The following is a 907,772-nucleotide window of genomic DNA, read 5'->3' as shown; positions in this document are numbered from 1 at the left end:
TATTTTGACCTTATTCACCCTTAATGAGGGGTGACAGAAATATAGAGGGAGAAAGAGTGGTGTTGAATCAAGTCTAGTTTCTTGATCCTTAGGAATATTTGCTACCTTGTTACACTAATGATGGCTGTTTTGTATGAGATATGATGTATTTCTGTGACACCGACACAACCCTTGGGTCCAAAGGTTAGCCCAAACCTTTTACTAAATGCCAACTTGCAGGTAACTGTTCTTAGAGCAAAGAGGGACCCAATTCTCATGAAAACTCCAGTATGAGACAATCTGGAACATTAAGAGCAGTGATTGTGACTGGGCCAAGATAGTGGATAGTGATTGATTGATAGACAAATATAGATTAGATAGATAGATAGATAGATAGACAGACAGATAGACAGAGAGAAAGATCATTCATCGCCAGTGTCTTGTTTCTTTCATATCAGGAAAGGCATGCTTGCTGCTCTGTATTTCAGTTGTGAATGTTCACCAGGGCTTTGGCAGCATCTGAGTGTCAAACACACCAGGGGCTTTCTGAGCACAAGCTAGGATTGCCCAACACATGCTGAATGCCAAATTATTTTACTGAAATTGGTAAAGGCTGCAGTAAATCAGGAGTGACTGAAGAGTAACCACACATGAACTAGTTTGCCAGTGAGTTGTGCTATTAATGATTACCCACCCTTCGTTAGAGAACAGCACAAGTAGCACAGCTGGTGTATCTAACCATTAGCCAACGGATGTTTTCCCTTCTGTTCTGACTAAACTGCTGAGGGGGAAGGAGCTGTTAGGGTTACATATTAATCATATCCACTGTGGAGTGGCTGATGCCATCAGTCCCCAGAGTGGGAGCTTGACACCTCAGGAGAATTGTCACCCCAGCTCCAAACCAGTGGTGCTGGGGGCAAGAAGTCACCCACTCCAGCTCAGGGAGGGAGTGGGAATTCTGGGATGGATGGATGGGTGTGTGGAAAGACAGAGAGGAAAAGTGCTTGGAGGAGAAGGCAGCAAGCCAGCAATGAATGGCATAGAGGCCAGGGTTGTCTTGTCCAGGCCACATGTGGGAGTCTTCAGACAGACACTCCTCAAACATTTCTTCTCCTCTGCAGAGGCGCTTGGCTGGTGACAGGGCTGGCCTCAGCTGTGGACACACTGACTAAAATCAGGGCAGGTACTGAACAAACAGGAGCCCTCCTGAGCTGCTCCTTGGCTGCTCCTCAGTGCTGGCCTGAAACCCAGGACAGGATCTGGAGGGTTGCCTCAGAAGGAGAGGCAGAAAGCAGCAGTGGGGTGAGGCCATGCTGATGCATCCCTCGAGCTGTTTCTGTGCTGTGCCTGCTCTGACACCACGTCTGACAGCCTGATTGCTTGTACGGGCTGCTCAGCTTGGAAAGGCGTTATCCCAAGGGTAATATTTCATACACATTCTTGTAACTCATTGAACCCCCCTTTGCTCTCATGGCAACTAGCCACCGACATGTATTTAATCCAAAAATAAGTGTTGTAGATTATAAATAGCTCCTGCACACACCAGGAATGTATTTCAAGGAAATATTTTGACAGGATTCCTGAAAGAAGAGTCAATTAGGAAGAGCAGCTTGGTTCAGCTAAGTGCCAAGGTATGCATTGCTAATTTCCCCTGTTGTTCTGTGGAAATGAGTTACTATCATTATTGTTCCTTTTCTTGCTCTGTTTTTCTAGACGTTATTTTTTAGACAGAAAAATAGATTACCCAACTTTGGTAAGTAATGGCTGCCAGAGGTATAATACAGAAACATAATTTTCTGGAATATGGAGATCCCCCTCACCTCTTTAAGAAATCTAAATAAACGAAATATCATTCCGCAGATACTTCTTTTTTCTCTGTATGTCTGTCTTTTTTGGTTTTTTTTGGTTTTGGGTTGGTTTTTTTTTTTGACTGAAATACAGACATGAAAAAAATCTATTGCTTGATATATGGTAAAAAAATAGAAACACAATTTTGAAATACAGTATTCTGCCTGCAAAAGAACATATGGAATTACAAGAAAAGTGTAACTTAATTCTCCAGTGTTTTGGTCCTTCCAGACTGCTGCTGAGAGGTGCTGAATATTGTAAAGCATTATAGAGCTGATTGATTTATTTTTTCTTTCACAAGAACTTGGATTGCTGTTGTCACAGAGCCCCAAGGCCTTAGAGACCTCACTGTGCATTTCCTTGAGGACACCTGGAACATGCACATCATGAATCACTGGGCACTGCCAGACATTTTCAGTGACCTTCTTGCAGGACGTAGGAGACCAAGCCCTGCCTGCTTGTAGTATTAAAAGACCTGCAAGAGGGTAAATGTGGAAAGAATGTATCTCAGATTCATTGGTGTAAAGCACGCACAATTTTTCCTTGTGGCAAATCAGCCTCCCAGTGACAGGCAAGAATTAGGACCCTTTTAGGCTGAAGTCAAACCAGATGTAAATTGCTTGTTTTGGAGAGAAAGGTCCTTCTCAAGGCAAAATTCTGTATTTACCCTAACAATTAACACCTCAATAAATGGACATCTGAATGCGGATTTTCCCCTTTTCTGGCAGGAAAATTATCTTTCCCAACATGCTCAGTTTGCTTCTTGCCTGCTCTTGACAGCCTCTGAAATCTCCCACATCCATCACTGAAAACAGAAATTCAGCACTTTACAAGCTCAAAATAATAGATTTTTACAATTCTTTTTCATCATTGAATTTCTTTGCTGCAAGTGTCCCACACCACTGCCTTAAACTTCTTAGTCTTTGGCCATCCACTGCAGGGATCAGGCCAGAAGCAGTACCATTAATCATGAAATAAACATTGAAAGATTTAGATAACTTTGTGTACATTTCACACAGCCATCCATAGAAGTAAGAAGCAGTCTCTGTTAATCATGGAGGGTGCCTGCAGATTCATTTTCCTGCAATGAATGTGCCAGAGCCTATTTCTGAGTAATTTATTGTTGATTTGTCAGAGTGGTCAGTCCTCATAGAAAACAGTCTTTTATCTCTGACACAACCAGCACAGCTTTAATGGGAAGGGACTCTTTAACCGAGACAGTTTAAAAACACTTGCCTTTTGACCCCTTTCTTTGAGATGTGATTGAATGTGTGGAGTGTTTTTGCAAGGAGTGCAGAATAAATAAGCAGTGAGTGAGCTGTCACAAGCTGTGGAGTGAAGGTCGTATTCTTCTTCTTTTTTTTTTTTTTTGCTTGTGTTTTGCCAGATTAACTTCAATGAGATGGGTGACTGGTCTGAATCGAGCCCATTTTTGTGATGAGTTACATGTGTTGCTCTGTAGGGCAGAATGAAACTCTTCAGTCAAAGCTGCCTTATTTAGAAGGAAATCAGATGGGGAAAAATGTATCAGAACTAATGAGGCAACAAAACCATCATGCAGGAGATGAAAAGCACGAAACATACAACCATTTCCATGTCAAGGAAAACTGCAATGTTAGTGCAAAACTGTTGCTTCCACTCCGTGTCAGGTAGATTTTCAGTTTAAATAACCTGCCTGAGTCTGTGAGTGTGGGGGGTTACATTTGTGTAAAGTTAATTTACCCACTTATAAATTACATGCAAGTGAAAACATTCCTTCCTTGCTAGATTTAAAGGTAGGGGTCGAGGAGTTGTGCTTGTATGAGTGTGTGACCCAGATTTTCCAAGGAGGGCAGGTGCAGTCAGCACCCCAGGAGAGGCAGATTTCAGTCTGTGGCATACCAATCATCTCTCAAGCCTCCCTGCACCTGGCTTTGCCCATAGCTACAAGAACTATGATTTTGTAGCCATATGAACAAGGACTTTTTTTTGCTCCCCAAGAGCACTCAAAAAGGTTGGGATTTTTATCCAGTTGCATCTGTGTTAACGCATCTACCACTGGAGAGTGCCCAGGGCTCCACAGGAGCCCGAGCCAAGGAAAACACATCTGGGGGGAGATGCCACAGCAGGGGCACGTGCACAGAGTCTCCAGGCTGCATTTGCTTTGGCTCGGGCTCCAAGGATTGCCATGAGCAGAGCAGCATGAGGGCTGGTTTACTTCCCCCTGTGCCACAGGCCTTCCCCAGCTCCCCTGCATGGCTCCAAGCATGGGAGCACGCTGAAGGAATGCTGTGGTGAGCTGTGGAGGAGCAGCTTTCTCACAGGTGTAGCTACAGCTACCTGAGCTGTCTGGAGCTGCGTCAGGCCGTAGCTGCAAAACAGTTGCACAGCCCATGAGATAATGTTTCCTGCTCTGCAGGTGGGATGGCAAATCTGTGGGAGACTCCATCTACACAGACCAAATTACCTGACTTGTCTGCAACTTGCTGTGGACGGCCTCATAGTGGAAAAATTTTGATTTACCAGCTAGAAAGGACAATGTGCAACAGTGCTTGAGGAAATCTGCATTGGGAGCAAGTTAGGTAACTATTGCTACACATTCTAATATTCTATAGTGTGAAACATAACTTCTATAAGTCTCCAGTATTTTTTAACTTTTAAAGATGTCTATTTTATTAACCTGATACTGCCATCAGAACAAATAAATACTTGAGACCTTACATAAGCCACAGGTGTGGCTTGATGCCTTAGTCACTGGAACATTTTTCCTAACATTTGCAAACCATTGCAAGAAGCTATTTTCTTCTAGGAGCAGCATTCTATACTAAAAAAATAAAGGCTTGTCAGTTAATGATATATAATTAAAAACAAACAAAATACCCCACCCTTTATTTGTAAATTTTCATTTACCATGGATTTTTCACTAAGGTTGTCTCTTGCTCAAGCCTCTGTGTCTAGTCTCTGCACTATTTGGCATACAGTTTGCAAAAAAACCCCAACACCTTGCTGAGGATCCATCATAATCCTAAATGGGTTGATGGTGTCAGAGTCTGACCATTTACAGGCTGTGTCTGTGGTGTGCACACACAAGAGTCTTGAGTATTGCACTTCCTTTGCCAATAGCTTGCATGCTAGAACAGCTCAGCTTCTTTTAGTCAAAGGATGCCTTTGGCTTGTGGAAAAGAAGGAATACTTCCCAGGACTATCTTCCTCCATGCTGCCACCACAATGTGCCTCTGCAAATAAAAGAACAAGTGCTCAAATTTTAGTTCAGTTTGTATCATCAGATCTAGTTTCTCACCTACCCAGTTTCTTCTACATACATATGAGAAATGCCTGTTGTTAAAAAGTGATTTCTGGGTCAGTGACCTTCCTCCTCAACAGCCAGGACTTCTAGAACATGACACTGCCATGGGATGCTCATCAGAGGAGCAATTTAGGTGGATAACCTTGTAAACTTCAGAAGAACAATGTGTTCATTTTGACTGGGTAGAAGGGGTCTGTTTATTTTGCTGTCCATGCACTTAGAGCAGTGTGCCAGGCCTTTCAAAGGAGCCCAGACTGAAGAGGAGCACATATGATCTGCAGAGGTCGATGGTGTTTGATAGCTGGGATGCCACGGAAGGTTCCACATGCTTCAGCTGTAATCTCTTATAACAAAATGGAATTCAAACCTAACCCCTGAAAAAATAAGTCAGGTCTGGTTAGTGTGATGCCATGTCCCATGTATCCACCAGGATTTGTTTTTGGTGGATTAGTGCTCTCATTTACATGTTTTCTTCTTGGTCTGCAGTGTTATTGTTTTAGCTGATACTTTCAAAAGGTGTTTATTTTTGCTGCTAATCTAAGATGAGCCCTGTAATTATCTGGGAAATAGAAGCAATTCCTTTCTGTAGCTGTGATGCTCTCTGGAGGCAGTGCCTGATGTTTTCTGTTTTCTGACATGCCTTTTTCCATGGCTATTTTCAAAACAGTTGCATCACATTTCAACTGCCTTGGTCCTTTGTTGATGTGTTTTGTGAAAAATACCTCCAACAAAAAGCAAAGACTTTTTGTCTCCTAGGTGGATTAAGTGCCATTCTAGTGTTTGTGATGAGAAGTATCTTTCTCTGCCTCAATATTTTTATTTCATGCAGGTTTTGTTTGGTATTTTATGTGTTGGACTGTAGCATAGAGTAAGACAGCCCCTTGAACTTACTAGGCAAAATAAATAAAATATTTTAACTTCCTCAGTTTCACACCTTTTCAAGTGGCAAAAGAATGGCTGGAACAAAGAGGTGAGAAGAATAACAGCCTTTCTCCAATTTATAGCCCTCCTTCACCTTGTCCTCTGCTCTTTACCTCCCAAACATAACTTAGAGCTCCTATGGCTATGCCACTGTTTTCTCACCTCTTTCTACATTTTCCCTGCTCTGACAGATGCTTTGCTGGGTGCTCTACCATCATCTTTCAGGATGTAATACCTGTTTACCCTGGGCAGACCTTTTGGTTCCCTAACATTTCTTCAGCCTTTTTTCTTCCTTAGGTTTCCTCTTCTTCTCCTTCCTCTCTTTTTCTTCCCTTTCTTTCTCTTCCTTCCTGCCCCAGAGCTGCTTCTAGGAGAAAATTTCTGAGAGCTGCATTCACTCCTAGCCTTTGCTCTGCCTGTTTATTCCTTGCTTTTACAGACTGGGTAACTCTGTTGATCACGTAGGTGTTAGGAAGTTTCACCCCTGTCTAGAGACAGAAAGAGAGATGTAATCATTCAGGATTTTTTTTTTCCTCTCTGTGATCTGATTCTGGATTTTTTTTTTCCGAGATGGAACAGTACTCTAGGTGCTTCCTGGAGTTCCAATGGTGTGGGAAATCTTTACACTGCCCAAGCCTGGATGAGTGTGTAGCAGTTGAGCTTGGATTGTGCAATATTCCTTGAAAGTGGAAGTCTGGATCTGGACTTCCAGGTTCAGTTTGGGTATTAACCTGGAAGGGAGCCTAATCCATGAATGACCAACATAAAGCCTTTCAAAGTATCCACTCAAGATGTTCTTGAAAATCTCTGTTTTCTGTCTGTTTACACCTTCAGCCTTGCTCTGATGTCCCCGAACATGTCAATGTTGACAGCTGGAGACCTGGCACTTGATGCAAACACAATGCTGTAGCGGGATTAAGACTATTTACAATAACTGGTTACTTGCTTTGTGTTTGAAGAAGATGGAAAATACACCAATGAAAATGTTGTTTGTAAACAGATCAAGAATAATCACAGCACATACTTCTGAAGACTGCAGTGAAACATCTGAAAAAAACCAGCCAACTAACCAAAAAATCCCTGTGCTCCCCTACCCCCACCCTTCCTCCCTAAACATCATGGTCATAAGCTCTTCTAAATGTGAGAGTAGAAAGGAGATAAAAATAATCTTCTGTTGAGGATCACTATCAAAGTTCCAAATCTCTTGCATGCATTTTTCCTGAGCCTAATACAACTGCCCTAGTGGTGATCAGTGAGTAGTAGATAATTAATAATGGCTCAAGATGTTCAGGCATGCAAACAACCTCTGTATTTCTAAGGAGTCAGGGGTGCTCTTACACCCTTCTCCTCCTGTTCAGAGGCTGTGCCTTTCCACTACAGAAAAAGCCTCTTTGAAGGCAGTGATCAAGGTTTGCTTCTAGGCTATTTCAGTTACCAGCTATATCCAGAAAGGAACTTGAATTTATATTATTAATTCAACCACATAATTATGAATGAACTGCAGGAAACAATGCATCTTCTTCCTATGTAAACAGTGTAAATAAAACTTCTGATAAGCACTTTACTGCATTGATTTCCTCATTCTTTCCTTTGAGACTGTTCCAAAGTTTAGTGTGCAGCTTAATCAACTTCATACGTGCTTGAGTTGGGCAAGTCAAAACTAACATGACCCCGCACAAGAAAAAGCATCCCTCGCACGAGAAATCCCATTCTGCTTATTTACTATATATGAAAACAGCCCCAGCCATTCCTTCCCGGAGGCAACAGGAACTTTTCCATGTTTCCTTAACCACCGTCACCCTTCAACACTTTTCAGGACGAAAGCCTTGTTCTCAGGATGACCCCGGCTGCGTGGTCATTAAAGCTGAGATGGAGCTGATGAAGCAAAATGACCAAACCTCCAACTTTAATGTAGTTGCAATATAGTTATTGCAACAGCTGCAATATAGTTACCAAATGCAAAGTATGGTGCTGTTTAACCTCTCTTTTCTGTCAACTGTTGATCACACTGAAATTCTTTTCAATATAAAACTTTGGGCCCTGCTTTGGTGAAGAGTTGAGCACAGGATTAACTTCATCTGCAGGTTACCATCTTTAAATTAGCAAGGCTGTTAGCATGGGTTAAATAAATACATATGTAAGTTAATAATAATATTTTTTAATTAAAAAGATAACAGTGTGTTGATACAGTGCTATGTGGGTGGCAAGGATTAAAGAATAGGCAGGGAGACAAGTTAAGTACTTTAGGTAGTGAATCAGATCTTCACTGAGTGGCAAAAGTTCTGGAAAAAAGCCACCTTTTTGGAAGCATACTTATGCCAGGCCTATATTCAGGCCTTTTAAAATCTAAGTCCTTCTGCATTCATGGCACTTGGGTCTGGACTGGAAATCATCCAATGGGTTTCGGCTCTGTGCTCTGGGATTCAATCTCTTCAAAAAAGAAGCATTTTGGGAGGGTCGGTGACCACTTCTGGAATGTGTTAAATTAAATCCTTTGTTATCTATAGACAGACATCACAGGGGTTACAGCAGTGCAAATCTCTCCTCATTTCAGGCCTTGTCACTGGATACTTTCTGCTTGGAGCGGGAGGGTAAGGAACACGATGTGGAGACAGGTGTCTCCTGAGCTCTGGGGTCCAAGCACCCAGATCCTGCTTTTGTTCCTGTTATCTCCAAATCAGCAGAGGCTGCCTGGGAAAGGTGAGGGCTTAGCCCTGTGAGAAAGACCCACAGTTTTCTCTGGCTTCAAGACAGCAAGTCCTGTCTTTGCTTACTCATTATTTGTATAAAGGAAAAAGAAGTAATTATGACAGAATAAACATCTGAAACATCCTCTTGAGAGCAAAAGCCAAAACAAGTGGGGAAAAAAGTCTGCTGTGCAGCACTCCTTTGCTTAACTGAGCACAGGAGTACAGACAATGTGCAGTGCTGCCTAGAGGAGAGAAGTACCTTGAAGCTGGCAGTTCACAGCACAGGCAGGCCATGGTGACAGTGGATGATGTGCTAGTCAGGAAAAACTTCCGAAAAATCCCATAATTTCCCAGTTAATCTATAGTTAGGTTTTTTCTGGGTACTGGACAACATACCAAAGGGATTAACAGCTTAATCATAGCTGATTCATATATGGGGATCTTCATTGTTTATTCATTTATTTTGTTATCAGGAACTTCCTCTTAGAGACACGGGAAACTGAGGCACAGAATAGTGAAATTACTTGTTTAAATGATGCCTGTGGCAGGGGGAAAAATAGAAGTGTGTTTCTCAATCTTACACCCTTTTGTTACTCCTGTGCTGGTTTAACAGATGAATACAGCTCCTTGCATAACCCTGACTTTTCTGGCTGTAATGATACATGAGTACAACCCGTTGCTCACATTTCCCTGATTTTTCTGACTGCAAAATTAGGTCTTTTATACCGCAGGTGAAAGTGCCGGAAAGGCTGATTTGCACCCTGTCATGTCCCCGGAGCTTTTGGTACTCGTGGGAAGTTACGTGGTGATCAAAGCAAACGCATCCGCCCAACACTTTGCAAAGGCACGGTCGCTCCGCAGGTTCGCTCCCCTGGTCCCGAGCAGTTTAACCGTGAAAAGAGGATATGGCAAAGCGGGCCGGACCTGATGCGCTGCTTTGCCGGAGTCTGCTGTCATTCATCTCCGTCTTTATGAATGGCGGGGAAGCGGCAGCTGTACACAAGGACAAACAGCCGTCGCAGCAGAGATGCTTTGAACTGCTCCGCTCCCTTGGGGAAGAGATTTGAGATAAAGCCGAATCTGGAAAGCATCAGTGGCGGTGCACCGAGACACGCTGATCCCCCCACGCCGCTCGGGACCTTTCCACCACTTTCCTTCCCCCTCACCCTGCGGCGGGCACCCTTGTCCCCCCTCTTCCCTGCGCTGCCCGCAGCCGGGAGCGGAGCGCGGCTCCGCGGGGCTGCGTCTCGATGTCCCCCTCACTCCCGCCGCACATCTGGCCGCCGCCCCGCCGCGGGGCAGCATCTGCCGGCACATCTGGGCGCGCGCGGCCCCTCCCCGCGGGCACATCTGCCGGCGGCGGGGGGCGGCCCCGCGGCGGGGCGGGAGGAGCGCGGTCGGCGCAGCCCCGCCGCCGGCCGGGGCGGGCAGAGCCGGCGCGGCGCGGAGGGGAGCGGCGGCCCGATGGGGCGGCCGGCCGGCAGCCTGGCCCCGCTCCGGCTGCTGCTGCTCCTGGCGCTGGGACACGGCTGGACCTACCGGGAGGAGCCGCAGGACGGCGACAGGTGGGTGTTGCGGCGGCGAGGCTGCTTCTGTGCGTGTCCTCCGCATCTGCCGCCTTCTTTTTCTTTTTTCCTGCCTTCTGGGTTTTTGGTGTTTTGTTGGTTTTTTTTAATACTCCGACTCCCCGCCTTGCAGGGAGGTTTGCTCCGAGAACAAAATCGCCACCACCCGGTACCCCTGCCTGAAGCCCACGGGAGAGCTCACCACCTGCTTCAGGTGAGCGCCGCAGCCGCGGAGGGCAGAGGGGGCGCGGGGCTCACGCGTGTCCGCGGCCGGGACGCGCCGCCCGCGGGGAAGGCGGGGGGGACACACGCGTGTGGGTGTCAGGCTCAGGGACGGCAGCTGTGCCAGCTGTTTGTCCCCTCCCCTGCTCTGTGCTAGCCCACCCCGGCATTCCCACCACCCCGCGGACCGCGGAGCAGGTAACTTGGTCACATCCCTGCCGCGTTCCGCATCTCCCCTGGCGAGTCCTGCAGTTGTCCCAGGGAAGGGGTTCGGCAACTCGCTGCAAACGTCACCTCCGAGACATCGCTGGAGAGAGAGGGTGCGTGTGGTTCTCACTGCTGTACCGAAGCCACAGGCAGTTCTTGATACTGTGAGAGAGGCTTCCTCTGACCTGGGTGTCCGCGACCACATTGGAGCTATAGCTGCCTCAGTGGCAGGATAATCACTGAGATCGTCTGGATCTGTGCTACGCAAAATATATCTCAAGTTAGGTAGATGAATCACTCTCAGAACTGATAACTTCTTCTGGGGGAGAAATTCGGCAGAGGCCCCTCAAATTAAGATGAATCTAATAATGAGTTTTCATTTTTCAGCTGCGTGTTTGAGAAACATCATCTGTTTTAATGATGACAGCTGTCCAGAGCTGTCAGAGATTGACAGTGGATGTGCTTTTTTGAAGAGCTGTACACAAAGTATGAGCATGCACATATCTCTTCACAGATGCCCTCAGGTTAGCCTCGTCCTCACAGATGAGATGTTTCATGTATGAAAGCTGCTTCTTATGAGAGGCTGCTTTGTGGAGGCAACTGTGCTCTGCCTGTGTGTGTATGCTTGCATATGGCAAGGAGCCACTTCTGTGTACCAAAAATACGGTAACACATGTAGAAAGTGTTTCAGAGAGTGTCCACTCTTCAGAGAGTGTCCATCTCTTCTGTTTGGCATTAGTTCCAAAGAGCTGTAGACAAACATTGCAGCAACGCTGTCCCTCTCCCATGCTCTCAGGATTGTTCATGCCCTCTGGCAGCCACAGCCACTCGGGACAGTGTCCTGCCACTGCCCAGTTCTTAGGAGCATTAGCTTTCTCCCAGTCCCTGGGAAGGTCTTGGCAGGGAATGGAGACCACCCTTCCCTGCATCCGTTTTCTTCTCTCTTTCCTCTCACTGTGAAGGTGAGGCAGAGCCCTCTTACAAGCAGCTCTGTAGCAGCCAGTGGCACCAAATTTTGGAGAGGGACAGTGTGAAGGTTTTGCAGGTTCTTTGTTGAATCTGCAGCATTTCTCTGGTTTGGGGGCAGAGCACTGGGGTGGACAAGACTGTTCTGAGTGGGGAGCTACTGAATGAAGAAGCCAGAGTGGGAGCTGCATGAGGCAGCACAGACATGACCATCCTGCTCCTTTGTGTGTGCCCCAAAATCCGTCTGAGGAAAGTGATTCTGCTTTGTGTGTGACAGAGGAGGACTACACGGTCTCCACTGGCTGCTATGGACCACTGTGCAAAGAAAGCAGGACTCTGTCCAGCTGCCAAGTCCCACTTGTGCCTTCCTTCATCCTTCCTGAGGTGTTTCTCACCTTTGGACTCTGGTTGTGACAAGCGTTCGTTCCCAGCCTTCCCTCTGCACAATCCCAAGTTGTATTCACTGTCCCAAATCAGCACAGTCTGAGTGGATGAGAATTTGGAAATTGCTACATTGACCTCTTGGTTGTTTTAGTTCAGACATTTTCTGTGTCTGTGACTTCCAAGTCTCCCTTGCTTTAAAAAAGAGAAGGATTCCATTTCTATGTGGTCATGTATTTTTAGGGTTTAACCTTTAGGCTTGGGTGAGGGCTCCATTCCTCACCCTGCAAGGTCTCTTCCGTGAGAGATGCACAAGAGCAGGGCAGCAGCTCTGAGAGGGAGCAACTCTGCTCAGCAGAGCAGCTCTGCACTGAGCACAGACCGAGCTGCAATGTGCTGTCAGCCCTGCCCCTCGGAGCTGTGCCGTGCTCGGCAAGGACCTGCAGCATCACCCACCCGAGGTGGGGAACGCCAGGGGCAGAGCAGCCCCCATTGCTCCTGGTAACAAGGTGTGCTCTCAGCAGGCACGTGGGATTACCCTTGGCAGAACACATTTTAATGTAAGATTCGTTAATATTTTGAGGTTGAGGCTGTTAACAAGATGACAGGAAACTTGCAAGTGTTGACTAATCCTGTAGTGCCTCAAGGCGGATTTTGTTTCATAGGACATTCAGGAGCTTAAGGATTCAGTTTTCATCTCTGGAATGACAACCAACTCTTAAAGAACTTCAACTTGGTAGAAACTCAGCTGTGGCTTTTAGGAGCTTTCACTCCAGGTTTCAGACGAACTTGATTTTGCTGTTCTATAGTTTATTCTCACAACACTTCATTTTTTATCTTCCTACACATCTTTATCACAGTATTTCATAATGACAATAGTTATGTAATTTATGTACATTGTTAGAGGAAGATAAAGGGGTAGTTAATGTCAGCTTCTATTTACTATTAGCAGACACACCTAACTTCTTTTCTAGGTCAAAGTACCATTTGTGTAGAAATTATACAAAGTGACAAAAAATTTATCATAACACATCAGGCACAAGGCAACATGCACGATTGCTGATGATCTGTGTGCAATTAGTTAAATAAAATAAGGAATACATATGAAGTTAGATGTCAAAATTCCTGACCAAAATGCTTGATAGAAAGTAATATCATCATTTTTTTCCTCCTGCTGGAATTTGTCATGAAAATCAGCATGTTTAAGAGCACTTCAATAAAAATAGCATCTTTTCATCACAAAAAGTATTTCTTGATTTTATTTTTTTAACCAGATTTACTCATGATTAAAGATGATCCAAGTTGAGGACCAAGCCAGAAGTGTGGCCAAGCACTGAAAATATACTGGCATTTTTCCCTGTGGTTATAGCAACCACGTACACAATCAGACGTATTTTTTTCTTTTGAATGTGTGCAGTCTGGCCCTTGGTTTAGTTTGATTTGTAATTTTTTATATGTCCTCTGTATTTGTTTTCATAAGAGTACAGAGGAACAGGTGCAAAAAGCAGAGGGAGCTTATACAAAATCTCTTCTGTGAAAATCTCGTTTAAACTTTTGTGTGTAACTGCATAAAGTACCCAGTACTGCAGTCCTGATGTTCCCATCAGGTAGGTATGGAGAAGAATTTCTGCAGATTTGTTGATAGTGATATGGTCTTATTGAATTCTTACTGTATGCCAAAATTAATCAAATTTTAGGAAATTAGAGCAGCATGAGAATATGAAGCCCCAGTCTCTTGTTACTGTCTTTTCCAGTTGTTTGGATGTGATGTTAACCTGTTTCACTCTCATACAGACTTCTAAAGACTTTGTTGGCATAAAAAATTACACAAATGTTGCATTTTTCTCCAGTGCCTGTGACAATTCAGTTTGTGCATCCTTGCAGCAATCCTTTTCATTACAGTCCTTCCTTCATTTCCATTTTAAACAGTGCTCCTGTATGTTTTTGCTCTGGTCCAGAAGGAAAAGCAGCATCTGGGACAGGTGTTCCCTAGTTTCATACTGATTGTGGAGCTGTGTTCCCATAAGTGAGTGGTAGTGATTATGTCACTTCTGAGTTCAGGTGGATCAATGTCTAATGTGGTACAATTTATTAATTGAAGTTTCTCCCTTTTTAAATACCAACAAGCTTAACTGCCACAGTAACTGTTGTATATTAGGAGAGCTAAATGTTTTACTCAGCTAGAATTCAGAGAGTGTAGTGAATTATTCAAAATTATTCAATAGATGTACTTAGAAACATTTGCTACTGGGAAGCTGTTAGAAGTCATAGGAAGATTCAAGCATGAAACCTGGGAAAACAAGAACATTTTTATTGCTTGACTGTGCCCATCTCTTTGCCTACTAGACACTTAAATATTTTTGTAAGTTTACATGAAAGAAATAGTCATGCTTCTCCTCAGAAAATTTTTATTAAATGTTAAATTAAGGAAACCAGCAGCCCTAAATCAGGCAGATGAAAATTTGGACCTGGATCTGCACATCTGGGAAGAACACTTCAGTCATTGCCTTCATGGATGAAGGGAAGATTTGGGTTTTTTTTCCTTTTATTCAGATGAAACTGTTAGTCTAAATTAGCTGACAAAACGGATTATTTTTAAAACAAGTAGACTATTTACATGGTAAGAGAAATTATCCTTCTTTCTCTGGCATCACCATAAGTAGTCTCCTGCATTTTTTGCTGAAAAGGATGCATGCAAGGACAGGTTATACCCTAATTTTATGTGTATAGTGATGGAGACTTCTCCTGTCCTTCCTTCTCCAGGACCAGCAAGGTCCTGAAGTTTAGAATTAGGGTGCTGGGCACAACAATTCTAGATAATGATGGTGAAATCATTGTAAAGATGAGCCAAACCTTTACATATGTCTCCAAACAAGATAAATAAGCTCCATGGTGTGGAACTTAAATCTTGGCTAAGAACCTAATCTGTAACTTTTTTTTTTTTTTTTTAGTATTTTACAAGCAAGATCTTTTAAATAGGACAAACACATTTCAGTGTAGGTTGTCAGCTTCTTCATCTGATAGTTAGCAGCTACAAGTATTTTGCATAAGTCCTTCCAGCAGTTCAGGTTTCAAATTATGCTGTAAAAAATTGTTCTACACTTCCTAACAAAAAGACAATTCAAACATATTGTGAAAGAGAATGCATATATATTTATACCCTACTTTGTTCTGATGCTAAACAGAGATCACAAGCATTTCTTTTTACCCTCTTCAATGCTGATACTAGTGGTGAAGCCTACTATTTTTTATAGACTGTAAAATTTTGCACATTCTTAAAAGATAAAAGTAATTGCAAATAAGTTGGATTGTAGCTGTTTCACAAGGAGCAGCACTTTCACTAATATGCCCTTGGGGACCATATGCAATTCCTTCTTCCCAGATACTCAGCAAGCATGTAGCAGAGCTTTCCAACATGAGAAAAAATTGCTGTATATAGTTTTGGAGCTTTCAGCTGGAGTAAGCAGGGATAACCTTCTGTCATCTTATCTTCTGACTTTACTTTTCATAAATTTCTTTTTTATAGTTGCTATTGCATTTCCTCTCTGAAGTTTTGCTGACTATTCCATATCATTAAAAGAGCTCCAACTGATTTAAGTTAAACAAGAAACTAACCTGATTAGAGCAAACTACTGCCTAATCTCCAGTTATCTTGAAGGGAAATGCACTGCATAGTAGAATTTTGCTGAAAATTTAGAGAGAACATGATCTCAAACTTTGTATTGGTTTCAGAAAAGTAAACATACAGAATATGCATATATATACACATTTTTTAAAAAAATCTTCCAGGGAATTGTGATCACAGGTAGAACTTTGTACATATCTATGAATAAAATTTTCTTCAATACAGTACTTTTTTTTTTAAAAAACGGTGTATGCTACAATGGTGCCAAGAGATTCTTCCTGTCTTTCCTAGAATTTTTTTCTCACTATTGCTTTGGAAGTAGCACCTTCAAGTTGTATGGTTCTGATTGCATTCAGTCTTGAGTTTCATTCATTTTTCTTTGCTGTGATTGCCAAGGGAACAGATTGCTCATAGCTGCTGAGACACCTTGTGAACATCTGCTGGTTAAGGGTAACACCAACACCACACAGTTGTCTTTAGGCTTCCACACTACACTTAGGGGGCCGTGACTTTCTGTGTCACTTCTCTGTCTCAGGTACAGAGAATAAGAAACCTAATTATTTCTGGGTTTTGGTGATGTTAGGGACACCTGAGATCTCAGCAGATGTGGATGACACTGGCTGCAGCAGAGGCTCCTGCCCCAAAACGTGGTGCTCCTGTGGGTTTCCTGTGCAGTGTCTCCTCTGTAAGGCCAATTCACTACAAAATGAAACAATTTAATTAATGGTCTTAAAGAACGCTGTGTAATTACTGTGAGTGGTGCTCTCAGGTATGATGTGCTAATTAAAGGATGAGGTCAGGCGAGTGGTCGTTCATGTAGTCCAGGAGTTTTTGATGTTCACATCAAAGCAGTTTGGAGAATTTTAGAACTGGCAAGCCAAGAGCTTTATGATAAGTGCCCTGCTTGGTGGTTTGATTGATAATGAAACCCAGGTGCTTTGCATTATGGTTTTCATCTACAGAATATAGGGTTAAATATGAACTGACTTTGCTGGCCATGTCGTCTAGCTCAGAGACTCCAGACAAACAAAATAGTAGCCCCAGGGCCTCCCATGCCTGATACGAAATAGGTAATAAAAATAGGCCGCCAAAGGGAACATGACGTTTGTAATTATCTTAAGTATTGTATATGTTCCCTAAGGTCAGGCTGTTTTGTCCTTAAAAAAGTGATTGTAGTCTCTCCTGCTAACAGCAGGATGTTATTAATACTTGTATTACTGCTCCCATTGTGGTAGACACCCATTGAGCTGAGTTGTGCTGTTCTGATTGCAGACAAAACAGGCAAGACAGAAAAGGCAGGAATGGAAGGATAAATATATGGAGCAGCAGTGAAGAGAAAGGACAAAACACCCAGGGGCATGCAGCAAGCAGAAAAAAGAACTGATACAGCCATAAAAAGACAAAAATTCTGTCTTTGTGGTGGTTTGTGTGACAGATACGTGTGTGACAGAAAGGAGGTAGTCACTCCCCAAAGAAGTATAATTTAAATACTTCCAGGCTTCTATTTAAGTTGAACCCATAAAAACAAAACATCAGCCAAAATCAGACAAAAACCCGCACGCACGCACTCCTGGGAGGATTCCTGTTCTCCCAGCTAGACTTGGAGCTAAGCTACAGGCCCTGATGCATCTTCCCTTGACAGCCTCTCCCCTTCCTTCCTTCCTCAGTCTGGAAAAACTCTCTCCCTCTCTGTCCCTCTCTGTGTCTGTGCAGGGGCAGGAGGGACAACTTACAGGCAGATATTTAAATTTCCCTTTCAGTACTTACTCTGTTCAGATTGCCCGCTTTCCTTGTCATAGCAAAGAGGTTTTGGGAAAAAGTTAAGCATGAAATATTTAAACTACTTGTGGAAAAGTAGATCAGGCTTGCTAAAGATCCCAGGTAAGACAGGGTTGCCCATATTCTGCTGTGAAAGCCATTGCCCAGCACAAAGAACATGTGAGCAATAGGTTTTTTGAGACCTCTGCTGTGCAGTTCTGTTTTTCCTTCATTGCATGGGTGGAAGGGAACAAGGGTCACGTGTATGTGGGGAACAAGGTCACACAAAGCAGGTATGAGGGAGATGCCTGATGTTGATGTACAGATAAGCAGTTACCCTGTACCTGGGATAGATCTCATTTCAGATTGCACTCACTCTTGTGCAGTGATGGTCATTTGGGCAGGTGTGATTTTGGATTTCACTGAGATTGTGATGAATTCTTACAGCCTTGAGTTTAATATTTTGGTTTGGCCTCCATCTCAGTGCCCTGAGTCGTGAGATGACTTTTGTGTGAGTCACTGCTGGATGCCCAGTACCCATGTCACTCAGCTGGAGCTGTTGGGGATGGCACAGGGCTTTGTCATAAATCACTGACAGGGAGAAGGGTCTCTCCTCTCTGGAGACCTTGTGTTGCTTACATCTCATTCCAACCACATGGATCACTCCAGGTTTCCTCTTTTTAATTGTGCCCACCACCCCAAACAAGCAAAGCTGATTTTGATTTGCAGTAAAAAAAAGCTTTCCCCAAAGTCTGCTCAGATTTTTTTTCTCTGTGTTGTCCATTTTCTGTTTGCTCGGTTTCAGTTTTCAAACTAATAGGAGTTTCTTTTATAAACTAACAGTAGCAAATGTCACCCCGCTGCTCTACTTTGCCAGTTCTTCTATGTGGTTCCAATTGTAAGCAGGAACAATGGAAAGCAGAATCCATACAGTGCTGACTTGATTTCTTCTTGGCCTAGTAAAAAAAGCAATTTGTTTGCATCTCCTCGAGAGTAACTCTGTTTAACAGTTGAGGAGGAAAACAATTTCAGTTTTAGACAGTAATCTCAGAGCTTAGTGTTTGGACAATCGTTCTCCCTTAAAGAGTGTTTTCCATTGTGTTATGTTGATTTCATTGCTGATCCTGGTTCAAAAAATGAAGTACAAGACCATCAAGCATTTAGCATGCATCCAGCTATTGTAAATAATTTCTTCTGAGTTTCTTTGTTAGTTTCAAGTTCTAACCACATTCGTTTTAATTGACAATCAGTGCTGTAATTGAAATGAGGTGAAATACGTAGTGTTTGTACTAACTGTATAAATTTTAGCAGCCACTCAGTAGTAAACACACATTAAACAGAAGTCTTCTCCATCCTTTTCGAATGGACTGGAAGATAAAGTGGTGCAGACCCAGTGCTTTAAGTGGAAAGAGAGGCAAAATCTAAGCTATAATCCAAGTTTTTAAGTGGATCATTTTTTGGAAAAATGAATAAGCATATTATAGGTCAATGGCAAGTTGTTGTAGAGTGTGAGTTTGGAGAAATATAAAACAGTATTCATCTGGGCTAGAAAATATATTATTTCTCTTTCTATGGAAAAATTATTGGTGCATAGCTTCCAGCATAAAGTAACAGTGTTCATGTTGGCTTCATTATCTCATTATCAGCCCTCCAGGAGGAAGGTTGACCACCTAATTCTCTGTAACAAAGTGTGCATGCCCACAAAGTTGTACTGTATAGTCTTCAAAATGGATGAAGAAATACAAAAAGTGTTATTATAATATCTCATGAAAAATGAATGAATGCTGAAAACATAGAAATTTTTGAAAATACACCCAGAAAAGAAGTGTGCTCAGAACTCTGTATAAGAGAGAGAAAATAACTTTATTGGATGGATTTTTATTTTGTAAATAACTTCCTGCCCAGAGCTCCAGTGTCTCTGTGGAATGTTAATATTTCTGTGATCACATTCAACACATTTAATGTATGTTGTAAACAGGACATCTTTCCTACTCAATAAGATGTTATTATCATACTCAATTTTCACTAAAGAGTTTATTATCATAGCTGCACCAAAATAGTGGTGTCATTTCCTAAACACTGCTCTCTGGAATTCTGACAAAACCCCTTAGTTTAGAGATTATTGCCTTGGAGAGTTGAAACAAAAATAGCCAAAGGGAAAATTATTTAATCTTTAAAACAGCATCTGTGGGAAGAGGAAAAAAACAGGTGAAAACATGTTTTTTGGGGTTTTTTTTGGTAGTTGTTAGTATTTGAGAAGTGGAGGGTGAGAAAGAGACTTGAGGGACCAGGACTAGAGCTACTGTTTGGTAAATGCTTAATGCTACTGGGAATATGTGCTTTTAACTGCAGCTTCCTGAGGCAGGAGTAAGGAGCAGTGGCAGACAGACAATGCTGGCAGCCACGGCTGATCTTTGGAATTCTGTAGCATGATGAACCCAGCTGTTGGTCTGCACAGTGGCCTGGACAGTCTAAGGGCAAGTGGTGCCTCAGACTGTGACTCTTGTGGTGCCTCAGACCTTGATTTCTTGATATATTACTTAATAGGCCACTTGTATGCAAAATACTATGTTTGCTTAGGCAGTTGTATGAAGGTTATTTTGATGTATATTTGGATTTTAACAGTTTATTAGGGTTTTCTGTTTGTTTTGTTTTCCCTGAGGAAAGTGTGTGTCTATTCTACTGGACTTGCCTGGAGGCCTGGGGAGATAAGGAACCTATTGCAAAGAGGTCATTGTGGGGGCTTTGTGGTTTTTTTGTTGTTTGGTTTAGTTTGGGACTTTTTACTTCTTTGTTTTGTTTGTTTCTTTGTTTTGTTTGTTAGTTTGTTTTTTCGTTTGTGGGGGTTTGTTTGCTTTTAATTTAATGGGGTTTGGGGTTTTTTTTTAGAGTTTTCATGCAAAAGTATTCATTTCATGCTCTTCTCATTTTAAAACTAAGAAACATAAAATGGAACAGGGAATATAATTAGAAATAGAGAACGTGGGATTCGTTTTTATTCTACCTCATCCTGCTCACCTTCCAGCTTGTCTAGTAGCAAACCAGAAGATACAGAACATGCTACTTTCAAGGGGGTTGTTCTGCTTAGTGTCACACTTCAGCTCCCTACATTTCTAACTTCCATCAATAAACAGTAAATTGGGGATGACATAGGGAACTGGGACAATCTGACACTTCCCATATTTCTATTATTTCTGTTCAGAGTCTGCTTTAGGAGTCCAGGTTCCCAGTTCTTTTCACTGTATATGATCAATGAGGAGAAAGGGAAAGCTTGCTTCACAGCAAGCTAACATATTTCCTCTTAGTTTTAAAACTTAAAGAGAAATGGAAATTTTGCTGTCATATAATCTCAGCAAAGAGCTTTATCCACAAGGTTCTGTAAAGACAGACCTGCATTCCTGAATCTCCTCTGGGTTTGAAGTAATGTTAGAGTGGAATCAAACCTTCTCCTTGTGTTTGATCTTAAATTAGGCCCTTTTCCTGCAGAAATTTTTCTGTGTGGCACAGAAAAGGAGGAGCTTAAGAACATTTTATGATTGTGTCTGCAGGACTGGCCCCTTTTCAATTTTTCTTAGAAGCTCACCTCTGTTAAAAGATGTCTCTCTTAGTCTCTGCATAGGTACTAAAGAGGTCGTATGAAAAGATTTGCAGAGGTTTGCATTTCCATAGCTCTGCTGACTTCCCTGGACCTACACCAAAGTGCGTCAGTTGGGGAATTCTTCATAATTATTCTTAGCATTCCATGAAAAAAAAAAAAAAAGAATGCAGAAAGATGTTAAAGCAGATTGAACACATCTTACCAACAAAGCAAATTCTCTGCCTGGTTTTCCAGGCTGAGATTCTTGGCCAGAGTCTTGTTTTTGCTGTTTGTTGTCCTCGCACTGACCCACACTTGAATTTGTGGTTTTATTGACTGTGCTGGAAGGGTCCTGGACAGTGCCCCTCCAGATTTACATCGGTGGGAGCACTGTGATTCAGGGAGGCAGTGGGGTTCAGCCTTAGAAGGGGCTTGCCAGAAGTCCAGTTCTAGGTCCTGGGCTTCATTTCTCTGCTCCTCAAGGAGCTGTATCATGCTAAATTCTGCTTTCAGTTACCCACTAAACTTTTCTATAGGATGTCAGTATTACCTAATTCTCCAGCTATAACATGGAGGGGAAAGCCTAATTTATGCCTCACAGGGAAGAAAGAGAACCTGAAAACTTATGCTGAAGATGTAGCACTCCTGTTACAGCAAAGAAAACTGATGTAAATCAAATGTTCTAATGCTAGACTTCGCTTACTTTGGTGATTTGCTGTCATTCCAGTTCAACAAAATACTACTGTTTGAGATAAGAAAAAAAAAAAAGCACATTTTTAAAAGTATATTTTTTCATATCCACCAAGAGACAAATTAGATTTTTGAGATGTTTTCTTATGTTTCAAAAGTATCCGGAGTATTTGCACAGTGGGAGTAAGCTAATGGTACATCACTGGAACATCTCCAGTGAAAATAACCATGGCAGAGTGAAAAGAGCAGTAGAAAATAAGTAGTCAGGAGCAACAATGGCAAAAGTACACATATATTTATTTATACATCCTTGTTTGCAGTATAGACCTCTGGATATTTTTAAATACCAGTAAAAGTAGACCTCAAACATTTTCATTGACCTTACAGTCATTACACTTATAAGTACTTCCAATGAAAAGAAAACTCTTCCAAGAAATTTTCCTCAAGGACTTGACAAAGATTTAATACAGGACAAATATATATATTCAGGATGGAATTAAAGGGAAAAACTTTCCTGTGTTCAGATTCTTCTTAATTGTGTATTAGGTCTGAAGATCCTGGCTGTATTCCATATTGTTCCATTTGTTGCTTGCCTCTGTAAGACTTCTCTTTTGGAAGAAAGAACCAAACAAATCTAGCAACCCTTTTATTAAATGCCATCTTGACCTTGCTTCCTGGAAATATAATGGCCCAAAGGATGAAAAATTACAGCAAGTGTTTATTACTGAAATCCAGTCTCAGTTGTGAGAAGATTAAGTGTTTCAAAAGATTTAATATCCTGCCTGCTTCAATGGGATGCATGTGGAAAAGAGCTGCGAAGCAGCAGAGAACTGAAAATGGCTGTGTGATGTCTTGCTCTGTAGGCATGTGGTTGATATTTGTGGGAAACGCTTTAGAACATGAGTTTTAGAACTGATCCTGACCACATCCCTATTTCCCTGTCAGGCTGCAGGGGAAGACTTGGACCATGTATCCTTACATCATCCCAAACTACCTGATGACAATGCAGAGATAAGCAGAGACTCCCAAAATACAGGTTTGGAAGTCGAGTGTCAATTTGATGTTCTGCAGCTGGATAGCAGTATATGAATGAAAAGCTACCTTGATGCTGATTTTTTTTTGTAGTAAAAATGTAGTACCTAAGCCCATTTGTATGTATGAAAAAGTTTGTTGATGAGGAAGTTTTATTTGGAGAAGCAGAGTCTTGATAAATAGAGAAGTAGATGCTAGCTTCTATTAGAAATAAATTTTATTTTTAAACAGACTAAACTGCAGATTTAAAATAATTCCAAGTTTTCCCTTGTTCCTGGAGACTAAATGAAGTTGTTTGTCTTTGGAGATGATTTTCCATCTCTAACTGCATTATAGGAAAACATTATCCATTTGAAAGACTACCTGAGACATTTCATGATACCTTTATGAAATGTAGCTTAGTTTATTGGGCAGAACATTTCTTTTGCAGCCCTTCCTGAAATACAAGTTTTACGTATAGATGCAAGATGTTTTTCATTATTTGGTAGCAGATACATAGAGCATGGCAGATTATCTGCCTGCTTTACTCAGACCAAATGCATATCTTTGACAGACTTTGAGAGGCACAGACACCTGCTGCCTTTGGTTTGCATTTTTTCATACTGATTTTCATACAACTTCATTTTATAAATTTCCTTCTTAAAGAGTAAATTTTCCACAATGTATTTTTATGTTAACTGCTCTGAAGGCATTCATAGGCTACATTTGGATGTTTCACCATTCCCTTCGTAAAGTCAATGTTTAGATGGAGGATTAGCCATCCTGAGGTTTTCCTTTTACAGTATAGGGCTGAAAACCATAACAAAAAGAAATTATTTATAAACTTACCATCTCAGCTCTTGGAGTTAGAAAGGTTCTGACAATCTTTTAGCTGTCTGCAGTGGCAAAGTATGGATTCTCTTGGAAGAAGTTTAGGCTGAGATATGACAGCGTATGCTCATAAAAATGGTACATAAATTACTCTCTCATCCAAGTGACCATGAATACTTTGTGTTTGGCTTTAATGCCTGTGTACAAAAAAATTAGCTGGAGTCAAAACCTGTTTTGCACCACTAGTGCAAAATGGGTATAGTTCCATTGGATTTGATTGAACTTCTTTAGATTTATGCTGCTTTAAATGATGGTGAAAACAAGATTTCGTCCCTGAAATTCAACTTTTGTGAGGTCTCCCAGTTCCCATCAGGATGAAGTAATTTGATTGTATTTAACAATGAATCATCTAACTCAGCAATTGTTGTGTATGAGCAATTAAGTTCTGGGGTTTTTTAAACTCTTCTGTTTCACCATAGATTTTTAAAGCTATTTTTGATTGTCAGTTATGCAAGATTAAAGGAAATAAAAAATACCAATAAAAAAACAGCAAGAGAAAAAGCCCCAGCAAAAACTTAACAAAACCCAGGTTTCTTGCATAATTTGTTTGGCTGGTCAGCACTTCTGGCTGCTTCTAAATAAATAAATAAAATATATGCAATTATTCTAAAAAGTTGGGAATCTTCAATGATGCAATTATTCTAAAAAGTTGGGAATCTTCAATGAACTGATGTATCTTCACTAAAAACGATGAGATTTTGTATCTGTCCTGTCAAGATCAGTGTAATTTTATTCTCAGCCCTGTGATGCCCTAAGAGATGGATGATTTCTTTGGATCTCTTTGAAGCATTTGGATGCTTCAACCCATTGAGTTTGGTATGAGTCCGATGCCTGTGTATCATCTGAGGACCTGTGCTCAAGTACAGGTTATGTGGAATAAAATAATTGGGAGGTAGCAGTTAATCCTGGTATGTGGTAGAACTTTGCAATTTGCTTATGTGAAAAACAAAACCAACAGGTCACAAATGTCACTTTAGAAAGTGATCAAGTCTATGTTCAATATCTTTGTCAGGTCAAAGAGGAGGATGCTCTGTATTCCTTCACCTTCAGATCACTTTCTCAATTCTCTGAATTTTCCTGCATTTATCCCTGAACTGCAGAGTGTAGAAAAGAGAATTAATTTTAAGGTTGAGTCTGCTCCTTCCAGATGGTGAGGCAGAACATACTCTCTCTTTTTCCTTGTTAATTATCCAGGAGGCTCAGCAGTAGTTTTTGTTACAGGTCTGCATTTTTGCCTTCCTAAATGTGTCATGAAGTTTTGCGTAGATCCCGGCAGAGCTGCTGCAAAATTTTCTTTTTTATTTGCTTGCAAATACGATAATTTTGCTAAAACAGTGCAGCAAGTAAGCATCTCTGATGGAAACCACTTCAGCCTTATCAGGAGTCTGGGGAGAGAGTGTAAGTCTGCCAAAGCAGGAATTGGATATGCCCAGGAGGGAAGCCCTGTCAGCATCAGAACATGGCAGGATTACACTGTCCCTGTTCCTTGCTGTGTGACATGGTACCATGCAGTGAGTCTGAGAGGAAATTAAAGACATGGATCTGATCACAAATGTAAAACTGCATTTGTAATTTTGATTTTGAACAGAAAATTAGTTGTGGATTATTTTTCTGGGACACATAGATTTGGAAATGTAGAGATGCAGGACAAGTGTCCCTGAAACCACCAGTCTGTCATGGCAGTGACAAGAAAAAACCCATTAACTTGAATAAATAAGGGGAGAATTATGTCTTTGAAAACTTTGGTCTTCTTGTTAGATTTCAGACAAAAACAGAGTGCTTTCCCTGGGGTACCCAGAACTGTGAGGAGGTGCTATGAAGTGCTCCTTTTTCTGTCAGCTGAGAAGAGCCAAAGGATATGCATCACAGGGAGAAAACTGCATGCTCTGTCTGCTTTAGAGATGTCATTCTAGTCAGATTTCCTTCAGTGTTTTCTTAGAGGAATATATGCAATCACTGGAATGTTTGTGCTTTTCTAACACTCTTGCTTAGTGGATCATCGCCTCTGGTACTTAAATGTCTGGAAATGAGAGAAAATAAATAGTGGTCTAAACTTGGCAGCAATTGATCCCCAACAGGGATTACCTAAACCATTTGCTGTTCCATGTATCCTTTAAAGAGGCAGCCTGTTGTAGGTAAAATAAATTTATCTGGTCTAGTGTGAGTGTTGGGGCAATTGTCCCTTTAAGGAGATGGCACTGCAAGCGAGAAGCTCATCAGCTGGGCAAGGCACAGGAGGAAAGCTTTGGTTGCTGGACAACCAGGAACTGGAAATAAGAAAGTCAAGTGTGGTGCCACAGTCTGTGTGATGAAGTCTTTTCAGTAGTAGTGAGAAATTTTTAATACTAATGTGCAAACCCTTGACAAGACCTCAGCTGGAAGAGCCTGAGTAATCTGGTCATTAACTTGCAAGGATAAGGAGGCATACCTGGCGCAAGGCTTTCAGAAACAGGGACAGCCTGATGGCAAGAGGGAAGTGGTCTCGAGATGGAAAGAAGCAATAACCCTCTTAGATAGGTAGAAGGCACTCCTAGTTAAAAAATTATGTATTTCTTTGTGTGATGATGAGTACCAAGCTTGAAGACATGAGTCTTGTTAGATGCAGTGCCATATTCATGTGAAAATCATCTTCTGGATTTGGAACTGGTTTGCATGGGGAATTCTGGACATGCTGACAACACCTTGCAGGCATCTTTATCCAAGCACCCAGCTTGAAGTTACCTTCCTTTCACTGCATAGCTCAGGTGCTTTCACTAGCCAGCAAAGCTGTGTCCTTATATGTGTCATGTAGCCAACTATCTAGTGGCCGCGCTGAGCCAGCGTATTCCCAGCTCTCGTGGGAAATGCCAGGGCCGCCTTCACGCATCAGAAACCAGCAGCCCCCTGTGGTCCTGCTTGCTCCAGCCTGGAAGTGTTTTGTGTCAACACAAGCAGGGTGTTTGGGACACCAGCTCAACCCCTCACACTTGCACCCGTACCAGGTTCTACCACTGATTACTTCAGCAGGATGGAAACCCTCAGGCTCACACAGTCATCTTCTGGTGCCTTAAAATCATGGGCTCCTTCCTTTTTGGCATTTTAGCTTTGCTATTGAACATGGTGAATGTGGGAAATCTTATCTCTTGTCCAAATGACTTCCATGGCTGTGCTCAACATCCTGTGATGGTGCTGCCTCTTTATGAACGTCTCCCTTGTCATTGTTAGCAGGGAACAAATATCCCTGGAAATAAACAAAACAAGGAAATATAGAAAATGCTTGCTGTAAACCAGGGTTGTGTTTAAACTGAAGGTTTTCCCAAGGAGCTTACTAATACGCATTTAGAGCGGAGCATTCTTTGTCTAGTCCTGAATGTTGATTTTTCCTTTTGAATCCTAGCAGGATAACATGGGGAGTTTGAAATGTCAAGAGTCTCTTTCATGGATCTAAATCATGACAAGTCTTTTGTACTTGCATTAAGTAAGTACATTTTGTACTTACATTTTGTACTTAAATCATTACTTTTTGCAATGATTTAAAACCTGAAATGGAATTAGAGCCCTAATGTCATGACTGTGCACAAATTCTTGAAAAATTAAATTTTTAATTAGTTTACAGTATGACATTGCACTTTTTGAGGGTGGGGAGAAATGTTTGAGTCTGGTTTTCTCAGTACTTGATCAACAGATTTTAACATCAATTAGACATTATTTTCAGGGATACAGTTTTGGTTAATAGCCATGATGTTGTTCAAAGAACAGAACTTTTGCCCTTTATGTTGTTGTTCCAAGTGGCAGTTTTGTAATTAGATGTCTCAAGACACATGTAAAAATAAAACTTTTTGTGTGTGTGCTGCCTGCTCAAATCCAGTCTGGAGGCTGCAGGTACACAAGCTAGAATAGTTTGACTTTGCTATCTTCCATTAGGAGGGTGAAGAAGTGGGATGTCTTGTTAGGGTGATTTTCAGAGATTCTCGTTACCAAATAGTAAGAGAGAGAAAACTTAATCTGGAGGTTGACTCTGCAGTGACCCTTAACATTGGAATAACTGAGAAAGCAGCAGTTGCACCAGCAAAAGTTAGCTGAGGGCTAAGAAAAAGGAGATTGTTGCTGTAAGAAGAACTGAACCGATGCCAGCAGAAAGCTGATACAGCAGCGACATGGGCGATATTATCTCCCCAACAGTCCTGACTGCGTTCCAGAGGCTGCAGGGTCAGACCCGGGGTTTGCTTAAGGCTACGTGAAGACAAAATACATCCTTTCTCTGCGACTGTAAACAGGGATCTGAAGCAGGATAATTAACATTATTACAATGAGCTCTCTGCTTTGTCAAACTTCTAAGTGTGTCTCATCCAAGAAGGACAGAAGAGTCTTTGAAAACATAATTTTAAACCAAGTTTAAATGACTCAATGGCCAGAAAGAAAAATGCTACGGCTCAATTTTCCATCATTTATAGAATTGCTCCATCTAGATGATTTTTACCGTGGGTAGGATTTTACTATGGAATGAGGATTTATAGGATGAAATCAAGGCAAACCTGCCCCAGCCATCCACTCAACTTTCCTCCCAATATTTAGAGGTGTTTTGTCCCAGCCTTCTGTATTTTAGGGTCATTACCACAAATGCCAGAGATTTTGGGGTCAGATTCTGCTCTTTTTATTATTTTTTAGGTCCTTGGGAGATGAATGAAGAACAGTGCAATGATGAGTCATGGCAGCAGACCACCACCAAAGGCATTATGATCACTTAACAGAAAGAAGGCAAAAATTGCCAAGCATGCCATATTTGCAAGTTACTGGCATATTTAGTTCTAGGCACAGACACAGGTTATTCTTTAGAAATAACCACCACATGAGCTGGTAACTAGTTGCCAGGAGGAGTCAGGGTGCTGGAAGACACTGGAAGAGTAATGCAGCCTCACAGGTGCTTGGTTATGGCATGTGCCACATGGTGACAATCCTTTAACCTTTTATGTGGAACAAACAGAATAGAAAAAAATCAAGTAAATAAACAATACCAAGGGTTTGGTTTTTATCAGATCCTGATGAAATTGTTAAGTGAAATTTAGTATTCTGTGTCAATTCAACAACCTGACAAGTCTGAGACCAGGAGACACAATGAGCTGAATTAAAAGATTTGTAAAAAAGTAAAGCCATGGATTTTGGCTTGTGGGGATATTTTAGTTATTATGTTTACTTTTCAAAAAAATTAGGATAGTAATGTGATGAAGTTACGTGCTGTGGGTCAGTGTGTTCCCAAATGCAATTTTGAAATAAAACAAATCCCATGCCTGAACTCCCTGAGTTTGGACAGAGGAACTTGTCTGAATACCAGCAAGTTTCACTGACACCCCAGTGCCACTGAGGAGTGAAGCCACCTTTTCAGATGGACCAGGTGACAGTCATTCTTCCCGTGGTTGTATCCTATCTTGTTCTCCAATTTTACTTTTGCTGTTTGATTTTTTGTTGTTTCCCAGTACAGAGATTTTTTTTTTTGTGCGTGGCACCTAGAAAAGGAAGCCAGAAATAAGCCAAATATTTTTTCTGCCATTAATTGTTACAAGCTAAGAACAGTTACTGTGTCTAGGTCAGGATCTGAAAATATAGTTCCAGTTCTAAAGCCAATAGCTGTATCTCATGCTGTTATTTTGGCAGGGATTTCCAGAGGGGGTACAGTTTAGCAAAAATGGGTGGAGATCTCAAGAAACATTAACTTTCTTGGAAAAGTCTAAAATGAGCAAACAGTATGGGAAAAAATGGAAGAATATGAATTATCTCCACTCTCTGGAGAGGTGTCAGTAATAAGGTTTTCCCAGACCATATATGATCTCTTCTATCTATTATTTGAAATGAAACTCCAAAGGTAAAATCAGGGCTGGGAAGGACTTTGTAGGCTCTGACACCCCCCAGTATCTGTAATTTTTACCTGGATTATAGGGAAATGTGAAAGAATATTTTCAGCTGTGACAGCTGTAAGCTTGCTGAAATGTTTAAGAAAAGGCAAAACCAGCAAAGAGCCACAATTTTAATAGGTTTTCGGATCTCTGTTTCACTTGTCTTGAATATGATCTCAATTCACACTGCAGAGTGAAATCAGCACAGGAAACACTGTTTTTTAAGTACAAGCTGTGTACATTTTCTTATATCCTCAAGCCATGCAGGATTTGGGGGGGAAAAGAGATGACTGTTGCTAACTGATATAAAAATTGTTTTTTTCCTACAATGTAGATTGCTATTTACCATCTTCCATGTAGAAGATTTTCAGACACTCATATGGCATTTGTTCATTTGTTGGGTTGGTTTGTGGTTTGGGTTTTTTCTCCCAGACTAGGCTGGTGTTTTTAATTTCTGTTACATAGCACTGATGAGATAAATGAAGCACCACAGGGGCCCTGAGGATACAACTGGTGTTTCATATTCAGTAGGGAGGCGGAGGAGCTGTAAATCCTCTAAGAAGGACGCTGTGAACACAGAAACTTGTGAGGAAAATAATCCCGAGCCTTCCTCTCCCCACTGTCCCAGCATCCTTCTGGCTGCTTCCCAAGGGAAGGAGCTGTGGGATGTCCATGTGGGTGCACAGTGGGGATGGGGTACATCCCACTTATGACATTCTCAGGAAACAAGTCCAAACCATATCTGTGCCTAATAAAATAAGCCAGCTACTGCCAATATCAGCATCTCCCATCAGCTGGCATCAAAACTGACTGGGTGGGGAAAGGGTAGGAGGTTTCATGAAGTGCCACAAAGCTCCAACTGTGATCTGTTTTCAGGAACAATATAATGATACTGACTGTGGGATAGAAACCTAAATTGCTTGCGTTTTTGCTGACATTTTGCCAGTGGTGTTTTAGAGCTCAAGACCACACAAGGAAAATGGTGTTCCAGGATATATTGCCTCCATAAGGAGAGGCTGTGAGACTATGACCTAATGTTTATAATGGTAAGAGTTATTGAGAGTCAATTGAACACGCAAAATACCCAAGTGACTGCATTTATCACTTTTGTGATTAGCATGCTTGTGGAGTATAAACAGCTGAACAGAACCAAATGGTTGATGAAGCTCATCAAGAGAAAGAAAATTAAAAATATGTCAGATATTGTTGAAAATATAGGTAAGGCATGATTTTAAACCTTGCTTAGAAAGGGGATGATCAAAGGGTTTTTTAATGGGCTTTACATTATTGCTGGTACCCATAAATGTTTGGGCAAATAGAGTTTACTTGGAAAATGATAGGAATAATGATAGCATCAGTCTACTTCACAGGATTTTACACATTCAGATATGAAAGCTTGCATTATAAATTACTCCCATGAAGATTTGGTCTTTGTAAAATGCTCCTAAGATGAGCTTTACTTTCAGCATAAATATATCAAAATATGTTAAACATATAGCATCATCTTTACTATGTTCATAATAAGATTTGTATAATACATATATAATCTCAAATATTTATGGGTTTGTATATGTATTATATATATATATATATTTTTATATATATATATATATATATATATATATATATAAATCTATTCATCTTTCCCTAAGGCATCATTTCATACATTGTATTTGTATAAGTGTAGCAAAGGTTTCTTTAGATGAGATTACAGTTGAAAGTCTGCAGATTTTTAAAATTGCTTTATAATTAGGTTTTCAGTCTAGGTAGTTGAAATCATAATGTCTTAATGACAGAAGTTCGGATATTTAACTAGTTCGTAAAACCCTGAAGATCTGTTTTGTTGCAGATGAAACACAATGATTTTTGAATTCTAGTTGTTTCTTATTTTTACATTTTTGTTGGCTCAGGATAGACCATGAAATTATTTTTATTTTTGTTGAGCTTCCTTTCAAGAAGATTTATTATTTCGCTTTGGCTTAGGTTGGAGTTAGGGATTTTTCTCAGCTTACTCCATTTCAATATGCCTGCATCCTGGAGAGGGAATCTGGGAAAAGACGGAACAAACTAAAAATACAATTACTGAAAGTACGAAAGTGCAATTACTGAAAGTACAGAAACTGAAAAGTACAGATAAGTTTCATTGACTTTGAAACAAGGTTTACTTTGTGCTCTTTTGCCCCTTCTTGTTTATAGGGGTTTTTAAGGCATGTCAATGATAATTTAAAAACAAAAATATTTTTTTATATTTTTTTTTTAAATTTCACTAGGCAAATGGAGACAATTTTTTAAAAGATTCATTTGAAAAAGAATATTTTGAAAGGTATATTATTGGTGGTAACTACTACTGAAGTTATTATCCGTAATGCTCTGACAATATTTCACAAGTAATACCTTCTATATCTTCTATATCTATATCTTCATTCATTTGTGTGACCCAGAAAACTGTAGAGATCTCTACAGGAAAACCCAGGCTGGAAGGTGTTTGTTGACGGCACAGCTTCAAAACAGATTTATGTAGCTTTCAGTTTGCGTGACATGGAGTTTGCTGAGAGGTTGGAAACACTGTTTTTATTGGTTTTTTTCTGCTTTTTCTTTTGGCCGACTTTGCCTGTCTTTTTCTCAATCAGCCCCAGGAGTGTGCTGTGGCTGGGACCCTGCACTTAACTCACATCAACAGTTTCAGTAAACACTTTGTTTAAAAAAAAAGAAGAAAGTTTTGGAATGCATTTTTATAACAGCTTTTACACCTGTATTGTTGACATTTTAACAAACACTGTATACCCCCTGACCATAATCCAAGAACAGACATGTGTTGGTTTTGGAGAAATAAACACTTGCAGACCAAAGGGACCTTTTCCATCTGCTCCCTTCTGCTGAGCATCAGATCTGCCCTTTGGCATTGGTTATGTTTTGGATGACTTTGTCATAAAAGCCAGGGTGATGGGGAGTCAGATGCTTCATCTGCTCATGGAATGTCAAATTTCCATGGTTGTGGTGGCTTGAGGTATGGGGACTGTCTCTAAATCCACCCTCTTCCACCAGCTAGGTGTCTCAGCTGGGCTCTACAAATGTGGTGGTTTTCTCAGTAAAGGCCATGACTCACATTTTCTCTGCTTAGTTTATGATTTATTTGTCAAAATGCCCGTAACGCGCATTTCTTGTAAATGGCCCGTAACCTAGTGAGAGAGGCTTGGCTCATCTGCTGTGGCTTTTGAAATCCTAATGACCATTTAATCTAGTAAATGTGAGATAAGCTGTGAGCTAGGGCTGGTTTCATGGCTCTGCTTGCACTTAACAGTGTCATGGTCTTTAAACAATACGTACCCTAAAGCATGAAACCGCGCGGGCGCTGATGGCATTAAGCTGTTTTCCATACCCACAGTCTAGCTGTGACTCGGTGTGAATTGCCCCACAGTTGGGGAAGTCACAAATACCCGTGTACACTGTCTTTCATTACACAGCTTAATGAGATTTCCACATCCCCTGGGAAACCAGCGTGTCCTGCAGATGGGTGGTATCCACATTAGCTTTTTCTACGGCCAATACATCCCTGTATTCCTGAGATCCTTTCCAAAGGAAAAACATGATTATGTGTAACAGACTGTAAAAAAAGAGGTTAAAACAAATGCCACTATTTCAACTCCATATTGTTAGAATGTATTTTAAACAATGGAAGGAAGGAATATATTACAATTTTGGGTTTTTTTAGTTTGTGTCTGTATGAATCTTCAGGTAATGTTGAGCGGCTGGTTTGTAGCTTTTGTGCTCCTGGCAGATACCCAGCAGGAGATAATTATCTTTCAAGAGTCCCTGGCTTATTTTTTAGTAATTTAAAATAACTGGCCAGCAGAGAATAAATTGTTCCAAAGTTTCATGCTTGGAAAGAGATTTCCCAAACTACAAAGTTTTATCAAGAACAAATGAGATAGTTAACGAACGTGCAGGCAACCACTTAAGATCTGACTAAAGGAAAATTCTGCTCCAAACAACACAAAACTACAGGAATGTGTTTTGTCAAAGTCACAATTCATTGAATTAAAATTTCTCAGAGCTTACTGCTCTCCCCTTCTCTTAGAGCACAAACACAGAACATATTTTTCCATTTTCAAGCCCTCTGTGTCTGGAGCTGACAGAGCCATCAGAGAGACAGGAGCGTGGTCAAGTAGCTATGTTGGGGAATATTAAAGTTTTGTTAAAAAATCATGTCTATTTACATGTGCATTGTGAAAAACAGAGTATCACATCAGATAGAATTGAGAATCAACCAGATCACAAAAATTACAAGTTACTTTTATCTTCATATTTACAAGGTGGTATGAATAGGTTCTACTGTCACCAGACTGCAGTCTGTATTTTATCTATCTTAACAGAACTATTTCTGCTTGATTGCTTGTAATGCTAATATAATATTTTATACTTTCTATTTTATATAATCTCTTTTCAGTAATGTTCCAAAACCATTACTGAAAAAACCTCAAATAAGCCATTATTAAAGTTACTAAAGAATTACTAAAAAAAATTGTCATAAATCATAAAAAGGTAAATGTCATTAAATTCACAAAAGATGAAAAACATTGTACTCTTTAATAACCTTTTTCATGTTTGATTGATAAGAAAACACAGCCTACTTAGCACTAAAATCATCATCTGAAGTTACGTAATTTCCAAGTATTTTAAAATGAAGAAATGTTTATAGTAATTTCCTGTTTCCATAAGATGCCATGCCCAGAAACAAGGGAGCAAATCTGTTTCTCTACTTGCATGATGCACATCCAAAGGACATCCCCAGCTAGCCAAACACTCTCCTGGGCTGTAATTAAAGTGAGACTGACATCCAGTACAGGTCTAATATATTGAGTGTGTTTCAAGTGTCAATAATGAAACCACATTTTCCCCAGATCTGGAATGTGCCTTGCTATCTGTGAGATTTTCTATGGAATTTGTTCTTTTTAAGGTGGCAGCTCAATACTTTGACAGTCTGGTTAACATTTTGAATATAGGTGTGTAAAGGGTACATGATTTGATTATTCATTCCTGGTCTAAGCACAGCTGGTGTTTTGTAACACCTGACTTTGGTTTTGTAGTGATAAATGAATGTCAGGCAGACACACATGATGAGAAATGTGGTTGTGTCCCAGACAAGACAGGACATCCTCTCTTTGGGCATAAGCAAGACTCTGATCTTTTCTGGTAGTGCTGAATTAATACAGAGAAAGTTCTTAACTAGGAAATTTTTGTATGTGCAAGAACTTTGTGGTTTTAAGCATAGCCACAGGAAATGGAGTAATCGTTAATGAATTTAGGGTAGATGAGCTGGCAAACTGAAAATGAAGAGGACTCCCTGCACTTAAATGTTAGTCAACTCTGGGTGAAAAATCCTGTTTTATCAGATCTTCAGTAAGAGTGGGTGCAGCAACGTCAATTTTTGGTGGCTTTTTTATTACTAAAGGACTTGCTAATAACACACAATTAATTAAAGACTAAAATAGATCCATAATCCTCCTGACAGAAGTGCTGCTTTTTAAAATTTTGCCTTCTGTGAATAGTATTAGTTTTGGACAAGGGTATGTCCATTAGACAGTCTATTAATATTTTTCCTATGGCAGGCAAGTCCTCACACACCAGTGATCTCCTGGGTGTTATTTATCATGCAAATTCAGATTGCAAATTTAAAGACATTTTTAGTGTTTGGTGTTTGGTAAAATGACACTGCAGCAAGGAATGCAACCCATTTACTGACTCCCTTAAGACTGCAGAGATGCCTACAAGTTATTTTCTTACTCACTTTCCTTGCCTATGGCCTCTCTTTGGTCTATGAGTTAATTGATCCAGGATTTTCTGATATAATTGTCTTCTTAAGCTGTTGACAATTCAGTTAAGAAAGCAGTTGAGCATGTAAATAAAAAATAAACTCCATATGCTTTCATCACTCTTGCAATTAGGCAGCACTACTGATGGTTGGCTTATCAGGAACAACAGTGGGACTTTTTTCTTCTGTAATTGAGGATGAGGTTGTGCCTTGATGACTGACCACCTGGGACTTCAAAGCTCTAGGAGAAAGACCTCGACTATTATCCATGCTGTGATCATTTGGTGCTTCTCAGTGATGGCCAAAGAAAACAATGGCACCCCCGAATTTAACTAGTTCCTCAAGGCTTTGTGTGATGCTGAGAGAAAGGCTCATTATGAAGTTCAAACCAGAACTTTAACTTGCCTGGTGGGACAGAAGAGAGTCTTTGGCCTCAGTGATGTTTTTGTGTCCTTTTCTTGCTGATTTACCATAGGGCTGCATATTTGACACTGTCAAAGAGGAGGTTGCAATTTGCCTTCAGAGACCTGCAAGTGCAGCATCCTCACTGCTGTGGGTTTTTTTGCCATTTCACATTTAATGTAAAGAAAATACATCAAAAGAACAGTAAATCAATAATTGTTATAAAGTAGAAATTACACTATGGTTATGTTTTAGTAGTGGTATTTGCACCGAAGTCTTTTATCAGCCTGTAGTGGCAGTGGGAATAGCCATCAGAGTATAATTAAACTCCATTTAGAGGGTTTAATTTGTCCTTTGGTGCTGAGGGAGTGATTCCAAAGCTTAGAGTTATAAAGGGGATTTAATCACAAAAGATTAAATAAATCCCAGTTATATTTGACAAGCATTTCACTCTTCAGTAAGTCATATGATCCATAATTATTCTCCTAAAGACTAATTAGCTCTGTTCCTTATTTAAATCATATCTCTTCCACAAGACACTTCTGGTGTGGCTCGATCTTGCCTTTTTGATGCATGTTTTACTAATCGGGCTTTTCATCCATCCAGTTAATCAGCCCTTCCCTGCCGTGAAGCCCAGCTGCTGTACTCCCTCCCCGCTCACCAAGATGCTTCAGATGTCTCACAACCCAGCCGCAGAAAGCTTGTGTGGCCAAGTGCCCTGGGGCAGATGATAGCAGGAGTCAAAGGCCAGCACGATAGAGAGCAGTATGATTTAAACCTGTCTGAAGAAACCTCTGAAGAGATTTTTGCTGGAGGCTTTTGTTCCACCTATGACCTCCTCCACCAGGACAGACACTTGCTTTATCCTCTTCATGGAAATTTTTATTTTCTTCACTTGAAACGATGCCATTTCTATTTAGCTTTCATGTGCTTTTTCCTAGTGGGGCTTCTTAGCAGGAAGATCTTGCAGCACATTGCCCCAAGATGAATACAGTTTCAGTATCATACTGGGCATGTGTCATTCTGCCAGTGTATATACTTGGCTCAGAAAAAGAAAAATTAAATCTTTTCCCTAATCAAAAATTCCTCAGAGTGCATGAACTTTTCAAAATACTTGAAATTATTAATAGAGATGCCTTCTGAAGTGTAATAGCAAACCTGTATGTTCCTGCAAGCAGATATGTAATCTGTTCACATCTGTGTAGTGCCGGAGAACTTTTGTCAAGGTTCATTTGGCTGCAGTTATCCCTTGTTTTCCCCCTTTAAAATTCGGCTGCAGAATTTCCAAAGTGCTTTCTGTTGAACAATAACAAAGAAATGAGGGAGCTCTCATGAATACTAATGTCTTGCATGTTTTGCCTGAAATCTTTAGTGGGTAACTGTGCTATGCAGATGCTGTTTCCTCTGCACCAAGACCTGGTTTGGAGCTGGAGGCCAGATCTCTGGAGAGTGATGTAACACTGCCATATCATCTGTGGCTACATTCCTAAAAAATAGGCTCAAACATGCCCATCTGTGTGTGCTTATCACTGAGCTAAGTGACCAGACTGCCTGGGAGCTCAGGTGTATAAACCCTGACACAGGTATCAGAGCAATGCCTTGCAGATACATCTTGATTCTACAGTTCGGTCATGCCATGCAGGATTTTATTCTTATTTTATGGTGTTTCAATGGATAGCAAAGGTGTAGATGTCTAGAAATCCAGCCCACACTGAGCTGTGGGGAAGAGGAGAGCTAAATGGGGAAGGAATTTATTTGTTGGGCTGGTATTGGACATCTCTTTTTCCATCTTGTTCAATAAGATTGCTTACTGAGGCCAAGCAAAAGCCCAGGCAAGGTGTGTGATCCTGCCCATGCTCACACAGTGGTGCAGCCAGCCTCTCTGCTGATGCGTGGGCTCAGAAGGGAATTAATGAGCCATGCTTAAGGAAGGCAGCAGGTTTTTGGTTCAGATTGCACTGTCTCCACACTAGAGATTGTGAGATATCTGTCTCCAGCAAGCCCTTTGGGGATTGTTACACTGTCAGAACTGGTGCTGATGCAGACGTGGGGTCTCTGGCCTGACTGGAGCCCTGTGCAAATGGCCAGGGGTAAGAGTAGCTCCATGAGATGGCAATCACCACGGTTAGGACCAAGGAAGGTAAAGCTTATTAGCAAAGCCTGGGGCAGAAGGACCCCCTGGCAGCAGTGGTTTGGCAATTCAGAGCTGCCATGTGCATGGCCAGCACTCAGCTATCAACTCCTGATGATTCTGTCCCAGTTTCTTCCAAGTGACATAAACTCTGCCAGCAAAAATCTCATTCAGTGTGCACCAAATCATTCAACACTTGAAAAATTCCTTAAAATCTCTCAGACTTTTGCACAGAGAGATTTCCCAAGTGGTCAGAGCAGATGTCAGATGTTCTGCTTCTAGCATCTTCCCAGTTTCACCCTTCCTTAAAACAGAGGGATACATTGAACTATTTCTTAAGTTGTAATCCATAAGAGAGGGGGATTACTTTGCTGCGTTCCTGCATCCAGATTGTTTTTCTGTGAAGCTATAGTATGAAATCAGTTTTAAATTTAAAGGAAGGTAGTACTTTAGAAATGAGGAAGCCTGAGTTCTAAACCTGAAGCAGTCAATGGTGCATGGACCTTTTATTCTCTGTGCTCAGGCTCTCCTTGTGGGTATCTCCTCTTATCTTGTGGGTATCCTGTTGATATGGGTCTGAAAACAAGTTGTGTGGCCAGAGCTGAAGACGGGACGTATCACAAAAAGAGAATCTTGGCTAATTTATGTGAGCACAACTTAGTACAGGCTTTTTTAACATCATCTTTAACCAAAAGCGCAAATTAAAATTAATAACACAATTTGATTTTTCAAAAGGATTTTTAAAAAGAAAGGAAAAGAAAAAATTGCCCAAGGAAATACCCTGTGTGTATAAAAAGCCACATTACTGCAAAGTGTTTGTTGTGCCAGCTCCACCTCGTTTGGACACCCCTCATCTCCTCATCTGTCCTGGAGTCTGGGACAGTCTGCATTGCTCCTTTTGGGCCCTCTCCCTCTGGCTCCCTATGCTCTCCTTCCTTCCTCTGCACTCTGGGCTCTCAGCAGTACCCAGCAGAGCAGCGAGGAATTTCTTATCCAGCCTGAATTAATGCACTCTGAGTCAAATGTGTCACACTCAGCCCTGCCATGCTGCCACTTTATATGTGCCAGGGCCAGGCAATTCAGGTACAACCTTACAAAGAAGGATGGAGAGGAATAGGGACATAGTGTAAGGAATGAGGACAGCAAAGAGCTTAAGAGACAGAGATCTGGTAGCAAAACATACAGTTCCTACCTCTGAAGAGACATCCCCTTGAGAGGCACTTTGCTCCTTCACACAGTGTACCTTTGCAGCTGCAGTTTAGTCCCAAATGGTGGATGAAACTGTTAAAAAACTTGAGGCCATTCCAAGATTTCGGAGCGGCTTTGTAAATGCAGCAAAGCCTTTGTTTGACCTTTCCCTGTAATCCCATGAGTGAAGCATTGTTTAATCAAAAATAATCATATCACTATTTTGTGAATAGTTACAATAATAATAATAATTGCTATGTGATTTCTTTTTCACAATTTTTATAGCAGCAGTCATTTACCAAAAATAGCTGAGGTGTTTACATAATTGAGAGCTTTTAAAAAGATGTTTTCTACATTGTCCTGGTCCATTCAAACTTTGAATAAATCCTGTGCCAGAGAAAGCTTTGGGATATTTGAAGTTGTTTATGGGGGTAAAAGGAGATGAATCTCACTGGCCTTAGAGAAGCCAAGATTTTCAAAGGCAAATTAAGTCTGTTTACTTAATTTTTTGGGTTAGGAGTCTGCCTCTTCTGGGATGGATTGGGGAATATTTTGAAACCCAAACCAGTGCAGCCAGGATACAAAGATGTCTCAGTTCTTCAGCCAATGTCTTTGCCCAAGAGGTGAAGAGCTGGCCAGGTTCTGGATACTCTGAGGGTCTGTTTTCTTGCTCCATGAGGAGCAGACAATGAGTTTATTGGTGGATGTGTGGGTTGACTTTCTACCAACCATTGACTTTCTACCATCAGAGCAGTTCAGGGTGCTTTAGGCAGACAAGAATGCAGCTCCCTGGGCAGCAGTGCTGGCCCTGAGCTCAGCATCCAGGGGCTGCACCTCGGGCTGGAGCAGAGTCCACTGCAAATTCTAAGAGTCTTGCCACCTTAAAACACCCGTGTTTGGCTGGGAGCATGACAAAACCCCAGCTCTGTTGGTTCTGTCTGTTAGACTCCACATTGTGTGTGCCACCTCCTTGGAATGTCACCTCCTTATTGCTGGAACAGGGATGCAGAAAGAAAACCATGCTGTACTTGACCATTTCTATTTCCATTTCTAATAGTCTTTAAGTTATTGCTTAAAACAGGGCTGGGATAGATGGGCTTTTGTTCTGACCTACCTATGGCAGTTTAGTGGCCCTATCATCACTGGTTATTTATGCTGCTCTTTTGTGTAATAATTTCCAAAATCCTCTTGTTTTACAGTGTTTCATCTTTCTGGGTATTTGGAGAACACATGCATGTACTTAGTGAGGTGACGGGCTGATTTAGTTTCTCAGTAACTTGAAAATAAAATATGTCTCTTAAAAAGCCATGAAAGATTTGAAGAGCCAAAATGCTACATTCAAAAATGACAAAACACTCTGAAATTTGTTTTAACAGTTTGGATGCACTAATACATTCCTTTTATCTCTCCTAAACTTCTTGGCTTACTAAAAAGATTCCTATCCAGATTGTCTCTAACAAATTCATCCTACACATGGGTTGCACAACTAAAACCAATCTTAATTGTTCATTCTTAGGCTTTCAGTGGTATTATCAAATTCTGGATTGATTGTTGTTTTCTAATCTTAATTACAGTGTCATTTTAAGTGCACAGAGGGGCTTTAAAAATAATTTGAGCTGGTATCTTGCCAAAAGCTGCATCTGGATTCCTGGAGGATGAGGGAAATTTCGAATCAAACATCTGGCAAGTTTACTGGATAGAGAAAGGCTAGCACAGTACTCTCAACCTGTGCAGTTGTCAATGGGAACTCTTGGTTGCTGTGGTTGCTTGGTTGCTCAGCCTTTCAGTTTCTTTGGGAATCTTGTGTCCCAGGTCTTGCTTAACCTGAGCTGATGATTCCTGGCTGTCCTGAGAAAAAACTGTTCTTGTGGGTGAAGGGATGGATTTCTTGGTGGTGGTGGTTATTTTTTAAACTTTTATTTCTGTAGAGGGACTCAAGAAGATGAACAAACAAAAAGTTAAAAACATCAAGTGAAGGACCCCCAAGGTGTGCAGTATCCCCAGTATCCCTGAGCCTGCTGTAAGCTGCCATGCTCAGCACTTTACCCTGGTGCCATCCCACCCTTATGGTACCACATTCCTACAGGCCCAGTCAATCCTTGCAGTTTTAGGGTCCAAAGAACAGCTTTGAAGACCACATCCCTCTCTATTGCTCTTGTTGGACCTCCTTGATGTGACTTAAAAAATGACCACACTTTGGTGCTAGGAATTACAGTGAGGGCATCATGCTGAGCATCCCGCTGGAAATGCCGTGTTTGTTGTCCTGGTGTTTTTCAAGGAGAGCCTCACCCTCAGTTCTGTGGTGCAGAGTCCTTGCTGGCACTACGAGTTCCTCCTGTCTCCCCGTGCACTGGTGCTTGTCCCTGACTGCTCTGCCTGCACAGCAGCTTCAGGCTGGCACCAAGAGTGTTCACAAGCAAACCTGTGCTTCCAGCCTCACCCCCACGTGCTGTTTGCTTCTGAGTAGCCAAAGTGTTTGCAGGGAGGAACAGCAAAAAGTCACTGGCTACCACAGAGTCCTGAAGATCTGTGAATTTTCCCCTAAATGATTCATGTTGGATTCTACCCTTCATATCTCAGTCCTGAAGTGAACATTGTGAGACAATTGAGTTAATTTCAATTATTAGCATAAGGGTAAATATTATCTTGCAGGAGCATTGAGGTTACTTCTGTTTTGTGCATGAACATTTAGCATATTGTATGCTAATGCCAGAAGGTGTCCTGGAAGCTGGGTAAACTTGGTGCTCTTCATGTCACCAAACTTAATATGAAAAAGTATTCTCTCTTAACTCCAATTAGCAGAAATGTCTATTTAATTTGTTTTTATCATCAGAAGCAAATTTAAATTCAAATTTCTGATTTCTGAAGTTGGATCTGAAATACTTTCCAAGCTTAAGAAATAATTTTGATGCCTAGAAATAGGAAGAAAAATAGTTTGTGTCCAACGATGCTTATTTATAAAGACTTTAAAATCAGGGTAAAGAAGAAACAATGTAGTTTTTGTGACCTGAGACTTTGGCACCCACCCAAACCCATTTCCATGCTGAGTCCATCCATTATACACTTTGTCAAACCTTTCATGTAATCCCACTGTCTCTGCTCTTAATCTTAAAAAAATAGCCCTTTGTTTTGCATATTACTCTGGAGGATAAGGAATAGGAGACTGTCTGCAGTGTTGTCAAACCTGGGTGGGCATTTTAATGTGTCTTATGCATTTTTTTTTGTTGTGTAAGGGCATTTGCTCGGTGTGCGTGGGTCTGTGGGGTGTCCATTGTTTATATCCTCTGCTGGTGTTATCTCCGAATTCCTCTCCTTCTCCAAGGGAGTAGATTTCCCCACAACAACTTCTCTTCCAGGCTCAGAAAATCTGACTTTGTGGGGCCACTGGCAAGGCAAGCAGCTCTGCTCGTGGGCTGCCAGAGGGGTGAGTGCTCCTGCAGGGAGAAAGCCTATATTGAGATTTTTTTTTTTTTTTTTTTTGAGAAATAATAGGAAAATTGCAGTTCCTCAGGAGGCAGGGGGATGCCTGGCTGCTCTGCCAAGGGCAGATCATGCACGCCAGGATGTGCAATTGGGAACCGAGTCTCTGAACAGATTGAAATCTGCAGCCTCCGCTTCCACTATGATTTTAACCCATACCTTGTGAGTTTCCCTGTTTTCTGTAAAGGGGAACTTTTGTTACAGACACTGCGTGCAGCTGTTTATTGCTTTGTGTTGATGCAATAGGTGATGTCAAGTCCCAGTCCATATCTTTGCATCTCTCAGGAGGGCCAGACACATTCAGCTGTCAAAATATCACGTTCTGGTGAGAAGGGAAAGGAAGACAACTTTAAGTCCTGGATTTGCTGAAACTGTGTGTCGCCTATCCCCTCCATTTTAGCTCATGATCTGAACAACCTCCCTTTGCTCCCTGTGTTGCTGAAATGCTGAAAAAAATGCAGGACCTTAGACACTCTGTTATTTTAAGCTTAAATCAACAGTAAACTCACCCACATTATGCAACTAAGAGCTGCATTTCATAGATTAGTGAGTTTGTATACCATTAACATTTTTCCAGCTAACTACATTCTTCTTTTTTCGCCTAATATCCATAGTTCCAGGGTTATGACTGCTGATACTCCACAACATGTCGTAGGAAATATTTGGAATTGTGGTTGGGTTGTTATGGAAGTGATAAAAGGATGGGTTACTCCACGTCAGCATCTATCCAGAAAAGCAAAAGTTATCAGTTGGTTGCCTGCAAGTCTCTTGTCAACTCCTTATACATTTCTTTTTTGCATAATTTATTTTCTGGGTTTTTTCACCGGTAATGCTATTGTCATTGTGCCAGCTGAAATTATTTTATATCTGCAGGTGCAGCTGGTCCCTGGGATCATTACAGGGCCTTTGTTTAACAATCTGCCTGTAACTTGGTCACGCAGTGCCAGCATTTTGGTCCCATGTCCCTGTTTTTTTTCCAGGAATGCCTGTTAGAGGATGGTTTGCTTTTTACGAGCCCGCTGATGGAACAAAACAGAGCTGCAAGCCATTGCCAGAGTGTATGTGAATATTGAGGCTTAAGCCACAAGAAAGCCAATCATTTTGAAGCTGCAGCAGTGGAAGCTCTCTGTGTTTCACCCCATGAGGGCAGCTGAGGTGACACTGCTGAGAGTGGACAAAGCCTGGTGTGGGCGTGGGCTTCAGCTGTGGGATCTGTAGGAAAATGCTGTTGGGTAAAGGTGTCTTCACTTCTTTAACTGGAGAAGGTTCTTTGGCTCCTGTGCACAGAAGTTGCCTGTGCCTGTTTTTTGGTGGCTCCTCCCCACTCCTGTGTGATGTGATTACTCAGAGGACTGGGTGAGCAGGCTGCAGATGCTCCTAACAGGACTCTGCAATGACAATTACTAAAAACTCAGCACTTTTGGCACCTCCTGTCCACTAAGCTGCAATGCCACAGCCTAAAGTGCTGCCTAAAAACACCAGTATCATTGAGTTAAGTGGTGCTGATGGTACACCAGTCCCAATATGTCACCTTCACGAGTTTCAGTTTTCTCCTCAATATTCTGCTGCAGTTCTCGGTCATTTTTCTCCAGTTTTCAACAATTTCCAATTCAGGGACTTCAAGAGCAGGAGACATCTTCTATAAATTCAGTAATATTTAGTCAAAATAATGGATTACTCTTGTGTGACTTAATTAAATTTCCCCTTTGACTGAAGAAATTGTTATGATCCTTTGGCAAGTAGCTCCACTGTTTAAATAGCCATTGTGTGGGTCCGGCTGTGTTTTGGTTTATTTCATTTGTACCTGATTCTTACTAATTTCATCTGATGCCCCCTGTTTCCTGCAATAAGCCAGTGATTTAGTATCAGATAGCACAATGCAATCACACATTTTGAGACTTTTCAGCCTGGCAGGCTCCAGAATATTTTACAGACATTTATCTGGTAAAAGTTACTCCACCACAAAAGGTTCCCATAAAGTTTCTGTTTCTAATCCCTTGTATTTCTTAAATCTTATTTCTGGGACAAACATCTCTTAAAACATATTTTCTGTTAAGTAAAATGTTTCTCATTTGTAGTGAATTAGGAAAGAAATTATTGAGGGATGTACTTCCATTGAGATTTTCTGCAGAAGCAGGGAGGAATTGTGGCCAGATTCAGTACAGGCAGGTCTACACCTACAAAGCCTGGGCTTGTTTCTGCTGGCACAGGGTTGGTTGGCCTCTCATTTGGCTCCCCAAAATCTCCTCACCTGACTGGTATGGCATTGTTATGGGTTTGTGGCTGATTTCTAGCCTTATCCTGACAACATTTAACCACTGAGGTGATGCATTTCTTTCCTCCAGCCCTGTTGTTGGTTTCTGTGCAAGGCCTGTGGCCTGTTCTTGATCTCCAAAGGGCCTCACTTTGTGTGCTTTGGGTTGATGTATGGAAAGCTGTACAGTGCCAACAGCCCAGCTCCAGGGGTTGATCCCCAGCCTGGGGCAGCACTGCCTTGTGGCCATGGCCAGGGCCAGTTCCCTGCGTGGGTTTAACCCTGAACATCCTGACCAGGATCTTTCCAGGGATCCCAGGAAACTGTTTCACCACTCAGTTTACACAAAAACTTTATCCTCACCACCCCTTTTTGCCCAAAACGTGTCCAACAGGTAACCTGCAGGCTGTTTGGTTCTCATCCCCACTGCTGGGCCTGACGTTGCTGAGGCCAAGGAGCAGCTCTGCAGTTATCCATCCTCAGGCTGGTGTACCACCATGCTGGGGCCAGCAGAGAATGTGGGGACCTCTTCCCCTTGTCAGCTTCCCAGAGAGGTGGGAACCCATCAAAGCAGCTGCTGGTCCAGCATCTGTCTGGGCTGGGTGTGCACTGGCCATCCCTGGGACAGATGCATATGGAGGTTAGGAAAGAGGGGGTGGGCCTCGTGTTAACTCTCCAGAGATGTGTTCTCTGACACAGGCATTTTCCATAGGTGGAAAATGTACACAGAACAGAGATCATGGGATTTACTGATAAACTGTAGGAAAAGGGAGAGCTGGTGAAATGAAGACTTCTTATCTCTGCATGATGTGGCACGCAACCCAGGATATAAATTATGGTTTTCACCAAGTACTACTGGAAAGAATGGTCCTGAAAAGCAGAGGTAAAGCCCATCAAGCATGCTAAGCAGCTGTGAGCTTTTTAACTAAACTCAGGATAAGTGGCTCCTCAGATAACTGCTTAGTTTGAATATCTGTCAGCTGTGGATGTCATTTGGGTGGAATATTGGAGGCTGAGAAAAGGGCTTATTTCTGTACTTTCTGGGATGTCCTCAGGGTGGCTGTGAGAGGCTGGATGCTAATGAGTTCAGCAGCTGCTGGGAGTGATGTTTTCCCACTGTCAGCATGGATGCTCTGTTACCAGGCTGGGTGTCTTTAAAATGAAGGATGACTATGGTGGATAAAAAAACTCCTCCAGTCTTAGTGGGATTTTTTTTTTTCTTTGTCCATTCTAAGATTTCAACCATGCTCTTACCCACTCGTTTAATTTTGTATGAATATTTGACATCACATACATAAACTGCATATTTTTTAGGCTCTTGGAAGCATTTCTTAAGTTTTGTTAATGCCCAGTATTGACCTTGCCAATGGGTTGTTATCCCAAGTGCCATGGACACAGGCTGGTGTGCCAGCAGGAATCTGCAGGGCAAATCTCACATTTCAAAGGTCTCTTTCTGATGTGGCCATCCCCTCTTGTGATTACACAGGATAAATAACCCTCTGCAGACCAGATTTTCTGAGAGGTTCAGAGTCAGGTTGAATTGTGTTTTCCCCCAAATAAGAGTTAGCTTTTATTATTTCTAGAGATTCAAGCCTGTTGCTAGAAAAGTAATGCTACTAGTTTATCTTTCTTGAGGCAATGTAATATTTTCTTGGCTATGTAACTCATCTTCCTGTGCAGCGAACAGATGTTCTCACTGGATTCCTCACATCTCTGAGGTCTTTTTCCTGGATGTTTTACATTCAGTTAGAATTTATGAATGTGTATAAGCTCCTTCTGGGATGTGCTGTTTCTTCCCAGCAAGTTTCCCAGGGCGCTGGGATGTCTGTTGGCTTTCTGGTGTCTCTTGGACTTGTGTGAATGCATCTTTCCAGATCACTTTGCCTGCCAAGGATCTTCCCACCTTATGCAGCTGGGAATTAACTTGCATTAATTATTCTTAATAGCCAGGGCAGGTCATTATCCTACTATTTCACCTAATGTTGGAAACTGCCAGCGTTTTCATTCTGAATGTTTCTCTCTATTTTTTAACTTCTTGGCCTATAACATAATGTCAGAAATGACAAAGAATCATTAATTTTTACATCATGATGCATGTGACATAATGAGAGGTGGTGCTTTGCTGGTCCTTAATCTTTCATCTTTGATATGCCAGGGGTTTTTGCAGGCATAAATATATGTCTGTCTCTCTGGATCAATTTTAAGGTACTTCACTTTTCTTGAAGTTGCAGCTTTTTGAAGTTGAGCATCTGCCATCTGTACTGTGACAACCTGACATGCCTGCACTGCTCCATGAGCAACAGCAAGTACAGCTAATCCATGCCATTCCTCATACACTTTTCCAGTTGAACATACACAAACAATTTGAACAGAGACTTCAGCTTGGCAGTATTTTGGTAATAACTCTGTGCATGGGACAAAGCAGTCTTCTGCTATGGGATTACCTCATGGGAGAAGTCCTTTGTTTCATTCCAGTTTGGCCTTAGAAATATGCTTTGGTTTAGTTGGTGGATTTCTAAAAATGAAGCTCAGACAAACAGAGCAATGGCTTAGACAAATGAGTTGTAACAGTTACAGTTGTTCCGTGCAGCTTCTTCATTATCATAGCTATGGAATAAAAAAAAAAACTCCAACCATTTGTGTTTGTTTTGGTTTTATTTACAGCACATGCCCGGAACTAATTCTTAAAGCTACTAATTTAAAATAAATGTTAAGCTCATGTGTTTACAGTCAAATGTATCATTTTAGAGTGTAGTGGAGTTACCTATCTTCCCTGTCTGTTTTCTCTTTGCCTCCCCTTATGTTATCTAGAGAAGAGTGTGATATGTGTTAAGGAGATCATTTATCTACTCTAAAAGATTAAGAAAACTTGGCAAAGGGAGACGTGGGCTGCCTGCACTGACTGCACACAGAGGATGTGCACTGGGCTGTCCCCCCTCTCCCATCTTTTATCTCTCCTGGTTCTGCTGTGCTGGCCAACATCTATCAGATCATGAGCTCTAAAGCCATCATCTTGGCACCTTTTCAGGCTCAGACTTTGTATTTCACTTCTCAAAACTTCTCAGCACTTCTAAATCCCAATTTGGAGTCAGGAAGAGATGTGTATGCTCAGTGCTGAGAAGATAGAATGCATCTGTATCTTGTTCAGGAAAATGCTGCATTACCTCTTTTAGAAAGCAGACTATTTGGTTCAGGAGTGGGTCTTTCAATCACATTTGACCATCTTGAATCCTTCTGGAGTTAACTACAGCTGCTGGGTGTCATTAGGCATGTTGCTTTGGGCTAATCCCAAAGGGATTTTGGTATTAGCCCAAAGCAAAATCTAGGCTCTCGGCTACCTAATGAATTCCAGATCCCAAAGTCAGGCATCCAGAGACATCTAGGGAAAACAAAGGACCTGAATGAGGGAGCACCACGGAAGCCCATGGGATGGAGAGGCTGCCTGAGCAAACCAGTGGCAAATTTTAAGATGTTGCTCAGTGCTGCACTGTCTGCCTGGAGCCCTTTCCTGCAGCTTCGGGATTCTTCGGGATTGCAGGCACCTTTTTTAATGGGGAAAGTGGAAAGATACTTGTGATGAGCCCTTTTGGACAGTTAGAGTGTCAACTCCATCATGGGGTGCATGGACAGGGGCAAGGTGCTGGTGCCCTTCTGCTGTGTGTCCCTGTGGGACTTGCACCCTTAATCCCAAAATATATCTCAGCTTCAGTGGGAAGATTTGTCCAACTGCTTTTCAAAGGACTAGGCTGAGTGGGAAAAAAAAAGCCTCATGGATGCTGGATATCAGCAAGTCAACATTTAGACACTTGGCCTGTGAAGCTGTTTTAGCATAGCCATCCCCAGTGCACAATACAGCCCGTCAGTTCACAAGGCTGAAATACCTCTGCAAATAAAAAGCAGCCATGCTGGCAAACAGTCTTCAAAGGTAGCGAAATAATCCCTAAGGGGAGATCTGCTTTTGTGTGGAATTCCCCAGCAGACGGCTGGGAGATCTTAACAAACAAGGCCTTTTAAACTGCCATGTTCTTTGAAGCCTGAGTGAGCATTCATTCATTCGGCACAAAAAGCAACAGTAAAGGGGGGGGGGGGGGGGGGCAAGGGGTGGAAGGGCTTAGTCAAGGTGAAAATGAAGTTGGGTCTTTCCCCAAAGCCACTGTGGGTACGAATGAATTGCTTCACTGGAGGTAATAAAAGATATGTTATCCCACATTTAATAAAAAGCAACACTGAAAATACAAAGAGATCATTTCAGGCTCCAGTTATCTGACGTTTATTGCACACAAGCTTTTCTCCAGGACAGAGACCCAAGGAGTGTATTGCCCTTTGAAGTGTGGGCTGTGTGGCCACTTGCCCATTCGCTGGTTTATGGCTAAATCTCCTTGAAATGACCCACTTTCATCTTTCCAGTGGTGGCAGGGGCCTCTGCAGAGGGGAGAGGGCAAGTAGGTTTCTGTATGTGTGCTGGGGACAGAACCAGCACTGGAGTGCTTCAGCCCTGGAGTGTAGGTAGAAAGGAGGATGCAGCATGAAGCAGAGGCTGGGCTCAGGGAGATGCAGAGCACACACAGCTTTGAGAAGTCCTGCCAGAAGTGGCAGGACTGTGGGGACCACAGGCTTTGTGGTGAAAAGCGCTGAGCAGGACTATTGTGGCATGAGTGTCTGCTCCCTTTGACAGGGAATAGCACAAACTGGTCCTAATTTTTGCTTACCCCACTAGTATTTTCAGCTCTTGTTAGAAACCATTGAGTTATCTCTAGTGGTTAGATCATAGTATTTGGAAAAACAAGTTTCCTGACAGTGCACTTCCTGCTAACTAAGATACTAAACTCTGTGTAAGAATCCCCACTAACATCAACAAGCTTTGGACTGGGGCCATAGTCCACTTCCAGGCAGTAATAAGCTCTGCACATTTTTTATATCAAAAGCAATTATTTTACAGATGAGATGCAATAAACTGTCTGCGAAGTTTACCTTTGTAATGCCATATAGGCAAAAAACATCAGCGGACTTGAATTGCTGTAATTTTTAAGTCTTCTTGTATGAAACAGTAATGTACTTTTAAATCTTATCTTACATTTCCTCATGCTAAAGCTTTTTGCACCAGCCTCATGTCTGCCAGCAAGCCCAAAAATTTCCAGCAAATGGAGTGGATTAAGATAGTCTTTTTTCAAGGAACTGTGTTGTGAATGTTCTTAAAATAACATCTTTCTTTCCTCAAAAAGTGGATTGGTGTGCTGTGATATCATTGTGCAGTCATGACTTTGAGAAACAAACTTATTTATATTAATAAAAAAAAATTTCAGTTGAAAGTGCTGTCAAAACAATCTCCAGGAAAGTCATTGTTGTGGACTGGAAAGAATGCTACTTCACATGTGTTTAATTATTGGGGAGAAAAAAATGAATCTTGCCTTGCATCACAAAAATCAATCTGCAATAACAGGAAATCCTGAGCCATTTATGCAGAGGTTCCTCTTTCATTGTAACTGGCAATTGGTTCCAGCTTCTAAAACCTGTCTAATTCTCAACTGCTACAAGAATACTGCCTCAGCTGGATTATCCACAGCAGTGCTTTGATTGTGATCCTGTTTTAGTGCTGTAAATCAAGACCCCCAGCCACCAATGGAAATCACTTGTTGGTATGTAGGGATGCTCTGTTGCTTTTAGCTTATGGTTATATATCAGTTGAAATAGTAAATCCATTAACAAGAGGATGATTATTATCCTTCCTTCCTCAACCTGTGCATGCCCATGTTTGCATAAGCAAAGGGAGTAAAAGTGAGGTCTGGATTGCTTTATTTGTGCCATCCCAGCACCCTGCATTCCCAGCTCTGGTGGAGGATGCTTGTACAACACAGAGCAGGAGGAACAGCTCCTTTGCCAAAATGTTGTGACTTTTAGGGTAGAAAGACAGCAAGATGAAGATAAAGGACCCTGGGATAGTGCAAGGGAGCCACACAAGAGTGTTAGTAGTATGTCATGAGTGAAGCCTTTTAAAATTTTCTGTGCATACAACAGCAAAGGGATCAGCCAAGGGGCTACACAGCAGCTAGTGCTTCCCAAATGCAAGACACAGGGATTTAAACAAAGACTGCAGGGTCTCCCTGGTAGTGGGCAGCTTCAACCCTCTCATCAGCTGTCTCATCTCTGTGTCTATATGACACCTTATTTGTTACCAATTTATGCAGTGTCTGTATGGCACCTTTTTGACCTCTGTAGGTCATTTAAGTAGGAATTATCTTCACCAGCTCCCATTGCATGTTTAGTGGTTCTTCTGCATACCACAAAAGTCTAACATTGATGCATGTACCTTAGCATCAATGCTTTCAACCTTGTCAGTGGATTTATTGTATTCTTTTTGCATTCCTCTGTGTGCTCCTTGGATTTCTCTTTCTGATCTGTTCCCTATAATTTGTGGGGATTTCTCGTCCTCTAGTTTAGTTTTCTACCTGTCACAAACACAGAGACAGAATGCTTCCTTGAAAGACTTCAAAATACTAAGTTACTGGGATCTTAGTGTAGCATAAATCTTGCTCAGGGAACTTCTCAGAAAGAGCACTTGATTCCTGCATAAAAGTTGTCAGGAGGCACCATTGCCCAGATGCCTGCAGTGGGATGAGGTGAGTCTGCTGTGCTTCTCATTTCACACACTCCTTCTGGCCCTGTGCCACTGCATGATCCATTGCCACCAATTATCTTAAAACTACTTCTTGCTGCCCTAAAAATATACGGAAGCTCTCCTTCATGACCATATCCACATCTTCAAGAGTGATTCCTACTGTCTATTGGTCAGTATCTTTCCTGAATTCAGCTTTGGCTGCCTTGGGGAGACTTTGGGAACAACCAGATCCTCCACCCTGATGTTAATCAGCACGTTGAAGCACACAAGTAGGGGCTATCAGCTGGGCTGTGCATCCTGGGAGAGTCTCTAGCTGTCCAAAATGCCCTCCTGGACCCCCTTTGCAGCAGTTGAATACTGTGCTGTGAAGTCAGCTAGCAGGTGGGTCCGGCCCCACATTTCTTCCTGGGCTTTTTCCCACTGTGCAAAACCATGGTGGGGAGAACATGACCACCCTGGAAATTAATGGTGGGTCTGCAGGCAATGCTCAGCTGTACCATGGCTGCAGCCACAAGACAAGCTTGAATTTTATCCTTATATCAAAATTATAACTTAAATTATAACTTAAATAATAGATCTTAACCCCCTGCTTTGCAGCCTGTGAGTTGAAAGGCAAGCACTGGCTGCTGTCTTCCAGAGCAAAGGCAGATGTCTTCTTTATCACTGTTTGATTGCTAGCTGAAAATTAGAAGAGAGAGAAAAGTCATCCCCAGGTATTCGAAGTGGCTCCAGGGGAGGATGATCTCTGACTATTTTCAGGTTCCTTATGAAAGGCGTGCACACTGCAAACCTTGTGCACACTGCTGTGTGCTCTTCTACACTCCCTAAAATTCATGCTCTGTGCCAGCTGCCATTGTGATTTTGAAGGATCATTTTCCAGGCTTTTACATGATTCACGTACAGTTTCTCCTTCCTTTGCCTGACCCAGGTCCTCAACCTCAGTGTTGCTATTCATTTCCTCTGATGATATTCTCCTGTATATTTAGAGAAGAGCATGACTGTCTCTTCTGTGTTTACCTGCAAAGGCATGCTCCTCATGCAAGGATGTCATGAGGAGCAATCTCCTGCTTACAGAGACATCTTCTCTTCCTACACTTTGCCAAGGAGTTAACAGTCTGTGTCCAAATGCTGTCCTGCAGCTCCAGATCAACCACATCTACAGGCAAATCAAACCACTGACTGGCACAACTTGGAGAGTTGAACTGCAGCTATAACGAGATCACAGCAGGGCTTGCCTGATGTCTTTATTCATCATTAAGCTACAGAACCCCCTTTCTGATATGTGGATTCTGCGCTTGTTTACTCAGGGATTTATTGGTTTATCTGCGCTGTGAGTCACTGCTCTCTGTTTGGAAAGCAGATGTGTGATGCTGCCCTGTGGCGTTCTCAGAGCTGGGCATGGGGTGGCTCCACACTGAGCTACACCAGCAGCTGGTGGCACTCAGCTGCTTAATGCTTTTTTAATGCAAATGCTCACAAAACTACTTCACCTCAGGTCTCAAATTGCACACATGGCATCTGTCTATATTTACATATCATGTCCAAAGGCAGGGGGAGGCCTGGACTGTTGCCATACGAACTTACAACATGAAATTGTCCTTTTATGAGCTAGATTGAAAACTGGATACAGGTTTTCAGTGCCACCAGTCCTGATGTCCCTAATGGGTGGCATTTTTGGAGGGGTTAGCATTACCATTCTGCCACGTTTGAAAACCAAACCAATAGTATAAGCACGGAGAAAAATGACTGACTGCAGTGTGTAAATGAGGCATTGCTAGGTCAAAAATAACCCATGGAAACAAGACACTGTCATTTGCAGTGTATGTGAAAGTAAATCACAACAACCAGTCTGGTCAAATCAGTACTGGAGAATGCATGGATGGTTTCTCTGCTGAAATCAGTGGGTGAGCTCAGGAGTAAATTACAGGCACTGAGAGTAGCAGGAAAACAGGCTTAAGCATTTTGTTTCTAGGGGGGAAAAGAAATCTCATCTTATTCAGATACCCATTTTTAAAAGCAAAGATTTGACATTCAAGCATAAATTAATCTCTTAGCCACTGCCACCAAAGATACCTGAGTTATTTGGCAGCACCACAAGCCTGGCTGTGGTTTGGCAGCACTTGTAAATTCTCAGTCCTCTGGAGAGCAAGGCCTATCATTCATCCTGCTGGGAGCAATCCCAAGGGATCTGGGATTGGTTGAGCCCCACAAGTTGGGAGCAGAGGCTAATTGTATTAAAGAGTTCACAAACAAAAGTGTCAGAAAACAGGAAATAACAATACTTAGGGCATGCTATCTCCTGATTTAAGGGCTAAAATAAGAATTTTAAAATACTTTGTTGCCTGAAACATTTATTTGTAAGAAAACTTGAAATGCTCTTTAAATTATCTGGGATTTTTTTTCTATTGAGAATGTTATCAAAATTGACACAGTCATGGAAAACATTTGAATTGCCATTAATCAGCTTTTTTCCTGTCCTGGATGGGTCTACCTGGAGTTTTTGACCTAGCCTGTTCAAGTCAGAGACAAGCCACTTTGAAGGGAGATCATGAGCAATAGTTTAAAAAATGGGGTTTAATTTTCAATGGATGTACACATACATAGATTTATTTACGTGACACTGGGATCAAATTACTTTGAAAATTCATTGAATTAATTTTCTTTATGTTATAGCACAGAATAAAATCTCACTTCTTTGTGGAGCACAGTTACAGAAAATACTTCAAGCAGCCCCATCCTCTCAGTTATTATCTACGACATGATTCATTTTGTGAGTAATGTCCATGTTGGGATCAAGTCAGAGATAACACAGTGGTTAGGGGAGACTCTGGAAGATGGCAGGAAGGAATAGTTTGGAATAAAACAAGTTGCACAGCACCACTGCAAAGCTGTTGTGGCAGGAGCCTGTGAATGCACCCTGCCTGACTTACTGAGCATAATCCAAAATCTTAGCATCAACAAAGTACTAATAATAATTTTCCTGGGAGCCTGAAACACACCATTGTTGTACATAAAGAAAGGAAAAGTAAATAAAGTAACTCCTATTGTAGCTATTTTAAAATGCTCAATCTGGAATGCTGCTTTTCAAAAATACTCTCTTTTAGATTTTTGAGTGTGTGTGAACTGATTCCAGCACTCTTGTAGTCGGTGCTGTTCAATCAAAAATTGGTAAGATAATAGGGGTAATCCCTTTCCTGCTCTAATTCTACTGATAATAATTTAATTATGTCAAGAATAGCTGTTTTAATTAGTGCATAATAAATGAGGCATTAATAAGTCCCTGAACATCTTGGATTGTGGACTTCCATAGTGCATGTAAGGGTTTGTTTTTTTTAATTCTATGTTAGTGGTAGTGCATGTTTGGAAGCAGTGGTGGTCTGACACCTGTGTCAGTAATTCTTCAGATGAGATAGGGAGATGTATTAAAAATGCACCCTACAGTCTTTGAGAACAAAGATTGTCCATGGCGTCACTGGCCTTCATCACACTTTTTGAGGTGTATCTAAAACTCTGGATGGGTGACAGCTAGAGGCACAATAAAGTAGCATTTTTGGCAACATCTGACATGATTGAAACAGCCTGTGTGCTCACAAGAAGCCCAATCCTTTTTTATTTACTATTTTTCCTCTGTTATTTATAAAACATTGCAGCAACATAAATATCCTACAAGAGGATCTTATTGCATCCTGTTTAAAATAGTTATTTTGCTGTGTACAAGCCGTATTTCCTGGACACTCAAAACCGAATTTGCCGGCCAGATTTGGCCCAGTGCTTGTAGGAAGACTTACGCTGACAAACGCAGATAAACACACGTCTCTTGAGTGCCTGTAGTGCTTGACCTTGGGCTGTAATGCACCTTTGCTGGGGGTTCCCTCAGGGGTGCTGCTAGATGGGGCTTCTGATTGATTCTGCTGAGTTTTACCAAGTTGAAGCATCTCCATCACGAGTGGTGCAGTGAAGCTGCCACGGAACACGCGATATTAAACGGATTACCAAAGAGCCTTCCTGCTGGCTGAATGCTCGCCTGCCTACCTCCTGGAAACGAGCACAAGAACATTTTTTTGGGAAGGGAAAAGAACAGAGTGTTTCCAGTGAAGTATCATAATTTGTCCCCTAAGGGTTCATTGAAGAATATTCTTTAGAGTAATTATTTTTCATTGGGATAAGAAAGGCTGTAGAATTTCAGATGTTGTGTGGTTTCTGGAAAAACCCCAGCTAGTGAACAAACTTTCTTTTCTCTTTGTGGCAAAAGCTTATTATTCACAGCAAAGAATTCAGCCTGACAAGAAACTCAGATCTGACTTCCATTTTAATAGCCCTCCTCCTCCTCCTGCCCTCTGCTCTAATCTGGCAGACTTTCACGTTTCTTGCAAAGATTCTCATTTTACCACAAGCGTAATTTCAAGATGCAATAACATTGTTCTCTTTATTGGGTTGTTTTTGGTTGTTGCTTAGCTAGCAACCCAGGCTGGCACTTCTGGTCCCTGACGTGACTCACACTGGAGGAATGCCCCGACTGAAGAATTGCCCCAGGCCAGCAGTGGCTTTCCAGCCTTGCCGGGTCAATGCAAGGTGTATTTGTGTCCCTTGCATCCCCTCTGCTGCCGCCCTGGCATACCAGTAGTTGGATTTCATGGGTAAAGGACAGCAGGAGAAAACTACCTTCAATGCTAGAGGAACACTTGACCCATTGAATCAGAAAGTAGGGTAGAAATGAAGGTAGAAAGAGAACCATTTGTCTTGCATTTCCATGGGTGCAATCTAGGCCGAGGTGAAGTGGGCAACCTGGCAGCACCGGAATGCTGAGCATCTGAAGGGCAGGGAGAGTGAGTGCCTCTGCCTTCCCGCCTGCCCACAGCTCCCTGCTCTCCTCTCCCACCAGAGCAGCTTTGGGCTGCCTCCATCCTTGCACAAACACAAGGCCTTGCTGGCCTGTCACCCTCAGTTACGGCCATGCAGCTGATGGTCTGCGCTCATTAATCATCGCGGGGAGGAATGCTGGGGAGGCAGCTGTGCAGTTCTCTCTCTCGTGTCCTTGCTGATACAAGGTCTTCTCACATTCTGGTATTAAAAACATGACTCCCTCTTTATCACTGTCTGCAGACAGGGCACAGCTGCGGCCAGCAGCACCAGTTGTCCTGAGGTTCAAACAGGCACAGCCTTTCACTACCCCCGTTCCACGTTTGTGGGTGCAGAGGACAACCCAGGTGGAGATGTGTTTCCTACACCACAGCAGTCATGGGCGCAGGCACAGAGAAAGCCAAGGTGAAAGCTTCAAAGGAGATACAGGTTTCTGTGGCTTAATAAAAACAAGAAGAGGTGAGCTCTGTGCAAGACCCCAAAGATGGGTGAACACCATGGTGTCCCCTCCACCCCGCCAAGGCTTGAGACACTCAGCTCCCTGCAAGACTAGCCCTGCAGCTAGTAAACACAGACAGTAAGTCTTGGGTTTCCCCCCTTGCTCTTGTGTTTTCGCTGCCAAGCCCAAACTTTATGTGCAACAGATGGAGCCAGTCTGCAAACTCATAGTGCCTGCTCATCTCCCAGGCTTGACCTTTGCATGTAGAAAATGGCAGAGAATTCATATGAGCTATTTTAGCAATCTCTGGCAACTTGATTGATTTTTAAAAGCTGAAAAACATGTTTTGCATTTAAAGCAGAGTTCATTAGAATAGCTGGGGTTGCTTAGCATTGCAGTGATGTGTTTAAAAAGAAAATTAAAGAGAAACCTAATAGTATAGCTGGCTTTCTGTGTTTGCCAGAGATTTGAGAAATATATTAAATATATCTCAGCACAGACTCAACTACAGGAACTTCTTAAAACTCACTTTGGAGTAGTGGCAGTGTTACTGATCTTTTAAAGTAAAATGAAACAGGGCTAGCTGTGACTTTGCAATATCATCAACGTGGGAGCTTCCTGTCCTGTGGTTTATGTTTCCCCTATTATCTAACAGCATGAAGAGAAAGGAGATGAGGAGCAATGCCTGACAATATTCTGTGTGCAAGTGTGTGAAGAAGAGAGGGAAGAAAAGGCGCTGCAATGTTCCAGGAGGTACCCAGGGCTGCAGACCCCACACACGATGATTGCACAGGAGAGGAAGTCCTTCATGGAGGTGGTGAATGGATGAGGCCATGCCAAAACATCTCTGCACAAGGCCAGCATCCCCAGAAGTAGTATTTGTCCAGCAGAGAAGGTGGGGTGAAAGGTGAAGTCCTCTTTTCTCTCCCTTCTCATACAGAGAGGATCAAGAGGTTTTTTTTCTGTACGACCCTTTGCTTTTTGGAATGCCGGAGAAGAGCATGTGGAAATAAAGCAAGGGCTGCAGAAGGCAAAGCCTGGGGAGAGCTGCAGCTCACCTTCCAGTGCTTTCTGGTACAAAAAATATTTTAATTTGTCTTCTCCCAAGATGCCTGGCTTGGGACCTCAGTTTGCATTTACTGTAGGAGGGACCACTCACAGCTAGATACAGTCAGTGGAGCCAGGTTTCAAACACAGAAAAGCACAAAAACTGAAAAAGCAGCCTCTTTTGAGCACAAACCACTCCACAGTAAGTGGAGATTTTAAGTTGGTTGGTTGGTTGGTTGGTTGGTTGGTTGGTTGGTTGGTTGGTTAGTTGGGGGTTTTTTGTGTCTTAATCTCCCTGCATTTCAGCTCACTACCTGGCAAAGAAAGGAGGAAACTCCACAAATTTCACAGAACCTGCTTATTTTTGTGCATATATAGAAGAGTGTGTCTAGCTCAATACATAAAATTTGTGATATAAAATGAACTGTTAACAAACAGCTCTTGGACAACACATTCATTTTTCCAACTGATACAATCCTAATTCTGACTGAGCAGTCATGTTTTGACTTTTGTGCTAAATACAGGGTTTTTAATCCTGTAATCTTTCCTCTTGGCTGCAGTTGCTGATCTCCAATCTGAATCCTATAAAATGGTTTTTGGAAATGTATGCATGCTAGTAAATTTTCTTTATCTCTCATAGCAATAATACTTTCAAAAAATGCCATAGCACAGATAAGCACGTGCTGCACATGAATCTGTCCTTAGCTGACATGTGGGTTTGAAGTGTTTTCTTAGCCCCTTGGTAAGATCACTTCGTGTTTCCTTTGCATCTCTTTGTGCTTGCATCACTCAAGAATTTATTGCGAAAGGTGAAATGTCTCTTCCAAAAACACAAAACCACAGATCTTCAGTCAAATGCTACAGGGAAGTCTGCAAGTTCCGTGCAGACCATATAACTGAATGAATCATTTGAACTCGGTGAATGGATTTTCTGGTCACTCCTGGGGTCCTTCTCATCTGCACTGGGTTATTTCTTGTGAGTTCTTCTCATCTCCTGTCTGATATTGTTGTCACAAATGTCCAGCAGCGAGGCAGCTGCCGGCCTGAGCACCCAGCAGCAACTGGCAGCATTCCTACCTCCCTCTTTCCTCCTGCAGATCAACCCTGTCTTGTTTGTCCCGGTCCTTTCTGAGCTTTACCTTCATCTTGTGGGGCAGATAGAACAATCTTGCAGGATATTTTCAGCTTTGAGAAAAAACAGCAGTTCTTGTCCTCTGCAGCTCTTTTGGCCTGCATTGTGTCGTGGATGCCACCGTGTCTCCTGCAAGCTGCTGGGATCTCTAAAGATGCTCTAACCCCTTGGAAGAGGAGAAATAATAAGCAGCACCTGAAACTAGAAACATGCTGGTTGTGGCACGGCTGCTATCTGTGGGGTTAACATATTTTATCTGGTTTTTTTCATCTGCACAGAGGACAGCCTCAGAGCAGTCCTGTTTTCTTTGGCTGCTGTGCTATCACAGAGTTGTGCTTCTCACCAGCATTGCCTCCAGCCCTGTCCCTCTTTTGGGTCTAATGCTTTTGTCAAAGTTTCTTCACTGCTGATATTTATGTGGGCCAGAATGTGCTTAGGAGAGGCCCACAAAGATTTATATCCTATCATCTAAAGCATGTTTTTGGAAATAACGGCATAATTAACAAGGAAAAACTCCCTTCTGCAACAAGGCAGCTTGTCGTGATGGTTAGCACAGTGACCAGCAGCCACTGGTGAAATTTCAGCTCTTGAAAAACGACTGCTATATTTTTGATGTAGCTTGGCATGCGCCTCCACTCAATCATCAGAAATATGTTGAGGCATAACCCATGTTTAGCTAGAAAAGGGTGTCAGTACAGCCATTAGCTCCTTGAGTTATATGTTTTTGGATGATGCTTTAAGGATTATTTCTTGATTTTGGTTTCTGAATGTGATGCTGCTAAAAATATCAGCAGTTTTCTTGGAGTTTGCAGCATGTTGAATTCTCAAGTGAAAGCTGAAAGTTGCAAATTACTTGGGAAAACCCGCAGTATCTTGGGGATCTGAGCTGACTGGGGTCTGGGGTTGGGCAAGCACTGATTGCAGTGGTTTGTCAGTCACTTCAACGTGAGCATTTGCCACAAGAAATGCTGGTCAGAGAGAATGCTGTGAATTGCAGGCACTGCTGCTTCTGTCTGCACCACAGTGCTCAGCAGTGCCTTGCTGGGCTGTTTTGTTTCCCCACAGACCAAGACCAGTGACTGTGGCTGTCAGGAGGCGACGGCTGTGTTTGAGGGTAAGGACTTGGTGCAAGCGCCTGCTCCTTTTGCATGCAGTGATCTGGAGTAGGGGAGGTCCCTACTGATGCCAGGGCTTTGCAGTGAGCCCTTTCATCGTGCCCACCGTGTGGAAACCCGTGAGAACCGTGTTGCAGGGCTGTGCAATAGGGTGCTTATCTGTGTGGGTACAAGAGTGTCTGTCTCTGGAGTTTTCCCAAGGAGAACAAGGGCTTGCCTGTTTTCTTACACATTTAACTGTGCCTCTGACTGAATGTCCTGTGTCAGGGCACACTGCTGCCTCCTTTTCAGAGCTGATGATAAAGGCCTTCTGACCCAGACCTTGGTTTTGGTCTTTAGAGGCTGTCTCTTATGCCCTGTTAGTATTACTCAGTGTAGCAAAGCCACTACCTCACAATGTTTTCTCAGTTGCATTAGAACTCCTGGCTGTTTTTTAGACTTTCTGCCAACCCTACATTTCCTCGGGTGCCATGTCAGAAGCAGACAGGTGTTTGGAGAAGCTCAGCCCTGGAATTGTTCCACCTTCCAATGGCCAGAACAGAGGAGCAGAAGCCCCTGGGTGGAATCTCTACTCCGTAGCTCCAAAGCATTAAGAGCCATGAAATCAAGGCTTTTTGCTTGTAGAAGTGCTGTTTTATCCATCTGTATCTGTCCAAGTGCACATGTGCAGCATGTGCTGGTCCCTGTGGGCCCCCTCTTGCACAGTCCTTTAGAGCAAATCCCAACCTGACCCATGGTTCAGCTGGGATGAAGTACAAACTGAAGTCCAGGCATTGCAGGGAACATCTGCGGGTAGAATCAACACTGCAACAGCCTCCTCAGTCCACACTTACTTAGCACCTATAGGTTGAATTACGAAACATGGAGAATCCCATCACATACTTCACACATTTCCTGTTGACAATGAAGCTGTGGAAACAGGCTGGTATCCATCCCCACTGGAAAAATTCATGTCAAGGTTTCATTCCAGGAAAATCATTTGGGTCGTTCTGTAAACTTCACTGAGCTGATCTGTAACCTTTTGTCCAGCTGTGCCAGGGACTTGTAACACAGCTGGGGGGAGGCCTGATCCCCTCCCTGCACTTCAGAGCACTCTCCAGGTCAGGTATGATCCAGGAATGCAGTTGTAATCCTCTTTTGGTTAGAGACCATTTAGCTTGCTGTGTGACACTGTAATTACTGCTCCTTTCACAAGAGAGAGATTATGGCCATGTGGTTTTCCTTTCAGAATTGGGTCTTGGTTTCCATTTACAAGTGGTTCTTGTAAACAGAGTCTCCCTGCTTCATTTTGTTGAAAAGCTTCTTGTCATAACACTCGGGGGGCTGCTTTATCTTGCTTTCAAACTAGCCCAGGTAGCTGGCTAGGCTGAGAGTAAGCTGCTCTTCCTCAGCATTCCTGCTTGCAGCAAGAGCTTCAAAGCTTAGGACAGAAGGAAGTGGCCTCAAGTTGCACCAGGGGAGGATTAGTTTGGATAGTAGGAAAAATTTCTTCAACAAAAGGGTTGTCAAGCACTGGAACAGGCTGCGGTAGAGTCATCATGCCTGGAGACATCTAAAAGACAGGTGGATGTGGCACTCTGGGACATGTTTGGTGGTGGCTTTGGCAGGGCTGGGTTAATATTTGGACTCAATGACCTGGGAGGGTGTTTTTGTGTGAGCGTAGATAAAACTCTGGCAGGTGACAGCACAAAAGCAGCACGAGGCAGGATTGGTGCTGTGCCTACCAACCATCTGCAGCTGGCAGCATCTGTGCCTGTCTGTGACAGTGGGGACAGGCAGGCTGGTACTTGTGGGGCTTGCTTAGCCCTAGCCCTTCCTCATGGATCTGTCTGAGTCCTGTGTGAACCTCCTTCATCCTCTAGCCTCCAACTCACCCCAAATATTGCAGCTTAGTGTTGCAAGAAAAAGTACTTGTTATCTGGTTTACTTAATTCTGCTGCCTCATCATTTCCTTGGGTTATCTTTGGACTTTATGAAGTGAGACATGGCACAGCAATGCTCCTTATCTGCCTGCTCCCCGTCATTCTGGAGTTTCAGCCCATTGTTGCACCTCCCTTTCTTTTCTTTATTTTCTTTTTTTTTTTTTAACATTGAAAACTTGCTTTATTTGCAAATTTTCTTTGTAGACTTCCATGCTTTTGAACATTCTGTCCTTTTTCTCCAGACATCTGAAGATCTCTTCCCCACTCCAGGGTCTGCCTTTATTGGTGTCTTCTGGTGAGCTCTTTGGGAGATGGGGATGCAACTCACTTTATGTTTACAATTGCCTTCAGGTGTTTTGTCCCAGCCCTGTAGGTCCTGGGAGCATCTTTCACCTGCCTGCAAGCTGGTGGGTTACAGACCATCAACCCCAGTCTGTTTAGGGGCTGCAGTGAAGGGAGGGCTGCTGGAGCCTCAGTTTCCTGGGTGATGCTGTGTGCAGGATGTGCAGCAGCCAAAAGGTGAGGAAGGGGTACCTAGGATTAGCCCATCTCTTAGGGTATCCCTGTGCAATGGCTCTCTGTGCTGGCTGGGAGAAAACTGCTGTCTCCAGATATGTTGGTGGCAAGGGAAGCAGGTTCCTGCAAGGAGGGAGCAGCTCTGGGGTGTCACCCCAGTAACAGGGCTGCCTCATTGTTCTCCTGCTTTCATAAGACAGTGCCATTCTAGGTAATTAGGAAATGCTAAACAAGAAAAGTGGGTCCTTTTGGGGCCCCTGTGCAGTCCTGCAGCAGGAAGATGCTGAATTTCCCTACAAATCAAAACTTGCCTTTTCAGCTCATTCTGCATGTGTTTCTGGCTTTCAGTGCAACAGGAAACTTAAATGTTGCCCTTTTTTAAATATTATTTCCCCCACACCTTACCTTATTTCCTCATTTTCCTTTCTGCTTGCTGGCCTGCAGAGACAAATCCAGGTAGGCTGAGGTGGGGAAGGCGGACGGGGCCATGCAGCACATTCTCATCTTGGTGCAGTTGCAAAGCTCTCCCTGCATGTCCAGAGCACATTGGCTAACCCAGCTCTGAGGATGCGGTGGAACTCTGGCCGTGATTCCTCATCCATGTAAACAGCCCAGATTTTTGTACACCCTGCTGCATCCAGGACAGGCGGGTCTCCAGGGCACCGTGTATACAGCGCAGTCCAGCACCACAGTGGTGGCTTTGGTTTTAACCACACTGGCAATCCCACTGTGTTATATAAGGGTTTTGGCCATGCCTATGTGCTTTCATGTGAAATGGTGCCATTCTCTTGCCTTCCTTGCCTGAACTAGACACGCCCACATCAAAATCTGTTTGCTGAGTGAGAAGTCATTAGCATTTCCAGAGATGATCCTCAGTGCATTGCTGGCTGATGCATTTGTTCTCTCCTCCTGTGTTTCTAAGTAGCAAAGAATGTATAACTAAATAATGATTTGGGGGCGAGAAATTGGTAATGGAAAAAATAACTTGAATCAGATTTGATTAAAAAAGCACTGCTCTGATTCAAACTCATGGGTTACAAGCATTTCCTGCAGGCCAGTGGGAACTGGAAGACTGTCTTTGTGGGTCTTTGAAATCTTAGATGTTTCAAAAGTGAGACAATCTCTGTGCCTGTTAGAAAAACATTAGACAGCAATTGAGCTGTATTTTATCAAACAGCTCTTTTAGGTAGTACAACCAGCAGAACAAAATCCATCCCCCAGTTTACAGATAGGCCGCAGCATGAGTGTAATTTCTTTTAATCTGCCATGGCATTGCGTAGGCTAATACATTTTTGACTTGTTGATTTTGAACCCATTCAGGGATTACTGTGATCTCTTAATAAGCCGTGTTGACTAGAGGAGATTAACCCCTACTATTAGAATTTGAGCTAAATCTCTGGTGAAGGCAGCAGGCTGAACCAAAAATCTGTGCCACTGGCAAAGTCTGCGGCTAGCTGCCTTACTGGCAAAATACTTCATCTTGCTGGACTTAAAACAGACCTTCTCTGGGAAGGGGTGCTTATCAGTCCTGTTTTCCCCTCACTGGTTGAACAGTGGACTACAGCTGCTGGGCCCAGGACCTCTGGTGTGCTGGAATGAGGGGGATGAGCTGGGCAGCCCTGGGTGTGAGCCCCCAGCCTCAGCAGCTGGGCAAGCTGCTCCCTTGGTCCAGAGCCCTTGGTGCATGTGGATGAGGGGCTGTGAGCATGGTTGAGTGCTCCTACCTGAGGTCCAAGCTCACTGAGCCTGGCTGGAGCTGCCATCATCACAGCAGGGAGACTGAACCAGAGACAAACAGATGCAAAGGCTGAACTGAGCTGCAAAGAAACCCAAACAATGCAAACTTGGCTTCCCCCAAAACACTAGTATTTGGGGGTTTGGAGTTCCCTTTTTGCATTTGTGAAGCAATCTGTCAAGTCTGATCTGCAAACACCACTTTTTGGTGAGGAACTGGAACCCCTTGGCCCTCAGATCCATCTTATATTTTTCTTAGAATCGGTCATTTCCTGACACAGTGCTGTAGTTCGGTTTCTCCCCTGCCTTCCTCCAGTGAACAGTTTTTCATCCCAATAAAAAAAAAGAAATTACCCAGCTCAAAACGCAGGCATCCTTGAGGCCAGAGGAAGAGTCATGAGGTTTGCTGTAGCTCTCCAGCCTGGAGAATGCACTTGCTGATCCACTGGGTCCATCCTGGTGCTTCCAGTCATGCTTAGTTGCTAATTAGCTCCTCCAGCCTTTTCTCTGGGAATCACGATAATGAACATAAAGGACTGTTTATTCTAAATGAGACTTCCCAAGGGTAACAGCCTCCTCAGTGGCTGTAGAAATGGAAGACAAGCCTGAGGAAACACCAGGGTGCTGTGGGTTTTGGCAGCAGTTGATAAACATTTCTTTGTGGATGGAGCAGAGCATGTAATTTACTGTCCAGCTCTAATAATTGCAGATTTGGCCATTTTGCTGCTCTTTTCCACTGCTGTCAAAATGTAACAGCTAAATCCCAATGAGAGACTGAGCAGTTGACATTTTTGTAGGTAGAAGCATAAAACTTACTGGACTCTCTGTGGAAAGTGAATTCATCATTTTTATAAGATCTCATATGTTCTGTTAACTGCTTTATCACTTATGGAGGGGCAGACCAGTCCTGCCCATCCTTTCATTCACAGAGGACAGTTGTGGTGGGATCAGACAACACCTAAATAGTTGTGCAGCTTTCAAGGGCAGGAGGCTTCAGGTGGACTTTGTGCTGGTTTTGCATTGCACAGATGAAAAAAAAGGGGGTGATCTCAAGCCATGAACTTGTTCCTCAAGCAAAACTTTCATCCATTTTTTTCAATCCTCAGCAGCATTTACTCCAAAGGTCATTCTCTGGCAGGAACTAATCAGAGTGGCTGCTTTACTGTGATTGTGGTAATAACAATAAAAGCAAAATAAAAATCCTACTGTCCCTGTTTTATCCCCAAAGCCATAGAACAAGGAAATACATCAGCACAGAGCAATCCCTGGGCAGAGTGATGGATTCAGGCAGCTGCCCCCGTTCCAGGCCCACACTAGCATGTTCAAAACTGGCTTGGGCACCTTTGAGCACTACTGCACTACACTGTGCGTGAATGGTGAATTGAATCAATGAAAATTCAGAGATTCAAGCTGTGGGCCAGTGAGGCCAGTACCATGTCATCAGGTAGTGAACACAGCAGTGCTTGAAGCTTCCTGGCACAAGAATCAGGCTAGTTAGGGTCTGTGCTTGGGGGTGGAACACCCTCAGCTCAAGGGGTTAATTCATGGACCTTGACACTTTACACTGGGCTAGAAAAGATCCAAACATAACGACCAGAGAGCCAATTCCCACAATTCTTCACACCAGCCTGTGTTTTACAGTTGTCCCCCCTTAAACATCCACCAGCACACCTGGATGTTGCAGATTCCCATCTCAGGTCTGGCACTGAGCTGCTGTAGCAGCCCATGGTGTCTCAATGTGGTGCTCTGACACTAAATTCTGCTGGACTGCATCGTTAAAACATTCTGGAAAATGAAGTAGTTAAACTGGACATTGGCTGAAAAAGTGCAGGCAGACAAGCATAATCTCTGATGGCTTCAAGCAGCACTGAAAGGGAGTTTGTTGTGCAGAGAGTGGTGAGAAATAGAGTCACCATTGCACATGACAGTGACCTTGTGAACATACAAAGGGTTTTGGCACTCCCAGATTAAGAAAAGCCAGCGTTAACCACATGCCAGCATATTTTTCACTGGGCTTCTGTGGTTCTCTGTTGTGATTCAGCATTTAATTGCATGATTGTAGTCTGGAGGTTTTTTCCCAGTTCCATTTCTGGAAGGGTTTCCTGAGATGTCCAAATACAATTATGTTTTAGTATTGCACTCTCCCTGGCTTACGAAACAGCTGAATCCACAGGGAGAGTCAGAGGAGCTGCACAGCTGAGGGGGCGGCTGCCCTTGCCTCCAGCTCTGCAAACAGAGTTCCCCTAAGAGCTCCCTCAAGGCTGACCCCTCTCTGGGGGAGCTCTGGGTTCACGATGCTTGGCTCTCAAACCACGGGCACACCCCCAGCCTCCCACACGGGGTGATGCATCTGTGCAGAAGGGTGCTCGGGGTTGAGGAGGTGCCTCTGTGGGGTGTCCCCACCCCAGAAGGGACGTGGCTGGAGACTGTCAGCAGAGCAAGCAGGCAGGCCATCTCCTCCTCTTGATTTTGGTGCAAATTTCATCATTTCATGGCCTTTGACCACCTTCCCTAGGAGTGGAGCTCTGAAAGAGTTTAAAGAAATTATAAAGCTATGGTGAAAACTGGGGCATTAAAGCCCAGTCTTCTCTGCTTACATATCTCAAGAAAGGCGCTGGGCTTAGGAGTTTGTCATACCACTGTCAGGCTGAGATGCTCTCCAGAAGCATCTATCCCTCCTGTGCTTGGCCACATGTGTCCCTGTGCATGCTGTCATGGTGGCTTTGATATGAAAATCAGCTATTTCACAGGAAACTGTGTACAGTTATAATAAGGAATGTGACAGCTTTGATTTTCCTGCGCTCGCACTGTTTTTGCATCCTGTCATAGCTGAAGATACATTCAGTCAGAAATTATTGTTCTGGTCAGGTTTTGCATAAGGATTTGGGGTTCTAGTTCGTGACAGGCACATTTTGATTTCAATCTAGTGTAAGCATCAATACTTTTCTTCTGTGAAAGGTAAAGAGTGGTGTTTATTTGGTAACAAATCTAAGGAATTAGAATCATAGAATTATCAAAGTGGGAAGAAAAAACTCTAAGTAAGGAACTATCAATTTTCTTTACGTTGAACTTAGTTTCTATTTGCAGCATTCATACCCTACTGGTTAACATCATGGAAGTAAAAACATATTATTACTACTACCACTACTAATTAAGAGCATGGAAAGGTCTAGAAATCCAAGTCAGAGCAAAATAATAGAGACACATTTCTGAATGAATGTGTGCATTTTATTTTGTGCCAGGAAACACCACACAAGTTTTGAGTAGAAGCTTCAAGCTCTGTGTGCAAACAGGAGAGTGTGGTGCTGTTTTCAGGTTATGAACTCCCTCACACATGATGACAATCATTACTGCAGAGCACCAGTGCACTGGGTTTTGCTGGATCCTAAATGAATTAATAAAACTGTGGCTTGGGATTACCTAATGTCCTGGCATTGAATTGTTTCTTGGTGTTGTGCATTGCTTCAGGATCTCTATGTCACTAAAGGTTGTGCATTTTTCTTCTGCTTGCAATAGAGTCTGAAATTTCACCTATAATGAACTACTCTGCTTAACTTTGCTTTAATTTTCATTCGATTTTTATTATTGCACTTTAGGAGATTCATCCACAGAAGTGTCTATGTGAGCAACAATAAAAAGCTTGAGTTAAATTTATTCTGAGTTATTATCTGCAATTGTGACAGATAATAGATACTGGATTTCTGTTAGTATTGTGATTCATTTAAATAAAAACCATATGTCTGAAGTCAGCGCCTTGGAGATAAGTCAGACATCTGGCTGAGATTCCACATTTGGGAATGTAAATGATGCAGATGGTGAGATTGTAATACACACTGTGCCCATCAGGCTGTAACACTGATGAACAAGCACTTCATTAGTAGAAAAGGTGGGGAAAAAAATCCAAACCAAGATGAAATTTCTCAAGGAATGTACACAATATTGATTTCACTTTGCTGCTTGCACTCATGGCTTTGGGGGAGTCTGCTTTACACCACATGCCAAACCTTTATTCCAAATATATTAGAGTGAGCCAGTTATATTAAAGTGCTTTCAAACAGCCTTACAGAATCAGATTGATATCTCAGCTGGTAAAAATATTGGGTTTTCTTCCTTGTATGTCTCAGAAATGAAAACTAACTTGTGAATAGAGTAGGAAAGAAAACAGCTAGTTTGGTTTTTTCTGCATAAAATACTACCTCTACAAAAGTATTCTGGTGTGAACAGTGCAGTCAAAGACACTGCACAAGTATTGCATGTAGATAAATAGGTGGCAATGTAGAAGCAGTACAAAGTGACAGAAAATGTATATTCCGAGAGGGACAGAAACACAAAATGGATGTTCACAGGTATGAATCTAGCAATTATAATCTTGTTTTTACTGATACTGATTTAGCCTCAGGTCTAACTTTAGAATTGTCTCTACAGGCTAGCACAGACAGATGCTTTGGGTATGCAGTGTATTTACCTGCAAAACTGCTTTTTAGACACAACTTGCATTTTCCAGGAGGAACTAAATTTAACTCATGGAGAGCCAAAGTGACTGTCACCCACACTTACACCAGTCATAATAAGCAGTCAGAAAAGATACACTGCTCTCTTATCTTCTACACTTCCTTAGCAGTCACTCTGTATTTACTTATTTAAGTGCAACATCAGCTTGAAAATTTATGAAAACTTAGTAATGACACAGCATGAAACATAATAGAGGAGGATAAGTTAATAGGAAGAAATCACCCAAACTTTCCCCAGTGGCTTGCTTTAGATGAAGGTGATGACTCTTGCCTGTGCCCATGGTCATGGTTTATCCTGAGCCTCCTCTCAGCCATGACTGGTGTGACATGAAAAAGATGTGTTTAATAAAATTATTTACAAGTTTAAATAATGTGTAGAGAATAAAGCATTAGCAGAAATGAAGGCACATATTTTAGCACTTGTGTAACTTTTGTGTTAAAAACCCCAAATTTTCAGGTTTATGATGCCATTCCAGTGAGGACTGTGCAGGTATGCTGGGGTCTTACCACAAGGAGCATCCTTCCATATGTTTCCTAGCTATGAACAGGCATTACAATAGCAAGATATTTGTGCTGTAATACCTTAAATATACTAATGGTAAAGGAAGAACCAGAAATGTGGCACTGAGCTTTGTCAAGAAACAGCAGCCTGACCAGACCACCAAAAGTAGCCATCAAAAAAGTGACATTATGAGAGAAATGCCAAAAGCCCATGGCAGAGTAATGGGGAGAGATGGGTTCCCACGGGCAAACAAGAACATGACCAGCAGCAAGCACATCTTAAAACTGACACCCAGCAGGATGTTTGCCCTCATCGTGGGTCACGGAAATAAGGCAGACAAAGCAAAGTCCCATCACTAGAAGAAAACAAACGTTTGCAAGTGAGTTGAAAAGACCTTGCAGTCACAGACAAAATCACTGAATGTCACAACTGGGCTGGTGCACAGGGCAGTTGTCCAGGACGATCTGCAGGGAGGGGAAACCTGATGAAATGAAACAAACTGAGTGGCCTGCTCAGTCTTCCTGGATAAATTGGTCAATGACCCTGACTCTGTTCTCACTCTGGTGTCAGGTTTTTTCACTTCTGAGCCCAAATGTTGAGCCCATTTTGATGCTCCAAATGGCCAGAGTCAGTCCAGCATGTGTAGCTCTGAATTGCTGTCTGGAACTGCAACTGCTACACCAGCTCCAGCAGAGTCACCTCTAGTGTGCATTGGTTTTAGGAGAGGGTGAAGTAATGCAAATTTGGTGAATGCCTGCAGGCAGGCACCAGTATCTGCAAACATGACCCCATTTTAATGGGAAGTGTAATTAATACAAGGGCAATTGCACAGTGCTGCAAGCCATCAGGCTTCCTCTCAAAATTCATTGTGCTTGAGGCTCTCCATGCAGACATCACAAGTCACCCTCACCAGCTCAGGACCACATCTTCACTGCCCAGCTGAGGATGGGAGGGTCCAGCTATGGGTCTGTGACCTTTCCTCTCAGCTCCCTTGTGCATCCCAAAAGGTTTTGCCTTCAGAAAATGTGTCTGTCCCAGCAGCAAGGTTTTGCCCCACAAAGTCTACTTTCCCTTGGCTCATGTCTGCCTCTTTGCTCTCAGTGTTTCAAAGCTGTCCAGAGCAAATTGCTTCTTCATCCTGCCTCAGACTGCCCGGGTACCATGCCTGGGAGCAGATACCTCATCCTTTATTTTTGAGGCAGCGAGTTAGAGGGCACTAGGGGGGAGGAGAGTCTTTTAACTGGAACATGGTTGCAAATATCAAGTATGCAGAGTGAAATGGGGGTGAGTTTTCTCAATACATTTCAGCATCTCATGGAAGTCCTGTGTTCAACCTCAGAGCTAAAACCATATTCCAGCAGCAGGATGAGAAAGAAGAGCAGCAGCCAATGCCAGTCCCAATAAATTAGGCAATAAAAACAGGGAGTGGGGCTGTGGTTTGATCAGTTAGGGCATGATGTGATCACTCCTGCAATTAGTGCATGGCTAACAGGCAATTGGGTCAGGCTGGATTGAAAGCTGAGCCCTGTGTAGGACACAGTGTGGTGGGGAAATGTGGGGAAGTTTCTGAAAATAGCTTTGCTTTTTATGTTTAGAACTTAGTGCCACTCACTTGCTTATAAATTAAAGAGTGGGATGCACTGGCTTTGGGGGGGCACCGCACTCCATGCCAGAATCACTGCAGCCCGTGGCTGGATGGCATTCCTGCTCCTGCCACTTTGAACAGAGGGGCTGAGTGCCACATCAAAGAGCTGCTTTGTGAACTTCCCACTCTCTGCTGACTGCAGCATAAGTGGAGTAGTCTCAGCTATCCAGGCAGCTCCAACACCACTGCCACATCCCAGATACCAGGCCTTCCAGTGACACCATATAAACATCTGCTCGTTCCAGCAATGCTTCTCTACTTAGGAAATTGTTTAAGGATTCACTCCATACACCCCATCCTGCAACAAATAACCTGCAGATGTGTGGCTCCAAAAATAAACCTTGGCACTGGAGCCTTGGTACAGCATCACTACATAATTCAACAAACTTTCATGCTGCGTTGTCTTAGAAATTAATCTTTTCAGTATGCTGGAAGTGGTTCATGGAGAAATATTCTGTTCTAAAAGAGACTACTCTGTGCATAGAGAGTATTTTGCTATCATCTCTGTTGACAATAAACATGGGTCTGACTTGTGAACTTGTTATGTTAAGAATTATTTCTTCCCTTGTCCAATTCATTAAGTCTGCATACTTAATAAGCAGTTTCAGCATTTATAAGGTCTTCTCTGGGAACAATAAAACAGAGGGGGAAAAGAGAGAAACATCTGGATCAGTGAAACATACTTGAAATATTATCTTTTTAGTATCTTTATAGATATTTCCAAGGGCTTACACTAAGAACTTAATTCCATTGCTGCTATTGATGTTGAAATTATATTAAAAAAACAACTTCAAGTTCTTGTTGCTTAGATAGTGATGATAACCGGCCAACTCTTCTGTTGACAGTACTTTAATGAAAAAAATAGTATTGTTTGTATTTCATTCAAGTTTTACTACCTTTTTTGTCAGTTTTTCTTCTTTTAAACTTCCATTTAGAAATGAAGTGGGAAGACAAAAATAGTGATTGTAGACCAAAGCTGCAATTTAATTGGAATTTAGCAGATAACCTTTTTTCTTCTTCTTCTTTTTTTTTTTAAGTTCTTTGTTTACTTGTATTCAATTTTCTTGTATTTTCAAAGAATACCTGCTCATGTTACTTTGTGACTTGGATATGTGAAGTTTCATGCACTCACCAATAAGCTGGAGACAAGATGCTGAGGGGCTGGAGCACATTGTATCAAGGGGAGCCCAAGGGATCTGTGTTTGCTCAGTCTGGGGAGGGGGCTAAGGAGTGAATTTAATTGATGTCTCCCACTAACTAATGGGGTGTTACAGGGAAGACATGCTGAGGGTATGGAGAAGATGAAGCCAGACCTTCATCAGAGGTGCACTGCAAAACAACACAAGACATGAGCCACAGCTTGCAGCAGGGACGTTTTAAGCAGATATAAAGGAGAAAATGGGCAGTGAAGTGGTTAAGCACTCAGGAGAGAGTCCCAGAGAAGTGAGGCAATCTCCATTCCTGAAGACATCCAACACTCATCTGGGAAAGTCTCTGAGCAGTTCTCTGCTGTCAGGTGCACTTGGATCACAATCTTTCCAAAGGTCCCTTGCCACTCAAATTATGCTGTGAATCTATTTTTCTAAAATTATGGGGGTTTTGTTTCTGTTACTTGGCTGAAACCTTGCCTTGAAAAGTCCCCTCAGCTGTGCTGAAGCAGGGTCATGCCCCAGTGACTCTAAGCCAGTTCTGGAAGGATAAAAATCCTTAGGCACAAGGCATAGTTAAGCACCCTTGTGTGATCCACAATGTATAAAATTAGATTGCTCTGTGCCTTTTGCACAAAGTGTGCTCTGAAGAGAGGAGCCATCACATACCCCTTATCTACAGATGGTGTGGAGAGTGACCATTGAGATTTTCACATTGTCCCAGAAATCAGGAGCGATCCACATAAAACTCTGTGCCCTGCATGCCTTTTGTCCTTTCATTATGAGCTTTCCACAGAGAGGCAGAGTATCCAAATGCAGACATCATCCTCCTCCTGTCAGTTTCCAGCCAAGTGCTGGAAACCACAATGTCATCTGGATATCATGGAGAGCCAGGGTGGAGAGTAAGGTACTCAAAGATGTATCTTTGTTCAAGTGTTTTTCCATGCTATTTGACTTCCTTAAAAGCTGAAGGCTTTGTGTTTGGCTCTCCCCACTTCTAGACTATTTAAGTTGGAAGTGTTGTCCTGGTTGGACTTATTTACCTACCTTTTCCTGGAGTGGAATTTCAAAAACCATTCAAAAAACAAGTTAAAAGATCTATTAACTGTCTGGATTAAGTGTCTGGGTCAGTGTCTAGGGTGTAGATGGATGGTTTAAGGTGTACATGGATGTTGTGGCCTGCGGGGAGTACAGGAGCAGTTGTCCATGTCTCATCCCAAATCCATCAAAACCAAGAAGAGCCTTGCAACTGTTTCAAAGATAAATGTCAGCAAGGCTTGATCAAGTTTATGTTCGAGTGATTTTCTGGAACTATTCTTCCAAGAAGTCCAATTGTATCACATCCTCAGAGCTGAGCAGGTCCTCACCCACCATCCTGAGCCTTGGTCGGAGCCTGTTCCTAATCTGACACATGTTCCTGTCAAAGCTGCCAGGGATTGTGGCAGAACCAGGATCAGGCCCTTTAATATCAGCACACCAGTAAGCAAATGTAGACAGAGTGACTAGCTTGTCTCTGGAGGTTAATTGGGATTTATGTCCTGTTTGGAGATGCAGCTTTAGAGATCTGACTTCCTGGCACAGTTTGTGTGATGTGCTTTTCTGTGCATGCGTGCATAAAAGGCGCTTTCCTTTTGCTGTTTACCTAAAGGAGTTTATTAGACATTGCTTATGCAGCATTTTTGTGATCTTGTTGATGAAAGATGCTATATAAACAGGGCTGCATTGGACTGGATTCAGTAAGTCTGCGAGCTTGCCAGCAATTTGTTGCTGCTTGACTCCAGCGACCGAGCACCAGCACAGCAGCCAGCCCGTGAGTGCAGCTCCTCGCAGCACCGCTCTGGCTCTGCCTTCCCTCATGAAATGGAATTTATTACTCTCTATCTCACATGGACACTTGGTAGGAAATTGGAGCTACGAAATGAAGAGTCATGGAAGTTTAAAAAATCCAAGAGACAGGACAGATGTGCTGTGATTAGTCCTGTACTCTGGCTCACCTTGGGTTAGATAAATAATTGAATGTGTGCCATCAGCAAAGCATACTACTTACAGACTTGGAAGGAAATTTGGCTTGCAGTCCTCTAATTGGAAGACAGAGATGGTGGAAAAAAAGACTTTTGCTCAATTCTCGTGCTTTAAATCTCAAAGCAGTGAGTTATTTTAAAACTCAGGCTTAATCTTGGATCATCTAAATTGATATTTAGTAGGCTACTTGTTTGTAGAAATGACTATATATTTATGATGATGCATTATACTTTGCCAGTTCATTAGACCTTTTATTAAATGCAAACAGTGCTATCATTGTATCAAATTCCTTTTTTCTTCCCCTCAGATTTCATACCTGTCAAACATTGACTTGATTCTGCAGAATCCATACCAACTTCACCTGCAAAACTAAACAAATTCATTTTCTTGGTACAATGCCAGAAAATAAAAGAAATTTGTTAGAAAAGAGAACAAGACAAAGCTGACAGCTGAGTCTAAGCAGATGAAAACAGTCAAAAACCTTTTATTTAATCATTCTGCTATTTTTGACATGTTGTCTAGTGATAAACCACATGAGCATTCCCTTGTGTTATGAAAAAACAGCTATGAAACAAAAATCCAGGAAAGAATGGAAGAAAGTACAGTCTAGCACTGAAGGGATCTCATATGTGATTTCAAGGATGATGTTTACATGCATGTAAAATATCCAACAAATGCCTTTTCCAGTGGTGGCCAAGGTCATTACCTTTTCAAAGTTGTGCAACATTTTCCTGCTGAGAGTTTCCTTCTTTGCTTAGGGGACAATCAACAGCAATAGCAGGCAGAATTTTATTTAGTAATTTTTGGACACTGGTATGGTAAGTGAGACACAGGCCCTGGTGGTTACCAGTGCTGCCAGTTGGTCTGCTCTGCAGAAAAAGATGCTGATTAACTTGTGCTTGGTCAATACTTTTGCAGCCCCGTGGCTCTGGTTGGGCCAGGAACCGACCAGGGAAAATGTTGGTTCTGGCCTTGTTGCACAGAGTCATTGCTTCCCCAAAAGCATGAGCCTCTGTGGCTCGTGTGGAAATCCCAACAACATCTTTATGTTTCACAGCAACAGCATCTTTAAGTTACACATTGAAAGGGAGGATCACAGGAAACGTTTCCAAAGGTCTTGTTCTTCTGCCTAAAGAGAGATAGAAAGCTGAGATTTAGTTGCCAGTTCTTTCTGCAATGAGCAGAAGCTCATGAGAATTTTATTTTCTGTTGTGGCTGCCTGCAGGGTTTTCACATCAAGCCCTTTTTCTGCATCCTGAATCCCTAAGAAAGTCCAAAAAAGATGGTCTCCTGGGAGTGCTGATCTGCTGATGCAGAGGGATGTGTTGGGGGAACGATCTCCCTGCCCTGATGTTGTTTGAAACCACTACTGAACACCTCACCACATCTCATTTACTTAAGTAAAACCACAAACCCCATTGGGAGAGGTGTCCTGCACTGTGCCATGGAGAACAGAGGTGCAGGGTGTCCTACAAAAATAACACACCTTTTTGTTGGTGGCTAAATTTGCCAGACCTATGAGGTTTTGGGTTTTGTGCATCTTTCAGTTTCATGGAGGTCAGTACCTCCAAGCCCCACTGATACCCATATGGGGTAGAGGGCTTCTTCCACACCTCAAAGTATTTTTATTCTCTTTTATAGAGGAATGAGCTTCAAGCATTCACAAATATTGTGCTCTGCTGTAAATGGGCTGTAAACCATCATATTGGTTTGGAAGTTGTCTTCTGAGAAGAAAGAACTACAGTTTCTGCTCTGCCACCATAAAAATCCCTTTGGCCATAAAAAGATGACATGAAACAGCACTTGGAGGAGGAGAGGGGTCAGTTAACAGTAAGGAACAGCCAAGGAGCGTGTCTGAAAGCTTTCAAGAGCATCAGTCAGGGTCTCCCAGGGTAAGAACTGGCACAGTTCCTTAGAGTCAAGAGAGGTATGTGGCTTTTTCCAGGGGAGGATCTGGTCCCTGGCTTGCATTCACACAAGAGAAGTCCAGAAACTGTGAATCTTATCAAAACCTTCCCATTAGCAATGACTGGAATGTGATTTCATTTCTGGTATCTGTCTTAATAGCCAGAGTTAAGCAAAAGAGCAGATAGCAGGGTCCTTTTTTTTTTTCCTGCTAAGAGAAAGAAAACCATTATATGTGGGCAAAATTATTTCATGTTAATAGCTAACAAAAAAAAACAAGACTTAGTTTCAGGCAATGCTTTTACCACTGAAAATTTTGCTTTTACAGAAATCAGCTAGTAAATGGCAGTGAGTTGCTCTCAGAGGTCTGAGTTCCCCAGGGTTGTTCAGGCAAATTCCACTCTGGTCAGTCAGTTAAGAGAAATAAAGAAACACACAGGTACCCACAGCAGTCATAGGTGCTGCAGTATTGGAAGACTTCACTGTATTTGGGTTATTCCCCCTCAGCTGGGATGATGACAGGAAGGGCTTGGGCTGGCCTTGGACTTTGCATCACACCCAGTGTGAACATAAATTATCTCATTACAAAACTGTGAAAAAGGACTAAGTCTGGAAATCATGGCAAAGTGTATGCTGAGCAAGTGTCTGCAGGGAGGCCATCCCCTCTTACTCAAGATTTCGGTATGTGTCCCACAGAAAGGCAAACAAAAATAAAGTGCATTGCTTCAGTTTTACACCATGTTGACATAAATCTTCTCTCCATGTGAATTACGGCGAAACTGTGCACAGCTACTGAGCTGCTGCACTTGTGCTGCAGATGGGCTTTGTCTGTGCGTGCTTTGGCAGACAAACCTGTTGCTCATTTGGATTTCATATAGAAGAAAAGTGAGTTTTCTGGTTGGTTGGGGTTTTTTTAGGCTTGTTTTTAGTGTACCTTGCTGGCTTGCATTTATAGATGTCTAATCTTTTTTTGTACATTCATTTCTGTATTTTGTATTTGCATTTTTGCCGCACCATTTATTTCTCAAAGCCAGGCGATCAAAAAAGAAACACTGGGCAGGAACAATAAGGAGAGGGATCTAAAAAAGACTATTTGTGCAATTAAAAACACAGGCTTAACTAGCAGGTCTTCAGAACACAGCACAAGTTCTTCTAATTTCAAGTTACAATTTAGGCTGAAGAAGTCTGGTATTGATAAAAGTCCTCTCCTTTCCCAATAGGAAATAGTTTTTTATTAGGGACATTTCTTGAGTGTATTGTGGTTGCTTTCTACTTGCACTAACTTGAAAAAACAGTGCTGATCTATTTAAATCTGTATGAAATTCTAAACATCTCTTTTGCCCCCTAAATTGCAACTGATCTGATATTCTTAGGTCAGAAAGAGTGTTTTGGAGAGGAAGGATTTGACCTGCCTGACCACCTATGGAGCTGCTATATCTTCCAGTGGCATGACCTCAGGCCTCAGCTGAGCTCTAGAAACAGTTTGTGTGTGCTCTCCTAGCCCCAGTGAATGGGAGGTAAAGTTCCTCTTCTTGAACTACCTCTGTCTAGGAGGAGTCAGCCTGGAGACTGACTGCCTGGCAGTATTTTAGGGATAAAGCAAGGGCAATATTTTATCCTAAGAACTCACTTTCAGACTCAGCATAGAGATTTCTGTGTCTCCTTTGCTCCTAGGAGGATAATATTTCTTAGAGCAGACTCTTCTCTTTCTACTTTTGACATCTTTAGCAAGAGCTTCCTTAACATATTATGTTTAGTCTGAAACCAGTATAAAACTTGTATATTTCATCTTCTCCTTGCATTTCCCCTTTGTGTTCCCTTTTTTCAATCACTAAATGATGATCATGTATCTTTTTCAGCATGACTCATGGCAGGGATTTAGAGCTGCCTCTCCAAAACCTCAATAAATGCATGGAGCAGCTGTTGTTATAACCCAGCTCACTGCCATGTTACTGCAAACAGATGCAGGTTAATTATAATTTAAAATGTTTATCCCGTTATTGTTTGCATTTCTGAAGATTTTCAGCAGCTGTAGGACCCTGAGTGACTCCCTCCCCTCTCTCACAGAGTATTTATTTTCTGGGTTCAGCGTGCCCTGGTCGGTGTCTCCGGCATCGCTGCGGTGTCCCGTGCAGAGCAGGAGGTGGGCTGGGGTGACGGCAGCTCTGCGCCAGGTGGAAGCAATTATGGGAAAAAAACATGGTCCTTGCTGGATGACTTACTGCTGATAGCTGCCAGATAAGCTAACTTAATAAAGCAGTGGCTTAATTAAGCCGCATTCCTCCCATCTTGCCTCTTGTCCAGCCTGTCTGAGGCGATGCTATCAAGCAGCTACTGCTTTGCAGGATGGGGCAGGGGTGCTGTGCTGGTGCACCCCTGTGTGCTGGGCACTCTGGGTGATGGGACACAGGGGAGCTCCTGGAAAACTCAGCTCCTCACTCAGTTTGAAAGGTAATAGGCCACAAATCCCGGGAAAAAAAGACAGATTTGCCACTTGCCTAGTCATGGATATATTTATTCATATCAAATTTTGCACCCTAAATCTCATCTTCTGGCATTTAGTCTTCTAGAAGCATCTCAGACTCCAGAGTGGAGGGTAGGAACACAATATCTCCCTGTTTCTCCAGCAGGTACACACCAGAAAAAATAAGGGGTGACTTGGTTTTGGGGGTATCCCTATCACTACGAATTTTCTTACAACCAGAAAAGCTGAATGTTGCTTTAATCAAAATCATGTTGTCCCAAACCCTCTGTGAGTTTGGGCTTATTCTTATTCCTGAGTAAAGATTCCATGAAAATCAAAAGTTACTGCATTTTTAATTGCTGAAATACTCCATTTAAACAACAGGTAAAAGTCTGCCAGAAGCTTCATCCTTTGTAATGCAGATTTCAGGTTAACAAATCAACCGAATTTCCCCAGAGCTCCAGGTTTTAGTGGTGGAGCTTCAAACACACAGCTGTGTGTTTGTGTTTCATGCATGGCCACATGTACAGCTGCATAGCAACCATCTTGCTGAAAGTTATCCAGTAGCTAAAATTATCAGTAGGAACCCCTTCTTACCTCTCATTATGTACAACGAGATTGCTGCTGTGCAACGTTGATTAGACATGTCAGCCTGGACCTGGATGTCTGAAAATGAGTGTTGCTATTAAAATGCCTTTGCTAATGCTCATGTGTCCATCATTTTGACAGATTTCACTATAAGAATGTGGAAAGCTAAAGCATGCAGGAATCCCAGGGTTGCAATGTAATGTTCAGAGAAACAGGTATTGTATTGTATTTCCTTTGCATTAACCCTAAAGTAGCAGTTTCCCTGCCAAAATCATGCTGATAAGAGTGCTGCTGAGTACAGGCTGCACTAATGCAGAGATCTGTAACTTTCAACTGGGAAGAGATTTTCATGTGGAATGTGGTCTGAAGGCATGGCATTCCTCTTCTAAACACTTCTTTAAGTATAATTTAAAACTTCCACAGTGCAGAAAAATCTTCACACTTTTTTTTTTTAGAGAAAATATTTCAAAATCCCCTTATCAGTAAGGCTTGGGAAAATGTGAACAAAAATTTGAGAGGGACACTGAAAACTGAAACCATCTCATCCCACTGTGGAACCCATTGCTGCAAGAAGTTTCTGAAGGGAGGGATTTCAGCAAGCACTTGGAGATCAGCCAGGGAAACATGATTTTATGGTTGTTTCAAGTGAAATCTAAAGGACAAGGCTGTGCTGACTTTGGTGCAATATCAGAGTGCCAGGGCAGAATTTAATGGCTGTAACTTAGCATGTGATGGTTTCTCAGTGTATGGCTTTGAAAGAAGGGTTTAATCAGGGCAAGTTGTTTGGCTTTTGGGAGAACCCAGCCAGGCAGATAAAATCTCACTTTAGCCACAAGAAAGCAAATGAATCCAGCCAAAAGCCATGACCAGACAAGCTGGGAGGAGAGAGGCAGCTCCTGCAAGGTTCCCAGCAGGTAACCCTTGTCCAGCAGCAGGCTATCACACCATCTGCTGGCACAGGCCTTATTGGTCCTAAACCTGAAAATAAAGTGGGAATTCCATGGAGAAGGGTCCAAGTTATGGAAGTTGCTGCTCCCTGTGGCTGGCACAGCCCCACAGGTCAGCATCTCATGGCAGGCATGTCCTCCTCTCTTTGCTCATCTCCCAGCCCTCTCAAGCTGGGCTGTATCTTCCTCTGAAGAGCAGCTACAGGGACGCCTCTTTTCTTTTGCAGATGGAAGGAGATCACTGTGCATTTGGAAAGCCATCAGCAGGGCCTGCAGCATATGAGCAGCCTCCCCAATGCACCTTTGAACTCGTTCCTCCTGCATTTGTTTGTCTTGCAGATAAAACTTCACAGCAGTGTTTGGAGAGAAGTCTAATGAGGCACCACTGTTTGCATAACAAAGCAAGGCTTCCTCTTCAGATGCTCAATGCTCATTAAGCATAATTTATATTCCAGCTAATCTTAAGGAAGAGGGTAAAAAATGGAGCCAAAGTTTGTTCTTACATTGTTTGGAGAAATGCATTGTTTGTTTTAAGCCATCAGTTGCAACTGATAGTTAATTTAAATTCAACATAATGATGATTTGTGATGGCTACGTGTTGTCCACGGGAGTGTAGTGTCATTGACTGACGTGGCTTTAACATTCTTCTGCATTAGTTACTGAATCAAACAAAAAGACAAAATGGATGGTTTCCCAGTTTGGGAGATATTTCAGCACGTCCACAAAGCATGAAAAAACTGTGTATTTGTAAAATACACAGGGATTTTTTTTTCCCCTCAGATTCATGTATACTTGATGTAATAATTGAACAGCAGGGTTTTTTTTTCTTTTTCAGCAGTCCTGGTAGTTACCAAGGTAGGACCCTTTGAAAGTCACTAGGTCCCTGCAGTGAGAGTCTCAGGATGATAAGGGACACAGCCATTTGTAAAGGCTCCTGAGGGCTGCTGGGGGCCTTGGTGACTTAATGTGGTTTGTTGCCTGGAGAGAAAACCAGCAGGTTTAGCTGGATGCCTAAATGTCATTACAGGCTAGTGTGTCAGAAACAGTAATTTCTCAGCATTCAGACTTTGGCACATATCACAGGCACATAAAAAATGTCTGATCCTATTGACTCTACACTGCAGTTTTGTCCCTGAGTCTATATAAGGTACTTGCCCTTGCTTCAGTTGAAATACTCAATATATTGAGTTTACCTCCTCCAGGTTTATTAGAAGATGAGAAATGACTGATAACATTTATCCTCTGTGTACTCCTCACTGAGACTCACCCGTTTCTGCAGGTTGATATTGTAGTGACAGATACCTGAAAACAGCCTTGACTGTACCATGAAAATGATGACCTGAGTTGTGTATTTGTGCACCACTGAGCTGTCCAGACATCATCCAGACAGCACAAGAGAGCCAGATTTTTGGAAATTACTTGGGATGTTGGGTCGGTCAGTGTTGGGCTACTCTTTTCCAGGCTCCTGAGGTGACTGGACATGCTGCCATGTGAAATTCCTCCTGGGCCAGGTGGTGCATTTCCCTGTTGTGTTCTGTAATGCTGAACTCCAGCTGCTCAGGATCCTTGTCTTGTTTGGTTCATCACAACCATAATCTACTTATGGCTGTTTCTAAAGGCAGCACCAATCTATAGAGAATACATTTATTTATTCATTTATTTATTTTATTGTTTTTCAGGAAAAAATGCTGTAAGGGTTATAAGTTTGTTCTTGGACAATGCATCCCTGAAGGTATGTGATTTCACTGTTCTTACACGTCATGTCCCCATGCCTTTGTCTTTCCCCATCTGCCATCTTCTCCACATTGTCTGTTTGGAAGAGCACCTTGACAGAAACACAGGCTTTGCCACATCTCATGTATTAGTGTGGGGAGGAGCTGTTTCCCAGAAATTGTTCGGAAAATGAAAGATCAACAACTTCCAGAAGTGCTGCTTAGCATGCCAAGCCTTGATCCTCCCCTAAGTACACATGGCTGCACAGATCTTGTGCCATGACCTGCTGCTCTGCAGACAGAGGAACGTGTTCTGCCCTTGGCTGGGTAGTTGGGAGCACTCTGTGCACCTTTCATGGATGATGGCTTTCCCCTTTTATCCCTCGGATCTGGTACAGCTGACTTGACTTGTCAGTGCACAGGGAGATGGTGAGTAGGTGAGCTAGTCCTGCTGTAACTTCCCATGGGTGCAGCTTCCTTGTCACCAGGGGCCAACGAAGACACAGATTCAATCAGAATAGTTCAGTAAAAATGGATCTGATTTGGATGAAACTGGCTCTGAATTTGTTGGGACTTTGCAGGAGCTGCCAGGCAGGAGCAAATGCCCAGAGACAACATGCCAATAAACTTTTTTTTTTTATATATAACAAGTAATTTAAAAAGTTGATCTATGACAACACATTCTTCTAATTGATGATATATGGAAAGCCTTGATTTGGTCTCAGAATTTTCCTAGCTTGTGACTGTTGTTTCGGAAAAAAAGTGACAAATCAACATACTGAAGAATAAGCTGGTTTTGAGTTACAATGTCCAGCCAAAAGGGATTATAATCCAAACTCTAATCCTTGTGGGTTTATTGTTGTTGTTGTTTTTAATTTCTGTCTTCTTTGCCACTGGCTAAAAACACTAAAACAATTGGTGTATTGATGGGGGTGGAGACAGGGAGGAAAACAGAGGGAAACAGCTGAGGATGACCCTGTGCCTGGAGGAGCTGGGTAGGGTTTGGGTGAAATTGGTACTCCACATAGTTCCTCGTCCCATGGTTTTGCTGTGAGTTTTGTCTCAGCATGTGTGATACGGGTGACAGCTCCAGTGTAAGAGAGACACTTGGAAGAGGCAATTGTGTGTATTGGAGGCAGAATTCCTGAATCCTTTCAGGGTGGAAAGAAGCCAGGACTCTACATTCTGGCCTCCAGCTTTCCTATAGATTTAAGAATTTTATGTACTGGCTATTCTCTGAATATAATGGATACAGCAAGAGAATTAACAGAAGCAAAAATAAAATGAGAGCCATGGCAATTTATTACTTTGGCTTCTAATTCTCATCTCTTGAGATGTTAGGTGATTATGAAAGCAGCTTTTATTATATGCCCACTGACTTTGTCTAATCCTGTCTTTTAACTGCATTTCAGTAACCTGAGATTTTCTGCCCCTAATTCAATTCTCTGCTTCTCTCCCTTTGTTTCTCCATTCCCCCTTTTCAACTTTATCTGTATTTTGCCTGGAACTTCAGAGGCCGCAGCAGTGGCTATAACATCCAAGACAATCTCAGCCCTTGGTGTAGCGACAAGAAACATGATTCACTGAAGTATTCATTTCACTTACTCTATTACAAGACATCACTTGGCTCTTCACACATTGTTTTGGCATAATCTTGACAGAGTAGCTGTATGAAATCCATATCTCCAAACAGACACATAAATGCATTACAGATGTGAGTTTATTAGAACACATCTGCACCTTTTAATCCAGTACTGGCACATTGAAACTGTGAGAAGTAGTTCCAGCCCTGTCTTCTCTATGATTTAGCAGTGGCTGCAGGGAGGAGGGTTGACAGAGGTATAGATCCTCCCTTTTCCACTCTTTTAAGCTGCCTGGGGAACACACCAATCTCCTTCTGGGACAGCTGTTCCTTAAACAGATTCTTTCCCAAAGGCTTGTGGCTTTGTCCGCATCCATTATTGGTTCTTGTCCTGTTATTTTTCATCTGTCCTTGGAAAGAAACAGAGATCAGTGTAGTGGAGTATGAGTCTATGCCTCCAGTTTCTGCCTTTTGTCTGTTTTGTACTCACCTCCCCACTGTGGCTTTCAGCTGCAGGGTCAGGGATCCTCAGTAAACATTCAGTGGAGTTACTTCCATGTGCCTGATTCTCTCTGCAGCATCTGTTCCTGCTCCACCTGTTCAGCAACGTGGATAAAAAAAAAAACCAGTTCCTCACCTTTTTCTCCTGTGTGTTCTCCTTTTCTTTGCTTTGGAGACTCACTGCTCCAGCCAAGTCCAGTCTTGGGTCCTGTCTCATGGTGTCACAGAGTGAAGAAGGGACAGATGCAGTATGGAGCAGTTTATTTTGGAGGCCACCCTTCCTATTGCTGGTTTGTTTCCTGAGTTGGCTGTGGAAGAATTGAGAGTAAAATACTCTATTATGGGCCAGCTATAGTCAGATCTGCTCTTTCCTTAGTAATGTTGTTTCAAAAATTTCCTTGGTACAACTTTCCATGCTGTATTGTCATTTCTGAGTTACTTGAAACTTATACAGAGACATTTGTTATTCTGCTTTGGCTTTTGCATTTTCCTGAAGTCTGGAACAGCCTGATCCTCATTGTATGTTTTTGATTCATCCTTAAACCACAGTTCTTAGGCTGGCACACAAGGGGTTTAAACTCAAGGGGGGAATGTTCATCTCCAGTTCTGCAGAGCACACACAGGTGGTGCAGCAGTTTTTGCCTAGTTCCATCTCAGCTGTGAGAGCTGTTTCTAGGGAAGTTATGTTACCTGGGACCAAAGCCCTGGGGATACAGCTGTGTACCTGGGACCTGCCTACAACAGTTGTGTGGTTTGGGTTGACTGTGTGGGACCAGCAGCAGAGATATTTTTCCTTCCTAGACCGTTCTGCAGCTTTGTGTGAAAGTAAATGAGGCAATGGACATGATGGAGCTGTGCTGAGGTGGACACGTTCAAAGACTGGTTACATTAAACTTGGCGACAGAGGGATGAAAAGAGCTGGCATTGTTTAGTCTAGAAAAAAGGAGGCTGAGGGGAGACATGATAAGAGTTTTTAGGTATGTGAAAACTTGCTGCAAGGGGAAAGGTAAACTGCTCTTTATGGCCAAGGAGAAGAGGACAAAAATAATGCCTAAATGTCTGTAAGGGGCATTTGGATTAGATATGAGTAAAAAGCTTCCTGTCTGCAAGGATATTTCATCTTGGGACTAGACTACTAGGCGAGCCATATCCATCCCTTAAGGAAAAGGAAAACTAGGAAATGCTTATGCATAGCTGCTTGTGATGGGAGGTGGCCCCTTCCAGCATTGTGTTTTCTGATTTTGTTAGGGCACAACTATTATGGAGCTTGTTTTACCTCTGCTCTGAATAGCTGAACATGGCACAGGCCAAGTCCCACACCTGAGTGAGTACACTGAGTAAGGAGCAGCACATTCACCCCATGCTGGACATACCATCCTATTCTCTGGTTTTGTTTCAGTGGAAAACAAAAATTGTAACCATACCCAGGAAAAATACCAGCAATGCTTTAAAGCTGGGACTATTTAGTAGTTCCAAATGTAACAGGAGTTTACAGCCCAGCATCACCTAAAGAGTCCAAACTACCCCTAGCCTGAACTGTTTGAAAGCAAGAGTTATGTTTTTCTTTCATGGCTCTGCACTGTTGGACACTGGTTACTGCAGGGGGTCCTAGCATTGCCAGTCACCACCACAGCACTGTGGGCAGACTTCAAGTTGTGAAGAAAGAAGGAAAGAAAGGATGCTTTTTATTCAGGAGGTGACAAACAGAATGCTTGGCACTGTTAGAGTAGTATGTCTATTACAATAGTACATTTTTTTCTAAGGGGTTCTGGTGAGAGATACGGCATCTTGTTAAGTCTCATTTTGTGCTTTTCTGTATTTTGGCATGCTGTCACTTTTAACCCCAGTGCTAGGGATGTGCTCTATATACTTCATACAGAAAATGTGTTTTCATTTGCTTTACCATCTCTTAGCTCATTTTAATTGTCTGGAACAATCATCATACCCAGAGGTATCTGCTAGTCATTAGGGTGAGACAATAATGAGTTTTAATTATGCATATGGAAACACAGTGCTTTGATGGAAACTTGCTTGAACCACTTAGATTTTGTTTGGACAGGTTTGGTCTGGAGCATGGATGAGGTATTTATTTCTGCTATGGCCCCCAGTGCCCACTCACTGGATTGTCACAGCCACCTGGATGCTCTCTGAAATGGTCACAGAAACTGCCACTTGCTTTGGTGTAAAACCTGACCTTGGGCAGGCTGTGCCTGAGCTGGTTTTGAGACCAGATGCCACTCAAGACCTGGTGTCTCCTGGCAGATGTTCCCCATGGTGCTGCAAAACCCTCACACCCACAGCTGGGAGCTGTCCTCACCCCCAGCCCTGCCACCAGCACCATGCCAGGGGCCACATCCAGCCCCTGACAGGACAGGGATGTGGGTCAAACCCCACTGTCCTCTGGTGTGCATCCCTGAGGCTTCAGTTCTGCTGCTGCACAGCAGTGAAATTAGAAACAGATTTTCCCTCCTTCAGGTTTCAAACAGGGATTTTAGTGTTTTGGGATTTCAGTGACATCCCTGATCTGCACACTGCAGCTATTAAGAGAGATGATGGGTTTGTAGCAATGTACTATTTGCTGGAAGGGTTATATCTGCCTTCAAACAATTAACATGTGATGTAATTAACTTTTCCTTGTGATATACTTTCTGCCTGGCTTTGGCAGTTAACCTCATGGTTTTTCACAGTATTCTGCATAGGAAATGTTGCTATTATACTTAAAAATCTGTTGAAGAAAATTAAAAGAATGTTTTAGGTAATTTAATATTTCTGTGAAAATAACTCCTAAAATCTGCCAAATGCAAAAGTAAACCTTGCTTAAAATACCTCTTTAAGAAATAGTCTAACTACTGTAAAGCTGTGAATAGCAATTACAATTTTAATATATTCCTTTGCGCATGTCTCATTAATGTTTTATATCTAGGCTCCTTCAGTCCTTAAAAACAATATAACTCAACCTTATATTAATTAGCAGAGAGGTGAAATGTTTGCAATCTAAGTATCATCCATCTACTGACTTTGGTATTTTTCCTAATGACGTTTTTCTCTCCCTTAGACTACGATGTCTGTGCCGAAGCCCCCTGTGAACAGCAGTGCACAGACAATTTTGGGAGAGTCTTGTGCACCTGCTATCCTGGATACCGCTATGATCGGGAGAGGCACAGGAACAGAGAGAAGCCTTACTGCCTGGGTGGGTAGATGAGCAGGTTGAGCTCCTCCCTGGTTAATGACTTATCCTGCTCCCTTCAGTCTTTCCAGAGGCACTCTGAATCTGAAACCTTTCTTATTCTCAATATTATTAGAGAGGAAATGTGGGGGTTAACTATGTTAAGAATTCAGAGATCTAGATGCCCTTGAAATTATTAGGAGGTATTACCTACAACAAGACTTACACACCCAAAGACTTTGAAGTGTTGGGCTATTGTAATTTTTCCTTTAATTCTTCCTGCTGATTGTGAGCCATATATACTGAACATTGAAGCATTATCACTAGGCCTAATTACTAAAACTAATCCTTGGGGTTTGATTCAGATGGCCAGTATATAATTCAGTATATAATTCAGATGGCCAGTATATAATCATTTCCATGTGGTCATGCTGTGGCTAGTCCTGCCTTGCCCTGCATGGTTTGCCATGCCAGGGAGCCACAGGATTGAGCTTTGCTTGTGAGCTTTTCAATGCAAGGAGACTTTCAAACAACGTTCACTGATAAAATGCCAGGTGTGTTAATAATAATAATAGTGCAGCTTGCCCAGAGTTCCAGACCAAAGGCTCCATCTTCAATTGCAATTGTGGTTCTCCAATTACTTGTTTGTTTAACCACAAAATCTCTTTTTACCTCTAAAGGAAGCCTTTTATTCTGCTGGAGGTCTGAAACCTCCAGCTACAGGACATTTTTAATTTCTGCTTCTCTCCAGATATCGATGAGTGTGCCACAAGCAATGGGACTCTGTGCTCTCAGATCTGTGTCAACACCGTGGGCAGCTACAGGTGCGAGTGCCACGAAGGCTATGTCCGGGAGGAGGATGGCAGGACATGCACCAAAGGAGATAAAGGCAGGTGCCAGTGCACACTAAATGTCAAATGAATGCCTAAAGGGTTGGTCTGTCATGAAGAGGAACTGCTCCCAGTGCTGCTACACTTGGAGCTGGGGGTCACAGCTGGGATGTAGCTGATGCTCCTGGGGTATCCGGGCAGTTCGCTGGGCAGCTGAGCACCTGTGGAGCAACCCTGCCAAACTCTGTTCTCCAATGCACAAGTACACTGGAGGATGTGGAAGGCATCTTCTCCTAGGGAGGCAGAATGGCTGAATAATTAAATTTACCATTACAGCTTCAGTTAGAGCATTCCTGCTGGATCCAGTTGCTAAAAGCCATAGTTTGCTCCAATACCAGCCTGGATTATAACTGTTTTGTGGTCCAGAGCTAAGGAGACATAGGAAAAAGTCTTACCAGATGAAGAGCCTTAAAAATTTTCACTGACTTCACCTGTTAATTAGATAATTTCAGTAACTTTAATTTATATTTGCACACCCACATCTGAGATTAGTAAATGGCCCTGGGTTGGATGGCTAGTGCCCCTCGGCCCTTAGAGGCTCAAAAACTATGTGCTTGGGGGTCCAACACATTTTCCAAGCTTTGCTTAAATCAACTTCTAAATTTCATTGACCAAGACCAAATGCTGCTGACCTACAATTATGTCAAATTGTGTGTCCTGTGGCTGGAGGTGTTTTTTTTAGGTTTTTTTGGTTGTTTGTTGGTTTTGGTTTTTTTTTTTTTAATAGAATGTAATGGGAAAGGGGTAAATGTAAGGGCTTGTTCTTGCATCTCACTGTTGGTTCAAAGTATATACATGTGCTGTGCACAAATTATTTTAAAGGCTTTGACCTCATACTAGTTATCGAATTACAGCATTTAGAATACTACAGAATAGATACTGGTATGAACATTTTAAAAGAAAGTAGGAAGAGAACAGAGGTCTGGAAAAAAATCCCAACAACTTTTGATGAATGGTGACTTACCACAGGTTCATCAATTAATGCCTGAATGTGGTATCACAGTGTGAACCAAATCCCACCGGATGGCCAGAGCAATTTATAATTTTGATTTTCATCTGAAAATATGTAACTGGAGCCACTCCATTAACTTTAATTATTCCTTGTGGTTTTAATTTTTTTTTTCCTTATCAGAGTGTGTGTGTGTGTGTGTGCATGTATGTGATAAATAACCTAGATAGTCTCCCTACAAATAGGAGAGTTTTTTAAAATATCCCTTTGGGTAGTTCAAATTTCTTTATACAGTAATATCCAAAGCATTTAGGATAACCAACCATTCAAAATATTCAAGGCTATGGAAATTATTCTACTGTTTGAAAACCACCATTTTTACAGTGAATGTACAGGGCACATAAAAATGTCAGTTCCAGCAGATGATCTGGAATGAAATACCCAACATCTCTCCAGATATCTCCCCAGCCAGCTGTGCGAAGTAAAGAAGGATGCCTTCTGGTCAGTTACCCCGCTGTACTGCAGTAAATGCTGGGAATTTTCAGAGCTCTGGTGAGAAGGAGAGCCGTGTCCGCAGCTCATTCCCAGGAGAAGGCTCGTGCAGGGAACCAGCTGTGGCGACGCTCCACCCCGCGGCCAGCCCCAGCCCTGCACCGCATCCCTGCCAGAGCAGCTGCCTAATAAACACATCACTCGCTTTTCATCGCAGCCGCAACATTCTTGTTTTATTTTAAAATTCAGTGTAAGAGGCAAAAGCACGTTAGCCTTCTCCATTTCTAACGAGGGCGCGTGTTTTCCTCGAGGTACAGCCGTGTTCTCATTGTTCCATGCCCAAGGGATGCAATTCAGACCTTTTTTTGACCCTGTAAGTGGCTGTAATGTGGTCACCTTTTTTTTGGCTCTGTAAGTGTCTTGACAGCGAGCTTTGGGTTGGTTAGTGGACACAAGAAGAGGGAGCGTTTTTTCTTGCCTCCGCAGTAGCATTTGATGGAGGCAATGCAGAAGTAGGCAGATGAAACCATCTCAGCGGGCTGAGCCCAGATAATACAACACAGATGATCAGCTCGAGAGCCTCCATGCAAAGACCGCCTGCAGAAGAGCTCCCGCAGAGCTCTCCCCTGCCAGCACCTCCTCCTCTTCCAGCACCAGCCAGGCATGGCCTCCGAGCCCATGCACAAAGAAAACACAGCACTCCCCCACGCAGATCTCTTAGCAATAGGTGCCACAGGGCTCACCAAGATTAAAGGATTCCCATCAAGTGTAAGCTAGACTTTGAGTTCTGAGAGCCTGTATGAAATGGGGCTGCTTTAGGGCTTCTTCAGAATGATTTCGGTTTCCTTGTGTAGGTCTGTGCAATGGGAACAAGTTATGTAAGTGCCTTGCTCAGTGTTGGCTCAGCTGACCCTGGTAGGTGACCTTGGTTTCTGCACCATGCGTGGGTGGCTCCATCTAATGGCCTTTTGTCTCTGCTGGCCTGTCCTAGGTGACTTCTGGCTTTATCCTCACTTTATTCTGACTTTACTCATAGTTTGGTCCTGATACAGGGTTGGATGGGGGTAGAGCAAATGTTTGATGGATGACTCCTTCCCCGGGCAAATCATCACCTCTGTTTGGTATGAGTTAGGGGGATTCCACCTCTCTCCTGAGATGCAGCTCATGCTTGCTCATACAAGGATCTTGGACTTCTTCCTCCAACAAGTAAATCCAGCCAGCTTTGTGGAAATCTCACTGGTATGACATTTCCCAAACATTAGCTGATCCCCCCAGGATTTGTCTCCGTGGATTGTTACAGCCCTGTTTTATCTGTACTTGTCAGCCCCATGTGTCACATCCTTCAGGAGGATGAACTGGGTTTTATAATGAAACACAAGGCCAAACTCGCCGCTTCTTAATCTGCATATAATTCCACAGATTCTGGTGGGATTGCATTAGGTTTCCAACAGCAGAGGCTCTGGCAGTTTCTCCACATGACTGTGTGTTGCTTTCAGCAACATTTCCTAACACAATGATAGAACTCATTTGGTGAGATAGCTATTAAAAGAATTTTTTGTTGAGACCAGTACAAAATCCAGACTTTATTGGTCTTTGAAAAACAAAGAAAAAAAATATTTGGGTTTTTGGGTTTGTGGGTTTTTTTTTTCCTTATGGCTCCATATACATCCCTCTGTAACTCCTACACAGGTCCAAAAATGGGCATGTCAAGACACTAGGGTTTTCTAAAGGAAGATGAGAAATTGGAGAGGGAAGAAGAACTCCACAATAATTGACTTGTGGTCAAGAGCAAATTTATTTTACAGAAACGTAAAGTCGTGTCTTCATTACAGCACATCAATTCCCTCTTAAAGAAAAAAAGCCCTGCATGGTGCAGATTATTTCATCTACAAGAGAAAGGTTTATGGGCAAAGAGGTTTTGGAGGCAATCAAAGGCAAAAATTATTAGCATTAGGGATATAGGAGAGAGGAAGGAAAGCAGCAGATACTATGTATTCCTGTACCTTCACAAAAATGCTGGAGGAGGTCTTGTGGCTAAATAGTTTTGGATCTAGCATAGCTGAAGTTTGGTGAAATTCTGTTCTGTGCTGTGTAGAGTCCATTGGAAAACACCAAGTAGGCCCATCTGGTCTTAAATCTTGGAGCCATCTGAACACTGCACAGAAAGCTGATCAGGTACCAAACCTGGGGAAAGGGCTGGGAAGCTCAAACAGCACTGTGCTTACTGCCATAAAAATGGTAAATAATATGTGTAATATAGTAAGGCTGTCAGATTGCAGCCATGGGAACAGGCAGCTCATGACTGGGGAAAAAAACAGGCCTTTGTGCCCAAATTTTCCAATCAGTTCAGTACTAACAGCTGTCTTAATACTCCTGGTTATTCCTGCATCTTGTCCTTACATCTCTCTCCTAACTGAGTAGCAGAGAAGTGAGGTTAATTTTTGTCTTCTAAAATCAATACATCATTATAGCCAATGGAATAAAAAATACCTTCCTATAAATATGTGCATAGGTGGTCCATAGACAGCAATCAGATGGTTGCAATCTTCCATACTGGACCTTGCAAAAAAATCAAGTAGCACGTAATATTTTTATTAGAATATTTTTATTAGAATTTGTTATATTATTTTATTTGTATTAGAAGCTTCAGGGTTAATTTCAAAAGATGCAGATGTTTCAAAATCAATACACATTTCTGAAAATATGAAGGGCATTTAATCCAAGAGACAAGTGTAGCACAGTAACTCAGCACGATGCAGTTGATCCTTTTGGAAGACTTTGAAGATTCCCTGGCTTTAACAAGAGCACCTGCAGAGTTTTTCCATTGTGGGACATGCTCTGAAAGGTCCATGCTCAAACACACCCAGCAACCCTCCCAGGTAACATCATACATGGCTACATATCATATGCAAAGCCTCAACAGACTTGATATTTCTCAGCAATGTTGAAGTGAAAAAAGTCACCTAGCATTTGCCAGTATGTGTCACCCTGTGGTTTGGAAACCAGATTTGTCTTTAAGCAGACATCTGTTACAACAATGCTTGTTTGCTTGCAATGCAGAACTGCTTGGCTGTGTATGGTACTGGGAAAAGGACAAAAATAACATTTGCAATATCTCTCACAGTTTGAATAATTTAATGGATTCTTGAAAAGATCCTATTCATGCATAGTATCAACAGATGTGACCCTTCCTCTTGTGTGGATTTAAATCCCTGCTATTAATCTTAATCCCCATCTCTGCTCAGGCTAATTCCATCACATGGAGAATAACCCATGATGATAAAGAGCAGTTTGTGCAAAATGAGCGAAACAAGCATATTCTGAGGGATTTTACTGTAATTTATAGCATATGAAAATTTGCCCTTCAGGGAACTGTAAGTCAGTTCAGATCTATGGGGTTAGTCTACCCTAAACAAAAAGATAAAAGAAGGGGTGTGAACTTTTCCAGGTATTAAACAAATGAATTCTCTGTGGACTGTTAACTGGAAACAGCTGCTTTAAAAATGTGCTCAGAGCTGTCCCTGCAAAGTTTCTCAGCCTTACATAGAAATTCACAGTCAAAGATTTAATAGTGGCAGGATTCCCTTCTCTTTTCACAGTCTGGGGAAATATAACAACCTTCAAGTTTCTTTTGCTATCACTTTATCAATTTCTTTCCTTTGGATCTTTGCATTTATAGTGGAAACTGCTTTCTTTCAGTTGGGCTTCCTGAGAAATCTGAAAATGTGGCGAAACCGGGGACATGCTGTGCCTCCTGTAAGGAATTCCATCAAATAAAGCAGACGGTTTTACAGCTGAAGCAAAAGGTATGAACACTGATCACTCATGTCTTTACCAGACCTGCATGTTTTACAACAACTGAGGTTAATTTCTATGTTTGGAGCTGTCACTGACATGTGGTTCTTGTACACACAAAGAGAAGGGCAATATATTTTAAAATCATGTAGGAATGATATCTCTCCCTTATTCTCCTGTACAATTTGTAAGCAGATTGCTCCCCAAGTTCATGGAGCTGTTTTACCAAAGCTGTTTTACCAACAGAGTCTGACAAGCACCCTTCCCAGGCTGAGCCCAGGTTTCTTGGCTATCTGTGCTGGCCTGAACTTTTCACTCACTCTGAATGCACAGGATTTTGGACATGATCCACGTCTAGAGGAAGCACATGCAAGACATTTAATAGATGTGGGAAGATGATTTTTCATTAATAGGGTGCTGGTACAGGATTCTTGCCAAATAGGTGTGGCACTAAACAAAAATACCACTAGCTTTAAATATTACTTTCCCCTTAAAAAAGAAAAACCCTAAGTCACAAACCTTTTGGTATTTTTTTACCTATCCCCTTGCTAGTAGAGAACAATGCATTTAGAAGCTTTTCCTGGGCTTTAATTGCTCACATATGTAGCTTTCTTTTGCATTTTAGTAGTGCAATAAGGAAAAGAGTAGTAGTGAGATAATGCAAAGACACAGCCTCAGATTTGGAGAGCCATATGCAGGGATGCAGGTGTAATGCCTTTTCTGGTGGCATCTCCTTAGAACACTAAGGTTCTCTCAAATTGAAGTTCTCTGTAGGAACATTCTCAGCAGATCATGCTGACAGGCTGTAATAATTTCTCCCAGGGTACTCAATTAATTTCTTTCCATTGTGTCAAAACACAATTTGGTGTATTCACTCATTGCATTTGATGTTACTCATTTATATTAGGAAGAAAGAAATCGTCCTCATTAAAGTGGAATTCATTGAGGTTGGAGATACTCTTTATCTCCAAAATCTCAAAACATCATGTATTCCTTCTGAATCAGTATGAACACAAACATGGAAGTGATCATGTGTGATGGAAATTCTGTTTTTCAAAAAAATGGTAGCAGAGAGGTTAAAAAAGGATTCATGCCTTTGAGTGGCTGTTTCTCCAGCTGTTTTCCATGATGCTGAGCAGGCTCACACTGACCTCCAGGGAAGGATCTGGGGGTCACATTGTTGGCCACATTGTTTGCTCGAGAATTGATTGATGGAATTAATGAGAGGTTTTTTGTGTCTAACTTTTACTGTTAGATGCTTGTGTTAAAAACTCATTCCAGGAAAACTCAGACCATTGAGACCTGTCACTGTAGGCATTTGTATAGTAGCTGTGGACAAATTAAGCAGCTCACTCTTGATTCATAGCTAAATCCTGTCATAGTCCCTAACTTAATTTTTCCCCCCATATGCCCCTAGTGAGGCTTAATCGACTTGGCATCCTCAGAGGGAGCCCACTGGGTTGTGTTCCACACAGAATGAGCTGAAAGAGAAGGTTCTCAATACCCTCAGCAACTGTTACCCCACAGAAAGGAGTGTTTTTGTCTGTGCTGAATGGAGACCTGGCCCCATGGTGCTTCTCTGCCCAGGGAGACACCAACCCTCATGTTTCACCAGCCACCTCCCATGGCCAAGCTCTCCTGGGGAGGACATCTCTCAATAGCTGTGGTTAAAGCTGCTCTGTTTTGCATAGAAAAGTTCATTTCTGTCTGCCAGCGAGATGGTTTTTGAAATGAGTCTTCAGTCTTGTGGTTAAGGCTTTCAGATTTTATGAACTTTATTGAAAATTGTGGTTAGCAGAAAAGCCTGTCATCCAATGAGGTGCACTGTCCTGATAGACTAGAGGTCTGTGGGCAGGCCTAGGTTGATCTAAGACCTTGATGAAAGGAAGAAGAGTGGAAAGCTGAAAAAACTGGGGGAAATATATCTGGCATGCTGACACACAGCCAACAATTAAAAGAAGAAAAAACTAGTAAGCTTGATCCTACTGCACAGATGAGTTTAAACATCTTAATTAGAAAGCCATGTTCCACATCACTCTTGACAAGCACTGTCCAATTTTCTAAACCACAGACCTCCTAGAAACTATGCAAAACTCCAAATGCAGCATGCAACACAGCACATGGAAGACTTGTTTCTAGACCAGCCTTTCTTTATAATTTACCCTTGCTAATATTTGCATGCACATGGGAAAAATAACCAAAACGTTATTTTCCAAGGGCCATTAGGATTTTGAGCTGTAGATGGAGAAAGCCAAGGTTACCCTGGACTAGGATCCTGGTTCAGTTAAAAGGTGAAACAGAAATTAGGCCAGTGAGTATATCCAATAGCTAAGAGGATGTGAGTCAACAACAAAAACACATGGTTTGGCCCAGTGCATGTAACAACCATTTTCTGGCCAGAAGATATCAAAAAGCAGTGAGCTAGACCAGAGCCTGGGTATTTTGGCACTCTTAGTGTGTACTTCAAGTCCAGCTGAGTCAGTGGGGAAGCATGCAGAGACGCTTTCACAGCAGCTATGTGATTTCTTTTTTAACTTACTCAGTTTTTAGAACAGCCTGGCTGGCAGGAAAAAGTAAATATTTAAGCATCAGAAGGGAATACAATTCCAAATCCACTTCATGATGAGTCTTTGCCACTAAGTGCACCTTTTTACTCCAGTCTGACCATTTGCAGTATAACCTGAAGAGTATTCATGGCTGGGTCTATGTACTAAGTGACATCTATTTATCAACTGATATAGATATAGATCCCCAGAATAAGATATTTACATGCCAGCTAAAAAGAAGACTTCAATTAATCTACCACTCAGTTGTGGCCACCTCTAAGGAGAAGCACTCACTGATAACAGTAAAAATATTCTAAAAAAAACTACTTTAAAAATATAATACTCTCAGATAGCCGCAGGATTTGACTTTTTGTCTCTGCTTTATCTTGGCAGCATTGGAACCGCAGAGTCCTTGACTGATTTGTGTCATGTAGAGGAAATTTAGCACCATGGTCCTTGCAGGCCTTTCCTTTGTATCCAGCCAGGAGCCTGCTCTGGACAGGACACACCTCTAGGAAACAAAGCTTTGCTGACCAGAGCCAGCCAGTAGATCTTCCCATGCTGATCACAGTGAGTCTGTGAGAGCCCCCAGCTACTGGATTTTCCTCCTCAGCTCCAGGGGTAGGGTGTTGTGTCCCACAGAGGAGCTCTCTATGCTCAGCAGCCCCACAGTTTGGTCTGTGCTGCCCTGGCTGGGAAGTTGGCTGAGAAAGCTGCAAGGTCACTGGTAAACAAAACACAGGTTTTGCTTTGAAAAAACAGAGATGACAGCTCACCCCAGAGCTATAGATGTGCTGAATCCCCATTTTCTGTGTGAAAAGAAAATTCATAGGAGTGAGAATATAAGAAACATCCTGTGGGACTTCTGTGAAAATATGAGTTCATCCTGTCATGGATTTCTGCAGGGGTGGAGTGAATCTACCAATTTTTTGCTAAGTTTACATCATGACTCTTAATTTGCCTATAGTGCAGTCATCTGGTTTTTGGAACTGCAATTCTCTCCAAAACCTAACTCACAAGTAGCTGATAAATCCTTGTGTTCCTGTCATCACATTTTGAGTTCCAATCTCAAAATCAAACTGGTGTTTCAGAAATGCCACCAAGAATTATCTCAGCATTTCCAGCTTTTTTTTTCCTGACTTCTTTTTCTCTTCAGAACTGTTCTGTGCATTCAATCCCAAACTACAAGCAGCACACCCTGCCTTCAAATTGTGATCCCTAAGCAATAACTTGTTTGCCAAAGGAAATTTTTCCCAGTTCAAGTAGGTACTACAGGTGCATTACACTGTGGTTTTTTCCTGTGCATTACAAACATTAGGTTTCCAGTAATGGCAGAAGAATGTATGTCAAATAATTACAGAAATAGGTAAGAGTCTTAAGAACAGCCCAGCTCAGAGAATTCCAGATAACTGATTAAAAGCTTTGTCAAATAGCAGGAATCATCATCTATATTATTCAATGCAGCTCTCACAGGCAAAGGCTGCAGAATTCAGCATCAAATTATCCAATGAGCCAAATTCATTCAAGAGGCAACAAAGTTAACCCAGGGGTAGGCCTGCACTGCTATTGCTGAAATAGTTTTCCAATTTGGCAGTGCAATATCCTAAGGCTACATGCACCACTAATAAACTTCTTTCCTCACTGCACACCAGCCTCCTGGCTCCTCCAGGCACCCTTCAGCTGATTCTTATGAGACTAAACTTTTGCAGAACATTTCTGAATTATTAAATATATTCAACTGGATAGATGAAGGTTTCACGGATAATTAAACAGATAATGGATAATTAAACAGGTAATGGATAATGGCAGTTTAAACTGTAGCTTGCAATTCCGCTTGCATTCTCACTTACTTTATCTTTGTGGCTCTGTGCAGAGCAGATCCAGACACCTGATGGGTTAAACAGTGTGGTTACTTTCCAGGGCCAGATTCACAAAGGATTTAGGGTTCTCATTAAAACCATGAAAACTTAGTGGCTTGTGCAGCAATTCAGGACTTAAATGTCTGAGCTAATGTTGCCCTGAGTAAGGCATTAAATGAATAGAAGAAACTTCAAATAAGGAAAAACAGGTTTCCTGAGAAACAGGAATGAGACTCAAGTTTTTCAAAATTCGTTGCTGTATCCCACCTGAATTTCCTCTGTTGGATTGGCTTGGAGTATTTCCACAGTGACTTGAAAGGTGAACAGACTCACAGAATAAGGATGTTCTTCTGATTATATCAGTCAAGGATATGAATAAACTCATTATATTTTCCTGAAATATTTAAATGCTGTTTGTTCACATGAAAGCTTAAATAAGAATGTAATTTTTCTGGCTGAACAATGGAGGTCTTACATAGATTTTTTTTTTTTTTTTTTTTTTTTTTTTTTTTTTTTTTTTTTTTTTGTCTTGGCAGGTTGCTTTACTGCCAAATAATGCTGCTGACCTTAGCAAGCAAATCACTGGTGAAAAAGTGCTTGCCTCTAATGCATATATCCCGGGGCCCCCAGGCCAGCCTGGCCAACCAGGCCCTCCAGGTAATACCAGAGGGGTGGAAATGTGCAGGATTGTTGCACAGGAATGTTTAGGACTAAAAAAGTAAACTTCAGTCTGCCAGTGTGATTTCATATTCCATATCATATGATTTCATATATTTCACAATTTTATTGATATATTATGTTTGCATTTGTGCTAAATTAAAAAAAAAAAACCACAACAAAACAAGAAAACTTTGTGGGTGCTATGGTCAGCCTCTGCCAACTGTCTGACATCATCCATTGTAACTCCATGTGTTTCTTGGCATGCAAGTTGTGTTCGTCCTGTATGTGTTAAATTTCTTCCTCTCCCTGGGATATCTCACCTGCTTCTGTTGTCATTTTCTGTATTTTAATCCTGTCTTAAAACACTCTCCGTTTCATTTCAGCAATATCTATTGCTTTAGCTCACAGTCAGTAGTAGAGGAAAAAACGTGCTTTCAGTTTGTTGGAGTTTGTGCCAGTTCTTTTATTTTCCCTTGTCTGATTTGCAAGGATTCATCTGTTGGTTTTACGTTGTATCCCAGATTGAAAGGAATCTGAAAAGTATAACTCCACTCACACCTTCTTTGTTAAGTTATAGTTTGAAAAACTGTGAAAAACAAGAAATCCTAAAGCCCAAACTTAATCCAGACACCTTACATCTGGTAGCCATCAATATTCAAAATTTTGCAAATCATGTTGAATGCAGATCTAATTTTGGGTCAGCAATAAATCCAAGCATTGTGCTGGATTTCAGCAGGATTCTTAACAGAGTACTGGCAAATATTCCTTATGAGGATTGATTTACTCCCTCCTGAACTTCACCCCACCTTCCCATTTATACCCCCTTTTGCAATCTTGCTTTGTTTTCCAAGTCATTATTTAATTTTCCTGGAAGGTGAATATCTTCAGTCTTCAGTTCATCATAAGTGCTAGGACAGTATGTTTAGAAGTTCTGCTACTGACTCTGAGGGGTGGAGTGGGTTGTTCTGCTGTTCCTCCAAGGTAGGCCTGGCCCTGCAGGTCTTCCATCCACTGGGTTTCTCCTTGACTGAGCTGTCCGAGGTACTGTAGAAATCTGAAAAGCACCCTAAAAAATCCCTTAAAACCCTTAAAGCCCTTGCTCACATCTTCTGCTGCCCCCCCCACCAGGGAGAGTCCCAGGGAGTCATCACTGAACTTGAGTCTCCTTTTGAAAATCTGTACATATTCAGTCCTGCTGAATGCTTTTTACTCTCTGCCTTTTATTCTCTATGTTTTTCACTTGCCCTCAGTATGAAGAGAAGTGTTTCCTCCTCTAATCATGAAGTGTTTCAGCTAGTGACATTTTAACAGTCTTTATTGTCTGCAAATGTTGTTTCAGGTGCCTGATTTTCTGGTTTATGTTTCCTGCTGTTTCTCTTGAGCTAAACATATGTTTTGTTGCCTGAGTGCTTCCTAAAAAGTAACATGCTCTGCTGAACCAGAGCATGTTATATATTGCAAATTATACAAAGCAAAATGGAAGAACAGAGCCCCTTTTCCCCCCAATACATTGGCTATTGCACTGGGCAAAAGAGAAGTGGAGCCCCTCACTGGAAGGAACTTGCTTGTGTCAGTCATGTAGATGCCCATGACCCAAAATTCCCATGAGTTTTCTGAGGATTTCTTTTTATGAAATGCTCCTAAATGTGATTTGTTCTTCTTTGTGTGAAAATGAGGCATTTGTGCTTTTCTTCTCATTCCCAGTCTGTGTTCCTAAGCACCTGGCAGACTCGAATTCTTGTTACAGACAAAATTTAATTGTTTGGTGGTCATCTCTTGCAGCGACTGTGACAAGGGTTAATGATGTCTCAGATAGCTGCTGATGTGCAGATGCAGATAAACTGGTTGTGTTGTTGTGGATTTGGGTGTGTTTGGCTGTGTAAGCAGCCCATTGGGTCTTTAAAAAAAATCATTCCCCACTTCTTGCACTGATGAAGTGTTGTGAAGGCTTTCCCTGGCAGGTAACTTTTGCTTTTGGTTTCAGGGCCTCCAGGACCTAAAGGGAGTCAAGGAGCTCCTGGACTACCTGGACCTCCTGGACAGCCAGGCCCTCGTGGATCAATGGGACCAATGGGCCCATCTCCAGACATATCTCACATTAAGCAGGGCAGACGTGGCCCTGTGGTCAGTATTCCTGTCTCCTGCCATGCACTGCACAAGTGCTCTCAGCTCCACAGCTTCTCACACACTTGTGATACTTTCTTTTCTCTTGCAGGGCCCACCTGGCGCCCCAGGGAGAGATGGTAGCAAGGTGAGGAGAGGTACTAATTTCCATAAGATGGGCACATGCACATGTGAAGTGCAGGCTTGCTAGAGAGACTCTACACACTTGTAGTCACACCCTTTTACTGCCTCATTTCTTTTGTTAAGATGACAAAATTGTCCCACTCCTTCATGTCATCTTTCTGCTGTTTTGTGTTTGCCATTCCTAAAGTCTTGCAAATAGTTCTGCCAGGCTTTTTGTCATACTGAATTATTTTCTTTCTCTTCAGCTCTTTTCGTTTTTCCATGAAGAAATGTTGATGCTTTAGCCCTTTTCATTCATTGTTAATCCTTCCTGTTCATTTATTCACTTGTTACTGTCCAGCAGAAATATCAGAAATGCCCCATTCTGCTCCCACTAGGATCAGCAGCAATTTCCTTGCATTCCTCCTTCACTCCCTTTTCTTTTTCCAAACAAGCCGATGATTCTTGATCTGGGGACAGTAAATGAGGCTGCAGCAGCAAACTTTTTAAATTTGCTTTAGTCACAGCAAACTAACTGAGGTGGTATTGATTACAGGGGGAGCGAGGAGCACCAGGACCAAAGGGGATACCTGTAAGTATTCCACACAGGAGGAATTTCTACAACAGAGTGATGTTGACTACTACAGGTCAGCCAACAGTTAAAAAAAACCAAACACCTACTGTGATGAGATAACAGATAATTTACATACACAGAAAATGTTGTTGGAAACAAAGTAATTACCTGTTTTCATTCAAATGTTTTTGCCTACAAATCTCTTCCCTTGCTGGGTGTGTGACCCAAGGCAGTATGTCCACCTCTGCCTTACAGTGGCGCTGAGACACATTTGGCAGGCAGAACCATGCAGGGTACTACTTAGCACAGTTCCTCTGCTCCCCATAGGAATTTGATCCCTGCTACCTTTTAAAATCCTGTCCCTCACCTCTCTCAGATTAGGGAAACTAGAGGTTTTGAGTTCCAGAAGAAGGAATGAATACTGGGAATCTGTTTTCAGGTGAACTTGTTTAAAAAAATCTGTGGGGTCCCCAGCACAGGAAGAACATGGACCTGTTTAAGCATGTCCAGAGGAGGCCACCAAGTAGATTAGAGGGCTGGAGCACCTCTCCTGTGAGGAAAGGCTGAGAGAGCTGGGATTTTTCAGCCTGGAAAAGAAAAGGTTTCAGAGTGACCTAATGGCATACCTGAAGGGAATCCACAAAGAAGATGGAGAGGGATAAGGGCATGTAGTGACAGGGCAAAGGAATGGCTTCAAGCTGAAAGAAGGCAGGTTTAAATCAGATATTAAATATTAGGATGTCTTCTGTGAGGGTAGTGAGACACTGGCATAGGTTGCCAAGAGAAGCTGTGGGTGCCCCATCCCTTCAAGTGCTTAAGGCCAAGCAGGATGGGGCTCTGAGCAATCTGGTCTATTGAAAAGTGTCCCTGCCCATGGCAGAAGTGCTGGGACTACATGGTCTTTAAGGTCCCTTCCAACCCAAGTCACTCTATGATTCTACACATTTATTTATGGTATTTTCTCATTGGTGGAGTTGATTTTTAAGAGTGTGCCTGGCAGAGTGTGCTCAGTACTAACAGTTTATTTTACTGTTACTAAAAAGAAATAATGAATTTCTAAAATCAGATACTCTCTGCATTGTAATTACCAGTATATTTAGTAAGTGATGGACAGCAGCAAGGTTACCATATTGAAAAGACACTTGACAAATAAGGAGTCTTAAAAGAAATTATTGATTGATCATTCTAAGAATGTAATGTACGTCAGTTTAATAAGCAAGAAGACAAGAAACCAAGATTAATCTCCTCTATTCCCATGAGGTCTGAAGATATTCTTATGAAGCAAAGGAATTGTTAAGTGACAAAAGGGCTGACCATCTTGTAAATGTAAGCAATTTCTGCAAAAACCTCTGATTCTTTCAAAAATTGTTTCCTGATCAAAAGTGGTTAAAAAACAGACATTAGCTTTTGGCAACTGTACAAAGCAGAATTTTACTGAACAGCCCCTGCAGGAGTAAGTCTATCAGACAGTTTGAAAACTGTAGGAACAAGGTGGATTGTTACTAATGGCAGTGACTTGTGACTGCAGGGCCCACCGGGTTCATTTGATTTCCTATTGCTGATGATGGCAGACATCAGAAACGACATCGCTGAGCTGCAGGAGAGAGTGTTTGGACACAGGACTCATTCATCAACAGAAGAGTTTCCATTACCTCAGGAATTCACAAACTACCACGACACAGTAGACTTTGGATCCGGAGAAGACTACAAACCACGGGCAACATCCAGAAACACCAGGATACAGAAGGCAGATCAACCTTAGCTATTCCTACTGAAAAACAAAGCCTCTTTAGAATTATTCAATATTAAAAAAAATGCACTGACAATGTAATATATATATATATATCTATGTGTGTGTGTATATATATATATTATTTCCCATTTTTCTTTCTGCTTTTCCTGAACCATGCTGCCTGTACTGTAGCTTTCCTGGTTCATGGTAGCCTCCTTGCAGAAATTCCATACTGCCAAGCCTGCACTGTGCTTTGTACCTAGACTACCAAAAAAACCTTCTTAGCATATAGTATGATTAAGGCATGCTCTAGCTAATAACACAGCCCACAGCATTCCATCTGCCTACTTTGCATTCTATGTCCAAATTACCCAGTACACAAATTTTGCCAGGGACAAAGGGTTAGCTGAACATCATCCTTGAATTATGTTGATAATGAACACCTTGATCCACAGTTACTTTATGAATGCATATGAATTATACCACTAAACTCAAATCTCCAGCTACTGTCCCCAGGCTTAGGAGAGTGTGAGAAGTCGACCCCTGTTTCACAGCAGAGGCCATCTGTAAGTGAGACATGCCTTCTATTATGCCTCATCTAGGCAGAAAAAGGCAAAAAACAAAAAAAAGTTGAAGGGTTAAACAAGGGTGCTGCTGCTTGATCAGTAAATTATTCGGCTTTGTGTTGCTAGAGTATTGTTCAAAGACAGTCAAAATGCATTTTTTTTACCATTGTCCCACTGCTCAGTGTGAAGGCCAGATAGCTTTCTCAACAGATTAGTGTTGCATACATTACACAAAGATAATCAAGATAAAGGGGATGTTTAAAGCAGGAAACCAAATCAAAAGTGAATCAAGCAGGTTTATTGGCAAGAATGAAAATATATCCCAGCCTTGCAGAAAGAGTCAGGTTCTGACCTCCTGCAGGTACATGTCTTCCTTGGTGAAATTCTGAAGTCTGAGTGAAATCAAGACCAGAGAAAGGCCTCATGTTTGCAAAGAGCTTCCACCTGTTTAGTTCCTCTGCTGCATGAGGCCAGCCTAAATGGCTTTCACCAAAATGGAACACAGAGTGGCAGTGTGTTTGGCTGGGTGTATGAGGAGTGTGAGTAGGTGCAGGAGTGCACATGACAAAACATTCAACTGGTACGAGGATGGCTAAGGTGAGGTACTGCACATGGGATCCTATACTTGTGAATGGGGATAAAAGGGGGTGCCCTTTATTTACACTGGAAAATTGGATGCACAAGTTATACCATACCTCATGGATGATGTATGTTGCCATTTCTTTTGCATTACTACAGCTGCTGAGGACTTTGCCATGCTTAGAATATAAAGGAGTATATTAAGCACAAAATGTCAATGTTGCGTCTGTGTAGCTGCTACTTCTACAGTATGTTTAGTGTTTGGTAGTGTCCATGTCACAAATGCAAAGAGAAAATTGTTACTTTGCCAGTTTTTCAGGGCTTGCATGTTCTAGTAGAATAAATACAGGTAAAAATATAAGAAGGGTCTTTTCAGATAATACGCAAATGTTTGGATTCCATTCCATATTCTCTGGGCCAAAAGACAGCTGGGGTAATCCTGACAGCATCAGTGCAGGTCACACTACATAAACAGCTGGCTGTCCAGACTTTTCCATAGCTTCTGTGTATTGCCTTAAGAGGATGTGTTCATTCCTGTAGCCATTTCCCAACGTCTCACTGCCACTAAGCCACAAGCCAGGGCATTAGCTTTTAAGAACATGAGTGTTCTGTATTTCTTTTATGTTATATTCTGTATCAGTATTTACCAAGCAATGCCTAAGTCGTGGGGATAGCTGAAAAAATATTATAGTGCTTTAACCCTGTGGTCCTTGGGCTTCTCCTCTGTCTGGGAGGAACTCTGCCAGCAGCTGCAGATCCAAGTAATCTTGTGAATCACATAATAAGGGAGACTTGAGGAAGGGACCTGTGTCCAAAAGAGGGATGGTCTTATATGCAGCAGGCTGGAAAATCCTCAAAGATAGCATGAACTGAGGCATTTGTGTCTTATTGTCTTAATTTGAAGCAGGCAACTGAGTATAAATTACGTCATTTATGAATATGCAATTTTAATTAAGCTTGTTAAATGTCAAATGTATTTTTAAATCTAGCAAATTACGGAACCCTTGCATGTGTTTACCACTGTGCCCTGCTGGATCAGGCTGGTTCCCACTAGAGAATTAGTAGCTGCAGGTTTTTGACCATCAGATACTGAATGATCTACCTTCTGTTAGATGAGTCACTTCCTACGTACAAACTAAATACTATTGCCCACTGCCCACAAGGTGATGTATTCTAAAAAAGGCACTTATTTTAGTTCTGAGTTCTGCTTTTCAGAATAGAGGCACATACCAAATGAGAAGTTCCCACAGTTTGACCATTAAATTTCAGGAGAGCTGACAACTGCCCTGCTATGTAAAAGTGCCTGGGGAAGAGCTATTCTGACAATGGACCAGAAAAGCAGATAAAATACATATTTTGCTGTAAGTACAGCAAGTTGTCCTACAGATTCCTGAATATAAACATAGCACATGTTTAAACATACATGCCTTTCTGAATGGAAACCTCAATGACTTCCTTTTCTGGAGCTGGCATCATTGACTTTCACAGTACTTAAAAAAAGAAAGGTGACAGAATGTGTTCCTTGGGTTTGCCCTTGTCGTTACCCTCCTCTGCCCAGATTTCCTGCCTCAAAACTGTTTGAGTCCCAGCAGCAAGGGGGGAACACTGTGGCAAAGACCACTGGACATGACACAGGAATTCCTGCAGCAGGGAGAGTCCCTCTGAGCAGAGCTGGCTGGGAAGGGTCAGCCTTCTGACCCAGCTGAGATCTTTGCATGGAACTTTCTCATTTCTGATTACCTGTGTGGTAACTCATAAAACATTGTATCAGCAACATTTCATTCAGATTTTGGGGTAAACACATAAAGGTTCAGGAAAGTGTAATTTTCTTCAGCATACCGAATGTTTCATAAAGCCAGAGCAGAGGAATCAATTCCAATCTTAAGTTTTGTTACTGGTATCCAGACAAGTCATTACCTTGCAAATTATTTATTACTCTGTGGCTCCAAAAATAAACTCTCCCAAGAATCCAAAACAAGAAAGTAAACTTACTACACTCATGGCTAGTCTCATTACCAGGCTTATGCACATGACAACTTTGTTTCATATAAATGGTATGTATAATTTTATTAGAAAGAAATATTATTTTGATGTTAAGACATCAAATTATAAGCAGAAGGATAATAAAAATTGTTATTTTATTAATATTAGAAATATATTTAATGGGAACATTTGCAAGAGTGGGTAGTGATAAGAAAATTCTGAATGTTAATGGGTTTAACAAAATCATGAATCTTGAAAAATGTTTTCTTTTCAATACTGTGCCAAGTACATAAAGGTTTAGTCTTTCTTGCAGAGCTGTAGTTCTGACACACAATAATTCCTATATAGTCAGGCTAAATAAGAAAAGGAGAGGAAAATTGATTGTAAATGGAATTAGGATGGTGCCTGGAGTTGCTGTTAGCATCACAGCTTGCCTAGCCTTCTGCCTAGAAGTATTTCAGAGTTAATGTACCAAGTCCCAGAGCAGGTGGGGGTGGGGTCCAATTCTCTGTTAATTTCACACTTTAAAAAATCCATATGTTTGTTCCTTTTACACATTCCAATAACTATACTGTTCACTTTATTTATATATAAAATACTAAAGTGTGTATAAGATGACTGTGATTTTATGATGTATTCATGATAACAAAGATATTTTTTCTTACACTGTTGGTAGCTGCTTTTTATTACACATTGCCCTTTCTCTGAAACACAGATCCGACTCCACTGCCAGGATCCCCGATATGCCGGAAAAGGTGTAAACAAAGTTAAACGAAAAGTATCTATAAAACATAGCGTAAAAAAAGGGGGGGGGGGGAGAAAAAAATGAGAAAAGTTAGGACAGTCATAGTAAAAACTGTCTTCGGTTGGACTGAGGATCCTGCTAGTAGTATTGTTCCGTGACTGAATGAGGATAACAGAACTGTCAAGAATTCACGGAAAGCAGGATCTCAGTCACTTGATGTGCGCATTTGGGGAAAGGCCGATGGAAGTCGTATGACGTGATGCAGTCCTTTTAATCAGTTACAGTTTGGTGTATTAAAGCCAGACATTTTAAAATCTGCTTTTTAAATTAACTTACATACGATAGTTTTAAAAAGAATTCACTGAGGACCGCCGGGACCCTGGATCGCCGCGGCGCGGCTCCTTCGCGCCCGCAAGCATCTCCCCGCTCCGGCTCCCTGTCCCGGCTCCCTGTCCCGGTTCCCTGTCCCGCTCCCTGTCCCGGCTCCCTGTCCCGGCTCCTTGTCCCGGCTCCCTGTCCCGCTTCCCTCTCCCGGCTCCCTGTCCCGGTTCCCTGTCCCGGCTCCCTGTCCCGGTTCCCTGTCCCTGCTCCCTGTCCCGGCTCCCTGTCCCTGCTCCCTGTCCCGGTTCCCTGTCCCGCTCCCTGTCCCGCTCCCTATCCCGGTTCCCTGTCCCAGCTCCCTGTCCCGGTTCCCTGTCCCGGCTCCCTGTCCCGGTTCCCTGTCCCTGCTCCCTGTCCCGGCTCCCTATCCCGGTTCCCTGTCCCTGCTCCCTGTCCCGGTTCCCTCTCCCGGCTCCCTGTCCCGGTTCCCTGTCCCTGCTCCCTGTCCCGGTTCCCTGTCCCTGCTCCCTGTCCCGGTTCCCTGTCCCGCTCCCTGTCCCGCTCCCTATCCCGGTTCCCTGTCCCAGCTCCCTGTCCCGGTTCCCTGTCCCTGCTCCCTGTCCCGGCTCCCTATCCCGGTTCCCTGTCCCGGCTCCCTCTCCCGTTTCCCTGTCCCGGCTCCCTGTCCCGGTTCCCTGTCCCGGTTCCCTGTCCCGCTCCCTGTCCCGGTTCCCTGTCCCGGTTCCCTGTCCCGCTCCTTGTCCCGCTCCCTGTCCCGGCTCCCTCTCCCGTTTCCCTGTCCCGGCTCCCTCTCCCGTTTCCCTGTCCCGGCTCCCTGTCCCGGTTCCCTGTCCCGCTCCCTGTCCCGGCCCGCGGCTGCAAAGGCAGTGCCAGCAGGGCGAGGGAGGTGATCGTGTCCCTCTGCTCAGCATGGAGCGCTGTGCCCAGTTCTGGGCTCCGGGAGCGGGTCCAGTGGAGGGTGGCAAAAGGAATTAAAGGGCTGGAGCGTCTCTTATGAGAAAAGGCTGAGCGAGCTGGGCATGTTCGGCCTCCGGAGAAGACGACTGAGAGGAGACCTCATCCACGTCTGTCAGCGTCTCAGGGAGGGGTCAGGGGATGCACCAGGCTCCGAGCAGCAGACACGAGACAACGCGCCGAAACTGGTGCACAGGAAGTCCCCCTTGAGCAGGAGGAAGAACTTCTTTACTCGTTCGGGTGACCGAGGACGGGAAGAGATTTCCCGGAGAGGCAGCGGAGTCTCCCTTACCCGAGATACTCAAGAACGGCATGGACGCGTTCCTGTGCCGTGCGCTCCAGGACGGCCCTGTTCGAGCTCGGAGGCTGGAGCGGGAGTCCCGCCGCGGAGCCCCTCCGAGGTGGCCCGTTCCGGCCGTGACTACAGTTCCCGGCGCGCTGCGCGGCGCCCGGGCGCTGCCGGGAGGCGGCGGAGGCGGCCGGGCGGTCGGTGGAGCGGCGGGATGCGGCTCTCGGTGGCGGCCGCCATCTCGCATGGCCGCGTGTACCGCCGGCTGGGGCTCAGCCCGCGGTCGCGCCTGGACCTGCTGCGGAACCTGGTGACAGCGCTGGTGCGCCATGAGCGCATCGAGACGCCCTGGGCGCGGGCCGACGAGATGCGCGGCTACGCCGAGCGGGTGAGCGCCGAGCCGGGCCGGGCCGGGCCGGGCCGGGCCGGGGGGCGGCCGAGCCTCCCTGACCCACCGCCTCCTTCCTCACCCGCCGCCTCCTTCCTGACTCGCCGCCTCCTTCCTCCCCGCAGCTCATCGACTACGCCAAGCGGGGGGACAAGGACGAGCGCGCCATGCGCATGGCGGATTTCTGGCTGACCGTAAGTACCCCCAGCCCCTTCCAGCTGATCCCAAGTACCGTCCCGGCCCGCCGCGGCGCCGGGGCTGAGCGTGCCGCCCCGCAGGAGAAGGACCTCATCCACAAGCTGTTCAAGGTGCTGGCGCCCCGCTTCCAGCCGCACCCCGGCAGCTACACGCGGCTGCTGCAGATCCCCAACCGGGACGGGCTGGACCGCGCGAAGATGGCGGTGATCGAGCTGAAGGGGAACCCGCTGCCGCCGCTCGTCCGCCCGCGCCGCGACTCCGACAAGACGCTGCTGAACCAGCTGCTCAAGGGCTACCGGCAGGACGCGCAGCGGGCGCCCCGCGGCACCCCCGTCTAGAGCCGCGCTGCCCCAGGGAGGGGAAGGTGTGGGAGGAGGGCTGGAGGGTGGTGGAAGTTGCCACGGTGAGGGCTGGTGAGTTTGTTGGCTGCTTGCAGTGGTTTGGAGGCTCGGCAGGAGAAGGAGATCCAGCTAGGAGCCCTGATGATTGGTGTTTTCTGTGTAAATAAACTTTGTTTGGAAAGTCCGTTTGCTTGTGTTTGAGTTGTGTTTGGTGAAGTATTTAGGGTAGAAGTGACCTCTGAAGCTATCAAATCCAGCCTATGATCAAACACCACCGTGTCAGCCACACCATGGCACTAAGTGCCATATCCAGTCTTAATTTTAACACCTCCAGGTGTGACTGGGACCATGACTCCATCACATCCTGGGCAGCTCATTTGTGTCTATTCACCCTTTCTGTGAAGAAATTCTTAATGTCCTACATAAACCTCCCCAGCATAATAATTCCTGTGCTTGTAAGTTAATAGTTTTTTCCAGAAAAATGGATTTGCCAACGTGTGTTCTAGGAGCCAGTGTTCAGCATTTCAGGATGGGAAGTTTGGTGAGAAATAAGATACTTCTGCTGTTTAAAAATCACCGAATGCAAATAGCATGGTAAGACTGAGCTAAGTACTATAAAGAGACAACAAAAGAAACTTGTCTTATGAGGTGGTAACAGGCATGTGTCATAGTAATCTAGAAAGAGCTTGACAGACCCCAGCTTCAGGGCAGAATTGCAGTAGACATCTCTATTACTCTATTGGAACAAAAAGGGGGAGTATCAGAACTTTTTCAGAGTGATACTGAGCAATAAGAATCTTAATTTGTTAGCTTTGTCTTTAATTTCAGGCACAGCTAGTACTTGAAAATCCTAGCTGTAAGTTTGAAGGGGGGGAAAAAAACCCAAAACAAAACCAACCCAAATGTAAAATCACAGGATGGAATACCCAGTTGGAAAGGACTTCAAGAACACCTGGCCCAACCTTTCGTGGCAAAACACAGTGGAACCAGTGTGGCTTCCTAAACTTTGTTGCATTTCTTCCTCCCAAGTTCCACAAACAAGGTATTTAAACAAGTGGCCCTGTATAGCAAGCTAATTGTATGGAAAGACAAAGAACCCCCATTATATATTCTCTCTTTGAGACACTTATCTCACACAGTACCAGTTCTGTTTTAATAAATGCCAGTGAGAAATTAAAGATAGGTGGTACTGCTTAAGGGAGAAGAAAAAACAGTCAAACTGCTATGACGTCAGTCAGACAGACTTTAATCTTTATGTTTCTAATAACCTTGAAGTTGTTCTCTTTGCAGCTGACCATATTGAAATAGATATTTTCTGAACCAAACTGCTGCACAACTTCCACATTATTAAAAGTCCATGCTGAGGCTTTAACAAAATAAAAAAATTCCTTTAAAAAACATTTGATGAGGGAAAACAAGTCACACTCCCATCTGCTTGACCTTAAGTGATCTTGAGTTTACTAAAGTGCAAAAAAGCTTGATGCTTCTAAGCTAAATTGGGGAAAAATTCTTGATACATGGGGTTTTTTTTTGTGTACAAATGCTTTTTTTGCAGTATCTGTATGAACATTAGGGCAGCTAACAAAGCATGCATCATCTCACAAACACAGTGTGTAGTCCTTCTCAATTCAGTGCTACTATATGTCCCTGAACATTTTGTAAGATTGTGGAAGCTTCTGCCATGAGGGTGTTTGTCCTGCCAGGCAGTCAGGTGGGTCAGGCTTTCAGCTGCCTGTAGAGGAAAACAAAGGGGAAATTCACAGTTAATATGGGAAATCTGTCTTCATTCCCTTGTATCCTGATTGCCAGATCAGGCTGCTTCCATCATCCTTAAAACCACACACAGGTCCCAGAGTTCACGTCTGTGTCCTGTCCTTCCACCTCTGGAACCTGGATGCCTACCTGACTGCAGCTGTGAGACTCTGGTACCAGTCATTGATCTCTTGTTGGTTGCTGGACATCAACAGCAGTGTCTTGTGTGGAAAGGAAAGCTGAAAGACAAGCAGGATCTGTGGCATTCCTTGCCAAGGCAGCAACTCCAGTAAAAGGAAAATCATCACCACTGAATTCAGTCCCTGCTTGCTGATTTTCACCCTTTTTTTTCCCCCCACAGAAAAATTTAGTCTTAATATTGAGTGAAGCCAGAGACTGCACAGTACAGAACAAGTGTCAGTCTTGTCCACTGTTTACAGTTAAAGTTGACAGCTCATTCTGACCTCTTTGAAGGTGAACAATTAGAATTCTCAGCAGCTCATCCAGTTTTCTACCATATTCCATGTCCCTAGGGGTCCTTCCACTACCATCATCTACAGGTCACAACTTGCTCAAAAAGTTCTTTGTCACAGCTCGCAAGAAAAGAGCTACGAGCCCCAGGTGCAGCCTTGGAAGAGCTGACCTTGAAACCCCTACTGAAGACTCTGGTCCCTGTCAATCTGCAGCCCTCAGGGAGTTAGATGCCATCATCTGTTGTAATAACATCCAGGTCTTTTTCATTCTCTGTTTTTCTATGTGTTCAGTCTGTAATCAGTGTAATTCATTGTCACACCAGTGTGGGGCTGCCCCCAAACCCGTGGCTCTGATGAGGGCATGTCAGAGTGCTGGTGGAGCCTCCTCACCTGAGCTAAGTGAAGCAACCAGCAGCCTGTAACCCCAGAGAGTGCAGGAGGCTCCACGCCATGAAAGGAAAAGTACCTGCATCACTCAAGAAGGGAAGGGTTGCCCTAACTCAGACTTGCTCACTGCATTTTGTCACCACGGTCATCATCTCGGTCCCTCTGCTGCTGAGACAGCTGAAGACCTGCTTACAGGGCTGACTCTGCTGGCACTTCTGCCTGGCACAGGTGGGAAGACTTACACTGAGGAGCCCTCCCTGGCTCCACGTGTGGCCGAACACTTTATCCACTGAGCACTGGTGGAGTGGGTAGACAGCCTGGCAGCACAGCTTGTTGGAGTTCAGCAGGTGCAGGGGGTGGCAGGGCTTCGCTGCGATGAGGATGTCGGAGAACAGGAAGAACATCCTGCGCTTCAGCTCTTCTCCCTTTGCAGGCACCACCAAGAGCCAGCCTTCCCGGATATACCAACGCCCTGGGCATGCCGGGGAAGCAGAGACAGCTGTGAGATCTGAGGGAGGGCAGGCAGGAATAAAAAGTAAAGGACGAAACGAGACAAACAGGAATACAGGCTGAGCAAACCTTGTACGTTTCTGTGTTCCACATCAATTCCAGCCACTAGAAGGCACTGGATGTCAGCTGGATCCAGCTCACCAGTGCGGATAGCACCCGTGCAGAAGCAGAAACTAGCCCAAAACGTTTATTGTATGAGGAGCAGCTGAAGTTGTTAGTATCTGCTGTTTTAACTAAGAGTATATTATCATATGCAAGTCTGTTTAAAGTGATCAGAACAAAAACACGCTTCGAGAACAGCATGCATACCTTTAAATTGACATAAGTCTTCAGAAAACACATCATGAACTATCTCAAATTGTGTTGCCCAGTTGTTTGTCATTAGTGCTATAACAGAAACTAGCTTCAGGTTTGAAAACTTATAATTTTTTCCTTGTTTTTATGTGTGTGATAATAAAATAATAAGCTCAAAAAACCTCCCCAAAACAAAACAAAACCGTATTTCACAGGTCATCTAACTATATACAGACCTACAGTAGCCAAGAGAATACAGGTTGCAGATTACTATTCTAAAGAGAAGGCATGAAAGGAGATAGAAAATGAGGAAGGTCTGAATAGGCAACCTTATCAACCTCTCTTGCAGAACAGAGCCCAGTGTCATCCACCTGTGAAATTGTGATAAAACAAGAGGAAAAGAAAGCAGGAGGGAAATAATCAAAACAATTTGATAAGCCTAGCTGTAAGCAGCAATTTTAAAAAATAATAATGAAATAAATTAAATAAAGCAGGACTTCTTACTAAGATTATTGTGGAAGATAGCCATCAACTCATGGGAATTAGGAGTACATCTTCTAGTAAGATTATTTACAAAACTGTAAATTCATAACAAGGTATTGCCACCTGATCTTGTTTAGGAAACATGTGCCAGGGAATTTCAGCCACTCTTTCATGCCTTAGCTTCTGCATGAGCTATAAATACCTTTTAGAATAAAAATACAGTGTTGTGGATTGTGTCTTATTAGAATGCTACAGTCACAAATCAAAGAAGTGAATTAATTCCTGCTTAGCCTATTCCACTGGAACCACTCCTCTTACCTGAACAAGAAACTGAGGATGAGAAAGGTGAGGTGCAGGAATCAATCCAGATTTAAAAAAAACAAATGGGAGGAAGGTGTCAGAAGCATGGGGCTGGCCTGGGAGCTGTTTTCCTCAGACTATGCTCTGATCAGACTCCCAGGCATACAATCTGATCCAGACTGTACTGGAAGTCTTGGAATATAGATCCATGTCCAGGATTCCCAGATGTACAAGTTTTAGGAAATTGTTGGTATAGAAGAGCAAGAAAATATCCCAGGGGAAGCTCTGGATAGCAGAATATTGTGCTCAGTTAAGGAGGCAGTACTGGCTGATAGAGTATTTGTCCTGAATATGGAAGGCAGCAAGAAAAGCAGGGTCCCCTCACTGGGAGCAGAACATCTCAGAGACAATGGCAAATGTGAGATACCCATCTCCAACACTGCCCCTTTGCTCTGAATCTACAGCATTTTGTTTTCTCTCCTGCTCCTTCCTGGCAACAGGACACAATCTTAACTGTCCTGCAAAAGCTATTTTGTTTCTGGAAAGCTGGCCCAAAACTAGCAAGCCCCAGCTGCCTCTTACATTTGTGCTTCTCATATCCAATGATAACTATGTAACTCCAGCCAGTGGAAAACATGACTACAAGAATTCTCTGTCCTAGATGATGGAAATGCCTTTACTGACCCTCAACACTCATCCTCCTACGTCTCAGATTTTTCAGAGCCCAAAATAATCAGTGGACAAAACACTTTCAAACACCTGCCATTTCTGGTCTAGTTACACTGTTTTGGGGTATTTGTTTGTTTTCATGGTTTTAGCTTATTAGTTCTAACATTAATCAGGATTTACCTTTTTACTTACACACTACCCCAAGTGTGCCCAGGCACCCCCACACACGCTTCTGCTCAGTATAAGCAGAGCACACTTGTGTGAGCTCCCTTTCACCTATCAGCACAAAAATATTCTAAGGACAGGAAAGAGAATTGTAAATGAATCTGTCCATTGACTGAGCATCTTTGAGAATGACCTCTGATAAGTAGCCTTTGTTCTACCTATGCTGGTTTCGCTAGGCTAGAGTTATTTTTTTCCCATAGTGGCTGGTTTGGATTTGCACTAAAAACACCACTGACAGCACAGGGATCTCTTGTTTATTTCTGTGCAGGCAGTGCTCAGCATCAAGGTCTTTTCTGCTCCTCAAGCCACAAGTGAGGAGGTTGGAATGCACATGAATGTGGGAAGGGTCACAGCTGGGACAGCTGATCCAAAATCCCCAAAGGGACATTCTATATCATATGGCATCATGTTCAGCCTGTTATGCTGGGCAAAGAAGAAGGAAAGGGAGGAGTTTTAAAGCGATGGCTCTTGTCTTTCTAGGTAACCACAATGTGTGGCAGAGCCCTGGTCAGAACCCTTTCCTTGGAATAGCTGAACACCTGCTGCCCGTGGCAGGTGATGGATGAATTCCTTGCATAGCTTTGCTTGCATGAACAGCTTGTTAAACTGCCTTTATCTCAGCCCATGAGCTTTGTCAGTTTTACCCTTCTGAATTTTTTCCCATCCCAGTGGGGAAAGATTTTTTCATCCAAAAATCTACACGTGTTAATTACAACCACATTCACAAGCACCTGGAGGTTCTTGCATTAGAGACCTTCACACACAGTGACTTTAACACTCCTCTCCAGCTGTAGCACTGTGCCTGGATAACCTCTGCCATAGCAGAGTTGAGTGAGGCTACAGGTGAGGCCCCAAATGACCATCTCATAATTGTCCAGACTGGGCACATTTCTCATAATATTTCCTACATAGCTCAGAGTGCGGGCATGGAGAGCACCCAGTCACAAAAGAGATCTATCCACTGAAATGTTCTCATGTGCCAGTGACCGTGGCTTTATCTGTCTCAACAATCAACACAAACACAGTGATTTCTGTCTCAGTTTAACCATGCAGATAAAACAAAATTCTTCATTTGAAGGGTGAGAGCAGAATGACATTAATCTTGTAGCTTAATGTAAACAACAACACAGTTCTTGTGCCCTTGATACTCAGGAATCTGTGGTTCCTGCAATGGAGTAGGGATAATGTCACTGCTTACACTCTGCCAAAAGCATTTAGTGTCTCTCTTTCATTCCCATCTGGGACTTACACTCCTGATCTTCTTGGGTTCCTGAGTTTCTAAACACATCATCATCTTCTCCTATCTGAATGTCAGGCAATTAAGCTGTTGCTTATCCTTATTCAAAAATTATTAATTAAAAAAAAAACCCAAAAAACAGTGCTTGAATAAGTAGTCATACTCCTTTACCACCTATCTGTGGAATTTAGGCAGAAGGGGAAAACTGGTTAATGTGAGTTGAGTCAGAGATGAAGGAGAACATATGTACACATATCTCAGCATGGCAGAAGGAAAAACAGAGTTGTCAGTAAGACCCACCTGGAGTCAAAACCTGAGTCTTTTGTCCTTTGAGCAATTTCTGAACCCGAAGTAGCTGCAAGGAGTTCTCTCTCTTATCAAAGATGTCTTGGACCCAGTGAGATACTTCACAAACAGATTTCACAGTCTCTGAAATTATGGCAGCATATTCTGAAGTTATCACAAATGAATACATATTTCATCTTATACATCTTGCTCAGAAAAGACAGCATGAAATTAAGAAGAAAAGTTTTAAACCAAGTACCAACAACACCTTTATTCAGAAATTTCTGTGAGAGATTGGGCTAGATCACCTCCAGAGTCCTCTTTCCAGCTAACAATTCTACAGTTCTAGAAAACATCTGCCAATGAAATATCAGAGAGGAATAATTTCCTGGATTTGGAAGCAAAAACAGAAAAATGCCCTACAAGTGGTGTTAACTGCTTGTAAAAACCGCAGAATCATTTAGATTGGAAAAGACCACTGATATCACTGAGTTAACCTAGGATTGAACACCACCTTGTCAAGCAGACCATGGCATTGAGTGTCATTTCTTGAACATTTTCAGAGATGGTGACTCTACCACTTCCCTGGGCAGCCCATTCCAGTGTTTAACAACATTTTCCTTTAAGAAATGCCTCCCAATGTCCATTATGAACTTCCCCTAGCACACCTTGAGGCCATTTCCTCTCATCCTGCTGCTTGTTACCTGGGAGAAGAGGCCAATCCCCAGGTGGCCACAACCTCCTTTCAGGTACTTGTAGAGAGTGATCAGGTCACCCCTTTTCTCCAGACTAAACACTTCCATCTCCCTCAGCCACATTTCACAGGACTTGTTCTCCAGACCCCTCTCCAGCTCCACTGCCCTTCTCTGGACTCGCTGCAGCACCTCAGTGTCTCTCCTGCAGTGAGGGGCTCAAAACTGGACATGGGATTTGAGGTGTGGCCTCACCAGTGCCCAGCACTGAGGAACAATCACTGCCCTGGTCCTGTTGGTCACATAAATACTGATACATTCAGGATGTCCTTGGCCTTCCTGGCCACCTGGGCACGCCCTGGCTCATGTTCAGCCACTGTTGAGCAGCAGCCCCTGCAGCTCCTTTCCCACTCAGCAGCGTTCCAGCCACGCTGTCCCAGCCTGGGGCACTGCCTGGAGTTGTTGTGACCCAAGGGCAGGACCCAGCACTTGGCCTGGCTGAACCTCACACAACTGGCCCTGGCCCATGGATCCAGCCTGTGCAGATCCCTCTGCAGAGCCCCTGCCCTCCAGCAGCTCAGCACTCACACCCAGCTTGGTGCTATCTGCAAACTGGCTGAGGGTGCTCTCAATTCCCTCACCCAGATCATCAATACAGATATTAAACAGGACTGACCCTGATACTGAGCCCTGGGGGACATCTCCAGTGACTGGATACAGCATGAAGGAGACGAATTATCCTAGAGGCATGTGACCAAGAGAGTCAGAGAACAGTTTGGGTTGGAAGGGACCTTAAATATCATTTTGTTCTAACCTGCCTGCCATGGGAAGGGACACCTTCAAATACATGACATTGGTCAGGACCTTATCCAGCCTGTCCTTGACCTCTTGCAGGAATGGGGCATCAACAAATATCTTGAGCTACCTGTTCCAGTGCCTCACAAGCAGCAGAGATTAAAAAAAAAAAACCAAAAACCAGCTGCCATTTCTCCAACCTAAATATTAGGCCATTTTCACAGGCAGTTACTCTATATTTTTATTCTTAACATGTTCTCAGGGACATCTTGATCAAGGTGGAGAAGGAAAATGATAATCCACTAGAACCCTAGAGAGAGAGGAAGATTTTTTCCCTTTGGAACCAGGCAGTAGGTGGGAGTCAGAATATTCTTAGTAAAGAGTATATCATTGATCAAAGCGCCAGCATTTACTTGCAAGTTTCTGGTACTCAGCAGTGTCTGGGCTGGTGTTCTCCAGCAGATCTCTGAAGAAATGCTTGTACCTGAGGTGGAGAGAGCAGGTTTAATTCACAACAAGATACCAGGAACAGCAGCAGCACCTCCTGTTAGTAACAGCACAGTGAACAATGCTCAGCTGGGAGACAGAGCAAGCCTAACCAGGCAGTTTTGGTCACACTTCATTCACGTTCATTTTATCATCAAATGTCTAGGCTAAAATAACCCAAGTATTTTGTACATCTGAAAACCTTTGGCTTTTCCTGGGGATCTAATAGGAGCAGACTCACAAATCACCTAAGATCATGAGGCTCTCTCAGAATTCATCCTTTGTTATCGCCTTCAATAAGCAGCAAATTTCTCTTTGAACTGTCTATTTTTAATAGTATATGAATGGTGGTATTCATACCATGTTTCCTGCCCACACAAGAAAATAAAGGCATTTCTATAAGAATTAGGACCCTCCTTTTTCTTTTTTTCCTTTCCAGTCTTTAGTGGAGAGGATAAGATCTCTGCAAATTCTTTCCCCACTAAAGTCAAACAGAAGGAACTTAACAGATTCACAAACTGGCAGAACTCATATGACCTGGTGCATATGTTAACAGAGTCTTAAAGAAATTTGAACATGATAGAACTGATTAATGAAAAAACTAGACTTTTAATCAAAATACTCACATTTTTCCAAATTGTTGGACAGCAACAAATATACTGCTGTTTTGCAAATTTAAAAGAATTATCCAAAGAATTATGATAAAAACTCACCAATCAGCTTAATGTTTACTTCTGTCAAGTTAATTAAAAACATTACATAAAGTTACATGAAAGACTGTGGTATGATCTCTCAAAGTTATTTTCAAAGAAAAGAGGTGCTCAATCACTCACATTTGCTTTAGTGTAGATAAGATCGTGGTTGAAAAACAGCTACTGGATCTATAGCAGCAGAATCTGGGCTCCCAGAAAACCACCTTTATTACCCACACACCCTCCCCCAGGAAGGGATGCCCATGGGTGCATGCAACACTCTCCTCAGGCAGTCAGTTTGCCTCTTCAAAGGGGAGATGATCATAGAATATCCTGAGCTGGAAGGCATCATATCAAGTCAAATTAATCCCTCTGCATTTTTAAGACAACCCTAAAAATCACACGTGTCCAATTATGTTGTCTAAACATTTCTTGAAGACTGGAAGACTTGGTGCCTCAAGAGGAGATGCAATGATCCTGAGTGGACCTGTCCAGGCTCAGACAAATGTAATAGGCATCATATCTGAGGAAAGCATACAGCCCTGATAACCAGAGACGAAAGAGAAGCTCTCCTTTATTAATCTCTTATTTCTCCAAAAAGAGCCATTTCCAATAGTCACAATGCTCCAGTCAGCAATCTGCATAAAAATGGAGCAAAATCATTGCTGGCAGAGACCACCAGTTCTGCAGCACTTCATTCAGCTTGCTTTCATTCAGAGCCAAACTTCAGTAGCCTACTGAGACAGCAGAAAGCCTCCAATTCTACCCAAGAGCTAGAGGAAGGAGCCAAAGCTGAACACAACTGCCTTCCTGCATCATCTCCCATCCATGTACACTGATTCCAATTTACAGGCACAGCCTTAGTTCTGTTTCATTGCTGTCTCTATGCTCTGATTTTGAGACACAATAGGCAACTTTCCCTTTCATAGTGGATAGTGATACACTCCTTTTTCCCTTCTTATGCTAATCCCTTGAAGATTCACAATTGCTTACTTACTGGTGCAGCCTCTGCAGGGGCAAAGGAAGCAGATCCTCTAGCACTCTCCCTTGAAACTGAGGTCGAGTCTCCTGGAGTTTCTTAAACCGCCGGAATGACTTATTTTTTCTCATTTGCTCCTGTATGCAGAAAAAAGGACATAGCTTTGAGACTACAGAAAAAACTATGTGCCCTAGTCTGTACCAGAAGTTGGAACGCTTCAACTTAGAGTTTAGGACTCCAGTCCCACAAGCATCAACTTCTTTTTTGGCTGTGGGCAAGCCATTCCCTTTCTCCTGGTAGTTCATTTCAGAGGGTAATGGAAGTAATGGTAATGGATATCCCCTCCACAAATGAAATTAAAGAAAAAGAGAAGGCTGACCCAGTTAGGAAAACAAGGAGTGCACTTGTGGCTTTTTGCCATGCCTGTCAAGAAAAAGCAATGCACATCTGCATTCCTGTCACCTTAAGACAAGTATCCAAAATGGCTTTTTCTCTTGGAAAATCCAAAGCATGAATACATGCATGCAAAGACAAGAGGAGGGAAACATCCCACTAAATTCTGCATCTGGGAAGAAGCACGGACAAAACTGGGAGTTGAGTGGTATAAATTCCAGATACAATTCTTAGGACTTTGGAATAAAAATATATTCTGCAGAAATTTCTTGCAAACAGGTTGTATTTGAAGACGTAAGTGGCAAGAAAAAAATGATCTTCAACACAGAAAAAAAAAGTGAAGGAAAAGGAAATCCCACTACTAGGATACAGTTGGTGGTATTGGGAAAGACTAGGAGACCTGACAATTCCTAGAAAGAGATCACTGTATCATAGTGAAAGCCTGGAAACTCTCTAGACTTGCCAGTTAGGAAGGAGTGGGAGTAAATACAGAACACTGTTTGAAAAAGCAGTGCTCACCATATGCACATACATACACAAACACCTGAAAAGGCATCCGAAATTTGAAGCTCTAAGTAGAGAAGTTTTCACCACTTTATTGTGGAAGAAAGCCAGAATTTCATCTAGCCAGAAAAAGTAAAAACACTGATCTCTCCACAAACAGAAGACAAATAGAAGGATGTGACAGTTTCACAGAATGGAAAAAGAGAAAGCATGTGAAGACTAAAGTAAATATTTACCTTCAAGGTTTTATTTGCATGCTCCAAATTCTCAGCATAGTGGCCATAAAGATCCAGACTCTGACAAAAATTTTCCAGTCCTGGTCCCAAATTCCCTTTCTCCAGGTGAAGTGAGAGAACACTGTGCACAAGGAGCAGAGATAGCTTGTGAGAGATACATTACTGATGGCATTTTCACAGCTCCTTCTGATTCCTTCCTTTGCTGTCCTGCCTTTACCATTCTCCACCTCATATCCAGTTTCTATACAAAATTTGTGCTTGGAGGTGAGCAAGCCACAAAACACCTTGTGGAATGGGCTTACTGAGCTTAAACCACTGCCCAGTAACAGGGTACCCAGTTATGTTATACAGATCAGGAGTTTCCTGGGGACACCTCCAAGTGCCACCAAGGCTAGCAATGCTAGAAGTGAATGCCTGTTTTACAAGGTGTTAGGCTTATTTCCCCAAATCTTACTTTCTCATCAACATAAGAGTCCTCCCAATATAATTAGGAGAATTGCATCCTCTGTCCACTTACTGGCTGGCTGAATATAAGGACTCCAGGGGCCCAAATATAGTTTCCAACACAGCAGGCTTCAGCGTCCCTTTGGCCTTTAAGATTGTCACAAAGTACTAAGGGAAAAAGAAAAATCATTTCAAACGGGTAGCACTCACAAATCATCATAGAATCACTCAATGGTTTGGATTGGAAAGGATCTTTAAGAACTTCTAGTTCCAGCCTGGTCAGAGACATCTTCCAAGCCCCATCTAAACTGGCTGATCACTTGGGATGGGGCATCCACAGCTTGTCTGGGCCATGTGTCACAGTGCCTCACCACCCTCACAGTAAATAACTTCTCTCTAACATCTAATCTAAACCTACTGTCTTCCAGTTTAAAACCATTCCTCCTTGTCCTGTCACTGCATGTCTGTGTAAAAAGTGACTCTCCCTCTTTTTTATAAGCCCACTTCAAGTACTGGGAGGCTGCAAAGTTTATTAATCTCTGAGGTCACTCAAAGGCCACTTGTGGCACACAGCAGAAGCCAGAAGTTGCAGCCTGAACATTCTTTGGCTTGGAAAGATATCAAGTATTGTGACTGTCTACCTAAGATATGCACCATCACATGTCAGCCTTACTTGTAGCTCTGACCATAACTGTAAACACATGGAACAGTACTACAGTACTGAAAAGAGTCTGTTTCAGTATCCTCCAATGCATCTGTTTTTCACCATCTTGTTCATAAATTTTTTTCTTGTCTGTGTCCCTACAATTCATATATCTCAGGCATCTTAGGTGAGCACCCTATTCAATCAAAACTTAAAAGATTTATGTCTGTGTACAGACCAAGGCCAAAGAGCCAAACCCATGAGCTACTGAATATTACAGAGGAGGTAAAAGAAAAACAACAAGAAACCTTTCAGCCAAAGCAGGCGTCCCATGCATTAGGGATGGACCCAGAGTCTGCTCTTGACCTTTCCCCATGGCAACACGAATAAGTATGTGCTGTCTGAAGGCATCCACATACCAGAAGGGGCAGAAATACTCACTGTGAGAACCAAATCCAGCTGCTCAAGGTACTTGTGTTCTGTTTCCAGCAGTTCCTTGGCTGTCCTGCTGCGCTTTCTCTCCCAGCGAGCCCGCTGATCTTCCACCGTGTTTGCTCCAACCACAAAGGGCAGGGACGAGGCACTCATGGCAGAGTCAGGGTTGATGCACAGGGAGGTAAAGGATCCTGGAGGGACAAGCAAGATGGGCACACAACAAAAGAATAACCTGTGTTGCAGGGGAGGATTCTGAGCTAAAAACACTTTCCTAGGAAATAAGGGCAGTGAGTTGCCAGCAACCATTATTAACAGTTTCCTTCTGCATTCCCTCCTGTGGGCACAGGGGCCCTGCATCAAACAGAGGAACACCATTAGAGAGACCAGGCTGTGAAAGCAATGATGATTCATCTGCAAGCAAAAATCAGTGCACAATCCCACGTGCAAACCACTGCTTCCTGTGCCTTGCCCTCCCCATTCTTTGCTTGAAATTCTTGTTAAACTCTAGCAAGTTTGTGGGTGGAAGAGGTACTGCGGATAGGAGTAGAAAATAACCATAAGATTTGTCTTGTGGGGGAACTGTAACAGGACTTCCCCCATCCCACAAGGAAAGAGAAGAGAGCACTCTTGCTTGTTTTCCCATGGAGGTTACTAAGAAGCAAGTGGTTTGCTTTGTCATTTTCTAACTTTGTGCTCCTGGAGGTGAGAGAGGCCTAGCAACTGCTGGGAATCACACCAGTATCATGGTTTGTTCTGCTCTTCTGCTACAGTATCATGATTTTGTTGCACAGAAAAACATTGTTTGTCACACTCAGAGAAAGAGGCATGTTTTAGCAGAACACCAGTTAGACATTGTTCTTTTGATGAAAAGGCAGTGCAGGCAGCTGCACACTTGCCCCTGCATCAAGTCTGCAGTTTCCTGGAAGCCGAGTTGCTTCTGAAAATTTCTGTTTCCCACATGGACAAGATACACTAATACAGAAAGATGTGTCATCACAGAGAAGGAGATTTGTCAAACTCCATCTTCCAGAGATATTTCAGATACATAAATGAATGTCTGAAACAAAAGTTTCACATCAAATGAGTACCAGGACTCATTAAATGACTTGCCAAAAGTCCAGAGAGCTGAGGGACATGTGCAGTGTTTTATAGTAGCAGCAGCTTCTCCAGAGCTTGCCCTCATATTCATTTACAGCATATCCACAAGCCTAGCCAAGACCACATCTTGGACAAACAGGGCAGACCTGGCATGGATGGAGAGGCAGCACTGCAGGGAACACCACCTTAAGCTTAGCATTGGTCCAGAAGTGTTCAGGGCCAGGCTGGATGGGGCCCTGAACCACCCTGTCTGTGGAAGTTGTCCCAGGGCTTTGCAGGGCTCTAGGAAGGAGATGGTCTTTAAGGTCCTTTCCAACCCAAACCATTCCATGATTCTATTCAAGTGCAGTTGCAAAGTACTCACCAGTAATGGACTAAAGCACTGCCATTCGCAGAGCACCTCTAGCCCGCGTAGACTGCAGTGAAGGCTTTCATTTCGCAGACCAAATTTCTTTTAACATATAACAATTAAAACAAACAAGTTATACCAGGTTTGACCATCTACTGCTCACACACAGAAGTTCTAGCACTCCCATTATTGCACAATATATTCTGTGTGAGGTCTGTAGGGCGAGAGCTTCCTGCAGCCTGTGGGTGCACTAGAAAATACTTCACCCACAAGTGACAGAACTGCTCCAGCTTGCTTCTCCCCAGCTCATGTTCAAAAACCACTGAATACCCTCTATTACTGTTAACTACCTTATAGTACACCATTAGCAGCATCCCCTTCACCATTTCTAAATTTTTTGAGTACCCTCCAAAAATCTCCTGTTCTTATTGCACAGCCCCTTTGGTGTCTCAGGAGTGTAAACACGTGGTGGGTGAGCTCCAAGGGACACATGGCTACACATCCCAAACTGTGAGGTTAGAGAAAGGGGAAGTGAAAGGGATAAACTCTGGAACCCACAGCTAGTCCTCAGCCACCCTGAGGACTAAAGGAGTAAATATTGCAGGAGTTAATACTAGAAGTAAAACACGCACATAGCCCTCCTTCAATTCGCCTGTGCTGCAGGGCACTAAAAGTGTATTTTGGATCAGTCAAAACCAAGGGTACTATATTTTTTCAGCAGATAAGAAAAGATCCATTAAAAGTCTTGCGGGATTGAACATAAAGCCTTTCTTGACCAAAACTGAAGCGTTTTATTCATTATCAGAGTTCTGTTTAGTTTGGTTTTTGATTTTTTTTTGTTTGTTTGTTTGTTTTAATCAAATGAAATATGCTTTAAATAAATAAATGTTTCCAGTAAAAAATAAATTTAAAAAACCAAACCACATGAGCACACCAAAAAAACATTCACTAAACTTTAACCAAATGTTTTTCTCTGACTGCGACGCGGATTCAGGAAATACTTGGTGGCATCAGGGACTAATTTAGCCAAAAGGATTTTTACGGGTCATGCAGTTGAGCCTTGTGCCCAAAGCGCGACTACCACCAGAGTCAGGCTGGGCTACGCTGGGGTTCGTCCTGCTCAGGACCTTTCCGCGGGTGGAGATCGGGACGGGAGGGGACGGGACGGGACGGAACACCAACAGCGGTGGCGGTCCCGGGGTTTAGGGTTTAGGTTTAGGGTTTAGGTTTGGGTTTAGGTTTAGGTTTGGTCCCGGCCCCACGCCGCCCGTTACCTGCCGCTCCCGCCGCCGCCCCGCGTTCAAACCGCGGCTCCGCCCCGGCGGGCGGTCCCGGGGCGGGGCCGGAGCGCGGCGGGGCCGGGCCGAGCCGAGCCGGGCAGGGCAGGGCAGGGCAGGGTAGGGTGGCGATGGTGCCGCTGGGGCAGCGTAGCCCCCCGCCCGGCGCGGCCGGGGACCTGGCGGCGCTGGCCGAGTTGGACGAGGCGGCGCTGCTGGCGGGGCTGCGGGAGCGCTTCCTGCAGCAGCGCATCTACGTGAGTGCCGGGGGCCGGGGCGGGGGGCGGCGGCGGGCGCTCGGCTGACCGGCTGTCCCGTCCCCACAGACCGACATCGGAGACATCCTCGTCGCCATGAACCCCTTCCAGCCGCTGCCGCTCTACGGGAGAGAGGTGAGCGCCGCGCCCCCGCCGCGCCCCGCCGCCCCCCGGCCGCTCACCCCTCTCCGCCGCCGCTTCCCCGCAGGTCTCTGAGCGGTACCGGCGCCTCCAGAACGACCCGCTGCCGCCCCACATCTTCGCCGTGGCCAGCCGCGCCTACCACGCCATGCTGGGCCGCGGCGGCGGCGGACCCCGCAACCAGTGCATCCTCATCAGGTGAGCGGCGGCCGGGGGTCCCGGGGCCGGCGGGGGACGGGGGCGGCCCCCGAGCTCTCGCTGGGATCTCCCTGCCCGAGGTTCGGGTGAAGCTCTTCTCCGGTTCCGTTGGTGAGTCAAAATCGGTCTGCGCTGGCAACACATCCTTCATCCCGACCGCTTTCGAGACGGATGAGCGGGCATGTCGTGAGAACGTGTGGGCAGACAAAACTGGCTTTCCTGGAGCAGATCGGCCAGCAATTTTTATAACAGTAAAGATGCCAGGTTCACTTCTGGTGGGGAGCAGGCCACTGGAATCCAGCTCTGGGAAAAGCCATTGAGTGCTCAGTTCTGGCAGCACAACTTCTGTGGTAAAAGCTGCAGTAAAAGTTGGAAGGATGATAATGGAATGAGCCAGTTTTCACAAAGTGGAGCTTCCCAAGTGTAACCGAAGAGCAGGAAGTATTAAAACATGCTTTTCTGCTCTAAGACCTTTGAGAATCAGGTCAGGGAGGATCTTAAAGTCATGTGCAGTTCTGTGCTCTGTGAAGTCGGGGAAAAGTGATTCTTTTAACCAAAGAGCCTACCAGTATCACAAACGTTTTACTCGATTTTGTCACTCTTGTTCTGCTGGAACTCTGCAGCACAGCAGTACCATCATTTAGCAGAGAAAGCCTTAAACAACACCAACACCAGAGAAAGCATTGAACAGCAAGGAGAAAGTCTTGAGACATTAACTGCCTCTTCTCTATAGCTGGGTGTTGTAGAGAGCAGTTTAAATGTCATTTCAGTTAAAATGCTACTTGCCAACTTGTTTGTTTTAATGCTCCTTTGTATTTGCCTTCTGATAATTTTATCAGTACTTTTGGTCTACGTGGTGTGCAAGTCAACTGCTGAATCACTGCTGAGTGTTTTGGTGGGCCTGGGAGCTGACTTTGAGGGGCACTTGAGCCACACTCATTTCTGTAGCCTTCGTGCCATTGGTGCCTGTGCTTTACCTGAAGTGCTCTCGGGAAGTGGTGGCCGTGGGGTCAGCAGGTACAAGAGGCACTGCTGGTGAGACTTTGGGGGATAGAGAACAGTCATTGCATTTGTCTTGGGAGGTGGAAGTCAAGAAAGAGTAACCTGTGAGAATTGTGAAGTGGTCAGTGGTCTGGTTGTTTTCTGCCAGCAGTTCAGATATGAGTCTCATATACTCCTGTCCTTTTACCTGGTCTGTGTGTTACTGTCACAGGAAGTTTGTGGTTTTCCTCCCTATGTGTGGTGAAACACTAATGAACAAGTTTTCCTACGTGAGCACAGTTGGTGTGAACAGGAAAGATGAGGTCACTCCTGTTAGACCACAGTTCACCACAGCACCACAGAAACACACCAGGATCTGCTGTCCCTTTGGTGTCTCCAACTGAGTCTGGGAGGTCTGGATCACATTCTTCAGTGGTGATGTTCGGTGAAGCAGCTGCTGCCAGATCACAAGTGATCATTGCTACCAAATTGTCTTCAGCCACAAATTCTACTGGCTTCTCTTTCCTTCCCAGTCCCAAAGGACATTAGTCATAGCCTGCATGTGTTGCAGTGCAGCACTTGGGTCACCTGAAGATGACTTAGCATTTCTTCAGAGCATGGGGCAGTTACACACCTGCTGTGCTTGCAGGGCCTTGTGAAGGTGTTGTGCTTGTTGGAGGGTCTGAGGTCAAGCTTGAACCATGGAAGTGCTGTTGGATATTTTTTTCTGGTGGAGGAGGAAAGTTACTGAAAAATAAAAATAAATCTGACATACTGAGCAGGGACACTGGATGACATGTTCTCAACTGGCAAAATGGTCCTACTTTGTTTGTGTGTATTTGGATGGTGCTGGTCTGACCTGTGCTTGAGATCAGCGACCTGTATTTGAGGTTTTTAGCCACCTGTGATACATACTTGATACCAAGCTCAGAGCCACTGGCAGTTACAAAGCAGTAAAGCCACACCACATGCTCAAAGGTCGGCTCAAAGGAAATGGGGACCTGCCCTCAAGTATGCCTCCAGCATTTCCTGCATTTATTTTTTTCCATGCACATGCTGAGGTTCTCAGCTGGTGTGATGTTGTCAGTTAAGGACATGTTGTCTAGCTGATTGTACATTCCCTCTCCCAGGACAGGGGAAACTGCACTTTCCAAGTGCTGGTTGTTTGACTTGGAGGCGGAGGTGCCGTGGATGTGTGACAGAACAGTGACGTGCACTGCTGGCACTGTGGGAGTGTGGGCAGCTCTGCACCTGCATTCCCAGCTGTCTGGCACATGGATGTGTGAAACACTTGAGATCTGAGACTGCCACAGCCTCTCATGATCAGTATCCAGGTGTGGATGTGGTGTAGATAGGGCAAATCTCTCTGGAGAAAGAGGAAGCTGTTGACTCCAGCATGTGCAAGGGAGTTGATGTACCAGATGGCTTTTGAGCAGAGCAAATGGTCTGTCTGATACATCCCATCCAGAAGTGACAGCATGGGGTATATCTGTACTCCCTTGCAGAGGGGGAAGAGTTCCCTGATGAAAAACCTCATGGTTCATGTGTAAAGCTGTGGCATGTGAGTTTTTACTCACACAAGTGATTTGGCTGAAAAAATTGTGAAACTCCTGCAGAGCACTCTCAAGTGATGGAGCACTTGAGCCGTAAGGGGCAGAACAACTATACTTTAGGTTGATGGAATTTATTTTGCTTTTTCTTGGCAGTGGAGAGAGTGGTGCTGGAAAAACAGAGAGTACAAAGTTGTTGTTGCAGCACATAATGAACCTATGCAAAGGCAACTCACAGCTGGAGCAGCAGATACTTCAGGTAGGTCATTGCAGGATGGTGCTTGAAGGAGCAAAAGCAGCTCTGCTGCAAGACATCTTGCATTAGGCTTAGGAAGCCTGCTGGTGAATCACCACTGGAAATCAGGGGGCCACACATAAGAAAATAGTGGACAAGAATGGTGAGATAGCTGGCCACAAATTAGAAGGATTAGTAGGTCAGTAATTCTGTTTGCTGGAAATTATTCTTAAATTAGAGAAAACCACTGCAATCATTTATCATGTCCTCTTTTACAAGAGATTGATGGCATTTTTCTCGATAATTTCCTGTTTGAGGTAGAACAATGTGGAACATGCCATTTTCATTAGAAAAATGAGACCTTGATTTAATGGTACAGAGGGATGAAGAATTCACACACCGTTTAGTAACCCATCCTTGGCTATTTATACTGTCAGGCAAATACCTACTAGCTGGCTAACTGCCATCCTTACTCTTTTCATATATCTTTGCCAGCTCATTTTGAAACTTATTTGACTCTCTGGTCTGAAATATTTCCACTTGAATTTCTCCCCAGGGAGTTATGAGGTTTTTTTAAACAAATTATACTTTAAATCTTCTGTGTGATAGATTAACAACAGCGAGTTCTTGGACTGCTTCATTTTAAAGTCTGTCTTTTCAGATTTCCTGTAGAAACATAAAGGTCTTTCTCTGTGTGGTAGGTTAACTTCAACCAGTGCCCACCAAGCCACTGTGTCACTCCCCCTCCTTAAGTGGACAGGAGTAGAAAAACATAACAAAAACTCATCAGTTGAGATAAGGACTGTGAGATCACTCAACAACTACCATCACAGACAAAACAGGCTCATCTTAGGGAAAATTAATTTAATTTCTTGCCAGCTAATGTCAGAGTAGGATGATGAGAAATGAGAACAAATCTTGAATCTTCCCCAACTTGTCCCTTCTCCCTAGGCTCACTTGACTCCCACTTCCTCTACCTTCTTCCCTCCAGCAGCACAGGCAGATAGGGGATGGGTGTTGAGGTCAGTTCATCACAGTTTATCTGTGCTACTGTTTTCTTCCTCATGCTCTTCCCCTCCTCCAGCATGGGGTCCCTCCCACAGTAGACAGTTCTTCAGGAACAGACTGTTCCAGCGTGGGTGTCTTGACGTGATGCACTCCTTCAGAAGCAGGCTGCTCTCTCCCTGGGCTACTTCTTTTGACCAGACTGCTCCATCCTGTGTCCTCTCTATGGGGCACAGTCCTTCAGGAGCAGGGTGCTTCAGTGTGGGCCCCCACAGGGTCACAGTCCTGTCAGCAAACCTGCTCCAGCACGGGCTCCTCTCCACAGGCCATAGGTCCTGCCAGGGAACCTGCTCCAGTGTGGGCTGCTCTGCTCTCTCCACAGGCCGCAGGTCCTGCCAGGGAACCTGCTCCAGTGTGGGCTGCTCTGCTCTCTCCACAGGCCACAGCTCCTGGCAGGGCCTGCTCCAGCACAGGTTTCCATGGGCTCACAGCCTCCTTCAGGCACATCCACCTGCTCTGGTGTGGGCTCCTCCAGGGCTGCAGGTGGATCTCTGCTCTCCCTGGGCCTCCAGGGGCTGCAGGGGCACAGCTGCCTCCCCAAGGGCTGCAGCCCAGGCTGCCGGGGAATCTCTGCTCTGGCTCCTGGAGCAGCTCCTGCCCCTCCTCCTTCACTGACCCCATGTCTGCAGAGCTGTTCCTCTCAGACATTCTCACTCCTCTCTCCCTTCTGTGGGTGTGCAGCAGTTTTTATCCCACAGGCACTGCCACTGTCAGTGGTGGGCTCAGGCTTGGCCAGTGGCAAGTCTGTATGGCTCTGTTGGCTGGCATTGGCTCTGTTGGACATGGGGAAAGTGTCTGGCATCTCCTCACAGAAACCAGCTTTAGCTCCTCCTGCAATATATTGACACATAAACCCAATGGCCTGTGCAGTGCTTTGGGCCCTGGAATGGTGTGTTAATTCAGTGTGGTGTCATCCATGGTGGATCCAAGGTGCCTGCCTGTGCTGGGTTATGGGAACGTGGCCTTGATACACCTGCTGTCTCTGCTTAGAGCTGGCTTGGGCCACACTGCCAGGCTGCTTCTGACCTGAGCAGGCTCCACAGGCAGGAGAGCTGTGTTTGCTCAGCAGAGTGCTGAGAGCTAGCTTGCAGTTCCTTCACTGGAAATAACTCACTTCAGCCCAGATGAGCTGCCCTTGGAAAGCATAGAGGTGACAGTGAAGAAATAATATGCATCTTATTTGGTTCCTGTAGATATATCCAAGGACTAAGGTTAGTCCTTTGGGGGATTACCATAATACCTTTGTTCAGCAGGCTTCCCAGCATCTACACTGAGGCATTGTTCTTCCAGTTGACAGGCATTCTTTATTCAAATACAGAAAAACTCTCATTTCACCACCTTTGCATCCAGCTTAGCAAGCTGGTCTGATTGTTCTGTTAATTTCTTTATAATACACTGTCCTTATGTCTACAAATTTCAGTAGCTAAGCTGTCATACTTACATTAACTGAGTGCCATGGTGACTTTGTTTATTGCTGTTGTATAGCACTCAGTTTATCAAGTGACAGCAGGTACTGTGTGGAAATAGGTGGTATCAACCTTATCTTCTAACAAATGACTCAGTGATCTTACTGGGATCCCATCAGTTCAGTTGTACTGATCATTGTTAATCTCACACTGCTTAGCCTTTGTGATATTTGCCTCTTTGAATTTCTTTATCCAGGCAGAGATAAAATAGGCGCTCATCCATATTCATGGAGTGGTTCCTTTTCCAGCTGAACTCTGAGTAGAAAATGCTAAAGATAAATATTTCCAAGTAAATTAGATTGGATCGCTTAATCTGAAGAATTCTTCAGATTCTGCTTCTTTACTTGTTTTAGGTGAATCCCTTACTTGAAGCTTTTGGCAATGCCCAGACAGTGATGAATGACAACAGCAGCCGCTTTGGAAAATACATACAGCTGCGTTTCCAGAAAAATACAGGTAAAGTCAAGGGCAGTTACTAGGCTGGGGGTGGTTAGGAGCTGGAGGGAGTGGACTGAGCAGCCAAAACTTGTGAAGGGTAAAATTTTGGCATATGCCTCCCTGTAGGAAGGGTGTGCAATTAAGTAAAATCTCACAGCAACCACTGTTGGATACATCCTGGATGGAATTAGGCCTGGGTTTGGGTGGAGTGGGAGTACAGCAAGAATATGGGGATGAGAGTGCAGGGTAAGTGTCAGTAATACTCTGTGATGCCTGAAGCCTTTGTTTCTGCTGAAAGAGGTGAACAGAAATCTCTTAAGACCACAGGCAGCCTGGAGAAGCCCATTTCCAGAGTGTTGGGCAGCCTAGAGGGTCCTGCACACAAGAAAGTTAATTTAGACAATTCTGTGCTCCTGGCACCAAAGAAGAGATGTGGGACAGCCCAGGCAGCTTCATGTTCCCCAGAGTGAAGTTCCCCACCCTGTTACCTTTTTATGTGCAGTGCAAGGTGCAAAGCTGAGTGAGTACCTGCTAGAGAAGTCACGGGTGGTACGACAAGATACTGGGGAGAGGAATTTCCACATCTTCTACTACATGTTTGCTGGTCTGTCTTCAGAGCAGAAGGAGATGTATGGGCTATTGGATCCTTCGCTCTACAGGTGCGTCAAAGGCAGACCCTGGTTCAGTCTTTGTGATGGGTGGTGAAGGGGAGTTGTGGAGCATAATGGAGTTTTTTCCTCTGCCCTGGGGTTTTATCTGTGGGTGAGTGGAAGCTGGAGGGGGATCTGAATGGAGCTACATGAGGAGATACAGACCATCATGGAAGCTGGGAAGTCAGGGGTCTCTGCTGCACTACCTTGGAAGAGTTTCTTTCCCCTTCTGGTGAGCTGCTTTGTTCCCATCGGGGACGACTGAGATATGGTGCCAATTGTGTGACAGTTTTTATGGGATATGCGCTTTCTCAGGTACATAAGTGGACGATTTGGTACACAGGAAGTAGCTGAACATTGGAAGCACAAATACCAAGAGGTTTGCAATGCCCTTGACATGGTGGGCTTCCAAGAACAGGTTAGTCCTGGGGCTGTTTTATTTCCATCTGTGCTTCCTGCAGGCACGGGGTTTCTTTCTAGCTGCTCTCTTGAAGCTCAGACCTAGTTCTTTCTCTAGATTTTCCATGCTACCTTCAGACCACCTGAGTCTGCCAGACTTTGTGGAGAGCTTTTTCACAGGTTGCCTGTGCCTCTTCCCTTAACTTCTCCAACTTCTGTGTGGTACATGTTACATGCTGGTGAGTTTTCCTGTCACCTTTCTTTTGTGTTTTAGGAGCAAGTGGACATGCAGGCTATCTTGGCTGGTGTCTTGTCTCTGGGCAATGTGACCTTTGAGCCTGAGGAGAGCAATGGGTCTGTGAAGGTCAGTGAGGCCTCCCAGGGATGGCTGAAGGCTGCAGCGGTGAGTCACAAGAAATTTTGATGAAACTTTATGGGTATTATTCTCTTCCCCACTGGCTGTGTGACTGCAGGAGCTGTTCCTGCCAGAGGATGTTTCTGCCTCAGAATGTGATGTTTTCTAAAGAACAAGGGGTTTTTTTGGAAATGTACAGTTTGATCCGATGACAACACTTGTGTTCACTGCTATTCATACCCAGAGAGATGCGTCTCAGCTTCTGTTTCTTGTGTGTCAAGAACCAGTATCTTACACAGCCAGCATATACCTTGCTGACTTAATAAAACACAAGCTTTTTAAAACTAAATGTTTTTTGTTAGTGAGCGTGGTGATGCCTTGGAGAGATTCAGGTGTGCAATATCTGCCCACTAGTTCTGTGTTTTCATCAGATTTTGTCCAAGGATACCACCCTAACTGATGTCATTTTTTGTTGGTTATCTTGAATTTAGCTTTCTATTATTTTGCATTAAAATATCACTGATTAAGACGTATAAATTTCCCAGAGCCATTCCTTTTTTGTTATATGGGATGGAGAAGTTATCCTGCTTTGTTAACAACACAGGACAGAAAAAAGTAACATACTTCTCCCCTTTGTATTTCTTTTCATTTTGACCTGTTTGAAATTCCAGCACCCTTGCTCTTCGGTTTCACTCCCATCTCTTTGCTTGTTTCCCTCCTACACCATACCTGAAACGACCACCTACGTCTGCTCAGCAGCCAACTTCTTTTTATCTTATTTCTGAAAGCCTGCTCCTCATTTCTTGCCCACAGGAGGGGAATTCCTGTTAAATCACTGAGGGGTTCCATGTGTCTGAGTTTGCTTTGTTTCCTGCTTCTCGTGTGGGTTCCTGTGACTCTAGCTCAGATGCTTCAGCACCTGTGCAGTCACCTCCGTGTGGTGCTGTTCAATAAGTCATTAAACCACTCAGCAGGTACTGGCATGGCTCCCAAAGAAGGTGAAAGGTGGCAGCACTGGAGGAGCAAAACAAAAAGTGTTTGAGAGTGGGTGTGTGAGGCTGGTTGCTGCGGGGGTGGAGCAGATCAGAGCCCACATCTGACTCTGGTGCCAGCAGCAGTACCTGCCTTACCGTGGGGCTCAAAGGCCTGAGCCTGAATCACAACCCCCTTACACACAGACAGACACAATCCCCACGAGCAGAGTAAGGGTTTACAGCTGACTGTCCTTGTCTCTTTCCTGTTTCCCAGGGTCAGTTTGGAGTCCAGGAAGATGAGCTGTTAAAATGCCTGATTTGTACAACGTCAGTGACCCGAGGCGAGCAGATCCAGCGCTTTCACACCCAGCAGCAGGCAGAAGGTAGGAAACACAATGAATTGCAGATGTGCTGGCTGGAAAGACTGGGTTTTGATGGAAGGGTATCCCCACACATGTGCAGCTTGTTGGGAACAAAGATGTCCTTCTGTGCCCCTTCATTCCTCTCACACAGAGGGAAGTATGTCAGTGTTTATCTGTTTAGTCGCTTACTGACATGGAGGGCCATGAATGCTGCTTTTGTTTGGTCTCCAGGAGACTGCAGAGATTAAATGAGAAACCAAGGAATTAGCTTTGCTTTCTGCCTCAGTCCAGACCAGAAAGAAACTCTGGGTATTTGTGCAAAACAGGGGAAGGCTCCTGTTGCAGAGTGCTGGCAGTGTGCAGAGCTCTAGGTAATAGGTGGAGAAACGCATGAGAACGACGAGATGCCACAGTGTCAGGAATGGAGAGAAAAGAGTAAAATAGCAAGCACAAGGTGTTATTTTCCCTTCCAATAAAACAAGAAAATGGTCTAAAATAATCTGTACCAAAAGGTTCATTTAAATGATAGTGCTTTAAAAGATAATTAAAATGAGAGATTATTGCTTCAAATAAATGAAAGAAGAAAATGAAAATTAAATGGGATTAGCTAGTTCTGTTTTACAAATTGCTCTAGACAATAAATATACATAATTTGTATTTAATCATAAGTCTTGTTAATTTGGTCTCCTTCTTAGAATGTCAGCAAGCTTTCCATCAATTGTGTCCTTTTCTTCACTACAGCATTTAAACACTTAGCAACTATGGCCTAGGAGGAAGAGAACCATCCAATTTTCCAAGTAAAATTTGGAGCTTCTCCCTTGGTTTAGCAGTGAGGGGATCCATACTTAGTGTATCTTCAGAGGGGAAAGCAAGTCTCTGGATAGTCTAAAAAGTGGCATGACTCAAAAACACTCTGGTATGGCATGGCTGACCTTGTAGAAAGATTGTGAAGAATTTGAAATTAAAGAGCTGTTTTTACAGCTCCCACTTGCAAAGGATGGGGACAATCCAGTGTTTATCTGGTCTTTAAAGTGGTTTTATATAGCCATTTTTGCCAGAGGTGGATGTATTGAGCCAGCTTGTGTCGTGTGCCCTGCTCTCCTGCAAAGCCTGTCAGTGAGCTGCCGTTGTTCCCCCTGTGCAGATGCTCGGGACTCCATTGCAAAGGTGGCCTATGGCCGAGTGTTTGGCTGGATTGTCTGCAAGATCAATGAGCTGCTGGCTGAGAACGTGGATCCTGACGTGGAACTGAGGGAGATAGGTGAGTTCTGCCTGCCTTGCTCCTGTTCTGTTCTCAAATGTGCATCCCTCAGCCACAGCGAAGGACAAGGCATGAGGTTTCACAGAGCTTGCGTTATCAAAACAGTGATCCTGCTAGAGATAAGAGTCAGCAGCATGAAGGCTGTGGGGCTTTGCTCAGCTCTGAGCAGTCAGTTGATTGGAAGCAGCTGTGAGGCTGTTCTGGGGCACTCTGGCTTAGCAGAGAAGCCAAGCTGGAGTGGGTCTTCTCTTAACTAATTCTTCAAGCTGTGGAAGAGCTGCTACTGGTGTCTCTTCTGGATGCATTTTGTCTGTGCCACAAGAGCTGTGTGATAAGAGACTTAGTTGTGTCTTGGTGTACACAGTAATCTGCAAGGATGGTCTGCAGACTCCACAATTTGCTCTTCTTCCCTTTTTTTAGGCATCTTGGATATTTTTGGCTTTGAAAACTTTGCAGTGAATCGTTTTGAACAGCTTTGCATAAACTTGGCCAATGAGCAGCTGCAGCATTTCTTCAACCATGTAAGTCTGCTGGGGGTGGCCTCACCTTCTGTTGCAGAGAAAACAGAACACTGCTCTACCTGGCACATGCAGGAGAGCTTGGGGAAAAACATATCTATTTCCTGTAAGGACAGAAATTGTGAATAGTGAAGCAAGATAGAGAGCAGCAACCTTCCCTGCTGGGGTAGGGGAGCCACTGGGACAGGAAAGGAAGAGGTAGAAGGATAAAGCAGTAATCAAGTCATAATAGCAGGGACACTTACCCTCTGACGAGTGTTCCTGCTTTATGCACCAGCACCAGTGAATGCCAGGGTTACAGAGTATTATGGAGAGCAGCAGCTACATCTTGGACCTATCATGCTGTGGCTGAGAGTGCCACACCCCTGTCCTCTTGTTCAGGGCAGGAAGGAAGATGTTCAGCGTTTGTCTAGCAAAGTCTCCTGGGTGCTTCAACCTCTTCTTTCTTTATTTCAGCACATTTTCCAGCTGGAGCAGGCTGCCTATAAGGAAGAAGGGCTGCCTTGGGAGACCATTACATTCAACAATAATGAACCTATTCTGGTGAGTGAGATGACTGACAGAATATAATTGGTCCATCCAGCCAAAAGAAAAGTCTTGCTCTTCCTACCATGGGAAGGAGATGCACCTGGCAGGAACCCCTGTAAAGGGTGATAAAGGTGAGAGGAATGTCCTGCACTGCTTTATCTATGTGCCATGCATCTTCTTTCCTGCAGAATCTGCTCCTGGCCAAGCCACTTGGACTGCTGTCTCTTCTGGATGAGCAGAGTGCATTCCCTCAGGTATGCATGAGAGAGAAGGCAGAGAAAATATTCTGGGGGCTAATATATCAATGTATATCTGGGCTACAAAGAAAGCTCTTGGGCTGGAGCTCAGGATGAACAGAGATGTCCCCAGGTGTGACTTATGAGACAGGACATCCAGATCAGAGGCAGTCTAGTGACACTGGCATCCCTGAGAAGAGCCAGAGAGAAGATACAGCAGAAGACTATTGCACAGCCAAGGATACTTCCAACATTTTGTTTTGATTCTGTGTGTCCTCATCAGGCCTCTGTTGCAGCTTATGAAATCTGCTCTCTTGCAGGCAACTGATAAGACATTTGTGGATAAACTAAACAGCAGCTTTAAGGGGAATTTACACTTCCAGCCAGCCCGAGGCCGTGTTTTGGGATTCAGCATCATTCACTATGCTGGGAAAGTATGTACTGTTTGCAGGAAGAATCCTGTTGCCCTATATCTTGGAGGGGATGGGAGTGTTGCCTGACAAATAAGGCTTTGATGTCAAGGAATGTGTGGTCTGAGGATGACACTAACAGAAGTGATGTGTTCCACTGGATTGCCTTCTAGAATTCCCTGGGATTTTTGTAAAAGGAAGAGAAGACCCCTGAGGAAAGTGGGGCTACCTCACAGAGGTGTAGGGCATTACAAGAATCGGCTGTTCTTCTAATCAACCTTCTATTAGGACTCTAGTCCTAAAATAGTGCTTTATAAATTAAAATACTGTGTCCACTGTGCAGCACCAAAGGACAGGCTAAAGGATTTTTCTTTACCTAATGGGTTCCACAGCATAGCAGTGACTGTTTTTTTGCAAATACCTGGGAACACTGTGTAAACAGCAGGGTAATTAATGTTTTGAAAGTGGAGGCAGTTATTTGCACATTCACTGGTATCTAAGCAGCTTGAGATTTAGCATTATTGCATGTAACTTTACTGCCACCAGTATTAAAAGTGTTGGTCCACATTAAGTTGAATTGATTGGAGATAATTTTCAGAACAGGAGAAGATATGACAATTTAGGTCATTGTAACTTGCAGTTTAGCAATCTAATCTCAGCACTGTTGACTAAGTTATTATTTGTGACGTTTGTTATTACAAAAATTAACATTTAACATTTAAAAGGCAGATGTCTCAGTGTTATGCTGCACCCCCATGGTTCTGATGCCTCTGGCATGTGCATGGTTTGGTTCCTGGCATCTGAATGGGGTGCATGTGTGTTTAAAGAATTCATGTGCAAGCCAGAGTAGAATCAGTTTAACCCATGCTCAGCTCCTGGCAGGCTGTGGAAGGGGCATTTACAGCCAGCCTGCTGTCCTTAGTGACCTGCTGCCCTTTCCCCAGGTACAATATGCTGCCAGGGGCTTTCTAGAGAAGAACAGAGACACCGTGCCAGCCAACGTCCGTGGGCTCTTCATCAACAGTGTCACCCCCTTGCTCAGCGTGCTGTTCACAGGCAAGTCCTCTGCACATCCATCACAAGCCAGGGCCCACCTTGGCAAGAGTTAAGTGTGGGCATGAGGCTCCTGTGTTTCACAGAGGGTGTTTCACAGCTGGCAGCACCAGGGGGACTCTGGGGGTGCTGCAGCCTGCAGTGGAACTCTCAGAGCAACATGTTTATTCCCTGCCATGGAAAGCAAGGCAGGTTGTATCCCATTCCAGAGAATTAGCCACCACTCAGATGCCTTCCCATCTTCTCAGTGCAAGACTGTCTCCACTGGTCCTTTCTAAACATTCTGTTCTTTTCTAGAAATGAAGCTGGTCAAGATCAGAGATTCTAAAAATGGAGCTTCACAAATTGTTAAAAAAACTCTCAGGCCATGCATTACTTTTCTCCTACCACTTTTCTCCCCTTTTTCAGTTATCAATAAACCTTCAAGGCTTCTAATTCAATTAAAAAATTAGAGAAAGGTTAGGTGGATACTTCCTTGGAAATTGGCTGGCTGAACACAGTGCTTCTGGTATAGAAATTTTGTAATTTTTTGGTCCCATTCAGTCCATGCCACTTTCTGGGATTTATAAGAAACTGATTAATTTAATTTCTATTCTTCTCTGTGTTTTTCAGCTACTTCTCAGGACTATCTTTCTTCATTACCATTTTTGCATTGTTACTGAAGCTACTTAGCTTAGTGCCAACCCTTTCAAAGTTCATAAACAGCAGATACAACCTGTTCTAAGTTTGGTTGTCCAGTCTGGGCAATGGCTTTAGGTGCTAAACAAAGGGTTTGGTCCAGATGACCTCCAGAGGACACTGCTAACATCATTTTGTGTGATTTTATGACTCACATGAAGCCATTACACAAGGGTGCACAAGATCCTTTAGTAAATTAAACTTCCCTGGTTTTCTCATCCTGTCAGTGAATTAGTTAAACTGTCTGACTTTAAATAACCTCCTGAGTTCTGTAGGTGAGCTCCCAATTTGCTGTCTGTGCCATTTTTTCTGCACTGTTAGATGGCCATTGATGATAATTTTATTGAAAGTCATTTAGGTTTATTTAATAACCTGATTGTCATGACTTCTCAGTGGCAGAAATTAGTAATGCCTGCCTTGTGTGCTTCATACAGTAGTTCCACGTGTTGAAACTGAACACCCTGTGAGTCAGTGTTTGTAAGGATGTTTGTGCATTAAGTGAGGTTTGAATGTTTATCATCCCTAGTGCATTTCAAAGGTACAAAATCAACTAATTGTCTCTGTTCTTCCAGCCACTATCTCCAGGACAGGGACCCTGATGCCTCATGTGAAAGCCAAGGTATTGCGTTTCAAGTCCACATTGCAATTGATAAATATTACCTGATAAACTGTCTGAAAAAGGGCAGGCAGAAGTTGGTTTAAAATAAGAGCAGACAGTAATCAGCTTGTAACAGTTTCTCCTTTGTTTTTTACCATGTTTTATGCTTGCTTCTGCCATTTATGTGTTTAGCTTGTCTTCCCTCCTGTTACATCCATTCTCCCTGGTTTTTTGCCATTGCCTTCCAGCAGTGCTCTTTGGCTGTCAATCAAGCACTTCTTTCTATGGCTGATCCTTTGTTTTGGTCTGGTTTCAGGTCATACCAGGAGCAGATGACAAGTTCAACAGCACACGGAAGCAGTCTGCTGGGGCTCAGTTCCGGGTACAGTACTCCTGCCCTGAGGTGCCCCTGAGATTAAATGATAATTTGATCACTGCTAATACCACTGCACTGCTTCCAGAGTGCTAAGCATGGTTAAATCAGACATTATGTAGACAGGGGTTTTCCTGATTGCCAAGCAGGGCTGATCATGGTGGGGTGGGCCCAGCTGTTGCCAGAACCCAGGAAGTTTCTGTGGGGTGTGAAAACAGTTCTTGCTGCAGGATGTTGCACATGTGGCAGTGCTTTGTCTTGATGGGCTGTTGATCTTCCTCTGCCCTTGCCAGCATTCCCTGATGGTGCTCATGGAGAGGATGTACTCTGCCAACCCACACTTTGTGCGCTGCATAAAGCCCAACAGCCAGAAGGAGCCAGGTGTGCTGGACAACCAGGTGGTGCTGCTGCAGGTGAGCAAAAACAGTGTCCTTTACAGAACACTGCCACATCTCAGTGGGAGGGCAGATTCCACCAAAAGGCTGTGAAAGGTGACTCAGTTGAGTCTCCCCTTGCAAGAGAAAGAGTGGCCACACTTTATTTATATATGTGTAGAGATTCTGAGTACTTGGTCGTTTTTGTGACACAGACTGCTAGGTCCAGATTTTGCAGTCTTAGATCCCTCTCATTTCTTTTTCGTGAACGCAATGAGATGTGCTTGTAGGGCACTAGGATTCATCTTTGTATCCCCCCTGGATGGGACTGGTACAGACAGTACTCCAGAAAAATTGCTTCCCAGAGGAGACTGTTCTCACCCATCAGCCAGGGCAACTCTGAATAGAAACCAAGATGGAATTGCTTTGATAGGATCTGAAATGCACTGATATGATTTTAGTTGGATATTCTGACAGGTCTGAGGTATAGATGCCTTAAAGAATACTGAAAATGACTGGAAGAGTTCAGAAAGCTCAGCATCCTCTTCAATGTATATAAGAAAGGATAGGATTAAGAGGAAGTTCATCCATGCCTCAGAGTACTTCTGTGTCCAGATTTGGAAATATGAAGCTATCCTCTAAGGGACAGAAGAAAAGCAGTACCCATGGCTGGAAGGTGAAGTTATTTCAGTCATTGGTTTTTATGGTTTCCAACTTCTAACTCAGAGTGGTTAATCATCAGAGTTGCAGGATGAGGTAATTTCAGTTCTTAACCAAGAAAAGGTTTTCAGAAAAAAAACTTTTTCATTTTGAACTGGAGAAGTTTAGGGCTGAATGAAGTAATTTCTGCCTGCAAAGGAGCAAAACCAATGTCATAATGACCTGTTTCTCTTTGTTTCTCTGATCCTCTTTGTGGTGCTGCTTCAGCTGCGGTACAATGGGCTGCTGGAGACAATCCGTATCCGAAGAGATGGTTTCTCCTGGAGACCCTCCTTTGAGGAATTTGCTGAAAGGTCTTTTAAAACCTCTGAATATTCCTTGTTAGATATTATTTGGGAAATTACCCTGATAACCAGATATGGGCAATGAATGAAAGAGTTTCTTCAAAGTTCATGTGGTCAGAGGTCATGGGGTTATTTGCTGTGGGAGGCTGAGTGGGAAAGATAGTGATTTGTTGTTGTTTGCTGTCAGGGTGATAGGGATCAGCTCAGCCCATCAAGGATGTGGCTTTTATGTGTTTGTATTCGTTTGTTTTCCACAGATATGGAATTCTTCTAGTTAAACCTGGTGTCCCCCTCACAAAAGAAAGGTAGGAACATTAACTTTGTTGTCTGCAGTCTGGTTTGTTTTTCATAGGCTTTTAGTCAGAGTAGCATAGAAAACCAAGTAAAAGGGACAGAAAAAAGAGGATGGGATTTTGTGGTGATGGGGAACACAGATCCCAGGCAAGGACATTTAATGTTTAAAAAACATTTGGTACCGTGATTAATTAAATCTTTCTTGAATTGTTATGTAGCAATTAAATTCAATTGCTGTAACATGTTGTTGTGCTGTGAAATGAAAACTGACCTGTGTATTTAATTTGGGAGTGACAATAGTGGTCAGGGCTGTCCACTGAACTCAGCACTGCAGGCACTCAAGCACTGCTGCCAGGGTCCTCCACAGGCTTTTTCCTGATGGCCACATGGGAGAAGAAGATACAGACAATGCTGGACAAGCAGCCAGCACTGAATGTCTCGCAGGCTAAAGAATATGTTTCTAAACCAAGAATTTTGTCTCTGTGCAGACAAAATACACCATCGGCACTTTTAGAACCTGACTGTTATACATATAAACACCCTTCCAGCTCTGCAGAGGAGCAGGGTTTTACCTTGCCAGCGTTTTCCCTCCTACATCTAGGGCAGCCATTCCCCACCTCCTCTTCTCCACTTTCCCAGCCTCTCCTTCCTGCCAGTGTCAACTGTGATTGATAGTGAGAATGAATCATGTAAAGAAACCAGCTGAGGGGTTTTTTTAGTCATTTAAGAAAAGGGTTTGAATGACCTCCTGGAACAATTCTCTTCTGGCAGTAGCTCCTCCTGCCTTCACAGTGCTTCCTTGAACTTCCTTATGCTTCTGAATAGTAAGAATTTCAAACCCAACTGAGGTCACAAGAGAATCTCATAGATGGGGGAGAGATTATTGTGAACAGGCGGTGTGGTGTGTTTGGAGGCACAAAAATCATGGGATGCATTTCAGAAAAAAAATCCTGTGGATATGGATTGTGGTGCTGTGGAAGTTGGCAGAGATAGAAGGAAAATCACTTCTGCTTTCTTGTGTGAGATATTAGCAAAAAGTGCCACTATGATTTCACAGCCTGGATTAGCAGGAGAGAGAGGAAGCTGTCTGTGTGTTGCAGCTAGAGCTGCTTTCAGTTCCAAGTGTCAGGGAATCTTTCCGAGTGACCCAAATTTTATCACTGGAGTCTGCAAAATGAAACTGGAATTGGAAAACAGACTTTCTCCCTGAAGTCTTGCTGTGCTGACCTTGCAACTTGTGTCCTCCAAAGGGCTTGGAAACAGAATGAGGAAAAACACTTCCGAGAATAAAATGGGCTCTACAGAATTGCCTCCCAGGGAGTTGAAGTAAATCTGCCTATGGGAATCCCTCTGCGGATGTTCTTCCCAAATGTGATCCTAGCTGTACCTCAAGCTGCATTACAGACTGACAGCCAGTTTACTGACTATTGGGAATTGCTGAGACATTTTATGCCCCTTTATGTAACTAAAAAAATTGTTGTTCACTTTGGGTGGAAAATTATTTATTTCACTTTTTTTGTCTCTTTCAGCTGCTTGGAGATACTGCAAAGTACAGAGCTGAAAGGCTGGATTTGTGGGTAGGTGTGGATCACTGCTCTTGGGAATGGGAAGCCTAAGATTTTACATATGTAATCTGTCACCTGATTCTCTTTAGGGAGAATTCTGTGGTTGCAGGAATGGGTTTTTCAAAGGATAATGGATAAAAGTTTAGACAGCGTTTCTCACTGCATCTTTCTCTTCCAACTTCACAGAAAGTCTCGACTTTTCTTTAAATATTGGCATCAGGAACAGCTGGCAAAGTATGTGGAGCGACTGGAAAGAGCAGCAGTTATCATACAGAAAGGTGAGCACTGGGACAGGAGGTGATCTCAGACCAGGGGAAGGAAAACCTTTTGTGCAGTCCCTAATCCACCTTTGCAGAGGACAGAAGGGTAGGGCAGGTGCCATCTCTATGTCAAGACCCTGTGAAGTCAAAGTGCTTATTGCAAATGCCCATTTTCCCAGTGCTCATCCTGAATCAGGGAGAGTCCTCAGTACCAGCCTTGGAAAGGGAAAATGTGTGCAGGAGAGCTGGGCTGAGCAGGGCACGCACATGATTTGGCTGCATCCTGAAGTCTGGCTCACTGTCCTCTGGAGTAAGGATTGTGAGTTTTGTTGAACTGGGGAGAGGGAAATGAATGAAGCAGATCTCATTGCTGCTTTCAGAGACAGAAGAGGGTGGAATTTTGGTCTGGTTTGGTTTTTTCCTTTCCACATGGCATCTGCTCTAGCAGCCGATCTCTTCAGAGCGGCTGCGGGCAGATTGGTACTTCCCTTTGCACAGGCTACATGAGGACTGTGCAGCCAGGAGGAGGAGGCTGCTTAGCCTGCTTAGCTCCCCTCTGTTACACTTCTCTTCTGTATGGGTTGTTGCACTGCTGGAGCATCTGAGCAACTCCCAACTGTGCACTATACAGTGTGACAAACATCAGACGGTCACAAGCTGTGCGCTCTTGTCATCTAAGGGGAGCATGTGTGGGTAGTGGGAAATGAGAGGGTGCAGCTTTCACTTCATGTGTTTTAATAACTGGGAGAGTAGGTGGGATCACACAAAGTCTAATGCTCCTGTGAGCCCTGCGTTGGCTGCTTATGGGGAAGGTTTTCCTGTGGGCTGGCATCAAGGAAATCCTGTCTCCTTCTTGGTGTCTAGAAGGACAGAGAGATGGATGGTTAACAGGCCCTTCTGTGAGGCTTTCTTTTTAGGTATTCAGTGCCCTGGCATTAGAGATGAGAGCTTAGAGCTGTAATTTGATTTCTATAAATCTGTGATCTGGCAGCTTAGAGAGTGGAAGTTAGTTCTCACAGGCTTTTGGCTACCTGCTCACAGTAGAGCTTCCATTGCTCTTTATTAACATGATTCAGGTGTTGAGGGCTTTGTACTGAGTGAAGGACTATCACCCAGTGTTCTTCCCCAAGAGAATTACAAAGGCATGAACAGCATTTATTTTCTAACCACAGCTTTTATCTGAACAGTTTTTAGAGGATTCAGATGCAAGAAGAGTTTCCTAAAACTGTTGGCTGAGCTGAGAGCTCAAGCACAGCGGCTACAGGAGGAGGCAGAGAGAGAAAAAAAACAGCAGCTGTCACTGGCAACTGAGGCCCAGGGTGAGTTGTTCCCACTCACACTGACCCAGAGCATGTCCACTGGTGAGGTGATCACCTTGAAGTGCTGTAAGCTCCAGGTCATGATGGCCTGCCCTGGGATGGGAATTCCATCGGTGTGGTGGGCAGGGAGCCAATGATGTTTCTGCTCTTTGCAAGTGTGGCATTGTCTGTGGGGAGCAAAAGCAGCATAATAAAGGTAATTTGCTCGGCTGTGCTGGAAGGAGGGCCAGGCTGTTGTTTTACCACATAATCCATGCAGCAGAGCCTACCCCATTCCTGGGCCTGTGAAGAATAGATCTCATGGATCTTGGATGCTTGAGTTCACCTATTTATTTATTCTTGTTGCAGAAAGAAACTCCCTTCCAGTCCCCATGCCACGAAAGAGGCGCCCTCAGTCTAGTCCTCATCCTTCTGGTCAGTCACAGCAGCCACCAGTGCCACGGCCACGCAGCAAACTGACAGAGGTAGCAATACTGGCTCTGCTGGGGGGCCCTGAGCCAGGCGTGCTGGTTCCCTGCTCCATCACCTCCTGCATGCACGTGTTCTCCTGCATGCAGTCCCAAGAGAGTGTTGTGATTCTTGTTATGAGAAGTGTGGGTCCTGTCCTACTGTGGTTAGATAAAAAGCATGGTCAGGACCTTTGAGGAGCTGAAAGCAACTTTTAGTAGTTGGTGACTGATCATCTCTTAAGGGACTCAGGAATGGCATCACCTGCCAAAGTGATCTCTTCAAATGTCCCCTGCTTTTGACTTTGCTTTCGTCCTGACTTTCCCTCTCTCCTTGCTTTCAGTCCACTCCTTTTGATAACTTCTTGAGCCCTGCTGTGCCTCCTCCTGTTCTGGGAGCTGAGGAACAGACTGGGGAAGAAGCAAAAATGAGGAAACTCAAGAGAGGAGCAACTCTCCGCTGGTTCACAGAGACACAGGCCCAGAAGGTCATGCAGGATGATGGGGCCTTTCCAAGCTGGCTGCATGGGATGATCAGTCGGAGGTAAGTACTCTGGACACAGTGACCACAGGTAGAAATCCATGTGTCCTTAGGACTCTGTAGGTTGGATTGGTCAGGAAGGAAGTGGAATGGAAATGGGAGTGACCAGCATAACTTTTCCCTTTTAATCTGTGAGCATCAAACCCTTAGTGGAAAGTTTGGGAGTCCCTGTCACAGGCTGTAAATGCTGAAATTTTATGTAGGTCCATGGAAAGACAATGGAAACTCATTGTATGTAAGTCCACTGGGTCCTTAAATATAGATCTTGTGTAGGGATGGGAGGCTTGTAAAGGGAAGAAATATGCACATGCACTTTCCCTGTTCTGGACCATTTGCAGAGACATGAAGATGAATTTTTGGGTTGATTCATTATGACTGTTTTTTGTATTTCAGTATAGGTCAGGAGAAGACCCCAATTTACAGCAGGAGAATATAGAATTCAGCTTACTTTTATTTTAAATAGTATTAAGAGGGGCTTTAGTGAGTAGTCAATGGCAAAACTCCACCAAAGCCCTCTGATAAGGAAAAGGAAGTGTTTTTGTTGATACCTCTGTCTGTCTAAGGAGGGTGCAGCATAGCTGGCATTTGCTTCTACTTAGTCTGGGAAAGATATTCACTAAGCCCTTCTTTCTTATGGAGCTGTTTGCAGGACTTTGTTTAAATGCTTGAAGTTTTTTTCTCCCAGGTTTGCCTCACACTTCTCTCTCTTGGCTTAGTCAAGCAGTGCTTTCTGAGTCAAGCAGTGGCATAATCAGAGAAGTGCTGATTATGTCAGTGATCAGACAGGAGCAGGATGGCATTATAGTCTCACCTGTGTGCAAATTGATCTGTGGTGCTTCACACTTGTTAACTGCCAGTATCCTGTAACTGGTGGAATTTCTTTGTTGCTGCTGTCTGAACACCGTCATCATCTTGCTCGGTTTCTACCTTTTTTTTCTGTTGAAACTGCAATTCTCCTTCAGCCTTATTAGATCTACATTCCTGGATTTTTTCAGGCTGTCAGTGTGAACGTTTACTCAGAGACATTACACACCACATTGACTTGGTAAAGGACACTACAGTAGCTCACAGCTCCCTGGTAGATGCAATTAAAATTTCTTTTTAATTTTTTCAAGATAGTTATTGAGGCCCTAATCTGTAGTAATGCTTTTGTCCACAGATGAAAGAATGTAGGAGAGGAATTAGTGTCTGGAAGACAAAACAGTCTAAATTCAAGTATAGACTAGCCATGAGCACTGCACAATGAAGGACGTGGCAGATCCTTCCCAAAGACACTGGTGCTTAAGCAGAGACTTAAGTTTTCACACAGCAGTGTAAGCTGCCTTCATGGAATGCAGCAGCCAGAGCAACCCCAAACTGCACTGGTGATTTGCAGTCACCTTTAGCCTGGAGCAAGGCACATGACAAGCACAAAGAAGAGCTTTGTCTGTTAGGCAGAGAAGGGGAAGACCTCCTTCCAGCAGGAAGTTTAGAAAGCCAGAGGGTATTCTAAGACAGTGTTTTTCCAAGGTGCTGGGCTTACCCAGTACCCCACAGCATCCTGAATTCTTCATCCCTGGGCCATAGGAAGCGCACACATGCGGAGGTTCTTCATCTCAGTGATGCTTTGTGACATGCTTGGGGCTGGAAGGCAGCTGTTGCTATTGCACAGTCAGACTGCTGGAGCAGGTTTGGAGCAGCCCTGCTTGGAGAGGCTTTGGCTGAGAGTATGATGCTTCCTCAGCCTATTAGTTCCTCCTGCACCACCAATCTGAGTCAGGAGACCTGTTCTGTAGCCAGGAGCACATGGGGCAGATGCTGGGCTCCCTGGGACACTGCTGGGCTAGCATATGAGCTAGGATGCAAATCCCAGCAGTGTGGCAAGGCAGCTGCTGGCTCTCTGCTGAAAAACTCTTTCCTGGTTCCAGGGAAGCTGAAAACTTGCTGATTGACAAGCCTTTGGGTTGCTTCCTTGTTCGGATCAGCCAGAGCCGACCAGGCTACATCCTGACATACCGGTAGGTAATGGGCAGAGGAGGCTCAGGGGAGACATTATTGCTCTCTACAACTCCTGGCAGAAGCCTGTAGCTAGATGGGGGTCAGCCTTTTCTTCCAGGCAGCTGGCAGCAGGACAAGAAGACACAGCCTCAAGCTGTGACAGGGTAGGTTCAGGCTGAATGTCAGGAGGAATGTCTTCACAGAAGGGGATGTCAAGCACAGGAACAGGCTGCCCAGGGCATTGGTAGAGTCACTATCCCTGGAGGTATTTAAAAAGTGTGTAGATGTGGCACTTGGGAACATGGTTTAATGGTGGATTTGGCAGTGCTGTGTTCAGGGTTGAACTCTAGAATCTTAAAGGCTTTTCCATCCTAACTGATTTGATGAAACTGAGCACTGCATTAAATTCTGTGATCCTGGAATTCTGCAGTCATAGAATTCTTGAATTCTGTGATTCTCTATTGAATTCTGACTGGAGGAGATTACCTGCTTCACAGAGGAGTCCAGTGAGGATCATGTTCAGCCTCTCCTGTAGTGGGTGCCTCAGAGATTGCAGTAGCAGATGGGATACTGCAGAATCTGTCTCTTACTGAAAAAATAGATCTGTTTGTGGGTGGGGTGCTGTGGCTCCAAGGATAGAGGTCCTGCTTGGGCTGTACTCTGTGGCTGAGAGGGCAAACCAGGTTGGAGGGAGATAGCAGCAGCTATGAGCCCATGTTAGCCCTGCCTCTGCGTGGTACTTGTTAGTGAGGATCCTGATCACAATCGGCTTCTGGAGACCACGGAGGGGGGGAAGCAGGAGCCAGGTTCTGACACGCTGAGGCCGCCATGTCCTGACTGTTTCTGTCCATCCCTCCCCAGGGGCGAGGGGCGCTGCAGGCACTACATGGTCCAGGCGCAGCCCAACGCACGCTACGTCATCCTGGGGGAGGACCGGGCCCACGCCTCGCTCACCAAGCTGGTGCGCTACCACCAGCACGTGGGCATCCAGCCCTTCATGGAAATACTGACTGTGCCCTGTGGCCAGGTGAGGACCCGGCGTCTTCAGTGGGGAAAGAGCAAGGGGCATGGACTTGAGTGAGTGGCTAAAGACGCTGCAGCAGCATCTCTTTTGTGTTCCTGCTGAGGCGTGTCCCGTTTTGGCCAAGCAGCTTGGCTGCTTCTGCAGGCGCTGGGAAACGCTGCTAGCTGGGGAGTCCTGGGATGGGGGAGAGGCACTGGCAGATGATAACACCCTGCTGCCCCCTGATTGTCAGCAGTGGACACAGGTGGGTATGTTCAGTGTGTGTGAAGGGTCTGCAAACCACTGCTGAATCCACTCCTCCTTTCTCCAGAAAGGTACTGAGAGCCTGAATTACAAAAATCTGGAGAATCTCACACTGAGTTCACCAGCAGACAAGGAGGAGACCCCTTCAGAGAAGCAGTCCTGCCCCTCCATGCTCTCCAGTGGCACACCTGCTCTGCAGTGGTTCAGGAGAGCCAAGAATTTCCAAAACCAGCAGACCCCAGACAAGAGTAGAGCAAAGCCTAGCTCTGGAGAGAGCAGCCAACGAGCCTTCCCTCGCCTCCGCTCTTCCATACGCCTGGCAATGCAGGAAATCCAGCAGGTGAGCTGGGGGATATCCTCTGCTAAGCCACAGTCCCTCTGGGACATGTGGAATTTCCCTGCCCAGAGGCAGGAGAGAGGAGGTTTCCACAGGTAGCACTTGGTTTCTTAGCTCCTGGGTTATAGGTTTTATTTGGTGGTCTTGGGATCAAGACTGTATTCCTTGGAATATTCCTTGCCAGCCTGTGCTCCCCTGCCAATGCTCTTTCTGTGCTTCTCACCACAGTTCACTTCCACTCCCATGAACATGTCTAGAGAGGGGAGCTCACTGCACTGAGGACGTACAGCCCGGCTGACACGGTAAGAGGAGGCGGTGTATGATTGCTCCTTCCTGGGAAATGGAGGAGCAAAGGAACGCTTCCCTTCATGTTCCACCTGTAGCATCTCTTGGCCACAAGCTACATAAGAAATAGAGCAGGAGAAACAGAGAGCAGCAGCCAGCTTCCATCCCAGGACTGCACAGAGACCAGGGAACCCCGGGAAAATCAGCCTGAGTTTGGGTTCCCAGCAGCTGTGGTGCACGGTATAATGGCTTGCAGTACAATGGCCAGGCTGCTGGAGGGAGCTCACAGTTTGTTGGAGGGCTGGGGCTGGAAGGACAAGGGCTACCAGAATGCATGCTACAGCAGCCAGCTCCAGTGGCTTCCTGGGGTGGAGGGGCAGTGGTGCTGGGGAGCCCTGCAGGGTGGCAGGGGCAGCGAGCTGAAGGCAAGGCTCAAAACAGGGGAAAAGGCAGCAACTTTGTTGGGGTAAAGAGGACTTTCTACAAAGTCTCAGCAGTGGAAACACAGCTAGCAACTGAGATTGTGATATGGTGGTTGGGTGATAAGGGTCTGGCGTGGGCCAGAGGCCTTGACTGACTCTGCCTTGTCTGAAGTATCTGGTGGATGTGCAGCTCCCCTGTCCCAGTCAGCTGCTGAAGGCAGCTGGGAGCTGTAGTGGTGCTGTAATTCCTTCTTCTCTGGCAGGATCTTGGTATGTGTCAGCTGAGCATGGAGAAGGATCAGAACACCATGCCTTTGGCTACTGACCCACTGCAGGGCTTCCAGCCACACACCAAGATTGCCAAGTTTCCTGCTTGGTTCTGCTCCCATGCTGGAGCAAACCTTTTAGCTGGGGCCTGTCTTGTCTTTCTCTTCATAGCTGAGAAAGACACGAACTCTTCAATAGCTGAAAAAATCCTCTCCCTGAAGTATTTGGCTTAATTGCTTCATTTCTCTGTGTCCCGTTCATTGATGTACCCAGAGGAGACTCCCTGTGTCAGAGGTCAGGCAGAAGAAAGATAAAATACAGGGATCTGCATAGATAAGTGCAAGCTTGTTGTACCTAACTGGAATCCTTTTGTGCCCTCAAGTGAGTTGTGTTTCTTGACTGTCTTCCAGGTCCAAGTGGCTCAGACCTGTCCTCTTCCAGTGCTGTTGGGCCTTGCCTAACAGTGAACACATCCAGAGATACAGCAGCCTTTTTCCTTTTTTTAAATATTTTTTTATTTTTATTTTTATTTGCTGCAACCAGCTGGCCCTGTGCTTTCAGAGAGGGCTGATGCAGAAGTTCACTTTCCCCAGCACTGAAGCGTATTGCGACTGCAGTATCTGGACCAGTTTGATCCTGGCAGCAGGGAGAGGATGGGAGCAGTCACACTCTGCACAGACCCACAGTGCCTGACTGGCTGTGTGTCAGTACTGCAGTGCTCCTGGAGACTCCTCACCTAGCACTGTGAATAGTCACAAACTGGGTATCTCCCAACAACCTGTTCTGTCACAAATATCTGATTACCTACCTCTTTCTCTTTCAGTATTCTCTGGTTTGGTCCTGTGTATCTGCTGCTCTGGGAGCCAAGGGAAGTTGGGCTTGGGCAGTAAAAAACAAAACTGAAGTCCTTTTGTTGAGTGTGGAAGCACTCGAACAGAAGCTAAGACAAGGTCAAGAAGATCTTTCTTGTAAAGGGGATTCACTGCCCTTGCATCAGTGTGCTGGCACACTGTTCCACAGTCCTTAACCAGAGCTAGTCAGGGAATCATTGGTGAAACCCTCTCACTCATCCTGGCTGAAATCTCTACAAGTCCAGGCTGGACAGCGTGCTGCTTTACACTGAGGGTGGGTAGAGGGCTTGGAACATAAAGGACCATACTACTTGCTCTGTTTTTCCTACCTTTTAGAATAAATCTGGGGTTTTTTGCCTGTATGCAGAAGCTCAGTGTTTTCTTTGTTGTTACCTGCAGTCAGTTCAGCCACAAATGGCAAATAAAAGAGAGCAGCTCACACCTCTGGGGGTAACCATGGGATCATGTGGAGTGTCTCAGTGGAGCAGCTGAAGGCACGTGGAGCACTAACCCTGGCATACAACTGCTACCTGTAACAGCCACTTCTCTTGTGCTTGCTTATGCCTGAAGTACTTCTGGAGTGCTCCTTACTCCACCTGTAACATCTCTCCTCCCAGCCAGCCTTATTTCCCTGTGGCTCTGTTTCCCTGGCTCTGCTCCGAAGGACAGCCAAGCTGCCCACCCCACCTGCCCCCTCCCTGGGAGGCATGGCTGTGTCCAGGCTGGTGCTGTTATCAGTGTGATACAGGGTGTGGGTTGCAGTGTCTCAGCACTGCCTTTAGTCATGGGGCTGTTTCTCCTCCCTCTGCTCTGGTGCTGAGCAGTGCTGGATCACAAGGCAGCGCTGCTGGCTGCAAGACAGGGAAGCAGGGGCTGTTCTGGCTCTCCCCAGCACTGCCTTGCAGCATTAACACACCTTTCCTCTTCCTTATGTTGGGTTTTGGCAGCTGCTTTGAAGCTGTTCAGGAGAGAACTAGTCCAGGCAGTCAAAAGCTGCTGTTGCCAGATTCTTCCTAGCTGAGCCCAGAGGTGTTTTAGCTGGGCAGCCTTGGCTTCTTTCCCAGTGTTCTTAGTTTCCTCCACCATTGGGCTGCTGGGAAGCCTGCCTTCTGGGCAGGACATAGAACCTCTTGTGGTCAAAACTTTTCTAGGAACTTGTGCACTGGGGCTGAGACATGTATGAGAAATGCATGTCAGTAATGAAGTCCCTCAGTAACTCTTTCCTAGTTCCTGTGCCAAGAATATGGTGCACGCCCAGGGCTAGGAGCCAGCTGCAGAACAGCTCCTGTAGCTTGGCATGGATCCTGCTAAGCCAAGCAGGGTGGTGAAGAGCTCTTCCCCAGCAGTGCCTCCAGTTCTTCCTGGGTGCTGCTGCGGGCACAGGTCACAAGCAACAGTGAGAGGAATGACATGGTGGGGGTCAGGATGATTCCCTGGTAGGTCTTCATGGCACATCTGGCAACATTCCCCAAAGCAGAGCAGATCAATCACAGATTTCTGTTGCTTCTGTTGCAATGGTGCAAATTGAATCACCATGTGTGCAGCCAGGAGCCTGGCACAGACCCAGGCAGCACACCTGTGTTGGCAGGTCAAGTCTCTCTCACATCTGTTACTTCTGCTTTTTCTGTGACAAGGCAGGAGGGAACCAAGGGAAGAGAGGGTGCAAAGCTGCTGGTCAGAGGAGGTTATGCAACACAGATGACATTGGCATAATTTCTGCAGGGCTCTGGTTTGCAGAGTCATTAGCAAACAGCCAGTGCCCTGCCTACACGCAAAGTCTAGCCAAGCTTCTGGAGAGCAGCGTGGCTGGTGCTGGGCTGTCATGGGCACAAATGTGTGCCAGCAGATGGGAAAAACTGGAGGAAGAGCTGGGAATACAATAGGCTGCTGAAGAATAAAGTGCAGATTTGATATCTCGGCTGTGGTCTTTGCCTGCATGCCCCCAGCTGATGGCCAAAGTCAGCACTGTGTGAAAGCTAAGAATCAATTTCATCTTCTCACTGAAGGTGACCTGTCCTGTGAAGATAAGCTGTGAGAGTCAGATTGTTCAGCCTGGAAAAGATGAGGATCTGGGAGACTTTATAGCATCTTCCAATACCTAAAGGGCTACAAGAGAGTTTGAGAAAGACATTTTACAAGAGGCTGTCATGATAGGACAAGAGGCAATGTCTTCAAACTGACACAGGGTGGGTTTAGATCAGATATCGGGAAGAAATAATTTTCTGTGAGGGTAGTTGAGGTGCTGAAACAGGTTTCCCAGAGAGGCTGTAGATGCCCTGTCTCTGAAAGTATTAAAGGCCAGACTAGATGGGCAGTCTGGTCTAGTGGAATGTGTCCCAGTCTATGGCAAGGAGTTGGAACAAGATGATTTTTATGGTCCCTTCCAAGCCAAGCCTTTCTATGATTCTATGATCCAATTATCCATTGAAGAGGAGCCAATACATGAGCAGCCCTAGCTCATTTCCCACAGCAGCATTTTACCTCATGGCACTTGGAGAACTCTGTCTCAGAAAAAAGCAAAGAATAAATCATGTAAGCCAAGGTGGGAAGACCTTTCCTGATACATCATGCTAGTGTATGATGTACATGTTCAGCTAACGTGTGATGAAATGTATAGGATTTATGAGAGAGCAAATACCAGCCTTTACTGGGCTGGGTGAGCATGGCAGCACCCTGTGCAGAAGAGAGTCAGGCAGCCTGTGGGTCCCGTGAGACTGCATTTCATTCCCCATGGGCCTTAAGCTGAGCTCTAAGAGGAAGGACAGGAACAGAAACACAGGCGTGGGAAGCTGGGAAGAGCCAGCACACAGGAAGATGGGAAGAGCAGCAAGAAGGATTTGCAATCTTCAGGAATGAGAACTGGAAGTGCTCCTCTGGGCCTGAAGGCTTGGGATTAATTTTATTTCATAATCTGGGTCTTAATAGTCATCCCCCTACACTCCTTCTCTCTAACTAGTGTTTCATACCATCCTTTAGAGAGCTTCCCTAACCTGCTTCATTGTTTTTGCAGAAGGGTTTTGTGCTCCTTTTGTTACCTCCCTCTATCCTTTGCATTTGAATGATCTTGGCTGCAGACTTTTTGGCCAGTCATCTCCGGACTAAGATCTACTCCAGGTTAGTCTTGTCCTGCCCAGACTAAAACTCTGTCTTGCCTTTGGCCCTTGAGGTATCTGGCCAGCAACTCTCCACCAGGCTGGCTGAAACAGAAATTTTCACCTTCCTTCTATTCTCAACATTTCCTGTCCTTTTTTACAGTTCTGGTTTTTCTCCTCCTCTCCTCAGTCTGGCCAACATCTCTGATGTATATTTGAGTTTTAGGAATGGTTGTAACCCAAGCACTGGTATGGCACTTACACTCTTTTCATGAAGGCAGCCTTCATGTTGTTTGCTTTCTTTCTGGGCAACTTTATAGAGTATGTTGACATGTTTCCTTCCCCAAATGTGTCTTAAAGACCGATTTGGCCAACAGCCCAGGCAAGGGCTACTCCACACTACCCTTAGCCTCACTCCAGCCAGTGTCAAGTGACCATGGAGTGTTGTGACAGCCTCTCTGAGATACAGTCTTTTCCTGTCTTCCAGCTAACTTTGTTATCCATACCAAGTTCCCGCATGGTGTGACTTTGCTGTGCAACAACATTTGGGATTGGCTGCTTGGCAAGGGCTTTGCATATCAGCTTGCTCCTGCTGGTGCACCACAAGAGCACAGAAACCACTGTGAGGTTTAGGGGACAAACCTGTGCCAGATTCTGGCTGTGAAGGTGGCCAGTGGGGTGTGGTTGGAGCAGATGGAGGAGCAGTGTAGGTATAAAACCCCATGTTTTTAGCAATCTTTAATACAAATTAAGCCCTGCTTAATCTTTTTCTGACCAAGGCATCGTTTTGCCTAGTGGTCCTTGTTGGGTTGTTCTTCCATAAGAGAATCTGATTGCCTTTGATCCATTCTGCATTGTTTTGCATCCCAGAAGTCCTAGTTAATTAATTCCCCAGACTTACAGAGTCACAGAGCAGGTAAGATTTGAAAGGACCACATTTGTTCCAGCCTTCCTGTTCAAGCAGTGTCACCCTAGAGCACTTTGCAGAAGATTGAGTTCAGATGGTTCTTGAATATCTCCAGTGAGGGAGACTCCTTAATGTATAGTAAAAGAGTACTTAAATTTGCTTCAACCTGTTATGTAATTTCTTAATTAATATGCTTTTGTTCCTGTACAGTAAAACAAAAAAAGTAATCATTTCCAAATTATCTCAGTCACTGCAAATGGTTTTTCGACACATCAGTTTGTCTCCCTTGGCTGTCTTCTTTGTCCCATGCACTTGATTTTCCCTTTGCCCTTTTCCACTTCTTCTTTATTCCACTGTCCCTTCTCTGAGAAGGAAGGGAGAAAACCTGTAATTGATCCCCAGGCCACTTTCCCAGTTGGGGATAACTGGTCTGAACAGCTTTGCACAATTATAGCTTCTCTTTGTAAATTACACCTACCCACACTTTAATTTTTCATTTTATTTTATTATTTAATTTGTCTTTTTATCCCCCAGCTTTCATTCTGAGATCTTGCTCTTTTTCACTACACTGCATTTTTCAGCTTCACCATCAAAGTTTTCCCCCTCACTGCTCACACACAGACCATTTATGAACACATCAAAAATCACAAGCCCTAGCACAGATCCTGGTAGGACACACTGGTGTGTTCCATTTTAAACACTGACCATTTTCCATTCATTATCTTCCGCCTTGCTGTTAACCATGGGAATAAGCATGTTGTGGAGAAGAGCAGTTAAGGACATTTGGTGAGGGATCTTTCTGAAAATGTTTTGGGCATCCAGTAATATCCATCTGTACAGCCACATTAATTAAACTGGATTCCTCATTCCTTTAATGAGTGAGACATTACTTTTTTCTGCTAGAGTGGGATTCTTTCTTCCCCTTTAATCCCATTTTTCTATGTGCCCACAGATGGTATTCCATGGCACTCTCTTGGAATTCCTCCAGAGCTCTTGGATAAATGCCGTTTGTATAGTTTACTGTTTGCGTTATCAATTTGTTTTTAAACATATCCTGCTAACTGCTTTCACTTGAATCATCTGTCCCTCCACAAGGAGATTGTAGGATGGAAATTTCCCTTCATTCCTTGTTGGTGAGAATTACTCATTTTGCTTTTGGCTGGGCCTCTACTTTCTCTGAATGGTCTTTCACACCTCTGTTTTGCTATTTCTGGCAAGCTTCCAGGGTGAAAATGTTGGGGTTTTTTCTCTCATTTGTAATGGTTTGGTGGTTTGGGATTTGGGGGGTTTTATTTAGTTTTTCAGCTTATCGCTCTAACAGACTGTTATGGTTTTCCATTTCATTTGTTGTGGTTACTCTTCTTCAGAGAATTGCTGAAGGTGTTGAAATATCCTCAACAGGGTGAATTGTCTCTTCCTATATGTCTTATTTTCTCTTTCACATGCTAATTTAATTTCTCAGAATTTGGAGTTTCCTGGAAACCCATTACATAATCCTTTCAGCCACACTTTTGCCAACCTTAAACACCACTTCAGATTTCAGTAGCTTCATCCTGAACTCTTTTAGAGCCACTTTGGAGGAGGACAGAACATGGAGAACATTTCACAAGGGCACGTAGAGATAGGACAAAGGAAAATGGGCTTTAGAGGAAAGAGCATACATTTAGATTGGATATTAGGAAGAAATTCTTTACTGTGAGGATGGTGAGGCACTGGCAGAGGTGGCCCAGAGAAGCTGTGGGTGCTCCATCCTTGGCAGTGTTGAAGGCCACCTGGATGGGGCTCTGAGCAACCTGAGATAGTGGAAAGTGTCCCTGCCCATGGCAGGGGATTGGAAATAAATTACCTTAGTGCCCCTTCCAACCCAAACCATTCTGTGATTTTACAAAGCATGCAGAGAAGGTGCAGAATTAATGCCCCATGCAGCACCATGGACCTGAGTCCAGCAGCAAAGTTATGGTAACTCTTCAGCCCCTCCTGTGGTATAGTCACACTAGCATGAGGCTCTGGGCATTTTTTGCTATCATCACATATTGGGAATGCTGCACATTTCCAGCAGAATCTCTGGAGGAAGCACAGAGCATCTGAGGCTCGCAGCTGCTCTGGACAGGGCAGGGCAGGCTAAAAGATTTTCAGGTTGTGTTTTGGTCTGTGCACTGAGTTTGCCTACCGTGTCTGGCCTCAGCTCTTTGTATCACAGATCCTGGCAGCTGACAGCCAGGGGAACCCCCTGTGTACCACAGGTTTTGTTCCCGTAGCCGTGTTTGGCTTCCAGTCAAGCAAAAACATTTGACAAATTAGGATGTTGGAAAATTAGTAAGAAACACCACACTGTCAGGAGACCTGCAAGAGAGTTTCAAAGTGTTTCTCCTGCTGCTTTTGTGCTTTGGAGGTGTCTGCCAGCAACTGAGCCCTGCTGTGGCTGGTCTGGCAGGCGTCAGCTCAGCTGCTCAGTCCCTGCCAGAGGCAGGGATATTGGCTGGAATGACAGCAACAGCACAGCTGAGGGCCTGCTGAGCTGAGAGTGCACCAGCCTCACCACGCTGTGGGCACTGTGCTGGGAGGAGAGCAGGGGGACAGTGGCAGGTGCTCCAGGAGCTCTGCACAGCCCAGGGACAATGAGGTGGCTTCTCTGGAGGAACTGAGGCCGTGACTTCAGGCAGATCCCAGCTGGGAATAGGCAGTTATCATCCCATCTTAAGGCTGTAAGAGATAGCTTGTGTCTCTGTATGCTTACAAGTTTGCTGTTATCCTGGATGAAGATTGAGGGGGAATGGACTCCAATCTTGATGAGTTAGGTAATGGAAAATATTTACCAGTGCAAGACCCAGAAATGCTTCTGTAGAAACCAGCCTGGGTCCAGCATTGTCACTGCTGATCCACAGCTCAGCATTCCTAACACAAGCCATTTCCTCAGAGCTGGTTTGAGGTGCCCACTGTGCTCTCTAATGTCAGAGCTGGGGCGGGGGGTTGTTATCATGGGTGCTCTGCACCACACTGCTCACATCAGCCTGGAGCTACCTCTGTGTCTTCACATCCACAGCAAGGTTAATTTACAAACTCTCCTCAAACAAGGGAGAGTTGGAGTTTCGGAGGGGACTTTGTATTCAAGATAGAGCTGGAAAACATAACCCTGTGCTGTAGCCAACAACTTCCAGCAACATTGGTCTATAGCTTTCACCTGCAGTTCTCTTCTAATTTCATCCAAATTTGGGCGCGCCTGCTCTAGTTCTCAGTATCTAAATGCAGGACCTCTATCCCTAGTTCCACTTCTCAACTAAATTTTTCATTCCTCTCTAACCTGTCTTAGTGAAAGAAGAAATGGAAATTCCCTGGAATCATCTGATTTCTTTGAGGAAGCATCACAGGACATGGGAAGAAGCATGTTTGTGCTGAGGGCTCCAAGAAGAGGTGCCTTTTTTCCATTTTTCCTCAAGATCAGTGCAATCAGCTTGTCTAGTGCACGCATGGTGTGACTGTGTGTAGCTCCTGTGCTCTGCTGCAAGCACAGGCCATTCCTCTGGTTCTGGGGTGAAGGAAACCTGGCTGCTTTTCATCCAGATGGCTAATGGCTGGGGCAGGGGACAGCGCTGCTAACACTGCATCAAAGGCTTAATGAATTCCAAAATCATGTGCTCCACGTGACAGCACTAATGCTTCCCTTCAGAGGCTCATTTGGGATTTGGTTAAAAACACATTTTCCTGACAAGTTCCCAGAGCTTGTTACTGCTCTTTTGATCCTGTTATCCCCTCATGGTCCTGCTGCAGGAGGCAGGGGCTGGGTCTCCATAGGGCTGGGCACTCTGTGGGCCCCACGGCTGTCTCTGGGCATTAGCCTTGCCATGGGCACCAGAGCAAGGAGAGCAACTCAAGGAATCACAGGGAACATGGGACTCCAGACTCTGTGCTGCGAGTTCCTCGGATTTTTTGCTGGGGCTTGCCTTGTCCGGTTTTTCTCAGACAGATTGTTGCTGTCTGTAGAAGATACAGTTAGAGAAAGAGGCTGCTTTGCAGTTTAATAATAAATGGCCCAGGTTTCCCTGCAGCATGTGCAGATGACTTTGCAGTTGTTCAGGTTTTGTAATAAGCACCTGGTGTTTTATGCCCAGGATGGCCAAACTCGGTGTGATGTGAAGCTTTTCTGCTTCCTCTTCTCTCACATATGTATTAAATATATGTTTATATTTTAAATTATCACATTTTTCTCTGGTCTTTCAGCAGTTTTGGTGATTAGCATCTTCGTTCAATGTTACCTTCCTATTGGTTTGCTTCACACTGACTTGGTACACTTTGTGCATGGTCAGATTATGCTTGATCGAGTCGTTCCCTGCCTCTCTCAGCCCAAAACTGCCCAGTTGCTCTTCTTTTGCCTCCTCTATATAAACTCTAACCCTTCCTGTAAGGGCTGCTGCCAAAGGAGATGGCTGATCTAGCTGGGCTTGTGTAGGAGAGGAGAATCTACTGTTTGCAGAGTTTTTCTTTGGTAGCTGGGGATTGTCTTTTGTCTTTAATTTTATAGCATGAACTTTGACTTGGCAGAGTCCTCTCTGTGTCATCCTCTTAGGAGGTGAAGAGTGGAGCTTTTTGGATGGAAGAATGTCAGTCTAGATCAAATGCAAAAGATCTTCATTGCTCTTGAGTCTTTCAGAACAGGAGTGGATATAGCACTGAGAAGTGCTTCTGCAGGGAAAGGTAGATAAATTGGGGCAGTAAGTCACAGCCCTGTGATTGCCCAACTTAATGACACTTAATTTGTTGTTGCTAAGTGTTTTGCTGACTGTTTTTCCCCTTGTAAGAAAATGGGATCTTATGTGTCAGACAAATAATATGCTGCAAGACTATGCGGGATACGGAAATTATCTGCATCTGATGGAATTAAACTGTACTCTCTGCATTCCTGTTGTAATTATACCTGTTAGAGAGGAGCCTCTGTGTAACACAAAGGTCTAATTAAACTGCAGCCAGGAAAGAACTTGTCCGTTCATGGTGTATCAAGTTCACAAGAGACCACAGAACCACTTGGCCAGAAGTCTGTGGTGGCCCAGGGGAAGGCTTTCATGTAGTCCTCACATAATGCAAGGCCTCCAGCCAGGTGGACTCTGGGGGTGTGTTGGCTTTGCTGCTAACCCTTGGCTCATCCCACCTCATTTTCTGTCTTCTCAGACTGTCCACTTGAGACTTGGATGGTGCCTCAGCCTCTGCAAAGTGCCTGGGGCTGCCCCCGACCTGGGGACACTCTCCTTTCCTGGTGGCTCTGAGCAGCAGCGGGAATTGGTTCCTCTCTCCTGCACTGTTCAGAACATCTGCCCTCCTTCTGCTCCCTGGGCAGCCGGGAGAGGCTGCCTGCTGTCCCTCTCTCTGCTGGGAGCATGCTGCTGCCAGGGCTGCACAGCCCTGTGCTCTGCCTGGGCTTTGCCACTCTCCTGGCAGGTCGGGGCAGATGGACACTGGTGTCCTGCAGAGCTAGGGCTTTTCTCATGCTGCCCTGAGGTCTTGCACTCCTGCCTGAGGCAGCAGCTTTGGTTACACTACACGCTGTGGGTTAGTACATAGTGGGGTAGTACACTGCACATTGTGTTGCAGCACGCTCTGAGCCCAACACACAACACATCCACAGAAGCTCATAGAATCACAGGAGAGATTAAATTGAAAAGGAAAAAAATCAAGGTCATCTCTGCCATGGGCAGGGGTGCCTTCCTCTAGACCAGGTTGCCCAAAGCCCAGCCAGCCTGACCTTGAGTAGTGCCAGGGGTGGGGCAGCCACAGCTTTTCTGTGCCAGCACCCTCACTATTAGAAACTTCTTCCTCATATCTAATGTAAATTGACCCTTTTTCAGTTTTACACCATTGCCCCCAGTCCTATCACAACAGACCCTGCTAAAAGGTTTGCCCCTCTCAGACCCAGCAGTCCCTCTAGCAGTGACAAACTATCCAGGAGTGCCTGGTGCCTTCTGTTAGCTTCTGAACCAAGGGTTGCCTGGTCTGGAGCACGTCAGCAGCAAAACTGATGCTAAAAAAAGCCACGAGAGGTTATGAAGGGTTTCAGGCAAAAAAGTACTGGGAGAATGTTGTGCAGAAAGCTGCATAGGGTCAGGTCCCCAGCTGCTAGACGAACATCTTGGGAACACTCCTGCTGCATTTTGCTGCATCACCTTCCACAGGCATCACACGAGTCAAGAGCAAATGTGACTGAAGAGGAGATTCAGGAACAACTGGGTCAGAGACCTGCAAAGGCCAGCTTGCTTGGTAGCACCACTTTGGTGAACTGTTGAGGCAGTAGAAAGATTTGTTAGGGAATCCTCTACTTCTGCATGGGGCAAAAATTATAGCTGGTCTGTAACACCGCAGTGGGCAATAGGTAGATGTCCCCAGACTGAGCTGCTTGTCCCTGAGGCACCCCAAAGCCCTCCTGCTCCAGGAGTGCTTCCTGCAGCCCAGGGGCAGTGCTGCTGGGTAACACCCCTTTGCCTTGTGCTGTCACCAGCCAAAGGCACGGATTAAGGTAGTGAAGGATCCTGGTGCACGTGATACCAAGGTCCTGCCAGGAAACCCAGGGAACAAAATGACTTTTCCAGTGCACCTTCATCAGGCCATGCTCCCCTCATGCTCCACAGCTCAATGCAGAGCTTAAGCCCAGGAAAACCAGGAGAGGAGCATGCAGGGAGAGGCAGAACCAGATTGGGAAAAGCAGCAGCTGACTAAGAGATGCTGTGGTGAATTGAGACATCCTTGCCTCCTTGTCACAGTGTCCTCCCAGGAGTGATCAGCACCATCCCCCTTGCACAGCTGTGAGTAGGAGTGACAATAAGGCTCACACATGTCCCTGCTGCCCCGCACCCGTGTCCTGCTCCAGCTGCTATCCAAATTCTGGGCTGCCCCTCTGCCTTCTTTGAGGTAGGAGCTCTTCAGCAGCCTTGCAAGGGCCTCCCCAGGACCTGAGAGCAGCACGTTTCTATAGGCTTTCCCCACGCTTTTTGCATCTCAGCTCAGACTGTGCTGCTGATCACGTCCACCCCAACACCCCGCTGGCAGAGCTATCTGTGGGTTTTATCGCCCAACAATGCGTGCAATGTTATTGTGCTAAAAAGAAAACAAAGCCTAATCCATTTTAAATTAAAACAGTGCCCCAATGTCATGCATCTGATGCAGACATGGTCTGGCAGCACAGTCCTGCTGGCTCCCAGAGGCTTCACCCGAGAGGTGCTGGGCTGCTCACTCTGTTCCCAGCAGACATCAGTCACAGCCTTCAGGCTGGGGGGATTGTTTTTCCCAGGCCCCTCTGGCCTGAAGGCCCTGGGCTGGCCTGTCTCCTAAAATGCTCTGTCACTTATAGGTGGAGCACTGCCATGGCCAGAAGTTAGCAGCAGACAGAAACCAAGGGAGACAGAACTGGGATCTTCCTATGGAAGGAAAGGTTGATGGGAGAAGAGGAAATGGCTTCAAGTTCCACCAGGGAAGTTATAAACTGGATATTGAGAAAAAATTCTTAATTGAAAGGACAATCAAGTGATAGATGACACTGCCCAGGCTAGTGGTGGAATTGCTGCCCCCAGAAGTGCAAAAGCCATGTAGATGTTGGCACTTAGGGACGTGGTTTAGTGGAGGATTTGTCAGTGTTGGGTTAATGGGTAGATTCAATAGTCTTAGAGATCTTCTCCAGCCTAAATTATTTCATGATTCTATAGTGGTATAAGGCTACAATAGAGGCTTTGCCAGGTCTGGCTTAGGATTTATGAAGTCTCAAATGAACTTAGGAGGGGATGAGGGTGCTGGTCCTTTCAGTCCAAGAGACCATTTTTTGGCTGGACTGCTTCTGCTCTAAGAAATTCATTTCTGTGGTGGTGCCTCACATCTGCGTTTGTCACCCAGCAGCATTAGAGTCTGCTCAGGAGGCAAGGCTGGCTCTGAGGGTGCTTCCCAGCCAGGACTCTTTCCCAGCCCTTCTCCATGGTGACTTTGTTTCCAGCTGATGTGTGCATGGCTATTGGCCACAGATGCACACAACAGACCTGTGGTGCCCAGACTGGGTTGCATGCTTGGAAATGAGAATTTCTGGCTGTGAGAAGCAGTCTCACCTCCACCTTTTCTTCATCCCCAATGCTGGCAAGATGATTAAAGTTTCATCCCATTGTGATGAAGAACATGTTGTGCCCTGCTGTGAAGAGCTGTTTGGCTTGTTTGATATACAGGTCTTTTATGTTTGCACTATTGTGCAGCAGTCACGGGTGTGGGCTTTGCTTCGTGGCCATCACGTGGCAGCAAGCCCTGCCAGTGGAGGCTCTGGCTGCAGGTCCCTCCTGAGATCCCTGCCTGTCTCACCTATGCTGCTTGTCACTGCATGCAGCAGAGCCTGGTCCCCGTGTGCAGCTGTGGAAGATAAGGACTGGCAGCTGCTGAGGAGACTTCAGACCTGTTAGATTTTTGTAAGCCAAGTGCCCATGAGTAAAACCCCTTCTGTTTGCGTGCTGCATCTCTCTGCATCTGACCAGTGCCCTTCTGCCAAAGATGCGGCCCCTGCCCCGTGGCTCTGTGTGTGCAGCTGGCTCTGAGGCACAGAGAGCTGCTGGCAGGCTGCAGCACCCCCGGGGGATGAGCTGGGCTGGGCTGGGCTGCACTGCCTTGGGGGCGTCTCTCCAGCATATGCTAGAGCCTCATGATTTCCATGTGTCTTTCTGGGTCTCCTCTCCTCTGTCACAACCCTGCAAGCACCATTTGTGAATCTGACTTCCTTTTCCTCAGCCTATTTTGCCAGCTCATCTGTGACAGGCATGATTCTTAAGAACAGAGGTGAAAGAGTGCATTGACGTCCCTTGACCCCGGGATATCCTGCTACGTGTTAAAGAGACATATCTCATCTGTGGGCTTCCACACAAGCAGGGCCAAAGATGCTCAGGGCATGCGAACTCCGCAGCTGAGCTTCTGAGGATCTTTGACAGCAGAGAAGTTCTCTCCTGCTGCTAAACAACCTGCTGGGATGGCTGTCAGGAGTTCTGCTGAAGCTGGCTCTGTGTGGGGGCAATCTCTAGTCTGGAGGTTAACACCAGGACCCTCTGGCAAAATCCCAGCTGTGCTCAAGGTGAGGATTTACTGTGAAGCCTGAGTGATGTGGTTCTTTTCAAAAACATGGCACATGAAAGCCAAGCATGAGGACAGGGAGCAGGGCAGGCTTGGGAAATACAGGATTTTTCCTTGGAAATCCAGATGTTAGAAAATAGTATTGAGTATGAAGCAGAGTGGTATGAATTCCTACCAGGATACTGTGCCAGAAGAAGCTAATGCTTTTCCAGACAAGGATGAATTGCAATGAATCACAAAATAGTTTTGGTTGGAAGGGACCTCAAAGATCATCTTGTTCCAATCCTCCTGCCCTGAGCAAGGACAACTTCCACCCTGGATCTTGAATTAATATCTGGGAACAGAGAAGGGATTCCTCTTCCGTGAAAAGTTTTGGTGAGGCTGTGGTCATGTAAAGTGTCCTGTTCTGGTGTCCACATCTTTGAAATAGCTTTGATGGAAAATTGGAGAACTCATAGGAAAAAACTATGGACTTTCAGGCTGGAAAAGGGTCCTCCAGATATTAATTAAAAGGGCTTTGTTTTAATAATTTATCAAGGTGGCTGTTAAGGGGTGCTTCAAGTGACATGTGGGAAAACACACAGGGACAGCTCAGAACCCTGGACTGGTCACACAGCATAATGAGAAGCAGCAGCATGGTGTTAATCAGACTAATGAAAAACAAATACAAAGTATGTCATTTCAACATCCATTGGAGGCGAGTTCTAAGAAAAATCCTAAGTCCCCTGAAGGTTTATGAGCTCCAGCTATGTGTTTCCCAGAAGTGAACACTGGATCATGTGCAAGCTGCCAGGCTGGGTGCCAGGGTGGTTGGGTAAGGTGATGCCTGGCAGAATGGTCTGGTGACTCTTTTTGCAGCTCTAAGTCCCTAACCTGCCACTGGGATCTTCCATCCCAAGTACCTTTTCTTTTATTTTAACTGCTTTAAGTCAATAAGACACTGTAACAATAGCTGAAAGTGAATTTTTGTACAGTTCTTCCACAAATTACCCTTTCTTTGTATATTTGTCTTGTAGTCTTATGGCCCTAGTAGAGGCTTTTCTACTCAATTCCACTTCTTGGAGAAGCTCTTAAGGAAGAAAAAGTCACCATGCAGTCCACCACACAGTCATCCACAATGCTGATGGTCTGTCTGAGTACTCCCAACCAGCATCAAGTATCTCCTAAGCAGTGAAAATATGTTTGGTTTCTAGGGTATAAAGTTTACAGCGCCGGGGAAATTTCACCAGAAAGCATTTCACAATTTTCTGTAAGTTACAGCAAGATCCTCAACACTGCTAATTTCTTATTCATTGAGACACTGTTTCTCTTTCCCTAATGCCAGTTCTCAACGGGGGAGTAGCTTGGTAGCTTCCTGTGACTACAGCACAACTCAGAGTTTGCTCTGAAGCCGCTTGCACCAGCCGGGGCTTGCTCAATTTAAACACCCAGGGAAGTGGCCTGAGCGGGTGGTCACTAACACTGTTTCTTACGAGCGTGGAAATTATTGTAAACTGGCTGGTTACAGAAAATAACCTTATATCCACTGATAAGAGTTTCATTACAGTGAGTAAAAGGTTACAAATGTTTACAATTATGATACTTAATTTCAAGGACAGAACTCCGAGCAATAAATTGCAGGAGCTAGTTAATGAACTCACCTGGACTGCGGAGCACGAGGACTTGGCATGGAGCAAGGAGTGGCATGGAATTTTTTAGTTCTCTCGGTACAAAAAGCATCTGAAATTTGTGTCCTGAATAATGTCTAAATATTTTAGGAGGTGACTCCAGCCCTCTGTGCTTGTATATCTATGGTGAATGATATTGAGGATGAACAAGGAATCTGAGCAATAAAACAAATGGTTAATAAAATTAACAAAGAGCGTGGTGACTCGGGGGTCAAGTTGTACATGGAAAACCTGAGAATTGTTCCCAGCTGAGAACCTGCAGAGGAAACTCCAAAGTTCCATGAAAGGGTCTTTAGTAGTCTTTGATGGAGAGCAGCAGAGAGGAAGGAAAGCTGTGTGAAGATTGAAAATCCAGTGTTAGGTGTGACTCCTCAACCAGGCAAGCATCCACCTCCATGCTGTGGGACAGGGGAACAGAAAAAGAGGACGAAATATAAAGCAGGTGTAAGGACGTGCTACTCCACCCAGAATAAAATCTAGAGGTGTTCTAAAATCTAAGGTGTTCAAAGGGCTTGAAAATTGCACCCTGAGACCTGAAAGAAGCAATAACTGGCTTACAGATCTCGTGTCTAGCAAGAGGCAGTGTCAGAGCAGAGACCAAAAAAGTTCCACACTTTCAGTGAGAAAAGGGACCTGGATGTCTTCAGGAGAAGAAAAGTTGTGGAATAAGCAGGAAGAAGAATTGGGAGAAAAGGAATGCAATTTTGCTGCAATGATTTTTTTTAGTTTACTAGTCTAGATTCTCTCTGGACAAAGAAAATGTTCTAGGTTCCTTTACCAAGATTCCAATACATTTTTAAAGTAATTTCAAATGTAAGTATTAATTACAGTCAAGATGACAAGGAATGCAAATATACCATTTTAAAAGGGAAAAATAATGATTACCTTTAAAAAAAAGAGGTCCTGCATGGTCAAGAAATGCACTGAAGTGGATTTTAGGACCTGCACTCACAAATACTGTCATTAGGGACAGTAGGGGGAAGGGAGAAGAGCATGCTGATGAAACAAACTGGGAAACACTGCTGTGCAGCTGAAAATCAGGTGGTTGCAGCAAAGGTGTGAAGACTGCCTGTCACGGAACCTTGTGTTGTGAGCTGCTCATCAGAGTTCCTGGTACAAACTGCTGGAGGAAAACTAAAAAATGAGAGCATGCAAACCACCTAATTGTGTGCTAACTCTGAGTGGTTTCACATGTGGCAGGACAAGGGTTTTCCGTGCAGTTTAAATGTATAATTTAACATGTCTGTGTTCAGAAAAAAATAACTTGGATCTTGAAGAGGTGCAGCGGGTTAACAAGATCCTGAGTAGAAGGAGCACTTAGTCCATGAGAAGCTAAAGTCTTTCAGACTTCATTCTAAACTTTCAAAACACAGTTTTAGAAGGGATAGAGTTGCTGACTATAAATATACCAGGAATAAATGCTGCCGAAAGGGCAGCCTTAATACAGGAGCAAATAAATTCACTTTAAAGGAAAATTCAGAGAAGATTCATAAATTCTGAGGTTTTATGGTATGATCAAGAAAAGACAGGGCAGGAGGATGACCACTGCTTTCCACATGTGGCTTCATCAGGTTGTGAAGGATGCTTCAAAGCTGCTTTTTAAGAAGAGGCATCAAACTCCATGCCCAGGCAAGGATTGTCAGTCCTAATTTGGACACAGCTGTAGGTAAACTCTTGCTCTGTTTGCTGCAATTAAAAAGATTGATGTCTTCACTGCTAAAGAGAGATCATGGCACACCTTGGTGTTCTTGGAATTGCTGTCAGTTTCAAATCTCCACATTTTTGTCCTGCTGGAACAGCACTATAGCCAGTGCTTGCCAGCAGCTGCTGGGAACATTGCCTCCCTACCTGGAATATACTGACATAAGGATCCAGAGGCTCCTATGTAGATTCTGCCCAAAGTCAGATTTATTCTGTTTAAAGAAGTTTTGGTATTCTGAGACTCAGATCTGGAAGCAAGCTTCTTAAAATAAAATTCTGCTTCCCATTATCCGAGTTATTTTTAACCAATAGGCAACAATGTGCGTGTAAATGTTATACATTACAATTGTGCATAGAAACACTAAAATGTGTATTTTAAACGCACCTCTAGCGCAGCTGCTAGAGTTCACAGTTTTAAAGCAGCTCACGTATCTCAGGTTGGCTCTCAGGCCAGTTTGTTCCCCTGGCCACCTGCTTCCTGCAGTTTGGCCACAGAGAAGAGCAGACCAGGATCTAGACTGGGTCTAGAGCCCCACAGCACAGGTGCTGAGGTTACTCTGAAACTAGGCACTATTACCCTAGACATCCAAGGGAAAGCAACTACTTAATTAACACCCTTGTCTCCAAATGTCCCTTGTCATCCTTCCTCAGGCGCTGGAGGTTGAAAGCACTGTAGGTGTAGGGCTTGGGCAGCTGATGGCACCAGCCCAACAGATGCTCAGATGTGGAGATGAAAGTAAAGATACCTGTGAGGAGACACTTCCTGCAGCTTTTGCAATCGCAAAGCAGACTAACACAATCTCAAAGGAGTGACTGTTGTTTAGGCAACTCTACCCAAATCTCAGTAATGAAATACAAACTGCAGGTGCAAACCTGGGATTCACTTCAGTGAGTGGCATAGATCAGCCTGAATTTGTTTGGAAATCATCCAGGGAACTTAATTCTAAATTGTGAATAGGCACAACAGCAGCACTGATAAAATAGTGTCTGCTGTTTTTGCATTAAAAGTAACAAACAAAAAGCCCTCAATAAGCTCAGGAATTCACTAGTATATCCCGTGGGAAAGGATTACTGGTACAATTTTGAATCAGGCCCAGAGTGCCAAAATTCTTCTAGACATCCAAGCCTTTCCTTAACACGAGTTAATTTTCCTGGGAATGACATCCTTTTCCTGAGAATAAACCCTTTTACAAGCATTTAGAGGTTGTCCCTCCCTGCAGCACTGGAGCTAAAACAAGACCAGCCAGTGTTTCCAGAAGCACACCCACTCTGTCTCAGGCTGGTGCATCTTGTGCAGCACAGGACTGGAGAAGCTCCCTGGTACGCCAGTGCTTTGTGCCTCGGGCTGGGTCCCTGCTGAGCTGAGCACAAGTTTGCTGCTGCGTATTTCCAGGTAGCTCACAGCAAAGAAGGGCACAGCGCTGGGCTATTTGCAGGGGGCTGAATTCCTCTGATCAGATCTCCCCTGACATAATTCTGACAGGGAAGCCCAGGGGACAGCTTTTGGTGAGGATGCAGCATTGGTGTGAACCTTGTACAGGACAACAAACCCCTTGTGCCCCTCCCTGTGTGGCCTGCAAGGCTCACGGAATGTGATCCACAAACTCCAGCATTCCCAGGAGGCACTATCCAGACCAAGTGCCCTGATGATGGAGTCACCTTGCATTCTAAGTGTCCAGAGCTGCCAAGTGTCATCTCTACAAAAGAGCTGACAAAGTGTAAGAGATCATAGGTGGAAAGAAGACACGTGCAGTTACAGCAGCCGTGATATGATATGCTCATCCTCAAAGAGCAAGAGAGAGGGAGCACAATGAAACCTAAGAAAGCCAGGGCAGCAAAGAGAATGCAGGCTATCCTCCTGGGGGAAGCAAGCAGAACTGATAAACTCAGGTGTGAGGCGGGATACTTCAGGGTCTTGTCCTGAAAAAAGGGTAGACTGAGTCTGTCATTCCTCTGCTGTATAAAACTGCTTTCTTCATCTCCCTAAAGACCATTTAGATAAACCACAGGATATGAGCAGGAGAGAGCATTGGAATTACAGTTTATGGTTTGTTTTCCTCCCACAACCCTTCTTCCTTGAGTCTTGACAAATTAATATCTTCTTATCCAATGGTTCAGTTTATGTGGTGTGGGAAGGAGCAAAGTGGATCAGAATAATTGCATCGATCCTACTTGCAGGTCACCCCTGGAGGCAGAGTTCTCTGTCAAGGCCTTCTAGAAGAGAGGGACCATCTCTGGCACAGCCCACAGCAGAAGCCCATGGTGCCAGGTAGCCAATGGCCAGCGGCTTGTGTCCCCCACTGCCAAATTTTTGCCATGGGTTCCTTCTGCTCCAGAAGGAACACAAGTTAAAAATCCAGCCCCAGACAGATCTTCTGTACCCCTTGATGGATCTTGAGCCTTATTGCAGCAGTAGCAATCCTGTGGATATGGATGTATTCACACAGCTATGCCGAGCACATTCATAAAGGAAGGTGTTGGGTTGACCAGTGATTTGGGCTGGGAAAGAGCTGGGCAAACTGGTTTAGCAGAGGTGTGGAGCCTATGGGGCATGGCACAGAACTGGGACTCCGGCAGCGCCGCAGAGCAAGGCACAATATCCCACTAACCTGTCCAGTACCTTTTTGTGTGTGCACAAATTACATATTGACGGAAAGGATTTTCCCATTCTCTTCTGCACCACATGAAAAAAAAACTATTCGCTGGTTGGACTCAAACTTCCTGCTGGATGATTTTCGTTGGTTGTTCTGTAAATCCGCTATCCCAGGAGAGTAAGTGCTTGCTCCCTGCTCTCTGGTGCAATCCAGGATGCTACGGACACAGAGTTCACTCCAGCAGGCTGGGCAGCCAGGCCCGCTTTGCTCCTTCTTTACATGACAATCACTCTCACCTCCAAACAGCCCTGGGGCCCCATACATGCTGTTTCTGTTCCTGACCCTTTTGTGATGGGAGAAACAAAACCATGGACAAAAAATAAGAGGAGGTTTCACCCAAGATTTATTCAACAGCAGGATGGGGTGGACTTTTTGTTTTGGTTTGGGTTTTGTTTCTTTCTTGATAATCTCTGATTCTTACTTCACTTTTTTCTTGGCAAGTTATGAGCTGACATGACCACAACTCTCTGGTCTCTTCTGATGTGTTTCATTAGCTGGTTAGAGACCACCCTTGTGCCGTGCATCCTTGATTACACCAAATGTGCAGCACTTTGCATCTACCAAAAATGACAGCGGTCTGTTGTCCATGTGCCCAGACACTTTTGGTGCAGGACCTTGTTCAGGGGATTTTGGTACCCAGGTACACTGTATATGTACACTGAGCAGCACCCACAGGCTTCCTGCCACCTCTGAGGAGCAGGAGAAAGACTTCTGCCCAGAGTGGCGTTGTGCCATCCTCTAGTCTCCATACAAATTATTTTCTTAACTATACAGCAGCAAGAAGAGGGGACATCCACCACTGAGGAGTCCCTCACCCACCAACGAGGAGAGGGGACAGCCTTGGAGGGGTCTGCACCTCAATACAGCAGGCTCCTTCACCCATTGCTGAGGAGAGTGGACACTCACCACTGAGAGACCCTTTGCTCAGGGGTCCCAACACCATTACTGAGGGCAGGGGACAGCCACTATCAAAGGGTTCTTCAGCCAGCTCCGAGGAGAGAGGACATCTGTGATGGAGGGGTCCCTGACTGACCACTGAGGAGAGGAGACAGCCATGGCTGAGGGGTGCCAACACCATTGCTGAGGAGAGCAGAAAACCACTGCTGAGAGAGAGGAAACCCGCGGCTGACTGATCCCAGACTCATCACTGAGGAGAGGGGACACTGACTACTGCGAGCCCATTCACTCATCACTGAGGAGAGGGGACTCCCAATGGCTGAGGGGTCTCTCACCAGCTGCTGGGGAGAGGGACCCCGCACCCTTGAGGGGTCCTTGAACCCTCAGTGAGGAGAGGGAACACCCATAGCTGAAGGGACTGAGGAGCCCACTGGGCTCCCCCGGCTCCACCGCGTGTCCCGGCGGGGCTGCCGTGGGGCAGGGGCACCCCCGGGGGGAGTCCCGGATTCGAGTCCCGCGCCGGGCGGCTCACCTGCCCGGACCGTGCGCCGGCAGACTTTGGCTCCAGCCCCTATAAAAGGTAACGGAGGCGTGAGTCAGAGCCGCCTCCTCCTCCCCGCCCGCTCTCACTTACGTGCGGCCGGGCGGGCGGGCGGGCACGGAGCCGCCGTCCCGCACCCGCGCACTTGCCGGAGATGAACCGCGCCGCGCTGCGGGTCTCGCTCCTGCTCCCGCTCCTGCTCCTGCCCGCCCCGGGCCGTGCCGGCTCCGAACAGGAACACGGCGGAGAAGAGACGCCGCACTCCCCGGGGAAAGGTGAGCGGGGGTCCCCCGGTGCGCGGGGCTCCATGAGGCGTGGGGAACCCCGCTGCTGCCTTTGGGGTCCCCGTGCAGGAGACGCCTCGGGGCTTAGTTTGGGATCGCCTGTGCCTCAGCGCCCTGATGCGTGCGGCACCCCAACACTGAGTTTGGGGTCTCTGGTACATGGGGTGCCCTGAGGTACAGGGTTCCCTCTCTTGCTGGGCGGGGGGGTCCTTGATGAGTGGAGCGTCCCAGTGCAAGGGGTGCTGGACTTGGGATGTCTGATGCTTTGTGGAGAGGTATCCCCAATGCCAGGAGTTCTCCCCAATGCCAGGGAGTTCTCCCCTTGCTCGGTTTTTGGCTGGAGGGGCTGCTGCACCTCCTGCTGCATCCGTGTTAGGGCTCCAGGTGCGCCCCAGGCTGAGGTGTCCCTGTGGAGATGCAACCCCCCAGCATCGCCCAGCTGCGGGCGCTGCACCCCCCAGCACGTCCCTGCCTTTGTCCCTGCTCCCGCCAACTCCCGTGCGGCTCGACTGGCCCGACCCCTGCCCAGGGGCTGGGCCCTCGCTTTGTCCGCAGCCCTTTTCCCTCGCTAAGTCCCTCTCGCATCAGACCGAGGGGCTCAGAGCTTCCTGAGATGGGGCTGCAAAGGTTGTGCGCCAAGCGATCCCTGCTCGCTCTCGGGGACCGCCCGGCGGTTCCAGCCCTGATCCCCGGCGTGGTGAACGGCGGCCGGTCCCCTCACCCTGCGGAGTGTCGGCTGGGCTGCCCTGCGCCCTCCTTGTCCCCCCGCGGCCCGCTAAGCTCGGGGTCTGGCCCTGCTGCAGAGTTGGAGGGGGGCTGGCGATGGGGGACGGGGACGTGACAGAAGGCAGGGCTGCAGGGTTGTGTGCCCCTCCTCCTCCCCGTGAGATGTCTTGCTGGTGTTGTGGGGGCTTTCAGAGTTACAGGTTCAGGGGAGAAGTCCTGGGTCTTTGGTCTTGGTCCTTTTCCCGGTTGGAGGCTTGGGCACTGCCAGTGCTCTGCAGGGATTTTGGGGGAGTGCTGCGGATTTGCTCTTCTGGGGCTGAGTCCTGCACAGGGGACGTTGTTGTCCCTGTTCATGCTCCTTGTCCTCGCTTTGCCCACAGGTTTGTTTCCTGGGCTCAGCCTCATAGCGTGTCCTTGGTTTTGCCTCTGGTAAGGAATTGTCCTGACCTGTGCCAGGACAGCTGCCCTGTGGTAAGGACCAGGAATTGTTTTGTGCCAGGAGCTGCTTTTGTTATTCCAATGAATCACTTTTCTTACCAGAGCCGCTCTTGCCGGGCTGAGCACTGGACAGAGATGGGGATGCAGACGGTTCTTGCCACAGAGATGAAGTAACCCAGGCCACAGGGTGGGAGGGTGTCGGGCGTTCAGCATGCCGGTGTGCTGCGCTGGCCAAAGGGCTGGACACTGCTTGAGGCTTGGGATGGATGGGTGGAAGCGCTGGGATGGAGAAGGGGAAAGGAGGTGGCCAGGAGGTCAGTAGGAAACAGGCAAGTTAGCCCATGCTGTGCCAGTGTTGAGGCTGAAATTCTGGATGGAATCCTGTGAGAAGCAGGTCATGGCTGGAACCCTCCAAGGCTCCTGCTGGGTGCCAGGACCTGCGTGCCTCAGCACCTCACCAGTGGTGAGCTGGTTCCCTCTTCCTCAAGGCTAGTGCATGATGTAGGGCTGGTGCTTCCCAGCCCATGGACTCAGCACATGCTCAGGGATTTGCCATGAGGCTGTTCCCTGAGAAGACTCTGGCTTGCCCAGAGACCTGAATCCCCTGCTAAGTGTGTCTTTGGGAAACAGTATCTCCCTTTCCCTGCTTCCTCTCCCTCTTATTCAGATGTGTCTTGCTCTCAGTGTCCTCTTCTTGCTCATTCCCCAATGTCCTTTTCCTCCATCTGAACCTATTTTTCTTGCTTAATACTTCTTATTCATCTCTCTCCCCAGCTCCAAGCACTGATCTGTCCTCTGGGATTTCCCCATTTTTATCCCTTTTGTTGGGATGGTCCTTTCTCCACAGCACTCTGATTGTTTCCTGTTTCCCCCAGCACTTGCTGGGGCAGCTGCGTTTGGAAGGAGCAGGAACATGCCCTGGAGTAAAGCCTGTCCTATGCCTTCCTCTACCCAAACCCTTGCCCCTCCTGGGGGGGGCTGGCACAGTCTTGGGCTCCACAGCCCAAGCAGTTCTCCGCCAGGAGAACAAAGAACAATCCCTGCAGCGACCTGTGCTGCCAGTGGCAGATTAAAGGCTGATCCCAAAGGCTTGCAGTGGGTCAGAGTTTATAAACACAAAGGGGCTTTAATGCAGCCAGGCTTGGGAGGGATCAGTGCCCCCGTGGGCAGCACATGGGGTGGTATCCTGGGCTGAAAGCACAGGGGTGCTGCTGCACGGGGGTGGGTCTGGATGGAGAAACCAGGGAAAAGATGGAGTTCGGATGGCACAGCCCTCCCACAGAGAAACTTCCTGTGGGGCTTGGCAGAAGGATGCCCAGGTTATGCACCCCCCTGCAGACCCTGTACCTGTACTGTGCTTGCCACAGCCTGGAGAGCTGGCTTTGGACAGCGTGAGCACAGTGGTAGAGTCCAGGTTCTGCAATCAGGTCACTGCTTTCAAGGGACGTGGTGTTTGGATGTGTTTCGTAGGCTGGGACCTGGCTGCTGTGGCTGGTCCCTGCTTTGGGACCTCACTCTGTGCATCTCTGCATGTCCTGGTACCTCCTGGTCTACTGACCCTTGGGAACAACACTCCACTTCTCTCTTCTGGGCCATGAGCTCCACTGATCCCTTTGTAGCCCGGTGGCTACAGCAAGGTGGTCCTGGTCTGGCACCTGTGAGCTGAGCTCATCCCGTGGGGCTTTGAGCCAGGTGTGGCTCAGGATTGGGTCCCAATGGGAAGAGGAGGCTCGGGCAGGATGCCAGCACTCCCTGTGCCTGAGCACATGGCACAGCGTGCCCAGCTGATAAGAGAGCAGGATGGAAGAGCTAGAAGTGAGCTCGCTGTCCTGCGTGCCACACACACGAGCCACTGAGCTTCTGGAGTTCAAGGCGAGCAGAGAGCAGGAGTGGCTGTGCTGCTGTCAGGCAGCGTCCACGCTGTGAGCAGCACGTGTTTCAGGGCTATCAGGTGCTCTGCAGCACCTCACACAGCATAGACCCTAAAACATGAAAAAGTCAGGAGGTGAAGACCCATAGGGCAAACCCCCGGTCTCCTTCCTTATTTTCTGGCTCCGCTCTCAGACCTCCTGCTCTGTGCAAATGATCCCGAGTACTTCGGGTGCACAGTCCATCCCTGCGTGCCCTTGGTGAGGTCTCCTGGGTGCAGCTTGCTGCATCAGTGCCTTTCCTCTGTGGAATTCACAGCAGCCAGTGGTTGAGCTGGCTCCTGACGCTGCCAAAAGCTGCTCCTACCCTCCCTCCCGGAGTGCAGGACATGCGGAGCAGCACGCTGGTAATGGCAGCGTCAGCCTGAGCTCGGCGGGAAAGTGTTGTTGGATGGTGTTGGATGTCAAGGAGGGAACGGAGCTGGCACTTGCAGCAAAGCCTGTATCCCAGAATGGGAGGGCTGAGTGGGAGCAAGGAACAGCAGGAGAAAGCACAAAGGGAGGGTGTGAAGGGGGAAAACTCGTGGGAAGCTTGGCTGGATCGCGGGCCGCTGGGGAAAGGCGGGTGGCAGGCGGTGCTCAGGTGAACCGGCGGGCTCTGAGCTGCTGAGAACGGAGGCGTTTTTGCCTGCAAGGGCAGGCAGATCCTGTCAGCACCCTGCTGTGTTCTCCTGCTGGAACCCCTGCAAGGAGCTCTCTTATCTCCCGCTGTGCGCATCTCATCGCCAGGGCTGTATTCCCCCGCGTTTTTGGGAGAGCTTTGCAGTCTCTGCCGGGCTAGTGGGTACTCAGAGGAAAGGCAGGCATGCAAAGAGCTGCAGCACCCGCTGCCGAGGTGCAGCCACGCTCAGCGGTGAGCGGCGGCAGCCCAGCAGGAGGGAGACCTGGCATCACACAGCTTTTCCAAGGAGAAGACGTGCTCCGGCGGGAGGTGTGGGAGGCAGACTGAATTATGCAAATCGACACTTGGGCAGGGCAGTGGGTTAATGTTCACGGCAAAGGGATGCGAGATTGCCCCAGGTGGAAGGGATCGGAGTAGCTGGTGCAGGGCTCCTGCGGGCCGTGCCGAGGCCGGGGCTGATGCTCAGAGCCTGACCCAGCGCCCGGCCGGGCTCCTCCCGGTGCGTGTGCCAGGGGACACAACCCTCCACAGGTTTGGGAGATGCCTGCTTGGGGGTGGCCTGGCTGTGCCACCACTGCACCCAGATCCGCGGGATGGGAAAACACACCCAAGGGGGCTCCAGTGGGCGGATAGGAGCTCATGGATCCTTCTGGTTTTGATGCTGAGACATCCCTGGGGAAGTCTCTTGTCTTGGGGTGGGTTGAGCTGGCTCCTGGGTGCAGGTACAGCCTTTGGGGTGTCCAAAGCTGCCGAGCTGAGCTGGCAGGAGGCTGTGAGGAGGGCCCGGAGCCCCCTCGGCTGGGAATAGGCGTGTGCTGGGAGATGTGGGAGCCTGAGGTAATTGGCGCAGCGCTGACACAGCAGGGCAGGTGTCAGCACGGGGCTATTGCTCAATCTGTGATATGATGTTTGAGCTGCTTTCTGTCCAGGCAGAGTCCCTGGAGGTGAGCAAAAACTGGGGTGTCGGGGCAGGCTGTGCCAGTAGAGGCATGTGCAGTGAACCATGTGCTAGCCCTGGGGTGCTGTGCCTTTCCTGTGCCAGGACTGCCCCAAAGTGAGTGTTTCTTTGTGCAGACAGTGCCAGGAGGGGCAGGAGAGCGGGAGCAGTGTGAGAGAAGATATACAGTGTTTCCAGAGGAGGCTCCATACTCTCTGGATTTTGTGCAAAGTCCGTGTCTGGGTAGCAGGCATCCTTTGTGTGAGCAAGGCGGGCAGAGTAAATGAATCTCAGCTTGCTGTGGCACAGCTGGGTGCATCCCTGGGCAGTGCCATGCCAGCAGATGTGGAGAGGGCACTGCAGTCTGTCCCGTGGCACACGTGCCCTGCTGCGTGCAGCGGAGGCTGCCCAGTCCTCTGCTTGCTGCTCCTTCTTCCTATGCCTTTGGGAATACCAAAGAGATTCCTAAGCATTGCTCCTGAGCATCAGAAATGCGACAGAAGTGAGTCACCAATCACACAGGACGGAGCCCCAAGGTCTGTTCCGATCTCTGCATCACACAGTGCCCCTAAACACCCTCCAGCCCTTCCCAGTCCGGCCTGGCTGTGCTCATCCACCCTCCTGAGCAGCAGAGGCACCAAGACCCCCAGCAGCGCCCATGCCTGCATCCTCGCTGCGTGCAGGGCAGGATCCTGCTGGGCTTAGGGCCTTGCATGGGACATCTGGGCCTGGGAAAGCTTGCCTCCTCGTTTCTCACCCCTGAGCTGGAATCCACTCCTATTAATAGCAACAGCGTGTCGATAGCTCTTGTCAGCAGCAGGGATGGGGGCTGGAGCAGCTTCTGCTGAGACCCTCCTGCATCCTGGCCAGGCTGGCAGACCCCCACCAAATGGCCCCACCAAGGAACAGAGACAATATTCAGGTTCAACTGTACCTCTTAAATGCTCCTCCATGTCATTGTCGCTGTATGAATGCCCCCCTTTGCCCCAAGCCTGTCCCATCCTGGCGCTCTCTGCTCCTGCACTGGCGGGCTGGGAAATGCCAACAGCCTGTCTGCAGTGAGAAGCTTGCTGGTAAGGATAAATCAGAGGAGGAGCCTATGAATTACATGTTGTGCCAGCCAGAGCAGACACTTTATCCTTTTGGGCCATGTTTTCCTGCGTGGGGCAAATTTGAGCCCCACATCCCTTTGCCTGGAGCTGGTTGTTTAGAAGGGCTGGTGATAGTTAAGGGAGCATCTGAGAAGAGGTTCTGGCACCCTTCTAAGGCCAGCTCCAGTGGTGTGCCAAGAATCCAGGCATTGCTGGCAGCGCTGGAGGAGAGTGACAGTGCGAGGGCCAGCCTTTTAAGTACAGGGTACTGTCAGGACCTTCCCAGGAGGGCTTTTTCCCCTCTAGATCTGCACAGTGGATCTGGAGATCTCCTGTGGGAACCTTAGGTCACATCTTGCCCTGGGTGACACAAGAAATGCAGAGCTCCTGGCATGGGATCCCTCATCCTCCCTCCTGCTTTTCCAAAGGAAAGAGTTTTGCATGGTAGGACCTTATGAAGCTCTGTGTGGGCATTTGGGTGGTCATATGAACTAGAACTGGGGACAAGAGCTGAGCATTTGGCCTGGCACATATTCCTGTGGAATTCCACTGCAGGAGCGCTCACTGATCTAAAGAGAAGGTTTTGATGCTCGATTTCTTCCTCTGCTGCCAGTCCCAGGGCAGCTTGCCCAGGTGGGAGGAGGGTGTCTGCATGGTGCAGTGCCCCTTGCTGCCCAAACTCCTTGTGGAGTGTGAGAGCTGCGCTTGTGAAGTGCCTTGCCTTTGGGCACTGGGAGGTTTTGGCTGCTCTGGAGCAGCTGCTGCTACAGCTGCTCAGTAATGGAAGCATTTTTCTTTATTAAGGACGACGACAAAATGTCAGCCCTGGGGTTTTCCCTCTGACTGACAACTGCAAGGGACCTACAGGTGCTCCGAGGAGGCAATACCCTCTGGGAACATGCCCTTGGCTGGGACAGAGGGAGAAGTGGGAAAGCAAAGGCGGGGAGGGGGGTGGAAGGCAGTGGGAACCCAGAGACCTGCTGCCTGGCAGAGGTGTGTTTGCTGACAACCTTTCCCTTCCATTCATGTGGTTCTTTTCTTTTTTTTTTTTTTCAAGGCCACAGCCACTGGAGCTATGAAGGTAAATACCCTGCAGTTACTTCTGCTTTTTTCCTACTACCCAGCAGATCCTGGAACTGAGCCAGCTGTGGTTAATTATTACAAGGCTTCCGTGCACACTCCACGGCTCACCCTTCCCTCCTGCCTGACCCTGACACAGTGCCCGTGCTCAGGCATGGATGGGCTGAAGAGCCAGAGGTTGATCTGATTTCACCAGGAAGCAGCAGCTCCAATGAGGGCTTTCCCAGCCCCTTGGGTGTGGGGGGATGACCCCAGGGAAGGGCTCCTCCCTGAACGAGAGCTCCCCTGACCCTGTGCCAAGCAGGGGAAAAGGCTGCTCTCCCCAGGCTGGACTTGCAGCCCATGCTGGGACTTTGACCAGCCCAGGGATTAGCTTGTCTTCACCTCTGCCCTCCGTCACCCTCCCTCCCCATCCTGCCTGGCCCTGCTCATCCATCAAGGCCTCGGGGGCTTCTCCACAGCACCCATGATGGGAATCACCACAGTGCTGTGACAAATGCACCCTTTACTACTTACTGCACCATCTCTCTGGGGTTTGGCTCAGCTGCTAACACCCAGCTCCATATTTACAGGGGTCCTGTGAGGGGGCAAGCCTGGGTTGGCACTGACTGGCCCATGACATGCCAGAAGCAGCCCTCTGCAGTGCAGAGGGAGGTTTCTGAGGCATCAGCCATGCTTATCCCAGCAGTGGTACTGGGAAGAGGTGGCCATTTCAGCAGCCAGCCCAGCCATGTCTGTGGCCCTTTGCCACAGAGCCCAGGAGCACTGTGGTACCTTGCTCAGGCAGCACTGGGGTGACACCTGCCAGAGGCCAGGCTGTGCAAGGCAGCCAGTGTGTGATGAGCTGCAGGGCAGCAGCTCCTCGGCTTGCCAGGTCCACTTGTAAATGATCTTCTTGCACTCTTCCTAAACACCCCAAAAATAGACTTTCCTGGCAGCTCACCATGCTCTGAGACCTTTCCTGATACAGCTGCACTCAGTCACATGTTGGAATAAAGCTGCTCCCAAGCTAACTTCGTGGAAGCTAAGCTTATGTGCGTGGTTACTTCCCTGGCCAGTGCAAGTCCCCTTCCCCAACACCCCCAAATGCTCTTTCTAGAAGCCTCCTCACCCTTCAGGAGATCTCACTGACAGTCCCTCCCTTCCTTCTCACACCAGACCTGAAGCACTGGAGCACAGACTACCTGGACTGCGGGGGCACCAAGCAGTCACCCATCAATGTTGACACGGCTCAGGCCATCTTCAGCCCTGACCTGCGGCCAATCCAGCTCTCTGGCTACAGCCTGCCTGCCAACAAGCTGCTCAAGCTGAAGAACAATGGGCACACAGGTGGGGGCAGAGGCAACTGCAGGGCCTGGAGCACACAGAGAGGATGCTCAGACTCTCCCAGCAGGACTGAGCTTCTCTGATGCCCTTCCCCAGGGCTCTGGGATGCAGATTGTCTTGCAGGCTGCAATCCTGTTGGTTTCTAGGCAAAAAGGGAAGCAACAGGCTGTAGAAATTTTACATGTCCATTTGTTTTCCTGCACAAGGTGAGAACCCCAAGGTAAATAGAGCCTTTGGAAGCTGGCTCCAGAAATTTGTTAACTCACATTTTCTTTAAAAATGCGTCCCTGATATTTCTGATGTACATTTTCAGCCACTGGTTCCTCTCCTGCATTTCACTTTCAAAGGACTCGAGTCTCTGGATGTGGCTTAGACTTTAAGTACTTACACCTGTCTTTTAGGGCACAACATTGACACCTTACTTTGTGTGTACTTAAGGATTCTATCTCAAATCTTAAGAAATTTTCACAGCTTTTTGTTTTCCCTTCTCCAATACTAGGGTGGTTTTTGTAAACAACTCTTTGGACATGACTTACTCACACTATTTTAGTATCAGCCTTGGTATTCCAGATATGGAGGAAAGCCACATCTTTCCACAGCTGAGGATGGTTGGACCCGGTTGTTTCCAGCTTTTTCTTGGAGGAGGCAGAAAGTTTTGTGCACACTGATGTCTGCCAGTCCCTGAGCTAAGAAAGGGTCATGGAGAAAGGGCCTTAAGGACTCGCTGATGGTGTGATAAGGCACCTCCTTGCCCTGGTAGCCAGCGAGACGGAGCTGACCTGTGTGTACAGCAAACTTGACAGGTCAGGCTTGCTGTGTATGGTCAGATCAGCTGCGTGCTGCATGCACAGAGCTCTGTACTGCGGCCTCCTGCCCTAATGTGCCTGCAGAGTTAAACTAGTTGAGCTCAGTAGTTGCTATTTTAGACACCCTGGCATCTGGTGTTGCTTGGTGTTTAGAAAAGCAGTGAGAGCATTTTCATTGGGGAGAGGGGAAGCGCTTTCTCACAAGGCTTTTAAGATGCCTTTTTTATTGTGGCAACCACTGGTCTGCTTTATGAAAAGTCATAAATAAATAAAAAGTTGCAAGCCTAGTAAGATATTTGTACAGTTACTCATTTTGGTAACAAAGTGTATATGTTATATAAGCTTTTTTGAGGGCCTGAAAATGACTCAGGTAGTTAGGAGAAAGAAAAAAAATTGTTTACCTATACAAAAGAAGTGCAAAACCAGATAAATTCATAGGGAGGGAACGGTTTCTCACTTCCTGTATTTGAGTTTTCTATCTCTGAACCCAGTGGCAAGGAACTTGAGATGGCCAATGACTCATCACAGTCCTGTTACGTGGTTAATCCCAAATCTGTGCCCTGTTAGTGATGTTGCGAAGGGACACCCCATTTAAAAAAAGAAAAAAGGAAAAGACCTTACATTAAAAATTGGGAAAAGGTGCTTAAAAGGATAGGGCTGCCATTTTCAGGGTCCAGGGATGTTCCTGATATTTTTGCCACACGTCCAGGTAACTCAGTTTTAGATTTGCCGCATTGCTGTGTAAGTCCAAAATAGCTGGACAAACCACACTAAAATAAGGAAAGTTAAGTACAGATTCATGGTAGCCAATGAGGCAAAAGTTTTAGCTCTATGTACTTTCAAAATATTTAATGCTTCTGTGTCACTAGCTCCAGGGCTGTCATACACTTGCAGGCTGCTTTATTTGAAAGGTCCCAGCTCGCCAAGAGTTGCAGCTCTCTGTCTCTTTGCCCTGCTCTCGTAGATATTCACCACTCTGCCAGTACCTTTCCCTATGAATTTTGTTCTCGGTCTCTTTGTATTATTCTCACTTACTGAATAAATTGTTGGATAACATTTGGCTTGGAACTGGCCCTAGGAGTCTTTGTGGAGAGGCTCTTCACTTTCCTGCATTTTCGTAGCAGCTCTTTTTGAAGCTGACATATTTACTGCAGTATCCTACAACCTTAAGTCAGAAGTTGAACCCTGCCGCATTGGCAGGCTTGCCACAGCATCATGACAGATGGAAAAAAAGGTTTTATGCTATGACCAGTTTCTAGAAGCCCAGACCGACTGTTTTTCTTGAGACGCCTCCTTTGCGTGCTGTGTAATGGACTGGGCTTTATGCTGTATTACTGACCTCTTCCTTCTGCTGCTGCAGTTGTCCTCGACCTGCCCGACTCCCTGGCCCTGACTGGGGGCTATGCCCAGCAGTACCGAGCTGCACAACTGCACCTGCACTGGGGCTCCCCGTCCGGAGCCGGCTCGGAGCACACCGTCAACGGGCGGCGCTTCACTGCCGAGGTGAGCAGCCCTCCTGGCGTGGGGGCACCTTTTCCCTCATGGGGCCGGGCACAGGAGGCCCTGGAATGCTGTCATGCTCCTCGGCCGTGGCTCTGGCTGTCACTGGATGTGGGCTGTGACTCCTGGCCAGCATCCTGGACAGCTCTGCAGCAGTGGAGTTCAGTGCAGCAGGCCACACTTTGGTGCTGAGCCAGACTCAAGCAGAAGCCTGGTCCAGGGCTGATGGAGCAGGAGCTGTAGCAGTCCCCAGGCTGTGGAAGCCAGCTTTTCTGAAGGCTGTGAGCCTGCTTTGGGAGCTACAGGGACTGTTTACTCTGTACACACTGTCCTCTTGCTCTGCCAGCTCCCATCTGGTTTTATCCCTCCTTCTCTAGCTGCTGTCCTCAAACTGAGCCTGGCTCTGCAGCCCCTGTTATGCAGGACAGAGTGTTGATTTGCTGTTTCTGAGCAGGGAAGTTCCTGTAGGCAGAGCTTCTTGCTGGCTGCTTTGCACCAGCAGATTTTCTTAGACCCACCAGCATTTTCCCTTCCCTACAGAGGCACTCATCACTCCTGCATATGTCTCACAGCCCTTGTGTCAGCAGGCTGTAGCCCTGTGGGAGTCAGCATTTCCCAATGGCGTCCATCGAGCACTGGGATTGCATTTTTCCCTTCCAGATCCATGTGGTCCACTACAACACCAAGTATGACAGCTTTACAGAGGCAATGGTTCACCCAGATGGCCTCGCTGTACTGGGAGCCTTTCTGGAGGTGAGTTTCATGGATCAGCAGCGGGAGGATGGAACTGGGGTGGGCAGAGTTGGACACGGTTTTGGGGACTGACAGAGGTGCAAATGTATTTAGAAGAAGGGGAGAGAAAGGGCAGATAAGAATGAAGCCCTGATAAGAATGAAGGAGTCACTGGGATGGGGTGCCTCTCTCAAGGAGCAGTACCTCCCTACTGCCATCACTGTCTTGTCTCCCTTTGTCCCGTGGCCTTGCTGTTACCTTGGGGTCTCTGTGTTGCAGGTTGGGCATGGGGAGAACCAATACTACCATGAAATACTTAAGCATCTGGATGAAATCCAAGAAGTAGGTAAGGCCCTGTCCCACCTCGTACTCTGTGTCAGGGGCTGCAGCCCAGCAGAGAAACCAGCTGCTCAGCAGAACAAGCTGCAGCACATGCAGTGCCACACTGCCCATGATCTTCGTGCTGTTCTCCTCCAAGGGGTTCGTACCAGCCTCATTCCCATCATGTTTCCTTTCCCAGGACAGGAAACCTTGGTGCCCGGATTCAACATTGCAGGTCTGCTGCCTGCCAACCTGAAACTCTACTTCCACTACAATGGCTCTCTGACCACCCCTCCCTGCTACCAGACAGTCAAGTGGACAATCTTCAACCAGACCATGCTGCTCTCTCATCGCCAGGTCTGTCAGGACAGTGAGCTCCACACTGGTTTTTTTCCCAGCCTCTCTCCGTAAGCTGGTGCAGGTGTCCTATGCTCTGCTCCCAAAAGTGGGATGTTATCCCCACAAATATTTTATGTCATTCTGGTCACACTGTTCTCCTTCCAGATGTCACTGCTGGTTTCAACCCTGAGAAGCCCTGATGATGAGCTCCTGCAGAACAACTACCGGCCCGTGCAGAACCTGCATGGGCGACGGGTGCTGGCGAGTTTCCAGAGCCCCCCTTCAGTGAAACATGCTCCTGGTAAGGAGTCACTGAGTGTGCTCAGGCTGCTCCCAGCAGCAGGGGTGCAGTGATGGGGACAGCAGCAGGAGCCAGTGCTTTGTGTATCTTGCAGAAACACAGCATGGGTTAGACCTGCCCGGCAAGTGACACGCGGCAGCACTGCTCTTAGGGTCCTGCTCTCTCCCATTTCTGCACTTCCTTCACCCTGCCTGGGGAACACTGGTTTATAAAAACTTATTTTATCCTCAGTCTTGCAGATGTAACAGCAGCAGGACTAGGGGATGCATGGTCAAGTGCAAAGAGGCAGGTCCTAGCACTCCAGCTAGGTACTTCTATCCCAAATGCAATAGATAAATTCAGTAGCAGCTGCCAGAGGTAGAAGCTTGCAGTGAACACCCCTCCCCCAAATCCTGCAGGACCCCTCCTGAAGGGTGTGCTCTGCCAGCAAGGCCTCACAGCCATCCTGGCCAGGCACACAGCCCCCTGCCTGAGGGGTCCCTGAATGCCCACCCCCTATTTCTCCTTGAAGGCCTTTCTTGCATTGGTGATTTCCAGGCATGAGTAGAAATCACTATTAATCATCACATGTGACTATTGCTCTGCATCACTGAATTTTTGCCTATTGCTGCTCCCTGAGGTCATTGGGGGTTTTCTGTTCAACATCCTGTTCCTTTTCTGCTCTGATGGCATTTCCTACACCTTCTGTGAAGGTGACTAATAGGAACAGCACAGGGTTGGTCCCAGGCCTCTGGGCAATGCCTCAATAACCACACAATGTGGTGCAAGGCACTTCCCTCACCGTTCCACCTGCAGCCTGCTCGCTAATGGCTCCAGCCTTTTAATCACTGTGGTCTTCAGCCTGGCTAGCAGTTTCCCATGTGGCACTGCATCAAATGCTTCACTGAAACGGGGAGAGATAAAATCTACCGCATTTTCTTTGTCTAGAATATCACTTATCAAAGAAGGATATCGGGTTAGGCTGGCATGCTCTATCTTTGGTAAACCTCTTAGATACTTTATCATATTTTCCATTTACCTCCAAGCCTTTCTTTTACTACTTGCAGAAGCTGTTACAAAGCTTCCCAACATTGGAGCAAGGGGGGAGTTGCCCAGCATAACTTTTTTTTTTTTAATTTTTTGCTATTTCTATACAAAAGCCCCCACTGTAACAAAGCCACAAAGGTCTTGTTCTTGAAGTGCCTGGAGAATGTCCCACTACTCTTGGGTGAGGTAACTGATCCCCTGCCTTGTGTGCACAGGATTGTTGGGAGCTTCTCCCCACATCAGTGCTAATTACCTGCTTTAGCCCTTGGGGCTGCTGAGCACTGAGATGGAGTGCTGTGGGGTCACACCTTGTTTTGTTTGCAGCTGCACCTTCTGTGCCATTTTTTGTTGATCTTTTTGCCAGTCACCCCCAGCTCGGGATAACCACTCCTGTCCCCAGGTGCTGGGAGGAGGTGGCAGCTTTCCTGCAGCAGCCATGTAGCTGGATAGAGCCCACAGATAGTGCCACCCTGTGCACCATACCCGAGCCACGTACAGATGATAATGCAGCTCTTTAAAAGCCTTGCTTTCATGCTGGGCAAACATTTGTCCAGCACAGCTCCGTCCCAGCATGTAGGGCCACCAAGCCATCCCCATGCCAGGTGCAATGTGTGGCTGCCTCCTCCCTGGGAGCTGCTGACCCCTCACTGCAGTCCTGGGGAGCTGCAGTGCTCAGCACCCTGCCTGCTTCCTTGGCTGCAGCAACAACAGGGTGGGGAGTTTCTGGCTGGGCTCAGTGAGGCTCAGGTGTGGGCTGTGGTTCAGGGATCCTTTTTCCTCCCCTTTTCTCGTGCTTCTGGCAGGGTGTCAGGGCTGGGCTTCCTGCAGCAAGATGCTGTGAGCTGCTGGGGATGCGGCAGGCAGCTCTCCCCTGCTCATGGGATTCTTGTAGGCAGCCCTACTTTGGAAGTGGAGCCCAAAGGCCTGCAGGCTTGACACTTCCCTACCCAAATACTTCAAAGGCAACCCCCTGACTGTGTTGTCTCTCTTTACAGGTAGTGATGATTCAGCAACAGCAGGTACGTGAGGGGCTGGCACAAAGCAGGGGAAGGCGGGCAGGGGGTGTACCTGCCTGGGAACTGGGGTCTTGTGCAAGCCATGTGCTGAGCTGGGGGTGGGCAGCCACAGTGGGGTTGTAGGGCTGCTCTGGCATCCACACTGCTGGTTCTCATCCTCTGGTCTTTGTCTCCTTTTCAGAAGGACACTCCAGTTCATTTCATGCAGGTAAGCATGCTCAGCCAAGACTGGTCCTTTGTGTGCCCTCTGCCCCTGGGCTACCAGCCTGCTCCTTGCCTCATCTTATTCAGCCAGTAGTTGCAGGAGACCACCCCCAGTGTAACATGCCTGTGCTTGGCTTGCAGGGGATGTGCTGGCTGTGCTCTTTGGGGTGCTCTTTGCTGTCACAGCACTGGCCTTCCTGCTGTACATCTACAAGCACCGCAGCCAGAACGCACGGTGAGCAATGGGGAGACACAGGAGGACACTGCCTGGGGGCAGGATGGGGCCAGGGCCCTCACAAGAAGAGGGTCTAATGGTGGTTTCAGGCAACAAGACCTCCCGCCTGGTCTAACCTCCCTCCCTCTATCCTTTCCCTCCAGGCTGGACTCGCCGACCAAATCCAAGGTCATCTACACAGCAGCCAGCACCGAGAACACTGCGTGAACTCCACACCTCTGTGGCAGTCCCAGCCCCACTGGCTCAGCCTGTCACCCCACCTCCCCTCACTCCCACCCCACATCAAGAAAGACCAGTGCTCCAGCACGCCTTGCCTGCACGGGCTGCCCACACGGACTGTTTGTCTTGGGGGCAGCATTTGGCCCCAATAGATATTTTTGTTATAAAAAAGGTAAAAACTACTAAAAAAAAAAAAAAGTAAAATCCTCCCATGGTACCAGCTGTCTCTGCTGCCTTTGTGGGAAGCTGTGGGGCAGGAAAGAGCATCCTGGTTCAGCTGGAACCACAGTGGAGAGGGGTGGGCAGGGACCCCTTCCCAACCAGCAAAGACAGCATCAGCCTCTGTGCACCAGGCAGAGCTCCAAAGTAAGCAGCACAAGGCTTCTTCTACAGCCCAGCCCTGCCCTCCGACACTCTGGGACTTCTTCCTCCTCTTATTTGTGCAAAGCATTGGAAAAACATAGCTGTGTCTTGGTAAGGCTGAAGAAAGACAGAAAGGAAGGTGGCAGAGCCACCGCTTGCTTGCTGGACAGCCCCCACCCAGCTCACCTCTGGCTTTATCACAGCTAGATTAGCCAGGACAACCCTAGGTCCGTGGCTACCTCCCACCTTTCACGATGGCTCCTGTGGAGCTGGAGCCAAGTCCCAGGGAGTTTTATGGCTATGATCAAACCGAAATAAACTGGCCCAGTCTAGGAGAGGAGAGGAACCTGCTGATCTCCAGCCCTCAGTGGCCTCCACCCCAAAGATGTAAAATTAGAGCTCAGCCAGTGTTAGCATGGACAGAGCAGGAGCAAGGCCTGCAGGCAAATGGGGTCTGCAACTGCCAGACCATCCCCCTCCAGTCACACCAGCACAAGCCACTGTTACCACCGCTTGTACCCTCCCCACAAGGGCAGCGCTGCTGGCCACACAGAACCCCGCTTGTCTTTGTCTGTGGTACTTAATTTTATTGGTATAAAAGCCCACTGTGGATAAAACTGCCTTTTCAGCCCGATGGCAGTTTCTCCCTCCCAGCCCTGTGGCACAGAACCAGGGCTGGTATCCGCCTGAAAATCCCCAAGAACAGGAGAGGGCAATGATCCATTGGAATGGTCCCTTGAACCCCCTCCCAAATCTGTGCCTGCAACAGCTGTGGCATTGCATCTCCTCCCAAGCCCTCCACCACCCTCCATGCCCACTGGGTCCTTTGGATACTGTCTTTTTCCCTCTCCTCCTCCCATCCTGCATGGTGTCAGTACCCACGGGTGCCCTAGCACCATCCTGCTGCACCAGGATGCCGGCTCAGCCCTGCCAGGGCTGCGGCTCCTGGGGCAGCAGGACTGGGCAGAGAGGTGGAGAAAGGAGCACTACAGCAGTCAGCCACGACCCAGGGCACGGCAGCACTTTGCAAAGCCCCTTCCTCCACCCTGCAGCGAGGAGCAATGCGGGCCCCCTGCCCTGGCATGGGGGGCAGCACATCTGTGGCAGCGGGGGGAGAAGCGATGGGTTTCTTTGGGCTCAAGCCTCCGGCAGTCGCAGGCAGGCTAACTGGGGCTGAGCTCACAGCAGGGCCAGCAGAGTTGGGTCCCCCAAAACTGAGGTGTTTCATGGGGACTCCCAGAGGGGCGTTGGAGTGAGCCAGTCTCAGCCACACCGGTCGGCTGGCTGCCACAGCTGGACCCCAGTGCCTGCCCCACCAGGGCTGGCCAGGGTCCCCCAGTCCAGGAGAAAAGATATTGCAAAGAAGGTGATGGCCGATCCTGCCGCCAGGATAGGAGGGGAGGGGAGGGGTGTCTGGGGACCGGAACATCCTGCAGGGCCTCAGGATCCTGGCTGGGGGCTGGCTCCGCTCCGTAAACCTGCAGGAACCAAGAAGAGAAAGAGTGAGTTTTCACCAAACTCTACCCCACTTCCCCCAGGACCACAGCCTCAAAAACGACCTGTCCCTCTACTCTGGGAGGCAAGGGAATGATGCCCTTGCTCAAGACATTGGGATAACCTCTCACCATCCCAGTACTACTCCTGGTACCCCACGGGACCCCAAGTGTCCCCCTCCCCCTCTCTGGAGCAGCACTTACAGAGCAGGAAGCGCCGCAGGTTCTGCGCGGATCCCCCCGAGAGTAGGTAAGCCCAGGCAGCGGCAGCAGCCATCAGCAGGTAGGAGGGCACCAGGCTGCCCACGTACAGGGGGTTGCAAAACGACTGCAGAGAGAGGCATGAGAAGAGAAGGGTGAGCAGGCAGGAGAGGACAGGGACAGGATGTGTGGCAGTGTATCACCTCAGTGAATGGAGTGGGACAGGCGGCACCAACCCCAGGATTTGTTTTGTGAAGGGCCACCTCCTTTGCTAGTGACAAAGGCTATTTCCTCCCAGCACAGGGACCAGTACACTGAATAAAGGTCCCCAGCACAGAGTCCTGCTCACAGTTACTCACCAACCCCGAAACAGTGAGATGCATGATAACGACTGCTGCGATCTCCCACCAGCGCCGGTGCTCGCAGCCATGAAAGAAGAGGATTCCCCAGAAGGTGTGAAGGAAAATCAGCACCATGGTCATAAAAGCTGCAGGGAGAAGCAGAGGTGTCACCAGGGAATCATCCACTTCACCCAGCCTTCAGACTTGGGGAAGGGGTAGAGATTAATCAGTAAAGGGAGGGTAGAGAAACAGCTTGGCTGGACTGGGAGGTGCTGGGTCAGACTCCACGTGTGGGAGACAAGGAAAGAAGAGCAGGGAGGGTCACAGGGAACAGCAAGAAGGGTTTGCCACAGAGATATGTGACAGGGGATTATAACGGTCTCAGGTAGGTGAGGGTGTAGCATGGACAAGACAAGGTAAGAAGGAAAACTCCAGCACCTCATCTGCTGCCTCTGAGGTAGGGCAGAGATGTGAGCAAAGGGCGCCAGTTACTCACCTGAGGTCAGGAAATACAGCTGTGAATCCCCATGGATGCCCACAGTGCCAGGCCCTAACGCGTCTGCCAGGAGATTGATCATGGAGAAGGCGCCGCTCATGAGACCAAAGCCCACGCCAGCCACTGCCAGGACAGGGACACTGTTAAACTCTGAACCTCCCAAGGGTCACCCCACGCACCTCCGAGCGAGCTTTGGTGTGAGAAATCTCCCTTTGCTCCCAGCACCACCCTCAGCCCTGCCCAGCCTCGCCGCCTGCCCCGCGGTCAGGGTGCTCTACTCTGCACAGCACTCACCATATGCCATTTGCTGAATGGAAATGGGGGAGCAGCCGTCCTCACTGAGGGCCACCAGCCCCTCAATGGCCTTCCTGTGGAGTGAGAGCACATTGGAGCCCAGCACAGCCATGCCACCTCCCGAGGCGTGGCTCACTCTCCATCATGCCACCTTCCTGGCAACCTCCCCCTCCCCGAGCAACACCCACCACAGAGACTGTCCGTGTGACTGTACCACCAGACACACCAGGCATGTGAAAATCACGTGAGGCCACACAGAAAGATTTTCCACAGAGGAATGTGGGTGCCAGCCAGGCCGGCAGAGCAGGGCTGGTGTGAGCAGGACGTTGGGTGCAAGGCAAGCAGCACCCCCGCATGGAAAGCAGCCCCACTGCAGGCGTGGGAGGCTGTACCTGATCTCTGCACTTAGACAAGATGTTGACTAACAATGGAGGAGGTGCAGGAAGAGCTCAAAGAGTTAGAAAAATTCATCGGGGAGAGAAGCTGTGAGAGGAGAGCCCGGAGAGGTTGGCACATAATTTGTGCCAGCTAGAGGAGGATGCCAGGCAGGTCCTCGGCCGAGGGAGGAGAGCAGTGCGTGGGACCAGAGATCCTCAGGGCAAAGGAAACGCAGTGGTTTTATGTCAGAGGCTGCTCCGTGGAGCTCTGCCACCCTCTGCCTGCCTGCCTCGGGCAGTGCCCTGCCGCAGGGAGCCTGCTGACACAGCGTGCCTCCCTGCATTCTCCCGGGAAGACCAGGGAGTATAAAGAACACTTTCCCGTGCCTGCCTGCCCAACCCAGTGTCCATCCATCCACAGGACAGGGTGCAGCACGTGCTCCCCTGGCAGAAAAAACCCCTGCGCTCCAAGACAACGGTACCAGGAAGGCTGGATGCTGCCCAGGCTGCTCTGAGACTGTGACCCGGGCTGCTCAATCAGGGCACCAGATCCTCCAGACCTTAGGGCTGCTCTGCCCCACCACCCTGAGACCCACTAAGGTCAACACACCGAGACAGGTGCCAGCCACAGGCTCAGGGTAAGCACTGAGGCAGCTTCCTGCCACACCTGACACTCCCCCCAGTCCAACAGCTCTCAGTGGCACACCACAGCTGGGGACACCATCCAGCAGGGCTGGCACAGTGTGGGAGATGCTGTGAGTTACCTGAGGAGCTTGTAGTAAAGGAAGCGGAAGGCCTCCTGCAGCAGCACAGAGAACATCACCCCAAAAATCAGGAGCCCCTTCTGCAGCCGCTCATCCTGGGGGTCGCTGGCTTTCACTGCGATAAACCAGATGAGGGATGAGAGCAGCAGGGACACCAGCCAGAAGAAAGCCCTGTAAGAGACAGAGCTTGCTGGCACCGGTGCTGTGCCAGGGCCCCTGCTGTGCTGGCACTGGCAGCTGTGCCCCAGCCTTGCCCACTCTCCAACCAGCACCATGCCACTCTGGTACCAGTGCTGGGCACGTGGTGCCTGGTCGGGTCTCACTGCTGTGCTGTGCCTGCACAACTGCCCCACTGGTCACCAGAAGCAGCACCAGTGCCCCTGCTGTGCCCACAGCAGTACCAGCACCTGTGCCACGCTCATATCCATGCCAGTACCAGTTCCAGTACCACATCCTTCTGGTCCCACAGTGGTACTGGCACCAGTTTCCCAGCTGCACACATGCACCAGTACCATTACCACCCCTCCACTGGTACTGTATGAGTTCTCGTGTCTACGATGTGCTGTGACAGCAAAACAAACAATATTGGTGCTCCTGCCATGCAAGCAACAGCACCAGCATGGGTCCTGGTGACTCCGGTGAGCCCACACTAGCACCAGGGTAAGCACTGGTGACTCCGGTGAGCCCACACCAGCCCAGCACGGCTCCTGGTGACTCCGGTGAGCCCACACCAGCCCAGCACGGCTCCTGGTGACTCCGGTGAGCCCAGCACGGGTCCTGGCGTGCCTGCTGCAGCCGCCGCGGTGCCTCAGCAGCAGCAGTCACATGCCGATCACGCCCCGATGCCACCACACCCATGCTGGTACCAGCACTCCTGTCACGCCCATGCCGGGCCGGCACCGCCACTGGCTCCAGCTCCCCGCTCCCGAGCACGGTGACCGCGTCAGGCTGGGACCAGCAGCCGGCACAGCCCAACCGGGACCGGCACCGGCGGCAGAATCAGTGCCGCCAGATCGTGCCGGCAGCACAGCGGGGCTGGCCCAGCGCCCGGCCCGCCGCTCCCGGCGCCGATCGCGGCTCGGCAGCAGCGGAGCGCCCATGGCTGACTGACCCGGCGATGAGGATGATGATGCGGAGCGGGTCGCGGGCGATGGTGAAGATGAAGAGGCCGAAGGCGGGCCCGAAGGCGATGAAGGTGCACCCGAAGAAGACGGCGAGCGTCATTTCGGCGGGAGCGGGGGCACGGCACCGGGCTCGGACCCGGAGCTCGGACCGGACGGGCCCCGCGGCCCCTTCCCCCTCCGCCGCCCTTCCGGGGCCGATGACGTCACGCGTGCGCGCGCCGCCGCCGCCGCCGGAAGCGGCGTCCCGGGGCGGGCCCGGGCCCGTGGGCCAGGGCCGGGATGGGGCCGGGAAGGACCGGGCCCCGGGGCCGCAGCAGCGCCCCGGCCGAGCCCAGGCAGCGCCTGGTGGACGCTCTGCGGCGCTGTGCGGGAGCAGGAGCCGGGCTCCGTGGCCCCTCCCAGCTTGGCCTGTGCCGCCATCCTGTGGGGCCGAGCCTGCGCCCCGGGGAGCTTGGCCTCGTCCCCACGGCCTCCCCCAGAGTGGGGCCCTGCGCGGCGTGCAGGCTGTGCCATCCTCACGGCTCTGTGTGCCGTCCTCATGGCACTGTGTGCCATCCTCATGGCTCTGTGTGCCGTCCTCATGGCACTGTGTGCCATCCTCATGGCTCTGTGTGCCATCCTCATGGCTCTGTGTGCCGTCCTCACGGCTCTGTGTGCCATCCTCATGGCTCTGTGCCATCCTCATGGCTCTGATGCCATCCTCATGGCTCTGTGTGCCGTCCTCGTGGGACTGTGTGCCATCCTCATGGCTCTGCCATCCTCATGGCTCTGTGTGCCATCCTCATGGCTCTGTGTGCCGTCCTCGTGGGACTGTGTGCCATCCTCACGGCTCTGTGTGCCATCCTCATGGCTCTGCCATCCTCATGGCTCTGTGTGCCATCCTCATGGCTCTGTGTGCTGTCCTCGTGGGACTGTGTGCCATCCTCATGGCTCTGCCATCCTCATGGCTCTGTGTGCCGTCCTCGTGGGACTGTGTGCCGTCCTCATGGCACTGTGTGCCATCCTCACGGCTCTGTGTGCTGTCCTCATGGCTCTGTGTGCTGTCCTCGTGGGACTGTGTGCCATCCTCATGGCTCTGCCATCCTCATGGCTCTGTGTGCCATCCTCATGGCTCTGTGTGCCGTCCTCGTGGGACTGTGTGCCATCCTCATGGCTCTGCCATCCTCATGGCTCTGTGTGCCATCCTCATGGCTCTGTGTGCCGTCCTCGTGGGACTGTGTGCCATCCTCACGGCTCTGTGTGCCATCCTCATGGCTCTGCCATCCTCATGGCTCTGTGTGCCATCCTCATGGCTCTGTGTGCTGTCCTCGTGGGACTGTGTGCCATCCTCATGGCACTGTGTGCCATCCTCACGGCTCTGTGTGCTGTCCTCATGGCTCTGTGTGCTGTCCTCGTGGGACTGTGTGCCATCCTCATGGCTCTGCCATCCTCATGGCTCTGTGTGCCATCCTCATGGCTCTGCCATCCTCATGGCTCTGTGTGCCATCCTCACGGCTCTGTGTGCCATCCTCATGGCACTGTGTGCCATCCTCATGGCTCTGTGTGCCATCCTCATGGCTCTGCCATCCTCATGGCTCTGTGTGCTGTCCTCATGGCTCTGTGTGCCGTCCTCACGGCTCTGTGTGCCATCCTCATGGCTCTGTGTGCCATCCTCATGGCTCTGTGTGCTGTCCTCATGGCTCTGTGTGCCATCCTCATGGCTCTGTGTGCTGTCCTCGTGGCTCTGTGTGCCATCCTCGTGGCTCTGCCATCCTCATGGCTCTGTGCGCTGTCCTCATGGCTCTGTGTGCCGTCCTCATGGCTCTGTGTGCCGTCCTCACGGCTCTGTGTGCCATCCTCATGGCTCTGTGTGCCATCCTCATGGCTCTGTGTGCCATCCTCGTGGCTCTGCCATCCTCACGGCTCTGTGTGCCATCCTCATGGCTCTGTGTGCCATCCTCATGGCTCTGTGTGCCATCCTCGTGGCTCTGCCATCCTCACGGCTCTGTGTGCCATCCTCACGGCTCTGTGTGCCATCCTCATGGCTCTGTGTGCTGTCCTCACGGCTCTGTGTGCCGTCCTCATGGCTCTGCCATCCTCATGGCTCTGTGTGCCGTCCTCATGGCTCTGCCATCCTCATGGCTCTGTGTGCCATCCTCATGGCTCTGTGTGCCGTCCTCACGGCTCTGTGTGCCATCCTCACGGCTCTGTGTGCCGTCCTCATGGCTCGGTGTTCCCTCCCTTGGGAGCCCCTGTCCAGCCCCGTTCCAGTGAGATCCACACCAAAGGCGCTTCGGGGCGCTTCCCAGCTGCAGGCACCCGCACACCCCTGCTGCCTCAGGAGGCTGCACGGGAGTGCTGTGTGTAGAGTTCTGCTGAGCCGGCAGAAACGCTGTGCCCAGGCCCGTCCTGGCACTCACAGCAAGGCCAGAGGAGGCTGTGGAGGGGTCTGGAAAAGCTTTTGTTACATCATGGGAAACATGCCCTGTTAGTAAGAGACACAGTGCGCAGCAGAGCACTCCAACGTGGAGGGCAGAGGGCTCTCCTGAATCAGGGAAATCCCAGGGGAGCAGTGGTGGGTCCCGGCATAGCCCCACCAGCTCATGGGCTTGCCCTCACAGCCAGCAAGTTGGTGGCTGGAAGTGCATCTTTTCCATGGGGACATGACTGATGCTTGGCTTGGTCACCAGGGTTTACAAGGCCAAGTCACAGCCCCAGCACAAGGGGTCCCAGAGAAGGAGAGAGGGAAATAGTTTTGTCCCTGCCTAAGATTTCATAACTTCTCTGCAAAACAGCCCAGAGTCAGCCCACGTGGCCCAGAGAAGTCACATCCCACTCTGTAAGCCAGGGACATCCACCTACAACCCCTGTGCCTCCCACAGTTACAGCCCCAGGGGTTCTGCCTGCTTGGCCCAGAGAGCCCCTGGAGCTCCTGGGTGAGGCTGGCCAGGACCCACTGAGGGGTGCAGATGGAGGCTGGGACTTTCCAGCTGGGAGATGTGGCTCCGGTGGCTGCCACCTCAGGGAGGATGGGTCACAGCAGGAGGTGTCACCAGGGACATCACCAGGCTGCCCCAGCCCACCACTCCTGGATTCTGGTGACCAGTGAGCGTGCATGCAGGGGAATGCTGGGCTGGATGGGGATGGGGGCAATGCCCAGGGTGTTTCTAACGAGAAGAAACACAAGCACCTCGGGGCAGGACAGGCCACAGAGCTGTGCTTGGGGCTGGAAGAGGAGCTTGGGGCTCTCAATGGTGGCAGGTGCTCAGAGAGGCTTTGGGGACATCCTGGGTGTTCCCAGCCCCCTGCTGCCTTCCACCCAAATCTGATAAGCTCCCTTTCCATCCACCAGGCCTTGGCTGCAAGACTTGTGCTCTTCCTGGCTCTGCTGACCATCCAGCCCAGACTGCAGCACTGTGACCAGGCCAACGTGGACACAGCCAAACGGATGGAAGCGTGTGAGGAATATCTGCATCATGAGATGATGTGGCTGCTGCAAGAGGGGCACCATGGGAGCCCCACTCCTTTCTGCAGTGCAGCAGCAGTGGCTTTTTAAGGTGCTGTATCAGCCCTGGTCACTGTGGGCTGCTGGCTGGACAGATGAAGGCAGCATGCCTCTTCCAGCTGCAGAGAGAGCTCCAGCAGCAAGGATGAGGACAATGGCCAGAAGAAGTTCAAAGGTGCCCACAATGGTCTCAGATCTTTGTGATCACACCATCCATCACCAATGGAAACATTCAAGCTAAGGCTGGATGGGGCTGTGGGTAACGTGATTTAGTTGAGAGTGCCCTCCTCATTGTGGCAGTGATCTTTAGAGATCCCTTCTGACCCCAGATACTCTGTGATTCCAAAGCAGGGCCTGCCCAGCACCTGAAGCATGGGCCAGTGTGAGAGAATAAGACCAGTAATTTTATAATCTTCTAAGGTAATACTATGGAGTTCACCAAAATGATGATCCTAGCCCAATCCACAAACACAATAAACATCAACACAGAGAAGACATCCTGCAAGAAAGGTAGTGCTTAACAGAACCCTGATAACAAGTGTTTTTTATTAATTTTCTTTTGCTCAGAAAGGCAATAAATCAACCTTGTCACCAACAACTGCTAAACCAATGCAATTAATTGTCCCCAGGAGTCCTTTTCTGCCTGTCACCCTGTTGTAGGCCTGTCTTGCAGCAGAGATGCTCCAGTGCTGCTCCCAGATCCCCTGAACAAGAGGAGCAGAGGCCACACATCCTCCTGTACTGCACACTTCACTCTCACAGGCAGCACAGCCCCAGGCACTGCACATGGGGCAGGCTCACACAAAACTGGGATGGTGCCACGTGGTCATGGCCATCCATGCTTCCCTCCAGCTGCCTTGTCCTCTGCTGACTTTGACAAGTCAGTAATACGGATTTGGAGACTGGGAGATTTATGTGGCACTTGGTTGTAGAGGGCCTGACCTGTTTTGAAATCCCCCAGAGCTTTGCAAAACCTTCACAATTTGGCAACACAGTTTTCCTGGCCCTCTCCCAATGTCTTAAGCTGTAGATGCAGGGAGAGACTGAGGGGTGGCAGTAGTCTGTGCCTGGCTCAGCACAGCTTGATAAGTCTCATCAAAGTATCTCAGATGCTCTTTGTGTGGTCCTCCCACTCCACCACGCAGTTCAAGGGCAGGGAAGGAATGGGAAGGATTCTGAGATGAAATGAGGCACTGGAGAGATGAGAAAGCGAGCAGAGAGCAGAGGTGAGAGGCTGCTGAAAGTTAATGTGTTGGTATATCAATGGGCTGGCAACCAACAGCAGGGCTGAAAACTCTCTGGGGATATCTTCAGTCTGCCAGGCCAAAATAAAGAAATCCAAAGGTTGAAATTCCATGGGAGAGGTGGAGAGAGAGGAAGGGGGGAGGGCAGAGGCACTTTACCCTCAGAGTGGAGCTGTGACACCTGTGGGGAGACATGCTCCCATGCCAGCAGTTCCACAGTGCCCCATGCTCCCAGAGCTTTCCCTGGCCTACCTATTTCTCTGTGAGGCCTCAGGGGAAAGGAGATGGGTGGAAGAATGGAGGCAATGCAAAGTTTTGCTGAACAGTGACATAGCTCATGCCTTTTTCAGGCTGAGCATCACCTGGGAACAGCAGTCAGGATATCACTGCCAAATCACAGGCAGTTCAAAGGAATAAAAATCCCTTGCAGCGAGGTGTAAACAGTTAAGTCAAGTGGACTGGTCCAAACCAGGAGGCAGCAGCAGCTAATGGGGAAGAAACAGTGGGTGTGAAAGGGCTCTTTGTCCCAGCAGGAAGGCGAAGGGCACCCAGAGGCTGGGCACAGGGACACACCCTGACGGGGCACAGGGCAGGCTTGTTTACAGTGCAGGGTGCAGGCTTCCAGAGAAGAGGTGCTTTTACATGCTGGCTCTTTTTGAAGCCAGACAATCCCCTGCCTGGAAGGTGCTTTGGCTAAACAGCAGAATGGCTCAGCTGATGCACTGCAGAAGAGGAAGGCGGGCCCAAGGAGGAGCTCTAGCCCTTGCGCAGGAACAGCTCAGCAGTCCAAGACAGTGTGTACTGTCCTCCCCTCCAGCTCCTCCAGGCCCAGGGTGGGAGGCTGCAGCTCACAGCAGACCTTGCAACCTTGGGAAGATGAACTGAAGATGAGCACCCCATGCACAGGGAGCTTTTTTCCCTGCTCTAGAAGGCCTTTGAACCACAAAACAGAATTGCTGGGCCATGGAGAGGGCGGGAGGCCAGCAGCACCTGGGCAGGAAAGAGATGCAATCTCAACACCCTTCTTTCCTGACCTGAGAGGCACAGCAAATAAAGGAAAGCAGATGACAAAAGCTATCCCTGTCAGTCTCTTGCTGGGTCTGGCTTGACAAGGGGTTAGCATGAATTGTGTTTCCTGGCAGTGTGTGGATGTGCTTTCAGAGGGATATCCGCTGGGTAGCGAGGGACAACAGGGCTTGGTCCACATCATGGAGGGGCCCAAAGCGAAGGGCAGGACTAGATAATGGCTTTGGGCATCCCCAGGAAATCCAGCCCATTTTGGTAACAGCAATGAGACACATCCGGCTGCTCTTCAATTTGTGTTGGAGAAAATACAGCAAGCCAGGAAGAAACTTCCTGAACACTTTGTCTGCTGCATTAATATTTGCTAGCTTCTACAGCTGTCCCTCAGGCAGGCGTTCAGCCACTGGCAAAAGAAATTACAACTAGTACAAATGGTGAGCAGCTAATCCCATACCTGGAGAAGACCCTGACAACTAATAATGTGTGCATGCATGATCATGTGTGTTTCCTCATTGTCATAAACATGAACCCTCCATGGAGATGTCAAGAACCTTGTGGCTTCCCCAGCTGCCACGCCAGTACCATGCAGACTATGGAAGGGGACACGCCAGTGACATAGTTTATCACTGTGACTTGAAGAGGATGGTGAGTTTGAGCTCGAGACCTGGAGGTCTCCTCTGTGTTCCAAGGAAGTGATGGAGGTGAGGGAACACAGTCCAAACCACATGGTTATTATTCCCAGCCCACCACAGCCAGAAGTCCTGCAGACCCTCCATGGATGAACTGGGGAGACCCACACCTCCTCTCCCAGTGCCTGTACCCACCCAAAGGACCAAACACAGCCATCCATTTTGTCAAACTGCTTTAATATTTGGACATAAAGACAGGACAGAGCCAGTTAGGCTGTGCACAAACAAGATCCCCTTGAGCAACAGTGCAAGGCTGCTGAGCTTCCCTTCTCAGTTGAGGTGTGGGTTTGGCCAAGATGCAGTTCAGCTGATGACCGCATCCTGAGCATGCCAGTGGGGTGCATGTGTTGGGTAGGGAAAAGGGATAGGGGCTTGCGAGGGCAGCTCAGAGGTTGTTCAGCTCCAGTAAGGTCTGGTCCAGGACCTGGTGTATCCCCACGTTCTCCTCTTTGGCACTGGCCAGGCTTTCTGTGAATACAAGGGACACCCAGCCACGCACACAGACACAACCCAAATGTACCCAGGTGCAGCAGGAGCCACACACACCACACCAAGCATACACACACACACACACAGATGGACATTTCAGTACAGCAACGATCCCCAGTCAAACGGGGCATCCCCTGCGGAGCATAGTCCACACAGGTAGCCCCATTTCTGGCAGGGATGAGTCCAGCCACTCTGGAATCTGCCAGGGAAGCCAGGCCAGTCAGGCTGGTCACTGGGACAGGCAGTTACCACTCTTCAGCATTTCCATCTTCCCAGGTTGCCCCGTTGCCCGTGGCTGAGCGCTCTGCAGCACAGGTGCTGCTGGCAAGTACCATTATTTGGCATCACCACTGGCCAGCTGCGGGCACGTGCACAAACCCTCGGCCAGCAGAAGCGGAGAACCAGTGCCTGCTGCATGACCCAGCAGTGCTCCGAGAAGAAAAGAAGTGAGAAAGCAGCCCATTAACAGCCCAGGAGAGTGGGCAGAGGACAACAGAGAGATAAGGAGCAGAGCTAGCAAGGCTACAAGGATAAGCTCTGCCAGGCAGCCTTGTGCCAAGGCAGCCTCCCTCTGGTGTTCACTTCCAAACGGCATCCTGCTTCCCCCAGAGATGGGGATGGAACAAGACTGCTGTCCACCCAGCCCCATCTCCCAGTGTGCCCTGCTAGCCTCTTCCCTGTCCCAAGTTTGGGGCAGCAGGTGCTGCTGGATCCCCAGCTCTTTTCTCAGCCTTCCCCACACCTTCCAAGGACCTCTTTCTAAGGGGATCCATCCTGCACAATTTGGGGTGAGCAGAGTAAGGAGGACGAGGCTGCCCACTGACTCCCAGGACAAGGGGAGGAAGGCAGCAATACAAGCCACTGCATCCCTCCCCAGCAGAGCCAGGATGGTGCCAGAGGACAGCCATCACTAGGTAGGCATCCCAGGACATCCCAAAACCCTTCATATCTCTCCCACAAAAACTGATCAACTCCAGAGGGGCGCCCTGTCCTGCCCAATCAGGGTAGTTACCCCTATGAGGATAAGGCAAGGCTTCACACCCTGCCTCACCCCAGTGGGGAGGGGCTCCCAGCCTGGAGCCAGCCTGGCCAAAATGGGGCAGGGAGGCTGGGCCGGGGCCAGGAGCTCTGGGCAGCTCAGTTGTTAAGTTCAGTAAGGATGACCCGCAGCTCGTTAGTGAGAACACGGTTTCTCTCGGCCTCCTGCTGAGAGCGCTCTAGAGAAAATGGAGACATCAACGCAGCACAGGAAAGAGAGAGAAAAAAGTGAGTTAGTGAAAAGAGAGAGCATTTCTGAAAGCCTTCGCTGGAAAAACCACAAGCCAGCCAGCCGTGGCGGGCTACAGCTGGACTGACAGGAGGCAGCCAGTCCAGGTGCAGGGACAAGGCTGCAGGTCCATCAATTTGGAAACTGGGTTCTGGGACAGCGTAGGGTGGTGAGGAAGGAGGAGGTGGATCAGGACCAATTTAGGGATCACAAGAGATCATTACTGAAGGGTAGCACCAGCCTCTTCACCAAGGGAAGGTGATGCAGGAGCTATGACAGGGATGAGATTGCTGCTTTGTAGGCAATGTCTGAGAGTAGAGACACTGGACAGGCAATGGACAGGACCAGGTCTAACCCTGACATTTCACGCCAAAAGACTCATGGAGAAGATGGCATGAGATGGGGAAAGCTGCATACGAGAGTCAGGGGGTGGCTGGGGTCAGCACAATGGCCCCATCCTGCTCAGCCTGGAGCCTCTTGGGTCTCAGCCACAGTCAGCCTGGGGGCCTGTGGCTGTGAGCTGCCTGCAACCACCTCCTACCACACTGCTGACAGTACCCACATGAGACAGGCAGGAGATGAGGGATAGAGTGGCATGAAGAAAACAAAGGAGAAACCAATGTTAAAATTTTATTGATATCAACTCATTAACCCAGAGGGACAGAACACAAAAGAAAAGTCATGAGATGCAAACTGAAGAGCAATGTGCAAAGGACAGAAGGGTGAGGGAGGAGTGAGGGTCGCCTGCCTGCCGGGGAACAAGGTGTCTGCACAGTTGGATCCAACCCTCCATCCCCCAGGCCTGAGCTTTGGCAGTGGAGGTGCCGCTTCCCCAATGCAGGTCATCCCCATGCTGGGGCCAGCAAGCAGCACCAGGGGACTTTGCTGGAAGTATATGGGGGGGGAATGGCCCCCCAGCCCTGGAGCTGCAGGGTCCCCAGTGCTTCTGCTGCTGGGGAGCCAAGGAGGGAGCTGCTGGAACAAAGGGCTTCTGGGCACAGTCCTGATCCCCAGGGCAATGCTGTGGCATGGGCCTACAACTACACTGTCCAGTCAGTATGTGGGGCTGCTCTCCTGCCCTGAACAAACAGCTCTAAGCACCTACATCTTGTCTCCCCAAAGAGGGGTACAGCGGGAACACCCCGGGTCAGCTCCTGTCCCAAAGGAGCTGATGGACAGGCACAGGCTAGGTAGGACAGAGGAGGACAGAGAGGGTAGGGAGAGAGGTGGGATGGCCAGGCAGGCAAACAGCCAAACTGGGGAGAGACAGGCAGGGAGCAGGTGCAGTGCTGGTGCCCAGCGTGGGGCTCAGAGGGAGGTGATGTCATTAAGTGCATTGTCCAGCTCCTCGCTGATGGCTTTGTACTTCATCTTCTGCGCATACACTTCATCTGCAGGTGAGGGCAGGCAGGGAGCAGATGGTGGAATAGAGTGGAGGACACAAGGTGGAGAGAGAGAGTGGCTGTGAGCAGCGGGCTGAGGGCAGCAGGGGTGTGTGGGCACAGGCAGCGTGGATGTGACCCTATTGCCTACCCGAGGGCAGGGCCCAGACCCCAGGAGCTCTGTGCTCCCACACCAGATGCCGCAGCATCCAGCCGCTCTGCTCCCAGAACTCCTGACCACCCCTCCCTCTGGCCAAGCACTGTCCAGCCCCACCAGGGGCATGGTGTGTCCAGTGCCACCCCACCAAAGAAGGACACGGGGCTGGTGGGGACATTTTACCTTCTAGGTCATCAATGGTTTTCTCCAGCTTCGCCACAGACCTCTCGGCAAACTCGGCCCGGGTCTCAGCCTGTGGGAAGCACAGGGGGAAAGGGTGAGATGCAGGACACAACGGGTGGTGCAGGCTGCACTGCACTCCAAATCTGCCCCATTTGCATCTCTGGTACCCTTCTCCAGAAGCCCTCCCATGAGAAAGGCAAGGGACAAGAAGTGACTAAGGCTCCATGAAGCCTCACACCCTAAATCAGAACAGACTAATGAAAGTCATCCCACACCCAGGTACCTGCTATGATGCTGGGCTGCAATTTAGGAAACTCTGAGAGGACGTAGGCATAATGGGGTCAAAACCCATTCAGGATAGCAAGCACTGATTCAGTGGCAGCCCTACAACCCTTACCTCCTTCAGCTTTTCCCCTAGAAGCTTGATTTCCTCCTCATACTTATCCTCCTTGGTGGAATACTGCAGAGACAGAGACAAGCACCTGTGAGTCCCCAGGCATGCCTCCAGCTGTCCTTCACCCCAGCAGGAGACCGCAGCATTCCCAGACCCCACGCGTTCTTCCCACCCTAGCAGCCTCACTGGGTCCTACCTTGTCAGCCTGGGCCTCCAGGGACTTCAAGTTGTTGGTGACAATTTTCAGCTCCTCCTCTAGGTCACCACATTTACTACATCCCAAGCAGGGCCGGCAGGAAGGGGGGAGTGGGGCCAGAGGGCAGGAGAGAGGCAGGAGCAGAAAGAACAGGCACGGGGAAGCAGGAAAGAAAGAGAGAAAACAAGTTGAGAAAGGAGAAAACTCAGTGCAGGTGGACCAGGAGCAGAGCCACTGCGAGCAGGAGCTGCCAGGACGCATCTGTTCATCCGTTCCTTGTGCTTCCTTGCACGGATACCTCGTGCATCACCACCAGCCAAGCCCTCGCTGGCCCCGCCAGGGAAGCAGGGATGGAGGGATGGAGGAGCGTGCCCGGCCTGCACCTGCTGGAGAGGGGGGCGAGGGGAGGCTGGTGCTGGAGGCAGTGGTGCAGAAAGGAGAGAGGTGGCTCGCATGGTTCGAGAGACAGCGACAGAGAGAGGGGGCTGCTGCACATCGCCCCGTGCCCCTGCCCCAGTACCTCTTCCTCTGAGGCAATGAGGGATTTGAGAGACTGGTCCATGGTCCGCAGCTCCTCTTCCAACTGTCTCACTCGGCTGGGGTGGAAGAGGGGCACCCCGGGAGGGGGACAGCAGAGAACAGGGTCAAGGATGTGATGCCAGTGGGTTGGCACACCCCTACCCCCAGCCTGCAATCCCAAAGACCACCCCAGTGACAGACCCTATTGCTTCCAGGGACGGACATCCCCATCCCCATGTCTGCCAGGGATCTGGGACAAGGGCTGTGTGGGACCCCTGCATGCTGCCCACCAGGAGCCCCACTCACCTCTCCGCCACCTCTGCCCTCTCCTCTGAGCGCTCCAGCTCTCCCTCAAGAACAACCAGCTTACGGGCAACCTGTTGTTGGCAGCAAGTGACCCTTGTTAGCCCTGTGCTTGCCCCAGCTGGGGGCACAGGGCTATAAGGAGATGGCTCTTGGGGCTGCCAGGGTGTCAGGACTGGGGAATGGGGCACACACCTCCTCGTATTTGCGGTCAGCCTCCTCTGCTATGTGCTTCGCCTCCTTCAGCTGCATCTCCTGGAGTTCCATCTTCTCTTCATCTTTCATGGCCCTGTTTTCGATGACCTTCATGCCTCTGAGGAAAGACCATGCCAGGAGATTTTACTGCTTGTGGGTCGAGATGTCATCTACACATCCTGCCAGCCCATCTGCACATTGTGTATCCTAACCACGCCACCCTCTAGCTTCAGAGACACAGGACATTGCTCAGGGAGGATGCCACCACAGTAGGATCACACCACCAGTACCCCAGAAATGCTCCTGTGCAGAATTACAGTGGAGCTGGCCTCAGGACTATGTTCCAGAGTGAGGTATGGCTATGGTGCCACTCAAGCAGGCAGGTTCTGAACCCATATTTGAGGGGAAAAGGTGCCCAGCCCAGGATGAGCCAGCCACAACCTCCACAAAAACAGCCTGTCAGGCTGGAAGGCCTTAGGAAATACCAGAAAACATCCTGTGGCAAAGACTTTCTCATTCAGGGTGATGCTCACAAACAGGCAATCACCAAACCCTCACAGAAGGAGCTCCTGGAGATTCTCCTCTCACTTAGATGCTGTTGCTCTAACTGATCTTTGCCAATGGAGGGAAGAGCTCTCATAACTGCCAGGAATGCTGTGACATGTCTGGGTGCTCCCATACAACCTGAGTGCCCTTGCCTGCTCAGCTCCAGTCTGGGAAACCTACTTGCACTGAGGATGGTGCAACATACACCCTGTAGTAGCCTTTTTGAATGAGGTTGTCTTGTCCTCAAATCTGACTTTAGTTACCAGCACAGAGGTTCCCTCTTGGGCTCTTATTTTGTCCTTTAGCATCTATAGCTGCTCTGGGAAATAAATCATGCTCATATTGTCCTCTGGCTTTGGTTGCAGTCTATTGCTTTTATAAATATCAGATAAAAATTTTCAGGATGTTATGTGTGCTCTGGATAAGAGTGTCTGTATCTGAGGGACTTCTTTGCACTGTGGCTTTGCTCTCTCCCTTTGAAGTCTGCAGGAACAGCAACCCCAATAAGGTCACCTCAGAGGGACCCCACTGCAAAACTAAGCGGGCTGTCTGCAATCCCCGGTGACCTGATACCACTCCCACTGTCCCCCTCCATCCCACCTCTCGCTCTCATCAGCCGCCTTCTCGGCTTCCTCCAGCTTCTGCAGGGCAGTGGCCAGACGCTCCTGGGCGCGGTCCAGCTCCTCCTCTACCAGCTGGATACGGCGGTTGAGGGAAGCCACTTCAGCCTCAGCCTGGGGGAAAAGGAACCCCTCAGTCATCCCATGTCAAACACATACACTGAAAAACGCATTTTCAACGATTACCCCTATTTACCATCCAGAACGCCCCGTGGCACTGTGCAACAAGCCCATGTTCACTGGAATGGCATGCCTGACCATGCATTCCCTTGCCTCTCTATGGGGTTATCTCTATCCCTAGTGGCTGTTTGATGCTGGCTTCTCCCAGCCTTGCCATGTGCAGCCCCACCATGTCCTCACACTTCCAGCTCCCGCCCTGGAGTGGGACAGTGCACGTTCGCCGGGGCAGGGTGGCCATAGCAGCCGTGTCGTCACAGGGATGGTATTTGGGGTTTGCAGAGCAGTGAGTAAAGGGGGAGGAATGCCCTGTGCGGCTTCGCTCCCGAAAAGGAGATCGGAGCTGCTTGTGGATTTCCTGTTTACAGAGGCGGTGGAGTGAGCCGGGAGCTTCTCCTGCAGGAACCCCAGGGCCCTGTGCAACAGGGCAGCCTGAAGCCAAGCACGGAGCCCCCCCAGCTGATGTACAGCACGGTGCCGGGGGCAGTGGAGCGAGTCGCCCTCGGCAGGCTGGCTCCTGGCCAAGATGAGGCTGGCAGGACCAGAGCCCTCCCTTTCCCAGGCTCCCCACGCACAGGGCTGGGAGCTGGGGCCGGCCAGGAGCAGTGGCCCTGGCCCTCCGCCAGCCTGTTGACGCCTGGCCTTGCACTCTTTCCATTTGGTAAAGGCCTCCTGCTCCATCGCCACAGTCAGGAAATGCTGCCTCAGCAGCTCTCAGCCCTGTTTCCCACTAGGAGGGTGCAAGGAAGACAAACCCCCAAATATCAAGGGATGGGTGGCAATAAGACCTCACTGTGAGGAGCAGCTCCATGCACCAACCCAGGAGACAGAGGCTCCTGCTTATTCACAGCCTGCAGCAGAACGGGCTGGCTGCAGTGCCTGGACACAGCCAGCCTCATGCTCCAGCATTGGGAATGCCCCAGGGAATACTAGCCAAGAACAAGAACTATGGGAGCGGCAAGGGTCTGTCACCCTGCATGGCCCCACTGAGCACCCGCAGTCCCCTGTGGGGAGTTGGCAGGGTGGGGACAGGCGCAGCCAGCACCTCTTTGAGGTGGCTGCCAGCCCCACAGCTGCCAGCCCCACAGCTGCCTCCGCCCCATGATCACCCTTTCTACAGACACCCAGAGACCTCGTCCCTTGCCAGACTGCCCAACGGGGAGCTGGAGCTGGCGCCCACAGGTCAACACCCTGCCTACAGCATCAGCCTCACTGTGTCGGTAGATTTTTTTTCCCAGGGAATCACCCCCCAAGTGGGTCAGAGCTGTCCGGACGGACACTTGGGAACATGAGCTCTCCCGGCAGCTCCCAGTGACCAGGGAACCCGATCTGAGGCTGCAGGAAGGGGCCATTTCCTCCGCACACAGCCCGAGTGACAACAACCCGGGTACCGCACCCAGCTCTGCCGCTCCTGATATGGTGAGAATGTTGAATGAGTGGGCATAGGAAACAGAAAGAAAGGGAAAAAAAGAAAGCTCCAACAACTACAAAGACAAACCAGGAAAAAGCTGCAGCTCGGGCATACCATCCTGCTGCCAAAATGGAAATTTTGGCCTGAGGCAGTGTGAAGGGGTGGCTTCTCCCCACGAAGGGACAGGCTGGAGCTAAAGCTCTGCCGCCCGAACGGCAGAGTCCGCTGGAAGCCGGACAAGAGCCTGGGCGTGGGATTCTGAGCTGTGCAGCCGGCCTCCGAGGGAAGAGACCGGCTCCCAGGAGGCGCCGATCGCCAGGCAGGGCTGGCCGCTGCCCGCTCCCGGCCAGCCGGGAAGCGCTGCGGAGCCCGCGGCGCGCAGCATCCTCTCTCGCCGGACCGGGAGGAGGGAGGCGGCCCGCAGGCAGCGACGGTCCCGGGCTCCGCGCCCCGGGGCTCTCCGGCCGGGCGGCAGCTCGGGAACCTCCCGGCACAGCCCGGCCGCCGGGGCTCGGCGGGGCCCGCCGGATGCGATGCCGGCAGCGGGGCCGGGGGATCCCGAGGAGCCGCCGGGGTGCCCCCCGCGCCCCCTCTTCCCATTCCAGCGGCCCTTACCCGCTCCCGGGCCTGCCGCTCGGCATCGGCCTCCCGCTGCAGGTGCTCGGCGCGCTCCTCCGCCTCGTCGGCCACCTGCTGCAGGCTTTGGATCTTCTTCTTGACGGCATCGATGGAGCTGGCGCTGGCCATGGCGGGGGCTGCCGGCGGGGAGGCCACACCGCCGAGCCCTTTGTGGGATCCGCCCGGCACGGGCAGGAAGCGCTCAGGCAGCGGCCGCTCCCGCCGCCCGCCCTGCCTCCATCCCTTCCTGCTCCTCCTCCTCCTCCTCCTCCTCCTGCTGCTGCTCCTGCTGCCTCGGGCCGACCGGCTCCGCCGCTCCCCCGGGCTAGGCGTGCGGTGCTCACCCACGGCAGGAGAGAGCTCCCACGCCGGGAGGGATGCGCAGTGCCCCTCGTCCCAAATAGGACAGAGGGTGCCCCGGGCAGGGTGCGCCGTCCTCCCCAGGCTTTGGTCACTGTCTCTACACCCCCGCCAAGGCAAGATGCACAGCTGCTCCTGGGCAGGGCACAGTGTCCCCCCACCCTGGGTCAGCACGCATGGTCCCAGGTGGATGCACGGTCCCCTGAAGGGGTACATGGTACCCCAGAGAGGGCTCACAGTGGCCCCAAGGCAGGGCACACACTTCTCTCCGTGCCCAGGATGCGTGCTGCCCCCCGGGCAGGGATGCACAGTCACGCTGAAATCCCCCAGAGCAATGGAGAGGACCCCAGGGAAAAAGACTCTTTTCCAGCAGTCCACGGAGTCTGAGAGTGCTGGAGCCTGTCCTGGGGAGCCCCATGGCCACAGGAGCAATGTACCCATGCCTACGCCCCAGGTGCTGCCCTCCCCAGACATTGCTGCAGAGCTAAGGAGCGTTGTGGACTTTTTCCTTATGGGAAGTCAGCAAGAGGCAGGAGCAGAGCCTGCTCCTGGGCATCCTCCGGGGGTACCTGGGCTGCAGCCAGGTGCCCAGCATCCATCACCTTCAGTCCCTTGGTATCTGCTCCCCAAGGTGAGGACCTGTCCTGCCCCACAGAGACTCATGGGGCCCATGGAGACTCTGGCATCTCCTGCCTTGGGGACTGTGCCCTGTGGGGGAGGTCAAACTTCCAGCTCCTGGCTCTCCATCCTGGCTGGGGCACATGTCTTGATCCATCAGAAGAAGCTGGAGCTGCTGGCACTCAATCCTCCCTTAAGATGTACTGACAGCTCCCTGGCTGCACTTCACACCTGCCTTCAGGAATGCCAGCTCCCAGGCTGACCTCACCAGCTGGCATCAATTCCAGGGCCAGGGGTCCTGGGGGTGACTCAGCCCCACTGCTATCTGCACCCTGCAGATCCGTGTCCCCTTGCCAAGAGGCAGCGGAAGAGGCGATACTGTGGGTCCCCGGGGAGCACACAGCCTGGGGCTTGGCCGCGGGCCTAGCTGGTCCTGCCCCTTCCCACCCCGAGGCCTGGATGTCACTAATGCCCGAGCCAGGACATGGGGGCCCAGAGCAGAAACAAGGGTTCGGGGCAGCAGTGGGGCAGGGACGAGCCAGATGCAGGCAGAAGGGGGACAGGTTAGGGGGCAGCCACCCTGATCCCCTAGTAGCCAGGCTAGGTGCCTCCTGCGGTGGCCCCACCCCGAGATGCAGTCACTTCCCAGCAGAGTCCAGTTCCCTCCCACCAGCTCAGGGAATCGCCAAATAAGAGCAAAGTCTTGGCTGGGGAAAGCAGCTGGGGCGGGAACACGGGTGAAGCTTTTGGGATCATGGCCTGGGAACGGCAGAGTTTCCCTAAGGCCCCTCCAGGATGGCTGGGCACAGGCCAGTGCTGGGGATGTGGGGCGGTGGAGGGGGCTGTTCTGGCCTAAACCTCGTGTCCCAGCTGCACCGTTTCCAGCAGCCCTTGCCCATCCTGACCTGGGCACCATGGGCTGTCCCTCCTGGTGACCAGAGGCTCTACGACCATGGTGGGCTCACAGAGCTGCTGGGAAGCTCTGTGGAGTTGCTGATCAAGGGTCAGGCTTTCCCTGCTCTGAGCACTGACACCTCTCCAAGCGCCTGGGACAAAGCATTTGCACTCTTTAGTGCAGTCCTCATGGCTTTCCTGCCCCACCACCCAGTGCCAGCAGCAGGGCAGGGCCATGCTGAGTTGGGTGTTTATTCTTTTAAGGCATTGACATTTTTTGCCAAGAGCAGGAGGCTGCCTGGATCGCTGGTATGAGCCTGAGCCTCCTGAGGAATTGGGACACACTGTGCTCACAGGCACCCACTGTCCTGGCAGCCAGGGAGGACTGGGGGTGCCTGGGGTGAGAGTGCTCTAGGGGTCCACCCAGCGCTTCCTCTGCTGGAAGCAGGACCTGTGCTGCACCTCGCGGCAGGGAGGAGGTGACACCAGCCCTGGCACTTAGAGCTGTCAGCACATTCAAGCTCCCTGGCGTGGATGGGTGACTCCCGGAGCCCCACACATGATGCAGCCTGTCCAGGCTTTGGCACGGACCTGGGAGGGCTGTGCTGGTGATGGAACCCTAGCCCTGATGCAGCCAACCTCCAGCCTGACACGGCTCCTTCACCATGGCTCCTGCTCTGGCCCTTCCCCAGTGGCTCCCATCCACTGGATCTTCTGGTATGGCACTCTCCATGCTGAAGCCCACAGATTTGCCAAATTGCTGTGGACCGAGAGCAGCGAAACACCCTCCCTGCCCAGGATGGCATGGCACAGCCCACTGCCAGCAGCAAACCCCTCCACACCCCACTGCTGACATCTGCCCAGTACCACTGTGTGCCCCTTCCTCTGAGCCCTGCACTGGGAACGTCACATCCACTCTCAGCCACACTGAGTTTGCCCTGTCCCATACCAGCACAGACCCAGTCAGATCAGTGTGAACCCCACTGCACACAGCAGCCACCTTGCCCAGCTTGGCGTGCTAGGTTGAACGTGCCCTTCCAGAGGATTCTCAGTGTTTTAAAGGAGAGGCATCTGTAGGATCAGCAGAGAGGTCTGAGGAGACCCCTGGCAGCTGCCCAGGGGCTCTGGGCTGCCACAGGGCTGGTGTTGCCACTGCTCGTCCTTGTCCGCTCACCCCTGTCCTTGGCGGCGGCCTCAGAGATTTGACGCGTCTCCCCCATTTAGCTCCATAAACCAGCTGGGATTGAATTTTTTGTTCTCAATCCTGAAAAGCCTGGCCATGCCCTACTGGCTGCACTCCAGACAGCTCTCCTTTAGCTTCTCCTCCAATTTCCAGGGTTGGTTTTCATCAAAGAGGGGCTGGCTATCAAAAGGAGTATTTATTTATAGGGTGTCAAATACCCTGTGTGGCACCACAGGTCGTTATACCCCATTCCCAAGCGGCCCCGTGGCCGCACACAGCTGTTCCACCCTTCATCCTGGCCAGGCACAAGCCAATTTCAACACCTTCCTAACATCTCCCCAGAGGGATCTATTTCCCAGGAGAAACATCAGTCATGGCACTAAATAAAACTCTTCCTGGCCTTGCCCTTCTGAGGGTACAAAGTAGCACACTGGACCCCAAATCCACCCAAATCCCCTTCCATACACCCCAAGCATTCTTCCTTGCAGCCAGCACTCAGCAGCTAACCACAGCAAAAGATTTTTCTGTTTCTCTGACCTGCCACAGTTCAGCAAGCACCACAGCTTTTCCTACGAGCATTGAGGAGGTGCGTGACTGGGGACTTGTGACACAGCTTGGGACACTTGTCCCCGTTACCTTTGGGGAGCCAGGCAGTAGGCTACCCACAAGGTTCAGGAGAGGACCAGCAAGAGCACTGCTCACTGCAGCGGGCCTGGCCCCCCCACCCCACGCAGGACCCATCAGCCCGGTTCAGTGTCAACATCGAAGGAATGGGATCCTGACAGTCTTCCCCTCGGACGCTTTCCATATAAGGGCCCCCTCTTCCTTTAACCCCCCCCGAGGTCCAGAGCCTGCGCAGGGGAGGAGCTGCTGGCGTGCCTACTTACATCTGTAGCTTTCTTCTCCGCCTGCTCCAGCTTCTCCTGGGCCTCCTTGACAGACTCGGAGTACTTCTCCACCTCATCCTCAGTGCCCTTCAGCTTCTTCTGCAGGCCCTGCTGCTCCTCCTCCAGCTGGGGAAAGGACAAAGGGTGGGGTTCAGGGCGGAAGGCAGTGCCTGCAAGGCTGGAAGGGGATCTGTCCTCCCATTCTCCTCCTGGGGACACCCAGCCTGTGTGGGGCACAGCAGGAACACATGGACATGGACGTGTCCTCTGACAGCTTTGGGTCTACAGTCCCTGGGGGCTCTTGGTGTGCAGCAACCTCCTGGACCCCCATCATCCCTGAGCCTGGTGGAGGTAAGGGGGTGGTGGTCTTCTTCCCTGTATAGGGGCTGGAGAGCTCCTGACATGGGGACACAGCTCTGGGGGACACCAATCTGAGTTCCCATCTCTCTGTGATTGCGGTGGGAGCGTGCAGTCTCCAGGGTTCTCCCTGGCACAGGGATAGGGAGATGGAACTGGGGTGTCCCACTGAGATAAGACATGTTTGGGGGGACCAGCATAGGGGGTCAGGGGAGAGAGACTAAAGTGTTGGTTCCTGGGGAACATGGGGTGATGTCCCTGGGGACATGGGAAGGTCTTAAGGGCTGTCAATCCCTAGAGCTGGCATCCACAAGCAGGACACCCAGTGGGGCAAGGTCCTTGGGCCAGGACATGCTTAGGACAGGGGACTCCAGGCTGGAGAACCAGTGTGGGGAGATCAGTAGGATTGCATGATCCTAGAGAGTGCACTGTCCCCAGGCTGGACGATCAGTGGGATGGCATCCCCAGGGTTGGGCACCCAGCGGGACGGGCTTTCCAGGACTGGACAACCCTAGGGTGGAGGGTCCCCAGGCTGGACTCCCAGAGGAACGGGGTCCTGGGGCTGGACACCCCTGGAATGGAGGATACCCAAGTAATGCCGGGGAAGCCCGTGGGACACCCACCTGCTTGCAGCGATCCTCCGCCTGCTTCTTATCAGCCTCCGCTTGCTCGGCGCGGTCGATGGCATTCTCCTTGTCCAATTTCAGCATCTGCATCTTCTTCTTGATGGCCTCCATGGTGGCGGGGTGTCGGCGGCGAGGCGCGGGGCGGCAGAGGGACGCGGAGCACCGGGAGCGGCGGGAGCACCGGGAGCGGAGGGAGCACCGGCACTGCCTTCCCCGCCCCGCCGAGCTGCCTAAAAGCTGGGGAGGGGCCGTGCCGGGCGGGGGCTGCCCCGGTACCTCCCCCGCCGCCCGCCAGCACCTTTTAGGGACTGGCTCGCCACCGGCCCTCGCACCGAGCGGGACGGGGGGGCCGCCCCCGGCGGGCATCGCCGCAGCCCTGGCGCCCGGCACCCACCGGGAGCAGGGCGAGGGACACCCCGGGTCACGGCGCTAGGGACAGGCCGGTGGTACTGGGCAAAGGCGCCCCGGGATACTGTGCTGTGGGTAGCCTGGTGGCGCCGGGTGATGGACACCCCGGGGCAACGCTGTGGTGGTAGCCCTGGACCCTGGATGAGGGCACTGTGCGAGGGTACCCCAATGGCAGCGGGCAGGGGACATCCTGGGGCACCGAGTATGGGCACCCCAGTGGCACTGCCCCAGCTAGAGCTGTCCTCATGCTAGTGCCCTAGGTACACCACGTGCCCTGTCACAGCACCCTGGGGCCTGAGGGACCCTGCCTGCTGGCACTGGCCTGGGGACACCTCAAGGGCTGGCATGGCACTTGGGAGCACCAGTGGGCTGGCACTGAATTGTAGGGGACACACTCAGGCTGTGATTGCACTGGGGGATGCATTTGGCTGGCATTGCCCACATGGGGAAAATCCCCCAGGAGAGAACTGAGCAGAGCCCCTGACTTTCCCGTCCAGATGCTGGTGGGGCAGGAGGGCCAGAGCTCTGTGCAGACTTCTTGGCACCCACCTTCCTTCTGTCTTGCACCTTGGTGCCACTGTCCCTGGCACCCACAAGGACACCTGGCACATGCACAGCCCCTAGATTGGCATTTTAGAGTGACACAGGGCATACAGGCAGCTCACTGTGCCTCTTCATCTTTCTGCTCTAAATAAACTGTATTCCACAGGCAAAAAAATGCAAACCCTTCAAATCCCAGCTCCTCCAAAAATAACCTGTACTTTAATAACGATCGTAAATGCTTCTGGCACATTCCCAGCTGCAGGGTGGGCTGTGGGTCGGGGGGGCTGGAAGGAGCTGGTGGAGGGGCCATGGGAGAGCCGTGTGGCACGTGTGGAAGGCTGGGATGGGATGGGATGGGGACAGGAGGGGTGCACAGGCTCCCCCAGCCCACTGCCCCTGGGCTGCAGCCAACCCTTGACACAACTTCTCAGCACCAGTGCTCCAAGAAGAGAGGAACAAAAAGTTTTTGACAGCTGGAGAAAGTTCCTTTTAGGAGCCCTCCGGCCCGGATGGTGCAGGGCATAGGAGGGGTGGGAGCAGTCAAGGACCAACAGGCTGCTGGCTCCATGGGGAAAGCAGAAGAGCCACTGCTGGACTCTGGAGAGAAGCTATTAGTACTGATAAATTAGGCACATATTTGGACAAGGAGAGTCTGTAACTGCCAGCGAGTGGCTTCTGAGGGGAGGGGGAAGATTCATCTCCCATCATGCCTGGGAGAGAATAATTGTTTTTCTGCGAGATGTTTCAGCCTGGAGCAACTACATTGGCTTGAGCAACTTCATGTGCTCAGTGCGTGGGGCAAATATAATGAAGGAAATTGCCCTGGAGCCAGGCCAGCCCTCAGATGTGCCCCCAAAGGATTCTGTTCTCCCTCTCTGCCCCATAGCCATGTCTGATGGACACTGCTGGAATCATCCAGGAGCCAAGGTCCATGACTCTGCGCTTAAGACTGACCTCTGTGGTAACCTGTGGGAAAAGGGACTGCAGGGGGGTGTGGGTGAACATCCCTCCCTTTGCTGCCCCATGCCCAGGCTTCTTCTGGGCTGAGGTCTCCAAGGATGGCAGTCCCCTCCATATTCCAAGCCAGGGTCAGACCTTACTCCCGAGGAAAGGCTTGTCCTGAAAACTAATGTGACCTTTCCAGGTGCAATCTCCAACTGCCCCATTCCCGGGCTCCCCAAGAAGCAGGGACGTGTTTTGCCCACCAACCTCCAACTCAGCTGAATTTGGATCCCTGCAGTGGCCTGGCACCATATGACTGGATCATCCCAGCTCCAAACCTCTGAACCTGCCTGCCAAAACAACCCTTTGATCAGTGTGTGAGATTAAGGGGCGGTGGTTAATCACACCCCCATGTCCCTCCCCTGGGATTTATGCCACCACCTCTTGCTTGTACCCAAGCTGGAGGACACAGCAGTGGATATGCTTACAGCCCTGTGCAGGGAGTGCTGGAGCTCCCGTCTCCCCAGGATGCCAGGATGAGGCCAGAGCTGCTGCCACGCTGTGCCCGCTCACTGTCCTTGCTGGGCACTCCAAAGGGCCCCATGTCCAAGCTGGTACCTGGGTGAGAGCCTGGGTCAGGCCAGTGCAGATTGTCAGGGGACAGCTGGGAGGACTGGGATGCCTGTGAGAGCCACAAATCCGCCCTGGAGCCTGGCCAGGGGTAAGTGTCTTAGGAGAAACAGCCCCTCCACACCCCCAGGGACGTGACCACAGGGGGACGGGGTTTGCTGTCTGGGATACTGCAGGATGCTGCCCTTGCCACTGATGCTTGTAGCTCACACCACCAGGAACAGCCCCAGAGGCAAAGGACACGTGCCAACCTGCCCGTGCCCCTGTTGCACCCTGCAACGTCCCTGTTGCACCCCACATCACCTCTGCCTGCCCTGCCACTGCTTAGGCCCCCCAAATCCCTGCTGAGTGACAGGGTGGGAACAGGTGGGGACACGCTGGGGCAGCTGCTGCCCGCACAGGTTGGCTCTGGGGGGCTATTTCGGGGCGTGAGATCAACGCTGGCAGCCGGGAAGGCTCCGGCCACATTCCCAGACCCACACCACAACAGACTGTTGCTTCCCCACTGATGGCCCACCAGTGACTGTGGGGTGGGAGTCACCCCACCCGCACCCCTATCGCACCCTACCCAGGAGTGTATTTGGCTGGTAGCAGGAATGGGGCCAGGAGCTGAGCTCCACACACAAACAGCCCCCCTGCCTTCCCTGAAGCCCAAATCCCCAAGAAACAAAATCCCCAAGATCCCCTCCTGCAGTGGTGGCCCCCCGGCAGCACCTGCGAGGCCAGCACATGGCTGGCAGCGGGGGTCCGGCCTGCCGGGTGCCTGGGGCTGGACGTGCCTCAAATATTTTCCATGCTGTATAAGCACCCGTGGTACACTCCCCCCTCCCTCTGCCGGGAGGGAAGGCGCCCAGGCCCCCCTGCCCTCCCCTTCTCCTGGAGAGGCCCATTGATACCCAGCTGGCAATAAAGCAGGAAAACCAGATTTTATTGTTGAGTGCGTCTTTCTGAGGAGACACTGGCATCCCCCACCCCACCCCGGAGGCTTAGGGAGAGCTGGTTTCCTTCCATCTCTAATATGGGATGCTTAAAGTATCAAAATGGTGAGAGAAGCCTCAGCGAGTGCAAAGGGGAAGGGACAGGGGTCCCGGAGCCAAGGAGGGGTGGGATGCTGGGCTACGGGACCCCGGCGAGAGCCGGGTGTTAGTGTGCAGGGCATGAGCAGGCAGGGAAATAAATGAACTTTGGAAGCTGCAGGCTCAATACTAGAGAAATGGAAAAGTTACAAAAATACTGCAGATCTTGGAAAACAATGCAGGCACTTGGGAAGAAGGAGGAAGGCAGAGCTGGCTGGGGCCGCAGTCAGGGGGAAGCCCTGCAGGAAGGCAAAAAACAGCTCTGGGGGGGTGAATTCATCACATCATCCCCCATCCTGAGTGGAGGCACTGTGGCTTCCAGCCCCGCTGCTCCACAGAGGGGCCTGGGCTGAAGAAGATACTCATGGGGTAGACTCAGGGCCTTCCAGAGCTGCAGAGGAAGATTCAGCCAGCAATAAGGCATTGGAGGTGAAAGGCAGTTCCACGCGAGAGCTTAGCAAGGGGCGGCTGCTCCCTGCACACCATCGCACAGGAGAGGGCAAGCCACCTGCCTGTCCCCATCCCGCGTGGAGGAGAGAAAAAAGGGGCACAAGAGGGAAGGAAGAAGGCACAAGTAAATATCCCCTTGCAGTGGAGAGCTCTGTGGGCCCGCACCCCGGGGCTGGCGGGTGAGCCCTGAGCCAGTGCAGCCCCGGCTCCCACCCCAACCGAGTCCCTCCGAGCGCTCTGATTGTGCCTTGGGTGTGCATGGGAAGGTGGGCTGGGCAGCAAAGCGGAGTTGCTGGTGCAGCACCGGCTTGGAGGGGCAGCTGAGTTAGTCCCGTTGCTCTGGGTGCGGGCAGAGCTCTGGTCTAGCCCAGACAGCCCTTTGCTTGTGGCGGGTCGTCTTAAATAGGAGCAGGCAGGTGGGCAGGCGGCAGTCTGTGCGGCGAGCGGAGGGCGTGCGGCTCAGTTCTGCTCCTCGTCCCGCAGCTCCGAGGGCAGGAACTTGTACTGCTGCTGCCGGATCATTGCCAGCTTCTTCCGCGCCTCCTCCAGCTCGCGCTCCTTGCGCAGCATCTCCTCCTGGGCGGCGATAATCTGCCAGGAGAGAGCCCCGAGGTCACAACTGCCTGCCACAGGGATGGCCAGAGCCTCTGTCACAGCAGTGTCAACCCCAGAGCTGCGTTCTCTGGCTGCTGCTTCCCTCCCATCACAGCCACTGCCTCACTGGGCATGGGGACTGTTTGTCCCTGGGCGGGAGCACGGTACTCTGGACATAAAGCAGAACAGCAGAGCTTCTGGGCTCTGCCCCATGTGCTGTGCAGAGACTCTCAGCTGCAGGGAGCCAGCACTGCGACACCCCACACTAGGCAGATCTCGCCCTCTACCCACTGCTCTGCTTTTTCTTGTGTCACAAAGGATACTGTGGGCTCTGCACCTAGGAGCAGCCAGGGCTTTACACTCCTGGGAGCATGCACCATCACCCACAGCTGCTTGTGGTGGGATAAGGTGAGGCCTCATTGTTTACCTGGTGCTCAGTGGTGTGGCAGCAGCTCTCTGGCCACAGAGCAAAACACAACTTTCCCAGGCATTGTTTGTGAGAAGATCAGAGAAAAGAACAAGAAACAATTCTTAACTTGCTGCACCTGGTATTGTGAACATGTGGAATGTGTTATGGAGATTTGTTTACCAGAGGGTGGTTTCTTAATTAGCCAATGGTGATGGTGTTTGGACTAAAGGACCAATCAACTACACCTGTAGTGAACTAAGGTATAAAAGTATGGGTTTCTTAATAAAGATATATTAATCAGTCTTCTGTAATACATGGAGTCTGTGCCAATTATTACCCAGCTGGGGGCCCATTGCAGTGATACAGTGGGATGGATGCACTCACAGCATTTTTGTGAGGCTCTCAAGACATGACCTGTGCCTGCTTTCTAGGACATGCTTCTGGGACTGGCACACACAAGTTGTGGTGGCACCTAGAGCTGCTCCTGCCCTGAGCAGCCTCACTCCTCACCTGTGCAATTCCTCCGACCATCTTCTCCTTCACCACCACCGTTTCATCATGGTCCTGGAAGGCAGCTGCCTTCTGCGCTGCCTTCACCAGATTGTCTGATGCCCTCTTCACGGCATTTCCAGCGGCCTGCAGCAGGAAGGAGGAAAGCATCTGTGTGAGTCACAGCCCCAGAGTATGACTGCTGTCCAGGGGTGTGAAGGAACTCCTGCCCCAGGCTGGGCAGCAGGCAGGACTGGCAGCCAGGAGAGCTGGGAGCTGCAGGCAGGGATTCCTTTACATGGCTCGCTGCCTTGTCACCCGCTCATGACCATTTCAGGCGCTTCTGCTCCCAGCCAGGCTCTGGCTCCTCTCTGAGCAGCAGGGCAGGGACTGGGAGGCAGCCCTGCTGCCTCTCCCCAGCCCTTGGCTCCAGTGCTGAGATCCCGTGTTAACCCCCCAACACATGGGCATTAACCTCATGTGTGCCATGGCCTCTGGGGATTAACGGTGCTACAGAACATGCCCCCCACACATTAACCTCTTGAATGCCAGAGGAAGTGTACCCATTTCAGGTATTCCTGTGCCAGGGCGTTGTTCCTGAATGCTGCCAGGCTGAGCAGCCCAGCATCACTCACATGCCTGGCACACAGCTAGCAGTGAAATCCAAGCAACCTGGAGCCTGTGTTCCAATGAACTTCCCACTGATGGCCTACAGGCAGAGAGCGTGAGCCCTGCAAAGCACCCACGTGCCCTCCCAGCCACCCTTCAAACAACAGGGGCAGAAGAGGGACTCACCTGGAGCCGCTTCATGGCCTCCGAGTCATGGTCAGCCTTCACCTTGCAGGCCACCAGGAGCTGGGCTGTGGAAGCAGCCACCTGCTTGGCAGAGGAGATGAGCTTCTCCTCACTGGCGTGGCCCTGCACTGCGGCGTTGGCGGCTTCGCACAGGTTGTTGGTGGCAGCAGCCACCATGCGTGCCTGTGGCAAGAGAGGCTGTCAGGGGAGGTACAGGAGCCCTGATCGGCTCCAGGGAGGCTGTGGGGCATGGGATGGGAAGAACCACCTTCCACAGCATGTGGGAGAGGGAGGAAGAAGCGTGGCTGCTTCTTCCACTGATGGCAAAGAAAAGGGCAGAACATCCTCGTGTTTGCAGCAGGAGTCAAGAGGGAAGTTTCCCCCTCAACCCCTTGGCATGACCTTGATACTCACGGCTGAAATGAGACCCTGGGACCACTGTCCATCATCCACTGCGTTGGCTGGGATGGCACCCACCTGTGAAGAAGGAGGGGAGGAGTAAGGGTCACCACCCTGCACACCTCTTGTCACAGGCATGAGGGTAACAAGCAGCCACAGAAGAAGGGAGAACCCTTCTCTACATTTTCTTCTTCCCCTCTTACAGCCTTACTTTTCCTTGGGCCACTAGTTCCCGCTGGGCTGCTGAGGCTGCCTTCACCAGGGCACTTGTGGCTGCAGCAATGGATTTGGCAGCTTCCAGGATCTGCTCCTCAAAGTTCAGGCTCTCGTCTGCTTGCTGTGGGCAAAAGCAGAGTGTGAGTCCCAAGCAGGAGTGCTGGGACAGATGGAGTAGAACAGGAGGATGGCTACAGGGGGCTGAGGCCAAACATATAAAGCTGGATTAAGGGCTGTGGAGTGCAGCAGGGCATGGGCTACCCAAGGGAAGTTCCGCTGGGGATGTGGGAGGTAGCAGGAGTACAGGAAAAGGGACCAGATGTCAGATAGGCTTTCAAACCTGGCTAAAGCACCGGCAGAGGAGCCCCAGCCCAGCCCACACTGAGCACGAAGGTCAGACAAGGCTCAGCACTACTACCTTGGGCTTGGCTCTTGGTTTCAGCTGCTCCAGCTTCTTGGCTGCGGCCTCAATGGCAGCTGCTGCCCCCAGCAGCTCATTCTCAGCGATGACAGTGGGGTCCTCTGGGTCAACCCACTCCGTCCCTAGGAACACCGGGAAGCCAGGCACGTCACACCTATATACATCTCATATCTGAGTTTCCCTGCCTCCTCCAGGAGCTGCTGAGCCTTTCACTCTAATCCCAGCCCTTGGTTATGTCCCTCTGAGCTGGATCTTTCCTTACCTTTCATGGCCTCGGCTGCCTGGATGAGCTCAGTGACAGAGCTGGCCACGCGCTTGGAGTAGCCTGCCAGCTGCTGCTTCAGCTCGTGGGTCGGCTTCTGCAGGATCTGGGGGGAAGGAGCAGATGTAAGCACCTGGAGAAGGGGAACTTCATAGGGCTGTTTGGGGTGTGCTTCCCCGGGAAGTAGGGTGGCATCCCCCAGCCCCCTCCCACATGTGTACATGTCAGGCACTGTTGGAGATGCTTTCTCAAGTCAGTCTGGCTATTCTATTTTTATCTCATCCCCAGGATAGGATAAGCTTCCCCAGGGCCCTCCTGCATCCACAGATTCTGGGACATCTTACAGACACAAGACCCTCACCACAAGCCTTTCTGCACTCAGCAGCTACCCACACCAAAATTTCTCCCCTGCAAATCATTTCAAGTTCCAGAAGCATACCTCCAAAAGCAGTGTCCCCATTTTGGAGGTTTGTTTGCAAACACAAGCTGGGCAAAGGGGCATACCCTGGAGTGACATCCCAGCCGAGGAGGGCTGGCCCCATCAGGATGAGGTGGCAGGCAGTGCCCTAGGGGTCCTCCCCTGGGTTGGAGGGACACATGCACACACCACAGCACACGTGTGCACGCACACAGGGTCTGTATGCACAAGCAGAGCTCGCTGCTGGCCCAACTTGCACCAGACAGCAGCTAGAGCAGGGGTGAGTACACAAACACAAACACAAGGACCCCAGGGTCCCTGTGGACACACCCAAGTCCCACCCCAGCACTGGGCTGGGCACACAGACACGCCATGAGCAAGGCTCATGCTGAGGTTAGAGACCAGCAGGCACCCCAGTGTTGCCTTACTCACCGGCTGACAGAGAGGAGGGAGAAGAGAGAAAAGAAAGCAGTGAGCACCCCAGCCAGAATGAGGGGAGACAGGGGAGGGTAGGGGAGGTGGGTGCTTTTTGGTGAGGGCTGAAGGGCAGCCAGGAGAAGTGGGAACAAAGGATCAGAGATCCTGGGTGGGGAGCTGTGCTGCCAGTATTAGCTCTTACTTCAGCCTCACAGGGCCAGGCAAGACAGGGCACCTGGATGAGGCTCCCACAGCCAGAAGAGCCACCTACACTCAGAGTAGCCATGGATCCACTCTCCTCCTCACACCCTTTGCACCTTACTTCTCCCCACCCTGAATTGCTTCACTGCAGTTTTGAGCCACGGAATCTCTCTGCTTTTGGAGGGAGAGACCTATTGTTACCAAATACCAAGTCCCCATGGAGGTTCAAATTCCTACCCCTCCCCAGTGAAATATGCAGGCTTTCTCACTCCTCTGCCGGGAGCCATGTTTTCCAGCCTGAGACAAATAACCCTTATTCTTGAACCCTAACCATACTTGTTCATGCTCTGCAGAAGGCCCTGGTTCCCTTGGGGACAAAGTGTACAGCAATGACCTTGCTGCTGCTGGGGAATGAGGCAGCACCCCATCTGCCATCTGCCATCTCCCCTCCCATTCCCCTAGATCCTTCCTGCTTGTGGTTTCCCAGGAACCTGCTGTCCTTTGATAAACAGGACCCATGAGCTTCACTCCTGCCTCTGCTTCGCAGACCACAGTGCTGTGGAGACTGAAGTGAGTAATGGCTTTTTCCTGGCCTTGTGCTGGGCCATCCCAGCAGAGTCACCAGAGCGGCGTGAGGCTCAGAGTACTCAGGCTGATGGCACACAGTGATGGCTGGTTTGCCCTCATGAGCATATCTAGTCTAAATGCCTTATTATTAAGTCTGCTGTCTGCTCTGACAACGTGTTTAAAACTGCTAAAAGATCTCTGTCTGGAGCTGAAGGCACCCCGGAGGCTACAAGCTTACTAAGAGGCACCTCCAGTGAACATTTTTAAGGATGTTCCAATGTATGATAGTCAAAACATTGCACGGCAGCAGGATGGTAACACCCAAAATACAGGGGAATGGCGTGTTCCTGCAAGTAGGCTGACCTCGGGCACTGCCACACTAAGTCATTAGCCTAATCATCTGCTAACAACAGGTCAGCCAGAGAATTTCTACTCAGCACTCCAGCCTTGGCTGCCATGATTCATGTGTGCCTGAAGCATCTTCCAGGCAGACATTTGATCCAGATGCAGAGGATGGAAAACTCACTGCTCCCCTTGGAACTGTACCCCAGTGGTTGCCTCCCTTTAGTAAAGCCACCCTTTGACTTCTCCTCTGCACAGCTTTGATTTCTAGCCATCGATTCCTGCCCACCTCCCTCTGCTGCTGCCAGTGCTGGTTACCCTCTGCCGAAGGGGGTTTTCCCTGCAGGAAACCACAGTTTAGGCTCCACCACTTTGTAGCTGGTGATCCCAGACAGCAGACTGTCACTAACCAGCTTAGTGCAACCTTGACACGGAGCTGAATCACTGTCAGTCTTTGTCCTGTTTGAGAGATCTCACAGCACCACGAGTTGAGTGCACACATCCCCACAGTGCCCCTGACTCCACTTCTGTGGTCTTGCCAAGAATGCAAACTCTTGGAATGACTTCACTGGATCTTTCCTACCATGCTAGAGGCTTAATTTACTTCTTGTAAACTAATGTTGCAGCTGAAGTCCTTGGGAGGACTCAATCAGAGGGAGAGTGGATCAAAAGGGTGCAGTGGGTGCTTCTAGTCATTATCTTTGTTATGGCAGGCACTGTCCATCTCCCACACATAGTGCTGTGGGCATGACACTTTGTTTTCCCACTGCCTGAGGTCTATTATTCCTATCACTTTTACTGGAAGCTGTGTTTTTACAAGATTATGCTACCATGTTATTGATTTCCAGCCTCCATCTGTTTGCAGTCAGTTAATCTCCATCTGTTGTTAGCAAAATACCTTTCTTAGAGCCTGTTGAGCTCTCTGACATCTGCTTCCATGGCAGGGGCATGGACACATGCTGTGCCAGCACAGGCAGCAATGTGGGCTGTGCAAAGGGCTCAGTGGGAAGAGGTGAAGAGCCCAGAGGACACTGGGGAGCAGGGGAACACCCAGGCAATCCACGGTAGCCTCTGCCCACCCTGGGAACCGGAGTGGGGACACTCACCACCAGCACATGCTCCAGCAGCTCCAGGTAGCCATCAGCACACTCCTTGCCGAAGCGCAGCGCCCGCTGCCGCACGTCCCCGCTCACCTCCGGGTGGTAAGCTGCTTCCTGCAAGCCGGACACAGGGAAACCCCTATTCACATCCAGCACCATCCCCCTCCACCCACAAATCCTTGCTAGAGATCCACACCCACTGCCTGCCCCACCTTGCAGGAGCGCAGCATGTCTGCGATGGCCCGGCGGCTCAGATTGGCCGTGGCGATGACATCCTCCTGCCGGCACGAGTTGCCAGCGGCCACCGCTTTGGCCGTGGCCATCGTGATGCCTTTCGTCATGCGGATGAAGTCCTCTGGGGTGGAGACCTTGGCAGGAGGCACCGGGGAGGAGAAGACCTGCAAGGCGAGGGGCAGCAGTGAGCGGCAGGGCGGCAGGCGAGCAGCGTGGCAGCCACAGCCCCGTGGCCGTACTCACCGCCAGCTCCTGGCGAATGTGCTCGATGGTGGCCTCCAGGGCCCGTGTCCCCTTCGTGGCCTCGTCCTCAACAGCCTTCACTGTCTTCAGCAAGGATGTGACGTTTGTCACCATCACCTATGGAAGGAGAGAGAGCACCAGGTGAATCCCCACACAAGCTCTGGCCTGTTGCCAGCACCCGTCCTTCCCCTGTGGGTTGGTTCAAAACTGACCCATACTGCATTCAAACTGCCTCAATTGCTCCTCTGCAAGCTGTGTTCCACCTTTTATATGTCCCTTCCTACTCTTTTGTCGTGACTGCACCCCAGTTGTGTTCCTGTACTCATATGGGCAGAAAAAAACCCTTCTCTTTCTCCAGCCCCACTGCCTCCTCCCCTTCCTCCCATCACAACCAGCACAGACCTTAGCAGAGTTCTTCAGCTGGTAGACAGCAGGGTCATCTCCAGCTTTGCCAGCAGCTGCTTTGGTGGCACCAATCAGGTCTCCAAGGGCCTTGGCCACATCCTTCACAGCATTGATCAGGACAACCTGGAGACAGCAAGATCAGGGGAATGGCTGAGCTAAAGTCACACTTAGGCTGGGGGTGGTGTGGCCCAGCAGTGAAAGATTGGGGCACCACAGGGCACACAGGGAGTCCTGCTCAGCCAGCACCAACCAAAGCCCAACCCCGTGTCCCCAGCTCTGGGAATCCAGCCTGAGCACCACATGACATCTGCATCCCTCAACCCCTCCAAACAAGCTACCAGCAGCCTTCACTCAGCCCACACACCCAATCATACCTGGGTTTCTGGGTCTTCAGATCCCAGGCTGGCAGCACCCAGCTTCACCACCTCTGCCAGGCGGGTGATGGTGGACACAGAGGACTGGGCAGCCTGGGCTAGCTTCTCCTGGCTGGCTGTGGCGTTCTGCACCAACACCTTGGTGTCCTCCACCAGTGCTTTGGCTGTTTTCAAGATGCCTTCCCTGGAGAGAAAAAGTGTGTCAGGGAGGACACAGCTCTCTACTGCACACATGGTCCTTGGGGTACAGAGAGACTGTGGATCCTGCTTTTCCCATGTACAAGCTGGAAAACTGAGCCAGCACAACCTGAGCTTGAAGCTGTCCTTGGGGCCGGTCCCCAGCTCAGAAAGACCATGGGACAGAGCTTGACACCCTGTCTCTGGCTGATCAGAGGCTGCACAGGGTGCCTGGGTACCTGTGGTCAGCAAAGGTCTCAGAGTTCTCCCGGTTGAGGGTTCCTGCTGTAGCAAACATGATGGTGGTGTCCAGGTCAGCAATGATGCCAGAGACAGCACTGGCTGCTGTGATGCAGGCTTGTGTCCCACGGTTCCCAGCCTGAAGAGCTGCCAGCACATGAGACACCTGTGGGGTGAGAGTAAAGTGACTGGGGGAGCACAGCAGGTTCAGGGAACCCTCACCACACAACTCCAACACCCCCAAAAGTGGAGCTGCTTCATAGCAAGCAGAGGAACTGGGAATATTTTGGTCGGCACAGCCCTTCTTAGCTTCCAGTTATTTATTTTTATCTTGCACCTATCATGTTTGGTGGCCTAAGAGATGCTGGATTCAGCTAATTTTCAAATTAGTAAGATTTGCAGATGCCAGGCACAACTGACAAGTGCTTACTGTTGTGTTTTTGCTTACAAGCACTGCTGCTCTACCCATATCAACTAGACTTTTTAACCCACATTTTTTCATCTATTCTTCAGAAGTGTGCTCTTTAGATTGACTTGATGGACAAGATGCCAGCAAAAGGTGAAGGGGAGAATGATCACTGAGCATGAGCTGCAAGCATTGCTGCAAATGCTTTGCCCAACTCTGCAAGAACTGATCTGGAGAGCCCTGGCCTGCCACCAGTGTGTAGGTCAGTTTTCCCACGCAGGCTGAAGCACCTGGGCATCACACTCACCCACCAGCTGCTGTTACAGCGTCTGCAGAGGGGGATCCATTCTCCACCCCATCAGCTGAGCAGGGGGAGTGTGGCCAAGAGAGCCAACAGATTCCAACAGGACCAGGAAACCACCCTTGGAGTGGTGGCTCCAAGGGCACATGGCTGAATCCAGTATCCCTCCCACCTCACCATCAACCTCTCGACCACCTACCTTCTCAGAAACCTTGCGTGCACTCTCTATCAGCTCCTTCTTGGTGTAGGCATCGCTGGGGCTGCACTGCAGGGCTCCAGCCTTGGTGACCAGGGCAGCACAGCCATGCCCTAGCTCCTGCACCCGACGCTTGATGTGGGAGCCGATCTGCAGAGAAATGTGTGTGTGACAGAGTCAGCAGGGAACTAAGCCCTGCATCTGTGATACCCACTGGGAAACACTCACCACCCAGCTCCTCTTTCCCAATCCTCCCACTCAGGGGAAGGAAAAAGGAAACACAGCTTTGCTCCTTGTTTCTATGTCACGTTTCAGGGGAGGTGTGAAAACTGCCTGCCCCCAGCTCCAATGGGAGGTTCAAGTGTCCCTGCTCTCTGTTCTCACGCCCCAACAGTCCCTGCTCTGCTCCACACCACACTCCAGCACTTCCCCCAGGCTCGCACCTCCTCATTCTCAGCAGTGAGGGCAGCTGGCTTGGCCTCTTGTGCCAGCTGCCCGTAGTCATGGGTGAGTTGGTTGGCCAGTATGCCCAGCTCATCTGGGTTGGTGGTAGATTTGGTGACCTGTTGATGGAAGAAGAGGAGGAGTTGGACAGGGCAAGGAGGGCAGTAGCCTGACTCAGTGGCAGGCAGTGCATTCTACAGTGACAGACTTGCTTGCACCCACCATTTCCTGCACAGTCACTGCAATAGCCTTGGCTGTCTTCACCATCGTGGTCTGGTAATCCACAAAGGTACCTTCTGGCTCGCCCATGGGCCCCTCGTCCAGCTGCAAGAGACCACCAGGAGATTCTGGCTCCAGCTCTGACCCACAAGGTCTTTAGCTGGTAAGGTTTGATCCTGACTATTCCTCTCTCCCACATCCAGCCCTGCCCAGGTCCTCTCCTTGCTCCCCTCACCTGGTTGATGGCTTGGGTGATGGAGTCCACCATGCCCCCCACAACACCTGCAGCACTGGCTGCCTCATTCAGGGTGGTGGTCAGGTCCTCCACCGCTTCCTTCATCATTTGCACAGCCTCTTCCAGAGCCTCCTGAGTGTGGGCAGCTTGCTGCAAGGAGAAGCCAGAATGAGGGAAGGCAAGCAGTGGTTCCCTTCCCAACAGGGATGCTGCGCACTGACCCTGGGTTTTCCGTCAGGCACACGTGTGTGCACTGTGCAGCACCCACATGCAAAGGAGGGCATGCCACTGACACCTGCCCCTCCCACTCACCTTGGGGTTCCCACCAGCCTCCTTGGCTGTGTACAGCATCTGCAAGGCGGATTCAGCCAGTGTTTTGGTCTGGTCCAGGAGGTTCATCTGCTGCTGGTGGTTGGGTGTTTTGGAGGCAGCACCGACAGCTGCCATAATGAGTGGCTCGAAATACTGAGCCATCTGGGACACCTAAGGAAGAGCAGTGTCAGCACCAGCAGCTTCCAGCCCCAGCTGCGTTGTACCTGTCCTCCCCAGGCACCAAGTGCCACACCCCCATTACCTTGTGCCCCAGCTGCGAGGCCTCGGCCCGTGCCGCAGCAGCAACAGGCTCGATCAGGTTGCTGATCTCCTGGACAGCTGTGATCATCTGATTGTGCAATGCCTGCGCAAAGAGAGGGTATTGCATGAGGCTGCAGCAGGGCTGGGCTCCCTTCATGCTGCTGAGAGCCTGGGGAAGGATGCCCAGTCCCTTAGGTTTGCCCACAGCATGCCCCTGACCCACCTCCTGGGAGATATCTTGTCGGGGGGCCAGCTGCTGGCTGATGGCAGCGAGGGATGCCTGGTCCACCTCCCGCAGGCATCTGTTCAGGACCTCAATGGCCTCATCACACTCCCGCTGTCCTGGAGCTTTGTCCCTGAGTGACAGATGAATCAGCCAAGCACTGGCAGCTGCTACACCACCCCTTCAATCCCAGCCTCGGCTGGTGCTGATGAGGGGCAAGACCACTCTCCCAGGCTTTGGGGCAACCCAGTGTGATAGAGCCTGGGCACATCAGCGTGTGTTCCCATCAACCCTTGTGAGAACTGGAGGAGCAGCTTCCAGGAAGGACAAAGGGACAGTGTCTTCCATCCCGTCCCTTGCCTGCCTGCACCAGCTGTGTCCAAGGAGATGATGAGCCAAAACATCCCCAGGAATTCTTGCTCAGGGCAGAGGTATGTGCCAGCAGGGACAGAGCCACAGCCACAGAAGGACTCCGCTCACCTCATGTTGGTGATCAGCTTCTTGATGGAATCTGAGACTGTGCGCGAGTGGCCAGCAAGCACTGACCACTGTGGTGGGTCCTTGGGGTTGACAGCCAGAGAGCGAGCAGTCTGGATGAGGCCAGCAGAGCTCTCCAGCATGGTCTTGGCTGAAATGACAATGGGCTCCATGGCTCTGCGCCCCTGCACAGGGAGACAACAGGTGAGGTAAGGGAGTGTGCATGGGAAATTGCTCCCTCTCCCATGACCCTTACCCTGGAGCATACCCTTAAAGCCCAAGGCTATCACACCCCCTCAGTGCAGGCTCCCCAGGCTCAGGGAAGGCACAGCTTCTTTCCACCCCAGAGCAGAGGCTGTCACAGCCAGGCTCCATGCTCCCTGTCCCAGCACCATCCCACCTCTGGGCTGATCTGAGCAGGAACGGTGGCAAACTCTGGGTTGGAAGCAAAGGCTGTCAGGTTATCCACGGCCTCTATGAGAGGGGCGGTGGCAGCACGGCACCGCTCCCGGTTCTCTTCGTTGAACTCGCCGTCCAGGGCCTGGTGTGGAGAGACCAGAGCAGTTACCCAACACCCACTGCACCTCAAATCCCATCACCACCACACTGCCTCAGAGGGGGCTCCACACCTTGATGGTCTTCACCAGGTTGGCAGTGCTGTTGGCCACCTCCTTGGCCGACTGGACGAACTGGCGCTTGGCCACAGGATTGGCGGTGCGGGAGGACGCCAGGCGGCACGTGTTGCACAGGGCTGACGTGTGTTTTGCTACGATGGTGGCTGCTGACAGCACCTGCAGGGGAAAGCAGAGTAAGGCAGGATTCACCCACTTTCCTACAGCTCTCCCTCTTCACCCAACCTTTGTAGAGCACCTCCGACCACAGACATCCCTTTTAGGACCCAAGAAGGGTCACCAAGATCCTGCATGCCCACAGAACCCCCTATCTGGACTGTCACCATTGCACCAAAGCTGCCAGCTGGTTCCCAGTGCAACTGATGGGGCCTGATGAGACACTAGCCATCATCTTGGCCAACTCTTAGGATGCAGCACTTCCAGCTAGCTTCATATTCCTTTGGATTCACTCAAATGCCTGTAATGGAACTGCATGCCAAACTCACCTGGGACTGAGTACAGGCAGGGTCCACCAGGTTCTGGCAGGCCATCTGGATGGCTTGGTTAGCTCTAGCAAACTGAGTAGGATCCACCAAGCCCTGCTGTCCAGCCTGGCTGTTGGGGTCTGAGACCCCCACAAGGTAGGCAGCCTAGAAGCGTGGGAGATGTGGTGAGAGCCTGCACACTGCAGGGAGGCCCACAGAGAGCATGGGCTGCTGAGGAGACTGGCAGCATCTCCCACTTATTTGGAAAGGCAGGGGTGGGGGTGCATGGAACAACTGTGCCCCTGGGGTAAGGCTCAGGGCTGGGACTGAGTGTGTCTCACCTGGGCAGCTGCCTCTGTAAGCCCACAGAGAGCTTTGGAGGCGGCACTGATGGACTCGCCAAACTCGGGCAGTTTGCTGTTCTTGGCATTCTGGGAGATGCCAGCCATGGACTCTCCCAGCACCTGCAGGACACACCACACACTGATTATGGAGACCACCTCTGACTCTTGCAGTGCTCCCAGGATCAGAGTGCACTGTGCTTCATTGGTAGGGGAGGAATCACCCTTCCCATTGTTCCCATATCCTTCCCAAGCCCTCCCTGTTCTTCCCCAAACCTCCATTCAGGGCTTACCTTGGAGTTCTCCATGACACTGTCAAGGCAGTTGAAGTAGGACATGTCATTGACAGTCTGGGTGGGGTTCTCCAACAATTCCTTCACCGTCTGCAGGGACACAGGTGTCACACCCAAAGGAAAGTTCTGCATCCTTCACTTGCACCTCCTCTTCATTCCCTCCTGTTCCTTGCAGTGGGGTACAGCTCCCCCCATACCCAATATCTCAACCCCTCCAGTACCTTGTGGCTTCTTACCTCCAGCTCTCGCAGGGCATTGTCACACTCCTTCTGGCCTGGGGCCTGCTGGGTGCACATGGTGATCAGCTGGTTAATGCTGTCAGTCACAGCCCTGCCAGGGACATGGGAGAAAGATCCACAGATCAATGCATGCCCCACCACCCACGCCACTACTATCTATGGCCAGCAGCTCTCAGGGAGCAGTTCCTCTTACCGTGCTGCTGCTGCCAGCTGATTCTTGAGGTTGGGGGCAGCAGGGTCAGCAGAGAGAGCCTTTGCAGCCAGCAGCAGCTTGCTGGAGGACATGGAAATGCTCTTCAAGTTCGACACCACCTGTGCCTGGTCTTCCTTATTCTGCAAGGAGCCAATATAAGTTTTCTGCAGCACCGTTTAAAGTCCATACCGAGCCTGGGTCTTCTCTGGGGATTTTCAAGCTGAGCTAGTTCCTTTCATCCACCTTGTCCATCAACAGCAAGGCAACAAGAATTCTTGCCAAACTAACCTAAGCCACCTTCTCCCTGTTGCTGTGGTTTTGCACAGCTCCAGTCCCCATCTCCCTGGCTCCATTGGCCACAGCCACCCTAACCACCACTGCCTGGCCTCCCTGCCTTGGTCAGCTACCTTCTCAGATATCCCAAATCTCTCCCTTCATTCGGGATACCCCAACAGGCATTTCCTCTCACCGGGGACTGGCTGGCCATCTCCACTCCTGCCTGCAGGAATTCATTGAAGTCATGTCCGAATTTGCCAGAGGACTTGGCCAGGTCTTGAGGGGTGCCACGTGATGCCTGAACCAGCTCGTTGGCAGACTGATTGAGCCCTGCTGCTGCCTGGTTCAGCTGGCTCTGCGCTTCCTGGAAGCTCTTGCTGCTGGGAGGGAACTGGAAGGAAGGACAGAGGTTAGGAGAGGCAGAGAGATGAGTGGAGATGGCAGATGAACGTCTCGCACATGCCTGGGGACATGCAAGAGGAACCCAATGCAGCTGGACCAGCCTGCATTGCCAGATTTTGCCCTTCCCCTCCCGCCCCAGCTCAGCTCACCGAATCTGACAGCAGCCTCTTGCTGGCCTCTCCCACCATGCGGATGGCAGCGTCCACGTCCCGCTGCCCTGGCAGGCAGTTAACACAGCGGTTCAGGGCCTGTGACACTGCCTTGGCCACCTGCAGGGAAGCAAAGAGAGGTCATCACCTCCCAGCCAGCCCCACACGCTTCCTACATCCTGACAGGGCATGCTGTCCCCACCTGGGCCAGACGCTGCTGGCTCTCTGGGTCACCAGGCTTGGCCACTGCTTTCCGGGCCTCCTCGATGAGGTTGTTGGCTTTGTCCATGACATCACTGGCACACTCCAGCATGGCACTCTGTGCCTGCGGGTCGGAGGTGTTGGCTGCCACACCACGGGCAGCCTGGCTGAGTGAGCGCAGGGCCTGGGCCACTTCCCGGGCAGCAATTCCTGGGGGGATGGAGAGGTCAGTGCCTGTCAGCTCAGCGCCCCTTCCCCCAGCCCTGTTGTGGATGCCAGTACCTGTGTAGTTCTCATTGCCCTGGGCCACCTCTCCCAGTAGGTGAGCAATGGCAGAGCTGACAGCTTTGGTGCTGTTCCCCAGGTCCTGGGCACACTTCTCCATCTGCAGGGGGGCCAAGTTGGGACAGGCTGGTGAGCTGCACCTTTGGCACCTCCACTGCCCCAGAGTCCACCCTGATCTACCCTTCCCTGCACCCTCACCGTTTCTCCTGGAAGAGGCTTGAGCTTGCCATCACGGGCAGCTGCCTTGGCTTCCTGTAAGTCCCTCTCCAGGCTCTGCACCAGACCCAGTGCAGAGTCTATCTCCAGGGGTCCACAGGCCTCTTGAGCCTGTGATAGAGCAGAAGGGAAGGTGAGCAGGTGACCCCTGAGCCCACCAGGCTGTGGCAGAGACCAGAACCTGCCACCAGGCTGTCCCCACCATTCCCCAGTGCTCTGCACATCACTGCAGGACAGGACTCAGCCTCTCACCTTCTGGGCTGCTGTGCGGAGCTCAGCCAGAGCTGCGGCCAGGTTCTTGGCACACTGGCTGAGCTGCATAGCAGAGGCTTGGTCCGTTATGGTGGGGACAGTGGCCTTGGCTGCAGCTACCATCTTCCCACCGGGCTGTTGGGCCAGAAAAAAAAGCAATGAGAAGGGAACAAACAGGCAGCATCTCAGCTGCCTGTGTGCAGAAGATTTCCAAGTATCTTAAAAGGGACAGAAACGGTAGGAAAGCTGTAATGCCAGAGCTGGCATGGGAGGCTCTGGGCAGCACGGGTACCTGCAGGAAGTTCTGGCTGGCAGCAATGAGAGCCAGCTGGGCGCTGGGGCTGTCTGGCTGGGACTGGCTTCCTCGCACACCTTGCACCAGCATTGGAATCTGCTCTGCCACCACCTGCCAGAGAACAGGGTCACTGGAGAGGATCACACATGGATTCAACCCAGGACCAGTGATCGAAAGACCAGCTCCTACAGGACCTAAGTGAGGACCCCAGGAGATGCTGGGATCAGGCCCAGGCCCTTACCTTGCAGCTCTGCACCAGCTGCTGCTGAGCAGCAGGGTTCTTGTTGGAGGAGGAGGCGTGCTGCGCAGCGGCGATGGTCTGCGTGGCCGAGGCGGCGGCCTGCTTGGCTGCGTGCTGGCACAGGGAGGCACAGGTTAACACTGGCACGCTGTACTGAGCCCCCCAGCCATGACCAGGGCCCAAACACCTTCTCCTGTGCCTACTCCTGTGGCACCCAAGCATCCTCAGCACCCCAAAACAATACAGGGCACACGAGGGAAGGGAGATCTCTCTGTGATGCAGCACGGACACTGTACTTGAAAAGGACTTTACCCCTCTGGAAAGAGGAGTTGTATGGGGGCTCCTGGACAGGCCTTGCTCACTGACTGTGCTTGCTTGCCCTTTGCACGTCCTTGCCCAGCATCTTACCTCCAGCTTGTGCACAAGCTTCTTCTTGATGGCGTTCTGGGCTGCAGCATTGGTTGCCATGCGGAGCCCTTCCGCTGCCTCACGCAGCCGCTGCTGCTGCTCCTCGCTGTCCGGGTGAGCTGCAGCTCCCTGGAGAAAACAGAAAACCCATCACACCTCTCAGGACCATGGAGTCCCTTTTCCTCCTGGAGCAGCACCTCTGCTCTGACCCCCACAAGACAGCCCTGTTTATGGTACTTGGGAGATATTCACAGCCTCTCTGGAAGATCCAGGAGCAACAACAGCTCCTCTGCTACCACCCACAGCTTCCTGAAACTCCTTTACGAGGAGTCCACACCACAGGTCCCTAGCTCAATGCAAGATCTTGCCCAGGGAACTGCTGCTCATCCCCTACCCAGCACTGAGACAACAGCATTGGACAGGCCTGGGGCCAAAGCCAGCATCCACCCTTCCCCACACACTGACCTTTGCAGCCTCTACCATCTTGGCAGTGGCATCAGCCAGGATCTTGGCTGCACTCAGAAGCTTGCGTGAATTCTCCAGATCTGTCTCTCCTTCAGCATCAGCTTTGATGGCATTGACAAGGTCAGAGGTGGCCTGGGCCAGAATACGAGCCTGACGCACCATTTCCCCTGGAATAGAATGGAAGTGTGGCCTGTTAGCAGGTCCCAAGGGCTCTCTGATACCTCCCTATCCATTGTGCTGTGCCCTGGGTGTCTCACTCTCACCTGCATCGCCCATGGAGCTGAATATATTCTCAGTGACGTTGAGGATGGTGTCAGTGGCCTGGTCGTAGCGCCCGATGGGCTGCCCACCCAAGGCATGTTGCTTTATGTGCTGCAGAAGGTCATTCAGGGCCTGGGTGACAGCCGTGGCTGCCACCCCCACCTGCTTCAGGAGCTGGTCATCGCTGGTGGCTGCCTTAGAGGCCTCCACACAGCCCTCAGCTGATTTGGCCACCAACTTGCCAGCCTCGATCAGCTGCTCCTGGCAAACTGGGGAGCTGATTGTAGGAGCCACAACCTGGAAGGGAGAACAAAGGCTGGGCAGCAAGCGTGGTATGCTCCATTGAGGAGCTATCCCAAACTTCTGCTCCTCCAAAGAGGATTGTCATTGCTTGGGCACAGTGGCAGGGCCTCCAAAAAGAGGCAGCCTGCACTTCCTGTGTCAGATTCCCAATGCCCTGCCTTAGGACATGTGGACCTGGCACACCCAGGACGCTGCTGCAAAGCTGCCCCCCAGCCAGGTGAAGCTCACAGCCATGCCGAGGCAAGGGTTAACCCTGCTGCTTACCTTGGTGCAGGCCACCAGCTGGGAGGTGGAGAGGGCGCACTGGGTGGCTGCTGCGATCACCTGTGTCTGCAGCGCGGTGTCCTCTGTTTTCTGAGCCACGTTCTTGGCTTTGAGCACCAGCGCAGCGGCAGCGTTGGCCACCGCCTTCGCCAGCTGCATAAGCATGTCCTGGGAGGGGACAGAAAGGGTCAGCGAGGCAGCCATGGCAGTGGGAGCAGTCGCAGCCATCTGCAAGGCTCTCATGAAATATTCAGATGGGAAATGTGAGCCCTCGGGACCCTTTCATCCACTCTGTCCCAGCACCAGCAGCACTGAATAGCTGGAAAGGCTGGCGACACCTCAATCCCATCTCCACTGTGTTCTACAGCTGGCAGTGAGGCTGTAGCCTGGCCCTGAGCTGCAGCCTGCACTGCCACAAACACCACCCACAGAAGCCTGGGCAATGTTCAGCATCACTGCAATACCCACTCCCCAGACAACCACCCATCCCCGATTGTACCACAGCAAGAACCTGCTGCTGGTACTTCCTGGATTTGATTGGGTTTGTAAACATTTGAACACAGTGAAAAGATGACAAACCCTTCCGGCCAAACAGCAGGCACAAGCCAGCCCTGGCACACCCACACCATGGGCAGCTGCTGGCAAGAGGCAAGTGGGAGATGCTCCCATGCTGGCCACCTGTATTGCAGGTATGCCAGCTATTTTTATTTTCAATTCTATCTTGTTGACTGACAAGCTAGAGTACATCTCTGCTGTCATTCCCAAAGCTAAAAGAGAGGTGTGACAAGACAACCAGCCTCCTCTCTCCTGGGTGGCAGGTACACAACCAGTGCCAGGAGGCAACAGGCAGGGACCAGCACATGGTGAACTGCTTTCCTGCAGGGCACCAGATATGACAGCATGCTGCAGCCTTCAGGATTAGCCCTTGTGGCACACTGCTGGTGAAAACTAGTAGCACCACCCCTAAAGCAAAAATCCTGGTAGGCAGGGCAGGGCTCTCTGCCTACTGCAGCTGCCAACCTCCTGCTGTTTGTGTGATCACAGCAAGCAGCCCTGCACCCCGCAACAAGTAAGCCTCCAGCCACCAAACCACAAGACTCACAGCATCTACTCGCCTCCTGCAAGCCAAGACTACTCTAGCTGCAATCCATCACCTTTTGCGACAGGAGGAAAGACTGCAGAGTGCATGCATCCAGTTCAAGAGTCCCCAGACCACTGGATCTGAGCCCATCAAAGGAAGTACATACACTCGGGTCTGACAACTGTGAGGCAGAACATCCTGCTGCTTGACTGAAAATTGTCTTCAAGGTCCAAATTCTGACCTTTGGGGATATTCTATCCTGGCACTGCTGCATGGCCAACATGACTTTCTGCCCTGCTCCTAGATTTTCTGCTCCCCTTGGGTATCTTTCAAGGCTTCTCCACTCAGTTGAATCTGTGTGGCTGCCATGAGCAGAAACCCCTTCCTTCTGGAGTATTTTGGACTATAATACGCCTGGATTGTCCTCCCCAGCACAGTGCTACCTCCTTTGTGCTGGCAGAAGCAATCATGGGAAAGCAAGTCAGTTGGCAGTCAGCTCATCTAAAAACCCTGCCACACAAGGCTTCACCCATACTGGGTCTCTGATGGGGTCAGGCAGGCAGCTCCCACAGGCAGGGAGCAGCAGGCAGGAGCTGAGGTAGCTGCAAGGGGTGATCTCCAGAGCAGCAGTTGCTCCAGCAGCAACCCGAGTGCATGGACTTCTGAGATCCAACCACCAGAAAAGCAGAATTTTGCAAGAGCCCTTCTCCAAAGATTTCAGATTATAGTTCCCAGAGGAGCCCCCTTCACACTGGAGATGGCAGGGACCACCAAGCCAAGCCAGGCCTGTTTTACCGTCTTTGGTTCAGAGGAAGGCAGGATCCAAGCACACCGGTTTTCTGGGATCTACATAGAATCCACAAGATAAGAGCTGTTATATCACTCTAGAGACAGATGGGCAATGGTCTGTCCCCTCCCTCACCACTGGGCACTGGTGAATGTTCAGCTTGGGCTCCTCCTGTGAGTTCCTGTGCAAAGGCCGATAGTTTTACGGAGTGGCTGTCCTTGGCTGCTGCTGGGTGCACTCACCTGGAACCGGGGATCAGTGTCACTCTCCCCTATCTGCTGCAACAGCTCCCCGCTGGTTTGCCCCACCAGGCCAGCAGCCTGCAAGAGATTCTGGCGAGGCTGCAAGGAACAAAGCAAAACCAACACAAGGCTCATGAGCAAGCCTTAAAATTTCACTCAGTGGTTTCCCTTGGCTTCCCCCTTCCTCTCGGTCCCACAGCCCCTCCAGCTCCCCACCTCAGCGCTGGCAGGCTGTGCTGTTTTCAGCAGGTCTGAGACGGCGCTCGCCAGGTTCTTGGCTGCCTGCAGAAGCTGCCGTCCGTTCCCTCCTTCGTCCTCCATCAGCGCAGCCAGAAGCTTCACACCCTTAGACATCTCCGTCAGGTTGGAAGAGATGGTGGTGACGGCGCAGCCCACAGCAGTGTAGTCTGTGTCTGCTGGATCCCCTGCACAGGGAAGAGAGGAGTCAGGATGGGATATGCTCCAAGAACATCCCCACAACTGTCACTGATGTGGTTTTCCTTTCAGGGAGCAGAAGGGAGTCTTTCAGCCAGACAAGAGAGACCAAGTGTTTTACTGAAATGGGGCATCCCTCTACTCCAACTCTCCATATACCTGCAGTGAGGTTGACGACTGAGGCCGTGCCAGCAGTTATGGCATCCACTTGGGAGTGGATCTCATGTTTTGACTCATCCATCTTGTTTTTGCGCCAAGCTTTTGATGCCTGAGTGGGGAGAACAGGATCAGGAGAAGGTGGCAGAAGTGGTGGGTAGCTGCACACATACTCAGAGAGAAATGCAAGAAAGAGGATATAAAGAAAAGAGTGGGAAGACCTGTAATCACCCAAATTCTCTGGTCCACTCTGACCAAACATGACCAAGTGTCCCCTCCATGTCTGCCCACAGAGTGGGATAAAACCCCATCTCTTTTCAAGCACCAGGAGCTGTGAACACTTCTTCTGGGAATGCGGCCAGCCTCACCCAGCCCAGCTTCCAGCAAGGTCCACCCCCAGCATCCCACCTTCACCCAGCACTCACAGCATCCTGCCCAAGAGGTGGCAAGGTCTCAAAGTCGTCCAGCGTGGCCTGGGCTGCATGCACAGCCTGCATGCTGGAGTTGATAGTGCCGGTCAGGGCCTGCTGGGCTGAGGTCTGCAACACAGAGACATAATGAGTGAGATATGCAAAAGGCTTGGAATCTAGGATTACATATTTTGCTCAAATGCTCCCCTGCAATGTGCTGCTGATGGCACTGCTCTAGGTAGGTCACCTAGAGTGAGATGCACTTAGCAAAAAGGGATTTTCCCCTCTGCAACTCCCACTGGAAAATGCCTCACCCCAACATGGTTACAACTACGTCTGACAGTTAAGCAGTTCTTGGGGAGCGGGAGAAGATGTTGTGAGATCCCACAAGGCTTTCACAGCAAGCACCCACAACACACTGCATGGGGCAAAAGAAATCGGCCTATCCGTGGCCTTTTCCAAGTGCTCTTCCAACTGCACAGGAGATGGGGGCACCAAAACATGGCATTGGGTTTTGCTGCAAACCACAGACCTAGTGGGCTGTCCAGTCATGATCTGAAATGAGAGGCTGCAGTCCCTAGCCAGAATAAAACGCTGAAGTGTAGCTCAAGTTTGCAGAGAAGGTGTAGGAGGATGCCAGCTCAGCCAAGCCAGCAAGCACACAAAGCCAGTGGCACAAAGCCCCTGCTCTCCACAGCAAGACAATGCTTGGTCATGGACCCAAAGAGATTGGTCTACACAAGACTGACAGTCACCTCTCTGAGTTTGTGCCTCATGGTGAGCACAAGAAGAGCTTACCAGGGGAGGCATGTGCCCTCGGTGCATCTGGCCACTGGTGATTTGCAGCTGAGGCTGTGGCATCGTGCCCACCTGGAAGTTTTCTGGCCCTCCAGCCCCAGTCCTCATGATGGCTGGCAGGGCCACTGAGCCCAGCTCTGCCTTGCCTACACGGTTAAACTGCTGCTGCACGACTGTCGACCTGAAATGGGGAGAAATACCAGGTGAAGAAATGCCTACAACGCAGGCATGGCAGCTCTTCCTCCTTGCTGTGTTGCAAGCTTTACTGGAGCACACTCTCCATTTAACTTGTGTTTGGCAGCTCCCTTGTTCCTGGAAGACTTACTTCTTTGGAGACACAGAGTCTTCCAGCATTGTGGACTCCTCATCACCCTCCAGTCCAAAGTGGTCTTTGCTCTTTTTCTGCAAAGGGAAAGAGAAAATTATACCCCCAAGCCCTCCCTTTCTCCTGCAGCCCAGACAGTATACCAGGGTAACAGGGTCCCCTTGCCCTGCCTCCAGCTTTCCCAGCAGTACTGTCTGCCAAAGCTGTTTGGAGGCAGCTGGAAGGCACATTCTGTATGTCCCTCTGGAAAGGTGCTATCAGTGCCCTTCTCAGCACAGCCTTACCTTTTTGAGGATGATATCAATGTAGCCAGCAATCAGCTGGGCGATCTGTTCCCCTTCTGTCGTCTGCACTGAGTAGTAACCATCCTGGTAATCTCCAAAATCCTGCAACAGCAGGGCACAGGGTAGCACCAGAGAAGGGCACTGGCAGCCGTCCTGAGCCCCTCTGGTATGCACTAAGCACCCAAGCACCAGCCTTCAAAGCAAGCTCTGAGAGAGGCACCAGAGGAGGGCAAGGCTGTGCCACCATGGAGCAACAGCTGTGAGAGGGGCTGGAGTGAGAGCAGCCCCCCTACAGTGGGAAGGAGGCATGGGAGACCACTGCTGGTCCCTACCAGAGTGAAGCTCTTGGGCGAGGCTGCCCAACGCTTGATGTTGGTCAGGCTCCATTCCTGAATCACTTCCTTGGTCTTCTCATCCACACGCATCACACACTCCTTGGTGATCCCCAGCAGCCGTGGCACCAGCTTGTTCTTTCCCTTCATCTTCTCCTGTGGGCCATAACAGAAGGTCTGTGGGCTAACCCCAAGATGGATCCACAGAGGCAGAGGTATCTGAGGTCTGCCATAGCTACCAAAACACCCACAAGGCCACACCTTCCAGTAGTGACAACTATCACATGTAGCTTGACAACAAGAAAAAGCATGAACCAAGGAGTAGGAAGGCCGTGCACAGGGAAATGCAACAGGGGAGATGCAAAAAAACCTGGAGCAACATAGGCTGAGGGGAAGCAGCTGGAGACACAACAGATGGATGCTGAAGAAACAGAATTTTGGTGAGTCTGAAGTGGGAACACGGGGGCTGCTACTGTACCTTGACCAAAAAGAAGGAGACCCCATAGGTCTTGAGGGAACGGGCAAGTTTCACATAGCGAACTTTGGCTTCAATCTCACTCATGTTCCCACAGCTCTTGTGGGCCTGCAACAGCAAAGACAGAACATTGCACCAGATCCACAGTCCTGCCTTGACACCATTGCACAGCCCTTCCGGGCTCTTCCTGACCCACCAGCATCCCCTGAACCAGCTCTGATCTCTGAGACCTCAGGAGCTGCCTTGTCTGCCCACCTACAGCTCCTGCTCCTGTTTCTCACCCACCAGACTGGTGTGTGCTGCCTCCTCAGACAGGAGCGCCTCAAACTTTAGTGAGGAGGAACAAAAAGTCCAGATCTCAACCTCCCCACTGCACATACCAAGAAGATCTTGCGTTCTCCTTTCTGTTTGATGTACTCCTTGGGCAGGAAATCCTTGAGCCTGCCAACAGACAGCCAAGTGAGTTGTTAGCAGCAGAGCCCAAAGCCAGTGTCTGTCCTTGACTATGAACAACTCCAACCGAAAGCCGCAGACAAGCCCATGCTAGAGCATAAGCTGAAGTTTTTGGAAGCAGTAAGAATGTGGGAGAAATTGCTGCAGCTATGAAAGCTGTCCTTGGAGTTGTCCTAGTTAAGAGTGGGGTAAAGGTGCTGATAATGCAGCCCTTTGTGTGGCATCACTGCAGACCAGCAGACTGACTGCATGTACCTACAGGGCTGCCAGAGGATGGGGCAGCCCTCATAGTTGGTGTGGCTCCCTATGCTTGGGCACTGTGCTGTGGGGAGGAGAGGGATTGCACCAGAGGCACCCAAACCCCCAGAGCCCCACAAGGCAGTGTGGCACTGGGTGCTGCCAAGCTGCCCCAGCTGCCTCAAGACAAGCCCAGGGGCTCCTCAAGACACTTACTCCAGAAAGCCCGGCTTGTGCTTCTGCTCGTTGTATGGCCCAAACTGGATCTGGCACTGGTGGCCAGCAAACTCACAGGCTTTGTCAAAGGAGACAGGGTGGGAACCGTTCAGAATGTCGTCACGAGCCTGTTTGGGAATAGAAGACACCATTGTGGGCTGGGCAGCCATACAGCCCTGTCACTGCTCTTCTCTATATCAAGCATGACATTGTTTTACAGACTTAAAAGAAGTGGCTCTGAAAAACAGGAGTATGTAGGACCAGGTTGCTACCTACAGGCATCAAGCCTGGGAGAGGAACAGTAGCAGGATTTCAGGATGATTCCTACCAGGCAGAGCTGACATGGGATTCCCTGAGGAGCTCTGGAATACCCAGAGGACACAGCTGGGATTGCCAGTGCTGGCTCTTACCCAGGTCATAACTGGGCATCCCAAAGTACTTCCCCATCATGGCTCCTGACAAAACCTTCAGCCACCAGACTTGTCAGGGGCTGGCAGGAGGCAGTGGAACCAGGTGCTCTGGGAAGCTGTACCTGCACGTAGAGCAGGTTGAGCTGCACAGGATCTCTCGAGTCCACGTTCTGATCAGAGTAGAAGAACTTGCGCCGCAGCAGCAGAGTTTCATTGTCATCGATGCCTTGCTCACGCAGGGTCCGGCCGTGATCCAGCCAGTTCACTGCAGACAATGCCAGGCTGTGAGCAGGGACAGGCACCAAGGCATGGCTGGTCCTGGCCCTGGGGCTGCTTATGCTGAGTGAGAAATGCATGTCTGCCTGATGTATCCCAGCTCTCACCTGTCTGCCCTGCATCCCCAAGCAGGAGTTATTCTAGGAAGTGTGGACAAATGTTCCTTCATCCACATGTTTATCTCCACACCCTCTTCCCCCTCACAGGGGTCCCTCCTCCCCTCCCGCAAGGCCGTTGGCACAGGCTGACCCCATTCCCAGAACATCCAAGCACCTACACTCATCATCTGTGTGCAACTTCTGCTTGAGCTTTTCCATCTTCTTCTCATCTCGCAGCAAGGTCTTGTCCTTCTTGAGGGTGCCAGTAACCTCTTCCTTCTTCTCTTCCATGATCTCCCGTACAAGTGAGTACTCATCATAGTTGGTGATGCCTGCAGGAGAGCAGAGAACCAAACTCAGAAGGATGTTCTGCCAAGCACAGAGCATGGAGCAACGCAGGGGTGCAGAGCAATGTCCCCCCCCTTGTGTCATGCATCCCCCAGATACCCCTGCTGCCAGGCCATCTGCCACAGAGCTGCTGCTGCTCCCCCAGAAGCCTGTCAGATTCTGCCATTCTCTCCCCACCTCCCTTGTATCCCCCTGTTGCTGTCCTCTCCTCACCAATCCGGGCACATATCGTCATGAGCATGTCCGTGACAGTTTTGGAGTCATCCACCATCACTGTTTTCACTGTCCCATCCAGCATGCGGATCTTCAGGGGCCGCTGCTTCTTCTTGTACTCCATGGTATCCTGCAGGCACAGCAGAGCACAGCTACAGCAGTGGCACCAGTGCAGGGCACCCACATCTCACCATCAGGCCAACAGCTCCCCCCTGCCTAGTGCAATAGTGGGGGAGACAGGGCGAGCTGCAGGGCACAGTGCAAGGCAGCACAGCAGGCACCCACACCATCTCCACGCTGTGAGCAAGACATCCGACCATGGGGCAAAGGATGCAGCTGGAAGGATGTGGGATGGATACTTACCCCATTACGAAGCATGTAGTAGTCCAGAGCCTTCCCAGCCTCCAGCCAGATCCCTTTCTTTGGGTCTTCATCCGAGAGGAAGAGCCCAAAATCATTGGCTGAAAAACAGGTACAGTCTCTAACAGGGTAGTTCTGAGAAGCATAGGGCCACAACAATGCCACTCTGTGCCCAGGGACATGCACTGGTGCAACCCAGTGTGTGAAGTACAGCAGCCCTGTGAAGGCTGGAGCCCAAACCTAATGACAAACAAACAAAGTTGGCACGCAAGCTCTGAGGTTTTACCACAGTTATCTGTGGAAAAAATCATCTGCAGCATGCCTACGCAACGTTGAACTTGGAACTGACAGACACAACAGAAGGAAGAGCTTGCAGTTGCGGCTGACAGCTCTCTGAAATCTTCAGTGCAATGTGTAATAGTAGTGAAAGTAAGGTAGTAAAAATGCTGGGGATCACCAGGAAGGGTGCTGGGAACTGGTTTATAAAATCTAGGTAATCCACATTTTGAGTACTCTCTAATGGTAGGGTCTGCTCAGGACACAGTACAATTTGAAACCTTGGTGTGAGGGACTAGAGGAGCTGAGATTCCTTTTTTTTTGCAGAAAAGGAGACTGAATGAGAACGGGCTCAAGGCTTACAAAGTCTCAGAGGTGGTGAGTAAATTTTCACCAAATCCTGCTCCCTCAGGGTGGGGTACCTGGTGAAAGGGCTGCTGCTGCAGGCTGGGCAGCGTCTCCCCAGCTCAGACCCACAGGGACAGGCCCGTTTTTATGTAGCAAGAGGCCAGGACCACGCCTGGCTTTGCCCTGAAAGGTCCTTCTCCACCTCTGCAACAATCCTGCGCCGCAGGCTGTCTTGGTTGGCTATGTTTATAACTCGTCATCTTGTTGGCAGCTCTCTTTGGGGAGGGACAAATTCCTGAGCCGCCCTGCGCCTGCCTGGCTAACACTGCTGTTAGGATCCTACTAAACAGGGAGCAAAAAAATCATGAAAGCTTGCCATTTTATTTTTGAAGTAAAAAAAAACCAACAAAAAACCAAACTGTTTTCAAAGCAAATTCCAAGAGGATAAATCCAAAGCACAGAAAACTGAGCAGCTTGCCCCAGATCCATGGGTTGGGCAGGGAGAGGCACTTCCTGAGACAGAGCAAGAACAGAGCTGGAAACTTACACCGAAGCTCTCCCAGCCCAAAGGTGACAAAAAACCAGGGCAGCTCTAAAAAGGAGCCCGAGTGCCTGTGTGTAAGGAGAGCAAAGAGAAGTAAAAGCTGCTAGGAACACATAGGAAAAGAAAGGCTGTGAGCAACTGAAAAGGAACGCAGGAATAAGAAGTTCCCTTTAAGGCCTTCCCCTTGGTGCTTTTTTTATAAACAGGCTGGCTCACACCCAGGAGCAGGAAATGCAATGCTCCTTCCAACACCACTACAGCCCTGCATATCCAAAGACATCCAGTCCCTTGCTGAAACTGAAAGCCATAGTCTGCTGGACTGCTGACCAGCTGGGCATGGTGTGAGAAGGCATTTCCTTTGAACCTCAAGGAATGTGCTGCTCCCAGATGTCGCTGCACTCCCCCTCCTCTTCCCACGACTCTTGACCTCCACTTTGCTGTCTCTCCTCCATGGCACAGCTGCTTTTGGGGGTTGCAGGGACTCAGGAGAACCCCTGAGACAGCGTCCCAGAGCTCCAACCCCCCCATCCATGATGGGGACAGGCCACATCCGCGTGGGTGTGAGTCACATCATGAGCCCATGAGCCATAATCTAAATTGTGAGTCTAGCGGCAGCAAGAAAATACTGGAGCTGAGGCAGCCTAGAAAGGTAATGGAGCACCAGCAGGGGTCTGGCAGAGGGCTGCCAATGGGAGACAGACCCAGTGGAGATTATATATATATATCCCAAGTAAGAAAAAATTAACTGAAATGGTTTATTAATGTTTGCTATGACCCCTGCAACTGTTTAAACCCACGTAGCCCTAGCTAGTGGTGATGAATGTAAGTAGGACAGAAGAGCAGAGACAGAAAGGGCAGCAGACTCAAATTGCTTAGAGTTATTTCACTTCCAAATGTGGTTTCCTAACTTCTAAACACACAAACGTTCTTCTGAGGTGCTGAGGAGGGAGTCTGAGAAACTCAGACCCTCACATCAGCTGGGCAAGAGGACTCGGACTACACTCCCCCCACCCCACCACTTCTCTGGAAAAGTGCCAGAGAGGCACAGACAGAAAAGAAAAGGGAGACGAATGAAATGCCAGGAGCTAAGCCAAGGCAGCCCTGGCATGGCAGCCAGTCCCACCATGGACTTACATTGTCCTATCTGTGCCTCAGGCACCCGCTCACGGATCATGCGGCAGGCATCGTACACCATGGTGGAGGGCTCAAACTGCATCGTCTTCACCACATTGCCGATGCTGATCTTCAGCGAGAGGGCAACCATGGTGGCGGCTGGGCTGTCCCCACTCCTGCGTCACCTGCCGGAGGAGACAGACGGGTGAGCTCTGACTGCTGACCCCACCAGTGTGCAGCGTGCTTGCTCCCTCCTCCTTTGGCAGCACCTGAAAGCCAGGATTCAGCTTCCAGCAGCAAGCAAGGGCTGCAGCCTGTGCTGGCGAGCCAGTGAGAGGTCCCCTTCCAGACCCTGGGGCCTGAGACCAGCACTGGGACCCCCACCTCCTCGTCCTAAGGTCCTAAAGCCAATTTTACTTGCCTTGTGGGAATGACAGCAGCTGGTACCCACCAGAGATACTGCCAGGGAGAGGAAGTGAGCATGAGGGAGCACACTAGATAAGCTGTGAGGGCATGATGGAAGGGGTTATAATTAAACCTGCCATGACACAGAAGCCACAAGAGGAAAACCAAGCTGTGACCCAGAGGTGGCAGGGCCCTGCCCCAGCTATCAGGACCCCTCATGTCACCAGCAGACGGTGCTGACAGGCAGCCTGAGCACAGAGGGACAGAAAAGCCAGAAGCTGCACGAGGAGGCAAGATTAGGGCACCAGGCATTGAATTCACACATTAAATGCAATTACCTGGGAAAAGCACCACTCACACCCAAGGTGTGCTCATGAGATCAGGGTCCGTGGCAGTGGATACCACACCAACCCAGGGCACAGGACAATGCACAGGATGGCAAGGGACCACCTGTGACAGGTCTCACTGCATGGGCATACAAGAGCCCCGCCATGCCGTCTGAAAAAGGACTCAAGCAGGCTCCACCTTGAAGGATCAGCTTCATATAATACAATCTAGAATCATCAGGGTTGGAAGATCACCCAGTCCAACCACCCACATAGCACTACCACAATAACCCCTACATCACTAGATCATATCACCCAGCACCAGATCCAGATTCCTCATAAATACCTCCAGGGATGGTGACACCACCACCTCCCTGGGCAACCTATTCCAATGCCTCATCACCTTAACAGTGAGGTTTTTTTTTCTGATATCTAATCTGAACCTTCCCTGTCTCAAGGCTGTTTCCTCTTGTCCTCTCACTGCAGGTATGGCACAAGAGACTAGCCCCCATCTCACTGCAACCCCCTTCCAGGCAGTTGCAGAGCTCAGGCTTAAAGGATTGCATAGAGCAGCTTCAGAGCAAGCACCCCCCAACAGAGCTCCAAAACACCAGCTTTAGTAACACCTAATCAGAATTGCAATATCTGTATTGCGGGGTAAAAGCTGAAAAAAGTAGCAGAAGTAAAAGGAGGTCGTATGTAAGTGCCCCACTTGCCTGATGCAGCTGGTAAGAGCGATCTACCCACTGTGAAACAGCTTTCAGTGCTTTCCCAGGTTGCCAAACGCCTCAGGGTCCCTCCCAAGTCCTTTGCTCCTGCCTCATTGCTCCATGCCCTTCTCAGAATTCCCTGTCCCTGCCTGGCCCCAGCCTGATGCTCTCCAGCAGTGACATGCCTTTTCCCCTCCCTGAGTGCCTGCTCATACAGAGTGAGTCCCTGTTCTGCTGACCCAGGCTGCCTTGTCCTGAAACTTCAGTGATGGGAGGATGCAAGAGCACTGGTGGGATGCATATCTGCTTATCCTCTTTTAGATTCATTTGCTCCTACCAGACTTCCTATTATGGCTGTCAGGGAAAGCTGATCTTGCATCCTCAGCCTGGCCTGGGAAGGTTCTTGGGCAAAATGTGCTGGCAGCCTTCCTCGAATGGTGAGTCTGTGCATCCCTGCCCGGTGCTGCCAGCTCCAGTCCCCCTGGGAGGGGGTACACCAGCAGCAGGCTGCTCTCAAACACAGACCTGAGCAGCCTAGGGGCAGGATTCGTGTCCAGTTTTGGCCAGGAGAAGTCGGAGGGCAGGGGCCCTGCTCCTGCAGAGCCATAAAGCCACGCTGGTGGTGCAGGGTGGGAGGCAGGGACCAAGGAGCGTGCCGCCTCCGCCAGCACATGGAGCGGCTCCAGCTCTGCATTCCTGAGCCGTTCTGCAATGTTTCTGCGGAGGCCCGTGGCCCCCACTGTCTCCGCTGCTGAGGAATGAAATGCACTTCAGCGAAGGAGCCCATCGGCGGAGGGAAGGAGGTGGCACAGGCACCCGCCCGTGCCATTGCCATCTATCCGGAAGCACTAGCAAAGCTATGGAGCTGAACAAACGAGGAACACCCTGTCATGGAAAGGGTTTTCCAAGTATTTTATACGCAGGGCGGGCTGCTGCGGTCACCAGGCCAACTTCTCTACATCTAAAAATATTCTCAAGTTGAGCATAAAGCTGCTTTCCATCCCTCTGCAGGAAAAGGAGAACATGCCACTGACAAGACAAGGTCAGAGACCATGGAGGAAGGAGTGGAGGATGTTGGACAGTAGAGAGGAACTGAGAGGAGCCAGGACATCTGCCACTAGTTCTGCATCCTCTTCTTGCCCTCACAAAGCCACCCAAAACCAGGCACTGCACCAGAGGCACCCCTTAGCACACCCTTCACAGGGGTCACATTGCTTCCCAAGACCCCGCAAGAAGATGACTGCTCAAGCCTTCCCACTCCCCAACACTTAAAAAAATTACAGAGCTCAGCAGGGAAGATGCTGATGACATAAAGGAAAACCTCAGAGAAAAAGGAGACGGTTCACTTCAATTTCCATATTTTATGGAAAAAGTCAAGGCTGCAGCAGCTAAACTTTGCTGAGAGCAGTGTCCAGAGCAGAAACATTCTCTGCTGCAAAAGGAGACCTCCTCAAACTGGGGAGAGATTTGTCAGCAAAACGTGGCAACTAATTACACAAGGTTTGCAAATCTGCTGCCTGGTGCAAGGGCATGAAGGCAGGGCTCAGCCCCTACAGATCTCTCCCCTCTGCAAACCATGAGGAGAGAGAAAAGCTGGACTAGATGTAACAAATGAGACAGCGTGGGAGCCTGGCACTGCAAACCAGAAAAAAAAAAGGACAGTGAAACTCAAGCTGTCCCCCTAGAAAGAAGAAAAACAAAAAACCCAAACAAACCAAGTCTTGATGAGCACACACCAAATTTTTGCTGGCTCATCTCCAGAGAAAGCAAGCCCATTCTCAGTCAAACCTATTCTCAGTCACACTGTCAGTATGCAAAGTCAGATAAGGCACCAGAGCAGCCGGATTGACACACTTCTGCATTTTATAGCAAGTTGTGTACAACCCTTTTTGAACCACAGGCATGCTTCTGAGCCAATCCCAAGATGACGAGGGGGAGGGGTTAACCTTGGTGGGGTCCCACCACTTCCCGCCGTGGCTTCCTCCATCTCACCCCACACAAGGTGAGCAAAACCCAGACAGTGGTGGAGGCCTGCAGGCTCTGCCTGAGGGCAAGGTCAGTGCAGGCAGGGCTGGGGGCAGACGGGACCTGTGTGGGCCAAGGAACCACCGAGTCATTGCCAGGGACCACTGACAGCGCGGTTTTGTCACGTGATGGAATTGCTGTATTTTTGTCAGGAGTTCACTGCTGCGGTAATGGTTACATGGAAGGGTTTGTGTCTTAAAAGACAAAACAAAAATCAAGCAAAATTCAACTGCGGACAGCTGGAACACTTGTGACGAGATTCCAGAACAAGCTGCGAATCTTCAGATACAACAGTTCTGCCATTTTTATTGCATTCTCTCTTAAGGGATACTCCGAAATAGGTTTTGTAATGGGGTTTGTTTTTTTCCTTCTTTTTTTTATGGTAATACCAAATTTCACCTGGGAAAGGCCCCACTGCAGACCACCCCTGGACCAGGAGCTGGCTGCAGGAAGCTTTATCAGCTGCAAACCATCCCAGTGCTGGGGTTTTCCACAGGCACAGCCCAGTCAGTAGAGCCACTAAAACAGCTAGGAAGATACCAGGCCACCAAAACGCAATGTCTGCAGCAGTGGCTTGGCCAGCACGTCAGCATCTGCACTCCACCCCATCAACAGCATCAAAAATTAAGCTGGTGAGAAGCCAGACGAGGCTCTGGTTGGTTCTCCTGCGTTCGCCAGTGCAGGACCAGTATACACAGCCACAGCAGGCACTGAGGCAGACAGGGCTCAGCCCGGCACCAGTGGGAAGGCTGAGCCTGCAGCCCCAGCTGGTTTAGTGTCACACGCTGCTGAGACCGTTCAGCCCAGTTCCTCTTTCCCAGCTGCACGTCCACGTCAGATGGGAGGACAGCTTCTTCCAGCCGAGGCTGCGCTTGCTCCTGGGGAGCATGAGTGGCTGTCAAGGCCAGACACAGCACCCCAGTGGCCACTCTGCTGTTACCCATGGCTAGGACAGGAGCATCCTCTCACTCCTGCAGGGGGGGAGCCCTGCTCTGCATGGGAGATGGGCAGGGGCCAGGCAGCTGGGCTGGAGGTTCGCAGCCGCAGCCTGCTCGCATGCACTGCGCTGAAGCAGCTCCAGCTATTGACTGCCAACATTTCGCACACATCTCACATCCAGTCTGCTCCTGCTCGGCATCCCCTGACCTCCAAAGGAATGGAGCACCAATCTCAGCACCTCTAGACTGCCCATGACGAAGGCAGGCATGGGGACCAGTGGGACTCCAGCCACAGCCTCTCCTGCATCCTTAGCAAGCTGGCCCTCTAGCACAGGACCCCAAAAGCAGGGGTTGAGGTGCACTGTGTGCTGTCATGACCTCTGGAAAGCACTGGGTGCCCTGATCCAGGCATCCACGCTTCCCACAACAAGCAATTTGCCCAGCACTGTGCTGCTGGACAGGCAGAATGGTGAAAGAAGAAGAGAGCATGGGTGCATTTTGGGGTCATTTCACCCAGTAGCCAGCAAAGCTCAGTTCTGAAAAGAAGGGCACCCCACAGGACCCTCTTCCCCTTTCCTCAGTGTTCCCACTCCCCTTTCTCTAACGGGATGTGTCACTTTGGGAAGCATCAGACTCCTGCCGCTGCCATTCAGCAAGGAAATGGAGTGCTTGGCTGGTGCTTCCCATGCACCATCACAGACTCACTTAGCACTTGGGTGCTTTCACCCTATGACCCAGGGAGAGGCAGGTGGCCTGGACCCTTTACGGGGCAACTCACAGGTTTTGAAAAAACTAAAGATCCTAAAAATATGCGCCCTCCCCTTCTCAGCAGCGAGGCTCAGAGAGAGAGAAGGGAGTAAACAATTATCGCTACCAAATATGGGTCTAACAGCCAGCGATGAAGCCACAGCAGAAGCATGTAGACATCCTGCCGGCAGATTCAAAGGGATGGGGGATTTGCAGGGGCTGGGGCAGGATCCGGCAGAGGATGGGGCAGCGTTTACCCCTGCTTAGTTAGCTGCTTCGGCCGGGACATGGTGGGGACCCACGCCTTGCCCGACTGGGGCCAGTCCCACCCTGCATGGGAACCTCCCCAGCGCCCCATCCCGGGGCCCATGGCCAGCTGGGTGTCCTGGTGGGAGCTGTTGCGGTGACCTCCCCGGCTTCGGTGCGGCCATGGGAAGCGCTGTGCCCCCGTGTCCCCACCCAAAACCACGCAGCAGGACACAGACACCCTTGCCACTCGCTCTTCCGCGCGTCCCGGCAGGGTGACCGGGGTGCCGGGGGAAAAGCTGCGCCTGGCCTGCCCCAAAGGCCACCCCACGGCCAGGCTCGTCCAGCTCGGTCCCACGGGACCCCCGAGGTGAGGATGCTGGTCCAGGCCTCGCCACGGTGGGCTCCAGGCCGGAGCCTGGTGAGGCAGGGCAAGGGCAGGGCCGGGGATAACGTGGCCGGAGATAACGCGGCCGCGCCAGCCCGTGCTGCCCGGAGGCTCCGGTGGGCGCCCGTGCTCGGCTGGCGCCGGCCCCAGCGGCGATCTGGGCATGGCCCAAAGTCTCAGCGAACCCCGGAAGCCCTCGGGCCACCGCAGCCCCGCGGACAAGCCCCGGTTGGAGCCGGGAAACCCCGGTAACCGGAAAGCTGCTTCCTCCCTGCCTCCCCGCCATTTACCGGGCGGGGTGCAGGGCAGGGTCCCCGGGACATCCGTTTCCGGCAGCCCCTCGAGAGCCAGGGCGCTGCCGGCCCGCAGGACCCCACTCTGCGGCGCCCCCTCCCCGGTTACCGGGACACCGTGTGTCCTCCGTCCCCCGTCCCCGTACCTTTGCGCGGGCAGGAGCAGCGCGGCGGCCCCGCGACGCTGAGGGGAGCTGAGCGGGCGGCACCGCCCGCTTCCCGCCCGCCCCCCTCCCCGCTGCGCATGCGCCGGAACGCGGCGCGCCGCCGGGCCACACGGCACGGCCGCGCACGGTACCCCGGGGCTGCGCTGCGCCCGGACACCGCGCCGCGGGCATCCCGCTCCCACCGACAGCGCTGCTCCGCGCCCCCGGGGGCTAGGCACGGTTCCGCGGCCGCGCGGCGTGGCCGTGCCCCACCCGCTGCTCACACCGCACCTCCGGGGCGCCCACCCGCCCCGGGACATCCCCGCATGACCCCGGACCCACCGCCCTCCCCTCCTCTCCCCGCCCGCCCCGCGCTCCCGCCGCCCGCGCGCGCTCCCGACGCCCACGCGCGCCCCCCCAGCCAACCAACGGACCAATGGGAGACCGGGGCGTCAGCGCGGGAGGGGCAGGGGCGGCGCGCGCGCGGCCCGCCGGGAGGCTGGGTGACGTCACGCGGTGCGTTGGGAGCGGCGGGGCTGAGGTGAGGGGCGGGGGCGCCGGGCCCGAGCGGGGCCGGGGCTCCGCTGCTGGGACGGTCCAGGAGGCACAGGGATCCGGGGATCAGGGGTCCAGCCCGCGGCCAGGGCCGAGACGGGCTGCTTGGTTCTCCTCGGGTGGGTGTCCCGGCCCCCTGCGCTCCGGTCACCCTTCCTTCTCCGCACCTGCTCCTCCTGTTCCCGTCCTGCCCGGCGCACGCTCCCTGAGGGAAACTGCTCCGAGTCTCTGGAGACCATGGGCCTTGAGATTGCCCGGGTTTGCCCAGCTTCTCTTCCTCTTGTTGCTGAAGTTTCTGCTGACAGCTCTCCCCTCAGTCAGCTGGCGCAGCAGCCCTGGCTGGGGACTGCCCTGACCCTCTGGTTTCGGGTGGGGTTTCAGGTGGTTTTGACGGTATTCTATTTTTCCTGGGATTTTTTTTTTTTTCCAGACCGTGGCACTCAACAGCTAGATGTGAAAGCTCAGCGGTGCTGATGGAGAGGTGCGATGGATGCCTGCGCTCCGACAGCCTGAGCGGTGCCTCGGCTCAGGCATCGCCCGCGGGCCGGCCGGGCTGATCCGCTGGCAGCCATGCGAGCCCGCATCTCCTCAGGGACCGGGGCTCCCGGGCCATGTCCTGTCAGCACGTAGCAGCAGCAGCAGCCCGAGCTGGGGCCACACGCACTGAAGCTGCCGCAGCCACGTGGGTGCACCAGCGCCGGGCAGTGTTTGGCTGCCGGTCCCTCACCCTGCCCTCCCAGAGCCTGCGGCCGCCTCCAGCCACTGAGCTCTGCTGCTCCCCTGCTGCTGGGCCCGGCAGCAGGAGCAGCTCTCCAGGTCACTCCGCAGGGCTGAGAGACTCTTTACCAGTGTCTGGTCTCTACAGCGAGGTAAGGAATATTTTATTTTCAGCCTAAAGGTATACTGTGTGCTAGTGACGTTTATATATATCCATCTATTTATTTATTACAATACCCACTGATTTATTACAAGTATGTTGAATAACACAGTGTTGAATAGCTGTCTGAATTGCTAAGTCATCATTTAGGTCTGTGAAATCACTCATTAATTACTCTTCAATGATCTCTTAATCACCATTTGATTGCCATTTAATTTTTGTTCAGTCATCGATTACTTAGACTTTGATCATAATTTAATCATTAACAGAATCCCTTCAGTTAAAACCTCAACAACTATTCTTAATTTTTGTGGGACAGGGAGCTCTCCCTGCTGGCTGCACAGCAGGGGGGTATGGCACCTTCAGGCTTCTGTGGAGAGCATTCAAGATTCTGCTGTTCCACACCATTAAGTCTGGGATTGTTTCACTTTTCCTCTACTTCCTGCAGCTTTTGTGCTCTGGGTGGAGCGTGGCTCTTGTGCCTGGGTACCAATAACCTAGTAAGGAAAATGCTGTGTTGTTGTCACTGGTGGTGTTATAATAATCTGTCTGGAGAAGTACTTGTGAACTGGCCATCCCTGCTGTTGACACTGCATGGGGATGCTTCATCTGTAGGGTCTGAGGGACACCTCAAAGCAAGGCTGGTGTGTCCTGTTGTGCCTGGCTCACTTTGGGTGTCGTGCTCAGATGTCGTGCCCAGAGGAACTGGATGCCCTGGCAGATGTGGATCTGCTTGACTTCCTTCTGAAGGATGATGCTCCCTGCCCTGAAATCCCCGGGGAGCAGAATGGTCTGCTGGAAGACTGGGGCCTGCCAATGCCTGAGGTGAGTTCTCTGTGAGGAATTGCTGCTGAGCTGAGGTTTGGGAGGTTTGTCTCCATGCTGAGTAAAAGCTGTTCTTCTGCAGCTCCTGGACAAGGAGATGGATGACTTCATCAGCTCACTGCTGAGCCCTTTAGAAGGTGAACCAGACAGGCTCAGTTATTTGCCTGCCAACAATGACAGCAGCATTTCTGAGGATCAGCACGTGTCCCATTGCCTTGGTAGCAATTTTGCCAGCCGAGACATTGTGCAGGTTGATCATAACTACTCCCTTCACCAGGACTGGCCTGCACTGGAAAGTGTGAGGTCTGACATGACCGAAGGAGATGTTACCATTGAGCTAGGTGAGTGATGTGTGTGGACTTTTTCTGCCCTGGCAGCAGGCAGAAAAGAGAAAAGCAGTCCCAGTACTGGTTTGTTTTGGTGGGTGTCCGGCAAAGATGGAGAGAACCAAGAGTAGAAGCTTTCTGCTGCTGCAAAATTGCTATTTCATGCCACTCAAAGCTGGCTGGTCAGATGCTGCCTCAGTGAGGCCCAGCATTTGACTGGTCTTTCCTTCCGCAGGGGCATGGGTGGGTTTGGAATGCTCAAGCGAGGCACTGGAACAGAGCACCACTTCGCCCATTGCCGTTGCTGTGGAAGATGAACCCCAGCTTGTGCCTGGAGCCATGGTACAGGTACTGACTCCCACGCCTGTGGACCCCAGCCTTTGCTTCTCACATCTCTCCTTCTCTTCTGACTTGGCTCCTATGAGGGGTATCTCTGAGGGAAACCATGACATTACTTTGGGAGAGCTGATTCCAGTTCTTTGTGCTTGCTGCATGCCCTCCCTGGCCCAGGGTGGACTCCCTGTATTATGCATTTTCAGTAGGCTTATTTTTGCTGTTTTCTAGTCTGACTTCCCAGAGCTGGTCCTGACAGAGGAGGAGAAGCAGCTTCTGGAGAAAGAAGGTGTTACATTACCAACCTGTCTGCCACTGACCAAAGTGAGTCCTCACTAGAACCAAACAGACCACTCGACTGTATCAGGTAGTGTAGGGGTTTGAAACTGCAGGACAGTGCCGTGATGAAAATATTGTTGTCCAGGTGCTGCATTCAGGGCAGTGTCCATCTGGGCTTGGTGTTGTTTTCCTTTCTTTGAGTCCAGGGCGTCATCCATGTGCACAGCAGCTTCTGTCATTCTCCCTAATCATGGCTGTTGGCAGGAAGCAGTTACACCACAAGTGCCTGCAGCTATTTTTTCCTGCTTGCCTAATGGCTTGTGGTCTGTGTGCTTTTCATTTTCCTTAGGTACGCCTTACTTTTGCTAAGTCATGGAAGCTGCTGGCTGCATCAGCAGGCCAGGGTTTGCCTTGCTGTTTATTCAGTGGTGTGGGAAGGACAGAGAACACAAGCACCAGGGCTGGGCACTGATATGTGAGGGCAGTCTGAGAGGGTAGCATTGCCAACACCCTGGGATTGCTGTTAATGAGGTGATCCTTGCAGGCTGAGGAGCGAGTTCTGAGGAAGGTGCGTCGTAAGATTCGGAACAAGCAGGCGGCTCAGGATAGTCGTCGCCGGAGAAAGATCTATGTGGATGGCCTGGAAAACAGGTACGGTCACACAGCAGTGTCATCCAACACTGAGGGGACCTGTGTTCTTTTAGGGATCCTTGGCAGAATGATGATGGCACTAAATTGTCGTTTCAGGCATAACCTCATTTTCCTGTCATGTTATGATTAGTATAGCAGAAGATTTGTGATTAGAGTGGCACAGTTTTTCTACAAGTAGAATCAATGTAGTACAGTCTATAACCATTGTAATACAGGGTCTATCGTACCACTTAACTTAAAATGTCTAATCATCTGCATTCTAATATGTCTTAACTTAGAATTTCAAGTCACCTGGGCTCTCTGCGGGTTGCATCAGATCTTAATAGATAGTTCTGTGTATTAATATAATGATCATGATATAGATTCAAAAATTATACAAATAATACAAGTCTTGCCCTCAGTCATGGGAGGAAGCAGGCAATGGTAGATGTGTCCCGGATCAGAGGGGTCCTGAGCTGTCCAGCAGAAATTCTACTCCCAAGGTGCCCTTAGGACTTTGTAATTGCTTGATTTTGTGGACAGTGCACTCTGTGCTGTTGTGCTTCCCTGCTCTGTGATAGGGCTGTCAGCAACACAGAGCTGGCTGTGTGCCTGCAACCTTCAAGACTGGTAAGGGAAGGGCCTGGTGCCCAGGGACTTTCAGGCTGGCAGGGAGAGGAAGAAGAAATCTGATTGTTTGTTTGTTTGTTTGTTTGTTTTGGTACTTGGTGCACAGGATTGTCAGTGCCTGATAACAAGGGGCAGGGAATGAATACATGACTTGGTGGGCCATGGAGTGGCTGCTCCCTACCTGCATGGCCTGAGTTGTGCTGACCTCATTGCCAGGTCCAGGATCAGGGCGTGCCTGTCACAAGCTGCTGTGGTGTTTGTTTGGCTGCTGGCTTCCTGTCACCCTGAGCAAAAAGTGAGGCTGGCCCTGTGGGGCAAGAGCTCCCTACAGAGGGTTCAGAACATCAGGGTGAAGCCTATCTGGTGCTCTTGTGCTTGGAGATGACCCAGAGCTTGCTCTGTTCAAGCTGGATAGCTGACCTGCCAGGACAAATGTGTTTTCCAGGTCAGGCTAGTCAGTAATACAGCCTGATGTTACAGATCTGCAGGGCTGGTGTGCTGCTGGGAGTGAGCATCCATAGGGGTTAATGAGCTGCTTTTCTGCAGGACTGGCAGGGCGTCATTCCTCCTTATATCTGGTATGAGGTAGTGCTCTCTGGGCTTTGCTGCACATGATACCAGGCGGACCCCAGGACCAGTTTTGTCTGCCCCAGCCACCCAGAGGTGGTGACTGATGTGAGGTCTCCATTGTTGACCAACAAAATCTCTCTGTTTTTCCCCACACCTCTCATCCTTTCTGGAAAGGGTGGCAGCTTGCACAGCTGAAAACCATGAACTGGAGAAGAAGGTGCAGCAGCTGCAGAAGCAGAACATGTGAGTTTGTCTTGTTGGGTTTGGCAAGAGAAGTGGTGGGGAAGGCTGTTCCTGTTCTCAGGCTGCAGAGGGTGGAGGAAAGTGTGCAGCTGTAGGTCCAGGTGCTAACCCGCATTTGCTGCTCTACTGCAGGTCACTGCTCAGGCAGTTGCAGAAACTGCAGGCCTTGGTGGGACGGTCCGCCCCCAAAACTACCAGAAGAAAAACCTGCACCATGGTAGGTGTCCTCAGCCCCCGTGTGTGTAGAGGAGTCCCTGCTGTCCTCACAAGTTTGGAAGAGAGGCAGTTACTGCCTTTAGTGATGCCTGTCCATCTCCTTTGCTGAGATTCTGCTGATTTTTCTGTTTCCAGATCGTGGTTCTGTCCTTCTGCCTCATTCTGTCCCCCAGCATCCGTTTGCCCGGGAGCGTAGAGCCACAGCGGGAGCTCAAGGGTGAGTGCCCAGGTTGGGGCTGAGGTGTGGCTCCAGGTGAAGTGCTGCCCTTCAGAGCACAGCATCCTCCCCAGAGACAGCCTGAACTCCGGGGCGCTTCCAACTCATCATGTCCTTGCCTGGGGTGACCACTAGCTTTGTCTTGCTGTCTTGGCCCAGCTCTGAACTCTTTGTCAGCCTTGTTGCAGAGGCCTGCCTGGAAGCAGGGCCCTGTGCCAGGGGCGGTGCAAGGACAGGAGAGTTCCGGTCCCTCTTGGAGCACAAACTGTGCTTGTGCCTGGCAGCTGTGCAGCATCCTCTCCCTGCCTCCCCTGGGAAGAGGAAGTCCTGGTTAAACAGTTTGTCCTCTCTCCCGGGCTCTGTGGTGGCTCCATGCTCAGCACAGGAGGGTGGGAGACTGGCAATGACAGGGTTGGCTCTGCTCTCTTACAGTGCTGTCACGGCAGATCCGCGAGTTTCCCAACCAAGGAGCACCTGATGTGCAGCACGACACTGAGCTGGAGGGCTTCAGCCCTGACCCTGGAGACTCCTTGCTATCGGGCAACCTCAGTCAGTCATGGGAAGAGGGGCAGAGTCCACTTAACTCCAGTCCCAGATCTTTCAACAGCAACTCATCCTCTGATCCTCCAGCAGCAGCCGGCTCCAAGCCAGGCCCGCCCCAGAGTGACCCTTTGCCAGCAGCAGTGCTGGTGCCATGGAAATCCAAGGGTCAGGAGTGGGTAGAACACTCTGACAGAGTTCTCATTCAGCAGCACCATGCCAATGAGATGTGACCAGTGCTGCATCCTGCTCCTTGGGATGATACTGGGCATCCCGTGGAGCAGGGACAGAGTTGCACTAACAGATTATCTATCCAAGCAGTTTCTTCTCAATACTCTCCTCATTGCCAGCAACTCAGAGGGTTTACCAGGGAGGAATCAATCTGACATTTTTTATCAGACTCCATCTGAGATGGGACAGGAAATTCTGAGAACTTCACTATGCCTGCTGATGTGGCTACCAGAGTGCACCTGGTGGCTTGTGGGGATGGGCTGTGGCAGGGAGAGTGGAGGCAGTCCGTCTGAGGTGCCAGTACTTGCTCTGACTGGATGCAGCTGGCAGTGCAGGCCACTGCCCTGCTTCTTCACTGCCCAGCTGGAGATGAACAGGCACTTCTTAGTCTGTGTTGTGGCCCCAAACATCTGTTCTATGTCAGTGCCCTTTAATCCTACAGTGCTGCCTGATTTCTAGGTGTGAGGGAGCAATTTGACCTTCATTGCTCTCACGGGAGTAGTCCTGCGTGCTGCTGCGACAGACCCAGCATGTCGCCTGTTCCTGCTAGCTTTTGAGCCATGGCCACAGCTCCCAGCCTGGCTGGAGAAGGTAATGCAGAGTCCTTCCTGAGCCATGTGTGCTGTTTGCCTACCTTAAGGGCTGAGCCTTTCATCTCCTGCAGGCTTTTGGGCTTCAGGGAGCAGGCATGCCTTGAGCCAGACTGCTGAGGCAGCATGTTCAGAGAGCAGCAGAGCTGCTTGCTCCTCTGAAGGCTTTCCTGGCCACAGGACAGTTTCAAAGCCATGTCCTTGTGTGCCCAAGCCTTGCTGTGCTGGCTGGTGATGCAGTCAATGATTGTGGGTCAAACAGAAACACTTTGAGCTGGTGAGCAGTGTCTTTGCCAGAGTGCAGCTTAGTGGTACCTGTAGAGATCTCCTCATCCTACTGCAGGACATTCCATAGAGTCATATAGAATGGTTTGGATCGGAAGGGGCCTCTAAAGGTCGTCTTGTCCAGTTCTCCCTGCAATGAGCAGGGATAGCTTCAAATTGGATCAGAATAATAATGAATAGCTTCCTTATTAATAGAGTCTAAATAAATATTAATGGTGTGTGATTGTGTCCTCTCTGGTTGTTTTGGCGAGGTGCTGGGCTGCTGGGTACTGTACCTGGGGCTCAGAGTCTTGTGGGAGAATCCCAGGGGAGGCTCGGGAGCAATCCCTCTCGGATGATTGCAGGGGAAATCTGCCTGGCTGTGGCTCTGCACAGGGGCTTGTTGAGGCACAGCGCGGGTTTGCAGGGCTGCTGCTTTGCTCTCACCCTGCCTCAAGGAGAACAGTATGTGGTCAGCACCCACCAGGCACTCGCAAGCCCCCAGGCTGCGGAAGCGAGCAGCTTCCCCCGGAGGAAGCGCGAGGAGCCGGTGTCGGCCCCCACCGCTGCTTTCTGCTTTCATAACGGGAGCTGCACAATCGCAGGAAGTGGAGCAGAGCCAGGGTGCTGCAACAGCCACCGGGTGGGCCCTGCCTGCTGTGCGGTTGCTAAATTCAGGATTGTCCCTGGGTCTGGTTGGGGTCACTGGGTCCACAGGAGGCACTGGCAGACCCTGAGCTCAGGCTGCAGAGCCCCGTGTAGGATTTGGGGGTGTGGGAGCTCAGCAAGGCAGTGGGTGCAGGAAGCTTCGCACTTGCATCCCACCCAGGGGGCAAAACCAAACAAGATAATGTTGTGTCCAGAGGGGAAACAGCCAAGGAGAGGCTCACCAGACCCTCTGCCTCAGGACAGGTAGCAGTATGCTCCCAGCAGGGCTGCGTCACAGCTCTACCCTGGCCAGGACTGACAGCCCTTGAGCATCACCAGGGAACCACTGGAACTCTTCGCCAGGAGGTATGCATGGCATCAGGAAGGTCTAGGGCCCCATCTACACTTCAGTTTCATTTTCGGCAGTTTGAGGCCAGGCTGTGTAATGCCCCTCCATACTTTAGTTTCATTTTTTGCAGTTTGGAGCCAAAGTACGTAATGTCCTGTTCCCACCGTACTTTCATTTTTGCAGTTCAGGGTCGATGTGTGTAATGGCCTGTTCTCTCTTTAGTTTCATTTTTTTGCGGTTCAAGGCCAGAGTGTGTAGTGTCACAGATGTTACACAGTGTCCCTGACCCAGCACTAATCAATATCAAATGAGCCATCTGAAGTAATATACAGCAGTGTTCCCAGCAAAGTTGGGAGCAGCCATGTGAGCTGGTGTTTGCCTGGGTATGATGGGGTCACTATTGCTCTTTGTAGCAGTCTGGCTTTCTTGGCCAGATGTCAGGAAGGGAGATAACTCTGGGAGAGCAGGCTGGGAGCCAGGAGCTGGGAGTTTTGGGGAGGGTTGCTCCATGGTCCCAGCTAATAATGACCCAGGTCTGCTATTTTTCGTTGCTTTCTGTGCTCTTGTGTCAGTCCCACAGCAAGCAGCTCTGATCTGGGGAGAGAAATGAAGCTCAGCCTGGACCTCATGCCTTGGGTTAAAGGGCAGCAATGATTAAAGGGTTCATAATGAGTTTTTTGGCTGAGGACTTGATTATATCAAGCGGAGGAGCAGGAGCCAGCTGATATTCCTGCCACCTTCCTGGTCCTCTTTGCTGCAGGTCCCCTCCTTTTTCCTAGCATGCTGCGGGGTCAGAGCGTGGTCTGAGTGTGCACTGGTGCTGCTTGCATGCACACACAGCCCCACACTCTGCCTTAGGTCAGTGGTATGGTCCCAGATACAGGTCGACCTGTACCTCCCCTATGTCCTAGCAAGTGCCTTTGTCATCGTTGTGGGACTACGCTGGCAGACTGGAAGTATGAGCTTTTCAGGGCAAAATATCCTGGACGGTCCTTGGCAAGTCCCAGATGGGTGTTGCCAGATGGAAACAGAATATTTTTTGCTTGGTGACTCCTCAAGTACTAGAGTATCTTCCCCTTTCCATGATAGTGATGAATTGAAAATTATGAAAACATAAAATGAAATTTGCTTTCTATTGCTAAGGAAGTCCTGGGCTGTGTAATCAATGCAAAATGCTTTGTGATCATGGCTTTAATGGAATCAGGTTTGCCTTTTTAAAAAAAAATGAATTAGGGTTTTTCAGAGAGATGGAAAATTCAGTCAGTAGCAGAAACAAGATTGTATCCACCTTTTCAGGGGAAATCTAAATCCTGTGTCATCATCCATCCTATTTTTATCCACTAGCACCAGCTGCTGGATATTGGTGGAAACAGAAAAACTAACAGAAATCTGAAAACTGGTTTAAAAAGCAGCTGGAAATACAGTGATGGAGCCACTGCCCCCTTCCAGCTCTCACACTGGGGCACCTCAGCTGAGGGCCTGCTGAAGCCCCAGTGGTCATGTTTGGCAAAGTTTCTAAAGCAGAAGGCAGAGAGGTCGGGCTGTGATGCCTAAAAAATTCCAGCCAGTGCCAGATGTGCCCTTCCCCTGTTCTCTTTCCTTGGCCACGTGTGGACATCTTGGCTGGAGACACACCCCAGTGCATTACTCGGGGGACGCAGCCGTGCCAAAGGGACTCTTGCTGCAGGGTATTTGGGAGCTTTCCCCCGGCCTGGGATGGGAGGGCAGCTGGCAGCCAGCCACGGCTGCACATCTGCCAGGGCTGGGAACTGAGGCTGGCGGCTCTGCAAGGTTTGCAACACCCTGTGAGCTCGGGCACCCGGGAGCTCCCTGTGCTCGGCTCCCTTGGGAAGGCTCTGCAGGACTGGCCGTGCCTTATCCTTCTGCCCAGCCACAGCCCGGTTTGTCCCCCACCTCTGAGCCCCATGGACTCATTACCCAGAACCTAGCATCAGCTTTGCAGGCACAGTACACTGCCAGGGAGGGGACAGTCGCCATCCCCAGGGACTCTGCTGGCCTCTGTCTTTTTCAGTCTCAGTGCAACATGAAATCTCCCTGTGGGAGGGTGGCTGCTCGGTGAGACAAACCCCACAAGTTTGAGGCAGGGCAGAAGACAGAGCCAAGTCCTGCATCCCCACAGAAACCCTTTATTTTGCATCTGGTGAACTTGCCTAAGAAAGCATGAACCTCTGGGTTGAGGTTGCACCTCAAGTGCAGCATGTTGGTGCAGCCAAAATCTGCCTAGGCACTCCTTGCCATCCTGAGCCTGCTGGATTTTCCCACTTGCTGTTATTTTATCCGTGTGAAGGTGCTGGTTCCAATCCTGCAGAAAACACCAAATCAGATGGGGTCATGCATGCTTTGGAGGGTAGAGGGGAAACCCAGGGGGAGCATTGTGTGGCTGATTGAGGTACTACCGGTTCCAAAAGCCTGTAGCAGAGGCTGTGCCAGGTGCTGGCATCTTTTCCTCCTCTCCCTGTTGTAGAGAGTGGAAAGAAGGCCCCGGAGAGGGCTCTCTGTGGCCAGAGCCCATACAGGGATCCCCCATCCTGAGGCACATCTGGCATGCAGGCGTGGACCATGCTACATGGATGCTCCATAGCCCTTGCATATCACTAGTGAAAAACCCATTCCACCCTCACAGTCCTCCCTTGCTTCACCCTGTGGGATTTCTCCCTTCTCCAGCCCGAGTTGCAGAAGATTCTGGCAGAGCAGTGGCTGGGACCCAGCACTCACCGGGTGGCTTTCCAGTCCTCTGCAGGACTGTCGGCTGCCTCTCGCAGGAGCCACAGGGCATGCAGGGTCTCCTTCCCCTTGGTGTCCACATAGCACTGGCCCAGGAAGACACTTGTCCGGGCAGTCTCTGAGTCTGGAAGGGTTTAAGGTGATGTGAGTCAGGTAGTGAGGCACAAGGTCACCCTGTGTCCTGCTGGCATCCCCGCCTGCAGGATGATGGCCCCCTGCTGCCTACTTTGGGGTCTCCAGCTCACAGTGAAGAAGAAAATGGGCTGTGAGACCAGCCCTGTATCTTGCTGGGACCCCTCCAGTGGTGAGGTGAGGAGTTCTGAGTAGCCAGCAGCAGGTCCTGGCAGGTAAAATCCGGAGAATCTGTTGTCCTCGTCCAGGGCGGACACAACCATCCGGCAGCTGGTGTCGCTCCGCCACGACCCGGAGAGAAGGCACTGCAAGGCCAGTGCTGTGGGTTGGAGGGAGGGAGAGGGGGGAGCATCCTGCTCCCACCCCTTCACCCTGGCTCTCCCCAGAGATGTCTGCAGCAGTGGGTGGTGTGCCACGACCTGATGTGCCACTGGCATCACCATCTCAGTGTGAGCACCGTGCCTGAGCTATGATTGCGTTCAGCTCAGCCGCTCTCCAGGATGGTTCCACCCACCCAAGGGAAAGTGAGTCCCCCCATGCTGAAGCAGCAAGTGTGCTGCTTTCCCTACACTCTGGGGAGGGGAAAACAGGAGCTGTCTGGGATATGGCTCTGTTTGCCTTCCTCTGAATGACTTCCTGCAGCAAGAATCGTCCTTGCAGGAGCAGCCCCTTCCTCCCAGCCTCATTGCAGCTCCCCTCAGCACTGCACAGTGCTGCTCCCACCAGCTCCAGCAGCCCAGAGCTGGCTCCCTGCTGAGCTATGATGCCCCAGCAGCAGACGTTGGGGTCTAGCAGGATGTCAGCCCCACATCCCCACTGTCATCTGTCCCCATACCTTCCTCTCCACAGGGGCAACACACACTGCCAGGGCAAGGGCGAGCACCAGGGCAAAAGCACTTCTCCCCATGGCTGCAAGGCTGCTAAGAGCTCCTCCCGTCCCTGGAGCCCAGCACCCTTTATAGGGCTGTAACTGGAGCCCCACCAGCACCAGGATGGCAGCTGTGAGATGAATGTCTTGATGTCAGGGTGCCCGGGACAGGCGAGGGAGGTGAGCAGGTCTGCATGACCTGGTCAGGGCTGGAGGAACGCAGGAATAAGCACGGCTGGGCAGAGGGGTGGGGACACATAAGACACCATAGTAGCCTGGAAAGCATCAATACCTTCTTTGGGAATCTGCCTCCCATGCACAAAGGCTGGAAACTAACCCTATTTCAACATTTACACCCTCCCTGCTTTGCTGCTACCACTGCCTGACGGGGATGCTGTATTGCTGCACAGAAGGGAAAGTTTACTCATTTTAGAAGCAGTAACATTTCTCCAGTCTCTTGTGGATGTCAGCTACTGATTTTGATGCTGTTGCTTTTACTTTTGTGAGAGTTAGAGGAAGAAGTAACCACAGCAGCGCTACTGAGGTCTCGGGGAGTGTTTTTGCTAAACACACAGAGTGTGATAAGCAGCATTGTATTCACACTTCTTCCTCGTATTTGCTGCTCTAAAGGACCTTTGATGTGAAAAATGCAGCGTTCACTGTCCCTGTCTTCCTGAGCCATGCCTTTGCTGTGATGCCTGGAGCAGGCATATGGCTGTGGCAGCTGAAAATTCAGGTGGGACTCAGCTGAATCAATACCTGCTGTGCTCAAGACAGCAGTGTTTGGGGCAGGGCATGGCAACAGGGCTGTGGTGTGCAAACTGGGGATGGGGGAGTGCCCCTTTGGGGTGGCACCTCTCAATGCCCACTGCTAGCCCTGGCACATCCTGGCACCCTGGGCTCCGCACATCTCTCTCATCTAGGTAACCTCAAAAGCTGGGCTGAGTGGAAAACACCCCTCTCCTAACACGTCCCTCCTCCTTTTTGTCTTTTTCAGTCCCAAACTCATGGCCTATCACAGGTACTCAGAGAAATTTCCCCTGGGGATTATTTTGCTATTGTCCTGGATGCCACACTCTGTTCTTTTGGCCTGACACCAGCTCCTGCCTTTCTGTGATGTTTGGCAGGGACAAGCCACCTTGTTAGAGATCCCAGGGTGGTGCCAGGTTTCCCCCCACTTCATGGCACCATGCTGCAGCTTTGCTAGAGCTGGGCCAGGCTTAATGGACTGTGCAGCCACGGTGCTGTCATCCCTGGGGCTGGGGTGTTTTCGTAACACGTCTGCAAGAGGTCTTCTCTTCACCCACTGACCTGCCAAAAGCTTTGTGTCAGAAGAGCTGACTAAGTCTGGCAGGTGTCCACAGAGGCAAATAGAGAGGCACTGCCAAAATGCAATGGTAGAGAAGGGAAAATCCCTGAGTGTAATTCAGGGGGATGGGATGGAGTCTTTAACTTGTGCTCATTTTACTTGAGGTGCCATACAGCACAAAGTTAATCAGCATCTCAAATCTGCTGATAATGCTGCCTCTATTGCCCACTGCAACAGATCTTGGATTCCCAGTACTGGAAAGGGTCTGGTGTGAGTGGATATGAAGGCACTGCAAGGAAATGAGCTGAATTCAGGATGCTGCTGCTGGCCCTGCCACCATCAGGCAGGTGGGGAATGATGACACAGGGTGGAAGTTTGGGTTCAGATGAGATGGGGAATGAGCCCAGGGAGGCAGACGGGTGGGATCAGGTGTAGAAGGGCAGTGGTGAGACCTCACCTCAGCAGGGGTATTTTTGGGGACAGAAGGTCTAGCAAGGACAGACTCTAAGAAAAGCAACAGTTGATGATTTTAAAATTTTATTCTCAGCTGGGAGGTAGGTTTTTCTTGCCTTGTTGGGGGCTTAGGCTGCAGCCAGACCATCCCATCACGGGCCTGGTGAAGACACAGCCTCACAGGGAGGGGACAAGTTCGGCAGGATCTTTCCTTTTGTGGTGCGTTTGCGTGTGAAGACATTCCTGCCCACCCTGTGAGAAGTTGAGAGTTCCTGTAGGATGACCCACAGACACTGCCTGCTCAGAGCTGCCAGTGCTTGCAGCAGTGACGGGGTGTCCCTGAATTCCCCCGACGTTTCCTCAAGGGAGGACCCCTCTGTGGGATTGGTGTCACCCATATTCCCCCTCTACCTTGTGGCTTTCCAGTCCTCCTCAAGTGACCCGACAGCTTCACGCAGCAGCCACATGGTGCTCAGTATCTCCTTTCCACCTGCATCCACAAAGCATTGCCCCACGAAGGCGGTGGTGGCATCTGGGAGGAAGCACTTATTGGAAGATCCGTGGGGAAACTGGCTTCTTCCCCTTCCCCACTGTCCTCCCTGATGCAGCTGTGCTCCTGCTCCAACGGCCACACATCCACCAAACCCATGCTGGGGGGGCCCTGCCCTTCCCTGTGGCTCCCTCAGGGCGGCAGGATTTGCAGCACCACATCCCAGCTGTGCTAACAGGCTCTGGACCCACCGTGGCTGCCCCAAGGGTGCTGGGTGAGGAGGGGCTCCCCTGTTCAAGCCCAGCATTGCCCCTTTGGCACCACGCTGTGCGGGTGTTGCTGCTTAGCTGCACCAAAGCATCGCCCAGCTGAATTCCTGGCGAGAGAAAATTCCTGCTGGCCGCGTGTGTGGCTTCCACTGACACTGCCGTGCCATCCCCAGGTGTCCCAGCACTTACTGGAGAACTTGTCCCAGCGCACAGTGAAGGCAAAGGTGGGCCAGCCCTCCTCTCCAAGCTGCTGCTGGGCACCCCTCAGGGGAGAGATTTGGGCACAGCCCCCGGAGAGGGTGGCTCGTGTGAGGTATTGCCCCTGGAAGTCCCCGTTGTCCCTCAGCACCGAAATCTCCATCAGTGAGTCCTGGTCATTCCTCCACAGTCCGCTGAGCTGGCACTGAAGGAATACAGCCACATACTCTCTGTGCCCCTGCGTGCAGAGGGACCCCATCCCTGCTGCTGCCCCACACCAGGGGAGCCACAGGCCCTGCTGAGAGTGCAGCTGCAGGGCACTGCCTGTCCCTGATCCCGCTTTGGGGAAATGCTGAGAGGATGGTGGAGCAAGGCCAGGATGTCCCAGGGTGTCCCCTGTCCCCTCAAATTGCACACCCAGACACAGCCCCAGACATGTCGGATGCACGGTGCTCCCAGGCACAACCCCCAAGGGAAGGGATGCCCTGTGCGTGCTTCCCTCATGGGAACAAATCTTTCTGGAGCTGGTACAAGGTGGCTGAGGGTGATCCAGGGATACCTTGCCACCTGCCTGGGCTTGGTTCTTGCATGGCTATCCTGCTTGTCTAAGCCTAAAATGGCATTGAAGGGAGAACTCCTGGCTGCCCGCACTGCATCCCATTGCCATGTCTGCCACGCTCCCGCTGTCACCCATCCCCGTACCTTCCTCTCTGCAGGAGCAAGACCCTGTGCCAGGGCCGCGGCGAGGGCGAGGAGCAGGATGGAAGCGCCGCCCCCCATGGCTGTAGGGCTGCGAAACACCGGCCCGGCTGCCTCCCTGCTGCATCCCGAACCCCTTTATAGCGCTGTAACCGGAGCCATGGCCGGAGTGTCCCGATGTCAGCGTGCCCCGGCCGGGGGAGGCGGCGAGGTCTGCCTGACCTGGCAGCGCCGGAGGAACGCGGGGTGAGCACGGGCTGATTTACACACCCGTGCCCGAGAGGCTCAGTGCCGGAGCCCTGGGGGCAGGCACGGCCTGACACTGTCCCGCTGGCACCGAGACACAGGCTGGAGCGAGGGGAGCCCGACCAGCCGTGCTGCACCGACTGGTGTCGCGTCTGCCCGCGGGGGCTCGTCCCTGCCACCGTGCCCTCCTGCACTGTGAGTGTCTGCTGCTCTTTCTAACCTGCTTTTTGTCCTGGCTGTGCTGGGCTTCCCTCGGGTTTGGGACCTAAGACTGTCACTGCAGCAGGAGTTCTTGGATCAGCCGTTCTTGCAAGCGCAGACGGGCTTTCCTGGAAGAAGCGTAGATGTTAAAATTCGCTTGTTCCTGTGGGAGGGTGTGTTCTGTGCACAGTGCTGCCCTGTGCCAATGCCATATGCAGGATGCTCTGATGCTGGGCAGGGCCCTGTCCCTGTCTGACCCTTCCCAAGGAGTTCCTGATGGTGCCAGACTGTAATGGGGGTGCTCAGACTGCCTGGCATCTGCACAGGGACACGGCACAGACACATCCCCTAAGACACCACCCTAACCAGGTGAACACGTCACTCCCAACAACGCAGGGGAAGATAGAAGTGGCATCTGGCTGTGTCCAGATCACGAGGTGCCTCTCTGGCCCCTGCCCAAGCACAAGGGGTGAGATCTGCTTTGACAATCCTTCTCATCTTTCCTGGGCCTGAAGATGAAGAAACCCACTCTCCTCTTCCTCAGGGAGCAGGATCCTATGTTCAAATTGCACTTCAATAAAAAAAATTATAGGGCTGTGTTCAATTCCCATCCTAGGGACTTGCTGCAAAAGCCCTTGGGATCTTGACACCACTCTCCCTTGCTTGCTGCCCAGCTGGCTCCCAGCACTCAGGACTTGGCACTCCCCTGTGGGCTCCATGCAACACCCCCAGGGCAGCCCCAGCACAGGGAAAGGATGGACAAGTGCCCTGCAGCCCACCACTAGCTTTGCTGTCATCCCTGAGCATGTCAGCCTCATCCTGTGTGATCCATGTGGTCCTGCAGTATTTCCTTTCCCTCCTCATCTGTGAAGCTTTGGCCCGTGGAGGCGGTGATGGAGCCTGCAGACTGTGAAGGGATGGGATGGGATGGGATGGGATGGGATGGGATGGGATGGGATGGGATGGGATGGGATGGGATGGGATGGGATGGGATGGGATGGGATGGGATGGGATGGGATGGGATGGGATGGGGCTGTTCCTCTTAGGCACCCAGTGGTAAAGGCTGCTTGTGGGTGGGTGATGTTTCCCTCCCCAGCCTCCTGTCCTGCTGGGACCTTGAACAGGCATGGGATATGCAGGGCATGGTGGCATGAGCCCAGCTGAGCTGGACATCACAGCAAGGGCAGGGATACTCCAGGGTCATCTCAGTGGACACTAGAGGAGCTCTGAGAATCCAGGAGGGAGGCTGGGAAAGGAGAAGCACCTGAAAATCTCTAGCTGACAGCTGAAGGCGGGCTGGCTCTTGTGGTTCATCGGGTGTGTCACTGCAGCAGTGACACCCAGACCTCGTTCATGGTGTGTGCAGCAGCCAGTGAAGTTGCCTTTTCTGTTCACAGACACGATGCTTACACTGGAGGTCAGTGACCCAGTGCCTGGTCAGGGTGCAGTGGAGGGGACTCAGCCCTGATGCCACAGCACAGCCTGGGTGGGGCAGGGTGGCAGGAGTGAGTAACTCTCTGAGCCATGTAAGGCAAACTGGACAAGCTGCAGGTTCCTCATCCACACAAAGGGTCATACTGACCAGTTTCATGAGCTCATCTGTAGGGTGGGGTGAAAAACACATCTGGGAGGGTGCCCTGGTTCCAAACCAGACCCAGGAAGGGCTGAGAACATAACTAAGGAGCTCCTCCAGTCTCTAAGGATGGCAGTCTGTGGTTGGCAAGGCTACAGCTGGAGCAGGGCCATGGAGAGAGGCAGAAGAACAGGGAACAATGTGTGGCCCTGACCAGAGGACCATGCAGAAACAGTGGAGGGGATAGGAGCTATGTATCTCCACTCATCAGTGAAGTTGTAGCTTGAAAATTGAATTTACTCTTTTGTCATTGCTGCAGAGTGGAGGGGTACCAGGTTTTGGTACACTAAAACCCACCAACCATGCATTCCTTTCAGTGCCCTGGGAATTCCCTGACTCCATCTGCCTAGGTGGGTCAACAGCTGCACTGAGAGATGCTGGGCGCCGAGATGTTCGGCGTTGAGACATTTGCAGACGGTTGACAGGAGCAGTTCCCGCAGAAAACGGTTGCGTAGGAACAGTTTTCCACATGTGGTTAGGACATGTAAGTGCTGAGAGGGTGGTGGAGCAAGGGCAGGGTGTCCCAGCCCTGCAGCATGCAGGGCACCCCCAGACACAGCCCCAGACATGTTGGATGCACGGTGCTCCCAGGCACAACCCCCAAGGGAAGGATGCCCTGTGCATGGTTCCCTCATGGGAACAAATTTTTCTGGAGCTGGTACAAGGTGGCTGAGGGTGATCCAGGAATACTTTGCCCTGGCTGAAGCTGCAGTTGAAGCTCCTTCTCCATTCTAACAGTGACTTCAGTGCTTGAAGGGATTTGATCGTTATGCAAGCATCACCCCATGCCAAGATCCTAATAAGTTCATTTTTGGTTGGGTTTTTTTTTTGGGTTTTTTTTTTTTTTTTTTTTTTTTTTACTGATGCACTATGTGTGTGAACAGCTGTGCCACACAGCCATGTCCCTGTGATTTCAGGTGCCTCCTGCCTCCACCAGCTCCCGCTGCCCCTGGAGGCATTCACAATGTGTGAATGACCCCGGTCAAGCCCTGTCATGCAGCAGAAACAGCGGGTTTTCCTGCAGTGGGGCTGGAGGGGAAGCCCTGCTCACGTTTGCCTCGCTGGTGAGGCCATGCTAGGGGGAAACAAACGGTGCTGGGTCGGCAGACCAGCACCATGAGCAGGTCTGCAGCTGAATACAGCTCAGAGCTGAGGGGTGCTGAACGCCCATGGAGAAACATCCCCATCCTTAACCACTCCCTGCAGTCACCCCCAGGTCCCATCAGCTGTGATCCCAAACCCGAGGTGTGCCAGGGAAGCACTGCAGCCGGGCTGGGTGCCCTCATGTAGGGCCTGGCCTGGGAAATGGCTCTGCCAGCTGTGCCTGCCGTGCTCCTCACCAGCGCTGTGGCTGCCTGCTGGGGTTTGCAGGGTGCTGCAGCTGTGGTCAGCCCTGCTGCCTTGCTGAAGCACTCTGGGAATGCTGCACAGCCTCGGGAGAGCCTGCCCTGGGGAAATGCCGGTGTGAAGGCAGTAATGAGGTCAGGAGGATGTGAGGCTGGAGGCTTAGGGGGCACCTCACTGCTGAGCTGGTCACGCTTCAGGTGGGAGCAGGCTCCCTCTGCCTCTCCCTTTCCCACTTCTCAGACTCCTCTAAAAGCACGTAAAAGGCTGTGCAGATACATAAATGCATAGCAGAGGGCTGGTGTAAAGGCTTTCTGGTCAGAAATGCTGCAAGGGAGCTGAAAAAGCTGGAGAAATGCCAGCGAGGCACGGAGAAGGGAACAGCAGCGCTGCTCTGGAAGAGGAAGACGAGTCCCAGGGAGAAAGAAGCAAACCACATGGGAGTTTGCAACAAGGCAGGCGAAAACACAGAGCAGGCAAACTTGCTAAAGCCACAGGTGCTGTCAGCAAAGCTCTCCCACCCACAGCCTTTGTGGCAGAAAAGCCAGGGGAGCAGAGGGGGGGTGGCAGCCCCAGCACCTCAGTCTTGCTTTTAAAAAAGTTCATCAAATCCAGGCAGTATGCCAGCTCAGGGCATGCAGCACTGTCCCGGGTTATTTTGGGAATCAAAGACACAAGGACTAAGTTTCACATTCAGACCCAGAGCTGATTTCCTGGAAATCATTTTCTTTGGCTTAGAGGAGTGCCTAAGGCAGCAGAGGCACTTCCTGTTTTGGTCAGCCACACAGTCCATTGGGCAGAGATTTCAGAGGCTGTCTTTACTGGTCATTAGCTTTTCAGTAAATCACATTTCCCAGAAAGGGTTTTGGGCTGGAGGTACTGCAGCTACTGGCTCTGTGTGGCTGGTACAGAGCAGCCCTTGGCACTTTTCAGCAGTGTGGACACAGCCAAGGCCCCTCACCTGCCTGCTTGAGGGCTGTGTCAGAGCCAGGGGCCTCCCAGCCAGGTTTTTGGGATGCAGAAGAGCTCCCCAGCTTACCTCCCATCACACTCACCAGGCTTTCAGCAGGAAAGAGTGAGTACTGGTCCCAGTTAGTGTCAGAGGGTTACTTTGGGGATGCACCGTCCTGTTTGTGCTGGAAAAGGAGCTTTCTTGGAGCCAGTCTCTTCCCAGAATAAGGGAATGAGAGTTTCATCCCACACCCACCCTCCACCGTGATTTAGCCCAGCTTTTCCAGGACATACCCACAGACTGCACAAGGCTGTGTTTAAATGTTTTTAATTTTATTTGGCGTTTTTTGAGACATCTTCCTCCAGATCTGGAAGCATGCTGGTACAATGTTGCTGCTGAGGGGACTCCTGTGTCCCGAGCGTGGCCAGGACAAGGCGCAGTGCAGTGTGGCAGAGGAGGCAGTGCTTCTCCCTCTGTCAGCCCACTCGAGTGAAGGTGTTGTGGCCGGTCCTGCGGGGAAGCAGCAGCCCATGGGTGCCCAGCCAGCAGCAGGGTAGGGATCCCAGATGGACCGGGGAACCCTGGCTCACCTGGTGGCTTTCCAGTCATCCGGCTCCGAGTGGACTTTCTCCCGCAGCAGCCAGGAGGTGTGCAGGACCTCCTTCCCTTCATCCCCCTTGAAGCACTGCCCCACGAAGACAGCTGTGGAGTCTAAAGCAGTGGTGGCTGTCAGCATCCCAACAGGACCCCAGCTGATTCTGGAGCTTCACAGGCATCAGTGAGTCTAGTGCTCATGGAGCCTGAGTGGATCCCGATATTTGCAGGAAAATGGTGTGTGGCAGAGGTGTCAAAGCAACCCTTGGTGCTGCCACACCCAGACCTTGTTTTGGGAGGTGTACTGCTGTGTGCAGACACCATCCAGAGTGGGGAGAGATCAGGGAAGGAGGGACAGAGGACAGCAGAGAGAACAGAGGAATTGGGATGAGCACTGGGACCTGCCTGAGCTCCCTCTCCATCCCACCACTCCATCCAACAACAGCAATCATGCAGCTACAGACCTGAGAACTTCTTCCAGTTGACAGTGAAGCCAAAGGTGCACTGTCCATCCTCATCCAGGTGCTGGGAGCCAGTCAGTGGGGACGCCTGGATGGGTTTCTTGGCGTTTGACACAGCAGTGTGGTACTCCCCAGAGAAGGTTCCGTCGTTGCCGACCTTGAACACTTGCATCTTGGAGCCCAGATCGTTCTCCCACCAGCCAGTCAGGTTGCACGGCTGGGGATAAGCAGATGTGTCCCTGGGGGCTGCCTGTACACAGCCCTTACAGGCTGAGCCCCCTGCCCACAGCCCCCGCTGCCCACGGGGTGCTGGCACTCACCTTGGTGTGCCTTCTGCTTTTCCCCAGGTAGCTGAAGATTGCCTTTTCCTCTTTCTCACCGGCCTTTTCCTCCCCAGGGTGCTCAATTCCCTGGCAGAGGATCTTGGAAAAGAACACAAACAGGTCAGGCTGTGGATGGTGGCACAGCAGAGTGTGTCTGGAGTCCTGAGAGTGCTTGAGCATTCATTTTTAAAATACTTCATTCATAAAGTTGCTGCTATCTCAGCTACATCAAGAGGGCCAAAAGCTGGGGCAAGCCAAGCAAAAGGGGAGAGGTGAAGAGGAAAAGTGAAAGGTGGGAGCCCTGGAAGGCAGGAACATGGATGGGACCCCTGCTGTAGCCCTGTCAGGTGAGTTGTGAGAGTCCAGGGCACATCTGCCCGTGTTCATGGGCACCTGTGCTGTGCTCAGCACACGTGTAGCACGACAGGGAAGCTCACTGGGATGGGCACAGCCCTCAGGTCCACATGGGCTGCCCCTCAGCCAGAGCCCTGCACATCCCACCTGCAGTTCTAAACGCTGCCTGTTCCTGTCTCGTCCGAGACAGGGGCAAGTCACCCCCTGGGGCAGGATCCCCGTGCTTCCCTGGCCCAATTCCCCTCCAGGTCCCTGGGAGGGAAGTGGGGGATTTCCATATGCAGGACCCCTGCAAGAGAGAAGGAATCTCCGTGCACACGGACTGCCCTGGAGCATCACTTCCCTCATCTCCCCCGGCAGGGTTTCCCGTCGGGATACCCGCTGGAGCAGGGGATCCTCGTGTTGCCGGGTATTCCCCACGCAGAGGGGTCTCCCACGCGTGTCCCACCCCTAACAAGCGCTGCAGCTCCCATACCGTGTTCCACCCACCCCGGGATCACCGGGATGGATCCCCAGGCGTGCTCCCCCCCGAACTTCCCCGGAGCCGAGTTTCCCACGCGTGCCCCCCCAGCAGGAGCTCCCACCTGGAAGCCTGCCGCAGCCGCGGCCACGGACACCCCTGCAGGCAGGGCGAGAAGGGAGAGGACGCGGCGGCTCATCGGGATGCAGCTCGGGATGCAGCTCGGGATGCAGCTCGGGATGCGGCGGCGGCAAGGACCACGCCGTGCCAGTGACTCACAGGCTTATATTCGGCTCCGCCGCTGCTTTCTGGGAAAGCCCCGGCTGGCACCTGAGGGAGGAACTGATACTGGGACAAAGGGAAGGAGAAAGGGACGGGAAGAGGTGTGGGGACAGGGTCAAGAGCGGGGATGGGCACAGGGATGAAGGCAGGAAGAGGTTGTGGTGGGATGGGATGGGGAACAGGGGCAGGGATGGGGGTAGGGATGAGGGATTGGAGGCATGGATGGAAATAGGCATGTGGACTGGAACAGGGATGGGGATAGGGAAAACAGGCACGCAGGAGGGGTTGCGTGGGGCTGCCCACTGACACCACCCAGCCTGGGGGTCTTTAGCCCCATGTCTACTGTTGAGGGCTGGGTCCAAGTTTCCATCCTGCCCTGCTGGAGCTCCTGTGTCCCAAAGCACGCTCTGGTCACTGCAGGGGATGGACAGAAGGACAGAGAGTCATGAGGGCTGGGCAAGGTATGTGCAGGTGATCTGCAGTGGGTCCAGGGAACTGGGAGATGCATGAAGCAAACCAGCTCAAATAGCAGCAGGAAAACCTCTGAGTAGGGCATTGCAGGCTGGAGGTGAGCAGCCCAGGTTGCATGTACCAGGCAAGAGGAAAAGGCAAATGAAATGTCAACAAGAGGGCAGGATCACACCAAGGTCAGGGACAGGATGTGGGATTGTTAGGACAGCTGATAAACACAGATTGTGATGCAGAGGGGGTGGTGCCCCCACTGCTGATTTCTCATAAACTCTACAGTTTTACTTTCAGTTTTCTTATTAAGCAAGCACAATGCTTGAATCATTCTCTGTCCCACTGGCTGCCTTCTTAGGAGGAACTAGAAATCAGGGAATTTGCAGTTGACAGAAATTAAATTAAATCTTATGTCCTGGGCCAGTATGGTTCTCAGTGGCCTTGTGCCCTGCTGTTCAGGGCTTCCAGCCTCGTCCCCCTGCACTGGCTTTAGCTTCACAGGCCACTGAGAGACATCTTAGGGTGCTTATGGTGCTGGTGACAGCCACAGTGGGTGTTTGGGGAGGGGAAGCAGGAGAACGAGCCCAGCACAACCAGGGCAGTGCCAAGGATCAGTGGGGATGAGCTGAGGGCTCTGTGCAGAATGCAGGCATGAGGATGAGGGTGAAAGGGTGAGGATGAGGATGCAGGGTGACTTCTGACCAAAAGCTGGACCACCAGGCACATCAACCGGCTGTGCTCAGTCAGTACAAGCTTACCTTGGAGAGTCTCAGGTCTGTGTGCTCTGTGTGCAGCCCCAGAACCCAGCAGGGAATGAGGGAAAAGAGCAAAGGCTGAGGAAGGCTGGGGAAGGAGAGGCACACCGTGGGAGGAAGAGGATGGCAGACAGGCACTGACACTTTCTTGGGGCACTGTGTTCTTTCTGCCCCATCCAGCAATCTCTTGCCCCATCAGCCCTGCAGCTGCCAGGCAGCATTGTCCTCCACACCCTTTGCAGCTCTCCCTGCCCACACAGCTTCTCCCTGTGGTGCTCAGGAGGAGTTAGGAGCTGTGCATCGTGGATTATGTAACTAATGAGTTAGAAACTTCATGAGCTGCTGAAATGATGGATTAGTGAATTGTAGTGCCAGACCGGTGCAAAGGGCATCAGGCCCTTGTTTGATTTGTTTCCTTTCCTAGGGAGCTGACAAAGTTTAATGTTCAGATAACATCCTGTGAACGTGAACACCAGAAAGGATCTGTATCCTGTTCCACCTGCCAGCTGATAGGGTGACAGCCAGTCAGTGTACAGAGTGTACAGAAGTACATTGTGCCCGCACACCTGCAACAGGCACGCCTGCAGTACCTGGCTTTAGCCACCCGCTCTGCCCAGTAGCTCCCCCTGGATCCCAGGCCTCTCTCCTGATCCCCCCAGCATCCAGCCTGGATTTTGGACCACCCCAACACCCCGGATTTCCCTCTGTGAGGGCTGGCACCCAGCTCTCCCCATGTGTGCATGCAGCACCGAGACTCCCAGCCAGAGCAGTAGCTGGAAATAAAGTTTGATGGGAGGATGGGGCAGAGAGGGGTGTAGAGACACAGGATGAGGCCAGGAGACAGTGCTGGCTTTGCCTGCATGTGGCTTTCACCCCCACGCTCAGCTGTGGGGTGTCCTGTGCCCCACACTGGGGGTGCTGCCTGGAGCCTCCCAGCACTGTGCAGGTCCCTAGGGGGCACACAGGCAAGAAGGCACCTGCTGAAGCCATGATCAAGCAGAATTACTGCCCCCCAACCTCATCTTTCCCATCCGCTCCAAAACACTCCCCTGTTGTCCCCCTGCCAGCACCTAGCTCTCCCCATGGCCACAGATGGGGAGACATCCACACACGGCTGCTTTTGTACCAGGGACACAAGGGACACAGCTCTCTGCCGTGTGGGGAAAGGTTTATTTGGCTCCATGTGCAGGGCAGCAAGTCTGGGAATGGGGAGCCCCACCAACAGCTTGCTGGGAGGCACTGGGAAGAAGCAGAGAAAAGTGAGGGTGTGTTTCCTTGCCAGGAGCCCAGCTTGGGACTGGGACAGTGGGGAGACTTGGAGATGCAGAAGAACAGCAGGGTGCAGACAGCAGTGGTCTCTATTCCCATCACTTGATGGGGGTGAAGATGGAAGAGCTGACCCTGTGGGGTGAGATGGCAGGGACAGAGCTCACCTTGTGGCTTTCCAGGTGTCCTTGTGTGACAGGACCTCTTCCCACAGGAGCCACGTGGTCTCCTTCCCTGGGTGATCCACAAAGACCACAAAAGCAGTGGAGGAGTCTGGCAAGGTCTGAGAGAGGCAGAGCAGGGTGAGAACCTGCACCTCAAGACAGGGAGGCCTGGGCCACCTGGTCCTGGCAGACAGACAAACATGCCCTGGACAGAGAGATGGACCTCCCTGCCACACCGCCCAGGTGGACTGTTCCACATCACTGGACACAGAGCTGGGCATCAGCTGTGTGTCCCTTGGACAGACAGATGGACACCCCTCTATCCAGACAACCCTGAAACCCACAGCAGACAAGCTCTGCCACCACCACTTCCCATGGCAGGATTGTGTGCATGTGGCCAATCCATGCCCACAGCCAGGGTTCCTCTGGGAACCACAGGGGATTTGGGGCATGACAGGGGGGTCCCCACTCCCAGCATGGGCAGAGGATCACTGTCACTGCTGTAGCTGAGAGCTGCCACTGGACAGTGGAGCTGAAGGTGGGGTGTCTCTTGGCACTGGGATGCTGCTGGACCCCTGGCAAGGGTGACACCAGGACCTGCTCGTTGGTGGCTGCCACTGCAGTTTGGTAGGAGCCTGAGAGGGTCCCAGCTGTGTTAGTGGCCAACATGACATATTGGAGCCCAGCTCACTTCTCCACAGGCCCTGCAGGTCACACTGGGAACGGGGGTCCTGTGGGTGTCTTGGGTAGTGCTGAGCCACAGCTCCCCCACCCGCAGTGGCATGTGTGTCCCATGGCATGGCCCCTCTGTGTGGCAACTGAGACCAGCACAAGGGCACCAGCTGGGACACCACCTCTCCCTCCCTGAGCAGGGCAGCAGAGCAGGAGGTGCTGGGTGCCCCCCTAGAGCAGGGCAGGTGACCCACAGGAGCCCCAGGGAAGCAGAGCCAGAGCTGGCAGCCTCCGTGGTCATGGCCACTGCACTGTGGCCTGGCCCAGCATGGTGCAGGCCAGTGCAGCCAGAGCCTGCAGCCCCTCGGGCAAATCCTCTGTGTGCTGGGGTGGCAGAGCATGGCACAGAGAGAACACACAGCCCAGGGATGATGGCACAGCCCGGGCGTGCAGCCCCTCACCCTCCCTGCACCCGGGACAGCACAGCACGGCTCGGCACGGCCAGGCTGCCCAGGGCTGCTCTCACCTCCCTGCATGCAGCAGCACGGGCCACGAGCAGGGCCAGGGCGAGCAGCAGCAGCAGCCCAGGGTGCCTGTGGTGGTGGTGGCCGTGTGTGGTGCCTTTCATAGCAGAGAGGGCTGTGGCCAGGCAGTGGCTGCCGACACCCGGCCTCCTGCCCAAGGATGCCCGGTGGGAGATGGGCAGGCGGGCACTGCTCCAGGCTGAACGGGCTCCTGCTGCCCTGGGCCAGGGCACGGGGGTCCCAAGGACCGTGGTGGGGTGGGGGGGCTGCAAAGGAGACTCTGTGTCATGCAGGATCACAGCAGGGGACACACGTGGTGCCTTGGGTATGGTGACAGAAGGGACCGTAAGACACCATGTGGGTATTGGGAATGTGTGTGCTGAGCCACGACAGAGCTGTCCAGAAAAATTGGATTTGTTACCTGGTGCATAACAAGGCAGCAATTACACACCCAAGAGAGACACTGATTTTTTCTTTTAGTTGCACCAGCCCAAGTCCTCAGTGTTATTCTAAAGATCAATCACACCAACTATCAAAACATTTTGCTATTTACACATCTAACAAACAAAGGCATTAATGTTCATTGGCTACGAGTTATTTAGTTCTTTTATTATTTACTGTTCTCTCTCCTATTGGTTAAGAATTCTCTCGCATCTGATGCTAATTACTTTTTGGGTTCAGCCTTTCTCTTCTCCTGAGTTGGTGGGTTTCTTGACTCAGTGGGCCATAAGTCATGATCTACCCCAGCCAGAATTTACTTTCTAACCAGTCAGAGCTGCTTCAGCACTGCATTTTTCCTGACCCAGTTGTCTTTATTAGTTTTTTCTTATCTTGGGGGTTTTGCCGAGTGTCCTGTAAATTCTGCAATCTTTGTGTGCACTACCAGTGGTGTATTGTTCATCCCAAGTTTTGTCACCTGCACCCAGCTCTGAGATCATTAAAGCCTATTGCCAGCCAGGGTTTTATGTACAAATCACAAATGAGATGGGACTGCTGTGAACGTGTCTTGAGCTGTTTGTTTTCCAGCATCACTCTCATTACAAGGTTATGGCAATGGGAAGATGCCATCAGCTCACATCCCAGGCAGCAGACGAAGAACTCAATGTTACAACTCACTTTATAAGTTTTTTGACCAATCACACAAAGCAAAAGCATATTGACAGTAGTTCTGTCCAACCACAATAAGCACAGGTACCTTTGGTTAAAACAATGCTTGCTTATTTAGAATACAACACCTGCTTGTAAGCCTTAAAACACAATGCACAGAGCTTCATTATCAAGCTCAGAACTTCCTAATATCTCGCTGGATATACTTTTCTGCAGCTTAGGGAGTTATTCTAGCCAAGCATTAATACACAGACTGTTGGCCATTTGTCCTTACCATTCTACTTTTTACATAACTTTTCTGCTGACAAATCTTATGTCTGCTGCTTAGCTCTAATTGCAGTTCTGCTGTCCCTAAGGCCTGCCTTTTGCAGCTTTCCCAAAACTCTCTGATTTTAAGGATTCCCACAAAGCCCATCAAGACCTAAACCTTAACAAGGCAATTCTATCAAGATCTCTTTTTTACAGCACCTGGACAAACTTAGAGCTTGTTCACTGCTCTCTGTTTCACAGGCTAAATGTCCTTTCTTGTTGATTATGTTTGAAAGCATAAAAAAAAAAAATAAACATCAAAGAACAAACCTTTTTAAGAAATATTTTACTTATCCCACATTTTGCAACAACATGACAGGAGGCTGTGGGTGCTTGCAGCAAAGCTTTATTGGGAGAAGCAGGTGGTGCTGCAGGAGCAGGGGCCACAGCCCTGGCACTGCTGGGAAGCCCCCGCTGTCACCGTCACTCCTGTAACTGCAGGCGGGTGAAGACGTTGGTGCCCACCCTGTGGGGACACAGAGCACAGGATGTAAGGGGGGGACGTGGCAGTGTCCAAACACGCACCCAGCCCTGCATTCCTGCACCACATCTGCACCTTGGCAGGACCCCGGGGGATGGTGTTTTTCCATTAGGTGTTTTATCACAAAGCAATCAAGTGAACCTTGCCATCGAGATTTTGTAAGCTGTGCTTTTAAGACAGTTATTAAACCTTGTCAACACCTGTGAGAGTGGCTCTGCAAGCAACCTAAACCACTTAACTTGTGGCAGCCCCAACCCCTCGGGGGTGCGCAAGGACAACTTTGCCGGGCAGGGTCAGGGCTCACCTGGTGGCTTTCCAGTCATTTTTGATGCTGTCCACATGGGACCTCAGCAGCCACATGGTCTTCAAAACCTCCTTTCCATACTCATCCACGAAGCACTGGCCCGTGAAAACAGTGACGGAGTCTGTGGGGACAAGACAGGAGGTGGAGGGGAGCGTGGCCGAGGTGGCAGTCAGTGGCTGCCCCAGCTCAGGGGACAGTAGAGCCGTGCTGTCCCCAGCCTCTGGGCACAGTGGGCATGGGGAAGCAGCGGGAGGGCTCAGAGGGCTGGGGTGTCCCACGCAGATGGGCAGGCAGTGCAGGCTTCAGCCCCTGCTGCCTCTCCTGCAGCCTGGGACTGGGAGCTGAGAGCAAGCCAGGAGCTCCAGGGACAGGGATGGGGCAGCTCCAGGGACAGGAGAGGGAGAGCAGTGGGGATAGGGCAGGGAATCAGCAAGGACACTGCAGGGAGGGCAGAAATACTTCAAGAGCAGAGGAGGCAGGGCAGGGGAGGTCCAGGATACTATAGGGAGGCTGGGAAAGAAGTACCTGAAAAGCTCCAGTTGACAGTGAAGCCAAAGGTGGGCTGGCCCTTCTGGTTAGGGCTCTTCTGCATGGATCCCTGCAGTGGTGACTGCTTGATCTCGTTGGAGGTGGCTGTCACAGCCGTGTGGTAGGAGCCAGCAAAGAGACCTTTTGCGTTCACGGATGCGATGGTCATGTTGGAGCCCAGGTCATTGACCCAGCGCCCGGTCAGGGAGCACTGCAGAGCAGGGAATTCAGCACTGGTGCAAGCAGCCACAGCCCCCTGCCCACCCACCCTGTGCATCCCAGCCTCACAGTACCTTCTTCACAGCAAGGCTGTGAGCCCCCAGGGCCAGGAAGAGCACCAGCAGCAAGGGAGTTGCTTGCACCATCTCTGCAGCAGGAGGACAGCTGATGTACCTGGGATGTGCTCCTTGCAGCTCTCTGCTGATGCTCGTTTTCCCTCTCCTTTTTATTGCTGCCAGGGCTGTGGGTGGCACCGCTGGCCAGGGCATTGTGCAATCTGGGTGTTTCCAAATTTGTGGTTCCCAGCCATAAGAGGGGGTAATTGCAGCAAACATTCCCAGAAATGAGTGCAGAAAATGTCCATTCCTGCTCTCCTGGCACCTTGCAGGGAGGCCCTGGCTCCTGCTGGTCACTGGCTGCTGGGAAATGGTCAGTGGGGAAAACCCCTCTCTGGAGCTGTTGCCCATTCTGTCACCTATTTGCCACATCACTCTGTACTCAGATTTTGAGGCTCCTTAAGCCTGGTGACCTCAGGACTGGCTGCAGTACACGGCTCACCCTGCTCTTCCTCACCAGGCATGCTCTTGCAGGCTCACCCACCACCCAGATTCTTCTGGGTTCAGCTTTCCCATGCTCCCCACACCCCACTCCCTTACTGATGGGTCTACAAAGGTCTGATGTGCATCTTAAGCTGTTGTTTTTGCAAACTGGTTTGTGTTGGAAGGGAATTATTTACTTAGTGAGAAGCCAACATTCACTGAGTATCTGGGACATTGGATCTTAATAGTGACAAAAGTTGTATTTACACTGGGATTCTTAAACAACTGTAAGAACAAATTTTCATAATTCCCCTTATGGTACGTTTGTTGCTGGCCAAGGAGGCTGAAGTGAATGGATTCAGCCCAGAGTTTCTCACCCGTTTCTGAATGATTTTCAAGGCATTGTCCTAAAATGCCGGGTTTTGTTTCCCAAATCATTATACCAAAAGCTGAAGGAGTCTATTCACCACAAAATAATACTTTTTGTAAACTGGAGACAAGGCAGTTCTTTGCAATGTCTCAAAAACAAACAATACGTATTTTTATTTTTCTCAGCCTTTGCTTTTTCTTAAATTTCACATTGGAGCCCTGGTTTCTCTCTGACAGTAAATTTCATTGCAATCCCAGCTGGAGAGAATTGTGCTTCTGCTGCTGGCATCTCCACAGCCCCCTCTCCTCCCTACAGGAGCCCTACAGCCCTATTGCATCCTGCCTGGAAGAAATCCCTGTCCAGAGAGCTGGCTGGCAGCCGCACATTCCTCCCCAGTGCTTTCTGTCCCAGAAATCAACTGCTTAACAAGGTGTGCTTTAGCACATAGCTGCCATTTGCTCTGACTGTTTTTTGGCAAGCAGGCGCTGCCCAGAGCATTGCCAATGTTTGGGATAAGAAGTAGGGTAAATCCGGGAAGGTCGCAGAGGGCAGGAGGGGCAGACATCGTCCCTTCTCCATCACCACGGTTCAGGGGGCTCCTGCAGGAACCCTGTGGATGGACAGCACAAAGTCTCCCTGCTGTTGATGGCAGCCCACAGCTCATTTACAGGTGTAGGTTTATTTTAGCATCACACAAACAATATTGTTTGTTTGTTCACATAATCTTTATTTTTCCTGTAGTTTACAATTCCTGTGGCTCCTCTCGCAGGTTCAGGGGCCAGCTCAGTGCCCAAGCAGGCAAATTTCTTGACTGATCTCAGCTGAGTGCTGAGGTGTCTCCGTGGGGTTTGTGCCCTCCAAAGATCAGAGAATAAATTGCCTTGGAGCTGGCAATCATCACCAGAACTAAATTCTGCAATGCCATGCCTGAGCCCTGGCACAGCAGAAAGTGGGGGCAACCAGCAGTCAGGGAAGAAATCCAGAGCAGGAAGCACTGAAGAAGTTAAAGTCATCAGGGCTGTGGTTTAAAACCCATGTACATTCAGGGTGTTGTGAAAAATAAGGGCTGGTGAATAATAGTAAGAAACAGTTAATGAACAAGTTAACTTGCTGCTCAAACTGGGATTGAGACAGCCTTGAAAAACAGTGGTGCAGGCAAAATGTCTGTGACCAGGGACCGTCCTCTCAGTCCTCAGCTCCATCCATGCAGAAGCTGACAAAAGCTGAGCCTATCAGATACAAGACTTATTGAGGTGATACAGCCCAGAGTGGAGGAGAAATCAGAAATATCCCTTTATACAGACTGAACCCCAACCTTTGGAAGGCACGCTGCCTGGTTAAGGAACAGTACTGATGTGGCAAAGCAATACCAGTCCAGCCAGAAGCTGTGCTGTCCTCAGTGCCCGCTCTTGTTCCTTGCCAGCTGGATTGGGACATCTCTGCTATTGTTGGAAGCTGCCAACAGGATACGGATGGACGTGGGAACCTCGGGTGTTCCTTGCTGATGTGCTGGCACCCCTGTCCCACCAACCTTGCCACAGTGACCCTAAGGGACTGCATCTCCATCCCTGTCCATCGTCTGTGGGCTTTGCCATGTGAGGATGACACTGGCTGCTATGGGCATGCTGCATCCAGGACAGCCTGTCCTTCCTGGGTATTGTTACTTTCCTACTTATGTGGTAGCAGGCACACTCCCCTGGGGAGTGAAAAAAAGGACATTTGTCACCCACTGACAGCCCTGGGCCACCGCGGCATGCCCTGCCTGCCAAGTTCCCAAGACAGAGAAGTGGGGGAAGAATGCTCACAGTAAATAGGATAAGCTGCTTCCCATCCCACTCTAAAGGCTGCTGAGGACTTAGGGGACACTGAGCTCTAAAGTGGACAAAAAATGCTGATAGTCCTTCCTATGGTGTCCCCAGAGCCCTCCTGTGGTGCCCTTCACTGTGATGTCCTCAGAGATGCCCTGCCCTACCTGCAGTGTTCACAGAGCTCCACTGCCCTCCCTGCGATGTCCTTCATGCTCTTTTTCTGTCCAGCTCTATTCGAGATCAAGTGAGCTCCCTGTCCCTGCCCTGCACAGGTCCCCTGGGCATCTCCAGGGAGGATGAGGCTGTCCTACCCCATGGGTGTCCCTTTCAGGAGGCTCAGCCCCCTCTGCTATCAAAGGGGCTGAGGGGGCATGGGGCAGCAGTGGAGGCAGAGCCCTGGCACCACACACAGCCACCACTGCCATGGGGACCCCAGGCTGCTGCTGCTGCTCACCCTGGCCCTGTGATGCTGCAACCAGGGAGGGGAGGGCAGCCCTGGGGCAGAATCTGGCCGTGCCGTGCTGAGCCGTGCTGTGCTGTCCCGGGTGCAGGGTGAGGGGCTGCAGGCCCTGGCTCTGCTGTGCCATGCTGTCTAACAGGCTCTGTGCTCTTGTTGAGCCCTGCAACGCCATCCCACCCCATCCCAGTGCTATCCCATGGTGCAGTGTCTGTGACCATGGGGAATTTCCAGCTCCGGCTGTGCTGCCTCTGTGAGTACTGTTGATGACTTACCCATGGTATAGGCGAGTACCCAGCACTCCCAGCTCTGTCCTGCTCTGCCTGGCAAAGGAGAGGTGCTGTCCCAGCTGGTGCTCATGCCGCTGCTCCCTGGTGCCAAAAAAGGGGCCATGCTGGCCCCACACATGCAGGACCCATGTCCCACTGCTTAGGGAGGCTGGAGCAGTGTCTGTGACTCAGCATTTACCAAGGCATCCATCAAAACTCACAGTTCCCAGCATTGTCTGGGTACACAACAGGAAGGGCAGCAGACCTCCCTAATCCCCGTGCCTCCCTAACCAGGCTGGTGCAGACTGCAGAGGTTGCACTGGCACAGAAAGCAGGAAAAGGAAGCAAGGTGCCCAGCCCTGGGCAGAAGGGCACAGGGTTTGGTTAACTGGCACAGCTGCTACCCCACAGAGGTATTTTCTGGCTCCTAGCCTTACTACACCTTGCAGGCAGCAGACAAGAAATCAAGGGTCAGTTCTTTTGTGCCTTTACATGTGGAGCAGTGGGTAAGGAGGCACATCCTGCTCCCTTCAGCAAAACTCCACAAGAACCAACCACCACTGGGACTTGTCCCCTCCACACCTCCCTAGCCCTTCAGCCTAATCCAGGAAGATAATGGGGAATTGCAAGAGCTCCCTCTTCCACCTTGGTCCTGTGCCAAAGAAAACACCAAAGAAGAACGAGAGTAGACAGCTGGACAGATTTATTAAGAATTGAAGTGATTTATCCCCTTGAATGTGCTCCACTGCCTGCCCCCGGCGCCAGCAGGGAGGGGCCATGGTACCAGACCAGGACCCGCTTCTTGGGCTCAGATTGTCACTGTGCAGGGAGCCGGGTCTCCCCGGGGATTGTGCCTGCCACAGGCCCTCCTGGGGCACAGCCAGTCCCTATGGGCAGTGCCAGCCCAGGACAACTACAGCACCCGTGTGCCCCAGAGCACCGCTCCAGTATCCTCACACACACATTCCCCCACAGCCTCTTCTTTCCCTGCAGGACAGCTGCCCACCTCCCCCAGCCCAGGGACTGCAGGAGAGAGGTCTCCTGTGCCCCTGGGCAAGGTGCCAGCTGCAGTTTGGGGTGGCTGGGCAGCCTGCAGGCTGTCAGAGCCCTGAGTGCACAGACATGGGGCTTTGGCCTTGGTGCTCTCAGGCTCGCTCTAGAGCAGGAATAAATTTTCCATGAGGAAAAGGGCAACGCTGCTTGCTGGGTCAATTGTCCCTAAATAGCACCTTAGGAAAATAACAGGAGGAAGTGAAAAAGCCTCTTTCCCCTGAAATATTTTTTTAAATTCTCCTCTGTAGAATGATGTTGAACTCCATTCCACCTTCCTCCTGGGGAGGCTGAAAGCTCATCCAGCTCGTGCATCTCCAAAAACAGCTTCTCTCCCACAGTCCCTGCTTAAAGCCCTCCCAGCTCTAGAAGTTTTGCTTTGGGGACCTGGCCAACCAGACCACTCTCATCAGGTTTTTGGTTTCCAATGCTTGCTCCTTAGGGTAAGGACTATTGCAGGACCACACTTTCTCCTTCACTGTACTGTTCCATCAGCCTCTGCACCAGCTGCAGGAAGCAGCACAATGCCTTCAAAAGGTAGGACACTGGCTAAAGGTGAAGAAAGGACTGTCCAGGATCAGTGAGGCTGGAAAAGGCAAAAATGATGGCCAAGCCAGTCTGGCAGTATCAGAATTTACCTTGCAGCTGCAAAGTCCATGTCATGGATGCTGTTAGGTTTGTCTGTGTAACTGCTGGGAATTTTGGGGAAAAAAAGTGCAAGAAAAATTCAGCTTCAGGTCCAGGAAAAAACAAAACCAGCTTAGTCTGAATGAGCTCCAAAGTACTTAAATCCTTTCAGTTTTGTAACTGGATGATGATGCAAAGGGTTGTGACCTAAAGTGGGCAACTTGGAGAGAGGGAAGAGGCAGCCTGGGGATGGAGAAGTCAGACTGAGGTACCCATGACCCCTGGTGGTTTTCTGTGTCTGCTTGCAGGTACATGAAACTTTTCTCTCAAGGGAAAGTTCAAGACTTCTCAAAAGTCAGCTGTGCTTGCTGGTGAAGCAATTATTTCAGGAAATTATCAGGAAAAAGTAAAAACTTCCCTCTGACTATAAGAAAAAAAAATCATCAAAATACTAAGGTAAGAGCTGAAATCATTTACCAAAATAGATTGAAGTATCACACTGAGCAAGCTATTGTCAACACAGAAAAAGTGAAGAAAGAAACACAAGGTAAACAAAAAGAAACCTGCAAACATGCAAACAAAAAGAAATCAAAAACAACCATCCAGCTCCTGAGCATGGAAACAAGCTCCCAGCTCAGCAAAAAGCAGCAGAGCAGCAGCACAGTGAGGACTACAATGAGATTAAAATCCCCTGCACATAGCTGAAAATAAATAGAGCATCTGCAAGATGTTGGTTATTGATAATAAAGACAGGAAATGTCATTGTAGAAGTCATGGAGTAATCACAGCATCGAATTGCAAGAGAGACAAGAGCCATGAGGCTCATCAGCACAGCCGGGGACATGCCAGACACTTATTCCCACTCTGGTGACACCAGAGTCTGGGGAAGCAGAGGCTGTGATGACACCAGGCAGCTCCTTGCCAGGGAAGGCTGGGCAGTCCAGCCACAGAGCTTGGGCACACTCAAAGCAACAGCAGCAAATCCCTTCTCTCTGTGCTCAAGCCAAACACCCCTGCAGATATTTATTCCCTTGTTTCTACGCCTCCTTGGCTCTCATCATGCTGTGGCCCAAGCTGCAGATCAGCCTGCACTATGACATTGGTGAGTGTCCCCAGAGCCCTGCCTTGGTGCCTGCTCAGGGCTTCACCTCGGGGAGAGATGGACACCTTGGGACAGCTGCTGCTGCTGCTGCTGCAGAGATGTGTGCCATGGAGCCCCTCCAGCCGCCCTGCTGAGCCCAGGACTGCAGCCCTGGAGTGTTGCTGCCCCAGCAGCTCTGTGCCCAGCACTGGGGGTGCCTTCTTGCCATGCTGAGGGAGCACAGCTGGCTCTGCCTGCCCTGGGAGAGCCCCTGCTCTTCCCAGCTCTGTCCTTGCCCCTTGCAGAGGGGACATGGAGCTGTTTGCAGACTCCCAGTGGGAGACGGGCCACAGGCCATGGCTCCAGGCTGAGCGGGGTCCTGCTGGCCTGCTCCAGCTGGGCCCCAAGGAGCCCCAGGTGGTGGCTGGGCTGACAAAGAGGAGCCCAAGCCATGGAGGGTCACAGCAGGGCTCACACAATGGCCGTCAGGGATAGTGGCAAGAGAGGCCAGGATTGAGGAAAGGGAATGGGGGCTCTGGTCTGTGAAAGACAGGAGACTCTGTGTGCTTGCAGAAAAGCTTTATTGGGAGAAGCAGCTGCTGAAGCAGGAGGAAGGGCTACAGCCCGGCGCTGCCTCTTCTTCTGGGAGCTCCAATGCTACCAACCTTCAATCCTTGAGCTCTTCCAGGCGCCAGAATGTGTTGTAGCCAACTCTGAGGGGACACAGACAGAGAAAACGTAAGGATGGGACATGGGAGTGGCCCAATGCCCACCCAGCCCTGTGTCCTTCCAAAGCATTTGCACCTTGTCAGGATGCCCAGGGAAGCTGGGCACAAGCACCCTGTCCTCCCTCACCTGCACACTGGCAGCTGCTCTGCCAAGTGCTGAGCACCACAGGCTGGGAGCACCACCCTTCATCCCCACCCTCGGGCCATTCAGGATTCCTCCTCAGGCCTTTGGCTTTGGAAATGCCTCTCAGGTGGTGGAGCTTCCCTTGAGCTAGTCACAGACACTTTGCACACCAAGTCCCTCTGTTGCCTTAGCAGGGAACCAATACCCCAAAAGCCTTGGGCAATTACTTGCCTCAATCATAGCCCAAGTGGAACAATGTTATCATTACTGGAACTGTGAAAAATTCCTGTCATCACCATCTCACACTACATCCTGCATGAAGACTGACTGATGGCTGAGGTCAATCATCCCATGACTTTACCACAGCATTCCTAAGGGAGGCCCCTGGAGCTCTCCTGGACCACTGCAGGGGCTGTGCCACCATCTCCTGCCGAGCGCGTGGCTGAAGGGATGTGAACACCCCATAGCAAGTGCACTAGGACTGCTGCCAGCCTCCATCTATAATTTAGTCTCTGCTGCAATTTTGGTAAACCTTCCCAAATCACTTGACAAACGTTAAATTAGTCAATGGTTAAGTGCTGCCATGTCCTTTAGACAGAAACCATTGAGAAGGTCGAGATTAAGATGGAATCAGCCCCAGCTGGGATCCATCAATAATTTAGAAAGCAGAAGGGACCTCCCTGAACTTTGTGATTCAGTTGAAGGCTCTCACTTCTCCTTTTCCATCTCCAGCCTCCATGTAAATCATTCAAAACTGATTCTAACCCATCTTTTCCTTCCTGTGTTTTCCCCCTGCACAAAGCAATCAGGTGAACCTTGCCATGGAGCTCTGCTAAGTCCGACCTTTGCAAACAGATATTAAAGCTCCTTTTGCCAACACCTGTGAGAGTGACTCCTAAGTGACCTAAAGCACTCATCTGTGACAGCCAAAACCCCTCAGGGCTGCACAGGGGACCTGTGCAGGGCAGGGACAGGGGACTCACAAGGTGGCATTCCAGTCATTTCCGAGTTTATCCGAGTGTAACCTCAGCAGCCACATGGTCTTCAGAACCTCCTTTCCATGCTTATCCACAAAGCACTGGCCCGTGAAAACAGTGATGGTGTCTGTGGGGACAAGACAGGAGGTGGAGGGGAGCGTGGCCGAGGTGGCAGTCAGTGGCTGCCCCAGCTCAGGGGACAGTAGAGCCGTGCTGTCCCCAGCCTCTGGGCACAGTGGGCATGGGGAAAGCAGCGTGAGGGCTCAGAGGGCCGGGGTGTCCCACGCAGATGGGCAGGCAGTGCAGGCTTCAGCCCCTGCTGCCTCTCCTGCAGCCTGGGACTGGGAGCTGAGAGCAAGCCAGGAGCTCCAGGGACAGGGATGGGGCAGCTCCAGGGAGAGGAGAGGGAGAGCAGTGGGGATAGGGCAGGGAATCAGCAAGGACACTGCAGGGAAGGACAGAAGGCAGCTCTGGGGACACAACAAGGATAAGTCTAAGTACCTGTAAAGCTCCAATGAACGGTGAAACCAAAGGTGGGCTGGCTCGAATATGGGAGCCGCATGGACCCCACCAGTGGTGATTTCTTGATCGGCTGTGGGGAGGCTGACACAGCCGTGAAGTAGGTGCCGTTGAAATCACCATCTCCATTTATTTCACTGATGGTCATGTTGGAGCCCAGGTCATTCTTCCATTTCCCAGTCAGCTTACACTGGAGAGGAAAGAACTCAGCACTTGTGGCCCAGCACAGGCTGCAGCCACAGCCCCCTGCCCAGCCCACCCTGTGCATCCCAGCCCTGATGGTACCTGCTGTGTGCCCTGGAGGCTGTGAGCCCCCAGGGCCAGGAAGAGCACCAGCAGCAAGGGAGTTGCTTGCACCATCTCTGCAGCAGAGGACAGCTGATGTACCTGGGATGTGCTCCTTGCAGCTCTCTGCTGAGGCTCCTGCTCCCTCTCCTTTTTATTGCTGCGAGATGGGTGGGTGGCACCTCTGGCCAGGACATTGCACATTTGGGTGTAGCCAAATGCATCAGCTATTTGAGGGTCCCCAGATAGCTGTCATTCCCAGAATGCCTTTGTTCCAAGATAAATGCAGCTGGACAGCCCAGGTGAGATGCTCCAGTGTTGTGGTGTCACAGCACCCCTCCAGTGTCACATTCCTAGTTTCTGAAAAATCCCTTTGCCCAGGATTTTTCTCTTGGGAAGCTGAGAAGCCTCAGTGGAAAAGGAAAACAACAATCATCTAATTTGCTTCTCCTTTGTTTTGCTCCTTTGGAATGTGGTTGGAGATTGTTTACAAACAAATTATTCTTTCATTGGGTTTCTGATGTGAGTTATTTTGACTCATTGGCCAATCAGTGTCAGGCTGTGTCAAGACAATGGAAAGAGTCACAAGTTCTCATTATTAGCTTCTTAGCATTCTCTCTGTAGCCTTTCTGTATTCTTTAGTATAGTTTAATATAGTATTCTTTTATATAATGTAGTATAATAAACCAATAAATTAGCCTTCGGGGAACAAGGAGTCAGATTCCTCATTCCTTCCTGCCATGAAGGTCCCCACAAATACAATACTCCACCCTCCCTCAGTGACTCCAAGAGAGAGCTTCTTTGCATCTTGGTCCCTCTTCACTTGCTGTGGGCTCTGACATGGGAAGATACAAGGGGCTGCAGGGGGGCCACATACAGGAGCTTGTTCTTGCCATGTAACGTTATTCCTCTGCCCAGAAATTCTGCCATGGGAGCAAAAAATGGCATTTGTCACCAATGGCAGCACTGGGGCAGCATAATCATCTGCTGAAGAATGGTCATGGAGGAGAGGACAGGCTACTTCATATCTGCCAGCCCTGATAGCTGTTGAGAGTTAAGGATGCACTTTGGCACAAAAGAAGTCCTGTCATGGCCAGAATGACCATGTGTGTTCTTGTGGTGTCCCCAGAACTCCTTCACCCCTTTCTGTGGTGTCCCAGAGATGCAACGTGTTTCCTGTGGTGTTCTCAAAGCTCCCACACTGTGCCTGTGGTATCTTCAATGCTCTTCTCACTTGCTGCCCTGGCTGTGCTCCCTGCCAGCTCACTCAGTGTCCCCCCAGACTCCATCACTGTCTCATGGGTGTCCCCTGGCAGGAGGCTCAGCCCTCTCTGACATGAAAGGAGCAGAGCCTGGGCACTACACACGGCCACCACCACCACGGGCACCCCGGGCTGCTGCTGCTGCTCGCCCTGGCCCTGCTCGTGGCCCGTGCTGCTGCATGCAGGGAGGTGAGAGCAGCCCTGAGCAGCCTGGCCGTGCCGAGCTGTGCTGTCCGGGGTGCAGGGAGGGTGAGGGGCTGCACGCCCTGGCCGTGCCATCATCCCTGGGATGGCTGTTCTCTCTGTGCCACACTCTGCCACCCCAGCACACAGAGGATTTGCCCGAGGGGCTGCAGGCTCTGGCTGAACTGGCCTGCACCATGCTGGGCCATGACCATGGAGGCTGCCAGCTCTGGCTCTGCTTCCCTGGGGCTCCTGTGGGTCACCTGCCCTGCTCTAGGGGGGCACCCAGCACCTCCTGCTCTGCTGCCCTGCCCAGACACCCAGCCTTGCTCTCCTCACTGATGGCCATGTGCTGCTCCCAGCTGCCAGGGCCAGGGGCTGTGCCATGAGACACACATCCCCTGCTTAGCCAGCCTGAGCGTGGCACTGTGCCTCAGCACTGAGTCAGCCACACCAGCCCCAGGGTCACCTGCAGGGCCTGTGCAGGAACCAGCTGGGCTCTTCCATCACCCTTTTGGCCCTCACCACAGCTGGGACCTCCTTGGGCTCCTGCCACAGCACAGTGGCAGCCACCAGCAAGCACATCCTGGTGCCACCCCTGCAGGGAGCCCAGCAGCCAAGAGCTGCCCCACCTTCAGCTTCACTGTGCAGTGGCAGCTCTCAGGCACGGCAGTGCCAGCACCCCCTGCTCATGCTGGGAGCGGCGAGGCCCTGGCTGCCACCCCTGGGCCCTCGTGGCACCCACAGGAGCCCTGCCTGTGGCCACAGCACTGGCCCACGCATCTGCTCCTGCCTGGGCACACGGAGGACACGCGGCACAGGGGATGGTGGCCGTGTCTGTCTGGAACAGTGCCACAGGCACAGTGGCACCTTCAGACAAGGTTGATTAAATAAACTGAAGCACTGAATCCTCCTGCTGAATCACATGGCTCAGAAAGCACCTCTTGCATTCTAGAATCCCACCCAGTGTAGAGTTTGGGCACAGCTGGATCCAACTTAGCCCCAGATTTTGCCAATGGATTGTGCCTAAAGGATCATACAGGTGTAATAGAAACTTTGTACAACATTGTACCACAGCACTGAGGATGGCAAATCTGATATATTTATATATAAAAGACAAATAATTTATTATGATAATTAGACAAAAATATCTTTCAGAATTATTTACTACAGATTAGAAGCAATAACAATTTCTATAGCATGATGCAATATTTTGTAACAGTATTGATGATAATAAAGCTACCAAGGCCAAATACAAAGTAGAGCCTGAAGTTACCCATATCAGTAATTGTGGGCAAATCTCTTTGGCTCAGCCTCAAGAAGGGGATAGCCCCATGTAAGGGAGCAAAATCCACACCCACTGTGGGTAGGAGGGTTTTAGAAGACCCTGACCTTAGAAATTGGGAGCAAGTTTTACAGTATAATGTGACTGACTCTCAGCAGGATGTCAGTCCTGGCAGTTCAACAGCTTTAGAGACACTCTCAATAGTATCACTTGCTGGTTTCCTTTCTTTGGTTCTTTACTGTCAGAACCCAGAACATCCCTCTGGGTCACCTGGATCGTTTGGGCCCTTGGCAGGGAGCTGGCAAGCCCTGGAAGAAGGCCAAAACCACTTGGGAATTCGATCTTAGCTCCTGGGAGAAATTACCAACCTTGTATGAAGAGTCACAGGTCACACAAGTCTAAGGAGCATAATAGTAGCAATCACAGGGTGAAGGGAAAAATTTTGGGATCATGTACAGGGGGGTTTTGAACCTTGTACAGGGGGGTTTGGGATTCTGTACGTGGGGGTCAGAGGCTCCAAGATGTGGAGGGATTTGGTCGTGCCCTGTCCTTCTTCTTTCTTCTCCCTGGCATCCATCTTCAGGATGATGTTGGCAGTCACAGATTGGTTTAGAGCAGAAAGTCACTGTCTAGCATAGGCGATAGGTATTGGAACATAACTGCAAACATAATATACGTAGTTTTTAGTATAAAAGATAGCACCGGCCCGGGAGACGGGCAGTGTGCCTCGAACTGACCTGCCAGACAGGCCTGTGGCAGGCTGGACGGAAAACATCTTAGGTAAGCAACAATAAATGACCTTGAGAACCACAAACGAAGAACTCCGACTCGTTCTTCGACCATCGGGCTGGCTCGGTGTCATCCCCACCGTAGGGAACCCCAGAACTGGAGGCACCGCTGGGATCTGGCCAGAGACCTGAACAGCCCGGGCAGAGGCACACCACCAGAGACAAGGGAAAAGCTCTGGAGCAGACGACTCGACCTCTGCCGAGGCAACTCGCTTCAAACCCCATCCGGAAAGGAGGAGACTCGGAAGGGCCCTGGCACTTCTCCACCTGTCAGCTGCTGGCCAGTGACCAGGAAACCTCCGGGCCGGCTTTGATGGCAATTCAGCTGTTGCTAAGAAGGGTCAAAAATTAAGAACGCTGAGAACATGGGCGTTGCATGGTACCAGGAACACCTTAGGATTTTGTCAGCCCTACAGGGCACAGCAGACACACATCCAGTGAAAATTTCTGAGAAAGATCTTACAGAGCTCTTGCTATGGGTGAGAAATGCCTATCCCCACTCGGATCCCAGGCTGTTCTTTGAGCCAGAGTTTTGGCAAGAGACCAACAGACGCCTTCATCATCTGGCCACAAAGAAAGATGAGGCAGCAGTGAAGCTTCTACCTTCTGCCAGGATACTGCTGGAGGCAGTTTCACGAAAAGGCAGGGCAATTGCCCGACACTCAGCAGACGCCAGTTGTCCCTGGCCATTCGGAAGAATCAGAAATGGCCCTCACTGAACAGGCACAGGAGGGCTTGCCATCACCCCCGGCTACCCCAGGCTCCCTTGCGTCCCCTGAAGCTTCCCATGACTCGGACGCAGAAGTACCCCTAGCAGCCCCAGAAACACAGGAACCAGCCACTTTCCCCAGGGGGGAGCGGGAGGCTGACCGCCCAGAACTAAACCTCACTGCGGGAGCGGGCGAGGTCGCGGAGCCCGAGGGGGAGGAGGCGCTCCCTCGGTGCCTCACCAAGTCGCGCCGCAGCAACGCCGAGCCGCAGCGGCGGCGCGGGGCGGCACCGAGAGCGGCCGAGGGGCCCCGGGGGCAGCGAAACCCGCGAGGGCTGCGCCGGCCGGGGCCGGGCCAGCCGCGGCGAGACGCGGGGTCGCGGCGCCGGGAACGCGGCAGCGAGGAGTGCAGCGCCGAGAGGCGGCGGGATGCGGCCGATGGACGCGCACCCGTGAGGCGAAACCCGGCAGCCGGAGCGGGGAGGGCTTCGTCCCGCTCCGCCAGCGCCACACGGGCTCCGGCGGAGCGGGGATCGCGTGCGCCCGACGCGGGCGTTGGCACAAAGGCCGCAGAGGAGCATTCGAGCGACGATCAAAGCGGAGCCGCGAGGCCAGAGCCAGCGCGGGCTCGGGGCGGGGAGGCTGTCGGTTCCGGGAAGGCAGAGGGGCACGTTCCCCGGGCCGCGGCCGCAGCGGCGCCGTCCGTCCCACAGCCGCCAGGGGCCACGCGCTGAGGCGGCGCCGGAGGCCTCGCGCAGGGGGCGGGGCCGGGCTGGAGGCGCGCGCAGGCGGGGGCGTGGCCAGGGCGGCGGCCCTCAGCGCTGGCGCGGCGAGCGGCGGCAGGCGCGGCCGGGCCCGGCTCCCGGCAGGGTCCGAGCGGGACGTGCCGTGCAAATGCCACAAGCGGCACGTCAAGTTGCCCAGGATTTGTCAAAGTCGCAAGCGAAAACTGTCGGTGAGGAGGTTCAGTCATGGTGGAGGGTCCACATGCCGACCTCGACATGGCGACCTCAGCCGGTCAGGTCGCAGCCCCACCTGGGAGTGAGACTGTAACTTTGCAACATTTTTCCCCAGTTTCTTCTAAAAAGAAAGCTAGGCCAAAGAAGACGGTTCCTGCACAGCGAGTGGAACCTCCGAGAATTCCTGAACACGATGAGGCCAAGACACTCCTGCTGAGGCACAGCAACAGGGCGACACAGCGCGTGTCACCGCTTCGCAGGGAGTTCCAGCCTGGATGCTTTCAGCAGCAGAGACTGCTGACGTGCCCAGCCAGAAGCCATCAGCCTCGGTGCCAAAGGGTGTTGCCCAACTCCTTTTACGGTAAGTAGATGCAGCTCTGGGATCTTGGCCAGAGTTGTTGACTCGTCTTCCTCATCTTTTTCAGGCAATGCAAGGCGATGCTGCTCCTCATCCGGGATCAAGGAAAGCACAGATGCCGCTGATGGCACTGAGTCCCAAGATGGGAGAGGCTGCAGCATGGCAGCAAGCACAGCAGACGACTCCACTTTAGCAGCAGGTATCCATGGTAGTGGATTGGACAGACATCCAGGAAAAGGTAATGAAAGAAAGACATGTGATACAGGACACAGAAGCTCTTGTGATGCCGGTGACTTATGATGCACAGGGCCAGAAGCCAAGATGGGAACAGATGGATCACAAAGCAGTTACGGATTTGATGAAAGCGGTCAGAGACAACTGAGTTCTCCATATTTTCAGCAGCTTTAAAGGGCACTTTCAACATCTATGATATAACACCTTATGATCTCAAATGTCTTGTGGCGATGATTCCTGCAGATACACCGGCCCTCGTGTGGACCGCAAGATGGAGAAGGATGCTCGAGGAGCTGAGAGCCAGATACCAGAGCGGACCGAATGCAAGCCTCACCTTGGCACAGTTGGCAGGTGATCCCCCGGAGGACAATGCAGCGCAGCAAGCGGTGAGACTTCCACGAGATGTGTTGGGAGACGTCAAAGAAGTGGCACGAAGAGCAGTCCTGGAAATCGCTCCAGCAGGGGTTCAAGACACCATTTACTCAAGCCTTAGGCAAGGTCCTTCAGAGCCTTTCTCTTCGTTCACAGATCGTCTCACGCAGACAATGGATCGACAAGTGACCGATGAGGTGGCGGAACCACATCTACTCAGGAGCCTTGCACTTGCCAGTGCCAATCCGGAGTGCAGGCGAATCATCAGCGCGATGGCGAGCAATGAACCCTCTCTGGCGGAGATGGTGGAAGAGTGCAGCAAGGTGGGGACGCCTCAGCACGTTTCATCCATCGTGGAGGAACGGATGGAGCAGCGGATGGAAACAATGTTCAAAGAGGTTCTTGCAACCCTCAACAAGGGCAACAACTCACGCAGACAGTGTTACAAATGCAGAGCCCACGGGCACTTTAAGAAAAACTGCCCAGGACTTATAAAGACACAAAAGCCAGCGGACGTTTGCCCCAGGTGCAGGAGAGGGAGGTACCTCGCCAGGACTGCCGCTGGCAGACGGATGTCGATGGAAAACCCCTGCCGCATCCGGGAAACTTGAAAAAGAACACGAGTCATCAGCGCGCAACAACACAAGCGATGGCGGCAACACAAGAGCAAACAGGACAATCATTGGGGAACGACAAGCTGACTCCCTCAGCAGGACAATCTGTGGGGTCCCCAGTGACCCAGGGTTACTGCCACCAGGAGCTCAATGCACCCTGGCAAGCTCCAAAGTGACATGCTTTCTAGACAAGGGTCATGCAGTGATACCCACGGGTGTCCCTGGGACTTCATGGAAAAGGCAAGACTTTTGAGTAATAGGGAAAGACAGAAGTAGTACTCTCAGACTTGTTGTTCATCCTTCAATCGTCTTGGCAGAACAAAAGGAAGAGCTGACAGTTCTGGCCAAAGATCTTTGGCCACCAATGAGAGTTCCAGAAAATACCCCAATAGCTAAAGCTATTGCCTTGCCACCGCATGAACAGGTCATGTCGGTGTTTGATCAAGGAGGGTGTTCTTTTGCTGACCATGTGGAAATACATGCCTCATGGGTGAAAGATATAGGTCGAGATCGGCCCACAATCACTTGTCAAATGACTTGTGGTGGAAAGTCGACCGTGATCCGAGGAATGCTCGACACTGGGGCCGACATGACGTCATTTCATCCATTTTTGGCCCCAGAAGTGGAAGGTAGTTGAACCCTTGGGTTCTCTCTGAGGCATAGGAGGGAGCTCCCGATGTCTGCAGTGTGAGGAGGCAATTGTTGTCTCAGGGCTAGGGGAAAAAACAGCAATTATTCATCCTTTCATTGTGCAGAAGCCCATCAGAGTTTGGGCAGGGGATCTTTTGACACAGTGGGGCACAAAGCTGGAGGTGGATTTTTAGTGGTGGTCACTGCAGCACTCACCACTCTGAAAATGTCTTGGAAAACAACCAATCCTGTCTGGGTGGACCAGCGGCCCCTTGGACGACAAAAATTGAGTGCTCTGAAGAATTTGGTTGAAGAACAATTGTGGAAGGGACGCACAGGGTGTCCAGGCATTTGTACAATTCATTTTCCAAGTCACAGATTGCTAAAGGCAAGGGTGAGTTTCAGGGCAAAACCAAAATGAAGTGAGGAACCTTGAATGGGTTGACAGTATTTACTGACAGTTCAGGGAAGACTCACAAATCAGTAATCACATGGAAAAATCCGGTCTCAGGGAATTGGGATTCAAATATAAAAATAGTACAAGGATCACCACAAATTGTGGAACTTGCAGCAGTGGTCAGAGTTTTCCAGTTGTTTCAGCAACCACTGCACTTGATCACAGATTCAGCATCCATTGCAAATGTGGTTAAACGGTTGGAAGGTTGACTTTTAAAAGGTCAGATAACCTCTACCAGACATTTTTGAACAGGTGAGACTAAGTCATGCATTTTTTCATCAAAATGCACAGGCATTGATGGAATCCTTTCTCATTTCAAAAACTCTAGCAGAGGAAACCATCAATGCATGTTCAGATTGTCAGCTTGTGCAGCCACCTGCATCCAGTGGAGCAGTCAATCCAAGGGGATTGCAGAGTCTTCAATTATGGCAAGCTGATGTCACAAAAGATCCATCTTTTGGACGCTCAAAAACATTCATGTCTCAGTCGACACCTTTTCAGGAGTGATCTACATCTTTACATACAGGGGAAACCATGAATCATACCACATGACATTTTCTACAAGCATTTGCTTCATTAGGGGTACCACAGGAAATAAAAACAGATGATGGACCAACTTGTATAGGGAAGGGAAGTGTCATTGTGGAAGTTATGGAGTAATCACAGCATCGAATTGCAAGAGAGACAAGAGCCATGAGGCTCATCAGAACAGCCGGGGACATGCCAGACACTTATTCCCACTCTGGTGACTCCAGAGTCAGGGGAAGCAGAGGCTGGGATGACACCAGGCAGCTCCTTGCCGGGGAAGGCTGGGCAGTCCAACCACAGAGCTTGGGCACACTCAAAGCAACAGCAGCAAATCCCTTCTCTCTGTGCTCAAGCCAAACAGCCCTGCAGATATTTATTCCCAGTGTGGCTCTGGAGATAAGGCCAGGGGATGCTGTGGGAATCAGTGAAGGGCTGGGGTGCCCTTCTCTGGCAGAAGCTTTTGGGCACACTCTCTTCAGGACGGAAGCACAGGCGGTTTTACGTCACATTTCTGACTCGTTCACTGCTGCCTGTGCACACACCAAGGCCACGGCAATGAGCTCACACACAGCAGTGATGCCAGACAGGCACTGGAGCAGAATCCATGGGAAAAACCCATGAAATGTCCCAGTAACAGAGGATGGGAACTCAGCAGTGCCACCTGCAGTCAGCTCAGAGCTCACCAGAGAGCAGGGACAAGTGCCACCTTCAGCAGCACGAGGCTGAGCTGGGCAAGGGCAGGCCACATTCTGGACTGCACCACAGCTGCTGTTCCCTGCCCACAAGGAACTGCAGCAGGGATTTACTGCAGGAGGGCTGGGCCAGACCCTGCCTGGAGCCCGGGCACAGCCCCAGCCCCACACTGGCTTAAACACAGGAGGGAATCAGCAGCTAAAGTCACCTGAAGCTCCCCTCTGATTTCCCAACACACAGTCAAGTGCTTTGTCACCCTCCCACAGACAAAGCCACTGCTCCCTTCACTCAGCTGAGGCCTTTGCCTGCCCGTGAACACCAGAAAGCTTTGCTGTGACAACAGCCCATGGAGTATAAATAACCCAATGGTTCTTCACTGCCCCTCTCCCTTTAAGCTATTGCAGCACCAGTGGCTGCTCTGACCATCCCAGCAGACATGAGGAGGCTGCAGCCAATTCTACTCCTGCAACTGAAGAGCAACAGACTTGAAGGTACTGAAGAAGTCTTAGTCACATATTGATACAGAACTTTTTAAGACAGCAAATAACACCTGTAAAGTTGCAAACAATTTTTATTCTGTTCCAAAGGGGAAAATGTTGCTGGGGAGATTTCTGCTGCTGGCAGCTGAATGCTGGCATTGGCCACTATGGAATCACTGGTGAGCACAGAGTGCAGCAAGGTGTGTGAGGGGAGTGAGAGCCACTGCAGCAGCCTGGGCGGCTGGGACATCTGCCACAGGGCTCCTCTCATGCCCGGCACGGGCTCCTCTCCTCCACAGTTCACAGTGTGCCTGCGGTGCAAGGGCCAGACCATTTACCAGCAGGTCTTGTCCCTGGAGAGACCCAGCAGCCTGCAGAGCTGGAACTGGGGCTACTGCGGCCGCTACGGCTTTTACCACGCCCTGTACCCCCGTGCCTGGCTGGTCTACGAGCTGCCGGGGCAGCAGGTGGTGCTCACCTGCCGGCAGGTCTCGCCCGTCATCCCCCACGACTATAAGGTAAGGCGGCCACGGCATCGCCGAGGGCAGAGCTGCTCTCCAGCCGCTTTGCCAGCGTTTCCCCATTCCCGGGACAGAGCTGCTCTCCAGCCGCTTTCCCAGCGTTTCCCCATTGCCGGGACAGAGCTGCTCTCCAGCTGCTTTCCCGGCGTTTCCCCATTCCCGGGACAGATCTGCTCTCCAGCCGCTTTCCCGGCGTTTCCCCATTCCCGGGACAGAGCTGCTCTCCAGCCGCTTTCCCGGCGTTTCCCCAGGGCCGCACTCAGCGGGTCCGGGCGGGGCAGCCCCGCAGCCGTGCGGGAGCTCGGCATTGCAGCCAGGGCTGGCTCAGCGCTGCCCGTGCCGGCTGCCAGCCCCGGGCGAGGGTGGCAGCTGTGCTGCTGACACGTCTGACCTTCCTCTTACCCCGGCCTTGCAGCCCGTGAGCCTGTGTCAGCCTGCCGAGCCGATGAGTGATGAGACACCCGGCCGGGCCCTAAGGGCCGCTTTGCGTCCCTCTGCTGCCCGGCGTGCTGCTTGCCAGCCCAGGGCTGCTTCTCCTTTGAATGTTCTCTTGCCTGCCCACCAAAGCTCTCTGCTGCCGCTGCTGCTGCTGCTCAGCCTGGCTGAGCACTCCGAGACCAAGTTGTCCTTGCCAGCGCTGTCGCTGTGGCTGCGCGGTGTCCCCAGCAGGGGGGAAGCGGTGCCGGGGCAGCTGCCTGTGGAGCAGCAGCCCTGCAGGCAGCATTCTGCGTCTGTGGCAGGACTCCAGCTTGCCGGTGGCAGTGTTCGTCTGGGAGGTGGAGAACGGCAGGGATGAGGCCGTGGAGGTGTCCATCATGTTCAGCCTGCAGAACGGCGCGGGCGCGAAGGAGGCCGGCAGCGGCGGGCACTGGAACGAGCCCTTCGCCCTGCACAAGGACGGCCAGCGGGTTGCTGGGGTGCTGCTGCACCACTGCCCGGCCCTCAACCCCTTCACCCTGGCCATCTCTGCCCGGCAGAAGGTAAAGGGCTGGCCCTGCTGCTGCGGCTGCTGCCGGGGAGGTTGTGCAGCCCTGCTGTGTGTTGGGTAAAGGATGGGGGTACAACAGCTTGGGGCTGGCAGCATTTCTCAGCTCTTGCCTGATGCCAGGAATGGGGACACGAGCTCCCTGAGGGCACCCTCTTTGGGAATGGTGTCAGGAGAGAGGCTGGGGCTGCAAGTTGAGAGTTGCTGGGCAGCACATGAGAAGTGAGTGTCATGTCCTGGTGGTGGTACTGGGCAGGGGAGAGCATGAATCTCCTCCTCCTCCAAAGGAGCAGCCCCTGATGATGCTCTTGCCTTGTTCAGGCTGGCACGGGAGTCACCCATGTTACAGCATTCGATCCCACGGGATTGGGGAGAGAGGTGTGGCAGGACCTCCTGCAGGATGGCAGGCTGGATTCACCTACTGGTGAGTGCCTCCGTCCTGCGTGGGACGGGTGCAGGGGGAGCAGGGCAAGTGGGTGGCCGTGCTGGTTCTGGGCACCCAAGGCAGGGCGGAACTCTTTCCTCCAGCCTCTTTGGCTGTTCAAAATCTCTGCCAGATGCTGTGGCTTGTTCCCAAAGTGAGGCTGTATCCAAACTTGCCATTGCTAGTCCTTGCTGTGGTTCCTCAAAAGCTGCTCATACCACTTTGGGCTGTTCTTGACAGTTAGTGGTGCCCTGACACACTACGAGGAGTGGGAGAGGAAGATTGAAGCTTGGCAGAATCCCATCCTGGAGAACGGGTAGGGCAGATGAGAGCACCTTGCCAGTGGCCTGCTGGGCTTGGCTGCCACAGGAGCATCACCCCCTCGGCCTGGGAGGCTGAGCTTCCCTGTTTCCCGCAGCCAGCTGCCTTCCTGGTACAAGTCAGCCCTCTTCAATGAGCTCTACTTCATGACGGATGGAGGGACCATCTGGATGGAGGTGCCCCCTGATTGCTGTGCCCAGGACCTGCAGGGCCCGGCGGGGGCGGGGCTCTCCCACCTCCTCCCTGTCCTGCGGGAGTACGGAAGGTTTGCTTATTTGGAAGGTAACTCACAAGGATGTCAGGCATTCTCCAGCCTTGTGGAGGATTTTGTGGACAGTCAGCTAGGTGACAAAGGCCACACTAACATCATACCGTTAATTAAGTAAGAAGGAAATAGGTATAGGAGCCAGCCAAACCTGGCAAGGGCACGGTGCCCTTGGTGCAACATCAGGATGGGGGAGAGGATCGTTAGTTAGAAATATGAAGAAAAGATGAGAACAGCTGCAACACAGTAGCCACAAGTATACTGATGCAGGCATAGTTAGCTGATAAGTAACTAACCAAGAATGAGCTCGCCTTTTGCAATAGGTATTAGCCTCATTAACACCAATATAAATGTGTGTGCCTATCAATAACATTTGAAATTTGCTGATCACTCCTATTGAGTGCTGCATTTCTCCCGCAGATCTCAACACAACCTCAAGCCCTGCCATTACGGCAGCCATGTGGTTTGAACCTGCCGTGGGGATGGTTTTCACACTCCAGTGTGCAGGGAGCAGTGCTATTCCCAGGAAAACCCCTTGCAGGCCTGAGGGATAGGGCATGGAGTGTTGCCCACATCCCTCTCTGCTCTGTGTAGAGAATGAAAGCCTCTTTGAACGGGAGCCCCTGCCTGTGCTGGCAAAGATGCCCCTGTCCTGGGCCATGTGCAGGGAGGACCTTTGCCCCTTTCCCCTCCCCGTGGCAGTCTCCTTGCCCTCAGCACCTGCCCCACCTTCCAGGCCAGGAGTACAACACCTACGACGTCCATTTCTATGCCTCCTTGGCTCTCATCATGCTGTGGCCCAAGCTGCAGATCGGCCTGCAGTATGACATTGGTGAGTGTCCCCAGAGCCCTGCCTTGGTGCCTGCTCAGGGCTTCACCTCGGGGAGAGATGGACACCTTGGGACAGCTGCTGCTGCTGCTGCTGCAGAGATGTGTGCCATGGAGCCCCTCCAGCCGCCCTGCTGAGCCCAGGACTGCAGCCCTGGAGTGTTGCTGCCCCAGCAGCTCTGTGCCCTGCACTGGGGGTGCCTTCTTGCCATGCTGGGGGAGCACAGCTGGCTCTGCCTGCCCTGGGAGAGCCCCTGCTCTTCCCAGCTCTGTCCTTGCCCCTTGCAGAGGGAACATGGAGCTGTTTGCAGACTCCCAGTGGGAGATGGGCCACAGGCCATGGCTCCAGGCTGAGCGGGGTCCTGCTGGCCTGCTCCAGCTGGGCCCCAAGGAGCCCCAGGTGGTGGCTGGGCTGACAAAGAGGAGCCCAAGCCATGGAGGGTCACAGCAGGGCTCACACAATGGCCGTCAGGGATAGTGGCAAGAGAGGCCAGGACTGAGGAAAGGGAACGGGGGCTCTGGTCTATGAAAGAGAGGAGACTCTGTGTGCTTGCAGAAAAGCTTTATTGGGAGAAGCAGCTGCTGAAGCAGGAGGAAGGGCTACAGCCCGGCGCTGCCTCTTCTTCTGGGAGCTCCAATGCTACCAACCTTCAATCCTTGAGCTCTTCCAGGCGCCAGAATGTGTCGTAGCCAGCCCTGAGGGGACACAGACAGAGAAAACGTAAGGATGGGACATGGGAGTGGCCCAATGCCCACCCAGCCCTGTGTCCTTCCAAAGCATTTGCACCTTGTCAGGATGCCCAGGGAAGCTGGGCACAAGCACCCTGTCCTCCCTCACCTGCACACTGGCAGCTGCTCTGCCAAGTGCTGAGCACCACAGGCTGGGAGCACCACCCTTCATCCCCACCCTCAGGCCATTCAGGATTCCTCCTCAGGCCTTTGGCTTTGGAAATGCCTCTCAGGTGGTGGAGCTTCCCTTGAGCTAGTCACAGACACTTTGCACACCAAGTCCCTCTGTTGCCTTAGCAGGGAACCAATACCCCAAAAGCCTTGGGCAATTACTTGCCTCAATCACAGCCCAAGTGGAACAATGTTATCATTACTGGAACTGTGAAAAATTCCTGTCATCACCATCTCACACTACATCCTGCATGAAGACTGACTGATGGCTGAGGTCAATCATCCCATGACTTTACCACAGCATTCCTAAGGGAGGCCCCTGGAGCTCTCCTGGACCACTGCAGGGGCTGTGCCACCATCTCCTGCCAAGCGCGTGGCTGAAGGGATGTGAACACCCCATAGCAAGTGCACTAGGACTGCTGCCAGCCTCCATCTATAATTTAGACTCTGCTGTAATTGTGGTAAACCTTCCCAAATCACTTGACAAACGTTAAATTAGTCAATGGTTAAGTGCTGCCATGTCCTTTAGACAGAAACCATTGAGAAGGTCGAGATTAAGAGTGGAATCAGCCCCAGCTGGGATCCATCAATAATTTAGAAAGCAGAGGGTACCTCCCTCAACTTTGTGATTCAGTTGAAGGCTCTCATTTCTCCTTTTCCATCTCCAGCCTCCATGTAAATCATTCAAAACTGATTCTAACCCATCTATTCCTTCCTGTGTTTTCCCCCTGCACAAAGCAATCAAGTGAACCTTGTCATGGAGCTCTGCTAAGTCCGACCTTTGCAAACAGATATTAAAGCTCCTTTTGCCAACACCTGTGAGAGTGACTCCTAAGTGACCTAAAGCACTCATCTGTGACAGCCCCAACCCCTCAGGGCTGCACAGGGGACCTGTGCAGGGCAGGGACAGGGGACTCACAAGGTGGCATTCCAGTTGTTTGCGAGTTTATCCGAGTGTAACCTCAGCAGCCACATGGTCTTCAGAACCTCCTTTCCATGCTTATCCACAAAGCACTGGCCCATGAAAACAGTGATGGTGTCTGTGGGGACAAGACAGGAGGTGGAGGGGAGCGTGGCCGAGGTGGCAGTCAGTGGCTGCCCCAGCTCAGGGGACAGTAGAGCCGTGCTGTCCCCAGCCTCTGGGCACAGTGGGCATGGGGAAGCAGCGGGAGGGCTCAGAGGGCTGGGGTGTCCCACGCAGATGGGCAGGCAGTGCAGGCTTCAGCCCCTGCTGCCTCTCCTGCAGCCTGGGACTGGGAGCTGAGAGCAAGCCAGGAGCTCCAGGGACAGGGATGGGGCAGCTCCAGGGAGAGGAGAGGGAGAGCAGTGGGGATAGGGCAGGGAATCAGCAAGGACACTGCAGAGAAGGACAGAAGGCAGCTCTGGGGACACAACGAGGATAAGTCTAAGTACTTGAAAAGCTCCAATGAACAGTGAAACCAAAGGTGGGCTGGCTCGCATATGGGAGCTGCTGGGACCCCACCAGTGGTGATTCCTTGATCGGCCCTGGAGATGCTGACGTAGCCGTGAAGTAGGTGCCGTTGAAATCACCATCTCCATTTATTTCACTGATGGTCATGTTGGAGCCCAGGTCATTCTTCCATTTCCCAGTCAGCTTACACTGGAGAGGAAAGAACTCAGCACTTGTGGCCCAGCACAGGCTGCAGCCACAGCCCCCTGCCCAGCCCACCCTGTGCATCCCAGCCCTGATGGTACCTGCTGTGTGCCCTGGAGGCTGTGAGCCCCCAGGGCCAGGAAGAGCACCAGCAGCAAGGGAGTTGCTTGCACCATCTCTGCAGCAGAGGACAGCTGATGTACCTGGGATGTGCTCCTTGCAGCTCTCTGCTGAGGCTCCTGCTCCCTCTCCTTTTTATTGCTGCCAGGGCTGTGGGTGGCACCTCTGGCCAGGGCATGGTGCAATCTGGGTGTACCCAAATGTATCAGCTATCAGAGGGGGTGCGGGCAGCTGGCATTCCCAGATTGCCTTTGTTCCAAGATAAATGCAGCTGGACAGCCCAGGTGAGATGCTCCAGTGTTGTGGTGTCACAGTACCTCTCCAGTGTCACATTCCTAGTTCTGAAAAATCCCTTTGCCCAGGATTTTTCTCCTGGGAAGCTGAGAAGCCTCAGTGGAAAAGGAAAACAACAATCATCTAATTTGCTTCTCCTTTGTTTTGCTCCTTTGGAATGTGGTTGCAGATTGTTTACCAACAAACGATTCTTTCATTGGGTTTCTGATGTGAGTTATTTTGACTCATTGGCCAATCAGTGTCAGGCTGTGTGAAGACACTGGAAAGAGTCACAAGTTTTCATTATTAACTTCTTAGCATTCTCTCCGTAGCCTTTCTGTATTCTTTAGTACAGTTTATTAGTATTCTTTTATATAATGTAGTATAATAAACCAATAAATTAGCCTTCGGGGAACAAGGAGTCAGATTCCTCATTCCTTCCTGCCATGAAGGTCCCCACAAATACAATACTCCACCCTCCCTCAGTGACTCCAAGAGAGAGCTTCTTTGCATCTTGGTCCCTCTTCACTTGCTGTGGGCTCTGACATGGGAAGATACAAGGGGCTGCAGGGGGGCCACATACAGGAGCTTGCTCTTGCCATGTAACGTTATTCCTCTGCCCAGAAATTCTGCCATGGGAGCAAAAAATGGCATTTGTCACCAATGGCAGCACTGGGGCAGCATAATGATCTGCTGAAGAATGGTCATGGAGGAGAGGAGAGGCTACTTCATATCTGCCAGCCCTGATAGCTGTTGAGAGTTAAGGATGCACTTTGGCACAGAAGAAGTCCTGTCATGGCCAGAAAGAGATAACAGCCCTTCTTGTGGTGTCCCCAGAACTCCTTCACCCCTTTCTGTGGTGTCCCAGAGATGCAACGTGTTTCCTGTGGTGTTCTCAAAGCTCCCACACTGTGCCTGTGGTATCTTCAATGATCTGCTCACTTGCTGCCCTGGCTGTGCTCCCTGCCAGCTCACTCAGTGTCCCCCCAGACTCCATCACTGTCTCATGGGTGTCCCCTGGCAGGAGGCTCAGCCCTCTCTGACATGAAAGGAGCAGAGCCTGGGCACCACACACGGCCACCACCACCACAGGCACCCTGGGCTGCTGCTGCTGCTCGCCCTGGCCCTGCTCGTGGCCCGTGCTGCTGCATGCAGGGAGGTGAGAGCAGCCCTGGGCAGCCTGGCCGTGCCGAGCCGTGCTGTGCTGTCCCGGGTGCAGGGAGGGTGAGGGGCTGCACGCCCTGGCCGTGCCATCATCCCTGGGCTGGCTGTTCTCTCTGTGCCATGCTCTGCCACCCCAGCACACAGAGGATTTGCCCGAGGGGCTGCAGGCTCTGGCTGCACTGGCCTGCACCATGCTGGGCCATGACCACGGAGGCTGCCAGCTCTGGCTCTGCTTCCCTGGGGCTCCTGTGGGTCACCTGCCCTGCTCTAGGGGGGCACCCAGCACCTCCTGCTCTGCTGCCCTGCCCAGACACCCAGCCTTGCTCTCCTCACTGATGGCCATGTGCTGCTCCCAGCTGCCAGGGCCAGGGGCTGTGCCATGAGACACACATCCCCTGCTTAGCCAGCCTGAGCGTGGCACTGTGCCTCAGCACTGAGTCAGCCACACCAGCCCCAGGGTCACCTGCAGGGCCTGTGCAGAAACCAGCTGGGCTCTTCCATCACCCTTTTGGCCCTCACCACAGCTGGGACCTCCTTGGGCTCCTGCCACAGCACAGTGGCAGCCACCAGCAAGCACATCCTGGTGCCACCCCTGCAGGGAGCCCAGCAGCCAAGAGCTGCCCCACCTTCAGCTTCACTGTGCAGTGGCAGCTCTCAGGCACGGCAGTGCCAGCACCCCCTGCTCATGCTGGGAGCGGCGAGGCCCTGGCTGCCACCCCTGGGCCCTCGTGGCACCCACAGGAGCCCTGCCTGTGGCCACAGCACTGGCCCACGCATCTGCTCCTGCCTGGGGACACGGAGGACACGCGGCACAGGGGATGGTGGCCGTGTCTGTCTGGAACAGTGCCACAGGCACAGTGGCACCTTCAGACAAGGTTGATTAAATAAACTGAAGCACTGAATCCTCCTACTGAATCACAAGGCTCAGAAAGCACCCTCTTGCATCCTAGAATCCCACCCAGTGAAGAGTTTGGGCACAGCTGGATCCAACTTAGCCCCAGATTTTGCCAATGGATTGTGCCTAAAGGATCATACAGGTGTAATAGAAACTTTGTACAACATTGTACCACGGCACTGAGGATGGCAAACCTGATATAGTTATATAAAAAACAAATAATTTATTATGATAATTAGACAAAAATATCTTTCAGAATTCTTTACTACAGATTAAAAGCAATAACAATTTCTATAGTATGATGCAATAATTGGAAACAGTATTGATTACATCAAAGCCAGCAAGGCCAAATACAAAGTAGACCCTGAAGTTACGCATATCAGTAATTGTGGGCAAATCTCTTTGGCTCAGCCTCATGAAGGGGATAGCCCCATGTAAGGGAGCAAAATCCACACACACTGTGGGTAGGAGGGGTTTAGAAGACCCTGACCTTAGAAATTGGGAGCAAGTTTTACAGTATAATGTGACTGACACTCAGCAGGATGTCAGCCCTGGCAGTTCAAGATTCTATTGATAGTATATCACTTGCTGGTTTCCTTTCTTTGGTTCTTTACCAGTTCTATCACACCTTCACATCTCTACTCAGGATGTTGAACGTTAGGGTCTGACAAGTCAGACTCATTTCAGCATTATTCAACACCAAAAGCAGCATGACACCCCTTTCTCCATTCACCACTGTAAATAGGGAACCACAAATATTTGCAAATAGCGAATTGTTCAAGTTATTTCACCCCCACTGCAGGCACAGCATCCTTATACAGAAAGGTGCCTGGGTGTCCGTCTCTGTCTTAAGGATATTGTACCCATCTCTCCAGGAGATCTGTGTTTCTGTAGGCACAACAGGAGCTCCCTCCTTTCTATCCCCCCACAGCAGGATTTTACTGCCTTCAAATGCTGCAGTGGCAGAGAAAAAAAGGAAGAGGAAGCAAGGTGCCCAGCCCTGGGCAGAAGGGGACGCGATGTGGTTGAGGGCCTGCGGCCCTGTGGCCCAGCTGCTGCCCAGGGAGGCCTTCACAGGAGGAATGCTCTCTCCTCTGCTGCCTGAAAGACAGGGCAGAGCCAGGAGCCGAGCAAGAAGCACTCTTACCTGCTGCTATTACATCTGGAAAAGGGGGTAAAGAGGCACATCCTGCTCCCTTCAGAAACTCCACAAGAGCCAGACACCACTGGGACTTGTCCCCTCCCTGTCTCCCTAGCCCTTCAGCCTAGTCCAATGGGGAATTGCAAGAGCTCCCTCTTCCACCTTGGTCCTGTGCCAAAGAAAACACCAAAGAAGAATGAGAGTAGACAGCTGGACAGATTTATTAAGAATTGAAGTGATTTATCCCCTTGAATGTGCTCCACTGCCTGCCCCCGGCGCCAGCAGGGAGGGGCCATGGTACCAGACCAGGACCTGCTTCTTGGGCTCAGATTGTCACTGTGCAGGGAGCCGGGTCTCCCCTGGGGATTGTGCCTGCCACAGGCCCTCCTGGGGCACAGCCAGTCCCTATGGGCAGTGCCAGCCCAGGACAACTACAGCACCCGTGTGCCCCAGAGCACCGCTCCAGTATCCTCACACACACATTCCCCCACAGCCTCTTCTTTCCCTGCAGGACAGCTGCCCACCTCCCCCAGCCCAGGGACTGCAGGACAGAGGTCTCCTGCGCCCCTGGGCAAGGTGCCAGCTGCAGTTTGGGATGGCTGGGCAGCCTGCAGGCTGTCAGAGCCCTGAGTGATGGGGAAGGGGAGGCACAGGCTCCAGCAGCAACTCCTTAAGCCACCATGCTCTGAGGAGACATCCCCCACACCTCCGGTCCCCCCCCTTGTGCTCAGCATCAGCAGCTGGAAGCCCCCTGAGGTCAAGGGCACGTAGTGGAGGTAGGGAAGGAAAACAGCAATGTGAGTACTAGCACAGCGAGGGAGGGGAGGGTCCCTGCCTGCCATCTGCCCCCCCAGCCCGTGGTGCACCCGGTGCCCTGCCCAGCGCCACGAGGCTCAAGGGTGAGTGCTGCCCTGGGGGAGCTGTGCGGGTGCCGGTGCCCGGCCAGCGCGGCGCTCCAGGGCCAGCTGCATGCTCCAGATGCTGAGGGGCCGCATGTAGGCCAGCGAGCGGTACACCTTCTTCTCCCGATAGGCCTCCGGAGTCTGGAAAGCCATGCCCAGCCGCTCCCACACCGTGCGGTAGCAGCCCTCCGCCGTACGGAAGCCTTCCTCCACCATGCCCTGCACGAGAGGGGACAGGGCCATCAGCACGGCCAAGGAGCACAGGCTGGGCAGCGCGGCAGCAGCGCGCCCACGCTCACCTCCTGGATCATGGTGGCAGCCAGGGAGTAGACCACGCCGACCCAGACCTCGTTGGACTGCACGCTGGAGGTGTCGGGCACGCCGTCGGGCCTCATGCCGTTCACGGCCCCCATGGCGCCGCCCGCGAAGCCCAGCACGTTCTTCTCGAAGATGGTCTTGAGCGCGCTGAGAATGTGGCTCTTGGGGAAAACCTGGGCGGACAGAGACAGGTTTGGTGATCACGTGGACCCCTCAGGCTGGGTCTGGAGCTGGATTAAATTTTACGTGAGGAAAAGGGCAACACAGCTCGCTGGGTCAATAGCAAAAAATTGCCACCTCAAAGAATTACAGGAGGAAGTGAAATGTCTCTTTCCTCAAAAGAATAAAAAAGCCCCCAAAATACTTTACAGAGAAGTGCTGAACCACATTCCACATTCTTCAAGAGGACGCTGACAGCTCATCTAACTAGTTGATCTCTAAAAACAGCTTCTCACCCACAACCACTGGCCAAGCCCCTTCCCCATTGCTTGTGGGTTTGCTTTGGGGGCCTGGCCAACCATGCCATCCTCATCTGCTTTATGGTTGTCACTTGCAAGAGAGACAAGAGCCATGAGGCTCATCAGCACAGCCAGGGACATGCCAGACACTTATTCCCACTCTGGGGACACCAGAGTCAGGGGAAGCAGAGGCTGGGATGACACCAGGCAGCTCCTTGCCAGGGAAGGCTGGGCAGTCCAGCCACAGAGCTTGGGCACACTCAAAGCAACAGCAGCAAATCCCTTCTCTCTGTGCTCAAGCCAAACAGCCCTGCAAATATTTATTCCCAGTGTGGCTCTGGAGATAAGGCCAGGGGATGCTGTGGGAATCAGTGAAGGGCTGGGGTGCCCTTCTCTGGCAGAAGCTTTTGGGCACACTCTCTTCAGGACGGGAGCACAGGCGGTTTTACGTCGCATTTCTGACTCGTTCACTGCTGACTGTGCACACACCAAGGCCACGGCAATGAGCTCACACACAGCAGTGATGCCAGACAGGCAGTGGAGCAGAATCCATGGGAAAAACCCATGAAATGTCCCAGTAACAGAGGATGGGAACTCAGCAGTGCCACCTGCAGTCAGCTCAGAGCTCACCAGAGAGCAGGGACAAGTGCCACCTTCAGCAGCATGAGGCTGAGCTGGGCAAGGGCAGGCCACATTCTGGACTGCACCACAGCTGCTGTTCCCTGCCCACAAGGAACTGCAGCAGGGATTTACTGCAGGAGGGCTGGGCCAGACCCTGCCTGGAGCCCGGGCACAGCCCCAGCCCCACACTGGCTTAAACACAGGAGGGAATCAGCAGCTAAAGTCACCTGAAGCTCCCCTCTGATTTCCCAACACACAGTCAAGTGCTTTGTCACCCTCCCACAGACAAAGCCACTGCTCCCTTCACCCACCTGAGGCCTTTGCCTGCCCTTGAGCACCAGAAAGCTTTGCTCTGACAACAGCCCATGGGGTATAAATAACCCAATGGTTCTTCACTGCCCCTCTCCCTTTAAGCTATTGCAGCACCAGTGGCTGCTCTGACCATCCCAGCAGACATGAGGATGCTGCAGCCAGTTCTACTCCTGCAACTGAAGAGCAACAGACTTAAAGGTACTGAAGAAGTCTTAGTCACATATTGATACAGAACTTTTTAAGACAGCAAATAACACCTGTAAAGTTGCAAACAATTTTTATTATGTTCTAAAGGGGAAAATGTTGCTGGGGAGATTTCTGCTGCTGGCAGCTGAATGCTGGCATTGGCCACTATGGAATCATTGGTGAGCACAGAGTTCAGCAAGGTGTGTGAGGGGAGTGAGAGTCACTGCAGCAGCCTGGGCGACTGGGACATCTGCCACAGGGCTCCTCTCATGCCCGGCACGGGCTCCTCTCCTCCACAGTTCACAGTGTGCCTGCGGTGCAAGGGCCAGACCATTTACCAGCAGGTCTTGTCCCTGGAGAGACCCAGCAGCCTGCAGAGCTGGAACTGGGGCTACTGCGGCCGCTACGGCTTTTACCACGCCCTGTACCCCCGTGCCTGGCTGGTCTACGAGCTGCCGGGGCAGCAGGTGGTGCTCACCTGCCGGCAGGTCTCGCCCGTCATCCCCCACGACTATAAGGTAAGGCGGCCACGGCATCGCCGAGGGCAGAGCTGCTCTCCAGCCGCTTTGCCAGCGTTTCCCCAGTGCCGGGACAGAGCTGCTCTCCAGCCGCTTTCCCGGCGTTTCCCCATTGCCGGGACAGAGCTGCTCTCCAGCCGCTTTGCCAGCTTTCCCCATTCCTGGGACAGAGCTGCTCTTCAGCCGCTTTCCCGGCGTTTCCCCATTGCCGGGACAGAGCTGCTCTCCAGCCGCTTTCCCGGCGTTTCCCCAGGGCCGCACTCAGCGGGTCCGGGCGGGGCAGCCCCGCAGCCGTGCGGGAGCTCGGCATTGCAGCCAGGGCTGGCTCAGCGCTGCCCGTGCCGGCTGCCAGCCCCGGGCGAGGGTGGCAGCTGTGCTGCTGACACGTCTGACCTTCCTCTTACCCCGGCCTTGCAGCCCGTGAGCCTGTGTCAGCCTGCCGAGCCGATGAGTGATGAGACACCCGGCCGGGCCCTAAGGGCCGCTTTGCGTCCCTCTCCTGCCCGGCGTGCTGCTTGCCAGCCCAGGGCTGCTTCTCCTTTGAATGTTCTCTTGCCTGCCTCCCGAAGCCCTCTGCTGCTGCTGCTGCTGCTGCTGCTCAGCCTGGCTGAGCACTCCGAGAACAAGTTGTCCTTGCCAGCGCTGTCGCTGTCGCTGCGAGGTGTCCCCAGCAGGGGGGAAGCGGTGCCGGGGCAGCTGCCTGTGGAGCAGCAGCCCTGCAGGCAGCATTCTGCGTCTGTGGCAGGACTCCAGCTTGCCGGTGGCAGTGTTCGTCTGGGAGGTGGAGAACGGCAGGGATGAGGCCGTGGAGGTGTCCATCATGTTCAGCCTGCAGAACGGCGCGGGGGCGAAGGAGGCCGGCAGCGGCGGGCACTGGAACGAGCCCTTCGCCCTGCACAAGGACGGCCAGCGGGTTGCTGGGGTGCTGCTGCACCACTGCCCGGCCCTCAACCCCTTCACCCTGGCCATCTCTGCCCGGCAGAAGGTAAAGGGCTGGCCCTGCTGCTGCAGCTGCTGCCGGGGAGGTTGTGCAGCCCTGCTGTATGTTGGGTAAAGGATGGGGGTACAACAGCTTGGGGCTGGCAGCATTTCTCAGCTCTTGCCTGATGCCAGGAATGGGGACACGAGCTCCCTGAGGGCACCCTCTTTGGGAATGGTGTCAGGAGAGCAGCTGGGGCTGCAAGCTGAGAGTTGCTGGGCAGCACATGAGAAGTGAGTGTCATGTCCTGGTGGTGGTACTGGGCAGGGGAGAACATGAATCTCCTCCTCCTCCAAAGGAGCAGCCCCTGATGATGCTCTTGCCTTGTTCAGGCTGGCACAGGAGTCACCCATGTTACAGCATTCGATCCCACGGGATTGGGGAGAGAGGTGTGGCAGGACCTCCTGCAGGATGGCAGGCTGGATTCACCCACTGGTGAGTGCCTCCGTCCTGCGTGGGACGGGTGCAGGGGGAGCAGGGCAAGTGGGTGGCCGTGCTGGTTCTGGGCACCCAAGGCAGGGCAGAACTCTTTCCTCCAGCCTCTTTGGCTGTTCAAAATCTCTCCAGGATGCTGTGGCTTGTTCCCAAAGTGAGGCTGTATCCAAACTTGCCATTGCTAGTTCTTGCTGTGGTTCCTCAAAAGCTGCTCATACCACTTTGGGCTGTTCTTGACAGTTAGTGGTGCCCTGGCACACTACGAGGAGTGGGAGAGGAAGATGGAAGCGTGGCAGAATCCCATCCTGGAGAACAGGTAGGGCAGATGAGAGCACCTTGCCAGTGGCCTGCTGGGCTTGGCTGCCACAGGAGCATCACCCCCTCAGCCTGGGAGGCTGAGCTTCCCTGTTTCCCGCAGCCAGCTGCCTTCCTGGTACAAGTCAGCCCTCTTCAATGAGCTCTACTTCATGACGGATGGAGGGACCATCTGGATGGAGGTGCCCCCTGATTGCTGTGCCCAGGACCTGCAGGGCCCGGCGGGGGCAGGGCTCTCCCACCTCCTCCCTGTCCTGCGGGAGTACGGAAGGTTTGCTTATTTGGAAGGTAACTCACAAGGATGTCAGGCGTTCTCCAGCCTTGTGGAGGATTTTGTGGACAGTCAGCTAGGTGACAAAGGCCACACTAACATCATACCGTTAATTAAGTAAGAAGGAAATAGGTATAGGAGCCAGCCAAACCTGGCAAGGGCACTGTGCCCTTGGTGCAACATCAGGATGGGGGAGAGGATCGTTAGTTAGAAATATGAAGAAAAGATGAGAACAGCTGCAACACAGTAGCCACAAGTATACTGATGCAGGCATAGTTAGCTGATAAGTAACTAACCAAGAATGAGCTCGCCTTTTGCAATAGATATTAGCCTCATTAACACCAATATAAATGTGTGTGCCTATCAATAACATTTGAAATTTGCTGATCATTCATATTGAGTGCTGCATTTCTCCCGCAGATCTCAACACAACCTCAAGCCCTGCCATTACGGCAGCCATGTGGTTTGAACCTGCCGTGGGGATGGTTTTCACACTCCAGTGTGCAGGGAGTAGTGCTATTCCCAGGAAAACCCCTTGCAGGCCTGAGGGATAGGGCATGGAGTGTTGCCCACATCCCTCTCTGCTCTGTGTAGAGAATGAAAGCCTCTTTGAACGGGAGCCCCTGCCTGTGCTGGCAAAGATGCCCCTGTCCTGGGCCATGTGCAGGGAGGACCTTTGCCCCTTTCCCCTCCCCGTGGCAGTCTCCTTGCCCTCAGCACCTGCCCCACCTTCCAGGCCAGGAGTACAACACCTACGACGTCCATTTCTATGCCTCCTTTGCTCTCATCATGCTGTGGCCCAAGCTGCAGATCAGCCTGCACTATGACATTGGTGAGTGTCCCCAGAGCCCTGCCTTGGTGCCTGCTCAGGGCTTCACCTCGGGGAGAGATGGACACCTTGGGACAGCTGCTGCTGCTGCTGCTGCAGAGATGTGTGCCATGGAGCCCCTCCAGCCGCCCTGCTGAGCCCAGGACTGCAGCCCTGGAGTGTTGCTGCCCCAGCAGCTCTGTGCCCAGCACTGGGGGTGCCTTCTTGCCATGCTGGGGGAGCACAGCTGGCTCTGCCTGCCCTGGGAGAGCCCCTGCTCTTCCCAGCTCTGTCCTTGCTCCTTGCAGAGGGGACATGGAGCTGTTTGCAGACTCCCAGTGGGAGATGGGCCACAGGCCATGGCTCCAGGCTGAGCGGGGTCCTGCTGGCCTGCTCCAGCTGGGCCCCAAGGAGCCCCAGGTGGTGGCTGGGCTGACAAAGAGGAGCCCAAGCCATGCAGGGTCACAGCAGGGCTCACACAATGGCCGTCAGGGATAGTGGCAAGAGAGGCCAGGATTGAGGAAAGGGAATGGGGGCTCTGGTCTATGAAAGAGAGGAGACTCTGTGTGCTTGCAGAAAAGCTTTATTGGGAGAAGCAGCTGCTGAAGCAGGAGGAAGGGCTACAGCCCGGCGCTGCCTCTTCTTCTGGGAGCTCCAATGCTACCAACCCTCAATCCTTGAGCTTTTACAGGCGCCAGAATGTGTCGTAGCCAGCCCTGAGGGGACAGAGACAGAGGAAATGTAAGGGTGGGACATGGGAGTGGCCCAATGCCCACCCAGCCCTGTGTCCTTCCAAAGCATTTGCACCTTGTCAGGATGCCCAGGGAAGCTGGGCACAAGCACCCTGTCCTCCCTCACCTGCACACTGGCAGCTGCTCTGCCAAGTGCTGAGCACCACAGGCTGGGAGCACCACCCTTCATCCCCACCCTCGGGCCATTCAGGATTCCTCCTCAGGCCTTTGGCTTTGGAAATGCCTCTCAGGTGGTGGAGCTTCCCTTGAGCTAGTCACAGACACTTTGCACACCAAGTCCCTCTGTTGCCTTAGCAAGGAACCAATACCCCAAAAGCCTTGGGCAATTACTTGCCTGAATCATAGCCCAAGTGGAACAATGTTATCATTACTGGAACTGTGAAAAATTCCTGTCATCACCATCTCACACTACATCCTGCATGAAGACTGACTGATGGCTGAGGTCAATGATCCCATGACTTTACCACAGCATTCCTAAGGGAGGCCCCTGGAGCTCTCCTGGACCACTGCAGGGGCTGTGCCACCATCTCCTGCCGAGCGCGTGGCTGAAGGGATGTGAACACCCCATAGCAAGTGCACTGGGAATGCTGCCAGCCTCCATCTATAATTTAGACTCTGCTGTAATTGTGGTAAACCTTCCCAAATCACTTGACAAACGTTAAATTAGTCAATGGTTAAGTGCTGCCATGTCCTTTAGACAGAAACCATTGAGAAGGTCGAGATTAAGAGTGGAATCAGCCCCAGCTGGGATCCATCAATAATTTAGAAAGCAGAGGGTACCTCCCTCAACTTTGTGATTCAGTTGAAGGCTCTCACTTCTCTTTTTCCATCTCCAGCCTCCATGTAAATCATTCAAAACTGATTCTAACCCATCTATTCCTTCCTATGTTTTCCCCCTGCACAAAGCAATCAAGTGAACCTTGCCATGGAGCTCTGCTAAGTCCCACTTTTGCAAACAGATATTAAAGCTCCTTTTGCCAACACCTGTGAGAGTGACTCCTAAGTGACCTAAAGCACTCATCTGTGACAGCCAAAACCCCTCAGGGCTGCACAGGGGACCTGTGCAGGGCAGGGACAGGGGACTCACAAGGTGGCATTCCAGTTGTTTGCGAGTTTATCCGAGTGTAACCTCAGCAGCCACATGGTCTTCAGAACCTCCTTTCCTTGCTCATCCACGAAGCACTGGCCCGTGAAAACAGTGATGGTGTCTGTGGGGACAAGACAGGAGGTGGAGGGGAGCGTGGCCGAGGTGGCAGTCAGTGGCTGCCCCAGCTCAGGGGACAGTAGAGCCGTGCTGTCCCCAGCCTCTGGGCACAGTGGGCATGGGGAAAGCAGCGGGAGGGCTCAGAGGGCCGGGGTGTCCCACGCAGATGGGCAGGCAGTGCAGGCTTCAGCCCCTGCTGCCTCTCCTGCAGCCTGGGACTGGGAGCTGAGAGCAAGCCAGGAGATCCAGGGACAGGGATGGGGCAGCTCCAGGGAGAGGAGAGGAAGAGCAGTGGGGATAGGGCAGGGAATCAGCAAGGACACTGCAGGGAAGGACAGAAGGCAGCTCTGGGGACACAACAAGGATAAGTCTAAGTACTTGAAAAGCTCCAATGAACAGTGAAACCAAAGGTGGGCTGGCTCGCATATGGGAGCTGCTGGGACCCCACCAGTGGTGATTCCTTGATCGGCCCTGGAGATGCTGACGTAGCCGTGAAGTAGGTGCCGTTGAAATCACCATCTCCATTTATTTCACTGATGGTCATGTTGGAGCCCAGGTCATTCTTCCATTTCCCAGTCAGCTTACACTGGAGAGGAAAGAACTCAGCACTAGTGGCCCAGCACAGCCTGCAGCCACAGCCCCCTGCCCAGCCCACCCTGTGCATCCCAGCCCTGATGGTACCTGCTGTGTGCCCTGGAGGCTGTGAGCCCCCAGGGCCAGGAAGAGGACCAGCAGCAAGGGAGTTGCTTGCACCATCTCTGCAGCAGGAGGACAGCTGATGTACCTGGGATGTGCTCCTTGCAGCTCTCTGCTGAGGCTCCTGCTCCCTCTGCTTTTTATTGCTGCCAGGGCTGTGGGTGGCACCTCTGGCCAGGGCATGGTGCAATCTGGGTGTACCCAAATGTATCAGCTATCAGAGGGGATGCGGACAGCTGGCATTCCCAGATTGCCTTTGTTCCAAGATAAGTGCAGCTGGACAGCCCAGGTGAGATGCTCCAGTGTTGTGGTGTCACAGTACCTCTCCAGTGTCACATTCCTAGTTCTGAAAAATCCCTTTGCCCAGGGATTTTTCTCCTGGGAAGCTAAGAAGCCTCAGTGGAAAAGGAAAACAACAATCATCTAATTTGCTTCTCCTTTGTTTTGCTCCTTTGGAATGTGGTTGGAGATTGTTTACCAACAAACGATTCTTTCATTGGGTTTCTGATGTGAGTTATTTTGACTCATTGGCCAATCAGTGTCAGGCTGTGTCAAGACACTGGAAAGAGTCACAAGTTCTCATTATTAACTTCTTAGCATTCTCTCCGTAGCCTTTCTGTATTCTTTAGTACAGTTTATTAGTATTCTTTTATATAATGTAGTATAATAAACCAATAAATTAGCCTTCGGGGAACATGGAGTCAGATTCCTCATTCCTTCCTGCCATGAAGGTCCCCACAAATACAATACTCCACCCTCCCTCAGTGACTCCGAGAGCTTCTTTGCATCTTGGTCCCTCTTCACTTGCTGTGGGCTCTGACATGGGAAGATACAAGGGGCTGCAGGGGGGCCACATACAGGAGCTTGCTCTTGCCATGTAACGTTATTCCTCTGCCCAGAAATTCTCCATGGGAACAAAAAATGGCATTTGTCACCAATGGCAGCACTGGGGCAGCATAATGATCTGCTGAAGAATGGTCATGGAGGAGAGGACAGGCTACTTCATATCTGCCAGCCCTGATAGCTGTTGAGAGTTAAGGATGCACTTTGGCACAGAAGAAGTCCTGTCATGGCCAGAAAGAGATAACAGCCCTTCTTGTGGTGTCCCCAGAACTCCTTCACCCCTTTCTGTGGTGTCCCAGAGATGCAACGTGCTTCCTGTGGTGTTCTCAAAGCTCCCACACTGTGCCTGTGGTATCTTCAATGATCTGCTCACTTGCTGCCCTGGCTGTGCTCCCTGCCAGCTCACTCAGTGTCCCCCCAGACTCCATCACTGTCTCATGGGTGTCCCCTGGCAGGAGGCTCAGCCCACTCTGACATGAAAGGAGCAGAGCCTGGGCACCACACACGGCCACCACCACCACGGGCACCCCGGGCTGCTGCTGCTGCTCGCCCTGGCCCTGCTTGTGGCCCGTGCTGCTGCATGCAGGGAGGTGAGAGCAGCCCTGAGCAGCCTGGCCGTGCCGAGCCGTGCTGTCCCGGGTGCAGGGAGGGTGAGGGGCTGCACGCCCGGGCCGTGCCATCATCCCTGGGCTGGCTGTTCTCTCTGTGCCACACTCTGCCACCCCAGCACACAGAGGATTTGCCCGAGGGGCTGCAGGCTCTGGCTGAACTGGCCTGCACCATGCTGGGCCATGACCATGGAGGCTGCCAGCTCTGGCTCTGCTTCCCTGGGGCTCCTGTGGGTCACCTGCCCTGCTCTAGGGGGGCACCCAGCACCTCCTGCTCTGCTGCCCTGCCCAGACACCCAGCCTTGCTCTCCTCACTGATGGCCATGTGCTGCTCCCAGCTGCCAGGGCCAGGGGCTGTGCCATGAGACACACATCCCCTGCTTAGCCAGCCTGAGCGTGGCACTGTGCCTCAGCACTGAGTCACCCACACCAGCCCCAGGGTCACCTGCAGGGCCTGTGCAGGAACCAGCTGGGCTCTTCCATCACCCTTTTGGCCCTCACCACAGCTGGGACCTCCTTGGGCTCCTGCCACAGCACAGTGGCAGCCACCACCAAGCACATCCTGGTGCCACCCCTGCAGGGAGCCCAGCAGCCAAGAGCTGCCCCACCTTCAGCTTCACTGTGCAGTGGCAGCTCTCAGGCACGGCAGTGCCAGCACCCCCTGCTCATGCTGGGAGCGGCGAGGCCCTGGCTTCCACCCCTGGGCCCTCGTGGCACCCACAGGAGCCCTGCCTGTGGCCACAGCACTGGCCCACGCATCTGCTCCTGCCTGGGCACACGGAGGACACGCGGCACAGGGGATGGTGGCTGTGTCTGTCTGGAACAGTGCCACAGGCACAGTGGCACCTTCAGACAAGGTTGATTAAATAAACTGAAGCACTGAATCCTCCTGCTGAATCACAAGGCTCAGAAAGCACCTCTTGCATTCTAGAATCCCACCCAGTGAAGAGTTTGGCCAGAGCTGGATCCAACTTAGCCCCAGATTTTGCCAATGGATTGTGCCTAAAGGATCATACGGGTGTAATAGAAACTTTGTACAACATTGTACCACGGCACTGAGGATGGCAAATCTGATATATTTATATAAAAAACAAATAATTTATTATGATAATTAGACAAAATATCTTTCAGAATTCTTTACTACAGATTAAAAGCAATAACAATTTCTATAGTATGATGCAATAATTGGAAACAGTATTGATTACATCAAAGCCAGCAAGGCCAAATACAAAGTAGACCCTGAAGTTACGCATATCAGTAATTGTGGGCAAATCTCTTTGGCTCAGCCTCATGAAGGGGATATCCCATGTAAGGGAGCAAAATCCACACACACTGTGGGTAGGAGGGGTTTAGAAGACCCTGACCTTAGAAATTGGGAGCAAGTTTTACAGTATAATGTGACTGACACTCAGCAGGATGTCAGCCCTGGCAGTTCAAGATTCTATTGATAGTATATCACTTGCTGGTTTCCTTTCTTTGGTTCTTTACCAGTTCTATCACACCTTCACATCTCTACTCAGGATGTTGAACGTTAGGGTCTGACAAGTCAGACTCATTTCAGCATTATTCAACACCAAAAGCAGCATGACACCCCTTTCTCCATTCACCACTGTAAATAGGGAACCACAAATATTTGCAAATAGCGAATTGTTCAAGTTATTTCACCCCCACTGCAGGCACAGCATCCTTATACAGAAAGGTGCCTGGGTGTCCGTCTCTGTCTTAAGGATATTGTACCCATCTCTCCAGGAGATCTGTGTTTCTGTAGGCACAACAGGAGCTCCCTCCTTTCTATCCCCCCACAGCAGGATTTTACTGCCTTCAAATGCTGCAGTGGCAGAGAAAAAAAGGAAGAGGAAGCAAGGTGCCTAGCCCTGGGCAGAAGGGGACTCGATGTGGTTGAGGGCCTGCGGCCCTGTGGCTCAGCTGCTGCCCAGGGAGGCCTTCACAGGAGGAATGCTCTCTCCTCTGCTGCCTGAAAGACAGGGCAGAGCCAGGAGCCAAGCAAGAAGCACTCTTACCTGCTGCTATTACATCTGGAAAAGGGGGTAAAGAGGCACATCCTGCTCCCTTCAGAAACTCCACAAGAGCCAGACACCACTGGGACTTGTCCCCTCCCTGTCTCCCTAGCCCTTCAGCCTAGTCCAATGGGGAACTGCAAGAGCTCCCTCTTCCACCTTGGTCCTGTGCCAAAGAAAACACCAAAGAAGAACGAGAGTAGACAGCTGGACAGATTTATTAAGAATCGAAGTGATTTATCCCCTTGAATGTGCTCCACTGCCTGCCCCCGGCGCCAGCAGGGAGGGGCCATGGTACCAGACCAGGACCTGCTTCTTGGGCTCAGATTGTCACTGTGCAGGGAGCCGGGTCTCCCCGGGGATTGTGCCTGCCACAGGCCCTCCTGGGGCACAGCCAGTCCCTATGGGCAGTGCCAGCCCAGGACAACTACAGCACCCGTGTGCCCCAGAGCACCGCTCCAGTATCCTCACACACACATTCCCCCACAGCCTCTTCTTTCCCTGCAGGACAGCTGCCCACCTCCCCCAGCCCAGGGACTGCAGGACAGAGTTCTCCTGTGCCCCTGGGCAAGGTGCCAGCTGCAGTTTGGGATGGCTGGGCAGCCTGCAGGCTGTCAGAGCCCTGAGTGATGGGGAAGGGGAGGCACAGGCTCCAGCAGCAACTCCTTAAGCCACCATGCTCTGAGGAGACATCCCCCACACCTCCGGTCCCCGCCCTTGTGCTCAGCATCAGCAGCTGGAAGCCCCCTGAGGTCAAGGGCACGTAGTGGAGGTAGGGAAGGAAAACAGCAATGTGAGTACTAGCACAGCGAGGGAGGGGAGGGTCCCTGCCTGCCATCTGCCCCCCCAGCCCGTGGTGCACCCGGTGCCCTGCCCAGCGCCACGAGGCTCAAGGGTGGGTGCTGCCCTGGGGGAGCTGTGCGGGTGCCGGTGCCCGGCCAGCGCGGCGCTCCAGGGCCAGCTGCATGCTCCAGATGCTGAGGGGCCGCATGTAGGCCAGCGAGCGGTACACCTTCTTCTCCCGATAGGCCTCCGGAGTCTGGAAAGCCATGCCCAGCCGCTCCCACACCGTGCGGTAGCAGCCCTCCGCCGTACGGAAGCCTTCCTCCACCATGCCCTGCACGAGAGGGGACAGGGCCATCAGCACGGCCAAGGAGCACAGGCTGGGCAGCGCGGCAGCAGCGCGCCCACGCTCACCTCCTGGATCATGGTGGCAGCCAGGGAGTAGACCACGCCGACCCAGACCTCGTTGGACTGCACGCTGGAGGTGTCGGGCACGCCGTCGGGCCTCATGCCGTTCACGGCCCCCATGGCGCCGCCCGCGAAGCCCAGCACGTTCTTCTCGAAGATGGTCTTGAGCGCGCTGAGAATGTGGCTCTTGGGGAAAACCTGGGCGGACAGAGACGGTTGGGTGATCACATGGACCCCTCAGGCTGGGTCTGGAGCTGGATTAAATTTTCCGTGAGGAAAAGGGCAACACAGCTCGCTGGGTCAATAGCAAAAAATTGCCACCTCAAAGAATCACAGGAGGAAGTGAAACGTCTCTTTCCTCAAAAGAATAAAAAAGCCCCCAAAATACTTTACAGAGAAGTGCTGAACCACATTCCACATTCTTCAAGAGGACGCTGACAGCTCATCTAACTAGTTGATCTCTAAAAACAGTTTCTCACCCACAACCACTGGCCAAGCCCCTTCCCCATTGCTTGTGGGTTTGCTTTGGGGGCCTGGCCAACCATGCCATCCTCATCTGCTTTATGGTTGTCACTTGCAAGAGAGACAAGAGCCATGAGGCTCATCAGCACAGCCAGGGACATGCCAGACACTTATTCCCACTCTGGTGACACCAGAGTCAGGGGAGGCAGAGGCTGGGATGACACCAGGCAGCCCCTTGCCAGGGAAGGCTGGGCAGTCCAGCCACAGAGCTTGGGCACACTCAAAGCAACAGCAGCAAATCCCTTCTCTCTGTGCTCAAGCCAAACACCACTGCAGATATTTATTCCCAATGTGGCTCTGGAGATAAGGCCAGGGGATGCTGTGGGAATCAGTGAAGGGCTGGGGTGCCCTTTTTTGGCAGAAGCTTTTGGACACACTCTCTTCAGGACGGGAGCACAGGCGGTTTTACGTCGCATTTCTGACTCGTTCACTGCTGACTGTGCACACACCAAGGCCACGGCAATGAGCTCACACACAGCAGTGATGCCAGACAGGCACTGGAGCAGAATCCATGGGAAAAACCCATGAAATGTCCCAGTAACAGAGGATGGGAACTCAGCAGTGCCACCTGCAGTCAGCTCAGAGCTCACCAGAGAGCAGGGACAAGTGCCACCTTCAGCAGCATGAGGCTGAGCTGGGCAAGGGCAGGCCACATTCTGGACTGCACCACAGCTGCTGTTCCCTGCCCACAAGGAACTGCAGCAGGGATTTACTGCAGGAGGGCTGGGCCAGACCCTGCCTGGAGCCCCGGGCACAGCCCCAGCCCCACACTGGGTTAGACACAGGAGGGAATCAGCAGCTAAAGTCACCTGAAGCTCCCCTCTGATTTCCCAACACACAGTCAAGTGCTTTGTCACCCTCCCACAGACAAAGCCACTGCTCCCTTCACTCAGCTGAGGCCTTTGCCTGCCCTTGAGCACCAGAAAGCTTTGCTGTGACAACAGCCCATGGAGTATAAATAACCCAATGGCTCTGCACTGCCCCTCTCCCTTTAAGCTATTGCAGCACCAGTGGCTGCTCTGACCATCCCAGCAGACGTGAGGATGCTGCAGCCAATTCTACTCCTGCAACTGAAGAGCGACTGAAGAGCCTTCAGGACTTGCAATAAGCCACAGTTCCACCTGATATTAATTCTGGACTTTTTAGGGCAGCAAATAATGTGGAAAGTTTTATACACTTTTTTCTACCATTTTTAAACAAATAGCACCTTGCTCACAAGAAACCCTAGTGGGGCCAAAGCTAACTGCAGTTACACATCCCTGCTTGCAGGGCCTCCTCTTAAATGGGAGAGGGTTCCTGTTTAAGATGGATTCCACTGTATTCCACATCCAACAGCCTCCACTATGGTGTGCAGAGTAGGAGATCAGGAAGGTGCCTCCCACACTAGCCCTAAAGTGTAACCCCCAACACATGCCAGCCCTCCTGCCACAGGTCCCATCTCACCACAACCGCACCAGGCAGCCCCTTCTCTTACCTCAAACTCCCCTTGGTCCAGACCACAAGCTCCAAGAAACCACTGCCCAGCACATTGATCTGACATGATGCTGCTGGACGTGTCACTTCCACTGCTATCATAATTGTAGTATTTTCCTGGAAAAGGCAGGAAACAGTTTAAAATCAATAGATCAATAAATATACTGTCTGGTGTGAGCTGTCCCTACACACCTCCCTGTGCAGCAGGAGCACAGCTGCTTTTTCCACAAGACTCTTCTTGCTTTCCCACATCTATTCCTTCTCCTTCCCCGCCATTTGGAGGGGCAGCATCTCCCTTCCTTCCCCCCAGCTTCCAGGCACAGTATTGCCCTTTCCTTCCCCCATTCCCCACAAGGCTCCACGATCCAAGGAGGAGCCACTCCCTCCCAAGGGACACACAGCCAGCTGAGTGTTGTTCCCCACTGCTGAGCACCCACCATTCCAGAGCATCCTCTCAAACGCCTCCTTGCCCTTGTTCAGGATGTCCAGGTATTTCTGCTGGATCTCAGTATCCCCAAGCACCTCTGCCATCTTGCACATCATGCAGACAGCAGCCAGCCACAGTCCGCCGCAGTAGGCACTGCCAGAGCCAAATGAGAGAAGCGTCAGGAATGAGGGACACCTCAAGGGTTCTGTGACAAACGGGATACAACAGCCCAGCTCTGAGCCCAGTCCCTTCCCCACAGCCCCCATCTCCAACACCCCCTGCCTCTCTTGCTCACCTGGCTCCGTGCACCACCCACGCGTCGTACGTCTGGTCAGCAAAGCCTCCGTTTTCAATGAGCCCATCGTTATCCGTGTCAAACTTCAGCTCCGACTCCATCACAGCCTGTGGGAGAGGCAGGACATGGTCACACAGTCCTCACATCCCAGAAGCTCCTCACGCTCTGCTCAGGAGCATCCATCCTCTCAGGAAGCTGCTTGGCTCCTGAAGTGGGAAGTAGGAAAGGGTGATGCCCCACTGTCTGATCCCCCCGTACCTGGCACACTGGCCACATGTCCCGCAGGTACAGGGAGTCATGGGTCAGGTAGTAGTCACGGTACACCTGCAGCACAAACTTCAGGTTGAGGTCCTTCCAGTCAGCAGTGTCGTGCATCAGGTAGGCATTGACACGCTGCCATGGCTCGTCACCTAAACCAGGACAGACCAGATGCAGCAGGGCAGCAAGCAAGAAACATCCCTCCTCCTACACAGGAGCAAGGACCCAAGGGTGCTGTGATCAAACAGCACCGAAATAATATGTTGTACCCTGTGCCATCTCTAGCAAGAACAGCCTTCCTGCTACTTCCCTCCGTCTCCCTTGTAAAAGAGCCATGCAGCATGGTCTTCATCACCACCCCACACCATCCAGCCTTCCATTCCCAGAAAATACAGAATCACAAAATCATTTAAGTTGGGAAAGACCTCTCAGCACTGCTAAGTCCACCACGTAACCACATCCCTCAGTGCCACATCTACACTTCTTTTAAATACACCACGGATGGTGGCACCACAATTTCCCAGGCAGGCAGTTCCAATGCTTGCCAACAATAAACAGTGAATTTCATGCACCATACCTGATCCCCACAGCTTGGCATCCCCTCTGCTCCTCCACCCGCCCAACAGACCCCTCACCTGGGTCCCCAATGTCATGTGGCACCACATTCTTCATCTTCACCTGGGCTGTTTGACCACACATCAGGTACTGCCGGGGCTGGACATCCTCGTTCACCACAGTGACAGCTGTAGAGGACACACAGCAGGACAAGTAAGAAGGGCAGCAGAAACTGCTGCAGAAAAGTCCAAGCACAAGCACAGGCAGAACCACCAGCACCAGCATGCCAGGCTGCCCTTTGGAGCTCCAAGATCACACCTGTCTGCAAAGGGCTGAGGGGACAGGCTTCTCGCCATCCCCCACTCAGAAGGGGACATGCAACTGTCACTACCCACTTAAGGGAGGGCTGGGAAGGGAACCCAGTGGACTCAGCCCTACAAGAGCCCAGCAAAGGGCTGTGCTCCACACTCTTACCCAGGCCAGCAACAAACAGCCACCAAACCCAGCTAGAGCACTGGGAGTCTGCAAACAGCTCCATGTCCCCTCTGCAAGGGGCAAGGACAGAGCTGGGAAGAGCAGGGGCTCTCCCAGGGCAGGCAGAGCCAGCTGTGCTCCCCCAGCATGGCAAGAAGGCACCCCCAGTGCTGGGCACAGAGCTGCTGGGGCAGCAACACCCCAGGGCTGCAGCCCTGGGCTCAGCAGGGCGGCTGGAGGGGCTCCATGGCACATGTCTCTGCAGCAGCAGCAGCTGTCCCAAGGTGTCCATCCCTCCCCGAGGTGAAGCCCTGAGCAGGCACCAAGGCAGGGCTCTGGGGACACTTGTTGTTTAGGCTGCCCCTTGTGTGAGGACACGAGGTTTGACTCTATTTTCATCAGAAGGCTGATTTATTATGTTATATATTATATTAAAATACTACACTAAAACTATACTAAAAGAACAGAGAGAAGAAGATCAGAAGGCTACCAAGACAAGAACAGAATAGGAAATGAATAACAAAAATCCTGTGACTGCTCACAGCCTTGGCACAGGTGGCTGTGATTGGTCACTGATTGAAAACAATCCACATGGATCAATGGAAGATGCACCTGTGGCCTTCCACAGCAGCAGAGAGTTATTGTTTACATTTCTTTCCTGAGGCTCTCAGCTCCTCAGGACAGGAAAAATCCTAACAGAGGAATTTTCACTAAAATATCATGGCTACAGACACTCACCAATGTCATACTGCAGGCTGATCTGCAGCTTGGGCCACAGCATGATGAGAGCGAAGGAGGCGTAGAAATGGACGTCGTAGGTGTTGTACATCCGGTACTCCTGGCCTGGCAGGACAGGGCAGGGGGTGAGGGCAAGGAGACTGCCACAGGGAGGGGAAAGGGGCAGAGGTCCTCCTCCCCCCAGGATAGGGGCATCTTTGCCAGCACAGGCAGGGGCTCCCCTTCAAAGAGGCTTTCATTCTCTACACAGAGCAGAGAGGGATGTGGGCAACACTCCATGCCCTATCCCTCAGGCCTGCAAGGGGTTTTCCTGGGAATAGCACTGCTCCCTGCACACATCCGAAAAATAGAAGGACTCAAAAAAATACTACCCACAACCACCTCATGCCTCACCATTGGCAACCTGGCTCTAATAGGAACACCATTCCTAGCAGGGTTCTACTCAAAAGACCAAATCATCGAAAGCTTAAACACATCGTACCTAAATACTTGAGCCCTCCTACTAACCCTCCTAGCCACATCCTTCATGGCAGTATATACAATCCGTATAACCGCACTAGTACAGACCGGCATTGTTCAAAATCATCCCTTAACCCCAATCAATGAAAACAACCCCGCAGAAACTTCCCCCATTACCTGCCTTACTCTAGGAAGCATTATAGCAGGATTCATCATCACCTCCTACATTCTTCCTGCAAAAACACCACCAATACCGCTATCCATCAAAATAACAGCTATAGTGGTAACAGCCATAGGAATCGCCATAGCCCTAGAAATCTCAAAAATAACCCAAATACACACCCTAACGAAACAAACACCTCTATCAAACTTCTCCATCTCCCTAGGATACTTCAACCCCCTAGTTCACCGCCTCAGCATAACCAACTTCCTGAGCGGAGGACAAAAGATCGCCTTCCACCTAATCAACCTGTCCTGATACAAAATACTAGGCCCAGAAGGACTGGCCAACCTACAGCTAACAGCATCCAAAATCTCCACTACCCTCCACTCCGGCTCAATCAAAGCCTACCTAGGATGATTCGCTCTGTCCATCCTCATCATCCTTATATCAATACACAGAACCAACAAATGGCCCTCAACCTTCGTAAAAACCACCAAATCCTAAAAATCATCAACGACGCCCTAACTGACCTCCCTACACCATCCAACATCTCAACATGATGAAACTTCGGGTCACTGCTGGGCATTTGCTTAATCTCCCAAATCGCTACAGGCTTACTGCTAGCCATACACTACACAGCAGACACCAACCTAGCATTCTCTTCCGTCGCTCACATATGCAGAGACGTTAAATTCGGCTGACGAATCCGCAACCTTTCCGCTAACGGAGCCTCATGCTTCTTCATCTGCATCTACCTCCACATTGGCAGAGGACTGCATTACGGGTCTTACCTCAACAAAGAAACCTGAAACGTCGGAGTTATCCTACTCTTAACCCTCATAGCAACCGCCTTCGTAGGATATGTCCTACCACAAGGCCAAATATCCTTCTGAGGAGCTACAGTTATCACAAACCTCTTCCCAGCAATCCCCTATAGCAGACAAACACCAGTAGAATGAGCCTGAGGCAGATTTTCAGTAGACAACCCCACATTAACCCGATTCTTCGCCCTCCACTTCCTACTCCCATTCGTCATTGTAGGACTTACACTAGTTCACCTCACATTCCTACATGAAACAGGATCAAACAATCCACGAGGAATCCCATCAGACTGTGACAAAATCCCCTTCCAATGCTCTCCCTGCTAGTCTCCCCAGCTCTATTCTCCCCTAACCTCCTAGGAGACCCAGAAAACTTCACCCCAGCCAACCCCCTAGTAACTCCCCCACACATTAAACCCGAATGATATTTCCTATTCGCCTACGCCATCCTACAATCCATAAACCAGGAGGAGTCTTAGCCCTAGCCGCCTCAATCCTAGTCCTATTCCTAACCCCACTTCTCCACACATCAAAATTATGATCAATGACCTTCCACCCTCTATCACAAATCTTATTCTGAGCCCTAGTTGCCAACATCCTCGTTCTAACCTGAGTAGGCAGCCAACCAGTAGAACACCCGTTCATCATTATTGGCCAACTAGCCTCACTCTCATACTCCACAATTATCCTAGTCCTATTCCCCCTTGCAGCCGCCCTAGAAAACAAGCTGCTCAAACTCTAATAAACTCTTAACAGTTTATGAAAACATTGGTCTTGTAAACCAAAGATTGAAGATTACACCCCTTCTTAGAGTTACCCAGCCATTTCAGGAAAAAAGGACTTAAATCTCTATCACCAACTCCCAAAGCTGGCATTTTAAATTAAACTACTTCCTGATCCTTCCCCTAAACAGCTCAAATAGCCCCCCGAGATAAACCTTGCACGAGCTCCAACACCACAAACAAAGTCAACAACAACCCCCACCCCCCAACTAAGAACAGCCCAACCCCATCCGAATAAAACAAGGCCACCCCACTAAAATCTGACCGAACCGACAACAAACCACCATTATTCACCGTGCCCTCACCCACCAATAGCCCCACCACACCCCCCACAACAAGACCAACCACAACAACTAAACCCATACCAAAGCCATAGCCAACAACCCCCCAACTAGCCCAAGCTTCAGGATAGGGGTCCGCTGCTAACGACACTGAATAAACAAACACCACCAACATTCCCCCTAAATAAACCATAACAAGCACCAAAGATACAAAAGAAACCCCTAAACTTACCAACTGCAGCCTGCAACAGCTGCCACAACCAACCCCAATACTCCATAATAAGGAGAAGGATTAGATGCAACTGCTAACCCCCTCAAAGCAAAACATAACCCTAAAAACAGAACAAACTCTATCATAAATTCCCACTTGGCCTCTCCCTGAGAAGTGTGAAAACCATCCCCATGGCAGGTTCAAACCCCATGGCTACAGTAATAGGAGGGCTTGAGGATGGAGAACGCCTGACATCCTTGTGAGTTACCTTCCAAATAAGCAAACCTTCCGTACTCCCGCAGGACAGGGAGGAGGTGGGAGAGCCCCGCTCCCGCCGGGCCCTGCAGGTCCTGGGCACAGCAATCAGGGGGCACCTCCATCCAGATGGTCCCTCCATCCGTCATGAAGTAGAGCTCATTGAAGAGGGCTGACTTGTACCAGGAAGGCAGCTGGCTGCGGGAAACAGGGAAGCTCAGCCTCCCAGGCCGAGGGGGTGATGCTCCTGTGGCAGCCAAGCCCAGCAGGCCACTGGGAAAGTGCTCTCATCTGCCCTACCTGTTCTCCAGGATGGGATTCTGCCAAGCTTCAATCTTCCTCTCCCACTCCTCGTAGTGTGTCAGGGCATAATGGGACAGGGCAGGAGCAGCATCGCCTTTGCTGCCAAAAAACCGGGTGTACCGCCTGCCAAGGGAGGGTTTGGTCAGCACCCCGTGGGCTCCACCTGGGAAACCCACATGGGCACCACAGAGGGACAATGGACTACAGACAAGAGCAGAACTCAACTGCTGCTGCAGGGGCTGGACAGAGGGTCCCCTCCCTGAACTGGCCTCCCCCTGTGGCCACAGCCACAAGGAGTGGGTGGCAAAAGATGCTCTCATAGTACACAAGACAAGGAGGATGGAAAATGGGGCTTTGGGGGCATGAACCAAACACCAGTGGAGAGAACCCACCTACCTAAGGTGCAGCTTCTCCTTGGAGCCAAAGTGCACACAGGGCATGTCCCAAGCCAGGGCTAACTCCAGCGTCTTGTGCCCATGGGCAGGCACCGTACAGCTGGCACACACTGCTGCTGCTGTCACCTCCCCCTTCTCTGTCGGCCTGCTCTTACCTGCCAGGAAAAATTAAGATATTCTTAAGCAACCAAGGAAGACCAAAGGGAGCGTAACTGAAGTTCACACACACCTTGAGGGAGATGAGACTGGGCATACCAAAGCTCCTGTACAACTTGGAAGGTACAGCCCAGGTCTTTAAGGGATGATGTTGCCACAGGGGAAAAAAGCCTTCCATGGGAGGAGTGGTTAAAAGGATTCAGTCATCCAAGAACAGGAACAGATCAGGCAGGAAAAGCCACCAGGCATGAATGGAAGCTACAGAGTATCCCATGACTCTGTATCTGCGCTGCAGTCAGAGACACTGTGACTTTCTAGGGACAGTCATTGTTTCCAGCTTTTTGCAGGGTGCTTGAGCCATGCTGGTATTTCAGAAAAGCCCTGAGGTGGCTGGATAATTATATGCTGGTTCTGACATGTGTAAAAGGTAAACTCATTAGAGCGACATAAGTACAGATCCTGACTATGATAATGTCTGGCATGCATGAAGAAAAACCACATCCCAATAGCTTGCAGAGCTCTGAGTGCATCTAGGCAGGAAGCTTATTTTTCTGGAAAAAAAATTACATACTAAATGCTTCATTAATGTAATTTAAGCCTCAAGAAATCTTGCAAAGACAAAGCATCACTAGTTTACCAGCATCATCCTTGATTAAAAACCGCAGACATTAGGGAAATGGTCACCTTTTATGGCAATACAAGGTGAGTACCAAGGGCTGGAGATGCCACCCTGCTTCAAGGTTCCTCCCAAGGGAGTGAGCAGAGACCCGAGGACAGATGCAGAATTATGAGAAGAATACCAGAGATGTTCAGAGAACTGTTACAGCAGGAAGAGGACAGAAAGTGACAGCAGCACTAAACCCCAAGCACTGTTAAATGCAGGTGGTAACAATTCTGACAGGACACAGCTCGTTTATCTGGAAACAGGAACTAAGGGAAGGGGACTGGGCAGAACACTGGCTTCCCAGAAATTTCAATTCAGTGTGCAACCACACACAGAATAATGAGATACTGGCACGTGTAACCAATACCCAAAAACAGCCCAAAGCAGTATGAGAAGCTTTTGGAGAACCACAGCAAGGAGTAGCAATGGCAAGTTTGGATACAGCCTCACTTTGGGAACAAGCCACAGCATCTGGCAGAGATTTTGAACAGCCAAAGAGGCTGGAGGAAAGAGTTCCACCCTGCCTTGGGTGCCCAGAACCAGCACGGCCACCCACTTGCCCTGCTCCCCCTGCACCCGTCCCACGCAGGACGGAGGCACTCACCAGTGGGTGAATCCAGCCTGCCATCCTGCAGGAGGTCCTGCCACACCTCTCTCCCCAATCCCGTGGGATCGAATGCTGTAACATGGGTGACTCCTGTGCCAGCCTGAACAAGGCAAGAGCATCATCAGGGGCTGCTCCTTTGGAGGAGGAGGAGATTCATGCTCTCCCCTGCCCAGTCCCACCACCAGGACATGACACTCACTTCTCATGTGCTGCCCAGCAACTCTCAGCTTGCAGCCCCAGCTGCTCTCCTGACACCATTCCCAAAGAGGGTGCCCTCAGGGAGCTCATGTCCCCACTCCTGGCATCAGGCAAGAGCTGAGAAACTGTGCCAGCCCCAAGCTGTTGTACCCCCATCCTTTACCCAACATACAGCAGGGCTGCACAACCTCCCCGGCAGCAGCCGCAGCAGCAGGGCCAGCCCTTTACCTTCTGCCGGGCAGAGATGGCCAGGGTGAAGGGGTTGAGGGCCGGGCAGTGGTGCAGCAGCACCCCAGCAACCCGCTGGCCGTCCTTGTGCAGGGCGAAGGGCTCGTTCCAGTGCCCGCCGCTGCCGGCCTCCTTCGCCCCCGCGCCGTTCTGCAGGCTGAACATGATGGACACCTCCACGGCCTCATCCCTGCCGTTCTCCACCTCCCAGACGAACACTGCCACCGGCAAGCTGGAGTCCTGCCACAGACGCAGAATGCTGCCTGCAGGGCTGCTGCTCCACAGGCAGCTGCCCCGGCACCGCTTCCCCCCTGCTGGGGACACCGCGCAGCGACAGCGCTGGCAAGGACAACTTGGTCTCGGAGTGCTCAGCCAGGCTGAGCAGCAGCAGCAGCAGCAGCAGAGGGCTTCGGGAGGCAGGCAAGAAAACATTCAAAGGAGAAGCAGCCCTGGGCTGGCAAGCAGCACGCCGGGCAGCAGAGGGACGCAAAGCGGCCCTTAGGGCTCGGCCGGGTGTCTCATCACTCATCGGCTCGGCAGGCTGACACAGGCTCACGGGCTGCAAGGCCGGGGTAAGAGGAAGGTCAGACGTGTCAGCAGCACAGCTGCCACCCTCGCCCGGGGCTGGCAGCCGGCACGGGCAGCGCTGAGCCAGCCCTGGCTGCAATGCCGAGCTCCCGCACGGCTGCGGGGCTGCCCCGCCCGGACCCGCTGAGTGCGGCCCTGGGGAAACGCCGGGAAAGCGGCTGGAGAGCAGCTCTGTCCCGGCAATGGGGAAACGCCGGGAAAGCGGCTGGAGAGCAGCTCTGTCCCGGGAATGGGGAAACGCCGGGAAAGCAGCTGGAGAGCAGCTCTGTCCCGGGAATGGGGAAACGCCGGGAAAGCGGCTGGAGAGCAGATCTGTCCCGGCAACTGGGGAAAGCTGGCAAAGCGGCTGGCAAGCAGCTCTGTCCCGGGAATGGGGAAACGCTGGCAAAGCGGCTGGAGAGCAGCTCTGCCCTCGGCAATGCCGTGGCCGCCTTACCTTATAGTCGTGGGGGATGACGGGCGAGACCTGCCGGCAGGTGAGCACCACCTGCTGCCCCGGCAGCTCGTAGACCAGCCAGGCACGGGGGTACAGGGCGTGGTAAAAGCCGTAGCGGCCGCAGTAGCCCCAGTTCCAGCTCTGCAGGCTGCTGGGTCTCTCCAGGGACAAGACCTGCTGGTAAATGGTCTGGCCCTTGCACCGCAGGCACACTGTGAACTGTGGAGGAGAGGAGCCCGTGCTGGGCATGAGAGGAGCCCTGTGGCAGATGTCCCAGCTGCCCAGACTGCTGCAGTGGCTCTCATTCCCTTCACAGACCCTACCTGATTGGCGATGACTGTTTCGTAGTGGTAGAGGCCAGGGTTCAGCTGCCAGCGGCAGAACTCTCCCCGCCAGCCGCGGGTGATGGTGCCTCCCCCGATCCCGCCCAGCGGGCATCCTGGCAAAGACACCAATAGTTAGCAACTCCATTCCTCCCCCAGGTGGCACCTGGCTCAAGAACTCTCCCCATGCATCTCTGCAGGGGAGAGCCACTCAGTATCACCCAAATCACAAAAGCTCCTCGACTCACTCATTCCATCTAGCACCCTGATGGCCCCGTGTGAATCCCTGCCCACCCCAGTGCCCAAAGCGGAGGCTGACCATAGATCTGCTTCAGAGGAACAGCACACAAGAGGTCAATGAAGGCAGTTTTCTTCTCTATGCGGGTCTTCTTGACCCACCACCTGAAATATCTGCAAGGGAAAGAGATGTATTAAAGAAGTCAGGAGCAGGCTACACCATCCCTCCAGTGTCACTGGGCAGGATGAGCATAGGTTGAGCTTTCTCTCCTTTCAGAGGTGTACAACAGGAACCCGTGTCCCCATTCCCATGGTACAAGGATGATAAGGCTCTATGACCCATCTGGAGCATGCATCACTCAGCAAGCACAAGCAGGCAGAGCTCAGGCAGCTCAGGACTGACTGCAAGGGCAAGTCAAGAGCAGGACTCCCAGCTCATGTAGCACAGGCTTTCCCAGATGTTCACTGAGAAGTGGGAATGCACACAAGCACCACCTCCTCCATGCCTGGTACAGTGTCCTGCTAAGGAAGGCCTGCAAGCAGAGGTGCAAGCCCAGAGGAGACACACACTGCTCCAGGGACACGAGCCTTGCTCTTCTACCTGCACTCCCCCATTGCCATACACTACCACATCATCAGGGGCAGAGGGCACAGGGCAGCCTTGCCCTGGAAGTGGTGATGGTTGCAGTCTGCAGCTGGCAGGATCCTGGGGATTTGCCTGCACCCGCACACCAGCTGCACAGACCAGCACTGCCCATCAGATAATTTCTCACCCAAAGGTCTGGGAACCAAGACACCCAAACAGGGGCACACCTGCAGCTGGGTGTGCCAGCACCACTGCAGGCAAGACGAGCAGGGCTGGGCTCCAAGTCAATGCTTGTAAAGCACTGGCTTTGGCTAATAAACTGCCCCAAGTTAAGCCTTCTATACAGAGACACTTAGCAGATGGAAACAGCTACCAGACCAGAGCCAGCAAACAGACAGGTGAGACCCAGCTGGCAGATCCATGGCCCTGGGTGCCAGATGAGCAGGGGGGACACAGGAGCCCCCACAGAGTGACACAGTCCCTGAGCAATGTCACCTGTGCAAACACCCATGCCATATTGCTGAGCAGAAAGCCACCCCAACCAGGAGCACGCAGCCTGTCCTGCCCCTGGGTGCAGAGGATGCAGAGCACAGGCAATGAGCAATAATCCCCTGGGACATGCACACCCAGGAGCCAGGGCGAGAGGCTCTTGCATGACACCTCTACTACTATGCTTCCCAAACACAAACAACCCACAGTTGATTTTTAGGCTGCTCACTGGGCATTCACTTTTATTCACCAACATCTAAAGTTCCCAAATCCCTCTCAGGGTGAGATTTTCAATCTCACAGGACCTAACTGCAGCCTGACCTAACTGCAGCCCGCTCTCCACTCCTACAAACCCAGCTTTGTGTTTGACTGTCTGTGAATGTTTTGCCCACAGAGGTTCAGGACATGATGAGAACCAGCCTGTCCTGCCTGACTGCCCGGAACCAGGGCCTGCCACTATCATCCAGCTGTATCTGCTGCAACTGCTCTTCTCCAGACAGGACAATCCCAGCCTTACCCCACCAAGGCGAGGTTTTGGCAGTGCTCTCCCTATCTCTCTCAAGGAAATTATTATTATTATTCTTTTTCAACCCAGCATCGGGGAACCAACCCAGCTGCTTCCCCAGCAGGCTTCTGGCAACAGGAAATAAGGTGCCCAGGTAGAGTGGCTGCAGCACAGCCTCCATCCTGACTTCTTGGAAAGGAGGCAGGAGATGGGTTTCAGGAAGCAGTTTTTACAGGAGAACAGTGTAGAAAAACTTTGGGATTTATTGCCACTGGCAAAGTCATTTTACATCTCAATATGCAAAGTCTTCTTCTGCCAAAATCAGGCAAGCCAGGAGAAGCCTGGTCGATGCCCAATTGCTGGCTATTAACAGCTCTGCCAGGGCTAAAGAACAACAAGGAAAAAGACTTTGTGTTCTGTAGTCCCAAAAGCCCTGCCAGAGCTGGAGGGCATTTCTTCTCCTTCAAACTGACAGTGGAGCTAAAACCTAGCTGAACATTTCCCAGCTGATCTGGATGTGTGCCGTGACCCCTCTCAGGACACACGAGCCACCTCTGTGGAAACCCACCTGCACCTCTTCTCCTGCCTCGCCAGCCCCAGCTGAGCCCGCTGCACAGCCCTTTCTTTCCAGACACATATGCCCCCCACAGTTAACCTGACAAGCCCTGATTAACAAAAAAATCCTGCTCCAGGGCTGTCAACACCCCCAGCCACGTCACCTGCACCTAGGGCTGGTGCTGCAGAAGAGGGCGCCCATCAGCATGTTTAATTCAATGCAACAATGTCAGGATGCTGTGGCTCTAGTGCTGCTCCTGGAAGCCTAAGCAGCAACCCCAAGGTGCTCCCAGTGCCCACAAGCACCTGCACCAGGTGACATTGCACTTGATGCACCAAGCCATGTCAAATTTTGAGAACATCCCTGGCACAGGGGCCACCCAGGAAAGGGCAGACCAGTCTGCAGGGCTTCACAGATCCCTGCACCATGACACAGAACTGAACTCCAGGTTTCTCGTGCAGCACCAGCACCCAGGCTTCCATGAGCTGGCTGCCCCAGCCAGGCAGGTGCTGAGATGCCCACCAATGCCTGGAGCATGCAGCCTCCCCTGTATCCTCACCCTGAATGGGCTGCCCTTTCAGCCAGCAATGCTGGCATTGGGTTTTTTGTGGTTCAGAACCACACAGGTATTTCTCGTGACCCTAGCACTTTGTCTCCTCTGCTCTTGTGGCTGGAATCGCCTCACAAGGAAGCTCTTGCCCTGGCAAAAGTACTTTGAGATAACAACCAAATTACCTCCTAAACTTGAACAGGCTTCTTGCTTTCAAAGACCTTTGCCTCAGACTGATACAAGGCTCTTCCAGACCTCAGTGAGAACAAGGCCAGGATCACCCCTCCTCCCTGCTCACCCCACCAGAACTTCACGCTTTCCCACAGGCTCAGCTCATCCCAACCTGCTGCAGCAGCTTTTCCAGCAGCTTTTATTTATCTCTGGTGCATGACCCATGCTCTCCCGGATGCCCAGACCCACACTGGGGCATCTCAGGTGAGACCAGCACGCCGTGCCCCTCGGAGCAATCCAGAACCTGCCCTTTCATCCAGCTTCGCAGGAACCAGCTTGGCAAGTGGCAGCCTCCAAGGACACCAGCAGAAAATGGAGGCAGGAGTCATAAATCCAGCACAAGGAAATAGGCAATGGCATCGCAGGTCCCCGCGTTCATCCTGACGGGTGCACAAACCCTGCCAGCACCCGGGACTCCAGCGTTAAAGGTTAAAACAACACTCTCGCTTTCCACGCGTGCTCTCCATCGCTACCTCCAGCTCACCCCAACGCAAAGCCGGGAGAGGCGCCCCGCTCCCGAACCTGACACAGCACACAGCATTCCCAACTTTAACCTCCAGCTGCCAGCACCGCAGACTGCGCCGGGCAGGATGCGCCAGCGATGAGGTTAAACGGGGGTCCCATCCGCAGGCGATGCCCGAGTCCCCCCGCTCCGAGGAGCCGGGATCGCGGACCGGCGCTGCCCCTTCAGCACCGATCGCTCCCAGCGCCGGCGCCACGCAGGCTGCGGAGCGCCGGCGCCTCCGGGCAGGGCGGCTCCCGCCAGCCCGGGGCCTTCCGCGATCTGCCGGGCTGTGCCCCTCCGTACCCCGGGGCACCTCCGGTGCCTCCCCGGGGCGAGGCCCCGGCGGCGCCGAGCGGCTCCAGCGCAACGCCGTGCCCCCCCACCCCGCGGGACGCCCTCCCTCGTCCCGCCGTGCTCCCGGCCCCCTCCATCCCCCCGCCGTACCGCAAGGCGAGGCCGACGTGCCGCAGGACATCGCGGAGCGGCACGTCCCCGGCGCCGTAGGGCTGCCGCAGCTCCTCGAAGCTGTGCGCCAGGCAGACGCGCCAGCCGTCCGCCGCCACGCCGCGGCCCTGCGCTGCCCCCTCGTAGCGCCGCATCAGCGGCCACTCCGCCGCCTCCGCCGCCGCCGCCATCGCCGCCCCCCGCCCCGCGCGCGCCCTCTTCTTCACCGCCCCGCCCCGCCCCGCCCCGCCCGCGCCCCCGGGGCACGGCGGAAGCACGGACCCGCCCCGCCGCCGGCGCCCGGGGCCGCCCGCCCGAGCGCCGCCGAGCAGCTTCCGAGAGTAGCCGAGCGCTGCTGAGGGGCGTGCGAGAGTTGCCGAGCGCCGTCCGGGAACTGCCCGGGAGCCGACCGAGGGTGCCCGAACTCTGCCCGAGTGTTGCCGAGTGTTCCCGAGCGCTGCCCGAGCTTTGCCGAACTAGGCCCGAGCCTTTCCGAACTAGGCCCGAGCCTTGCCGAACTCTGCCCGAGCGCTGCCGATCCCCGCCGAGCGGCGGGGGGAGCCGGGCCTGCTGTGGTGCCGGACGGCGAGCGCGGCCTGTGCGGGCGGTGAGTGGGCCCGAGGCGGGAGCTGCGGAAAGTTTGCGGCCCCGTGTCCCTGATCCCTCGGGTAGAGCTATCCGTGCGCGTGTCTGCGTTAGGGGCCGCGGGGCTGTGCTGTCAGGGCTGTCCCTCTCACCGTCGCGGTGTGTCCTAGCCCCGCTTCCTTGCCTGCGTGGGCCTGGGAGGAAGATGTATGTGTTTGTAAAGACGGGGCTGTGCGTGTTTCCCCCCACACCTTCTCTGTGTGTGTGTGTGATTGTGTCCCCATTCCCCCTCAGTTACATTGCCCTCTCCGTGTCTCCATGACAGCACAAGGGAAATGGCTTTAAACTGAAAAGAGACTACGTTTAGATTAAATATTAAGAAAAAAATCTTTACTGTGAGGGTGGTGAGGCACTGGCACAGATAAATTGCCCAGAGAAATTGTGGTTGCTTTATCCCTGGAAATGTCCAGTGCCAGGCAGGATGGGGTCCTGGGCAATCTGTTCTGGTGGGAGGTGTCCCTGCCCCTGGCAGGGGAGCTGGAACAAGATGGTCTTTAAGGGCTTTTCCACCCCAAACCATTCCGTGATTCCTTGAACCTATGGCTCTGTGATGACGTGCCTAATGTTGGCTTTTTTGGCAGGTGTGCAGCAGCATTGTCCGAGCCATGATCGAAGTGTTGGCCAAGCTGGGCCGTGGGCCCGTGTTCCTGGCAGGAGAGGTGCTGGAGTGTGTGATCACCTTCACCAACCCATTGTCGGCCTCGTCCACCTCTGCCAGCAGGTACAGGAGCCCAGTCCATGCACAGAGCCTCCCAATGCTGGAGCTGCCTGGGTCCCTGCAGAGGGAGCAGCCCACCCTCTCTCTCCTCTCTGGAGCAGTAGTCATGGCTGCATTGTAGTGCAGTGGTGCCAGCTCAGCCCCTTGTGACTTCCCTACTCAAGGCACTCCCTTAAGGAAGCCTCGCGTCATCTCTCAATTTTGGGGGCGAAGCTGGGGTAATTATGCTGGTTCTGTGTCCCCGAGAAGCAGGCAAGGAAGGAGGTGTGCAGTTAGAGGTTCTCTGTCACTCAGGTGAGCCCGCAGTGACAGTGTCTGGCAGAAAATGAAGCCAAACTGGCTGTCCAAGTGGGCTATCTGGTCACACCAGGGTGACAGTCACACAGAGTAACATCCAGGCAGCGTCATTATTTCCTGCATTTGTGGAAGGAGCTCTCTTTTATCCAGCAGTGCTGGACGGATCAGTGTGATCCCTGCCTCCAGAGGTGGCAGACACAGGGTTAGATCTGAAAGGATCACCCTCTGCAGCCACGTTTCCCGTGGCCCAGCCTTTGAGCACTGCATCTCCCCTTCTCAGTGCTGAGGAGATGTGAGAAGACGGGAGCTTCCCGAGCTGGCTCACAGGGGGTGACTCTGTGTCACAAGTAACCACCCAAAGCCTTCACGTCCGCTGAGTGTGCGGCCTCGTCTGATTCTTCAGGGAGTGGAGAGTGCTTTCTCATCTTGAGTCCTTCCTGGGAAGTGTCTGTTTCCAGCCCTGTCAGGTTCAGCATGTTTCATCACCAGTATGATGTTCACATGTGATTGTTTTGGTGGGCCCACTCACAGTGCCTGCAGTCTCAGCAGCAGAGGGCTTCAATATTTATTGCCTTCCTTGACTTTCCACCTTTTCTTCCTGTTGTGTTTTGACTGCATAGATCAGGTTTCAAATTCAGCTGTGGCATAAGCATCCAGCTTCCCAGAGTTTTGTCCTCTGTGACAACAAAATCATGTCCTGTGTTTTGCCTGCTTCTGAAACCTGTGGCACTGCAAGGGTACCAGGTGGCATGGTTTGGGGGGGCTTCAGTGCATTTATGACAGCTTCATTTAAAACTTCAGATGTGCTGTGGTCTGTAGAGGACTGCCTCTTGAAAAATAAGGGTTTTAAAAATAATTAAAAAAGCCCCAGGTGATCAATCGGACGGGACCTGGCTAAGTCAGACGAGTGGCAGCAGCAAATAGATTGGTGGTTTGGAAAATGAAGCTGTGGGTTGCGTAAAGGCAGAGCCAGATCAAAGCACTGAGACTGCAACAGGCAGAGAGTCCTGTCAGAGCCTGGAGGGTTTTGGGGCTGGCAGCTGGAGGGGCAGCGAGGCTTCATATTGGGAACAGGGACAGAATGGAAAAAAAGGCAGGAAATTAATTTGATGGTGGAGTACAAGAAACAAATCTCTTTACCCAGAGCTGCACAGAGCATGTCCCGTGTAGGCTGCAGGAGTTGTGGGGGAAGGTGAGACTGGAAGGAAGTGACCTCAGCACCAGTGCAGGATCCTCCACTGCTGAACAAGCACTTGCTGAGTAAGCCAGCTCTGCTGGCAGGAAGGGACATGCAAATTTTATTGGGACATCTGGCTAGAAAAAATGAAAACAATCCAGTGTCATGTTGTAAAGCTATATTGAAATAGAAAGAAAAATTACTCAAAATACAGTGTTTGAAGGTATTGTAATCACTCTAATCTTATGTAAAATTAGCAAACATTGTCTCAAGCAAGAGTAGTTCTCTGCTTCCAACAGCAGATACCTTACAAGAAAAAAAACATATGGCAGTCCTGATAAAAAAGTCATGCTGGTACTTTTGAAAATGCAGAATTGCAGCTGTAGGGCTCAAAGGAACTAGGTATAGTAACTGAGGTGTGTTTTGGTAAGGGCAGCCAGCACATACATAAGATCAAAGAGCACATCATTAGTCAGCTGACACAAATACAGCACACCTTTTCCCCTAGTTCATCTAGACCTTTAACTGCTCTGATGTGTCACATGGAGGGACACTCGTCTGCCACAGAAAATCCCTGTGCCACCTAAAGCTCTGTTGTTGGTGCTTACTAATCAGATTGTGATGTTAGAAAACACCAGAGGAACTATTCACTGGCTAAACCATGGACACCGCTATTGAAATAAAATAGAGGAGTGATTTGGAAACTGAAAGGTGTCACTAGTACCATGGGAGGTGCCCTGTGGAATGGCTGACGTCTCAGAGTCCAAAACACAAGGGTTTTTTTTGTGCTGGATGCATGGCCCTACATTACTTCCTGGGGCCAGGAATTAATGTACAGAGAGGGATCAAAATGACACCTTTGCCTACCCTATTGCCGTCAGCAAAGTCCTTGCATAAGGAGGAGTAAGTAGGTCCTAATGAAAGACCCAGAAGCATCCTCCTGTGGTCTGGCACAAACAGCAGCTGATGTTTGTGTTGGGGATGGTGCTGTGGAGCAGAGGGAGCATGTCTGTGCCTACCTGCCCTGAGTTCTGTGTGCTGTGGGCAGGGGCAGCTGAGCCCAGGTTGCAGGAGTTTGTTGCTTTAGAATTTGCCCACTTCCCTAATGGTTGTGTTGTTACCAGAGTGCTGCTCTGTGTGTCACCTCTGGCTTGGGATGTAACTCCTGATGACTGAGAGACCTGTGCCAGGGTCCACATGCAGCAGCTTGAGGTGTCCTCCCAAGAGAGCAGTGAGTGGCCAGTCCCAATCTGTGGATGATGCAAAAGATGAACAAATGAGTAAGGCTTTGCACTGGATCTTGGAACAGCTGATCTCAGCGTGGTGACTGATAGATCCCTGTGAAGTTTTGCACAAACCACCTTGTCTCTTGTCATCATGGAAGGGGGCAGGAGCCGCTGACCTCTGCTGCCCGTTGTCCTCTGCCACAAGTGTACATCATGTCTCTTGGGGCAGATGTGTTTTCTCATGCCATGTCAGTGCTGTGACAATGGTGTTGTGGCTCAGACTGCAATTACTGCCTGCTTAAAAAGAGTCCCTGGGCTGCAGAGCCAGGCTTTGGGTGAAGCTGTTGTCAGCAGCTGAGGTGGAAATGGCTTTGAGTCAGCATCCCAGCTTGAGCTTACTAGCAAGGCTTGTTTGGAAGGGGACTGTGAGAGTGGCTTCAGTGACAGTGAAGCAACACCTTCTTCCTTCCGACAAGCAGTCCTGCATGGAGCTGAGCTGACAGAGTTGCTCTTCTCCCTTAATTCCTGCCTGCTGTAATTCAGGTTTCAGCAGAGATGTGAGTGTTGCTCTTTGCTTTCAGTGAGATGCTGGCATGGGCCAGCGCCCAGATCCACTGCCAGTTTCATGCCAGCGAGAACCGGGTGGCACTCCCTCCCTCTGATGGCAGCAAGCACGATGTGCAGGCAGAGAATGAGACCGTCTTTGTCCCCAACAGAGGTGAGTGCCACTCCTGCCTTCACCCAGGTAGGGACAGTGAGAGCACAGTGAGCAGGAGTCAAGCAGACCATAATGTGCGTGCCTTGATGCAGCGTGCATAGAAGGGAGTGAGAAATTTGTGTTGCTTTCCTGGTGGTAGATGTTGTGGGACCTTCTTAATACTGAAATCACAGTGACGGTATCTTGGATTGAAACATGACAGTTGTTTGTCCAGCTGCAGTGGCAATGTCTCATAATATAACCAGGGCAAGAGATGCTTCCTCCCTGGCTCTCTTCTCCCTGTTCCTCCCCAGGGGGATAAAGCTTGACTGACCTGGACACAGCCTAAGGCTGTGCAGCATTCATGTGTTTTTTATTCTCTTCCAGGAGAGCGGGGTCAGTGTATCCTGTCCACCCCACCAAAGATCCTCTTCTGTGACTTGCGACTGGATCCTGGGGAGTCCAAGTCCTGTGAGTCCTGTCTTCTCTTCCTCTGCTCACAGAGCTCATCTCTGGGGAGCTCTGCTTTCAAAACTGGCTTTGCAGACCTGAGTGCTGCAAGTGTGAGATCCTGGTGCTCACAAAAGGTGGGGTGCTTTGGTTAGGGCATGAGTGCTGAGGACCTGCTGCATCATCCAGAGTCTGTTCTCTGTTGCACTAGAGCTGTCTGCACTGCAGCGTGTCCCTCAGCCCTGCCCCTGTCCTGGGGCATTTGCTACAGGTCCACTGTGTAGCTGCAAGGCAAAAAAGTTTTGAAATATCTAGTTGCAGCAGGAGGAATGGCTGCACACACCTGCATTTCCGTGCCTTTATTTCTTTAGTCATACTGGTGTATTCTTGGAATTTAGGCTGGTGTCCTCCAAAGGTATGTGCTTCCTCTTCAGGTTGTGGCTGTGCTGGAAATAACAGTCTTCTGGATGTTCTAGTTTTCCTGCTGTGAGAGTGAGCACTCCTTGTCTTCTCTGCTCAAAGCTCTCCATGTTTGAATAGACAGCTGTGGAAACAGCTGAGTATGCGCTGTTCTCTCTTGGTTGGTGGCTGTGTGACCCAGCCTGTTCAGGTCATGTCAGATCTCCTTTGCATTCCAGTGGCCTGTGATTAGCAGCAGTGATGTTAGGCCTGTCAGGCTGTGCATGGAGAGCTGTGTTATTGTCCCAGGGATCTTCTGGAAACAGTTGGTGGAGACCTCTCACACTGCAGAGCACAGGGAGTGGGGAGACAGTGCCTGTGCTGGGGTGGGCTCTGCTGGATCACCAAGCTCTGCAGATCTGGAAGTGAAGCTGCAAGTGAGACCAAGCAGCCGCAGGGTTGTGACAGGCTGGTTTTGAAGCTGGTGTCTCCTGCCTTTCTGGCTTTGGAGGGGCTTGACTGGAGGGAAAGGTGGACCTGGTGAAACCAGGCTGGCTTGCCTTGGTGGTTAGTGGGGTGGGGCAGTGCCATCTTGGGGTTGTGCCCCTAAACTGCAGAGCCTGTTGTCTGAAGACGTTTAATTATTCACTTATTATTCTATAGCAGCATGTTGAGGAAAGGAGGTGGCCACGCCAGCAGGAAGGAGGATGAGGAGGCAGAAATTTTAGCTGGCCTGAGGTTCAGCTGGATTTTCCTGTGTTCCTTGCTGGTTGCAGGTTTGAGGCTAGAACATCTGTTCTCTGGGAGCAGAGGGAAGTCCCTTTTCCTGGCACACTTTAGGCAGGTTGGGCATTTTCTGGGATAACAGATCAGTGATGACAGCCCAAGTTCCAGGTGGCTGGGGTGGATTGAAGGATTGACTGTGCACTGGCTTAACAGGCAGAAGCTGTTCAACCCCCAGCTAAGCTAGGGATTGTCTGTCCTTTCCAATGACGTGGTGATGTGTGTGTGTCCTCTCTGCCTCTGGGTGGCACTGGCACAAGCAGCCTGCATCTGCCTGGTGCTTGGATTCAGCTCCTCTGGAAGGACACAAACTCCTCTATTCTTCGGGGGTCCTTGGCTGTACAGTCCAGCCTTTCCCCTTCGCTGTGTGATTCACCTGTCTGTTTCATGCATCACGTGATGTGGCTGCATGTGGCACTGCTTTTTTAGCACTGAAATCCTTGTATCACAGCCCTGGTCTGGTTCCTGCCAGGCTGTTCACACCGATCCCATCAGCCTGTGGTGCTGCTGCTGTCACGTGAGACTGCAGCTGGCACACTTGCAGACCATTCCTGGGGTCTCCTGCCAGCTCCATGGAGGGAGAGTTAAGGCTGTGTGGGTGTGTATCTTAATTCTTCATTTCCTGTTTTTCAGAAGTTTTGAGTTTTGCTACGCAGTTTGGGAAAGGGAAAAAAACCAAAGCAGAAAACCCAAGAAATCTTAATTCTGCTTCAGCAATATACCACGTTATTAAACTGCAGCCAGAGCTGGCACATACAGCTGAGGTTGTGTCAGACTGTCTCTTGATAAAAGGACTTGTTTTCATTTGCTGACCAACTTATTCCCCAATAACTTACTCTTGTTTTGGTGCCTATATGTTAAAGTTGACTCATATCCCAGCCCTTTGACACGTGGCCCAGGTTGAACTCTTTTAAGTTTGTCACCTTGAAGCTTTTTCTCAAGTCCTCAAATAATATCTGTGGCTGTTTTGCCTCCACTCTGGTTTTGTAATACCTTTAAAAATTTGGTAGATCACAGAGAGGGAAGGAAATGGAAGCAGCCTGGACACAGGCCAGTAGGCCAGCCAGAGGGCACAGCAGGTGGGTAAGGAAGGCATTTGTAGTGCAAGGAATGTGCTTCCTTCTGGGATATGCACGGAAGCTGGGACTTCCTGAGTCTTGGCATTCCTGAGCCACGTAGCAAACTGTCAGTCCTTCTCTGACTGTAGTGGTCTCTGCTCAGATTATCCTCATTGGGTGGGAAGGTCTGAGCCCTCTTGTAACAGGGGTTACAGAAGTCTGCTTCTTTCCTTGGAAATATCTGATTTTCCTCCTTCTCCGGGTAGTTCTCTGCTTTACCTGCACCCTCGTCCAGAAAGAGAGGCTTGTGTTTTAAGGTGTGACATCCTGTCGCCACTACACACTAGCACAGGCTTTTTTCTTCCTTCCAGTCCTGTTATTTGAAATCCAGAAGTTATATTTAAAATGTAACCCTAACTTTTGATCTAAGCCTCAGCATTCAGCGTGTGCCAGACATGGGGAAGGATCTGTGGTTTCAGAGCAGGATGCTGCCCTTCCTCTGGCAGGGCGTATCTGCATTACGGTGGGCAAGCCAAAGAGGTGGAGACTTTCCACAGTTCACTGTTTGTGTCTTTCTTGTTATACAGCATGTGGTTTGGGAAAGCTGCAGAAGTGTTCACACTGTGTCAAGAGGCACTGGGGTTTGTGTGGTGGCCAAGGGGCTCTAGGAGGGCTGAATGTGGTGAAAGCCAGGCTCCAGTACCTCAGAGCCCTCAGAGTCAGACACTGTGATCTAAGTCATCAACCTGTCAAGGGGAACAAACCACAGGTTGATGTGAAGGTCTCAGGAATTGTTTCTTGATCATTAGCTGCAGTCCTTCAAAGAAACACAGGAGAAAACTTACTTGTTGCTGAGTTTGAGGGTTTGTGTAAAGCAAAAGCAAAAGAGGCATGAAGTACTGATCAATACCTGCATGGGATGGGGCCTGGAGGAGGCTGTGGTCAGAGCACTGGGCAGAGGAGTTCACAGAGGCAAATTTGGGTTGAACTCGTGATGAGTAAGTTTAGCTCTCGTGGTTGTATTCCTGGATTTTACATCTTTCACATTCTTTGGAGACAAAGTTTGTGTGTGTGGTTGTATGTGCTGGAAGCAATGTCTGGATGATGGTGCATGTGATGTGGGGAGCAGTGTTCTTGGTGCAGAGGAGCTGAGTTGTGCTTGGCCACTGGAGGAGACAGGAGACAGCAGAAAGCACCAAGCCTGTCCCTAGCTCAGCACTGCTGGTCCTAATGCTTGGTGCTGGGAGCCTGCACACAACAGCTGCAGGATCTTCCCTCTGGCTTTGGAAAGCCAATTTTCTGCACTCATTGCAGATTCATACTGTGAGACACTGCCTGTGGATGGCCCCCCCTCTTTCCGGGGGCAGTCTGTGAAGTACGTGTACAAGCTGACCATTGGCTGCCAGCGCGTCAACTCGCCCATCAAGCTGCTGCGCGTGCCCTTCCGCGTCCTCGTGCTGCACGGTAAGGCCGCCTGCTGCCCTCCCTGCACGGGCAGGCCGGCCTGCACCCCGCCCCGCTGATGCTCTCCCCTTCTCCCCAGGGCTCAAGGATTACCAGTTCCCACAGGATGAGGCTGTTGCACCCTCAAACCCCTTCCTGGAGGAGGAGGAGGGCTTGAAGAAAGACTCTCGCCTGGCAGACCTGGCGACAGAGCTGCTCATGGTGGCCACCTCCCGACGCAGCCTGCGTAGGTCATGTTCCCTGCTCAAACCTGCTGTCCTTCCTAAGGAGCTGGTCATGGAGAGCATCTCTGGGCCAGCTGCAAAATATTTCTGACTGACAAAGTGAATTTCCAACTATGGCTGTGGAGCAGCTCTATCAGGGCCTGCTTGGGTCAGGGCCTCCTAGCCAGTCTCAGGCTGTTCCTACTTCAGACCCAGAGACCCTCTGCCCAGCACATGGCAGCCAGTGTAGGGTTTGCCCTTGCCCACTGCAGAAATTTCCCAGAGGGAATACCACCTCTAGGGACTGTTCTTCACACCCAAACAGGAGGCATGAGATCATGTCATTAACCCAGAGCAGAGCCTTGTGCCACAACCCTTACCCTCTTCTTGCTCCACAGATCTGTATAACATCAGCAACACTCGGGGGAAGGTGGGAACGTTCTGCATCTTTAAGACTGTGTATAAGATTGGAGAGGATGTCATTGGGACCTTCAACTTCTCAGAAGGAGATATCCCATGCCTGCAGGTCATTGCTGTGTCTGGGATTACTGGGGAGAGGCAGGGGTTTAGGGTCAGGGATGTGGAGAAGGGATTGGGGTGGCACTGAGCTGTGAGGATTTCTGGTGGGCCCCAGCTGGGGTCACCTTGGAGTGTGAGGTGGACAATGGGAAATTGGGAAATGGACCCCCCAAGGCTTTGCATGAAGTGTGTGTGAGGTTGTGAGAGCAAGCACTCTGCTGTCGCCCTGCAGTTCTCCGTGAGCCTGCAGACAGAGGAGAGCATCCAGGAGGAGTTCCAGCGGCGGCGGGGGCAGCCTGTCTCCTTCACCGTGCACGCCCGCCATCAGGAGTCCTGCCTGCACACAGCACAGAGCAGCTTCAGCCTGCCCATCCCACTCAGCTCAACCCCAGGATTCACCACCAACATTGGTTAGTAGCCACCAGGGAGGGGACCCTCCTGCTCATCTCTGCAGGAGGACCGTGATGTCCCCAGCCCTGCCCTTGCTCAGCAGAGCTGTGTCCCTTGGGATGTAGCTGGCCTGTGTGAATGGGGTCATTTGCTGTCCCCTTGCCAGGACAGGCTGTGCTGAGACAGCTGCTGTCCATGGCCCTTGTGGGTGTTATGTGCTGACTACCCTGTTGCCCACAGTGTCCCTGAAGTGGAGGCTGCACTTTGAGTTTGTGACTTCTGGGGAGTCAGCGGGGACTTGCTTGGTTCGTGGGAGCCAGTCGGAGGCTGTCACCTGGACTGGGGTGGAGCAGATGGAAGTGGACACCTTCAGCTGGGACTTGCCCATCAAAGTTCTTCCCACCAACCCCATCCTGGCTTCCTACGTATCTCAGTTCTCCAGCACTAACTCCATCACCATCTGATGTAGGGAGAGGTTGTTGGCTTGCAGAGCTGCAAGCATGTGCCACCAGTGGGAATGGCAGGCAGGACTGTCACCAGTGTGCTGTGGTGCAGGCATCCCAGTGTCCTCTTGGATCCATCTGTGATGTCCAGGAGGGCACCAGGCATGTCTGTCCTGTCCATGGCTGGAAAAACACTGCTTGATGCAGTGTCTCGTGCTGCAGCCCCCAGCTGGAGCTGGACCCTTCCTGCCTGGGTAAGGTGCAAGTCCCAGCACTCAGCAAAAGGAAATCTGCCTTCCCAGGGAACCGCTGATGTGCCTTGATCTCGTATGGGGCTTCCAAGAAGGAAGGCCCAGCCTAGGGAGGGGAGAGGGGAGCTCTTCCAATGAAGCTTCATACCACCCTTGGGTGAAGGCTGTGCCCTTACAGAGACCCTACAAGCAGACATCTGGCATCTAGGTGAAGCACAGTGGCCACCTGGGCTGGGTGAGACCCTGCTCTCCTGCCCTGGCGTGTGTCCTGCCTCTTGCAGAGTTGTCCTACACATAGAGCCCAGTGCTCCAGCCACCCCCACCTGGAGGAGGCAGGTTGTGGCAGGCCAGCCCTGTGCTGCTGGCATGTGCTGGTGAGCAGGATGCAGGCCTGGGCTGTTGTCTGCCTGGGTTCCTGGTGTGAAAGCATCCTGCTGGTCTTGGATCCTTGGGGTGCTGTAAGAAATTCATGCTGTGCATCTAAGAGCTGGCATGGAGACCTCACTGCTCAACCGCCAGCTCCCCTTTTTTACTGAACTTTCCAATGAGCTTTCCTCTTTGCATGGAAATGTAATAAACATCTGAACGTGCAAAACTCTGCTCCCCCAAGAGCCTTATTCCTATATTGTTCCCGGTGCTGGACACATCCCACCTTCTACAGCAGTCACAGGCTGGAGACCTCTTTGTTCAGTATCTTTTATTGCAAGAACAGAAACATCTACACAAGGCTCTGCACAACACAGGCATGGCACCAGCTGGGGCAGCTGCCAGGGTGGCTGTCTCCACGCTGGCACTTGGATTGCTTCCACTTCCTGAACCCTCCCCACCCTGCTCCCTTGCCAGTGGGGATGGGACTCTCCCCTGGGGACATCCTGTTCTGCCACCTGCCCTGGGCTGGCTCTGTTGCAGTGTTGCCCAGGGCTGGCCTGCAGTGCCAGGGACCCCAGGAGCTTTTGGAGCGGGGCATTAGTGGTTCCAGAGGTGCGTTGTGCCCCTTGCACTCCAGGAGCAGAGAGGGGCTGGACAGGGTGTGGGGATCCTGCACGGGGAGCCGTGGTGACCCCAGTGAGCTGCCCACGGCTGCTGTGCAGGGGAGTACTGGTCTGGGAGGGAGTAGGGAGCTGCTTTGCTGGGGGCTGGATATCGGAATGCAGGACTACCACGGAGCAGGCTGATTTAGTCCTGTAGCCTTTTTTAGTCACGGGAGGTTTTCTGCCCACCTGGAGGAGGAGATCCTGTAGAATCTGCATTTCCACGGTGTGCAGAACACCTCACAGGGAGGACGCCCTGGTTCAGGAAGCTGAAGGCAGAAGCAGAGCTGGGTACCATGGTGTGTGGATAGTGGTTTCCTTTGAAGGTGCCGGCGGTGATGCCTCTACAGGGTGTGTGGGGCAGGTCTGGAGCATGCGGGCGGTGTGCTCTGGAGGGGGGAGCGCGGCGCCGAGGCGCGGGCGCTGCCGAGGCTCTCTATCTGCTCAGCCCCGCGCCCAGCAGCTTGTTCACCAGCGGCTCGGGGGTGCTGGCCGAGCCCCACTCGTGCTCCACGCTCTTCACGCACGGCAGGCTGGGGTTGGCCTTCTGCACTACCGAGATCTGGCAGGTCTGTGAGTCGTAGTGAGCCTCGCACCAGTCGGGGAAGTCGATGGGGTGCTGGGTGCTGCGGGAGAGGACACGCTGCCGTCAGTAGCCCTGGTTAGTGCCAGGGGCTGCTGACTGCTGCCAGCCCCCTGCACAGGCTGTCTTCCAGACCAGCTCAGGCAGCTGGGACACGGCTCCTGGCACATCTGGGCATCTTGCTGTGCTGAAACACCCTTTCCAACTGCCCCAACTCACCCCACCACCCTCAGTGCCCTTCTGGGGTCCTGCCCACCCGTGCCTCTTGTTTGCCAGGACCTGGTGCCCCACAGCCCTCCCAGGCTCTGATATCAGCTGCATTTGCAGCCAGCAGACACCCGCTGCTGCAGACACAGGGTGCTGGTGGGAGGTGACAGCCCACCCCAGCCCGGCCCCTCACTCACGTCTCACAGCAGCCCACGCCAACGGGGTGCAGGCAGGTGCAGAGCAGGCAGTTGGTGCTCAGCCACGATTCCCCAAGGGAGAACTGTTTCCCTTCGTACTCACAGGGAGCTGCAAAAGAAACAGTGGTGATGAGAACACATGGGCCTGTGCTGAGGGCGAGTGGAAGCCTCCTTGACACCCCTGTGCCCTGAGCAGGGGCAGAAGTATCATGATGACCTCTCACTCAGCTTGTGCTATGGAAGATGTATGGTGGTCTATCCACCATCCTGCAGGTGTGGAATGCCCTGTCATCTCTCATGGGTGCTGTACCCATCCATCCTCTCCTGGCCCTGCCCTGTGGCTCTCACTACTACCCCATGGGTCTAGAGCAAGAAGCAAGTGGCTCTTGCTTCCCTGGAGAGGACAAATCCAGCACCCTTAGGGTCTGGGCATTTCTGCAGCCCTGGGAGGAGACAGCAGAGGGATGATGAGCCACCCTCCTCCCTTTGTTGCTAGTCCTGCACACTCGGCCCCAGCCACACGCCTGCCAGGAGCCTTCATGGCCCAGAAAGCTGTTTCTCAGCCAGAGCTCTGGGGAGCTGTTCTGTGGTTTATAGACTGCTCCTTCCACTCACCACTGGCCCACGATCCCATTCCTGAGCTCAGCACCGTCCCTTCCATACTTCTCAGGCATAAGGAAGAGCCCTGCCATGCTGGGAAAGCTGAGGCCTCCTCTTCCCATCAGCCTCTCCCCATCTCAATTCCCCACTTACCTTTAGCCTGGAAGTAGCATTTGGCCTGGGAGCCCGGGAGCTGGAGGAGCAGGGAAAGCAGCAGGCAAAGCCTGCCCCAAGCACACCTCATCTTCTGTGCTTGCATGGCCATAGATGGTTGAGCTGGACTTGTTCGCTTTGCTTCTCTATTGCCTTTGCTCCTTTGCCTTCTCTTTCTCTTTCTCTCTCTCTGCCTTTTTAATGCTCTTCCCCTGATCCCAATGAGAGAGATATTTATAAAGTTCAGCTTTACGACCCTGGCCACCAGCTGTGCCCCACTGGAAAAGTTGTAAAACTCATTTCCTGATTTGAAAGGCATGAAAACAAGAGGTAGGATCAAGATTTTTAACAAGCTGTGAAAAGCTGATTCATGCCCTCCAGAAATTTCTCCAGTTGGAAGCCCCTGTGGGTGCAAAGCTCCACAGCAAGGGGAGATCCAAAGGTCCCCAGCAGCGTTGCCCTCTGCAGTGTGGTGAGCACGTAAGCAGCAAGCACGGGAGACCCTGGCTCCTGACCAGGAGAGCTCCAGGCTCCCCTCTGGTCATGCTGAGCCGTCACTGCTCCTTCACAGCAAGCCAGGGTTTTGGGAACATCCCATCTCGCAGTGACCCGAGCAGCACGAGCATTCTGCTAGCAGTGTGGGATGCAAATGGCACCATCCTCATTTGGGGACGGAAGTGCTTGCACCCACTCCTGAGTACCACATCATGGCACTTCCACCCCAGCCTGGGCTGCAGCTGTGCCAGGTTCATAGCCGTGCATGGGCTGGGGATGGGGACAGCAGGTTTAAAATCACAGGATCACAAAATCATAGAATCACAAAATCACAGAATCATAGAATATGCCGAGTTGGAAGAAGCCCATCAGGATCACCATGTCCAACTCCTGGCCCTGTGCAGGACACCCCAAGAATCCCAGCATGTGCCTGAGATATTGTCCAAGCACTTACTGAGCTCTGACATATTTGGTGCTGTGACCTTAGCAGACAGTGCAGCAACTACAACTGATGCAGAATAGGAGAATGAACCAGGGCTCATCTGAGCAGTGCCCATGAAAGAGGACTGTGCCTGTGCACCTGGAGCACCCACAAGGTACTGGGGCTGAGCACCCTCTTCCAGGGGCTGAAGACTGGCCCCAACAGAAGCAGGAAACAGGAGGGTTAAAATTAGGAGGCAAAAGTGCTTTTGGGCAACAGGTAACCTGAGAGGTAAACGAGGGACTTGACTGGAAGCAAGGACCTGTGGGAAGGTGCCACATCACCCAGGGTTGTGCCTGTGGACCTCACAGACCTGTGGACCTCACCCGGAGGAGCTGCCTCTGTGTAGAAGTGGTAAGGCTGTTATCAGCTGGCAAAGTGAGCTGAAGTGCAAGAGGGAGAAGGTCAGAGCCCTGGGAGCCACATGGCTCCGGAGAGCTACAAGCAAAGGGCTGACTAGCCAAAAGAAATTCGCAGCCCTTGTCAGAGGTGCTGCCAGCAGCAGGAAACAGGGCTCTGGGGATGGTCCAGCCAGGGCTCAGCCAGCACAGGGCTGTGCCGGCAGTGAGGCAGCATCAGCAGCAGTGGCATATGTGGGTCATCTGCCCCTGCTTTAAGCTCCCTGTTCCTGAGAGTTTGGGATACATTTACACCTTGACGCGTGAGGCTCAATATCCCTTCCAGAATTTGTATTGGCATTCACTATTATAGCTGGATATTTTTCTTATCCCTGTAAGTGCCCAATCCCTCATTGAATCCTGCTAAATTTTGGCCCGAGCATTTTCCTGTGGCAGTCTAATTAAGCACAGAGTGAGAAAGAAAAATGCTTCCTTTTATCCGCTTTATCCGCTTTGGATTCACCACCTTCGGATTTGAAGGCATAGTCCCTTCCCTTTGGTGCTCTGGGCCCCTTTGCCATCTCATTGCATCCATCTCCTGCAGCTTGTGCTCTCACTGCTGAGGGAGAAGCCCTGGCTTTTCGTGCCTTCTTCCCCTTAGAGAATTACCCCAGCCCTGCTCTAGTGCCACGGGTGATGCCGTGTCCCTCGGCGGGGTGGCTGGATGGCAGCGAGTGTGGGATCTGTTAGGAAAGGCTGATAACAAATCAGGGAAATGCTGGGCACACCCTGCTGACTGTTGAGCCACGAGATGGTGGAGTGTATCAGTGACAAATGGAACTTGCCCTTTGGTGCAGAGTTGTTACTATATAAGGAGGATTAAAGTGTTCGTCGTCAGAGCAGTTAATTAATATTCCTATTGTGTGTTTGGAAAAAGAAGTCTGGCATGCTAGTAACTGCACAGAAATAATCCATCATTGTTTCATCAACAAGAACAGCAAATGTTAAAAAAAAAAGTGGTGGGTTTCACTCAGAGGCCCACAGGATTTGTACAGGCTTCCAGAAGAGTGCTCAAAACCTAAGGCGACAGTGTCTCTTGGCTGTGGGGAAGGGCATTGCCCCTGCTCCATCAGAGACACAGAGAGATGTTCTTAGGATTTCTGTAGACATTATGGTTCATTAAGTAGAGGGTTAAAGCTACGAGTCCGTTCATGGCCATTGGGTTTTTTCACCAAAGTGCTTTGCTGGGGAAAATGCAGAGAAAAAGAGGAGTGTCAGGACATCTCTTGGCACACTGCAAAGGGACCAGGCCATGGGGCACCATCCACACTGTGGGTGTGCATAAAGAAAGGGGCTGGTGGTCCCCCATAGGCTGCTGATCCTGCTATTTCCCCTCCTGACCACTTTCCTTTCCCCACTTCTGCATTCCTGGGCACCCAGCTGTCCCCAGTGCACACAATCCCCTGGGTGAACCAGAGCATTTTGATCCAGGTTGTACAGAGGGGGCTCCTAATTTGGAAAGCAATAATTGCAATTGGACTTGGTGCTTCAGAGCTTCTGCCTGGGCTCTTGAGAGTACTGTGGCAGGAGGAGCTGACACTCTGTCCTGCTGTGCCAGCCTGGAGGAGGTTTTGCTGCAGAGACTGAAAGGAAGCAGCTGCTGTTGGTCTTGCATCTTGGGGAACAACTGAGATCTGGGAAAGAACCACAGAAAGGACGAAGGGGCTGGAAGAAGTGCCTTCCTAGAAGTTCAGTCACTTTGATATACCAGGCAGAGCCCCACAGAAGGGATCACTGCCTGTCCACATGTGTGCCAGTGAGGAGCAGTCACCACCTTTGAGTATCCCAGGATCCTGCAGAAGGTCACATCCACACCTCAGCATCCTCCCAGCAGGACCCAGCTCTCCTGCCTGGCCCTGGTTCAGCCTGTAGCTGTGCCTGAGAAAAGCTGGGTGCTGCACCCCACCAGGGACACAGCTTGGCTGTTCTTCTCTCCCAGCAATCCCTCTGCAGAGCAGCAGAATGCCCAGTGCCAGGGATGGGACCCCATGGATGGGGAAGGAAGAGCACCCAAGCCAGAGGTGCTGGGATGAGGTGACATCAGCCCACCCCAGCACCGCAGGAGGATCAGGGGGTAATAATTGATGCTGGACAAGTTGCCATCAGCAGCATCCAGGAGGGTTATAAAACCTGAATCTCCTGAGCCTTCAGCTGGAGCTGCAGCTGCAGAGCAGGAAGCAAACAGGATCCCGGCTGGCATTGTGAAAGCAAACACCATAAATCCGAGGAAGTGCTGTGATTGCTGTTTTAGGCACTGGGGAGCTTGGCTCCTGGTCCCCAAAGATATTTTATTTTCTCTCTGAACGAAAAAAAAAAAAAATCCACAACTCCAGTTTATCACTGGACCAAACTACATTGGTGTTGCTGTGGACCCTGAAGCAGCTCTGGGGTGTGGGCACCTTTCCTTGCCCAGCACCTTGAGGATGTTTCAAGCACCAGAGTACCCAGGGCACCAGGGCAGGTGCAGGTAGGTGCTGGCTCTGAGGAATGACCATTCATCAATGCTCACTGCCCACTGGTATGGCCAGACCCTGGGGAGACTTGAGCAGAGGGGTGAGGAAGAGATAGGCAGTCAGGAGCTGGGAAGGGAAGACAAAGGGCTAGCCAGGGAATGGCAGCTGGCTCATGGCATCCTTCATCCCACAGCTGGCAAGCCAGATGGGATGGCTCACAGAGGCTGGAGTACAGCCCCACTTGCAATGAGACTGTTGCTCCAAAAAGGGGACAAAATAGAGGGGATGTGAGAAAAAAGTGATGTCGCCTTACTCTGCAGACTGTCTGCCTCCTGGATGAAGCTCAGTGTGGTGGAGAAGCATGGGCTGCAAGGCATGCTTTTGTGCCTTGTGTCTTCCATGGTGTCCCTGGCCTCAGCACCCTGACCCTCCTTGCAGGATGAGGTTTCTGACCCCAGAGGCTAGGCACAGCATTTCCCAGGGGCTCTGCGACCCTCTTTGGAGGGGGTGTGTGGGTTCCCTGCCATGGGACAGGACCTGCTGCGGGGTGCTGTCTGCAGGTCCCCAGTCATGGCATGGGCTCCTTGTCTCTGTCCCTCTGTCCCACTTGGCCTCTCATGCCCTCCTGCCCTCTTCTCACATGCTCTCATCCTCCCTTCCCCATGCCCATGTTCCATTCCTTTGGGACTTTCCCAGGTCATTTATCATAGCTGTGGCTGCTCTGCACTCGGCCAGGTTTTGGCATCAGTGGTGTTGGCATTCCTGCTGCCCTCAGCCCTGGCAGGGTGCTGGCACCCACCCCGGCTCTCCCAGCATGGGTGTGCTGCAGCCTGTGGCTCTGCCTGGGCTCCCCTCAAAGAAACGTGCCAGGAGGTCACGGGGTGTTTAGGAAAACAGATCTTGGCACTTGCTGGCCATACCAGGAAAATAAAAACATCCGGGCAGGCACAGTGACTGCGAGAGGCCGGCACTCCATAAATCCCCCGGAGCAGGTGCTTTGTAGTCGGCACAAGGAAATGAGCATATTATTCAGCTTGGCTTAAACCCCGAAATGTTTCCTGTCCTGTGAGTCAGAAATAACCCTAGGAGATCATTCCTAGGCCACGCAGAAACCGCACCAGCCAAAAAATGCCAGGCACTTGTTGGCCTGAGGAGTTGCCGGGGAGGTCAGTGGTCCAGGCCCCTCTTTCTGGAGGAGACTTTGCTGTGACAATGTCATGCCACCAGCGCTGACCTCAGCATATAAATGGCCTGGAACAAGGTGAGGATCCACAGGGGAATCCCAGACTGGTCCTGAGCACATTGCTTCAGTGGGATGCAGGGATGGGGAGAGCCCCAGGAGACCCCTGAGGCTTTCTATGTCCTGGGTGAGTCCTGCAGATCTCTGGCCTCACTGTGGTATCCAAAAGAGGGATCCCCCTGCAGGGAGCATTGTCTGTTTTACTGGCACCCACAGGGCCATGCTAGGGTGATACTCTGCTCTAGGGACACTCTACAAGAAAAGCCACGAATGGCTGGTAGCTTCATGGTGGAAGAGACTACTTAGGTATGGGACCAGGACCCCACATACCCAGCCTGGGGATCCCAGAGAGTTGGAGGGGAAAGCACTGTAGGAGCTGTCTCTGGCATGGCACAGGCAGCACCCACCTCAAGGGGTCCATGTGTGACACTTCCTGTCCTGGTGCCCTGAAAGGACACTCCTAGGGTCCCACCATGGGTCTGGGGCACAGGGAGGTGTGGGTTCTAGGGGCTGTCCCCATGGGCACACAGTGGCAACCCTTGTTCTGAACCAGGGAGGTGACACAGCTGCCACATTTATCCACAATTTTCCCTTTAAAATATTTGCTTTGCTCTACTTTTTCCATTACTGGCACACAAACTCCAGATCTGAACAAGGAGACCTTCAGACTCCCTGGACAGCAGGAGCACAGGAAGCCCCTGTGTGAAAAGGTCACCCACACATCTGCACCAGTCCTGGGTGCTCTGTGCCCACCTGGTCAAAGCCTCTCTGACCTTCTGAAGGTGTCACTGTCCCGTCTGGGATGGGGTGGCAGCGTGAGCACTGGCGGGAGAGACCCCAGCAGGAGCCTGACCCACACTTGAGTAGAAATGCGAGTCTCTCAGGTTTTCTCTGGTTGGGATGATCCCAAGGTATGTTAAAAGTCTCTTTTTCCCAACCCAGCCGTCAAAGAAGGAGACGAGAAGTCTTCGGCTGACGTTCTCAAGGTTGTTTATTATATTTTATCTAAAACATTTTCTGTCTGGCCTGCCGAGGTCTGTTCAGCAGGTCAGCTCAAGGCACTCTCTCCACCTCTCGGGTTGGTGCCATCTTTTACACCAAAAACTACGTATACTCTGTTTATAATAATGTTCCAATACCTGTCACCTATGTTAGACAGTGGCTTTCTACTCTAAACCAATCTGTGAGTGCCAACATCACCCTGAACATGGATGCCAGGGAGAAGAAAGAAGAAGGACAAGGCATGCCCAAATCCCTCCATCTTAGAACTCCTGACCCCCATGTACAGAATCCCAAACCCCCTGTACAAGGTTCAAAACCCCCTGTACAGTGCTCCAAAAGTTTTCTTTTCACACTGTGATTACTACCACTACATTATGTAAATTCTTGTGACTTTTAATTCTTCATACAAAGGTGGTAACTTGTTCCATGGGTCAAATTCAAAGCCACAGGGGTCTTTGGTTGCATGTCAGGGTCTCTGACCTCCCTGCCAGGGCTTTAAAGCCCCCTGGCTGGGGCTCGGATCATTCAGGACCGTCAGGGGGACGTCCTGGGTTCTGGCACGAGTCCTCGGCGGTGCCTTCCCCATCCCTGCCCTCTTTCCACACAGCCTCCAGCAGGAAGGGGCTGCTGCCCATCCATGCCAGACCTCCCTGTGACCCAGCGCTGTTTGTGCCCTGGCACAGCAGTGTCTGCACTACTCCTGGCCCTGGCAGTGACGGCCGTGCTGCAGGCACTCGCTTGCGGTGCCTCTTTGCAGTCACCTCCTGAGGCTGGCAGCTTTCTGGCTCCACTTGCAGCATGGATGTGAAGGAGCTTGGCAGGGCCCATGGCCTTGTGCTGCGGTGCGCCAGGAGGCGGAAAAACAATTGTCATCTCTGGGGGCCAGGGGCTTGGTTATGCTTGCCAGGGGAACATGGAAAAGAAGACTGGAATCTCAGGGGGGTGAGCCCCCCAGGACAGACAAGCACAGCTGTGCCCTCGGTGCCCATCATGATCTGGGGCAGTCCTAGGACCAGCATGTGTGTCATGAACGAGTGTTTGAGATCGCTTAAAAAATCACTGGCAGGGGTATCAGCAAAAATTTAATATTAAGTGACAGCACAGCGAAGTTCATTGGCAAGATTCACTTACTAGACAGTTAAGGCACACTGAGGAGAAAAAAAGGAACAAGAAACAAAATCCAGGCAATCAGAACAGACATGAATCAAGAACCATCTCGGGTGGTGTTTGTGCACACGTGTTTGTGTGTGTGTGTGTGTGTGTGTGTGTGTGTGTGAGACAAAAGGCCGGTGAGGGCAAGGATAAAAAGGAATATGGCCTAAAAGCTTAGCAGCACTCACACTTAACACTACTTAACTTGTAACTTAACAATTTAACAGAGGAAAAACACTTAACAGCATGTAACCTATGTAACTTAACAATTTAGCAAAAGAACAACAGCCTTTAAATTAGCTTGTAATTTATAAGGTCTTACTTGTAAGTTACTAAGTTACTTGGATCTGAGAGTGTTTAAACATCTAAGACAGCAGCATCTCTCACAGATTTGCTGCAGCCTATGCACAGGGGCATGCACACAGACAGAAAGACAGTGCTAGCAGGGTACCTGTGAAAAATTCCCCTCAGAGGTGAGTGAAATGCTCACTTTGGAGGCCTTTGCACCACCCAAGAGGCGAAGGGCTGAGCCTCATGGAGTGAGGCTATCAGCCCAGGATCCATCATCGTTCTGGGATCCTCCAGTACCCCAGACTTGAGTTTGCCCCACTCAGAGGGAGGTGCTGGCCAAAACCTGCTGTGGTCCAGGGTGGCCCAAAGGGTCTCATTTTGGACCAATGTCTGCAGAGCCACAAAAGAGTGGGCTTTAGTTGTCGTAACAGTGTTTCAGCCTGCACTTCCTTTCAATATCTGAGAAGAGGGATGTTCTGCGGTTCAGGGAAGAAAAAGAGTTGCCAGCTGTTCATCAAAACCCCGGGAGCTCTGTAAGGCAGCAGCCGTTCCTGGGAGCAGGGAGAGTTTCTGATGAGCTCAGGAAGAGCTGAGCCTCATCAAGGAAGAGCTGCTCATCAAGGGTCAGGCTCAATGAGCATTTCTGAGATGTCAGTGCAGCCTGGAAAAGGGGGATGCATCAGCACCACGCGTCACCATGGGCTCCCACGGACCACTGCAGACCACCAGGAACAGCAGGATGGGTGCAGCAAGGGAAGAGTGACACCCAAAGGTGCGGGATGCCAATAAAACTCAGTGTGAGACCATGGCACAGGGAATGTGCAAGGGAGTTAGAAAAAAAATAAGGTTTTACAAGTTTTGTGTGTATGGTGAGTGTACAGAGAGTGTATGATCTGTGTATGAGATGTGTAGTGTTTGTGTATGGTGTGTGTATGCTGTGTGCATGGTGTGTGTATGGTGTGTGTATGCTGTGTGTATGGGGTGTGTGTATGGTGTGTGTATGGTGTGTGTATGCTGTGTGTAAGGTTTGTGTATGGAGTGTGTAAGGTGTGTGTATGGTGTGTGTGTATGGTGTGTGTATGGGGTGTGCATGGGGTGTGTATGGGGTGTGTATGGGGTGTGTGTAAGGTGTGTGTATGGTGTGTGTATGGTGTGTGTATGGTGTGTGTAGGGTGTGTGTAAGGTGTGTGTATGGTGTGTGTATGGTGTGTGTATGGTGTGTGTATGGTGTGTGTATGGTGTGTGTAGGGTGTGTGTAGGGTGTGTGTAAGGTGTGTGTATGGTGTGTGTGTATGGTGTGTGTAAGGTGTGTGTAGGGTGTGTGTATGGTGTGTGTGTATGGTGTGTGTATGGTGTGTGTATGCTGTGCGTATGCGGTGTGCATGGGGCGTGTAAGGTGTGTGTAAGGGGTGTGTATGGGGTGTGTAAGGTGTGTGTAAGGTGTGTGTATGGGGTGTGTAAGGTGTGTGTATGGTGTTTGTATGGGGTGTGTGTATGGAGTGTGTAAGGTGTGTGTAAGGTGTGTGTATGGGGTGTGTATGGTGTGTGTATGGTGTGTGTATGCTGTGTGCATGGTGTGTGTAAGGTGTGTGTATGGTGTGTGTATGGTGTGTGTATGGTGTGTGTATGCTGTGTGTAAGGTGTGTGTATGGTGTGTGTAAGGTGTGTGTATGGGGTGTGTATGGTGTGTGTATGGTGTGTGTATGGTCTGTGTATGGGGTGTTTGCAGTCTCTGTCTGGTCCGTGTGCGCTGTTGATGCTGTGTCGGCGCGTTGTCCCCTCCGTGTCCCCTCCGTGTCCCCTCCGTGTCCCCGCGCTGTCCCCGCGGCGGTGGCCTGTCCCCCTCTGGTGGCTCACACGCGCCACACGGGTTGCCGCCTCACCCACATTCCCGGTCACGGGCATCTCACGCACCCCATCCCTGCAAAAGTGAATTCCCACCCGCTTCTGCCTCCTTCCCTCCACACCCCCTGTTTTTCTCCCCGTATCTCTTTTGTTTCTCCCGGGTCGCTCCCCCGCTGGCGGCATCCCGATCCCGCCGGCCGCAGCTCCTGCGGGAGCAGCACCACCTCCCGGAGAGGTCGCTGCGGAGGCTTTTCCCACTCATTCTGCTGTCAGCCCCTCCGTGTCCCCTTTGCCCCCGGCCTGTGCCACCTCAGGACAGGAGCCACAGGGCTGCGCTGGGGGCTCCTGCCCGGTACGAGCTGTGCCACCGTCTGTGCCCCGTGAGCAGGGGTGGTGACACTGTGCTCTCCGGTGGGACCATCGCCACCCCACCATGTCCAGCCCCACACTCCATGGGGAAGCTCCTCCAGATCTTTCCGGCTTCTCATTTCTGGGTGCAATCGCTGTCGGTTGGATTTCACTGTCCTTCGCCTCAGGCAGCGCTGCCAGCTCCGCACCACACTGGACCGAGATATTTATAGCCGGCAATGCAATCTCTTCGTCTCGGGCTGTGCCGAGCTGGCGGAGCTGAGCTCCGTGACCCCACGAGCGTCTCTCCCGGTGGCCACACCTGCAGTGTGAATGGTAGGGACAGCGAGACTGTGATTCCCGGCAACCCCAGACGTGGAAGGGACCCATGCCGGGGCACGCTGTGGTGCCGTGCCCGCGGTGCTGCTCTGCGCTGGTGAGCAGAGGGGACAGGACCTCCAAAATCCCGGAGGGGACAGCGACACCCTGCCCGCCGCTCAGCGCGGCATCCCTCACGCATCGGAACCACGCAGGACCTTGAAGGGCCGTGACACCGGCAAGACCTGGGGCACCGTGCAGCCAGTGCTCCCCCGTGCTCCCGCACACAGCTCTGGGCCGGGGGGAAGGGGCTGGCACCACCCCGAATACTGCCCTCCAGTCTATCGCCCCCCACCCCCGCCCGATGGGAGCAGGCAGCAGGCTGGGAATGCCAGGAATGCACCGCAGGCATGCCGCCTCCGCCGAGCCCCCCTTGCCCCACCGAAGCGCCCTGCAGACAAACACACGGCACCTCTGTGTCGCCCCTGGCCGGGCGGCCCCCCATGGCAGCGCACGACATCCCCTCAGGTCCTTCCCAAATCCCCGGGAGGACCGGCAGCCCCGCTCTGCCCGCGCTATCCCATCCCCACGGCGCCAGGGGGCTTGTGCAAGGCTCATCGCCCCCCGAGCGCTCCCCTGCGCTCCGCTCGTGTGCGGCCAGCCTCCCAGCCCACAGGCCTGTGTCCCACGCAGAGGGCTGGAGCGGCAGTGGTGGCACGCCCGTGGCATCCAGCCCCCTGCCCGGCCAGGTTCCTGCGGCACGGGCTCCCGTGCACCCTCCGCTGTTGGGGAAACACACAGGGTCTTGGGGACGTCTGGTTCCCCAGGGCATCCCAGTTCTCAGGGTCCAACTCCCCAGGTGCATCCCAAATCCCCGAGGACATCTCCAACATCCTACCCTCCCCCCAGGGGAGATATCCACGGCCAAAGTACTGGAAGACCCCACAAGGGAGGCAGCCAGACCTCGGGCACTCCCCCCTCAGAGCCTGATTCCTCCTTTGTCCGACAATTTAAGACTTCCCAAAAATCCCTTGGGAGGACACTCACACCCAGGGTATTCCCTCCCCTTCCAGCTGGCCGTGGATCCCTTCACATCCTCGCACACCTCCCCAGGCTACCCCTCTGCCCCATCATACACATCCCCGCACCCCTAAACTTCCCTAATCCCCGATGGGACCCCCAGCATGAGACATTCCCTCCCCAGTCCCTAGTCACTGGAGTACCCTGGAACCTGGATGCTCTCTCACTGCAGCTCCCCAGAGTCAGGTACCTCTTTCTCAACCCCCCGCCCAGTGGGGACACTCCAAACCCTAATGCTCCCTCCCTGATTCCCCTCACAGACCCTAGATCCCACGTATTCCCTCTTCAATCCCTGCCTACTGGGAGCCGCCGGCTCTGGGGACTTCCCTCCCTTAATCCCCGATGGGACCCCCGAGCCCGCCCCCAGCCCCTCCACCCAGGAGCCGAGCCCCCCAGCCCCCTGCCCCACACCGATGCCCTCTTCTGCGATTCCCCCGCGCTGCACCTCACCAGAACCAAAGCACACCTCCCTCGGTCCTCCACCCACCGGGGACACCCCGAAGGCGGATGCCCCTCCCTCCCTCCCCTCCCGGACCCCCTAAAACACGGGCACCCCCTCCCTCAGTCCCTGCCTACTAGGGGCTCTAGCCCCGCGCAGCCCTTCGCCCTCCTGGAAGCCAGAGTCGCCGGACGCCCCGCCATCCCCCCACCACCCCAACCCGCGCCCCCCTCCCCGCTAGCCCCACCCCTGGCCGCCCCTCTCCGGGGACGCCGCCCCCCGCCCCGCCGCGGTGCCGCCCACCCCCGTGCCCGTCCGGCCGGGCGGGGACCGGCGGCGCCGCCCCCCCGGGGGAGGGCGGTCGGTGGCGGGCGGCGGGGCGGGGGCGCGGCGGGGGCGCCGGAGCGGCGGGCGGCGGCCGGGGCGGAGGAGCCAGCGCGGCCCATGGCTCCGCCGCTGCCGCTGCCGCTGCTGCTGCTGGCGCTGCTGCCGCCGCCGGTACCGGCGGGCGCGGGGCGGCGGGCGGCGACCCCCGACGGGGCGCCCGCCAACTTGACGGTGGCGGTGGTGCTGCCGGAGCGCAACGTGAGCTACGCGTGGGCTTGGCCGCGCGTGGGTCCGGCGCTCAGCCTGGCGCTGGAAGCGCTGGAGCGGGGCGAGCCGCCGCTGCTGCCGCGGCCCTTCTCGGTGCGCGTCGAGTTCATGAGCTCGGAGCTGGAGGGCGCCTGCTCCGAGTACGTGGCACCGCTCAACGCCGTGGACCTGAAGCTCTACCACGACCCCGACGTGCTGTTCGGGCCGGGCTGCGTGTACCCCGCCGCGTCCGTGGGGCGCTTCGCCTCTCACTGGCGGCTGCCCCTCATCACCGGCGGGGCCGTGGCCGCGGGGTTCAGCCGCAAACGGGAGCACTACAGCACCACGGTGCGCACCGGGCCCTCGGCGCCCAAACTGGGCGCCTTCGTCTCCCACCTCCACGCGCACTTCAACTGGAGCGCCCGCGCCGTGCTCCTCTACGTGGACCGCAAGACCGACGACCGGCCCTACTACTTCACCGTCGAGGGTGTCTACCAGGAGCTGCAGGATGGCAACAACCTCACCGTCACCGTCCACATCTACTCTCCCGAGGAGGGCGGCCCCGACAGCGCCGTCCACTTCATCAAAGCCAACGGGCGCGGTGCGTGGGGTGCGGGGGGGACACCGCGACCGCGGGCTGAGCGCCCGGGCAGCGGGGGCGGCGGTGTGGGAGTGGGAGGAGGAAGGGAGAGCGGAGGGGGCTCCCCTCGGGAGATCTGCGCAGGGCTTCGAGGGGGGGAGGCAAAATCCTCCGCGGGGCACAGCGAGGGGCTGAGGGTGAGGTGGGATCTGGGGGGGGGCATCGGACCCGTCTGGGGCACAGCAGGGGGAAGGATGGGGTGCAGCAAGGGGACTGGGGTACCGTGGGCGGCATGTAGGGTACAGCAAGGGGTTAAGGGAACAGCAGGACACGTGTGGGGCACAGAGAGGGGATGGGGATACAGCGGGACCGCTGCAGGACACAGCAAAGGACGGGGGATACGGTGGGATTCACTTGTGGCAAAAAAAGGGACCAGGGGTGTCAGTAGGACCTGTTTGGGGCACACCAAGGGATTAGGGGGCAATGGAGATCCACAGTGGGCACAGCATGTGTCAGAGAGGGCAGTGAGATACATGTGGGGAGCAGCAAGGGGATGGGAACAGAGTGTGATCATGTGGAGTGCAGCAACTGTCCAAGGAGAGAGACAGTGGCACCTTTGTGGGACACCATGAGGGTCTGAGGACACACAAGTGGGACTTGTGAGGGGTTGAGAGCAAAATGGCGCCTACGCAAGGCACGGCAAGGGAACAGGATCTGGTGGGACTCGGGGGTGCAGCAGGGACTGGGCAGAGTGCTACCTGTGGTGGGGCATGGCAAGGGGCCAAAGGGAGAGTGGGACCCCTGTGGAGCTCAAGGAGGGGCTGGAGGCACAGTGGGACCCCTGTGGGACACAGGGAGGGTGGGGAAAATGAGCTCTGTGTGGGGTGCAGTGAGGACTGAGCACATTTTGTCACAGTGGGGCTGGGGGAGCAGCAGGACCTGCACAGGAGGTGAGTTCACAGGGGACAAGACAGAACCTGAGCCCCTTCCCAGACCAAACTCTGTGTCAGTGGAGGGGCCAGGATGCAGCAGGAGGAGGGGGCATAGTGCCTCCCTCCCAGGCCCCCAGTCCAGTCAACCTTTGCCAGCAAGAGCTGGGGCAGACCTCCAGCTTGCTTGGTGGGATAGGTGCTGTGAGGGACACCCTGTGGGACCACCCCACCCTCTGTGTTAGCAGGATCAGAGTGACCCAGGCATGTCCTTGGAGGCTGAAGGTGATGGAGGGGATGTGGCTCTCTGGAGGACAGCATCAGCTGTGCTTACATACCTAGAGAACCATGGTGCCACCATACCTAGGTGACTGTGCCGTGGCAGAGCCCCCCAGAGTGGCCCCTGGGCACCCCAGGCTGTGCCTCGCCCCTGCTGCACCCCCAGGATGGGGCTGTGATTGCCCCACCCTGCTGATGGAGGGATAAATCAATTTGTTGCCTTGCGAGTGCCCCAGGAGAGCAGCTATATTGGGAGCGGGAGGAAATGGAGGGGCTTGCAGAGGCAGCTGGAGAGCAAGGGCAGCCTGATGCTCTTTCATTATTGATGAGCAGGGTGTATCAATCCTGGAGTCAGCCACTCTGCAATGCTTCTTAATGGATTCTGAGATGCTGTGTCATTAGGAAGGACATCTAGCCCGGATAAGTGGAGCCAGATGGGCCAGCAGGACTTGTGTCCAAGGCTGGGCAGGACCAGGCTGCAGGGGAGAGGTACTTTGGGGTGCTGCACTGGGTTCCCATCAGGATTGAGGGCAGTGAGGCTGAGTCCATGGCTGAGTGAGTGTCCCATGGCTGCCCCACTGGGATGGGAGCTCTTGTGTGTGCCATCACCAGCCATGGGGTTCAGAGCTTCTTATGGGGTGAGGGCAAAGGACTCTGCAGGGAGAAGGGCTGAAAGCAGGGATTCCCGTCAACATTTCCATCTTGGTGCCATAAATCACCCCAATGGGAATCAATCCCTCCTGGTGCAGGCAGGGGGTTGTGGCTGCTGAGGGAGAAGACCAGACATGGCAGAGACCCAAGGGCTTTCTAAGCTGGGGTTGTAGTATCACAGAACCATGGAAAGGCTTGGGTTGAAAGGGACATTAAAGATAATTTAGTTCCATTCCCCTGCCATGGGCAGGGATGTTGAGAGGGTCTGAGCCTCTCTGGCCAGAGCTCAGAGTTGGTGCCAGGGTGTGGGGCTGAGTGCTTGGCCCCACAGAGGTGGGTGCTCAGGGCTACAGAGGTGGTTGTAGGTTTTTTCCTAGCCCGGGTGTGTGGGACAGGGAATGGAGACTTGCAGGGCTGTCCCAGGGGTTGGGACTCCTGTGTGGAATAGCAGGGTCTTCAGCTGCATCCATGTCCATGACCTGCAATAACTCCATGTATCATCCCTCTTGGCACCACCTTCCTTCTCCCAAGTCATGGGCAGGAGTTTGGTGAACATTTCCTAGAGAAAGCTGCTTCCCTGCCCCTCTGTGCATCCCCAGCACTGCTGGTTCTGGACATTCACAAGTCTAATGAGCGGGGGGGTGGGATTGCCCCTCTCACTGGTGCCTGGACGACGTGCAGGGGCCCACGTCTCTCCTGCCATTTGCAAAAGCACTGATATAATTAGAGCTGTGGTTGAGGGAATTACCGGAGCATCTGCCTGCAAAAAGCCCAGGTGCCCTGCCTGGGGAGATGGCTGGGTGGTGCTGCTGGAGGGGAGTGCATTTAGCCTTCACCCCTGCACTCTCCCTGAGCCAGGACTGTGGTCTCTGTGCTGCAGTTCCCTGTGCTGGTGGGATTGCTTGAAACTGGGATTTTCTGCCTGAACCTGGGATTTGCCCTCATTTCAGGATTGTCTTCCATCATGCAGGGGTCAGGCAGTGTTCTGCCACCTCATCTGCATGCTCGTGGTCTTACCCCTTCCCTGGGACCTGGCACTCTGCCACCTACCCCAGAGACACCCCCTGAATAAATGTCAGGGGTCTGGACGCACTCCAACCTTGCAGAACTTCACTCCCCTTGTTCTGGGTGATGCTGAGGCTGCCTTTGGCCATTTGCCGGCCCCTGGGGCACGTGTGAGCCCCCTAAGGCGCTGCTGGCCATGTAGGAAGCTGCCAGCTGGAGGCAGCTGCCTGCCTTAGGGAGAGCCCCAAGCAGTGACCCTTCCTTCTGCACAGCTCATGCAGCCTGTCCCCAGGGAGCCGTCTAGGCGCCGTCCATCCCCTTGCCTGGTGGCCTTTGACCAGGCAGGCTTTCGCTGCCGCCGCAGGGGCTGGCTGCCTGCAGTGTCCCACCATCTGCCACCAGCTGTTGTGGCTCCCCTGTGGCTCCCTTTCCTTGGGGCCTGCAGTGTGATGGGGAGGGTCCCGTCTATGTCCTCGGGGGGAACCCTCAGGCTCTGTGTGGCGGGGAGGTGCTGAGCTGTCCACCCTGGATGAGAATGGGGACCTTTCTTGATGCAGGACTAGCAAAGTGGAGAAGCCAAAAGTGTTTATTTGAAGTATTGCAGCATTCAGAGGGAACCATTTCTTGCTCACACGCAGCCCACGGTGCTGCGATTTCTCCCTCCCCCGTTCCCAGGAGCAGCTCCCCACATTGCTGTGGATTCCCTGTGCCCAAGGGGGCTGTGCTGGGTCTCTTCTCCCACCTGTGGGCTTCCTCCCTGCCCCCGTGGGTGACGCTGCCAGCCCTGCTGCCCACATGGCTGGGTGCCTGCGTGGCTGGGTGCCTTCCAGCAGCAGAGACCCCTTCCCTTGCTGTCCCCATCGCCGCCACCCCCCGGGTCCAGCCGGGGCGCTGGGCCCCATGCAGAAGAGCTGTGTGTCGGGGCCAGCGCCCAAGCGTGACATTCCTCCAGCACCCGCTGCCGCCGCCTCCTCCGTTGCTCAATCCCGGGTTCCCAGCCAGACTGGCTGGAGCGGGGGCCCTGGTTTTCCGGGGGGAGGGAGGAGGCAGTGTCAGGATCCTCAGCAAGGGCACGGAGGGCCCCTGCTCGGGGGGTTCGGACACTTCCAGCCGCCCGTCCCCGCAGCCTGCGATGCCCTGCGCCAGCGGCGAGCCGGCCCCACACAGCCCTTGGGTGGGCATCCCGTGGGGGCTGGCCGAGCCCCCAGCAGAGGGTAGGGGCAGGTGGGACGTCCTGACGGGGCCCGGGCACCCCCTTGCCCTTGTGTGGGTCACACCGGCGAGATGCTCTGTTTCCAATTAGCGGCCGCCGAAGGTGCTGGAATCTGGGAACCTGCGCATTCCTGCCGCACAGACAGCCGGCCACGAACCCAAACATGGGTTTGTCCCATTCCACAGCCCGGGTTCCCCAGGGGCCTCCGGCGCGCGGCTCCAGTGCCTCTCCCAGCCCCCCTGATTCCGTGGCTCGGGCTGGCATGGAGCAGCACGGAAGCTGATGCGGGGGGGAACATCCTCTGGCTGGCTTTGGCTGCATCAGGGTGTGTGGGGTCTGTGCCTGGGGCATCCACCTCATCATTTTGAGCAAGTTTTTCCCTGTTCTCCTCTCCCCCTTCAGTCCAAAGTGATTGATGGGGTGGGAGTGGGTCTGTGCCAGCAGGGCTGTGGGTCTGGCCGTGGGTCACAGGGAGCCAAGCACTGCCCCATCTCCCTGCTCCATCGCTCCCGCCGCCTCCCCGCGCTCCCGGGGCTGCCCTGCCCCACCTGCCCCATTCCTGGCTGTGTGCCTGGGGTGCAGTGGGGTGTCCCTGCCCCGCTGAAGCCCCTGCCTCTCTCTGGCAGTGGTGTATCTCTGTGGGCCGCCGGAGATGCTGCGGCAGATCATGCAGCTGGCGCAACAGGAGAACCTCACCAACGGCGACTACGTCTTCTTCTACCTGGATGTCTTCGGGGAGAGCCTGCGGGGCGACTCTGCCCGTGACCCCTTCAAGCCCTGGCAGGAGAGCCCGGGCCAGGACTCAGGACTGCGTGAGGCTTTCCAGGTGAGCCGTGCCCACCTGCCTGGGGACAGAAACCTCCCCAGCCTGGCCCCAGTGTGTGAACCAAGGTGCTGTGCTTGGTTGCAGATGGTGCTGGTGATCACCTACTATGAGCCCCAAAACCCTGAGTACCAGCATTTCCAAACCCAGCTCATTCTGCGAGCTAAGCAGAAATTTGGGGTGCAGCTCAACTACTCCCTGGTGAGTGAGTCCCTCTGCATGCTGGGGGGTGGGGTCCCATCCTCTTCACCAGGATGCAGAGGGTGGGACACAGCCACAGACAATGCCAGAGGGGTCATCCCTGGTGGGAACAGCCACAGGCACTGCCATCCTGCAGGGAGCATGTTGGCCCCAGAGTGGTTATGGGGCAGTGGGTGGGTGCATGGTCCTGGTGTGAAGGTTCTGGGATGCTCCCGTGTGCGTGGCTGTGGGTGTGCTCAGATTCCCCCTGGCAGATGAACCTGGTGGCGGGGTGTTTCTATGATGGGATGCTGCTGTACGCCATGGTGCTGAATGAGACTCTGCGTGAGGGCGGCTCCAAGAAAAACGCCACCCACATCATCGAGAAGATGCGGGACCGCAAGTTCCAGGGTAACACCGGGATGGGGGAAGCTGCGTTGTGGGTGCCGTGGGGGCGGTGGAACTCAGTCCTCATCCCACCTGCATCTTAATTTTTCCCACAGGCGTCACAGGGCTTGTGAGCATGGACAGCAACAATGACCGGGACACTGACTTCAACCTATGGGCCATGAGTGACCCCAAGACCGGGCAGTATGAGGTGGGGGGAGGTTCCCCCTGGCTGGGGTTGGGGCATGGGATGGTGGTCTGGGGGTGGCCTCATCTCTCTCTGCCTGCCTTAGGTGGTGGGACACTACTCGGGTGTGGAGAAGCAAATTCACTGGCTGGGACGACCCATCCCCTGGGTGAAGGGGGCTCCCCCCTTGGACAACCCTCCTTGTGTCTTTGATGTGGATGACCCCTCCTGTGATAAAAGTGGGTGTCCTGGGTCCCCACATCCCTTGGACCCCAGCAAGCTTCTCTACGGGTGCATGTCAGTCTGGCTGTCATAGCCAGGATATGTCAGACCACCCTGATATATCCTCTTCTGCCTGCAGCCGCCCTCTCTATGCTGGCCATCGTGGCTTTGGGCACTGGCCTCACCTTTGTCATGTTTGGCATCTCCAGCTTCCTCATCTTCAGGTCAGGACTGGGGGAACCTCTGTCTGATGGGCAGGCGGGCAGGCAGGGCAGAGGAGATGGGGGCCTGACCCCTGTGTGTCTCCCAGGAAGCTGATGCTGGAGAAGGAGCTTGCCAGCATGCTCTGGAGGATCCGCTGGGATGAGCTGCAGTTTGGAAGTCCTGAGCGGTACCACAAGGCAGCAGGCAGCCGGCTCACCTTGTCCCTGGTGAGAGGAGCCATCCCCGAGGCACCACCACACCCTGCTGCTGTGCTGCCCTCCCTCCCTGCAGGACACCCCTGCCTGCTGATCCCTTTCATGACCCTCTGTTTCCTAGAGAGCTGTAGCCCCACTGAATCTCTCCTCAACACAACCCTTCATCCTTATATAGCTCTCCATTCCCTATAGAGACTTATTCCATCCATCCCTGGCATGACTTTCCATCCCCTGCAGAGCCACAGTAGATCCTTCCTCTGCACAGTCCGGAATCCTCTATGTAGCAACATACTTCATCAAGCCCCTATATTGCCCTCCATCCCCTAAAGACATACCTTGTCCATGTCCTACACTCTGTGCAGTGCCTCATCCTGGAGTCTTCTTCTTTCCTACAGAGCATGCAGAGCTTGTCCTGACCCTTAGAGCCCATCCTGCACCATCCCCTGCACACTTTGGATGTCCCTGCCCTGCTCCATTGATGCAGGTCATCCCTCCATCCCAGGGTTCCTCTCCCTAATCCCCTCCTTCCCACAGCGTGGCTCCAGCTATGGCTCCTTGATGACCACTCATGGCAAGTACCAGATCTTCGCCAACACCGGCCACTTCAAGGTCAGTGCAGCAGGCAGGGAGCTGAGCTCTCCCCCTGAAATGCCCCAGCTCTGTTGTGCTCCCACTTGGCTGCGCCCCTATCCTGCAGGGTATTGGCACTTTCCTCCCCTTCACAAATTCATCCAGTGGACATTGACCTTTTCCCCTTCCCAAACACCCCAGGGCAATGTTGTGGCCATTAAGCACATCAACAAGAAGCGCATCGAGTTGACGCGGCAGGTGCTCTTCGAGCTAAAGCATGTAGGTTTGGGGTCTGGGCTAGGGTGGGCAACCTGCTTGGGAGTGCAGGGATTGGTCCTGGGCATGTGGGAGGGCAGCAGGGGCAGCAGCTCGTGCCCTTTGACCTCAAGACTATCTTGGGTCCACTTCCATCTGCAGATGCGAGACATCCAGTTCAACCACCTGACCCGCTTCATCGGGGCGTGCATCGACCCCCCCAACATCTGCATCATCACCGAGTACTGCCCCCGGGGCAGTCTGCAGGTAGCGGGGCTTGGGACACTGCAGGGGACACTGCAGGTGACACTTAGACATTCCTGGTGACACAGCTGGGCTGCGTGTTGTGGATGCTGGTGGCCACCTGAGCCCTCCCAGTAATGCTCACAGCTGAGCTGTCCAAGCAGGTGTCAGAGGCCAGTGGAGGGGTGGGGGTGGGTGCTGCAGATTCCCTGAGCTGGGCACTTGGTGAGGCTGCCATCACCATGACCTGGGTGCTTGGTGGGGTCCACTCAATGTGCTACTGCAGGATGTCCTGGAGAACGAGAGCATCAACCTGGACTGGATGTTTCGCTACTCTCTCATCAATGACATTGTCAAGGTATCCAGCTGAGGGGTGTGAGGGGATGGGGAGAGGTGCCTGAGAGATATGAGCTTCACTGTGTCCATCTCTCCCAGGGAATGGCCTTCCTGCACAACAGCATCATTGGCCATCACGGCAGCCTCAAGTCATCCAACTGCGTGGTGGACAGCCGCTTCGTGCTGAAGATCACCGACTATGGCCTGGCCAGCTTCCGCTCGCCCAGCGACAGCGAGGACACACATGCGCTCTATGCCAGTGAGTGTCTGCCTGGGAGGACCAGCAGGATGGGGTGGCCCTATCTCACGGCTCCATTGCTTTGTCCCACCAGAGAAGCTGTGGACAGCCCCAGAGCTGCTGCAGAAGGGACACCTGCCCACCCCGGGCATGCAGAAAGCTGATGTCTACAGCTTCGGCATCATCGTGCAGGAGGTTGCTTTGCGCAACGGCCCCTTCTACATCGAGGGCATGGACCTGAGCCCTAAAGGTGAGCATGGAGAGCACATCTGTGGGGGTCCATGCCCCACCATGGAAGTCTGGTGCTCACTGTCGGCCACACCCTGGCAGAGATCGTGCAGAAGGTGCGTAACAGCCAGAAGCCCTTCTTCCGCCCCTCCATCGACATCGGGGTGCACAGCGAGGAGCTGGCAGTGCTGATGGAACGCTGCTGGGCGCAGGAGCCGGCCGAGCGCCCGGACTTCAGCCAGATCAAGATCTTCATCCGTAGATTCAACAAGTGGGTGGTTGGCACGTGGGGATGGTGGCCCTGGGTGGGAGTGGGGGCAGCCATGGGGGTGGTGGCTGGGGGGCATGTCTTCCCACAGTGCCAACTGACTGTGCCCTGCCAGGGAGGGAAGCACCAGCATCCTGGACAACCTGCTGTCACGCATGGAACAGTATGCCAACAACCTGGAGAAGCTGGTGGAAGAGAGGACACAGGCCTACCTGGAGGAGAAGCGCAAGGCAGAGAACCTCCTCTACCAGATTCTGCCCCAGTGAGAGGGGGACACAAGGGGGTGTGTGGGTCTGAGGGTTGGCGTGGGCTCAGCATGCACCTGCTGCTGTGCAAGTACGGGGTCCCTAGCCAGCTTTCCATGCTGGTGTGGGGCAAGGGTTGCAGGGGGAACAGCAGGTTTGGGGTGGAGCTCACCACTATCCTTGCTAGTTCTGTGGCAGAGCAGCTGAAGCGTGGTGAGACAGTACGGGCTGAGGCTTTCGACAGTGTCACCATCTACTTCAGTGACATCGTGGGCTTCACCGCCCTCTCGGCAGAGAGCACTCCTATGCAGGTGAGAGCAGGACTTGGGGGGCAGCACCTCTGTGGGGATGGTGGAGGTCTCACACCCTGGCAGTGCCATCCCTGGGGTTGGGGGGACGTGTCCTCTCCCAGATGCGCACACACCCTTGTTCCATCCAGGTCGTGATGCTGCTGAATGATCTCTACACTTGCTTTGATGCCATTATCGACAATTTTGACGTCTACAAGGTGAGTGGTGTGTTGAGCAAGCACAGCCCCCCAGAGTGAGGCAGGCAGCAAGGAGTCCAGGTTGTAGCTGTCCCCCCTGCCCCCACAGGTGGAGACCATCGGGGATGCCTACATGGTGGTCTCAGGGCTGCCGGTGCGCAATGGGAAGCTGCACGCCCGGGAGATTGTCCGTATGGCCCTGGCCCTGCTCGAGGCTGTCAAAACCTTCAAGATCCGTCACCGTCCCAACGACCAGCTCCACCTGCGCATCGGCATACACACCGGTGAGCCCCCCTGCCAGCCCCTCCCTGCAGCTGGGGAGTGCTTGCCCACCCACCTGCCCGCCCTGCAGCATCCCTGAGTGCCTCTGTGCCTGCAGGTCCCGTGTGCGCCGGAGTGGTGGGTCTGAAGATGCCGCGGTACTGCCTCTTCGGGGACACGGTGAACACCGCATCCCGCATGGAATCCAACGGCCAAGGTAAGCCAGGGCAGCTGAAGTACAGAGCCACGGGGTGTGTCCTGTTCCCATGGCACCCAGACATGTCTCTCTTGCTCCTCTGTGCTCCTCAGCCCTGAAGATCCATGTCTCATCTGCCACCAAAGAAGTCCTGGATGAGTTCGGCTGCTTTGAGCTGGAGCTGCGTGGCGATGTGGAAATGAAGGTGAGGGCACAGCAATGCCGCTGGGGTACCAGCCCTCCCAACCACAGGGAAATATGAGGGGGAGGTGGGTTGGGGCTGGGACCCCTTGTTGCTCTCAGTGCTGGGGATGACACCCAAGAAGCAGCTCCAGGGACAGGCAGGGTCTAACTTGCTCACCTCTGCCTCCAGGGCAAGGGAAAGATGCGGACATACTGGCTGCTGGGTGAGAGGAAAGACCCTTAAGTCATTTGAGCCCAGTGGCTGTGGCAGAGCCCCCAGCTCAGTGGGGCCACCAGTGCTTTCCGGTGCCCCAGGATGCACCGGCACCCCCCCATCACTGCATCCACCTCTCTACAGCCCCCCTGCTTCAGCAGGGCCTGGGCAAGGTGGGGCAGCGGCCACAGCACCGTCTGCTCCCCTCCATCAGCACCAGCAAAGCCCACCTTCCCCACAGCCTCTGCTGGAGTGGGGTGACCAGCCCTCATCCAGCCCAAGAGACCCTGTATTCCCCCCACCCTCTGAGGTCTGCCACCCCTGCCCTCTCCCTGTGGCTCAGCTGGCTCTGAGCTTCTCCGGGGCCTGGCTGCCCCGCAGGGCACTTTGCCGTCTCTTTTCAGTACCTGGCCCCCAGCAGAAGTTGTGCCCATGTCAACCCCTCCCTGGGGTGGGGGGAAATGGGGATTCCTGCCAAGACTGACTCCTTGGCCAGGTCAGGCTTCAATGCCGCAGCTGCCCCCCTCCTCAGTCTCCCCTTCCCCTGTATATAACCCCACCGGGTCATGTAAATACCCATCCCTCCTCCAGGTGTAAATATAGGACTCGCTGCAACTATTTTGTTGAAATACAAACATCCCCAGATCCATCTGTCCTGTGGCCTCTACTTCACTCTGCCCCAGCATGCCAAGTGGGGAGGGAGGCCGGGGGAACGCCAGTATGGAGCTCAGCCTGGGCTGGCGACAGCTGCCTGAAACATCCCAAGAGATCGTATCCCAGGGGTCTGTCTGCGGTGTAGGGCAGGAGTGTGGGCATGGGGAGCCAGTGCTGGGCGGTCGCAGCAGCGGCTGTGGAGGGCTTGGGCGGTGCTGGGAAGGCAGGGCCGCCGTGGGTTTGCTTTGGCGTGAGGGCTGCAGTGCGTTCCTCTGAGCTCATGCTCTGGCCGCCCCGCTGCCGCCTCTTATTGGAACACACCTGTGCCTGGGGACTGGAACAACGGCTGCGTGTCACCCGCTGCGTGCGCCGGGAGGGGACGTGTCCCGGGGGATGGGGCTGTGCCAGGGGCTCTGCCTCCACGCCTAAGGAGGAAATCTTGGGACCACGGTGTGTTTTGGGTCAACAGTGACTTGCAACAGGGCTGAAGGGTTTTCCATTTTGCTTCATGCTCTCATGGGATTTGAGATCCCAGGGACACAGTGCTCCCCCTCCAAACATCCAGCTTGAGGACAGCCTTGGGGTAGGCTGGGACCACCTGTGTCCCCTTGTTTTTTATTACTTGTGGGGCTGGAGCTGTCTGCTCAGGGGGTCGTCGTAGGGGTCACAGAGGTTGAAGGGCTCGGGATGCCCTAAGTACATGGTAATGGGAGTGGAGAAGTCTGCATTCCTCTTGAAGGGAATGTTTCTGCCGAAGAGGGCAGTGACACCCTGGAGAGGAGAGAATTGGAGAGGTCTCTGTCAGCAGCTGAGACTCCCAGGGTGCTGGCAGGACAGGGTGGTGGGGGCCTTACCGGCATTCCACGGGCTTGCTCCAGCCAGAAGCTGGTTGGCTGCTCCGTTAAGTAATTGTGAGGCTGCAGTGGAAGCAAAATGTGAGCCGGGGGGGATGGCACGCTCAGCAGGACAAGAGCCTTGCCACCTCCCTGGAGGGTACTGCCTGTACCTGGGTGGTGGGCTGGGGTGTGGACTGGAAACCCATGGCACGGTAGTCGTGGTGCGTGGTGGAGACAGATTCCATGCGCCTCGGGCGCGGACGGATCTCCTCCTCCGTCTCCTTGCTGCAGAGCAGACCCCGCACCTCTCAGCTCTGGGATCCCCGCCTCCCCCAGGTCCCCTCCTCTGGGGCACAGCCCCAAGGGCGGTCTCATGTGGGAGTGCAGGCTTGCCTGTATTTCTCGTAGAGCATGGATGCCAATGTAGCCTTCCGCTGCCCTGCAGAGAGGAAGGTGCCATCAGCCTCCCAGTGAGATTGCCCTGCTGCCTTTTTGGGGTGCACATGGCTTGCTGGGGTCAGCCTCACCTTGCCCCAGCAGCACGGCCCTGAGCGGGGGGCAGTCCTTTGGGGGGGAGCTCTCAGTGAGTGAGGAGAGAAGCTGGTGGATCGGCAGTCCATGGTAGCCACGCTGGAAGTCCTCACTGCCCAAATCCTTCCCTGGCCGAGAGTCCAGGGGATCCACAATTACCTGGGGGTGGACAGCGGGGGCTGTGGAAGGAGGCAGGAGCCCATGCTTGCTCCTGGCTTTTAGGCTTTTGATAGCCCTAGAGGCATAAGCTCTAAAGAGGTGTTACGATCTTTCTGGCCAGAAGCCTGGGAAAGCTGGAGCAGGGACACAGCTTGGGCAGGGCTGACCTGTCCTGCCTGGTGGAGGTCAGCCAGCCTTGTGTGGCAGTCCCAAGCACCTGGGTGCCCAGACTGCCCCTGGGCAAGAGCTCTTACAACAACCCATGGAGTCCCCAGGCTGTGGCACAGTTTGGTCCAGCAGGTGCCCCCCAGCTTGGCCTGCCCAAGCAGGCATCCCCACACCACTGTGATGAGCCACGACACACAGCTCCTGCTTCCCAGCAGCGAGATCTCAGCTCCCCTCCTGCCTTACTGTTACTCCCCACGTGCCTGCCTGTGCCTTTTGTGCTATTTGGTTTCATCCCTTTTCTATCCTGCTGGGCTCAAGGTCGTCTGGGTGGCTATTTAAAGATATGTGTCTGCCCAGGAGCAGGGAGCTTCACACGATCAGCATGTGGGACACGGCAGGGCCAGCTCTGAGGGGCATTTTCCCTTATGGAGTTACCTCCTTCTGCCAGTCACGGGTCACACGGCTCCGCCAGGGCACGGACTGGCTGGGCTTCTCTGCTGGCGGCGGTGGGATGGGGGGCAGCGCCGGCATTGTGGCAGGGGGCTCCTCCTCGGGGCTGGCCCCCCACTTTCCAAGCCAGGGAAGCGTGATCCCAGAGGGATCCTTCCCAGTCTCTGGGGATGGTACCCTGCTGGGCACAGCTGGCAAGGCCACGGTAGGCGGCTCTTCCGTGCCTGCTGCCTCCTGGGGCGGCCTGGCTGTGTCCGACGTCTCCTGGAGCCTCTTGGTGGTGGCTGTCAGCGAGTCCCCGCAGCAGGGGAGCCTCTCCACGGGCACCCCAGGCTCGTCCCGCTGGACCCTGAACGGTGGCCTCTCCCCACGGCATCCGGGGCCCACACGGCTCCTCAGAGCGCCCCTGCGGGTGGGAACGGACCCTGAAGGAAGGCGGCAGCACGCTTCCCGCCCGCTGCCGGGGCTCAGCCCCCTCCCCGCAGGCCGGACCCCCCACCCTGTCATTGCCCCGTGGCCCCCAGCGCTCGGCAGGCCCTGCCCCGACTCTCCCGGCCGGGGTTACCCCGAGGGCTCCCGCTGCCCGCAGCCCGGGCCGCACCCGGCTCCCGGCTCCATGGCGCGTGCGCGCGGCGGGACGCGCCGCTCTCCGTGGAGACGGCGCACGGCGGCCGCGCGCCCGGGGGGAGGGGGGTGGAGCCGCGCGCGAGCGCGCCTCCCATTGGCGGAGAGACCAGGAGGGGGCGTGGTCGTGGATCAAACTGGGCGGGGCAAGAGGACGAGTTAAACGGATAACGGGCGTGGTCTCGAAGGAGTGGGCGGGGCGGGGGCGCGGTCGGCGTGAGGGGGCGGTGAGAGAAGGGGGGCTGTGTGGGACAGGGGCTGCAGGGACACGGGACATGGGGCTGTGTGGGACACGGGGTGCAGGGACACGGGGCTGTGTGGGACACGGGGTGCAGGGACACGGGGCTGTGTGGGACAGGGGGTGCAGGGACACGGGGGACGGGGCTGTGTGGGACAGGGGGTGCAGGGACACGGGACATGGGGCTGTGTGGGACAGGGGGTGCAGGGACATGGGACACTGGGCTGTGTGGGACAGGGGGTGCAGGGACACTGGGCTGTGTGGGACAGGGGGTGCAGCAGGATGGTAATGTCGGGGATGGGGCGTGGGTGCCTGCGCTGCACTATGGGTTCAAGGCTGTCCCCCCCTCTGGGGTCCGTGTACCCCGCGCCATCTTGTCCCGGTGCCCTGGGGCCACCACTTAGGGCAAAGCTAGCCACAGGGGCTCTCGGGGGTGCACCGTACCTGGGCAGAGCCAGCCAGCCCCACTGGGGCAGCAGGAGGGACGTGCCCAGGGCTCCTGAGGACACACCGCTCCCCACGGCTTGACCCAAGCGACCGCCACACTGCTTGGGCCGGGCGCTGGAATGTGCCCGCTTGCCCCAGGGACCCCCAGCTGCCCTAGGGTGACGGGGTGGGACGTGCCCGGCGCCTGGCTGGGTGCAGCCCGTGCCCGCCGGCGCGGAGCAGCAGCCTCCTCTCGCCACCAGCCCTCGATGGGCCCCCGGCCCCATCCCTGCCGAGGCCGAGCAGAAGAAGGGCCCTTTGATAGCAGGCGGCGGGCTCGGGAGCGAGGGCTGTTATTCCAGCGCTTTGCGGTGTGCGCAGACGGGGCACCGTGCGCTCCACGCTGGGGCCTCTGTTTTTCCTGGCTGGGGATGCGCTCGGTCCTTCTGGCCTCGGCGGGCCGGGGGGGCCCCCACTGGGGACCGCTCCTCCCTGCGGGCCCTCGGCCCCGTGCCGAGCAGGGGCTCCTCCAAGCCCATCTGCTGCACAGCTGCAAGGAGGAGGGAGAAATGGGAGACGTGTCCCGAGCTCATCTCATGGATTCCCCATGCTGCGGCCACACCAGCCCTGCTGCCCCTGGTGAGGGGTTGGTGCCAGGCTGCTCCCAGCGCTGGCAGCTTTCTGTGAGGGTTCTGGGTTGCATGCTGCTGGTCGTGCCTCCATGCTCAGCCATGGGCCCCGTGGTGGTCCCTGAGGTGTACCCTTATGCCAGCTCATGCTGAAGGGGTGGCAGCTTGGGGATCCTGCCCCAGCTTGCATCCCTTGATGGTCTTCCTAGGAGCATCCCCAGATTCCCCACCAAACACCCGTGGGCTTACCCGTGGCTAGGCAGCATGGGTGCTGCGGGATAGTGAAGGGACAGCACCAAAGTACACTGTGGGACAGGGAGCCTGGCGATGCCACCCCAGGTGTGTGCACCCACGGTGGGGCAAACCACCCTGGGGTGGCCTATGGGGCATCATTGTGGGGCTGTGCTCTGGCAGCAGCAGCCCGGGGCAGCAGCCCTGGAGCTGCTGGAGCACATCTGGCTTCCTCTCGCCGCCGGCTGACACATCCCTCGCAGCCCCCCCGCCCGGCTCTTTTGGGAACTTGCGTCATTTGTGATCCTCTCCGGCTGAGGAACCAAAACAGCCGCTGGCCCCCCTTCCCCCCCCGCCTCGGCCCCATGGGGCTGTGCCCACTCTCCTGCCCTGCCGCTGCTCGGGGACTGACAAAATAAACCTGGCACAGGAAGAAACACCATGGCAGGCGACTGGCCCTGACCTCGCGTGCCAGCCCGTGCCCTGTGCCCAGTGCAGCACTCCCTGCGGGACTGCTCTGGGCAAGCTCTGGGGGACGATGTCCTGGGGATCCCTGCCCCCTCTTTAGCGTCCCCTCCTCGCCAGGGACACCCAACCCTCTCTGGGGTACACATCCCCGAGACAGGGCTGTCCTGAGTTCAACAGCGGCCCCAGCCCGCGCTGAGCCTCAGAGGCAGGAAGCGGCAGTATCAACAATTTTAAGGCTCATTTACACCCCGAAAACATTCCCCATACTATACTGGGTGTGTATGTGTGGGAAGTGACTGGGCTCTGCCACAGCCCCCACACAGCTCCCGGGGGCCCCCCGCCGCCAGCGCCACCGAGCCGGGCGATGAACAGAGCCGCCATTCTCCCCGGCGGGCTGCGGTCCCCTGCGCGGCGGCTGGCGGGGGCCCAGGCGGTCCCGACGGCGGTGCCAGGTGGGCCGTGCACCGCGCCAGCCCCGGCCCCGGCCACTAAATATAGCCACGGCAGCCGGCCACGGAGCAGCGGGCGCGGGAGGCACGCGGCAGGGAGCGGGCGGCCGCATGCGCCCGGCCCCGCGTGCGCTCCCCTCACGGGGCCCGCCGACACGTGCAGGCCCCAGACCGCGGTCAAGGCCTGTAAACAGCGCCCGGCGCGCACAGAGCCGCCGGGCCCTTGCGTGCCGGGGGCTCGGGGCTGTGCAGTTTCCTCGGTGGCTCACGGTTGTGGGGTCTGGAGTGAAGGGTACGATGTGTTTTCCTCAGTGTGCGCTTTGGGGGGGTCTGGGGTGAGCAATACAGTGAGTTTCCCTCGGAGGTGCGCAGCTGGGGGGGTCTGGGGTGAGCAGTGCAGTTGAGTTTTGCACGGCAGCGCACACGCAAGCAGTACAGTGGCTGCAGTGTGGGGGAGTACACGGCTGTGTGTACATGGAGGGGGCAGCAGGTCCACCCACCACGCAGCCTGGCCTGCCCTGTGCTCTGCTCAGGGTTATGATCCTCCTGGGAGCAACCAGAGAGGCCCGTCTGGGGTGGACAAGAAGTACACATGCAGTCAACAAGCCTGCTCGGAGCACATTTAGATCAATCTAGTGCAATTAACTGGTTTTGAAAAGCAGGGAGATACCAGTGTCCAGTGCAGGGCTCTGGCGACAACACATGGGGGCTGTCAGGGGGGCAGCCTGAGGCAGAGCAGGGGCATTCAGGGATGCTGGGGCTGCGTGGTGGCAGTGGGGCTGGGTGGGCAGCCCTGGCAGTGGTGCACTACTGACACCCCTAGGATGTTCCCCATCTTGGGGACAACCTTGTGGCACCCAGCCTGCTCCTCCAGCCCAGCACCAAGATGAGCCTTTTGCCTGTGAGCTGTGGGCAGCCCCACACAACCCTTCTGCTTCAACTGAGGTTGGTATGTGGGGAGCCCAGATCCTCTGCAAAAAGCAGGGTATCAACTCTACTGCTGTGACAATGAAGGCCAGCCCTACCCTGCTCAAGCCAGGCACCTCCACCCCAAAAAAAGCCACCCCGATGCAGAGCCACCACCAAGGAGATGTTTTATTGGGGAGCAAGTGGGTAGTGGACATTAGCCAGGGGGCCAGCCCATCTGCCGCCCCCCCAGCACATGGAGGTGCAGGTGGTAGACAGACTGTGCGCCGTGTTTCCCATCGTTGATTACTGTCAGGAGAGGTACAAGGATCAGGCCACCCCCTTCGTCCCCAGCCCCCCAGGACCACCAGTGAGGGTCCTGCCCCACAGCACGGTAGGGGATATCAACTCACCAAGGCGGTAGCCATCAGCCAGCCCCTCTGCCTTTGCTGTGCGTGCTGCCACCACCATCAAGTGCCCCAGCAGCTGAAGGAGGGGGGAGTGGCAGGGTCAGCACTGTATGACCGCTGCCACCAATGTCCCAGGGACCTCTCTGGACTCACCTCAGTGTCCTGGGGACCCACGCGGCTGATCCGGGGAATGGGACGCTTGGGGATCACCAGGAAGTGCACAGGGGCTTGCGGGGCCACATCACGGAAGACGAGGCACTACCAGGGGAGCAGGATAAGCCCCACGCCCGTGGGTCTGTCCCCCTGCCCCGGTGGGGACACAGATCCTGCTGTCCCAGCTACCTTGTCATCCTCGTAGAGAATGGTGGCAGGGATGGTGCGGTCGATGATCTTGCTGAAGATGGTGGGCTGCCCTCCTGCCTCCTCACCAGCCGCTGCTGCCTGCTGCGCCTTGCCCACCTCCCCGTCCCGCCTGCCGGGCGCCGACGCACACCGCTGGGGCTGAGGGGCACACCTGGCTTACAGCCTGTGCCCGCGGGGGCAAGGACAAGGACACCGCCGTGGGGGCATGTGGGGGAACACGGTGGAAGGTGATGGAGGGGAGCACATGGGGGCAATGGTGGGATGTGGCAAGGGACACGTGGGGGGATGCACATGGGGGTGACATGGAGTACACCCTGGGATATGGGCGAGGGATACATGTGGGGGTGATGCAGGGTGCACGTGGGGGTGATCAGACTAATACACGGGGTGATGGGGGATGCATGTAGGAAGTGGTGGGATTCATACAGGGGTCCTGGGGGTGCACACAGGGGTGACGGTGGGGTGCACATGGGAGCGATGCTTGGCTGTGACAGGGGATACCACACGGGGCAGCAGGGAGGTGCACACGGGGGTAACACTCAGGGGGTTAAGAGGGGCAGATGCCCAGGGGGCTGGTAGCGGGCTGTGCTGACGGGGGTGACAGTGGGCTGGTCTCACTAGGCTAACGGAACTGTCCACGGGCCTGACAGAGATCTGTGCCGTGGGGGTGCGGCTGTGCCCACGGGGGCGCAGGCTGGGGTCGGGGGGATACCCACGGGTGCTCCGAGACCCCGGGCCGTGGCCTAGGGGTGCGCGGGCCGGCGCTCATGCCCGCCGCGGACTTTGCCCGAAGGTGGAAGTAATGGCGAGCATGGTGCGGACCCGTTCCGGTGGCCTTGTTACCCCGCAGACCCCGGTGCGTCCCCGTTTTCCCGGGACCCCCCATCCCCGCGTCCCCCCGCGCCCACCTGCGCCGGGCGCAGCGCGCCCCGCACCAGCCCGCGGGCCAGCGCCGCCGCCATGGCCGCCGCTCCCGCCCCGAAACACAGCCGGCCCCGCTCCACGCCCCCTTAAAGCGCCCGCCTGCCGCCTCGCCGGGCGTGTGCGCGACCATCCCGTCAGAGCATCCCGGCGGGGACCCTCCGGCCGGCGAAGATGGTCACTCCCTCCCCGAGGGGAGTCCCAACCCCGAGCGTCCCGCCCGATCCCCCTGCCCCTACGGGTGGGTGCCTTGACAAAACAATTGAGGACGCCGGGAGAAAGGCAGTGCCAAGCAGGTTTATTTGCACTCAGAAGCCCATTCGTGGGCGCTTGCGGCGGGGCTGCGAAGCAGAGGACAGCTGGCTCTGCGAAGAAGGGATGCACAGCTGGCTCTGTGAAGAAGGGATGCACAGCTGGCTGGCCTGGCTGCCAAGGGGCTCTGGGGGCTCGGGGGGCCCCTCGGCCCACACGGACAAGTAGTCCCGCAGCGTTTTCCGCCGTTCTTTGGGGATGCCACGGCAGCGCAGGCTCTGTGAAGACAGCAGGGCTTCATCGGGCGCTGGTGAGGGCGGGAGGCTGCGAACTGGGGGGCTGCCTGCTCGTGGTGAGCCCTCCTGGGAGAGAATGAGTGGGCGGCCAGGAGAGCGCAGCGACGGAGCCACATCACTCAGCTCGGACAGCTCAGACTGGTAGGTGAGGGAGGAGGTGAAGCTGGCCGAAAGGCTGCGGCGGCCCTTGGCCCGTTTCTGCCGCCGCCGCCGCTCCCGCAGCGCCCGCTGTCTCTGCGCCACACTGAAGCTCGTCCTGTCCTCCCACCACTGCTCCCAGTCCCCAGCCCAAGCTGCTGTCAGACGGGCACTTAGGGGGTCCAGACCCTCTGCCAGCTCCAGGGTCTGTGGCAGGGGAGGGGGCTGGATGGCCAAAGGCTCCCAGCGCTGGATGAGGCCCCGTTCCTGCATGGTTTGGTGCAGCCGCTGGCGCACCTGCCTCTGCAGGCTGCTAGGGCCTGCTGGCCCCTGCAGATCTCTGCGGGTGAAGAGGCGCCTCTGGCTGAGGCTGGGGAGCCAGGTGTGCCGCGGAGGCTCCCTCCAGGTCCTGAAAAGGGCCCTCAGCCAGCGGCGGTACCGCAGGGCTGCAGCTGGGCTGGGCACTGCTGGGGAGGGCTGAGGGCTGGCACAGGGCTCCTGCAGCAGTTCAGCTTCCTCCAGGGGTGCTGGTGTGCCCATGTCCTCCTCCTCCTCCTCCTCGTGGATAATCACCTCCAGGTTGGGCAAGTAGAATGTTTGCTCTTCCTCCTCCTCTCCCTCACTGCCCAAGGCATGTGGGCTGCTGGCTGGAGCCTCAAAGAGGGGGGAAGAGCCAGGGGCTGTTGTGGCCTCATCCCTCGATGGGGGTGCAGGGGGCTGTGCTGCCTTGTGGGTCAGCCTCTGGCAGAAGACATCCCCAGCCTCAGAAAGCTGGAAAACCAGCATGGACTTGTGTGGTCCATCCTCCTGCAGCGTAGCAGCCAGCCCTGCAGCAGGAACACAAAAGGTATTGTCACCAGGGTTCCAATCCTAGGAATATTTCAGTGGCCTGGCCAGCAGTGGGGGATGCCTCCACCCTTCAGGGGGCACCCTCACTGCTGCCTTCTGCCCTGTACAGTTTTTTCTATGTCATTAATCTCTTCTGGAGCATTGTTCAGGGCTTTGCTTTTTCAGCCACCCTCCCGGCAGGCCATGACAAAGGCTACACTTCCACTCCGTCCCACCTTCTCCCCCGCGAGGACGTGCAGCCTGGGGCAGTGTGGGACACTCACCTGCTGCTGGGGCTGAGAGGCGCTGCTGGAGCAGGTGGTGGCGGCGCGGGAGCTGGGTGGGCAGGTGCTGCAGGCACCCTGCCATGTCGTGCAGCTTCTGCGGAGTCCCTGCCAGCTGACAGGCCGACTGGCTGCCCCCTGAGGAAAACACCCCAAAAACTGCTGCTGAGCACAGATGCCAGAGCAGCAGCTGACACCAGCAGCAAAGAGGCTAGGACGTGGGCACAGAGGAGCCCTGGCTCTGCAGCAGCTTGATCTCTTACCCCGGTATTGCAAAAGCAACAGCTCCTGTGTGTGGGATGCACCAAGCAGCACCTTGTGGCTCCTCCCGGGTTTCCCTGGCATCACGTTTGCAAAGAGTGGAGGGGCCTTCATCATGTGTGCCCACTTCAGAACCGGCACCAGTGGCAAACGCTCGTCCAGCACATACACGGAGAACTAGGACAGAAGTCTTGGCTCAGACAGGGCACACCCCAACACACCGTGGCAGCTCCCCTCAGCTGGAAGATCCTCATGCCCCATAGGCACTGGGAGACACAGCTGCGTGGCATGTCTTCCCCAGCTCCCAGCTGTGGGGGGACTCACCTGGGTGGTGACAAGGTACTGTGAGGGGTGAGCCCTGCCCAGGTACATGGGCAGCACCACGCGCTCGCCCTGCTGGCAGCCAGCTTCCTCGCCCACCTTGAACAAGTCAAAGTGGCATTTCTTGGGGGCCTGCACCAGTAGAACAGGGCACAGTCAGCACTGTGGGCTCTGGAACCCTCTTCCCTGCCTGGCCCAAGCCCCACGCCCACTCTCCCAAGCTCACCCGGGCATCCAGGCACTGCAGGCCCGTGCGGTCAGCACAGGTGAGCACTCGTGGGTGGGCAGTGAAGTCACTCCAGCGCCAGGGTGAATGGTCCCGAAAAAACATGGTCTGGGGGTCATGGCGCAGCTGCTGCAGCCTGCAGTGGGGGGACAGGAGTATTGGCATGGGGCAAGTCTGCCCCAGTCACTGGGGCCTCCCACCCCCTGGGACTCCGCTGTCTGCAAGAGTCCCTAGACAGCCCTGAGTGCCCTCTCTCACCCAGTCTCAACGTTCCAGAGGTAGACGGTCCCGCTCTGGGTGCAGACAGACAGCTCCCCGGGAAGGTGAGGGCTGCAGGACAGGGGGCACAGCATCACCACGGGGCAACAGAACCTGCCACACAGAGCAGGGCTGGGCCAGCAGTGCTCCCTCTTCGCACAACCCCTTCCTCCAGCACCTACCTGACAGTGAGGCAGGAGGCAGGCACATCAGTGTGGATCACCTGCAGCACCGTGGGAACTGCCCCTCTCTTGCCCGGCACCCTCCAAACACCACAGTGATAGTCTGAGCGAACCCCAACAAAATCTGTCACGGGGAAGGAGGTGGCATGTGAGCTGGCAGCATCCCAGGGGCCCCCTGCTGCCCCTCCTCCCTCCATCCTGTCTGCTTTGAGATGTGGGTCCTGGGGATGGCTCACCTTGCCCATCCACACGGGCTGCGGCCACTTGCCGGATGCGCCCGCTGAGCTCAAACTCAGCTGGAGAGCCCCGGGTGTGGGGCAGCTCCTCCAGCACCACATCCTGGAAATCTGGCGTGGTGGCTAAGGGCGGTGCAACACAAACACCCCCACCTCCCTCCCCAGGGACACCCCATGGGGAAGGATACAGAGGTGGTTCATGGCCTGCCCCCCGGGGTGCACCAGCCGGCCCACGGCTGTTCGTGTTCCCCTGTCTGGAAGGGGCAACCAGGCCAGTGCTCCCCCAGTGAGGCTGTCATCAAAGAGCAGGTCGGACCACTGCTGCATCAGCTCCTCGTGCAGGCAGTCTGCCAGCAGCCCCAGCGGCACCTCGAAGAGCCAGTCACGACAGAGGTGGGAGAACCAGCGCAGGCGGGAGGCCAAGTGCTGCCGGGGGCAGCCGCTGCAGGGCACGGACAGCGTCAGGTGAGGGGACAGAGCAGGAGCCCCCCCAGGCCTCTGCAGGGCAGGGGACAGAGGGGCACTCACCGTCGGGCCTCCAGGCGGTTGATGTCCTCCACCAGGGCCGTCATCCGGATGGTGCTGTTCCGGGCTGGTCTCTACAGGAGTAGGGGCAGAGATTGAGACTGGCAAGGGGAAGGGTGGGCAACAGCACTGTTATCCCTGGACAGACAGTGACCTTCAGCTTGGCATTGCCCAGGTAGAAGTTCTTGTGCAGCAGACGCCCCAGGGAGCCAAAGGCATCTTCTGGGTGATCGACAAAGAAATGGCCCATCTGTGTGGGAGGAAGGGGAAAGGATCAGTGCATGCAAAGGTCCTATGCTGTGCCCCAGGTCCTTGCCAGGATGCAATGCCTCAAATCCCACCTGCTTGGCGAAGTCCAGAGTGGCTCCAGACTTGCCTGCCCGGAGATTCCTGCCCAGGCCGCTGCGGTACAGGATGTCCTGAGGCGCAGGCGAGGGGATCCAGCAGCCTGTGGGGAGAAGGCAGAGCCGCTTGGCATCACACGAGCACAGGGACACGGCTCAGCCCCGCGGGGCAGCGGCCGAGGCGGAAGGCATGGTGCCCGCAGCCCCGCGCAGCGAGCTCGCTCCGCTCTCACCCGCGCTGGGCAGCAGCACCGGCACGGCCGCGGCGCCGCCGGCTTCCCACCTTTCGCCCGTCGCGCCGCGGAGGGGCACGAACGCCGGCTGCACCTGCGGGGAGCGAAGGGGGAGAGTGAGAGCGGCCCCTGAGCGCCCTGCCGGTTCCCGGCCGCACCCCCGGCAGGGTCGCACCTGGCGGCGGCCGGGGCCACCCTCCAGCACCTGCCCGTGCTCGCCCCAGCCGGCGACCGGCGAGGGGCCTCCCTCTTCCCGCGGCGGGCCGGCGCCGAAGTAGGAGGGGAAGAGCGCGGCCGGGAACTCCATGGCCGCGGCACCGGGCACCGGGTACGGGGCCGGCGCTCCCGCCGCCCGTGCAATGGCGTCAGCGCCAACCAGCGGCCCGGAACAGCGCGGGACAGAGCGCCGCCGGCGGCACCGCCACGGCGCGCCACCGCCCCCTGCCGGCCGGAGGGTAAAACGTACGGCCGGGACCGGGAACGGGACGGGACCGGGAACGGGAACGGGAACGGGACAGGAACGGGAACGGGAAGGGGAACGGGACAGGAACGGGAAGGGGAACGGGACAGGAACGGGACCGGGAACGGGAACGGGAACGGGAACGAGAACGGGAACGGGACAGGAACGGGACCGGGAACGGGAACGGGACCGGGACAGGAACGGGAACGGGACAGGAACGGGACCGGGAACGGGACAGGAACGGGACAGGAACGGGAACGGGACCGGGAACGGGAACGGGAACGGGACCGGACGGGAACGGGCGGGGGAAGAGATGGGACCGGGATTGGGACCGGGATGGGAACGGGATTGGCAACGGGCGGGAGAAGCAGTGGGACCGGGATTAGGAACGGGAGCGGGAACGGGCCGGAGAAGCGGTGGGACCGGGATTAGGAACGGGAGCGGGAACGGGAACGGGCGAGGGAAGAGGTGGGACCGGGATGAGAACGGGACGGGAATGGGAACGGGCGGGGGAAGCGGTGGGACCGGGATGGGATCGGGAGTGGGCGAGGGAAGCGGTGGAAATAGGACAGGACCGGGCACACGGAACAGTGGGATAGGGCGGACCAGGAGCGGCACTGGAGAATCGCCGGGGCACGGGCAGGCGTACGGGCATTGTTTCCTTGCCTCTGCTCGCCTCGAGGGCAGTGGGACCCCCTGTGAGTCCTGCCAAGGGCACACCGGGCCGTCCGTGGTCCCGGCTGTGTGGCCGCGGGGCGCCCCACGCTCCAGCGGGTGTGTGGGGCCATGGACAGCCTCAGATATCTGCGGCTTGTGGAGTTAAGTGCGGCTCCTGGAAGGCTGAGGGTGTGCCAGACCCCAGACCCCAGTCCCACCCTGCCCTTCCTCACCCCTGCCTGGCCTCGGTGACCCCACTCCCACGCCGGCTCTGTGCTCCCTCCTCCCCGCAGGGGCGTTCCTGGCTCCCACGAGGGACCCACCTGGCCCCAGGCCCCCATGGAACCCACACAGAGTTCAGGTTAGTCCCGCGGGGCTCTGATGGGACCCTGGAGCTTTTGGAGAGTGTCTGGAAGGGGGACAAGTTTCCCTGTCCATTTCCCAAGGAGAGCATGACCAGCTTTCTCCTGGAGGGACCGTGGTCCTTGTACATCCCTGTGCCAGAGGCCACTGGCCCCAGAGCTGTGCTGCTGTGGTCTGCCCTGGGGAGGGAATCCCAGCCATGCCTGGAGGGGGTCTGGGAGGGTTGCTGGGTGGTCAGGCTGGGTGGCACTCCTGTGGGGAGCACAGGATGGGAGAGGAGTATTCTCATGAGTAGTAGCATTCCCCGCTGCCTCCATTATGGCCAAGCAGGGTGGTGATGTCGGGGGAGTCCGGGGATGATGTCAGGGGAGTTTGGGAAAGTGTGATGAGATCGTTTCCAGTCAAGATGGCCTCATCCCTGCAGGTGATGCCCAGACCCCCTCCATGGGACACCTCCTCTCTTCCTTTAAGGAGGTGGTGGCCATGGTATAAAACCCCCTGATGCCCTTACACAGCCCCCTGTGGGATAGGTAGTCCTACCACCTCCCATCCCTTACTGGCTCCCATCCCTTTCCCCAATTCCAGGGGATGCCAACAGCTCCATGTCCCTCTGCATTATATATTTCTGTGCCCAGGACATATTCCAGTCCCCTATGTCCCGATTCCCTCGACCCACATCGCTGTCCCCTGTCATAGCTTCTGTCCCCAGCCCCAGGTCGCTGGCCCATATCTTGGTTCCAGGGACACGTCCCTGCCCGCAGCCCTGTGATCCCGTTACCGGCCCGTATCTCAGTTCCAGCACCATGTTCCTGCCCTCAGCGCCTTGCTCCTGGCTCTGCCCGTGTGCCCCCGTTCCCGGCTCACATCTCCGTTCCAGCCCCGCGTCCCTGTCCCCAGCCCTGCGCCCCCGTTCCCGGCCCACATCTCTGCTTCCACGCGGTGTCCCTTTCCCGCCGCCTGCCACCTCCGTTCCCGCCCGTGTGGCTGTCCCCGGTGCCCCGGTCAGCGCCGGGTCCATCCCGGGGGGAATAGCGGTGCGGGGGGGGATTGTCTCTCGGGGCGGGCGGGGCGTGGCTCGGCCGCCGGTGATTGACGTGCCAGGAGGCCAATGGCGGCGCGGGGGGCCGTCCCGGTGGGCGGGGCGGGTGACGTCAGGGCCGCCGGTGCGCGGCGGGGCGGCGGGAGGCGCGCGCCCCTCGGCAGCCGCGGCGGCGGCGGCGGCGGCGATGGCCCGGCGGGGCGGCGGGGGCGGCGGGCAGCGCCTCCCGCTGCCGCTGCCGCTGCTGCTCCTGCCGCTCCTGCTCCTGCCGCCGCCCGCCGCCGGTGAGCGCCGCCGGGAGACCGGGGCGGGGGGCGCGGGTGTGGGGCGGCGGGGCGAGCGCGGGACGGGGCGCGGGAGCGCACGGTGGAGGGTGCCGGCGCGGCGGGGGCGCGGAGGACGTGTGCGCGGTGGGTGGGAGAGGCGGAGGAGCGGGGAGCGTGCGGCGGGACGCGGGGGACGAGCTTGGGATGGGTGTGAGGTGCGGGAGCCGTGGGGGCGGCGGGGCGCGCAGCGGGGCGGGCGTGGACCGAGCACGGGGGTGCGTGCGCTGGGCAGGGAGTGTGGGGCGCCGGGGTCCTGCGGCGGGACGCGGGGGATGAACTTGGGATGGGAGTGAGGTGCGGGAGCCTTGGGGTGTGCGCGCAGTGGGGCGGGTGGGATTGGAGCGCGGGATGGGTGCGGGGGGCAGGGGGATGCGGGCGCGGGGTCCGTGCGGCGGAGCTCAGGACGGCGTGCCGTGGGGCGGCGGGGTGAGCGGGTAGCGGGCGTGAGGTACACGAGCCGTGGGATGTGGGGTGTGCGCGCAGTGGGGCGGGGGCCAGGTGAGAATGGAGCACGGGGGTGTGCGCGGTGGGCAGGAGGGCTGGAGGTGTGAGTCACGGGACTCTGAGGAGCCGTGGGGCAGAGGGAAGGGCTTGGGATGGGTGTGAAGTGCACGAACAATGGGATGCGGGGTGTGCAGGCAGTGGGGCAGGGAGGGGGTGGGCAGAAGGGCTGCAGGTGTGGGGCGCCATGTGGTGGGGCTCAGGGGATGCGCTTGGAATGCGTAGCTTGGGATGAGCTACATGAGCGATGGGATGTGAGGTTTGCGTGCAGTGGGGCAGGGTGCGGGTGAGAATGGAGCACAAGGGCGCAGCTGAGGGGGGTGGCATCCTGGGATGTGGGGTGATGGGACACGGTGAGTGTGGCACAAGGGATGGGGCCAGCATGCAGTGGGCTTCGGGGCAGACATGCTGCACAGTGCAGAGGTGTCCCCAGCTGCGTGTGGGGTGCCATGGGGCACGGGGTACACCTACACTGGGACATCAGATGAGTGTGATGGGCGCAGAGATGCGTCTGTGGGGGGTGTTTGCACAGTGGGGTACAGGGACGCCTGTGGAGGGTACCGGATGTCTGTGGAATGGGATGCGTGGGTGTGCGTGCAGTGGGGCACGGTGTACCCAGGCAGTGAGGCATGGAGACAGATGAGCAGGGTGCCCATGCAGGGGGTGCAGAGTTGTGCGTGCGAGGAGGATGCAGGCAGTGCACAGGCAGTGGAACACCCCGGGAGGGAGGCGTGTGCGTGGGAAGTGAGTGGGCCCGGGGGGTTGCGGGTGCAGGGCAGAAGGCGGTGTGCGTGCAGGGGGCCGCGGAGACGGACAGCCCGCAGGAACCGGGGTGTGCGTCCAGCGGGCCGTCAGGATGTGCGGGGGACCCACCAACGACAGTGTGAGACCAGGGGCAGGCTGTGGGGCAGGGAGCTGGCTTAGTGACCGAGGTGCGGAAGGATGCTTGGGGGGCTTCGCGGGGGCATCCCCCGGGAAGGGGGGAAGCCGGCCCGGGGCTGCCGGTGCCGGGCGCTGGCGGGAGCTGCGCGCGGTGCTGACCGCCGGCCGCGGAGCTGTCCGCGGTGCTGACCGCCGGCCGCGACCCGAGGCTGGAGCAGCGGGGATGGGGTCCTGCGGCTCAGGACAGGCCTGAAGCAGAGGGGCTTTAGCTTTTCTCCTTCCATCCGCTCCGCTTCCATGGATAGCAATCCCGCTCCATCCTCCAGCACCTTTCCCGTGCTCTGGCTGCACTGCCATGCCACCTCAGAATGACCCTCTGCGTGCAACCAGTTCCCTCACCTTGCCCTGGGTGAGAGAGCGTGCAGGCGCTGTGCTGGGACTGGGTAGCTCTGAGTCCTTCCCCCAGTTCCCCTTCTGGAGTTGTGCTCAACATGTTCCTGGGGTCCCCTGCCAGGTCACTGTCCCCACGTGGGGCTGTGGAGTGACCAGGTGGTTTCTGGTGGAGAAATTTGGATTGGATGCTCTTGCATTGAGGAGACAGGTGTTTCATGCCTGGCTTGTGCCGGCTGGGTGTGAAGGGGAGGGGGAGCTGCCTTTGTTCCAGACAAGGGAGCAGATGCATGTCAGTGTACAGCCTGCTGGGGCTGCACACACGCAGCACAAACACACGTGCATGCAAGCACATGCGCACACTCCTGGCCAAGAACATGTGGTGCAAAGCAGACCCTCTTCTCAGCTATCCCACTTCATGCTGGACAAGTCCCCCTGGGCACAGACCTGCTCCCAGCCCACCCTCTGCTGTCCTCCCCCTTTCCAGCAGCTTGTGAAGAGAGGTATCTTATTCTTACTGTGTCTCTAGACAAAAATGGATGGGTCCCCCAGGCTGGCACTGGTGGTAATGGTGGGTGAAGTTATGGCTGCTGTCTCGAGTCCTGCTCTCCCTTGTGACAAAGAAGTGGCTGTCTCACTGCTACTAGGCTCCTGGAAATCCCTGAAAATCAACCTGTCAGGCAGCTGGTCAGGGGGAGGTGGCCTGGCCCCCACCTGTGCCGTGGGCTTGCAGGAAGCATCTTTCAGACATGGGGCTGTGCTCAGGCACACACCCCCATGGGCGTGGGTCTGCACGCCTCCACTCTGCCTTGCATGCAGACAGCACCCACGTGTGCATATGTGCACACATATGTGCACCGTTCCTCCTCCACAAACCATGGGAGAGCTGGGAAGCAGTGCAGGAAGTGCTCTGCTTGCTCCTTCTTCTTGTGGCTCGAGGATGAAACTCTGCACTTTATGATGGGCTTGATGCTGAGCCTTCCCAGCAGGCAGATGAGGGGGAATGTGTGTTCCTGCGGGAGCTGACCTGCTAGGGCATAGCTGAAGCCATGAAGAATGTCCCTTTACTATTGCAGGTAAAATGCAGGGAGCAGAGCCTGTGCAGCCAGGGCCATGGGCTCCTCAGGCTACTGGCCAACAGCACCCACAGCTCGGTGAACTGGACTTGAGGCAGTGCTGAACCAGGAATGATGCAGACTGTGCCAGGGCTGGGAAACACAGCTGGGGACAGCTGACATCAGCCCTGGAGAGTCACTGAAATGACACTGTCCCAGCCCCTCCTGCCTCCAGGCTGCTGGATGCTTGTGACATATTCGGAGCCTGGGTGGTGGGCCTGCTCTGGGGGGAGCTCCACAACCCCCTCAACCCCCTCCCCAGTCCTTTGCCCTGCTGAGAGCCGCTTGGGTCTCCTTTGCAGACGGGCTCTTTGTGACCGACTACTTCACCCGCACACCACGCAAGCTCAGCCCCTTCCGCTCCTTTGCCAGCATCGAGCTCTTCCACTTCCACATTCCCGAGGACACAGTCATCGCCGTCTGGAACCTCATCACCTTCAAGGAGCAAGGTGGCACCTTTGGGGATCAATGCCCGGACCGCAGCATCACCGTGTGAGTAAGCAGCCTAGCCTGCCTGTATCCTTCCTGCCTGCCTCTGCTGCTCCCGCCTGGATTTGCCCCACAGCTTGCCTGCTCTTGCCTGCTTCTTTGCTTGCACAACACGTGTACCTATAGAGTCAAAGAATCATAGAACCACAGAATCCTTTGGGTTGGAAAGGACGTTAAAGATCATCTCGTTCCAACCTGCTGCCATAGGACGTGTTCCACTAGAGCAGGTTGCCAACTGAGTACCACGCAGCTGCTCGCTCATCCCCCCCTGCTCCCCTGGTGGGGAGGAGAATCGTGGAAAAAAAAGTAAAACTCGTGGGTTGAGATAAAAACAGTTAACTAATCAAAATAAATATGCCAATAACACTAATTATAAAACAGCTACAAAAATAATAATAATAACAAACGTAACAAAAAGGAGAGAGAGAAATAAAACCCAAGAAAGATGAGTGATTCATCACAGTGTTGCTCACCACATGCTGACTGATGCCCAACCTGTCCCCCAGCAGTGGTTGGTGGCTCCATGCCAACTCTCCCAAGTTTATACATTGGGCAGGAGGCTCTATATGGAACAGAATATGTTCTGTATGGTATGGAATATCACTTTGGTCAGTTTGGGTCAGGTCTCCAGGCCATGCTCCCTTCTAACATCTTGTGTACCCGCACTCTGGCGGAGCATGAGACACTGAAAAGTGCTTCAGGGTAAGCGCTGCTGAGCAACACTGAAACGTCAGTGTGTAATCAACATTACTCTCATACTAAATCCAAAACACAGCACTGTACCAGCCACTCAGAAGAAAATGAACCCTATCCCAGCCAAAACCCAGACAACATGTACGCTCTCTCCCCATGATTCATCTTCCCAGGACCAAAGCAGGCTCCACTCTTCTGTGCATCTCACAGATGAACTGTTTTGCTTGAACACCCACTCAGGAAAGCTCAGTCTCCAGAAAGGTCCCAGCTTCCATGATGTCTTTAAGCCTAGAGGAAGACATCTACATGTAGGACATACTGGCCCTGCCACGATGCCCAGCCTACACCCTGCTGACCGCTGTCTCTCCTGCAGGTATTTCCGCTCAGGGGCTCCCTCTGTCATTAACCCGCTGCACACGCACTTCCCCAGGGACACGGCCGTCCCTGGCTCCTTCGCACTGACCCTCACCTGGACCCTGCCCAACCGCACCACAGGCGTGTTCAATGTCACCAGCCCGCTGCCCGGGGACTGGTTCCTGGCTGCCCACCTGCCCAAAGATGAGGGCAAGATCTCCGTTAAGGTGAAGGGGGGACCCTGGCGGGGCAGGGCTGGGGTCAGTGCCCAGGGCAGGTGTCCCAAGTGGGGGCAGTGCCCTGTGCCCCTTGCCCGGTGCTGACTCCCCTGTGCTGCAGGGGCTCTACGAGGAGTGCCAGTATCTCTTCCAGCCACAGCTCATCGTGCAGCGCCTGGTGAACATCGCCGTGCTGTACCCAGGTCATGTCACCGAGCAGAGCATGGCCCCCCACAACCGCTCCTGCCTCTACAAGTGAGTGTGAGAAGGTCACCTAGGGAGGGGGCATTCTCAGGGTGGGGAGATGAGGGTGTCCCATCCCTCTGGCTTCCCTCCCCAGCCCTGTTAGTCCGTAGTGATGGGCACAACCTGGCACTGCTGTCCTGCAGGGTCTTTGTGCCCAGCTACACATCGCGAGTGCTCGTGGAGGTGCTGCAGTGCCGTGGGGCCGAGGGCTGCCCACTCTGGCTGCGTGTGCGGGCCAAGGCTCCCCCCCTGCACAACTCCACAGCCCTGGACTGCCGGGAACACACTCCCTGCCAGCTGGCACAGGACCTGCCCTTCTGGCAGCACTGGTACTACGTGCTGGTGGAGAAACACCCTGGGGTGCTGGGCACCGTCTCCTTCCAGGTCACCGTGCAGCTCACAGGTGAGGGTGCACGTGGAGTGTGGGTGGAGGCATGGTCTTGGATCTGCTTTGGTGTGGGGGCTAAAGGATACCCACAGGATCTGTCCACAGCTGGGCACAGGGTTATTTATACCCAGCTCTGCTCTGATGGGAATGCTGTGAGGTGTTTGGGCTGGGTTGCAAGTGGAGATGAATGGCGGGCAAGAAGGGAAGGTGGGAACTAAGGATGGGATGGAGCTGTGTGGTGCCCAGGCTGATGGCTCTGTCCCTCCAGACTGTTCCCGACCCAGCCTGGCCCGGCCACCCTTCCTGCCCTCCAGCGCCTCCATGAACATGCCCCACTCCTTCGGCTCCGCGGGCGGGCTGGCGCTGGGGGACAGCCCTCCACCCACCAGCCCCAACGACACGAAGCACCCGGTCCCCGTCCCCGCCACCTTACACACCGAGGAGCGGTGCTGGCCTGTCCGGCCCACGCTGCGCAACGAGCTGGACACCTTCTCCGTCCACTTCTACATCTTCTTCGGGCCCAACGTGTCAGTGCCGCCCGACCGCCCCGCTGTCTTCGTCATCAACCTCCTGCCAGTGCTGGACAGTGGTGGGGTACTCAACCTGGAGCTGCGGCTCAACGTGGTGAGGTGGCCACATTACACCCTGAGCGGGGCAGGGTAGCTTGGGACGGGGGCAGGATGGGAGGTGGGTGATGTCAAGGTTGCAGCAGAGCAGGAGAAAGGATTTGGGGTCACAGGCGGTGGTTGTGAAGTTTTTGGGTGATGGAGAATGGATTAGGATGCTCCAAGGCCCGGGTTCGGGGTGTTCTTGGGTGAAGGGCAGTAGGTTAGGGCACTGCTAGTTGGTGTGCTCTGATCCAAGTGCTGTCAGAGCAGGGAAATCCCTGGCACTGGTTTGAGACCATCTCCTCTGCCGTCAGAGCTCCCTGTGTGGTGAAAATGTGACAGTGTTTGGGTGTCTAAACCATGGAGTCCCACTGACATCTGGTGACAACACCTCGGTCACCTGTGAGACAGGTAGGCTGGGCTGTGCATGTCCATCCTGCCATGTCCATGGGGTCACAACCCCTGTGTCTGGCAAGAGGCTGGGTGGGGGGAGGCTGCAGAGACCATGGGGGCATGTCGCCCTGGAGCCTGGCACAGGATGCTCTGTCCCTGTTCCAGCTCTGTCCAGGGCAGGGAGCTGCACCTTGCTCTGCTCACCCAGAGCTGTTCTGGCCCACAGAGTCTCTGGCAGGCTTCCTGCTCTCCGTTAATGCCACAGCCAGCCTCAGCCGCCTGCGGATCCCCTACCCACAGACAGGCAGCTGGTACCTGAGCCTGCGCTCGCTCTGTGCCACGGAGCACGGGTAAGAGCCCCAGCACATCCCTGTGCTCCGGGGGGGATGTCCTCCCCGTGACCTGTGCCTGTGTGTGTGCCGTGGCTCTGTGGGTGCGCCTGTCCCCTGTGCTGCGTGTCTCTGCTCGTGCGTGCACGTGGCGGTGCGGGCCGCGTGTCACCGTGTGAGCGCCGCGTGGGCACGGATGGCTCCGGCTCGCGTCTGCCTGACCATCTGTGGGTCCCCGCGGCTCTTCCCTCTGTCTCGCGGTTAGGAAGTGCCTGTCAGCTCGCGAATGCCGGGCATCTGTCAGTGCCTCTCCGCCCCCGCGGCAGGGCCCATCTGTACCCATGCCTGGGAGGGGACCGGGCTGTCGCGGGGAGGACAGGGCTCTGCTCTGCGAGCGAGGGGACATCTCTGGTCAGGCTGGGGCTCTGCGCAGCATCTCCAGGGACTGTCGCTGTGCTGTGGCTCTGCTCCTGTGTCTGCCTGGAGCCTTGTGGAAGAGTGAGGCTGGGGGGTGTGTGTGTATCTGTAAGTGCAAGGATGCATGAGTGCAGGATGCATGTTTGGGTGCATACGTGCAGCCAGCTCTGTGTGCGTATTCTGGTTTGCACAAGCAGTCGGGGCTTTGCTGAAGCAGTCAGGGCAGTGTATGTTCTGCACACGGGCATGTGCAGATTAGACTGTGTGAGGACACAGTCAGTGGACAGCAGACACACGTGCAGCTGGCACTGTGTGTATATCTGTGCGTGTTGGGGTGCCTGTGTGTGCCCAGCCAGCAGCCCCTACATGCTGTCGGCCTGTGGGGCTGCCTGTGCTCCTGGTGTGCTGGAGCTGACGAGGTGCTGGCAGTGCCCAGAGTCTCATGCAGGGGCAGTCCAGGGCAGTGGGGTTGGCGTGCCTGCTCTGACTCCTCTGCTGTGTTTCTAGTTCACGCTGAGTTGCCAGTCACAGTCAGCCCTCCCCTGATGGGTTCACACATGGCCATTGCAGGGCAGGGCACAGTGTTTGCACAGCGAAACCCAAACGAAATAGGAGCCAGCTGAGCGTGCTGCTAAAGGCAGAGGGGCTTTAAGCGTGGCCACATTCCTCCTGCTCACTCAGGCTGGCACAAACAATTGAAGCACACAGGATCCTTGGGGACCAGCCCTCAGCTGCCTCACACAGCACCAAAGAACCTAATTTTCAAGCTTGCCCGGTGCCTGGGTCTCCCATCACCTGCCAAGTCTGGGTGAGACAGGTGGCTCTGGTAGAGGCAGCAGCTCTTCAAGGGCACAGGGTGAGGGCTGACCCCCTTCTCCCACCCTGCAGGTTTGAGCCCTGCACCAACGTGACAGCTGAGGTGTACTTGCGCGCCTACCTCTCCCCCTGCATCAACGACTGCGGCATCTACGGCCAGTGCAAGCTGCTGCGCACCAACAACTACCTGTACGCTGCCTGCGAGTGCAAAGCTGGTGAGAGCTGACCCCGGCGCCCTGCCCCTTCCCCTTGGATACTACTTGTGTCCCAGCAGTCCATTCATGCCAGGTCTCTGCAGGGTGCTGGCAAGGGGGTTCCCTGCTCACCCCCCCAGACCCTGCGAGTGCTGCAGTGGTGACGGCAGCTCTCCCTGGTCACAGGCTGGAACGGCTGGGGCTGCACGGACAACGCTGAGGCTTTCTCCTATGGCTTCCAGCTCCTCTCCACGCTGCTGCTGTGCCTCAGCAATGTGATGTTTGTGCCTCCCGTGGCCATTGCTGTCCGCAGCCACTACCTCCTAGAAGCTGCTGTCTACATCTTCACCATGTTCTTCTCCACTGTGAGTGTGCATGGGGCAGCTGAGGGGCAAGTGAAGGGCTGGGGCTGTGCAGGGCAGCTCTCACACCCTTTCCCTGCTACCCCAGTTTTACCATGCCTGCGACCAGCCGGGCATTGTGGTGTTCTGCATCATGGAGTATGATGTGCTGCAGTTTTGTGACTTCTTGGGCTCTCTCATGTCTGTCTGGGTCACTGTCATCGCCATGGCCCGGCTCCAGCCCATAGTCAAGCAGGCAAGTGTGGGGAGGGAGCATGCAGGGCAGGCATGGAAGAGATTTATCCTGATGGGTGCCCCACTGCCTCACAGGTGCTGTACCTGCTGGGGGCCATGCTGCTCTCCATGGCCCTGCAGATGGACCGTCACGGGCTCTGGAACCTTCTGGGGCCCAGCCTTTTCGCTTTGGGGATAATGGCCGTCGCCTGGGTAAGATGATGTCCCTCATGTCCCCACCCTGCCTGCGCTCAGCATCCTGCCCCTGCCAGCATCTCCCCTCTGCTGCCCTTGCCCTTCCCCATGAACCCTCTCCCTGGCTCCTGAGGGGTGTGTCACCATGGCACAGAGGTCGTGCCTGTCCCCGCTGTGGCTCCCCGTTCCAGCCTGCCCTTTCCCCACCACAGACGGCTCGCACCATCCGTCGCCGCCACTGCTACCCTCCGACCTGGAAGCGCTGGGCATTCTACCTGTGCCCGGGAGCGCTGATCGCAGCGGCGGCCGTGCTGCTCTACGCCTTCGTAGAGACAGAGGAGAACTACTTCTACATCCACAGCATCTGGCACCTGCTCATCGCCGGCAGCGTCGGGTTCCTGCTGCCGCCCCGTGCCAAGCCCAGCCGGCGCCTGGGGCCCCTGCCCCGGCGCAAGGGATGTGGGTACCAGCTCTGCGTCAACGAGCAGGAGGAGCTGGGCCTCGTCGACCCCGCTGTGGCCTCCATCAATAGTATCTGTACCAGCTGATGCTGACGCCAGCTCAGACTCCTCTGTCACGGACAGCAGCCCTGTGGGGCTTGGCACCCACTCTCTTTGCTGGCCACCCATCTCTGGGGGTGCCAGGACTCCTCCGGACAGGCACGCAGCCACCTGTGCCAACCTGTTCTTCCAATTACAGCCTGATTGAACTTGTCTCCAGGGGTTGCTGTGGCTCACTCTGGGGCAGAGTTGTGGGGGTCTCAAAGCTGACCTGGGTCACATTCCTCTCTGTGCCAGGCCATGGAGTTGCTGAGGGGATATGGTTCAGTGTGGAGGGGAGGAATGGCAACAGTCTCTGGCTCTCAGTCAGAGCTGCCACTTTGTGGTAGCTGCTCCGGAGCTGCTGCAGCTCCAGCAGAGCAAAGTGGCTGGCAGGAGGGGGGGAGCAGAGTCTGCAGTGTTTTGGCTCCTGCAATGACAGGTTGCAAGGCTGGGATGTCTTTGTTGTGCTCTCACAGGATGGCTGTAATGTCTGACCCGGGAGCAGCTTTGCTGTACCAGGGCATCCGGGATCCTCTCCAAGCCTGCAGGACTGTGGTGAGCCCATAGCAGTGGGGGTGGGTGCCATTGGGTGCTGGTGCTGCCTGCTGTGGCAGTGCACAGGTCTGAGAGGCCTCTGCCTTCAAAGGCCACATCCCCAGGAGCCCCCAGCCTGTTAGTGTCACCCCACATGTGGCTATACCCAAGGAGAGTAGACTAGTGACCCTGTGCCCCTGCTGTTGCCACCAGCACTGTCTCTGCAGGGCACTAGGCTCCAGTGGGAGGGCATTGCATGTACTGTGCCCTGTGACCCAGCTGGGACAGCCCTTTCTCAGCCCCTGCTCCTTGTCTGGCTTATGGTCAGACCTGTGGGCTTAGCACCCACTGCAGCCAGGGGTGACCATGGTGTGGGGACAGACTCTTGGGCTGTGTGTGCACCTCAAGGACAGGGGCTTTTCACTCTGCAGCTCAGAGGGGTCCAGGGAGGACAGGGAAAGTTTCACTGACACTTCTCACCCCACTGGGGACTTCCCCAGTCTCCTGAGAATTTCTCAGCCCTGCAGGGGTCTTCACAGTGGAATCCTGAGGCAAAGCTCTGCATCCTAGCAGCCACATCCTGGCTGAGCAGAGCCCACCCACAAACAGCCCCCCTCTCTGTACCCCTGGGGACAGAGCCCGGCACAGGGAGATTTACTGGATGCTTAACAGGATTAGCAACTGCAGGCAGGCAGGCAGCTATGTAATAGGATTGCAATCTAATTAAAACTGCTTCTTGGAGCTGGGCCTCAGCTGGCCAGAGCAGGGTGGGCTTGGGGGTTTGTGGGGGCAGCTGGGGAGGACTGGGGATGGGATTGGCAGAACAGGAGGAGGGATGAGCTGGTGAGAACCATGGCAGTGCTGGTGACTTCAGGGGTTTGCTGCCTCTGTCTCTGGGCCTTGGTGTGGGCTATGCCCATGGGGAGCCAGCCTGGCGTGGAAGTGTGCTGGGCAGCCTGGGCAGGAGCCCCAGTCATTGTACAAGGACTGAGAAACCTGCATCTGCCACTTTCCTTCCCCCGAGCTCACCCTCCAGCCCTCTCTCTGCCGTACAGAATGTCGCGTCTGGCCAGGTGGCAGATTAAGGATTAATTTTTTAATTAAGTCCAATTGCACTCCACTGGCTGTAGCAGCCCCCAGAGGATGAGGAGCTCAGCTTTAGCTTTCACATCAGCAAGAGGGTGGCGTGGAGCGCACACTGGGCACAAGCTTGTCCTGCACCAGTGCACCCCAGTTCCATGGAGGTGTCAGGACTTCATCCAGCATCCTTACCCATCCCTCATCCCCTGCCTCACTGCTGTAGGGCTCAAGTGCAAACTTGCTGCTTGCCAAATTTGTGAAGACTCTACAGTAACAGAGCCAGTGGTGGGATGAGCTATCCCTGTGCAAGCAGCTGCACAGCCCCTGGCCTGCCCCACGGCAGACACCATGGGTCTGACACACGTGGGATTGGACCCTTGAGGGGCCTGGAAGAGCTGGGCAAGGGTTTAAGCCAGGAGAGCTGCCCAGGGAAGCCCAGAGGAGCCACACACCAGCTCTGCTAGACTCTGCTTTTCTGGGCGGCTGGTGCAGCTCAGAGCTCCCTCTCCTTTTAATTAAACCTGCAACTGCATTTTTCATCTCAAGGACAGGCCACGCATCTGACCGCGCTGCCCAGGAGGGAGCTCGGCCAAGCAGCCCTGGAGAGAATCCAGGCATTCTCTGCCAGCCCAGATCGTCCCTGGGGGCCTGTGGGCTGCCTTCTGAGAGCTGGGAATCCCCATTGTCACTTCATCTCCCAGTCCCAGGATGGGCAGAAACCCATTCCCCTGCCTAGCTCGGGGCACAGCTCGGTGCATTGCAAGTGCAGAACACAGTACTGCAGGACAGGAAGGTTTTTTGTTCACTGCTCCAGGAACCAAGCATGGAAAAGCAGGTCTCTGCTGTGGGACACCCAGCACAGGGGGTATGTGTTCCTCTCCCACCTCTCCCTATCTGGTAGCATGCTGGGACACACCATGGGGACTCCAGTTCTCCTCAGTCACCTCTGCTTTGTTGCAAGGTCAGGAGCACCAGTGTGTCCATCCCTCTGGGTCTAGTGAGCTTTGCTGTCAGAGTTCCCCATAGCCTCCTGACCCTGTCCCATGAGGATGCACCTGGGATGAAGGCTGGACTCTCCCAGCTTCCCCTCCTGCCCAGAGAGTTGGGGTTTCTGTGACTCCCACCCTCCCAGTGTAAACAGCTTTCCCCATGTTCCATCCCTGCCTCTGCCAGGCACAGCAACCACATAACCATGGCAACAGTATCCCTATAACAGCCAGGTACATCTGACATCCCCATGGCAACCAGCTCCCGGAACAGCCGATGAAGAGCTTTGCTTCCTCAGCGCTGGAGAGGGATGGGAGGGATTCGAGCCATCCCCGCTCAGGTGGTGGCAGGGACCTGGGGACAGACACGGCTGGCTAGAGTTTTTGGCTCGTGCGTGGGGCAGCATAAGTCTCTACAGCCTCTGTCCTGACAGGTAGGATGCAGTGGACACGGGGTGCATAAGAAGGTGGCAGCCCCGGGAGCAGTACCACCCTGATTCCTGCATCCCTGCTCCATCCTGCCTGGGCTGTCAACGCCGTTGGCCAGCGCTCCCTGCTCCAGCACAAGTTTCTTGGAAATGTGCATCCCAAGCACTGGTATTGTGCTTCCTGCCACAACCTGCTCCCACCCCAGCCCCCACTAACGAGGTGGGGACTGCTGCCCTCACTCTGCGCTCCTCGGGGGCTGCCGGACCCTCCCACCACTGCCCGCCCCACGCCTGCTGTCCGAGCCCATCGCCCCGCAGCCTGACGCAGTCTGTCGCTGCAGATGGCAATTGCATGCCATGCAACTTTAATGTGTCAGGCCTGAATTATTGAGCCCTGCAGCAGGCTGCGTGCACGCAGGCAGCACCCGGCATCCCTCCCCCTCTCCCTGCCCGCCTGTGCCTGACCAGCAAGCAGCGGGTGGGGGCTGGCGAGAGGCCCACGGTTTTGGGGTGTCTCTGGGTGCACAAGGCTGCTGTGCCCCTTGCTAACACCCGTGGCTGGCAGGTGTGGGTGCAAGGGTGGCTGGCGGTGTCACCTGGGGGTTGGTGGGTCCCCAGGCAGGTGTGTATGGAGGGATGTGTAACCCTGCTGTCCTCACCTCAGCGTTTTCTCCCTGTATCCTCATGAAACCCCGGGTCAAGAGGCACAGATCCCCTGTAGCTGCCCTGGGAGTCCTCAGCCCTCCTCCTCCTCACGCAGGCAGGCAAAGCCTTTCCACCCCAGTCAATGTAAATCCCGTGGTGGATACAGAGAGAGCTTGCTCCCTGGCCGGACACGGCTGTCACTGTGCTGCTCCGGGGATGATGAAGGGCTCAGAGAATGCCCTGGCTGCTCTCTTATTTTTGCAGTTTGCCTGAAGCACCCTGCAGCCACTCGATGATTTTCTCATCAGAGCAGCAAGGCTTGACTGCCCTCCCCACACAGAGCCATCCATCACCCACGGCTGGCACCACGGTACAGCTCACAGGCACGGGACCTGCCTGCCCTGCTCGGTCCCTGGCTGTCCCTCAGCCCTGCAGGCAGTGCCTGTGCCACGGGCAGCCTGAGGGAGCAGCTCTGTGTGTGCAGAGGGACCCTGTTTCTCCTGGGGGAGCCCATGCACAGCCTGCTTGCTCACCCCTCCTTCTCCCCCCTGCCCTGGCTCCAGGTCTCATCCTCCCTGCTGCCATCCCCAGCCCTCAGGGGCAGGATCAGGGACCCCCCAAAGCTTCAGCCCCAGTCTGCTGTGTGCTGGGGGAGGACCAGGTGGGAGCCAGGCACTCACAAGTGGGAGATACAGCTGTTTGGAGAAAGCCCAGCTCCAGGGCCACGGGACAGCTCTCCAGGGCCCTGCTCCTGGGACACACCCTGCTGTGGGTACCTGTCCCACAGAGCTGACAGAGCTGAGCATGACAAAGTCAGCCCAGAGCAGGGACAAGGGGTTGTCAGGGGGACCCAGGGCACTGAGAGCCAGCCTTGTCCCACCAGCACATCGTGTCACCACACCTGGAGAAGTGAGGAAACACAAGGGCGGCAGGGCATGCCCAGCTTGGCATGAGGGTAGGGGGTGCAGGGGCTGTGGAGATGAGGGACAAAGGCCTGGCTGTACCCACAGGGACCAGAGCAGTGCAGGGGGAATGTGTCAAGGGACAAACAGCAGCTGCCATGGTCACATGGCTGGAAGGGAGCAGCAGACAGGAGAGGGGGACACTGAGACATGGGAAATCAGGAAAATGTGCTGGTGATGCAAAGCATCACGATTTTCAGCTGCTGCTAATTGAGTTTCTTGGAGAGGTTGGTGGGGAAACCTGCGGGGGGGCTGGACTCAGGACTTTATCCCTGGCAATTTAGAAGAGGGTTGTTGAAGACCTGCTCTGTCGAGCGGAAAAACCACTTGAGTCGTGCTTAACTTCATCAAGGGAACTGCATAGAAATCAGGGAGCTTGCTAAGAGAAATTAATAGAGCAGCCAGGGGGGCAGACTGCCTGCAGACAGCATGAGAACTGCTCAGATCCGCATGCTGGAGACTTCCAGTAAATGAACACGTCCTCTAACAAGATTTGCAAGGCCAGCATGGCCAAGGAGCGGAGTGAGTAAATGGGTGGGAAAGGTCATTCCTCAAGGAAGAGAGCTGTGCCAAAATGAAGAGCATATGAAAGGGGGAGAAGGTTACATGAAAAACCGGAGCAAAACAACCCGCAAAGAGCCTTTGAGGAAGATCTTGGCAACAGTTTAAAATTGCAAATAATTTTGCGGTGCTAAATTTGCTAAATTGTTGCCATAGCAATGAGAGTTTTGGGGATGTTCGGGGTGCATCAGAGTGCTGCAGCTCAGATTTACCCTTTTGGATGAATCTTAGGGTAGGATCTGTGAGTCCTGCAAGCTCCTTCTGTTAGGACAAAGAAGCCAAGTGTTTCTATCCCCAAAGCTGACATCTACGGCCCACAGAGGGGTGATGCTGAAGGAGCAGCCTTGGCACATCCTGGCTGGTGAGCAGAGGAAGGGCTGGGATTGCAAGGACAAAGTCTACGAGCACGAAATGCAGCTGCACTTGCTGTCAACTGGTAGGAAATTAAGGCAGTTGCTCTTGTGAGAAATCAGCCTTGCACCAACAGAAATCAAGCTGTTACACCAAATGCAATCCTGGATAAATTTATCTTAAGAAGCAACCCTGCAGAGGAAGATAAAATCATGTTAGCAGAGGCTGAGAACACTGTCCATAGGACGAAAAGTGTTCTACTGTTCCCTTTATGGCTTGCAGATTAAAGTTTTCCCTTAAAAATCATTTTCCCCCACTCAAACACTACCACTAAAATTTCCCTAGAGCCCCAAGTGCTAAGCAATATGTTGTTATGTATGAACAGAGCTCTCAATGGAGCCTGCATTAAAGAAATCATATTGAAGCTTGCTGTTGGACTGCGAGAGGTGCCTACAATGAAAGGAATATTACAGATTATTCTTACTTTACATAAATATGCTTCATCAACTCCACAGCTAAAACACAAGGCTCTGCATTTTGAAGAGGAATGTTTTTGGCTAAAATTAAATGGGCTTGGAACAAGTGCAATCCAGAGGCTCCTGGCTCAGCAGGAAGGGAGGTAAGTCCCTGAGGGCTCCGTGTGCCAAGTCCTCCTGAGAAGCTTTGCCCCAGGGCTTGCCCGCAGTCAGCAAATCTCCTGCCAGCACAACTACAAATCCCAGATGAGCCCATGAGGATTGTTGTTCTAATTAACTAATGAAGTCGTCTCCTCTTGGGAAGATGGATAATCTGAGCTGGAGGCTTCCTCCCTGTTGTGGGGGAGGACCTGGAGCAAAACCCACCTCCTCTCAAGGGACCTCATAAATGTTTGTACAGCCCGAGGTTGTACGTGGGGCAGGGAGGTGCCAAGTGCTCCCAGCACTTCCCTGCACCCTGCCTTCAGCCTGCCTCCAAAAACCCGTCTGACCCCGTCCTCTGTCTGGCAGGTCCAAAGGCAGCTTGGCTGCTCTCATCCCTGAGTTTTCACTTTGGTCTCACAGTTTTCAGGCAAATCACAAGAGAAAAATTAACATTTGAGGAGGGTGAAGTCTGTGCAGAATCTCCCTGAGCCGCAGCCGTGCACAGCACAGGAGGATCCACTTCAAAGGGAGGAGCCACTTCATTAAAAAAGAGAACTAGGGCTTTTGATATCAAGATAAACATCCTGATACACATCAAAGCAGCTTCCTCTCCTTGTCCTTAGACACCCTCTCCTGCTTCACTTAAGTTCTGGATTTTGGAACTATACCTCTGCCTAATCCATGCTGTGCTGCATCCCATCTGCATGGTTGTTTGGTGGGGGAGATTCCGGGTGCTGTTTTGTGGTGTGTGAGACCTTCAGGTCATGTCCATGAGCCTGAACACTCTGTCATTGCCTTCTGTTCCACATATGAAGAACTAAGAGCTGCTGATGAAAGTTATTCTATTTCCATTGAAAAACATCATGTTTTCAAAAGAAAGTGCAATAGAGAAGGGGCCAAAGGCCAGCTGGGTTGCCTGAGAACCCAGTGGCATCCATCCCTCCGGACACCCTCCCCGAGTGGCTGCAGACCCATCTCTGGCAGCAGGTTGGGCACCCAGCAGCCTGGGAGAGAGGACTGAGGTGTGAACACTGCCCACTGGCACAGGGAGAGGCGTGAGCACACAGGGGCAGTGTGTGCACAGGGTGGTGGTGGCAGTCACACCCCCCCATGCTAAACCTCTCCCTCAGTATTTGGAGATTAACAGAAGGATCTCACAAGGCTCAAGATCCTTGTCCTGTTCCTAATGCCAATACCTCGTGCTTTTGCTGCGGCCAGGGGCTTTGTCAGGGTGGCCATTGGAGCTGGGCTGCAGGGTGAGGTGTGGCCAGGAGTTCTGTGTACCCCTCACCAGGTCACCCCAGGCCTTGGGGCACTCTTTGGGACAGGAAAGAGAAGAAGTGGCTGATGCAGTGGGGAAGACACAGGACTGAACATCCAACTATTAGCAGCCAACTACAGACACAGAGTTGTCTGTGTGGGTCACACTGGCCGTACCCCAGGATTGTGACAGACACAGCCCAAAGCTGCTCTCAGGGCAGTCGTGTGGGTCACACTGGCCGTACCCCAGGTTTGTGACAGACACAGCCCAAAGCTGCTCTCAGGGCAGTCGTGTGGGTCACACTGGCTGTACCCGAGGTGTGTGACAGACACAGCCCAAAGCTGCTCTCAGGGCAGTCGTGTGGGTCACACTGGCTGTACCCGAGGTGTGTGACAGACACGGCCCAAAGCTGCTCTCAGGGCAGTCGTGTGGGTCACACTGGCTGTACCCGAGGTGTGTGACAGACACGGCCCAAAGCTGCTCTCAGGGCAGTCGTGTGGGTCACACTGGCTGTACCCGAGGTGTGTGACAGACACGGCCCAAAGCTGCTCTCAGGGCAGTCGTGTGGGTCACACTGGCTGTACCCGAGGTTTGTGACAGACACAGCCCAAAGCTGCTCTCAGGGCAGTCGTGTGGGTCACACTGGCCGTACCCCGGGTTTGTGAGATGGGGCTGGGCTCAAGTGGGCACAGAGCATCACCTCCAGGTAACAGTGTGCTGTCTGGGAGCGAGGTACAGGGGCAAAGAGCTTGCTGCCACTGGCAGGTAACAACTTCATTATTCCAATTCTTCTAGACATTGAACATATGCTCTGGGCATCGTGAGAGCTGTACCACTCTCCTGATCCTCCCATGCAGGAGGGAGAGGATCAGGAGGGTGGCACAGCTTTGACTTGCTCCAGAATGGGTTACAAACAAGGCAAAATCCTCCCCCCAAGCCTCCACTACCCTGGGGATCCATTCTGGCTGCCCTGGCAGGTGGCTGCTTTGTTTCAGCTGCCCTGTTGCAAGCTGCTCTGCATGACAGAGGCAGAAGGAATTGTATGCCCAGGCTGCCCAGAGCAGCATCCTCAAGGTCCTTGGGCCACCAAACAGCAAGACTGAAATCCTGCTGAGACATGCTGGTGGTGCTTTCACTTGTATTTCCAGCCTGGAGAAGATCTTGCATGCCCCAGAAGCAGCCCACCCTTTTCCCTGTGTGTTCTCCTGGCTGTCACTGCAGCCCTGCAGGCGCAGACACGTCGCATGTGCCTGGAGAGGGAGGGTCTCACCAGGCAGGGCTTGTGATGGAGACCCCCGGGGAAGGCGATGGCTGTGTCGATCTCCGACCCTTCCGCACCTGCATCCCCTTGTGCCAGCCCAGCACTCCAAGCTGCAGTTCCCAGGACTCGGGGCTCGCTGGGAAGAGACCGGGGTCCAGCCCTGCCCCAGCACCGCCCTGAGCTCCTGCTGGAGAGGAGCCTGGGGCACGGGATGCTCTCGGGCAGAGGCTGGAGCACAGGGAGCCGTGCCAGTGGCCCAGCCCGCCCTGGCAGGACAGCCGGCGCTTTTCCACAGCAGGAAATGGGGCAGAGCCGGGGGGCGAGGCGGAGGGCCAGCCTGGGCACGGGGCATGAAGAAATCGTGTTTCCTGGGCTTTGGGGTCCACTCCGGCCAGCCACAGACCCTTGCCCACACGATACTTCATAGACCATGGTAAAAAATTTGAGAAGCGCTCTCCTCCACGTGGGAAACGTTGTCCTTTATTCCAACACACATCAGGCGGACAAACCCATGGGAGGAAAGAGAGCGATCCCTGGTAGCAGGGAGCTTTTATACCCCTGGATGGGGACAGAGGGAGAGGTCCACAGCCAATGGGACACCAATAAGGAGTGGCAAGGGGAGGGATAACCCAGGGCAGAGACCACCAGGGGATACAGGGACAGGTGAGGGAAAAAGGGGTAACAAACCATGTGACATAACATAAGCTATACAGGTGTGAAAAACGCCAATCACTTGTTTTTGAAATTTTAAAAGTTTAATAGTAATAAAATGGTTATAAAACCAGTAATACAGTTAGAATAATAAAATTTGAACATTTGAGATTAGGACAATATGAGACAATAAAAACAAAGAGATGCGGACATCTGAGTACCTTTTTCTGGGCAACACAAGCCCGAAAAAGGACCCCCGTTAACAGAGGATTAACCCTTAAAAAAATCGCCTGTTGCATATTCATACATCTCATACATGATGCATAAATTCCATTCAAACACAGGATTCTGTCTGGTCACTGTCAACGTCTTCCTCTTAATCCTCATGCCGTCTTCCTGTCTGAGCGAGGTGGGAAGAAGTTAGTTTTCTGCTGATAAGGGAGCAATAAATTCCCTTTCTCTGAAAGATTTAGGTGTCCTGTGTCCCCTGTCTGGTGCGAGTCCTTTCTTAAACAAATGTCTTGCATAGCATAGCTCCTATTTTAACATTATGTTATAACCTAAAACTATATTTAATACACTACTTAAGAAAATTAATATAGCATGACTTTCTAGCATAATACAATATTCATTTTAATACTTGCGAAAAGCCAACAATAAAACACACATTTTTCACACAGGGCAATACAAAACTATTCTCTGCAAATTCCCAGGCACCCAGAGCAAGAGAAGAACGAAACTGGCGTGCCAAAACACCCCAAAAATCGGGCGGGCCATGGAACCCCGCCCCCGGCCCGCCACCGCCTCTGCCATTGGGTGCCGTACGCTGCCAGGCCCGCCCACCCTCTCCTTTCTGAGTTCTTATTGGTCGCTGAGCTGTCACTCCAGCCAGGCCACGCCCCGCACGGGCGGGAGACCGCGATCCCCGCGCTCGCCCCGGCGTGCGGGCCCTCGGCACCGGTGTGCGGCCCCGGCACCCTCCAGTGCCACTCACTGCACATCACTGCACCCTCCTGCGCCTCTCACTGCACCCTGCGCCTCTCACTGCACCCCTGCAGCATTCACTGCACCCCTGCACCTCTCACTGCACCCCTGCGCCTCTCACTGCACCCCTGCACCTCTCACTGCATCCTCCTGCGCCTCTCACTGCACCCCTGCAGCATTCACTGCACCCCTGCACCTCTCACTGCATCCTCCTGCGCCTCTCACTGCACCCTCCTGCGCCTCTCACTGCACCCCTGCAGCATTCACTGCACCCCTGCACCTCTCACTGCAGCCCTGCGCCTCTCACTGCACCCTTCGCCTCTCACTGCAGCCCCCTGCACCGTTCACTGCACCCCTGTGCCTCTCACTGCAGCCCTGCGCCTCTCACTGCACCCCTGCATCTCTCACTGCAGCCCTGCACCTCTCACTGCATCCTCCTGCGCCTCTCACTGCACCCCTGCGCCTGTCACTGCACCCCTGTGCCTCTCACTGCAACCCTGCACCTCTCACTGCAGCCCTGCGCCTCTCACTGCACCCCTGCACCTCTCACTGCACCCCTGTGCCTCTCACTGCAGCCCTGTGCCTCTCACTGCAGCCCTGCGCCTCTCACTGCAGCCCTGCACTTCTCACTGCAGCCCTGCACCTCTCAATACAGCCCCTGCGCCTCTCACTGCCTCCCCCTGCACCCCACACTTCCCCCCCACTGCCCCTTCAGTGCACCCCTCACTGCAGCCTCACTCGCCCCTCACTGCACCCCCTGCACCCCTCTGTGCACCCCGTTGCTCACCACTCCGTTGAAACCCCGGTTCCTGGTACCCCACATGGCTATGTCCCACTTGGATCTCCTGAGCGGAGAGGGGACAGCCCACCCCACTGCCCCAGCACCCCAGGGCTGAGGGATGGGTGCTGGGTGCCCCAGGGCTGGAAGGAGCAGCTGCAGACTGAAGTGGGGAGCATGGCAGAATGGCAGGGAGCAGGCCAGGGTGCTGGGGAGTGTGGTGGGATGGAGGGGACCGCAGCAGGCTGACTGGGAGCACCACAGGGACATCAGTGGAACGATGGGGAACGCAGCAAGGTCAGTGTGGAGCACGGACAACCACAGGCCAGCAACTGCAACTTCACCAGTGCAAGCTGCAGGGCTCAGGAAGGGAGATCCCACCTTCCTCTTCTCTTTGCCCGCCCTGACGGGCTCCAGGAAGGGAAATCCGGGGCAGAGATGTTTGCAGGCCCCACCACTGTGAGGCTTTGGGCCAGAGCTGCTGGCCAGCAGCCAGGTGGTTTCTGCTCCTGCTTGGGAGCACAGAGGATGTTTTGTATGCAGTGGTGGGAGCACCATGCCCACGAGGGCTGGCCGTGCTCCCAGCAGCCCCCACAGACCCCAGTGCCCTGCCCACTGCATCACGAGGCCTCTGTGCCTCTGTGGCATGCCTTTCTCTCCAACCCAGGGTGCACAGCTGGTATGGGACGAGGGACAGTGCTGAGGGGGCCATTTCAGCACTACCTGCCCAGGTTTCACCCCTGCCAGATGATGTCTGGGCTGTGATGTTGTTGCTCACTGCTGCTGTGGCACCTGCTGTCCCCCTGCCACTTTGCTGCTGGGCCCTGTGACTGTGCCCCTGCTCTCTCTCCACAGCTTGGCCACACGTGGGGTGCTCCAGCCAGTGGTGTGTGCACCTGGACGATGTGGGGTGCCCTGGCAAGCTCCTGGAGGATGTGGGGCAGGCAATGGGCCAGGGTGTGCAGTGGAAAGGGCAGGAGTTGAGGGACATCTAGTTGGAGAGCTACAGGGACACGTACTGCAACCTCACCCTGAAGGTCTTGCATGGCATCCAGGCAGTGACGAGCGGATCCATCATCCATACATGCTCAGGGTGGGATGACAACTGCTTCAACATGGACTGCTTGCCCACTTCTCTGGCTGGGCTTGATCATCTGGCACAGAGTAGCCTCCACACGGCCTCCCTCCTCTTCTGGGAGAAGTGGCAGCTACCTGCCAGCCCTCCAGCACGTGGCATCTGGCATGGCGTGACCATTTGCTCGGTATCTACACGACGTACACTTCCTCTCCCTGGATGTGGCCAAGAGATTCTGGAGGCACAGAGCACATTGCTCCATCCCCACAGAGGATGTGCACAAGCTGGTGAAGGTGGTGGGGTCCAGGTGAGAGTCAGAGGTCCCTTCTCTAGGCACATGCCATGGTATGTCTGCAGCTACTGCTACCTGATATCCATGCACTGAGCAGGAGGATCCCTCCTGGAGCAGGAGGGCCTCACCAGAGTGTGTGGCAAGCCCACAGTACTGTCTGTGAAAGCCCCAGATTGTCCCCTGGAAGAAACCTGCCAAGGACCTGGACACTAAGGGACTGTGGCTGCTGCACGTGCTGCTTCCCCAGCACAGCATCACCCACCCCAGCCTCTTCCCTCGGAGAAGGATGCATCCTGGGCTTCCTGGCCTCCACTCCTGGCAGTGGCCCTGCTCTGCTCGACACACAGCAGCACATGTCCCAGGAAGGCGTGATGCCCACCCCAGGCGCTGCTGTAAAGGGCAGAAGAAGTACATCTGCCCCGTGCTGTGTGGGTTGGGAGTTTCTCTGAGTCTGTAAATAGCTGAGTTCCCCTCGTGCTCATCTCGAAAGTGAGAAGGGGAACATTCCCCAGAGAGGGGGAAAGAATTGGTCAGTTGCCATCGCTGGTAGAAAAGCTATTTTTAATTTTATTAAAATGTCTCTCTAGTATAAACTTTCAAAATATCTGGAACCTCTGATATAAAGATTTGTGCCATGGCTCTGTAGCAAAGCTGTTGCTCCTGGAGCCAGTGATGGTGGCACTCAGTGGGGGATGCACCTGGCATCAGCGGACATCTGAGGCTCCTCTTTGTGATCTGGGGCAGTGTGGGGAGCACCAGGGGAGCAGGGCACACCAGAGCCACCCTCAAAAAGGGGCACGTGGGGGACATAGTGGCCAATGGGGCCAGGGTGGGTCTGTGGCCGGAGCAGGAGTTGGTGCAGGGTCTCGCCCACCTGCACGAGGCTGTGGGACAGGAGGTGGAGGTGGGACACAGTGTCACTGGCCAGGCTCTCCAGTAGAGCCTGCTGCTGCCGGGATGTCTGCAGGATCTGCACCAGCAGCTGCTGGACATTCTGGAGCAAGCCCGCCACGCCAGACCCTGTGGTGAGAGAGGGGTCAGTGGCACCTCACCACGGCTCTGAGAGCTCCCTGTGAGGCTGCTGTGAAGCTGCAGGGAGCACCCACCATGCAGGCTTGTGTCTGATGCATCTTCACCTGCTGCTGGCTGCTCACTCGTGGCTGCTGTCCCGGGGGAGCCTGTGGCTGCAGCAGCCAGCGGCACCACTTGGTTTCCTCTTCCCATCCCCAGGGATGTCTCACCAGGAAAACCTGTCACGAAAGCTTGGCATGGAGCAAACAACAAGTGGTGGAGACAGCCAAGCCCCAAATTTAGCCTGACTACGACACAGAGCCCTGGGAAGGCACTGCCTCACTGCCTCCCAGAGCCTGTGCCCTTCTCACTGGCAGGACAGGATGGAGCTGTGCCCTGGAGCATGAGGACTTGCTCAAAGCTGAAAACACTTACTGGCCTTTCCCTCAGCTCCTTCCTGCTTCAGGTCAGTGTGACAGCCTGGAAGGAGAGCAGACACAGCCTGTGAGCTGCAGCCACCTCTTGCCCCAGGACACACAAGCATGGTAGGTGGGGTATGGTACTCACCCAGGAGGGAGAGGGGAGAGAAGCAGCAACCGGTGTCTGCAACAAGAACCATATCAGACCCTGCTTGTGGGGCTGAGGGGGTTTACTGGGCTGAGCAGGGCAAGGAAAGCCTTACGTGGCATGGCAGGGGGTGTGGGTGGCACTCCAGCAATGTGTTCCCCACCAGCTGCTGGGAGAAAGCAGAGAGGAGAGATACGCCTTCTGAAGGGACCTGCTGGTGGATCACCACCAGCCTGGGGTCTGCCCGGCTTGCCCCGGCCAGCCCCTCAGCCTGACATGCCCTAGCCACAGCTCCAGAGCGCCCTGCAGGGCCCCAAAGCACTTCAGAGCTAGGTACAAAAGCAGGAGTCACTCACCCACCACTGCAATGCAGCCACCTCTGGGCTGGAAGGCAGCAGCGGCGGAGCAGCGCGCAGCAACGCTAACAACAGACTAGGGCTGGAAGAGAAGGAGAATCCCACATCCACTTGAAACTGCGGGGGGAATTTGGGGAGACAGAAGGTAGTTACCCAGTGTGGGAAGATGGCCTGGGCGCCCACGCAAACCAGACTCAGGGATGTATCCTGCATCACCTCAGTGCCAAATCCCCAGGAGTGAGAACAGTGAGGGGTCTGCAGGTTACACATGTGGGTGGGCTGAAGGGCAGGGGAGCTGCAGGCAGCTCTGTCCTCACACACAGCCCAAACTCATCTGAAGCTTTATGGTGTTACTGGGCCAATGAGGAGCCGGGAGCTGCTGAAGGAATGGAGTCACATGCCCTGCAATGCCACCAGCCACGAGATCCCTGCGCTGTATCAGGGCCACTGCCCCTTCCAGACCTCTTGCCTCATGATCTGCCACAGGGCAGCCAGCAGCCTGGCCATGCCCTCAGGCTGGGACCCCCTCCTGCCTATCCCAGCCATCCCCACATGCTCTGGGGCTGGTTTGGAGCCAAAGCCTGTGGAGACAGATGTCCAAACACACCCATCATTGACCATCCCCGCTGAGGGGCATGTGATGGATGCCCTGATCCTCTTAGCCTCGCGTTCCCATCACGCTGGCACGGGCCTGGGCTGGAGCCATGGCCAGGCAGCTCGGTGCAGCAGGGCAGCTCAGTACTTACGGCTCTCTGGCTCGTCCTTCGCACGCTGCAGCTTCGGTGACAGCAGCGTGCTAGGGGTGTCCCCGCCAACGCCGTGCTCTGCAGAAGGAGGTGAAGGGGTGCAGAAAGGAGCTTCAGTAACAGAGGGAACAGGGGTGCCCACCACCTCGCAGCCAGGACAAGCCCCACTCCAGCTGCCTGAGCCCACGGGTACCTGGTGGCTCTGGTGAGGATGGAGAGCGTGTGGCAAGGGCTGACCTGCGCCTTCTGGAGGGCAGCTTCACCACGTCTAGGGGAAGAGAAAGACCATCAACAGGCCCTGCGTGTCCAGGCAGCAGCGGCGCTCCACCGGCACCGCACGTCCAGCCACCCTGCTGAGCCCACAAGCCCGCCCGGCACCCACCTGGCATCCTCCGCTCGCCAAAGACGGGTCTGCCGGCCGCCTTCCAGATGCTCTTCATGGCTCGGTAGTGCGGCGGCAGCCGGGGCGAGTGGTGTCCTGCCCGGCGGCGCGTCTCCCGCTCCGAGTGGAAAGCCTGCTTGAGCGCCTTCCACTTGGAGCGGCACTGGGCCACGCTGCGCCCGTAGCCGGCCGCCGCCAGGCGCCGGGAGATCTCCCGCCAGAGCGCCTCGTTGGGTCGCGACGTGGAGGCCATGAGCAGCGCGGCCTCCCCCGAGCCCCCCACCAGCGACAGCAGGCTGCTGACCTCCGCCGGCGTCCAGGCTCGCCCGCGGGGCATGCTGCCGGCCCCAGGCGGGGCTGCCCGGGATGGCTCGGGCCCGGCCCGGCGGCGGGGCTCGGCCGTGCGCTCCCGAGGGCGCACCGGGAGGATGCCCCGCCGGGAGGCGCTCCGGGAGCCGCGCCGGGAACCGCCGGGAGCCGCGCCGCTGGCTGCCCCGGGAGCAGCACCGGGAGCCGCACCGGGAGCAGCGGGAGCCGCACCGGGAGCCGCACCGGGAGCCGCACCGGGAGCAGCACCGGGGGCCGCTCCGACCGCCCTTGCGCCGCAGCGGGCGCCGCGCCGGGAGCTGCCGGGAGGCGCCCGGAGCCGCATGGAGCATGTGCAGCCCCGGGAGGAGCCGCTGGGAAACGTAGTCCTGGGCGAGATGTCCTCCCTTGGCGAGAGGCGCCGGCTCGGTGCCTGCCCGCCGGCTGCCGGGCGCTCTGCCGCTGCCCCGCACGAGGGGTGAGCATCACGGCAGCCCTGCAGGCTGAGGCAGGGGAAGGAGCACCCCAGCCCTCCCATTTTCCGGGGCTGAGGTGCAGCTGCGGCCCCGTGCAGAAAAAGGGGCTTTAAGCACGCACGCCGTGGCCTTGCTCCTTGGAGAGAGGGGCAAGGGAATGTGTCCTGTGCCCCGAGGATACCCAGCCTTCCCAGCAGTCCCCAGAGCAGGTCACACCGAGGGAGACACGCATGTTGAACCTGGAGAAGAGGAGGTTCTGGGGAGACCTTAAGCGGCTTTACAGTACCAGAAGGGCTAAAAGGAGATGGAGGGGGACATGTTGCAAGGGTGTGTAGTGATAGGAGAAGGAGGAATGGCTTCAGATTCTCAGAGGGCAGGTTTGTCTTAGATATTCATCGCAGAATCACAGAATTTCCTGAGTTGGAAGGGATCCACTGGGATCATCAAACTCCAACTCTTTGCACAGAACACCCCTAACAATTCCTCTGTGTGCCTGAGGACATTGTCCAAATACTTCCTGATCTCTCAGACTTGGTGCTGTGATCACTTCCCTGGGGAGCCTGTTCCAGAGTCCAACCACCATCTGGATGAGAAACCTTTCCCTAATAATAAAAAACAAAAATAAAAATAAAAATAAAAATAAAAATAAAAATAAAAATAAAAATAAAAATAAAAATAAAAATAAAAATAAAAATAAAATAACAACAGCATCAACAACAACAACAACAAAACAACCTAATATAAACATTTCTGTAATATAATAATAATAATAATAATAATAATAATAATAACAACAACAACAACAACAACAACAACAATAACAATAACAATAATAACCTAAACCCATCCTGGCACCTGTCACCAGAGAGAACAGATCAATGCCTGCCCCCCTGCTTCCTCTTGTAGACTGTGATGAGGTCTCCCCGAAGTCTCCTTTTCTCCAGGCTTGAACAAACAAAGTGACCTCAGCTGCTTCCCATATGACTTTCCCTGCTTTAGGAAGAAATTATTGTGAAAGTTGTGAGGCACCGGCACAAGTTATCCAGGGAAGCTGTTGATTGTCCATCCCTGGAAGTGTTAAAGTCAGGCTGGATGGGGCTCTGAACACCCTGGTCTAGTGGAGGGTGTCCCTGTCCGTGGCAGGGGGCTTGGGATGAGATGACCTTTCAGGTCCTTCACAACTCCATGGCGTGGCTGCCTAGCCCAGCCCTGGCTGCATGTTGGCCATTCCCACTGCCTGCAGCCCTCCCAGCCAGGAGCGTGCTCTTCCTCCTGCTGGGATGCCGGGATGCTGGCCTCGACAGGGCTGCCCCTCGCCCCGAGTGCCTGGCAGCCCCACCAGCCCCCCGGGTTTTGTGCCAGGTGGTGCCTCTGGGGACCCCACCAGGAAGTGACACTTTCCATTTTGCATCACAGCCGTCTGAGAAGCTGGGCTGGGAAGGGGCTGTCGCTGCCCCTGTGGGCTGAGAGCAGGAGACCAAGGAAGGCATGGAAGAGGGTGTCATGTATGCCGACCTGCGCTTTCCCCCCACTCCAGGTAATGGCTCCCCAACTCCCTCTGTGTGTTCCCTGCCCTCCTGCAGCTCCCTGCCTTCCCCAGAAGTGTCCTCCCAGCTCTGCTCCCTCCACTCCCTCTTTTTGGGTGTCCTCTCTCAAACAGCTCCTCTCCAGCTCTGTTGCAGACTGCCTGGTCTTGGGGTGGGGGGCAGGAGGGGCTCAAAGGCAGGGAATGTCCACTGCACCCCCATGCCACAGCACAGACACTTCCCCCCTCCTCTCCCCACCAAGCATTTAATGCAGGGAGACAATTTCTAGGACAATCAAGCTGCTGCAAACAGGCTCTCCTCCACTTTTCCAGGCTCCCCCACTGCCTCCTAACTTTCCACCTGGGATTCACAGACATTTCCTGGCTCAGGGTTCCCCACTGCTCCCTCCAAACTCTCCCTCCTCCCCACCACCCTGGTGTTTGTTAACTCCTTTTCTCAGCTCCTCAGCAGCGAGTGCGCCTGCCCTGGTGCTGGGCAGCCCTCAGCCTGGGTCTCCTCTCCCTGGTGCTCCTGCTGGCACAAATCATCCTTGTCAGCCTGAGTTTCCACTGTAAGTACCAGCCAGATCTCTGCAGAGGGGGTCCTGGGGCCAGGGCTGGCACCAGAGCACTTGTGTACTGACAGACTGAGCTGTAGCTTCCCCACGGAGCTGGGCGCTTCTGCCTGGGCAATGCTGAGGGCACATGGGTTCTGGGGCAAGCAGGAAAATTGGTGAGGCAGACACCACCTACGTGGCTGGGAAAGGAAGCTGGGGCGACAGCGTGGGCTTGGGGAAAGCCACTCCATCAGGTGGCAGTGAAAGAAGAGTGTGAGGGAGGGCACTGGTGCTGACACTGAAAGTCAGCAGCACCTTCCCCGAAAGCCTGTTGCATGGAGGGCTCCCAGGCAGTGCAGAATCTGCAAGGACCTTGGCAGGCTTGGCATGCCTAAAGCAGGGCACACCTCACCCACAGCCGTGAGGCTGTCCTGTGGGAGAGGACGCTGGGTGCTGCTGGGAGCAGGAGCCCGGGGTTGCTAGGACACACCTGTGCTCTTCTGCTGTAGATCTGGTGCAACAACAAACAAGCTGCACAGATGGTCTCTGGAAAACAGAGGAGAGCCCCAGCTATGGGAAACAGACACAGGAAGGTAAGAGAGCCTGGTGGGCTCCTGGGTAAGGTTTGGAGAGGGCTTACTGCTGCTTTCAAGGATGTTTCCCCGAGCTCTATCCCTACATATCCCTTCATCTTTACTGCCCGTCCCCCAGCTTTTGGTGTGGAGAGCTGCCCCAGCACTGCTGAACAGGCTGAGCTGCTGAGACCCCTTCAGAAGAGATGACCCCAGGCAGCTCAGTGTTACCTGGGCACGCCACCAGCACCAGGGTCATGGATGCCACCAGCATCCCTGTGCCAGATGACATCAGCTTCTGGTGCAGCTGAAACCTTACCTGAGTCCCCAGCACTTTGTCAACTGTGTTTGTATCAGCTCCCCAAACCTGCAGCTCCCTGTCCTGCTCAATGCCAGCACGTTCCTGTAACTAGCCCCTATTCCCAGGGCTCTGGGACTGGAAAGTTGGAGCTGGGCTCACAAAGGAGGGCAAATGCAGAGTGGTCTCTGTGGGGCAGTCGTACGAACAGATGGGTTGGTCAGTGCCCTGGCTGCCCACTGTCACTCTCCTGGTCCTTTGGACTTGGGGCTGGTGGCAGCCCTGGCCAGCTGCCCCATCCCACTGCCGTGTCTCTGGTGTGCAGGGCAATGCCAGTTTTGCCCGGTCGGCTGGCTCTGGGATGCGGGGCACTGCTACTACTTCTCCTCTGCCAAAAAGAACTGGGAGCAGAGCAGGGAGGACTGCTGCTCCAGGGGGGCACAGCTGGTCACCATCCAAGCCAACACCACCCTGGTGAGTGCATCCCACCAACTCCCTGTGAGCACTGGGCTGTCCTGGTGGCCACCCCGTGCCTAAAGCCCAGCAAAGCCTCCAGGCAGGGAGGGAGCTGGCAGGGCTGTGCCCGTACAGCACAGCCCCCATCACTAACCGTGTGGCTGGGCTGGGTGTCCCCCCAGGGGCTCATGTGGGTCCTCTCCTGTGCTAGGCTTTCCTGGTGCGCACAGCTAACATGGATGCCTTTCACGTGGGGCTGAAGCAGGACAGCTTCAGGGCGGAGTGGAAGTGGCTGGATGGCTCCACACTGGAATGGTGAGGCTACCAGCTTGTTCCCAGCTAGGTGTGCTGAAGGTCCATCAAGAGGGCTCGGGGTGGTGATGGGGACAGGCATGCAGGGATGTGGTCCATATTTTGGCCACCTCTTTTCTTCCCGGGACTGCATTGGGGCATTTTAGGGAAGGGGCATTTTTAGCAGGGGACTGACCCTGGTGCTCACACTCTGCCTGGGTGAGGGACTCAGGGGATTCTTCAGATTCTGCAGGGTCCCAGTCTGGTCAGTGCTGAGCCCTGCTCGGATTGACCTGGGGGTGCTTTGAGGCTGATGGGGTGGGGGCATCGGGGCATGTGGCCTAATTGGGAGGAGGCTGGCAGGAGGCTGTGCTCCATGGGGAGGGTGAACTTTGCCCCCACAGCATCCCTGTGCATTGTCTGGTCCCTGGCTGCGGAGCTGCTGATGGGACAGTCTCAGTTCTTCCTGCCCATCCCATCTCAGCCCACTCTCTCCCTTGCAGGACCTTCCCAGTCCAGCGCTACACCAGGTCCTTCCAGGCCTGTGGCAGGGTGTCAGGCTTGGGACTTTTGGGTGGTGCCTGCACAGAATCCCTCAGATGGGTCTGCAAGCAGAGTGCAGCCACCGTGCAGTGGCTCCAGTCCTCGCCTCCTGCCTTCCTCTGGGGAAACACCACCTACAGCTGTGTGAGGCCCTGATGGCCATGGTGACCCCCAGCCTGTGCCACCACCCTGTTCCCTGCCTGGCCCCAGTGCATGGGCACTCCCAGGCTCTGCTGCCTCCTGGCCCAGTCCTCTTTACCCTCCAGAACTCTGCACTTTGCCAATAAATTCTGACAATGACTGCAGCTGGCTTTGGGGTGTGGGGGTGGTAGGATGGAGGTGCACCCTCCAGCTCTCAGACTCAGTGGCATCACTCACAAGTGGGAAATTGCATCCTGTGGCCAGGAGCCAGCATTGAGCCAGCAGGAATCCAGGCATCCCCAAGGTCCAACTGCAGTGCTCAGCAGCAGCTCCTGCCACAGGTCCCATGGAAGCTCTGGGGTTTCTGGTCGTGGTGGTTGCTGGGGCTTTTGCTGCTTGGGTGGTGCTGCTGGGAGGTTTGCCTTTGCCTCTGCAGTCCCACGGAGGATTTGGGCTGGGCAGCAGCTGGTTTGCTGGTGCCTGCCCAGTCTGAAGAGGTTCCAGCAAACATCCTCGCTTTGTTTTGAGGCTGGGTTCTGTGTGAGAGCCTAAAAGGCCTGCTAGGGCTTGATTTGGAGTTGTTTGGTCCCAGAGGCTGTTCTGGTTTTGGTATAGACCACTGGGCTGTTCCAGCAGCCCGCAGCTCTGGCACAGTCCTTGCTGGGACTCCCTCCCAGCACATGCAAAAGACCAAGCCCCCCAGCCAGTGCAGCCTGCCAGCCTGAGCAGGACTGGGAGGCAGGAGGTGATGCATGGAGAAGGGTAGCCCTGCTGTGGCCTGTACCCAGGGGCTTGGGCTCTTCACAACCTGGGGACCTGAACACAGAAGATGCTGAGCAGGAGGGAGCTCATCCACACCCCACCCCCTAAAATGAGAACATGTGCAGGAAAAAAACCCACTTTTTGCAAATAAAGCAACTACTTCTGCTTTTGTGCATATGAAGATGTGTCCCCACATTCTGCCACCCGACCACAATGGAGAAGGACAGGGCTGGGCTCCTTCCTGGACTGCTGCTGCTGAGCCACCTGCATGGCCCAGAGTGGGGCCTACGCTGCCCTGCAGTTTGCTGAGGCCCCTGCTGCTGCCCCCATGCCCTGCAGACCCCAGTGAGGATGGCATTCCCTACAAGGACCTGCTGCTGGGGCTGGTGCTGACAGTGGCCAGCCTGGGTTCACTGCCACAGGGTGAGCACTGGGTGGTGGCAGTGGGACCATGCCCATGGGCACTCATCTTGTCACAGGTTTCCCATGGAAGACTCTCAGATGTCTCATTCCAAAAAGCCATTTATTCACTGCACAGTAACACAGAAACAGCTCGAGGTGGTTCCTCTGAGGAGGGATTCCCATCAAAGGAACACCCGGGCTTTTATCCCCTCAATGTTTGCTTGTGCTCAAGCCTTGCTCCTCCTGCTGACTTCTCCTGCCCCCTCTCTGTGTCCATCCACCTTGCTTTTGTCCTCCCTCTCCTCCATTATACAAAAGGTCAGCAGTTCCCAGCTCCTGCTGTGTCTCTCAGAGTCCATGTATCTGTCTGGCACCACTCATCCTCCTGCCCTTTGCTGTCCCAAAGGGTGGCAGTTCACAGCTCTTGCCTCGGGCTCCCACCCCGAGCTCAATCTGCTTTTCCATCTGCATCTCCAGCTGTGCCCTGCAAGCCCAGCTGCCTGGAGCAGAGGTGTTCCTCCTCTGTAGCAGCCTTGCAGCCCACCTCTGCTGCCTTCACGGGGGTGGTTTGGGGAAGGTAGGTAAGGTGGTGTCACTGCTGCCCCTTTGAGCACTCTGCTAGTTTTCCTTTGCCTCTGCCACTATTTGCTCATGGCTCCTGTCTTGCCCTTTCTTATCCCTACATCACCTGTCCGCAGCTGAGCTTTGTTGTCCCACCTTGGTACCAGGAAGAAGATGTAGCACACCTCCTGGGCATGCCAGGACCATCCAGAGCGGGTGGGGAATCCAGGCAGGATTGGCCAAGGGCAGGCAATGCCTGTCTGACCTGCCTGCTGCTGTGGCAACAATGGGCTGTGCATCGGGGAAGAGCAATGGGGGACAGTATAATGCACCTTTCAGGTCTGGGACTTGATTTTCCATGGTCTCCTCACTGGCAAAGTGGGGATATATGAGGTCAGGAGAGGAGGAGGAGAGCGTGGGTGGAAAATCTGAATGGTGTGAGGGCTGCAGTGGGTGTCAGTAATGCCCTTGTTCTCCTGGCAGTTGCTGAAGGGTTGATCCTGGGGTTTGTGCTCCTCGGAGCTTTCATCAGTGCACTGGATGATGGGTGGGGGGTGGCCTCAGGCAGCGGGGGGGGCAATACCAAACCAGTAAAGTGTATACTGGGTACAGAGAGGCCTGGAGAAATGGTTTGGTGGGAGCCTGCTGATGCTGGAGTGGGTAAAAGTGCAAATCCTGCAGCTGGGAAGAAAGGAGAAGCCACATATCAAGACAGGCAAGAAAGCAGCCATGCTGAACCAGCCCAGGGAAAGCATGGACCAGAGGCTGGATGGGGTCTGCAGCGTGTCCTCGCAGTGGCAACTGCGACGCTGTGGGCAGTGGGGGCTGGAGCTCAGGGCTTTAGGGGCAGGGAGGACATCTGGACTCTCCAGGACAAGCCAGACACAGCAAGTCTTTGTTTCGCATGATAGCTGACACTGTAGGGGACCTGCAAGCCTGTCCCAGCCTTGCCATGCCATTGGGCTGGCTCCACCAGCCTCCCTCTGTGGAAGCTCTCCTGGGAGCTGCCCTCTCGGTCTGAAGCCATTTCCCCTTGTGCTTTTGCAACAAGCCCTTGTGTAAACTCTCCCTCCAAATCTCCTGTAGCGATTTTTGGTACTAGGAGGCCACAGTGAGTTTGCCCTGAAGTCTGCTTTTCCCCAGGCTGAACAATCCCAACTCTCTTCACAGCATATGTGCTCCATCCCTCTGATCATTCTCCGTACCCTCCTCTGGGCTCAGTGCAGCAGGTCCCTGTCCCTCCTGTGCTGGAGCCCAGCTCTGGATGCAGTGCTCCAGGTGGGTGTCAGCAGAGCAGAGCAGAGGGGCAGAATCCCCTCCCTGCCCTGCTGCCCACGGGGCTCTGGATGCAGCCCAGGACACGTTTGGCTCTCTGGGCTGGCAGTGCCATGGCCGGGGCATGTGCAGCCTCTCAGCCACAGCTCCCCCAAGCCCTTCTGGGCAGGGCTGCTCTGGGGCTGTTCATGCCCAGCCTGGGCTGGCACCAGGGCTTGTCCCAGCCCAGGTGCAGCAGCAGCACTTGGCCTTGTTAAAACCTCATGATGTTCCTTTCCATGGGTCCATTCCTTGAGCTTGTCTGGGTCCCTCTGGATGGCATCCTGTCCTTCAGGTGTGTCAAACCACCACAGCTTGGTGTCACCTGCAAACTTGCTGAGGGTGCACTCGATCCCACTCTTCACATTGTTGACACAGTAACACTGGTCCCAAGGTGAATCCCTGAGGGCCAGCATTATCACCAGTGTCCAGTGAGGACACAGAGCCATTGACCACAATCTTCTGGATGTAGATGTCCAACCTTACTCACTGAACAGTTCACCCATTGAATCCCTTTAGCTCAGATTTAGAGGAGGGCTGTGTTGAAGGCTTTTCAGAAGTCCAGACAGATGACATATGTAGCCCTTCCCTTGTTCACAGATGCAATCACTCTGTTCTAGAAGGCCACTGGCTTGGTTGGACAGGAGCTGTGGTGAAGCCATGCTGTCTCAGGTCCAGCTTAGCAAACTGGCTGCCAACACGTCCCTTCTCTGCAGAAACACTGAGACAGGGAGGGTCACACTGGGTCCTGGACTGCTGCCTCTCATCACCCTCCTTTGGCAGATAAGGTTCCACCACATTCTTAGGGATCTTTCCCCCTTGGTGGGAGGGGTGTCCCCTTTTCCCCATGTTCCCAAGCCTCCCTAGTTCTCCTTCCTCTGTCTCACTGTCTTATCAGTGCACCTCCAGTTTTTCAGGAGCACCCTCATTTGCAGTTCCACTGTGCTCCCTTTTCTTTCCATGGTCTCAGGACTCCCACATTCACCTCCCACGGTCTTAGGGCTCTTCATAGCCCTTGTTTTCCTCCCATGGTTTCAGAGTTTCCTCATTCATCCACCATGTTCTCAAAGCTCCTCAGCACTCTCCCACTTCCTATATGGTCTCCGGGCTTCCCAGTATTTCCTCATGCTGATGGCCCCACTGTCAGCAGCCTTTCCAGGCAGGACCCAGCCCAAAGTCCTGGGCAGGTGATGAAGGCAGAAGAAAGGGCAGGACAAGAGCTGTCAATGCTGAGAGAAGGAACAGGCTGTAAATCCACAGGTCTCCCCAAAATGGATAGGTTGAGGACATCAGTGTGTCATCCCTCAGGTCCAAAATTATCTGCAAATGACAAATCCTGCACCCCTGGCAACCTTGGGGTAGCAAAGAAGGTAAGAGCTGGGCTCTGCACTGGAGCTGCATTGGCCAGGGCACACAGGGACATGCAGTGGCACAGTACAAAGCAGTATAATATATATGTGTGGGAGAGGGGAATAAGGTCTCTTTTCCATAATCCTTGCTTTAAAATAGAGACACTATTCCCCAGCAGTTTTGCAAGGCAATTGAGGCAAAGCGTGCACCAGGGACAGGGTCTCAGGGTGCACACCCAGGTCCTGTTCCTGAGTCCAGGGATGGAGTGGGGGTGGCAGCACTCAGTCCTTGTCCAGAAAAGGAGGTTGAGTCGCAGGTGCTATGCTCAGCTTTGGGGATTTCTCACAGATCCATGGGTTGGGACTGTCACACCGCTTATTCCACATTTCCCCGTCAATTAGTGACCAGCAGTCTGGAATATGGCGTTTCCTAGGAAAGAGGGCACATCTCAGGTCAGCACTGACAACCTGCTCACTATGGACACCACTTCCCATAGATCCCGGTGCTGCTGGGGAGGCAAGGCACCTGGCACAGGGATCAGCCTGAGGAAGTGTCACATTCCTCCTCCTGCTCTTATTCTCTGCCACTTGGACATTTGGCACTGCACCCCACAGCTTGGCTCTACCCTCACCCTCCTCCCTTGGGGCACTGCTCATGGGAGTCCATCACCATTTTATTGAGGGGTGTCACAGGGTGAAACAGCACCTTTCTAGTATGGCAAAAGGGCAGGTGCTTGTGCCAAGGAGTCCTGCACTTACGAGGGGTGTTTGCTGTCCTTCCACATAGATCTCCTTGCCACATAAAAAGGTCTTCCTCCAATCCAGTAGTGTGCCTTAGACGCCTGCACAAAATTCTAGGGAGGAGAGAAGCTGTCAACCACCTGCTTCATGAGCAGCACTTGCCAGGTGCCCAGGAGCCCCAGGGCTGGCTGTGCTTCTCCTGTCAGACTGCCAGGATGGGAACCTGGGGCTCATGGTGCCACGCTGGCACCTCCACACATACTGGCACAGCTGGCCCCGTGGGGCTCTGCCCAGCACCACCCTCCTGGGGTACCACGGCCCCCTGCTCTGTACCGGCACTGTCAGTGGTGTCCACTCGTCTTGGACCAGCAGTCGAGCATGTCTCCCTTCACAGTCTTTCTGGCTCTGCTCCCAGGTCTTGTTTGTCACCGAGATGTAGAGGCACTTGCTCTTGAAGAGTACCCAGCCCCAGGGGCAGCATTCTGAGGGCAGGGGCACAACTCAGGTGCTCATCCTTCTGCGGATGCTCGGGGAGCTCAGCCTGGCTGAGTTCAGCCCCCGCATCTCACGGCAGCAGCATCAGCAGCGCCCCAAGCCCGTCACGCTCTACCTGTGTTCACGCAGGCACGCAGGCTGCTCGCAGTCCTCTCGCTGGTGTTGAGCCTCCCCTGCACCACCTGCATCTCCTCCTGCAACACAGCCAGCTCCTGCTGGGTATGCCCCAGCTCAGCATTCCTGCTTTTCAGCTCCAGCTGGCTGATGTTGCCCTGGCGCCACGCTCGCTGCAGCTCCTCCCTGGCCCAGGCCAGCTCCAGCTGTGCCTGCTCCAGGCTCTGCTCCCGCGCCCTCAGCTCCTGCGACAGGCGGCCCTGCTCGGCCAGGTGCTCTCGGGAGGAGTCCTGCAGGCTGCGGGAGACCTGCCAGTCTGGGGACAGGCAGGGTGAGCTGGACGTGAGCACGGGGCATGCCTCTTGCAAGGGTATCTGGCTGTGGGTGGAGATTGTCCTGGGGGTGCCAGTGGGAAGGGAATGGAAGCTCCACTGGTTGCAAGTGGAGGGGAGACATTGGAAGGCAGCGAGAGACGGTGGGAAGACAAGGAGAGTCAATGAGAAGGCTGTGGAAGGCAGCGGGAGGAAATGGGAAGGCAGTGGAAGGGAGTGGGAGGCAGGGGGAGGTAATGGGAAGCAGTGGGAGGGTTTGGGGTGAGTGGGAGGCAATGGAAGACAGTGGGAAGAAAATGGGAAGGAAAAGGGAAGCAGTGGGAAGCAGTGGGCAGGCAGCAGGAGGTGGTGGCAATAAAATGGGGAGGCAATGTGGGGCAGTGGGAGGAAGTGGAAGGAAGTGGGAGGAAAGGTAAGACACTGGGAATTCAGTGGGAGGGAATGGGAGGTAGTGATGGGAAGGCAGTCAGAAGGATTAGGAGGCAATGGGAAGGAGTCAAAGGCGGTGGGAGGAAAAGAGAGGCAATGGTTGGCAGTGGGAGGCAGCTCGTGGAGGCCATGCAAGAGCCCTGGACCCCAGCCCCAGGCTCGCCTCCTCCCTGACAGCCCCTGCAGCCTCGCCCAGCCCAATGCCCACTCCTGGTGCCGCCCTCCCTGCCCCCCCCCCCCCGCGCCAGCCACGACTCACGGCAAGCCCCCAGGGCCACCACGGCCACCAGCAGCAGCAGCAGCAGGAGCAGGCTGGCTACCAGCAGCGCGGTGGGGATGCGCCATCGCCGGGTCCAGCGCCCTGCAAGAGAGGAGCACCCGCAGGCATCACGCCGAGGGCATCAACCCTGGGTATCACCCCTGGGTATCACCCTACAGGCATCAACCCTGGGCATCACCCCTGGCCATCACCCCAAGAGCATCAACCCTGGGTGTCACCCCTGGGCATCACCCCACCGGCATCACCCCGCGGGTATCACCCTGCGGGCATCACTCCTGGGCATCATCCCTGGGCATCACCCCTGGGCATCACCTCGAGGGTATCACCCCAGGGCATCACCCCGCGATCATCAGCCCATGGGCATCACCTCATGGGTATCACCCCTGGGCATCACCCCGTGCTCCCCTGCCAGCGCCCGGCCCCGCAGCGTCCCCGCGGCTGCTGCCCGCTCCCACCTGGGCTGGGCGCGGCTGCCGCCGGCCCCAGCGGCACGTTCTCGTACGGGCTGTCATCGTCGTCGGGCACGGTGGATGGGGGCCGCGCCGCGAACTTCAGGTCGGCGTAGACCACGCTCTGGGCCATGCCCCGGGCGGCCCCGATGGCCCTGCGGGCTCTGCTCCGCTAAAAAGGGAAAATGCAGCTGGTTTCTGCAGAAGCAGAAGTGTGGTGAGGTGCGACAGAGGGGGAAGTACGGCCGCGGCAGTGGCGTCCTGCCATTGGCCAGGCACCCCCATTTCGCCCCCCTCCACCCCCCGAAACTGCTCAGTGTCCCCTGGGATGGCACTGGAGGTGCAGCTTGGTGCTGGAGCATGGGGCAGAGCTGTAGGGCTCAGCCCACAGAGAGTTCATCAGATTTCCTAGGGCAGGGGAGAGCAGGTCTGGCTTCCAGCTGGGAACAGGTAGCTCTGCTGCCTGACTCCATCCAGGATAGACGTTCCCTCTCCTTGGTGCTCTGCTCCAGGATCTGAGCATCACTGCCTTAATGCCTAAAAGAGACTTCCACATTGCAGCATGAGCTTTCACTTCTCCTCTCATCATGGCCACATCTCTTCACTCTGCCACCAAATACACTATGGAAAACCACATCCCAGACCCCAAAGGGTCATGATAAATTGCCTCGTTGCTCTCCCGTCATCCCCAGGCCAGTGCTTCCAAGCAGTACAGGTGCACTGAGCAGTCACACAGTAAATCCCACTGGCCTTTCCCCTGCGTGTCCTCCCTGGGTCTGGGCCCCTGCCTGCCCAGGCAGTCATGCTCCATTTTCTTCCAGGAGGTTGAGTAGAGGCTGCCCAACTTTTAACTTTCTAAACTTCCTTCCTGTCCCCTTTGAAGCTGGCTTTGATTTTTGCCTTTCTCCATGGAGGAAGAACTTCCCTTGCTCTTGCACAGATGATGGACAGTGCCTGTGTAACACTGTGCTCCACCAGCACCACTGTGCACCTCCAGTGCTGTCCCAGGGACTGGATCTGTTCAGATGTGCCCATCTGACCATCTGGAAGACAGTGGGAGGCAATAGCAAGGCAGTGGAATGGAGCAGGAGGCAGTGGGAGGCAATGGGAAGCAGGGGGAAGGTTTGGAGCATTCCTTCTGAAACCTGTCCTTCTCTGGATGCAGTAGAGACCTCTGAGACACTGAGGGCCTGGAGGGAACAAGAAGGTGTTGTGAATGTTGGGATTCTGCTCTTGGGAAGGGAAGGCAAAGGGGACATCACTGACTTTGTAACTCTCTGGGGCTGTTCTGGAGCAATGCCAAAGCTGGGGTCTTCTTTGGAGGGGACCAGGGAGGGGATGAGAGGTAGTGGAACAAAATACATCACGGGGAAATTCCCATTCTCAGAGGCTGGGAGGGGAAATCTCTCTCTGTGAAGACCCTCCACAGAGCTGTCCACATGGCAATCTGCTCCTGTATTCAGGCTTGCCCCGTAGTGCACAGATTTGGGTCCATCCTTTGCTGTGCCACTGCAGTGACACCTGGCTGTGCCGCCCTCACGCTGCCCTGTGCCTAGGGGGACCATGAGCACTTCTAGGGCGTGGGAGGGGACGGGCTGGTGTTCCTGGGACCAATGAGAGGGGGCTGGTCCCCGCAGCCGTGCCTCACTAGTCCCATCTGCTTCAGTGCAGAGCAAACTTCTGCTTCTGCAGATGCTGGCTGCACTTCTCCTTTGCACCTCTGAGAGACGGCGCAATCACCGGGAGCAGGGACACCGCAGAAAGGATCCCAAGGGCGGAGCAGGAGCCAGCGAGGCTCAGGGCTTGCCCACATGGCCCAGCTTTATGCTGACCTGAGGTTTGCCAAAGTGCTGGGGGGCCGGAGCACGGCCAGCCAGGCACTGGAGGAAGGTGAGAGCCCCGAGGCCCCGCCACGCTGTCCCTGCCATGCCCGACCCCACGGCCTCAGCCGCTCTCCCCTGCCTTCCTCCAGCAGCCTTCGGCATGAATGAGGCAGAGAGCCCCTATGACAACACGCAGCCAGCGCTGTCAGGGCAGGATGGGGACGGAGCAGAGCCCAGCCCAGGTGAGTATCCAGCTGGATTCCAGCAGACCCAGGGTGGTCCTGGGGTGGGTCCTGGGTGGAGTTTTGGGGTCCTCCCACTCCATGCCACCTGTGCTGTCATGCCACCACTCTCCTGCCTGTATCCAGGAAGGAGGTCTGGGCACTGTCAGGGGTTTTCCAGCTCTTCAGGTGATGTCTGTTGCCTGTTGTGTCGTGCAGGGCGCCGTTCCCATCGGTGGTGCATCCCCATGGGTCTGCTGACAACTTGCCTGCTGCTGGTGGCCACTGTGGCCTTGGGGACTTGCTGTGAGTTGGGGGACTGTGAACATCTGGGGCAGGGAGTGGCTGGGTCAGGAGGCATCTGGCTGGGGTGGGCACTGTGGGTGAATAGAGGCATGATCCTGCACACTCACTGCTGCGTCCCTGTGCCCCGTCTGCCACAAGCTGGCCTACATCCCTCACACATCCTGAGCACCTCCTTTGCCTCCCGTTGTCCCTCCTCCTCACCTTACTTTCCATTTCTGCTCCTTTTCTTTCCCATCCTAGCGTTGCCCAGCCTCATATTGCTGCACCCTCCCTGCCCTTAACCTGCTGTGTCTGCTCCTACGCCCCATCCTGCCTTGTCCTGCTCTCCCCTGCCAGATCCTGCCCAGCCCCTAACCGTACACTTCCCTGCTGAGTCCTTCCCTCCCATCTTTCCCATTCTTCGTGGATAATTCCCTGCCTTGCCCTGCCCACCCCATCCGCCTTAAGCAGGGTCAGTCCCACATCCGAACTGCCCCGTGCTCACGTCCAGCTCACCCTGCCTGTCCCCAGACTGGCAGGTCTCCCACAGCCTGCAGGACTCCTCCCGCGAGCACCTGGCGGAGCAGGGCCGCCTGTCGCAGGAGCTGAGGGCGCGGGAGCAGAGCCTGGAGCAGGCACAGCTGGAGCTGGCCTGGGCCAGGGAGGAGCTGCAGCGAGCGTGGCGCCAGGACAACATCAGCCAGCTGGAGCTGGACAGGCTGACCACGGAGCTGCGCCGTGTCACGGCGGTCCTGGGCAGGACAGAGAGGGAGATGCAGGAGGTGCAGGGGAGGCTCAACACCAGCGAGAGCACCGTGGCCCTCCTGCGCTCCTGCACAGCTATAGGTAGGGTGGTGATGGAGCAGGGAGGGCGTGCTCTAGGTGAAAGGTGCCAAGGGCCAAGTACTGGCTTTTTCCACCACATGGCGGGGATAGGGTGGTCCAAAGGCTGAAGCAATGCCTGGAGCAGACACGGAGCCTGTGGTGTCTGCTGGGAAGGTGTGGGGCTGCTCCTTCGCACCCCCCAGGGCACCTGTGGCTGAGCAAACCCCTCAGCTGTGCCCCCACCCACAGATTGCTGCCCTTCGGGCTGGCTGCTGTACCGGGGCAAGTGCCTCTTCATCTCCTCGGAGAAGAAGACATGGGAAGACAGCAGAGATGAGTGTGAGAAGACATATTCTCAGCTCCTGATCACCAAATCCTGGAGTCGTTGGACTGTGCCGGTAGGGTGCTGGGGGAGCTGAGGGCAGGAGATGGTGTATCCAGCCATGAGGTCCCCAGATGGGCTAGCACGGTTCTGGGGATCCCCTGTCCAAAACACTGGAGGGTGCAAGGCTGTTCTCTGGGGCACGTGGTGGTTGACATGGGATAGAAAGGCTCTGGCAGCCCTGGATGTTTCCCAAGCTGGAGCAGGGCACCATGGCTCCAGAAGCTCCAGCCCCAGGGGCTCCTTGGGAGATGATCACCCTGTTCTGAAGTATATAGTACTGCAGTACTTGGGTGCCATGGAATAAAACACGGGAAAGCACTTTTTCTTCTTCTCCAGACCTTCCTGAAGAATGCAGATGTCCCGTACTGGATTGGATTGCAGAAGGGCAGTTTTCCCTGGTACGACTACGGCTGGCTGGAGGAAGAGGACCCAGAGAGCGAGGGGCCCTCGGAGGCCTGGTTCTGGGTGGATGGCTCCCTTTATGAAAGGTACCTGGCAGCACTGCCTCTTCCCAAAACTCCCCTCCTCTGGCATGCCTCTAGGAAGCATTTTAAATCCCACCAGTACCCAGTTCCAGGCCCTGGGAAACAAAGAGCATCAGAGCAGCAGGGACTGAGGGAAGGTGGGTGCAGTGGTGTGATGAGAGGCTTAGAGCACACGCAAATGGAAAGCCAAGACTAGGGGGTGGGTAAAATGCAGGGCATGAGGAGCAGGAGGCAGCAAGAGTGGACAGAAAAAACCCCAAGTTTTATAGGGGGCCTAGGCAAGGTGTTAGAGCACCACGTCTATCGGGAGATGTGGGATTCCTCTCCAAAGGGAGATCACAGCCTTCCTGTCTGTGGAGAATCCTGGGCTCCTCCCTGCCACGTGCACCACCTCCTCAGCTTGATGCCGCTTCCTCTTGCAGTGTCTGAGAGCACTGGGGAGGAACAAACCTGTCTGGCCAGGTTCTGGGTACCTGGCCCTCCATCCTCAGCCCTGCCACGGGAGCTGTGCCCAGAGCAGACCCAGGGCTCAGGCCAGCTCCTCTGGTCATCCGTGGGTCTTCAGGGAGGACCTGGCTCTCCCCACTGCAGGCATGGACAACCCCCAGCAGCACAAGTGAGAGGGGGGAGGCTAAAGGGGTGTCACAGGCACTGCAAACCTTTTACAGCATTTCTCTGCCTGCCCAAGGAAGTGCAGGGATGCATCAGCTGATCCTTCAGCCTGTGAAATCAGTAGGGGAGGACTGTGGGATCCCCCTTTGACTGCAGCATCCAACCCCTCCTCTGCCAGTGTACAAAAGGCAGTTTTCAGCAGCCACAGCTGCCTCAGCAGGGTTTGTAGAAAGAATATGTCAGTGCCTGATGTGTTTGTTTTCCCATTCAGGCCATGGCAGTCAAAATCAAATGGAACCTGTGCCATAATAAGCCGTGGGACCATCAAACCTGCCCAGTGCACTGGTCCCAGAGACCTGCACCTCTGGATCTGTGAGAAGGCAGCAGGGCCAAGCCACCCTTTCTAGGGATGATGGCTGCTGGCCCCAGCACTGCTGTGGTGAGTCCTGATGAGTCAGGGACACACGGGCCTGTGGGGTGTGCCTGGAGCAAAGCAGGGAGCCTGCAGCTCTGCCCGGGGCACGTTCATCCCCTCTCCCTTTCCAAGGGAGAGGAATGCAGTCATCCCCCTGTGCTGGATGGAGCCTGCCTCCATCCCTTCACTGCCACGGGCGTTCTGGGTCTGAGGTTGCTCAAGGGCTGAAGCTGTGGCTCAGCAAAGGGGAAAGATGGGGGAAAACCCTTGGCAAGGTGCTTTCCCAGCCCTATTGCATGTGGTGGAGGCTGGGCGCCATCTCACCCTCACCTTCACCTTCACCCTCCTCTGCCTTCCCCTGCAGCACCTGCACCCTGCACCGCCTCTGCTCCAGCCTTGCTGTGTCCCTGCCCAGGATGTCCCATCCTTTCCAGCCAGCCACTTCCCTCCCACAGCCCGCTGCCCCTGGGCCACCCAGGTCCTTCCCACTGATGCCCAGTGGCACGGATGCCTCCAGCTGATGTGCTTTGGCTGAGTGGTGGAGGCTCCACAGCCAAGCCCACACCTCCATGGGACACTTTGGGTCTTCCCGAGCACAGCTGGTGGGCAACAGGGAGCTCGGAACCGGCTGCAGAATGGACCAAGCAGTGATACTCAGCCCTGGAGTGGCACGGATGGCATGTCAGGAGCAGGAGCTGGGGGCAGCACAGCCCCACCCCCACACAGACCCCTCCCCACAGCAGGAATTTTCTGCCTGACCCTGCTGCAGGAGCAGCTTGGCCATGGCTTTCAGGCAGCCCAGCACTCGAGGGCCTCGGCAAAGCCTCAGCACCTAAGCAGGGAAGCTGAGCCCGAACTGGCCGGTGCCTGTGCTGACGTTTGGGGATTTTTCTTTTTGGCGCTAATTAGAAAGTAGAGCAACGACCTTTAGGGTCCCATGGTGTGACTGTGCCTTTCAAAAGCAAAAGTTAACTCGGGCACTTGTAGCAGGCTGACGCTTTGCAAGACAACTCATCAGGACTCAAAATAGCTGCTACACACGTGCACATGTGAGGATTAAGCAAAGCAGCCCTGATGTAACACTGCGGCCAGGTGAGAGCAGAGGAAGTTATGTTCAACCAGGCGAAAATGCTCTCGGTTTATGATAAGGTTGTGTGTGCCATATATAGTTGATGAACTGCTGTGTGAGTAAGCTTGCATGAAGAGCAAAAGGGTGTTAAAGGCAGGCTTTTTGGAGGGGGCATGTGTCACGTGTCTGTCTTGTCTGCTGGCTAAACTCACTTTATAACAATAAAGAGACCCAGTTTGTCTGCTCTTTGTTTTCTTGTACACCACAGCAAACATGGATTCAAGGGCAGGAACCCAGAGAAACTAAATAATGAAAGGGAATTTGTCTGAAGGCATCTCAATCGAGATGGGTGCTTTAGGGGAGCTGAGATCTTGGGCTGAGACGGGCTGGTTTGCAGTCCTGGAGGAGCTCCCCAGAATGCCCAGGCAAGACCATGCAACCTTCTGGGCCCACACCTGATGTGCATGCAAGAGACAGAACCAGCAGTCTGCATTGCTGGGACATTCAGTTTTTAATGAACACTTTAAATAAGCTGGGTATATATTACTAGCAATTATTAATAATAATAATAAAAAACACAAAGAGTTCTGCATTCACCAGTGCATTGTGCAGGAGGGAGGAAAGCCGGCTCCCACCCTTGCCGGGGCCAGGCAGCCTAGCTGTGCTGCCCACTGGCCCCATCCCCATGATGCCAGGATGGCATCCTGGCCCCTCTGCCAGCATCCTTCTCCCAAACCTGCGTGCCAGGGAGATGTGAGGCGCTGTGCTGACTCAGCACCCGACCCTCAGCACTGGTCAGGCAGGGACAACCCCAGTGCTGGCAATCCTCCCCGTGCACTGCCCATGGGCATTGCCCCTCTACGGTCCCCTGCCCTCTTCTCCCCATGTCAGGGACTGGCTGTGCTCCCCACGCTTGTGGACACACATGGGTTCACCCACCAGCCCCCCAGGATCCCCAAAAACACACATACACACGCTGACCTCTCTACCCCAGCCCAGTCCCTCTCACCCGCCTGGGTGCAGGGAACTCCCAGTTCTCCCAAGGTAGCAGGCTCACTGTAAATCCCTCCGCGAGAGCCTGCAGAGGGGTGAGCCCTTGGGGAAAGGGGGTCCTGGATCCAGGGCTTGAGCCCCGTGGCCCCCGCGGGGGACCAGCCCTGCCGCTTGGGGCAGTGCTCAGGGCAGCAGTGTTATTGCACTTTGGTCCCCAGCAGAGACCCAGCCCACCTCCAGGGTTCCCTGCAGATCCCCAAGGCTGATCCTGGTGGGGTGGGTGCCTGAGTGCCTGGGCAGCGCCGCGGCAGCCACAGCACTTGGCACCATGGCCACTGGTGGCCACCACGTGCTGAGTGATGACAGACCGTGGGGATGTGCCAGGCTCCTGCACTGCCCAGTGCTGTGGCTGCAGAGGGGTGCAAGGGGCAGCTGGATTCAGCCCCACTCCCCAGGGTCCCCATCACTAGGACTGTGCCTCCGGCAGCTTCAGGCTGGGCTCAGCCAGCACTGGCCCCGGGGCTTTCTGGTGTTGGCCCCGATCATGGCAGATGAGGCTTTTGGCCTCGCAGTTGAGGTTCTGGTAGCGGGGCGGGCTGGGCGCTGGCCGGTGGCAGATGGAGGCAAAGCTGAAGCTGAAGCTGAAGGGACTCAGGCAGCAGCCAGGGCAGGGCAGCACTTCGTCCTGCTCCAGCATGGCACCAGAGCTGTGCCCGGGCAGCATGGCCGAGCGCTCCGTCCGCTCCAGCGCGGCTGCGCAGGAGATGCTGAGCTCAGAGCAGCCGTGCTCCAGCCCGCTGCCCCAGGACAGAGGTTTGCTGACCATCACGTGGTTGTTGTTGATGAGGAGCCCGTTGGGGGCACGCATGTCTGGCTGCCAGGCCCGCGTGCCCCAGGATGAGGTGCGGATGAAGTTGCTGTTGACTTCCTGGCTGGGCTGCGGCGGCCCAGAGCTGTCTGAGCCGCAGTCCATCTGCTCCTCTGCCTTGGAGCTGCGGGGGGAGGCTCCCCCCCACGCTGGGGGAGGAAGGAGGGCGGGGGGCTGGGGGTCGTCAGTGGGATGAGAGGACCCCATCCCCAGCTCCAGGCCCCCCCGGTGGGGCAGCTCAGGAGAGGAGGGCAGAGAGTGGCACTTGCGGGGGCTGGTGGCGGGTGCTGAGAAGTCACACTGCACCTCCACGGCGGGCTCGGGCGTCACGGGGCTGCCGAGCTGCAGCGGGGTGGGGGGCGGCAGGTCTAAGGTGAGCGAGATGACCGACTTGCTCGGCGTATCAAAGAGCTTGATCTTCCCCCCCTTCAGATCCTCGCGCTGGGAGAAGGGGTTGACACGGGAGGGCGTCTCCTTGGACCTGGCCCCGCTGCAAGGCTCCGGCGGCCACAGCAGGGCGGGTGACTTGGGAGGGAACATGTCAGACTGGCTGCGGGACAGGCGCTGGTCTGGCTGCAGGTGCTGTGTCCCCAGCTCACGCGGGGGCGACTGCTCGGTGTGGCTGGCTGACCTCCTGGCCACTCCTGGGCATGGGCACAGGACAGTGTCACCAGCAGCCAGCAGCTGCCCACGTGGGGTGCTTCGGGGTGCTGGGCACCCAACAACTTAGAGGTGCACCCCAAGGGAGGAAAAGGGACCAGCTCTATCCCACAGACCTCACACACCCCTGTCTCCCTCCCCTACAGCTGACGGGGTGACACGGGAAACCCCACACCCCCCCACCTTTACACCCTGCTATGGCCTGTCCCCGAGGCGCCCACGTACCACTGAGTGTGGCTGCGGTTCCAGATGCAGGCAGAGTCTCCCCGATGCCAAACAGGGTGGCCCTGGCACCCTCGGCGCCCAGCTGGTGCTGCAGGATGCTCTCCAGGCACTGCGTGATTTCCAGGAATGAGGGGCGGGAGGTGGGCTCCATCTGTGGGCAGGAGGGATTCCCCGTCAGGTCTGTGCCTCCTCAAGCACCCCAGGGAGCCCTGCACAGGCTCGTGCTGTGAGCAGGCAAGGCAGCCTGTCCTGCCCGCCTGCCCTGGCCGGGAAGGGCAGGCAGTGGAGCTGGGAGTCTCACACTGCAGCAGTGAAAAGCCAGCTGGAGGAAGGCCGCTGGGCAGTCAATTCCCACCATGGTGCGGAAAGTGGTGACGTCCAGACCAAAATCCTGCACCAGGGAAAGGAAGAAGAGTAAGATTGGGTCTCCTGGGGCACCACAAGGCCCAGGGGACCTAACATGGCTGGCCCTCTCCCCGCTGCACTGTCATACAGGACTGTGGACCTGGAAGCACTCCAGTGGGGACACAGCAGGGGAGGACCCTGATGTCACCCCAAATGGGCTAAGGTTGGGGGATACTAGGACACAGATACCACTTCTTCCCTCTGCCTGAATCCAACTGCCCCGTTCTCCTTTTCAGGCTCACTATAGGTTCTGAGGTTACCAGCAGAGACCACCCCTCCCTGGGCAGCAAGTGGAACACAGCACCCCTGAGACATGGGACCAGTCCTGCACGTTGGTCTCTGCCCAACACAGAATGCCCCCCCTGTCTGATGAAGTGGTCCCAGCCCCGGTGCTGCTCCCCACAAGTCCCCGTCCCATCCCAGAGTCACCTCAGTGCGGGGCAGGTAGTCGGGGTCAGCTGGCACACGAGCGATGGTCTCACACAGGATGATGCCGTAGGCAAACACGTCGGCCTGCAGGGAGCAGAGAGTCATCAGGGTGCAGCCCCGAGGCGATGTGCCCACCGCTCTGCAAGGCCACAGCCCTTCTCCTCCCTGCAGAGCCACGCTGTCACCAGAGGGATGCTCAATTCCTTCCCTCTAGATGCACCCCAGGACTGCAAACCAGTGGCAGCACAAGCCTGAGAAAAGCCCCACACAGGGCAGCCTCACCTTCTCGTTGTAGATCTCCCCACGCAGCACCTCGGGTGCCATCCAGTACGGGGAGCCCACCACGGCCAGCGGCTCCTTCTCGCTGCCCTCACTAGGAGACATGGTGGAATGTCAGAGGCTGCCCAGTCCCCCACATGTCCAACCTCCCATCCTCCTGCTGCAGCACCCCAGATCACCATCTCCATCTCCCTTCCTGGGCTAAGCCCCTTCCATGCACTCTACAAACTCATCTCTCCTCAATGACACCACCCGCTTCTCCATCCCCTCCTAGCTGTTCCCAAACTGCCCCTGGAGTCCCCCTGCCAGGGACTATCCCACCACCCCCATTCCTCTGGCAGCAGCTCTCTGGCCACAGAGAGCAAAGCAAAACTTTCCCAAGCATTGTACTGGGAGAAAATTGTCCTTATGGGAGAGGCCTTGTCCTTATCAGAGAAAAGAATGATAAACAATTCTTATCTTCACTTGCTGCACCTGTTGTTGTGAACATGTAGAATGTGTTTTGGAGATTTGTTTACCAAAGGGTGATTTCTTAATTGGCCACTGGTGATGGTGTTTAGATTGAAGGACCAATTGGGTTCAGCTGTCTGGTAAGGGTAATGGGTTTCTTAATAAGTATAGTATAATAAAGTGATTGATCAGCCTTCTGAGTCATGGAGTCAATGATAATTATTACCCCTTTGGGGGCTCCCCGCGGCAGCACCATTCCTACCCTTTTAGCTGCATCCCCAACGTCCATCCCTCTCCAGCTTCTGCTCTGAGTGGGCTCCAGGGATGGGGATGGACAGGTGGATGCTGCCCACGTACCTGTAGGTGGGGATCTTTTCTGCCAAGCCGAAGTCACCCACTACAGCTGTGTAGCCACTGGCCTCGCAGCGCACCAGGCAGTTCTGTGGGCACAGGAGGACCTGTCACGCCAAGTGCACCAGCCCTACCTCCCTGGCCACCGGTTTCAGGACGCCCCAGCACAGCACAGCCTCCTGCTCCCCAGCCTGCCACACCTGGGGCAGCAAGGCAGCAACAGGAGTATGGGATAACAAGGGCAATGTGGTGCCTTGGAACTTCCCGTACCTTGGAGGTGAGGTCACGGTGGAAAATGCCCTTGGAGTGCAGGTAGCGTAGGCCATGGGCGATGTCGAGGGCCAGCTTGACACGCATGGACCAGGAGAGGGGCACAGGGCTGTCCAGCAGCTGCTCCAGGTTCCCACCGTTGATGTACTGATGGGGAGAGCCAGGCCATCGCATCACAGCATCCCTCCCCCCACGACACTGGATGCCCATCTCTCATCCTAATGCATATTCCGACCAAGCCTCCCAGCAGGCCTTGTCTGCACATGTCACAGGCCAAGAATGTGTCCCCACAGGCACCACTGTCCCTTCCCCAGGCTTGCAGGAACCCCGAGACTGATGGCTGTTGCCACACTCTTACCTCTGTCAGTGCATGCAGCTGTCCCTGGTGCACACACACCCCCATGAACCTGTGAGATAGAGAGGACCTGAGGGTGGCTGTGGCAGGGACCAGCCCCAAGAGCTTATCCAGCAGCAGCGGTAGCTCCAAGCCCCCAGGCTAGGGAAAGGGGGGAGCCTGCAGTGGGGAAGCAGGTCCTACCTGAGGATGTTGGGGTGCGAGAGGCGGTTCATCAGCTGCACCTCCCGCAGCATGTTGCCCCGGTTGCTGGTCAGCTTGTTCATCTTCAGCACCATGATCTGCCCCGACTGCCGGTGCCGCACCTGCAGGAGGGGGATGCAGGGAAGGCTGAGCCCCACGGGCCTCTGCAGCCCCCATGGACACCAGGCTTCACCTGGCTCCCACCCCAGCCCAGAGAAGGGAGCTAAGCATCCCATGGCACCTCAGGTACCACTAGGGCGAGGGGGGCACTTTCCCCACATCTCCAAGCACTGATGACACACAGGCCCATCCATCCCTCCTGGGACACCCTGCTTGTTATGCTCCCTGCACGTGCTACACTCCCAAGAGGCAACAACAGCTGCCATAATCTGTGAGCTCAGCTCTACTGTAAGAACAGGCAGGTACAGGATTGGGGAGCATCAGGGGGGACTTGTTTTGAGTCAGCAACACCCAGACCCTACCAGCATGGAATGGAGGAAAGAGGGGGCACACTGCCCCTCTGAACCAGCTCTAGGTGTGGCCAGCTGTAGTGCTTGACCCTGGTTTGGCAAGGCATGGAGCCTGCATGAGCTGTATATTTAGCCAGCCCCAGCCCGACACTGTCATGCGATCTGGGGGCCTGGTCCCCCGCCAAGAACAGCAGCTGGAGCATGGCCAAGCACGGACACCCCGTCCATCTGCAGCTCCCTGGCATGTGCAGGGTAAGGGAACAGCATGGGATGCCCTGACCTAACCCTGTTATGGGGGGACCAAACCAATGTTAGGGTCCCCTCCTGAGCAGGTGCTGGGGGTGGGATGCCACCCCTGCCTCAAAGCAGCAGCTGCCTGAGGGGACAACCCAGTGGATCCCAGCTGCCCCCCAGCACACACGGAGCTGTGCACGGAGGCGCAGGCATTCCTCAGCGCTGCCGTCAGCTCCCTGCTCTTCTCCTTTTTAGTCAATGCTGGTTGAGGCTGCTGAGCCGGTGCCAGCCCGTGGCCAGCCCCACAACACCCCCACGACACCTCTCACGTCAGGGATTGCCTTCCCAGGCAAAACACAGGGGGTTGGCTGGAGGCAGGATCCCCAGCACCCCTTGTCCCCACCACAACAGAGGGAGGCTGCCATGCTGGACCCTCCAGGGCTCTCCTCTCACCCCATGGCTGGCACTGCTCCTGGGGTGCATTCCATGATGGGGATCTATGCAGCAGAAAACACCCAGGGGATGGGGCAGCAGCACATCCCTTCAAAAGGCCCTGGGGAAAATGAGTGCTCTGTGAAGGTCCTTCTACATGTCTGTGTGCACTGATGCCAAACCAGTCCCAGTCAGAGTGGAAGTGAGAGGCAATAACTGTGCCGTGCCACCATCAGCTCATTGAGCTCGTGGAGAGGCTTTGAATAATTCAGCAGACACCTGCCTGTGGGCACCCTGCTCCAGTTACACCTGCGTCACCTCCAGCCAGCCCCAGACAGCCAGCTGGCACTCCTGACCCACCGACAGGGCCCACGTGACAGCAGAGCTCAGAATGGACCCTGGACGAGTGGGAAGGGGACACCCCAGACACCTGCCACCACAGGCCCCTATCCTGGCACCCACCATGCTGCAGGGAGAAGGGAGGGTGGATTTCCCCATGCCTCCTCCTTGCTGAGCACTGGACATGCTGAGCTCCTGGGATCAGGGAGAGCCTGTCCCAGGGTGAAACTGCAGTGCCTCCTGTGGGGAGCACCCAGAGCGCTCCACCTAATGGGGCTCCAAGTCCCCCCTGTGCTCACTACCCTGCTCACCACACCACTGCCCAGCAGCACCTGGAACTGCTGCCAATGCCATCCTGAGGCCCTAGGACTTGTTGGTCACATCTGGACCAAGGGAAAGGGGCAACCCCACCCCATCTCAGCACTGCTGTCTTTCCTCCACCCCATCCCTGTTGGTGGGGCAGCTGAGGGCAGCTGAGGGCAGCACCAGAAACAGAAACTGGGCTCTCAGCCAGGCTTCAGTGCAGGCTTTAAGGAGGTGGCCTGTTGACCACAGCAGGGTGGACACAGTTTCCCTTGGTCCCTCCAGCTCCCCATGGAGCCGGGGGTTGAGGAAGGCAGAGCCTGGACAAGGCCAGCAGGATCCACAGCCTTGCCAAGCCTCTGCCACCGGGTGCTGCCCAGCCAAACCTATCATTCCTGACCAGCTCTCCTGGTGGCAGTGCTTCCTTCCCTTCCCACGCCACGTGGGGCTGGCAGGACTGGCTCGGTCAGTTTGGCTGGCACCAGCAGCTGCCAGACAGCAGGACGGGCTCAGTGGCGCAGGCAGGCTCAGCCCGCTGGGATGGCTGGAGGCGGCAAGGCTCCGGCGCCGCGCGCCCACGGCAGGAATGCCGCGCGGCACGCACAGCGCTGGCCCTTGGCGGCCACATGTGCAGGGCTGGCCAGCTCCCTGCCAGCTGTGGCGGCCCTGCATCAGGGAGCAGCATCTGGTGGGCACCAGCTCAGCCCCACACGGTCGGGAGGTGCCCGTGGCTTAATTCCTCATTAACAAGCCACCTGCCCTCGGAATAGGCTGAGTGAGGTCTCCGTGCAGTCACACGGCGATGGACACCTTAAGATTGGAGGAGAGACAGCCTGGGGGAGGGAAGGTCTTGTGAAAGCTGCTTCTCCAGGAATTATCCCAGGGATCCCAGGAGCTCCTGGCCAGTACAGCCCTGCCCCAATGTCTTTTTCTGTGACTCCATCCCCATGTGGCGTGGTGTCCTTGGGGCTGTCCAATGAGCTCACTTGCAAAACCCTGTTCTGCCATCTCCCCCGCCCGGGGAGCCCATACCTGGGACAGCTCAAGGCCAGCCCGCATCTGGGACAGCAGGGAAGGAGTTATGCTCCCTTTCCATGACTTCCACAGGCACTGGCCAGTTTTACCCAGTCTGTCCAGGTGCTAGCACCAGCCCAGCACACTGGCCACCCCCTAACACAGACCCAGCAGCAAAGGGCATCATCAGCCATGACTGCAGGGGGCTCGAAGCCCCCCACTAAGGAGGTTTCCTCCCTCGCTGACGTCCAGAGAAGGCAGCAGGCAGCACAACCTCCTCGGGCAGGAAGGTGTCCCCTCTCGCCTCTCTCATGCACTCTGGCACGGTGCCCAGGAATCCCAGCGCATTCCCCGGAGCTGAGCTCAGCCGGGCAGCCGTGTGGGGCTGCAGGGGGAGGGAGAGCCACTTGTCCCCCACCCAGCAAACAGGCAAGCCCTCACCCCTCAGCGATGCTCCCTGGCATCCCACATGGCTGGTCCACTGGGCACTTCAGGGGGTACCAGGGGGGAGCCAGGGTGCTGTGGCATGTTGTCCCCATCCCATCTGCCGCCAGCACACAGGGCTGGGGGATGGGCCAGGCTGGCGGCAGCCCCAGCCTGGGCACAAGGGATCTGAGCTCTTTTAACAGCGGAAATTAGAGTCTTATTTAAAGAGCATGCTAATCAGAGCAAGCAGACGGCCTGCTCCCTCCCCACAGCCGGCACTCCCGTCTAGACACGGGGCAAAGCTCCCTGACATCTCCCCACCCGGAGGTGTCAGCAGCCATCCTCCCGGCAGCCCGCACTGGGGACGGCCTGGCACACAGCCCTGCTCTCTGCATATTCCCTTGCCCCCCGCCCCACACAGGCAAGGCACAGTCACACAGGGACGCCATCCTGCCCCCGTCACCCCAGAGAGTTCTGTAGGGAAAACAGAAGGGGGGCAAGGGAGCTATCAGTTCCGCTGGTAACCCCACAGCCACCCACAACAACTGCACCTGAGCTCACAGGAATACCAATAACACAACTGGGTGGGACTGGAAAACGTGCTCATCAAATGGAAGAGGCAGAATCAGCCAAGGCAGACTTTCTCTGAGGATGAGACAAAGCACCTGCTCCTGGAGGGTGTTTGAGCATCAGCAATCCCCACCTCCTGCTCTCCCAGGAGCGGCACTGTGGGCACAGCAGGAGCGGGGCAGTGCCAGTGTTACACACTGGTGGCAGATCACTGCCTGGCCTGACTGGCAAGCCTGGAGCATGCCCTGTGATAGAGCAGGAGAGGGGCTGGCAGGTCTCCAGCTGGTCAGCACAACACGTTTCCTGTGCCCAGGACTCCCAAGCGGCAGCTGCGGGGCCCGGGCTGCTCCTAGCCCTGCCATGGCTGGCTGACCTTGGCTAATTCACTTCCTCCCCGCTTGCCTTAGTTTCCCCATCAGTGTCACGCTCCTTCATTCTGCTCTGTAAAACAAGGCAAAGTCCCTGATGAAGGGCAGCAGATAAGAGGAAGGGACTTGCTCCATTAGTTGCACCGGAAAATTGGAAGTAAATAGAAGACCCCAAAGGTTGGTGGGGAAGTGAGCAGAGATGAGCAAGTGGCAATGATGCCAAAACCCTCTCCTGAGCTATGCTCATGCTGGGAGCTGCTAAACCACACACACACACACACAATGCCATGGAAATGGGGCACTGGACAGAGCACATCACAGAGCTGCAACCTGGGAGATGGCATTTCCAAGAGGATATGCAACATCAGAGCAGGAGGCTGAGATTCAGATGAGTGAAGGCCTCTGGATACAGCCCCAAGGATGCTGCCCACAGCCCCTGTGTCTGCTACAGACAGCACATGGGAAAGTAAGAGAGGGATTTGGGGAAGAGACGCAACAGTGGTTTAAGGGCTGGGGAAAATGCCTGGCACAAACAGACCTGGCTCAATCTGCTCAGTCAATTGGAAATAGAGAGGTGGCTTCCTGCAAAGTCTGTGCATCTGAGAAAATGGGGGGGCTAGTGCCTCTGAAATTGCACAGGGAGAGGCAATGAGAACCAGCTGCTCCAGAGGGAAAACAGCCCTGCTCTGCAGCACAGTGGGGGATCAGCTATGAACAAGCGCCATGAAAAAGAGCAGCTTCTTGTCACTGGTGTCTCCTGTTTGCTCTGGACAGCCTTTCTGAGAGAGGGGCTGGACTGGAGGGGCTAGCTTGGGACACCAGGGCTTGGCCACACTGAACCCTTTGGTTTTAAGGCTGAGAAGACAGTCAAGTGCTTGTCAGCACCCTCCCTGGCCCTGGCTCAGCTCCACACCAGGAGTGAGCTACCTGTGCAGGGGCAGAGATGTCAAGGTCCCCTCCCTGTCCCCCTCACCCGCCAAGGCTGGAATGACATACGGCTCAGGAGACACACAGAGCAGGCAGATTCAAGTGCCCACAGCCTTGGAAAGCTACAGAAGGAACAAGGGAAGTGGGAGGAAAATGGGTCCGGGGCTGCCCTGCCAAGCTCTGTCCTCCTCGCAAGCTCTGGCGGCCAAACCCCAGCTCAGATCCCAGGCTTACCCCACCATCCTGCTGAGCTCTTGGACTCAACCCACCGCACGAGCACAAAGCCCCATCTGGCCCCCTCCCAGCCCTGCTTCCTTGCCACCAGGCACACATGTCAGCTACTGATCCCGATCCCCTTCCCACCCCTCAACCTTCGCCAGCCCCCCAAATCCTGCATGCCAGTGGCCCCACAAGGATCTAAGCAACGTATGGGAGAAGGAGCATTTTGTGGCTCCTGCAGAAACTGGGAAAACAAACAGCGAGGCAAGAAGAGACCGTGGCCTCGCTGAGGCACGGGAGCATCCATTATTAAAGAGCCATATCCACGCCTGACATTATTAAATGCCTCCCTCTGCTCCAAGGTGCTGTTGTGCACTCCAAGCCAGAGATCAATAGCAGAAACCCAGCCAGCAGGGAGGTCACAGCACCACTGGGAGCTCCAGGAGGGAGCAGAGAGGAGAAGGACCACCCTGCACATTCTCCATAGCCCCTCACAGGGGCTGAAGAGGAAACATGTCTTGGGGTCTCCCTGCTGAGTGGGGAACGGTGTCAGGGCTGGAGAGGGACCTCAGGGTACTGCCAGGATGTGAATGCCATGGTTGTGCTGCCTGTGACCTCACTGACTGTGGTGGCAGGTAGCGGGGATTGTGCCCAGCCCTAAGCTGCTCTTTGATGGATATGAAGCCACTCTATCACCACTTAAGGGCAGCCCTAGCCCAGTGGCTTATGGTACCTTAAGTGATGCCGAGGCTCAAAACAGCACATGCACACACCTCCCCTCTGCCGGGAGAGGTAGTGGTGACACTGAGGCACAGCCCTTCGTCCCTAGCAGCAGTGCATTTGGCTGGCAGGATATCGCCACCGTGTACCCCTGCCTCACTGCTGGAGACCCTGAGCTCCCCACCAGCACTCACACACCCCCATCCCGGGCACGGGCCACACACAGGCATCCCCACCCAGACAGTCCCAGAGAGGATGGAAGACAAAGGCAGCTCTGGGGGCTCAGCCAGGAGTCAGCCCCCTGCTCTTCTACGGCATTACACCCCTGTCCCACAGCCAGACACCTTCTCCCGTGGGGAATCCCGCACATCACCTGCTCAGCAGGCCCGGCAACGCCGGACATCGCCTTGCAGCGGCCAGGAGCGCTACCTGGACTCCCCGCCACAGGCACACCCCGGGCGGGCTCGGCTGCCCAGCCTTTTGACAGGGGTCCCCGGGGCTGGGCTGCCCGCCACCCGAGCCCCCGCGCAACCCACGGCGCAGCGCTCGGAGCGCTCAGCCCCGCCGGCTGTAAACAGAGCCGGCGCTCCCCTCCCCCTGCTCGGGGCGACGGAGGCACAACGCCCCGGCCGGGACGGGGCGAGCGCCGGCGTCCCCACGTCCCCTCCGCACGTCCCCGCCCGGAGCAGCCCCCGGCCTCGCCCGGCTGCCGGGGGGGATCGCGGCGCCCAGCCGAGGGCGCGGCCGGGGCTGCGCTGCCGCCGCGCTCCCGGGGGACCGCCGATCCCGGCGGGATGCCCCGCCATGCCCGCTCCCGCCCCGCACACCTTGAAGACCTCGGAGAAGAAGCCGGCCCCGATCTTCTCGCAGTAGAAGTCGTCGATGCGCGCCAGGGTGGAGACGGCGCTGCGCAGCGCCCGGTACGAGGAGGGCCGCAGCCGCCCGCAGCCCGGCCACGGCCCCGCCGCCTCCCCCTCGCCCTCGCCGGGCCGCCGCGGCAGCTTCTCCCACTCCATGTCGGTCCCGCCGAGCACCCCCAGCGCCATTCACATCCCCGCCGGGGCAGCCGCGCGGCCGGGGCGCCGCCGCTCTCGCGGCCCCCGGGGCGATGCTAGCGGCGGCGGCGGCGGCGGCGGCGGCGGCGCGGGGCGGGCGGCGCTCCGGGGCGCTCGGCGCTCATGGCCCGGCGCCCCCCCGACCCCTGCCGCGGCCCGGCGCTGCGCCTCCGCCGCCCCGAGCGCTGGCACCGGCGGGGCGGGGCTGGGGCGGGGACAGCCCTTAACTCCTTGGGACCCGCCGGCGTCGCCGCCGAGCCCGGCAGGAGAACCCCCCTGCCCCGCCCCGCCCCGCCCCGGCGGGCAGCGGCGGGTCCCGCACGCCCCGGTGCCCGCGTCCACCGGCGCCGGGCTCCGGTGGGTGCCGAGAGGGCGTTTCCCTGCGTGCCGGAGGGTGCTGTGAGGCCCTGAGATCCCGGGGCAGAGCTTGGGCACACCCCACGGACACAGGGCGTTGGCGGTCCCCCGCCCCTGGATGCGCCTTACAGGCGTGGGAGTCTTCCTCTGCTGGGTCCCACCTGGATGCACACCGTAGGTGCGGGGCTTCCATTCTTCCCTGGGCCCTGCCGGGATTCCCTGTTTAGCCACGGGACTCTCTTTGTCTTCGTAGCACCCAGTCCCTGATGGATGGACAAAAGGCGTGCAGATCTGATCTGATCTCCCCGTATATCCAGCCCCACCCTATGCAGTGTCGTGGGACCAGTTCCCCCATACAAGTAGCTGTTGGCAGTTTGAGCCCCATCGGTGCAGGCTGGGATCTCTGCCCCTTGTGTCAGGGGCTCAGATTCTCTCTGTGCACCCAGCCTGGGTGGTGTCCCGGGGCAGCAAAGCTGTTCTCTGCAGGAGCAGGCAAGAGCAGCCTCTCAGTGACAGCGTGCCCGCTGCCTGTGCACCCTTTCACCTTCCTTGTTTTCATGAGCTCCTCCACTTCTCCCAGGTTTCCTTCTGCTTGCTGCTCCCCCACCGCAGGCCTTTTGCCTGCTCTGAGGCTGATCTGTCCTGTCCTTCCTGCCCAGGGACTTTCTGCAGCTGGATCTGCCCTTGCTCAATCCCACACATTTTGCTGACGCTCTCCTGGCATCCACCTGCCTGTGCTGGCCCAGCCCTGCCCCAGCCTCCTCTCTGGGTGCTGCCACAACCCTGACTCTGCAGCTCCCCTCAAGCAGCCTTGCTCCAGCTGTTTCCCTGTGTGGTAGGACTGGCTGCACATGCTCTGCACCATTCCATCTGATTCTCCTGCTGGGAAAGGCAGCCACATAGAATATCTCTTGGTGTGGCTTTTTAAATTTTATTATTTTTTTGCCAGTGCTCAGCTCCAAGAGCCACCAAGCACAAAGTAAACACCTTGGACCATGAGCTGGGTTTTCTTCCTTGTCTCAGGAGGGAGAATAACCCTGTGGGCTAGAGCAGGGAACTGAGCCTCCCATTTATTTATAGTGGGAACAGTGCCCTGCCCTCCCCCTAGGAATTCATGGCATTCCTGCTCTTCCAGGCCTGCAGAGGGAGTGGGTTTGTGAAGGGCAAGTTTCCTACATGTAGGAAGGCAGAGCCTGGGGACAGGGCTCTGCCAGTCCCTGTCTCATGGGATCTGAGCCATCCTTTTCCTCACCAGTACCGCTCCAGCCTTGCCAGAGTGTTGGATAGCATGTGCCAGGGAGGCTTTTGCAGCCGTGGGGTAGAGTGCTGTGCAAAAGGCCACATTCTTACCTTTCCTCAGCCTCACGTGTGGGTCCTGCTGACAACAGCCTGACAAAATGACAGGAGCAGCTCCATGGGCGAGAGGAGAGAGCAGCATCGGCCTGTGGGGACAGGAGGCTGCAGCCTGTGCCCTCCTGCCTTGGCTCCAGCTGCAGCTGCTCGGACGGGTGGCAGTGGGTGCCTACCTGGCTCAGCCCTGGCGCCTGAAATGTGAGCATGCTGATGCACCCGCAGCCCCACTGGTGTGGGACCCTGCTCAGAGGAGCACTGCCACCTCACCCGGGGCAACAAGGAGAGCCTCTCCCTTCCACTTGAGTGCAGCAGGTTCCTGATGGTCAAGGCACCGCAACAGGGATGGGGAGGCCTGGTGAGGCATCTTGAAGACAGAAACTCAGGACCACTGCCTGATCAGAGCTCCTGCTGCTCACAAGTGACTGGGTTTACATCCAATTAAGTTGTAATGGATAAATTAAAGCCCTGGAGATGGCTCTGACTGTGGAAATTGCTGCTGCAGGATTTGCAGTCCCTTCTCTCATCAGCACTGGTGACTCTACTGTGCTATTTCCATCACGCTCTGCTCCTGCCTGGCACAGCAGGGCTGAGCTGAGACATGGCTAAAAGTCTCCAGTGCCCCAAATCCCTCCCATGGTGCAGGCAAGTACACTAAGCAGCTGGGTGCAAAGTCAGGCTGGGCTGAGCCTGCAGCAAACCCTGAATTAAGCTCCTCAATCCCTGGTGAGGAAAAGCAGGAAGGAGGTCTCCCTGGCTGTACTCTGCTCACGTGGATCTGCAGGGGAGAGAGGAGGGGGGCTTTGTCCTCCTTGCCCTTCTCCTTCTGGGCTCTACACCCTTCCTCTCCTGCAGGGAAAAGGCTCAGGGATTAGTAAACATCTTCACCCTGCCTGCTGGGAATGGTGCATCACCCAGGCAGAGCAGGGGTGGGAGCTTTCAACCAGCCTATGGAGGCTGGAGCTGTGGAAGTGCAGAGATATCCTGTAAGGATCAGGGCACACTACAGGTGTGGGGTGGCCAGGCTGTGTGCAGGGCAGTGAAGGATGCAGGGGCTCTCCACACAGGAAACCTGGTCCTTGCTGCACTCCCACCTCTGTACCACACCAGCACTGTGGCACTGGGGTCCCTGCAGGACAGCTCTGATTGGGATGAGCCAACAGCAACCCACCCTGACCAAAGCCTTGCCCTGCTCAGAGCCCCAGAGCCAGAACTTGAGCACTCCCCTCCTCTGCATCCATGTGCAAGAGCCCGTCCCTTCCTGAGACTCCTTCTCTGCAAATGCTCTGGAAAATCAACAGCTGCTGTGGCCAGGGGTGTGCTGCCAGAGCAGGCACAAGGCTAAAGTGCGTGAGGGTTTTCCAGCCTGGAGAGGCTGGGCAGACACAGGGGTGAGCAGGACAAAGAGCACTGGCTGACTCAAATTACTCCCTTTGGTGCTTGTCTCCAGAATGTGGGTGCAGCCTCTTGGCCCCAGGTTTCCTCTTTCCTTCTGTGCCAGGAGATCTCTGCTCTTTTCCCACACTACCACAAAACACCCTGCAGATCTCCACCCCCAAGTCCTAAATGTTCCCCAGCTCCTTGTTTATGAGACAGCTGTTCCCTGAAAAACATCTCATGCTTCTGCCCTGTAGGAAATAGGAGATGAGGGCCCAGCAGGGGCCAGAGTGATAGGAGCCTGGTCAATTTGAGGAGCCCAGGGTACATGAGGGAAGGTCTCAGCCCCATCCTAGTGATGTCCAGTGGCACCCAGTGCAGGTGATGCAGCCGGACTGCATTTCCCAGTGCACTGTGAGCTGCTGGGCCCAGCAGGGCCATGCATGTTCCCCACCCAGCACCACGGCTGCAGGCTGCAGCAGCCCTCATCCAGATGCAAGGGACTGGCAAGGTCCCTGCTGCGCAGGCACATTGCTGTGCCCCCTTTGCCTCCCTGTCACTCCAGCTGCAAAGCCACTGAGGGGTTGTGTGCAGCATGAAGGCTGCAAATATTTGTTGTGTCATTAATATTCTTCCAGCATAGTCAGCACGGCACCTGGCAGCATTTGCTTGCTGCCTCCTGTTATCTCGCTGGTGCTTCTCATGCCTGGGTGCCAGTGCTGTGACATCCATGGAGACAGAATCCACATCCATCCCTGTCTCTTAGTGCTGGACAGAGATTTCAGCTCCCTGCTCTGCTTCTCCTTAAGCAAACACCAGTGCCTGTGCCTGGGGGGCACTGATGCCTGAACCCAGCTGAGTTCGTGCCTGCTGGAAGCCCCATGGGGGCAGTGAAATTGAAAACATTGAGAACACTGATAAAAGAAAGCCAGCCATCACCTCTGAAAAGGAGGGACAGGCAGCTCTGGCTGTGCCTGCACCACGTGTAACCCAGGGTGACGTGACGTGCAGCCATGTGAGCACAACTGCACAGAATCATAGAATGGTTTGTGTTGGAAAAGACCTCAAAGATCATCTTGTTCCAATCCCTCTGCCATGGGCAGGAACACCTTGCACTAAACCAGGTTGCTCAAAGCCCCATCCAACCTGGCCTTGCACACTGCCAGGGCTGGAACATCCACAGCTCTGGGCAACCTGTTTCAGTGCCTCACCACCCTCACAGAGAAAATTTGTTTTCCTAATTTGTAATCTAAACTTACTCTTTTTGAGTTTGAAGCCACTCCCCCTTGTCCTATTGTGGCATTCTGTGACATGCCCTCTGAACAGAGAGAAGCTGTGAGACAAGCAGAGGAGAAGCAAAAACAATTCTCATCTCTTGCTGTGCCTGTGTTGTGCTAAAGAAGAATGCAATATGGAGACTGTTTCCCCAGGGTGAGGATGTTTTCTTCCCTTGGTCTATCTGGGCCAAGAAGTGTGTGTGTGTTGGGCTGTCACGAGACAGTCAGGAGATGAGTGCAGTCCTGGGCAGTTGTGAGCAAGGGTGAGTGCAAGGCAGATTCAGTTTAGATGCAATGTATATAGTATAGAATAATAAAGTAATTGTTTAGCCTTCTGATGATGGTGTCAGATGTATCATTTTCTCTCTCTCACCAACGTCTGAGTCACCCTTGATTTGTAATATCCTATCACTTCACAGTTCCTGATGAAGTCCCTCTCTGATTTCCCTGTAGGCCCCCTTTAAGGTACTGGAAGGTTGCTATTAGGCATCCACACAACCTTCTCTTGAACCTTGAGCACCCCCAGCTTTCTCAGCCTGTCTTCATAGGCGAGATGCTCTAGTCTCCTTATTAGCTCCAAAGCCCTTTTCTTAACTTGCTCCAACAGCTCCAAGTCCACATTCTTGCAGTGATTAAGCACTACAGGGACCTTCACTGATCACCAGGAGCTGGTCATTTCTTGCCAGGTTACCATCTCCAGCATTACCCACCCTACTCCTGAACACCTTATCTCACAATACCTGGCCATGCTCCCATCCTTCAACACTGCCCAGCAGACAAGAGGGCTTTTCCTTGTCCTCTTGACCCGGACCTAGGAAATGTGGCTCTCAACAACTCCACGCTCATCCCACGAGGTTTTGTTAGCCTTTCTCCATCTCCTGCATATTGCCAAGCAATTAGTAACACTCCCCAGGGACTTTGCAGCACACCTGAAGGGCTTATGGCTCTGCCAGATGTGAGGCAGGAGCACAGATGCCAAGAACCTGGTCTGGCTGCAGTGCTGGGACAAGTGGGGCCATACTAGAAAGGGCTGGCCTCAGACCAGGTGGTGCCTGTGACCCACAGCACCAGCTGCAGGAGAGAAAGTGTCCTGGTTTCATCTGGGACAGAGTTCACTTTCTCCCCAGTAGCTGGTTTGGTGCTGTGGTTTGGATTGAGTAGAGAATAACACTGATAACACACTGATGTTTCAGCTGCTCTCAGCAGTGTTTACCCCAACTCAAGCCCTGCTCAGTTTCCCGGTCTCTGGCAGGGAGCACAAGAAACCAGGAGGGGGCATGGCCAGGAGAGCTGAGCCACACTGCCCAAAGGGATATTCCATGCCACAGAACACCATGGCCAGGAGTTGCTGATAACTGCTGGGTACCAATAAGTGGGTGGTGAGCAAGTGTGTTGTGCCTCATTTAATTCACTCTGGTTTTATCCTTCTCCTTTTAATTACAATTATAATTTTTAATTTCTATTATTATTAACAACAACAACAACGGCAGCAACAGCAACAACAATATTGTTTAAATTATTAAATTGCTCTTATCTCTACCCACAATTTTTCTTTCCCCCCTGAATTTTCTCCCCTCCATGGCAGAGTGAGTGAGGATCTGTGAAGTACTGAGTTGCCAGCTGTGGTTAAACTGTGACTTCAGGGCAGCCAGAGCCTTCCTCCGTGGTTCATCACTGCCCTTTGATCTCTATGGCTTGGTGTTGCTGCAGGAAGGAACTCAGATGCAGCACAGCAATGTGTAGGAAAGTCTGGTGAGGGCATGCATAGCTCAGCACAGTGCCTGCCAGAGACTCTACAGAGCACACCCACACACACAATTCACCCCAGAGATCCTGACACTCGCAAACCAGCATGCTCCTGCTTCCCCTGGCTTCCTTACCCATCTCAGAACTCACAAAAACAAAACCTTCTAGGGGAAAGCAATGCTGGAGAACCATTCCCCCTTGAGCAGTGAGCTTCTTCTGGAGAAGGGCACATCCCAGCCCCATCAGCATGAGTGAGAGAGATGCTCCCAGTCCCTTCTGCTCTCCTGACCCTAGGTAGAGATGGTGAAGCCCTGCTTATTCTCCCAGATGCCTGAGCAAGAGGTGGGTGCTGCAAGGAGCTCCCCACCCTTGAGCCAGTGGTCAGTCAGGCTGCACCTCTCTGAGTAACTCCTCGGCCTGCCCATGGTCCTGTAATCATCCACGCCATGGAGTTTTGTTTCCTGACACAGCTACGGCTTGGGCTAAATAGGGCAGGTTAAAGGGAGGTCACTGCTCAGATTATTCACAAGAGAAAATATAGACACAGCCACCTCCAGGTAGAGAATTTATCTGTGTGCCTGTCCTCCTGTGTCTGTTGCCTTCCCCTCTCTGTGCCAGGGCACAGGGGAGCAGTGTGACCATGCTGTACTCTAGATGCCCATGGGAGCCCTTCAGCTGGAGGTCACCATTGCCACAGCCACGTGTGGGCAGTGATGCTGTGTCCAGGTGTTGGAGGAGCTGGAAAGCAAAGGATCAGTTCCCTGTACACTGGAAAACTGGGAGCTCCCTGTGACTGCAGGCACTTCCTAGCCCTTTCCCATGTCCTTGTGCCCTTTCCAGGCAGGGCAGGCTGAGGCAGCACAGGCTGAAGCACGGCCTCCCTGCGTAGGGAGGGAAGGCAGCTGTGCTGTGTTTGTCATGGAAGCTGCCACTTGGAGCCAATTCAATCACAGCTCTTTATTGCTTTCCCCAGCTGTTGAAAATCTCATTATGTTTAGTGAGCTCGTGAGCAGCCCTGCCAGCCTTCCTTGTGTCCTGTCTTCTTCCATGAGCCCTGGCAACCTGGCTGCTGAGGAAGGGCATCAGCACACTCCATGGGGCCTGGGATGAAAAACTGGCACCCCAGCATATATAGATGGATCTGGAATGGACGAGGTGTACTGGGATTTTCCATGAAGACAAAGGCAAGGGAAGGGGGTCTGTTGTTGTAAGTGGGGGCATCTCAACAGCATGACAGCAAGAGCCCAGGCTACCCACAGACAGCAGCCTTGTATTCCACAATGGGTCAAAATGGGGAAAGAGGGTGGGTCCTGCTTGGCTCTCTTAGTGTCAAATGTGAAGCTGATGGTCCCAGGTCAGTAGCACGATAAGCAGAGGATTCTTGAGCCAGGAAAAACAGCGGCAGGTGGAATATGTGCTGGCTCCAGCACAAGGCAGAGCTGAGACAAATGGTGCAGGGCTTTGATCCTGCTGTGTCCTGCATGCTGGAGCCTGGTTCCATTAATGCCTCTGATTACCCTGACCTCATTTCTGTCCACCTGTGTCATGGGTGGCTGGTCACCCCACCCTGCGGAGCCCTTGTTCTGTAGTGGCTGATTGCACCAGCCCTGGACTGACTGGTCTCTGGGGGGGGGTAATTACAAGAGACACCCAGTGCTGCAGGCTGTGGGTGAGCCAAGTGTGTCACCACCAGCCCAGCGCCTGAGATGTAAGTCACACCACAATGCATGGCAGGCCCTTCCTTATGGGCCATTCAGGAGCATCTCTGTGGATGCCCTGTAGCCTGGACTCTCACAGAAAGGGATCATAAAAGGCATTATGCATGTTTCTGCTGGCTGAAGGGGCATAGGGCTCCCCACAGGAGGTGGTGGCATGGACAGAACCTTCCCTTCCCCCAGGTCTGCTGTGGTGCTGCTTTAGGTCTGCTCGGTATCTTGACCTTGGACGGATGGGCTGGAGCACACGTGGTTTATGCACATATTTATACAACAAAGGGCAGCTGCTCTCTGAGCTCTGGGCACTGTGCCACCCACACCACTCACACTGACTTACCAGGACACAGTGCCCTCTTCTCTCCTCTTCTCCCCACCTGCCCAGCCTCTGTGGAGGATCATTCCATGCCAGGCTTTGGTCAGGGGCTGAGTGCTGGGAAGACAGCAGGCTCCCGGGATTCTGCAGGGCCACACACTGAGGAAAAGACCCAGTATTCCATGTGTGAAGGAAGCTGCTTTGGGGAGGTATAGCATTCTACTGATGGCACCTGCAAAGCCAGGACATGGACAGGCATCCCAGGATAGGTCAGGTGGGAGCTGTGCCAGCTCAGGGTCCCACTGGCAGCAGTGATGCCTCCTCCAGTGCACCATGGGTGCAGCACCTGGCAGGATGATGGGACAGTGAAAATGACAGAATACCAGATAACACCACCAGGTGGGCAACCTTATCCCCTCCACCCTGCCAGTGGCTTCATTTCACTGGAGAAACCACAGTTTGACTTTTTCTTCCCTTTTTATATGGCTCCTTTTGAGGTCACTTCTCTCTTCCCAGGTACCTGATTTGCATATGTGGTTTCTTAGGATTTGCTTTTCCTTGGAAGCTGTGCAGGCTGAGAACTGTAAAAAGGGGAAGTCCAAGCCCTTTGTTTAATGGGATAGAAGGAGAGACTCCAGGCTCCACCAAATACTCCATCAGTTCTCTAGGAAAGAGAACAGTGATGACTGGGGTCAGCACATGGGGTGGGGTGTAACATTTGAATGGCAGCAATGCAGAGAGGCTTGAGTAGTGAAGGAGGTGCAGGGTGAAAGGTTTGTCAAGGAGACAGAGCTGCTGGGGCAGCTGGAGAGACCACTGGCACAAAATGCCACCCATGATGGAGAGCAGATGGTGGGAATAAAGGGGGTATAAAGCACGAGGGCAGAAAGCACATCAGGAGCTCTGATCGTGGTGCAGAGAGTTTTTAGGCAGCAGGGTTTGGGGGGAAGCCAGTCTGACATGAGATGCTGCCCCAAATCTTAAAATTCCCACCTCCTGGGCTTAGCCACATTCCCCATCCAAGAACCAGGGTGGCATGTGCTGAAGGTGGTTCTGGGGATGGGAACAGGAATGGCTGGGCCAGATGTGGAACTGCTTGGATGCCAGAGCTGGAAACCCCATTTCTGAGCACATCTTCCTCAAACCAAACTTCAGCATCCCCCCGTCATTCCCCCTCCCCTCCCAGCCTTACTCCACTCTGCTCCCAGCTGTGAACTGCTTATGTCCAATTTTATGTGCTAAAAATAACTTTCTGGGCAGTCAGCAAATGCACAGCCAAATGGGAGATGTTGGCAGTCTGAGCATGAAGAGGATTTGGGGTGTATTTAGGGCTGGTGAGGGCAGCAGCACCAGGCCAGAAGGGCCTGGATGGCCTGGGCAGTGGGCTTGTAGATTTCCAGAGGGATTTTAAACATGGTGGCAGTGCCAGGGCAGAGTCTTGCCAAGCTTGACTGTGAGCTTCTAGGGAGAAGGCATGTGCAAGTGGACTCAGAAAGGTGGGGAGATGCTCCCTGTGGAAAGCAGTCAGCAGATCCTGCTTCCTCCCCTGGCAAGAGGCAACGTAGCAGTCACAGCAAAGGGATTATCCAACCCTCAGGGCCTGCCCCTGCTCTGCCCAGCACCCAGGAATGCCCTCCTGGGAGCCCTGCAACATGCTGGGCTCTCCCCTCTCACAGCTCTGCTCTCAGCACACCTGTCTTTGGCCAGACCTGGCAGCTGCTCAAGCCACCACAGGAGCAGAGATGGTAGCCTTGTGCTGGCCTTTGTAGCCTTGGGTGAGCATTGCACGAGAGGGAGTCCCTGCCACTGTCACCAGCTGGGTGACAACAAGCGTGCCCCAGTGCCACCCCTCTCTCAGGCCAGCAAAGCTCCCTGCAGACCTCCCAGATATTTTACTGGGCCCAAGGCAGACCATGATAACTGATTGTGACCAGGCTGTCACCTGTGAGGATCAGGGCTGATCCCTCTGCACCCCAGCCCTGCTGGGGTTCCCCTTACCCTCCTCCTGCCCACAGGTCTGGCGCTCTACTCCCAGCTCTGTAGAGGAGCTGTAGGGGTTTAAGATGTCTATGTTCTATCCTCATTTTGGGAAAGGGGCTGGACAGTTCCTAATTTCAGGGTGGCATGGAGAATGGGCCATTGTCTCGTTGATGGCACTGCAAGTGAAGGAGGCTTGGGTCTGGTGGGGATGGGAAAGTTGCTGGAGGGGTGAGGAAGAACCACAGCGGGGTTCAATACTGCATTCTGGCTGGATCCTTTAGGCATTTTCCAGTTCTCCCTGCCAGAATAGGCTCTAGGTTCTGGCAGCACAGGCTGCAGCCCTGATTGAGGCAGACTCTGCATCCTGGAGAGGGACCAGCACCATGTGGGGACCCAGACCACCAGGTCACACAGCGTCATGTGCTTGTGCTGTGCAGGGAACAGACCCCTTCCTGGCTTTCCCAGGGATGGATCTGACTGTGCTACCTTCCTCAGGCCTGAGCCTGACCCTGCAGCTTTGGGTTGACATCCCAGCCTGGCTGTAGCCCACCCCATCACCTGACCATCATCGGACACCACCATCTACAGGTACAACCCACAATGGGCTCCCTTGGGGCAGGTGTGAGCTGGGGAGGAGAATAAGACCCTAAAATACTGCTATTGTTTGTGAGTTCTGACACAATAATAGACTTCACTAAAGGGGAACATGGTGCCTGTGTTAGCAGGGCTTTTCACGAAGCCTGATTCTCAAAAGCCACAGCTACTTCTCCTTTTCCTTGTGGTTTTGTGGATGGTTTTGAGCCCTCAGTGCTCTTCTCTACCAGAAGTAAATCTGATTGTAAATTTCAGGTGGTTTGGGTTTTTCTCTCTTCAGTCTGAAAGTTTGAGTCCTGGTAGTTCTTCAACAACCGAATGGAACTTCAGGAAACAGCCAATCAACCACATTTACAATGATATTGAATTCAATGCATATGGCTGAGTGTGCTGGCATTCAGAATTCCTTCAGCAGATTTCTAATGGATGCCATACACCAAGAAAACAACAAATCTCAAAACAATGATAAATTTCTATGGAGGGAGAGGCCAAACACAGATTTCCAGGCCTCAGGACAGGGGAAAAGAAATAATCTCGTCAGGAATAATAGGAGGCCTGTTGTACCACTTGTGAATTTTTGAAGCTTGGCTGTTTAATTCCATTGGTTTTGCTCTTTTCACATACCAAAGAGAGTCAGTGAGAGGGTCAGTGTCTAACTCTGGAATTTTACCAGGATAAGACCTGGTGGGTGCTGGCTGTAGCCATTCTCCTGCACAGGAACAAGAAAAACCTGGTTCCTAAAGGACAGGGATCTACCAAGGAAACAAGAAGGATGTAACTCAGTGCTGCTGTTCCTCTTGCTGAAAGCTTTCTAGAAGACTTCACCCATTAACCTCACAACTGCTGCATGTGACACAGCTGGACTTGATATAATGATGTTCCCAAATGGACTTTAGGAGACATCTAGTTTACAGAAAGCCCTTGGAGTTGTTGGTTTACTGGGATAATACAGATAGATATACCAAGGACTGTCCTGAGGATGGTGGTTCCTGGGAAAGGATCTGCTAGGGAACTCAGGGCCAATGAGTTCCAGCTGAGTGGTGAAAACCACCCTGGGTGACAGCACCCATTCCCAGAACACTGAGTGTTGCACTGTAAGGCAATTGTGCTGGTCTGTCTAGGAAAACACAGAGAGAGAGTCTCTGTAAAGCACAGAATTGAAAGGGGAATGGCCCAGGAGAGCTGCAACAGCACAGGGAGTCAGGACTCATGGAAGCTTGAAGTTGTGCAAGAGTTTGTGAGCTGAAAAGGGGCTCAGAGAAGAGTTTGGTGGTGACATCTGCAGGGACAGGAGACTGGGGGAGTGTGAGTGTGCCCCAAATGAAGAGCGCTTAGGGAATTCTCTCCCATACCCTAAGATCCTACCTGAGCTCAACAGAAACAGGAACAAGACACCTCCATCCATCTCCAAGGAGACCCTTTTATCCCCATACTGTCCACACTGCCCCTGTTGAGTGTTTCCCATCCTAAAAGGCACTGACAAAGAGCAGCTCAGTGTGGGAAAGGTTTGGAGAAGAAAGGAAAAGAGAGCACTTCCAGGTTCAGGAACTTGTCTGATCTGGAAGCTCTATTCATGGGATTCAACAGCAAGAATGTTGCAGCTAGATCAGTTCAAGGTAATAAGAAGAGAGATTTTTGGAAGTATTTAAAAAATAGGTAGATATGGTACTTAGGAACATGTTTTAGTGGTGGGATTATTGTGCTGGCTTAGTGGTTAGACTTGATCATCATAGAAGTGTTTTCCAACACAAATAATTCCAGGATTTGAAAGAGAAAGTGATGCATGGAGCCTAGGGTGGCTTGGACACATTAATCACGGGTGTGTTCCTCAACGTCCTCCACTGGATCTGGAAGGAGAGAGGAGAGAGACAGACCTGAGAAGGTTTTGGAGGTGCTTGTTTTGGAGCAAGGCTAAGGGAGCCTGAGGTAGGAAAAAGGCTGGGCTAAGACACCTGGGAGACTGCATGGAGCCTGCACCCACTGTATGCAGGAAGATGTGTGAAAATCCACACTGAGGCTGGTGGGATGCTCTCTTCCCAAAGAGGAAGCTTCTTGCACCACATGTGACTCCCCTCTGTAGACAGTGGGGCTGTCTCACTTCCGTGTGAGTGCCTCGCCTGTGCACACACCTTTCCTGAGCGGCTCACACCGAGTCCTGCCCGGGGACTTGATGCCAGCATGGCCCTGCCAGCGCTGGCCCTGACATTCTTCCCGGCCCTTGCTTCTCTGCTGCTGGCATGGGGACAGATGCACTACATTCCTGTGACTCCGTGGGTACACGAGGAAGCAGGTAAGAGCGGATTGTGCCTCTCTCTTACAGAAATGGTTTTGCTGCTCCTCTGCTTGTGTATTTGCTACATGGCTTTACCCTGCCCAGCCCATAACTGAGGCTGTGGTGGGGCTGGAGCTGGTATCTGCATATGTTCCTTCATGTTGTGGTGGGACAAAGCTCTATTTGGGATGGAGGGCAGCAAGCCTTGGTGTGCTGGGAAACTTCCATGAATGTGGGACTTGCACAGGAAGTGGGTAGTGTTTCTGGGAGCAGGAGGTGGCTGGATCTTGTTATGCAGCAGACAGATGAATCCAGGGTATCAGAGCAGTGATGGCCTTTCTGGGCAGCTCAAGCAGAACCCCTGTCACAGGCGATGATGGTGTCCATCAAAGATGTGATCTGTGAGCTCTGTTAGCTGGGATGCCTGCTCTCTCCCATAGCCCCTGGGGTTGAGGGAGCTGTAGTTTGGTGGGATTGCTCACATCAAGAGGCTTGTTCTGTTCTTTCTCCATGCCAACAGGGTTAGGGACAGCTCCATGGTCTCTGCTAGGCTCTTCCTACAAAGAATGGGCTTTCCTGTGGTGATTATGTGCTGTGCCCTGGGCTTGCTGGTACCGGTCCATGGGGCACAGCATGGCTAGGGGACTTGAGCTGTGAGTATTCTCTGTAGAGAAATGGGATAAGTGGCTAGCCAAACCATCAGATGGGTCGTGAGTCATGCTGCCTATCACTGGTGGCTAAGGAATGCTGCCCTTCTGTTGGAACCCAGGACATCTCTCTGGATGCCCTGGATGTCTCAAAGCCCTGGCAGGGGTTCCGAGACCCTGGCAGGAAGCCAAAGACACCTGGAAATTCGATCTTAATTCATGGAGCAAATTGCCAACCTGATATAATGAATTACAGGCCACAAAAGTTTAAGTAGCATAGTAGTAGCAATCACAGGGTGAAGGGAAAAATTTTGGAGCACTGTAGAGGGGGGTTTTGAACTTTGTACAGGGGTGTTTGGAATCCTGTACATGGGGGTCATGAGTCCCAAGATGGAGGGATTTGGGTGTGCCCTGTCCTTCTTCTTTCTTCTCCCTGGCATCCATGTTCAGGATGATGTTGGCACGTGTGGATTGGTTCATGGTGAAGGTGCACTTGTTAACAAGGGTGAAAAGTATTGGAAATAGAAGGTAAATATCTTATATGTAGTTTTTACTATAAAAGAGACAACTGCCCCGTGGGCAGGGGAGAGTGCCCTTGGCTGTCTTGCTGATCAGACCTCGGCTGGACAGACAGAAAAACTCTGTAGATAAGGAACAATAAACTCAACTGAAGACTGAAAAGCAAGAGTCCAGACTCCTTCTTCAAAGGGCAGCTTGCCCAGAACCACATTTTCCCATGCTGGGGCAGCGACGAGTAACAGCCGACCCCGACACCCTTCCAGCAGTGGGCAGCTCTCAGCTTTCCAGGGCAGGATGGAACCTCTTCTCTCCTAGTCTGTACTCATGTCTGGGACTGACCCAAAAGGATGTCACCCTCGGGCAGGGTGTGTGTTACTTCAGGGTGTTTAATGGCAGGAGGGGGGAAGGTGTGTGAGGGGGATGCCTGACGAGGCTGGGACCCAGTCAAGGGTTTCATGTCTGTCAGGTAGTTTTCTGTCAGTGAGGTGTGTGCTCTGGGGGCACTGGGAGAGACTCTGTTGAGGGGAAGGAAGTTTCATGCATGCACTGTGTGGTCTAAAAGGATGGGGCTGGTGACCACTGTCCTTTGGGGTGGAGAGCTGGGAAGAGGGTTGCCATGATGGCGTGGAAACCTGCTGCCAGAAAAGGGAAGTGGTGAGTGCTGGCTTGAGGGAAGTGGGCAGTTGTAGCTGGAGAGAGGTATTTTATCCTCCTTCAGGGAAGGCCAGCTCCATGCCCAGTGCCTCCTCATGGACTTGTTTGCACTGAGTGAGCAAGTCTAGGTGACATGTCTGCCAGGGCAGGACAAGGCAGACTCAATTTGGGTGAAGTGCAGAGGTTAGGCTTAGCGCATTGGGCAGGGTGTGAGCTTTGTGACCACTGGTGTGAACTTAGGTGGTCTGAGGGGCAGACTCTAGTTGAAAGCTTCTTTCACTCAGTGTGGAAAAAACTGATTAACAAACAGAGTCAGGGTATTTATTTACAGTTCTGCACAGAAAAATGTGCTAGGTGGCAAATCCACACAGCCAGCACACCAAGGCAGAAAAAAGCAGGTATACTGACAGAGATACAATCTTCTTACTGAAGTCACTGCTTGCCTGCGTTACTATGACTCATCTTTTCCCTTCTTCACTGCAAAAGCACTGTGTTCCAAGAAATCATGGTACATGCTAGGAGTGGTGGTCTTTTTGAGAGAAAGAGGCAAATGAACTGAGAACGTGGGATTTTTACTACAATTAAGAGCAAGGATTCATCACTAGGGTAATGAATAATGTAACAAAACTCATCAAAACTGGGTGTTTTCTAGCTCACAAGTAAACATCCTGGATGAGAAGGGTGTTGTTTTTTTGTTTCTCCCCTTTCAAGGACTTAGACGATTCATTTTGTCTGCCTCATTCCTGTAGTTACTGCCTCCACTGCAGAATTGCTTGATTTTTTTCTCTTGCTATCTGCAACTTTACTCCTGTTATTTACCATTGCTGCTGGCAGTCACTCTAAGGGACCAAGCTGTGGAGTCTGGAGCGGCAGCAGAAACTCCCTGGGCCTGGTGCACTCCCACAGCCCCTGTATTTGTGGGAGAGAGCAGCATCCCCCAGGCTGCTGGACCCCTCTGACTGGGGTGTCTCCAAGCAGCAGGTGGGCAGGATAACCCTGTGGATAACCCTCCTGCAGTGCCCCTGAGGCTCTGGGAAGGGATAAAGCATCTGGGGGAAGGGGCTCATCCTGGGAGGTGCCATCTCTGTCACCCCTCTGAAGAGAGAGGGATTGGCACCCCTCTGGATGGAGCTCCCCCATCCTCATGGATGCTGCTGGAGCCCAGTGACCCTCAGGCTCTGCCTCCTGGCCTTTGCACACAGGAAAATGTAAGATTCCCTCCGACTGGGACCCCAAACTGCGGTTTACTCCAGAGAAGAGTGACTTTGCCTTGAATGAAGTGGTGCAGCTCAGCTGTGAAGGGAAGATTCCTGGGAAGTTTGCGCCATCTGTCCCGCAGATTCAATGCATTTCCAGAGGGGCCCAGATCCTGTGGAATGGGACTCCCACCTGCAAGGGTAAGCACAGCCCTGCACCACCCTGACCCAGGGTCCTGAGCTGGTGGCAGACCCTCTGTACCTGGTCATGCACATGACAGTGCAGGAATGGCAGACCCGCATGCCTTGGCTTTCCCCGTGTCCTGGCACTGACAAGGCTCTTTTTGTCTCAGCACCTTGCTGCAGGCACCTGCTGGGGTCGGTGCTCCTGGGGAGAGGAATGCTTCCCAGCCAGCATCTCCTGCCTCAGCATGAAGTAGGAATAGCTGCAGGGGTTCTGCTTTTTGCCTGGAAAGCTTCTCCAGGGTTTGGGTTGTCTAGAGTGTGGGAGGCTGTTACTGCAGCCTGCCTCACCTGTGCATGTGGGAGACAAGAAAATGGGGGCTTAAATACCCCCTGGAGGGGCAGAATCCAAGGGAGGCTTGTGAGTCCTGGAGGTGGGGTGATGAGGAGCCCTGTGTGCTTGGAGAGTGCCTGGGCACATGAGACTCATGTGTGTTGGGGTGAATAGTCAGAGTCATGAGAGACCTGTCCCAAGCCTCCTCTGATAACCTCCCAGAAGTACTCACACAATTTTACCTCTGACAGAAACATGCCAAAGGCCTGCTTGGTGGGACCCCAGACTCCAGCTGGCACCAGCCCGTGACAGCTACACAGTGAATGAAGAAGTGACTCTGAGCTGCAACGGTAGTTTCCAGCCGTCCTTCACCCATGTCAAATGTGCAAACGGGGTACAGCCACTGAATTATTCCACGTCCCTAAAGGAAGATGTGTGGCTGGGGAGAATCAGCAGTGGTGTGTGGATTCAGGTTCAGGAGAACATAGGGTGCATTGGTAAGCAGGATGTCAGGAAGTGCTTCCTAACGAACTCTTGGTCAATCCCTGCCCCGTTCATCCATCTCTGAGCTTCCATCATCATTGTGGCCAGGGATGCAATTCTGATGCCATGTCAGGGCCGCTTGGATCTCAGGCATTTGATACCTGAGACCATTCCCTGACTGAATTCTGGCACATCCTTGTGCACCACCTGCCTGGACAGGCCCCAGCTCACACTCACCCACAAGGAAAGCCCCATCCCAACCGGCCTTGCCAAGGTGTCCCATCAGAGCAGATGGATGTGTCACCTTCCCTCTCCTTTCATTGGCTAGAGGGACTGCTGGGGATTGCTGAGGATTCACCACATACTCTGCTCCTCCTTGAAACCTCCCAGCCCAACTAACATGCACTTTCACCTCCGCCAGAAACATGCCAAAAACCCCACTGGGACTCCAGACTCCAGCTGGCACCAGACCGGGAGAGTTACAGGAAAAATGAAGTGATTCTGAGCTGTCCCAAGGGTTTCCAGGCACCCTTTACCCATGTAAAATGTACAGAAAAAGTTCTGTCTGTTATCAATGGAAAACCTATACACAGAGAAGCTTGGACTGGAAAGGACAGGACAGGCAGTGTGACCAACATTCAGCCCAAGTTCAGGGTACAGTGCCTTGGTAAGGAGGCTTCAGGAGCATTCCTGATGGCCCTGCTCTGCCCTCCCTGAGCAGGGAAGGCAGCCTGTGGGGGCACAGGAAGCTGCTGGCTCTGTGCTGCCTGGGGCAGGTGCTGCTGAAGACAGTGTCCAGGCAGCTCCCGAGTCTGCTCTGTGCCTGCCCTGGGATTCCCTGGAGGGGAGCTGGCTGATGCCGGCTTTAGTCCCTGAGGGCCTAAAGGAGGGAGTTTTGCTACAAAGGTCCTTCCCTTGATACCAAAGTAGCCATTTGGGCAGTAACCAGCACTGCCCATGGCACAGGAGGCCAAGGGACCATGCAGGGCTTCAGGCTGTGCTCACAGGGGGCTGGGTGGTGTGTGGCACATACAAGTCTCCTTAAGAGCTTCTGGTAAGTGCATGTGCTGAAATGTCAGGGCTACAGTGCTGTAGGTCTGACAGGTGTTTGTGGCACAGGGGACAAGGTAAAGGCGTGTCCCTCTCCCCGTGTGCTGGTTCCCCCTCCCTGGCCTTGCTGCATGCTGTCACTGCAGAGGCAGCTTTGGGGCTCAGGGTTTTTGCCTTCTCAGGAGGAATCAGGGTGTTGTCATCCTGCCTGAGCGACAAACAGGGCACCAGAGGCTTTGTGCACAGTACAAACCCCTCAGTCCCTGACTCCAGCTCCTCCTAGGCCTTCCCAGGAGACCTGGGGGAAGAAGTTTGGAGTCCTTCTTGTCCCCATCCTTTTGACAAGAATTGATGTGGAAGGGCTGCTCTGTGCAGTGTCCTGGAGCTCACCTCTTGCTCTGAGGGACCAGGGAAGGGGATGCCCTGCTCCATGTCCTGCAGAGCCACACTGCCCAGCTAACACTTTCCCATCTTGTTGGTGCAGAGAAATGCCAGAAGCCCCAGTGGGACTCCAAGTTTTTCTTTAACCAAGAACAAGGGACCTTCAACCCAAATGAAGTGGTGAAGATACGGTGTCCTGAGGGGTACTGGCCTCCATACATGGAGATCAAATGTGTGGCATTGAAGCCACAGGAAGGTTCCATGATTCCTCGCAGTGGCTGGATAGCGAAGAGTGGCACGGACACCTGGCACCTTGTGGAAGAGACCTTGACCTGTGTGGGTAAGTGAGCAAGCCAGACAAAGCCAGACACTGCCCCAGTGCTCTCAGTCTGTCCTCCCCAGGCATGGAGAGCAACTCTGCATGTGTGGCACAGCGTCAGTGCCCCGTGCTCAGGGTGGTCAGGGCACAGCAGAGAACTCCAGAGAAAATTCTGGAAGCATGCCAGGTTTATGTCAGTGCTGTTGGCAACTCTGGCACGTGTAGTCTGGGAGAAGGCAGAATGCCCTTGTCTACTCTGTGCTGGGGACAGGCAAGTGAGGGAATGGGGGGGTTGATGGAGTCTGATGTCAGGGCTTGGAGGGGAGGGAGGGAGTGATCCTCTTGAAATGTTCCCTTCACAGATGTCCTCCAGGTTTTCCATGAGAACCTGGAGGTTTCCAGCACCAGCATCAAACTGAACTGGATCTGCAGATTCCCTCGTATGTGCCACCATATTCGGGCCAGGTGCCGGATGGAGTACCATTCCTCAAACTGTGAGGCTGAGGACGTGAAGGTAGAGGAGAAACTACTAGGCCAGAAGGGAACATTCATCTGCTCCCCTCTGCAGCCCTTCACGGTCTACAGCGTCATCATCTCCCTGCTGCCTAGCACAATCCTGTACACAGACCTCATCATGACAAAGGAAATGGGTATGTTTACATGAAATGTCAGGGTGCCCGTCACCCTGAAGCTCAGCCAGACCATCTGCTCCCTGCTGTGATGGTCCTGGGGTCAGAGCTGCTTGCAGCCTGTGGGGATCTGGGGAAGGGCCTTCCCCCTCCTCACCACACCATTTTGGCTGCAGAGGCACAAACAGCCTTTGTGGGGGACAAATAATCGCTATCCAGGCATGATCCTGTTCCCCTGTGCTTCCAGTGCCAGACAAGCCAGAGAATCTGAGGATGGATTCCAAAACGGGGACCATCAGGTGGGAGGCACTGCCCTCCTGCAAAGGGGAGATCACTGGATACCAGGTACCAGGAGTCCACGGAGTGCCTGTGGTCCCCTTCACCTTGCCTGGAGCTCTGTGCAGACAGCCTGAGGAGAGGGGGGAGCCCTCCTTGGCCAGGGCCCACAGGCTGTACCCTGCTGGTGTTCTGGTAGGGGCAGGTTCCCTCTAGTGCCCAGCCCCTCTCCACAGAGCTGCCCAGTGCAGAAGCAGGATGTTGGTGCTATTGTCTAGCAGCTCCTTGTCCTTCCTCCAGCTGAACATCACCACCGTGAGAGTAGAGGACGGCAGCTACCTTGATTTCAGTCAGGTGTTGTTGAACCATTCTGTCTCTGCATATGCGCCGCCTCATCAGACAGCTGGCAGCAAATACCTGGTGACAGTGCAGGGCCTGACGGCAGCTGGGGCTGGGGCTGCATCACAACTGGAATTTGAAGCCTACGTCCGGGGTAATGGCTGTTCTGCCCTGTGTCTGGTTGGGGTGGCCTCTCAGGGGGTGAGTGCTGAGTCTGGAGCAGCCTCCAGACCTGTGTGTGCACCCACCGTGTCCCAGCTCGGACAGGGGCAGGGAGTGTGGGCTCAGCAAGGATGAAGCTGGGGGAGTCCTTCCTTGAGGGCTTTCATTGGCAGGTCCGCAGAGGGCCTGCACCACTTCAGCCACTGTGTGTGCCTTTGATACCAGACCTGCCCCCTCTACTGTTCCACTGAAGAAGGTGACACCCATTCCTGCATTTGGGTGCACAGGTGGCTCAAGGTCAGAGAGCACGAGGGCTGCTGAGCCTGGGTCTGTGTTCTGCAGTGTGCAGGATGGCTGAGCAGGCTGCCAGACCCTCCAGCTGGGGCCATGGGACAAGGCCCTGTGCTCCAGAGCCTCCCTCTGCCCTGCCCAAGCAGACGTGCAGGCAGGGGAAGGCTTGCTGCCTGTCCCTGCAGCAGCCAGGGCAGCAGGGTCTGGACATGCATTTCTACACGTGCAGACACCCAGCAGCAAGGCTGGTGCATGACTGCTGGTGCACGGCCCAGGCTTGGCACCCACTGCTCTCTCTCTCTCTGTGTTAGTTTCAGGGCAGCCTCCGGGCCCTTGGCCTGGGTCAGCAGTCACTGTAGTGGTGGTGGTGGTGCTGTTGATCCCCTTGTCTGCTGGGATCATCTGGTTCATGCTGTTCAGGTGAGTTGCAGGGGATTTGGAGTCTCGGTTCTGTCTCAGGCCGTGCTGTGCTGTGGGGTGGGTGGGGTAGAGAGGGGTGCCTAGCTGCTCCCACCATTCTCTGGGTGCAGAGGATGCAGCTGGCTGGTCATAACACAGATTTGCTCTAGGGCTCCTAGCTGGGCTCTAAGTGTCTTCTTCAGGGCTGGGATGGGGCCGTGTGTGCTGAGGGACCCTGTCCCCTTGTTGCTGGTGCAGCTGCCACTGCTGTCCCCTGGGGTGTAGGTGGGCGATGCCTGCCAGGGCAGAGGGAGGGTGTGCAGAACCCCCCATGCCACTGCTGCTGGGTTCAGCAGGGTCTGGCCCAGGTCAGCCTCTCCCTGACTCAGGACTGCCCTTTGCCTTCCCAGAAAAAAGAAGGCCTTGCCCAGAAATGCTGAGGAGGATCAGTACACAGGTAGGATTCCCAGCACAGAGGGGACTGCAGGGCTGGAGCTGGGAGGGGAGCAGTGTATTTCAGGAGGGCCTAGTGGCATCCTGAGGCAGCTCCAGGCAGCCCAGCTGGCTTTGGCTGACCTGTCCAATGTTTCCCACATCCACTCCCAGCGGAGACCCTGCTCAGTAGCCTCTTCCAGCAGCTCCTGGCTGGGGTGTCCCTGAGACGCCAGTGAGGGTTGGGAACTGCTCCTCCTCACTCTCTCTGGAGTAGGCAGCAGATCTTCCCAGCCCTGCTGCCCTGATGGTGTGCATCCCAGGATGATCTGCTGCCCTTGGTGATGCTGCCTGCCTGAGGCTGCCCTGCTGCTTCTCCCACAGCCCCCGGGTCCCTCAGGCTGTTTCTGTACTCTTCTCCCCTCCAGATCTCCAGCCCTATGAGAATGTACACGGGGATAATTACTGCGTGATCGAGAATTTTCTTGAGAAGGATGCAGGTAGGAAATGTGTTGTCCTGCCTGTGAGCCCACATGGCACAGAGAGAGTGGAGACTGCCAGCTCTGATGGTGTGTCTGAGCTCCTCACATTGCCGAGGGCAAGCAGCAGCCTCTGCCCTGGGTTCTCTTGCTCTCCTCAGGTAAGTGTGGCCAGGCTGGAGAGCCATTTCCCCGCTCCCCGCTTGTTCATGAGACTCAGCAGTGAGGAAGAAGAGCAGCTGGAGTGGACATCTGAGGCACTTCCCTTCTCAAGACTTGGTCCTCCACCACCAGAAGCATGACAATGAGTTATCCCATGAGTTATTGCTTCCCCCCAAAATTTTCTTCTTCATCAAGCTCCAGAGTCCTCTGCCACAGCACAGGAGCAGCTTTAGGCATGGGATGACCTCCTCATGACAGCAAGGATATGTCCTGGTAGTTTTCGAGTGCTCTGGCATAGCCATCTCACCAGCATCTTGGTGCCTGCATATATTCCCTGAGATTGGAGGAGCTCACAACTCCTCTTTCCAGGCTGTGTTCTTGTATCCATCTATACCCTGTCCTCTGCTTGAGTTTGGCCTAGCTGTGCTGCCCTGGCCACTTTGCTGCTGTATCTGGAAAAACCAATAAATTTTTGTCATTTGCAGGGGCTGCCTGGCCCACAAAAGCTCCCACCTTGTCATGAATCCTCCTTGTTTTGTGTGTGAAAGCCTTGACCCCATGAATCTCCATGGAGGAGCTTGGAGTAGGCTTTTCCAGCCCCTGACAGCTCCAAGGAAGCACACCTGAGGTGCTGCATTGCTCCCAGTGCAATGCTTTGGGTGGCTGCTTTCCCTCCTCCCCATCCTATAGGTAACACCATCTCCATTGCATGGCTGGACCTTTCTGTTGGTCTGTGTCCTCTCCCATCTCCCATTTTGTGAGGTGCAGCTGGCACTGGCCCTCTCGGGGCGTCTGTGTCCTGCAGCCTTTGGGATCTGCTGGCTCTTGGCTGCTGTCCCATCCCTCCAACAGCCACTGTCTCCCACCCTGTGGGGTGGCAGTGCCCAGTGCAGCCTGGATCCTGAGATTCCAAAGGCTCTCCTTGGTGAGGGCTGCACTGCTGGCAAATGGGGCAATCAACCTCTCTTTTTTCAAGCTCTGTGTGTTGCCTGTGATGATTCCATCTCCTTCTCCTGCCCTTGGGTACAGGGGCTCTCCTGAGCTCCCTGGACTCAGTGCTTGTTGTGTCACACACATATTTTATAAAAAATCCTTTTGCCAGGATCTTTTCTCCTGAGAAGCTGGGAAGCTTCAGCTTCTCCATGTTTTGCCGCTTTGGAATGTGATTTGGAGAATTGTTTACCCAGCATGTGAAATTGTTTTTACTTGATGACCAATGACAGCCACCTGTGTCAAGACTGTGAGCAGTCACAAGATTTTGTAATTCCTTTCTATTCCTTTCCAGCCTTCTGATGGATCCTTTCTCTCTATTTTTTTAGTATAGTTTTAGTATAGCATCATATCATATCATATCATATCATATCATAATATATAATAATATATAATATTATTATATATAATATTATATAATAATATATAAGCCTTCTGAAACATGGAGTCAAGATTCTCATCTCTTCCCTCATCCTGGGACCCTCGAACACAATCACACTATTGCTGGTGCCTATTGTGCTTTTTACAGCCCTGAACACAGAGCTGTTATGGTTTTTTGCTTCATTGTTGTCTCTCTCCCCTGTCAAACCTGCCAATACCCAGTGCAGCCTGGAGGCTGAGGGGCAGCCTGAAGGCTCTCCTTGTGGAGGAGTACACTGTCAGAACACAGAGCAATTGACCTTTCCCTTTTCCAGCTTCTTTTCAGCCTGGCATGACTTGCATGTGCTGGTAAAGACATGTTTTGACAGTTCTTCATATGAGCTGTCTGCTCATCAGCTCGGTACCTGCAACTGGCACCTGGTACCAAAATATCTCCTTCCTGTGAAGTGTGGCTGTGTGACGTGTCTGCCTGATGGAGCAGCTCTTTGTGGGTATTGGGCAGACAGGAGAAGAGAAATTCAATACTGTGTGGGTGCCTCTGGTTGAGAAAGGGGAATGAGCAGGCTTGGGATAGGGGGGAAGAGTTGCCACCTCCTTGGCTACCCTGCTTCCCCCTTCATCCCACCGTCCCTAGTCATACCGTGGGCTGTCAGCCTTGTTACTCCACATGCTCTGTCTGGACAGTCAGTAAAGGCTTGTGGTTTGGACAGCGCTACCTGCTGCCCCCAGCTCCTGCCTAGTCACCTCATTGCCCTTGTGAGGTGCTGTTCCCTGAGCTACCTGCACCTTGTTGAGGGGAGCCATGAGCAGGCACCCTTATCCTGGACAGGAGCGTGTCCTGTGCATGTGCCACAAGCAAAGATGAGGGACAAGTACGTCTCTGTGCCTCTGCAGCCACCCATGTCTGATCACCCAGCCTTCTGAAATCCGAGACATCCAAAGTGGATGGGAGGCTCTGGAGGAAGAGAAAAGCTGTGGCTGCTGATGAGCAAGAGGCATGGTTTAGTACTGTGTTTTCTCGAGCACACAGCTGGCACTGTAGGGCAGCATGCCCTGCACACTTGGGGACAGAGGAGAGTGCTGCCAGCCTGAGAGGGAGCAGGAGGAGGAGGCAGCTGAGGATAGAGAAGCGGGGAAGGATGAGAGAGGGTGTGGGCTGAGTGTTTCTTTCAGAAGGGCCACAGACTGTTTCAGGCACTGAAGTACTCCTTGTAGTTCGTGTCCCCATTCCTATCTGTGCTTCTGACCAGTCTTTATGTAGCGTCCCAAAGGTCCTCCATCTTCTGTGATCATTGAGGGGAAGTGACTCATCACCACTCTAAAACCCACGCAGTGTCAGGAAGCACTTGGATATTACCTCAGTAACAGGAGTAACACTTCTTGCATGCCCTAGTAACTAGGGGAGTTTTGGGAGGAAACTCAGGGATCTTGTGACAAGGTTCCTTCTCTGTTGAGTCCCAGAGCCTGGATGCTCCTGAGGCAAAAAGATATCAAAAGGCAGAAGTTCTGACAGGGATGGGAGGTTCCCTGCCCGAAGAGGAAGCTCCTACATCTCATGAGGAGATGTGTCTGTTTCCTTCCTGTGGTTGCAAGCCCTGCAGTCAGATACGGGTGCCTGGGCTCAGAGGCAGCAAGTGGGTCTGAGATTTCAGTCCTGCCTGGGGACTTCACACTAGGATGGCCCTGCAGTCACTGCCTCTGAGGTTTCTCCTGGCCCTTGCATCTCTACTGTCAGCACATGGCCAGGACGACTTTTTCAGCATCCAGATAGAGCCCCAGGGAACAGGTAAGAAGTGCTTCTTCCTCTTGGAAGCTTCTGCTGCCTTCCCTCCTCTGTGTTGGATATTCATCTTCACTGGCTGCAGCCCCAGGCTGGAACCCAGACAGACCCCTGAGGGCCGTGTCAGCTGGGGCAGCCTCTGTCTGCCCCAGGGACAGGAGCTACAATGCAGTGTGCACTGGGGTTCTGGGGGACAGACAGCACAGGGCTGGATGTGCAGTGATGCTCTCCAGAAAAGCAGTTTGCCAATCATTCCCTGGAGACAGTGGGTATGAATTGGGCATGAGTTCACACACTGTGAATCAGGGGAAGGGTCTTCAGGGAGGTGTCATTTTCATCCTACCCCCAGGTGTCCCTGAGGGACACTGTGCCTACTGAGGGCAGTGCAAGAGGGAGCTTGCTGCTGCTTTGCCAGACAGATGGATTGGCACAGGATCAGTGGCTGGGTGCCTGAGTATGGGGTGGGTCACGGCCGTGTGCCAGGGGACAAAGCTGTTGGCTGTGGTGCTCAGATGGGCATCTCTGGTCTTCTGCCACCAGGGCTCTTGGAGAGCAAAGCCTCTGCACAAGGGCTTCTCACAGCACTTCCCTTTGTGGCAAAGTTGGTCTGCACCTTGGGAGATCCCTTCTGTGCCCCTCTGGGAGAAGGCAGATTGTCTTTTAAACCTCTTCAGGCCTCACAAACCTTCTTGCAGAGCCTTGAACAGACAAGGGCTCCTGCCACAAGCCAGCATCCTTCTCTGTAGGAATCACTGCCACAAAGCCTCCCCTGCAGCACTGGACAAAGTGCTGTGGCCAGCTGCTCAGCCACTGCCTACTGAGCCGGGAGGATGGTGAATCTGGTGGGGAGGTGATGAGAAGAGGGAAGGGCTGTGTCAGGAGAAAGGGGCAGGGGCACTGGTAAAGCAGGAGATGGGAATGCAGAAGGCACTGCTCAGCCCCTGTCCCCCTGCCCAGCGGTGTGGGGCAGGGGCTGAGCAGCCAAGGAGGCACCGAGTGAGTGAGAACAGGGAGCCCCGAGGGGAACAGGGGCGTGCCTGATCCCTGTGGCAGGCATGAGCCATGGCTGAAGGGCCCTGCCTGCCAGCAGGAGTGGTGCTGCCATGGCCAGCAAGTGCCACCTCAGCTGGCCTGGGTGACAGGCCTGGGTGACAGGCTGGAGGGAGTGCCCTGGTGCAGGGCTGAGTGTCCTGGGAATGTCCCTGCTCTGGGCTTTGCAGGAGGGAATATGGTGCCCGTGGACACACTGTGGATGGGGCAGGTTCATGGATGAGTGATCCTTCACACTTTCCATGCTTGTCCTCAGGTCACATCCCAGCCCATGGATGTGTCACCTTCCCTCTCCCTTCATTGCCTTGAGGGGTTGCTGGGATTTCTCTCCCACCACTCCCCCATACTCACTTCATCATCTCATCATCTCCAGCCCTTCTAACACCAACTTTCACCTCTGACAGAAATGTGCCAAAGGCCCCAGTGGGACTCCAGACTCCAGCTGGCACCAGACCAGCTGAATTATAAGAAGAATGACGAAGTGATGCTGAGCTGCCCTGAAGGTTTCCAGCCGTCCTTCACCCATGTCAAATGTTCCAGCGAAGTCCAGTCCTTCTCTGGTGGGAAACCTGTATACAGAGAGGTCTGGGCTGGAAGAAACTCCCGCGGTGCCTGGGTCCGCATTCGGTCCAGCGTGGAGTGCAGTGGTAAGGGAGGGATCAGGAGCCCTCTGGGCTGACTTGCTCTGACCTTCCTGAGCAGAGAAAGCAGGGTGTGGGGCACAGGAGGTTTTGGGCTCCATGCTGCCTGGGGAAATGGCAGGTGTCAAGTTCAGCCCGCAGGTCACCACTGCGGGTGTTGGTGATAAGGGTCTCCCTGAGGCCTTCTGGCAGGAGGATGTGCACAAAGGAGAAAGCATGGAAGAGGGATTTGTGGTGGAGTTTGTGGCCAGCACATGGCACCACTGTTGAAGCAGGATCAGAAGGCTTTACTGCTGGTGTGGCTGGCAGCACCACAGCTTGTTCCATGTGGGCTGGGTCCCTCCAGGTTCTGCACCATGGTGGATGCAGGCTTGGCACTCTCTTATCACAGCTTAGGGCATTCATGCTCCCTCCCAGGAAGAACAGAGCTGTTCCTGATGGATTGTACAGATTCTGCACCTCAGTTTTGAATGAATGGGGAAAATTGCTTGAGCAGTAGTAATACAGTAATTCACCCACATTCATTCATGTTCAACTCCTCCTGCTCCCCTTTCAGAGAGCCACAGTGACCACCTTCAGTCTCACTTTCCCTCCCACCGTGTTGGGTGATGAGCAAGGTTGTCTGCCTGCAGCTTCCTTGCATGGCTCGGGTGGGAAGGGAATAAAGTGACCTTCTGGCAATCTTTCCTTCACAGAAGTGCTCCAGGTTGACCCTAACACCTTTGAGATTTCCAGCACCAGCATCCAACTGAAATGGACCTGCAGGTTCCCTGATGCCTGCCAGGGCATGAGGGCCAGGTGCCGCCTGGCAATGCCTTCCTCCCCTCCCTGTGAGGCTCAGGAGGTGAATGGAGAGCAGATGTTACATGGCCAGGAGGGAACATTCACCTGCTCCCCTCTGCAGCCCTTCACTGAGTACAGTGTCACCATTGACTTGCCCCCCAACACAACCCTGTTCTCATGGTTCTTCATGACTCAGGAAACAGGTACGTGCACAGAAATATCAGAGACAAGGAGCAGTCCAGAGCTGTGTCACAGGCTGGGTAGATGTTCTCCTCACCTCTCAGCTCAGCCTGATCATTTGCTCCGTGCAGGGATCTGCCTGGGATCAGAGCTGCTGGGGTCATGTGGAGCTCTGGGGAAGGGGCTGGGAGAGCCCTGAGCAGGGCACAGCCCGTTCTCACTGTCCCACTCCACACCACACTGCTGTGCTTCCCACGGCTGCAGCCTTTGCAGGGGACAGACCCTTCACAGGGAGTCCCTCTGCAGCCTGTCCCTTGGCCAGGAGCTGCTGCAGCCTCCTCTGGCCTCAGCCCCTGCTCATGGCCCTGTGTGTGACCCCCTGTCTGTGCTTGCAGTGCCGGACAAACCGGAGCAGCTGTGGCTGGATCCCGACAGGGGCTCTCTCAGGTGGAGCTCGCTGCCCTCCTGCAACGGGGAGATCATCGGATACCAGGTACCAAGGGACCAGGGCAGACCCTCACCTCCCAGCCTGGAGCTCTGTGCAGGCACATTGGGAAGTGTGGGCACGGGACAGCTGGGATGAGCCACAGTTCCCAGCCTGTAAATATCTGGCTTTTGTGTGCACAAGCATTTTCTGTGTCATTCTCAACATTCTTCTTGCTGTGGAGATACCCACAGAAGTGTGAGTGCTCCATGTCCTCTGGGCTTACTTCCTGGGTGTGCTCTGCTCTGGGTTTGGCAGGCTTTTGGAGGTTGGTGTGCAACACATGGTGATGCATCTTCTGGGGTGTCGTCCCTGGGTTTCCTGTGCCTCTTGCGTACTTGTTTCTGGTTTCTGACACAGAAAAACTTGTGGTTTGAGTAATCCTCTGAAATTCCCTCCTGAAAGCCCCTTCTGCAGAGAGCTACACCATTCTGTTGAGTTCTCCTAGCATGGCTACAAGCATCTCCTCTGTCTGTGGATTTGGGAGACATTCCACAGCAAAACACTGCTCTCCAGCAGTGGGTGTGTGTGTGTGTGCTGGTGACATTGTTCTCAGAATGCTTTAGGTCCTCTCTGAGGACAGAGGTCTTCATGGTGTGAGAGGGACCTTGCAAGCCGCTTCTTAGCTCTGTGCTGGAGAAAATTGTCAAGACAAACTCTTCACAACCTGTGAGTCTGTTCAGCTGGTTTCCTGCTCCCAGAGACCGGTGTTTGTGAAAAGAATCCTTTTGCTCCACTTCACTAGAATAGTGGTCTACACTTCTGCATAAGCCCAGAACATATTTCTGTAAAGACAGCAAATGAGAATGGACAGGGATCTCATGACAAATTCAGATGATGCATGGGCAAATGGGGACCCTTCATCTCTATTACTCATGGAAACTTTAGTCGTTCTCCTTTTCTTTTAGAGAAAGCCTTCAGCATCCAGCTTTACACAAGAGAAAAGAGAAGTTTAGATTACTCTGGTGGAGGATGTCACCACAGTGCCTTTAGGGTTGCAACACCTGGGTGACCTGTCCTCGGGCTCAGTACAGATATCTACAGCCCTTCAAAGGGCAGCCTGCCTCTTCCCTTCTCAGAGGCTCAGCCCTTTGCTCACAGAGGCTGCTGCTCACACATCCTCAGCGTCGGCTCCAAATTCCTCCTCTCCTCTCCTCTCCTCGTTTGGAGCTCCCCGCACGGGCTGAGGCTCCCGCCCGTCGCTCTCCGGAGCCCTGCCCGGGCACAGGGGCAGGCACAGGGAAGGGCAGGCTGGCAGGGACGGTGCCAGCTGCGGGCACCTTGCCGGCGGGCAGGCGGGAGCTGCTGCGTTCCAGCTGCTGCCTTCCTGTCCGCAGCTGAACATCACGGCCAGGAAGGCCGGGGACAGCAGCGTGCTGGAGACCGAGCGGCTGCGGCTCGATGGCTCCGTCACTGAGCACCGGCTGCCGGAGCACGGCCCCGACAGCAGCTACGCCGTGACCATCCAGGGACTGACGGCTGCCGGAGCCGGGGCTGCGCTCATGACGGAGTTTCACGCCAACAGCAGCTCCGGTGAGCTTTGCTGCGGGGCCGGGCACCGCCGAGCCGGGCCCGGCAGCCCGCGCTGCCCGAGGCCGCCCCTGCTGCTCGCCCGGCCCTGCCGTGCTCAGTCCCCGGCCGCTCCCCTGCAGACACGCCGCGCTCCCCGGCCATCAGCTGCCGCAGCGCCCGCGACATCGCCCCGTCGCGAGGGACGGCCGTGCTTGCCCTGCGCCCCCTCGCCCGCGGCTCTGAGGCCGCCAGGTGAGCGCAGCCCCGCGGCGCTGCAGCCCCGCCGCGGCTCTCCCCGGCCGGCGCTGGCCGGCACACGCCTCCCTTGCCCTGGGCCCCGTGCCCGGTCCCAGCGCCTTTGGGCCCCGCAGGGAGCACCAGCTGATCGTGGCCGCGACGCACAACGCCTCGCTGATCGAGAGCATCTGCTCGGGCCAGCCGCGCCTCTCCAATGCCAGCGTGTACCTGGCCGCCCTCCTCAACCTCTCCGCCGCCACCGACTTCGTGCTGGGCGACGGGAGCCGCGGGCCGGGCCGGCACAACGCTGCCCTCCGCCCGGGCCAGGCCTACACGGCCCTGCTGCGCCTCGTCCGCCTCGGGCCGCAGGTACCATCGGGGGCTGCTGCTCTCTGCGGCTCCTGCACCCCGGGCCGGGCCCTCGCTGCCTCTGCGCTGCCCGCGAGGCCTCGCTCCTGTCCCGTGCCTCGGCACCGACGTGTCCCTGGGGTCCCGGCCCACAGCCGCTCACTCGGTGGCCCTGCCCGGGCACCTTTGCCTCCAGCTAGGCTAGCGCTGCAGGAGTGGGCTGAGCTCTCCCTCCTGTCTCCTCCCAACAGGCAGAGAAGTTCACCTGTGTCTGCTACAGCTTCTCTGTTGGTAAGTGTCTCCTTGCTCCTGCTGCCCAAGCCACTCTCCTGCCTGTTCCCTTTTGCCAGCCTGGCAGCTTCCCTGGAAACAAGCTGGCTCAGTACAAGTGCTTTTGTGTCTCACGTGGAACAGCACAAGATCCCCACACACGGGGTGATGCTCTCTCCCAGAAGAAACCTCAGCCAGGACAAAGATGCACACACTTGCACATACCCTTTGCCCTTCTTGGGGCCATTGCCAGCAGGAGGCCAGGCTGTGGCACTCACCCCTGCCTCTGTGTTTGTTGCAGGGCAGACTGTGGGCCAGTGGCATTGGATTGTGATTGGACTGGTTGTGCTGCTGGCAGTCCTCCTTGTGGTTGCAGTCATCCTGTGGCTTGTGCACTCCAGGTGAGTAGGGAGGGGACAGGGTCAGCAGGTACATACACAATGCCAGCTTCTTACCCTGCACTCCCCTTTCCCTTTCCAGGAAAAGGAAGTACTTGCCCAACCAAACTAAGGAGGCTAATTAAAAAGGTAGGAAAATGCAATTCTGCAGACAGCCATCACAGAGGGGACTATCGGGATGTGGGGCAGGTGGGATCAGAGCAGCAATCTCCCTGGAGATGTTGGGTTTCAGGAGAAGCAGCAGTTTGCATGCTGCACTGATACATCTGATTTGCCTTGGCTGGGGATGATCAGGATGGCTCTGCCCACTGAGCCCCACGTGGATGCAGAGCCTGGTCCCAGGCAGTGCTCCCTGCCTGGAGCAGGGACGGGGTGAGCAAAGATGAGCATCCCAAAGGTTCAGGTCTTTGAGTGACCCGTGTCTGTGCCATCCCTCCTGGGGGTCTGCAGGGAGGGGTCTCAGGAGGGTCAGGCTGAGGGGCTGCTGCTCTCACCTCAGCACTGACAGCACCTCTGGGGCTCTGTGGCTGGGCACAGCTGGGATGGAAGGGTTGGGCTGCAGCAGGCACTGCCACGTGCTCCAGCCTGTCTCTCACACTGGGTGCCCTTTTTCTCCACAGGTAAAGTGGCTAGGCTGGAGATCAGGCACTTCAGCCCCAGCCAGGACCATGGAGACATCCAGAGCAGTGAGAACATGGAGAAAATGGGAAGGATAATCCCAGCCCAGTGCTGATGGCTGCCATGTACCCTGGCTCTCCTGTGGCTGTGACCAGCACGGGGCTCCCATGAAATTCATCCAGTTCAGCAGGGCAAGAGGAAAACAGAAGGCCCTGGAGGGCTGAGCTTTTTCATTCCTCAGCCCCTTCAACTCCCAGGGTTTGCTTACTGCTTTTGTAAGGCCTTTCAATCTGGCTTTCTGTAATGCTTTTTTTCAGGCTTTGCTTTCATTTTTGCTTTCCTGGAGGCAGGATCTGTATGCCAGATTTCCCAGTCCCAGACTCACACAGACTCAGGTTGATGGCATTCTCCTGCTGTCCTCTGGGTTCCCAATCCTTCTCTCTGTTGATATTCAGCCAAACCCAGGGCTTTGCTTGGCCTGCCTGGACTGCTTTGTGACTCTGCCTGTTCTGTCTGGACAACAAATAAAGGCTTATGGATTGGAGGGGCTGCCTGGCCCACACAACTTCTGCCTGCACCCCTCATTGCCCCTGGGAGGTGATATTCCCCTGCAGGGAGTCACTGTGCCTTGTTGAGGGGAGCCACGGGCAGGGCTGCTGTGATCCTGCATTCCCCTGGTGGTGCCTGACAGCTTTTCTGACCTACTGAGCTGAGCTGGACAGCTCTAATGTGAGTTTGGAGCAGATGTGTGGTGGGAATCCATGCAGGGTGATGGTCCTCCACACACATTTTGGCCAAGAGTGTATTCTGTGCCCATGCTGTGGGATCTCTGGGCTTTCAGCTCCCTTGCTGCCCTAGGCCAGGTCAAACCTGGAAGAGAAGCAAACATCAGGGGTCACCACCACCATGGCCTTTATTGGTGAGACACAGGACAGAAAGCAATGGGGTCAATCCTGGCTCTGAAGTCTCCTGCCTTTGTGCAGCAAAGACAGAAGCTGTTTCTGTGGTGCTGCTTGGACCACACCCAGGATATTCACATTGAGACACTGTAACCTGGGAGTGCCATGGTGCAGCCACAGGCTGATGAGAGAGCCTCTATGGAGCTGGAAGGGCAGTGGCACTTGCAGCAGCACCAGGAAGATGCAGCCCCAGGAAGAGATTGTGTGGCATTTGAAGGAGCACTTTGGCCCTGCAGGAGCATGGGTTGTCCCACTCTTGGCTCTTGTTGACTTTGGGCTTCATGCTTCTCCCAAAGTAGGACAGATATCCTGTGCTCCTGAGCCCCATGGATCTTACAGCAGTTTGAGACTTCTCTGACCAAACACAATGTGGGTGTTGGGGCTACCCCACGTTCCTTGGGGTACTTGAGGGGACAAGGGAACCTGGATGGGACAGCTGTGCTCTTCATCCTTGGCAAGGAAGGATGGGTGAAGTCCTGGTGCATCTGCTCTGGTCTGCATACTCAGGCTGTGATTCCACATAAGTTCCTGTACAAATGCTGCACAGAGGGTCAGGTTCCCATTTCAACAACACCTGGCCAAAATTTGGAGACAGTCTAGCCTGTGTTCCTCAGCCATGGAGGACCCTTGGGGTGGTTTTTCAGCGTAGTGAAGCAGCTTGGGGCCATGCACATCCCTTTTTTCCCCTCTTGCTTCCACTGTTACTGATGAAGGGATGTCCAGGGAGCCAACATCCCATCCAGAGACAGGCTGTGGTCATGCCCCTACTTGAAATTCCCATAGGTTTCAAATGAATTCAAATAACTGAGGGCTAGTTCATAGCAGAGCCCATACTGTTCCTGTGGAGAAAAGGATGCACATGAGACTCTGGTGGACCAACAGCTGCAGTGGCATGTCAGCACTGGTCTCCAACAGCTTCCTGACACACAGCATGCCAGACACAGGTGCAGTCCACCCTCCTCCTCCCCCCAGCTGGAGTCCACCTTCCCCTGCTGAGGAATCCAGGCATGTGCTCCAGGAGCTGGAAGGATGGGCTACACCAGCACTGGAGCCAGCTGGCTTTGGCAGGAGAGCCAACATCCAGGACACAAAGTGTTAATCAGGCAGGTGGACCAGAAAGGGCCACTCATCAGGCAGGATGCTTTGGTGCCCCTTCAGTTCTGCAGAACCTGCCACTGAGGGAGTGGGTATGTGCCAGCAGCAGAAAATGGGGTTTTCAAAGATCTCATCATCACCTGGCCTCAGGATGATCTGAGCACAGAGGGGCTGGGGCAGCTACTGGGGCAATGCAAGGCATGGCTCTTGTTTTGGTGTTGCCATCCCAGCGGGGTTTGAAGTCAGTACCTACCACATTTTTAATGAACTGTCTCCGCCTCCTCTTCAGCATCCTCACAGCCTGGGACACATCCACCATGCCCTCGCTTTGGATCTGCTCACACAGGAAACCAGCAGCACAGAAGATCCCACTGCGGCTGGCTCCATCCCTGTGGAGGAGGGCAAGGGGAACTTCATTCGCTCTGGGATGGCAGGTGGCAGGGATGAGCCTCAGAGGTGTCCCTGTACACTCCCAAATTCTCAGCATGACCTTGGCCACAGATCCCACCCTCAACCAGCCTCTACCGGGAAGCCTACCTCCCTCAACATAGCTGAATTCATATCCACATATCCCTCTGAGATGGAACTGTCACCAATTTCACTGGCACAGCCTGAGCTGTGTCCTGCTCTGTGCCATGGCTGCTTATCCAGAAGACATCACTCACCAGCAGGTGACAAGGATATGTCCATCCTGGCTCTGCCGATGGTGTGTCTCCACCTTCCCTAGCAGGCTGATGATGGTGTCAGGGTGTGGGGGAAGGTGCTCCTGCATGGGCCAGTCCGTCAGTTCATGTAACTGGATTTCCACTGCAGACTTCTTGGGCTAGTGGGGAAGAAATACAGTGGGCTGGGCTGAGCAGCGACCTATTGGCTTCATGGAGGGAAAAGTAGGAAAGTCCCAGCTCAGACATGCACACTGGATCAAGGGAGCAGCTCCAAAGTGGGACATGCCACTCCAGACTTTGCTCTTCTCCAACAAGTTGCTCTGAGACCAACACACAGAGCATAAGAGAAGAGGTGAGCAGCAGGTGCAGCTCAGACTGACACCAGTCTGTGTCCAGCTGCCTGCAATTGTTCCCCTTCCATGGACCACTGAGATGCACAAATTCCATTCACAGCTGCTGTCCTCCAGTTGAAAAGGCAAGAAAAAACACCTCTGAGTTCTACCTCTGCCTGCAGCCTCACTTTCTTGGGATTAACCTCTCTGCCTAGGCAAAAGACTCTGCTCTGGCCACTGCCCTGCCAGGACCCCACCAGATCCCTCTGCCATCTCTAGCTGTGACTTTGAGCCCAAATCAAAGCCTACTGACAGCTGCTCCTCCCAGCTCTTGCAAAGATCCTTCTCAAAGGAGTTTGCCGGCTCTGAGCAAAGGGCCCACCTGCTGCCTGTTGCTGAGGACAAGTGTCCAGGTTGTGAAGCCAGCGCCAGGCTCCTCTGAGATCAGCTGGACATGGAAGCGGCCATAGTCATCTTCGCCCTGGGTGGGCCAGAACTGCACGTATGTCTGGGGAGGGCGAGAGGTGCATGGTCACACGTGGCCCCCACCTGCACGCAGGCAGAGCTCAGCCCCTCACATGGGTGGGCTCACACCAGCCCCTCGCCCATAAGCCACATGCACGTGGCTCTGCCAGGCACTGCTGGGCACCAACCCAGTGCTGCAGCCAGAGAACAACATTCCATCAGAGAGGACACCTGGGCAGGGGGCAACAAAAGCTGAGGGAGGCTCATTTGCAGTGAGACCCAGGACAGTCCCCAGCTGTGGAGCTGTGGTGCTGGGCCAGTCCTCTGGGCTCTTCCAGGTGGAGCCCCACAAGCTTGCAGCAGGTCCTGGTGCAAGCAGGGCTCTCCTGGTAAGATCCGTGCAGGGCCAAAGGCAGCAATCCCACTGCTGGGCCCCACGGGGAACCAGGAGAGGGGAGAGCTGCCAGAGCTTGGGCTGCTGACCTTGTCCAGCTCCTGCAGTTGATTCAGCACAACTACCGATGTGCAAGTGTAATCCCAGACCAGAGCCCAGAAATCCACCAGCGTGGTGGGGAAAGGCAGCTGCGTGATGATGATTCTCTCCTCCTCGGTGTACGTCTGCAAAAGACACGACGATGTGTGTGGGGAGAGTCCCACAATGCCCGGGAGCCCTTCCCACAGCGGGAACGGCTCCTGTCGCCCTGCTGAGATGGAGCAGACCCTGCTCAGAGCAGCCCTGCTCAGAGCAGCTCGTGTTTGCGCCGCGCTGCCCTCTCAGCTCATGGCAGCCGGGCTCAGCTCCCAGCAGGCTGCGGCTGGCACACGCTCTGCGCTGCCTGCGCAGGCAGGGCTCCGCCGATCGCGATCGCGGGGGCCATCTCCTGGCGGCAGGGCCAGCAGGCACCGGGCAGGAGCCCGAGGGCCGGGACACCTCCCCCGGGCCGGAGCCTTACGCTGGCAAACACGGCGTTGATGTAAGCTGGCGAGCCGTCTGCGTTCACCGAGGACATCAGGATGGGCCGGCAGGAATCCGCTGCGGAGGCAAGGAGCAGAGAGGGGGAAATGACGGGTCGTCCTCTCCCTGCAGACAGGCGGGGGCTTTCCTGCAACACGTACAGTCAGCACAGCTCCCTGCAGCATGGGTTGGAGAGGATTGAAGGGACAGGCACCACCGCACCCACGGCTGTGACAGCTCAGGGCACCCTGATGAGGGATGCCCAAAACCCTGTGACTGGGGGCACAGCAGGTGCAGCTTCCTTAATGCTCCCTGATGTGCCTCATCTGAGCTTCTCCACTGGAAAGTTTAGACCAGGGACATGCTTATCCCAGGTGTACCTCATGTACCTCCAGCACACTCATAAGGAATCAGCCTAATCTCTATTAATTATGCAGCAACCATAAAACAATGCCTGGACCCTGAGCCCAACCTGTCAGTGCCATGTGCCAGGGAGGGAAGCAGCAGGAAGGCATTGTTCCCCCCATGCTGCTGTCAGCTCTGGGTTCAGAGCAAGAGGCTGCCCAGCCCTGCCAGTGTTACCTGGCAAGATCCCTGGCTTGCGGTTCTTGGCTTGGTTTCTGGGTTTCTCTGCTTCTCTGCATGGCAGGAGCTGGAACAACTCCGAAAATCTCTGCAGGGCCTGTAGAGAGGATTCACCCAAGTCAGTCTGGCCTGTCAGCAACTCACCCTCTGGGGCCACGGCAGAGAAATGATCCCCATCTCCATCCCAGTGCTGGGGAGGGGAGCAGGGAGGGGGCTGGCATCACAGACGAGCCCTCACAGCACCAGTGCAGCGTCTCCTGGCAGTACCTTGAACTCCTTCCCCAGGACACTGTTGTGGCCTGAGGCCTCCTCTTCTCGAAGGGAGCGGACCAGGCTGGCCATGCTCTCCACGGGGACCCCGGTGCTGCCGCAGAGCAAGCCTTCGAGGAGCGCCTCGTACAGGAAGCTGTACTGCTCCTGAGGGAGGACACAGTCAGCTGCACAGGCTGGAGCCACTCCAGGAGGAACCCTGCAGCTCCAGATCACCAGCTGTCCTCAGACTGTGCCAGAAGTGAGCCATGTTCATCCTTCACCTTCCTGCTGCGGATCCCTGAGGCCAGACACTTCTCATTGCAGGCAGCCCTGCTGTGGGACACAGCCAGCAACTCCAGCAACCCAGACAAGATCATCTTCCTGAGGCTTAGTGCTCCCTCTCAGACCAGAGCCCCGCTCTGGGAAGGCAGCCCAGAAAATCTGCAGACTAATCAGACCTGCTGCAAGAGGCTGGTAGGTCCAGCCCAACCTGGCTTTCTCTGAAGGAGCCCAGCACTAAGCAGATCATGGGGACAGAGTCCCTAGGCCAGGACACTGCTGCCCAGGAGCTGCCAGGAGGGCAGACATCCTGAAAGCCAGAGGGACAGGTGGACTGTTGTTCATTATCCTTGCCTACAAGACAGCCCTTCTGTGTCAGGGTGACCAATACATACAAATGCTGCTGATATAGCTCAGAGAGTCTCAGGGAAATGCAGATTCCAGCTAGCTTTGAAAAAGAGCAGCATTGAAAAAGATCCTTTAGTTTCCATCACCTGGTAATCCTAGTCCCTGTGGCTGGATCAGGAACAGCATGGCTAATGTGGCTTTGAAAACCACATCCCTGGGAAGGGTGGTGTTGACAGCAAAAGGTTAAAAGCAGAAGAATGGCTTTTCATTCAGAAGGAGTATGGTGGATTGTCTCAAGTGGCCTTACAGCTGGGAATACCAAGGTCTGGAAAATGACAATGGGAAAAATCCTAAATATTGTGTATAAACAGCCTACTGCTGTTTATCCTCTGGCTGCCTTGGGGAGTAGAATCTGTGTAGAGGGAATGTTGATGTTCACAGAGACCTGGAGGCCATTGTCATGAACACGGCTGAGCTCCCTGCTGTGGGAGAGATCAAAGACCAGAGATCACAAAGACACAGAGAAGATCACAGCCCAGCTGGTAAACTACACATGCACAGGCCTTTGTTAAATGGGTGAAATGAGCAGCCCCACTGTTCTCCAGGATGGACTGATCCTGCTGGTGCTGGTGTTCCCACTGCTGTGTTAGCTCCTGGCATCCTCCAGCTAGCGAGGTAATGAAATAAATGTTCTCTTGGCATTTCAGCCAGGGTTTTGTGGTTGTGCTGGCCACCTGCCTGTGTGGACTCCCACCGGTGGGCATTGGATCTGCAGCCCGAGGTGTGGAGAGAGCAAATTCCTCACCTTGGTCTGCACCATGCTGACCCGCTGCTCCCGCAGCTGCTGCACGCAGTGAAAGACATCCACCTTGCCCTCAGCCTTCCCCATCTTCAGGAGGAAGTCCAGGGCGATGAAGGTACCCGTGCGCCCGATGCCTGCGCTGAGGACACGGCAATCCGCGGCTCAGCGCTGCCCCTGCAGGCTGTGCCCCGGCAGCCGAGCGCCCAGCGCCGTACCTGCAGTGCACCAGCACGGGTCCAGCGGGTGCTTCCAGCGCCCTCTTGTTCACCACCTCCACCAAGCACAGCAGCTGCGACGGGTTTCTGGGCACCCCGTGGTCCGGCCACAGCAGGTAGTGAAACTGCTCCACTGCTCTTGGGAGAGCACAGCCCGCCTGCAAAAGGGGAGACATGGCTGGCAACGGGGAGCTGCAAGTGACCAGGACACTTGTGCGAAGAGATTGCACGGCAGCAAGGAGGCAGCAGTGGAGAAAACCACTTGAGGGGGCACCAGCACAGAGTGCTGCCTCCAGCACCACACCATAAGGACTGCTCACTATAGCTCCTCAGACAGTAAAGGACAGATTCACCCAGTACACAGCCACACAATTCATTTTCTGCTTCATCAATTCATCTCTGAAACTTCACAATTCATCTGTGCTTCACCGTGCGCAGTGAATGTGAAGCAGGAAAAGCAGCTTCTGACCCAGAGGGAAATGATACAAATCACAGCTTAGGGTATTTCCACAGTCATCAAAAAGCCCTGGCTTGCCCAGAAAGATGTACCCTAAGGCTGTTACTACACTGATGTGAATGTAGTCCCTTGTTACCAGCCCATTGTGATTTTCCCTAAACATCACATTCACCTTGGCATGAACTAATGCTACATGTTACCATCAGGTGCTCTTGGAGCTTTACATTTCAGCTACATATTGCTCTGGGCAAGACAAGAAAGCACAGGAATATGCATCACTGCAATTTCTTTCTATTGTACCTGGTTTCCCTCCTTGCAATTCCTTCAGTTTCTGCCCTTTATCTGAGGTGTCACTTCAGCAGGAGCACTCGTCTTGGGAAATCACCTTACGGAGGTTCTCTCAAACCATAAACTACGTGCCCCAGTTCAGGGCTGTAAGTGACCCAAGGAGCTTCAGTGTGGATCTTCTGCAGATTGATTCAGGTGACAGGCAGGCACCTGTCCCATTTTTCTGGATGTGCAGAGATTCCATTCTATACCCTTGATCTGCTTTTTTACCCTTTCTAATCACCTCACCCAAGCCCTCAAGAATCTGCAATATTCCCATGTGCAACATCAGTCCAGACTCTGGGGTGACCACTGGAGCTGACTGACTGCCTTTGCCTGGCACAGAAACCTGGGACTGAAGGGCTGGCATGGATTCCATTTATAGCAACCTGCTAACATTGCCCCCTTTTGTGCTGGCGGCCGGGCTCTCCACAGAGTCCATGTCTGACAGCTCCCACCAGCTGCTGGAACCCAAACACATCCTGCATTCCCACCTCAGCCCCATGCCAAGCTTACCTTCTGCAGGCAGAAGATGCGTTTGACAAGGCCTGTGGTGGTCCAGGTGTTGTTGAGTGTCACGGTGAAGTCACCGTAGACCTGCTCCTGCTCTGGCCAATACTGCTCACACTTGATCTGTCAACAGCAGTGAGATCTCTGGGCACAGGAAAACTCACAAGGAGAGCATTGCAGGGGTGCAGAGCTGTTCCCTGCTCCCACAGACAGCTGCACTGGGAGCACAGCAGTTGTGGAAGCCTGAGCTTGGGCAATGCCCAAGCTGAGAATGGGCTGAGGGGTTTTCTCTACCTTGTTCTGCTCCACTAAGCCCGTCAGCATCACAATGACTGAGGTCTTCTCCTGCCAGACCATGTGCCAGAAATCCACCACTGTCCCAGCCAAGGGGCCTTAGGAAGGAAGAGGAGACCCCTATGCAAGTGTCAAAGCCATGGGCATATTTTTGGGCATTCCCAGGCTTTCCTCTGCCTAGACACTGAGGCACAGCCAGGGGACATCAGCACCTGAAGGGGGTGCTGGCCACATCAGCTTCGTTACCATGTTAGAAATTAGGACAAGGAGAAGGGAGGGAAGACGAGCCCATGTCAGGGATTCACTGCTGCTTTAGGGACTCCAGCATGCAGACCTTGAGATGACTGTCAGTTCCCACATTTGGGGCCCTATTTTCCAAAGACCATTTCTGCAGCTCTGCAGGAAGCCAAGACCTCCTCACTGCATGTTGCACAGAGCAGACACACCCATGCAGGCTTTGCACTACTGGGGAGAGACTGTATCCGAGTGCACTGGGTGCAGACGTCCCAGGCATTTGCTGGATTGTCCCTGTCATACCAGCTGCCAAAGGGAACAAACTAGGCTTGTGAGTGGAAGGACTGTGTCCTCATACTGGGCAGTGCATTCACCAGCTCCAGCTGCTGCCAAGCTACCATCGAGACCTTCCATGCCCTGTAGCATCTGTAACAACTGTTTAGAAAGAGCTGAACAACTCCAGAGATCCTGAAGATACAGGGAACTGGAGTGAGCCATTCACAGCTCCCTGACTGCTATCCCAGTTCCCCATTTCCCAGATTGCTCAGGGTAGTGAAGAGCATCTCCTGAGGAGGAAGTTTGGGAGCACCTACCTTGAGCTGCAATGAAGAAGCGTGGACTTCGGTAGGTCTGCAGGGGAGAAATTCAAACAGCTCTGATCAGATGAGTTAAATGTTTAACAGGGAATGAAATAAAGGATCCATCCCCCAGGTACCAAAGCCTAGAACTCTCAGCACAGTGTGTCCCACAGCACCTCTCCTGGCCAGCACAGACAGTGAGTACCCAGGGGCAGCATCTCAGTCCCTGTCCCTTCACATGGGTCCCTTTTTGTTAGAGGTGAGAAGTGCACACAAACCCAGAGTACTCCAGGCAGCTCAGAGAGATTCAGAGGAAGCAACATCCCAAAACCTGCCAGCTTAAGGGTAAAAAGTGCCAGACCTCAGGGCCCCCCGTGTGAGCAGGACTGTCCTCCTGCCAGGCACCTTTCCTGCCCCTCTCAGGATAACATTTCCTCACTACCTACATCCACATAGCTGGCATTGATGTAGCCATTCCCGGTGTCAGAGGGCTCCAGCACCACACGGCAGTGATCATCTGAAAGAGAGGGGAGGTGGGCTGATGCTTTAGGGCAGCAACAAAGAGACTGATTAAGGGGAAAGGCGTAATTTATTAAAGTCTATGATTGTCTGTTGCCTCCCCAGCAGCACCCGAGGCCTCAGGACATGTTCAGGGTAAAAGAACAGCTGATGAGACAAAGGGTGACATGGCACAGCAGGAAGTGCAATGGAGTTTTAAGGAAGATTATGAAATGGCCAAATGTACACACCATGTGAGGCCCAGAGGAGCTTTAAAGTTTGGAAGAAATTGGGTCACTCCTTTCACTTTCCCACAAATACCTGCCTCTGGATGGGACATGGTAGTGTTCAGCAATGACTAGCATCAGGAACAGGAATATGATGTTTGATTAAGTTTGCAGGAAGATTTGAAGAGCAGAACAAGGATGCTTCAACAGGATATAAAAGAGTGAGGCCAGAAATTTCTCTGGGATTCAGTGGCAATGGAGGATGACACTAGTAGCTCAGTATTTCTGAAGTGCTGGAGGGGCACCTACACCAGCCCAGCATCCTGTGCTATCCCAGAAAGCTCCAAGAGCCTGAGCCAGTCCCTGGAGAGCTCTGCTTACATGGGATGATGCTCTTGTAGCGGTTCTTGTTTTGATTACAGAGCTCCTTGCCAGCATTGCAAGGGTGCAACAAAGTGGAGGACAATTGCTGCAGAGGAAGAAAACAAGTATTGTTATCCCACTCAACACTGAGGTATATTCTGGAGCTGGCCAAGGCCAACTGCATCACACATCCAGGGAAGGGCTGAGGAGGGGGCTGTGCAGACAGGAAGAAAAGCAAAGCTAAACCAGACCTGATATTCTCTAAGAAGCCCAGCACCATGCCTGTTGACTGATTCATCATCTGTCTGTTCTGCCTCTATTTCTTCCCTCTTAAACATCTTCAGAGCCTCCAGCAATTCCTCCACCAGGATCTCTGTGTTTGGCTTGCCTACATCTGCAGACACCACAAGGACAGGACTTGAGCATCCAGCTGGTGCTAAACTGGCCAGTTCTGGAATGCTGCAGCTGGGACTGAGATGGCATTGCAGTGGCCAGAACTTCTCCAAACCTTAAGACTGTCCCTCCCCACACAGGTCCCTTCTCCTGGGAGGAGTCCCGTTCCCTGTGCCAGCCAGCTTTGATCACCCTTGTTCCTGCAAGGAACTTGTGGAACCTGCAAACATCCTGCCTGTGCTTTTAACAGTCAGTCCACACAAGGCACAAGGCACAAGGCTCATACTTCACCTTTTTGACATCCTCTCAGGGGTATAGTGCTGCTGTTCTCCGAGCCTTTTGAACTGTTGCGCTTTAGCCTGCAAAACAGCAAGTCAAGTGCACAGGCCAGAAGAAGAGAGAGACAGAGGAGAAGCTGTTGTCCATCTAACCACCCTGCCTCATCTCAGGCTCCACTTAGACACTCCCTGCTACAGCAAGCTGCTGAATGCCTCACAGCGGGCAGGAGAGGTGAGGCACATACTGACCTGAAGACCACAAAAAGCAGCAAAATCCCCAGGAATGCAACAGTCAGTGCTACTGCCATAACCACCGTCTTCCTGTCCAGCAGAGATGATGGCTCTTGCCCTGCAAGCAGCACAGCCCAGGCTCAGGCTCCTGCACAGCCTGAACCAAGCATCGGGACATCCCACAGGCACATGGAGAGAAAAGCAACTTCCCTTGTCTTCCATCCCAGGCTTTGCATTAGAGAAAAGCTGAGCTGGGGCATAAGAAGCAGGTGCTAGCTTGGTGTGATACCCTCCATTGTGGACCAAGGCCCCAGACACTGCCAAGTGAGGTATCCGCATTGAGGGGTTGCAAATACACCAGGGGATTACTGGGACTTGAACTAAATATATGGTGATGGCAGGGAGAATATGCAATCTCCAGTGGCCACTGGGCCCCCAACTACCCAAGAGTCCTGAGGATATCCAAAGCTGAATCTACCATAGATAGTTGCAAAGTTTAGAGAACTTTTATGAAGGCCAAAGTATGGCAATACTCCACTACATCTGCCCTGGGCCAGCTTGTTTCCAGGGAAGCTGCCAGGCTGGCAAAAGGGAACAGGCAGGAGAGTGGCTTGGGCAGCAGGAGCAAGGGGACACTTACCAACAGAGAAGCTGTAGCAGACACAGGTGAACTTCTCTGCCTGTTGGGAGGAGACAGGAGGGAGAGCTCAGCCCACTCCTGCAGCGCTAGCCTAGCTGGAGGCAAAGGTGCCCGGGCAGGGCCACCGAGTGAGCGGCTGTGGGCCGGGACCCCAGGGACCCGTCGGTGCCGAGGCACGGGACAGGAGCGAGGCCTCGCGGGCAGCGCAGAGGCAGCGAGGGCCGGCCCGGGGTGCAGGAGCCGCAGAGAGCAGCAGCCCCCGATGGTACCTGCGGCCCGAGGCGGACGAGGCGCAGCAGGGCCGTGTAGGCCTGGCCCGGGCGGAGGGCAGCGTTGTGCCGGCCCGGCCCGCGGCTCCCGTCGCCCAGCACGAAGTCGGTGGCGGCGGAGAGGTTGAGGAGGGCGGCCAGGTACACGCTGGCATTGGAGAGGCGCGGCTGGCCCGAGCAGATGCTCTCGATCAGCGAGGCGTTGTGCGTCGCGGCCACGATCAGCTGGTGCTCCCTGCGGGGCCCAAAGGCGCTGGGACCGGGCACGGGGCCCAGGGCAAGGGAGGCGTGTGCCGGCCAGCGCCGGCCGGGGAGAGCCGCGGCGGGGCTGCAGCGCCGCGGGGCTGCGCTCACCTGGCGGCCTCAGAGCCGCGGGCGAGGGGGCGCAGGGCAAGCACGGCCGTCCCTCGCGACGGGGCGATGTCGCGGGCGCTGCGGCAGCTGATGGCCGGGGAGCGCGGCGTGTCTGCAGGGGAGCGGCCGGGGACTGAGCACGGCAGGGCCGGGCGAGCAGCAGGGGCGGCCTCGGGCAGCGCGGGCTGCCGGGCCCGGCTCGGCGGTGCCCGGCCCCGCAGCAAAGCTCACCGGAGCTGCTGTTGGTGTGAAACTCCGTCATGAGCGCAGCCCCGGCTCCGGCAGCCGTCAGTCCCTGGATGGTCACGGCGTAGCTGCTGTCGGGGCCGTGCTCCGGCAGCCGGTGCTCAGTGACGGAGCCATCGAGCCGCAGCCGCTCGGTCTCCAGCACGCTGCTGTCCCCGGCCTTCCTGGCCGTGATGTTCAGCTGCGGACAGGAAGGCAGCAGCTGGAACGCAGCAGCTCCCGGCTGCCCGCCGGCAAGGTGCCCGCAGCTGGCACCGTCCCTGCCAGCCTGCCCTTCCCTGTGCCTGCCCCTGTGCCCGGGCAGGGCTCCGGAGAGCGACGGGCGGGAGCCTCAGCCCGTGCGGGGAGCTCCAAACAGAGGAGAGGAGAGGAGAGGAGAGGAGGAATTTGGAGCCGACGCTGAGGATGTGTGAGCAGCAGCCTCTGTGAGCAAAGGGCTGAGCCTCTGAGAAGGGAAGAGGCAGGCTGCCCTTTGAAGGGCTGTAGATATCTGTACTGAGCCCGAGGATAGGCCTTGCAATATCACAGGCACTATGGTGACGTGCTCCATAAGAGGAGCCCTGAGCTTCTCAATCCTCCTGTATTTCTTCACGGCTGCCCTGTGCGCATACTTCCCAATGTGCCTGCACAGAGCTCCAGGCCGGGAGGTGAGGGTCTGCCCTTGGTACCTGGTATCCGATGATCTCCCCCTTGCAGGAGGGCAGCGAGCTCCACCTGAGAGAGCCCCTGTCGGGATCCAGGCACAGCTGCTCTGGTTTGTCCGGCACTGCAAGCACAGACAGGGGGGTCACACACAGGGCCATGAGCAGGGGCTGAGGCCAGAGGAGGCTGCAGCAGCTCCTGGCCAAGGGACAGGCTGCAGAGGGACTCCCTGCAAAGGCTGCAGCCGTGGGAAGCACAGCAGTGTGGTGTGGAGTGGGACAGTGAGAACGGGCTGTGCCCTGCTCAGGGCTCTCCCAGCCCCTTCCCCTGAGCTCCACATGACCCCAGCAGCTCTGATCCCAGGCACATCCCAGCACGGAGCAAATGATCAGGCTGAGCTGAGAGGTGAGGAGAACATCTGTCCAGCCTGTGACACAGCTCTGGACTGCTCCTTGTCTCTGATATTTCTGTGCACGTACCTGTTTCCTGAGTCGTGAAGATCCGTGAGAACAGGGTTGTGTTGGGGGGCAAGTCAATGGTGACACTGTACTCAGTGAAGGGCTGCAGAGGGGAGCAGGTGAATGTTCCCTCCTGGCCATGTAACATCTGCTCTCCATTCACCTCCTCAGCCTCACAGGGAGGGGAGGAAGGCACTGCCAGGCGGCACCTGGCCCTCATGCCCTGGCAGGCATCAGGGAACCTGCAGGTCCATTTCAGTTGGATGCTGGTGCTGGAAATCTCAAATGTGTTATTGTCAACCTGGAGCACTTCTGTGAAGGAAAGGTTGCCAAAAGGTCACTTTATTCCCTTCCCACCCGAGCCATGCAAGGAAGCTGCAGGCAGACAACCTTGCTCATCACCCAGCACGGTGGGAGGGAAAGGGAGAGACTGAAGTGGTCACTGTGGCTCTCTGAAAGGGGAGCAGGAGGAGTCTGGGGTCATGCTGCACTAGGAAATTGAATAGGAACCACTGGGTGAATTTCTCCAGTGGCAGAAGCGCTCCTGTTCAGTCAAACATCAGGACATTTGGGGGAGAATAGGGGAAAGCCGGGGTGCTGTGTCCCCTGGGCTACATCACAGCTCAGAGGGAGCAGCAATTGGATCCTGCCTCCCCCAAACCCTCTGAGCTGTGTGGCTGCAGCCATCCTTTGGGGCCATGGGAGAGCACAACAGGAGCCATTTCCTCCTGGCCTGGAAGCCGGAGCTGCTTCCACAGCCTCCATCCTCGCAGTGCTGCGCCCAAGGAAAAACCCTGACCTTCCCATGCTGTCCCAGCTCAGAGATGTTCTCAGGATATCCCCCTGCAAAGGATTCTCCTGCTCCTGATCCTTCCCTTACCAATGCACTCCACACTGGAGAGAATGGGGACCCAGGCACCTCTGGAGTCTCTTCCACGCCAAAATTCTTTGTACAAACGTGTCCCATAATCATCATCATACTGGAATTGAGTCTGACACTGGATCTCAGTGAAGGGTGGCTGGAAACCTTCAGGGCAGCTCAGCATCACTTTCTCATTCTTCTTATAATTCACCAGGTCTGGTGCCAGCTGGAGACTGGAGTCCCACTGGGGCCTTTGGCAAATTTCTGTCAGAGATGATAGTTGGTGTTAGAAGGGCTGGAGATGATGAGATGATGAAGTGGGTATGGGGGAGTCGTGGGAGAGAAATCCCAGCAACCCATCCAGGCAGTGAAGGGAGAGGGAAGGTGACACATCCATGGGCTGGGATGTGACCTGAGGACAAGCATGGAAAGTGTGAAGGATCACTCATCCATGAACCTGCCCCATCCACAGTGTGTCCACGGGCACCATATTCCCTCCTGCAAAGCCCAGAGCAGGGACATTCCCAGGACACTCAGCCCTGCACCGGGGCACTCCCTCCAGCCTGTCACCCAGGCCTGTCACCCAGGCCAGCTGAGGTGGCACTTGCTGGCCATGGCAGCACCACTCCTGCTGGCAGGCAGGGCCCTTCAGCCATGGCTCATGCCTGCCACAGGGATCATGCACGCCCCTGTTCCCCTCGGGGCTCCCTGTTCTCACTCACTCGGTGCCTCCTTGGCTGCTCAGCCCCTGCCCCACACCGCTGGGCAGGGGGACAGGGGCTGAGCAGTGCCTTCTGCATTCCCATCTCCTGCTTTACCAGTGCCCCTGCCCCTTTCTCCTGACACAGCCCTTCCCTCTTCTCATCACCTCCCCACCAGATTCACCATCCTCCCGGCTCAGTAGGCAGTGGCTGAGCAGCTGGCCCCAGCACTTTGTCCAGTGCTGCAGGGGGAGGCTTTGTGGCAGTGATTCCTACAGAGAAGGATGGTGGCTTGTGGCAGGAGCCCTTGTCTGCTCAAGGCTCTGCAAGAAGGTTTGTGAGGCCTGAAGAGGTTTAAAAGACAATCTGCCTTCTCCCAAAGGGGCACAGAAGGGATCTCCCAAGGTGCAGACCAACTTTGCCACAAAGGGAGGTGCTGTGAGAAGCCCTTGTGCAGAGGCTTTGCTCTCCAAGAGCCCTGGTGGCAGAAGACCAGAGATGCCCAGCTGAGCACCACAGCCAGCAGCTTTGTCCCCTGCCACCCCAGCTGGGCTGGATGGAAAGGGAGAGACTGAGGGTGCTCACTGCAGCTCTCTGAAAGGGGAGCAGGAGGAGTCTGGGGTCATGCTGCACTAGGAAATTGAATGGGAACCATTGGGTGAATTTCTCCACTGGCACAAGCACTCCTGTTCAGTCAAACATCAGGACATTTTGGGGGGAATAGGGGAAAGCCAGAGTGCTGTGTCCCCTGGGCTACATCACAGCCCAGAGGGAGCAGCAAAGGGATCCTGCCTCCCCTGAACCCTCTGAGCTGTGTGGCTGCAGCCATCCTTTGGGGCCATGGGAGAGCACAACAGGAGCCATTTCCTCCTGGCCTGGAAGCAGGAGCTGCTTCCACAGCCTCCATCCTCGCAGTGCTGTGCCCAAGGAAAAATCCTGACCTTCCCATGCTGTCCCAGCTCAGAGATGTTCTCAGGATATCCCCCTGCAAAGGATTCTCCTGCTCCTGATCCCTCCCTTCCTCCCTTACCAATGCACTCCACACTGGAGAGAATGGGGACCCAGGCACCACTGGAGTCTCTACCGAGCCAAAATTCTTTGTACACAGGTGTCCCATGATGATCATCATACTGGAATTGAGTTGGACATTGGATCTCGGTGAAGGACAGCTGGAAACCTTCAGGGCAGCTCAGCATCACTTTCTCCTCCTTCTTATAGTTCTCCTGGTCTGGTGCCAGCTGGAGTCTGGAGTCCCACTGGGGCCTTTGGCAAATTTCTGTCAGAGATGAAAGTTGGTGTTAGATGGGATGGAGATGATGAGATGATGAAGTGGGTATGGGTGAGTTGTGGGAGAGAAATCCCAGCAACCCATCCAGGCAATGAAGGGAGAGGGAAGGTGACACATCCATGGGCTGGGATGTGACCTGAGGGCAAGCCTTGTTAGGAAGGACTTTTTCCTTGAGCTTATAAGTATGAAGAACCTCATTGAGGAACCTGTCTCTATCCACCTCCCACAGCCAAAAGCAGGGAGATTCCCATCCTGTCTCTCCCTGTACATTTCTCCTGAGCACTGTCTTGTACTGCCATGCCCCCAGTGAGCACAGCTCTGTCTCTGCTAGGGACCACAACACTGCATCTCCATTCCCTGATGGCTGGCCTTGCTCCTTCCCCAGGTCCATCCCATAGAGCCTCCTGTCCCAGTGCCAGGGGCTGAGCCAGCCCTGCATTATGGCAGGGCTATTACCCTCAGGGCAGAAGCCCAGCAGGGAATACCGGCCGGCCAGGATAGCTCAGCAGAGGTGCAGGATCGCTCAGCGGGGGGCTCAGGCAACCCAGGCAAGCTATAGTGATTTGCAGCTCAGCTCTTTAGTGATTCCAGCTCTTTTAGCTTGCCTGGGGCCGTCGGTACCGCCGCCGCAGCAGACGCAGAGAGAGAGGGAGCAGCGCTGTGTGGGTTCCGCAGGGCTCTTTAATTGGGGTCTCCGCGAAGGGTCCAGTGACAGCTCTCCTCTGCCGAACCGGGCAGAGTTAGGGGTTTTTATACCTTACAGGGGAATTGAAAACTGTCCAATAGTAAGGGTCAGGGGAAAAGTGACCTATCGATATACAGGGAGATAACAGGGTCCGAAAGGGGGAAGAGAGGGGCTTCTAAAACCTTAGTCATGCTGAATTTGGTATTTCCTAGCTCAGGCTTATGATCGCCAAGGAGGCCGTGCAGGCCCTGTGCCTGCTACACTGCATCATGAGAGCTCCCTTCATTCCCCTCTGCTCCAACCCCTGCAGGTGCAGGGGATGTCCCCCAGGTCCCTTGTCCACGGGCCAGCAGGGGAACAAGCAGACCTGTGCATTCCAGGGTGGCAGCTGGAAGCACAGCAAAGGGGATGGAACTTCCACGGGCACCTGGGTGGCAGCCTTGGGTCCTGCCCCTGGCCGGGGCACCCGGCAGGGAGCCCCAGACCTGGCCTGCTCAGGGACCGCTGCAGGAGATTTCAGCTTGCCCAGCTGGTTCTGCCTGGTCTGTTGTCTCCTGCCTGGGTTGCCCTCTTCAGCAGTTTGCACAGGGAACACGGCCCCAGGGAGGGTGAGGGCAGAGGGGACACACGGGAGAGCTGCTGCAGCCTCACTTACCCATACACAGGACATCCCCCTCAATGCGTGTCCAGGCACCTGTGCTGCTCCTGCCCCACCAGGCATCCACATAGACTGGTTTTCCAGGAGTCACTCTCTGAATTTCCTTTGTGCATTTGACCTCGGGGAAGGAGGGCTCAAGGCCTTCAGGACAGGTCAGTGTCACTTCTCTATTCTGTGGGTATTCAGGTTTGTTCTCCAAAAACTGAAGTCTTGCGTCCCACTGAGGTTTTTGGCATTTAGCTGTCAGGGAGAAAGTGTGAGAATCGTACTCAGTGAGTGAATGCTCAGGCAGGGGAGGGACCAAGGCTTTTCCACGATGAGCTGTGGTTAATGTCAGCATTCAACACCATGAGGAAGCCCAAGGACCGCCAAGAGCAGAAAAAGAGCATGTGCCTGGGCAAGGAGGTGACACAGGGCACTGGGAGAGAGGTGAAAAGTGAGGGGCAGGATCCCCTCCGACTTCCCTGTGACATACAACTCAGGAATAGACTGGAAGATGCAGGGATAGAGAAAACCTGTCCCACACTGAAAGCTTCTAACCCTGTCCATCTTGGAGACTGCTCCTAACTGGGACTTGACTCTGAGCAGTGCCCCGGGTTATCTGCTGTCTCACAGATACAGCACGATGTCCAGTGAGAAGTGCACATAGCAGGGGAGACCTAGTGCTTCCCAGCTTACCCTTGGTGCAGCTCAGGCTCTGTGCCAACCTGTGCCATGTTCCTGACATGTCCAACACCTCCCAAGCATTCTTCCAGTTTGCACATCTGACCATAGCGAGCGGAGGAGCGTTCACAAAGCAGCTCAGTGTCACCTCTTCACTGACCCAGTAAAATCTCTGGTTTGGGCTAAACTGGAGCTGTGAGCCCCACTGGGGCTTCTGGCATCTCTCTGCACAGAGGAGAGGAGAAGGAGCTCATGTAAGCAGGATGGGAAGTGGTCTGCTGGGATATCTCTTGCTCTGATTTGGACAGGGCCCATCTCCTTTGGTTACCACATTCAGCTGCTGATCCCTCTCTTGCAGCCTAGAACAGGCAGCAGAGCAGCAATGGAGCAGTCCCATCCATGCCTACTACAGTCTTGCAGGCTTCCCAACTCAGGCTGCATTTGGAAAAGGCTGGGCAGGGACTGACTTCCTTCCCAGTCTTCACACAGAGTTCCATCCCCTCCCACCACCGTGGCCATACACCCAGTCATTGCTGGAAGGCACAGGGCTTACAGCAGCCCCCAGTGCAGGGACCCTTGAGCACCGACCCCAGCAGGTGCCTGCAGCAAGGTGCTGAGACAAAAAGAGCCTTGTCAGTGCCAGGACACGGGGAAAGCCAAGGCATGCGGGTCTGCCATTCCTGCACTGTCATGTGCATGACCAGGTACAGAGGGTCTGCCACCAGCTCAGGACCCTGGGTCAGGGTGGTGCAGGGCTGTGCTCACCCTTGCAAGTGGCAGTCTCATTCCACAGGATCTGGCCGCCTCTGGAAATGCATTGAATCTGCGGGACAGATGGTGCAAACTTCTCAGGAATCCTTCCAGTACAGCTGAGCTGCACCACTTCGTTCAAGGCAAAGTCACTCCTCTCCGGAGTAAACCGCAGTTTGGGGTCCCAGTCGAAGGGAATTTTACATTTTCCTGTGTGCAAAGGCCAGGAGGCAGAGCCTGAGGGTCACTGGGCTCCAGCAGCATCCATGAGGATGGGGGAGCTCCATCCAGAGGGGTGCCAATCCCTCTCTTCAGAGGGGTGACAGAGATGGCACCTCCCAGGATGAGCCCCATCCCCCAGATGCTTTATCCCTCCCCAGAGCCTCAGGGGCACTGCAGGAGGGTTATCCACAGGGTTATCCTGCCCACCTGCTGCTTGGAGACACCCCAGTCAGAGGGGTCCAGCAGCCTGGGGGATGCTGCTCTCTCCCACAAATACAGCTGTGGGAGTGCCCCAGACTCTGCTGACACCACTGATCAGCATTCCTGTCATTCTGCTGGACACGATCTGCTTACACTCACAGGTAGACTTGTTTGCAGCAAAACCCCACTCAAGTTGCCACTTTGCTTTTGTTCTGGATGTTACACTTGTTATTTCCTCTGCTCAATCCCTCTCACAATTATCTGCTGGCTCCTAGGATCAGCTACCTCCCGTTCCATATCCCTCTCATCCTCACCCAAGAGGAGTGACACCCTCTCATCTGAGTGGGCAGAATGGGCTTAACAGGGACTGCATGTAGGTATTTCCCCAGTATTTCACCACTTTTGGTTGTGTTTTGCAACATATGGATTGGGCAATTGATTTAAGTAAATCTTCATATTAATTTCCATTAAATTCTAGACAGGAGTGCTTCTGGCTCTCTGCATTTGGGTCTCTACCCTCTGATCAGGTCCCAGTTTTCCCATAAGAATTGTAACTCTCTGTGAGTGTTCCTCCACCATACAAATTTAGCTGTAGACACCCAAACTTTGTCCAGCATTACCAGCGTGCAGTCAGGCAGGCACAGAGAGTTTGCATTGCTTCCTACAACACCCAAGTGGCATGAGGACTCCCCAGGAAACCAGGAGTGCTCTGCAGACCTCCTGCAGTAGCCGACCACAACAGCTGCACCTCCCCAGACAGAATGAAACCCCTGGCAAATAAGTGTAAAAAAAATACCCCCAGACTGGCAAATTGAGAATCAAGTGTTTCAGGCAGGTGAGAGCTACTCATGAAAGCATTTCCCATGTTTTAATTTGCATTTCAGGGCCCTGAAGCATTCTTCTATGAAGATTATTCACTGATGGATATTCTTTGATCCTAGAGGTACCACAGAAATGTGAAGAAAGTTGCTTGAAAAGAGTCATGTGAGGTCTGGCCTGAAGCAAGAAGCAGTTTGAGGGGATGGGAATTCTGCAGGGGACATAGCCTTAGGACCTGAGGGGGTTGTGAATGCTCATGAGCATGGCTGGTCTCTCCTACATGGCCCCACTCTTGACTTCAGTGCGAGGGGGCCTCACCATTTTTCCTTTTGTAACTGTTCCACACTGGTAGCTGTAAGAGCTCCCACAGCACCCAAAACCCACCTGCAGCACCACACATGGCAAGCTGCTGGGCAGGAAACCAGGAGGAAGAGAGAAGTTTTCCTTTGCAGGAACTCTGCTGACGCCGGCACAGATTTCAAGAGGTATCTGGGACAGCATCTTTCCACAAACATGGATGCTCTGCTGGCAAGGGTGACTGCAGCTTCACAACAGAGCTCTGCCTTGCTTGCAGCCCTTCCTGAGTCTTTTCAAAGAGCAAAGCTCTTACTGCTGAAATAACTGTGAATGAACCTCTCTAGACTTGCCAGCTTCCTTGCAGGGAGCGGAGGTAACTCTATGTGTGAAAGAGCTTCACCTCATGGTCGCTGCTTTAGAGGTGCAGTACAAAGCAGACTTACTGTAGCAAAAATGAGAGCTAGTCTTTGTTTAAAGTTTGTAATTTTTCCGTTTACTAAAAGGTGCTACTTCTGCACAACTGAAATGAGGCGTATTTAGCGTTATGCTAATTATTGTTTACAGGCACTTAGGACTCATTCAGCTTTTCATAAAAGCATAGAAGGGCTTGGGCCAGAAGGTTCCCAAGGAAGATTGTCGGAACCCAGGACACCCCTCTGGGTGATCTGGATGGCTTGAGCCCTTGGCAGGGAGCTGACGAGCCCTGGCAGAAGGCCAAAAACACTTGGGGATTCAATCTTAGCTCCTGGGAGAAATTACCGACCCTGTATGAAGAGTCACAGGTCACAAAAGTCTAAGTAGCAGAGTAGTAGTAAGCACGGGGTGAAGGGAAAATTTTGGGACAGGGGGGTTTTGAACCTTGTACAGGGGGTTTGGGATTCTGTACATGGGAGTCAGAGGCTCCAAGATGTGGAGGGATTTGGGTGTGCCCTGTCCTTCTTCTTTCTTCTCCCTGGCATCCATGTTCAGGATGATCTTGGCACTCACAGATTGGTTTAGAGCAGAAAGTCACTGTCTAGCATAGGTGACAGGTATTGGAACATAACTGCAAACATAATATACGTAGTTTTTAGTATAAAAGATAGCACCGGCCCGGGAGATGGGAAGTGTGCCTCGAACTGACCTGCCAGACAGGCCTGTGGCAGGTCAGACAGAAAACATCTTAGATAAGCAACAATAAATGACCTTGAGAACCACAAACGAAGACCTCTGACTCTTTCTTCGACCATCGGGCTGCCTTGGGGTCATCCCCACCGTAGGGAACCCGAGAGAAGATCACTTAGTTCCAGCCCTCCTGTCACGCACAGGGACACCTTCCACTACACCAGGTTGTCCAAAGCCATCCACAGTCTGGCCTTGAACAGTTTCAGGGATGGAGCATAACAGCTTCACTGGGCATCCTGTGCCAGTGGATATCAAAATACTGACTGCAATACTTTGAGTTTTGCAGCTAACTCCTCCCCCATGGAGTGGTCCATCCATCTAATCCACACCTTCCCAGTTTGGAGACAAGGATGTCATGAAGGACAGTGTCAAATGCCTTGCACAAGTCCAGGTGGATGATGTCAGTCACTTCTCCCTTATCCACAAATGCTGTCACTCCACCATAGAAGGCCAACAAATTGCTCAGATATGGTTTGATCTTTTGAAGCCATCACAAATAATTTCCATGTGCCTCAGAATAACTTCCAGCAGGAACTGCTCCATTATCTTGCCCGGCACCAATGGAGACTGACTGACCTACAGTTCCCTGGGTCTTCCTCATTTCCCCTTTTTAAAAAGGGGGTTGTGCTTCTCCTTTTACAGTCAGTGGGAGCTTTACTGGAAATTGCTGGCTACAACTTCTCAGCTATGATGGCTTGTGTTCCTCCACCATCAGGACCCACACATACATCAGGTCCCATGGATTAGAGCACCTTCAGGAGCCTTGGATGGTCTCAAACCTGGTCTTTTCCCACAGCAAGATGGTCTTCATTCTGACAGTCCCTTCTTTTGCCCCCTGCAACCTGTAACTCAGGTTACTTTTCCTTGGTTACAGGCACAAGAAAAAAGGTGTTGTGTAACATTCCTGGGCTGGAAGTGGGTGTGATGGCATTGCATGATCTCAGCTGGCATAACAGCCACACATTTCTGACCAGGTGTCCACCTTCACCAGGACTCCAGCCAATCACTTCTCTTAGACCTAGGCACTTATCAGACTTAATCTTTCGCAGGAACATCAGCCTCTTCTCTGTTGTCTTTTTTTTTCAGGTGAAAAGGCCTACACAGACTTGATCAAGGTTTTCCTCAGTGTTCCTGTCAGTGTCTGCTGAGCTGGAATGGTGGAATGCTGCTGGGATACTGCTTGGATTCCAATGCAGCCTCAGGCAAGGGTAGGCACGTGAAATTTGCTTCTGCAAAGACCACACGTGTGCCAGCAGTGTGTCTGCCCTTCAGACACAAAGACTACACAGAAAAGCAGTCCTGCAGGCAAACTGTCTTCCTTCCTCCTTGCTTCTTCTCTGCCCACAGGGCCCCTGGCAAGCACCGGGGGGATTCCTGTCCTCTGCAACTCATCCTTTCCTTCCCAAGCCTTCTGAGCTGTGTTTGATGCCATGTGCTTGCTGAGAGGAGCTGAGAAAAGCAACCACTGTTTCCACAGAGAAAACCACTGTTTTTCCAGTTGCACTGGAGAGCTGAACTGTGAGCCACTGAGAACAAAACATGGGTCTTACAGCATTACTCTGAATTTGGGAATGGAGGTGATTATTTGGTCTCACTTTTTAAATTCCTCCCAGGCTCCCCTGTGCCCTTTGTCCTGCCAGATGTGCCCCATCAGGGGCAGACAGAGGCTGACAGAGCACCCACATCCAAGCTGGGCATGGACCATGCTGAGCAGAGCTCAAGGGCAGGGTGAGAGAGATCAGAAAAGGCAGGCAGAGCCCACAGCTCATTCCCTTACTCAAAGAATCCAGTGACTGGAGAGTACCACTACAGGGGAATGCACCTGCCACAGAAATTATCCTGGGAGCTAGCAGTGTCTGACAGAGGATGGGTGTGGCAAAAAAAGCTTGCTTGCCTTGCATAGGGGCAGTGTACACCAGCAGGGCAGCCTGAGGGACTGCCAAAGCCTGTTTACCTCGTGCACACAGAGCACCCTGCCAGCTGTGCCCAAACATCACACTCCTCCAGGGCTTGCCTCCTGCCCACATTCCTCCTGCTGCAGAGGAGCTGAGTCCCCTGTCACAGCACTGGCACCATCTGCATCCAGGCATCTACAGCTGCTCAGAGTCCCTCCTTGTGGCATTTCTGATGATTGTTTGAGGGTAAAGCCTAGAAAGCCCTGCTTCTCTGCACAATGGGGAAGAGAAGGCACTTTCAGTGCATGCCTGCTTTCGTCTCAAGAACATTGCTGATTACAATCCAGCTTGGCCTCACATCTCCAATAAGTCCAAGCCTGCCAGGCATGTGATTATCACTTCAGGCTCATTAGGAGAAACCAATCCATGGCTGCTGGGTGCAGTCAGGATGCACAGGCTGGGATGGACACCTCTGTCCTCATGCTCCTACACTCCTTTCCAAATAATTCCATAAAAATTGCTGTGGGAAAAGGTCACCTTGAAGCAAAGGAGCCTGTGCTCTAACCGAGGGTGGCTTTTTGTGTGCTTTGGAGGTGTCCATGGGAAGCTGTCAAGGGACCTCCATTGGAGAGATGGAACTCCCCACTAGTGCAAAGCAGTTGGATATATTTGTAGGGCTGGCACACTAAAGGAGAAAGGAGAGTGCTCAGACAGAAAGGGGAGAGAAACACTCAGCTTCCAACCTCGTAGGGATTAACAGCAACTGAGAGAGTAATGGAACAGTTCTCAGACATTTTTTACCTTGCACAGTGGTACTCAGAGAGCCGCCCACAGGCTCTCTGCCCCAGCTAGAGGAAGGAGGTTGAGCCAAGTGAAATTTCAGCAAGGAAAATATAGTGTAAATGTGACCAAATAGGCACCTTTTGTAACGTGCCATGTGTGCTCACTGTGAAATGGGAAATATTGAATGCCTGAGACAGGAGTGGTAACAAAAGATTGGTCCATTTGCCTCCAAAGACAGATATTTACTGTTTTAGGTTTTTTCCTAGTTGATGCTATTAAATGAATACTCTCCTCTCTGATATTGTTTATTACCCGTGACTATAGGAAGCCTTTTTCAGAAATGTCTGGACTGCCTGTCCTGCAAGGAGTTATGAGCCTGGCAGGCTCAACAAAGGCCCAGCATGGGCCAGAAGGGAGTGTTAGGAGAAAGGAGAAACAGCCTATGCTGATAATTCAGGTCAGGCTCCTGGGTTCGGCCCTTTGCTTAACAGCAAAAGGTGTCCTTTCTTACACTATATTATCTCACATGCAAAGAATAAAGGACAAGGTGAAATCTGAGAAGCAGTAGGCGAAGTTCAACCCTTTTGGCAGGGCAGCTCAGCAGCTGAGAGAGGTGACAGCAAAGTGCACTGCAGTCTTGCTGAGTTTGATGCCATGTGCTTGCTGAGAGGAGCTAAGAAAAGCAATCACTTTTTCCACCAGTGGAGAGTTGTATTGCAAGGCACTGTGAGCACAAACACGGGTCTCAGGGCATGTCTGTACTCCTCACTAGCAACCAAAGCTGCTGAGTGTGTCTTTAAGAGTGATGGAGCAGAGAGCATCCCTGGGGTTGCTTTGCTTGGGAGTCCTGGCAGGAAAGGGGGTGGCAAAGCAAGTCACTGAACAATGCGTTGTGAGAAGAGCTGGGAAAGGGTGGCATTTGAACCTGTACTGGTCCACGAGATCTTAAAGGATATCTGACACGTGTCCTAAGAACAGGAGGCAAAATTCATGTTTCCTGAATCTGTGCCCTGGTGATGGAAAGTGGAAGCACAGTGGAGCACACAATTCACCACCCCCAGGGTGCCAAGCCCCAGGCACTCCTCTGCAGTACCTCATAGCACTCATGTTCCCTGCAGGATCTGCTCTAGGCACTATTTGGAATTCGGCTGACACAAAATCTTTCAGATTGGCTGCAGCTTAGTTTCAGCTGCCATCCTCCCACCCACTGGTCACTGCAGCTGTGCTCTTCGTTAGAACCTTTTGTCAGCTGCCACTAGATAACTACACAGTGAAAAACAAGGCTGATGAAAAAGGGGTCAGAGCCAGCTTGTATGCCAGACCCTTTGCACAGAAAACGTGCTCCAGAAGCTTCCCCACCTGCCTTCCAGGTGCACTGGGGCTGTAAGGGGAGGAGAGTACAAGCATGGCATTTCAGGGAGGAAGAACTCCCTGTGAGAACAGCACAGCAAGACAATAAGGTGACAATAGGATAACAACACAATGCACCCTGTTCAGTGCACGGTGTCACCATGATGGGGCTGAGCAGCAGGGCAAACCACATGTAAAACCACATCCTGTGCCTGCACTGCTGTTCCCTGCACTGTTCTCTGTGGCACTGTGCACAACGGGTTGTACCTGTATCTACCAGGGGATGTGCTCAGGGATCCCACCCTATTGTTCCCTCTCTCTGTCCAACAGCATTACCCTGCCCCACTGCCACTGTCAGCCCATTCCACCCTAGCAGGGTCAGGAGAGACCCTCCTGCCTCACTTAGGCCATCTTCCTTGTCCTGACCCTCTGCAAGAGAAGGACCCTGATCCATCAGGATGGAGCTCAGCAGAGGTGCCAGGATGGGATGAGCCTGCATGCTGAGGATGCAGGTGGGGCTGCTCACACTGCTGGGTGTGGCCAGCAGATGTTTTTGTCTTGGTTCCTCTTTTCACAAGCTCCAAGGTGCAAACTCAGCAATATCATCTGTGTCACACAGGCAGTGCCAGACTCCTCTGGGGATGGCTGCTGACTGAGATCTGCAGAGTGTGACAAGAGTCTGCAGGCCTACAGGGCCCCGTTCCACTGTACACAACACAGACAGATCCTGGTCTTAGTGTGCACCTTGAAAACAAACAGGATGCCATGGTTGCGCTTGCTGGCCCGGGAGAACAGCTTCAGCAGGGATCTGGGCAATGGGAAGACACTCTGGGCAGGAGAATATCCTCTGTTGTAGTTTTAGCCCTTGTTTTTTGCGTGACAGTGTGCCGTGCTTACACTCTCTGCAACCACACACGTTTTCCCTGGAAGCAGGCTCCCATGACACCTCTCACAGAGTACAGAGCCTGGTGCCACTGCACATCAGCAATTAAAGTCTCTGATCCCATTCCCTGTACTCTGTCACAGCCACGAGATCAGCTGTTTTCTCTAGCCTGCATCCACCCAGGTACAACACCACAGCGGAGTAGGGTGACAGGGTTAGATGCTAGTTTAATGATTTTTATCACCTAGCTCCAAGTTTAATGATTTTTATCACCTAGCTCCAAGAAAATTAGTTTAGACAAATACTCCAAGACAGATATAGAACAATGCAAGGTCACAGTTCCTACACCCACAGCTCAATTGGCAGACAGGGCAGGCTCCTGGGAGGACAGACAACATGTGAGCCTGCAAATTCCAACTGACTCTGCTGGCATCAAAGTGTGCAGCCAGGGAGGGAAGAGCCTGGCAGAACCCTGGGCGTTGCCTGATCCTTCCAGCACCAAGGAAGTGCATTAAAGAGCAATCCCAGAATATGAAAAGTCCTGTCCCCAGACTCTCCTGGACACCCAGGGGCTCAGCTCATGGCTCCCCAGGTCTTGGTCAGGCAGCAGCACCCATCTCCTGTGTGGTGAGGACATGGCACCCTGACACTGGGCCAGGACAGATGGACACCTTGTATTTCCAGCTCCATGGAGGAACACTACAGACTCTGCAGAGGCTTTCCCAGCACCCCAAGCTTTGCTGCCCTCCATCCCCAAACAGAGCTCTGCCTAGCCACAGCCCACTTGGTGGACTTGGGCCCCAGTGTGGACGTCAGACTTCTCTGACACAGCTGCTGTATCCTGCATGCCATAAAGCTGCACAGGGGCTCTGCAAAAGGAGCACAGGAAAACCTTCTCTTGGGGGCAAAGGAGGGAGCACTGCTTACCTCTTCCCTGGAGTTTTCCATAATGGTTGGGATAGGGCTTACCACGATTCTCTGCTGCCAGCAGAGGTGTGAGGAGCAGGAGAAACATCCATTGCAAGGCCATGTGCTCCCAGGGCAGGACTGAGGTCTCAGCTACCCTGGCTGCCTCACTGCACACCCATCTGATTGTGAGTGGTGCGGGCACGGAAAGGAAACAGGCACACAGAGAAATCACATATGGTGCAAGAAGCTTCCTCATTGGAGAGGGAAACCCCGCCAGTGTCAGCACTGCCTTCTTTCTCTTTCAGCTCCATGACGCTTTTTCAATCTTGCTGTCTCTAATTTCTTGTCTAAAACCACAGTTTTTAGGTCTTCTGTCAGGCCCAGCTATTAACCGTAGCTGAGTTGCCTCCTCTCCCAGCACAGATCTCAGAAGGACTTGTGAGGTGTTCTGGTTCTGGCTGGGCTTTAGTCTGGCATGGGGCTGAGGTGGGAATGCAGGATGTGTTTGGGTTCCAGCAGCTGGTGGGAGCTGTCAGACATGGACCCTGTGGAGAGCCCGGCCGCCAGCACAAAAAGGGGCAATGTTAGCAGGTTGCTATAAATGGAATCCATGCCAGCCCTTCAGTCCCAGGTTTCTGTGCCAGGCAAAGGCAGTCAGTCAGCTCCAGTGGTCACCCCAGAGGAGTCTGGACTGACGTTGCACATGGGAATATTGCAGATTCTTGAGGGCTTGGGTGAGGTGATTAGAAAGGGTAAAAAAGCAGATCAAAGGTATAGAATGGAATCTCTGCACATCCAGGAAGATGGGACAGGTGCCTGCCTGTCACCTGAATCAATCTGCAGAAGATCCACACTGAAGCTCCTTGGGTCACTTACAGCCCTGAACTGTAGTTTATGGTTTGAGAGAACCTCCGTAAGGTGATTTCCCAAGATGTGTGCTCCTGCTGAAGTGACACCTCAGATAAAGGGCAGAAACTGAAGGAGCTGCAAGGAGGGAAACCAGGTACAATAGAAAGAAATTGCAGTGATGCATATTCCTGTGCTTTCTTGTCTTGCCCAGAGCAATATGTAGCTGAAATGTAAAGCTCCAAGAGCACCTGATGGTAACATGTAGCATTAGTTCATGCCAAGGTGAATGTGATGTTTAGGGAAAATCACAATGGGCTGGTAACAAGGGACTACATTCACATCAGTGTAGTAACAGCCTTAGGGTACATCTTTCTGGGCAAGCCAGGGCTTTTTGATGACTAAGCTCTGATTTGTATCATTTCCCTCTGGGTCAGAAACTGCTTTTCCTGTTTTTCATTCACTGCTCACAGTGAACCAGACAACAAAAAGAATTGTGTGGCTGTGTGCTGGGTGAATCTGTCCTTTACTGTCTGAGGAGCTATAGTGGAGCAGTCCTTATGGTGTGGGTGCTGGAGGCAGCACTCTGTGCTGGTGCCCCCTCAAGTGGTTTTCTCCACTGCTGCCTCCTTGCTGCCGTGCAATCTCTTCGCACAAGTGTCCTGGTCACTTGCAGCTCCCCGTTGCCAGCCATGTCTCCCTTTTTGCAGGCGGGCTGTGCTCTCCCAAGAGCAGTGGAGCAGTTTCACTACCTGCTGTGGCCGGACCACGGGGTGCCCAGAAACCCGTCGCAGCTGCTGTGCTTGGTGGAGGTGGTGAACAAGAGGGCGCTGGAAGCACCCGCTGGACCCGTGCTGGTGCACTGCAGGTACGGCGCTGGGCGCTCGGCTGCCGGGGCACAGCCTGCAGGGGCAGCGCTGAGCCGCGGATTGCCGTGTCCTCAGCGCAGGCATCGGGCGCACGGGTACCTTCATCGCCCTGGACTTCCTCCTGAAGATGGGGAAGGCTGAGGGCAAGGTGGATGTCTTTCACTGCGTGCAGCAGCTGCGGGAGCAGCGGGTCAGCATGGTGCAGACCAAGGTGAGGAATTTGCTCTCTCCACACCTCGGGCTGCAGATCCAATGCCCACCGGTGGGAGTCCACACAGGCGGGTGGCCAGCACAACCACAAAACCCTGGCTGAAATGCCAAGAGAACATTTATTTCATTACCTCGCTAGCTGGAGGATGCCAGGAGGTAACACAAAAGTGGGAACACCAGCACCAGCAGGATCAGTCCATCCTGGAGAACAGTGGGGCTGCTCGTTTCACCCGTTTATCAAAGGCCTGTGCATGTGTAGTTTACCAGCTGGGCTGTGATCTTCTCTGTGTCTTTGTGATCTCTGGTCTTTGATGTCTCCCAAAGCAGGGAGCTCAGCCATGTTCATGACAATGGCCTCCAGGTCTCTGTGAACACCAGCATTCCCTCTACACAGATTCTCCTCCCCAAGGCAGCCAGAGGATAAACAGCAGTAGGCTGTTTATACACAATATTTAGGATTTTTCCCATTGTCATTTTCCAGACCTTGGTATTCCCAGCTGTAAGGCCACTTGAGACAATCCACCATACTCCTTCTGAATGAAAAGCCATTCTTCTGCTTTTAACCTTTTGCTGTCAACACCACCCTTCCCAGGGATGTGGTTTTCAAAGCCACATTAGCCATGCTGTTCCTGATCCAGCCACAGGGACTAGGATTACCAGGTGATGGAAACTGAAGGATCTTTTTCAATGCTGCTCTTTTTCAAAGCTAGCTGGAATCTGCATTTCCCTGAGACTCTCTGAGCTATATCAGCAGCATTTGTAGGTATTGGTCACCCTGACACAGAAGGGCTGTCTTGTAGGCAAGGATAATGAACAACAGTCCACCTGTCCCTCTGGCTTTCAGGATGTCTGCCCTCCTGGCAGCTCCTGGGCAGCAGTGTCCTGGCCTAGGGACTCTGTCCCCATGATCTGCTTAGTGCTGGGCTCCTTCAGAGAAAGCCAGGTTGGGCTGGACCTACCAGCCTCTTGCAGCAGGTCTGATTAGTCTGCAGGTTTTCTGGGCTGCCTTCCCAGAGCGGGGCTCTGGTCTGAGAGGGAGCACTAAGCCTCAGGAAGATGATCTTGTCTGGGTTGCTGGAGTTGCTGGCTGTGTCCCACAGCAGGGCTGCCTGCAATGAGAAGTGTCTGGCCTCAGGGATCCGCAGCAGGAAGGTGAAGGATGAACATGGCTCACTTCTGGCACAGTCTGAGGACAGCTGGTGATCTGGAGCTGCAGGGTTCCTCCTGGAGTGGCTCCAGCCTGTGCAGCTCACCCGTGTCCTCCCTCAGGAGCAGTACAGCTTCCTGTACGAGGCGCTCCTCGAAGGCTTGCTCTGCGGCAGCACCGGGGTCCCCGTGGAGAGCATGGCCAGCCTGGTCCGCTCCCTTCGAGAAGAGGAGGCCTCAGGCCACAACAGTGTCCTGGGGAAGGAGTTCAAGGTACTGCCAGGAGACGCTGCACTGGTGCTGTGAGGGCTCGTCTGTGATGCCAGCCCCCTCCCTGCTCCCCTCCCCAGCACTGGGATGGAGATGGGGATCATTTCTCTGCCGTGGCCCCAGAGGGTGAGTTGCTGACAGGCCAGACTGACTTGGGTGAATCCTCTCTACAGGCCCTGCAGAGATTTTCAGAGTTGTTCCAGCTCCTGCCATGCAGAGAAGCAGAGAAACCCAGAAACCAAGCCAAGAACCGCAAGCCAGGGATCTTGCCAGGTAACACTGGCAGGGCTGGGCAGCCTCTTGCTCTAAACCCAGAGCTGACAGCAGCGTGGGGGGAACAATGCCTTCCTGCTGCTTCCCTCCCTGGCACATGGCACTGACAGGTTGGGCTCAGGGTCCAGGCGTTGTTTTATGGTTGCTACATAATTAATACAGATTAGGCTGGTTCCTTCTGAGCCTGTTGGAGGTACATGAGGTACACCAGGGACAAGCATGTCCCTGGTCTAAACTTTCCAGTGGAGAAGCTCAGATGAGGCACATCAGGGAGCACTGAGGAGGGTGCATCTGCTGTGCCCCCAGTCACAGGGTTTTGGGCATCCCTCATCAGGGTGTCCCGAGCTGTCGCAGCCGTGGGTGCGGTGGTGCCTGTCCGTTCAATCCTCTGCAACCCATGCTGCAGGGAGCTGTGCTGACTGTACGTGTTGCAGGAAAGCCCCCGCCTGTCTGCAGGGAGAGGACGACCCGTCATTTCCCCCTCTCTGCTCCTTGCCTCCGCAGCGGATTCCTGCCGGCCCATCCTGATGTCCTCGGTGAACGCAGACGGCTCGCCAGCTTACATCAACGCCGTGTTTGCCAGCGTAAGGCTCCGGCCGCCGCGGGAGCGGGAGCTGCAGGGGCAGCCGGAGCCTCCTGCGCAGCCCTGCTGCAGGCCAGGGCAGAGCAGCCGGCCCGGGGGAGGCGTCCCGGCCCTCGGGCTCCTGCCCGGTGCCTGCTGGCCCTGCCGCCAGGAGATGGCCCCCGCGATCGCGATCGGCGGAGCCCTGCCTGCGCAGGCAGCGCAGAGCGTGTGCCAGCCGCAGCCTGCTGGGAGCTGAGCCCGGCTGCCATGAGCTGAGAGGGCAGCGCGGCGCAAACACGAGCTGCTCTGAGCAGGGCTGCGGTGGCCTGGGTCTGAGCCGTTCCCGCTGTGGGAAGGGCTCCCGGGCATTGTGGGACTCTCCCCGCACACATCGTCGTGTCTTTTGCAGACGTACACCGAGGAGGAGAGAATCATCATCACGCAGCTGCCTTTCCCCACCACGCTGGTGGATTTCTGGGCTCTGGTCTGGGATTACACTTGCACATCGGTAGTTGTGCTGAATCAACTGCAGGAGCTGGACAAGGTCAGCAGCCCAAGCTCTGGCAGCTCTCCCCTCTCCTGGTTCCCCGTGGGGCCCAGCAGTGGGATTGCTGCCTTTGGCCCTGCACGGATCTTACCAGGAGAGCCCTGCTTGCACCAGGACCTGCTGCAAGCTTGTGGGGCTCCACCTGGAAGAGCTCTGGGGACAGGCCCAGCACCACAGCTCCACAGCTGGGGACTGTCCTGGGTCTCACTGCAAATGAGCCTCCCTCAGGTTTTGTTGCCCCCTGCCCAGGTGTCCTCTCTGATGGAATGTTGTTCTCTGGCTGCAGCACTGGGTTGGTGCCCAGCAGTGCCTGGCAGAGCCACGTGCATGTGGCTTATGGGCGAGGGGCTGGTGTGAGCCCACCCATGTGAGGGGCTGAGCTCTGCCTGCGTGCAGGCGGGGGCCACGTGTGACCATGCACCTCTCGCCCTCCCCAGACATACGTGCAGTTCTGGCCCACCCAGGGCGAAGATGACTATGGCCGCTTCCATGTCCAGCTGATCTCAGAGGAGCCTGGCGCTGGCTTCACAACCTGGACACTTGTCCTCAGCAACAGGCAGCAGGTGGGCCCTTTGCTCAGAGCCAGCAAACTCCTTTGAGAAGGATCTTTGCAAGAGCTGGGAGGAGCAGTTGTCAGTAGGCTTTGATTTGGGCTCAAAGTCACAGCTAGAGATGGCAGAGGGATCTGGTGGGGTCCTGGCAGGGCAGTGGGCAGAGCAGAGTCTTTTGCCTAGGCAGAGAGGTTAATCCCAAGAAAGTGAGGCTGCAGGCAGAGGTAGAACTCCGAGGTGTTTTTGTGTGGCTCTCTTCAACCCTCTGGACTGTTCTTTAGTTTATTTTAGTTCTTATTACCCCAATTATTGTATTTCCCATTATGATTAGATGTGGTTTTTTTACAAATCATGTTACTACCCCTATCCTCAATGTTACTGAAATCCCCTTAGATACCCCCTCTGATCCTTTTCGTCCCCACTAGTTTTATGATCATTACCCTAAATCCGAATACCTTCCTGACCCTTCTTTTTGAAAAGACAAGGAGGAGATGTTGCAGTGCATGCTAATTTAATTAAATTGATTTTTGTTTGTTAAGTGGTATGCTCAGGTATCCCCTATTTTAATCTATATGGTTTGGTTCTTCCTCGAGAATTCCCTCCCATTTATGTGTTCCTGAAGTTGCTTTCTCCCTTTGTTCCAGATCCTTCCTTGCCTGTCAAGGTAACCAGGTCCTTTCTGTCTTGTCCATCACAGTAAACCCTACCCTTTATTCTAGAATGTTTTTTTGCCAATTATCCCTTGAACCAATCCCCACTTAGATTGTGTCTCCTCCCCTAACTCTGATTAGTTGTTATCCTGAAACCACACCCTAAGAGTTACCCTATTGGTTATTGCATAGTATCCACCACCTGGGTTTTTTTGATAATTTAAAAACCTGTGTGCAGAGGTGCTTGGGGCTCTTGCTGTCTGTGAAACCTTGGCTTATAGACCTTTCTCCTGATTTTCTTCCACCTTTCCTCACCAGTAAATGAGTCGGAATGTCACCACAGAAGAGCCTCGTCTGCCTTCTTTATCCAGTCCTTGCTGCATTGCCATAAAGCACCTTTGCAGAGCAGTAGGATCTGAGGTTCTGACTTTAGCAGCACCCTGGCCGGGTCAGTTCCCCACGCTTGTCACTGCTCCAGAACTTCACTGAGCTAGCCAGGGCTCCAGATAGTGGCACCTTGGGTGTGGGATCTGTGGCCAAGATCATGCTGAGAGTTTGGGGGTGTACAGGGACACCTCTGAGGCTCATCCCTGCCACCTGCCATCCCAGAGCAAATGAAGTTCCCCTTGCCCTCCTCCACAGGGATGGAGCCAGCCGCAGTGGGATCTTCTGTGCTGCTGGTTTCCTGTGTGAGCAGATCCAAAGTGAGGGCATGGTGGATGTGTCCCAGGCTGTGAGGATGCTGAAGAGGAGGCGGAGACAGTTCATTAAAAATGTGGTAGGTACTGACTTCAAACCCCGCTGGGATGGCAACACCAAAACAAGAGCCATGTCTTGCATTGCCCCAGTAGCTGCCCCAGCCCCTCTGTGCTCAGATCATCCTGAGGCCAGGTGCTGATGAGATCTTTGAAAACCCCATTTTCTGCTGCTGGCACATACCCACTCCCTCAGTGGCAGGTTCTGCAGAACTGAAGGGGCACCAAAGCATCCTGCCTGATGAGTGGCCCTTTTCTGGTCCACCTGCCTGATTAACACTTTGTGTCCTGGATGTTGGCTCTCTTGCCAAAACCAGCTGGCTCCAGTGCTGGTGTAGCCCATCCTTCCAGCTCCTGGAGCACATGCCTGGATTCCTCAGCAGGGGAAGGTGGACTCCAGCTGGGGGGAGGAGGAGGGTGGACTGCACCTGTGTCTGGCATGCTGTGTGTCAGGAAGCTGTTGGAGACCAGTGCTGACATGCCACTGCAGCTGTTGGTCCACCAGAGTCTCATGTGCATCCTTTTCTCCACAGGAACAGTATGGGCTCTGCTATGAACTGGCCCTCAGTTATTTGAATTCATTTGAAACCTATGGGAATTTCAAGTAGGGGCATGACCACAGCCTGTCTCTGGATGGGATGTTGCCTCCCTGGACATCCCTTCATCAGTAACAATGGAAGCAAGAGGGAAAAAAAGGGATGTGCATGGCCCCAAGCTGCTTCACTATGCTGAAAAACCACCCCAAGGGTCCTCCATGGCTGAGGAACACAGGCTAGACTGTCTCCAAATTTTGGCCAGGTGTTGTTGAAATGGGAACCTGACCCTCTGTGCAGCATTTGTACAGGAACTTATGTGGAATTACAGCCTGCGTATGCAGACCAGAGCAGATGCACCAGGACTTCACCCATCCTTTCTTGCCAAGGATGAAGAGCACAGCTGTCCCATCCAGGTTCCCTTGTCCCCTCAAGTACCCCAAGGAACGTGGGGTAGCCCCAACACCCACATTGTGTTTGGTCAGAGAAGTCTCAAACTGCTGTAAGATCCATGGGGCTCAGGAGCACAGGATATCTGTCCTACTTTGGGAGAAGCATGAAGCCCAAAGTCAACAAGAGCCAAGAGTGGGACAACCCATGCTCCTGCAGGGCCAAAGTGCTCCTTCAAATGCCACACAATCTCTTCCTGGGGCTGCATCTTCCTGGTGCTGCTGCAAGTGCCACTGCCCTTCCAGCTCCATAGAGGCTCTCTCATCAGCCTGTGGCTGCACCGTGGCACTCCCAGGTTACAGTGTCTCAACGTGAATATCCTGGATATGGTCCAAGCAGCACCACAGAAACAGCTTCTGTCTTTGCTGCACAAAGGCAGGAGACTTCAGAGCCAGGATTGACCCCATTGCTTTCTGTCCTGTGTCTCACCAATAAAGGCCATGGTGGTGGTGACCCCTGATGTTTGCTTCTCTTCCAGGTTTGACCTGGCCCAGGGCAGCAAGGGAGCTGAAAGCCCAGAGATCCCACAGCATGGGCACAGAATACACTCTTGGCCAAAATGTGTGTGGAGGGCCATCACCCTGGATGGATTCCCACCACACATCTGCTCCAAACTCACATTAGAGCTGTCCAGCTCAGCTCAGTAGGTCAGAAAAGCTGTCAGGCACCACCAGGGGAATGCAGGATCACAGCAGCCCTGCCCGTGGCTCCCCTCAGCAAGGCACAGTGACTCCCTGCAGGGGAATATCACCTCCCAGGGGCAATGAGGGGTGCAGAAAGAAGTTGTGTGGGCCAGGCAGCCCCTCCAATCCATAAGCCTTTATTTGTTGTCCAGACAGAACAGGCAGAGTCACAAAGCAGTCCAGGCAGGCCAAGCAAAGCCCTGGGTTTGGCTGAATATCAACAGAGAGAAGCATTGGGAACCCAGAGGACAGCAGGAGAATGCCACCAACCTGAGCCTGTGTAAGTTCTGGGACTGGGAAATCTGGCATACAGATCCTGCCTCCAGGAAAGCAAAAATGAAAGCAAAGCCTGAAAAAAAGCATTACAGAAAGCCAGATTGAAAGGCCTTACAAAAGCAGTAAGCAAACCCTGGGAGTTGAAGGGGCTGAGGAATGAAAAAGCTCAGCCCTCCAGGGCCTTCTGTTTTCCTCTTGCCCTGCTGAATTGGATGAATTTCATGGGAGCCCCGTGCTGGTCACAGCCACAGGAGAGCCAGGGTACATGGCAGCCATCAGCACTGGGCTGGGATTATCCTTCCCATTTTCTTCACGTCCTCCTCACTGCTCTGGATGTCTCCATGGTCCTGGCTGGGGCTGAAGTGCCTGATCTCCAGCCTAGCCACTTTACCTGTGGAGAAAAAGGGCACCCAGTGTCAGAGACAGGCTGGAGCACGTGGCAGTGCCTGCTGCAGCCCAACCCTTCCATCCCAGCTGTGCCCAGCCACAGAGCCCCAGAGGTGCTGTCAGTGCTGAGGTGAGAGCAGCAGCCCCTCAGCCTGACCCTCCTGAGACCCCTCCCTGCAGACCCCCAGGAGGGATGGCACAGACATGGGTCACTCAAAGACCTGAGCCTTTGGGATGCTCATCTTTGCTCACCCCGTCCCTGCTCCAGGCAGGGAGCACTGCCTGGGACCAGGCTCTGCATCCACGTGGGGCTCAGTGGGCAGAGCCATCCTGATCATCCCCAGCCAAGGCAAATCAGATGTATCAGTGCAGCGTGCAAACTGCTGCTTCTCCTGAAACCCAACATCTCCAGGGAGATTGCTGCTCTGATCCCACCTGCCCCACATCCCGATAGTCCCCTCTGTGATGGCTGTCTGCAGAATTGCATTTTCCTACCTTTTTAATTAGCCTCCTTAGTTTAGCTGGGCAAGTACTTCCTTTTCCTGGAAAGGGAAAGAGGAGTGCAGGGTAAGAAGCTGGCATTGTGTATGTACCTGCTGATCCTGTCCCCTCCCTACTCACCTGGAGTGCACAAGCCACAGGATGACTGCAACCACAAGGCGGTCTGCCAGCAGCACAACCAGTCCAATCACAATCCAATGCCACTGGCCCACAGTCTGCCCTGCAACAAACACAGAGGCAGGGGTGAGTGCCACAGCCTGGCCTCCTGCTGGCAATGGCCCCAAGAAGGGCAAAGGGTATGTGCAAGTGTGTGCATCTTTGTCCTGGTTGAGGTTTCTTCTGGGAGAGAGCATCACCCCGTATGTGGGGATCTTGTGCTGTTCCAAATGAGACCCAGAGGCTCTTGTGTTGAGCCAGCTTGTTTCCAGGGAAGCTGCCAGGCTGGCAAAAGGGATCAGGCAGGAGAGTGACTTGGGCACACCAGGAGCAAGGAGACACTTACCAACAGAGAAGCTGCAGCAGACACAGGTCAACTGTGTCTATTGGAGGGCTATAAGCAGGGGCTGAGGCAGAGGAGGCTGCAGCAGCTCCTGGCCAAGGGACAGGCTGCAGAGGGACTCCCTGTGAAGGGTTTGTCCCCTGCAAAGGCTGCAGCCGTGGGAAGCACAGCAGTGTGGTGTGGAGTGGGACAGTGAGAACGGGCTGTGCCCTGCTCAGGGCTCTCCCAGCCCCTTCCCCTGAGCTCCACATGACCCCAGCAGCTCTGATCCCAGGCACATCCCAGCATGGAACAAATGATCAGGCTGAGCTGAGAGGTGAGGAGAACATCTGTCCAGCCTGTGACACAGCTCTGAACTGCTCCTTGTCTCTGATATTTCTGTGCACGTACCTGTTTCCTGAGTCATGAAGAACCATGAGAACAGGGTTGTGTTGGGGGGCAAGTCGATGGTGACATTGTACTCAGTGAAGGGCTGCAGAGGGGAGCAGGTGAATGTTCCCTCCTGGCCATGTAACATCTGCTCTCCATTCACCTCCTCAGCCTCACAGGGAGGGGAGGAAGGCACTGCCAGGCGGCACCTGGCCCTCATGCCCTGGCAGGCATCAGGGAACCTGCAGGTCCATTTCAGTTGGATGCTGGTTCTGGAAATCTCAAAGGTGTTAGGGTCAACCTGGAGCACTTCTGTGAAGGAAAGATTGCCAGAAGGTCACTTTATTCCCTTCCCAACCGAGCCATGCAAGGAAGCTGCAGGCAGACAACCTTGCTCATCACCCAACACAGTGAAGGGAAAGGGAGACTGAAGGTGGTCACTGCAGCTCTCTGAAAGGTGAGCAGGAGGAGTCTGGGGTCATGGTGCACTAGGAAATTGAACGGGAACCACTGAGTGAATTTCTCCAGTGGCACAAGCACTCCTGTTCAGTCAAACATCAGGACATTTTGGGGGGAATAGGGGAAAGCCGGGGTGCTGTGTCCCCTGGGCTACATCACAGCTCAGAGGGAGCAGCAAAGGGATCCTGCGTCCCCCAAACCCTCTGAGCTGTGTGGCTGCAGCCATCCTTTGGGGCCATGGGAGAGCACAACAGGAGCCATTTCCTCCTGGCCTGGAAGCAGGAGCTGCTTCCACAGCCTCCATCCTCACAGTGCTGTGCCCAAGGAAAAACCCTGACCTTCCCATGCTGTCCCAGCTCAGAGATGTTCTCAGGATATCCCCCTGCAAAGGATTACCCTGCACCTGATCCCTCCTTTCCTCCCTTACCAATGCAGTCCACACTGGAGAGAATGGGCACCCAGGCACCACTGGAGTCTCTTCCACGCCAAAATTCTTTGTACAAACGTGTCCCATAATCATTATCATACTGGAATTGAGTCTGACACTGAATTTCAGTGCAGGGTGGCTGGAAACCTTCAGGGCAGCTCAGCATCACTTTCTCATTCTTCTTATAATTCACCAGGTCTGGTGCCAGCTGGAGTCTGGAGTCCCACTGGGGCCTTTGGCAAATTTCTGTCAGAGGTGAAAGTTGGTGTTAGATGGGCTGGAGATGATGAGATGATGAAGTGAGTATGGGTGAGTAGTGGGAGAGAAATCCCCAGCAACCCCTCAAGGCAATGAAGGGAGAGGGAAGGTGACACATCCATGGGCTGGGATGTGACCTGAGGACAAGCCTTGTTGGGAAGGACTTTCCAGATGCATGGAAAGTGTGAAGGATCACTCATCCATGAACCTGCCCCATCCACAGTGTGTCCACGGGCACCATATTGCCTCCTGCAAAGCCCAGAGCAGGGACATTCCCAGGACACTCAGCCCTGCACCAGGGCACTCCCTCCAGCCTGTCACCCAGGCCTGTCACCCAGGCCAGCTGAGGTGGCACTTGCTGGCCATGGCAGCACCACTCCTGCTGGCAGGCAGGGCCCTTCAGCCATGGCTCATGCCTGCCACAGGGATCAGGCACGCCCCTGTTCCCCTCGGGGCTCCCTGTTCTCACTCACTCGGTGCCTCCTTGGCTGCTCAGCCCCTGCCCCACACCGCTGGGCAGGGGGACAGGGGCTGAGCAGTGCCTTCTGCATTCCCATCTCCTGCTTTACCAGTGCCCCTGCCCCTTTCTCCTGGCACAGCCCTTCCCCCTTCTCTTCACCTCCCCACCAGATTCACCATCCTCCCGGCTCAGTAGGCAGTGGCTGAGCAGCTGGCCCCAGCACTTTGTCCAGTGCTGCAGGGGGAGGCTTTGTGGCAGTGATTCCTGCAAAGAAGGCTGCTGGCTTGTGGCAGGAGCCCTTGTCTGTTCAGGGCTCTGCAAGAAGATTTGTGAGGCCTGAAGAGGTTTAAAAGACAATCTGCCTTCTCCCAAAGGGACACAGAAGGGATCTCCCAAGGTGCAGACCAACTTTGCCACAAAGGGAGGTGCTGTGAGAAGCCCTTGTGCAGAGGCTTTGCTCTCCAAGAGCCCTGGTGGCAGAAGACCAGAGATGCCCAGCTGAGCACCACAGCCAGCAGCTTTGTCCCCTGCCACCCCAGCTGGGCTGGATGGAAAGGGAGAGACTGAAGGTGCTCACTGCAGCTCTCTGAAAGGGGAGCAGGAGGAGTCTGGGGTCATGGTGCACTAGGAAATTGAACGGGAACCACTGGGTGAATTTCTCCAGTGGCAGAAGCGCTCCTGTTCAGTCAAACATCAGGACATTTGGGGGAGAAGAGTGGGAAGCCAGAGTGCTGTGTCCCCTGGGCTACATCACAGCTCAGAGGGAGCAGCAAAGGGATCCTGCCTCCCCCAAACCCTCTGAGCTGTGTGGCTGCAGCCATCCTTTGGGGCCATGGGAGAGCACAACAGGAGCCATTTCCTCCTGGCCTGGAAGCAGGAGCTGCTTCCACAGCCTCCATCCTCACAGTGCTGTGCCCAAGGAAAAACCCTGACCTTCCCATGCTGTCCCAGCTCAGAGATGTTCTCAGGATATCCCCCTGCAAAGGATTACCCTGCTCCTGATCCCTCCCTTACCAATGCAGTCCACACTGGAGAGAATGGGGACCCAGGCACCACTGGAGTCTCTACCGAGCCAAAATTCTTTGTACACAGGTGTCCCATAATGATCATCATACTGGAATTGAGTCGGACATTGGATCTCGGTGAAGGACGGCTGGAGACCTTCAGGGCAGCTCAGCATCACTTTCTCCTCCTTCTTATAGTTCTCCTGGTCTGGTGCCAGCTGGAGTCTGGAGTCCCACTGGGGCCTTTGGCAAATTTCTGTCAGAGGTGAAAGTTGGTGTTAGATGGGATGGAGATGATGAGATGATGAAGTGGGTATGGGTGAGTTGTGGGAGAGAAATCCCAGCAACCCATCCAGGCAATGAAGGGAGAGGGAAGGTGACACATCCATGGGCTGGGATGTGACCTGAGGGCAAGCCTTGTTGGGAAGGGGCTTTCCAGATGCATGGAAAGTGTGAAGGATCACTCATCCATGAACCTGCCCCATCCACAGTGTGTCCACGGGCACCATATTGCCTCCTGCAAAGCCCAGAGCAGGGACATTCCCAGGACACTCAGCCCTGCACCAGGGCACTCCCTCCAGCCTGTCACCCAGGCCTGTCACCCAGGCCAGCTGAGGTGGCACTTGCTGGCCATGGCAGCACCACTCCTGCTGGCAGGCAGGGCCCTTCAGCCATGGCTCATGCCTGCCACAGGGATCAGGCACGCCCCTGTTCCCCTCGGGGCTCCCTGTTCTCACTCACTCGGTGCCTCCTTGGCTGCTCAGCCCCTGCCCCACACCGCTGGGCAGGGGGACAGGGGCTGAGCAGTGCCTTCTGCATTCCCATCTCCTGCTTTACCAGTGCCCCTGCCCCTTTCTCCTGGCACAGCCCTTCCCTCTTCTCATCACCTCCCCACCAGATTCACCATCCTCCCGGCTCAGTAGGCAGTGGCTGAGCAGCTGGCCCCAGCACTTTGTCCAGTGCTGCAGGGGGAGGCTTTGTGGCAGTGATTCCTGCAAAGAAGGCTGCTGGCTTGTGGCAGGAGCCCTTGTCTGTTCAAGACTCTGCAAGAAGGTTTGTGAGGCGTGAAGGGGTTTAAAAGACAATCTGCCTTCTCCCAAAGGGGCACAGAAGGGATCTCCCAAGGTGCAGACCAACTTTGCCACAAAGGGAGGTGCTGTGAGAAGCCCTTGTGCAGAGGCTTTCCTCTCCAAGAGCCCTGGTGGCAGAAGACCAGAGATGCCCAGCTGAGCACCACAGCCAGCAGCTTTGTCCCCTGCCGCCCCAGCCGGGCTGGATGGAAAGGGAGAGACTGAAGGTGCTCACTGCAGCTCTCTGAAAGGGGAGCAGGAGGAGTCTGGGGTCATGCTGCACTAGGAAATTGAATGGGAACCACTGGGTGAATTTCTCCAGTGGCAGAAGAGCTCCTGTTCAGTCAAACATCAGGACATTTTGGGGAGAAGAGTGGGAAGCCAGGGTGCTGTGTCCCCTGGGCTACATCACAGCCCAGAGGGAGCAGCAAAGGGATCCTGCCTCCCCCAAACCCTCTGAGCTGTGTGGCTGCAGCCATCCTTTGGGGCCATGGGAGAGCACAACAGGAGCCATTTCCTCCTGGCCTGGAAGCAGGAGCTGCTTCCACAGCCTCCATCCTCACAGTGCTGTGCCCAAGGAAAAACCCTGACCTTCCCATGCTGTCCCAGCTCAGAGATGTTCTCAGGATATCCCCCTGCAAAGGATTACCCTGCTCCTGATCCCTCCCTTACCAATGCAGTCCACACTGGAGAGAATGGGGACCCAGGCACCACTGGAGTCTCTACCGAGCCAAAATTCTTTGTACACAGGTGTCCCATAATGATCATCATACTGGAATTGAGTCGGACATTGGATCTCGGTGAAGGACGGCTGGAAACCTTCAGGGCAGCTCAGCATCACTTTCTCCTCCTTCTTATAGTTCTCCTGGTCTGGTGCCAGCTGGAGTCTGGAGTCACACTGGGGCCTTTTGCATCCTTCTGTCAGAGGTGAAAGTTGGTGTTAGATGGGCTGGAGATGATGAGATGATGAAGTGAGTATGGGTGAGTTGTGGGAGAGAAATCCCAGCCACCCCTCAAGGCAATGAAGGGAGAGGGAAGGTGACACATCCATGGGCTGGGATGTGACCTGAGGGCAAGCCTTGTTGGGAAGGACTTTTTCCTTGAGCTTATAAGTATGAAGAATCCCTCATTGAGGAACCTGTCCCTATCCAACTCCCACAGCCAAAATCAGGGACATTGCCATCCTATCTCTTCCTGTGCATTTCTCCTGAGCACTGTCTTGTACTGCCATGCCCCCAGTGAGCACAGCTCTGTCTCTGCTAGGGACAGCAACACTGCATCTCCATTCCCTGATGGCTGGCCTTGCTCCTTCCCCAGGTCCATCCCATAGAGCCTCCTGTCCCAGTGCCAGGGGCTCAGCCAGCCCTGCATCATCAGAGCTCCCTTCATTCCCCTCTGCTCCAACCTGCAGGTGCAGGGGATGTCCCCCAGGTCCCTTGTCCACGGGCCAGCAGGGGAACAAGCAGACCTGTGCATTCCAGGGTGGCACCGGGAAGCACAGCAAAGGGGATGGAACTTCCACGGGCACCTGGGTGGCAGCCTTGGGTCCTGCCCCTGGCCGGGGCACCCGGCAGGGAGCCCCAGACCTGGCCTGCTCAGGGACCGCTGCAGGAGATTTCAGCTTGCCCAGCTGGTTCTGCCTGGTCTGTTGTCTCCTGCCTGGGTGGTCCTCTTCAGCAGTTTGCACAGGGAACACGGCCCCAGGGAGGGTGAGGGCAGAGGGGACACACGGGAGAGCTGCTGCAGCCTCACTTACCCATACACAGGACATCCCCCTCAATGCGTGTCCAGGCACCTGTGCTGCTCCTGCCCCACCAGGCATCCACATAGACTGGTTTTCCAGGAGTCACTCTCTGAATTTCCTTTGTGCATTTGACCTCGGGGAAGGAAGGCTCAAGGCCTTCAGGACAGGTCAGTGTCACTTCCCTATTCTGTGGGTATTCAGGTTTTTTCCCCAAAAACTGAAGTCTTGTGTCCCACTGAGGTTTTTGGCATTTAGCTGTCAGGGAGAAAGTGTGAGAATCGTACTCAGTGAGTGAATGCTCAGGCAGGGGAGGGACCAAGGCTTTTCCACGATGAGCTGTGGTTAATGTCAGCATTCAACACCATGAGGAAGCCCAAGGACCGCCAAGAGCAGAAAAAGAGCATGTGCCTGGGCAAGGAGGTGACACAGGGCACTGGGAGAGAGGTGAAAAGTGAGGGGCAGGATCCCCTCCGACTTCCCTGTGACATGCAACTCAGGAATAGACTGGAAGATGCAGGGATAGAGAAAACCTGTCCCACACTGAAAGCTTCTAACCCTGTCCATCTTGGAGACTGCTCCTAACTGGGACTTGACTCTGAGCAGTGCCCCGGGTTATCTGCTGTCTCACAGATACAGCACGATGTCCAGTGAGAAGTGCACGTAGCACGGGAGACCTAGTGCTTCCCAACTTACCCTTGGTGCAGCTCAAGTTCTGTGCCAACCTATGCCATGTTCCTGACATGTCCAACACCTCCCAAGCATTCTTCCAGTTTGCACATCTGACCATAGCGAGGGGAGGAGCATTGTTCACAAAGCAGCTCACTGTCACCTCTTCACTGACCCAGTAAAATCTCTGGTTTGGGCTAAACTGGAGCTGTGAGCCCCACTGGGGCTTCTGGCATCTCTCTGCACAGAGGAGAGGAGAAGGAGCTCATGTAAGCAGGATGGGAAGTGTTCTGCTGGGATATCTCTTGCTCTGATTTGGACAGGGCCCATCTCCTTTGGTTACCACATTCAGCTGCTGATCCCTCTCTTGCAGCCTAGAACAGGCAGCAGAGCAGCAATGGAGCAGTCCCATCCATGCCTACTACAGTCTTGCAGGCTTCCCAACTCAGGCTGCATTTGGAAAAGGCTGGGCAGGGACTGACTTCCTTCCCAGTCTTCACACAGAGTTCCATCCCCTCCCACCACCGTGGCCATACACCCAGTCATTGCTGGAAGGCACAGGGCTTACAGCAGCCCCCAGTGCAGGGACCCTTGAGCACCGACCCCAGCAGGTGCCTGCAGCAAGGTGCTGAGACAAAAAGAGCCTTGTCAGTGCCAGGACACGGGGAAAGCCAAGGCATGCGGGTCTGCCATTCCTGCACTGTCATGTGCATGACCAGGTACAGAGGGTCTGCCACCAGCTCAGGACCCTGGGTCAGGGTGGTGCAGGGCTGTGCTCACCCTTGCAGGTGGGAGTCCCATTTCACAGGATCTGGCCGCCTCTGGAAATGCATTGAATCTGTGGGACAGATGGTGCAAACTTCTCAGGAATCCTTCCAGTACAGCTGAGCTGCACCACTTCGTTCAAGGCAAAGTCACTCCTCTCCGGAGTAAACCGCAGTTTGGGGTCCCATTTGAAGGGAATCTTACATTTTCCTGTGTGCAAAGGCCAGGAGGCAGAGCCTGAGGGTCATTGGGCTCCAGCAGCATCCATGAGGATGAGGGAGTTCCATCCAGAGGGGTGCCAATCCCTCCCTCTTCAGAGGGGTGACAGAGATGGCACCTCCCAGGATGAGCCACTGGAGGGTACTCCCCTAAGGCATGAAGAACTCTCCTTTTTTGTGCCAGTGGTTTGTCACCCACATTCTCTCACCTATCAGAACAAAGTTTTCAGATGCCATTGTCCTCCACTACATTGACAACATTTTGATTTGTACCCAGATGGACACATATTTAGACATTGTGCTCAAAAAAGACCATCCATGCCATCGAGGAGAGAGGATTTGAAATTGCGATGGAAAAGATTCAGTGCAGCTGCCCCTGGACCTACCTTGGTCTCCAAACAGGCGAGTGGACCATCGTACCTCAGCAGTTCACTATCAAAGACAACCCAAAAACCCTGAGGGACCTTCACCAGCTCTGCAGGAGCATCAGCTGTGTCCATCTGTTGCTGGGGATCACGTCAGGATCTCAACTCGCCATGCACCCTCCCTCTGGAGGCCATGGTAGCAATCCAAAAGATATGCAAAGCATTGACCATGAGACAGGCCCATCGGGCAGACCCTAGCCTGCTTTTTTGTTTTGCAGTTTTGGGCAAGTCACCCAAATTCTATGGATTAATTTTCAATGGGACCCTACTTTGAAGGACCAATTTTAATTACAGAGTAGATGTTCCAATCCCACCAACCAGTCAAAACCATTACAACACCCCAAGAGCTGATGGCTTGGCTCATCACAAAGGCCAGAGCATGCCTCTGGACCTTGGCAGGGTGTGACTTCATGTGCATACTTCTACTATTGACATTAAAAGATCTGGATACTTTGCTCCAGACAAACGAGAACCTCCAGTTTACTCTTGACAGCTACTCAGGTCAAATTTCAACTCATTTCCCAAAACACAAACTTTTTAAGTCGACCTTTAATCTGGTTTCAAAATCATTAAAAAGTAGAACTCCTCTGAAGGCACTGACAGTTTGTATTAATGGCTCAGGCGGATCAAGTCCTTTATAACTTGGAAGAACCCAGATACTTAGGAGTGGGAGTCTGATGTCGGAATTCTTCAGGGATCTCCACAGAATTAGCAGCTGTTGTCAGGGCCTTTGAGAAGTTCAGGCAGACTCTAAATCTGGTCACAGATTTGGCCTATGTCACGGGGGTGGCTGAGAGACCTGAACATTCTTTGTTAAAGGAGGTCTCCAATCCAAATTTACACGACTTGCTCTCAAAACTAGTTTATCTACTTTCCCACTGGGAGCAACCATACCATATTATGCATGTGAAATCATGCACCGACCTCCCAGGACCCATTGCTGAGGGTAATCAGAGGGCTGATGCTCTGGCCATGGCTGTACTAACTACTTTGCCTGATATTTTCAACCAAGTGAAGCCGAGACATCAATTTTTTCATCAGAATATTCCAGCCCTTATGCAAATGTTTAAAACTTCACAAGGTCAAGCCAGGGCAATTGATGGCTTGTGCCCCAATTGCCAAGACTTTAACCTGCCTTCTATGGGAGCCAGAGTTAACCCCCACAGCCTTGAAAGTCTGCAGTTGTGGCAGACTGATGTCACCCACTATGCTCCCTTTGGGAGACCCAAGTACATTGACATGTCCATCAACACATTCTTTGGGGCTGTTTTCACCTCAGCTCATGCAGGAGAGAAGCTAAAAGATGTAATCAAACATTTCCTCCTCACATTTCAACCTTCAGCATTCCCAAAATATTAAAACTGACAACAGTCCTGCTTACACTTCCCTGAAATTCCAACAGTTTTTAGCCAGTGGGGGGTGAAGCACACCACTGGCAAACCCCACTCCCCGACAGGACAATCCATCGTAGAGAGGGTCCACTGTACCATCAAGTGGGTCCTTGATCAGCAGCGTGGGAGGATTGAAACCTTACCAAGCATTGAAAGATTGTGCAAGGCTCTTTATGTCATCAATTTTCTTAATAATTCATTTGCAGAGCCAAATCCCCCCCATCATCAGGCACGTCTCAAATAATACCAGAGCTCAGCTCATAGAGAAGCTGCCTGTGCTAATCAAGGACCCTGAAACCACATGGATAATGGGCCCTTTCCCATTAATAACTTGGGGGAGAGGGTATGCCTGTGTGTCCACAGGATCAGGCCCAAAGTGGACCCCTGGCTGTCCTAGGTACGAAATGTGTGTGTGTGTTCTATTCCTGTCTGTGGAGCAGTTATTTTCTGTTAATTGGGCAGTTTTCTTTATCTCTTCCACAACCAATCCTCCCTTTGGGGAGACACCTTCTGTTAAGAGGCCATTGAGTGTCACTGCATGACTGATAAAATTACATCATCCCATTGTGACAAGCTCCACCCAGAGGGAGGAGCCAAGCATTCCTATCTGGATATAATCTGGTATTTGGAAGACCACAGGCAGCTTTTCTGCTGGATTTCCAGAGGAGCAGCCCTTTCCCACTGGATTCCTAGAGGAAGACCAGGCCCATCTACACCACCAGTGGATCTTCAGAGGAAGATTACACGCTTTCTACGGGATCACTGCTTCAAGAGAACTACATCTGTCACTCCACGAGGACTGCAGCCACCATTTAATTGAACTGCTACCAGCACCCTGACCAACAGGGTGTCAGGTTATATTCTGACTCTGTCAGTGTTGTTTTGTATTACTGTATTGCTTATTTTATTTTTAAAATTTTCTTCCCTAATAAAGAACTGTTATTCCTGCTCCCATATCTTTGCCTGAGAGCCCCTTAATTTCAAAATTATATGAATTTGAAGGGAGGGGTTTACATTTTCCATTTTAGGAGAGGCTCCTGCCTTCCTTAGCAGCCACCTGTCTTTTCAAACTGGCAAAAACATCAGGCTGTATCTAGAGCCACCAGACACAACACCTGAAGAATTCCCGAAGATCCAGAAAAAGAAGATACAGACCAGACACATACAGCCTGGAGAAGGAGAAAGAGAAGAAGGAAAAGAACCACATTCTCCACAGACCTGACTTCTGAAATCAGCTCTGCCTCACCTGGACCATGAGACAGCCTCCTGGATTTTCCATATGGGATAAGTTATATCCCATCTTAAGATCTTGTTACTTTTTAACTTCCTTTTCTTTCATAATACTGCTATTTTATGCTGTCGTCTAAGTTGCTACACTAGTTTCACTTCTCTCACATCTCTCTAACATAAAAACAGAAAAAAGGAAGGAGTGTTGTGAGAAGAAGACAATAGAAGTCACAAAGTTATGCATTTCCTTTTAAAACTCACATGAAGAACTCATCTTTCCTAGGATATGACCATGAGTTACCAACCACTCACCACCACACTCCGGATGCTCCTGCAGTCAGCCCAAAACATCTGGGTCACTCTGGCAACAGCCCTCCAACAAGACAGTTTGTGTCTATCCATGGACAATGTAGAAAATCCAGTGCCTCAGCAGCCATAGATTTCCAACTGCTGGCCCATGGACACAGCTGTGTTTTGGTTTAATAAAGAAGTGAGTTTTTTAGGAGGTTGTAGTTAAACTAATCAGTGCTCAAATTTGAATATTGAATAGTCACTGTCTTCAGTGAAAAAAAAGATCTCTGTTCTCAAAACGTCTCAGCCCAAAAAAATGAATTCGAGGGGGACTGGTGTTCCAAAAACAAGAGACTGTTGCTTTTTAAAAACTGAACAAGGCATCCTTAAAAAGAGAACCCTAAAAGCAACTCTAGTCCATGCGCAATAGTGAGAGCACTAGACATGGAAAAAAAAAGTCATGAAAGCAAATGTTTTCCAGGCGGTGCCATGTGTGACATAGAAACACAAAAAGTTTCAACTGTGTTTCCTAAAAAAGCCTATAGTACAAAAAAACCCTTCTCTCTCCTTGATAAACTGAAAGTTGATTGTCTGAAGAATAGTGAAAAACTGAAAGTTGATTATCTGAGGGGTGGTAACTGCAATAAATATCTAAAGTTTTATTTCATGCTGTAGTAGAAACTGAGGGGAGGAGGAAGAATGTTTTAAAAGATTTTCATTCTAAATTCTATATCTATTCCTTTTTATATATTGTAAGTTAATAAAGTTTTTTTCTTTATTCCTATGCTGAAGGAATTTATTCCTAGTCACATCTCACAACCACTAAAAAATACACTTTTATAAAAGCACTAGCATTGCACCAACATCAAACCATAACAGGCTGTCAAGACTTTGTCAGGATGTGCTGTTTTAACTTATCCTCACATTAAAGGTTGGTCCAAGTGAGCATCCAGAGGCTGGAAGAGCTCATAGAAAACATCAAGACTGAGAAAACCACTGATGGACTTACTGAACTCTTTGAAAGAGGGGGACTCACAGGGTGGGTTTCATCCTTGCTCAAGGGACTGTTTTGTGTTTTAATTATGATTGTTGTTGTGCTGGTTAGGTTCCTATGTTTTATTAAGTATCTGCAGAGATCCATGGGAGGAGTCTTTTTAATTAAACAAGAAGGGGGAGCTGTGGAGGCCCGTGAGCCCGTTGGGAAAAGGCTAGTGGCAATGCCCGGGAGGCATCCCCCATAGGTTCGGGGGAGACAGAAGGTTGGCCCCCGGTGCTCTGCAGCACTGTGCTGATTTACCCCAGTTGTGTGTTCCTCATTGGCTCATTGGCCGTCCCTACCCCTTTTACCCCTATATGATCTTTTTCTAGAATGTTCTCCTCTCCCTGTTTCCCCATTGGTTAATGTAACCCTGCCTGCCCACCCTGGCACTCCCTATTGTCTCCTGCCCTTTGTACCCCCTCTGTGTCCTCAGTTGATTGTCCCTGAGGCTTAATTCCACTCCTCTTTTGCATATTTATACCCTGGACCCTCTACCATCTGTTGTCTTCTGTCCCTGGACTCCTTCAGTGCTGGACCTTAAAAAAACCTTGCTGGAACCCCATTGGGAAGATCCTCCTGTGTCTCGCCTGCCTGCTAGCTGTGGTGTGCTTGAACGTGTGAATATTGTGAGCCTTCCCAAAGGTTCTCCATCCAAGGATGCTTGCAGGGAAGGGAGTGGCACTGACCATGTCGCCTCGCCGCTACACAAACGTGTGCCAGCAGTGTGTCTGCCCTTCAGACACAAAGACTACACAGAAAAGCAGTCCTGCAGGCAAACTCCTGTGCTCCCTCCTTGCTTCTTCTCTGACCACAGGGCCCCCTGCAAGCACCAGGGTGATTCCTGTCCTCTGCAACTCATCCTTTTCTTCCCAAGCCTTCGAGCTGTGTTTGATGCCATGTGCTTGCTGAGAGGAGCTGAAAAAAGCAACCACCATTTCCACAGAGAAAACCACTGTTTTTCCAGTTGCATTGGAGAGCTGAACTGTAAGCCATTGAGAACAAAACATGGGTCTTACAGCATTACTCTGAAATTAGGAATGGAGGTGATTATTTGGTCTCACTTTTTAAATTCCTCCCAGGCTCCCCTGTGCCCTTTGTCCTGCCAGATGTGCCCCATCAGGGGCAGACAGCGGCTGACAGAGCACCCACATCCAAGCTGGGCATGGACCATGCTGAGCAGAGCTCAAGGGCAGGGTGAGAGAGATCAGAAAAGGCAGGCAGAGCCCACAGCTCATTCCCTTACTCAAAGAATCCAGTGACTGGAGAGTACCACTACAGGCTCTCTGCCCCAGCTAGAGGAAGGAGGCTGAGTCAAGTGAAATTTCAGCAAGGAAAATATAGTGTAGATGTGACCAAATAGGCACCTTTTGTAACGTGCCATGTGTGCTCACTGTGAAATGGGAAATATTGAATGCCTGAGACAGGAGTGGTAACAAAAGATTGGTCCATTTGCCTCCAAAGACAGATATTTACTGTTTTAGGTTTTTTCCTAGTTGATGCTATTAAATGAATACTCTCCTCTCTGATATTGTTTATTACCCGTGACTGTAGGAAGCCTTTTTCAGAAATGTCTGGACTGCCTGTCCTGCAAGGAGTTATGAGCCTGGCAGGCTCAACAAAGGCCCAGCATGGGCCAGAAGGGAGTGTTAGGAGAAAGGAGAAACAGCCTATGCTGATAATTCAGGTCAGGCTCCTGGGTTCGGCCCTTTGCTTAAAAGCAAAAGGTGTCCTTTCTTACACTATATTATCTCACATGCAAAGAATAAAGGACAAGGTGAAATCTGAGAAGCAGTAGGCGAAGTTCAACCCTTTTGGCAGGGCAGCTCAGCAGCTGAGAGAGGTGACAGCAAAGTGCACTGCAGTCTTGCTGAGTTTGATGCCATGTGCTTGCTGAGAGGAGCTAAGAAAAGCAATCACTTTTTCCACCAGTGGAGAGTTGTATTGCAAGGCACTGCGAGCACAAACGCGGGTCTCAGAGCATGTCTGTACTCCTCACTAGCAACCAAAGCTGCTGAGTGTGTCTTTAAGAGAGATGGAGCAGAGACCATCCCTGGGGTTGCTTTGCTTGGGAGTCCTGGCAGGAAAGGGGGTGGCAAAGCAAGTCACTGAACAATGCGTTGTGAGAAGAGCTGGGAAAGGGTGGCATTTGAACCTGTACTGGTCCACGAGATCTTAAAGGATATCTGACACGTGTCCTAAGAACAGGAGGCAAAATTCATGTTTCCCGAATCAACCAGCAACAGGTGCAAACCACATCCTGTGCCTGCACTGCACTGCTGTTCCCTGCACTGTTCTCTGTGGCACTGTGCACAACGGGTTGTACCTGTATCTACCAGGGGATGTGCTCAGGGATCCTACCCTATTGTTCCCTCTCTCTGTCCAACAGCATTACCCTGCCCCACTGCCATTGTCAGCCCATTCCACCCTAGCAGGGACAGGAGAGACCCTCCTGCCTCACTCGGGTCATCTTCCTTGTCCTGACCCTCTGCAAGAGAAGGACCCTGATCCATCAGGATGGAGCTCAGCAGAGGTGCCAGGATGGGATGAGCCTGCATGCTGAGGATGCAGGCGGGGCTGCTCACACTGCTGGGTGTGGCCAGCAGATGTTTTTGTCTTGGTTCCTCTTTTCACCAGCTCCAAGGTGCAAACTCAGCAATATCATCTGTGTCACACAGGCAGTGCCAGACTCCTCTGGGGATGGCTGCTGACTGAGATCTGCAGAGTGTGACAAGAGTCTGCAGGCCTACAGGGCCCCGTTCCACTGTACACGACACAGACAGATCCTGGTCTTAGTGTGCACCTTGAAAACAAACAGGATGCCATGGTTGCACTTGCTGGCCTGGGAGAACAGCTTCAGCAGGGATCTGGGCAATGGGAAGACACTCTGGGCAGGAGAATATCCTCTGTTGTAGTTTTAGCCCTTGTTTTTTGCGTGACAGTGTGCCGTGCTTACACTCTCTGCAACCACACACGTTTTCCCTGGAAGCAGGCTCCCATGACACCTCTCACAGAGTACAGAGCCTGGTGCCACTGCACATCAGCAATTAAAGTCTCTGATCCCATTCCCTGTACTCTGTCACAGCCACGAGATCAGCTGTTTTCTCTAGCCTGCATCCACCCAGGTACAACACCACAGCGGAGTAGGGTGACAGGGTTAGATGCTAGTTTAATGATTTTTATCACCTAGCTCCAAGTTTAATGATTTTTATCACCTGGCTCCAAGAAAATTAGTTTAGACAAATACTCCAAGACAGATATAGAACAATGCAAGGTCACAGTTCCTACACCCACAGCTCAATTGGCAGACAGTGCAGGCTCCTGGGAGGACAGACAACATGTGAGCCTGCAAATTCCAACTGACTCTGCTGGCATCAAAGTGTGCAGCCAGGGAGGGAAGAGCCTGGCAGAACCCTGGGCGTTGCCTGATCCTTCCAGCACCAAGGAAGTGCATTAAAGAGCAATCCCAGAATATGAAAAGTCCTGTCCCCAGACTCTCCTGGACACCCAGGGGCTCAGCTCATGGCTCCCCAGGTCTTGGTCAGGCAGCAGCACCCATCTCCTGTGTGGTGAGGACATGGCACCCTGACACTGGGCCAGGACAGATGGACACCTTGTATTTCCAGCTCCATGGAGGAACACTACAGACTCTGCAGAGGCTTTCCCAGCCCCCCAAGCTTTGCTGCCCTCCATCCCCAAACAGAGCTCTGCCTAGCCACAGCCCACTTGGTGGACTTGGGCCCCAGTGTGGACGTCAGACTTCTCTGACACAGCTGCTGTATCCTGCACGCCATAAAGCTGCACAGGGGCTCTGCAAAAGGAGCACAGGAAAACCTTCTCTTGGGGGCAAAGGAGGGAGCACTGCTTACCTCTTCCCTGGAGTTTTCCATAATGGTTGGGATAGGGCTTACCACGATTTTGTGCTGCCAGCAGAGGTGTGAGGAGCAGGAGAAACATCCATTGCAAGGCCATGTGCTCCCAGGGCAGGACTGAGGTCTCAGCTACCCTGGCTGCCTCACTGCACACCCATCTGACTGTGAGTGGTGCGGGCACGGAAAGGAAACAGGCACGCAGAGAAATCACATATGGTGCAAGAAGCTTCCTCACTGGAGAAGGAAACTCCACAAGTGTCAGCACTGCCTTCTTTCTCTTTCAGCTCCATGACCCTTTTTCAATCTTGCTGTCTCTACTTTCTTGACTAAAACCACAATTTTTGAGGTTTTCTGTCAGGCCCAGCTATTAACCATAGCTGAGTTGCCTCCTCTCCCAGCACAGATCTCAGAAGGACTTGTGAGATGTTCTGGTTCATGGCTGGGCTTTAGCAGGGAGATGTGCCTTCCATACTCACCCAGATACTCAATCAGTGACTACAACAGGAGAATCCTCACCTTTTTACTGCCTTTGTAAGGATTGTGATAGGGGACTTCTGAAGGTCAGAAGATCTGGATTAGCTGGCAGTGTGTGCCATGGATGGGAAAGCCAAGGTTTTGGCAGGAGTCATTGGGTGCTCGTGATTGGCCTGGGAGCAGATGCTTTGGCAGAAAGGTACAAGAACCCTGGAAGCCTCAAGCTCAGCTGCTGTCGCACACTGTGTTGTCAAAACGTGGTGGGAGCAGGAATGACCATGAAGGGGTAGGGGTTAGCACAGGCAGTGGAGCAGGAAAGGGACTGCTGGTGAGGCTGTGTGTGCAGCTGGAGGCTGGTGGCACTGGCCACAGTAGCAGACCCAACCATCAGTGGAGGTCCAGGGCAGGAGCTCAATTTGTGTTTCCCCAGCCACCTTGTTGGATGTGTCTGGCCTGCATCCCAACTGAAGCAGAGAACTAGGAGAAAAACAAGCCTTCAAGTCTTCTCAGAGGCTTCACAGCCACGCTGCATTCCCCTGTGATGGTTCTTCTCTGTTTTGCTCCTCAGCAAGGGCTGGTACTGTCACACCTGAGGTCAGGCTCTGCTTTCTGCTGTTTGCACACCCTGCAACACTTCTATTCAGCAGCACTGAGCAGGCCAGTGCAGGGTGGCCCTCTCCAAGTATATTCCCGTAGCCACACCCAAAAACTAACCCTGAGCAAATCATGGTAGAATTTTTGGTTTTTTTTTTCTTTTTCTGCCAATATACGAGCTGCCTAGGTGCAGATACTCCTGCAGTCTTTTACCTCTCAGGCACAGAGCAGGAGACTGCCCAGCCCCTCCAAGGCTCAGAAAACCAGTCTCCCTTGTCTATGTTTCACTTCTTCCTGCAACAGAGCTGTCAGGGCCAGAAGTCCCCACCTCCATGAACCTGCCTTTTTATTTCCTTTGCTCAAATATGAAGCTCATCCATAGAGAGTTCACTGTACTCAAACAGATTTGCCCTAGAAAAGGTGTCCTGGGGCTGCAAGTGCATGGACCGGATCCTGGCATGGCAGCAGGGCACAGCCTGGGAGGTTCTTGGGAGGTAGGTGTGCTCTGTCTCAGGTGTCTGGGATGTTTGGGGAGTGGAGGGAAGCAACTGCTGCTCTGCCTTCAGCAACAGCAGCAACTCAGAGGTCACCTCTCCCTGCCCCTTTGTGTGTCTGGGCCTTTCAAGGAAAAAATTGAAGAGCTGCAAAAGCAAATGGTGTCAGTAGGAATAGGTTCTTCAGCTTGGAAGGTCTTTGCAGAAGGAGTAGGAGAATTCCATAAATTAAAAAAGTCTAAAAAATTCACATCCCTGGTCCCACTCTGCAACATTCCCAGCAGAACCATAGCTCTCAGCTCCTATGTTACCAGTATCTGGCATCTCTGAAAATCCTTCTTGGCCCCACATGAAACCTCAAAAGCCATGGACAAAGGAAGCTGTCAGAAAACTTTCTAATTCTTCATGCTTCCCCTTGCTCCACATCACAAAAATTCAGTCTTGAGTGGAACCCAGGCTCTGGCAGGGAGGATAGAGTGGTGTGCAAATCAGTTCTGCTTTCTCAGGGTTCAACATCTTCTGGTCACACCAGGCAAACTAAAAGCCATACAGAGAGCTGCATCCAGCAGGTCTGGCTCAGCTGGAAGGATGGGCAGGCTGGATCTCAGCAGGTGTAGGCAAGAAGCTGCGTCCTGCTGCAATGCCAGGGTCCAGGCATGCTGCAATGCCAGGGTCCAGGCATGCTGCCAGAAGTGTGTCCTGTTTCACTACAAATCTTGCAGTGCTCTGGCACTGGAGCCATTTTTGCAGCAATCGTGTCACCCCAGGAACGTCACTTTGCTGCGAAGACACGCTCTCCTGTCTATCCTACAGACACTGTGGCAGATCTGGAGTTCTTGAAGTGTTTGCAAAAGGTGCTGCTGGCTGCTTCTACAGTCTGTTCTTTGCTCACTTTTTTTTTGCCTTATCAAGAATTTACATCTTATCTCTCAGATACTATTTTTGTCCTCTAGACATGACTTCTTCTCTTTGAAGAAGCCTTTCTCTTTTGAATAACCTCAGGCCCTGGTCATTATTCCTGCTGTTTCGTCTCTACCTTCTGATACCAGGAGCTCTGAATGGCTGCCTTAACTCTTTGCAGGATTGCTGGACGCTGTGACCGTGCTGCTTTATCTGTTTCCTCATTTCTACATAATTCCCCTTTTTGATGCTGATTAAGATATGCCTAGACTTTTCAGTCTTTGCTAATTATGTAATCTCATGGAAACAAAGCATGTTCTGGCTGTCACCAGTAGGCAGTCCTTTCCTGGAAACATGCTTGGCCCATATTTCCCATACAGAGCTCAGTTCCCCATCTTCCTCCCACCGTTGTGGTGCATGTGGAAAGCCACACACTGACCCCTTGCTTGCCCCTGCCTGGTATTGCAAACCAGTCATAAGAGGGCTTGAAGACCAACAGCAGTAGCACTGTACCCTGCTCCTTTCTTTCATTTGGGATTTCTGTTCCCAAAGGTGCAAAGAGGTCTCCATTTCTCCTCTGAAGCAGGGGCCCCATCACTGAGGCCATACCTTGGAGAATCACAGAATCACAGAATGAGCTGAGCTGGAAGGGACCCACATGGATTATTGGGTCCAAATTTTAGCTGTGCACAGGACTTCTGCAAGAGTCACACCATGTGCCTGAGGGCACTGTCCAAACTTCTTGAGCTCTGTCAAGCTCAGTGGTGTGTCCACTTCCCTGGGGAGCCTGTTCTGGTGCCCAGCGAGCCTCTGGGTGAACAACCTATTCCTAATACCCAACCTAAATATCCCCTGACACAACTCCAGGCTGTTCCCTCAGGTCCTGTCACTGTCACCACAGAGAAGAAACCAGTGTCTGACAGGTCTCGGCCTGCATCTAGAATCAGTGCTTGCACACATATGTGATCCTCCCCTGCATGACACTGTCCAGGAGAGGTATCTGCCTTGCCAGCCCTCCCTGACATGGAACACACACAGCTGCTTGTCAGACTGGCCCTCACCCCACGAGTGTCCCAGCCAGGGAGAAGGGCCCTGGGCCGTGAAGGCCGCTCATGGGCAACGCCGCCACTGCAGTTCACTCTGAGGAGGCCCTGTGGGTTTCAGTGCACAGCTGGAGGCGCTGAGGCACAGAGGGAGTCAGAGAAGGGCTCAGGGGAGGAAATCAGTGCGGCAGGAGACAATTTCAGTGCCGAGCCCCAGGATGGGGCTGCGAAAGCAGCACTGTCCTTCCTCCAGCTGGACAAGGCCTCGGCCCTCCTGGCCTGCTGCCGCAAGTCCCTTACACTGACCAGGGACCTGGGAAGTGGCTCCTGTGACTTCAGGTTGAGACAGGGGCAGTGAAGGGAGCTGGCCTGTCCCCAGGCTAGGCTGCAGCTGGGCTGACCCAAGAGCTGGATGTTCAGCTGTTTTGAGCTCTCACACAGGGGTTAATATGAGCTTGTACGTATTATTATGACTCCAGACTAGTGGCCACAAATATGACAGAGTCAGCTGCATGCCCGTCCCCAACCTGGCAGACCCTGCCCATCATGGTGCAGCTGCTGAATGGAAACTTGTGGGATTTCAAATGTTCAAGGATGGGGCTGGACTGAATGGGCCTTACAGCAACTTGCTTTGGTGAGTGGCATCCCTTCCCACAGTAGCAGGGGTGGAACTAGGTGATCTTTAATGTCCCTTCAAACCCAAACCATTCTTTGATCTATTAACTGTGTGTGTGTGTGTGTGTGTGTGTGTGTGTGTGTGTGTGTGTGTCACTGCCTGCTGCACACTTACAGTGTGAGCATGGGATCTGGCTGCCAGGAAGGACATAGGAAGGAAAGGCATTCCCTTCTCTCTTCTAGTATGTATCCGGCCTTTCCCTCAGACATGTGCATTCCAGAGTTCCTTCAGCACTGGCACTCAGGGTCCATGGTCAGTGCCTTTGACCTGAGAATGAGACAGCTCCTGATGACCTGGGCAGAGAAGGTCTAAGGGGACCTGTCAGGAACCCCTAGCACTTGACACCAGCAGGTCCCCCTCCCTTAGCTGGCACATGTCCCTCATATTGGCATGCACATCTGAACTCCCTAAATCTGTCCCAGCCCTGCTGTCACCCCACAGCTTTACTACTGCCAGCACTGGGTCATGGGGTCATCCCCCCAGCTTCTGTACCATGCAGAGCAGATTCCTGTACCATGAAACTGGGCTCCTTTTTGTTTCCGACATGATGAATCTTCTGCTCCCAGGGTTCACCCACAGAGCCCAGCACTTCTTTGCTAAGACCTGCTTTTGACATCTGAAAGGAAGCCAGGAGCAACTTTGCTAAGCAGCAGCTCAGTGATACCTGCAAAAGGAGGAGAGTGAGGACACTGCTGCTGCTTAGGTATCATGAGACAGGCAAGACTGACTGCATCTTGGTGCTGCTCCAGAGCTGCCCCCAGCCTGGCGCAGCACCTCAAGGCATATGAAGGGCCTGGACCAGCAGTGTCCCCAGAGAGCAGGAGCCTCCACGATGAGTATCTCTGGACATCCAGTGTCTCTTCTTTCTGCTTAGCATGACCCTGACAGAACTCATAGGCCCATGTGCCCATCAGGATCCTACAGCTGACCCTCCAGGACCAGGCTACCAGCAGGGCCACCCGGTCACAGCTCCAGTACTGTCCCATACTGTTCCAATGTCCCACACACATTGCTGTGTACGTTCAGCCTTGCAGGATTCATGGGCTTTTTGCCCTGTGGCCAGTTCCTTGCTGCCATAGGCTGTCTGATAGCCACCAACCTGGATCTGCGTGACTTCAGCCAGACGATGCCAAAGAAGACCTCAGGAGCTGCAAGTTTCATAGCAGCAATCCCACATCCAGCCTCTGACACTGTAACCACCCCTCTGTGCCTCCCCGGCATCCAAGGCAACCCCAGCAGCAAGTACCCAGGGAGCTGCTCAGTGTCAGTTCCCACAATGCAGGCAGCTGGAAATCCCCTTTCCTGCCCCAGGGCTGACTCAGCACCCTGGGGGGCTGTTTGCCAGCACATCATCCCCTTCCTCCTTTGGGCCAGCCAGTGCATGCAGGGAGAGCAGCCTGGCTCCATGGAACTTGTAAACAGCCCTGACCATTGCCCCCTCTGAGAGCTTAATCAAAGCAGCTCATGTACTGGCCCTGCCTGCTCTGTGCTGCTGGCAGCCAGAACAGGAGTTTATGCTGCTTCAGTTGTGGATTTTTTTCAGCAGTTTTGATGCACGGCACCTGTGCACATCATTTGTCCATATGGATGCAACAAACTCCAGAATGGTGTTCTTGCAGTGAAGCCTGGAGTCATGAGCAATGTTCTTCCCTTCTCCTTTTGAGCTGCTGAGGGGTAAAGAGAAGCAGCTCTTGGGGTTCATAGTGGACTTGAAGGCCCAATGTTTGTTTTGAGACTAGGTTTAGAATCTGTGGAGTCCTTCCTTGTGAGTGACCCACAGCCACTGAAACTCATGGCCAGGTTGTCCCAGACTATGGGTCCCAGCCCACAACCCCTCCTTCACCTTCACCTTCTTCACCTTCACCTTCACCTTCACCTTCACCTTCACCTTCACCTTCACCTTCACCTTCACCTTCACCTTCTCCTTCCCATGGCCCTGGAGAAGCACATTCCAGGCTGAGATAGTGTGATCTCCTGTCTGAAACCTGCTTGGGTGGCTGAAAGCAATGCAAAAGGAACCCCAAACAGTGCTGCCTCCCCAAGACATCATCATGTAGTGCCCACTCCCCCCACCCCCCAGGCCTGAACTGACAGGTCTGACTGCTGGGAGCAACCTGTGTCCCCCTGAAGGTCTGGTGTAGGCTGTGGTGAATGCAGGAGGAAGCCTGCAGTGCAGTGTCCCAGCAGAGGTAACCCACAGACCCTTCAAAAGGATGTGCTGAAATAATAAGAAGTCTGCGTAGCAGGGAGCTCAATCAGCACCTTTTTTATTAATATGCATCATAAATAAAGAAATAAATAAAGGCGAGACACCTCATTCTAACAGGGAGATACAAATTAAATATGGTGCAACATCCGCTAAGCGATGTACAAGCAGGAGGTAACCTAGCAAGACCAGGGCCCCTTGCCATGGTGAAGCCAGCCCAGGCACGATGCTGTGAACAGCGTCAAGCCGGCCATGGCACCAAATACTGGCATGGCCTTTCATTAACACTGTTCCCCACCTGACAGGCAGGTGAAGATCCCCACTACAGCAGGCGGCATGATCATGGCAAGGAAGGGGTTGACTGGCATTGCCTCTACCAAGGACCCCAGGACCTCCAGTATCCCCTTGTGTTTGTGCACAACACTTATCCCCCCCACCCCACGGCACTGCTCAGCAAGACCAGAAACCCTGTGCCAAAGGGAGCACCACCCCTTCCTCCCCAGGCTCCCCAGCTCCCTCTAGGAGCACCCCCAATCTACTTGCTGAGAGCACTGCCCCCAAATCCCTAGCCCAGACAGGGACCCTGCCCTCATTCCCTCCCCTCCAGCGCCCTCCACTGAGCATCCCAGGGCTTCCCAGGCACCGGCTCCCGGCTCAGTGTGGAGGACACACGGCCTCCCCCCGAAGCACCCATCTCTGCACAGGGTGGCACTACCCATCCTGGACCTACATAACACTGAACAACCCCGCGCCTTCCTCACAACCCCTCACACCCCTTTGCTCCACACTCACACACATACCCCGTCCCCCTCCCCTGGCTGTGGCCACACACAGCCCCAGCCCCGCAGTGTGACAGGACACTTGTCCCGGTACAACCCACCAGGAGCCACTACAGCACACTAGGACAGGGATGCTCCAGTGTGAGGGAGCCTACCTTGCAGTGCCCCAATAAACACAACCCATCAGCCCAGCCTCGCAGGGACCCTGCCAGCGCAGGGTGCTCCCACCTCTTCAGCTGAGGATGCCGGGGATGATGGAGGCTGCAGGCTGCACTGCCACCCCCAGGCAGGGGACGGCCAGCACCCTGTACCCTCCAGCATCCAACAGCTGCGCAGCGGGGCAGCGCTGCCCCGGCAGGGACTGCCTGGGCTCCTGTAATGTACAAGTCCATAGCCTGTGGGTGCTGCAGACAGTGTGGGGCGGAGGGGGGGGTCAGGCGGTCCCTGGTGTGGCTGCATGCATGGCGATGCCTGGCAATACGAGGTGCAGCTCGCACAAGACCCCGGGGGGGGCTAAGTTGGCCTTTGGCAGCTGCACAAGGAGGAGCAAGAAGGAACCACCTACGGTTACTGTATTCTGTAATGGCAGGAAAGGTAAGAAACTAGCAAGAAGCTGTGTTTGTTCCTCTGGCAGGGTAGGCTACCCCAGAGGAGCCTCAGCAGCCCAGGGAACTGTGCTTGGCCTCCTAAACGTGTCAATAGTCCTCGTCCTCAGGGTGGGTGACGTACATGATGGGCACCAGTCCCTTCTCGGAGCCAAGGCTGCACTGCAGCCAGTCACCATCCACCTTGGAGATGACCTGCAGAATATCCCCTTTGTTGAAGCTCAGTTGTCCTGCCTCAGTGGCAATGTGATGGCAAAGAGCTTTCACCTCACTGCAGGCAGAAGGAAAGTAGGGTTAGCTCACCTCAGGACACCCACCCCACCCAGGGACCCCCACAGGCCCAGGGGGAGGGGAAAACAGCCCCAGCTTCCCTCCCCAGCCAGGCTCCCAGCTGCCCTCCCAGCTCCCCATCATGTGCAAATTGCAGAGTTGCGGTGGATCGATGCACAAGCTGCATCAGTGCCCCAAACCCTTCTCTGGTCCATGAGTATAAAGGGGGCCAGGCAAACTGCAACAGGCAGAGCCATGCCACCTTCAACCTAACACATTCCTGCACCTGCAGGACTGTCCACTTGGTGTCACTCACCAGGTAGGGTGAGGAGACATCTCCCGGACTGGTCGTGCCACAGCAGGTGCCTCGGGTGGTTCTGGATGGGGAGCGTCTGGCTCTGGGGCTGCTTCACGCCACATGCTAGCCCCAACTGTCTGGGCAACCAGCTGGAAGACAGACTTGTCCAAGCTCAGCCAGCCGGAGGGCAACCTGGAAGGAGCAGACAGAAGCAGTCAGTGGCAGGAAAGCGCAGCCGGGGAAACAGAGCAGGTGCTGTCACGGCAAGGTCATGCTTTAGAGGTTTGGCTTCGTGCACTAAGTGCACTGTTAGTGCCTCAGGTCTCCAGGCAAGGAGGGCTCAGATGTAAAACCACAGCCTGGATTGGGAAGGACATTTCCAGTGGTCATTTTTCAGGAGCAGTAAGGGTGTATAGAGGGAGAGGCAATGCACAGGGGTCTCAGCTACTGGAGGCCACTTCACCCTTCCCCCACATCCGTTGTAAGCAACAGGGAATGGCTCTATGTTCTGTTCTCAACATGTGGTTTTGGGAGGGATGGGGTGATAATGGAGCCATGTAGCAGGGTTTAAATGCCAAGGCAGTTACAGAGCTCAGGCAGAGAGGAAAGCCTGTGAAATGGATTGAGCAAGGATATGGGAGGAATTAAGGCAGGCTGGCAGGACTGAGCAGGATTACAGACCCTTGATGTACCACCATGGTGTAGGCCAGAGGTCAGCTCATGGCATGACTTCCACCTGTACTGCCATACTCCAGGTTAACCAGCCCTTCTCAGCCCCAAACCACCACAGCCCTTACCTGTTTGGTTGTCTGGGCTCTTTTTGTACCTTCCTGGACCCAAACAAGTGTCCCCACTTGATGGGCTGGCTGCCCTCTGATGCACTGGTGCTGCTGTCCTCTTGGGGGGCTGCTGCTGCTCCCACTCTTTGCTGAGCCTCCTTCTCCTTGCTGCGCTTTAGCTCTGTAAGCACAGAGTCTGGGGGGCTGCCCATCCAGAAGGGCCAGCTCCGTTCCTTCACCTCTTCGCCGACCACTACCTGCTGGGGCTTTTCCAAGGGCTCTTCCACAGCTTCAGGACTTGGCTTGCTGGCTGCCTTGGGCTTCTCCTCCAAGGTACCCTCAGCAATGGGACAAGCCTCTGCACCCTCCACCACTCCTTCTCGGGGAGGTGGTGCCTTGTGGGTCTCCACTGACCTGGGTGCAGGATTCAAAGCCGCTTTCTTCTTCTCAGAGCGGATGAACTTTGAGCCTTCGGCTGAGCTCTCAATGTAAATCTGAGAGGTCTGCATGAGCTGGTACCACCAGCCTGCCTGCTTGTCCTTCTTCCCCTCCCACGTGCTCTCTCGCATCTTGCTCTGCTCTTCCTCCTTGTCACCTTCTCCGCAGGAGGCTCCCACTCCCTTAACCCTCTTCTCACTCACATCTTGCTGTGGGCTGTGCCCTGGTGAGATGTCACCATCTCTGGCACCCCCCTGGCATGTTTCAGGGGTGGTGCTGCAGCCATCAGGATCCTCACTGCTGCCCCGGGTCCGCATCAGCTGCAGGGTGGAGTGCACGGAAAGCAGCAGGTCCTGCTTCACACGCAGCAACTCCTTTTGCTGCTGCTGCTCTTTGCCCATCTGCATCAGGTGGTGCTCAAAGAGGAGGTCTAGGTTGAAGGGCAGCAGGGAGAGAGGCTGGAGTAGGAGCAGGAGCTCCTCAAAAAGAGGTTGGCACACACTGTGAGACAGGCACAAGAAGCCCACTGGTTGGTAGTGTGCCAGGATGATGTCTGTAGGAAAAAATACATTAATTAGAGGAGATGCTCTTGCCACCATTGCCAAGCCACCATGAAGCTGCTGAAGCTATGATGAAAGGAGATGGATATGAGTTTTTGGTCACAGTGAGAGGCTCAGGCCTGGGTCAGGGAGCACCAGATGCTCTGTGATGTCTCAGCACACTGGCCGAGACAGAGCTTTCCAGTTGTACCTGCAGCCAGGACTTGCCTGGCAGACTATCAGCCCAGATGACCTCTGCCACCAAATGCCATGGAAGAAAGATGGGAATAACCTGATAGCCCCAGCTTTTGTTCACACTTCCAGGTCTTAATGATGGTCTAATAGATGGCCGTCTTCTGCTTCAGAAAGCCAGGATAAGCACAGACCCTATTCTGTTCTATTCTATTCTATTCTATTCTATTCTATTCTATTCTATTCTATTCTATTCTATTCTATTCTATTCTATTCTATTCTATTCTATTCTATTCTATTCTATTCCTGTTTTCTATTTCTATTTCTATTCTATTCTGCTATAAAACAGATACATCCAGTAAAATCTGCTTTTTGTATGTCAGGTTTTCCTTTCCATTTCTTCCTATTCTCCATGCCTCAAAAGTTTCAGGTAAGTGTGCACATCTCCAGACATACAAAACTCTGAGGCAGTGGGCAGGGAATATAGAAATTTGGGGAGGCATAGATCTGATCTCCTGCAGATAGTTTGAGGGATCTGCACTAAAAGCCTTGGGTACTTGTTGCAGGTGGGAAGGAGAATGGAAGTCCAGCTTCAGGTGGAAGGAGCTGCATGATGCTTGGACTTCCACCTGGGATCTCCCTGCTACATTGAGACTGTGTAATTGCTTAGTCTTTCACCTCAGGGCAGAGAAGAGAAGCCCAAGCTGAGAGAGCAACAAGAGAAACATATTTCCACCCCAAGCTGTATTTGTGTGCAGAGTTTGGCTCCCACTGCAGCCCACAGCCTTCAGGCTCTTACCTTCATGGTTGTAAAGGTGGTTGAACCAGAACTCCAAGGACCGGATACTGCAGGAATGGAAAATTGGCAGGGTAAGAAAGAAACAGAGAAAATCTGTTAACCCCATTCATCCTCACTGTTCTGCCACAAGAAGTGTGGCTGGAAAAGGGCGTTCACAAAGCATGAGATTGTGAACCTCAGGGAAAGGACAGTGGCTTGGTCCTGTCAGCATGCCCTGATCACAGACATCCAGCCTGTCACTGAACATCTACATGGCTTTACACGTGCAACTGGAACCATGAACAACCATGTTTGCAGCAAGATTCCTCACTGTTTGGCTCCTATGTCCTTGGCAGAGCTTTGTTCTGCTGAGAAGAGGCTGCTGTGAAAGAGACAAATGATCTACAAAACTAAGACCTAAGACCAGTGCTGGTGGCTCAGCCCAAAATATGCCAGTGGGGAGAATGGGGTCACCCTGTGTAGGGAAAGCAGGGCAGAGCTTGGTCCTGCTTGGAGGAGCTCTACAACATCTGGAAATCTTGGGAACTCTGTTGCCACTGCCACAGCTCTTGCTGACCACCAGAGAGGATCAGGGAAACACTATCCTAGCAGTGCTTATTGCTTCACCCACAGAAACATATTGTTGCCTTCCTCTGTTAAACACAGCAGAGTGTGCACATTCCTTATGCAAACGAGAAGGACCAGTCTGGAGTCCTGGACCAGGGCAATTTCTCCTTCAGAGCCTCATGCCTTAGGATACAGCTCCAGGAAACAATGGTTTAAAGAGGAATTTCCAAGAGTAATTCATGCATATATTATGTCTAACCTCGTATGAAATTGGACAGACAGAGTTTTCTCACCTAATGTTTTGGGGCTAAAACAGACTGACCCTGTTCTTCAGTTGGCTACAGCCACTCATTCTCACTCCTGCAAGAAGTTCTCTGAGGCTTACAGCTTCTTCCTTCCCTAGCCTGCTTCTGGGAAGTGGCTTCCTAGATTCTTAAGTTTTTTTCATGGTCAGCTGTGCCTGCAGTCAAGGACCAGCAGCTGCTGCCAGCCCTGGGCAGGGACGTGCAGCCACCCCAGGGTTCCTGCTTACTTGAGAAGGCCGAAGATGAACGCGTTGAACCGCATGGTGTGGTTGGTGAGCTCTGTGTACTGGCTGATCTTGCTGTAGAGGCTGTGAAGCAATTTTGTAGAGGGCCCTGTGGAGAAAAACAAATTGTTGAGATTAGCTGTGGTGACCAAAGCCAAAACTGCACCACAGGATGAGGCATCAAGGCAAGACAGAGATTGTGTGGGTGTCCATGTCTGTGTGTGCACTGCCCCTCCACCACACCAGTGTGAGCTCACTCCACACCAACACTTAGACTACACAAGGGAGATGGGCTGTGATCCATCCCAGACCATCACTCCAAAACTCCAGGAGTGTTTCATTACCACAAGGACCTGCTTCCCACACTTCAGTGACAATCACAGCCACTGGCTCAAAATCAGTGTGAAAAGAGAATATTGTGGTGTGTGCTTATAATTTGGGGTGTCTGCCATCAGAGAGATAACTGCAGAGCTGAAGATTTACCATAGTCAGGCAATGAGGCTTCCCAGTATGATGCAGAAACCAATGTGGAAATAATTTTGTTGGGTTTTTTTCTCCCTTTTTTATTGGTTTGGCCTGTTATGGGAGAATTTGCAAATTTCAGGGGAAATGACAATGAATACTTGGGAAGAATAGTGCAGTGTGTCACCCTTCTTGCAAGAGATGGTACATGTGCACCCTGTTCCGTGCAGGAAAATGGGTGTTTTGCACTGCCATCCTTAGAGCCAACCTTGCCCAGCACCTACCAACCACAACTACCACAGGCACTGCTGCACAACACCCATACCTAGCTGGGTGGATGCCTCCACCACGCTCCAGGGGATGTTCCTCCTCTGGCCGATGATCATGTCCAGGACGTAAGCCTTGAGCCCATCACTCAGAATGTCCCGGACAGCTGGACACAGGTATTTCAGGATGAGATGCCCCACATTGGGGCTCACAGAGCTGTTCCCTAGTTTGGCCTAGTGGACAACAGGAACAGGGAGAGTGTTGCTAAGTGTTTTCAAGGTACAGATGCATGGAAACAGTTCAGCCCCACTACAGACACCCAGCAAGCAACTTCCAGGCTCAGCGGTTCCTTGAACATGCTGGATCTTTGCTTTCACTCCTGATGCTTCATACACCAGTTCTGGATTGCTCTCTGCAAGCTCCTCCCCAGGCTGGGAAGAGGCAGTAATTTGAAAAAAAATATCCTAGACTGGGAAGAGGATATCCCAATTAGAAAGTAAGCCTGGCTCTCCTGACAGGGATAACAAGGCTCTCCTGCTGGAGGAAGAAAAGAGCTGGGGATATTCCTGCTGCTGTAGATTTTCTTGTAGCTAATTCTGGAGCAGGAAGCACCAACCCACAAAGAACTACCAACACTGAGGGGTTATGGAACACTTAACTCAGTGACATGTCAAGCTCTGCCTCCTAGAGATTACTATAAATGAACAAATAAGGGCAAAATGGATGGCCAGAGCTCAGACTGAGGTGAAAAGGAAGCGTGTAAGAGCCCAGCATCAGCAGAGCAGGGACACATTCTGCTGCTTACAGTTTTTGAGCTGCCAAGGGGTATATCCAAATGGGTCAGGCAATGGTGCTCAGGGCACAGATTTCACCAGCTGAGCTGCAATTATACTGACCAGTTGGCACAGGTTCACAAAAGCCCTGAACTGAAACTGAACTTGGCTCAGGAATAATCCCGTCAGATCCACTGAGCACGGCAGCAGCAGGGATGGATGCTGCCTTTTGACAGGTGAATACTCAGCCCCTGGCACACTGATAAATAAAGAAACCCGAGGTTAAAACCACAGCATTGTCTGGTAAGCAAAGTAATGGGGGAATGTTGCAATTATTTCCCAAACCTACACTGCAAGTATTGGAAATTCACAGTGAAGCCCTAAAAAGCCATGGGAATCTCAATGGCTCCAGTTATGCTGCTCAGCAATCTCTGAATCAACAACAGCCGTAATTAGGACAAAATTACACTGGGCTCTGAGATAAGATTGAATGGTTTTGGAATCTGTCCCAGTCAGGTTTCTCCTTGGGAATGGCATGCCAGGGGAGTTGTCGTGTCCAAATAGTGTCACATTGCTGCCCAGAGTCGCCTGACTAAAGCCAAGCATTCAGCATTGAGAGGAGGCACCACAAACATGCTGGGTGTCACAGGACTGCAAACAATGCCTGGTACAAACACAAGCAAAATTGTTCTGCTTCTGTGTGTTATTCTAGAAATGGGGGATGAGGGAGCACAGGCCAAAGACAGCCAGCTCGAGGGCAACCTAGATGCACTTTTGTGTTATTCCAGAAATGGGAAATGAGGGGAGCATGGGCCTAAAACCACCAGCCCCTTAGATGCACTCTAAATACTCTAATGTATTCATGGTAAGGGCTACCATGGGTGTAACCAACTGCCCCAGATGGGTGAAGTCTGATGCACTTTTTTATGATTATTAAAATGATGCAATATCTCATATTAAAATATGAGATGCTGAGGGATCTCTAGGGGACACTGCACTGTACCCTGGTACTAGTGCCAGACCAGAGTCATATGACATGTGAAGGAGGGAGACACATCTCTCCATTCTATGAGAAAAAAGAGCTGGTGTGCTGCATCAGACCAGAAGGGCAGATGATCTGCTGTTTCTTCTTATAAAAAGCCATAGTAAGTACATAAAGAGTTAAACCAGAACAAACATACATAATACTTGCCCTTATACTTTCACAGCCTACAACTACTTCCAACGCAGAGTCTAAGCTGGACATAATACGTTTAATAAATATAATTTACCTGGGTTTTTCTGATCTTCCTTTAAATACATGTACTTACTGCATCATGCAGCAGGAATTGTCATAGATTTACTATCTGCTGCACAGTGTGCTATCACCTTTGATTGATTTGTTCTTGGTACTCCTGCCTTCGTTAGATAACCTGTAGTTTTAGACTGTTAGAGAATGGAGAAGCAATCTTGCTCTGTACTCTCTATGCTACCCAGAATGGAGTTGGATGCAAGACATACCTTCACCCCTGGATCCCTGCTGGTTCCAAAGTGAGCCACAATCAGGTCAACAGCAGTGTTGATAGCCTTCACAAGACCTAGTGGAAAACAGCAGGTCAAAGAGCTGCCTGAGGGGCTGCTGGGAGATTCTGACAAAACACTGCTGGAAGTAATCAGACAGGGGCACTGCAACCTCATGTCTACACACAAGCCCTCTCTACCAAAAAACATGCAGAGACTCTCCTAAATCCTCACCAAAACTCTTCCTGCTGGCTCCAGCACTCACCTATCAGACTGCCAGCAGGACAACCTGTCAATATTCCCAAGGGACAGGGAAGCACCTCCACACCCCCTGCCCTGAGGCAGCAGACATGGGATCCGAGGCAATGTCTTTTGCTGCCTTGATGCCACAGGGTGGCAGGGCAGAAGCCTTGCATTTGGCAGGTTCTGTCATGACTTTCAGCAACAAGCCAGTGGTGTATAATGTGTCACCTGCACCAGGATAATGTGAGAACAGAGCTGAAACAGAAGGGAAAGCTGCCACCTGGTAATCATGAGCACATAGCTGACAAAGGCATGGGAACCCTTCTTGACATCCCTTGCCTCTGAAATGATAACAAATCAGCTGTAAAGTCCTGCCAGCCCTGCCTCTAGCATGGATCCCACCACAGCCATATCTCGTCCTGCTCTGGAGTCTTTTCTCACACCTTTTTATATAGTTGATACAATTTTATACTACTTGTGTAGGACTGAACAGACTTTTCACCTAAATTACAAAATCTCAGTTTAGCAAATCTACAACATCACCCAAATACTCATAGGTCAACCTTTGTACACAGAGCCTGGGGTGGCAGCATGCCCTGCCTTAGGGTCACATTCCTGTGCCTGTCTGCCCTCTCTGCCCATTCCTGTGCATCTAAGATCCTTTCTAATCATATTTCCTGGGAGAAGCAGTTCAAGCACACTTCATGGCACATTACATGGTCCACCAGAGATGTACGGACTCACCCTTCTTCTGCAGCAAGTCGATGGAGATGGACTCTGTGTTGCCATCTGGGGAGAGGCAGAACTCAGCAGGAGGTTTCTCTGCTAGCGAGAAGTAGTCAGGGAAAAAGTCATTGTAGGTAAGCTGGAGTTGCCTCATAGACTGTCCTGCAGGGATAAGACAGAGGGACAAGGATCAGCCCCAGTCCTGCACACCGAAGCAGCAGTTTTCATGCCACCTGTCCTCTGCTGCAATAGTGAAGCTACAGGCTTGGCGCTACCCCAGCAGTGGTTTGCAATGTGTGCCTGCACAACTGATCCCCATGGCCTACCCAAAATCCACCTCCACCTTGACTGGGGGCCCACAGGCTCTGGAAGATGCTGTGGGAGGTTCATTCTCACGGGCTAGGGCTAAGGGAAACCTTGCTGCACCAGACTCCCCATGCTGCTGCAAGCAGAAGTCAGAAGTCAGCACAGAGAAATCATTATTTGTTGAGCAGAGGCATCCACAGACAACAACCTGCATGTTTGCTGCCTGTTCTCTGGGATGGCCTCTGTTTTCAAGGGGTGACATACATAGGAGCTCTCCTATGTGCTTGACTTCCATCTGTTGAACTCTATGCTATGCATTTTCGCTTGAAAAAAGATAGAGAAAATGTTTTGGTTGGGGGAGTGAGGTATAAGGCTTTGAGGAATTCCCTCCATGGTTTGAGGCTAGCCTGCAGAACGCTCTTCCTCCCACAGACACTGTTCTGCTCACAGGAGTATCAGAGGTTCAGTCAAAAGCAGCCTTCCCCTGTCAGCCCTTTCTTCACAGGTTTTGGAGGACAGGGAAGACCTTAAGGGCAAAGCCTGGAGAAGACAGAGTCCTGTGAGAGTCTTTAGTGTTGTCAGCTGCCTCATGAAATCTACAGCTCAGCACCCAGCACATTGTCAGGGCTAGGGCAGATGGTCAGGCACCATGGGGCACAGACCTGAGATCTCCAGGGGCCCCTACTTCTGTGTGAGACAAACTACAAGCTAACCACAGCCCAGGAGCACTTACTGAGATCTAAGCGGGCTCTTGGGCCATTCACTTTGCCCTTCAACCCAGCTCAGAGCTGGACCTGACTCTCTCACCTCATGGAAAAGGAAGACTCCACAAAGATTTCAACCAGTGAAGCAATTTTCACCTTCCTCTTGAATCCTTCAGCCCAGCTGTGAAGAGATGTACCATCCCTCCTGCTCTGAGCAGTGATGAATCCAAGTTTAACCTGAGCCTCAAGGAAACTGAGCCTGAATCCCCAAGGTCACCTCCCAAGACCCCCCAGCAGAAAGGCGGTGCGCACCGTTCAGCTTGCAGTGGAAATGGCTGGTGCTGAGAGCGCCAGGGAGCTCAAAGACGGGGTTGCCCCGGTTCAGCCGAGGCTCTTGCTGCCTCCTGTCCAGGCTGCCCGCTAAGCTGGGCAGCCCTGAAACGCGGTCCAGACCCAGGGGGTTCCTCCGCCTGTACTCCCGCCACTTCAGCGCTTGGGGGGAGAGGTGGTTCGCTGGGATGCCACGGGCAGTGAGCACCAGACAGGATGACGAGAGCACACGGGAGGATACGGAAGGGAAGCGGGAAGGGAGATTAAGAGAAAGATGGAGGACAGAGAAAGAGAGACAGCACATTACTCAGAGGTCCAGCAGCATTTCAGGACACTAGCACACGCACATGAGACAGGTGGATGCCACTGCCTGGCAAAGCAGGACAGGGGCCTGCATGCCCTGGTGGCTGCAGGCACAGAGGCAGCAGGTTTGGGGTGCAAGCACCTGGCACGGGGTGCTGTAAGACCAGCAGTCCACACTGCCCTCTCTGGAGACACAGTGTAGGAGTTGGGTGGGAGGGACATGCTCTTATTGCAGGTCTTCCTGCAGCATCCAGATGCAATTTTACCGTGGTCTATGGCTATAGGAAATGGTGGCACTATAGGGAGCAGACATAGCTACAGGGAGCTGCAGATGCTCCAGACTAGCAGGTTCTGGAGGATGGGTACCTACCATTGACAGGCCGTATTCCCATGCTGCTCAGGGGACCAGAGCTGCTGGTCTCACTGCCACTTCTCCAGTGTGAATCTGCATGGCCTCCTACTCTGCTCATGGACATGCCACCCACCGAGAGGGGCGGGAGGGACCCGCTGTGGAGTCGGTATTCGGAGAGTGGTGGGCTTGGCTCAAGAGGGGCCTCCTTCTTGGGAATCAGCTTGGGGTTCTCCTTTTGCCTCAGGGTGTCAGCTTTGGTGGCTTTGGAGGGCTGCATGGCACTGACAGCAGGAGATGACCTCATGGAAAGCAGGTTAGCAGAGATGGGGCAGGACCTGCTTCTGGGGGGCTGGCTGTCTTCAGCTCTCTCGGAGGTGGGCGAGGAAGAGGAGTCCACGCTTTGGAAGAAAGGCACGTTGCATCGCACGGGGGAGTAACTGCCCAGCGGGGACGGACGGGTTGTTTCGGGGCCAGGCTTCTTGATGCCCCCATCAGCGCGCGAGGCAGCTCCGTCTGCCGAGCGCTGGGTCACGAGCGTGCCGTGGGCTTGGCTCCCCGCCACCGCCGCCTGCTCTGCCGAGGTGGCCAAGGCTGAGGACTGGGAACTGGAGATCTGCTGGCTGGCAGGCCGGCTGCTGGACAAGCTGTAGAGCTGGGAAAGGCTGGAGGCGAAATGGCTGTGCAGGGCACGCGCCTTGGGTGGCTTGCTGAAGTGGTGCTGAAAAACAAAGGGCTGGATGGGCAGAGTTGTGGGACGCTGGTCCTTGCTGTAGCGCACCACAGGCTTGCTGTCTGAGCCACCACCTTCAGGGAGAGAAAGGGGAAAAAAGTGTGAGGAATGGGCGGAACAACAATCACCAAGCAGAATATAGGCAGAAGGGAATGTGCTCTCTGATGCAGGAGGAAGAGGATAAGCTAGAGACCAGTTACAGAGTGGTTCAAGTCTGAACTGGTTACACACATCAAGAGCTGGAAAGATAAACGATATGTGGCCCCCAGTGCAGAGTTCCAGATGTTTGGAAGAGCACAGCACTGCACCAGGACCTTGTCTGTCCTGGTAGGGTCACCAGCTTCCCATCCTTTCCCAATCTCTTGCCCCCTGGACAGCACAAAGCCATGGGATCAGGTGCCTGCCCTTGAGATGCTTCTGCCCAAGCAGTACCACAAAGCCAAGGCCCAAGACTTTGTAGTAGAGTCAGCTTTCTCATCCCAAAGGACTGTCCCCTCCCACATGCACTTGCACAACCCAGCACAAGCACTGCATGCAATAGCACTGCAGCTCTGAATCCTGCACACAATATACTGGTGCTGTTGCAAAGGCTGCCTGCTTCCCTTTCTCCCTCCCTCTTCTTTTGCCTGTAACTGCCCCCACTTTGGAACACAGAGCTTCCTTCATCCTTCATGCCTCTTCTAGACCTAAACAGGACATTCTCAACATTCCACCTCCAACCCTGGAAAGTGCCAGTCTGCTCCAGCAAATGACGTGCTAGAATGTCCTGAGGGAGTGTGGTGGGCTGATCTACATGCCTCCAGCTCCTGATGGAGCCACAAATATCCTGAGGGACACATCTGAAGTGTGACACACTATGCATTCAGTGCAAAACACACACAGCACTGGATGTGTATGTGGGGCTGACTGAGATCCCTGATCAGCCCTGGTGTTCCCACTGCTTGTGGGGTATTCCAGACCTTTCTTCCTGTCGCCAGCTTTTAGCAGGGCTTGCTGTGCCTCTAGCCCCTCTCAGAGCCTCTAGGCTTGCACGCTGCTCTGGGCTGGAGCACAGCATATATACCTCCATCTCCAGCTACAGGCAGGAGCTTCCTGCACAGCCCTGATGCCTGTCTTGCTGTCACAGTGCAGAAGGAGGGACCCCATTGGCATGGTGGGCAGCAACTGCTGGGATATGTTACCCTGAAAGCTCCTGTCTGCCCCCTCCTCCCTGAGCAGGGCCTGCTCCTTCCAAGCCCTCCCTCTGAAGCTAAGAGGGCTGTTGCCATGCTGCCCTCTCCCAGCAGAGACCTGTCCTCACTGCCATCCCCCACCATGTACACATTCAAGGCTCAATAAACAAACTGGACAACAACTAAAAACCTTTTGCTCCAAAGGCCAAAATCTCTCCCACCCCTGCCATGGCAATGAACCACATGTTCTTACCTCCTGCCAGAAATTTTCAGAATATTAAGTGGAGACAGTCTGTTAAGGCACAACAGCTTTTTACATAGTAGGGGCTATTTACAGCAGTGGTCTGGTTAGAAGCATTTTAGAAAGGCTTTTACCTGTGAAGCAGGTATAACATCTGCCTAAGGCAGAGGCAGAGGTCTCCCACAGTGCTGGAGAAATGGCCATACTTCCAAAGGGAATGTCACACAGCTTCCTCATGAGAGCAAGTGACAGCAATATCAAGGTGGAATACAACTCACAAATTACAGGCTTCTCCACAGAGGTAACTGTGACAGTGGCTCTCCCTGGGAACCCTTGCTGCAATCCACAGCACTGGCGGGGGGGGCATGACCAGGATATTCCAGCAGAAACACACAGATTAGACTCTGTGGTACTCACACTGTTAAGGCCTAGCAAAAACTGTGTGAGCTTCCAGGACCTGCATGGAAAGGAGACTGCTGGCTATGCCTCTTCCCCTTCCACCTCTGCCCCACATAACTCCAAAAAAGAAAGGCTGTAACTATGACTCTGCTGAGCATTTTAACATCTCTGTCTTAGGAGCTAAGGGCAAGTGATTCTCATGGACAAGCGCAGTAAATTCCCTGGAAGGGATACAGCCCTTCAAGTTGCACAGACTCTCTCAGTATTAATGCCATGTCCTTGCTAACACCACATGAGAGGTATGAACAAAACCTCAGGAGACTTTACAAATGCATGGACAAGACACTTGCCCTGAAACTGAAAGGCTTCTGTGACAAAGCACAGCAAGGCTTTGTCCCAGAGACTGGCAGACCAGGAACCAAACTGCCCTGACATCAGTCTCTTATCACCATGCAGGTTTCCCTGCTGCTCCCCTCATATCCCAATGAGCTGCCTTCCTTTTTACTTCTCCCTTGTTTGTCTCCTTACCGTCTGCTCGGGCTCTAACATCTTTTTGTCCGTGGCCACTGGCAGAGCCACCCGAGAAGCTGGCATCTGCCTCCGTCAGCAGGGAGAGAGAGGCTTGCTCACCTGCCCCATGCCCACTGGGGACCTTCTCACTGGAGACGGAGTCTTTGGTGGAGCACAAAGCCTGGCTGTCCCCAAAAGCATGATTCAAACAGAAGCCCTCGCAGCTCCGGTTCAGGCCATGGATGAAGGGCATGGGTGGAAGACTCTGGCTGCGCCGAGCTCTTTCTTCAAGGAAGGTTGGGCAATCCCGCTGAGTCTCAGGGATAGGAGAGAACTCCAGGGAAGAATCACCACTGGAGCGGTGTGGTGGGGAGGTGCCGTTCTTTTTCCGTCCTTTAGCCAGTTCAGCGAACGATGTCACCCTCTTGGGAGGAGAGCTCTGAATGGGTATGGCTGGACTTTCACTCAGCTTGACTGGACAGCTCACCATGCGCTCCAAGGAGCCCAGCCTGCTGCCAGGACTCCTGTCCAGGTTCTGGTCGTAGCTCCTGGAGCGCTGCCGGCTTGTGTTGAGGTTCGGCGGTGACACGTTGACATAGACCTGACCCTCAATCGTGTTCTGGCTGGATTCTCCCTTTGGCTCCTCTTCACTGCACTCTACATTGCCTTCTTGTCTCAGGTCGGGCCTTCTGAACAGATAGTATTCTGTGGGCTGGGCTGGGCTACCCTTGGTCTGGTCTTCTGAGCAGCTAGTTATGGAAGATCCCGCAGGGCTGGGGGATGACTGGGAAGACAAGTCACACGTGACTAGCTTATAGTAATTCTGAGTAGCCACAACAAGCCGTGCTTGGCTCTGGAAGCAGGCAGTGAGGTCTGAGCTCTCTGATGTGCAAGGCTCACAGTGGAGGTGGTAGGAGTTGCAGTTAGCATCAAGGACAGGTGAGGAGGAGTGTTGACACCCACACACCTTCCCCGAACTTTCTGGGTTATGCGACTCGCAAGACATCTTGGATTCTGTGGGTGATGAGTGTAAATCCAGGTAAAAAGCTCCTGTGTCTGAGTGGCTGCAGAAGGAAGAGTCACAGGACAGGTTAGCTGAATTCAGGTTGGATTGAGGCTGACCATTCATTTTGTTGTACAGAGCACTGAAGTTCACCAGGACGCCATCAGAACTGTTGCAAGAAGAGTCACTGATGTAGCCCATCTGTTGGTCAATCACTTCAGACTGACTTGATGAACTGTAGCAGCGACAGTGCTGGATCTCTGAGCTGGAACAACTGCATGTCCTGTGCAGGGTATCCTGGTTCCTCAGTGGTTCACCTATATTCTGGTTCCACTCCTGGTCACCACTGTCGAAGGAGAAGTTGGAGGAGCTGCCACGATGGCAGCTGCATTCATCCAGCTCCATGCGTTCCGAGGCCTGATGGCACCTGTTGGCATTGTTCCTCTTCTGGATGTCGTCACTGCTGAGTTTGTCCTCTTGCCCGTCCACCACACCAGACCGGCTGGCCATGTTCCAGGATTTCACAATGTGGTTGGAGTCGTGGAGGTGGAAAGGGGGCAAGGCCAGATCCTGCAGATTGAAGGGAGGCTTGCCATCAACAAGTGAGTTGTGAAGGTGGAAAGATTTTTGACCCAAGTCATCCCCAAAAATACTGAGGTCTTCACCCTCACTGAGCAGGAAAGGGTTGTGTCGCTTACTGACACTAGGGACGATCAGATCCCTTGCTTTTCTTTCTTTGTGATCTGAGGCCTCTGCTGAGGTTTCAGAGGTCTGGAGAAAGCTGCTGTACACCAAGGAGTCAGTCTGTGAGAGGTCTCTCTCTGGAAGGGCAGAGGTCCGTGTAATGCTGAGCTCTGGCTGGCAGAAGGGGTTGGTCCTTTTGCTCACGGAGCAGCACTGTCTATCGGGGACCTGGCAATGCACCAGGGGAATGTGATGGACAATCAGCGTCTCACCAGTCAGTTTGGGTGGACTATCCATGGTGAGAAATACTCTTCAGGGCATCAGTGAAGCTGGCACCACCCATGAACAGGTAGGGCTGCACATGAGAGGCAGGGAGGACACTTCTCATGAGGGAATTCAGATACCTACAGAGAGACAAAATCACAAAGGAAGTCACCTCTCAGGAAAGGCAGTGGCTATTTAAAGCATCCTTGGTTTGACTGAAGATTTCATGTGTTGACAAGGATCAAATAGACTGGTTCCTTGTCAGCACAAGTCCCTGAGCATGAGGTCCTTCTTCTGGGAAACAAACCATCACAAAGTAAAACATACACATCACCCTCCATGCAGGCTCCTGGGACAACACTTCTGATTTCACCTGATCCCCCTCAAAGATATCTGAAGAGAGTAACTGATTTCAGTCAAGAGGCCAAAGGGCTGTACAGGATTTGGGCCAAACAAAGATCTCACTGCAGAGGAAACCCACACGGGGTCTGAAGTGAAGCACTGCACTCTGGTGAGTGTCTGTCTGTCTTCTCACACTGGATTGAACATCTTTGCTTCCTTTTAGGTACATTGAACTTTCCTTCAAGAACCAAACACAGCAAGGTCTTGCAACAGACACACACAAATGTCCAGGAAGAGACTGGAAAGCAGGAGCAGACTGGAAAGTAAAATCAGCAACAGACATTCCTCCCCAAAATCCAGGAGAATCCATGAGGTCCTGAGTCCTTTTAATGGTGCCAGGGAGACATGCCAAAATATGCAACTACTTATGTACACAAGGATCTCCCCAGTGAAAAGGAGTGAATGACCTCAGTGGGACCATGGGGAGCCACTGGCATTGGTCAAATAGGTCCTATACAGCACACTGACTTTTGCTGACCTTTGGCTGATGGTGAAATCTCAGCTCCAACTGGTGCCTGCTGTGGTCTGGGAGGGGATCATATCTCTCTGCCACATTATCTGTGTCATTTACCTGCTTATTACCAGCTGCACTTCACAGCAGTGTGACTGCCACAGTCCCAGGAGCCATACAGGCAGGGCACTGCACAGGCAGGACACCAAGAGCCCCAGTCTCCCTGTGTCCACAAAATAGCAGGTTCTTACAGAGCCAGAGGAATAACAAAATGGTTTGGACTTTGACCAGGCTGCTCAAAGCCCTATCCAGCCTGGCCTTGAGCACTTCCAGGGATGGGGTAATTTCTCTGAGGAATCCAATTCAGTGCCTCTCCACCTTCACAGTAAAGAATTTCTTCCTAATATCTAATCCAAACATTCCACCTTTCAGTTTAAAGCTTTCCCTTATTGTCCCACTACTCTCTGCTTGTGTCAAAAGTCTCTCTTCATCTTTCTTGCAGATGTTCACCAGTTTTTTACATTGGGGTGCAAAGGACAAACCCAGTTCTCCCTCCTCACCTAACCCTAAAGTCCAGTCTACAAGTAGCTCCAGCACAATCCTGGAGGGGGTTTTCCTCTTGCCTTCCCTTCTACAGATCAGATAATCCAACACAGACAAGTGCATCAGCAGGCAGCTAAGGCAGCAAGGAGAGGGAGAAACCACAAAAGGCAGCAGTGATCTAGGATGAGTCTGAGAGATTAAAAAATGACCTAATGCTGTCACAGATCAACCACTTGTTCTGAAAACCTTGGCCCAAGCACCCTTGGTCACCATTACACATCCCATAACTCATCCAGGCATTCCCAGTGATCACTACACCCTGAAAATTGCATCCTAGGATTGCTCTGGACTCCAGGGCCCCCACCACTGACCTCAGACTCCAGAAAATGGTATTCAGTGGCTTTTGCCTACCTTACCTCAGCATTTGTTACTGTGGGGTGGTAATGGATTTGGAGCAGATCTGCAAAGGCACATGAGAGCACAGGAGGGAAAGTGAGAAATGTGGGTTAAATGAAGTTAGAACGAGAGTATGAGCAATGAGACAGCTACACAGAAACACCAGGAACTTCACTTCTTTCAAGGTATAAGAATAGCAATTAGAAGATGGTAAAAATGATCAAAAGAAATACTTTCCTCCCACGCACAGCAGTGCTTCTCACAGACACAGGATGATGCTGGCAGGAAACAAAAACACAAAGATGGACACAGAGCTAATGTTTGCAGTAAACATCCAATAATGCAAAAATTAATGCTAATACCAGTGTCAGAGAACAGACAGGCCTTCTGGTAGATGCTACCAGAGACTTACATGGCTGGGGCACTCACCTACATGTCTGTGTCTCCTGGGCAGACGTTTAGGCTCTGAGGAAGAAAGGACCAGTTGGACCAGGTGGTGAACATCCAACTGGACTACTAACTGTGCAGCCCTGAACTCTCCCTCACCTGTAGTCTCCCTAAAACCTCTATCAGCCTTTACACCCCTTTCAGTGACTTCACTGTCTTACAAGCTTTTGGTTGCTTTCCCACAGCTGCTGCCACAGAGGCTGATCTCTACTCAGCCCAGATCCTGTGGGACCGATTTTCTTCAACAAGGATTCCTAAGATCCCATTGCTCAAGAACCACTGTGGATAACAGCAGCTCCTGACCCCGGGAGCACGCACAGACACACACACACACACACACAGACACACACACAGACTCTTGATGGACGGGTGTTCCTGCCCCAGTTTGGTCCCTGTGCGCCATGATGGCACAGCAGGAGCTCCGAGTTTATCTGAGTTTATTTCTATTGTACTCAGCAGAAGCTTATCCTGTCTTCCTGCTCCCACCTCACAAACATTTTGAGTAAAAAGCTGGTCTCCCAGTGCCTATCTACTCATGTAGCCCACCCCACCTTTGTTACTGCTCTTGTATCTGATTATAATGCTCAGATCACATCTCTCCACCAGGCTTTGCTGTATTTCAAGTGCTGCCACAATGCAACCACCTGAAAAGCGTAATTTTGAAGATACAGACTATGATGGCAGCGCACTTCACTGCTGAAGCACCAGGTCTCTGCTGCCTCTGGGAAATGGCTGCTTGGAGCAGGCTCCCAGCACCCATCTGCTGACAGGCCCCGCTGAGCAGCACACAATTCACGTCAGCACAGAAGCTGCTGTGGGAGGACAGGCTTGCACAGACACACTTTGACATTTGACGGCAAAATGTCAGAGCTGACACCCAGCCGTTTCCCATCTGTCTCTCCGGTGTTCTGGCTGCAAAATGAGGCTCTGCCCAGCTCTCTGGCTCCAGCAGCAGCAGAGGCTCCCAGGTGGGCAGTGATTCAGTGGCCACCAGAGACCCTGCAGCAGACACATGCCCATCCTGCCTGCACCCATGACCTGCTCCCAGCGCCAGGCTCCGAGGTGCAGGATCACAGGTGACATGCAGACAGCTCCTGCCAGGAGACATTCTGATGGCTTCTCTAGGGATCGACACGACATTTTGTACTGTAGCTGCTCCTTTTCTCTCCCTTGCAACCTCTCCTGGCTTCCTCTGGACTTAGGGGTGCAGGGAGGTTGGCAATGGCAGTGCCAGCACAGGGACTGTTCAGTTCCCAACACCAGAACATCCTCCCTGCCTGCATAACAAACTTGAGCCTTCCTTATTCTGGAAGACTGCAAAAATATCCTTCCTCTTCCTACGCAGGGTCTGCTACACTGTGATTGATGTTGGGGAATAAAATGTAGCAAGCAGACCAGTTTCAGATTTTGCTGGTTTTGATTAGTTCTTCATAAAGCCCTCACTTCCCTTTTGCAAGAGGAAATGTACAGATGTGGATAGGCAGTTCATACCTGAACATTTTTTGCCAAATCAATTAATTCTTCTTACTGTTGTCATGAATCCTGCTCAATGCTACACACACAAGAGCAAACACAGCATCCAGCACTGATTCCTGCCTAGAACAGGGTGTAATATCAGTGCAAGGCAGGTAGGCATGCAGGGAGCACCATGACTCTAGACATGCCTGTACATCAGCCATTTTATTTTCACATGTCAGAATTCTTGCCTTCTCCATACTGACACCATCTGCTGCAACATGGCAGATATGGGTTGTTTATTCAGGTAGCTCTTCCTTGGGGTGCTAAGGGTTACCCGGAGAAGGCGAGGGCCGCATTGTGGATGTTTCATTCCAAACAGGATAATACAGAGCAAGGAAGAACAGCTGTTTGTGAGATGCCTGCATTTAGTACAGAATTGCTCATGAATGACTGTACACCCACGGAAATAAATACACACAACAAAAACTCCTTAGCTGCAGCAAAGCTCTAGCTAAAAAGCAGGTGAGTGCTGAGCAGCAAAGGATGGTTCAGCACTGATCTGAGAGCCGCCTATCACGTCATGTCTGAGCTTTAGAGAGGAGGCAGCATGGGCAGCTAACAGGAGCATGCAGAATCCTTTGGGCTCTGCACGCCATGCCTTTTAAGTCCTTGCTGACCACTACACAGAGGCCTCCAAATCCGTCTGCTGTCATGCCCCTGAGACTGAGGATACTGTGCTGCTTCAAAGGTGGTTGGTGCAGCTTCATGGCTCCTTGGCCTCGGGTACCAACTCCTGCCTCTGCAACGCTGCTGAGAAGATGCAGAAGCCACCAGACCTGGCTGCAACTGTCTGCAAGGGCTGACGAGTTATGTGTGGTGGCTGCACACCTCCAGGCATACTCTGATATTTGTTATGGCTCCAGACACGATTTTTGAGTTCTAGAGCTGAACCCTTAATACCCTGCTCTGCTCAGCTCTGCTGCACACACATGGAGTGAAAGGGTTCAGCTCACAGTAACACAGCCTTCCTCTGAAAATCTAATGCATGGGAGGAGGCATGCAGAGATATGAGAGAGAAATGTGATTTTAATGTAAAAAGACTGCACATAGAGCACACAGGATGAGGAAGCAAGCCCAACATCATCAGAACTGTCAGCTGGAGGCCATGCTGGCTTTTTGGAGGATGGCTTTTCTGAACAGATTATTGTTTCTACAAACCTCAGTCACTTCACCCATGAAATTGAGTATCCAAAGGAAACCTTTAACTGTGAGGGTTATTGCTGACTCCTTCTGTATGGTTATGGTTTCACTGCCATCATCGCCTTCCTCAGGCAGACCAAAATTCACCATGTCACTCAAGGGTGAAATATGCAAAAACAGGGTTAAAAGCTAGGTGTTCAGTTTCATAGAAGCAGAAAAAATTATTTTGTATTAGAGCTACTTGTTCGTTGAGAGTTGTTCCATGTGAACCCCTGAGTCCTGCAGTGCATTTTCATTAATGTGCCTGAAGAAACCTCACAGCCCTACAAAACAAGCACCAGTAGAAATGCTGCAAAAAGCAACGGTTTGTGTGATCTTGCAGACAAAGGCACAATACAGACATCTCCTCTTTTCTCCATGGGGAGAGATATTTTCAGTTTATTCTCTGTATGTCTGCCTGCAGGCAAAAGGGATGGGAGATTGATCCAAACTGAAAACCACCCTTCAGACAGTGTGGGGGATCTCAGGGCTGCAGGAATACTGCAGTTCATCCCTGCCCCAGCTCTACAAAAGCTGCCAGAAAGTACTGGATGGTTTTAAATAAAAAAATTATTAGGAAGATTCCAAAAAACTGGGGGGCTTTCAGGGACCAGCATCAGAAAAGAGGATAAGTGGTTCAGGGTGAGTGGTCTGGGGATGTGTCTGAACCAAGGGAATGTTTAAGCAGAGGGAGGAGGTGAGGAAGCCTGTAAGTTGTTGCAGGATGAGTCTATTTAGTGGTATTTGTTTGGACACCTGTTTTTTTCTTGCCAGCTAATACATCTCTATCACATTTACACCTTCATTAAATGCTTTATTAAATCATCCAATGAGTTTAATGAAAAAAAAAAAAAAGGTGTAAAATGAAATGTTAATTGTTTGACTCATCCTGAACCTCCAGCTCTCCTTCCCTGCCTCATGGGACAGGGAGCACAGTCAGGGTGGTCTGCATGCTCCCAGGGTGAATATTCCAGCACTTTTTGTTTAAAGGGAGCTGCAAAAAAATAGAAAGACTAAATACTTCCTAAACTTCTGCCTCTGCTCAGGCTGATTCCTCTTGTGATGCTGTGCAGTGATTCCTGAAAAGACCACTTCCCTTTTCTTTCCACAAAGCCCTGCCTTGACCAGGGCTTTTTCCAGTGGTTTCCAGGACAGCCTGACTAAGCCCATGATTAATGTATAATTACATCCCAGAACTATATGGGATTATGATGTGTTCCAAATGGAAACCACAGCACGTGACGGTCAGTCACAGCCCTTGTGCCGCTGGCAGAAAAGGAGCTGCATGGGCCAGGGGTTACCAGCACACACAAAACTAAGCAATGGGTGTAGCGTGTGTCTTGCTGATGATGACACAAGCAGCGTGAGGCAGGTATTGCCTCCCAGCCAGAGGACAAGAAGCCCCAGCTGCTCTGTGCATCCAGAGTTACACAAGACATCAGAAATAGCTCAAGCAGCAGATCTATACCAGCTAACACAGGAGCCAGGACAGTGACCGAACCAGTTTCTCCCATTTCTGTGCTCCCTTGCTCTGTGACTCATCATCTGGCATGTGGCACTCGGCAAGAGCCATTTACAGGCCATGACTCAGAGCATCCACTGAGGTGCTCTGGGATGGAACTTGCTCCTCCTCCTCCTCCCTGCCCCAGCCCCCAGCACATATGCTCCTAATTACTTTATGCAAATCCGCAGAGAAGAAAAAGACTGATGTTTCTAGCTGTTCATATCACACAGAAATTGCTAATGAATTAAACTGCAGACACAGTAAATCCTTTCTTATCACAGACACTCTAGTAGCAGCAGCAGGAGGGACTATGCTGGCATAGCATCTTTTTGCCTGAGCACTCTGAAAGCTTCCTGAAGATCTTACAACAGCAGAAATCACACAATTCCATTTTGAAGTGCAGATCTGACTGGGTGCTGGAGCCTGGGTTTTGCAGGGTCACCAGGGAGGGAGGGAGGGAGGGAGGGAGGGAGGGAAGGAAGGAAGGAAGGAAGGAAGGAAGGAAGGAAGGAAGGAAGGAAGGAAGGAAGGAAGGAAGGAAGGAAGGAAGGAAGGAAGGAAGGAAGGAAGGAAGGAAGGAAGGAAGGAAGGAAGGAAGGAAGGAAGGAAGGAAGGAAGGAAGGAAGGAAGGAAGGAAGGAAGGAAGGAAGGAAGGAAGGAAGGAAGGAAGGAAGCTATAAGCCTATGAAATTTCTGGGCACACTCAGTTTTCAAAGATGCCAAGACTACCCCTCCCCAGCTGCAAAGCTTTGGTCAGGCCTCAGTAATCCTGACCTAATGGGTGGCTTCCCTGTCCATGGCAAGGGGGTTGGAACTAGATGACCTTTAAGGTGCCTTCCAACCCAAGCTTTGGTATGCTTCTATGATTTGTGCAAAGCAGGGCTGCCAGCTGCTTGCCTCCTCAACGTGCTCCTTCTACTGACCTGCCCAACTGAGAAACCCACAAACCAGCAGCTGAGTGGTGACAAAACCACAGCCATCAGCTGTGGGTGAACCTGAACCAAAGCCAGCAGAAATCTGGACTGAAGGTTTTCCCAGCACCTTCTACGCCTAGGAACTGTGAGCTCAAAACTCTCCACCAAAACAGCCACAGGAGGCACGGAATGGAGTGTTTGGCTGAGGGAGTCAGGCATCAAACTCAGCTAGGCATCAGGAATCAAAGCCAACTTCCTGACCGGTGCTTGCACAGGGTGGCAAAACTGTTCCCTACGTCTGTCAGAGAGCTACATGCAATGGTGAATGGGCAGCTGTTCTTATTCAGGTGTCCACAGCAGGGCGAAGGCTCCTGAGATGACATCAAGAAGTGGAGAGGACACGAGAGTCTCAACAGCACTGGAGATTTCTGGGCTTGCTGGGGATCTGTAGCATCCCTATAATTAGAATCACAGAATCATAGAATATGCTGAGTTAGAAGGGACCTATCAGGATTATCAAGTCCAACTCCTGGCCCGGAATACAGCACCCCAAAAATCACACCACTGCAGGGAGAAAAGGCTTGAAAGTGGAAAATTTACTGAGGAGGAAAAACAGAGTTGTTTTCACTCAAGACAACCTGGCAGCTGGGGGATGCTAAGACTATTCAGTGTGGGAAAATTCCTGTATTGTGTTTGCTTTGTGTTGTTTTCTGTCTTGAGAAATGGAATTTCTGTAGAAGACAAGAGAATGCTGTCAATGATTTAAACTTTGTTCTTCACACACCTGGGTCTCCCCCTTGGGAGAAATTGAGATAAGAAGCTTGGATGTTATAGAAAGCACAGAATTGTGAAGCACTGCACACAGGCCAGGCCCTTTGAGATGTGGAGGCCCAGAATGGGCCCACGTGCTTTTGGTCCCTGCTAAGATGGGTAAGCTTAGCAGGGCATGTGTCCCCATCTGTTTTTGAAACCTTCCAGCCAGCGAGGTGATGGGATAAATCTACTCTTTGCACTTCAGCTGTGGACTGTGGTCACCTTGGCTACTTGCATCTACCAGTTCACACAAGCCTGGACCACGCTTTGGAAAGACCTCTCACAGAGAAGTGACATATCACTTGCATTGGATTTTCTTTCCTAACCCTTACTGGAATCTGGCTTCAGGCAACATAGTGTTGGCCAGACCATGGAAAAGCAGATGACCTACTTATTCAAAGCTTATGGGAGGATAATTTCAGGAGCAGTCTTCATCTGCACAAAAAAAGGCACAAAAGGCCAGCTCTGCCTCAAGTAGTCCTATACCTTCTACCACCTTCATGACTTAGGGAAAAAAGACAAGCTAAGTCCTAAAATGGACAAAGAAAAGTCTGTCTTCACTGGGAACGAGGTTGTGCTGCAGTACAGCTCAGCTCATCCATACAGACTCCAGCCACTCTGTTCTGTATATCCTCCCTATTGCTTCCTTTCTGTGCAGATTAAAACCGGCATTGCACTTCTGTCCAGACTAAGCACTGCAGGAACCACAGCTGCAAACAATCCCTGCAAGAACAAAACCTCTCCCTGCAACACAAAAGCATTAGTGACCATTTGAAAAAGCCTGACAAATAAAGAACTCAGCCTTAAGACAACTCTGTAAAAAGAGGCTGTAAAATTATGTTTACTGACTCTTTAGCCCAGAGCGCCACATATGTAGGAACTCTCAAGTGAAAAACAAACATTTCTGGGATGGCGGGTTACAGATGTACAACCTCATGCAGCTCAACAGCAGAAACAGAACAGACAGCAAAAGTGGCTACAGGGGAGTCAAGTAAAACCACAGCCAGGCAAGCTCTTGAAATAACAAAAAGTCATCCCACAAGCCACGGTAAATAAAGCAGCTAGAAATGTCAAAAAAGTGCCAGCAGGATTATTTTCAGGCTGGAACACAGCAGTGCTGCAATGATTGGCTGCCACATCCCAGTGAACAGAAGAAGCAGTGTAGGTATGGCATTACCTGGAGTCATGGACACGGGATCTGCCAGGCAGTCTGAATGCCTGCATCTGCAAAGCTGTAGTAAATGATGCAATCCTACATGGAATTTAATGCACACTGCATGCAAACAAATCCAGGAGCACCCAAATCAGGCACAAACAGAACACATCCCAGCAGCAGCCTGCTTTTACTGACGTTCCTCTTCCACACCACATATCTAAATGGTTTTTCAATCAGCAGCTGTGACCAACAGCTGACTCCTGCTAAGGCTGCAGGAGACTTTAACCCTTCCTAGCCCTAGGCTGTTCTACCAAGACCAGAAGAAATGCCTGGATACACAAGAAGACATTTTCCTGTGTTGCTTCTGCAGGAATATACAATGGTCTGGAGGCAGGCAACTCCCTGATGTGGGGATGATAGCACTCTGCAAAGCAAAAAGCTCAGTAGCTCAATAAAAGCAGCATCTGAGGAGTTAATACATATAATTTATCCTGCCTTTTGAAGGATATTAAGACCACATATAATATAGATGTTGATGTAATAGTATATTATGTTATATTTACATGACTATATATATATATAACAATGCATAGAAATACATTATGTAGATAATATATTAATACATGGATATATATGATAATAACACTGATACCCAAATGCTTTTAGACCACAGGCTGGATTTCAAAATCCCTTGAAGGCACCTGGAGGAAAAGATTGTTTAGCACTCATATTTGAAATTGGAAATTGCCTGATTACTGTTGAGATCATTCATTTCTTGACCCTGTTTTTGGCCAGGTAGATGAACAAACAGGTCTGAATTCTGCAGTCATGTCTGAATCTCATTTCAGCAGAGTTCAGTGTGGTAAAAATAAAAAAGGCAGAATTATTCCTGGGATGTTGAGACAAGAAGTGTCTGATGTAGGAACAAATTCTTGGGCCTTGTGAGGCTACTTGGTCACAAGCAGCCTCCTTCATTTGGGAGTAGTTTACATTGCAGAGCAGGTTTCATAACCTGCCCATTGAAATCTACAAGACTATACCATCATCCCTCAGTGTCTCTTTTGTTTTTTGGAATTCTTGCAAATTTTCAGAGCTCGTAACTTCCTGAACCAGTGCCTTCCACTTCAAAATACATACCACACTAGTAGTTATCTGTCAGTACTTTTGAACATAGGGATATTTAACTTCATTACTTGTCCTTGGGCTAGGGCAGGGAGAGGATCATATTTTCTACTCAATTTGCCAACCTTGAGTGCCAAGATTTCCATTCTGCTCAAGCAGAAGAGTATTCCCAGATCCCTGGTCTGATTACCAACCTCTCTCCAAGTGTCCTCCTGATGTGTGGATGTGTTTGTATGTTCACATGGCTGGCAGCAAGGCAGAACTCAAGAGATTCTGGATGAAACCACAACATCAGTTTATATAACAGAATATTTTCCATGCGGCAGAACTAACAAAAGGCAAGCCAGAATCTTAATAAAATACTTACGAAGCAGACCAGGCACTCCTAATGATTACACATACTTTCCTTCTGAGAGGGAAACATATCCCTTGTAGGGGTTGGCAACCCAAACCAAGCTCAGTTTGTAAAGCTCTATTCAGGACAGTTTATTTTAGGATATCACTCCACAAGACAGCTCATGTGCTAATTAGGCTTGGAATGACTGGGCTCAACAGAGCATTAAGGGTAAACTAAATCTGATAACCCTGGATTAACCAAGGTCTTCTGCTGATCATGCTGGGCCACACAGACCTATTGACTAGGAGAAAAAAAAAAAAAAGAGGGCAAACAGGGATGATCCTTGACTCTGTAGTGGGAGAGCAGTCAGAGTTCCAGCAGACCCACCAAGTCTACTGAAAGGATGGCCAGGCTGGATGGGGCTTTGAGCAACCTGGTCTAGTGGGAGTGTCCCTGCCCATGGAGGGGCATGGAATAAGATGGGAACTCCAGGGTCCTTTCCAACCCAAACTATCCTGTGATTTTGTGAGCCGTCTGCTTTTAATCACTTCAAGGGTATTTGAGAGAACTGAGGAGACACTTCAAGACTGCAGGATCATAGATCTTTGCAGATAGGACACGTTCACACTTGAACATCTTCATTCTTGAAGCTGCTGCATCCTTTCTGGACCAGTAGTCTCAGAGAAGACATGTAGCTGAGACAAACGTTTGCCTGTGTTAAGCCCTTGCACTGAGATCGGCCTTAACAAAACCACAAGGTTTTAAAGCTCTGCAACTTCTGAACACATACTATAAATACACTGGGTAGTCTTATTCACAAGAATGCCAAGCCATTTGGGAATACTGCTGGGCTTTGAAGTTTGAAAGCAAGATTCACAGACTAATTAATCACAGTACGTGAAAAGTATTCATATTATCAGTTTCAAATAATCCTCCTTAATTTCCTGGAGTGCTATCACATTACAATCAGGGCACCTCATAAATCACTATTTTTTTTTCTCTAGATTGTTCAGTATTTCTTATCACAAACCCCACAGTTTCCCATTTACCACAAGTAACTTCCATTTTTTCAATCTCTCCTCTTAGGAACACTTTCCAGAGACTTTTTTCAGTTTCCTAGGCAGTTTCTCAATTCCCTCCAGCTATGCATTCATGCTTCTGAGCTGGAGTGACTAATTTCACACACTTTTCCAATTGGCAGTGGGGTTAGAAGCAGTAAAATAATCTTCCATTCCATTTCTTATGCACCTTAACATCCATATGTATATGCCTGCCAGGTAACGTCCCTTATGACCAGGGTGACAATCAGTTACTTTTTGCAGTTTAATGACATCAGTTTAATGAGCTGGAATGCATTTCATCAGTTCAATAATTTGCAATCTGACGAAGTGTACTATTGTGACTGTCTTCTCTTACATGCACTTATGTAATTTACCATCAAGCTAAAAATCGTCAAGATTTACAACAAGACTAGCCTAGGAAAATCAGAGGATTTTTTAAAATATATCTGTTTTCTGAGGAAAGCAGTTGGTTTTCCCTCGTTTCTGGAGTGTGGGTTTTGGAGCTTGCTCTCTCAGGCTGCATAAATTCTCAGCATGCCAACATGCAATTTCTCTTTTAGGTCCTTCAAGAGGTAAAAGGGTCCTCAAAATCTTACTATAGTCTGGGCTGGGGGATATTTCTCCATAGTGAATATGCCTCACTAAAGCAGTGAGGTCTAGTGGCAACCCTTGAAAGAACATTCCCTTTCATTTTGATGGGCAGGCCAAGAGGTTGTTGTGGTTTTTCTTTTCAACCTCAACTCTTGCCAAGGGGAAAGCAGAAACAAGGCACTGAACCAAAATCCTGGCTATTGAATGTGCTCTGGTACAGAGCAGAATCACCCCTCAGTGCCTCTGGGACAATTGCAAATGCATCACTTCAGTCTGGGGTTTTTTCTCTATGTTGGGGTACCAAATCATGTCGTCAGCACAAAGCCTGGGAGAGTTTAGGGTTATGGAGATGGAAATGCTCTATGGAGTCTCTGAAACTTTTGAAAATTCACCAAGAAAACTGGAGATTACAGAAACCCCAGAGGATCAAAAATGACTGATGGTGTCTCAAGCAGACATGGCCAAGCACAAACTGAATGTCTGTGGCTGGAGCACTGCCACCTTTGTGCACTAACCACCCCCATGCCACTGCCTGTCAGTGCCAGGACACTCCTGTTTTCCTGCAGTTTCCTCCCTCCTCCTCTCCTGTCGTGCTACAAACTGGCTAGACCCCCTCACCAGGGTCAGGGATGCCTGAGGTCACCCTGTGCTCCACACGGCCTCACCTCTCCTCTGACCCAGTGCTCCACCAAATCCAGCCACTCTGAGGAGCACACGGGAGCAAACAGGCTGTCAGGCTTACTGTAACAAGCAGGCACCACCTTCAGAGTGCTTTATACTGTAATTATAAATAGCAAGGGCCTATGGAAATGAAAATGAGGCATATTACAAGGGGCTGAAAGTGGAGGACACAGCCGTGTAAGGACAATGCTCTCTTTAACAACATTCCAAGCACTACAACCTGCAGTTGGAGGACACATTTCCTCCAGATGCCACTGACTATGGACAGCTTGCTGCCAGTAGGAAATGGTTAAGTGCAGATGCATGCTGAAATCCTCCTGCTGGTTTTCTGAAGGGAGCTACAATCACTGCTTAGGCTAAGACACAGTTGGGCAAGAAACCCCTTAGAAGCCACAACAGCAACTCACAGGAGACCAAGTGGTGAAGGAGAGGTCGACCAGAGTAAGCCTAACCCCAGGCAGATGTGTCACTCCAGGTACCAATCATCAATATTAATTAAGGAGCCAAGGAATGAATTAAGGAGCCAAGGCCCACTGTGTGGGCCAACAGCATCTTGGGACCAGAGATATGAAATATTTACTCTTCCCACTGGATCTTCTCCTTGTGTAGGCTTATCATTTTGTCATCTGAGTTACTGGGAAAGGTTTGAGGGTGGGACTACAGGGACAAACACCATGTAAGCAAACACTGTAATGAACCTGCCTGCTGAGAGCAGAAAATTGCACTAGCACAATAATCAAGACAGGTCATTCTCCCTGGTAAGAAGGGCATCTGGGAGTACAGCTATGCCATCTGAGCTTACATGACAAAGAAGCCTGAGATACACATCCCTGTTCTTTGCCATGGGAACCCCAGAGAGGGACCAAAAGAAGTTATCTTGCTGAACAACCCAGGTGAATTGGGCCTATAGGCAAAAGGAGGCAAAGTAGCTGTGTGCCTGGTCCTGCACCAGTGCAGGCAGGCCATAGCAGGGAGGAATGAGCCCACTGAAAGCATTTAGGGCACGTTCTTCCAGAAGCAATGCCATCTACTGTGAGTTCATAAAGAATAAGGTGAGGTTCTGGAGTCAAACTGATGAGATTAGTATAACTGGGTAGGGAGCAAGGACTCTAGTCTGAGGTAACAGAGGGTCTGAGGAAAGTATCAGCTGAAAACATGGTATTTGCCAGGGTTTTCCATACAGACTCTAACTGAATATTTTTTTCCCTACAACTCCCAGAGCAGAAACTCTCTTCTTTCCAAAAGGAACTGCTAACATTCATACACCGTGAGATATCTCTGACACAGCCTCAAAAGCATAACAGGGCAGTGACACTTGCTCTCTGCTTCCAGAGAGCATTTTGTGTCAGAGCAGAGTGGCAGCTTGGTGGCAAGGCCAGTTTCCTATCACTTGCCAAGGGTCAGTACAAAGCATTGCTGATATGACTCAAATATTGATTTTTATCACTCAAAGGTACTGCCAGCCCCACAGCCTCAGTACTGCCCAAAACCCAACACATGGTCTCTCTTCCAGGAGTCCAAACTCAGAGCTTGAGCCTGAGCAAGAAGCTGCCATCAGCCACATTATGGCCACGCACTGACATTACAGCTCTGCCTTCCCCCTCCATCCCATTTACAGCATTTAACAAACACAGCGGGTTTTGGTTGGGTTTTTTATCCCACTACCTGTAAATTTAGCAACCATCTGCCTTGCCCAGTAAAAAGTACTTGCATGTGTCTGAGGGGTAGAAAAAAATACTGTCTACATGATCCTGAGGCTGCAACACAGCTGTGGTGAGGAGACAAAGAGCTTGTGGGCCAGCCTGCTTTTGTGCTCATCTTAACACGTATGTCGTGGCTTTGATCCACTTTTTTCACAAAATGAATATTTAAAATAATTTTCATCAAGAGAAAAAACTGAAGCAGAATCAGAGACCAGAGGTATTTTGACAGCCCATTTCTTTCTTATTGGAGAGTAAGCAACTTTGAGATGTGAGGGCATGCAGGGAACCTGCTTGGCAAATAATAACAATAATGGCAAATCCCTGCTAAGGTTTGTTACCAATACAGCTGTCACTGATCATTGCTATGTATTTCACCCCCTGCCAGCCAAGCTCTCTCAGCTTCTTCAAGCCTTATCCCGCAGCCTCTCACACAGCTGGAACGTGTTGGTGAGCTTCTGGCTCTTTTGGGATTATAGACTGGCCAGCCAGAAGCACTTTATCCATGTCAGAACACTGCCCATAAAGCAGCAGAGGAAGACAAGTGAGGTTTTCCACTACCAGTCAGATTTCCAATGGTTTCCACCAGCATGGAAATCTTGTCCAGTATGGGCCTTGATTCCACAGCTGACAGGAAGGTACCTCTACCTCCAATCCTCCACCTCTCAAGTACCAGCAGAGATCTCCACACCTCTTACTTTGGATTTACTTTTTTTGGGTTCAACTATCAGAACCATGCCCACTGAGACGAGTTTTCACCCAGCACCCATGATACAGAAGCTGCTTTGGATTGAACGTCTCAAGCTGACCCAGTTTATATTAAACAGAATGGTAAAAAGCAAACAGAGCTGTAATGAAACCTTTTTAATTTTTAAAGAGCAGATCTCCGGCGCGTCAGAGCAAACAGTTATAATGCCAACAAGAACAAACAGCTTGGAGAAGTACTGCAGAAAGTACTTTGAATTTAAGTTTTTTTTTAAAAAAATCTAGACTCACGAAGAAAGATGAGGAGATTAGAAGAGAAAGGCTCCTGATCAATCTGAATGAGTAACCCCACCAAGAAAGATATTAGTGGTAAGAAAAACAGCACCTTCAGTGCTGTTCTGGCAAAACAAATATTGAAGTTGCAGCAATGACAGGTTGGATAATACAGGGGGAAGAAGGGGCAGGAAAGAAAATGAGCTTTTGACTGGAAACAAATTCAAAAAGATGAAAGCACTCAAGTCAGAAGGACAGGATATTCTGGATCCTGAACAATGAAAGAATAGCTGGTTGATCGCAGTTGGCAACTGCACTGTTGATAAAAATACCCATTACAAAAGAGAAGAAAAAGGTGAAGCCATGTGGCTGACAAATATTAAAGGTGAAAGTTTTGAGCTGTTCTGCAAAGGCAGGGAAAGTGACCCATGTCAGATTTATCATCCTGCCCTTACTATTACATAAGTGTTTCAGAAAACACTAGAAAAGAAAAATAAGACAGGGAAATAAATTAAAAACAAGGGCAAAGCAAAAGAAGGGGTTGCAAAAGTCAGAGTCTTGTCTGGGTATCAGGAACCACACCAGAGTAAGATCTTGACTCACCAGGAACATCAGACTCAAAGAAAATGAAGATGTCTGGGATTAAAAATTTGTTCTTTGTTTGCTCACACAGCCTCAGACACCTGACAGGCAGTAATGGAGCTGTGGACAGACCATTCCTGAGCTCACAGCATATTCTCCTGGGCCACCTGCACTTTCTGCAATGCAGGTCCAGGTGTCTCGTATCTAGAGATCCAGGTGCACTTTATCTCCATCATCTGCATTGATGCAGTGAGGAAGACAGAGTCCTGTGGATGATTTCAGTCAGCTCCAGTCACCAGAACCTCTTGCCCATCTTTCAAGCGTCTCAAGGCAGAGATTATCTGTGCACTCTCACTGCTTAACAGATGCTCTTGTAAGAGTGGTACCTACTAGCCAGGCACAGCCTGTGTGCCCTGGGGACATTCCCACCCCACACAGAGGAGGCTGCATCACCTTCTTTTTATTCCTTTAGGTAGGCATTGTACACACAAACCATACATGCGTGAGTTTTCCTCCACATGCTGATGCAGGTATGTGTGTCCTGTACATGCTGTTGCACGTCCTGTCCTCCAGCCCATGATGTGCTGCACAAAGTCACGCTGTTGCTACCCACCACCCATCTCCCATAGGAACCTGCTCTGCAGCAGCACCACAAACCCAGTCTGGTGCACTCCTGCAGGAGACATCCCACTCCCTGCTCCCATCAGCCTGAAAGGGACGGATTCTGGGAGACACAGAGAGGTTTTCCCAGGTTCAAGAGCAAGACAGGGGAGCGAAGGAGCTGCAGTTCAGGAAGCCTTATGTTGCTTCCAGGACATTTTTGCCATCAATCTGCAAGAAGGCAACACGCCACTTTGAGATTTTGCTGGAACCCCTCTCCCTCACCTGGCACCCTGCACTGAAACTCTGGGTTTGCCTTCATCACTGGGTGTAAAGGCTGTGGAGCCTTGTCACTCCATAGGGATGGAAAGGAAGCAACCAAATGAGAACCTGCAGCATCAAAATGGTTCCTCCAGAGAACTACTGCAGAAAAGGCTGTGCTGAGGATCACCCCCACCCCCACAAACCCTGCAGGGCTGCACACAGCACTTAGCATCTCGGGGAACACAGAGAGGCTGGAGAATGACAACAGAAACAACACATTTGCATTCCCTGACAATGACAGCCCTGAATTTCCCCTCTGTGTGCTCTCCCACTGGTCTCCGACCCAAACCTTCTGCTCCCCCAGCTCTGCAATGCCTCTCATCTGCCTCCTCCTTCTGCAGCTCTGCTAAACATCTACCATTTTATCTACATTTTCCCTGTCATCCTGTTGCTCTTTATAGGCCTAAAAAGCTTTGTCTGAATTATTCTTGGGTCACTGGCAAATGGGAAAAAAATTTTGTAAATAGGTAAGACCTGCCAAGCTTAGTCTTTAGCAACAAAGGTATAAAAGGCTGTAGGTATGTGGAGATAAAAATACAGACCTCTACTTCCCTTGTATTCTAGTACACCTTTATGACACACATCAATCCACACCTTGTATGATATGTTACTCTGTGACTCCCATTTACTTCATATTCACCCAAAATCCTGCAATTGCAACCCCATAAGCTCAGCATTTTCTGTAACTACAAAAGACTGGATCTGCTATTTGATTATCTCCTTTTGTTATGACATCCCCATTTGCACATTCCCCTACAGCCACGTCACTTTAACACATATACCAAAATCTCATTCTTTTATATTTTTGCTTTATTGTTCTCACTGTCATGCTGAACATTGCCCCTCCAGCATTTATATCCTTATCCCATATCTATCCTTCTCTTTGTTCAAGCCCTTCTCCTATTTACAGAGGCAATTTAATGGAAGGATTTGTGCAGAGGATGGGGGAGGGAGGAAGAAGAAGGAAGGCAGGGAGGGAAGGGAGGAATTTGGCTATAACAAGACCATGTAATTAAGCTCCAGTAACTGGTACCCAGCCCGGACCCCTCATTTCAGTAATTAAAAGCAGTAATTCCTCCATTCCTAGATAACCTTTCTCATCTGATCTGTGAAGAGAGGCAGGGAGAATGCATCCATGTACACAGCCAGCACAGACACACCCTGGCAACACAAAGGACTCCAGCCTGCACAGAGCCTGTGTATGGCTTAGCAGAAAGGACAGCGTTTTACATGCCATGATATTTACCCTAATGCCTTCTGAACAAATGATTTACCAGTATTTAGGGGAGGGAAAAAAGAAGGAAAAAAAAAAAAAAGCTGAAAAAAGAAGGCAAAAGCCACAGTGACAGCAACCTTTCCTCTGTCTGAGCCCTTTGTCTCTGTCTTTTCATGGAAGCGCTGTCTGTCAAAAGAAGCTTTTGAGCTGCACAGCAGCATCACCACCAGGGATGCAGGGAGAGCACGGTAGCTGGAGGGACCACAACAATCCGTGCGGGCTGGGCTGTCATGGCAGGCACAATGGAGAGCTGTGCGGAGGCACTGCCAGGGCGAAGCACGACTCGCCTCTGCACAGCCAGCCCCGGACATGACAACTGCTATTTCACAGCTACAATGGACAAACACGCATTCTGCGCAGCAGCCACAGCCAGCTCCAAAGCAATGCAGCCTCTGAAGAGACAAAGCAGCCCTAAAATCCTTAAGCTTCATCGGCTAGCTGGCATCCTCCGCAAAAACAAACCGGCCTGAAAACCAACAGCACGGCAGACACCCACCCCGATAATTTGTCCATCTCACCTTTCCACAGATCCTCCGTCCCCCGTCTCCTGTCAGCAAACACACTCTGCTCCGGCACTCCTGAGCGCCCAGATTCCAGAAGGCTCCGTGCTCTCTCACCAGGATGCTGCGGGAAACACAGAGTCAATTTTTTTTTTTTTTCTGATTTCTTTTTTTCCTTCACAGCTGCATCCCTGGCAATGCAGAGGGTCTGCGCAATCACATCTCCGATGCTCCTGCTGCTGCTGCTGCTGCTGCTGGTGCTGTGACGTTGCTGCGTGTGAAGGAGCAAGCATGCCCACAGCACTGCCACTTCAGCTCGCAATCAGTCCCTGTGGAACCTCACACAAGGCAGGGGATGGGAGGGAGCAGAAAAGGAGGGGATGATGGAGGATTGATTCTTACAGGAACAGGGAAATCAGGTAGGCAGCATTAGGAGAAATAAAAAGATCGAAACCTGTGCCATAAAATAGAGCTGCAGCATCCTGTTTTGTGATGAAACTGGATTTCGGATGTGTGTGCTTGCAGGCTGCCTGATCTCTTCACCCTGTCTTTGCAAAGGAAAGCAAAAGGGACTGGAGTGTTCCTACTGTTGATAATGGCAGCTAGAAACCTTGGAGAGAAAATGGCAGTCTGCAAAGCAATGCATAGGAGGAGGAGGATGGGAAGACTGCAAGAAGCTTCCTGAAGCTTCTTTAAATTTCTGTAGCGCCTTGCCCTAGACAGCTTCATCAACAGTATCTATCCAGCATCCCTGAAATGCAGCCACCTCCAGAGCAAGATGCAACCACCACCAGATCCCACAGTGCTGAACCCCCTGCCAGGGGCAGGATGTCTGCAGTCCCTGCTCTCAGAGGGGACCTCAAATCAAGGTCCCACCAACTCTTAGCTGCAGTTTGTGACTGAAGTGCTGTCCATGATCTGGGCCAGATCCCAGCATCTTGCAACCCACAGCAGACCTTCCTACCTGAAACAGGAGGTCACCACCTGCAAAGCTCAGGCTCTCTTGCTGCCTGGAAGGATTTTTCCGTATCTGCCTTTCCAGAGGCAGCTGGTGAGAAGGGGTGATGGCACTTGCTCCATAGGCAGAGTAGTGCAGCTCCTGACAGGGCACAGTAGCTGTGCAAGGGACAAATGTGGCTACTTTTGCTTTTCTACCCATTGGGGCATAACCACACACCCCAGAAACTCAGCTGTGCTCTGGCCTGTGCCAGGGCAGATATTTCTAGCACTGGAGCAGCATCCATCCTGGAGGGACCACTCACATTACTGCCCTTTCTCATCCAGCCCTGTGCCTACAGCCCTGTGTAGAGCCAAGCACAGCCCACACTGGAAAAAACAAAACCTGTGAGCCCCAACCTCCTAAACTGAGGCTCTGTGGGAAGTGAGCAGACCAGAGCAAAATGGAGAAGGGGTAAAACTTTTACATGGACACAAAATTCTAAGAAATTAAGAACTGCCATATGGCTGAGTACTTTTTACTTTATGCTATGATGTACACAAAGCAGCAAACAAGTAACACAAATACAACAAACCAGACAATATAAAATTTTACAGAATCTTCTGCCTCTGGAGAGGTCAAATAAAAAAAGCTATGACATAAAAAGCTATGACAGAAAAGTGTTAGACTTATTACCGGAAGTGGCTGCCAATTATCTCAGATCCAAGAATACTACAAGCTTTTAAAATGTCTCTTCAAGAAACATTTAAATCAGATTTCTGCCAGAAAACCATGGGGCTGGGGGGTGGTTCCTACCAAGGGCTTCAGAGGCAGGAGTCCAGGATTCCTCCCATCGCAGAGACCATTCCACTGGGAAAAGAGAAAGGGCCTTGGGCTGTAGGCTGTGCAGACTGTTTGCAATGCACTGAAGCCAGCATCACAGATGCAGTGCTGCTACTCACCTCCAAACCACAGTGAATGATCCCTCCACCAGCCCCAGAGGTCAGGCTCCACAGGCCAGGTCCTTCCCAAGAAGTCAGTGTATTGGTACTATCAGCAGCACTGTCTGCTCCCCAGCCCACTGCCTGCCTTTCCTGGGATTCTTGGGACCCACTCCACCAGCTGATCCTGTTCAAGAGGCAGGGACAAGCCCCGAGGAGGATGCAGGAGTGAGGGATCTACCTCCATGCCTGGTCATTGCAGCAAGCAGAAAGCCAGTCCTGGCAGGCTCTGCTCCAGCCAAGCTGCTGTAAATGAGACTATTTACTGTGCTCCCATTAATGTGCAGTCCCAGGACCCCCGTATGGCCAGGCCCATTGTACTGTCAGTGTTAATTAAGGCAGGCTCAAGCAGACATCTCCGGCCCCTTCAGCTGGGACAGTCAGGGAGCAACAGCGAGGAAAGAGACGGAGAGTTTCAGCTGTGGAGCTCTGTGCAGAACAAGGAGCATTTGTTACCCAGGAGACTTGTTCCCACAGCAGAGAGGAGAATGGAAACTATTTGGGAGCCCTCCCCAGCCCTCCACAAGCATTGCCAATGCTGACGCCAGGAGGTATAAATGCTGGCAGGCTGAGTGCTTGCCTTCATCCCTGCCACAGGACACTGGCATTAACCAATTCACTGACAGCAATGCCTGTCTGCTGTAGCAGACACACACACCAGAGCAGATGGAGTCGGGGGGTATTTTCTTTAAAATCAGAGCCGTGAAGGAGACAAGGGGATCCCGAAGAAACATGCCTATTTACATGTCTGTTCCCAACATAAACATCTATACTCTCCTCCCCAAAATACATTCTGCATGTTTCCCAGATCTCAAGCTCACGTGGCCTCGACCCTCTGCAGCACACACCCCTCAGCCACATTGCCCTCCCCAGTCTGCCTCACTCAGCAACAGTGCTGGGAACTGACGGCCTGTCCCAAAGCTCTGCAGGCAGCAGGAGATCTCAGGTACTAATTAATAAGGAAGAACAAAGCCCTTTCTTGCAGACTGTCTTCCAGGAGATGACTTCCGTTTGATCACAGAGATGAGTCAGTGCAAGAAGGGGAGCATGGCTGACTCCACAGTGTCATGCAAGGAGGGAGCAGGGATTCTGCAGGATGGTGACTGTATTCCTTGGAGAAGGAAGGAGAGAGAGATGGAGAGATGTCAAGACATGCCTGCTCCTACAGTAACGGGGGGTTCCCATCTTGCTTCACCTGGGCAGGTAGGAATAGGTGCTTCCCACAGATTCCAGCACTCTGTGGTGTAGGAATCTTGGCAGGAGGAAATTCTTTATTAAGCAATATCTGTCTCACTATCCATAAGCATCCCAGGTGTTGGGCAGGATTTTTGCAATCTCACTTCCTTACCCCATGTTCCAGGGTTGTCAGAACCAAACACACAACACAATCTCCAGCTGTGAATTCCAGTAAGGAGGCACATCCTCCTCCCAGCCCTGGACTGAAGCAAAGTTTACCACTTTGGGGGAGCCACGGGTGTTGCACTCACACTGGAAGTGAGCTGTACATGAACCTGGAGCTTTTGCTGATGACAGCTAGGTCACAAATAGATCAACCGGGTGTTAAAAAGCCCAACACATTTTGGTCTTGGGCTTGGGCTTCTTCCTTCATATACTATGCAGGAATTTGCTGCTAAGGTCAGCACATGCCCACATACAAGAAGAACCCATTCCATTTTTTGCCACAACTGTGCAGTAAAATCACCCACCAGCTGACCCAGACTCCCACCTATTTGCTGCAAAGCTGCTCCAGTGATGCATGAACTGGAAACAGCTCAACCCCAGCTTCTAGTCAGCTGTCTGGGCTGCAGCTTTGACATCAAGCACTATGCTAGGACAGGTCTTTAATCATCTCAGGTGTGGGGCACAACCTGCCCACACTTGAAACTGCCAGGCAGCCCCAGGTGCTGCCTCCAGCTTACAGCTGTACCCCAGCAAAGGGAGCTGTCTGCCACCTCCTCCTAAAGGGTGGGCATTTTGACCAATCCCTCAGTACCTTCAGTGTGCCCATGCCCCTCAAGCAAACAGAAGGTGGTACAAGCAACAGCAAGCTCTCCATCACAGCAGAAAACCTGTGCCTCGCTATCTGCACACACAACAGCAGGAACATGCCTAGGATACACATTCTGGCCATATTTGTAGCGTGGCCACAGGGACATCTTCACTCTTTCCCATGTGCTGGACTACTCAGGAGCAAGGCGAGTGCAGCTCAGTGTATTTCCACCCTGCTTATCCATTGTTTGTGGCAGAAATCTAAATCCCACGGCAACCCCACCCAGCACCAACACCATCCAGGCTGTTTGGGAAATGCCAGAGAGAAGGATGTTGGTCAGAGTTGAACTAAGAGCATGGGTCTGCTCAACTGGAGCAAGGGCGAGTCAGAAAACAGGAGCCAACACGAAAGCACATGATGAAACTTCATAAAAAATTTCATAAAAGAAAACTAAAACAATTCCCCATTCCTTCAAGTCCTGTGCTTCAATGCTAAACACCATCTCCCTGACACACAGAGATCAATGCAGGCTTATCGTTACCGACATGCGCTCAGCATCTTTTCTGTTCACTGGGAACAGATACAGGGGTCAAAAATCCAAGCAGACTCATAAAAACATATGTTAGCACAGTGGAAATGCCTGCCCTTAGCCCTCCCATTTCCCTGGGGAATCATCAAGCAATCCACACTGAGACTGCTTTCCAAGGGGAACTGAGGACAGAGGCACAGGAGTCTGTGAGGTTTTGCCGGTCAAAGACACATTCTCACATCCAAATTCACCAGCCCACCATGATGACCCTGTGTCCCAGTGAGCCCTGCCCACTGCCCACAACAGCAGTACTGATTTCTTCCGGGCTAGCAACCCAAGGCAGGAGCCACACTCCAAAAGAGGAAATGGCTTCAAAGGAGAAAGTTGTTGCTGTTTTTTTAAAAAAGTTGAATATTCCTTGTTGCTTGCGGTCTTCTAACAGAATTAATTCCCCAAGTTCAGTCCTCTGATGTTTAAGAACATTCTCTGAATTTCCAGCTTATCTTTATCCATGCACAGCTCACCCCTATTCACTCATGTTCCAAAAATGAGCTTTAACGTCAGCATTTATCCAGCCTGTGTTTAAAGTCATATCATTTGAGTTCTCTAATCACTTCACATTAGGTAGGCTTTCCATTTCTTTGATCATACCCGTATTTCTTCTCTGGGCCCGACCCAGTTTGCACACAGCCTTCAGAGAGTGACTGGAAATGTTCACAGTCTTCCAAGCAAGGTCTCCCATGCCTTAATATGCTAAAATTTCACCATCTCTGCTAGAAATGCTTTGTCCAATGTGTCACATTGGATGACATGTATAATTTCCATGGCTACATCATGTTAGATGTTCACAGTTCTCTTGTACATTACTCTGAGACCCTGAGTTTCCCCCCCCACTGTCACTTTCCCCCAGTGAGCTTCCAGACAGAGCTGAACTTTCTGCTCATTTCTCAGGCACACAGCCATGCAGTATTGAACTATCCTTAATAATAATTCCTTATTATTAAGGAATAATCCCAGCTCTTCCTGCTGAATAACACTGAACAGCCTCTGATGATGCTTCCTTAGCTTTGTATCTTTAGGAAATATCACTATTGAAGTCACACTTTTTGGAGCACAGAGCATTATTTCATGTATTGAACAGCTTCCATTTTGAGGCTGATCTCCACTAACAACTTCCCTTCAGAGCAGTAGTTCCTCTTCCAACATTCCTGTTATCTTCCTCTAGTCTGCTTACTGCCTCTTAGTTCTCAAAGGGTACTATGAATGGAAGAGTTACACATGGATTAAAGGGAGGCAGGACAAGCACTTGAGACATCCACTTCGGGTTATTAAACAAAAATAATACTAGCAAATGTCCTGGAACAGACAGGATAGGGTATTTCGTGTCCTGCTCCCACTCTCTGCTGACCATTTGCAACCACTTCTACAAAAATCATACTGGGCAAGGTGGTTCCTCCATCCCAATCACCATCTGAATTCCCCGCTTCCAGTACTGAGGTCAAATCCTTCCTAGTGCTGCCAGTTGATGCTTCACTGCCCAGGGACAGAGGCCCTCACAAGCTCCATAAAAAGTCACAACTCCCAGACGGGGCTAGTGCTGGCATGGCTCCGCACAGGGCTGGGCTCAGTTCCACATACCTCCACACTACTGAGGCATCCATGGGAAAACTGAACCCTGCCCACAACCAGCTGCCTGTCTCCAGTCCCTTCCAGCTCAAGATTTCAGTATGTTTGCACCCCAAAGGAGGCTGGGGTAACAGGGAGACGTGAATCACTTGGAATTCTGTGTGAAAGGGAGAAACGACCCTACAACCCAGCTCTTAGTGTGCATCTTCTACTCCTAATACTTAGTACTGCCCAAGCAAGAGCACAGAAAAATAGCTGAATGTTTCTAGACAGAGGGAAATCAGAACACAAACAGCAGAGCAGCTCCTGGATCATGTCTGAAGGCTCAGCTTCGATCTGATAAGCCAGGCTCATAAAGCTGCACAGAAAATCTTGAATTAAAGAAAACCCTGGCCATAACTGATCTAGACTGAGGTTTCAGAGTGTTTTAAGTAGGAGCTCAGCTCTAAAGCAAAGCTGTTTCTTCAAGCACTCACTCAGATATTGATGCTACTATTGCTTACTAGGAATATAAACTCTTGCCAGTCAAAACCTTGGCAAAAGAAGCAGAAAGGGTATTATTAAAAAAAAAAAAAGCCTTTTAATCTGGCAGACAATCACTCTTAATCACTCTGAGCAGCCATGGTAACAGTGGATATTAAGGTGTTAATGGCTTCACTCCTACTAAAATTAGTTTTCAAAGCAGGATCAATGCTGCCCCCAAAGCACCATTTACCTAAATAACTAGTTTCACCATAACTTAATAGTTCCCCACTGCCATGAGGAAAGCCTTAAGTTGCCACATAACATAATACACTGGGGCTGGTGAACTTGGCACCCACAGCACTGCTGCATTCTGGCCTCAAATAAAAATTATGTACTTCCAACCAAGCAGATGAAGAGCTGCAGGGCTGAGCTGAATCTGCAGCCCTGAAATGGTTCACTGTGAACACAGCACGCACTGCTCGAGGACAGGGACTGCTTATGGTTCCCATGATGTGCAGCAAAGTGACATTCCCTTCCCACTCCAGGGGCACGGCTGGGCTGACTCAAAGTGAGGGTGACTGCACAGCACACGAGGCTCAGCTCACAGCAACTGCATCGGAAGGGATGAAGCAGAGAAAGGGCAAGCAGAGGAGAAGAAAAACATCACTGTTGGATGCACAAGAGGCCACATCCAAGAATGGAAAAAACCATCCTGCACTCTTGCTCAAAGACTGAGTCATAAACATTTCCGTTTTCCAAGGCAACAGTAAGTATGAAAACTGTTCTAGATTTCCCTGCCCAGAGCAGGGAGGTTGGAACTAAATGATCTTTTTTAGGTCCCTTCCAACCCAAACCATTCTATGATCATATGATTCACAGAAAACCTTCATTAACATCACTCTTCACGTGCCAAACTACTTCCCTGCCATCCCCATTCTGAGCAACAGAAAAAGTCAGAGACATTCATGAACTCGCCACAAAGAACAGAAAGTTCCCAGCAGACTTCCCAGCTCTCAAACATTCCCATTCCACTTTGCAACAAAGCCCAGAGAGTACATAACCACTTTATTAGAGACACATGGTATCAGTTATGGTTGTTTATACTGATTTTCTCTCTAAGTTTCTCCAGTTACCACCCGAACTGGACACACAATGCTGTTCTTCTCTGTTACCTGCCCCAGCTGGCTATGTTTTAGTGGCAAATAGAGCAGAGTCTTGTCAGTTGCAAAGTACTCTGTGATTGAAAGGCACCAGAAGATTCACTCCATCCTCACCTATCAGCAGAACAGCACAATATTGGCAGGCACAGGGCTCCAGTGCTCTACAAGTGACTGCCAGGGCTCCTGAGCACCCACGTCCCAGCAGGCACTTAAATAAACTCCAAAGGGGAGAGGGAACAGGACCACTGAGAACTTCTCGAGACCCTGTCTGCCACTTGTACATTAACCTGCTGGCTCTCAGATGGAGCAGTTCTCTTACTCTTCACCTGTGCTGTCTACAGTCCTGTTAGCTGAAGGGGTAAGGTCTATACACAAACAGCAAATTGACATAAATTATAGCCCCTACCATAGCACTTCACACAGCACGGACTGCACATCCCCACCTTTAATCACTGTGCATGACCTGCTCATTCAGAAGGGATCTGTGGTAACTGCAGATCACAGGCAGAGCTTGAGCAATAGTGGCACTTTGCTTTGAAGCAGGCAAACAATATGTAGGGCTATATGAACAGGCATGTCTTGTATGTGCAAGACTTGGAGTCATCCTTCCCCTCTGCCCACACTGGCACACAGCTCATGGACGTATCCTAAATGGACAAACTGCTCAGAGCTTGAAGAGAACAGGGGAAAAAAGGATAGAAAGGAGTAAACTGCAAAACAAGTAGGTTAGCTCTCAGGGGAAAACCAGGATGTGCATTAAAGCAGTTCCAAAATGTATAAAAGGCCGCTGCCAAGAGCAAGTGGACAAGCTGCTCTTCACATCCTCAACAAGAAGAAGAAGATCCCTGAATGCCACAAAGGCGAGTTGAGGTTAGACATCAGGTATAACAGATAAAAGTAACCATTCACTATTCCACCAAAAAAGCATAACAGTCAGGAAGTAAACTAGTTTTCTTAAAATTCTCCATGGTGCTGTGTATCTCAGAAGCTCTTTGCTTTACTTATTTAGAGGTATGCACTCCTGTTAATCTTCACAGGCCCTTACTGTTAAAAATTGGAAACAATATATTTTTCCAACTTTACTGCAAAACAAATACCCATATTACAAACTTGGTCAACTCACAGCATCAGGAAATACCAATAGAAGGAAGAGAATGAATTGCTAAAATGAAGGCTGTAGCAGGTAATGTCCTGATCAATAGGAGCTTCCAGAGATTAAATAAAGAAACCCAAAGAATGGTGTAGCCCAAGTTCACTGTGCCTGCTCAGTGATTATTACATCGCTTTTGGAGGTCTAACTGTCGTGTGACTTCTGTTTGACTCAGAGAAACAGGAAGCCTCTAATGCGGGATTAAAAGCTGAGAGCAATTAATTCTGTGAGGCAGAATACCTGGAGAAACACAAACATGCTCCTGGAAAGACACAGCAAACACACAGGTGCAGCTGTGAGTAGAACAGCATCCTGTGCCAGCTGATCTGGCTGCTAATCCACCTGGCTGTTAGAAACATACTCCAGATGTATATTTTCCCTAAGCAGAATATGCTCTGTGTGAGCTTTCAGCCAGTGGTTTCATCCCTTTTCATCCACCAAGAGACCTTTTCCTCAAGAATTCAGTCCTGCTGGAGACGATCCTTGGTCACAGCTGAGAACCCTTCTAAATTTCTCTCTGGTTATTATTAACGTCCTGCCATCTACCAGGGCAAGCTGTCATGGATCATCAGTCAGCTGTATTCAAGGTCTCCATGTCAGGTCAGCCCATGATTAAGCAACCTCGTGGTTGTATGTGCTTATCGGTGTACATTTAATTAACACAAAGAGTCTTAACTCGCAGCTCCCAGCTGCTGTGCAAGTTGTGCAAGGTCTACCTCCTCCAAAAGTCACATTCAAACAACAGGCAGCCATACCATATGCAGACAGGCACACAGAGCCAGAAATGGGAAATTTGTTGGCTGTGGGCAATGATTTCACTTTTGCTGGAGAAGGACCCCCAGTGAAGGAAATGCTGTAGGGATAAAGGGGATCTGTGTGTGGGAGGAAATCCCGTCCTGTTCTTTAAAATAGAAAATAAAAGCTGGCAGAGGCAAAGCACAGGCAGCAGTAGTGAGGCAGGCCACAAAGGCAAAGCAGGTCACAGGAGACGGCTGACAAAACGTGCCAAGCTTGGATTGTGCTGGGCAGTCTGAAAAAGGGCTCAGCCTCCTGTGAGGCAGATGAAAGAGCTGGGGCACACTGCTCTACATGTTCCCCATGGACACATTCAGCACCACAGGAACTCCTGGAATCCCTGGTGTGTGGCTCTGGCACCACAAAGACTACCACAGAATAGTCTAGAAGGCTATTCTAGATAGAAAAGCCATTAGAAAACTATGAAGAAACATCCAGCGAAGAGGTGCTTAAGGACAAGAAACAAGACGTCCCCACACACTGCAGACACATTCCAGTCAGAGGAACAAGAGCATGCCGGGGTGGAAAGAGCCCTAAAAGAGCCCTCAGGAGCTCTGTAATGTATGATGATACACAGGGCCTTGGCTGAGGCCTCGAAATAAGCAGCCACCATGGTGACTCAGAGAGCTCTTTGTTGGCTGGACACAGAAGAGCAGCAGGAAGGAACAGAAAAACCGAGGAGCAGGAAGCTCCTGATGAAGGACTGATTGCCCAGAGCACGTTCCTGGAGAAACAGAAACATGCTTTTCATCTCCATGACGTACTTCCATGTCCGGACAATTCTGAAGTCTGTGCTTTCAATATGTGCTTAAGAAAACACTCCATCCTGAGCACACACCCAGCCTGTGGCTCTCCAGACACAGCATGGAAAAGAGAAGATCAGCCAAAAGGTGAGAGGGCAAGAATGATGGAGCACTGGAGATACAACAGTACAAGCCAGAAATCAGGCATCTGCTCTGCTGTCTCACTCGTTCTCAACGCAACAGCCAGGGAAAATGCTTGGTCATGATGTTCAAACAGGACCTGCTCTCCATCCCTGGGAACAACTGCCAGAATTAGTAATTCCATATCAGAGGAGGTGAAGCATAGAGTGTCCAACAGCACTTGTAAGATTTTTAGCAATTTTCACATGCCTGCTGCTTTCACAGCTACCTTCTCTTTCAGCTTAAAATAAATGCAGCCCTTCTGAAAGGACACAAAGACTACAGAACCACAGAATTATTGAGGCTGGAAAAGATCTCTAAGATCATCAAGTCCAGCTGTAACCACCCAGCCCTTCCTCTACAAAGCAGAAACTGGAACTGATGTATCTGGGGATGCAAACATGGGGCAATGAGCTATAAAGGGGGATTAGTGCTATCATCCTGAATTCCAGCATCTGAAAGAGATGCATCTCTGTCCTTGATACTGCTGCTGTCAACTCAGAGCAAACAGGTGAGCCCCAGCTTTGTCCCTGTGTTTGCATCCAGAGGACATCTCACCTCTTCTCCTGCGCGTGAGGCTTCATCTGTAATTAAGCAATGGGTGCTCTACTCCCACAGGGGCTTCTACATTCCATATGAGACCAGGCCAGAGTGGAGCCACATCATCCACCTGCAAGAGGCATTAGCTCTTTCTTCAGACAGGGCTTCTTGGAGCACGAACCCCTCAGGAAGCCTTTTTGTGAGCTCTGGGCTTCACACACACAAGGACTAAGGGAGGACTGCTGCCTTCCACTGAGGTCTCCTGCTTTCCAGCACACACCATCAATTCAGCTTGATAGTAGCTGAATTGCATAACCAGCAAAGAACCTGACCAACAACAAGCAAAACTCAGCCTGAGGGGAACAAACCACAGCCCCAGGTTCACAGTGGGATTGTGCACCCAGCACTGGCTGCACAGCTCAAGAAGCTCCCCAGATATTTCTGCTGTGTTGTCAGGCTCTCAGTTATAGACACCAGCTACACCATGAAAAGGGAAAAAATTTGGGATAATGTTCGTGTTTATATGGATGCCAAGAATGTCCAGAGCTACAGCCATAATGTAACAGACATTTAATATCCTTTCCACAGTTAATCTCCAGCTACCAGTCCTCAGGATAACCCTAACCCAGAACCAGAATGCCTCCATATCCCATTCTACAGCCCACGATTTTCTAATGAGGCAGCAAGCTCTGGCCACCAGCAGGGACCTGGCAGCAGCTAGATTAAAGCTAGATTAAATTTCCTGTATCTCTCATTAAACCTAGCGATAATACTCAGAACACACAGGGAAAGCCCAGTGGCTAAATAACCTAATTAGAAGTGAAAGTCTCACGCCTTCTTGGTGACCAGTACATCTGCTGAAGCTGAGGGTCACAGTCCTTTGTAGTCAGCAGGACAGCAAGAGGATGAAAATATGGGAAGCTGCTCTGGACCCCCTCCTGCTGCCCCCCACCAAGGGTCCAATCCTGCTCTCTATGGAAGATTCCCAACACTTTGGCTGAAATGACGCCAGCACTTGGGCAGGGCTTGGTGTTATTTTTAACACTTGCTCACATAACTCTTTGGATGAATCCTGGGAAGAGCTTGTCACCAAAATAGTACACTGTGGGCACTATTTATACACCCACTGGCAGCATCGCAGGATAAGCTAGAGCACCCTTTTATCCTCCTCACAGGGATAGAGCAGGGCCCTAAAACATGGTTTGCTGGTTGGGGTAGTCCTCAGAAGTGAGCCATCAGCTGCAGGAGGCCTGGTATCCCTGTCTGTCCTGCTGAGGAGACAGACTCTCACCCATATGGGAGGGAAGCCCAGGTACATTAGGCTCAGGGAAGATGGATGGCTGAGTGCACATCCCAGCTGCTGTGGACTAAAAAGGGAACAGTTATGCCTAAACACAGAAAATGCTGATGCCTTCCTATTTTATCTCTCCTTGGCTGCTGCAGGGAAATCCAGCAGGGACTGGGTTTCTTGGTTGTCACCTCTTTTCCCGATGTGGGAGCAGCAAAGTGTGCAGTGCTGGGGACAGGTGCCCTAAATGTCAGCAAGGTTCACGGGAAAGAAGGCACCAGTCTAACAAGACTGACTGCCCTTTATCCCTAGGGACAGCAGCAGCTTCAGGCCTTTCCATATAAAAACAGTGTGCCCTGCAGCACTAAAGGAAAAAAAAAAAATCAAAAGCAAACCACCCTTTTGAGACTATGCAAGGAAAAGAGACTCTTCCCCTGTCTGATTTTCTGGGTTAAAAATAACTCCTCTAAAGCCATTCCCGAGCCTATTGAACTTCCTTGATTTTTGTCTTCAGTGAGTTTCTCCGCCCACCCCCTTTCTCCCAAGACACATCAGACTGCTCTCTACTCTCACATCTCCTGGAGAAGCAGGTGACATGACCTAAAGAACATGCACAGGATGCTGCATGAGAACAGACAAGTCAGAGAAAAGAAGACTCCATCTTGAAGCAGAAAAGTTTTATTTTTCCAGTATGTAGATTTTTAAAAAGTATATATATATCTCCTTTCCCTGCAAGAGAGGCTACAGCCAGAGCAGCATACTGGCTGTCTATCAGAACAATGCAAAATAAACCCACTAATTGACACATGCTGCCAGGGCAGGACTGGTCACATTATTTGGTCATTAATGGTCACATTACTTCTAGCAGAACAAACAGAAGGGATCAGCTCCTACCTTGCCAGATACAACCACCCCAGGACGCGGGCTCAGATGAGAGCCACAGGAGGAACACAGCATGCAGAGCCAGCGATAATCCAAAGCAAAACCAGCTTGTGCCCGTGCCGGCTCAGGGATCAGCGGGCCGTGCTGCGGGAGTGCCCGCTCCCCGAGGATGCAGGACGGCGGGCAGCAGGCAGGATGACAAGGCACTTCTTGCAGACGGGAGCTGGCTGAGGAATTCCTGCTGCTGCCAGCCACCTGCCCCGCAGCCTGGCCAGCACAGCGGTGCCAGGCTCTGCTCGGGCAGCGTGTGGGCAGGAGCGAGCAGCGAGGGCCAGGCTGCTCATGGAAGCCCCAGCGTAAATACAGATGCGCACAGGAGAGGGCTATGGCAGCAATGCAGCTCGTGTTACAGAGAGCCATTTACAGCAGGGAGCGGGGAGAGCGCGGCAGGGCTGTGCGCGATGGATCCACTGCCTGCCTGCTCGGACACGGGGTGGGAGCAGGGGAAGCACGGAGTGAAGTGCCCACCAGCGAGGGGAGACCTCCCCAGCTCCACATTCTCCATCAGATCCTAACCTCCACATGCAGTACGTGCTAGCAGTAATGCACACCGATCCAACTTCCCATCCTGCACCCCAGCCTTCCCTGGCGCAGAGTGCCACAGCAGCCCACCCTGCCAGGGAGAAAGGCTGATGGAGCACTGCTCCACTCACCTGCTCAGACCCTCTCCTGTTGTCCAGGCCCTCTCCCCAGGCTCCTGGTCTCCACATCTTTGACACTCACCCGCCTCTCCCCAGTTCCATGTCTTTGGTATCTCCTGCCAGGATTCTTCTTTCCCTGCCATCTCAGGGTAATTTACAAGCTGTACTGCAGCTGGATTTACAGCAAATGTGGAACATGGGGAATAGGGACTAGGTTGGCATCACAGACTATTCTGAATTAGAAGGCACCCACAAGGACCATCAAGTCCAACCCTTAAGTGAATGTCCCATTCAGGGGCCAAACCCACAACCGTGGCATTATAAGCACCATGCTCTAACCAGCTGAGCTCATCTCATGGTTAAGAAGCAAGGTGTCAAAGGGTTCAGGGTCTTCTTCTCCACTGTGCCTTCAACTAGAATCAGCAGCAGAGGCGAGATTCACAGGTTTCATGCACAGCCTGATAAACAAGCCTTGGAAGATCTTAGGGAGAAGCTGGGAAGGAGCTGTTTCAGGACATTTCATAGCCCTGCACTTAGCCCAGCAGTTATGGCACTGCCTATAAGCCCTGTGCCAGGCAGACACACAGCTCACACCAGTGACCTCTGGGTGAAACTGGCAATGAAGAGCAAGGAGTTCCTGTAGTTCTCGAGCAACCACGGTCTGTAAGGATGAGGGGGATCTCCAGCTAAGCAGTGTAAAACCTCAAGAAGACCACTTCCCTGCTCGGTGCCTCAGTTTCCCCCCTTGAAAAACAAGGACCATAACACTTACCAAGCTGCTGTGGATGCCACAAAGTTAACTTCGTCATGGGATGCTGGAGCCCGTGAACAGGAATGAGCATTCTGTGGGACTCTCTTCCCACTCAAACAGCAGAGATTCCTTGTGGCTTCCCTCAACACACAACCCACTGCTTGCAGCTTTCTTCACCCTCACCACAGCAGGTACCCTGCGAAGACAGGGATCCCCATTACCCCCAAAAGCAGGAGCATCAATCCCTCTACCAGCTGCGCCCAGGCCATTTGCCAGGCAGGAATGCAGTGCACCAGCCCAGCCTAGCCGAGCTGTCAAAGCAGCGGAAGGGCTGAGGCTGCACTGCTCTGGAATTCCAGAAACGCACAAACACCCTGTCAGCCAGCACCAGGAATGACTCCTCCCTGCCCCGGACCAGGCTGAATCACTGGAAATACCAAAACAACGATGAGGTCACGTTCCCCGAACAAAGAACTGGAGCCAGATATAGCTGCATGGAGCAGTGTGCTAAAAGGGGACTCGGTGTAGGGGCTGGGGGCTCTGGCAGACAGGCACCATGGGCATTTGTCTCGTTTAAAAACAGCTTGAGGCTGCCAGGAGACTTTTTTTCTTCTCCGTAGGGAACAGGGAATTGGCTTTAAAACTCTGTCCGTACTTCAGAAAGAGGCACAAACATTCTAATGTTTATGAGCTCAAGAAACAAGGCAGAAGTAAAATTATGACTGGATTCTGAGTCCAGTGTTCCCAAAATCTCACTATGATACAATGATCAGATTTAACCAGTGAAGAATCCTCTTGCAGCAAACTGAATGGCAGACAAAATATAGTATGTTCATTACTGCTTTTTGCTTTTGCTCCAGCCTCAGCCAGCTTCCACCAAAAAAACAAACCAAACCAAAAAAAAAAAAAACAAAACCCCAAACAAAACCAACCAACCAAACAAAACAAACAAAAAAAATCAACCAAACAAACCAAAATGCCAGAAATATTGATTTGGGAAGTTTTCAACAGGATGAGCAGCAAGTAAGAGTGGCTTCTGTTAATGCTTCAAAAATGAGTACTTCATTATCAGCAAATAGATTTTTCAAGGCTTTACAGTTCCAAACTTCTACAGCTGTCTGTGGAGAGAGACTGGAGACATTTTGCTATTTAGACTGTGAAGGAAATTGCAACATAAGACTTGGAAAGGATAAAGGAATTCACAATTGAATTTCCAATAGCCTGTTCTTTCCCCTTTCCGTAGGACAAGACATTTGGATGGATAACAACACCACCCACAGTTATGTGAATAAGACACTCTAAGAATCCAGACTTTGCTCCATAAGAGGCTCTAAGAATCCAGACTTTGCTCCATCAGGGCACAAACCATATCTTAATCATAAGCCAAGAGGGAAAAAGATAGGACTGGACAGCTAATGCAAAGCATGTCACCTGCCTGGCAGGGCTGTGCTCACTGGGCTGGCACGCCCTGCAACAACCACAGCAGTGCCTGGCACACCGAGCCAGCCAATGGGCCGTGCCTGCATGGTCCCCTTCTCTGACAATCCATCCAGATTTGCTAATAAAAGTGGTAAGAAAATCTGTGGTGGGTTGTGCGTGACTCCCGTAGGAGAGTTGTGAGAGCAGAAGTGCTCAAAACCAAATCAGTTCATTTTCACCCCACTGTTCCAGCAAGCCCTGGTAACCAGAACCACCTGAGAGGGTTACACCACAGATTCTTCTGGTCTAGTGCCCTATCCCTGACAGTGTGGCTCTGGCACATAAAAATCACAGAGTGATTTCACTGAGTGCCATCAGAGTGATCTCCCCTAAGGACACATTCTTCCAGCCTGCAACAATCAGGAACTCCTAGAGCTGGAGGTCACACACTGACCATCACGTTTCAGAGATTCTGAAACCCATCTCTGCCATTGAGGTGTCTGGTTCCTTTTGGAATCTGTGTGTATTTTCAGTCTTCATGCCATCTCGTAGCAACATGTTCTACAAATCAGCTGTGTTGAAAAAGGACTTCCTCAGCCTCCTGTCTAATAAATTATTTTGCTGGATGCGCTTCCTCTGTGCTGTAAGAAATAGCAAAGTTTATTAAGGTCAGTCTTTGCTCAACTTTTCCCTGCTGAATACTGTATTACAGACGTTTGCTCTTTCCCAGTATCATCTACTTTTGCTTCTTTAGTCTCTCTTCCTACAGAAGCTATCTGCAATCATCCCTATTCCACTTTTCTGTATCATTTCCAGGTCTACATTACTCTTTCTGAAAGAGGGTGACCAGCTGGTATGTGATACCCAGATGCAGGCACAACATGTGTATCTAGTATACATGAACATATACCAGCAAATTTTGTCTCCAGTGTTTTTGGCTACAGCTGAACATTTAGCTGATGTGCTCAGATAACAATCCACAGTGACTCCAAACAGCTTCTTGTGGGCAGTGAGAAACTGCTTCCAGATCACCAAATGTGTCATTTATCAGCAGGACCTCCCATTTGCTGTTTCACCATACTAATAGTTCTGCAAGATGCTCCTGTAATTCCTCAGTAAGTTTTCAAACCAACCACCCTGACCAACTTAGAATCACTAGAAAATCTTCACTATGTCTTCCAAACCACAGCTAAATGTGTTGTACAGGATCCCTTTGGGACAAGGCACTGCATGTACCAGAGCTTTGATGCCCTGCAAAGCACAGCATTTGACAAGGAGTGCTCCAAGCACAGTGACCAGGAATGCTACATAACCTTATAGGCTCCTTCCAACCCAAACCACTCTATGTTTCCTGGCTACCAGGAACCTGTTAAGAAAATAAAGCTTTAATTGAAAATATGATTCAGTGCCATCATCATTCTGCCAAGGATCCCTGAAAGCGCCTGCAGTGTTGGGTGGCTGAGAATAAGCTCATCTATGGCTCCACTGAGGACTCAGGTGGAGAGTCCACATCAATGCTTAAAAGACTACAAATATGCTCACCAAACACTCACCCCAGGCACAGAGATGTGAACTGTGGAAACCATAATTTCCAGTCCAGGCAAACACACACAAAAATGAGGAGACAGAGTGTGATAGATGAGTAATGCAATGACTGACTCTCACAATTAACAGATAAATATCATGTTAAGGAAAGTCTTATAGATTTATAGTTATGTTTTACCCCCTTGCATTGTTATCAAGGGACAGCAGGGATTTGGGACATTTGGGAGGGCTGGCTTGTCACCATGGATCTCCAACCAGGATTTGAGGAAGTAAACTCCACCACTGGACAGCAAAGGAGTCGATGGACAGAACTTTGGGAGGGGCAAAAGGGTTAAAAGGTGAAACTTCCATTGTGTGGATAAGCACATGGTGGGGAAAATCCTTTGCTCCCAGTACTGTAATATTTTCTCTATTTGGTCTTCTGCTGTATTTTTGATAAGATTTAATAAACCTTCCTAAATTTATGAAAAGTGAGTAGCTGTTTCTCACATGGAAAAACTATTGGCTTCAGGTGAGCAGCAGGTATCAGCAGCAAAACCTCAATCAGGCTTCATGTTCCAGAATCAGAAGAACAGAGACCTAGAGCCAGCAAACCTCATTAAACACCCTGCTATGAGTCCAGGGCTTTGGTGAAGAACTAGGAATTAAGTATTCAGTGGAAGGCAGATTACGTAAGAAAAAAATAATGTGGGGGTAGCCAGCCTCCCTGTACATCTGGGAGGGACACTGCAAGGTTTAACGTGAAGCACTCCAAGTTGAGCTGGCAAACCAGCAGGTTCTGATGCCTGGCCCAGCTGCAGCAGAGGTTACCACAAGAAAGAGCATCAGGCAGCTACAACTACATACAGTAATGTCATTTTATATATTCCCAGAGCTCAAAGTCCAGGGATGGAGTGGAAAAGGGTGAAGGAGCACTTAATCTATCCCTCATCTGTTTTGTACAAAATACTGCTCACAGTCCCAGAAGGGAGACAGAAATCAGGTTTTAATAAATCATAAGCCCTATGCAATATTATGGTTTGGGACATTACGTTCTCCAGCTCACATTAAAAAAAAAATTCCTGGACATTGTCCATTGAATACTGCCCTGTCAACAGATGCATTGATCCATCCAAAAGGTAACACAATGAAGCCACTGAGTAAGGAAAATGCAGGATACGAGGCATCTTGCGCAGGAAAATGTGTCAGACAGCATCTGCTGCCACAGCAAAAACTGAAACAGAAGCAGAACTGCAGAGAGACTACTGCACAGCCACAAACCAGGCTTGCACCTTCTGAATAGTCTATGATCCCTTATCCACAGCCTGAAGGTTTTTGAGGGACGACTGCCAGGAGGTAAGGAAGCCTCTGAAGCAGCTGCTCTAGGTGTTGCTCTCTAAGACAAAACGATGCAAACCCACTGCTGCCAGCAAAAGGTCACCAGACTGGAACCTTGCCCAGCAGCTTCTACAAAGCACACTAACTAGGAGACTTTCAGACTGCAATTTTTCAACATGAGAGTACAAATTAGTTTTCTAAATACAGACCTGTACTCTTCATGGAATGAATGGCCTGGATGCCCGCAGGGCTGATGGAGGTTAGCACTTGATGACACAAAAGCCTTCAGTTTAAAATCCAGGGCAGCTACTGACTCCCTGAGTCACCTTGCTGTGCATACTTGAGGCCCCAGCTCCCTGGTGAACGAGGAAATATTGATGCTCCCTGCCTCTCCGAGGAGCCAAAATGCAATAAAGCTTAAAAGATCTCAGGATCCCTGCCATAAATGCCAAAGTTAAGGGAGGCAAACAGGATTGCTCATTATGTGCAAAAGCCAGGCCTCTTCTATGAAGTGCCTGATTTGGATGTGGAGGCAGGATGCAGCCAGTAACAAAAACATTGGCCTTCCCTGGAGACACACTGCTCAGATCAGACCCTGCTGTGTTTGTGGGGTGGCGTGTGGGGCTGGTGATGGCACCTGCAGGCCTGGCACTCAGGTCTGAGAACAGCTGCTCTCGCACTGCACACAAGGAATTCAGCAGCACAGCCCTCACCAGGACACACACAGCTCCCCCACAGCCAGGCACGATGCTCACGGAGAACCTACAAAAAGCCAGCAGTTGGGTCATATGTTTTCCTAATTCAGAGGAAGCCTGGCCCAGCTCCGACATCTCACAACATCTCCTGGTGTTGAGAGTGGGGGTTGGAAAAGTCGAGATCCATTTATAGCTGAAAAGTCTAGCAGAGGGCTCAGGGTTGTGTAGAAAAGCAGAAGCTGACAGCTCTGTACAGTCAGCTCCACCCAGCTGGAGAGGAGAGGCAGGCTGGGGAAAGAGGCAGGGGTATGGAAACCTTTTTCCTTCAAGCTGGAAGTGATGGGAGAGGTGGCTTCCCTACAGCGCCAAGAAGAGAAAAAATACTCTCTACTTCTAAATGCAGGGCAGCAGAAGACCAGCTTTGGAAAAACTGAAGAGTAGCTGTGCTGCAGATAGGGCCAAAAGCACTCAGAGGTCAAGCCCAGGCTGCAGGGCTCTGCACCCTTCTTCTGAGCCCTTCATCACATCCAGCCCTGCAGTAACACAGACCTTTATCACAGGGACAGGGACAGGGCTGTCTGGGAGCTGTGGCTGGGAACTCAGCCCCACACTTATTGCTTATTGAGAAATGGCAGCTCCCTCACTCCAGCACATTTACATCAGCCAACACATCAGCAGATGTAGCAGAATGTCCTTGCCAGCCCTCATGGAAAAAGCTTGGCCCTGAGGACAAGGCACCAGTTTAAATCATCAGCATGCGCAGACTTATCCTGTGATGACTTCAGCTCCTCCCCATGTTGTCAGGCATGAGAGAAGAGGTATTTATGTAGCTAACCTAATTTAGCTAACAATTGTGCATATTCATAAGAAAATTAAGAAAAATAACCACTAAAACTGTGTTAAAGAACACAGAGATGATGAGGCTGCAAGAAAAGCAAACACAGTCCTGGCTAGGCGAGGCAGTGAAATACCAGAGCTATTGTATAGGCACTGATAAAAGAAGCATCATGCAAAAAAAATTCTTGTCACCCACATTTAAAAATTATAAACTCAAATGAACAGGTGCAGAAAGGGCCTGAGGGAAACAAAAACCCTATCAAACAAGAAGAAACTTAAGAGCCTGGCTTGTTTAGCCTAGGCAAATGTAGGCAGAGAGCGGATAGGATTGCTGTCTAAATATATCACAAGAGACAAACAAAAGTGCTGAAGCAAAAGTATAAAGCTGGCATGACAACAAGAGAATAAATGCAGTGAACGCATTTAGGTTAAAAATTAGAGAGAGAGGAAAATCAACCCTTAGGACAGGAAGCTTTCCAACTGGAATACCTGGATTTAGGATGAATTTTATCAGAGGTCTCATGGGGTTAGAGGATACAGTGCGTGTGCTCACAGATATCCAAGAGGGCCTTTATGCTCCTGGTTTTGTTCCAGCTGGTAATTAGCACGGGTCATTACTGAGATGTCTCCATTCATACAACAGACTTTGCTGAGTATCCAACTGGAGAGCCCAGGGCAAGCATGTAGTGCTCCTCTGCCCTCCCATTTCCTAAGAGCTGCTCATGAGTAAGGACTTCCAGGCTACAGGTCAGTGGGCAGAGAGTTGTGTGGATGCACACGGGCAGAGCGAGAGCTACTGGAATGCAGGCGTTGCAGTTAGCAATGGAAAACACCCCTGAGGTGCCTCTGCCCAAACACACCTGCTGCCCCATGGTATTAGGGACAGAGATTGCTCACTGTCACCCTGTGGGTTCAGGAGAGAGCTGTTCTAAGCTCTCTGCTGCAGTGTAAGACAAGGAAACACGTCATCACTGGTTATCAAAGAATCACAGAATGGTTTGCATTGGAAGGGATCTTAAAAACCACCTTGTTCTATCCCCCTGCCACAGGCAGGGACACCCTGCACCAGACCAGGCTGCTCAGAGCCCCATCCAACCTGGCCTTGAGCACTCCCAGGGATGGGGCACCCACAGCTCCTCTGGACCTCCTGTTCCAGTGCCTCAACACCATCACAGCATTGCCATTCTCGACCCTCAAGCAGGGCAGCAAGTATAGGCACAACAGCAAAACAATGTTCAGACTCTGAATGTTTATATTATGGAATAACAAGGAGGCAAAAAGGGAGATGGTGAAAACAAAATCCAAACTCTATTTCAGGGATTAATTTTTGACATATCTATGAAACACCAAAGCTTCATAAAAGACTGCGTGATAATTTTCAGACACCGCACAGACGATGACACGCGGTTTGACCTCCCCCGGCGAGGCAAGCCGAGCACCGCGCACACGAGAAGCAGCGACCCCGCTCCTCCCCGCGCAGTTCCCGCACAATTCCCGCACTGTCCCCCCGCCCTGCCACCGTCCCTTACCGCTCTCCCGCACCGCTCCGCTGTTTACAGCCGCTCCGCGGGGCGGGCTCTCCGCGCCGCCCGCCCCCACCGGCTCCTCCGCCTAAGGATGTCTGACGTTTCCTCTAAGTTTCCTCTTGAAACATCCCAGCCAGGATGGAAAATTTTGGGAATTTGTGTGCTTCCCGCGTCAGGATACCGGATGAAAAGGTCTCAGATCCGTTGTGCCACAGACCGTCCCCCCCCCCCGTGCACTTCACTCGTTACATCAATTGAGTGCCAAGGAATCTATCGTCCCAATATTCTCTTTTTATTTAAAAAAAACCACAATTATTTTACAAAATCAGGAGTGATGTAGGACAGACATCACTGCCAGCTGATGTGTTTCAAATGCTGATTGTGTCAAACCACTAAAAGAATTGTATGTGGTGCAAGCTCACCAACAGCTTTATTATCCCCTACATGTTGTAGCCAACATTTTCAAATCCCCTTTTAGCCAGAAGGTGAGTACTTTGCACGTAAACCGTATGAGAAGAGAGGCACACTGTCAGATTTTCCTTGCTCTGTCAGCACAAGGTCTGCCTCTGCTGCTCTGCAATATATTCTGCTGCATCAGATGCCAGGAACAGCTTTGACAGGGCTTTCAGTCCCCAGCCCAGTCTGGGTATCATGGGGATGTCTGCTTATCTGCACAAATTCTCCTTTTTCCCCTAACCCCGGGCAGGCTGACAGTGAAAAACATAATCCTCGTCAGAAAGCCATGATTGTCTCTGCAAAGCGAATGGTAAATCAGGGGGAGGTGACAAGCATTAACTACCACAGTGGTTTCCTCAGCCAGAGTGCAGGCTCTCACTTTACTTAGGTGTCTCATTCCAGGGGAGATCACCACATAATTTACTCCTTCCCTAGCAAGCAGCTCCTAGACACTGAAGTCTGGACCGAGTCCCAGCTCCAGTTTTGCACTGTCCATGCTGAAATTTAATACCACAGTTTGCAACAAGCCTCCCCAAGCAGCAGGTGCAACAGACTAGTATAGTTGTTTCTTTTTTTTTCTTTCCTGCACTGAGTTAAAACACAGGGAGATGAAACCTTCTATTAGAGCTTAAAAATCTCACACAGTAACTGCTGAAACTGGGACCACAGGCAGCAGGGTGTTCCATGAAATGGGGACATGGCTGGCCTCTTGCCATCATACACTGCCTCCTGACAGCTCAGAGACTCATGGCAGAGTCTCATAAATATCAACTGGTTACTGCACAAAAATATCCAATTCAAATTAAGGAAGGAGTCTAAATTTGTATAATGGAGCTGAAAAAAACCCCCAACCTCAACAAAAAAAAACCCGAAAACAAACAAAAAACCCCACCCCCGTAACAACAGCCAGAGGCTTAGTCCTCTGCACAAAAAAAGCTGCATTTAGACAGCTCAGCAGTGCTGGCAGGACAGACTCTCATGCTGCCACGCTGGCCTTCCACCCAGTAACCCTGCTGATTATGGAGCTGGTGTGACAAAACAGCAAGCAAATCCCAGTCTCTCAAGATCACCATATCTTTAGCTGCGTCTGTGCATTTTAGGTCCATCTGCTGGCAGTCAGACTGGCAGGATTTTCAGCTCTCTACTAACCATGTTTGATAGATAACCTGCTTCCAAGTAAAATATGAGCCAGTACAGAGAAACACTGCAGCCATGAAACACTGCAGAGGCTCCTGAGGCCTCAGTAAGCTGCTCTGAATTGTGGCCACTCTGCTCATCAGGGAGGATGAGGATGCCACCAGGCCATGCTTCATCCCTTACACTGAACCCCAGCACCAGTGGAACAAAGGCTGTTTCAGCTGCTGGCCATGAAATAGCTTTTCTGGCTAAAATAATTCTGGTGTGATCACCACCAAGCCAGATGTGCACACACCTCATTCTGTTAAGGGGGCAGATGCCTTGTGCTGGCAGCTCAGGTGAGCCCTAACCATGTCAGAGGCTTCTCAGGGGCCAGATTTCATGGTTTGAGCCATAAGGAAGCCTGAGCGCCTTTTTTATTTTAAGTCAAAATGAAATGGCTGGTGCCCAGTTACAAAACTTGAGAGGCTTCTAAGGACAATAATCCTTTACAAGAGCAGATTTGCAACCCAGATAAATCAGGGCAGGCTGATGACTGTCAGCTCCTGGTCCCTTGACCTACTAAGGGTTTCTCTGAGCTTGCAGCACTTTCTGATGGCAGATGTGGGAAGAGGGTGGTGTTTGGGTACTGGCCAACTCTTGAGAAAGTGGATCACAGTCAAAAGGCTACAAAGTCACACATGTTACAAAGGTCGTGGATTTGTGGGTTGTGTGGCTGGACCTAAGGCACACCTGGGGTCAATATTGTCACCCCAGTAATACGGCCCAGAGTGGATTAACAAAGAAAAATGAAGGCACATGACTGAGAAAGACATTGCCAATTCAACCTTTTCCTCAGACTGAAATTCTCCTTGTTCTGAGGTATATAGTTAGAGGGAGAAAAAAAAATAGCATTATGAACAATCTCAGGAGCAGAGATGCCTCCCACAGCACGTTCTCTCTTGTGCCAGGGAGGCCCTCGGGGATACCATGCAACTCCACGCTCCAACTCCCCCTGCCTGCCTTCCCCAGCAGCAGCACACACCTCTGGAGAAGAAACTAGAATCAGAGGGCGCATGTGGGTGAAAGGAAAGCCCCAAGTCCTTGATTTGGCAGCTCAGAGGGCAGAGCTCTGGGCAGCCACTGGCTCGGTACCCTGCAGGCAGCACAGCCTCCTCTCCTGACAGCCCTTTACTTTGGTTTGCTTTGTTAATTTTTCAGGGGAACAGAGGGGAAACGGGTGTGTGTGTCTTTTTTCTCCTCTCCTTTTTTTTTTTTTTCCTTTGCTACAATCCTTTGTGTTTATATTTGTCACTGTTGGGTGAAAATGTTCCCGTTGTGGCAAAAGGCGATTTTGGCCGCATGTTCCTGCCAGACATGATGAGGGCTCCGAAGCCGTGCTGGTGAGAGAAGGCGTAGCCAGAGCGGCGGGTGCTGGTCCGGCGCAGGCGGCGCTTGGGAGAGGGTGGAGGGGGCCGCTTCTTGGCCTCCTTGATCTTCAGCAGCACCTGGGAATCACAAAAGGAGGCGGGAAAAGTGGAAGGTTATTCGTCCTTATTCACAAGCACAGTGGGAGAGGAGCAGAGAAAGGGAGACAAAAGCAGGGATCCAAAGAAAAAACGAGGAAAGGGCATCTTTATTCTATTCTTAAAGGTGTTAATGGCCATGTCATCTGTAAATTATGGGAGGGAATGATTTCCCTTTTCCAAGTATTCCTCACTTCTCTGCAATGTCATGGCTTGGGTATGACTGTAGGACTTTCAGTCAAATCACCCAAAATGGGAAAGTAATCCCAACAAGTCAAAATTCCAGAAAATAAATAAACATTTAAGAATTGGCATATTTAATATAGAAAACAGACTACTAAAGGGAGTTTCTGATACATAAAATCTTTTTATGATTATAATGATTAATGTCATAGATGTTAACATATATATAACAATATATATGTTAACAATATATATAATACATAAAACAAATAATGTTATAGAATCATAGAGTGGCTTGGGTTGGAAGGACCTTGAGGAAAATCTCATTCCAAGCCCACTGCCACTATATCAGGTATATCAACACCCCATGCAACCTTGTCTTGAATGCTTACAGGGATGATAGAGAGATTCCTGTATTCCTTGGCAGATGGGAAATAAATACAGCACTTTATTTGCAGGTAGTGGGCTTTCTGCTCCCAGGTGGCCACTGAGTTTGTCTACCAAGAACCTGTTCAGAAGGTCTAATGCTCAACAGAACCCCCAGCTGCCAGGCTCCTGTGCCTCTTGCTTGGCACAATGGCAGTGGCAGGTGCTGGGCCTCTCTGAACATCAGGCCAGCTGGGGGACTCCATAGAGCTGGAAACCCACTCCTCTCCTGTGACCATTCACTTACAAGAGGAGGCAGAGAAGGAATTTTGTGCTAGAGAGGGAGGGACACTCAGCCTTGGCAGTGAGAGGCTGGGATTCTGGGTGACAGCTGTGTTTGACTTCTGCTCAGCTGGGGTAAACTCAGCCCATTTTTACACCCCCAACTGCCTTGAACTGTGTCCCAAGGACCTCCCTACCCAGCAGTCTTCTCTAGGACGCACCTACCCTCTCTGCAAGGGTGAGAATTCCCCTAACATGTTCTCCTACAGTAACAGAGAACGTGTGGAACTCCACAGACATCCCGAGGATGACCAGGGAAAGCATCAACTGCGGTGCCTTCCCCTGGAGCTGTGCTCTGACCCCGATTCTCAGCAGCTCGCCGCAGGGAGAGGAAGGAAGCACGAGGTGGCAGTAGCATTCAGCAAATGCTCCTGTTTGGAAGCGAGCCCGGGGAGCTCGGAGTGCGCTGATGTTCTTGAGGGGTCCCTTGGCTGCAGTTAAAAGTGCATTCCCACTCCACTCCATCACTCCCTGCCTCTCCTTGCCCCGGTGCCCTCATCTTCACATTCCCGGGGATGGAGGGAAACTGGTTCCAGAGGGGGCATATAGCCACTGGCTACAAAAAGTAAATTCTGAAATAAATTTTAAAATCCCCAGCAAACATATATTCCCTAGTAGAGGCTGAAAGCCTGTGGTCTGCCAGGCTAAAAACTGCACAGCGTCAGGGCAGGAGGAACATGCCACTCCTTTGCCACTGAGCCACAGCGCTTAAACCCTGCACCTAAAAATAGTGCAGCTTTCCTGCCTCAGAGCAGTCTAATCCACATCTAAATAATCTCAGCCTTGGTCCCGGCTGCAGATGGTTTGGACAGTGCCAAACCCCAAATTCAATCCTCCTTCTCTGGGGAGTCAGGGACAGACGGATGGCAGCAGTTGCACAGACATGGACACACACCCCAAGCCCGTGCAATGTAGATCCACAGTGAGCCTAGCCCATGGTAAGCAGGATTTCTGGTTTAATGAGGTATCTCCTTACTTTGTCACTGGGAGTTGGCTTTAACTGAGCCTTGAGGAATCGAAAGCCAACCACCGGCAGCACGCAGAGGGTGATGCTGAGGAAGATGGCCAGCCACACGTTGGGTTGGCTGAGGGTGTTACGAGCCGTACCTGGAAAACAAACACATGATTAAAACTGTAAAAGCAGCACCTCCCACCAGTATTCCCTGTTGCTCTCTGTGATTTCAGAGCACCTGGCAAACAGACCAAAATACAAGGCAGACATCGTCTCAAACAGTGAAATCAACTGGCTGTAGAGAGAACTGCAAAGCCAGTGTCACTGTCTGAGATGAGCAATGAAAAATGCAACATCATGATTGCAGCAACATCCCAGGTGGACAAGGGTGTCAGAGTGAGCCTTTTCTCTCTGTGGAGAGTCAAATCACAGCAAAGGATTGATATAAACATTCAGGAGATGTTACACAGCAGCCCAGGACTCCAGTGCAAAAGGAGGAATAATCCTTTCTTGCTTCCCAGCACCATTTCCTAAAGGATATGGAATACTGGCTCTGCCCAGCAGCTGATGGGAATCACAACCCTTTGTGAGAGGAGCATGTGTTGCTCTGGGGATCTGCACAGACAATGTAGCATAATGGGAGTATTGGCAGCACCACTGCCACATGGTGGCATACCACTGACACCTCCTTTGAAACCAAAGTGCTCACTTCTGGCTTTTACAAAACTGAGGGAATGTAAAATAGAACAAACAGTCTGCAAACCCCTCATTACAGGGCTTAATGATGCTGGTGTTGGCAGTATATTTGCTGAATATTTTCTTTGCAGTTGGACAAATTCTGCTGTAATACAACTTCACTGAAATTTAAGTAAACAAGTTGTCTTAGTCCAGACTAGAAATACTTTCCTTAAAAATTATTTCAAACTGGGACCTCATTAAATAGCCCTCAGCATTATGTCTCCTTTGACCAATGTAGTAATAACAGAGCAGCAGATGAGATACCCCTGGCAAGTGAGTTAGGATCATCACAGAATCCTCAAGATGGGAAGAGACCTTCAAGATCATCCAGTCCAACTGTCCACCTGTCCTGGGAAACTGAACAGACATTCTGACTTCTCTCACTCAGCATTTCTGATTCTTAAAGCCATCTCAAAGTGAATGTGATCATCTGCTTGAAAAATATCTTGCAATAACTAACCTGCATCTCAGATATTTCTAAGTTGGTTAAGCTCCTTGATATTGCAGTGAAGATAGACAAAATAAGTTTTTACTGAGAAAGTCAGTAAAAAATGAAGGCATTGATTAATACAAAAAACTGAGACTTGAAATAAAAAATGTTGGGATTTCATAATTAGAGACTCATAACAATGTTGTATCTATATTGGCTGTGGATGCACAGAGCTATTAAAAACATCTGAATTACTTTGCTTTCATGTAAGTACATGTTCTTCCTGGTCAAAGTCTCAGGAGATGGAGTCTTTTTTTATCTTTCATTTTTTGCATGTCTTCAGAAATCTGTTACGTAAAATAACTACAAAGTTACCATTGGTATGTTTTGTTGTTGGGGAATTGCCATTTCACCTGGCAGAAGGCTCACCATAACCACATGGCATTTTTCTCATGTCTGACTGGATGTTGTACTTCTATGCCTTCCTATGCCAAAATGTTAACTTATTTACAAAGATCACACATCTACAAATAAGATGCTCCTAGACAGCTGTAAAAATTGGATATCTGGAACCCAAATATAGAAGAGCAGCAGAAAGCACTCCATTAGGTTTATTTAAAGGACCATTCCCATGACTGCATGGGAATCTTACACAAGGAAGAAAACATGACACACATTCACCTGAATGAGTGGGATTCAAAATAAATCCTAGCAACTGTCAGAAATATCCTGGCATTTCTTGAAGAAAAGGCAACCAATATATCCTGAAATATACCTAGAAATACTTGGAAACTTAGCCCTGCAGTATGTCCATTCTGAGCGCAATCCAGATTTGTCCCAAGGCTTACCAATGAAGGGAAAGGAGGCTGTGAAGATCAGGTACATGCCATCACTGTACATGGTGAAGGTGATAGCAAAATAAACAGACAGGCTGCCCCAGATGAAGAACTGGTTGACAACTGTCCAGTAAGAAGTGTCCAAACCAATCTGAAAGAAAAGAGCAAGGCAGGTATTGTCAGTGCCTTCCTGTGCTGAACACAGCTTGTCCTCTGCTTTGTACATCTCCCCCTGAGAATGCTATTCATTCAAGTCTCAAGAAATACCAAGTCACAAATCATAAGATTCTGGGAAACCATTCAAGGGAAGATTTATCCTGTTGTTCCCTCTTCTCAAGCATTCAGTAGTGGCCAGTCCTGGAGACAGGATATTAAGGACTTTAAAGACCATCCTGTTCCAATCCCACTGCCTTAGGCAGAGACACCTTCCACTAGACCAGGTTGCTCAGAGCCCCATCCATCCTGACCTTGAACACTTCCAGGGATGGGGTATCCACAGCTTCTCAGGGCAACATGTGCCTGTTCCTCAGCATCCTCACAGGGCAGAATTTGTTCCTAGTATCTAACCTAATCCCACTCTCATTTCAAAGCCAGTAACTCTTCTTCTGTTACTACATGCCCATGTCTAAAGTCCCTCCCCAGCTGTCCTGTGGCCCCTGGTAAGTACTGCAAGGCTGCAATGAGGTCTCCCTGGAGCCTCCTCTTCTTCAGACTAAGCAATCCCAGTGCCCTCAGCCTCCTTAGCAGAGGTGCTCCAGCCCTCTGATCAGCTTCATGGCCCTTCTCTGGACTTGCTCCAACAGGCCCTCATCCTTATGCTTTGGGCCCCAGAGCTGAACACAGTAAGTTCAAACAAGTCAGGCTTTATTTCCCCACTCCTTATCTCTAATGTAGATTGAAAGTTAGAACAAGCCTGCAAAGACTTTTGACAGCAGGAACTATTATCCAGGGAAGTGTGATTGATTGGTTTTCTTTTAAGAAATCTCTCTCATCCTGATAGTACCATCTGAATTTTCTACCACCAAGTCTTAGCTATTTCTTCCAGCAAGTTCAGGCTGCACCACTCATACATCATGCACTGGGCCAGGCTGCAGAGACATCTCCATAATGGAGAACCTATAAATAACTGCCTGATGGCAGACAGACAATCCTGGGCTTCAAAACCTTCCCATAAAACTAGAACATGTCCTTCTCCATTCCCTGCCTTAACTAATTTGTCTGTTATGACTGCAATCTTCCCAAGGCAAAGACTCTTCTTCCCTGTCAGCCTGATCTTTTATAACATACAGATCTCCTGTTCTGTTGAGCTGAGGAGATTAATCTGGTGTCAAGAGATTTTTTTGCAAGAATGCACAATGCAGTAACAAATAAAATGCTGTCAATGGCCCTCCAGATGCTGCTACCATGAAACAACAACTAATTCCTAAAAATATTACCTGGAATGCCTTACCTGTACAGACACCACGATCAGTAAGCAGGTCTGGGCCATCAGAGCAAAGGACTGGTAGTCAGCAATGGCCTTCCCATCACTCCTCATTGTATTGTACATGGCCCCATAGGGGATGAAGAAGAGGATGAGGGAACTGTAGATCCCTTGCAACATGCACTTGACAAACACCACCTTGTTAAAGTAGAGGTTTTGCTGGCCAGGCACATATAGCTGAGGGAACAGCATGCTCCAGCGATCATCCACATCCTGGAAGCAGAGAGGAGACAGTCAGATTTGTTGGCAGCTATCCAAGCAAATACACAGACCCAGTTAGGGCTGCCATGTCCCTGTGACATGCATTTCCATGAGAAAAGGCCTAGCACATAATTCACTCTGTTGTGCTTACTGGCATGGCACATCCCAAGGTCACCTAGGCATATTTTCCATAATGCATTTTACCTTTCTTGTGCTAAAAAAAAAATTGACAGCTGATAAAAAAAGAAAGAATATACTCTTCATCTAAAGCAGACTGCATGGTCTGTTCTCCAGAGAACTGACTGGAAGCTAAGGGTTAGAAAATACCTCCCCACACAGGCAAGGCTGTGTGACTTGGATCCCTTAAGTGCCCAGAGCAGAGCACTGAACCACTGGAAAATAACCAATTCCTATTCATTTTACTTGTAAAATGCATATAGGAACAGCTTTATTACTCCTTTGTCTTGTCAAACAGTAACAGTGAGGTTGAAATTTGTGTGAGATTACCACAGGAAAAACTCACTAGGAAGGCTGAACTTGCAAGATCTGGTTTCAAAGATCCAGTTAGTTAATTGTTTTGTCTGGTCATTAGGAAGTCAGTTGCCAGGCTTCAGGAACACAGGTAGTGGGATATGACTGCTCCAGGGGAGGGTTGCAATGGCACCTGGTGCTGTAGGCAGCAGCCTAATCCAAAAATCTCATCACACACTGAAACCTACAGGCCAAATCAGGATAATCATATTTATCTCAACTCCCTGTTCCTTACAGGACTGCTTAAACCCAAATCATATGACTAGGAGGAATACCCCTTCTCTCTGGTACAACTTTTTTGTGATTTAAGTTCTCTCTATCAGATTATTATTTCAGGAGTTACCACAGTATGTAGCCAAAAGGTCAGCTGCTTTTGCTTCACAGAACCAGCTCAAAACACCTGACACAAACCCCCTAAAAATAAAATCCCCAAAGTACTGACAGAAACAGTACCTGATCAAAGAGACTCATTCCTAGCACTGGGAGAGAGGTGTACACCAAATTGTAAAGTGTAATGAACCACTCATCATAGACAGTCTGGGGAAAAAAAAAAAAAACAAAAACAAAGTAAGTGAATTTAGAAAAAAGCTGTATTTTCAATTTATTTGAAAGTATATGCAATTTCTTGCTGCAACACCTTGGTTTGAGTTGTTACTGAGACAAAAGGGATGAGATGACTCAAACTCAGCATCCCTAAACAGAAGAAGGATCATATTATGCCAGCCCAGCCTGCTGTGCACCCATTGCTGGCTGTAGCCAGAGCAGGATCCCTCTGCACCACCCTGCACCCCCAACCTCTGGATATTGCACTCCCCATGTCTGTGTTTGGTTGGAGGCTGGTTTGCTGTGAACCAACACCAGTTTTTTCACTCTGGATGTGATCCTCTGGCGAGCTCCTGATGCCCACAAGCATCTCATGTTAAACTGCTTGCTACAAATATGCTAACAGCCCAAGCACAAATCTTACAAGATCTGCACCAAACTCTAATCTGTGTCATCAGCTAATGGCTGCAATCACTTTGAATACTTTTGAAAATCCTTCAAGTGATGTATGTGCTTCATAATGTACCTAAATTCCAGAGAAGGTTTAGACTGGATATTAGGAAAAAATTATTCATTAAAAGGGTGGTCAGTGTTTAAAACACAGGTGGATGTGGCACTGGGGGACATGGTTCAGTGGTGAACATGGCAGTGTTGGGTTCATGGTTGGATTTGATCTTGAAGGACTTTTCCAACCCTAATGATTATATGATTCTATAATGTATATATTCTGTCTCCAGGCATCAGTCCTCCAGCAGCAGCAGTAGAGGTAGCAAAATCTGCTTTATACCCATGTGGCTAAAGAAGACAGATCTTTGTTCAGTGAGGTGGGAGGAATGGCTTAGTTTATTTCCTTGTAAAATGTTTCCAGATACTTCACTTGAAAATGCTAGATGTAGACTTACAGAACAGTTTTGGTTGGAAGAGTGCTGTAAAATTCATCTAAACCAACAACCCTCAAATCAGCACAGGCATCTTCAGCTAGGTCAGGTTGCTCAGAGCCCCATCTAACCTGACCTGGAATATTTCCGGGAAGAGGGCATCAAATCACCACTCTGGGCAACTTCTGTCAGTGTTTTACAAATTTCATTGTAAAAAACTTCTTTGTTGTATCAATCTAAGCTTAGTTTGAAATCATGACCCTTTGTCATATTGCATTAGGCCCTGCTAAGAAGTTCCTCTACAGCTCTCTTGTAGCACTTTTAGGTACTGTAAGGTGCTCTGAGACCTCCCTGAAGCTTTCTCATCTGCCAGCTAACCAGCCCTCCACCCTCAGCCTGTCTTCACAGCAGAGGCGCTGCCCTCTGACCATCTCCATGTCCCTGACACAACCGAAGCTGGACCCACCTGTGCTGAGAAGCCGGAGAAGAAGCCATACCAGAAGTGCACCAAGGTGAAGGCAAAATTCTTATAGAAGAAGTACTTGAGGAACTTGCACATGCGGATGTAGGACCAGCGCCCGTGCACCAGGAGCAGGCGCTGCAGGTAGCGGAACTGCGCGAAGGAGAAGTCGCTGGACAGGACCGCCTGCATCCCCTCCTGGCCGCTGATGCCGACCCCGATGTGGGCAGCTGCAACAAGAAGGTCGCTGGTCACGTCATGATACCGAGAGTTTTCACTGCCCCATTTTTCAAACGAATTATCCAGCACTGAACTCCGTGTTAATTCCCTCAGGCCTTCATCGACAGTCAGAATGAAAAGTTATTAAAACAAACAAAAAAAAATTTGGTGTACTAATTCTTTCAGCAGCCCTATGATTTTGGCTCTGTGATACATTTCCCATAAGTGGGCTTTTATTATTTGAATGACATTATAGGTTCAGGGACAGCTTATGTTTCTTTTCTGAATGCTTTCCAGCAGCACAAATACTGTTGTTTATAATGGCTGCTATAATGAAACAATAACTTTAATTTATATTGACGTGTGGTTTTTATTTAACATGCATGCATGTCCTTCCAGGAGCCTTAAAACATCATCCCAGACAGGCAAAATCTTCAAACCATTTTAAACCTCCTCAGACACTGTGCTAAAAGGCAGACTGTAGCCTTTTTATGTTTCCTGGGCTTTATTAGTTCAATCAAATAATAAGATAGAAGAGTCACTTTTTTTTTTTTAATAGTAACTTGCATTTATTAAACATGGACATAAGTTTAATGTGACAGCTAATTATACAGCTTTAACTAATGAATACAATCTTAATGGCTGAAGGTTGGTTAGATTCAGATATTTCCACTGAACTGAACTGATAAAATCCCATAGTCTCAATCCTCTAGTGGGGGGAGTGGATTAGTTTCTAATTATTATGCACACTTTAAATTTTTTCTCCTTTCTTTGCTGACTGCCTGACTTATCTCCCTTGCAGCTCTCTACTTAGCCTTTTCTTACTTAATTAAGAGGCTCCAGTTAATCAATTCTTTCAAATTAACGCAAGGAATATTAGCAGTAGGTCTGCCTGAATAATCTTAATTTAATTATACCTAGTTAGGACTTTTTCCATAAATTCAGCGAAGTAATGCAGCATCAAATGATGCTCATGGATGGAGAGGCCTGGAAGCCTACCATCTGCAACTCCAGGGAAATAATTAACAAACAGTCCTGACACAAATAAATGATGAAAAAAGCACCCCGCATAATATTATACAGAATATTTACAGTCACAAAGATTTTATTTCTGCTTTGAGTCAGGCCCTCTATGATCCAAACTGTTTGTTATATACATTGCCCTTGTGATGGTGGCCGTGCAGACACACCGATTGACACATCACAGCCCAAGTGGGCTTTTCATAGAATCATAGAGCCATTTAGGTTGGAAAAGACCTGTAAGATCATCAAGACCAACCACTTTTTTCTGCTCTAAGGTAGAAACAAAAAAATAGGCCCTTAGTGCAACCTTAGCTCCTGAAGGTGTCCAGTGTGACCCACAAGGCAGGAGACACAACCAACCTGTAGTGACAGTGCTCTGTGGAGATCTGCCAAAATCTGGGACACAGACACGTATTTCTACAAAGAGGGTGGTACAGGAGACACTCGGATATGTGTTCCTGCTGCTAGCCTACCTCAGAGAGCAAATACCTCTTTGAGTCAGTCTGCTACAGCATGCTGGCTGTCGGCCATCACTCACTTTTGATCATGCTGACATCGTTGGCACCGTCTCCGATTGCCAGGGTCACGGCCTTCTTGTACTTCTTCACCAGCTCCACCACCTGAGCCTTCTGCAGGGGAGTCACCCGGCAGCAGATCACCACTTTGCACATGCAGGCAGTTCTCACCAGCTCCAGCTCCAGGTTCCCTTCCAGCGCGTAAGCCTGGAGAGGAGGAAAGGGAGCGCTCAGGGCAGGCCCGCAGCAACTCCTGCCCTGACAGAGAGGGTGCAGCAGGGTGGCCACGACAGCTGAGCCAGGCCCTTGCACCCACGTGGGTGAATGCATCCACCCCGTCTCAGGGAGCATCCATGCTGCACGTCACACTGTGCACCCTACACCTACAAGGTTGCACTTTGGGTGCACCACAGCTGGACATGCACCACAGCTGGGCATGCACCACATCTGGGCATGCACCACAGCTGGGCATGCACCACAGCTGGGTATGCACCACAGCTGGGCATGCACAGCACCTGCTCTGGCTGATGTAACCTGACAGAGGGCAGAAGTGTCAAACACTAAAAGCAGGAAGCTGCTGCAGGGCCTGAGACAACCTTGTGTATCTCCACGTGAAAGAGTCTCTGCTCATCCCTCTTGGATTACTATTTAAGCCCTGGGAGATAAATAGGGAAGATTTCAATTTGTTAAGTGCCTAATTAAAAAAAAATAAAAAAAAACACATTTAAAAAGTTAAGCTCAGGTGGGCATGACACAGCAAAACACAAAACTAAGGAGAAGGCTGCTTTAATCTGAGTGCTGACCTTTTAAATCAGTCAGCTATGTTATTTCTATTTGAGAAGCACTGAGATAATTGGATGTCTAGTCACCCCTCCAGCTCTGCATGAGGAGGAGGGAGCAGTGTGAGCTTTTCAAATTTCTTTCAGATCATGCTTTATGGCTCTGTTCTTTGTTGTCTCTTTTTAGCAGACATGTACAGAAAGAATCTACAAGGCTCACTCCTGCTCAGAGCCATTACAGCAGGCCCACTGCCTTGTCTGTGAAAGGCAGACAGTCCTTAGGCCACACATTCTTTTTTGAAACAGAGAGTTGTGAGTCACCAGTGTCCTCTTTTTCCTCTGTCATGGCAGCAAGCTTGCTCAACAAGAGACCTTTTCATGGTTCAGCCTGAGTACTGCTGGTCAGTGCAGTCAGAGGTGGCTTTTGCCTCAATGTCCTAGCTGCACAGCACCAGCAAAATGTTACCATTTTGTATATTAATGGTGCAACTGGTGCAACTGCATACAAATAAAGTGGCATGATGATGCTGTTAAGGATGCTGACAATTTTCTGTTCACTGCTTTCTTCAGGCAACACCAAATGTGTGCATAGCCCAGCACTGCCCTCCCACCCCTCTACAGGCAGGGACAGAGCACTGGGCAGGTGCTGTGTGGGGGACAGTATCACACCATTGTTCAAGCTCATAGAAATAAATAAATGACATTTGGATTTTTCTGCACTGTCCTTGTGGTCCCCACAGAGGAGAAAGCCATAATCTTGGTGAAACCCACTGTGTCTACTGTGTGGACTGGCTGCTCACACACAGCCCAGATTGTGTGGGACATATCCCCTTGCCAGGGTGTAGGTGAGTGTGTGTTTTTCCAGGAATATAAAGAAATATAATTCCTGTTTTTCCAGGAATATAAAGAAAGCTTTGCCATCGTTGCCAGAGGTGTTCTGCTAGCACAGCACTCAGGGTCTGCACTGCAGGCTGAAGGGATGGAGTAGGAACAGGCAAGGGGCTTCCAGCTGATGTCCATGCAATGCACAGGGACCAAACTTTACAGCCTTTTGTCTGCTTTGCAGTGGGAATCCAGGGATTATGGCCCTGGAGTTCAAGGGGAAGTGACTGTAAAAGTGGGAGAAAGGGTACTTAACAACCTAGGCACTGTCTGACAGTGTTTGGGTCTGTACACACGGCACATGAGCCCAAAGTAGAGAAAGATGAGATTTTCTTTTTTTTTTTCTGGGCTGGTGCAGAGCTGGAAGTGAAAGTTTCTGGGCTGTCATTAAGAAAGGCAGCAGCCACAGGGAAGAGAAGCACCTTGTTTCTGGGAGGCAGCACCTCCCAGAACTTTCTAAATATGTCTATTTGCTGTGTCTATTTGCTTTCACTGAGATCTGGGAAAGTAAAATACAACAGATAAATAAACCTGACGCAAATTAAGTGCTCCTCGCAGACAGGTTTGAATTGATCTAAGTTGTTTTTTCTTTCCTCTAACTGGTTCTAAAAAATTTCCTAATATAGATAATTTATTGCAAAGTTTAACTGTTCTCACCAGGAAGACATTTCACTCAGAACTCTCTTATCTCAGTTTAATTCCATTACTTTGCTTACCTGTTATAATTTTGAAGAGTATTACCAAGACTGATGAGTGCTGTCCAGGCTCAGAAATCCCAATTGACTCAGTTTCCCCCTATGCTTTCCAGATTGTGCCTGACTCAGGTGTTTTTGTACTCTCTCCCAGTCTGGTGTTACCTGCTCTCTTTCTAAGCAGTTAGTGCAAACATCAAGCATCAAATAGATGTGGGATAACCCTCTGGAGATGACAGCTAACAGCTGTTTTAGATCAACAGTGAGGCCTTCAGAGCCACACTTCCCAAGCAGTCTTTAATCTGTTATTTTGCAATTTAATCTAGAGTGCATTGCTTCAGTTTGCTTGGAAGAACATTGTGGGAGAGAGTATCAATACATTAGTTGAGTCATAATATCTATATCCTATAAATTAAGCATATCTGTTTTCAGCTATATTTAGTAGAATATGTCCTTGGCATTGAAACCCATGTCTCATGTTATCTTCTTGCTGCAAACACAAACCTCATTATTTTTCTAGTATGTTTCTAGAAATTAAATATGATAGCTACTCTATCCCTCTTGTTCACCAAAGATCAAGGCCTATTCTCTGTTGCTGAAACATCTTCTGAAACACTGTCTGTCACCTTTGCTCTCTCAGATAACCACTGAACCTAGTATTCAATATGGGGGGGAAAAAACCCTTGTCCTCTAGAGTTGAATTTTTAAAGCATTTTTCAGATTTCCAGTATGTCTTGCAGTAAATTCTTCAGGAAACTCATCCCTAGCAAGGCTCTGAACCTTACTTACCAGGCTGTGGCCAGTGATAACTAGACCGTACACCCCATTTGCTTGCTCATCAGGTATAATTATTTGTTTTTTTGAAGATTTTTCAAACTGAATGTTGATTTCATCACTGTCCAGAAAGGAATCTGGCTTCATCTTTTTCTTTGCATTCCTAAAAAAAAAAAAAAAAAAAAAAAAAGAAACAGGATAATAATGAAAATCTGAAAACCTTGCCAATATATGTCTACGTTTCGTAAGAGCAACATTATAAAAACAAAAATCAATGCTTCCTTTTGATAGGTCAGTCCAAATTTTACTGTATCCCTACAACAATATGCGCTGTTTAGCTGCTGCTGTCTGCACAGATCATCCACATTTCTGAAACTCTAACAAGTTTTGCTAAACTTCTGGTGATTTTAAGTTAAACAAACCATCTGAGTGCCATAAAGGATGGTATCCCAAAAGACATCCAGTTTTCTGTGCATGTTGTCTGGCAGCCATCTACTCCAAAAGAAAAGGACTGTGAACCTTTCCCATTTTCCACCTTTACCTAAGAACCTGTGTCTACAGAGGAGGTGAGGAAGGAAGGTAAGTTCTCAGATACTGCCAAAAAATATCCAGATGAAAGACATACCCAGATAAAGGACAGTAAAGTGAATAAATGGAAAGAGCAGTACAGCAACAGTTTAGGTCAAACATGGAGCCAAAGCCTTTGTAGCTCAGGATTACTTGTTGGTCAATTTCAGCTGATACTCCCTATCTGACTCTGCTTTCTTATATCTTTATTTAATTTGGGCTCTTGGGTCAAGAAATTTCAGCATTTATCTGAGGAGATTTCTACATTGTGTTTAGCTTCTGGATCTTCCAGGGAGGCAGCTCTCCCTTATCTAAGGTCCCTGAATGGACTGCAACAAGGAAAACTGACAGGTAAAAAGAAGGTGTAATGATACAAAACACAAATAGTGCTAGTGCACAGTGCTGAAACTGTTTTTCAGCCATTTACCTCAGCTCATTCAGAACGTCATCAGATGTGCTGCCTTCAATAATGAAAACTTCTTCCATGTCATCATTCAGCAAGTTGCAGGAGTAACCAATATTCATTGCTGTCTCTGGGAAAGATAAACGATAATTCATCTCAGCAGCCCCAAATTCACCCACTTCTGTGGTCTTTTTGTTGATATGACAAAAGCTCTCTGAAGATTGGAGCCTTTCAGAGTCAACAGTAAAAGATCAACTTTGATGGATGTAGCAGCAAATTTGACTTCACAAGACCACAGGAAAAAGAGCTTAAAATACCCTGTGATCAACATATTTGGAGCAACAAAAAAACATTTCATGTTGATTCAAAATTTTTTCCAGATTTTTAACTTGCCCTCTCCCTGCTTCCAGAAAAGTCCTAAACCACAGCTCTGAAAAAGAACGTGACAATTTGTCCATAAAATTCTGGAAAAGATATTTTGGTATTTTATAGCAAAACTATTGCATTTGGAGCATGACAAAATGAACTGTTTCATTTTTCTCAAAAATTCTCTGCTCGTGTCTTGGATGAAATTATTTGCAAACACTTTTGACCCCCCTGAAACACCATTGTTTCAGTGAAAATACTATGTCTCCAAATGAATTCACTGGAGTCTATTTGCTGTTCTTTCCACCTCCAAAAGCCTTTGTTTCCTCCATTTCTATTTGGGATGATAAGAGTCAGAAACAAACTGAAATGCATCCAACACCCACTTTAACATTAAAGTTTCTGGAAAACAGGACAAAGTTTTTTCTGCCATCTTCATGTGAATGATCAACTGGATGAAGGTGACACCTTTTCACAGCATATGTGAGGGACTATGGGATGCTTACTGTCACTTCTCCAAAGGCAAAGGATGCTGCCTTCACCCTGCTTCCACCCTCATGACAGAAATTAAGGACAGGCATGAGCTAGTCATCTGGTCTAACTCCAGTTAACCGAAATTTTGCATAGCTGGCAATGAAGCAAAGCTGTGTAAGTTTGTCTTCTGTGCAGTTTTCAAAGAATGAGAACACAGGTCCTAGCAGAACCGCCCCACCAGTGGAGGAGAAGAGAAGCAACCAAAGCTGCAGTGCCTTTACCTTGCTTATCTCCAGTGAGAACCCATATCTTGATGTTGGCTTTGGCAAGAGTCTCAATTGTCTGTGGGACCCCATCTTGCAGCTTGTCCTCTATAGCTGTGGCACCTAGCAGCTTAACAGAAATGACAGGGAGCTGGTTAAGTCCTCCTACCGCTACCAAAGGAGAAAGCATTAAACCTAATTATTTAAGCAAACTCAAATGAAATCCCCAGGAATAAGGTTGTACTGATAGTCATTCTTCCTCAGCAAATTTACTGTACACAGTACAGTCCTGATCCTGCAGATGTTTTAGGCTCTAATGTCCCCAAGCTCTGATGGATTATGAATATGCATTATTTGCAAGAATGTTTGCAGAGCTACAGGTCTGTGTTGTTCCATGTGTTCCCTTCAGAGCAGATAGAACTTTAATAGAGGGACAAAGCCACTCTGGATCCATGTCCCCAAGCCTCCTCTGGTGTGGGACTTGATCCCAGCTGTGCTGTACTGCAGATGTCACATGGCTGCTAAACACCTTCTCCAAACCCTAACAGACCTGTCCCCACCCCTGGTCCTCACTGTCACACAGCTACACCCCAGACTGCTCAGAACACAAACCTTCATTATTTTTAAGTTACTGCTTTTTCTCCTGTTTGAAGGTAGTTGGTGGCTTTAAACTGTCATCAAAAAGACATGGAGGTTTCTGTGCTACCACCTACCTCCTGCTGCTTGGAGACTAAATTCAGGGGTTAGCTTTAAACCTGGGATCCCTTTTGGCATCCTGAGGTGTCCATCATACCTCAGGTATGAGCATTATCAGTGTAGGTAACACCTCTGAGGGAACTTCTCTACAGGGTCCTCAAAACTGACAATCCCTGTTTTGCAGTAGTTCCTGATCCAGCTAGAGACCATGCAACTTCCAAAGGCCAGCCTTTCCCCAGCCTTTTCACGCTTGCTCCTTCCCTGAGCACTGCTGGCATTCTGAGCATACAGCTAATGGAAGGAGCAAAGGCGTCAGGATTTCCAGGGTTTCAAGAAAGCACTGCCACGAGTGCAAAAGCTGGATTGCTTCTGTTCAGATCACACACATGCTTTTCATTCATTATTCATGGCTCTGAAACACAGGCAAATCCTCCAGGGCATTTAAAAACTGTAACAACACTTAGGGAGAGAAGAATGACCCAAAGATCACAGTTTAGCTCAAGTTCAAATTCACACAAACGTGTTCATGGATATCATCTACCCATCCTGCCCAGGGCTGGAAGAACAAAGGAGACACTCTCATGGGCACTGGAAATTATTCACTGCCTGCCAGTTCAAAGGCTGGAAAATAAGTAGATCAGCCATTTGCACATACAAAGGATAGCTATGAAATATTTGTGTCCACGTCATCTCCTGCAGGCTCTGGTATGTCACTTCATCACGAGAAAACGACTCTGACACCCACGTGAGTTAAAATAAAACCATTCCCTTGAACTGGTGGCTGACACCCCAGCTATGGGCTCCTGATGGAGGTGCCAGTGAACATGCAGGGCTGCTGTGTTCTGACCTGCTCCTGTCACACAGCCCACTGAGCTGTTTGCAGAGCGGTGTTTAGCAAAGTCATACTGAGCTGTTTATTGACAAACCACCACCCTCTCTGCCTCCCCCAGAGCCTGGCCCAGATTCCCTGAATTACCAACCATTAGGTCTTTTTCAATTTCTTCATACAACTCTGACAGTTTGTCTTCCCGTCCTTCCAAGGCAGTGCTTGCTTCATGGTGACGCCTGATCCAGTCCTGAAAGTACTCTTCCTCCAAGCTCTTGTAGGCCACCACGAGTGTCCTCAGGCCTTCCCCAGCAAACTCCTACAAGACAGTGGTGAGACAGAGGATCCAAGGTCCAAGAAGAGCGGTCTGGTCACCTAGGCTTACAAAGGACCTTCAGAAATCAGACTGCTAAAAGCATCTTGGTAAAGTTTTTGGAGGAAAGGTGAAAAAATGACACCTTAGGCCACAAATGTTGGGGTATTTTTAAATAGCAATTCCAGACTACTTTATTATTACTATCTGTGGTCTTTATGGAAAAAAAAAAAAACCCTCAAAAGGGCCTTTCTACTCTCTGTCTCAAAACCTTTACACTAACCAGGCATTTGCTTCTCAGGTTTGTATTTCTGAAAAAGAGGTCCAGAACAGTGAAACCTAAACAAACACTGAATACAGCCTCAAGTTTTGGATATTGATTTAACATTTTTAGGTGGGCTCAACTATGTTTTCTAAAGGACAACGTGGAGCTCAGTGTTTGGTGGAACAGCAAAGATGCATTTGTGAAATGCATCTCTGGGAGGTTTTTCCCCAGGCTTGAAGTAAAGGTGCATCAGAAACGGGTCATGGGTCTTTAAATGTCATGCATTGGATTTGCCATCTTTGTCCATATTACAGAATCATAGAATGATAGAATGTCTTGGGTTGGCAGGGACCTTAAAGATAATCTCATTCCAACCCCACTGCCATGGACAGGGACACTTTCCATGAGACAAGGTTGCTCAGAGCCCCATCTAACTCTTCCAGGGATAGAGCATCCACAGCTTCTCTCAACAACCTGTTCCAGTGCCTCACCACCCTCACAGTAAAGAAATTCTTCCTAATAATTAATCTAAAACTTGTCTTTCAGTTTAAAGCCATTAACCCTTGTTTTATCACTACATGCCCTCGTAAAAAGTCCCTCTCTTGTAGCCCCTTTAGATAGTGGAAGGTGTTATAAGGTCTCCCTAGAGCCTTCTCTTCTCCAAACCAACCAAATCTCCCAGCTACAGGTGAGGTGCTCCAGCCCTCTGATTATCTTCATAGCCATAGACTCACTCCAACAGGTCCATGTCCTTCGTATGCTGAGGGTCCCAGAGCGGGACAGTGTTCCAGGTTAGGTCTCACAAGAGCTGAGCAAATTTGAGACCTAAGGCCATAGAAACTAATTTGTTTCTCTATTCCATAACTTAAAATTGCTGCCTAAGTACTGTTTCTAAAATCTGGGTGTTTTCTTCCTGAAGACAAAGTATGCTGGAGAAAAGGAAAACATCAAATGCAGAGATGTTGTTGAGAAGGAAGCTCTTACATTCAGGTGTTCTGTGGTCTCCTCTTTGAGAGAGTTGCAGGATGGATGAAGCAGTTCATAAAGAATGGTGTCAGCCCCCTTGCAGTACAAAGTCAAGTCACCTTCTGGACTCCGCACTGTGAGGAAGAGGAAAATAAATGCTACAAATCCCAGACTGAGTCTTTTGGGGTACAAAGCCCTCCCATCAAAACCAAGAACACTTTCTACAGGTGTCTGAATTTCCCCAAGTTTTGGCAAACTCCCAGGAATCAAGACAAGCTCTGCTTAGAAAAGAGAGTGCATTGGTCTGAGCAGACACTACATTGTCCCTACAGGCAGAACTTCACTAAAAAGTGAAGAATAATTTGTTTTTAGGGAACTGGTCCTATTTCTCCTATTTTCCTACCAGTAAGCTGTAACTACAATTACAATATTCCTGAAATATTAGAGTAAGCTGGAGTGTCAATAAAGGTTGCAAAAACTTTATTGAATAATTTCTCCATTTTCTGTTTGGGAGAAATTGGAAATTTGTTTATTGGGAAAAACCCTTTTTTCTCAGTTTCTTTTTGGTTTCTCCGGTCCTACTTCCTCAAATTTCACTAAAAATTTAAAAGCTGATTAGAAGAAAGGCCTTTCCTGTTTTGTTATGAGAGGAGCAAGATATATGAAAAGCTAAGTGTCTTTAGGAGGCTGGCTTGCATCACTGTGGTCCAGATGTTGAGACTTATCCCACCTGCCTCCTTTAAGTATTTCTCTGGCACTGTTGCTGTGTAATTATAAAGTCAAGGCAGCCCATCTCAAGTCCTCAGAAATAAATCTTGTTCAGAGCACACTGCAAAGGAGGTCTCCTAGAAAAATTCTGCATCACAGCAGAATGAGGGACAGCTCCAGAACCTAAAAAGTCAGGAAGAAAAGAAAGCACCAAAGGGAACATACCAATCACAGACATTCGCTTGCGAACATTGTTGAAATCAAGAATAGCCAGAAGTTTGTAGACTTTTGTTTCTCCCATTTCTACAACAGTGATGGTCTCTGGCGTGCGAGCCCGGAACACAAATCCAAAGTTTCTGGCAGCAGTGACTAGGGCTCCCTCATCAGGAGATTGTGCTTGATACACCAAGTTACCTGACATGCAAGAAAAAAAATGTAATGTGACTTTTGACTTATTTCTGAGCTAAAAAAAAAAAACCAAAACCACAATCTAAGATATAATATAGCAGTTATCCCTTTGCTTTTCAGTCTATCCACAGACGTGCAACACTAAAAAGCACTTTATGTCCACACATCTCCATCACATCCCACCAACCCATCCTCCAGGAGAGTGCAAGAGGCCCCCTGGATCCTTTTGGAGATTTTAATCACCCTCTTTGGAGTCTAACATCTCACTGAGAGGACAAGTTGCTTGGGTTTAGCCCCTTCTAGTCACATCTGCATGATTTTTCTGCTCAGTATTTTCACTTTATACCTGTCAATTAATTCTAGCCTCTAAAGCATGGCTTTCATCCTGTCTGGGATTTCAGGAGGCTGACCTAGTAGCTGTGGGAGCACTGGGTGAGAGGAGCTAATGAGTCTCCAGTGGATAGGTACTCTATGTTCTTTGATTTTTGGGGCTAGGAGAAGAATAGAGGGAGAGCAGGGCAAGCCTTTGCCACCTCAGGGAAGCTGTGGCACCTGCAATTTCCGCACTCCAAAGATGTGGTGTTTGCAGTAGTGTCAACTCCACCACAGGAACACACAGGGAGTGGAGGCCCTGGTCCTTTCTCTTCCCATGTGGCATCTCCAAAGACACTGATTTATTTGTAGCCATACACTACAGAAAATCACCAGGGAGCCAAAAGGACCAATAACAGCTTCTGTGGAGAGAAGACAGGCTGTGGTGCGAGTGAACATAACCACTCATTCCAGTGCCTTCAATAGTCCTCACCTTCCTTCTTCTCCTCTGGCATCACTGTGTGGCAAAGGGAGAGCAGCCGGAAGAACCTGTGCGTCGGGACATCATTCAGCTTCACGGCTTCAACCAGGCTGTGGTCATAGAAGGCAAACTTTGGGTCGGCTAATGGGTTGTATGAGAAATCAACCTTCTCTGTGTTCTGGAAAAAAACATGGCTTGGTATTATTTGTTGAGCTCTCACATGGCTCTACACCAATTCCTGCCAACACTGTCCCTGCCTCCTCCTCACGTTTACAAAGGACCCCCATCCTGCAGGGCTGGCTGCTCGTGACAGAGATTGGTGGATTTAAGGAAGTGAGAGGTCACGAAAGGTACTTAATCATAGGACAGGACAGGCACTAAATGTGCCTTTCAGAGCAGCACTCAGTCTAAGAACCAGTTAGCTAAACTGCCTCTCTGAGCAGCAGCTAATGCTCCAACCAGTCGATGCCTACAGCAAAGAAGTGCCTGCCTTCAACACATGCCTGCTTGGAAGCATCGTGCTTACAATGTCAAAAGATGCCTGTGAGAGTGGAATGCAGAAGTCCAGTTTAAAACAATTCAACGGTCTGTCTTATCCACCATGTTTTCCCAAAACCTGAAAAAAAATTCTGGTATGGAAAAAATAGGACAGGCAGGTGAAGTAAAGGTTAAACTCCACAGGCACTACCCATTTTGTCAAAAAACAAGGAGACCCAAGCAGAGTGGAACACTACTGGAGAAATGTCCAGAAGCATACCACATGATGTGTCATGGACTAATGGACTGCCAAGCCTGCCTTGGACACTTCTGACTCCCACCCCATCCCTGATGAGCTCAGAGTTTCCAGGATGGGAATCATCCTTTTGACCTCTGCACACTGACATTTAGCACTCAGTCCAAGAGCACAGACCAACCCTCCCACACCCGTCTGTTCAGCAAGGTCCAGGCACAGCAACATTGTGGGTGTGTGGGCAGCAGGACTCTGCTCCAGAGAGTGTCAGGGTGGGGTGGACAGCTGGCAGGAGTCCAGTGTGTGTCACCAAGCAGGGCTGATGGAGAGAGGGCAGGCTGGAGGCACAGTGCTCAGCACAAACAGCCTGTTTCAGTGGGCAACTTAAGTTCTAAATGGAAAGGAAATGAATCATTGGAATGAGGAGTGGGATTTTCATCATCATCTTGCTGTTTGTTATTTGGATTACTGCATGCAGCTTTCAGACATTTTTGAAATGAAGACATGCATTTGTGCCTGCAAGCAGAGGCTAAAGAAAAATGTAAAAATTACACATTTTCACACTTTCTGAAGTCTGGACATCAGAAGAATTTGACAGTGACCTTGCTATTGGTGTGAACTGCACTTACTAATTCCTCTCTAAAGCTTCAATTAACTGACAAGGTTAATAAAATTCACTAATGTCCAAGTCTCCAACAAACACAATAGTCAAATGCTCAAGAGAAGCTGTGCATGCACCAGGATGTCAGGTGAAGCAGAGGGGACAGTGGGCTGTTCCCAATCTGAAAGTTAAACCCAGGCTTACTGGAAAGGAACTTAACTCTGGGAATTCTCTGACATCCAGAGGGACACATGCCTATGTTTTGAGCATCAAGAGCATCAACTCTTGCAGGGTCAAAAACATAACCTTGCAGGGTTCTGTCCACTGATACTTATCCAGGTCCACTGAAAGCACAGATCCTGATAGCACTTGAGCACTTACCTCATTTATTTCTATCCTTTGTCCAGACATATCATACACATCACCTGCAAACAAGAAAGATGAAATTATAGCCACAAACTGCAGGTAAGTGCAGTCTCTGAGCCACAAAATTGACTAAAGTGTTTCTAACTTAGAATCTATTTTAAAAGTTTCAGTACATTGACATGGACACTGATGACTGATGATACATAACAATCAGTTTCTATATTGGTCCGTGACAAAATCTGGAGACTGATAGATGCTTGAAACACAAAGCAGTTACCATAAAAGTGGCTGGCTTTTGAGTAAAAAAGACTTGTCTTGAGCTGAACACAGAGAGAATAGGGTTTCTAGTGCTGGGTAGGAAATCAAAGTGCTACCAGGGGATGACTTCTCTTGTGCCTTCTCTTTCAAAATCCAGCTCCTGGATCCTACTATTTGTAGCAGTCCCTGGACACTCACAGAAAAGGAGTTTCCAAAGCCCATTTCTCCCACATCTGGGTAGCAAGGCTGGTCTACTGATTCTCCCTGAATGGATAATCTGGTCATAGGAATTGAAGACAAGTAATCTCCAAGAAATATTATTAGAACTTCTGCATGGAGAAAAGTTTCACTAGGAAGGTCTGGACTGTCCCAAGGCCAGCCAGTCCCAACATTTCATTGAAACAAGATCAAAATGCAATTGATTACAGGAATGATTCACTCATGTTTGCATCAGCAACCTCAACGGTGACCAAAGTCAATTGTAGTGCTGGTGTGCCTTCATAAAGGCCCCAGGAGTGTAAAAGACACACAGCAAACACCTCTCCCGAGAACCTATGCATCAGCTGATTACCTGGGAACCATAAGCAAGAGGCTTTTGTGCATGTCCTTCCCTTAAGCCTCCAGAGGAGAGCAGAACTAAATCATCCTTTCTGGCATTCTTTCCAGAATGCCCCTGAGCAGCAGAGAAGTACTGTGTTAGGAAGAATCTAAACATTTAGAAAAATAGAGGCAATAGATTGTTTGCCTTCTTTGAGTGTATTTCCCATTCATTTCTTGAACTCTTATCCTTTATCTATGTTGGTGGTGACATGCTCTTCAGAAAAGTCAACTAAGGACACTTGATAGGAGAGATTTCAAACTTCTCATTAGCAGTACTAATGTTAGATATCATAGCAACACTGTTTAAGATAAGATGGTCACCAAAAATGCATAGTTTCATAGGAAGAAAGATTTTCTTTTATTAGGTCAGCTGATAGCATTGAGAAAAGATGCAAACTTTCTGGCAAATTAGTGCATCAGCAGGTCTGACACAGGCAAAGCAGGCACCCATATACAAATAAGCAGTGACTAATTTCTTTGGGGCATCTAATGATGTTAATCAATTAGGCAGTTTACAAAGTGCTAGCACCTTTTGAGCAGTATGAAGAAAACTGCCTTGAGCCATAGCATGAACAAGCCTTTTAAATCAATAACTTCTGGGATCTAACAGAGCTAACAACTCATGTTTTCCATTTTTTCCAACTCCCTACAAACTTTTCTTTCTTCTGGTAGCTGAAGAATGTCAAGTGTAGAGACAAAGACCTGGTCACTGACTACTCCAACTACCTGAAAAGGATGTGGAAAATCACTGCTCATGACATGAGAAATTGCCAAGAGATGACCGTGTGAGAAACTGACAAAATTTGCAGATGAGGCCCATGAGGGATGACTGATTTCATAAGTGATTAGGAGGGAGTGAGTTATGTGAGTTACATATTATATTTTGCAAGGTTAGCTATACCTAGCTAACCATGCTAATAATACCAGAAAAAGCTGTGATGACCTAAGTAGTGATACAGAAAAAAAAAACCCCAAAACATATTTGAGTACAGATGTTGTAAATCTGGGACAAATAAGGCAAAACTAATAGTGTTGGGGCAATAGTGGGGCAGAAAAAGGGAGATAAAAGTGAGAAAAAAGGGGAAACAATTAATACATGGCAAGTGATACAATCAGGCTGTCCAGACATCCCTGAAGGTTAGCCTTACGCTTGATCACTGCAGCTCCTTACATGGCATTCTCTTCTGCATATCATATTTAGTCTCCGTGGATGAAGAGGCACACAGTGAAGAAAACCCAGAGAGTAAGACAAACATACCATAGGATTTGCCGTTGATGGAGCACTTGTTAAAACACATGATGTTCTGGGTGAGAGTTCCTGTTTTGTCTGAGAAGATGTACTTGATCTGCCCCAGCTCTTCGTTGAGTGTAGTGGTTCGAGCCTGAGCTGGCGTGTCATTCAGCGGGTAATACATTTTGCGGTCCCAGTCGATGTAGAAACTGTTACCCAAGCGTATAATCTCCACACTGGTGAAACAGAAAGTGATGGAATATTCATTAGCTTAAACGACAAGCCCTTTATCTTCAGCACCACCATTATCAATTGCAATTAGAAGACAACTTTGAAGGTAATGACAGGTTGAACTCATCTGTCCATAGGTGGCCTGTGGCAAGGGATGCTGAAGCAAGTCCCACTGAAATGATCTACTAAGTTTACAGCAAATTAATTTCTTTTGTTTATGAAGCAGTACTTTATAAAAGTACTTGGACAGTTTCAGAAGTTTTTGGACTGGGAAGCGAGGCAGGAGCAGTGGGTTTCAGTTAGTGCTGTTTCAGGAGGTGGTTTCCAGCAGAGCTGTGGGCTGAGCTCAGCCCAGTGGCACAGGATGAGCACAGCCATGTCTCCAACAACAGAGAGCTACACACCAAGAGAGCCATTGTGTCACTCAGTACAACTAAAAGATAGCATCAGCTTGCACATGACATGAATTTTCACCTGTCTGGGTGACATACTGGACAGTATTCATTCCTCATGTTTACCAACACAAAAGAGAGTCTCAGTAGCAAAGCTGACTGAAGGTAGCTACAATGAGAAATTGAACAGGGCTTTGCAGTCTCTGCCCCAGCCCCAAGTTTCGAGACCATCACAGACACACTGCCTACCTGTCACTCCTATTTGTCTGTCACCAAAAACCAACACAGCTCTGCATTGTCTGGGAAGAGAGAACACTCTCAGCTGCTTGTATAACACCAAGTACTTCAACCTGGATGCACCTACTTACCTGGCATTCCTCACACAGTCCTGAAGCCACCTCGAAGAACAGGCCATTCATTCACTGCTAGCAAGATCCTAATGGTGGCAGGCTTCCAGGCCTGCTCCTACAGCATCCCACACACCTACACCTCCCCTTTAACAGAAAAATCATCCTCTCCTCTTCCAGAGCTCACTGCTGCCCCCACTCCAACCCTGACAAAACCTTCTGAAGGCAGCAGAAACAAGAAAAGCATCACTGTGGTTGTGTAGGAGCATCCACGATGGGGCTGTGTTAGGTTTTAAGGAAAGTGCTGCTCCCAGTTAAGGCAAAAGCTAAATCTGTCCTAAGATCACAAGTGAAAGGAGTTTCTGGCACGTACCTGACGTAGAGCGAAATAGGTACCACTGTGTTTAGAATGATCACGTATGACCAGAACATGAGGAAACCAGAGTAGGAGGCAGAGTTGACACCCTCTGCCCAGGGCAGATAGACCTGGAAGTAGTAGCCCTTATCATGCTCCCAGATACCATTGCCAATGGCTAGGATGAGACACATCAGTGCTAAAAATGCAAAGATCTGAAAAAAAAAAAAATCGAAAAACAAACCAAACAAATCAAAACCAAACAAAATGTATTGCGTTTCAGAAACAAGGAATTTATTATGCGCAGGTTAATCAGAGGACCCTGATGGGATAGGGCTGGATAGCTTAAATCATAGGAAAATGTGCCTAGGGATGAAGAAGGAAAACCAGCAAAATTATGATACTTTTACCTCAAGGACAAAGGTACACAGTGCAGTCTGGCAACTTGGAATTAGAAGTCCTCAAACAGCTGGGGATTTAAATCCCAAGCAGACATCTCAACTAGGGTGGTTACAGCAGTCTGCTGCACAGCAAATCTCATTAGAGGAGAGTTGGGCTGAGGGTCCTCAAACATCTGGCTGCACACTTGGGAATACAAACTGCCTGAAGGACTTGGCCATTTGCCAGATGTATCACAGTCTTCCTCACAATTTCTGAAAGACTATTAAGGAAAATCCAGCAACATACAGTCCGGAATTTAGCACTGGATATTATTCTGATGGTTAGAATAGAGTTAGTTGCTCTCTCAAAGATAATGGTTGCCTCAGTATTTGCCCTCACAATTTGATTACATTTCCTTTGAGCAAACAAAAAAGCACCACCAACCAGTGATGCGTATCCTTTAGAGAAGCCTGTTTCCTGAAGCCTAAAGTAACCAGGGCAACGGCAATTGGGAAGTGAATTTCAAATAGGGAAACCTTACTGAAAATTTGGGCTTGCTCGGAAACACTATTTAACAGACACAAAAACATCACATAGGTCATAAAGCATTTTTGGATTAAAAAAAGACAGGACTGTAGCAATACATTTATTTGGAAAAGAAGACAAAAAGAACAGGAAGAAATAAATTTAACATAAATTAACACAAACTGAAAGGAATTACAGAACTGTGAATATCCAACAGTAATAAAGAATCAAGAAAAGAAAAAATAAAGTCATAAACAGGTGTGTGAAAAGCAAATGTGTTAACAGACAGCCCTCCAAGAGATAGAAGTAAGGAGGAAGAAGGATGTATCTGCTCCATGGTAGATGAAAAAGGAAGATTATGTTCACTGACACTGTGTGGCTCTACTTGCTAATAAGCATTTTCAATGCAGCAAGTCCATCTAATTCAAAGATGGAAACTTAGAGGACAGTTTTTAACCTTTAATATGGTTAGTTTTCAACAATGCTTTAAAACCTGGGAAGACCCACCATCTTGGAATCCTGCTAATATAATTATAATATTTGTAAGGTAAAAATGGTGATGGTGGGAGATATACACTGAAGCTAACTTGTCATCCTTCCTGGACAAATGATGAGAAAATAATTCTTTTGGCACGGTCTTTTCCACACACTTGACATAAAATAACCAATATAATAATAAAAAAGTGAAGATATGGAGTCAACAGGCTGCACAAAAGAGCAATTAAAAATCATCTTTTGCAAGGATAATCATTAGGGAGGAAATATCAGTAAGTTGGACCATTATGTAAAGGCCACACAGCAACAATCACATTAAAACAGTGATCAACCTTTTTAAAAAACAGTAATTGAGGGAAAAACATAGAAACATTGATGGTAAAGCTAATATTTGTACTGCTGAGGTAATCTGTGGGAGGAAGAAAGATACTTCTGTGGAGCAATATGAATCACTTGGTGAAAAGTTCATGCCTGATCAACTCAAGTTTTAATATCAAAAAGCCACAAAAGGGAACTGCAGTGAGAAAAGGTGGCAGACTGAGTTTCAGGGGACACATTTATTTCACACATGAGTAGGAGCTTTTCTATTTAATTGTGCGAAGCCAAATAAATTGCTCAGCTTGTGAAATGGAGACAATATTGCTTGCTGGTAAGGAATGTGGTGCTGTGTTTTTAAACCTCTGTGAACCAGAAATTAAAACATACTTCAATCTGTGCTATTGTAATTATAAGGACTTAAGGGTATTTGAGAGGCATGACCCACCTCTCTGCCCCAGAGGTTAAAAATTATCCATTTGCAGAATATCACAATCCCTGTAGGAATTTCAATGTGTGATTCAGCAACAGAAATATACGTGGGGCAAGACAGGAGCTGAACTTTCCCAAGGTGTCTCTGCCCATGGCTGGAGTGCTGGAACAAGATGATCTTTAAGGTCCCTTCCAACTCAAACCACTCATTCTTGTACCACAGCAGCTCTTGCCTACGGCTGCATTTGATTTATGCACATTTTGTTTTCTGTGCACTGGGCATGTCAATGCTCTCACAACCCCACTCATGTGCAACACTTGTGCTTGCACAAAGCTCACTAACATGCTGCTTGATCTGAAACAAAAGGAAAGCACCAAGCCATTAAAAGCAGCCCTCGAGATTAATTTCTGTGTGCAGAAACAACTGTGTGCAGGATGTTGCAATTGCAACCACAGCCCTGAAGAGAGCAACATGAAAAATCATTGCTTGTGCATGCTCATGGAGCTTCCCAGCATGAATATCATCCCTCCCTGGGTCCTGCCCATGCACTGACTCTTAAGGATCCTCTTGGTAAGAGTTTTGTAAAGAGGAAGTGACTTTTGACTTCAAGACAAATTGACTGTTGGACTGTGAATTAAAACAGTTTCAGTTTCTTGATTGGTACTTTGAGTTCTGCTCTGGGACTTGAAGCAGTCAGTTGTTTAAGAGATGAACGTAAGAGCTCTCTTTCTCTGAAATTTTGCTCCCCCTAGCCTGCTACAAAGCAGCTTTTGGAAAAAAAAAAAAAAAAATTCTGGAGCTGGCAAGTGCATCCCCAGTGGAGGAACATTAACTTCTCCCTCAGATCGATGAGAAACACCTCCAAATGTGACAAAACAGCTATGACTGCCATCTGGGAAGGTTTGCTTCTGATGAACTCTTGTTGGGGCAGACCAGGGCAACATTTAACAGGCACTCCCTTGGCAAACCTGCTTAAACACTGCTTTGTGTCGGGAAGTTTTATGGGAAAACGAACACAAAATAACTTTGCCAGTGTTAACATGGAGTAAGTTTCACTACATTTAAATTGCCTATTTATAGTAAGTCATGGCTGCTTTGTATTCTCCAACTCAAGAGCACAATATACTGCCTGTTTTTATGACCACACTCTGTAACCTTCGACCACCCAGTGAGCTGGAAAAACCCAGTGCCACATCCCCTTAGGTGTGCAAAGAGTCTGGTGTTAATGTATGACAGAGCTTTACTTAGACATCAAAATTTTAGGTTTCTTAAAAAAATGTGTAAAGGAGACAAACACACCCTTGGCTCCTCCAGCGCCCGAGAGCTCAGGCAGAGGCTGATGCAATCGGCTGCAACTTGCTCAGTTTTTAAAACAGAGCCAGGAGGTAAATTCATCTCGTTTGTTTTTATACAGAGAGGCCAAACAGATTGAAAGTCCTGGGTGGGACCCTTGGCTTGTGAAAGGAGATTTAGCAAATCTTAATTGAACAATTCTAGATTCCCGGTTAAATTTTCCTCTGCTCTGTTTCTGTGGACTGTGGATCTGTCAACAGCCCATCCTCCTCTCCAGTCAGAACATAGCAGAACACTTATGAAAATGTGAAATTCTTCAAATGCTTGAAAAATTTTGAATGTAAGAGCCCAAACCTTGTTTGGTTTTGCTATCCACTTAAGGAGAGAAAGGGAAGAAGAATACTGAAGAAGAAGCTGATGACAACTAAGCTTGACAAACCAAGATTTTCCTGTGGTAGAGATTGGTGCAAGATTATTAAAATTAAGGGCATGTCCTCACTGTATACAGAGCAAGGCCTCAAGAAGTATTGAAGTTAACCCTGGAGTGGCTCTCTGTGCTGTGGCACTACTGGGCATCTCTGGGCTCACCTAAAGGAGTTTTAGTATCCAAACTAAAAAAAAAACAGGAATACAGAGGCAGAGATGAAATGTGGAGGTTGGAAGGTGTGCCACCCTGGAGATGTTTGTGCTCTAAGCCCCTGTGCTGAGGAGGCATGAAGTCAGAGAAGGCAGGGAGAGCTCAAGACAGCCTTGCTGTAATGCACAGACTTCTGCTGGATGCCTCCCCCAAGGCTTGTTCCAGTGCCTGGGAATGAATCCTGTCCCCAGCTGGCTGCTGGAGTGATCTGGAGAGCAAGAGTAGTAGGGAAGAAGCAGGAAGAGTGAGCACTGACCACCAGACCTTCCTAGTGTTATAAACTGAAGGTGGTGCAGCATGCATGGGAAAGCATGACAAATCTGCACTCAAAGGGAAACAAAATCTGAAATGAAAGACCTTTTTTTCAAGCAACATTGATTAAAGTAGTGTCAGTGTATGCCTTCCTTCCTTGAGTGGCTTTGAACTCAAGCAGTAAAATCTTAAGAAAGTCTGTGAAAGAATCACTATTTCTGCCTGGAAGTATTTGCCATTTGTTAAAAGCACTGATGAGCTTAACCCTCAAATTCGATCTGTTTTTCTATCTGAGAACAGTGCCTGCTATGTAAGATTAGTGTTCTCAAATTTCCCAGCTGCTTAAACACCAGTTTCTGAGCATTAATGAGACCATGTCTAATAATTTACCCTAACGTGTTAAGTCAGGAGCTGGCATCATGTAAATTAGTGAACTTAATTACCAAGTCCTATGCAGATAACACCAGAGATGCCAAGAATTTGTGAGGAAGAGAGAGAACTGCTAATGCTTGTTTAAATAGAAAATGATAAAATTACTAGAAGGAAAAAAGGGCTTTGTAGGCTTCAAAATATTTCTCACGCAAAAATGCAGAGGAGAAAAGGGAGAGCAGAGTAAATGACAGAAGCTCAGAAGGAAAGTCCTTAATTCTGTCAACGTAATGGCCTTGCTTTGCAAGATGGGCTGGCAGAGGCACTACAGAACTCAGGCTGCTAATAAATTATGGTGTATGTTTTCTTTTTATCATTAGTCACTTTTGATATTCCCCCATTTGTGTGGACAGAGAGGTGGAGCATCTGGAAATGATGAACACATCTGAAGAAAGGAAGACACATTAATCAGACTTACCACCAGCACAAGGACATTCATGAGCCGATCGATGCTTGTTCGCTTAAAAGTTGTTTTTCCACTGTTCTGCATGAGTTTTGTGTCTGGCCCTGGAGATGAAGCACACTTGTTAATTTTAGTAATAAAGCTTAGCTGTTCTAAAGCTGATTCCCTCTGAGGCCCCACTGTGCTTTTCAGCATAAATAACCATCACAGTTCTCATGAAGTCAGGTACACATGGTTTAGAGTGCTAGTGGGAAACATGGGCAGAAACAGGTTAAGTCATTTGTCTGAGATTTTATGGAGTCACATAAAACCATTACATCTGGACTTTGACTCAACTCTTTCAACATTCAACACTTCCTTTCAGGTTTAATCACTTTTCACAGCGTATTTGGTATTGCTATGTTATTGGTGGCACATTATGTATTTTTCACATGTCTAGAGGAGCATAGAAACAATAGAAGGACTAGGTCCATGAAAAGCATATATCTAATCAATAATATTATTGATGACCCTGATATTCCAATGTCGATGAAAATCACATAGAAATTTTACAGAGTGTTTATTTCAATACACTTGAGAGAATTCTTAACCCAATTTAATTTTTACATTCTTTTTTAGTCATCGATCAAAACTCCCCTCCTGTACTTTGCTGCATGGATTTCTGAAACAAGAAACATTTTTCTTCTTGTACCTTGTAGAAACATAAATACTTGATTCCTTCATGCATGCTAGGTGTGATGTATCCCCACCCCAGTGCTGCTGGGCTCTGCAATTTGCACGTCAATCTTTTTACCTACCAGCATAAATAACTAGCCCAAAGCACCACTCTGTGTTCCTGATAGTACAGCCCCTCAGCAACATCTTCTCATTGTCCAGGGCATATTTCCCTCCTCGAAGAGTAAGAGTTCCTGTGAATTTATCCAGCTTGTTGTTTGGTGCCTCACATCTGACTTCTCCTGTAAAAAAATGCAAAAGCAAAAATGGAAATCTTGGTCCAGAAAGGTGTCATCAATACTGCATTCCCAGCTGTTCCTTGGGGAGACAATATTTCACACTCTAGTAACAGTCGACTCCTAACCCCATCATTCCCATTCTATATCTTATATTTACTGATGTTCTGGGATGCTGCTCCTTACCCATATTCATCTCATAATTAAAGGGACCACAGTGAACTTTCATTTACCCAATTCTTTGAACACAGCAATTTTTTATTGGTAGAATACAAACCAAAGTTTCCACACCTTCTATGTGGGTGAGAAGAAATGTTGAACCAGCAACATACTTTTAATCCATTCACAGCAAGTTCGTAGTGGTAGGATGTCACTGGATAACTTTAGCAAAAAGTGCTGACATCATCTTTTTTCCTATTTCATTTTCCCTCAAACTGCAGGAGCCCAAGCAAATAGAATCATAGCCTAAAGGCTGCAGAAGAGTAATTAACTGAGGTGTCTTTGTTCACTGATTTTTAATTTCATCTGTTTTATAACTCAAGTCCCAGGAGCGCATAAAAAGATACCACTACCTTCTTTGGCCACTGAACTGACACTGTAAGTGATTGGAGTGTCTATTTCCACACTTTATATTTATTTTTTTTTGGTAATAAAATGTGTTCAGATACCTCAGTATAAAAATGACTATTTAAATCAACCATTGCATCTGACATTTAAAGATTCAAAGCAGAGCCCTGTGGATGTATTGAGAACTGGAAAATACAAATATGCCTTACTGAAAGGCAATCTAAGAGTTCAGTCTGTTCACTTAATCAGCAGTTATTTTCATCACAGCCTATAAATTCCTACTAAAATACTAGCATTTGCAGAGAGTACAGTTCTTCTAGCTGCTCTCAGATTTACACACCAGGCTCGAGACTGGAAACAAAATCTGGAGAAGTCCAGAAGAAAAGTACAGCTTTAAAGTGTCATGATCATCTTTGCCACTACAGATTTAAAATCAAACATTGTGAGTGCTCCAGTGAGCACCTCGAGTGTCCACATCTGCTTTCCCATAAGCAGGTGGGTCTGGGCTTCTGACATGCTGATTTTGAGATCAGAAGGGATTCATCCAAATGAGGCTGACTATAAAAGAGTGAGAAGCTCTACAAATCCCCTCAAGGCAGCTTCACTGAGCCCAGTAGCTCTGCAACTGAAGGCACCACAGCCAGGCACTATGCCTCCTCTCCCCCTCATCCAGTAACAGCAATAAGAAATCTGGAATACATTTCAGCTGAAAGGGTTAAATACTGCCAAGTCAACTGTGATAAGTAGAGGGTAAGTGAAAAGTATTTTTGCCTTTCTGGTCTCCCAGTTCCCCAAATCAAACAAAGAAATTCAGTGTTTTGCAAGCATCCTCCTTATCTGAACCATCAAACAAACATCATAACTCATATTAAGCATTCCACTGAGTGCCTGTATTAGCTGCACAACCCTGTCCTCTCTTCCTGTCTTAAAAAGTAATTAGATAAAGAGTTATATAAATATTTAAATATTTCTACTGAGGTTTGCTAAGGGAAATGCAAGGCTGGGTCTGATTCCAGGCACTCTTCCCAGTACACTGTCAAATATAAATCATCCTGGGAAACATTTTATTCATTTTAAGTATTGTGAAGAGGCCACTTTTATCTACAACATAAGTAAAATAGAGATTTAGAGAATAAATATCCAATAAGACAATTCTTAATTTTCCAAAATATTTTAATTTTTTTTTTAATTAAGCACTTCCAAGAAACACCATGCCCTTAGATAAGCGTCACACTAAGCATGCTTGAAAAATTATCTAAGATTAAGACTTTGCTTACAAATTGGTAGACACTTCAGCCTGCTCAGGAAAATAATTAAGTCATGCTACTCCAATTATTAACATTAAGCATCTAACTGTACAGGTAAAAACATATTTCTCAAGACCTAAAACACCCAGAACATCAGCCATCACTTAAAAAAATATCCTGAGGTACTGAGCTGACATGTGGCACAACCCACACATATTGCATAAAACCTCAACAAAGAAGGCAGAAGAAACTCTACCAGACAGCCTCAGCTATGGTCTTTGCCACATCCCCACCACTTGTCCTGGAATCATTTACTTATTTCAAAAACATCCTTTTTCCAAAATTATTTTCCCTCTATACCTATAAGTATTTCTCCTGAGAGCCTGCAATCTTTGAGGCTTTGTTCCTAGGACAGCAGCAGTCATTCCACCCCTTTCCATAATAACTCCTCCTGTAATCTTGACCTCATAGCTAAGCCAGCAGAGCACTGCAGAACGTGACTAACACCACTTGGTCTGTTCTCTCATCTTCTCTCCACAGACAGATGATGTGTGAGGATGGAGTATTCTGGTTTTGACAGGTCTAGCTCCTTTCTCTGTATGTGCTGCTAAGTATTCTCTGGTATCCAGTGACAGGACACGTGGGAACGGTTGAAGTTGCACCAGAAGAGGTTCAGACTGGACCTCTTAGGAAACATTTCTTGACTGAGAGGGTGATCACTGACTGGAACAGGCTTCCTAGAGAGGTGATTGGTGCCCCCAGCCTGTCAGGTTTAAGAGGCATTTTGATAATGCCCTTAAAAACATTAATTTTTGACCAGCCCTGAAGTGGTCAGGCAGTTGGACTAGATGATCGTTGTAGGTCCCTTCCAATTAAAACATTCTATTCTATTCTATTCTATTCTATTCTATTCTATTCTATTCTATTCTATTCTATTCTATTCTATTCTATTCGATTCTTGTATTTGATAAAGAAAACAGAGCTGAGAAAGGACACATTTCTTGTTAATCCCATCTATAGTGCTTGCCTTTAGATATTTTAAAACTCAGTCTTTATTGTTGCATTCAGAGAAAGGAACAGCTTCAGGGTGAGGCTTCAGGCTGGGAAGGAGTGCCCTGTGGGCACAGATAGTCCTCAGGTCTTTGTGGTGTCTGGGAAGTGCCACTGATCAGAAGACAAATGTAATCAATGCATCAGCATTGCTACATCAGTGTGAAAGTGCAGCAGTGAAAATGTTTTGAGACCAGAACTGAGCATAAGGTTTTGGGAAAACAGTTTCCATTGTGCAGTTTTGTGAACTCTTGTGCTAGCTTGCAAGGTGTGTAGTCTTGACTTGTGTAGACAGACACAAAAGAAAAGTGTCCATCCAGAAGAATTGCCACCAAGGCAGAGTCAGGCTGAGCCATACATGGCACCAAGACCTGCAAGCGAAGAGGGATCCTAATCCTTTACATGTGGTGTTGATACCTGTCGTACAGACTGCAGAGTGCCTGTTCTGTTTTACTGGCACTGTTTGCAGAGAAGACCTAGCAGGGGGCGGTGGACAGTTTGGAAGGAAGAGTCCCAACTACTCTCTGTAATTTGATCTCTGTAATCATCTGTAAAGTGAATTTTCCATTTATACTCACCATTGAACTCTGTCAGCTTCTGAAGATCTTCTCCAAGCTCTGCAGTGACTGTCAGTGCCTGTTTCACCTTCAGGTTTGTTTCACTGTGGTGAACAATATAAGAGAAAAACCATGAACTGAAAGTCATATGTGAACTGAAAACTCTCATTGAAAATAACTTCTGCTCTTGAGGACAGTCTTCTTCCTTAGCCATCTCATGGACTGTAAAACCTACATCTCTTTCACCTTGTCAAAGGGTGTACATTGTCTTTTTCAGTTGCACTGATAGGCATTCAGAGAAATTCTGAGCGTGGTACCAAAGGTGAAGTGGCTCTGTCTTCTTAATTTCACCACAGAACAGCACGCTCTCTACCCTGTCACTCATGACACATTTAAACCCAAGGTATCTAAGCATATATGAGAGCTCTGAATCTTTTCTCCCATGGTATTCTGATCTGGAAGATTACTTCAGTCATGGGACTGGCTAGCTGGGGGGCTGGAAATGCAATGTCAAAAGAATACTGCATTTGTTCGGAGTCTCTTCAAAGTGGCCCTAGTGTGTATGAAAACTACAAACACATTTTAAGCAGAAATCAGATGGGGAAAGTCCAGAGGGCTGTTTGTAGGGTCTTGGGAGAGACACAATTTCTTAAAATCTCTGGTCTTGCTTAGTCACTCAGATTGTTGCTAGTTCTGGGTAATGCAGAAAAGGTAATTCAAACTAGGTCATAAAGATGAGTCAGCTCCAGTTTAATACAAGTTGCAGCCCTCTGGTTTTGTAGACAGCTGTGTCCTGGAGTGGGCAGCATTTGGAAGGTTTTGCTGTGTGCTTGCAGACAGCAGCACATTATTATATTATTCTACAGCAGACCAAAGGAGATTACCAGAGTTATTTGTTATGATTATTTCACCCAGATGATCTGTCTCAAGAAAAATACTAGAGGAAACAAAAGCAACAGCTCCTGACAGGGATGTTGCAGGGACATGTGTCTAACTAACTCTTAGAGTCAGAATAGCTGTCACTGAAAAGTAAAGTCTCCTCTTCATATGACATCTGTGCCCAAGAAGCAAAAGTATCCACCAGAAGACATTATTTTCAAGATACTCACCCAAAGTTTATTCTACATGTTATGAAACTCTGGCTACCAAAGCTATTGCAGGTATGCCTGCAGCACCCAGGGTCATCAGGAATGTGGCTTTGCAATGGTGGCAGTGGTTGTAGGCCAGGGCCAGGCTCACTTACCCGTCCAGCTCAGCTGTCTCGATGTACGTCAGGCTGTGTGGCTCACTGCTCGACAGCAACAGGAGATCAGCCTGAGCACAGACAGACAGACAGACAGCCACACAGTCAGCAGGCATTGCAGAGCTGCTTGTGGTTACTGCCACATTATCACTATGACTGGTTTTCTCGCGAGTGATAAGAGTGGCAGAGATTAGCTGTGATCAGGATAGAGACAAATGGTACTCACTGTCACAAAGTTGTTGTTTTCTAGTTTTATTATATCCCCCACTTGGACATTCATCCATTTTTGCTCCTTTAACCTGCAAGGAAACCTCTAGTAAGTAAGCACATACAGCAAATGCCTCTTGGGAAAGTGGGGAACTTAGCCCTGCTCCTGGAGCCAGACTGTAGGTGCCATCAGGACTTGGGAGCAGGGCCTGCAATGATGTGTCCTGATCCATACTAAGCTGGAGGACGGCCGTAGTACAAAAACAAAAAAGCAGCAAAAAATAATAAAAGCACTGGTTGGGCTGACCCATGCTGGGTCACAATAGCAGTACAGTCCATGTGCACTATCCTTGTCCTTGTCTCTGCAGCGACTACTCCCTTCCTTCCTTCTCTTAAAGGGCCACATTTCCTCAAAAAACCCTGTCTGCTTTGTGTGCGAGACTTCATCTGGGAAAAATGCAGATTTTGTGAGGTTTTCTGCATGGTATTAAGGGCAAGAGTAACCAGCTCTCAGGAAGGTCAGCGAAGGTGCTTTGGCTGTGCACTGGACTGTCTGAGCCATGTCTCAGTGGTCTTCACAGCACCAAGCCAGATGTGCACACAGGAAGCCAGCTAAACTACAAGCACCAACACAGCCAAAATAGCTGTATATGAAAATTGTAGAGGTGAGAAAGATCAGTCTCAAAACAGGACTGGGAGCTCAAGCTTGAACTCAATTCGATCTTGCTTATTCAGTGTTGGCTAGAGTGGGACAGGATCTGTGGTTTCCAGGTTTTGAAAAAGGCAAAACATTATAAAATTTCTGTGTCAAAATTTGTTTCCTAGACACAGTAACTAATACACAGTAAACTAAGAAACTAGTTTACTTTGCAGAGAGCACAAAAAGCTATATCCCTATTCTTCAGTTTCCACTTATATTTTTAACCATCTGATCATCTGTTAGAGTTTACACAACATACTGCTATCTGTAGTGTGGAAAAAAAGTCACAAAATACTTCCCAGCTGTCTACAGCTGTGTCCTATGCATAGTTGGACTCCACAGAGCTGCAAGTACATCTGTCTGCCATGAAAGCCAAAGCCCTTTGCTATTTTTTCTGTAGGAAAGAACAGTGCTAGCAGTACAATGTCCAAAGCACGCAGCTGAAATGTTCTGGGTACAACTAAGCCAGAAGTGCTACACACACTCAAAGTATAATGAAGTGTATGAAGGAGATATTCCAGCTTCTTAATTTGAAATATCTTGTTGATAATGCCTAATTTTGCTTAAAGCAAAATAAATGCTAGCAGTATAAATGGACACAGAAGATAGCTTTGCATGTTACTTGTAGGGCAAGGAGTAAAGTAATACAAGACTCTGAAATTCTTACTTAAACATAAATACCTGGGAACAGAGAAAGAGTTTCGTTTTTGTCAGCACAAGGTCACAGCTATAATGTCTGCACAGATTCTAGTACTGTGTCTAGGGTTCATTAATCAGACACATAGTCCACAACCGCATGATAAACTAGTGGTGTGAAACACAATTCAGTTTTAAATTGTTTAGTGATCCTTGTGAATCACACACACACACACACACACACACACACAAAATCAAAAATATTTACTAAGAAAATGCTTGTCCCTGTGAGAACTACAGCAAAAAGGACTTACATGCCATTGATCAGGACCTGGACTGGGCGGTTGTTGACGTGTTTGTCGCTTTTGTGTCGATTCTGAAAATTGGATCAGAAGGTTAAAAGGCTTTTCCAGGAAACCAAACACACAGGAGCCTAAGGCAGTTCATTAACATTTTGGGTTTCCACCCAGCTGGCTGAATGGGTCAGGCAGATTAGGGTCACAACTGAGTCATTGTCCAGCACATGTTTATGGCAGTGACACAGAGCATAACCAGACTGCAAAGGGCAACAGGCAACACCAGGCTTGCTCTTAGAGAGAAGAAGGAAGGTAGAGCCTTACGTGTCACTTTAGCACAGCCCTGACTCAGCTGGGACTGCTCCCACCCACCTCAGTCTGTAAACACCAGAGAAATTAATTCCTCTGCTCTCATACGGAAAGTGGTCACTGATATTCTGGCATTACTGCATTGAACATCAAAATCATTTTAATAATGAGAGAAAATCAGATGCTAAACTCAGCTCTAATATCACTCTGTGAAGTCAATTGGGCTTTTGATCATTAGCTCTGATGGCAGAAGACTTTGGCCGAGCAAGTTTAAAAAATCACAAGTTGGTTGAGCACTTGCTTCCTACCAATTTTTTTCCCACCTACATTGTAGTAGATGACAGAGGATGAGTTCTCCAAATTGGAAGCCTAAGAAAATATTTCTGTGCCTGCATCCAGGCATATCTATGAGTGATCACATTTTCAGAATGCTGAGCAATTTCAGAGAAAGTCAATGGAGCTGCTGGCCAATTCAGCAATTTGGAAATTCTAGCTCCTGTTTCAGTAACAAACTACAGATGTTGGGGACTTAATTTCAGACCCCATCTGAGCGCCTGCCACCAGGTGAGTTTAAGCAGTTTATTTCAGTTGCTGTGCTGAAGAATCACAGGCCAACTCCAAAGTACAGGTCAGAAATACAGATCTTACAAAATCATCAATGGCATCCTTGACTCCTGATACAGCCAGCACCAGCACCAGGGGCACCACTGTTGTAAACCAGGCCAATGAGGAAATCTGAGGAATCAACTGTAGGAAGAAAAGATCTGAGTTAAGACATTTCCTGACAGTTCTGAAAATCACTGCTTCCTAATCAAGCTGCGGACAACATTTTTCTATGATACCTGAAAATAGAATAAAGACAGAAATGTAGCTCCATCCCTGATAGGTGGATCTCTGCCCCTCTCCAAAGGTGGGAGAGCCAGGGACCCTATGTTTTCCTTCCAAAACAAGCAATAATTTAAGTTAGAAAAATAGAGCTGTCAGAAAGCGTAGTGGGTTGTTCTTTATTATTGTTTGAAGAATTAGGATTGCCAAATCCCCAGGATATTTGGAAGTACTGACATGGCAAGCCCACTGTGAGGGACTCAAGAGGTATCTGAGTAAAACCAGCTGTGCAGAGCCCTCAAAAGCTTCTGTTCTTTGTTTCAGTAACTTCTCACATTTTGCTGAAGTAAATTTTGCATCAATGGACAATGCAAGCTGTTGCCAGGGCTGACCTTGCTCTCCCAAGAGCAGCACAGCCACTTTTGTTTCCTACATCTTTAGCAGTGAGAGGACCAAAGAGTTGAATGTGATTCTCTTAGGTTGTCAGTCAAGCAGAGGGAGATGTCTCACCCCCACACAGTTCTCCCCTTCCTCTAGAAGCACAGCACTAGGGACAGAAGCAATGTGAAACCAGCATTAGTGTGTCTCCCTGTTTGGATCTGGGAAGTGTCAACTCCATGTGCGTTGTGAAGTTGACATTTTTGCACTGTCATAGCCCGGATCCTACTGGCACCATAGTCCTGCTCAGCTGTGCAGGCTGCAACTGCTGCCTTCTCACCTCCCTTGGAAAATGCATGTCCCACTGTGACAAAGGAGGGGGAGAGAGAGTCCCCACAGCCTGCCCATCACATCCACTCTTGATGCAGGAATAGTCCCACAGGGATGCAGTGAGGAATATGTAGACTAATGCCTGCCCTCTTTAGGCTACCTTGATGTAAAGAAAAAGCTGTGTGCTTTTATATATAGTCAACCCTAGATGGCCTAGCAAAACACACAGTGGAATAATTCAAGGCAAATACTTTGAAATGCTATGAATTTGACAGATCATCAGCTAGAGTGCAGTACAACAACGCAGGAACTGTGCTCTCAGCTCAGCTGGAAAGGTACCTTCTCTTGAAAAATATGGATGCACTATAATTTCAAAAATTCATTCCCTGCAAATAAACTAAAAAGATTATATGTGGTTTGCTGAAGCCTTAACCACACTTCATCTATGCTTTTTTGTAAAAAAAAATTGTAAAAAAAAAAGCATTTGAAACGGGTTATTTTGTAAATTTGTGTGCAGTGAAATGATCAACTTTAAAACATTAAGCTTGAAACATAATCAAAATTATACCCTTCTTTTGATAAGGTGTATTCTGATATGACTCAACAATGGCAGAGTACACAGCAAGGTGCAAAGGGGCAGAAATCCTGATATCAATTTATCCGGTGCGTTCAGCTTTCAGGGTATCATTAGCAGCAGTGATGAACAAAGTGCAACACAATGCCATTGCAAACCACAGGGCTCAATAGTGCTGCCAATGGCTGACACAGTCCATACTGGACACCTTCCTCACCCTGGGGAAGGGAGCAGCAATGTCCAGCTTTATGCAAACTAGCCAAAACCTTGAGCCTTCCTGATGTTAACTCCTTCCTTCCCAGGGAAACACCACAGGTTACAAGTGTGGTGTCCTTCTTGCTGTTTTCATTTGTGACTGCCTGTGGAATTTGCCTTAAAGTCTATCCGTAAGAGACAACTTGGCTTTATACTACAGGATGAATAAGTAATACAAATCTGAGGACAGCCAGGAGCATTCAGAGCCAGACACAAAGGGATAGTAGTGCCGGGCAAGAAAAAGTTGCACAATTTGTTGAAAACTAATTAACTTTTTTCCTTCATTTAGTTCAAACCCTCATATCCAAAGGTAAAAGAGAAAATCGCTTTTTTTTCTGCCCTGCTTTCTATGTACTGTAAGATTTTACTAAGATGCTAATTCACACCAGGACTATAGCTTGCACTTCATTACTCCTGTCAAACATAGACTGGCTTTGATAACAGAGAACAATCTGCTGGAAACAGCACGGTGATTTCATACCTGCAAAATCAGCAAGAAAAGGAAGTAAGCATTGGCTATTCGCTGAAACTGCTCAAACAGGTTGAGAGGCAGGAAAGTGAAGAAATTGTATTTCGATGTTTTAATTGAATTGTTCTGTAGGGGAAAAAAAAATAAAATAAGTGGGATTGGTAAAACAGGAAACAAAATTACAGCACAACTCATTTCAACTGTGTCTTACTTGCTTATATTTAGCAATAGCATTGTTCCCAACAGCAGCTCAAAAAGCGTTTCCTTTTCCCCCACACAATCATGCCAAGTCTGGATAAACAGAGAATTCCTCTTGGAATGGGTAAAAACATGATGCTTGGCTTATGCTAGTGCTGCCGCAGGTAGATAAACTTGTATGTTGTTCCTCACAACATCTTCCCTTTATTAGTAGTCTTCTTACTTACACAGTGCACAAAGAAAATTGAGAATTGTAACCAGAAGACAACAATTTTGCTGTTAGCATCTAGAAAGCAGGGTTGGAAAACACATGCCAGGTCAACCATCCATAACTTTGCTGATGCTTTGAAATACCCATTGGCTGGACAGCCCTACTGGAGGTATAAGTCCTCCAGAACAGAATATGACATTATTATTATCATTTTCAGCTCATTCAGCAAACTTTCAGCTCAGCAGCTTCAACAGGTGGCTTGTTTCTATTCCACAAAAATAATTTGGATCTGGTGTTGTGCAAACAGTCACTAATACAAGAAGTCACTCTTTCAGTAAGTGACCTGCAGCTCTGTTCCCTATTTCCAGTTTCTTTTTCTAATTTCGGACGGCCCCTCCAGCCACAAGAAGTGGTTGCTCCCCAGTCTGTCTTTTGCAAACCACAGAAAGACCTAAGTTTGATATTGCAGAACGGGGTATTTTTTCCCCCAAAGATAAGGGTAGTCTGGTCCAATATGTGCCACCAGCCAGACAGACTCAATGCATCCTACTGACCCACCAGCTGCTGCTGTCCCTTTAGTTTTCAGGTGTGCTAGACCATCTTTTCATATGATGTTTAACATATCCTGGTCTAGGTTTAGTTCTAAATCCCCCTGTTGTGACAACATCTTAAATTTTTCCCTCTAGAAGCTCTCCAGACAATGCTCACTAACCCCCTTCCAGGGAACCTAAGGTGTGACAGCACAAGGAGGCAGATATGAAGCACACCTGAATTCCATAATAAATATGCTGGTTCAACAGCAGAGAAAATAGTGATTGCAGTATTTGTAATAGCCTTTAGATACTGCTAAGCTGGTGGGAGGACAGAAGCTACCAAGTATGAATCACAGCCCACTTCTTATCCATGCATTAATCCGGAATCTCAACATCTATGCTGACATGCATCAGCATGTTTCCAGCACTAAATTAATTATTTCAGGTTACCACTGAAAGGTATGTGTGGGGGAAGCTATTCCATTTTAGGCAGTTACTGGATTTCTCTACCTTCAGACACACAGTACAGCTTATGTTCTTCAGCATTGAAATCATGTTTCATCCCTTGGACAAGCCAAATGAGTAAATCTCTAAAAGGGCAGAAATTAAACAGCCTTCATAGAAGAGCTAGCCAAATCCTCCTCTTGATTGCACTCCAGCAATAAAATATATTTATCAGTGATCATCGTATATACAATATTGTCTGTCTCCTGGTATCATGGAGCTACCTGCAAGTGTGGTTAACTCTGTCTATGTCATGACATGTAGTTAAATTTGGTTTATTTCAAAATCCTTAACCATGGGCTATGTGTCGCAGACAGGCTCCACGGACACTGCTGTAACAGAAACAATGGAAAAACAGCATCCTCTGCAAACCCAGCATACTAGGAACTAAATTGCTTGACAAGACTGTGTCTGTCAGGCACATAGTCTAGCAGATTTTTTAATAAAAGATGGATCTAAATAAAGAAATCTGCCCACTATTCTGAGGACAAGTATTATGACCAATTACTTAAAGAAAACCACAAGATTACTGCTACAGGAAAAAGTAAATGCAGGGGACTTGACCTTTGTGCGTCAACAGATTTCAGAGGGTTACATATAACATGGGAAAAACTACTCAGTAAACACTCAGATAAAGTTTATAGATCTTTGCCTGCAAAAATCTCAGAAGGGAATAAGAAAAGAATGGGAGTGGTTTATTTCAATTCCTGCCTTCTATTTCTGTCCATTAATTACGTCAGGAAAATCATTGAATGAACCACAGCCATTCATTTTATTTCCTATTGCCATTAGGCATGGTAAAAACCCCAGACATAACAGCTTCCACATGCTTAACTGCAGGAATCTGGATAACCAGTGTTTTCTCCATAGTTTTTCAGGATCATTATATTGTTGGGCACAGTCTGTATTTTGGGACACTAGGGCACTTCAGACCTGAGGATAAGGACAGGGAGTATTATCATGGATCTTCTCATTATTCTAGAATCTATCATTAAATTAATGACCAGGGACAAAAGAATTTGTAATTACTACAAATATTTCTAATTCAACACATAACTTGTTCACAGACCTCAGGGACTATAGGCATATCAACAGCAAAATATAAAGACAAACTAGAGAAAACTTCAGCCTTTCCAAATAAAAACTCTGCATTTCCACATCACAGATGCAGCTGAAACACTATGCAAGGTATCATATAATGCTACAAGTATAGAATGGTTTGGGGTTGGAAGGGATCTTAAAGATCATCTCATTCCCACAATCCCTGCCATGGGCAGGGACACCTCCCACCAGACCAGGCTGCTCCAGCCTGGCTTTGAACACTTCCAGGAATGGGGCACCTACAGCTTCTCTGAGCAACTTGTGCCAGTGCCTCAACACCCTTACAGTAAATAATTTCTTCCCAGTATCTAATCTAAAGTCACCCTTAGTTTAGAGGTGAGACTTTGTCCTGTCTGCTACATGCTCTTGTAAAAAGTCCTTCTCCATCTATTTTATGGGCTCCCTTCAGCTACTGGAAGACCACAGCAAGGTCACCCTGAAGCCTTCTCTTCTCCAGGCTGAGCAAACCCAATTCTCTCAGGTATTGATTATGTTTTCAGGCAATACTACAGGGATGTGTGCTTTGACAGCTCAGGCTCTTGGCCAGCTACAGAGAAATCTCAGTTGACTTCTGCTCTTGATTTTATCCTCTTCTGTGACACTTAACATTATCAAACCCTGCCACTCTTTAGAGCTGGACCAGAGCCTGACTCTGGGGTGGGAGGTGTGCTAGGGGGGCCTGCATCACTGCAGTGCATTAAACAGTCCACATGCAGCCATCATTTCACAAGCAATGCCTCTAACATATCATCTGCCTTACTGTCCCCACACTCTGCCTTCAGTGGGAGAGACTCCCATAGGAAAAAAGTCATGGAGAAGAATAATCTTTGTAACAGCAATTAGGTAATGAGAGGCTTACTGAAATTTCTGGTTTTCCTATAGATTCATGAGAACCAACAGCTGAGATGAACAGTTCTATGGGCTAAGCACAAAAATGGGAATAAGGAGCTTTACATTTACTCCCTGATCTGCCCTGGACTTCTGGTGCGAGGGCAGTCCCTGCATGCACCTGTGTCCTAAATGAGCAGGTCTGAGCGTGGTTACCCACAGTCAGCCTGGAGCTCTCCAGATGCGAAGCTTGACACCAGAGCAATGTTGTCTGTGGGTGAGGGATTATTCTCATCTGCTCTTTTCAGGGGAGAGATTCACACCTCCCGGAGGTGTGACTCCACCAAAATGCTGTCCCTAAGAATAGTGCTCATGTCTCCACAGTTACACAAGTCCAGATCTGGCGGATGAGCTGTTGCTTTGGGGGTGTTTTCAGAAGCCCGCCTGTGACGTCCAACAGCAAGCAAAACTCAGCAGATGGCTCCTACCTTAGATCGCTGAGCAAACAAATCATCTCCTTGCCATAAAAGTCACTGGAAATAAGAGACACTGATGCTTTTGTGGCTAGATTACAGGGGCTAAAGTGTATGGCAAGGTATTGACCCTCTGAATTTATACCCCTGGCTCAGTGACATTATAGTTCCCAGCAGCTGGACAACCTAGCCCCAGCTAAATTTTAGCAAGATTTTGCTGACCCCATAGGGAGGTGTTGTGCCACAACACTTGGCAATTCCCTTGGTACTTGTGTAGCACAGACCAATGGAATAGCTGAGCAGCAGAGATGTCTTTCCCAGGTGTTTTGGTAAAGCCTCACCAAGGAGGTGGCAGAAGTGCAATTCCAGGGCACTCTGTTTAACTGCAGTGCCATTGGAAAAAACACAGAAGCCATAAGCAGAAATGTGACCACAGGGCTGTGAATGTGCTCATGAAAATTTTTAATAAACTCATGTAACAGCGCATATGGTGCCACCAAGGCTTTGTTTTCACAGGGAGTATGGAATAGTCAGACCAGATCAGTTTTAAGACTCCCAAGTTCACTGACTTCTTCCTGATGGTAGGCAACAGCCCCAGCTCAACAGAAGACTGATAAAGACCAAAAGGATGTGGTGATATTAATCTGTCTGTGTAAAAGTCCCTGTAAAAAAGCAAACTCCCAGGAGTAACAGATTGGCCAAACACTAGAGATAAAAATGCCAATTTCCAAAGCACAGTTCTCTTTTTCCCTTTTTCTCCACCACCCCCCCCCAATTTTTTTTTTCTTTAAACAGAAAAAGGATAGGAATGTCTTGCATATGTAATCACTTGACCCTGTCTTGACAGCATTAATAAAGTGAGTTCCAGGATCTCATCACATGTTGGGTATGCCATGAAAATCTCTACGAAAGTGTAATCACTGCTTGTGTTTTCCTGTGTTGTTCCTTCAGTCTGGTGTCGCCCCATTACTGAGCAGTTAATCATCAGTGTGGTGTGTCCTTGTCATGGTGGTGCACAGGGTTGGCCTGGCTTGAGAACCTCATGTTATTGCTCACAGACAAGCCAAGCACAATAGCTAAAGGTCTTGTCTCTTAGGCATCCCCTTCAACAACACTGTGCTCTCCTCTGGCTCGCCTCAGTACCTGAAGCTGCTGCCTGTCAGGAAGAAGGAAAGAAGGGGAGGGCAGACCTTTGCTGAGTGGTGCAAAGGAGACAAACTCCAAGCCACTGTTTTGTTTTCATCATGCTTTCACACAACAAGACTCCCAACCAGTGTGGTAGGAGCATTCTGTCCATGAGACATAATCTGATGAAGAGTGGAAGACTTGATCCAAAGGAGTCTATGGACTTCACTGAAGACCACATCTGGCTCAGCTCAATCTTTATGTGCTTCTCAGGGGTCTGATATGCCTTGAGGACCTTGACCTCACCTGTTGTCTCCAGCCACCTGTCCAGAGTTCAGGAGTTCACTTAAGCTCAGCCAGGAGCCTTGTATGCTCACCTGAGCTATGCTGTAGAAGTTCCCATCTCCAGACTGTCATCTGTCCTAGTTTCCCAGATATATCTTTCCAGTTATACTTCCTTGATGGACCTTGGCCCTCTGGTTTAGATTTGTCTTCAGCCCGGTCTCTCACCACTTCTGTCTGGGCTCCCTAGGAGGGCCCTGGACCTGGTTCATCACCTCATCTTGTCTGGAATGGTCAGGATGGATGCCATCACCAGCATCCTGCCCCGTGCCTGCCATCCAGATGCTGCAGGGCTGCACCCTGGTCAGTGAGAGCCCTGCATGAGCTGGGATCACCTCCACTTCCAGCTTGCCCCCTCTCCAACTACAGCCCTGCTCTGGCTGCTCTCTGACAGTGCCTCAAGTGCTCTTTAGATGGACCCAACTTACACCTTACTAAAGAGCAGTGCAGGTTGCTGCTGTAGCTATTCCTACAGGGACAACTGAGACCACTTTTCACTTCATCAGACCACACTCCCTTCCACCTTGAGTGTGAGGGACACTGGGAAATATTTGCAGGTTGAGACAGGAAGAGAGGGCAGCTGGTGCCACAACCCTGACCATGCTGATAAGATCCTGGAGGATCACCCACCAGGCAGCCTTCTGAGATCAAAGCATGCAAGCAGAGGAGGTGGAGCAGAGTCTGAGCCACTACCAGAGCTCCCTGCTCTCCAATTAAATTTCAAACAGATAAGAACCCAGCTGCTGATCCAGCCCAGGCAATGTGTATTGACTATAAGAAGTTATATACATCGCTCCTATTTCACTAGAGATTTCATCAGGTGACCCGAGTCCAAGCAGCCCCCTTGCTGCTGGTCCTGATGAAAGAATGCTGGCTTGACCCTGGGTCCTGATCCAAGATGAAATTTGTCATTGACTCACAGGCCTTGCATTTCCTTTCCTATTGTCTGAAAGCCAATTTCAAAGTTGTTTTCGCAGCCCTCCATGACGTCCCAGTGCAGCTGTGCTAAATTCCAATGTGAAAGCAAAGAATTAAAAAAGTAACTAGGATCAGATCAACATCAAAAGTCTTCAGAAGAGATTTTACTCTCTTATGATGAAGAGCCCATCGTGGTGGACACAGAGAGGCTGTCCCCTCTGTAGCTGTGTTGGGGTGAGTGCAGAGAGATTAAGTTGATTAAAGTACTTAAATCTTGCTATACCACATCTGCCACCCTGCTTTCCACTTTATTTCAGTCTTTACACAGAACAAACCTCCTTCTGAATTCAGGAAGGATCTTTTGGACTACATTGTGAATAGACACAGGATTAGGACTTGATTTTTCATTTTTACTGACCTATATTGAGCCCTTTTATGCACTGCTCTAAGTGCCTTTTCATGCCACTCATTCACACTTGCTTTCTGAGTCATTCCTAACTAATTTTGTAATCTGGTGGGTAGTGTTCATACCTTCACACTCAGCCCTTCCAGTTAAGTGCACAGCACTTTGTTTTAAAGTTTGTTTAATTTTTCTAAGCCCTCTGCTCAACTACTGAGGCCTAATGGTTGGAGAAGTGTGGCAGGCAGGGACACAGTGCAGTCTAGCATCTCCTGTATTTTCTGACAGCTCAGGGAGGGAATTTACCCTCTGAAGTCTCCTGCAAGTTGTAGAGTGATGGAGGCGGACATGCCCTTGCATGCAGTGGCAGACATGGCTTTCCACGTTGCAGCACCAGGTTCCTGCAAAGCTGGTTTGAGCCATTCGGGAGTCTTGCTTCATACCAGGAAGGCCACCTTTCAGCAGCTGCCAGAGCTGATGTCAGACTCCACACACAATAGAGTTTTTCAAGTCTTTATCAGTTCGTCTCTTCTCCCTTCACAGATATCCCGGAGACTTTGCACCAGCAAGGGACAAAGTCCCACCAGGAATAGGGATATTCAGGGACAACACACTCACCTCTGCTTGTACTTTCCCACCTCTTTGTTCGTGCTGTGATAAAGAAGGACAAAACACCTCTGTACCTTTGATCTATGCCTACATAATAGAAACCGACCGTTTAGTGAAAGGCTCAAATCTTCACAGCAGGTGGGACAGAAAGCCTGGCCGCAGCAGTAGTCAATACACAACATCTAGGCTTGCATTTCCCTTTCTTTTTCCTTATTGGCCTTTCTCTGCAACTGCCTCACCCTAAAGAAACATTTACCGCCTCACCTAGCTTTGTTGCAAGAACCTGTTCTATAGGTTTTATCGCTAATATGGCCTTAAGTTACCAAGAAACCTGAAACGCAGTCCTGTGACTTTCACTGTCTAAGATAGTTTTAATGCTTTGTTATATTGGTGGGTTTCCTTTGGATCTTAGTAGTCCTTTCCCCCTGAACCACATCCTAGTGCTTAGCAGAGCAACCCCACCGTGATGAGACAAATCTACAGCATGGGATGTGATGTAAGTTATGGGCAAGTTTAGTTCTTTTCATATACCATAGTAATGTTAACAAATTGAACTTTTGCGAGGACATATTGGATATAAGCAGCCCAGGACATGATGTGCAGCCCTGCACCGTTAGGGCAGTACTTGCATCACCACCTAAAGTCTGTTAGTACCTCACCATCCACACTTGCCACTTCAAGGCTTGGCTCTTTGTGGGCAGTTTCCTAGATTTCCTAAATCTCAGTTTACACAGGACTCCAGAAATCATGAGCCATAACTGACTAAAATGAGGGGCATGATTACCAAAACTCACTGCCAAGTTTTAACACATTACACAGAGCTGACTTTTTGGCTGCCTTCACTTTATCACCTAATCACAGGCTTACCGAAATTCTGAAGCGCTCTCAAAGTTGTCTACTTAATTGTGGCTATTTGCAAATCCTTGGGTACAATCAAGGAATCAGCTGAGAAGCACTGTCATGCAAAGTCAGTTTTCTGAACGGCTTTTCACAGAATTAGGCACGGAGCCAGAGGAGTTGCTTGTTTCCTCTACTCTGACATAGCTGCTCATCTCCCTCCTACTTTCTTGTCCCACCACTGCATATTGCAACCATTCAGTGGAAGATGACAAAACCCCATGTAGTGGCAATAACCATCGCACCATGCTACTGACAGGTTGTGTGCAAATCAAGTTCACTTCCCCAGTCTCAAATCACCGGTCTTGATAAGGCATTCATGCTGCATAGTACTTCCCATATACTAACTGCCATGCATTTAATATTCAGGACACATGCAGCAGCTCTGGACCCTGGGACTCTCTAACCCATGTTCGTGGCTGAAAAGCAACCACTGAAAATCACTATGTTGCCATCAGTCAAACCTGCTGGCAAGTCATACTATCCCCATCACAAGAAATTAATGTTCTAAAATGCTTAGTTTTTTCACCTCTTGCCAAAAAAATACTTGTGATGTTCCTAAACCAAAACATGATTCAAAGAGCTCCCGAGTAAGTGAATGATTAATTTCACCACTGGAATTCAGATATTCAAAGGACAAAAATTCACAAAATTCACTTCGGTATTAATTGGCATCTGCAAACACTTTGAAAGAATACAGCTTCAGGGCGGATGTCACAAAGGGGATGTCCCTGCAGGCAGGACAGATCTAGAGGCTAAGCTAGCCCTCTTCTGCACACAGCATCAGAAAATGGCCCACAAGCTTTGGAAATGAAATCACCCAAGGGGCTCCCTGGCAAATTACCTTGGCAGCCCTGGGACACAGCCAACCTATGTCAAGGTGCACTTTGGAATCACAGATTTCATGGCACAAAGTGAACCTAAGTAGGCTCTTAGAAATCTGGCAGAAAAGCTGGCAGAAAGCCACAAGGGCCAGATTCAAAACCTTCCTGGCAGAGATGATTTCACTACAAAAGCTGAGGAACTGACACATTTCCTTTCATGTTTTACTTTAAATGGAGACAAATTTCCACAGAAAACTCCCCCCACGTTCCGTTATTGAAAGGCCTTTGAGCCTGATCCTGCAAACACTTTGACTCACAAATAATTTTCTCTAAGTGTGCAAAGTCACCGTGTCATGCTTTTCCAGAACCGAATCTCCTTCAACTGCCCATTTTTCAGGCTGACTTAGGAGCAATCCACCTCTGATGGTTCATCTGACTTATGTTTGCCTGGTTTGAGGAGCCATAGCTGGCATGCAGTTCTGTTCACCCCTTTGAAACAACACTTGAGACATGAAACAGATGCAGCTACATCTGTGACTACATCTGCATGAAACAACAGACACTGGTTACTTACAGCATATTCAAACTGCAGATTAAAATCCCGGTTGTTTGCTTGAAGTTGTCTCTCTTCCTCTGCAAAGAAAAGGAAACACATCAATCATGCTTGAGGGTAAGCAGAGTCAATACAGATGTGAATGCAGCACCAGAAAGTGCAAGCAGAGCTGCTAGAAGGGAGTGAGAGTGAATCAGAGCCCCATGTCAGGGACCTGGGGTGGCTGGTGACACTGATGGAGCTGCACTGTGGACTGGACCATGGCACTCTTAACACCACGGAACAAAGTCTCCTCTACCCACCACTTGCTGCAATGCCAGTGCCTGGTCAGGTTGTTCACTTTCCGGGTAGGAATTCTTACTTAACTAGTGGCGCTCACTCTTCCTGCCTGATCCTTCTCTTCCCCCTGAAGTCTCTGGAGCTTTTGCCATCAGCCTACAGCTGGTGCCCTTCTTCCAGTACAGGTGCATTTCTGAGCATCATTCCACTGATGGGACACCATCCCCACAGCTGTCATGAAATTAAACACTTCTGGAATGATATCAAAATGTCATCAATTTGTCCTTTACCTCAAAGCAGGGTCTTGCTTCTCTTCCCCAAAAATGACATAGAAAGCTCCAGCAACATCAGTTCTTCAATTGCCTATTCCAGGATTTAAGTCTCCTTCCCCTAGGGCAGTTTTTCCCTGCATTATCTAACATCAAAGTAATTATTTCAATTTCAAGAGGATTTTGTCTTTTCCTGGGAGGGTCAAAAGTGGTCTTCTGCTTCCCCTAATTTCCTTGTGCTACTTGCTGAAGATGCAGAGTACAGACAGTTGAGGGAGGGGATTGTTCCACTCTGCTCTGCACTGGTGCAGCTTCACCTTGAGTCCTGTGTGCAGTTTTAGGCACAACAGTATTCAAAAGCTATAAAAGCTATTAGAAAGAGACCAAAGGAGGGTCATATGGATGGTGAAGGGACTTGAGGGGAAACCATATGAGGAACACCTGAGGTCACTTCGACTGTCCAGCCTGAAGACTGAAGGGAGACCCCATCGCTGTCCACAACTTCCTTGGGAAGGGAAGAGGAGAGGCAGGCACTGATCTTCCCTCTGGGTGCCCAGTGACAGAACCAGAGGGAATGGCCTGAAGCTGTGTCAGAGGAAGTTTAGGTTGGATATCAGGAAAAGGTTCTTCATCTAGAGGGTGGTTGGGCACTGCAACAGCTCCCCAGGGAAGTGGTAAAAGCAGCAAGCCTGACAGAGCTTGAAGAAGCATTGGACAATGTTCCTAGACACGAGGTGTGTTTTTTGGGGCTGTTCTCTGCAGGAATTTTATGATTCTGTGATTCACTGCATACTGAAGGCTGTTATGCTTTGCACTAGCCTCCCCAAGGGTAAGCAGCTCCTGTTTCTCCAGTCGCTTCTTATGCATTAACCCACCAGAAGGAGCATCACCCTTGGTGCTCTACAGTGAGCTTCCCAGCCAGTTCAGCCCATTCCAGATGGATGCCCAAAGTGGGCCATGGTTTGCAGCTGGGGCCTTACCAATGCTGCCCAGGGCACAAGGGATACAACTTTCCTTGCAGACAGTGCACATCATGCATAAGAATTCACCCAGGAGTAATTTAAAGTAACATCCTTATACACCAGCAGCACACAGAGGATGGCTTCCCAGAATATGATCCACTTTGGCAGATCCTTTCTGGCAGAGCCAGATGCCTCATCAGGCAATGCAAATCTTTCATTTGTCCTTGCTGAACTGCATCCAAATTCTTTCAGACTATTTCTCCAACTAGTCAATTCCAATCCTATCTTTCAGTGTGCTTGTAGCCCTTGCCAGCATGGTGCCATTCACAGATGTACTAAGTGTGTTCTTTATTCTGTCAGCCAAGATGTAGAAGTAAATATTGAATACCAGACCCAGGATGGGATATACCCCTGATGAATCTTTCAAGTTTCCTTATCAGTCACCAATATCTATTGTTAATGTCTTCTTTTTTTCCTGAAAAATCTGGCATTCACTGTAAAATCACTGTTTTGTGATTTTATCTCAAGCATGTATCTCCAGTTTACTTGTAAAAATGCCACAAGTGACAGTCAAGATACATGGCAGCTATCTGAGGCTTTTTCAATAGCCCTCCAGCTACCACTAAAACAGAATTAATTTTGGTTTGATGCAGTTTTTCAGGACTGTTGACTGTTAATCATCTCTTCCCCACACACACACTCCTAGTTACTTTGAAGTGGTTTGCTGTATTGTTTTAACCTTTACTCAAGTGAAGCCAATACATCTATAATTGCTTAGCTTTTCTCTTTTCCCTGTGCTTGCTCTCTTCTCAGTCTTCTGAACTTTGCCTGCCTGTGAGCCAGACTCTCAAAGGCAGAACTGCTCCAGGGCATGCTTTACCTTACCCAGTCAACCCATTCTCTCTCTATTCCAGCCCAAAACCTATTCCTTTCTCTTCTGCTTTTGGCAAGTATTATGTTAGATATCTAGAGGGGAAAAAAAGAAAAACAAAATCCCCAAAAAACCCAACAAACACACCACAACAAAACCCCTCTGATTTCTTAGCTTTATTTTCTAGGCTTTTTCCACTGAGCCTCCCCAGAGACCCCAACTCTTACAGTACAACTTTTATTGCCCTTTATGTCCTTGATAGCCTTTTCTCACTTTGAGCCTTTGCCACACTGTTTGTGCTGGATAAAACAAACTGTTTTGCACCTTCTAGAGGCATCCTTCCTTTGTCTGAAGCAAATGGAGAGCTTCTGATTTCACCATTTCACTCATCCTTCTGAGCCTATCTCTGAAAGGTGATAACTTATACATGTGGCCTTAATATCAATTAATAATATATGTGCCCTTAATATCAATTAATAATATATGTGCCCTTAATATCAATTATTTAAGGAAATGACAGCTCTGTCTAATTCTCCCCCCACCCTAGGGTTCCTTCCCATGAGGTATCAGCTATTAGTTCTTCATATTTATTGAAGGTTTTCTTCTTGAAGTGAATGTTAAACAATTTGATGCTGTCACTTTTTCCTAAGTACCATCACATCATTTCATAACTATTCCTGTGTACACTCCCTCCAGTTTTCAGAGGACCAGCCAGCTCCTCCCATTCCCTCCCTTTTGGAGGGAATCACTTCTGAAATATCCTCATCTCCTCTCCAAAAAGTTACCCACCTCTGCACCAAAATTCTGTGCCAGCTGAGTAGGTCGTGTTCCTCTACACTTCTCCCCAGCTCTGCCTCTGCCTAGATGGAATTCTTCATTTACCACCATATCCTTCCTCTCAGAAAACTGTATTTTTTTCTTTTTTTTTTTTCTTTTTTTCACGAAAGTCTGCCCTTCCTGGTTTGCTATGCTTGTGTGCATCACCTTGTAGCATTACTAAGAGATATGCAATTTGCTCATCTCTTTCTTCAAGCTGCATTTCAGACCATGTAGTCATAAAAGAAAAACTTCTGTTAACCATACAGAGTTAGTTTTATTCTTTTGTATTAATATTCCAGCCTCATGAGTTATCACAGCACGTGTCTATTACACCTATTAAATGATGTGTTAAGATAGCTAGTTCTTCCTGTTTGCTCACTCTTGCATTAGCAAGCGTCTAAGCTGTTCACTGCATTGAAGTGCTAGCTTTCCTCCTCTTCCTTAAATTACCTTAAATGTAAATACACAGCATCCCTAACTTTTATGTCCTTTGTCAGATCACCATTTTTTGGTCTCTGTCTGTAGGCTATTTTCATCAAGTCCTCTAATCACTAATGTAAAGCCATGTTAGCAGGCAAATGTGCCTTTCTCCTTTTTCAGGCACATCTAACAGTATCAGTCATTTTGGAATCAGCTGCCTTCTGCCCCAAATGGATTATTCAGATCAACCACAGTGGCTTCATTCAATACCCTAAAGTGCTTAATCCTTCACTGCTTTCCTCAGACAAATTTTTCTTATCTTCACAATGGGGAGAACAATGTACCAAGAGATCAGAGTCACTTATCTGGTGTCCCACAGGAAAACAGAAGCAGAGCTCAAGAGGTTCAGACTTGCTGGGCTTCAAATATTGTGTTTTGTGTTCCTTCAGGAATTTTCCTGAGAACAACTGGTATTCTTAAAGCCGATGAAAGATAAAGCTATTTGTGAAAAACAGAACTTCCCAACACTTGCCTGTTTCCTGCCATAGAGTAAGTGCTACTCTTATCCCCTCCTCAGGGGCTCCAAGCCTAGCCCTGGAAGAAGTGCCACAGAAAAGATAAATGGTGTTATTGTAAATAGGAATAGATGACAAAGCTTTGGAGAGCCTCGGTGTCACACGGCAGCTTCTGAAGTCCTCAGTGGCTTTCTGTTCTGTATGCAGAAGCGGAAATCCAAGTGCTGCAGGCAATAGTTGAACACACCCTGATCTCCTTTGCTCTTCCCAGGGCACACTGAGGGAGCAAGAAGCCATCCCCTTTCTCAGGTTGCCTGGAGAGTCTTTGCAGCCAGGGAAGAGGCACTTGACACATGGTATTGAACTCAAGAGTCTCAAATGCACTTAGAAAAAAGCTGACACATGTATGTGCCCCAGTGGGGACAGAAGCCTCTCAGAACAGTGAGAGATGCACTCTCCAAATGGCTTTTATGTCAGAAACATTAATGGCAGCAAACGGCTCTGGGATGGCACAGAGACTGAGGCAGTGGGACATGAAACAGAACAGCAATGAGAATCCAGGCACTGCACTCCCATAAGGCACCTAAGGGCAGGTTTTCTGTGATAACCCTTTCTTAAGGCCCCAGGTAACTGTGAACCTGGTTCAAAACTGAATGGAGCCTTTGCCTGCCATAGCCACCCATCTCTCTCAGAGGCAGTGTCCCTAAAGGCCAAAATGTGAAGCTAATTTCTACTGGTGAGAATTTAATTTTTCCTGCTGGGTAACAGCCAATATCTTTGGCTAAATCAAGAAAAACCACAATAAATTTCACAGGGAGCCTCATCCAACAGCATCAGCAAGGAGAACTTCCTGTCCTCTGGCTACACCAAAGGAGAACCACTCTGACCACATGCACAGGGCAACACTGCCTCAGTGGCTTTTACCAGCTGAGGTCCTTCTGCTGTGCCTCCTAATCCAGCAGTTCTCAACCATTGCAGACCACATGACTCTCATTTGTTTCTGGAACAGTCTGGACAGAAATGAAGTCTCTTGGATGATCACAATAAAGAAAAAAATTAAGAAAAGTCAAGCATTACACCAGCTTTGCCTGGAAACCATAACTCAGGGTTTTTTGGCTGTAGATCCAAGCATGCGTGTCTTATCATGCCCTGTTGATTCTGAAAGCAATGAGGAAAAAGGGAGGGAAAAGCTGTATGGATATCAGATGAGAAGTTTTTCATTTCTTGAAACTTTTTAATATATCTCTAAGTAAATCAAATGTTCTGCTTCTGCAAATTGCATTCACTGGAAAGAAGGAATGGTATTTGTGCTCCAAGTTATCATTTCACTGCCACTGAAAACTATTTTAAATTATTCATCAGTGGAAACTCGGCGTACATAAATATGGCTAAGTGCCCAGTTCTTGGTCTAACCACTGAGACCAAGTCACTGGGAAAGTGCCTGTTTTCTCAGGCAGATAGTTTTAGAAGCTAAACCTCAGAATAACATCTGTATTTAATAAAATTAAACCCATGCCAAAAAATCAGCTATAAATGTAACTGGCCAGCCCACCAGCCTTTTTACTTAGGACTGCTGCATGGAAAAGTCCTGCAAAAGGTTAGATTCAAGATCTGGTCAGACAGCCTGGAAATTTGTTTCTGGTTTATGCTAAGGAGCATATGCCAAGAGAAGTGCTTTCAACAGGGTATTGGAAAAGTTTTATAGATAATGGGTCTTATGGCTCAAAGAAATGGGAATTTAAGGTCTGCGTGGTTTTGCCAAGTACTCTACAAAGTAGGCACTGATACTTCATGCACGAAATGAACACAGCCCAATTAGGGGAGTGCCTGCGTAACTAACCCTGACAACAGAACAGAGACAGCATAAACTCTGTAAAAATAATAATCTCTCCTCCACCCTTTAAACAAGTGACCTCAAGAGTAAAAACTCTGCCCTGGACCAGCTACAAAGAATGGCATCCAGGAGCTGGACTCATCTCCTCAGCTTCCCTTACAGAGTGAAGGCAGTGATAATAACTTAGCAAAGTTATTATCAAGTTGTGAAAGCTGTAACAGATTGTTCTGGTTCCAAGGGGACTGTAATTCAGGTCTCTACTGCAACAGGCTGTAAGAAGTCTCAGAAGACCCCCTCTAGTCACACACCTCATGACACGTCTCCTGCTACCTCCTCCTTGTCCCATCTCCCTCCTAACTTTTGTTGTCCCTACTTTTGGGCACCTCATCATCACTGTGTGGCCCAGCTTCTGGTATCATGTCTCAACTATGGCCACCTCACACCCAGCATCCAGGAGATCAGCTACCTCTTAACAGACAGACAAATCCCGGCCATTTTCTGGTCTTTGCTGGACTGCTCCTCTGTGTGCACAAGAGACTGAAAGCTGCCACGGTGAGTCATGACCTCTATCCTCCCCTCAAAGAACCTGAGAATTACAGTCTTCATTGAAAGGCACTCAATAGGAGAGGGCAAGACATCATATATTGTGTTAGGCAACCAAAATATTTTTCTCCTAGGAGGTTATTATACAAGCTAATAGCTAAAATCTCCTTGCACCTTAAAGCAATAATTGCCCCTTTTTGCAATCATTCGGGGTGAAATAACTATGCAACAAGTGTTACGATTTGCAGGTGCTGTATCTGGGTAGAGTCCCTGTCACTGGGGTAAAGACAATGGGATTATTTCTTACAGCACTGGTACCACAGAATTTCACATTCATGACACAGCAGTACCTTTCTGGACTCAGACCTGCAACAAGTGAACTTCATCCAAAACCAAAGCCAGGAATATTTACACCAAAGGTTCATCCTCTCATATGGATCAGAGGATGCATGGGAGAAGCAAAGAGCTGTATGACAGGTCTGAGGGTCATAGTGGTTAAATATCTATATTTCACAGCCAGTCTGGGACACAGACATTTGTGGGACCCTCATTACCTGAGTGCCATCCTCACGCTGTAACCTGAGCGGTGCCACGCACCTGCTGCTCTGCAGCACGAAACCAAAGCCCATCCCTGCCCTGAACTGCAGCCAGAGCTTGGCAGGGTCCAGCGAGTGTGGCTGGGCCAGCAGCAGTGAGAAACCAGTGGGATGGAAACGGGGAGAGGGAGGTCAGAGCCAAGCCCAGCTCGGAGCAGGAACATGTTCAGCTGCCTGGCAAACAAATGTGTTTTTTTATTGACTCATAGGAGGGGCTCTCGTGGACTCCATGCTACAAACCCATACATTTTTAATGTGCAGATGCCCCCTCTTCTGTGTAGACTCTCTGGCTGCTCTGGCTGGAGAGGATTTATGCTGGCAATCACATGCATTTTCATCTCAGAAATGGAGTAGACTGTGCTGGGTGTGAGGCATTTAATTAAGAAAAAGCATTCATCATGACCTTACAGGGACACCCTCATCAATGGGTTTACCCCTCTTTCATCCTTCCTTTCCCTCCATTATTAAATAAATATATCTATTGTGTCTTTTTGCCTCAAAAAAAACCCCAAGAATCCTCCTTCCTCCTGAAGAAATAAAATGCAATAAATACACTTTTGTGGTCATGGACAGTGTCTTTGGTGATTGGTACTGAGCTCAGCCTCCTGCTAATCATCAAAAAAACACCACAGATAGTGGAATTTCTCACACAGGTAAAACATTATATATATCCCTGGTATAGAAAGCCAAAATATTTTGATACTGGAATCACTAACAGAGGGCCCACCTTGGTGAGGTACTGACCTCCTCCATTATCATACAGCAGTTGAAAGGTCTGAAATAAAAAACCTGAGGGTGAACTGGAAATATTTCTGCCTCAGGTCTAGTACATTTTTAATATCAACATAAAGTTCAGTGGTAGACCCTGCCCTTTTCTAAAAGCAGCATTTTCTATTATCACCATAGGAAAAGAGAAAAGAAGAAAAGACAGCTCCAAAAGGATGCCCCGGATTTGCCCAGCATGTACAACACTTGTGGTCAAATAGCAGTCTCAGGACACAGATGGAAGAAGTGTTGGATAATCTTAAACCTGAAAATATTCTCATGTAGGTTTTTCTAGGAAGGGACATAGGTTGACTCATCTCTCCCTTTTCCCATCTCCTGCAATAACACCAGTTCTGGTTTTCCTTCCTTTCCTATTTCTGGTAATGTCTCAGCCACCTGCCCTGGCTCTGGGCAGAGGTGGGGGACTCATCAAGTCTCAAAAATGCCTGGCAGCAAATTAATTCTCAAGAAGCATCTATGTCTTTTCATATTTGTTTCAGTCCACTTCAGAATGAAATATATATATTTCAAATATATTACCAATATAAATTGTCTTTTCTTCATTTTGAAAAACTGATTTTTCACCCTCCACAGCTGGTTTACAATTTTATATCACTCTGTGTCCTGGTTTTATTTCTGATAATAGTTCACAATATTGTGACTAATATTAGCATGCCAAAAAAAGCAGCTGAAATAGTCTTTTGCTTTTATTTTGAAAACTAGTCTGACAGTGACTGGCTGGCACATATAATTTCCTTTACTAGAAAACAGTGTCTCTTAGACATGCTGGTAAATACCAGCTTAACACAATTGCACATGCTGTTAATAACAGCAATGCACAGTGATAGGAAGTGATGAAAAAAATCATAAAAATAAATACAGCTCCAAAACGAACTTTGAGAAGTTTTTCAATTCACAGTTATTTCCCTCATGGGAAATTATGTAAAAATAAATACATTTTTCATACTCAATGTCTATTGTGGTGAGACACTTCCTACTGGATCGGAATGGGGATCCCAGAAGGGAGCTGAGCTAGATGTCCCACAGTGCCAGCCACGGGCTGCCTTCCTCAGGAGCTGCCAAGCTCTGCCCAGAGCCTGGCTGCTCCAAGCCCAGCTGCCTTGGTGAGCAGCAAGAAGGAAGACCCAGGGGAGCTTTCCAAAAGCCCTAGCTGGATTTATAACCTTCTTCCTCCTTTCACAGTGTGCCCTGAGGCTGGGCTTATGGAGACAAAACTGCAGGAATGACTGCTCTGCCATCTGTGTAGATGAATTTTCCCTGCTCTCTACTCCCATTTTTTGATGGACAGTACCTGCCTATCCCTTCTTGAGGTAAGAGGCTCCAATGCTGAACTAAACTGCCATGAGAGGAAGCCAGTGGACAGAGATATTCCACAGTTATCACAGGGCACTAGTTATGGGCATTTTTGAACCAATTTTGAATGAGCTAGAGATGGGATTTCTCAGTTGTTTTTGATGACGCAATTTATTTTTTTATCATCTACATAGACAGGAAGGGTGAGTTCAGCTCACAACTTTACTACATGATTCAGAAGGTCACAAAACCTCTTGTTACAAGACCTTTTAAGGATTTCTTGACCAATAAAACACTACCAACAAGGACGTTTATGTTTTTGACCTAATCCTTAAATATTTTGTCTCACGGACTCATGCTACAGTGTAAGCTTTCTTAGCCAGTCATGCTATGATACACAAGGCTACAGTACTGCATTCTAAACTTCTTGTTTGCCTTTGTAACTACCTTTTTTTCTTTCATACATCTTAAACTCTAAAACTCTATAGACTTTCTTCTTCTTAACTGAACGTGTCTCTGCTTTAAACCATAAATCCATATTCTCACTTCTAGTACTCAAATTCAGAAGCCTCTTCCAAGGTCTCAGATCAAATCCTGTGTTTAATTCCAAGCTTTAACCTACAGGCCCAAAGTTCTGAGAATTTCTTGCATTTCAGATTCCAACAATCCGCCATCTCCAACCTTCCACACATTATATGAACTAGAAGTGCCCCCCTTCCCCTCCGTTCTACCCATGTTCACTGCAGGTTAAACCTCAGCGTAAAAGATCTCAGGCACCTTTTCCACAGAAACACCTCTGCTGCTTATCTAAGAGGTGTACTTCCCTGCTTCAGCTGGAACAGCTTCTCCAACATTATCCAGCCACTGGTCTCCTCCAGGCATCTTTGTGTGTCAACGTGAGCTGCGTTTTAGTTACACTCCTGATAAACTTCTATAAAGAACTTGAGACTATAAAAAGCCGCCCCTTATCTCCAAGAAACTTAAGACCATGTAACCTGTCTTCTTAAACTAAACCTATCATATTCCACCTGCACCTCAGCTGATGTGGAAACCATGCCTTGCTGGGGAGAAATGCTGGATCTCATGGGAGCAATCCTTATCCCAGATCCAGCATATGATGCCTGAGGTAATCCATTCCCTCCAATTAAAATCATATCATGAGCATGGCTCTTCAGCAAGGTTAAACATCATCCAGCTTTGTTTTTGGAACAGAAATTTGGTCTTTCCTTAAGCAGTACTGCCCCTCCAAGATGAGGACATGGTGTGTTCCCTGTGGGAGGGCCTTGCCTGCTCTCAGGCAGCACAGTCCTTTGGCCTTATACAAACACAAAGACTTATAAACCCTTGGATTAAAATAGCACTTCAACACTGACATTTACATCTAGTCAAATGCTTGCAAGGAGCAATCATAGCTTTGGGGCTGCAAGGCAAAATAATTAAAAACACAAGAGGAGGAGAAAACACTCTCAACTTCCTGTTGTGGAAGCTCCTCATTCCCTGATCACCTCTGCTTCCTTTATCCTCTGAACTTTTTCCAGTTTGCCTTGATTGGTTTTGAACTGATGATTGGATGTGAAAAGAAATTCTTCTTCCCAATAAAATACAGGGTTTATATCTAGGAAGATCTGAGTTCCTCAAATATTTGTTTGAGGGTGGGAGCTGAACGTTTCCATGCTCAAATCCAGGCCCGGGCCCAGGCAAAACACAACACTTTCCTAATATAGCAACAGAATCTTTTTGATAATCTGAACAGCTACTGCCTTGCAAGTGGGGGTGCCCTGAGTGGACAGTGGCTCACAGACAAACCTGAGCTCCCTCATCTGCAAAGCCAAGATGTGGTAAAAAATATCCAGGGCTGGCAGAGATCCTTCCCTGGGAGCAGTCACAACCTGCTCTCCTGGGACTGTCAGAGGAGCAAACGGATGCCCCTGTCTTAACACCAGGGCTCACAGTCTGCCCTGGTCCAGGAAGGGGAAATAGCAGCACAATTGCAAAAATAAACCCCTGGGAAAAAGCTGTTCAATCCTCTGAGCTCAAAGAGGTTGGAAAAGAATTTCTTGTCAAAATACAAGTAGAGCAGTAATTCCACATTGATTAAATAAGAGAGGAACACCCTGAAAGGAAAAGCTAAAGACTTTCCCTCTTCACCATGTCTGCAGACCTGGATCCCCAACCAGAGACTGCACACTGGGTCTCTTAGAGTGTGCTCTCAGGGTACATGTTTCTAATTTACTCTTCTTCCTGTTTCTGATTGGAGGGAATATCTGGGCCATTGCCATTATAAAATAGAATCATACAATTGTTTAGATTGGAAAAGACCTCCAAGATGAGCAAATCCAACTGTTTACCCAGCACTGCCAACTCCATCACTAAACTATGTCCTTAAATGCCATATCTACACATCTGTTAAAAGCACCTCCAGAGATGGTGACTCCACCACTGCCATGGGCAGGCCATTCCTATACTTGACAACCATTTATGTGAAGGAATTCTTCCTAATATCCAATCTAAACTTCCCCTGAAGTATCAAGGCCATTTCTTCTTGTCCTGTTGCTTGTTACCTGAGAGAAGATACTGACCTCCACCTAACTACAGCTTCCTTTCAGGTACTTTTAGAAAACAATAAGGTCTCCTCTGAGGCTCCTTTTCTCCAGGTTAAACACTCCCCAGCTCTCTGAGCTGCTCTTTATAAGACTTGTGCTCTAGACCCTTCACCAGCTTCTTTTCCTTTCTCTGGACCTGCTCCAACATCTCAAAGTCTTTCTTGTGAGGGGCTCAAAATTGAACACATAATTTGAGATGCACCAGTACATTTCATCATCCAAAGACTGCATTGGACTTTTGCACTGTGCATTGCTCATCCACCCACTCCTGCAAAGGATTCCTGTAAAAAAAACCACCAAAACCCAACTTCCCCAAGGCAGTCATGTGTCAGGACAGTGCACAAACTCTGTAGCTAGTCCTGTTGCAGACATGCCCCCATTCACTGGCACCCAGTCTGCAGCACTCCTCCAAGACAGTATGAAATGCAGGAAAAGGAAAGAAAGTGTGTCTTCCCCCACCTGCTCTGGGCCAGACATTCTCCCAAACAGGAGCTCAGGGACTTGCACGTGTGCTGTATTTATTCCTTTGCTCCCATGACAATGGCATTACCAGATCACACTTACCTTTGAATTTCTTCTTTCCAAATTTTAATCCAAATAGAGACATCCCAAAACTTTATTTTAGTCCAACTCCATGGAACTTCTGCAAGACAAAAGAGAAGGCAGTTCACAACACATAGAGCAACACATACATGCCATTCTATGTCAAATAAATGGGGAAAACAAATTCCTAAGCACTGTGGCCAGCAGCCACAGTTTATCATCTAGAATGCATTAAAAATCAAAGCAATCTTAAGTTTTCAGGTTGCACTGCATCAGTGGGCTACCTTACCTGGGGCATGCTGGTCAATTCATCTCCTGATATGGCACAAAGAAGGGGCCAGTGGAGGAGAGATTGAAAAGGACATTCCCACTACAATGTTGCTATATGAAAATGAGAAATACACACCCAGAGCTTGTACTTAAGATACAGAGGAACTGCGTTTCTACCCAGAGCAAGACCAGCCTCCTTGAAGAGGAGGAAGCAGCGGGAAGCACTGGTTTCCTGTAAATCCGCCTCTGCTCAGCACGTGTTGGCTCACACTGTTGTCCATTGCTCCTCATCCTGCATATTTGGGGCAGACTAGAATAAAATTTCTCCTCCACTGGCTGCAAACTGCCTGGCCCAGAAGCTAACGCCAGGCATCAGAAATGCATTTAAGGCCCTGAATATATCCTGATAGGTAGAGAAATTGAAAATTTTAAAACTCACATCAAAACTGGCTGGTAGTGAAATTTTCAGTGTCCCAATCATCAGACAAGTTTATTTAAAGGATTTGAAGGTGATGTTGGTGCTGACAACCTAGAGGATCTGTCAACATGAGAAAAGCTGGCATTGCTCTGTGACCAGGAGCCTGAATCAACAGGAACACTGTAGCAGTTGCTTAAGTGGTCAGTGAGGCAAGCTGAGACACTTGAGAGAGCCACAGTCTAGAACAACTTTTCTAGGTAACAGAATGTAGTTTTTCAATGCTATCTGTGCAGAGCAAGGGTGCCTAAGGAGACTGGAATAGCAAATATGTCATATTTTGGAAACACACACGAGTACGCAGCCTATGCCACTGACCAAATGCAAGCCTGATACAACATCACCAGTGCAAGCTTGGACTTCATGTGTTTGCAGAAAAAAAAGGTAAGCTTTAAGGAAAATTCTACAATCCCTGCATATGTCAAACTTGTGCTCCAGATGCTCCAGCAAAGCTATACTTAGCAGCTGCATTTGCATGCATCTGAATTCAGTGAGGGGTTTGGGAGCCTCTCTGTGCCCACTCCACATGGAAGATGTCCTTTCTCTATTCACTCAACCAATTATTTCTGCTCATCTTGACAAATGTTTGGTACCACCTCTTTCCAGAACTTCTCTGTCCACGAAGCCGAACCAGTTAAAGTTAAAATATGCAATGTCACAACCTTAAGGTTTCTTGACCCTGCTGACCAAACTTACTTTCCATCCCTCACCTCAATCTATCACTTTTAACACATTTCTTCCATGGTTTAGAATTACTATTATGTCTTACAAAATTCTACCAACAAGGACAGAGAGTTCCCCATAAGATGGTGGAAAGAGTGAGACACTCCCCACACACGCAGAGGTAAAGACTCAGATTTCCTAAAGCACCAGGGGTCACAGATCTGATAATCACTGATCTGGTAATCCTGGCAGCACAAGGATGTCTGTAATCAAAATATTGATGATTACATGATCCATATGAACTCTGGATGTTGCTGTATTTGCAAAATATTTCAGAAAAACAAAACTCGCTCCTCACTGTCAGCACAAATATGCAAAAGGTTAACTGGTTATAATCATCATATTGATGATTACATGACCCATATGAACCCTGGATCTTCATGTATTTTCCAAACTTTTTAGAAAAACAATCCCCAGCTACTAAACCTCTCCCAGCTGTGTACTCAATTGACAGGCATATAATTTCAGCAGAGGGTGAAAAAAGGATGTTTATATTTTTGGGGAGCGACAAAGCGAAGGTGGTTATAAGCTTTCTTTTATCAGTAGTAACATGAAACAAACAATAGACTTTCACGTCTTCCAAACAAAAACCTGAAACTTCCTTCAGCCCTGACACATGGCATTTGTTAATTGCTGTGATTCTTTGAACCCTGGTTTCTGGTGGGACTGCAGCATGACAGGACTGAAACAATAGAGTGTTTTGATATGGAAAGCATGTAGTTCCCACAGCTTCTCAGTGCATTAAATCAGGATTGCATGCATTGAACGTCTTCATTCAGCAGTAAATTTAAGTTACCATCATGGCAGCACAAATATCCTTATAGGTTTTCAATTCCCACAAAACTTTGCCTTTTGGGGCAGACGTGGGAGATAACTTTGCCACATCCATTTGTACCAATTACCTCTCCAATACGTCATTGCCACCACACAGACTTGGCATACCTGCTCACTTAGTTAAATCCCAGGAGTTATGTATGAATCCTACCCAAGCTGACCTGATCCTCTAGGCAAAACTCAGTTCCTGACTTGCCCAAACCACAATGTCATTTGAAAATGTGTCAGTATTCAATGGGCACACAGATGATGGCATTAAGGGCTGGACACACCCCTATTGCATTGAGGTGTACCCTTTATTTTCATAATATTGCAAATATCTTCCTTTACTGCTTTGTTATTGACTCACACATCTAATCCCCATACTTCTTTACAGAGGAAAGCCACTCTCACAAGGGCTGTAGCTTCTGTGCAGGGCTGCCTGCTCACACCCCCTCTGTGCCAGTGCAGTCACAATTCCATGTGTCTGTTTTCAGTCTGAGAGTTCGTGGACCACCAGCTGCCAGTGTGAAAAGAAACACAAGCAAGTAATGGTGAAGTTGTCCCCTTTGATGGAGCAACAGGTACTGCTCCCGTTTGTCTCACTTATCACAGCCTGTGCAGACAGATGTGCTCTCCTGGCTGACCTTGGCCCTTCCTGCCTTTCAGCCCCAGGTCTTTTTTCTTGGGTTATTTTAGACTCTCAATTCTACCTGCATGATCCAACATCTTTGCACTTGTATTTATCAACAACATCCCTCAGGGTATTTTTTCCCCCACAGATTTCACATGTAATCAAAATTCATGCCTCTGTTCAGTTTTCTTTATTTTCCTGTTTTTTAAATCTGAGATTCAGTTTCTGTTCCAAACATGCAATGATGGGTCATCGGCCTCCTATCACTCATATCTGTTTTTAATTACAGTTTTACTTTCTCTTCATGCTTTCCAGGGAAAAAAAAAAAAATTAAAATTATCAGGGGAAAAAGGTTATCTCATATTTCATTTGTTGTGTGGCATTAAGTACTTCTCAAATTTTGGTAGGACAATTTCATAGCCTCCTTTTCCTGAATTAATTAGAAACCCAAAAACACTCAAAAAACATTCTACAGTCAGAAAAAAAGGCAATTTCCTGTTTGAGTTAATTTTCCCTGGCACCAGCTATGGTCAGGCAAAGTGAAGTGCTGCTTCAGTCTTCTCTAGTTGCTTTCCACAGTCTGCGTCAGCCCTTCTGGACTCTTTGTTGTTGTTGTTCCATTTTCCACTTGATTATTTTTGGATTTTATTTCTTTTTACCCCAGGTACACTGCATTGTCAGTAATCAACTGAGTTCTCAGAGTGTTTGAACACTCATGCAGGTCCCCTCAGCTTAACAGGACATGTTTTTCTTCCCCATGTTTTCAGAACCTATAGCAGAAATTATTTAAAGTTCACATTCTCAATGCTTACAGAGAATTTCGGGTATAAGCTACAAATAAATTGTCCCCTCTCACCACAGAAAACTGTTGTACCTACAGGGCTCTATGAACTGTCTCTCTGCTGCTTACACATCTGCAAAGACAATCCACCTGCTTTACGGCTACTGACTGTTTGATCAAGGGCTCTGGGTATTTCAATAGCCACAATGAGAAGCTGCTTTGACCGGTCTTGAATAGGAAAGAGATGTTTCCTCACAAACCAAATTCTGCCTCATTTAAGAGAGACAGAAGCGAGGTGGGTCAAGGTAACCCCAAGTACAGGCTGAGCAGAGAATGGTTTGAAAGCAGACCAGAGGAGAAGGGTTTGGGGGAGTTGCTGAAGAAGCTCAACATGAGCTGGCTGTGTGCACTCAGCCCAGAGAGCCAAACATGTCCTGGGCTGCATCCAGAGCCCCGTGGGCAGCAGGGCAGGGAGGGGATTCTGCCCCTCTGCTCTGCTCTGCTCTGCTGAGACCCACCTGGAGCACTGCACCCAGAGCTGGGCTCCAGCACAGGAGGGACAGGGACCTGCTGGAGCCAGCACTGAGGGGAGGCTGCTGAGATAATCAGAGGGATGGAGCACCTTGGCTGTGGAGAGAGGCTGAGAGAGTGGATGTTGTTTACCCTGGAGAAGGGAAGGCTTTGGTGGGATCTTAGAGCAAGTTTCAATACTTAGACTACAAGAGAGCTTGAGAGAAACTTTCGGCAAGGCATGTAATGCCAGGACAAGGGTGAATGGCTTCAAACTGAAAGAGAGTAGGCTTATATTAGATATTACAAAGAAATTCTTTACTGGGAGGGTGATGAGACACTGGCACAGGCTGCCCAGAGAAGCTGTGGGTGCCCCATCTCTGGAAGTGCTCAAGGCCAAGCTGGATGGGGCTCTGAGCAATGTGGTCTAGTGAAAGGTGTTCCTGGCTATGGAAGGGGAGTTGGAACAGGAAGATATTTAAGGTCCCTTCCAACCCAAACCATTCCACAATTCAATGATATGGCTTGAGAACACAACTGCAAATCTCCTCCTGCAAGAGGGGTAAGTTGCAATGAGCTATGACATATGGGCTTTGCAAAGGTTCACTGAGGGCTGTACTGCAAACTGGAGGAGGAGGGAGGCATTTCCTACCACTGTAGCCTTGAGTGGCAAAATAACAAAAGACATGGCACAAGCTGGATGAATGCAGAGCAGATGTTGTGGATGGAAAACATGTCTTGTTTCTTGGCCCTGTTTTTCTGGACAAAGCTATATGATACATCAGATTCAATGATAAATATGAATTAGAATATACTTGGTGCCTCTGTTCCTATCACTTCATTCCCAGACTCTGTGAAATGATCCATGTTAAATAGAATCATTTTTGGAAGGGTTATTTTAATCCAGATCATGGGGTGTAGTTCAGTACAGACTGAAATTCCTGCCCAAGCAGTGGTCATATCAGATCTGAGGGGGCAGTGAATTGTGAAGTATGAGAAGCAAGCCCACAGAAATGAGGAGAATTAGTCAGAAGAACAAGATGTCTCCAGCCAGTTTTTGCCATCAAATATCCTGTGCTATGTATACACACAAAAAAATTTTGAACAAACCTGTCCAGGTACAAATTCAGAAAGCATATCATGCCTCCACTCACCTTTTCAGGTCAGGTCAGTTTTTGCACAAAAGTTTGGGTTTTTTAAAATTTCTGTTTAGATGATGTAATGATCACAAATACCCACTGATCTTAGAATTCTATTATTTTTCATGCTAAAGTACTAAATTTCCTACCAATAACTCAACATATGAGAAAATAGATCCCAGGCACTGAGCATCATGACAAAAAAGGTTGAAAACTTCTTTTCACCACTCATTGCTCTTGGTGGAGTAATGATGTTAAATACGAGATTGCAGTCCCTAAATTTTGAACTTGTATCATTTTACAGTGGATTTGGAGGCACATCTGAGAAAATACTAAGGATTTAAAATACATCAGGTCCTCATCCTCCCTGTTTTATCCATGCCCTTGTTGCCACATGCCATATGCTGGAGCTGGACAGTCACAATCACTCACAGGTATTGCAAAAGGAGGACATCACAGTGCAGTGTTTGCCAAGGCTCTGGTAAGAGCAGCATTAAGACCTGGCACACCTGGCACAAACTGACCTTCCCGTGTGCCACACAAAGGCGTGTTTGCCAAGGGCACCCTTTGAACTGAAGCTGTACTAACTGTTTCAGTCAAATTTGTCAAATTTTAGTACCAAAGAGAGCAATGCATTTCCTTACCAAAAGCAGATGTAAAAATTTCAACCATTAGAAGTAATTAGTATTAATCATCTTTCAGCACTGAACTACATTACTATTTGCATTTCTCCACCCCTCCTTACATCCTCTTGTGTTTGAATACCTCAAGAGCAAAACAGGGAATAGCATGTGTTGTACCACTCCCTGCTTTGCAAACACAGAAAGTGAGCTGCAGAGTGGACAACAAAAATGTGTGTTTTGAATCCAAAAACTACTCTTTTTCAGGACTGAAATCTGATTTGGCACAATTACAACCTGGAATAAGTTTAAGGCACTGTAAGTGCTCACTCCTGCCATCAGAGTTTACAAAAGTAGTGTAGCCTCTGGTTTAAATCTACTGACTCGGTGCAAAGAGTTTGAAAGTATTCCTGAAACCTCCCTGCTTTTTCCACACCTGAAGAGGTATCGTGGATGAGGTGAGCCAGCCCTACAGCTATTTTCTGGTGCTGTTCCAATCAATATATACAGAAACCCATGGAACTCTGCGCTCCCACCCCTACACTCCAATGTGCCAATGCAATTAGCTGTAATTGCTGGGAAACAGGCTCAGTCTGTTATCTGCCACGTCTTAGAGTAATGATCCAACATCCTCCATCTGTCTTCATTAAAACACTCTTTAAACTGACACCAGGATGGCAGTCAAAAAACTGCATTCAGCTCCTCTGGGTGAGTTAGTTGCGAGGACGCTCAAGTTACGGATCAACAGCTGTGGCGGAGCGGGTTCCCGAAGAGAAACGCAGTCTGATCCCTCTGAAACAAACAATAGCAGCTTCCCCGGGTGGCTGCTGCTGCTGCTGCTGCTTGGAATCATGCACAGCTCAGCTCACTCCACCCAGACGTCTCTCAGCTCGCCCCTAGGAAAAGCTCAACCCCCGAGCGCTTTGATTAAGCTTCGCAAAACTCTTGAGTCTGGGAAAAAAAAAAAAAACCACAAGTTTCTGTCTCCCCCACCACCCCGAAACTGGCAGGAAAAACAAGAGAGCGGAAGGAAAGCGTTAAATCTTACCCTTGAAGGCTTGTAAAAGTCACAGCAACAAAGTTGCTGCCCTCCATAGCACTCCGGTACACTCCTCTCTTCTCATTTACGCGCAGCTTTATCCCCTCCCAAGACCGACGGCTTCGCTCGCAGTCGCAGCGCCAGGACATTCACCTAAGGACGCAAACCTTATCTGTGCTGCGAGATGGGCATCGCGTGTCCTCTCCGACACCCTTAAAATCCGCCGCTGACTCGCTCTGACATACAATGTCCCGGCAACTACACTTACTCTAAGTTCCCTACTTCTTACTTCATCGCTGGACTTGGCTCCTTGCCAAATTTTTTTTTCTTTTCCTCCCCTTTTCTTTTTTTATATTCTGTTTCCTGTAGGGAGGGAGAGTGTAGTAGCTCTCTTAAAAATAAAATGCTTCAGTGCTACAAACTGTGAAAGAGTAAAGCAGAAAAGCACAGCACCTAGGCTTGGGGAACCCCAATTAACTCCAGAAGCAACAGCTGCTTGCTTTACCTACCTCCTGCCGACGTGGAAGCTTTCAAAAGGAAAGCAAGCGAGTAAAAGAGTCCAACATATCAAATGGCTTTCAAAAAGGATGAACTTGGGAAGGGATCTATTTCTCAGCAGCAGCCCCTCTCTCTGTGTCCGCAACACTGGAGTTGGTCAGGGCTCCTTAAACCCAGAGACACAGTCCTACGAGCTGATCCAAAGGCTCCACCTCACCCACTTTCCAAAGTTGTGAGTAGCAAAAACTCTGCAGAGAAAAGCCTCATAGAGCACAATTGCATAACTCAACCACAGAGCTTCCTCCAGCCGGCCAGAGGATTGCTTCGGCGCTGAATTGCTTGCTCATCCCGAGAGCATGACCTTCCCTTGCCCTCTGGGACACCTGCCTGAGCACACTGTGGTCACAGGGACCCTCCTCACCAGAACCCCCCCAGCACTCCCATAAGCCTTCCAACCTTCCCACCCCATTTTCCCACTTCAACAAACAAAACATTCACTTTTTTTCCCAAGTTGTGGGACCTTTCACAATACAGTCCCCTGGCAATTTACCTGCCAGCTGCTCTAATCTTCCAGACCAAAACTGGGGCAACTACAACTTTAATCCACTTCTAGCTTCCCTATACCTGTGAATTGAAATTATTTTTAAAGCACCATATTCTTTACATAGTCATGTTCACAATAATGCCTGCCAGGAACATCTCCATGTATTGTGACAACACAAGAAACTTTAGCATTTCTATGTGTACTTCTGTCTGAATTTTCCTACAGGGAAATTCATGAACACTGTTAAAATTAATTTCATACCTACCCACTTGAATGCATTAATCAGCTGATTAATTATAGTAACACAAGAGTCAAGGCTTTGCCAAAGAGTATTTTCTACAAAATTAAACCTTCTGTAGTCAAAAGGATAGGTATGGAGGACTCTAGAAACTATAGTGGTAGTGCTCCAGTGCTGGTCATGAAGGTTGAGGAACAGAGTGACAATGAAGAGAACACTCTTAACACCAGAAGCCATTTCTGAAAGAAGAAAAAGAGTCTGTGTCCTTTGCTATGACTTCAGGGATATTCCAAGCTACACCAATTTGAGACAATGCTCACTGAATTGGCTTCCTTGTTTCAACACACATACAACAGCCAACATGGGACGTGGCACAGAGGACTGATCTCCTGAAGATCCAGGTCATTTTCAGATGACTATGACCTTGACAGATCTGGCTGGAGAAGAAATTCCCCTTGCACTAGCCATTTTTCATTTTCTTGCCACCCACACCTCATTTCAACAGCAACAGACCAAGTATCAGATTTTTTCCTGCAAGCAAAAGTACAAGGATTAATTTTGGTCCTTCTACATATTTGGAGAACCCCTTGGTATTGCCTCATTCTGGAGTTTTTCTCTTTATTATAACTTTCATCTGCTTTTCTTCATGACAATTTAATATGTTAGTTGATTACGAGTCATTCTACACTACTCCTACTTTCTTTGCTGCTGTCTTTATACTTGCTTGTTACCACTTTGGCATCAGCCACAGTTTCTTCTTTCCTAGAGTTAGGTTTGTCTCCTTTAAAACACAAGTGGAACCAGCCATAAAGTCACCCAGCTTTGGGTTTTGTTCAGACTTTAAAATTGCTAAGAGTTTAGAAGGCTATTTTATTATTTTTTCTTGGCACTGAAAATCCATCTCACATATATTGGACATGACTTTTTCCCTCAGCTATACTTTCCTTATAGACTTCGTTGAACCTCCTCATGCAGGGAAGTTTAACACACATGGACACACTCAGAAGAGCAGGAGTGACTTAGGGTTATGAACTCAGCTCTGGGTTCTCTTGTCCTTGCCTTACACTTTGTTCCCTGGATAGCATCTTCACAATCACCACACAATTTGTATCCTCCTCTGCAGACTTCCAAACATGTCAGAGAGTGCTGCTGCTTGCAGTGACACTTGTGGAAATTTCAGTTCCTGTATAAAGGGTCTACACATATGTTGTCTGTCCCCTGAAGCCAGCATGGTTTGGGCAGAGATTCAGCTGGGCAGATGCAACAGGGCAGCAGTCACTTGCCGTGATCCACAGTGGTGGGGAGAAGTTAAATCTGTAGTTTTTTCAGTAAACAAGCTGTCTTCCTGGCCAAGCGGCCTCCTCCATACCATGCCCCTTCACCTTTGAATCCTCCACTTTCCCAATGCCCACTAGTCATAGAGGGCTAACTAGGGTGGGATGAATTTAAATTAATGCCGTTAAGACCTTATCCACTGACTTTATCTGGGAAAGTGGCTACAGTCCTCCAGCCTCTGCAGCATTTCAACTGCCATCAAGATGCAAAACTGAAGCCTCAGTAACACTGTTTTAAAGGGTGCTCTCAGCCCACTCTCCAGATCAGATTTGGTCTTCCTTCAAACAGCAAAGCTGACAGAGCAGAAGACCTTCTCAAGAGCACTCAGAACCCAAATATGTCTGGTGACTTAGTAACAGGTGAATGCCTTCCTTGAATGTGTTAATATGTCTTTAAGTAACTGGAGCAAATTAGAGGATAGGAGAGAAACAAAAGAGAAGCACACCCTGGAGCATCCCACAATGCAGACTTAAACCAAATGCCAGTCCTTGAGAGAATCTCTCCCTGTGATATGCAATTTTTAAAATTACTGATGCTCATCTTGATGCTTTCCCAATGATCCAATATATTTCAAAGGGAGCACTGATGGTCTCTGCTTTCCCTTACTCTCTTATAGCTGCACTCTGCCACTGCTGAACTGCAAGGTTTGAAACTCAACCTGCTCTGCCACGGCTGGTACCACTCTGAGATGAGTGATGGTACCACTCTCTGATGAGCACGCTGGGCTCATCCCCCAAGCCCAGAGCTGACGCAATCTCCAAGGATCACTTCCACCCACCCAACATCATCTCCCTCTCCTAGAACAGCACAAGTGCATTGCTCAGTTCCTAGCCATGCCAGTCACTGTTCCAGAAAAGCCTTTTTACATGGCTCTGGAGGGCTTCCTCACAAACTCCCAAGGGTTAGCCTTAGATGACTGAATCACCTCCCACAGCATATGCTTCCCTTATCCCAACTTTCCCCACAAGTCCTGACCAGTGAGGAGCTCCTTGTGTAGGGGAGGGATAAGTAGCCCGCTTCACTGTGGGGACACCTGAAACATCTGTTATTATGAGCACCTGCAGTGGTGATGGTTATACTTGCAGTCCAAGTGGTCAGTGGCAACAGGAGACTTTCTGTATCCTCTTCTTGTCAAAAGTCAGAGTAGGATGCATGAGAAATACAGGACTGAAAGGAACAAACCAGGACATTATTGTCCGCTCCTTGGCTATGAGACAACTGTTTTAAAAATAGATTGTAAGGAGAATATCCGAGTCATAAATTGCTGTAGTCCAGGAAACACCAGCACAATTATAAGGTGAATAACAAAATACCAAGGACTCCAAAATAAGCTGTATAACACATAAAGCAGCAGTGTCCTTGATCCCTGTGGAGGATCCTACTAGTAGAACGCACACCACAGCTCTGCAGAGGAAGGGAAAACTAAATCCTATGTGTTGTTATCATGACCTGCCTGTGGGTGGAAAATGAAATAGGAGAGGAAGGTAATGTCATGAAGTGACGAGTTGTTCTAGGGCTGTCCTTGCCTTTTGGGAGCTACTCTGCTCATTTTACCACTCCTCCAGGGAATTCCAAATTAACCCAATTTGAAGGGATGCTCTGGATTCCTACCTCTGTATCCATCTCTCTGGATATAATCTGAGGTGCAGCTCTAGCACTGCAGGTTCATACAGAAGTATTCCCATACTTCACCAGTTACTCCAGAAGCTGTGAGCTGTTCCAGTGCACACCACATGGAAATGGTCAGAAAATAGCTTCTCTGAGTGTGTGTGGAATAACCTGAGTCATACTGATCAGGACACGGTAGTGTGCCACTTACCTTCAGCAGGGCAGGATGAGTGTGTGGCTAGAGATGCCTTTTCTCCACCAACACCCCTTGCACAGTATTCCAAACCCTTAACAAACAATGGCCAGCTAAGAAAAATAATGACAAATTTTTAAAAAAAGAGCCCAGACTCTTTTATTTAAAAAGAAAGCAACAACTTGTTCTGACAATTGTTGATCTCATCTTCCTGGCACCAACCCCTGCAAATGTGATACCATCTGATGTTTTAAACCAGAAATTGAAATAATGTCTCTCAGGTGTCGCCTTTGCAGCCCTTAGGAGATAGAGCAGAGCTGAAAACCTTTTCGTTGAAAAGCCAGGGGTTCAGATGCTCAGATTACACTGAAGAGCAGAAAAAAAGTGCAGAAGAAAATAAATTCTGCAGAGAATAAAGCCCAAGACTACCTCATTTCTGAGTCCAGTTCCCACCAGATTTGGATCTTGTGTTTACAAACTCCCTCCTTCCCTGCTCTGGGAAGGAAGATGCTGTTTCAAGAGAGAAGTCTCCTGGGTACCTGAAATATTCTCTGTGATCCTGTGAGAAACTGAGTGATTTGGTGGACAGAGATATTGGAAGGAGCTGATGGAGATCCTCCTGTCTCAGTATTACATTCCTGGAATAAAAATCTGTGTCTCTGCCTTTGCCCATGACACTGCACGTGCCCAGCTGGATGGGCAAAGTCAGGGATTAATCAGCTGTAGCAGCAAACCCCAGAGGTGCCCACACTTCGTTTAACAAGTGTTTCCTAATCATCACCAGTGAAAAAGAGGGGAATCCCAGGGGGATGCCTGGGAAGGCTTGTTAAAAGCTAATCACACGAATGTGAATAGAAAAAAAATCAATAGCTGAGGGCAAAGCATCAGCCCAGCTCCTTAGAGCCCTTGAGGACAGTATCCTTTGTAACAGGGGTGTTGCACAAAGCCCATGGCTACTATTGCAAGGCAGCAGCTGCCACAAACACATATGCCATGTGTGGTGACACTTCAGACTCTGTCACTTGCCCACTCCTCAGATATACAAAAAAAACCCAGCTCCAACCACTGAGGAATTAGGATACCCCTTAATAGGACCCCGTGGTTGAACACACAGAGGAAATCCAACCCATGCCAAGCCTCCACATTTTACAGAGACTTCCCACAATCTTCCACACTCTTCTGCACTAGGTTTGGGTGGAAAGGATGGGAAGCCCCTGGATCTGCATGGCTTCTGCATACTGTACAGCATCAGCCAAGAGATCTGGAATTTATTTCTTTACTTCTTCATGGTTTCATTACATATTGCTCTAAAGATCAATTATCCATTCCATGAAAGATGTTCTGAGAGAACATTCCATTAGTGATGTTCTGAGAGAATTCCTGCAAATAGCATGTCACATCTGTTATGCTCATAAGCATTTTAACCATAATTCCAAATTGAACACACTGTATGCATGTATATCTCCACTGTGTCTTTTCTATGTTACAATTATATCTGTCCTGCAGGAAAAATATGGAGGCTACTTGCTGCCTGCCACAAAATTACTCCTAATATCAAATTATCTTTTTAAATCTTTTTCTAGTATTAGTTACTGAATTATGTATTCAAGGCTTGGCTAGATTAACCTGGTGGAAGGTGTTCTGTCCATGGCAGGGGGTTGGAGCTAAGATGATCTTTAACATCCCTTCAACCCAAATCATTCTACAATTCTATAATTAGGTCTTTATTATGTTATTATAGTTTTTGATGGCTAGATCATGATAAGCTGGCCCACTTCAGAGAGGTCACAGGGCCTTGGGGGTGACCAACTGATGTTCACTTTAGGGATATGCAGCAGGACCAGCATTCCATGGAGCCATGATCCCAAAAGGGGATGTGAGCACACAGGAGTATAATACTGTAGTGCTGCAATAATTTCTAGTGCTGATGGCTGGGACTGAGTTGGCTTCTTGACCTGCCAGAACTCAAGTTCTGTGAACTTTGAGAAGAACAAGGAAACCTCTGCCTGGTGGCAAAGGAGGATGCTCTGGAAAAAAAATAGCTATCATATAAAACAAGGCCCAGGGAGCCTAATATATTGACAAGAGAGAACTTGGGTTCTCTCTGGAACTTGAAACCTGAGGTAATTAAGCAAAGATCTAAAATATCTGTGCTAACACAATATGACATAAATAAGCACAAAACAATTTATTTCCCTGGATATTTCCCCAACAAAACTGCATGACATTTTAATCAACAGTTTGCACTTCAATTTGCAGCACCACCTTGGCAGTAAATAAGCCATATATATCCACAGCTGTGCCAGCATGGCTGCAGCACATGCCAGATCCCAGCACTGCCAGCCTTTGCTTTTATTCAGTTTAATTTATGTTATATTGTTCCAGCATCTGTTCTCCAGGTATTTAATAGAAGTGCATGTTCCTTTGCACTTGCTTGGCTGAGAGCAACGAAATATATTATTCCCATCTCTGTGAACAAAGACAGCCAGTGTTTCGGCAGTGAATTCCTGTTAACTGGGATAAAAGTTGTGCATGTGAATCCCTCTGCAGCCTTATGAAGGAGAGGAACAACATGATGGATGCCTGGGGCCTTTAGGATGTGATGGCAGAGTTAAGGAGGACATGCTCTTCACCCAACAGCTCAGGAGAACCCAAAGGGGACAGCAGCAGCTAAGCCAGCGGGAAATGTGCAGTGCACACAGCCACAAGGATGTTGGGTGTGTAACTCCTTTGAGGTTAATCACTGCCATTTCTTGCGCTGGGATATGATGCAGTATCACAGAAGATCCCTTTAAAAACAAGGAGGTACAGGAACAGAAGAGGTAAGTATTTAAACACCCTATTCCCAGTGTTACCATTTGTCATATCACTTCTGATTTTCGTGTGCTGCTTAAGGGTTGAATAAGTTGTGGGCCCCATAAGGAGGGACAGCATTTCCTGTTTCTGATAGAGTAATCAAGGTTTTGTTGGTGTATCTCCAGAAGGCAGTGACATACAGCCTCAGACTGCTAATGAAGATACACAACAAAAAAAACCACATTATCAAAAGACTCTGGGACTAAAGGGAATGAAGTAAGGTTTCAGCAGTACTGTGCAGCACCAAATGCGTAGTCAGGAGAAATAAAGAAAGTAGTTTTCTTAATAAGGAAGTAAGAAAACCCACAAAACCCATGGCCCTTTATCTTGCTGTGGCACTGAAGCATAAAAGCTCAACCATTTTTGGTCCCTCCTCCCCACAAGGAGATAGATAATCTTTAGATAACCACAGGATATCCCAGCTTAAAATAATAGAAAGAGAGGTGGAAACTGCATGAGGACTAGTGCAGGCAAAGAGGAACTGTGCTCTTAAGCAAAATCTCCAGGGTGTGTTTTGTTATTTTAGGTTCTTTTTTTGTGCTGTGTTCCATTATTTCCAAATCTGCATTTTTAACTTTCTTAGCAGCCTCTTTACATGTAAATTGAACCTACAAGAACACTGGAGAGGGACTGTAGACAAAATCATGCAGTGATAGAACAAGTGGGAATGGCTTTAAATTGAAAGAGAGTAGGTTTAGATTAGATATTCGGAAGAATTATTACTGTGAGAGTGGTAAGACAGTAGCACAGCTTGCCCAGAGAAGCTGTGGCTGCAAATGTTCAAAGCCAGGCTGGATGGGGCTTTGAACATCCTGATCTGGTGGACATTGTGCCTTCCCATGGTAGGGGGCCTGGAAATACATTATTTTACTGTCCCTTCAGATCTAAACCGGTCTGTAATTCTATGATTACAACCTTGAATCTTGGCAAAAACAACATGTTCCTCATTCCAGATGTGTCACATCTCAAAAGCAGAGCTCTGCAATGCTCTGCCTGTGGCCCAGCTCCACACAGGGCTGCTGGTATGCCCCGTGCCCAGCTGCCCATGTAGCTGCTTAGGCTGATTTGGCAGCAAATATTCACAGGGCTTGAGTAAAGCAGAAATGTCTTCTAAGGACTGTTAGTATCTGGCCAAGTTCCCTGGGTAAAGCCAAGTACTAGAAAACACATGTAATCCCTAAAGACTTTGTAAAGATGGTGTAATCAGAACAGAATAAATGCTTTGTGTCAATAAATGAAAGTCATAATTTCTCTCAGAAAAGCATGATTGGATTAGCTCTGGGGATGAGAGTGGTACAGAGATGTAAACAGGTCAGACAGAGGTCTGAGTGTTTCTTTGGATGCCATCTGCTTAACAGGTGGTGTCTACCCAGGCAAGGACTTGAATTTTTTCCTACGATCACATTGCTGTTTTGGCCATAGGAGAAAAAACCAGCATTAAACACAAAGGGGATAGTCAAAGGCAGTGTCCCAAGTGAGTTTGCAGAGCATATTTGGGAAGAGTGTATTTACACTGGTCAAGCAAAAAAATGCTGAGAAAAAATGCTGTTTGTAAACCAAATAAAGAAAAGCACATTTGCCTGTCCAGCCGACCTGCAGTACAACTTTGCAGCAAGGGTTGATCAGAAATGAAACTGGTGACAATCCAGAGAATGACAATCTCTGGCAAGCACACAAAGTCAAAAGTAATGTCTGGTGTCCAGCTGTAGCTGGGAAATCTCTCTAGCATGTGGTGAAGTTGTGCTTCACACAGCTGTACCTTGAGACTCCCAAAAATGCCTGGGACATGAGACAATCATGCCGGTGAGGCATGAAATTTAAATAGACCAAAGTGTATATTGCTTCATTAATCAATATCTGTTGTAGTGGAAAGTTTTGGGATTAATGGTTTCTTGGAAACTTGTTTCAGCACCTGATCTTGCAAGTGTTCTACAATTTTGTTCAGGTTTTTGGTATTTGTTTCAAGTCTTTTCCTTGTTAATGAAACAAGAAGAGGCCTCCGTGGAGGCTCTACATCATGTGAAGGCAAAGAGTCAAAGAAGAAAGGAATGCATTTATGGAGCTGTGAAGGTCAGGCAGCAGAGGCAAAAGAATTCACTTCAGGAGCGAACCAGGATGAAGAGAAACAGCCCTAGAATTAGAAATAAATTTAAAGACAAACCCAATTGCTTGATGGATATACTAGTAAGGAAAGGCACTGGAAACCAGTGAATTTAATGTGGGATGCCTGTGTATTTGCAGGCAGTGGAGCCTGGAGATTCCTGAAAGGTACCTGAGAAATCTGACACAGGCATTGAGGCATCAATTGATCTTGCAGCAGGTAGACCTAGAAAGGATGTTAATTGGAGTAATAATGGTTTGCAGTCCCACAAATAAATATAAATCAGCATTAGATTCAGTTTATGCTCACATAATAGCTCCTACAAATTCAGCAGCTCAGGAAGAGATGCACTTCACTTTGGGTGGCTTTGCTGTAGGGGAACAGCCTTTGGGATACAGCCATCCCAGCCAGTGCAAAAACAGAGCCCTCGGGGGAAAAACACTTAGAGGACATGACTGGAAGGGTGGAGGGCTCTAGAAGACAAGGCAGAGCAATCCTAATTGGAATGCAAGACATCAGTCTCTTGCAAACATGCATAAATTAAGCAAAACTATTGTTCTGATTCCCCTCACACCTGTACCTTTTGTACTCTTGTAAAGCCAAATCTGTACATTTAAGATGGGAAAGTGAACAAAGTTTGTTTGTCTAAGAAGTGAGTTGGCAGATAAAGAATGCATTGGCAGCATTTCACAAGACAGCAAGAGTATAAATTACACACTGCAGCTCTTACTGAAGGGCAGGGGAAAGCAAGTGGAGGTCTAAATATTAAACGTGTAGGTAATCCAGGTTCCCACTGAAACTGCAACCTGCAGTGACTGCACATCCCAGTAAACTCAGACCCGCCCGAAGAACGGAGCAGGAAGGAAGTAATGGGTTCAAGAGTAACACTGAATCACCTGTGGAGGCAGGCAGGGAGCTGCACAGGCCCCTGGAGTGAGTCAGGGGAAGGGAAAAGGAGTCTTGTTTATCTATGGATCACAGCCCTGTCTGCAACCCTTTCACTGCTCCTGCTTAGAGTATGGCATTGGGAGCACTGGCAAAAACAGAACATTCCACCTTTAAATTGTGAAAATCACCTTTAAACATTTAAAGATACATATAGATTAGGTATAGGTCTACAAACTGTAGAGCAGAACTCACCTCTGACTTTTCCTGCTGCAAGAGTCTCAGGTAGCTTTTCCTCCTTACCTCTACACCACTTCACACGTGTGCAGGAACCTAATCCTGCTCCTCCTGCAGCCAGTGCCGAGCGCATGGAAACATTTAGGGTCCCAGACTGGACCCACGAGTGTAAGGGCTGGACTGATACCCAGACTAGACACTGCCAATCTGACTGTGTGGAAGGTGAGTCCAGAGTGTCCCTCCAACACAGACAGCCGACTGCCTGCTCATAACCAGGGATCTGTCTTTTCTGATAGAGACAAACTATTCCCAGTGAAGCTGTGAGCATTGTTTCCTAGCTGGTTTGAAGAGAGCTGTACAGTTACCAAACAGCACGATTTACTGTGATACCAGCAAATTGGCCTACATCTTTGTTTCCTTCCTTCCAGTGATCTTTGTTTGGCTTAAGCCTGTAATAGTGACTTTCAGTAATGCAAAACGGTGTGTAGGTCATGGCTAAACCAACACCTAGAACCAGACCTAAAGTGCAGTAAGTCACACATTTGACTAAATAGAGATCCACAGGGAGCTTTTATCACTAAGAAAAATAAGCCATCCAGTGAAAAGGAAGTAAACAGTTACTTCAGTACTGTGAAATGAAGTGTTACCTTCCTCTGATGCTTTGCAACCAAGTTAATGCTGAGAAATAAAGAGAGTGCCTCTGATCATCAGAAATATGGTCTTAATCTTTGCTGTCAATACTGTTTTTGAAGTAATTTAATATTTGCAGAGCTAGGTATCCCTGCAAATTTGCTTTACCTAAAACAAAAACGTTCCTTCTCCCATGGCCTCATTTAGCAAAATCTCCTTCTGGCTTTCATGGGACTTCTTTTGCAGGTGCCAGGATACCTGAATAATCGTGGGCAGAGAGAGAAGAGCAGTGCTTTGTGGTGAAAATCCTTCTTCAATGCATGCTAAAGTGTCTTACTCCTGGGATGTGAGTCAAAATAGTGCCAGATGTGAGGAAACTTTGGAGGACTTAGTATATCAGATGAGAAGGATTTGGGGGAAAGAGGTGATCTTTCTCAGTAGTGCAGAAGATACTTTGGATGTGCTACCTCTAGCAAAAACTTTGCAAAGTCTTCGGGCATCCACGAGTTGACTTTGCAGTGTGTCACATTCTGGCTTAATGAAACAAAAATAACTATGCTAAGAAAAGACTGTCCAGGAGAAACACAACACTGTGATTTCTATATAAGGGTCTTAAGTGGTGCGAATGCTTCATCCCAGTCTCATACCCTCCAGTTTTAAAGGCAGTGACACCATTTATCACTTAGCACACACAGGCCAGAGAACAACTTGCTAATTGGCCCATCTACCAGTTTGAGAGAGAGCACATTCCCTCCAGAGACAGCCAGTTCCAATGCAAACCCTCCATGATGGAGGCCTGTGTTTTGTGTGTTTATTGTTAAATTAAAATGCAATTGCCAGTAGTGATGATAGTGAAAATTCAGAGCACCTTTCACTGAGAAGGAGAAGCCCAGCTCTCCCTTCAGAAATTTACGACGAGAGGGAAGAGGGGCTTGGATCGAAAGCCAATAAATGAACCTGTGCTTTCCCAGCGACTTCGGAGAGCTTTACCAAAGCCACGCTGCAGTGGTCCCAGCTTGCTCTAGCTCTGAGTGTTGCTGACACACTGGGCCTGGCACTACAAACAGAAAACCTTGACACCAGGCTCATTATTGAGAAGCAACATTCAGAGATGGAGTAAAAATCCAGTATGCAAAAGAAAAAGAAAAACAAAAAACCAACTCCAAAAAAAACCCCAAACAAACAACAAAAAAACCAAAATCCAAAACAAAAACAAGCCAAACAAAAGCTGAAGTCTGGGTTTCTGTGCAAGTTTTTACGTTTTTCTCTTAGGATAAGCAATGAATAAACTGTCCTACCTGGCTGTTGTGTGTCTTGTGCTCAACCTGGAGCTGTTTGCCGCGGCGAACAGAAGGGACTGTTTTCAGCACCGCGCAAAGAGCCGCAGTTTGTGTTGAGCTCCCTGGACACAGGACTCCCCGCGGCTGGGAGGTGAGGCTGGCGAGGGCACAGCACGCTTTCCCGGGATGCACAGCCGTGCAGGGGCAGCGCGATCCAGGCGTTCCAGGATGTCCCGGTGCGTCCCGTGCCCTCGGCGAGGACGGCGAGGGGAAAGGCAAAGTTCCCGAGGCTGTGGGCGGAACGTGGCACCGGGTAGCACTGAGTAAATAAAAACCGAGTGATCCTTGGACTCGGGTGTGACACCAGGTATTACGAAGGTTCATACACCGTAGGCAGGACGCTGGATTTCACGGGAGAAGCGCAGCCCGCACCCCGCTTGCAGCTCAGGCGGCGGCCAGACCTTGAGCTCAGATTTTTTTGGCAGATCTGTCTTGTTGGACAGCACTCGGAGAATTTCAGTCACAAAATGTGTTCTTTCTTACGGGTCAGACATTTCACTGCCTCCCATAAGGACCTATAAAATGCACGCAGCTTTCTGTGGGATGGTTGCTTGTTTGAGGAGTTTATGGGGCCAGGAACTGCAGGATCCTGATTCGTGTTTCTGGATTCCGTGGTTGTGAGAGAAAAAAACACAGAAGTTCAGCTTTTGACACACTTTTTTTTTTTGTTTCAATGCCCTCTTGAGACTAAATAAAACGTTTACAAAGATAAATCTGAGATAGAGAAGAGACAGAACTAATCTAAAAAAGCCACCTAAGTACAATGGTGATAGGGTGCAATATGAAAACTTGCAATAAAATTAAATTGTCTAAGTAATGACGTTTATCTGCAACACCAGTTTTGCATACTTTCCTACATTTTGATAATGCAGACTTCCAGTGCTAATTCACAAGCTTTGATTTACTCCTTTAAGGTGTTTTTGCCACCAACTTTTAGGTTTAATGACACCTTCTGCCTGAAAAATTCCAAATTAGTGTCAGGTCTAAGTAGATAAAGATTTTTTTCAAAGAATTTTTTTTTTTAACATTCTTTGCAATATGCTAAATCATCGAATCAGAAGCCTTTCTAAAAGGTAATTCACACCCCCTTAACCACCTTATCTGTTTGGGGCGGTTTTGTTCTGTCTGTTCTTGATTAATGAAAAAAATTCATCAGTACCACTGTTTCCTGCATCCTTTTTCAAACTAAATCTATTCTTTGACTTTCAGAACAGTAGACAGAACTGTAAACATAGCAGTGAAAGCTTACAATTTTATTTAAAGATCTCCCAGTAGATAATGGGCCATGGTTATGACTAATAGGGTCACGTGGACACGACCTAAAGAAGGAAGGATAACAGCCCAAGCAACACTGAACTGAGACTCAAATCCCCTCTCACATCTGTGAGAGATCCTGGATGAGTCAATAAATGCTGCTGTGCTTCTCTTTTCCTATTCATAAAAGGGAATAATAATTCTTCACTTCATCAAGAGACCAAATAGGAGACACTGCCAACTGCAAGGTATTTAGAGACACACCAGTGAAGCCTCAGAACATGAGAATTTCTAAGTCTCTTTCATGTAACAACGGCAGAGGCTGTCCCAAAGTCCTGTTAAACACTTTTTTTTTCTCCTCCAAAATGGCAGTAACCACATTTCTTTTGGGCACAAGTGAATAAGCTCTTTTTCTGTTGAGTTTCCAGTTATTGTATTGGTTCATGATACTATTATTGAAACAGAAGGTCTTCTTAGGGGAAAAAGGTGCCACAGAGTGAACTGGAAATATGACAGCCTCTCCTGTGAGCATTTTGCCTCCAAGAGCTGCAGCTGTGAGTCAGCGAGCTGATAGGAAGACTTTTATGTAGCATTTAGAATTGGTCTTGGAGGATACACCAAATTACAATTCTTTCCTGTCTGCGCTGTGTTGGTCACTAAAGTAAAAATAACTTCAAATTAACAATGGTTAACAACTTGGAGCCGAGAGTACAGCTTTGGATTAATGTTTTTGTAGCATGAGAACTCCTTTCGTTTGGAGTTAAAAAGCTGCTGTTTAAGAATGATGCAATTTTTAAGGCAAAAAGAAAGACATGCTGCTGCCTGATAAAAAGCTGTGTTGCAAGAGCTGCTTAAATGACCCTCAGCACTTTTCCAGAAGATTTCTTCCAGAGCAGCTCTTTCAAAAGTTGTTGCCCCCTTTGCAAAATACAACGCTTTTTGGGAGCATTTCTGCTTTCTCCCATCCTGTGGTCAGTGGGTCACACCAATAACCCTTTTTTTTCATGCTCTGTTTGTTCAGAGCTAGAGAGGGAGTTTCTTCACCCTTGGTTTCTACCTTAGAAATATCCTGCTGTGCTGTGGCTTCCTGCTGCAGCTGTCATGTGCTGGGAAAGAGGCACGGCAATGGACAGACCTCTGGTGATTTATTATGGATGCTCGTCCTGCCAGCAATGAGCACACCAGGCATCCTGGGATAAGAAAGTTTGGAATGACGCTGTGACAGGGAGCTGTATCTTAGTTAGCCAGGAGTTTTGTGACTCTTAAAAAAAATTTGTAGTGTACTATGTTTAATTATTTAAGGGATGTTTGACTGTGAATTTAGCTGGTTTTGATTTATATCTGTGTTGGCTGAGTGTCAGTAGAAAACCCTGAGACACTGCGCCTGCAGAAAGGAACTCCATGGATCCATATCTCTTAGAGAACTTAATCAATAGCTGAAGAACAAAAATTCAATAAAGAATTGTTTAATGCCTGTCATATAACTACAGATTAATTAGATGCCACAGAACAAGAAAGATAACTAGAGAAAGTTAAGGAGTCAAAGGTCTATACACCCCAGAAAACTTGATTAATACATTGCAGGTGCAGTAAGGGACCCACTTCATAGGCTTGTGCACCTCAGAAAACTTAATCAATGGTAATTGTCTCACCAGGACAGAGGATTTAATAAAGCACTGTTTAGCTGGATAAAACTAGAGTTATTCATTAAACAGAGATATTCTGGTAGTAATTAAAAGAAACTAAACACCTATCCCATGATGCAATAAACTGGGCAGACTTTTGGGAGTGATTATAAAAAATTTTGGGTGTCAGTGTATATAAATGTATAAAAATTGTTGTTTCTTTAAACACATCTATGAGGAATAAATTTGCAATATGTTCCAAATTTTGGCTCAAAATTATTAGGAATGTTTGTCTAATAGTTTTTTGCTGTTTGATTTAAATTTTTTTGTTTCAATTGACAGATGAAGTGGCAGATATTTGGGTTTGGCCCTTCTGCATATCCAAAACAAAGGATAAAATCTAATGAAAGAACAGGTCCTGAAACACAGAGGTATTCATTAACCACACAATTTCATTTAATATTTTGGGCAAGGACTATCCTACTTCTTTCATTAGATCTTGTCATGCAGGCCACAAAGATCATACAGCTCATCAGATATACATAACTGAGTCTCAAGAACCTTGATTTAGGGACACCAAACCTGAGACTGCTTTGGCACAGAACTTCCTGCCAACAAAGACAGGTTCCTACAAACCACCAGGGCAGTTTCATGGGACATCCACTTTAACACAAAACCCACCACCAGAAGCTCACCTTTGCCCCTATCTACAGACTGGAAGCTGATTTGGAAAAAAAAATAAAAATTATTGGATCGCTTCCCTTACCGTATTCCACTTAAACACCAGGAAATTATCTCACAGGAATTAAGGGGTGTTGCCCTGGGAAGGTGACACAGATGCCAGCCCAGCTGAGGGGCCTTTACACCAGTGCACACAGCCTGGGCAGCCAACAGGAGGAGGTGGAAGCCAGTGTGGCGTTAGAAAACTTTGACCTTGGTGGGATAAATCCCGATGTGCAACCATGAATGGCTACGGGCTGTTCAGAGTGGACAGGGCAGGAAAGAGAGGCAGGGCGGCTGCCCTCTGCATCGAGAGGTGGATTGGGTGTGAAGAGCTGTCTTTGTAGAACAGTCATGAGCAAGGTGAAAGCCTGTGGGTAAGAAACAGGGACCGAGGAAACAAAGGGAACCTTGTGGCTGGTGTTACCACAAGCCCTGATCAAGGGGGGCCTGTTGCTGAAGCCTTCCTGTTCCAGCTACAGGAAGCATCACACTTGTAGGCTTTAGTTGTGCTGGGGGACTTCAACCTCCCCAGCATCTGCTGGGAATGGAGAACAGGGAGCTTTAAGCAATCCAGGGAACTCCTGGAATGGAGGATATCTTCTTGAGGCAGGTAATAGTCAGCCCTACCAGAGGGGATGTGGTACTGGGTACGCTGGTCTCACAAAAAAACCCATAATTTGGGACATTAAGACAGGAGGCAGCCTGGGCTGCAGTGACCATGCACTGACGGAGTTGTTTTAGTCCTGGGGGATGTGGTCAGGTAAGCAGATAAAGGTCAGGAACTGAACTGAGCTTTAGCAAAGCAGAGTTCCAGCTTTTCATGGAGACCTCTGGCACACTGCCCACAGGGACAAGAGATTGGAACAGACCTGTCAGAGGTTTGAGAACATCTCTCATAAAGCACAAGAGCTAGCAATAGCCAGGAGCATGAAGTGAGGCAAGGAAAGCAAGAGACCAGCATGGCTGAGTAGAGAATTGCTGGTCAAACTAAAGGGAAAGCAAATGCACAGGCAGGAGAAGCAAGGGCAGTGAGCTGGGAAGAGTATGGAGATGAGGTATGGTTTTGCAGCATTGAGGTAAGGAATGCCAAGGCAAAGCTGGAACTGAACATGGCAAGGCACACAGAGAAAAGCAGGAAGGGCTTCTATGGGTGTGTTAACCAGAAAAAAAAAGTCAAAGAAGGTGCAATCCCCCTGACTGTCCTGCACCTTGTTCCCCCTTGATGTAGACAAGCTTGAGGGTTGGCTCCATGAAGGTTGGCTCCAAAAGTTACACCGTAAGGTTTAATAAAACAAAGTTCAAGGTTCTGCACCTGGGCTGGGACAAGCCCTGGTGCCAGCCCAGGCTGGGCATGAACAGCCCCAGAGCAGCCCTGCCCAGAAGGGCTTGGGGGAGCTGTGGCTGAGAGGCTGCACATGCCCCGGCCATGGCACTGCCAGCCCAGAGAGCCAAACGTGTCCTGGGCTGCATCCAGAGCCCCGTGGGCAGCAGGGCAGGGAGGGGATTCTGCCCCTCTGCTCTGCTCTGCTGAGACCCACCTGGAGCACTGCACCCAGAGCTGGGCTCCAGCACAGGAGGGACAGGGACCTGCTGGAGCCAGCACTGAGGGGAGGCTGCTGAGATAATCAGAGGGATGGAGCACCTTGGCTGTGGAGAGGCTGAGAGAGTGGGAGTTGTTCAGCTGGAAAAGAGGAGGCTTCAGGGTGATCTAGTTGTGGCCTTCCAGAACCTGAAGGGAACCAACAAAAGATGGAGAGACTTTTTGCAAGGGCATATAGTAACAAGAGGGAATGGCTTCAAACAGAAAGAGAGTAGGGTTATATTAGATATTAGGAAGAAATTCTTCATCCTGAGTGTGACAATGCACTGGCACAGGTTGCCCAGAGAAATTGTGGATGCCTCATCCCTGGAAGTGCTCAAGGCCAGGCTGAATGGGGCTCTGAGCAACCTGGTCTAGCAAAATGTGTTCCTGCCTGTGGTGGGTGAATTGGAACAGGATGATATTTAAGATCCCTTCCAACCCAAACCATTCTATAATCTATTATCTGATTCAATGGCATGAAAGCAATGTCTGCACAATGTAGTGACAACTGGTGAGCTCTGGTCATGTGTGCTTGAAGTTATTGGCAGACAAATCAGACACAAAGACTTTCAAATTTTCTTTCTTTTTCTTTTTCTTTTTTTTTTAATGCATCTTTTCAGCCACTGAGTTCAGAACAGGGTCTCACAAAGTCTTGCACTGTCACAATCCATCTCAGATGAACCGTGGTTCTAGGGTTAGGTGGAGTTTCACTCCTTAAACCAGCTTTGTGACTGAAACCAGTATGTCATGGGAGGGTGCCTTCACACATGTCAGAAATAACAGCAATAGAAATCTCCCAGTGCTTCCTACAACATGGGCCAGAGACTGGATGCTACAGAAATGAGGGAAGAACAAAATGTCTGCTGTTGAATATTCAGCCTGACCATTTACTGAGAACCCTATTCTGTGAAGAATATTTGCAATAAGGCAGCATTAACTTGCCTTCAAAGACATGGCTTAAGTCTCTGGAGGGAACTCCCATGTATATTCAGGACAGCTACCCAAACTCACTTGCAGAATTTAGAAGTCTCCTACTGAGAAATATTCCAGCAGATGCTTCCTGACATTTAATGCTAAACATGTTATAATGGGGCTATAAACAGCCTTTCACTCTGAAACATATGAAGGAATAGCATAAGACCCCAGGGAGAGACAGCTCTGTAGAAATGGGTTTGTTGTTCCTGATTAGAATTCAGACAGCCCTCCCTGGTGTTGTTAGTGCTGGTTTGATTTGTTCTAAGGCATGTCGGATGTTTGTTGCACAAACAGACTCCCTGATGCTTTCATCATGATGGAAAATTAAAAATAAGAGGTGTTAAGTAAAGGACGGGTGGCACAGTCTGAGTCTAAAAGCAGCACATGGTCATGTAGTCACTACAACCCACTGCTGTCATGAGAACTCCTGACCAAGGTTTCCTTTTTAACTTTTGCTATAGTGTGGTTGTCACCTTCCTGTGAATTTCAAGAAGATTCATGTTCCTACTTCTCTTTGGCTGCTGTGAAAAGTCTCAGTTTCCCAGCAGTTTGTGAGATATCAGTGACATAACCTTCAAAGCAACAATTTCTAAAGCTTCCAGGAAAACTGACGTTTTTCATTCATGGCTGAATAGAAAAGAGAAAACTTTTGGCTCTCTGACCAGCAGTTAAATGTAGAGAACATTTTACAAAAAAAGGACATTAAAAACCACGAGAGGCATCTGGATAAAATAGCAGCTAGAGAACAGTAACAAAACAAAATCCCCAATAAAGGTGAAACTCAACCTCATATAGGGGTCAATGGCCTGTTCAGAGCTGATTTTGTTAGAGGCAAGTCTTGTGCAAGGTTCATATAACTTTTTCTGTAATTGATATTAACATCATTAACATGAGCCACAATTATCATCAGTGTGGTTCATAGGTAACATTATTAATGTGAGAGGACTTTGAATTTACAATGGAATCATAAATTAGAATTTGACCCTATGGGCCTAACAGTGAAAGCAAACAAAAGATCACGACACTTGTTAAGCTTGAAATCATTGAACACACACGAACCTCTACAATGAAAGCATTTAAAATATTATTGTAAGTGATGGCTGACATATGTCTGGCATCATCCACCCTGAACTGGTCAGGGAACTCTAGAACATCACAAAATACTTTTATTTAACATATGCTATACACAAGCACAACGGTGTTCATTGAGAACAACACAGTGCATACAGTTTTAATCCCCCACAAGAGCAGACTCAGACATACCAAAACCCATTAAGAGCAGAAATTTTGGTGAAAGACTTCTAGAAGCTTAATGGCTAAGATGTTTATAGTGAAACCTTTGAGTTAAAACACTCCCTCAGCATGACAGGCAAAGCAGAGTACCTGAGAGTCAGCTTCCCTTTGTGGAACGAGTTACTAAGGGCCATTTTCTGTCCCAGCTGAAGTCAGAAATGAAGCCAACATCCTAATTGCTAACTGAGGATTGGCCAAAGGTTTTGTATTTTCCAGGCCAGGTGGCTGTTTCCAAGCTTCAGTATTAGGCAGTCAGTGCCAAGGGCCCCCAGTGAAACTGACCTGCAGCGTCCACCATATGAGAATACATCCCACTGCTCAAATTTCCCAAATTTGCTTTACTGAAAACCTTACATAGATTTTGGCTTTTCATTATTTGCTGTGTCCCAAGAGGTGATTGAAGGTGCCAAGATTCTGGAATAGGTTTGGGGAGGAAAAACTAGGCAGGAATTATATCTTTCTAAGACTTTTCACATATTCCCATGTTCTGAGCATGTGAAGAGATTTCCATCTCCTCCCAGGACAATTTGAGTTAAGACAATATCACAGACATACCTAAAAGCTTCTATTTAACCCAGCAATATTATCTAGGCTTTTGAAAAATATCATCTGACAAATAAGAACAATAGAAATAATTGCAACATTGATAAACCCAAGTAGAGTATAAACTGTCAGGAAAGTCAGTGAAACAAGGATGTTACCTTTTTAGCATCGTTTCCCCTTTTCCCTACATGTTTTTGGAGTGCCTCAGTATGTTCCTTGCAGCTGGGAACGTCAGCTGTTGAGAGATGCAAATTCAAATTCTGTGAAGATGTCTCTGATATTCCCCCAGCTACAGAAATAAACTTTTGGTTTTGATTTGCAAAATCATCAAACTTCCTGTTCTCTCCTCTCAAGAAAAGATAGATGCTCTGTGTAATAGGTGCCCTACTTACCTAAGGCTTTGATCTCTCTCAACTCTCTGCTTGCAGATTTCTGGAGGAGCCCCAGCGTACGTGAATTTACAACACAGCGAGCTGCTGTGCTCTCCAAGAGAGCTGGTTTCAGCACTGCGTCTGCAAGACTTCAAAGGAGAGGGGAAAGTTATTTTTCTGCTTATCGCTCCAATTTCCCTCTCCACTGCCTCTGGACACTGTCAGTCCTAGGAGATCATAGGATGGCTTGGGTTGGATGTGACGTTTTTCAGGACAGGCTCTACGCTGAACTTCAATGAGCCATATCCAAGGAGAAATACAGCTGTGAGATGCTTTGGGGTATTTTTTAATTTGCTTGCAGGAGTCAGAGTGTGTGAAATACTACCACTAGATACACTGCCCTTTGCTTCAGACACACAAACACACATTTATGTGTTATCTTTCACTTTGAAAAGGCTACCTGAACCAGTAGGCAACCTGTGACTAAGCCAGCAGCCTCCTCCAATCTCATGGGAAAGGGGCTTAGACCTTGGCAAAGCATGGACAATGTTTTGAGGGCTTGGATTCCTGCCCCCTTATTTCACTGCAGTGACCAGCTCACAAAGATTGTGTCAGCTGGTCACCTGGGAGCCTTTCCAGGTCTCCAGGCATGAATCATGGCTGCATATAAGCTCCTGCTCTGCTGGGTATTGCCTTTACCTGTAATCCCTCACCACCTTGAGAAACTGTGGATAGTTCATGCCTGGAAATGTTCAAGGCCAGGCTGGATGGGATTCTGAGCAGCCTGGTCTGGTGGAAGGTGTGCCTGGCCATGGCAGGGGGCTGGAGCAAGGCGGTCTCTAAGGCCCCTTCCAACACAAACCATTCTGAGATTCTGTGATGACAGAGCTACCCTTCCAGTTGTGCCTTCAGTTCAGGTTGATTTCGTGCCAAGTGCTCAATACAGGGATACACGCCGTGATTGCACAGCCTTTGGCACCACTGCTGGCTGCCATGAGGAGCCAGAAAAGTCAGCTTGCCTGACAGCATGAAAATTACCCAAAGTCCATGTTATTCTTCTGTTAAAATAGCACATTATGCTGTTTAAACAATTGTTATTTTACCATTGATTTTATATATGTAGCAACAGTCTATCATTTTATTTTTCCCAGACAATTGTGATTTCTCATGATTTTCATCATGCCTCGTGAGCCTTTGTTCCAAGTTCTTTATTAATGAACTCATTGTGGTGTGCTGGAGCAATATTCCTGCCAGACCTAGGTCCAAAGAAAAGCAATGCAATTAACCTGGCAGTGAAAAGGCTGGAGGGGCTGGCTGGAGGGGCAGTGGGCCAGCAAAACCACAGCAGTCACAGGATCTCATCCCTGTGTCTGCACAGACCTGGATTGTGCAGGATCAGCCTGCTCAGGGCGGGATCCTAAGAGAGGCAGGACCTTAAGCAGTGATGAAGGATGTGTTAGTCCTGGCTGAAGGCCCACGAGCAGGCCAGGACTTGGGAATGCTGCAGTAGCAGGTTTGTGGGAATTCTGTTTATGCTGCCATGCTGTAGAGAAAATGAGGTTTGCTTTCCTGACATTGGACAAGAAAATTTTATCCTCACCAAACACCCAGTGTCAGTGTTTCTAGTTCTGCAAAGGGGTCCACTAAATAATTGCAAAACACCTACTCCATGGAAATGACAAACCTGGGAGGCTGTGGGGCTCCCAAAGTCTTCCCAGAGACCCGTGCAGTCTGGGTGAGAAATCCACCCAAATCAAATCCATTCTCCAAAAGTGACAAGATATGAAAGAAATGAAAGCAAAATTTCTGCTGTAGGAAATTTTGCTTCCCAGATTTGTAGACCAGTGACCACTTTTTTTTTTTTTTTTCGTTTGGCAACACTTGAAAAAAAGAGGAAATGAAAGAATTTCTGTCTAGGTTTCCTACTCTGCAGAGCTCTCTAGTCAGATCAGATGCTCTGAGGAATAGGCTGGGTGTAGATGAGAAGGTGGTAAGAACCCAAACTCCTAATTGACAAAAATATCTCAGTTCTTGGAGGGCTGGCCTAATCATGACAGGCAGCAGGATTAATTGAGAGCCCTCCCTCAGGCTGGGTCTTTTCATGGAGAAAGCTTTACCTGGCACAGGGATGCCAAAGGAGCTTGGAAAGTTACTTGAAGAGAAGCTGGATGGAAACCCTCTGTGTCTCCAGTCAACATGACCTGAAAGAAAACTGCTTGATCCCAAATCCATTAACCAGTACACCCTGGGAATTTGAGTGAGATGCCCAGGCCTGGCTCCAGCCTGGATCAGAGGGAGGGAGCACGGCCAAGACATTGTGGAATTCAACACCTCTTCATGTCATTGCCAGGGGTGGGGAAAGGGACACTCACTTCCTCACTAGCTGGGAGGAAGCCTTGGGTGGAGGGGAAGACGGGTTGGTATTTTGCCACCGGCTTTCTGTATAAATAGTTTCTTTTTCCCACACCTTTTGTTATTGTTATCACTGTCACTGTCCATTTTCTTATCTTGTTGCTTTTTCCAGTAAATTGTTGTTATCTCTTTGTGTTTTGAGCTGGACAGGGAGTGGAAGTGAGTGGTAGTGGGTTTTTCATTGTGTGGGGTTTTTTTGTTTTGTTTTTTGTTTGTTTGTTTTTTTTGTTGTGTGGTGTGGTTTTTGGTGGAGTTTTTTTGTTTGTTTGGGTTTGGTTTTTGGTATTGTTTTTTCTTAAGTGGGACTATTAAATTGTGGAATACCATTCCTAAACCATGACATGCAGCAAACAAATGTTTCAGAAAAGGGAAACTTTGAGGTGCCTATAAACCATGGAGGAGTGTGTAAGGTCAGCTCTGGTGCTTCACAGGAAAGGCAGGAGGAAGAAACCTGCATTTAGTTTTAGCTTATATCTAACCAGCTGTTCATTAAGGTGGAGATGGGTGGGATGCTCTCTGATTCTTCCAGGAGGATTCTGAAATACCAAAATACATGGCCTGGCAATGGTGTGTTATTTCATGGCATTTCTTTCTGTGTTCTGGACCAGTTGAGTCCATTTGGGGTCATTTCAGCAATTAATGCTGCCCTGGTAAACTTGCAGGTAGACAACACCAGTTAAACTCCCCCATTTATTTGCTCTGAACACCAGTGCCTTCTATCACAAGTGTGTAAGAAAGAAGTGTCTCAAAGACTCAAACCAAGTAAACGAGTGTTAGAAAACTAAAAACTCCCAAACCATTAACCAACAGGGCAAACACCAGGAGCTGATCTCCATTTCTTAGAGTTTTAGCAGCAGGATAAAAAATATTTTTCTGTTAGAGTTGTCAAATGCCACTGAGCTCAATGCAGAGTTCACTGGTAGTGCACTATGGCCTGGGCAGTGCAGTAGTTGAGGTGAAATGACCTGCTGGTCCTTCCCTTGCTCTAATTTTATGGATGTTTTACAGATAATCATAGAATCACAGAATGGTTTGGGTTGGAAGAGACCTTAAAGATCATCTCGTTCTAATTCCTGCTGTGGACAGGGATGCCACACACGAGGCCAGGCCCTGAACAGCTCCAGGGATGGGTCATCCTGCAGTCATCACTGCTTTGGTGAATGTAAGAAAAGCTGTGAGCTGGCAGATGGTGGGGTGGTAAATGATGAGAGAAGTGGTGGGCTCTTCTCTCACAGAAGTTGATGACCTTTACTAAAACGATTTCTGCCAAGTGCCACTTCTCTGACAGTGCTCTCAAACCATGTTACATGACTCAGATGAAACCCACAGCATGGGCAAAATTGGCTGCAGCATCATTAGCTCTTGGTTTACTGGTGCTCATAGAGGTGGTGCTCTGCAGGACAGACGTGAGCTCTTACCAAGGGTGAGCTCTTACTGCTTTGGCACCAGCATGGCACCAGGCAGACACTGGAGACTGAGATGTATCAATGCCAAGAAGTAAACCACAAATCTTTGTTTCCCATTTCACCATCCCACACCACGCAGGGAAAACTGAAGGTGGATATCCTCTTGTCACATTACCCTCCTGGCCCTCTACTTCCCTATAGTTCACACCTCATACCTATTAGGTAAAAATTTTGAAATTTCAGCAAAATGACCAGTTGCTACAGTTAGTCCAGATGGCACAGAAGAATCCTGATGCCTATTGTATGTCAAAATAAAAAGATTGAACAGAAGTACAACTCACCTTGGCTATCTCGACAAGAAAAAATGTTGTCAACATACAAGATAAAGCCAGTAAATGACTGGTCAAGGACAGAGAGGAGAAAGACTTCCCAAGCAAAATGTATCAGTCTCCATATTGTTTATTGCTGTTTTTAGTGGAAAAGCATTTGTTGACATCACTGCAACTGTGAAACTTAAGGGATGTATAGTGCTTAAAGAGCCATCTCTTTATTGTTAAAGATGGGGGACCAAATCTGAGTAGGGAAGGGTGATCACCAAGTGCCATCATGCCAATTATCAGGTGGCAGCTAGGAAGTGTGGCTTGTGCCTGCTGGCTTATGGGACTCTGTGCTTTTACTAGCACAGAAATTTAGGAACCATTTGAACACATGAGGTTGTGAGCTGACCCAGTGGGAGGGGTTTGGTTTGTTATGCTGGGGTTGACACACCTGTTTTCCCTTTTTCAAGAGCACTCCCCCCAGAAATAAAGTCACTGGGGCTACAAATCTGTGAAGCAAAACTTCCTCTGACAAGGATTTTGCTGTACTATCTTTCATAATTTGTCTCTTTCAGATTTGATAAGGTGCAGCACTCACCTGGTGACTGAAGCCTTCACAACCTCCTTCATTTGGGGAATAATAGCAGGAGTTTAGCCCATTTGGGCTCTAAGTGAAAGAACAAGATATTGTTTTTCCTGCTTCCAGGATCAAGGCTGGAGTACAAGCTCTCACCTGCAGAAAAATGTGCAAGGCTTGCTCTGCAGTGCTATCAGGTGTTGTCAGGGAAGGGTGGCTTGCAGGAATCAGAGGCTTCATACACAGCACTGGCCACAGTCTCCCACTTCTGCTCATGGCTTTTTTGCTACTTCCAGTGGGGAGAAGAAAGGCAAGGAGGAAAATACTCCAAAAGCTTCACGTCTGTAGCATGTGGGGATTGAGGGTATTTGTAAAGGGCTGTGTGGGTTTGTTGGAAAATGTTTCAAAAGTGAGCATGGAACTTTACTGAAACACAGAGGGTATTTATGTCTTCAAACCACACACACACACACACACAAAGACACAAATACACTCAGGGGAATAAGCTATTGCTGCTGCCAAGCTTTGAGAGAAAACCTTGGTTTCTATTGTGTTTTTATTGCATCTGTGATGGTCATCCTCAGAAATTTCCTCCTTTGATGAAACTGATGACCTAGGCTTGACTCCAGGCACATGAAAATAATTCCAAATAAGGACCTGCAGCCTGACAAGCTGCTGTGCTCCAGAGAAGGATAAACTGACCATGTTTATCAACAACTTAAATTAAAGGAGGCTTTTTGACTTCATCACCCCTTCCAGCTGCCAAAGCCATACACCTCTCTGCACCTCTAACTGTGATTAGGAAGGAGGCAAATCACTGTAAATTGTATTTTCTGCTTCTGGAGATGCTGACAGACAAGGCTTATGTTCCTTAGTTTGCTGAACACCAGTGGGTCATGAGGGAGCCTTGACAAAGAGCATCTCAAGGGCAGAGGGTGGGGAAGAAGAGAAAAAAAAGATTCTCAGCAGGCAGTGAGAGCACTTCTTTCTTTGCAGAATTCGGTTAATTCAGATGCATCTCCCTGTAGGCTCATTCACGGGGTTGGTGCTCTCACATTATCAGAATTATGGAAAACAGAAGAAAATCTTTTTGGCTGACAGTTATCAGGAAAACAGCGTCTCAGCAATTGGTGAATAGCTTCTATTAATCATGGCACTACCAGATGTGACAGCTGACAGGTTTTGTCACTACACAGTCACAGAGATGATAAACGGAGGTGTTATTCTGGGTTTAGTTCCAATAAGAAGCAAAAATACTTGAAAGAGTAACTTATAAAAGCACTATTGTCCAGTGAATAGTTACCTGTAGTTGATATGTAAGGATTAGTAAGGGGTTTTTGATTTCTGAAACAACAACCTGACTTCACAAAGAAAAATCAAGTAAGATAAATAAAAACAGGTTAAAATCCATCTGAGTTAATCTTGCCAAGGAAACAGAGGAAAATGTAAAGATTCTTTGAGGTGCATAGATCAAGAGTACTGAGCACTATATACTTTGTCATGGCAGAACTTGGAGCTAATGCCTTTGTCACAAAGTGAAACAATTACTGGACTGGAAGAAGCCTTCAACACAGTTTGTGATGAGTACTGCAGGCCTGTGGATATCCTGAGTGCTTGGAGTTCCAAACTTTATGTGGCATTCAATATTGAACTTTCAATATGTTTATATTATTTGTCACAAAGTGTTTTATATTGTACTGAAATAATCAATGTTACACTTCCAGACTTCTTGTCACCTTGCTGGCTGCCAAAACCCATTGCTCTTCTTTCCCAGAGCACAGCTGCTCTGATTCTCAGTGTCTTTTGCAACACACAAAATGTGCAAAAGAATCAGCTCAAGCATCTGACAAACTTGCTGTTGCTCAGTGTTAGGCAGGCTAGAAGTGATAGAGGTCCCCAGGTGAGATGACAGATGTCACCAGGGTCTGGGTTAGAGAGGCACAGCTCACCTGCCTGCTCTTCTGCCCCTCTCTGACTTGGACACATTCAGGAGAGAGGAATTTGCAAAGGTGGTGGTTGCAGTGCTGTGGTTCTGGTTTGCTCTCTCCTCATAAGTCATCATGGTTTCTTGAGATTTTGAGCTTGCTGGTGTGATGCTGGAGGGTTTCCTTGGTGTTTTGGTGTGAGGCAGTTCCTGGGGACTCTGCTGAGTCTGAAGCCTCTTTTGTGGTCATGGTGGCTGAGGGACAGGTTTCAAAGGGAACCTGGTGTCCTTTCTATCACATGCTCTTGGTCAGGAAGAAGGTGGGCAAGGACAGGCAGATGAAAAAAACTCCCACACAAGGACTTGGCCTCAGACATCACCCACAGAGAAAGAAACAGCCTGAAACAGAAAACAAGGAAATAGAATATACTGTGCTATGGTCATTTGAAGTTCAGAGGGCTCAAATTCCCCTGATCCACAGAGAAGGATCACTTCAATGCTACACTTCTGGTAACACTGACACGTGGAACTGAAGGCAGAGAGGGTGTATTCATCTGTGAAGGTGAAATATATATATTTCCAAATATATATGCTATGTCCATGTGACTTCTGACTTTTGCAGCTGGCTTGAGCAGCATTCAAAGCTTTAGGAGTCTTGAAGAACAGTAAAAGGAAGGATGGAAAGAGAACAGAGATGCAACATAGATTTGGCAGAGCTAGAATGTGCAGAAGCAGGTTAATGCTGGCTCTGATCAGTGATTTCTCAACACTAACCTGTTCAAGGTGTACATTTCTGAGAACTGGTTCCATTATTTCTGAGATGACACGGGAGCAGTGGCTGCTTGCAGGAATAAATACAGGATAGTAAGAGGCATTCAGTGTCCTATGTGAGCCAGCTGAATCTTCCCACACATTGTAGGTGAGCAAACTTAATTTCTATGTACATATCTGAAAGCACAAATCTGGATGGACTCAAAAAACCCCATTGAATACAATGTGAAATAGGAATTCCTGATGAAAGGACTATGGGGTGACATAATAGAAATGGGCAGAGAAATACTAGAAGTCCACAAAGTCAGGGATTGATAATGAGAAGTGCTTCTTAAAGCTAGGGGAAGGCTGTGCTAGAGAGGCTGTACATGAGAGAAACAAAAAGAAGTTATGCACATGGGACTGGAAATGGAGAGAACAGCTTATGTGCAAAAACCCAGCTCTTGTCTGGTGTGGCAGAACAAAGTCTAGTGAGGATGACAATGTTACTCAAAGAGACTTTACTGTGATAAAAAACACTACTGCAAGAACAAATATTTCTACATTTCTCTATTCTGCATATAATCTCAGGCAACAACTGAGAAGATGAAATACCAGAAAAATGAGATCCTGAAAAAGTCCTCCAGCATCCACACTCCTAGTTCAAAAGAGGAGTCTGAGGGATTATGTACCACAACCCCCAGGAAGGGCTCAGACCCACAGTGAATGCTCCACCAAGCTCCAGGGAATACTGCCAGCCTCATTAGGCTGCTGCAGATGTTCACAGAGCCACGTCCAGAGACTTCTCTAGAAGGGAGGAAATGAGAGCATAAGAGCAGAAAAGGAGGAAGATGACATGTCTGGAGGAAATCGCACAAACAGCCTGACCTATCCACTGCCATTTCACTGCCTGCTCCCTCCCTGATGCCGTCCAGAAACGGAATCCCACATTTCAAGTGCTGTCTGCCTTCTGAGCTGGTCACTCCCAGTCTACTTATCTCCATCCATCAACTTGCTAATCTCTTCCAGGAAGGCTGACAAACCACCCTTCCCACTCCTGCCCTTGGGTCTCTGCTCTCATCCATCACACACCCAGAAACACAACATCCCTTCCTGTATGGACCTTTTATCCTCACCATGCGCACACAAGCACACATCATCCCTTTGAGTCCACTTATCTCACTCCTCCAGCAAAGTTTTCTGATGATGTCACAGACCCCAGTTAGCCACAGATTTGAAGGTGATTTCCCAAAGATCAAAAAGTCTCTGAAATCCAAAAACCAGGTTTGTTTTCTTTCTCTATATCCCTATAAAATTATTTACTATTTTAAAATATTGGAAGTCCAGAAATGAAAGTATTGTCAAAAGATCTCAACCATCCACCAGTTCTCATCAGGGTGACCTCCTTCTTTCTCAGCCTGACTTCCCAAGTTGCAGCAACCTCTTCAGCTTCCTCTTTTGGGATCCTGCAAAAGGTCTCTGTGTCACTGGGAAGGCCTGGCACCATCTCTGCTCCTCCCAGTAGCCTGACACATCCTCTGATGAAAAATGAAAGTGTTTTGTTAACTACTGATCATTGCTGTTAGGAGAACTCTTATCCTCAGAAGGCTTCCTCCTGGAAGCTGGTCCACATTTTGCATGGTGGATGCTGTTCTGGTCCTCATATTCCTGGTCCTCACAGCTCAGAAATGATCCTTGAAATGGGAAAGGTTCAAAGAAGGAAAAAGACTGTCAAAGGTTTGGGAAAAAAGAAACCAGGAAAATTCCAAAGCATCACAATTACTGTAAACCCAAGAAATGAAGCAAGATGGGCCATCAATTTTAGATAAACACATTACAAGCAATGCTTGTGGAAACTGATGCTATGATTAAAAATCTCTCAAGTTTAGGTGGCAAGAGGAGTGGTAGACTGATGGATCAGCAGTACCTTCAGCAGAGCTGGGTTCTGGGCTCTGTTGTAAAAGCCAGACCTCCTGCCCTGTCCAGGTCTCTTCTCCATGGTTACAGGCAACAGTTTTTCCCTTTATATTGCCCTGTATTGGCCACTCTCCACTGCAGCACTTGCTGAAGTGATGACAAGTGGGAATTCTGATGAGTTAAAAACCTGTGAACCACCTGACCAGGTATTGAACTGGGGCTTTAAAGTCATGCTTTAAACTACACCTTTCAGGATATGCCACCAACTTCAGCAACTTCCCCATGACAAAGGCAGGATTTTGAGATGTACTTAAGTTAGCTGAGTTACATGATAGTTGTAGAACCATAGCATAATTTTAGTAGGAAAAGACCTTTAAGATCATCAAGTCCAACCATTAACCCAGCATTGCCAACTCCACCATTATACAATGTCCCCAAGGGCCAAACCTACACATCTTTTAAATACCTTTAGGGATCTTCACTCCACCATGTCCCTGGACAGCCTGTCCCTGACAACCCTTTCAGTGACAAAATTTTTTCTTAGTATCCAACCTAAACCTTCCCTGAGGCAACCTGATGCCATTTCCTTGTTACTTGTTACCTGGGAGAAGAAACAGACCCCCACCTGTCTACACCCTCCTTTCAGGTCACTGTAGAGAGGCATAAGGTCCTCCCTGAATCTTCTTTTCTTCAGGATAAACACCCCCAGCTCCCTCAGCTGCTCCTCACAGGACTTGTGCTGCAGACCCTTCCCCAGCTCCTTGCCCTTCTCTGCACTCACTCCAGCATCTCCAAGTCTTTCCTGTAATAAGATGCCCAAAACTGAGCCCAGGATTTGAGGTGTGTCCTCACCAGTGCCCAGCACAGAGGGGCAGTCCCTGCCCTGGTCCTGTTGGTCACATAAATACTGATACATTCAGGATGTCCTTGGCCTTCTTGGCCACCTGGGCACGCCCTGGCTCCTGTTCAGCCACTGTTGAGCAGCACCCCCAGCTCCTTTCCCACTGGGCAGCTTTCCAGCCACGCTGTCCCAGCCTGGGGCACTGCCTGGGGCTGCTGTGACCCAAGGGCAGGGCCCAGCACTGGGCCTGGCTGAACCTCACACAACTGGCCCTGGCCCATGGATCCAGCCTGTGCAGATCCCTCTGCAGAGCCCCTGCCCTCCAGCAGGTCAGCACTCACACCCAGCTTGGTGCCATCTGCAAACTGGCTGAGGGTGCTCTCAATTCCCTCACCCAGATCATCAATAAAGATAAACAGGACTAGGCCCATTGACCTCTGGGGGCACCTCTGGTGACCAGCCACCAACTGGATGCAGCACCATTCACCACCACTCCCTGGGCCTGGCCATCCAAGCAGTTTTCACCCAGTGCATCAATGAGCAGCCAGATTTCTCCAGGAGATGCTGTGGGAGATGGTGTCAATGGCTTTGCTGAAGTCCAAGTAGACACATTCCCAGCCTTTCCCTCACCTACTACATGGGTACCTTGTCACAGGAGGGGGTCAGGTGGGTCAAGCAGGACCTGCCTTTCACAAACCCATTCTGGCTGGGCCTGATCCCCTGGTTTGCTGTGTGTGTCCACGATGGCACTCAGGATGATCTGCCATGACCTTCCACAGCACTGAGGTCAGGCTGCCAGGCCTGTAGTTCCCTGCATTTTTCTTTTGGCCCTGCTGGTAGATGGGCATTGTTTTTGCCAGCCTCCACTCAGCTGGGACCTCCCTGGTGAGGCAGGGCTGCTGGTAAATGATGGGAAGAGGTCTGCTGAGCACTTCCAGCAGCTCCCTCAGTGCCCTTGGGTGGATCCCAGCCGTCCCACAGCCCTGTGTGCATCCAAGTGCTGCAGCACGTCACTGACCATTTATTTCCCTTTGGATCATGGGGGCTTCATTCTGCTCCCCGTCCCTGTCTTCCAGCTCACAGGGCTGTGTACCCCGAGAACAACTGGGGTTGTTATTACAGGCAAAGAAGGCATAAAGCACCTCAGCCTTTCTTATCCTTTGTTGCTATGTTTCCCATCACACCCAATACAGGATGGAGCTTGTCCTTAGCCCTCCTTCTGTTGCTCATGTATTTGTACAAATAGTTTTATAGGGCAGTAGCCAGATTAGGTCCTAGATCGCCTCTGGCCCTTTCAGTGTTCCCCCTGCATAATTTCACAATCACAAGTCCTTGCTGTTGTCCCAAGCTGGCACTTCCTCCAGAGTTCAGAAACTTCCCTTTCTTCTCCAAGTTCCAGCCCAAGCTCTCTGTGCAGCCAGGCTGGTCTTCTTCCCTGCTGGCTCATCTTTTGGCACATGGAGATGCCCTACTCCTGCACCTTGTGCCTTAAGATTTACTTCTTAAAGAATATCCAATGTTCCCTGATTCCTCTGCTTTTCAGGACTGCCTCCCAAATGACTTTGTTGCTAAGCATATGCTAACCAAGGAAAAAAATGGCATTTCAGATCACAGAAATTCAGAGACCCATGTTATCATGAAATATGAGTCTGTGAGTTATCTGACCTTGTCTGCTGGAAATTGGCAGAATCCCCAAAAATGAGGAGGGGCAGTAGTTTACTTGACATCAAGAAGGCTTACTCTTTCATCTCTTGTGCATGCCATCTAAAGAGTATTAATGTTCATTAGAGGCTGAAAGTTATGAATCAAGTTTGGTATATAATTTTTTTTTCTTCATCTGTTATTTGCACAGTACCCAACTGCCTTGTCTGAGTATTTCCACTCAGCACCTTCAGGAGACTCTCCTGGGTACAAAGGAAATGTGACTTAAAGGCCAGACAGTAGAAAAAAAGTTAGTAAGCTACTTTTTTATGCTTTTCCGTGATGTCTCAGAGTACTATCAGAAGCCAAGGACTTCAGGGAAAGATGTCCCAGACAGAGGCACAATGGAGGAGGGGGGAGCTGTCTGACTCATACTCCTTGCTAGGCATCTAAAGCACTAAAGAAATCTACATACTAAACCTGAGTAATTTCCAAGGATGCAGCAGTGGTTCTGCCCTCCATGGTTTAGGAAACTCTATCACAGTTACACTCCAACAGACAAATGCTGCTAAAAGAGTTTATTAAAGACCATACTAACAGTTCTCATAACAATGGCACGTACAATGATTCAAAATCATGACAAATAGTGTGGAGTTTTGAAGAGCATTATTATAACACACCATGGACAAGAACAAAGCAGATGTGCTGTCTCAGAACTCTACAAGCAGGCCCATGAAATACAGGAGTCACATCATACAGCTACACAAGTGTCAGAGAAAATAGAAAGGAAAAAAAAAGTCATTCAATATGCAGTCCTTGAATTTATTGACAGTATTACAGTACTTTATGGGCAAGGACTGGCTTGTTCCAGCTGCACTTTCCAGAGCACAAGGGCAGCTGGAAAAGCAAAAATATCCCCAATAAAAACCCTCCAACAAACATGCCTCAGGTGCAATCACCATTCCAGACCTTCCTGCTCACGAATTTTGTCAGAAATTCTGACCTCCCTGCAATTACTTGCTCAGGACAGTGTTTTGTTTTTTAAGAAAACAAAAGAAGGATGCTTCTTTAAGACAGTGCAAAAATATCTCAATGGTATTATAAGATTAATAACAATCAGCATGGATCAACCACAGCACGGCCAACAGCATCTCCAAGGTCAGAAGCAAATGCACGTGCTGCCCCTTGACCAGCACTCCAGATGAAGGCTTGCAGAGGGAAGGTGTTTTCCTCTCTCTCCCAAGCAAGCCACCATTTCTGGGCTCATAGTGAGGAATGGTCTTAGCTACTCCAGGGTAATAAAATGCTACAGAAAGCCTGCAATATTAAATTATCCAATCCTCTGTCAAACACTAACAAAAGAATATTGAAGTGGAAAAAGCACATAGCAGCCATGTGATTTGTAATGGCTCTAACTCTACGACTCTAGCGCTGATCCCTTCCCGACCGCGTCGGTCACGGCAGCCCGAGCGTGCCTCACGGAGCCGAGCAGCTCACAGCACTCCCACGGCCTTCAGGGACTCCCAGCAGCACGTGGGGATTTCTGTTCTCCGAGACACACCAGCTAATTACAGCTGCAGCCTGCTCCCAGTGCGCTGCCTTTGCAGCTCTTGGCGAGGAGATCTCAGGCCCCACCCCGGGCTCGTGGCCCTGGTCTGGCCGCGCTCACAGCAGCACATCCGCGGACATGCATTCATTCGGTGTGCATCTTCAGAGCCATCCACAACCTCTTCTTCTTTGAGCACATGTTGAGGTGTCTATATGTCACGTTGGCATAATCTGTGTCAGAAGATCCCCAGGCAGCTCCACAGTACGTGAATTCAATGAGAGATAACTGTGCTTTGTCAAACCGCCCCAAATCATCTCCTCCCAATTTCCACACAGTTGTGTTTGCATCGTAGTGTGATTACGCAGAACCTTTTTAATGCCTGCCAAATTCAGAGGATAAAATCACAGTGCTGCATATCAACAAAACCCAGCAATTCCAGCCTCCAATATAAAATAATTTATATACACAAAGCAGAATTTACATGTTAAATAAGAAGAGATTGTCTCATTCTCTACGGTGTCTTACCCAGCTACTAAAAAATAAATAATTCACATCGGATTGATGGATTTGTTTCCTATACAGCACACGTGCGCTATCGGAGCTGACAAAGACAACATGAAAAAAAACCTTTTGCAATTAATAAAAGAATTGTTGAACACTTGCACATATTGGCACAAGGCAGAAGAGGAAAGGGAACATGACACAGCTCAGCTCAGGTGCCTTCCTCTGTGGAGCGGGACTCAGACTTCAGCTTCACAAATTCCTTGGCAACTTCATCATTGGTTCTCTGAGAGAGAATCCTCAGGATTGTGAGTCCAGTCTCATCCATGTGAATCCTGCGCCCAAGGGGGCACCAGCAAGCACAGCTTCCTTTGTCTGCTATGTCTCTGAGCTGCATCACTGCTATCCCCAGAACCCGGTCCTCCCGGGCAAAGCAGTAATCCTTCACACAGACTTGGAGCTCGTAGGCATCGGGGCCATCTTCATTCCCTAGGATGCTGAAAAACACACACAAGTTCACTTACAGTGTCTGGACTTCAAAAACAAAGGTGCCAGCAGCTGACTGGAGGGCTATGATAAGTCACAGAAAACTCCTTTCTACAGAAAACCCTGGTCAGAAGGAGAGAAGTAAAACCCGCAGCATGTGGGCATTTTTGCCGATTTATAGCAGATAAAGAAAACCCAGTTACTGAAGAGGAAAAAACAAGCAACCCCCTTCAAGCTGCCTTTGCAACTTGTGTGTGTTTGTACGTGTGTTAAACTGTGAAATGAGAGGAGCGGGAAACATTAAAGCCATGCTAATAGATTTTCAACTCAGATGACTTTAAACATTTCTGCTCCTGCTAAGGGTGGCTTCATTTCAGAATTACTATTTTAATTAGATGAAGTCTTTGTTAAAGATTCAGGACCTTCCATTAATGTGAAAGCTAATAAAAATAAATCCCCAACCCTTCTGATGTTTCTAAAATTGAAAGAATAAAAGGAACAAAATCTCTTCACTTAGAGGAAGCCTGCCTTTCCTCAGAGAACGGAACAATTATATGAACACTCCCTTCTCTCCCTTCTCCCCCAGATGTTTATAGCCTTTTTCTCCTCAGTTCTCCTCATCTCATTTTTATATGTACAGCTGAGAGAGTTCAAGACTGCAGCTCCTTCTGTTAAGCCTCCCAAGAAGGAATATGTCCTTACAATAATGAAAGAAAATGAAATAAGAAGAGATCAATACTCAATGCTGAGAAACACAGCAATTTGAGCAGTGCTACTTGCTACCAATTCCAAGGGCTGTATCCTTGGAAACAAGTTCCGAAAGCACGTCCCACAGGTCAAGTTGGGATAAAAACGCACATTAAGATTAAGAAATAAATAAAAATGAACTTTTAGCCTCAACTCTACCAATAAAAAATAAAAAGTTCATTAAAATGACAGAGCACAGTAAAATGTTTTCATAAGACACACACAGAGCATTTCAGAAGGTGGCCAAAGGACACTGCTGCTATAGAACAAACCTCCGTGTCCCACCCGCAGCAAAAACTTCCATAATCCAGCTTTTCTGCCAAGACCTCAAAGACAGGACCAAGCTACTGGTTCATGTACTCTTCTTGGCCTGTGCAGACTGTCTGGAGACACTGGACAACCCTATCTGTCCCTCTGCATCTGCACTTGCCATGCCAGATCCTCAGGATATTTTTCAGACTTACAAATGAAATGTTTCATTGTATTTTGGAGCCCAGTTGTTGCTCTTTGACTTGGTTGTGAACTTCCTCTTCTTGTCACTCTGGTGGGGCCCAATCATGGTGATTTCAACAAATGGACGGAACATGCCAGATGTCTGCCACTTCAGGTCGTTGGCTGCCACAACTGCAAAAGATAATCACAACCTGGTTTACAGCAAATACTCACTCGTATTTTTTGCTCTGGACATCCTTCAGCTCTGCCCTGCTTTCAATTTCTTGTTTCTAACTCAAAACATGACAGTGTCACAACGCATATGGGCAGGACTTTCTTGTAATGCAAGGATATGCTTTTTTGATCTAGTTTAAGTTCTGTGAAGGGAATTTAAGTTTGCACTAGTATGTAACTTCTGCCATACAGATTGTCAAGAAATAAGCCCAAGAAAATAGGCATTCCTCCAGCTCCGGGCAGGCTGCCCTGACAGTTCCATGCTTACATCACCATTATGTCTGGGATAAGTAAAAGAAGGGGCATTTTAGAGGCCAATATTAAAGCCTCTGTTGAAAAGGAAAATGGGACTGCAGGTAAGAAAAACAAAGCCCATGTGCTGCATGTGGTTTCAGGATCCAGAATTATTAGCTTTTAATTCTCATTCTATCTCAGGTCACTGCAGGGAACAGACTGAAGCAGAGGAAATAGGTCTGAAAACCAGCTTTTGCACTTCAGTGTAGATTTAACCAGAAGAGAGGCCTGAAGAACTGTTTATATAAATCTTCAGAGGAAATTGAAGTAGTTAAGTATGCTGTATTCAAGTGAAAGAGATGAAGGAGGAAAAGGAACCCTGGGATGAATCACTGCTTTGGTTATTTCCAGAGTGGCTGTTTGGGACCAGTGTGGCCTTCAAGACTGGGGAGAGGAGCCTCTGAACTCTCAGGGCCTCTGTGATCTCTGGGTGTACACTGAGCAGTTTCGCAAGATCAGCCTGCCCTGTTCTCTGCAGCACAGACTAAACTGTGGCGCCTGGCGAGAGCCATCATCTGATTTTTGTTTACTTGCATACATCGCTGCCAATAAACAACCGGGCTGTGCACTGCCATGTCACTGGCTGGACAAGCTCATTTGCTGTTCCCCTACGTGTCCCTGATGTGAAACAGAGAAAACAAATTCTGGCCTGAGATCCCACGAGCTAACACAGAAATACCCAGACTGCCAGCTGGAGATCTGCCCCGGCGAGCCTGAGCACAGCACGTGCTTTGCCATACCTTTCACCGTGACCTTGTGCTCCCCAGTTCCTGGGTGGGTGTACAGGTCGATCTGGATGGACACTTCTCCCACAGGATCATCCACACCGGAGCCTGTTGGAAGGAAATGGACACCCCCACCATGCACACATGGATTACTGGTTATTGGCACAAGTCTTTATGGCCTCAGGAAGACAATGTGGTGTTTTCACAGCACACCTCCCAGAGACAGCTTTTCAGCCAGCACTGAGAATGTCACAGTAGTGCAAGTTAGCATCAGGCTCACATGCCCAACACACATAAACACCAACACTTCTTCCACTCCAACAAAGACTGCATCCTATTGAGAACACCAGTGAAGGTTTTTATAGAATTTAAAAGACCTCAACAGTGGACCTTCACAGGGAGCAAGGATTTTTCAGAGGGTTCCTGCCAAACTACTGTGTACACATGCAGGCATTCCAGTGGTGGGCACTGGCATTCCTGTCTGCTCAGGGAAGGGAGGACAAAAAAATTCAACAGTAAAAATAAAAAGAAGGAGAGGACATCACACAACAGAGGAAATATAAGAAAAAAAAAAGGTATTAATAATTTGCACAGAGCCATAGTGCAGTCTCACCCTACATGAACCTTCCTGCATGTTGTACCTCACCTAAAAATTGTCATCCTGACTGTTTATCTGTTTCCCTTTGGAAGATGATCAGAATCACTTCTTTGTTGTGCATCAAAAATGATGAGAGAGAAGCACTCACAATTTGCATACTTATTTCTCTTTATCAATTAGCCAGGGAGAAAACAAGATGTAGTTTCAGAGGGAAAAGAGAACATGTTCATATAAGAGTGAGATCTCATGAACATTACAATTCATATTTTATGATTTTTTTCAACTTTTAAACTTTTAATCACAATTATCATCATGTGATACATGGAAATGACATTTTTCTGAGTAATAAAGTTAAGATGTCACGTAAATTACAGAAAATGACTGCTTTGCAAAATTAAAATCAAGTTTTGATAAGAGAGTGAGATTTTTCTGACTTTCTCTTTGGTAACTGCCTGATCTTAGTTTGACAATTAGCAATGCTGTTGTAATTGAGATATCTAGAGGGTAATTGAATACCTATGAATAGCAGCTATTTTGTCAAATTTGAGGGTAAGATACATTACTAAGTGAAAAACTGGTCTGTTTGAAATTCTACATCAGGAGATTGAAGGATATCATTACACAAACATTTTGATTAGACTGATCTAAAAAGTCAACTTTCACAAGAATGGTCTGCAGCAGACCAAGAGGTTGAGTGCCAACCTGTGTAATTCTCTGAGGAAAATTACATGCCACAAGACTGTAGGCAGTGAAAGTCACATTAATATACCAGTAAAAGCATCTGAGCAACCAAAACAGAACCTCAACTTATCAACTCAGGATAGGTTCTCATTCTTGACCCGAGCACATTGAACAATCTTTAGGGTGTAACAAATGATGGCCTTGAACATATTCTTTCCTCCCCACTTAGAAGAGCAATATTGTTTTTTTCTGTATATAAGCACAGAGCTTTAAAATTGGTAGGCTTAATTATTGACCTGATCCATCTGCTGGTGTGGGTCTGTCACTTCACTGTTGGCATTATCCACAGGAAGAGGCAGAATTACCAACAGTATGTAATGGCCATATCCTACAGAAACATCAGCCACCAAACATTCAGGTCTTTATCAATCTATAGTGCAACTAGTGGGTTATAAAGGAGATGCTGATGTATCAGAAGAATAAGAGCAGAATCACTCCACTACCTATGAAGAAGACAAAACTCATATTACAGTTTTTTTTCCTACATTCATTCTTGTCTTTTCATATAAAAATCTTGTTCTGTGAACTGAAATTTTCAGAGAGAAAAAACTACTCTAAAGACGGCCAAGAAAAATATTCTGAGCATGTGTAACTGTGTGTGTACACATACTTGTACGTTTAGTGACAAGCACACTTAATTCTTGACATGAAAGCCTCACTGGTATTGCAATGCTGAAAGGTGAAACTGCAGAATTGAGCTCGTGCAAAGGGTTATAGATGTGTTTCATCTGAGATAATAAAAAGACTTTGGACAGCAAAAAATAAATTAAGAGATGAAACACTGCAAGACTTAATATGTAGGGGTCTCCTGGGCATCCAGACCTTTAGATAACCCCCCTTCAAGCCAGATGGTTCAAGCTTGGCCATAACCTTGAGTGCATATCCAACATTCCCATATATTACAGTAGCCCTTCTCAGCAGACCACACGCATGCAAGCCCAGAACTTGAAACACGCACCCCATGGTAAAGGGAAGGGGAACAAGTCTGCAGCATCTCCCAAAAAACAGTCCATTTTCAAGGCAGCTTTCACATCCCATGAATAAATCTCAAGCGTGGGAACAGGTTCTCAGGCAAGATACAGACTTCCAAACCACACAACCTGTGGCTCAGTCTGTGGGATGCAAGCATTCAGTGGAAGTTCACTTCTACAAGGGAACTACAGGGAACAGGACTCTGGAAAAGGTTTCTGAGCATGGGCAAGATGATTTCAAAAGCAAGGCAGTTGGGTAATGTTGTTATGGTAACAACATTAATCTTGAACATACCCTTATCAGGAAGAATGTCCTCATTAGCGGTAAACCTTATACCTTTCCCATCATGCACTGAGACATGAATTCAAAAGGCAAGAAAGCAAGCAGGATAAAGAGAGAAGAGTATGAATTACAACACAATTAGCAATGTCACTTAAACACAAGGCAAATATTCTAGCTCTTAACAGACAAAATATCCTCCTAGATCTTCTGCACCAGGATTTGGAGAGCAAGGCTGTCTGCAAGTAAGGCATAGTCTGGGTTAAACAGAACAGAATTTGTGCTGCCATAACTAAACTGCAGCCCTGATCCAATCTGCAGAGCAAACATTTAGCAGCCTAGTGCCATAGAAGCCTACTCAGTAATGAAATGAAAGCAGTAGGTACCTCACGAACTGGAAGGTGCAACCACTGAGCAGGGAAGTAAGAGAAGCAAACAGCATTTAAATTATACTGCATGAAGCCATGTCCTCCCAGGAGCTTGTGTCTCTTATGCAAAGCAAAACCTCAGTCACAGAGCTCTGGTAAGCAGATGCGAGCTGTAAATAGCAGTGCTGTCCCTTCTGTCCCTCCAACCTGTGTGCAGTTCTCTAAACCCATCTACCAGCCATGGTTAATGAGAAGGGTAAGCAATTAACATCCTTCTTCAGCTCCAATGCTGGGAGGGAGTCAATCACAGAACATGCAGAGTTGGAAGTGACCCACAAGGGTCATTGAGTTCAGCTCCTGGTCCTGCACAGGACCATCCTAAGAGTGACACCTTCTACCTGAGAGGATTGTACAAACATTACTTCAACTCAGAGAGGCCTGGTGCTGTAAGCACTTTCCTGGAGAGCCAATACCCAACCACCCTTTGTTGAAGAACCTTTCCATGATATCCACCTCTCCTGACACAACTTCAGGCCGTTCCCTCAGGTCCTGTCAGCACAGGGAAGAGATCAGAGTCATGCCTTTCTCAGGTACATCCCAGCACTGATTCTGCAGATATTAGGTGGTATAGCACAAATCCTTTATTCCCTAAACAGGGTCCAAAATTCTCAAGCCTACTAATGTACAAGGTACTGATTTGGATCAGTGGCCAGCTGCCCAGTACTTGTTTCCTACAGTGGTTTAGAATAAGTCACAAAGAAATGTCATCAGTCAGCTTTGAGATTTAACTGGTGACCTCATAACATGTGCATACAGTGCCCTAAAGCCAGAGCTTCATTCTTTGTAAGCTTCTTAAAAATACATAAATACCCATGCACCCACTTCTGTGGCAGCCCTGTATATTCCTGCTTCTGAGAGGTAATGATAATGTTCCATTATCTTTGTGTTTCTGCTAAATACTTCCCCTCAGTGAAGATTTACAGTCAAATCATGCATTGCATGAAGCTGCCTTCTCATATCATCTTTTGACACATCTTTTGTGTCTTCAATGGAGCACTTTTCTTTCTCTAATTTTAAGTATTCCAGGTTGTAGTACGGACTGCAGGATATCAGTGCTGCACACTTTCTAATATCTTAGCTCAGCATTTATTTAACAATTTAACAGTAATTTAACAGTATCCACATGAAAAACTAGCTTCAATTAATTCATAGATTGGATATATAATGGGAAATATGTGCACGGAACAGCAAAGATTGTTAGCACTCACTCAAGTGTGCGCTCAAGTTCCCCATTAGAATGTGGTTTGTGTAAGTGATGGCAACAGCCAGGCTCCTGGAGTCCCTAGTGGATGTAACAGTCTTTGACCTGTCTGGCCACTGGATGTCATCGTTGCTCTGTTGGGACACAGCTACAGGACCATTCTCTCAAAGGTACTGAGTTTTAATTTAATTTCAGTGTTCTAATGCAGTATGTTTCAACATAAGGAAGAGCTAGACTGTGCTGCTATAGGCTGAGATCACAGAATCATAGAGCCATCACAGCTGGAAGAGACCTGCACTGTCATCTACTCCAACTGTTAATCCAACGTTAATCCAGCATCACCATTAATATCCCTAAACTATGTCCCCAAATGCCACATTCAGACACCTCTTGTACACTTCTAGAGATTGTACACTTCTTCACCACCTCCCTGGGCAAATTATTTCAATGTCTAACCACCTGTTCAATGAAAAAATAAATTGTAATATCTGACCTGAACCTCCCCTGGCACAATTTCAGGCCATTTCTTCTCATCCTTTCACAAGATAAGACAAAAAAGACCAACTTGCACCTCACAATCTCCTTCCAGGTAGTTTCAGGTCCTCTCTGAGCCTCCTCTTGATGACTCAACCAAAACGAAACTAAATTTTCCTCTTTAGAAACAAACGCTGTTTTGAATCTCTGAACTCTCTACACTGCTAGGGGAATGCCAGTATCAAGCAGCCTCACTTACACACAGGGGCATGTATGTGAGCTAGGGAGTGCTTTCCCCTTGATCCTGGGGCTTGGTGTGATGACCTGCTGGCAGGGTTAGTACAGTCTGTGGGGTTGCCAGCTCTCTTAGGCTTGGAGGCTTGGAAGGATTGAAAGAAAAAGGATCCTATGCAAAAAGATTGCAGAAAGACATGCCAGGGAGTTGTATGACTTTGTTGCTGGGATGAAGTAGCTTAATGCAAGGGTTTTAATTAAACAGCCCAAAACCACAAAAATACCAGTTTTCGTTTAGATCCAGCCCTTTGTAGCATCTGTCTCCTCTTACTGAGAATAGCGACATTCACAGTCAGCCTGTGATCATCCTTGACTAGAGACCAAATTATTCTGTACAATAATATAGAGATGTTCACATGAAAGCAATGAAATTAACTGCTTACCCCTCCACATTCAATGGAACAGCACCACTAAGCCATAAGGCTTCTCAGAGAGTCACCAAACAGTTTGGTGACCCATCCCAGCAGCTTATTAATATGTTGTGGTAATCTGTAATCATCTAGCTCCCACATACCCTGTACTGGCTGCAGACAAAACAGTGCATTTGTTGCTCACCTCAGAGACTTCTCCCTTTACAGGCAGCCTGTAGCTCTGTGACTCATCACACAGCTGTCACTCAGCCTCAGTCAGGGCCACACGGGCTGTGCCACACACACAGCTGGCCTGTGACACAGGCACTGACAGGTTTCTGCCGTGGTGTCTTGCTGAAATAGTGCCTCACACCACCGCACAAGCCTCAGTACAGTAACTTCAAATTTTGCTTAAGCCACCCACCCACATTAATTCATGAAACGTGACTGTTAAGTGAGGACTGCAGAGAAAAAAAAGACCACAAACACCCCAGGCCTTATGTTTCTCATGTTTCTGCTCTCCCCAAATGTAGTTATGGAGTGGCAAATAACCCCCTTTCCCTCTTTTCCAGTTTCACAAGCTCCGAACTGTCACACTTTCAGAAACATTACTGCCAAAAGCACTCTACAAACTGGCAGTACAAGGGAGAGAAATTATGAGCAGAGCCAAGAGCTCCACTGAACCCTGCCAGCACAAAAGAGTCTTACCCTGAGCTGTCTGAGACTGGACAAACGTTTTGATGAGAGTGTCCGTGGTCTGAGTGTAGAGGGAGAGAGCATATCGAAGTGACTGTAGGTCTGGACTCTTCTCCAAGAAGGTTTTCTTCAGACCATTTCCACCAGCATGGAAATATTGCTAAGAGTAAAAAGAAACAGGAAAGGCACTGAGCAAGAATTGCAACCAGCAGCCAGTGTGTATATGCAGTTGTGTGTACTGATAGGAAACAGCTGGAAAAATTCACAAAACGGCTTCTGTATTGGAAACTCAGCTGTCAGACCAGCTGATACCAACTGCTCATGGCATTCTTCTTCCAAAGCACTTAAACATGAATATGCTGACTCCCAGGATGCCAGTCCCCTGAACCTCTTCAGGTGTACACATGTATGGCAGTACTCACTTAGAGCCTTTACCACTGTGACAGCAGGGACAAACTCCTGCCATCTTCCAAACCAGGACAGGCACTGTCCTCCCAAAGAGGACTTGGGATGGAGTTGGGAACAGCAAAAACAGAAATGGCATCACTTACTTTGATTGTATCCAGTGCCAGGTCCAGAACAGCACACTGCTTTGGAGTGAGGCTCCTGGTTTCTTCTCTCACCATATGATCCTGCAAACAACCATTGTATTTGACATGAGTGTGCTGTCAGAGGCTAAACGAAAAGGAGTCCCCAGCATCCCCACTTTCTCCAGATCATGCTGTATCTATGTGGTGGCAGCATTAATTCAGCTGTTCCAGGAATGTTTAATGGAGTCTCTCAGAGTCATTTATTACAGCTTAAATTGGAAATAAACTAATTTTCTCTCTTTCTTGCAGGCACAGAAGACATAAATAAGGAAAGAACTAGACAAAGGTAAGAAACAATTTAAAATCACAGTTTGTCTCTCAAGAAAACCCAAATAGAAGCCTACCTGACACCACTGTCATTCTAGAAAAGCCACAACAAAATTCTCCAAATACCACCTAAATAAAGGAATTCTGAGTATTAGGCATTAGTGAAAGCTGTTATATGTCTGTAGTTTGTGAATTTTTTTTTAACTCTTCCAACTACAAAGGTCACTAATTCATTCCATCATTTGTGTAGAAGAAGAAAAACAAAAGGAAATAGGTTTGCTAAAAGAAGACATTGTTGCTGTTAAGATCCACCAACTCTAATAGCAAAAAGCCAGTAATCACTTGGGAAAGAATTCCCTTTTCTGCAGTGGAAGCACATCTCCGTTAGAGTCCTGGCTGACTACAGGATGTGCCATCCTTTGGCATTGCACTAAGCTCTTTCTCTCTGATGCTTAGTCTAGATCTCAGGGGAAAACAGTGTATTTTAGGAAGTCAAAGCTTTGCACAAACCCATATTCTAACTGAGCAGCTGGAGGATCAGGCCAGTTGACTTCAGGTTGGGTTCTAAAGCATTCATCAAAAAGATATAGGCCAATCAGGCCTACACATGCAAAGGCTTTATCCCTACTTTAAACATGTCATAGGCCCCCTAGACACTTCCCAGGAGACACATCTGCTAAATTGCCTCTGTGTAAAGCACACCTAGTGTGTGACATCATGTGTGGGTCTCACAGGGACAAACCTGCTGGCTATCTTGCAGCTTGCTGATTCTTCACGCTGCCTGATGCTGTACCCATTCATTATCCACTGCAATCCACCTCCTGCCTGATGGAGACAGGGCTCTCTGCAGTTTAGGGGCAGCCATAAGGCATTTGCCACACTTCTCACAGACATCTAGCTATCAACTTTACACAGTGAAGCCTTGAACTGCACAGAAGATGCCTCTCAAGTTGTCAGTTTCTCAGATAAGTTCACACCCTGCTTTCTTGAGTAGCAGAGATGTGCCTCGATGTGCCTCTTCCCCCACACAGGATGTCCCTGGTCTGGGGACTGAGTGCAGGGGCACAGCACTTGGTGAGCTGCAGTGTGCCTTCTGTTGTTATATGCTGTCCTGAGGGGAGCAATAGCTCTCCTCCTTCTTCTTTGTGAGCTGGGGGTAATTCAATTGAAGATGATGTGGCTTCACACTTCAGTACACAGAGACTTCAGTGCACAGAGGGTAAAGTGTTCTTTTCTCTGTCTCACAGTCAGATTAAGTGCAAAATCAGACAGAGCCCAAGGCCACATTCATGAGAAAGGCCAGTTTAGTCAGGGTAGCTGTGCTCCCAAGGCAGAGCTACTTTCACATCTGCTAAAATGACTTTCCAGGCCTGCCTGCTAGATTGCCCCAGCTGCCACAGAAACCAGGTGGTCAGCACTTTCCTCTCAAACACCTACAGAGCTCAGTCAGCCCCACAGAGAGGCCACTCCACCCGTGCCCAGGCTGTCAGTGACAGCAACACATCTCTGCTTTCTCTGAGTTTCCTAGTGTCATTTTCTTCAACACATTGTGTAAAAATAATCCAGAGACTGGACTTGTAATACTTGCACCTACTCAGAGAGGAGCCCACGACTGTCATTCCTGTGCATACCTGCCCTCTGCAAATCCCACACTGTTCCTATAAAGAACTGTGCACAGTGCTACCTTGCACTTCCCAGACTGCCAGCCAGGAGCAAGAAACAAATATTTACATCAAATAATTATGCAAGTTCAAGCAGAAGATGAGAAAAAAAAAACAAATCCAAACAACCCAACAAACTTTTCCGGATTTCTCAGACTCATTCTTGTATTCTCCACAGGTATTTTCAGAAGAAACTCTGTGGTCAGAGCCTGGCTGTTTACCCTGGGGGCAGCACAAGGGAGAGGAGGCAGCTGCTCCCTGCTCCAGTTGCTGGCTATTAAGTAAACTGAGCAGAAAGAGTTTGATAATAAGTGGGAGGCAGATATGTGGCACCAAGGAGTCAGGTTTATGGTTGGCTTTCTGTGCATTCTGAAACACACTGTGAAATTGATTTGTCATCAGGACAAGAGCCTGTGCTTGTCAGGTCTGTCAGTCTCAGTTTTCAGCTGAGTTATCTGATTCACTAGGGCTCCGTTCTCCCTGTCCTATTTAAGACCAATAATGCTTAAAATCCATCCCATAATTTTCCCAGGCTTTTAGCGGAACTGAAAAATGCAGAAGAGGGGAGGTCTGAAGAACCATGCCTTCCCTGTTAGCCTGTAAAAAAAAAAGGACAAAAAAATATAATATCCACAATTCTTACACAGACTCCAACAATTTTTACTCTTATAACACTCCTATTCTACTGGAAATTTTTGGACACAATGTCATTTCTCTTATGGTCTCCAAAATTCAGGTGCTTTCACACTTGAGCACGACTGTCTTGCCACATATAAAAAATCCTGTGTACCTGTGCTGCTGCAGTTCTATATGCGGATATGCAAATAAAGGCTTGAACACACACCAGGGTTTGCCTGATTTGCATGATTACGTGCATTTCTAAAAATGCAGTCCAGAGTCACCAAAGTTAAGCTTTACAGTAACTGAACTGAAGAAGGGCTGCTGCTGCGGGACAGCCTTCACCCAACCAGTGCAAATGGAAACCAGCAAAACTTCCAACCCATTCCTGGCAAAAGGCGCCCTGCACACACTTTCAAATTCCAGTAATGAGAAAATATAGAACAAGTAAAAGATAACAGTGAATTTCAGTGGCCATGCCCAAGAATGCAAGCAAACCACAGGAACTCACACACTGTCCTTGTGACCTGGGGGGAAAAAACAGCAAATTCAGAGCTCTGCCCCCAGACACCAGGAGTACACGTAAAAGGCAGGGATGGCTTCTTTTCCATCATGTGGAGACATGATGAGTCCTTGCTGATGGTTTTGCAAGAGAAAGGGGAAACTCAGGAAACAGAAGTCACATTTGGATGATGTGTTTCAGGTGCTGCTCTCCCAGGCTGGCTACAAAGCTCCTTTCTCCCCATTTTTCCCAAGGAAGCCAACAAACAGCATTGCAAGCACAGGAAGCAGGAAAGGAAACACAATCCTCATGAGACACCATGTCACCAGGGATGACAGCCTGACCGTGGGAGTGCATAAGGCCATCACTCAGCACAAGTGACAGCTACTCCCCTGGGGAGACACACTTGGAGGCTTATGCTAGGTGACAATTAACTGCTGTGTACCAGCCTCAAAATGTAGCTGGAGAAGAGGTGCACATCTAATGACACACCTGCATGCCCTGATCACTTGCTAGGACTGCTAATAAGCACTGCCTTAAAGGAGCTGTGTACTGGCCACATAAACGTGGAGAGAAAAGGTATCTGCTGGGCAAGGGACACAGGTCTATGAAGACAGCTGTATTAGTGTGCAAGTCAAAACCAGAAAACTACAGGAAGGGACAAATGCCTTTTGAAACTGCAATAATCAGCGTAATACCCTTTGCACTGGGAAGATTTCCTTGGTCATGCTCTGACACAGAGTTCAGGTCCAGCTCCATCTCCCTCACAGCAGTCTGTCCACTGTGACACTTAAGATTTAGACCTCCTCCCCTTGCACAATACCAGTCTTGTAGCACAAGTGTAGCCACAGCAGAGCCCAATCCGAGTGCTGTGAGGCGTCACTATTTTCATACCATTCCTGTCGTGATCATTGAATTAGTGCTTGATTCACTTATGATGAAGTGGCGTGCACTTCATAATGCTCATGTCATGCACTGTCACGTCATGCACTGTCAAAACACATCAACAGAGCCTTCATGCTAAATGCCAGCTTGCCTGTGAAGGGAGCCCACGCAGAAGGAATTTACAGACACAGGCTCTCTTCCATAAGCAACAGTTATTTTTTTAACAGTCCATGTAATTCACCCACAGCTAACGCAAGTGTCTTTCCAAGCATTAGGGACTCCCTTTTATAAATGGGGATACGGAGGAGCTGGCTAGATATTGAGAAATTTCCTTTTCTTCATTTTAAATCAATGTACCAGACTTAGCATCGTGTATAGAGAAAAGAAGAACTACTTTGATGATTAAATGCACAGTCAGATTTAATGGTAAGCACTACGCCAATGTTAGTAGAATGCATTTAAATGCACATTTGATGCATTTAAAGGCATTTCTCTACAACTGCATTCAGCGACATACCACTGGAAGCACAGGACATGCTATGCACTACCACACCTCCATGCTTACACACAGGGACATTAACACAAGCCATGCAGGACAATACCTTCAACTTTGACAAGTGTCCCAGTTCCTTAGCAGCACTGAAAATCAACTGTGTGCCCTATGGTTGCAGAAGTTAGAAAAGAAAGGAGGGGGGAAAAAGGGTTATAAACAAGCTTCACATATTTTTCCTTTGAGCAAGTCAAGTCAGTTCACAGCAACTTCACATAACCACCCCAAGGCCAGGCACAACAACTGGACTCTCCTTGTCAGTTTATTACCTCGTACAAATCCTGGCCTTTCTGTGGATACCATATCAAGAGCTATTTCAGAGCACAATGTCTTGCTAACCAGCTCACTCTTTCTTAGTGAGGAACCACTCACTTATACAGGATGAACCTTCAAGTGGACTGCACAGGGTTGGCGTGAAGGCCATCTCCAAACACTCCTCTAGATTTCACATCTAAATACACACAAAGACTGGCCACAGCAAAAAATCATACAGCCCCAAGATGATGAGAATCTGTCCACAGAGGTAGGGCCCAGTCATCACGGTGGGGGTATGCACAGATCAGATCATAAACAAAACTGGACCTCAGCTGTTCAGGGGTGAGAGATTGCCAAAGTCTTGTGAATACTACAGCATCACCTTCAAATGTTCTAGAGTTTGGCTAATGGCTCTTCTTCCCCCACTGTGCCTTACTAAAGCTGTATAACCAATGAAGAAACACAAAGGGAAGATGAACCCCAGTGACAGGAATCTTGCTTCAAGGCACTTCACCAGTCTAACTGTAAAAAATCTCTTCCTTTTATCTAGCCTAAATCTACCCTGTTCTGGTTTAAAAGCTACATGTTACCTACGTACCAACTCATTATTTAGGCATTTGGAAAATAAATGTTAACACATAAAGTGTGTTTCAAACAGGTCAGGTTGCTCAGAGCCCCATCAAACCAAGGATGGGGCATGTTGCATAAGTACTGTTGGTTTCATGAACAAAAGGTCTCCAGTAAATCCAATTCTCTTTCCCTCTACATTACTATTCTTTCTTAACAGTCCCTCCCACAACAGCCCTGACTACACCCCACCCCAAAATACCTCAAACTGTAATGAAGCAAGATGTAAACCCAGAATTATTATACTGCCCTTTGCCCCTGCCAATGTCATTCAGCTTTCCTTTGTTGCCTTCCTGGGTATTTGTTCATTTTTCTTTAGGTCAGTACTCTGTGGAACAAGAACTATCTCACACAGGGATTTGCAGAGAAGACCCTGGGAACTGGCTACTACTGCAAAGATCACTGCTGAATTTTTTTTTTTTTTTTAAATGATTAAAATGAACATCAGGCGCTCTAAAAGCTTCCCTTCAGCAAAAAGTCTCTATACCTGTTGCCTGGGGTACCAAGAGAAAAACAGGCAGCTTATAAATGTGACACAAGAAAACTTGAAACTTGCTCTAGGGCAACTGGACACACTCTGCTAATTACAACAGCAGCCAGAACTGAATTTTTTAGGTGAGGAAAGGCCTTTTCTTTAGTTTTTCCAGCTTTGGAAATCTCTTCAAGCTGAAAGACTCTGTGACCTGAAACCACAGATCACATTTTGATTTGCTCTACTTGTAATCACCAGCTAACCCTCACTGCTCCTCAGTCTTTTATGTTTGTTGAATACAAACCGACACAGAATGAACATCATTGATTTTCTTGCTAAACAGAAGCTCTTGATAAATGATTAAATTCTCAACTTTTGGTAGAGGTAGAGGGGAAAGTGCAGGCAAACACACTGAATCTACAAAGGAAAGCTCCTGAAATGAGAGGGAGAGCTTGTCTTGCTGTCAGTATCCAATGGGTAGTGTTGAAGAGTACAGCTCTCTAATCTGAAAAAGCACGAATTTCCAAGTATTTCCAGCAAGGAGGGTTTCATTTGCCGTGAAATGCTGTTGACTTACAGGTTCTCAAAATTCAAGGTTTTGAATCCATTGACCATGCAGCAAACAAAAACAAAAACATTTTTGTATCTGGAATTTTGAAAAAGGGAGTAGTCTCAAAATACAGTGACATCAACCTTTCTTAATTCAGTATTTTCAGCATTCACAGCACACTTCTTTAATATACATTTGAACAACAAGATTAACCAGCTCAGGCACGCAGTCTTCCTGCCTCAGGCTTCTAAGGAGAACAGGTCAGTAACACTGAGCAATAGCTAGTAATGGGACATGCTTCATGGAACAAAGCTGCTCAGATAACTCCCAGTTCTTGCACGCTAAGAAAATCCTTGTCAATCAGTGACAATCTCTGTCAATGCATCTGCAAGGAGAAATTATTTTGCTGTTACACAGAGTTTGTCATCAGTGCTGGTAACATCTAATGAAAATCTGGACAGCTCCTTCCTCTGACAAATGGCATTCTTGTAAACAAGATGCCATAATCCTCAGAGAAGTTATTTATGTGTGGAAAACATACCACAAAGCTCTACAGACAGCACTTATACCAGTTGTGCCAGAGAGTGAGAACAACTGAACTTAAATAATCAGGTAGCTTTGAGAAAAGCTGCCCACAATGGAATTGATTAAAATGCCAAGGATAGAATATGAGGACAAATTAAATCCTTATAATGAATCATGCCTAGCTCTGCGGCAAACACAGCTGGAAAGGGAAGGGGCCTTCAGGCTGGTTCTCCTTGCTCTTCCGTGACGTTAGCTGTACTTTCCTAAACTCTTCAGAAACAAGAAACACACCTATAGTCCACAACACAGAGATTTTAAATTCCTTGTTAAGGTCTGATGCTTTTTTGTCCCTTCAGTGAAAGCATGCAGAGAAGGATCATCAGCTGACTCAAGTCTAATTGTTGGAAGCCAACAGAATGGCAGTGATTTATACTCCAAGTGATTCAAACTCCCAAAGCTTAACTGTCCTACTGCTCAGCTGACAAAGGAAACAAAAGCCAACTGCAAGATTTTTGGATTCCAGTCCTTTTTTGGAAACTGTTTTATATGTGATGCTTATTTTTATGAAACCTAACACCGAAAGGAAGTTTTATCTCATATTGTAAATTTATTTCCCATATTTTTGTAATTCCTATGTTCAACAACAATGAGATCTGATAATTTAACAGCATTTAAGTTCATTAAAAAAACTCTATTGTATCTGGCAATGTCTGTTAGCACACAATAAGGCAAAACTATTTTTTAGTTGTTGTGGTGTATTAAACCACAAAAAATTGACAAGATAAGCTTAAAAGTGGGGATGAAAGGAGGAAAATAATTACCTGTCAGTACAGAGAACTAGGCACATATGCAGTTCACAGACCATAATTTTATTCAAGGCTAAGAACGCTTTTTCTCCTCATCACAGAGGTAGCCTTCAACTCTTCTGCTCTAAGCTAGCACAAGGGAGAGGATTCATTTAAAATAACAGAAGTTCAGAAAGGTTTTAGAAAACCTCTTAAAGCCACACTCTCCTCCACCACAGAGCAGCTCTGGAGCGGCTCAGGCAGACGAGCCTGAAAAATAGGCAGTCTGGAAGTCAAATGCAAATTCTGTCCTCAGCTTAAAGAAAATTTAGTTCTTATCCTGGAATATGTTCTCATTTAGTGAGAAGAAGTCTGACACGTAGAAAAAAGCACTGCAGGAGCAAGCACAAACAGAGCCTCACGTGAATGGCTGCGGGGTACTGTGTGAAATAAATAAAGGAGAGGCTCCAGAGGAATCACCTGGGTGTAAACTAAGCACTTCTTCTCTCACCTGACTAGTCACTGATAGCGTGGTACAGTTTCATCGTAAGCAGTTGAGAAAGAAATCTATAACTATTCTGTTAATATCACCAAGCGTTGTGCACTGAGCCCCAAAATACCGATTCCCAGAGTGTATATGCACTCAACCAAGACAGAAGGTGTTTAATTACATGCTGGATCTTAAAATTAGCGAGGTGTGAATTACTTGGTGAGTTACTGGGATCACATTGCTGCTAATCTCACAAGCCACAGGCAGAGAATGCTCAGAGAAGTCACTCATCTGAAAATCATGAAGGACCTGCAGATCAGGTCGTCAGAGTGGGAGGCTGTAAAACTGCCCTGTCCCCATTGGATCCCTCACAGTGCTAACACTTTCTCACCTGAGCCTCACACCACAGATTCTTCCAGAAGCTAATTCAAGTGGAATTGTTAAGTCTGGACAGAGGTATTTAAGCACTGTGCAGTGGCAGGGTCATGCAAGTGACAGGCAAGGCAAACTGCAGGGTAATGGGAACCTTCTACCTGAGTATGCTTTCCATGACCTCCATCAAAAAGACTTCTGCAACTCCAGCAGTTTTGCAGAAAGAAGAGAAAATATTCCATAAAATACATTCTTTTCTACCCTGAATACGTCCTACTTCTTAAGGGCTGCACACGAGTTTTAGGATGGAAATCCTTGCCAGAGGTCTTTCAAACACAGAGAGGCACCACTAGGGCTTTCTGTTGCTGAGGGCTGGGAGGAAAGTGTGTTACAGTGCCCGAGGCTATTTGTGTCTGATGTGGTTTCAAAAGGAAAAAAAAAAAAAAGAAGAAAATAAAAAGGCAAGCCAAATTAGATAAGAGAGGCTTGGCACAGAAACAGAATAGCAAAGATAAAGTACTGCTTCTGCCATGCTGGCTGCCCCAAATTTTGCCTTGCCTTGCCCTGCTAGCCTTCACTGCTGAGAATAATGACAATCTGGTGGTGACAGAATAAATGGTTAGGCCCCAGAGAACAGTGGAAGCAGCTCTTTGTCCTTGCAGCTCATCCAGCCTCACCACCAGTTCCCTGCTCAAGGACTGCAGACAAGGCCATTTTAATCATTGCATTGCTCATAACTGTCCTTATGGAAGAGCAACTCATTTCCAGTTTAGACTGGTTCAGCCTCCTTAGTACCATACAACTAACTAGACACCAAGAAATCCAGCTATGAGTATTTTGTATTATCTCAGAGAGGAGAGTATATACTTCAATTTGCTTCTCAATTTGAAACTGAAATGATGGCAGCTACGAAGAAACCTTTATGTGGCTTATAGCAATATCCTGCAGGTTGGAAGAATTGGCTGATCACAGTTATTGCCTCCTTCATGATACAAGTACTGAATCACTCTCCTAGTCTGCCTTTGAAATCCAAAACTAGCAAGTGTAAAGCTCAAACAGCTCCTCCCTAGTTCTCTCTGAGGCCCTTGATCTCACTGATTCCATTCCAAATGGGTCATGTTAATGCTGCTTCTACATGATGATTTTAGTACCTGACCCCAAAGACTCCTTTTTAAAGGCAATTCAACCAAGACAAAGAAATTTCACCTTCCTAAATTTGTTTTCTTTTTCTTCTTTACAAATCATAAAGGCAAGCAGAAATGATTACTCCAAATCTGAGTTCAGAGAAAGCAGTCTTTAGCAAATTACACCTCATGCAAATTTCATGGTTGTAGGTATAACAGTGCACTTCATCCAACAGTTTTATTTAAAATCATCATCATCAAGGCCAGAGACAAGGGCCTTCTCTCTCAGAGCAAGAAACACCTATAGCAAGAGGCAGGTTTGCATCACTTCCCTGGACACTGCAACCCAACAATCCCAGTCCAGGTATGTGAGGGAACTGCTGAATAGTAAAAACCACTATTGTTCTATCCACCACTAGGAAAAAAGTAAGGCTGCATAACTGAGCTACAGACTGCAAGTTCACTCTAATAGCAACATGAAAAGAAGTTCTGGATCATCTGTAAATAATGAGGTTACAGCCCAAACTTCACACTGCCTCCAACTGAGTGTCATCCCCCAGAGCAGCTAGGCATGCATGACTGACATTTAATCAGTTTCTCTGGTTTCTCAGAACTGAGGAAGAGTTAATCTTCCATTGTTAAAAGCATCACTACATTCATAACACACATTCATCCAGCATGTTCACACAGCTGAACAATTATACAAAAGACTGCCTTTGAAGAAAAACTATCTGGACTCACTTCCAACTCCCCAATATCACATCCTGCCAGCCAATGCTGTGTTAAAGCCTTCTGCGGGGGGTAAAATGGGGGAATGGTTTAAAAAAAAAAGCTCAAATCAACCACATCTATATAGAGAGACACTCTGGCTAACAGATGATAGGACAAAAGTGGCTACAGGTCATGACCTAAGGCCATGAAGCCTAACTGTTCTGTAATTCCCACATACACAGACAGCTCTCCTTAGAGGATTGCAAAACACTAATCAGATACACTGGACAGAAACTTCTTTTGGATCATGGACTTTGAGTTGTGGTTGTTTTCTGGAGAGTGCTCTGTATCTTGAAGCCCTACCATAAATAGAGATGCTCCCTTTCTTTACCAACTTAGAGACATGTTTTTCTATCCTCAGGCAGGCTACATGCAGACAAATTTACCTGGATGGATGACTCACTAGGTCAGGGGGATGAGTTACACAGGCAATGGCAACACTTTCTGGTATGAGTCAGGAAGGATAAAAAGCTTTACCGTATGGTCTGTAAGAGGAGGCAGCACAATCAGCTTCTCCATGGTGTTCATTACCACCCTCCAGAGCTCTTTCAGCACCCGTTTCAACACTGTCTTTTCACACACAGTTGCAAACAGTGTCAGGCTGCAGGGAAAGAGCAAGAACTTAGTAAGTTCAAAGAGCACAATACGCAATGAAAAAGGAGCTGCATATAGAAGATTCAATGCCCTGTCCAAAGCAGTTTCTCATAACAATTGCTTTGTTCTTCCCTTTTCTAACACATGGAATGTGTGCTCACTGTTGGAGTTCTAGCACTAAAAACACTAAAACCACAAAATGGATCATTGACATTTTTGATCTCAATAATATTTCTATTTATTGACCTGGGGATTACAGAAGGTGTCATTTGGTGATAGGCAGTTTGGAATAATACATATGATCCAAACAATAGCAGGTACCATTGAACAGGTACCTTTAAGAAATCGTATTTGGTTTATAGAGTATACAGAAAAAATTATAAATACAGAATAATAGATTTTAAGCTGCAAGAGGTCACTATAATGATTTCTGATGAATACCTAAATTAACACTTCCCAGAGTGTTGTGCAGAAATTCCTGCATTGCTTCTGAAAGCTGCTGAAGTTAGCTAAATCTTTCACCTCTAAAACCACTCCAAAATGTTTCTCTGACAACTCCATATTTTGTCATGACTGCATTCACCGATCACCTGCCATGTGTTTATCTGCTGCAACACAAGGAGCTTCATTTTCCTAGGTTTTCTTCCTTTATTATTGTACAGGCTTTAAAAAAGACCAAGAGTGCTAGAATCGTCTTTGAAACATTTGTTGGACTTCAGCATTTACTGATCACACTGTGAACAGGAACTCTGTGGCCACTACCGCTAAGAGAGCTGAATCTTCTCCATTGTGTAACATCTTCTCCCAACCTCCCTTCTTCCCACAGCTGGTTAGACAGCCAATGAACAAAACAAACACAAACAGGACTGACATGGGTGGGATGCAGGAGGCACTAAAAAGATACTCTCCTTCTGTAAAGGAGAGAAGAAAATAATCCAAGCATGGATTATCATAATCAAAGTTACTTGCTCCACAGCTGGATGACAAACCTGTAGCATACCACGTTCCCAATGGTACAAAGGAATATAGCTTTTCAGGATTCATGCAGACATGCACAGAAAGTGATCAAATGAGAAGGCTCCTAGATGTAATGACTGCTGCAGAGTCATTTAAAACACAGTGACCCAAAAGAAAGATGGGATAATTAAGACTAAGAGCAACCAAACACCCTATGTTTTAAACTTGTAAAGCTTCATATCTCTTGCAGCATTTATTATGAAAATTGCTGGTCATTCTTTACTAAATGAAGAACTGATGTGCATCAGCATTCAGTTTAACTTGTACAAAGATTAAAAACTGTTTCTCTTTGCAGTTCAAGACTTAGCTTGAACATTTAACTCTCCTTGTCTGGCTGAATAATGCTGCATGTTATTAATGCAACAGCTAATTGAAGCAATGGATCAACCATGTTCACATCCCATCGTTAAGAAGCTTATTTGCTAGTCAGAACACTAGCAGGTATGACTAGAACACACATTTGACAGGACTGTGATACTGAGCTGAATATGTATCAAGTGCATAAGCACTGTTTGCAATATGCTTGCTAACTGGCTACAGTAAATTCTCTATAGGAAAAAACCCACAGCTAGAAAATTTAGATTTTCAGTCTCTTTCATTGCTTGATCAGCAATGTGTTTTGCTGATTGCTATAAATGCCAGAGGTAGCAAGAACTGGGAGTGTGCTTTGGCACTGAATGAAGGCTGAAGAGCCCATCCATGGCTTGTGAGAAGCAGATATGGGGAAAAAAGCTATTAATTCTTCTTGAAAATTTGGAGACTGGAAATCTCAGCAACAATCCAAGAGCATGGAGCTATTTTCTCCTCTGCCTCATTCTTGTTCCAGTCCAATGACTGTATGTGTAGCATATATTTGAACACTCCCTTACTTTCCATCCAGGAAGTCCATCAGTGGCCTCAGGACATTATCTGCATCTTGTGCAACTGTGTTTCTGGCATTAGCAGCAGAATTTGCTGTCCCTTTCACTTGACAGAGGATATCAGACATTTGCTTGACACACTCATCAATCCGAGTCTGAAAGCTGCAGAGATAGGAGAGAGGCAAAAACAATACTGTTAGTGGCAGAAATACAAAGTAAAAAATTTCAAGTTCACTCACTTTCACACTTTTCTTTCACAAGACTTGCTGCTTTTTTCCTTACTGTATTTGTTACCAAGCGGCATGCTCTCCAGTTCCTTATGCCTGCCACCTGCACACAGCTGACCACCTCTAAACATGAGATACAAGCACATTTGAGAGGAGTTTGTTCATTCATCTGGCAGCAAGAAATGATCCTTTCCTGACTTCAAGAAATGCTGTTATCCCTAGCTCAAAGCACCATGCTGTACCCTTTGCTTTCTCCACCACACAGACTGGAATACCACATGGAGCAATGACACAATGCATGCCCCACTCTGAGCACCCAGGAGTCCATCCGCAGAAATCCTGTTATGACCCATCATAGCTTAAGTTTTTAAAATAACAGAGGGAGCCTGAAGGCAGGCACCAGCTTAAACCAGTCCACTGCCATACAGTCCATGCCAAGTGTCAAATTGGGATGTGGGGCTCAGCTGTGCAAAGTGCAGTCTCCCTGTAACGAAGTGACACACAAGGCATTAAAGCACAATTACTTTTCCACCTCTTCCTGCTAAGAGGAGATTCAAAATTAAATAATGCAGTGATTAAAAATTATGAATAGATCAGCAGAGCTGACAACTAATCAATTCAGCAAATAAAGGAAAATGCTTTGACATTTAAAAGAACAGTTACTAACAACAGGCACTACAAGTGACATTTAACTATCCATTAATGGCAAAGAGGTTTGAAACCAGGAAGAGAAGCCAGTGTTGGGAGCTAGGGTAAAGATTTAAGAGGAGGTACAAAAGTTTGGAAGCCAGCTTTACATCTGCATAAACAACCTGAACTTCTACGGGCGAGCCACCAGCACACCTGTGGGTTGGGTGTGAGTGTCCCATGGCTCTCACCTTCCTTCTCCACCTGGTCACCTTTCCTGCTTTGTCACTTCTACCCTCATGGTCCTTCTTACTCTATTCTAGCCTGCCTCTCACTGGAGAAATTCCAGAGCTGTCTCCCACCAGCCCTATTTGTAGCAGAAAGAGTCTTGCAGCACTCAGTTGTGGCTGCAATGTCAGCTTAATCAGAGACCTAAGCCACATCAAATAAAAGAGCATAAAATATTTCCCATTCCATTAACAGTTCCTCTTCTGTCACCTCAATCCCACCCCACAGTTCTCCCACTGCTTCATCAATTTCAGGACCTTGCTTCAAGATGCTTTAAAACCCCCAGGTCAAGGATGGAAAATAACAATGCCCTCATGGATAAAATGTAATATGAGTCAAAATGGTTGGCAATTTTATGAAAAATAACAGATCAGTTACTGTGGCAACAGGTTCACCTGAAAGCGAAGCTTGTGTAGATGTACAGCTTAACAGGAGCCCTTGGCAGCAGCAAGCTAAAAAAACAACTTCACCTATGCTGTCAGACAAGGCCTGCTGCACCCTAATTCCTCCAGGAATTCCTTCCTTCACTCTTACAGCCTCCAAGAACAAAACAGCAGCTAGCCTTGTATGAAGGATAAACCCTCCCAAGACTTATCTCCTCTCAAAGCAGAAGATGCTTCTGTGTCCAGACAAAATCCTCTCTCAGCACAAGGGTAGTGACGCTCTCTGGATATGTACTGCCTTCTCATCAAATACAGTTAATCTCACACAGATGAAGAAGAGTTAAGATCTGCAGTGTCAGGTGTGCACAGAGGTGAAAGAACAACTGTTTACAGACTCTGCACAGAATATTGTGGATAACTGCTTTATGTCCTAAGTTCATATCCTTTAGGAGATCATGCTTATATAGTGAACTGCAGCTCTGCTTTTCACTCTCTAAGACTGTTAAAGAGTAAATTAAGCACCTGAGACATCTGACTGGCTGGATCTCTGGCTGGCTCATCTCTCCTTAAATCACATTATCATATGCCAAGATTGTCCCCAAATTGTTTTGTAGCAATGGCACCATGGAGACAATACTCAGATTAAAAAAAATTCACCTCCCTAATCATTATTTCTTGGTCACTCTCTGCCTAATTATGAACATTTCTGATTCCATTTAGTTACAATTTGAATCTTTTAATTTCTTGCTGCAGCATCTATTACTGGCCATGGGAACTGCTCACTTATCTCCCTGCTTAGCTTTGTGTGGTGAAATTCAAACAGTCTTTGACAAATTTCACTGTGGTTTTTTTAGCCATAAGACTTGCAAACCTGTCAACCCCAGGTGGCCAAGTTGGTACAATTTTCTCTGCCCAGCCCATGCTCAAGCTACACTACAGTTCATGCCTGCATTAATCCTGTTATGCAGCACAACATGAAATGAATGGGGTTTGTAATGGGAAGTGGTTGTTTTCAAAGATCAGTCAGGAGTTCTGTATTTTAGATTTCACTTAACTGACATGCTCTATAGTTCACTACAGAAGTCTTATAAAGTTTAGCACATTTTTATCCTCAGGTAAATGAAAACATGATTTGCAATAAAACCTAATTGCCATAAATTACTCTGGCAATACTCTAAAGAGCTCCCTGAAACACTAGATAACATTTGCAGAAGCTTTAGAACAGGTCAATCTCAGAATCTAAACCTGTTTCCTTCTTGTTCCAGTATTCATTTAACAATCAGAAATCAGTCAGCTGTTTCATACATTTAGAGCAGAATGCTTAAACAAGAATGTTGCTTCATAAACGCTAAGCTGGAAACTGTTTTTGAGCATTAAAGGAGCAGGAAATTCTGTTACTGACAAGAACTACTTACTGAAAAAAAACCCCACTCTGTGTAATTCAAATACATTTCACAGTTGAGAGATCTCTGTGCTACATTTCCAAGCAGAGAAATACAGAAGAGAAAGACTTTAAAAACATTTCTCACTTCTATAGATGGTCTCTGTATATTAAAGGCCATAAATTTAGGACAAAAAGCAAAATATAATACCATTCACAGGAGTTTCTTTTCTTTTGTAACCTGATAAATGAGATTAGACAAAAGAAAGGAATGCTTCAAGGAGGACCTTCTAGTACTGACCTGTTACCGAACACTGCACTGAGCTCATCCAAAACATTGTTCAGCTTCACCTGGAGCTCTTTGAGATGGTCACTTGCTTCTGCATCCAACTGTGGATGAAAAAAAAGCATTTAAGTTTGAACCCAGAGGGCAGTCCACTGTCCTCTGCAGTGCTTCTCTTCACTGTTGAGGCTACACTTAATAAGCAGGTGAACTATCCCCACTGGACTCTGTCAGGTAGGATGCTCTCCTCCACTGCCTGCTGCTGCTGCTACAGAAGCTGTGAAACAGTCAGCAGATATTTGCCTAAAAAGCAGCAAGTAGTTTCCCCAGGCTCCTATAACCCTTCAATACCCTTCCTGATGTTTGTGAAGTTGACGAAGAAAGGGAATGTGAACTCCCTGTGGCCAAGAGTGCATCTATGGCTGTGAATCCATCAAGTACTGTGCTTTACCCTGGGCTCACAGGTCATGTCACACCTCTGAGTCTAGGACACAGGGCTTTTCAGACTGGTTGTTACTACCAATGTTCGTGCATTTTTCCATGTATGATCTTGAAAGAAGGTATTTCACCTTCCCTCCTGCCATCAAGTATTTTAACTGAAGATTGACTCAGTCACTGCATTCAGAAGGTTGGACCCCAGCTGTTTTGAAAATCTGGCCACAATATCATGGCAGGAGCTGTTGTGCACTTTTGCTGATCATATTTGGAAAGTAAAATCTCAACTACTGGTATTGAGCAAACATAGTTCTCTACTCTCATGTGGAACCAGACAGCTTTTTGTATACAAGTGTTCAGAGGAAAACAAAAAACAAGTTCCCCAAGCACTACATGAATGCTGTTGACACCTTGGCAGGCTCTGTAAGGAAGTGCTTCTTCCATTCTTATCAGAGCAAAACCACCTGTTTTTAAATTGAACATGATTTACAGAGTCTTGTATTCCAGCTACCGTCAACCCCTCCAGCCTCAAACAAGCCACTTCTGAGCAACATACCTGTGTGTACACATAGCAACACTGGATTAATGCTTTGGCATCATTTGCTCATAAAAAGTAACTTGTAAAACAGATTTGCCTGTGTATGCAGGCAGGCAAGATGTTTGTAAAACAAAAAGCTTCCTCTAAGGCAGAGCATCTCTTTAGGAATGCAATGAGCCAGTTACCAGTACCGTGGTTAAAAATCAGTTTAGACTTGTATGGTATATCCATCTATACAGGATTTGAACACAACAGGAGCTCCCACCTCTAAAATCAGTGCTGAAGCCCTCTTCATATTGCTTCAGCATCTGTCAGAGAAAGCCAAGCCTTAAGGGATTTGGAATCTGATCTGCTCATTTTTCCTGCTGTAAGCTGGCATGGAAAATTGACTCTATTATGCATTTGAACCTGTGCTAATGAAACTTCTGGATCAGAATTTTAAAAGTAATTAAAATAAGAACCAACAATCAAGCAAATGATGATTACTTAGGCCTTGTAACTTTAGGCATTGCTGCCTCTGATTATTTTTCCCTTATTAAATTTCTTTTCCTATCATCTTTGTAACACTCTTGCTCTGTGACGGCAAAAGGAAGCTAATGTCATGACAATCAGCATTCATTTTAGCCAAGCTTGTAGGTAAGAAAATAAAAACAGCATTTGGTGGTGGTGGTTTCTCTTGCCCCTACATTAATCCTTCCCTCCTACTGCGTAAAGGCACAATGAGTCACAAACAGCCTGATTTGCTCTACTATTAATGGCACTGAATTGCCCTCTGATTTCAGCCATTTCTGACAGATTTGAGGTAGGACCAGCTCATGATTCAACAAAACATTTCAATTAACTGCTTTTCCAGTCAGGGGAAAAAAAAAAGTGCCAGAATTTGCAACAAGACAATTATTCTTCACTATTTACTTCTATTTCTTTATAAGCTATCAGATGCACAGCCTAGAGGATGTTTGAGGTCAGGATCAACAATTTGTTGCCCTGGTTCATGAACTGCGCAATCAACAATTTATTTTACTGTGAGGTGGCCTGGAGAGTTCCCTGGCTACCTCTAAGCTTTCCCCTCACTGCTATATTTCACTGCAAACTGATCACCCTCATTGCAAATGCATTGCTGTCCCAGTACTGCAAGAAGAGACAGCTGACACAGTGCTTTGCTGAGCTCCATTATCTGCGGTAAAGAACTCTCACTCCTCCAGAACATGAGCTCACACACACAGCTCTCTGGGTACAACTGGCAAGACAGCTGCCCACATCTAACTTTGAGGTGCCCACCCTCATCCTCAGGAAGCCAAACCCTGTTAGTAAACATTCTGGTTTCAGCATCCACAAAGTCCCCTGTCCTGCTAGAAAAGCTGCTGTTTTCTGAGCAACTGCTACTAAGGAACAAGGACTCCATGTAACACATTACTGATGGTTAATGCTTAGGCACCGGCCTGCTTTGGCTCAAAAGCAAAGTCTGGGGAATTATCTGAGTGTAATATAAGTTCATTAGGAAGGTGCTGGTAGGTGTGTACTGCTGTTTCCCATACATAAATCATATGTCAGTCACAGAGTACTGCAGCATGTGGGTATTAACTGCAAACTTGGCCAATGTGGTGAAGCACTGATAAGAGTGCTTAAATGAACCCACAACGGTGTTGCTGTTGCTGCTCAGTCAATGAATTTTAAGCATATCAGCTATCACTGATAGCAGGAAATGCTACTTGGACTGCATGATAAATCTGGCTGGTATAGCAGAAAACAGGATTAGGCCGCTGGGTCACTGCCACATGTCACATCCACACCATTTCTCTCAGCAGGCTTATGATCTCCATTCTGTGGGTATATGAGAGATAATTCAGAGGAATAATGAAAAGTTCTCTGTGCAAAACATGGGACAGTGGCCACACTGAGGTGGCTTCTGATCTCCGAGCAAATATTTCAATTCCAGTGGAAATAATGGCTGGCATAGCTACTGTTCTGTGTCTGAGGCTAGATGTATGATGCTGAAAACTGAGGTGCAAAGGAGGAAAAGTTAATCCTGTATTTAAATTGCAGGGGAGAAATCAAGCCTCAGTTAATTTTCTGAAACTATTTGGGACTTGGCTTTTGAGGGGATTTGGGTCTCAAAGTCTCATCTGAACCCATTTAGGGCTGGAACCTCAAGTCCTCTGCTCAACTGAATGGTGGCATTTATATCTAAGTGCTAGCAACTTGAATTTAGGATGATCTTCTCATCCTTTCTTCATGCATGAAACAGAACCCCTGAGCCTAAGAATTTGCAGTGATGGGCTTCCAAGTTTTCCAGGAGATGGAATTAGTTCTTCTTTGGTTTTCACACACAGTGAAGTGTGAGTGGCCGGAACTGGAAGGCTTCTGTGTAGGTGGTGTAGGTGGAGAGACATGACTCTTGCCTCTTAGAAAGCTAAAGAAGTTAATCAATTCCCATCTATAAAAGGCAGCGACTTTGTGAAATCATCAGGTCTGATCTGGCATATCAGCAGCTGAAGAATTATGCCCTGCTAACATATTTTAGCTCTAGCAAGTTATGGAGTTCATCTGACTCCAGTCTGAAGCAGCTGATTTTTGGTCTGCCTCCCTCCACCAGCCCCTGCGAGCTCACAGCAGATCCGACCCCCTTTTAAGGACATGCACTGAATTTTCAGGCATCTCCCCACTTTCCTATAGGATTCAAGAGTAAGAAACATGCAGCACTGAATCCAAACAATAGCTGCCAACTTCTCAAACACTAGGGCCGCCTTAGCTGTGGCATGTGGGATGCTAAAGAGGAGCAAATACTAAATATCACAAGTCCTTTGAGCATATTTCTATGTAAGTCTTGGCTGTTTCTAAATTGTCCTGCAATTTGTTATTCAGGTGGCTAACTTAGGATGTAAAATGTAGGCTAACCCTGGCAAAGCATTAAAAGGAGAGTTTCCTGAAGCTTTAATTGTGAAGATTAGCTTGAAACCAAAGACATGAAAATTGTATGATGACAACATGCTGCTGCTCAGCAGCTAATTCCTTGGGTTCCCTAGGCAGTGCTCGTCTCTGATACTCACCTCACATGCTTCTCTTGGGAAAAAAAGGTGTAGAAATGTTTTAAAGTAGTCTTTCACACTACATCTAGATTCCAGCAGTGTGCAATGCAGTATAGCACATTTTAATTCCACTGCCATGAGTTCATCACTCACGAAAAGCTAAGCAAAATTATGGACTGCAGGCTGAAGTCTGCTGGAAAACCACAGAGGTGGGCAGAAAATGCAAGTCATGTTAGGTTTTATTAGGTAAAGTAAGAATAATTAAATAAATAGGGCCAAGGTCAGGCAAGCACTACCACTGAATGTGTGTAGCCCATCCCAGCAGAGACCTAAATTATAATCTCTGCTGCTATACCGGAGATGGTTCAGAGAAATAAAAGGTTTCAAAAGATATCCAGGACTCACCCCCCCGTTTCACACTATTCATTATGCTTTTAATGCTATCTGCCATTTCATAAACACTGCCTTTCCAAAACATGCCTTTGGGATGTCTGAGAATGCTCCTGAGTCATGATGAAGCTGTTTTGATCCCATAAGATCAATACAGCTCAGAAGGGAAAGAAAAACATTAATTCTAATTCCTAAAATTTATTTAAGGTACTTTTCCCTGTGTATGCATGTGTGTTTATGTGTATATATATTTGCCTTGACCCAAGGGAATCCCTCCAAACAGAGCTCTTGAAAGCTCTGCTACCATGCTTACTGTTTCTGACTAGTAATGTTCACAGACCACATGATGTTGACACATTAAACCCAGAGATGCTGGACAATTTTTGCCCTGTTTTGAGTACTACAGTTCAGAAAAGAGTAAGAAAAGTGAGGGGAAAAGGTACCATAACTCACTGGGGGCAGTGGGTGGAGGAGAGAGTAAAGAAAGGCACTGTGTCCAGGGGCCCAATCTCAATAAATAGTATTGGGCAAGCACTTCTGTTCCATATTACTCCTTCCATATTCCCTCCTTTTGCAGTGAGGGAAATGAAGGGACAGGGTTCACCTGTGGTCACCCTGCAGTGTAGTGACACTACACTGCAGGGTGACCACAGGTGAACCCTGTCCCTTCATTTCCCTCACTGCAAAAGGGAGTAAGTGACCTGAATTTCCCTAAGGGTGTATTCTGACCCACTGGCAAAGAACACCACGTAGCTGCAGTATTTCAGAGCTTTCCAGAGTCGTGCAGTGCTACAGCTACAGCTGCAGATCGAGATGGATCTGGGAATCAGAAGCAGATGAAGCCATAAGCACATGGTAACTTAAACCAGTCTGAAGGTCTGGCTGCACACGTGGCACAAGTAACACACCTGCCACAGGAACAATATTTGGTGCCTGGCTCTCAAGAACACCTTTGAGAACCCAAAAAATAGAACAGTTCAAGATCAGGGCACACCACTATGCTAGTTTCTTACTCTCCCAAGGAAGTTTTTTTTGGATAGAGGAGTCAGGATAATGCTTACTTTTGTGCAAGCTACTGTGTAATGGATAGATGACTATAGAACAAATCTGCCACAGAAATTAAGAACTGTCCTTCCTGAAGGAGGATAGAACCTACAGATGCATTTCCAGTAAGTTCTATTGTCAAAACTCTTGTCTCACCTATTGTTACCCAATTGTCAGGTTCAATCTGCAGCCAAAGGACTATGCAAACTAGGACAAGACCTTGTTTACTCTAGCAAAACAGAGAACCTGGCAGTTTTTGAGTCAAGAAGCGATGTACTACACAGTCACCAAGCAGGAAACCCCCGGAGACAGCAGATAATGCAGGCACCTAACACAACACAATTTATTTCTGGTGATCAGTGGCAGCCCTGTGAAGTGCAGTAAGCACCATTTGAAAAGAAAATGGAAAAAAAACCCAACAAAAAACCCCCCAGCTTCTTAGTGTGTTTGCCACATTTCTTCCCGTTTTATTCTTCAGAGTCTGGGTTTCTCTCCCCTTTCAGTCTTTTGATTCCATAGTACAGGGGAAATACTGGGTTCATTACCCCTTTTTTACCTTACTTACACCTCCTGTGGAAGGTTTTAGAGGGCAGAATGCAGAGAAGAGATTTAGTCTAGGGAAAGTAGCCAATAACCTCAAGAAACACCTTTTTACCCTATTTATTTAATACAGTATCAAGGGACATTTTCAATTTTAAATACAGGGAAACCCTACTTAATGGCTACCACTACAGAAAATAGTAGCAAACTGATTCCTTAAGGGAAATTATAAGCACAGGCATGAAACTTTTATAGGCCACTTCACAAACATTTCATCAACTTCATTTTTTTCCAAAAATGAGTATTTAGCTTCTGTTGCTATTACAGCAGGAAGCATATAATGCTAGTTCTTGATGCAGGACTCAGAAATTAGGATTATTGAAGTGACGTGTGAAAGAATGACAGCAGTTTTCCTTGCCTCATGGGGTAAATCTATTTGTTGAGATTTTTGCCACTTCACAGAATTCTGCCACTGAACACAAGAAAGATTTAGAAAAGCAATACAGGCAAAAACTGAGCTGTCCATCAGCAAAGCTGACTTTTCTCTTGGCGTACAGGTCATAGCACAGATTCTATCACAACACAACCAACGAAAATGCACTTGAAAATAATTTTTCCTAACATCAGCATCAGCAGGCTTTTCTTCATCTTCCTGAATCTTGAAAAGCAATGAAAAAAGAAGAGAAAAAAATATACATATATTACATCAGAACAAAATCAGTGACCTGGAGGAGTAAAACATTATTTCTCTAAAAATTACCATCTCATAACAAATGGACACATCTGAATATCCCTCAAAGCACAAGCAGAAAACTCATTTGCATGTCTGTAATGTATTAGATACTGGACATTTCATGCTAAAGGCACTGTGCCACATTTATATATGACACATAAAATGATTCAGTGCCCACAGTACTGAGACCTCCACCAGCCACGCCTATATGAGCACAATAGCCAATCTTTTCTCTCCTCTTCTATGCTATTCTGTGCTCCAAAATGTTTGCTCCTGCATTTGATGACAGATTTCATTGGGAAGCCTTCAGTCATGGCTATCTCCCCACACTTACAATGCCAGGTGTCACAAGGCTCTTCTCATGACTGAAGTCTTCAAGAACCAATATGATGCAAACAACCCAGCAACAACAGTGAAGGAGGAATGAGGATAACACTCAGACTCTGAGCTCTCTTACCTCTTTACCACCCATGGCTTCAAACATCTTCTCCAGCTGCACCCGCAGTTGTTGGATGTTGTTCATCAGGATGCAAGGCTGAAGGGACAAAAGCAGGTGACTGCTCAGGAAGCCAACACACTGTCACCAGTGGGAGACTTTGCGCCTCAACACCCTTCCCCAGGTACCACCAGATCTGAGAGTTACATAGGAGGCATGGCATGCACAGATTTCAGCACTCAAATATATATAAAAATAATTTAAAGAACAATAAATCACTTTTCTCCAGCTGGAAATGGTATGGTCAGTTCCCAGTTGCAGAATACCCAGATGAACGGACCTCTCTAAGTACCAGATCTACAGAGCAATCGTGCCCACTTTTGTTTTTTTTAAATCACAAAACAAAGTCAGCACGGAAGTTAATTTCAAGGGGACCTGTTCAAACCCTGCATTTCATCTTCAGGACCTGTTTTTATTTTAGGTCCAAGCAAGAATTCAAACTTCAAAGGCATCCAAATGGTGATAAAAAACAACACTGAAAATATCCACACCATCACCATGGTCAGGTGCAAAGTGAGTCTGGTTTCATCAGGACAATTACATGATTCTCTGGGGGAAAAGTGAAGCTCAGCATAACTCACCAGTTTCTCCTTGGAACAGTAGGACTCAAAGCTCTTGGAGAGTATGTCAGCATACTGCATTAGCACTTTCCCAATAGTCTGTGAAGACAAGATGTGAGCACTGTTACTTGTCCTCTACCACTGCAGAACTCCAGGAAGCAGGAAAAAAAAAAAATCATACCCCATTAAGAAAAGATAAACATCTGGATGCTGAGGATATTACCTTTGCAAACCTCCTATTGTAGTGGGCAACAATGACAGGGTCTGGGCACTCCAGCTTCTTAATGATCTCAAAGCTCTGGTTGAGCTGAGTGAACACATCCACCACTGAGCAAGAGAACAGAGCATGCTCAGATGTTTGCTGGAACTGAAAGAGAGCACAAAGAGTCATTGTCAAATGGAAATATACCCACCCATGGGCGTTTCCATCATCTGCCATACTGAAGGCAGAGTAACTTTACCAAAACCTACGTCTTCCTCAGAATTAGACAAAAACTCTTCAAAAAACCTAAAGGAGAGAAATAGCCTTTTTTTGGTTGGATTATAAATTTACTGTCCTTCACTAACTATGATCATGACAAGCACCAGGGAAATGTATGATGATGTGGAGATCCTTAATGCAATGCATGGTTTGTCTGCCAGTTAATGAGGAAAGAAGGAGAGAATAAAGAGGTATTTTAATTTTTTTTTTTAGATTTAGCTATTAAACAGAATGTTGCATGAGTGTCACAGACTACAGTGCCAACAGTCACTGAATAACAGGAAAGCTCTTCTCTCCATTGGCAATACTCAGCAAATTAAGAGTAAGATTGGTCTGTCAGTGGATTAAGGTCACATTCTCACTGCATGACTAAGTACATGCTAAGTGCCTCAATTTTCAATTTCAATTACTTCTCCCTAACAGAGAGAGCTGAGAGAGCACCAAACCACTGGCTGACAGATTAACAGCAGCAGAACAGACAAAAATGAATGATATGCACCTTGCTATTAAAAAGTTCTCTGTGACCTGTAAAGTACTAAAATAAATGAGTTTCTCAGTTGTTTAGCAAGCAAAAAGCACTACATCCTCCATTTATAAGACAGCTGAATTTACTTGCTTTTATTTGGTTCTGTGCACTGTTATGATGTAGCAACAAATAGTAACCTACATACCCCATCTTTTTTATCTCTCTCCAGAGCACCGTGCAGGAAATCTAAGGAAACATCTTCATTTTCATCCAGCCACTGCATCACAAACTGCTCAAACCACCTGCAGGGGAGCAAACACAGCAAGTTACAGCAGGATGGGGAGCACTCCAACCCCAGCAAGGCTTGTGAAAGCTGTCAGATGTCTGAATGCTGCTGTCCGTGCGTGCAGTCCACGTTCCCAAATATACTTGCACTTCTACACAATCTAACAGGGCCTGTAGCATCACTTGGGCTGGTTCTGAGCTGCTTTTGTCCTTCTTCCTGTCTTTTCTCTTAATACCTTCCCCTTTACCCCTCTTGAGAGCCACCTTTCACTTTGCTTCACCTCAAAGCACTTTGTCATGATTTTCCATTCCATCCACATGCCAGAGAGCACAAGTAAGACCTCCAGACCCACAGGCACCTGTCCTGCTGCTCTCTTGGGTGTACCAAACAGGCAGTGTGAAAATAGGCAACCTGAGAAGCAGCTTCAGTGATGGGATCTGACAGCTGGTCTCTCTGTCCTCTGCTCCAAGGGACACACACAGTACTTTTAAAAGGGTGTGTGTGTGTTTTTGTTGCCTGTGTTTAAGCAGTAACATAGCACTTACAGCCTTATTTAAATGTCTGTCTAGAGTTTGTTGCAGGCAAGTGCCAACACAGCACAGCTGAAGCAAATCTTAATTTCAAATATTACTAAACACCATTCACAAACAAGAGAAAAAAGTGTCCACGTGTAGTTCAGTCCAAACAAAAGATTATTATATGAGCTCTAGAGAATGCAGCCTTCTCTACACAGGCAGCTGTGTTCATGGAGATTGTGCTAATTGTGGGCTGAATTTGCAAAGAACATGAAAGCATGTGCCAGACATAAGAGGGAGATCAAGAGCAAATTCACAGGCAGAGCATGTTAGATAGCCTTAAAATACTTTGAAATATAAAGCACATCAATGCTAATATTGGAAATTGTAACTGACATAGTGTTAAAATGCCAACAGCAACCTGTCTATGTAGCCCTATGTATTATAGACAGCAACAGTGGAACACTGTCACAGACATATGGACTTCCTGTATTCTGGAAGAATTCCTTTTGAATGGCACTTCAGGCTCCTAAAAGTCAGCATATGTTGAAGTCTGCTGCAAATTTCTCAAGCTTTCAACGTTTTCTTTTAAACTGCAATAGTGTATTTTAAACAGCTTAAGCCTTAGGAAGGAGCTCAGGCGCTTCACAAGGAAGCGACTATACATCTTCCACCTGTTTCACAGTTCCAAGGCTGCGAGCTGCTGACTGTTTCACATGTCACAGGTCAACGTGCAGGGAAGATTACTTGTTTGTGCCAGAAGCCACAGTTTTCACTCTGAGAAGGAGAGCAACTTCCTAATTATCATTCATCCTTAGTTATTGCACCACATTAACAAGAAAGGGCCATTTGCTGTTGAGAACACTGCCCATTTTTATGGATACCATATGTTGCTACACAAAATCAAGTGCCTAGGTATACCTAACTATCTTGCCAAATAGTCTAAGCAAAGGTGGCAGAGAAAATGGTACAGGTGGATGGGAGTGGCGTATTTGCTCCCCCTCTCATAAAAGAAAGCATTTACCTTCAGGAAGAGGTTTATCATGAATGTTGAATGAACCACTTAGATCAGGAAATTCTGTAAGTACATCTGCAAAGCCAGCCTCAATTTTGTCCTTTGGCTGACACAAAAACCTAAGAGATGCAAATAATTTACAAATACTTCCAGTCCATGTGTACATTCAGGGCCAAACTATGCTTTGAGCTGTAACACAAACCTAGAACTATCTTAGGCCAAATACCTCTTATAATATTTTACTATCAGCTTGGGCTGCTGAGCAAGTCAGGAGGACTCCAAGGACTACAAAGGCAACATATCCAGAACAATATACGAAATTATCTAGCACAGAAATGAATAAAAATAATCTGATTTCATGCAGAAATAGCTTCAAAATGTTGTTATATGGCAAATATCTTCTCCTTCATCTGCTTCAACTATTGGTCAGGAAGCAAACACTGTAATGACTCACACAGCAGCAGCAGCTCACGGTGCTGCTTCAGAGACATTCTGTGCTCACAGGGGTCAGCACAGCCTGGCTCCAGATGGCACAGCCAAACTCTCCAAACAAGGTCTGCACAGAATACACTTCAGTCCTGCCTGCTGGGAAAGGCAGTGGCACTTCAGGACTAAATGTAAGGTCACCTCTCTTGGCTGCACAACAGCGAGGTAACACAAAAGGCTACCATTTCAGCTTGGCCATGAGCCTGGCTCCCTCAGGGTCACACTCTGCAGGTGAATTAATATTGCTCATTTGCTGTGGGTATCTAAGGAATAATCTCTGTGCCTTGGCAAAAGCTGAGGCAAGAAGGCGGGCAGGATTCCAATGAGTAAAATAATCAATACTGTGTTTGATAAAGAGAGCCAGAATAAGTCAACAGGATCTCGAAGGAAGGAATATCTTCCCCCACCAGAGAGGAGGCAGTCTCCAGCAGAGCTACACTGCTATCTGCACACTAAGATCAGTATTTAAACAAAGCATAGAACATGTATTTACACACCTAAAAAGCTGGGGTTTTCAGGAACTGACACTTCACAGCTTTTAGCCAGCAGAGAAGAAGTTTTGAAGATACACTCCTAGTTACATAGCTACTTCCATTTCAGAAAATGCTTCTGAGTTTCAGAAAATAAAGGGAGTATAAAAACTTCAACTTCAATACTTTGGACCCTGCACTTTGTTCAGTCATATCTCAAGGCTATAAGGAACATAGTTTCACAGAGTTTATAAACTGGAAAAGTAAATTTGTGGATAGCCTTTAATCTGACAAGTAGACAGACAGTGATGCCTTGTAAAGGCTGATGTAGAGCAGAGGCTAGACAGAATTAAAGAATAAAGTAGGTATTTATTAAAAGGCCACAATGGATACAACTTGGGTAGTACAAGAGCCCAGCTACACCCACGATGAACCCAAAATGGTCACAACATGGACGACCAGTCACAAGGTCTCTCACTTTTATAAGTTCTAGTCCATTAGGATATTGGAGTTAATTGTCCAATTATAGCTTTAGGTTATGAAGTCTCATCCTTCCTGTTTTTCTCTCTTCATTCTGCCATTGTTTGTGCTCTTGGGCCTGAGATTTGGATCATTTGTCCTTGGTCCCCAGCTAGAGAAGGAATTGTTTTGTCTCCCTACTCTGTGAAGAGAGTTACTATCCCCTAATATGAAGCTCAGAACTACACACTAAAGCAGTACAGAATCTGAAAAATATAAAAGCTAAAACCTGAGGCATCAACAGCCCAACCATTGTCTGGAGAGTAACAATTTAGTTTCATCTATGGAGTTTACTAATGTGCAAACCTGATGTGTGGATTCCTTTGTTTAACGAAGTTCTGAGGCTAAAAACACTTGTGATGAAACAAATCAAAGGACAATTCATATCAAGGGGATACTTTGTGACAGGTGAAAGTTACAGTTGAGATAAGCATCACCTATGTCTGACCATGTGGCTATTGTACTGAAAATAGGAGGGTGAAGTAACAAAGCCAATGGCTGCAAATGCACACGAGCACTGAAGCTCTACCACAAAGGCCAGCAGAGCAGAACAGAATGCAGAACAAAACCGAGCATCATTATCCTGATTATACAGGAGAAAATGAGAGATTAAGAATATCTGATGGCTTGCATGAGACTGCCCTGACTCAGAGGCACAGCAAAGAGAAAGGGGCTTCTGAGACTGTCACTCTAGCACCCTGCTCAGTGAGCAGCTTATGTCTCTTGCTGACCTGATTTCTTAATCAGGCCCACAGCCCACACCGAGCAATTATGCCCAACTGCCTCAAGTCTGATTAACATGCAGCTAGCACCAGGCTTGAGGGACTGTATGCACAACAGCACGGCAAGAGAATTCAAAGTGCCAAACTGGAAACACAGTCCAGGAAAAATGTGTTTGTTAAGAGGGGAAAAGTGCTGCATTTAGACAGCACAGAACAGTCATGTACAGGGTGGGAACAGCAGTGTGGTGGGACATAATGCTAAGGGTGTCTGCAGACCAGCCAGTGGCCCACTGGGAGCATCACTAGTCAGCAATATCTCTGAATAAAAGAAAATAAAAAAGATTGCTTTCAACTCAGTACGTGGCACATGAAAGCAGCAGCACTGCCTGCAAGGCAATGCATGGCAAGGTCTAGATAAAGCATCAATATTTAAGGCCAAATGTTATGACAAATTGTCTTGAAAGAGGTGAGTAAACCCCACTTAGAAGTAAAGTTAGGAACAAACAAGAACCAGCAGAATACCATAAAGAAGCACGAGCAAAGCGTTTTCCTCTTGTAAAGCAGGAACAATTTATTCTCTACGTACAGCCTATATATAGGCTATAACAAGCACAAACTGAAGGAAGAAGATTTCGAGGGGGTGAAAAGGAGAGCGTATGTTAAATCCCCAAAACCCAGTGAAGGAGTAATAGTGAAGCACAGGATAAAAGGAGTTGTGAAGCAAACATCACTGAAAGCTTCTGAAAACCAGTTAAAGCACCGCTAAGACCCAGGATACCTGCTGCTGCTTGAGGCAGGTGTGGGACCCTAGCTACACCATTTTCTTCGGGTTGCTCAGACAACCTTTTAGTCTCATACACCTTCTTACAACCTCCTTACAACTTCTCCAGGTCTGAAATCTATTGTTGCTCTTTGAAAGTTAGAAGTTGCAAAGAATTGCTTAAAGCTCAAGAGCAACAGCTTATCTGATGCTTCCAACTAAGTCACCAAGTCTTACTAAGAAAAACATTATCTTTACTTACAAATCCTGGTGTGTGTGTGTACATATGACATCCACATACAGTATATATACATAAAGCATATCTGTAGATACAGATCTTCTATGCAAGAACTGCCCACACTGAAGGCACAGAGTAGCTTTAAGTGTGTCCATGCCATTGCTAAACTTTGGAAATGTTGGGAAATATTGCACAATAATGGACTGAGCTGGGTGAGGCACAGTGGCACAGAACACCACAGGGGAAAAACTTGCATACAAACACAGAAAACTGAGAGGTAAGAAATTATGTATCTTGAAGGCAGCCACACGAGATCCAAATGGCCACCCTACCGCCAAGGTAACAAAAGGAAGTAGATAGCAGGGATTTACTACAGGAGACTTGAAACACTCACGCTGGATATTCAGGCACTTTTCCCTTGAAGGCAGGCAGATCACGAACATATTCATTGTACAGCCACTTCACTTTGAAGTGTAAATTCATATAGTCCGCACTTTTACACAGTCTGTGTTTCTCATGCTCTGTAAGGAAGGGGAAAAAAAAAGCATTTAGGTTTTGAATTCACCACTGTAACCACATCAGGCATGGGAAGGACTTATGAAGAATGTCTGCAGAATACAAGGGTGTTGAGGATGAAGCATCTATAGAGCAGCAAAATCCTCACAACACAATTCCAGCAGCAGGCAGGAGCTCTTGGAGGTTGGGACTATTGGGGTTCTAGAGTTTTTTTCTGCAGCTCTAATCAATACTTGCATTTGTTGAACATTTTTTTGTTGCCACATCAATATAAACAGAGCAATGTCTCATGGCCTTTTCATTTAACATATCACAGCTGAGATTCCATCTTTGCAGGGGAAAAATCAAGGCGAGCAAATCTGTTCATTCTTGGATGTAAACAAAGGCAATAGCAATGTGTTACATTACATCCCCTATGAGACAACAGTAGAAAGCACCAAGAGTTTGACAGCGTGACTCAAACAAGATCAAATGGACTACACAGGAAATGGAGCCTTCCATGCTCCCACTTGGAAAAATTAGTATTTCTCTTCCAGAAAGCAGGGACTGCTGCTGAGCTTCTTCCTCCTGCCAGGTTTCCTTATATTTTTGTACCCAGGCAATGCTGGGAAAATGCAGTTTCTCCCTGTATAATGCCTGTACCTCCACAACACAACCCCTCCCACACACCTACACCACAAAGCACTGGCCATAGTCAGACCTAAGTTTCTGCACAGATCATCTCCGCAGACCACTGCTCCCCTTCCTTATCAGGAGAAATGTATGGTCCACGTCTTCACTCCTAAGGCTCTTCACAGCCTACGTCCACACTACCATCTTTCAGTAATTGACTCCCACCTCTGATCAGCCCACAATTATGTATTTAAAATACTTGCTAAATTCTCCCAAAATCAGCTCAATGCTTTCTCCCAAGCCACCCCTCATGTGCTTACATAGGCAGATCCTTCTATTGCACTGCTTTTCTTCAAACTCTTACTGAAGAGATTAAAATTAATTCCTTTTTCATGATATGAGGACTCAGCAGCTGGCTTTTGCCTATACTGTGACCCTGCATCATCAGGTGATCAATTCTGCACTGCTGCTCCCCTGTGCCTCCTGTCTGTATCCATCTCTTTCTTCTGCCAAGTTTCAGCAGGAATACGTTTTGTGCCAAGCTTCTTTGTTCACTCTAGCACCACATAAGCTGCTAGTCCCCGACTACAATGTGAGACATTATACTAAAACATACATGATTTTGGCTTAGCCTCAGGTTTTTACCCCAGTATTTCACTTTAGACTCTTCTTTTGACCTTTAAAATGGAAGCATCACCACTGATGTAACTTTCTAATCATCCAATCATCACTGCTTATGTGCAGACAGGTTTCAGCTATGTTAAAAAGTGAGTACTTTTCTCAACTGTGAATGGCTTATTAACTAATAGCCATGCCTATCTTACATTATCTATTTTCATGTAAATGTGAATTCTTGCAACTAATTTAACACATTGAGAAACTTCCACATCTTTCATGAACCTTCATCAATATGCACAAGAATGAAGTCCAAATCAAGTGTGAATTACCAACTGAAAACACAAAATCCACAGAAATGTTCATGCCAAATTTTTCCACAAACCTTTGTCAACTGTCAAGCAGTTGAATGTTCCAGTGGTTTGTTTGCAAGCTTTTAATTTTAAGAGTGTAATACACATTTCCTCCTATCTCACATCACAGACTCACACAGATACAATCTCAAAAAAAAAAAGGAAAAATAATAAAAAAGAGAAACCCAATCTTTGTTTTAAAGAGATTAAAATGCCCAATATCTGAGAAACATAATCCTCAGGAGTGATGGTTCAATGGACAAATTACATGTAGTACGGTCCATTTCACTCCACAGGGAACTGTGTAAAGTCCATTCCTGTTTTACATTAATAACCTCATATCTTTCTTGAGCACTAAGAAAGCAGGAGTATACTCAGCATCTGAACTGCTGACCCTCTGCTATACTTCAAGCAACGGTAGAAGAAAATGAGAACTCCCTCTGCAGATCTAAAACTGGAAACAAACAGAGCAATAACTGTGCCTGCTCTGCTCCCTGTGAGTGAGGAAACCAATGGACAATTATAACTTCATTAACTCGGATGTGTGCTGCTGCCAGCTGCTGCTCCCACACGTGGAAAGTGCTGTTCCTGCCGAGAAAAGGTCTGACTTGGATGTAAAAACGACTTAAATCAGATTTAGTTCCTCAAAATTAAACAATGAAATAAAAGCAAGCAATTCAAGCTTTTTCCTGTTTTCTAGGACATCTGAAATACTTCTAAGTTGCAGAAGAAGATGCGAAGCAGCCACAAGCATAAACCCAAGTACAGCTACTAGGACTACCTGGCCACCTAAGCACTAAAGGAGACACTTGACACTAAGGGGTAAATTACAGGAAACTAAAAGAAAGGAGAGGTCTTACCGCCATAAAAGAGAACTTTACGTATTCGAAAGACAGGAGGGGCTTGTGATAGAGGGAAGACAAGAATGAACAGCTCAAACATTCTGGAGGACAAAGAAAGCCAACAAAGACCCAACCCCCCCATCCCCAGCTGGCATCATCTCCCCTTCCCCCTTCAATGGACCACACACAGTTTTGATCAGTTGCTTCCTTTGTAAGTGGAAATGTTTAAGAGCACCTGAAGGTGACATCAAAACACATCAGTCAGAGGCATACACTGAAAACCCATTTTAAAAGAAGTAAAGTGAAGATCCTGGCAGCCATCAGTCTTAGAACATTTCTATTCTGCTTTATAACCTGCTAGCTTTAAAAGAGCTTAGCAGCAGCAGCAGAACAGGACACAGATACCGTGCAGCAATGGCTGTGTTTTACCCTGAAAAGACCACAGAGTTCTGTAAGTCTTCCACAATTCCTTAGCAGTTTTCAGCTGCAAACGGCCTTCTTCAGAGAAAAGCTTCTGGAGTAACCAAGGCCATAATATTAAGGCGTTAATAGAGAACTGCTGCCTAGCAGCACACTTTCTAGTATTATGTCCAGTTCTCCTTTCCAGGTAGAGAACAAGACTTCCACCTACACACTCCTCAATCACAGATTTTTTTTTCTTGATTGTTAGCCTATTTTTCATGTCTTAACTTCCAGCAAATAATGCCAAATTTCTGTAAAGAAACTCTAATAGGTACCAGGGCTGTTGAAGTGTCAACACTTTCGATAGCTGGCATCTGTGTGTGCCTCTGATCCCCTTCTCCTTATTAGAAGTGAGAAAGTGGCAGAATGATTTATTTCAATCCTACCTGCCAAGTCTACTCAGTCTCTTTTCCTATCAGAGATATTTCCAATTTGCAGCTCTCCTAATACTGATGTGTTCAAACTAAGATGAAATGTTGCTGACAAGGATGACGTTGATTTTCTATTACTGTGTTTTAAGGTGTTCTTAGCAAAGGAAAAGAAGAAGCCTCTTTGCTCGGGGTGTTTGTGATTTCTGGGTGACAGAGGTTTCAGGGGGTCAACGAGAAAACTTAGTGTGCTAACAGAGGCTATCCAGCTGCTTGAGCACGGGGCAGTGTCCCAGGGGTGAAGCCAACTGTATAGCTTGGAAAATCACCTCTACCCTATAGTGACTCCATGATAACATAAGCCTGCCAACCAAGTCTGCAACATGTGTATCTAACCTGTTTTACTCTTGGGCTGATGGGGAACAAGGGACAGTTCTCAAAGACTCAGCAAACAGGGAAATGCTGGGTCTGCTGTGCCTGGTGCCTTGAGTAATCACTGCTTTGCAGGAGGGAGAAAACAAGCGGGGTAGATTCTGGAGATTCTGCTGTGTCTCAGACACTGAGTCTCCTTTGGACAGCCAAAGGAATAATACCCAGCAGTCAAGCACAGTGCTGCTTTGGCTACTGCTACCAGCTGCTGATTTATACAGAGAATATGTGTTTCATTTTTATGATTTACCATTGTCCATAATGGCAATCTAACTCTTCACAAGGTGTCCAAAGCATCCACAGGCTGGCACGAATTCGGGTCTGAATCCTTCAACATTCTAGGTATAAATTAGGATTTATGCATTGTCCTGAACAGGCTGCACAGTGCATATAGGGATAAGCTCCAGCTGGGAGAGGCATGATGGGGAGAAGCAAAACTCAGGCAGCCAGGCACTGCTTTCCAGCTCAGAGAAGCCATCTCCCACTTGAACCTTCCAAGTCTCTTCCACACTGCCTACTGGAGAGCAGTGTGGAAGCATCAGGCTGGAAGGAGGGAGGGGGCAGTTTCACACAGCCAGGTCTAAACTCCTTCTCCTCCAAAGTCTCCTTACAGCACGTGCCCTCCATTTCTACAGCAGCAGTATGGTCTTTCAAGTCTTCATTGCACGTCTGTTTACTGCTGGCATAAAAACTACAGAACTCTAGAGGTAGTGTTACATACTACATCCAAAGAGCTAAAACTACAGGTAACAAGTAAAAGTCTTTGTCTATTCACAGCTACAAGCTCCATCACGGAGCACAAACTTACCACTTGGTGAGGTGAATGAGCTCATGTTATCCAGAACTTAGGAACAGAACATAAGGGAAAACACCATGAAGAAAATTAGGGGCAAATTTTATACTCTGTGCTTATGTGCACATATCTCTAAAAAACAGATTAGCTTTGTTGCAGAGCTCCTGCTCTCAGAGCAGAAAAGAAATGTAACCAGGGATTATGCCACGAACTGCAAAAAGGAATATGAAACTCCTGGTGCAGGTTAACTGGTAGAAAAACCAGCAACTGAACCTGAGAAATGACAGAGCCAAGAGCTGAGGCTGGCAAATCTAATTATCATCCTACACATCATTTAATCAGTTTCCTTTAATCCCTTTTTCCCTAGTTTAAAAAAATGCAGAGAGCTAATGCAATCATCTCTAGTTAAAATATATGTAGTAAGGCCCTTAATTGAATTATTGTAGAGCTTGTTCTAAAGGTTATCTTCACAAGTTTCTGGAGAGCAAAGCAGTGTGAGGAATCACACTTGCCTCAAATAGAATTCTGCAGCCTAAGCATTTCTTGAATATATATTTGGAAAAGACACATCCTAACACAGACTCTATCACTGTTCAACCCTCCTGCAGAACTTGAACAGTTAGACTACAAATAAATTACCATGCAGTTTTTAGATTTTTGTTAAAAATGCAAAATTCCTGTCCACCAGCAGCATTGGTATCAGCTTTTGTAACCAATATTCTGAAGAGGGATGTGCTTTTCAGCAAGTATTTACTATGCACTGAGGAACTCATGGGTAATACTAATACTTGTCTTAAGAAGCTCACAAGTGACCAGAAGGATATCAGGAAAAGGTAAAATAAGCCCAGAGTCATCAGTGGGGACATGGTATGAGACATGAACAGAGAAAACCTGGGAGACCAAGCTAATCTGGGCACTGGCAACCAAATAAAGAAAAAAAAATTCATGTCCCCTTCAACAGTCATACAGCTGCACTTTGGATACAGCAGAGAAAGGGTGAGCAACCTTTAGGAAGGTGAGCAACAAGATCTGGAGACATGCAATTGCAATTCTCACCACTGCAGATAGGTGCTTTTAACATGCAAGAGAGCAAACAGCGTTATAAATTCCTGAAGGAGAGCACACAGGAGCAGAAAGAACCATGGAGTGGCTGGAGTTGGACAGAACTGTAAAGATCATGTCATTTCAATCCCTCTGCCATAGGCAGGGACACTTTTCACTAGATCAGACTGATCCAAGCCCTGGCCAGCCTGGCCATGAACACGGCCAGGGATGGGGCAAAACCAGCTTCTCTTGGCAACCTGTGCCAGTGCCTCACCACGCTCCACAGGGAAGAATTTTCTCCTAATGCCTAATTTCAATCTATTCTTTCAGTTGGAAGCCATTCCCCCTTGCCCTGTGACAATAACTCTTCTAAAAAGCCCCTCTCCATTGTTCTTGTAGGCTCCCTTCAGGTACCCCAGGTAGGCCACCCCAAAGGCTGAACAAATGCAATTCTCTCAGTCTTTCTTCATAGAAGAGGTGCTCCTTTCCTCCTAGACAAATAAGGACAAAATTGAAAAGGGAGCTAAAAGGGTTTGCAGGAGCAAACGGTTTCTAGGGAAAGAGAACATGAAATTATCACAATTGCCTTATCTCTAACACATGAGCAAGCAGCGACAGTCACTACAGAAGAGACTCTTCAACATAGTTAGTAGGTCACAGTCCTTCTTCCCAGCGTCTGTTCTTACATGAGCCTGACCTCACAAGACAAAGGCACTGTGGGGTACAAGCATATATAAAACGTTTCTAACACAGAATTGAGAACATTTCATCCAGCCCTGCAGCATGTCAGATTCAAGCCTTCACCTGGCAAAGACTGTTCCCCCACAGCAGAGTCTCTACATCTGTTGCACTGACAGAGATTAATAAAATAAATGGAGTCAATCTTTTTCACCTACAGAGCAACCCCACAGACTGTTTCCAAAGAACAAAATGCACGCAGCTGTCTTACTGGCAGCATTTTTGTCCTAGCAATCTGAAGAGTCTAATTGGCTGTCACTCCTGTAAGTGAGTTCAGATCAAAGTGGGGACAAGTGGATTGAGCAAAATTTTGTGAGTGGCCAAAAGCAGAAGCTTGACTTTGGTTTGGAGTATAAATACAGCTAGCATGCCGCAGACAGCACTTGCACTTATGTTTTATCACAGTCTCACCTTACAAATGATCATAAAGCCCAACCCTGCAGAGACAGTGGGAGCTGGATGCTCTCTGAAACTTGTGAAAAGTTGGTAAGATTGTGAAAATCAATGTATAGAAGTAAAATCAAGTTCAGAAACCAAGCATCAGAAGAGTACTGCAAGAAGAATTCCTTTTAGGAATTTGCTGGGTTTTCATGCCTAATTCATTTTCAGAAACAGTAAAATTTCCTCCTTCCTAGGAGATGGAATTATGCAAAGACTAACTGGAAATGGAGATGTCTGCAGCAGGAATTATTGTAACAGTATCTTTCTGCTAATGGCTTAGACAACCTGTATTGTATTAACCAGGGAACTAGAGCCATGGCACAACCCAGAGTCCACCAACTTCTCCAACCCTTTCTACCACAGCACAATGGAAGATGAAGCTGCTGCTGGCTGCTGATCCAAGCCATTGCAAGTTCTAGGCCAAAGGGAACTTCTGATTTCAAACCAGCTGGGATGTCAATGAACAGCTTGCAACACAGCCTGACATGGAGGTCTACAGCTCATACAGATCTCAGCCTCAGTTCTCACCCATAACCAGCTGTGCATGAACAAACAAACACTAAAAATCCCAGCTCCAATCAGTGATGCTACGCACGAGCTTAAGCCTCAATTTCATCAAACGATGGAGAACAAGAGACCAGCAACAAGTCAGCTAACAACAGTGAGACATTCTCTTACCTTCCATGGCATACTTCATATCCTGGGCAAAAAGACTCCACATCACCTCTGCGCTGATCTTCCCAACTGCAAGCTCCTGAGGAAACCTGAGGGGACATTTGGAAAAGGCTTTGACATACGTCAAAGCAAAGGGCACTTCTTTATTTAGCTCTGAGCTATGCTACAAGCTGAAAATCTCAACCTTACAGATGCTTCCTTCACCCTAAAGGACCATTTGAAAATAAGAGATCATGGACTAGACTCTGTGGCACAGATTAAGCAAACAAAAAAATTAGTTTAACTCAAAAAGACAGGTCCTGCATGTCTTTCCTAGAAGAGGTGCACCCAGTCATTCTGGGAATGTGATCTTTATGCCCTTGCACTTTTTTCCCCTTCCCTGTTAATTTTTTTCTTTCTCCTTTTTGAGGGTTACTAGGCTGACAGATCATGTTAGATCAATTATGATTAGGGCACAATCCAGGTCTTTGTGTGTAATACCTTGTAGGATCTCTATCTCTCTCTGCCTTGTGGGATTGTAACAGGGGTATCCACCAGTCAAACAGACCCATTTCCAATGGGTCCCTTCCAATGCTATGCAAACTCCACCCAGTGCAATCTCCCAGTGCTGCACTGGACACTATGTTCCTAAGCCACAGTGTAAGGCACCACAGCACTACTGTGTACCTTGATGTGCACCCCAGAACTGCTCAACATCAGAAAAAACCAAAAGAACTCTCACCCCAGTTTCAGGTGCCTCCCTGAGTTCAGGATTGTAATAATCAGGGTGTTTGTGCTCGAACGCCATCGTAACTGAACCTTTTGAAACTCTTCCATCCCAATCAAAAAGTTATTTATATAGACAGAGACAGATAAGACAGAAAGACAGACAGACAAGATAAGTACTTCTATAAATGCACAAGTGACAGAAGAGATAGAAAGCAGTTTAACAAATGAAGCAGAGCAGACACAGACTAGCATTAGCCAAACATGACACGGAAGATTCTTACTGATTCAGGACTGGGGTATAAGAATTCTTGTCCTCTTCTATGATGGAAACTATCAAAGTGATGAGCTTGGGCCAGAAATCAAGGTTTCTGATGCTGGGGCCCTGCTCCTCGGCAGGAAGGTCCTGAGTTTTGTTCTGAGAAGGAAGACATTGGAAAACCAGCATAAAAGGTAAGGGAAAAGAAAAAGCCGGCAAATGCAGATCACCATGCAAATTCCAAGCACACCAGTGGACCCTTTCTTCCAAAGAGCTTAAAATTATTAATGACTGCTGGCAACTTGTCTGATCTAACGCAACACACAGTAACACACCAAAACATGCTGCTAACTGGTGGTCTCAAACCCAACTAATCCTGTTTTGTCATCTACCATGCCAGGAGCAGGCTAGGCTCCAGGAGACATGCTGAGACATCCTTTGCCCTAAGCCTATTCCAAATACTTGCTCTTTAGGCACCTGGTTGGTGACTGTATCCCTGTTGACATGCTGTGTGTGCATTACTACAGAGAGGCCAGTGGAGCTGTCATGCATTTGAGAACAGTTTGTGTCTAGAGGCACCTCCTAAACCCTGTGCAGGATACTGGGTGCCTGAAATTGAGGCAAAATCTCAGTCCTTGAGGTTTACATATGCTAATGACAGTTTCCTTGATCAGCCTACATTTGCTGTAATTGGCTTTCGCTCGCTCAAAGCTATATGAAACCTTCCCTTCACAAATAACTGCTGAGGCTGGCAAAACACATCATAATTAGTTAGTGTAAAACAATTATCATCTTCCCCTTACTAATTAGTGCTCATTAATTGATTACAAATTTTGTGCATTCAGAAGATAACAAGTCACACGACTTTGTGCTGGCTTTTTGTATCAATTAGTATTTTTGTTATTATCTTAAGAAAAACAGAAAAAATTCAATTTCTGCCTGCTTATCAGCTACTCACAGGATCTGTCTGGTACTCCCGACTGTACAGCTCATGACAGTTGTTGAAAATGTACTCATAGGTGGAATTGAGGCAAGCTTTTACACAGTCCTTCACCACCTGGCTAGCTCGGGGTGGACTCTGCAGCTCTTGGACCTGGCAAGGGAACAACAAAGAGAGTCAAACAAAGCACAGTTCATAAGTCAAACAGGGAAAAGACACATCACTGTTTTGGAAACCACTCAAGGCTTGGTGGATCTGCTTTCAGCAACTTGCGACCTGAAACCACAAATGGGTCACTCTCCACAGGCATAAAAAAGCAGTGACAACACTTATCTCCCCACAGGACCATTTGAAGCATAAAAGAGATTCTGATGTGCCAAGGAAGATTCCCCAGAACAGACAGATCATGTGGCTTGATATGTGTATAGCCTGAGCCAAACACACAATTTCTGCTGAATTTATAGGACTTTATTACAAAGCCTGCAGGCAATCTTCCCCAGCATTGGAAGCATGCAGAGCAGTTTACATCTGATCTGCAAAGTCTTGCCAAAGACCACTTGTCTGCCTTTAAATACAAAAAACTTTCATTAAGAACATCTTTCATCAGAGGCTTTATTGAATTTTAAAGCAACCAGAATCATTAGGGACATGCCAACTGATACGCCTTCTCTCCTCTTGCAACAGCAGCTGTTTTCATTATTTCATTGTTACACTATTTTAGGAAAATGCTGCAGAGGTACTTTAAACTAAATGGACAGGCAATCATCACCCTGCAAATACAACTATAACCTGACAATTTTGATATTTTCAGTACCTCTAAATTTTTCAGAGAATCTCTATAAATCAAGCTTCCAACACAGACAGACTGTCTGAACGAATACTCTTAAAATAAAGATCTAAATCATCATTTACACTAGGGTATGGTATAAAATTTTAAGCACTTCTTGAAGTAGCTCAAATGAAACACTTGCTTTGTTTTTGATAACATAAACATTTTTAAGTGGCATGTACTAACCAACAATATTAGGTTGTGATCTTGTAAAAAAAGTTTAGAAGCCAAAAATCAGGAATATAAAATAATCTCATTACACATTGCTGGGACAATAAACTTAACTATGAAACCAGCACATTAGCATTCATAACAACTCCCCTGGATCTCTACTGAGAGATATTATCCCATTTTAGTATCTCATCCTCCACAAGGGAAACTCTAAAATATTTACTACATAGTGAAATCCTTCCTAATGTTATTAAAAAAAGCAAATTATCTTCCTAAAAGTAGACAATTCCCTTTATTCTTCCTCCTCCTCAATTTTTTTGGTTTTTTCTGAGGGAGAGGTGGGAGAGTGTTGTGCCATCTTTATTACTGAAGAATAATAGGGGAAAAGCAATTTGCATCTTCATAATGCAAAATACAGAAAAGTAAAGACAAAATGTAGATGTCTATACATGGTCAGCAGATGATTTCCATTTTCCTTAAGTGTCCAAAGAACAACAACATGAAACAATGGTTTGAAAATGGGAAATCAACTCCTGGGGAAAAAAACCTGCAGAGATGCCATTCCCATTCCCACCCATATCCCTACCTTCATCCTGAAAAAAGTGATGCTGGTCAGCAAATCCACAGTAGACTTCAGGTCCTGCAGCCGCTCACGGCTGCTGGCTGGGAAGTTATTCTGTTGACAAAAAAGGGAAACCCTGTTCGAAAGCACAGTCAGATCCATGCAAGGCTTCAAGCATGTGCTAAATAAGGAAACTGTCTTGGAAACATTTCCTGCTCAAGAAGCTTGTACCAGTCAAAACAATACTCAATAAATAAGGCCGTTTTGCTGCAGAAGCTTATCTGTTTGCTTAATTAAATAGCTTCTCACATAAATGTAATGTCTGTGGATGCCAGGAGACTGACAGCCCTTTGGGGCAGGAACGGTTTCCTTGGCTGTAGAAGGAGCAGGCTGGGAACAGCTCACCACTGGCAGCCCTGGTCTTTTGCCTGAGGTTATGTGAGACTTCTCCTTTCTGCACTCAGTGGTCTGTTTTTTGGCTTCTCTTCTGGGATGCCAAGGGGTATGGTGTATTCAACGCCTCTCCAGAGAAGTAAAGACCAAGAAGGAAAAATTAGCACTGCTCTCATAAGATGGTACTGGAACTAGCTAGAACCATGTGAGATGCCATATGTAAATACATATACTGAATGTGGCCAGCTTTGCTTTGCTTCTTGCACAACACTCTTCCCTTTCTGATCTCAGGCACTGTGCCCTTTCCAACATTCCCACTGTCTCCTGTGGACCTGTCTCCTTTAAGACCATTCATGCTCCTCAGCATGTTCTTACATTCAAGCTGATGGGATTGGTTTTGCTGCAAGTAAAAGAGCAGGGGCAACCTTCTCTTCACATAGCCTCTTCGTATCTGCACATTCAAAAATTATTAGATATGAAGGCAAAAAGAGCAAACGGGTAAAGTTTTCCCTTTTTACTGAGGACTTGCAGAAAAATATGCTGTCTCTTGACAGTAGTAATTGAGTATTACTGCAATTTAGCTAACCACTGCAGGCAATTTGATGCTTTTTGCAGTCATTTGTAGATGGTCCCTCTCAGACAGCTCTCCTGTTAAAAGTTAAGCCGTCCACACGTGGGTTCTCTGGAACTCAGGGTATTTACCAAAATGGAAGACTTCCATGGGTAAAGATCTAAATACAAACCATTTGAAGGATATAAATTTCCATCTCCTGTTTGGAAAGCTGCAAACTAACACCTTTTCTTTCAGAACTTAACCTGCCATTTAGGGTCTTAAAATAATTACTAAATGCTCCCATAATTCTTCAGTCATTTCTCCAAATATAATGTCAATTAAATTACACCTAAATTATTTAAACTACACAAATCTTTCCTGGCCCTTTATGTAAGATCTTACTTATTTGTGCACATTTCAGTTGCATCAGCTACCAAAAAGCAGCTTTTACTGAACACCAAGCAAACAAAAAAGGCAGCACTGCTACAGATTCCTATTGTCATGGGTTGATAATTTTCCCTCTGCTACTCCATGGATCAGCTGCCTCTATTTATGCCTTCTCTTTCTAGTAATGTAGCTTTAGAATAGCTCTTCACACAATATTCCTTTTATCTTCTTTTGTACCTTTCCCCTTTTCCTTTTTGTTTTGTCTTCCTAATGCACTTCTCTTTATCTTCTTGTGTTTTTCTCCTCTATACATTTTTCTGTGTTTCAGGTAAATGCTAAATCAGAAGTGGATTACTGAACAAAGTTGAAGCTCACATTTTGGCACCATTTTCAAAATTTTCAATGAATTAGTCACTGATTGAAATAATATAGCAAGGAATTTAAGGGAAAAAACCAGCCAAGTCACATGATAAGACAATATTGACTCAGGAGTAGCAAGGAAAGAAAGTGGAGGGTTTATGAAGCTTGTTGGACTAATGCCAACATCTGAAACTCATCTCTTCACAATCTGCTGAAGTGGGGGGGATCTCAAACCTGACCATACATCGTGATTTGAGTTTGCCAAACCTTAAATACGTGACAACATGGTGATCTAAAACATTTCTGTTCATATCTGATCTAAAATATAGTAGGGGAGAACAAGTCTATTTTCCCTTTTTAGAGGATACCCAAAGTAGCTGATAAAAGTAATTCAAATTATTTAATCCAATCCAACTTGGATTAGAAACTTCTGGGGAAGTATCAGAGATAAATACAGTGGACAATGCTCAAATTATTTCAGAAATCTTGAGCAAATTACAGTGGAAGAAAAAAACAAGGTCTAAGTTTCAATCCATTGCAAAACAAAACAGTACATTTGAGCAACAAGCTTGTCATGACAATTTCTTAAGACACAAACTATGCAGGAAGTTAGAAACATAAGAGAAATCCAAATGGTGTGTTTCCACTCTGCCCACCAGAATATCTGGAAGGATTCTGTTTATTCCCACTCACCCTGTACATTGAGAGATCAATCCGAAGTGAATTATGAAGCTGATCCAGAAGCTTTACAAATCGTTCTTTCTGTTGAGCAGAAAGCACCAGTAAACATTCACATATCACCACTGTCTAATCCATGTTCAGAGTAAGCAGCAAGATATCAGGTAATCAGTGTCAGATCTCATGAGAGCAGGAGAAAGCAGTATGGGTACTTGGCATTGTGCAAACAGTATTTTCTTTCAATTCTTGGATTTACTTTAAAATTGTAATTATTTCTGAAGTCTGTGAAACATCACAATTTCAGAAAAAATACTCCATTATCATTCTGAAGTAGAGGCAGAACAGAAACCATTCTGACTTTCCATCTGCAATTTACACCAAACTTGTATTTGAGAGAAAATACTTATTCAGAGATGAATAAATTACAGGCAGAAAAGGTCTAATTCAGAGCAATGATACAGCTCTGTGATCTTATCTAGACAAGTGACAAGTACTACAGGCTTCTTGTGACACAACTTCTTCAGGTCAGGTCTCTCCACTGAATTCTGATTTGGCATTGTGAACACCTCCTCAATCTATTAATCTCAGTCTGATGGGAAGCTTTTCCAAATACTTTTCCATCATGCTCAACTCCACCACAAATTATATACAAAACATTTTAACCATTAATGGTTAGACTTCTTTTGTGGTGGTGCTTTTCTTCTCCTAAAGCAGTTGCTGTTTTTAAAACCAAAGTTCTGAAATTACCAGATCACATGGTATATTTTACCAACAGCACTAACATGCAGAGCTAGTATTGTTTGCTCATTTCATACCATCTGTGCTCCACTGTAATGTGAACACAAAGAATCAACATCATAATGCATTACATTGATTGATATCTGAATTGTGTGATGATGAAGACAATAAACCCATGCTCTCTGTCTGGTATAGGAGTTCCACTGCTTTGAATTCCTCACAAATTTAATGTTATTTAAACAGAACAAGTTGTTTACTGAAGGGTGGAATCACTGTAGCAAATTAAAGAAGTCCAATCGCAACATCACCAAACACACAAACCTACCCCAAAATTGGAGGCTGCAAAGCGGTCCGAAGCAGACACATTTGTGGAGGCAGTGGTGTGTGCATAATAAGCATTGATATTGGCAAGTAAGGTGCTCATCACAGCTGGCACGCCTGGGCACATGTATTTAGAGGAGAGACATGCAAAATGCCTGCAAAAGGACAGTGATGTAAGTCATTCTGGTCTCTTTTGTGCAGCAGGACTTGACTTTATCCCTTTAATAGACCCCTTGTGCTGGCGGGCACCATGAACAGATGGAAGTTACGTTTCATCACTTTACAGAACTCTAGCATCCCTAAGTTTTTATTCAGAAAGGTGCCATCTAGACAACAGCTCAAAACAAAGAGAAATCCCTTCACTGCAGCCATTTCCAGATCATAAAACAGCTTCTCAGCCATTTGCTGCCGACAGTACGTGACTTAGTGACGCCCTGGGTCCTGATGCCAATTCCTAGAACCAAGCCTGACACAAGGAAATTGACACGATTTGCTGCTGCTTGAGGCAGACACAGGTTCTGAGGTGTCATGAGGTGGCAGCAGCCGGAAAGCATTAATGGCCAGTGAGAGTACACACCAGAATTTCTGTGCTGCGCTGATATGTTTAATTCCTTATGGCTAACCCATTCAGCCTGCAAGAAGTGTGCACACTCATCTGCATTTTCCCATTCTCTCATTAAATGCAGGGAAACCTCCTTCAGGAAATCTCAGAATTATGCTAGGAGCATTCAGGCTTGTGAAATGATTAAAAAAAAATTAAAAAAATCTGTTAGTCCTACAAAAAAAATAATCAGAGCTTAAGAGGTCTTACATCATGGGAAATGGCAAGTTCATTTCAAGAGGCAGAAGATATGGACCATTTTTATGCAGACATACTCACTGAGAAATCTAATCTAATCTGGGAACCACTTTACAAATGTAACCTTCTCCCTAAGGGACTCAGAGAATCACAGAACAGTTTGGGCTGGTCATCTAGTCCAGCCTCTGCAGTGATCAGGGACCCACTGCTCCAACCAGACCAGGCTGCTCAAAATTCCATTCAACATGACCTTGAACACTTCCAGGTTATGTAGGACATCTACCACTTCTCTGGGCAGCCTCGTCTATCCATGTTTCATCCACTGTTTCACCACCCTCACTGTAAAATATTTTGTCCTTTTATCTATCACAAATCTAACCTCTTCAAGTTTAAAACCATGCTTGTTACTTAACACTTGCATACTAATTGGTCATTTAGGCACTGGGTAAATACAAGCACATGAAATGGCTTCATTTAAGAAGAGAAGCTGTGAGGAATGGGGATCTAACCAGAGAGGCTTCCACCTTCATCCTTGGAAATTTTTCACATCCCTGAGCAGTCTCGTTCAACTTTCAAGTTAGCCCTGCTATAAGCAGTGATTAGACCTCCAGAGAAACCTGCCAATTCTCTTCCATTTTGGCTTAAACCAATAGGCAGAAAAGCTGCTTGCAAGGTGACATTAAGTACAGTTCCTAAGTCATCTAAGGACCCATAACCCAAAACTTTTAGCTTCTAATGTGAAAAAGTTCACTTTTGTCTGCTACATTTAATATTACATTTGAAATAAGAAATGAGCTAAGTATAGCAATACTAGTCTTTAAGAGGAAGAATGACTAATCCCAAATCCAAGTAAAATTATAGAGACAAGGAAAAGGTTCTTTGAAGACAGAGAACTGCATTAACCTAGCTCCAAAGAGAACAAATCAGTGGCACCATTACTCAAACTTACTGGAAGTGCTTTCAGCAGCACCTGAGAAAACAGTCTCTTCAAAGAACTGTAACATTTGCCACAACAGACAGATAGGACAAATGCTTCCACAAAACATCACCCCTTCTCATATCATCAAAAACCTTCAGTGGGAACCTTGAGCAACACCTTTTTAACAGAAGAGCTCTCAAAGAGAGACTGGAGAGTCTCAAAACAGGAACAGCAGACAAAAATTTTTAAACTTTGAGGACGTCAGTGATTCAAAGACAGGAAGTCTCTTCCCATTCACGGTAAGCCCCAAAAGGAGCAGCTGCCACTGCCAAGCTTTCCATTATCAATACACTTCATCTGCTAAACAGTGAGAGTTACATCAATCAGTTACACCAATTATCTGCACTAAGGAACACAGGAAATGCATCTTACGTCATGGCCTGGTATATTGACTCAATGCCATAACGCATTGCAAATTCATCCACGATCTCTTGGGCTGTCTCATCAAAATACACCTTCCATGCATCATCTCCTTTGGCATCAGGGATCTTCACCACCCCATTCCCTTGCACATCTGTGAGATGGTGAAAGAGATTCTGAAAAACAAAACAAGGACAAGTTTGTATGTATGTGAGGCTGCTGAAGACGCTAAGTAAGATTCATGAAGAGAGTGAAACTGCTAATGTGGTGGCACTATCACAACTTTCTTTGTTCTCCTCCTCTTTTTTCCCCCTGTCCACTCTGTATTTTTTGCTTTTACCTTTTCCTCTTGAATGAATCTCATAGCTGAATTTTTCACATGCATACCTACAACTTTACCCAGCAGACAACGTGAATGATGCAGAAGAGTGCTTTAGTGCACTGAAGCCATACACTAATTAGTTTTCCTGAAACCTACGCATTTCTGTTCTCATCATGAAAATGCGTTAACATGGACAAGCTATTTAAACTAGCTGATGTTACAGCTCTGTATCAGCATTGTAATTATTATTATACAGAACAGTCCAAACAGATTTCTTTTCCTGAAAAGGATACCCTTAAGATCACCCCTAACAACTAGACACTTGCATTATTATTATTCAACATAACCTTTCACTTTATCTAACACTGCAAAAGTTTTCAGCTATCATTGCTATGCAAAAATTGCACATTCAGCTCAGTGGGCTTCTCAGTAATCCTCAAATTCATGTCACTTACAGATTCATCAGCCTGTCAGAGAATGGCTCCCTACAGTAAGCGATGCAGAAGTCTAATGATCTCATTAGTAGCTAGAGTACTCTGCTTTACAGTAGTGTATTTCCTGATTATATTATTCTTTCTGCAAATCATCTTCATTTTAGAATACACAAAAGAAAAAAGTGATAGTTAAAAGATACCTACTTGCAAAAAAAAAGAAACAAGTGAACATGCATGTTCAAAGGACAAAACCAGAACAGCTTACCAAATAGTAGCCATCACTGAAATTAAAAACAATAAATATATTGAAGGATACAATACAGCCTACTAAAAGAAGAATACTTTCTGAGCTTTATATTTCTCTTATAGAGAGTTCCCTGACAAGGCCAGAAGACACCACAGAGCTCCTCCAGCACAGTGGCTGAATAAATATGCTGTTCCTGTAGATGGACATTCCTCTCTGTGATACAACTGTCCTTCTCTGTGTAAGATGCATTTGTTTAACCCTCACTGACCTCAGGATATTCTTATATACAGGGCTCTGACTACTCTCCCTTATTCAGACACTTTTGAGACTGACCCTGCTGCCTGCCTTTTCTTTGACACAGACAGACTGGGCATTTCTCCAAGACAGGGTTTCCCTTCAGTCTTTTCGAAAGTCATCCTTGGATTTCTCCCAACTTCTGCAGCACTGCCTGTCTAGCTCAGTCCATCCTGAGACAGTCAGTACCCAGAAACCTCAGCTTAATCTTCTGTTCCCCAACAACTGTTCATAACTACACACCACTGCAGCAGCACAAAAGAGTTTATATCACCAATACCTGCATCACTCAACAGCCCAAGACAGAGACTCTCCTCAATCAGAATTTACCCATAATGCATTTTAGTATGCTTCCTCTAAAGAAAGACAGAAATACAGAAGTACATGTTGAAAACATCACTCAAGGAAATTCACATGTTTCTCCACCTTAAACTCATCATGGCTCTGAGTGGAACCAAAGCCTGATCTCTGACAGCAGCACAGCTGTGACAGTTGGACACACTGAGCCAGCCAGTCCCCAGTGTCAGGGAGAAAGGTTAAAACTGCCTTTGCCTTCCTGACAAATGTGGGTTTGATGATTCAGTGTGTTACCACTGTGTGGCAGGGAAAAGAAAGCTCACCTAGGGCACTGAGGTACATTTCAATGAAATAAAAATCAGAAAATTGCTTTTTCAATAGTCAGAATGAACAGATATTCCCACTTCTTACCTCATGAAGGCAAGTGTACTGAACATGATATGGAGCCACTTTCTCCTCGCCTTTGATCTCCACACTGATCTGCAGGCGAATAGCCCCGGACACTGCAGACTTATCTGTTCGCTTCTCTAGAAGGCAAAACCATCAGCAATTACATGCATTGCTCATGTTCAGAGCACAGCCATCTCAGGGTGACAACACTGGCAAAAGGAACTGCTGGAACCTCGGGCTGAGTCACCACAGTGAAAACTTTCTCTTTTCTTTCAAAACATTGAATAACACTTAAGCAGACATCAGCAAAACAACCTCAATATGACACATCTAGTTAGAACTATGCACATTTTTGGACATAAGACACCCTTTCTGCCAGTAAATGTGCTACAGGGTCTTGAATTAAGTCAGCTGAACTAGAATCACCAAGAACAGATTCCTTTTCTGAGAACAGCGCTGACTGATGTGGAATTTGTCCCTAACTTCACCATAACCCTAAACTCCTGGGAACTGCTGGAAGAAGATTTTGGATCTCCTAGGAGATGACAGGTTCACAGTGCCTGGTCAACTCAGTACCACCTGGTTGCTTGCTGGTACTTTCTACAACAGTAACTGGAAAAGGTCTCACCAACTTGCCAGCCCAGTGCAGTGCACTCGAAGTTCTTACAGACTGGCAAAATGCTTGTGTTGACACCAAAAAAAGAGCACAGGACAGCATGTTTCCAGCAGAATAGAGTCTTGCTCCAAGCATTTCTTCCACTCTGTTTTTAAATAGCTGACAGAGAAAAACATCAACCTTCTGGCACGTTACACTCCATTTTAACTGGGAGCAGCTTTGCAGCTGCTCTGCAGCAGCATCACATGCCCTTGAAACCATGCAAACTTTTTCTCCCTTTCTTGCAAATTGTCCACATTCATCCAAGTGCCCTCAAAAGTTCTGAAACCAACATATAACACGCTTTCAGTCCCAAGGCCCTGCTCACCAAGGTTGTACCAAACATCCATTTCTCCACTCAGAGTGCGAACTTCTATGATTGTTTGCCCCAGGAAATCATCTGACTCGCGTTTCAGCCTCTGCTTGACACGAGACTTGATGTCATCATCTTCATCCCACACTCGCACCTTGATCCGGTCAGAGGAATTATGGCACTCACTGCAAACAAGAGAAAATGTAATTTTAAGAGTGTGCAATGCAGCCAACATTTATTTGCTACATTCTCTGTACTCCTCTTGACCCACTCCTTCAACATCAGAGTGATATATTAGCAAAGTGTAAACAATGCGTATTTATTCAAAAGTGGAGTGTCTGATATGAACCACACAGCACCTTGTTGGTGCATTCTAAATGCTCCTGTGACACGGCAGATACTCCAAATGCATGCTGAATGACAGCCCTGCCCCAACCTCAGCCACCAACTTCTGACTTCCCAAGCAGCTGTGACTCTGCTGCTTGTCCTCACTCTCAGCAGCAGCCCACAGAACTTGGGAATTCTCTTCACAGCTGTCAGTTTTGCTGTGAAGCCCACAGAAGCCTGGGGATAGCTAGGTTGGTTAATGCCAGCATACACCCCCGCAGAAAATGACAATCATCATCTAACTGGTTTCAACAGCTCTCTCCATCAATAACCTCCTGTTCAGCTGCAGGCTGTAAGGACTACCTGTCTTTATGCAGTTTCTAGGTTAGCACAGTGAAGACCTGTGACAAACACTCTTTGTGCTAGTTTTTAACAAAGGATAAATAGTTCAGGTGGAGGTAGATCTCCTTCTTCAAAGACAGTCACAAAGCAGTAGTGTATCAATGCATAATACATTACAATCAGATGATACACCACACTGCCTGAGGAGAACGGGTGTGATACAGTAGTTACAGCATTGGTATTTAATTACTAGAATTGATTCTGCCTATTATTCACAGCTTAGACTGATACTTTGTGCTCCGGGCAGATCAATAAAGACATTTCCATTAAAAGAAGCAGTTTACTGTGTGATGAATCAGCACCCTCCAGTATAATGCACAGACAGGATTTAAAGACTCTCCCCCTTTTTCAGGTGTTTCAGATACCTTTTGTATATCCACACAGGCTCTTGGATGTCAGAAGTGGGTAGAACCGTATTATAACAGCTCTGCTCATTTACAGGGCATGCAATAAAGCAATTTGAATGCTCATATGAGACCATGACAAGGGTGATTACTCACCATAACCACTACAAATGTCTACCCTCAAGCAAATAAAACCTATGAAAACAGGCAACTGCTGCTGAAGGCCTGTTTTCCAGCCTTTTTAACATTAACATGCTGCATCTGTTGCTAAGCAACAGGAAAAAAGAAGAAATGGGTCAGAAGAGCTCTGCTAAGCCTGGTCAATAGGATGTGGCAGTGGCTGGTTATGAGCATGCTCTCTGCCAAGAAACCATCTGGGCTCTTAGTGCCACCATTGTGATTCAGGACAATGTTTAAGAGACATCCATGCAGCTCCTACTGATTTTTCCAGTAGAGGGGAATAGATGGGAATTATATGGACAAGGTTAGAGGCAATTCCATGCAGCCCGGATCACAGGCAGAGCACATCACTGTTCCCTGCCTTCACTGTGCAATCAAATCTGTATTTAGAGTTCAGAATAAAAAGAGTTCAATGTTTATCTCCTATCTTACTCTCCTCTCCCGCCTCCTTTACTTCAAGAATGTCTTCCCAACAAAACCATGCAAACAAGTGATCACAAGCAGGGAATGGTTGGAATGCTGCTCTTTGTAGCACTCAAATTTATCCGAGTGATTTGCCATGTCTACCAGCAATACACCATAAGCATGTAAAAGAAATCCTCTGTTCCTGACACAGTGCACTGCTGTACAGCCTGGCAGTATTGTAGAGGCTCAGTGTTCAGAAATGCACGGGTGCCTCAAAACACAACTGGGACACAGAGCCATTTACCAAGCATCCATAAGTTAACTCCTGACTTCTTCAGAAATCACCTTCTGGCTGACAGCTCTTTTATAGGACCACTTTGGTCTTTTTTCTTTACTTCCAATGGTCTTTCCTTAAGGAAAACATTCACTTTTCAAACCTAAATCTAACTTAAGCAGTCACAGACGCATCAAGCCCTGCCTCTCAGGTGTCTGGCTGTCATCATACACTCAAAGACAGCAGCATAACTCAGTGCAACATCCTACAGGAAGCCTTCCAATAGCATTTACTGAGCTACTAAAGCTTCTATTTTACCACACCTTTCCTTGTTGTTTGTAAGAGAATGCTCAACTTGCTTTCCTTGTGCTGGTGCCATGCCAGAGAGTGAGCTTCATCACCCTCTTACTGCAGCTGAAAGCCTTGAGCTGGTAGCTTACCATCAAAGGGTAAGTCTGTAGAACCATAGTCCTTGATTTGGTGAACAACACAGTTGTGTAAAAAACAGTTCACTTTTCAGTGAGCACCCCAAATCAGAATCATGAACATTGGAAGACTTGGGCTTGCTGATGGGTAAGAATTTTCTAATTAATGATAAATAGCTTCCAATTTGTGACAGTGACATCACTCCATAAGACTGTGTCTAACAAGCTCTGCTGCTAGAAGCTCTCCCCATCATTAATACAGAAGCTGGCATATTTCTCAAGATGCCTGCCCCACTTCTTGATATGTTTTTATGAAGCTTGATTTTACTGTGTGCACACATATGTCTGTCCACCCTCCTACAGCTGAGCTCTCACAGCCTTTCCCAAGAGGATGCACAGAAAAGAAACATTCTGTGACCCCACCAAAAGAAAGAAATTACCAAATACTTTCAGGTCCATTTTAGAGATCAAGAGACTGGAAACCAGGTTTGCTATGTACATGGCTCAAACCCTTTATTTTTTACCCATATTGTCTCAGTGTTTGGAGTGGTGCCATTTTTATAAAAGCACTTACTTTTACACTTCAAGCTACCAAATGAAGTAACATTTTCCAGAAACAGCATAGAAAATCTAAAAGAAAAATTAAAATCAGATTTTTTTCCATTAAGATTTTCTGCCTCAAGCCAGTCATTGCTGCACTGAGCCTGCTTCTGCCGACTTGCTCACTACCCCACTCTCTACCTCGATCTATTTTGCCACATTCCCCTTTAGTCTTACACAGCACCGAAGCCCCAGCACCCACACACGTCCCCTGCACTGTCAATATTTGGGTCTCTTCCCATGCCCAGCTGAGGGGAAGCACGAGAGCACACGAAGCTGTGGTTAATTCTGGTCTGCTCACACAGTGACATGCCCACACACAGATTAATTAGTATATTGGTGGCTAAACAGAACAAGCAACTGTAGAATTTACACTATAGTTCCTCCCACAATGAAGTTAGTAATTTGTATCCGTCTAATGTAGCTCCAACTTCTGAAAAAAAAATTGTAGGAAATGATTCTTAGTTCTAAGATCTCTGCCACTCTGAAAAGGCTGGGCCAGATGAGCTTGGATGATGTCAAGGGTCTGGTACAGGTCACTGACTCATCTCCTTTAAAACACGGAGAGAAATAAAAAGGAGAAGTGTCAAAAATGACCAGAATACTACTTCTGAACCAATGATTCATTCTTTGAAACAAAAACCCCAACAACATTTGTGCTGAATTTGCTTATTTTACCCTGTAGAACTGATAGGCTAATAAAGACAAAACATAACACTTAGATTTACGCAAGAACAAACAAGGAAAGTAAAAGACCAGAGGAAGAAACAATATTTTGCAGATTTTAACATAGGTCAGTCAAGCCCAGAATTAAGTAGTTTTATTGTATTTTGGGGGGTTTTTGGTATTGAATAAAAAATATTTATGCTTCAAAGAATCTAGTGAATGTCTGTGTGTTCATATTCTGTGAGCAGTTTCCTTCCTGCTGACATAGTTCTGAAGAAGGACCTGTAAAGTTCCACAGTCCAGTGCAGGGGACATTTCATACAATGACAGAAAAAGAGAAAAGAAAGAAAGAGAGAAAGAAAGAGAGAAAGAAAGAGAGAAAGAAAGAGAGAAAGAAAGAGAGAAAGAAAGAGAGAAAGAGTGAAAGAGAGAAAGAGAGAGAGAAAGAAAGAGAAAGAGAGAAAGAGAAAAAGAAAGAGAGAAAGAGAGAAAGAGAGCAAGAGAGAAAGAAAGAAAGAAAGAAAGAAAGAAAGAAAGAAAGAAAGAAAGAAAGAAAGAAAGAAAGAAAGAAAGAAAGAAAGAAAGAAAGAAAGAAAGAAAGAAAGAAAGAAAGAAAGAAAGAAAGAAAGAAAGAAAGAAAGAAAGGTGCAGAGCTGCTTGCAGAAATAATGGATGAGAGTACCAGAGGTGGGAAAATGCAAAGGAGAGAATAGATCATCAAGATTTTAGGACCTGTGATCATTTGAAGAGTACAGTTCTGCTTCTGAGGAGCAAAGCCTAAAAAAGGGTAGTGATTTTGTGGAAAATGAGAAAGGAAGGAGTAGTTGTAGCAACCAGTATGTGAAAGACCAGTAAAAAGTTGCAACAACATACAGAGGAGGAGCAGAAAAAAAAGTTGTTTTGGGAAATGGTACAGCCGAAAAAGCAGGAGGATTCGAATGTGGATCAAATGAAGTGTCAAAACATTGCAGGGTCCAATTGTCAGCTCAGCTGTGGCCAACTGCAGCGAGAATGGAAGGCAAAAAACTTCTCAGAAGAGGCTCATTTTTAAATGATTACAAGACTCCTCTTTTAGGGAGAAAAAAGGACAGTGGAGAAAACACCTAAGGCAAAATCAGAGTGGAAAGAGAATGAAGAAAAATCCTCAGTACTTTGCAAGTTAAGCATGACAGCAAAATAATATGCCCTGAGAGCCCACTGTTGCTGTCTAAGAACAAAGAAATGCGTTTTCACTTCTTACTAGCATGAAGCTCTTTTCTTAGGAGAACAAGTACAATCATTTGCTGTTACCAATGTTACAACACCAACGGACAAATTAATGGTGCAGCTCTTCTAACTACAAAGAGCAGATAAAGAGATTCTGCATTTTACAACACTAGCTACATTAACTCAGCTTGCCAACTAGTGCTTGCCATGAGACATCAGGTCTGCATTCAGATTTAAGTCTCATGTTGGTAACTGAGCAGGGAAACAAGCGAGATTTTATCAGAGTGCCAGTTTCAGTATCTGCAGTACCTGGAGATTAAAGAAAGCAGAACAAACTGGATGGCCTCTGTCACAGTGAAGGGAGTCTGAGGGGGAAGAGTTACAATTGTTATAAACATAGTGATCTCAGAAGGGGAAGTCTAAAATACAGCTCTGGAACAGCACACTTAATCACAGAGATAACTGAAAGAGGTTGAGCTTGACAACTTGCTCAGCAGCTAAAAGGAAAATTTTGGGACCAAACAGAAGCCTTTGGGTAACTAGCCAGTGGTTAGTTGAGAGTAGCACCATTCTCAAAGGATTAGCAGGTATGTATATCATGTGGGCTCTGCACATCCAAGTAAAATATTTGCTATCTGCTAGCACGAGGCTCTGCATTCATTCTAACTCGGTTATTCTTCTGCAGTAAGAAAGAATAAACATGCCTCTTGCAACCTGTTCAGACAATGTAATCTGTTCCAGGCAATGACTTCACACCCACCATTCAAAGCTTCAAACACAGCTGTACTCAGACTATACAACTTCAAGGGGGTATTATTGTAAAATGAACAAGTAATTTTGCACCTACGCCAGAAAGAACAGTAACATTTAATGCTCACAATGTTAAAGACTATGGCATTCCCTGAACAAAAGGTATGGACAGGCAGCCTCCAAACAACCCCAGAGCTCTCCATTTAAAACTGAAATTGCCCTGTGGTCAGCTTTGTCCTCCTAACACTGTCTCCTACTGTAACCCATACAAAATGATGCTCAGCTTCAGCCTTTACAGAAAAAAAAAGATTCCAGGAACTCTGTAATTTCTACTGACAGTCTAAAACATCTCTAAATCTGTCTTGTTTTAATTGCACTGAGTGTGGCAAAAATAGCTTCCTTCTAATATTACTGGACTGAATCCTAAGAAAACAAGAGTTATGCAGACTTGTTATGAAAGCTTCTATGTTCCAACAGGTTTTGTGAAAAAAAAAAAAAAAAAAAAAACAAACCCAACAGCTAGCTTGAGAAGAGAAACCCCTACCAGCTGCTGTCCCTGGAAAGCCTACAGCCAGCTGGCTCTCATGGACCACCCACTACAGACAACTCAGAATCCAGCTGCAGAGAGGACACATGCTGCCTTCTGTCCAGCCAGAGCTAATGGCAAGGGAAGAAAGCTGAGGGCATGGGGAGAAAAGTACACAGCAAATGGAGGAGGACATCTCTAAGCCTGCACATCGCAACTAGAGGAAAGAAATTAGGATTTACTGCAAGAGGAAAAGGATGCAAATCCAAGGAAAGCAGGGTTTCCTTAGTGCATGTTCACAGAACATAATGCTACAGCAGTGCCTGGAGTCCCCCACCAAGCTTCCTGCTGCCAAGCACCACATATGCAGTCTGCATCAAGCCTGTAACACTTTGAACAGAGCAGAAAAATCAACACCTTATGTTTTCAAAGGTCTTCAAACGCTAATGAAATACACAAAAATCCCTCCATAACAACCTATTTCCTAAAGCTATAGATGTAAATACACAAAGACATAATTTTCAGAAAGAAACAGCCTGCAAATTGCTTGCTCAGGCAACATGAATACACTGCAAGAACTGGTGATTAATCAAAGCCGATGCCTACAGTTACACAGGCTAGTAATGACCTAAAAAGCACTTATAATGGAAACCCAAAGTATTTTGAACTTTGCCTTTTCTAAAATATGATTCTAAATCTGGACTTTAGAATTGGGTCAAACCTACCACATTTTTTTCTGAAAATACATGGAAAATGAACAAAGCCATTTTTGGGGAGAGATATTTAAGTTTATATACTTTTGTACCAATCACTGTAAACAAGCAGAAACGCCCCTATTTAAAGTACCAGAGACAAAAAAAAAATTCAAACCTATTAAAGCTGCTTTTAATAAACTTTATGGAGCTTGTAGAAAGAATTGTATCACTAATTTGTACAATGTGTGCCTTCATTCATGCCATGGTTATAATAACAGTGTTATAACTTTAATGACTGATGCACACAGATTTCTGGTTCTACATTCAACCTCTGAAAACACACTGGAATTGTGATCACATGAAAGGCACTAGGCATCTAATGAACATCAGCAATAAACAAATCCACCAAGCCAGCACTGCTGACACACACATTAGTAACTAACCTGACCTCTCTACTTACACATCTTGCTCCTTTTTAACTGTTTAACCATTTTGAACATGAAAGATTTCATATGTCTACTGCAAGGCTATCAGTAACTACTAGCACACCTTTCTCTCACTACTAGAAACTGACCTCATTTCAAGAATCAAAGATACCTCCCCATCCAACCCCCTAAAATCTGACAATCTCTTGATTGACGTGACAATCTTTTCTAAAAAAGCCTGGTATGTAATGGGTATTTTGGGCCTGAATGTGTTGATTTAAATTTCCATTTGATTATGGGTTAGAAAATTTTAGAACCTAAAGAGCTGTAAGCTGCAAAAAGATCCATAAATGCAAAATAGAAACACGGGTGTGTAGAAAACCAGTGCTGCACACACTTCTAAATTATTCTCTCCTCATCCAGCAGAAGGTGAGCTTTAACATCTACTAATGAAACAACACACTGATTGCAGTACTGAATGCTCTCCAGCCATCAGTTTGGAAACTATGCTCATTCCCTTCATCTCCTCCTGCTTTTTCAAGGCGAGGAAGGCAACCACCACAGGCAAGACAGAAAGTAGCATCAACTCTAATGCCCAAGAGCATTTTATCTGCTGAATCATAGACATGGCAATTAAGTCTAAACAGTATCACCATTAAAATGGTGACATTTATCACACTCTGCTATCTATCTTTAAAAAGAGTATTTGCTGAGGCTCCTAAAATTAGAAGGGAGCACACTGCAAATACCATGGTAACTACTTGGCATGGTAAATCAGGGTCCTTAAGGCTCCCACACAGACTTGCTGCTATTGTGACTAGAGTTATCCAAATGGCACATAAGCATTCTTACTACTTACCAAGCAGAAATGTTACCTTGGATTAAACTAAGAATAAAGCCAGGGGCTTACTCACTCAAAATAGCAGTAGGATTTTTCTGACGTTAATGAGTAGCTCAAAACTGCTTAAAAATAATTTTGTTTCTACTGTACATTGTAAAGACAAAGCTGGACTGATATGGAAATGATTTTTAAACACAAACAAATTGCACTTTGCAGAGAGAGCTCCCCCCAAGCTGCTTAGGAAAGAACAGGGAGGAAAAGAAAGGAAGGAGAGAGATGGTACAATGGAAGACCTTACACATTAAAAGAAATAAAGATTGTTGATGTTGAAAGAGATTAGCCAGAATCTTCAGAAAACAGTTGTTGGATTTCATGTGTCCATTTTGGTTTTTAACATCTTCAATGACAAATTGAGGGTATAGATTACTTATTCAATAAAAGCAGGATGGAACAATGTTATCTGAAGAATTGTGCCTCCAGGCTTTGCTTTATATTCAGACCTCAATACATTGGTAATCTTGGAAGCGCTCTCTCGCAACAATAACTCCTTTAGGTTATTGTTACACTGATGTTCCAAAACTGAAAGAAGAGGTTGCTGGTGTCACAGACAATTAAAAACTAATTACCTTTAAATTTGGTTGCCAAACACCAGTAGCAGATCCCAGAAATAGGCAGCCACAGAAGTTTCCTTAGTCTTTTACAAGAATTTTACTCTCATGTTACAAGGAATTTTTTTAGCCAGGAACAATAGCTGCTGATTTAAACATTTTCCTTTCCCTTTACCATTCTCTCGGAACATCAGTACAGGAGTGTTCATAAAGCAGACAATTTGTATATACACAAGGAAGATAGATGGGATAAATAGGTGTGCACTATGTACATTGTTAGATATGTCAACTCTCCATACACACACACAATGCTGAGCAAAAACAGAACCATCTCAGATTGCAGGAGATGTGGGAATTCGTACAGAAAGAGAAGACACAGCTGTCAAGGCACAGATCATACAAACAGGTGGCATGGGGCTGAGAGTCCTTGTCAGAGCACTTACAAGTAAAACTTCTCTTCCCATACAGGGTTCAGATTCCCAAAAATTGTTTTTGTCCTCTTCTTTGTTTTACCCACTTGAACCGTTACATATGGATCACTGGACCCCGTCTTGTCTTTGGCCTGCAGACCCTGAGCACACACCACTGAAAGGAAAACAGAAGGGTTACCACACCCTGCAACAAGACAGTGTATCCGACCACCACCTGAAGTATCAGCTCATAATGGTCAGAAAACAGGAATATCCCTCAGGAGAGTATTTCTGATGAGCTTCAGCTCATGGTGCACTACAGCACCTGCAATAGGGGTATCTGCACCTGCTACTGGTATGTGCACTCAGTAGAAAGACACAGAGGCCGGAGAAGCCAGTCCTCTATGTTATAATTTCATACCAACTGTCTTACTTGAGGCTCCCAAGTGAGACAAAGTGAACCTATGACTATCCCACTCACCAGTGATCGTGATCTTTGCTGACCATTTTGAGGTACCATCCAGCACGCTCTGTTTCACTGTCTTCATCTGCTGAGCGTGTGTCATTTTGCTCTCACAAAACACATCTCTGATCAAGTCGAAGATCTCAGGCTTGTTCCGCTCCCGGATTTTCATGCGATCCTTCATGGCCATGATGAAGTTCTGGGTCCGGTCTTCAGCTCCATGCTTCGAGCTCTTCTCCGCTGCTCCTGTGCACCAGAAAATACACAATGCTCATCAGGAACAAACACACACCAAATCATGTCTCACTGAATCTGGACAGGGGGATCAAAGCTACAAGTTACGCTTCACATGATGGCTCCTGATACTGATGTTCACACTCTGTTCCCCCTGTTCCAACATACACAGAGAACTTGGACCATCTGGAGGCAGAGGGGTAGCTCCTCTATAATCTGGGATCAGACTGCCCTCCTAACAAGAGGTTAATATCCTTACAGCTGAGGAACACCCAGAAATGAGGTTCTTAAATTAACAGGAGAGCCTCCGCTCTCAGCACCTTGCTATGAGCAAATAAATCCTTGCTTAGGCAAGTGCTAAGAAGAGACATAGGACCTCCATTACAAACAGTACCTATGAGCTTGTCTCAGTGCACTTCAGCACCACAGAAAAGAAGCTCAGATGAGTCTCCACTGTCAGCATTTTCTACCCATGTGTGTTGCAAAGCTCCCTGCTGAGCTCAGAGTCACTGCAAATCTACGTCTCCTGCTGCCTGGAACCACCCTGTCTGGATCAGGCACCAAGCTGCAGAAACACAGAGTGCCTCTCTGGATGCCATTCTATTTTATCAGTTCACACAGAAACAACTCAAATAATCCATTTCTAGGACTGCATAAGTATATTAACTACAACAAATGCCTGTAAGATAGCAAACTCAACAGTTCAAAACTTGGGCCATTATAAGTATGTAGTGCTATCACAGTGTCCAGCAACTGGAAACACAAGAGCCAGGCAGAGAGTCTGCAACTGCACAGGTAGTCAACTCCATCTGACAAAAGAGAAGCCTCTGGTCGCTTGCATACCTCTTAAAAAATTTCAAAGTTCATATAATTATGAGATAAGACTACTCTCACCACCAAATACTTCCTACTCAATTCTGACAATCATTTTTACTGTCAAAATTTAGAAATTGACTACTGTGTCAGATGGGAGACATGCTTCAATAAAAGTACCAATGTGAGCTAACAGGGCAGGTAACTCAGGTGTGAAATGAAAAGCAGGAACTCAGAACTGCACACAGTCTCTTTATACACAGTCTGCAGCAATTTCAAATTATGATCTTAAGTCAGATTAAGTTAAACCAGTACAAAAGTCCTGTCAACACATTCAATCATAACCTTTCTTCTTAATGTAGTATACTTTTGTTTGTTTTTCTTCTCCAGGATAGTTTAATTAAAGCAAGCTTAGTCCTAGGAAAAATGTTCTTATTCAGATATTCACCAAATATTAAATTACCTGAAAAATATGTATTAAAGCAGGTGCAAGGTGTGTGCAAAGGGAGACATCAATCCACAAAGATACATGAAACTGTTTTCTTCCAGAAGTCAGCAATATGATATCTGAAGTACTCTTGCTATGAGGAACTACAGTTTTGCATATGAAACTGTTTCAGCAAGTAGTGACTAAATAAGAAAAAAGTTCTATGAACACACACACACACACACACACAGAGGAGCCCAGCAGTACATAACCAAAGAGAATAAAAACAGTTTCAGTTTGCAACAGACTGTAACCACTGAAGTGTCAGAAGTTCATTAAGGACACTGCATACCAAAGTGTGTTATTAAGGACCTGGGTGTGAAACAAGCCATAATTTTACATTACCTGAGTACTTTTTCATTTTCCTTGCTAGAGGCTTGATGTTCAGTATTTCATTTAGTACAATAAAAAGTACATGCCCCAGAGTTTTCTTGTTGTTGGCTTAAGATGAAATGAAATCAAAAATACTGGAATTAATTACACAGTCTCTGCTATTTCTACTCACCGGTGATGCACCTAACATTTATTAAAGGAATATGAAACTGAAATGATACCAGGGGCTATGCTTTGAACTTCAGATAAGAAGTGCTATTCAGCTTTACCAGAACTAGGTCTCCTGAGGATGGAAACGGACTCTATGCTTTTTATGCAGAACTGAAGAAGCCTACAGGAAATTGGGGAAGGCCAAACTGAACAATCTGTCTTTCCTAGCTGGAATTCTGAGATCTGTCATAATCCAAAGAAATCAACTCTGCCCTGACCTTTCTGACTTCAAAGAAATTAAGAACCAATTAAAACTAGCCTTAATCAAAAGCACTGCAAAAGCATCAAATGAGGCTTATAATGCAAGTTCAGACAAATGGAGGAATTCTAATTAAAAATATGTTTAACATCCCCACAACCTCCAGAGACTGTGCACAGTGGATTTATCCCTCTGCAAGCCTAGCAGAAGTCCAGGGCACCCTAGGTTGCAGGATGTTCAAGCCACAACACACAAACCCCTACAGCCCACTTGGAGTCACCTCCAAGACTTGGCTCTGCCTTGTGACTCCAGAGGAAATCCCCCAGCCTCCACCCACACTGCTTACCCACTATGTCCAGACAATTTGCCCAGGCAGCTTCATTAATCCTTTCCTGGAAAAGATCTCTCTCTGCCTGCAGAGACTGTGCCTGAATTGCAGGGCAAAAGCCTGAATCAGACAGACACCTTATTTAACAACACAGACAAACAACAGACAATCTCTGTTCTGCAGTCTCAACAACACACTCTTTCTTAATTTTGAAACTTGCTTCTTGGTACAAAACCAAGAGGGCTTCTAAACCAACCATTAGGGGACTAATTAGCTATAATGTATGTGTTTTAAATGCAAAACATGTCACTATACTGAATGGCAGAGGGTGCTTTTCCTGCTCTTGGACTGGGATTGTTTCTTCAAGCTGCAAAGACATTTTTGGTCAATGGATCAGCTTTTGAAATCCTGTGAATGGCAATAGAAAGGCATTGAAATATACAAGTAACATGTACAGGTTTTTGGCTTTCCTTCTTCTTCTCTATGACAGAATTATCAGTCAATTTATGACTGGAAACAGAAAGCAAATATATCTATATTGGGAATTGTATCAATATAGCAATTAGTAAACCACCAGTGCTGTTATTCTATGCTTTAAGAAGAATTCAAGAAAGCAACACTGTCAGGATAGAAGGCAGCTGTTCAGTAGGCGGATAATGCTCAGAAATTATATATTCTTGAAACTTAAAATAGATATTCAAGTTTCAAATAAAGGTATCCTTCTTCCTTCTGTGCAAATATTTTCCTACACAGGACTCTGGGAGCAAACAACTGTTCATCACCATGGTGTCTAACCATTATTCAACTCAGAAGTCAAGATGATTAGCACATGACTTAATTCGTCTGACTAACCCCCCACTCATTGACTCGGTCTTGGAACTGCAGCCTCTGAACTCTGAGTACAACACACACAAGTTTCTCATCCAAAAAGCAACAATCACAGTCCTGAGTCAAAATGCATTGATCAAAAAAGCTAGCCCTGAACTGTACAAGCCTCCTACCAGGCTCTTGCTCACATAATGTCCTTCCCTTCCACCCTTGGTAATTACTTCTCTGCATTTATTCCTTGGTCTCCTACTCATCCAGCCCCGGATTTACTCTTTCTTTGATACCAGAATTGCCCAACCCATTGTAATTCAGTTAGTACTACACCAAAGCTCAAGGCAAAAGATAAAAGCTCAGTTTCCAAAAGCCTTGCATGCCCTGGGGATGTTAAACAACATCCCTCTATCCACTCTCAGTCAAGTAAGAAAGGAAAAGTACCCATTTGGAAGAAACTTCTAATACTTCCAAGAACAGCAGATGGCTAAAAAGAGAGCACTGTCCCTTGAGCAGGTATTTATGAGCTTATGATAAAAAAGTAAGTGCCCTATTATCAGAATAATAACTCCTAAGTACCTACAACACTATGAACCAGGAGGCTGCAGTACGCATACCACAACTGATTCCAGGTTATTGCACTTCAGATACCACCAATTCATGGAATAGCCCTGCTTAAGCAGTTTGCAATGGGGTTTGATTCAAATTGCAACAAAGCACTGCTGAATTTTTCACCAGTGCAGTCCCACACTGATGATAAATTTGCTGAGTGTATCAAATAATCACGTTTCTTAAAAATACAAAGACAAAGAAAATACCCTCAGAAGAGAGAATCAAACTTCATTCTACAAGACCTGGAGAATTACTTTCCCCAGAAAGGTATGAAGGATGGAAAATGGATAAACAGCACATTCTAAATCTAAGGAATAAAACCCAGGTGTCTACCCAAAATTTTAAGGCATAAACAATGGAAAAGTATTTGTGACCAGCCTGAACATTCATTTTACTCCAATGCAACATTTTCTGCAAGACTTACACAGATTGAAGTGAATATATATCCTGAGGCATCAAGGTATAATCAATGAAATTGTATTTGTTACCAGTCTGAAAATTCATTTTACTCCACTGTAACATTTTCTGGAAGCCCTAAACAGACGTAAGTGAAGATACGTCCTGAGAATGTTTTGGGTTTTTTGCAGACAGCAACAATAAAATTTCTGTTAGGAAAAAATCCCTCAGGAGTTCAGTATACAAGAAAGTTCAGTCTTGAATTTATGGGATCTCTAAACTGTTGTTTATCCCCCAGACACCCTGTTTCTCATTCCTCAAGCACAGACTACGTTCTTCAAACCTATGTATAAAAAGAAATTAAACTTCTCCATTTTCCTCTGGCTTCTTGGGTTCCAGTTAGAAGAATTTTAGCATGAACACATCAAAGCAAATAATACAGTTGCCTGAAATTGCCTTTTACATTTCTAGTATTGATAACAATTGTTTTCCCATTCCATAGGCATATTCACCCCCTTGTCCAACTCCCACCACTATCCTCTGTCTTTTCTATATTTTGATTACACAATTACCGTCTCCAGCTTCCTCTACATCTCTATCCCAGCTAATGATACCTTCCACATTCACGGTGGGTAACCCTGCACATCTGCTCAGAGTTTCTCTTCCTGCATTCTGGACACACTACAAGTAACTTAGTAAGTAAAACTTTTTGTTCGGTTGAGTTTTATCTTTCTACGCACTTCACACTTTTTTAGCCTGGTGTACTCTCAGTTGTTTCCTCTCTGCTTCTGTAACTCTGCATGATGAAGTATCCTGAGTTTACATTTTGAAAGAAAATGTGAAAACATCTGCAAGCCCCTGAATAAAATAACAAGTTCTCACTTAATGCTTTGTCATATTTGAAAAGTAATTTCCAGTTGTTTATTCTATTCTATAGAAAAACACACATTATTGTCAACATCACATCCCACAGCCCATTGCATAAGACTATGTAATTACAACTAGAGATAAGAAAACCTTCTCCCCATGGTTATGCTTCAGAGTCTCAGCTCCAGAGACTCCTTTTTCTCAGGGAGTCTGAATCACTGAAGTTGTCTTCTACCTTAACTTTTCTCACAGCCAATTTAGCCCTTTTACTCTTTCGTAAACAATAAGCTTAAAAAGGTCATCTTATCCCTGTAGCTCAAATCCCTCTTCCCCAACATAGTGAAAGCATAAACAGGTTCCAACAAGGACTAAACTTGTTCACAAAGCCATCGCTGCCATCTATGAAACAGTATCTACTGCCCAGAAAGGCTTTAAGACATGGATATCTGTAAACTGTAAGAGTAAGCCAGAGTCATAGCAGGTGCACTGCATGCATATCTACACCTCTGCCCTGGGCTCTAAAACATCCCTTTAGAAACATTCTATTAGGGAATACCTGGTACAACTTTTTTTTTTTTTGAAACAGCATGATTCCCTCCCTCCTGTCCCAGACTGCCATGCATCTCTTTTGAAAGATTAACAGTCTTGTATCATCCTCTCTCAAGACATTCTCATACTCCTCCCATTACTATTGAAACCTCTCCAGTACCCATGCCCATCTGCAGTCTCCCTTCTTGAACATGGATAGCCACAACCCTCCTCTGCAGGAACATACTACCTCTTAGTCATTAGCTATTTCTTTAATACAGAGGTTTTTCTCTGTTATTTTTCAACTTCAGGACCACTGCTCTGTACAACAGCTTTTTGCCTGTTTCCTCTCCACTGCTGGTGCAAATCTAATTCTCCTCTGTTCTACCCAGATTTCTCCGTTAGTGAGATACCACAACTCCCTTGCATTACAGCATCATGGGTATGCATCTGAATCCAGTCTGGATGCCTTGAGCTTTTCACCTCAAACACTAAAAATTGCCAGTTAGTTTTGGTGAACTCCAGAATTAAAAAGGTTATTCTCAGGAACTGACTCTGTGCATCAGACTGTGATAGAAGACTGAGCTATGACCAAACTACATTCTCCTGCACCAAATGCTCTTTGCTCAGTCACAGAAAGGTCTCAACAAAGCTAAGGTGCCAATGATGCAATAAATGCTATAAAATCATCTCCCAGCTCTCAAATACAAATCTAGAACTGCTGAGCAACTGGGAGACAGAGGTGTTTGGCTAGGACCAGATGTGTTTTACAAATAAGCGATTGCAAATAGCCCTAGACCTAATTGACAACTTTAAGACTCTGCACACATCAAAAATACAAGTATAAACAATATCCATTTGGATGTTAAGAATAGATGTAAGGAAAAACAAATGACCTGTGATTCACTGGTACCCCTTGCTGAATCACTCATCCTGGCTTTCCCAAACAACTACAGTCCAAGTCAGATCACAATATCTGATTTTTTAAATTCATAGAATTGCTGACAGGAATTTGCAATAAGTCTCTCGATACTTCACAAACTTTTCTGATTCCTTAGACTTAGTCCATCAAGCTACAGTGACAAGAAGAGTAAACAAAAAGAGCTACACCTTCCTATTCAACATTTAACACACATGGAAGAAATTTCTATTCTATTTAGACTGAGGTATTTTGCTCTCAAGCAGGAATATATGTTTGAGACTGAATTAAGAAATGGTATTTCAAGCAAATAAGAATAACTGGACCTAAATGAATACTTTTTTCTTTTTTTTCCCTTTCATCAAATTCTTCCTAAACTTTTCCACTGTTTGTGTAAGGTATCATTTATTCTGCGAAGTTACAGAGTTCCTTGAAGAGACAACTTAGTTTTTTACTTAGTTTTTTACACCAACAAAATAATCAGAAATGCTAGCAGGAAGACCATATACTCAAACAATACCTTTGTATCTGACTCACCATCTCTGTTAATTCAGTCCTAGGTCTCTAAAGTGGTTCAACCAAGCAGGCCTACTGTTGTAAAGACAAAATGCCTTCCCAGGCTGCTGTTGGTATAGATAATCCAAGATAAGTACAGGAACTCTATACTCTAAGCAGGAGCCCAGTGCTGCTCTAAAAAGTTTAAAACAGTGGCAAAGACTGACTGGTTTGGAACAAGCAACCTGACTGCAATACCAGGGCAGGGGGGATAGAACAAATGTCAGAATATTCCACCTCATACCCTATTCATCCAACCCATACTTCAATGCAGGATATGCTAGCAAATACACAACCTGAGCTGACAGAAACAGAGCAAACAAAACAAAACAAAACAAACAGCAAACAAAAAAATCAACCAAAACCAACAAACAGATGTGAAAGAATTAAACCTTTTTACAATGACATCAACTGCAATTTTCTGTATCAGTGGAGCTGTCTATGCCCCCAAGGAGGTAGGTTTAGCCCAATGGCACCTTTTCAGAAAACACACAGTCACTTCAATCACTGCAGCTTCACTGATCCCTGAGATATCAGCAGAACATTTAGGAAGGCTCTGGCAACAATTTCTGAAGCAGCCACACTCCACTGGCCACTACTCACTCTGCAGGCAGTCAGCATTGAGCAGGTCTTGGCACTTCTCGTGGCACTTGACCCCGCACTCCCCGCAGCGCATTCCCTGCCGCGCGATGCCCCACAGCAGCCCCTCACACTCGTAGCAGTAGGTAGGAGTTGTGGCTGTCCACACTTCAAAGTTGTGTGGGGTTGTACAAGAGATGGGGTAAATTAAGGCTTGCAAGGTCTTCTTGTAGACATGAGATTTCTGAAAGGCAAGAGCACATGTAAACCAATATCCAGGGAGGTGACTGAGCCTATTTTTGCTGGTTAACGCAAGAGTTTTACAGGAAAAGGTATGACCAGTGCTATAAAGCTACACATTTGAGGTGGACAAATGCATCAAATTTTTACATGCAGTGTCAGAGGACACCCCTCACCTTCCAAATTGTCTCCCCAGGTGTTAAAAAAATTGGAAGGCAACAATTAATGTTTGTGGATGGGAAATATCTTGAATAAAGCAAGTTCCACACACTATCCTTTATGGCAGATAGCACAGAAGGAAATGGTAAGATTACTGAGATCAAGAAGTGCTTGACAGCACCATCAAGACAGACGATTCTCTTGTGGTGTTCTATGCAGGACCAGGAGTTGAACTCAATGATCCTGGTGGGTGCCTTTCCAACTCAGGATATTCTATGATTCTGTGTTTCTAAATTTTTTAGGATTATATCGATACATTAAATATTACTTTTACGTGTTTAGTTTCTTCGACCAAATGATACAGGAAGCTTTGCATCTATATTTCTAGACATCTGTGGAGCTGGCTCTGAATCTCAGAGAGCCAAATCCCTTTAATTTGCTTAGTCAGAATTAAGAGAAGTCAAGTAACCCTCCCACCTACCAGCTCTTCATCTTTGAGAGATGTTCTAGTAGCCATTGCTGAGGTAATTCCGGCTTTTCGGGACTGAACCAGTGACTACGGAAGAAGAAAGTTCGTTATTCACCACCAACATTTACAAGTACAATGGCATTACATTCCCAGAGATGTGAGCAAGGGGACTCTGTCATGCCAGACACCAAACCAGCAATCTACTGCATTTAAGTTGGTTCCTCACATCTCAGAGGAGTCAAATGTATACTCTGAAAGGTCTCCAACTTGCTTCCATCTGTCCATAATCAGCCTCCCACTCTATAAATTTCTCTTTGTTTCTCTGCAAGAATTGCCAACGAAAACTGGGTTCCCATCTCCACATTTAGGTTCTGGTAGCAACAGTAGCCCTTCTACTGTCTGAGGTCACTACAACAGACTCACTTTTGTGTATCTAACTTCATTCATATCCAAAGGGAGATTATTTCACCACCTTTACAAAACATACAACAGCCCAAAATGTGACAGTAAAGAGGTTGCAAGTAATGAGGATAAAAGACAGGGGAGTGAGATGGGAGCAGAGGTTTGAATGTGATGGTGCATCACATTCATCAGCCATCACTGAACACAATGAACTGCATTTTCCCCTCAGAGAAGTGCCTTTCACATCATGCCAACACTGCTTTGTAGCTGTGGACAGCACAGGGCACTGTCTTTGCAGCACCTCACAGTGGCATTCAAGTGATTTCTACTGCCACTCTAGTAATATAAAGGCAGAGAAAGATAGTTAAAGATAGGAGCATTTGCTTTGAAATCATCCAACTCATCAGTTTTGTACCATTATGTTCTGCTTTATGTTGTTTCAAGAGAAACTGAAAAAGTTCATTCCAACAGTGATGGAGCAGGACAGAGTGTTGGATATGCATTCACTGCAATAAGGCAGGTTCAAAACAAAAAGCAAAGAAGTAGAGGGGGAAATAACATAAAGTAAGGGGTTTTTTTCTGGTAAAGACTTGATGGATAGTCTTCACCTCCACTTACCATGGCCTGTGAAGAGAGAGAATGAATGCATTCAAGGGAAGTAACACAAGTTAATGCCATTATTGCAACGATTTAAGATACAAGCAGTTAGCTAGACACATACCAAGCTGCCCATGTATAAGCTGGCAGACAAAATTTTATGCATCTTTTCACATGAATTACAGGATATAGAAACTTTGGTCTTTCAGCTGTTACAGCATTTCTCTCAAGTATGAAATTGCTACGTGTACTGAATACAACCAAGAGAAAACCATTTGTCCTGCAGAAGCCTTATTTCACCATATCATACAAGCATATGAAAGTTGTCCTCATTACTCACTTGGTTCTCATGCTTCCTCAGTGCAGAAGTCTACTGGCAATATTGCAAATAGCTTTTAAAATCCAACCACATATGCTCGTTTATCTATCCTCAAAAATTCCAGCCTTCTGGTAAGCTGCCAAACCTCACACAGACGTTACAACTTTTCCTAAGGTATGTGATTTTTAGCAAAACCTTTTAAAATTATGCAGGTCTGAAAACAATCAAATATTTTGTGCAAAAAAAAAGTATAAAAACATGAAAAAGACCCTAATTCAGTGAAATGAATTAAATTGTCTACAAAACCATAGCTCATTCTCATTTAGATTTTTCAAGCAGTACTCCTAACCCTTTAGCATAAGAATTAATTTAACAAAATGCTTGAGCTTCTTCAAGTGACAATGAATGTGCCCATATATCAAGAAAGTAAGGCCAGTTGTGTAAATGCTGTGTGGCAGAAGAGAAACAAACAAATCTCTTACCAGATCACTGACAAGTGGAATTGGCTTTTTTTTGCGCAGATCAGGCATGCTATCGATGCCATAGAGACCACCTGCAGGCCTGGAAATTCAGGAGGCAAAAAAAAACCAAACTAATTAATTTAGGGTTGGGAGGGATGAAGAAAGGGATGCTTTACTGGAGCAAGAAAAACAGCCAGAAAATTATACTTAAGAAAGTGCAAAGTTAATGCTAAAAACCATTAAGTGTTTATCTTCTTCACAAGCAACAATCCACACATTCCTGCATGCTGTTCGTGGTTAGGAGGGAGCACTGTCAGAGAGGATCAGCCCTGGGGCAGGATGCTGCCATCTTCTGATTCTAGTCTAGAACACGCTTAATACTGGCCCTTGAGGACTGTATAATTATTAGGAAAAAAACTGACATCAGAGGAGAAAATATATTATTTTTATTTCTATAAAAGAAACCATTTGTGGTGCTCAGCATTTCAAGCCATGCAGACCTGTACACCCAAGAGATGGCATTTGCTGTCTGAAGTGACAATGAAGCAAAAGGGTGATTACTCCAGCAACAGTCAGAGCCAAATGAAATAAAACACTCTAACCTAATTTCTCTTCCCAATGAGACCAGCCTGGATAATAATACCTAGATCCTACCATTTACTGGTAACACCACATGGAAGTAACCCTGTACTTCAAGATGGTCTGTTAATCCAGCTTAAAGGCCTTCAGTAAATGCATCCACCCCTAAGGACTTTAGATAATGCTTTTTCCTAAAGCTGGAGACTGAGTACACACCTCTCTGCTGTAGCTTCCTCCCCATAATGAACACCCAGCCCAGCAGGCAAAATCTGCAGCACCTCTCAGTGCCTCTCTCACCCTCCCCATCTCCACTCTGGTCTCAGGCCTTGCTAACATTGAGAATATGGCTTCTGAGGTCTTCTTCTTGATTACAGAGACTGCAAAGGAACCCTGTGCCTCTCCATCCTTAGCCATTGGTCTTCACCCCCTGCCACTCTGGCTTACATGTTTTGGTATTTGTGTGATAAACTGGCTGGCAATTTCAGCCTGGTTATTTTGTTGATTTGGTGCAACATACCCAGTCAAAATGCTCTGCAGGAAAATTACAAACTGTTGTTGTAAGAACAAACTGTTCTTACAGCCCTAAAATCTACCTTTCAAAACAACCTAGGAAATCAAACTGCCACTACAAATTTGCACATGCCGTGAAAATTGTGAGGTTCATAAATGACAAGAGGCAACCTGCAGCCATTAGAGAGCAGGGCCTACTCAAGCCCCCTTAAATAAAGCCAAAGGCAAAAAAACCCCAAACAATAAAAATACCAGCATGATCAAACCTATGCTACAGCATGAGAATGGACAAGGATGTCGCAATCTAGCATGAGGCTGTGACAAAGAGGAAAGCAGTCCATTATTATAGAAACATGTGACAGAATTGTAATAGCATAATTGACTTTTTTGATGGGGCGTAGGAGGGTGACGTGTCCAAGCCATGGCTGAGCTGACAGCTGCTGCTGGCTGAACAAGCCTGGTGGGAAGGTGAGCAGTCATGTGTAACTGCAAGAGCCATGTCAGCTCCTCAGTTTTCCAACAGTGCAGTTTTCCAACATTGGAAATCCTCACAGCAAGGCCATGCTGTGTTTTTTTTTACTAGAGGCTATCATCATTTCTGATAGAGAATTCTAGAAAAACTTTTTGACCAAGTCATACTGCAAAAATCCCTTCTGACTTATTACAGAAAAATCTCACCCACATAAAGAAGAAGAAATATGTTTATATTGACACATTTGCCTGCTGCCCTTATGCCACAAAACCTTTCTGATACTGGTGATACAGTTTTAGAGTAAAATACATGTCATGGCAGACTACTCAGATGATGCAAAGAATCCCAGGATTACCTGAACCACAACACAGCCTATTGATAAGCTTTGCATCAAGGATTTGTGTAAATCCCTTGATTTATGAAAGCATATATAAAACTGAAAGGGAGAGTGTATAACCTGCAAAGATTGAACAAAATGATCACAAGTAAAACTCCAGAGTTAATGCTCCTGCTAACAGTTTTTTCCTACATGATTTCAATTTTTTTTTCTAATTTAATTGAAAGGAAACTGTGATACTCTGACATTTCCCAGGAAAGAAGAAGAGCATTAAAACTGCATGCTTTATAAATTCAAGATGAGCCTATATAAATTATTGTGCTTGAGAAACATGTCTACTTACAACTTGGTTTGTTGCAAAATACTTTTGATAGATTGAGGTTTATGAGAGAAATAGTGGTATGCCAGGATGACAAACATATCTGAAAGGTGCTTATATTTGTCACTGAAGAGAGGTGTCTTAGTATCTACATAGTTATACACCCAGATGACCTGCTTTTAGCTTGTTAATATTAATAAAAAAACCCTCAATAACAATTCCTAATTTTCAAAAATGTTGTGCTTTTACCTACATCAGTCCCTTTATTCAAGCATGACTGCTACCTTGCTTAATAACAGAAGAATTGACAGTGCCTCAAATGTGCACAGTGCAGTTTTATATGTAATAGGGTAACTCTCCTCTGCAGTGGATGTAATATTTATAGCATTATTATGGAGAGCTGTATTGAGGAGTGAATAGCATTTCTGTATGAGAAGATAATTTGCACTAATAAATATAAGATATAGATATGAGCTACTACACTCAGAAACTGATCCATAATAACAACTGTACCCTGTACCTTTTTTTGAAGTGGTATCTCCAAAGCCAGTGATTACAGACAGGGAGCTCCTGTTGCATTATACTATAAATGAAAATTGCTTGAAGCATGTATTCATCTTTTAATACAAGTTGTATCACACAGAGGCTTCCATTAAATCTTGACAATCTAAGTAAGCTAAGGTGGTTTGCAATAACAGAGGATGACTACTTCCTTCAAAGGACAGCACAACTGTAATCTTCCCATTGAAAGAACAACTCCAAACATAAATAATTTCATATCACTTGAGGCTAATAAGCCAAAATGTGGCCAAGAGTTGAATTAAAGGTTTACCTCCCACAACCACCTTCTCTGGGAATCCCTTGCATGGGATGAGTGAGCATGACAAACTTTTGTCAAAACTGCATTAGCCAGACTGTTTAGCTGTATCTTGCATAAAAAAGAAAAAAATTACAGACTAGAGCAAACAATGCCTCGAATTGACAACACATGTTTAAGTAATTCAGGACTTGTAGGTGTATCCACCTTTCAGGCTAAGAAATAATTTGATGTGCATGAACGAATAAACTGAGTACACTGTCTCCTTGTTAAAGCAGGAGAAGGTGCTGTTTATAGTTACAATAAATCACTGCCTCCTTCTCCTGCAAATTGCCAATTCTCCAGCAGCCCACTCACTAAGTCCCAGGTTCCTTGGAAAAAGCAGAGGGTTGCTAGGCAGCTTCAGGCATCTGCAGGTGACGGTTTGTGGGAATACCAACACCACAGAACAATGACTACAAAAGAAGAAAGCCACATAATGAAGCCTCCAATTTAATTTCATGTTTTATTAGGGAAGCTTCCTTCAGTAGTATGAGAATTAAGTTAAGCAAGCCAACATTTGGCTGAGATTTCAGGGCGAATCTTGCTGCTACTGACTGACAGTTCCTAATGGGTGCCGCACCACCTAACCAAATCACCCTGACCATGTACCAGCCACATAACCTGTAAAATGTGTCACTGTCTTTTTCCTGCCAGAGGATCCCAGGGAAGCTGCTATGCTGGCACTTATTACCACAGAGTGTCATGCTGCAGTTACAAACAGAATTTGTCTGCTTTATTTGCTGCAAGCAGTGTGTTGTGGGGAGAACGCACAACCTGAACACTCTCATCTGTGCAAAACAGCCATGATGAGCAATGCTTTAAAAATACAAATTGCAGTAATTTCTAGAGTTAGTGTGGTTTTAATTACTACACGGAATTGTTGCAAATACAGAAGACTCCCCGAAACCTATCATCTTTTAAGAGCAGAAGACACAGCACTCCTTCAGTGCTACTCTTTCCCCTCTGCTGCCACCAATGACTGATCCAGGAGAAAGGATTTAATGGGGACCACTCTGAGGTGCTCAGCAGCAATTATTTAATACTGCAGCCATAAGCACTTGCCACCAGCACACTATAGATTATACATTGCAACTATAGCTTGCTCTTAACCACAGGTCTCTGTGGAAGAGCTGCATGTGCCACCTCCACTGCTTAAGAAGAGACTGAAATACAGCAGCAGCCTGGCCTTCAGTGAGGCTTGGCCACTTGATTATTTTATTAAAAACATCATAAATGCTATTTTTATTTAGACTGGACTACAGACTTCTGAAGTATATTCTAATCATAAATACAGAGATAAAAGATCTCAAAATACCACTTACCCTCCTTTGAGCCAGGGTGGTTTTGATGGATCAGCCTCATCTTGGCCCTAAAGTGGAAGACGAGAAAAAAAAAACCAACATTAAATCAGTTTCCAGAAACACCAGAAAATGTATTTGTATTTTATTCTGCAGAAAGGGTAACAGACCACACTGCATGCAGGCAAATGCATACAGAAACTCATTCAAGCACCTCCACTGACCAAAATGCCAGGGTAAGTCATAGAGACACAGACAGACTAAGCAATTTCATTGAACAGCCAGGACTGGAACCTGTAGAGCCTGTTCAGTGCAACTCTGCATTCAAAAGGCAGCCTTGAAGACAAACTTTTTTTTTCCCCCCAACTTTCCAGTTATTGGAGAGCTCCTGTTACTACAGGTCACCACTTAACATGAATGTGGTCACAATGAAGATGTTATAAATTAAAAGCCCTTGTATGAAATGCACAAATGACAGACTAACATGAACCTCTGTGTGAACACTTGTGAACTTTGTTCGTACTCAAATGCAAAGACTCTTTAGTCTCCTAAGCAGAGAGGTCCCATTACAGCTTCACTCATTTATTTGAAAGTATTTCATTTCTAACAGGCATGAAACAAGGGCTAACACCTGCAGGTCAACTGGGATCCCAGAGTGTGATGGAAAACACCACAGACTACAAATGTGGGGATTCATATTTATGAATTCAAACCATGTTTTTATGTTGATATTAAGACTACATTTTACAGAGTGTTTCTCTCTGGATCTTGAGTTGACTAATTAGAAATGTTAAGTATTTGAACACTTGCAATGTACGTGGAAGAAACAACATGTTCTCGATAAGGGGAAAATAGCTATCCATAACTGGAAACCTCTTTGTTTCAGCTCACAGGTCATATGTTCTCCTGCACTCCCTGAAAGAAATGCTGCTTTCACACAGGACTAAGAAGGTCATGATGCTAATAGCTGAAACTCCAACCTCAGATAATCACATTTGCTAAGAGAAAAAGGAGGCTGCAACTTGCACACAGTGAAAAAGAAAGTATTTCCAGCCATAGAACTCACAACCTGAGAGTCAAGTATAGGAGCTTGGGTCAGGAAATAAGATCCAACTTTATGCAAGATAAAGGAACACAGCCCCAGAAGAAAGTTATTTTTTCTTTTCCTTTTTTTTTCTTTTCCTAATCTGTGCTCTGTGTGAGTTGTGCAACCCCACAGTGTTCACAGGTGACAGACAAAGACTCCCAAGAAGCGCTGAAATAACCAAGGAAAGGAGTCCTCTTTGAGGTAACAACTTGAACAGAAGCAAATGTCCAAACTTTGTATTTTTGAATCCTACAAATTAGGGAATAAGCAGATTTAAAGACTACTTATTAGTAATGTTTATTATTTTGTATTTAAACAGATTGGACAGTAGGAAGGGGCCCAGTACCATACACCAGGCTCCACCAAGCCTGGCTACCAAAACCCCTCATCCTGAAATCTGCATTTTCTCCAGGGGGATCTGAACCAACTGATGGTCAAGAGAGATTTCACGAAGTAAATGCAACCAGATCCTTCTGAGCACAGAGGGGAGGACACCTTTACCTTTGCAACTGAACACTTGGAAGAGCTGAGGTTAGAAAGCAACACTAAAATGGACAAAGGTTTCATACTGGACTGAGCTTGACAACATTGGCACAGCTACGCTGAATGACAGAGAATGACAAACACAAACATGGTAACACTGACAGCACGAGTCAGTAATAACAAAGTTTTCAATCACTTTATGTGAGAATGAAATGTGACTGATATTTGAGACATTAACAGACCACAAAACAGTCTGTTCACTGCAGAGTGGAGACCACACGAGCATCAAGACTCTGGGAAAAAAGGGGAAGGAAAGATATAGAGAAAGCTGTTACCTAGTTAAGCAATTTCCTACAGGCAACCACAAGTCAACAGAGAACAGCCAGGAATGTGGACGTGGGGAGGGCAGAATGGATGATCAGGAAACAAATCTACATCATGTCCCAGATTTGTGATGCACAAAGTAAAACTTGCCAGGAGTTCCAGATCATTAAAAAAATGACAAAAAATTATTTATTTTTACCAAACCTTTCAGACATGCAAAAAAAAAAAAAAAAGGCAGAGCTCTAGTGTCAAGATTGAATATCATCTGGGCATAATAGCACAAAACAAAAGAAAGATATTTCAATAAGTGGCAATATGGATGCAGGGCCAAAGCAGGTGATGGCTGTGTGAAAGCAGGAGTTATCACCTGCTGAAAGCAAAGTAAAGAGCTAATTTGTTCTAGGCAGCCTTCTCCCTGAGAAAATGCCAAGAGAACCAGCACCTGCCATCTATCAAACGAGGTGATGCCTTGAGACTGTAGAAGTGCCAATGCAGTACTCACAGTTAAAGTGTGTATGTGTGGAGGAGGGAAATGTGATCCAGATCAGTGTAGGACCATTAATGGCTTCAAAAGCTTGAAAGGGTTCTGAGCAAGCACGAAGGAAAGAATTAAGATGGAGACTACTGAAAACCAGGTTTTGTTTCATAAAGCAACTATTTTCCTCTAACTATAAAATGAATGATGAACTGAATTTTCATTTTAAAAAAATCCTTTTGATGCAGTGCCATGTGACGTTAATAAAGACCGGATAAGCTGAGGAGGAGGAAGGAGCTTTCAGGTGGATAAACAAGTAACTGTAACTGAGCCAGGCATGGACAACGCAATAAGGAAGCTGGTGGGAGTATGTAGGATCTGCTGATAAAATCTGGAAATGACAAACCTAGGAGAATTATTGACACTGAACTCATAGGTCCAGTAGAAAGAACTGATGGCAGCAAATACTGCAACAACAGAGGATCAAACATGGAAAAAATGGCAAGGTCAAAGCCCCAAAGGGTGCCATGCATTTGACTGATACAAGGTGTTCCTCAGTGGAGAAAAGCATGAAACAATGGGTTTGAGTTCTAGTCATCACACTGACCAAAAGCCTCTATGATACAGCCAGACAGGAACAGAACATAATCCACAGAATAAATCCAATGAAATGTCTCTACAGAAGTAAAAGTATAAATACCTTTGTACTATGTTGGCAATATTCCTTCAGAAAAGCATATGAAATCTTTTTATTCAGCATCAAAGTAAAAAATAATCACAAAGGAAAATGGCAAAGGCAGCTGGAGTATGTAAACACAACCCTGTAAGGAGAAGAACAAAACATCTTGCTTTCTCCAGCAAAAAGAACCTTTTCCTGTGTTTGTTCAACAGGCAAGTAAATGGGAGAAGAACTGCAGCTAAACAGAGGATGAAAATTCAAAGGTGCGCCTCAACGATTGTTGAGAAGAAGCCTTTCAAAAGGAGAAGCAGACACCAAACCATAACAGTTCTAGAGAATGACACTGGGAAGTTTAAATAAAAAGGAAATGGCATAATATGACACAGTGGCAGTCACCAAGAAGTCTCTGCAGTCCCTTCTTGCACTGACAAAGTCAGTCAAAGAACCAGAGTAGTCAAAGAACCAGAGGCTGTATTTGCTACACGTGCTGGCATGAAGGTTTAAGACATCTCCATTAATGCCTGCTAAACAAAGTAATCCACAGTTTGCACCCCTCTTGGGGGTAAGAACTCTTCACATATTCCTCCTCACTTAAAGAAAGCAAACACCAGTATTGTCCATCCAGATGGAATTGCTGCAGGTGGGGAGTTTCCAACTCTCCAAAGGTGGCATTCACACCAGGACACAGCAGGGCTCCAGCAGCTGCCCTGGGACTTGTCACCAGATATGGGTCTCCCCCAATACAGCCCAGGGCAGCAGCCTGAGCTGGTCAGAGCCTGGGCAAGCAGAAACAACAGGCAGGTGAGAAGAGCACTGCAACACCAGTGAGAGTTTTTAGCACTGTCTTTCCCAAGAACAAATGGGAAGACAAAGGGAAAGCAAACACATTTAACACCCTGTCATCCATTCACATGCTGCAAGTCACACAGAAAGTGTTTTGCTGGCTTATGGCCTTCTCTGCACAGCTCTTTCCTTGAAAGCAGCCACATCAGACTGAATCTGAAATTTAATTTTTTTTAACCTCCAGTAAGCACATATAAGAGCACTGAAACAATGGAGAAACAAACATGTAAATACAACAGGCCATCATATCCTTATTTGATATTTTAAAAAAATTTCTGATGCTGGTGGATTACATTTTTATATCTACTGTCCGAAAAATACTTTAAAATGGGGAAGTGCTTGTCACCCCTAGTACTGCAGTATATTCATCCACAGTAAAGCATACTGTAACCAGCTGCTGAAAGGTCTTCTCCAGGTAATTAAAGTCTCTTATCAACCAGGAACCAGTAAGAAAAACTATGTCAGTGACAGAGCAGCATAAATTTAAGGCCCCAGATTAAACAAGGCAACAGACATGGTTACTAAAGGTGAAGTATTCAGTCATAGCCAATATTTGGTGAAGCCTATAAAGGAAAAAACAGGAGTTTTGCTTACTAAGGAAAAGCAGAAGCTGGGCTTACAAGTAACTTGAGAAGTTATTTAACAAAGCTGCAATTTTAAAATTTTGCAAATTCTCTCATGCACAAGAAGATACTTTAATGGACAAAACAAACAATTATGAACTTCTATAGAAGCAGAAGTCCATAAAATGGACAGAGGGGCAAAAAAAGAAATAAAATAAGAAATCACAAAGTCTGGAGCAGCACAAAGGAAAAGAAGAACATCCACAGATCTGTTAGCCTTTTATATAAATCTAGCTCTCCACATAAAAGGCTTCCTAACAATGTAATTTTCCATCACATCTAAGTACTGTGTCTAGCACATTATCCTCTTAAAATATAAATCAGATGTAAAACATGTAAAGCTGCTTTATGCTGCTTTATTTAAACAGAAAAAAAACCCAATAATGATATCTTATCTGTTTTGAAAATCATCCTAACTTGTTTTCAAATACTACGTTTTATTACTAAACTTTAAAACCCTCAGTTAGATATAGGTTAATCTGAATCAGGATAAAACAAGGACTGACTAAATTAAACTTCTGGTCATACCTAATTAGTACATTTCTTCAGTGGCATTAACAGAGTCCGACTGAACTAAATCTTCCCAATTAAGTCAGTCTTGTGGTTCAATGTCTTCATTCACTCAAGTATGCTGCATTTTACACGGAATCCAAAGCTTCAACAAGTCAAGGGATTATTTTAAATTCATTCTGTATTCTGCAATAGCATGCATTTATTAAGGGCTGAAGAGCCCCAGAGGAAGCTCCTTCCAACTGATGTACCATCCAGTATCATCTTCCCAGCTGCCAGATGAACAGTTTAAAGGAGGTTACAGTGGCTTTGCCCTGAAGTCAAAAGGACACTGAATTTAACACCGATATTCGACACCAGGTATCTCTGTATTCCTGAAAACTCATTAATTGACAGATATTTACTAGTAAGAAGGAAACAAAACTGATATATGAGCCAGTAAAGCTTAGAAATGCAAATTCATCAGACTCAAGGGATGACATCTGCATGGAGGCCCAAAAATCTGTGCAAGGTTCAGCTTCTCCTGGAAGCCAGTTTTGCCTTATTTATACAACTACAGGAGAGGAGGAAGCACAGCAGGTACTGAATGCACATAGCACAGAGTCATGAAAATAAAACAGCTGAGATTCCAAAAGCCAGTAATTTCTCTATGTGAGATACAGTTGCCAACACAATTGTTGACAAAGCACACAGCAGTCAACAAAACAATTCTGCAGATCCTCCTAGGAGAAAAGAGTTACCTGTTGCCCACAGGATAATGGGCAGAGAGATAACCAGTCCATGACTAGAAAGACAACAACTGTATGTATTAAGAAGGTTCTGCCCTTCCCATGGGGCACAGGGCCCTGCACAAAGCAAAGTGACTACCTAAAAGGCATTGGACCTGCAGCAGACATCTTTCAGCATCCAGGTTTGATTAATCTCACTAGTACAGCCCAGACGTACTTTTGACTTTAATTGATGAAAGTGGACAAGCCAGACAGAGATGAAATGAAATAATGCAACTGAAGAAAAATGAGGAAATACTTGGTTTAAACAAGATTCATAAAGAGGAAGACTGGAAAAGACGAGATGACCAACTTGTCCTGCTAACATGGTGCCTGTGCACATCACAGCACCCCACAGAGCACCAAAGGGAGGCGACCTCTCCAAGCATTCTTGTTTTCCTATTTGTACAAGGCCATCAGCACTGAACAGACTCTTAACTCATACACAGTGTTAACAACACCCCAGACAATCATGACATGCTAAACTGAATCTCAGTGCCTCAGCAGGAGCAATGGGCTACAGAAGACAAGACATGCACACACAGGAGTTTCAGAAAGAGATGCTGGTTACAAGGGACAACATGTACAACCTGGAGCTCTCCTCTACCTCCTTCTGCAAAAAAAGAAAAAAAAGACAAGAAAGAGAGGAACAAAAGTTAGTAGACCAGATTTCTGCCCTGAGTTCTATAAAGTGATTTTTATAGAAACTGAGGTAAAGGTTTGCCTCAAGTTCATAACACGTTCGTGCAGCAGAGTTTTCCCATGTGCTTCCTGGGACATGCACCAGACAATTAATCTCTAACAGACAACCTCAAGTTAAACTCATCAATTTCATCCATAACTGCACATGCACTAAAATAGATGCTTTTGAGATCTCTTTTTAGAGTTACTGTTCCTGTTTCATTAACTGAAGAATTTTAAGTAATCTTAACACAGAATTGGAGCTACCATTTATCATACAGGAAAAAAACCCTGGATTTAATATAAGGAAGAACAAATTTGTTCCCCTCTCCCCCAGACTGCATCCACTGCCTGCATCCCTGCATCTGAAACATTCTCCCTGCTCCATTCCTCACTCCCAGTATATTTTGCCCGGTACGAGGAAACTGGCAGCTCCCACGGAACACATTTTGCTTTTGCAAATATCATAATGCAGAGAGATATTTTCTGAGTTTATACATCTAGGCAATTTTCCTCTGATCAAAAAAAAAATTCAGAAGCCTCCTACACTAAATCTCATGTTTATGGATAGGCAATTTCAAGGCTAGTAAAGTTACATGAGAGTCATACTCAAAACTTCCGGTACAGACATGATATTTTTTAAGTCTTCCAATCAGATAATTCTCTATCTGCACAGAAGAATCCTATTACTCATTTGTGTATGAAAGATGGAGGGGAAGGAATATCTTCATGGCAACAGGAGACACTCAAATTGGTTTAAAAGCAAAAATAGTTTTTGAAGTTACTGTCTATATGGGTGTAATTACAGACATGCAATCACTAAGACAGGAAAATAGAGAAGCTATTTTAACTCAATCGCTAAGGAGAAGTCAAATTACTTTAGCAAACGAAGTGCTGGATTGTAGCTAAAATAAAAATCCTGTTTTCCACCTTAAGACATGCCTGCATGGATGCTCACTAGGACAGAAAGCCTCTGGACCACCATGCAGACTACACCTTTGGAGCTAATGGAGGAGAAATCACAAGCAGCAGGATGCTGCAATCACCAGTGTGGCATGAGTGCTGTGTTCTGGCAGTCTGCCCTGCACAGATCAGCTGACCTGGAGAAACTGAGGGAACCTGCAGTCCCTTCCAGACTTAGATGGGAACGTGCTTTGTTTGGCATGGACCCTTCTGACTGTTCTCTGAAGTAATCCTGCCCATCCTGTTTAACTAAGCAAAACTTTCTCACCTAGACAGAAACAATTCCACACCAAGTCCTTTGGTTCTGTCCTTCTTTTTACACAGGCACCCCAAGCCCTTCCAACCCAAGCCAAATCTCTCCTGACTTGGTCCCTGGGGTGGTTTCAGTGTGTCTCAGGCAGATCCAGGCATCCCTCATTCCTGGCTTTTTAAATTCCTTTGCTTTTGAACTTTACTCCTTCCTGGCCTCTCCTGTGGAGTCTTGAAGCGCAGAAGATGCGGGAGACCCGGACTCGTGTCCCCTCTCAGGTCTGCTGTGGCTCTCAGTCACGTCGAGCAGGGAAACCCTGCTTTTAGCCCCCAGCTGGAAAACACTGAGGACAGATGGAGTCTCTGGCAATGCAACAGCTCAACAGTAGCAAGCTACCAGTGAGCATATGCAAACCACATATTTTTCAAAAGCGTATTCACTCGGCTCATTTGGGGTTGATTTTCCACAGAAAATTCCTTGACACAGGCTAGCACTGCCAAATTTTAAGACCTCAGGGCAACAGAGCTTCTCAAATATAGGTCAAACTTATTTTTATAAAAACACAAAGCAATGAATCTTGCATTAGACTAATTTTTGGATAATTAAGAAAAAAAAACCACAAAAAAAACATTCTGACTTGAAATCCATATTCATCTTTGATTTCTGAGGCCATCAGTTTAAGGCAATTAGGGACAGTTTCAGGCTAAATGTAACATTTGGCAAAGCTCTGAGTAACTGCTGACACAGATTTAAAATCTTGTGTCTTATGGCACGTGCACTCACAGCTTTATCAATGGTGACTAACTTGGCTAAACCCTGATCACAGAATTCTTTCACAATTTCACTTTTGAGCAGTCACCTTAAATATCACAAAATGTCTAGCATTTCAGGGCTTTACTTCACCTACACTTTTTTTTTTACTTCACCTACACTTTTTTTTTAAATTCAAGCTTTAAAAGCTTCCTCAGATTTTCAGAGGATATTTTATTTTTTTTTCTTTTGACTTCCAATTAAACATAACAATTATTTATATGCATCTGCCAAGTTCCAAGTTCTTTCAGTAATTTGCATCTGTGTTCAACTATAAATAATTTAAACCTTTATGCCAGTGCATCATCTCTGATTCACCAAAACATGCATATTTACCAACACCTTCAAACTTATCTTCCATTCCTTTGCTGGAGGCTGCTGTCAAACACATTTAAGAAAATACCTTGAACTGAACTTTTGAGCAAATGTGAGGTTTAGGTTCAAAACCAAAAAACAGCTGCAGAACTGGGTTTTCAGTGGACCTTATCTGAAAACTGAAAAGGCTATTAACAACAAATTACATTTTTAAAGTAAGACACGAACACTCATCTACAGCTGGGGAAAAAAGCAAACCAACAACATTTCATTGCATTCCAGGTATGATGCTTTTTCCAAAGGAAGAAAATAAAAGCTTGACTCAAACTTGAGTACATTGAAACAGGACATAGAACTGCAGTTTCTCTTTCTTGAAAAATGCATGCCAAAACAACACTGTTTCAGAGAGTCACAGAATCATAGAATGTTTTGTGTTGGAAGAGACCTTAAAGAACATCTAGTTCCAACTCCTTCCTGGTCTGGCTGTCAGGGTCTGGGCTGCTTTGCTTCCTGGCATCTCCAGGGTTTTCTCCCAGAGGTCTTGCTTTTCTTATCCTTCATCCATTTTTCCCATTATCTCTGACTCCTTCTGTCTCTCAGAGCACATTTCCTACATTGTGACTTCATCACACACTTATTTTATAGCTTCAATTGCCAAATCTACTATAGATCTATCTTTATCGGAGTGGCACACAAATGCCACCAATTTTTTGTCACATCACTGGACGATGTTCAAAAGAATGGAACCAGAGAGGACAAGAAATCCCAATTCACCCTGGAGCCATATCTAAGGTAAAAAGCACAGCTCTGTTCCTCCTTCTCAATTGTTTTGGCTACTTCTTGCCTTGTGAACATGCCTGTGCTGCTCACACTCTGCTGAGATGAGCAGCCTCCTCTCACATTCAGAAATAGGCTATTTCAGTACTTCTGCTGTACTGTGGCACATGCTAATCCAAACCACTGCCTGTTCCCTCAGGTTCTAAAATTAGGACATATGTCCAGGACTTGAGCACCATACAAGAACTACCCAAAAAAAAAGAGTATCTGTGCCAAGCCCACTAACAAATCCCATCATTTCCCTCATTAAAAACTTACTGTTTGAGCCAACTCTATACTAAAGACTTTGTATAAAATAAGAAAGCAGAGAGCTGATTACCAGCTTTTATGATCTGCATAACTGAGAAGATGACTGGTGCAGTCAAGTATGGGTTGACAGATTGTTTCTTCACAGTGAAAGCAGAGTCAGTGGAAAAGCCCTTGGCATTAGATGACTCCTTCAGCAGGGAGAGGAGCCCTCTGATCATTCTGACCAGCTTCCACAATTACAAGAAGAATGAACACAGTATTTGATACAAGGAGGTCCACAACAAGTACTTGAAGATTTCAAGATGTAGCTAAAATAACTTCCACTCTTGAAACAAAGCCTCTTTCCTTAACTGTGTAGTGACTCATAGGGATGACACTGAGGAAGCCTTCTCACTGCCTGGAGAGGAAGGGGGAAGATGGACCTACACTTCAACTTTAGGTTCTGTTTTACCAAACCAAGGCTGTCAAAACATGTCCCATCAAAAGATGCCAGTCAGCTCTATCTCCCACAGACTCAGGAAATGGTTTAGCAACACTGTTCCACCACTGTATCAGCTCACATCTGCTTTGGTTACACATTTCAAAATTTGTGCTGGAAAAAGGGATGTAGTTCCCCAGAAACAAAAAATTTTCCATCTCATAGACAAGTTATGGAAACAATACCAAAATACAAGTTTAAATGTTCCAATTTTTTTGCTATTATTATTATTAGTATTTATTATTTTAAAGGTCTCTACTCGGGTAACATCTAGGAGTGATTAAACACTGAGAACTCCCACTTTGTGATAGAGTCACTTGAAGTCTAGATTCACTCAACTCTCAAAACTGCAATCTGGCTACTTATAGCTTAAATGCACACTTTGTTATCACATGTCTTAGCTATTATATTTAACAAGAAACCAAGTCACGAATTATGACGAAAAAACCTTAACACCTGCTATTTGGAAGAAGCTCTGCAAATCTTCCTCTCTCAAAGGAAAAAAAAAAAGTCGAAGCTTGCTAACTGGCATTTCAGTGTGTTACACAGTAAATTTTAGGGGGTTTTGTCAGTACTGTTGTACAGCACATGTACTTGTCTTTGTAACTATTTCCTCACAACTTTTAATAAACTCACAAAATGTTCACAGTTCACCCACAGAATGAAGTGCTGGCCTCTGGCTGCACAAATACCAGATTTTGACATCTCCTTAAAAACATTTTTTTTCATTTTACCTGAATTTGTCTCCTCAGCAGAAATCCAGTTTCCCTCCTGTGCTAATTCTTTTAAGAGTCTCCTACGCATTTGTCTCTTTTCCCTCAGCACATTTTTGAAATTGTTGATGCATTTGTTCAGGTAGATGGTCTCTGCGCACACCTTGTCAAGGCTCATGGGCCTGCACTCCTTTCCTGGTTCAGGTAGACTGTTCCCACCTTCTCCAAGCTCCTCAGGAGGTAACTGCTGCCTAGCAGGGATTTCACAGACAGATGATGGCAGCACACTGGAAACGGGAGGCTCATGCGAAACAGAAGAAAGACTGGAAGGAGCAAATTGCATCTGAGCAGATGCTTCACTGTTGACATTTGCGTTTGCCTGGCTCTCAGAGGACTGACTAGGAGGGGTTTCTGCAAAGTAGTCAGAGCTGCCACCCATACCTGAACTGGTCAGCATAAGCGTGTTGTCATCATCCATCTGTAAGCCACTATCATTTTCCAAAAGGATTTCAGAATCACTTGTCTCCAGTTTATGGAACACCACTTGCAGAGCAGACCTGAAGTGGTGAATAGCTTTCCCAAGCTTATTAGTGTAAAACTTCATGTCTACAAGATCAATGTTGTCCCGGGAGTGGTCAAGGAAATACTGGGAATTTTCCAGGACATCCCTAAAGACCTGATCAGTTGGATCTTGATCATTCAGGTCCATTTGGATCATATCTTTCAAGCTGTCACTACTGTCAGCCATTTCATCTGTTGTATGATCATAGCTAATGGTTGTCACCCCACTAGAAACATCTTCTCTTTGAACATCACCTTTCTCTGCACTGGTAAATTTGCAAGAGTTATCATAGTCTGTTTCAATTTCTTCTGTGGTTATCCCCTCATCTTTTTCTAGAAGTGAAGAAGAATTCTCAGTGATGCTTTTAGTGTCAAGCCTCTGCTCACTACCATTACTTGAAGCACACATTTGGCTTGCATGGCCTGAAGAGTCAGATGAGCAGCAGTGATTTCCATCACCTGATTTAGGTGAAGTGGTCTCCTGTGGAGGTTCAGCAAGGGCCTCACACATGTCCCTGTCATCTGAAGGCTGCTCACTGCAGCTTATTGTTTGTGCTTCCTTTCCAGCTTCAAGTATCAAGGTGTCTTCCTTGGTCAAGGCTGACTTCTGCACAGAATCAAGTCTCTCCCCTGCACACTCTGCTTTCCCACTTGTGCTTTTATACTTAATCTGGCATGAGTCCGTCTGATGGTGCCCAGCTGCATCAGTTCTCTGAGCTCCATCAGGATTCACCAAATTCTGGTTGTTTTTCTTAAAGCCAGACTGAGAAGAGACTGAATCTGTTTTCTGGCCCCTCTGGCCATTCTGCCTCTTTTGCTCCTCACTGGTAGCAACCCGGACCCCTGAGCTCTGCAGAAGGATAGATTTCTGTAAAATAAAGTCTCTCTGTTCACAACTCACAAGTTTCACAACTGCTGGTCTCGGCATTAATGGCTTGCCTGTACCAATATCTGACCTATAAGCATCTTTTATATACTTACTGCACTGAATACCATTGAAACAGTGATATTCAGACAAAAAGCTGCAGATAAGCTCTACTGTGTTTTCACCATCTTCCTCTGGGATGCCATAAAAATATAACACTGGTTCTTCCTTTTGTACCTCCCTTTTTGGCTCTTGAGCATGTGTACCCTGGGTTTTGCCACCGGAACCACCTTGCAGGCCTTCTATCTCGCTCAAGACAGTGTCCACGCAGCTGGAGACTTCATCCACAGAGCCTTTTATCAAGGTGAGGTGCTGACGGAGCTCTGCAATCTCTGTCTGGATTCGACTTATTCCCTGCAGCTCTTTAACAATATAATCAACCACATCAGCTGAGCGGTCTCTTGACTGCCTTCTACGACTCTTGTATGCAATGGTCTTTTCCTTGGGAAAGCGCCCTTGCCTTTCAGCTGCATCCCTCCAGCTCATGGTAATGCTCAGGGAAGAAAGGTCCTGCCCCTCAGACCCTCTGCCCTTTATTTCTGAAGAGGTCTGCGTGATACCATCAGAACTTCCCTGCGAGTCCTTCTTGTTCTGCTGAACTGAACATGGTATTTTTACGTAGCCACCCCAGTTCAATTCCACCTCACCAACACACACTTCACTCATTCCCTTGGAATCATGTCCTCCATCCTGATGAAAGTCCCCTCCAGCCATGGAAAATTCAGTGCTTGGAGAGCTCCTGTTGATTCCACAAACAAACATGTCTGATTCAATCTCCACTGGGGAGAGCTGGCAGCGATGTGCATGGTTTGAATTATCATCTACCTGGCCTTGGAGAAGCCTCTTCATTTTGTCCCGCAGAAACAAGTGGAGTTTTTGCTTCCGGAATTGCTTCCTGCCCTGCAGTTTTACAACAGGTTTTCTGTGCAGAAGTGAAAATTCATTTTCTTGCTTTTTCAATCTACTTCTAGCAAACATCATCAGCTGCACCTGTGTTTCTCATAGTGCTACAAGTTGCACAAGCACACATCAATCACTTCTCAATGCACAACTTGCATCCAGTTTTTATTCTGTCATGAGGCAGCTACCAAAAGAGGGGAAAAAGATATTACAGTTTGGTTCAGACAGAAATATCCGAGGTAACTTAAGCAGAAGAATAAAAAAAAAACCCAGAAACTAAAACCAGGAAACACATAAAATCAGACAGAAAGAGGATGTGCTATTTAAAATGTACAGACATTGTCTTGGTTTTGGCCGCCTCCCCAGATCAGGTTCTTGTTGTGTTCCTTACTCCCTCTTCTATTCAAGAGAGTGAAAAAAAAGAGGTCAAATTCAAAAAGCAATTCTGTGGCCGTTTTTCTACCAGGTTTGCAAATTAATCTCAAGCTTGAGCTCCTGGCAATTGCGCACTGTGTGATTTAATTACCCCCCAAATGCAGAGCTCTGACATTATAAATTCTATCCTTGCACATTTCCTCTCCTTTCAAGTTCACAATCTTCATCCTTTCTTCAAACCAAAGCAGAAATCAAATTTAACTTGGCGCAGTACCAGCTAGCCCACAGGAATTGCACAAAGTGATGTAAAGTGGCAAGAAGACTGCATGACAGATTTTAGGAGTAAAACCTTTCTCTATTTTAGTATTTTCATCTTAATATTTTGCTACGAAGCAGTAAAAAAAAAAAATTCCAGAAAATGAACTAAACAAAAAAAACCCCTCAACGCTTGCAAGCTCCCAAACTAACCTGCAGTTAAATATGCTACACTCAGCATATGCACAAACAGGCTGAGCTGACAGCATGAAGCTTCTGCATGTCACTTCTACTCCAGCTCTGGAGATTTTGCAGTTGATTATTTTCCCCAATTTAAATCCCCTCTCTAACGAGCGAAATAAAAACAAAAAACTCCACAATGTTAAGGACTTTAAACTTCCATGTGCTTTTACTGCCATACTTATTAAGCAACATACAGCCAGTTTTTTTCCTCCAGAGAGAAGGGAACACGAGAGACCCACACAGGATCCTCCTGGAGGCAAGGTGACTGGAGAACAAAACTGTATTTGATGATTCAGTTTGGACTTGCTGCCTGAAGCACGTATTCTTTCTCATATTCTTGTTTTATTTAAGACCTATGGTGACTTTCTTTCATTTTTATTGTTTCACTTTGTGGGAAGGAAGGGAGTGAATGTTTTTTGATCTGGAGGAAGCAGCATTGTAAATACCAATCCCTAGAATAAGAGCTAAATTAATATGCTATAAAAGAGGTTGCATCTGTGCTTCACGTTTAAGTTTCCTCATCAAGCATCTCAGCTAACTTCTATACCAAAGGCAATACCTTTTGTAGACCAAACAAATTCTCTGTAAGATTGATTATCAGCTTCTTTGAAGAAAGTAAGTTTTAATTTTCTAGAATTTTTCAGGCCATTGGTATAGAAAAATTAATTGGGATTTTTTGGTGGGGCTTTTTTGGTGGGGGTTTTTTTTGGTTGGTTGGGGTGGTTTTTTTGTTTTTGTTTTGTTTTGGGATTTTTTTGGTGGGTTTTGTTTGTTTGTTTGTTTAAATCTAACTATTTCCTTATAAAACAAGAGCTGACAAGAAAAATTTTCTCAGACTCTCTTCTTCCACCAGTTACACAGTTTAGACACTTTCACTCAAGTGGGTAACTGATATTTAACATAAAAAATCACTTCTGCACCAGTTGCAAGAAGTGAAGAAAGAAGAATTGCTTGGAGAATCTCCAAGAATTGCTTGGAAAGCAAGCAATTGGATCCAATGGCAGCGAAGAAAAAGAGCTCCACAGTTGTGGCTCCCTACACATGTTGCTTGAGGGTAGCACACATAAATGCTAATTTCAAATATTATCCAGCATATTGAACTCCAAGTGCTAGGAGAAAAGCCTACACATGCTTGTGCAAGGTTTTCCTCAGAAAGCTCAGTCTTCATCATGTTTCCTTCTGCATGCAGCTTTCAAGGCACCAGAGGGGCATAATGATAACCTTAGTTTAAAAAAAAGATCAATTCAAGACAGAGCTCACTCTCACTTCCTTTGTCTGCTACAACACTCAAGAGCAGCAGTTTTTTACAGAAATCACTTTTTCCTGCTGAAAACTTACTTCCAAGATTGCAGTCATTCCAAATCTGGGAGCTCAGTGCAAACAGTACAATGCTGTCATTTTTATTTACATAATAAATTTGTGGCATAGTTGTATGTATATATGTAGGTGTGTGTGTATATGTGTGTGTGTGTGTGTACACACACACACACAGGAGTATCTACTTCATTGGAGAATTCAAAAGCACATCTTTGATTTCAAGAGCTGACAAGCTCTTGAAATACCAAGCAGTACGTTTCCATTTTTCCCCAAGAAGGACAGAAACTGCTTCCTCCTAATCTGGGAACAAGGCCAGAGAAGAACACGTGGACAGCAGCTCTGGCTCAGAGGGAAGCCTTTCTACCTCTCTCTACAGTGGGTGGAAATGAACGGAAATCACTGTTTACCACCAAAGATCAAATCACTGCCCACTGAGTGGAATGCCAAGAATCAAGTAAAAGAATTGCCCTCTTTGTCCCTCTCCCGCATGCTTCCACCCTCCATTCCCCACCCCAAGCCCACGCTCACACCTGAAGTTCTAAGCATTCACTCATTCTGTAGGCTTGTCCCAAAGTGTCTCTGCACCTCCTGCCACATCCTCTCCTCCTCCTCTCCACCCAGGGCTGGGTGTGTGCTCCTGTCCCCTTCCACGCTCCAGACTAAGTGCTCTGCAACTTGTCTCCTATAAAGATCCCTTATTTCTCTGTGTTGTTTGTGTTAGAGCCATGCTCTTTTGTAGCACAGACATGTGAAGTGACAACAAAAGTTAATGCAGGTTCACCCAGGAAAAAACCCAACCTAATCTAGATGCAAATCCCTGATGAAGTCTTTTTCTCCTCCAGGACCACTACAGGAGTCACATTAACACATAACAAGAAATGAAGTCTTTTAGGAAATAATATTTGGATCCTGGTGTTCTGCCAGATGTTGCAAGCCTTCACTGACTACACACAGTTTTTTCTGACTGCCTTGTTAGCAGGCATTTCCTTCCAGGAGAATTCCATGCTCAGTTCAGTACAGCTGTCTCTGTACGTGCTAGAGAGCAGCATGCACAGGCACTACCACTTCTATGTTCCCCAACTTCCCGAAACAGAGCCAGCCTCAAGCTCAACATAAGGAATACATTACTGCTTTACTTGGCAATGTTTGGGTTATTTTGCTATTCCCATGAAGACAAAGCTGACAGATCAGGATTTTAGAGAGGGGAAACAGGTGAGCTACCACAAACACTGCACATCTCATTAGCTTATCACTGGACACACTTCTGAAATAGCCTTGTAAGACATGAAAAACAGATACTTTTCCTCTTGACATACCGATTTGCCATGACAACAGGAGTAAAAGCATGTCATGCCAGCATCCATGAATGAGAAAAAAAGAACATGAGAAATCCCACGAAGGAATAAAATCTAATTATGTTACCTCTGCTGATCAGCTGGGGATCAGCCATGTTTCATGCTTACAGCATAAAACAGAGAGCCATGCTCTCACAAGGGAGAGGGGAGCTGACTGCAACCTCCTCTGAGCAGCATCTTCAGTTCTGTGAGACACTGAACCAGCATGGTTCAAAGGCTACAAAACCAAAGGCTACATTGTGTGTCTTCAGCACTGCCCCACACTACAGCAGGCAGAAAGCACTTTGGTGGAAGAAAACGTGAGAGCACAAAAACTCTGCTAAAGTGATTATATTTATCTTTCAAAATCATAAAATCATTCTTTCAGAATCACAGATTTGTTTAAGTTGGAAAAGATCTTTAAGGTCATAAAATCCAACAATTTACTCAGCATTGCCAGGGCCACCACTAAACCATATACCTGAGTGCCACTTCTATATGTCTTTGAAATATCTCCAGGGATATTGACTCCACCACTCCCACGGGCAGCTCATCCCAATGTCTGACACTCCTTGTTAATGGCTATCTGGTTTTCATCACACTAAGGTTAATACTGAAATACCTTTAGACCACAGCATCATGTTAGAAGGTGCTGGCACCTCAGTGTAGATCTGGTATTCAAGGAACACAGAAAAGGGATATAAAAACAATTAACTATGATCAGAAAAGCATTTCACAGCAGCCTTTCTGGCTATTGACTCATGCTACTGAGTGAAATCTTTTTGATTTGATTATATTTGCAGTATCATCCACACAAAGTGGTATTGCATTACCTGTACTAGCAATTACAGTAGAAAAAGCAATAATAAATGAAATGCCTGATAAACGGTCTTGCTACTTTATAAAGTACCATTTAAACATGAAGAATACCAATAACTAAAATGCAGGACGTTGTGGGGAAAAAAATTTTGGCATTTAGAAGAGAAAGAAATCATGGCTAAGGCTGCCATAGCAACATCGCCCCAGCACTCAGCATGCTGAAACATTGACTCTTCCTGAGAATATTACAGGATTTTTAAACACAATAATTGCTGAAAGAATCCTAACAAGGCTTGACAGAGATATGAAGGGTTATCATCAGTTTTGCTGTTTGACTTCTGGAGATGAGCCTGCAATTTTCTAATTAATATCATTATATTTAATTTTGGGTTGGATCATACCTGAACATGGAATTATTGCTTTGCTGCTGAGAATGTGTCTTTCTTCAAACCTTCTTCTGATAATTAACATAAATTCTAACTTTTGAGTCCTAGCATGGATAATCAGACCAACAAGACACTGGCTGAGCAAACCTGGGCAGAAAGCATCAGAGCTGGAGAACAAAACATACTGTTGAGAAACACGTTCACCTCAGGACATTTAGGCTGAAAGTAACATGCAGAAGAGACACATGGAACTCTACAGTGGACTCAAGAGGAAATATATTCATGCCATTGAAAAGACAGTAGTTACAAAAGGATTACAATAATTTTACATAAAACTAAAATGTGAGGAGAACAACTATTACTTAGTCCCTTGGTAACCCTTTCACAGTCCCTCTACTGCCCAGCCTCAACACTTCCTGTTCAGGAATTACCGCATTAGCTGCAAAACCACATCCCAGCCCTATCTGTAGAACTTTCTTAAGTTTTTAAACACTTCCAATATATTTTACAGGCTGTATCTGTACCTACAGCATTTATTTCAATATAGCTAAGCAAAAACTATGACAAAACACTTCAATGCAATGACAGCCAGCCTTCACATCTGACACATTTCAGAAAAAAAACCCCTACACTTAAAACCTTTCGGGAGCAATTTGACAGAAATGACAAAAGGTCAGGTGAGGTCAATCAGTCATCCTCAGGGTGGAAAATTGATCCAGGGAACACTTCATATAACACAGTTCTGCACCTCCCACATCACAGTTATTTCTCACCTTTTACACAAGGCCTGCTGACCAAGGGAAAAAAAAACCCACTTCTGAATAATACTTTGCCTTACCAGCAAGTTATCAGGGTAGCTACTAAGTAAAGGAACAGTAAAAATCACAAACTATGAGGGTAGAACACCCACAGAAGTGTTGCGGGTTCGTGGCATTCACCAATGTAAAAGCTTCTGTTGCAAAACAGCATAAAATTAAACCAATGCAATGGAAGAGTATCACTGTGTAGTAGTTCGAGGAGATAGCACTTCCTGCCTTAACTCCTTAATACCCTCTTACAAATTTAGAGGACACCTCAGAAGTTAAGTGTGTCTCAGCTTTCTGTAAAATGGGGACTAATGTCTGTCATCCAGACAGCATCCCTTCTGTGAGCACAGATGGAGTGGGACTGAGACATCCAGACTTATATGTCCAGCTGCCTTGGGAACCCCTGGAGGGCACCTCAGCACCAGGCAGCCCTTCCATTCCTCAGTGCCTCAGTGTGCTCACTCCCTCTGCATCCTGCTATCCCAGCTTTTCCTGCAGGCTGGAGGCAGCAGTGCCTGGCACAGTGATGCATCGCCTGCAGTAACAAATGAGGTCTGTCACCACCTGGCAGCCAGGAAAAGGCGGCATCCGGAGACAGAAATAGGGGTTGTCCCCAAGCACAGAGGGAGGCACAGGCTGCAAGCTGCCGACCATGGCAGTGCAAAGGCTCATGCGTGGTGAGCAGCAGCTAATCTGAGGCACCCACCTAGTTCTGAGACAACCCTGTGCTGAGGAAAAGGCAAAAAGGGATAACTGACTACTGAAAACAGACATCACAGCTGCTTCTGTCTATCTTATGTAAAAGTTATTTCACTTCCTTCCAGAAAAGACAAAACCTGAGCAGCAGCTATCAGTAGATAGCAAATGGGGAAATAGTTAAGTTCAACAGTATCCTGAACTGAGTAGTTCCAAAGCATGAGGGTTTTGTACACAGTTGAATCAATCAGTAGATGGCTTGCCCATGACAACCTAAAGCATTAATTGTTCCTTAAAACAGATTTTATCCCAAATCAGGATCCTAAGAACAAAGCATTATATTGAACACATGGGGCAGGATCAAAGAGCAACTTCTTGTTTAAAGGAAAAAGCTCCAAGAACCGAAACAAAATTATCAGGGCATGCTGACAAGTTCACTGGCTATGGAATGAAAACTCTAGAAATGTCTGCCCGACTTTGGGGAAAGGTTTCTGATTATTCAGCTATCTCTAACCAGAAAGAAAACAGACAAGACTGGCAGTACAAACACAGTACCTCTGGCTTAAATAAGGTTTGCATGCACTGTTACCAAAATGCTGAATGATGCTAAGAGCTCTGCCTAGACTAACAGAAACAGAACGTGCTGTGCCTCTCCTCTACTTGCAATCCAACTTACAGCCCAATGCTGAACTACTGCTGCACCAACAGTGTGAGTTGTCCAAGTCCTGCATTTCTGACAAGAACACCATGAACCACACAACAGTAAGGATTTTCTCAAAACTATGATGACTCACTGATGATGTTTGGAGCTGGTTTTTCAGGTGACAGTGCCTCAGCTCACAGGGACATTCAGGCAGGGGGAGGCACAGGCAGCACTCACCAGTACAGGGTGATGAATTAGGAGAGCCTACTTCTGTTGTCAGGCAGCGAGAGCACAGCCCTGGTACAGACTGGTTCTACACAATCTTACTCACTGACTGTGACCTGTTCTGCACTCCCTTAGGACAGACACTTGGCAGTGTTCAGCCAGGCTGGATGAAGGTACCATATGCAGCAAATGGAATAATTAGGGTTTTACAGCTCATGATATTAAAATGTAGCACGTGGCAACTAAAATCCTCCTGGGTAAAAACTGCAGCTTTACTTCTATAAGCTCTCTCCTTTTCATCTCAGGGACTGAGGACCTTAGCATTCTGTATTAAGTCTTTAGGTTTATCCCCAAAAGTCTCACTCCATTAGCAAAAGAAACCTGCCCATATAAATGGAATGAAAACTGAAAAGATATCTGAAAACAGTCACACCATCTGCTCTGATTCACGAGCTTGTACAGCATTCTCATCACTCCTGCATGCCAGTCATTCCATCTCATCAACTCACAAGCTTCTCAGCACAAGAAATCAGGCCAATGACAAATACGCCGAGTAAAAAAAACCCCTTTCTAACTGACATTTAAGTAAGAATCAAAGTAGTAATTTATTACTTCAAGTTATTTGTTTCTCAAATGATCAAATTTAAATTATCCCTAAGCTCCTTTCCCTTTAACTCTTCTTCCCATAGTGATTTCAATGTCAAATTCCAGCTGAGATACAAACCCTCCTTACAGAGAAGTATGAGAAGTAAACACACACAACCTCAATTATATCAGTCATAAGAAATCTACAACTAGTGTCTAATGGGTGAAATCAAAAACTAAGAAATAGAGCATACAAATGAACAAACTAAGTGTAAATTGTTTTACAAAGCACATTTTTAAATCCAGTCAGCTTCCAATGGAGCTATTGTATTGCTAAAGTAAACACACACACATGCACACAGAGAGCTCACTCTAAAAATAAAGAGCAATTCTCCTTGGTTGCTGCCTACTTGCAGTTTATACCCAGCCACTTCATTAGTTCCAATCTTTCACTTACCTTGCTGCTTCAAAATAAAACAAAATATTAAAATGTAAAGGAAATTTATAGAATTAATAGAAAACTACAGAATACAACAGCTTGCTCTCATAGAAAATACAAGTCCTGAAGGATTCCTAATGTTGTTAAAGGTTCACCAGATAATGAACTTTCACTATGGAGATTATCAACATATTGTTGGTGTCCCATCTGAGGTATCAGGGAAAGCAACATTAAAGGCACCGAGAGTTTCCCATTCCACAGCAGCACTAGGATGAGAAATCACGTAAAGTTGAAGGCATGTTGAAGGGAATAAAAAATGCAAACAGCTACTAAAAAATCCAAAAAGCAAAAACCAGCAGAAGCTAATGATTGCAAAAGCTAAAAATGCAGAAATCCTTTTGGTTTCCAGGAGCATCCCTCAACAGAAATCCTTTAGTTCCCCACCACAGTGCATCTTTTCCCTTTCTCAGGCTGTACCAAGTACAGTTAAAACTTCATCCTTCTCTTCAGATGTGACTCAACAGAAAATATTGTACTTCAGAGGCAGAGAGAAAGCTGTGCAGCTACTTTACTCCTCCTCGTCAGCTGCCTACTGCCTAGCTCCTCACACACGCAGCCTCCCCGCTTCACTCCTCGCCTCAAAATGATTCTCCACTTTATTATCCATTCAGAAGGAAATACGAACTGATGGAGCCAATCTGACTAAAGACAAAACGCACTCCTTTGGCATTATGAGAGCAGGCAGCGCAGCGCAGCGCGCGGATCTCTGCTGGAAAAGCGCTCTGGCATCCAGCGGGACTGTGGAGAAGGGGGGCTGGGGGAAAAAGCCCTGGACTCAACATAATTAACCAGCTCCAAGAAGATTTTTTTGCCCAGCTCTGAGATGGAGGTTTATTTTTATCTCTCCTGTTCACCCCCTGACTAACCCACAAGATTCAGCTATGCCCTTGCTGAAATGAATCCAGTTTCCAAGGAAGACTAGTACCAGCTCTGTTACAAGTGTGGGGGATTGAACACCCGTTGATCTCTCATTTCCCAAAAATAAAAGTCACATTGTTACATAAAAGAATGACTGCAGAAGTGTTGTGCACAGAATCAGATCCACTCACGTTGTACTGACACTTCTCTCCTGGGAGTGAGCAGCATCAGGCACTGATCCTGCAAGAAGTGCCTGAATTAAAGGCACCATTCATCTGCCCCACAACCTGCTTCAGAGGCATCTAATAAACTACCACTGAGAAAACCTCGCTGGCCACTTGATCCAAGTTCATATCCCCCTTCCCACAAATGCTCCCTTTATCCTCTCCCCCCTCTTCTTGCACCCAACACAAACACCCACCTCCTTCCCAAATACTGTTTCTCTGCCTCTAGCATCAAAGGCACTCTGTGAGTGCTGGTGTTGCTCAAGAACAACTCACTGCATCTTTCAGAACAGCATCTTTTCACAGTGTGGGGTGGGATTTTGAAGAGGCCTATATGACTTAGCTGTGGAAATGCCACTATCCTCCCATCTGTTCAAATACCTCCTACCTCCTCGTGAGCCAGCCTTGCTGTGAATGATACTTCCCCTTCAATATCTTACCTACACCAATGTCAACTTTTATTCACCACTTCTTCCACAAGCATCCCCATGCTCCCCATCCTGCCCTCTCCAGGGGCAAGGGCACCATCCAGTCCAGGAATATATCCAAATGCAGTGGATATTGTCTTGGCATTGTCACCATCTGCTCCCACAGCTCCATCCCAGCACCCTGATGTAACAGCCAGGCTGATGTCCCTGCTCATTTGTTTGTTTTGGGTAACAACTTTCACATATGAACTAATGTCACAGTTCACAATACTTTGTCTCAGCAGCACCACTGGTGAACTGTATCCCTGTTCCTTTCCATGTGCAGCCACAGCACCGCCCCTTTCAGCCAGCCACAGAAATCATGCCACCAACCTCCTTTCAGATCCTCTGAAAGGCTGATGTTCCTCATGGTCACTCATATCCTCCATCTCCCAGAACACCCTCTCATTTTTGCTCTTTCCCTTGCTGCAGGGCAGGGAGTATAGGTCAGATTTTGAAAAGTGATTTAGCTTTAAAGGATTTTAAGAGTCTGACCCTGAGCATCTCATTATATGTTTGCATTCTGCCAGGAAAGCAGGGTTCCTGCCCAACTGAGAGCACTGAGTCCGACTGCAATAGGAATGATTCTACTAAACACAGCAATTATAGCCCTTAAGCTCAGAGCTGAAGCTCTGCATCAAATTCATCCACATAAGGATGAATTGTGCCCAGCTGAGAAAATAAAATCCAGGATTTGAACAGCACTTAGAATCTTCAAAGCTCTGCCTATGAGTAAGATGAGAAAGATCTTGAAAAGAGGTCTCTTACATAGCAATAGTTTAAAAATAAAATAGTAGGTATCCACCAAACACTTTTTTATTTACATTAACACTCTACCTGAAGTATTTAAAAGCCTCACAGGTTTTTAAATGCTTTACTCTTTCCAAGGATCCTACTACAAGTGGAGCCAAGTCATCTTGCCATTACTGCCTCGGTCCCTCCCATCTTTCCTTCCTTGGTCTATGCCCATCCCTGCAGCCATTAGTACCAGACAGTAACACACCAAAGTCAAAAATGTACCAGAGTCAAACAATACTCCAGCCACAGTTCCTGAGACACAAAGAGCCCGTGCAAATTTCCAAACACTGCCGCATAAAATACCAATATTCCCATGGCTGTCTTACAGGAACAGGAGAGAAAAACACATGGAAAAGTGAGCAAGACTCAATAAACAGAACAAGGGGACATTACTAAAGGAGGTCATGAGCAATGAAGTGCTGGGAAATGTCAGTGCCCTTACCACAGCTCACAATGTGGCTAAAAGAGATAAAAAGACAGGTGCCCTCAGAAAAAAGGAAGATAATACCTTTCGAATAATTACAATCCCTTACCTAATGCACAGGATATTGAGACAGACTCTGTTTGTCAGAGATTTTTTTCTGAAATAATTAAGATAATTTCATCAGTAAAATAGGCATGACTTGCACATAAAAAAGTCTATGAGAAAGTGTGTGCTTTACCTTAAGGCTCAGAGCACTGAGTTATTTGCTTTCTGCTAGAGAAATAAACTTCCACTTAAAAATTTAAATACTTCTTACTGCAATTTTTTAATTCACCAACAGATTTTAATTTTAGGTTGAGCCAGCAGGGAATTATTAAAACTGATAAAGCCTGGCTTAGCTATATAGGCCAAATGCTTTGATGTCTGCGAGGTATACGTTACCCTTTCTTCTTTTTTAATCCTCATTATCTATTTCATTCCAACTTTCTGTAAAGTACTGAATTACTGATAAAATTGTAAAAAGTAAGCAATTCCTTCATGAGCACGAGTGGATTAACCAAAGGAAAATGAGCACCCTTCAAGCACAGGTTCAGCTCCTCCCTCTCATACACTTATGCTCCTTCTGCCTGCAGGTAGACAAGCAAGAACATTTCTGCTTGGTCTGGGGCAAGTAGAAAAATGAGTGGCTATGGAAATTAGAGGATAAAAATGTTACACAGAGAGATGAAACAAAGAAACAAAGTGGGGGAAGTCAAGCCTTTCTCCATTGACTTGTCTGTCTTGTCCAGAGCTACAGGGAAAAATGCCCAACTCACTCTCAGGTTTAATTCATCTCACAAATGGCCTTGGACATCTCTGAACCAAGAGCTTTCTAAAACTCGTTTTTTATTTCACCGAGAAAAATATAAGAATCATCTGTCCCAAGTGACACTGCCTGCTGCATCTCCCTGAAGACAGAGTTCTCGGTAAGGCAGCCTGAGATCAGTGCTACACTAGACCTCACAAGCTCAAATACAGAGAGTAAAGTTTATCAATTTATTCAGCAGTGAAAACATGCTATTTATTATCTTCTTCAAACGCGCAAGAAGATTAAATCAATCAGCAGTCTAAAGACGAAGTGTTAATGAAAAAGCAGTGACCTCCCGCTGTTTGGCAGCTGTCCTCAATGAATACCATCTCTGAGGAGCTGTGGATCACACAACCCAAGAAGTGCTGCTGAGACAGAACCTGGAAGAGACGAGACTGTATATTCTCAGGCATTTCAAGCTGCCCTGTCAATGATGCTGCTGTCATTACAGTAGCTCCAGAATACATTCATGAAACACATACTTAAGATGTTGGTGTCAGATGAAAAAACAAATTTAATAAAGTGCCATTCAAACCACTAATGGCTTTCTTTCCCCTCTAGGAAAGGCTAAGGCAAGGGCAACATACAAACCTGGAAGGGAAGAAAAGCACAGGTACCTCCCACAGCACCTCGAGCACCATGGAAACTGATAATGGCCTGAAATTACATTGAAAGACTTAAAGAAAATGAAGGAGATAATCTACCCCAAAGTTTCCAGAGTTCTCACCCTTTGAAAAGTTTATCTTTTCCTCTCATACAAGCTGAATTATTTTCTTTATAGAAAGACAATGAGAATGGTACTCGCTCATTGAAAAAAAAAATGCTACAGACCTTTTACTTTATTTTAATACAGAGGTATTAGGAATTTTTATGTTCCAAAGACACACAATCTCAGTTCATTTCTTGTGAATGGCTGAGACCAAACCACTGGCTAAATTATCTACAGCAAAGACTTTTACACTCTGTATGTTAACATCATCCGACTGTAAGGACATCTGCTGAACCTTGAGATATCAACATATATGAACAAGTAGAAACAAAGACTTTCACATACCTGAGAATGAAGAGCATTTTCACAGCCAAAAATGTAATAAGATTCAAAGAGTTGGATTTTTGTGAGGTTAATTAAAAAAAAAAAGGAATTAACACAGAACTGATATTTTTTAAGAGCCACAAACTTTACACTTTCACAGTTTAGGCCAATCTTTATCAGTCACGGAGTAATTAGAGCCCTTTAAGTTGCCTGCAATGCATTCTCCCATCTCTGTCCCTCTGAGGCTGCTGCTACCACACCACTCAAAAAACTCCTCCAGAAGCTGAACAGATCTAGTCTCACATGAGAAGTCTTAAGGTGTAAAGTCCTTAAGAGTATTGGTCATAAAGTCAGAAACCCTCATATTATCATCCTCTATTTAATTTGTTTACAGCCATCATTATTATTTTGGCAATGCCTTTCCTCAGAGATGTGAGGCAACCTTTAAATGCAAGTGCTAAACCTGCTCATCCCTTTCTTGTCTTGATGAGGATGTTTGCACTTTTGATTTTGGGACACAAAAAAACCCCAAACACTATCAGCTCTGCACACTTCACAGAAAAGGCTATTTTATTTCTCATTCAGTAGGCTCCAACCACTCTGGGGCACAAACAAGCCTTGGTTCCCAGACACCACGCTCCAGTCAGAAGCTGTCGCCGACACAATGCCAACCCCACTCGTCACAGCCCACACCAGCCTTCAAAATCACGGTGATGAGACTTTAAAAGCAGAGCTGTCTCAGGTGACAGGCTGTGGGAAGTATGTTGTCTCCTTGCCCCAGCAACGACAGATATAAAGCCTTCTTTACATACTCCTGGAAACATCAGGATAACCCCAGAGCTCTTGTCCTGGGTTTTGGCTGCCCATCTGAAATTACAGAAGCTGTTCTCCAGCTGAATAATCATTCTCCACTTTTCACTATGAAGTACAATTAGAAGACAGACTCTTGAACAAATGATGGTGCCTTCTGCAACTCAGACGACTTGAAACTTTTAACCAGCTGGGTACCCCCTTTCTGAAAACAGTTATTACCAACTATTATGCTGGTTTTCAGACTGGAGTCAGCTTAAGTACCTTAAGTCAACAGGCAGTGTGGAAGCATTTACAGCAGAGAAAACTCTCCCTCTGCTGCCTCCTCCTTCAAATTACATGTCTCTCCCTCCTAACAGCATCCAAAATGTAAGGCCTTGATATTCTACGAAATTGGAAAATTACAATCAATGCGTTAATTGCACATCTAATTAAATAATCAGCATCCCTAAAATGCAAAGGCATCTTGGGCACAGACATGTGCTGTGTGTAGAAAAACCTGTAATTATACTCTCAGTTGGAGCTGTAATTGCTTTTTTTGATCAAGAAACCTGGGAATGAAAGGTTGCAAGATTATATGAAATGTAGACCTCAAGCAGACATAACAGCTTTCCAACATTAACTTGAGGCAAGCACAAGGGAAGTAAACTATTCAGCATTTCTATTGTAAATACAGAAAAAGAAATAACAGATTTAACTTGCAGCTAGGTTAGACACCTGGAAAAGCTTTTAATCAGCAGTGAGCATAGATTATCAAGGGAAGCTAAAAAATCTCTTTCCCCAGAAGGTTTTAACCAGTGGAAGTGCACACATTTTTACGGATGATTTTGAAGAAGATAGATGGTCTAGTTAATCTCTTCACATCTCAGTTTTATGGCTCTTTATCCTTCAGAGCCTACCTGAGATAGGAAACTACACAACACAGAGCTGGCTAAGAGGCATGAGGGCACGTTACTGCCCACAGGTGGTCTGCAGGACAACCCTGCTTCCCACAACACAACAGCTTTGTTCATACACTGCAGAGCCCGTTTCTCCTACCTGAGCTTGACAGTGAGAACATGGAAACTGCCTCTCACAGAACTGTCTGTGCATTCTGCAAGGTCAGTCCAACACACTTCCTTGGCTGAAGGAAGTAAGTGCATTGATCCTACAAGGTAGTACTCTATGTGAACCTCCACAACTCCTTCTCTGATTGAAGGTAAACCCCCTTTCTCAGCTAGAAGAGGATGTTCTTCTGCTCACTGAACAAGAAACTATTTAACATTGTTTACTTGGTGTTACTCAAAGCACTATGGCATGCTTTTTTCATTATATCACAGCCAGACCCTACCATTACACAGTTACACCACCATTACACGCAGTGAGCTAAGGGGCATGCCGTAATTCAAGCTTAATTGGTGTTTTGACAGCATACCTGTGAAGTTTAAAAGTCCCCACTAGAACTGAAGTACAAGGGTAGTATCAGGTCAAGAGTTTCTTCTCTGAACACTCATCTCAGGACAACAGACCCCAGATTTCTCAAAGTAATTAAGTTGGGAGCCTATCAAGCACTAGAAGTCCAGCTTTTCAGCTACTTCACTTACTGCTCTGATAACTCATTTCCAGAATCTTAAATAAAATAACCAGAAATCAATTCATGGATCTGAGAGAGAGGAAATGGAAAAATAATTTCAAAAGCCACAATGGCTTGTCCAGCGTCATGTAATGGCAGGGGAATAACAACTAAAAATCCTACAAAGCAATGCCTACCTACCTCTGCTAACAGGTTGTGTCCACTACCAGCACTTTCCTTCTCATTGCCACATTGCCCCAGATTTTGAAAACTAGGGAGAAAACATTGTTTATTATCCTATCTTCACCTTTATGTCTCCTGGCTTAAGTAATATGCTTTTCTCTTTGTGGGAATAATTTTGTGCATTTATATTCCCTGCAGAAGGCAGCAGCTGATTAATGAACCCAAATGTCCCACAAATACTTGCTGTAAACCCCATACAAGCCTCTGCCAGTCTCTGAGGACACCATTAACACAGACACTGAACAAGAAAAAACGAACTGCCACATCAGAGGTCTGACAAAGCCAACTCCTGTAACCACCCCCATATTAATACTCAGACACACTTTTCACAGCACCAGTAAAGGCATTTGACAGGCTCACACTGGGCCTGAACTAAGGGGCTCTGGAAGTCCAGTCAGCCTGCTCCGCTAACTGGAAGGGACAGAGGAAAATATTTAAGGCAAAAAATAAAAATGCCTGGACTAAGAAAGGCTCTTCAAGAGGATGAAAACTGCACTACAAGCCAGGCTTTGATAACACAGCTGACCTGAGTCAAGTCACGGAGAGGATAATTAGCCCTTTTGCAAAAGTCTGTGATGGGAGGGGCAAGCACAGCTGGACCAAAGCACACACTCAAATACTGAGCAGTGATGATGGGGTTATTCCTATATCTGTTGCCACTGTTCAGGGCTCCCAGGTCACAGAAACCATTCCACCCTCCCACAGAAATGGGCATAAAAGCCAGATTAAAATGGGGTGACTCTGGCAGCTGTAAACAGTTGTATATTAACAAGCTATTACTGCTGCAAGCTAAAAATAAAGTGATATAATTTGGAGGAGTAACATGTATCCATGTCACAAAATATGGAGGAGAGTTGTACTTGCTTTAAATTGAGTTCCTTAAATTAGGCGTAAAAAAATTCAGAGTGAATACACCAGCCAATCCATAGGTATTTGTGTAGACCAAACTGGATCCCTCAACTACCCGTTATATGAGATACCACAACAAAAACTTGCATGATTTCAATCTATTGCACTAACATAACACACTCAATAAAAATAGAAAAAATATAAATAAATTGCATTAAAATTTAGCACTCTCAGTTTCTCAATAACAGTTTCTCAAAAATGTGTTTGCTGTCTTAAAATACAAGGTGAATACTGACTCATTAACAAAAATAAAACCCAGATGGAGACATGGTTAAAATAAACTGATCTTTCACATAAAGCAATTTCTATTTGTATTTGAAATACTCTTGTACACAACCACCTAAAATATTAACCACAGTGAGGCTAAATGAATTCAGTCTTGAACAGATTTATCTAAATTTGCTCCTAGATGGACAGCTCTATTATATCCTTTTTAGTGCATATACCTGATTTTGTCTCTATTGCTTTTCAAGGTCTCCTATAAAATAATTTTCAAGTGCTAGCTTTTAAAAAAACTTTTAATGACTACGAATTCAATTGCAATTTACTGCCTAAGTAAGAAATTGAAATCCCCTGGGGAATTCCTAAAATCTGATTTAAGAACAAACCTATTTACAAACTATACCATATTTTCTGAACTATTACCACTTGAATATTCATCAGAAAACAAAATTGTAGCTGTGACAGGTTCATTACCAGGCACGAGTCTCTAAGAACACTCATTTTTCAAGAAACCCCTCAGGCAGCCTAGCATCCTTAACATCTCCTGTGCAACTGTATGGAAAAGCCACCGCAAGAAGGGCTGCAACATTATTTTCACTGTTCCAGTTCAGTGAGAGCTTCTAAGTAGCAAATACCTCTCCTACACACCTCTGGTTTGTGTTTGGAAACCCACAGGGTCCTGCAGCGTGGCAGTTTGACAGCAAAGGCAGGCAGGTGGGTAGAGTGAACACAGGGAGGCCACGCTAAGAGGAAAAGTGATGGAGGCTGTGGTTCCACGGACATTTCTGACAGCCTGCTTAGAGGCTGTCTGGATGATGAAGTCCCTATTCTTTGCTCCCACAGGCAACTGTCATATAATAGCATTCATAAAAAGACCTCTTTTAGATTAATTAGAAAGGGCAAAGAAACCAATTTGGAAGCTGTTCACTAACAATTAATAAAATCACTTTCTGATTTCTAGACCGGTTTCTTCTTATGCCCTTCTGTTCTTGTGCTAACAGTAACCTTTCACTTACATAGCTGCAAACTTGCCAATATTTACTCCCATGCTCTGTTAGTACATGGCAGCAACATCTGCTCCCAGCTTCCAGTCTACTAAGCTGAGCCATACTTGTTTGGTTTCATCTCACACAACTTCACCTCCTTCCCACCCTGGGCTGCCTTGATGTCCCCTCTCCAATTTGTATTCTCTGATGTTTGCAATAGTCCCCATTTTCTCCAAATCATTTGATTTGATTCCTACATGTCATATGAGAAACATTACAGAAATACAGGCAGAAGAGACCTGCTGCCTACCTTGTTTGCCACGGTGTAGCATGGAGCATAAAGCAATTAATTTCAATAATTTCCCATTTTCCAGGCAAAGTTTTCTTTTCATAACTATTTCTACAGCCCTACTAGTGAGGGGTTTACAGTTTCCCAGAACAGCCCTTCCCTCTCTTACTGATCCAATGCATAAACATAGCTTAAACAGGATACTCCTGTTTTGAGCACATACCCCCATAGTCCAGAGGCCAGCACCACTTCTCACCTGGTACTACATCATTTTGCAAATCTGAAAGCTAAAGCCACCCAGTCAGCAAGAGACTCCCTGACTAGAGCACCCCAATAAGCTTCACTCAGATTTACCTCCAGCATCTGGTACCTGCACACTTGAGCAACAGATGAGAATCTCAAGCTACATTTGGGATTTCACCCCAGCTTTATGCCTAAATTATCTTTAGTTTTACAGCACACAAACGATAGAGCTGTCAACAACCTCAGGAAATTCCTCCGGCAGTACAGATATTGATACACTGATGTTCTCAAGTGCCTTTCAGCAGAGGAGGTGTGTTATAAACCCAGCTCACAGACTGCCAGGAAAGGCTGCAGGCCTTTTCCTACAGATTCAAAAACCAAGGAAAAGAAGAACTAGTCCCACCTTTACTACCTGCAGATTTCAAATTAAACCAATGGGGAACCACTGAAAAGCCATTCTGAAAGTGTCAGTCATTAACCATCAAAGCAATAGAAATGAACCCACAGTTTGATCCAAATCTAGCTCATCTGATTGGTCCTCCACAATGTCCCAAAACTATCCAGACTAAATATGAGCAGACAGCAGACAGTACATGTGTATCTATCAGATGGCTTAAAAATCCCATCTGAATGCCAAGAAATGAGTCTGGATGCAAAGAAAGTTCTTATTAACCAGTAATGGTTAACTCAGTAAGAACTACATCCTAATAGGCAGCATACTTTTCCTTCATCACAAGACCTGCTTGAATTCTATGCAGAAAATAAAAATGCTACTCTGTTTCCAGCTGACACACCTGAACAATGGGATGCCATCCAGGGGGACCTGGACAAGCTCAAAGAGTGGCCCATGGGAACATCATGAGGTTTAACAAGGCCAAGTGCTGCTGCTGCACCTGGGCTGGGACAAGCCCTGGTGCCAGCCCAGTTTGGGCATGAACAGCCCCAGAGCAGCCCTGCCCAGAAGGGCTTGGGGGAGCTGTGGCTGAGAGGCTGCACATGCCCCGGCCATGGCACTGCCAGCCCAGAGAGCCAAACGTGTCCTGGGCTGCATCCAGAGCCCCGTGGGCAGCAGGGCAGGGAGGGGATTCTGCCCCTCTGCTCTGCTCTGCTGAGACCCACCTGGAGCACTGCATCCAGAGCTGGGCTCCAGCACAGGAGGGACAGGGACCTGCTGCAGTGAGCCCAGGGGAGGCCACCAAGGTGATCAGAGGGATGAATCATGGCTGAGAGAGTTGGGATTGTGCAGCCCAGAAAAGATAAAGTTTCAGGGTGACCTGATTCTGGCCTTCCAGTACCTGAAGGGAGCCCACAAGGAAGATGGAGAAGGACTATTCACAAGTGATAGAACAAAGAAAAATGGTTTCAAGCTGAAAGAGAGTAGGTTTAGATTAGATATTAGGAAGAAATTCTTTACTGTGAGGATGGTGAGGCACTGGCACAGGTTGTGCAGAGAAGCTGTGGATGCCCCATCCTTGGCAGTGCTCAAGGTCAGGTTGGACAGAGCTTTCATCAACCTGGTCTAGTGGAAGATGTCCCTGGCCATGACAGGTGCATTGGAATTAGATAATCTTTAAGATCCCTTCCATGCTAGCCATCCTATGATTCTGTGATTTGGTTTTACATGCACCATGCAGAACTGGAGCACTGATGTCTTCAGGCATTGTATTATGCAATATCAATAGCTTTTTGACCTTTGAATACCACTTTTACAATGCAGGAGGACAACAAAGCAATCACCTCACTTCAGTCTGGATGCATGGTACTGGAAGACTTCAGTTACACAACCCGTATGCGACTCCAAAAATTGGCTCAGAAGCATGCAAGGCAACCCTGCCCTACATCTAAACAAGTTGTATAACGACACAGCTTGGAAAACAAGAGAGAACTGATAGAAAAGCAGTAAAAGAAAAAAATGTAAACTCCTAGCTCCTTTTTTCTGACTTTCTGGCTTTTCTTATGAAGTTATGTTATTATTCAATGCATGTGCTAACATTGCACGAATAGTTATTGCTTCGTTTATGATGCTCTCAGCCAGTGCTGGTTAGCTCATCTTTTCAACTCTTGTGCTTTGTAAGCTGAAGCCCACTGCTATCTCTCTGGTGCAGCATTTCTTGTACAGATTGCTTCAGTAATACACAGAACTGGGAAATATCCCCTCCTCCCACACAGATCCTTAAAAATAAGAGTGTGAAGTCTGGCTCTCCCAACAGCCAATGCTATTTTTAAGGACTGCGTATGTGGCAGGTAGGAGTCCCCCCACCCACCTCTCCCATTGCACCCCTATTTTGAGCAGAAGCAACTGGCTTACTCCAGTGTCAGATGAAACTCTCACAATTTTTCCTGATAAGCACAGGCATGAGTGTCATGTCGAGGTGATGAGGACACCACAGGTTTCTGTGCCCCCTTCCAAATCAGACATACCTCTATCACCAGAGCACACTGCTGTAATTCTGTTCACCATTATATCCCCAATAAAACGTGCAAAGGGGGGAGTTTTGCATAAGGTGGCAATGATTGTCTCAGCTCCATTTCTAGTGCTCTTCTATGGCTTTAGAGGACTCAGTCCACTCTTCCTAGAGATCTGGGTTTCATTTTTACTGAAAGATTCACTACTGCAGCAGGTCCTGAGAAAAGATAATCACTTGGTCAAGAAGGTTTTTGGAAGAGTCTTGGTACAAATGTGAATGCTGATGCTGGGCAGCATCAGACAAGAGAAAAGAGCCTACTGTAGTTAACCTCAGTTCAGAGGGATGAGCTACGTGCACAAAGATGGTTCCTTCAGCCTGCCACACTCAGGTCATTTCTGGACATAATCACCACAGGAACTGCTGTGACCTGATAGCCTATGAGAAAAGTTGCCAGAGAAAGAAAGGCAGAAATCATGGATACAGAGTCTTACCAAGAATCTAGGAGTTGTACAAGACAAAGGTCATCTATTCACATTGCCACCACACTGCTGCCACCCACATCTTGATCTCTGATCAGCAGAGATACACTTACATGGAGAGGAATAAAAGTGACTAAGATACCCTATCCATCAGAAAACACCAACTTTTCACAATCAAAACTTGCTTTACAGGACCATAACAAATTTGAATGAGAATATTTCTCTGGTCTAAGATGTCCAAACAGAGCGGAGAGAAGAGTTGTTCCCTGAAGCAGAGTTACATCTTAGCAGTCAATGCACTTTTCTAAACCATGGCAAACACAAGTTAAAATTTCAGCGTCACTCAGTATTTAGATGAGGAACAAGAGTCCTATTCCTCCCTTATTCTAGACATACCTTCCTTAAGAAAATAAATAGATATCATGACAGTTCATTTGCAACCAGGATTGTCATTATGACCTTAGAGAAGCACAGAGTTCAGCCAACTGGATTACCTGAACATAATGTGCAGTACTGCCACAAAGAAAGAGATGCACCTGATTGTGGAACACACCCTGTTTGTAAAATATATCCCTGATGTTGCACAAACACCTTCTCTTTCTTTTTAAGGAAATAAATGGAATAAACTTTGGAAGAAAAGCAAACTAATCTTGGATTCCCATTTAAAGGCTTCAAAACAATTCTGACTGCCAGATATGTACAGTTTACAATACAAGTCTAGAGAAGCAAAGACCCCAGAATTTGTCTGGGGTTTTTTCTAACCAGCAACAAGAAGATATTGAGAAAACTGAAGGGGACCGATGCCCAGTGTGCCATGGGATACAGATCATCAACACCAAAACTGTTTTCCACAGAGATGAGTGTCAATATATTGATATGTTAGGAGAAGCCCGAAGAAAGAGCAACTGAGCAGGCTCTGAGCTGCTGTGGTCATCATGGAAAACACTGCACATTGCTTCACAAGAGATCATTTATCTTAACTACTCTAAAAGGGGAAAAGCTGCTGATCTTTTCCACTAGAGATAAGGTTATCAAACAGCTGCTCAAAAATCACAACAGCAGCTAATGAAGGCACAACACTATTTTCTGGTGTGTACATACAAATAAGTATTGCTTTGCTCTAACATTCATTGTAACATTCACTGTAAATTAAAAAAAAATTATATTATTCCCTATAGATTCTTAGGGAATCTCAGAAAGGATAAAATAAAAACGGGTTTTATCCCAAACAGATGTGAATATGCAGGTATTTTATTTCAGACATTTGGAGAAGAAAGAAGCTTTCCCTCATCTGAGCACAGCCTGTCAGCTGAACTGTTCCTGACAGAGAGGCAACAACAGACATAAACTGTTCAAATACCAGGGAATCGCCCCACACTAAAAGCTGCCTCGGGGGAAAGGCACAAAGGGCTTTGGAGAGTCTCACAAGACTTGCCAGCCTGCAAACTCAGATGCAACAGAGAGAACCAATATTATGCCATGAGGAGACAGTCCCCAGTACTTTTATATTTGAATGCTTTCTAAGCAACTATTGTTGTGCAATCCCTAAGAGATGTAAAAGCTGCATTTCCAGAAAGGATTTGACTACTATAGCCACCTAACACCACACAGTCTGCAGTACTGCTGGCAGCAACCCTTGGATCATGCCTGACCAACAGGACCTCCACCTGAGGGTAGGAACAGCAAATTCGTGACCACAAGAATGTTCTGCAGATCCCCACCAACACTGATCCCTAGAACACTTGATCAGGAATGCTGGTATTTTGGTGGAGGTTAAGATGACCTCCATAGATCATTAGATAGAAAAGAAGGAAGATATTTAACTAGAGATGTACTTTTCTGCATGAAGAGAAGTTTCTAGTAACTCTCTGTTAGAGTCACAGTGCTTTAGTTTGCTTCTTTGCCACTGTGTGGGAGGCTTTGAAAATGCAGAGCTTACTCATCTTCACGGGACTGATAAAGAGACACCTAGGCAACAAAGCTTAAGGGAAATAAAATGCCAAAAGTAAATTATTGCGTGGACTGCAAAATCCATGAGAGGTAGAAAGGGACAGCTTCCAGTCTTTTGCTGAGTGGCTTAAAACAGTTTGTTCTCCACAAGTGCACAGTACCTGGACTGACAGATCAGAGTGCCTGGGTTCACATGTAGAGGTTGATTTCCCACAGGGACAGGCAGCTAACTTACAATCAAAGTTGCAACCAAAACTGGCACCAGACCCTGCTTGTCTCTTCACCATGACTTTAAGTCCAGCAAGGACTCCTTAGGGCATCCCACTGTTGCTTATGAAGGGAATAGTGGTGCTTTGCACGAAGAGCTTGCTTTCTCAAAATCAAAATAGGGCTTTACACTACAAAATCACCAACACATCACCCTCAAAACTGGACCCTCACAGTGTTTAAATATTTGCAGGTGCTTGATCAGAGGTGAAGCTATGGAGCATGACAAAATCAGACTAAGGATATGACTGGGTACCTGCAACAGTAAAGGAAAACCCCCTTTATTCCTTACTACTGCAAGTCATCTTCGTATTCCAGAAAACTGCTGTCATGAACTACATCTGCCATGTCAGTTTGTGACCTGATTATGTATCAGTCAAGAAGAACAGACTATTGGCATTTAACAGGGAAAGACAAAAGTTAAATCAAAATAATTGGTATAAAATGGCATTATTTTTAAAAGGCAGAAACATTGCTCCTGTTACTTTGGTTTTGAAACAAAAACAGGTCATTTATGTATCTAATATGCTGACATAAGAGAGAGGAAAATTATACATAAGATTTTTCGCCCCCTCAACAAATTCAATGTAAGTGGAGAAAATCCCAGATCCCATACCCTCTTCTAATATTTAAATATACTTAAGAGTTGGTGAGAGAGGTAATTTGATGATTTAACTGATTTTTTGCTCTTCTTTGGTCTGCCAGTTCTTCTGTTACACAGAAGTCAGATTCTAATTTGTATAATTTTAGAAGTCACATAGCTGTGTCCCTAGCTGGAGGCTATTTCAGTCACTGAGGGCTGCAAGTTGAAGATGCAATAGCTATGTGTCTGTTCTTCTACTGGAAAAGAGGCTCCCACTGAGGGACTGCAGCAGATGAACTATCAATTAATCCCTCTTTGTAGTCTAAGTTCTAAGTGTGAAGGTGAGGATTACTGAGTCATTCCTTGCAGGGCTGAAAACCCTAGTTGATTCTAGCATAATTAAGTTTCCTCTTCACAGAGAAAGAGAAAAGCAAAACAGCAGAAGTGAAGAACAAAACATAAGTGCACTCTACAAAAAAGCTTTTTCAACATGCACACTTACAAATTCCTGTGCCATTTTGTAACTGTCAAGTCTTAATTAAAATACTACATTTCTCTGACTCATGGTCAGAATGTAGGATGCATGTACATTATTCACATGAATATTAATCTTTTCCCAGGTAGGAGGCTGAATTGCTCAGGGGATTTATAATCACATCATGTATGGAAACCTCTTGGGGGGTCTTTTTCTTTTTTGGACTTTTTCTTTATTCTTTCAAATTTCAGTTAGATCATTAAAATTAAAGGTTGCAAGAATCATTTTATTAATCTATGTATTAGGAGTCCAGCCCCTCAGATCTGTGAGGTGGAGCTCTATGTGTGTTCATGAAATGAACACACATAGAGCACACGGAGAAAGAGGAACACAGAAATGTGCTGAGGACATCCCTTCCAACACCAAGGACATAACCACCTGCTCTGAAGTGCTGAAACAAACAAGTATAGTCCTCCTGAAAGCTCTTAGGAATTGAAGATAGAAAGATGTTAATACAGTTACCAGAGAAATGAGACATGATCTTTTCTAGCTACCAAGAGAATCACCTGCTTAGACTATCACCACAGGGACATGAAAAATCCTGATCCTCATCAGAAAGTCGTTGTATCACTGACTTTCAAACAAAATCTGTGGACAAACTGATGACTCAACTTGTGCAGAAAGCAACTAGCAGAGATGCTCTTCTAGATTTGAGCATAAGTGCAGAGACAAATGAGGATGCAAATGCATCTGAGCAAACTGTGAGAGTCATCCTGATACCTTAGAAGGAAAGGAGTTAGACAAGCTAGAAAACACTATGTGATTCAAGAACACAAACTAATAAAAACTCAGAAAGTCAGTGTCTACAGCTCCAGAGAAAGAGGCTTAAAGGACCAGGGAGTTTAGGAAGCTGTTAACAGCTAATGAAACAGCATCACTGGACAAAAATCACAACTTGCCCCAGCGAAGAAACCTCCTGCCTTCCAGGAGGGCTTGAACTCTCTTCCTGAGGAAGTTTTTAAGGACAAAAGTGATTGCACAGGAAAGGAATCAAAAGGCTGAAGCACAAAATTAAACATCTAGCAATGAACATACAATAAGACAAATAAAGGATGGATACCATTCATAGGAAGACGAATCATCAGGTGTTATTAAGAAGGCTGGAAATTTGATGCCTTAATTGCTTCAGGTCTTTGGTGAAAGGGACAAGCACATCAGGCAGCTGACAGAACTGGATTGTTGCGGGAGGTTTTTAAAGAAAAAAGGTTTAGAAAGTTATTAAAAAGAGGCTGCAGTAAATAAAAAAAAAGAAAGAAATAACCACCTTATCTGTTAAGTCAGATGGCACTAAGAATTTGAGAAACAGGCAACACAAAGATTTGAAAAAGACAAAGCAGGTATTTATGCTTAAAAAACAGTAAGAGAAAGCCTTGTATAATTATAAAAGCACTAACTTCACACACACACACTTCAGTTCCCTGGGGATTGAAGACTGGAACAAATAATCAAATTATTTGCAGATCTTCTAGAGCATGAAAAGGAGAGAAATAACTGTGAGCATGGTTTCATCAAGAGTAGAACTGTGTCAAATGCATTTAACTTCCTTCTATGACAAGCTAAATTATTCTAAAGGGTAGAGAAAGAATAATAGAACCTTTATACCTTGTGATCTGGATGAAGCTGTTAAAATAGATGCAAACATACTAGTAAAAAATTGATAATCATGGTAGCCAAATTCAAAGAATGTACCAAGCAAGATCCCTCAGGCAACTCTGGTAGCACACAGGCAATCAGCTTTGGTTTTGTCACAGACAACTTGAATGATTTGTTCACATAAATGGTAAGGAAGACACAGACAACAAAGTGCTTACAAAACGAAAAAAAAACAAAGCCAAAAAAACCAAATTCTGTAAGGACAAGTGCAAAGCCATATTCAGCTGTAATCCAACACAAAGATAGGCTGTGCAACAACAGACAAAACCCTTTTTCAGAAGGAACCTCAGCTCTGGAAAGTGTAAAAGGCTAACCATACATCATTGATAGTCTGTGATAAAAAAGCACCATCACAGCAGGACAGCCAGTATATTTTGGAGAATCAGGACCACAGACAGGAGAACAAAGTCTTGGTTGCTCTATAGTGCACATGAGCAGGCTCTCAGCTGGATTTCTTAATTCAGCTTTGGACACTGCACTTCAGGGAAAACAAAGAAATGAGTAGGAGAATTTTAAAAAGGCCAGGCTGATGGAAAAGTGCCTAAAAATCCTGTCAAGAAAAGACTAAAAGAAAAAGGGTCATCTAGTTAACAGAAGAAGAGGAAGTGGGGCTTTGTCATGTTTTTGCAGTAGCCCTTTAAAATTCCAGTATTTATTGTCCTAATCACGCGGCATGGATTTATATAGAACAAGAGAGAACTAGAGAAGAGGTAAGGAAAAGTCTTTGAGAAAAGGCAGCTAAGCCCCACAGCAGGCTCCTGCAAAGTTCCAACTCCTACATTTTTTGGTTTAAGGGAAAATTTGATCAATAGTTGTCAGCAGTGCTCAAGGCAAAGCAAATAATGACATTTTGCTATCAAAACTAAACAGTAACAATCATCTCGAAGCATGTCATCCTTCCAATTCAGCAGAATGACAAAACAATGCTGAACCATCTAATGGCCCTTCTACCCTCTCAGAAAAACAGAATGTTCTTCATTTTCCATGTTATACTGAGAGTTTTGATCCAAATCCTCTCTACTCAGAAGTGAAGCCACAGTTAGATGAAAAAGCATTTACAATCCAGACAGGACAAGAGAAAATCTATTTTGCCTCCCAAGATGCAAAGCCACAACAATCAGTTCTTGAATATTTGCAAAAATCCACAAGAAAAAGTCCTGATTGTGACAGAAACTGTAAAATCTCTTATAAAAACAAAACAAGTCATCTCTAGAAGAAAGTAGTATTTCTAAGTGAAATATATTAACTCTGCACTTGGGCAAGCAGGCAAAATTGAGGGAACATGAACACCATATGTTATCTTTCTGTGGGCATACAGATGGATACAACCATAAGAATTTTTTTAAAAATCCAACTTCTTTGGTTCTTAAATACTGTTTTCTAAAACAAGAGTGTTTATACTGTTATAGAAAATGTCACAACCTTTTCCTTTTGACTTCCCAAATCAAGACTATTTATTTTTAAATCTTACTTTCATGAGATGGAAATACCAAGACTTACTATACACCCACTTTCAATAAGTATATATAAAAATATTTGATGCAAAGTTTCCCAAGGAACATTTTCACACGACAAATAATACAGATAACTCCTACTAAACTAACAAGCTATCCTCAAGTTGCCTTGGGAAAAAGTCTTCATTTCAAACAATTTAGAATAAACCATTTAAGTCCTAGACACCATTTTTATTATTTACAAATTCAGAGCTAATTTCTCAGCTTCTGCATCTTTTCTGATATTCACTTCCAGTTCCATACAATGATGTTATAAACGTCTGGTAGAATCAGAGAGCTCTAAAACCACGACAACATGCTGCAGTCCAACACAATGCATTTGACAAATTTTTTGTCTCCAAAACACCAAAACTCTAAGAGGTGCCTTACAGTGAAGAAAAAGTGAAACCTTGAGCCACAGCAGCTCAGAAAACGAGCAAAGCAATTCTCCATCCTACCTGTTGAAGCTGCAGTCGGACTTTGCTAATGGCTCTAATCCAATGGGCTCTCGCTGGAGGAAACGGTGGTGGCTCGATGTCACCCTGGTAGCTTGAAAGCAAGAAAGAGGAAATCACTACATGAAACATACTTACCCGTAGCATTAAAGATTCAACCATATAGTGTAATTACAGCTTCAGCTCTGAAGGAACGACAGGCTCCAGTCAGCACAGCTGTGCATGTGCTCTGGGAAGTGAGCAGCTAAAGGTTTCCTTAAACTCAGGAACCACCTTGGAAACCGATGAGCTGAAAGATATGAGCTGTACACAATCCACACCCAGGAGGAAGATGATGTTTGTGCAAACATGAGGAAAAAAACCCAAAAAAACAGTCTATGAACCAGATCAAGCCAATGCAACACAATGGGATCATAATTACAGACATAATGAGGCAGACAGAAGATTTTATAATCCGATGTCTCCTGCAGTTCTCTTCTAGCCACTGCCCCTTCCTACTCCTTCTGCTACAAATGTACAGCCCCTCTTTATTGGAAACACTGGCCACAGAGCTCAGCCCTGAGCTTCCTCTGTGCATTGAACCTCTGTCACTCCACTCTTACCTACAGCTTTTCAAGAGAACAGGCAGATCTGTCACCAACACTCCACCTCAGTGCCCCACAGCACATCTTGCAGTCCCTAAGCTTATCATACCTTAGGCCTTTGGTTTCATTCCCACTTTTGTATGTTGCTGAGGTGTAAATCACAAAAACAAACACCTTCTCCTGCCTGCAAAGCATCTACCCCACAGCGCTGACTGTATAAAACAACCCCACAGATGAGACCAAAACACATCCATGCTACAGGTCTAGCTCAGGGGCAGCTCTAAGGATCAACACTCAGAGCACAGTTCCATGCCTGTTCCATGGAGACAGGAGAGCACTGTCAGAGGGTGGAGAGAAAGGGAGCCAGTGAGGCAGGAGCATCCAAGTTAGATGCCAAAATTAGCCTGAAGTAGACTATGTGAATAACCTTTCCTGTGAACAAATATAGGCCAGCCATTCTGGGACAAGACTCCTGCTGCTCTGTAAGGAAAAGAGGAAAGTGAATCAGAGTTTAAAAACAGTTTAACACTTCTCTCTTCTTGTTTTCCTCTCTTCATCTTTAGTGTAAGGCTTGCCTACACATGAACTCCTGTAGTTAATTCTATCATCCAAGCACAGTGACACCAGCTGTACCCTCCAAAGGGTATAGACAGGCAGACATCTTCCCATGGATCTAATTGAACCATATTTAAAAAAAAACCCTCATACTTATGAAAGTAAAACCACATCCAGTGGCTGCAATGACTTGATTACCTCAAGGAAAAATGTCACTCCCAAATTTAAATTGTGAAATTTGAAATTTCTGTAAAACTTGTGCAAAAACCCAGTACTCTACTTACCCAAACTTAGATTAAATACTTTTGAAGCCTGTTTTCAATACTGTTGACAGCCTGGAAAGCCAAAGTACAGGGACAAGAAAGGCTCCCACAGTGAGTCAGAGCAACATGTCTATTCATGCTCTACAACCCACAACTACATAAACACTAACTCTAATGGTGGTAGCCTACAAGAATGGAACTAGTGAAGCTCTAACCATGAAAACACGTAATTCTTGGTTGTACAAGTACAAACCTGATCCCACATGAGCAATGGAAGCAGCTATTTTGGGGCCAGAGTACGCTCATCAAATCAGAAACAGAAAATCCACCAAATGAGCTCCAAGCTGGTGTTCCTCTTCACACACACACACAAAAACCACAGTTTTAGCAAGTGTTCCTCTTTGCACACAAGGCAAACACAGCTTCAGCTTAGCCAATGTCCCATAACTAAATGGTCCTCTACAACAGATGTTGCACAGATCAGCAACATCAACGCAGTTGTCATAAAAGGCTGCAAGAACAACGTACTGGCAGCCTTTAATAATTTGCCCTGGGTAACAGCAGATAGAAGAATCCTCTTTGAACTAGATGAAAATAACTTGTTGACAGCTTCACCTACCTCCTTTGGACTCCTGCATCAACATCCTTGGGCTTCTCAACTTCTGGAGGTAACTTAGCTGCAGAATGGTCTGCAGGTTTTTCCTCAGTTTTGCAGAACTTCTCCTCCTCTCCTTTGCCGTGAGACTCCTCTTGCTCCTTGAGCCACGCGTGACCATCCTTCTGGTAGCTGCTCGAGCTGTGGTAAGAGTGATTTGACTGCCTTTCCTGGTGATCATCCTCCTGCTCAGAGCCGTGGGCACTTTCATGGGAATGTTCCAGCTCACTGAGGTGAGAGCTTTCCTGGCTGACATTGCAAGAGGAGCCGTATCTACTACTGCCAGCAGGACTATGAGAGAGTAAAAAAGTCCATCAGAAAAAACAATGGCTTGGAAAAACACAAAATAACCTGTGCATGTAAAAAACTGAGCCATATATGAAATATTACTGAAAAGGCATGCTATGAAGTCATACTTAACTATTATATTCTTATGATTATTATGTAAACATAGATTTGTGAACCTCTAAAGTTTGGTAGGCAGTAGAAATACTCAATACACAATCCACCAGTATATAGACCATATATACTTCTTTTGTAGATATATATATGTACATGTGTGTGTGTGTATATATATATATACACACACATACATACATACATATATATATATATATGTATGTATGTATACACTCACATATCCTCTATACATTGGTCTTTGTTGCACCAACTACTGCTTCACCTTACACCAACTACAAACTGCAGTGAAGATATTCTAATAACCAGACAGGAAAGGAATAATAATGGAAACAGCAATTCAGAGTGAAAGTGTTTCTGTCTTCTGCAGATTTGCTGCAGTTGGGGTCTTTATCACATCTATTTAAGTTGACAGTTGTTAAAAAATAAAGTTAACTTTACTTTTATGTATTAAAAGTTTATGATAAAATATGTTGCAGTCAAGATTAAGACTATCAAAACCTTCAACTTAAAACCTTTTACGAAAGTGGAAAAATTTTTCAAAGAAAAGCCATACACAGGGGTGTGACCTCTGTGGTTCAAGACACCACTCTCAGGGCTGAATTCCTAGAATCGTCAAACAAAATACAGCAGATGGAGATTTCTCATGCAGTCAGGAAAACTATGGCCAAGAATTAAGCAACACTCATATTTTTCTCTTGCAGTCTTGAAGAATTTGGAGCCAGGAAGTTCTGTGAGTGCAGAGCTGCAGATGTATGAGCAGAGGAATAAGTTTCACTTACATTATACAGAATTGTATATACATACTTAAATTTAAGTTTAGAAGGCCTCTATTTTGATTTTTAAGGGCAATTGTAGCTTAGCACATGCACAGGACTCAATGCACTCATAAAATACTGATACCTTCCTCTAGAGACTTTCATAACTGCATGAAATAAATTTTGTACTGATTTTAGGAAGACCAAGCATTAGAATAACTTCACTGATATTTCTGAAAGTGTTTTAATATATTCAGTAATACAAAGTGAACCTAAGTAGTTCCATAATGTATCATCAGTAAGTTGTATTTCTCTCTAAAATTTAAAACCTTTACCTTGCGTTTTGAGAACAAAACGTTCCTCCCTACCAATACATTCTACCTGTTACTTTTTTCTTATCAAATACAATATTATTATCACTAAACAAGAAAGCAAAGTGAATGGTATGCAGCAGAATTAACACACAAAGACTATAACTTCTCAAAGGCTAATGAAATTAGCACTAAGAACATCTCATTCAGTGGGACAAGTTATAAGAACATGGGAAATTCAATTACACTTACAGAAAAGGAGTGGAAAAAGGTGAGAAATGGTCTAAAGGCTTGTATGTAACTAGTGACTGCAGTTTACCATATTGTCCACGACAACCATCAGAGATATCACAAACACTACAACAGGTAGGGGAGTGGGACTGAGCTACAAACATCAGACACCAAGGCCACTCTCTACTGCTGTAGCACTGCATTATAAATGGTCAAATCCCATTTATTATGCCTCATTTGTAACTAGCCTTTTCTCATTCAGCTGTTCCACGCTATGCAGATCTGCAGCCAGTGTGTCAGGATGCAGCGCTGCTCCATCAGGACCAGAATCAAGCCCAGCTTCTCTCTCCTCAGGCTTGTCTGGCACACGCTCCTCTACCTGATCTTCTTTCTGCAGTTCACCTGAAATCACATTCTGTTGATCTTCTGACTCTTTGTCAAGCTTCTCTCCCAGCTCTTTGCTGGATGTATCATCAACAGTGCTTGCACCAGATGGCTCCTCAGAATGTTCATTGTCTACAGCGTCAGGCTGCTTTGAAGACAACCTCACTTCTATATTTGCGTCAGTCACTTGATCCAAGACTGCAGATTTTGAGTTTTCTTCTGAACTGACTGTTCCTAACACCTTGTCATCTGGTTTTGACAAAGCCTGCGGTGGTGCATGTGGCTCCTTTTTGGCAGAGGTCTCCTTGATGTCTTTTTGCCAGGGAAAGGAGAAATCTAGCTTTTTCCCAAATACTGCTCCTTGGGCACTCTCTGGCTTACTCACCTTTTCTTCACCACTTCCCTCAAACAGAGACATAGAGAGCTTCTTAAAACTGGACACGAGGCCCTCATCTGTTCCTGCTTTATTAGCAGAAGGAGGCTGCTGAGAGAATAATGAGCCAAAAGGTTTACCACTATCAGAAGACGACATAAAGCCAAATTTTGGCAAACTGGGTATGTTCGGTATTTCAAAGACAGGCTTACTACTGCTTGTATCTGGAGCAACACTATTAACTTTACCCGGTTTCTTCAAGTCAGATTTGGAAGCAATCCCTTCTGCAGGCACCTCATTAATTGTTAAGTGTTTTTCCTGTTCAGCAGTTTGCTTTTCTACCTCACTTGTCTTCTCTTCCTTCTGCTCAGGCAGATGAACACTGGGATCATCAGCTGGAGCTGTGGGTTTGCTATCATCACTACTGATCAAGTCCTGCTGATCAATACCAGCATTGGCCTGATCCCCTGCAACAGCAGGCTCTGATTCAAGCGTAGCACTCTCATCTAACTGGGAAAGGCTTGTGTCTGCCCTGTTAGTTTGGGCTTCCATTTCCAGTGCGAGCTCATCAGTAGAGCCAGTGTGAAGGATGTCACTGGCTGCCTTGTCTGCAGGAGCAGCTTCTTCCTCTGCTACACCTGAAGGCCCCACATCTGCTTGGGAAGTACCTACATCAGCCTGGTCAGGAGCCTCAGTCTGCACTGTATCAGCTGCACCACTGAGATCAGACTGGCATGGCAGAGCATCTACCACCTCAGAGGGCTGTGCTTCACTATCCTGCTGTAGCACCTCAAGGTCTTCATTCTTACTGGACATTCCTGTTTCTGGAGTGGCACTCAAAGGTTCCTCTTTAGAGGTTTCCAAGCTCTTTTTCTCCTCAGTTTCTCTTTTCATGGGAGACTCTTCTGTGGAGTTCCCTTCTGTTGAAGCAGGTACTACATCCTTCTTCACAGAGGTAGAGACATCTGTTTTAGACTCTCTGGCTGCAGCTGTATTTTCTGGCTCCCTAGAGACTTTTGCTGGAACAGACCCAGTGACATCTTTCACACCAGTCCTTTGAGGTTTAGGGGCAGATTTTGGAGGCATCTCTTTAGGAGATTCTTTTGGACCTTTGAAGATGCCAAATATATCATTTGTGAAAGCTGGTGCTGGGCCACTTGGGAGGGATGAGAAACCAAAGAAAGAGGAGCTTCTCTTCTGTGCAGGTGGAGGTGCAGTAGCTTGAGGTTGAGAAAAGAAACCAGAAAATGTTTTAGGTGGTTTCATCTTTGTCATGAAACTTGAAAACATTTCAACTGAAGAATCCAGAACCGATTTATCACTCTCAGGTTCCTTTGGTTTGCTTTGCAAATTAGGTGCCTCTGGCATTTTAGGAGGAACACATGGCTGTTGTGCCCTTTGTAATCTGTCCGTTTGTTCAGGTACTTTTTGTTCTGGCAACTCATTCTGTACACGTACTTCTTCAGAGACCACTTCATTTTTCATGTCACTCACACCATTTAAGTCATTTAGACCCTGGGATTTCATCTCATCACCTGAGGCCATGCTATGATCAACCTTTTCAGAAGTTTGCTCTTTGGAAGAATAAGGCTCTTCACCAGTAGGAAATGCAACACTGTCCAATTTCTCCATATTACCCAAAGCATCTTCTGCCCTTGGGGAAATACTTTGCTGGTCCTGACAACCCTCCTGCACGGTGGGAATCTGAAGGCAAGGACCAGGAACAGACAAGCTGGTTACTGCAGTGTCCTTGGTCTGTGGAAGCTTTCCTAAGCCACTCTCTTCACTGGCCTGTGGAAGCTTTTCTGAGCCACTCTCTTCACTGGCCTGGGGAATCTTCTCTAAGCCACTCTCTTCACTGGCCTGTGGAAGCTTTCCTAAGTCACTCTCTTCACTGGCCTGGGGAATCTTCTCTAAGCCACTCTCTTCACTGGCCTGTGGAAGCTTTCCTAAGTCACTCTCGCCACTGGCCTGTGGAAGCTTTTCTAAGCCACTCTCTTCAGATACTGCAGCAATATTTTCTACATTGTCCACTGCCAGCTTTTCTGATTTATTGTCTGGGATCATGAGGTCATTAGATGTTTGTTTGCCAGTCACTGCTGCAATAATATCATCAACTTCTTTTTTACTGTCAGCATCTCCTTGCATGGTAGAACTGCTGGTTTTTACACCAGAGTCGGTGGGAACACTTTGCTTCATATGTGGTTTAGCATTCACTGTTTTAGCTGGTTTTGTATTACTCTCCTGTCTAGGAGCAGTTGGTGGCTTAGAATTCACTGGTTTAGCTAGTTTTTCCTGTCCTGGAGTAGTTTGTGGCTTTTCATCCAAAAATGATGTCAAATTGAAGAAGCTAAAACTAGTACTTCTTTGAGGTGCACTCTTTTCAGGAGCTGGACTACTGGAAAAGAAGGAGGGCAGATGAAACAGCCCCTCTGTTTCCTGTTGCTTCCCACCAGCAGGAGCAGCAGCAGGTGCTGAAGGCTTTGGTTCATCTGATCCAGTGAAGAAGGAGAATAGGCTCTTACTGGCTGGCTGGGATTTCGGAGCAGTGATATCAGAGAAGCTGAATGGCAAACTGAAACTCGACTCTTTGGGCATCTGGTCTGGCTTTGGTTTTGCCCGATTAGCTGTGTCTCCTACACGACCCCCCTGTTGCTTTGGTGTGACTGTGGGTGTGCTGCTTTGCTGCCCAGCTGGCTGGCCCAGCTGGCTTCCTCTGGGACCTACACTCACTGGCTTCTGTGAAACATTTCCAGGAGGCACTTTTTTACTCTCAGAAGACTTCTCCATGGCTCTTTTACTTTGTTGCTCCTCTTGCACCCTGGGGCTAAGAGAGACGGGCTTGTCCGTGCCTTCTGTTTTCACCTCTTCCTTGGGGGTGGAGGACAGACATGGCATACTGGCACTCTGAAGACCCCCAGTCTTCTCAGGTTTCTGCCTTGACTCAGTCACAGTTCTGCTGCTGGGTTTTGGCAGAGTTGTAGTACTTGAGGTTGGTGGAGAAGACACAGGCTCCACTTTGAAGAGATCTCCAAGGGATCCAAATAAAGATGAGATGCCGGAGGTTTCCTTCTGTTCTGGCTGTTTCACCTCTTCTGGTTTATTACTTTGCCTCTTCTCTAGTTCTGGTGATGGCTGTGGCACTTTGCTTACTTGTGTTTTAAAGAAATCAAAAAATCCAGAAGATTGGGGTTTGTTGGCAGTTGAGGTTGCAGGCGAATCTTCTCCAAGACTGAACAATTTCAGAGCACTTTTAAATAATGTCTCCTCAGGCTCAGTGGCTGGTTGGCTTGTAGGTGGCTGTGGCTGGCTTGGTTCATTAATGGCTGCATGCCTTTCAAGACGCCTGGAAGCTGGAGTTGCTTTAACTGGTCTCTCTTCCTGTAAGGGCCTGCCATCCGCAGCAGTTTGGCTCAGTATAGAAGGAGATCTTGTTAACCCTGTTTTTTTAACACGGATGTTTTCAGTCTGGTGTAATTCTGGCTTTTCATTTCTAGCAGCCTCTAAATTAAGTTCTGATGAAGTATTTCTTCTTGGTCCTGATGTAACAGGAAACTTCTGCCCAGCTTGTTCTTCATCTAACTTTTTATTTGGTGTAAGTGATAAAACATCAGCCTTATTTTCAGATGATATTGATCGTGTGTCTGTTCTCTTTGAGGTAGAATCTTCTGATGTCTCAGAGCCAGGGCTTGTAGACTTTCCAATTAATCCACCCAAAGCAGAAAATAAGGAGCTAACTTTGTTCACTGGTGTTTTCTTATCTTCCTCAGTCTTTTTTGCTTCTGTTACTCTTTCAGTAGGTGCAGCAGTTTCTTCAGCTTTAGGAGTAGACTGAAACAGCTGGAATCCAAAGAATCCTGACGACCCAGAAGTTGTCACTGGGACAGCCTTACCAACTTCCTTGGTGTGAACTTCCTTACTCAGAGATTTATTGAAAGCTGCCCTGGAATGTGTTCTGAGATCAAGGGTTAATGGAGGCTCCTCTGAATGCTTTGGGGTTTCCTTCTCAGGTCTGAAATCTACTTTGAGTTTTTGAAGTTTATAACCTGAAAAATCTAATGGCTGCTCTCTCTGATAATAAATTGACTCCTCAAACATTTGTGAAAAAGTTTCCAAATTCATGTTCATTAGCTGGTCGCTCCTCTGCAAAGCTACTGACAAATCCAGGGGTTTATTTGTTGTATAATCATCTAGACACTCTTCTTCAGCAAACCAGAACAGTTCATCTTCACTGCCAAGAGGGACTTTGAAACCACAAACAGCAATTGTGTTGTCTTCCAGCACAGCTCTTGGAATGGAATCCATCTGGAAATTATAATCCCAGCTGTCCATGTAGGAGTAAGTTTCAGGAGCACACACGTAGACATACTGTCCAGTGGGATCAGTGAGCAGGGAATACACATACTGGTTGTCACTGTACATGTAGTATCCACAATCACCATCTTCTGATGGCCACCACACGCCCTGCTCAAGCATCATTATCCACTCCTGATACTCCCGGCTATAGGATGAGTACATCAAGCCTTCATCCATACTTAAAGTGTCTTGGTCAATTAGTGTCCACATCGTTCCATCACAGCCAGAGGAGTAGCTCAAATCCATGGGCAACTCTTCAAATGAGTAACTGCTGTCTCTTTCGAAGGGTGGAAAGTTACTGTAACTTTCACTGAGAGAATTAGCAGTCCATGCATCATTTTCTTCTAAACAAACGTCTTGAAACATTAACTGGTCAAATGATTCATATGACATGGCGCTTAAATCTAGACTCTGTCCATCAAAATTGGCATTAGTCTGCCAATCCATCACATTTGCATTCCCATCCTTTTTACAAAGATTCATTACCACATCATTTTCAGGCCAGTCCAAGAACTGAGGGGGAAGAACAGGGTTCTGGTTTAACACGTAGTAAACTGGTACTGCTATTCCATGAGTGTCAGCCAGTCCTCCTACTTCATATTCCCATTCAAAGCTAGAATGGCTCCTTGTTTCCTGATAAGCTGAGTACTGCTCCGTAGGGTTATAGCTTTTATTAGTCAAATTGAGAGATTCATTTGATCCTTTGTTTAAAGGAGCTGGAAGAATTTTAGATTCTGCATCCTGGTGAGGAATATGCCTACTATTTACAGACTTTCCAGACAAGTCCTGTATGTTGGCTTGCAGATTTAGGGCCTCAGGGAGCACAGGATACCCACTCTGGGGAACATGAGGCTCAGCTGTTTCATTTACTCTTGCACTGGACAGGTGGTCAGTAGTGGAAGATCCCACTGTTTTCACATTATCCTGCTTCTCCTTTGGTTTTGGCAGAAGATTTTTTAAGAAGCTGGAAGCTTCCTGCTTTTCTCCAGTGCTACTTTGACTGTCAGAAGCCATTACTGAATTATGGGGTTTTGTCTCCAAGCTAGAATCTTCACCTCTATCAAGAAGCTTCATGAAGCCCAGAGAATTTGGTTTTGTCTTTTCTTGCTTACTTTCAGACAAGTTTTCACTTGAGGCAAACCTGAATAAGCCAGAAAATAATCCAGGAGAAGTGCTTTTCTGGCTATCACCCTCGCTTTTAGCAGTTGAGTCTTGATTATTGGTTGTATTTTCATTTGAAGAAATGTGAAGAAAGCCAGAGAGAAAACCTGGTGTGTTCTTCCTCTGAGTATCATCTGCACTTGGAGCTTCTGGCCCTTTGGCTGAAGAGGTGGATTCAACTGAGCCTTTGCTTAAGTCTGCTGCCTTTACTCTCTCTTTCATCAGTCCTCCTTTTACATTTCTAGGTTCCTCTTGAGTACTCTTAGATTTCTGCTGCTCTTCTTTGGCTTTAAGGGTAGTAGAGGCACTATCCTGGTGTTTTTCTCTGTTTACTTGGACAGTAGATATGTTTTCTTTAGTCATGTTAATCTTTTGTAAAAGTTCCTCATTGTCTGATAAATTTGGAACGGAGCTAGATTTTATTGAAACAGCATTTCCTGAATTACTGTTTCTGCCTTCATGCAGGGAACTGCCACTAGAACCCTGATGACTTTTTTGCTGCTGTGCAGGTGCTAGATTTTCTGCAGAAGAAAATTTAAATAACGATGACATAAAGCCTCCCTTCTCATTCCTCTGTTCCTGCTTTGCTGATGAACCCAGCCCACTGATAAAAGGAAGTTTTCCAGTGAAAGGAAAGGAGTGCTCTTCCTTTGATGAACTATTTTGTTTTATATCCTCCTCAGACTTACGGTCTTTAAAATGTTCAGACGTACTTTCTTTCTTCTGTTGTTCAGCAGAAGGAAGCAACAATTGACTGAAAGACTTTTTGAGTGGGCTAAAAAAGCTTTCAGATACTGTACCCTGATCTTGAGGCTGTGACTTAGGTTCCACATTACCTCTGTTTTGCTTGTTTGCCAGTCCATGGCCTGCAGGATGCTGATCCTCTGACTGATTTGCAGGAGGCTGATCCCTGGCTGTGGGTGCACCCTCTACCAAAGTGGCACCTGGCTGACTTGTAACAGGATGCAAATCTGGTTGCTTCTGTGGCACATCCGGCTGCTTGGGAGCCAAGAGACCATCAAGATTGGCTTTCAGACTGAAAGAACTGACAGAATTTGTAAGCCTGCCAAAGATAGAAGACACAGAAGTGCTACTTGAATTTACCTCTGCCTCACTTCTGGTCTCATTTTTCTGTGCCTCTGGAACAGTGCTGCTGGTCCTGGCTGACATTTGTCCAGATGGTGCTTCACTCCTTTTTGTCTCCTCAGCTTTCACAGCATGGCTGTCCTTGGTGTAGTCCTCTTTTGTGACTTCTTGCTTTGGCACTTCCTTCTCAGAGAAGATCTTTAAAGGATTAAACATGCCTAGAACTGAATTCACAACTGAATGCTGGTTCTGCTGGCTGTCGGCAGAACTTCCTTGTGTTTGCTGGGGAGGATGTGGTGCAGAAGCCTTACTGTCTGTCTCAGTGGTTTCTGGCTTGTTGGAGTTTGTGTTCTGGGCTCTTTTATCACCGCTCATCTGGGGTGGTAGCAAAGACTGAATGGAAAACTTGGCGTCAGATTTACTATCTCCTGCCCCTCCAGAAGCAGAACTCTCACTTTTAGCCTTACTGGTAAATACATTCAAGATTCCACCTTCTGATGAGTTTTTGTTTTCTGTATTCTCTGGAGTGGAAGACACAAGTTTTTCAACAGACGCTGTGAGTTGCTTTGTGCTTGACCCCACCTTCTCTGTGAAAGAGCTGAAGAGGGAATTCACTGTATTTTTCACACCTGACAAGTCCGGAAGAGATTCAGATTTGCCTTTGGTACTCTCCTCTGCAGCAAGATGTTTGGTCTGCTCAGATTTTTTAGCTTCTGCTGAATTATCAGCATTATCCTGCTTCAGTGGCACATTCTCAACATTTTTTTTTGTTTCTGGCAATGTACCAAATTTGCTGATTTCTTCCTCCTTTTCAGCCAAATATTCAGAGACTGATTCTACCAGACACTGAAGTTCATCCATTGTGTCTATGTATTCCTCACTGGGTTCTTCAACAGGTGACAGTGTTAAGTCTTGCACAGGATGATCATGCTTGCTCTCTTTAGTTTTAAGTTTTTTATCAGAGCTGTCTTTTAACTGGGAGCCCATATTTGCAGTGAAATTAGCAGTTATGTTTCTCAAATGGCTGATGTCAGAATCATACCATCTTCTTGAAAGTTCCCCCATTTCATCATCTGAAACAGGTGAGTACTGGAACTCATCAGAAGCACTGCTGTCAAATTCCTCAAGGACATCGACAGGCACAAAAGTGTTCTCTAGCATCCTCATGTGTTTCATGTCCTCACTGTTACTCAGGTGAAGTGAGTCCTCATGGTTCATCCCTTGCTTGTTGGGCAACTTGCCACTTTTAACCATTAACCCATTTTTATATGGACGCAGGACTGGATAAGCAGGCAACCCCTTACCTTCAGAGTTCCCGGTATACTTTCTAACTCTATCATATATTGGGAAATCATCAATGGGTTCAGAACCAGCTGCCACACCATTGAAATAAATGGTTTTCTCCCTAGGAAACTGCAGACTTCCATTATTTTGCAGGCTTATTTGTTCTCTCTCTTCAAAATTGTATCGCAGTTTCTTTTTCCTTCTTCTATCAATTGTGTCATATTCCTGAGGATATCTAGGGACATCTACAGACCCTGACTCCAGGTACACATTTTGGCAGTACCTGGATCTTTCGCAGTGATTTAAATTTTCTCTTTTTGAGAGAGTTTTCATCTTTTTCACATTTTTCTCATGCCAACTTCTAGTTTTATGAGTTTTTTCTAAGAAATCCTCTATTAACAGTTTTCCTAGCTCTTCATAGTTACTCTCTTGTTCTTCTTCTCCATCTTCAGTGTCAAATGGAATGATTCTGACTCTTTCATTTCTAGCTAGAGGTCCTTGTCTAAGATGAGAAATAAAGGGAGTGGGAGGGAAAGGAAGAGAGGCAGCAAAAAAAATAGGAAGGGAAAAACAACAGTTTTAAAAAAAGCTATAGGAAGGACAGAAAAAATAGCAATGGAAAAGCATGCATTAAGTAAATGAAAATTAAAATCAGAAACATTCAGAAATAACAAAATTGAAAACCTTCCAATCTACCACCATTACACTTCAATCAAATAGTCAAAAAAAGCAGCATGGGTTGTGAGATTCCATCGGTTATGTCTGCACAAAATTTAGAAATGCCTTTTTGAGGGAGAACAGCTTTTTGTGATCAAGTGAGGGCACACAGCCTTGGCTGTACCAGTACTCTGCTGTTGCTTTTTTAGGCATGCTGAAAAGAAGTCACTTATTGCAGCAACAGGACTACTGTGAGATGCAGTGCCCACGCACACCATTCCACTATGCTGTGCCTGCATTTCGGTCACCCTGGGCTGCAGACTTTGTTCTAGCAGTACTCAAAAAGCCTTCAGGGACCCTCTATCTCCCAGGGGTGGCAACAGAGCAGAGATTTCATCTGGAGACTTATGAGTCATTGGATCCCAGACAAGTGAGGACAGGGGACAAAATGCAAACGGTGGGCATGAGCAACAAGAGGAGCTTCAGCTATTTCACCAGTCCTCTTTGCTGGGAGAGCTCTTGCTGCAGCTAAAGGCCTCAAGGCACCCCTACCAATACAAAAATTATGATTCTCAGAGCTGTTACAGGACAGGAAAAACAAAACACTGGTGCTGGATATTAACCCATCATAAGCCTCAGATGATTTTTAGGATCTGTATTTCCCATTTATAATGCATCTGAACAGATCCAGCAATTTATAATTGTCCATTTTGGGGGAATGGATTAAGCTGTGTAACTGTATCTGATGCTTCCTAAAAACCCAATTAAATGATCCTTGGGATTGTGGGATTAATTCTTATCCCCTGGTCAACAGGATAATCTCAATTGTTCAACAGCCCCAAGGGCAGTAGCAAGGAAACTTCTCCATCTAAACCTCACAAGGACAGCCTCTGACAATTTACATACAAACAGGTAGAAAGTGGATTTAAAAACATCAACATGATCATCTGAAAGAGGCAGCTTTGCCTCACATCATCCATTGCTGAGAACTGAGGAGTATGAGGGCATGTGTGTCCCTCACCCCCTAGTGCCACAGAGGGGAAAACACAAAGGGCACACAGGCATTTTATGGATAATTCTAATCCAAGAGTCTTCACCATGAGAATTGCATGGAGCATGCCAGCATAGGATATAGATGGGACAGCCCTGAAAGAGAGATGGGTCATTGCATTTTCTACTGCTGCTTTAGTGCTGCATTTCCAACAGTATTAGCTAACTTATACTAATTGGAAAGATGCTCATTACTTTAAATGAATCCTGTTATACACAGTTTAGAACACTTACTACACTTCTTGCTCACTATTTTAAGCTGGTAAATGAAATAATTTTCTTTTAAAAGATTCCCAGGGCCACCATTGGATATGGTGGATCAAGCACTTCCAGAACTCACACGAAGGCAATGGGCTCTACATGAATGTCTGAAGAGCCATTATCTGTAAATGCTGAACCAAAAGAATGGACTAATTTAGGCATAAAGAAAACTACTTTTCTTTCTGATCTTTCTTTCTTTCTCCTTCCTCCCATCCTTTTCCTGTTTGTGCTTCCTCTGCTCTTTTATAAAGCTTCCCTTTTATAAGAAATAATGATGAGAAACCCAACATGAGAGGAGAAAAAGACATCAGTCCAGCATTTAACTATTACAGATCTAAAAACCAGCTGAGGCAAACAGCAAGTATCAGGTGAAATGGACCACAAGAACACTTCAAAGCAGCAACACTGGGAGACAGGCAGGGAGGTGCAGAGAGGGTAACCCACTCATCTGACAGATCTAAAGACTCAGATACCGACTCTCATACTGGAATCTATGCTATCGTACTGAATAAGACTAAGGAGGTATGGAGGACAAACAGTTAAAGAAAATGAGCATTGCAAAGAAAAGTTAGTGCTTAAACAAAAGAAAACAACAATTAAAAAAACCCACAAAAAACAAACAAACAAACAAAAAAAAAAACACAAAAAAAAAAAAAACAAAAAACCCACACATCCAAAACTAACCAACCAAGAAACAAAACAAAAAAAAAAACCCAAAAAAAACCAAACAACCCACAAACCAAAAATGAGGGAAAGATGTCTACTCTTCTGAAGCCAAACTGGTTGCTGGCAGCAAAATGCACTCCAAGGACACATAACAATATTATTGCTTGTCATCCTTAGGAGAGGTTGGAAGAAAATGTATTACTTCAATCAAAGGAATATGATCACGTGTAAACAGCTAATAAAGAGAAGCAGAACTTTTTGTCCAAACCCAAATATTGTAAGAAAAAAAAATACAGGTGCTAGAACAGACAGTTTCAACTGAGGCATTTTGGAACTGACAACCTTCTGCCCAGCTCAAGACAGGTTTCAGCAGGTTCTTGTCTGGTTCTTCTGGGTCTGCCTAGGAGAGCCTCCTACAAGCCCTCATTTTCACAGCAACTATCAGCTGCAGTCTGCCAGGAACACTGATTTCATCAGGTGACTGCCATGTACAAAGCACTGAGAGCTGCTAGGAACAAAAGCCAAATACAATTTGTTCCTGCAATACTCAGCTACAACTTTGTTTTGAAAATATTTCAGATCTACCCACATACTTCTTTTCAGCCAGCTTGTTAGAAATACCTTTCTGGTAAGTAAGAGAATCCCACGTACCTTCTTTGGAAAGCTTATTTGCATATTTTATGTTATAAGATTAAACATGCAGCAAAGAATCTTGTTGGGCATGTGGAAAATTCAAACCAGCGGTGGTTCTTTGGAAGGTCTTACAAACACATTTATCTTTTAGATACAGATAGAAACTCACATACACACTGACTCCAAGCAAAGTGAGCCATGAAAAACTACCTGTATTGTCAACACCACTTGAAGAAATCACATAACTCCAAAAATATGCCACCACCACTGGCTTCCCCTGACTGGGGGTCCAACATCACTGCTCAGCTCAGCTCTCCCAAAAAGAAAAAGCATCAGCTCATCTTCTCAGTTAGATTTTCAACAATTTTACCACTGCAAGCCAGCAGCACAGACTCGCATGGGAAAGGGAATAACTTGTTTATATATAAGACATTTCATGAACTAGGAAGAGAGCACTAGGAATGACACATCACACTGCAGTAAATGCATTTTGTTGGCATATTTGTTTCTATTCTTGAAACCTCAGTAACAGTAACAACATTAGATGTTACCATTAAACTTCACCCTTTACCATTATGGCCATACATCAAGAAGGACAAAACTTAGCCTCAGCCATCCAAGACAATAACTGAATTTAGGTTCAGACATCAGAATACAAGAACATTCACACCAAGGGAGATAAGGCAGAAGGAAATCAGTTATAACACAAATAAAACTGTGCACCTCTGTGATAGTGCTTTAGTAGCTGCCTCTTCCTTCCTCACCAAAGGCAGAAGCAGCAGCTTAGCCTGTAGCTTGTTCTACAGATCCACTCTTAGGCAAGCTGACCAAAATTAGCAGCACTGTCCAAAATCTTCTGCTTTCACCTTGCACAACTAGCTCTAGCTCACAGCCATTGATCCTGGTAAGTTAGTCCTGCAATGCTCAATACTTCTACAATTTATAAACACTTGTGAAACCACTAAACTATGGTTAAAATAAATTCTGAGCAAACAAACTATCTTTCATACAGCTGAAAGTAAATCTAAAGAGAAAGCACACCACTCAGCAGTATTATATGGTAACAGGAACAGAAGGAAAAAAACCCCAACAACCAATCGGTTACAGACTTTCTTCTTGAATACATTGTTTTGGCAGATCTAACAGAACTGGAGCTAATCCAGAAGAGAATATAAATCTGCATCAAGAAAGAAGGTCCCAATAGGATAACTCTGCTAGAATGTGTTTCACTGGCTTGATAGGCACATCTATGCCATGGTACCAGAACAAGCAACTACCCAATACTCTAGCCTTCAGAGAGTAAGGGGAAAGTACAACCAGGAGCAAATCACCTGAAGCTGAGCACATCTGTTAAAGGTAACTCCCTAAACTGCCAGATCTGGTGTAACACATACCCTCACGGGGTTTTCCAGGTTCACAGCAGAATCCCAGGGTCAACAACACACATAACATCTTCCTACCAGAAGACTTTTAGAACCCTTGATCTGCCCTCCCCTGCCAGCTTGGTACCTTCATGGTCTGCAGCGGAAAAAAACAACAGGGAAAGGAGAGCTACCCATAAGAGAGCACTCACCTGGCGGCCACATGCTCCCGATAATCCAGATCATAATTCTGGAGGGAGTCGGCACAGGAATCCCGCAGGACTCCCTGCTGCTGCAGGCGGGCCGGGCCCGTGAACTGGTGCACGGAGGCGTTGGGCTGCACGGTGGTGTGGTACGGAGGGGGGATGCTGCTGCTCGTCTCGCTGCGGTAGTCGCTGTCCCGGTCATCCACGGCACTGTCAGCATCTTCAAAGGCTAAGAGAAAAAAGCAGTTTAAGGGCACAGCTCTCTCAAGCTGCCGTGCTGGGACAGTGGAGCCTGTTTACTTTTGGAAGAATGACAAATAAACCACTGTTTCTGCTGTGGTTGTATCTCCATCTGGGAGCTGGCTATAACCTCCAGTTCTCTCAAGTGTGCACCAAGGAACTGCAGCGATTAGATCCACACCCTCCTTTCCCCCTTCCTACTACAGTTTATTTTTCTTTAACCATTACTAACAGACAGATTAAGACATCTTTATTTAAAACAAAAGGAGATACCCCGTCCACCAAAAAAAACCCAAACAACAACAAAAAAATCCCAGCACCCAAAATTACAGGTACTTTGCACCTGCCAAAATGAACCTTTAGATATCTGAAAAGGAAAAAAAAAAAAACAACAAAACAAAACACAAACCCAAAAGCACTTTGTGGAAAGGAGCTCTTTCTGAAAACTTTTTAATTTAATTTTCAATTTAATTTTTAATCTTTAAGCTGTAATACTGTCCTTTCTTCTCAGCATTCCTGAACTCTCAGCAAACCAGAACTTCGGGGCTCTGGATTTTTTGTATTTTTTTTTTTTTAGCATTAGTTGAAGTTAAGATAAATTAATGGAAACTACTCAGTAGGAAAATCAGAAGAACTGGGAGAGCAGTTCTGCCTGTAAACAATTATATACTACTTCTTATAAGGGAAAATTGCTACATTTAACACATACAGGTAAATTAGCTTAAGCTCAGTACTTAACACTAACAATAACCTTCACAAAGGAAAAAGCTCCTTTCCAGTGAGTCCCTTTCCCTGCAGAAACACGTCTGCTTGGTAGTCCTTCAGGAAAGGAGAATGCCAAGTTATACCGAGGCAAGTATATACCGAGGTGTATCAAAAATATATGGTTGTGTATGGCTGTGCAGGATGCAAGGTTATCTTTGCAAGCTTAAAGTGAAATACACACACCACAAGGCAGTGGAGTGAACCATTGACATGCTTGAAACAAAAGAAAATAAGGATCAGCCATTATTCATTCTCTCTGCTACCAAGTCTGCCTAAAAAAGACAATCAAATTAAAGCCCTCTCTGGTAGGTTATCCAGTGGTGTGTGTCCTACACAGTCATTCATCATGAGGCTGACCAATAAAGTGAAAGTGCTCTTTACATGCCAGATCCTTAAAGAACCCTGCATTTAAGTGCTGAAGTTCCAAGCAGATGGAATGCAGCATTTGGGAACCCCATTTTCTTCCATGGGTGCTTCCCCATGCAAGAAATTCCTAACTCAATTTCCTTTTGTTTTTTTAATCTGAGGTAAAATTTGTTCTTGGTGATCTTTTCAGTTCCTTTACAACATAGTAAGTTTAGCACTTGAAAATGGATGGAAGAGGAGAAAAGGAGCAGCAAAGATCTGCAAAATATGGGCCACTTGCAAAAGACCTGCTCTACACTCTTAAGTGGAACCAATTCAATTTGCCTGTCCACACAGAAAATGGAGTTAAGCCTCCTGCCTTTTTGTAGCTTAAATGCTGCAGGGTTCTTGTCAGTCTCTAGTAATTTGAATAGAAATGAGTATCAATCATATGCTGCTGTATTCAGCTTTATTAAAAGCACAGTGTCCATCAATTTTATCCCAGCTCAGTGCTTAGGAAAAATATTCAATATTTACTACACAGAAATAATTTTATATGCCAAGCCCCACTGAGGAGCACCAAACTTCCAGCCTCTAGAGCAAAGGCTGATCTATTTGTCAATCACAAGGCACACATTGACCTCACAAGTATAACAAGCTATTACTCAGCTGAGCAATGCCATTGTTATTACTCCACACTTGAGCCACTGCCATCTAATGAACAATAATTACTTCTACTGGACAGAAAACACACTGCTCCGAAGAGTCTTTTAATGCCTCACTTCACTGCTCAGCTAATTTCTCCATCCCATCAGATGTAACTGCCATTTAAGGTAAAGCCTAAGTAACTCTGGTATGATGGAAAGTTCTTCAGCTGTAGCTCCATAATCATCACAACACTTTAGAGGCTGAAGGCAGCCTAACTGGGATACAGGTTTAAGATCTGGTAAAAGTCACCAGACCAACAGCTTTAGGGATAAACAATTTAGCTAGCCTCAAATGTATAACAAAAGATACAGATCAGTAGTAAAATTATTTGGGTGAAAAATGCTGAATCCAGTGACTCACTAATACTGGAGTGCAAAGACTTACACAGTTATGTTTATTAAGAAGCAGAATACTGCTTCTATGGGTCAGTAACTGACCAGCTGACCAGGCTCAGAGAATTCCAAATGAATCAGAATGTTGTAGAAGCACTGTCTGGATTTGTTAACCAGTCATTGCATCTCACCTCTGCACTATCAAAGATTTCCAACATAAACCACAGTACCTCTAAGCAGCCTCCCAAAACACCTGATTAGCACAAATGTTAATCAAACATTTAGAGCATATACATTTATAAAAGCTACCACCAGAATTTCTCAGTTCTTACTGGCTTGTAGCTCTTTTACTGGTTTGACCTCTTTGAGGTCACGTCACAAAATGCCTCCCTGAGGCACGTTTAAAGGATGCAAGGCTCCATGAGGCAGGAACATGGTTTTTCTCTGTTGTATACCCCACGATCCTAACAGCATCCACCGATGTTAATACCAGACACAAATCCTCAACTCCTAAATAAGAGTGAACTCAAAGAACTCTTAGTCATGCTGAACTGCAGCTACCCTATGAGCACTCTCACTTTATTTAACAGAAGTGTTCTCAAACAAAGACATTGCTCAGCCCAATCAAAAGCATTAAAACCTGGCCCATATGTGGCTTACAGAACACATTTCCTTTTCCAGGAAGTGTTTTCTGAAATGCCAACATATAGTGATGATCCCATTCATTAACATACTTGATGCTTAAATTTTAATTAAGAGACTGACAAGAACTTGCAGAAGTAGCTTTGGGGCAAATGGAGGCATTACTGCCTGTGTTTCAGCAAAATATGTCTCACAACACACATAGTGTAATAAATTCAAGTAGTTTTCTTCAAACAGGTGATAAAACAGGTCTTCTATAAGCAAAGTTGGAACTTAGCTTCAGTCTTGGAAGATCAGTAAAATTGGTAGCAAGACACATAACAATAAACATAAAAAGACAGTAATTTTTTTACCCCAGTTTGAGAAATTTCACATATACCAAAGAGCTGTCAAGGGATGAAAACTGTTTCTTTGTCACTGGACCTACTGAGTAGAGAGCTGTGGGTAAGGCTGAAGGGCAGGACAGAAGCATGCTGTTCATGTTTCATTATTGAATATTCATGCATATAGGCAGCATAAGAAGAAAACCCATTGGGACAGTCACATCACACAGCAGGATTTCACAGAATGGGGAAAATCAAGGAAGGAGATACCTTCTGTGATTGTTATTCCTCCCCCTAACTCCCACCACCAGAAGTTATAACATGACTGCTGCAGGGTAGAACACATACAGTGTTTTTAATATCTTGACCTCAAAACCACTTTGACAGTCCTGCCTACACCAGCTCAACCAGTCACCTTTAGCCTCTGGCAGCTTTCTTTAAATCAAACTTCAGGACAGGAAGGAAAGCTAGCAGCAAAATTATTAGTGGTGGCTGGATGAATGCACCTGAAAAAGTGGTTTTGCCTGGTTTAAGGTCCCAAGACACAGCAGGAGCTCCTCTCAAAACATCCTGTTGGAATTGCCTCCTGCTTTTCTAGCACAGTGTGTCCATCAGCCCCTGGAAGCTGATGTCCAGTGCCCCAACGTTAGTTATCCTCTACGAACTTGAGCAAAATCTTGGACAAAAACCCTCATTAGTTCTCCAAAACAAGCACTGAGCTTTTCACAGCTTTTGTCTATTTTAATAATGGTAGAAGAAAACGAAGTGTACTAACTGAAGGAATAACTTCCAGGTCAGCAAAAGTCTCTGCCAGCTCTACACCATGGGCCTTGCAATTAATTCACCTTCCCTTCCCGTCATCCATTTAAACTTCTTTTCATCATAGCTGCCAACAGCTTCTTTCCTTAAGTCTCAGATGCCACTGCACCATCATCTACTGAACCACTGGTCACTTCTGACAAATACGCTTTCTAAAATCTTATCACCAATAAGCATACTAGCTGAAAGAGGACTACCGAAATAAGGAGGCAGGAAAAAAATCTCAAAAGGACACAAGGGTGTTTTTTTTTGAGGCTCTCTTATATCTTTTTATGCTAAAACTGCCTAGATTTTGAGAAATTATTTAAATGGAACTTTGCAGGTCATTAGTTCATTGTATTGCCCTCATAGCTTAAAAATACATTAGAAATTTGCATATTTTTAAGATAGCATGTTTGCAATACTAAGTCTTCAGTTTAAGAGCTTTCATAATCCTGTTTTTCTCACTTGAAAATACTCTGCTGCTGAAACATTCAACAGCCAAGAACAGAACTGACAGGCTGAAGTGCAAAGACTCCTTTTACACATCTACCCTAATTCTTCAAGCCTTTCCCTTTCCTAAAATGAAACTAGGTCAGCAGTACAAGATGCCTCTTTCCTAAAGCACCCTCTGCCCAACTAACAAGGGTCTGGGTTACAGCACTCCTCTTGCATGAAGCTCTCACCAGGAAAAAGTCTTCCAGCTACCAACATGCAGTTTCTGCTGCTTCCTTCTCAGCTTCTTTTTAAACATTACAATTAGAAGCATGTTTTTCATTATATTGTCAAGCTAATGGAGTTCACTTGGAAACACCAATAACAGTGCCCCAAGGCTGATTATAAGGATGATAAAATTATTTCAAAGAGGACACACATCAAGGAAGAAGGGGAGGGAGGGAGGGAGGGAGGGAGGGAGGGAGGGAGGGAGGGAGGGAGGGAGGGAGGGAGGGAGGGAGGGAGGGAGGGAGGGAGGGAGGGAGGGAGGGAGGGAGGGAGGGAGGGAGGGAGGGAGGGAGGGAGGGAGGGAGGGAGGGAGGGAGGGAGGGAGGGAGGGAGGGAGGGAGGGAGGGAGGGAGGGAGGGAGGGAGGGAGGGAGGGAGGGAGGGAGGGAGGGAGGGAGGGAGGGACCCTCATGAATACAAGTACCTTGTAAAGCAAAACCACCACACACTGATTCTCCAGATAAACAGGAGAAATACATGTAACACAGCCCTTCTAGACTACTCCTTGACTAATGCCTAAACACCCAATTTCCCATCCAAATACCGAAAAATGGAAAATAAAGCTATTTAGGGCACTAGTCCCAAGTTCCTTCTTTCATTAGTGTAAGAAAGTTAATTAGTTATCGCTTGGTAATACCACACCTCCAAGAATAGACAATTAAGACATCCAGCACTGACAGCACAAGTGAGTTGGTCAACACTGATGATGCACAAAGAAATTACATTTGATCAAAGAGAGGAGAACAAGGAGGGCAAAAAATGTTGTGGGAGAAGAAATGGTGAAGTCACTAGTGGAAGACTTGTAGAATGCAGAACAGGTCCACATATGAAATGCACTGTAACATTAGCTGGACATTAGGCTCAGAAGCAGTAAGAGCTTCTTCTGCAAATTCCACTATGTCAAAAATGGAAAAGCATGAAGCAGAATCTCTGCCCTGTTGGATGCAGCCACATTGATCTTTCTTTGCATGCTCCCCGAAGCAACACTCTCATTCTTGTCTCATAAATGGGGAACAAACACCTTTGTTTCAAGACTGATGGATCAACCCTTGGATGTTCTATAGACTATGGAAGCCACACACTGTATCTTGAGCTTCTGCTCAACCTTGTCTGTTAGCATCTGTAGCACTTTCAGAAAGTAAAGACACATCTTCTAGAACAAAGAACACAACTTTTGCAGCATAACCAAAAGATAACACACCAATCTCCAGGTGTGGCATCAGCTCTACAGATCACAGACAGCTGCAGTATCTGAGTTTTTCCTGTCCAAGTCTGGTCAGCACTAGTGAAAGCAAAGGCCTGCAACTTTTGCCATGATACTTGTCCCAGTGAGGTTGAACATAATACCTACAACCTCACTGGTGTGCAACAGTCACTTCTTCTTTCAGATTTACTCATATTTGTAGTATTTGGAATATATTTCCACCATATCTCATCTTAGTAAGACAATGACAACAGATTTCCTTGTGTTTTTCCATTACTTCAAACACTGATTTGGGTTTACATAGGTATGAAGACCAACATAGAAGACACACACAAGCAAAAAAATAGAATCACCTTTATAGGACAAGAATAGTAGTCCAATTCCACCATCGTGTCCTCAAATTCCAGTAGAAGGCACAAGCAACTCATATAAAACATGACCAAAACAAAGCTAAAAAGTGAAAAAATGAACAGCCATCCATCCACATAAATATGAAGACTAAGTGAAAATAAAAGAAAATACAACAGAACAGACTTTCTATATGCATGAATATTTCCACTTTTCCTTGTACTGGAGCATGCTGCATCACTATACAATCAGAAAGCTTGCAAGAAATCAAACTGTTACGTACTCAGCTGCTCTCCCCATCCGAAATAACTCCAGTTGCCTGCATGTAACACAAATGGCAGAAAAGAATAGGAATGGAAAAAGAAAGCTTAGAAAAAACAAACCACAAGCATACTTTTCATGTATTTAAAATGCCTTACAGATTGTGAGCCTGAAAATTTAAAGGATCTTTTTCTTTACAAATACAACATTATGTCAGGGCTTGCTCCTCACATCCAGTTTGTTTCTAAGACATTCTGAAAACTGAGATCATTATAAACTTTTGAAATTGATAAGCAATCATGCATTTATTAACACAAGTAGACAAAATACTTAGCAGTCAACCTAGCAAGAGCAGTTAAACACTGTAATTCCCTAGCATACTCAAATGTCTCAGAAACCAGGGCCCAGTTTAGAGCAGTATCTGATTCCAGGCTAAACTCTGCAAATGAAGTGGCAGAAGTCACTTCATCCTTCCATTTCTGCCCCCTTTCCAGAACAAAGTAAACCCTGTGATAAGCATCACTTCAATAATAATAGCATGAAAAACTGTGTGCATGTAAACAATGTGAAGCAAAGAGTACTTTGTTAGGCAGATACACGCACTGGTAAAAACCTTAAGGGCTCTCATGACATTCTAAGGCAAACACCCATGAAGTTAATCCTGCAACAGTAAGCAAACCTTTCCATGTTAAAATTGAAGGTGGAAACAGATTCAAGCTAAAGCTGCACAGCAAGTTTGCAACACCTTAAAGTTTTTACTTATCAATACCAATGTTACCCCTAGGTCAGTACCATGGAGGCAACAAGCCAGTACATACAGCCCTCAAATCACTTCAGAATCATGTACACAACTTGCAACTCCAAGAAATGCTTCAGAACCAGCATTTCTAGAAAACAGTGTAAAAAACACTTTAAAAAGTTACATTTACAGGAGTGTTGATCCGTAAAGCGCAGCTGACAATAAACAAATTCATCACATGTAGACAGAAAACGAGCAAGAGCTTTCTGTCCTGGCTACCATCTCTAAGTACCAGCCAGGCACACAGATGCATCAGAGCTATAACCAGATTGCTCCTTTCTTTTCAGAAACAAAAGGTCTACAAATCAACACAGTCCCTCAGATGCACATCAGTACTTCAATGTCCCTGGATTAGGCTCTGACAAACACACGTGTGGTGCTTTGCACAGGCACAGACACAGGCATTGCTCAGCTTCAAGTGGCACTTTTATGTCTGGTAGAATTTCAAAGGTAGGCCATTACCTTCTGGTTCCTATAGTACTAGTCAGAGAAACAAAAAAAAAAAAAGCAACACATGTATGTTTGCTTTGGTCACTAAAGGAAGCAGCCCTGACTAAGTGGAACACATTGAATGACAATTTTTATGGTGCTGATTTAGAAAGAACCACTGGTATAATGCTGAACACAATCTACAGCCTCAGACACGACAAATACCACTCAGCAGCAAGACTGACAATGCAGATGAGCCAGGTGTGCTGGTGAGAAGAAGATGTTTCCAAATACATCAGAAACCTGCCAGGATCCACCTAACACTCTTTGCATGACCCTGACCACAGAGCCATCACCTCAGGCTTGTTTTTCATGACAAAAAGGCTAAATACCAGGTTTGACAGAGGTCTGAGTGTTATTTCAGGAGGGAAGGAGAAGAAAAAGAGGAACACATGATCAAGCTGGCAAAGAAAACAGAAGTAAAAGACATGGCAAAGAAATGAAAAGGGGAGACAACCAGGAAAAAGGGTATGAAAACCACAGGCAGGGAGAGCACAGACAGTCGAGAGGGACATATGAAAAGGGACTGAGGAAAGAGGGAGAAGTTGACAGAGCCCTGCACTGACCTTTGATTTGCTGTAACCAAGAGTTCCCATTGAATGCAGAAGTTGAACAGCTTACATGTATCTCATTCCTGAAAATCTCAATACACTAACACAGGTAATAGCAACCCCAGCACATCCTTCCATCAAAATGTCTGTATCTCAGGTGAAGAGTAAGAGGCAAAGGAAGAAACATTCAAATATTAGCAGCTTGTATAACTATCAAAGATCTAGAAAAATTCTGTAGTGACACAGCATTAATGCAGTCAGGCTACATGCCAGTGAAACGCAGGTTATTATTCACAAATGAATGCACGCATAAAACCCCAGAGCAACTGGGGAAGAAACACCAGAAGATAACTATAAATTTCCAAAGCTGCTATGTAGATCAGAAAAACCACAGAGGAAATGGACTTATCTGTCCTCCAGGTTTCAACAAAGATAAAAATCCCAGACTGCCAGCCTCTGCACAAACTGCTGTAGTCAATCTGCATGGAGGGAATGAGTGATCTCTGAATCCAGTTGAGAATGATCCTCACCACTACCTCCCTGACAGAAAAAGGTCTGATGGTTGGCACAACACCACCCATCGTTTGAAACTGCAACAAGGAGAAAACCACCAACTTTTCTAAGACAACCCTCATGGACACAAGGTCTGTCCTTGAAGGAGAAGCATTACCACCACCCACAGATAAGAAAGTCCTCAAACTGACAGTGATGACCTTGAGCCAGCTACTTACCTGTCCACCTCACTGCTACTAAATTCCTTATGAACAGCATGGAAATCCCACAGACTTTCCATACCCAAGGCAAAGAGCAGCCAACGCCAAGGAAGGAAGGGCAAGGAGAGGAGCAGCTGCCCTTAGACAGCAGCTCCTTACCCTGCACATTTTCTCACACTGAGGAGCTGGGTTTGGCTGACCAGGGTATGCTACAGCTATAGACTGGGGAAAGCAAAGCTGCAGCAGCTAAGAGAAAGAGATGCAATAACTGAGAGTAAGGGATTTTCAGTCAGAAGCTCAAAACTCCACTTTTGTTTGTTTTTACTAACACCTACTTCACTTCAGTGTCTAACATTTTGGAAAAAAATGAATTTATTAAAGATTCAACACATATGCTGCTTCATTTAAGATTCAGGAGCTAACAGTATATATCTCAGTCCTTCAGCATAATCGCAGAAGACCTGGGTTGACAGTCTTGATATTTTGAAGGTTAATGAAAACAGAATTTCTTTTTAGCCTTTTCAAGTTGTTTTTCTGCTTCATAAAAGAAATATTCATAACCATGATTTGTTAAGAAAACATCCCTTCCAGATCACCTTTGGAACAAACTGAAACCTGTACAAACTCAAACTAGAAACACCAAGAAGTCCAGACAGATAGAAAATGGGAAGTTGTAATTCCAAAACCATACAACAACATACAGCAACAATGGAATACATGATACAGACAAGTCAGACTAGTCCATGTGTTCATAAATACCAACAGTGTGTGTCTTGGTTATCACATTATTTGTATCTGTAAGTTTCAGTACTCAAAAAATGAGGTTTCATATAAACCTCCAATTAAGGAGTAAGCAATGCAAGCAGCCTGGTGCCTTGGAAGCTAAAACATTTTTGTCATTAACACATTTTATAAAGCACATCTAAGTTCCCACTGTTAGCTGAATATAACATATGCTTGTTCTGTGCCTGAGTTATGCAACCATTCAAGGAGGAACTCCTCCTCCCCACTTCACAGTGTCAAGCCTGGATCAGCAGGGACACTAAAAAAGCAGAATATTCCAAGTTTTTAATGCCATCTAATTTGACTGCCTGCATGCCATTTTGTCTAATGTCTGTTTACAAGCCTCTGAGATTGGCTGGGACCTACTATCCCTGTTTGAACATTATTATTTGCTGCTGACCACTACTGACAGTCACGCTGGTGAATTATTCAATCCTCCTGTTATATCCCACATTTAGCACAAACAGAAATCATCTAAGTAAGTTTACAAAAGCAAACTAATCTCAAGATAGTATATTTGGTTCTGATAAAGTACCATTTGCAGATGTTTTGGTCAGTTCTTTTATCTGTGTTTAAAAAATCTCTTTTTCCCATGTCTAATACTCTCAACACAGTGTGAGCAGATCTCAGATTGCATAAAAATCTACATTCCTCCAGTGTTCCATGTACTTCCCAAAACTAAACAGGTGGTATTTCAGTGGAATAAGCTTCTAAAATAGAAAACATATATTGAATAGCTTTTTAGAAGGAAGTCAAGCTTTCAGTAAGCACAATGCCAAAGAAGGTTTCATAACAAGTACCACCATTTCCAGCTCAGTTTCGGAACACTCCAGACGAGGGCTAAGGCCTCTGCATAAAAGGAGATAAGAAAGCACATGAGGCAGCTGAGCTAAAAGGATCTGACAAAGACAAGGACAGGTACTGGAGTCTGACGCTGGAGTGGCTCCCCTTGCCCCCCAGTTCACCATATTCAGCTTATGCTGAATTTTTTGAGTATTTTAATTCACTAAACAAGATGGCCCTTCTGGCCATCTTTATGTTGGCCAAACAAAATCAGATTAAGATCTGAGAATTTAAGCAGGGCTTGGATCACCATCAAATCTTCCAGTCTACTCACTAAGTTATTACAAACTTGTGCAACTCATCAGTAACCATAGTAAAAATGCAGAGTGCCACCTAATTTTATCTTCAATGGAAAACCATAACATTTCTACCACTGCAGTGATGCCTAATGCAGCTGCCTTGTCTTACATCAGGCTACCAAGTCACACACTATTTGGCTAAGAGATTTAAACACCATTACAGACAAGATTTATATACCCCTTCCTGAGATACAGTTTTGGACTATAGCTGATCCCCTAACATGACATACATGCATAATAGCAAAGAGGAATTTAATCTACAGCAGCAGAGATAAAAGATTTGGTGCCTTTTTTTCTCCTGACTTTTAATCTTGGACTTCAAGCACAAACCTCACTGCTGGAGGACACATATTTATGGCTTGTGCATAAAGCTGGGGAATAATTTTTTTACCAGTTTAAAATCTTTAACTTTCAAAAAGTTTGTATTTCACTGTCATAGCAAAATTCAAATTTATTTGCTCCTATTGCTATGTTGTTAAACAATGACTAATAAAGTTTAAAGTCCTTAGAAGAAACTGCAACAGAAGAAAAATAAGCTTTCATGAAGAGCATTAGACAAATTATGAAAGCTAGAGTGTTTAAATAAATATTTGTTTTGTATGATCACTGCTTATAGAAACACTATCAGCAGTGCCAGTGTTCAACATTTCAGTAAGAACCTTATATTTGGGATTTATTTAAAATGAAAAACTTTACTTCCTTGTCACCATCTTTCAAAATGCAGCTCATAATCTAGGAAAACAACTAAAAAACCATATTTAGAGGATCAACAGCAAAACCAAAGCCCTAGAATTCTCTTGAGTTCAGCAGTACATCAAACTTTGTTACTGTAAAATCTCCTAATACAACCAGTATTTTTATTTATAAATTCCATATGCTGAGTACTCTTCCTTAGGCATATCCAGTCCTGAAGTAACAGCTTCATCGTAAAATTGCAGACAGATATTTTAGAGTAAAGCCTTGCATCTGTGTTCCTTTCAGCAGATCCATCATGCCTTCAGTCAGCCCAGAGAATGAGTGCCACAAAGCCACAGTAAAACAAGTATCCCAGAGGGGATTTATCCGAAACAAAGAGGAACAGGAGCTGCCAGTCACCCAGAAGCAGAGAGGCCAAGGATCTAACTTTCCCTGCCCATCAGTAAGCTATCACCAAAAAAAAACTCATACAATGGTTCCCCTTGTATCGACTAAAACAGTTTTTCCCTGGCCTAGCTTAAATCAATCAGTAAATAAATAAAGCCATTCATGTGTGTTGTTTTGAATTACACTTACACTGAACAGTCTTTCAAGTTATAACTGCACTGCAGCCAGAAGTTCTACTCCTACTAGAGTACAGCTATACAACGATTGCAACACGATCTTCAGTGTAACCTACCTTTCAGAAGGGTAAAATAACCATTATTGTCATTACTTTACCCTTCCCAGACTGGCGTGGACTAGAGATGCTGTAGGTGGCTGCTGACCTCTGTTGTTTAAGTGCAGAATCAGGATGGTAAAACAAAAAGCCAGCAAGAATCTTGATGCATAGCACACATCTTAACAACAAAGAGGGCAGTGTCACCTCCCAGCATTCTCAATGCTGCCTGACCCTGCACTATTGCAGATCATGCACCTCTATGAACAATCAGAAGTGGCACATTCTGGCCTGTTTTAAGTATTTTGATACTGCCTGGCCTTGAGAGACTGGCAGAGCAGATCACTTTTTTATATACTATTACCAAAGAAGAAAAGAAGCAAATTCTCTGCCATTTGTTGTGACATGGTATTCACCCCACAGCAGGGCTGGATACCCCCAGCCCAGCAGCACATTAATGGCAGCAGGAAATGCTGCATCCACAGTACAGCATAAATATAAAATCAGTGTCTGGGGGCTTGCTGGGGATAAGGGGCAGGGAAAGCAATCATCCGGCTGTTAAGCAGACAAAACTCCTCATCAGTGGAAGCATCATCATCATCTCAGCATTAGAATCAGTCTGTTCAGGGGAATGAACAAGCCTTCCCAAAAGGAAGGCTTGTTCAGGAATGAAATTTGAGGTCCCAAAAAGAAAACCAGCGAGTATCAGGAATGAAACCTCTCAAAGTCAGCCTTTGTGGTACCTTGGAAATAGCAGTGCATGCATAGGAATTAGAAGAATTTTGCAAAACCAGATTTCCTCAAATATCAGTGCAAAGAAAGGTTACCACAACAAACTGATCTAGAATCAACTGGCATCCATTTGTAAAACATTTTGCAGGATTTTAAGTAGATAAAAAGCTGCTTATGTATCTAAAACAACTGCAGCATTTTTTTTTCTGTATGCATGTGCATACACACATGTTCCAAAGAGCATTAAGAGATCTAATCTTGTTTTTTTCTCTCTCATCTTATGGCAGACCAAGCACAGGCTGGCTTTGGTTCTTCCTACTAGTAAAACAGTATATGAGAAGCTATTGTTTCTTTTGCAGCCAGTACCAACCTACTGTTGGTATCTACCCAGAGCCAAGCAAAATTTTTACCTTCTTCTTATAAAAAAAAGCACAACAAAACTTACAATAAAACACACACACATACTCAAAAAAAAACAACAACCAAAACCAAAAAATACATTAAAAAAACCCAAACAAATGTACAAACAAAAAAACCCAAAATCCCAAGCAACAAAAAAAGTAATCCCCCCCAAAAAAACCCAACACCACCAATAAACAACCAAAAAAAAAACCATTCCCCAAAATCAAACCAAAACAAAACAAAAAAATCCACAACAAAACATCAACACACACCACAGCCCTGGTAACCAGGGATTTCACAGAGCAAAGGACTAAAGGAAATGGAAGAAAAACACTGAAGCAGAAAAGGGACAATAAGTGACACTTAGGTTATCTCTCCCAAGTATCATACTGAACAAATTTTCTCTCTTCCAGATTTGTAAACTCCCTGACAAATGGTGTAGGGCAGTATTTACAGCAGTTGATATTAACCAAGTCTGCCAAATTGATTCTGCAAAGATGCAGGGTATCTTTCTCATCCCAGTTTGCACTGAAACTGATCCAAGTCAGAGCTGCATTTAAAATAGTCACAGTGTGACTCACTTATGGATTATAATGGACTTCTATGTGTCCAGAAATTATCTTGAGCATGCAAGGAAAATGTTTCTGTAACTCTTCACAATACATAACTTAGAGCTTATTGACTCAATGCCAAAGTAATCAAATAATATGTTTTCAATCTGCATAATTTAAAATTAATTTCCAGACAACAAAACCTTGCTTTCTTTTCAATTTACATTTAATTTCAGGCTGTGGGCAAAAGCCAATATGGAGATGCTGCAGTTTTCTAACAATGACATATCAAAACATTAATAATTATGACTACATTTAATAGAAAGGCAAACCAAACTGGATGCATAGACATTCCAGTGCTTTGCTTATTGCCTGGGATCACTGAAAATTATGTCAGTTGGAAGCACATGATCTTTCTGGGGCAGGAGGAACACATATGGCCACAAAGGAGTTAGGAGTTAAAAACGAAATGGTTAACTATAATGAAGGAAAGAGGCAGAAGTGCCAAAATCAGCAGGACCTAGAAAACATTGTATATACAACAGAACCACCTGCCTCATTTAAGAATAGGTAGGAAGCCCAAATCCCACATTATCTCAGAAATTATGGGTCAGAGCCTTCTAAGAACAAAACAGCATTTGAGACTGTGAAAGGGAGCCTGAAAGCTCAACAATCTCTGGAAACTAAAGCTCCCAGTGTGGGCTGAGATTGCCCATGGCACCATGCCAAGGCAGCAGCCCATACATGCCCAGGGACAAAAACCCACCCTCAGATCAGAGGCTGGCTTTCAGATGGGGCCACTTCTCTCACATCCTGCTCCATCCTTCTTCCCCCCCTCTACTCAGGGGAGATAACAGAACAAGCTGCATCCCTGCAGGAAGTGGGAAACCACCACAAGAAAATCTGGTTTGGAAAAGGTAAAAGATGTGTGGAAAGTACAGATGCAGAAGAGGGCAGAAGTGTAATCTAATTTTAACATGCAAGGACATGTATCTTCCTAATTAGTGAACTTGATCCTGCCAGCTGGAGTAGAATTTTCTCTAGCTGGAGCAAGGGCATCAAAATGGTCTTCTGAGATCAGCCAGAGTGGCTAAGCAGGGCACCAATGGCACGTGCAATTATATAAATAATTTTTTTAAGTGCAAGCTATGTAAAATGTTTTGCAGAACTTTTGTTCTATATTGCCTCAGGTTTTAAGGTAATTTTGTGGTTTTTGAAGGATTGGGAAAACAATCTCGTGGAGTAAAATCTACTCACACTGAGCACGTTTTTTTCCTTCTTCTAAATAAATGCTTAGTTTGCTGTTCTGTTCCAAACAGCAACCCTAACTCATCTGGCACATCGAGACGGTGAAAATGAAAAATGATGTGGTGGAAAATTGGATGAGCCTTGTAAGTGTTCTTGAGCATGTTTTTATTTTATCTAAAAATACACCTACCAATTACTTACCCACATGGTAAGTAATAACATTCCATACTGAACACATTTTAGTGTGGTAAAGGACACCCACCCTGCTCCTGTGTAAAAAGGGTTGAGCTCCTGTGTCACATGCAAAGGTCAGGTCAGCTTTCAATAGAGATACAATCTGTGCATGTTCTGTGTTAAACTCTTGAGTCTCAAAGGACTGTGCTGTATGGAGGCAAGCTGACAACTCTTATACACAAGTTGATATGGGCAGAGTTCATTTTTCAGAAGAACCACTATATTAAATGTCTATTTTGTATTTTTTCCATGTAAATAGATATTCATAGACATCAGATACTTGCAGGCAGTAAACAAGCCAAAGTACATGCAGTGCCATCAGCTTTATTGAAAATTCTTAAATACATTAACAACAGACTGCTATGAAATGTTTAACATCCATTCTAATGAGTGTTTTAGTGCCATGAATGATTATATTCATTCCTATGTGACATTAATTGTTCAAACCACAGGGCCTTCAACTGAATGTTGCAAAAGGTCACTTTCCAGCAAGATGCAGGCTGTTAACAGGCAGCACAACAAGGGTGGCCATAGTGCTGCTTCTCATTGTGTCTGTCTCCAAGAGCCCAGCTGGTTCTCCAGGGGACAAACCAGCTACACGGGGTTGTAAAAGCACCCTGATGTGGGAACAGGTGCAGCTATTTTCCCCACATAGAGGCATTTCCTCTAATTTATCCATATATCTCAATGCTTGAGAGATTCAATCAAATCAGCCTCCCTCAAACAAAAGGAAAACACAGGGCACAGAGCCAGGAAAATAATTTCAGCAAAAACACATTCATTTCTTGGACACGTTATACACCAGACAGTTTTTCTTTGACTTTTTGACATTACGGGTTCTGCATACTAGGTTAGTATGATTTAATCAAATATTAGTTTCTCCCAAAATGTTTCTTATTTACAGGCTTAACAAATCAACTGTACCTTTTGACCATTTAAAAAACAAAACAAAACACACAAAAAAACCCCAAAGCAGAACAACAATAGCATAACAGTAACAACAAAAACCCCAAAACCAAAACCAACAACAAACAGAACAAAAACCAACCAAACAAAAAAACACCCCACCAAACAAAAAAAATCTCTGCTTTATTCTTTACATATTTTTTTTTCCAAAAAGGGAGGACAAAGTGTTATCTGAAATGAACTAGAATGAAAGCATTACTGGAATACTTTGATATAGAGTTCTACATGTTCCAGCTACACAGCACAATCAGGTTTCCTAGGCAATTGGTTAATGTCTAGAGTTGTTGAAGATACTTTAAAGATAACATAACAATAGTACACAGAGAAATTAATTCTACTCAAAAAAGGTAAACAGTAATTAGCATTTCCTAATGTTATCAGTTTTGAGGAGAACCTATAATCAGCCTAATGGATAAACAGCCGCAATGTGTAATATGCACATCTTAAAGGATTTGAAGTAGAGGATAAAAGATTCGTTTAAATTATGAGATTTGAATTTTATTAATGTTGTTGCCAAAAGTAGATAAGACATTCACAAGAGACATCGCTGAGCTTTCATCTATTGTATGTTAAAAGCAGTGTTTCAGAAATCTAATTTTGCAGATCATCAGATACAGTAAGTGCTATATTATTTTTCCATCCATGTTTTCAGAAGCATAAAAAATGCAAGACAAGATAAGTAGAAATTAGTAAAAATATTTTTTCCATCCATCAACGCAGCATTGAAAAGTAATATTGAAGAAATTAGACATCAAGTACACAAACCCCTGGTGCATTTTAAAAGGCTACCAGTAATACTTGTCTCCACTTATTTTGTCCCTCTTGAAGTTTCATTAAACAGTAATAAAAATTATATTTAACAGATGAAGTTTTAGCAGAACATAGTCTAATATAGCCACATGAAAAAACACAGCGTTTTCTTACTGGCATAAATATTACAAGGGTCTGACAATCTTAGGGACTTTGTACACATTTTCTGTTCCTACTGCACACAAGGACAAGAGCAAGTGCAAGACTCAATGCCTGATTTCACCTCCTGGCATCAGAAGCTGCAGAGCAATATTTTGAGGAGCACAGCTTTTCATAACTGCACAGAAACTGAAGCACTTTTAATAAGAAAACACTGATGTTTCATCACTTGACATCTAGCCACAAAAGGAAATCAAGTACATTGAAAGAGGAAAAAATATTGAGAAGAAATAAGTCTAACTTACAACACTGGGAGGCAGCACTGGGCAATGGTTTCTTCTGGACTTCCTCCTGAAAGGGATACTAAAGGAAGGAAAGAAAAAAATAGGAAGGAATATAGAGAGATAAGAAAGCAAGTGGTAACTTTATGACAGCATGCCACACATAAGAGAAAATATCCCTGGTATTATCAAAGCACAATCTCTATAAGCAAAATATTTGTAATATATTCCCCATTATATCTGTATTTAAACACACTCCCAGAAGTGTCCTCTTTTTTGGTGCCACAATCATGTTACCAAGTGCACTTCTGTTTAAGGTGAAGTCTGCTTTAGAACAAGCTCAGGCCCTCTTACTAATTCTGAGACCTTCAATTAGACATTGAAAAGACCTGACTCCACACCACAATGCCAGTGTGACAGGGAGCTCCAAACTGGGAATAAGCCTGTTTACATTTAGACACTTCAGCACAGCCTCAGCAGTTCAAATCTCGTGTGGGCTCACAGCAAATCCAGAGTAGGAGATGGCAGCAGTAAGGTAATTAATGTGCCTGGCAATGCAAGAACACAAGGTTTGCCCAGCCAACAGTTGCAAACTCTCCTGTGATCCACGTCACATCCAAAGTGAAGAATTTTTCATCTCATTTAATACTAAATTAGAGAACACAGAGATATTTCAATTAGCCAGCTTTGACTTTTTACAAAGCTGTTTGTTACAGCATCAAAGTGTTCCCTAGGGGAATGCCAGTGGTTTTATTTTGTTATTCTCTTCTATCTTGTATTACATAAAGATATGAGAAAATTAGGACAACTGACCAAAATAATGGGAACAGTATTTGCTAGGAAAAAGAGATCTGACAACAAAGGAAGTGGCAAACTTAGCAAGCTGGTGCTGCAGCCTGTGCAAAACACAGCCACCAGACAGTCTCTCCTTGGATTTGGTAAAGATTAATGACCAGTTCTGTGCATGGAAGGTGACAACCCCCAGACTTCCGCTGCAGTTATCTTCCAATCTGTGCTATTTAAAATGCACAAGGGATCCTGAAAGGTGGTTAGTCTTATCATCAGCAAACTGCCAACCCACTGAGTTAATCAGGACTGTGAAAACAAGAACTGCCGGATCTCACAGCACTGACTGGTTGACAAAGTGGTGAAAGGAAGTCTGCTGATGAGCAATTTCAGTAGCACAGGACAGCAGTGGGTTCTGAATTATTATCCTCAGAGATCCCAGAATGGCAGCAGTTTGCTCTTTTTAAGGCATCAGCCCAACGGCTATCAGGAGTCCCAAAATGAAAATGGAGCATTAAGTGTTTGTAGGAAGAGAGGCTGGAAAGCCTTTCTATGACACCATCTGAACTCCAAATGAACCTGCTTCTTCAATACTCCTCTGCAGCTTTCATCTGTTCATTCATCATGTCAGAGACAGGTGCACTTAAAACAAAGAAGACAAAGGCACAAAATTGTCTTGTGCTAAAAACCATTGTGCAGACCAGGATTCTGCAGCCCAAAAGGTGACGTCTGTAAAGCTGAGTGGCAGGGACTGAAGGCATGAGGATCAGTCATTTAATTTCTCCAAACAAACCTGCCTCCAGCTGGTTTCTCAAACACTGGGTTTATTTGCTCAGAGCAATTAAGATATTTCTTCAGGCAATGTACAATTAAGGTGCTGAATTCCTTTGCAAAAACATAACTGACCTGGGTGCATTTAAAGAGCATCTGGCATCCACAAAAGAGAAATCCATTGAGTGCTGTTCAACAAGGATACTGCCTCTGGCTCTGGAAGTTCCTGAGCTACAAGTCACTGACACTTAGGGGAATATGCAAGGAAGATCTCATCCCCATTCTGGGTGGCTGGCAAATGAGGAGAACTATAGAAGAACCACCTGAGGTCAGGCCCTGCAGAGTTTTTTTCTCCCTGGTCACAGGGAACATCCATAATAAATCTGAAATCATTAGGTCAGAAATACGGAGATACTACTTGTTACTGGAATTTGATAAGAGCATGCAGTTAAGCAAGCAGATGCGTGGCATGGCAGGGAAAGGGGAGACTCAGAAAGCTCAGGATACCTTTCAGCAAGTACCAGCTCAGTGAAGCACTAGAGGGCACCTGTGCCTCACTGAAGTACCTGAACTGCTGCTCCAGCCCGCGAGAGAGGGGAAAGCATCACAGCAGCATCACTGACAGGACAACTGACTCGGCTTTTCATCGATTCTTAGAGGCTTTCAAACTTCTAGGAAGGCAGGAGAGGCTGCCCTAAATTCTTCCAAGTTTTTATCCACTCGAATATTGGTCTGTCCTCAGTCAAAAATAAAATCCACCTTATTTCCTTCATCTGCACAGTAAACCAAATCACTCATATAATGAATAGAAATGAATAGTGGAAGGATCCCAGAACAAAAATCTCCTAAAGTCATTACATTGGCAGAGCATTTTGCAAGTTATCTTGCTACAGAAACACTTGCTATGGAAAGAGACCTGTCAAAAAGGCTTCACCAATACCATGCTCTTACTCGATATTCACATCAACACATGAGTATTGGGGTTTTCTGTAGATTTCATTTCTGGTACAGACATTAACATGTTAAATCTTATTCTGCAAACACTATGAACTGCAAACAAAATTTTAGTCATCCAACAGTCTCTCTTAGAAATAAAAAAAGTAATTTTATAGCTGCTTAGCCAAGTACACACCAGAGCCAGGGAAGCAAAGCCATAACTATGACTTATTGTAATAAAAGATGCACATAAACTGAGCCATTAACAACTGCATTAGGACAAAAGGCAACACATCCAACAGTCCTCAGCTCAAATAAAGATTTAGTATCTTACTTTGTCTTCTTCAAAAAGACAGTCAACTGAAATAAAGGCCTTCTTGACTTGATTTCACAAAAAGAACCTACCACAGCCTGTCAAAAATGGTTTCACTGTCTGCTTGGGTAAAGCATGGTGTTGCCTTTCCTTTGAACATATTTGCATCAACAAAACATTATTCAAGAACTTCCAGCATGCAGAGTAATATTTGCCTCCTTAACACTAAACAGTATACTTGAGACTAGAGTTCTGTAAGGCTTGTAAATGATCAACATTTAGTATTTACCTTAATCACAGGGATCTAATACAAAGAATAAAAGCTAGTTATAAGACATACAGGGCTATATTATTCTTTCAATTTAGATATTTACCTCATCATCTCCCAGTGAATTTATTTGTTCTAATTTCCTGGTCCAGTATCTGGCCTCTTCTTCAGGGATATCTAAGTCAAAAGAATAAGTCACACCACCTTATTAACCAGGAAACTTTGCATTCATCACCATTACTATTAAAGATCACACACAAAAAACCCACATGTGATTTTTGAAGAAATAGAACTGTCTTATGTTAGCACTCAGATGGAAAAAAAACATTGTAAATAGCAGCACAGTTCAAGGGCTTACCTGCTTTCTTGTTTAAAGCTGATTAACCAAATGCACACTTACACAAAGGTAGGAAAAAGACAGACAAACAAGTTCACATTTAATTCAAGTATTAGTTTGATGGAGAGCCATTTCACAATAGCAAGTGTGTTTTAATACACTTGCTTATGTTTGATAACACATAACAGCATCTTTTGGAGGCTTTTTATAATCCCAGCAGAACAAGGTCTGCCTTTAAATAGCATAAATATCTTATGCACACCAATAGCACACCTCCTGGTGTAACATAAATCAGCTACCAAAAAATGAATGATCTCTTATTTCTTTGCCAGCAATAAGCCAAATATTTTGAGGGAATAAACAGTGTTACAGGCAGTCATATTCACATGAAAGCACATTCTTACTTTTATGCCACACTGTGTAAAAGCTTCATTGTGAAATGATCACATCACTTTCACCGTCAAGAAGAGTTACCAAGCAGACAGCAAGTAGCAAGCATTGTCACTTTTACTGTGGTAACTATTTTCTACTTCACACCTTGAAGTAATATACTGTCCTAATGGAACACTGACTTCTGCCACTCAAAATTTCGCATTTCAAAGTACATGCTCAGAGATGCAGATAACCTGCTGTGAAAAGCTTAACACAAAATTATTTAGGGATGGAGTGGTGTGAAAACATTGGAAAACAAAACAAAAAAAAAAGGATTTGGATTTGTTTTGTTTGGGCTTTTTTCCTAGCCAGCATCCCTGAATGTAGCAACTTCTGAAATCTGGCTATTTATGGCCTGAAACTGCAAAATTCACAGAGGAAGGAAATGGAGGGAGTGCTCCAGCTAAAAACATCACCAGCCCTGCAAGCTAACAGGAAGATAGTGCTATACCAGTTCAGCTGGTTTTCCCATCTCCTGTAACTCTTTACAGTTTCAGGTGACCTCAGAAAGAGCCAATAATTTTGCTTCCTGCAATGAACTGTACTCCATGGACACCACCACAATTATATGCTAAGTTACACATTGCTGAGAATGGGAGAAGCAGGACAGGGTGGCCTCCTGATTAAAAGGTGATTCTAAAAGTTACATCCACTTTCACGCCTCACAGAAAAAAAGAACAAGATTTATTGGCAGGTGAGCATTCCATTGGAACCCACAATGCTTTCAGAAAGGACCAAGAACTGCTTTTTTCTTGTACTCTGAGAGAATGTTTGTTCCATGTGTGTCCTCTCTCAGTCATACAAATTATCATCCTAGGAAGGCAACAAGCCCAAAAACACTGCAGAGAACAGAACACAAACCACTGTTAACAGGCACATGCCAGATTTAGTGGAATTTCAAGTTTCAGCAGTAGATACTTCCTTGGACTATGAACTCATGTCCACATCTTTGTAACAGGAACACCACTGAATTTTTACGGAACTAGCCTCACCCACACACGGTGTTAAAATACTCTGCAGTTGAGAAAATTTTATGGAAGCTTAGGATCTGACTCCAAAAAACCTGCAATAAATAGAAAAAAAGGCAGCCCATTTCTCCTTGCTTGGAGGGAGACCAAAGTAATTTATTTTAAGCAAAATACAAAAAGCCAGCTTCTCTTTCTGATGTACAGTACATTATTTGTTGTTAAAACCCATCAGAAAACAAGGTAAGAGAAACATGAGAGACTCTTCCACAACTACTAGAGTTGTAGAAACACACACACATGTTTTTGATCTTCAGGGCTGTGGATCACAGCTGCACAGACTCATTAGATAGTCTCTGCACAAACTAGGGCTGGCATTCAAAGCAAATCTGGACCACTGATCTAGAAAGAAGGTATCAGTGAAGTGAATGGCTTCACTTCAACCTGATGAGATTTAGGAGGACAAACTCCAATAATGGCATGAAGAGATCGAAAAATTACAGCAAAGCTCATGGAATTGTCTTGGAAAGACATCACTTCTCTAAGAGGTGAAAAAAAACTCATGAAATGAGGACTAAAAGTCAGAGCCCAAACAATTCAAATCTGGAGCCTGAAATCAAGACTAAAGAGACTCAGGAGGGGTGAAGCAATGACTACCATCAACACTGCAGAAATTGAGGATGTCTTAGGGTAGGCCTCAATGCCTTCCAAAAACTATGGTGTAGTGGCATGCTCAGGCATCAAGGAGCAACACTTGTCTCTTAGATTTACTGTTCCTATCTCACAGCCCAGATGCCCACTTCATAAACAGAGCTGTCAGATTTTTACTGCAGGACTGCTGCTTCTATTGAAACAGCCTCTTATGCAAGCAGAGATAAAAATCAGCTACTGTCCAGATAACAGCTGCTGTAAGGACATCTTCCTGACCTCAGAGAAACTCTTGTCATCAATACTAGCATCAACAAAATTATTGTACAGCAAACTTTAAACATGAAGCAACTGGCCTATCATCTTGAGTCAAGTTACCTTCCAAAAGAAATCCCAACGAGATAGTATTTTTTTTGTTTGTTTTTGAGGAAGCTTCTGTTGTGTTTTGCCTCAATCAGCAGTTTTGTTGAAGCTGCTTCTCTGGAATGCAGAGTGGAAATCCCTAGCACAGAGATCACAGACTGCTTGTAAGGCCACATCCACTGGCCAGCTCCTGCAACACTGCTCACCTTTTGACTACAATGGAAATTATTGCACTACCTTAACTTCTGTTTAAAAGACAAAAAGATGAACTAGTCCAGAAAGAGGCCACCTGAGGCCTCAGCCATCTCAGGTCTACACTGACATCATACTTGGTGAACACAAAGAGTAGGGCCTCATGTCAGTGAAACAAAATTGCTGAAAAACAGAGGAGACAGACAGATAGATTCAGTATCTTTTGGTGCTTATTAATTTGAAACACAGAAACACTGCAAGCTTTACTGTCCTTGCTCATACTGCCATCCCCAGCTGGAAGCTGAACCCCATCTTCTCTGAGCTCCTGAATCTGCAGGGTTTATAAGCAGGCACAGACAAGGCAATGGCTGGGGTGGGGGATGAGCAACTCCCACAGCATCTCCCAGGATTGAAGGCTCCAAGTTGAGCTGATGTGGGATTCCTGGGCACATGAGGAGGGATGTGGGTGGAGGTCCCAGGTGGGGCTGCTCAGGGCAAGTGTGTGCCCTAACACCTGGAATGGGCACACACCAGTACAGTCACTTGTCAGAGTGAAAAAGGAAAAAAGAGGAGAATTTGGTGCATTCATACAGACCACTCAGTCAAACCCCTCAGGAAGCTAAATATGACAGCATTCCTGCTTAGAGCTCTCTTAGCTTGGCAACAACCAAGCACTTCAGCCCTAAAGCTTTTCTTCTTCTCAGGTTTTCTGGTTCTTGCTCTGAACCTTGCACATCACCTAGTTCCTTCTGAGTTTTCCAAAGGTAGCAAGTCCTGGGCTGGGGCAAAACCTAGCTTGGCAGGAGGGAGAACAAGTGCTGAAAGCAGAAATGATACCCTCTCTCCCCCTATTTTCCTGCAAGTGTTCACCTGGCTTCCCCTCTTCCCAGCCCAAATTTCTTCCCTTTTCCAATGTACGGGAATCTTCATAAGTTCTCACTGTAATTACTTGGCTGAGCCTTTTTTCAGTTCAGTCCCCAAGACACTAAAACAACAAAGCACATTTACCCTATCTCATGGTTAGATGCAGATCAGCATGCTCCCACTCTGGGAGTGTTGAGAACACTAAAAGCATCTTCACTCCAATTATGAAGTAGAAGCTGCTTGGCACAGAACCAAACTGCTATAGTTTGGGAGCCAAAAGCATTTCTGAGTACTGCATCCTGTGAGGGATTTGCACAGTCACTGCACTTCTAAAAAAGGGGGACAGAGTAAATTGCTATCAAGCAGAACAATTTTACACTTGGAAAGCAGCATCCTGAAAAATCTGTGCCAACACACACTCACTGCATCAAAACAGTAATAGCATGATTGTCTTCTCCCTACCAGAAAATTTTCTGAACCTAGCTAGGAAAGCTGTATCCCTCCCTTGCCTCTTTGTTCCTAAGAGGAAACAGATATGATCAGAGGAGAAAGTGGCTCCAGCCTGTCTTGGCTAACAACCACTTCTTACCATGAAGAAGGCGTTTACTGCCATTTTTAATAGACTACCAAGCACAAACCTTCTCACTCTACTGGTTAATATAATGCCTCACATTTCCCATTCTCACTCTTTGTTTTCTCAGATTTTTGTAGCGGAGGATTTCCAGTCGTTCTGTTTCTGTCAGACTGCACATTCAGGAACATGGGGCTGGCAGAGAGCATCATAGGACAGCCTGGTCCCCAGCACTGCAGTCCATCACACAGAGATATGCAACCCAGAAGGGCCCACAGAGCTGCCTCCCCTGCACAGCATGTGCTGATGTCACACTAACTGACCACAAGGCAACAGCTGCATCTGGAACATGCAATGGCACGCACATGAGGGCCACCATCAGTATTCTTTGTCCCATTACAAATCTGGCCATTGACAAAGTTTAACTCCTGCATGACCTCAAAAAAGCTTATTTTCTATCACCAGAAGCAGAGGCTAAACTCCCACCAGCCTTTGCTAGGAGATGACTGCTTCCCAACTCCAAGTCTGGTAAATACTTGAAAACAACATTATATGAAAGAAAAAAAAATTAAAAATCTCTAAGTTGTCTTCATCATGTACTACCACTATCAGCATCAGCATGTTTTGCACTTATTTTAGCTTTAGCAGCTGCCTGTCTCCAGAATACCAGTAGAAGAGATACCAGGAAGGAAGAATCTTGAATGTATCAGGTGGAAGCAGAAACAGGAAACTAATCTGGGATAAATATAGTGCAAACAATAAACCAGTTTCTAAACCTCTTTTCATACACCATCATGTTTTACATCAAGGACTTCAGCTTTTCTGGTTTTCAAATTAATTTATTCTCTTTTACAAACCCTTAAAAACCTCTCAAGCTCCACCTAAATACAACGAAATATTTAAAATATGTTGAATAACCTGGGATACTACATCTATGTGCATCTAAATCAGACAGCAGCCAGAAATTATAGAAAAAGCACAGCAGCACAGCCAAACAGGAGAGCACACAGATTTTTTTAAAACTGCTATCCCAAGCAGCAGTGTTTTACCCAACTTGAAAAGCAGCACAAGCTGTACATGAACCCACACATCACTCTGGTTCTCATGCATCTACAATAGCCAGGAGATCTTCACCTGGGAAACAAAACACGACACACAATGTTCTTAAGTGTCACTCCAAACCTGCTGTTATTAAAATCTTGCCTCTACAGCCCAGCTGCTGACTTAAGAACTTCCACTGCACATCAGTGATCCATTTACTTCCCTGTGTAGGGATAAAGCAGCAGTTCCCAACTCATATGACAAAGAATCTTAACATGAAGGGCACTAAGAATCCCTGTTGCTGCCATCCAGCTAAAGGGAAACTGACCTGCAAATCCACTGGGAGAGATGCAGAGGCAGTGCTGTGAGCTCCATGCATCCCTCCAAGGGAAAGGAGACAGAGCCTAATCCATGGTGTAGAGTCCTTCTCTGTCCCAAAGGTGATGGAAGGAGACACTTAGTCATGGTGTGAGGGGAAGCACCACTGGAGTAGGGGATGTGGGTACATGCCACTTTCTAGAGGAGTATGACACACTCTTAGTGCCTCCTCAGTGCTTTTCAACCTGCTTCTGACCTTGCCATGGCACATCAGACTGAAAATAGAGATCAAAGCAAAAACTGCAGCACTCTTCTAGGGAAGAGCAGCCTTTGAAGAGCTAACTCATGCGCCCATTTTTCCTGGACATTATGAAATCCTGGACAGGCAGACAACTTTTCACACCCTAGAACAAAAACCATTCAACACAACAGTGTGGAATCCCTGTTATTTGAGTATTTGGCATGGGAAGAGAAAACACATTATTACCTGAAATACTTTGATTTTTAAAATTCAGATTTTCTAACATACCTACATTATTAAGTTCTGTTTTATCGGGCCAGGGTTTTATGAGCCCTTAAAAGAGAACTTAATACACCAAGGATAGCTCAGCTATTACCTTTGGAGGCAAATAATGAGCAGGATGGCTTCTGCTGCAGTGTTGGAAACAAAAAGGTTTAATAAAAGGAAAAACAATAAACAGAAAATCCGATCCAGGTACAGAGGTCTGCTCCTGGTAAAACACCTTCACAAAAGCCTCGTGGTCCTTTTGTTCTCTCTTTTTCTACCTTATGGCCCAGGCGGGACCTTTTGGCTTTCATCCAATTAGGTGACCCCGAGGTTTTAGTGAAGTCTCTGGGGTCCTATAAGGTGGCTTTTCACCTGATCGTTGGGAGAAACTTCTGGGCTTCCTTCCTTTTTTGGGGGACAAAGGCTAGTTTGCCCCTCTCTCATTGGGGGCATCCCCCTACACTCCTTCACTACATGGAGTCTGTTTTCTTACACTTGAAAAAATACCTCAAAATGCAATGCAGTCCATAATATGAACAGCAAAAGAAAGCAATTCTCTTTTGGATACTCACAATAAAAAGGGAGACACCAGAACTTAAAGCAGTGACAGTTTACAAGCAAGTACGGCAGAATGAATTCAGATGAGAAGGGAGTGGCTACAAGCCTTATCTTCAGCTCTGTGTGCTTGTTCTGTCCCTCCCAGAAGCCTCAACACTTGTACCAAAGAACCAAGGCTTTTGGTGAGGTAAGACAGGCTTGATCCTCCTCTTGCATAAAAAGAAACTTCAGCAATAAACTTCCCAGAGACAGCAGCAGTGGAACATCAGGATATTTCCCTGGGGAAGAGGGATAGCTCCTGACCAGCATCAGATAGCTGTTGGGACAGCTGAGGCGTCAGGTACCTCTTCCCCTCTGCACACTGGACAGTATTTAAAGAGCAGTGCCACTGCTCCTACAGAACACTGTGCTCTCCCAGAAGTACAACCATCCAGGGGACTGTGCACACTCACAACAGTGCACTCACAGCACAAAACACAACTTGGATTGACTGTCCACCTGCAGGGCCAAGCCTGCATCAGCCCCTGGCACCAGGAAGCAGAGCATGAGACCCACAAATGTCCTAACTTCTTCCCACAACACATGGACAATCTGGACAGGTGCTGACCAAACGCCACTGCCTGCACAAATGCTCTACCCCTGCTTAGAGCAGAATACAAATTGCTCACACTGACTAGGGCATTGCAGCAAAAAGGATGCAACAGGCACAGGAAGAGGGATGAGACTTGCAATGACAGAACATTTTGAAACACTTCAATGTTCAGTGCACGAAAAAAAAAAAGCGCAAACCCCAAAAACATTATATCAGCTCTTGATCCCAAGCATCAGCCAAGAGCTGGAAACAGAAGTTATGCTAACCTAGGATGCATTCTGGCTAAGGCCTTACTTTTGGAGTTTATTTGGTTTGGGGCTTGCTTTTGTTTGCTTAAGTAAAATAAAATTTTTAAAGTACACACAACTTTACTTGAGATCAGTTTGCTCCAATTAGCGCCTTTTCCGTATTTTCTATTTTTCAACCATAAGTAACTGCCAGAAAGGCAGTTCTTACAGCATTAAGTTATTTATATACTCTGCTAATGATAATGTTCAGGAGCACTAAGCATTAATGTTTCACTAACTGAACTGCACATGTCTAAGAGGGCTATGTGCACTCATTAAAGAATAGCTCTAACAACACACTTGACCTCCTCTAGAGCCAAATCTGTCTAGATTCAAAGAAGCACATGCTCCTGATCAGGAAGAAAATGTGTGACTTTACAATCCTGAAACACTGTGCTCCTAATCTAAATATTCCAGCACCCAGGAACTTTCAAGTATTTCATACTAATTCAGATCTCGTTAGAAAGAAGCCAAACAAAAAATTAATACCAGCCACATGACCTCCACTGAACTGAGAATAAACACAACTTGATTATAAAACTTTAGCTGTTCCCACTTTCACTCTGCTGTCAGCACCCTGAGTAAGTTATGGAAATACACTCACCAAAAGGTAATTCAAATCTTGTGTCCAGCAAAATTTTATGAGGAGTTGGATTTTTGGTTCCACAGATTTCATCATGTTTCATTACAACTTCTGCCTCCAGCGTAGACCACTCCCCAGGACCTTCCTGTGAATCAAAGGCCTTATGTGAATGAACATTCAAGTCTGAAGAACTTTATGCACCAACTCTCACACATTTACTAATACAGTCCAAACTGTATTTGCTAATACAGTTTAACAGCATTATCAACCCTATTTTAACATCAAATTACATCCATTCAGCATGCACTGGCTTTTGCTTCCAAATTTCTAGATTTCTTCCAAATCTCAGAGGCATCTACCAGAGCAAGCAGCAAAGAGAAGTGCTGCCTTCTCAGTGGAACTGCAAAGGTAGACCCTCAAAGGCAGGACTGAGGAGCATCTGGACAGCAAAAGGAACTGAGCACCAGCCAGACCTCACGGCCACACTGCAGAGCATCCCCACTCTTTTCCTTGTGTGGAAAATATTATCTACCTCTCCCTGCTCAAATCCAATAATCTTCTAAGTAAATACCCTAAAATTTGAGTTAAAGATGTTTAGCCACAACAACTGCCAAACTCAGTAATTAGGGCACTTACAGACATTGGCACATCCAACTTCCTACTTTTGCCCATATATACTAGCACAAGGTTCATCCAACACTACAACCAGCAGCCCTAAGAAGATATTACAGATGTGCTCTGGGCCTGCCTTGTCAGCTGGACAAGACAGAGGTCTTTAGCAGTAAGTCATAGGAATCTGACCATTAGACTAAGCAGTCAGACTTCAGACACTTGTCTGTGTTCCTTAACAGACCAAGCCCTAGTTCTTGAGTCCACACAAGTGAAATGAGACCAAAGAGCCCTATGTGAGGGCTCTCAGTTGTGATCTCACTACAAAATCAAAAATAATGTGTTGAGAAGCCCTCTCTGCTCACTCAGCCTTCCTGACTTTGCAAGTGGAAGTTTTGCTGAGGAGCTCAGTCTAGGCTGCACCAGGCCAGACTTGTAATTCATTAATTATCAACACTGGAGCAAATACAGGTTCTCTGTCAGCTTAACCTCATCAGATTGGTGAATGGCCTTCAGAGCAATCCACACAGTCCCAACCAGGGTGTCCCATATCAGTCCTTTGTTCCATACTTCCACAATTAGGCCCAGGTCCAGCCGATTGATCTCACTGCAAGAAAAAGTAAAGGCAGCATAGATGAGAAAAAAGCAGAATACAATCTAATTTTGTTTCATGTTCTGCACTACCACCATGATTATACCAGTGAACTATTTCCACAGAGCTGTGTCGAGCTACAGAGAGCTCCTGGAATTGTGTGGCTGAGGCAGCTTATACTCACAAGGAACACCAGTTTCTAGTAACTCACAGTTAATACTAATTACACAAAGAGTGCAAACTAAAACTCTGAACTATGTCATGCATGAACTGCCAGTAGGGAACTCATCTCTGCAGCTATTTACACAGGAGAAGGAAGTGTACCTTGGACCAAAACCTAGAGGTGAGCTGCTCTTTGTCATCAGGCACCCCATTTTTAACAAAGTGAGTGTCTCCCTTGGCAGCACAGCAACACAAGTGTACTCGGGCAGGTGCAAACATGCCAATTCTTACCCATGAGTGGAGGTACTCCTAGCCAAAAGTAACAGTCCCACATCCAGCACAGCTGCATCAGCAGCACTACCTATTTCTTGGGGCTGTGTGGCACCACTTCTGCTCCAGCACCAGTTACTTCCACACGGCCACTGGGTGACAGGTTCTTAGAAATATTGACCTGAAAGTTTTCATAAACATCTTTCCTCTTATTAACAAAAGGATGCATCTCAAATTTGCTTCATCTCAATGTTTTATAGCATTTATGCCTCACTTCTGCATACTAGTTTGTAACATGCCTATTTCAGAATAGCCTAACACATATACATTAGACACTGGTAAAAACAATAAAGTAGAGAAGAATCCTGAGCTGTCTGTTGACAGTATAGCTGTTTCACAGTTATCATGAAGAAAGGCTATAACCCATAATTTTTCAAGCTCAGGGCTTCCATTTATTGCAACTGTTAATCCCCAAAAGTAGGCATCTTGGACAGTCAGTGCTGCTGCCCTCTGCCCAAATATATTTATCTTACAGCTATCAAGGACATTTAAAAGCATGTTACTGTCTTATTTCTATGGACTGCCATCATGGTCAAAATCAGAAAGAGCTGCTGCAAATCCAAGCATCCACTTGAACTTTTCTCCTTGCAACTGAAAGAGAATATCATATCTACAAGGTTCAAGACAAACTCTACAGCTACAGTAAAGCATATAAATGTCTATTTTAAATCCAAGTGCTTCTGTTCTTGTTTGGCACACAGAAATTGAGGTTAGGAGCATCCAGTTGAGTGGCCTAGTCTGTCCAAAATCAAGCTGTTACACAGCCTTCTATGACTTTACTGCTGTCATCTTGTAATAGAGTCTCCAGCATCCTCTTACAGGGTTACTCAGTGTGGCCAACAGCTGTACCAGCACTGCTCTGCCCTCACCCTGCTTGATATTCATCAGATTGCAGGCTGATGATGACTGGCTGACTGCTGACTGGAACAGTGTGAGTCCAGAAAGGGAAGGGAGGAAGTAATACTCTATTTTCAGTCACAGTGTAAAACCATGTACTTTTCATCAACATACACTGTCAGAGCAGGACACTGGTCATGATACACCCAAAGGACTGCTCTACAGATCTCCAAAGGACAGGTCACCAAGAATAATAAATAAAAAGAATTTTTGTACAGTGGCTTTGATTGCCTTTGTGTCTCCCTTTCTCCACCTTCTGGTTAGATGCAGAACAGCTTCTAAGAACAAAAGAGCCGAGACTGAAATTTGGTGTCTGTCACTTTCTACACACACAGGATTGAAATAAAGGCATTTCTCACAACTTCAACACCAATCTAATAACTGTTCTAAATATCAGTGGGCACTTTCACTCGAGGTGTTTCCTGCAAATATGCAGCAAATATGCAGCTGTTTTAAAGCTCCTTCAAAATTCAAAGATGTCCCCAGGGAATACATTGAAATGCTTAACTGGTCTGGTACATAGCCAAATCTAAACAACCCCAGAGCCCCAAATTCTGCAATGCTTTGTCTCACAAGGAGTTTGGCAGCAAAACCAACAAACACAGACAGGAAGCCTTTTTTTTCCTTGTGGTCTGTTCTTCTACTATGCCTCATGAAAAAGGCAAACACAGCATAGATAGCAGAAGCAGCCTTCCCTTGGGGAAAAACTGCTTTTTGAAAATCCTTTTCCAACTCCAGAAAGAAAAAGAGCAAACTAGATAACAGCAGTATTGGAATACCAGCACTGTTTCCCCTAGGACAACTTAATGTACACAGGATCATGCAAAACACATTCATTCTCAAATGTAATATTTCTATTATAAGGAGACACCAGAACTACTGTAGAGTTGCCTGGCTAAAGCAGGGACAATAATGGCAAGGTAGTTCAGCTAATATTCTGCTTCCATATTCCCTAGCAACTAATTATGGAGCGTCTCAGTGACTTTACAGCACACTAGCTCAGCTCTCAGCTGGTACCAGAGTGCAGCTCCAGGAGCTGCTTGAGGGGAGGGAGGAGAAGCAACCACGGGAGCCTTCATCCAACACATTCAAGTGCTTTCTTAAATCACCTCTGAGAAGTCTCCTTCGTAGCTGGCTGGGGCTAAAACTAGCTCCTGCCTACAGGATGAACACAAATCACAGGCAGAAAGAGTCAGTAGTTTGAGTATGGGCATGTGACTTGAAGGGTAGGTTCAATTCCTTGTCCCAGCCTGAAATGTTTTACATCATGGCCTCTGTCTGACCAAGAGCTGCAGAGCCGAGCAGATGCTGGTGTTCAGGAGCATGTGCATTTCACCAGATGCCAAAGGACAGGCTCAGACTCTCCCTGCAGGAGCACACACCTCTTGTGCTGCTCCAAATGCAGAGTACTACCAAACAAGGGAGGTGAGAGCACAGCTGTGATGAAAATACTGTACTGACCCAGGTGACCTTAACCTGAGGCAACAACCTCCCACTTTCAACTGAGGAGAAACAAATTGCGGCTGGATTAGGAAACATATTCACAAAATTCTATTGGGGGGGGGGGTCTCTTACTACAGATACTATGTAAACACCTCAAACCCACTGACAAACACCAGCACTAGCTAGCTCTGACCCCACAAAATGAATACATCATTCCCCCCCCCACCATTTAGTAAATTTAGTTCAATTTGCCTGACAAAGCTAGAGAAACAGAAGCACAGGCAGTATAATCAATCAATCATTCATCCACCAGAAAAAACCCCCACCATTCTAAAAGATACTGGGAAATCCTTGGCTATATGTCATGTCCATGAGAACCAAAGCAAATCAGAAGTGCCAAGTGCACCAGAAGCCCTGGGAAACCTGGAATGAACTGGTTCTGCTGCTCATGGAGCAGCTCCCAACTGAGGTAACCAGGATCACCTCGTAGAGGCCCTGAGTGCACTAACTACAGCCTTTAATTGCCCTGACCAGCCTCTCTAGCACTCTTCCCCCGCCCAGGAGCTCCATTTAAGCTCAGCTATGGGCCTTTAGTCCTTGGCTAAGCTGTATTGTAGGTGTGTGTGTGTCTCAGCTTACAGGCACAGCTGTGCACATACTGGCCAAGGACAACATCAATCCAGACCCAACCCACACAGTAACTTCCCAGCTCAGCCTCACACTCAGCCTCTCACTACAGACCTGACTGGTAATTGCCAGTCCATGGCACCAGCCGAGACAATCTCCCAACACACATCTTCCACCACAGGCCAATGTGTACAACAGGGAAGAAAATTATTTAGGTTGTCAACAGGCTTGTGCGTTTTACCTACCCAAACATTCCGATTCCTACAACACTAGCAGCTCTGTATGAACACCAGGGCTGCAGAAAGACTCAACCACAAGCATTTCGTGCTGTGCCACCATACTTACAACATAAAATCCTGTTCCCAGCAGGGCTGGTCACCTCGCACGGCCACCGTCGTGCTCTTCACATTTTGCACCTTCAAGGTCACATACGTATTGAATTTATCTGGGGGATGAGACACAAAATGTTACCTCCATTGTCACACTCTTCCACCACATCACCTGCAACACTGCAAAGTTATCAGTTCATACAGTGCATCCAGACAGGCCTCAGATGAAAAGCCCGTATGGGAAGATATCACTGGGTTTAAGAAGCCAAAGGTTCAAGATGTTTTCCACATGCATCAAATTTCCAATCACAGCTTTTTTAGAAATCCAAGCATAAATGAACAAAAAAACCCAAGTGTTCACTTGCAGTAAGACAAGGACAAAGAGTGTAAAATCCTAGAGATCACAGACACTTAGTATGATGTCACTCCTGAAATACAGACAAAAGGAAGAAGAGACAGTCCAAAGGCACAGGACCCATCATGTATACTAAACAGTGTGAAAAACAAACCTGCAAAACATACAAGCAAAAGACTGGGTTGGTCATATAATATCTTCCCTTCTGACCCATACAAGCAAGAGGTTGGGTTAGTCATATCATCTCTTCCCTCCTGATCCAACTGCTCTCCTAGTCCCAATTCAATTTTTCCACCCATGTGTCCACAAAGAACTTTACAGGCCAGTCAGGGGCAGAAGAAAAATACAGATTCATTGGTAAATGTGCAGAAATGGACCTGACCTAGGAAAACCACATCACACTCACATCTAGACAAGAAAGCCTCTGTTTAGATGTTTTGCTTTTAATTTTAAATCAGAAGAAAAATCCTGGAAGAACTTTTCTCCTAATTTCTGCTATCTCTTTGCTAATAAAACCAAAAGCAGCAAAGCACAGACACATTCAAAGTTTGAATATCAGCATGCAAGAAGGAACACACTCCCTTTCAAAGGGAATTATCACCTTAGGCCTATCTATCAGTTTCAATCAGCCTGCAACAAGACATGCTAAGTACCCAGAAAGCAGTGTACATACTTTAATACTTTGGTGTTCTGTGCATCTATTCACAGTGTTCAATCTGAAGTCAATTTTAATACTGTCAAAATTTCACATGGAAAACAAAGATGTAACAGCCAAGGTAGCTTTACAAAGGGGAAACATAGCTGACAAATTTGATGACCTTCTAGGGCTACAGCACTGTTGGATGGGGCAGAGTAACTGATGTTGCAAAGCACAACATCTCTGTCTTCAAATCAGACATGGATTTGATGGATGGAGGACTCTGTGCATAAAGAACTGGCTGGCTGGCCAAACCCAAAGACTTGTGGTCAGTGACTCATCTGGTTACCAGCGACAACTGGCGTCCCTCAGGGGTCAGAACTGGGGCCGATACTGTTCATCACCTTTGTCAGTGACAGAACAGTGGGATCAGGGGCACCCTCAGCAAGCTCACCGATGACACCAAGCTGTGTGGTGCAGTCATGCTCTGGAGGGAAGGAATGCCACTCAGAGGGACCTGGACAGGATGGAGAGGTGGTACTGTGCCAAACTCATGAAGCTGGCTGATGAGTAACTCAACATAAGCCAGCAGTGTGTGCTCACAGCCCAGAAAGCCAAATGTATCCTGGGATGCAACCAAAGGAGTGTGAGCAGCAGGTCGAGGAAGAAAATTCATCTCCTCTACTCCTGTGACATCCCACCTGGATTACTGCATACAGTTCTGGCATCTCCATCATAAGAAAGACACACAAGTGTTGGAGGAAGTGCAGAGGAGGAAACAAAGTCAGTAAGAAGAGTGGAGAACCTCTCCTATGAAGACAGGCTCAGGAAGTCAGAGCTGTTCAGACCGGCACAGCGAAGATTGTGTAGAGATCTCACAGCAACTTTCCAGTATCTGAAGGGGCCTACAGGGAATCTGAAAGTGACTCTTCATCAGGGACCATAATAATAGGAGAGGGAATAACAGGTACAAATTGAAAGAGGTGAAATTTAGTTAGATATTAGCAAGAAATTCTTTACTGTGAAGGTGTTGAGACACTGGCTCAGGTTGCACGAGGAAGCTGTGGACGCCCAGTCCTGGTAGTGTTTGAGGCCGGGCAGGATAAGGCACTGGGCAGCCTGGTCTAGTGGAAGGTGTCCCTGCCCATGGCATGGAACTAGATGGTTCTTTAGGTCCCTTCCAAATCCTTAGTATTCTATGACTGTATGATTGTATAATTTTAATGCATCATTGCTGTAGGTTACTATAGCACACCTCAGCATCCAGTTTCCAACATCCTAACATGAAGGGAAGAAACAGAAATTACATGATCCAGAAGCTCAGGAAAGAGTCAGAGTCACTGAATTGTGATTCCTACATATGCAGTTATTCATTACTACATTAGCCCTCCCTGTCTATTTAACTCCTGCATTCTCCTGGGACACTGAGCTTGTCAGTGACACCACACACCTTGGCTGACTTAAACCTAGTCGAGAGGACGAATCTTTTGCATTTGTCAGCAGGTCTCTTGATTAGGGAAAAGATAAAGTGCACACTGTCTCCCTTCCAGTCTGGGCAGACAGTTTTCCTTCATTGGAAATTAAAGGTTGGTGCACAGACAGATCTTTATCTGCTGTGGAATATAGATGAGTCCTGGAAAGTCTTCTGCCATAATCTGAGGATGGCTATATCCAAAGAATTAAGCTGAACAATTACGTTATGAATACAGGTGGGCAACTGTTTCAGATCCAAACACTTGAATAAGTTATGCCAGAAGCTTTTATTTATAGGAATTTTATAAAAGTGCTTGTTCTTTTGTAGACTGTACAACAAATTTCAATCAATAAATCTATTTGCTTGCTAAGGGACTCCTTGCCAGCTTCTGAACCACAGTGAAAAGAAGTTGCCCAGACTGTAAACTCTGGGTGTGACCAGCTGTTGCACACACAAAACCTGGATGGGATTTTAATTCCAAGCACAGCCATTACTGACTGCCACATTCAGATTCACTTCTGCAGTCCCATCCAGCAGACCCAGTCAGGATTGAGAAGGCACTAAATCCATAGACGCACACACCAGTTCTGCTTAGTGGATATTTTCAGGCCCTGTTCTGAACAGGGAAAGAATCAGGATGAGATGAAAGGGCCGGGTGGGTGGGGAAGGGTGACAGTTAAGGAACACATTTCCTCATTCATCACCTGCTCCCGGCTGAGCAGACAGAGGTTTCTTACCGCTGTGACACCAGGTCACAGCCTCAAGTTTTCTACTAATTCAAACTGCCTGGATTCTCAAGGTAGATTAGGTCACCCCTAAGGAGAACATGAAGGAGCTGAGATGAGGTGGAGAAAAACTGGAGGCACCATGAACTGGAAGCACCACAAACAGCAGTGAAAGAGCTGGGGTCCCCATTGCTGCAAACAAGCAGAAGAGCATAACTTACCTGGTGGTCCATGGAGTTTAGCTTTTTTTACTGTAAAGAGAAAAAAGGAAAAGAACAAAATAAGAGATTGTTAGTGAATTTGTCGTGCTACAGTTTCCTTTGAGTTAAAGCAGCACAGTGCATCTTATTAACTGGACAACATCCCCTGCACAGTCCTGGTAGCTAAAAATTCACACTCAGTTAAACAGATCTGGAGACAAAAACTCTGTTGTACCCCACAGCAGCTCTCTAAAGTCACGCATTTAAAAGAACAATTGCAAGCTTAATGTTTGGAAAGCAATGTGATATGTCTAATGCAAAGCAATCTCAATCACTCCTTTGCCACCAGAAGTTACTGCTGCTTAGCAAAATGTCATTTCATACCATCTCACTTACAAGGTTACATACAAACACTCTAGAAAAAATAAACAATTCTTTATAAACAAAGAAATTCTCCAAACACGGTATAGCAGAGCACAAATTGAAAATCATCCAGCCTGAATAGCAGCTCTGTAAGTAGCTCTATACTATGACATTGTCAATTAAATTCAATAAGCCAAACAAACAGCAGTGTAAACTCAAATGTCATTTTTACAACCTCTACTCTGTTAATTTAATTCCAGGACAGTATTTATATATAAAAATAGAATTGTTAAAACATAAAACAGTATTGGCTCTTATCTCACCAGATGGAGAAGGTCCATGTCTACCTAGGGGAGATTTTGTTTACATTTCCCTTTTGCAAGCTCATATCCTCACTAGAATTGCTAAGTGTAAGCACTAAGAGAAGACATCTCTAGGCTCCAGCTAGCTGTCCCAGTGGAAAACTAAGCCTAAGAAGAAAACATACTTAACAAGATAGGAAGCAAGATATACCAAAGTACAGAAATATTTAAAAGCTGGTGCAGTAAAATTTCGTCCAGGAAACAGAGCTGCCAATACTTATTGGAGGCTCACAGTGTCCAATTTTCAATATAAAAGTTCTAGAAATAAACTTTTTTTTTTTAAATACCCTGACACCATTGCACTCAGAGCTGCAACAAACTGTGACAACAGTCTATTGAGATTGCTATTTCAGAAATTCTCCTCTGAGAGCATTTACAGTCCAAGTAGATGCCCACATGAAGGAAAATGCTGGACCAGGTACATTAGGAGCCGTTACTGTTAAAAGGGCTGGAGCTTTCACCTAGACTGACAAGGCCCACAAGTCTTTAGGTCCAAAATAAATTGGTTCATTTCTCCCAGATTCAGGGCCTGAAGCACACCTGATGCTGAACGTAATGGTGCAAGCAAAACGTGCAGGTCACTGTTCTTGACTGGAGATGCAGATGCTTTTAAATCTCTGTATTAGTTTGCTTAACCACTGAGAAATATGCAGGACAATCTATCCACTTTCTAGGTTTCTTTGCATACCACACAAAAGCAGACATTTCATTAAATACTGCCCTGGAGTGGGCAGGCACAAGCTAATGTCTGAACCTCCCTGTTCCCCTCCTCTGCAAGAGGCAGGAGACAAAGAAACAAGTGCATGTTTCCATGCCTGGGGAAAAAAGGCAAAAGCAGGCAGTGGACATGCAGAAAGCTTCTGCTGACTTCTCCCTGTTTGTGACAAGCTCTACTACTGTTAGCAGGGAAGCAGAGGTAACTCCAGTGTAGAAATTTGGTATTATTTGCTGAAACAGCAGCTGGAGTGGGCCACTGGCTCCTAAACACAGAGAAGAGACACAGTCTCTGCATCAGCAATATGCAAACTAAGAGACAGATGCCTTTTGTACCTTGTGGTCACAGCTCCTAAATATTCAGAGGTTCCTTTGATGAAAGGCAGCAAACCCTGCACTGCCTCAGCAGCTGAGAGGGGTTGCCTATTTAGGGCTTCAGCAAGAGCTGCCCCATGGATATTCAGGGGAAGCAGCCAGACTAAACAAAGATCACAAGCCTGCTACAGACCCACATGTCAAAAACTGAATCCTTAGCAACTTCCAGGAATGAGCACTATTGCTCTAGACAAAGTGCACGTAAATAAATTACAAAGCGCATGTAACAAATAGAACGTATAACTAAGAGCTGAATCACAAACCTGGGAGTCTCATCTCATCAGTAATTCTTTTGCTCTATCTGCAGGCCTGCATAGGAAGGACTCGAAGTTGAGTTCTGAAGCTCTACATTAGTTAGTGATGCATTAGGTACTCAGCATTACAGCAAAGGCTGAAAAGTCATTGCTACATGACACAGCATGAAAGTACTATGAAATCAAGCCATGTGTAACAGTACATTTTTATAACAGAAAATATCATTTTTAGAACATAAAACTTGTACCACAAAATGAAATTATTCTCTAGAGCACCCAGCAACACCTGGTTTTACAGGTACAGTTGCTCCTGCATTGCCACAAAGCAAAAACCTAAACGTAATGTAAGTTAATGGTCTAGATCACGTATTTCCTGACTCACTCCCAGTTATCCCACAGTACTCCTGCTCTCTGGGAAAGGAGCATTTTTAAACCAGCTGGAGATGTCAAATTCTGTTCAGTTTCAAATGGCTTGCCTCAGCAAACTCCACAGCACACGAAGTGCACCCACTCGGATGCAAACATCGAACTATGCCAATCCTATGCCACTGCACAGGATGAGCAGGACACCAGGGAGGGAATGAAAGTGATAGAAAATTAGAAAGGAAGGCAAGACCTAGTGCTTTGCACTGCATGTGCAAACACTTCATGAAAGAGATGCAGAGAGAGGCACCTGCCCTTCCTGCACACAAAGATTCATTTAATCTCCAAAAAAGACTTGAGCGTATCAGAGATACATCTATTCCACGGAGTTATTAGAAAGCAGACAAAACTTTATGTAAACATTAAATTCATCCAGAGATTTCTTCTTCCCTCTAACCATCTCTCACCATTTTGGCGTTACTCTAATTAGACACAAAATAGAAAATAAGTTGAAGTATTGCCTGCAACTTACTAAAAAAAAAGTAAACTAAACTAAACTAAAATAATTATTTTTAAAAGCCATAACAAGATTCCAGATGCTCTACAGCCATCACTTACAAAGGCCTGGAGGGTCAGACAAACTTCTAAAGACTAGGAAAGGTAAACACAAGCCAGAAATTTAAAAAAAAAAAAAAATTAAAAATCCAGAATCACTGTGGGAAGACAGAAAAACAATAGCAGAGCATACACCAAAATATTCTTAAATTCAGTTCAAAGGAGAAAGCCTTGTTATCCACATATTTTTCAAACAGTCTGAATGTTTGTTTTTGGTTTTTTTCTGAGCAGGTGCTACATACACCAGTGAGATAATTAAAATTAAGCATGCCAAATTACTGCAAGGCTCAGAAAACACTGTTCAAACGTCCTAAGTAGGCACATGGTCATATTCTGTTAAAGCATTCTGAACACCTGCACATCGCAGATCACCTTTAACACTGGCTTGCAAAGGAGAGGAATGCAACACAGGGAGTGCCTGAGCAGATGGCCAGAAGATTACATTCTAACTAAATCCAGCACATGACTTACCACCCGGTCACTCCCCACAGTAGAACAAAACCTACATCCCTTCCCAAGGGACGATAAAGTGCCATGGAGGGGCAGTGGGAGAAATCAGAAGAATGAAAGGGCACAGTTTTAATTACCACTTTTAAAAAGCAATGCAATGCTGAAAGCAGAGCATTCAAAATGCATTTTCCTGATCAGCTACTTGATAAATAGCTTCCTCCTCTATGTGAAACACAAATGCAGCATTAATGTGATTTTGAGAGCACTCTAACTTCTACGGTAACTTTCCCCAGATGAACAGCAGAATCAATACATATTTCCATTTCACTCTGCTTTTCTCACCTTTTCCAGGTGCTCAGACTTCAGTGTACAGTGACATGCAGCACTAGGTGCAAAGGTTGCTTAAACAACATAAATAAGAGACCACAAGCAAGCTACTGATACTACCCAAGACTAAGTCAACACACCAAATTCACACCCATGCGCCCTCCAGCAAGCAAGCAGAAGGGAGGAGAACCCTTCTGGGGGGGAAGGAGTGGTTAGGCAGTGCTCCAGCCCTTAACTTTCTATAACTCAGCCTTTGGAAACAATTTTGCTGCCTAAACCCTACACTAACAGCTATAGTCCACCGCAGAGCCAGAAAATCAACCCCTCCTACTCATTTATTAGAAGTTACTGATAAAATCCACAACAGGCTGACAACTGGCTCAAGACTGGCACTTTTAACAAGGAGTGCTCTGTCCCTGGAGATCCCACCTTGACACTCAAGCACCTTTTACAGAATGTGTCATGTTGGAAGAGAACACAGTGGGTCATCTGGTCCAACCTCCCTGCTCAAGCAGGGTCATCCCACAGCACAGGACTGTGTCCAGAGGGTTCTTGAATACCTGCAAGGAGGGAGACTCCACAACCTCCTTCCCTGCCCTGGAGATCAAAACATGCATGCTCTCATCTTCCACCAGAAAGTGAGGAAACCTTTTATTTTCCACTACTCAAAACCAAAAGGTGTTCCAGCCTGGAGGAAGCAGAGGCCATGAAGCGACCTCACCTGTGATTTTAGCTGTCACTGTTTTGTTTCACACTATCCCTATTAAAGCCCAGCAGCCTCAGTTATGCCATTAACTGCAATTCCAAGTGCCATGGCAGAACAGCAGTACTGACTCTGCCATGAAACTCATCTCCCTCCCTTCATAATTCCTAAGAAAAGAAAAGCAAGATAAAACAGCAGTTTGGTGGTTTTCCAAGTCTGCTACAAAGATTCAATGGGACAAAGCCACCTTGATATTCCCAGTCTGAGACAGGTGTAAAAAGAAAGGCTCCACTGCATTCTCATACATTTAGAGTTAAATTATGTTCAGAAGGAAGATATTTCCCTGAACTAGCTCAGAGGAAGGATAATTGCACAGGAGGCCCCAGGGAGTCACCAGCACTCAGCAGCACCTCAACAGCTTCTGCTGTAGCTGCAGAGCCCAGAGCAGTCTCCAGCTTCTCCCAGCAGAGCTGGGGTGGCTACTGCAAAAAAGCCTCCTGCAGCCTCAGGGGCCACTGAGAGACACAAGACCTAAGTCACATTCATTACTTTATACTTTGTTTTTCTGCCAGGCAAAACAAACCACTGGTTTACATATAAACATTGCTTCAGTCAAGCAGGGAAGAGAGAACTTTATGCCCCAGTATTCTCTTTGAGAATGACGTGATGGAAACACAGTGGGTACCTTCATGGACCAACAGTCCCAAAAGCTGAGACTGAATTCTCAGTACACTGGGGATAACATTCTCTTACTGCTTAATGTGAAAAGAGAGCTGATCTGAGAACTGCTTAATGTGAAATGGGCTGATCTGAGAACTGCTCTGCTGCCAGAAAGAGCCACTGTGAAATGCCCACGCTGCTTGGTAACTGGCAGAGAGCAGGAAAATAGCATAGATTTTCAACAGTGCCCAAAGAACTAAGGTTGCTTCTAAGGACAGAATTCTTCTGATTTAGTACTTGAAACAGTCCTTCAAAAACCCATTACCTCTTTGAGACAACTGTAGGGGAACCCAGATAGCCAAGTTTACCTCAACTGAACCGAGGGATCAATCTGCCTTAATAAGTAGTCTGGAATAAATGGAATAGATGTGATATGAGTTGATTAATTTTTAATAGTTCGTAGAAATTAAAAAAAAAGAAGAAGCCCAACATACCACAAAGCACTCACATATTGCATTTTCCAATCATGTAGCAAAGAGCTTTCTTCAATTTCACCACTCTGTATGCCCACAGGACAGATCAACTTGCCCTTCCCAAGGCCTTGGGAACCATGTCAAACAAAGGGAAGGATATATTTCCTTCAGCAACCAGCCATTATTCACATTACTCAAGGATTCTTCTCAGGAAGGGGGTGGGCAAAAGAGAGTTTTTAATCTGTAGTCTGTGATAGCAAATTGATCTACCCAAGAGATTTCTGTATTGCCAGATGTCTTGAAAATGAATTAGAATCCTTCCTAATTCACATGAATTAGCATCTTCCTGCTCAGATGATCTGCAAATTCATTACCCTGTCCAGAGGCACACAAAGCTACTAAGTTTATTTGATTTATGATACAATTTCCAACAAACAGCTTTCTACCAGCCACTCCACCCTTCCTGCCCACTGGACAGTGACTGATAGCAGCTGGGACATGTGACTGCTTGCAGGGTTTTCCAAATCTCTGTGCTAAGAGGACACATACTCACTATTCCCATTCAAGGTTCAGCACCATTTCATAGAGGATTTCCAGGAAAGCACTACATAACGTACACATCCCACACTGCCAAACCGCACTAGATGCTTCCCTGTTCCTCTGTAAATTCTCTGGTCAGTTAAGATCCAGGCCTTGCATGCACACAAGAGTCACAACCTGCAGGAAGAGAGCACCCCATTTGCTCCCCTCCACAGTCCAGACACTGCAACTTGGGGCTCACAACTAAGCCCCAAGAGGATTTTGCTGCATGTTTCTGCTTACTAAACTTGACCCCAACATTTATTTCTTGCTTGAATTTTCACTTGTATAGGATAAACTTTCATGAGCAAATTATTAAAACCAAAGCAGAAAATGCTTAGCATTTATATCTAAAAGCTATATATTATAGTCTTGTCTAAATCTCTATTACTGCCATAGCCTGTGAACATCAGAGCAACACTGCACAGTGACTGGATATCTGGACTGTTCCCCACTATTTCATGGACATGAACTTGGGAGAGCTTGCAGGACAATATGATGGCAAATCTACACAAACCTGAGCAAGCCCACAGTTAATACACTGTGCTGATCCAGCTAAAAAATGAAAGATACATACAACTATTTTGCTCAACCGTCCAGATCCCCTCAGTGAAGTAGGTAATTTTACACCTACAAACATTGTCACTTTTCAACTCAGCTTTTGCATAAAACTTCGTAAATATGTACAGCACAGCTCAGCTTGCATCATAGCTTCATAGCATTCCACTTCTTCCATCCCCACCAAAATTACTACATAACGTGAACAGAACAAATTTAAAAACTGTGTTGGAAACCCCTTCTGTCATTTGCACATATTCCCCACGTTCTCACAGTATACCTAGAGGAGCATATAAACTCTGCAAATCTTTTGGCAAGAGCTGTTCAGCTGTGGGGATTATTTTATAGTAAAAGTCAGTCCTCATCAGCAAAAGAAGCCTTCTTTTGGTTCTACTTCTCTAAAAGGTATTTCATGCAACAGAAGGGGTGACAATTTACTTTCTATTCTGCTTTAATGTACTAGGCAGTTAATGCAAGTAGACTTCTGAACACTTTCAATGACAAAATAGATTTAGACAGTTAAGAGACACATCTGGGTCTTGTTTACAGGTTAATCTGTTACCAGATCTGATTTGACACACTGACTTAACATCACACAGGTTTTCAACTTCCTAAACTGAAGGGTTTCATAGGTATTCTTGTTTGTTGCATACCTCAAGAACTCACCTGACTGAAATACTCCTTGAACTATTTCACCAACAGAAATTCACAAGTGAAGAAAAACAGTACTGAAATTAAAAAAAAAAACAACAGTGCTGCAGAAGATACGGGGATTGCAGCTGTGAACAGTTTTGGACAGAAAAATGAAACTTATCTCAAACACAAACATTTTTACTAGAGAACTACAGAACAGGAAAAATGGAACTCAAACTACACATGCAACTTGTAGAAGGCTACTGTGACAGAGGACCAATTGCAAAAGAAAAACTAAAGAAGTCTGCATCTGATTCCTTCCTTGACACAGTCCTCAGATTGCTCTCCCAAATTCTTATATCAGTATTTCTCAGGAAAGTAGTATCAGGATGCAAGGTCAGACTATTTTTTGTTGGTTTGAGAACAATATTTGAAGTAGAGCAACTAGGACAGGGTTTACAGAGAGGAAGAGAAGGGAGGAGATTCACAAAATAACAGGTCCCAAAACCCAGAAGTACCCTCATCTCTGAACTTCTAAGTAAATATGTTGATTTTACTAAAAAGCTAGCACAGAACAGGATCTACACTGCCAAAATATATGAATCACACCATGACCATTCAGCACTGCATAAGAAATCCAGCATGCAGATCATTTTATCCAAAAAAGCCTCAGGAGATCATAACAATAAAATGCTTAAAACATTGATAAGCTATTTGGTAAACCACAGCTCAAATTTTTATTACATTAAACATTAGCACTTAGTGGAACTTCTGCTTTGCAGTAGAAGCTGCAAGAAGTTTACTTACAGCTGATCCCAGAAACAAGCTTCCTGAAAGGCAGTAGGAAGCATTCAATTGATTTCAGATAAAGAGCAGCTGAAATAAGCAGGACATTATTGTTTTTTCTGTCCAGGAGCAGCAGCAGGGGGGGAAGTGTATTCATGAACCATACAGCCAAGAAAGCTAGAATCAGATGCTGGAAGCAGTAAAAAACTAGGAACATGCAGGTCTTGAATTTTCCAACCTCCTGAAACAGATCTGCACTGCCAATGTATCCAGAGTGTCAACAGCCCATTAAGTATTTTCCAGTTTTTACATTAAATATATTTGGAACCAGAAAAAGTGCAGCATCTTCTACATCCAGGCAGCTTGTATGGTGAAATGCTGAGCAGGAGAGAGAAGAGGAGGTGGCAGTTGAGGAGTGGAATTCCCAACACCAGAATACTCTTCCAGAAATTCCCATCACTGCAGATGCTCTTCCAGGCTCTGAGTGTATCTAACCCTCTTTCTCCTGCTTGCACAGTCCCCCAGTTCAGCTGGCATGCAGGTGGTCTCAGAACACTTCTGTGGCCAGCAGGAAACAGACAAATCTCCAGAGTTCAGGTTATCTTTCAGGTAATTACAACAATGATCGAGAATCATAAGCCAACTTCTGTCTGTTTGGGACTTGCTGAAATGACAGCCTACCAGTGCCCAGACAAAAATCTTTCCTCTACACAATGCATCTCATTATTGTCCTTAAAGGCTGTGCACAAAGCACTTGCTCCAGCTCTCAAGAGCCCCACAGCCAGTGCTAGAGTATAAGGTGCCTCCAGCCTGCACACTACTCTGCAGAGAGCCCTTTCCTCATTACTCACCTTTCCAACTTATCTAGCAACAATCACAATCTCAGTGCAAACTGACAAGTTAATTCCAGCAAGGCAAGAGTCAGCATCCTCGGATGCTTATTCAGAATTGTGCTTTGCTCCTTCATAACCTTCCCGCAGACACATTAATATGTACCCGAAATTTCACTTTGCTCCTAGCTGTCACCTCAACAGCCACTTGCCTGAGCCAAAGGCCCGAGCTCCAAGACACAGTGGACCATTCAAACTACCTTCAGATGGTTTTCTTCACTGAGAAAAGGCTCTGAAGTGTCAGTCCTATTTCTCGTCGAAGCACCACAACCAAGTAACACAAGAATAATCACAAGCAAGGTGCCACAGAGACCCTTTTTGCTGTCTCACAGATGTTTGCCTTCTGGTTACTGCATCTCCCCCTACCAGCACCATCACAACGCCAGTCAGATTTGTAATTAATTGTCCCCAAAACATCAGTTCCTTCAATAAATTTGACAGTCTCACTGCTCAAATTAGATGCTAGAGCTCCAAAAAACCACCTTGACATCAGTGACATCTTGCACTTGGGTCCCAAACCAGATGTCTTCTGCCCTGTAAACCAAGGGGCTCCTTCTACACCATCAGCAGGAGTTTGTACTAAGAAAAACCATACCATGAGAGTGAGGACTGCAAAACAACACCATTAGCCTGTATCTCATCCATACAAATATCTAGACAATTGCCAGAAAAGAGCATGACATGATGATACAGCAGTACCTACCCTACAAATTAATATGCCCTTAGGCTTAGGACCCAGGTGACATTTTTGAAAGTAGTTTCATATAGTCTGTTGTACCACCAAACCTCCTCCATCACCAACATAATCAATGCTTAAGGTTGCCAGCAATTACAGGTGAATTCCACTTTGGTATTTCTTCAAAAGCAAGGGGGAATACATGCTTCAGACACCTTATTTCATAGTTTTGCTATACATATATGTTGTCACTTGACAGCAATATCAGATGTTTTAAAGTAGACAACACAAGCAAACCCATATTGCTCTGTGTGAAGAAGAAAGGAGCTATGAAAGATGCAAGATGCTTTGCTACCTGTTTGACAGAGCAAACAGATGCTGGCTTTTTTAAAACTGAAGAGCTTCTTCTGCAGCCACAATACACACAAAAAAATCCTTCAAATTTTGTGGGGCTCTAAGCAGAGAGCTAAGTACCTTATTACTAGCACCACCAGTGCTCAAGGGCAAACACATACACCTCAGCTGACTGAGTAATCCCTCCTGGTTTTGGCCTGACCTGGCACAGGCAGGTGAGCATCACCTCCAACTGATTGGTCTGGATCAGTTATACTTTCCTTGAGAAGTGGGAAAACAAACACAGACTGAAGTTTTGTTATTATGTGCTTACAAGACTCTGCTTTTGTCCAAAGTTTGCTCTCCAAGGGGCTGGGGAAGCAGAGCGTGGTGATGGAGAAATGGATTTGATACTATTTGTGTAACAGAACACCTTGCAAACAAAAAGGGAACTGAGGACTCAGCCAACTTCCCTGATTCCAGAGCTAAATCCACCTATATACATTTAGCCTACAAACATTTAAATCAGTTGCTAAAATGCACAGCTAGGAGAAATCCTTGCAACATCTATTTCTTCCTTTTTGAGTTGACCAACACAGACACATTTCTGAAGATCCACTGAAGTTCCTGCTCAGCAGCTGCTTTGAACTGAGCAGTGAGGACAGGAACAAAATCTCTTATTCAAATCACAGAGATTATAAAAGGTTAATCCTCCTGACGCTGGCAACACAGACAGCTCTGTCAGGCGACCTGGTTCCCCAACCAAGAGGTGAACTAAGCAGTAATCCAAGCTGCCACGCCTCTCCAACATTCTCCTGCAGCCTTAATATTATTAGTCAAAAAACAGCTTGGGTGCAGTGTACTAGAGCAAGTTATTTTGTGTGTGACTCTCCCAGAAGATGCATTCTGTTAGATTGTGGTTTGGTACTTTGCCTCAAGGACTTCCCTACAGGTTACTGATTTCTCCTGAACTTTTAGCTGTTTTGTGATCAGAAAAGACAGCATCCTACTCCTGAATCTGTGCTTTATCATGGAAAAAAATAAACATCAAGCAAATCTTACAGCATTTTTAAATGTATAAGGTATGTACTACTGGACAGAACAGTAAAGGAGGCTTCTAATTTTCAGTGGCATAATATTCCCTTCTTTCAAATTCTGCAAGGTTGAGAAATACATTATTTTAAGATAGTGGCAGAAATGTATTATTTTAAGTTACTGGAAATGCCTTAATTGATTAAGGGAACAAAACCCATACTACTAAATTTTACACAAAACAGACTGCAACTCACATATGCCTCCAGCTGTCAAAGACTAAGGAAATATGCATAATGAAAGCCATATCCGTGCAGCAGAAGGCAGGAAAAGAGATAGACTGATAATGTAGCAAGTCTGCTAGGAGCCAGTCTGAGCTGGTAAACCGACTGATGACAAAGCAACAGCTCAACTAGTTTACAATAAAAGCTTCAGTGGGGGGAAAAAAACTCAAAGAGCAAATATAAAAATTATTTTCAAATTCCAAACATAACAAAAAACCCTTAATAGTAATTTAGAAACCAGATGAATGGAGAAGTTGGTTTCTTCAGGTTTGAGGGGGATGGGTAAGTGTATTTATTTTGAAAAAAGATACATCTCTCTGCAGAGTCATTTCTTCCAAGACACAGAGCACATGCAGCTTCTGCTCAGACACTGTACACAGAGGTAAAGGCCACTTAAATTACTAGAATCTTGCCAGAGTTATTAGGTCAAATCCCACAGCCTGGTCACAGCCAAGTTGAAAGCTGCTAGAACACACAAGTACTGTGGTACCAAAGAGGAAAGAGCAGAGATGACAGAACAAACCCACTTGTGTGTTTGTCCTTTGGCGTGTGCTTTTCGCCTGTCAACAAAAGCCACCTGAGCAGTCTCCCCAGTGACTCAGGTTTCTACACTCCCTGTTCGGACTTAGTGTAAACAAGATGCACCCTGAAAAAAGAGTTGCTGACTAACCACACCAGTAGTGACTGCCACCTAATCACAGCCTTGGTCTGTTTTCTGGTAGTTTCGATTTAAGTTACAGGATTGCAAGCGCTCAGCCAACTGGAACACAGCTACTTGTGAAGCAGGACTGAGCACAAGCTTGTCCGGAAAGGCACTGAGATTAAAAAATGGTACAAACAAATATCACTGCTCAACTTCAGTGGTATAGCATATTTACCAAAAGAGAAACTCAAAAATAAAACAACAGTACATTTCTGGTGGATTCAGTAAATTCTTATAGATATATATTTTTTTTTTAAGCAAAAACATCCCACCATACTAGAGTAAATTATAAGCTTTCAGGAAAAACAGCACCTGTGTTTTCCACACCGAATAATGAAGGAAGATTGGTCTAGCATGAAAAGTATTTTAAAGTAAAATATTAATAAAATCTTATTATTATGTTACTTAATATTTACCTGTTTGGCTTCACAAACCAAAGAAAATATTAGTATCTAAGAGACAGAAATAAGTTTGACTGTAACAATTAAGAAAGAGTAGAAGAACTTGTTAGGGTATGAGTTATGGTGTAACTGAATGAGATTCCAGGCAGGAACAGGAGACCTAATAAAAAAACCACTGTTGGCAAACTATACCTCTAGCAGTCTGTTTTAATCTTCACATTCACAAACTGCTCAGACAATACTGGTTCCTGGAGGACACCCACAAATTGCAGAAATAGGACAGTCAGAAAGATTGTTGTCTAAAAGAGCTGTACCTCACAAACACATTTGCAGTCACCTGCCAATACTTTTGAAAACACTGTTTCAAAACAGCCTGTGTACAAAGAACTGAATCATAAGAAGGTCTTACTACTGCCAAGGAGTGTGCCCAAGACTGTTCTGAAAGCCATGCTGCTTGCTTGCATTTGGACCTCCATAAACAATAAGGCGAAAATACACCAGGTTAAGTAAGAATCAAAACATTAACCAAAATAAACAGCCTTAGGTAAGAATTGAGTATAAGCAAGTTCCTTCACATGTAGGTTCTTTTCCTTACTATTAACGTTTATAAATAAGGAAGATACTACATCAAAATTTTACCTTAATATACAGTTTGTCTATAGCAATTAGTTGTCAGAACAGTAACTCACTGCACAAATTAGTGCAGTGAGGATCACAAGACTGGAAGGGTCCAACTCTTAACACTTCTTCCCTCAACACCTGGACCACTTACACCATTCAAAATCATTCCTACTTTCCACCCAACACTTTAATTAATGGCATGTGTATGCCTTCTGTATCTTATGTCAACATTATTTGTCCTCTCCATGTTTTTCCTCACTCCATGTTTAATTTCCTGATGTTTTTAATGGACACAAGTCACAGATCCCATCAGCTTCTGTTTACAAGCACGGTGCAGAGACACAAGGACTCCCCAACATCTCTCCTTTCAGTAAGTTTCATATTTTTCAGCAATGCTTGTCATTTGCCTCTAAGTGTACAGTTTTTCTACAGAACATCAACTCATTTTCATTCTCACTCTCCTCAGGGGTCTCTGAGTCCTTCCTGCATTATATTTATTTGCTTTAAAATTTAGTATGTAATTAGGACTTTTCTTAAGAATGGCTTTGACACACATATTTGTATTCTTTCTTGCCATGACACAAGTGGAAGACATTTATCTGCTTCTCCCACTTGTCTCAGCAATATTACTAGCTTCTGCTACAGCCAGCTCCTTATACTCTTTACACATCTTTTGCCAATTCCAATTTTCTTTAAAAATAAGTCTGCTATAGGATTTGTGAGAAATAGATGCATGCTTTCATCTAGAAACAAGAAGCTAGCCCAGAATAATCTTCCTCTCGCAAACCCATGTTGCATTTCATAAAATATCCTACCACATTGTTTCCACCTGTCTAAAAAAATTTTATTATTTTCTCCTAACAGTTCATTTTAAACTTTGCATATTGCCACAGTCCTATCTGCTTTTGAAGTCAAGATCCGTATTTACCCACATTTATCACTCATCTCCTTTATCTTCCCACCTATCCACAGAAACCACATCTATTCCTCTCCAGTTAGGTGATGTCACTGCTTGTTTGCAGCCACAGTTAAATTTCTGCTGGAAGAATTCAGATTTAAAGTGTTGCATGTTTCAGCACTCTCGGATACAGATTACCAGACTCAAATGCAGGACATCAAAATTTTTTTATCCCACTCTTATGCATCATTTTCAGTTTCATAAGAAACAATTCCTATAGTCCAGGGACCATACCCACCCCATCTTTGCACACTTCCCTGTCCCCATCCACAGAAGTCTGATTCCTCCCTCTGTGCAGGCTGGCTGTTTCCCCTTTTCATATGACCAAAACGCCTTCTGTTACCTGTTCTATTACCACTTGCAAGATGCCACCTTGTCTGCTGAGGTGGAAGCCCCTGCCTTAGCCTTGGACTATCTGATCCTCAACATACACCTTCCTCTACAAACTGTTTTTTTGTCCACACCTCTCTCAGAGGTTCTGTTTGCTCAGCATATCCTGACGTAATGAACAGGTGAATCATCAGCTCTGGGGTAATTTCCTAGGTGGAGCCTTTTCTGTTATTTGAGATGCTAATATTTACCCCTGTAGCTTCCCTGAATTTCCTGCCCTCCTCTGTATCCAACCTCCTCACTTCACCAAAAAGCTTCTTCAGCTTCCCTGGAGGCTTGACAATTACTAAACTGCATGTTCATCTGTTTACCTTAACTTAGCTTCAGCTGTGATCATTCAAACCAAGTTCATTTCCATGTCCAATTTCCCTGAAGCACCTTCTGTGCCCCTCAAAGTCACATCTACAGTTCACTCCATCAGTTTTATGGCTTTAGTCACTGTCAGATAGTGAAACTGTCAGATAACACAGCTCCCTGTACCACAAGAACAACCAACAGGATATATTCTCTGGTGTGGAGAGTCAGTCTTTCACAGTGAGAACACCCAGAAACACTTTGCTCTAACTACATTATGAGATTTTTACCCACATTGAAATCCTGGACTACGTGCAGTAGATCTCTTGTGTTATCACAGAAAAATCTCTTATCAGCTCTTCCCAAAGCAATTTCAGCCCAGCTGGTTCTCTTTTATCCACACTAATGCTGCTTTACAATTTTGCATCACCAAACCACAGTGGAATTTTCCAGTCACCTCTATTCCTCTCTTTCTAGAGTAGGAAAGCCCTTCCAACATCTCTGTTCCCCTCATAACCCCCATTCCTCGTGACTCTTGCTAACTTTTTGGGGGCTAATTCTGAGCCCTAAACTAACAGCCCCCTTCTCACCACTTTAGCCACAAGCTTCCCATCCTGCTCTATAACACAAATGTGTCTGCACCCTTTAAGAAAACTAACTCAACACTACTAATTCAAATGGTTTACACTGTTTACTTCATAAAACTGTAACACTTATTATGGATCCAGTAACCCAAACTTCATCTGCAGCACCAGCTCTTCCATGACATCCTATGAGGAAAAAGAAATATACAATGCAGGCCCACCAGGAAGCTTGCACAGGGTTAACTCATATATATTCAAACTTCTGTCACGTGCTACTCTCCTCCAACACAGCCTGAGCACATTTCTACATCTTTGACTAAACTGTCAGGTTTATACAGAACAGTAACTTCAAACTCAAGTTTACAACAGAAGTAAAAGGTTTGTCGCTCGAGCCCTGGTAAACCACACTCCTCCCACCAAGCAGAAGTGTAACAACACACTGATTTAACACTGAGATCTATTAGGTCATGGCATGTCTTTATCTCTTTTTAACTGCGGAAAAATATGTAAACACTTGTCATTACAGTCAGAATACTCATAATATAATATACATTTGTCTCTACTCAAATAATAGACATTACCAAACTCCATTTTTTCCAATCCTTAAGTATTGGAAGGGCAAGGAGCAGATTGTGCTATTCTGACGCTGAAGCTAGTAAACCATTTCAGCATAAAAAGCAGAAATTTGTCACATATGGTAATCAACATAAAGCTACCAAGAACCATAAAAAATCCTTCATCAATTTTAGTTCAGAATCTGATCTTTTTCTGTTAGACTCTAGGTTGTTACACTAAAAAAATTACTATGTATTACAGAGGGTCATACTAGATGATTACAACAAGCCATTCTGACCTTATAACTGTGGAGTTTCTAAGCAGTTAATCTCCTCAAAAAAATCTCCTACTAAAATGGACCATACAGAGACTCCACTTACTTAATTTGATAGGTCAAAATCTAATAAAATTCTGCACATGCAGCAAATTATACCAGGTGGGAAAGGCTGAAATAAATCTACTGTTTCATGTCCATTTTTTCCCTCCTTCCAATTGATATCCATGTTGCATGCCAAATTCACGTCACACACTATAATTTTAGGTTCAGATAAGGAGCTCAAGATTGGGGGTTGTCTGAACCACAAAATATTGAATGTTTCATTTAAAACCCTGACTCTATTAATCTATAAAATGGCATTATGATTTTGGTAAGGTTAGAAATCCCAAATCCAAAAACAAAGTCAGTCTCAGCTTTCTAGTAATTTATGACCTCTCTGACTCTCAGAGACAAGCCACATGCATGAAGAGGCCAAACAACCACCTGAAGAATACTATCTGCTTGCCTGTAAAGAAATCTTACAATGAAGAATAACACATGAAATTTGGAAGGGGAACAAAAGGGGAACAACAGTTTTCTACAATGTGTGTAATAGTTTGCTGAGCAGTCAAATTCCTTCCTCACACAAAGCTGACAAACTACCTTGGCACCATGTGTCTGGTACTCCTGGCCCTATAGGAAGAAATAATTACTGAAGATTTGGACAAGGGTTTGTAGCTCTCCAGTGTGTAATTGCAGCTATAACACTCCACAAGGACTTTGTTTGCAAAGGACTGAGGTTGTTAGAACAGAACAGTATGTGATAACTACAAGTGAATAACCACACATACTGAAAATCTGAAGTCCACGGACATTTTCTGAAAACCTGTTCTGAAGTTTACACAAGTCTTCAGGAAAGGAAAATGTCTCTAATAGGTTTCTGTCTAGAAATTCAGTATTTACATATTCATCAGCTTTATGTTGATTATCATATGTGATGAATTTCTGGTTTTTATGCTGAAGTGGTTTACTAACTTTAGGATCAGAACAGGAGAAGTTGGTGCGCATTTCCTTAGATTGGAGACGTTATTACTAAAGTTGTGCTCCTCACCCTTCCAGTACTTAAGGATTGGGAAAAATGGAGTTTGGTAATGATGCTGGGTAAAAGCCCTACATATCCTTCAGAACATGTTCCAGGTGATGCAGTTCCTTCACAGTTCCCTTTGCCTTATCCAAGCGTGCCCAAATCCTTGGCATGTGGACTGCAGCATTGTGCCACCACAATAGTTCAGAAAAGTGAAGGCTTTCCTGAGCCACCACATTTAGCTCCAGATCCAAAATCCTTTCAGCAGATACCAACAAAGACAACAGCAGGTTGGTTATATGGCGCAGATTTTGACTGAACAGAGCAGCAACCAAAGAGTGAAGGGACAAAGCATGTTAGGTTTTTTTAACTATGTTTTTTAAGCTGAGTATTACTACATTGGCCTGAGCAGAGAAAATAGAAGTGTGCCAATACTCAGAAGCATAATTCTGCAGTTATATTATACCTATAATTCAGTCTGTATGGTGGAAGTGTTGGAGTCTGTTTAGCAGAGCATTTAGGTTGTAAAGATTTAAGAGAGTTAAGTCACAAGAGCTTTAAGTAATAAGGTTAAAACCAGTATTCCTTAAAGGGACACGGTCAAGGCTTGAAGCCAATTTTTTTTTCAAACTGGCCAACAGATTTAGGCTAGAGATTATCCTGAACAAGACACCTCCTCTTATCCTTCATCAGACAAGACATCCCAGTCCAATTCACTTTCCATTTATACAGTATATTCAACTGCAAGGAAGAGCATCAAGAAACCAAGGTCAGCACAAAGCTGTTGAAATACCATATCTTCTTTATGTTTTTTAATGCTCTGACTCCCCATATGCAGGCAATCCGAAAGGGAACAAAATCAGGATTTTTAATTCCTTTAACACAGTTCCTCTACCCCGTGCATCCTGCCTAGCAATTTTAAGATTTTTACAAATTGAAGTGTGGCCAGCAAAATTAAATCCTGCAAACAAAGCAGGCAACATTTACTCATATCTGACACTGCCCCAATTTAATTTTCTCTCAGCACAGGGTTTCCATGAACTGAACGTCTCTCAGCATATGCTTCCATGCTGAATGCACGGACCCATCTCCCATACAGTGTCCAAAGCCACCCCAGCTCACCTGACAAAAGGATGAACGTGCACTCAAGAGCAGTATGGCAGAGGGAACATAAACTAAGTCACAACCATTAGTTGGCAGCATTCCTTTTCATTTTTAGGATGCCCACACGTGGCTATCAGAGAGGCAGCACTCCTGCCAGTACTGTGCTCCAATTCCTTGCCGCTTTCCATAACAGCAGGACATGAATCCAAGCCATAATATGGTGCTTAGTAAGTTCAACCAGCATCAGTCAAAAGAATTCCTCAGCTGAGGACTTATCATCTAACTTGATCCTCTAGCCATAGCTAGTCTCTTGCACTCCACACTACAAGGGAGGGAAAGGCTGTTAAGATCTGCAGGTACTCAACATTTTGTTCTTTTTAAGTGTAATTATTCAATTATTCAAAGTTCATAATGTGGAAGATAACTTAAAAGCACAGTAAGAAATCTGTTTTGAAAGCTTGGTGAAGGAGTTAAAGTCTCTAATGTGTTAGAGATATGTCAGATGTTTACAAAGCACCAAGTAAATCACATTTGCATCTTTTCATGAAATTATCAACCAGAGATTTTTCAGGGTTTTCTTTTTAAAAAAAAAAAACAGATTAGACTTGAAGCTTTCTTCCCAGCTGAAAGAGACATATAGATGCACATAATGTATTTCATAATGTATTTAGCTGAAATCTGCTCATCACAGAAGACAGCAGTACTCATATAAAGACAGTTAAACAGAGAAATGCTAAAGAGCCCATATGCCTGCCAGTACTACTTCAGTTCTTTCAAAACTTGCAAATAACATTCCAATTCAACAACTGTTAAACAGGCAGAACAACTGTTTTGGAACACCACTCCCATTTTCTTTTCTACAAACCAATTATTTAATAGTTACCTGCAGTAGCTGTGATCAAATCAAATAAAACATGGGCTGTCCAAAAACAACCACTAGCAATACACAAGGAACATTTCAGAGGGAGCTAATTTCATAAAATTGAGAGTAATTACAACCAATTGACTGAGAAGAATAAATATGAACCAAAACTGTCATAATCAGATTCAGGAATCATTTATTAGGTGTTTTCCAGGGGACCAAAAAGCCACTACTCCTCAAGCAAGAAGGACAGCTGAATTCCACTCCACCTCAAAGAGCTGTAAAGCCATGGTATAATACAAGAAACAAACTGTATTGACATAGGTTTTGTGGCCCAAGATGTAGAAAGTTAAATGAAGGTAAAAGCAAGGGACTTAACAAAAAACCTGAATAGAAACAAAACACCAGCAAGGGTATTACCCTCCCAACTCACCAGCTGATTTAACTGCTGATGGTGAAAAAGCATTAAGCATCCCATAAACATCTGTGACATGCTCATGAAGAAGCACTTGTGAGATCAGATACTTTTCAGCCCATGGCAAGTGAAGATAATGTTATATATTTAATGTGCAAGCAATAAAAATCAGAAGATCTAAAAAACTGTAACTTGGATGTAACTGGAGTCTGTAGCCCAGTAAGCTTTGTTTTAAATGCATCCAAAGAGATTAGAAAAGAGACCCCAAGAAGAGCAGAGTGACACCCAAGGTGACACTCACAGCACACCTGTAGGAGGTCAGGCACCTACAGATCACTGAGCAATCCAGACAAAGGTCTGAAATGTCTAAGGAGTTAAAGTTCTGGGAAAAAAAAGATGCCTGCTATTCAGCACCAGCTCAGGAAGACTGATCCAAACTGCACACACACGGAACTTTCTGCAACACACAACTCAGGGTAGAACAGTGTATCAATAAAGTGAAAAATGACATAGTATGGTGGGCATCCAGTGAAACAGTAATAGAAAGTTACTTGAGAGGCTGGCCATGATCCATTGCAGTGGTGTTTCCTGCTCCAAAGACTGCCATATTTCACTCCTTCTCAACTGGGCATTTGCCATTAACACAAAACCAAGCAGGACACAGAGGCCAGTCAAAAGGCAAAGAATAAAAGCAGAATTATTTACAGCAGCCTAGTCAGGTATAAGGAGGGCCTAAGAGAAAAGAAAATCCATCTGAAATCTTTCTAAATGCAAAGAGAGCTGATCTAAACCTCCAGGATACACCTATGGAATAGGAATCCATGTCACAGAAAGCATCTGCCAAATTTTACAGGTGACAGTTTACAAGCAAAACAACACTTCAGCAAAGCTCTTGGTAAACATGGCTAAAGCAGACACGGATAAGCACACACCAACAATACAAGTAAAGCAGATTTTAGTTCTCTATTTTACAATGATGAGATCAACACAACAATATTAAATGCAATTTCACTACTAAAACTTCTGAAGTACCGTCAGAAAGCAAAGGCAGCAAAGAAAAGCAAATCCAACTGCTAAAGAGAAACCTTTTAAACTCCAGACTCCAGAAATCCTTCCATCTAACAAGAGGCAAGAACAGCAAGCTGCTTACATACACTTCCACACCAAGAAAATGCCAGGAATTAACCAGTAAGCTCTAATGTAAGAAAGAGGCAGAGTTAGTGAATACCCTAGACACTTCCACAGCAGCTCCAAATCTGTTTGCAAGACCACACAGGGAATTATCAGAAAAAAAAGCAACAGAGTAAGAGTTATTAGACACATCCCTCCACAGTTCAAGATCTCTTGGAAGAGCAGCAAGAACAATTTTTATGGAGTGATTAAAGTATTTTTCAAAACACCCAGTAAAATTTGGCCACAGGAAGAAATTTCAAAGGAAATATATAGGAAGATGATTTATTATCAGACATATGCATTTCACATGCATTCAAGTCAAATATTTGAAATAAGGTCCTGGATTAAAAAAGCAGTTTAATTTGCTTGGACTTTCATAAGCTGCAACTAGATCTTGGACGGCTAAGAGTTTAAAATTAGGTTCTTTCAGCATTTAGATTAAATGCAGCCCTTTATTGCATATAAAAAGAGTATGCTAAGAACAACTTTAACAAGTTAGGTCTGGAAGATTGCACACTGAAGGAGTCAGCTCAGAATACACCATGAGAGCCAGAAGAAACAGACACTATTCAAATTCAGGAAGCATCTCTGTACCTTTCCTTCATCCCATTGAGAAATATAGGGAGGTTTCAAGTAGTTCATAGTCCCCTAAACACCTAAAAAATAGGTTCCACACTGTTTGATGAAGCTTGCAGTAACAGTGCCCAAATCTGAAAGGGTGAGGATTTTAAACAGGAAATCAAATGATCACCCTTATATCAAAAGCCAGACATGGTGTGCAGGTTTTACTGAACAACAGAAGAAGCCAGAAATCTTTAAAAGTTCTCTCCAATTACAGCTTTATAAACCTAAAACTTAACTCTCAGCACAAAAATGCTCTTTTAGTAGAGAACACTTCTATCTTAGCCTTTTTACTCAAAGTTCTAATGCACTTTATTTTGCTCCAACACTACCTACACCGGTAACTACCTGACTAAGGACAACTAGAGAAATGGAGTTCATAGTAGTCACACAGCAAATTCTAAATTAATCATTATGTTATTTTAATGTCCTAGCGTTATAACTTTGCATTTCTGCTACTACTTTTAATGTTCAATTCTCTTCTTCATCATTTTGACCTACAAAAGGATGGATAGGGTTTTTTTTGAATTCTACGACCATTTCAGAACAGTCACAACAGCAAGCCGGAGGCACTGCATTCAGACTTTCAGAGAACACTGAGGTAAGTCGAGTCCACTACATCAAGGTGGGGAAAAATCCTTTAAAGAGAAGTTCCTGATGCTTGGCCACTTGTAAGTATAGGTATTCCTAAGTACATTACAAGATTGTAATGAACATTTTTATCATTAACATCCATTTCCATTTTCCTTCTTTTCTTCTTTCACTTGGATGTCAACACAGTTCAATTCACACTGGAACTCAAATTTTGCTGGCAATACAGGGATGGACAGTTAAGTTCTAGGAGTGGTATTTCAACACTCCAGCTGGCTTGACAAAAAAACTCACAAGCTCTTCTAATTCTTCAGCGCAGCCACAAGAGAAACATTAGGCAAACAAAAAAATATCATTTCTAACCTCCAGACAATGTCATTTCACACAGCAGTCAACTTGAAATCCTAGAGTGCAAGAGCTCACCCAAGTCATTCTTCCATGTAACTCTGGCAGCCAAAGCTCACACAGATACTGTGGATCAGGGCCCAAGACAAAGGCACGTTACACAAAAGCACTGTGACCATATGGGACTAAGTCAGGCACTGTGCACAGGGATGAGGGAAGAATCCCACTGCCAACATCCTTGGAATTGTAATTATCAGGTGGACCAGCTAGGTCCAACTTTGGAATACAGTGACAGTGAAGACACAGCTTAAGCTGCTATGAAGCAGAGAGGAGAAAAACTAAAAGAGAACCATCAGTCTTGAGGAAGCAAGGGCTGGAGACAAAGAAGGATGCAGTAAAAGTGAGCAGGTGAAAGGGCATGAACTATGTGTCAGGACAATGATAAATAGAGCCAGTGACCGAGTGAACCAGCCTCAGCAGGGTCCACTTTGCTATGACCCCTGCAAGCTGTGCTGAGACAGCAGTTATTCCCATCACCAAGTCAGGAGACAGGAAAGATCAGGAAAAGAAATTTTATCTGATTGAGATCTGGGGTAAAATCAACAGTTACAAGAGAAAGCCAAGAAAGTTAACAATGCAAGACTGATGTGAAACACTAGAGTGCTTCCCTGGGATTAGTTTTATTTAATATGTACTATTTTCACAAACACAACGCTAAATGCAAACTAATAAAGCAAACTATGCCAAGAGAAGATTATCAGACATAATCCAGACACAGCTGCTCTGAACAGGAGTGTATGCAACCTCTCTTTCACTTAAGCAGTGGAATCAAAATATGAAGAAGTCTCCTAAAAGCCTCAATCATGTAATATTCAGGATTTCTTTTCTCCTTCACTTCACTTACACTCACTGCATATTTTCCTGCTTGAAAAGAATCCCTTAATTTGCTCCTACAACAGCCCATTACCACTGGCTTATTTCACACATCCCCTGAACTGCTGCAGACAAGCCCAGACTCATAATTCCTCTGAGCTTAGATTTTCTGTCAGGTGTTTCCTATTTCTATAGCAGATACACCTCAATGCTTCTGGAAAAAAAAACAAAACAAAGCAAACAAAATACACCAAAGAAACAAACAAAAAACACCACATAACAAATCAAAATAAATAAACGAAAGGAATAAAGAAAAAAAAACCACACACACACAAAATTATTTGTTCTCACAGAAAGTAAAAGAAATGTAGCACTTTCCATCAAGAAGACATATATTCTAGCTGGTTCTTCAGGAACAAAGGCAGCACCCAGACATGTTTGGCCACAAACACTGAGCACTGTTTTAGATTAGCGATTCATTAAAATACTATTAATGCACACAATTCAAGACGGGCGGAAAATAAATCAATAAACTAAAACACTATCCTTCTGACTGGCAGGCTTCTTGTGACACTGACACTTATGGCTTTTTCCACATTTTCCTTAATATGTAAAACTGCAATCCAGATGCTATTAACAGTGTCCCAATCACCTACATTTATTTTGTGGAGGTTTCTGTTGTCTTTCTTTGTTCGTCTCAGCTCTACACCATCCAACCTCATACTACTATGTAATCTTATATGTGTACCATTTTGAATAGGAAAAAAAACAGCTTTTCCAACTTTCTTACTAACAGGCCACTGCGGTCTCAACAATATTAGCTCATTTCAGTGGAAAGGTAAAAGAATCAAGAGAAGTGCCATTTTGTTGGGCTTTTTTTAAAAAGTAACAATAAAGCCGCCTCCTCCTTGCCCTAGTTGTTTTATCTCAGCTCCTGGTGTCTTTGTTTTTCGCACTGCCCCACCTCAACATACTCCATATCAGGTTAGATGGTTGCTTTTTCTGAGATCTCATCAGCTGATCCTTTCAGTCATGCCTATTTCAGAAAATATGTTTCTTGATGTTAAGTAAATTGACTGCATTCTGCAGTCTTATAATAAAGTTGTTCAATATCATCTATTTAAATGAATGCTGGTATCTTCTACTGTCTTCGCACAGCAGATGGAAATGGAAGATAAAATTTTCACAGTAATTCTTCACACAAAGTCACCAGCCACCTCAAATTTCTTATATCTTCTTTAGCTCTTCACACAAACAAAGAGTAAATGAAACACAAGGACTCACTATTCCAGGCTCCTGAAATGCTTTTGTCCTAAAAACTCTACAGATAAAGAATAAATGCCTTGAAAACAGAAGACACTCTCAGCAGCTCAATCATTCAGTTCATGTTCTTTCACTATTCCTTGCAAACAGTGTGTAAATACATTCTTAAGACAATCTGCTTCAAGTGGTATCAAACCCACATTACTTTAAAGGACACTCTGAAAACATTTTGAGAATGAACCACCAAAAAGAATTTTTAAAAACCCCCTATAATACATATAGGCATCCTTTGGCTAGTAAGACTCAGCTTCAATGAAGAGATTTTGGCAAAACCTTCAAAATGGGCTAGACAAGTCTGCCCTTCACATTTTACACAGAAGTGTACGAAAAGCACATTTAAGATACACTCTGCACTTGTGCACCTCTCCTAAGCCCTTAAACACAACACGTGTTTAATAAAAGGGCTGAAACTTAATTCAGAAACACTCCCCAAAAACAGTGCTCTCCCCAAAAGAGCACGTCTCAAGATGCTCTGCTGGGCATCACCAACACAGGGCTTTTGACTCAAAGAGTGACGAACAGCTGGATAAGGAGCGGTTATCAGTAAACCTGTGTGTGTGACAGAAGAGCTGAACTGCCAGCAGTGCCAGTTTTTTTATCATTCCTGGCAAAGGAGTTGAGAACATTAAAACTACACTTTTAAGCCGCAGGGCACGGCTGCACTCGGGGACGCCCTGTGACCGCGGCGTTCAGTGCAGGGAAACACATCCCAGTAGCGTGAGCCCTGGCAGATGGTTTTCCCCCACGGATTTCTTTATCATTATTTTTTAGCACAAGGCAGCAAGAAATGGGAAACCGGAGACAGCACTATAATCCACTGCGCAGAGAAAGTGCCGGCTTCCCGCAACCTGTTCAGCAAGGGGACGAGGCTCGATAACAGGATGAGGAGGTAATTAGGAATGTATGTGAAATAACAATGCACGCTCCGAGGCGAGTATACGGAGTGACAGCAGCCTGCTTCCTGCCCGCGCCGTTCGCTGGGCGATTCAACTCGTGTCCGAGCCAACTCCCAAAGTCAGCCACGGCTCCTCCCGGGGCTCCGGACCTCCCCGGCCGGGACCGCCGCTCCTGGACCCGCACCTGCTCCCTCGCCATGCGGCACCTCCGGCCCAGGGGTGCAGGTGGCGGCCGGGCCGCGGCCGCCCGCGGCTCAGGCGGGGAGGCACCGGCACGCCCGTCCCCGCTCCAGGGAGGCTGAAACCCACTTCAGCCAGGACAAAGCCAAACCCTGCCCAGGCGTGTCCCCCCGCTCCGCCGCCCCGCTCACCTCGCACGCAGAGCAGCGACATGGCGGCCCCGGCAGCCGCCCCCGGCTCTCCTCATGCCGCCCCGCGGACACCGGGCGGCGGCGGCGCCTCAGCCGGGGCGGGGCCGTCCCGCCGGGGCAGGGCCGAGTGACGACGGACGCGTGAGGGGGAGCCCGCGGCCGGGCGGGCTGCGCTGGGGCGCGGGGCTTTGCTGCTTTAGCGTCTCTTCTTTTCAGGCTTTTGTTTCACTCCCGAAAGGTGAGGGAACTCGATGGAGGAGGAACGCCCTGGATGTGGCTTCGCTGGAGTGCTCGGATAGGTTCTGGTGTGCTAGCGTAAGAATTATAGAATGTGTGTGGAAACACTTAGGGGTCATCGAGTGCAGCTCTTGGTCCTGCACAGCTCAGCCCAAAAATCCCACCATGTGCCTGAGAGCATTGTCCAAACGCGCTTTGAACTCTGTAAGACTTGGTGCTGTGACCACTTCCCTGGGGAGCCTGTTCAGTACCTAGCCACCCTCTGAGTGAAGAACTTTATCCCAAAATCCAACCAAAACCTCCCCTGACACAACTTCAGGCCATTCCCTCAGGTCCTGTCACTGGACTGCCTGTCCTTTGTCCCCTTCTGAGGAAGAGGTAAACTGCTGTGAGGTCTCCCCTCAGTCTCCTCCAGAATGAACAGGCCAAGTGACCTCAGCCACTCCTCACATGGCTTCCCCCCAAGACCCTTCCCCATCTCCACTGATGATCAAGGAGCTCAGCTGATGATGAAGAATCTCGGCTGATGCACAGGAGCAGCTGTCTGTACCCTCCCCACGTGGAAAAAGCCATAAGCCAACACCTAGGGAAAAGCAGGACAAGCAATGTGATTACTGTATCCCAAAGCTCTGTCGCCATACCCTCCCAGCTACAATGGCCAGCCAGCTCTGAGGGTTTCCAGAACCCTCACGCTTGTGTGGCAGGTAATGCCCAGTCTGTCTCTGTGCTTATCTAGTCTATCTCAGGCCCCTCCAAAGTTTGCATCCTCATCTTCTGCTTGAGCAACTCACAGGTCAGCTGCCTGTTGCAGAAAGAACCTCCTGAGGTGGTTTCCCTTGAGTCCAGTTCTAGCAGTTTTCTCTGATTGCCTCTAATGCTTTTAGTATTGCTTCATCCCAAACTATAAATAGCACAACACTGCAGAATGTGCTTCGAGTTCCAAACAGAAGATCTACCAAATAATTTCTGAAAGTGAAACTCAACAGCAAAATATCACATAATGGGATTGCTATTCCATTAATATTTAGAATAACTCGAAAGCCTGCAGAGAGTGTGAAGGACAAGACTCCTAGCTGGGTGTTTGTAAAACCAACCAATCCTCCCAAGGTTCACACCTAGACAAGGGAGATTTAATTTCTGCACAGCAGATCTTTCTGCCTTTATGTTTGCTGCCCAGAAGTGCATCAGTGAAGGGAATGTGGCAAAAACATACATATCTCTGAGATACCAAGAGGAACCACTTGTAAGGATAAACCATGATATTCCTGCAAACAATCAACCAGACTGTGTGCTAAGGGTGTTATCAAAGGCAGACTCAAGGGACTGGGAACACTTCCACTTAGCAGTGTGAATG

At 48.7% G+C, this 907,772-nt stretch overlaps 42 protein-coding genes, 3 long non-coding RNA genes and 1 pseudogene across 116 annotated transcripts; 18 read left to right on the top strand and 28 right to left on the bottom strand.

The window, feature by feature from the left end:
• The first annotated feature begins 9,831 nt into the window (after positions 1 to 9,831).
• CCBE1 (collagen and calcium binding EGF domains 1) lies at positions 9,832 to 106,345 on the top strand. Its single transcript, XM_064403572.1, has 11 exons — positions 9,832 to 10,289; positions 10,423 to 10,503; positions 81,547 to 81,599; positions 86,718 to 86,852; positions 87,580 to 87,717; positions 92,859 to 92,965; positions 97,896 to 98,016; positions 100,004 to 100,143; positions 100,235 to 100,270; positions 100,802 to 100,837; positions 102,348 to 106,345. Exons 1-11 carry the CDS (start codon positions 10,189 to 10,191, stop codon positions 102,579 to 102,581), a joined length of 1,182 nt encoding a protein of 393 aa, XP_064259642.1. The 5' UTR covers positions 9,832 to 10,188; the 3' UTR covers positions 102,582 to 106,345.
• LOC135289735 (uncharacterized) lies at positions 42,166 to 45,415 on the bottom strand. The gene is made up of 3 exons (XR_010352456.1): positions 45,154 to 45,415; positions 42,660 to 42,822; positions 42,166 to 42,454 (listed from the first exon to the last, which is right to left on the bottom strand). It is a non-coding gene; the product is annotated as an uncharacterized LOC135289735 (long non-coding RNA).
• Positions 106,346 to 108,164: 1,819 nt separating the features above from the next.
• On the top strand, positions 108,165 to 109,120 carry MRPL17 (mitochondrial ribosomal protein L17). The gene is made up of 3 exons (XM_064402948.1): positions 108,165 to 108,397; positions 108,523 to 108,591; positions 108,676 to 109,120. Exons 1-3 carry the CDS (start codon positions 108,224 to 108,226, stop codon positions 108,931 to 108,933), a joined length of 501 nt encoding a protein of 166 aa, XP_064259018.1. The 5' UTR covers positions 108,165 to 108,223; the 3' UTR covers positions 108,934 to 109,120.
• A 1,046-nt stretch (positions 109,121 to 110,166) lies between these two features.
• Positions 110,167 to 125,226, bottom strand: ARHGEF39 (Rho guanine nucleotide exchange factor 39). 3 transcript variants are annotated; one of them, XM_064402947.1, is made up of 11 exons: positions 125,014 to 125,072; positions 123,313 to 123,399; positions 121,857 to 122,041; positions 120,846 to 120,940; positions 120,329 to 120,449; positions 119,214 to 119,332; positions 117,452 to 117,522; positions 115,567 to 115,695; positions 111,791 to 112,020; positions 110,839 to 110,927; positions 110,167 to 110,668 (listed from the first exon to the last, which is right to left on the bottom strand). In XM_064402947.1, the coding sequence occupies exons 3-11, from the start codon at positions 122,001 to 122,003 to the stop codon at positions 110,653 to 110,655; spliced, it is 1,017 nt and encodes a 338-aa protein (XP_064259017.1). In that variant the 5' UTR covers positions 122,004 to 122,041; positions 123,313 to 123,399; positions 125,014 to 125,072; the 3' UTR covers positions 110,167 to 110,652. The 3 variants fall into 3 exon arrangements, with proteins under 3 accessions (XP_064259017.1, XP_064259016.1, XP_064259015.1); XM_064402946.1 differs by lacking the exon at positions 125,014 to 125,072 and adding an exon at positions 124,572 to 124,615 and having other exon boundaries at positions 123,313 to 123,401; XM_064402945.1 differs by lacking the exon at positions 123,313 to 123,399 and having other exon boundaries at positions 125,014 to 125,226.
• On the top strand, positions 124,660 to 159,934 carry LOC135289387 (myosin-IIIb-like). Of its 10 annotated transcripts, none has more exons than XM_064402937.1 (30): positions 124,660 to 124,831; positions 124,901 to 124,966; positions 125,040 to 125,170; positions 127,858 to 127,960; positions 130,821 to 130,923; positions 131,408 to 131,564; positions 131,871 to 131,973; positions 132,229 to 132,357; positions 133,558 to 133,666; positions 134,790 to 134,906; positions 135,327 to 135,427; positions 135,881 to 135,967; positions 136,141 to 136,206; positions 136,509 to 136,622; positions 137,543 to 137,654; positions 138,902 to 138,948; positions 139,244 to 139,309; positions 139,594 to 139,713; positions 140,602 to 140,687; positions 140,936 to 140,983; positions 142,502 to 142,549; positions 142,724 to 142,815; positions 143,985 to 144,116; positions 144,465 to 144,580; positions 144,907 to 145,106; positions 147,011 to 147,100; positions 147,942 to 148,107; positions 148,415 to 148,687; positions 148,913 to 148,986; positions 157,819 to 159,934. In XM_064402937.1, the coding sequence occupies exons 1-29, from the start codon at positions 124,706 to 124,708 to the stop codon at positions 148,961 to 148,963; spliced, it is 3,159 nt and encodes a 1,052-aa protein (XP_064259007.1). In that variant the 5' UTR covers positions 124,660 to 124,705; the 3' UTR covers positions 148,964 to 148,986; positions 157,819 to 159,934. The 10 variants fall into 10 exon arrangements, with proteins under 10 accessions (XP_064259007.1, XP_064259005.1, XP_064259006.1 ...); XM_064402935.1 differs by lacking the exon at positions 157,819 to 159,934 and adding an exon at positions 150,069 to 150,871; XM_064402936.1 differs by lacking the exon at positions 157,819 to 159,934 and adding an exon at positions 149,655 to 150,871.
• Positions 159,935 to 171,134: 11,200 nt separating this feature from the next.
• On the top strand, positions 171,135 to 186,391 carry LOC135289248 (carbonic anhydrase 9-like). The gene is made up of 12 exons (XM_064402703.1): positions 171,135 to 171,318; positions 178,127 to 178,150; positions 179,308 to 179,478; positions 181,642 to 181,784; positions 182,442 to 182,534; positions 182,793 to 182,859; positions 183,034 to 183,191; positions 183,339 to 183,474; positions 185,496 to 185,519; positions 185,698 to 185,724; positions 185,862 to 185,955; positions 186,099 to 186,391. The coding sequence occupies exons 1-12, from the start codon at positions 171,198 to 171,200 to the stop codon at positions 186,160 to 186,162; spliced, it is 1,122 nt and encodes a 373-aa protein (XP_064258773.1). The 5' UTR covers positions 171,135 to 171,197; the 3' UTR covers positions 186,163 to 186,391.
• A 707-nt stretch (positions 186,392 to 187,098) lies between these two features.
• Positions 187,099 to 191,839, bottom strand: LOC135289249 (gamma-secretase subunit Aph-1b-like). Its single transcript, XM_064402704.1, has 7 exons — positions 191,615 to 191,839; positions 190,504 to 190,674; positions 189,363 to 189,436; positions 189,069 to 189,191; positions 188,591 to 188,718; positions 188,235 to 188,358; positions 187,099 to 188,015 (listed from the first exon to the last, which is right to left on the bottom strand). Exons 1-7 carry the CDS (start codon positions 191,725 to 191,727, stop codon positions 187,978 to 187,980), a joined length of 771 nt encoding a protein of 256 aa, XP_064258774.1. The 5' UTR covers positions 191,728 to 191,839; the 3' UTR covers positions 187,099 to 187,977.
• On the bottom strand, positions 191,831 to 193,622 carry LOC135290244 (uncharacterized protein DDB_G0290685-like). The gene is made up of 5 exons (XM_064404146.1): positions 193,608 to 193,622; positions 193,371 to 193,514; positions 193,120 to 193,329; positions 192,345 to 192,458; positions 191,831 to 191,989 (listed from the first exon to the last, which is right to left on the bottom strand). Exons 1-5 carry the CDS (start codon positions 193,620 to 193,622, stop codon positions 191,831 to 191,833), a joined length of 642 nt encoding a protein of 213 aa, XP_064260216.1.
• Positions 193,623 to 198,223: 4,601 nt separating this feature from the next.
• On the bottom strand, positions 198,224 to 211,649 carry TPM2 (tropomyosin 2). Of its 12 annotated transcripts, none has more exons than XM_064402693.1 (9): positions 211,447 to 211,645; positions 210,467 to 210,592; positions 204,299 to 204,432; positions 203,153 to 203,270; positions 202,961 to 203,031; positions 202,136 to 202,211; positions 201,943 to 202,005; positions 201,546 to 201,615; positions 198,224 to 198,535 (listed from the first exon to the last, which is right to left on the bottom strand). In XM_064402693.1, exons 1-9 carry the CDS (start codon positions 211,558 to 211,560, stop codon positions 198,453 to 198,455), a joined length of 855 nt encoding a protein of 284 aa, XP_064258763.1. In that variant the 5' UTR covers positions 211,561 to 211,645; the 3' UTR covers positions 198,224 to 198,452. The 12 variants fall into 12 exon arrangements, with proteins under 12 accessions (XP_064258763.1, XP_064258761.1, XP_064258769.1 ...); XM_064402691.1 differs by lacking the exon at positions 202,136 to 202,211 and adding an exon at positions 202,656 to 202,731 and having other exon boundaries at positions 211,447 to 211,638; XM_064402696.1 differs by lacking the exon at positions 198,224 to 198,535 and adding an exon at positions 199,392 to 199,773 and having other exon boundaries at positions 211,447 to 211,649.
• A 3,234-nt stretch (positions 211,650 to 214,883) lies between these two features.
• Positions 214,884 to 249,601, bottom strand: TLN1 (talin 1). 3 transcript variants are annotated; one of them, XM_064405586.1, is made up of 58 exons: positions 249,497 to 249,601; positions 243,294 to 243,457; positions 240,995 to 241,092; positions 240,632 to 240,761; positions 240,250 to 240,402; positions 239,819 to 239,961; positions 239,287 to 239,414; positions 238,761 to 238,821; positions 238,384 to 238,488; positions 237,906 to 238,061; positions 237,574 to 237,675; positions 237,290 to 237,366; positions 236,965 to 237,145; positions 236,182 to 236,295; positions 235,760 to 235,868; positions 235,382 to 235,590; positions 235,166 to 235,264; positions 234,932 to 234,982; positions 233,056 to 233,223; positions 232,491 to 232,785; positions 232,228 to 232,394; positions 231,763 to 231,891; positions 231,355 to 231,468; positions 231,111 to 231,224; positions 230,819 to 230,953; positions 230,549 to 230,677; positions 230,348 to 230,450; positions 230,067 to 230,275; positions 229,865 to 229,984; positions 229,507 to 229,704; positions 229,038 to 229,177; positions 228,842 to 228,935; positions 228,606 to 228,695; positions 228,313 to 228,435; positions 227,993 to 228,136; positions 227,505 to 227,666; positions 227,276 to 227,416; positions 226,879 to 227,060; positions 226,399 to 226,531; positions 226,177 to 226,278; positions 225,915 to 226,085; positions 225,603 to 225,752; positions 225,371 to 225,472; positions 225,148 to 225,267; positions 224,708 to 224,854; positions 223,801 to 223,967; positions 223,385 to 223,568; positions 223,008 to 223,133; positions 222,606 to 222,722; positions 222,341 to 222,526; positions 222,135 to 222,242; positions 219,084 to 219,189; positions 218,819 to 218,943; positions 218,396 to 218,521; positions 218,200 to 218,262; positions 217,786 to 217,968; positions 217,012 to 217,137; positions 214,884 to 216,089 (listed from the first exon to the last, which is right to left on the bottom strand). In XM_064405586.1, the coding sequence occupies exons 2-58, from the start codon at positions 243,421 to 243,423 to the stop codon at positions 215,958 to 215,960; spliced, it is 7,677 nt and encodes a 2,558-aa protein (XP_064261656.1). In that variant the 5' UTR covers positions 243,424 to 243,457; positions 249,497 to 249,601; the 3' UTR covers positions 214,884 to 215,957. The 3 variants fall into 3 exon arrangements, with proteins under 3 accessions (XP_064261656.1, XP_064261657.1, XP_064261658.1); XM_064405587.1 differs by having other exon boundaries at positions 243,294 to 243,461; positions 249,498 to 249,569; XM_064405588.1 differs by lacking the exon at positions 234,932 to 234,982.
• A 20-nt stretch (positions 249,602 to 249,621) lies between these two features.
• Positions 249,622 to 257,066, top strand: CREB3 (cAMP responsive element binding protein 3). Of its 4 annotated transcripts, none has more exons than XM_064405591.1 (11): positions 249,622 to 249,644; positions 250,482 to 250,920; positions 251,544 to 251,753; positions 251,836 to 252,094; positions 252,315 to 252,427; positions 252,644 to 252,736; positions 253,236 to 253,342; positions 254,696 to 254,764; positions 254,897 to 254,981; positions 255,116 to 255,197; positions 255,630 to 257,066. In XM_064405591.1, the coding sequence occupies exons 2-11, from the start codon at positions 250,663 to 250,665 to the stop codon at positions 255,968 to 255,970; spliced, it is 1,617 nt and encodes a 538-aa protein (XP_064261661.1). In that variant the 5' UTR covers positions 249,622 to 249,644; positions 250,482 to 250,662; the 3' UTR covers positions 255,971 to 257,066. The 4 variants fall into 4 exon arrangements, with proteins under 4 accessions (XP_064261661.1, XP_064261662.1, XP_064261659.1 ...); XM_064405592.1 differs by lacking the exon at positions 249,622 to 249,644 and adding an exon at positions 249,917 to 250,037 and having other exon boundaries at positions 251,616 to 251,753; XM_064405589.1 differs by lacking the exon at positions 249,622 to 249,644 and adding an exon at positions 249,917 to 250,037.
• A 3,042-nt stretch (positions 257,067 to 260,108) lies between these two features.
• Positions 260,109 to 261,603, bottom strand: LOC135289391 (avidin-like). 2 transcript variants are annotated; one of them, XM_064402949.1, is made up of 4 exons: positions 261,532 to 261,603; positions 260,791 to 261,001; positions 260,556 to 260,688; positions 260,109 to 260,142 (listed from the first exon to the last, which is right to left on the bottom strand). In XM_064402949.1, exons 1-4 carry the CDS (start codon positions 261,601 to 261,603, stop codon positions 260,109 to 260,111), a joined length of 450 nt encoding a protein of 149 aa, XP_064259019.1. The 2 variants fall into 2 exon arrangements, 1 of the variants encoding a protein (XP_064259019.1); XR_010352149.1 differs by lacking the exons at positions 260,109 to 260,142; positions 260,791 to 261,001 and having other exon boundaries at positions 260,555 to 260,688.
• A 1,875-nt stretch (positions 261,604 to 263,478) lies between these two features.
• On the bottom strand, positions 263,479 to 265,063 carry LOC135291281 (avidin-like). The gene is made up of 4 exons (XM_064405321.1): positions 264,986 to 265,063; positions 264,275 to 264,488; positions 263,738 to 263,858; positions 263,479 to 263,578 (listed from the first exon to the last, which is right to left on the bottom strand). Exons 1-4 carry the CDS (start codon positions 265,061 to 265,063, stop codon positions 263,479 to 263,481), a joined length of 513 nt encoding a protein of 170 aa, XP_064261391.1.
• A 4,590-nt stretch (positions 265,064 to 269,653) lies between these two features.
• On the bottom strand, positions 269,654 to 271,900 carry LOC135290400 (avidin-like). Of its 2 annotated transcripts, XM_064404304.1 has the most exons (5): positions 271,675 to 271,900; positions 270,734 to 270,835; positions 270,417 to 270,630; positions 269,949 to 270,069; positions 269,656 to 269,868 (listed from the first exon to the last, which is right to left on the bottom strand). In XM_064404304.1, the coding sequence occupies exons 1-5, from the start codon at positions 271,747 to 271,749 to the stop codon at positions 269,835 to 269,837; spliced, it is 546 nt and encodes a 181-aa protein (XP_064260374.1). In that variant the 5' UTR covers positions 271,750 to 271,900; the 3' UTR covers positions 269,656 to 269,834. The 2 variants fall into 2 exon arrangements, with proteins under 2 accessions (XP_064260373.1, XP_064260374.1); XM_064404303.1 differs by lacking the exon at positions 271,675 to 271,900 and having other exon boundaries at positions 269,654 to 269,868; positions 270,734 to 271,088.
• Positions 270,006 to 271,728, top strand: LOC135290401 (uncharacterized). The gene is made up of 3 exons (XR_010353177.1): positions 270,006 to 270,856; positions 270,960 to 271,083; positions 271,665 to 271,728. It is a non-coding gene; the product is annotated as an uncharacterized LOC135290401 (long non-coding RNA).
• A 2,216-nt stretch (positions 271,901 to 274,116) lies between the features above and the next one.
• LOC135290238 (avidin-like) lies at positions 274,117 to 275,279 on the bottom strand. Its single transcript, XM_064404132.1, is given in 4 exon segments — positions 274,117 to 274,450; positions 274,483 to 274,598; positions 274,978 to 275,150; positions 275,153 to 275,279. Coding segments are annotated over 4 exon segments (450 nt in total). The 3' UTR covers positions 274,117 to 274,416.
• A 2,114-nt stretch (positions 275,280 to 277,393) lies between these two features.
• Positions 277,394 to 278,856, bottom strand: LOC135290558 (avidin-like). Its single transcript, XM_064404476.1, has 4 exons — positions 278,698 to 278,856; positions 278,402 to 278,615; positions 277,877 to 277,997; positions 277,394 to 277,557 (listed from the first exon to the last, which is right to left on the bottom strand). Exons 1-4 carry the CDS (start codon positions 278,767 to 278,769, stop codon positions 277,515 to 277,517), a joined length of 450 nt encoding a protein of 149 aa, XP_064260546.1. The 5' UTR covers positions 278,770 to 278,856; the 3' UTR covers positions 277,394 to 277,514.
• A 6,490-nt stretch (positions 278,857 to 285,346) lies between these two features.
• LOC135290559 (avidin-like) lies at positions 285,347 to 288,431 on the bottom strand. The gene is made up of 4 exons (XM_064404477.1): positions 287,458 to 288,431; positions 287,155 to 287,362; positions 286,660 to 286,780; positions 285,347 to 285,537 (listed from the first exon to the last, which is right to left on the bottom strand). Exons 1-4 carry the CDS (start codon positions 287,659 to 287,661, stop codon positions 285,492 to 285,494), a joined length of 579 nt encoding a protein of 192 aa, XP_064260547.1. The 5' UTR covers positions 287,662 to 288,431; the 3' UTR covers positions 285,347 to 285,491.
• A 4,071-nt stretch (positions 288,432 to 292,502) lies between these two features.
• LOC135290136 (non-lysosomal glucosylceramidase-like) lies at positions 292,503 to 303,678 on the top strand. Of its 7 annotated transcripts, XM_064404024.1 has the most exons (9): positions 292,503 to 292,639; positions 292,759 to 297,020; positions 297,117 to 297,208; positions 297,308 to 297,526; positions 298,270 to 298,509; positions 298,836 to 298,938; positions 299,179 to 299,254; positions 299,357 to 299,541; positions 300,261 to 303,678. In XM_064404024.1, exons 3-9 carry the CDS (start codon positions 297,158 to 297,160, stop codon positions 300,488 to 300,490), a joined length of 1,104 nt encoding a protein of 367 aa, XP_064260094.1. In that variant the 5' UTR covers positions 292,503 to 292,639; positions 292,759 to 297,020; positions 297,117 to 297,157; the 3' UTR covers positions 300,491 to 303,678. The 7 variants fall into 7 exon arrangements, with proteins under 7 accessions (XP_064260094.1, XP_064260091.1, XP_064260089.1 ...); XM_064404021.1 differs by having other exon boundaries at positions 292,759 to 293,200; positions 293,479 to 297,526; XM_064404019.1 differs by having other exon boundaries at positions 292,759 to 293,621; positions 293,764 to 297,526.
• On the bottom strand, positions 300,884 to 304,082 carry LOC135290138 (avidin-related protein 7-like). 2 transcript variants are annotated; one of them, XM_064404026.1, is made up of 4 exons: positions 302,969 to 304,082; positions 302,666 to 302,873; positions 302,172 to 302,292; positions 300,884 to 301,048 (listed from the first exon to the last, which is right to left on the bottom strand). In XM_064404026.1, exons 1-4 carry the CDS (start codon positions 303,041 to 303,043, stop codon positions 301,003 to 301,005), a joined length of 450 nt encoding a protein of 149 aa, XP_064260096.1. In that variant the 5' UTR covers positions 303,044 to 304,082; the 3' UTR covers positions 300,884 to 301,002. The 2 variants fall into 2 exon arrangements, with proteins under 2 accessions (XP_064260096.1, XP_064260095.1); XM_064404025.1 differs by lacking the exon at positions 302,969 to 304,082 and having other exon boundaries at positions 302,666 to 302,951.
• A 2,581-nt stretch (positions 304,083 to 306,663) lies between these two features.
• Positions 306,664 to 307,938, bottom strand: LOC135290369 (non-lysosomal glucosylceramidase-like). The gene is made up of 2 exons (XM_064404273.1): positions 307,662 to 307,938; positions 306,664 to 307,581 (listed from the first exon to the last, which is right to left on the bottom strand). The coding sequence occupies exons 1-2, from the start codon at positions 307,773 to 307,775 to the stop codon at positions 307,354 to 307,356; spliced, it is 342 nt and encodes a 113-aa protein (XP_064260343.1). The 5' UTR covers positions 307,776 to 307,938; the 3' UTR covers positions 306,664 to 307,353.
• A 776-nt stretch (positions 307,939 to 308,714) lies between these two features.
• LOC135290367 (non-lysosomal glucosylceramidase-like) lies at positions 308,715 to 313,621 on the top strand. 2 transcript variants are annotated; one of them, XM_064404269.1, is made up of 6 exons: positions 308,715 to 309,775; positions 310,521 to 310,760; positions 311,087 to 311,189; positions 311,430 to 311,505; positions 311,608 to 311,792; positions 312,512 to 313,621. In XM_064404269.1, the coding sequence occupies exons 1-6, from the start codon at positions 309,407 to 309,409 to the stop codon at positions 312,739 to 312,741; spliced, it is 1,203 nt and encodes a 400-aa protein (XP_064260339.1). In that variant the 5' UTR covers positions 308,715 to 309,406; the 3' UTR covers positions 312,742 to 313,621. The 2 variants fall into 2 exon arrangements, with proteins under 2 accessions (XP_064260339.1, XP_064260340.1); XM_064404270.1 differs by having other exon boundaries at positions 312,196 to 312,646.
• On the bottom strand, positions 313,172 to 315,727 carry LOC135290368 (avidin-related protein 4/5-like). The gene is made up of 4 exons (XM_064404272.1): positions 315,221 to 315,727; positions 314,918 to 315,125; positions 314,423 to 314,543; positions 313,172 to 313,299 (listed from the first exon to the last, which is right to left on the bottom strand). Exons 1-4 carry the CDS (start codon positions 315,416 to 315,418, stop codon positions 313,269 to 313,271), a joined length of 558 nt encoding a protein of 185 aa, XP_064260342.1. The 5' UTR covers positions 315,419 to 315,727; the 3' UTR covers positions 313,172 to 313,268.
• A 3,177-nt stretch (positions 315,728 to 318,904) lies between these two features.
• On the bottom strand, positions 318,905 to 335,830 carry GBA2 (glucosylceramidase beta 2). The gene is made up of 17 exons (XM_064405653.1): positions 335,611 to 335,830; positions 331,827 to 331,918; positions 331,508 to 331,623; positions 331,185 to 331,403; positions 330,161 to 330,400; positions 329,732 to 329,834; positions 328,309 to 328,462; positions 327,910 to 328,035; positions 327,623 to 327,807; positions 324,638 to 324,742; positions 323,506 to 323,613; positions 322,871 to 323,022; positions 322,613 to 322,719; positions 322,328 to 322,470; positions 321,892 to 322,007; positions 319,902 to 320,093; positions 318,905 to 319,821 (listed from the first exon to the last, which is right to left on the bottom strand). Exons 1-17 carry the CDS (start codon positions 335,799 to 335,801, stop codon positions 319,594 to 319,596), a joined length of 2,577 nt encoding a protein of 858 aa, XP_064261723.1. The 5' UTR covers positions 335,802 to 335,830; the 3' UTR covers positions 318,905 to 319,593.
• Positions 325,727 to 326,834, top strand: LOC135291448 (cytochrome b-like; annotated as a pseudogene).
• A 105-nt stretch (positions 335,831 to 335,935) lies between the features above and the next one.
• RGP1 (RGP1 homolog, RAB6A GEF complex partner 1) lies at positions 335,936 to 346,945 on the top strand. The gene is made up of 9 exons (XM_064405654.1): positions 335,936 to 336,217; positions 336,837 to 336,976; positions 340,255 to 340,391; positions 340,758 to 340,841; positions 344,375 to 344,524; positions 344,604 to 344,750; positions 345,126 to 345,253; positions 345,479 to 345,656; positions 345,877 to 346,945. Exons 2-9 carry the CDS (start codon positions 336,861 to 336,863, stop codon positions 346,098 to 346,100), a joined length of 1,164 nt encoding a protein of 387 aa, XP_064261724.1. The 5' UTR covers positions 335,936 to 336,217; positions 336,837 to 336,860; the 3' UTR covers positions 346,101 to 346,945.
• Positions 346,946 to 347,670: 725 nt separating this feature from the next.
• MSMP (microseminoprotein, prostate associated) lies at positions 347,671 to 349,375 on the bottom strand. The gene is made up of 3 exons (XM_064405655.1): positions 349,102 to 349,375; positions 348,349 to 348,457; positions 347,671 to 347,987 (listed from the first exon to the last, which is right to left on the bottom strand). The coding sequence occupies exons 1-3, from the start codon at positions 349,211 to 349,213 to the stop codon at positions 347,798 to 347,800; spliced, it is 411 nt and encodes a 136-aa protein (XP_064261725.1). The 5' UTR covers positions 349,214 to 349,375; the 3' UTR covers positions 347,671 to 347,797.
• An 11,672-nt stretch (positions 349,376 to 361,047) lies between these two features.
• On the top strand, positions 361,048 to 372,462 carry NPR2 (natriuretic peptide receptor 2). Its single transcript, XM_064403744.1, has 22 exons — positions 361,048 to 361,817; positions 366,500 to 366,699; positions 366,784 to 366,897; positions 367,152 to 367,287; positions 367,380 to 367,474; positions 367,557 to 367,689; positions 367,812 to 367,896; positions 367,983 to 368,103; positions 368,626 to 368,700; positions 368,863 to 368,940; positions 369,079 to 369,183; positions 369,446 to 369,517; positions 369,595 to 369,754; positions 369,828 to 369,983; positions 370,064 to 370,232; positions 370,345 to 370,491; positions 370,662 to 370,785; positions 370,914 to 370,982; positions 371,071 to 371,245; positions 371,341 to 371,439; positions 371,532 to 371,623; positions 371,792 to 372,462. The coding sequence occupies exons 1-22, from the start codon at positions 361,088 to 361,090 to the stop codon at positions 371,843 to 371,845; spliced, it is 3,189 nt and encodes a 1,062-aa protein (XP_064259814.1). The 5' UTR covers positions 361,048 to 361,087; the 3' UTR covers positions 371,846 to 372,462.
• Positions 372,463 to 373,047: 585 nt separating this feature from the next.
• On the bottom strand, positions 373,048 to 375,231 carry SPAG8 (sperm associated antigen 8). Its single transcript, XM_064404129.1, has 7 exons — positions 375,179 to 375,231; positions 374,599 to 375,019; positions 373,833 to 373,995; positions 373,699 to 373,744; positions 373,476 to 373,590; positions 373,324 to 373,386; positions 373,048 to 373,240 (listed from the first exon to the last, which is right to left on the bottom strand). Exons 1-7 carry the CDS (start codon positions 375,229 to 375,231, stop codon positions 373,088 to 373,090), a joined length of 1,014 nt encoding a protein of 337 aa, XP_064260199.1. The 3' UTR covers positions 373,048 to 373,087.
• A 3,524-nt stretch (positions 375,232 to 378,755) lies between these two features.
• Positions 378,756 to 380,394, bottom strand: HINT2 (histidine triad nucleotide binding protein 2). Its single transcript, XM_064404216.1, has 5 exons — positions 380,266 to 380,394; positions 379,337 to 379,495; positions 379,148 to 379,252; positions 378,998 to 379,070; positions 378,756 to 378,893 (listed from the first exon to the last, which is right to left on the bottom strand). Exons 1-5 carry the CDS (start codon positions 380,317 to 380,319, stop codon positions 378,802 to 378,804), a joined length of 483 nt encoding a protein of 160 aa, XP_064260286.1. The 5' UTR covers positions 380,320 to 380,394; the 3' UTR covers positions 378,756 to 378,801.
• Positions 380,395 to 380,557: 163 nt separating this feature from the next.
• Positions 380,558 to 385,035, bottom strand: TAF1C (TATA-box binding protein associated factor, RNA polymerase I subunit C). Of its 3 annotated transcripts, none has more exons than XM_064404213.1 (14): positions 384,838 to 385,035; positions 384,663 to 384,756; positions 384,427 to 384,533; positions 384,240 to 384,335; positions 384,089 to 384,159; positions 383,749 to 384,002; positions 383,561 to 383,671; positions 383,325 to 383,448; positions 383,143 to 383,214; positions 382,885 to 383,020; positions 382,662 to 382,790; positions 382,340 to 382,514; positions 382,077 to 382,214; positions 380,558 to 381,791 (listed from the first exon to the last, which is right to left on the bottom strand). In XM_064404213.1, exons 1-14 carry the CDS (start codon positions 384,967 to 384,969, stop codon positions 380,587 to 380,589), a joined length of 2,844 nt encoding a protein of 947 aa, XP_064260283.1. In that variant the 5' UTR covers positions 384,970 to 385,035; the 3' UTR covers positions 380,558 to 380,586. The 3 variants fall into 3 exon arrangements, with proteins under 3 accessions (XP_064260283.1, XP_064260284.1, XP_064260285.1); XM_064404214.1 differs by having other exon boundaries at positions 384,868 to 385,035; XM_064404215.1 differs by lacking the exon at positions 384,838 to 385,035 and having other exon boundaries at positions 384,713 to 384,740.
• A 700-nt stretch (positions 385,036 to 385,735) lies between these two features.
• TMEM8B (transmembrane protein 8B) lies at positions 385,736 to 397,024 on the top strand. Of its 3 annotated transcripts, none has more exons than XM_064403588.1 (14): positions 385,736 to 385,820; positions 386,073 to 386,140; positions 390,698 to 390,887; positions 391,951 to 392,158; positions 392,271 to 392,404; positions 392,539 to 392,798; positions 393,052 to 393,407; positions 393,706 to 393,802; positions 394,011 to 394,134; positions 395,419 to 395,561; positions 395,727 to 395,905; positions 395,991 to 396,137; positions 396,212 to 396,328; positions 396,523 to 397,024. In XM_064403588.1, exons 2-14 carry the CDS (start codon positions 386,119 to 386,121, stop codon positions 396,856 to 396,858), a joined length of 2,313 nt encoding a protein of 770 aa, XP_064259658.1. In that variant the 5' UTR covers positions 385,736 to 385,820; positions 386,073 to 386,118; the 3' UTR covers positions 396,859 to 397,024. The 3 variants fall into 3 exon arrangements, with proteins under 3 accessions (XP_064259658.1, XP_064259656.1, XP_064259657.1); XM_064403586.1 differs by lacking the exon at positions 385,736 to 385,820 and adding an exon at positions 385,894 to 385,940; XM_064403587.1 differs by lacking the exons at positions 385,736 to 385,820; positions 386,073 to 386,140 and adding an exon at positions 387,307 to 387,465.
• Positions 397,025 to 399,523: 2,499 nt separating this feature from the next.
• On the top strand, positions 399,524 to 404,014 carry LOC135289754 (uncharacterized). The gene is made up of 4 exons (XR_010352471.1): positions 399,524 to 399,886; positions 402,280 to 402,484; positions 402,915 to 403,018; positions 403,440 to 404,014. It is a non-coding gene; the product is annotated as an uncharacterized LOC135289754 (long non-coding RNA).
• Positions 404,015 to 409,865: 5,851 nt separating this feature from the next.
• On the bottom strand, positions 409,866 to 412,984 carry LOC135290591 (uncharacterized). 3 transcript variants are annotated; one of them, XM_064404502.1, is made up of 8 exons: positions 412,384 to 412,984; positions 412,195 to 412,269; positions 412,002 to 412,079; positions 411,015 to 411,068; positions 410,900 to 410,935; positions 410,768 to 410,812; positions 410,428 to 410,571; positions 409,866 to 410,341 (listed from the first exon to the last, which is right to left on the bottom strand). In XM_064404502.1, the coding sequence occupies exons 1-8, from the start codon at positions 412,718 to 412,720 to the stop codon at positions 410,004 to 410,006; spliced, it is 1,107 nt and encodes a 368-aa protein (XP_064260572.1). In that variant the 5' UTR covers positions 412,721 to 412,984; the 3' UTR covers positions 409,866 to 410,003. The 3 variants fall into 3 exon arrangements, with proteins under 3 accessions (XP_064260572.1, XP_064260574.1, XP_064260573.1); XM_064404504.1 differs by having other exon boundaries at positions 410,458 to 410,571; XM_064404503.1 differs by having other exon boundaries at positions 411,015 to 411,065.
• Positions 412,985 to 414,653: 1,669 nt separating this feature from the next.
• LOC135289430 (killer cell lectin-like receptor subfamily G member 1) lies at positions 414,654 to 417,576 on the top strand. The gene is made up of 6 exons (XM_064403001.1): positions 414,654 to 414,702; positions 415,152 to 415,262; positions 415,757 to 415,840; positions 416,443 to 416,591; positions 416,785 to 416,888; positions 417,368 to 417,576. Exons 1-6 carry the CDS (start codon positions 414,654 to 414,656, stop codon positions 417,561 to 417,563), a joined length of 693 nt encoding a protein of 230 aa, XP_064259071.1. The 3' UTR covers positions 417,564 to 417,576.
• Positions 417,577 to 420,806: 3,230 nt separating this feature from the next.
• LOC135289876 (B-cell differentiation antigen CD72-like) lies at positions 420,807 to 425,208 on the bottom strand. Its single transcript, XM_064403754.1, has 6 exons — positions 424,783 to 425,208; positions 424,307 to 424,408; positions 423,288 to 423,602; positions 423,011 to 423,159; positions 422,696 to 422,790; positions 420,807 to 422,366 (listed from the first exon to the last, which is right to left on the bottom strand). Exons 1-6 carry the CDS (start codon positions 424,907 to 424,909, stop codon positions 422,219 to 422,221), a joined length of 936 nt encoding a protein of 311 aa, XP_064259824.1. The 5' UTR covers positions 424,910 to 425,208; the 3' UTR covers positions 420,807 to 422,218.
• A 1,312-nt stretch (positions 425,209 to 426,520) lies between these two features.
• On the top strand, positions 426,521 to 431,131 carry LOC135290062 (B-cell differentiation antigen CD72-like). Its single transcript, XM_064403974.1, has 8 exons — positions 426,521 to 426,666; positions 426,752 to 426,841; positions 427,040 to 427,126; positions 427,637 to 427,951; positions 428,180 to 428,328; positions 428,652 to 428,803; positions 429,684 to 429,851; positions 430,192 to 431,131. Exons 1-7 carry the CDS (start codon positions 426,588 to 426,590, stop codon positions 429,817 to 429,819), a joined length of 1,008 nt encoding a protein of 335 aa, XP_064260044.1. The 5' UTR covers positions 426,521 to 426,587; the 3' UTR covers positions 429,820 to 429,851; positions 430,192 to 431,131.
• A 253-nt stretch (positions 431,132 to 431,384) lies between these two features.
• Positions 431,385 to 443,629, bottom strand: TESK1 (testis associated actin remodelling kinase 1). Its single transcript, XM_064403973.1, has 10 exons — positions 443,214 to 443,629; positions 436,365 to 436,486; positions 436,185 to 436,233; positions 435,827 to 435,973; positions 435,563 to 435,645; positions 434,759 to 434,849; positions 434,477 to 434,560; positions 433,944 to 434,033; positions 433,643 to 433,793; positions 431,385 to 433,401 (listed from the first exon to the last, which is right to left on the bottom strand). Exons 1-10 carry the CDS (start codon positions 443,430 to 443,432, stop codon positions 432,356 to 432,358), a joined length of 2,082 nt encoding a protein of 693 aa, XP_064260043.1. The 5' UTR covers positions 443,433 to 443,629; the 3' UTR covers positions 431,385 to 432,355.
• Positions 443,630 to 456,146: 12,517 nt separating this feature from the next.
• On the top strand, positions 456,147 to 465,866 carry LOC135290483 (uncharacterized). 3 transcript variants are annotated; one of them, XM_064404414.1, is made up of 11 exons: positions 456,147 to 456,440; positions 459,445 to 459,639; positions 460,207 to 460,452; positions 461,973 to 462,209; positions 462,551 to 462,838; positions 463,065 to 463,162; positions 463,394 to 463,586; positions 464,197 to 464,305; positions 464,695 to 464,741; positions 465,145 to 465,216; positions 465,357 to 465,866. In XM_064404414.1, the coding sequence occupies exons 1-11, from the start codon at positions 456,329 to 456,331 to the stop codon at positions 465,419 to 465,421; spliced, it is 1,662 nt and encodes a 553-aa protein (XP_064260484.1). In that variant the 5' UTR covers positions 456,147 to 456,328; the 3' UTR covers positions 465,422 to 465,866. The 3 variants fall into 3 exon arrangements, 2 of the variants coding, with proteins under 2 accessions (XP_064260484.1, XP_064260485.1); XR_010353254.1 differs by lacking the exon at positions 464,695 to 464,741; XM_064404415.1 differs by lacking the exons at positions 463,065 to 463,162; positions 463,394 to 463,586.
• Positions 465,867 to 468,297: 2,431 nt separating this feature from the next.
• LOC135290484 (uncharacterized) lies at positions 468,298 to 475,594 on the top strand. Its single transcript, XM_064404416.1, has 11 exons — positions 468,298 to 468,514; positions 469,963 to 470,205; positions 470,895 to 471,185; positions 471,558 to 471,655; positions 472,984 to 473,179; positions 473,299 to 473,410; positions 473,530 to 473,764; positions 473,995 to 474,034; positions 474,315 to 474,414; positions 474,494 to 474,540; positions 475,032 to 475,594. The coding sequence occupies exons 1-10, from the start codon at positions 468,406 to 468,408 to the stop codon at positions 474,534 to 474,536; spliced, it is 1,467 nt and encodes a 488-aa protein (XP_064260486.1). The 5' UTR covers positions 468,298 to 468,405; the 3' UTR covers positions 474,537 to 474,540; positions 475,032 to 475,594.
• A 330-nt stretch (positions 475,595 to 475,924) lies between these two features.
• On the bottom strand, positions 475,925 to 503,615 carry LOC135290478 (receptor-type tyrosine-protein phosphatase T-like). The gene is made up of 29 exons (XM_064404400.1): positions 503,171 to 503,615; positions 494,603 to 494,797; positions 493,853 to 494,062; positions 493,172 to 493,414; positions 491,574 to 491,819; positions 489,002 to 489,292; positions 488,549 to 488,646; positions 487,866 to 488,061; positions 487,635 to 487,746; positions 487,281 to 487,515; positions 487,012 to 487,051; positions 486,390 to 486,489; positions 486,154 to 486,221; positions 485,721 to 485,863; positions 485,488 to 485,575; positions 484,828 to 484,898; positions 484,397 to 484,433; positions 483,570 to 483,667; positions 483,282 to 483,398; positions 481,982 to 482,139; positions 481,770 to 481,905; positions 480,353 to 480,502; positions 480,083 to 480,182; positions 479,499 to 479,578; positions 479,029 to 479,163; positions 478,463 to 478,588; positions 477,749 to 477,906; positions 477,337 to 477,472; positions 475,925 to 476,827 (listed from the first exon to the last, which is right to left on the bottom strand). Exons 1-29 carry the CDS (start codon positions 503,364 to 503,366, stop codon positions 476,753 to 476,755), a joined length of 4,038 nt encoding a protein of 1,345 aa, XP_064260470.1. The 5' UTR covers positions 503,367 to 503,615; the 3' UTR covers positions 475,925 to 476,752.
• A 33-nt stretch (positions 503,616 to 503,648) lies between these two features.
• Positions 503,649 to 511,228, top strand: LOC135290216 (receptor-type tyrosine-protein phosphatase U-like). The gene is made up of 10 exons (XM_064404100.1): positions 503,649 to 503,693; positions 504,667 to 504,824; positions 504,901 to 505,036; positions 506,305 to 506,454; positions 506,625 to 506,724; positions 507,229 to 507,308; positions 507,699 to 507,833; positions 508,274 to 508,399; positions 509,680 to 509,815; positions 510,326 to 511,228. Exons 1-9 carry the CDS (start codon positions 503,649 to 503,651, stop codon positions 509,728 to 509,730), a joined length of 981 nt encoding a protein of 326 aa, XP_064260170.1. The 3' UTR covers positions 509,731 to 509,815; positions 510,326 to 511,228.
• A 330-nt stretch (positions 511,229 to 511,558) lies between these two features.
• On the bottom strand, positions 511,559 to 531,814 carry LOC135290481 (uncharacterized). Of its 8 annotated transcripts, none has more exons than XM_064404406.1 (10): positions 528,801 to 531,814; positions 519,606 to 519,818; positions 518,925 to 519,167; positions 517,841 to 518,086; positions 516,109 to 516,354; positions 514,377 to 514,622; positions 513,512 to 513,802; positions 512,743 to 512,842; positions 512,617 to 512,663; positions 511,559 to 512,125 (listed from the first exon to the last, which is right to left on the bottom strand). In XM_064404406.1, the coding sequence occupies exons 1-9, from the start codon at positions 528,901 to 528,903 to the stop codon at positions 512,639 to 512,641; spliced, it is 1,713 nt and encodes a 570-aa protein (XP_064260476.1). In that variant the 5' UTR covers positions 528,904 to 531,814; the 3' UTR covers positions 511,559 to 512,125; positions 512,617 to 512,638. The 8 variants fall into 8 exon arrangements, with proteins under 8 accessions (XP_064260476.1, XP_064260477.1, XP_064260479.1 ...); XM_064404407.1 differs by having other exon boundaries at positions 528,843 to 531,814; XM_064404409.1 differs by lacking the exon at positions 528,801 to 531,814 and adding an exon at positions 520,359 to 527,548.
• Positions 531,815 to 535,234: 3,420 nt separating this feature from the next.
• RUSC2 (RUN and SH3 domain containing 2) lies at positions 535,235 to 593,222 on the bottom strand. 9 transcript variants are annotated; one of them, XM_064404391.1, is made up of 14 exons: positions 593,089 to 593,222; positions 585,768 to 585,942; positions 571,027 to 571,132; positions 550,001 to 552,073; positions 546,949 to 547,734; positions 546,258 to 546,458; positions 544,954 to 545,097; positions 543,967 to 544,043; positions 541,752 to 541,926; positions 540,968 to 541,073; positions 539,890 to 539,936; positions 537,940 to 538,912; positions 537,161 to 537,334; positions 535,235 to 536,845 (listed from the first exon to the last, which is right to left on the bottom strand). In XM_064404391.1, the coding sequence occupies exons 4-14, from the start codon at positions 551,964 to 551,966 to the stop codon at positions 536,665 to 536,667; spliced, it is 4,830 nt and encodes a 1,609-aa protein (XP_064260461.1). In that variant the 5' UTR covers positions 551,967 to 552,073; positions 571,027 to 571,132; positions 585,768 to 585,942; positions 593,089 to 593,222; the 3' UTR covers positions 535,235 to 536,664. The 9 variants fall into 9 exon arrangements, with proteins under 9 accessions (XP_064260461.1, XP_064260465.1, XP_064260463.1 ...); XM_064404395.1 differs by lacking the exon at positions 571,027 to 571,132; XM_064404393.1 differs by lacking the exon at positions 585,768 to 585,942 and having other exon boundaries at positions 593,089 to 593,107.
• A 132-nt stretch (positions 593,223 to 593,354) lies between these two features.
• Positions 593,355 to 678,378, bottom strand: LOC135290479 (phospholipid-transporting ATPase ID-like). 5 transcript variants are annotated; one of them, XM_064404402.1, is made up of 29 exons: positions 666,288 to 666,500; positions 665,788 to 665,931; positions 658,796 to 658,874; positions 646,463 to 646,521; positions 636,938 to 637,051; positions 634,743 to 634,841; positions 633,804 to 633,865; positions 632,173 to 632,245; positions 631,947 to 632,017; positions 630,725 to 630,807; positions 627,130 to 627,288; positions 626,348 to 626,436; positions 621,188 to 621,384; positions 619,872 to 620,080; positions 617,771 to 617,814; positions 616,071 to 616,236; positions 615,083 to 615,271; positions 614,168 to 614,283; positions 612,760 to 612,924; positions 611,102 to 611,213; positions 610,005 to 610,110; positions 609,026 to 609,173; positions 605,907 to 606,090; positions 604,133 to 604,356; positions 602,699 to 602,782; positions 601,481 to 601,726; positions 600,043 to 600,181; positions 598,051 to 598,181; positions 593,355 to 596,165 (listed from the first exon to the last, which is right to left on the bottom strand). In XM_064404402.1, the coding sequence occupies exons 3-29, from the start codon at positions 658,836 to 658,838 to the stop codon at positions 595,944 to 595,946; spliced, it is 3,534 nt and encodes a 1,177-aa protein (XP_064260472.1). In that variant the 5' UTR covers positions 658,839 to 658,874; positions 665,788 to 665,931; positions 666,288 to 666,500; the 3' UTR covers positions 593,355 to 595,943. The 5 variants fall into 5 exon arrangements, with proteins under 5 accessions (XP_064260472.1, XP_064260473.1, XP_064260475.1 ...); XM_064404403.1 differs by lacking the exons at positions 665,788 to 665,931; positions 666,288 to 666,500 and adding an exon at positions 678,202 to 678,378; XM_064404405.1 differs by lacking the exon at positions 665,788 to 665,931 and having other exon boundaries at positions 666,288 to 666,501.
• Positions 678,379 to 698,957: 20,579 nt separating this feature from the next.
• UNC13B (unc-13 homolog B) lies at positions 698,958 to 906,304 on the bottom strand. 8 transcript variants are annotated; one of them, XM_064405327.1, is made up of 41 exons: positions 906,182 to 906,304; positions 880,353 to 880,382; positions 876,957 to 877,056; positions 873,050 to 873,167; positions 871,973 to 872,096; positions 863,799 to 863,869; positions 860,643 to 860,700; positions 849,487 to 849,522; positions 842,783 to 843,005; positions 827,546 to 827,872; positions 825,528 to 825,618; positions 784,165 to 784,211; positions 779,788 to 779,866; positions 778,000 to 778,074; positions 777,144 to 777,363; positions 769,259 to 769,486; positions 768,811 to 768,952; positions 759,709 to 759,878; positions 758,747 to 758,862; positions 756,754 to 756,917; positions 754,608 to 754,758; positions 753,560 to 753,628; positions 751,198 to 751,287; positions 749,630 to 749,764; positions 748,697 to 748,830; positions 747,711 to 747,796; positions 740,214 to 740,340; positions 735,014 to 735,110; positions 734,085 to 734,228; positions 733,883 to 733,960; positions 733,263 to 733,340; positions 726,118 to 726,206; positions 722,920 to 723,072; positions 720,917 to 721,040; positions 714,521 to 714,577; positions 709,947 to 710,027; positions 709,408 to 709,555; positions 705,968 to 706,024; positions 703,378 to 703,470; positions 702,142 to 702,301; positions 698,958 to 700,941 (listed from the first exon to the last, which is right to left on the bottom strand). In XM_064405327.1, the coding sequence occupies exons 1-41, from the start codon at positions 906,201 to 906,203 to the stop codon at positions 700,656 to 700,658; spliced, it is 4,878 nt and encodes a 1,625-aa protein (XP_064261397.1). In that variant the 5' UTR covers positions 906,204 to 906,304; the 3' UTR covers positions 698,958 to 700,655. The 8 variants fall into 8 exon arrangements, with proteins under 8 accessions (XP_064261397.1, XP_064261399.1, XP_064261398.1 ...); XM_064405329.1 differs by lacking the exon at positions 705,968 to 706,024; XM_064405328.1 differs by lacking the exon at positions 849,487 to 849,522.
• Between the last annotated feature and the right edge of the window lie 1,468 nt (positions 906,305 to 907,772).

Source organism: Passer domesticus, chromosome Z (genome assembly GCF_036417665.1).
Source record: "Passer domesticus isolate bPasDom1 chromosome Z, bPasDom1.hap1, whole genome shotgun sequence".
Classification (NCBI taxonomy): Eukaryota; Metazoa; Chordata; class Aves; order Passeriformes; family Passeridae; genus Passer; species Passer domesticus.
Note: the sequence above shows the minus strand (reverse complement) of the source record. Positions and strands in the feature narration are given on the sequence as shown.

Excerpts from the sequence above, each read along its gene's own strand:
- CCBE1 (XM_064403572.1), top strand. The coding sequence starts at position 10,189 with ATGGGGCGGCCGGCCGGCAGCCTGGCCCCGCTCCGGCTGCTGCTGCTC. Across the intron at positions 10,290-10,422 it reads GAGCCGCAGGACGGCGACAG|GGAGGTTTGCTCCGAGAACA; the intron begins GTGGGTGTTGCG and ends CCCGCCTTGCAG. Across the intron at positions 98,017-100,003 it reads TGGCCAACCAGGCCCTCCAG|GGCCTCCAGGACCTAAAGGG; the intron begins GTAATACCAGAG and ends TTTTGGTTTCAG.
- MRPL17 (XM_064402948.1), top strand. The coding sequence starts at position 108,224 with ATGCGGCTCTCGGTGGCGGCCGCCATCTCGCATGGCCGCGTGTACCGC. Across the intron at positions 108,398-108,522 it reads TGCGCGGCTACGCCGAGCGG|CTCATCGACTACGCCAAGCG; the intron begins GTGAGCGCCGAG and ends TCCTCCCCGCAG. Across the intron at positions 108,592-108,675 it reads TGGCGGATTTCTGGCTGACC|GAGAAGGACCTCATCCACAA; the intron begins GTAAGTACCCCC and ends GCCGCCCCGCAG.
- LOC135289387 (XM_064402937.1), top strand. The coding sequence starts at position 124,706 with ATGGTGCCGCTGGGGCAGCGTAGCCCCCCGCCCGGCGCGGCCGGGGAC. Across the intron at positions 140,984-142,501 it reads GTCCCCCTCACAAAAGAAAG|CTGCTTGGAGATACTGCAAA; the intron begins GTAGGAACATTA and ends TGTCTCTTTCAG. Across the intron at positions 148,108-148,414 it reads TGACTGTGCCCTGTGGCCAG|AAAGGTACTGAGAGCCTGAA; the intron begins GTGAGGACCCGG and ends TCCTTTCTCCAG.
- ARHGEF39 (XM_064402945.1), bottom strand. The coding sequence starts at position 125,089 with ATGTGGGGCGGCAGCGGGTCGTTCTGGAGGCGCCGGTACCGCTCAGAG. Across the intron at positions 119,333-120,328 it reads ATGCAAATAAAACCTTGAAG|GAGCAAATGAGAAAAAATAA; the intron begins GTAAATATTTAC and ends TTCTGCATACAG. Across the intron at positions 112,021-115,566 it reads GACTCAGGTTTTGACTCCAG|GGCGTTGGTATATCCGGGAA; the intron begins GTGGGTCTTACT and ends CGGCATGCCCAG.
- LOC135289248 (XM_064402703.1), top strand. The coding sequence starts at position 171,198 with ATGAACCGCGCCGCGCTGCGGGTCTCGCTCCTGCTCCCGCTCCTGCTC. Across the intron at positions 183,192-183,338 it reads TGCTGCTCTCTCATCGCCAG|ATGTCACTGCTGGTTTCAAC; the intron begins GTCTGTCAGGAC and ends TTCTCCTTCCAG. Across the intron at positions 185,725-185,861 it reads CTCCAGTTCATTTCATGCAG|GGGATGTGCTGGCTGTGCTC; the intron begins GTAAGCATGCTC and ends CTTGGCTTGCAG.
- LOC135289249 (XM_064402704.1), bottom strand. The coding sequence starts at position 191,727 with ATGACGCTCGCCGTCTTCTTCGGGTGCACCTTCATCGCCTTCGGGCCC. Across the intron at positions 189,192-189,362 it reads CATTCAGCAAATGGCATATG|TGGCTGGCGTGGGCTTTGGT; the intron begins GTGAGTGCTGTG and ends CTGTCCTGGCAG. Across the intron at positions 188,719-189,068 it reads GCTGTATTTCCTGACCTCAG|CTTTTATGACCATGGTGCTG; the intron begins GTGAGTAACTGG and ends TTCTCCCTGCAG.
- LOC135290244 (XM_064404146.1), bottom strand. Across the intron at positions 193,330-193,370 it reads AGAGCCATGAGGATGGCAGA|AGCCATGAGGATGGCACACA; the intron begins GCCACGAGGATG and ends GACAGCACACAG. Across the intron at positions 192,459-193,119 it reads TGAGGATGGCACACAGAGCC|AGCCGTGAGGATGGCACACA; the intron begins GTGAGGATGGCA and ends GATGGCACACAG.
- TPM2 (XM_064402694.1), bottom strand. The coding sequence starts at position 211,560 with ATGGAGGCCATCAAGAAGAAGATGCAGATGCTGAAATTGGACAAGGAG. Across the intron at positions 210,593-211,446 it reads CGGAGGATCGCTGCAAGCAG|CTGGAGGAGGAGCAGCAGGG; the intron begins GTGGGTGTCCCA and ends TCCTTTCCCCAG. Across the intron at positions 201,215-201,545 it reads AACCATTGATGACCTAGAAG|ATGAAGTGTATGCGCAGAAG; the intron begins GTAAAATGTCCC and ends CCTCACCTGCAG.
- TLN1 (XM_064405586.1), bottom strand. The coding sequence starts at position 243,423 with ATGGTTGCCCTCTCGCTGAAGATCAGCATCGGCAATGTGGTGAAGACG. Across the intron at positions 239,415-239,818 it reads TCAACCTGCTCTACGTGCAG|GCTCGTGACGACATTCTGAA; the intron begins GTACAGCTTCCC and ends ATTCCCAAACAG. Across the intron at positions 219,190-222,134 it reads TGCTGGAGCATGTGCTGGTG|ATCCTGCAGAAGCCGACCCA; the intron begins GTGAGTGTCCCC and ends CCTTCCCCCCAG.
- CREB3 (XM_064405591.1), top strand. The coding sequence starts at position 250,663 with ATGTCCTGTCAGCACGTAGCAGCAGCAGCAGCCCGAGCTGGGGCCACA. Across the intron at positions 251,754-251,835 it reads GGGGCCTGCCAATGCCTGAG|CTCCTGGACAAGGAGATGGA; the intron begins GTGAGTTCTCTG and ends GTTCTTCTGCAG. Across the intron at positions 254,982-255,115 it reads GAAGAAAAACCTGCACCATG|ATCGTGGTTCTGTCCTTCTG; the intron begins GTAGGTGTCCTC and ends TTCTGTTTCCAG.
- LOC135289391 (XM_064402949.1), bottom strand. The coding sequence starts at position 261,603 with ATGGGGAGAAGTGCTTTTGCCCTGGTGCTCGCCCTTGCCCTGGCAGTG. Across the intron at positions 260,689-260,790 it reads TGTGAGCTGGAGACCCCAAA|ACTCAGAGACTGCCCGGACA; the intron begins GTAGGCAGCAGG and ends AAACCCTTCCAG. Across the intron at positions 260,143-260,555 it reads GAGGACTGGAAAGCCACCCG|GATTGGAACCAGCACCTTCA; the intron begins GTGAGTGCTGGG and ends TGTTTTCTGCAG.
- LOC135291281 (XM_064405321.1), bottom strand. The coding sequence starts at position 265,063 with ATGGGGGGCGGCGCTTCCATCCTGCTCCTCGCCCTCGCCGCGGCCCTG. Across the intron at positions 264,489-264,985 it reads TTGCTCCTGCAGAGAGGAAG|TGCCAGCTCAGCGGACTGTG; the intron begins GTACGGGGATGG and ends GTATTCCTTCAG. Across the intron at positions 263,859-264,274 it reads GCGCTGGGACAAGTTCTCCA|ATGCCACCACCGCCTTCGTG; the intron begins GTAAGTGCTGGG and ends GCTTCCTCCCAG.
- LOC135290400 (XM_064404303.1), bottom strand. The coding sequence starts at position 270,916 with ATGCTCAAGCACTCTCAGGACTCCAGACACACTCTGCTGTGCCACCAT. Across the intron at positions 270,631-270,733 it reads AAAGCAGAAGGCACACCAAG|CCGTGCAACCTGACTGGCTG; the intron begins GTGAGTGCCAGC and ends GCTTATCCCCAG. Across the intron at positions 269,869-269,948 it reads GATGACTGGAAAGCCACCAG|GACCGGCCACAACACCTTCA; the intron begins GTGAGCCAGGGT and ends GCTTCCCCGCAG.
- LOC135290558 (XM_064404476.1), bottom strand. The coding sequence starts at position 278,769 with ATGGTGCAAGCAACTCCCTTGCTGCTGGTGCTCTTCCTGGCCCTGGGG. Across the intron at positions 278,616-278,697 it reads ACAGCCTTGCTGTGAAGAAG|TGCTCCCTGACCGGGCGCTG; the intron begins GTACTGTGAGGC and ends CCTGCTCTGCAG. Across the intron at positions 277,558-277,876 it reads AATGACTGGAAAGCCACCAG|GGTGGGCACCAACGTCTTCA; the intron begins GTGAGCCCTGAC and ends GTGTCCCCACAG.
- LOC135290559 (XM_064404477.1), bottom strand. The coding sequence starts at position 287,661 with ATGTGCAATGTCCTGGCCAGAGGTGCCACCCACCCATCTCGCAGCAAT. Across the intron at positions 286,781-287,154 it reads CGTTCATTGGAGCTTTACAG|ACACCATCACTGTTTTCACG; the intron begins GTACTTAGACTT and ends TTGTCCCCACAG. Across the intron at positions 285,538-286,659 it reads AATGACTGGAATGCCACCTT|AGTTGGCTACAACACATTCT; the intron begins GTGAGTCCCCTG and ends GTGTCCCCTCAG.
- LOC135290136 (XM_064404021.1), top strand. The coding sequence starts at position 297,158 with ATGCTGGCATTGGCCACTATGGAATCACTGGTGAGCACAGAGTGCAGC. Across the intron at positions 298,510-298,835 it reads CCATCTCTGCCCGGCAGAAG|GCTGGCACGGGAGTCACCCA; the intron begins GTAAAGGGCTGG and ends TGCCTTGTTCAG. Across the intron at positions 299,255-299,356 it reads AATCCCATCCTGGAGAACGG|CCAGCTGCCTTCCTGGTACA; the intron begins GTAGGGCAGATG and ends TGTTTCCCGCAG.
- LOC135290138 (XM_064404025.1), bottom strand. The coding sequence starts at position 302,951 with ATGCACAGGGTGGGCTGGGCAGGGGGCTGTGGCTGCAGCCTGTGCTGG. Across the intron at positions 302,293-302,665 it reads TGTTCATTGGAGCTTTTCAA|ACACCATCACTGTTTTCATG; the intron begins GTACTTAGACTT and ends TTGTCCCCACAG. Across the intron at positions 301,049-302,171 it reads AACAACTGGAATGCCACCTT|GGCTGGCTACGACACATTCT; the intron begins GTGAGTCCCCTG and ends GTGTCCCCTCAG.
- LOC135290369 (XM_064404273.1), bottom strand. The coding sequence starts at position 307,775 with ATGGGGGCCGTGAACGGCATGAGGCCCGACGGCGTGCCCGACACCTCC. Across the intron at positions 307,582-307,661 it reads CTGCCACCATGATCCAGGAG|GGCATGGTGGAGGAAGGCTT; the intron begins GTGAGCGTGGGC and ends CCTCTCGTGCAG.
- LOC135290367 (XM_064404269.1), top strand. The coding sequence starts at position 309,407 with ATGCTGGCATTGGCCACTATGGAATCATTGGTGAGCACAGAGTTCAGC. Across the intron at positions 310,761-311,086 it reads CCATCTCTGCCCGGCAGAAG|GCTGGCACAGGAGTCACCCA; the intron begins GTAAAGGGCTGG and ends TGCCTTGTTCAG. Across the intron at positions 311,793-312,511 it reads AAGGTTTGCTTATTTGGAAG|GCCAGGAGTACAACACCTAC; the intron begins GTAACTCACAAG and ends CCCACCTTCCAG.
- LOC135290368 (XM_064404272.1), bottom strand. The coding sequence starts at position 315,418 with ATGCCCTGGCCAGAGGTGCCACCCACAGCCCTGGCAGCAATAAAAAGC. Across the intron at positions 315,126-315,220 it reads GCCTCCAGGGCACACAGCAG|TGTAAGCTGACTGGGAAATG; the intron begins GTACCATCAGGG and ends TTTCCTCTCCAG. Across the intron at positions 314,544-314,917 it reads TGTTCATTGGAGCTTTTCAA|ACACCATCACTGTTTTCACG; the intron begins GTACTTAGACTT and ends TTGTCCCCACAG.
- GBA2 (XM_064405653.1), bottom strand. The coding sequence starts at position 335,801 with ATGGCGGCGGCGGCGGAGGCGGCGGAGTGGCCGCTGATGCGGCGCTAC. Across the intron at positions 324,743-327,622 it reads AAGGTTTGCTTATTTGGAAG|GCCAGGAGTACCGGATGTAC; the intron begins GTAACTCACAAG and ends CTGTCCTGCCAG. Across the intron at positions 323,023-323,505 it reads ACATGACATTGGGGACCCAG|GTGACGAGCCATGGCAGCGT; the intron begins GTGAGGGGTCTG and ends GTCCTGGTTTAG.
- RGP1 (XM_064405654.1), top strand. The coding sequence starts at position 336,861 with ATGATCGAAGTGTTGGCCAAGCTGGGCCGTGGGCCCGTGTTCCTGGCA. Across the intron at positions 344,525-344,603 it reads CCGCGTCCTCGTGCTGCACG|GGCTCAAGGATTACCAGTTC; the intron begins GTAAGGCCGCCT and ends CCTTCTCCCCAG. Across the intron at positions 345,657-345,876 it reads AGGATTCACCACCAACATTG|TGTCCCTGAAGTGGAGGCTG; the intron begins GTTAGTAGCCAC and ends TGTTGCCCACAG.
- MSMP (XM_064405655.1), bottom strand. The coding sequence starts at position 349,213 with ATGGCCATGCAAGCACAGAAGATGAGGTGTGCTTGGGGCAGGCTTTGC. Across the intron at positions 348,458-349,101 it reads ATGCTACTTCCAGGCTAAAG|CTCCCTGTGAGTACGAAGGG; the intron begins GTAAGTGGGGAA and ends TTTCTTTTGCAG. Across the intron at positions 347,988-348,348 it reads GGCGTGGGCTGCTGTGAGAC|CACCCAGCACCCCATCGACT; the intron begins GTGAGTGAGGGG and ends CCTCTCCCGCAG.
- NPR2 (XM_064403744.1), top strand. The coding sequence starts at position 361,088 with ATGGCTCCGCCGCTGCCGCTGCCGCTGCTGCTGCTGGCGCTGCTGCCG. Across the intron at positions 368,104-368,625 it reads GCCGGCTCACCTTGTCCCTG|CGTGGCTCCAGCTATGGCTC; the intron begins GTGAGAGGAGCC and ends TCCTTCCCACAG. Across the intron at positions 370,786-370,913 it reads CAGAGAGCACTCCTATGCAG|GTCGTGATGCTGCTGAATGA; the intron begins GTGAGAGCAGGA and ends TGTTCCATCCAG.
- SPAG8 (XM_064404129.1), bottom strand. The coding sequence starts at position 375,231 with ATGGAGCCGGGAGCCGGGTGCGGCCCGGGCTGCGGGCAGCGGGAGCCC. Across the intron at positions 373,996-374,598 it reads CCCGTGACTGGCAGAAGGAG|GTAATTGTGGATCCCCTGGA; the intron begins GTAACTCCATAA and ends GTCCACCCCCAG. Across the intron at positions 373,241-373,323 it reads AGCAAGCCCGTGGAATGCCG|GGTGTCACTGCCCTCTTCGG; the intron begins GTAAGGCCCCCA and ends TCTCCTCTCCAG.
- HINT2 (XM_064404216.1), bottom strand. The coding sequence starts at position 380,319 with ATGGCGGCGGCGCTGGCCCGCGGGCTGGTGCGGGGCGCGCTGCGCCCG. Across the intron at positions 379,496-380,265 it reads GCGCGCTGCGCCCGGCGCAG|CCCCAGCGGTGTGCGTCGGC; the intron begins GTGGGCGCGGGG and ends TGTGCCCCTCAG. Across the intron at positions 379,071-379,147 it reads TGGGTCCCCAGGACACTGAG|CTGCTGGGGCACTTGATGGT; the intron begins GTGAGTCCAGAG and ends CCCCTCCTTCAG.
- TAF1C (XM_064404213.1), bottom strand. The coding sequence starts at position 384,969 with ATGGAGTTCCCGGCCGCGCTCTTCCCCTCCTACTTCGGCGCCGGCCCG. Across the intron at positions 383,672-383,748 it reads GCAGGCCATGAACCACCTCT|ATTTCCAGGATGTGGTGCTG; the intron begins GTATCCTTCCCC and ends CCACCACGCCAG. Across the intron at positions 381,792-382,076 it reads CCTCTCAGCCCCAGCAGCAG|GGCTGGCTGCTACGCTGCAG; the intron begins GTGAGTGTCCCA and ends TTCCTGCTGCAG.
- TMEM8B (XM_064403586.1), top strand. The coding sequence starts at position 385,909 with ATGGACAGCCTCAGATATCTGCGGCTTGTGGA. Across the intron at positions 394,135-395,418 it reads CTCTGTGCCACGGAGCACGG|GTTTGAGCCCTGCACCAACG; the intron begins GTAAGAGCCCCA and ends CCCACCCTGCAG. Across the intron at positions 396,329-396,522 it reads GGATAATGGCCGTCGCCTGG|ACGGCTCGCACCATCCGTCG; the intron begins GTAAGATGATGT and ends TCCCCACCACAG.
- LOC135290591 (XM_064404502.1), bottom strand. The coding sequence starts at position 412,720 with ATGCCCCGCGGGCGAGCCTGGACGCCGGCGGAGGTCAGCAGCCTGCTG. Across the intron at positions 412,080-412,194 it reads ATCCTCACCAGAGCCACCAG|AGCACGGCGTTGGCGGGGAC; the intron begins GTACCCGTGGGC and ends CTCCTTCTGCAG. Across the intron at positions 410,936-411,014 it reads CACACCCCCTGCCATGCCAC|ACACCGGTTGCTGCTTCTCT; the intron begins GTAAGGCTTTCC and ends TTCTTGTTGCAG.
- LOC135289430 (XM_064403001.1), top strand. The coding sequence starts at position 414,654 with ATGGAAGAGGGTGTCATGTATGCCGACCTGCGCTTTCCCCCCACTCCA. Across the intron at positions 415,841-416,442 it reads TGGGAAACAGACACAGGAAG|GGCAATGCCAGTTTTGCCCG; the intron begins GTAAGAGAGCCT and ends TCTGGTGTGCAG. Across the intron at positions 416,592-416,784 it reads TCCAAGCCAACACCACCCTG|GCTTTCCTGGTGCGCACAGC; the intron begins GTGAGTGCATCC and ends CTCCTGTGCTAG.
- LOC135289876 (XM_064403754.1), bottom strand. The coding sequence starts at position 424,909 with ATGGCCCAGAGCGTGGTCTACGCCGACCTGAAGTTCGCGGCGCGGCCC. Across the intron at positions 423,603-424,306 it reads GGTGGCCCTGGGGGCTTGCC|ACTGGCAGGTCTCCCGCAGC; the intron begins GTGAGTCGTGGC and ends GCCTGTCCCCAG. Across the intron at positions 423,160-423,287 it reads GCGTGCCTGCGTGAACACAG|AATGCTGCCCCTGGGGCTGG; the intron begins GTAGAGCGTGAC and ends CCCTGCCCTCAG.
- LOC135290062 (XM_064403974.1), top strand. The coding sequence starts at position 426,588 with ATGGCCCAGCTTTATGCTGACCTGAGGTTTGCCAAAGTGCTGGGGGGC. Across the intron at positions 427,952-428,179 it reads GCGCTCCTGCACAGCTATAG|ATTGCTGCCCTTCGGGCTGG; the intron begins GTAGGGTGGTGA and ends CCCCACCCACAG. Across the intron at positions 428,329-428,651 it reads GGAGTCGTTGGACTGTGCCG|ACCTTCCTGAAGAATGCAGA; the intron begins GTAGGGTGCTGG and ends CTTCTTCTCCAG.
- TESK1 (XM_064403973.1), bottom strand. The coding sequence starts at position 443,432 with ATGGCGCTGGGGGTGCTCGGCGGGACCGACATGGAGTGGGAGAAGCTG. Across the intron at positions 435,974-436,184 it reads AGCTGCATGCACTGACAGAG|TACATCAACGGTGGGAACCT; the intron begins GTAAGAGTGTGG and ends TCTCCCCATCAG. Across the intron at positions 435,646-435,826 it reads ACCGTGACCTCACCTCCAAG|AACTGCCTGGTGCGCTGCGA; the intron begins GTACGGGAAGTT and ends CTGTGCCCACAG.
- LOC135290483 (XM_064404414.1), top strand. The coding sequence starts at position 456,329 with ATGGCCCTGCCAGCGCTGGCCCTGACATTCTTCCCGGCCCTTGCTTCT. Across the intron at positions 460,453-461,972 it reads GGAGAACATAGGGTGCATTG|AGAAATGCCAGAAGCCCCAG; the intron begins GTAAGCAGGATG and ends TTGTTGGTGCAG. Across the intron at positions 465,217-465,356 it reads TTTTCTTGAGAAGGATGCAG|GTAAGTGTGGCCAGGCTGGA; the intron begins GTAGGAAATGTG and ends TGCTCTCCTCAG.
- LOC135290484 (XM_064404416.1), top strand. The coding sequence starts at position 468,406 with ATGGCCCTGCAGTCACTGCCTCTGAGGTTTCTCCTGGCCCTTGCATCT. Across the intron at positions 468,515-469,962 it reads GATAGAGCCCCAGGGAACAG|AAATGTGCCAAAGGCCCCAG; the intron begins GTAAGAAGTGCT and ends CACCTCTGACAG. Across the intron at positions 473,180-473,298 it reads TCACGCCAACAGCAGCTCCG|ACACGCCGCGCTCCCCGGCC; the intron begins GTGAGCTTTGCT and ends GCTCCCCTGCAG.
- LOC135290478 (XM_064404400.1), bottom strand. The coding sequence starts at position 503,366 with ATGAGGAAGCTTCTTGCACCATATGTGATTTCTCTGTGTGCCTGTTTC. Across the intron at positions 494,063-494,602 it reads TGAGACTGCCACTTGCAAGG|AGAGATGCCAGAAGCCCCAG; the intron begins GTGAGCACAGCC and ends TCCTCTGTGCAG. Across the intron at positions 480,183-480,352 it reads TCCTGGGGAAGGAGTTCAAG|GCCCTGCAGAGATTTTCGGA; the intron begins GTACTGCCAGGA and ends TCCTCTCTACAG.
- LOC135290216 (XM_064404100.1), top strand. The coding sequence starts at position 503,649 with ATGGACCCTGTGGAGAGCCCGGCCGCCAGCACAAAAAGGGGCAAT. Across the intron at positions 504,825-504,900 it reads CCCGTGCTGGTGCACTGCAG|CGCAGGCATCGGGCGCACGG; the intron begins GTACGGCGCTGG and ends CCGTGTCCTCAG. Across the intron at positions 507,834-508,273 it reads AACTGCAGGAGCTGGACAAG|ACATACGTGCAGTTCTGGCC; the intron begins GTCAGCAGCCCA and ends CGCCCTCCCCAG.
- LOC135290481 (XM_064404406.1), bottom strand. The coding sequence starts at position 528,903 with ATGGCCTTGCAATGGATGTTTCTCCTGCTCCTCACACCTCTGCTGGCA. Across the intron at positions 516,355-517,840 it reads CTCCAGTGTGGACTGCATTG|AAATTTGCCAAAGGCCCCAG; the intron begins GTAAGGGAGGGA and ends CACCTCTGACAG. Across the intron at positions 514,623-516,108 it reads CTCCAGTGTGGACTGCATTG|AAATTTGCCAAAGGCCCCAG; the intron begins GTAAGGGAGGGA and ends CACCTCTGACAG.
- RUSC2 (XM_064404391.1), bottom strand. The coding sequence starts at position 551,966 with ATGGATAGTCCACCCAAACTGACTGGTGAGACGCTGATTGTCCATCAC. Across the intron at positions 547,735-550,000 it reads TGTTAGAGCCCGAGCAGACG|GTGGTGGCTCAGACAGCAAG; the intron begins GTAAGGAGACAA and ends CTCTCCCTGAAG. Across the intron at positions 536,846-537,160 it reads ATGTCTCCTCACCCTACCTG|TGAGGTGAAAGCTCTTTGCC; the intron begins GTGAGTGACACC and ends TTCTGCCTGCAG.
- LOC135290479 (XM_064404403.1), bottom strand. The coding sequence starts at position 658,838 with ATGTCTCTATTTGGATTAAAATTTGGAAAGAAGAAATTCAAAG. Across the intron at positions 632,018-632,172 it reads AAAACAACAACTTTGTGACA|GCTGATCTCCTGTTGCTGTC; the intron begins GTGAGTACCATT and ends GTCTGTGCTCAG. Across the intron at positions 611,214-612,759 it reads AAATTGAAAAAGACCTAATG|CTGCTAGGTGCCACAGCTAT; the intron begins GTTGGTAATTCA and ends ATTTCTGTTAAG.
- UNC13B (XM_064405322.1), bottom strand. The coding sequence starts at position 797,694 with ATGATGTTTGCTAGAAGTAGATTGAAAAAGCAAGAAAATGAATTTTCA. Across the intron at positions 756,918-758,746 it reads AGTACACTTGCCTTCATGAG|AATCTCTTTCACCATCTCAC; the intron begins GTAAGAAGTGGG and ends TTTGTTTTTCAG. Across the intron at positions 723,073-726,117 it reads AGTGCAGTGTTCGGTAACAG|CTTTCAGACTCGGATTGATG; the intron begins GTCAGTACTAGA and ends CTATCTCTGCAG.